This window comes from Urocitellus parryii, chromosome 10 (assembly GCF_045843805.1).
Source record: "Urocitellus parryii isolate mUroPar1 chromosome 10, mUroPar1.hap1, whole genome shotgun sequence".
Classification (NCBI taxonomy): domain Eukaryota; kingdom Metazoa; phylum Chordata; class Mammalia; order Rodentia; family Sciuridae; genus Urocitellus; species Urocitellus parryii.
This window is the reverse complement of record NC_135540.1, coordinates 98,444,132-99,597,564: the sequence shown is the minus strand read 5'-3', so window position 1 is coordinate 99,597,564 and position 1,153,433 is coordinate 98,444,132. Positions and strand designations below refer to the sequence as shown.

Below are 1,153,433 nucleotides of genomic sequence, written 5' to 3'. Positions count from 1 at the left end.
TCATTGCTTCATCAGGAAGACCATGATACCTTGTTTTAGAGATCTTACTCTGAACTAAATTCTTCCTCATGTTAAACATAAACTGTCATTATTATTTCTGCCCTATAAAACTCAAGAGTATTTTATTCCCTTTAAATATGAACTTTCCAAATGTTTTATGATAGCAATATTAACAACATCATTAATAACTTCAATTTTTATTCAAGTGCTCACTGTGTTCCAGGAATGGCTCTTTGAAAAAGTTCAAAGCACATCATTTTTAACACTAAAAACTAGCCTAAAGATAGACCCACCAGTGCTCATTTACAAATGTGGGACAGGGGGGAAAAAAGGATATTGAAGATCTTCACTAAAGGTTAAGTAACTTGCCCAGTACTTCTAAATCAAATCCAAGAAACCAGGTTTCATATTATGGAGACTAAGTATTGTGCTCTAATAATACAACACTCATAGTGTTTTTAAATCTTTCCTTCCCAAATGAGTGCGTTTCTTTCAACCTATTTTCATACATCAAGAATTAGAATATCTTCACTATCATTTGTATTATCCTAAGAGTAAACTAATTTTTCAGAATCGAATAGGATGGATGTGGTATAATCAGGGCAGAGCCTTGAAGGTTGATTTCTCACTTTATCTAAGGACCATGCTAATACTGATGTAGTTTAAGCTGGCACAGCTTGGAGTTCAGATTGTTGGCTCAAATGGAGGGGAAAAAAACAAGGCATGTTCAAGACTCATTCACACAAGTTTTTGCCAATCAAATCTCCCTAAATTAATTAGTAGTTAATTATTAGAACTATATACAAAGCTACATATTTTTTATTCATTAGATTCTATCCTATTCAATTTCTCAAAAGCCTTTTAGTCTCTGTTCTTTCCTTCAGCATATTAACTATCTTTGTATTTTACACACACACACACACACACATATATATATATATATATATATATAGTCTATCCTTTATATATTTATATACACACACACACATATATATATATATAGTCTATCCTTTGGTAATTATCAAACAATTTCTTTTCATTAATATTTCTTTCTTGAACTAAAGCAACATTTTTAGTTATCTTAAATATTATATTTAATCCTCATAAAGGCATGAAGCAAAGCTTAATAAAATGTAAAATAATTTTGAAAATTCATCTATCAAATATTCACTTTTTCTTTATGTTACAAAGGATTTGCTTACTTAGAAAGGCCTCACTTCCTTCCTGACTTATTTACCTGTGCTTTTCCAATTTATGAGATTTCTAGACTAAGAAAAAAAATATTCCTTGTGGGAAATAAATGTATTTTATCCTTAATGTAGGAAACTTTATTCTCACATATAGAAACCAGTATAAAAGAGGATAAAGTCATCATGATTGGAGAAATTTTACTAGTTTTGTGGCCTATAAATTCCCTGTATAATTATTCCCTGTATAATTTCCATTGGCATAGTCATTTTTCTTTAGTCACTTGATACTTTGGTAGCTTCTGTGGTTCTCTTCTGGGATTATTTCTAAACGCTGATAAGAAACTTAAAGTAATACAAAAACAATTTAAAATAATCAGTACCTTTATTCAGTTAGCATTGTGTTCCCAAAGTTTTCCCATAATACTTTCAGAAAACACATTTATCTTGTACCAGTGATAATTCTTGGTAATCATTGATTAGGTAAAGAAAGAAATCAAATACACTACAGGAAAACTTAGAATTGTTCAGGAAGACAGAGCTTTTATAAGACATGAGCCTGGAGCATAGAAATTTCTCATCTGGTATAGAAGACTGAAAGATAAGTGAAAATACAAGTTTTAAATTAATGTATACCAAGAACAATCTATTCTTTGGTAGAAACTAACCTTGTGTAAACCTTTTAATAATATAATTAAGAATTCAACAATGCCTCTGTATGTAATTCACAGTTCCAAATGTCTACAGCTCTGATTGTGACCTTTCAAAACCCCATTAAGCTATGTAAATACAGTACAAAGAAATGTGTACTGTGCATAAACAGTATTTTAATGTCAACTAGACAAGGACACATTGCCTCGCTCTTGTCCCTAGTGCTTATAAAGGCACTGCTGAGGTGTTAATACATCCATACTATTGATTTGTAAATGACAAATGTACCATGGGACTCATGTTGTAGCCTTTCTGTTAAATGTGTGGTTTGAGAGTAAACCTTACTAGTATTATTCTGATATTTATGGCAGATGTTACAAACACATTTAGTGGTTCAATGAAAATAACAGTAATGAAAATATTTTAAAAGGAGAGAAAAGAAAATGTCCAAGAATTCACATTAAATAATCATAAAATTCTAGTAAGACAGAGTTTGATTAGCTTGCTAGGAATAATATTCACTGTAGAAAATATAAATTACCTAAGTTCCATCAACCCCACTGAATATTTCCCTTTACCTTTTTGCGTATATGTTAATGACCACATATGCACATATGTAGAATCAAAAAAAATCAAGCACTAAACATGAATAGAACCTATTTTTTCAATTAACATTGTATATAGATCATATTTTAACTTCCAGAAATGTGTTTCTAAAATATTATCTTGAAGAATAATTAATGTTTGATTTCACATATAAACCAAATGAAACTCACTCACCCCTTGCTTAAGACTTAGTTAAGTGGTGAATTCAAAAGAGATGAAAGTTCATGGTTGTAACAGCTGTGAACTGTAGGATCAAGGAGCTGTCAGATTCTGATTCTGATGAATGGCTGATTCCTAGTGCATTAGCTGCCATCATCTAGCTGTGTCTTCTCATGGTAGAGGGGTGAAAGATTTAAAGGGCACTAATCCCACTCATGAGGGCTCCACCCCTATGTACACAAATCCCCACTTCCTATTATCACATTGGGCATTAGTATCTCAGTATATTAATTTCCTACAGGCAGGGAATAAACATTCAGTCCATAGCACTGTGCAGCAAATTACATTAAATATAATAACTAAAAAGAACATACTTAGTTACAGTAAGTCATTACTTAGAGTTATTTGGGTCTTCAGCTCAGAATCTCACCAGACTGAAATCCAAATGTTGGCCAAACAGCATTCTCAAATGGAAACTTGACTCAAAACGAATTTGCTTCTAATCTATCTAGGGTTCTGGCAAAATTTCTTTGCTAATAGCTACAGGACCCAGACTTCTACTGGCTATAAGCTGTAGGTTACCCTGAGGTCCCATAGTCTCTGCATTATTCCTCGAGACTTGATCCTCATAGACAGTTCAAAACATGGCAGCTCATGTCTTCAACTTTAGTGCCAAGAGAAGTATATCTTGCTGACTTCTTTGTATGCTCTTATGAGACAAAATGCTATGCTTTTCAAGAAATTGATTAATTAGGTCAGCAATGAGTTAATAATACTAGAAGGAAAATCAACCTGAAAATCAATTTTCTGTGCAATAAAAAATAATCAGAAGAGTGGTATGTGGTGATATTCATGGACTTCATATACGTTCACAGGGAAGAGATTACATGTATATAAGGGATATTGTGTGATATCTCAGAATTCTGCTTACTAAACCAACACAGATATGACTGAGTAATTCATTCAAATATAGTTAATATCTTACCTAATACCAAAAAAATCATTTATTCAACAATATTTTGATCTAAGGTCATATTATTTTTCTTCATAAATAATGCATATATTTAGTTTGAGATACTTTAAAATTGAGAAAAGTTTATGGATTGAGATTTAACATTATAATTGGTATTTTTCACCATGTTAGATTTTCTAATTATTTTGTTATTTTTCAAAACTAACTTACAGATCTGTATAATATAAAATATCAGATAAAGTATGACTTTCACAACCTTGAACTATTTATAATTTACTCAGATATATTTTGTGACCTACATGTTTCATAAATATTATGTAAATATATGGGGGAATGGAATTTATTCTATACAAAAAAATTGAGTGAATTCATTACAATAAACCACCAAATTTTCCAGTTATAAACACCTGAGCTTAGCCAACACCAAATAACTGATTGTTTTTTCTGCAAGAAATTATCTCCCATATACTATATAAAATAATTCACTAAAAGAAAGAAAAAATATATAACTTTTTAATGACATGTCTAGCTGATGACCTGTCTTACTAACAGGGCTGAGTGTCCATTTATTTCAGCAGTTCAGGAATTCTGAAAAGGATCAGAAAGTCTAAAAGAATTTTTCACATTCTCACATAGAATGCAATAGAGACAAGTGATGCTCTCTCTGCGGTATGCACTAGAAAGTGCTCAGTAATATCTTGTGTCAAGTCTGGATTACTATAGTTCTGTAGATAAAATGACCCTCTGAAATGCGATGGCTCTGAATCATGTACACATTAGAATTATTACTTAATAAATTATGAATGACATACAAAGCATAAAATTGTGCTAGTGTTTAAAATGTGAAAATGAAGCTTCCCAACTAACAACTAGGGAGTTGAAGAGTAAACTCCATAAAATTATAAATGAGATTACAGACAATTTCTACTTGCAATTTTAAAGTTAAATATCTTTATGCTTAGTGAACTGAAGCAAATCCTGATTCGAGGGTCCATGTGCAGATGATTTATAAGGAAATGGTATTGGGAAAACCAATAAAGTGATAGGGGAAGAAGAAGGACAAGGAGGTGATCAAGCAGAGCAGTCATCTGAGGCCAAGTGCCAGAGCAGCAGCTTCAACATGACTGTGCACACATACCATGGAATGCAGATTATGCCTGACAGCTGTCCAGAGCTGGGGTGGTGAGGGGGCTGGGTCTTGCATACTCGGGCATCCAACCCACATCAGTTAAGCAGCATCATTTAGGAGGTAAAGAAGCTTCCAAAATGTAAGGCAGTTGTTATAGTCCGCTTTTTCACTACTGTGACTTAAAGATCTGACTAGAACAATTGTAGAGCAGGCAAAGTTTATTTGAGGGCTCACAGTTTCAGAGGTGTGAGTCCATAGTAGGCTGGACATTCCTCAGGGTTGGAGATGAAGCAGAACATCATGACAGAAGACTGCGGCAGAGGGAAGCACCTTACATGATGATCAGAAAGCAGGAAAGAGAAAAAAATATGCTCTCTAGATACAAAATGCATACCCTATACCCATACCTCCAATGAACCACTTCCTCCAGCCACACCCAACCTGTTTCCAGTTACCACTTATTTAATCTCATCAGGAATTAATTCACTGATTAACTTAAGGCTGTAACTCAATCATTTCTCCTCTAAATCTTCTTGCACTGTCTCTCACATAAGCTTTTAGGGAACACCACATATCCAAATCATAACAACAGTCTTCTGGAAAGGTCTCAAGGTACTGAAAGCAAAAGCAAACAGAGTGCCCTTCCCAGACACAGCACCGGGAAAGGGAATGCTGGGAGTTCTAGGTAAGGAAACAAATTAACCACTATAATACTTATTTGTATCTAAGGGTTGCAATTAGCCAATTATAACATTTTATATAACTAAGTTTAGGCAGATAAAATATGAAAAATTTTGAAAAAGAACAAATAATTTTCCAAAAGCTGTGTGTCATGGTTGGAATCTATACGTACATAGAGATTTTTTATTTTCTCTTTTTAAACAAGTAGCAATGCTTATGTATCTACCAGAGACTCCAAATGGAAAGATACAATCAGCATATGATGGAGCTGTCTGGGAAACATGAATCAGTAATGCTGTCATGAAAAAAGCTATTAAATCATGGAATTGTTCATTGTGGTCTAGGGTTAAGGCATTTCAATAATAATTTTCAGCTTGAGACTGTGGTTGCCAAGTGAGGTATAGCATGACAGCCGCAGAAGAATGAGACTCAGTACTAGCCAGAGCATTATGTGTTTCATTAGCTTGCTTATGTTTACATTTTAAAATTAGTATGGAGGATGTTATTGACAACAACACAAGACTTACATCAGGCTGCCCCCAACAGCTTCCTGGTAATTTATGTTATACCCTCAGCCCTACCAGGACCAAATGAATATAAGTAAACTCTGGTTCATTTTGACATCCAGAGCAAATTTGAAAAGGATGTGAGTCTGAAAAGGTATATTCTGCAGTCAGAAGGAACAAATTGTGTGTAGGAATGGCTCATTTACCTTAGCTGAAAGAAAAGTTCTATCTAATTTAGAAAATTTTTAAAATTACTTGGGAATTTACTTTTTCCTCTATTTCCTTTTAGTTATCAAACTCTCCATCCAGTCAATGAGAATATTCTGTATTCTTTGCCTCAGGGAAGAGCTATAATTTCAGATAGCAGATAATAAGAATATTTTCCCCTCATTTATGTCTCCATACGTAGGGAGGGAAAACACTTGACTGAGAATAAGAAAATGACCACCCACAAAATAGCATGAATAAAGTATTGAATAAATGGGTAGATGACAGATACTGAACTGTTTGTTTGGTTTAATAAATTATATATTGATTTATTGGTAGTGAGGATTTAACCCAGAGCGTTTTACAACTGAGCCATATCCTCAGTCCTTTTTATGTTTTATTTTGAGACAGGATCTTGCTGTTACATAGGGCCTTCTGTGCTAAACTGCCGAGGCTGGATTTGAACTCATGATCTTCCTGTGTCAGGTTTCTGAGCTGCTGGAATTTCAGGCATGTGTCACTGCACCTCACACTGTCTCAACTGCTTTTTAAAAAAAACTTTATTAATGGACAGAACATATTTCAAAAGCATCTCAGGAATATAATATTATCTTTTGTGGGTTTGAGTTCCTAAAATTCTTAGCCATGATAAATTTTAGATGAAAATGACTGACAGTATTTTATTTGCTACCTTTTTCAGAATTATATTTTTTTTCACATACAAATTCAAAATACACACAAACACACATATATATTTAAACTTTGTACCTAATGGAGAAAACAATAATTTCAAGCCCACATGAAATATGATCACAAACTGACTAAATGACACAGGCAATATATATCAAACTTTGTGAAATAACTGAAAAATTCCTCTCTACCCCTAGCCATCACAATTTATCATGCTGAATAAACAGAATTTTTGGTTTCCATTTTATTGGCATTTGAAGCATTTTAAAGATCTTCTCAATAAGTGAATTTCTTTCTAATTTCCTTTGCTTTATTTGAAAAGGCCATTATTTGTTGACTATGCTCCCAGGCTACCTTTTACCCCCTATATTGTAGCACCTATGCCAAAGGATTGAACATATACTCTATTTTTATGTTTCATTTTTCTATATTTTTGTCACTGCATTATAAATGTACATAATGGTGGGATTCTTTATTACATATTCATAAATGCACACAATATAAAAATAGAATTTGTCCAATATCATTTCCTAGTGTTTCCCCTTTACTTTGTTTCTATTTCTCACTGAAGTATGAGTTTGATGGATGGAAAAATTGAGGTTATGAATTATTCAATTTCTTTATCATAGTACATACTACTAAATAAAAAATTGGAATTAAATTGATGTAGCTGTTTCAAAATTCTAAATATAAAACAATATTTTTAAGTTCGTACTGTGTAAAATGTGATAAAATCAGTATTGATTTAGGTCTTTACTTGGTTATATTTCAAAAGAAAATGACAAATTAATTAAATACATATCCAATTTAGATGTTGATAATAAAACAGAATAAATTCATAGAAAAAAAGAAAAGGTAGTAAATAGGAATGGAAAAAAGATCTAGAATCAGGGATAAAGTCAAATCAAAAGTTTGATATTTGAAACAGTAAAGCTTGCTGAAGGAAATAAGTATTAAAAAAAATTTAAAAAAAATCTAGGAAAACAAAAGAGGACACAGGGAGAGGATACAGGATACAAATATATAAAATGGCCTGAAGAATATAATGCCAATTCAATTGAATGGTTAAATAAACTTAGCATATTTTTAGGAAATTAAAACTTTTAAAATTGACTTAATGCTGTTAAGAAAACTAAGGCATCAATCACACACACACACACACACACACACACACACATACACACTGCATGAAGGATCACAGTTTTAGGGCAGGATTTTATGAAACATTCTAAAAACTTATCACTTCATCCTTATGAAATGTATTCCAGAAAATAAAAAGCAAACATTCCTACAGCTTTTATAATGAAAGAAAATTAGACAAGAACAGTAAAAAATAAACATCAAACCATAAACATAGCTAGAAACATAGCTAGAAAATAATAGCTAGAAAAAAATTTCCTTAAAGTGATAATAGTTTGCTATGAAAACCTTTTAGCAAATGTTAGTAAGTTTGTTTGTTTTTGTTTGTTTGTTTGTAGGGGGAATGGGAATTGAATCCAGAGACACTACTACCACTGAGCTACATCCTCAGACATATTTACTTATTTATATTTTGAGATAGGGCTTTACTAAGTTGCTGAGCATCTCATTAAATTGCTAAGGGTAGCCTTGAACTTGTGATCCTCCTGCCTCAGCCTTCCTAGTCACTGGTATTACAGACCCACACCATAGCAATGAGGAGTGAATATTCTTCTTAATGGAAAAACATAGTTTTCCTTTGAGGCCAGAAACAAGACATATCTATTTATTTATTTACTGATTCATGTACTGAGCACATACTAAATAAGGCTATACCAGGTATTTTTCTAGGCATGTGTGGTAAATAAGTGAATAAAGTGGACAAAGATCCTGGCTTTCAAGGGACTTACATTCTAATAGGGGATAATTGAAAACAAACAATAAATACAATGAATATGCAAGAATATGAAAAGTGACATGGTAAAAAAGAAGAAAAATTATCAAACTAGGGTAGATGAGGAGTGCAAGAGGATGTGGTAGAACAGAGTGGGAACTTCTGCAGTTTAAGAGCTGACAGGCTGTGATTTTACATGCTGAAACACAGCAGCTTTGCTTACTGGCATTTAACCATAGGGGTTTGCAGTGGCCAACAGGTACCTGGAACACAGAACTGCAGTAGCAGAAGCAGGAAACAATATAGATTTATCCTTAATGCTCAGTGCAATAAAAGTCACTAAGCTGTATAAGTTGAGTTCCCAGGCTGTTAACAAGCTTTTTCTCATATAAGTAATGTAGAATGCACCTTTCAATAGAATTATACCAACTCATTTGCCTCAGTATACCCAAAGTTTGCTTATGTGTAAAAGTAAAAGGCCTGATGTGCTCTAGGCTCAGTCTTTGGGAATTATCCTTCTGGATCATTATGCCACTAATAAAGTGTTGCTTCTAGATCTCAGTCTCCTGACCCTCATTTCCTACTGGAAGGATGGAGTTAATTGCTGCTGCTGCTGCTGTTTGGGTGCAAGTGGTAGCATTAAAAAGGTGACCTGTTAAGCCTCACAGAGAAAGCAGTATTTAGCAAACACATGAATGTTATGAAGGAGTCAACTAAGCAGATACATGGCAAAAATTGTGCTAAGGTAGTATCATGTCTTTATGTTTGAAAAATAGTAAAGAGGACAGAATGGCCAAAGGAGTATTCTAGTTTGGGTTTTCTGAAACTAATCTCATCACTGAGGGATTGGATAAACACAGCATTTTTAAAGAAGTGATGTGAGGCACAGGCAAGACAAGAGTAAGACAGAGAAAGAATGACCCTTGAGGATGAGTGGATAAGCATTGCTAAAATGGCAACTGCTGCCCAATACTGCTATGGATTAGCTAAGGGTACGCATTCACTGCATCTTAGAGTTCCCCAGCAAGACAGAAGGAAATGGGAGTATTCGACCACCATTGTTGTCAACTTTTGCATCACTGTGTCCAAAATACCCAACAAGAACAACTTAGAGGAAGATAAGTTTATTTTAGAGGTCGCAGTCCATAGATGGTTGATTCCATTGATCTGAGCTCAAAATGAGGCAGCATACCATGGAAGAAGGGCCCAGAGGAGAAAAGCTTCTCAGCTCATGTCAGGGTCTGGAAGTTGAGGAAGAGAAAACAAGACTGGGGGAAGGGGCCACAAGGAAGAAACACCCCTCCAGAGCACATCCTCAATGACCCACCTCCTCTAACAAGGTCCCACCTATCTATAAATACCAGTCAATTCATTCTATCTAACATGGACTGATTAGGTCACATCTCTCACTATCCAATCATTTCACCTCCCATAATTCCTGCTTTAACACAGGACACCTCATATCCAAACCATATGAGTGACTCCTCATCACATCCACAAAATTCCCACTTCTGAGAGGTTAAGAATTACCCTTGAAAAGTTTTATCCCCAGTACTTCTGGGCTCAGCAAGCTCCCCTCTTCTCAGAGTCAACCCTTGGGCAATGACTTAAAAGTCCAGACATGGAAGGTTTGAAGTGGGACCATGGTAGTAGACATAGGAAATGTCAATCATCAGAGCTAGAAGTGAACTTCAAATCATAAGAACAAGAAGAATGGTTTAAAAAAGGAGAAGGATTAAGGAAATGGAGCACTCTATACCTTGTAATGACTTGGCTTTTACTCTTAAGTTAAATGTGAAACAATTAGAGGGTCATGGAATCATCTCGGTGTGGCATTAGGAACAGGATGTGGATATTGGAGTAGAAGCAAAAGTAGAAGCAGGACAAACTGTTTGGAAGCTATTAAGTCAATTCAGGCAGAAATAAAGATGACTTAGATCAGGTGGTGCTATGCAACTAGTGATGTGTGATCAATTTTGGATATTTGCTGATGGTGAAGAATTCTTCAGTTTTAAACTGTTCTAGAGGATCTTAATAGTAAGACAAGAAAAACAAATGAACACTTGAAGATTGCCAAGTAAATAAAGCAATTATCTTATGCTGAGGACTTGATTGTGTACATTTAAAAAAGCCAAACATCCTGCAGTATAATTATTAAAACTAACCATAAAGTTTGGCAAGATGGATGGCTATAAAATTAATATTTTTAAAATAAGTTGCAGTTTGTACATCAGCAACATTAGAATACATAATTATTTTCAAATACAACATATGCATTAGAAATCAAGTGTCTAGGATTACATCTAATAGCAGATGTTGAGGAATGATGAGGTGCCAGGAATATGTTCAATAGAAAATATGTAAGACCCATATCAAAAATGTATAACATTATTGTAAACATTAGAGACATACATAAATGAGACAACTTGTATTCATGAACAAGAACACTACTTTAATGAAGAGACATAGATTTATGAAAAATTAATTTACAAAGTATATTCAGTTGAATTTTATCAAGAATTCAAAATATAGATCCAAGGCTTTGTGAAAGTATAAGAGAGAACAAATAATTATGCTAAACATTTAAAAAAAACTAAGGGGATTTCTCTTTGCTGTTATCAAAATACATTTAAAGCTATGATGTTTGAACATGTGGCATTGCATCACAAGATCAAAAACTAAGCAAGTCAATAAGTTAAATATGCCAGAAGCTGACAGAAACATATAATAGTGGAATGTAGGATGAACATGGGATAATCAGTAAGGCAGGAGCAAGAAAAGAGAAAAAGCATCAATACGTGTTGATACCAGGAATAAGTCCATTTTGGAAAAAATTCCTACCTCACACTTATATAGAAGCAATTTCAAATGAATGAAACATTTGATTGTGGAAAGAAAAAAAGAAACACATTTTATAAATAAAATTAATAAAAACATCTTTCTGGTTCAGAGAGAATAAATTCCTAAATAGGAACCCTCAATCCCCAGAAAGGGGTATATTAAATTTAGTTTATCTAAAATGAAAATAATAGTAGTATCTATCTACTAAGACTGTTTTCCCAATTAAATAAAGTAATATTCATTAAGGCTTTAATAGAGGTGTCTAGAATATATCAAATGCAAATACTGCCATTATCATTAGGAAGATTAGTATTTAAATTTGTGCCTACATTCATATTATTACTGTTATTAAATTGAGGTATGTGGGTAGGATATTTCCCTCATAAAAAGTAGTTTAAGCATAAAAGGAAGAAACAGCTTCTTTTGACTTCCTTCTCATTTTGGCAGAACCCCACTTGCGTTCATTCTTATATTACAGACTAAAATATTAATTAGTAGAAGCAGATTAGGAATGGTCCCCTTTCCACCATTTCATATGCCACCAGATACATATATTTTCAACCATAAAGTATTTTTTAAATGTGATATATTTTCTCACTTTGCAAAGAAACATAAATGTTAAGTGACAGTATCAACCCAACTATCTTAGCATTAGTTAAAAAGCCAGATTTTCCTAGGCAGAAATAATTTCCAAGACTTTATTTACAAATATGTTTCTACAACAAACTACACAAATAAAGAATTCATGTCTGTGATCTCCCTAGTCTTTAAAAAGGGGTGTTGTTACACACCTGTAATCCTGTCTACTCTGAAGGCTGAGGCAGGAAGATGAGAAGCTCAATGCCAGCCTGGGCAATTTACTAAGACCCTGTCTCAAAATAAAATAAAAAGAGCTGGAGATATAGTTTAGTGGTAAAGCATTCTATCCCCAATACCACAAAAAATGGGAGGAGTTGTTGATAACTTAGAGTACAATAAACTCAAAAAAAAAAAAAAGTGCAACGTTCTGCCAAATGACAATTTCTCCAGATGAACCAACAGTTTCCAAGTTGCCCTTATCCACTTCCAGAATGGTTTCCCCCCCAAGGCATTATGAAAAGAAGTAGCTCTAGTGTCTTGTGAATAATGCAGTCAAAATTCTAACATATTAATAAACAATGCTGCTTGTGTGATCTTCTTTTTACTTTCAGAAATTGTTGAAAACCCCCAACATCCCTTCAGTGTCCCACTTGATATTTTTTCCCTACAATGACACTGGGAATAATTAAGCTGTTAAGAGAAGATTCATAATGAAGCAACAAAACACAAAACAATTAAGGAAAATATTTTATAATCATTTGATTTCCCCTCATTAGATTTTAAAGGTCAGAAAAACATTTATAATTTGGAAATAAAGAATATAACATAAATGTTAATTTCCCCTTGCTTTCACTTGGAAAAATTATTAATGTCTTTCTGGAATGTAAACCCAAAAACAATTTAAAAGATGTAATAATCTTCAGCATTATTGTGTGATATATAATTCTTTTGCAGTTTTCAAAAGCTCAGAATTGATGGAGTACTCTTTAGGCTACATTAACAGAATGATGGATTTTAATCCTTATTCTTAACCAAGCAGCTTCCTTCCCCTTCAGTATTATTTAGATGAAGGCACAGTACCTTTTGCATGACTGATAACATTTACATTCTGTATGCCAGCCCTCTATAACCTGACTCAGACAAAGACCAGGACATCTGGGATTGTCTAGTTAATCAGAGAACCTGAAAAGATCTACTCAGGGTTGAGGTTCTTGGGTAGGTCAGGCAACCAATAAGTCTATTCCTGATGTTGAAGTTCATTCCCTGATATTGTTAGTTTATTGTCCCCTATCAGAATTAAAAGTGCATTTTATTCACTTGGGGAAAGTTTATTGAAGGTCCATTACAATGAGAACTGTTGAATATTAAATGAGATCAGTTTAAAATGCCTATTCCCCATTAAATGCACTTTCTCATGGATGTTTTTATGCATGAGACCAAAATGCTAAACAAATCACCAAAACTCAAACACACTTCTTTTGTCTAATTTAATAACTACCAATATTACTGCTAATAATATTACTTTACAGTAATATTATTAGCAGTAATACATTAAGTAATATATTTAAGTAATATATTAAGTAATACTAGTACTTAAAATGTTGACAAAAAACAAATTCCTGAATTCTATCATACTAAATGTTCATTCCAGAGATTCACATACAAGGGATAAAATTTAATAACTCAAAATCCTTTGACTTTTTCAATAATTTAAAAGAATTTAAATCAAAGTTTACCTGTTTTTAACTACCCATTCCTTTGGAAATTCTATAAATGTATGGTATAAACTTTATATCTAGATATTTATTTTTATAAAGCAACATATAGACCTATATTCAAGAGCTTCTCAAATGATTTCATATAAAAGTATATTAATTATAATGTTCCTCATCTAGTTATTAAGGAAAGTTCCCAGTGATTTACATGCAGCAAAGCATTTATGCTTTGGGAGCTCCTTTAATATGTTTAGATAATTGCATGTATTGAAGACAAAACCACTTTCCTTTAAATATTATCAAATTTAATTTTTAATTTATTAAAATGAACTTTAATACAAATATTCATCATTAGAAAGATTTCCATCCAAGCATTAAGTGGTATTTTGCCTTTCTGTTAAAGAGGCAAAAGAGTGAAATTATTTTTTTGTCCCTGAAGGTCAATTGTGAATCTCATTTATACTACTATTATTTTAACTATGACTAATGCTTTTGGATATTCCTCTGACTTGTTCTGATCTTACATTATTATGAATCTCAGAAAGGTAGCTTTAATTCTGGTAAATTCTGGAACACAGATAACCCATGTGTAGAATTCAAACTGTCATATTCATGGCCAGTGACTTCATAATTAGTCTGTGTGATGGTTAGTTTTATGGGTCAATTTGGATCATGGAATCCAGATACTTTCTATATTCCAGATGTTTCTTCCTAGGTATTTCGGGCTCCCCAAATATTCAAATCAGAAAGTATACTATCTTCCATAATATTGGTGTGCCTTGCAGACTCAATCAGAGAAATAAGCTGAGATTCCATAAAAAAGAAGGAATTCTGCCAGCAGACTTCCTTTGAAATAAAACTGCAATCTGCAATTCTTCCCTGAGTTTCCAGACTATAGATTTTAAAATTGCCAGCCTCTACAATCTCATCAGTCAATTCCTTAAACTCTCTCTCTCTCTTTCACCTATTGATTTTGTTTCTCTAAGAAGCCCTAACTAATGCAGTCTGCAACAGTGAGAAAACTAATTTTGAAGAAAGTTATTTTAATATCCTAAGAAATGAATGTTTCAGCTTAAAAAGTTATTTAATTACTGAAACTACAGATCCCATCACATTAGAAGTTAACATACTGCTTCTATATAATGACTTATAATTATTTTTAACATATATAAAGTTAGATTTTTCCTTTTTCACTATCTTCCATATGTCCACTGAATACCCATAGTTCTGCCCTAAAATAAATTTTATAACTAAAGACTGAGGAAAAAAGTGAACTTAAATCCTTTTTTATTTAATAAACATCAAAAATTACTAAAAATGTCAAACAATAGATTGAATGACTAATTAAAATTTGGTCTGTCCATCTAATGAAATATCACTAAATAATTTGAAATTACATTCATAAATTTTAATATTAATTCATCATGTATAAAACAGGTATAGAAGGAAAAGTTCTAAACTTTGAGCAAACAAGTAGTATGATTTTCTCAATAAATTTTTTATTAACTCCAATCTCTCTCCCCATAGCATGTGTCACATGCCTATATAGACAATGCTAATTGTGCTTCAATCATCTGTCTACACATCTGTCTTTTCTTGCAGTCTGTGAGCTTTATGAGGAAGGACCCTGTTTGCAATTTGCTTAGACATGTCTTAAGTTTGTAACACTCAATAAATTTATTTTTGTTTTTTGTTTTTTTTTGTTTTTTCCTTTTATGACAGACAATATATAATGGCCACTCTCTTTGGAAATACCTTGAACAATAAGTCACTAAATTATAACCACTATCAATACCATTATCTATCTTCTCAGACAACAATACCTATATTCTATGGTTTGATATTATGTGAAAAAGTACTCAAGAAAATTGATATTGGCAGGAGGAATCCTTAAATGATCCTCCTCTCCCCAGGTCATCCCCTGGACTGGCTCTGTGCATTTTATGGCATGTAAAGTCTGGGATTATGTTAAATGACAGCACAAAGGGGGTTATGCATTTTAAATTAATATTAATAATAGATTGACTTTGATTATTAATATTAATTTAAAAGCACAGAATTTTCTCTTAACCCACAGCTGAAAAAGAAACTATATTCAAAGCATAAGAAAAACTGTCACCCTGGCCCCTACACTCCCCCTACTCCCCCCTGTCTCTCTCTCTCTCTCTCTCTCTCTCTCTCTCTCTCTCTCTCTCTCTCTCTCTCTTAGCTCCCTTCATTGCTTCTTTGAGGACAGCAGGGACCATGTGAGAAAGAATACAGGGGACTTCAAGACAGAGAATAAGGGCCAGGGTGACAGCCAGAAAGAAAACAAAGACCTCAGACCTACAAGGAACTGAATTCTGCCAATGAAATGAACAAGCAAACTCTTCCCCACAGCCTCCAGAAAAGAGGCCAGGACTGCTGACACCTCCATCTGAGCCTTGTGAGACTTCATAAAGAATCTAGCGAATCCAGCATAGTTCTGATCAACAGAACTCTGAGCTAATGAATTTGTATTTTAAGCTACTTTAAATTTGTGGTAATTTGTTCCCAGCAATACAAATGTATGCTAACTCTCCTAATTTTAAACCAGAAGTTCCAGTTATGAACTTATTCACCTGTGTGTTAGCTTGTTGCTGCTGTGAACAAAATACCTGACATGAACTACTTAAAGGAGGAAAGATTTCTCTTGGCTCATAGTTTCAGAGGTTTCAATCCAGAATCAGTTAGCCCATTGTTTTGGGCCTGAGAAGATGCAGAACATCATGGCCAAAGGTCATGATGAAGCAAAGTTCATGGCAGCCAGGAAGCAGAGAGAGAGAGAGAAAGAGAGAGAAAGAAAGAGAGGTCAAGATACAGACTCCAAGGCATGCCCCCGGTTACCTACTTCCTCCAATCACGCCTACAGTTTACAACTCTGCTACAAAGTTTCCACCTCCTTCCATTAGTCCACTCAAATTTTTAATCCATCAAATGGATTTATTCACTGAGGAGGTTAGACTCCTCATCATCCCACCTTGCTGCACTGGGAACCAAGCCTTCAACATCTGAGACTTTGGAGGACATTCCAAATCCAAGCCATAAAAAGTCCTATACTAAGAATAATATTATATGGTCATTTTAAAACCCAAATAATACCACCACAACACAGAAACATGAATGATTTATAAGTATTCTTACACCATACTGAAAGGTGCACAGAAAGTAAACCTCTTTTATACTCTAAGCCTGGCTCAATCTTTGTCCAGAAACTACAAGAAAGAAAACATATCGCTCTCAAATAACAGTATTTCAGTCTCTCCTGGTTTTTCACTTTCCTCAAAATCAAAATCCCTCACAGAAATGTTTTCAAGAGTCTCTTTTTCCCCCCTAGACAGGTGCTCCATATTTACATTCTTGTCCACTAGCCATCTTCTTGCTCACAGTGGAATATGAGATTTGCAATGTTCTCATGGAGCAGAATACAGGAGTAGAGCACACAGCTGTAATACCCCTGGTCTCTTCCAGTCTCTGCAAAGAACTTCCTTGTTTATTTTCTGTTTACCCTGCTCAAATGTGCTGCTGGAATTCACTGTCAGGGCTCTGTGGGATTTATCAAGTCATCTGTTAAACTCTGAATCATCAGGCCTTACCTCAGCCCTTGAAGGTATCGTGAACTCACCTGAATCTCTGCTACACCCTCCAACCCGAACCTGAAGTTGGCAAACAATCCTTATCCTCTCACCATTGCAGTTGAGTTGTATTCCTTCAGAACTCCCCACTGGGGGCGTGGTCATGAAGAAATACTAGATTCCATCTTCACCTCCCTGGTACAATATACAGGCAACCTCCTTTAAGAGTTCCAGAGAGAAATCTGGAAAAGTGTTCCCAGCCTTTGTAATCCCTTCAGTTTATATGTCATATTTCCTCCTGTCTAAGACAAAGTCTGAAAGTAAGAGACTAGGGATTCTTCACATTTTTACTTTTCTGGATTCCTTCACCTTTCTCTCTAAAAATGTCTTGTAATCAAAAGAACAAACTCTCTCTCTCTCTCTCTCTCTACTGATTTTACAACACTGTATTATCTTACATGAAAAGTAAAGATAGGAGTAATTCTTTCTATGGCCGGGAACAATCCATGCAGACAATTGGTGAAGGTGGAAGGTGTGTCCTTCCTACAGCTGAGGCAGAATTTTCAAAGTGTGAGCCATCAATGTTTGGGCATTGGCATGTTAAGAAAATTTAGAAAATATCTACATTAAAGTCTTCCTTTAAAACCTCTTTTATTGTGAAAGTGTTATCTTTTAGTGTTTTAAATGTTAACTCTAGTATCTCAATTTTTGCATACTGCCATAAAATCTCCAATTCCCTACCCAACTCTCTGAAATCAATGGAAGCTTCCTTTTAGCTAGATATAAGGCCCACCACACTAAAAGACAAAAAGAGAAAATCATAATAGTGTAATCAAGATATCATCCACATATTTGAAAACACCAAAAGATTGAGAAAAGAAGTATCATAGTGGGAAATTTTTCTAATTTTCTCCTCTTTTAAGGAACATCAACCAGTTTACAGAAATTTGTGGCATTGTAAAAAAGCTAATATTACTTTTCGTAATTACTGTGTTGAATTCTGTAATCAGAAGATGCCCAGTCCACTCACAACACTGAAGATTATAGCAGTAGTACTGTGATTGCTTCAGAGTATATCCCCAAATGTTCACATTGGGGGGGGGGACTTTTAATTTAAAGCAAAGATAACACTTCCACACACCTGACAGTATTTGAAGCATCCAAGATCACCTAAAAACTTTCACAGCTTCAAGCAGGGCACTTCGCTGCTGATATGATCTTGGATATAACTAAATTCAACCTTTGGGTGAAATTTAAATGCTTAAAAATTAAACTATGTTTCTTTGAAGACGTTTCTCCTACATGTAGGGTTCATCCAGCTTTCTTACAGAAACTTGGTTGAAAATAGAATGCAAGAAACAACCTTTTCTCTCTGGTTCTAAGGCCCTTAGTATAAGAATAAAATAGAAGCACAGTGTTGTCCTAATTTATTTTTAATCCTTTCCTGTGATATATTATGTAGGACACTGGACACTGGACACTCCCTAGAGAGCTTGCATTCTGCACCACAGCATAGTCAACAATGCCATTTATTCATTTAAGTCTGTATTTCTAAAGTTGTATAATCTGGTATTACCAAGAAGCTCTCACTGTGGAAATAAAAATTCCACTGTGTGGTCTTTCAGTTTCAGAGAAGTGCCGTTAACAACTTAATTTCTTCAATTTTGTGAGCATCTTTTCTTCGAACATCTTTTATCAACAAAATATTTCCAATAACAGCATCAAATTTTAGTGTTGCTTTATAAGTACCTAGAGAGGATGAGCTCTTAATGGAGAGAAAGAGCAAAATATATTAGAAAATCTAATTGCATGATAAAGAGAGTTCAGTGACTACTGGCTGTGTATGAAAAAATGAAATATATGGAGATTAACCAATACTGTTTCTATTAGTGTCATTTATTAAAGTTACAGCAAACTGTTTACCCTGCTGGTTAGCTCTCGAAAGAGTAACTCTGATCTCATGAATGTCGGCACTTGCCCTCCAGGTTTACTCAGCTTTCAGCACAGATACCTTTCTTGTCCAGCTCTTCAAAGCAAAGAAAAGAAGAAAGAAAAAGGAAAAAAGCATCCAGTGGGAGATTACAACATCCTCCACAGGGAATCCCCCTGAGATTTGCTGAATGTAAGAACATGGCAGGAAGGAGCTCAGTGTGCCATAATCCATTCTGAATGTGACTGGAACTTTCTATGCACAGTGAGCCAAAGGTCAGTTTCACGTCAACAGAGAGGAGAAAAGGAATCCATTTTTTGTTTCTCTGTCAAACAATTAATTTTCACTTATAATTTTTTACTATCAAAGAACAATTTCATCCTTTCCTGGGGATTTTCTGATTTTGCCAGCTGAATAACAGCAGGGCAAATATTAGCTTAAAAATACTTAGGTTATTTTAATTTTTGTATTTAGAACCTGGTAAAATAACAAGTTCCTGCTCCAAAACATGAGGTTAGATTTTTTAGTGTTCCAAATAATCTCTTATCTAAAGAAATCTCTAGAAGACTTTAGTGGCTTAATAGTTACTGTAAGATAGCATCAAATAGAAACATTCTTTTCCCATTCATCATTATTCTAGGTCTACTTTATCAAAGCTATTTAGAGTGAGAACCTATTTTATTACTGAAAGTTTGTCAGGCAAATTAGAGAATGGCCATTTTTAGAGAACTGTATATACATGAAACAGATGTAATTGGTAAATTGAAAACAAGATATTTATCTAGCAGATTGAATTACTGTGCTACATGTCACCTCCATGTGTTTAATTTCTCAATTCCATGTATAACTTCCTTAACGCCAACTTGCATAATCCTTCATATTATTTGAGTAATCCCCTTTCAGTTTATCTTCTTACTCTCCTTCTCCTATTTGTCTCCTATACCTCCACTCTTACATTACGTTTAACTTTCTAAGTACAATCTAAACGTGATCATGTCATTTTCCAAATTAAAACTTCTCTGGATTTTCATTTCATACAAGATGAAGTCCCAACAACTCATCATTCAAACACGTGTGCAGTCTCTTCCAAAAATCTGTTTTTGGCTTATCGATATGTTCACTGTCATACCTACTGAAAAACTTCACCCATACATTCTTCCCTCCTTATAATGCACTGTATGCTTTACGGGCTTTCAGTTACTTCACACAATCTTTTAAAAGAAGGTAACTTCCACCCTTGTGCCATTGTGTGTGTGTGTGCGCACAAACACACACACACACACACACACACAGATAATATCAGCGTTATTCTCACACTTAAAGTTGTTTCTCTTAGCCCAGATATTATCACATCCCTTGCTGATGATTGTGTGGAATTGATTTTTCTCACTCCTTTGTCCTAATGGAAGATAATTGTTTGTTTAGATACTTTAACTCCCATAGGCTCCAACTGCCTCAAGTTAAGGGGCTCATCTTATTCAAGTTTTTAAATAAGAACTAGAAAAATGTAGATATACATTGATTAAAAGCATGAAATAATCTAGAATATAAGCCCTGATATTCTTCCCTGTGACTCTATCCATCCTGGCGTAACCATATTACTGGTTAGTTTGTAGTTGTAAGACAATATTTGCATCAATTCATGCCTACAATAAAATAGTTGAGTACATGGCTGCAATTCCACCAGTATAAGCTGTGGTAAACAAATATGAGAGTTTCATTTTCATCTTACTATTCTATTGTAGGTGAATTCAGTTGAGATGATATAACACAGTAGTCACAGCATTTTAGACTCATTTGTGACAGAATTACATGATTTTTACCTAAATAACATAATTTTCACCTATATTAAGTCACTAAGAACTGCCATATGAAAAATGAGCATACTTTTATATTTTCTCATTCTTTCTTGAAAAATATAAACTTGATACTGGATAAACTGATAAAATGAAGGAAAACATATATTTTTCCCTCCTAGATTATTTTTCTTTTTGTGTTTTTTATTATTGATGTGTTTTAGTTGTACATAATGATGGGATTTGTTGTCACATATTTGTACATGAGTACAATACACAAAGTAATTCAACCAATATCACTCCTCAGCATTTCCCTCCCCTCCCCACCTTCCCACCCCTGTTTCCTTTCCTTTGATTTTTATCACATTCCTCCCACACCCAACTTTTTTTTTTCCTCTCTAGCTTCCACATATGAGAGAAAACATACAACTCCTTGACCTTCTGATTTTGGATTGCTTCACTTAACGTTAAGGTTTCCAGTTTCATCCATTTACCTACTAATGACACAATTGATTTTTAATAAAACTCCATGTGTAAATACATCACATTTTCTTTATCCATTCATCCATTAACAAACATGTAGTCTGGTTTCAGAGTTTGGCTGTTGTAAACTGTGCTGTCCCATAAACATGGATATGCATATATCACTGTAATAAGATGACTTTAATTACTTAGGATAAATACCAAGGAATGGTACAGCTAGTTATATGGTGTTTTCATACCTAGTCTTTTGAGAAAACTCCAGACTAAATTCTATAATGATTAGACTCATTTATAATTCTACCAATGGTATAAAATTGTTCATTTTTCTCCAAGTCTTTCCAGCATTTCTTATTATTTATATTCTTAATGACTGCCATACTAACTGGTGGGGGATAAAATGTCAGTGTAGTTTTGATTTGCATTACCCTAATTGCTAATGATGTTAAACATTTTCTCATGTGTTTCTGGCCATTTGTATTTCATCTTTTGAGAAATGTCTGTGTAATTCATTTGCCCATTTATTAATAGTGTTATTTGGTTTTGGGGTGTTAAATGATTTGAGTTCATCATATATTCTAGATATTAATCCTCTCATAAGTATAGCTAACAAAGATTTTCTCCCATTCTTTAGGTTTCCTCTTCTCATTCCTAATTGCTTTCTTTGCTGTGCAAAAGCTGTTAATCTGATGTTATTCCATTTATTAACTTTTGGCATTATTTCCTGAGCTTTAGGGGTCCTATTGAAAAAATCTTTGTCTATATGTATTTGCTGGAATGTTAACCCTACATTTTCCTTTAGGATTTGCACAGTTTCTGGTCTCATTCTTAGGACTTCATCTATTTTTGATTTGACCTTTGTGCAGGGTAAGAGATAAGGATCCAGTTTCATTATTCTATATATGGATAGCCAGTTTTCCAAGCACCATTGTTAAAAAAAAAAAAAAAAGTCTGTCTTCTCACTGATGCATACATTTTGGCACTTTTGTCAAATACATTGTGAGTTAGTCTCTGTGTTTTCTGTATACCATTTCTGTCTATATGTCTGTTTTTATGCCAGTACCATACAGTTTTTGTTACTCTAGCTCTGTAGTATAATTTGAAGTCAGGGATTATGATGCCTTCATTATTGTTTTTGTGGATAAGAACTGCTTTGGCTATTCTGGGTCTTTTGTCTTCCACATGAATTTTAGAACTGTTTTGTTTAGTTCTATGAAGAATTTCATTGGTATTTTAATGGGGATTGCATTGACTCTGTGCATTTCTTTTGGTAGTATGACCATCTTAATAATATTATTCCTGCCTATCCATGAAAATAGGAGGTCTTTCCATTTTTTTTTTTTTTGAGGTCTTCTTCAATTTTTTTATTCCTTGTTATTGTTTTCATTTTAGAGGTCTTTCACCTACTTGGTTAGATTTAGTAGAAGGTTGTGATTGTTTTGTTTTGTTTGGAGGCTACTCTGAGTGAAATTGTTTTTCTGATTTCTTTTTCACAAATTAGTTGTTGGTATATAGGAAAATTATTAATTTTTGTATGTTTATTTTGTAACCATTTTTATTACCTCTAGCAGTCTTATAGGTATAGGATCAAATCATCTGCAAATAGTGATAGTTTGACTTCTTTCTTTCCTTTTTTATCCCTTTTATTTCCTTATTTTGCCTAATTGCTCAGGCTACAATTTCTAGTGCTCTATTAAATAAGAAAGGTGAGAGTAGACATTCTTATTTTATTACAGATTTAAAAGAAATGCTTTCAGTTTTTCCCCATTCACTATGAGGTTGACTTTGGGTTTTATAGATTTAGCATTTATACTGAGATAGGTTCCTTTTATCTCAATTTTTTTCAATTTCTTTTTTTAAGAATGGGTGCTGAATTTTGTTGAAAGCCTTCTCTGCATCTATTGAGATGACAAATTGCTTTTTGTCCTTAATTCTATTTATATGATGGATTACATTTATTGATTTTCATATGTTAAACCATGCTTGCATATCTGGAATAGAACCGACGTGGTAGTGATGGACAATCTACTTAATATGTTGTTGAACACAATTTGCTAAGTATTTTTGCATATAAGTTCATCAGTAATATTGGTCTTTCCTTGATGTGCCCCTATCTGGTTTTGGTATAAGTGTGATACTGGCTTCCTAGCATGAATTTAGAAGTTTTCCATCCATTTCTATTTTATGGAATAATTTGAGGAGTATTGGTATTAGTTATTTTTTAAAGGTCTGGTAGAATTCAATTGAGAATCCATCTGGTCCTGGTTTTTCTTTGTTGCAAGCCTTTTTCTATTTCTTTCTCATTTCAAGTTATTGATCTGTTTAGATTTTCTATGTCCTTTAGATTTATTTATTTATTTGTTTGTTTGTTTATTTATTTATTTATTTATTTAATATGGTATGTGTCTAGGAAGGTATTCATTTCTTTTAGGTTTTCCAGATTAATAGAGCATGAGTTTTCAAAATAGTTCCCAATGATCCACTGAATTTCTGTTATGTCTGAAGTAATTTCTACTTCTTTGACTCTAATTAATTTAGGTCTCTCTCTTTTATTTTGGTTAACTTGGCTAAGGCCAGGTCAATCTTGTTTTTCTTTTCAAACAACAAACACTTTGTTCTGTTGTTCCTTTGTATTTTTTATTGTCAAATTAATTTATTTTGGCTCTGATCTTAATTATTTCTTTCTTTATACTATATGTTATTTGCAAGAGAACCACTTTATAGGCAAAGATAGTCAGATAGTTGGAATTGGTTTGTTCTTCTTCTTCAACAGCCTGGAGATGGATCATTAGGTTGTTTGGGGGGGATCTTTCTAATCTTACCTAGGCACTCATAGCTATAAAATTTCCTCTTAGAGATATCTTCATAGTGTCCCATAAATTCTGGTATTTTGTATCACTATACTCATTTGAGTCTAATAAATTTTTTAAAAATTTCTCCTTTTATTTATTCATCCACTCATCATTAAAAAGTGTATTGTTCAACCTCCACGTATTTATATAGTTTATGAATGATTTTATTATGTCAATTTCAATTTTCATTTCATTATGATCTGATAAAATACAAGGAATTATATCAGTTTTTGTGTCTGTTAATAGTTTCTTTGTGGCTTAAAATGTGGTCTATTTTGGAGACAATACCATGAGCCACTGAAAATAAAGTGTATTCTGCTCTTGTTGGATAAAATATTCTACAGATATTTGGTAAATCCATTTTAATTATATATTTGTCAGGTCTAAAGAGTTTTTACAAAGTTTATGTCTTAATAACCTATCTAATGGTGGTAGAAGTATGTTGCTCAGTATCCATGGTTTACCCGAGGCTTCAATTTGAGTAGTGTCTGTTTTATGTAATTAGTTGCACCCATGTTAGGGATATAAGTATATATTATTTTTATATATTCTTGTTGGATTGTTCCCTTTACAGTATGAAGTGACCTTCCTTGTCTCTTCTAATTAATTTTGATTCGAACTCTGCTTTATCAGACATCAGAGCCACTACCCCTGCTCCTTTTTAGGCTCAGTTCACATGGTATATCAAATACCACCTGTTCACTCTCAGGCTGTGACTATCTTTGCCTATAAAGTGGGTCTCTTGCAAATAACACATAGTTGGGTCTTGTTTATAAATCCATTCTGCCAGCCTGTGTCTTTTAATTGGAGAGTTAAGACCATTTACATTCAATGTTATTATAGAGAGGTGTTTATTTATTCCTGACATTCTGATTTATGTATAATGTTTAATTTGGTCCTCTTTCTCATTTGCTTAGCAATTCTTCCACGGAGATTCATTCATTAGTAAACTCTAGGGATTTTTTGTTGTTGTTTGATTGTTTAAGTTTTGTAGTGCTAGTTTAGTCATCATTAATTTTAGTTTATGCTTATCTTGAAATTTTTTATTTTCCCTTCAATTTTGAAGAATATGTTTGTTGGATATAGCAATCTTGGTTGACAATTATTTTCTTTGGAAGACATTCTTATGTGTAGGCCTTTTTAGGGCATAAGTTTTACTTGCCACAGTGTCCCAGATTTATCTAGATTGAGACTCCTTGAAGGTATGTGAATTCTCTCTGATTTTTGCACATAAGAGTGTAGTAGCAATCTCTTATAACAGATGCATAAAACCCAAAACAGGAAATCAAGAAACATGAAAAAACGAGGCAACCTAAAACTTCCTACAGGTTATAATTCACCAGCAACTAATCTCAAAGATATTGAAATGAATGAAATATGAGATAAAGAATTCTGTAGCAGTAGATGTCCATGAGTGGGACTTGAGGGCCCATCCCTAACAATTTCTACTTGAGGCCTGGTCATTAGTTTTATTACAGTCTTTGTACTAAAGTATAGCTGAATTTTGAATGTCATTAATTTGTCTGTGGAGCAAGGAGCACTGTCTCTTGGCTAAGTGTAGTTCAGCAGCAGAGGCTGGTGAGGCTTAGGTCTAATCAGGCCTCATGGGCTTTGGTAGTACCTACACTGCAGAGATTAGATCAATATACCCTAGGGTTTAGCAATCTCCAATGTCTGTTAGAAGTCTAGATATCAGGAGCCTTCCAAGAATTTTTCTCATAGGACAGGGAAGCCAATTCCCCATACACTCTGCTGCCCACAAGCACAGCCTTCCCAGGCTTAGTCTCTGAGTATCTTCACACCACCTGTTCAGATTCTGGACCCCTTTTATTTGGTCACATGAGTGAGCAGACCCAAAGGAAAAGAGAGTTGGGCTCTCCTTTACTTTTCCAACTCGAATCTTCCTGAGTACTATTTTCTCTGAGCCTGTTTCACTTATGTTCTGCCTAGTACACCCTAGCCTACATGGTAGGCACTTGCTGGGACAGTGATGACATGTTTGCTATGATTTCTAGGCTCTCACCAAGGCAAGTGCAATGTGGCCACCTCAAGATGGCTCTGCCTAAGCTCTCTGTAGCCAGTTGGGAAACAGAACACTTTCCAATAGCCAGCTCACAGTGCATCCTCTCAATCAGCTAAATTCAGGCTACTTTTCTGGTGTCAGATTTTTCTGTACCAAATCTATCTATTGTGTTACTATGTAATCCTTCCCCTCCGTGGTGAACCAGTGTGCCTTCTGCTGTTGCTGTTGCTGCCACACCAGCTTCATTCCAACGTACTCTTTCTTCTTTGTTCAAGGTACCCAAATTCCTGAGTCTCTAAGGTGCTCTAAGTGTCCAATATTAGATTTTAATAAAATCTGTCTTTCTCCTACTTCACTGAGAAGCGTTTTTCCCACTATTTGAATCCCAAGTCTAGAGCAACTAGGAATGTTGCCTTCCTCTTATCTGCAACCTTAAATCGCCATCTTTCCTCCTAGAATTTTATAACTAATCTATCTTCACTTTGTTTCCACTTAAAAATAGAGTCCATTCTACTAGTATAAAACAAAGCAAGATACATAATAGTAATAATTTTATTTACAAAATTATGGTATTTTTAAAGATATATTTTATTGAATTAACTCTTAAATTATTTAAATTATTCTAGATTTTAACTTAGGTATAAATTTATAACTTAGGTATATAATTTGAATTTATAATTTTAATTATAACTTATAACTTAGGCATATCATTTATATAATATGTATATAATATTTATATTCCATTTTCTCTTGTCTAAAAAAGGCATCAATTTTTATAAGTAAGTATATTTGAACATCTGAGAGGTATTTGAGAAGTCTTTTATGAATGTGGTTTAGAATTATAATCTATATATAGGTTTAAAAATGGAAGGTAAATCTTAGAAATGTTTACAGAATGTCAAGGGTTTTTAATTTAAACAATACAATCAATATTAAAACAATTAAATATGGTTTTTAAAAAGCATCATACATTCTACCTGTTTCAACTAATAACTAAAATCAGTGACAGTGAAAAGTAGCAAACAAAATTATAGTTCCATTTGCTGTTTGATTTCATTAGCATATATCAATCGATTTTGCAAATCAAACTTCCTTGTGTCATCTCTAAGTACATTTATTACATCTCTCCCATCAGCTATCTTCTTTTTTAAAACAAACTATGTAGTTAAACTTTATGTCTAAAGTTTTTAATCACCAATACTTTTTTCATTTTTTATGTAATAATGACAACAGTGTCAAACACAACAGAATATCTTTAAATTCAAATTTTCCATAACTGAAAAATTTGTTACCAAAAATTTCCTCCATTATGTTAATATACCGATGCAAATGATGTTAAAACAATAATATCAAACTGTAGTAGACAACAACAAAAGATGGTCATATCTTATCCTACAAGTTCTGAGAATGATTTATTCAAACAGTAAAATTAAATTCAGCTTTTGTGTAAGTATACATAATAAAAACTTGCAAAATTTTGCTGAATTCTCCCAAGTCTAATAAAAGCTAAGTTCTATTATACTTGAAGCAATATTAAAGATGAATGCTGCAGAGATATTATTAATAAATAAATACACAGATTCTAACTTGATAAATAATCAAAGAAAAGGATGTCTGGGGAATTAAGTTCAAAAAATTTGAATGGTTAACACCCATTATAGTTGAAGAAGTCTGAAGCAAAAGTGAGTATATAAACACACTGATATTATGATTAACTAAGCCTGTTCCTGCACTCTACTGTGAAAGGTAGACAGCATACATCAGGAAAAATACTTGAAGACAGTGGAAAATTATCTTCTTTATGATTCTTAAAATAGAAAATCCTTTGACCTGAAGTAGACCCTTTAAAAACCAAAAGAACTATGTGTTATGAAAATTTCACAGAGTATATAATTGTGTACCCATAATTTTTTTAAGAAATATGTTTAATAGCTATCTGATTTTATGACCAAATCTTTTGATCATTGCCTCCTCTCAGACTCTTAGCTGGGAATATCCTAAAGATATAGAAGGAAGTAAAACTGAAGCAGACTCAGTGGCACACGTCTTAAAGACTTAGGAGGCTAAAGTGAGAGGATCTCAAGTTCAAGGCCAACTTCAGCATCTTGGCAAAACCCTCAGTAACTTAATGAGACCCTGTCTTAAATAAAATAAAAAGGTCTTGCAATGCAGTTCAGTGGTAAAGACCCCTGGGTTCAATTCCCAGTCCCCGGAAATAGAAAAGAAAGCTTGAGTATCAAATTTACATTATTCTCAATCTAATTCAAGTAAAATAGTAAAACCATTAAGAAATTGAGCTCTCTCCTCATGCTAATTTCTATAATTCAGATAAGTGACTAATACTTTCTATGAAGCTTTAAAAGTATTTAATTTAATTTCATCAAAAGTATGTTAATTAGTGCTATTATTATTGCTCCCAATTTACAGATGAATAAACTGGGGTACAAGAAGTTACTGGCCAAGAGCATAAAGCTAGTAAATAACTGATAGTAGGTCTGACCTTGGCAGTCAGACTAAGAGTCCATGAGCCTAATAAACACTACATGGCTCAGCTTCTCATTATAAAAAGCTGTGGACATCTAAGAAAAATAAAGTTGCAGCCTGCAAATGGGTGTAAACACTAAGCCACATATATTTTATTACATATCATAAAATCTACATAGCACCTTATCTCTTCTTCTCTCAAGACACTTACTTCACTTCAGAATTATAAAATTTTTTACACATATCCTTACACATAATTTATATCAAGATGCCAAATTCTTTGGCATAAAAATTGCCTGATTTTTTGTATCTTTCACAATCTTTAGTAAAGTTTTTGAATTCTTTAAGCATTAAATCAGTGTGTTTGAATGATAGAACATAAATCTGCTTTCTATATTAAGAAACTGGAGAAAAGAAAAATGTAGGTAACAAAATGAACTATTGATCTGGATTAAGTTTTGACTCTCTGTATATAAATAACTCTCTTGCCCTCTTCTCCAAAAAAACATAGAAATAGAAATCAACCTTCATGCTGAGGCTTAACTAAATCCAAGAGAAGTAAACAAAATTAAATACAGGATTTCAACTGTTAGTGATATTGGTCTTAATTTTTTACAACTTAGTAACTTACAACCTACTTAAAGTTCAGTACACTCTTATTTAGTGACTAATTCACAGTCTTTCAAATTTAATGCATAAGAAATAAAATTAGAAGCCAAAAAAGTACACAACAATTGCATTTTTAGTGTTTTATTATGAAAAGATATGGAAATGGCTGAGACCAAAAAGAAAATAAGCCAGATCATAAAGGTGAGATACATCAAGCATATTGATGTAACCAATTTCAGAAGTATCTACACAAATATAGAAAGAAACAATGGAAAAATAGTAGAGATTCAGGATAGAAATAGAACTTTGATTTATCCTCATTAAAATGATAATTTAAGTCATAAATAAGAATTTAATAATTAAAGAAAAATAGGTAAGGGAGAAAAGGGGGAAAGGCTGAAGACAGAACTTTGAGTAATAACCATGCTTTGTGGGCAGGGTTGGTGAGCCTGAAATGCTTAGGAAAGCAAGAAGTGACAAAAGAAATCATTGGAATATCAGCAGAGACCATTTTAAAGAAAGCAAGGAAACAACAATTTCAGGAAATAGAGAACAATCAACACAGTGAAATATAGTAGACAGTTCAAATGAGAATAAGAAATGAAAGAAGTCGTCAAGTGTGGTAACTAAACTGTTCTTTGTAACCACTGAATGGTTTTATTTGAATTTAGGAAACTAAAACACTGCTGACAAGAAAAAAAAAAGTGTGAATATTGAGAAAGAAAAAAAAAGTGTAGATATTATTTTCTAAGGAAACTTGGAAGAAAAATGAAGAATAATGACAAGTCAACTTAGAAGTTTTCAAGATCGTGATCTGGGCATTCACAACTTTTGTTAAGACTCCTAGCAGAAGGGAAATTATTTTAATTCAAAAAGAATTAAAGGTATGAATACTATTGAAATGGGAATGACTGCAGTTTTCTGGATGTCTGCAATAATTTACCTATGGTATATTTTGATTCTGAAACACTCATAGAACTATCTTACATTTGTATAACACTTCATATTTTCCAAATGACCTTCCTGGTCTTCAAAGTAGTATGATCTGCATAATAACCAGATGACTAAGAAGAATGCTTATGCATCCTTTTCAAATTAGGAAATATTTTTCCTGAGAAACATTTGACCTTATACAATGACATCTCCCAGGAAGATTTGGATACTCTCTCCCCTAAACCAGGCAGGCTTCTGGGGTGATTGCTTTTATAATATATGGCCAACACTTTATGTTAAACATCCTACTAACCAAATATAAGAAAATGCAAAAGTGCACTGTCACCTCTACATGTTCTGAGGCTATGAACTGCTTCAGCAGCAATCTTTGCTACTTGCTTCACACAAGTAGCCAAAAATTATTTTCTCTCACAAAACTATTAGTTGAGTCAATGTAGCAATCCCTATTTTAAAACAAAAATGAATGGAATAAGTTACTTAAACTCACAAAACAGGTCAGTGACAAAACTGGATTAGAATTTTTAAATCTAGGTTATTCATCCAGCTGCTTTTACAGAGTAACCTGTTTGTCACAAAATTCATTTTACTTATTATGTGTTTTAGTCAGCTTTTTCATTACTATGACTAAAAAGATCTGACAGGAATAATTTTATGTGAGGAAAAGTTCATTTAGGGACTTAAGGTTTCAGAGGTCTCAGTCCATAGACAGTGGCTCCATTCCATGGGGCTCAAAGTGAGGCAGAACATCATGGCGAAAGAGTGTGGTAGAGGGAAGGGGCTCACATGATGATCAGGAAGCAGAAAGTGAGAGACTCCTTTCACCAGACACAAAATATAGACCCCGAAGGCATGCCCCTGGAAACCTATCTCCTCCAGCCACACCCTACCTGCCTTCAGTTACCATTCAGTTAATCCCTACCAGGAGATTAATAAACTGATTAGGTTAAAGCTCTCATAATTCAATCATTTTGCCTCTAAACCTTCTTATATTATATCACACATGAGCTTTTGTTGGACATCTAATATCTAAACCATAATACTATGTTTATGGTGTTATAGTCACAATATGTCTATATTATGTATATGAATAAGCATTTATCAAATATTTGATAAGCCATATTGTATTTCAAGCAATCAAGAAGGGGGAAAAAAATCTCCTTTTACTCTTTTCTCCCTTTACCCAATCACACAAAATTAAGGACTAAGACAGAATCTTTAATTTTTTTTTTGAAGGGTAGGGAGTTGCAGATTGAACCCTGGGAGCCTCTACCACTGAGTTATATCCATGGCCTCATTTGTAAACTTTCATTTTACTTTATTTTATTTTTTGAGGTAGGAGCTCACTAAGTTGCCCAAACTGTCCTTGAACTTGGAATCTTTCTGCCTTAGCCTCATGAGTGGCTAGAATTAAAGGCAGGTTCCACCATACAAGGTTCTCCTCCTTTTTTTTTTTTTTCAACTTAAGGAAATACACCCTGTTCTGAACTTAACCTTAATGTTCATGATGCTATATAAGCAATAGATGCATTAATAGTATTTTTCAAAGCAAATAGGTCAGAGAAGTTTATAAATATGATAGATCTAAGGAAATTAAAGATAATTATAGCATAGACTGAAGCAATTTCAAAATATAAACAATGTGGGTTCAGGTTATCTGAACTTTTATTACTACCTACAGGGAAAATAATGATCATTGTAAACATCTAATACACATGAGGCTCTAATAAATTATTGTATAGAGAGATGTCTACTGATTGTGAAATTTAAAAAAAAAAGCTTTGTGTATATTACACCAAAGATGGAAGAAGCATAAAATATATAACATTGCAGTTACAGGGTACATAAAATCTTATTGGACCAGTGATAAATATTTGTGCTTCAGCAATTTTAATGTTACAGACATCCTTTTTTGGAATGATTACAAACTACATCGATAACTTACTAATCACTTTAAAATCACATGGATTCCAAATCTGCTAACCAATCCATAGATAGTAGTCTCCATTCCTTGGGGTTTGAAATAAGGCAGGTTATCATGGCAGAAGAGTGTGGCAGAAGGAAGCAGTCCACATGGTAATCAGAAAACGGAGGGGGCTCCACTTACAGGATACAAATACATACCCCAAACCAAGCCTCCAATTCCTACCTCCTTTGGCCACACCCTCTGGCTTCAGTTACAACTCAGTTAATCCCTATCAGGAGATTAATTCACTAATTGGCTAAGACTCTAACAATCATTTCTCTTCTGAATTTTCTTATATTGTCTCATGTGTGAGCTTTTTGGGAGACACCTCACATCCAAACCATAACAATGGGATAATCTTCCATTCAAAAATTATCTTCCCTGAATAAAGTGCTCTCTATACAGAGATAATATTGACAAAGTACATGAAGACTGGAAGACTCTTATCTTCGGGAAATAAATGTACAAATAAAAAGTGTTTTGCTTTAAACACTAGTCACAATTTAATATATGTTGATGTTCACATTAAATATTAAGTAGTGAGCTTTAATTATTTATATGAGTCAGAAATCTATATTTACTTCTTCTGTTTCCTAATGATTTCAATATTTTTTTTATAATCCTGAGTTCTCATCATTTCTGCAAATCAGATTCTAGTCTGGTGTTACTGGTTCACCAAGATGTCAACTTGGTTTAACTTTCAATTTAATATACATGTGGTTAATTTGAAATGATGAGGAAGTGCTCATTATTTTATAAATGAATTATTCATGCTGAAGACAACATTACCCATGAATTCAAGCAAGTTACATTAAACAGGGAGGAAATGATGGCCATAAAGCCATAATATTAAAAGCAAAACAAAAAAAATTAAAAACACAAGACTGAAAAGAAGAAAACCCAAATTTCAAAATTGCAATTATCTGAAGAATAGAGATTATATATATATACATATGGGTTTTAAATATATATATTTTATATCTTGAATTCCTCCTCCAGTATCATATGTAAGTCAAGATGCCTTATGTATCTCCTTTCTAAAGATGCAAAGTCTAATTATCCCACTAGAACTTAATGAACACTTTATCAATTATCATTTTATTCCATCCAACTTTCAAAATTCAATTCAGCTTTCCCATTTGTGTTTCCAACTGAATATACCCCAATATTGTCATTCATGTTCTTTCCAAAGCAAATTCTTTTTCATTAAAAAAAGAAACTGGGCTGGGATTGTGGATCAGCACTAGAACCCTCACCTAGCACGTGCGAGTCACTGGGTTCGATCCTCAGCACCACATTAAAAAAATACATAAATAAATAAAGCTATTTTATATATATATATATATATATATATATATATATATATATATATATATATATAGTTGAAAACTGCATGAAATTATTAAGTATGTGGAAAATTTTAAACACTGATCCAAGACACTTTAGGCCATATAATATTATCTGGATTCTAGATGATAAGGAGGAAGATGATGATGACAAGGACAATAGTGGTAGTGATGATTACCCATAAAGAAGCAAGCTAGGAACACCATAGATACCTCTTCTCTTATAAGACCCATGAAGTAGATGTTATCATGCATGTTCTCCTGTGGAGAAACCAGTGAGTGAAGAAAAACTCATAAGCCATCTTTTTAACCCCATTAGCATGAGACTAACCTAGTACTTGAACTGAGATCTGCTTAAACCAAAATCATGTGTTTTTACTTTCCTGACTTATTTTTGACAAGTTATACTTATTAAACATGGTAGATTGAATAATTTTGTTTATATTCACTCCGAGGTCTCACTATACTGATAGTAAACAGAATAATTTTTAAAACCAATACTCAAAAAAGACAAAGAGGAAAAGAAAAGATAATATGTATAAAAAAAGTAAGTGTTGGGAAGATGAAAAACAGACAGAGGGTGACTAATATGACAGAAAGGAGAATACAAATCCCTGCTGGAAATCTTGGAAAAGTTTCAAGTCAAAGCATGAATCAGGGTTTAAAAGAAGAAAATTGATTGAAATCCTTTAAAAGATTTAAAACTTTTATTTTATCCTAAATCATTTTCCCTAACTTTTCCATTTAGGCAATTACTCTATCCCAACCTAGCAGACAACCCCAGTTTTAGAAAATTGAACCAGAAATAATGTAGTCTTGAGAACACTGGCACAGTATATGGAGAAGAAAAATGTTGCTCTCCATCCCCCACCAAAAAAAAAGAAAGAAAATGGATGGATAATTTACATAAAATGCAAATTTACTGAACTTGTAGGTTTAGTTCTTAGAACTATAGCTCTTAGGGAGGAAAACTCAAGTTATCTTGAGTTACTGCTGCCTGTGGAGAAGGCCACTTCATGATAACAAGTGCAGATATTTTACTGCCTTTGTTCAACACCTGTGAACTACTTATCGTAAATTCCCTATGCATGGTCTTTGGTCACGTAGGCCAAGCATTCAAACCTACCAATGTTGTAATGGTCAAGAAATGATGTCAAATTTTCTATAAAAGTCCCATGTAATCTCAGCTCAGAGTCCAGAACTTCAAAGCATTGTATTATCTGGGAAACATGAGCGTAAATAAACCTGAGGTCTCCAATCCTCCAAGTGATGCTTGGTCTCTTGCTGAATGTGATTTCCATTAACAGTACCACCTCAGCACCTGGCCATATTCTGCCCCAGTATTGAAAATCAAAGATTTGGATCTTGAAAACCTGACCTGCCCCACCAACAACAACAAAAAAAAAATCCCTGTAGCTAGTATGATTGGGTCACTCAGGAAAACAACTTTGCCAAATCATTCTGTGATCCATCATATATTCATTTATTCGTTTTATTCATTTTATCTTTATTCCAGTTTTAAGGAGACATAATTCACAAATGAAAATTGAATGTTTAATATACAGCATGATGATTTGACATGTAGATATAGCAAGAAATTATTACAAGAATGAATCAATTAATTTGTTTGATAGTAATATAACCTCTGTGGTTACTATTCACATGACATATCTTTTTCAACCTTTTACATTCGACCTATTTCTATCTTTGAATCTAAAATGTGATTCCTTCCAGGAATAATGGCACATACCTGTAATCCCAGCGGCTCCAAAGGCTCAGATAGGAGGATTCAAAAGTTCAAAGCCAGCCTCAGCAATAGTGAGGTGCTTAACAGCTCAGTGAAAACCTGTCTCTAAATAAAATACAAAATAGGGCTAGGGATGTGGCTCAGTGGCTGAGTGCCCCTGAGTACAATCCCTGGTACTTCCAAAATTAAAAAAAAAAAATTAAAAAATGTGATTCCTGATATAGCATGTAGTTGGAACCTATTTTTTATTTTAATCTAAAAATATTTGAATATCATCAAAATGGCGATATTACCAAAAGGTCTCTATAGGTTTAATGCAATCCCAATCAAAATCCCAATGGCATTTCTTGTAGAAATAGATAAAGCAATCATGAAATTCATATGGAAAAATAAAAGACCCAGAATAGCAAAAGCAATTCTAAGCAGGAAGAGTGAATCAGGCAGTATAGCGATACCAGATTTCAAACTAAATTACAGAGCAATAGTAACAAAGACAGCATGGTACTGGTACCAAAACAGGCGGGTGGACCAATGGTACAGAATAGAGGACACAGAGACTAATCCACAAAGCTACAACTATCTTATATTTGATAAAGGAGCTAAAAGCATGCAATGGAGGAAGGATAGCATCTTCAACAAATGGTTCTGGGAAAACTGGAAATCCATTTGCATCAAAATGAATCTGAATCCCCTCCTCTCGCCATGCACAAAAGTTAACTCAAAGTGGATCAAGGAGCTAGATATCAAATCAGAGACTCTGCGTCTGATAGAAGAAAAAGTTGGCTCCAATCTACATATTGTGGGGTCGGGTTCCAAATTCCTTAACAGGACACCCATAGCACAAGAGTTAATAACAAGAATCAATAAATGGGACTTACTTAAACTGAAAAGTTTTTTCTCAGCAAGAGAAAGAATAAGAGAGGTAAATAGGGAGCCTACATCATGGGAACAAATTTTTACTCCTCACACTTCAGATAGAGCCCTAATATCCAGAGTATACAAAGAACTCAGAAAATTAGACAACAAGATAACAAATAACCCAATCAACAAATGGGCCAAAGACCTGAACAGACACTTCTCAGAGGAGGACATACAATCAATCAACAAGTACATGAAAAAATGCTCACCATCTCTAGCAGAGAAATGCAAATCAAAACCACCCTAAGATACCATCTCACTCCAGTAAGATTGGCAGCCATTTTGAAGTCAAACAACAACAAGTGCTGGCGAGGATGTGGGGAAAAGGGTACTCTTGTACATTGCTGGTGGGACTGCAAACTGGTGCAGCCAATTTGGAAAGCAGTATGGAGATTCCTGGGAAAGCTGGGAATGGAACCACCATTTGACCCAGCTATTGCCCTTCTCGGACTATTCCCTGAAGACCTTAAAAGAGCTTACTGCAGGGATACTGCCACATGGATGTTCATAGCAGCACAATTCACAATTGCTAGACTGTGGAACCAACCCAGATGCCCTTCAATAGATGAATGGATAAAAAAAAATGTGGCATTTATACACCATGGAATATTACACAGCAATAAAAAATGACAAAATCATGGATTTTGCAGGGAAATGGATGGCACTAGAGCAGATTATGCTTAGTGAAGCTAGCCAATTCCTAAAAAACAAATACCAAATGTCTTCTTTGATATAATGAGAACAACCAAGAACAGAGCAGGGAGGAAGAGCAGGAAGAAAAGATCAAAATTAAACAGATACACTAGGTGGGAGGGAAAGGGAGAGAAAAGGGAAATTGCATGGTAATGGAGGGAGACCCTCATTGTTATACAAAATTATACATAAGAGGTTGTGAGGGGAACGGGAAAATAAACAAGGAGAGAAATGAAATACAGTAGATGGGGTAGAGAGAGAAGATGGGAGGGTAGGAGAGGGGGGATAGTAGAGGATAGGAAAGGTAGCAGAATACAACAGTTACTAATAGGGCATTATGTAAAAATGTGGATGTGTAACAGATGTGATTCTGCAATCTGTATTTGGGGTAAAAATGGGAGTTCATAACCAACTTGAATTTAATGTATGAAACATGATATGTCAAGAGCTTTGTAATGTTTTGAACAACCAATAAAAAAAATAAAATAAAATGATAATATAAAATAAAAAATGTGATTCCTGATATAGCATGTAGTTGGAACCTATTTTTTATTTTAATCTAAAAATATTTGAATTTTTATTTGATTGCTTAAGTCATTTTATTCATGTTGTTATGGATATAATTGCCTTACATTTTCATTTTACATTTTGTTTTCTATATGCCTCACAGCACTTTTGTTCCTCTTTTGCTGCCTTTTTTTTTTATTCAATGGATATGGTCTAGTAACATTTTAATTTTTTCAAAAGTTCTACTTAGTCTTAAATTATATTCTTAGTGATTGATCTAGAACTTAAAATACATATCTTATCAAAATCTACTGTACATTTTAATTTATAAGATTCCATTGAAACATAAAACATTATTCATACATGCTATATGCCCCACATCTTTATGCCATTATTTTATACATACTGCATTTATATATGTTGCAAACCCTAAAAACAGAAATATAATCAATACATTTTAAATCTTACATCTTTTTAAACAAGATATGAAAAGAAACAAGTTCAAATATACATTTAGAGTTTGTAATATTATTTTTCCTATTTACTATATCTAGTTATCTTCATTTTCCCCCCTGTGAATACTCATTACCTTATGGTATCATTTCCTTATTCCAATAAATCTTCGCTCCCACCCACCCATTCATGCTGCTTTTATCAAATATATTATGTTTCTATATTATAAGCTCAACAATATAATTACATACATATCATTTTATGCAATTACTTTGAAATCAATTTTAAAAAGAATATAATTGCATGAAAATATGTAATTATACTGACTTGTATAATTAACAGCATACTGTCTTTAACAGCACTCTTTTGCCAGTGTGTTGATTTGAATTATTGTTGGGTGTCACTTGCTTTCAGCTTCAAGAACTCTGTTCCTTTTTAGAATTTTGAAAAAGAGTTGCTAGCAACAAATCTCTGTTTTTACTAATCTGGATTCGTCTTTATTATTCCTTCATTTAAAAAGATATTTTTGCTAAATATAAAATTCTTGGCTGACAATTTTGGTTTTTTTTTTGTTTTTTACTTTTAGCAGTTTGAATATATTGTCCCACTACCTACTGGCATCCATAGCTTCAGAAGAGAAGTTAACTGTTAATTTTATTGGCATTTCTTGTATGTAATGACTCATCTTTCTCTTTTGACTCTCAAGATTTATTGGCTTTCAATATTTTGACTGTGACATGTCTGGGTGTGATTATCTTTTTGACTACTCTTCTTGGAGTTAGCTAGGCTTCTTGGATGTGTGTTACTAGTTTTCACAAAGTTTTTAACATATAAAGTTGTAGAAAGTCTCATGGGTGCCAATGAAAGACCAACATTTTGATGTGAAATTGGGCCAGAAACATGGCAGTAATGACATACTGCTCAGGTACTCAGATACCACATGTACTCAGCTTTGAGGTGTTTCTTCCTTAAATAGAAGATATGTCATTACAGCAGATACACTAATTGTCTATTGTTGTGTAAGACGTTATCATATCATATCACAAACTTAGGAGCTTCAAACAAAGTCCATTTTCTAGTTCACAGTTCTATGTGTCAGAAAACCAAATATGTCTCATCCAGGCTTTCTGCTCAGTGCCTTAAAGATTGAAATCAAGATGTCAGTCTATGTTCTCATCTTGAGCTTATTTAGAAAAGAATCTAAAGAGCAGCCAGGTGATTCATCAAATTCACTTTCCTATGGTTACAGAATTGTTCTTGTTCACATTTGATTGAGAATCATTCTCAGTTACTTGATTTCTGCCTCCAAGTCAAGACTCTTCACAACAAGGACAGTTTGCTCCTTCAGGATCAACAGATAAATCTCTCCCCTGTTCCCCAACATGGGGCTTTATATAACATAAGGTAATTCTATGAATAACAATCTCACCATCTTTGCAATGTAACATAACCAAACAAGGGAGGTACTATACCATTATATTTACAACCAAAGTCAGAGGAATCTTAAAATTCCATGACTACCAACAGATATTTTCATATATCTGAAAAAACTTAAAAATTTAAATATAAAATAAATATAAAATTTATATATATAAAAATTTATTTATAATAAATTCAGAGGAAATAGAAAATGACTAAGTAATATAGAAAGATCAACTATAGGGAAAGACACAGAGTAAAACTTAAAAAATACACCTATAATTAATATCCCTAAAGAGATAAGACATTTTCATTAAGATATAAGAACCTGTCATGCAAAATAATAAATAATCAGAAAAGAATAAATTGATCTTAAAAACTAAAGTTATGATAGACGAATTATTTAAGTACATATGAAGATTTTAAAAGTAAGGCTGGATACAGTGGCTCACATCTGTCATCCCAATGGCTCAGAAGGCTGAGGCAGGAGGATCTCAAGTTCAAAGCCTACCTCAGCCAAAGTGAGGTGCTAAGCAACTCAGTGAGACCCTGTCTCTAATTTATATACAAAAAAGAATTGGGGATGTGGCTCAGTGGTCGAGTGCCCCTAAGTTCAATCCTCAGTACCCACCCCCAGGAAAAAAGTTTTGAAAAGCAAAATGCAAAAAATCCTTCAAGACACATGACAAAGGAAAACAAATATTAATTAAGAAAAAAAGATTTAAACATAAGAAGCACAATACAATATTCTAGTATCTAAAAATCATAATTCATAGGAATAAAAAAAATGAAGGAAAGAAATTTAGTAGTGAAATAATATAAGAACATTTCCCTTAATGAAAAAAAATCTCCAGATTAAAATGACCTATCCAAATACTATACAATCAGTGAAAATATAGTCACAACATATTATATGATTTTATACATTCTACAGAGAATATCCTAAAAAATATTTCAATAATAAAAATAAAAATAAAGCCAGGTGCAGTGGCAGGCACATCCTTGCAACTTGGAAGACTAGGCAGGAAGATTGCAAATTCAAGGCCAGCCTGGGAAAATCAGCATTAGTGTGTCCCAAAATGAAAAGGACTGAGGATGTAGCTTGTGGTAAAGTGTCATAGCTTCAATACTCACACCCAAATTAAATTAAATATAAAATTTAAAAAAGTTAAAATAAAAATAAAAACAGGAAACATCTGGTTTTAAAATGACATCTCAATAGCAACACTAGAGATAAAAGATTATGAATTAGTATCTCTAATATTCTGAGGGAAATACAGTTTCACTATAAAAATCCTTTATCCACTAGATATCATTCAATAGAAAAATAGGATAAATATATTTTAGGCATGAAATGTCTAAAAAAATAACTACTATACATCATTTCTTATTGTAATGTATTCTAATTTGTTATATATGACAACAGAATGTGATTCAATTATATTACACATATAGAGCACAAATTTTCATGTCTCTGATAGTACAGAAAATAGAGTCACACCACTCGTGTCTTCATACTGTATTTAGGGTAATGATGCTCATCTCATTCCAATGCATTTCTTACCCCCATGCTGCCTCCCTTCCCCTCCCTCCCCTTTGCCCTATCTAAAGTTTGTCTATTATTCTCAGGCTTCCTCTATCCCCATTATGAATCATCATCCTTATATCAAAGAAAACATTCAGCATTTAGTTTTTTTGGAACTGGGTTACTTCACTTAGCATTGTATTCTTCAATCCATCCATTTACCTGCAAATATTATGATTTTATTCTCTTTTAATGCTGAGTAATGTTCCATTGTGTATATATACCACAGTTTCTTTATCCATTTATCTACTGAAGGGCATCTAGTTTGGTTCTACAATTTTGCTATTGTGAATTGTGCTGCTATAAACATTGATGTGGCCGTGTCCCTGTAGTATACTGTTTTTAAGTCCTTTGGGTGTAAACCAAGGAGTGGAATAGCTGGGTCAAATGGTGGTTCTATTCCCAGTTTTCCAAGGAATCTCCATTCTGCTTTCCATATTGGCTGCACCCATTTGCAGTCCCACCAGCAATGTATGAGTGTGAATTTTCCCCACATTCTCACCAACACTGATTGTTGTTTGTATTCTTAATAGCTGCCATTCTGACTGGAGTGAGATGAAATCTTAGAGTAGTTTTGATTTGCATTTCTCTAATTGCTAGAGACATTGAACATTTTTTCATATATTTATTGATCGATTGTATTTTATCTTCTCAGAAGTGTCTGTCCAGTTCTTTGGCCCATTCATTGATTGAGTTTGTTTGTTTGTTTGTTTGTTTTGGTGTTAAGATTTTTGAGTTCTTTATATATCTTAGAGATTAGGGCTCTATCTGATGTGCATATAATAAAAATTTGCTCTCAAGATGTAGGCTCTCTACTCATGTCACTAATTATTTCTTTTGCTGAGAAGAAGCTTTTTAGTTTGAATCCATCCCATTTATTGATTCTTGATTTTAAATCTTATGCTACAGAAGTTTTATTATTCAGGCTTAATTCAATATAACGGAGATTTGGGCCTACTTTTTCTTCTATTAGACACAGAGTCTCTGGTTTAATTCCTAGGTCCTTGATCCACTTTGAGTTGAGTTTTGTGCATGGTGAAAGATAGGGGCTTAATTTCATTTTTTTTTTTTTTGCATATGGATTTCCAGTTTTCCAAGCACCATTTGTTGAAGAGGCTATTTTTTCTCCAATATATGTTTTTGGCACCTCTAATATAAGGTAAATGTAATTATGTGGGTTTGTCTCTGTGTCCTCTATACCATTGGTCTACAAGTCTATTTTGGTGTCAGTATCATGCTGTTTTTCTTACTATTGCTCTGTAGTATAATTTAAAGTCTGGTATACTGATGCCACCTACTTCACTCTTCTTGCTAAAGATTGCTTTCACTATTCTGGGTCTCTTATTTTTCCAGATGAATTTCATGATTGCTTTTTCTATTTCCATAAAGAATGTCATTGGGATTTTGATTGGAATTTCATTAAATCTGTATATTGCTTTTGGTAATATGGTTATTTTGACAATATTAATTCTATCTATCCATTAATAAGGGATATCTTTCCATCTTCTAAGGTCTTCTTTAATTTCTTTCTTTAGAATTCTGTAATTTTCATTGTAGAGGTCTTTTACCTCTTTTGTTTAGTTGCTATACATCATTCCTTAAGAGCCTAGTAGGAGTATGCTCTACTAAAATGTGGGAGTAAACCATGAAAGAGGAAATGATAGTTTCTTGGAATCAGGGGATTCAACAGTAGAGACCAGAAAAGGGAATTCCCAAAATCAAGACAAAGGAAAGTCACAATGTCTATTTTCTAACATTGACAGCAGTCTATGTTTTATAAGTAAACACATCCAAGAGAGATGCCTTCCAAAAATTAGATGACCAATTGTGGATAAATAAATTCATACAGTCATTATAGTCTGTACAGACTACAATGGGAATGGGCAGGGTGTCTATATGACACTACATAAAAAGGTAATATAATCGTGGTTAGTTATGGGACCACGTTTAAATAGTATTTATAGTTATAATTAAGTGAACTCTGAATGTTAATTTAAACCAAAGGTGTGATCAATTTATAATGAAATATGTGGGAGAAATTATTTATGTGGGAGGAAGGATGGTGTAGAACCTATGTAGGAAATCATAGATAAAATTTACATTAGAAAAATCAAAGCACATCACTAGGAGTGATTTATTTCAAAATATGTAGCTTAATAGTAAAAGAAACTGGGAAAGAAAGGTTTTAAAAGTGTTTGTCACCACTAAAGGGAAGCCAGTGTGTGTCCTTTTTGCTACAGACAAAATTAATATAGTCTTAGTCCATTCAGGCTTTTACAACAAAACACCATAGAGTGAGGATACATTCAAAAATTTAGTTCTCAGAGTTCTAGAGACTGAGAAATGCAAGATCAATGTGTCATAGAATAGAGCTCCATCTCTCCTGCAATTCATCGTGTTTAGAAATCCACTGCCACTGATTTTAAAGCAAGGTAGTTCATATAAAGCCTGTTACATAAAAGGCACTGATGCAATTATGGTTTCCTTTCTGGTTTCCCAAATTTCAAATTAGATCATGTTGTTTCTCTGCTTAAATTCCTGAAAGGCTACACTTTGTCCTCAGAAACAATTTGCAAGTTAGCGTTAGCATTCAAAAACCTTTGAGATCTGATCTTATCTATGTTTTAACTCAACTTACTCCCCATGCTTGCCCCAGACTTCTCATTCATACAGTAAGCACTCAAAGCCTTCATGCCCCATACTTCTGCAGGTGCTATTCACTGTGCTGGGAAATGTCTTCTACTCCACTTCTCTAGCTAAGTAATGTCACTTTTTTTTTTTTTTTCAAGACTCCACCCCAAATTCTCTTTACATAGACTTTTTCCTGATTTTTTATTCCCATAGAACTCTTTCATACTTTATTTCCTAAGGGGTTTTTTTAGCCTAATAAGCAATATTTCCATCTATTCAATTTCCCAAATTCTAAAAGTAGTCAAGATTCCTTTTAACTGTAGATCATGTAAAATCAAGGACTAAATTCCACCAATACTATTGACAATATATCTCTTTATATTGTAAACTGCCTTGTTCAACTTCAATATAGAACACAACCATTTCTACTCTAGAATATTATGGCAGTCTGTTTTTATTTTCTGTCTTGCATCTTGTTCCCATCCATCACCCAATACTGAAGTGAAGAGTGCTAAAGGGATTCTCTGTTTACTACTACCCAGTTTAGAGGAAAATTTTATGTTGATTATATCTAGTCCTATAGTGTACATGAAATAAGGCTTCCCCTTAATTTTGCCAACACTCACCAAGTTGTCCAAATCTCTATTGTCTGTTCTAGAAAAAAGCTCTATTAAATTATAAGGACAATTTACTTCTGAGTTACTCACAAGCAATGGGGTGAAGGGGTTAAAGAGAAATAAAAAGTTTGAGCCAAAATTTCTGAATTGATGGCCCATAGAATGACCACTGCTAAATTTTAATTCTCCCTGGATAATAATAAGAAATAGAATTGAGCACTGAATCATGTTCCAAGTGGCTCCCTAGAACTTTATTCCCTTTGCTACTCACAATGGGAATCCATGGACCAGTAACAATGGAATCTCCTGGAATCTTGGAAGAAATTCAGATTTTGAGCCACATTCTAAACTTCCTAAATTAAAATATGCATGTTATCAATTTACCAGATGACAAACATACACATTAAATTTGATGTTTCTTTCAAAAGCAAAAGTTTTCTCCAAATCCATTCTCCTACCCTCCCAGTCTTCACTCCCTCAAGGATTAAATGCCTTTCCATCTTCTTCAGTTGTCATGACTTTTTCCTCAAATCTCTGCCAAAATCTTACCTCTTTTCTAAAAGAGGGAAAACTTGCTCTACCAGCATGTGTCTAAATCTTTGATTGGAACTTTGGCTAAAGATTTCTTTTGAGTCCTAGTCTTTGTGTTTCCAGAATCTGTGAGTCACACTCTTCAAAGTAACCTGGCAAGGGAAAAATGCCCTTGGGGTACAGGTGAAAGTATTCCAGGATGAGACGGGTGAAAAAGTATTCCAGGATGAGGGACACAAAAACATACAGAAAATATCAGTTTAAATTTCTGAAATTAATTCAAATACTTTAATGCAATAAAATATAAATATAATCATGCCTGTCCACACTTTAGCCTTTGGTGGCAACCGGATACTCTCAATCATGTTCTTTTCAAAATAACTTGTACAACAATGCTGGATGTTTATTAATTCATGAATCCTTTACATTTCCTCTGATTTTTCTCAGCAGCTATATATTCCTTTCCCAGTCTCAGTCCATGTTTCTAATTACACTGGTTCTATCTTTAGATAGAAACCTCCATAGGTAGGCAGAAAACCTCCATTGGTCAATTTGAACTGACTAGTACGGCTAGAGAGCCACAGCCCGGTGATCCAAGCTTAAGTCAGTCCATCTCAGGGACGATCACAGGACTCTCACTTAAGTAAGGAACTTGGCAAATGTTTTTTAGCAAAACAGATGTCAAAGATTCTGAGCTTTGGGAACCCAGCCATATATTATCTTAATTACATGTTTGTCTTTGTTTTTATCCGTTTGCTCCTAGTCCCTTAAAATACAAAAAGCATCCTGATCTTTCTGGCCTTAAAAAAAAAAAAAAAAAAAAAAAAAAAGAGTGTGGAACTTACTTGGTCTTCAGATCTAGTTTTCCAGCACTTGATAAGTAACCAGGGAAAAGAAATGATCTTTTGTACTATACTAGAAACAGTGAGAAGGTAAGTCTTTCCACCTGAAGAGGATAAAGAGATGGAGAAAAAGAGCAGAAGGACAGAAATAAACAAGAGCCTGAGGTTATTATTTGAACCCTGCATGTTCTACTCCTGGTTTTAGGATTTGAAGGAACTAAGAAGTTTCCTTTACATGTACATCATTGTAGAGTAGCTTTAGCTTTTCTTTCACTTGCAACTACTAAGAGTCCTAATACAAAGGTCCTTTTCCCAGCTCTCACCGAATTTACCAGCATCCACTTTTATAGTAATATGCAGCTTGTGAGGCTTTCTCTTGAGTATGGTAAGTTACAGAATATTCTACTTCCTCCTGAAATGACTTTCCTGCCCCAATTCATCAAGTTGAGTCTGACCCCACTTGAAGGACTCATGTTAGATGTCTCTGGCTCTGAGAAGGTGCTGAGTCCTGTCCTGCTCATGTGGAGTCAGGTACTCTGTTGACTGCGCAGACACATCCACTGATATTAGTGTGAAAAAAAAATTAACATTATAAATGAGGATTCACCAATAAATAAAAAAATGTTTAAAAAAATCTGCTACCACTTGAGGAAAATTGCTAATAGATCCTTACTTCCCCTCCTCTAACAAAGAAGGTGTCAGATTAAGTTGTTAATTGTAAAAATGGACATAAAACAAGATGTTCACCTTCAGTAAGATTAAATACATGCATGCTGAGGGCCATTACCAAGTAGGTATTGACGCATCACAATCCTTGCCAGTGTACCCCATGTTAAATGGACTTGCCTTGGAAATTTGCTGCGACCTTGCTTGTGTGCTTTAGTAAGATGACCCTGCTCAAGGTGATCGAGGGTGGATCCAGGTTTGAGGAAGTATCCTGCAGGTTTGAGGAAGTATCCCGGTCCTTGGGTTTAGGGTGTTCCCGGTTTAAGGCGTTTCCCGGTTTAAGAATATGGGTTTTAGGGAAGTTGAGGTTGAAGATTATTGCTGCTGGGATTAGGGTGTTCCTGCTGCTTGTTCCCGTTGAGATTAAAATGGGATTTGGGAAAAAGCCTCCTGGAGTACGATTTGGGGACGGGCATATTAGAGACTGCCCCTGAACGAGTGTGGAGGCTGGTGTGAGATCCGGAATAAAGAATTGCTGTTTGAACCTACAAAGCTGTGGTGCCTCCTGATTCTGGTGCCCCCCAAGACATCGGCACATGCAAATTTAAATAAAAATAAATTTCATTTATTATTAATCAAACTAGCAAGTATCTATAGGAATGATAAGTTTTAATAGTGGAATAGGTGCTGGAGACAGACATAATTATATAATTTGGTGATAGTGTAATCACTTCTGAGTTATTTTTTTAGAAAATATTTTTCCAAAATGACTAAAGAGTTTTTAAAAGGTTCATATTCTTTAATCAGAAATCCCTCCTAAAGGAAACTAGTCAGAGAAATATATACAAATATGAATGTAAAAATGTCTCCTGCTCTATACTTCAATATAGATTTTAAAAACTAAAAAGGACATTATTCAAATTTAAATTATTATGTAAAATGTAATATTTTATTAGAATAAAGGCAACTAATAATCAAATTTTGAAATACTGATATATTTCTTAATATATGATATATAAGTTGAAATTAAGATACCATCTTGTTAAAGAGTTGTAATTCCTGGCAATTTTTCATAGTTATGTTACATTAGTAGACTGAGCTTATTTACACCTTTTACTGGTTTGGGAACATATACCAAGCATTCCTGCTTTCTATTTCTAGTAAATAACAGGAAAAAAATAAGGTCTAACACTATGGCAGCATTGCTAGTTTAAAATGGTTAAAATTAGATGTTCCATAAATGTTAGCTGGCTCTGTATCCCCTCTGCCAATTTCAACCCTAGAGTTGCAGCTAATAAAAGTGTATGTATTGGGGCTGGGGGTGTGGCTCCAAGATAGAGTGCTGGACTAGCATGTGTGAGGCAATAGATTTGATCCTCAGCACCACATAAACAAATAAAGATATTGTGTCCACCCAAAACTAAAAAGGAAATATTTTAAAAAGGGTATGTATTTATTTTTGAGCTGCCTTTTAATACACATAACAATATGGATACACCAGTTTACTTTTAAGGAAACAGACATCAAAAAACATGGGGATTTTTCCAAGTCACACAGGCAATAAACAACAGATTTGAGATGAAGATACAGTTGTACTGACTCAGTTCAAGGCCACAAAGCACATATGACTTACTAATGCTGAAAAACAGGCAACTTGTATAAACTTGAATGCCTAAAGGACATCTTCCTACTCCCATATTTTAATAATTGCCTTCCTATTTCAGAGGTGTCAACTGTGAAGTCTTCTGACTTGGGTGTGCCCCAACTTATTGTCTTTATTTATTTTGTTTGTAATTTGGATTCGAATGCTAGGAATAATGAGACCTGGTGGTATTGTGAAATGCAAAAGCCAACTTTTCTTGACCATCTAGATTGAGTACCTTTGTAAGGAAGAAAATGATGGTAATGGAGAATGTATGGCAAATTATTTTTTAAAAAACAAACAGTGGGTGAATTGATCTTTATAAACCAAGAGTTAAATACTGAACAACCCTAGAAATGCATTCACTGAATATTTTTAAAGATCCTTTATGACTGCAAAGATTATTACAACATCATCATCTCTGTATCTGCCCACTCACCTCTGGAAAACAGGAATATGAAACCAGAATAGATTGTGCTTCATTCTGCATGATTGTTCCAAGCTGTGTGGGAGAGCTGTGTGTGTTCTTCCTTGCATATCTTTGTTGAAATATATTATAGTGATCCTACTGGCCCTCAAGTGGTGGGTGTTGTACCATGTGGAGTTAGTTGTGTGTTTGTGGGAAGAAAAGCTGTAGGAGGCTGGTGTGATGTGTCTGGAACACGCATCAGTGTATGAGTTAAGCATGAGTCAAGTGTGTGTGAAACAGGCAGCAAAGTTTTACATGTGCTTAAGTGGGACAAAATCTATTCTGAATATATCTTGAATTAGATTTGAACCTACCCATTGAAAAACCCAGAAGCTTCCGGTATTATCTTCACAGTCAAGTATAAACCAAAGACAGCCTTGGAAGCACAAAAATTACCAATGTTCTAAAAGATGGAAACACTACATTTCCATCACAACCAAGGAATGAAAGTAAACTTTCTAATTAACCTTTAATTTAGAATCAGTGCTGCATTTTAACACACTAAGTACAAAAGAACTTTGGTAAAAAGTAAAGAATATGGAACAAACTCAAGATTTACTAAAGAAATATGTTTTTCTTAAATATTTAAAATTTGTTCTTAAACATATAATATGTAAAGTTCAGATCACTGAAAATATACTTTTCCTTGATCATTACTACTAATAATGTTGCTCTGAGAATTTATTAATCAATGTATTGCACACTAACTGAGGCCTATTAATGTTACTCTGTGCAAAATGAGTAACATATTCTTTTGGACTACAATCCACACTAAATTAATTGAATTTTTAATTTAGTTTATTTACTTTTTACTGCCATCAATATATATCTCCATATCCATACCTAACCCAGAATATTAAAGTTTTTATCTTTTAATCTGTTTCCACAACTAAACTGTAAACTTTTTAAAGAGAAATGATATATTTTAATTTACATGTCATTCCTAATATGGCAAGTACTCAGAAAATATTGATTTATTGAGAGCATATAAATTGAGTAATAAAATGTACTAATCTATATATATGCAAACAAATATTTATATTCTCTTATACAGGCACAATACCATGGACCATAGGCAAGAAAGTATCAAAATCATAAATGCCTGGGTCTTGGTGGGTGAATAACTTTTTATATTATAGGTTTCGCGTAATTGTTGATTTTCCCCAAAACACTATAGCATTAGTTCCCAGCCCCGACTTCAAAATAACTTACTTCCTAACTACAAAAAGAAGGTATCTGGTACTAGCCTTACTGACTTCTATAATGTTTTTCTCTTGTTGAAGTCACTTCGACTGTTTTTGATGGAGTTGGAGGAGGGGTGCAACAGATCCCCTTAGCTTCAATGGCCACTGTTTAGATTAACAATTAGTTAACTTGCCTTTGTTTAAAATAAAAAGAGTAACCTGGAGGTGTCAGAGACACTTAGCATCCATACAGGAATATCTTCACAGGTTTTCTTATCACTAGTCTGTATTTACAAAGACTCTTCAAAGTGGCAATTCAATGAGCGGATCCTTAAGAAAAATATCCAAAAAATAAACATAGGAATTATTTGCCTTTATATTGGTGCCATCTAAAATAGTATGGTGAAATATTAGAATGAAGGCATTTGAAATTGTATGCAGTAAATCTTTGTATAGAGTCCTAGGTCTGGACCAACCATAATGAATGTCACGTTATACTTCATATTGATACAGCCTTTTCAAAATAATTTCAGACCTGCCAACTCAGTAAGAGTCCCTCTCTTTCCATGTTCTCCCTGTTATAAAGGGGTAAAAAGCCTGGGAACTACATTTCCTAGACACTCTGGGTTAATACCCAATAGTGAGAAACATTTGTAGATTAGGAAGGAAGCAGTAAAGCTTCTGACTTTAGCAGAAGTGAGATTTTTGCAGAGTCTCCTGTGAATCCCCACCTCAGTATTACAGCTATAAACATCATCAAGCTTTTACTGCAATTTTAAAACTTCTGAAACAATACAAAAGCAATGATATGATTTTCTTTTTTCAAAAATCTATTGATTAAGAAAGATTATTTAGCTGGGTTTGGTAGCACACACCTGTAATCCCAGGGTTCAGGAAGCTGAGGTAAGAGGATCACAAGTTGAGGGCAGGCCCTAAGCAATTTAGCAAGATTCTGCCTCAAAATAATTTTTTTAACAAAAAGTTGGGGATGTGGTTCAGTAGTTAAGCACCCTTGGGTTCAATCTCTAGTACTAGAAAAGGACAAAAAAAAAAAAAGATTATTTATTGAGTACTTCCTATGAGCCAGGTCCTAGTAAAGTTCTATGTGATACAAAATCAAATAAATATTTCCTTGCCCCCAAGGAACTTATTATAATTTGTATAATTGTCTGACTATAACAAAAGACACACAAGTACTGAAACCTACAGAGATTGATTTTTTTCTCATTTCCAGATGGAGAGAAGAGGCAGAGCTGGTTTTGCTTTCACTGAATATTGAATGCAGCAATTTGATCCTGTGAAGTTGCCAAGGCAATGCCAACTGTCTATGCCAGCATATGGGGGTAGACAGTCACTCACATATACACAGACACCGTGATTTTGTAAGCCTCCTTTATAACATACTCAACTAAAAATAAAAGTTTTCATCAAGATTATATTTTCTCGTATTAAAATAGCCTAATTTGCCAGGCTGTGGAGAATAGATGCTGAACCATTTCTGGCAGTTTGAAATGTGATTTAAACATATTAGAAGATGAAATTCTTTTGCCTCATGCACTTCAGAGTCTTCTCATTGAAGGGTATTACAAGTAGCATGAAGAGCAGGGTGAACTACTTAGGACGCCCTTCATTCCTACATGCCTTAAAGGACAGCCATATTCTTATATCTAACTGAAGAAGATTATAATAAGGGAATGATTAATAAATTAGTTAAGTCAAGTACCTTTCTATATATATTAGTTAAAGTCAGGATTTAAAAATGAAAGTACTTATAATCCTGAAATACTTTGGGCTGCATTCAGGATGTCAAATTTACATTTAATTCAAGTAGGAAACATGGAGTTGTTTTTGTAAGAGATGAACTGAGAGAGTGCTAAACTTTTGATGATCCGTCTTTTCAATGAAATCAATGAAAAAGCCAAAAGGAAACTGAATAATTTGATTTCCATTTTGTCTTTTAGTCTGCGCATTTCTTTTAATCAATTTTTTTTCTTTCACCCTTATGACACTACTTAGTTAAGCATGAATATTATATATGGAATAATTCATTAGGTTAACTAAGAGATTAACAATAATATATTCAGGAGCACTTGATGATAAAGAAAATCAGGACTGAAAATAATCTGAGCCAGTATAAGTCACTGACCTTTTCAGAACACAAACTTTGTCTTTGTTAATGGCTCTCTGGATTCTCCACAGCACTGTTTCAGCAAAAGGCTTGTATTTTTTTTTTCCTTTTCACCTTGTTAAGAAGAATCAAAACAATCACCTTCTTAATTAAAAGGAAAAGCCATATATACTGGAAATCTCAATTATGTCAAGGCGAAAATAAATCATTGACAATAAATTAGAGAATATGTACAGAGCAAATGAGAAATTTCAACTTTAAAAAAATGATGTTTTTGTAGAAGAGTATCACTCGTGTATGATTATAAATCTAAAAACACTAAAGGCAGGATTAGAAAAAAATAGATAAATTGTAACTCATACACATGAGATGGCTATGAATAGCTTCCTCAGTCAGTGCCCCTAAGTGGGTACCTAGGATATCAGTCAAGAAAATGTCATGATAATGCCAAAGTTTGTCTTTGATTTGACCCCCAAACTGGAAGGTGACTTTGCTTCCGAGTAGGCCTGAAATAGTGGATGGATGGATAAATTTATGAGTTAGTGAGTGAATGAATAAATAAATGAATATAATAAATATATTCATCCTGATCAATCCAAGAAAACTGAGGATACCAGAAACAATAACCAACTCGAGACTAACACACTCCAATTAGAGAAGCACCACTCCCAAATTAAATGATTGTAGACAGTTTGCAAGATATATCATAGTAAACAAATATTCAAAGAAGCTTTTGATAAAAATCTCAGTGCTTGAAATAAGTTGAATATTTATTTCATTATCAGAGACAATAAATATTCTGAAAACTGAAAATAACAATCCTAAAATAGTAACATGACCAATTCACAAAGAACCCTCAACACTGTTGATTAATGAATGTCCTGCTTCCCATTCTGTAGTGTTCATCAAATACCCTGAGATGATTTATTTTTCAAATATATAAAGATGTTTTGCAATTAACCGTGGCTCCCCATCCTATATATAGAAGTCCTTTATTGGAGAGATTGTCCTTTCCCCCAAAGTGCATTCTTAGCACTTTTATTAAAACATCAGTTGGGGGGCTGGGGCCATAGCTCAGCAGCAGAGTGATTTCCTCACATGTGTGAAGCACTGGGATCAATCCTTAGCACCACATAAAAATAAACAAATAAAATAAAGGCAGGCTGTCCATTTACAACTACAGTTTTTTTAAAAAAATATTTTTAAAAAGACAAAAATATAAGTTGGATATAGCTGTATAAATTTAATTCTGGACTGTCTATTCTGTTCCATTAACTTGTGTGTTTGTTTTTATGCCCATGATATGTTTCCATTACTATAGCTTTGTAGTCACATAGTGTGATACCTCTAACTTTGCTCTTTTTACTCAATTCTTTATCTCTTTGAGATCTATTGTTGTTCCTTACAAATTTTAGGAACTTTTTTATTCCTAGTTCTATGAAGCATGTCACTGATATTTTGATAGAGATCATGTTAAATCTGTAGATTGCTTTGGGTAATTCAAACATTTAGACCATTTCAATCTTTCCAATCCATGAACATGTGATATTGTTCCATTTTTTGTGCATTGTCCTCAATTTCTTTTATTAATGTTTATTTTTCCATTGCACAGACTTTTTTTATATTTTCGTTAAATTTATTACTAAATTTTTATATATTTTCATGGGTTTTAAATGTAATAAGTTGCACTCAGAAAGACAAATACCACATGATCTCACTTATATGTGGAATCTAAAAAGCTGATCTCATAAAAGTAGTTACCAAAGACTGAGGAGGGTAGGTGGAGGGAAAGGGAGAAGCAAAGTTAAGAGGAATAACTTCTGGTGTTCTATTGGACAGTAGGGTGACTAAAGTTAAGAATAACATATTGTCTAATTCAAATTGGATAAAAGAAAGGACTTTGAAATTTCATCACACAGAAATGACAATTTTGATGTGATGGTATACTAATTTTACCATTACACAATATATACATATATTAAACATCACAATTAATTTGTACAATTATTGTGTTAAATTTGAATAAAATAAATCAAATTATTTTAGAACTGAAAGGACCTTAAGACTCACATTTGGTTTCAAATGACAAACAGGTCAAGGATCAACAACCTGTTTAAGACTACCTATCATAATCATTCTTCCATAATCATGGAAGCTGTTGTTGTCATTATTAATTTTGAATCATGTTGCTCATAATACGTTACTAATAAATAAACATGAAAGTTTGCTAGTTTCAGTTTTCTACAGCAAATAATTTCTAAGATCATGTCTATAGCAATATTGTCTCTCTCACCTGAAGATCAGTATGCTGTTGTCCAGGAGTACAAATGTATTGGATTAATAACGAGGGAAACTGAAATTGTGTATGATAAAGTAATTTTCATTTATTGTGTGCATTTTAACAAAACAAACAAAAATGATAAAAGCTACTCTCAAAAAGAATTTGTTGTGAATTCAAACTCAGAATCTAAAGTTTCTAATTGTGTATTTAATGATCTTCCTACTTTAACCAGTAATAGTCTTCCTGCTATTGCAACATCTTAAATGCACCCATGTGATGGCATGCTAAAGTGGAGGTTTCAGCAGAAACCCTAAGAACATAAGTATCAAATACCAAAGTGAGATGTCAAACTACATAAAAATCTCAAAATAGGTGGTAAAGAACCAGTTAGATGGCTATTAAGCTCATCGTCAACATTAACAACATATAAGAGTTTCAAGAATTCCATAGTAATGTTTTTAAGCAGGATTTTAAAAACAGCATTTTGTTTTTATGTGAGTCAAAAAAGTGCTGGGAATTGTCCTTTTGCATGGGCTCTACTCACCAACTTATTGCATATTTATAACCTGCTGACCAAGCATGCTGGACAATTTCTGCCATAAGAGCTGTCCTTACCTGCTTCCAAATAAAGCCTGGAATGTGAATACTCTTGTTCTCCTCTGAAGGGAAGATTTTGTCCCTTCACCATGGTGAACTGAATTGAATCAGTGGGGACTTTCCCTGTGAAGAAAAGTAGCAGTGCACACAGCACCACTGTAAATCCTTATTAAATTTCTGTATTGAATTATGTTCTTTATTATCTACTTTATTGACATCCACTCCAGCTTCATGTAATATATAATTTTGAAATTCATGTTATCTAAGATACTAATGAATATAACAGGACAGAACTGAGGGCATATTTCTATAACATTAAGTATAATAATTTTTCCCAGTTTGATTTCATATATTAATTATATCTTCAAAGGACAACTTTTCAACCACCATATATGACTGATTCTGAAACCCACATTTTTTCACATCTTAACAGATTTGAACTCAAAACGATGTCCCATAACTGGCTAGGCAACAGTTATTGTGTCGTTTAAACATAAATCCATGTGCTAAATTTTTAAAAAGCAGCATAAAAACTTACAAAATGGGTGGAAATTACTTGGAAGAAAAATTTGGAGAAAATAATGAGGGCTATTTTGATAACTACTGCATCATCATCAATGATCTGACACTACTTTGGAAAATAACATGTACCAGATCACAATGACTGGGGTACAATAGGATTCAGAAGAATCTGAATGTAAAAATACTTTAGAAATAACTAAACAGCTTTATCCAAATGTTTGCTTTAATACATACCTAAGAATAAATGTAAAAAATATACAAATTATTTAAAAAATAATTCCTCTAGTAAATGTAACACTTCTAGTTATTAAAAAAAACCTACTGTATTGTATTGATTAAACAATGCTATTATTTTCTTTTTTGTTTTATAGAATGAAGAAACTTACAACTTATGGCATTTTAGATTCAACATAAAATATCATCATTAAACTCTATTACTTCTTTTACACTTAGGGTAATACAGTGAGAAATATTGTGCATTGTCTGGATAACATCCTGAAACACTACATCCAAAGCTCTTTCCATTTATTAGTCTATTTATATAATTAAGAAATGCAATTATTTTGCTATAACTTGTTCTAGGTGAACTGAATCCTAATGACCATCACATATTTTTCTAAATACTTAAAGGCTCACTTTTGAGTATTCATCACCCATGACTTCATAATTTATTGGTCATATTTTCTAATGGAGCTATATTACTAATGAGATGATTTTGATATTTAATCCTTATGCAGAGGATTAAATTAAACTCTTCCCTCCCAGCATTAACCAATACCAACATCTGTTCTCTTCTACTTTATACTTCACTATTTCCTAAGACTGAAATTACAGATTTTGCTATAGTTTTGTAATTATGTGAGCAACATGTAAATGATATCAGACAACTGTTCAAATCATGTAAATAAGATCTTGCAAATAGGTAATTGACAAGAATAAAAGAAAATCAGCAAGGATGTTCAAATTATAGAACTTCAAAAAGAATTGCTTATCTATTAAATGGTTAATGCTCTGGAAAAAAATGATAAAACCTTTGAATATAATGAGAAAAAATAACCATCTTTATGGATCTGCTGCTCAAGCCTAAGAAGTTATGGATTTTGTAGTATCTCATACACTTTTGATGGAAAACAACATGCACTTACACATTTTGACTTTTAAAATTCTAAGCTGAAATCACTTTCTTGCTTTTAGAAATTAGTTGCACAACCATGATTAAAATGTAAATATTGTGAAGTATCATAGGAAATAAAATTATTTTCTTATTTTTAAATTTTACTGGTTAATACATTTTAACCAAATTTTTATTCACTCTTTTACAAAATTACATTCATTATTAAATAAATTCACTATGAATTGAGCTTTCTGGTCTTTTGGTTTCTTCAAGATAAAACTTAATTTACACTCTCTAAAATTTTAGCTTTATGTAATGCTAGTGTCTTTTTTTCACTTATGCATAAGTTTCAAATGCTTTCTGTGCTGTAACAATTTTGGGCAAAGTTACACTGTTGTATGGGGTGGGGATAGAAATTATAAAACAGGACAGTAAATCTTCCTATTAAAATTTGGATATTTTCCCCACATCCCTTTCAGCAGTATATTAGGTTATACCTTTAGGTGTGAATTGCAGGATCAGATGTCTGTCTGATTTTAAATATCAACTCAAACAACAACTAGCCATAAAAAAAACTTGCAAGAACGATAGCACAATAGAAAACCCCACCCTCCACAGAGACACTCCAGTGTCTGCATAAAACCCTATGTGAGAAATCCAGAAAACAATAGAGACTCTTGCACTGCCAGGCAACTGGAAAAGCAGTCACATTGAAATGGGTAAGAAAATTTGTGGCACTCACTTACCATAGCCTTTGCCCTCCAACATGGCACATCAGAAGCAAACTCCTAGCTGCAAGCATAGCCCTGGGGAGTGTGAAGCTTGAAACATACAAACACTGTCCAGACTTTAAGGGGACTGCCTGGGGAACTGATATCTTTCTTACACAACTCATAGTTCTGATGAAACCTGGCATACACTAGATGACAGGAGACTACTAAGGAAAAAAATAAATAAGCTGGAAGCATCCCATAGCTATGGGACAGCAGATAGAGGCTGATAGATTTTGACAGCTTCTTTCTCATGGGGTAAAGAGTTGAGCATTTATTCAATGATTAGGCATTTTGGTAAGCTGCCCAAAGTATTGATTTCTTTCTTTGACTGACTTTAAGTGCTAATAGAACCTGGCCTACTGTAGAAGTCTAGGGACATGGAAAACTGGAGGGATGAGGTGGCTCATAGGAGATCCAGGGAAACCATGGTGAAATGGAGATACAACAGAGCAAACAAGAGAATAGGAATGGAAAAGAAACAAAGACAAGCCCCTCAAAATGGAAATCAACATGAGCAGGTTCAGAGAAGAAACATCCACAAAAATATTTGTGAGGCCCATATCCTTATAGCCACGATAACAAGTACGGGTCTCTACTGGTGCATGAAAGTCACCAGATCTGCCCACTGTGCATGAGGAGCTAAAGCTGGAGACATTTCGATACCTCCCTGTAAGCCAACCCAGACAGGGAACTTAGATCCTTGTGTTTGGGGTTGAGTCCAATAGTGAATCACCAACCAACCGTGAGATATAAACTGAGCCTCGCAAATCAGGAGAAACTCTGGCACAGAGAATTTCTGGCTAGGAGACCATTTTGCCTGGGGGGGTAATACAAACAAAAGAGTCTGGAGAAAGCCCCTACCCGCTTCTGTGCAACTCCCTTGAACCTGGCAGCCCACAGGATAAACTACAGGGAGAATCTGAATGGGCAGAGTGACTGAGCTCAGTTCTCCCAAATAGTCCTTGAAGGGCCCAAAAAGGTGGTATCCTCAAACTACATAGCCAGTGAAGGACAGACTCCTCATTCCCACAAGTGGTGCCCTGGGGCAAGAGAAGTGCATTGATTCATCAATGTCAATAACACCCCACACAATAAAACACCTGAGGCAATATAAGACCAAATCTCCACCCATGGGAGCTTCACTTGCAGAAACTCATCTCCTAGAACCCAGCAGCAACTGTATCCTGGAAATGAAGCCAAAAGTATCTTCCACATCTCCTCAGACCATATTGCTGAGAAGGGAAGCTAAGAAATGAAAAGACTTTGGCATAGACAGCATGCATATACTCTCATTGACTATTCTGTTATTTTTTTGTTTTTGTTTTGTTTTTGAATGTGTGCTGATTGATACCCTTATATATTTGTACATTTACATATTTGTTTCTGATTTTTCATTTTTATCATTTCTTGAAGGTAGTTATTTTTTCATATTGTTTTTGAGGGTTAGGGGTTTTGATTAGTATATTTTGAATTGTTTTTCTATTTTCTGTTTCACAATTCTGTTTCTCTTTATTTCTATGTCACTCTTTTTTCCTCATAACAGCCAAAATCTATGGTTCTCTTTTTTGCTCTTACTTTCTTTTACTTCTATTTTTCCTTCCCCTCTTATAAACACTCCCTACCTCATCTCCACATTTGTCTTATTCACCTCTTGAGTCTACAAACTGTTTTCTACCATCCTCTCTTCTTTTCTCCTCTCTCTTTAACTGAATACATATACACATACATATTTATATATCTTTATTTTTCTCATTTAACCATGTTATTTAAGGCAGGTTTTTTTCATGGATCAATATTTTGAGGACTATGGAGTTTGATTTTATGTATTTTTTCTCTCACTTATCTGTTTCCCATGACTGTCTTTCTCTCTTTTCCTCTGCTAAGAATTAATCTCTATTGATCTCTCTTTTACTCTTCTTTCAATTTTTTTTAAATTTTATTTTCTCTCCTCCTCCCTCATACTCATCACATCCTACATCACTTCTATGTTATACCTGTTGACCACTTAAAACTGTAAAAACCCTTTTGTAAACTTACTGTTTTTACTGTGGGAAATAACTGATCATATCATTTTTTATTATTGTGACAATCAACATTGTAGATTTCATAGCAAGAATTATTAGGTTCAATGCTGTAAATTGTTTGCATTGGCTGTTGTTATTAGCTGTCTCACACTAAACTGTGAGGTACTGGAAATGTTCAGGGACACAAAGTCCCCAGGGTAGAAAGTTTACTGCCTCAAAGTTGTTAGATAGGTAAACACACAAACAACATGAAAAGCCAAGGGAACAAATTGCCCCAAACAAACCAAAATACTTCAATAATGGAATCCATCAACACCAGAGTGAAAGAAATGTCAGAGAAGGATTTTAGAATGCTCATAGTTAAATTGCTCTGTGAGATAAAGAATGATGTAAGGGACAAAATACAAGAAGTAAAAGAACGGTTCAATAAAGAGATAGCGTCTAAAAAAAAAAAAAAGTAGAAATCCTCAAAATGAAAGAATCAATAAACCAGATTAAAAACTCAATGGAAAACAACACCAACCCACTAGACCACTTGGAAGACAAAACCTCAGGCAATGACACAAAATATATAATCTTGAAAATAAAGTTGACCATGCAGAGAAGATGGTAAGAAACCATAAACAGAACTGCCAAAAGTTACAGGATAACATGAAAAGACCAAATTTAAGATTTATCAGGATAGATGAAGGAGCAGAGATACAAACCAAAGGAATGCACAAAAGTTTTCAATGAGATAATATCAGAAAATTTCCCGAACTGAAAGTATAAAATGGAAAATAAACTATAAGAAGCTTCAGGACACCAAAAGTACAAAATTATAGCAGATCCATGCCAGCACACATTGTAATGAGAATGCCTGACACACAGAAGAAGGACAGAATTTTAAGGCTGTCAGAGGGAAAAAAAAATGACAGGTCCCATACCAATCTGGAATTTAGGTGATTTTTTAATCAGATCCTTAAATCTCGAAGGTCTTGGAATAATAAATACCAGGCTCCAAAATAAAAAGGATGCCAACAAAGAATACTATACTCTGAAAAATTAAGCTCCAGAATTGACAACAAAATAAAAACTTTCCATGATAAACAAAAGTAAAAAAGAATTCACAACTAGAAAGCATGCAGTACAAAATACACTTAATAAAATATTTCATGAAGAAGACATTTTTTAAAAAGTGAAAACCAGCAAAGGGAGGAATTACACTAGAATAACAGTCAATCAAAGGAGAAACTAATTCAAATTGAAAATCAGAAATAAGTAAAAATTACAGGTAATAAAAATCATTTACCAATGATAATGTCAAATTTAAATGGTCTAAATTCATCAATCAAAAGACATAGAATGGCAGAATGGATTTTAAAACATGACCCAACAATATGCAATCTCCAAGAGACTCACTGGCAGAGATATCCATAGACTGAAGGTAAAAGGATGGGAAAAAATTTATCTTTCACATGGATCTCATAAAGAAGCAAAGGTTTTTCTCTTCAGATAAAGTGGACTTCTAGCCAAAATTAATCAGATGAGTCAAAGAAGGACATTTTACACTGTTTAGGGGAAATATACATCAACAAGACATAATAATGTTACATATTTATGCCCCCCAAAATGGAGTATCTCCATACATCAAACAAACACTTTATAATTTCAAGAATCAAATAGATCAAAACATAGTAATGCTGGGCAACTTTAATACATCTCTCTCATAGCTTGATAAATCTTCTAAACAAACCTAAATAAAGAAGCTTTATAACTAAAAAATAATAATAATAATTTAGACTAAACAGACATATATAGAATATTTCATCCATCAATGACTGAATACACTTTCTTCTCAGGAGCACAGACATCCTTCCATAAAATAGACCATATCTTAGGCCTCAAAGCAAATTCTAGCAAATACAAAAAAATTAGAAATAATACCTAGAATTTAATCAGATCATAATGGGATGAAATTTGTAATCAAGGATAAAATTCAAGAAATGAAGTTACTCTAACACCTGGAGACTAAATAATACACTACTTTTTAAAAAATATTTTTAGTTATAAATGGACACAATACTTTAATTTAATTTATTTATTTGTGGTGCTGAGAATTGAACCCAATGCCTCACACATGCTAGAGAAACTCTCTGCAAAGGAGCCACAACCACATCCCCAAAATAATACACTATTGAACGACCAAAAATTGATACCTGAAGAAATCAGGGATGAAATTTTTAAAAATACTTAGAGGTAAATGAGAATACTGACACAACATATCAAAATCTCTGGGATAGCATGAAAACAGTTCTAAGAGGAAAGTTCATTGCATTGAACTCATTCATTAAAAGAATAGAAAGTCCCCAAATAAATAACCTAACTTTACATTTCAAAGCCCTAGGGGAAAAAAAGAACAAATCAACACTAAAAGCTGGAGAAGTCAAAATAATAATAAAAATAAGAGATTAATTTTTTAAAAAAAATCAAAAACAACACAAGAATTTGGTTCTTTGAAATAATAAATAAAATCTATAAACCCTTAGCCAAACAAATGTAGAAAATGATAGAGAAAATAAAAATTACTAAAATTCCTAATGAAAAGGATATATCACCATGGACACTAGAGAAATACATGACAATCAGAAACTACTTTGGAAATCTAGACTCCAATAAAATAGAAAATCATGAAGACATTGACAAATTTCTAGAGACATGAAATACCCAAACTGAAACAGGAGGACATAGAACATTTAAACAGATGATTTTCAAGCAATGAAATTGAAGATGACATCAAAAGCCTACCAATAAACAAGAGCCCAGGACCAGATGGATTATCAGCAAAGTTCTACCAGACTATCAAAGATGAACTTACATAAATATGCCTCAAATTATTTCATTAAATAGAAAAGAAGGAAACCTTCCAAACTCGTTCTATGAAGCTAGTTTCATCCAAACCAAAACCAGACAAAAACACACCAAGGAAAGAAAACTTCAGACCAATTCCCCTGATAGACATAGAAATAAAAATCTTAACAAAATCTTGGCAAATCACATGCAAAAGCATATTAAAAAGATAGTGCATCATGATCAAGTGTGGTCATCCAGTGATGCAAGGTTGGTTCAACACATAGAAATCAATAAGTGTAATTCATCACATCAATAGACTTAAAGACAAGAATCACAGGATTATCTCAATAGATACAGACACAGTATTTGACAAATTGCAATATCCATTCATGCTTAAAACAGTACAAAAACTAGGGGTAGTAGGAACATACCTCAACATGGTAAAAGCTACAAATGTTAAACCCAAGGGCAACATCATTCTAAATGGAGAAAAAAATGAAAACATTCCCTTTAAAAACTGGAACAAGACATGGGTGCCCTCTTTCACCACATCTATGCAGCATAATCCTTGAAACCCTAACCAGAGCAATTAGGCAAAAGAAAGAAATCAAATGGAAAGCATAGGAAAAGAAGAGCTCCAACTATTCCTATCATGATATGATTCTATATTTAAAAGACCCAAAAATTCTGCTAGAAAGCTTCTAGAGCTGATAAACAAATTCAGTGAAGTAACAGGATATAAAATTAACATCCAAAAATTAATTGTGTTCCTACAACCATTGAAGAATGAGCTGAAAGAGAAATAAGGAAAACTATTTCATTCACAGTTGCCTCAAGAAAGAAAGAAAGAAATTTAACAAAAGAGATGAAAGATTTCTACAATAAAACCTAAAGAACAATAAAGGAATAAATTAAAGAAGACCTTAGAAGATAAAAAGATCTCTCATGTTTTTGGATAGGCAGAATTAATATTGTCAAAATGACCATACTACCAAAACTGTCATACAGATGAAGTGCAATTCCTATTAAAACTCCAATGATGATTTTCATAGAAATAGGAAAAAGCAGTCATAAAATTCATTTGGAAAAATAAGAGACCCAGAATAGCCAAAGCAATCTTTAACAAGAAAAGTGATGCAAGAGGCACCACAATACCAGACCTTAAATTATACTACAGTGATATAGTAACAAAAATGGCATATTATTGGCACCAAAACAGATGTTAACAATGGAACAGAATAGAAGACACAGAGAACTACAGTTATCTCATACTAGACAAAGATACCATAAACATATATTGGATAAAAGATATCCTCTTCAACAAATGATTCTGGAAAAACTGGAAATCCATATATAATAAAATTAAATTAGACCACTATCTCTCACCCTAAACAAAATTCAATTCAAAGTGGATCAAGAACCTTGGCATTAGACCAGAGACCCTGAACCTACTAAAAGGAAAAATTATGCCCATCTCTCCATCATATCAGCTTAGGAACCAAATTTCTCAACAAGACCACTAAAATGCCAAAAGTAAAATCAAGAATCAATAAATGGGATGGTATCAAACTAAAAAGCATCAGAGCAAAGGAAACAATCAGGAAATAAAGAGAGAGCCTACAGAATGGGAGAAAATCTTTGCCACCTTAGGTGCACCTCAGATAGAACATTAAATCTCCAGGATATACAAAGAACTCAAAAACTTACAACCAAAAAAACAAATAACCCAATTCATAAATGGGCAAAGGAACTGAACAGGCACTTCACAGAAGAAGAAGTACAAATGAACAACAACAAAAAAATGTGAAAAGATGTTCAACATCTCTAGCAATAGAGAAATGCAAATTAAAATTACACTGAAATTTCATCTCATTCTACTCATAATGGCAATTATTAAGAATACAAGTAAAAATAAATGTTTATAAGAATATTGGTAAAAGGTACACTTAAACATTGCTTGTGGGACTGCAAATTGGTCAATGACTATGGAAAGCATAGATTCCTCTGAAAACTTGGAATGGAACCACCATTTGACCTAGGTATTATTCTTGAATAAAGATTTTGTAGAACTTTTGCAGGAAAATTTTGCTGGATAGAGTAATTTGATTTGGCATTTGACCTAGTTATCCCACTCCTTGGTATATTCGTAAATGACTTAAAATCAGCATACTAGAGTGATGCGGCCATATAATGTTTACAGTTCAAGTCACAATAGCTGTATTATGGAACCAACCTAAGTGCCTTTTAACAGATGAATGGATAAAGAAAATGTGGTACCTTTATGCAATGGAATACTTTATCCATAAAGAAGAATGAAATTATGGCATTTTCTGGAAATGGATGGAACTGGAGACCATCATACCAAGTGAAATAATCCAATCCTCAAAACCCTAAGGAGAAAAGTTCTCTGATATGTGAGTGCTAAAACAAAATGAGGTTGGGAAGGGATTAGAAGTCCAATCAATTAGACAAAGGAGAATGAAGGGAAGGGAGAAAAATGAGAATATAAAAAGATGTAGAATGAATCAGACATAACTTTCCTATGTGCACATATGAATACATGACTAGTGAAACTCTACAACATGTACAACCACAAAAATGAGATCCTAATTAGAACAAGTTATACTCCATGTATGCATAATATGTCAAAATGCACTTTACTGTCAGATATATCTAAAAAAAACAAATAAAAGTAATATTTTTTTAAAAAAATAACTATAATGAAGTTGTGCAAGAAACATAAGAAAATAATACACAAACAAAATATTAATAGATGAAAAATATAAATAAGAATCTCACAGAAATTTTGAGATGAAGAATACATATAATTGAATTGTAAAGTTCACCAGAGGAGTTCAACAGCAGACTTGATCCAGAAAAAAAAATAGCAAGCTCAAAAAGTAGTCATTACAAATTATCCAGCATAAGAGAAAAAGAAACATTAATGCAAATAGGATATAAATCTTCAGGGAAACATTTAGCAGGTAAGATCACCAGAAGGAAAAGATAAACAACAGAATATAAATTCTGGTTGAAAAAATAATGGCAGAAATCTGTAGAAGGAAGTAGACTTCCAGATTTAAGAAGCTAAACAGATTCAAATTAGGATGAACTAAAAAAAAAAAAGACTATATCAAGACACATTGTCAATTATTTTTTTATATATTTTTTAGTTGTAGATGGGCAATACCTTTACTTATTTATCTTTATGTGGTGCCTGAGAATCAAACCCAGTGCCTCACACATGCTAAGCAAGTGCTCTATCACTGAGCCACAATCTCAGCCTCACATTGTCAAATTTGACATAATTATCAGATTATTAAAACTCAAAAACAAAGAATTTCAAAAATCAATTCATTATATATAAGGGAGCCTTCATAGACTATGGACATTTTATTTTCCCCTCTGTAGAAACTTCACAAGTTGAAAGGAAATAATATATTCAAAGTAGTAGGGACAAATGCCAAATCAAATTACTCTATCCAAAAAAATTTTCCTTCAAAAGTTCAACAAAATCTTTATTGAAGAACTAATACCAATACTCTTCAGTTTATTTCATGAAATAGAAAAAGAAGGAGCACTTCCAAACTCATTCTATGAGGCCAGTATCACCCTGACTCCAAAACCAGGCAAAGACACTTCAAAGAAAGAAAACTTCAGACCAATATCTCTAATGAACATAGATGCAAAAATTCTCAATATAATTCTGGAAAGTTGAATTTAAAAACACATCAAAAAGATTGAGCACCATGATCAAGTGGGATTCATCCCAAGAATGCAAGGTTGGTTCAACAAACAGAAATCAATAAATGTAATTCATCACATTAATAGGCTTAAAGAAAAAAATCATATTATTGTTTCAATGGATGTAGAAAAAGCATTTGACAAAATGAAGCACACTTTCGTGTTTAAAACACTAGAAAAACTAGGAATAACAGGAACATATCTCAATATCATAAAATCTATCTATACTAAACCCCAGGCCAACAGTATTCTAAATGGAGAAAAATTGAAGGCATTCCCTTTAAACACTGGAAGAAGACAGGGATGACCTCTTTTGCCACTTCTATTTATGATAATTCTTTTGCTGGGGATATAGCTCAGTTGATAGAGTGCTTTCTTTGCATGCACAAGACCCTGGATTCAATCCCTAACTCCACCAAAAAAAAAAAAAAAAAAGTGATATTTAAAGTAGTTCCTGAAACACTGGCCAGAGCACTTAGACGAAAGAAACTATAGGGAATCAGATAGAAAAAGAAGAACCCAAATTAGCACTATTTGCCAATGATATGATTCATACCTACAAAACCAAAAAAAAAAAAATCCATCAGAAAATTTCTAGAACAAATATTTTTGAGATGTAGCAGAATATAAAATCAACACACATAAATCAAGGGCATTCCTGTATATAAATGAAAAATCCTCTGAAAGGGAAATGAGAAAAACTTCCCCATTTACAATATCTTCAAAAAACATTGAAATAAAATACTTGGGAATCAATTTAATGAAAGAGGTAAAAGACCTCTACAGCAAAAACTAGACAACGCTAAAGAAAGAAATTAAAGAAGACTTTATAAGATGGAAAGATATCCTTGTTCTTGAATAAGTAGAATTAATATTGTCAAAATAAACATTATCAAAAGTACTATACAGATTCAATGCAATTCGAATCAAAATCCTAATGACATTCCTCATACAAATAGAAAAAGCAGTCATGAAATTCATCTGGAAAAATAAGAGACCGAGAATAGCGAAAGCAATCCTTAGCAAGAAGAGTGAAGTAGGTGGCATTGGTATACCAGACCTTAAACTATACTACAGAGTAACAGTAACAGAAACAGCATGATATTGACACTTAAATAGACTTGCAGAGCAATGGTACAGAATATAAGCCATAGAGAGACAAACCCACATAACTACAATTATCTTATATTAGACAAAGGTGCCAAAAACATATATTGGAGAAAAAATAGCCTCTTCAATAAATGGTGCTTGGAAAACTGGAAATCCATATGCAACAAAATGAAATTAAGCCTCTATCTCTCACCATACATAAAACTCAAATAAAAATTGATCAAGGACTTAGGAATTAAATCAGAGACACCTGGCCTAATAGAAGAAAAAGTAAGCCCAATCCCCATCATGTTGGATTAGGCCCCAACTTCCTTAATAAGACTCCTAAAGCACAAGAATTAAAATCAAGAATTCAAACTAAAAAGCTTCTTCTCAGCAAAAGAAACAATCAGTGACATAAGTAGAGAGCCTGCATTTGGGGAGCAAATTTTTACCTCACACTTCAGATAGAGCACTAATCTCTAGGATACATAAAGAACTCAAAACTTATAACACCAAAAAAAAAAAAACCCAATCAATAAATGGGCCAAAGAACTGAACAGACACTTCTCAGAAGATGATATACAATCAATCAACAAATATTTGAAAAAAATATTCAATGTCTCTAGCAATTAGAGAAATGCAAATCAAAACTACTCTAAGATTTCATCTCACTCCAGAATGGCAGCTATTAAGAATACAAACAACAATAAGTGTTGGTTAGAATACGGGGGGAAAGACACACTCATACATTGCTGGTGGGACTACAAATGGGTGCAGCCAATATGGAAAGCAGTATGGAAATTCCTTGGAAAACTGGGAATGGAACCACCATTTGACCCAGCTATCCCTCTCCTTGGTCTATATCCATCCAAAGGACTTAAAAACAGCATACTACAGGGACACAGCCACATCAATGTTTATAGCAGCACAATTCACAGTAATTAAACTTTGGAACCAACCAAGATGCCCTTCAGTTGATAAATGGATAACAAAAATGTGGTATATACACAACAGAATACTATTCAGCATTAAAAGAATACAATGGCATTTGCAGGTAAATGGATGGAATTAGAGGAGATAATGCTAAGTGAAGTTAGCCAATCACAAAAAAACAAGTGCAAATGTTTTTTTCTGATATAAGGATGATGATTCATAGTGGGGTTGGTGGGGGTGAGCATGGGTGAATTAGATGAACTCTAGATAGAGCAAAGGGAAGGGAGGGGAAGAAATGGGGCATGGAGGTAGGAAAGATGGTGGAATGAGATGGACATCATTACCCTAAGTACATGTATGAACACATGGATTGTGTGACTCTACTTTGAGTACAGTCAGAGATATGAAAAATTGTGCTTTATACATGTAATATGAATTGTAATTCATTCTCCTGTCATACATAACAAATTAGAATTAAAAAAAAAGTGTTCAGAACAGGATGCCTTCAGTGGATAATTATACCAAATATTTTAAAATAAAAATTAACACTAACTCTTCTCAAGCTCTTCCAAAATAGTCAAGAGCAAAAAACACTTAAAAAGTAATTTTATGTGATACCATTATCCTTATAACAAGTTCAGATAAGAAATCACAAGAAAAGCAATTTATATTTGAATGTTGCTGAAAAATACACATGCAAAAACACTAACATTGAATACAAAAACACATTGTAATAATACAACATGAGCAGATGGGATTTAGCCTTGAGATACAAAGGTAGTTCAATATACAAAATCAATTAAGGTAGTACATCACATAACAGAATAAGAATTTTTTTTTTTTCTGAGAGAGAGAGAGAGAGAGAGAGAGAGAGAGAGAGAGAGAGTGAGTTCCAACCACGGGCCGCACGTATGCCAGGCAAGCGCGCTACCGCTTGAGCCACATCCCCAACCCACAGAATAAGAAATTTTTTTTAAAAATCACACGATCGGAAGAGGAAGATGGCGGCGAAGGGAGTGCATCACCCCAGTGCGATGCGTCGCTAAGCGGGAGAAAGGTGAAGCGAAACGGCTGAAGGCTATCTTGTTGGGAATTTCCAGTGAAATTGAGGTGCTCCAGAATCTAGTGGACAGATTTCCATCGTGCGAAGTTCGACTGCGGGAGCTCCATTTCTCCGCACGGAGGGTCGCATAGCCTGACAAGCGATCGCCCCGCGGCTAGAGTCTGTGGCGCGCGCCGGGGAGCTGCTGGGTGCCAGAGCTGCGGAGCAGCGATACGGATTCGGGGGGCTCACGCCAGTGGTACATTGTCAGCCCTTAGTGCTGAGTTCCTGCTTTGAGACAGAGGAGAGAAGCGGTCCAGCCTGGTTCCAGACACCGGTCGGACTACAGTGGAGGACAGCAGCCGCCATTTTGGAGAGATGATGTAATCATCCCCATGTTCTACTGATCTCAGCTCATTCAGCTTCGGAACAGGTGATTTCAGGCTGGTATTTGCCTGCGTCTAGCAGACAGATTTCTTGCTCAGGCTGGGGATCTTGTGGAGAATACTCCTAGAGGCTCGTGCCTGGCAAGGTGTGCGCCGGACACTGAGCAGCTGAATTCTGGTTCCCGGGGCTAACCTGGCCCAGGTCTGAGGAAACTGTGGAGACTGCCGGTGGAGGCCAGCTCCAAGTGGAGCGTGCGCTGAGCTTGGGGCGGCTGAGTTCTGACTCCCGGAACAGTTTTGGCCTGGGGCTGGGGAACCCATGGGGGTCGCTCGCTGGAGCCAGCTCCCAGCGGAGAGTGTATCGGGATCGGAGAGGCGGGGTTCCAGGTACCTAAGCTGCTTTGGCCCAAGGCTAGGGAACCGGCGGTGACTGCTTCTCAATCAGGGTCCTGCTGGGTGCTGTGGGGGCAGAGTGGAACTTCCACCTGCGCCCAGAGCAGGCCAAGTGACCCGCCGGCGTGGTATCATGACACCCCAAACGCAGCTGGGGCTGAAGAGAGCAGCCGCCCACGCCTAGAATAGGACCAGCGACTCCGCGGTGCGGTAGCCAAGTAACCTCATTTGGAGTAGGGGCTGTGCAGAGCTGCCATCTGAGCAAGCAGGGCAGGCAGACCTGCCGCCCACTGGCAAGTCAGGCCAGGTAGCTTGCCAGCGTGGTGGACACATAACACCGAGGCAGTCGCGTCACACTGGTTGGAGTGGGGGTGGAGCAAGGTCGCCGCCCGAGTCCGGAGGGGGCTCAGCGACCCGTTGGAGAGGTAGTCAGGTACCCCCATTGGGAGTGGGGGCTGTGCAGAACTGCGACCCACCGGCCTAGAGGTCTGCCAGCGTGGTAAACACGTCACACCAATTGGAGTGGGGACCCAGCAGAGCCGCCACCCACATCCAGATCAGGACCTAAGACCCCAGGGCGTGGTAGTTACGTTACCACAATTGGAGTGGGGGCAGAGCAAAGCCGATTCCCAAGCCCGCAGGGGGGGCAGACCTGCGACCGATCAGCGTGGTAGACAGACCACCATAATTAGAGGAGGAGCACAGCCACTACCCGCCCTGCAAGGGAGACTTTCCAACTATACAAGAGCAACATAAATAAATAGGGCGTAAATTTCAAAAACACAACAGTTGCACCAAGCAGAAAGAAACGCCAGCAGTATGAAAAGACAAGGAAAGAAAGGACCACAAGCAATGCAGGTCAACTCAACTTTAGAAGAGGTAATAGCTGCAAGAGATGGAATGTCAGATAAAGAGTTCAGGATATATATATGCTTCAGATGATCTGGAGTCTCAAGGAAGACATGAGACAGCAAAATCAGACAGTGAAAGATCACATTGACAAACAAATCCAGGAAGTAAAAGATCAATTTCACAGGGAGATAGAGGTAATAAAAAAACAAACAAATAGAAATTCTAGAAATGCAGGACACAATAAACCAACTTAAAAACTCAATTGAGAATACTACCAGCAGAGTAGATCACTTAGAAGAGAGAACATCAGACAATGAAGACAAAGTATTTCAACTGGAAAAGAACATAGACAGCTCAGCAAGTCTGCTAAGAAAACAATGAGCAGAACATGCAAGAATTATGGGACAATATCAAAAGAACAAATTTAAGAGTCATTGGGATACAGGAAGGCACAGAGCTCCATTCCAAAGGAATAAACAGTCTATTCAGTGAAATAATACGAGAAAAATTCCCAGACTTGAAGAATGAGACAGAATCCCAAATCCTAGAAGCCTACAGGACGCCGAATGTGCAAAATCATAAGAGATCCACACCTAGACACATTATAATGAAGATGTCCAACATACAGAATAAGGAGAGAATTTTAAAAGCTGCAAGAGAAAGAAAGCAGATTACATTTAGGGGTAAACCAATCAGGATAACAGCTGATCTCTCAACACAGACTCTGAAAGCTAGAAGATCCTGGAATAACATATTTCAAACACTGAAAGAAAATGGGTTCCAACCAAGAATCGTGTATCCGGCGAAATTAAGCTTCAGGTTAGAGGATGAGATTAAAACCTTCCACGATAAACAAAAGTTAAAAGAATTCGCAGCTAGAAAACCATCTCTTCAAAAAATCCTTGGCAAAACATTACAAGAAGAGGAAATAGAAAATAAGATTGAAAACCAACAATGGGAGGTAGGACAGTAAAGGGGGGAAAGTAGTCAAAGAGGATAACAAATCAGGTTTAGTAACATCAAATAACAAATATGGATAGAAGAACAAACCATATCTCAATAATAACCCTAAATGTTAATGGCTTAAACTCACCAATTAAGAGACACAGGCTAGTAGAATGGATCACAAAACAAGACCCAACAATATGCTGTCTACAGGAGACGCATCTGATAGGAAAAGATATTCATAGACTGAAGGTGAAAGGTTGGGAAATATCATACCACTTATATGGACTGCGGAAACAAGCAGGAGTGTCCATACTCATATCTAATAAAATAGATTTCAAGCCAAAGCTAATCAAAAGAGATAAAGAAGGACACTTCATACTGCTCAAGGGAACCATACACCAACAAGACATAACAATCATAAATATATATGCCCCAAATAATGGTGCAGCTGTGTTCATCAAGCAAACTCTTCTCAAGTTCAAGAGTCTAATAGACCACCATACAATAATCATGGGAGACTTCAACACACCTCTCTCACCACTGGACAGATCTTCCAAACAAAAGTTAAATAAGGAAACTATAGAACTCAATAACACAATTAACAACCTAGACTTAATTGACATATATAGACTATACCACCCAACATCAAGTAGCTACACTTTTTTCTCAGCAGCACATGGAACCTTCTCAAAAATAGACCATATATTATGTCACAGGGCAACTCTTAGACAATACAAAGAGGTAGAGATAATACCATGCATCTTATCTGATCATAATGGAATGAAACTGAAAATCAATGATAAAAGAAGGAAGGAAAAATCAAGCATCACCTGGAGAATGAACAATAGGTTGCTGAGTGATCAATGGGTTTTAGAAGACATCAAGGATGAAATTAAAAAATTCCTAGAGTTAAATGAAAACACAGACACAACATCGGAATCTATGGGACACATTGAAAGCAGTTCTAAGAGGAAAATTCATTGCTTGGAGTTCATTACTCAAAAAAAGGAAAAACCAACAAATAAATGATCTCATACTTCATCTCAAAATCCTAGAAAAAGAAGAGCAAAACAACAACAAAAGAAGTAAAAGGCAAGAAATAATTAAAATCATAGCTGAAATTAATGAAATTGAAACAAAAGAAACAATTGAAAAAATTGACAAAACTAAAAGCTGGTTCTTTGAAAAAATAAATAAAATTGATAGACCCTTAGCCATGCTAATGAAGAGAAGAAGAGAGATAACCCAAATTACTAGCATACGGGATGAAAAAGGCAATATCACAACAGACACTTCAGAAATACAGAAGATAATCAGAAATTATTTTGAATCCTTATACTCCAATAAAATACAAGATAGTGAAGGCATAGATAAATTCCTTAAGTCTTATGATCTGCCCAGATTGAGCCAGGAGGATATAGACAACCTAAACAGACAAATAACAGTAGAGGAAATAGAAGAAACCATCAAAAGACTACCAACTAAGAAAAGCCCAGGACCAGATGGGTATACAGCAGAGTTTTACAAAACCTTTAAAGAGGAACTAACACCAATACTTTTCAAGCTATTTCAGGAAATAGAAAAAGAGGGAGAACTTCCAAATTCATTCTACGAGGCCAACATCACCCTGATTCCGAAACCAGACAAAGACACTTCAAAGAAAGAAAACTACAGACCAATATCTCTAATGAACCTTGACGCAAAAATCCTCAATAAAATTCTGGCGAATTGGATTCAAATACATATCAAAAAAATTATACACCATGATCAAGTAGGATTCATCCCTGGGATGCAAGGCTGGTTCAATATACGGAAATCAATAAATGTTATTCACCACATCAATAGACTTAAAAATAAGAACCATATGATCATCTCGATAGATGCAGAAAAAGCATTCGACAAAGTACAGCATCCCTCTAGAAAAATTAGGGATAACAGGATCATACCTCAACATTGTAAAAGCAATCTATGATAAGCCACAGGCCAGCATCATTCTGAATGGAGAAAAATTGAAGGCATTCCCTCTATGATCTGGTACAAGACAGGGATGCCCTCTCTCACCACTTCTGTTCAACATAGTCCTCAAAACACTGGCCAGAGCAATTAGACAGAAGAAAGAAATTAAAGGCATAAAAATAGGAAAAGAAGAACTTAAATTATCACTATTTGCAGATGATATGATTTTATACCTAGCAGACCCAAAAGGGTCTACAAAGAAGCTATTAGAACTAATAAATGAATGCAGCAAAGTGGCAGGATATAAGATCAACACGCATAAATCAAAGGCATTCCTGTATATCAGCGACAAATCCTCTGAAACGGAAATGAGGACAACTACTCCATTCACAATATCCCCCCAAAAAATAAAATACTTGGGAATCAACCTAACAAAAGTGGTGAAAGATTTATACAATGAAAATTACAGAACCCTAAAGAAAGATATAGAAGAAGACCTTAGAAGATGGAAAAATATACCCTGCTCATGGATAGGCAGAACCAACATCATCAAGATGGCGATATTACCAAAAGTTCTCTATAAGTTCAATGCAATGCCAATCAAAATCCCAGCAGCATTTCTTGTAGAAATAGATAAAAGAATCATGAAATTCATATGGAATAATAAAAGACCCAGAATAGCAAAAACAATGCTAAGCAGGAAGTGTGAATCAGGCAGTATAGCGATACCAGACTTCAAACTATACTACAGAGCAATAGTAACAAAAACAGCATGGTACTGGTACCAAAACAGGCGGGTGGACCAATGGTACAGAATAGAGGACACAGAAACCAATCCACAAAAGTACAACTATCTTATATTTGATAAAGGGGCTAAAAGCATGCGATGGAGGAAGGATAGCATCTTCAACAAATGGTGCTGGGAAAACTGGAATTCCATTTGCATCAAAATGAATCTGAATCCCTATCTCTCGCCATGCACAAAAGTTAACTCAAAATGGATCAAGGAGCTTGATATTAAATCAGAGACACGGCATCTGATAGAAGAAAAAGTAGGTTATGATCTACATACTGTGGGATCGGGCTCCAAATTCCTCAATAGGACACCCATAGCGCAAGAGTTAACAACTAGAATCAACAAATGGGACTTACTCAAACTAAAAATTTTTTTCTCAGCAAAAGAAACAATAAGAGAGATAAACAGGGAGCCTACATCCTGGGAACAAATCTTTACTCCACACACTTCAGATAGAGCCCTAATAACCAGAATATACAAAGAACTCAAAAAATTAGACAATAAGATAACAAATAACCCAATCAATAAATGGGCCAAGGAACTGAACAGACACTTCTCAGAGGAGGACATACAATCAATCAATAAGTACATGAAAAAATGCTCACCATCTCTAGCAGTCAGAGAAATGCAAATCAAAACTATCCTAAGATACCATCTCACTCCAGTAAGATTGGCAGCCATTAGAAAGTCAAACAACAATAAGTGCTGGAGAGGATGCGGGGAAAAGGGCACTCTTGTTCATTGCTGGTGGGACTGCAAATTGGTGCAGCCAATTTGGAAAGCAGTATGGAGATTTCTTGGAAAGCTGGGAATGTAACCACCATTTGACCCAGCTATTCCCCTTCTCGGTCTATTCCCTAAAGACCTAATAAGAGCATGCTACAGGGACACTGCTACATCGATGTTCATAGCAGCACAATTCACAATAGCAAGATTGTGGAATCAGCCTAGATGCCCTTCAATAGATGAATGGATTAAAAAAATGTGGCATTTATACACAATGGAGTATTACTCTGCATTAAAAAATGACAAAATCATAGAATTTGGAGGGAAATGGATGGCATTAGAGCAGATTATGCTAAGTGAAGCTAGTCAATCTTTAAAAAACAAATACCAAATGACCCCTTTGTTATAAGGGGAGTAAACAAGGACAGGGTAGGGACGAAGAGCTTGAGAAGAATATTTACAGTAAACAGGGATGAGAGGTGGGAGGGAAAGGGAGTGAGAAGGGAAACCGCATGGAAATGGAAGGCGATCCTCAGGGTTATACAAAATGACATATAAGAGGAAAGGAGGGGTAAGACAAGATAATACAAATCGAAGAAATGATTTACAGTAGAAGGGGTAGAGAGAGAAAAGGGGAGGGGAGGGAAGGGGAGTGGGGATAGTAGAGAATAGGACAGACAGCAGAATACATCAGACACTAGAAAGGCAATTTGTCAATCAATGGAAGGGTAACTGATGTGATACAGCAATCTGTATACGGGGTAAAATTGGGAGTTCATAACCCACTTGAATCAAACTGTGAAATATGATGTATTAAGAACTATGTAATGTTTTGAACGACCAACAATAAAAAAAAATCACATGATCATCTCAGTATATACATTAATACATTTTAAAAATAGCATTAAACAAAGGTGTAAAAATAGCATTAAACAAAGTTAAACATCTTTTATGCTAAGAAAACACTAACTAAACCAGGAATATAAGGAAATTAGCACAAATTTATAAATTTTGTATGTGAAAATCCCACATGTAACATAATACTAAATAGTAAAAATAAAAGCCTTTCCTCTAAGATGAGGACTAGAAAGACAGAGATGCCCACTCTTGTCATTTCTATTCAATACAGGAAGTCTCAGCTAAAGTAATATGACAACAAAAATAAATTAGAATTATACAAATTAAAAAAGGAAGAAAAAATTATCTCTGTTCAAGGGTAATGATATTATGTGTGGTATACACTAAAGCTTACACACACACACAAACACATACACACACCATCAGCTCTAATTTAATAAATGTGCAAGATACAAAATTAAAAGGGAAAGTAAAACACTCTGAAAAAGAAATTAAGAAATTAAGAGAACAATTTAATTTTCCATAGCATCAAAAATAAGAATAAATTTTAGAAAGAAGAAAAAGATTTTTATACTGAAATCTTCCAAACATTGTGGGAAAAAATTAAAAACACAAATGGAAACAACTACTATGCTCTACTATGCTCATGGATTAGAGGAATTAATACATGTGTGTTCATGCTACAAGAAGTGTTCTTCAAAATTAATGGAGTACCTATCAATTACAATGGCTTTTTTTTTTTAACCAGATATTGAACCCAGGGACGTTTAGGGCCATATCCCCAGCCCTTTGTTAAATTTTTATTTTGAGACGAGGTTTTACAAAGTTGCTTTGGGTTTCACTAAGTCTTTAAGACTGGCTTTGAATTTACAATCTCCCTGACTCAGCTTCCTGAGTCATTGGGATTACAGGCCTATGCCATTATCCTCAGGTCCAATGGCATTTTTATCTCAGAAGTATTAAGCCTAAATTTCTCCCAGAACCACAAAGGATCCTGAATAGCCAAAAAAGATAATTGTGAGAAAGGACAAAGTTAAAAGCCTCGTATTTTCTGACTTCAAAACATATTACAAAGCTATAGTTATCAGAGTAGTATGGTACTTGGATAAAGACAGACATATAGATCAATGGAACAGAACAGAGAATCTCAAAATAAGCCCACACATCATTGTTCAAATAGTCTTCAGCAAGCGTGCCAAGACTACACAGAAGGAAACACCCCATCTCTTCAATAAATGGAGATGGGAAAACTAGAAACCTATGGGCAAAAGAATGAAATTGTACTATTATCTTCTACTATACACAAATGTAGATTCTACATATAGAACATGAAAATTCAACTCCTAGAGAAAAACCTAAGAGAAAAGCTTAATAACATTTGTTTTGAAAATGATTTCTTTAAATATAGTCCCAAAAGCAAGCAACAAAAGTAAAAATAAATGAAACTATATAAAACTAAAAGGTTTCTGTACAACAGAAGGAACAAGAGTGAAAAGGCATTCTATTGAATGTGAGAAAATATCTGTAAACTATAGATATGATAAAGGCCTAATATTCAAATATAGAAGAGACTCCTACAACTATTTAGCAAGCAATAAATAAAGAAATGAATAAAATGTCAAAGGACTTGAGATATTTCTCCAGTGAAGACATGTAAATGGCTAATAACTATAAAATATGCTCAGCATCAGGAAATGAAAAATCTTAACGACAACTGGAACAAGTTTTCAGACAAAACTAGATTCCCTTCTTCCACTGGGAGACCCAGGTGTAATGTGACAGGCGTCTACAGCCAAGAGGTGTTATAGCTCTTAATGGCAGACAATGGTCTCCAGTTTTGCAGCAAACCCCAACAGCTCACCATCAATTTCTTCTTTCAGAATTCCTTCAGGGTTCTTGTCTCATGGATTTAGAATGAATCCATGGACCATGATGAGTGAGTGCAACAGTAGGGTTTATTGAAGAATAGAAACAGGAACAGAACTCTTGCCACACAGCAGAGGACCCATGGGGAGTTTCTCCATGCAGTGTGTTAGTTTAGGGTTTTATATAGCACTTTATTCACTGCTGTTGGTCCAAACCTAAGCTATTTAGGATTTGGAAATGTACTAACAGTTTTGATCCAATATATGCTAACTAGGGCTTGGAAACATACTAAAGCTATTAGTCAATTCTTGAGTCCCAACTTTCATTCAAATTTGCCCAACTTCCGTTTTCTTTGGCAATTCAGGGAGCAGGAGGTTGAGGTCCTGGGCTATAGTTCTCTAGATCTGAGTGTGCTTCTCCGGTAGGCCTCCCCCTGTGTGGGGGCTGTGCTGCCAGGAAGTGACTGGTCCCTGGTCCGCCAGCCTTGGCAAGCTTTGGCTCACTGCACCTCAGGCCAGCCTCCAACCCACTGGTGGGCTACCACTTCACTGCTCCAGCATTCCACTGATTCTTCTGGGCAGAGACCAGTGATCTGACTGCTGTGGGTGATGATTAGCCCTAGCACAAGGAGAAATCACCTCACACCTATTAGTATGGCCACTATAGAAAAAAAAAATTTTAAGTACAGAAAGTAACAAGTGGTTACAAAGATGAGATAAAACTATGATCTTTGGGCACTGTTGCTGGGAATGTAAAATGGTAGAGCCATTATGGAAGTATTGGGATTTATCTAAACAATGTTACTACCATGTGATCTAGCAATTGTGTTCCTGAGTATTTATCCAAAAGAGTTAAAATCAAAATCTGAGATGTTTGTAATCTATGTAAACCCATGTTCATTACAGCATTATTCACAATAGTTTAAAGTTAGAAACAACCTAAATATCCAAGAACAGGTGAATGAATTTTAAAATTCGGCATATACATACAACAGAGTATTATTCAGCCTTTTATAAGTGGAAATCCTGCCATTTACAAAACTCTGGATGCACCTGGAAGACATTTTGCTGAGTGACATAAGGTAGTCTCAAGGCAAATACTCCATGATTCTTCTTCTATGAGATAGATAAGTCATAAACGCAGAAAGTCAAATTGTGGCTGCTAAGAACTGGAAATAGGGTTGGAGGAAAGGGAGATGGCAGTGAAAATGGGGAGTTCCCCTCCAATGGGCGTAGATTTATGGCAGTACTAAATAAAAATAGTTCTCTAGATCTACTGCACAATAGTGTGCATGTACTTAACAATACTATATTTTACACTTAAATTTTTTTAAGAACATGGATTTTACATTTGGTTGATTTTGCACAATAAATAAAGATGTAAATAAATTCCTTTGTCAAAATATATTCTTGTAAAAAGTGGAATAAATATATCTGTGACACATATATTCTGAATTATATCTGCCTTTCTACATATGAACAGCAAACAATCTGAAAAGGAAATTTTAAAAAAAATTTCATTTGTAGGACTAGTAATTTTTTATAGAATAGTGTCTGAAATGTTATCAGATATTATTGTTTGCTTTTCTAAAAATTCACAAGCAAACAAGATATATTTTTTATTTTAATTTTTCCACATATAAACACACTATTGGTGCTTAATGAATATGGATGATAGACTGGTGAGTAACCCTTAAGTGTAAGAAGATGTCAATAAAGCAAGTATTAAGGCAAGAACTGACAATCCATCAATTTAACCTATAGCAAAAATTCTCCAGCACGGTATGGTTGTCAAGTTGCTTGCATTAGGAAGGCTTTGCAGCCTACTCTACATTTATTGTTGATCTTTGTTGAAGACACTTACTGACAGATACAACTGGACCTTCCTGCTTCCTGGGAGGAGGATGGAAAGTTGAAGTAACTTCCAGGACTAGTGGTATTTCCTAAGTGATCGAGATACAACTGAACCTTCCTGATTCTATCTGGTAACACTTCAACACGTCTTCATATTCACCAGATGAAAGTCTCACTTTCTAAACTCACTGACTGATATTTTTCTCAAGTTTCTGAAAATGGATAAAGAGAGATAAAAGGCATGATGCAAGGCAATGGGCTCTAGGTTTTTTTCTTTGCCACTTTCTGTTTCCCACATAACCTCAACGGCTTGCTCAATTTCTTCTAATACTGACTCTATTATTCTATTTTCAAAAATATCTCTTTGCATAACTTCCCTCCTTACTTCAGTCTTTTCTTGTATTGTTACAGGCTCCCTTCTCACACCCTTTAACACTCGGCTGTGCAATGCAAATCAACTTAACCTCTTTAGATGTCAATCAATTTATCTTACCCATTATTCAAATCAGCCTTGCAAGGGAAAGTAGGCAAATATTTATAACTTAATTGTTTTCCTTTTATCTATATGAAATTTTCCAAATGTTGCCAAAAATTCTCTATGCCCCAATTCTAATATAATCATGCATAACATTGAACATAATCCCAAGGAATATCCTTGAAAAGAGACTTAAAGCTTTGGCAGTACCAAAAAATATGTGATTGAAATGAAATGACACAATGCTTTGCCTCTTAGGCAAAAATTTTAGTTATTGAAAAAGTGCATTTCAGTGCCCGTGTCTTGGCTAAGGAATACAAAATAATAAATAAGTTAGAGCTACCCTTTCTTCATTTGCAAAAGATTCTACTATTATGTTTAGGCTCTAAATAAGATACAATCTTTTTAAACAAATTGCTTTTTGAAATAGCCTCAATATTTGTTACCAAATATCACATTAAACAAATTACCAGCACTTTTGAAAATACTCTTCCCTCATTTTTTGGCTGCTTTTATTTTTATTTCCTTAAGTACTTATCAGAAAACAACAATTTAGTTTTTATTATGTGTACTTAGAGAATCTCTAAATGAGAAACTCCAATGATATGAAAAAAACTAAATTGACTAGAAGTCATTCGTGCAATTCTTTCACTGAGTAAGGCACTGAATGAAATGGTACAGTAATAAATTTAAGCCTTAGTTCCTCACATTCACCCTTACTGATAAATCTGCTTAAAACACAGTCCTAGGTGTAAGAAAAGTTTCAAAGTTCTTTGCAAAACTTCTGACATTTCTAGGGATTACTAATATTAGCTTTAGTTGAATCTAAAAATTTATTAAAATTAGTTTTTAATCTTCATGGACCAAAATAGCTAAAAGCTTATTTTAATCAACTCAACTATTTAATGCTTTCTTCTTTAGTAAAATAGAGACATTTATAAACTTTCCTACTTGAATAATATTTTTTGTCATGTATCTACAATTTCAGACTTCCAAAGCAATAAGGTTTTCTCTTGGACAATGTACAATATGGCTTACCAATTCGGTAACACACACACACACACACACACACACACACCCACACACACACACACACACGCTCAATCCAAGTCTAAATATGAGCTTATTCCCTTTATTTGTTAGTCATGTAGCACTTGCATTCACAATTCTTTTTATTTATTGGATTTCTTAATAGAAATATCTACAAGTCAACCAAAAGAAAAAATGGCATGTAGCTGTACCAACATGCCAGTTCTGATGTCCTATACTCATGACTCCATTGAAATGAAACCATCTACTTACAGCTCCTGATAAGGACATTCCCCAAGATGGCTATGATTTGTAAAACTTGACTAAGCTCTCTGTTGGCCAAACCAGAAACAAGTACTTAATTCAAATTCAAAAGTAATCAATAGGCAGTCCAGGAACACATGATGTTGCCTGTTATCGAAGGTAGGCTTAATTAAGCTGATTTTCTCTAGGATGTCTGCTTGGAGGGAACCAAGCAATTAGTGGAGGGAGCTGATGCTAAATAGATGCATACAGAGGAGGGAGAAAGTGTAATCAGGGCTTATAGGCAGAAATCAAACCTGAGAATGAAGGATAACAGAAAGCCAAATTTACAAGCTCATGGAAGCTATGAAGTACAGAACAGTTGAGAGAAGGAAAGGGAATTATCACTGAGTCTGAAACAAAAAAAGGACAGAAACAAGGGGAATAATTGAGTTCATTGACAGTAGATATGATGTATGCCCTTTGCTATCTGGAGTGCTGCAGTAGCATCCTAATTGTACCCTGTCATTTTGCTGGCCAGGTAGGATTCATTCATTCTCCATACTCTAGCCAATGCAGCTTTTAAATTATGCATCATTTCACTTGACACCCTTGCTAGAAATGGTCCAAGAAATGTCCACTTTACTGAGAATAAAAATGATGGTCTGGCATGAGATACCCAGTTCTTCTGCCACTCTCCCCTTGTGCTTGCTTAGCACTTGTACTTGGAAAATTTGACCTCAAGATCTTTTTTCAGAGTTTTTATCAAAGGTTTACTCTTCTAAAAGGAGCCCCTGACCACTCATCCTAAAGTTCTATCAGGTTCCCTCAACTCTCTCTGCTAGTCACTAACCGTAATCTGGTTTTATTTTCATTTTTGAATTTGTCACTACCAAAATATCTTATTTGTTTACTGATTAGGTTTTGTGATCTTTTCTTCTCCACACGAATGTATGTGGAGACCTTGCCTATATCTCCAGTGCTCAGAACATAGTAGAAACTCAGTAAAATTCTTGAGAAAGGAACAAAGAACAGGCAGAAAAGAGGAGAGGCAGGCAGAAATAGAGGGAAAAAGAAAGACTGTGAGGACAAAGCAAAGACACTCTTCTTGAAGAAATCCCCAACCCTGTTTTGGAGTCCCTTCCTTAATTTAGATCCTGCTTTTCCTCCTTTAGGAAGTTTTCCTGGTTGTCTGAAGAAGACAAGGCTTCATGGCTTAATGAACTCTTGTGACTTGCACACAGTTCAGTTCCTTCTTGAGAAAAGAAGTAAAAAAAGTAAAGGAAAAAAACCTTGTAAGAGAAGCAATAATGGCAGAAATCAACTGACTATGTAAGGATAAAATGACCCTGCTTATAAGTTCATTAATTAAAGATTAGACAAATTTCAAATAATTTTATTTATTTTTAGTTTCTATTATCCTGACACACAAATTACTTTGTCTAGTTGTTTCTAAATATAAAAATGTGTTCAGGTAAAATTTTTAGAAAACATAAAAAAATAAGAAAAGTAAAAACCTACCACAATTTTATCATCACTAACAATCTTGTCATTACTAATAAAACATTTTCTGTATGCTAAATAAAAGAGAAATCATAGCCTACATAATTATGTGCAACCTGATTTTCACTTATTAACATATCAATATTTCCATGTCTTTAAATGTTTTTCTACATTCTTCTTTGTCATGCCTGCAGTTTATTTCACAGTGTGAATGCTTTCATGTAGTTTGCCATCACGTTTTGCCTTTAAAAAAGGCTGAAATTTTTACAAACTGAAAATTCATAGAGATCAACCCTCACAACATTAAATTTTTATAGCTATCTATAATTTTTCCTTAGGAGAAATTTGAGAAGTCATTTTAGCCATGTATTATTTTAGTCATCTGCGTCATAATCATATAACTGTAAAGTACCAAAAATCTGACAATCTAAATTGAATTATATTCATTATTACAAAATAAATACTAGGTGGAAAAGAATATTTGAAGGCATTATAAAATAACTGGTGTGCACACATGTGCGCGCGCGCACACACACACACACACACACACACACATACATACGCCCAAATGATATTGTTGAATAGTGTAAATAAAATGACCTGGTTAGATAGTGGAGGAAAAAGATACTATTTCAAAATATGCACAGGGAAGATAAACTGGAATTTAATGACTTTTTTTGAATTACTTGGGTTTAAAAAAAAAGTAGAACTACAACAAGAAATACAAAGTAAATTTGCCAGTTGGATGACAAATTAGAAGAATTCTTTTTCACAATCATGGATTTAGGACTTCTTCATCGACATATATTTAAAAAATTTTCCTAAGTATCTCTGAACCTTAAGATCAGTATTTGCATATCTTCCAGTGAGACAAACCTGGGGAAAGGAAGAGAAGAATAGATTGGCAAAGAAGTTGTTCTTTCTAACCATTTTTCAAAAACACTCTCAGTTTGAAATCCACAGACAGAGCTGCCTCCTACACTGAGGAGAAGACAAGGACAGGCTCTCCTTAATCAAGGATGACACAAAATCAAGACTTTTCAGGGCAATACCTGCTATAAAGGATAAGGATTCTGACAATGTCAGTGTCTGCAAACATCTCCCCGTGCCACCAGGTAAAAAATAATCACCATCAGCGGTCTCCAGTGCTTATTCAGCTAGTCATGGACCTAAATGACCCTCACTCAGATTTCTCCTGCAAGATTTACAGAGAGGAAGTTGCTGAAATTCAGCTTCAAATTAAAAAGTCACTAAAAACAAAGAGTCAAAATAAGAGATATGATCATTCTATGGATTGAATGTGATTCATATGCCCACTACCTCATGGTGAAATGTAACCTCTATTGTGAAGTATTAAAAGAGGATGGGAAAGTCTCATTATGATTTTTAGAAAAGGAGTCTTCAAAAGATAATTAGAATTAGGTAAAGTCATTTTTTTGTTGAACCCCCATGATTGACTCCTGGTGGCTTTATAAAAAGAGGAAATTACATTGTCTTCTTTGCATAACTATTCCAGTGCTCTCTAGAGCCTTCTCTCACTTGTATAAAAAGGTGATCCTTACAGAAAAACTCACTTCACTAGGCAAAAAAGAAGCAATCAATTGTCCCAAACAATAAGACCACTATACTGGATGTTGAACAAACTGGTATGGCATACCATTATGGGATAGTGTTTGGCTAAGAATTTGTCATGTTGGACATTTTGGAAAATAAAGAAGGAATGATAGACATGCAACATGACACCTAAAACTGTGACAGATAAATTACTCTGTAACTGCCAATTCCAAGGTTGTGGTGGTAACTTCAAGAATCCATCAGCAAGGGTAGAAGGGTTGTTTTAATCTCATACAGAAAGATGTTAATATCTTCAATTCATTATTCCTCAAATCATCAATTATAATCTTATCATAATGTGGCTTCCAACTCGGTAGACACTATTACATATTTTACCCAGAAACTAAGTGGATTATCCAAAAGTTAGGAAGTGGATGCAATCTGAATTCATCTAGATTTCAATGCCTAATGGCTAGAAAGCTTGACCTCCATCCCAGAAGATGCCATAGATAGATTTTCAAGTGGAAATGGAATAGGAAAAAATGTGGCAGGTGTATCCAGAAACTGTTTACAGAGACTGTATCCTGAAATGGGAACAGATAGTGATAATTGGAAGAAAGTATATAAGATGGAGCTTTAAAGTGGGTTTTAGTGGATTAAATGTGGCTGATCTTATGGAATACGTGTTGAAAGACCTATCCAGGATTTATCCAGGGTCAACAATGGTGGAGAGGACATAATGGTGTTGAGAATGAAGTCTGAGTATTTCATGTATCCATAATGCCTACAGATTAATCTGCATTCAACCTGAAGCAGAAGGATTAAAGGATGACAAGGTTGTTCAGTTCAATGAAAGTGCAGACACCCTGGGCAACATCCAGAAGGACCTAAAAGACCCACAACTACTGAGTTTTAGGCTGAAGAAATTTTAAAACTACAATGTGATTACCCTAAATAGTTAGCGTTCATCAATATATGCAGAATGTAGTTTGTTTTTATCTTAATTAATATGTGAATTTGGAATCACAAAATCAAAACCCAATCTTGTTTCAATACTTGAAATATGAGCCAATGAACAAATAAAATTAACTGTTGTAGGAAGGAAAGGAAAAGAAGAGGAGGAGAAAGAGGAAAGGAAGGAGGATAAGGAAGGGGAAGAGGAGGAGGATGAAGGAAAGGAGGAGGAGGAGACGGAGGAGGAGGAAGAGGAGATTGAGAAGGAGAAGAAAGTAGAGAGACCAGAGGGACACTCATACATACGAATTTCCCTGTCTTGTGCCATGTGATGTCTGTTGCCACCATAGGAGTCTGCCATCAAAAAAGCCATCACCTGGTGTTGTCTCTTAATTTTGCACCTTCAGAAACACAAGCCAAAATAAACCTTCTTTTCTTTTTTTTTAACAACTCACCCAGTGCAGGGGATGGCATTATTGGCAAGAATAAATGAACTATACAAGCACTAATAACAATAGTGTCCATACTGCCAAATAGCTGGGAGTAGCTACGGATATTCTGTTTATTGCTTCAGATCTTGCTGTGTGTATGAAAAATATCATTAAGATTTGTGGATACGGTCTGTATAGAGTTCATTCTGTTGGTGTGTTAAAGTTATTTTTACTTTCTCCAACTCTGCTTCCTTTTTCTTTTAATTAGAGCTTTACGGTTATACATTCTGCTTCCTCAGATCTACTAGACTTCCTTTTCTTCCTCTATTAATTTTTATTTGATTGTTTTTTTATTTTATCATACCCTTCCCTCCCCCTTTTCTTTATTTTACTCTAGCTTCTGCATATGTGAGAAAACATTTGACTTTTGAGTTTCTGAGTTTGGGAAATTTAAATTAGCATGATACTCTCCATTTCCATCCATTTACCAGAAAATATCATGATTTCATTTTTTTAATCAGTGGGTAAACTCCATTGTGTGTGTGTGTTTGTGTATATGTGTGTTTGTGTGTGTGTATGTGTGTATATATATATCACAATTTCTAAACCCATTCATCTACTGATGGGCTTCTGGGCCAACTCCATAATTTAGTTTTTGCAAATTGTGCTGCTATAAACATTGATGTGGGTATATCACTGTAGCATGCTGATTTTAGCTATTTGGAGAAAATACCAAGAAGTTGGACAGCTGGGTCATAACATGTTTTCATCCCTAATTTTTTGGGAAATCTCCACTTTCCAGAGTGGTTGTACTAATCTGCAGTCCCACCAACAATGTACAGAGTATCTTTTTCCCTACAACCTCGTCAGCATTTATTGCTGTTCATATTCTTGAACATTGCCATTGTAACTGGAGTGAGATGAAATCCTAGTGTAGTTTTGATTTAGATTTCCCTAATTGCTAGAGATGTTGAACATTTTTTTCATATATTTGTTGGCCATTTGTGTTTCTTCTTTTGAGACATCTCTGCTTCTTTAGTGACACCATGTTGGTAGCTGGAAATTGGCCACAGCGCAGTGCCAGTATTTCCAGAGAAATTTCTAAAGCCACATACCGGGGTCCTCTTTTTCTTTTTCTTTTTCTTTCATAATATCAATTATTAATTTAATGGCACTAGTGGGAAACCTAATTTTTTATTATATATTCAAATTCATGTTTTTTACTTATGGATATAATGAATTGTAAAATTACAAAAAGTCACACTATTTTTCTCTCTCATATGGAGTCCAGTCCAGTATTAGAATTCTTTACTTATTCTATTGCAGACAAGTATAATCTTTCATTTGATTTAGTTGTTTATCCAGTCTCTTTTTAAAGGACACATTCTGGGATATTTCAAGTCCAAGTATGTTATGAATAAAGCTTCTATAAACAATTTTGTACACATTCTTTTGCAAATCTAAGGTATTTTCCTGAATAAATAAAAAGCAATGAAATTGTTGAGTGATAGATGTTTTAATTTCATAAGAATTGCTACCTATTTTCTAAAGTAGTTGTTTAAATTTATAGTCCCCAGAAATTGATAAGTGTTCAGGTTGCTCCATTCTCTCACAACATTTATTATTGTCCAAATTTAATTTTAACAATCTAGAAAAATGGGAAGTCATATGTCATTGTGGTTTATTAAATAATATCCTCATGGCAGATAATGCTGAGAACTTTTATTACCTTGTTCTTTTCCAAAATTGTTTTGTTTCTTTGTTTTTTGCATTCTCCTGTACACAGTAGTACCAGCTCATCCTCTAAAGAATAAATCATTTGTTCTAATTTTCACTTCACCTATAGCTAAATTTGGGGTGAATTTACACCTTAAATGTTGAAACTTTCAAATGAGGATCTGGCATATCTCTCCATTTATTATTTTTAAATTTTTCTTTACGATGCACTGTAGTAGTGTGTAGTAGTACTATGCAGTGTAGCAATGTATACTTTCAATATTTCAAATGCAATTGTTTTTATAAATTGATTTGGTATCATAAAAAGATGCTAAATCCATTTTTTTTTTTTTTGAGACAGAGTTCACCAAAGTGCCTCAGTTATCTCAAATTTACAATGTTGCCTCAGCCTCCTGAGTTGCTGGGATTATACACTTGCATCACTGCACCTAGTTTAAATCCAGTCTTCATGCTTTTCATTTCTTTATTTTGAAATTTTACTGGTAAGAGCTTCAGAACATGGTGAAACCATACTTATCTTTATCATACAGAAAAATGCATTTCAAACTTCAATATTAAGACTGACATTAACTGTAGATTATTGTATATGTTTTACTTAATCACATTGAGGCCTTTGTATTATTTATTCCTAAGAGTTTTTATCAAACAGTATCAAATTTTATCAAACCCATTATTTTTCTTTTTGTGTATATTGCAATATTCATAAATTTCTCTCCTTGGCTTTATCAATGTGCTAATTCATTAGATTATTATATCTTCAATGAGATATAATGAATTTTTGAGAATCTACAATATTAAGTGCACAATTCAATTAGTTTAATCAAATGTATACAGACATTTAACAGCCACCATCATCATAATATAGAACATATCTTTGATCTCAAAAAAGTGCTTTCAGGGCCAAGGGTGTAGCACTTGCCAAGCCTGCATAGGGCTCTGGGTTTGAAACCCAGCACTGGGCAGGGTTTGTGTGGAGGGTAGCTATTTTGTGTTCCTTCCTCCCTAATTTAAGTCAAATCTCTGCCCTGATCTCAGGCTCTGATAATCACTGATCTGCTTTTTGCAATGATTATTTTCAAATTTTCTACATTTTTGTACATGTAGAAAATGTAGAAAATGTACAAAACTATATACCATATAGTTTATTATGTCTAAAGTCTTTCATTTTACATAATGCTTTTAAAGAAAGATTAGCCTTCCTTATTGAATTAAATTGGCACATTTGTCAAAAATTAATTAACCATATATGCACGTTATGCCTTTTTCCATTAATCTATGTTATCCTTAAATCAATGCTGAACAGTCTAAATAACAATCATTTTAGAAATAATCTTAAAATTATACAATGTTAATCCTCCAATTTGTTCTTTAAAAAGTCATTTTGGAAAGTGTAGACTTTTTGCATTTTATATGAATTTTTTACATTTGTTTCACAATTTCTATAAGAAAGTTTTAATAGTTTGCTTTGAAAACAAATAATTTTCAAAAAAGACATTAATGTTATTAATTATGATTTTCAACCACACTGTACATTAGTAATATTGAGTCTTCTAATCCATGAACCTGAGATAGCTCTGTTATATTTTCATTAATTTCTCTTAACTTTGTTTTGTATTCTATATAGGTAATTCTCATAATTTATAAAATATTTTAAAATCCATATGTCTATGAATATGTATGTAAAATTGCAACTATTTCTTGATAATTGACTTCCTTATACTGAAACTTACCTCTTTTTCTCTGCTAATATTCCTTATCCTAAAATCTACTTGGTACAACATTAATGGGAACACCCTAGATTCCTTTTTATAACATTTTTCTACAATTTACTTTCATTTAAATTGTGACTTCAAATGTAAAGTGATTTCTTGTAAGCAGTAGTTCAAGTTTACTTTTGACAATTTTTACCTCTTAATTGGATTCATAAATTGTTTGCTTACAATGTAATTATTGTTATGATTGTATTTTAATTTACCACTTTAATTTTTTCTTTCCTTCCCATTTGATATTTATTTCTTTTATTCTTTTTTGGCATATTTTTAGATAAACTAAGTTAGATTTAAGTTTTTCCTTTATACTTCTACTAATGGTACCTCTTTTGTTTTGTTTTACTGATTTTGAGACAGAGAGAGAGAGAGAGAGAGAGAGAGAAAGAGAAAGCAAATGAGCAAGCTTTGGAAGTAAACTATACTTTTGAGATTTATGGTATAAGAGACTTATAATATTATAATTCCATTTTATCATCTACCCTGTCACTTATATTTTCACACATTTTACATCTATATGTTTAAAATACCTACAACATTTTATTGTATATTAGTCAATCTTTTAAAGATACTAAAACTATATGAAGGTAGTTTTTGCATACACTTCAATGTTTACCTTTTCTAAAACTATGGATTTTTTTAGCTATATCAAATTTTCTTTTCTGATATTTTTACTTTTTACAGTGATCAACTTTCTATAACATTTTTTGAAATGTGTTTGAATTATCAGATTTCATTCATCTGAAACTGTATCTTTTGCCTTTATTTTTAAATATCATTTCCTTGGATATAAAATTTCAGTCAGTTTCATTTTTATTTCAGCACCTGAAAGACGTCATTCAATTGTTTTACAGCTTCTCTACTTGTTTATTATTATTATTATTATTATTATTATTATTATTATTATTTTGGTTTTGTTTTGTGTGACAAGTCAAACATGTTTTTCCTGTTCTTCTTCATAGGCAGTATGTACTTCTTCCTCTACCTACTTTCAAGTGTTTCTCTAAATTTAATCTTCAAGATACAACATTTCTAACTAATTTACTAGTATTTATTCTAATTAAATTTGTCTGAGCTTCCTGAATCTTGTGGTTCTTCATATTTATAAATTACTCACCCATTTAAAAAAAAATCTGGGTTTTTCTCTTTCCTCTTTTACTTAATTTCCACCTACATATATAATTGAGCGTTTCTTACAATCATATGAACTAAACAAGCCCAGTTCATTTGTTGTCAATATATTTTCTCTGTGCATCCACATTTAATCCAATGTAATTTGATAGCAGAACATATTCATATTTCACATTTATATTTTATGAAAAACATCCACAGATTATAATTTACATATAGACATTATATATAGCATATAATAAATTTATAAAATACAATATAATTATAGTAGGCAATGTTCAAGTTTACTGGTTCTCTTGCAGTATCCAGTCTGCATTAAATTCTAAATGTCTTATGTCAAATGATATTTTTTAAATTCAGATTTCCTGGATTTTGTTTTAAGTTTGAGTATTTCCACCAATGTTATGCATTTACTTGCTTATCCTGCCTGCTTCTATATGTTATTTGAAATATTTATAATAACTGTTGGAATTCCTTTTCAATAAATTTCAACATCATGGTCACTTTGGGCTTACTTCCACTGTTCTCTCATGATTAAACTTAACAGCTTTTATTGAAGGTAAGGTAATTTTGATGAACTCTATTATGCATATCATGTATAATGCACTGTAGAAACTTTGGATTTTGTTCCTTCCTCCCAATAATGTTGGCTTTTGTTCTAACAGGAAGTTAAACTACTAGTTTGTTATCTTGATTTTATGGCAGTTCTCCTTTAGTCTTTGTTAATGTGACACTGTTTTGATTTTAGTGTAGGGTACAGCCTTCATCCTGGGCCAGATACAAGGAGGGTAAACATCACAGGCTACTTACAGTAAGCTTCTTGTTGACTCAAGTTCGGTAGGAGCAAAAAGAAAAGAATAAGGATCTAGATGGGAAGCTGCTGCTCCTTACACTGTCCTTTACCAACAAGGTCTAACCTTGTGTCAGCTAGTAAAGAAAACACATTTGCAAGGTCCAACTCCAGTATTATAACGTGGCACAAATAAGAATAGATTTTGTAATTGGCAAGGTTGCATAATGTTTTCTTAATTATTATAGAATAGAAAGGAAATAAATCACAGTAATTCATTTTCAGTTGCTAGTCATCTGGCAGATCTAAACTTTTCTTATGTCTCATCATTCCCATAAGATTGTTGTTTTCCGTTTAAGGTCTATTTACCCGTATACTATCCCAAATCTTGAAATAATTTGTCAGTTAATTGCAAAAATCTGGGTCATCTATATGAGTTTGTGAGAATCTACTTGGGATTCTGTGGACAACCCGAGGTTTTCATTGAGACACTCTAAGTTGGCAGATCTTGAACTTACAATTCTTCTCATTAGCATCCCAGCAATAGCTTCCTAGAGAGTTCCCCCAGAGGGCAGTAACCTAGTGAGTCTGATTGATGCTCCAATGGATAGCCTTCCAGATAGTCTCATCACCAACTTAGCAGACTGCTTCCTAGCACATGTCACCAGACTGGAATGGACTACCACCTAGAGAGCTTTCCTGCAATTCCAATGGGTACTTTCCTCCTCCCTTGCCTTGGTCTGAGGTACTTTAGCAGATTTTTCTATCATTCAGTGTACCACAGACACAGCCTTTCTATGAAGACCAATCTCAGACTACATACAGTGGACAGCATCTCTTCCCAATTTATTTCTTCCTTGAAGTACACTGCCTTAAACTTATATATGCTATTCCAATATTGACTTGACTCCCTCCTAGTAGTTAGTCCCATTTTATAATAACAATTCTTTTCAAATTACTTGTGTGGATTCTGTCCTTTTGATGAACCCTACCTCTTAAAACATCTTTAAACAATCTCAGTGCGACATGAATTACAATTTTTGATTAAAAAAAATTAACTCAATTTAGGAATGTACAAAATAAGTTTGATGGCTAAAAGACTACAAATGGAATAATACCAATGAATTTAGTCAAAATGATAAAGTTAGGGAGACATAGGCAAACATGTTCATCATGAAGTTCATATTCTTCAATACTAGGTTCTCAGAAGTACAGTGTGTGTATCAATGGATAAGCTCCTACAGTGAAAAAATCACTTGAGTTTTATTATGCAATTGGGAAAAAAAAAACTCTACTGTCATAACACCACAATCTGGAAACAAATATTTCATATACAAATAAAACTGAAAATAATATGAGATTGTTTAACCAGAGATATAACAAAACTTTAAGTTAGTACTCTGTAGCAAGTGGACATATACGATTACTGGTATTTCTTTGTAACTCTTGAACCCATTACTTGGAGAATTTGTGTTTTCCTCACCATTCCCTTTACCAAAACAATGCATTTTTTTTGTCTCTGCTTCTTTAGTTTCAGGGCTACTCTTTCTGTACACTAACTTGTGATGGTGTTTATTTTTCATAGTCATAGGTGGAGACAGTGGGCCTGGAAAACTAGTAAGTACTGGGTTTTGTTTTCCCTTCAGGTATTTGAAGCAACTGATTCCTTTGCTGCTGCAGAGAGGTGCTGAAACTTGGGAGGGCCTCTGTTGTTTGCTCTTCTGAAAGCTTATTGACTGTTGGTTCTCCAGGAACCACCTGCTGTGGTTGGGGGAATGTGATCTGGCTTCTGAAGTTTCTAGTGAGAAACTGTTCATTTTCTTAGTGATAAATTGTTTCCCTCTAAAATATTATTGAAAGATCATTGCTACTGGCTATTGCTCTTCAGAAAAGAGAACTTTCCTTTTAGCAGAGTATTGATTGTTGTAGATAAATAAGTTTATCATTAAAGGACTTCATAGAGGTGGCAAACTCTTATTTATTCAGAGTATCCTTGGACTATTATGACTGATGATCATATAAAGTCATTCTGTTCAGCTCGACAAGTATTTATGAAGCATCAAGTGTGTGTTTAGCATCATGTTAGAGAGGAAGAGTTCATAATTTTTTTTTTTTTTAATGTTGAGGCTCTGGAGTCAAACTTCCTATATTTGAAATTTAACATTCTATATAATACATGCATAAAAGTTCAGCAAGCCTTTCTAAGTCCCCAGTTTTTTTATCTGTAAGTGGAGTGTTAATATATCAACTTCATAGGAGGAATTATATAATTAGTATTTCAATGATTTTTTTTAAATGTTAGAGAGTTGTGCAAAATTTTTTTCTGACCTCAAGAAGCTTGAATGAAACAACAAATGAACAATAAAATGAAATATTTAACAAATACTTAGGCCCCATAAAATGAATTTAATACATTATAACACTAATAATAACTATTATGAACTGCTAGCAGGTGTAATTTCCTATCCTCCTAATATTGTTTTATTCTCTGTACTTCCTTATCTCCTAGAAGAGAAATATGAGCATATTTTAGCCAACCAAATGTGAGCAAAAGTGGTGTGAATCCCTTCCCAGCATAAGGAAGAAGAGCCCATGTGTAATTTTCCACTTGCACTTTCTATCTGGACACCAGCAGTATCTTGGAAGGAAATGGTTCTTGACCAGGGGATGCTTATGTATGGAGACATTTACTGACTGGAAGGTATTACCTGCACCTAGTGAGTAGAAGCCAGGTATGCAGTAAAAGATCCTAAAAGGCCCAGGACAGCCTCTCAGCATTCCCCCTAACCTGGAGCAACAAAATATCTTTCAGTCCTGAATGTTCACATTGCTGCCTTTGAGAAACCCTGACCTAGAGTAAGGAAGATTTGGATCATAATTTCCAGCTGCTAAGAAATGGAGAGAAAGCATCATCAAGAAATAAACCTTAGATACTTTCAGATTATGTATTACCACTGCATAGTTAGCTTTTCCTACCTGACAAATTCATTTTGTAATTTGAGTGATATTAGAACTCAATGCATTTCCCCAGGTTATGTTTAAATGATTTGTTTCTGATATTTCTGGATTTAATATACACTGCATACACAACTGCTGGGTTTAAAATCAAGGATGAATTTGTTTAAAATGGTAACTATGTAAATTCAAATTTCAAGATACTTTAGCTTGCTATTAGAGGGAAATGATTATTCATTAGAAGCATCTAGTTTTAATGTCTAATGTTATTTCTCTAAGATACCCAATAACCCAGCCAAATATTTTTTTAAAAAACAGAAATTCTAAAATTTTCTATTGAAAAATGAAGTTGATATCATTTACAGTTAAATAATTTAATAATTCTTACTATTTGACTATAAAATAAATTAATGTACACATTGAAGTGATCATAAAAAGAATGTTGTGATTTATACTTTTGAGGAAGAGAAAGATTAGAAAATGAACAGAATTATGACAATATTTTTATCTACAAAAAGCATTTATCTTAATGAAAAATATTAGTTCTTATATAAGCAGATATCCATGCTAGTACAATTTTAATTTCTGCTTTCAAAACCACATACTTTCTGTCCTCAAGACATTCCTTATAATCTAATTTACATTTTCACTATTACTTTGAATAGTTAATGTGTTCACATAGCTCTAAGAATTAAAAAGTTTAAAAGATAAACAGTGAAAATTTTCATCTCCATCAATGCTGCCACTTTGACCACATGTATTGTGCATGGCAGGAGACAAGGGGTCATCATGCTAACCTCACTTACAGCAACCTGCTATTGGATTCATGTGGATACGCATATATTCATTTCCTGATGCATACATATGCATATAAAATATATGCATATTCATATGCAATATATGCCTGCAAATATAGACACATGCATACATATGCATATGGAAACAAATGTGAACGAAAAGCTTTCCCCGCCTTTTACTCTTTTTATGATACCAAACAACATCCTAAGGTAGAAGGTAATGTCCATGTACTATCACCAAAAGAAGACCAGAATATTCTAAATGCCCTAGGTAAACAGACTGCAATAAGAGTCAGAGAAATTATTTAGCTACAGCATGAAGTAAAGGTATATCATACTTGGTAATTTCCACTTTCATTTCAGGGTCCAATGCCCCTTCTATTGTATAGACTTCCTTGGATAATTCGTGTCATCTGCCACTCAAAAGCTCTCATTTTCAAGTCTCCATCCCAGGAAATACCCCTTAATTGAGGTTTGCTTCTAAAACTTATCTTATTGTTCTTTGTAGCACACATATTTCTTATTCCTCCATACATCTTATGATCTAGTACTTAATCAAGTGTCGATGATTGATAAAAGCTTTGAGTGTTACCATCAGAGAAAAATATTTACTGTAGTTTTCTTCTTATTCTTGTAAATATATTATGTATGTAAGATTAAGTTTCCAAATGCTTTAAATTATGTGTTGTATTTGGAAACTTCATTTTTTAAAGATTTGGAAAATTCTGCTTTGGTTGATATTAAATCAAAGTAGTTAAATCACCCCTTCTAGATATCAATAAAAGTGGTCCTCAAAATAAGAAAATATGCATTAACCTTAGTATAATTAAAAAGGTACTATCCATATACTAAGATTCATTAAATTATTTGTGTAATGTGGAATTGCCCAGGGTAGGAGCCAAATAGAATGGACTGGTAATCCTCAGTGTGACTAGAAAACACATAAAGTCCCAGTCAAAATGACAATAGTACTTTCTGTCTATGACAGGTCAGAGTTTTGATTCATGATCAAAACAAATAATAAACTACTTCACTGTAGAGAAAGCCACCCAAGCAACAAATGTTACCACAAGGAACAAAAGTACCTTCTAATTTTTTTTTTAAATCATTCTTCTTTATGTAATACATGTACTACAAAAAAATCCACTGTCATAACACTATTTATTTTTGATCATAAGAAGATTAAAAATATGCTACAGCAGATTTTTATGCCGTAGTTAATAAAATATTTCACTTTCCACCTTGATTACTTTTATCTGTTCAAAAGAACATGCACACCTCAACCCAAAAATGGCACATCACAAAACAGAATAAATGTGTCATAAATACAACCAATGAAAATTTATATCAAGGTACCTCAAAGTTTGAGCAGACACACAGAGAATGAAAACGGTGGAAACTGAGATATTTGAAGACAATCTCTACAGACACAGCTCTTGAATTTTTCAATGCTTATTAATCAGCTTTGCCCTTCAAATATCCTTAGTTAGCACATGATCCTTCCAATGAATCCCTTTAGAAACTGATCATTGGATTCAGTGTTTCTGTTCCTAAAACAATAAATAAACTTAACTGGGTTATTACAGAATCAAAATACATATTTTATATTAGAAAAGTAATCCTGAGGAAAGGAAAACAATATAAGATCTGGAAAAACTTTGCAACAACATGAAAACCATGAGGCAAAAATTTAAAATATGATGGAAGCTTTGCAAAAACAAATCATCAACTAAGGAAAATGTATTAAGTAAAAACAGGAGACTATTGTTTGGAACTCAGCCAGTGTAATGAGGAGAATAAAGAAATTTTAAAAATTAACTGAATGTTTGATCACTCCAAAAGTCTTATGTTGATGCCCAAGCACACACTGCGGTTGTATTTGTTCATCTAAAATTACATAAAGTTAAGTACTACATAAGGCAGAACCTTGATGTGATAGGATCAATGTCCTTATAAAAAGAGACACCAATGTCTCTGTCTCCCCCACCCTCTTGCACTCCCTCTCCATTTCTCTATCTCCTTTTATGCACAGAAAAAAGACCATATGAGGACATAGCAGAACAGGGTGGTAGCCTTTGCAAACCAGAACCCTCACCAAAACTAGATTAGCTGATACTTTGATTTTGGACTTTTAGCCTCAATTACGGTGAAAAAAAATAATAATTTCTGTTCTTTCAATAATCCAGCTTGTTTTATTTTGTTAAGACAAACAAAGCACTCATACAATAAAGAAAGAAGAAAGGAACCCATTTCAAGAAATTTAATCTACAGGGGAAAAAAAGAACCTAATGAATTCATGGTAGTATAAAGCAAATAGTCCCAAAACAATAATCAAGGAAATAATAGATACATCTTAGGCTGAAAATGAGCATTAATTTAAATATTTAAAGAGTTTACCACATACCAAGAAAATAAATGTATATATAAATAAAAAATACATGTTTTCATTAGTAAAAAACACTTCTACAAATACCAATAGATAAAAGTTACCTACATAGAAACAAAATATGAAACTCCATTAAAGTGTCTATGATACTAAAACTCAATAAAATGGATTAATTAATGTCCTTAGTGTTTTAAGGAAAAATTATCGATACCAAAGAATACTCTAACTTTTTTTCATTTATTTTTTAAAAATATTTTTAGTTGTTAATGGACCTTTATTTTATTTATTTGTATGTGGTGCTGAGAATCGAACCCAGTGCTTCATGCATGCTAGGCAAGCAGTTTACCATTGAACCACAACCCCAGCCACTAACATTTTTTTAAGTCATTATGTTAGTCAATCTGGATTGAATATTATAACTAAGTACCTCAACATGTCAATTGATTAACAAAATCAATATTTATTTTTCAGGGGCTAGGAGTATTACTTAGAAGCACTTGTTAGCATACACAAGGCCCTGGGTTCGATTGCTGGCACAGCAAAAAAAAAAAAAAAAATATTTTTCATCTAAGTCATAGTTCGTCTTGGCTTGAAGAGAGGGCCACATTCTGTTCCATGCAATCATTCAGGCACACAAGCTTCTCCCATGGTAGGCCCAGAAGAAATACATCTGTCCTTCATATTCCAGGCACAAAAAAAAAAAAAAAAAAAAATCTATTGACATAATCCTACCTTAGCATAAGGGTTCTAAAAAACATATTGAGCTAAATGCCCTCATAAAGGAAGCAAGTTTGATAACATCTATCCAGCACTGTCCAATAGAACTTTATATTATGATGGAAATGTTCCATTGTGCGGTGTAATATGGTAGGCACTAGTCATACAGGGTTATTTAATACAAACAGTGGCTAATAATCCCTGCTACTTGGGAGGCTGAGACACAGGATAGAAAGTTTGAGGTCAGCCTTGGCACTCAGAGAAACCCTGACTCAAAATACAAAATAAATAAATAAATAAGACTGGGAGTGTAGTTCAGTGGTAAAGCACCTATGGGTTCATAAAAAGTTTTCTTTATACAATGTGGCTAATGTAACAGAAAAACTGAATATTTATATGTAAATAATCACAGATAACTAGTAACTTCCATATCGGAGAAAGCAGACTGCCAACTCCACCATAGATAAATGGCTATATATGATCAATGAAGTTATTGAGCACTAGTAGTAACAAAAATCTGGAGACAAAACAAATATCAATCGAGTTAAAAATTTTTGATAATACCTTCACAACGAATAGTTACAATATTACCTGTTCAGTCTTGGTGCTTAGCATATGTGCCTATGGAGACTAGAAATTTAGGATACTTGGTAGAAAAATATCGCAATGGGTTAGCGCCTCCTAAAACTTCAGTGAAGTACTAAGGAAAATTAGAACAATGCTTTGGTCTAAGGTAGTAGTTCTCCAAGTGTGATCTGGAACTGGCAGAACCAGCATCACCTGGGAATTTGTTAGATAGGGAAATTTTCCAGCCCCACCCCAGGCCTACCAAATCAGAAATTCTGTGGGTGGGGCCAAACAATCTGTTTCTAATAAGCCCTCCTGATAATACTGACAAATGCTAAAGTTTGAGAACCACTGATCTAAGGCAATAGTTCTCACTCTAGATGTTCATTAGAATTACCAAGGGAACTATAAAAAATAGGGTTGCCATAGTTCCATCCTCAGAGATTTTTTTTTAATTGTTATGTGGTAGGACCAAGTATTTTTAAAGGCTCCCCGGGTGATTCAAATGTACAAACAGAATTGGAACCAAACTGAGGAAATGATACTGAAAGCAGAAAAGGAAACAAAACACAACTCAATGTTATTACCAAAGACATTAACTGTCTGTGGTCTGTGCTGCAAAACTGCTAAAATTCAGTCTTGGACTTTGAATAATCATCATAGCTTTGTTCTCTGTATCAGTTTAAATTCCACGTGAGCAAGGAATAGTAAGAGTTAAAACAAAAGAAAGAATCTGAGCTTTTGGTGGTATCAGAAAAGTAAGGTAAGTCTGAAGAAAACTCAGAAGCCCTGGCCCAGCCTATTGTGCAAGCCTCCTGACAGAGCCCTGCTGACATGAGACCTAGTACACCATCCCCTTAGACTCTCCTCTTAACCCTGCACTTCACTCTTCTGAGGAAGAAGCCAAGGCTCATTCAGGTAAAAAAAAACATCACAAGCATGGTCATGTGCCCAGACTTCAGAGCCCATCCACTTTGACTGAATTCTAGTTAGGTTTCTCATTAGCCACAAAACTTGGAAAAGTGAGTGAACTCTTTTATACCCCACCTTCCTCCTAAAATGGGATACATACACTATTTTATCTTTCCTCATGGGATAGCTAAAGAGATGGGTGAACTTTGATGAGTTTTAAGACAGATCAAAATAGGACTTGATCTTATTGTTAGGCGTAGAAATAAGATTAAAAGGCAGACATGTTAGCGCCTTGCTAAGAAACGAAACCAGAAGGTAGGTCAATATTAAATAACCATGAGTTAGTGTTTAGTTACTGATTATAAAAATAATTATACGTGCATTATATCTTATTACATAAAAGATACATAACATGTTATCACTTGTTTGATTGATGATAAAAAAAATATTCAAAGCATCAATCTAGAAAGCAACAATGAACAAACCAAACCACCTTGTAGTCAGAGACATCACTTTCTAGACTATTAGTGGGATAAGAAAAAATACATGCATAAGTAATATATAATATCAGATAATTATGTGTGGTATGAAAACAAATAGAACAACATAAGTAACAGGAGGTAATGCAAGAGAAACTTGAGGAAAATCATATTCACATCTGAGGACAGAAAGTAGAGCAAGAGGGAACAGCAAATGCAAAACCCTCGCAGCATTGCAAGTTTGAAGTGTTAAATGAACTGCAAACCAGTGTGATTGGAGTGGACAGAGCAAGGTGCAGTCCATTAGAGGCTGAAATCTCTGAGATGGTCATAGCCTGACACACAGACTTGCAGGCTATGGTCAGGAGTTCATACTTTGCCTTACAATAATGAGAAGACAGGACTGTTTGAGCATGAGGTTAGTTCATTTGACACAAAACTTTAAAGTAAAATCACTCTAGCTATAATTTACAGTACTATGTTAGGAGATGGGAGGGTAGTTATAAAGCTTTTACAAGTGAAGTTTCCAGGCCAAGATTATACTGGTTTGAATCAGAGTGATTGCAATGGAAGTAGTGATAAGTGGGCAGATTCAGAATAAAGTTGGATCTGTGGATGAGATGTAAAAGAATGTTTGACCTGAGAAAATGAGTGAATCATATGGCCATTTACCAAAAAGTGAGAAGACCCAACCGTTTGGCCTTGTTAAATTTGAACTGCTCATGTGGAGAATCTGAAGAAGGGTTACAATGCATGTCTGATGTGGGAAAATATGAGACCTAAAGATATCACTCAGGCTTTTCACATTTATTTATCTCTATGAGATCACCTAGGAAGTGGGTGTAGATCAAGAAAAATGCAGTAACCTGGCATTCCAAGAAATTATTTAAGTGAAGTAGTTACCACACAATCCTGTCTATCAGAGACCTATGACTATTCAATCCCCAAACTCATATAAACAAGGAAAGGATTTCCAAAGTGATACAGTCTAGACTGGAGAATCCTCCCAATATTCTTTTCAAATGTAATCTTGAGGACCTCGGAGGTTGCATCCATTTTCACCTGAGGGAAACATGGCTCCTCCTTTGTAGGGAATAGGAGCTGTTGTCCACCAGAAATCTGTCGTCCACAGCTCTTATTATCATGCTGTGCTTTCCATTTTTCTTCTTTCCAAAAGGTCTCATTGTGACTGTACTGTCTTAATATATGTATATATTAAGGTTGTTTTATATATTATTTAGCCCATAAATGGCTAAATTATGAAGTGGTACACCCAGACTGAATTGAGAGAACAGAGCCATATCTAAAGATTCTAAATTCAGTAACCAAATAAGACTTCAGGTTGTGTTCCGAGGGAAGACACAAAATGTTTCCCATTTTTACAGAAAATAACTGATTTCCTCTGGAATGGGCAGAGTTGCAAGTTAATGTATGGCAAAATGTGTTCAATGCTTGTCAAAGAGTGAAATGTAGGGAATGTTTTTATTTTTGCCTATTTGGGAACTCCTTTCCTTTCTCCCTGTACCCTCCTTTCTTTTTGAGAACTATTTCAACTTAGATGTATTTAATAGCCCTCCAGATTCAAAAGGTGTTATTATGGTTTTGATGTGACGTGTCCCCCAAAATCTAAAATGTTCACCAAAAGCTTGTGTGTGAATAAATGCAATAAAGCTCAGAGAATAAATGGTTGGGCTGTGAAAGTCTTAATCTGATCAGTGAATTAATCCCCTAACAGAGATTAACTGAGTGGTAACTGAAAGCTGGTAGAATATGGCTAGAGGAGATGGGCATTGGGACTCTGGCTTTGCGGTATATATTTTGTATCTGGGAAGCGGAGTCTGTCTCTCTGCTTCCTGGTCATCATGTGAGCCATCTCTCTCTGCCACATTCCGCCATAATATTTAGCCTCAACTTGAACCCAGAGGAATGAAGACTGCTGTCCAAGGACTGAGACCTCTGAAACCATGAGCCGCCAAATAAACTTTTCCTCCCCTAAAATTGTTCTTTTCCAGTCCTTTAGACATAGCAGCCAAAAAAAAAAAAAAAGCTGACTAAAGCAGGTGAGCATATGATCTAGGTCTTGAGTCATTTTGCCAATTCACCTGGCCAGTGATTGATCTAGGTCTATTGTATAATCTAATACAGTCCAAATGGATTCCTCCTCTAAGAATTATGCTTAAAGCAAGAAGAAAGAGGCCTGCCCTACGAGGTAATATGTTTGAAGGACATGAATTGGTGTCTAGTGGCAGGGGCTCCCTTTGGATCTGCATAGGAACAAGCTGTGTGACCTCAGGGGAAGGGAGCCAAGCAACAATCATTACAGATGAAATGAAGGTAGAGGGAGCCCTCACGGTGCCCCATCTGTAATTCTGGAATCTGGCATCCTTAGATTTCTTCTTAATCTTTAAACTCTTTGAGTCTATGATTTACCAGTTTCATTGCCTGGTAAACACTCTTGAGATAAGCAAGTTTCTTTTGGATTTCTGAAACTTGTAACTAAAAATTTTTTTAATTATGTATACATTTATTTCCACCTCAGCGTAGTATTTTTGTTGTCAGTAGATAACAATTTGAATATAAGTTTAATAATCCCATTTATATACATTAACTTATACCACTACTTTAGTTCTCTATCTTTAATACTGATATATTTCTGAAAAAATTCGTAAAAGAACTCATAGTGATTACACTCATTTTGGAAACCCCTAGGTGAGAAATGTGATGCATATGCCCATGTATCAGAGGTACTGGAGAGATGAGATGAATTACAAAGACAGGATGTGACCTTGACTTGGGATATAAATACTCCGATTTTATATTAAACCAGTATTTCCCATCCAGTAACCCCATGGTGGCTTGCATGAGGTTAACTGATGTTCTACCTAAAATTATTTATTGCTCATATAAGTTTGAACAGAGTTAAACAAAGTTTAAACAAAGAAACAAATTTCTTTCCTGTAGCATTCCTCAAAGCTTCTAATTGCATTGTAATTCTTTACTGAGGTATAAGGTAACCACAGTCCTGCCGATTTAAAGAAAACTGTATCATTTATTAACATCTCCACAGAACAAAGTTTGGGCAATATTGGACTAGTCTTGTGTTGTAGATAGGGAAAATTGTCCTTGGGAATCTTATTCTTATCTTATTTGTTCTGATTTAAAACCTTAGAAAGTAAGAAGAATTGGGCCAGGAGGAAAATACCATTTTTCCCCTGTGCAAAAATAGTTCCAGATAAGGATGCCAAGCCAATTCAGCCTAGCTGCCCAACATCTAGGATGTTAAATCAAATCACAGAGAAGCAAAGCCGTAAGCCAAATAAACAAATCTCTAGTGATGGAGACATAGTGACCTTGACAGGCATATCTAGAAATATTTATGAATAAAAGAAAATTTCCTAGTTCCAAAAATGTCTGAAATGCCTATATTCAGCAGACTTTGGGTCTTAACTGATAGACATCAATACCCTGATAAATAATCATCTATTCTAGCTACTTTAAGTGTTAAGGATCTGCTCATATCTATACACATATGAAATGATAGCAATATTTGAAGTAATGGTGTTATCTTTAATTTCTAGATTAATCCTAAAATATAAAGAAATCATTTTAGTATAAAGATAAAGTGAGAACAGATTAAATCTTCTGCTCTCAACTGTTAAGTTTAGTTCTGGCCTGAAAGCACAAAGATAAACTAACAGCGTTGAAAATCCTTGTGATCAGTCTTCTCCTAAGATGAAACACACTGATATTTTGTTAATGATTGAGACTAAAGCCATTTCTTTATTTTCCTTCAGCTCTGCCCAGTTTTTGAAAGTGAAGTGTGGTATTTGAAAAGGGGAGAAAACAATGAGATATATACTTAGAATTTATAATTGTAAGAGTTAGATTTGCTCTAGGATTTCAATTTATGAAAACCCTATGAAACAAATGCAAATAGCATTGGTAGAAATAAAATTAGAAATTTCCTATATATGATTGACATGTATAAAAATATTAAAATCTAGTTGATCTATGTGATAGCTCAAGAAATTTGACTGTTATTTTTCAAGTTCAAAATTATAAATCAAGACAAATACTTTGGGAAAGATGTGATGAAAACCAAAGTATTAGTAGGAGAAAGGAAATTGGTGCAAAATAAGCCTCAAGTTTATAATATTTAAAACTATTATACAGGTAAATCAGAGTTTTAGATAGATGTTACCAATCAGGATCATCACAGCCCTGAAAAAATATATCCCAAATCATGTACTCTAATGAGATTGGAGTCCACATGCAGTAAGCCATTTGGGGATTACTACAATGACTTTTCAGGTTTGACAAGAAGCAGGATATTCTGAATACAAGATAAAAAGAGATCTGGGGAGAATTATTGCCTGTTTCCTATAGCAATGTACCCCATGTTCCCCAGGCCTCTGTAGTCCATAGTATTAAATAGAGATGTATTAACAATAAGTCTTATTTATTCTTGTTCTGTTCTGCAGCTTCTCCAGTTCTTGACAAAATTGGGAATATCCATCCCCAGCAGCTATCTTGTAAGAGTTCGTGAACAGTTCCACTAAAAATAATGGGACATCACCATTTCATGTTATTTGCTGTGGTTCTGCTGCAGTCATGACCAAGGTCAGTACCACCTTCCCTGCTGAAAGGCAGGGAAGTGGTTAACACTGTACTCCATAATACAGAGCATAAATTAAGGATTCTTACATGGTACTTTGGGGAGAGTGCTTTAATGAGGCATGGGATAAGGGAAGCAGGATAAAGCAAGAGGGAACAAAGCAAGCCTGTTTCTATGCTAGAGACAGAGCTTTGCTCTATTCCAGTTAAGATCGGAAGTTCAAACTGAATCAAAGGGATAGTCTCACCTTCAGGCAAAGGGCTGCTCTAGAACACTGATGTCCCATTGTCATTGGCTAAGATCTGTCTACAAGTGATTGGGAAAGTGGCTTTGGTTTGACCAGTAACACTTCTTGAGAGAAAGGTACAGTTGTTACTAGGCAATATTCACAGCAGCAGAGAGATGAATATGTGTGATTGTCAAGCAATCTGACTAAAGCACCACTAAGGTAGGTTCCTTGCATTGTTAGATCCACTTATTTGACATATTAAATTTATTCCATGTAGGAGTAGCTTCTCTAGGATTCTGCTTAGTCATACTTTCTGGGAAAACTAACAAAGGTTAGTGGGTTGGGCCACAAGCTCTGCTTCTTCACCTCATTCTAAAGCCATAACTGAAACTCATCATGTTCTTCCTCCACCACACTTTCTAGATTCTCCTACTCACTTTCGAGCATTTCCACTTGTCAGCATCTCTGGCTCACCTTGTGCAGTTGCCTTGACCACCATTCCTCAGTGCTCTGACCCCTGCTTTTCATGCCATCTTCAGATCATGGTTTCTGCACTTGTCCATTTTCAGAAATAGAAACGCCACAATGCAGAGTAACCGCTATAGCTTATTATGATGATCAGTATCAGTTGATCATGAAAATATACTAGCCTCATTCTTTTTGGAAGGGTCAAAGAGAGTGATAGTCTTCTGGCTGCAAGTACCAAGGAACCAAGATGCAGATGATTCCAGAAAGCAACGCAAAAGAGCTTCCTCACTAGCAGTGGGCAAATCAAATTCAGCCTTGATAAGACCGAGTCTATACACAACCTTCATGGCCACCTCCATTGTGTGCAGAGTTAAATGTGGTGAGAATCTGTGTGCCTTAATGGAGGTGATCCCTTCTATAAATGAGGTTCTCAAGAATTACAGAGCCTAAATTTCAGGGATGGGAATCCCAAATTTCTAAATGAGCCCCCAGTAGAAAAGGTGGGCCACTGTTATCCCTGGACCCATCTAAGTATTGGATACACAATTTCATACATTAGCTATTAGTTTAAGATTAATACAATGTCCTAGGTTTATCTCAGAACTAGTTAAAGCCAGCAGTTTGGGGATGGCATACTATATGGATTCTGTGGTCAAAATCCACAGATACAACTTCTTTTCTATAAAGTACGTTTCTTGGCTCAAGACAGTGTCCTCTGAAATCCTACCTTGTCAGATCAAACTCTATAACTCTTCAACAATGTTGAGCCACGCATGTTGGCAAAAGCCTATAATCCCAGTGACTCAGGTGGCTGAGGCAGGAGGATCACAGGTTTGAGGCCAGCCTCGGCAATTTAGTGAAACCTTAAGCATCTTAGTGACATATTGTTTCAAAACAAAAAAATAAAAAGAGCTGGAGATATAGACATAATAAAATAAACCAAAAAAAATGAGGGCTGAGGCACTACAGGGAAGACAAGTCCATACCTGGATCACATGTCAATCTAGTGCAAAACATTTTGCTTTCCCTACTGTACAGGGTTTGATACAATCCAAGTCCTGATGGATCTCTAAAGAATAGCACCAGCTGGTCAGCCCAGTGCTCTTCTTTATTGTGGGCAAATCAAATTCAGCCTTGATAAGACGGAGTCTATGCACAACCTTCATGGCCACCTCCATGTGTGCAAACACTGGGATGGCCAAAGATAGAATCTTGCTAAAATCTACTCACTGAGACACCTGAACACTTGGTTTTTTAATGCCCCTTCTGCAGTGGATGCAGTGGATGCTCTCTGGTGTCCATTCACACGTGATTCTGAGACCCTCATGCTTTGTGTCTAGTCCTCTGAGTTCATCCCCATGCTTCTTCCTCAAACCTTCTGATTCCTAATCTAATCTTGCTCCTTCCAGGCTCCTAGCCACAAGCTACCCAATGTGACACTGGTTACATGTAGGTATATGTTCTTACTTCGAGCTCTTTATTCATAAAGAGTGGATGAAGTACTACCCTTTCGTGCATAATATGTAAATTCACCCAATGGCAGTTATGTGGTGATGTATCCCCAATAATTAGAATATATGGATCCAGAAAACAAGTGCTGAAAGCTGAAGTCATTCAATTGGGGAATATGATTCCGGAAAGCAAAACAAAAGAGATTCCTCACTAGCAGGAGTAATTGATTCTGACCATGAACTGCTGATATTCTGCTGCTGCATACTGGGACAAGGAGAGATTTTTTAATGAAGACCATTCAACATGTCAAGAAGCCTCTGTGAATTTGAAGCAGACAACCCTTACTGGAACTGGGAATGAGTGAGCAGGTTGATAAGGTCTGAGGAAGGCACCAACAGCATCTACTTCTACCACTTTCCAACAGTTATAGACTGTTCTCCACCAGTTTACACACTTCATCTGCTATAAACTCTTCTGCTAGGCATTACTGCCACACTAAGTGCACAGTACTTCATGCCTCTTCTAGGCAATAATGCTTCCTCTGGCACATCAAAACTTCCACAGGGCACTGTCACATTGGTGACCACTGCCACCTCTTTTTCTGGATCTTATACTATCACCCCACACAAGCACAAATGCCTTCTCCCATATATAGAATGCTATATACTAGGTAGCACATTTGAAGGAATCACTGGTCTTTCTGACATGTACTGCTGCCCTTTCCTGTCAATACTGTTTTTTCAGGAGGAAAAAAAAATGTTGCAAAACCAAAGCTCAATATGGTCTGTGGCTTCAAGAGAAAAAATTCTCTTCCTTTGCTCATATTGTTCTTTCAGAGGAGAAGTAAACAACAACATCATTTTCCCCAAAGTTTTTAAGTATTTACTCAGAGGTTTTCTTATCTTAGAATTCAGACCTAAGTTCATGGAAAATAGGCTGTGAATTCATTTATGTGGATGCACACACTGTTCTCAGAACCACTTCTTTTTGTCTGAAAACTGAAACTGCAGTCCTCCATCCCTTAGGATAGATTCTTTCTTTCTTTCCTAGAAGATTGATGCATCTCTCCTACAGGTACATTCCTGAAAGTTGAGCCTTGCCAGCCCATATGTCTGAAATTTCCAGATGTATCTGTATTCTGCAGATGATTATGGCTGATGTTTAGGCTAAAGCAAAATTTATAACAATTTGACAGATATTGTATATACTCTAGTGTTTCTTATTCTAATTGTTTTATCTGCCTGTTCTAGCTTGATCAGAGACCCATTAAAGATTGAGTTTCCACCCTGATCCTTTGTGAATCGACTAAGGTGAATGTCATTCCATGAGGCCTTCCTGGAGACAACAATCAGAGCTTTACTTCAAGGCACTCCAACCTTGTCAGTGTTTGATTTTCTTTCTAAAACAAATATATTGCTTATTTTCCTAAGGTTGTTTTTTTTTCTTTTCATTGTATTCATAAGAACTCTATTTGTATCATTTTTATTTGATTTTTTAACAGATGCAGATTACAAACAGCAGCAATAATTCAGAAGCTCCTGAAAACAATTCGAATGTTATAAAACACATGCTGCATATACTTTGTAAGCATTTTAATGTCATAATTGTCTCTAAGGAAGAACTGAAATGTTTGAATCATAGTTAAGTTTGATAGGATTCAGCAGAAAAATTCATTTTTTTCTTCTGCCTTTCAAATGTTTGATGTTCTACTGCTTTATCTCATATGTATATGTGTATGTATATATGTACATATATATGCACAATCTTTAATAAAGATTAAAACAAGAAAATAAATCAGGTAATAAACCCAAATATCCTCTGGAAAAAGAAATTTAATTCATATAACTATAGATATAAGACTTTCTGTACTATGTTTTCAAATGCACATATTATATACTTCAGTAAGCAAAAGAAGAATATTAGAATATTTTCACCTATCAAATCTATAGTATTTAACCCCATGACATAGTATTCTTGTTACCAAAAATTATTAAGTCTATGGAAAGGAAAGAAAATAAGGTTACATAATTCAGACTCTCATCTCATCTTTCAATGGTTTATTTGAAAAGATCAGAATGTTTTCTATAGAAGAATGTCATGAATATTGCTATTTGCAAATAGATGAGAGAGCTGGTGCTATTTTAGCATTTGTTTGAAGTCAGGAAACCTGAATTCTATTTACAACTCTGATTGACATTATCAGCTCAGACCAAGACCTTCACCTATTCTTCCTGGAATTTCTAAATCTGTACTATCAAATAATAGTTACTATCCTTAATTGCAAGAGTTACAATATTTTTGAAGTAAATTTGGTGCTTTGGAAAGAAGCATGTTTCAAGAGACCCCCATACATCCTGCAGTCCGGCAGTATGAATTCAAAACCTAGCAACATCTCTGATTTCCTGTCCAACTTTAAGCAATCCGTTTCTCTGCCTCATTTTTTTGCATCTATAAAATAGGGATAATGGAGTAGGAAAGTCTCCAATAATAAGAAAATCACTATTCTTTGAACAATACATGAAATAGCATTCAGCAACAGCAAAAAAAAAAAAAAAAAAAAACATTTTTTTCAGCTGCTAATTCATTACAGGATAGGGATGCTGTTTAGAACAAAGAATGGTGCATTGGTGACTTGACTCAGATTTTAAAAAATCAAATTATACTTTATGTTTCTCCATCTAACATCAATTTATCTTCAAAAACACCATAAGCTTCCCAAGTCTTTTTTAAAAAAATTTAAAATAGCCAATAGAAAAAAAAATGAAATTTCAGAGATGAAAGAGTCTCAAGTTTGTGGTCATCAGTGCATACTTTAAAGATTACGGTAGCCCACTTTTATCCACAGGAATATATTGCAAGGTATCCAGTGAATTCCTGTAATTGCAGATAGTACTAAGCCCTACATATACTATCTATTTTCCTATACATATATACATAAATTTATTATCTTTTCTATCTTAACGAAGCAGTTAATATGGACTGTGGATATAACTTTTATAGTTTCAGATACAACAGCAAATGTAGCATAAAGTTATTTTACCTTCTCCACAATTTCACAGGTAGAAGATTTATTCTTACATGGTAGATCTTAGTGACCTCAACATACACTTTTTTCCCTTCCTGATTAAGTCAAGAACTTTCAAATTTTTACTTAGAGGAAGCACTTTATGACTTTTCTTTGGCATAGCCAAATTGCCAATGTCACTACTCTTGTGCTTTGGGGCTATTCTTAAGTAAAATAAGACTGACTTGGAGAAAAGCACTGTGGTTCTGTGACTAATGGGCAGATAGCACATACAGTGTGGATTTGCTGGACAAAGAGATGATTCAAAGCCAGAGAAAAGGAGTGGGAAGCTATGAGAATTCATCACACAGCTCAGAATGTTGCACAATTTTAAATTATGAATGCTTTATTTCTGGAGTTTTCCATTTAATATTTCTGGATTACAGTTGAGTGTAGGTAACTGAAACTGTGGAAAGCAAAACCATGGATAAGGAGGCACTAGTGTAGTTACCCTACCACTTTGGTAGCTAGATGTGTCTATGTAACTAACATCTGATAATTAAATCTAAGCATGCATGACATACCATGTGAGACTTCTACAAAACTGGTTTATAGGGACTCTGTGTGTCCCATCCTGCTCCTGTAATGGAGATGAGATGGCAGGAGCGCCAACAGACATTTTGGTCTATGAAGTAACCTTGAGAATGGAGGCCCTGTCCTAAGGTCAGTGGAGTTGAAAGGAAGGAGATGGGATCCTACTGATTGTGGCACTGATGTGGCACCCCCTTTCTCCACAGAAAAGCCCTCTTCACCATGGCTGATTTTAGGACTGTCAGAAAAAGAGTCCAATGTAGATAAACTTCCTATTTTTGTGTCACCCTGTTTACTTGACCACTGGCCGAGAAGATACCAGCACTCCAGGTGCTGGACACCCCCTTACTAGTTTTTCACAAATGTATCTAGTATAGTACTTTGAAGAAATGTGCAAACAAGGCCTCTGGCCTTTAGCTGGGCTTCACAGAGATGTCTACATTTTTAAGATAAGTTACAAATGGGCTCCAAGGTAACAGCTGACAGGGGGAGGAAAGAAAGAAGCTCCCCTCTTCTCAGGTGTTGTCCTTGAAAAGTTAACATGTCCAGAACAATGAAAGAAAAAGCTGCTTTTATGTGAACTTCTGCAGACTGTGAACTTCTGAGCCCCTCCCCTTACATGCTGGGTATAAAACTCTGAAACTCCCTGAACTCGAGATTCAGGGGGTTGATTGATTACAGCAAAGGCTGTACCTTCTGAACCTGAATGCAGCCAAATAAAACTGTTTCCTGCTATCTTTGGTGCCTTGCCTGGTTTGTCCCTACAACAGAACCACCATATCAACCCTGAATCACCTACCTTGTGTGTCCAATTTTTAGAGAGAGAAATAATTCTTTACTTTAACCAATGCTAATTTTCTACTGTCTTTATATGCAGCCAAGTCTATTTTTAAATGTATCCTGCGTCCAAAAAAATGACATAATCGGTATTTTCCTCTTCCCTCTACTTAGTGAAATGTGGAAAGATCTGAGAATCATATTTGTGTAGAAAGTGTAGACTGAAGTGATATACGATAATGCAAGCATTGTCACACTATCGTGATCTGAAAAACATCTAGTTTATTTGATCACTGAAATTTTGTGCATTGGAATTTAGGGAAAATCAAATTTTAAAATTTAGCTTTTATGCCCTGTCTTCTTGTGGATGGGTCACAGGATTTAATATTTATGGGTTTCATTTGAATAAAGTCATTTTCCATTCTGAATGTCTCTCACTTTCTCCATCTACACAGAAAGTCTCACCTGGTTCCCTCACCTGAAGCTGAGACAAATTCTAGCATCCCTCAAGCAAGGAGGGGTCTCAGACAGTGCTTACTCAGGGATATCCTGCTGTCTCCTAGAGTCATGATAAGTGGCTACATTAATGTTTACCAGTATTTTCAGAGAAGAAACTATTTAAAATTTTTATATTTAGAGTGAAGTTTCCAATTGCTCAGAATTGAAAAACGAGTTAGAATGTACTTACCTATTTTTTTAATTTTCTCTTTATAGAATGTAAAAGAGTTTGCCACGTTAACATGCTATTGTTAATGGGAAAATCCCAAAGAGCCAGGGATTTTATCAAGGAGTAGTTGTCTATTTAATAACAGAACTTTGCTAATTTTTTCCACTGAAGAAGATTCACTTTCAATACCTTGTTCTAGATAAATAATTTCTGAAACTTGTATGAAAATTATAGATCGGGTTGGATAATCTGTGAAATGGTGCATCACCCACTGGAGGTAACCCCAATTTTAGTATAAGTGACCACTATATAGTCTCAAGAGAATATAACACCCCATTGCCATGTGTGAAAGTGGTAGAGGCATATTTTAGCTCTAGAGGTTATTCTGGCTGAAGTTTAGAAAGTCCAGTTCCAAGAAAGAAAAAAAATGGCATATTTATGCACAACTTCCTAGGGAAAATTAAAAAAATAATAAATTTGAGTAGAGAATGAACTTATCCTAGCCAACAAAGTGCACACTTTTTATAAAATATGTTTTACACTGTTTTATTTAAAACTCAGTGTCCAAAGAATAAGAAAGCTAATATTATTAGACCTGAAGGGTGGGTGGAAAATGCAGATTTTACTTTCAGTTTATCCAAAGGATATCCACTCCTTTAAATCTTGATGTCTAAAAGAATTGTCTACATTAAAAGAAACATAAGAACTAAATAATGAAGAGAAAACAAATGAACAACAAAAACAACAACAACAACAACAACAAAAAAAAAACGATTCCCAGACAGAGAGTCAGAAGTATCTAACCATAAAAAACAGTAACTAAAAGTAGAGTATAATATATTTTCACTACAGTTTTATCAGCATCTGCCTTCACCAAATCCCATTTTGGTACCTGGTCTGGATGAGGAAGAGGGATGCAACTCAAAGGATTAGGAATGGAGTGTCTTACCTGTAAGAACACCTTCTCATTCTACATCATACTTGTCCAAATTCATATATTAGACTATGAGAATATCAGAGAGAGAGAGAGAGAGAGAATGTTTAAAGGGCGGGGCGGAGGGGAGGGAATCTCCAAATAAGCACTGAGGAAGGAATGGATTCATCACAACCAGGGTGGAATTTCCTCAACAATACCCATTCATGACTGTCGAGGAAATATATCATTGTTCTTTGAACAGATTCTTAAGTATCCTGATTGAGATGAGAAGTGGGAGTATTGTCACCAACCCTACATATCATCATGTATTTCTTAAATGTCATAGTAACAGATTAATTTGTTAATGCTTACTTAAGAATTTAAATAGTATGGGAACTACACAAACTGAAAGTTACCCCAGGGCAGAGTCTGCATCTCTTTCAGTCTTGTATTAACAACTATGATAGGTAGAATAATGGCCCCCGAAACCTGTAAATATGTTATTTTATATAGCTTACATTTTCAAAAGGGCCTTGGCAGATGTGATTATCCCTGATTAAATAAGCAGGCCATGTCTAACTATTAGTTCTTAAAAGTGTACACCTCTTCCTGGCTCAGAGAAATGACAGTGAGGAGGAAATATTTTAAAAGAGAAGGTTTATTGGCTTTGAAGATGGAGGAAGGGAGCTACCAACCAAGAGTGTATGGGAAGGACTCTAGAAACTGATAAAGGCCTTCACCTGACAGCCAAGAAAAAATTGTGAATCTCAGTCTGAAAACCACAAGGAATTGAATTCTGCCAACAAATGGAATGAGCAAAGAGACAGATTTTCCACAAAGAACTTCCAATGAGAAACGTTATGGGGTTGGAGTCTGAACTACAGAGCTGTATGATAATAACTTTTTGTTTTTATGAGCCACTAAATTATTGTAATTTGTCATGGCAGCAGTAGAAAACTAATGCCCCAACATTTAACATTTGTCTGACATAGAAACATACAATACAAACTTAATTAATATGACTCACTCTCTCATTAAAAACATAAAAAAATAGACTCAAGTCTCTTTACCTTCTGAATTTAACCACTATTCACTAAAATGTGCTGTTGAGAAGAATACAAGAGCCAACAGTTATTTTGTGGTGGCAGAATGAGGGTTATAACGTGTATGGAGAAAGCAAAAGAGCAAGGATTCCTTCAATTCAGAGATGGCACCAGCAGAGTAAATACTCTAAGAAGTAACTGAAATAATAACCTTATAAATTGTATTTAGTGCTTCTCAAAGTTATTTGTTCTCAGAAGCTTTTATTCTCCATGTAAAATAATTTATTATTCTCTGAATAAAAACAAGAATTATCATCTTTAGCACAACACTGTCATTTGCTTAAATTGAGTTTCTTTTCTTTATCCCATAGAAGAATCAGTAAGCTTTCTAAATAGAAAGAATAATAAAGTGATAAACATATTAAGCAATCACAAAGGCCATATGGTTACTACTTGTGCCACAAGGATAATATTCTACTAGAGCAGACTGTAACCTGGCAGGTCCATTTGTTCCGTTGAGAATATCAAAATACAAATGAATATATTTAACTGTTCTTTTAAGAAAATACAAAAAAAAAATATTTGGTTGCTTCTTTAAGAAAATACACACACACACACAAACACACACAAAAAAAACTTTAACTGTTCCTTTAAGAATATTAATATACAAGGGGTTGGGGTTGTAGCTCAGTGGTAGAGTATTCATCTAGCATGTGTGAGGCACTGGGTTCAAACCTCGGCACCACATAAAAATAAATAAATAAAATAAAGGTATTGTGTGCATCTACAACTAAAAAAAAAATATTAAGATATATTAAAATACAAAAAAAATATTTAGCTGTTTTGGGTGACAACTTTTTATTTTGCTATATTTAAAACTTTTACTTTCTTTGTATACATGCCAAAATACTGCTACAATATTAATAGATTAGAAACTTCTAAAATCTATGTCTTTGATCTCATGAGAATATTTTGTCATCAAAGTCTCTAATTTTGAAAATTGAGAATTTCATGTCATCTCAAAGATGGTAATATTTTACCAACAACAATAACAAATACTTTTCTAGTTTTCTATTCTCATCCCTTCCATAAGGCTTAAGGATTTCTACTAAGCAAGAAAGAAATCAATGATACAGACAATTCTCACTTTTCTTGGCCATGAAAACTTCAGTTCACTTTTACTTATACATTCATTCAACAAGTGAGATAATTTAAACTGAATAAAATAAAAACCCAACTGGGGATATCCATTAGATCACTAATTTTATTCTTAACTTAGTAAACAATTTGAAGTCTAATAAATCAAACTGGAAGCTCTAAAAACAAATTTTATCTATTCTGTTATACATTCCTTAACAACAGCTTTGCTATCTTCTAAAAAAAAAAAACTAATAGGAAGATAGACTTCCAATTATAATTTCATTCTAACACTGATCTCATAGGGATTGATTTTTAAATTCCATATTGTGAAGCAAAAGACTTTTATTGTTGCAAGACTCAAAAGTTCACTGTCACAACATGTTTACTTTAAATATTCTATCCAATATTAAAGACAGCAAAGCGTCATTAAAGTCATTGTTACTAAAATCCCCGGCATTCAACATTTTAATGCTGTGACAGTAGCATTAAAAATTGTGCCAAAAAAAATCAAAGAGTGTATAATGTTTTCAATGCCAGCTGAAATGTAACAATAGAAGAAAGTTTCAATCTGTGATTTGAAATTTTTCATCATGAGTGCTTCAATTTTTACCTTAGCCTCTTATTTCAGGCCCTCTTCTCATCACATCATTGAAAGTCTTGTCTTTATGTATGAAGTATGTGAAATGTGGCACAGTCAATCCATTATTTCAGCCAGCATAGCAGCTGATATCAACCACTATTAGGCTGATGTAACCTGCATCAATCATGAAAATGACTAAAATGGACGGTTTTACCAGGGACTAGTGTCATCACGATCAGCTACAGAAAGACTTGGCTGACTGTAGAGACCTAAGTGATCTAAGCACTTATGCCTCCAACCATGCGTAAGCTAAAATTAATTAAATCATGTCTAGAAGTAGAACTGGGTACTCTTGAAGGGGCAGTTATCTTAAACACCTCAAAACACATCCTCTCAGAGACTGGATAGACTCTATGGAAATAATCCTTCTCACAGATGAGACCATTATTAGTCTAACAATTGCCTTTATTTCTTGACTATTAGAGTCTTGATAAAGATGATGCAAGAATATGGAAAGGATGATCTGTTAAAAGAGGAAAATTTTCTCCTCTTCAAAAATATTGTATTTCATACACTCCAATAAGCTGAGTCACATATTTGACTGAGTCATTATGAACGCTAAAATTGGAGATGAAAATTAGACTTCCCGTTTGCAGACTTTTTTTCTACCTACAAAAGGCCACATGTCAATGAGACCAACTTAGTAACTTTAGATATTATTTTCTTTTTTTCTTATTTGCATGGGAGGTAAGGATTAAAATGCCTGTTCACCTTTGAGCCTTCCAGAGCCCCATGGAAATTGGCTGTGTCCAACTGCTTAAGCCAATCAATGCACGTTAGAATGTGAAGGGGTCCAACACTAGGCCATTAGTACAGAAAGGCTGTGACAGGAATCTGTTATGTCAAAGAAGGGTCTGGTGCCTCCTTCACCATGGTAGGGGAATAGACTAGAAACTCTGGTTGCCATTTAGTGATCCTGCTGCTGTATCCCAGCTCCTCACTGTGCTCACCAAGGCAGGGATTAAAGATTTCCTCATGGTGATTCATTAAAGACCCAACTCCACAGCCAGATTACTGGTAAGATAGATTGGCTTTGCTGTCCTTGAATGTCATGGTCAACTGTAGGTCAGAATGGCTCTGGTTTCTGTGAGTTCTTCTCAACAAAGTGTTTCTGCAAGTTTAACTGGTGTGTGCAGTATTACAATTTACCTCATTTGACCAGTCTGTTCTGGTGTCTCAACTACCACAAGCCTGTCTGTTCTTGCAACCTGAAAGAGCACAACTTAGATACCATTTTACATAGTTCAACAAGAACCAAATTTCCAGACATTTTTGATGAAAACAGAGCTCTTGCCAAGAAAACAAATATTGGCAACAGAAGAGAAAGAGCTTAAGTTTTTACTGGCAAAGTTTTAAGAACCTGAAATTTCTCAGGAGAAATGTTTCATATTTAGGGTCTTTCATCAGAAAATACTATATATATCCTTTTATAAACTAGAAGGCAAAATAATGTACTCAAAAGATCTCAAAAGATCTCTGGAGTAGGAGTCAATAAAATCGTAGAACAAAGATCGTAGAACTGACTGAAAACAATCAGCGAAATTACCTCAAGCGGATCAGTTAAATGTATTGAAAAGAAACTTTGTAAGAAGAATTGACAGAGCAAATGAAGAATATCTAAATCATGTGTATACTGTGGCTCAAAACTTGCAGTCAGTAGAGAGCATGTTTAAACATAGTCCCATATGCTCAAAGAGGGGCACCCACACATATGCATTTTGGGATGCGCACTAATTCATAAGTATAAGGAAAGCATGCATTTTACCATGGTTACTCTAATGTCTATGTATCCATTCCATTGTTGGATGAGGAAGTGATTGAGGACTCTTTTATACTCTTCCCTTAACTAGAATGTACACAGCTGCCGCAATCTGGCTGGGCACAAAATCACGAGCCACTCACACCTTGTAGATTCAAACATCAACTCTTTATTCTCGAACTGTCACCGGCACCCTACACACAGGTTCTGGGCAAAATCCATGCTCTCCACCGGGCTCTGAATCCCAAATACTCTCTGAATCCCGTGAGAACTCAACGGGAACTCAAGGAGCGGGTGCCTGGAGGCAGCAGGATACACCCTATTCCCAGCAGGATACACCTTAAACCTGGAACCACCCTAAACCCAAGGAGCGCCCTAAACCCTGATCCACCCTAAACCCCGATCCGCCCTGGTCCTTGAGCAAGGTCACCTTACATGCAATGTCACTGCAAATGACCTGGGTCATGCCATGCATCATTCCTACTTGGCAAAGGCTCTCAGCACACAGCAGCTCACATAACAAAATTAACACATAAAGCATAAAAATAAAGACAATGAATAGTCACTACCTCTTGAATTATTACCTGAACAGCCTTCGAGAAACTATTCAGATGGAAAAAAACTTTTTAAATGTAATAATACATTAATCTCACATGCAAAAAGTACCTTACAAGATTCCATTTGCCCTTTTGAAAGTTTCATCCCCCACAAAGCAAGGAAGATATCCAGATATAAAATAGATATGTTCACAAACAGTAATAAGAGTACTGCTCAAAATCTGGATTTTTAAGAAGAAATCCCTCTGAAATATCAGGCTCAGTTTGACAATTTCAGTTTTTGTTTTTGTCCTGGTCTTTATCAGGAAAATTTTTTTTTTTATATTTAGAGAATACTTTTCATCTTATTTATTTTCCAAATTCAATATTTAGCATTCTTATCATTGATGTTTTTAAAATATTGTATTTAATTATGGCAAGCTCTTAGTTATTTTAAGTTAGAGGATTCTTTTGTTGTTTATTATTGAAGTGACTAATATTTTCTCAGAGCACTGTCTCCCAAGGAGTGTATTAGGACACTTTGTTTGATTGACATCTTGGCTCCCTAACTACTCTTTCCCCCTACCTTTCACCAAGAAGTAAAGGGTGAAATGTAGACAATGGAAGTAGAGATAACCACCAAGGAATGAAAAAGGAGGGTGCCAGATATGTGTGTGTGAATGTGAGTGTGTGTGTATGTGTGTGTGTATGTGTGTGTGTGTGTGTGTGTGTGTGTGTATTCTTGCAAACTTTAAGGCTGCTAGTTGTCATCTCTTTTTCTCTTCAGTTTTTCTTTATCCAAATCTCAACCAGTCCTGACAAGGTCACAGATGTTTCACAGACTGAGAACCATTGGGAAACAGTGGTTTATAGAAACACTACAGTGGAGAAAAACAAAAACACACCCTAAGGAGGAGGGCTGGTCTTGTCTTGACAAGATGGTGGCAGTTCAAATTGGCTCTGTATCTCTTCAAAGAACAATTGGAACAGCCTTCCAGAGTCATGCTCTGTCTCTGTAGTGTATTGTTTTGTGGCAATATTCCCATTGGTTCTCCTATATCATAATTAAACTTTAGAAGTTCTTTATCCTTTTACCAAATTACACAGTATTATACAAATTTACAAAGCGTTGCAAAATACATTTTCATATGGATTTAACTGAACAACATCTCTCCAGTGCCTCATTTTAGATACTTTTTTGTCTCAATTCAAGAGTGATAGTTTTGCATTGTTTTATATTCAATAGAAAGGATATATTATCCTAGGTAGACAGCTAAGCAATGAATCACAGAGTCTTCTTTCTATCTTGGAAGATATGACAATCATCCAAAATTCCCGATTCTGTAAAAATAAATAACAGAGTCTTCAGAAATGTACTTATCTCTTTAGAAGCATGAATTACTAGGTGACAAACACACAAACATTTTTTTTTAAATCCAGAGTGGGATCAGAGTACAACAATCTGTTCAAACTGAAACTCTCTTCTTCCTGTTTCTTTACTGACCAACTTATTGGTTTATTATAAAAATACTGAGCACGTGTGCTTGTGTAAAGAACTATATTAAATGTTAAAAGAAATAGACTGACTTTCAAAACCTTAGCCTTTGGGTGAAAAGGTAGACAATAATAACACAGGTCAGTATAAAATAAGAGAATATGTAATTAGGTGCAAAAAATACTTAAAGTTGTAGAAATGATGAGAAGAAACAGATGCATTTGCTTGGGAAGAACCATGAAAAATTAACAAAAAAAGGGTATAGAAATGTTGATACAATTGTGGTATGTACAGATAAGTGTGAAAAGGCATTCCAAACAGAGAGAATTGAGTGAGCAAAGCCTGGAAGCAGTAAAGGGTCAGACATGTTTACTCTACTCTGGATAGTCACATGGCTTAATGGCAGTACAATAATGAACATTAAGGAGTTTCTACTTAATGGAGTTCACAGTATGGTAATGATCTGGGAATAATAAGTTGAAAAGGTTTGCTAGTAAGAGTAGCACCAGGCATTAGGTTCATAAAAGAAAGAATATTGAAAGCCAGGCTAAGGAGGTCAACTGGGGAAACTCTGGGTAGGAGTGTATGTGTGTGTGTGTGTGTGTGGGGGGGGGGTGTTTCTCCCTACATGCAAACACTTAAAGAAAAATCATCATAGATGTGATCTGAAAGGTTAATTTGGCTGAAATAAAGGATATGAAGTTGGGAGAAGGGTGGACATAATCAGGCCAGGGAGGCATTTCCTTTTGTGTATCATTTACTCGTTTTTTTTTTTTTTTTTTTAAAGTAAGGCTCTCTTTTTTAAAATCTCTCTCCCCTTTAATATTCTTCTTCTTCTTTTTTTCCTTTATAATGGAAGGCTCTCTTTTTTAAAATCTCTCTCCCCTTTAATATTCTTCTTCTTCTTTTTTTCCTTTATAATGGAAGGTGGATAAAGATGAGCAGGATCTTTTGCCTGTTTTTACCTGCCACCTGCTTAGGTTTCTCTTATCATATATCTTACATGCTGTGTCTCTGCTTCTCACTACTTATTCCTGAATCCATTGTTTTTCTGTAATCTCCTTTGTCCCTGATGCCAATCCCAAACACTCCAAGGCTGGCCTAATATATTACTGCCCGCTTTCAAACTCTGATCTTTAAGTTCTTATATGGATGTATGTTTCATTCAGGTTGGCAGTTCAATTTATTATAAGCAGAGCTTCCACTGACAGAATCATATATTCAGGCCTTTTCATTTTAAAAAATATATATAAAAGAATAGAAAGTGGTACCTCAGATAAAAAAGCTGCCCAGATACAAGGTGGGATAGGACCAGATGTATGGGTGTGTAGGCAAAGGATCAGGAATCATAGTAGATAAGATGACAATGAGTCACCAGTGTGGGACTGTAGTGAAGAAAGGGAACATGATAGTGGGATACATGAGTAGGATCGTAAAATGTACAAACCAGAAGGTACTCAGCATTCATCAGTCCCCATGGATCTGGGCTCAGCACCAAAAAAGAGCATGGTGACAGAGACGGCCTGAGGTGTAATTGCAAGATAAGTGAATTAGGGCTACAGATCAGGCTTTTCCATATGCTGCTAACCCTTGCTGATGTCCTCACCTCCAGGCACTAAGCACTCAGTTCTACCACATGTATTCTGTCACCCAGGCACCCTCCCACATGCTAATACCACCCTCACTATCTACGATGCCAGAATTTGAAGTCTGACTCCCAGCATGCTGACAAACCATTTGAGAAAAAGCAAGTAGTTTTGTTTTCCAAGGAGAGCTCAGAATATGAAGACATATACCCAGTGTAATGGTTCCGCAATGGTGCAATTTCAGACTCCATGGCATGCCATATTGGGATGAAAAATGTAATAAGGATGGCTTTCTATTTTCTTCTTCTGTTAAAAAAATATTTAAACTGAAATTGCATTATGCATACAACTATCTACTATAATACATAAATCTGGCATAAAATATTTTAGAATGGCCTTCAGAAATTAAATGGTGTAAAAAAAAAAAAGAAACAGAATTCATTCAATTCCAAAGGATAATGCCCTGCATTTTTTTCTTGCTGAATTTCAGATTATTTGTTTCTTACCAGTTCTGCAAGTTGATAATAATTTAAATTCAGATTATACTCTGTAGATCCCATACCATCTAATAATCCTATATATTCATACAGTTTCCAGTTTGAAGGTCAGGCCATTCATTAAAATATTTTAAAATATCAAACCAGACTGAAAAGCAGTTGATCTCACACACCCCTTTTTTTCTACACTAGTAAATAGGACTCTGTATATTGATTGTAAGAGTCAATTCTCTTAACATGTTTATGAATGTCTCAGAATACATGAAAATCTTCAAAACTACATTTTAGAAAACATGATCTCAACAAGATGACTCCCCATACATCAAACTAAGTAGTAAGTCCTTTTAAACCCACAATCTCCATAGGGGGTTCAATTTAAAACAGATCTTACAGCTAATGTGACTTTCTTTCATTTTCTTACTCTTGAGAGTTAAAATCTGCCCTCTACGTATGCATATTATTTATTTATTCAACAAATGATTCTTTATGCCAATGTAGACAATGTCTTTGCTTTCATAGAATTTAAACTCTAGTTGAAGAGGAAAGAAAATGAACAAATAAAATAACTATCAGAAGAAGAGAGTTGCTTCAAAGAAAATAAAACATGATCCTTGCACAGCAATTGGATAATGTGGTGACACTACAGATAGAAGATGCCACCTTGCAGAGGTAAAATTTGAACTGGGAAATGAATTTGGCCAAGGATCTAGCCATGCAAAGATTCAAAGGAGAAACATTTCAGGCAGGAGGAAGAGGAAATTCAAGGCCATAATGTAGGGAAGAAGCTTAGTAGAAGCTCCAGTAGAGTGACCAAGAGAGGTGAGAAGAAAGTAAACAGTGAGAAACAGGGAGGGACCAAATGACTTTCTTTCAGGTCTTGATAAGGAAGTCAGATTTGAATCTGAATTAAAACTGAAGCTAGGAGTAGGGGCAGAGCAGAGCCGCCTCCCGCGCCCGCAAGGTAGGCAGACCTGCGACCGACCAACAGAACAGGCCCAGCGTCCCGTCAGCATGGTAGAGAGATCACCCCAATTGGAGGAGGAGCACAGCCACTGCCCGCCCCTGCAAGGGAGACTTTTCAACTATACAAGAGCAATATAAATATATAGGGGGAAAATTCAATAACACAACAGTTTCACCAAGCAGAAAGAAATGCGAACAGTATGAAAAAACAAGGAAAGAAAGGACCACAAGCAATGCAGGTGAACTCAACTTTAGAAGAGGTAATAGCTGCAGCAGATGGAATGTCAGATAAAGAATTCAGGATATACATGCTTCAGATGATCTGGAGTCTCAAGGAAGACATTAGACAGCAAAATCAGACAATGAAAGATCACTTCCACAATGAATTACATAAACAAATCCAAGAAGCAAAAGATCAACTATACAGGGAGATAGAGGTTATAAAAAACAAACAAACAGAAATCCTAGAAATGCAGGAAGCAATAAACCAACTTAAAGACTCAATTGAGAATACTACCAGCAGAGTAGAAAACTTAGAAGATAGAACACCAGACAATGAAGACAAAGTATTTCAACTGGAAAAGAACATAGACAGCTCAGCAAGTCTGCTAAGAAACCATGAGCAGAACATCCAAGAAATATGGGATAACATAAAGAGACCAAATTTAAGAGTCATTGGGATACAGGAAGGTATAGAGCAATCTATTCAATAAAATAATATGAGAAAGGAATGAGCAATCTATTCAATAAAATAATATGAGAAAACTTCCCAGACTTGAAGAACGAGACAGAATCCCAAATCCTAGAAGCCTACAGGACACCGAATGTGCAAAATCATAAGAGATCCACACCTAGACACATTATAATGAAGATGCCCAATATACAGAATAAGGAGAGAATTTTAAAAGCTACAAGAAAAAGGAAGCAGATTACATTTAGGGGTAAACCAATCAGGATAACAGCTGATCTTTCAACACAGACTCTGAAACCTAGAAGATCCTGGAATAACATATTTCAAACACTGAAAAAAAATGGGTTCCAACCAAGAATTGTGTATCCAGCAAAATTAAGCTTCAGGATGGTAGATGAAATTAAAACCTTCCACAATAAAAAAAGTTAAAAGAATTTGCAGCTAGAAAACCATCTCTTCAAAACATCCTTGGCAAAATATTACAGGAAGAGGAAATGGAAAATATAAATGAAAACCAACAGTGGGAGGTAGTACAGTAAAGGGGGGAAAATAATCAAAGAGGAAAACAAACCATGTTTAGTAACATAAATAAACAAATATGGCTGGAAGAACAACCCATATCTCAATAATAACCCTAAATGTTAATGGCTTAAACTCACCAATTAAGAGACACAGGCTAGTAGAATGGATCACAAAACAAGACCCAACAATATGCTGCCAACAGGAGACGCATTTGATAGGAAAAGACATACATAGACTGAAGGTGAAAGGTTAGGAAAAATCATATCACTCATATGGACTTCGGAAACAAGCAGGAGTGTCCATACTCATATCAAATAAAATAGATTTCAAGCCAAAGTTAATCAAAAGGGATAAACAGGGACACTACATACTGCTCAAGGGAACCATACACCAACAAGATATAACAATCATAAATATATATGCCCCAAACAATGGTGCAGCTATGTTCATCAAACAAACTCTTCTCAAGTTCAAGAGTCTAATATACCACCATACAATAATCATGGGAGACTTCAACTCACCTCTCTCACCACTGGACAGATCTTCCAAACAAAATTTGAATTAAGAAACTATAGAACTCAATAACACAATTAATAACCTAGACTTAATTGACATATATAGAATATACCACCCAACATCAAGCAGTTACACTTTTTTCTCAGCAGCACATGGATCCTTCTCAAAAATAGATAATATATTATGTCACAGGGCAACTCTTAGACAATACTTAGATAATACCATGCATCTTATCTGATCATAATGGAATGAAACTGAAAATCAACGATAAAAAAACTAAGGAAAAATCATGCATCACTTGGAGAATGAAAAATAGGTTACTGAATGATCAATGGGTTATGGAAGACATCAAGGAGGAAATTAAAAAATTCTTAGAGACAAATGAAAACACAGACACAACATATCGGAATCTATGGGACACATTGAAAGCAGTTCTAAGAGGAAAATTCATTGCTTGGAGTTCATTCCTTAAAAAAAGAAAAAACCAACAACTAAATGATCTCATACTTCATCTCAAAATCCTTGAAAAAGAAGAGCAAAACAACAGCAAAAGAAGTAGAAGGCAAGAAATAATTAAAATCAGAGCTGAAATTAATGAAATTGAAACAAAAGAAATAATTGAAAAAATTGACAAAACTAAAAGTTGCTTCTTTGAAAAAATAAATAAAATAGACAGACCCTTAGCCATGCTAACAAAGAAGAGAAAGAACTCAAATTACTAGCATACGGGATGAAAAAGGCAATATCACAACAGACACTTCAGAAATACAGAAGATAATCAGAAATTATTTTGAATCCTTATACTCCAATAAAATAGAAGATAGTGAAGGCATCGATAAATTTCTTAAGTCATATGATCTGCCCAGATTGAGTCAGGAGGATATAGACAACCTAAACAGACCAATATCAATTGAGGAAATAGAAGAAACCATCAAAAGACTATCAACTAAGAAAAGCCCAGGACCGGATGTGTATACAGCAGAGTTTTACAAAACCTTTAAAGAGGAACTAATACCAATACTTCTAAAGCTATTTCAGGAAATAGAAAAAGAGGGAGAACTTCCAAATTCATTCTACGAAGCCAACATCACCCTGATTCCTAAACCAGACAAAGACACTTCAAAGAAAGAAAACTACAGACCAATATCTCTAATGAACCTTGACGCAAAAATCCTCTATAAAATTCTGGCGAATCGGATACAAAAACATATCAAAAAAATTGTGCACCATGATCAAGTAGGATTCATCCCTGGGATGCAAGGCTGGTTCAATATACCGAAATCAATAAATGTTATTCACCACATCAATGGACTTAAAAAAAAAGAACCATATGATCATCTTGATAGATGCAGAAAAAGCATTCCACAAAGTACAGCACCCCTTTATGTTCAAAACTCTAGAAAAACTAGGGATAACAGGAACATACCTCAATATTGTAAAAGCAATCTATGCTAAGCCTCAGGCTAGCATCATTCTGAATGGAGAAAAATTGAAGGCATTCCCTCTAAAGTCTGGAACAAGACAGGGATGTCCTCTCTCACCACTTCTGTTCAACATAGTTCTCGAAACACTGGCCAGAGCAATTAGACAGAAGAAAGAAATTAAAGGCATAAAAATAGGAAAAGAAGAACTTAAATTATCACTATTTGCAGGTGACATGATTCTATACCTAGCAGACCAAAAAGGGTCTACAAAGAAACTATCAGAGCTAATAAATGAATTCAGCAAAGTGGCAGGACCTAAAATCAACATGCATAAATCAAAGGCATTCCTGTATATCAGCTACAAATCCTCTGAAATGGAAATGAGGACAATGACTTCATTCACAATATCCTCAAAAAAAAAAAAAAATAAAATACTTGGGAATCAACCTAACAAAAGAGGCGAAAGACTTATACAATGAAAACTACAGAACCCTAAAGAGAGAAATAGAAGAAGATCTTAGAAGATGGAAAAATATACCTTGTTCATGGATAGGCAGAACTAACATCATCAAAATGGCGATATTACCAAAAGTTCTCTATAGGTTTAATGCAATGCCAATCAAAATCCCAACGGCAGGCATTTCTTGTAGAAATAGAGAAAGCAATCATGAAATTCATATGGAAAAATAAAAGACCCAGAATAGCAAAAACAATGCTAAGCAGGAAGTGTGAATCAGGCAGTATAGCGATACCAGACTTCAAACTATACTACAGAGCAATAGTAACAAAAACAGCATGGTACTGGTACCAAAACAGGCGGGTGGACCAATGGTACAGAATAGAGGACACAGAAACCAATCCACAAAATTACAGCTTTCTTATATTTGATAAAGGGGCTAAAAACTTGCAATGGAGGAAGGATAGCATCTTCAACAAATGGTGCTGGGAAAACTGGAAATCCATATGCAACAAAATGAAACTGAATCCCTTTCTCTCGCCATGCACAAAAGTTAACTCAAAATGGATCAAGGAGCTTGATATCAAATCAGAGACACGGCGTCTGATAGAAGAAAAAGTTGGCTAGGATCTATATACTGTGGGGGTCAGGCTCCAAATTCCTCAATAGGACACCCATAGCACAAGAGTTAATAACTAGAATCAACAAATGGGACTTACTCAAACTGAAAAGTTTTTTCTCAGCAAAAGAAACAATAAGGGAGGTAAATAGGGAGCCTACATCCTGGGAACAAATCTTTACTCCTCAAACTTCAGATAGAGCCCTAATATCCAGAGTATACAAAGAACTCAAAAAATTAGACAATAACAAATAACCCAATCAACAAATGGGCCAAGGACCTGAACAGACACTTCTCAGTGGAGGACATACAATCAATCAACAAGTACATGAAAAAATGCTCACCATCTCTAGCAGTCAGAGAAATGCAAATCAAAACCACCCTAAGATACCATCTCACTCCAGTAAGATTGGCAGCCATTAGGAAGTCAAACAACAAGTGTTGGCGAGGATGTGGGGAAAAGGGTACACTTGTACATTGTTGGTGGGACTACAAATTGGTGCGGCCAGTTTGGAAAGCAGTATGGAGATTTCTTGGAAATCTGGGAATGGAACCACCATTTGACCCAGCTATTCCCCTTCTCGGTCTATTCCCTAAAGACCTAAAAAGAGCATACTACAGGGACACTGCTACATCGATGTTCATAGCAGCACAATTCACAATAGCAAGACTGTGGAAGCAACCTAGATATCTGCCCTTCAATAGACGAATGGATAAAAAAAAAAAATGTGGCATTTATACACAATGGAGTATTACTCTGCATTAAAAAATGACAAAATCATAAAATTTGGAGGGAAATGGATGGCATTAGAGCACATTATGCTAAGTGAAGCTAGCCAAGCCCTAAAAAACAAATGTCAAATGTCTTCTTTGATATAAGGAGAGTAACTAAGAACAGAGTAGGGAAGAAGAGCATGAGAAGAAGACTAACATTAAACAGGGATGAGAGGTGGGAGGGAAAGGGAGAGAGAAGGGAAATTGCATGGAAATGGAAGGAGACCCTCAGGGTTATACAAAATTACATACAAGAGGAAGTGAGGGGAAAGGGAAAAATAATACAAGAGGGAGAAATGAATTACAGTAGAGGGGGTAGAGAGAGAAGAGGGGAGGGGAGGGGGGATAGTAGAGGATAGGAAAGGCAGTAGAATACAACAGACACTTGTATGGCAATATGTAAATCAATGGATGTGTAACCAATGTGATTCTGCAATCTGTATAAGGGGTAAAAATGGGAGTTCATAACCCACTTGAATCAAAGTGTGAAATATGATATATCAAGAACTATGTAGTGTTTTGAACAACCAACAATAAAAATAAAAAAAAACTGAAGCTATTGAAAAAGTGTTAAGTACAACCGTGAAATTACCCCATTTTTATTTTTAAAAGATGATTCCAGCTGATACATGAAGTACAGATTGGGGGGTGGGGGGCAAAGGCACTATATTTCTAATGGTCAGCCTTTGATGGAACCCTCTAAGGTAATCATTTACAAGGACTGACTTCTCACTCGCTTTCTTTTGATGTATGAGGCATCATCTTATTGACCATCTTTTCCAAAATATAACAGAGGGAGGTGGAGTGAGCAGTCGATATCAGGGTGTGTGTTGGGGGAAAAGTTATTGGAACAAACCACAGTTAAAACCTCAGGCTATTTTAGTGGCAGAGACAGCACAATTTGTTTTGTATTGACTATAAAAGGAAAGGGACAGAAAAGACTGGTCTAACACTATGTCCCATTAAAGCAGCAAAGTTTTTTATATTTATGAAAGAAATTTAAAATCAAAACTAATAATTAAAAATTAAAAATAATAAAGATATATTAAATTCACTCATTAAACTACCTGATTGGAAATAAAATCTCCTTTAATTTTAAAATAATAAAACTCAATTCAAAGACATTTATTACATGTGTAATATGTACAAAGCCCTTTGATAAGATTACAGGTAATACAAAAAATGCAGTTCCTGCTCTTTGTAACTACTAAAAATAGAAGATATATAATTAACCAGAGAATTAATTTTTGGATAATGCTTTCAAATCAAGTAAAACATTTATTGAATGCCTACCATGAGTACAGCACAGCACTGCTAAGAATAAAGGTGGTTATATAAAGATGAACAAAATGTGCCATTGGCAGCAAGTAATTTAAAGTCAAAATGAAAAACATAATTTCTCCTGGAATTAGCTAACAGAAATTATAAAATATACATCTATCCAGTCTCTCTTCAATAATTTGGGAATCTCATTACATTGCTCTTGAAATCCATCTCTGTACTTGCCCAATGGCATCTGGTAGTCTATATTCCCTTTCTCATTTATATTATGGCTCAGCACAACATGCTGAAGGGACTATAGCAATCAGCACATTGTGTTTTCTTATAGTCATACTTTGCTTGGCTCATGCTGTTTTAGGTAGAGAAGCTGCACTGCTAAATTAAAAGGCTATGTACTCACAGCAAGTGGGTTCTCATGACCTAAATGATTGGAAGGAGAGTAATTTGCTATGCCATCTGAACTCTGAGTGTACAAAGCTGAGTCGTGCTTGGGCACAGCTCTGTGCTTTTCTGTGCATTCATGCGCTAGGATTTCCCATTCCACATAATTAGTCACTTTATATTAAAATAATTAATAAGAAAAGGCTTAGTATCTTGCATGTTGCTGAGGGTCTGTAGACTCTGGCATAAAAAGGCTTCAAATGTATCTAGAAAATGTAAAAGTGTTTCAACCCAGCCCTGGGCTGGGCGGGGAGAATACTGACAGAATGCTTGTGTTTTGTTTGTTTTGTTTTTCCAGAATGACAGAAACCACCTCATCTGTTACTTATAATTGTAGATGTTAAATGCCAATCATCTGTTTTTGTTTTGAAGGGAAACTTTTGTTATATCTCAAAGCCAATGGTATATTTATATTATACGATTTGTGGCAAAGACCGATAAAAATGTTTAAGGTACAGAATTTTTACATACGAGAGCAATTGAAGGGCAAAACACAAGTCTGTTTAAAGAAATTGATTAAAAGTCTGATAGAAGAAATTGACTCTCTGGGATTCTGAGGACAGCTGACTTCTCTATGAGCTCAGATGAGTACCTGCAACCTGGTTCTGGCCCTCACAGTGATAAAAATAACATGTTCTCACACTTATGATGATAGACACCTGTTATTTGGACAATTTCTACCAACAGCAAAAAAAAAAAAAAAGAAAGAAAGAAAAGAAAGAAAGTAAAAATCCTCATTGCAAGCACTTCCCTCCTCACAGCTGCTTCCTTCCCATACTAATCACAGCAAGGCAGACATCCATTTCAAATTTGACCAGAGAATGCAAATAGAAATAAAAGTCGTCACTAAAGCATCTGAATATCATAACTGTCTGGTGACAGTGATGAAAGAAAATGGGAAATTTTAGAGAAGAAACCAAATTGAAATAGAAACAGAAGGAGGTAAAGAAAAGGTCATAACTTTAAACATTCCTACTTGGTGAATTTGTCCTCAAATTCAGATTCAAATCGCCTATAAATATATGACTTAATTTAAAAGGAACCTGAACATGTATGTCTACTTCATTATGACACTGTTTTGTTTACCTAACCTTTAAAGAGTGCCTATAACAAAGGGGAAAATAAAAAGGAGAAATCATTTCTCCTTTCAGGATCACAATGGACTTGGACACTGTCTGTGTGTTCCACAGGTACCAAATGTGTTCACAAATTTCCTAAAAATCATAAGGGAACTTGGACATTTTCCATATAGCAATAGCACACATGGAAGCAAAAATTACTTTCTTTGATTTTTAATTGGAATTTTGTGAACATGTGATAGAGAGAACAATGATAAATAATCTCTGGTGAATAGTTGTGATGAATTATTAATGCTTTTAATAACAATTATTTTAGAAACAAATCAAGTTATGAATTTTAAAAATCCTCAAGCTCTTCTCTATCTTTGCCCTTTTCTAATTCACTTTTCATGCAACTATATTGTGAGTTTTAAAAACTCAAACATGTTCAAGAGCTTCATTATTTACATAATCCTTGAAGGACTCTCATTTGCCTAAGGACAAATCCAAACTCTTCATCAGAGCACAGGACACCTTCAGCATCCCAGCCCTACACTACCTTTTCAGCCTCATTTTTCATCTAGCTCCTCATTTCCTTGTACCAACACACACCCACTCTTCCCAACCTCAAACCATACAACACTGTGTGACTGGCACTTCCTCAAAAATGCCAGAATATTTCACACTGCCTTGGCTTACATGCACTTCTTCTGCCAAGAGTGCTCTTCCCATCTTTGCAAGCCTAGCAAACACCTACTCGTCTTTTAAGATTAGATTGGAGCATTACCTTTTCCCTTTTCCTACTTTCTGTTTTCTTTTTTCTTTTTTTTTTTTTTTTTTGTACTGAAGATTGAATCTAGAGGCACTTTACTACGATGCTACATCCCCAGCATTTTTTGTTGTTGTTGTTGTTATTAAGAAAGGTTCTCACTAAGTTGCCTAGCCAGGCCTTGAATTTGTAATCCCCCTTCCTTAGTCTCCTGAATATCTGGGATTCCAGGTGTGCACCACTCTGCCCAGCCTAAGCACTATCTTTTCTAAAAAAAAAAAAAAAAAAAAAAGTTTCCAAATCTGTGACTCCTAGATATCTAACCAAATGGAATTATTATTCCCTTTACAATGTCGATTTAGCATAAGGGACATCCTCTCATTTACCTATTAGATTTTGTGTCCACACTTCATCATACAACCTTCCCACCACTGCCATGAGTGGTCAGAACATTAACCAGAATTATCTTAGATCACCAGTTCTAGCACTGGGCCATTTGGAATTTGTGGAAGGAAGGAAAATGATAGACAGTGAGGGAGGGAAGGAAGGAAGCAAGGCCCAAAAGTCCTAACAACTCTACCTAAAAATATATGTCAAACTTAACAATGTCTGGCTATCTCAGCTTCGCTCTTGTTCAAGACACTTTCATCCTTTTTCCCTACAGCAGCCTCTCGCTGGTACCCTTGCTTCTATTTTTGCTTTGCTATGGGCTATTTTTCACATAGCTTCCAGAGTAATATTTCTGAAAAGTCAGTTCACATTACTTTTTTGCTAAGCCTTCCATGGCATGCACATAGATGAAAGCGTCTTTACATGCCGTGCCAGCCCACCTCCCCAATCTCATCTTGTAAGGCGCTTCTCCTACTTCAGTACCATCTAGCAACACTGTCCTTATTTCTTTCCTCCAAAGACATCAAAGACTTCCTGCCCCTGGGCCTTTGCACTTAATGTATTAGGAATATTCTTCCCCAGATCATCATATGGATGGGATGCTTTCTTCTCATCACTCAGAGACAATTTCAAATAGAATTCTTGAAATGGTGTCCCCTCTGACTACCCTGGTCGGTGTAGTCCCAGTCTTCTCTCAGATACCATAATTCTTGAAACAGAACATACTACTCTCTAAGGTTATCTTTCATTTGTCTATTTAGTCATTTGCTGCCTGTGCCTACCCCTGGGAGAATGAAGAACTTTGTCTTTTATATCAATCTATTCCAGATCAATAAAGCTGCACACACAGTGTGCAGTGTTATAGTCACTTAATACTTATTTGCTGAAAGGAAGAGAAATATTTAGACATTGGTATAGTCTTATATTTTTCTAGTTCATTTGTTCTGTCATTTGCCTAGATAATGTTCACCATTTCATTTCTTTCTCCTCAAATGAATTTTCCTATAAAATTCCTGGAGTCTCCATTTGACCCCACCCCAAGACTCATGTTTTACTCTCTTCTTTGCTGCTCCACCTTCTGGGAATTGACCTCCATAAATACATCATCTGGGGTGCTTGGCTTCCCAGAGTTTGCCCTTGGGAGTCTTTGGCAGGACATCAAAAAGCAGAAGAAAGAGGTGCATGATAGTTTCTTCTGCCTCCTGCCTGCTGTGGACTATGGCTCTGCTGGTTTGAGCATCCTTCCAAAGCCACAGCTTCAGAGGGCAGCTCTTCCCCTTTTCTCCTTCATGCCAAGAAGAGAAATCGCTTTCTGCTGTTGCTCCTTTCCTTTGTGACTTCTTAACCCTTTCCCCACATTAATAATGTTCTTGAACTATCTGTGTTAGAATCTATTTCCTGATGTGACCTGGACTAAGACGTTCAACCTAAAATAAATGAAAGCTGGTGATGTTGCTTTGCACTATACTTACTAAGAAAACTGTGATAACTGAAAGAATTCCCACAAGCTGCTCTACTCACCACATCTACAAGCATTATCCTAACATCCTGCCTGAAACTACAGAGCTGCCTATCCAAAAAGTTTTAATTAATATATATATATATATATATATATATATATATATATATATATTTAATTTTGAAATAAATTCTCAACTCTTTTACTGACAAATTTTAAGTATGTTTGGAATGCAAGGGTATATAAATCCGCTTCTGAACAGTACCATTGTTTTAATAGAAATACCCATCAAGTATTTCTGATGAGAATTTAATGATTCCCATTAAAATGAACTATAAATATAAAATCTTGAGGATTTTAAAGTTTAGATAAAAAAGAAAGAATGTAAAATCAGTGATAATTTTATGCCATTGCATGTTGAGATTATAATATTTTTATCTATTGATTAGGAAATCATATGAGAAACTAATTCATCTGTTTATTTTACTTTTTCAAATGTGGATACTGAGAACATTTAGCTTCCCTGTATAACTCATGTTATCCTTCTGCATCAAAGTGCTGCTCCAAATCTGTGCTCTGTGCTCCTAATTTAAGTCAATCCCTCATTTGTGCTTAGTTCACATCCCCGTCAACTGCTCAAATACACCCGACTCCAGCAATTTTCTTCTTTCTCTCCAGAATTCAGTTTCTCAATTGCATTATTTTCATCTGCACATAGGCATGCTATTGTTCCTCCCATTCAAAAAGAAATATCCTAACCTCATTTCAACTGCTATTTGCTACTCCCTTGATATAAAATTCCCCTGGATGTGTTCTCCAAACAGTCTCCAATCCCACTCTTGTCATTCTTTTAAAACCACCCTGTTCCCTTCACTGAAACAGCTCTCATCAAAGTTAACCTAAAACTTCTCATTGTCCACCCATTGCATCTACTGATTGGAAATGTTAGTTGTTCTACCACATGGCTATTAAAAAGTTGCTAACTTCCTCCTCCTGATGTACTTTCTTCTTTCTAATTTACAGGGCCTTGCTCTCTGTAGATGGTGGTATTAAGGAGATCTTGTAGATAGTGGTATTAAGAAGACAGAAGTGATAAAAAGTGATCTATTGAGAAATTTCAGCCTAGCAATCATCTTGAAAACAGACCACTTTACAACAGCAGCTTTTATGAGGCTTTCACTGCAGAATGGAGTTACAAGCTGCCTCTGATATCTACTACTAAAGAAATTAAATAAAGGCATAGAATATCCCAACCAGAAGGGAATCATCTAGTTTGTTCCTTTCCCCAGCTATTCAGTGGTACAGCTGGAACTCAGAGTACTTTTCTCCTAATCAAGGGTTATTCCCAGTACCCCACTGATTGCTATTATGTGCACTCAATAGTGGATTATAAACATCAACTATTGTTAGCTGACAACAAGCGTTGTGTGTGTTTGTAATACAGTTATGAAGAAAGTGGAGCACATTTTCTCCTGTGTAGTCTGCCCCTAGGCAAGCAAAACCACATAAAAGTATTTTACCTAGAACTTAAAGTGCAATATGAATAGTGTTTTAGCACCTAGTCACCACTTGTAAAAACACCTCCATGGGAAACAGCATATGAGACTGTAATTCATTTCACTGAGTGTGTACATCTGTTTCAGCTCCACAAGCAAGAGAGGGAAGCCCTCAGAATCATTCTTCTGTTTCTTCTTGGGAATGTGCATCAAAACAACAGTGGTAGCTGGAGCAGAGGGAAGTGCAGCATTTCTTGAGAGTTGAGAAAACAGACTTTAATGTGTTTGCTGTTAACCTATCGTCATCAACAGAGTAATAGTTCTTGTTTTTATACTTAAGGTTTTGAAGTATTACTAAAATAAATGCTAATGTTCTGCTTGATTTAATAAATAATACCGAATTATGTATTGCAATCTGTTTTAGTCAGCTTCTGCACTGCTGTGTCCAAAAGATCTGACAAGAACAATTAGAGGGGAAAGTGTTTATTTTAGGGTTCATAATTTCAGAGGTCTCAGTCAATAGATAGATGACTCCATTGTTCTGGGCCTAAAATGAAGCAGAACATCATGGTGGAAGTGTAAGGTGGAGGATAGAGGCTCAGGAAATGGCCACCAAGAAGCAGAAAAAGACTAAGCTCAGTTCACAAAATACATACTCCAAAGGCACAATCCCAGTGCCCCACTTCTTCCAGCCAAACCCTACCTGCATCTAACAGATTGGAAATGTTAGTTGTTCTATCAAATGGATATTAAAAAGTTGATAACTTCATCCTCCTGGTGTACTTTCCTCCTTCTAATTTACCATAGTTACCACTCAGTTAATCCCTATCAGGGGATTAATTCACTGATTGGATTAAGGCTCTCAACCCAATCATTTCAGCTCTAAACTTTCTTGCATTGTCTCACACATGAGCTTTTGGTGGATACCTAATACCCCCATCAAGATAACTAACACCCTCCTTCTCTATATTTTTAACTTTTGTACATGTGATAGGTTCTTCCCAGGTTCTTCCCCATTCTATTCTCTAAAACATGTGATTATGTTGATTTATATGGCAAAAGAGGCTTTGCAGAAGAGACCAAGTTTAAGGATCTTGAGAAGGGAGATTATGCACCCTTAAAAGCTGAGAACTTTTCCCTGCTATAAACAGCAATAATCCCAAGTATGGAAAGGGGGTGGAAAACTGAGATGTGAAATGGTTTCTATTCACTATTGCTGGCTTTGAAAACATTGGATGAGGGCAAACATATTCAGTTGGCGTCTAGAAGCTGGGAAAGGAAAGGAAACAGATTCCACAGGAGCCTCCAGAGAAGATCATAACACTAACAATTCCTTGGTTTTAGTCTGTGAGATTTCTGACCTATAGATAATAAATGTGTATTATTATAAGCCCCTTAATATAGGACAACTTGTTTTGGCACAGAAAGAAAACTCATAATATGTTTGTCAAGAAGCACTTTCTCACAGTCTATAACCCAGGTATTAACTTGGACCTCCTTGCTTGTTAAAATCAGGATAACAAATGAAAATTCCAGTCCAATGGTTATGAAACCCAAAATTTGAATGAACAGTAAGGATAGAGGGTAGTTCTCATGTGTGCACTTGAATGATAACTTCATTTCACTGCCCACTCTTAAAATAACACAGACAAGTAGAATTTAGCTGTTTTCCTGTATAACTGCCAAAATAATTTTATGCAAGAGATTTTACTGAAGACTGAAAATCCATGCTATATAAATAAAAAATATATAAAATCAGCTGTTTTTCAAAAAAATGTCGATTTATCTTTTCTTTAGTAGATACAGAATCTGGTCATGTTGTTTTTCCCTCAAGTTTTATTGAATGTACTTTATAACTTTTTCTCTACTAAACCTCAAAAACCTCCAGTTTTGACTTCCTTTTCCCCACCTAGTTGCTTATTAAGAGTATTCCTTATATAAAATACTTTTTTTTTCTCTAAGAGCAGCTATCATTTTTTCCCTTTTATATAAAAATTGACTATATATTTTATTCTATAATCCATGAAGATACCATTCTCCTTTCTCCAACCTTCCTTATTCCTTAGCATGGAACAAAGAAAAATATTTTGCATACATAAATAAAATGAACCCATTAAATTCTAATATGTTGATCCAGGGATATAGCTCAGTTGGTAGAGTGCTTGCCTTACATGCACACACCCCCCCACACACACACACACACAAATCTAATATGTTGTAACCACCATTCTCATGGATCACTGAAAAAAAAAGAATGTTCAACTGTGATCTTTTTTAAAATATTTATTTATTTTTTATTCAATATTTATTTATTTATTTATTTATTTATTTTTAGTTGTAGTTGGACACAATACCTTTATGTTATTTATTTATATGTGGTGCTGAGGATCGAACTCAGAGCCTTGCACGTGCTAGGGTGAGCACTTTACCGCTGAGCCACAACCCCAGCCCCAACCCTAAGCTTTTGATTAAATCAAATTTCTATTATTTTAACTTCACATACAAAAATTATATATCCAGTTTATTCCTCAGTGTACTGTTTTGATTTATAAAACAACATGTTACTGCTAAATAGGGTATGTATCCAAGTATTTTGCAGATAGTATCTAATTTATTTAATCAACCCCACTAATACAAATTACTAAATAGTATTTGATACTAACAGCTAGCACATGTAATTTGTCATTTATTTTTCAATATATCCATAAAATTAGTATTAATATCCCCCATGATATTGATAAAGAATGTAGCACACAGAGATATTTAAATAATTTTCCAAGTGACAAAGAAGTAATAAACCATGGACCATACACAGGGTAGCCTGACATAATGATACTCCTTCTGCCCTGCAGTGTGTAATTTTATGCAGTTGAATTCCAAATAAGCAAACTTAAGTTCTAAGAATTCAACTAATGTTCAAGGATTAGCTTTCCAAATTCCATCCCTATAGCATACCAAAGACCATGAGCTTTCTACTACCCTATGATTTGCAGGATATAAAAGATACACAACCCCAAAGAGACAAATATTTGAGATAATCACATTAACCCTTTTTTGCCTAAAGCTTTGTACTCTTTACAACTAACAAGAGTAAATATTTTGTACTAATAAAAGATCTGATTTCAAACTTAATGCTTATACAGATATTCCTGAAAAAATATACAAGGAAAAAAAGAAGTATTGATTCCAAGAAAACAAAAGTATCTGAAAGAATGTGGGTAAAAGAAGATAATTTTCACAAAATTTAATTAGATTTAGAATTTTGTATAATATATACTAACTATTGAAAAAACTATTGATTTTTCAAAGGTACACTTATGATAGAAGTACCTAGCATTCTAAATGACAGAGTAAGCACTAAACTGCCTTTTTCCTCTTTTTATTCAAAGAAGGATAATATATGCATTATGAACAGAATTTAAAATTCCTGAAAAAGAATTATTTTATAGTCAACCAATACCTTTATTCCTCAGATATTGCTGCTCAGGAGAAATATGGTTTCCCAATATTTCCTTCTTGTACTTTAAGAAAGAAGGGGTTTCTTCAGAATAATGTTAAGAATGTAAAAGATGCAAAGAATCTTTGCTTAAGAAACCACATTAAACCTGACTTGGCTTCATAAGGCTAGATTAAAAAATTCATAAAACAAGAAAGTTTTTAATTACAGACAAATTAAATTTGGAACTTCAAGCTTCAAGATGTATATTTAGTCTATAAAATTTTGCAGCTCCTATAAAAACACTAACTAAAATGAAACACAACTCTAAACCACAAATAAAAAATGCAGTTTTAATATAACCAATTATCACTAGATTTTCACACCTACAAAATGAAAAAAATTGCTGTAATCATCAGGATATTTATGATGCATTTGCAGAGTCCTTTAGTTCTTAGACAGACTTGCTCCAATCTGGTAGGAAATAATAGTGAAGGTACAAAAGAAGGTCAAGTATAATGAAGCACAGGGTGTCATTTGGTCATTAAAAGAAAAAAATATTTCTTCTAATTAGCCAACTTGACTTAGAGGTACTTTGTGGGGGGAAAAAGCAGAAAAGATAAAGATCATGCCACTTAGAAAAAAATATTTAAAAAAACTACATGCCTATTAAGTTTTGACAAAAATAGAATGAACAGTGAAAAGGTTAATATTAATTATTAACTGTATAGCACGTGTCAATCACTCTGAGATAAGCAGTTGACATGAATTCCTAAAGCAACTCTCTTTTCAAAGACTAAGAAGTATCTAGTGCTTTTGTTTAGACAACAAATGTTTGTTGAGTGTTGTTTTTTTTTAACTTTTATTTTTCAAGCTTTTATTTAAGGGCAAAGATCCAGGTTGGAATTTAGATATTATTGAAGGCAGCCATGTCCATGAACTGCATATATTCCTCAAGAGCAGTGACCTGCTCCTGTAGTGTGTCTGTGCTGACTTCATCATCTTCTACTATACTCTGTACTTAAAATATCTTAATTTCATATCCCACCAGAACTAGAATACAGGATACCCAGACCAAGCTGTCTGCATAAATGATTCTCATACACTCCTTTAATTTTGCCATATCTGTCTCATTATCCAAAGATAAGTAAGACTTAGCAACAAGCACAGGTTTTTGTCTTTCTTTGACTCTCACTGTGCCAGACATTCTCTCCTTTGCCTCTTCACTTTCCTCCTTTTTATCATATCCAGTGAGATTGGTGTTTAACTATTACTATCCAAAGCACCAGTTTCTATGGCATCTTCTACATTGGCAGAGCTATACTTGACCAAAGCTTTCTTCACTCCTGCCAGGTTGGCCTTTTCTTTCTCATAAGACATGATGTGATGGGCTGGGAATGTGGCTCGGGATGTGGCTCAAGAGGTAGCGCGCTCGCCTGGCATGCCTGCGGCCCGGGTTCGATCCTCAGCCCACATGCAAAACAAAGATGTTGTGTCCGCCGAAAACTAAAAAATAAATATTAAAAATTCTCTCTCTCTCTCTCTCTCTCTCTCTCTCTCTCTCTCTCTCTCTCTCTCTCTCTCTCCCCCCTCAAAAAAAAAAAAAAGACATGATGTGATTATGTCAGTGCCAGCAAGCCTGCTTCACGTACTGCCCCATCTGCCTGTGTTTGCACCACCCTTTATAGCTCTTGTCCATCAGGTAATCATTGAACACCTGTTCAGCTGGATTTTCAGGCCTCCAAAATCATTTGTGTTGGGTATAACTGGAAGCCAGGGAATAGCAGAAGGAAAGGGCACAAGTGGTCAGAGAGAAAGAAAGGATTATTGAACAGTGAGTACAAGGTGTTATGCTAAGTGCTGTGGGGGAGTGTATTACTCAGCTTCAGTAACTGTAACAAAATACCTTTGAAAAAAAATAATTTAAAGTGGGAAAGATTTATGTTGGCTCAGGCTTCCAGAGTCAGTCCATAGCAACTTGGTACTATGGGACCATGATAAGTCAGAGAATATTATGGTGAAGAAGGAGGGGGGCAAAGCTGCTCACTCATAGTGGCCAGAAACTAAAAGAGATTAAAAGAGAGAAAGAAAGAAAGGGGATAGGGATAAAATACAGTCTTCAGAGGACTGGCCCAGTGACCTACTTCCTCTAACATTGCCTACCTCCTAAAGTTTACACCACCTCCCAATAACAACACAAGCCGGCAACCAAGCTTTTAGCACATGACCTTTGGGAAATATTTCAGATCCAAAATAACAGGGATTATAATAACCCTGACCCTAATCATCAACAAAATAATAGAACACTATATTCCACTGAAATACAAAGTGAAAAGCCTAGTGATACAGATAAGATACATAATATAATTAGAATAACAAGCATTACAGACTTCTGTAAAATTTCTCTAGAAAGATTGGTTCCCTGATAACCTGCAGTTACCAAAATCTGTAGATGTTCAAGTCCCTTTAAAATAACATAATATTTGCTAATAGCCTAAGTTTATATTCCTGTATACTTTGTCGTCATCGTAAGATTACTTATAATACTTAATATGATGTAAATGCTATGTAAATAGTTGTTACACTGTATTGTGCGGGGGTAATGGCAAGATAAAAGTCTGTATATGTTCAGTACAGATGCAATTTTTAAAAATTATTTTTGATTGGCAGTTGATTGAATTGCGGATGTGAAACCAGTGGATACTGAGGGCCAACTATATTTGAAAACTAGGTTGTAAATACAAGAAATACCATTCAATAGATGTTCAAATGAAGGATGTAGCTAGAGGAACACAGAAAAGGTAATGGGAAACAGGATATGAGGCATAGCATCAATCCCAACAGAGGTTTCAACAGCTATGCCCTCTTGTTACGTGATGGGGAAACTGTAGATTTAGAGCATGATAAGAATAGGTTTCAATCCTGGTTCTGTCACCATGAGCTATGCAAATTTGGGTAAATTTCTTATCCTTTATGAATCAGTTTACAATTCTGTAAAGCGGGCTTTTAGAAAGATTATCTTTTTGTCTTCATCATTCCTTTGTCCTTAGCAGTCTAGTTTTATCCCACTCATGGTCACTAGAATCAGCACAGCAATAATAACCTCATATTTATCACTTTTTGGTTATTAAATCCAAGCAAGGCCTTTAATCATCATCTTATCTCTCTGCTGTATTTGATTAATCATGCTTTACAACCCCTTCCAGGTCTTAATAGCACAACCTTACTACTTTTCTATGTAGAAATATTTTCCAAAAGCCAGGTCAAGGCTTCCTGGTAGCCATGAATGAATCACTACCAGACATTCAAGAGTTTTGGTTTTTTTTTGTTGTTGTTGTTGGTTGTTTTATTTGTTTCCAACTTTAATAGACATTGTTTTTTAGAACAGTTTTAGGTTCACAGCAGAGAAGCAGAAGATAGAGAGCTTTCCCATATCCCCCTTCCTCCAACATATGCATAGCCTCCCCCATTAGGAATTTGTTTTTTTCTTTATGACATAGAATAGACTTTTAAATGTAAAATGCATTACACTAGCTATATTTTGCATTGTTAGTCAACACATTTGTGTATGTGTGTGTGCAGTGAGTATGCATATTTGTAGATTATTGTACCTTTGAATGTATACCTAACCAAAACATACAAAATATTTCTCACAGTAAAAATTGTATCATAGTAAAAATTTTTCAAATCATGGTAAAGTTAGCTTCACTGATTAATTTGCTTGTTCCTATTCTTGCACTTTCTTCTCTTTGATATATATTGATCCTCTTCTCTATCTGTAACCTTCAGTTATCTCTCCACTAGCTTCAGTTATTCTCCAGAATATCACAGTCAACTTTTCAGTGTTGCCATCTAGATGTTTATAGACACCTAAACTCATTATAACTTACTGGACATTTTAACTGACATGAAAGAAATACATTAGCATGGTTAAACTAACAATAATATGAAAGATAAGTTAGAAGACCAGAGCCTGGAAGCAGAGAGATCAGTTATAAAGTTATTACTGTGATTCAAATTATAGTAATTAGAGAATAAATGGAAATTATAGGTAGTCAAGGTGATGTGAAAAAATAAATTTAATAGCAATTGAAGAAAGAAAGAAAAAATCCCCAATTCGTGATGGTTTCACTTGTGATATTTTGACTTTCAATGGTATGAAAGTCATACATGTTCAGTAGAAACAAATTTCAGTTTTTGGACTTTTTCTTGGGGCTAACAAAGCAGGGTATATTTTCTTCCAATACCAGGTAATGGCAGTGAGCCATAGCTGCCATTTAGCCATGCCATCACTTGGGTAAAAAACAATTCACTACACTGTACCGTGTTACTAGCATCTTTTGAATATTGTGTTTTGTGTTTTGAATCCTTTTATATCTACAAACACTCATCTGTGTTTTCACATGAAATATTTAACATTTTATTATAGAATGAGCTTCATGTTAGATTATTTTTGCCATGCTATACAATAATGTAAGTGTTATGAGAATATATGAAGTAAAGCTAGGCTAAACTATGATGTTCAATAAGTTAGGTCAATTAAATCCATCTTGATTCAATCATATTTTCAAGTTATAATGAGTTTTCTAGAACATAACCCAACAATGAGCCAAGAAATTTATACCTATATTAAGGTCAAGTTGATGAGTGACAAAATTGCTACCACATCTCAAGAACAGGAAGATTAGATTATTTCTCTAAGGTTTTCAACTTGAGGGAAAAAGCAATTTTACTAATAATCAACAGTGATAATACCATGTTTATATTTTTAATTTGATCCACTAGCAGGTCACTAAACATAAGGAGAGAAAAGACTAAAATCTCTCCATAACTAAACCCAGTCCACAATTTAGTTCCATAGAAATTTTTGATTTAATGAACAACATACATCTATATTTACGTTCAACTTTATACTTAGTTAATTGGTTAAAATACATTTTCAGCAAAATTAAATTTTTTTTTCAGTCCAGCAAAACTGAAATTTCATTGTTAGCTGAATGCTTAAATCTATATTTAATCCTAATCATGTATATAATAAAGAAATTGATGATAATAGTATCCTAATTTTTCAAATTGTTCTCCTCTCTGTAAAAAAAAATAGAGTTCAAAAAGAGACCGAATGTTAAATTTTACACTATTATTCAGATGTTTAAATTCTAGGCTTATATGTAAAGATATTTTCCCCCAGTGGAATCCTCTTCACTTCACACTAAAATCTCTTGCTCTTTTCTAGAAATGGTTTAACTTTAAAATTACATGTCAACAAAGAAATCTGTGATACTGTTGTGTCAGATAATTAATTCCTCATTTTCTCTCCTCTTTAACTAAACTTCATAAAATGCCCTCTAACCATACTTTAACTGGGTGATGACAACTTAATTAGATCAAGACCTTAGCATAGAAGAATAATGATGGAATTGAAGACAGTTATGGATTACAGTTTGAGTTTTTGCTACCCCTCCTCAATGAATCCAGCAGTTATATAAAATGACTACACAAAAAGTTAACGAACACTTATGCACTCATGTCTTTGCTCTCCCACCAATAAACAAGTAGAAGAGACAATAGCAGTCTGTCATTGCATAGCCTCATTCAAAGAAAATTGGTCTTGAAATCTGAAGACCCCTTTCCAGATCTGATTTTATAATTTGCTAATTATTTGGCCATAGGAAGTCACTTAAATTCTATGAGGTTCATTTTTTGTCTATTTGTAAAATAAAATTAATGTGCTTCACAATCTAGAAGACCCAAACATATAAAGCACTTAAACAACATTATTCCAGGTTGCCTGTTGAAACACTATGAAACACGCCCAAAGAAAAGGAGACAGACTAAAAAAACAGGTTAACTTGTGTTATAAAAAGGAAATTAAGAGAAGGAAGGTGTAGGGTCAAAGAAGTTATCTGCAAATGCCTTATTATGATAAAAGTAAGGAGAAGATTGTTCACACACAGCAGTGCAAATGGATTTTTTTTTAAGTTTTAAAAAGAGAGGGGGGAATGAAAATAGAGTTCACACAAATTCTTACAAGGTAATAATGAGAAGTTCTATGCAAAAATGCAAAGCAATGCACATGAGAATATAATTGGTTTCATAAATAAGAGGTGCTATCAATGGTATTGTTTCAACCTGAATATGTAAGACTATGTAAGCTTATTGGGATTCCTTTAGTAAAAGCATGAGATTGTCAGTCAAAGTGTAGGTAGACAAAGAGTAGGAATGCTGTTGCTATGTTTGTATCCAAGAAGAATAGCATTACAACAATGCTAATGGAATATTATAAAAGAGTTGTACAAATTGTATTCACAGCTTGCTTTCTTATGCTCCAGGTGTGTATTGAGAAATGCAGAGTAGGGAATGAGTGGAGCATAAAACATCATGTTCCCAAGAGATACAGCACAACAAGGCAAAATCTGCTCAGAAAGAGGGTATATACAGGTTTGCATCAGTCTTTCAAAAAATGGGAACAACCACTGTCACAAGGTCTTTCATTGCTCCTAAGTACTAGATCTGTTCTGCTGGAAAAGATACCTTCTTGTGGGTAGTTTCCCCAAGGGAAGCTTTGTCTTTCCATATATGCATATAGAAAAATCAATCTCATTTCACTAATGATTGGAGGTTGCTAATCCCTGGGGACTTCTTAAAGGAGATAAATCCACCAGTGTTTCTGATTCAAAGCATGTACATTCCATACAACCTGATGCTTTAGGCACAGTACCTCTGGAAAATACACTAATAATTGTCTCTAAAAACATCAGATGCTAAATGAGTTCTGTCTAGGAAAAAATGTAATGACCAAGTAGCCTGGCCAGTGGATAAAAGGAGAAAAATAGGACCATAACAAATACAGTTGAAAACAACTGACATTCCCTAAACATAGGACTCTAAAGAAGGAGCTCATTGTCCAAAGAATAGTGTCCAAAGACACTGTGGTTTGTTTCAGCAGTCACCAAACTAAACAGGCAAATTACTAAGCAAGCAAATAAGGACACAGATCAAAGGTTCACAGAAGCAGACAAGAATTGAAATGAGGTCTGTTAGTGTCTAGTGTCAGGCTGTAGGGTCTTCAGAATATATCCAATAAGTATGGAAAGTATGAGAAAAACATAGAGCTTCTTAAGATATGCCAGATACCAAAAGAGAGTCAAAATATTATAGTCATTTTAGGTTCAGGATAAATAACTCCTCAAGAAAATTAATACTTAGCAATACCTGAAGACAGAATTCAGCTAACTAATGATGCTGTATGGATGATCTATATAGAGTTCACATGTAGATCCAAGAAATTTATTTTCAGCATATCAACTCCTAAGTGAAAAACATCAGAACTACTTATAGTTTTAATTCTTTTGGGGAGGAGGGGTACCAGGGATTGAACTCAGGGGCACTTAACCACTAAGCCACATCCCCAGCCCTATTTTGTATTTTACTTAGAGACAGGGTCCTACTGAGTTGCTTGGTGCCTCATTTTTGCTGAGGCTGGCTTTGAACTCTTGATCCTCCTGCCTCAGCCTACCAAGCTGCTGGGATTACAGGCTTGCATCGCTGTGCCCAGCTGGTTCCAAATTCTAAATGCATTTCTGATGTTTATTGTGAGTTCAGGAACTAATCAAGACCTCTCCTTCACATAAAATTGGTGAAAGACAAAGCTGAGTAGGAATGGAAGTCGCAGAAGTTGCTAGATGCATATAAATCACAAAACTTCTTGTTCTGAATCAACAACCTCCTTCCCATCAACAACACCTACATTCAGAGGCACAGATAGGGAGAAAAATAGAAAGTTCAAGACTTCCATCTTGTCTGTATTTTTCGCCCCAGAGAATTTTTTCCTAGAGGAATTAAATTTAGCTATTTAGATTGTGTTTCAGGATATATCAAGATGATTCCACATTCTTCTTTTAAATAATTATTTAGATATCAGTGGACCTTTATTTGTATGCTGTGCTAGAATCAAACCCAGTGTCTCACATATGCTAAGCAAGTGTTCTATCACTAAGCTACAACCCCAGCCCAGTTCCATATTTTTAATGGTAATTTTTGTGTGTTTTATTGTTTTTGCCTCTCTTGTCAACAGACTAGATTTTATTCAGAAAGTTTTATAGTCCATAAATGTACACTTCCAGTGGCAAATTCATAGTATTCAGACTAAAGTAAGCAGCACAGGCCTCTTTGTAAAATGTGAATGAATTAAATATTATTTTTGTGTTGTAATTTAGGAAATTGAATCATGAAAAATATTAAGAGACTTCATACTGTCTCAGACGCTTAATCATTTCAACACATAAATTTTAAGTTAGCTGGACTTCCTTGTACATGAAATTGTTTGCCTCTAAAAAGGAGTATCCAATGTTGATTCTCCTCATTTTAATTCTGTTCCTCTGAATTCTTTCTCCCTGACCTACTTTACATCTATTATCTCACGTTCAACCCTTTAACTCAGCTTTGGAACTTGGTCTCTATAGTTTTATTCTTGGACAATCATTGAGGATTTTTAACTAAGAAGCTCACTCCATCCTGGCTCACCATGACTCTCTCAGATATCATCCATCCTCCTAGAATTGACAGCTCACACCCAGATGCCTCTCTGTAGCATCACATTTCCCCAACACACCCTTCTCAAGCAAAAGATAGGGAGGGAGGAATTAACAGACAGAACATAACTCAATACCAGAAACCATCAAATTGCACGTATTTTCTTTATTACTAAAGAATGCCAGATTCGGGGGGAAAAGCTATACAAAAATCTGTCATTGCAAGGTAAGAGTTGATCACCTTTCAACATTGTAGTATGAATTTAACACTGTTAATAGATTAATGTTTGCTTTTCTAGGCATATCCCCAAAAGTCAATAATTAAGTGGATTTTTAGTAGTCTTCTAATTTTTGCTGCTGTAAGAATCATCTAAGGTACAGTCTTACAGCATGGTTCACTGTGATTCACCTTTAGAACTCTGATACAGTGGATCTGGAGTGTGGCAGAGGAAACCGCATTTCAAAAGCCTACAAGTGATTCTGATGATGGGCTCCAGGACCAAATTTGGTCAAGCATTAACTTCAAACTTCCAGCTTTTGGTTCAGTGTTTTTATTAATATTTCTACATATTTTGGTGCTGTTCAGATACAAGCTTTTCCACCATTTCTCAAAAAACGTACTCATTTTATGACTCTTTCATAATGTATTATTTGTGTAATAGTCTCTAAACGTTTATGTTTCCCTTCAGAAAAACAGAAAGTCATATTTTAAACTGAGCTGTGAATTTGGATGCAAGCCTACTAGAACTCATAGGAAAAGGTGTTTCTCTATTTTATTTTATTTTTTATTAGTTTACAGTCACTGATTTCTCATTTATTCCCACATTTTATGGCTGAACTAATTTGATCCCATAATCTCAAGGTATTCATAAAGACAGAGAAATTACACAAAGTGAAAGAAAATCAAATATGCTTTTTCCCCCTTGATAAAATTTAAAATAGAGTTACTAAAGTTAATGGTAAACTACCAGAGATTAAAAAAACAAAAAACTAGGAATTTATTCTATTGATGAGGAATAGATAAATAAGAAACACGGTTCACCTGTAGTCACCATTAATACTTTCGAAGCAATTAAAAAATAGTCCATTAAAGACTCCAGGTGATTTGTAATGTGAGTTGGACATTGTTGTCATTGGGGTCAGTCAAGATAGATTTTCATTCAATTACCTACACATCTTAGCTCCCCAAGGATACATGAAGGAGTCATCTATACCAAACTCCTCAATGATTTTTAACTTGAAGTTCATTAGCTCAATGGCAGATTGATGTATTGCACTTAAAATACACCCAAATGTCATCTTTTAAAAAATCTACTAACACAGCCTTATACTATGGAGTTAAATTCAATCATTCAATTTAGCTTTTGGTTCTTTAGAGAAATTACTTTCCTTTATCAAATTCAAGCTGCAAGGCTGTCAGAAAAGGTGTTAATCATGTCATTTGCTACCATTAATGTAAGCTTTGTTTCTATCCAATTCTCTGCTCAAATTCCTTCTGCAACACAGTTTTTCTAATCAGAATGTCCCACTGTATAATTACTTCCTAAGAGTAACTTGTGTGCATTAGGTAGCATATTAAAGAATTAATAAATACTTACTGGATGTCCACTATGAGCCTAAAAGAAGAAAACCTATGCCCTTTACTCAAAGAACTTACCCTATTGGCAAAACATGATTTCTATATATGAAGTGATTAAAGGGTCATAACACTCTAAATTTTTCAGTCAAGAATTACAGGGCTGACCCTAATCTAGTTCTACGTTCCATGGTTTCATAGTCTGTAGACAATCACAATCTGAAAATATTATTGTTAAATTACAGGAAAAAAAATAATTCCTAAGTTTTAAATTGTCGTTTTTGAGTAGCATGAGGAAATCTTACACCTCCTCGTCCAGCTTTGGACCAGGTAGGATGTAAATCATCCCTTAGGCCCGTTTAACCTCTGTTTTCATGGCAGTTAAGAGAGAAACGATTTCACCTTTTTAAACTTTTATTACAGTATATTGTTATATTAATTCTCTTTTATTAGTGGCTGCTGTTGTTAATCTCTTATGCCTAATTTATAAAATAAACTTCATTATAGGTATGCATAGTAAAAAAAAAAAAAAAAAAAAAAAAAACCTATATCCATGTATATAGTGTTTGGTACTATCTTCTGTTTCAGGCATTCACTGGGGCTCTTAGAGAATATCCCCAGAGAACAAGGGGAGACCACTGTATGTACTACAGAAGTTCAACAATAGGAAAGAGGTCAGAGGATTTAAGCTGGGCTCTGAGGAATGAACAGAGTTTGGGGAGAAGATGACAGAAAAGAAAGCCACTACAAAAAGATTGAAAATGGTGTGAGCACAGAAGGTGGGCTCAGAAGCAAGGAGGAGTGTGTCTCATGTGAAGTGAAGTGAGCAGCCAGCCTGCCTTGACTGGAAGCTTCACGTTGGGAAACAGTAGGAGAAAAGATAGACTGGATAAAACAAGAATAACATTTATTAGACTGTCCTGCTGTAAAACAACAAAAGATCAAAGACTGTCTCTGATCTCTAAAGGTTTACATTCCTTAGAGAAAGATAATATCCTAGGAATAGTATTGTATGCTTGTCTCTCAAGTTGTTCAGCTACAGACTCTTTCTGCTCTTAAATTTGTCTCATTTTCCACCATCACTTCATTTGTTGGCTACCAGAGTAAAACTTAAATTCATCTTTGCTTAAGCGGATCTCTCTCTTTACAGGTTATCAAGTGATATAAATGCATTTATCTCAACATAATTAATCACCAATTGGACATTATTATTATAATATCTATCATATGTGAGGATTCAAATTCTGTGTTGTTTAAATGTAAAATACTTCCCTTTGAGAATATCAAATTATGACTTATGATGAAAAATTTTAATTGAGTATAATCACACCTTACATTAATTTACCCTGGAAACTGTATAATACTATTTTAACTTAAATTTGTATTTGACCATCAATTCCTCCTTACCTGGAAAGTTAGAAAATCTCTTCCCATCAATTTTATTCATTGTCCTCTACTTGAAAGTGAGACTTGATTTATTGCTCTTTGCTATTCTGCTCTTCTATTTTCTTCCCGGGTACCATGTGGGGTGTTGCTGAGGCCCCTGGCAGTGATGCATGGATCTAGTTAATCCAGACATTTGGGCTTTGTGACCTCCCCAAGAATCCCAGTCAGCCCCATTCTCAGTCTCCTTCACACTTTCTGTAGTATTATTCTCATTACGTACACATAAGTGCTTGGTAAAAGTGCTGGTTGCCAATTTAAACTATTTATTGTCTTCACCGCTTCAGCTGCTGCTGGATTTCTGAACTCAATCTGCCAATAACTTTCATGCAGCACATGCTCACTGTGGTTTTAATTGCTGTTGCCAGTTGCTGAACTCTTTGTACACATTCGCAATTCATTGTGTTACCCCTTAGTGCTGTTTCTGGCATCTGCCCTAACTGCTGGATTTTCTGGTATGGAGAGGTTCAGCTACTCTCTTTACAAACTCTCTGCCCAGTGGGAGGTGCTATTATTTTACTTTATTTGGAGAAATTGGCAATTCCCCCAGGAAATCAAAGAAAATCCCTGTCTTTTATACTTCCTCATTTTCTCACTCTGACTAAAGTCAAAAGTTGTTTCAACCCAGAGGCTAAGATAGTACCAGAAGAAATTTGTTTGTTTTATTTTAAACCTGAACTTTTCCACTAAAAGTGAATATAAAATCAAACCACACACAATTAAGAACTAGCTTATAGCTCAATTTTCAGGAGAACCTAAAAATGCTGACACTATTTATTTTACAGATAAATTTCAACAGTTTTCATAAGAAATCTATGAAATATGTACTGTGATCTCCCTTTTTCAAATAATGAAACTGAAGTTTTAAAAAGTGAAACAAATCATCCCAAATAATGAAACCTAGGATTTAAATATACATAAGTAAATGTACTAAAGAAATTACCAGATGCCAACTTATTTACTTCCACATTATATTGCCTCTCAGACCACCAATGACATGAAGAAAAAAAAAAATTTAGAGATCAAAAGTTTCCTCTCCATGACCTTATTTTTTAAAAGACATAAAGCATTGTAAGAGCTTAGAACAAGAAAACAATGTACTTCCAGTATGCACATGTATTAATTAACTTCAGTATTAGTGTTGCAAATAGAACCAACCACCTAGCTCAAGTACATCACTTCTTCTCATAATAGTCCCATGGGAAGGTTCAGACCAACAGCCTAATTCTCCCCTGATGCACTTATTCAGGCACCCAGACTGACAAGGCTTGCCCCTTTATAGCATATGGTTTCCAGGTTCCTTCTGGTCTCCTTTCAATATCACCATTCCAGCCCAATGAAAAATGAGAAAGAACTTGAAGGAACATGTCTGGGAATTTTTATAGCGAGCCTCAGAAGTGGCACACATTATTTCTACTTACATACCATTGAAGGAACACAGTCTGATGATCATACCTGAATTTGACTAAAGTTGTGAAACAGTGTAGCTGGGCAACCATGCATCCAGCATTTCAATTTCAATGGTTCTGAAGGACAGATATGCATCTCTACCACAGTCTGCCTATCTGGTTTTCAAATATCTATGCACAGATAAGATGGATTCCCTCCCTCCCCAAGAAAACAATTCAAAGTCTTATTAGTTGCTGCATGTAGTCGAAAGCCCAGGTTCTCTGCTGGAAGAAATTTCTCCACCAGGGCTGAATGTTTTCCTTTGCAGTACAGAGCCTTTTAGCTAAGGTTACCTACCCTAGCTCCAGCAAAAATATGCATTGATGAGCAGGATAAACACAATAAAAATACCCGTTTAAAAAGAGAAGAATACATGGAGCAACAGAAACTTTTATTTCTTGCTTTCAGGAATGTAAAATGGCTGAGCCAGTTTGGAAGACAGTTCTAACAGTTTCTCACAAAGTAAATATAGACATTCCACATGTTCCAACAATCATGCCTCTTGGTATTTACCCCAATGAGTATGACCAAATCCCATAGATCTGGAAGCAACCAGGATGCCCTTCAAATACTGAATGAACAAACATCTGTGGTATATCCATACAATGCAATATTATTCAGAGATTAAAAAGAAATGAAGTGTCAAGCCACAAAAAAAGAAACAGAGACATTTAAAATGCAGATTGCAAAGTGAAAGAAGTTGATCTGGAAAGCTTACACAATGTATGACTACAACTACATGACATTCTGGAAAGGAGAAACTAGGGTAACAGTGAAAAAATCAGTAGTTGCCAAGACAAAGGAAGTGAGGAAGGAATGAATAGGCAAAACACAAAGAATTTTTAGGACACTTCTGGTTCAGGTCATGATGCATTTTTAAAAACCCATAAAATATACTATACAAAAAAAATAAACTCTGATAGAAACTATGGAATTTAATCAATAATATCTCAATAATGGCTCAACACTTACAACAAATGTACCACACTCATGAAACATGTTCATAATAGGGGAAACTATAAGAAATGGGGAATAGGATGGGATAAGGAAGTATATATGAACTCTGTCCTATGCTCAATTTTTCCAAAAACTTAAACTGCTCAAAAATGAGAAGTCTAGTAATTTTTCAAGTCAGGGAAGGGGACACTGTGAAGCATATAAATCCTGGTCCAATGAAATCACACATCCTGCTGGGCCAGTGTTATGTAAAACTCTGGCCTTGTTGAGTAGAGAGCTCCTATGCTAGGGTGATTCTGCTCCCTGGGAGATGCTTCCCTGTCCATCATCCTCAGAGGCCCCTGGATTAGCTTTCCAGAGAGAGGCCTCCTGCTTTGCATTTATCCACAACCCCTCTACAAGGAATGTGGGCATGTGTGCCCTCCTTCCAGGCTGGCAGATTCCACAACCCACTTCTTGCTTATGATAGTTCAACAGTTTAAAGACTATGTTATACATCAAAGAAGCAAAAACTCTTAGGAAAAGCTATGGTTTCCTTGGCATATAATTCCCTCAAAAACTAAGTAGGTTTCTGGTCTACTTCCTGTTTCTTCCAAGCTTAACCAAGATACTTTCTTAAACATTATTTTTTAGTCTGCTCATGTTATCTTAACTTCTGAGAAGAGAGAGAGAGAGAGAGAGAGAGAGAGAGAGAGAGAGAGAGAGAGAGAGAGAGAATGAGAACAAGAACTCAATGACAGCTACCTTGAGGCCATTTAAAACAGTTGGGTGGGAAGATCTCATCCTTCAACTGATTTTTGCTGCAAGCCTAATTACCTTAATTTAACTCAGAGATCGTATTAGTCCTTTGCATCTGAAGACTTTTTGAATCTAATTTCTGTTCGGGTTTGAGGCATTTAGCTTTTCCAACCCCATCAAGCCCTTCATTTGTGGATTCTCATGCTACATTTTAATATCTGCACAAACCTGCCAATTCTTGTAATACCTTATGTGATGCAATAAATAGAAGCCAACACATGCACTCATTCAGCTCTTTCCAATCACAACACCTACAATGCTATGGGCATGTGATCTGCATTCTGTGTTAGAATTATTTGAATAAATATCAAAGTGTTGTTATGATATAATGTATTTCTCCAACTTTTCACCCTGGGTCACCAGACATTAATTTCTGAATTGGTTACAAAAGATAAATTGGTTAAAACAAACACCAAAAATCCAGTGGCTTTAAAATTAGGTTTTTCTCATCCAAAAGTCCAAGGTAGAGGGTTTCAGGACAATTTTGGCTTTCTCTCGGCAGTCATTCAAGGATTAGTCTAATGGCTACTCCACCATTTTTAACACATGACTTTCAAGATCTCCCTGGTATTGTAAACAGTTAGGAAGAAAGAGAAAACAACATGGAAAAATATTCAGAGGGTTTATAGGCGAGGCCTGCCAGTGAAAAATGTCGCTTCTGCTCACATTCCATCTGAGGCAGTTCAGCCACAAGACAATGTCCAAATGTAGAGATAACTTGAAAATGTAACTGACCAACCATTTGTCCAATATTTGCATTCCAAAGAAAAAGGGGGAAGCACATTTTACTGGACAATAATATTTCCCCAACTGCAGTAGCCCTTATTCCTGGCTTAAAAACATGGTATAGTAACTGATTTCACTCCATTCTACACAGGAACATGCCAATCTACCTTCAAGGGCAGACTTCAAATCAATCATCTGATTAGAACAACAACAACAAAAATCACTTTTACCTCACTTAAGTGATCAAATTCTAATTGTCCCAGAATCTTCCTCAATTCAAGATAGTTTTGGGGTGGGAAAATTAATTCAAAAAAGCTCTCTTCCAGAAACTGGCAATCACATCAAAGCATAACAGTGCCCATTATTATCTCTATCTAGGTCAATCACATGAAGGAAATCAGTAGCCTTTTTCACACTGCACTTGCAGTCCTGTGTATACATGGTTCTCCAACAAGAAGCAAGAATCAGACTTGGAGGTCATTCTGTAGTCTTCTGTCCAGTCAAAACACCACATCTCCAGTAAGAATGAAAATCAGTCATCTGGCACAGTGCAGTCTCTTCCAGACAGAGGAATGAAATATACCTTTTTAAAAGAAGATATTCCCAGAAATATCATCATTTCTAACATAGTCACTTAATAGACATGCAATATCATTCCAAGAAGTTTACTTAAATAATGCATTTAATCTTTGCAAACATTGTCCCCATTTGACTGAGGAGAAAACTGATGTTAGGGAGTATTCACTCACTTACTCAAGCATAGCAAAAAAACACACATGAGCAGACTGAAAATTTCTCTGCACAGTTCAAATTTTTTCATTCAAGCTAACAATTACATCACATTTTTCTCCAAGAACAATGCATAATTCATAAGTGGTTCCTGCTTTACATTTGTGCAGCTAATGCTCCATTCAGGAGGTTTTCCCAGAGTGCAGGAACAATCAGCTCTGAAGGATTATTCAAGTCTTTACCTGTTAAGAGACAGGAGTTGCCTGTGGTTTTTATATGACAGTTTTTACAGCTTCTACCTATCAAGATTTCAGAACACACTGTTAGAAAACCTTGCAGGTGTAGAGTTACTCAGAAACAATCTTAGCCTCATCCCATTAAACATTTGAGTCATCTAAATGCTGCTTGTTCTAATTCACACTTACCCAGCAACCTTCTGATTATAATGTGTCTTCCCTTGGAGTTCTGCAACAGGGAAAAAGTGTGCTGATCAAAAAGTTAGCAGTGACACTTAGGTTGGTTCCATAGTGTAGCTATTGTGAATTGAGCTGCTATAAACATTGATGTGGCTGCCAAGCTATAATATGATGATTTTAACTCCTTTGGGTATAAACCAAGGAGTGGGATAGCTGGGTCAAATGGTGGTTCCATTCCCAGTTTTATGGGGAATCTTCATACTGCTTTCCATAGTGGTTGCACCAATTTGCAGTCCCAACAGCAATGTATGAATGTACCTTTTTCATCACATCCTCACCAACATTTATTGTTGCCTATATTCTTGATGATTGTCATTCTGACAGGAGTGAGATGAAATCTTAGAGTAGTTTTGATTTGCATTTCTCTAATTGCTAGAGATGTTGAACACTTTCATATATTTGTTGATCAATTGTATTTCTTTTTCTGTGAAATGTCTGTTCAGTTCTTTAGCCCATTTATTGGTTGGGTTATTTGTGGTTTTTTTTTTGTGTGTGTGTGTGTGTGTGTGTTAAGTTTTTTGGGTTTTTTTTCTATATCCTAGAGATTAATGCTTTATCAGAGGTGCATGTGATAAAGATTTTCTCCCAATCTGTAGGCTCTCTCTTCATGTTATTGTTTCCTTTGCTGAGAAGAATCTTTTTAATTTGAATCCATCCCATTTTTGATTCTTGATTTTACTTCTTGCACTTTAGGAGTCTTGTTAAGGAAGTCAGATCCTAGGCCAACATGAGGAAGATTTGGACCTATTTTATCTTCGATTAGTTGTGGGGTCTCTGATCTAGTGCCTAAGTCTTTGATCCACTTTGAGTTGATTTTTGTGCAGGGTGAGAGAGATTTAATTTCATTTTGCTACATATGGATTTCCAGTTTTGCCAGCAGCATTTGTTGAATAGGTTCTTTTCTCCAGTGAATTTTTTTGGCACCCTTGTCTAATATGAGATGAATAAATAAAATGTGGTATATATACTCAATGGAATATTACTCAGCTTTAAAGAAGAGTGAAATTATGGCATTTGCCAGTAAATGGTTGGAGCTGGACAATATCATGCTAAGTGAGATAAGCCAAACCCACAAAACCAAAGGCCAAATGTTTTCTCTAATATGTGGATGCTAATTCACAATAAGGCAGAAGGCACTAGGGCAGAATAGTGTGACCTTCGATTAGGTAGAGGGAAGTGATGGGAGGGGAGAGAAGGAGATGTGGGGATAGAAAAGATGTAGACATTATTACTGTATGTATATATGTGACTACATGACCAACATACATACAACATATTCTGCAACATGTACACTCAGAAAAATAAGAAATTATATCCCATCTATGTATGATGTATCAAAGTGCATAAATGTATTTTACTGTCATGTATAACTAATTAAAACAAATTAAATTTTTTTTTAAAAGTTTGGGAGATTTTATAGTATCTGTGACACTTTCTTATAGCAAATTAACAAATGGCTTATATTACAATGTTACTTCCCATGCAAATTGCCAAGAGAGAAAACTGGAACAATCATGCAAACTACGGTGTTCTCACCATGCAAAAACTAAATTCATCACTGAAAATCAGTAAGTTGATATTATGGGATACAGAAAAGAAATCAGGACTCATCAGCATGTTTGATTTAAATATAGTGCAATAATCATAAAGTTTGAAAAGTCAGAGGAAAGAAGAGCATTGTGAAGACTTAATATAAAACTGCAAAAATTAAATTTGATACAGGTCTCAATAATGAGGAATTATAGCACTATAATGAAGATGAGGATCTGGTCAACCAAAGGAAATACATTTTACATTTTATAGTAGAAAAAAAAGAAACCTTTAGAAGACAATCCATATCAAATTAGGATGAAATTTCCATTGTGATATTATGTCAGCTTAGGCATTAAGTAGAATAAAGAAATTGAATTCATCTTAAATCAGTATAGGGGAAAAACTGTCAAAGCAAAGGCAAATATAATATTTCATGTTTAAAAGAAACGGAAAGTGAGTGTGTCGCCAACAGAGGTAAAAAGTCAAGTAGAAAGAATTCTGAAAAATTGGGTCTTTTGTCTTTTCAGATGTTAATGAACCAAGTGCTATCCTAAGTGCTAGATGAAATATAAGAGAAAAAGGAAAATGAGTTCAGTCTCTAAAAAGCTTTGAATATTATTGAATACTTTTAAAAACGAATACACATCAAATAATTGTATGATTAAAAGACAATAAAAAATGATAAAGTTTGCAAGCTCTCTAGCAATTCAGAAAACAAGGCAAACTAGAGTTGAGAGATATTTTTGAAGGGAAGAACATTGGATATGAGAACACTATGAGAGCTTTTTGGCATAGGTCACAGAAAGAGAGCCATATCATATAGTCATTATACAAGAAAGCTTCAGCACCCTTACATTCTGTCCCACTTCCCATCAAAACTTCAATTTGAAATTGAAACTTCAATTTCAAATTGAAAAGAACTATGTCCAAGAGGTGGAGATCAGTGACTACATACTTCTACTAGACATGCATAGGTGACCTTCAATGATTTGAGAATGGGTGACACTTTTGGTACCACACACACATACACACACACAATATACAATCTTTAGAAAATCAAATAAAAATCTTGGAGTGCACATGGGAAACTAACTGTCCTCTTTGGTACATTTTGATTGCCTGTCAAATTGGAATTCAGACCACTAAAACTTTTAGTGGATTTCAACATCTAAAAATCAAGAATGTGCCAGTTAAGATTTCAGATTCCTGGGCTGGGGATGTGGCTCAAGCGGTAGAGCATCGCCTGGCATGCGTGCGGCCCAGGTTCGATCCTCAGCACCACATACAAAGAAAGATGTTGTGTCTGCCGAAGAACTAAAAATAAAAAATATTTTAAAAAAAAAAAAGATTTCAGATTCCTATCTCACCTATTTTAAAAACCTGAAGATCTGATAACATTATGTAAAATTTCACACTTGTAATTAATTTATTCTTTCATTCATCAAATATTCATTGAGATCTAACTCTGGGAAAGATGAAGAAGGGAGGGAGGGAGGGAGGGAAGGAAAGAAGAAGGGAGGAAAAAAATTCCTGATTTCATGAAGGTTATTTCAATAGAATCTACTGAAGCAGCTGCTCTTTTGAAACAAACATCCAGCCTACAGCTCCATAATGCTCCCATGGCTTCTAATTTTCTGGGAGATAGAAAGAGATTTGCGGGGAAAAGTTTGTAAAATATGATCTCATTTCTCTAACAATGAATCCTCCTCGGGGTTTTTTTCTTTTCTTTTCTTTTTAAATCTGCTTCATTCATTGATATTGCTTGTTTAATTCATGAGACCATCAAGTTGTATGATTTGTGGGATTTGTTGATTCAAGTCAAAGACCTCTTGCTTTTCAGAGTGTCCAAATTCAGATCTCAATCCCATTCTTCAGCTTATTACAGTTTCCAGTCTTCCCCACCATATCTATCAGTTTCTACACATTATTTTGTTATGGTTTTCTCTGTTTCGACTTTGGAAGTTCAATCTCTTTCCTGGAGATGCCCTGGAAACAACACACTCACTTCAGACGTTTCCATACATGCTCTCACATTAGGCACATCTGACTTCAGTAGGCTTGACTCAAGATTTTGGTAGACACAGGAGACAGGTTGGAGAGTTCTGGAACATTTCCAGCATCAAGAAGCCTGCTCTTGTGTCCATAGGCACAATCCTGATGGACAGGGTATTAGTAGGAAAGAGGCACAGGTGACTCTAAAGCAAAGGAGGATGAGTTCCAGGAGATGTCCCATCCTCTGGGCCATCCCTATCCTCCAATAGGATATTCTGAGACTTGTTAGTATTTCTTAAGAATATAAAATATTACAACAATATGGATTTAATGCTTCTTTTATTGCCTTTTCCCCTTCCTCATCTCACTTTTTCACTTGACTACTAAAATCACTTCCCAGTAAGGACCTTCACCCAAGGCTGTGTCTCTGGATTTTGTTTGTCATTTTGGTTTCTCCTTTGTTCCCCCCAACCCCCATTTTATTGTTGCAGTTGTTGAACAGGAGGAGGAGGTCCTTGAAAGGAGTGGAGGTAATAGACTTTGCATTAGCCTATGGATTCCTCTTGTCTTTTTTTGCTTTCATTGTGCCCTCTCCTTAGGCAGCAAACAAATCTTTTATTCCTTAATTTAGAGAATAGTTCCATTATATTCTAAATGTTCAGCCCTATTCCACCAGCAATATTTACTTGGTTTTCTAAAAATAAATATAAGGTCTTTCCTAAGAGGGTTTTGGATGCCAACTGTTAAGTAAACATTTTGCTCATCTTATTATAAATAGTAATTAAATAAAGATGGAAACAAAATAATATGCAGCTTAATGTTGGAGCTAAAGGCTTGAGTTCAGAGAAGATAGCTTTTCAACTAGGAAAACTTTGTGATGAGACAGAGTCCAGTAAGGGAGATTGCAAACTTTTTGATTTAGAATAACTTTTAAATGAAAATGAAGGGTAAAATTAGGAATCAAGCTTAAAAAAATTTTCTTGAACATTGAACACAAAGGAGAAAGTAAATTAGCTAAGCATTTCACTAGACAGAAATGAAGCATGGAAATTATTGCATGGTTCAAATTACTGGATAAACCAGCCTTTCCAAAGAGAAAAATAAAGGAGGATTTAGAAGAACCTGAGAAATGCTGGCCTGAGCTTATTGAATAAAGTCAGACAATATAATCTTAATTCACCAATTATTTTCTATTCAACATTGTGTGTGGACCTTGATTCTCCTCCCATTGGGGTGAAAATAATAGTTTGCTCATTTTCAATAGCTTGCTTGAAATGTTAAATTGCAGAGATTACTGGGAGTGAACGAATTACTGTTGGAAAAAGGTAAAAAGGAATTAAGAGTCCTCATTCTATAACCTCATCTACATTGCCAGCCCCCACTCCTATAGTTTTTTGGATGGAAAGAAAACAAGTGTTTAAAAGAATAGCTAAGGAACATCTTCCTGAAGCCTAGGCAGGGTCCCATTTTTTTTTTTTTTAATTGAACAGAGGAGTGGGGTATGGTAGCAAAGAAAAGGAGTTACTTTTAAAGACCAGACACACCTACCAATGTCAAGGTCATTAAAAAAAGACGTTTATTTTAAAATGAAGTTTATTTTCTTGTTCCTAAAACACTTTTAATGACTACTTGACAGGTTACAATTATCTAACTGGGTCTAAGAATGCTCTGAACTACATTTTGGGCATTTAAAAAAAGACAGTAACACAGAATAGATAAGATTTGTTTGCCATTTCTATAACGATTACTGAGCTTTGGTATAAACAGTTACTTTGATGAAAAAACAAAACAAAACAGAAATCAATGTCATTGTCTGCCTGGAAAAATCTACTCAATTCAGTTTTAAAAGGTAGATTTGGAAACTCTTAAGGAATTATGCAAGTAATACAGTTTCATTTTGAAAATTAGGTCAAAACTGAATAAATGTTAAAGACCCCTCTGGTTTTTTTTTTTTTGTTGTTGTTGTTGATTTTTTTTTGGTTGTTTTTATTTTTAATAGAGCCTTTCAAAATTATTCCTATAAAAAGTAAAGGAATCTCATCACTCGAAGGGGATCTGAACATACTCTTAGCCTGTGAAACAGGTGCCACATCTCAATGACTAACAATAACCCATCTATGCAAGATAAAAGGTTTTTTTTTAATTTTTTAATTAGTTACACATGGCAGTACAATGATCTTGATATATCATACATTTGAATCAAATGGGGTATAATTTCTCATTATTCTGAGTGTACAGGTTGCAGAATCACATTGGTCATACAGTCACGGATATACATACAGCAATACTAGTGTCTATTTTATTCTGCTGTCCTTCCTATCCCCCCTTCCTTCCCCTCCCCTCTCATCACTTCTCTCTACCCAATCTAATGTGACACACTTCTTTTTTTTTTTCCCCCTCACATCATCATACACGTAATCTGTGTAACGATGAGGGTCCCCTTCCTTCTTCCATGCAATTCCCCTTCTCTCCTCTTTTCCCTCCCAAGATAAAAGATTTTTTGGAAAATTTTTTGCATCTCTTTCTTTTCTCATATTAAATCCATCTCCTAATTTTATCTCTTTTACTTCCTACAGAAACTATTTCATTACCTCTACATCCACTGCCACCACCCTGGCCTAAGTGGTCATGTCCTACCTGAAATGATGCAATAGTTTCTTATTTGTTTCCTTCAACCAAACACCCATTCTTTAATTGCTGTTCCATGCAACTTCAGAGCCATCTTCTAAACGTGTCAATTCAAACAAATTGAAGACAAAATTTCTTAGGATGACCTACAAGATTTTGCAAGATTCAAAGACCAACTATTACCAACCACATCTGGAATTGTATTCTAATTTGCTAGTTCAACAATACTGGAGGTAACTTTAAGTTAGATGATGTGCTATGCAAACTCCACTGCTTATTATAAAATATACCTTCCATATTTCCATATTAATTGTTATATCAGTTTCATATTGGGCATTTCTGGAATTAATTAGGAACAAAGCATTTGAGCAAGATAGACTTAACTAACATCTTGAAAATAATCCATTTTTGTCTGAAGATTAAAAAAAACTTTAAGTCATATTCAAATCAAAATTACAACATCTTAAGTTTTTTCATTTTATACATAATGAATAAATTTCAGTAACAACTAATTTTCAGTGATAAATAATAAGCCAGAAAACACTATAACTTATACTGTTTTTGAAACCTTTTAATCTTTTACTTTCTTCAATTAAAAACAAATATTAATTTATGTTATCATCAATAAAATTATATCAAAGTAGATAAAAATTAGAGTCATCCAATCATCTTAAACACATGATCTAGAAATGTATCTAGACTAGAAACAAAACCAAGGTTAAAACATGAAGCAAAACTCTACCTGAATGTTCTTTAGAGACAGGGTCTCACTGAGTTGCTTAGTTCCTGGCTTTGGCTGAGGCTGGCTTTGAACTTACAATCATCCTGCCTCAGCCTCCTGAGCCACTGGGATTACAGGCATGCACCACCGGGCCAGCTAGTCATTTATTTTTACCCACTGTACATACATATGCATGCACACACATATACACTTACATACACTTGCACAAGCAGTGTACCAATGGGAATATATGCTAAAAATTATGTTTTCTAGTACAAATTCAGTCAGTCAGAAAATATTTACCGTTTCCAAATAACATCCTCTTTGTTACTGCTCTGATTTGGCCCTTGGACTGTTTCCCTCAAGGGTTAATATATTGGAAGCTTGGTCCCTGGGTGAAACTATTAAGAAGTGATAGGAGTTTTAAAAGATGGAGCCTAGTAGAAGGTGCTAGGTCACTGGGAGTGTACCCTTGGAAGGATTAACATAGTTCTTGTGGGACTTTGAGTCAGCTTTCAGGAGTGGTCTATTTTAAGGAAAGCAAGCCTGACCCTTTCCCTTACTTTGACTCTCTGTCTCCCGATGTGATCTCTTCCTTTTATAGGTTCTGCCATTGTGATACAACCCTCTCTGAGACCGTTACCAGAGTTGAATGATGCTGGTGCCAAGTCCTTGAATCTCCAGAACTGTGAGCTAAATAAATCTCGTCCTTTGTAAAGTATCCAGCCTCTAGTATGCCATTGCAGCAATAGACTAATAAATTTACTTTTGTTGCATATTGTAAATTGCTACAGCTTTTTAAAATAAAAGTATTAAAGTATTTTTTAACTTTTTTTTTAGTTGTTGATAGACCTTTATTTATTTATAAGTGGTGCTGAGAATCGAACCCAGTGTCTCACACATGCCAGGCAAGTGCACTACTGCTGAGCCACAGCCTCAGCCCTAAATTGGTACAATTTCAAAGTATCTTATACTTATTACATCTAAAAAAGTCAGAAATCAATTTTACTTTCTAAATACTTTTGTATTTTTTTAAATCTTCACCAACACTTGTTTTGTCTGTCATTTTTACTATAGTCATCCTAGTAGGTGTGAAGTGGTATCTCATTTGAGTTCATTTTTGTATGTGGCCTGAAGTCCTTATACAATTCCATTATTTTGCATGTAGCTGTCTAGTTGCCCCATCCTAATTTGTTTTTTTTTTTTAAAAATACTTTCATCCTTTAATTTTTTGTAGAAAGTTAATTGACTATCAATGAGTTGGTTTGATTCTGAACTGTCAATTTTATTTTATTGATCTATATATATTGACTGTTGGTTTGCATTAGTTTTTGAAATTAGGAGATAAACTTAATCTATTATTTATGAGGTATTCTCAGGAATAGTAAGCTTGAACTTACTATTACACAGTATATTATTCATAAAGGTTGATTGCTTTGCTGCTCCGGTCAAATTGCCTGCTTGCCATAAAGAACTCCTTACAGCAATGACTTGAAGACATCTCTTATATATAACACCACAGGGAACCACTTTTGCACTCCCAATTTGGTGTATGTGTGTGCATGTTGGCTTTTTAGTTTTTTTTTTGAAGTGGGGCCACTACAGATTGGAAAGGCATGCAAGAGTTGTTTGTTTCCCACAAACCAGTCATCTTGCTGTGAGAAAAGGGAAGCTCCCAACTCAAGCTTCTGCAAAAATGCACTGATTGGCACTCTGCTGACTTGTTGATCTTAAGCACAGCTAGCAGAAGCCTGATTGTAATTATTCTTTTTCCTGCTTTCTCTGTATATATCAGGTGCAGCAGGGCTCTCAGGGATGTGCTGTTTAGTATCAAAACCCAACAGACTTGGAGAGTTCTCCTTCCTCATTTCACTGGTAGGCAAGGAAATACACTTAACATGGCTAAGTTGTTTGCAAGCCAAGTCAAACATGGCAGCGCTCATGATCGGAGATCAGCCAAGTGCTCATAGTGGGTGGTCAATGCACATTTGTCTATTTTAATTAAATGATCACAGAGAGCTTTAAATTAAACTGGAGCTTTAAAAGTTCCCATTATATGCACTGGCTTTTAACACTAAAATATGGTGGCAGTTCATATTCTTAGAATGTGACTATGAGAGTTTTTCTGGAAACTTCCTGAGGTGCAGACTGTAATTACTGTATGTGACTAGTGGAGTGACAAAAGAAGCTTCCCATCATAGTTTTCTACCCCCTACCAAGAGAGTTAATAGACTATCCAGTATCCTTTTAATGAATTCATTCTCTTTTTCAATTATTCAAAGTTATTTTTTATTTCTTACAACTAAGAATCTTGACTCAAACAGAAGTGCTTTACAGAACAGATTCTAGAATTTTAGTCTTTTTTTTTTTTTTTTTTTTTTTTTATTGGTCGTTCATAACATTACATAGTTCTTAATACATCATATTACACGGTTTGATTCAAGTGGATTATGAACTCCCGCTTTTACCCCGTATACAAATTGCTGTATCACATCAGTTACCCTTCCATTGATTGACATATTGCCTTTCTAGTGTCTGATGTATTCTGCTGTCTGTCCTATTGTCTACTATCCCCCCTCCCCTCCCCTCCCCTCCCCTCCCCTTTTCTCTCTCTACCCCTTCTACTGTAAATCATGTCTTCCATTTGTATTCTCTTGACTTACCCCTCCTTACCTCTTATATGACATTTTGTATAACCCTGAGGATCGCCTTCCATTTCCATGCAATTTCCCTTCTCACTCCCTTTCCCTCCCACCTCTCATCCCTGTTTACTGTAAATATTCTTCTCAAGCTCTTCGTCCCTACCCTGTCCTTGTTTACACCCCTTATATCAAAGGAGTCATTTGGTATTTGTTTTTTAAAGATTGACTAGCTTCACTTAGCATAATCTGCTCTAATGCCATCCATTTCCCTCCAAATTCTATAATTTTGTCATTTTTTAATGCAGAGTAATACTCCATAGTGTATAAATGCCACATTTTTTTTATCCATTCATCTATTGAAGGGCATCTAGGCTGGTTCCACAGTCTTGCTATCGTGAATTGAGCTGCTATGAACATCGATGTAGCAGTGTCCCTGTAGCATGCTCTTGTTAGGGCTTTAGGGAATAGACCGAGAAGGGGAATAGCTGGGTCAAATGGTGGTTCCATTCCCAGCTTTCCGAGAAATCTCCATACTGCTTTCCAAATTGGCTGCACCAATTTGCAGTCCCACCAGCAATGAACAAGAGTGCCCTTTTCCCCGCATCCTCTCCAGCACTTATTGTTGTTTGACTTCCTAAAGGCTGCCAGTCTTACTGGAGTGAGATGGTATCTTAGGGTAGTTTTGATTTGCATTTCTCTGACTGCTAGCGATGGTGAGCATTTTTTCATGTACTTGTTGATTGATTGTATGTCCTCCTCTGAGAAGTGTCTGTTCAGGTCCTTGGCCCATTTATTGATTGGGTTATTTGTTATCTTATTGTCTAATTTTTTGAGTTCTTTGTATATTCTGGTTATTAGGGCTCTATCTGAAGTGTGTGGAGTAAAGATTTGTTCCCAGGATGTAGGCTCCCTATTTATCTCTCTTATTGTTTCTTTTGCTGAGAAAAAACTTTTTAGTTTGAGTAAGTCCCATTTGTTGATTCTATTTGTTAACTCTAGCGCTATGGGTGTCCTATTGAGGAATTTGGAGCCCGATCCCACAGCGTGTAGATCATAACCAACTTTTTCTTCTATCAGATGCCGTGTCTCAGATTTAATATCAAGCTCCTTGATCCATTTTGAGTTAACTTTTGTGCACGGCGAGAGATAGGGATTCAGATTCATTTTGGTGCAAATGGATTTCCAGTTGTCCCAGCACCATTTGTTGAAGATGCTATCCTTCCTCCATTGCATGCTTTTAGCCCCTTTATCAAAAATAAGATAGTTGTAGTTTTGTGGATTGGTTGCTGTGTCCTCTATTCTGTACCATTGGTCCACCCGCCTGTTTTGGTACCAGTACCATGCTGTTTTTGTTACTATTGCTCTGTAGTATAGTTTGAAGTCTGGTATCGCTATACCGCCTGATTCACACTTCCTGCTTAGTATTGTTTTTGCTATTCTGGGTCTTTTATTATTCCATATGAATTTCATGATTCTTTTATCTATTTCTACAAGATATGCTGTTGGGATTTTGATTGGCATTGCATTGAACTTATAGAGAACTTTTGGTAATATCGCCATTTTGATGATGTTAGTTCTGCCTATCCATGAGCAGGGTATGTTTTTCCATCTTCTAAGGTCTTCTTCTATGTCTTTCTTTAGGGTTCTGTAATTTTCATTGTATAAATCTTTCACCTCTTTTGTTAGGTTGATTCCCAAGTATTTTATTTTTTGGGGGGATATTGTGAATGGAGTAGTTGTCCTCATTTCCGTTTCAGAGGATTTGTCGCTCATATACAGGAACGCCTTTGATTTATGAGTGTTGATCTTATATCCTGCCACTTTGCTGAATTCATTTATTAGCTCTAATAGCTTCTTTGTAGACCCTTTTGGGTCTGCTAGGTATAGAATCATATCATCTGCAAATAGTGATAATTTAAGTTCTTCTTTTCCTATTTTTATGCCTTTAATTTCTTTTGACTGTCTAATTGCTCTGGCCAGTGTTTCGAGGACTATGTTGAACAGAAGTGGTGAGAGAGGGCATCCCTGTCTTGTACCAGATCTTAGAGGGAATGCCTTCAATTTTTCTCCATTCAGAATGATGCTGGCCTGTGGCTTATCATAGATTGCTTTTACAATGTTGAGGTATGATCCTGTTATCCCTAATTTTTCTAGCGTTTTGAACATAAAGGGATGCTGTACTTTGTCAAATGCTTTTTCTGCATCTATTGAGATGATCATATGGTTCTTATTTTTAAGTCTATTGATGTGGTGAATAACATTTATTGATTTCCGTATATTAAAACAGCCTTGCATCCCAGGGATGAATCCTACTTGATCATGATGTATAATTTTTTTGATATGTATTTGAATCCGATTCGCCAGAATTTTATTGAGGATTTTTGCGTCAAGGTTCATTAGAGATATTGGTCTGTAGTTTTCCTTCTTTGATGTGTCTTTGTCTGGTTTCGGAATCAGGGTGATGTTGGCCTCGTAGAATGAATTTGGAAGTTCTCCCTCTTTTTCTATTTCCTGAAATAGCTTGAAAAGTATTGGTGTTAGTTCCTCTTTAAAGGTTTTGTAAAACTCTGCTGTATACCCATCTGGTCCTGGGCTTTTCTTAGTTGGTAGTCTTTTGATGGTTTCTTCTATTTCCTCTATTGTTATTGGTCTGTTTAGGTTGTCTATATCCTCCTGGCTCAATCTGGGCAGATCATAGGACTCAAGGAATTTATCTATGCCTTCACTATCTTCTATTTTATTGGAGTATAAGGATTCAAAGTAATTTCTGATTATCTTCTGTATTTCTGAAGTGTCTGTTGTGATATTGTCTTTTTCATCCCGTATGCTAGTAATTTGGGTTCTCTCTCTTCTTCTCTTCGTTAGCATGGCTAAGGGTCTGTCAATTTTATTTATTTTTTCAAAGAACCAGCTTTTAGTTTTGTCAATTTTTTCAATTGTTTCTTTTGTTTCAATTTCATTAATTTCAGCTCTGATTTTAATTATTTCTTGCCTTCTACTTCTTTTGCTGTTGTTTTGCTCTTCTTTTTCTAGGATTTTGAGATGAAGTATGAGATCATTTATTTGTTGGTTTTTTCTTTTTTTGAGGAATGAACTCCAAGCAATGAATTTTCCTCTTAGAACTGCTTTCAATGTGTCCCATAGATTCCGATATGTTGTGTCTGTGTTTTCATTTAACTCTAGGAATTTTTTAATTTCCTCCTTGATGTCTTCTAAAACCCATTGATCACTCAGCAACCTATTGTTCATTCTCCAGGTGATGCTTGCTTTTTCCTTTCTTCTTTTATCATTGATTTTCAGTTTCATTCCATTATGATCAGATAAGATGCATGGTATTATCTCTACCCCTTTGTATTGTCTAAGAGTTGCCCTGTGACATAGTATATGGTCTATTTTTGAGAAGGTTCCATGTGCTGCTGAGAAAAAAGTGTAGCTACTTGATGTTGGGTGGTATAGTCTGTATATGTCAATTAAGTCTAGGTTGTTAATTGTGTTATTGAGTTCTATAGTTTCCTTATTTAACTTTTGTTTGGAAGATCTGTCCAGTGGTGAGAGAGGTGTGTTGAAGTCTCCCATGATTATTGTATGTTGGTCTATTAGACTCTTGAACTTGAGAAGAGTTTGCTTGATGAATACAGCTGCACCATTATTTGGGGCATATATATTTATGATTGTTATGTCTTGTTGGTGTATGGTTCCCTTGAGCAGTATGAAGTGTCCTTCTATATCCCTTTTGATTAGCTTTGGCTTGAAATCTATTTTATTAGATATGAATATGGACACTCCTGCTTGTTTCCGCGGTCCATATGAGTGATATGATTTTTCCCAACCTTTCACCTTCAGTCTATGTATATCTTTTCCTATCAAATGCGTCTCCTGTAGACAGCATATTGTTGGGTCTTGTTTTTTGATCCATTCTACTAGCCTATGTCTCTTAATTGGTGAGTTTAAGCCATTAACATTTAGGGTTATTATTGAGATATGGTTTGTTCTTCTATCCATATTTGTTTATTGATGTTACTAAACCTGATTTGTTATCCTCTTTGACTACTTTCCCCCCTTTACTGTCCTACCTCCCATTGTTGGTTTTCAATGTTGTTTTCCATTTCCTCTTCCTGTAATGTTTTGCCAAGGATTTTTTGAAGAGATGGTTTTCTAGCTGCGAATTCTTTTAACTTTTGTTTATTGTGGAAGGTTTTAATTTCATCTTCTAACCTGAAGCTTAATTTCGCCGGATACACGATTCTTGGTTGGAGCCCATTGTCTTTCAGTGTTTGAAATATGTTATTCCAGGATCTTCTAGCTTTCAGAGTCTGTGTTGAGAGATCAGCTGTTATCCTGATTGGTTTACCCCTAAATGTAATCTGCTTTCTTTCTCTTGCAGCTTTTAAAATTCTCTCCTTATTCTGTATGTTGGACATCTTCATTATAATGTGTCTAGGTGTGGATCTCTTATGATTTTGCACATTCGGCGTCCTGTAGGCTTCTAGGATTTGGGATTCTGTCTCAATCTTCAATTCTGGGAAGTTTTCTCGTATTATTTCACTGAATAGACTGTTTATTCCTTTGGAATGGAGCTCTGTGCCTTCCTGTATCCCAATGACTCTTAAATTTGGTCTTTTGATATTGTCCCATAATTCTTGGATGTTCTGCTCATGGTTTCTTAGCAGACTTGCTGAGCTGTCTATGTTCTTTTCCAGTTGAAATACTTTGTCTTCATTGTCTGATGTTCTCTCTTCTAAGTGATCTACTCTGCTGGTAGTATTCTCAATTGAGTTTTTAAGTTGGTTTATTGTTTCCTGCATTTCTAGAATTTCAATTTGTTTGTTTTTTATTACCTCTATCTCCCTGTGAAATTGATCTTTTACTTCCTGGATTTGTTTGTCAATGTGATCTTTCATTGTCTGATTTTGCTGTCTCATGTCTTCCTTGAGAATCCAGATCATCTGAAGCATATATATCCTGAACTCTTTATCTGATATTCCATCTGTTGCAGCTATTACCTCTTCTAAAGTTGAGTTGACCTGCATTGCTTGTGGACCTTTCTTTCCTTGTCTTTTCATACTGCTCGCGTTTCTTTCTGCTTGGTGCAACTGTTGTGTTTTGAAATTTACCCCCTATTTATTTATGTTGCTCTTGTATACTTGAAAAGTCTCCCGTGCAGGTGCGGGCGGCGGCTGTGCCCCTACTCCAATTGGGGTGACGTGTCTACCACGCTGGCGGCTCTCTGGGCCTGTTCCGGGAGTGCAAGGCGGCTCTGCTCTGTCCCTATTCCAATTGGGGTGTCGTGACTACAATGCTGGCAGATCGCTGGGCCTGTTCCGGGCGTGGGCGGTGGGCTTGGCTGGCGGGATTCCACCTAATGGCAGTCCCTAACCTCCCTGCTTGCTAATTAATGGCTTCTCTGAGGCGCCACGCCTTCTGTAGCTGCGGGGCAGGCCGCGCGAATCAGTTGGCCTGGATCTCCGGGGTCCTGCTGCTGGCTGTTTTGATGTTGCAAGCTGTTGGAGAGTGGTGGTGTATTCTTCAGCTTTCCCGGATGGTGTCCACTGACTGCCTGGATGGAGTGTCCGCTGTTTTGATGTTGCACTCTGAAGGAGAGTGGCGGTGTATCCTTCAGCTTTCCCGGATGCTGGCCGCTGACTGCCTCGGTGGAGTGTCCGCTGTGGGGGATGGGACTGTACCGCTTCCTTCCCCTTCTGAGAACCCGTGCTCGGCCCAAGGGTCCGTGTGGGCTTGGCTGGTGGGATTCCACCTAATGGCCTTCCCTAACCTCCCTGCTTGCCAATTAATGGCTTCACTGAGGCGCCACGCCTTCTGTAGCCGCAGGGCAGGCCACGCGAATCAGTTGGCCTGGCTCTCCGGGCCCTGCTGCAGGCTGCTGGGATCCCTGGCACTCTATCACTTTGATTTTTTCTGCTTGCCCCTCCCCCAGCGCTGGCTAGCCAGGTTTCCTTTTGGCTGCTACTGGGAGGAGGGGTTGGAGGTCAGGTGTCTCTGGTTTCTCCCTGGCCTGTATGGAGGCTCAGCTTGATACTCCCTCTCCCGGCAAGCCTAGGAGAGATTTTATGCGAATTCCCGCTGTCTGGGGGGTGAGCTGAATGACACCGACCTGTTTTGATGTCGCACTCTGAAGGAGAGTGGCGGTGTATCCTTCAGCTTTCCCGGATGCTGGCCGCTGACTGCCTCGGCGGGGTGTCCGCTGTGGGGGATGGGACTGTACCGCTTCCTTCCCCTTCTGAGAACCCGTGCTCGGCCCAAGGGTCCGTGTGGGCTTGGCTGGTGGGATTCCACCTAATGGCCTTCCCTAACCTCCCTGCTTGCCAATTAATGGCTTCACTGAGGCGCCACGCCTTCTGTAGCCGCAGGGCAGGCCACGCGAATCAGTTGACCTGGCTCTCCGGGCCCTGCTGCAGGCTGCTGGGATCCCTGGCACTCTATCACTTTGATTTTTTCTGCTTGCCCCTCCCCCAGCGCTGGCTAGCCAGGTTTCCTTTTGGCTGCTACTGGGAGGAGGGGTTGGAGGTCAGGTGTCTCTGGTTTCCCCCTGGCCTGTATGGAGGCTCAGCTTGATACTCCCTCTCCCGGCAAGCCTAGGAGAGATTTTATGCGAATTCCCGCTGTCTGGGGGGTGAGCTGAATGACACCGTCCTGTTTTGATGTCGCACTCTGAAGGAGAGTGGCGGTGTATCCTTCAGCTTTCCCGGATGCTGGCCGCTGACTGCCTCGGCGGGGTGTCCGCTGTGGGGGATGGGACTGTACCGCTTCCTTCCCCTTCTGAGAACCCGTGCTCGGCCCAAGGGTCCGTGTGGGCTTGGCTGGTGGGATTCCACCTAATGGCCTTCCCTAACCTCCCTGCTTGCCAATTAATGGCTTCACTGAGGCGCCACGCCTTCTGTAGCCGCAGGGCAGGCCACGCGAATCAGTTGGCCTGGCTCTCCGGGCCCTGCTGCAGGCTGCTGGGATCCCTGGCACTCTATCACTTTGATTTTTTCTGCTTGCCCCTCCCCCAGCGCTGGCTAGCCAGGTTTCCTTTTGGCTGCTACTGGGAGGAGGGGTTGGAGGTCAGGTGTCTCTGGTTTCCCCCTGGCCTGTATGGAGGCTCAGCTTGATACTCCCTCTCCCGGCAAGCCTAGGAGAGATTTTATGCGAATTCCCGCTGTCTGGGGGGTGAGCTGAATGACACCGTCCTGTTTTGATGTCGCACTCTGAAGGAGAGTGGCGGTGTATCCTTCAGCTTTCCCGGATGCTGGCCGCTGACTGCCTCGGCGGGGTGTCCGCTGTGGGGGATGGGACTGTACCGCTTCCTTCCCCTTCTGAGAACCCGTGCTCGGCCCAAGGGTCCGTGTGGGCTTGGCTGGTGGGATTCCACCTAATGGCCTTCCCTAACCTCCCTGCTTGCCAATTAATGGCTTCACTGAGGCGCCACGCCTTCTGTAGCCGCAGGGCAGGCCACGCGAATCAGTTGGCCTGGCTCTCCGGGCCCTGCTGCAGGCTGCTGGGATCCCTGGCACTCTATCACTTTGATTTTTTCTGCTTGCCCCTCCCCCAGCGCTGGCTAGCCAGGTTTCCTTTTGGCTGCTACTGGGAGGAGGGGTTGGAGGTCAGGTGTCTCTGGTTTCTCCCTGGCCTGTATGGAGGCTCAGCTTGATACTCCCTCTCCCAGCAAGCCTAGGAGAGATTTTATGCGAATTCCCGCTGTCTGGGGGGTGAGCTGAATGACACCGACCTGTTTTGATGTCGCACTCTGAAGGAGAGTGGCGGTGTATCCTTCAGCTTTCCCGGATGCTGGCCGCTGACTGCCTCGGCGGGGTGTCCGCTGTGAGGGATGGGACTGTACCGCTTCCTTCCCCTTCTGAGAACCCGTGCTCGGCCCAAGGGTCCGTGTGGGCTTGGTTGGTGGGATTCCACCTAATGGCCTTCCCTAACCTCCCTGCTTGCCAATTAATGGCTTCACTGAGGCGCCACGCCTTCTGTAGCCGCAGGGCAGGCCACGCGAATCAGTTGGCCTGGCTCTCCGGGCCCTGCTGCAGGCTGCTGGGATCCCTGGCACTCTATCACTTTGATTTTTTCTGCTTGCCCCTCCCCCAGCGCTGGCTAGCCAGGTTTCCTTTTGGCTGCTACTGGGAGGAGGGGTTGGAGGTCAGGTGTCTCTGGTTTCTCCCTGGCCTGTATGGAGGCTCAGCTTGATACTCCCTCTCCCGGCAAGCCTAGGAGAGATTTTATGCGAATTCCCGCTGTCTGGGGGGTGAGCTGAATGACACCGACCTGTTTTGATGTCGCACTCTGAAGGAGAGTGGCGGTGTATCCTTCAGCTTTCCCGGATGCTGGCCGCTGACTGCCTCGGCGGGGTGTCCGCTGTGGGGGATGGGACTGTACCGCTTCCTTCCCCTTCTGAGAACCCGTGCTCGGCCCAAGGGTCCGTGTGGGCTTGGTTGGTGGGATTCCACCTAATGGCCTTCCCTAACCTCCCTGCTTGCCAATTAATGGCTTCACTGAGGCGCCACGCCTTCTGTAGCCGCAGGGCAGGCCACGCGAATCAGTTGGCCTGGCTCTCCGGGCCCTGCTGCAGGCTGCTAGAATTTTAGTCTTTTAATATCATTTAAAAGGAAAATGAACACTTACTGAACCAATATGGAGCTGGTAAACATTATGAAATTAAAATATACTACTTTGATATATTACTTTTAAATGATATTGTAACAACAAAAGTAAGAAAAATGTAATTTCTGAATAAAAAGTCCCTTTAGATTTACCATATACAGCCTCACTGCAAAGCTAATCATTTCTCACAGTGAGAATAAAGATATACAGAATTTGGAAACCACTGCTTTGAACAACCCAAACTATCCTTTCCACCATGTTTCATAAGCTACCACTTTATTTCATTTTTATTACCCCTCAACTTATCTCCTTTTATCCCTATGAAATGAGGTTGTAATAAATTTTAGTAAGAGTTTGTAATGAATTGGGCTTGGAGAGAATTGTTTAAAAACAAATAGATCGCAAATTGATCTATAAAATCAACACAATCTCTACCCAAATCTCAATTGTTTTTTGTTGCTGTTGTCATTGTTTGTTTGTTTGTTGTTTTTATGGGTTTTTTGTTGTTTTTGTTTTTTTGTAGAAATTGTCAAGCTGGCCCTAAGAACCCTAAGGAAATGCCAGGGACCAAGAATAGTCTCTCTCTCTCTCTCTCTCTCTCTCTCTCTCTCTCTCTCACACACACACACACACACACACACACACACACTTGAAAAAGAACAAAGTTGGAGTGTTCTCATTTCCTGATTTCAAAAACTAATGTAAAGCTACAGTCAATACATGTAGATCAACAAAATAAAATTAACAGTTCAGAATTAAACCAACTCATTGACAGTCAATTAACTTCCTACAAAACAATTAAAGGGTGAAAGAATATTTTTTAAAACAAATTAGGATGGGGTAACTAGATAATTACATGCAAAATGATGGAATTATATAAGGACTTCAGACCACATACAAAAATTAACTCAAATGAGATATCACTTTACACCTACTAGTATGACTATAACAAAAACAACAGACAAAAGAAGTGTCAGTGAAGATTTTTTTAAAAAATGTAATTCAAATGCACTTCTGCAGTCACTTTCTAAAACAATAGGCCAGTTTTTTAAAAATTAAATGTTAAATTAGCAAATGACCCAGTATTTCCACACAGAGATATATACTCAAGAGATTGAATAGGTAAGTCCACACACACACACACACAAAAAAAAATTATATGAAAGTTAATAGCAGCATGATTCATAAAAGTAAAAAAAGTAGGACCAAAATAAATGTCTATCAACTAATGAATGAGTAAACAAAATGATGTACATTTACATAATGGAATATTATTCAGACATAAAAAATGAAGTACTGATTCATGCTGTAACAACGTGAACCCAGAAAATATTACGCTAAGGCAAAACATCCAGAAATAAAATTCCAACTATTATTTTATTTATATTAATTGTCCAGCATAAGAAAATTCACAGAAAACAGATTAGTGGTTACCTGAAATGGAGAGAGAGGGGAATGGGGAATTATTGCTAATGGGAATGGAGTTTCATTTAGAACTGATGAAAATTAAATAGTTTTTCTGGCTGCACAATATTGTATACTTACTAAAAAAACCTTTGCATAACATAATTTTAAAATATTTTAAAGTATAATTGAAAAGATTAATTTTATGGCATGTGAATTATATCTTAGTATTAAAAGGAAATAAAAATAAATGAAAACTGCCAGGTTAAGTTCAGAGATATTATACTAACAGACAGAGAAAATAAAGCAGGAAAAAAAAAAAGAAATGAGAATGGGGACAAAGACAGAGAGCATCCTAGGGCAGTGAGGCAATACAAAGTAGTGTACTATATGAATAATTCATAATATGGAAAGAGGAGGGAAAGAATGGGCAGAAAAAATATTTAAAGAAGTAATAGAAAAAATTTCCAAAATTAATAGCAGATACCATATTATAGACCCAGAATGTAAGGACCACCAAGCTGGTTAAATAACAAAACAGAACAAAAAAAATGAGCATATAAAAAATTCAAACTACTGAAACAAAACAAAACAAAAGTTTTGAAAACATTACCTAGTAAAGATTTAGAAATGCATTAGGTATAGTAGAACACAAATAACAAACATAATTCTCTTCAGAAACCATGCACTAAGAAAAGAAAACCACAAAGCAATGTCATATTAAAGGTACTTAAATGTTTTTTCAACCCCAAATTTAATACAAAATAAAAATAGCTTCAATGATAAAAAAGAATAAGGCTTTCCCAGAAACACAAAATCTTGGAAGATTGGAGGCTAAGAGATTCATTCCAAAAGAAATGTTTAAGGAAATTTATTAGAAAGAAAAAAAAAAGAAGTTAAAACAAAGAACTTAAAATATCAGTAATAAAATTAATAAAGACAGTTAAATTCAGCTTTTTAAATTAACAGTTAAGTAAAGTATAACTTACTATGCAAAGCAGAAAGAGTGTGTATTATAGTCACATATCATATGTGTCTCTCATATACAATAGCATCAAAAATATTCTAAAAAATCTATGTAGAAAAAGATGAACAATGCAACATTTTCTTGAAATGGGAAACTCAATCATTAAAATTTCAATTCCCAAAATTTAATTGAGAGATTCAGAACTATTCTAAACCAAATTCCAGCAAGCATTTTTGTAGATATCAACAATTTGTTTTTAAAATTATACAAAAGTCCATAGGAATTAAAACAGCCAAAGCAATTATGCAAATGAAAAATGTTGGAGGACCCACACTACCTGATTTCAACAGTTTGCTGTTGAGTAAAAGAGCAGAGTGTATTAATATAAGGATATGCACACACATAGATTGTTAGAACAGGAGAAGCCAGAAATATACCTATTCAAAATAGTTGACTGATTCTTTTATAAATATGCAACAAAAATATCATAGAGAAAGGATAGTCTTTTCAGTTCATGGTTCTAGAAAAATTCACTAACCATATGGAAAATTTTGAATCTTGACACATACCTCACATCTTTTAAAAAAATTAATTCCAAATAAATCAGTGATCTAAATGTAAAATATACAGCTACAAAGCCTAGAAGTAAGCATAAATGAAAATCTGTATAACCTTTCCTTTGGACATGTTTTTTAAAAAATGCCAAATCATTCCTGATAAAGGATTTGTATCCAGAACATATACCCTTAAGTCTAAAAAATGAAAAAAGGAATAACAGCCTTATTAATAATAGCCTAATGATGTGAACAGAAACTTCTCTGAAAAAACATAAATATATAGCACATAAGTAAATAAAAGGAGTCATTATGGAAATAGAAAATTAAAGCCACATGTGATACCCTAGAGACCTATTGGAATGGTATCTCCACATGCTATGTCATCCATGTCTTATGGTTGCCAGCAATACCTGCCATCCCTTGGCTTATAAAAGGATCACTCCAATTCCTATCTCTGTCTTCCCATAGCATTCACCCTTCTGTGTCAATATCTGTTTGCAAATTTTCCTCTTCTTAAAATAACAATAGTCATACTGGATTTAGAGCCCACAGTTATATAGGATTTAGGCTCATTCTCATACAATATAATTTCATCTTAGCATGATTACATTTACAAAGACCCTATTTCCAAATAAGTCCATGTTTTCAAGTTATGAGTAAGAAGGAAGAATTATTCAATTCTACAAACATGTGGTCAAGATTAATACCAATGGTAAAAATTCACAAACATCTTGGGCTTGGAATCTGTGGATGGTTTTCCTAAGTGTGTCATGATTTTCCTGATTCTTCAGCAGCTAAGTAATTTCCAATTTTTTAAATTAATTAATTTATTTATATGTTCTAATCTGTTATACATGACAGAAGAATGCATTTCAGTCCATATTACACAAGTGGAGCACAATTTTTCATTTCTCTGGTTGTACACAAAGTAGAGTCACACCATCTGTGTCTTCATACATGTACCTAGGGTAATGATGTCCATCTCATTCCACCATCACTAATTTGCAATTTTATCCTGCACAATTTGATATTATAACAGGAGATTCTCATCATGGTTAAACACTATAGATAATGTTGATGGTTTTGTTTCAAAAGATAATCAACTCCACTGGGTACAATCATCAAGGTCTGACTAGCACTTCATTGACTGCGGTTTCAATGACACTTCAATTTTCAAAGCTTTGCAATGCTGTTTGGATTCATCTATTTCATGTGTCACTTGTTAGTCGGGAATTTGAGCCAAGGTCTCTCTCTCATTTCAGTTATAAAAGTCATGATATGTTTCTAGGATCACACCCAAGTATGTACATTTCACAGTTGATCTCACAAGTTCATGACAAATGAAAGTGGATTGCTTTTTCAAGCTCCTTTCTAAGATGTCTCTGATACTTCCTGTTTTTTTGGAGTCTTCCAGCCAGTAATCTGAGGTTCTATATTCTTTATTCTGTCATATGCTTCCTGTATCTACAGCACAGTCAAGACAGGATAGAGAGAAATCAAAAGCAATAAGAGTCTTCCTCACCTTCTTTGAACCACTGGTCAAAGTAGCAGTTTCCCCTCTCTATGTTGTAAGCACCAATGGCTGGTGCTATCCTCTCTGGTGCTACCAGAAGGTCTCTTTTCTGCTCACCCATCAGGGCTTCTTCTGGACTCTCAATGTTTTTGTTAACATCCACTTCAGATTGCTTGAACCCAAGCTAAAAAACAATGGGAAAAAAATGATAAACCAGTACCAGTCTGGAGGTAGCACAGAATCTGGTCATCTCTTTCTTTCCTTTCTCTCTTTCTTTCTGCTGTTGTGGCCATTCATCGTTATTTATTTCTCAGTGTCATCATATGGCTGCTCATGCATTTTGTCCAAGTGTGAGAACTCATTCAGTGTGAGACACAGAGTGGCATGTGCTTACTCCACTTACCTGAAACTGGAACCACCAGGATGAAAATAAAGTAGACATCAATGACAAAAATACATCAGGAACTCTACATACATTTAGCTGCTAAAGAGCACATTCTAAATAAACAGAGTGCCTCAAGGGACACTAAAGTGTATTTAGAACTAAATGAAAATGAAAATACAATATATCAAAATTTGAATAAAGCAGCTAAGTCAGTGGTGAGAGTAAAATTATGGGATAAAATACTCATTTTAGAAAAGAAGATATACACCTGTGAACTAAGTTTCTACTTTCAGAAATTGAATAAATCAAAGATAAATAAACCCAAAGTGCCAAAAGGGAAGGAAATAATAAACATAAGAGCAAAAATGAATAAACAGAAAAGGAAATATTGAGAAAGGCAATACAACCAAATCTTGTTCTTTGAAAGGATAAGTAAGTCAACCTATTTGTTGCTTCAATCAAGATGACAGTAGAGGGCTGGGATTGTAGCTCAGTGGTAGAGCACTTGCCTACTATGTGTGAGGCACTGGATTCGATTCTCAGCACCACTTATAAATAAAATAAAAATACATTGACAACTAAAATTTTTTTTAAAAAAAGATTACATTAGAGTAGCCAAGTGTGGTGGCACACATCTATAATCCCAGTGGCTTGGAAGGCAGAGGCAGGAGCATCGTGATTTCAAAGCCAGTCTCAGCAAAAGCGAGGCTCTAAGCAACTCAGTGAGACCCTGTCTCTAAATAAAATACAAAACAGAGTTAGGGATGTGTCTCAGTGTTCAAGTTCCCCTGAGTTCAATCCCTAGTACCCAAAACAAACAAACAAAAAAGTTTACAGTAGAGTAAACATGATGAGAATTAGTCAAATTATGGATATATGGTATGGAGCCTCAAGGTTCATTGATATATTATCAAAATACTGTGAAAAGAAGAATCCAAATGTCCTTAAGCATTGGCCTAAAAACTAGAAAAAATATATTTGCCATATACTTATCAGAAGAAGACAGGTTATGGATGTATATCAGTCAGGATACATGTATTTCTTCACATAACAGAGACAACCATAATATAAGCAACTTTAAGATTTTATCAGCTTCTTTCTATCCCATGTAAAACAGGTTTGGTGAGAGATAATCAAAAATTTCATTGGCATATTCAAGTTCACATAATTCTCCACTCTCTTCATACACATTTCATTCACAGTGTCGCCTGTTGTCTACATGAAACCTAATCCATAAATTACACTTACTCTCCAGCTAGAATAAAGACAGTCAGGGGCTGCAAATATAGCTCAGTTGATAGAGTGCTTGCCTTGCCTGCACAAGGCTCTGGGTTCAATCCCCAGCACCTGGGGGCGGGGAAGAAGAAGGAAAGTCAGAGTTGTGATGGGATCCCTTTCAGCTGTGTCAGGTCTCTTCCAACAGCTAAAGAAGAAGTCTTATCTAAGAGTTCCACTTATATCCCATTGGTTATAATTAGTTGCATGATCACCCTTATTGCAAAGATTCCTGGAAAATGTGTTGCTTTATACTGGTCATTAAAGTATCCAAGTCAAGTCTGAGCTCCAGCTGGTACCTTTTAAAAACTGTTTGTGATGATGAAGAGAAAGAAATGGAGACTGGAGATGAACAGAATCACATAGGAATCAATGAGAAAATTATGGAAATTTTGTGATAGATGTACCCAGATTTAAAAATTCCTAGAGGTAAATGATAACACTGATACAACATATTGAAATATCTGGGACACTATGAAGGCAATACTAAGAGGAAAGTTCATTGCATGGAGTTCATTCCTTAAAAGAAGAAAAAGTCAACAAATAAATGACATCACATCTCAAAGCCCTAGAAAAAGAAAAACAAATCAGCACCAAAAGCAGTAGAATACAGGAAATAATTAAAATAAGAGCTGAAATCAATGGAATTGAAATAAAAGAAACAATTTTTTTAAAAAAATACATAAAGTTGATAAAACCTTAGCCATGTTAATGAAGAGGAGAGAGAAAACTCAAATTATTAACATCCATGATGAAAAAGGCACTATCACAAGAGACACTACAGAAATACAGAAGATAATTAGAAATTATTGTGAAAATTTGTACTCAAATAAAATAGAAAACATTGAAGGTATCAACAAATTTCTAGAGTCATATGATTTGCCCAAACTGAATCAGGATGGCATACACAAGTTAAACAGATCAATTTCAAGCAATGAAATAGAAGATGCCATCACAAGCCTACCAACAAAGAAAAGCCCAGAACCAGATAGATACATAGCTGAGTTCCAGAAGACCTTCAAAGAAGAACTAATACCAATACTCCTCAAATTATTTCATGAAATAGAAAAAGAGGAAACACTTCCAAACTCATTCTATGAGGCCAATATCACCCTGATTTCAAAACCAAAGACACATCAAAGAAAGAAAATTTCAAACCAATATCTCTAATGAGCATAGATTCAAAAATTCTCATTGAAATTCTCTCAAATGAATACAAAAACATATCAAAATATAGTGCACCACAATCAAGTGGGATTCATTCCAGGGATGGAAGGTTGATTCAGCATAAGGAAATCAATAAATGTAATTCATCACATCAGTAGACTCAAAGATAAGAATCATATGATTATCTCAATAGATGCAGAAAAAACATTTGACAAAATACAACACCCTTTCATGTTCAAAACACTAGAAAAACTAGGGATAACAGAAACATATCTCAATATCGTGAAAGCTATCTTTGCTAAACCCCAGGCCAACATCATTCTAAATAGAGAAAAATTGAAGGCATTCCCTCTTAAAACTAAAACAAGACATGGATGCCCTCTTTCACCACTTCTACTTAACTTGGCTCTTGGGATTCTAGCTACAGCAATGAGATGGAAGAAATTAAAGGAATACTAATGGGAAAAGAAGAATTCAAGTTATCTCTGTTTGCTGACAATATGATTCTATACCTGGAATATCCAAAAAATTCCACCAGAAAACTTCTAGAACTAGTAAATAAATTCAGCAAAGTAGAAGAATATAAAATAAACACCCATACATCGAAGGCATTTCTGTACATCAGTGACAAATCCTCTGAAAGAGAAACTAGGAAAACTTCCCCATTTCAATAGCCTCAAAATAAATAAATAAATAAATAAATAAATAAATAAATAAATAAATAAATAAATAAATAAAATACTTGGGAACAAACTTAATGAAAGAGGTGAAAGACCTCTATAATGAAAACTACAGAATGCTAAATAAAGAAATTAAAGAAGACCTTAGAAGATTAAAAGATCTACTTTGCTTTGGATAGGCAGAATTAATATTGTCAAAATGACCATACTACCAAAATCGCTATACAGATTCAATGCAATTCAAATCAAAACCTCAGTGACATTCCACATAGAAATAGAAAAAAGCAGTAGTGAAATTCATCTGGAAAAATAAGAGACCCAGAATAGCTAAAGCAATCCTTAGCAGGAAGAGTGAAGCAGGTGGTTTCACTATACCAGATGTTAAACTATACTACAGAGCAATAGTAACAAAAACAGCATGATAATGGCACCAAAATAAACTCATTGACCAATGGTACAGAATATAGGACACAGAGAAAAACCCACACCAATACAGTTATCTCATATTAGACAAAGGTGCCAAAAACAAATATTAGAGAAAGAATAGCTTCTTCAACAAATGATACTGGAAAAACTGGAAATCCATATGCAACAAAATGAAAATAAGCCCCTATCTCTTACCAATCACAAAACTCAACTCAAAATGGATCAGGGACCATTTTCCTAAAAAATGAAAAAGTAGGCTCAAATATTCATCATATCAGATTAGGCCCTGACTTCATTAATAAGACTCCTATAGCACAAGAAATAAAATCAAGAATCAATAAATTGGATGGATTCAAATTAAAAAGCTTTTTCTCAGCAAAAGAAAAAATCAGAGAGATGAATAGAGAGCCTACATGTTGGGGGCAAATTTTTACCACACACACATCAGATATATATATATATCAGATATATTAAGAACTCAAAAATCTTAACACCAAAAAACAAAAAATCAATAAATGAGCCAAGGAACCCAACAGTCACTTCTCAGAAGATAATATATAATTAATCAACAAATATATAAAAAAATATTCAACATCTCTAGCAATTAGAGAAATGCAAATCAAAACTCACTCCAGTCAGAATTGCAGTGATTAGGAATACAAACAACAATAAGCTTTGGCAAGGATGTGGGGAGAAAGGCACACTCATACATTGCTGGTGGGACTGCAAATTGGTACAACCAATATGGAAATCAGTATGGAGATTCCTTGGAAAACTTGGAATGGAACTACCATTTGACCCAGCTATCCCACTCATCCCAAAGGACTTAAAAACAGCATACTGCAGGGACATAGCCACATCAATGTTTATAGAAGCTCAATTCACAATAGCTAAATTGTGGAACCAACCTAGATGCCCTACAATAGATGAATGGGTAAAGAAACTGTGGTATATATACACAATGGAATATTACTCAGCATTAAAAGAAAATAAAAGCATGGCATATGCAAGTAAATGGGTGGAGCTGGAGAATATAATGCTAAGTGAAGTAAGCCAATCCCAAAAAACCAAAGGCCAAATGTTTGCTCTGATATGAGGATGCTGAAGTATCATGGGGATTGGGGGCGGGGATCATGAGAGGAATCGAGGAACTTTAGATAGGGTAAAAAGATGGGAGGGGAAAAGAGAGAGTGAGGGGGATAGCAAAGACAGTAGAATGAGATGGACATCATTATTCCAAGTACATGTATGAAGTCATGCATATTGTGACTCTACTTTGTGTACAACCAGACACATGAAAAATTGTCCTCTATATGTGTAGCAGGAATTGAAATGCATCCTGCTATCATATATAATAAATTAGAATAAATAATTTTTTTAAAAAAAGATACCTTAGGAAAAAAAACACAGAGATTGTCCCAAACATTTTGAAAGAAAATTCTGTTGGTAGTGAGCAAATATAAATAAGAAAAAGAGGCAAAAAAAAATAAAAAAAGATTTGAAGTGGTAGATGAGAAGCAGAACCTAGAAAAACTATATGAAGAAAATAACAAGAAAAATTTGTACAGTGTGATTACAGACTGAAGTGTGGTATAGAAGGGAGAGAATCATTTGTACCAAAAAGTTTGGTCATTACTATTGACATTTTGCTGCAAATCTACTTCAGATTATAGAGCAACTACTAACCATGGTTCATAATGTGGACTGGACAGTGTCAAATCAATATGTTGGACAATTGTTTTAGCACAAAAAAAAATCAGTACAGTCACTTTCTTATGGAGCCTTGGGTTGGTTCATTTGTTTTGTTTTCAGTCATCAGTATAAAAATGAAAAAATAAACTTTTTTTGGATACTAATTGCTTACATGGAAACATCATTTATATATTAATTTTTGTTAAACAATAACAACTATCAAAAAGCTAAGCTTTTATTAATATATTATAACAAGAAAACATAGAAGAGAGATTGTACATATAAATGGTACTTAATTGGTTCAATGTAGCTTTGTTTATCACATGTAACAGAAAAAGATTAGCATTTTATTATTTATATCAATAAAGAATAATCTTATTGAAAGCCATCTCATTTATTTCATAATTTACAGCACTGATGAGAAAATGTCTAAGAGAAAATTCACTTGGAAGTAGGGAAATACAGAAGAAATCTATACACTCTTCTTTATGATAACTTTCTTCTGTTTTTTAAATGTACTCATAAAATTGTCCTAAACTTCTCATTCCTTTCCCTTATATTTTTAAAGACTCTTAACCTATATAAAAAAAATTCAAAATATTTTAATTGGGACTGGATAGCTTAGCCAAACATAATAGAAATACCTATTTTCACTAATAGTTTCTTTTGCCTTCCAAACTAAGTAACTCGGGAAATTACTTCTGGTAGGTTTGAAAATGACTGCAAGTATCAACAATTAGCTCAGTAAATACTGCAATGATTGTTTGATTTAAGTCTAAATTATTTTATTGGTTACAAATTAATTCAGTATGTTAACAGTTTTATAAAAACAGAAACTTCAAAAGATATTAGTTTCTTACCTTCCTGGCCTAAAAACTCTCTTGAAGAACCTTCCAACAAAGGTTTTTGATCCCACGGTTATGGGCCCTTTTGTATAAATAAAGAAGTGAGTCTCTGTAATATAAACAAAAGGGAAACATGTAATAAAACTTGAGCAATGTATTAGAAAGGAAACTGCCCTTTAGAGATAATGGATCTATTCTCTACTCCATGCATGAATGCAACTCTCATTAACGCTAATGGAAGTTACGCATGAGCATCAAGAAAATATACCTGGTATAAAGGATTTCCAAAATGGGTAATGGCATCTAATCTATTCCTGGCATAGTTTCATCTTTATGCAGCCAAACAAAAGTACTCTTGAAATTTGGGGCTAAACATAAGCATTTAGATAAAGAATTTTTAAGTACTAAGGGACTCTCAGAACACAGCAATCCTTTTGCATTTTTCTTCCCTCTTAAAACATTCCTTCTAGCCACTGGGATATAATTCTTTCTGGCCACTGCAGGGATTTTTAAGAGGCTGATTTCAAAGCAATGAGGTCAACTAATCAATTAAATAAGATAACCTATACTGTACTACCATAATGCCTGACAGAAATTTGGTGTTTAGAAAAGTTTAGCTGCTTTCGCAATCTAATTTGAATTTTCTACAGTGACCAATAAATATCTTTTATTTCCAGAAGTCTTTTTTACCCCTGAATTCAAAGTTTCTTGATTACATATTATCTATTTGAGGGTATTTTCACTTAAGATAGTTGCCTAATACATTTTGACTACAATTTTTTTTAAGTGAGATGGTCACACATTCAAGCAATTACAGCTTTTTAATAAGCAAATTTTAGACATAGTTTACCTAATTTATTGAAAATATCCAAGTTATATTAATAGTAATATAAGATTCCAATAAATATTAAAACACATGTTGAAAACCAGGGCAGTGTCGTTAACCTTTCAGCTCAATATCTTTAATGATTTCTCTCAGAGAAACCATGTCAGAGCTCAACACGGGTATTTACATTCAGAAACGATCTAGAACTCAGGCCAGCTGGTCTGTGCTCTACCACACAACTCAGGATAACTAGTTGTTTGAAATATACTACTTCACAGATAATAGTCTTGGTTTTTGGTTAAGTAATTAATTACTCAGTTTATCTAAATGAGTTCTTATCTATTTCTTGTAGTGATATTTTAGGAATTTCTGTGCTCTTTATAATTTCTTTCTTAGTAAAATGAGGTCTTAGAAGACTCCAGTTCATTCTCCTTTTCAATCAATCTCTCCCCTCTCCTCCCCTCCCCTTCCCTCCTCCCTTTCTCTCTCTCTCTCTCTCTCTCTCTCTCTCTCTCTCTCTCTCTCTCTCTCTGTAAGAATTTCCTGTTCCCTCTTCCCATCTAACAGAGTGGAACCAAGAATAGTGAAGAATAGTGTGCATAATAAAAACCTTTAAGTGGGCTGATTGTTAACAAAAATATCTCCATATTTTCCATAATAATCACACACATGAATATACTGCTGAAATGTTTCCTAGAAAGCTTGAAAACATACCTTTTGAGATTTAAAATTGGATAGAGGGGAGAAAGTAGAGAGAAATTCTGACATAAAATCTGGAAACAACCTAAATCAAACAAGTTATGAAAGAAGTCAGCAAGAATAAAACTAATATGATAGAAAATGTCCTGTATTCTTCACATTTTAAATATTAAGTATTACTATAATTTCTTGAGCATCATTCATAGACTGAAGTCCAAAAGGACTTAGTAAATTTTCTGAAGTTGTGCATCTAGTAAATTGTGTATAAATACATGTTTCATTCCAAAGCTCCCGAAATTTCCACAACTAGACATTCCTACCTCACTAGTGTCATTTAGCCAACATGGTCTGTCCCCTATATAAGTCACCAAAGCTGTCAAATTAGAAAACTTTTGTTCTTCTATAAAGCTCCAACTGCATGTACTCCAAACCATTGGATCTGTATACTGTAAAATAATCTTTCATTTTCAAGTCTATGGTGATCAAAATTCTTCATATATTTCTATTGCATCTATATTGCTCTTAATCCCCAAAGTAATATCTTTAAAGAGTTGTTTTCCTTTCATGTTCAAAATAAATCTACTTGAACTCCAGTATTCTATTATATTTGACTCCTTAGTTCCAACTATCACATCATATAAAATTCTATAAATGTCTATTATTATATTATAATTAAAATAATTGATTTTATTATTCTTAAAGCAATATTCTTTAAGCAGGTTTTCTATTATTCTCTTTGCATTTTCCTCAATTGTATTTTTAATTTTGCTTTTAAGGAGACAATAAGGCATAGTAGCATAGTAAAACTGAACCCAAATTCCTAAAAATATTTAACAATATTTATAATTTTTATGAAATATCTAAAACTTGATTGTTCTCCAGTCTCCACAGCTGCAAAATTGGGCTTAATATTTACCTCATTGATTTGTTAAGTTGAAAAGGTATTGTACCTGTTACATATTGTGCACAAAATAAAATTTTAGACTTTATTATCATTACTATCAACCGTATTCAATTCAATACAGTTAGGCTAGAAAAAACTGCTTCATCACCCAGCATTTATATGAACAATTTTCTGAAATTTGCTTTTTAGATCATGAACAATACCTGCTAATGGGTGGGCATTAAGTTAATTAGGGGACACAAAGCACTAATTATAGGGAATGAAATATTCTCCAACAAGTGCCTCACTAAAAACTAGAGAATGACCTTGATATCATCTATGTGGTATATGAGTTCTGTGGGTACAACACTACTCTTTTTTTTCTGCAATCTAAATTTGTATAGCCAAATGATAAATTGCCCTTGGAAGCAGAGACTAAGAACTTTTTTGTATCTTTTCTCTTTTTCTTTTGGTTTCTTTATTTCCAAAAGTTTAAAATTGATCTGTCATTCCAATAAAATACAACAAGTTACTGAGCTTTCCCCCAACTTATCATTTTTTTCTTCCCCTCCTTTCTTCAAACTCTATTGTTATAGTTCTTTACTTCCAAGAAAGTCTCATTCACCCAAGAATATAAAAACATAAAGACCAGATTAAAATTACAATACGATTTTTGGGAAGAAGAAAAGTATAGTTTTGTTTAACTTAAAACTACAGTGCTAAGTCATCTAACAAACACTTTCAAGTATAAAAATCCAGGGAAGAGGCCACCTATGAATCAATCAAATCTTTGGGACCAGAGACTCTGTTTATCTCTATAAAGCACTCAAATATTCATTCAATACTTAAGGAAAGAAATACAACTTTTTCAGAATCAAAATATAAATGACAAGTATACAAGAAATCAGTTATACAACTTGTGAAACACACATCATGAGTTTATCCCAAATATCTTGTCAAGGCAGAACTTTGACTACAATAGATAAAAATACCCTAAATACTACCTTGTGGAAGGGTCCACCACAACTATAACCAAGTTACTTTATGCACCCTCTCCAACAAATTTTTGTTGTGGTAGTGGTTGTCACATTATATCTATATCACGAAAAAAACATAAGAACTAGCTAGCTACATATGCTTGGTATTGGAACAGGAAAACATTCATTCCTTCATCTTGGTTCATGTAGCCAATGGATTACACTTTCATCTTTTTTTTTTCCAAACAATATTCCAAACAATGCCTCCACCACATTCCCTCAGATCTTTGACTACTACAATGGAATTCCAAGTATGCCTTACATAAATGCCTTCTGGTCTATTCTAGACTCACCTTTCACTATGTCATGTTTCTTTTCAGGTCTTAATAGCTAAAACTTAAATTTGATGGATTAAAGCAATGCTTTTTTCATTTAAAAACACATACTGAGAAAAATAAACCTAAAAAAGAATAAAGATTGACTCTATAAATTGAAACACATAAAGCTGAATATACAAAAAAGAATAGTTACATTAAAATAAGTATAATTTAAAAGTCAAATTTAAGTATATGAGAAAAGCATATGAAATTGTGTATACTTTAGCCATCAGGAACCAACAATACTATTTGCCACAAAATTCTTAAGTTTCTTTAATGAAATAATATAATGTTTAAAATATGGAAGAAACCACTGTAAAAACTAGGTAGTGTTACTATGGTAACAGAAAACCCTTCAACTACTCTTAAGTACTAAGAAAAGAGAAAATCAATTCTTGTTTCATGAGAAATACTACTACAAAAAGATACACAACATACCTGTTACACTTTTGAGTTAAAAATATTCCAGTAAATATTTAAATTTTTCTGATAGAAAATTGTGTTCCAATTATTCAGAAATAAATTAAATTTTTAAGAAATAATAACTCTATAAGGATATTTAAAATCTGAAGATAGTGTGTGATATCTCCTGGGATAATGTTGATACATCAAAAGAACTGATTTTGTTTTTTGCTTCATTCAACATATATTTATGTTTCTAGCATGTACCAGCACTGTGTTAAAGGTACTCTGCATAAAATAGTGTCCAAAGCAAAACAATCCCTACTATCATGGAGAGAAAAATGAATAAGACCCTAATCATATATCTAATCATATATAACACTAAGATCTTTGCAGGTTATTTATTCCTGCTGTCAGAGGCAATGGGTGGGCAGGGCCATGGGGAAAAAATTTCTGATATAAGTAGAACATATGGTGAATATTAGAAACTGTTAAGAGAGAGAGAACACACTTGTGAGCCATCAGGGTCCCAAATATACAGGATCCTGTAGAAAAGTTGACTTTTGACTTTAGTCTAAAGGCAATAAAATACTATCGAAATGCTAATCAGAGAAATGAAATGGTCATATTTGCATTTCAAAGAAAACTAAATTTCAGACTATATTGCTCTGTATTATTGTGAAAACAAACATCAAAAGCTTATAAAAGCACAAAAGGCTTACATGCCAATCATTAGTGGTTGGTCAGTTGCCACTCATTTATGCCTGCCAGAATGTAAGTCGCCCCAGGACGTTCCATTTTCAGATCAGGCTGAAAGAGCAGCTCCTATTTGGGACAGAGTCTTCTCATGACATATTAAAAAGAGCAAAAGCACCAAACAACTCAAAATGTTCAAAGGTTCTGGACGAAAGCCAAACAAGGTCTCCTCATTTCAAATTCCATTGACTCCCAGTAGTCATATGGCCAAAATTGACCACGGAGTCAAAAAGTGTTCTCAACCTAATGGGAAATATGGTAAACCACATGGCAAAGGAATGGGATGAGTGGGAAGTGTATAATGTGTTCTATCAGAGAAAGAAGACAATAGTCCAAAATGACAAAACAATCTATCACAGATAATTTTTTAACTTTAAATTCATTTTAGTCACTCTAATAAATAAAAATTCAACATCATATAGCAAGGATATATCATTCTTAAAATCACCTTTTTATTTAGCTCTGAGGCAGATTCATCATGAATGAAGCATTTAGAGAAGGTATTCAAGGATGACTTACCTCAAGCAATAATTGGAAGGTATACTACAACTTCATAAAATATGTACTCTCCAATAAAAAAGAAAAAATTAAAAACCATCTCAGCTGATAGATTTCAAAGCCTGTATTTGTGACTCATACATATTTATTATTTTAGTTTTACCTACATCAAATAATTTAATTTGGAAGATTTCATGATAGGACTATTAAGGTTTATCACTAGGCATTCATGCACATTCATATCAGAAATATATACAACACTGTCATATACAGCATTAAAACCTAGCCAACCACTTCCCTATAAGATGAATGTAGTTAATTCATAAACATAGCAAGAATACTTTCTAGGCACTTAAAATATAAATCATGTTTTATTTGAAAATCAACCATTGAACATCATCACAGTTAGATAACAAAAATCTTTGTACTGATAAACATAATAACTGCATTTGTATTTTATAATGATGAGGGGATTTCTAAACTCATAAGAAATTACCCTTCACCACTGAAAATTATGCTTAATGATTTGGCCTTCTTGGAATTTCACCAGTCTGTCTAAATACTTGCATACCTCCTGCCTGATCAGTGTCCTCAAGCAAAGGAATTTTAATGTTTCTTTAGAAGCATCATATTTATACTAATAATTACTAATTTTCATAAGTATGCTTCTACCAACATTTGTTACCATAGTATTCCCATTTAAAAATGACCCAGGCACAGTGTGTTAACTTTCTATTGCTCTGTAAAAAAAATTACTACAAATTTAGGTATGTTCCACATTTATTATCTCATACTTTCCCTAGGTCAAGTGTTCTAAGTTAGCTGAGTCCTCAGAGTTTCCACCAGGTCAACATTACAAAGGCAACCAGGAAAATGATCTCATCCGAGGTGCAGAATTCTCTTACAAACTTACTGTGTTAGCAGATTTTAGTCACTTTTGGCAATAAGAACCAAAATCCCCATTTATTTATTGGCGTTTGTTAGAGTAAGACAGGACTGCTCTCAACTCCTAGAGAAAGCCCTCAGCACCAGACACAGTAGCTAGCTTCTTCAAGGACAGCAAAAAAAGGCTCCCTTTTGACTAATTCAAAATCAAATGATTAGAGATCTTAGTTATGCCCTTTGCCTATGAAGACATCATAATAAGAAGAATAATACCCCCTCATATTCACAGGATCTTCACACTCTCAAGCGGAGGAGATAGAATCTTCAGGGTCATCTCAGAAGACTGTCCACCAATAGTCAGACACACTCCCACCCCCAACTATTTGTGCTGAGTTAACAATCCAAAACTGTATATCATATATATATATATATATATATATATATATATATATATATATACATATATATATATATGTTTAAATTTAAATATACACAACTAATTATGAGTGTAATTTGATATCCCTAGAAGGTCTTTAGGAAAAAAAAATATAAATGTCACAATTTCATAATATATGCCATACTGAGTAATCATCTATAGTTAAAAACTCATATAGATACTATATTGAAAATGTATATAAATACATATCTAATTATTGTTATAAATATTGAGTGAACCATCAAGGTCCAAAGAAAACTAAGATGGCTTCTTTAATCATACAGATTGCACTAATTCCTCCAATTCAATTGATTCTTCTCACTTATTAGGAAAGAACATTGCCTTCTTCCTTGTGATGATCCTACATGAACACCAACATGACTAATCTCAACTAGCCAACTCAAAAGACATGGAACCAGTAAAACCCATCAGGGCAGCTACAATATACCATTGTACCCTTCAGACTAGCAAAAACATGAGAAATGGGTAGCAAAATACATTGAAATCTCACCATACTAATTTGTTTAACATGGAAGAATTTGTCAAAAAGAAAATGTATCTTTCATCTTATTAGAGAAGTTTAGAAAGTAAATAAAATGAAAAGATCCCAACTCTAAATGATCTCTTGCTCTGATCCTTCAAGGAATATATTCTAGAAAGAGTTCAGAGTGTCTCTTCAGTCATCAATAAAATGAACAGCTATTTAAAGTTTCAAGAGTTAATAATTCTTAACTATAAATCATTTAAAATCATTGTACCACTTAAGAGCAAAAATTAGAGCTTAGTACTAAAAATCAAATAATTTTTTTTCAATTTTGTTGTGCTTTATAAATTTACTTCAGTAAAGTTGACCTCTTTTGAGTTCAGTTCAAGACATGGTAGCACATGAACAGATTCGTGTAATCACCACAATGATCGGGTTCCAGAATAGTTCCATCATTTCCAAAAAACTCCCTAGGGTTACCCTTTACAGTCACAGCATGCCCCAACCTCTGGCAAGCACTGATTCCCACTATATCTTTGTCTTTCCCAGAATGTCACATAAATGGAATTACACACTCTGTAACCTTTCAATGTTGAATGTTATGTGTAAGAACAAACAAGAGTCATCAAAAAATTCTTAATATAATGCTGTAGAGCTCATTAAAGTAACTTTGTGGAAATATAACTTTGACATCTGCCCAGGGGCTTGAAACAGAAGACAAAACTAGTTCTATAATATATGAAGTCAATATGAAAGGACAGAAATGATGACTTCTGTCACCAGTCTAGGACAGAAAAAATGTAAAGCGGTCCCTAAATACACCTCTCAGAAGTATTTTTCTTGTTCACTCTTAGATATGTTCTACAACTTTTGAATTTATTTTAAGCTGGCTATACTTTTCCCCCTTTAGATATGGGGCTATGCTGCATCCCCGGAGCGAGGTCAATTAATTTGTGAAAGAGCTCTGACAGCATTGAGCAAATGCTCCTGTTCATTTATTAAAGCACCAGAGAGCTGCCATATGCTAATTGTGAATGCATTTCCCACTAAGAAAACTTAAACAACAAAAGGCCATTTTTTACACAGGATATTAAATTATTGTTTCCTAAAATAAAAATGAAATTTCTATAACAGCGAGGGATGAAATTTCACCTTGATCCTTTATTTGTAATCTCATTTCTTCTTGGCCAGTTTTTGGAGAAAAGAAAGTCAGACAAAAGAATTAAAGGTCTTTCAAATGGTTTTTGATTCATCTTTATAAATGAATTGAAGATCATGTGTATAACAACTCCATAAATGTTAGTTTATGATGGGAAATGCTTAACTTTATATCAATTAAGAAATTGTCTTCTTAGGAAGGCCATTCAAATGACAAATTGATGGAGTAGACCACATGAAATACAATTATGGACCTATGGCTGTCATTATCTAGAAAGAGATAAAGAAAGTCTTTTATTTTCACTTGAATTTATGATAATTTATTAGTTGTTGCCTGGATTGAACTATCACTTTGAAGTCCTTAGTACAACGAGAAAGGTTTAAAAGATTACCAAAATGCATTTTAGAGATAAGAATCGTCATCCATCATGTATTAGTTTTTCAAAATTGAAGAACTGAAGAACAGCAATAAATATTTACTTCAACTTCTGCTTCTTCCTTCCTGTCAGTTTGGCTTTCCTAATATAATAACACAGAACTCCAGCATTCATCAGTTCACCATCCTGGTGTTCATAACTGAAGTTATACTGATTTTGCCTTGAAAAGTATCAAGGTAGTAGCTAGCAATAAAAGTTACTTTCATGAATAATAAAACAGCTAATCTTTGTCCTGAAATATTGTGTTTTGATCATCACAGTGTAAAAAGCTTTCCCACAAATTACACAACACTAAAATCTAGGCTACAACCTGCAAGGCCCTGGGAACTATCTGCTTTCCAAACAAATCTCAAGATAATATTTTTTTTGTTTGTTTTGTGCACCACATACTCATGCTACAACTGCTTCACTTCTCCACTATGAAACAATTAAACAATTCAATCATTTTCTTCTGTTGGATATTTTATTCCATGAACTACTTAAGAAGTCATTGGCCTTAATAAACAATAAACATTTAGTGAGACTCAACTATGTTTCAGATGTTTTACTACTGATATTTTCAAAATAAGAGAGTCTCCCCAAAGCAAACACACCTAGTTAGACTCCCCACTTCAACCCCTATGTGGACTGTATCTATATAAACACCTGGAGCTTTCATTCACATGAAGCAGCATCTATCCATTCAGTACAAACTCTTTATGCCTCTGAAAACATGATACAGAACAGTCAGCATTTACCTGGGGAGCAGCTGAGGATTAGAAATCTGAGTGGGCCATCCAGTAAGAGCTGTAGCTGAGAGCTTTTACACATCAGCAAGCAACACTGGAATGAAATGAGGATACAACAAAGGGTGACTTGTTTTGATCTGGTGGAGAGGAAAGAAAAATCAATCCTATGCAAAAGCATGAAAATTGTGTATCTTCAGTGTCCGCCTCTCTACTTTGCATTCTCTTTGGCTCCATGGAAACAGTAATTCCTCTTCACTTACCTCATGTAACTAGTGTTTCTTTATCCACCCACTGAAGAAAATTTGTTCTTGACAAAGGAAAGTGCTCCGTTCACTTTATGATAAGTATGAATCTTTGAATTCTACCCTATCTGTCCAGCACTTGAGAAGAGTCAGCTAAACAATAAAGATCAATGTAATATGAACAAGCACACTGACCCTGCCACCAAAGCTCTGCCCTTTTCCTTCCCTTAAAGAATAAAAAGGTTGAGGGGCTAGGGTTGTGGCTCAGCCCTAGAGCACTTGCCTTGCACACACATGTGAGGCCCTGGGTTTGGTCCTCAGCACCACATATAAATAAATAAATAAATAAACAGACAAGCAAACAAAATAAAGGTATTGTGTCCATCTACAACTAAATATATATATATATATATATTTTTTTTTTAATAAAAGGTTTGAACCTGACTCTGCAGTCCATTCTCCCACATAAGATTTGGATCATAAGAAGATGAAATAAACAAGAACCAACAATTCCAAGAAAAAATAGAAAGGAGCAGAGATTTAGATATTTTATTACTTCTTTACTGATTATTTCAATTTCACCCCTGAAATTCTTGAGAAATGGGAAGACCCTCTTCATTTAACCTTGCATCTAGTCACTATAAGCTCTTACAAACAAACCACAAATGATAACTAAGCATTGATTTCAGATCTGCATGAATCCCTAAATTCACCCTGGGACCTATCAAAAATCACATTTGCTCCTGGTTCTAAATTTAATTTCATGGTGTAACTTTATACCCTCCTTCAAACTTCACCCATATTGTTCTTAAAAACTCTTTAACAGTTTGGACGATAAACTCTGATAAACTATAACATTTTGAACTTTATGATACTTCAACTTTATCTATGGACAACAGAGAGTTGACTTAACAGATGAAGTACTATGATTTGGAGATGAGAAGTCCCCAGAAAGTTCATGTGTGAGACAGTGCAGGAATGATTAGATTACAAAATTTGTAACCTAATCAGTTAATTAATCCATTTGATGGATTAACAATTTGTACTAATGGGTGGTAATGGTAGGCAGGTAGGTCATGACTGGAGGAAGTAGGTTACTGGGGGCATTCCTTTAGGGATCATATTATCCCCAGCTTCTTGCACTCATGCTCTCTCTGCTTCATTGTTGCTTTCCTCTGCCATGTTCTTCCACCATAATGTTTTGCCTCACCTTAGGCCAAGAGCAAAGGACTCAGCAAACCAAGGATTCAAACTCTGCATCAGTGAGCCAAAACAAACTTTTCCTCTAATTTGTTCCTTTTTTTTTTTTTTTGGTACTGGGGATTGAATCCAGTGATTCAACTACGGAGCCATATCCCCAGCCTTCTAAGTTGTTCTTTTGGAGTATATTGATCACAGTGATGCAAAATAGACTAATATGCCTAGCTAAATCAAATTGAATTCTAATGAAAAGACTGTCTTCCACATTGACCATAGGCCAGCTTCTGTTAAATTATATCTGAAACACCCCTAAAAGGGTATGTTGTCAAAAGAAGGACAATGTGAGGAGCAGATCAAAAACAAATATTCATAACAGAGTCGCACCTAAGGCTTTTACAAAAAAACCTGTACCTATTGTTTGCTCTTTCTTCTACTAATCTTTGATCTTCACTCAATTTGGTATAAATCTTTTGTCATAAAAGTTTACCCAGTGTGGGGAGGGGATGCTTGAAATCCCAGTGGTTTAGGAGGCTGAGGCAGGAGGATCACATGTTCAAAGTAAGCTTCAGCAATGCAGAGAGGCCTTAAGCAACTTACTGAGACCTTGTCTCAAAATTTAAAAAAAAAAAAAAAAGTGTGGTGCGGGGTGGCACTGGGGATGTGGCTGAGTGGTTAAGTTCTCCTGGGTTCAGTCTCCATACCACACACACACACAAAAAAAAATTTACCTATTCTTCCTCAATGTTCATGCTATTGCTGTTTGGAAGATCTTTCTTCTTCCTCTCCACCTTTAAGTTGTATTCATCTTTCAAGATGAATACAACTTTTTCAGAATACTTGTTGTAATTTACCAGTAGAATAAGTTGTTTCCTGAATGCTAATTTAGGCACTTAGTTTGCACTTTTAGGATGACATAACAGTCTTAGAGTTATTTGTCTAGATTTGTGTTCATCAGCATTAGAGAACACATGCACAAATCAGTGTCTTAATTATTTTTATATTCTTTAATTGGAGTGCCGTCATGAATACCTGAGTTTGTAGCCCTCTCCATAATTTTTTCACTGATGCCCATTCCAATTCTATCAGTTTGTAATCTAAATAAAGGCCATGATTACTACACAAAAACAATGTTCTGCAAAAGCTAGTTCTCCAGCCTCACCAAATTATACCAATGTACACATGATTATTTCAAAGTCAATCCTAACATCAGTGCTTTGATCATAATAAACAATAAATATTGAATTTAACTTTATTGATGCAAAAAGCTATTCAGTCTTTCTTTAAACATTCTAATTGGCGTGCAACTAATCATTCCACCAGTTAGATAGCAAGTTGTTGAAATCAAGGCATTTAAGTAACAGCTATTATCACAAGACAAGAGAATGAGATTATGAATGAGTATTGAAGTAGATTTTACTTGTATATATAACATAAAATAGGGTGATTTTATATTGTGTATATAAGTAAATCACAAATCATCAAGTTTTACTCATGAGTAAATGGATTACAATCACACACAAAGGAATTACAGAATTCACTTTTTTTGAAACATCACTTTCTTAATCAATGAAATGGGTTCTGTGATGACACTCACTTTTTAGCTTTATAGAACTATGACTACAGGATCACAATCAGATTTGTCTCAGCTATCCAGCATCAGAGTTTATGTTTCTTTTAAATAAATGAAGGGAAGAAGGGGAAGAGACTCTTTTTTGTAGTCATAGGTTAAGACCACCGTGTCATCTGGAAAATTATGAACTTTAACTTTTAAAATAAGTTTGGTTTATGTGGAAATCATTCAGAAAGGATAAATATAAAACCAGTGATAGCATGTTTTCTGGAACATATCAGAATTCAGCCAAAGATCAAAATGTAACTGTAGGGTTACAGAAAAATAATTTATGCCTGCCAACAGATAGTATACAAAACTGTTTTAAAATAATCTCAGTAGATGGTATATATTATACACATACATACTCCCATAGTATAAATATTCAGTATAAAGCAAAAACTTATCACATCAGAATTTTAAATTTAATGATTTAAATGATCTATTTTTGCTAGTACTTTCATGTGTTTTTTCCAAATGCTGAAATTTATCCTATGTCCTGGTAAGAGACAACATTTTCTGGAAAAGTTTCACTTGACATCTTATTTTTATTTTTTAACTTATACGTATAATCCCAGAATTGAAAACTTTTCATTGTAACATGTTTGTTCATTTTTCATTTTTTTTAAGTTCACCCCTTTAAAATGAATCAAAAAGAATGATGTTTAAGCACATAGAAGAGGGCATTTAAGACTTACTACATCTCCTTGGCTAAATCTTCAACTATTGAAAATAATAGCCAAGATGATTTAGCTCTGTTGACCTCCTTACCTTCCTGAGTGTTCCAAGAACAGTATCTTTCCCTCTGTGATAGCATGTATTAGTCTTTGTACCAAATATCTCATGTACTCTAAGGAAAATCAGCACAAGAGAATGTTTTAGACAGCAAACTTTTAAGTTCAAATAAAAAGTCAACCACTTAGTAGTTATTTTACCTTGGCAAGATACTCAGACCTCTTTGTGCCTTCTTTTCCTCATCTATGATTTGGTGATAATAATAGTACTTAGCTGTTATGAGTAGAAAATTAGTTAATCTATGAAAAGTGCTAGACAAATTGTAAGTTCTCAATAACTGCTAATTGTTGTTTTAGTCCCAATTTTATCACTAAATAATGTGGAATGTCAGAAGAAAAGTCATTTATCCTCATGTCACATGAAGATTATAGCCAATTACTAGGGTTGTTACAAATGCAAGTTAAAACTTTTGTTAATTTATGCATTACCTTGAAAGGGTCAATTTTTGTATAAGTGATTTATCTTAAAATAGATAGAGCAAGTGGATTAAAGATATGCTAAAGGCACATATAATGGTATATAGGGGACCTAGAAAGAGAAAAAAATAAAATGAAGAAAAATAAATAAATGAATACACTATCTAATCTTGACCTGGGAATTCTGTACACACTGAAAAGAATGTGTAATATATATACCCCCCAAATCAACAGTGTTACAAAACACAAATATCTGGAAAACATTATAAACATGATACAGCAACCATTTTAGAAAATGCAACATCAAAAGTACTAAATAAATATTAGGTGATATGAATACATACATCTTCAGAACATTCTTATAATGTATTTTTTATCTTCAATTTACTTATTGCAAAACAAAAGTTCAGAAAAGTAAAATAAATGACCCAAGGCCTATGATACAACTAGAACTATGTAAGAGCTGGAATTCAAACCCAAGTCCTTTGCTGGGAATGACTGTGTTAAAGATAATTAACTGCCTCTTGGTCCCATGAAATCACATCATGTCAGTGTGCCTGAGGCAATGGCAGAAAACAGCCAGTTCATTTTGCCAAACACTTTAGAAAGATTAGGTTTTGTTTCCATTAAAGAAGTGGAACATATGGTTCAGGTGGCCAAACAAGTAAGTGGTAATGGTTTCATCAATATCCTAAAGAAGCTGAATAATTAATGGACAATAGAAAAACATTAACAATGCAAGAGTGAGAAGAGTTGATATAATCATCTGCAGCCTGTATGTAGCCAACTATATACATTATGTTTTATATTGTGTAGATTGAATTGTTACAGGGAGTTGCAAGCAGAGTTTTCTCACATGCAATTTTAACCTCTCATTGGCTTTAGAACCTACATTGTACTTCTCTTCCACTGGTCAGAAGAAAATTTGTTCTATTCTCCTTACATGACATTCTGCTTCTTTTATTTCCTATATTCATGAAGAGAGGTTAAATGCCATACTCCACAAATGTCAAAATTCCAATAGCTTACCCCAGTAAGCATTTATTTCTCATTCAAAAATGCTTTGAATGAGTTTCCCTACTAGATAGTTGGCTCTCCTTTGAGCTGTGACAAGGAACTAGGACCACATCTGTGAATGTCAGCTATCATCTTCATCTAAGATTTATGAATCATGTTCAACAAGAGAAAAAGCAAAAAAAAAAATCATACGTGGGAGGTTTTAAAGGACTGGACTGGAAATCTGCATGTATTATAGCATTCCTACCGCATATGCATTATATATTATATATTACAATGTATTCACAATAAGATGCTCCCCGTCCCAAGATATAATTACACTGTATTAATGCCATCATATCTTAAAAATATTCTGAGTCAAAACTTCATTTAATATACCTAACCAACTAGTGTTGCTTATCGCATAACATACTGTAAAGTATCAGTTGTTTCTCCTCATGATCACTTGGTTGACTGGCAGTTGTATTTCACTGCCATTGCCCAGCATCATGAGAGAGTATGGTACCATAAGTTGCTAGCCCAGAAAAATATTAAAGCTCAAAATTCAAAGCATGACTTTGCCTGAATGACTATCACTTTCATCCCATTATAAAGCTAAAAAAAAAAAAAATCTCAAGTCACACATTTCTTTGAGTAGAAATTAGATGGTCTATCAACAAGTGAGTATAAGAAAGGTTGTCTAGCACACAGGAAGACATAATGATGTGGGACCTAATATTTTTACCTGAACACAATCCCTCATTCTAGAATTCCACAAACACCTCAAGGACCTCCCAAATGGACCTTCTCAAGAAGTTTTCTGGGTTTCTCCAAACACAGATCTTATTTCTGCCATTTGTGATCTAATAAGTATATTTGTAGAGTTTTTTTCTGTTTTGTTGCCAAGTTGTTCTTAAGGAATGTACCCTCAGGTGAACTGGAGAGGTTAAGAGTATGATACAGAAACCAACATCACAAGGTCAACTGCAAGCATGTTTACTTATTAAACTTCATAACCTTAGAAAGATTTAACTTTCCACAACTTAGTTTCCATATGTAGAAACCAATACTTACCTCAAATATGGTTGAAAGTTTAATCTGACATAATCTGTACGAAGCTCTCAGAAGAGTGCCTGGAATAGGTAGGTGAGTACTCAAAAAATGGTATCCATTATCTTAAATCTGCCATTAATTACCCATTTACTTATCTCATTCCTTTTTACCAGGCCATAAAACCCCTGAGGGCCAAATCATGCCTTATTCATTTTGAGGTCCTACATTTTTCCCTCCACAGTACCTTGAGAATGTTAGCTAACCCAATGATTAATGGATCAAATATTTTCTTATTTCTTTATAAAGAATTTATATACACAATCATTTTATATGATGAAGAAATAATACATATAAAAACAAAATTCATTGTAATGCTTCACACTCAGTTGCAAAATATTAAAATAAGTCATAATTTTCCCCATTACTTCACACAGTTTAGTATATAAATGTCTTCCTAAATGTATAGGGTTGTATTTATGATTGAGTTTTACCCTGTGTGCCCTTTATATTAATGTAAACTCTTGAACAGTGACCAAAAATCATTACAGTTTGATGTCTGTGCAGTGGCCAGAATGAAATGAATTGGTCTCAGTCCAATTCCTGGTGGACAAGTGTCTAAATCAAAAAATGCCACCACAATTAACACTACTTTAGTTAATAGTTTTAACCACTGGGGTCAAGGATAAGATGAATAATAAAATTTGAACTAACCTTGTGATGCAAGTTTGTAACTCCTTCCAAAGTAGAGGTTGGATTAAGTTAAAAGAGATGTCTACTGACTAGTAAATTCACAGAATAAAAGAAAAAAAAAGGACCTTCGTCGAAGCTAAAAAATTATATAATTTCATGAAACCAATTTGCATGTAAAACTCTTTCCTTCTCACAAATAACATCAAAAGTTTTCTTTATAAAAATAATTTTTTTTTCAGGTACACTGATGTACACCTTTAATTCCAGGTACTTAGGAAGCTGAGGTAGAAAGACAGGAAATTCAAGGATAGCCTAGGCAACTTAACAAGAGCCTGTCTCAAAATAAAGTTAAAGAAAAAGGGGGCACAGGGATGTAACTCAAAGGTAGAGCACCCCTGGGATTAATCCCTAGAAAGAAAAAATAAATTTTTAAAAATGCTTACAAGAATTTTCAACCTGCTATTAATTTTGGCAAATCAAGTTGAGAATTTAAATATATATTTTATTTCCAAATCACAAGATTCACTGATGACTTTTGAAAAACCAGGATAAACACAAATATTCCCTAGGGTCTTCTACAGAAAGGTAGAAGAAACAAAATCTCTGGGTCCACAGAACTTCATTGAAAGACTTAAACATACAAAAGCTAAAAGCCTTTCTAGTAGAAAATCCATAAAATTTGAATATTTATCCCTTTGCAGAATTATGAGATTGTTTATAGTTTGTATTTTAAAGGGGGCCAGACATTTCATTTTTATGTATGAGATAATCAGAGCTTTTATAAATTAAGTTACCCAGAGTTACCTAGCGATCTCCACTCTGCATGGAGAAATTTCTTGTCCATTTTGAAACATCCTACATTAATAATAAATTCTTCTTTATGTATATGTATGAATTAATGTCACTCAAAGCCCTGAGAAACATCAATGAATAAAATAGGCAATACTTCCTGCCCTAACTCTTCCCTCATAAAAATTTACCAATTCCATATAAAATTACACTGATCATCTCATCACTAATGTGAAAAGTTAGAACATAGGAAAAGGAGTCATAAAAATTAGGTGAAATCCTCAGTTTCCCATTATACAGTTTCATGATCTTGAGTGTGTTGTTTTGTGCCTCTTCTAGAGAAAAGGCATGTACTCTGCAATTACTCTATATGATTCTTTGCTTTTTTAAATACTTAGTTACCTATTAAAATTCATCCAAAAATACATTTATTCATTTATTACTGTGGACCGGGAACTCTAATAAAATAGGGCATAAAATAGCAAACAAAGAAATTTGGCAAGTTTTGTGCACTGAGGAATTATTATTATTTGTAATTTTAAAATCCCAATCTGTCTTATGATAACCCTTACTAATCCTAAATTTTGAAGCAAAGTCCTCCCATAAAATAGAAGCAAAGAAAGTGAGGACAGAAACTGGAAGTTAGCAGAGAAAAAAGAACTTACTAAATATTCAGACTTTGATAACTTTTAAAAGACTAAAGACTTGTAAAACATGTACCCTATTCTCATATATGTAAGCAACCTTTAATAAAATTTTACATTAGATGGATTGCAAGGGTAGTTCTAAGACTGGTGAACTGTGAAAAAAAATGAAATAAAAGTATTTTGTGTATCATAGACTATTCACACAATGGAACCTTTTCAGTCTTGAAAGATATTTAATCTCCTTTATTTCTCTTTAGGTTTTGAAAATGTTTCACATACAATGATGATTTTATTTTATTTTTACCTTTAATTTCAGTCTCCAACCTCAATATTCATACTTTTCAAATGTAAACAATCCATGAATAGCTACACAATTTAGGGTTATTAATTAGAATAAAGTTGGCAATTTGACTGCAGAGTTCAGCCTGTTTTCTTGTGATTCTTTAATGCAGTTGACTGCCTGCAAACATTTAAATGATTCCCCTGCCACTTGTCTATGTATTTAAGCAAATAGTCTATTACAAGAACAAAGACCTACTTGGTTTTTCTAATTTGACAGAGGATAAAAGAAGGCTTTCACAGCTTTGTTTTATTTCTAAATTCATTTAGCACCAAGTGCATATCCTGTTCGACTTTTTTTTGGAACAGGTTCATTATGAAAATGGTCTAATAATGAATAGTTGGACCTAGAGTTTTTATCCATCCCCAAATGAGCCCAAGCTTGCTTCTCATCATTTCTTTGTTTCATAATTATGTTCTCTTTCAATCCATTCTGTGGTCTCCTCCTGAACATATTCCCTTTGTACTGAGTTTTCTTTCACTGTGAATACCTCATTATATGAAGTAATTTCAATTATAAATTTGTAATGTAAATGTAACAACTGATATCTAGATGTCTAATTTTCTTGAATAACCTGTTGACAATTTATGACACAGGTGCTTGCTAAGCATCTTATTACTTACATTAGGGAAATAGGAAATAAGTCATTACAAATAATATAAAGTTTAGGGCCGGGGTTGTGACTCAGCAGTAGAGGGCTTGCCTAGCATGTGGGAGGCACTGGGTTCAATTCTCAGCACAACATAAAAAAAATAAATAAAGATATCATGTCCATCTACAGCTAAAAATGTTTAATTAAAAATAATATAAAGTTCAAATATTTTATAACTCTTGAGAATGACCTACCCCTAAGCCAAAGTCTTGAATGCAGATAGTTTTTAGGACTGGGCAGGGGAACCTACAAGGAGAGAAAGTAATATAAGATTGTGGAAATTTAAAAACTAAGGCATGCCAGGCATGGTGGCACACATCTGTATTCCCACCAACTTGGGAGGCTGAGATAGGAGGATTGAGAGTTCAAAGGCAACTAACTGAGGGCCTGAGGAACTTAGGGAGACCCTGTCTCAAAATAAAACATAAAAAGGGGCTGGAGATGTGGCTCAATAGTTAAGCAACCCAGGGTTCAATCCCTGGTACAAGACATAAACATCTCTACCTCTTTGTAGCTAGGGCATTTTCGGTGATGTCCTACAACCATCTCATATGTGTTCACAAATACTGTGGTTTTTTTTTTTCAATTTTCAGGAAGCTTATAAGTTGATTTTTAAATCATTGTTGGTTTGAATTAGACACATTGCTAGTATTTACATAATGAAAATTGGCAAATAATACCTATTAGGGCATTTATTTCTTTCACCCTGGAACATCATTCATGAATGCTTTTAACTGCTGTACTTTATAGATCCACAGACTACAGCAATATTTTTGTAAATAAAATGTTTTAGGAACACAATATATCTATTCATTATATATTACCTGTGACTGTTGCTATACTACAAATCAGACTCAAGTAGTTACAAGATAAAGATCATATGACCTGCAAACCCTAAAATATTTACTACAGTGCCATGTGCATATTCCTGTGTTGAATAATGCTGACTGATTTTTCTGACTTGATAATGCAGAACCCTGTAGCAAGAATATTCTGTTTACATGTTTGCTTTTGCTTATCAGTACAATAACAAGGATTACCCTCACTTTTCCTTGAGTAAGGTTCATTCATATCTTTCCTAATTCATATACTTGTCTCCCTCTATATGAGCACATTTCTTGGTTCCCTAAATTAATCAGCTAGTTTTATGGAGTTTCTGAATAGGAGAAGATTTTAAGTTCCCAGGCCCTTGTATAAACACATCCTGGAAAACTTCAACATAATCATCCTATTAGTGATGGATTTTGTCCCCCTTTTATACTCTACATCTCTCTATCACTGTAAATCAGTTTCTTATCTACATAGCCACTGACTTAGCCTATACCTAGATCATGGTCTTCAGTTTTTCAAGAGCCAAGGCCCCTCGACTCCATTGGTTGACTGTCGCAGGCCCATGAAGGGTCCAGGACTTTCCCAAAGAAACAAGTGGCAATTTGAGTTCCATTCGACTGATCCTAAGCTTTTGATTTTTTACTTCTTTTCTAGTTAAAGAAGGTCTTTGTTGAATTCCATTTACCGCTCCTATTTCTTATGTCCATTATTCTACCAGTAAGATAAAATGTGCATTGTTAACATAGAACTAAAGTGATATATAAAACGTCTTGATTCACAGGTTTCTCCTATCTGTCATTATTCTCAAGGAATTTTTCAAAGTGTCCTTTCATTCCATGTTTGCATAACTATACTTATTTTTAGGGCATATCTGTTTCATATTTGATTACTTCACTTATTATCTGCTAATCCCAATATGAATCATAATGGCCAATCAGAAGTTAATAAAATTTAAAAGCATGGGAAAAGTCTTAGAGACTTAGACATGATATGTAACACAGGCTCTGATTAAAGTCCTTCATATTTTCTTCAAATTTAATTTGAAATTATCTTGATCCAAAATACAGTCATAGAGACCAAAACTGAAAATATACTATTTTCATTCTTTTTCTGAGATTCTAAATATCAGTAAAAATGCCACCTTTTTATAATTACCAGAAGAGAAACATAGGTGAGTTTGTTCTACTGCTTTCATTGTTAAATTAGATGTTAGGTGTTATATTTGGCAAGCATCTTGCAAAGAATTAAATACAGTGTAAACTAAATTAAACAAAATGGAAATAGGTAAAGCAATGAAAACTGGATATACTTGGCTAGGAGTTTCTCTCTTCCTCTCTCCCTCCGATACTCACAGCTCTCTCTACCATCCCTGTCTCTGCTTCTACTTCTCCTCACTTTATGCTCAGGCAGACTCACTACATGTAGCAAAAAATGGCACCCTATGGCAACTATAAACCTATATATTAAGTGTGAAGCACCAAAGAGAATAAGAACTTTTACTAATAGCTCAAGAAAATATGCAGCAGAGGGAATTTTGATTATCCCAAACAATAGAAACACATATGTAAATTTAGCAATTAATGAAGGAAAAAAAAAAGCTTTAATTGGCCAGGGCTGGATCACATAATCTCTATGGTGGTATTTTGGGGAAGGTCTCACACAAGAATCCATTAATATTGGAATATGTCAAAACAAAAACACAAACAGCAAAAGAAGGGAAAACAGAGTTATTATATCTACCAATGTCTTATATATGGACTAGAAAAACTGCTTGCTTTTAATGTGAAATTTGCAATGTAATGAACATGTCCGGTGTGAAATACAACCAAAAATCGAGCACAATAGCTCTTCTCTAAAAGTTCTTGCTTCATTTCTGATGAAAGAATAATGAATAACTGGACAAGAGAAAGAGTGAGTGTTCAAGCATAGACACATCTTCTCTGTCCAGGGTAATGCTTACATTCAATAACTTCAAGGTCAAATTGACCACTTGTCAATTCTTAAAAGAGTTTTAATCAATTGGGGGTTGATGTAACCATCTGTCCAGTGTAGATTCACACTGCTGGAAGGCCAAAAGCCAGAAAAGCCAAAAGAGATAGCTTAGGCATATGGAAATGTCAAGGTTTATACTCCATAGCAAAGTTCTCAGGAATGTAAACTTTAAAGTTTTTTCATCAAATATCCTCTAAAAGCATCTTCTGATGGCTTACCTTTGAATCCTTGAATTTTGTCTCACTTTTCATTTACCTAATACCTTAATCATAACAGACTTCTTAAATTCCAAATTATTAAATTCAATTCACAGAACGTGTAATCATTGATTAATTCATCCCATTTCTTGCAATATGGCTTTGAGCAAGTCACAAATCACCTCTTTTTGAAATACTCTCTATTTTTACTTCCCACACATATCCCTTTACCTTTTACCAATCCTCATAACCCCTGAATTCCATACTACACATTCCTAACTGACTGAATCTCTGGTTACCACAGACTGAATCTAGTTGCTTGATTTTAGCATTTACTTCATGAACATGTATATCTGTGCAAGTATTTTCTCCATTACATGGTAAATATGTTGAGAAGATAGACTCATTAACAATTACATCTCTAGTCACAAGTCCAACAGAAGAATAACAAATTTTCAGCAAAATAATTCTGTTTATGTCAAAGTTTTAAAATGAAAGTGCCTGTGAGTGACATCTGATATAAAATTATTTGTTTACTTTGGAGGTAATGGAAAGCTATCATAAGGATTCTGAGGGAGGTTTATTGATACTTTCATGGGGTATAGAGATTATTGTTATGGCAATATCAAATGACAACATCAAATTCAAAATGTTATGTGGATATGGGAGAAAACACTTGTATGAGGAAGAACTCACTTTTTCTTTCTCTAAGACAAAGAGAAACAGTATACCCTGTGGATCAAATGCAGAAGTGTGAGAGTAGAAGAGAGGTAGAAGTGTTCAAATCACCATATGTATACATATTTTATATTTGATAGGTGTTTACACATTATATTTTAGAGTCAGATGCTCTGTGAAATGTTATTTTTACCTAAAAACCAGTAACTGGTAAATTAGAAAGCTAATAGACTTAGTCCATGAATCAAGTTCAGCCTTAGATAAAGAATAGGTTTATAATTAGAGTGAAGTTTTCCATTTCCCTTCCTTTGCTTATTATAATATTACATTTGACCAGAAACATCACTACTTTTACATTACTTTTTTTTCATTCTGAAATACTGATAATACATTACAACCTAATAAAGTCATGGAAATGAATAAATACACGGAAAGCAGAGCTTTAACAAAAAGTGATTGTTTTGCAGCCCTATGGGCAGTTCTCTCTGACTTCTCCATACCTGCTGGCCTCCTTTAAGTAATAATTGTTTGCCTAGAAAATGAAGCACAATAGTGAAAACTAACCATGTATTCTAGCTTACTGAGAGGTCACGAAGAAAGAAACTAGAAAAACCCTTGACTGTTCATTCTGTAGACCACAAGAAGGGTTACTGGTGGAAAATGGGTTGATAGTCCTGGAGGAAAGGGCTGTTTTTCCTCTCCCTGGTGAAGCAGCCTCAGGGTAGGATGGGGAGGAAGAGAATACATGAATACTGAATACCCTTTTTCAAGACTGAGACAATTGCAAGGAAAGTGATCCAAAAACTAGCCCCTATACTGGCCAATGGGAAAAAAAAAATGTTTGCAGCCTCCTAATGTTTTTTTGTATTTAAATGCTAGTTTTCGGGGTGCTAAAATGTTATATTAAAATCCAGGTTGGAAAAAAAATCCCAGTCGCCTCCAGTCTTAAGAATGTTTTGACTTATGATTTTTCTATTCTACAATGATGCAAAAGTTATATGCATTTAAGAGAAAGCATACTTTAAATTTTGAATTTTGATTTTATCCCAGACTAGGAATAATGCAGTACAAAATTTTTGACACAGCTAGGAGGTGGCAGCAAACTCACTGCCAGCCATGACATCACAAAGTTAAACAACATAGTCAGCAGTGCACCATGTTCCTAAGCTATGCTGTTTGGCAGGCTAGGTGCATTAAATGTGTTTTCACTGTAAGATGTTTTCAACTTACTATGGGCTTATCAGGACATGACCTGAGAAACTGATGTGACTCCATTTTTTTTTTTTTTTAAAAGAGAGTGAGAGAGGAGAGAGAGAGAGAATTTTTTTAATATTTATTTTTTAGTTCTTGGCGGACACAACATCTTTGTTGGTATGTGGTGCTGAGGATCGAACCCGGGACGCATGCATGCCAGGCGAGCGTGCTACCGCTGAGCCACATCTCCAGTGTGACTCCATTTTTGAGAAACCAGCCTCTACCTTAGAGCAAAGCCTGTCCAAGGAAGGGGGCGTGACCTTTGTCCTTGGAAAGACCCACAGAGCACTCCTAGGCACATACCCACCCTGCAGTGTTATTTATCTACAAATAAAAGGAGAGATCTGCTACCCAGGTGTTCCTGACTCAGTCAGGCTAGGTGGGGGCCCATAACAACCCCCTAGCAACTATCAATCAGCATGAGGCAGGGAAAATACCTGGGATGCCAGATGACCCTCCCAATAGTTTAGGGTGGTTGATAACATGTTGGGAAAACCTGTAGTTCAGCATGTACTTCCCTCATGGCTTAAAACAATCAGTTCAAAGGAATCCCCCTCTTGTACTGACCAATCACCCCTACCCAACTTGTTCCCGCCAGTGAATGTGCTAATCATGTTTTAGAGTTGTTTTATGATTTTCCCATGGTGTGTGATGATTTGCTAAGAGATGCTATGATGTATGTGAAGTCCCTGCCTTCCCCAAAGAGTGTATAAAGCTGCTGCAAACCCTGGTCTCGGGGCCTCTCAGCGCCACCAGTTGCTGTGTGCACGGAGGACCGAGCTAGCTCGCAATAAATGCCTCTTTGCTGCTTACATCAATCTTGGTCTCTGGTGGTCTTTTGGGGGGTCCCGAACTCAAGCATAACAGTAGAAAGTAAAGGAAATAAGGGGACTGCCTCCCCCAGCCTACAGTTGGAGAGGTGGGACTGTGATAAATCTAGCAAGCCTCTGCTTGGCTGTGTTGCTGGAGCTCTTCAAGATAAATTACACAGCATTTGCCAAGCCCTCCTCCTCTCTTGCCCCCAGTAAAAGTCTGAAAAGAAAAGGGGTCAGTATGTGATAGATTGTCAATAAAAGGATCATCTAAAAGTCCTATTTAAATATTGGATTTGCCTCTGAAGGTATCTATGATAACTGACCAGAGTAAATGTGTTAAAAGGGTGAGATTTTTATCTCATAAATTTCCCCAGTCTTTTCACCTCATTAAATAAGAGAAGGTCCTCTTTCCTTATTTAGTTCCTTCCTACCACTCACACTCTTAAGAAATTCTTTGTCAGAATTTCATGGCGCAGAATTATAGAACAGACAGATACAGGAACCAAGAAGTGGAAAGACTTTCACAGGACACTAGGATTGACTGTATAATAAAACAGAGATCGGAAAATGAAGACATGGAAAAAATATTTATAGGATTGGGTAATAAGGATAACGCAGAAATAATATTATTTATTTCCTTATTTTTAACTCAAATGCTTTTGAAGCATTAATCTTAGAGAAAACAGACTCCAAAGCACTATAAGTTAGGACAGAATTTTAAATAGAGGAAATGGGAAGTCTTTCAGGATTTAAAAATAAGAAATATCATACATTTAGGGATTTCCATGCCTATATGAAATTCACCACAGGGTCTGGAGTTCTGAGATTCACAAAGCTTTACTTTTATCATAGATAGCACATGTTCAATAGATGACTGCTGTGGATCCTTTATTTGAAATTGTGCCTCATTCACAGAAGTGAATCAGATTGACAGCTAAGGCGACTATCTGTAGACATTCACTGCACCTTGGAGATTTTTTATTGGGCTGCTTTTGACATGCGTCTTGACTATCCCTTCGCTTTCTACATTAGCGCTGACAAATCAGATTATTTCTCTATAACTTTTCCCTCTAATTTGTAAACACGTGACCATGAATTTTTCTTCTTTTGAGGTAACACAATGACCATTCACTTTTCTAGAAGAACAAGTGGTGGGGGGTAGTGCTCAGAAAAGGATGAAAAATACAACCAGTACACAGTGAAATGTTTATGTGTACAATTCTGTTTCTAAGGCATTATCAAAGTATCTGCTAGCTTCACTTAAAATAACTTTAAAACATTGTGTTTCCCTAATCAGACAAAGTATATAAAGAAAAAAATCTTTAAAATGTAAAGGACTAGGATTTTCAGTCATCATTTTAATACATCAGTGCAGCCTGACAAAATTACCTCCAATTAGACCTCCCAAAGGTAAGGAAACAATTAGTACTCAGAAGGTGAACACTATATATATTTTTTCAACATGGTAAATACTATTTTTTTAAAATCTGTTTTAGAAACATTTTCATGAATAATGAGGGGTACTCTAAGTGAAGAGAAAACATATCAAATAGAATGACCATTGATAAGTGGCATTTACACCTCCATTGAAGAAAATTATTATTCCCAACAAACAGTAAACAGCAAAACTGGATCTATATATTGTAATTCAATCAAACAATTCTTGTTGAGTGCTTTCTATATGAAAAGTAATATACTAGAGGTTAGATTGCAAAGATGAGAAAACCACAAATTAATGGAAATAAATGTCAATTTATTCACTATAATAAAAATGTGCTGCAGAGCTCTGTATGGTATTCCACTAGAAAGGGAGGGGAATTATGCTTCTGTCAACTGTGGGATTAAGAATAACTTAATGCCACAAGTGGATTTTAAGTTGAATTTCAAGGATTATAGCTAGATGTGGTTTTGGGAAAATATAGAGAAGTAATTGAGCAAAAGTAGAAAAGTTCACAGTGTACAGTGTAGGGCATGAAGACATGAATAAACCAGAGGAAGTAGTCAAAAGACACTGGAGAGACTGAATTGTTAGAACATAGTATCAATTACATCCCTACTTAAAGCAAGCATATTATGATACACTGTTTAGTATTCCACCCTGAAGCATCTGTTTTCAGATTTTTCCTATTTTGGACATTTGCATTAAAAAAAAAAAATTCTTTCTTTCTTTCTTTCTTTCTTTCTTTCTTCATGTGGTATGTGTGTGTGTGTGTGTGTGTGTGTGTGTGTGTGTGTGTGTGTGTGCGCGCGCGCGCGCGCCCGTGCATATGTGTATACCTTACAACTATCTGCACAACTATAAAAGTTGTTCAAAATGTTAGCTTCCAGAAATGAGGGTGAGTCTGCCACCAAAAATTCACTGCTTCTGTTCTCAGAGTTATTAAGACTTCAAAAATATCAGCATTCAATCTCAAAACAATATACTAAATGGACTAATTCAAGAAAAGCAGTTAAAACAGCAGTATATAAAATAACAATAGAGGATGCTATGAAAGTGGGACCATTTATAAACATCACCAGAAATTCAGAAACTCATTCTGGTTAACTATTATTTATTATTTCAGTGAGATATCTAAAACAATTTGAAAAATAAATCAGTTTTTCTGAGTATTTGTGTTATAACAATATAACGGTAACTTTCCAGTGAATGAAAAGTAATAAAATAAAATTTGAACTGAAATGTTATTTTCCTAAATTTTCCATTTATTAAAACTTCCAGTTAAATAATAATTGATTTGGTTTGCCTTAACAAACATACCTTAGGCCAGCTGCTTTGCTTAGGTGTATTTGAATTTCTAGCCCTTCAAGGTGCATGTTACTTTCCTTTTTTTTTTTTCACAAGTAAGCACAGATAAGAACATGGACTTAATGACTTCCAGCTCACGGTTTCCATGCACTGTACTTAACTACACTGCTCTAAGGAGACCAAGTGTGATAGCCTCTTGACTCCCTGACTTATCAGTATTGAGGAATCCTTACAAGGTAAAAATAATACAAAGCATAGCCTAAATATAATTATTGCAGTGCAAACACATATTAATTGTGGCTATGAGACCTTTTTTAAATTTTAAATTATTTCAGATTTTTATTTTTTTTAATTTATATATGACAGCAGACTATATTACAATTCTTATTACACATATAGAGCACAATTTTTCATATCTCTTGATGTGTACACAGTATATTTACACCAATTCATGTCTTCATATCTGTACTTTAGATAATTATGATCATCACATTCCACCATCACTAATAACCCCAAACCCCCTCCTGTCCCCTTCAACCCCTCTGCCCTATCTATAGTTCATCTATTCCTCCCATGCTCCCGCTCTCTATCCCACTATGAATTAGCCTCCTTATATCAGAGAAAACATTCAGCATTTGTTTTTTTGGAATTGGCCAACTTCACTTAGCATTATCTTCTCTAACTCCATCCATTTACCTGCAAATGCCATGATTTTATTCCCTTTTATTGCTGAGTAATACTCCATTGTGTATATACGCCACATTTTTTTTTATCCATTCATCTATTGAAGGGCATCTAGGATTCCACAGTTTAGCTATTGTGAATTGTGCTGCTATTAAACATTGATGTGGCTGTGTCCCTGTAGTATGCTGTTTTTAAGTCCTTTGGGTATAGATCGAGGAGAGGGATAGCTGGGTCAAATGGTGGTTCCATTCCAAGAAATCTCCATACTGCTTTCAATATTGGCTGCACCAATTTGCAATCCCACCAGCAGTGTATGAGTGTACCTTTTTCTCCACATCCTCGCCAACACTTATTATTGTTTGTATACATGATAGCTGGCATTCTGACTGGAGTGAGATGAAATCTTAGAGTGGTTCTGATTTGCATTTCTCTAATTGTTAGTGATGATGAACATTTTTTTCATGTATTTGTTGATTAATTGTACATCATCTTTGAGAAGTATCTCTTCAAGTCCTTGGCCCATTTATTGATTGGGTTATTTGGTTTTTTGGTGTTTAGCTTTTTGAGTTCTTTATATACCCTAGAGACTAGTGCTGTATCTGATTGTGAGGGGTAAATATTTGTTGTAGATGTAGGCTCTCTATTCACCTCACACATTGTTTCTTCTGCTGAGAAGAAACTTTTTAGTTTGAGTCTATCACATTTATTGATTCTTGATTTTAATACTTATGCCACAGGAGTCTTATTAAGGAAGTTGGGCCTAATCCCACATGATGGAGATTGGGGCCTAAGGGCCTACTTTTTCTTCTATTAGACTCAGGGTCTCTTGTTGTAATCCTTGATCCATTTTGAGTTGAGATTTGTGCATGGTAAGAGCTAGGGGTTTTACAAGACTTTTTACTATTCTTCAAATTTGAATTTGTCTTTGGAATTGTGCAAATATATATATATATATATTTTCAATATATGTGTGTGTATATATATATATGTATATACATATATATATACGCAATAGGCAAGTGAATCTTATGTTTTTCTTGTAACTACAGTCTACCATTCTAATGCTTTCTTGATTGTTCTTTTAAAACACATTTACAAATGTGTTATATTTACAAAACACAATATATATGCTTTTTTCTTGAATGCATTTAAAACATACTTTGTATTCAGGAGGATTGTTCTTATCACTAAAATTGTATCTTACTAAAAGCAAAGACGGCCTCTCATTAATTCTGTAGAGATTTTTTTTGGGGGGGCTGCTAGGAATAGAAGATGAAAGATGACAAAATTTAAAGATTTTTATATTACAAAGGCCATTTGCAAAACAAAGATAAAGAACCCCTGTAAAACAAAATCCAAAAGGAATTTTTTTGAGATACAAAGCTCAGAAAATATTGTTTGTTTTAAGAATTCAATGTCTAAAATACTTAGCAGAGTAATATATGCAGGTAATACTTAATAAATACTATATTAACACCATGATTTATAATGCATTTAAATGAGACTTGCTGCAGACTATGGAAATTTTCCACATGTGTCTAGTTATAGTATCATCACTTGAATGACTTACTTAAGGATTTACTAAAATATCTTTTTTAAAAAATAATTTTATACTGCATAAATGTTATTTCTATAGTGTGTTCAAGGGCTAAAAGGATTAAATAATTAATGTATTGATTTTTTTAAAAACTGTCTACCTGCAATGTAGGTATTTGGCATATATTTCTATGAATAGATAAATGAAAAATAAAAATCAGATACTTAGGTATAATGCAGGTAATTCATTTGAGCTAGAAAAGAATCTATTTTTAAAACATCCATCTTTAAAAAAATCTCTCAAATTAATCATATGTATTTTGGGGTAAAAATATGTGTCACCTTGATTAGAAATAACTAACTACATTGAATTTTTGTTGTTTGTTTGTTTGTTTTTACCAGGGATTCAACCCAGGGGCACTTAACCACTGAGCCATATACTTAGCCCTTTTTATTTTTTATTTTGAGACAGAGTCTTGCTAAGTCGCTTAGGGCCTCACCAATTGCTGAGACTGGCTATAAACTTCAGATCCTCTTGCCTCAGCCTCCTAAGTCACAAGGATTAGAGACATGAGCCACCGCATATGGCCAACAAATTTTAAAACAAGCCACAAGGATTCTAAATTTCTAGTCAGTATATGGTACAGTACAGTTGGAGTAAACACTGTTCCCACAAATCTAGAGAAATGAATAATTCTTTCAGACTATTGTTTTCTTAGTGTACTATAATTACAAAATTTTGCTTTTTCCTAAAAGTAAATTAATTATCTACCCTTTGTTCAGTAAATTTGCTTTTCCCATTGTGAACTCATCTTTTTAAAACAGTTGTCTGCTTTATAAATACAATAGATATTTTATTACTAGAAATTTTGATTTTAATTTTGTTGAAGCTGAAAAAATTTTAAATCCTACAGTCTCAAGATCTCAAAATCATTTTCTGCAAATGTATTTTTCATTAAAATATACATTTAAAAATGTTAGCCTACATAAAAATAAATGAAATAAAGCCTAACACAACTATAACTAACAAAACCTACATTCTGGGATAATAAGTTTTAAAGAGTAAATTACCAAGCCAAGCAATCAAGAGGTGTTTGCAATATATTTTTCTTTAGTGAACTGTGAGGTTATATATAGAATTAAATCACTGTTTGCTAATACCATTGTAGAAGTGTTCAACTTAAGGATTTTTAAAACTTAATAAGGATGTCTGTATTCAAGTGGGTATTCCAGCATCTTGCAACAGACCAATGGTCATCTAGAACAACTAGAAAAACTGGACAAAAATAAAATCTCATCGAGATGGTTAAGCAATACAAATCAGAATGTTAAGCCTTCAGAGAAATAAGAAGCTTGAAAAGGCAACTTTAGTTCTATAGGCATTTCTATCTTGAAGCATTTGCCAATAATAAGAGGGAGAATTCCAAGAGGACTTTCAGTGACCATTCCCTTGTGTAATCTCTCCTTGCATGTGAGAGGGACTAAGAATTCATATTCACATTCAGGAATATTATTCCTGTGGTTAGGTTCTGTTGTACAACACAGGTAACTTTAAGAAGGGGAAATTACTCTTGATGGGTCTGATCTAACCAGGTGAATCCTAAGAAAGTACTGGACTGTTCCTAGTGAAAGAGATGACAGGCATGAACAGGAATGTCGAAAACTCTCCATTGCTGGGTTTGAAGATAGAAGGGACCATGTGACAGGGAACAGCATAGGCTCCTGGCAGCTATGTTAGCTAAAACCCCTAGCTAACATACAGCAAAAAGTTGAGGACCATTGTCCTAAAGCCTCGAAGAACTGGACTCTGCTGACAACCTGACGGAGCTTGAAAGCTAGTTCTTTCTTAGTCTGACCACAAAATAAGCATACACGCAGGTGACTCCTTGATTTCACCTTGTGTAATCTCATTTCAAATCTGACCTACAGAAATATAAGCAAATAGGTGGGTTTTAAGCCACTAACTTTGTGGCATTTTGTTATGCAACTATTCCAAGCAAGGACAGAAGGCTACAGATAAGAGATTGATATTGATAGTCATTGCATGGAGAATCCAGTCTTCAGGGAACCTCAAGAATGTGGCCATTTTCTATGCTAAGGAGGATAAAGACTTGAATGAAAAGCCTCCAAAGAGCAAGTTATATTTCTTCAGCAGATGCAAGACAGAGCTAGACTCACTAAGACTCTCATTAGAAAAATCTCAGGAGTGGATGAAAAATGGACTGAGTCTTACCAGGGCTACAACTAGCCTCTATTCAGTAAAATCCTGGAAGGATTAACAGAAAGGAAGTCAGCCAGTAGCACACACCTGTAATCACAGCAGCTCTGGAGGCTGAGCCAGGAGGATCACAAGTTCAAAGCTATCCTCAGCAAAAGCGAGATGCTAAGCAACTCAGTGAGACCCTGTCTTTAATAAAATACAAACTAGAGCTGGGAATGTGCTCAATGGTTGAATGTCCCTGAATTCAATCCCCAAGGGCGGAGGGGAACCAGAAAAGGTATGCATAGTATCATCTGGAGACTTTACAATGTGTTATATACAACATCCACATTCAATTAAACATAACTAGTCATGCCAAAAGTTAGGACCATGTGGCTGAAAGCAACAGAACAACAAATAATAAAAACAGATCCACACGTGAGCCAGGTATCCTTTTTTAAAAAGCTTTTTAAAAACTATGATAAAGCCAGGCCCAGTATGGCACACCTGTAATCCCAACAATTTGGGAGGCTGAAGCAGAAAGATTGTAAGTTTGAGGTCAACCTGGGCAACTTAGTGAGACCCTATCTCAAAATAAAAATAAAAAGGGATGGGAATGCCATTCATTTGTACAGTGCCCCTGGGTTCAATCCCCAGTACCAAAAAAAAAAAAAAAAAAAAAGTGATTAATTGTCTATGTTCTTGAAAATAGTAGAAACATAAGATAAATCAAAATTTTCCAGAGAATTGAACTACGAAAAAATATAATTATATTGAAATTCTGAATTGAAAAATAATAAAGCTTTTTAAAAGATCTTCTATAATCTATGCAAAAGTTCATGTCAGAGTTCACTTAAATTACTGGAATTCTGGATGCACAAGAATTCACAGATTGGTAAAAGTTAGGAAATCTCTTAAAGCTAAGGCTAAATTTCCCTGAGGATATCAGAATGAAAAAAATACTCAAAAGTTATTTTGAAAGATACTCCTAATCATTGCCTTTCAAATTCATTAAGAATTGTCACAAGTGTCCTACTATGAAATTTCTTTGATCTAATTTAATTTCCCTAAGAAAAATGAGAAACTGAAAAGAAACCAGCCTAAAGATAAATCTTATTTCTTAATCCTTTGTCATCAGCTGGTAAAAAAGAAAGTGGGAAAATGCTTACCAATAGATAACAAATCGGCTCCATGCAGACCATAATCTGCTTAATCCAAACAAACACGGATATTCATTAGCTTATAAGGTATTGCTTCCACTTATATATTTGTTTTTACTTTTTTCTTAAATAGAACATTGAAGTTTCTAACATATTAACTAGTTTAAACATTTTTCACAAGAAATACAACAATTGGCACTTATTTATTAAATTTTTTCATTTCTTCTTCAGAAAATATTTATTGTCCCCCAAACATGCTAACTTTCTTTAGAAATATTTATTGCAGCAGTTTTTTTGTTGTTGTTGTTTTGTTTTGTTTTGTTTTGTTTTGTGGTGCTGGGGATTGAACCCAGGCATTGTGCATGCAAGGCAAATCACTCTACCAACTGAGCTATCCCTTATTGCAGTATTCTTATGATAGTACATTAATAATGGATATTAATTACTAACATTATTGCAGATATAAAATTATTAGCACTCATATAAAAAGAAAAACATTAATATAAATTTCCCATTCTGCTTAAGGGAAATTTATAGATTTTTAGTAATTACAGGCACATAATTTTATTTTTCTTTAACAACAAAATATTTTGTATGATCCTAATTAACTTTACAACAAAGTGTTTTAAAACACTTTGGTATAAAGTGTTTCACATAAAATTAAATATTCAATAATATCACAATAATTGAGTTGAAACCAAATATAAAAATCATTTTGAATATCATAATAATATATTAGCAATAGGTGAATTTATACAAAATTATTATGAAATATATGAAATAACTTGATGCCAAATTTGTTCATATGTACAAATTATAAACCTCTATACTTAACACAAGCCAGTATTTTCTCATCTTAATCCCAGTATTAAATATTACAGACAAGTCTCCTGAAATTGGATAAAATGAACTCTTTCTGCCAAGCTTCCTTTTTTAGTAGTCATTAAAACGAAACAAACCTGTAAAACATTTAAGATCTGGACTTTAGACATCATTATGAATTACCTTTTTTGAATCTTGGAGCCTTTCAATAATTCAACACTTATATTTATTTCAAGGTAGGTCAGTATAAAATCTCACATTGGTACGTGAATGTTTTTTTATTTCTGGACTAGATCCTAAACTGTAGCTTATAGGTATATGCAGAAAATGTCTTAGCAAAGCCAATAATATTAAGGTTTTTAACTTCCCAGGTTCCAATTGCTATATTGAAGAATGGATAACAAACACTAAATAAATTAGACAATATTCTAGAAATATATCACCATATTAATCATGATTAAATATGGTTAATGGTTTTATTTAACTCTTATGTTTGAGGTGCCTGGGGCTTGCATCTATTTTACTTTACTGTAGTAAAGGTAAAAAAAGAAATGACATTTTGGTTGGCCTAAGCCCCTTTTCAACACTTAGGGAAAAAAATTATCTTGGAGCCAGCCTTGTTTAAGAAAATGAGCTTTGGAATCGACAGAACTATATTCTCCTTCTGCTTCTGCCCCTTACTAGTTGTTGGACATTAAATAAGTTATTTAATTTGTCTTAACCTAGAATTCTTTATCTATAAAGAACATATACAGAAATAAATATAATTAAAGCTCTTAGCCACTCGTAGTCATTAAATAGATATGCGTAGGTGGCCTGTTTTTCTACAGGCACATGTTCTATCCAGCAGTTTAAAATAGTTAATTAACAAAAAACAACATTAACCAGTGGTGAATCTGAGGTGTGTGAAGTGACTAAAAGTGAAACTTGTGGTGTGAACTTTCACCACTTCGATTCAAATGCCACAATGATCATTTCTCAACTTGCTAAAATATGAATGTTAGGGTGAATTTATTAACAGTTGTTTCCACGTTGAGTATCCCAGGTTTTGTCTTGAGTGGGTCTGGCTCAGACACTCAAGACGCTGCCTGGAGCACATCTCAGATTTAGATGCTGGTAGCCTCTCAATTCATTCATGGCATAGCTAGAAATCTTTGTTCTCTCCTCTTAAAGTACTCTTTCTTCATGAAAACCAGGAAATGTAATGATGAGTGTTAATAAGTTTTTTTTTCATTCCAGCACCTCCTGTCTCATCTTTATCCTCTTTTTTTTTTTTTTGAGGTAAATCATTGTTTCCTTCAACATGTTTTTTTTTAAGCATACTTTGAGGTGTACACACACACACACACACACACACACACACACATATATATATATCTTTAATTCTCCCTTGATTTTCACTTACTATTTAGAGTTATCTTCTAGATTAAGGGCCATGCGCCCCACCTCCCCACACACAAACATACAATCCTTGAAATTCTAGGAAACACCATGGATGCACTTATTGGAATTTATAAGAAAGTTGCTAAATTTCAGATATTGCTAAATCTGACTCAGTCTTAGAGATTCAGTTAAAAGGTCAACTCCTTTGTTAGAGTTTCCCTAATCAGTCCAACTCTCATCTGGATTGCAGTAGCCATTCATAACACTTTTAGTTCTTTTCACACTTGGCTTTATATTGTAGTTTTATAGGTACATGGTCTCATTTTCTTTTTGTAAGTGCTTGGATACATTGTGAAGAAGAAAAAAGAGCATGAACTTTGGATATCATACTGACCCTGGTTGAAATTCCAGCTTCACAGTAAATAACAGGGTTGCCTTGAAATAGGGACCTTAATTCTGGTCCAATCACTATTTTCTTTATAATACTTAATTTCTCTGCACCCCAAGGTCCTTATCTATAAAATGTAAATAATACTGTGTTGCTACTATGCAATTGTTATAATGAATAAATGAGATATTTCATTTAAGTATTTGGAATAATTAATAAAGTGGGCAAGTTCACAAAAAATTTACTCTACAGGAAATAATTACATTATTAAATTACCATTATTAAACACTAATCCTCCCTTTCTACAACTTTACTGAGATTAAACTTTCTAAAGTTTAATGTCAGAATATGTGTAATCATTTGATTTTTGATGGTAATGTATGCGTTAGATGTGGTATTTTATTAAAAAACTAGTATATTTTCTGACATGTTGTATGTATTATAAATATTAGTTTTTATCCTACTCTAAACATTACTTAAAATTTAATTTTCTTCAAAACAAATAGAATGTTTTATACATTTTTACAACTCCCAAATATTTTTGTGCATAATTATATTTTGATAAGAATGCATTGAACTCAACTAAATCAAATGGAACTGTAATTCAAATTGGATTGAATAGCATTTCATCAAATAAATTATTTTCCAGGAACCAACCTTCAGTGGTTTATTTGAAAATTTTCAGATTCTGATAAAGAGTCCTAGCATTTGTTATCCATATATAAATAATTTGGAGATCTCCCCTTTTTCTGATTAGGCATAGCATTTCAATAACTTCTCATTATAGCTTTTGGACACCTGGAGAAAAATTATCTCATTCACAAATCTATAGACATAACCTGTTGAACTTCCAAAAGAATTAAATAAAAAGTATGCTTGAAGCTCAACAGATTCTTTTTGTATACTATACAACAAAATGAAGAGATATCCAAAGTAAAAATATAGTTTGTTTTGCTATCAAGTAAAGAAACTTTAATCTATTCAACAAATAATTGTGGTGTTTATCTCTGGACTAGGCATTATAGGTAACTCAGACATATAAGAAATGATCATTTTATATTTTTAATGGATAACAGTATTTTAAGTGAAATAAATCACATAACTGAATGAAAATAACCAGAGGGAACTGTGGATTCTTAAGTTAGAAGTAGAACAGAACGCTCCCTGAGTTCTGAAGGCAAGAATATTTCATGGTGAAAAAATGTGAAAAAACTAAGAGCAAGATAATGTCTGAACTAATTCTTTTTAATTTTTTTTTTACTTGTAAATGGACATGTTACCTTTATTTATTGTTTATTTTTATGTGGTTCTGGAGATCGGACCCAGTAAACCTCACACATGCTTGGCATCACTGAGCCACAATCCCAGCCCCTGAACTAATTCTTAAAAGGAAATACAAATGCATTGATAAATCAACATGGAGAGAAGAGTACACTTGGACCCTTCGCAGCAAAGATATTCTAAGGGGGATGAATTATATCTGAAAAAGATACGTTCAAGTCTTAACATCAGGTACCTATGAATGTGACTTTGTTTGGAATAAAAGATTTTGCAGATATAATTAAGTTAAAATGGAACTATACAGGATTAGTGTGTGTCCTAACTCTAATGACTGGTATCTTGATAAAGAGATTTTATGCACACAAAGAGAGAGAGAGAGAGAGAGAGAGAGAGGGAGAGGGAGAGGGGGAGAGAAAGAGAGGGGGAGAGAGAGAGAGAGAGAGAGAGAGAGAGAGAGAGAGAGAGAGGATTATGTGACAACAAAGGCAAAATATCAGGGATGCAGACACAAGCCAAAGAACATAAAGAATTACCTGGAATCACTAAGCAAACACATAAGGGAAGAACCTTTCCAGGAACCTCCAGAGGAAGCATTCCTGCTGACGCTTTGATTCAGACTTTTAGATTTCAGAAATCTGATACAGCAAATTTATGTTGTTTTAAGTCTCCAAGGTTAGAGAAGTTTAGAGTAAATTGTTATGGCAACCCTAACAAACTAATACAATCATGGGGGGCAAAAAAGATGTTTTCCACAAGTTTGCCACTTCTCATGCAATGGGCTTAGGTGAAAAACTCTTACACTTTGATGTCTTAAGTTAAGACTGCTATTTTTACTAGCAGTGCAGCTTTGGGTAGATTAATTAAGTCTACTAACTTCAACTTCATTATAAAAAGTATTTGATGATATCCTATCTTACAAGTTTTCAATTTTTTTTGTGGAGCAATAGCAAATGTTTAATTAGCATTAACAGTGATCCTGTTATTAGTGATGACTTTTATACAGGGTCCAATTGTGATTGCAACTACGAAGAGCACTGATTGTGGCATGATTATTAATAAAACAAATAACCTTCCCAACAGCCAACAGCAGGACCCTGGAGATCTAGGCCGACTGGTTCGCAAGGCCTGCCCCGCGGCTACAGAAGGCGTGGCACTGCAGAGAAGCGATTAATTAGCAAGCAGGGAGATTAGTGACTGCCATTAGGTGGAATCCCGCCAGCCAAGCCCACACTGACCCTTGGGCCTAGTACGGGATTTCAGAAGGGGAAGGAAGCTGTACAGTCCCATCCCCCACAGCGGACACTCCACCTAGGCAGTCAGCGGCCACCATCCGGGAAAGCTGAAGGATACACCGCCAATCTCTGACAGATTGCAACAGCAAAACAGACTACAACATCAAAACAGCGGACACTCCACCGAGGCAATCAGCGGCCACCATCTTGGAAAGCTGAAGTATCCACCACCACTCTCCGACAGATTGCAATAACAAAACAGGAGAAACCAAGACTAGCAGGAGAAACCAGGAGACTAGAGGCAAGACCCTGGCGAGTGGGCGGCTGGTAACCGCAGGCCCGCTGGCAACAGTTCACCCACTGCCTGCATAACTGGACGGTAGGAGAACGCCGCCCGCAGGGGACCGATCACCCACCAGGCCTGTGATACTGAGCGGCTGGAGACCACCCGCCTACCGCGACTGGGAACTGAAACCAAACAGAGATAGTCCAGTCACACCCCCCATTAGGGCACCCCGGCAAGGAGCCTGGGGCCCGCCATAGCAGAGTAGTGTCGTCACTGGAGCTCAGAAGTCGGAATTCCCTCCCAGTGGAATCCAAGTTAGCAGGCATAGTTTAACAACACAAAGGAGAGACATCAGAGTAATACAGAACCAAAACAAAGCTATAGAAGAGAGCAGAAACACGACAATCAAAAAGAGCTAGAAAGTAACGTGGACAACATGAGAAAACAAGGGAAAAAAGGAGTACAAACAATGTAAGACAACTTAATTCTACAGGAGGACATAGAAAGATCAGAAGCAGGGATAGGGAAAGAACTCAAGGCATACCTAACTCAAATGGAAAGGAATATTAGAGAAGACGTGAGACAGCAAGTCCAAGAAATAAAAGTGTATTTTGAAAATGAATTAAACAAACAAATTCAAATGGCAAAGAACGAGCTCTACCAGGAGATAGAAATCTTAAAAAAAATCAAACAATAATCCTAGAATTGCAGGAAACTATAAACCAAATTAAAAATTCAAACGAGAATATTACAAATAGACTTGATCAAGTAGAAGTCAGAACATCAGATAATGAAGACAAGGTTTATCAACTTGAAAAGAGTATAGTCAACACAGAAAAGATGCTTAAAACCCACGAGCAATCTATTCAAGAGATATGGGACATCATAAAAAAACCAAATTTGAGAGTCATCGGGATAGAAGAAGGCACAGAGATTCAAACCAAAGGAATGGACAGCATATAAAATGAAATAATTGTAGAAAACTTCCCAGAGATGAAAGATAGAATGGATTGCCAAATCCTGGAAGCCTACAGGACCCCAAACATTCAAAACCATAATAGACCAACTCCAAGACACATAATAATGAAGATAGCCAACATACAGAACAAGGAGAGAATATTAAAAGAAAAGAGGCAGATTACATTCAGAGGTTAAACCAATTAGGTTAACGACTGATTTCTCATCACAGACTTTGAAAGCGAGAAGATCCTGGAACAATGTATTTCAAACACTGAAAAATAATGGATTCCAACCAAGAATACTGTATCCAGCAAAATTGAGCTTCAGATTTGACAACGAAATTAAAATCTTTCATAATAAACAAAAGCTAAAAGAATTCGCAGCAAGAAAACCAGCACTGCAAAGTATTTTGAGCAAAATACTATAAGAGGAGGACTTGAAAAATAGTGCACAAAACCAATAGCAGGAAGTAGCTCAGTAAAGGGGGAGGAAAATAACCAAAAAGTAAAATTAGCCAAACGAAAATAAATAAATAAAGAAGCATGACTGGAAGTACAAATCATATCTCAATTGTAACCCTAAATGTTAATGGCCTAAACTCACCAATCAAGAGACATAGGCTAGTAACTTGGATCAAAAAAATAAATCCAACAATATGCTGCCTTCAGGAGACTCATGATAGGAAAAGACATACACAGGCTGAAGGTAAAAGGTTGGGAAAAATCATACCACTCACATGGCCCTCGGAAGCAAGCAGGAGTGGCCTTACTCATATCGAATAAAATCAACTTCAAACCTAAGTTAATCAAGAAGGATAAAGAAGGGCACTATATACTGTTAAAAGGAACCATCCACCAACAAGACATAACAATTATTAATGTGTATGCACCAAACAATGGAGCTGCAACTTTCATAAAACAAACCCTCCTCAAGTTCAAGAGTCAAATAGACCACAACACAATAATTATGGGTGACTTCAACACACTGCTCTCGCCATTAGACAGATCCTCTAGACAAAAACTGAATAAAGAAACTATAGAACTCAACAGCACAATCAACAACCTAGACTTAACCGACATATATAGAATATATCAACCATCATCAAGTGGATACACGTTCTTCTCAGCAGCACATGGATCCTACTCAAAGATAGACCATATATTATGCCATAAGGCAACTCTTAGTAAATATAAAGGTGTGGAGATAATACCATGCACCATATCTGACCATAATGGAATGAAATTGGAAATCAATGATAAAAGAAGGAAGGAAAAACCCTACACCACATGGAAAATGAACAATATGTTATTGAATGATCAATGGGTTACAGAAGACATAAAGGAAGAGATGAAAAAATTCTTAGAGACAAATGACAATACAGACACAACATACTGGAATCTATGGGACACAATGAAAGCAGTTTTAAGAGGGAAATTCATTTCTTGGAATTCTTTCCTCAAAAAAAGAAAAAAACAACAAATAAATGAACTCACTCTACGCCTCAAAAATCTACAAAAGGAAGAGCAAAACAACAGCAAATGTAGTAGAAGACAAGAAATAATTAAAATTAGAGCAGAAATCAACGAAATTGAAACAAAAACAACCATTGAAAAAATAGATAAAACTAAAAGTTGGTTCTTTGAAAAAATAAATAAGATAGACAAGCCCTTAGCCATACTAACGAAAAGAAGAAGAGAGAGAACTCAAATTACTAACATACGAGATGAAAAAGGCAATATCACAACAGACACTACAGAAATACAGAAGATAATTAGAAAGTATTTTGAAACCCTATATTCCAATAAAGTAGAAGATAGTGAAGATATCGATAAATTTCTTAAGGCATATGATTTGCCCAGATTGAGACAGGAAGATGCACAAAATTTAAACACACCAATAACAAAGGAAGAAATTGAAGAAGCCATCAAAAGACTACCAACCAAGAAAAGCCCTGGACCAGATGGGTATACAGCGGAGTTCTACAAAACCTTCAAAGAAGAATTAATACCAATACTTTTCAAGCTATTTCAAGAAATAGAAAAAGAAGGAGCTCTTCCAAATTCATTCTATAAGGCCAACATCACTCTGATCCCAAAACTAGACAAAGATACTTCAAAGAAAGAAAACTACAGACCAATATCTCTAATGAACTTGGATGCAAAAATTCTCAATAAAATTCTGGCGAATCGAATACAAAAACATATCAGAAAACTTGTGCACCATGACCAAGTAGGATTCATCCCTGGGATGCAAGGCTGGTTCAATATACGGAAATCAATAAATGCTAGTCACCACATCAATAGACTTAAAGACAAGAACCATATGATCATCTCAATAGATGCAGAAAAAGCATTTGACAAAGTACAGCATCCCTTTATGTTCAAAACAGTAGAAAAACTAGGGATAACAGGAACTTACCTCAACGTTGTAAAAGCTATATATGCTAAACCTCAGGCTAGCATCATCCTAAATGGAGAAAAACTGAAGGCATTCCCTCTAAAATCTGGAACAAGACAGGGGTGTCCTCTATCACCACTTCTATTCAATTTAGTTCTCGAAGTACTAGCCAGAGCAATTAGACAGACAAAAGAAATTAAAGGCATAAAAATAGGAAAAGAAGAAGTTAAATTATCGCTATTTGCGGATGACATGATAATATACTTAACAGACCCTAAAGGGTCTACAAAGAAGCTGCTAGAGTTAATAAATGAATTCAGCAAAGTGGCAGGTTATAAAATCAACACGCATAAATCAAAGGCATTCCTGTATATCAGCAACAAAACCTCTGAAATGGAAATAAGGAAAACCACTCCATTCACAATATCCTCAAAGAAAATAAGATACTTGGGAATCAACCTAACAAAAGAGGTGAAAGATTTATACAATGAAAACTACAGAACCCTAAAGAGAGAGATAGAAGAAGATCTCAGAAGATGGAAAAATGTACCCTGTTCATGGATAGGCAGAACTAACATCATCAAAATGGCGATATTACCCAAAGTTCTCTACAGGTTTAATGCGATGCCAATCAAAATCCCAATGGCATTTCTTGTAGAAATAGATAAAGCAATCATGAAATTCATATGGAAAAATAAAAGACCCAGAATAGCAAAAGCAATTCTAAGCAGGAAGTGTGAATCTGGAGGTATAGCGATACCTGAGTTCAAACTGTACTACAAAGCAATAGTAACAAAAACAGCATGGTACTGGTACCAAAACAGGCAGGTGGACCAATGGTACAGAATAGAGGACACAGAGACTAATCCACAATGTTACAACTATCTTATATTTGATAAAGGGGCTAAAAACATGCAATGGAGGAAGGATAGCATCTTCAACAAATGGTGCTGGGAAAATTGGAAATCCATATGCAACAAAATGAAATTGAATCCCTTTCTCTCACCAGCCACAAAAGTTAACTCAAAATGGATCAAGGTGCTAGATATCAAACCAGAGACACTGCGTCTGATAGAAGAAAAAGTTGGCTACGACCTACATATTGTGGGGTCGGGCTCCAAATTCCTTAATAGGACTCCCATAGCCCAAGAGTTAACAACAAGAATAAACAAATGGGACCTACTTAAACTAAAAAGTTTTTTTCTCAGCAAGAGAAACAATAAAAGAGGTAAATAGAGAGCCTACATCCTGGGAACAAATTTTTACCCCCCACACATCAGATAGAGCCCTAATATCCAGAATGTACAAAGAACTCAAAAAATTAAATAATAAGCTAAGAAATAATCCAATCAACAAATGGGCCAAGGACCTGAACAGACATTTCTCAGAGGAGGACATACAATCAATCAACAAGTACATGAAAAAATGCTCACCATCATTAGCAATCAGAGTAATGCAAATCAAAACCACTCTAAGATACCATCTCACTCCAGTAAGATTGGCAGCCATTATGAAGTCCAACAACGATAAGTGTTGGTGAGGATGTGGGGAAAAGGGTACACTTGTACACTGCTGTTGGGACTGCAAAATGGTGAGGCCAATTTGGAAAGCAGTATGGAGATTCCTGGGAAAGCTGGGAATGGATCCACCATTTGACCCAGCTATCGCCCTTCTGGGACTATTCCCTGAGGACCTTAAAAGAGCACACTATAGGGATATGGCCACAGCAATGATTATAGCGGCACAATTCACAATAGCTAGACTGTGGAACCAACCTAGATGCCCTTCCATAGATGAATGGATAAAAAAATGTGGCATCTATATACAATGGAGTGTTATGCAACAATAAGAAACGACAAAATCATAGAATTTGCAGGGAAATGGATGGCATTAGAGCAGATTATGCTAAGTGAAGCTAGCCAAGCCCTAAAAAACAAATGCCAAATGTCTTCTTTGATATAAAGAGAGCAACTAAGAACAGAACAGGAAGGAAGAGCATGAGGAAAAGACTAACAGTAAACAAAGACGAATGGGGGGAGAGAAAGGGAAAGAGAAGGGAAAGGAATTGCAAATGGTAGGAGACCTTCAATGATACACAAAAGTATAAGAGGTTATGATGGGCAAGGGGGAGGGGGAAAAAATGGGAAAGAATTGAACAACAGCAGAGGAGGCAGAGAGGGAAGGTGGGAGGGGAGGGGAGGGGGGATAGTAGGGGATAGGAAAGGTAGCAGATTAAAACAGTCACTAATATGCCATTAGGTAAAAATGTGAGTAAGTAACAGATGTGATTCTGCTATCTGTATTTAGGGTAGAAATGGGAGTTCAAAACCCAATGGAGTCAAATGTATGAAAGATGATTTATCAAGAGCTCTGTAATGTATGGAACAATCAATAAAAAAAATAAATAAAATAAATAAAACTTTATAAAGCAAAAAAAAAAAAAACAAATAACCTCAGACTTTGAATTATGTCTTTTTAGATTTATTTAAAATATGGAAGATCTGAGACATGACTGTGATTTTTAAGAATCTTAAGAAGTCAAGATTTTATTCAAAATAGAAAATATATTATTTTAAGACAGATAATAAATATGTTGGCTTTGTATTGAAAGTATTCCATATAGACAGATTTCTTTGTTCTGTTTATAGGAATACAACTCAAGAAATCACAGTCCCTTATTTGCTCATTTTTGATTACTAGAAAATAAAGAGTACCATATACTTTTATCAAGCTTGTGTCATGCTTCTTAAAATGAGATTTAGGCACAGCTAGGTGTGCAGTCATTTGCCAGTGATACTGGCAACTCAACAGGACAATTAATGTATATATTCCTACAAGCTCATTATTAGGGAAGTTTTTACAGATAACTTAAATGTTTAATATTAAACAAGCAAGCAATGAACAAATAGTTAATAACACAAGTTCTAAAGCCAGAGAGCCTCAGTTTGTATGCTTGGTTGCCCAATCATTAACTTTGTGAACTTCTTAATCTTTGTGTGCCTCAATTTTCCTCATATATAAAGTGTAGATAATCACCAGTAATAATAACGTTATTAACCGAGCTACTTAAAATAAACCACTTAAAAGAATAGTGCCTGAAACCAGAGCCGAATTTACTATGAAGCTGAGAACCTTGGAAACCTTCCTTTGCATCTCTCATTCCAAGCTTTGAGAGCTGCCCTTGTAATCCTTGCACAGGCCCTTATCTTATCACAAATATGCAAAAACAAGACATTTATCCAGAATCAATTAAGGCAGCTGTCTCTTTCCATTATGATTCCCTCCTCAGCAATTTTCATTTGTGTCTAGTGAAATGGAGAAGAACAGTCACTTTTCAGATTTAGCTTAAGCTGAGATGGATAGGCATTGATTTAGGTTTAGTGGAATTTTCATGTACAGTGGACATATTACTATCCTGGTGAAGGAAAGTATTCCAGAGTTATGCACTGTGTTTATTCACCCAGTGTCATGAAAAGAAGGTAAAAGGTAAAAGTTTGTTTTGTAAGACAGATGAACGTGTCCTGCAGCACCTGGCACTGGACATGTGTGGATAATACAGAAGAAACAAGTTCTTAAATACATGCAGGCAGAATCTAGCCTCTAGGCAATTCTTCCAAATCTTGTAGCTTTCACATGAATAAAATTGATCAAAATTTTCCCAAATAGTAATGTAATCCATTTAGTTTGCATGATATTATAAACGTGATGCTAAAAAAAGATTTTTCTAATATCAATAATAGTAAAAATTAATTCAGTTAGGCTTAAAAACTAAATTATCTATTTCCTCTATAGAAAATGATAATATATAATATACCTCATTTGAGGAGACAATTAAAGAGCATGAAGATAAAAGGAAAATAGTTCAGAGCTATTATGCATCAACTGACTAAAGATGTTTTATTTTTTTTCCCTAGGCATTCTAAGATTTATTTTCTCATCTTAAATGAATATTCACTTACATGTTTAAATTTACATAGAAATTTTAATATTCATTTTGTTAATGAGCCAACAAAATTTTTATAACTTTAAGTATCTATAAAACCTGGGCCTACCTGCCTAATTCATAGTAGGTATTAAGTAATAAAATCACAAAGCCAATAAAAATGATATGAATACATAGACATATATATATATATATATATATATATATATATATATATATATATACACACACACACACACAAGAGTATACAGTAATGTTATGATGACCAATTTTTTAAATATACCTGAGAATCGAGAGAAATTGTAGCTCACAGAGTTAAAGACCAGACTCTACCACCACCATGTATAATTTTGAGATTCTCAGTTTCATTGAAACCATTTGGCAGACATTTACTGAGCTCCTTTTAAGTGTTGGCTGGAATGAAAGTTGATCATTTCACTGTCTACATCATAAGGAACAGAGTATCTAGAGAGAAAGAGAGTTGCCATAAAACAAATGAATGACAATGATAAAAAAGAAAATAAATCAGGAAGGCGGCAACATTGCTATTTTATTGTTTGACTCCTTTGATTTTTATCATGCCTTCCTATTACTTTCTGAATGATGGTCATTCTCATGGCTTCCCTAAGAGAAATTACTCAATAAAGAGCAAGTGAGAGACATGGAGGCCTACATAATTACACTGCCAAATATTTCCAGATATTACCAAGTCAAAGAGTATTTTGATAATGATGTACAATGAGCAAAGGAATAAACCAGAAGAAGAAAGTGAATATGAACATTTTCTGATTTTATCCTAAAAATTCTTATCAATAAGCCAACATAATATAGATAAGATTTTTAAAAACAAAGATCTAAGTGATAGAGCATTCACTTAGCATGTACAAGGGCCTGGGTTTGATCCTTTGGCGGGGGTAGGGGCGTGGGAGCTGGAGGTGGAAAGGGTGAGGAAAGGAGAAGGAGAATTTTAATTCTCTTTGTGTGCTTACAGATACTGATGGGTTTTAAAGCACCACATACCGACAGAAAAAAATTATTCATAATAGAATATAGATGTACATTTTATTAAGAGAGACAAGAGTGTTATAAAGAAAACTCATTTATAAAAGTTGGTTTATGGCTGAAGTTTTCTCCCACTACTTAAAAAGACAAAATGATCTGACAATAAATTAACAATTTATTATCCCTTGAACTCAATAAATGTATGTGTCCGGTAATAATGACTTATGTAAACATGAAAAAAAATAATCAAGTTATGGAATAAAGATGAGATTCACAAAAGATAAAGCAAATAATGAAAATTATATAAAATATTTGGATTTTACAAAGAATTCTCCAGCCTTTAATTATATGTTTTGAATGTTAGGACTAGGGGATTATTAGTATTGGAACAGAAGAAAATTAAGTAGTAAATTATATTGTTGGAGTTTCATTTTATAAAGGGATCTAGAGTTAAAAGAAAAAAATATATGATAATTTACATAATAAAGTATATTAATATAAATCATTTATCACTTTAAAGTTTTATTATGTAAATTTTATTTTATATTTTATATCCTGTTATATTTTCAACGATTCTCAAAAGTATATATTCAATAAATCTAATATAGACAGTATATATGTACATACTTGTATATATGCCTAAACGGATAATCTAGAAAGAGCTGGAAAGGTTAAAAATTAATAATTTTTCTTTGATCCTAAGTCAAATCTACCACTGAGAATCAAATAAGCTAATGAATATGCCAAAGGGAATGGCTTAGATGAGTACTGTCACTTTTCATGAGAAGCCTTTGGAAAATAATGTCACTAAAAGAAAGAGAAATTCAAACAAAAAATGTAACCACATAGGTTACCAAAAATTAATCAGGGATGAATTGATTCAGAGCATTGGCCTCTGGTCTATCCATTGAATGTGATCTCTTTTCAGCTCTGTAAAAGCTGGTTACAAAACACATGAGAGGAAAATGTAGGGTGAGAATTAACACAGCCTAAACACACCAAAAATTTATGTGACACATTGAGACACATTCCACACTACTAAGAACTAAAAATGAAAAGCATGAGCTGAGGGTATGTCTCAGTGGGATAACATGTGTTTAGAATGCATAAGGCCCTGGGTTCAGTCTCTAGCATTAACAAATCATATCAAAAAATAAAAATGGAAAACACTGTACTGGGAAGATATTTAAGTGTGTCATCATAGAATACTTTGTGATTTTGAAAAATGGAGAAATTCAGAGAACATGAATCCCACTTACCCCTCAAGAAATCTTACCCAACTAAATGGAAGTGGCTCTGCAGCAGTGGTCATAGAACACAACAGTAGCAAATAGAGGTGACAAAATCCATTTAATGATGTGACAATATTTTGCAGAGATAGCAATGTTCTCCAGGTATAGATGTATATCACAGATGGGGTGGCACACAGCAGGATCTAGCTCAAGTGTTGGCACTAAACATCATAGTAAAGTGCATTTAGGTTGCTCTGAGAACAGTCGATTTTATTAGTTAATATTATTAAAAGCAAGTGGAGTCAGAGAAGAATATGATAAAAATATTGTTTATTATAATTAATTTGTATGGGATTCAAAATTCCATTAAAAGTTTTGGAAAAATATTTAAGAAAAGGATTTGAAAATATATTACAACAGAGAAATCTGAATTCATTTTTGAAACAAGGTAAAAAATATCTAAGTGAAAAAAGATGGAGCTCAGAATGAAAACATGGAGGTAACAAAAAAGTAACAAATTGTATAAGTCAAAGAAAAAGCTTTAGTAAATTAACATAAAATGAAGATAAAAAAGATAAAGTTTTAGTGAATTAACTTTTAAGTTGAGGTAAGAAAAAGAATAGGAATAAATTGCAGTATCATACTGGATTCCTCATGGATTAATGAGTAAATTAATCTTTGACAAAGACTATACTTTCAGGGATCATTTCTATAGTTTGTTATTAATCTTTGACATATGTTTACTTTCTATTTCCATGGAATTATTGTTTTCCCAGTTGAAAATTATCCTTTAACAGTTTTGGAGATGATGTTTCAAGATGCCCATTGGATTCACCTGATGGTCACAAGTACAATGTATCATCAGACAGCTGGAACTAATGGATAGCTTATGCTCCACAACATCTTTTCTTGATCTCCCAGAATTGAGTCACAAACATTAATAGAAATTTTAACTTTTTTGACCTTGTCTTACTATAGTTCTTCCTCTCTGCTAATTTTGTGTTTTGTTTTAGTTTTTCGTTTGCACACAACAAATTATTCCCCACTGAGGGCAGCAAAGATTGACGTTTGGTTTTATGGTTTGACCATTTAGTGATTTCTGAAAATAGATTTATAGAAGAGACTTATTTTCTGTTGGGTTAAAGCTAAAAATCTGCTTAACTTGTCTTCTTTGTTTATTTTGAGCTCAAATAATTAAGGATGTCATGTCCACCAGAAAAGCTGATGTTTCTTACATAGCTGGACTTGCAATGTACTATGTTCCAGTGTATCCTGTATCTCTTCTCCTGTAAGTCAAACAGTAGATTTTAAGATGTAAACTCTATTATGTGTCTGCCTGCAGTTCAGAAAGTACTTTCTCTTTATATTAGTGTCAGATATTTTTCTAATTCCAGATAATATCAATAATTAGATTACATGCTACTTAAAGCAGCTCTGTTCTGATTGACATATATAGGAAAATGTATAAATTATTCCTAAAATTTCCAGGAAATAAGGAAATTTTAACATTTTAAAGTTTTAGAGTATTAAAATTCTTACAAAAACTAACTCAGGAATGGTTTAAGGATACAGTTTCTAAACATAAGGTATTCATTCTTGCTAAACTTAGAGCAAATCTGACAAAGATGATGAGTTTAATAATTTTGGTTTAACAACTATGCCTTCACTCTGATAGAGTTTTCAAGATTTTGCTGTTTTCAGCATAATACCAGCATAGATTTTCTATGTAGACTTGCTTTTCTTAATCAGTTTTTGCTTTCTAATGATCAAATAAGAGAACTTACTCCTACATGATGTTTAAGATTATAAAAATGTTAATTTGTGTTCAATTAATTGAATCATTATTTTGACACTTTTGATTTGAAATCTAGTTATCTTTTGTAATATGTCAACTTGAAGATAATTCCAAAAATCTTTTCAGAACCTTGAAATCTTGAATTGATTTAAAGTTAATTTATGGATAATCACTGGATACCTAAATTTCTAAGTGAGATTAAATCTTCGAACAACCATAATTTAATATAAGTATTTTATTTATTTTTCTATGAGTAGAAAGGTTACATCTTTGGATGATGTTAATTAATGCTAATTTGCCACTTTAAGAAGGCATAAAAGTAATGTGTGGTTATAAAAAAATTATTATGCATTTATTTTCAGTAGCTTTGCTAATTGGTTAAAAAGCTTCCATAAGTTTATAGTTTACTCCCCCACTTACTCACTTACTTTTGTTAAAACTTATAATTAACATGAATAATTGACAGCATATAATATAATGAGAATCCAGTGGTTTTATACCTCAAGGAAAATATTAATTTGTCTTAAAGCTGGTGATCTAAAACTTTTGATCTTTGGATACCTTCACAGAATCATGAACTAGTGATGACCCCCAAGAGCTTCTATTTAAGTGAGTTGGAGTTATGAATATAGAAATTAAAACCAATAATTTCTGAAAAGGTTTGTTTATTCAAGGATAGCAAGGGTGAATTCATCACACATGAAAATAAATAACATCTCTATATGATTATAAAACTTGTTTAAACCTGGTTGACTGTTTAAGAGCTATCCTAATGTAAAGTGTCAGTTTGTTGTAGAATATAAAATGCTAATAAAGGACAAAACTTTGAACTTTATTTGACTTGGATCCTAATAATTAAGTCTGAAAAGTGTTAGTATTTTAGCAGGATGCTCAATTTTAATTAGCTCATTTCCAGTTTATATTTCACCTACAATATGAAAAGTACTTCTTTACCTTCTATATAATCATCTAGATTATAAAATTATGCTTTTGCCAAAATAACTTTCTGTGCCTTAAGTTAACTCTATTATGTCCTCAATGATTTAAGTGGAAGGGGATTCCCACTTATCAAAAAGGTTCTTCCAAAAGGGTGTTTACAATCCTATTCTCAAAGATTTTTTTAAGGGTGTTATTGCCCTTTTAAATCATTAACCAAGCTATTTCTCAGCTACCCACAATCCTACCATAACCAAATATCCAAATCTCTTTTTAATTTTTTTTTTATTTTTGCCTTCCAAAAATCAGATGCTAAATATAGAAATATAACTTTTCAGCATACTTAAATCTGAAGTTTCCCTGAGAGTCTCTGAAAAAATCACAAAGATCTGTTCTTTCATTTCTTAAACTGAGAGGCTACAATTGTCTGGTCAAGTTTGTTTGAGACTTGCTTGGAAAGTATTGTCAAATCAAAAAAGACAGTAAGCCTTTTGTATGTTAACCTTATATTTTTAAAATTTTGTTAATATAAATATTTCAGAAATTGTATGCTTTATGCAAAGTATTTGAATATTTATTAATGTCCTTGCTTTCAGTACTATGTTTTAACCTCAGAGGAAAACATTAAAATTCTTATGAAATAGTTTTCTCTGTATTTATCAGAGTTATGAAAAAGCTTTATTTTTTCGTAATTTGATGTTATAAGTCATAGTTTCAGTTCACTTAAATAAGATAATATTCATTAATTTCTTTAAAAAAGAAAAAGATCAGTCTTCTTCCATAAGGAAGGATGGTCCTCAAAAACTTGAGGAAAAAATCTGTATTAGGTCTATCAAACTATTAAAACTTTAAAGATTAGGATATTGGTTACACACTATGAGCCATTATATTGCCTAGATCACTTTAGACTATACCACTGACCTACACCAAGATCTCTAGAACTTTTTAGTGAAGAAGCAGATGGGTCCACGAAATGCTAAGCCAGGATTCAACAGAACAAGAGTTAATTACACAGGATCCAATGAACTTATGAGAAAACTTAAGCTATCTGAAAGCCAGAGCAATTGAGTAAACTTTTTTTGCAATTTTAATAAAATATATGACACAATATCTGACTCTCATTGATCACCAAATTCATAAACTTACTACTTCTCACTTTTTATGGCAATCCAGTTATCTGCATAGAGTCAATGTTTTCCTTTTTATCGGAATATAATAGAACAAAAGGATTGTAAAACTGTGCCTTTATGTGGAGTGTAATACTTGAGAAGAATACTCTTTTACTCAGACAGGACAAGCTGCCTTTGAAAAATAAAATTCTGCTTTATAATGGAGCCAAAGCCTATAAGACTCTCCCAGGAAAACAGTCTTGTAGCTCCTTTGCAAGATCCTAGCCCAGCTGTCCAGACCTACAGGAAGGTCACTACCCAGCTAGGTCAGGAGCCTTAGAAAATGTAGTAGTACTTTGAAAGAGAGAAAACCATCCAAATTTAGAATTACCTGGGTGAATTGTGGAGAGAATAACTAGGGCAGTTTCCTAGCCCCAGAATGTAAACTACAAAAGTATTTCTAGGACAGATCTGAGATTACTCACAAAAATTTCCAGACAGAAGTTTTTATATTTTTTTTTTTTTTTTTTTTTTAAGGAGAGAGTGAGAGAGGAGAGAGAGAGAGAGAGAGAGAGAGAGAGAAATTTATTTATTTATTTTTTTAGTTCTCGGCGGACACAACATCTTTGTTGGTATGTGGTGCTGAGGATCGAACCCGGATCGCACGCATGCCAGGCGAGCGCGCTACCGCTTGAGCCACATCCCCAGCCCCAGACAGAAGTTAATCTTGTGGTATTTGTAACTATTCAATACTATATGGTTCTTGATTTGCCAAAGAAAAAACAAAAACCTTGAAAAGGCCTATATGATAAATTAATACTCTAACTGCACTTAATTAAATAATCAAACCAAACCTGGTAAAACCAGTCTTATTTGGTAATCAAAACGTGAGATTATTATAGTTACAAAGTGGGGAGAGACTTTCCAGAAAAATTAGGAAAGATTTTTGCCCTGTACCAAGATTACAAGAAGTCTTCAGGAGAAAATGTGCCTTGTCTAGAGCACACTTTTCGGTTTGTCTGACACTTTGGGGGTTCACACTTTTCTTAGTATTTGCCTATTTTATTACTCTGCAGATGACAGAAAACCAATAATAATATGAATGATTCTGATTACTGTAGAATGAAACTGATTATTGTGGTTATAGACAAGTTTTGCAAGTTTTAGAACTTAGCAATTTTTTTAAAAACATTCATGGTAGGCCCATATAGATGTCTCTGCTATTTGGATTCTCCTGCAAACTGGTTGCAAGGTCTTATATGTTACCCCTTATTTAATAAATTTAATGAAATTGTTCACATGTGCCTGTTTAAAAAACAAGAAGTAGATTAGGATAAATAGAAATTACAGGTGCATAAGTGCAAAAAAAAAAAGTAAATATACTACTTCCCAGCCTCCAAAACTGAAAAATAAATTTCCTTTAGATGATGCTTTGTTATAGCAAACCAAAATATGACACATGTAATTCCATCCATTAGAGGTACTTTTATTGCTTTGTGTCATTTTTGTATGCATATGGTAAGTTTTTAATTTTTATTTTAAAATGCATTATACTATGTGTTCTTTAACAGTCATTTTTATTAGACATTTTACAAAAAAAATTCTAGGCTATTTACTATTCTTCTAAAAAACAATTTGGGATGGCTGCATGATACTATATTTAGAAATATACCATACTTTATTTAACCAATATTCTTGTTAATAGGCATTTAAATTGCTTATACTTTCTAAATTCTGTCATGGATATAATTATGGCTACATCTTGGGCATGATTATAATTATTTCTTTCAGATAAATTTCTAATCTAAATATAGTAAGTGAAAGTGAACAAAAAATTTTAGTGCTTTTCACCTGTAAAGTGTTAGGTCTCCAACCCCAATTGAGTCCACCAATCTGCATTATAATTAATATATATTCATGTGTGTGTGTGTGTGTGTGTGTGTGTGTGTGTGTGTGTGTGATTTTGTTACCAGTCCTCTGTTCAGTTTTTGGAAGTATTTAGAATCATAACCACTCTTTTCAAATATTTAACTATATTCAGTCTCAGTCACCTAGCTCTATATCCTTCTTGAGAGAGAAAATAGAACACATTAGAAAATTCTTTTGCTTCCCTTACCTGAAATTATTTTACATACTTACTTTTATTACCAACTATTCTTTTCACCTTCCCTCTGGTTAAAATGAAAATCCTCCTCCTAGGGCTGGGGATGTAACTCAGTAGAGTGATTTCCTCTCAAGCACAAGGCCCTGGGTTCAATCCCTGGCACCATTAAAAAAAAGAAGAAGAAAAGAAAAAGAAAAAAAAAGAAAAGAAAATTCTCCTCCTAAATATGGGATCCCATCCTTCTATGATTCTCAGAATACCTGTGTGTTTTCTCACTTATCTCTCCTTGTCTCAGCACCCTTTTCTACTAATTCTTTCACAACATTCCCTAAATAAAAACCGTTAACCCACAGTCCAACTACCACCTTATTCTTCTCCCTCAAGAGCCAAACTCCTCCCCAGTGTTGCCACTCCTCATTGTCTTCATTTTCTCATCTCGATTCATTGTGCTATAGATCTGACTCATCTTCTTCACGTGTACTAGTCTTGTCAAGTTCATGAGTTTATCAGTAATTCTGATGGGAACATAACACCTAGTCCTAATTTTATTTGCTTTCTTATTTTCTTTCTTTTTATTTATTACAATTCTTATTACACATATAAAGCACAATTTTCGTATCTCTCTATATAAATTATGTTCACGTCAATTTATGCCGTTATACATGTACTTTTTTTTGCATTACAATTCTTTTTTTAAAAAATATTTTTTTAGTTGTTGATAGACCTTTATTTTATTCATTCATACGTGCTGCTGAAAATTGAACCCAGTGTCTCACACATATCAGGCCAATGCTCTACCACTGAGCCTCTGCATTACAATTCTTAGTACACATATATTATTTGCTTTCATTTGCAACGTTTTATACTTTTGATTACTTTTTCTTTGAAACAACCTTTTTTTTCAAGTTGATAAAAATATACTATATTCCTCCTAGCTTTATGACCCCCTGATTGTTCTCAATTAGATGGATTCTCTTATCCATGCTTTAAAATTAGCTGTTTTGCAAGTTCTGCAACTGGCTCTTTTCTCTTGCCTTCTCTTTATTTTGTTTTGTTTTGTTTCTTCTTCCTATACAACATACTCCCTCTAAAATATCATCCATATGCATGAGCTCTATGATTATCAATCACGTCTTTATCCCTGAGCTATAGTCCTACCTATCTAACCTTTTCCAGGTAACCACTATAACTTTCAATTATGTTCTCTCAGCCCTAGTTTTCTTATCTGTGAAATGGAAGTAAAGATCATATCTCTTCCATAAGTCACTGTAAAGTGTCAGTGAGATAATTCAAACATTTTAGTGCAGTTGCTAGCAGAAAGGAAGTACTTAAGTATTATTTATTTCTTATCTCTGGTGTATTTGAAATAATGTGGACAAGACACCACAAAAAATCAGATTAATTAGTTGGGAGAAAGCTCTTCATAAATATAAAAATTAATAACACCAAAAATGGATTGATTTGTACACAGAAGACTGTATCATTAAAAGTGGTACTAGTTGCAATAAGAAAAGAACCTGAAATTTTTAATGGATTAACCCAACACAATTTTGTTTTTTACACAGGCTTTGCCCCATTCATTTATTCAGGGATCCAGACAGACACAAATTTTGTACGCATACAGTTTACCTTCCAGAGTTTTGCAGCTGCCATTTTTCACAAATATTTTGCCACTGCGTATCTTAAGTCTCAATTTTCCAGTTTCTGACACAAATTTTTTTGCTACCTATTGACTTTATAGTAAGCCATAATATAACTCTTAGAATGTTGTTTTGCTTGTTATTATAGCTCTGCTAAGAACAATTATGTGCCACAGGAACATAGCTGCTTAAAGGATAAGTGCCAAAATTTCAGTTGCTCAAAACAGTGACCATATCAAATCAACTTCAATTTATGTAATATATTCCTTGATTTCTAAATAAATTTTAAGTCAGAAGAGTGGATTATTGTAAGTAAATAGTAACGAGCCACATGACTTCAGTGAAGTCCTTTAATTTTTCCTGTATCAAAATTTAAATCTGTAAAACAAAAAGAGTGGCTGTGGACTCAGTGCTTTAGAAGATCTCTGTAATTTGATTAACTTAACACCATATCAGGATATTTAGTGCAACTGCACTAAAAGGTTTGAATTATCTCACTGACACTTTGCTTTCACAGAAACCAAGAGGATATGAAGAATATGTGTATGTCTAGAAATAATCAATGTGAACACTAATATTTAAGCGTTCGTAAACGAAGAAAGGATGGGCAAGCTATAAAAAACAAAGCTTAACAAACACCCTTCAGGACGTCTGTGAAAGGCAGACTTAGGACAACACCACCGGTCTCCTCTCCTCTGCAGGTACTGAGGGCCTGTGAGTATTAGGCTAGGCTAGTGAACTTCTCCTAACAAACAGAATGTGGTATAAAGGATGAGATATCACTTCTGAGTTATGTTACCTTAAAAGACAACAACCTCTCTCTCTCAAGCTGCCATGTTCTAAGTAGCTCCAAGAAGGAGTTCAAATGCCAAGGAACTGATCCCTCCAATTAGCTTTCAATGAGGACCTGTGATCTGCCCATGGCAGCACAAGTCAGCTCAGAGACAGATCCCAACTCAATCAGGCCTTGAGATGACCTCTGACCTCACTAGGAACATTTCTGAACCCTGCCAGAGTCTAAGACTGAGAACTCAACTTACAGAAAGTGTGATACAATGAATATCTTATGCCTTAAGACTCTGTTTGCTGGTAATTTGTTATGCAGCAATAGATAAAGAACACAACAACACAATATCTAATTGGTAGACAACAAGGATATTTTCTTTCAAAAGATGATAGTCATTAAAGAGAGTGCCTCACTTCTGGAAGGGAAAGATCAAAAAAGAGCTGCTTAATTATCTTCTCATATTTCCTTTCAGAAAAGAACTGGACTGCTAAATCAAGAATTTTCCTCTCTTGTTTTTGCCTTTTTAGCTTTTAGAATATTTAAATTGTGCCTAGTTGTCCCTTACCCCTTGTCATGATAATACATTAAATACTTCCTAACAGTATCTTTTCCATCAGTTTTAATTTATGTATTTATATATTTTTGTAAATTATTTGTTGTTGCATTACAGTTGTAATTAATGACGGGACTTGTTGTTACACATTTGGACATGCACACAATTATTATAATATAATTTGGTCAAAATCACTCTCCACCACTTCCCCCTCTCTCCCTCCTTTAGTTTTTAAAAATATGTTTTAATGATATGCTATAAGTAAAATCCATATTGATCATAGAAAGTTTAGGAAATTCAGAAATGTTAGCAAGTAAATAAAACTCCATTAGAATCCTATCCCCCTCAATAGACTATTAAACTGCTGCTGTATATCCTTCAAGGGGCTATTTTATTTTACATTTCGTTAAATACTTCAGTTTTAAATAATTTAGCAATAATAGTACATATATAGTCTTTTCTATATGGTAAATATTTTTTTAAGTACTTCATATATATAAACCTATTAACCTAATCTTCACAAGGACCCTTTATTACTATCCCTGGGCTACAGATAAGTAAACTGAGGCCCAGTATATCTACATTCACACACAGTGTTTTTCTTATCAACCACTAGATTGTAACTTTCTAACATGTCACTAAGCATATATCCTTTCTTCACATTCTAAAAAATGCTGACAAGCTTTCCCACATCTATAGGTTTGAATAAATGATGAAAGACCACTAGATGACATATCTTTAATAACTACTTTCAAACACACACATACATACACACACTCGCGCGCACACACACATACATCTCTTTCATCTCTACATAAGGCCAGTCCAGAGGTCAGCATTTATCAGAGGCTCCCCTGGAGTTCAGTGCTAGAGAAGGGCATAGATCTCTGTTAATGTCCCATTCAGTATGATGAGGATGAAAGGGGCGATTCTGAGGTATCCACTGACTCATTCTTCTAGCACCTAAGTTACGTCCTCTCACACTTTGTGAGGTCTGGAAAACACATGGGCATAATGTCCTTATTAAGTTCAGCGAATAATAGAGGAGCCAGACGGTGATTTAAAGCCCAAGATGTAGAATATTCAGAGATCTGGTATTCATCTCAATTGCCAGACTCTTGAATCAGTGAAATGTCAAATCATGCTACATTTTAAAATGACTGCTACAACCCTGAATTGAATGAAATTTACCCAATACAATGATTATACTGTATTCTATACCTTGTGATAAAACATTAAATATATTTGATATATGCAACTGTTTGTGATTATAATATTTTTGCCATCTTGATTCATGGATAATACAAGAAAAATCCACATTCTTGTATTCTTTTTTTTTTTTTTTTAAATAGCTGGCACACATGTGTAGGAAGTTTTCCATATTAAAAATGGAGTTTACCCCATATTTTTTTTTTAAGAGAGAGTGAGAGAGGAGAGAGAGAGAATTTTTAATATTTATTTTTTAGTTCTCGGCGGACACAACATCTTTGTTGGTATGTGGTGCTGAGGATCGAACCCGGGCCGCACGCATGCCAGGCGAGCGCGCTACCGCTTGAGCCACATCCCCAGCCCCACATTCTTGTATTCTTATAAGCAAACATTGGATTTAATGATCTCTCAAATATTCTATAATAACTTCATAATATATTACTATAATATTCTACATATTTGTGTGGCACTCTGTTAATATAGTTTGACAAGTCTATCTATACATTAAATGTCCCTTCAATTTAGTGTCTGTGAAATAGAAAATTGTCTGTCTTATAATTACTATATCTCCAATGCCTCAAATAATTTATGCCAGGTACTATATATATATATATCTCACATGCATGTGACTACATACACTAAACAAGTAAATGATTTACAGACAGGTTAAGTAACTTACTTGAATTCATACAACTAGCATCCAGTGGTTTGAATTCAAGATTATTCCTACAACAATTCCCTACCACTACTGTTAGCAGCAAGTGAGAAGGAAAAGAGGAGAGTGAAAGATAGAGCTCTGGAACTCACAGAGTTGCTCAGGTCTGCATAACAGATGTGCCATCAGGAAACATGTTCAGTCACAGAATTTGGAAAGTGTACTGATGATCCATGTCTTTATCTGCTTATAGTTCAGGTGTGTGTGTGTGTGTGTGTGTGTGTGTGTGTGTGTGTGTGTGTTATACCATGGTTGTGACTTTGTGAAGAATGGATTTCACAGCTCATTCATACTCATTACTTAGGAGCTAAATATAGAGCCTTGAACACAACAGAGATTCACTGAAGCTCTAATTGAATTAGAGAATGGCCATATGTTAGATGCACAACTAACTTTTAGAAATAATATACTTTTTATTGAACAAAGCAGAATGTTAAGATATATCTATAAATATATGTATGTACACATGTACAGGTTGATTTGATCTACCGCTAACAGCACCCAACATCAAACAAACCTAAAAGACTACAAAATGATTATCCTTATTTTTTAATATAGATGAAAGAATTAAAATCAAACCAGTTATCCAAAATAAAATAAATACCTGAATTGAGGTAAAATTGAGAGTGATGGGCATGAATCTTGAAGTAGGTATAAAGGACAACTTGAAATACAAATAGTAGGGGAAAAGTGAACCAAATTAAATGACGTATGGGCCAGGTCACAGGAATAGCTTGGATAAGAAGTTAACATCAGTATAATCCACAACTCATTCTACTGGACTTTCCAGATTCTTAATATGCATGTGAGTGTGTACATACATGCCGCAGTCCGGCTGCAGCAAAATACTCCGGGCGGGGGGGGGGGGGGGGGGGTGGTGTGTGTGACCAGCAACTTGTGTACATTGACACAGCCGGAGTGGGAGCCGTTTATTGTAGCACCGGACGGGTACATATACATTCCACACAGCTTATCTTAATTAACATAAACTAGATAGAGCAGTCAACCAATAAGGAATCTCCACACTTAATGGCTTGCTGGCATTACTTCATAAACCACTCCCTCTGGCAAAATGCCAGGCGCCATCCTGACTTGTTTACAGACCCTAACACATACATGTTCAGATTCAGGAGTATGTAAGAGACAGGTGAAAAAAAAAAGGCTTATATTTAGAACTGGGCAAGTTGACTAGTTTAATAAGATTTCTTTATGTAGCTCTGGCATTCAGAAGGAAAGTTCCAGTCTGAGAGGCTAGAAAACAGTTTATCAAATGAAACTCTCCAGTGCTAAAGGATCAGAGATGTCCAGATATGTTGTCAATTACAAAAGAGCAAAGCAGCCCTCCCAGATACTCCAGGTTGGATGCAGAGAAAGGACTTGTTCCTTGGATCAAGACAGAAGTCATGAGCTTAAATAAGAAAACAGGGCAATGCCAAACTTGAAGCAAACTTGATGAAATCTTTAATTTCCCTACTTCTCTTTCATCCTCTTTTATTCTCTTTCTCATCTTTTTCTCTTTTTATTTCTTACCTTCAATAGGAAAGTGATGTTGTATAAATTAAGGTCATACATGACAAAAGTGCAACATCATTTATACAATGACAGCAGAAAAATAATGATGGGAACAATAATCATCTCAGACAACGAAGGCTCAGAAAGCTATTGCTTTGTGCACAAAAGCACATGCTTATCTTTCAGGCATTCAAAGCAAAAGGGAACATAATGGAATACATCACTCTCAATAGCTAATAAGGCAGAAAACCAAATCATCAGGAAATAGATATTTCCCCAGCTCTGAAAACTGAGGAGTAATGTTGCATTGGTCTACTTGGGAATTTTTTGAATCACAGTATTGTGATAAGGTCTTTAAGAAAGAAAAGAACCCCAAAGATATAAAGAAACTTTGGATAAATAATGAATTCATAGAAATAAGATAGAAGAAAATCAGCAAATGCAAGACTTACAAAACTAAAGGAGACAGGCAGAAATAAATAATCACAAAAGGTAAGGAAGCACAAAAATGATAAAAGAGCTAGAATCATTTTCACAATTGACCTGGACATACCAAATATGGATGTAACAATGACATAAAATTCAAAGAACCAATATTAGGATAAATGTCTATATTTTCTCCAGGAATGTATTTGTCATTTCATATAGGTCTCTCAAGCAGGAATAATTATGATTCAGAATTCTTTTTAATGTAGTGGCTTACTTAATTAAAAATGTAAATTATTTTATAGAAATCTATGTTATTCTCCCTCCCTCCAAACCCGCTCCCCATCTTTCTCTCTCAGAAATAAGTTTTGAACATATAGCATTGCTATACCACTGAGATGAATCCTCACCCCCTTTTTAAAATTTTTTATTTTGACAGGGTCTTGCTAAATCTCCCAGTCTGGCCTTGAACCTGTGGTCTTCTTGCCTCAGACTACTGAGAATCTGCAATTTCAGGAATATGACATTGGGCCCTGTTCCTCATGTTACGTTTTAATATAATGTTTAAAATACTTGCTCCATTATAATGCCATATTGTAATGTACAGTTGATCTTTTGCTTACATGAAGATGTATAAAAAATAAGGTGGATTTTGAAATTAGTCTTAAGTTTGAATTGAGCTCTGAAACTTGTTTGCTGTTTGACCTTGAGCAATTTAGCCAGCCACTCGGCTCTTAGACTTTTCTTTACTTATAATGTTGAGTAGTCATAAGCAACATGATGCTTTGGTCAAGGACTGCACATACCGTGGTTGTTACTTAAGATTATATCATATAGTGACATCATAGTCATGATGTTCACACAAAGGTGAACTTGCCTAGTGACATTTCTCTTACAATATATCCCATTTTTATCATTAAGTGACCTATGACAGAAAAATAACTCCTTTTATCTCTGAGTAGTTGTCCACTATTTAGTGTATATAATTTCCCCAATGAGACAATTATTTGATAAATAATGTGATTCCACTCTATTCTGCTCTGATGGAGTTTGGGCACTATATCTTGAATAGATAAATAAAATGTACACATGCCAATTAGTAAAAAAAGAAACCTTCAGAGTAAAGAAATTCCCAAACATTTGTACAATGAAAACAACATTAAGAACAGAACCCTATGTCTGTAGTTTTTAAATTGTTTCAAATTCAATAGTTCATTGAATAGCTAATCAATATGAAAGGCATTACTCTGCACTAAATTGTAACATGCTTCCTCATCAATCTGGAGTACAGACATATATATGTTAGTCAAGTTCTAAGGAAAACACAGACTGTTGAAGGTAGAAAAAATGAGTTGAAGGTAGAAAAAATGAGAAGTTTTATAGTTGTCCAGAAAAGTTAAGGAAATAACCAGAAAGGCTTCTATTCACTTGTATATTTAAATATTCTGCATAATACTAAATGTATACATAGAACTGTATATATTATTGTATTTTTTTCCTTCCGTGAAAACAATATTTCCTCTCAAAAGAAAGTTTCAGTGATCTTTCTATCCTAAGAAATTCATAAGTACCAAGATTCTTCAGTACAAATAAGCAATATTTATACCCTTGCAAGTTTAACTTCAGTTTTCCCAAATCAAATTGAAAATTTGATCTCTCCTTTTCTAATAAATACAAATCAAATTTAGTCATTCTCTTATCCTTGCTCTACCACCTGAGACCCACCAGTTTTCATAGAGTTCTCTTTTTTTTTTCATTTTCATTAAAACAAATCTCTGTAATATGGCAACCACACTAATTTAGTTCTATAAAAATATTTTATGTTTTTTCCAGATTTATTTTGTTAAACAGAAGATATTTCAATATTATGGTTTAGCTGTAGCTATCAGAAAATTTTTTTCTTCTAGTTGTTTAAGGAGGTTTTTTTAAAAAAGTTCCAAACACTATGTCTCTTGATATTTGTAATAACTTCCTGACAGACCATAGAACTCTCCAGTGGACCAAGGTGGGCTACAGAAAAATAGCTCCTCCTGTTCAATTGCCAAAAGCTTCTCACAGTTCTGAAAAATGGTGAAAGTTTGGAGTCAGGCAGTTAATTCAAAGGTTGTGTGGCCTATTGAAGAAGTATTCTGGATTTGAAGAATCAAGCATTCAAGTGTAAAAAAATAACACATTCTAGGGATGTCACACAAGCCTTTTAACCAAAGCAATGAAAAACTATTTCTAATGGAAAATAAAAATAATATTTTTAGCCATCCATATGTTCAACAAATCTCTATTGAATATTACTGTATACCAAGCCCTGTTTTACTTGGTAAAGAAACATAAATGACCAAATCAGACAAAAGTTGTCAACCTCAAGGAACTCAAATTCTGATGGGAAGAGACAGTTGTAATCCAGGGCTAACTTATCTATTATGAACAGTGAACATGGAAAGGCCTATGATACCCCAGGCACTCATAAAAAAATTATTTTTATTTTATTTTGAAACTAGAAGAAAAAACACAAATATTATGATGATACATCATCCTGTATTATATTTGTCTTTTACCACTGCATCCATAAAGTATAATTTTAAATACTATTTTTTTATAGCACCGGGCCTATGAAGGTCATATTGTGGACCTGTAAAAAGCACAGTGAATGAGTAAATATATAGTACTTTAGAAAGTGAGAAGTTCTATGGAAGGAAAAAAAAACATGTGTGATAAGAGTGTGGGGTAAGGTTGTTTGCAATTTTAAATAGTGTTAGAGAAAGCCTCACTGTGAATGTTTGTTTATAAGGTAGTAAGAGCCAGGTAGATCTCTGGGTGATTGGCTTCCCAGGTACAGATGTGAGCATATGCATGGCCTTGCAATAGGGGTACAACTGGCAAGTGAAAGGAGTAACAAGGAGCCATTACAGCTGCAACCAAGTGGTCTCTGGGGAGAGAAGCTGAAGGTGAGGTCACACAGGTGACAGGAGTCAGATGATACAGGACTTCGTAGTCCACTTGAACTTTATTCTCAATGAGATAGGGAGCAATTGGAACTTGGCACAGGGCCACTCTAGAGTCTGTAGCCTCCTAAAATTATGTTAATGTCCTAAGTACTGATACCTGTGAATGTGACTTATTTGGAAGTGGGTTCTTTGCAGAGATAATTAAGTTAAGAGGAGGTTAAAAGGGTGGGCCCTAATCCAATAGGACTGGCATGTTATAAGGAAACACCATGTAAAGACAGTAGCAACCCCTTAAGGGCTGGTAGACACTACCACACGCCAGCAGCAGGCCAGGAAAAATTCCACCCACAGCATTGGGGGAACTGGGCTCCGATGACACTTTTTTAAATATATATATATATATATATATATATATATATATATATATATATATATATAAAATGCACTAACATATATATATATGTTAGTGCATTTTAATTATACAGAATCACAGGTTTTATTGTGACATATTTGTACATGCACATTACATACATTGATCATATGCAACCCCCCATTGCCTACCCTTACCTTCCTTCCCTGTTCTCTAATAATCTTCTTGCTACATTAATGAAATCTTTTTTTTTTCACCCTAGTTTCCACACATGGGGAAAAACATGCAATAATGGTCTTCCTCAGTCTGCCTTATTTCACTTAAGTTCCATCCATTTTCCTGAAAATGACATGATTTCATATTTCTTTAGGGTGGAATAATAATCCACTGTGTACATCTATATTTTCCTTATCTATTCATCTTTTGGTGGCACTTAGGCTGATTCCACAGCTTGGTTATTGTGAATTATGTGAATCACTGTGAATTATGTCAGGATCAACATGGGTCGGCAGGTATACTACAGTATGCCAACTTTAATTCCTTTGGGTGCATACACAGGAGTGGTACAACTTGATTATATGTCAGGTTTTTTTTTTTTTTTTTGAGGACATTGCTTGCTGATTTCCATAGTGGCTCCACTAATATGCATTCTTATCCACAGTTTATAAAAGTTCCTTTTCCCCCAAATCCTTGCCACTATTCATTGTTTTTTTTTTTTTTTTATCATAGCCATTCTGACTTGGATGAGATGAACTCTTAGTGTATTTTTGATTTGCAGTTCCCAGGATGGCTAAAGATGTTGAATAATTTTTCCATATACTTATTGGCCATTTGCACTACTTTTTTTGTGTCTGTGTCACTTATTAACTGAGTAATTTTTTTTCTCTTTCTTCTCCTTCTTCCTTCATCTCCTTCATTTCCTTCTCCTCCTTCTTCATGTTGTTTCCTGAGGCTTTTTTAAAAATACATTCTGGATATTAATCTTCTGCCAGAAAAGTAACTAGCAAAGATTTTCTACCATTCTCTAAGTTCTCTCTTCATTCTGTTGACTGTTTCTTCCCCTGTTCATAAGTGTTTTAATTTAATGTAGTCCCATTTTTTGATTCTTGCTATTATTTCCTGAGTTACTAGAATCCTATTCACAAAGTGATGGCCTGTGACTTACGTCTTGAAATGTTTCTTCTGTCTTGTTTTTAGCACTTTCAAACTTTGGTTGACATCTTATTTTCAGACTCCTAGCCTCCAGAACTGTGAGAAACAAATTTCTGTCATTTAAATCATCTAGTTTGTGGTAATTGGTTACAGCAGCCCTAGGAAACTGTATAGTTACTTTGTCCTAATAAGATCTCTCTGACTGAGTCTTGAGAATTAAGTATAGCAAAAGCCAGAGCAGGAACTGGTAGGCTGGCTTTGGTCAAATGTTGTGGGAAACAGATTCTCAGAAGAAAATTGCAAGTAGGACTATTTACCAAGAAATGATCTCAGGAACAATATAGAGTGAGTGTTGGGGGCTGGGGAAAATCACAGACTCAAGATTGACCAGAGGGAGACATTGAACTACAAAGCAGTTGCAAAAGAACCCTCAGGCACCCCAGTGGGGGAAAGGGACACTGAATCTGAGATAGTCCTTCAGAGTCATCTTGAAGTGAAGAAATGGGCCTATTCTAATTACTCTTGTGAAGAGATCTCTAGGGAAGAGATGTAACCTTGAGCAAGATAGCTCCCTGGAGCGGACAGAAGAAAATACTTGAGGAATTCATCTGTGAGCAACCTGCATTCCTTAAGCTGCAGAAATTAATACTTTGGACTCAAGGAGAAGAAATATTCCTGCTATTAGCAACATCCTTAAAAAATAATCTAGTAATTATAGTGAAGAGATTTAAACAGCGGCGTGAGAAAACATGGGAATTAGAGTATGTGAAATCTTTGTGCACACATGATGCAGTTGTATATGTGTATAGGGTTATGTGTCCTAGGAAGGACCTTCCGTTTGTATAAATTCTAAGTTTACAATATTCTGGTTTGATGCCTAGAAAAAAAAAAGTGGTGATATGTGGAGATCTTTATTTTTCTCAAACATTTTTTATGGTAGGAGGTGACTGCAGTACCTGACTGCTGAGGTGGTTATAGAGTAAGACACAGATGCTGCCAAACGGGTTGAAAACTCATAATAACTAGCAAGAAACTCAGTTGTGTGTGTGTCAAAGGGATCTTTGTTGCTACTGAAGTCCTCCCTGAAGCTGTGGCAAGGTCAGTCAAATACTTTGTACTTAATATGGACTGGGCTCTGTCCTCAGTGCACCAGGCAGATTAATTTATCAAATTCTCACGATGGGGTGGAAGGGGTCCTTATTTTCATCTTCAGTTTCCAGTTTCCCAGGCAGCAGGGATCTCATTGCACAGATCCTGCCCTGAGGGCTTGTCCGGGCTGACTCGGGGCCCAGAAACACAGACCCTGGGCTACTGTGTGATTTCTTCAAAATCTTGACATTGAAAGCATCATAAATATGTTCAAGATTGCACTTTGACTCCTTACCTGGTTTCTTTAGAAATTAGTATGGAATCACCAACACATAGAAGTAGCCATTATGATGACGATGAGTATTAATAAAAAGAAAAACAAAAAAAAAAATTCTTGTTTTAGTAGCCATAATAACCTTGTGATATAGGTAAGAGCAAATATGTTAATACAATAATTATACAGGTAAATAATATAAAATTCAGAAATATGAAGTGCCTTAACCACTAAAACATACTTTGGGTAGGAAAGAGACTGAAAATATGGTCTTTTGAATCTCTGTCCTAAACTCTTTGTTCCATGCCATTTGGCCTAAGTATTACTTCAATATTCTGGTAGTGGTTAAGATGCACATTCCTATGTATTATTCTACCCTTCTTTACTTTTTAATTACCAGGACAGTGTGTGGCAAGAACTGGATATCTGTCAAACTCACATCAATTTCTTCCTGGACTCAAAGGTAGAGGACATTTACCAGCCTCTTTCACAGTTAGGTAGAGTCACATGACTAAGTTCTTGGAAAGGAATCTAAGCAGAGATGATAAGGATCACACAGGCCCATAAATAAAATGCTAAGAATATGATCCCTCCTTTGTTCCCTATGGGATTTCCAGGGCAGCCTTGATAGCCATGTGTTAAGTTGAAGGAATCTCCATCTATCTGGATCTCTGAATATAAATAAAAATAAAGATCTCTACATATTACCACTTTTTTTTCAGTTTAAAATCCTGATTCATGATTATCGTAAACATTATAAAATCAGGAAAAAATGCATATTCCCTAGTGTGTACAGTGGAGATATAGAATTTTATTTTATGGCACTTCATGTAAGTATAAATGATAAATCTAATTAAACCTAATATTTAATGACTAAAGGTAAAATATACAAAGGTGTTGGCATGCATATGTTTAATTTTTTGACTATCCAGTGTGACAAATATTATTTTCCTATTTTGTTAATTGTTAAATTTTCAAGAGATGGCATGGAATAAAATGAATAAATAAATGCTTAATGTTTATAGAATTCTAATTTAAAACATGTCAGAGAAGGAGAGAACATTTCTCTGATATAGTGATGATACATTAAAAGAAAAAAAAAAATCCCAGGAACGATTCCAAATAGCCTGGCTTAAGTCAAGGAATGCCTCTAAACGAACCACTGAGATGGAACTAGTCTACAGTATTTTAAGTGGACTGAATCTTTTGCCTTCCTTTTGTGGGTGGGTATCATCACAGATGTTATGAATACATTGAGTAAGGAGAAAGAGGACATCCAAAGAAAGAGACATGCTACTTTTTAGAAGTGGAGAAAGATGACTAGACAAAGCTTACTAATGACTACTGCAAATTTGTACTTGTTTCATCAAAAGGAAAATGTGCTTTTACTAGGTGTGTTTCCTCGAAACCAAGTATAGCCATGTACCTGGGTCTCAGGAAAGAGAGTGATATGTTCCAAGAGTCATTCAACCTCTCCCTGCATATCATCTAGGCTCCTTTCAGTGCATGTTTCATGCTTCCTTCTGAGGATTGATATTGTCTTCACTTCTGCTGGGTGACTAAAAGCAGATACAACTGATAATGTAATTGTCCACATCTCCAATCAAAAGCAAATCCCCAATATCATGCTGTTTTTGTTACTGTATCTCTGTAGTGTAATTTAAGGTCTGGTATTGTGATGCCTCCTGCTTCGATTTTCTTGCTAAGGATTGCTTTGACTATTCCAGACCTCTTATTTTTCCAAATGAATTCATGACTGCTTTTTTATATTTCTATAAAGAACATCACTGGAATTTTAATAGAAATTGCATTAACTCTATGTAGTACTTTAGGTAGGATGGCCATTTTGACAATTTTAATTCTGCCTATTCAAGAACATGGAAGATCTCTCCATCTTCTAATGTCTTCTTCAATTTCTTTCTTTAGTGTTCTGTAGTTTTCATTGTAGAGGTCTTTAACCTCTTTTGTTATTTTTGATTCCTAAATAAACCTTAAATTCTACTACAGAGCTAAAGTAACAAAAGCAGCTTGGTACTGGCACCAACACAGATAGGAAGACCAATGATACAGAATAGAAGATGCAAAAATAAACCCACATAAATACAGTTATCTCCTACTAGACAAAGGCACCATAAACATACATTGGAGAAAATATTGCCTCTGTAACAACTGGTGCTGGGAAAATTAAAAATTCATTCCTGGTAAAATGAAATAAAACCTCTATTCTCACCCTTCACAAAAATCAACTCAAAGTGGATCAAAGACCTAGGCATTACACCATAGACCCTAAACCCAGTAGGAAAAAAAAAAAGTAGGCCCAACTCTCCATCATATTGGCTTAGGAACCAAATTCTCAACAATACTCCTAAATCGCAAGAAGTAAAATCAAGAATCAGTAACTGGAATGTTATCAAAAAAGCTTCAGAGCAAAGGAAACAATCAAGAATGTGAAGGGAGGTCTGAGGCGTAGCTCAGTGGTACAGCACTTGCCTCGCACATGTGAGGCACCGGGTTTGATCCTCACCTTGATCCTCAGCTGAATACAGATATTGTATTGATCTACTGTTGAGGGCCACAGACAAGTCAAGATGGCGCCTGGCACGTTGCCAGAGGGAGAGGTTTGTGAAGTAACGCCAGCGAGCCATTAAGATGATGAAGATTCCTTAATGACTGATTGCTGTAACTGGATGATGCTAAATTGAGTCAAGCTGTGTATTCGGTTATGTATATATACCTCTGCTGTCCTACAATAAAGTGGCTCCAGCTGTTTCAACCTTCACAAGTTGCTTGTCACCCCCAGGTTATTTTGCCCAGCCAGACTGCGGCAATGTACAATTTAAAAAATAATAAAAAAATAATAATGTGAAGAGAGAGCCTACAGAATGGGAGAAAATCTTTGCCACCTCAGGTGCACCTCAGATAGAGCATTGATTTCCAGGATATACAAAGAACTCAAAAAACTTAGCACCAAATAAATGAATAATGATCCAATGTATAAATGGGCAAAGGAACTGAACAGGCACTTCAACAGAAGAAGAAATATGAAAGGTCAACAAATATATTTAAAAAGTTCAACATCTCCAGCAATTAGAGAAATACAAATTCAAACTACACTGAGATTTCATCTCACTTCAGTCAGAATGACAATTATCAAAAATATAAGTAAAAATTAATGTTGATGAGGATGTAGGGAAAAAATTCACTCGTATGTTACTGGTGGGTGTGCAAATCATGCAACCACTCTGGAAAGCAGTATGGAAATTCATCAGAAAACTTGGAATAGAACCACCATTTGACCTAATTATCCCACTCCTCAATTTATACCCAAAGGACTCAAGATTAGCATACTATAGTGAGTGATGTAGCCATGTCATATTTATAGTAGCTCAATTTATAATAGCCAAGATATGGAACCAACCTAGTTGCCCCTTAGTAGATAAATGGATAAAGAAAATGTGATATGTACACACAATAGACTATTACTCAGTCATAAAGAAGAATGAAATGATAGCATTTGCTGGTAAATGAATGGAGCTGGAGACTTATGCTAAGTGAAATAAGCCATTCTCAATAAACCAAGCGCTAAATGTTCTCTGTGATATGCAGATGCTAATACACAATGTGTGTGTTGGGGAGTAGTTCATTGGATTAGCAAAGAGAAATTAAGGGAAGGGAGGGGGATGTTAATAGAAAAGACAATAGAATGAATTAGATACAACTTTCCTATGTTCATATATGAAGACAGTGTATCTCCACATCATGAACAACCACAAGAACAGAAAGTTATTGTTGAGAGCCACAGCCGAAGGGGCCCCAGCAAACTTCCAGCTGCCAGCAAACTTCCAGCTGCCAGCTGATGATTGGCTCACAGCGGCCCTAGCAAACTTCTAGCTGCCAACTGATTGGCTCCTCTGCGGTGATGCTCATTGGGCTGTTTCCCCGCCCTTTCAGACCATGGAACAGCTCACTGGGGGACTTTTTTTGGCTCTGCCCACCCTACCCAGCCAATCGGCCTCAAGAGCAGGAGGAGTGGGGGAGGTGCAGAGGCTTGTGGGAAGCCGGTGGTGGCAGTTGGGTTCTGAGGGTTTTTCCTGAGGAGCTGTGTGGTGTAGTGTGTGTGTTCTAAAAATAAAGTTCGTTTCTTTTGACAAGTGGCTCCTGAATTGTGCCCAGCCAGACTGCGGCAAGTTATACTCCATGTACGTATAATATTTTAAAATACACCCTACTGCCATGCATATCTAAAAATAACAAATACAAATTTTAAAAAACAAAGTAAATCTCCTCTGATTTGTGAGTCAATATGGCAGGGAAAATAAGACCACACTGTAGGTTGGTAGCTCACCCGGCCTTTCAGAGAACTAAATAATGACCCTTTGAACTTCAATCACAATTCTCCTGAGAAGACTTGTTCAGCCTGCTTATTCAAAAGTCTACCTCTTTCCTTTCCTCATCTAATAAGGTATAGACAGAAAGGAAGTTTTTCATTATAAAAAATTACTTTTGGGATATCCTGCAATGTGGGCCCGAATGTACCTCTCTTTATTGGTATTAACAAGGTAGGAGTAATAACCTATGTTGGAAGTTTCTTGGGAGGATCAACCACAGCAACGTATGAGAAAAGGCCTAGCACTAGAAGATAAGGCTCCTTGCTTTAGAGAGCTATGGTCCAAAAATCAAACTACAGGGTGAGAAATTAGTCATGCTTTATTTATTATGAACACAAAACATTGACCTTTAGCTTAATAACTAATTAAGTTATTACAATTCTATTCCATTATTTAACGCTAGTGTCTTTTTCCAGTGGATTCCAAACCATTTTCAACTGCACAATATCAAATTCACTTTAAAAGCATGAGATTTGCTGATACCTTAAGGCTATTCTAATGCATGCCCCCATACACTAAAATGATTTCAAAGGTTCAACTTGTTTAGAGAAATGGCAGCCTTCCTTAGTCAAGGTGACTAATTTGGATTCAATAGCTCTCATTTCGATGTATAAATTCTGTTAACCTATAGTCCTTATAGAATGATACATTAATATTAATCATAGTTTAATAGATATCTTATTAATATATTAAACATCATATAATATTAAACATATTATATAACATTTGTCTTGAATTATTTCATACTCCAAACATTTACTGATTATTATGGGCTTAAGCACTGTGTTTCCAAGAGGGAATAATCATTATTATTATTATTTTACCAGTCTTAGTTTAGTTATTATAAGAAAAGAGGTGGGGCATATGATTGAAGAAGATGCAAGAAATGAATAATCATCTAACTGGTGGCACTGCAAAAATGATGTGACCAACATTCTCAGAGGAGTAAGGCAATATGCTTTCCATGAGCTCAGATTTTAAGGAATTTCAGTATGCAGCCTGAAGGGGAGCCTAATTTCCTAGATATAACCATATCACAGATTGCATGCTCGCAATATAATTACACATTCATACAGAATTTTCCCCTTGTGTATATCTGATTTGGAATTTAAATATAGATGCAAAAGAAGTAGGAATTTCTAGTGAAGGCTAGTAGTATTTATGTTATCCTATTATATCCATCAAAAAATATCGCACCGAGTCATGTTTAGATACCCTCATGTAGCAGACAACAAGGCTATGAATAGTGTCTTAGTCAGTCTGGGCTGCTTTAACAAAGTACCATATCCCGGGCGGCTTATCAATTACAAAAATTTATTGACCAAAATTGTGCATACTAGAAGTCTGAGATCAGAGTGCCAAGATGGCCAAGTTCTAAAGAGGTCTCATTTGTGTGCTGCAAACTATTAGCTTCTTATAAACCATCATGGTGGAAAGGGAACAAGAGAGATTTCTGGAGTCCCTTCCACAACAGCTGCTGAGAGCCACAGCCGAGTCTGTATGGCCCCTGGCATTTTGCCAATAGTATTGATTGACAGGCAAGGCGTTAATATCCGCCTCTGCCGCTACTTTTGAGTTCTAGCGCTAATTTTGAGTTCTCGCGCTATTTTTAGTTCTCACGGGGATTCCCCGGGAGTTCCCATTGGTTGTCGAAGTGCAGGAGGAGGGTTTTCCCGGATAGTTATTTTCCGGCTGGGGGTTCCTGGAGGAGCCTCGTGGTTTTCGGGAGGATTCCCCAGGAGCGTGTGTGAGGTTTTTTCTTGCAGGAGAAAAAATAAAATTTGTTCCTGCTTTAGTGGCTCGTGATTTGTGCCCAGCCAGACTGCGGCATTTGGTGGTCCGTACGTGGGATGTCTGAAGCTTGGGGGTAAGTGAATTTGCTCGCTCCTGAAGGAGAGCAAAAAAAATGGGTGACCATTTCAAAAAACAATGTGTTCTTGTTGTGATTTATTTTGTTTTTATTTCAAGTTGCCTGTTCCTAGAACTTTCTCAGGCAAACTGGGGAAAATGGTTGACTCAAGGTTTGAATTTGTTCGCCTCTGAGGAAGACAAATTGTTAGAGAAAGGAGGCACCCCAGTAAGACCAAGAACAGCTAGGGCATATGTTGATACAATACAAAAATGTAGCCCATGGCTTTTTACAGACGAGTTATTAAGTCTATCAATGGGACCATCATGGTATCCTGTAGAAGGATTTTTCTTCAACAAGAAAGAGATGGCTAGTTCTGTTTACTACATTTGTCTAAGATCTTGGTTTTTACAGACATCTGATTAATTACCAAGCTAAAGTGTTAAAATATCAACCACTAAATATAAAATCAAGTACTCTTTACTTATTAAGTTCCATAAGGTAATATATTTAAACATTATGTGTGTTTTCATAAATTGGTAAATGGGAAAAAAAAAAGGTTTAATATTGCTTTGGTCTGTGTCTTTGCTAAAACAATACTAAGAGTTAAGATTCTATCATGTGTAATTTATATACAGAGAGTATAAGAAGTTTCAGTTGGGTTTCAATTACAGTATAATAGTACCTTAGAAAACATGAAAATATTTCATCTTATTAAAGTGGAGTAATTTGTCTAAATCAGAAATTTTATAAGGGTTGTTTTAGAATGTGAATTTATAAAAAGGGTTAATGGTTAAAAAAGAGATAAAAAGATTCAAGATGTGGAAATATATTTTAATATAAAAGGTTAAAGGAAAAAGAAATGTTTCTAGATGAGATAATCTCTGTGTGGTAAAGTAAAAAGTTGTAAAATGCCATTTAAAAAGATTTTGAGGAAACTAGATTTACTTTAAAAGCTTAAGAAAGGAAGAAAGAAGAAAAAAGGTATTTGTACATGGCAGATTGAGACAAAGCTTCTTAATGGAGTAAAAAAAAAGAGCCTTTGGTTGAAGGGCAGCCATGTAAACTAACATTTAGCGATTTAAACAGAATATAAGCCTCATTTAAAAGAGTAAAGCTGTAGGTGGTGAAAAAGTACATTTAAAAGTACAGTATACATGATAAATGAAAGGCTTTAAAAGGTTAAATTGAAGGTGGTCGAGATACCTTCTTGGCGGAAAAAAAGATTGCTTTGCTCATCAAACTATTAAAACGTACTTATTAAAGCAAAAAGAGGGAATTGGAAAGAGGTATATATCCCCCAAAGATAAACTTAAAATAACCCTTTTTACTCTAAACTTTCTAAATTTGGATTCATCAGGACTTAGTGCTGCGGAAAGACATATGTATCCGAAAAATGTACATAAACCTAAGGTACTTTGGAAAGATATTCTAACAGGACAATGGAAAGGTCCCGACCCAGTTATTGTCTGGAGTCGGGGTTCCGTTTGTGTGTTCCCACAGGGAGAACAGCAGCCGATTTGGATTCCAGAGAGGTTAACCAAAACAATTTCTACAGAAAAAGAAGATGATTTGACTGAAATCCATAACAGCTGATATCCAGAGCTCCAGCTTGGCTATTCTTACATCTGCGACAGTGATTAACCACGGTGCCTTTTTTCAATATCTATTTTATTATTGCATTTTTCCCACATCATAAAGTTCTATTTTATTTTTTGAGCTCATACAAACCTAGGTTAATGTTTTTCTGATCAGTTTTGTTTTTTGACTGTGTTTTATTTTTTGACTGTGGAGTTTTTAAACATTGCAATGGAGATTTCACCTAGGTAAAGCTACAAGGCCTTTATTATTGTCTTATATGTTGTATGTTATGTGCGCACACTTCTGTTTTGTGTTGTGTGTCTGTATGTGTGTATGTCCATATATCTTATATGAGGAGCGCTCATGAATAAATGGATCCGAATTTTTTTTTATTCACGTGATTTTAATGGTTTAATTTAGATTGGGTAAACAGCTGTTGAAAATTGTTTTAATATGTAAACAAATAAGGAGGTTAACAGATCTGTTTGTTTGCTTTCACCTTTCCTTCTCATTATATTTAATAATTCTGTTCAGGATAATGTAAATTGTTCAAAAAATTGTTTTCTTAATGCCTGTTGGAATGTTACATAATTTTTTTCCTAGCATCATTGCCAGAATTCCTATCTTCATCCCAGTGCCGGTGAAGACAAAGATAAAACCAAACTACAGCTTCTTCGGTAGCTATCAACAAACTGTATAAACTGATGCATCAGTGAATAATAACTCAACAAGTAATGCTCAATCAAGGAGTAGATTTACTTTGGGAGGAAATGGACATATTGACAGATTCCTCTACTTTGAACTGCTTGCACAACTTGCCTGGACTATGTATCACTTGTATGCATTGTGAACTATCTGTTGGTGCAGCGAATTGTGGTAATGCTGGCATCTTTGCTGATGGTGTCACCGGTGGTACAATTTTTCAAAGGAGCCCTCAATTGGCTTGGTGTCATGGCATTTTTCATCCTCCTCCCTTCTACTAGTGATGGTCTAAAATTTGGGGGCCAACAGAGGTGAGGCAAAGAACCTCACCCCCCCATTGGCACCAAGGACAAGTTTGGGGGCCAACAAAGGTGAGGCAAAGAACCTCACCCCCCCCACTGGTGCAAAGGCCTATCCACAAGTATGGCTGTATGCTGGACCGGTAGTCAGTGACGGGTATGATCCGATTGCAGTGGTACCAACCTAAGACAGGAGGCTGACGCCTAGAGGTCAGTTCATCCGATGACGGGTAAGGACCATATGTTGAATTGGACTACCTAACAGGCACGGTCCCTAAGCCACATTACTTGTTGTTTAATTAAACAGAAGGGGGGAGATGCTGAGAGCCACAGCCGAGTCTGTATGGCCCCTGGCATTTTGCCAATAGTATTGATTGACAGGCAAGGCGTTAATATCCGCCTCTGCCGCTACTTTTGAGTTCTAGCGCTAATTTTGAGTTCTCGCGCTATTTTTAGTTCTCACGGGGATTCCCCGGGAGTTCCCATTGGTTGTCGAAGTGCAGGAGGAGGGTTTTCCCGGATAGTTATTTTCCGGCTGGGGGTTCCTGGAGGAGCCTCGTGGTTTTCGGGAGGATTCCCCAGGAGCGTGTGTGAGGTTTTTTCTTGCAGGAGAAAAAATAAAATTTGTTCCTGCTTTAGTGGCTCGTGATTTGTGCCCAGCCAGACTGCGGCAAACAGCATTAATTCCACTCATATCTAATAACCTCTCAAAGGCCCTATCTCCAAATATCATCACTTTGGAGGTTAGAATTAGAACACAGGTTTTTTGAGGGGACACAAATATTCAGTCCATTTCAAATAGCTCCTGAACCTTCTCCACCATCAATGATACATTCAGGCTTTTTGCATAGTATAGCTGAAAAATTTCTGGGGACAGAGTCTTATTAGTCATGCTTGAGTTCGTTGTTCATGTGTAGACCAGTCATCTATGGCCAAAGGAGAGGCCAAATACTATGCCCAAGGCGACTTCATACAAACAACCCCCTAAGCCAAATGTGGGAACAATTCTCAGGAAAGGAGGAATAATTATGAGTCAGACATCTAACATTGGTAGCTGTAAGAGTCCTTATGAAGTTAGATGGAAAATCAGAAGCCAGAAAAATGGCAGTGTTTTGTGCAGGAACAAAAATTCTACTGCCTTCCTTTCTAGGCCATGATAGTTATTAGGACTATCACTGGTTGATTATATACTCCTTAGTAGAGTATATTTGCCCTTATAAGAGGGGAACCTGAAAGAAAAGAATGTTGAAGAAATATTTTTATATTTCTAGATTTAGTATTTAGACCATATGATGATGCTTGTAATACTACTATGTTTATATGAGTTCTGACTGTTTCTACAAGGGCAGAATTCTATCACCAACATTTTCAGTAAGTGGCTGTAAGCATTCTGGGTTGAACCTAATTTGGCGTTATGAAAGGTAATTTAATTGTGAGATCTAAAACAAGGTAGCTGGAAAAGTCATAGGATGAAAAACAAAAAGACAAAAAACAAAAAAACTAAGTTCTTTGCTTTTATAGCCTTCCAGAACCAGAAGGGGCATGAATGTATGCAAACATTCAAGAAATTATGATAAAGAGTTTAAGGTGACTTTTCCATTGGGAAGAAAAAAGAGCATGTGGTAAAAGTTTGCATTTAATTAGGAGAACATGTTCTAAAAATATATAGACCTAGACCTATAGATAGGTTTCCAGGTATTAAGAATGTAGGATACACAGGTTCTCTTTTTGGTAAATTACTCAAAGTAAGGAGAGGATTTGAAGATACCAAATTAGTAGGGCAATATAATTGGGGTAAAATTTTACAGTCTTTTAAAATGGTCCTTTAAAAAATATCCCAGAGTACAGAGAGGGTTACTGCGTACATTTTGGGATCAAGCTATCCCATAGGGCAGTCAACTATTTTCTGATGATAGCATGTGTAATTTGCATTTGAGTCATCATTCTTGTGAACCCCAAACCCTTTAGAATTCTAATCATGCCATGGCATACTAACAGTCTGAGTGCTATGCTTTGCTGTCTGCTTTGCAGATGTGATTTAACTCTGATTACCTTGATTTGTCAGTATATTTAGGCCTAGTAGCATTTAAGACTGTAACTGTCTGCTGATATTTGATTGGGTATTAGAGTATTGTCCCTGATGGCAAAGCTCACTAATTTGAAATCTTGTAAAACTGCACATTTAGTTGAAGCAGAAGGTCATTCATTTTATGTGAAGGTGGCCATCTCTAGAACCAGAAGGGGCATTCATTTGGCTACTATAAGATTAATATATGTAAAGCCCCACTGGGGGGTGGTATACTATGATAAATCATAGGGTGAGGAAGAGCTAAATGGTGAAAGAATTCTGACTTTCAGTTGGACTCATGACTGCTCGTGTTTTATTTGGCCTTTTTGCTGCTATGACCATAAGATCTGACAAGATCAGTTTTAGAGGAGGAAAAGTTTATTTATTTGGGGATTCTGATTTCAGAGTTCTCAGTGCACAGACAGCAGACTCCAATTTTCAGGGCTAGAGGTAAAGCAGGACATCATTGCAGAAGAGTGTGGCAAAGGGAAGTCACGCAAGATAGGGCTCAGGAAGCAGAGAGAGAGAGAGACTCCATTTGCCAGATACAAAATATGTACCCAAAAGACATGTCCTCAATGCCCATTACCTCCTGCCACACCCTACTTTCCTTGGTGACCATTCAGTTAAACTCTATCAGGTGATTAATTCATTGATTAGGTTAAGGCTATTGCAACATAATCATTTCCTCTTTAAACCTTCTTGCATTGCTTTTTTACATATGAATTTTGGGGGAGCACCTAATATTTAAACCATAATGGTTTTGGATAGTCTACATTTCCTGGTGAAGAATGGAATGAAAGACTAAAGGATGTGTACAACTGTAGGAAAATGTATCTGGGTTTAGCTATGTTCTTCTCTTCCTCCTCCTTCCTTTTTTTCTTTGTTCCTGCAATTGGTAGGCATGATTGGAAGAGATGAAATTGGGGAAAGAGGCCATACGTGGCTGAGCAATAAGACAGAAGATGTCTATTTTGGTCTAGGTTGCTTCTGGTAAGCGTGGGGGTGGACTTGCTAGGATCAATTATTGCCAGATTTACACTTGAAAAAGAAATGAATCTCTGTCTTCTTTAGTTCACTGTGTTTTTGTTTCTGTTGCTTGCATCCAAAATAAATAATACTTAATAAAATGTTTGTATCATTGATTTTTTTTTTTTACTTTCACCTACTTTCACTGACTGAATAATTACTGATTCAATCAGAGGGCTTTTATTCAATACAGGGAGGGGTAGAGAGACAAATTACTGTGAATATATATACATTACATAGTCTCCTTTATGTAACAATTATGACTGAGATGCACAACATTATATAAAATCTTTACTCATAACTTTGCTTATTTCTGTAGAAGAGAAATCTGTAAGTAAAAACACCAGATTAATGGTACAGATAGCCTAAGAGGCAGTTGATACATATTATGCATTTTCCTTCCAGATTAATTTTGTCAGCACACATCATTAAGGTAGGAATATGCCTGTCTCCATACTTCTGTTATCGAGTTTAATAGTATGGCACCATTGCTATTTAAGCTATTTTCATAAGAAAAAATGTGAAATATGATGGGTTATTTAATTATAAAATTATATTTTTGTGTATTGAGTTTCTATAAGCAGAACATGGTTTCTTACTGGCTATTTATACCTCTTCTATGTAAAAAGTGTTCATGTTCTCTTCCAAACTTTCATGCTGTTGGCATCTTAGTATATTCCTTACTGATTTGAAAAAGGTCCTTTGGTCAGGTAATTTTAAGTTATGAAAATATTTTAATTTCACTTACCCTGTTTGATTAGATATTCAGATATTTTTTCCATTTGGTAAAATATTATTTTTTTCCATTTTAATTACACTGAAGTCAACAGTAAAATCTTTTTTTCCTAATCTACTTTAGTATATACAGAACTATTTTGAATAATAGTATCTAAGTTTAAACATCATCTGTGCTTCTGTCTTGCCTCTTAAAAGAAGGTGTTAAATATAAATGTGTAGCAAAAAGGGCACAGGATTTATTTTATTTTTGTGGAAGTTTCACCTTAGAAAACTATTGGCAAGAGTCATGGATTTCCTGGCAATAGAGTGGGATGCTTTATATCCTAAATCAAATATAGAGGACTATGCCCATCAGATTAAGCATGCTTTGGAAGCATGAAGTTCAAGCTTTAAACATAGGTAGCTGCTGTGAAAAATTGCTACCTTGACATCTGATTAAATGGTATAAGCAACCTATTCTCTTCCTGTCATTGATTTTATTTGATTTTATTTAATGGTCAGTTTTTACTGACTTCTTCCCCCTATATTTGTTTTTTTTCTTCATTATTATGGTTTTTGTAATTTTCCTTTTTTTGTGAACAAGTCCTCTTTGGGGAACATTTTCAATTATTCATATAACTGACTACCTCTAATTTTCAGTTAATATGTTCCATATTTGATAAATATATTACCTGTGTTTTTAAATATCATTCTTCCACAACCTTCTAGACAACTCAAACTGTGGGAAGGCTGAGTCTAAAAACTGATCTATAGCCAATTGTATTTCTGAAGCTACCAATAACAATATTTACTTTATATAGAGCACTTTTCATTCCATACATTTAAAAAATATTTTATTACTTTTATAAGTATGAGTATAAACATTTGGGAGATGGATTGAGTAATTTCCATTTTGCCTCTTTTACAAATAAGAGCCTCTTGTCACAATTTGCCAGAGTCTATTCTCTCTAAAACTATTTGCTTAAGTTACAAGTGAGTCCAGATGTCAGTTTATATTTTCCTTAAGTACCCATGGGAATTCATGGATGTCCTGTTATTAGGCAAATTCAAGAAGCTAAACTTGAGCCTTTGAACATCTAGTTGGTCAGAATTCAGCAATATCATTGAATCTCTTTCCCACTTGCCATTTTTTAAAAAAAGAATTGCATGCTCAAAGTACTATGGATGCAGTAATCTTTCCTTTTGCAAGAAAATTAAAACTTGGAATTTGCATTCAAATTTTCTGATAATCTCAGAAGACATATGGACAAGCAACCAATTATTTAAAAGAATAAGAGAGACACCAAGGGTAGTGACTCACACCTGTAATCCCACCAATTCTGGAGGCTAAGGCAGGAGGATTGTGGGTTTGAGGCCAGTCTCTGCAATTTAGGATGACCCTGTCTCAAAATAAAAATAAATAAAAGGACTGAGGATGTAACTCAGTGGTAAAAGTAACCTGAGTTCAATCCCCAGTACCTAAATAAATAATTTAAAAGGACAAGAAAAAGCAGAATAAAATAGGTGGTATTGTAGTGATACTATGAAGGTGCTATGAGAGTTATTTAGATTTACATAATATGACAAAATATCTGAAAAAGTCAACTAAAAAGGAAGGTAGGCTCAAATTTGTCTCAAAATTTCAGAGGTTTTCAGTCTATGGTTGGTTGGTTGGTTGGTTCATCATGGTGTGGATGGGACAAAGCTGCTTATCTCATGATGGCCAGGAAGAAAAGAGAGAGAAAGGGGCCAGATTCCCAATATCCCCTTCAACAGTATCTTGCTCAGTGACCTAACAGCCTTTCATTGGGCACAACCTTTTAAATTTTCCACCACCTCCTGATACTGTCACTGTCTGGGAACCAAATCTTTAGCACACAGCACTTTGGGGGACATTTAAGATTTGAACTCTAAAAGGCAGTATACTGGAAGGGCTGATTTTTTAAAAATTAGAGTTAATGATTAAAAGTTTCTTGAAGAACTTGGCACCAGAGTTGTTTGAGCTTTGAAGAATGATTGAGATTTAGATAGTTACCCATGTTGGGTATGGTCTATTAATTATGATGAGGTTTTAGGTTCTTCAGATATTCTGGGGTTGATGCTACCTCCTTAAGAACTCCCAGAGGGCATTACATCTTTCTGACTGTATACAACAAATACAATTTGGAGAATCTGACCATGGCTGTTAATATGCTTATAGGACACATATAATATATCTGTACAACTCGAGTATATAGATACAGAAAAATAACACTTAGCCATTTGAAATTAAAAACATTTAGGGCAGAAAAAAGACTTTTAGAAATGATATACTTAAGCCTTTCATTTACGAAGACCTCACCAAGAGGATCAGTAATCAACCAAGGTCACTTAGGTAACTTGAGCAAACTTTCCCTCTATCAGAAGGCATGGCTTTGAAATCTGCACTTTTCTACATCCACCAGTTAATTTCTATAGATGTTCTGAAATAAAATCATCAAATCCTCACCCCCACTTATCAGACAAATATACTCTAAACTCTGCAATGAACTTGCATGCATGAGCTAAGTTGAAGGAACATAAAATGGACCAAAGGCAGGAAATGCTTTAGGACTCGGTACCCGCATAATGAAAATACGGAATAATCTGCACTGGAAAAAAGACACTGGTAGGACTCTACCTGATATCTAATTCACCTACAAAGGAGTGAGAAGAGTAAAGGAGGGAGAGAGAAAAGAAAGGGAGGTAGGGGGGAGAGGGAGAGAAAGAGCTGCGGAGAGAGAGAAGGAGGGAGAGAGAGGGAAAGAAGGAGGGAGAGAGAGAGAGGGAGAGAGAGGGAAGCAGAGAGAGAGAGAGAGAGAGGGAAGGAGAGGGAGAGAGAGAGAGAGAGAGAGAGAGAGAGAGAGAGAGAGAGAGAGACTGACTCCCAGCCCTGAGAGAGGTACTCTTTGTCTGACAAACCCTGAAAAAGAAGCCTCTGGTAGCAGCCCTCTCCTTCCCACCTCCAAGCTTCTGCCGAGCTGCTAGGTGGAGCCCGCAGGCACTCCAGATCCGGGTTTTGTCGGCCACCCCCTTCCCCCGGCTCGAGCCCCCCTCCGGGGTTCTGGGAGCTCTCGCCGCTCGCTCGCTCGCTCGCTCGCTCGCCCGCCTGCGGGTGGCTCATTCTGGCCTCGGCTCGGGCCCCGGCTGTTTTCGCCGCGCGCTAGCTGCACGGCTCCGGCGCTACCCGTTCTCCGACCGGCTTTCCGCACGTCGCCGCTTCGCCTGCCCGCCCAGCCCCTCTGGCTCCAGTTCCCAGGAGCGGGGATGCAGATGCTGCGGCTGGTCCTGGTGGGCGCCTGCACTGCCGCCGCCGCTGTAGGCATTTCCCGGGCTGCTTGTTGCCTCGGCTCCCGCAGCTGCTGCCGCTGCTGCCGCCAGTGACTCGCCCCCTCCCCTTTCTTTCTTCTCTTTTCGCCTCTGTCCTCTTTCTTCGGGTGTGCGCGCGCGCGGGTTGCACGGTTTGCTTTGGCAGAAGCTCGCTCGTGTGTGCGCGTGTGTGAGTGTGCTTGTCTGGAAAGCGCCAGAGCCTCGCTCGCTTTTGGGAGTCGGAGAAGAAAAAGAATCCAAGCAGCGGCGGCGGCGGCGGCGCGGAGCCCGGGCCGCGCGATGAAGCTCCCACATGCCCGCAGCTGCCTGGCCCGACCGGCGAGCTAATCAGCCACCTCCTGGGCTCGGGGCTCGCCAGCCCCCGGGACGCAGCCCTAGGCGGCAGGGCACACGCTCTGCCCGCGCGTCCCCGCCGTGCACCCGAGAAGGAGTTTGCGTGGCTCTCGCTCCGGTTCTCCGCACAGGTTGCGGGCGCGAGATCGGACCCTCGGCTGGGAGAGAACCTTGGGGGGAGGAGGAAGAAGAAGAAGAAGAGGAGGGTTTGGCGGAGAAGCCACCCCTGGCCCTAGCGGCTCCCCCTACCTATTCCATCACTCCCGCTCCGAGGCGGAGAGGGGAGGACGAGGAAGAAGAAGAAAAAGAAAGAGAAGGGGGGTGGGGTGGGAGAACTGGATATAAAGATCGGCTGGGGGGGATGGTGGAAGATTTTTGGTCTCCTCAGCAGCGTCTTTTCTTAAGCGGCGGCGGCGGTGGTGGCGGCGGCAGCAGCGGCAGCAGCAGCAAGAAGAGAAGCAGCTCCAGCTATGACTGCCGCATGTTAATAGCTACCGCTTGGGTTCCTGGGCTGCCGCTGGAGACTGAGCCTGACTCCGAAGTTGTGCAACTGTGAACTGGGAGAGACATTTGAACCCTCCTTTCTCTTTGCTCCGCTTTTGCCCCCTTGGGGTGTGTGAAGAGAGGAAACGTAAAGGACGACAAGCATTTGGCTTTCCCTCTTTCTCTTTCTCCACGGCTGTGTTGCAGAAGAAAGGGAAGAGAGACTTTTGTTGTTGTTTTCTTGACTGGGGTCTCCACCCTCCTGCTGCCTTCTCTGTGCTTTATCATTTTTTTTTTTTTTGGCCGCGTGTGGTGGGGGTGCCTTTGCTGGGGCCAGTCCATCTTTTGCCCCGGGCTCTATGGCTGGATTGTGGAAACTGCACCCCGCTGCAGGTTGTTGAGCGACTGATGGGACGATCTCAGGGACCCGCGGTTGCAGAAGGTAATTTATTCTTCTCACTCTTCATCATAGTGGTCGTCCGGGTCTGGCCCAGGCGGCGGCATCTGCCGGGCGGGCAACTGAGGGGGTGCGGGGTTCACGCACACTCACCCTTCCACTCACACACTCGCCTTCACACACTCGCCCTCTCACACACTCATCCGATCGTGATGCGGGGCGGGAAGGGAGCCTCCTGGCTGGTGGGCGCTCAGGTCTGGCACGGGTTCGAGGTTTTATCAGCCATTGGGCGGTTTGGCGGTTGAGCAGGATGAACTCGAGAGGAGACCGGGCGCATTCGCTGTCGCACACGCTAGGGAATAGAGAAGGTTTCCACCCCGGGAATTTTCCCTCTCCTCTCACCCCAGTGCCTTCCCCTGGTAGGGGCTGAAAGCAACCGAGGGGGCGCCTTTTCTCCACTGGACTGGAGCTCTTGCCACTCGAAGCAGGAGCATGCTGGAGGACGGACAGGGACCGGGTGAGAGGCTGGGCTCTGAGGTGATGGAGAATGCGGGGTGGTGAGCCTTGCGCGGTCTTCTCTTGACGCCTGTCTTGGAGCATCCAAGGTGGCCTCGCTTGCCCAGGTCGCGCCCCTGAGTTGTGGAGCCGCTCTGCCTATCCGCACCCCGCCTGTTGTGTCCCCTTCACGGCAGTTTGGTTTAGACTTGCGTGCCCAGGCTTTGTTAGGCGATTGTGGCTGGAGAAAGCTGTCACTTCTACGGATGGCCGGGGACTGAGGTGTGCTGCTAGTGGGCACTAGGCAGGGGGTGGTGTTAAATGAATCAGGGTGGGCTCGGCGCTGGGGTAGGGTGAGTAGAACACTGGTGGACGCAGGTTACAGGTAGGAGGGCAGGCACCCTGGCGCTTCTCTCTCCGGAGAAGGGAAGTCTGGGCTGCAGCTGAGCTTTGATGCCGCCGAGACCCAGCCTGTGGTCCCACTTCGGAGCTTGCAGACTGAATGTTCCAGGGCCCTAGCAATTTTAGGTGTGTACGTTTGTAGGAGTGGGTAACAACCTCCTCTACCAGGGTTAGTTGGCAGTGGGGTCCGCATGTGCCTGTCTGGGTGTGCGCGTTCCTGCGCCCGGAGGATGTCAAGGAGATGTGTGCTGGGATGTGCTGATGCTACTTGAGAAGAGCTTGCTTATCAAAATCGCCTGGGATCCGTTTAACTGGAAAATCTGGTTTGGGGAGGCCAAGGGGGCCCTGTAGGATTGCGAGGAAGCCTCACAGTGTGTTCGCTCTTCCCCGGAGAGGCGCAGTTCAGCGAGATGCATGGGACGCGTGAGAGTCGCTGGTGCAGCGCTCGACGCACCCTAGATTGGCCCTGGTGAGGACCTCATAGAGTAATCATCTCTTGAACAGATTGAAGTAATCAAGTCAAACCAGCATAATCTCTGGTCCTTAGAATTCTCTGGCTACTTTCCTCGCACGGATAGAAACATGCGCTGCCTTTATTTATGGCTAGCGATGTAGCAGTTGGGTGAACTCGGGCATACCAACCACCTCCAGGGTGTCTCCTCCCTGTGTTCCATGTGATCCTTGCCTGCAGTAGTTAGAGAACATTGTAAACAACAGTGTAAGCATCCACAGTCTCCTTTAGAGCTGAACCTATTGGTGTCTGTTTTGTTTACTTTCCTGGGTGGATTACTCATTAGGAAGTATAAGCCTTTTTGCACGTCTGATTTTACATCCTTTCAGCCAGCTGCTGGGGAAATGAGACGCATAGACTCTGGCAGGAGGAAAAACTACCTTCTGTGTTTGCTCCGAAGTAAATAGGCGGTCTGCTAATTTTAGTGTCACACGGGCTACCATCCTAGTTAAAGAATGTCATCATAGAATTTGCAAAGAAACACTTCAGTGATTTTTCATTTGGAGATCGTCCTGTATCTCCCTGTGAGATACCAGAGCTTAGATTTCCCTAATATATTTTTCAGTCTGTAATGGTACCAAATTCTTTGGAGTTCTGGCACCCAATTTATCTGTGTGTGGATTGCTAATAAAATTGCCAGTTCTTTTATAGTATCACCAAAAGAGGATACCAGATAATTTGTGTAGGAGTTAGGAGGATATTTGTGTTCTGTCAGCTTTGTCATCTAATCTTTCTTTCTCCTCTTCCTTTTTTCTTTTTTTTTTTTAACTAAAGAAAGGGTAAAGAATGTACAAGGTAAACAGTTTGTCAACAGTTGCTTTTGCAATCATAACTACTTTTAAATTTCAGTAATTAAATGACATTAAATTCTTTACTTCTGTATTAGCTCTGACTGCTTTGGTGTTTGTTGCAAATGGCTGTGTCCTATTTGGTTTTAAAAGTACAGCACTGTGTAATGGGTACTTTGATTTTAGGCACACTAATTTTTTGATTTTTTTTTTTTTTAAGATCCTGACTTCTTGAAAAAACTTAGGTTGCCAAAGAAAAATACTGAATCATCAATACCTGATCTTGATTAAGTTGTATTTTTATAAGTGATATTGCTCGTGGTCATCACCCTAATAGAAAATTTAGAGAGTTATGTTTTAACCCATAAGAATCTAGTATCATATATGTGTTTCATTTCTAGGGAGTATGTGTTACAGTTTTTATACTTGTAAATATTTCTAAGGATTAAAGAATACTTTTTTCCTCCCAGTTTGGAAGATCTCATCACAATGATTCTCAGTCCTTCCATTAGAAGATTTGATCAGATCTGTTCTTTGTTTCCTAGCAGCATGTGTTTCCTAGCAGTCATACATTCCACAGGTCCTGATGTCATTAGAACAGTGTCTGTCAGTTTATTGTGCTGTCTTTAGCTGAAGGTGAATGTGTCAGTGTTTGAATGCCATTCCATAACACTTCTAAGTATTCAGTAACCTGCTGCACTGGAGTATATGGTTGACTGAACTATTTCTAAAACTCTGGGTAGGAGAAATGATTAGTACAACGGTTTATGTGAACTACTTAATTTTTCTTAGGTAGATATGTTAGGCTGCATCAGGCATCTCTAGCCAGAGGAGTGATAAGCCAACATGTGATTTGTCTGATACTTTTGATGTCTCAGTTTAGGTTGCTAGGTGAGATTATCCTTCAGATTCAGGTCCAGCTCAAAAATATGAATGAAACATTTTTCAGAAATGATTTTCTTTATAATGTTCTTCTTATGTTTTACAGATTCAAATATTTCTTTCCACAAGGAAAAATAACAAGTATGGGACTTACTGGCTCCAGCTGCTGTGCCTGCTATTGTTTCTAGTGATTAGGATAGGCAATTTTTTCCTGTGGACTTGATTTACCTTTGATTCATTTTTGTAAGTTGTAGCCAAGGAAATCATAAATAGTAGATTTAAAAAAGATTAGAAAATCACAAGATTGAAGTTAATTAAATAATATAACACAAAATTGCATTGTTTTTTAGAATTTGATTTGGACCATTTTAGCTTTGTTTGAACTCTCTTTGAAAAGGGCTGCCAAGTAGAAGTGATGGTTACTGTTAAAAGTGGGCATTGTGGGACAGAAATTAGCAAAAAACTGATTGAGTTTTTTTTGTATTAAGATCAAAAACTGATTCTGAGAAATGCTGTGCTACTTTAATTTGGTATGGTGTGAACTGCGAGAGCAGTCAGAATTTAAAGAGAGAAGATCCTGATACTTCCTTAACTTTTGCAAATGGCTGTTTTGCCTTAAATTATTTTAGATTTGCATTGTATTCAAAATATACATTTGGTCATTTATGGAGGGCCCCTAAAGACTGAGATTATATTGTAACTCAGCATTTGTTTGCCCTCAAGGGTATGTGTATACTTAAACTACTGTTGCATTTATGTATGTTTCTTTCATGTATATGTTTCTTTAAAATTACCCTATTTTGCAATAAAATAAAAAGTAGAATAGTTGAATGAGTGTAGAGGCTTCCTAATGTTTCCTTTGTTTTCTATCTGACTTCACTGTGTGTGTGTGTGGGGGGGGGGTTAGGGAGTTGTTGATCAATGCAGAGAAAAATCCAGATTCTTCATTCATTTTAATTTTGATATTGACATTAGTTGACATTTGAGAAAGTAGTGTGATCATGCCCCTGGAAGGCATTTATGATTTCTGGAATGTGCAGGTTTCCCCCCCCCCCAAAAAAAAAACATTTAATGTATTATCCTGGTCTGAATATGAATAAAATCAACTCTTCCTTTTGGAATTGTGAATGTGCTCATTGGTTTACAAACATAAAAAAAAACTACGGCTCAGTGGTAGAGCACTTGCCTAGCAAATATGAGGCACTGAGTTCGATCCTTAGCACCACATAAAAATCAATAAAATAAAGGCATTCTGACCATCTACAACTACAAAAGAAAAAAGAAAAAGAAAGCTAATTGTCTTACTCTGAAGTAATTAAATTCTCCATTTATTTTGGGGTGGGTGGGTGAAAGGGTTGAGTTCTTTTCCTACAGAATCTATATAACACACACACACATACATATACACACACACACAGACACACACACACACACACACACACACACACTTTTTTTTTTGAAGAGTGTGGGTTGGTTTTTGTAGTGCCAGGTATTGAACCAGTTGCCTTTGGCATGCTAGCAAGCTCTCTACCACTGAGCCATACCCCTGGCCCCAGGATCTATAAATCTGATTAAAACCTGCCTTGCCTATGTCTTATGGACACTTTAAAACCTGCATTTAATATTAATAAATACCTTCATAAGAGTAATTATGGAGATGAAGTTAAAATTTTGTCCCAAATATTAAAGAATTTAAATCGAATACTGTTCATATTAATCTTGTTATTTGGAAAATTATCTTTGAAGTAGAAAAATAAATAATCCAATTGAGTATTCCTGTCTGGTAGAACTTTGTATGTAGTTATTTTGAGGGGCTGACAATGCTCTTACCTAGTATTTTAAGGAATCATGTGGGTCTCTGAGACCTTTTCACAGGGTATGCAAAAAGAAAAACATTTTCTTTACAATGCTTAGACATTATTTGCCTACCACACTCATTATTCTCCTTCTCCTTCTCCTTCTTCTTTTCTTCTTTTTTTGGCACTGGGGATTGAATCTATGGACACTTAAGTACTGAGCCACATCCCCAGTCTCTTTTTATGTTTTGAGACAGGGTCTCATTAAGTTGCTTAGGATCTCACTTGGTGGCTAAGGCTGGCCCTAACTTATGATCCTCCTATCTCAGCTTCCTGAATCACTGAGATTACAGGACAGGGCCACCATACTTGGCTTACTCTATTTTTTAACAAGTGTACAGTGGAATTTTCCAGAAGGCATATGATATGTGTTGACATCATTGCTCTGATAACATATGGCATAGGTGTAGTCTTGTGTTTTAAAATGTTCCCAGTTCATTAGTGCATAAATACTATTATAGATAACATAATCAGAAGTCACTTTAGGTGTGGAAAAGAATCCTTATACCCAAACCATTGAGAACTGTACAAATTAACTTCCAAGGTCCTTTTACTCACATGTGTTACCCATCTGACCATACAAGGAGCCATATAGGATGAGAAAACAAGTAGATGTTCAAGCTTTAAAAAGAACAGACACATTTGATATTTTACTCATTAATTCTTTGGCATTTCCATTATTCTGTTTCCTAAAATTCTAATGTTAAAAAAGTGCTTTTAGGGCTAGAGTTGTGGCTCAGTGGCTGAGCGCTAGCCTCACACATGTGAGGCACTGGGTTCAATCCTCAGCACCACATAAAACTGAATAAAAATATACATGTGTCCATGTATAACTAAAAAAATATTTTTTTAAAAAACCTTGCTTTTAGTTTTTTGATTCGCCTTTAGTGAAAGATGTAGGTTTTCAGCATGATCTGCTGAGTGGTCTTGGGGTAGCTACAGAGAAGCCAAGGAAAAAATTTGAGATCTAGGCAGCAGTTGTATCCAGAAAGGCAGAATGGTGTATAGGTGAAGAGAAAGGAACTCAGTGTATTTGACTGGGTTTGAGAAGCTATTTGGTTTGGGGCAAGATACTGGATCTTATGTGTGACTCAATTTTCTGATGTATTTTAATGGGTTTAACAATTACCAGATTTACAGATTATTGTGAAAGTTCAACGATTAAATATATGCAAAGTGCTTAAAACAGTTCCTGACATATAATAGTAAGATATAATCATTTCTACTGTCATCATCATCATTGTTAGGTCTCATGAGGGTCTTAGGAAACTTTAATCAATTCCCCATGTGATTCAGATATGCAATTTTATTTCACATCATTGCTTTAGAGTATGCCTTAAAATGTTACTAAATTTAAAAGTTTTATATAAAAATAATCTTGGCTTTATTTTTCTCTTGCAATTTAAAATTTAGGGGAAGTTATTGACTTTTTTTGTAGGAAGAATTAATAAAACACCTTTGTTAGCTTGACCTAAGTTTGAAGTTGGATACCGAGTATGAATGGCCAATTAAAAGTAGATTTCAAAGACCCTAATTGAATATTTATGTATCTTGGGAATTATTAGGGGGGAAATCACTTTTCTGAAGTGATATCAAGACGGCTCACTACATGCTTAATCTGTTAATCACTATCTAAGCACCACAACAGGCCATTTTCAGTGAAAAGGATCCTTGGGGTAATTATATACTGTAGTTGAGTCTGTTTGTGAATGGTGACATGCTTAACTTGTGAAAGAAGATCCACATACAGAGCACGTTTACTAGATGCTAAAGTTTAACTGGAGAATTGTAATACTACTCAGTCAAGCACTTTGACAGCCATTTGAGAACTTTACATTATAAGTCATCTATGGTTTTTGCCTGTATCCCATGTCATCTTGTAATTTCTGAATTGTCACTAGAAATTGGTACTATAGAACCTATCACCTTCAGCACTTTGGTTAATGCAATCTGTCCCTAGTATTGTAGAAGGTAAATTATACTCCATAGATAAGTGTAGCTGGCAACCATTCTTAATTATTAATTTTTCAGAAATGACCTTTGGATTGGAGAGACTTGAATATAGTCTCCAATGCACAATTTTCTAGTTCTACCTTCTCTATTAAGAAATAGAGTTAATAACACCCAGATTGCTAGTTTCTAGAGAAGAATAAGTAAATAAAAAATTATCTGGTAGAGTGAGCATTTAATGCATGGTACCTGTTATTATTTATCATACTATTATTAGAAATGCCCTTGAGTACTATCCTTAAGAAAACTTAGCTAAATCAAATATCATTTTCTTAATTGAGGAGTTCTTGATGAGCTATGGAAATCAATAGCATTTTCTTAAGCTGTTTAAAAAGGTTTCTTGTCTCTTATTTGTCTTTCCCTCTCTGCTTCTTTAACCTTTTAGTAACTATTTCTGAGCTCTTCCTCTTAACTTATTATGCTCTGCTATTGAATTCCCACCAGAACTCATAATCCTGATAAAAAAATATTTTTGACATCAATCAAACATTGTGCCTGAAGATTGACTTTAAATCAGGTGTAAGATGAAAGTAACAATTTAATTTAAAAAATTTTAAATTAAATAGCTGATGATCTTTTCACACAATGTCAACAGTTCTCTAAGCATTAAAGACATCTGTAACCAAATGAAGTCATCATAAACTTCAAGATTTATATTACAGATTTCCATACTTTTAAAAGATTTATAATGCCAAAGTGCAAGTCCTCCTAAGATTGCTATAAATGCAAAGGAATCCTTAAAATTGAGATCCCCAGATTGTTTTAAAGACTAGAAGTTTTGAAAGTCTCATAATTAAGTCCAGATTTTAGAATTAACTCTGTATTTCAGTGACACCTGCCAATAAGAGAAGTTTTTAAAACTGCGTGATTTTTACCTATATTTATACAGCACATTCATGTGAAAAAGGAAGGGAACAACACAGGTGGTGAAAACAAATGAGAAAATAAACTGTGCATTAGACAACTGACTTGCTAAATTGTACCAGACTTAAATGTTTGAAAGTATGACTCAAGAAAATGAAAAGCCAAGTAAGAAGTGACACCCACTTCTGTTTGATCAGCTTGTGTTGGTGTTTCTGTGTCCTGCAGAGGCAGAGTGTGTTACTATTCAGGACAGCCCCAGTGGCTAACAGTAGCCTGAGCCTGTGAGAATAGGGGAGAGACTCAAGCCCAGTTTTTGATGTTCTGCTTGGGTGGGTTACTTGAATACTAAAATGCATTCCATTGACAGCTGACCCTGTAAGAGGTTTCTCAACAGTCTCCTGTTTTGTTTTGTTTTGGTTTGTTACCCCCTCCCCTCCCCTTCCTTTCCTCAAAGCTCTTCCAAATAAATACTTTTGGATAAGAGGAAATGGTCTTGACTGATGGTCATCTTTTTGTATGAGATTTTCTTTTTGGCAAGAATGGAAGAGCTCCACTGGTTTATATTAGCATTTTTTCTTTAATTTTCAGTGTCTTGATTTGTCAGTGGCTGATGGTTTTTTGAACCTTGACTCAGAATACTGATCATGAATTCAAGGAGTGGACAAAGAACCTATTGAGAAATAGTTTTGTGTTAACACAAGGCATGTGTATATCTATTGCATTTCTTCTTTATCTCAGCTTTAAATATTCAGTTGAAGTCGTCTAGTGAGTTTTAATCATATTATGAACGGTAGTTGACGTTTGAGGATGTATTGAGGCAGTCATTTTCTTTCTTTTTTTTAACCTTTATTTTATTTATTCATTTTTATGTAGTGCTGAGGATTGAACTCAGTACCTCACATGTGCTGGGCAAGAGCTCTACCACTGAGCTACCACCCCAGCCCAGGCAGTCATTTCTTTTAAAATAACATAGAGTCTTTTTTAAAAGATAATTTTAGTTAAATTTCACTTTCATCTAAGTGATTTTTATGCATTACAGATAAGTATTTTATAGTCATTTTGAAATGACACATTTTATGATAGTATCTTAGTTGTCATATGTACTAAAATTCAACTTACAAAATTTAGTAGAATGACATATTCATTCATTTTCTTATTCTCTATATTTATTTATTTACTTTTCTTTATTAAATTATTTATTAATTCTAATTTGTTATACATGATGGCAGAATGCAGTTCATTTCATATTACACATATAGAGCTAATTTTTCAAGTCACTGGTTGTACACAAAGTATTTTCACACCATTTGTGTTTTCATACATGTACTTAGTGTAATGATGTCTAATTCATTCCACAGTCATTCCTACTCCCTTGCCCCCTCCTTTCCCCTCTCTCCCCTTTGCCTTATCTAAAGTTCCTCCATTCCTCCCATGCTCCCCACCTCCACCGCCATCATTATTATGAGTCAGCATCCTCATATCACAACATTTGGCCTTTGGTTTTCTGGGATTGGCTTACTCCACTTAGCATTATATTCTCCAACTCCATCCATTTTCATGCAAATGCCATGATTTTATTCTCTTTTAATGCTGAGTAGTGTTCCATTGTGTGTGTGTGTGTGTGTGTGCGTGTGTGTGTGTGTGTGTGTGTGTGTGTGTGTGTATCAAAATTTCCCTATCCATTCTTCTACCAAAAGGCATCTGGGTTGGTTCCACAATTGAACTATTTTGAATTGTGCTGCTATAAACATTGATATGGCTGTATCCCTATAGTATGTTGTTTTTAAGTCCTTTGGGTATAAACCAAGTAGCAGGATAGCTGGGTCAAAAGGTGGTTCCATTCCAAGTTTTCCAAGGAATCTCCATACTACTTTCCTGATTAGCGGCATCAATTTGCAGTCCCACCAGCAATGAATGAGTGTGCCTTTTCAGTGTCTCTTTCTTTCTTTGTGGACAATATCCTTCACTTGACTGAGCCATTCCTTTTTCAATGACTGTAGTAGAATGATAATACAGTTTGAGTATTCCTTACCCAAAATGCTTAGGATCAGAAGTGTTTTGGATTTCAGGATTTTGGAATATCTGTATATATATATAAAATGAAACATTTTGGGGATGGGACTCAAGTCCATCTGAGTATTCATTATAGTGATTCTTTGTTAATCAAGACAAATATGGCCTCTGTTGATTTGGCTAGAAAACTTTCAAAATGAGTTTACTTGTTTCCTGTCAGTAGCTAAAATGGTCTTGGAAAATAATTCCCTACTTACCATACCCAGAATAGTCAACAGAAATACAAATAAAGGAATTCATATCTTTAGGTTTATTTTAAAAAATAGCTAAGTCACTCATTAAACCGACGAGATCATATAGATTTTGCATATGTGGGAAGTCACCAAGTATCAGAAAGATGTCACTTTACAGAAGCAGTGTGTTTCTTTCTGTCCTGTAATGGTGGAATTGTCCTCATACAATACTGAATAGGGGAGCAGGACTCAGGTTTGCTGGCACTAAGAGTGCTGGATTTTTCCAGTATATGCTTAAAAATGCAGAAAATAATGTTGGTCTTCCAAGTTTAAATTTTATCTAGGCATTGAATACATCCACGTGAATAGAACTTCCGCATCTGATAGTGGGCATGGATGAATAATTAATTACATATGAACTCTGTTAGCACCATTAACATAGTCCTTACCGAAAAAGAACACATTGTTTCTAAACCAGAAGTACAGATTGCACAGAGAAAAAAGTCATCCTAGAAAAAACTGAAGGGAAAAAATTAGAACAACAACAACAAAAATACCTGTGGCATGGGAATAAATGTAACATAAAATAAGTGCAAATACAAGTAAAGCAAGGAAAAAAAAAAAACAGGTTTACAGATATGTACTCATCCATCTGTTTGAGACATTATTTTACGTTTTCTAATGTATCCATTATATAATGCTTCTGATGAAAATATATTTTTATTCAAGTAAACTCTTTGTTTAGAGGCAGAATATTCAAGAGTTCATCAAGTTGGATGTTTCAAATAATGGAGTATGGATAACTTTATAGTTGCCTAATAAATCGCAAGAAACTATATATGTCAGCATTCCAGTAGTAATGTTTTTCAATGACAGCCATCTAATGTGGATCCATTATTATAAAATCCAGAGTCTGGGTAGTGGTTAATGCTGAGATTTGACCAGATGAGGTAAAGTGACACTTCAGAGGCATTATCTGTACATGTAGAATCCTCCTAAATTTATTGCTTTTTACTTTTTCTTTATTCAAATTGGAAAGTTCTTTTGAATTTTCATTTTCTTTTTAAGTACAATTCAATATAAGTAGTAACATATGAAGATAATTTGGGGAATTTTTTAAAGGTTGGTAGAAACCTTAATTAGAAGAGCTTCCATGTACGGTGACCTTCTTTATAGTTGCAGATCCTCAAAGAAGAAAGAGCACTAAAAATTAGTATGCTGTCAACATTGTATTTTTATGATTTGATGTTATTAAGCAAACTTTTCGATTCTTCCTTTCTTTTCTCTCTCTTTCTTTCTTTCTTTCTTTTTGGTGCATTTGATTAAATATGTGATCTTATCTTGCTGAAGTAGCCTGCTGGGCTGCAGACAGTAGTGTTCAGAAATGAAATTTGCTTAAAGCCTCTGAGCAGACATTCATTCAATGAGATCTTTCTTGAATAATAGATGATAGTGAGATAGCAGTGGTGTGCATGTGTGTTTTCTTCCTTGAATTTATGGAATATTGAGATAGGGCAGCAATAACAACAACAAAAGTCATAGGGTATGAAAGAAAACATTAGGTTTATAAGTGAGAAATTAACCTGCTTTATTACAAATGAATGAACAATCTGTATGAGGGACTCAGTGTCAGTGTCGGAGGACAGTGTGCTAGTCCATATGCTTTGTTTTAGTAATCCTGCTGTGTTATTTTTCCCCCTGCTAGTCTCTCTTAGCTTGATAGATGTTATTCTGGAATGAATTCTTTCTACTATCTTAATGTGTATTGTTTATATTCTTTTGATGCTGCTTGATTCCCAGTAATGTCTGGATTCTCATTCCTGTTCATTCTTCCCAGTGTAGCTGATTGTACATTCTGAAGACAATATTTACATTATATTTCCTGATTATAGTACAGGGTGACATTGAAGCACTGGTGACATGTAGAGATATATAAAGTTAAAACAGATATCATTCAGTGTATAGTATTATCTGTATAATGTTCAGAGATCATTTCATAGTTCTATTTTTACCTTGATTATCCACATGTGTATTGTTTGTGTTTTAATGGAATTGAGACTAAGCTGTCTATATAGTTTATAGAATTCCAATTTCTCAGTGCCATTTAATTTTTTGAAAGCATCATTTTTAATGCTGTAAATATAGTATAGACACATAGGATTTATTTACACATTGACTTATTCATGTGGATCATTTTTTTTTTTTTGGTGGTGCTGGGGATCAAATCAGCACCACAGGTGCAAGGCAAGCACTTCACCAATTGAGCCATATACCCTAGCCTCGGGTTATCATTTTTTACTAGGATAAATGATGTCACAATGAGTATACAAGTGTTGAAAGCCGCAACTTTCTAGCTATTTCTGTAGCACAGATTCCTTGAAATAGGATCACTTAGTCAAAGAATAATACTTCCAATTTTACTTCTTGGTTAAAGTGATCCAGATGCATCATTGCTCTCTGCCTAACTGGTCCTTTGAACTTTTTGAAGATTGCTAATTCTCAATTAAATATAGTTAGTAGTTATTAATTTTTTGTCATGTAAAGTGGTATGCTTATGTTTTTTTTTTGTAATTTTTAGCTGTGGCTGAGTTATATATGTACCAATGTGTAGATGCTGAGGTCAGTATAATAATCAATAATAAAAAGGGAAACTTACTGGATGTTAATATTTATACTTTTGAATTTAATATACTAATAAAACAAAACTATATAATAAAACTGAATTATGAAGAATTAAGTCAGCCTTACACTTTTTGTCCCCATAAAATCTCTTGTTTTTTTTTTCTCTGTTCTGAATGAACCTCTTTATCTCTTCAGTTCTTCTGAAAGTGTCAAGTTAACAATGCTCTCTTTTACCAAACCCTATGGAACAAGATAATTGATGGTTTGGTTAGTCTTTTAAAATTTAAATATGAGAAGTAGGAGTAAATGATCAATAAACATATTTCAAGAAGTTTATAAAAGAAGAAAGAAGTAAAAAAAGGTAATGAAACAGAACCTTGTGGCTTCATTTAGTAAGTATGAACACAAATTTTGCTAGATGTAGACTGAATTAGAGAATGAAAACTATAAAATATGAGGGTTTTTAAAATTAGTGCTTAAGTAAAACTGAAGAGAAAAGCAGCAGGTGTATGATGAAAAATTTATTTTTTCAGCAATGCATTATCTTCAGAATTTGATTTTATTAATTCATTCTTTAGTCAGGGGGGACTAAAAGTTCTAGTTTAGATGACATTGTTGTGACTTCTGCTTCCAACTGTAAAGACATATTTTTGGTATATTTCTAGCAGTCACAGTGGCAATTTATTGTACTTTAACTATGTATATATTTTTTAAATCTGCACCAGAATACATTTTGTGACCAAGTTTAATGCTTGATAAATAAATGATTGTAAAACTTCATGAATGTGCTTTATGGACTTACAAGAAACATGAAAGCAGTTTTGAAGTTACTGTTGCAAGATAAATTTAAGTGCCCTTGAAAATTGCCCTATACATGCATGTGGGATAATAAAAAGCTAGAAAGGATATTAAAAGATATAGTTTTCCACACTCTAATTTCCTTAAAAAGAGAAAATTTAGTTATGAAGGGTTAAAGTGATTTGCCCAAAGTCACATGGCAGGTTTGTAGCTACCTTTTATTAAGGTATTTCTCTACTTGCACTTAGGAATTCTCATTTATGATACCAGGCATGATGTTAGCACTACAGAGCTGTATTACATTACACATACAGCTTCTCAAGGTGTATTTCATGTGTTAATAGGAGGAAGTATGGGGGTGTTCCTTTCTCCCTAAAATATCCAGAATAAAAAAAAATAAAGTAATTGCAAGTTCCATTTTCAGAAAGCTTTAACTCAATAGGTAGTTGATTTTATAAGAATTTTCACATTTCAACCTTCTTGAACAGCTAAAGCCCAGCATTGCATATGCTAATAGCACATTCTAAAAAGGTAAAATAGGTGAGACATTCTTTTTGTGATGATTTAAAGAGAAACTGACATAATGAAGATATTTTTCATTCTGTGAAGTGTTAAGGACTCTGATAAGATTCTCTCAAATATTTCTCTATACTCTATTATTAAGATAGTTATACTCTTTTCACAGTAAGCCATTTAGCATTTGACATAGTTTCTGATATTCACTTTCTTTCCCTTCTATTTACATATTAAATGAATTTTGGGCCCACAGAACATTTATATTATATCAAGGAAATTTTAGCATTTCTTCACTTACAAAAGTATACACATTGAATATTCAATATTCAGAATAGTCAGTGTTTTCCATGTATTCCTTTTGTCCCTCACATGGCTGAATTTATTCACATAAAAGTATTATAAAGTATAATCATTAAATTGTATTTAGTTATAGATAAGTCAAATGATTTTTACTGAAAATAAAAATGTGTAGAGAAATGTAAACTATAATAATAATATCTCTGCTTGAGAATGCAACAGAAAAATTAGAAGGAGCAGAATTTTGGGAGTTGGAAAAGCACAATTTCAAACTTTCCTCTGTTAACACTGAAAAAATTAGTTAACTTCTCCAATCTTTTGTTTCCTCATGTGTTAAAAAAGGGATAAAAATAATACTTATCCTTCTGAGTTATAGTGAGGACTAAATGAGATGATACACACACAACATATAACACACTGTCTACATTTATGGTGTGCCCCCAAAGTGATAATTTTTTATTATTTGTGTTAAATTTTTTTCATTCTTGTGTTGTTAAAGTTGATACCTTCTCCTAAGTGGGCTTCTAAATTATTCTGTTGTTTTCTGTAGCTCCCCAAAGACTAGCCTCATTAACTCATTAATTTTACCATTTATTATATGTTCGTTCACCAGATGTCTGCAGCATGCTGGGAATGTGGAACATAACATGGCAGAAAGAACCTCTGACTTTAGCAATTGCAAAATCACAGAAATAAAGAGGTATTGAGCAATGTGCCTGACATTCTCCGTGGTTAAGGGCTGTGAAGGACAAGTTCAGGATATTTTGAGAGTTTATTAGCAGAGTCAGATCTCAACTGAGTTGGGGGATTGAGACTGAATTGGGGAAGTTGAAAGAGTCTACAGTTTGTAATGTTTAGGAGCAGTTGGAAATCATTAAAGGTTTTATGCATAGCAATGAGAAAATCTGATTTTTATTTTTAAAAGATCATGTTGGCTGTTCTGTGTAGACAAAATTGGAGGGAAGGCAAAAAGGGGGGAGGGTCATATGGAGAGACCAGTTAGGTGACAGTCCCAGCCTCTGCTCTGTAGCTTTTCAGCTGGGCAGTGTAGGTAGAGCTTACCTCTTTCTGACCTCCACTCATTGTAATAAGGAAGGAGTCTGCAGTAAATAATATCCCTTCTACCTCTAATGTGTTGTAAGTAATAAAGACATAGGGGACCAAGTGAGATGGTGATCATTGGTTAAATGACCTCATCTGAACTTCTTGCTGTCTGTGCAGATGGACCTGTACAATGTAAGGCTGTGACTATACTGCTGTATCCAGTTGTTTCATCAGATTTATTTTTTACCTCAAAAGTTATATCTATTCTCTGGACTCCTGTAATATGACAAAAAATTTAAAATATGTTTTTCTTTTAAATGCTGCATAAAATTCATAAAATCAGATGTTGGACATTTAATTTAGTTGAGAGGGTTCAAACCACAAAGATATTTTATTCCAGTCAAAGTGGTTTATTTGCAAATCCTCATTATTGATGTCGTTTGAAGAAATTCCTATTCTAATGATACCTGAAAAGACAGTAGTACATTTGTCTCTTGATACCACTGTGGTCTGATATTCTGAGTGACAAATGAAAAAACATGAGTATTATTTAAGACCTTATATATATATTAGTTTTTATGCTTTTAATTAATAATTTATATAATTCATTTTTGCCTTGTGTTCTGTTCCCTAATTCTTTGTTGTTTTTTGTTATATCTTTTTCCTGGTGTTTATGAGATTGTCATGGCTTTTGATTAGATGTCTTAAGCTTCTATGAAAATACAAGTCCATTGATGTCTGAGACTGCTTTTAATCTTTTCATAACCTGAAGTACCTGATTATTTAAATGAGGTTTGATTTTTCTTAAAGCTGGAGATGCATAATATGCTAGATAAAACATTGCATGAGAAATATCATGTATAAGTTAAAAATTAATATAGCAGGAACTCTAATAACTTGATGAGGTCACATGACAGAGATTTGAAACACAGGCTTTATGGTCAGATAGACCTGAGCCTAAGCCTTCAGACAGCCAGGTAACATCTGTATGGCTTTGGGTCATTTCCTAAGCCACAGTTGGCTCCTTAGATGCTAGGGCTGATTATATCTATTACAAAGGACAGTGAGAATTAAATGAGTTGATGTAATACATTGCACTGCTGTGAGATTTGGTCATAATAAATGAATTTAACAGGAAAAATAGTTGCTGTGGAACATAGTGGTTCAAGTCAGCACCTTTTTTTTTTCCTTCCAGACTTCTTGCAAGATTGGCATTACATTTCGTATCTGTTGCCTTCAGTCTTCATGGCCTTCCATTTGGAATCATTCTGTCAGGTTACTTGATGTACATCATACTATCTTTTTTATCTCTGACTTATTCTGAAAGGAATGATTATCTAGCAATTTCTGAGATATAAATGGAAGCCTGAGTACTTTACTGGCACTGTCAGATAAGAATGCTAGAAATGCCTGTATTACTTATTTCTAATACCTGCATTCTGTAGGAATATATACATAACATATTTGGGCTGTAAAACACAGTTTGTATGCTTAGTATTTCAAGGTAGACATAGTCTTCCTCTGTCCCCAAAGCACATTTTACTATAAGACAACTATTATCAGGATTGAAGAAAATTGCTTATTTTAAAAGTGACAGTTTTTAAGAAAATGTATCACTGTTGGAAAGAAATACCATGACACAGGATGGGGAATGAGCTCAGAGACCTTTATCCTGAATAAGCTTCTCTTCTGTTAAAATACAGAAGAGAATATATAAGAACTTCAGGAGTTATAATGAAGTACTATTTAGTAAATTTTGGGGTATAGTAAGGAAAAAATTACACAATTGACATGCATGATAGAACTATAGTTTTGAAGAACAATTTGGAGCCAGGTATTCTGAAATAAAGTGCAGATGTGTATGAACTGGGAGTCATGCCCCTTTCTCCTTTGCCTGTGAGAACCTGCCCTTCAAAGGTAGATTTGTAATATGATGTCAATATTTGTTTCCTCTTGGAGGACTGCTATTTCAATATAGGATATTCTCTGTTCTCTAATTATAGTGTGTAAAGGAGATACAATTTAAAATCTCTCTTGACAGCTGAAAGGACTTGTTGAAAGATCGTAAAAACCCTCAGGTTCTTGCTCTGAGGAACCAAATACCTGATTTATTTATAATCCTAACTGTTCTAAAAGCAAGTTAGTGATTTTTCTGTTTTCTAGTCTCATTAGAATTTAATACTTCTATAATTAAATTGTTTTATAATTTATTTTTTGAATGCTGTATTAAAAAGAACTGTTAAATGGAGTGACATATTTAAACATATTTAAAAAACTTATTTTGAATAATTTTGGGTAATTGTTGTAGCAAACCAGATGTTGCTGAGTTCTTATTTAATCAGAGAGAAAAAATATTCACAATATAGTTTTGTCTAGCTGTCAGCTTAGATAAATGAATCCATTTCAATCAGCGTGCTCCTAGTTTAAAAAAAGAAGGAGGGGATATAATAACATTGTTCTAGCTACATTTGTTGAAAATAAATATTAATCTTATATGTAGTTAAAACCATGCTGTGCCAACTCCATCATAACCGTAATTGCAGTGAAAGCCTTTTAGAATTTTTGTTTTTATGACTTTTTACTCTTTTTTTAATCCTTCTGGAGTCATGGAATTTAATTCTACTTTTCATTTAGTTAATATGTCCTGGAAGTGTTGCACTAATCTTATGTAATCTGGAGGCTACTTGTTAGGATGCTGTTGAGTATTACAAGTATGTGATTTGATCAAGGTGTTTTTTTTTTTTCCCCAAATGTGAACCTCTATTGTTGTGGTTTGGATGTGTGATGTCTCCCAAAAGCTCTTGTGTGAGACAATGCAAGAAGGTCCAGAGGAGAAATGATTGGGTTGTGAGAGTCTTAGCCCAATCAGTGAATTAATCCCTGATTGGATTAACTGAGCCACAACCAAACGCAGGTGGGATGTGGTTGGAGGAAGTGGTTAACTGGGGGTGTGGCTAAGGGGTATACATTTTTGTATCTGGAGCTGGAGTCTTTCTCTCTCTGCTTCCTGATGTGAGCTGCTTCTTTCCGTCACCCTCTCCCACCATGAGGGTCAGCCTCACCTGGAGCCCTGAGGAATGGAGCCTGCCTTCTATGGACTAAGACCTCTGGAACTGTGAGCCCTCAAGGAAACTTTTCCTCCTTACAGTTGTTCTGGTCAGATTCTTTAGTCACAGCAGTGAAGATGCTAGCTTTAAAAAACCTATCTTTCCCTTTTAAAAGACCTTTTGGAATTCATAGGAGAAGTACTATTTTGTTTATTGCTTATTCTTTTTGGTTCTATAGTTTTGGATAATTCAACTCCTTTTTCATCTGAGCTGGTGTGGTCAGGAAATGTAGTCTAATGCAAAACAATGAGGTAAAACAAGTCTAGATTAACAAACTAAGCAAAATAAGGTGTAAGGCAAAAAAAAAAAAAAAAAGAAAGAAAAAAAAGTTAATTTCAAGCTCCATTGGAAACGCCTGTGAGAAGAATGGCAAGAACTTAGGGACTTATAAGAGCCACAACCAAATTGTTAAGGAATGAAGTCCATATTCTGATCTTCCTACTGCGTAGTCAAGAAAGGTCTGAGGAAACCCACACAACAGGTGACTAGTTTCCTCTGAAGACAATAATGACATTACTTTCTCAAAATAAAGCTTGAAATTTAAATTAACATTGTGTCTTGGGAGTCTCCATTTTTGTCTTTGTTTTGTTTTTTCGGTGCTGGGGATTGAACCCAGGGCCTAAGTGCATGCAAGGCAAGCACTAAACCAACTGAGCTATATCACCAGCCCTCCAAGGTTTTATATACATGGAGTTGTGATGAAGAGTTTGATAGTAAGCTTGTAATTGTTGATTTTTGTCAATGTATAGAAAGTTTATAGGGAAAATTGTTAAAATAGTAGAAAACTGTTATGAGCTATAATAATTGAACAAACTGATGTTTCCAGTTCATGTGAATGTTCATCTGGACTACTTATCAAGGAAATTAAGAAAATGAAGATTGAAGGTAGAATTTTGTTTGCACTTCCAAGAAAGGATTAATTCTCTGTGTGTGTGTATGTGTGTGTGTGTGTGTGTGTGTGTGTGTACCAATGATTGAACCCAGCGGTGCTTAACCACTGAGCTGCATCCCCAGCCCTTTTTAAATATTTTGTTTAAAGACAGGGTCTCACTAAGTTGATCAGGGTTTTGCTAAGTTGCTGAATCTGGCTTTGAATTGTCTAGCCTCCTTCCTCAGCCTCCAGAGCCACTAGGATTCAGGCACGTGCAACCATGCCCAGCTAAGAAAGGCTTAGTTGTTAAGGATGAGTCTCAGATATTTTTAAAAGTCAGATTACTTTTCTCATCTTAGCTTTCCTCAAATCTTCCTTACAAAGCACATTTTGAAAGGATTCTTAATTGGTGAATAGAAAATTGGTTGGAAGCACTTCACAACATTCTCTTTGGAGAGACTCGAGAATGCCAAGGTGGAGGGTGGAATGGTCGATGCAGTTGTATTGTGTCCTCTTGCTTTTATTATGGTATTTCGAGGACAGAGTAGAAAGTACATTTAATGGGCTCTCTGCAATGCAGAATAGTCGTTTTATGGATTACTCATTGGCCTTCTTGTTTCGGAGACTTGATGAATGAGAAATACAACAATACTCTTAGCTTCTCCTGTAACACAGTGATTTCGAATGTAGGTGTAGAACCAGATTGGTGAGTGGTGGGGCTGGTCAGATGCCTCCACTTGCGTTTAAGACTTATGTGTCAGCATCGTGGGTGTTGGGCCCACACACTGTGGGGTAACCACCCCTATTGATCTTTATTTTTTTTCCTATGGTGTTGATAGTGTGTCTGGGGGTGTGTGATGTTTATGACTTGTTGATTGTTGGGTGTCTTGACTTGCCTTGTCGTTTGTGCATTGGTTAGTTTCTGCCTGCCTCATGGGGCCTTGTGAAACACAGTGGAAACAGCAATATGGAAAGCAGATGATCTGCTTCCAAGAGCAAGATTCTTACAGATCCCAGACTGTAAACGAATGCAATGATCTGTGGAAGTTTCCAAGCATAATATTCAAACCTAGGAGTTCATAAGTACTAGGTAAGTGTCTTGACATTTAGCCTCTTAAATTTTTGATGCATTGCCTGAGTTAGTATTTTTTTCACTCATAAAAGTTCTATATTGGTATGTAGGAGTTATTTTAGACTAAATTTTTTAAAAATCACACTTGAATTTTTATTTTCAAAACAAACTTTATGCATACCTGAGTGGCACCTCAAAATCACAGTTGATGAAAACTTCATTTGATAATTACCTTTATCATAACTTTCTTTCAGCTTTCAGGAAACTTTAAATGTGTTCATTTTCCATGGCTATAATTTGTTAAGAGAATTCTTATCTAAAGTATGTTGAAGTATCTTGACTTGGATCTTTGTTACCATTAACTATAAAATACATGTTACCTGAATATGGGAACAACCCTTTAAATCTCTAACATTTATTACAATTTTGGTATATTTGTGGGAAAAACTTTAAATGCATGAGTTAATTTTGATCCTAAAAACAATTTCCAAATTACACATTAACTGCTTTTTATTAAAGCACTAAATGCTTGCACTTTTTTTATAACTGGAAAGGTCTTCCAGATTCTTTGTGGATAAAGAAAAGTTGCATTGCATTTTTTAAAAAATTATTATTTCTTTACTTTTAAAATCGTAAATATTTATGGGATATAGTGTGATAATTTGATGCAGAAACACATGTAATTATCAAACTACATTAAGTACCATTTCCATCTCCTTCAACATTTATCATTTCTATGTGTTAGGAGCCCTTGAGCCCACATCTTCTAGTTCCTTATAATATAGACAATTAATTGCTGTAAACTATTGTTACTCTACTGTGTTGCAGAACACTAAAATTATTTATTTTAATTATTTATTCCTCTTATTTAGCTGTATTTTGGTACTCATTATCCAAACTCCCTGTACAACCCTGCATCCCACCATCCCTAGCTTCTCATGACCAGTGTTCTATCTCTGTTTCTGTGACATCAACTTTTTTAGCTTCCACACATGAGTAAAGGTATGCAGTAATTTCGTTTTATGCCTGGCTTATTTTACTGAACAGAAATTCTTCTAATTCTGTTTATTTTGTGACAAATGACAAGATTTTATTTTCTTCACGGCTGAATAATATTCCACTGCATATACCACATTCTCTTTATTCATTTAGTTGTCAATGGATACCTTGGTTCATTCTACATCTTGGCTATTGAATAGTGCTGTAATAATCATGGCCGTGCTGATATCTCTTTGTAATACTGATTTCATTTTTTTCGATACATACCCCAAAATGGGATAACTAGATCAAATAATAATTTTTTTTTTTAGGAACCTTCATAATGGCTGTACTAATTTAAATCTGTAGAAATACTGTGTAAACAAATTCCCTTTTTCTGGAGCCTATCATTTGTAATTTTTTTTTTTATCTTTTATTAGCCATTCTAACTGGGGTGAGATGAGATCTCATTGTGTGTTTTTTTTTCTTTTTAATATTTATTTTTTTAGATATAGGTGGACACAATATCTTTATTTTATTTTTTAATTTTTTTTTTTAGTTGTAGATGGACACAATACCTTTATTTTATTTATTTATTTTTTTTGGTGTGGTGATGAGTATACAACCCAGTGCCTCACACATGCTAGGCACACTCTACCACTGAGCCACAATCCCAGCCTTCGTCTTTATTTTATGTGGTGCTAAGGATTGAAACCGTAATTAGCATTTTCCTGATAATCAGTGATATGGAGCACATTGGTTTATACTTGTTAACCATTTGTTTATTTTCTTTTGAGAAATATCTGTTTAAATCATATGTCCATTTTATCACATTTTTTATGTTTCTTACATATTCTAGGTATCAGTCCCTTGTTGGATCAATAATTTGCAGATATTTTCTCTCACTGTGCAAGTTGGCTCTTTGATCAGTTGATGGTGTTCTTTGCAGCACAGAAACTTCTTGGTTTCATGTAATCCCATTTGTCTGTTTTTGCTTTTGTTACTTGTGCTTTGGGGTTCTTATCCAAAACAGTCATTGCCTTTACTGATGTCTTGAAGTGTTTCCCCTGTGTTTTCTTCTAGTAGTTTTATACTTTTAGTCCTTACATTTAGGTTTTGATCTATGTTGAGTTGATTTTTGTATACAATAGGAGGTGGGAATCTGGTTTCATTATTCTGCATATGAATGTCCAGTTTTCCCACTGACATTTATTGAGACATCTGTCCTTTCTCTAGTGTATGCTTTTGATGCTTTTGTCAAACATCCATTGAGCATAAATGTGTGGATTTATTTCTGGATAGTCTATTCTGTTCCATTGGTTTGTGCATTGGTTTTTATGTCAATATCATGCTCTTTTGGTTACTATAGATTTATATTATGCTTTTAAATCAGGTATTGTGATACCTCCAGCTTTGTTATTTTTACTCAAAAGTGCTTTGACTGTTTTGAGTCTTTTATGGTTATAGATTTTAAGATAAGTTTTTCTCTTTCTCTGAAGAGCACCATTGGTATTTTGAAGGGATTGCTTTGGATAGTTGGATAGTATATACATTTTAACAATATTAATTCTTTCCACTTAGGAAAATTTTTGGTATCTTCAGTTGTTTTCGTCAGTATCTTGTAATTTTTATTATAGTGAACTTTCACTTGCTTGGTTAAACTTATTCCTAGATATATTTGTTGTGGTGGTGGTGGTAGTGGTGAATGGGATTCACTTTCTTGATTCATTTTTCAGCAAGTTTGTTATTGGTGTAGAAAAATGTTACTGATTTATGTAATCTAGGTTCATAGTCATTCAGTTATCCTTGGCAAGGCCTCTGCATGGGAAACGGTCTCAATTCCACAAGCACCATTGTATTGCTTTCTCTCACTAGTTAGACACACATAGGTATTTCTGATGCTGTATGCAAAAGAGGAGGGATCTCTTTTTTATTGAACTTCATTTTCTGACTGTAACTGCAGCCACCCCTGCCTATAAGAACCTGCAGACAGGATGGAAAATAGAAGGACAAAGTGCCCCCCTAACTCATGTTTTCCTGTCCCCTCCTCACTTCTAGTCCAGGATCTGCTTTTTATTTTATCTCTTTGAAAAAGAAGGGGAGGCAGGGGGAAAGTCAGTACTGTTATTTCACTCTGAGATTACTACTCATCACTGGGATTTATTAAGTTTTACTCTTGGAGTTTTGGGTATAGCTCCCTGGTACAGTGTAAAGGCAATTCATTGGTGCCAGAGAGTGGGAACAGGCACATTCCTTTAGTTATTGTTATGCTGTTTCCTGGATGGTACAGTGACTCTGGTTCTCAACCAACCTTGCCTTCTTAGAGTTGATGGCTTCACGTGGCTAAAGGACCACGTGAGACTGGAAATGTTAGAAACACATTCAGCTTTATGTAGCTCCTATGTTATATGGCCTTCCCATTTCTCCCCCTCCTTGTCTCTATTCTCCTAGGGCCATTATCCTCTTGACTTCTTCAACCTCAGTGTCAGCCTGGGGTATAAACACCATATCATTTAACCTTCAAGTAATCTGATGCATTCTGAAAGATCATTGAAAATCAATCCCAATACCATAGTCAAGATTTTCCTGTGGGGCTGGGGTTGTGGCTCAGTGCTAGATTGCTCATCTAGCACATGTAAGGCTCTTGCTTTGATCCTCAGCACCACATACAACTAAATAAATAAAATAAAGGTATTGTGCCCACCTACGACTAAAAAAAAAATAAATATTAAAAGAAAAAAAAGATTTGGCCTGGGCTTGTGGCTCAGTGGTAGAGCACTCACTTAGCACGTGTGAGGTACTGGGTTCGATCTTCAGCACCACATATAAATAAAGGTATTGGGTCTATCTACCACAAAAAAAAAAAAAAAAAAAATTTAGGGGAAAAAAAAGATTTACCTGTGCAGGTAATTACAAATACCACCTTGTTATTCACTTTGGCAATAGTATAGATTAATACATTTTAACAGGAAACTGTTGAATAGACATCTCTATTTTTACTTCCTTCTACTCATTTATTGATATCTTGTTTCATTCCAGAGCTCAGCTTGCCTCAGTCTTAGAGAACCAAGGTCCTTACTTCTGATCCCCCAGACAAAAAACAGTTGTCCTTTCATTGGCATATCCGAGCTCATCAAGTTCTTTGGATTCTGTTTCATATTTGTTTTCTTTCCTGGCCCACAGTCAGAGTAAAAAGATAATGAATGTTTCCTTGTTCTCCCTTAACACCGTTCCCATCACTGCCTGTACCTTCTGGCCTTCTGACCCATTTACTAAGAGCTTTCAAGGTCTCATTTTTGTGGTGCAGTTCTCCTGTGCTCCTTGTCACCAAGTCCTTGCCTCTTCACAAATTACCATCTAGAACTGTGACTCACCTGAGTTACATGTGAATCACTTTGGCCAAGCAAAGATTTAGTTCCATTGTTCATTTCAATTCAAATTCTAGCACAAACCTTAACATTTCTGATCCCAGAAAAATGATCTTGCTCCCTATCAGACAGCAGCACTGCCCTCCCCTGCAGCATCTGGAGGGGTATCTCAGAATGGATAGTTACCAAACTGCCCCAGAGTAATGACTACTTTTTAACAGAAACACTATGGGTTTATTTGAGTTATAAGTAAATGGTGGTTAGGATTTGTAACAGCAAGTAGAGCATTTCATTTCTAAGTGTGGGAGGTAAGAACAATCTTTTTTAATTATTTGTGAGATGTCCCCTCTTTCCCCAGGGTCAGAAATGCCTTGTTTTTTTGTGTATGTGTGATTATTTTAATATTAGGTTGTTGGCAGCAGAACTGAGATTTCAATGTGTAGTGAATTGAAGAGAGAGTTCATTTTATGACCTTTTTCAGGCTCTCAGGTGAAATACAAATACCACTACTAAGGCAAATAAGTTCTGAATTATAAAGTAGAATGTATGTGACCTTTTTTATTTGCCTTATTTTATGGGGAGATGTAAGCCATGAAAACCTTAAGAAGTTTCTACTTCTACTTCAGGTGCCCAGCAGACTCTGGAGGGTAGCTCAGCTGGGGATATGGCACAGTGTTATTATTACATCCTACCTGGAGATGGAAAGGGGCTAATAGGGGTAAAAACCCCATGGACAACAGAAAGTAGAGGCTTTACAAAGTCTCTTTGCTACTATCTTCAGAATAAAGGTATCTGAAAGTGAAATCTCATTATTATAACAAATTGAGATATTTGAACTCTATCTATATTATAAAAACATTCATTTATATTTGTAGGCTATGTACGTAAATGTTGTTTGACTGAGTTGAGCCTTGGAATTTCATAATCAGTAAGATACAATGTTTTTCTTCCCAAGTTCAAATGTAGCACTTAGATGCATCCATGAACAAAAAATGAAAAATCTATGTAAAATGTTTTTTTTTTTTTTTGCAAAAATCAAATGTTCATCAGCCCTAATTGTTAAACACAGTCAAGCAGACACTCTAATATGTTTATATTCCAAAGGAGGATCTCAAGTTCAAAGCCAGCCTTAGCAACCTAGTGAGACTATTTCAAAATAATAATAAAAAAAAAAAGGCTAGGGAATGTGACTCAGTGGTTAAGCTCCCCTGGGCTCAATCCCTGCTCCTCCCCCCCCCCCCAAAAAAAGAAAAGATTTGAATATTTGAAATGACCATTATTTGATGTTCTGTAAATCTGGTCTATGAAGCCAGCCACTCTGACAGTTTATATTATGTTCAAAGAACTAGGGGCAGGGCTGGGGTTGTGGCTCAGTGATAGAGCACTTGCCTAGCATGTGCGAGGCCCTGGGTTCGATCCTTAGCACCACATAAAAATAGATAAATAAACTAAAGGTCTTAAAAAAAAGAACTAGAGGTTGTTTTAAATTTCTCATTTCAAATCAATTGTCAAATTAGAAACATTGCAAAACAGCATAAAGAGTTCTCATATACCCCTTTGATATGCCATAATTAACCATAGTCTAATTTTCAAAGTCTGGATGTTTGGTATTAAACTTGGTAGGCTACTGTTAACCGAATTTCAGATCTTGTTAAAATGTTAGCAGCATTTCCAGTAATGTAATAGGAGTCTTTTAAAATGTGAAATGTAAATAACATACTCAGAATTTAAGGTTGATAATTTTTGCTATTTTTTACTTTTTTTCAAAAAGTAATGGTAGGGGCTGGAGTAGATAGATAGACTCAGTGGTAGAGCACTTGCCTAGCACTTGTGAGGCCCTGGGTTCGATTGTTAGCACCACATATAAATAAATAAAATAAAGGCCTATTGACAACTAAAAAAAAAAGTAATGATACAATTAAAAAAATTTAGTTGTAGATGGACACAATACCTTTATTTTACTTATTTATTTTTATGTGGTGCTGAGGATCGAACCCAGTGCCTTATATGTTTGAGGCAAGTGCTCTGTCACTGAGCCACAATCCCAGCCCTAATGATACAATTTTGACAAGTCCAAATCTCTTAATGCCTAATACTATGAAAATTAAGTTACTTTTTTTTCCTTTAAAGTTCATTTTTAATTGCTTGCATTTGAGAAAAGGAGTATCATTTGTTTTAGGAATCATTAAATGTTATTGATGCTAATGTTTTATTTGTATTCCTATTTCATAATCTTTTCTGTACCATTTTCAGTTCCATATTTTCAAAAAGTTGTGAATACAGAATCAAGTTAAATATTTGAATGTTGATGCTTATGTCTGTAATCCTTTGACCGTTACATAACTCACCAATGTCATCAGTCATAATAACCAATATTCATATAGTAGAGGATAAGAAATTGTTTAATGTAAATCTTCCAGGTTAAATTGTCAAGGATTGAGAGGAATTTAAAGAATACCAAACGATGATAGATGGATATTTGGGTTATTTGTGAAAGTCCTTCCTTAATCCTTAACATGTTTAACAACCCATTATGTAGAGAAATTTGTCTTTACATTTGATTTTGTGCAGTTGCATAAATTAAATCCCTTTTATTTTGTCAACAGCAGTTAATAGATGGTCTGCTCACTGAGGGCAGGTTCACTGCTTATTTATCTTTGCTTCTGTTGAGCATTGCGTCTGGCACATGTACAAATGCAATAAATGTCTGTTTACTTGAGGGAAGGCTATGACATGGAGGAAAGCAAGGGCCGTGGAGGTGAGTGTTGTGATCTGGCATGTAGGCTGGGCCCTGATCATTTTAAGGTGACTTCTATATTCTTCACTTTCAGTCAGTGAAGTTTGCCCAATAAACCAAGCATTTCGTATGTTCGTGTCTTTGCTTGAATGCCTAAGCCTTCTATTTCTCTTTGTGAAAAATGAGTTTTTAGAACAGCCCATGCCATGTGATTTGTATAAAAAGAAAAGTTTTGAAATAAATGTTTACTTGTTATTAGTAAGTCAGTGAAAATCATTACTCCGGTTGCCCTATCTAGACATAATTAGCTTCATCATATTGTTTTGAGAGAAGTTTCGTTTTGAAGTAACAAAGATGTTTTTAGGTTTGAATTTTAATGTATGACACTTCTTGATCTTCAGATATCACTGGAAGTGTTACACTTTTTACTTAACTCTTTTCAACCCTATGTGTGGTAATTTTAATTCAGCAAATATGTGAAAGAAGCAGGCTAACATCAAATGACTTTATGAATCAAAAGTCTGCACTGTACTTTTGAAAAAAAAATATTTCAGTATCTTATTTTTAAGAGCTTCTAACCATGAAGGCTTAAAAAATGTGTGAGAGACAGAATGACTAGGTTTGTGACTTGACCCTACCAATTCCTAACTAACCTCTTAACATTGGCATGATCCCGAGTTTCTTCAAAATCCAGAATACTTACAGTATTTCTATCAGTGATGTTAAGATTAATGAGATTATATAACTAAAGCACATAGCACAGTGTTCAGTGCATAATAAGGATGCCATGTTATTATTCTTCACAGATGTAGTATTTTAGGATTTTTACATCACTATATAGCACAAGATAATATTTTGAGAGAGTAATAAGGATAAATTAATGGAAATATTCCTGAAAATAAGAATTTACATTATTAAGATTAATATCACTTAATTTTCATATTTGTTATTTTTGTTTTAGATGAAAAAAAATCTGATTAACTTTTGCATTAATTTAAGGGTTATCATAACGTGTGTGCTTTCTGAAAAATATGGGCAAACAGGGTCCTAGGTTGGATACATAGAAAAAATAAATTGCAATCAATGTATAAATCATTTGGGCCTAGGATGTAGCTCAATGTTGAGAGCTTACCTAGCATGAGCAGGCCCTGGGTTCAATCCCTAGCATTGCCAAAGGACAACAGTATGGATGAGATTGTCAGACAATCAGGCAACCATTAACAATGCTAGAAGTCACTAAGGAGAACTGGAGTGAGGGAGTGAATTAGCTATGACACAATAATCAGAAAAGAAGAAATCTCTAAAACAATGTTGAATTTAATAAATTTATCCCTTGCTACTTTAATAGTAAAAATGCTACTGTAGGGGTATTTTAATTTTATTAGGTTCCTAGATTAAGAGTATTGCTAATTCCAACAAAGTACAAGTTCAGATAAGGTAATGTATGTAAATGTGCTTAAAGAGACTTAACCACCTGCAACTTCCTTGTACTTTTTTTCATGTAACAATAAATCTAGAGACGAGTAGTTCAAAATTAGAACATTAAGACCCAAAGCTCCCTTTTCTCTCTGGTCTGTTAACCTTATATCACTCTTGTATCACATATATCCTTATGGTCACACCAAAAAGGCTTAATTTTTAGACCTTCATGTTCCAGATGTTCATATGAGCCATATGAAGGAGGAGGAAAAATTGTTGAAAGAAGATGAAATCAGTTTTGGGAGAGGAAAACTTTCCTAGGAAACACTCAGCTTATGTATCTTTCATTAGCGGTCTGTGACAGGGCTACCTGTAATCATTAGGGTATCTGGGTAAGAAATGATTTTTAGTTAATGCTTTCCTGAGCAAAATTCACGTTCTGGCACTCAGATAATGGGGTTCTAGTATGGAGGGATGATTAGTGATCACAGCTCTGCCAGAAACTGGGAGCATAGTTTTTCCAAAAACCATGCCTCATTGCCATTGTTACTGTTGTTGTTACTTTATTACATTTGAGCTCTTTTAGATTATGAAGGTTAGTCCTAGTTTGATTAAAATTAAAAGGTTCTCAGTGGAACTCTCAAGAATTATAAATATTCCAAAAAATAATGCAATGGTCTCTTCTTGTCCACAGTGGGTGTTTCAGGACTCTCCATGGATGCCTGAAAATGCAGATAATACTGAACTCTGTCTATGCTGTCTTCTCCTATACATACATACCAATGGCAAAGCTTAATATATAAATCTGGCACCATAAGAGATTTAAACAACAATAGCTAGCATTAAAATGGATTAGTTATAAACTATAATAAGAGTCACACAAATGTGGTCTCTTTTTCTTAAAACATGGTATTGTGCCGTGCACACCCTTCTTGTGATGATGTAAGATGATACAGCTATTGACCCTGAGCAATTGACACAGATAGCTCCAATGTGGATAAAGGGGGCCTACTGTATTTGGTGCATTTATAATGTGTGGGGTAGTTTCATATATTACCAAGAAATTATAATGAGAGAGGTTTTTCTAATTTACTTAAACTTTTTCATTCCTACTGTGCTTCTTTAATTTTCAGGTTACATTTACAAAAATTGCAAATTACTGTTCATCCCAACTACCCATCGCATATGAGTTTTATTAGTAATGTTAAGTTTACTTAGCCATTCACAAAGTATTTACTGTGCAGTAGTTAGGAGTTGAATCCTGATATGCTAAATAATATCTTGAAGCTCTCAACCCTGCCAATCATTCTCTGAAATTTAAATCTTAGAAGAAAACAACTTCCTGGGGGGAGGTATTGTTACACTAGGCAGCATGGCTAAGGCCCGGGCAGGCAGTTTCTGTTCAGTGTGGATATCTAGTCCAGCAGGTGTTCACTGTGTTGGAGAAGTAAACTGAGGCAAAAGTCTATTTGCTGGGAGTGAATCAACAAAGGAGGTTGGTAGAAGTCCGGGAGATGGTCACTTGGCAGTATGCAGGGCTAGCCCCAAGGCGTGCCAAATTACCAGTTTGTGGCAAATAAAACTGAGTCTACATGACCTCAGTGAGTGGACTTGGACCTCTGTTCCTCTAGTCTTCACTGGCAATTGGGTGGGGCCCAGGCTGAAGTTTGAAAGGCATCCTGTGACTTCGGTTGAGAGGGCGTGCTGAAGGCAGAGACCAACTGCTGACTAGTGATTCACACAGGGAAATAATTTATGAAAGTTGTGGGAGGTGGGGTGAGGGGACAAAAAGAAACAACTTCACAGAGTTAGGCCTTTGTTCTGTTCCTTCTTTGCAATGTCTCTTCCCTCTTCACCTGGCTATTTCAGCCTCACTGTTCAGGGCTCAGATTAGATATTGACTCCCTCAAAACTGGGAAGGCTTTCCTGTGCATTTCTGTAGTGACTTGCCTTCCTTTGCTACAGTATTTTGGTCAAGATATTTGTAACTGTCTACTTCACTGCATTTCCCCTGAAGAAATAAGACCTGCAGTGACAGTATCAACCTTCATTTTATACTCTGGATCTAACCTATAGCCTGGTACATGGCAAACGCTAAATATAAATTAATAAAACATACGCATAGCCTCAGCTATACCTGCATTGTAATTTACAGTACCTTGGGAGGAATGCAATTGAACTTGTAATGCTGAGGAAGTAATTATGATCCCACACTATTACAATGCCAAAATGAGACCACTATCTCTGAAACCAGACAGAAAGGAAGTACTGTGTGGGGAAAGACTTACTAGACAGATAAATTGGGAAAATTGTAGAGATATAGCCTTCTGCAAGAAATTAACCTTCCAGATCCCATTTCCTAATCTAGAAACAGGGGATGCCTTTCTTCTAAGACTGGTGTCAGGGTCAAATGTGCTGATGTGTATGAAAGACTCAGATTCATGCTTATAACACAATAAGCCGTCATTTCTCAATACATATTGTATTACGCTAGATTATATATTCTTATCTGGATTTAAGCAAACTATCAAAATGCTCTTAAGAAATAGAATATCAATTCTCTAGCCTATTTGCTTATGTTTGAATTCTAGCTTTACCAGCTACCAGCAACATCACTTTGGAAAAGCAAGTTTATTTGTCTTTAAAGGGGGGTTATTAATAGCACCTGGTATTGTTTTTATTACCATAGGACTGTTACAAGGATTAAATCACATTAGACATGCACAGTATTTAGAATAGTACCTGTCCTATAGGAAAAGTGCTTTAAGGTAATTATTATATAGGTAAGGACACTCAAAATAGGTGCTAGAGATAGATCATTAGCTTTTATTAGCACATTTGCCATAGTCCAGCCAAAGGAGAAGGCCATGCAGTACTGTGAAACTGTCACAAGGATATTGTACCTAGCATTGTAATCAGACTCATGGTGGTTTCTAGCTCTGTATGAGCTTGAATTTGGATAGGGATGATGTCTTTATGACTCTGTGATATAAGTCTATTGCAGAATTATGCACTTGGGTATTTATACCTAATTTAAAAACAGACTTACTTGTTTTATGATGATTGCTAAAATTCATCTTGAAAAATTCATTATGTATTTTATATGATTACATTAATGAAAATATAAAATTTCCCCAATACTAATGCTAATACTCTTTTATATTTAAGGAATTAAAGTTAGATTATATAAGCACACATATACTTTCACTTACATCTATGCCATCTACTTAGGCATTTGAATGATTAAAGTGTGGTGGCTAAATTCCTGCAGTTTTCCTTTTTGTTTAAATCTCATTTTTCTTTATTTTATTTTCCTGTGCTTCTGCCTTCTTTCTTTTTAAGATTGTCGATCACACTACTTATGAACTCTTGAATTTTTTCTTCTTTGTGCATTAACAGACTAATATAGAGGTAATAAATGCTGTGGAAAACAGAAGCAGTGGGATAAGATGATTGGGAATGATAAATTGGGGGAATGGAAGGCAGGTTGTCATATTAGATAGAAGATCAGGTTAAACTTCATTAGAAGGTGAAATGTGAGCAAAATCTCTAAATGTTAGATCTTTCAGCTTCCCAGTTCTCACTTCAAAAATGTGCCTTGTTCATCTTAAATTTGAGCTTTGTAGGTAAGTACTAAATGAAAGTACTGAACTGTATTTAAAAAAAATATTTGGGGCAATTATAAAAGAGTTGAACTAGTTGATTTACAGAGATAATTCCATAAACAGTGAGATGAGCACAGAATGCATAAAGAAGACATGGCAAATTCATATCAAAGGGAATTATCCCTGGGCCAGGAGCTTCTTCCAAGGAGTGGCTGCAGTACCACCATATCTGATAAAATAATGTGTCACTTGGAATTAACTGTTTTACATTAACTGCTAACTGTCTTATAGTAACTGGTTAATCCTGCACCTATTGGGTTAGAACAGCACTACTGTGAGATAACTGGACTATCTATGGAAGTCATTAAATATTTGAGTTGGCATGGCTCACTAGATTTCACTCTTGTTCTGGTTTCATGTTTGTTTGACTTTGCTGAAGTCAACCATTAGGGGGAAAATGGATTGGTAGATTCTGTCTGGTATCCTGGTCTGAATTAATAAATAAGTTTACATTTCATTTGTGTATGTCAGTCTTTGTGAATTTGGACATAGTGAGTTTGCTCCTGAGAAATCAGTCATCTGATTTCTAAATGCGCTTCCTGTGTGATCAGTGGTCAGGCACCTGCAGTTTTTTTTTTTTTTTTTTTTTTTTATGGTGCGCACCCTGGCTGCTGTTCTACTGAACGCGTCATGGAGATAATATTGATACCATTTAAGATTCTTCTTTTTTGTTCCTTGGTATTATATGGAAACAATTTTTACTACATATGAATATTATTCAATAAGACTTTTCAAGGGTTTTTATGTATGAAATAAAATTTTTATGAGCATGCGTCAATATTATGGTAGTGAATGATCTTTAATGATTTTTTAGTCTTCAGAAGTGGAGGTCACTGTAAGATATATGTCAGTTCATGTTGTCTGCTTTATTAAGTTTAAGAAAAACATGATAAATTCCAGTAATAATTCTTTTGAAATACAATTGTCACATGAAGTTGTTATTCATTTCTTAATCTAATAAAGTGAATTAGAGCTAAGTTTCCCCAGCATGTTATATATCAAAACTGTTTGTCTCTCTGATGAAATCATTATTGTAAATCTGTCTAGGTCTTCCTACCTTTTTAGATAAACAAGTCTATGAATCTGATTTCCTGTTTTGGCTATTATTACATTACTATCTTTTGCTCCATTTGTGAATTTATGCATAGTGTTTACGTATTTATTTTTCAAAATGAAAGGAAACTTTATTTACTCATTCACAGTTGTACTTCTAATTTGGATTTTCACATTTTATGTTATTGTTGTTGCAGAAAGAATTCACTTAAGTTTGTTTTCTCTATAGTGTTTTCTTTTAATGGATAGATAGTTAGCATTAAGATTCTGACAGGAATTGCTGTGAATATACTTTGTGTACAACCAGAGGTATGAAAAATTGTGCACTATATGTGTAATAAGAATCGTAATGCATTCTGCTGTCATATATAAATAAAAAATAATTTAAAAAAGAAGAAGGCAGTAATGGAAAACATAAGAACAGTAAAGATATAACACTTTTTGAAAATAAAACAAAAAAAGATGCTGAAATGTTGAGACTCTTCGAATTACCCAAATATATATTTATTATGGTTGTAGGAAATTTTATGTAAATAAAATCCTTCAATTTAAGTAATTGAAAGCATTAAATAAAATGTTTGTTTTTCCATGTCTCAATCCATATTTAGAATTTTTAGGTTTTTGGACAAGAGTTTCTATTGGATGTTTGAGTATTCTTTCAGTTGGAAGCTAGGTTACCCATGTTTTGCTACACAGAGAGAAAATGCCTCTTAAATGTGACAGGAGAGATTGCCACTAAGAAAATGTGAGTTTTTGGTCTGTGACTATAACATGAACAAATCTGGAACAGGCCTGTTTTTTCTTTGACTCCAAAGTACAACCCCAGTTTGCATTTTGAATGTTCTGAATATTGATAAGGACCGTAGAAAACATAACTATCAGTTAACTTAAAAAAAAAAGCCAAAACAGCTGTAAAGTATTTTATATAACTGAGCTTTTCTGTAATTATTAGTATTCTGGAAATGACTCACCAAGTTGCATTAGCTATTTGAAAACTCTGCACTATCTATTTTTAAAATCTGGTCCATAATCACATCTCCAGTGCATTAAATGTAGAATGAACCCTCTTTAGGAGCCAGATGATGTTGTGATGTAGTGAAATGGTTAGGGCGAACTACTGAAACACAATAAAATACATTTTTGAGTAATTTTGGTAATACTGTGAATCTGTGTTGCTGAGAAATGTAAGTTGATATGGTCTTTTGCAGTCCTGGGTTTGTGCTGTTATCAATTCGTTGAAGGCCTACAACTTTTTCTTTTCAGCTGATTGATTTTTGAATTTTTCAAACTGATTAATGTTTTCATTTGAATGGTAATGCTGACTTTGCAGAAGATGTGATCTTTTAATTAGCAGATGCTGAGATTAGCATTTGGTCTGAAGAGTAATTAGCATTTGTTCTTATAGTACAAGAGTACAAACTAAGTACTGTAGCAAATAGACCTACTGTGTCTTCTCTACATTGTTTCTTTAGACCTTTATGAAAAGATAAAAAATTATTGAAACCTTTAATCACTGTGGTACTTAAAACATTTTAACAAGTTGAGGATATTCTCAAGAGAAAAATATTTTCAACTGTTATAGGAACTGTATGTTTGTAGGGTTTATGTTCTCAAATTTTACCTATGTATGGAACTTAAACATTATTTTTGTCAAAGTAAAAGTCCCAGTTTATATTTATGTGCGTGAATGAGCATGTATGTGTACATTTGATAAAAATCAAGTCTTGGTTTTCCAAATTTTGCCTCTGTCACACTATTTCAAGGCTATTTTGGGATGATCTTAAAATCGATAATCACCAATTTAGAACTGTCAAGTAAAAGTTAAGAATTGCAGTTTATTTTTAGGTAAACTGAGATTCAAATGTTACTATGATACTCTTAGGATGACTTACTTAATGGGTCAATTTTCAGTCCCTTCTGTAAAAGAAAGAGGTGATTAAAATTTTGTGAAGTTTAAAACAGATATCTTATTTATTTTTATTTTAAAGCTGACATTTTATATAAAGCACATAGTCTACACTAAATAATTAGCTTTGTTTTAAAAAAAAAACCAGCATGTATATTAAGACTCACTTTCATAAGTGGCTTATGTTAAAAATATATGGAAAACTTATTTTGACTTATTTATCAAATACAATAATTATTAAGCAGCTGCAGAGTGATAAAAACCTCCTCAAAAACAAATATATGATCTTATTTTGGACAGGCAGGCTTTTTTTTTTCTTTTCTTTTTTTTGGGGGGGGGTGTGAGGGGGTTACTAGGGATTGAACTTGGAGGCACTCGACCACTGAGCCACATTCCCAGCCCTATTTTGTATTTTATTTAGGGACAAAGTTTCACTGAGTTGCTTAGTGCCTCACTTTTGCTGAGGCTGGCTTTGAACTCCAGATCCTCTTGCCTCAGCCTCCAGAGCTGCTGGAATCAGGGAGACTTTTTATACCATCTGTATCATACCCACTTTAGTCTTCTCTCCAGAAAGTCATTTGTATCTTGTTTTTCCTAGAATTTTCTTCTTCAAGGAACTTGATGATTAGTTTGTCTTCTCCAAAACTAATAAGAGCTGTATGTTTTGTTTTAAATGGTTTCTATAACAAATTGCGGCGACTGGGGTAGGATGGGGTGTGTGTTCCAAAGATGGAGTGATGACATATTCATGTAGAGTCCAGATGTAGCTATATTTGTAGGGCTCTGATGGTAGAGAGAGGGGTGTTATGTAGATGCTAAACATGTGATTGACTGCTTAATGTGTATCAAAGTCAACACAATGAAACTTTAGCAATTAGTATTTAAAGAGAAAATTATTGCTGATCCCTTGAGCCTAGGCAGACTTGATCTTATATAGAAATCCCCTCCTTCCACTGATGACCATTAAAATAGCCCTAAAGTAAATGCATTTGCGTTTGTTACTATGGATGCTACTCTCCCAGGAGACAACAAACAGAACACTTAAAACTCTGAGCAGAATGATTGACTATCTAAATCTCTCAATCTCCTAAGCTTGCTGGGCTGCCTACTTAAATGCAAACACAGAAAAAGAATGACAAAAGGAGTCTAAGTAGATATCTAGAAAAAAGTGAGGGGGGGGATGTTTAAGGAGCAACAAGAAATATGTTTTATTTCTATGAGAGAGTTTAAATGCTGTTTGAAAGTAATGAAATTTGAACATGAAAATAGGAATTTCAGGTTATTACTTCCATTCAAAATTGGTAAAACTAAATATGACATTGGGGTAAGATAACTGTTGCTTTAGAATTAGAGAATAATTAAGAAATGGATTCTTGAGGCAGAGCTGCCTGTTGGGTTCATCAATCAAATTATCTGTTTACTTGAGTGTGCATTATTGGTGACCATTTCAGTTTTCAGACCTACCTAATTGGGGTTGTTTTAGTCCATTTGTGCTGCTATCACAAAATATCTGAGACTGAGTAATTTATAATTAACATTTATTTCTTACAGTTCTGTAGGCTGCGTGATCCAAGACCAAGGTGCCAGAAGACTTAGTGTCTGGTGAGAACTGCTCTCTGCTTCACTGACAAAAGACAGAGAACAATGGGCCTCTTACCTTAGACTCCTTTAATAAGGATGCTAATCCCGTTCTCCAGGGCTTGGCCTTCATGATTTAATTACTTCCTTAAAAAACCCACACTTCATCTTATTACTTTTGGTCTTAGGTTCCAAGGATCAAATTTTCAGAAAACACATACCTTCAAACTATAGCAGGGATGTTTTCCAAATCAATTGAGCATGTCTTCCTTATCTGCCCATCTCTAAGCAGGACTTACTTTTTCAAAAACCCCCTCCCCCGAAAAAAATCCACCTTTCTATTAAATAAAGTAGAGCTTCATTCAATATATGTCATACAGACATAGGCTTCTATAATCTATAATTCTTTTCTTATTCTTTCAGTGCAAAAAAGAATATAAAATAAATAAAATTTTGTTGAATAGATGTTGGTTTTCTACATTTGCTAATTTCATATTTTGTAAGCAAAATTTTAAGAAAATGCAAGTGAATATATATGGCTATATACATACAGCTATTTTAATAAGGGTATATATTTTCATGGATTACCAGCAGGATCTCCATAAATGCTCATTTCTTTTTAAATACTTGCCACAAAATATAAGTTTTTGCCATTCATTTACTTAAGTTTTATCTCTTCACTAATTTATCTTTTCACTACAATTTTATGTGTAGTGCTAGGGAAATAGTACATGCTTAATAATATTTGTTAAATGAAATAATTAAAACTAATATGTGGTATGATTTTAGTGGATATTATGTTTAGGTACAATATTTAACACTGAGAATTTATTGTTTGGTTTTTGTATGCAGCATTTTTTTGAATAATAGATATTCAGCTGTTATCCTCATTTTTAGATGAAATTTATGTATATTATATATATATATATATATATATACAGATTATATTGTATAGATTTATAGTGAGTATAAATCTTCATAATTTGCAGGAAACATGAGAACAATCTGTTAAATGATCTAATGGAATAGATATATAGCTTATGATGGATCTTAAAGGATTGAAATAACTAAAGATGAGGTAAATAAAGAAATAGGATGGTTCAGTAAGGATGACAGAGATGTTTATGATAGTTTTCATGAATATATAGGGTACAAGTTTTGGAAAAGAATATGTGATTCAACAGAGATTCCAGAAGGTCTTAAATGATAGGTATAGGAATTTTTGACTTAATGAAGAAATTGGACACTTTGTAGATTCTTGATTTTGCATCAATATATTGAAGCTACTTTCATCAATATCCTACTTAGATTAATCTACAAGTGGCTTAGAAATGCTTTTAAAGATTAAACTGATATTGTAAAGAAAATATTTTTTAAATTGTGCTTTTCATACTTGGTTTTTATTAAGTTTGTAAATTACTTAGAAATCCAAAATCCGAAGTCTGAATTGGCAGTGGTCCCGGTTCACTCACATCCCTTTACACCTGAACCTTTCTGAGGTTTCAGTAAACATCACCTTATTTATCACTTGTTGATGGTGTAATGTGAGCACAAACTTTACTTGTGAGCACAAAAATACATTTAGATACACCACCAATGCTTAAATTCTGAATTTTATCCTATGTTAACATTATTTTACTCTTTTTGGTAGAGATTTGTTTTAAATTTCAGTTATCTAAGCATTAGCAGTTGTAACAGTAATTATGGTACATGTCATGATTTGACTATTAGAGTATATCTGATCATTCAACTCCTGCTCTATTGCTTTCTTTCCATTGTTCTTAGGATACAATTCTAGATGGTCCTTGGTTCCATGGCCAGTATCCCTCCTGCATCCACAGGCATCATTCCTTTCGTGGGCAGCTCTCCTCCAGCTCCCTTGGCCGGTTTCTTTAGTTGTGATTTGTTTCTAACTCAGTCTTCACACAAACTATTGTCTTTACCTAGACTAGTCTCTCTCACCCCAACCGCTTTTGCTGGGCAGTTCTTATTCATGATTTTATTTGCTTGATTATCTGTTTAATATCTGACTGCCTGTGCCAAATTGTAACCTCAAGAAGATTGGGGATTGTGTCTATTATGTTGCACTGTTGTACATCCATTGCCCCGCAGAGGACCAGGAATGTAGTTGGTGTTCAGTAAATATGTGTTAAATGAGGTGAATGAATGTCTTTAGACCGATTAAGTTGTGCTCCAGTGTTTTTTAAACACATAAGAGAGTTAATTGCCACAAGGAAGCTTGTTAGCTATTTGAGAGTTTCTGTATTTTTTCTTATTCTATTATCTTATATAATGATTTATATTTAAAACAAAGGCCGCTTATGATATTTTAAACATTGAATATCCTGTCCTTAAGTTTAAATTTAGGATTAATGTGTGAACCCCTATTTCCCAGCGAAGGTCTGGTTATATCACAGAGGAGTTTTCCAGTGAAATAGTTGTATGCATTTTTCATGAACATTAGAACTAGCGGTGCAGAAAATACATAGAAATTCCCAGTGCACGAGTTATCATTGCCTGAAGGCTGTTGGCTAACAGTTTCCCCTGAACTGCTTAGGAATGTACTTTATTTGTTGGGTAAATAGAATGTACGTGGAGATTTTATTTTTGTAGACTATCATTCTCTTAATACTTCACAAACACATTCTTTACTGTTAATATTAAAGAATATATCAAATTGAGAATTTAATTTAAAACAATTATTGAAAAGTTCTTCCATGTGAAACAGTGTTCATTGGGCATACCGATGATACACAATCCCTGGCTTTAAGGAAGGAAATAGGACAAGTTCTGTAAATAATCTACGGAGTGGTGGGAACATGGAACAGAAATAGTGTCATCAAGAGATCACAGGAAGTATGAGACATGAATATTCAAAGATGAGTAAGAGTTTAGTAAGTTGCTAGTTAGAATGCCTTAACCCCTTTGTGTGTTGATGTAAGGGGTTTGAATTTCAAACCAAATGCTAAATAAATATAAGTATCTTGTAGAGATAAAACTCTCTGCCTTATTACTGTGAGATTTCAGTGACAAACCACCATCTATACTTGCAATCAAATGGTTTACCAAATACTTCTCCCTTTGAGTCAAATCATCCATATTGGTGGGGCTGGGGGGTGGGGAATCAAGGTCCTGTGCAAAATATGTCATTTTACACTTTTCTCATGCTATGTTGAAAAATCTTGATATCAGGGACAGGCTCTCAAGGAAATACTCTCCCTAGAACCTCTACTTCTCCCCTGGGTAGAAGTGACAGAAGGAATGGAGATTGTCTTTTTATTTTCTCTTGGGAGAAGTTTCTACATGAGAGAGGAACTTGGTTCCTCTAACTACAAATTAAAAGAAACTAACTTAAGTTTTAAATGATATATACTTGTAATAGTTATTAAGACTGTCTTAGTTATAATGTTGGCTTTTCTTTAAAGCCCTCACTTTGTTTTGAAGAAAAACTATTTAATAACCATTTTAGTCTCTTTTGCTTCAAAGCCATTTAAAGGGAAGTCATGTTTGTGTTAGTGAAATCTTTGGCAAATAGTATTAAAAGGCTATTATGTCTTATTTGTGAATGAAACTCAAGGTTGATTTCAATACTGTCATCATAAAATAAGTTAAAGGACATTATTTCACTGTGCAATCTAATAAGTCTAACCACATTGTTAAGATTGTTTTAAATTCAATTTCACTTTACTACTAAAAATATTTTAATGCATAGATTAGAATCATTTGTTGCTATTAGATCTGCCTAACTTTTCCAACCTGTCATATATTAATTTTTTCAATTATTATTATTTTTTTATCGTACTGAAGATTAAAGCTGGGGCTTCCTGCATGCTAGGCAAGCATTTTACCATGGAGCTATAGCCCCGGCTCCACCTGTCATATTTTATATCACAAAAATTTGTAGGTATATACTTCATTGTGAGGCTTTTAGCTGTGAAAGTTTATTAGGTGACTACAGTTACACAGATTTATGTAGTAGTAAATAGGATGAAAGGGTTGGGCTTGTTTTCCACTGGTCAGGGACATGGTAGAATAGGGAGCTTTGAATTTGTATTTCAGGTCATGTGCTCTCTGGCCATATTTTCCTTACAAAAATGTTTCGAGGGTATAAATGCCCATTTCATAGAAAACAAATAAATGCCATTTAAACAGTGTTTTAGTAGAATTGCAGAACTTGTTTTTCTTTCTCTATGAGGCTTAAATTACTATACAAGTAATAAACATAAAACTGTTGTTTCTCTTTCTCGTCTCAAATAGATGTATGTATTAATAAATATATATAATGTATGTTCTCTTATATTATGTGAGTCTAAAAGCATAAGACTGAGAAAATTAAACCAGTATTTAATGTTTTAGGGCTATTGTGCAATGACAAAATAAACTCATAAAATATAGTCAATTAAAACCCATCTTGGGAGGAATGGAGGGAGCATGGGGCTAGAAATCATGGCTGAATGTGATGATCATTATTATCCAAAGTACACGTATGAAGACACAAATTGGTGTGAATATATTTTGTATACAACCAGAGATATGAAAAATTGTGGTTTATGTGTGTAATAAGAATTGTAATGCATTCTGCTGTCATATATAAATAAAAACAAAGCAAAACAAAACAACAACAACAACAAAAACATTCTTGGGTTTCTTGCTATAGAGTGACTACATCCTGAATTGGCAATTGGGAACATGCAGATGGAATCAACCCGTATAAAAACAGTGTCTATCTCCGGAGAACTTATGGACTCTGGCAGAGGTGGAGTGGTATTGGAGATATTGAACAGTGGACAAAAGAGTAGGCAAACTGATAATCTTCACTTAAACTTTTATACTTAGCAAAGCGATAAGACTTCACTGGATGACTTTTGTCTTTCTGCTTTTCCACTCTTGTTTCTACCACTCATCTTTGCTTGTTACTTAGTGTTTTGGTTTTAATGAATCAGTTTAGAGTGAAGAGTTTATTAAATAGGGCACTCTACACAGTAATTCTTTCGTAATTCTCTCTTTTCCCTTATCCTACTATAGATGCTGGTCTGAAGAACCCATCTGAAATCTGGTGAGTGAGTTGTGCTATGGTAAATGAAGAGAAAGCATCTTGTGCATTGTGTCTTTCTTTCCTTTTTGTCTTCTCATTTCTGAAGCACATTCAATTTTGCTGCTTGTGCTCTCTTTAGTCAGACTGTCAGGACACCTGAAGAAAAATCAAATAGATTTGTGGATCAGTGCTATTACACGTGTAAGGTTTGAGCTTCTGCTGAACCTTGAGTACTGCTCAGTAAATCCTTTTCCATCTTCCAGTTAACTGCTGTTCTTATCTATCCTGGTCTTTGCATTTGCATGTGCTGTTCTTTTCCTGAAATACCCCTTTAAAAAGTTCTTCAGACAAAGCCTAGTCATCCTTCAAGACAAGGCTGGATGTTACCTCGATTTATGAAGCTTTTTAGTCTGCTCTTTTCTCCAGCATATCTTCCCATGTCTTGTCTCCAGCAGAGAAAGTTTCCTTCTCTTGTGCACTTTTAGCAGATCGTAAGTAGCATTGCTGCTATTGTTTATGCCTTTCTTTTCAACATGCAGTTACAAAGTCATGCTCATGCCTATTAATTGTTGTCTGGTCCAGTGCTTGGCATAAGATGACATGAGGTTCGGTGTGTTAAGTAAATCAGTGCCTGTGAATATTTTGTTACTCTCAAACTGCAGTCTGCTAGAGGAGTAAGAGCCATCGTCTTCACATTTGTCACAGATACTTTCTTGTTTATAATTTTCATACTATCATACTTTATTTTAAACACACACACCACATAGTAATAGTATTGAGTGGTAAGCAGATGGGAGGGTGAGAAAATAGTTCAAATGATAATCTAGCTTTCTTACTTTCAGATAGGGCAATAAAATGTCTTCAGGTAGATATTTATCTAATGTTTTTTAACAAGATATTCCAGATTATAGGATTCCATACTGCCTATCAGTTGTTCTTGCCACAGTTTGTCAGCAGCAGCTCTGGATGCCAATTACTTCTATTAGCTTTCTTTGTACTTCTTTCTTACCCTTATCACATCTCTTTGCTTCTCTCTGTTGCCTCCTGACTATGCTGTTTTCTATATACAATCTACAACTATTTTCAGATCTCATTTTCACCAGCCACTTGCCAGCTGTTGAGGCAACAGCTGATTTTTGTTATGTAGTGAAAGAAGGGTGGAGCCCTTGAGCTTGGTTCACAGCTGCGAAGCTTCTGATTCTTTTCCCTACTGCCTTGAAACCCAAGTTCCTTATTACATGAAATAGCCCAGCTGCTATCTGTCTTATAACAGGTGATCAGGGAAGAATTTTCTGTAGAATGATTAATAATAGGACTAGTTATGGGTAAACTAGGCGGTCGCCTGGCAATTTATATCAAATACCAGGAGCGAGTTTAATCACTCCTATGTTGCTGCGTAGTAAGGACTGTGAAAGGGCTATTTTATGACCCAAAAAAAAAAAAAAAAAAATTCACAGATCTCCAGGAGCTGATGATTTGTGCTCAAATTTGTTTAGTTTCACCATACTCTCATATATGAATTTAGGTTCAAAGAGAGCAATATTGACTTCGAAGAAATACGAGTCTCATGGCTGTGTGTTTTTTAAAGGGAGAGAAATAAATACTTAATTTTTTTCTATATATTTTAGTTTCAGATATCTTTGCAATGAGTACATTTTCTTTCAAAAGATAATGAAGAACAGTTTTAAAAGCTAAGTCTTCTAGCCATAAATTTAGCATTTGTGTGTTGAGTTCTCATCATATTACAGACACTGAGTTACATCCTGAAGATAGAGTGGTGGGTACAGCACCTAAAGACATTTCATTGTAATCTGTTACAGTTCAGGGTGCTTTCATTAAAAAAAAATATTGCTCATGTACTTTTTCCTGTAAACCTACCAAAATGTATGGTTGTTTGTGTAAGGTTGATTCTATAAACATATTTAGCGGTTTTCTGAAAGTTCAGGAGACATTCAGCTTTTTGATAACACAACTTGTAGATCTTTGCTTATGTGCATAAGTTGTAAGTCAGAAATCATTCAAATAGCTTATTTATCACTATACTTCCCATCTATTCCCATAATTTAAAATTTTCCTCTCTCCTATAATGATATTTATATATTGACTCTTTTCAGATCAAATCACAGGAGGGCTGGGTTACATTCTCTCAACCCCTCTGTAATTTGGGAGTACCAGAAATCATGATTTCTTTTCTTTTTTATTTTATTTTTATTTTTTTTAAATTTGTAGATGGACCTTTATTTTATGTATTTATATGTGGTACTGAGGATCAAACTCAGGGCCTCATACATACTAGGTAAGCACTCCACCACTCAGCCACAACCCCTGTCCACGATTTTTTTTTTGATATAATAAAATGATACTCAAAGGTATCAGAAATAATGAAGAGCAATCATCAGGAACAATGCCAGCAATGTACATTATAGCAGTCATGCAAACAGTGCACTATTGACTTCTTTTTACAGTGAAGAAGATTGAATGTTCACACATGGTAAATACCTTCCCTGTTGTCTGACTACATCAGGATGTCAAGCCAGGTCTGTCTAGAACTTTCTTGGAGTTTCTTTCCAACATACCATTAGGTCTCTCTTAACATGAATTAAACCAGTCACTTAGCTAGTTATTGTCAGAGATCTGTATCATCATTCATTCACTCAAAACATGTATGTGCGATGCCAACTCTTTTCCTGTGCTTATGATTCCTTGCTCATGGAATCAATAGTTTTAAAAAAATGACAGGAATCTTCAAGTTTTCAGAAATGTTTTCAAGAAATGTAAAACTGTTTACAGCAAAATTAGTTTGTTTTGTTTTGGAGCTATTCTGTGTACTCTAGACACCCCTGAACAGGGAGGGTGTAATAACTCAATTTGAAGTCATTTAAAAGTTTCAGGGGCAAAACTGCTAATATGTTTGAAATGCAGTGGTGATGCACTGAAATTGAAACATTTTTATTTACTTGTCTTTGTTTCTTTAGCGGTTATATCAAGTGCTACTGTAGAGTAAATTTTTTTTTGTAGTCCTTCTTATAGATTTTCAGATTATCTGCTAAAGCAGACCCGTGGGGAGTTTTTGTGTGTTTCAATTCAGAGTTACATGTGACTAGGCATGCCCTGAATAAAAAGTTAAATTAAATTACTGCTTATGTAACTATTCTTTCCAAGTATTGAGCCTGATTTCTATTACCAAGCAACTCATCAGTGATTTTATTTCCACTATTTTAGTCAATTTATTGCTTGTCTAAGGTCCTGTAAAAAACAAATTCTACTGCAGTGAGGTAATCAGCTTTACTCAATAGCAAATACTGGGTTAATATTAAAAGAGTGATTGCTTTTGATATAATTTGGTCTGCAATAAGACCTCATCTGACATAATTGGTTATAGGTTGATGATAAAAGGGATGAAATGGTTAACAGGTAGAGCATCTAGGCAAAAATCTCAAGTGGTCTTAAAATTAGCTGTCTTACATTTGTCTAAAATACTCTTTATTCGTTGAGACACCAACCAATTTTTCTTTTAAAAGCACATCTAATCAATTTCAAAGTGAAGAAAAATAAAGCCTGAGCCAGTTTTGAACATTATTCCTCCTTGAAATGTTCTGAGGGCTGGAATTTATTTTATAGTTCCAGCTAAGCAGGCTTTGGAACTGAGAAGAAGGGGATGAATAGTGTCTAAATCTGCTTTAGGAGAGAGCTTGTTTATCGAGCTACACCTCATTTTCCTTTATCTGTCACTGTGTAAATAATAGGTAGAATTTCTTGGTTGGTTGTGTTCTACGTGCATAGCATACAGCTTAGAGTCACCTAACTGTAGCAATTTTGATTCTACCTTAAGCTTTGCTATTCTTTCTAAGCTTCCTTCCCCATCTCACCTTGTCTGCAGTATGATCCAAAGAGCATTATGTAGTTTAGACAATTAGAGTCCTTATGTCTTTCTTTAATTTTATACATTTTGTCTGGAAATGAAGTATGGCTTTCATGCAGGAGTAAATAGAATTTAAAGTTTGAAGTTGACTATTATGTATAAATTGTTTTTTTTTTTGAGCTTTGAATATTTTGTTTGGCTATGTTTTTCTGTAATGTTAATACATTTATAAGGATTAACTCTGTCTAAAAGCATTTATCAGAAAGTGCAAGATATTAGGGGCTTAACCAGTTGAGAAATTTATTTCTCTCTCTTGGAAAAGGAAGTTTAGTAGTAGGCAGTAGGCTTTTGTGTGTCTTTACAATCCTGAGAGACCAAAGCTCCTGCACCACCTCTTCTTGGACTTTTTGTCTCTGGCTTTCATTCTGAGGCTCATCTCACAAATTGGCCTCTGGAGCAGTAGGTATCTCATCTTCCTTCCCTGTTGCATGTAGGAAGGAAGCAAAGCAGAGATACCAAAAAGGAATGTGGTTTCCACTGGAATCAACATCTTTCCACACATAAATATTTATCTCCACACATAAATATTTATCTCTAACTTAACGTGGCCTCACCCAGCTCAAAACATGGTTGGGAAACATCATCTGAGTAAACTGAGTGCATTGCTCTGTTATGTAATATGAAAAGGGGTAAATGGGTATTATGTGGACTTAGCAGTCATTTTTCATAGATGGTATGAGTACTAAGCTGATTTTTAGTTTCCTCGTCTTTAAAACAGACACAGGACTGTCTTCCTCATGGTAGCTTTATGTGGATTGAGCTGGGTACTGAGGTTGATACTGGGCCTAAGAAGCCAGAACATGGTTGCTTTTCAAATTTTTCTTTCCTTTGTCCTTATTATAACATTAGAGCAGTGGGAGGTCCCAAGTCATTATGGACTCATGATGTTCTACATTATTATCATGTGAATATTTCACAGTAGGGAAAAATATGTGCTTTTAAAAATTTTTATTTTAAATGATGTCTTCTTGCCTTGTTTCTCTTCTTTAGTGTTTTACAAGGCAGTATAAGTAATTTCTATCTTACACCCTATATGTAACTGAGAACTGGGGATTAGTCAGCCTTTGAAGGGGAAAAGGATTTGACACAGGGGTAATTAATTGATCCTCAAACTTTAGGAACTATAGTTTTTTTTTTGTTTTTTTTGTGTGGTGCTGGGGATCAAACGAAGGACCTTGTGCATGCAAGGCAAGCACTCTACCAACTGAGCCATATCCCCAACTTGGACAATCAGTCCACCTGAGGGAGCAGTAGGCTTTCTAGGAAAAAAACTAGTGGGAGTCAGAAAAATGGGGGGTGTTAGGAAAGTCACAAGGCTTTCTTTGTTCATGTTAAAGGAGAAGTTGGACTGGCTGCTCTGGGAGGCCTTTCATCTTTAACATAATGTGGTTGATCTTTTCAGCACTTAGAGCTCTTTGAGCTGTTTCCGCACCTTACGTATGTAGACTGATGGTGAGGGGCTGATATGATGGCCTTGAAGGAGCTCTCCTAATTTATGCTTGGAATTTGCTGCCTGAGCTTCTGTCCTGTTTTTCTTCTTGAGTACTCACAATGGCAACTGAGGTTCAAACTGCCTCTAGTAAATACTAGTAAATACTCTTGAGAGTGAAATAGTTCAGTGAAATTTACATTAATGGTTTTGACATGGACATTTATGAAAGGAATTGCATATTTTTTTCTCTCAAATAATCAGTGCATTTTATTAATAATCTGAGAATCCTCAAATAATTCTAAGTAAATCCTAGTTTTAATATTTGCTAGTTTTATATTGTGGATAGGTCACTTATACTCTCAAAGACTTAATATTCTCATCTCATGAATGGAAATATTTATAATACCTGTTTTATATAAAGGTTATGTGGAGAGACAAAAATTATAAATGTGAAGTGTTAACAGTATATTTGGAACAAAGGATCATTAAAATAGTTATTTTATTACTACTGCAATTACTATTCTGGAAATGAACTTAGGTAATTAACTAAATTAGCTGGAGGAATAGTCCACTTATTTACTGCTGTATAACAAAGTATCCCAAGTCTAAAGACATAAAACAATCCCCATTTTATGATGCTTGTGCATTATGTAGGTAGAATACTAAAGGACATAAAGGTGAGGGCTTGTCTCTGCTCTGCAAGGTCGAAGACCTCAGTGGGGACTGTTTCAGAGGCCCAGATGTCAGCGCTCTGGGGCCTGAACTCATCTGGAAGCTCCTCATTCACATGCTGGTTTTTGGGCTGTGGCAACTCGGAGGCTGTTCCACCTGGATTTTTGACTAAAGAACTTACACATGGTCTGCCCCTGTGGCTTGGACTTCTCCCAGTGTGACTGCTGTATTTGGAAGGGGCAGATGTGCAAGGTGACCAAGAGAACACTGTATGGCATTTGAGGAACTCACTTAGAAGTCACATAGTATTGCTTCTGCCACATTCTAAAGTTGAAGATTCAAGGGCCCTCCTAGATTTATGGGGTGAAGACATAGACCTTATCTCTCACTGGGAGGACTGTTAAACAGCTTGAGGACATCTCTAGTGCCCTACTGGTCATTATGGAATCATGAATGGTGATAAGGAATGAACATGATTTAGTTTTGAAAGTAATTTTTCTGTAAACTATTCTCAAAAACATAGTGTAACTATAACTTGTCACTATCTAGGTTTTAACTACTTGCCTGTATTAGAAATATACTAGAAATCACTGTAAATTTAATCTAAGTTTTTAATGTTGTTAACCTTGGACTTTAACACTCTCAATTCTTGTGTCAATTTTTTTTTAAGTTTAAAATTCATTGAGATTCTTAAGCAGGAATACTTTATCTTTATTATCAAAGTTTCTTTCCCTAGTTTTTTTATGAAGATTAAATGCCTATAGATATTTCTAATTTTCAGTCAAAAGTAGTTAGTTACATGAGAGTCTCTGAAGCTTAACTTCGTGAATCATTCAGGAATCTTGACTGCTTTCTCAAAACATACCTGGGTCTTTAGGCAGGAATCTACAGGCATTTAGGATTAAATTTTTAAAATGCTTGAATAGTTCCAGGTGCTCATTAAATTTTTAAAAAAGCTATATACCTTTATTAAATGATAAGGCATAATAAGAGATAAATTATTCTTTTGCCAATATGGTATTTACTGGTATTGTATCACTAATACCATCCTTACAATATTTGTCAAAAGATTTGAAAAAACAAACTTTGACAATTTATTTTACAGTCAAGATTTATTATGAACAAATAAATAAGTGATTCAAATTTTTGAATGACAGTGAACAAATATTCTTAACTTCTTTCTAAGGGCTGTAGTTATAATTCTATTCAGATGTGAATGTCTCATTAAATTTTCAAATTGATCCCTGTTATTTATTTGGAAATGACAGCATATCATCAAACTCTGTTAATAGCTCACTTGTTCAGATCACTGTCTTCTGGATCATTTCTGATTTGTATTTCAGTTGTCTCAAATTAAAATTAGACTTTTTTATTTTTTGATCCTGTTAGCCTATTTAAAAACTGTTGACATAGTACCTGGTAGTTAATGGAACTATTTTAACCTTATTAAAAGAAAAATGGAACTATATTTACATTTAAATGACCATACTTCCTTCTCATCATCAAGATTGCTATTTCATTTTTACTTTTAGTGATCTCATACTAGAAGCACCTTGCATAAATAGGAGTCTAAAATTATTTTAATAGCTGGGGTAAATTTGCCTTTTCCTGATGTATTTCCCCTTTGAGTGAAGTAAGGAATTTGAGGATAAAGTATGTCATACATACTTTTTTAGTTACTAATTTTCAGTCAAAAGTAGTTAGTTACATGGGAGTCTCTGATGCTTAACTTCGTAAATCATTCAGGAATCTGACTGCTTTTTCAAAACGTACCTGGGTCTTTAGGCAGGAATCTACAGGTGATTGCCCCTGGATGTTTGCCTAAAGATGATTTAGAAAATTGGTTGGAAGCTTTGCTCTTCCTCAGCTATCAAAAATTAACCTGCCAGAAATGTGCAGACACAGCAAAGTTATGTTAATGATTCTGACTCATGCAGAAGACTTTCTTTTTCATAAAGCTGGCCATTCCAAATTCCAAAGATTCAGCATTTATTATTTGGTAATTTACTTTTGTATTTGTGCTATGAATAGTACATTCATTATCAGCCTCCTTGACTATCTCAAACCTCTGGGGTGTTTACTCAGTGTACTCATTGGAGACAGCCAGCCAGTCTTCTCTCACTATAGTGATGATGGTGGTTCTCATTTGCTGGGAAAAAAAGGAAAATCTTTGCACCAAAGACAACTCCAAGAGGGATTGTTGTCTCATTTCCAAACAGGCCAGGGAATATTTTGTGCTGCAGGATCCCCTTGGGTATTCATTAGAGCATCCTGACTGGGTTGCATGGGTAAGAGCCAAGAGAACCAAGAAGGGCCAAGTTTGTGACATGTGCACAACTGTGTTTATATGTTCAGTTCTGCTCCTATGTGCACGTACTTATGATTATATTCACAGTCCTCCCAATCAATACCACTTGGCTTTGAAATTATATAAAGTATTTCTAGAATCATTTTGTAATTTATAATTAAACTGAGCTTCAAATGCTTTAGAATTTTACCTATAAGTTAATACATTCTAACATATGTGAGCATAGAACCAAACAATCTCTAAAGACTTTTGTAGCTGTAAATCCTCTGATTCTTTGATTTGGATTAGTTTTTCAGAATTAATCCTCCGATTCTGCTTTTTTTAAAATTTTTTTTTTTTACCTTTGCTTAATTCTAAGTGTAAACATTGTCAAAATGCAGTACAATTAATTAACATTATTAATGTTAGTGGTTGAGAAAAGAAAAGCTTTCTACTTTTAGCTCTTCCTCTTTCAACCATTGCTCAATCTCATTATGCATTTCTTCTTTCCAGTTATGGGTTTATTTGCATTCAGAATCTTTGGGTCCCATCAAAAAGAAGTGTTCACTTGCCATCCCTCATTCACCCCTATCCCATAGAAGTGTAGGTTGGTTGTTTGGAAGTTTTGAAACTAGAATCATAAACTCAGAAGCCTCAAGTGTGGGTTTTTTAATGTGTAAGGCGTATATTGTATATGTGGTACCAAATCTTCAGATTAGTTATAAAATATTCTACTGTTTGAAATTATCTTATAATCTTGTATGAGATGGGGAGGAAGGGAGAAAGATATGACTCTATCTTCAGGTCTACTGGCTATTTAACATCCATTCAAAACCAGGCATAGTCTTTGCCTCCATGATGATAGATTTTTTGTTGTGACTCATTCCCCCATATGAATGCTACCCCTTAGGGATTTCCACTTACTTCTCACTTTAGTGTTGTACAAGTGTGAACATGCCTGGCAACTATAATTATCCAAGGATTTTGACAAAGTCCCTCAGTGGTTGTTATCATGCTTATTAAGTTTGTGAACAAATTTCTATCCCCTGAATTAATTTCACTTTGAATTGATATCTATCCAGAACCAGTTCCTCTTCCGTTATCTGCTCACTTAGAACTCTTCCTTTTTACCAGTCAGTCATTTTTCTTCCTTGTGAGTCAGCTCAGAAACACATTTTTTTTCTGATTTATTCTTCATCCTTCAGCATTATCCCTGCTCTTGACCCAGTACAGCCTTCATCACTGATGGTTTCCTTCATTATCATCTTTTAATTTCTATCCCTTCTTAATGCACTTTTGTGTTTTGTACATGGTAAAAGAATGGGATGGATAATGTATACAAAGTCACTGAAATTGTAGCATGTAGTTAAAACACATTTGATTAAAAGGTGATGCCATGGACTGTAAGAATGGTATTACCTGACTGCGAAGTCCATTTGCTGCTGGGAGCCACAATTGATATCCCATTGTGCTTGAACAGGGACTTGCTTACATCTGTGAAGTTTCTGAAGTGGAAGGTTCTCAAGCAAAGAGCCTCTATTTTGAACCAGCTCTTAGGCTACAGAAGTTATAGTATGCATAGAATAGTGTACTAGAGTTCCTGGAAAGATTTGGCTAGTTCTTTTATAAATTGGTTTTTGCGTTCTTCTTATTAAGCATCTTGTGTTAGCTTTTGGACACTATAATAAAATCTTGGATAATCAACTTAAAAAGAGAAATTTTGGTTCACAATTTTTAAGGTCTCAGCCCATGATTAATTGACCCTGTTTCTTGGGGCTTGTGGCAAGGTAGCATATCCTGGCAGGAATTTATGGAGGAACAAACTGTTTACATTATTGCCAAAAAAAAAAAAAAAAAAAAAAAAAAAAAAAAAACAAAGGAAAGAGAAAAGGGCTTAGGCCACATGATCTTCTTTGAAGCCATATTCCCCAAACTAAAAACTATCCACGAGGCCCTGCCTCTTAAAGGTTCCACTATCTCCCCATAGCACCACATGGAGCATGAAGCCTTTAACAGGTGGGCTTTTGGGGCACACTTGAGATTCAAATAAGATTGATAAAGTGCTTGCCTAGCATGTGGGTGGCCCTGGATTCAATCCTCAGTGCCCACATCCCCCAAAATTTGAATTAGAGCACATCTGTTGATTTTATCTATCTCCCACTGTATGAGCAAGAGTGTCATAAATGAACTTGTCAATTGCCTTGTTGAAACCAGTTGGACTTTATCTTTCTCAGTTTCCTACTATACATGTCTAATATGCTCAGAAAGTATAGAATTATAGTCAGTGATAACATTTTTTATTATTTTCTCTGAAGGGGATATGAATTATTGTGTTATATTGTCAGGAAGATCTATTAAGCTCATTTATTTTTCACAAAGGTGTTATGAAGAAGGACTGTTATTACTATTTTACAGATGGAATCTAAGACCCTAGTAGTGAAAATTATATGACTAGATCATATGGATGGGAGATGAGCCCTGGAAGTTTAACTTGGAATTCTCTTAACTATTGCACTTTACTCTCTCTCTCTTATTACTTCATTTGAGTTAACTTGTAGTTAGTGTATCCAGGATAACACCTAGTAAACAATGAGTCCTTTTTTAGCATCCTACCAATCAATCCCTAATAAGTTGTTATTGAAGCTTTTTAAAGAATAATTTAAGCGTCTCTGTTGGTATTTGGAAGAATTCATTGTTCTGTTCTTTTGCAAGCTGAAATGTCTGTGACTTGAGTCAGCCTACAGTCTTATGGTCCTTCCTCAATCTTTTCAGTTCCTTCAAAGATTACTGCAGTTTGGGGATCTACTTTGTTAGTCCTCTAAAAAGAATTTTGTCCTTACTCCAATTGTCCAAGGGATTGAAATACTTTTTCAACAATTGTTTCAAAATACATTTTTAGAATATCTTCAGTTTTTTTCTGATCAGTGTTTCTCCTGTTTTTCCCAGTCTGGTGGTCATTCTCTGTGACAGAGAATTCTGAGACAATGCAATTTCTAGTTGTTTGACTGCCTTTTATATTGTCCTACTCATCCCCTATTGCCTTCTACACTGTCAATCTCAAAAGATGTGCCTCCTATTTCTTTGTTATGTGCTTATGTAAGTATTGTTTTAAACTATAGGTACATTTGTCTTTAATTTAAGCTGATAGAGAATTCAATGGTGAATTACAAGTTACCTTTCCTTGAAGCAGACTAGATTTCCCGAAAACCACAAAAGAATTTTCTTTGGACTGGAATCAATAATTACCAGCATTTTTTTTTTCCTTTTATATGAGCTAGTAAAAGGACTTGCATTTTCTAGAGCATCTTTTAAATCTTTCAAGACAAATTCCCAAAGGTTAACTTCCTTTATTTATTTGTTTTGTGGCTAGTGTACTGTAAGTTAATGAATACCAAATAAACAGAGAAAGCATAGTTTTACTTGCTTTGCCAATGATTCACTTTATGTTAATCTTTACCTTCCATTAAGCACAGTTTGGAAACAAACTGAGTTTATAAACTCTAAAGATGATTGAGGACACCAGGATAAAAATCACATTTTTAAAATGCAAAGCCAGTTAAATTTGCAGTGCATTTGACTATCTATAGTCTCACATCCTGTCATTTGTATTTATGGAAAAAGAATCTGTGCATTTGAAAAACTAAATTTAATATTTTTTCTATAAAAGCCCTAACACTTTTGTGATTCCATTTTTATTTCTTATGTTTAACATTGTCTGTGCATACACTTAACACACATGCACGTCAAATTTTAGCATGAATTGAAACATAGAAATTATAACAATATTTTTCAGTTGAACACAAAACTATACTGAAAAATCTTAATGTACATTCCATAAAGCTAATGACAAATCTTGCCTACAGTTCCTAAAGGCAGTTTCATTGTAAAATATATTCAGTGCTTTTTTTCCACCTTCCAATATCTTGAATTCCTTAGAATTGAAATACAGTATTTCTATTAAACCCAAATTCCCAAGTCTATCACTGATAAATTTGCCCTCCTATGAATAATATCATTGTAGTCCATGATAGATCACAATGTCAAGAAACTGATCTTGTTTCAATTTTTAACTCTGTTGGAAGAAATAAAAAATTCCATCTGCTTCTAAGTTTTAGAAGAGAAGACAAATATTTTGACCAATAGCTTTAATATTTATTTATAGTTTATAACTTGTGCTGTTTACCATTGTTATTTTTTAGGCCATCTTTTGGTACCAAGTGTATATCATGTGGGAAATGAACCTATTTAAATTCACAGACCTGGTGTATATTTAAAAATATCAAGATTCTTTGAATTTGGTATTAGACACATTTAATAAGGCAGTTCAGAAACGCTTTAAATGTATGCTGTGATTGCCATTTTTAAAGATGAAGAAGCCAGGTGCGGTGGCACACGCCTGTAATCCCAGTGGCTCAGAAGGTGAGATAGGAGGATCATCAGCAATGGTGAGGCGCTAAGCAAGTCAGTGAGACCCTGTCTCCAAATAAAATACAAAATAGGGCTGGGGATGTGGCTCAGTGGTTGAGTGCCCCTGAGTTAAATCCCCAGTACCCCCCCCCCCCAATTAAAGTTCAATTCCCCCAAAAAACCTACCATTGATGAATTTTACTTAACAGGATTATTAGTGGTCTTGAAGTAAAGATTAAATGAAAGATGATAATGTTAGTATGTTATCATTGGTATTCTATAGTCATTTTATATGAGTTAAAGATTATTTTGTATCAGTTTTGCATCTATTTTGCTTAATCAAAGTACAGGAGTGTATGTATGTGTGTACTCACACTCAGGCATGTGAGCGCCCACTCCCTTTAGATAGGAGGCACAGCACTTTGTGTGGGAAATGTGCATGTGGTTCCAGCTGCCCTTTTTTTCTGTGTATATGTGCGTAATATAAAGCTCTGTGTCGCCTATGCTGTGCCTTCCTACCAGCCCTACTTTCTCTGAGAACTAACTAAATTCTTTCTTTTTGAACCTTAGCCTGGGTGTTTAGCATTTCTATCCCTCTAAGACTGACTGTGGTTATTACAAGGGATCTTGATTATTAGCACTAAATGGACTCCTGGACCTGGTCCCTTGATAAGGTTTGGTCTAGGTTTTAGTATCATGGGTGGGCCTCCTTCTATTATCACAGTAGCCCAAAGTGAGGATGTGCATTGCTTTACAAGTCACCCTGGGCGAGTGCTAAGGATTGCCTTTCCATCTGCAACATAAGGATCCTGCTAGGAGCTTGTGGGTTGCATATCATGTGGCATATGCTGCATTATCATCATGAGGTGAATCATATGGGTTCTTAGGGTCAGCAGTTCTGATTAAAGTTTTTTTCTGCCCTTCTGGGATATGTGACCTTAGGGATGTTACCTCCTTGACCTATTTCCTCCTTTGTATAGCAGCCATAAAAATAGTGCCTACCTCCTGATTGCTGTGAGGACTAAAGAGCATAATGCACACAAAGTGCTTGGATCTATCAGGCACATACTAAGTGCTCAGATGTGATGTTGAAAGTGAATATTGAAATCAGTTTATTATCCTTGACACTCCCATGGTTGTCTAGGAAGTGGAAGAGTAAGCCTAGTGTACTGTTCACATTCATTTTTGATAACCACTAGAAATAGAACATCACTCTCTCTGTAAATAATATGTAACTACTTCAGCAATAATCATGTTACTCACGTGTCATGCAAATTAATCAAATAACACTGTCTTAGTAAGTATAATTGCATAATATTAAATATTGCAAGAACCATAAAAATAGTCCTCATTTACTTATTTCCTTAAACCCCATATTCAAGATAAGAAGGTACTAATTAGGCCTTTCCTCTCTGTCTTTCCAAAACTTAAAAAGCATTGGAAATTTGCCTCATTAGGTTTTAATATTACTCTATGCACATTTCCTCATCAGCTGGACTTGTCTGAGAACTAATTCATGCTGTATTCCTCTGACATCTATCACCAGAATCCTCCCATTGTCACCTTATCTAACATTTTTTTAAAAAACCAAGTCAGATGAAATGAAATGAAATGAAAGTTTAATAGAAAGTCATGACAACTGAGAATTGGTCAGGCTTCTTCCTTGTTCTGAGCAACATAAACCTTATGGAACTTATAGATGGCCTTTGTTCTCATTATTGAGAACCTTTGGAAATGTACTCCTTGCTTACATGGTCAGAGTATGGAGAAAAGTGAGAGTGTTCAGGTTTTGTGTCTTTCTCTTTTATCTGTTGTTTTTTCTTCTTTCTGAGCTTGATTGTATTTTAAAATTCTATCTTTCATTTAAAATGTTTGAAGTTCTATTATAAAATGATGCAAATCACTGTGGACTCGAATAGGTTATGAAGGTATAGGCCTGTGGCATATTAGGTTTCCTCTTTGCTACAGTTTCAAAAGTCATTACTCTATGATTCAATTTAAGAGACATTTGAATAAATACTTGATATCTAACACCGCACTAGGAGCTTCAGAGACTCCCAGTGAAGTATAAAAATGGTTCGCACTACGAAGGAACTTCAAATTTTATTGGTGTTTATGAGACACGTATGATTAAATGTCAAAATATATGATAAAACATACTAGTTAGAACACCATACATGGTAAGAGTTAGGAGAGAGTAGGATGATTTAGATATTTAAAAATGGTTTTATTGAATAATAAAACTGTAAAGATACAAAATACTTGAGGAGTATCTGGAACCTAATGATGGTTTGGTTTTATATTATATGGATGAGAGAATACAGGCTACAATGAACTGTATACAGTTACCTGTCTCCTATTAAAGCAGTTAACTAAAAGCTGTTTAAATAATCAAAAGTATGTGTTCCTGTCCTTTTTTTTCCTTGGGCTTTGCTTGACTCATGTGATGATAAATAATAGAGTTAACAGAGACTCCAGTGTAGTGGAGTTTATGTCAGAGTGTAGTATTAGCTTAAATCAAGGCTTTCTTAACACAGTGTGGTTTTTGAATCTTCTTTTTGGACAATATCATGCCTTTCTGATTTTGGAAAAGTTATTTAATATCATTTAGTCTCATTTTCTCATCCATAATATATATTAGAGTGGTGATATTAATTAAATAAAATATATGAAAAGTGCTTAGCAGAGTGTATGGTATAGAATATCACAGAATATACCCTAACACATAGCAATTTAACTGTGACTTGCACTCAGAGACTGGTTTAGGAGCTTTGTAATTTTATGCAAGTGAATACTTTTTCATTTGTATTTAAGAGAAAAATATACAAATATATCAATTTGCCAGAGTGTTTTTAAATATCTTAACTATTGGTATTTTGGAACTGTCTGTGGTGTGTCTGGTAGTGGTGGAAGGGGATTTTTGCCATGGAAAATTGGTAAATACTACAAATCAGGAATTTTTGTTTTTTCTAGAGCTGGTTTGCAAACACTGTGCCAAATAAAGAGACCGATGTTTAAACAAAGAATTACAATAAAGTATGATACAATGCACGATATAGAGTTACAGTATAGTATTTGCAAGGACATCTAAACTTGGAAGGGAGGTTAAGGATAGCATATCCTTTCAAAATATTTAATACCCAGAAGGAGTTATGAAAGACTAAGATTTGCCATGCAAAGAGTGAAGATAAAAATATTTTTGGCAGAAAGGAACATGTGTGGAAGTCCAAAGCTCAAAGATTGTTCTTTCAAATAGCTGAGTTCAGTGGGGTTATAGCTTAGACTTCAAGGGGAGCTGCAGATTTAAGGCAAGGATGAAATTGCATTGGTAAAACAGAGGTCAGAGAAGGGCTTACTAAACCATGTTTAGAAGGTCTGACTTTCAACATCATTCCTTCTTAAAGGTGCCTATCATAGAATCAATACCTATGAGGATCATCTTAATATGCAACAGTATAATGATTATTTTAGTGTCATGGCATGTAGTATGATCATTTAACATTTATGACTGCACAAGTATAATATATTTATCTTATGTGTCACGTACATGTTCATATATATATGTGTGTATATATATATATATATATTTATATTATGTATTACATACATTTTATGTGTTATGTGAAATTCATTATGTGTCTGAATTCTCCCAGATAATAATATCCCTTTTGAAATTAGTAAATGGAGTCAGTTTGGGATGATTTTATTAAAAATCACTCTATTTCTGTGTAAATGCTAATCTTATTTTATATCTTTTTTTAAAGTCCAAAACTCACTATTGCATTATTTCTAGACTTTACTCTTTTTAGGCAAAATTTACTTTTACATTCTCTAAACAGTGTATTAGTGATCACCATTCTCATAGCTTTTACTTAGTTGGACTGCTTCTTTCCTGGGTCAACACCTGAACTTTTCTAGTTATCACCATCATCTTCTTTACTTTGGGCCCTCCTTTTCTAATCATATTTATTTCATCATAGTGTTAAGAGCATTTATCTTTAATAGATGGAATTTGAGGACTTATGTTCCTTCTCTGTATTTTGTAATATTTCCACCTACTCTCCGGAGAATCACAAACCTCTTATCTTTTTTTTTTTGGTTTTATTTTGTGAGTTCATTATTTTTGTCCTTTGAAAAACTACAGCTATGCTTTAAAAACTGCTATAACTCAATCAGAGAAAATTATGCCTTTTAGAATATTTAGAACCATCTACCAACATCTTGGCTCTCAAGTGGTCCAGCAGGGGGAGTTTTCTAAAATAATGCCCAGATACTTTAGGAACTGTGAGTGTTTAAATAAGTTTAGATCCCAAGACAAACATGAAATTTTCACATTTGTAATTTCTGAAATGTGTTGAATGCATTTTTGATATATTCACTCATTAGGTAGATAATGAGTAATTAAATTAAAAAGTTATGCAAATGTAAAATCATATCAGAAACAAATTCATTCTCAATTTCTTTTCTGCTCTATTATTTCCTAAATATAATACATGATGTTTTGTTAGTATTATTAAATGAAAAACTGAGTTTATGATATGTAAACTATTTAATAGAAATTGAGCATTGTAGTGAAGATAACCCTGATTTTCACAGAGATAAAACTTAAAAGAGTGTTTAAATTCACTTTGGTATTAAAAAAAATTCTACTCTTTCTAATGGAAAGAAGCCTAGAGATTGGGGATTAATCCTTTTAACATTATTTATAATTGAATATAAATTTTAATAGAGTACATTTGGGGAAAAATATGGAAAAGCATGATTTTGTTGACTTCTTAACATGTAATTCTTGCCCATTTTTCTATAAAATATATAAACACTTCTAAATCTTACCCATGAGGATGGAATTCTGTCTACCATGAGGTGGCGGAACAAGCCTTGTGATGTACCAGTAGTCATCAGGGTTAGTCAGCTTTTCATGGCTATGCCCAAGTTATCTGAGAAATACAACTTAGAGGAAGAAATTTTATTTTGGCTCACAGTTTCAGAGGTTTCAGTTCATTCATGGTCAGTCTACTCCACTGTTCTGGGCCTGAAGTGAAGCAGAAAATCATGGCAGAAGGGTGAGGTGGGGGGAAGCATCTTAGCCCATGGCAGCTGAGATAGAGAAGGGGGCCCAGCTACCAGATATATTCCTCACGCACACAGCCCCTGTGACCTACTTCATATAATCATGCTCCACCCGTCTACATTTTCTCCAATGTTCCAATAGTCCATTCAGCTATCAATGTAGTAATCCATTGATGAGTTCAGAGCTTCACGATCCAATTGCTTCCCAAAGTCCACTTCTGGAAATTGCCGAGTTGATGAGCAAGACTTCAATACGTTCATCTTTTGGAGGTACTTCTATAATTTCATCTAAGAAGGCATTCTGTGCAATGTGGTTGTGACTCTTGTTACTTGGTCAGTTCAGTTTCTGTCTATTAAAAATGTTGGCACTTTCTTCTCAAATGAATGGAGGAGGTTTCCAGGACCAAGAAGACATCCTTCTGTTGAAATAGTGAGCAACACATTTGTCATAAAGCAGAAGTGCCTGGATAACAGCAAATACAACTTCATTGTTGTAGATAAAATAGGCTGCTTACCCATTTATTGGAGATTTTTTTTCCATTTGTTCCAGATGAATTTGGTTAATATATATATTTTTTAATAGATAGAAACCATTCTGAGATAGGCTGGTTGGTAACCTTGAATATCTGTGTGGTGTCTACATGACAAAAGAAACAAGTAGATTTTTAGCAACTTTTCACAGTAGTAACAGATGCAGTCAGACTGGCCAATATTGAGAATTACTTACTGCTCCATAAATAATTGTGGTTGGTTTCTAACTTTGGTTTTATTCAGTCTAATAACAAGTATTGCGCTATAGATAATTGTTGACGGTTGCAGACTCTGATTTCATTCAATTAAGCTGGTAACCTTTTAAAGAAACTGCTTGGGAGAAAGCCAAGAAATCCAGTCAACTGATTTTAAGGGGAACTGAATTGAAATTGTCTTAGCCTAGAAAATGTTCCATGTAGGCCACAGCTGTGTTAATTAACCTTATTCTTAAACTATCCTCTCTACAGTTAGAATCCCAAATGGGCAAACATAGCAAAGAACCATGTTATCTAGATTTAGATTTTGCTCAGAGTGATTATAATCTTGGAAAAACATTACAAAACAGGTTTAAGACACATAATTAGATTATAAAGGATGCTCTTTCTGAAATACATCAAAATTCAGATTCTCTCTCCTTTTCTTCCTTCTAAAAATTATCCACAAGTGAATCCAATAAAAACAACAACAACAACAAAATGCATTACACAAAGCTTTGTTTTCTTTATGTCAAGTTATAAATCTATAATGACAGCTATTGTGCTTGGAAGACACATTAGGAAACTTGGTCAGACATATTTTTTTTTTCCAAATGAAATGGGGAATTATCACTTAGATTAGTGTACTTGACTTATGACAAACAGTGCAAGGACTGGGATTTTGTTTATCTTCTATGTTCTCTAGAATGTGGGTGGAAAAAAAGATAAATTGTGTTGAAAGTATACATTGTGTGGTGGTGATCATTGGCAGTTCCTTAAATAAAGCCTAATGGTGGTGATCATAGGCAGTTCCTTTATGGAGTAAGTACAAGAATAAGCTGGAAAGGTCAAGGTCATAGGTCCCAGTGACCATGTGTGTTGATAAAAAGCATCTTAGGTTTCTTGGCTACAGTGTCATCTTTAAAATTGTACTATTGATCACTCCAGTAAGAGACAAGGGAATATTGGTGAAATTTCAAAACCATCTACATCTATCTGGGAAAGAAAGGAAGAGAAAATTATAAACTTTAAAACTTGCTTCTTTGCATGTTGGGGATATAGCTCAGTGGCAGAGCATTTGGCTACCTTCTGAAGCTAGGATTAACCCACAGCAACACAACACACAACAAAATGTGCTTGGATGGGGATATAGCTCAGTTGGTAGAGTGGCTACCTTGAATGTACAAGGCCTTGGGTTCAATCCCCAGTATCATAAACAAAACAAAAAACCCAAAACTTGCTGATTTAATGATCAGTAGAAGTAGGTGTTTGTAAAAAGTATTTGAGCTATTTTTTAATTAATTGCATCAACTAATAATTCTATATTTCTGGGTAATTAAGTTCTACCAAAGAACAACTGGCTAAAAATTATTAATGAATATTGGGTTTTACTAAGTGCTGCTTTGTTATCTGTTGATGATTTTTATTGATCACATCTCACAATTGAAGGATTACTTTCAATGTGGTTTTGACTTACTGACTTTTCTCCATGCTTCATGATGGGGTTGGCGCATGCCTTATGATTCTAGGCTATATCTTCTACATTTTGTCTCCATACCTTGATAGCACCAATTATTGTCTTTTATTGGACCAAACTAAAAGGAGAAGAATAATTGAATACAGTGGCTTTGAAATGCTCCAGAAAAATGTAGTGGGTATATTTCATGTTGTAAAAAACCCTCTAATCTCTGTGGACAAAAGTTTATGATGTAATAAGAGTATAACATTGTGAATTTTGGTAGGTGAGAAAACAGTGAGATAATTGGATAAAACATTCAAGATTTGAAATTTTCTAATTTTGAAAAAGTAAAAGTGAATAACAAAAAGTGCCGAGTCAAACTGGCTTTTGAATAAGAGCAATATAACATACTGTGGAGGTCAGTCATTTCTAGCAAGTGGGAGATCATGGTAAACACAGTAAGATGATGTACCAAATAGCTCCAATCTATGGTTGTTAACTTTTAGTGCAATTTAAATAAATAAAAAAAAGATCTTCAAAATTTGCATTTTGGAATTTATCTTTTTCTTAATCCATGCAAAATCACCTATCAATGGATGTTGATATTCTGGGAAAATTACCAATGGTGGCGTAAGTTTAACATGCAATCCTGATATATTAAAATCTGAATTTTTCTTAAGTCTTTATGTATTTTCAGAACTTTTATTCAGGCAGTTTTGATGACAAACTCAACTGTAATTTCCATTTCAGGTAGTCTACTTTATTTTGCCCTGCAGTGATTTTGTCTGTGACTCCATTTCCACACACTCTAGCCATCCCACTCAGTTAAATCCTGTACTTATCTTTAGGGTCTTTCTGACCTTGGACTTGGTTCTTCCTATCATCATTGCTTTGTCTTTGGGATTAATTCCAATAGAGAGCTTTGTTTTCCAGGCTTTTTCTATTTGCTGTACTAATATATTCTTACAGATCAAACTTTTTTTTTATATGTAAGGGAAATCTGATCCTTCTCCAAATTTTTTATGCTTGACCCAAAGTGTTATTGTTCTAAGTCAGTAATTAAAGTTAAGTGATTAAAGTAAACCATGGAAAAAATATTTTTATTACATTCTTTATCAGTAAGATAGCAGGAACACTACTTCAGTAAAGCAGTGGAGAGTTAAGTGTTCAAAATGGTGACACTGATGACACGTATTTAGTAACAAAAATATGCTGGAGTATTGCTAATGGATAAATTTTAATTTTGTTTTGAACATTATTTTTTGACTATTCTTAATTTTGATCTACATATTAGACTTTGTCTAAATATTATAATACTGAGTATAAAAATAGCTTTGATGTACTGAATGCCATATTTTAAAAAAACTTTTAAAAAACATTTAAAAGATGTAGGCTTACTCAAACAGTTTGTATAAATGAAGGAAGTTATAGTCTTAACTGGAAAACTAAACTTGCAACTGTATTTGAATATATTTATAATAACCTTTTTAAACAAAATAAACATCTAATATAATAAATTGCTTGTATGTGACATATATATGAGTTGCCAATCAGCATTTTCTTATTTTTTAGGAAGATCACTGCTGCAGCTTAACTGAATAAAAGTCTATTGACCTTCCCTTCCCCATGATTTATATGGGTTGGATAAGTTATACGGCGAGTACTTATAGTACCACTGTACCATCATTGATTTCAGAGGCTGGCCAACTTGCAGGCATTCTCCCATTTTCCACTAGTGTATGATCCTTGGAGATTGAGGAGGCTCTTATTTCATCCATTTGCATCCAGTCAGTTTTCTCATCTTTTGATTTTAGCTTACTTAAAAGCTACCTTCAACACTTTAGTACAGGCTTGAAAACACATTTAAAATGAATTGATATTGCAAGCTTAATCAGTAAAAATGCTTTACCTCTCCTAGTACCTTGATCCAGTAATAAGAAAACAATAGTGCCCCCCACAACAAAGGTAACTCCTTCTCCTCTTTCTCCTCCCCTTTCTCTTCCTCCTCCCTCTGATGTCCTGGCTTACAAAACCTGTGAGCCTCTCTATTAAAAGGCAAGCTATGCATGGACTGAAGGTCTCTTTGTTTCAGAGATTCCGAGACAGCCTCATCTCTCTCATACTGAAGTAAGTTATGGAATATATTAGTTATCTTTACTTTTTACACACATACACACACACCAAATCAAATAAGTTTTATGGAGTAGATAAGCATGCTCCTAGTATAAAATCGTGGCAGGGAAAAATTTGATAACTGCCCTTAAAATTACCAATATGCATTGTTGTGAGACTGGTCATAGTGTAATTTTTTATGATTCCATATAAATTTGTGACTGGTTTTCTAAAACATGGATTCACATTTTATAGAGTTTATAAGATTTATTTTCCTGTGGTTATTAATTTATTCATTAAACAAAAGGAACAGTAGTATAGGTAATTTTTTGGGGGGGATGTCTCAGTTAATTCTGCTTCAGTTCTTTTGAAAGTGTTTTATATTTGAGTGGGCAAGGTTAAATTTTTGAAATGTAAGTCACAGGCTAAATATTCCAACTTAAAATAATTGCAGCTTTCCTCCCTTGATTTATTTTTCCCTCTGTGTTGATGCAAAATACAAAACTTTATTTCCAGAGGAATTTTTATCTCTTTTATTTGCTGATTAATCTAGCCAAATATACATTATCTTATTATGTTTTGTTTTAGCCTAGGGCCTAATAAAGTGTAAGAATTTCTTCACACTCTGCTGTTTATTTGAAGTAAATACAATGGTTTGAGGAAGATAATGTATCTTAATTTCCTCTGGAAATGCTGTATGAAATATTGAACATCTAGTTGCTAGCATAACCATTTTACTGCTAATAACCAAATCTGAAGAGAAAAAAAATGGCCTCCATCTTTTTCATTGTATTTCAGTTGTGTGTGACATATTAAAATACGACAGATATTTGGAAAAAGGCATTATAGAAAATTAAATGTTAAACCTGCAATGCATCATTTTATTAATTGAGCAAGATTATTTCTTGAGAAATAGTGCTACTAGACTATGGAAAATATATAGTTGGGCTTTTCAAAAGATAACAACTATATTCTTGAAGACTAAGAACATGCATTTTCAGAGTACTGTTGTGAAAATTGGAAATTTCATTAACTTTCTCATTATTTACCCTTACAGTTTTAAGAAGAGGATGGGAAGTGATAGTGTGTCCACTTTTTCTCGAGCCTTCAGACAGTAACTTGTTCAATTAAAAATTCTTGTTAGGTCAGACATAATGGATTCTTGTTGTTACTTTAGTATTTATTCAATGAAAGAGATCAATATTTGGGGCCCCAAGGGAGCTGCACTGATAAGAGACTCAGCAGTAAGTCTCTCTGTTCATTATAAACTTTTGGCTGGCAGGTGAAGTATCTGCTGTATGACTAATTTTAATTTGAATATTGAGGTAGGATGAAAATTCCGGCATTCTCCCTTTATTATTTTCTCCCTCTGCTATGGTACAAACTCCTTGTCTATGGCATTCGACACTCCCTTTCCTGTCTTTGTATGTACTCTTTCTAGAAGGGATTTTTAAAAGAGAATTTGAGAAAAATGTCTGATTTTGAGAAATTTAGCCATCATGTACTTGAACCCATTTGTTTCAAGTTTGAATAGATTAAATCTTATCAGAGTAGTATGCAGACTAGTTATACCAGATAGGTAGAGAAATAATCATTCTTTATTATCATAGTCATCTTGCCAAGTTTTAAATGTGTCTGTGTTTAAATTTAATGAAACTGATTTGAAATTTTTCTAAAGCATGGCACTAAATGAAGCCATAATAAAATCTACTGTGCTTTGCTACTTCAGATACTTTCCAAATATGGCCTAATGCTCTATTCAAGTAATAATGTCATTTGCAGAACAAGCTGTCAGATTCAACTAGCTCTAGATTTGGCTGGAGCTATTATTTTGAAATTAAACCAAGATGAAGGTTTCTGCCTTCCCTTCAACAGAACCTTCCTCAGACCATCATGTTTAATCTCATAGATGATTTATTAACTTATGATTTTAATTCATCCGAACACAAGATTTAAATCAGATCATAGATTTGAAAGCTGGCAGAAACCTTCACAAATCATTTTATTTTGCTGCCTTATTTTACAGATGAAAAAACAGACTCAGAGAAATTAAATAGCTTGCTCAAAGTTTGATATATATAAAATTGCTTTGAAAATTAGATCCTTTTTCTGTTTTCTTTTCAAAATAGTATGAAAAGAGATTTTAAAATGCATACAAGAAACAATAACTGTTTTAAGTTAATTTGTATAAGGTTATTTATTTTCAGATCACAATTTATTTAAAGGTATTATAGTACAAATAATTTAGACCACTGGAGTTTGCAGAAATAATAATACTTAAAGGTCAGAATATGTAAAGGTTAAGTATTAGAGGTTCAGAAATAAGAGTTGTAGCTTTTAACCCCAAATTTAAAATTGTAGGCTTTTATATGCTGGGAATTTGTCTGTCAAGTTTTCATAAAAGAAAAATTTAAAGCTTCAAGTACTCACAGAATGTTCTTGCTGTACTGATTAAATTAAATAGAAGATGAAAATTTTGGATATTTACATGTGGTTAACACCAATGTTTCCTACATTGGAATGGCATTATTTTTAATTTTTAAAAGTAATACTTTTTTGTTAATAATCTTATATAAAATATATCTCAGTTTGAAATTAGACATTATTATAAGCATACATCTGTGTAATCATAAAGGGTCTAAATATATCAGAAGAGTGGCAACTATATTAGTTTAGACTTCTCTGGAGGACAATAGTGTATTAAAGAGATATAAGATACACAGTAGTTGGAGGGGTTGTCAGGAAATTGGCACTATCAGAAGCATGTTTATATTATTGCTGCCAGTAGGCAGACTGAATGTAAGAATGATCAAGAAATGTAAAATATCCTGATAGCTGCCATCCACAGAACCCAATGAAGTAAGCAAGCCACCACTTAAAAATTTTTTTTTCTAGTTGTAGAGAGACAGTATACCTTTATTTTATTTTTTTTATTTTTATGTGGTGCTGAGGTTCAAACCCAGTGCCTCACACATGCAAGGCAAGCTCTCTGCCACTGAGGTATAGCCCCAGCCCAGCAAGCCAGCATTTTCATAAACATGGAGTTCAGTGCTTGCAAAAAAAAAAATACCTGATTTTCTTTTAATGACTTTGCTGGTCAGTTTCTCTGTTGCCCATTTTCACGTCAAGACTCGGTTTTGGAAAACCTGATCCTGTGGTTTTCAGGTTTTTTTCATATCATGCATATAGAAAATGAAATTCATATGACATACATTTCTTAGTGCTTCGACTCATTATTATAAAACAAAAAGACTTGTGGTTATAGGAAAGAATAGTAAGCAATAGCAATTACTGAGTCCTTTTATGTGAAAGAGAAATATATGACAGCTTTTCTTAAAATAAAAAACCAAACACTTAAAAATAGATACTTTTTCATATATATATTTCCATTTAATACTTAGGGAAATCCAGCTTCAGAGTCCAAGTCAGGACACTGCAAACTCAAATAACTTTAGGGACTAAAAAGGTAAAATGAAGTTGTGAAATTTCTACATGCTGTAAATCTTTGCTTTTTACTGTTGTATGGCATTGAATGTCTAAGGCCTTGCTCTTCATGATTTGACAGAAAGGAATGTTACCTTGTTTTTCAAATATACCATCTCACAAGAGGCTTTCGTGTGGCATTAAGAACTATAATTACTCTAAAGATTTCTGTAGCTCAGAATAAGACAATAGTTAAAATTTCTTAGTATTTTAGACCTTAAGATAAATGGGAAAAAATTGGCAGAATACAATCTAATGATTCATAGTACTTTATATACATATCAATGTGAAGTTCTTCGTTATGAGACTGATTTTGTGGCATTTAATAAAGTAAATTATTAAAGGAAACAGAAAAACCTGCCTCCTTTTTGGAACTCTGTGCTGAAGGCAGCTCGTCCCAGAGCCAATTAATTAATGGCAGCATACTCACTGCTTTTGAGCTGTTAAACAGTATTCATGACCAGCCCAGAATTATTGTGTAAGGGGACCTTTCTCAACTTGGATGGAAGAAGATATCCCTTATCACTGGAAAAGGTGGATTTTTAGATATCAGAAACCCCTCTAGACTTCTCTTTGAGCTAAATGGTGAAAGAGTGTCTTTTTTCCTAAATGCATTCTCATCAGAGAATGAATAGATGATATGTAGTTTCATCTAATTCCAGATGCTTGCTGTGCATTTGTGTAATGTTTAAGGCAAAGCTAGAAGACTGAAAATAATGTATCTGTTTAAAAAAGAACCACTCTGTGTACATTAAATTTATTAATACAGGTGAAAATACATTTTAAGTGTTTGATATTTGTGAGGTGTTCATGAAATGGGATGAATTCACGGTCAGTTCTATGTAATTTGATTATTTGGGAATCATTTAGAACACTTGATTTCTTTAACTTATATTGTCCTGCAGAACACTTAAAACATTTTACTTTCCCATACACATTAATTGCTATGTTAAAGCAGTGCTTCTACAGAGATTTTTTTAAAAGATATGCTTTTATGATTCTGAGTTTAAAATTTTTGTGTATCCATGTTTTAGATTTTAATGAAAAACCAAAAATTTTAATGACTTAAATCAGTATGTTCAGATGTTGTAAGTCCTATGTTTTAAAAATAAAAGAAAGTGAATCTAAAAAAGGGGGAGATAGACTAATATCTTAAACTTCTCAAATGGCATAAAGATAGTTTATTGGTAAGATTAATATTGCATTCAATTCTTACATAAAAGTAATCTCTGTGTTTGCCCTGAATTCCATATAATGAGGCTTTAGGATAGATTTCACTTTTTAAGCACCTTCTTAAGTAAAAAAAAAAAAAAAAAAAAAGCAGTTGTGAGTTTCATTTTGATAAATACCGTGTTCTAACATTTCTACTTACATCATGGGATATACTGTTATGTCCTCTTCAAGGACACTACAGTTTGATGCTAAGCCAAGCTCACACTAATTCTGCTTTTTTTATTGACATACATGTATTTGGAATTGAAAACTAGGTTTTGAATGACCTTACTTATCAATATTATTGACTTTATTTTGAAATTTTTGAGAAAAGAATCTTCATTGGAAATAAAATTTCCTTAGTGTGTAATCAAATTTCTGCTAAATGTTCAGATTGCTGTACAAAGCATAATCTACTTAGATGATAGTTGAAGATAAGTGAGATCTGCTTTACCATTAGGTGGTGTTCCAGAGTACTATAGTGTGTAATAATGTAGATTTCAGACCCAGGGCCTGACTTCCTTCTGCCTTGCTAGCTCTGTGACTCTGGGGAACTTATTTACACTCTGTGCATCTCAGTATCCACATTGGTAAATGGGATGATGTTCAAGCTTACTTAAGATTATTTAGTGGATGGAATGAGAAGTTTTATGTAAATACTAAAATAATTTCTGGCTTAAATGTTAGTTCTTACTATTTTCACCAATACTTGTTTTTCACAGAGAATACAGACACATGTTGACCCACTCAAGACCAGATTTTAGTTTACTATTGTTGAATTTAAGTGTTTTGCCATGGAAAATAAATATTTAAATAAGGCCACCGTCATTACTCTGAAGCTCTCTTTTCCCAAGAACGGTTTAAAGGAAATTGTGCAATATAGTTTCCTTTCCCATCTGGCAGAGGCGAGTCCCTGCTAAGACATGCTGTCCTGAATATTGACAAAACTGGACGTAGTCTAAGTGACAGCGTCATGCTCCACTCTGGTCTAAATATGCCCATGCACCCAGTCTTTTCTGCAGGGATTTCCCACTTGCTGAAAAATATATTTTCATGTAGAGGCCATGTGGAATGTTTTGTGGCATTGAATTGCTACCATCTGTTTCTTAGCCAGTGTTAAAGACAAAGGACAAAAAGCGACAATAGAAAAATGTAAGTGTAGTTTTACAAAAGCTGTTGTTTACCCCGCTTCCCCCATCCTCTAACTTGGGGTGGATAAGGCAAAAATGGCTTTGGACACCAGTTCAGATTCACCATAGCTATGTACAATAAAAACATTTAGAGTTCGTAACTGATGCTTTTACTGTGAACTAATATTTGCCTTCCTCACATGGAATTTGTGGAACAATCTTTAATTGAGCTTCACAATATTTACCTAATGTATATTTTAATGTGTATTTCAAGGATATTTCTTCCCATAAAAATTTCTATTCTTAGGGAAAAAAAACAGTGCCATTTTTTAAAGAGAAATGTGCATAAAGGTTTGAAGACTGTAGAAATTCTCTTTCAATGAACAATCTATTTCCAGCTTTCTAGTTATAATAAAGGGTGCTCAGGTGACCTGTATCTTTTTATTAAAAGGCAAAGCTATATGTAGCATAAAAAAATGAGCAAAGAATTAAGAAACCTTAAAGTGCATCTGTAACCATATTAGAGAAAGAAGGTACAGCGATTTGAGTGGCTTTGGCAAGAAAAAGTTAGCTAAAGTGTGGAAGTCTGAGAAAAATTTGATGACAGAGTCCTGGCATGAATAATTTTTCCTACCTTTCATCATGAGGAATCTCTAACAGTTTAATGAGCACATATAAAAATGATAAATGTTAACATTATTATATAAACCATGGGGAGACTGCCATCTCCATATGAAGTCCTGAAGTTAGTTCCAAATGGTATCCCATTAGTGGAAGACAAAAGAAAAGAATATATTATGAGCTTTAAATGGTGTTGGCACCATGTTGAAAACTTAAGATTGCCTGGGACACTGAATTTCCATGCAGCCTGAGCTATTTATTCTGTGTACAGTAACTCAGACCCTCAGTAGTTAGCCTAAAACTCCTTAGTAAATGTGTTGAGTGATTATTGAGAATGGACAATTTAAAAATAACATGTATAGGTTTCATAATGTATCTTCTCTGTATGTTTCTTTGATTTTTTAAAAAATTTCTTTCTTTTTTTTTGGTACCAGGGATTCAACTCAGGGACACTTAACCACTGAACTACATCCCCAACCCATTTTTTTGTATTTTATTTAGAGACAGGATCTCACTGAGTTGCTTAGTGCCTAGCTTTTGCTGAGGCAGGCTTTGAACTCAGGATCTTCCTGCCTCAGCCTACCAAGCTGCTGGGATTAGAGGAGTCACCCACCTTTGCCCAGCTATGTTCCTTTGGTTTTCAGTGATACTTAGAAATTTGCTTCCAGCTTTGCCACTCAATAGTTTGTAACCTTGAACAAGTTACTTTGTTTTCTGGAGTTTACTATTCTTTCTGGAAAACAGTGGTCTAGAATTGCAACTGAGGGCAGCTTTAGGTCTCAGGACTATCCATTGCCCATATAACTGGAGCCAGGTGATTTTTCTTTGCCAAGGATGTTACCTGTTGTACTGTTCAAGTGTGCATTTCACTCCCTTGCATTATCAGAGTCACTGTCTGCAATGTGAGTTTGTCTAAGAGTGGGAATCTTGCCTTTATCAACTTGAATGGTGATGTCAAAGTACTTTTAAAATACCTAACAAATGCTTTCTTCAATAACAACAAAAAGCTACTCTCAGTAATAATTAAGTTTCCAAAAACATTCCACAAGTGTGGTGGCTTAAACAGTATATGCTTTTATTTTAATAAGATGAGCATATCTGGGTTCATGTTGATAAGGTGTATACTATCTTGTCAACATGGAATTCACAGATAAGCATTGGGCCTCTGGTTTTTCTGTTTGCTCCACAAATATACGATCTATCTGGTTTGCAAGATTTCTATCACAACGTTCTTTAAAATTCAAAGTGGATTGCTTTAGCAGGAGCATGCATTTTTAGTTTACCATAGACATCACCACTTCCCATTACTTCTTCCCTGCCCACTTGACTCATTTATATAACCTGCCTGATCTCTGTAGGCTCCTGAGTGTGAACCATGTCTAGACAGATCAGGACTGGGCATTTGGCTACTTACTTATCTGAAACAAAACTGATGTCTTTTGGCCTTAGGGGAGACCCTGTTGAATCTATTTATTTTCTTAAAAAATAAAAGTAGAAAATAAAATAAAGATTAAAGAAGTAGACATTTGTGACTCAAGTTTAATTAATTTTTTTTCCCAAGCATTAGATCTAAGACTGTGTACCACAGGCCAAAGACAGATGGTAGGGAAAAGACAGTAAATGGGCATCAGCATTCATGAGACAATTGTGCAGATCAAAGAAATATGGCCGGGTTGCTCTGGTGAAATGAGGACTAGAGCCCTGTGGCAAAGACTGTTACACAGAGGAAGTTGATTATCCTATTCTGAAAATCAGTTCATTTAAATAAAGGTCAAGCTGCTAGGGAGGAAGGAATATATTTTGCTTTCAACATTATCTGCAATAGGTTGCCATCCTAAACAAAAAGGGCTTTTCCTGCATCATCTCTAGAGCTTCCTTGACAAACTCCATTACAGGTATGTCATCCATAAGTCTAGACATTGTTAATCCTGTTAGATTTCAGTCTGTCTAACTTCTTGTGTTGGTACATGTAATTCTTGTGATATAGAGAATCTATCTTTTCATTTGTTATACATTTATTTTCTTTATACTTTAAAAGAATAGCACTTGGTTCTGCTGTATATGGATTTATTGGATTCTCAATAGTCAAGATTTTATAGATTTTGATAATATTTATACTTTTTTTTTTTTACTCTCTGGGCTATAAGTTACTTTGGTCTTTAGTGGGATTGCCACAGATATGTTTAAGAAATCATTTTGTATTATGGATTTTAAAATCCCTGCTGTTCATGTCTACTTCATTTGGTAATATATAACTGAGCTTCATTTTATTTTTCTCACACAGTTTCTCAGGTTTTGCAAGCTGAAACATAGGGAGAAAACAACTAAAATTTTAAAGCCTTCATTTTAATTATTTCTTCCATAAAAAGTTAATTTTTAACTTTGAAAATTTTTAATCATTGAAAGTTAACCATAAAATTGTAGACATATGGTTTTACTCTTTTGCATTCTAGTGTATTTTCTATAAAATAATATAAAACACAAAATAAATAATAGATGCCAGTGGGAGAATTAAACAATTCATGATTGTGAAAGAAATTGGAAACTTTGAAGTTCTACACAAATTTAACTTTTTATTTCCTTCTATAGCTATTAAAAATAATAGCTATAGAAGTATAGCTTCTATAATAATAATCAATAAAAAATAATTTAAAAATATCCCTGACTTGAGATTAAAAAAAATAATATTTATTTAAAAATAATATTTGGACTTTTAACAAGTATATTTGGATAGTTTCTGGCCACGTATGTTGGAGTTGATAATATGTACACAACATTTGTCAAAACTACTAGTGACCTGATACCTGAGTTCATTTTCTGACTTTGCCACAGAGTGGAAGTATAATTTTTGGCAAATAAGTCATTTAACTTCTTGATCCTTAGGTTCTACATTTTGTGAATGATAATATAAGCCTGACTGAGTTCTAAAGGCTAGTCTTGCCTGTGAACTTCAGGCTCATGCATGGATTAAAGCACATTAGAGAGTGTTTAACAATGGTCTAACTTATTGAATGACATGTAAAGTTCCTAGCATTGGTTGTCATTCAGTCAGATACACAAATACTAGTTCTATTCTTTCTTTCTCATTAAATTTATTCAGTTATTTTATTCATGGTATATATTTTTTTACTTTAAACACTGATTTTCTAGTCAAAGTTTAAATAATTTCAGTTACTAGAGTTAACATCTTGGCATAGAATGGATTAGAATCCAGAATCTAAAATCACAGAAATATAGTGCTATGAGTACTTGAATAGAGGTCTCACAATTCTAATTCCAGTCATAGAGCCACACCCTGCCTGCTGTTCTGTTTAGAGCAATCTAGCTAATCTTCTTTGAAATCCATTACCCTCATTTGTAAAGATGGGATACTGGTATATATCCTTGTACCAAAAATACTATGGTGAGAATCAAATAAATTGTTACTTGTCAAAATGTATTCTAAGCTATTGAGCTTACAATAAATTACCAAAATAAATGATGCTATTATTTATGTTAGGTTAAGCAGTGTAAATATTAGGAGTAGATATTTCAGGAGAGTATAGGTAGATCCTTAGACCTGTAGAACAAATAGTCATGGCCTAAATCCCCAGGGTGAAGCCAGCCAGGAACTTTTACCAGCTGGGTGAGTTCTCAAGTTGTAAGTCTTTGGAACTCTGAGTACACAACAATTTCCAAAGGACTGGTGAGGAAATTAAGACAATAGATTAAAGTAAAATTGGGTAAAGTTTTTCCTTGATCTTTATTCAGTATTTGAAATTTTTTGCCTGAGACACAGCTGATCATTTTTAAAGACTATTATAGCTGGGTTTGGCTGCCTATAGTTACAGCATGAATCATGTTTATATTCCGAAAAGAGGATTTCTTTCATCTACCCTTTTTCTTACTCCCTGACATGCAGCTGAGATCCAAAAGTATTTTTTTCCCCTCAAGGGGAATGATCCCCTCAGATCAAAACCCTGGAATTGTGAGGAAAGGTAATTAGTGAGCTAGTAACAAATTGAATTTTAGCTTTTCCAAGATTATTAGAACATTTCTTATAGTGTTTCTTGTAGTCTTCAGGATTGCAAATAAGGAACATGACATTTAATTGCAAAATATCTTGGGAAGCATTGGAGTGGTTTCTCAAAGGGAAAATGAAACACTTCAGTAGCAAAAAGTGGTTTTGAGTACATATGCCAAAAGGGACAGATAGGAGCACAGTACAGTATCAAATCCTAATTTATAGCATAGGTATTACATGTTTTGCATATGGGCATGCCAACTCTTAATTGATACTGAATGAAACTCCTTTAGTAGAAAAATCCTTGTGTGACTATAATTTAGAGCTTTAAGCATATTGTTGCTCCATGTCTGTTCGTGATCATACAAGGAAAACATTTCAGACTCCAGCAGATTGTGTCTGTCTAGACTGGATTCAAAAAGAAAGTTGTATTGTATGATAATATAAGTAGTAATATTTCAGCTTTGGGGAAGATACTTTAAAAATATACATCTGTTTGGACCAAGTTTTGAAGCCAAAAAGATATCTCAACTAACATTTGGTTTTCTTGTATGTCACTAAATTGCCATATTGAAACTAGGTATCCATTAACCTTTCTGAGTGATATTTTGTTTTATGTCCATTAGGTGAAAATGCTACAGTAACTGTACCCTTCCTGTCATCCAGTGTTCTTTCCACTTACCTATTCAAAATACGTTCATTATTGAATAATATAAAGGAAAGATTCATTTTTGAGAGTGTGGTCAAGGAAAGCATCTTTAAATAGATGACATTTAAGCTCATGCCTAAAACATTAGAGCCAGTCCTTCATCTATAAAATAAGGTTGGACTTTATGATATCTAAGGCCTTGTCTAGGATTCTGTATATGTATGAATAATATAAACTGCTTTGGCTTGCATATTTGTCATGGATTTAATTTTTAGTTTGAGGACTTACTATGTTTCTGTGGCATATTTTTGTCCTCCTTGTCCATCTATTATTTGCTGTATTTAAAATTTTTCTCCAATCCCCCATACTCCTATCCCTGATCTGTAGTCCATGAAAAAAGCACTTGGATTTAGGAGATTGGTGTGAAGTGTGTTGTTTTTATACTAATTCTTTCAATAAATACGTGTTTATGACTAAATGACCTCACTTCCTTGGGCCAAAGTTTTCTCATCTGTAAAATGGGAATAAATATGTATTGTAGCTCATAGTTGCAGGAGGTGATTAATGTTTGAGTAGCAGATGTACTAGGCCATATTAATGGATTCTGAGAAGTACAAAATATGTTGGGAACACAACGTGTAGGACACTAGTAAAGACATATAAACTTAGTTGGTTTATTCCTCACTCCAGTCATTTTAAAGCATTTTAGATTTAAGAAAAAAAGGAGAAGTGAATGGAAATAAAAGAGGTTTCTGTAAGAGATATTATTTCCCATTCATAATACTATAAATGTAATAGATTGCCTTAGGGAGACATTAATAGGGACTAAACCTTAGATAGTGTTGATTTAAAAATCTCCCTCCCCAAATAATAGCTTTTTGTTATTGGAGATTATTTTTCCTGAGAAATTATTTCAGAGTAGATTGGCTTTCTAAATTGTAAGGTGGTGGTTGTTCAGTGATTCATAAAGTATCCTATACCAGTTTTTTTTTAAAAGGAAATAAACAATTAACCCCAGAAATACATATAAAATACATATTTTAGTTAATGATATTATAATCAACCTATATATCTAATAAAAAGAGATAAATATAATATATTGTTAATAGATTCACTTTGTGGAATGCTTTGTAGTGTTTAGAACTATTGATGCAAAATTTTACTTATGTTGATGTGGAAAATAGCTGTAATATTTTATGGAATAAAAAAGCTGTGTTACCTAATATGACCTAATTTTTTTCAAAGGAAGCATACTGGTAGATATGTGTAATAACACATCAAAATGCTACTTGCAATTAAGGCTTCTGGTAATTTCTCCATATATATATTTGTATAGATATATAGATATTTATATATCTATATATAGAGATAGATATACACATATATGATATATATATATGATCTGCATATACAAATTACAGTATATTAAGAGTTAATAATTATTGCCTTATTATAAGGCAAAATAACAAAATTATTTTCTCCTTCTTTAAAAGGTAGTGTTCTTTGAATTATAATACCTCAAAGGGGTGCCACATTAAAGACCAATACCATAATGAAAAGTTTTAAAATTTTTAAATCAACGATTTTTAGCAATATCCATTGATTTTATTTTTTAAAGCTCTTTACTTTTTTAAGCTTTCATTTGTTATGAGTCTGTCAATATATCTGTGACCTCTTGCACAAAAAATCTCTTGCACATAAAATTTCCTTCTCTAATGAGGAACTAAGTATTTTAAGAGGACTTCCCTACTCCTGGTAGTTCTGTGATTTTTGTAGTAGCAATTGTTGACCATTAAGAATGGCTATGGATGGCTACAGACACTCAGTTCCTGGATGAAACATAAAGTTATTATCAGGTGCGGAAAAGAAGGCAGGATTTAGATTTCTGAATCTTCAAACTTAAGTGTCCCGTTCCTTTGATTTCTTCTAGGTGCCTTAGGCCACTGAAGCAGATGTAGGAGAGAATAGGATGAAGTCAATGTGTAGAATTTTATTTTTAAATCCAGGGATGTTAGCTGACCTTGACTGCACATTGGTTGCTTGTCTTGTCATGGTGTTGTACAATATTCTGTTTCTTTTATTAGATCCATAATGTTGACTCATGAAAAAAAATCTTTTAAAATTGGAAGTATTAGAAAAGTCTTCTTCTTCTTCTTCTTTTTTTTTAAAGTCTTTTCAGTTTATATAGTCAACTTCATCTTTCCTGATTCATCATTGTGACTGTTATCTTCCAAAGGATCCACTTTATTTCTCTGTAGTGATCAGGAACTTGCCTCTCAGTCTCTAGTTCTGTAAACTATATTCAAATTATTTTTCATTTTGCCATCAAGACTCTAAATAGAATGATGATTGCTTTTGCATACCTGCCTTATGAAGAGAATTATAATAAAATAGAAAACCTAAGTCTCCTCTAAACATGCATTGAAGTTGGAGAATACTAATAAGCATATATTGAAGGTTTAAGGAGAAGTTTGTGAAGAATACCATTTACTTTCTTTTTCTGAAGTTCTAGCAGGGGTAATAGAATTTTCAGTTCAAAAAGATTTAAAAAGTAAGACTCATAATTTTAAAGACCATGTTTAATAGCTACTTTCACAAGATCAAATTCAGGACTCTATAATGAGGTTTTATTGTTTGTTTGTTTATTTATGCATTGAAGATGCTGGGGCCTGAACCCAGAGCACATTTGCTTATTAAATTGATTTATAACCATTTTAACATTCATATGAGATAATTTTGCACTATGCAGTATAATTAAAATTGGTTTCTATAGTCAGTACATTAGGTTCATAGTTCTGTGAATAGCTCCTTGACAGATTATATAATTTTGTAAGTTTTAAGTCCCTTTTTTTGGTGATCTGTAGCTTCGTTAAAGAGATACCAGTAGTTTTTGTACTTAACAGAATAATTTTTTTTTTTACTTCTTATACTTCTGTATATTTTCATCTTACATTGACTAGAACTGTCTATTGAGGGTGGATATTGGTAAAAAAATTAAAATGAATAGCATTGATACAAATCAAAATCTAAAATTTCACAATAATTGAGATTTAATATTGATCTTTAAAGTTACAGTTTAAATAAAATACATTTGAAGAGTTGAAACCTATTCCTGGAGTTGTATTTTACTCACTATTACTTGACAGACCCAGAGTTCTGGTTGGCTAAAGGAAAATTTCCAACATGAGGAACTTCCTCTTAATGTGAAACATAAAATTCTTAAACTGATGATGACATATCTTTAGTTTAACCATTGCCAAGTATTTATTTTTAATTTCCGTAGTCTTTCCTTTGAAATATGTTCTTAAGGCAAACAAAACATCCAGGGTCGGTCTGATTTAGTAAGTAGTAGACCACATTTTGTAAGTGACATCTATAGGACTATGAATTTTATGTCACATAGTGCCTATTATAAGTTGGAAAAATAGAAGTACTCCTATCTTTTTCCTTTGTGTTCATTTTTTTTCTAAACTAAGCAACAAATGTTTCCCTTGAATATATCTGAATTTATTATAGTCTTCTAGCTTATGATACCTGTAATAACCAATGACTTGATGGGTTACCTCATATGCTGATTATTGTAACAAGATTTGCCCTCAGCTCCTCTGATCACAAATATTGTCATCTCTGTAGCCTTAGGAAATGAAGGACACTTCTTTCCCCTTTTGCAACTAAGTTTCAGAAATGGTTCAAATTGTTTTCCTCAATTCTCCGGAGTTAACAGAGATCAGACTGTAATGGCTCAGACTTACTGAAAGTTCAAGGATAAATGAAAGAAAAATATAGTAATTTACAAATTACTGTGTTATTAAAGAAATCTTATATCTCAGAGCATTAACTGGTCCTCAGGGTCTTCTAGCTTTTTACTTGTTTCCACATAGCTGGACTGGTTTATTCTCTACCAAGTGGCATACTTGGATCATCTCATTGCCTCTGCGTTTTTGGCCCAAATTTGAAAGGGCTATGCCCAGAGTTCTTAATCTCTTTATATTATAATGATTCATAGTATTAGATCCACATTCCAGAGCATTCCCCTCCATCTAATCTTGTAACTGTTTAAACTTACTTGCTTGCATATACAATCACAAGATTTTGGCCCCGTCCTGTGACCTTAGTATGTAACTGAACCCTGTACATTCTGGATTGTTTATCCTTGACAAAATAACTTGCCAGTCCAATTTCTTTCAGTAACCTTAATGGATGGGAAGTTATGCTTACGGTCTTAACTCCAGGTCTGTTGTGCACAGCTCTCAAACATGCAACAACTTGCAGTCATAGTAACAACTTCCCATCACAGTGCAATACATTTATAGGATGTTAGCTCAATTAAAAAACATAGAACCAACTTCATTAGCAATTGAAAGTACTAACTTTCCTTCTGATATATCTGTATCATATTGCTTCACCACTTTTAGGTTTTTGACAAAAGAACTATGGACAGTTACTTGTTTTATATTTACCTAATTTAACTAGTGATGACTGCATCCCAGGTACAGAACATTATGAGACTAATTTAAATAAAAGCATAACATTTACTTTTTCTTAAGGCTTCTCCCTACATTTCTTAGTAAGCTACACGAGAATGATGAATCCAGAAATATATTTTTCTGTGTAAAAGTCTGCAGTGATTTTTTAATTAGTGTTTTTGACTTCTAAATAAATTTTGGACTAATAATTTAAAAGATATATTTTGATTTAGTATTTTTTAAAATTTTAAAATTTGTTTTAATTAGTTGTACATGACAGTACAATGTATTTATGCACTTTGATATACATAGATGGGATATAATTTCTCATTTTTCTGGTTGTACATGTTGCAGAATTATATTGGTCATGTAGTAATAGTCACATATATACATACCGTAATAATGTCTGTTTCATTCTACTATCTTTGCTATCCCCACAGCCCCTCCTCTCCCATCACTTCCCTCTACCTAATCTAAGGTAATTCTATTCTTCCCTAGTACCCACCCCCATGCCTTATTGTGAATTAGCATCCACATATTAGAGAAGACATTCAGCCTTTGGTTTTGTGGAATTGGCTTATTTTGCTTAGCATGGTATGCTCCAACTCCAACCATTTACTGGCAAATGCCATAATTTTGTTCTTCTTTAAAGCTAATATTCCATTGAGTATATATATCGCATTTTCTTTATCCATTCATCTATTTCAGGGACACTTTTATGGAAATTAGAGACTGTATTGATGTTTACTACTTTTATGTAACTAGGTATAAAAGTAGTCATGGGAACTTATGCAAAATTTTAGCATTGCTGCATTCATTTATCATTATTGAGGAACTGTGTACTCTCCTTGAAATACTAAAAAAGGGGTATACTTGCAATTGAAAAAATATCAGTTTATGTGACTTGTGAAAGTCATGCTTGTTTCCCTTACTTTTTTCCCTCCTTTTCTTTCTTCTCTCATTTAAGTTATTTCCCCTATTAATTCCTTTTATCTATTTTTTTTCTCCCTAATGTGCTGGGGATCAAACCTAGGCTTTACACATGGTAGACAAGTGCTGTACCACTCAACCACACCCCAACATTGTCTTTATATTTTCATGTGTTTTACCAATGGCTTTGTTTAATCTTTCTGTAATAATTTACTTAATAATATTAATATCTAATATATTTGTAAGATGTTTGGCCATGGATTGTTGGATATATTTACAGGAAGTGAAATCCAAGATACTTAATTATTAAGGACAGAATGAAATATAACCCTGGCTTTATTTAGTATAATGATTTAACTAACTGCTGTTTCACACATAAAAAGACTGAATCTCCAGGTGCTAATTACAACAGAAGTTTTTGCCACATGGACAAATTAAATCAACCTTTTTTACCAAAAAAAAAAAAAAAAAAAAAAAAATTCAGGTTTATCTGAACTGAGTAAATATACAAAATCTTTATTGACCAAATGGCAGAACAGATGTACAGGGTTTTGGTTTTCATCTCTGGGATTCTGCTTTAGAGTTTTAAGTTATACACTTACAAGGGGATAGATTTGTATATTTGTTATAATTTGTGGGTGACTAGAAACACTGCAGTGATTTTCTTGATCTTAAACCTAAGGAAATATGATTTGTAAAATGTTTCAGTACCTTTCTTTCAATTTCTTGCCTACAGACTCAGATTAAGGAAGAATATGTTGAATTGATCTGCTTGTATTTAAATTTTCATTGAGGAGTATTGTCCTATAGTTGCACTTTGCAAATTCCAATGCCACTGGGTTGTTCAGCACAATTGTGTGGTGCTTGGTAAACTCTGTGTCCCAGGGCTGGTCAATCAGGACAGTCAGTACAAAGGGAAACTTGAATTTTCTAAATTCACTGTTATTCTATTCTTGCTTCAGTTAAGAGGTTTAAATGAACCCAGTTTTGAGACAATCTTTATATTAGAAATTGTCAGTTCTGTGAAATGCTTTGTCCTTTGGGGGCTCTCCTTACATCACTGTGAATTGGAATTTATTTAATAAAGCACCAAGTAGTAATGGAGAGGAGGCTAGTATGTCCAAGGAAATTAGAAACAATGTTAGCTTGATGACTTTTACTTAGGCTTCTGCTTTATCTTCTCTATCTCCCCCCCCCCCCATCAACTTATACATAGGACAACTACAGAACAATGTTAAATTCACTCAGAATGTTTTAAAAATAAAACTAGAAGTTAAAGATTTTGATTTATTCTGCTGTAAAATTAATCCTTTTTGTGGTGAACTGTTTCACAGTATCTTGGCATGAGAATACAGTGTATTTTAAAAATATAAAAAAATTAAAACTTGATTTATTTTTTGGCTCAATTATTTGAGTCCATGAAATATTTCATATGGGTTACAATGCCAAATTCATGTCATACTCAGAAAACAATGGCATTTGTTTTTTGATTTTTATGAGTATAGAGCTACCTGTTTAGTATATTTTCTTCAGCAATTGGGATTTTTACCCTGTCATGAAAGCTTGCTGCCATTAACAATGAAAATTTTAAAATAACTTTTTTTACAGTCATTTATATTTCTTTTTGAGTAAATTTTATTATTTTTCTAAATATTTTAGAGCATTTTGAGATAGTGACAGAAATCATTACATGACAAGATAAATTCAGTCTGACTTTAATGGTATTTATGTAATTAATGGAAATTGGTGAATTCTATATAATTATCCTATGATTAGGATACTATGTTAACATAATAATTCAGTTTGATTTTATTTCTTCCCTCATTTGTATATGCAGATGTGGATGTGGATGATTGTAAATTCACATACAAATTCACTACATTTATTTTAGTTTTAAAGCAATAATTCTCTTTAGAAGCCATAAGTTGATGACATAGAGGGAAAAAAACCAGTACACTCTCCATACATGTAATTTCTAGACAGCACTTCTATGTATTTTGATAATTATGAAGGTCAAAGATCTTTCTTATTTCATAAAAATGTGTCCATCTTTTACTGATTTTATGTTTAATGATGTAACATCACTAACTAATAAGGGATTCCCTATTGTAGGAATTTTCAGTATATAGAAGAGATGATAGTCTCTGTTTTTGAGTAGACAGCACAGAATATTGAGTTATTGTAGTCACATCATAATGTGCACTACAGTGTAGAAGTTGCACTTTAAATACCACTTGATCTCTTGAACACATTAGTATTTCAGTAGTAGACAGCTACTAATGTAAACTCTTTCATTCTTGCCTCCAAGAGCATAGATACATTTGATGTTGTGGGTGACAAACTCTGATTAATCAAATGGATATTTCCATTTTAATGTACTATTTCTGTCTGATGAGGATTACCTTAACACAGTTTGAAAATATCTTCCCTTTAAAGGATGAGAGGCAATTTAACTGTCTTTCTGTATCATTGAAAACTATCTAAATAAATATTACTATTTTATATACATTAACTAAACTGTACTTGAATACTTTTAAGTATCTTCCTGTGTGGCAATCAGAGGCACAGAAATTTAAAATCTTTAAAATTCTGGTAAGGGTTGGGGTAAAACTTGGTTGGCAAAGTGACCCTCTCACATGTGTGAGGCCTGGGTTTTATCCTCAGCACACACACACACACACACACACACATACACACACACACACACACACATACACAATCTTAAAGCAAGGAGAAAAATTGGCTTCTATCTTTTTTTTTTAAAAAAAAATAAATTCCCAGGATCAGTGCCAATGGCTATTGGCTTGAGTTTTGAGTGGAGGGCATGTACCTATCCTAAAACATCTGTACTAACAGGACATATAGTAAATGGAGTAAGTCGGACAAAACTGTCTCATGAATGTGTATGAGACATTTTCCCTTGCGAGTAAATTTAGGGTAATTTAGGAAAAGATAATGAATGCAGGGGCAGAGAGTTATGAACATTCAGGGAGTTCATGGACACCAAGACCATTCATGGGTTGAGAAGGCCTTAGGATAAATTTCTGTGCTTTTGGAAAAGGATATTCACACTCTTCCCTTTACTGTGGTAATATTGTGGTAATATTCATAGTGCTCCACTCATCCACTCTATGGGAAAAAGTGGAGTAGAACACTGTAACTAGAGCAGAATTGATTCTTTAGGGCTACCTTCTGACCTAGTGCCCTTTGTAGAAGGGCGTTCTGTTGTTCTGTACTATCCATAGCGTGACAAGGGTCTGCTGGGAGAAACCTTGCTCTTTGCTTTCTACTTGTAATATCCCTCCCCTCAACAAATAAGATCTATTACCCTCTTCTTTTTTTATTTCACCAGATGAATACTCTGATTGAATTACGTAGAACACTGTTGACTGAGTACAACAGAAGACCAACCTAGCAGTGGTTTCGATTAAAAGACACTTGTTTACATAATGGGTCTTCCAGAAGAGTTTGTTTCTTGTTCTGGTTTGACCTGGCAACTGAGTTATTAGATCTCATTCTTGAGCCTGGCATGGTGATGCATGCCTTTAATCACAGTGATTTAGGAGGTTGAGGCATGAGGATCACAAGTTTGAGAGTGGTCTCAGCAATTTTGTGAAAACTTGAATAACTTAGCAAGATCCTCTTTCAAAATGAAACTGAGGATGTAGCTCAATGGTAATAACACCCCCCCACCCCCTGCACCCATTCAATCCTTTGGTTTTTTTTAAATTTTTTAAAAATATTTTTGGCAAGTAGATTTTAAAAATCCATAAGTAGCAAGATGGCTTTCAGATACCTTTGCATCAAGTCCTGATATAATACCATTCAAAAGCTGGACCATAGTGAATTGAACTTTATTTTTTTGAAGTTATCCAGCAAACTCCCCTTAGGTATCATTAGCTAGAACTAGATCACACCAAAACATCTAACTATATGTATGTGTATTTCTAGGCTGGTAAATACATAGCAGGTTTATTCAGTCCCTAGGGTAGAGAGAGGATGCATCAGCTAGAATATTTTGAGAATAGTAGTGTGGCCAAAGTCTTCCACAACATAAGAAATAGCCCCTATTGTTTTGTATAAAGGTCTAAGGAAGAAGTTAGTCTCATATTGAAAACTTGCCCTGAGATTTGCTTTTCCTGGTGCAATTTTTTTAATACTTTTTTAGTTGTTGATGGGCCTTTATTTTATTTATTTATATTTGGTGCTGAGGATCAAACCCAGTGCCTCATACATGCTAGGGAAGTGTTCTACTGTTGAGCCAAAACCCCAGCCCTGATGCAATTCTTGTGTTTTTCTAGCAGCTTTATTTATTTATTTATTTATTTATTTTTTAGCATGGTGCTGCTTTTTTTAAAATACTTTTTTAGTTGTAGATGAACACAATAACTTCTATTTATTTATTTATTTATTTATTTTTTTATATGTTGTGCTGAGGATCGAACCCAGTGCCTCATATGTGCGAGGCAAGCACTCTGCCACTGAGCCACAATCCCAGCCCTGCATAGTGCAGCTTTAATCGGATATTTCATAAAACAGAACTGGTTGCTAAACTTATCCTGGCTGCTTCTTCAGCCAGGCCACTGGTAAAACCAGGAAAGGTGAAAAGATAATGCCAAAAATTAAAGCCAAATTATATACATACACATGCACACATTCATACATAGGACATTAGACATCTAGATCTATGTACATTAGACACCTAGATCTAATGCAATGTGGAGATGTACATTTTTATAATGTAGAACAACTTAGGGATTCTAGGAATTTACAACAGTTATATCCTGTTTTTCTTGTATTTATCAGTTTGAATAGGTACCACTGATTATCTTTCTGTTTAAATTATATTTCTATTCTGTGTAGTAGGCTATTCATAAGAAATACCTCAGATATATTTTCACATATAACATCTCCTCTGAGAAAACTTAGCTTATGATGTTTTGCACCATCTTTCTCTTTTTCTTGCTTTATTTCTGATTAATAAGTACTTATAATTGTACCAGACTTAAATAATAATGACATAAATAATTTTATTTCATTGATCACTTTCAACAAAAGAAGACTTATACACTGGCTAGTAGATTATAGGGATATACATTATGGCAATAATTATCTTTAGGGCATAGTCATAATATGTAGTATAGTCAAGCAACCATTTAGATTTAAGTTCTGACAGTGTTTTTTTTTCCCCTCATGCTATCGGAATTAGAAATTCTGAATCAGTGTTTTTCAGACTCTTACCTAGGTAAATCTTGGAATATTAACATGCTAGTGATTTTGTACATGATTGTGTTAACTTTTTGTGTTGGGCTAAGCAAATTGTCCATGTGATAGTGAGATTATCCAGGCAAACACTTAGTATAGGGCTTAAAATGTGGTAAGCACTTAAAAGCTGTTATCACCTGTTGTCATTTGGTTTGTAATCCTTGTGAAAGAGGTACTTAAAAATACATTTTTAAAAATAAGAAACAGAAGAATACCTCCCCTCTGAAAGAAGTACTGTGGATCTTAATATATCTATAAAATATTACATCATATTATAAAAGGGTTTGAGCACCTTTTTGGCTCCATAATTACAATTAGATCATTAAATTACATTGATTAGTATCACATTTCTTGAATGTGTGTCAGTGAGCCACAAGTTTTGTAATCTTTCTGAAATTTAGCTGAGATAGTTTGATTGGTGACAGACCTAGCTAGCATTCATATATTATCAAGACATCCCCTTTAATGGATTAGTAAACATTAAAATTGTTAATTGTAAAATTTAGCTGTCTAGGCATATGACATTATAATATAATTAAAAACTTGATGGTTGGGGATGTGGCTCAAGCCGTAGCGTGCTCGCCTGGAATGCGTGCGGCCCGGGTTCGATCCTCAGCACCACATACCAACAAAGATGTTGTGTCCGCCGAGAACTAAAAAAAATAAATAAATAAATATTAAAAATTCTCTCTCTCTCTCTCTCCTCTCTCACTCTCTCTTAAAAAAAAGAAACTTGAATATGTTGACTTATATTTTTTGTCTTTTTTCCTATTTATATTTGAACATACCCATGCACTGGTAAGGCAATTAAGAAATTAGATATAGGATATTTAAGTTCGCCTTTATGATTTTGTTTATATAATGAGTCAGGCCTTGATCAAGTTGACTATTAACTAACTTCATGTTTCTCCATCCTTAAATCTGTGGCATATTAATATTTTTTAGTTCCACATGTTTTATTTCAAAATACAATGATGGAATATATAATAAAATGCACAATGTTGTTTTCTGCCTGGGTCCCTTCAGGCTGTGGAAATGGGTTCTCCTTGGTTCTCTTATTGCTGGTTGAGAAATAAAAGCTAAGAAAAAATAGAATGGCAAAAACCCCCACAGAACACAGAAAGTAGTTTCCAAAGCCGAGGTAAGACAGGAAAGCGGATCAGACAATCCAGCTTCTATACTAGTGGCAAAATGGAGCCTGGGCCTGCTTTATTTATGTTGGGGAACATAAATAAAGCATAGAATGTTCTTCACCAAAAATTTAAAGGTGGGTTGTCCAGTTTCCACAGGGTTACACCCATCTCCGGAGCTACTATGAGGGATCTCTAGCAGAGCCTAGATAATGGTCACCTGCATTGAGCAATATGTTGCTGAGGGAGAGTCATGGATAGTTCCTAATGCCAAACCTAAATCTCCCTGGCTACCATATGGAGAGAGGATCCTCATGTAATTCACGAAGGGCTTCCCACAGTTGTAAATGAGTGAAATTAACAAAATGTGATTGCTTGATTTTTAAGAAGTGGGTTGTTATCTTTAAAGTAACTGTAATCACTAGTGAAAATACTGATCTTAACTGAAAGAAATTAGAAATTGGTGAAAGAAGCATTATTATCCACACCATTATATGTCCTTATGCTATATTCATTTTAAATTTCAAGAACCTATGATTTTATCTGGGACAGTATACATCTGGACACACACACACACACACACACACACACACACACTCTTGAATGAATGAATGGTTTAATTGTAGAGGCCATTCAATATTTAGTTATTCAATAACTTCTCATGGAAAGATGTTTCTTTGCTCTTATGTCATTTTTGGTTTATAAAGAAATGCTCTTGAGACAGGAATATTAAATGTAGATGTTCTATATAATAAGAATGGTATAATAACCACCTTCAAATTTAGGATGTTTTGTTTCTGTTACATATCATCTGCATTGTTAGGCAAGATGTTTACATTTGAGATTATAATTTTTGTTGGTGTATTCTTTGTCCAAGGTTATCATTTTAAAGCAATTATTTAAAAAGGTCAAAGTATATTAAATCACATTGGAAGGAAGGTGCAAATATTGCACATGTTGGAGAAGAACAACAACAAAAAAATAGAAATGGTAATTTCCAGTGTTCATTGGCTGGTATAAAGTTTGTAGGTCATGAACACCAAAGTCAGCAGAAACCTCAGCAAATAATGCAGGTGCAACTTACAGAGGGCCTAAAATCACTACACAATTAAAACTACCTTAAGCTTTATTGAAACATAGTCATTTTTCATTAAGACCGAAGTATAAAATACCCTGGGAAAGAAAGTAAATTTAATCTTGTTTGTTTACTTCAATGAGAAAGTATTCTAAATTTGATGACAAAAAGAAATATAATAACACAAAACAAACTCTGGGAGTTTTGAGGCTATAGTTGTGAGGCTAGTAACATTAATTACAGCTTATATGAAAGATTCTGATAGTGTCTGGGAATCAGAGTCTATTATTCATCTAGACAGCTTGCTTGTACATGTATGTCATTATCTTTTGTTTACCTAGAAACATTTGTGTGTGTGTGTGTGTGTGTGTGTGTGTGTGTGTGTGTATAACTGTACCCATCATTTGGACCTTTCTACTTTAACTGCCAGATTTGTGACTGCCTGCAGCATTGTCCATTCATGACTCTGCTATGCAACCAGTGCATGGTTTTATTGGAGTGAATAATGCAAATGGCAGAGAGAATGCTTGGGGCCTTTTCTTTGTCAATATAAAAGTTAGAGACCTGGAGTCAAAGAGAGAAACTCTTGAAAGCTGTGAGGCAGCTGGAAGGCAGAAGATAATCTAGTTTACCAAGGTGGAGATCTGAGATACTTTGTGTGTTCTCTTTCATGCCTATTTTCAAAATGCTCCCTTTTCTTCGGATTGCCCCATTGAGAAGGCAAATAGATCCTTCTTGACCAACAAACCAAGAATCATTTTGACAAAATGTATACTTGAGTGGCTTGACTTTACCTTCTGACCTGTAATTTCCTCAGCTCGCCTGTCCAATTTGAGTCCCCAAAGCAGCAGTAAAGATGGATTTCACAGATTGTACAGGTTAATCGTCATCTCTGCTTTCTCTGTTTCAGTCCCACCTACACATAGTTATCAAACACTGAACACTTGCCTCGGCAGAGCAGGGCTGAGCAGAAAACAGTGTTGGTGAATTGCTGAGACACATTGTGTAGCAGCTGGAGGTTTTGTGAAGTGGAAGAAACCAAAGTCAAGCTCAAGTACTGGTTATATTGAGAGGAAAAAAGCCATGAAGCTGATGCACCAGAAAGAAGAGTGTAGGTACCAGAGAGTGGCCAATATAGTTGCATTCTCCTTTGTCCTTTTTACTTTAAATTGTTATTCCATAGCATGTTGATAAGGATCTGTATAAAGCATTATTTGTAGTAGGTTTGCATTAAATATGATTGATAGATAAAGCTTTTTATGTATCATCTGCATACCCTCAGATTTCAGAGAAGTTCCTCAGATAATTCTAAAATGGATTTATTTTTATGCCCTCACAATGACATTAAAACTGGGCCTTTTCCCAGAAATGAAAATACATGTATAAAAAGCAGAGGTACTCAGAATTCAGGGTTTTTGATTCATTTCAGTTATTACAATATATACATTTGTGTTGAATATAGCATTAGCAAATGCCTTACCTGTGTGTTCCACATTACAATTGTGTTAATCATAAATTAATAGATTCAGATGGGAATGTTCTGATTTAATGATGCATTTCTTGATAACACAGAAGAAAGTGGAGAGAGGAGCATATGTCCAAATATTTATGAATACACTTTTTAATAAATTCAGCTAATACCAAATTTGTTAATAAGAATTTAGATTTAAAACAAATATAAGATTGAGGAAGGACCAGCCAATGTAGAACTAATTCCAAATCCTAACTCTGACCTTCCCAATTATGTTACCCAGAACAAGTAACTAAATGTCTCTCTTCCACTTTTTCCATTTTGTAGATGTGAACAGCTGTCTTGTAGTTTTTAAGGATAAAATACCCAATGAATCTAAGAGCTTTTGCACTGTCAATGGCACACACTGTAATTTATCCATTTGAAGACCTGTGATATTTTCATTTTATCATGTCTGGAAATGGGTGGTGCATCATGATAATCTATTATGTATTCTTTTAATTGTCAATGTGTTATTTTCCCTAATGGTACATAAAATAATATTCTGTTTTCTAATCAGAGGCATCATATATTCGTTGAAATATAATTCATAAAATGGCACATAAAATAATTCTGTCCTTTAATTAGAAGTTTCTTAATTTTTGCTCACTACAGGAGTATGTGCTGTCTGTTCATTCTTTTTCCTTTTCTGTGGAACTATTATATGGCTTTGTTTGCTTTTTTAATACTAATGACTGAATAGTTGTAAGCTCTGGACCTAGCAAATGCAATACAAATATAAAAGTATGGAATGTTTTGTAAATTTTAAAAATTGCAATGGTTTAGTTAATGCTATTTTTTAACCTCTCTAAACTTCCTATAATGGAATTCTGTATAATTCAAAGGGATTCTTAAAAAGTAAGTCTACTAGTATAGCATTCATAACTCAGTCTTTTCGTTTATATTTTTAAGAATTTAAATTCCTGCAGCGTCTCATCTCAGGTGGGTGGATTTTGGTGACTTTATATTATGGAAATGTGTAACTTATACGTACAATTAAAAAAAGATTGTGAAATAGATGTTTTAAATTTTTCTAATAAGAAACAAAAGCAAAGCTAGCTTAATGGTACTATTTTTTTTCTTGTTGCTGTGGTAAATTATGTGATGAGGGAGAGACTCATGTCAGAGTGCAGTGATGAAAATCAGAACCAGAACATGACAGGTTGAAAGTCACAGGAAATGAAACAGAAGGTAGAGTGACTCTTTACTCAGAACAAATCTCCTAGGTTAACTGAAAGTCTGGGGCTCAGAACAAAGACAAATTCATTGGCCTCTCATGGTGAGTGCCTGTAAACCCAGGCATGAGGTAGCCTTTGATACCCTGTTGTGTCTGCCTTTCAGCAGATTTGTAAATTTGGTAGATGCGTGAAATATAAATCAGCAGTTGGGAGTTGATGCCTTGCCTTATTATTTTGATAGATAAATTGCTTAAGGATTTAAGATGCATCCGTAGTAAGGAAGATAGATACTGGATTAGAATTAAGGGATTTATTTGGTTTTCTTTTCCCAGAAAACCAAGATTACTTCACACCGAAGGCAGTATCTTAAGAAAATGTACATAGCAAAAGGCTTTACAAGAACCTTCATTTGGAAATAAAGACTCATATTTCCAAAGTATATTCTTATTATAAGACATGTTTTTGTGTACCTTTGTTTTTGAAATTAAGCAGCTCTACATAGGGCCAAGCATGCTAAATTATGTTTATAAAATATTGCTTTATGAAAATAGCAAATATATAAATTTTGTTTCTATTTTTACCCATTGTTTTTAAAGTTACATTAGTTATATCCACATAATTAAAATTTATATTACTATGATATATATACTTGACATATATGACATACTGTTTAAAAACTCTTTCACTGTGGTATCGCCAAAGGATAAGATCATTTTTATATTAATCTACATTTCCCCTACTTTCCATAAGACACAATAAACAGCATTACAACGAGTCAGTGCACAGCACATTAATTTATAAATAAACATTACTCAAATTATCATTTTTTTCCTAATAAGCAATGAATGTATTTTTAAGTTGGATATTATCTGTTGTACTTTTGATGGTTTAGTTCATTCTGTTTCCTGGGATAAGATGTGTAATTCTTGTCTCTCTCTTTCTACATTGAAAGTCATCATTGAATAGATTTCAAAAATGTTCTGGGGAAGAAATTCCTTAATTCCTTAAATTTTTTTTTTTGTGTGTGTGTTCCACCAATTGCATTGAATAGACAGCCACCCAATCAGCTTATAAGTTGGCCATATGCCTCATATAATGTATGCAAAATTGCAGATTTCAATCTTTATCAGTGGAGTAGAGATGTATACAATAATATCTCCTAAACCCTAGTTTCACTTTTGCTTTAATTACTTGTAGTCAACCATGGTCTGAAAATATTAAATGGAAAATTCTAGAAATGATTAATACATTTTAAAACACACAATATTCTGAGTTGCATGAAGAAATCTCATACTGTCCTGCTTCATCTCACTCAGGACATGATCATTTCTTTGTCCAGCGTGTTCAAACTGTATATGCTATCTGCCTGTTAGTTACCTAGTAGCCATTTAGGTTATCACACTGGTATCACAGTGCTTGTGTTGGAGTTCATTTTACTTAACAACGGTCTGAAAATGCAGGAGTGGTGATGCTGATGGTTTTGTTAAAGTGAAGCTATAAAGCATTTTCTTTAAGGGAAATGGTGGAAATTAGAAAAGAAAAAATAATTTTATATTAAGGTTGACAAGATTTATGGTAAGAATGAATTTTCTCTACATGAAATTGTGAAGAAAGAAAAACAAATTTATGCTAGTTTTCTTCACTTACCTCTAACTTCAGAAGCTACTTCCACAGTGTGTGGTAAATGCTTATTTAAGTGGAAAAGGCATTAAATTTGTGGGTGTAGACTTGAACAGAAGATGTGTTCTTATTGATGGCAATGAATTGTACCAGAGAACATTGAGCTTGTGTGAGGACTTTAGCAAGGGATCCCCTGAAATGAGTGACACTACTCCAGTCACTGCAAGAAAAGATTGGTTGCACAGATTAAGGAACAGGTTTGGATTGGAAAATATAAAAATTACTGTTGAGATTGAGCCTATTGATGAAGAACCTGATAATGTCTTTTGGATAGAAATGAAGAATTATATTGAGGAAGAAACATACCATCTAAAGTAAGTACCAGCTGCAATGAAACAGCTTTTCTGAAAGAAGATGCCCAATAATGTATATCATGAAAAGGCAAAGGAGGCACTAGGTCATGAAACAGAAGCAATGTTTATGTCAGGTAGAACATGGCAACAATGATACAGGCAGGTGGAGTGTATCTACTATACTCTCAAGCACACAAATAATTATTTACTCATGTTCTGGACACAGAATCATAGAGCATGGTAGCAGCAGTCAACTCGTTTACATAACAGTTCTGCTAATGCTTCACCCCAAAAGTTGAAAATATTTGGAAAAGAAAGAGTTGGAATTTAAATTTCTCTTAAAAATAGAAAAGTTATCCCAAGTTTTTGCTATGAAAATGAAAAAATGGAGGGTATATTTCTACCTTCAAATACAATCACATTGTTCAGCCCCTTGATCAGGGAGGGCATTCTTAAGTTTGTCACTGCCACCTATATTCACCTGGTATTTGATCACATTTAACTAGCAATTGATACAGACCCCATCTGGACATAACGTAGCACTGGAAAACATTCACTATTGCTGACGCAATAATATTCAACAAAACAGCAGTGGATAAATTAAAACCAGAAACTGTACATTCCTGGTGGAAGAACTTATGAAATTATGAATGATTTTAAAGGCCTCCTGGGGATCCATGGAGAAGTTAGGACAATCATTCATGCAGCAAGACAAGTGGATGGCAAAAGATTTTTTTTTTTTTTTGGTGAAGAAGGAGAATGGTATATTAAAGGGTATTAAGAAGGGTTAAATGAGAAATAGGAAGGATTTACTTGAGCAGTCTATAAAGGAAGAAGAATATGAAGAAGTAGAAGCTGAAGTGAAGCCTTTTTGAACATTACTGAAATGAGCTGAAGTGTTTTGAATTGTAGAGACATTAAAGGACACAGTTGTGGGAGTGCAGCATTAAAGTTACCTGTAGGATCATGGAAAAATTGTTGCAGATAAGGCTAACCTGGAGAACCTAAGTGATTGTGTGGAGGAGTGGTGTGTGTGTTTGTGTGTGTGTGTGTGTGTGTGTCTGCAATATGTCCTGTTCTTGTCATTTTGCAGGAAGGATTTCAAGTAGAAGTCAGAGAGTAACACACAGGTGTTTATTAGACAAAGTGATTTATTTGCAAGATAAGCACAAGTACAGATACTGTATGGTCCCTCTGTGGAGAGAATGGTGGAACTCTTATAAAACAGGTTTTTGAAGGGCTTTGAGTACTCTTGTTCTTGCATTAGTTTCTCTTACCCTTTAAGTGGTTTATTATCCTTTGAATAGCCCTCAACACATTTTGTTCATGAGGGTCTGGTCACAAGGGATGGCTATGACTTGGCTTCCTTGATGACCAGGTCATAGGAAAGGGCTATGATGATTGTGCATAAGATATAGGCGTGACATGGTCTTGAAACAATAGTTCCCTCAGGGGTTTATGGCTGGGACAGTTTGAAAATAATAATTCCTATTTTACTAATGCTTGTCTGCTTTAATAAAGTTCATTCATTGTTTATTTTGTTATCCCTAGTCCTGTGACTTGTGGACTGTCTTTCATGTTTAGTTTCTTCACTTTATTGCTCTCTCCCTGCCCACCTGCTCATGGCTGTCTATCTACCTAACAGAATGACAGCCTCTTTATCTACATTTGGAGGAAGCAAAAGGGCACTTCTGATTATAGTGCTCTTCCAATAGCTTTTGGCAAAAATCTTTGAGAATCCCCAACATTGATGGTTCCCAGCCATTGACGTTCTGTGCTTCTACATCTTCATGCATTCTGTCTTCTACATCTTCATGCATTTCTGACCCAGGTGGCTCAGCATCCTATCTTTTTCTTGTGGTTGTGTCAATAGTAGCCCAACTGCTCACAATGCCCATGTATTCCCCCCACTTCCTGTCACCACACAGGCATTCTCTCTTCCCATATCATCACAGAAAGAAAGAGACGAGACTGCTTTTTCGTAACTTTTATTATAACAGATTATTATAATTATTCTATTTTATTCTTAGTTGTTAATCTCTTACTCTGCCAATTTGATAAAACTTTTTCATGAATGTATGGGAAAAATCATAGTGCATATGTAGTGTTTGGTATTATTTGCAGTTTCAGGAGGCGTTCATTCAGAAGTTTGGAATGTATCTCCCTCAAATAAGGGTGCACTACTGTACATACTTTGAAAATCTGTAGGGAAAATAAAAATGCTAAAAAATTATTTTCTAATTTGCTAATGGTGATGTTATGGTTTGGATGTGAGGTGTCCTCCAAAGCTCATGTGTGAGACAATCCAAGAAGGTTCCGAGGTGAAGTGATTGGGTTGTAAGAGTCTTAAGGCAACCAGTGATTTAATCCCCTAATAGGGATTAACTGAGTGATGACTGAAGTGGTAGGGTGTGGCTGGTGGAGGTGGGAATTGGGGCGTGGCTTTAAGTATATATTTGTATTTGGGAGTGGAGTCTCTCTGTCTCCTGGTCACTGTAATGCCAGCTTCTTTCCTCTGACACTCTCTTCTGCCATGATGTGCAACCTAGCCTCCAGCCCTGAGGAATGGGGCCAGAGGTCTAAGACCTCTGAAACCTTGAGCCCTCAAATAAACTTTTCCTCCTCTACAATTGTTCTGGTGAGATCTTTTAGTCACAGCAAAAAAAAAATTACTGATGAAAACAGGTCATGATACATTTTGCCTCATTTTAAGTTTTTATCTTGAATTTCTGTTGTTCTTATCCTATACAGAGGGTCCCCGCCTACTTCTCCCCCCCCCCCATCAAACTCAGGGGCACTCAACCACTGAGCTACGTCCCCAGCCCTACATTGTATTTTATTTATAGACAGGGTCTCACAAGTTTGCTTGGTGCCTTGCTTTTGCTGAGGCTGGCTTTGAACTCTGGATCCTCCTGCCTCAGCCTCCTGAGCTGCTGGTATGAAGGCGTGCTCCACACTGCACCTGGCTGAGTTTTGTTTTTTAATTGAGTGTGGCCCTTTAATTGAAGGTATAATGTGTGTGTGTGGGGGGGGGGGAGTGGGTGTTGGGGACAGGAGGGCTTTTTTTTTTAGACAGAACTCCTTAAATTCCCACTTTTTCTTTACCATAGTCATATTCTCTCTCTCTCATTCCTAATGTGAAATTTGATGAAGGTTTCCTTTGGAAGGGTTATTAGCACTTCTACTACTGTTATTACCACTGGCCTGAGTTACAGAAACTTGTATTTCCCTGCCTTCTGGGGTGTGTTTCACATGCAGATTCTTATGAAATCCTCTAAATAGCCCTCTCATGCATAAGGAAACTGGGGTATCAGAAGAACCACTTCCTCAACATTACACAAGTAGTTTATGTTACAGCCAGGTAGTCTAGTAACTTTAGTTACTTTGATTTTTTAAAATGCTTTGTGATAAGGTTTTTTTTTTTTTTTTTTGCAAATTTGAGTATATGCTTTAATTATTGAATATTTAAAAAGTAACCACTAACCTGCCCTTGCAGGAGTTATTTAAAATGTTCTTTTTATATGCTTGTTTTTTGAAAATGAATGAAGATATTACTGTCATGAGAATATCATTGTAATATTAAGGGGAATAGAATCAGATTAATTCCATTTATACCATGTTAACCAGCCTGCATTTGTGATCCTCCTACTTGGGCACACAAGCTGCTTGCTCAATTGTGCTTGTAGAGATAACCCTTAATTCCTCTGTATCCTGTTTTTGAATCATTTCATTAAACAAAAGCCTTTGAGTCTTCTTTTGTTGCTGAGAACAAATGGTTAGATTTTAGAAACTGTAGCTACTTTTGTTATTCACAAATTCCAGAGCCTTTCAAAATTTATCATTCACATTCTCTGCTCTGCACACAATCAGTCATTATGTCAGCAGCTGCCCAGGGAGCCTCACTTCAATTCATTCAGCCAAATAATAACCATCAGGACAACCATTTCTACATTAAAAATAATAATAAAAATTAGATCCTTAAATAGCTCTGTTCTTTACTTCTGTAGTTAAAAATTAATTACTTATATTCAGTTGAAGTCCCATTGTACATTTTGACAGGTAGGGAAAAGCAGTATCTTTGTTGAAAATTAAATTGATTAGATTGATATGTTTTAATAACAGTGAAGGTTATAAAGGGTTCCACTTCAAATAAACAACTTCAAGTGATTTATTAGAGGTTCCCACAAACTTAATCAAATATTGGCTCTTAGTTTTGCAGTTTAGGACAGAGAAATCAAAACCTGTAACCATTTGAATAATTAGAAATTTTGATACAATTTTAGTACACACAGGTATCACAATTCTACTGTTATACATTCAAGGTAATAAGCACAGAATCAAATATTTAACTAGCTTTTAAATTGTGAAATATGTGATTAAATTAGAGAATAATTATCTTAATTTTTTACTTGTCTTCTCCATTTTTCTGCCCAAGGCTGTTCTCCCTGTCTTTCCCATTTTTTCTGTGATGTGTCAATTTTGTCAGACAATCGCATGTCACTCTTCAGAACATTGAAGTAGTGTTTCGTATATTATAGTAAAAGCATAGACATAGATATAATATATACAGCATTTTAGTGAGGCTGTACCAGATCTGCTTTTATAAAATTCCTATGTATAATCCCAGGTTCTCATTTTACATTCTTGATCATGTTATTCTTTACTAATATCTTAGTTGAAGGCCCCTGGTTTTTGTCAGTGTCCTCACTTAATTTCCTTCTTATTCTAAAAGAGAAGGAAATGAAATGTGCTGACTCAGATGATCAGTTTGTTGGCAATTTGCTTTTAAGTCACATATGGAATTAGCGACATCTGTCTATGCACAGTGTTGCTACCTTCTGAGCACTACATCTTTGAAAAGATCTGTTTTACTTTCAGAGTCAGTATCAACTTGAGTCAATAAGGAATTTTATATGAATTAAAATTCAGTTCTCATTATTTAAAAAACAAAAAAAATACTTATGTCAGATGAGATGACAACTTAAAAAAATGCATTGGAGGGCTGGTGGTAAGGATCTAAGTAACTCTTCTTGAAGACTAATGCTGTAAGTTTTTTCAGTTATTGGAAAAAGCTTAATAATAGTTCACAGTTAATTGGCAAACTCAAAAAGTGGAGATGCATTCTTAAAAGATTACCAAGAAGGGGCTGGGGATGTGGCTCAAGTGGTAGCACGATCTCCTGGCCATGGGCGAGGCAATGGGTTCGATCCTCAGCACCACATAAAAATAAAAATAAAGATATTGTGTCTACCTAAAACTAAGAAAATAAATATTTTTTAAAAAAAGATTACCAAGAGGGCTGAGGTTGTGGCTCAGCAGTTGAGCGCTTACCTAGCATGTGCGAGGCCCTGTATTCAATCTTCAGCACCATATAAAAAATAAATAAAGGTATTGTGTCCAACTACAACTGAAAATTATATATATATATAATGATTACCAAGAAAACTTTTTATAGTAGAATGACTATTCTTCTATAATAGAAGTCACTGTATGACTTCTTTTTTAGAACTACTAAAATGTTTTTATAGAAGAATGTGGGTGAATCAACCATTATTATTATTGGTGTTATTACCTTTCAAGTTTTCCCTTATGATCTTACTTATCATCAAGTATAAGAATCCAGTTTAGTTTTTTTTTTGGACAGGCAATAGTAGCATACTGAAGAGAGGATATTTTATAGTTTTATGAATATATTCAACTTGGAATTATTGTCAATGGATTATTACCAGTTTTCTGATATTTTATTAAAATAAAGAACTTCATTGAAATTTAAACAACTTCCTAACATTCACATCCATTGAGTTACCTACATGTTGCCAGTGTTCTCTCTTCACATAATCCCAGGTTACTGGTGTCATGGCCTTTATCCAGTATTTCAATACAAATGTATTTAAAGGGTTACTTGGATTTTGCAAATACTTTAAAATCCTCTGAACAACTATACATACTCCAAATGCATAAATCTTCCAAACAAATCTGATACAGGATTAATATGAAATTGGAATGGGCCAGCCTAATGAATGCCAGGCTTAATGTACAATCTATTTTTTTGAATAAATCATATGGGAAAATTGCAGACTGTGTAAATTACATAGCCATCATAAATAAATGTCCTTTAGATAGCTCTGCCTTAGATAAAGGGTAGCATTGCCGAGGCCAGGACATACTTGAAAGTGAATTAGAGGAAAGCCGTTAAAGTAGGAGAGGAACACCCATCAAAGAAATGAAATGCTCAGAAAATTATTATAAAAGTTGAGTACACAAATTGCATCTCCCTGGGCCATGGTTATTTTACAGAGTGCATGGATGGAAGAGAAATCTCATGCTGGTATTTGAGCTACTCCTACAGATTTGCCCTAATGCTTGTGAATGAGTTCTCATAATTAAAGTGATTTCTTAATAAAGATTTTGAACTCATTGATAAAACTCCAGATCACTGTCTGCATCCTAATCTCAGTTTTGTGTGAAGTGAAAAAAAAAAATTAGCTTTCTGATCATTTACTGGTCACCTCTTAAAAATATTTCACTTCATGAACCACCATTTTTTTTTCATTAAAATTATATAAAACGACTATGTAACACATTTTCCATTTGTTTTGGCTAACTGAAGAAAAACTATTAGCCAGCAATAAGAAGATTGTGAGTTTAAAATATTGCCTTTGAAAACATTGTCTACACTGGCAAAACAAGTTTTTCAAAGGGAGACGAGCACTTTTAAAAAAGCTTTTTCACAGGATCATATTAACTGCCAGGAGGTTTTGCCAAACAGATTTTAAGGGGAAAATCAGGCTATCCTAACTGTCCAAATGTTTTCTCACGTTTCAAACAAGCAGCTGCTGGGAGTTCCTGCCAGTAGTAAACCTTTCAGGCAGAATGTGAGCAGCTGCCAATCTTGTGTCAATATTTTAAATACACTTATAACCATCTTAACTGGTGTAAAAAAATTTATCTTCCCCCCCAAAAGGGCCAGCAGATATCTCTTTTTGGCGCTTTGGCTCTTTTTATTCCCCTAGTGGTGAAGTACCCAAATAAGCAATTTTGATAACAAAGATTTCTTTGAATATTAGGAGGCAGAACAACTCTCCACTTGTCTGGTGATGAGAACAAATCTGAAAAAAAGTTAACAGTAAAAACAATTTAAATTTCAAAAACAATAAAAAATGTAAAATTAAAAAATTTAAAATTTATGAATATATTAGTACATATTTGTGTGATGAATTTATTTAGTGCTTGTTGCTAAAAGCATTTTTTTCTTCAAAAATGAATCAACACCCAAAATTTGGCCTTCAGAAACTTACAGATTAGAATTGACAAAGGCAATAAATAAATCCCTAGAAGTTAGCTTGAAGGTATCTATTAAACTTAAATACTTCGAATGATTGGCTACTTGACTCCTAGATTATAGTGTCAAGATAATATCATAATCCCCGGTCTTAAGTTTTCCCTAAGATAGATGAGAATCAGAAGTACATGTTATTAAATGTGAAATGAGAGGGAAAAGTTGGTTTAAGATTGTGCTTGAGGCCTGATTGGATGAATCTTTATTTCTCAGAGCAGATGAGCTGGGATTTTATTAACAGAGGGATGGAGGACATGATAGAGAGTGTGATGAACAGGGACAGACTAGGGATGGGTACAATAAGGAATATGTCATTGACCATGAATTTGGAGAGGGAAAATTTGAACAAAGCCAGTGGTGGAGAAGTAAAGGCTTCTGGTGGTGACTTGAAATGAATGTTTGAAAATCCATCGAGTCTTCATATTTGAATCTGAAAACAAGGTATTGGGAATTTTTTACTAAAGTTGATCCATTTGTGGAACTGAGCATCTTCTCCTTTAAAACCTTTCAGTTTTCTCTTTCCATTTTATTTAGATTTTCTCCTTAGACTGGGTTTTTGTATAGTTTTGACTAATTCAGGTTCTACAATTGCCAACATATATTATTTTACATATTAATAATGTTTTAAAACACCCACAAATCAAAATTCTGACTGGTTATTCATTTTAGATTGAGATATACCTATAGAACAATGGGATCTTACAAACCAAAATTCAAAGTTATTGCAGTTAATCCAAATAAGAACATCTTTTAAAAGTCCTCATAGAGGAAAACTTTACACTTGTTCCAATGATGAGGATGTTACTGAAACATTCCAAAACTTCTCACTGGAATTGTCTTTATCATCAGTAACGGGTAAGCAATTAAGTCTTAATTATTTTTCCAAAAACTGTATGGACTGTGCCATTTCAGAAATCAAAGTTGGTTGAAAAATGTATATTGACTCTTCAAGAAATGAAACCTAATCCTACAAGATAATAGTATACTATTCAATAAACAACTCATTGGCATCCCCAAAACATTAGTGAATTGATTCATATGTCAACCAGTGTGGCTATCCCTACTTTGAGCTCTTGTTCATGGAATTAATATAGCACATTTGTTCCTTGTAAGAGCAACTTGAGTTCTAAATGAATAGTGTTTACACTTTCAAAGCATAGGAGATATTGCCCACTTTGAAAGCCTAGTGTCTGTGTGTTCTTGGCAGAGGGGAAGATTGCTTCATCTTCTGACACAGTTTTCTCATCTGTAAATTGGAATAGTAATAGTCTTTTCCTTCTACTGTTGTACATATCAATAATGGTTCATGTCAAGTGTTTAGAATGGTGCCCTATGCAATGAAAATGTTATGTGTTGACAGTTTTAAATTGATACTGATAAACATGGTTTACTCAATCTGTTTTTCATTTTTATTAGCAAATTTAATGTTAAATAGTCTTTCTGTGATTTCTATCTCAAAGTAGAGGAGACAGAAACTATTAATGGAAAATATATATTATATTATTATGATCATTTTCTTTGAGTAATTGTTTAGAGTCTTACAATTCTATACTAAACATTAATTTGTAGATATTTATACATTTTACATTTGGGGTGGCATCATTATGTATTTGAAAGGTGGGCTTTTTTGATTTAAGTACAACTTTTTCCAGGTTTTAAAGAGATTGTGCTCTTAAAAATTTTAGGAATTATATGAATCATTCTGCAGACATATATAGTTGGATTCTTTCATTTTAATAGAATATGGATTTGATAGGAAAATAAAGATATACTAAATCTTGCACAAATCACAATTTAAAGACATCCATTTGCATACCACCCCACATTTCTGCACCTTTTACAAAGCACCGTGTTTGATATTGGGAGACTTAATGTACACTTTGATTTTTTTTTTTAATTGGTTGTTCACAACATTACAAAGCTCATGACATATCATATTTCATACATTAGATTGAAGTGGGTTATGAACTCCCAATTTTACCCCAAATGCAGATTGCAGAATCACGTCGGTTACACATCCACAATTTTACATAATGCCCAATTAGTAATTGTTGTATTCTGCTACTTTTCCTATCCCCTACTATCCCCCCTCCCCTCCCCTCCCATCTTCTCTCTCTACCCGATCTATTATAATTCATTTCTCTCCTTGTTAATTTTCCCATTCCTCTCACAACCTCTTATATGTAATATTGTATAGCAATGAGGGTCTCCCTTCATTTCCATGCAATTTCCCTTTTCTCTCCCTTTCCCTCCCATCTCATGTCTCTGTTTAATGTTAATCTTTTCTTCCTGCTCTTCCTCCCTGCTCTGTTCATAGTTGCTCTCATTATATCAAAGAAGACATTTGGTATTTGTTTTTTAGGGATTGACTAGCTTCACTAAGCATAATCTGCTCTAGTGCCATCCATTTCCCTGCAAATTCTATGATTTTGTCATTTTTTATTGCTGCATAGTACTCCATTGTGTATAGATGCCACATTTTTTTTATCCATTCATCTATTGAAGGGCATCTGGGTTGGTTCCACAGACTAGCTATTGTGAATTGTGCTGCTATGAACATCGATGTGGCAGCATCCCTGTAGCATGCTCTTTTAAGGTCTTCAGGGAATAGTCCGAGAAGGGCAATAGCAGGGTCAAATGGTGGTTCCATTCCCAGCTTTCCCAGGAATCTCCAAACTGCTTTCCAAATTGGCCGCACCAATTTGCAGTCCCACCAGCAATGTACAAGAGTACCCTTTTCTCCACATCCTCGCCAGCACTTGTTGTTGTTTGACTTCATAGTGGCTGCCAATCTTACTGGAGTGAGATGGTATCTTAGGGTGGTTTTGATTTGCATTTCTCTGACTGCTAGAGATGGTGAGCATTTTTTCATGTACTTGTTGATTGATTGTATATCCTCCTCTGAGAAGTGTCTGTTCAGGTCCTTGGCCCATTTGTTGATTGGGTTATTTGCTATCTTATTGTCTAATTTTTTGAGTTCTTTGTATACTCTGGATATTAGGGCTCTATCTGAAGTGTGAGGAGTAAAAATTTGTTCCCAGGATGTAGGCTCCCTATTTACCTCTCTTATTGTTTCTCTTGCTGAGAAAAAACTTTTTAGTTTAAGTAAGTCCCATTTGTTGATTCTTGTTATTAACTCTTGTGCTATGGGTGTCCTATTAAGGAATTTGGAGCCCGACCCCACAATATGTAAATCATAGCCAACTTTTTCTTCTATCAGGCAAAGAGTCTCTGATTTGATATCAAGCTCCTTGATCCATTTTGAGTTAACTTTTGTGCATGGCGAGAGAAAGGGATTCAGTTTCATTTTGTTGCATATGGATTTCCAATTTTCCCAACACCATTTGTTGAAGATGCTATCCTTCCTCCATTGCATGCTTTTAGCCCCTTTATCAAATATAAGATAGTTGTAACTTTGTGGATTAGTCTCTGTGTCCTCTATTCTATACCATTGGTCCACCCGCCTGTTTTGGTACCAGTACCATGCTGTTTTAGTCACTATTGCTCTGTAATATAGTTTGAAATCTGGTATCGCTATACTGCCTGATTCACACTTCCTGCTTAGAATTGCTTTTGCTATTCTGGGTCTTTTATTTTTCCATATGAATTTCATGATTGCTTTATCTATTTCTTCAAGAAATGCCGTTGGGATTTTGATTGGCATTGCATTAAACCTATAGAGAACTTTTGGTAATATCGCCATTTTGATGATGTTAGTTCGGCCTATCCATGAACAGGGTATATTTTTCCATCTTCTAAGGTCTTCTTCTACTTCTCTCTTTAGGGTTCTGTAGTTTTCATTGTATAAATCTTTCACCTCTTTTGTTAGGTTGATTCCCAAGTATTTTATTTTTTTTGAGGATATTGTGAATGGAGTGTTTTTCCTCATTTCCGTTTCAGAAGTTTTGTCGCTGATATACAGAAATGCCTTTGATTTGTGCGTGTTGATTTTATATCCTGCCACTTTGCTGAATTCATTTATTAGTTCTAGTAGTTTCTTTGTAGATCCTTTTGGGTCTTCTAGGTATAGAGTCATGTCATCTGCAAATAGTGATAATTTAAGTTCTTCTTTTCCTATTGTTATGCCTTTAATTTCCTTAGTCTGTCTAATTGCTCTGGCCAGTGTTTCGAGAACTATATTGAATAGAAGTGGTGATAGAGGGCATCCCTGTCTTGTTCCAGTACACTTTGATTTTTCAAGAGTGTGAACATGTTCATTGTCTGATTTGGGTAGCAGCTGTAACTGCTGTGCACAGATGTGATAGACTCCCCAGGTAAACGAGTGATACAATGTTGTTTGTGTAGCTGCTGCTGATAATTGTAAAATGTTTGTGCAGCAGCCCTCCTACTTTGCTCTTCTGCTCCATTCATATAGGTAAAGACTTCACTGTGTTGATTGCATTTCCCTTCAGGTAATTGATTGAATCTTTGTTTCACATTTTGTAGTGAAATAGCATTTGATTTTAATCCAATAGTTGTGCAGTTCTCATGGGAATACCCACTGTACTGTTTCAGACGAAATTCTCTCCATGTGCTTCAGATCATGAGGCTTCCAGCTTGTTTGTTTATATTATTGAGTAAATGGTTCTATACTCTATTTTCCCAGGACCCCACCTTTGGGTTATGCTATTGACAAACAAGCTCTTGAATTGCAACCAGTAATGAGGAAACCCTTAAAAATGAGGGTTTTGTACTTTGTGCATTGTCACACTTCAACAGTGGGTGTGTGGTTTTCAGATTTTGCATACTGATCATTTTTTTTCTGTGCTTATGTTTGCTATAATTTTCATTTTAGGGGAAATTGTGAGTGTGTGTGTGCACGCGTGCACACGTGTATGTGTTTGTGCATACCAACATACAGTTGTGGTTTCCTTGAAATAACACATATCCTTGGTTCTGATTTCATCTGTTTTAACAAGCTCCTAAGGGCTTTGATGGGTAAAACTTCTGCCGGATGTCCTCTCATTGATTTAAATCTCATAAATGAGTGTGACTAATATAGTGAATGCTTACTAAAGTCCCAGAGCATCATGGACCTTTGATAAGAAAGTTCATTCCATCTTAAGATAAGAATCACTTGAAATGATTCTGACAGTCCTGAAAGTGAATCAATTTAGACAGTGCAGTGCTGGTGCTGCCTTAAAATTCTTTGTCTTTAGATACTACTCTTTGAGACAGGCAGAAAGGGTGGAGTCCTAGGTCATGTTTATGACTTCAAATTGGCAGACAAGATTGCATTACTCTTAAAAAAAGGGATAGTATTACTCAAAATCAAACAACTAATATTTTGTTGTCCATCACAAGCTTCCTGATTTGTGTAAATCTTTTTTTTTTTTCTGGAATAATTTGAAGCACTTAATTCTATGAAACAGCAGATTTGGCTGATATTTTTAAAAAATATATTTTATGTCAAGTGTATAATAAATAGAATCCCCTATTATAATAATTAAATTGTGAATGTCTATCCTGAAAAAGAAACTTTTAGACGAGATCTAGGTTTCAAAGTAGTAGGACACAAATATTAGAATACGGTATTGTATCATTGCAGAACAAATGTGACTTCTTGTGCTCTTCCAAAAGGAGTTCATATTTAAAGTATGAAACCAATTGTATCACATATGGTGTTGCAGAATGGATTGTAAAATCAGTGAGGCTTGTGTTTTACATAAAGTAGGCATAGTTGATGTGAGAAACCCTAGAATTGGTCAGATGTGGGGTAATCTCTCTTTTTTCTCTCTCTATTTTGCTACCAGAGATTGAATCAAGAGGTGCTTTACTCTTGAGCTAAAATAGATCCCCATTCCTTTATTTTAAAAATTTAGATATGTTCTCACTATGTTACTGAAATTCTCACTAAGTTGCTGAGACTGACCTCCAACTTGGGATCTTCCTGCCTCAACCTCCTCAGCCTCCAGAGTCTCTTGAATTGAGGACATGAGCCAGTGCACTTAGCTTTGGGGGCAATCTCTTTTTAAAGGGCTTGCTTTCATTCAGCTTCAGTGATTGTTGCCTCAAGAAAATGTAGGTTTACGGTTTCTAGATATTTTGAGTTTTAAAATGAACTAGGGCATCTGTATTTCCATGTGAACTCTCCGAGTTTTATAAAATTGGTAATTAATTCAAATTATTATTTTCTTCTATAATTAATAAAAATGGTTCATAGAAAAAGATGTGTGATTTCTTTCTGGAAAGCCTTTGATTTTGTAAGTCTAGTATTAGGACTCATTTTTTTAAAAAATTGAGATACTATTAATAAAAATTAATATTCACCAATAATAAAGTATTCTCTTAATTAGTTCTTGACAATTACAACTGTGTAACCAACACACGAATCAGATGTAAAACATTTTTCTCATCCTCAAAAATTCACAGATTCCCCCTTTCAGTCATTTTCTCTGCTCATCACTTGTACAACTACTTTCTAGAACTTTGTTTTATAAGGCAAATAAATTTTGTCTTTATAGCATTTGAATCCCAAGGGCTATCACTACTATTGGCAATATCTTGCTCTAAAGCCAAATATAATGTACTTATTCCTTTGCTCAGGGGAGGGAATGGAGGGGAAAAATGTTTGTTGACTGCTTACTCTGTGCAAATCACTTTGTATCTATTATTGAATCCCTGTGTGCAAAAATTCTGTGGGATTTTAGTGTAATATTTTCTAGATGCTAGAACTGATGTTCATAATCAATAGGTGATTTGCCCAATATAAAATAATTAGTGGCCACTATGAGAATTAAAGACCATTTAAAGACCACAATTTTACAGATTATTTTTCTACTAGTATAAGCCCTGTGATATACCTTTGAAAGTCACTATAAAAATTAAAATGGTTACTGCCTGATTGTAACATCTAAAATATCTTTATTCATTTGTTAGTTGCCTTGACCATTGTAAAACACTATTCCACCCTGAAATTTTAATGTACTTTTATCATTATTGTACAGATTGGAAAAGTAGGGATTAGTGATTCTATGTACCCTGACAAAGTCACATATCAAATGAATCATACAGATAGAATTTAAACCAAAGGTCTTTAAAGATTGCTTTTCATAAAATTATTTGTTTTTTATGATCTTTTGCTATTGTAAAGTTATTGGTTTTTATTTTAAAAGAAAATTATTCTTACTATGTTATTCCATGACTAGTATGTTCATGAATTTCAAATATCAATTAATGAACATGAACTAGGTAGGAAAGTATGCAAATAGTATGGATGTTTCTAAAAGTATGAAAACCATATGGATAAAAAGAGACATATGCTGTGTACAAATGCAGTGTATTTGTAAGAGGGGAAAAAATAAAACAATTTAAAGTGTGGTAAAAGTATGTAGCACACTGCACGCATAGAGATTCCCATAGTCTTTAACAATTTTAGTTTTTGTCCCATTGGTTGGAGATTCTATAGTGTATAATAAACCTACCTTTTTTCCCTTCTCATTTCTGAACCAACTGGGAAATTAAGATCAAACTGTCATTTTTAGAATTGTCAGGACTCTTTTAGAAAATGTAGGTTAGCCAAAAAAGTGGAATTTTCAACCACATAGCCCAGAAATATTTTATCTCACCCACAGAAGAAGAAACTGGAAAATCAGATCTGCCAGAGAACAAGAGAAAAGGTTGTTCCAGTGATTTGATTCTTAGGAAGAAAAAGTTGTGTATGGGCAACTGAGACCTTGAGAAGGTCCCAGAGGAGAGTTCCCCACTGGAACAGTGACTTTCACAAATGAATTGCACCCAGTTTTGCCATGACTCAATGAAAGCTCACTTCTTAGTAATTTGTCCTCTCTTTTTGGGGGGAACAGTTACCTGGGAAGATGAGAAGAGTTTCTTACCCGAACACTGCTCTTAAGGCAGACATGCTGATGAAATTATGTCAGAACTTTCCTGGAAGGGTGGCAGTGAGAAAAGAGGGAGCTACTAAAGTGCTCCCCAGGTTAACTGTAGGTTATTGTTTTTATACCCCATTAGATTTCAGTTGAAATGACAGGAAAGTTTTGTATCCATATTTTAGTGTGGTGAAGATCTCCTAGGGAACATTTAACTGTGCTTATCTATTTGTTCACTCCAGTCTGCTGCTAGTGTGTTAATTCAGCCTGGCACTATAGCTGCATCAGAAATTCATAATAAAATAAAAAAAAAATTAGTGAGGCATAAATCAATTATAAAAATAAATTTGCAAAGCTAGTATTTTAATTAAAAGTGGGGGCTATTAAAATGAGAAATTAAATGAGTCATAAAGTAGAAGAATTAAAATGCACATATAAAACCAAGTAGAATAATAGTTCTGAAGATGTACCTCGTCTTACATGGATCTCTGAAATCTTCTGCTTATCATTAGGTTGCCATTCAGAAGGCTCTGAAGTCAGAAAAAAAGAGCAACATGCACAATCAACTTGATTGTATTTGTTTTAGGGTATGCATTTCACAGTCTTATTTAAAAAGTTAATACCACATAATATATAACATTTTGCTATTTAATTTCATTCTTTTATTTATACTTCGGTATAATATACACTTATTTGCCAAATTCACCAATTACATTTTTACCAAAAGAGTAGTAATTCAAAGTATATGACTCGAAAGTAAATTTCAAAAGGTAACCATTCAAACATTTTTTCCCAAATAATCAATTTTTATTGAAAATATTTTGCAATCTTGCAGTCCTATCTATTTATTTTTATTTTTATTTTTTTATTAGTTGCTCAAAACATTACAATGATCTTGACATACATTTGATTCAAATGGGGTATGAATTCTTATTTTTCCATGTGTGCAGATTGCAGGATCACATTGGTTATATAGCCACATTTATACATACAACCATACTAGTGTCTGTTCAAATATATTTTTTTAACTTTTAAAAAATTTGTTCTCTTTAATTAAACATGACAGTAGAATGTATTTTGACATCACACATACATGGAGTATAACTTCCCATTCTTGTGGTTATACATGATGTGGAGTAACACTGGTCATGTATTCATATACGAACGTAAGAAAGTTATGTCCGATTTATTCTATTGTCTTTCCCATTCCCATCTCTCCTCCCTTCCCCCTATTTATCCCTGTCCAGTTTGGTCAGGAGAATGTAAAGTTTTAAAGGTTGCTAGTTTCTAATTGATTTTTTTTTCCAAAAGGGAGAGAATGTTAGGGAAGAATGAAAGTCACATCTGCCAGTTACTTTTTTAGTGAATCTGTTTGAATTCAGTAAATTAAGAAATAGCTTAGTCTACTATATGGTTCAATATCTGAGGTCAGGGCATCTGGTGCCCTGATTTGGCTCTGCCACTGTTGTACAACAGGGATTTGGGTCAAGTCCTTTAAACACCTTTTCTTTCTGCTACTCCCACCCCAGTCTTCCATTAAGCCTTTACAAATTAAAATGCAACAGAGTAACCTTTGGCGTGTTACTGGCATCCCATCTACTCAATGTGTTTGTGTAAAAATCAGCAAGGCAATTACTTCTGCCATTATACTTCCCAGTTGCTATTTAGCAATAATCATTTGATATACTAAGAAAAAATGTCTTCCTTACATCAGCAGTTTTCTTGATAAATCATGTATAGTCATCTTTTCAGATAAGAACCTCATGCTTTAAAGAGGTTGAATATAAAGGGAAGGTAAATTGCTGATAATTGTTTATAGAGTATTGGTTTTCACATATTTTTACCAATGGGCTTAGAGTAGATAGATGTCCTGTACAAAAATCTGACTACCACTGCCTTTCATCCCAAAAAATGAAAGATAGGATTTCGTTGTCCCATAAATCATCTTTCCAAGAAAACGAACTGTTCTTGTAATAGGATGGCAGATGGAGCAGCTTTTTACCAGTGGGGGGTTTTGTGCTTTGCTGCCAAGGATATTGAGGAAAGAAAGAATATAATTCTAATTTATCTGTTTTTCCCCCATGCAAACAATTTTATATATATAATATATGTATAATTATATATATATTATATATGTATAACTATATATATATGAAACTTACATATATATTATATAGGTACATATTGCTCATTTTTATATAAATATGTTGATAGAAAATACCTACAAATATAAATAATAACATCCCATTTTGGGATATAAGTTATTATTTTTTGACACTTGGCACATAGCACAAATGTTGTGCAGAATGTACATGCACTGTTTAACCTTTCAACATTATATGTAAATGCAGTATACTGTAAAAGGCTCTTCTGCTAGTTGAATTTCAAAAAAATCAAGGGATTATTAAAGCCTAGAAAACATTCCAGATAGTCTTTCTTGCTACTCACTTTTGGAGATCATGTGCAGAAAGTGAGTTTGTAGAAAAGTAGACACTTTATTTCTCCTGGCTAAAAGTTAATAAATAAAAAATATATAAAATAAACTAACTCATGATTAATGATAAAAATTATTTGTCTAATAATGACATTTACAGATGAATACAGTGATTAGGCTGTTGGAAGATCATACCCACAGATTTAACTTCTGACTATACAGATAGTTTTGCATAAGGGGTGCTTAAAAACAGAGCCTGTTTTCTCTGTGTGAAGAATAATACTGATTTTCCATGTTTTGCCAAGGGCATGGGCTATTCCAGGGTATAGTCAAGTGATCAATCCTTTGGGACACACAATTATATCCTGCTCTTCAAAGAGAATATTTTATGAGAATTATTAGTTTTCTCAGGCAGTCACACGTGTAATGAAATTGAAGATCAAATCCAAAATCCTTTGAGATTTTTTGAAATAAAGAGAGCATTCGAAAATGATGAGCATCTTTATTACCATTACTACTTTCTAAGAATCCCTTTCCATGTCCTCTAAGATTGGTGTTTCATTTTTTAAAGTTTATTTTTTATTTTATTTTATTTTCATCTGTTCCTGATGACTTGTCCCACTTTGGGATGAAAGGATTGAATTACCTCACTGCCAATGCTGTGGACCCCATAAATGTATTGCCTCTAAAGTATGGATGCTTAAAAGAAGTGAGAAAGTGTAGAATAGGTATATTTTGTCCAGGTTCTGATTTCAGATGCGTAGTTCATATCTGAGGTATGTAGTATTCCTTTGATAAGGAATTAAAAAAAAAACAGATGCAGATCTTAGGCCAGGATACTTCACTTTGTGTCACATTTCGATTTTAGGAAAACAAAGTCTTCAGTTTTTCAAGTTTCCCTTCCTGGCTTCTGAATGCTTCTGACCCAAACTAGATCCACATTCATATTTGTAGTGTATTCAAGACAATTCATACTGTGTTGCAGTGACAAAAAAGGTTTTAACACTATAAAGTTTTGTGTCTTTTTTATATCTAGTCTTGGGCATTTCTTTTCCAAATTGTGATTTGTAGAACTAGGATGTTTCCATTTTGTTGTTATTCTTCATGGTATATATGACTTGTAAACTTACTGCAGAGAGCTGGAAGACCAGGAGCTATATTTGGAGAGCCAGGTCTTCTCATTTTTTTATAATCTAGAGCTTAGTTGCTTGACTGGAACCTCATTCTTTGCAAGAGCCCTGGGGGAATGTAACCTTTCTGTATTTGCAGGAAGAAATGATATGGTGAACATGCTGCATTGTTTCTGCCATAGTTAGTGCATCTGTAAATTCACATAATGCATTATGGGTTTTTACCCTTATTGGCACTTCCAAATCATGTTACTCACACTGAGAAACCTTACATAACTTAGTGTTCATAAAACATTAGAAGAAGAGTCACTCATGATGGTACATGCCTGTAATTGCAGCTACTTGGGAAACTGAGGCAGAAAAATGGCAAGTTCAAGGTCAGCCTGGGGAAATTAGTAGAAGACCCTGTCTCAAAATAGAAAGTAGAGCTGGGGCTATAGCTAAGGGGTAGAGTGCTTACCTTGCATGCACAAGGATCTGGGTTCAATCCCTCAAAAATACCAAAGTAAAAATTTAAAAGAAGAATGAATTCGGAAGATCATCATTACCTGACTTCAGTATTACTATAAATCTATGGTAGTCAAGATGATGTGGTAGGTGAAAGTTTGAATTCTTTTTGTTAAAAGATCAGTGGCTAGGGCAGTGAAAATATTCTGGATGATACTATAATGGCAGATACATTCTGATACGTTATTTCAAACCCACAGAATGTACACTACCAAGAGTGAAGCCTAATGTAAACTACAGACTTTGGGTGATAACCATGTGTCTGTCAATGTAGATTCATCAGCTGTGGCAAATGCACCACTCTGGCAGAAGGTATTGATGATGGGGGAAGCTATACATGTGTAGGGTCAGTTGGTATGTAAAATATCTCTGTATCTGTCTTTAAGTTTTTCAGTGAACCTAAATTTGCTGTAAAAAAACTTAAAAAAAATTCTCCCCCTCCCAAAAAAAAAATAGACAGCCAGAAAAAGCCCAGGAAAGACAGTTTAATGGAGAAAAGAGAGTCCTTCAAATGAATGGTGATACAACTGGATATCTACACGGGGGAAAAATATAGAATCTAGACACTGACCTAACAGCTTTCACAAAAATTAACTCAAACATGGATCAAGACCTTCATATAAAATACAAAACAGCACAGATCCTATAAGATAAAAGAAGAGAAAGTCTAGGTGAGCTTGGGTTTTGTGAAGACTTTTATACACACAATTAAAACACAGTACAGAAAAAAAATGATAAGCTGGATTTCATTAAAATAGAAAACTGATATGAAAAGAAAGGTCACATCTGGGGTGAACATCTTTACAAAACATATCTGATGAAAGGCTTGTATCTAAAACATACAGCCCGGCATGGTGCCATAAGCCTGTAATCCCAGTGGCTTGAGAGACTTCGAGTTCAAAGCCAGCCTCAACAATTTCATGAGGCCCCAAGCAACTCAATGAGTCCCTGTCTCTAAATTATATATATATATATAAATATATTATTATTATTATTACTATTATTTTAAGGACTCGGATGTGGCTCAGTTTTTGAGTGTCCCTGAGTTTAATTCCCAGTACCAAGTAACTGAAACAATTCCAGATAGTATTAATTACAATTAGAATACTCTGCACTTTGAATATATACAATGACTTGGGATGAGGCTAAGAAAGTCTGCATTAAGAAATAAAAATTAGTAATGAAACTCAAATGATAAGAGAGAGGAAAACTCTTCCACTAGGATGATCTAGAGGAACAAGTTCAAGGGGCCTGAAACAAAAACCAACCAACCAACAAAAAACCGTTTGGCTTATTTCAGGATTGGCCAGATGGGGTGGCCTTTAGTATGGGCAGGCCATGTAGAGTAAAAGATAATGGTAGAAAGATAGGCAGAGTCTAAATTATACAGGTTCCTGAAATGCCAGGGTAAGAAATTTGGATTTTCTACTTGTAAATCCTTTTAGAGATTTAGAAGAAGTAAGAATTATATATGTGGTTTATATTGTAAAAATATTATTCTGGTTGCTAGATGATTGAATAATGAACTGGAGATGAGTTGGGGAAAGAATAGAAGGAAGAAGATGGAGTACAAGGTCATGTCCCTTTCTAGGTGAGAGAAAATAAGTTGCTAGAATTGGAGCAGAGAAGTATAAAATGAACTGGATTCATTCAGGAAATAATTTTGAATTTTTCTACCCAATCCTATGTCACTTTCATGCTTTTAAACTGTTTACCTTGGGATCCTTTTAAAATTTTGATCACATTTTTTTGGCGTCAACATACTAAAAATTATATGTACTTATATGTTCTCTTCCCATTTTCCTTTTGTATTCCTGGGAACTATGTGAAAGGAACTATAGAATTTTAAGTCATTTTCCTTCAATGCAATAGAAAATTGGACAGCTCTTGTAAATTGATTTCTTTTAAGGATTTTTTTTTTTTTTAGGCTTTCAAAGTTTTAAGTTTCTACCCATTCTTCCCTTTGGAGGATATTTATCTTATTGTCTAGAAAAATAAAACAAAGAAGCAAACCCTGAAACATGTAGAAATGAAAGCACTGTTGATTCCAAAATTCCCTGTCTCTCTGAAGACTTTGGTTATTCTGTTTGTTCTGTTCTGATATGTGAGAGTGGATCACTTGTTCCTCTAACAGGAGGAGCTAAGTCCTAGAGGCAACAGAGCAGCCAGATATCCTTGTTACATGTTCTAATAAAGAAGTAGCAAATATTTTAACATTTAAGTGATAAAGCAGATTTTCTTTTTGGTGATATCATATGTAAATATCCCAGTAGATTATAGGGTATATTGACCTAAAGATTCATAGGATTCCTACATTTCCTATATAGCTTTTTACCATGTCATGGTTCAAAGAGTGGTTGGAGTACATTCAGTATATGTTGCCAGAATCCTTGAGAGGCTTATAGGAGGGCTGGAAAGGTATTTCTTTACATCAAACACTATTAACTTGTTTATTTTCTTCTCGAGTAAGGTGTATATTAGTAGGTTTTTGAGTATTGATTTTTGTACAATTTTGAAGGGCACAGGAAGAATGAATTATGAAATGTGAAAGCAAATTAGTGAGAAGAATCTTGTTTCCTAGTTATATCCTTTGATTAAGGAATGAAAGACAAAGGTTAAAAATTGTAGCTTCTCTATTGGGTAGAATAGCCAGGGTCTAAATCAGCCTTCCAATCTGCCAGAGTAGCAATTTTAATACTGAACTCATGGACCAAAGATATAAAGTTTGGCTCTGGTTTTGCCAGTGGGCCAAACATTTACCTTCTCAAGACTCTGGTTACTTCATCAACAAAAGGGCCATGATATTTGCCTTTCCTATATCTTCACAGTATTTCGAAGACTGAATGAAGCAATGGTTGGAAAAGCTTGTGAATCATGAAGCAGTGTGATGTTATAGCTCTCAGAGTTTGAGTCATCACTGCTTTTCAGTAGAATGAACTATGCACACATTCAGCTGAAGTCTTGTCAATCTGTGCTGTGGAATTAGCCCAGGTTCATATACAGCACGACAAAGGCCCTATAAACATGGTCTTTAGATAGTGTCATCAAAGTCCTTTATCAGAAAAAAGGGTCTGCTTTACTCAGTGCACTATAACTCTAATTATATTGCACACCACAACTTTGCCCAGTTACAAACTGTATGATATTGTACAAATGAAAACTCCTTTAGTTAAATTTTCTGTTAATTTTTTGTTTGGCATATTTAAATATTCCAGGGAATTTGAATATTTTAAGTAATAGAATCTATAAATTGACAGTTGTAATGCTAACTAAATTGCATATTTATGTAGCAATTATGTGTCATATTTGGCAAGTTATATAAATTCATTCTTTAATCCTTATCGCAGTCCTGTAATATGCCCATTTTAGTGAGAAAGGAAGCAAGTAGTTTACCCAGGATAATGACTGGTGAATGGTATAATTAGGAACAGGCCAACCAACTTATACTTCTCTAATTCTGGGGGAAGAAAATTCCAATCTTCCCGATAACCAGTTGGAATAAATTAATAAGTAGTTTTATAAATATCTTTACATTAGTGTTACATTTCTGCCCCATATGCCCAAGATCTTTAAAGCTTTTCTTTTATCTCTTGTTAAGAATCCTGAGCATATTTACATGATTATGGTTACATCAAAGATAAGGATGGGAACGTCTGGCTAATTCCTAAAAATTGACTTTAACATATTGTGTTAGTCTTGAGTCCTTCCTTCTTCCCCCATGTGTTCCATTTGATGAGCAGATCTGAATATGCAAGGTCTGTACCATTTATAATTAATGTATGTAGGTCCGAGTCTCAGCTCACTACTTGCAGACTAATGAACTGAGATTCAGTATATCTCACTAAATTGGAATTTGATCATACCCAAAATGAGAATGATTGTGTTATGTAACCTGTTTGCTATATAAATAATTTAGTCAATTATATTATGTAATAAATGACCAATTCATTGTAATTGAGTAAGGTAAGGTATTTGTGTCTTTCTTGTAAATTTTAAATATAAAAGTTTAAATTTAAAAGCTACTAAAATATGTGCCTTGAAGAGTGTTACCCCTCTGCTAGGAATGACAGTGCATGTCCCATTCAGTTTGTCAAGAATTCATTAGCGATTCAGTCCTAATCCCTGATGAAGCATATTTGGAGACAGGAACTGTGAGAAGGTGTTAAAGGATACATGAGATCACTGATGTAAGGCCCTAATCCAGTAGGATTAGTGCTCTGATAAGAAGAGGAAATGCAGTGTTCTCTCTTGTCCATATGAGGATATAGGGAGAAGATCACAAACTACAAGCTAGGAATAGGACTTTCACCTGGAATTGACTGGCACCTTGATCTTGGACTTCCTGGCCTGCAGAACTGTTTGTCACCTAGCTTTTCTTTATAGTTTGTATGCAACCCAGGATAACCCACTGTTTTAAGTTACCGTGCAATCTGGAAACAACAGGGACATTTTGTATGTATACCTAGGTGCCTATTACATCAGAGATACTTCAGATTTTGGAAATGTATTACTGAAAATGGAAACTAAGCATCACCAGAAAGGTTAGTGAGCATAGTAATATAAGAGTGAATGAACAACAATTGAATTGAACTGACTTCCTCCTTCTTTGAAAGAAACGGCAAGAGTTTGAAAGATTGGCTTGGTTATTTCTAAGAATATATTGCTCTATAATTAATATGAAATTTTTAGACTTGAAAATCAAAAGGAAAAGCAGATTATATTACAATATGAGTGCTAACATAGATTCACGTTTGTAATTTTTATTGTTGGAAATGAGAAATAATTTGCCCAAAATATAATAATATAAATAATTTACCCTTAGAAGGAATTGCCTTCTCAACAAGCTAATGTGAAAGTAGCAAAGATGAAATTTTTTATGATATTATTTTTGAAAATATTTGCAGAACATTTTGTGCATTTTAAATTTGTTTTTATATTAAATTTATTTTTAACTGATATATGAAAATTTAATTGTATATCTGTATAGGGTGCCATATGATATTCCATACATTTGTGTAATGTTTAAGCAAGATTAAACATATCTCCCGAAACATTCATCATTTCTGTATGTGAAAACATGAAAAATCCTTTCTTCTAACTTTTGAAATACATCCTACATTATCCTTATATATAGTCACCCTGCTGTTCAGTAGCATACTAGAACTTCTTACTCCTAACTATAACCTGATACTCAGCGATCAACTTCTTCTCACCACTCTTTACTCGTTTCTCTTCCTAGTCTCTGTTAAACACCATTTCCCTCTCAACTTCTACGAAATCAATAGTTTTAGATTGCACATATGTGTGAGATCACGTGGTACATGTCTTCTGGTGCCTGGCCTATTTAACTTATAATGGTATCTTGTTTTATTCATATTGCTACAACTCAGAGAATTTCACCCTTTCCTGGATCCATTTTTTAGATTTAAGATTTTTAATAGCAGTGGCTGTATATTAAACTTTGAATTTATCTGTCTTGGCTCTCACTATTCCTGTTTATGACAATAATGTGAATTTAGTATTTATATTGGCATACCTAGGGAGGAACTAAATTTTAACAAATCGACTTGGAAGTATAATCCTTCAAAATATATTTTAAATAAAAATTTGAAATTCTGAAAATCCCAAGTGTTTTTATTGCCTTAGTTATTATACAGTTCTGTTAAAATGTGCAGAGCTCTCACTTCATAGATCGTATTGCTTAAATATAGCATATAGACAATTTGTAACAGATTTTGTACTGTTATTTTATTTATGTTGTACTGTAATATTGGAATACTAAACTTATGTTTATATAATAAGGCAGTAGTGCTTTTGAAATGTGAGCAGATAGAACTTTCTCAGCAGTCAATTAAAAACTATCACATGAAAATTGGGTGTGACTTTTCATTGGTTCAACAGGCTTTTTCTTTCTTTCTTTCTTCCTTTCTTTCTTTTTCTCCCTCATTCCTTCCTTCTCTCTCTTTTTTTTTCATTTAACAAATATTTGTTGAGCATGTTCTATTAATAATTCTAGATGTTGAGTGACAGATAAACACAATAGAAGAACTGATGCTCTTTTACAGTTGGTAGTCTGGCCCTTGAAATATAGCTAATTTACTAATCCTTTATTTTCTTTTTTGCCAGTTTTGTGGTAGTATTCTTTTGTTACTGAATATATACCATAAATTAGAGGAGAAAAGTATATTTAATATAATAAACATTTGTGAAAGGTGAAATTTGAAGTAATAGAATTAAGTTTTTTCCTATGAATAAACAAAAAGTTATTGATTACTTCATATTGTAGATAATATGACCCTTAAGAATATTAGAAAGTAACATGGGAAGCTAAAACTTTGAGATAGAAAATTATGAGATACAGTGACAGGGAATCTGGCACCTGGAGAGTTGTTATTTTCTCATGATTGAACAGGTGGGAAATCAGGGCCCTTGGCTGAGCCTGCAAACCAGGTGTGTTTGATTTTAACATCCAGACTTTTAATGCAAAAATCAGACATCTTGGATTTTATGTTAATCATTCCCGTGGGTGGGATGTTTTCAGTATCTATGTGCTGTTAATATAATGAGTGTTAGGATGCATTTGAAGTCTCTTTTGGCCACATTGTAGTATGTATTATCACAGAGAAACAGTCCTTTGACCTCAGAATCTTTATAATTATTAGAATCCTCATACAGGAGGCAAAATAGACTCATTTTTGTGTATCTTAGTTGGAATTCCAAGAACTATGATCTGTAAATAGGTTTTATATAATCACTTACATATTTTAAAATGTTGGGGTATAAGCATTTTTATTAAATTGTTGAAAAAATATTCTCCATAAATTTTTTTTGAGTCAAGAATTTAATATTTTAATTTCTGTAATGATAACATCCCATCTGTAGTTAAAGTTTACTTGTACCCTTTTCCTTAATTTCCACATACTTTGAAAAAAAATTATCATTATTAGAAAAAGTTTATTTTTAAATTATTTTATTTTATTTTGTAGGACTGGGGATTGAACCCAGGGCCTAATGTTTACTAGGTAAGTATCCTGCCATTGAGCCACATCTCTAGCTGTTTTATAAATATTTTTTAAATTTTGAGACAGGGTCTCATTATGTTGCCCAGGCTGGCCTTAAACTTGTGTTCCTCTTGTCTCAGGCTCCTAAATAGCTGGGATTACAAATGTATACCACCATACCCAGCTAAAAGTTTATTTTTTAAATCTAAAGTATTTCATAGCAAACAATATATTTCAGGTTCCATTTCTTGAATAATTACTATTTGAGAGGTACTGGATGAAAGAGGGTGAATTATTCACTTTCTTTCTTCGAGGAACTAAATACTTAGCCATATGTTCACATAATTTAAATGTTGTATGAGACACAGAGGGAGATTCCTGATAATTTTCTATGTTTTAGTAAATTTTTTCAATATAGAAAGTATTTAGTCATGACAAATGTTCATTTAATTTATTCTTTTCAACCATGCAACATATGAAAATAAAGAAAAATTTAGAAGCAAGCTAATATTGCCTCTTATGGAAGCTACGATTACTTGTCTAATATAGTAAAATTCGTGATCTTTTATTTGATAGATTGCATTTAGAGTAATTTAATTTTAATAATGAATTGTTTTGTAGTATTTCTTATCTTCAGCTGAGTAATTATGCCAAGTTAAAAAATTAGAAAAAAATTCTACGTTTGAGAACTTGAATATATTCATCAAAAATTATCTAAGGCTTAATATTGTCTAAGAATATTTTTCCATACTATTTTCCTATTTTATAAAAGAAGCTCTAATAGCCAAACTTGAATTTAAATTTACATATGCCAAAACTTTGAAAAAATATATGAAAAATAAAGATATACAATGCAAAAGCATGTTATATATATATATTTAACAGAAGGTCATCTGCAGTCAAGAGAAAGCCATATGGCTATATAATGGCATAATGAATCCAATTTGAGTAAGCACAATGCTATTAAACCATACAACAGAAAATTTTTTCAGTTGATTGTCCATTAAAAATATTTGGAAGGTTTTGTCTATGAAGTTAATGTTAATGATGATCAGAGTCATCATTATTAAAACTAAAATTTTCAGCTAAAATAAATAAATTTTGCTTTCAAGTTGAAACAACTGATAATAAGGAATAAAGGATATCAATTTATGTTATGAGCTTAAGAATGGTGGACAGATAATTATCTCCAAAGAGCTAGATTTATGTTGGAAAACTTAAATTTGGGGGGGAAGCTATATCTCAGAGGCATTGGGGTAATTTTTTATTTTGGGGAGCTATTGCTCAGATGCTTTGGGATAATTTTTCAACCCAGTGTGTGTTAAGATTGAACCATGCAACTCTTATTGACATTAATAGGAATCTCTGAGCTAAATCTGCTCATGCTGTGCTGAAAATGTACCTCCTAATGTTTGAGTAGTTTTTCGGCCATCATAGATTCTAAAGTAGAGTTATTATGGTCTACAGTATAAATATATATTTAGACAGTTTAAAAATATTTGATATAGGGTTATGTGAACTGTTATATAGAGCTCAAACCTAACACTCTACCCCTTAATGCTGAAAATGGTGAAGTTCATTAAATAAAAAAGTATGCATTTTACTTCATGCAACACAAAGATACCATATTTCACTTTGAGTTCATTTTCCTCCTTGTTGTGATTCTTAAAAGAAGCCATGATGGCTCAGAGTGAGAGTACCCACTAGATTCTCTAGTACAAAGCCATATGTTAGAAGTATTTTTAGAGCTTCCTTTTTTCTCTCCATTGTCTTAGTTTTATTCTACATATAAGTTCTACAAGCATCTTATGTAATATAAGCCACACATCGAGTTTTCCTTTTTGTTTTACTGGTTGGGTGCATAAATACTTCCTTTGAAATGTGCTTCAGTTTCCTCTTTCCATTTTAGTCTTGGTAGATATTTTGTCATTAAAATGCTTTGCAATTATATCTTTTGCTCACTGAGGAGAAATTAATACATTCTGTTCAGAGAAATTATCACTTATTTGTCAGGCATTGACCATATTTGTACATTAATTTTACATACTATTATTTAGTTATATGGAACCTTGTGACCTAGTAGCAAAAATTAGATTTTTAGCTGGGCGCCTTATTACATGCCAACTTCTCAGGATGCTGAGGCAGGAAGCTCTTAAGTTAGAGACCAGCCTGGGAAGATTAGAAAGACTCTGTCTCAAAATGAAATAGAAAAAGGGTTGGGATATATGCAGCTCATTGGTAGAGTGCTTATTGCACAAGGCACTGGATTCAATCCTCAATATTTCAAATAAATAAATAAATACTAGATTAACTTATCTCAATCACTGAAGAATAATGACAGAGCATTTGTTATCTATTATTTGCCTATTAGAAAGTTGCAGGTAAGAAGCATTATAATTTTTGCTTTTTGATTATTGTTCTGTATTTGCTTTTAATAAACTTTGGTAGAGGAAGTTTCTGAAGAAATACAAGAAAGATAATATACTCTGAAAATATAACTATTAAATGAAATAGAATATATTAGGTGTATAGGATCTCTAAATTAACGGAAAGGAAATAAATACAATGAAGAAACAATTTAAGAAAGATTGCTTGATCAAATATCCATTATGCCATTGTATTACAGGCTTATAGACTGAGAAGCAGCAATTTAATTATTGCTTAATTATTGCAGGAATGTTCAAAGTTTTAAAGAGAGAACTTCAACTATAAAATGCTGAATTGTGAATGGGAAATAAAGAAGTAAAAGTAATGGTAGTTTGAGATGAACCATTAGAGGGAGGAGTTTTTGTTTTTGTTTATTTTGGATTAGCAAAATTTGCATATAGGTATATTTAGAAAGATCTTTCAACCTGTAGTCCAAATTGGATTACTTCTGCCAGTGAAAGAGGACTATTGGCATGCACTTTACACTGGGTCTGGTAAACTAGGTCATATCGATACCTAATTCACCATTTAGAGGCTAAGGGCATTATGTTTAGTATATTTAAATTCTGGTTTGTTGGGTGGACAGGCTGGGGTAGCATAAAAAGTTTTTAGGGTTCTGGATAATGCAGAGAGAAGAAACACTGTGACATTTGTTCCCGAGATAACTGAATGCAGTGACCTTTCTTGATGTTTGGTCATATGTACAGGTAAACTTTGGAAAGTCTATACCAATGGTTTCATTATATATGAAAGGTATCTTTATTGGAATGAAAGGAAAAAGGCAGAAGCATAGAATTTGACCTAAATAATTTCTGCAGGGCATCTACCTCTGGCATATAAAAGAATATGAAAAAGAGGCCACTGCCCATTATGAGAGAAAATAGCCAGCACCACAGGCTTTCAAAAGTAGTTTTTTGTTTGTTTCTTTGTTCAGTCTAACATTTGTTTGCAGTGTTTTAATAGGGCCATACAAGATTTAAATGAAGCTCTATGTGCATATATTAAGCTAGTTCCCTTTTAACACAGTATATTTTTTGATAATACATCATTAATATTAGGTGATATGATTGGCCTCTTTGTACTCTGAGGGTCACAATTGGTTCTGTTGCTTAAACTATTGAATTTTCCTACTCCTGTTCCTGCCTTATGTAGTCCCTCAGGCTGAAAATTGATCTAAGTCAATAGTGTGCAGTGATTGGACCAGCTCTGTAACTGGTCCTGCTCTGTGAATGGAATTCATCATGGAAGATTTGATTACTATCTCTGTTAGGACTGACCTGCTTGAAAGGGATGTCAAGCTGCCTGAAATTTGGATGCTTCAGAAAGTTGCCACAAGAAATTCTTTGTTGACCAAAAGGGCTAAACTGAGCAGAAATGAAGAACTGGTTTTTATTGATTTTTTTTTCCTCCCTACCTTCTGCATGGCCACAGTAAAAGACACATATTTAAAAAGTGTGCCATTAGTATTAGAGCTAAATACTCCTCTAATTTTGCAAAGCTCCCTGATATAATTTCAAATAACTTTAGAAAGTAAAGAAAGTTTTATAATTGAAAGAAGAGAGACATCTTTCAATGGCTAATAGAAACTCAAAGAAATCTTCAGCTGTATTTCATCATTACTGTACTTGCTCTTGAAACCTGATAGTAGTGTCAAATAGTTTTCTTCCTGTAGAGATCAAACCATCCTTTGTTTGAAATAAAAAGTCAGTGTTTTCATGGTTCACCGAAACTTTTTTCTTTTTTTAAGTTTCTATTCAGGTTTATTTTTAAACAAATTTGATAATGTCCTGAATTATAAAATGTGATAGATGTGCAATTAAAAATGACAGTCTGGAAAATTATAAAATGAAGAATAAATTACCTGGCATCCACATAAAAATAAATTTTTAAAATTTTGGCCTATATACTCCCAAGAATTTCTCTTTGCCCCTATATTGAATTGATGTATTCAAAACTCTTTTTTGTTTTCTTTTTAACTCAGCAGGATGTCATAACCATTTTCAAAGATGATAAAGATAGTTATGGGTTCTCTTTTTCTTATTATATAGGATGAAGATATTTAACTAATTTTATAATGGTGGACATGTGGTATATTCAAATATCATAAACAGGGCAGAGGATAAATGTCTAATTCAGAAGATTTATGACTTATCCTATATTTATATCTTATCCTATTGATGATAGGAGAGAGATATTCAAGATATATGAGCAAATATGAATGTGTTATCAGGCATAAGTATGCACAGGAATACTTCAGATTCTCCGGACGGCCCACTTCCTTAAGTAAATACACTTGGGTCTGTGTTAGTCATCTTTCCTCTTTGCTCATACATCTTGAAATAAACATTTCCTCCTAAGTTGATCTTGTCAGATATTTTGGTCTCAGTGACAAAAACCTAACACACCATCCAATTTGTTGAGGCCCCAAATGGAACAAAAAGATGAAGGAAGGGTGAATTCTCTTTCCATCAGTCGAGACAATGTTTTCTAACTTGGCCACTGGAGCTGATGGTTCTTGGACTTTTATATTAGGCCAGGATTTATACCATCTGCTTTTCTTATTCTCATGTCTTTGGTTTTGGACTAGAAGTATATCATCAGATTTCCTGGTTCTTCAGCTTGCAAATGGAAAATTGTGGAATATTTCAGCCTCCACAATCATGTCAGTTTTGTATGGTTTAGTGAAATTTATTTCAAAATGTAGCTAAAAATACTTTACATATTTTCCCCAAAGTTTCTTCATTTTACTTTTTCCTTACAACAAATATTATTATTTTTTCAATTTTTAGGGTGATTTTCTTGACACTATGATTATTAATGTCTTATTATTGATTATGAATTACTTTTTCACTCCGACCTTCAACCTTGTTTATGATGATTTTGCCATACATACATTCAATGTTTTTATTTAGTCAATTCTTAAATATTGTTGAATTTTGCATGTGAGGATTATACATTTTAAATAAAACTGAGTTTATAAATAATAATCCTCTCTTGTTACTAGATATAAATTTCTACTGCATATATAAGGGATTATATGATTTCTTGCAGAGCTTACTAATATTTATAGTGTGAATGCATGCATTCAATTCAAATAAATCTTTTCTTTGTTGTTTTGGGTAATAGCACCATGACTTTTAGAGTTTTTTCGTGGTTGTGATGAAAAAGGTGAGTACATGTGCTGTACTCTAGAGGTACCGTGGCTTAATAGGGCTTTTGTTAAAATTTACTGTCTTCAAAGGCTTCATTCCAAAGCATTTTAAGTCACTTGCTTAAAGTAATAAATTTAATCAAACATAGAAGGTAATCATCAGACTTTGCAAGAAAAGTAGGAACAAGAATTAATACCCATAATAAGAGAGAATATTTGGAGATACTTAGTGACTTCTATTTCTATTTTGCATTACCATTATAAATTGACTTGGAAAGGAACTCTATCCTGATGAAAACCTAAAAAGAAAGCTTTTAGTAGGCCTGACCACTATTATCACTATTATGCAAACTGCCGCAGTCCGGCTGCAGCAAAATAACGGGGGTGGGGGGGGTGGGGGGGTAGGAGGGGTGATGAACAACTTGTGTAGATTGATACAGCAGGAGTCAAAGCCTTTTATTGTAGGACAGGAGGGGTATTTATACATTCCACACAGCTTATCTTAATTAGCATAAACTAGATACATCAGTCAACCAATAAGGAATCTCCACACTTAATGGCTCCTTGGCGTTACTTCACAAACCACTCCCTCTGGCATTTTGCCAGGCACCATCCTGACTTGTTTACAGACTCTAACACAAACTTTTTATTTAAATGTGTAAGAAGTCACTGATAAAGTGGATTCTTGGAGAGTCAGATATTCTGATTGAAAGGAAATAGGAGTATTAATTAGTTGCCTCAGTTTTTTTTTTTTACAAATACTTTAAAAATGTTTCAGCACATTAATTTGTAATTAGGGTGTAATAAAAATGACATAATCTCTCCAGGCACAGTAGTTTGTGCTTGTAATCCTTGTGGTTGGTGAGGCTGATGCAGAAGGATCACCAATGATTAATGCCAGCTGAAGCAAAAGCAAGGCACTAAGCAACTCAGTGAGACCCTATCTCTAAATAAAATACAAAATAGGGTTGGGGATTGTGGCTTGGTGGTCAAGTGCCCCTGAGTTCAATTCCAGATACCCTCCCCCCACCAAAACACAAAAACAAAACCAAAAAAAACTAGATACCATAAAGATAGTTATTTGGAATTTTGTTGATAATTAAAGTTTTAATATGTTACTGAAATATAAGCACATTGACTGCTTGATGCCAATGGCCAGAATAAACTAGGGAAACGTTAGTTCAAATAAATGATTATAGGTTGACAGAAAAAATAAAAATATTAGTTAAATTAGGGAAGTACCCTTTCCTATTAATGTATGTGTTTGATTTCGCTTTTAAATATAAATAATTATGCATACTTATATATAGTAGTGAGGAAAATTAACCTAATGCACAATTCCATTAAAATAGCATGTTTTATATTCTTTTTAGGGATCATATTAGTTGGAAAAATATGTATAGACTTAAGCTGAATGAAAATAAAGCTCTCTAGCTTTGCAAATTCTGTCTTGAAAAAGCACACTTATATGTTAGATCAAGGTTAAAGAATTTACTGTCTCTGAAGGCTCTGATGATTGGGTTGCTGGCATGGGGAAAGAATCTGTATTCCATTAATGGGTGAACTTCTCACCCATGTGATAAATAGTATACTTTACAGAGAAGTAGAATGATAAGATTTATTTCCTGTGCTTCGGGGAAATGAGGCAAGGTGCATATGGCTGTCTTGAGTTGAAAAGCTGCCTTCTTACCAGTACACCACACATAAAAATGACTTTTTTGAGTCCAAGATTAAGGACATAAAAATTCTTACTAAAACAATTTTCTGTGGACTCTTGTGAATGTAAAAGAATATATTGCAGTATTTCAACTCTACCTACAACATTAGTATTGGTGATATGACTGATATTTTCAGTATCAACTAGGTGTTATGTAAGTCTTTATCACAGAGTCATAATGACACAGACATAATTTGTGCTCTGAACCCTTTTCATCATAAACTAATGGGATTTTGCTTTATTTGGTGTTCTATTGTTCAGGATACAGGTAAACCTTCACAATATATGGAATATCCTATCCCAGGAATGTATTAAATGAGAAGCCAGTATAATTGTATTGAGGACTATCATTTACATGGTGGTGTGTTTATTCTGGACAGGTTCTATTCTTAGTTAATTTTTAGTTTTGTTGAGCTTTCTGATCATAGTACCAAAGATCTTTCATAATATAACTTCATTTGCTAAAATACATTAAAAATACTTTTCTTAATATAATTTATTACTCTGTCTCCAAGAATTTGCATAGCTATTTTCCAGGTCATTTGGTGAGAAGAAGAGGGTCTACGTTTCTAAACTTTTATAAATTCTTCCCCTCCCTTTGGTGTTAACAGGGAGAAAACTCCAAAACAGATATTGGGTGGTAAAGAGATATTAATGTATTCCTTTTAGTGAGGCTTAAGAGGTATATTTAGCATCAAATGAAAATGAAAGGAAGAATTTTAAATTAGAAAGAGTGAGCCAGAGTAATCAGGATCAAAAGAGCCCATCACTGAAATGGTCTGGGGTAACCTTCCTTTTTCTATTTGCACTGTGAACCCTTCTACAGGCTCAGAAAATGTGCCTTCAAAGTAAGGTATTTTGTAGACATATTTCAGGTTGCAAGGGAGAAGTTTGGCAGACATATCTCCAGTTGGCTTTTATTCTGGTTAATTTTTTTTTTTAGAAACAATAGGAGTGAAAAAAGTTATAAAAAATCTTCAAAATTTTTTTTCTTAGGCAAGGTTACAAATGTATCTTTTTTCAAACTTAGTTGAGTTATATGTTAGAAACCTTTGGTAGAATTTTTTTTCTGATCAAATTGGATTTAGAAAGAAATATGTCATCTTAATTGATTATATGGGAACAAAATCTACTCTTAGGTTGTAACCTACCTAATACCATGGTATTGAGTAAGATTTTCCTAAATTCATATCAGAGTAGAATATTTGTTTACTCATTAAAGAAAATTATGTCTTTGAATATCCAAATGAATTGAATGTACAACTTCCTTTTAAAAATACATTCATGAACAAATTGTAAATTGAAAAAAAGAGTAAAATGATTTCTGCTACTCCTTGGAAGAGGTTGGTTAAAGTAACAGAATTGTTCTAGTAGAAATAAAACTGGCTTATTAAAACGTTGGGTTAATAGCAAGTTATCAATTTTGTGGTTGTTTGTTTGAAGCAAAGGCATTTAAACACAACTTATGTTTTAGTGAAGAATTTTCCCCTGAAGTTATGAGTGCAGACTTGTCTCACTTGAGAGAGGGTTGACTAGAAAAGCAGGGTTTAATGCATAGATTCCTTTTCATTTCTGTTTTACTCTTAGGATTGTTCAGTTTTTAAAAGAAATATCATTACTGTTTAAGATTATCCCTGTAATGAGAAAACGCAGCATGCATCTTGAAAAATGGTTCCACTTCATCTTTTCTCATTCATCTGCTCATGCAATTATAAATGCATGAGTGAGGTGCATGGCTATTCAGGTCAAATTCTCTTTCAGGACTGATGTTCCTGTTATACAGCTTATCCATCTATTAACATCCTGAAATGTCAAAAGCTTCATTTTTTAGAAGTAGAATGTCAGCTTCTTTTTTACTTAGAGCAATTTATCCAGTACAAAAAGGAAGAGATTTGACAGTTGTAGCTGTCAGGGCAAAGACTGGCTGTTGATTTGGAAAATAAGAGTAAATCTTCAAATATATATTAGGTGCCCATAGTTTATATGTTTCTAGAACAATGCAGTAGGTAAAATGGAAAGATCAGAAATGTTGGTGCATGTATATGAAAACAGTTGTGTCTAATTTCTAAATTTCAGGTTTTGAGAAGTATTTCTTCATTCTCATAGTCTTTCTTTGACACCTTCGGATGACTTTTGCATTGCAACCCAGTGTACTATTATTTTTTAAATGGACCCACACTTATCAAGTGTTGTATTTTTAAAAAATTTTTACATTTGTTTTTTAAAATTATACAGGATAGAATGTATTTTGCAGATCATATATACATGGAATAGAACTTTCCATTTTGGTGGTTGTATGATTGTGTGAGTCAAGTTTTCACTTTATTTTTGTTTACACCTGCATATTTGAAACTTTGATCTCATAATTAAAAAAAAGATTTTAACTGCTGATTAGAATTTCATTTATTATATTAACAATGAGGAAACCAAGAATATTACATATATGTGGAAAAGATGCTGACAGAGAACAAAAATGTATATTACTTAGTTATATTTCAAATGCACAATATAAAATTTTGAAGTTGTTTTTAAGTACTGTAATCATCAGATCAGTGAGAGAATATAGAAACTGCAGGTATCCTATTTTTCAAGCTAGCAGTCAAATCTAAACAGCTTCCCCTGGAATCTCTCCTTTTGTAGGAGAATGAATTGGGGTGGCTTGTTTTCCTTTTCCATTTCAAATGTGAGTTTGGCCTGAGGAATGATTTGGTTGTTTTGCATGCTCCATATGGATTCAAAGTACCCCCCACAAGCAGTGTTGTGGGCTTCCAGACAGCTCTGGAAGGTCTGTGAGGCTGAGCTTCTGCTACCTTTTAAAACTCTCCTTCTCTGAGGCTTACTGTGCATCTTGAGAAGTCTTTCTGTTTAAGTTTTCCTCCCTAATAAGCTGAGTTCAGACCATGGAAAGCACAGGTTATTTTGGTGGCTTGTTTTCCTCAGTGTAAAAGGGTGGGAGGGGTGAGGGTGAAAGTCTTGCTCATTATGTCTTTCAGTTTATTCGTTTGTTGGTCCCCCTGTCAACCTGCCAGCCCTCTCTGTGGGACAACTGCCCTTTGTAAAATAATCTGCCAACATTCATGGTGGTTGCATTCACTGTACCCATTCTACTGTGGAACTCCATTACGACTGGGTTTTGAATGCAAAGCTTCATGATATCGGGGTATAAACAGTGTGCCCAGCAACAAAGACATCCTTTGTATTTCTTAATCTTCTTATAATCCCATTTTTTCCCAATGGCTTTGAAGAGGGGATTTTCTGAAAATAGGAAGGAATATCCGTGTAGTCCCCACTCTGTTCTCTACTTCCATAAAGTGGTGTTTGGGTGGAGCTATGGTTCTTCTCATTTTAAAACCCGATTTGTCCCTTAGACGAAATTGGGATAAATCTGAGTCTCATTTTCTACCTGTGGCGGGTGTGGGTGAATTGGTCTTTGTTGTTTTGGGTTACCTTGCCTGGCAGGGGGCCACGTTGATTTCTCTTGGCATGTGCTTTAGCATTGCCTCTCTGATCCTTGTAAGCTCTTGCTTTGTCCTCAGCAGTCTTGTTGAATTCTTAACCCTGCACTTTCTTCTCCAGGAAGAGGAGTCCCTGGCCTCTTCATGGTCATCTCTCTTGAGTCTGTTTGTTTTTTTTTTTTTTTTTTTTTTAATTTTCTGTTGGCAGTGGGGGTTTGAGGTGGTTTTGAATATAAAGTTCAATGACAGAATGTTCAGAGGCAGACAGGTGACAATTACCAATTAAGCAGAGAAGGCTTGTTTTCCTTCCCTTCACACCCTTCCCAGTACTTAAAGGGGGGATTAAAGCTCTGTGTGAAGAAGAAAAGTAACACCCTTGGGATGCTGTAGCACATTTAGAGAAATGCCTGTGGTTTTCTGTCATCCCCTCCCCTTCTCAGGTCTGCAGAGGTTGTGAAGGTCAAGGTTCGCACTCTTTTTCTTTTCCTGTTTTGTTTTTGTTGAAATATTTTACCCAGGCAGAGATGATATATATGTGTGTGTATTCTTTTTGTAAAAATTCAGTGTAAACTGATATTGAGATGATCACATTACAATTTATTGAGCTCTTGTTGTGTACTATGACCCATGTGGATTTTCTCATTTAACTGATGAACTTACATATAGCTGTGTAAGTCAGTGCTCCCTTTGAAGAGTCTTGGATTTGTCAGGCATGTAAGTCTGTTCACATTCATGTATCCTGATTGTTTGAATAGATCATTGACCTGTATACATTCTTATGTATACTCAGACATGTGAATAGACTCACATACATTCTAAGTGTTACAATGTCTGCTAATAAGTGCAGGTGAATGAATACAAGGCAAATCTTAGATCTTTTAGCTACCATAACTAAAGGAGGAACATTTTTGTTATATCAGTATAGAACTAAGGATGCATCTGTCCTGCATAGTTTTAGTTGGGTCTCAAAATTTATATACATACTGGTTGTGTGTGTGTGTGTGTGTGTGTGTGTGTGTGAGAGAGAGAGAGAGAGAGAGAGAGAGAGAGAGAGAGAGAGAGAGAAAGGGAGGGAAATAGATATTAACTTGATTTGGCAGGCATTGTGGTGTCACGTGATCTCACTGACAAAATTGATATAACTATGCATTACTTTTTCTCAATTGAATGGTCAGGAAAACTCGTAATCTCTATATACCTTCATCATTTTTAAGAATTTATAAGTATAGATGCTCCTTGACCTATGATTGTGTCTCAATATACTCTTCATAATTTAGGAATATCATAAATCAAAAAATGCACTCAATATATCTAACCTCCTGACTGTCAGAGCTTAGCCTAGCCTACCTTAATAACATGCTCAGAACACTTACTCCACCCTACAGTTGAGCAAAATCATCTAGCACAAAGCATATTTTCTAAGAAGGTGTTGAATATCTTGCATAATTTATTGAATACTATACTGAAGTGAAAACATAGTGTTTGTATGGTATGTTTTCTTGCCATAGGAGTAAAAAAATCCCAAGTAGAACCATATTAAAGTTGGTCTATATTTAAGTATTGTGCAGGTAGCAGCACACGTTTTTCCAATCGCCACCAAAACACTATTGAATAAATAAATATTAAGTGAAAGTGCGCATGCTAATCAGAATGAACAGTGTAAATGAATGTTCATTATTGTGGTCTCCTGGCAAATTTTAGGTAAACTAAGAACATATAACAGAATTATGAATATATATTACATTAGATGGAGCTCCTAAGGTAATGACATACCATGTGTCAGCAAACTTAATCCATGATCATTCCATGTTTCACATATGGAAAGTAATTCCTAGTCTATGCCACAGCTATTGTTTATGAGGACTGATGATAGTTTGAGTAAGATTTATAAAATTCTCCTTGTATTTGCAGGCCCACTGATAGAGTAATTAAGTGCTTTAGAGTTAGGTTGGTCTGTGAATGATGGATCCAAGCCAGTGTTTTCTAGGCTTTGATCAGGATACTTATGTTCCCAGCATTTCCAATTATAAGAATTGCTTAACTCATAGGTTTATTAAGAATTGCTGATAGGTTTCTCTTCAGTCTGATAAAAGCATAGATATCCAAGTCCTTAGCACAATGCTTCATACACACAAACTCTTCCATATATGATTAATTGGGTTGTCAGGCAAATACATACAGTCTAGCTTGGTTTTCTTTTATTTAGATGTTGGTTGGTTGAATTAAAAAATGCAGTTAGATTGATATTTTTGCTAAAAGAGATTTAGAAAATTTTTTTTCAAAAATCTATGCTTGCCACCTTCATTTTTAGAAACTCAGGTAAATATGTATAGAACAATGTATGAACTAACATTGGATTGGTTTGCTTTATCTGAGAGTAGAAAAGACATCTAGCATCCTTGAACTTTTGGATACTAAATTATGAGTGTATTAACTCACAGAGGTTGAGTTCATTGCTATCAAGTACTACCATTTAATATATTGTTCACACCATGTAAGAGACTTGCTATGTATTTTCAGTATTAGTAGGAATTTAAACTATTTTTCATACTTGATTTTTAAAATACTTTTTCTTTTGAATTTGTTCTCGTAACAGCATATAGCTACATAGATATTTCAACAGCCTTGTAACTAAAATTGTTCTGCCTTTTGTATATTAATATAAATTGGCAAGGATGGTTCTATAGTTTGGCAGCAGTTTTGCATGATGATGTAGCCCAAGGGGACAATCTTAGGTCTCTTGGTCCTTGGGTTTGTGAAGCTCAGGTGTTCTGGAGCTAGTCTGCTGCCAACTGGCTCATTCTCAGAGGAGAAACTTTGGCACTAACTCTTCAGGCATAGAGAAGCAGTCAGTTTGGTCAAAATCACTGACAAACAGCACTGTTGGAATCTGTGTTTAGGGTAAATCCTTTTTAACTGGCTCTGGCTGCCAAAGGAGTGCAGAGCTGGGTAGGGTCTCTAAAGGATGCTTATTCTGCACTTCTTCATAAGTACTCCATCTTAGGATGCAGTGCTTTATTTTGGCAGATGTGATGTGGTGATTAGGTTTGTATTTTTGACAGGATGTGTATCAGAATCATCATCCCTCAGATTCAAACTAAATTGGATATTCTGTGTTGGGATAATTCTGAATTAACCTCATCTGCTTGCTGTGTACCAGAGGGTGGCTCTAATTCCTCTGATACCCTTATGTTCAAGTCCAGTCTAAAATATCACCTCCTTGGTGATTCCTTTCTCTCTTTCCTTCCCACCACCATATCTGTCATGCTTTTCTCTATTACAGCATTTAGAAGCCTATGATTTATCTCACCTTTGGAGGTCAGGGACAGTGAAATAGACATTCTCATACTCCTTTTTTCTGTACCTCCTAACTTTTTCAAGTGCTCCCACCCCAAATGCCAAGCACACATAAATGCATAAAAAAGTAGAAAAAAAATATGAATGTGCCATTTGGTTACCTCTTTGTAAGGTAAATGGTAATTTCTTCCCACTGGTCCTGAATGAACAATGTTGCTATTGCTCTGCTTAACCAAATGTGACTTACACCAGTTCTCTTAAGCAATTTTTCCTGCTTTTGAATACTACTGCTCATCTGGGAGATTTCTGCTCAATTTATTCTTTGAAGATCTATTTCTTAAGCTGTTTTTCACTAGTATTTAGCAACAACAATTATGATGATACTGATAACACCAAGAGCTGATGGATTTTTCAAGGTTTGTGTTTTCTTTATTGTAGTCCTCTTTCTTTGAATAGTGTGTGTTTGGACAACAGTGATACTAGTTATATCAGTTTGTGAAACGTTGTGACCCATATGAAGGAGAGATTGAATAACAATTCTTTTAAGATAGTTCACTTTAAATGCATTCCCATAGATGGAAGGAATTATGAGAATATAACATGGAGGTTTTAAAATATTTTTAGAAAGTTTTCTTTTTTTGTGTGTGTTCACAATGAATTTGTTGGTTTGTTTTTTTAAATTATAAAACCATTTAATTAAATGTATTTATCAAAATCAATATAGTTTTGAGAAAATTTTATATTTCATATTTTCAAAACTTAGTTGTTGGCGTAGTTGACAAAATTTGAATATAGGTTGATGTTTTCCTTTGGTTAAATTTTGTTTGAATTCATTATTACAAAATTAATTTGTGAATTCTTATAAAAATATTAAGAGTACAGAAATATATCAAGTAAAAATATAAACCCCAAACGCTAATCCCAATGCATATAAGCAAATGCTTATAAATCATTTAGTATTTTCTTAATATATACATAGCCATACATAGCCTAATGTATTTATGTATGCATATGTGCACATGAATATATATGCTGTGTACATATAATGCATAAAAGCTATGCATTCATTTAAAAATAGAAATATAGTTATTATATAAAATGTTGTCTCAGGTGGTTCTGTCACTTCAAAGCTTATCTTGGAAATCCTTTTATGTTAATATATAAAGATTTATTTACATCAGTTCAAGAGAACTCTTTTATGTACAGGGTCTACAATTTAGTTATTCAAACACTTTTCCTTTGACATTTGCATTGTTTTCAAGTTTTTATTTTGGATATAGCTGCAGCAATCATCATAGGCATACTTATTGCTGCCTTGGTGCATGTGTTTGGGTTAATATATTTGTAAAAGTGAAATTACAGGGGAAATTATGAAATATATAATGTTTTGTTTAACATTGTGAAAATACTTTTGGAAATGTATGCATTTAAAATCTAGAATCTTGATATTTTAGGGTGAGCTTTTTATTCCCAATTTGATAAAATAATGCATATTCACTGCAGAAATTTTAGTATTATAGAAATATGAAGTAATAAAAAAGAAACACCTTATATGACTCCTACCAGTCTGAAGTAAGCTGTCTTGGTATTTCGATCCTCTTACATATTTTTCTGCACTAAATTGTTGTATTGTTCACATCTCATATTTTTTATGTTCTGAATTTCTTAGTTAGTACTACAGCATAAGCATTTAAACCTGCATTATTGGAGACCTTGAAACACCAATATACTGATCACCTGATAGTCTGTTTTACTAACACAGTTATTTTATTTATTTTATTTCAATATTTAATGTGCTTTGATTTTGACAAATAAGAAGGTAATAAATATCTTTTACGTATTTTTTTTTCTCTCTTTCATAGTAAGTTGTATAAATACTGGGTTAAATAGTAGTAATATTGTTGTGGATTTTGATGTCCTTTGCTAAATTAATTCCCAGAAAGTTTGTATCAATTATAGTTCTGCCTGTAGACTGAAGTATGCCTGCTTTAGCATGCCCTTGTTGCTACCAAAGAGGTTTTATGATAAGGTGGAGGACTAAAATCCATTTAACTTCTTCAAATTCCAGAGTATTATTCCTTTTTGTAACATGTACTTCTTTATAGTTTTGGTTAAAGTTACAACTTTGGATAAACCTCTTGAGTGTGCCAGTTGGCTAAGATTATATTAGACAGTTAATGAACAGGTATTTGTTGTGCAGGTTTACTGGCATTGTGGGGGCAATTAATAATAAGCTATCAATATAAATATTTAATAATGATAATTAAAACTCCAAGCACTCTCTCTGGAGAGATGTCATATACATAACATTTCCTTTATTGTAACAGGTGATCCTCAAGGAGGCTCTATCTTCTACACTCATTCCTCATACCTATGTCTTTAATATTCATCCTCTTTTTGTGATTAGCTATGTTCTTTGAGCCTCTTTCCACCTGGATTTACTGGCTTCCAGCCCTTTTATTGCTAACATGACTGATGTCATCATTTTCTTGGTTTGGACATGTTCTACTACCAGTCTTACGGCTTTCTCCTAAGCACAACCCTAACCTTGTTTTTAGTGACTTCAAATATCTGTGGTTTTCATACATCTCAATCTTTGGCTTAATCATCTCTAGTCTTCCATTATTATCCTAAGTCTTATTATCTCGAGATATTTCAATTTTCAAATCACAGAACTCAGACCTACCTCTGACTGCAGTCTCTTCTGACTTAGTTTTTCTGATAACCTGTTAAGATTAATATGTGAATTTTCCTCATTTTTGTTAAGTTCGTGGACCATATATTTTTTTTAATAATCTTGCAAGAACATAGTCTCCAGTGTTTGTGCAGACACATTTCAGGAAACCCAATGAATGTCTGAAAACACAGACTCTAATGATCCCTGTGCATAAATTGGGTATACTTGGAGATTAACAACAATAACTAACAATAAAATAGAACAATAATAATAATATACTATAATAAAAGTCGTGGGAATATGATCTCTCTCTCTCAAAATATCTTTCACTGTGGTTACCCTTCTTTAAGTGACAATATAAAATGATGGAATAACAGCATTTGATGAGATGAAGTAAAGTGAATGGTGTAGGTGGTGTGATTTAGTGTTAAGCTACTGTGTAAAGGTTTCTTGAAGACATCTGGACACAAGCACTGCTATATAGCAGTGGTTGGTCTGATTACTAAGATGGCTACTATGGAAAGAGTAGCATATACAGAGTAAATATTATGCACAAAGAATTGATTCATATCTTGGCAGGAGTGAACTGGGAAACTTGAGATTTCATCATGCACCTCAGAAAATACAATTTTTTTTCTTAGTTGTAGATGTACACAATATTTTGATTTTATTTATTTTTATGTGGTGCTGAGGATTGAACCCAGTGCCTCACGCGTACTAAGCGAGTGCTCTACCACTGAGCCACAATCCCAGCCCATAAAACGCAATTTAAGACTTACAAATTATTTCTGGAATTTTCCATTTATTGTTTTTAGACTATGAATGACTGTAGGTAATCGAAACCATAGAAAGTCAATCTGTGGAGAAGGGAGGGTTACTGTGTTGTGAAAAGCCTTGTTCCTTTTCCTTAAATCACATCAGCCTGGCAAGATGCCTTACCCAGAGTCCAAAGTGTAGTGTTGGAAAGACCATGTTTGTTTTTGTGCTGACTAGCAATAATATAACTGTGGCAATTGACTCCACTAATCTAAGCTGTATAAATTGTGATATTCGAACTAGGTCATCATTTTCTAAAATATAATAGATGCTAGACCCAGATGTTACATGAAAAAGGGGGAAAAAAAGAGTTTCACAGTTGAATGAGTTTACCAAACACAGCATATTATTTCCTTTACAAATTCACAGTGCATAATAATATCTTAAAGGCTCTGAGAATTCCTACTGGGGAAAATTGATTTAACATAGTTTCTATCCTTGCATTTTTCACCTATTCGGCTATGGAGTCTTGCACACAATTCACTTCTGCAGAACTTCCGGTAAATATACTTAGAGTAATGCTGGGCCAACTTATTTTCAGCATTACTTATTTTTGAGTCTGCCAGTTTTGATTCTATAACTTCACTTTATGTATTTGTTTAGTCACTCATAACAACTAGGATAGGTATGTTTCAGCATCCTCATAATTCAGTGAGATGGATTTATGCTGCATATCATCTACAATTAAAATAATAAAATACTACAGTGACAGTGGTCCTTCTTCAAGAAGTATTCTTTTGAGATCAGGAGTGTTTTATATGCTACACGAGAGAGGTAGGCATGAAAAGTCCCCATATGCACATAGTAGTTGTGATTTGTATTTTATATTGTGGCAAGTAATTTCTTATTCCATAGTTATTACTTAGTGAAAATGAAAGTTTCTTTAAGACAAAAAAGTCACTTCAGTGAAAAGAAGATACTTTTTTTTCCAAATGCATATATATGTAAGAATTGCCAACAGTTGCTTTGCATAATTTAGTGATTCTGATAGGTTGCCTGAGTAAGTACAAGTTAAACAGATGCATGCAAGTACAGGATTGTAAAGTTCAAAGGAAATGCAAACTTGATTAACAAAAGTCACTGTCAGAGACTAATTGTAATTCTAGAGCATATGAATCCTTGAATAATGTCCCCTGAAAGGTCAGCCAAAAGTCCTGCTTCTGTCTACTATTCCCCTGAAGAGGGTTTTTAAATTTAGGTATTTCCTGGCATCATGAAAGTCAGGAAAGTGATAAGGTTTTCTTTTCTTTTCAAGTTTCTTATACAAGTTAAAACACTGCAATATTGTTGAAAGTAATAGTGGAGCTTATAATAACCCTAATGAAGGGATTTATCTCTGAATGAAGTTCACTGAATGTAGTACATGTGAATCAGTGCTATATAGTTTTATAATTTTTGGTTGTTTCTTTGCCTCAAATTTATGTTTTGAGGAAAGATTTTTAAATTTTATTTTTCCCACATACTGTTAGCATATTAAAGATTCATACCAATGTTATTAGTTATGCATTTTTAAATAATGGTGTTGATTTAATCATAAATATGGGATGTAATTTCCCAAGACCATAGCAGAAATAATGAATTAGTACTTAGACATTTTTCTAGCTCTAATGATTAAATGATTTCTTCAGTAGTGTAATTTTTCAACTCTACATAATTAATGACTCTGAATAAGCAATTAAATTATGTTTAATTTTGATAACTGTTATGATTAAATAATTACATATTTTGTTATTTCTAAAAATTAATTGTTTTATTGGCTGTGATGTTGACTGAGTTCTCATTTTATTGACTTTTTTGTCATATGAAATGCTTTCTAATTCAACCCTAAAGTCCCTACTTACTTACTAGAAAAAACTCTGTGATTATTACATGAGACAAAATAACACTTATGGTCCAAGTAGAAGAAGAGTTGTCTGTCTAAAATATGGTCATCAGAGAAAGTTTCTAAAAGATAGTTTTCTGTTCCTTACTACAGTTCTCTATTTTATTTGTTTTCCGGTAAAATGTTCAACATTTTATTAATGACTTGAAGAAACACATCAAAGGGATTTTCTCCATATTTGCAAAGGAAACTTTTTTTTTTCTTTAAGCAAAGTGTTACATTTCAGAAATAAATCCCAAAATTGGTCTCTACAGTCTATAAAATTTATACGAGTTGTGGACCAAGAGGTTTATGGCATCTTATTTTTTATAGTTCAAGAAACCATCTGAGAGATTAGTGTGTTGGGGCAAAGTGGTTGAGGAGCAACTCATGGATACAACTGAGGGATTTTTATCCATTAGTGGAAGCTGGTTGAGGACTTACTGCATCCAAGGCCCACTACTCCTGTGTTCAAGCAATGTATAGACACTGTAGAAAGAGATACGAATATATTAGTGCAACACAACATAGGCTCTGTCAGACTTAGAGTTTCTGTGGAACAAAATTAATTTAACCTTGAACATCAAATTTGGAGTTTGTGGTTTTAGGAATCATAAACAACAAAAACAAGATTAAGATCATTCTTTTGAGGCCTTAATTATGAAAAATTATAATTATGAAGAAGTTTGAAACTATGTCATATAAAGAAATATTAACCTGAAGGAGAGAGCACTTAGGAGGCATGATGGTATTGTGTAGCTGTGACAGATGCCATAGCCCATTCCCTTAACCCATCTGTGGCTTCCTGTAAGTGTTCCATATTTTTAGTGCCCTAAAATTATACACAGTGAGCTTATTAAGAACTTTAAGCATTTAGATTGGTATATGGAACTTCCCCTGGATCGTGCCTTTCATTATACAAAAATAAAAATTTCCAGCTTTAGAAATTAAAAAAAGAGAAGTACAAGGCTGGGGTTATAGCTCAGCCATAGAGTGCTTGCCTAGCATGTGTGAGGCACTGGGTTTGATTCTCAGCAGCACGTAAAAATAAATAAATAAAAAATGAAATTTTTATGTCCAACTATTTTTTCCCCAGTCCAAGTATGGAGGTATAATATGTTTTGATTCCCTTCTCCAGTGACAAAGTCACTTCTAGAGGCATAGGAAGATGCTTTGGATCTTTCAGGGCAGCAGGTATCATTTAATGTGTTGTTGAAACAAAGTCCATTATATTATGAACCCACCATTCTGATTTTCATAATATAATTCACAACTACTTGGAAGAATCTTTTCAGCTTACAGTTCTACAGCATGATGCCTAAATTTACTGAACTGAAAATGGAATATGATGTATACCCATGCTTTATACCTTAGACTCACATTTAAAGTCTCAGAGAAAGAAGTGACTCAATTATTACAATCCTTTGCATATTAAGTTGAATACTAGCAAATCTTGCATATTGAATTAGGAAAAAATTTGAAATTTTCTACTGTTCCCAAAGCCAAAATCAAAAGAGATAGATTAACCACTTTGATCCAAGGTATCTTTATTATCTTTTTATCTATTTATCTAAATAGGCTATATTCAGATTTTTCTTTCTTCTCATTCAGCAAAACAGCCTCTGTTAGTAACTTATTGTACCTCTACTGAGTGATTTTTTTATCTATCATTTATTAAAGTCAGGTAAGTTTATTTGTTCATCTTTCTTCATCCTCTAAAAGTGGAGAACAGTCTTGGATAATTTTATCATTTTTCATAAACTTGTAATATAATCAAATAGTACCGAAAAAATTATAAAAACATATAACAAAAAAGAAGAAACCACATAAAATCAAAAACACAAGGACAGACACTTTTTATTTCTGTGTGTACATATGAATGTTGTAATCAAAATGATCACAATATTATTTTTTATATGTAGTTGGTGCTTTATTTTGCATATGAATGTGTATTGAAACATTTTTATTATTTGTTTAATTTAAGGAAAAGTTATTGTGCTTTTCTAACATTCTGAAATCATTATTTCCAGAGTACTTTAATAAGATCATGCAATGATATTCTTTATTATTTCAAAGCAGAGTTGTGGAAAAAACATGGCAGATTCAAATGAGTATCCTGATAGTATTGCCAGAATAAATGTATATTCTTAAAATACATTAATAAAACTCACATTCTTTGAGACATGGAAGTGTAATCCTCAAATTACATTTTACAAGACAAAATTAAGGTTATTTAATGGGTGAAAATAAATTTTTATAATAGAGAAATCCAGAATATGAGAAAAGGACTAGTCAAAGGTGTAAATTATGGTAGATATATGGTAGATATAACAATGAATATAAAAACGTAAGTAAATCATAAAAATAATGTTTTATGAGACATTGTTTCATAAACTGGAAGACCTGGCAATCTGATAAATCTGCCTTTTACTATTTAGTGGTTAATTTTTAAAATAAATTATTCCTGTGTCTTTTACTGCACTAGTTAGCTAAATCCATCTTAGGGAATGGAGCACTCTGCAGCTAATGCTAAAGTTATAATACAAATGTAAGTTAAGAAAAATTCTGGACATAAAATGTTAGCACTATTATTTTATCCCTGTTCTTCGCACCTTTTCAGAAGAGAATTGAGTTTGGAGGTTAAGGTGTTGGAAGGATAGTTAAAGTTAAGATGTACACATTTATTATGGTTGACAAGTATTATGATAAGTTACTAGTTACAGTGTGTAAAATTAGCAACACTAAATTAAATATAACATTTTGAATATATCACAATTTGGTAATAAATAGACTTCTATTTGGTTAGAAATGTGTATCAATATGCATTATGTAGATTCCTCCCTTTTTTCCATGGAGTTTCATACTTAAAGTGTGTGTGTGTGTGTGTGTGTGTGTGTGTGTGTGTGTGTGTGTTTTGGAATAGCAGACAATTTTAAAATATTTTCATTGTACTGTAAACCTTTATGATGGACTTCTTTTTTAAAAAACTTTAATGGTAATTAGGCATTGGGATTATTTTTATTATAGAAAATATTACACAGCAATAGAAACCCATGGTTATTTTATCAATGATTTTTTTCCTCCCAGAATACTATACTATGGAATCCCTATTTGAGGTTCACCCATAGTATTCATCCTAGTGGCCCTTTACAAACTTCAATCACTTAGACTCCTGGTGGCTGTATCACTTATATACCTATGGCGGTTTAGTTGTTTGCCTTTTGCCAAATGGCACAATATTAATCCCTATCTTTTAGAGTATAGTGAGGACTGAATGACATATGGCTAATCTTTGTATAAAGCACTTTAAAAAATGTGTGATTTCATTATTGTGTTCTATATGGTGGTATCCATAGGGTTTTGTTCTCTGTAATATCCCTAAAAATGTGACTTGTCCAGAGTAAATATTTGTTAAATGAATCAGTAAATGAATGATGTTCACAGATAACATTTTCATTCTATGCCTTGCTCCTATTCATTTTTGAATAGGAGCAAGTCTTAGAATGCAATATCTTGTCTTAATTCTTTGATTTATTCTACAAATCTTTATTGGGTAATCACACAGGACTAGGACAGTGGCTAAGGTTTTTCAGCCAGCCAGTGATGTATTGACTTATTTTAAAAGCTCATGGACTGGAGATATAGCTCAGTTGATAGAGTACTTGCCTTGCATGTACAAGGCCCTGGGTTCAATCCCCAGCACCACAAAAAACAAACTAAACCTCATTAAGTTTACAAATATATATTAAATACTAACTATGGGCTAGGTGATAGACAGTGTTACAGACTGGAAGCCAGGAAACAAGTTTAAACATGTTGCTAATATCAGTTGGATAAAATAATTGGAGATCTTAACATCCTTGGAGCATGAACCCTTATGTGTAACATTTCAAGTTAAGTTTATTCAGCCATTATTATCCATTTTGGAATTTGAATCTGTACAGAAGAGTAATTATGAAGTAGGGAGAGTAATTTTTTGAAAAGGTGTGTGTCTCCCAGAATATTCTGATGGAATATTTTCTCTCTGTCTAGGCAAATCTATACCTTCATAATAGCTGTCTTGGCAAAAGTCTAAAATTAAGAGCAGTGAAGCGGTGCTTTTTCTGTTACTCCTAATTACTACTTTAGTACACTCAGGCATCTAATGATTTGAGTGAAAAGTTATGAATTGAAATATCCAAACCCTTTTAGTACCCAGACTTGTCTAGCTCAACATGCCTAAAAAGGAACTTACTCTTTCCATCTGTTTGGCCCCAGGTAAAAAGTCTCAAGAGAGGATCTTTGATGGCTTAGCTATTCCAGTTTAGGGAGTCTGGCCACAGCATTTTCCAGGAGGTACTTGTTGTTCCTCTGGAGAGTCTACCAGGTGGTCTGAGTTGGTATTTATTTATGTGCCAATTTGAATAAGTAAATAAATAAAAGTCTGCATATATATATATATATATATATATATATATATATATATTTATATACACACTCACATAAATATGTGTATGCACATGCATACATGTGAGGTCTCTCATATATATGTGCTTTGTGTATATGTATGTAATCAATGTTCCATTTTATACTGCATTTCTATTTTTAAGGCATTTTAAATTCATGTTATGAGTTGTTTCAATGAAAAACAAATTGTGCAAAATGCCCATTTAGTTACTTAGACTTGTATGATGCAGATATTTTTTAAAAATATGCAAAAGGACCATTAGTATCTGTTTCCTCTCAAGAACTTGTCTTAATAGATAGGTTTGTTTTCCAAAACATTTTTACACAATGCCTATGTTATTTACCTATGCATTTTTTTTAAAAGAGAGAGGGAGAGAGGAGAGATAGAGAGAGAGAGAGAGAGAGAGAGAGAGAGAGAGAGAGAGAGAGAGAGAGAATTTTTTAATATTTTATTTTTCAATTTTCAGTGGACATAACTTCTTTATTTTATTTTTATGTGGTGCTGAGGATCAAACCCAGCACCCCGTGCATGCCAGGCAGGGGGCTACCTCTTGAGCCATATCCCCAGCCCCACCTATGCATTTTTCTTTTTTTTTTAATATTTATTTTTTTTTTTAGTTTTCGGCGGACACAACATCTTTGTTGGTATGTGGTGCTGAGGATCGAACCCGGGCCGCACGCATGCCAGGCGAGCACGCTACCGCTTGAGCCACATCCCCAGCCCCACCTATGCATTTTTCAATCAACTATTTTCTATGTTAAGTACTTAGCAACTTTAGGATAGTAGGGAATCATCTCTTAATTTTCCCCCATGCATTCATTGTCAAATTTAAATTTTGATTTCAAATCTGTTAAAGACCATAGCAAGCATAAAAGGAATTACATATGAGCATTACTGAATACAGTTTAGTGTGAAATTGGAAAAATTTTAATTGTAGTTAGAACTGTCAGATTTTGTGATACTAATTTATAGAGTTTGTGATTTTTTTTTTCTGTAGTGTTATTGAAGAAATAGAGCCTCTTGGAAATTTTTGAAAAGTGTGATTAAATCTAGAAGAAAGTTTGCACAGAAATTGTGTATAGTTGAGAAATGCTAATAGGAAGCTGTGATATGTTAATCAAATAGTTGTCATTATGTATCATTATGGCAAAATAGATTGTTACATATTTGTACAAATTTAAATATATAAAAGCCGTATTTCAGTATTGTATGTGAACTTCACTTTGGTCCTCTTTGAAAAAAATCAGAAGTTATACACAATGTAAAGGCCTTTTGGTAAATATAAAAATAAATTGGATGCTGAGTGATAGTAAATAATGCTAATTAAATCATGTATAAAATAAATTAATAATTAAATAGAAAATATTTTAGTTAAACTATTTACAAAGAAAATTAATTCTGAGTGTAACTTGTTTTAAAATATTTGTTTCTCACTTTCACCTCAAAAGAGAAGCAAACAGCAAAAATTTTAGCAATTTTTATAGGCAGATGATGGATACATATGTGAGCTTTATATTTTTCTATTTTTAAATTTGAATTTAAATTTTAAAGTAATGATATTTAATAGCATAGTTACCACTTTTCTAAGACCACAAATTGGTTTAGCATTTCCATTTTAATTTTTCTGTGTATAACCTATACCTATGCATACTTTCTGCATAGTTTTTTCTTTTATCTCAAAAACTGTAATAGAAAAATAAAATTCTAACACTAAATATCTACTAATTTTTAAGTGCCAGTTATAATCTAAGTGATTATCTTGAATCAATATTTGGGGGGGGGTGTACCAGGGATTGAACTTGGGGGCACTTGATCACTGAGGCACATCTGCAGCCCTATTTTGTATTTTATTTAGAGACAGAGTCTCACAGTGTTGTTTAGCACCTTGCTTTTATTGAGGCTGGCTCTGAATTCATGATCCTCCTGAGTAAGTCTCCTGAGTTACTAGGATTACAGGCAGGTGCCACCGCGCCTGGCAACTCTTTTAATCTTTACAACTACCCAATTATATAGGTACTGGTATAATTCTGTTTTAGAGAGGAATAGTCTCAGGTACAGAGAAATTGATGGGCTTGTCCTCATTCTCATCACTGATCAGGGTTGGGATTCTTTGTGGTCTAGCTCTTCTCTAAAGTCCTTTACTTTGAATATGTTGAAGTTTTGTATATACAATAGTACATTTCAAAATGGATTACAGCATACATAATTGTTTAAAATTATTAAAATTATTTTAAGGGAAATACAATATTTTCAGAAACGAAGTAAGGATTAATTTGAGGAGAGACGTTAATGCTAAGGTTATTTATTTTGGACATCTAGTGTGAGAGCAAAACAGCATATATTTTATACTTCACATAAGTCCTTTTTTTGTCCTTCGTCATATTAAGATTGTGTGTGCGCTCACATACTGTGTGCTTTAGTGACCCAACTAGAATACAGACTTTGAACTCTGACTCAATAAGCAATTGTAGGATATATAAAATTTTCAAAATTATTAATCAGGTATGTGAATAATCTCCCCATTACCTCTGGGTTCAGCAAGGCCAGGACAGTGGGTTCTGAAGAAATTAGCATGATTTATTAGTAGTTCCAAGTCATATCCTTTTCAATTTATCAGCATGACCTTGTTGAGACTCTTCAAAAGCTCACAGAGTTCACCTTGAGACTGTCCTGCATTGGTTTAAACAGTTGTGTAGTTTTGTGCCTCTTCTTTTCTCTCTTCAGTTTATACTTGGTAGAGAGCTTGTTGGTCTCTGGTTTCAACTTTTTCTTCAGTCACAGTCTGGCTGATCAGAATATTGTAGGGTAATAAAGCAGAATAATTTGTACTTGGTTCTTTATTGTTGTCCCTAAAGGTGATAATATAAAGACTAGTTCCATTTCTTGAAATAGGAGTGTGGAAACCTCTTTTTTCACACCAGTTCTTTAGCTGATAACGTTCCACAAAATATTTAACTTAAAAGTTCAATGTTGTCATCTTAAAATTTTGCAAAATGAAATCTATTTGCTATGCAGAATTGTGGGTCAAGTAATATAAAATATTTTTATTAACTATAAACAGATCCCTCACACGTGTGCATTGCATTATGATGGTTTAAATTTGTTAACATTTTTATAAATTTTAATACTCTTCTATAACAATTTCTTCACGGAGACACTCATTTTACTCTCAGAATATATGCATGTGTTTGTAGTTCATCTTTTATAATTTCTCAATCCTTAATAGTAATCCATAGTAATATACAGTATATAATCCAATTATATAATGTGTATAAGCATATTATTGTATTATGTAGGAAAGCATTTTCTAAGTTATTTTTTATGGTAAATATCAGAATATGGAAGACTGTACTTTGTGTTTCTAGGAGTGGCCATTCAAAAATTAAATAGTTCTAATCTGTTGAAGACATGCAAATGACTTCTTTGTGTCCATAGTATTAGAACAAAATATGCCTTGGCAGTCAAAGTAAACATTGACCCACTCTCTTTTAAAAACGTGTAGACAGTGTTTAATTGTGGGACATTTCACCTCTCAGCACAGCTATGCTAATCTTCCTAAGGAAATTGTGCATCGATCAGAGAATTACAAAAATGGCAGTTTTTCAATAGATATTGGTTGAATGTTTTAATGATTATCTTTTAACTTCACAGAATAATTCCCAAGTTTAAAAGTATAATCCTGAATATTCTAGTTAGTATGTTAATTTCATTCCATTTATTAATTTATATTTGGTAATAATAATTTAGTATTTTAAATTACTTGACCTGCAAAAATGCATATGGGGAAGCTATTTGTATAGAAATTGGACGTTAGGTGCTTACATATAGAATACAGTGTTTATGACTAGTGGAAGAGATCAGACAAATTAGTCCATAAATTTGTGTTATCTGTAATAAATTCCTTTTTACTCATTCCCTTTCTTCCAAAAAATGGAAGAACATAAAAATCTTTTACTACTATTTACTCAAAGTACTCATCAATTAATATTCTCATTGGTGTCTAGGTAAGGTTTATAGATTTCATCATTAAAAAACAATGCTTTTGGAAAAGAATACAGTTAAGCCCCAAAAGATATGTTACATGGAGTTGATTTACTCTTTTCTTCAATACACTTAAAGCCTGCATCAGCTGGACTGTGTACTGTGTACTGATATTGTTTCAGTAAAATTGAACACTGTTAATGCAGTGAAAATGATTTCACATATTAAGAAGAAAATCCAAGATTATTTTGCCTCAAACAGGAAAAAAATTCAGTTATATAACTAATGATCCGATACCACAGCTTTTTTCATTTCCATAATACTAATTGAAGTTTTTATTTCATTTTTGTAAGCATTTTGTAATACTGAAGTAAAGCTAACACAAGTCATTCCTTAGACTATTTGACAAGGTCTTTGCGTTAAATAGCTTCCTTAGTTTTTGCTTCTTAATTTTCTTTGCTTGGTTTCATTTTAAATTAAAAACAAATATTGAAGTTTTCCTTGTGGTTTCTTTTCATAAACAAAATGGCTTACAAATGCATTTTATCATTCATCATCAGCAGGAAAAAAGTTAAGGGTAAATAAAACAATAGCAACAACAAAAACAAAGAAAAACATAACTGAAAAGTTCTTTCCTTAAAGGTTCTAAGTTTCTTACTCTTTGACACAGCTTGTCAAAATATCAGGTACTTTTTCTTCCCTAATTTTTTTCTGGCTGTATCTCAACTTACTCATGGTGTTGGGCAACTTGCCACTGTAATTTACTGACAAAATATAGTGCTTTATATTTTTTTCAACAAAATGTTGGTCAGATTCTATGTGTAAAAATGACTGATCTAGTCAATTATAGTAGCATTAATTTTAAATCCTGTCACATAATTCAGTTCATTATGCATTAGGGAATTTTGAGGTTTATTTTTTTGTATTGGTTTGCAAAGAGTAATGACCCATTGTCTTGCTTTTGTCAAATAAATTGCATTTTCTGATTTTACATCAAGGTTCTCCTAAACTAATTGCTTATTAATGATTAATACATTTTTACTTTATATAAATTACTAATTAAAAAGGAATAAGAAATATTTTCCCCATAAGGGCTTTAAGTTCAATAATATTCTAATTAAATAGTAGATTTGTTTTAGTTATATTGAATGATTATCATACACATGTGGTTATTTTTCCATTGTCATTTTAATGCATGTCTAATAAGGAACACATATGGAAAGGAGAAAATAACAATTTTCATTCAGGTTTGGCAAACATTTCACATATTTATAATACATTATTTTCTCTACAACATAGGTATTTTAAACCACATTTATACTATTATATATATCTACCTTTGCATCTTGCTTTCTTTACTACACATTTTATTTAAAGTATTTTTATGGACTTGGGGAGTGTAGGTCAGTGTTAGAGTGCTTTGTCTATCATCTATGAAGCCCTGGGTTAAATCTTACAGTACTGTAGAGAGGGAAAAATATTTTCTAAAACCATTTTAAATTTCTTATATTGAGAGGAATTTTATTTAGTTACAAAGAGCCACAATTTGGGAGTTGCAATTTGGCATTAATAATGGGAACATTCGGTCTCTTGATAAAAAGTCACATATACCTCTTTTGGAAACAAATGAAAGTTGTCTAAAACTAATTAATGCTTTGATCTGTTTGAGAAGAAAATACAAATAAGACTAAGAGATAATTTTTAATATATAAAAACTGGAGCATTTCTGTGAGAAAAAAAAACATGCCAAATCAGCAGCCATTCACTTATATATGAAAGGGGATGGAAATTCCAAGGTGTAAAGAAATCATGAAGTCCAGTGGCTAAGGTATAGACTGAGCTAGAACAATTAATTTGGGGCTGTTTACCTTGCCTGTTCTTGTATGGAGTTATGAATGGTTATGAAGGTAAAAGGTAGGAATAGTCTTTTGTTTGTCATCTTTAAACCCATCCATTCCTATTAGACTTTAATCCTCACCATTATAACAAAATTTTTCATTTCAATGTTCAAGTTGTTAAATCTGGTATTTAATGCCCAGGTCCCATTTCACTTGATCCCTCAGCAACATGTGATGCAGATAATCTTCTTGGAAAATGTTTTCAGGTGTCTTGCCACGCCATCCTATTTTCTTAGTTTTTCTTGTATATTTTGACATTTTTCTTAATTTGCACTGGTGTCCCATAATCCTTTCTATCTATAAATTTTGGAGATTCCCAAAACTCAGTCTTTGATAATATTCTTTTTTCTTTCTATAATTCACCTCCTTGTTGACATTTATAATTTTACAGTAATATGGTCTAAGTGCTTGTTATATACCAATTTTTATCCATATCCTGAACATTCATGTATGTAACTACTTTCTCAAACATTTCCATCAGAATTTTTAATATATAACCCCGACTAACATGTCCCAAATTAAACTTTACCTCTCCACGCCCCTAGAATAGCATTTTCTAAAGCTTTTACAGTTTCAGAAATGGCAAATACTTTCTTTCATTTGCAGAGGTCAAAAACATTGACTTCTTTTTCTCTTACCCCACATAGGTAATTCAGGAGGAAATCCTATTGGCTGTACCTTATATGCAGTTGGGAAATCCAGCTGCTTCTCACTGCTTATGGTACAAGCATCTTGCAACCAAGCCATCATCATCAGTCCTTTGGATTATTGTAAATTCTTTGTGACTAGTTTACCTGGCCCCTCTATGATCTCTTCTCAATAAAGCAGCTTGAAGGATCATTTAAAAATATAAGCCATATCATGTTACTCTGCTCAGTCTTCCAGTGGCTTTCTACTCAAGTAATAAAAGTTAAAACATGAATAATGGCTTACACACTTCTGCATAATTAGGATTTAGCCCCTTGTTAGCTGTTTGATCCCTCCTGCAATACTTTGCTCCCTGTCTCTGCTGCAGTCCATTAGCCTCCTTGCTGCTTGCTGTTCAAGCAGCCTTTTCAGCTCTTGCCTTAGGGTCTTTGCACTTGATCCCTCTGCCCTGGAACACTCTTTCTGTAGATACCTCCTAGCTTGTTTCCCCTTCCTTCAGGTTTTTACTCAAATATTACTTTCTTAGTGCAGGATTCTTTGGTCATATTATTCAAAACTGTAAAGTCCCTCTGGCCTTTTATCACTGTGCACTAGGAAACAAACTTAATGCATTTTACTTATTTATCATGTTTCTATTATCTGTCTATACTCCACAAAATTACGGGTGCTTGTTTTGTTCATTGCTTTACCCCCAGTACCTAGGAAAAAAAAATGCCAAGCACATAAAAGAAGCTCAATACATTTGTTGAATTAATTAATTAAATATTCATTGAATGAATGAATTTTAAATCACTCAGTACATATTCAGTTCATTGTAAGCACCATTATTATTGTGTTGCTGTTTTCAGTATTATGTATAGTTCTCACTAGTCTTTATTTGTAGTATTGGATTTTCAGCAGATGAAATATCTCAATGGCTTTTCTATGGTAGAAAATGTTTCCTAAATCACCTACTTTCACCACCCTGTCAGTGGAGAGAGGCATGGCAGTAAGATTATTTTTTTCTCTCAACAAAATATGCAAGAAGTAGGACATAACAGAGATAACTGAGAGTGAACTCATAAGAATATAGTCTATGCTTGACATAAACATGGGAGCTAGATAATTTCATGTTGTGTTTATAATTTCAAACCAATGTGAAAGGAACAGCTTGTTATAGATAGAAGTCTAAAAGTGATCAAAATCATTGCTGAATATGATATATAAAAAATGTCTATAGAAATGGAGATTATTTGGCTTTAAGAAGAGAAAAGGCAAAATGACAAGATAAATGGCTTTAAGCATTTGATAGAGAGTGTTGGCTAAATAGTTTTTATAGCTACTAAAAATATTTCCAGAAAGATTAAGTTATTGTCAGTTTGTCCCAAACTGAAAATTTCTTACAAGTTAGATTTGCCACAACTAAGGATATGATAGTAATAAAATCTTTATTTTTATCTCTCATGGTAGTTTTTATTTTATTTTAGTTTAATTGTACACAATGCCTTTATTTTTATTTATTTATTTTTATGTGGTGCTAAGGTTCGAACCCAGGGCCTTGCATGTGCCAGGCAAACGCTCTACCACTCTGTCACTGAGCCACAACCCCAGCCCCTCTCATGGTAGGTTTTTAAAGAAGACTTCTTTCAGAACTTCTAGGAAGGATTTGGGTCTTAGAGGTACAAACACAGCTGCAGGATGCAACAAATTTAGTGAACTTTTCCATAATAATTGGTAAGGGCTAACATGCTTCACATATTTATTGATCATTTATTTGTCCTATACTAAATACTAGAGATACAAGATCTTTTTTAAAATATTTATTTAGTTGTAGACGGACACAACATCTTTATTTATTCATTTTTATGTGATGCTGAGGATTGAACCCAGTACCTCACATGTGCAAGGCAGGTGCTCTACCACTGAGCTACAGCCCCAGCCAGAGAAACAAGAGTTTTAAGAACAGAGTGTGCTATCAAGTTGCTCTCCACAAAAGGCTGACAGTGTCTTATGAATGGCAATAATAGCAACTAAAATTTTATGTATCAAATACTTTAAGTAAGCATATGTCTATATTATTTCATTTAGTTTTCAAAATAATACTGAGAATCGGACACTTTCTTTCTTTCTTTCTTCCTTCCTTCCTTCCTTCCTTCCTTCCTTCCTTCCTTCCTTCCTTCCTTCCTTCCTTCCTTTCTTTCTTCCTTTCTTTCTTTCTTTCTTTCTTTCTTTCTTTCTTTCTTGGGATTGAACCAGGGGATCTTAACCACTGAGCCACATCCCCAGTCATTTTTATTTTTTATTTTAAATAGGACCTTGCTAAATTGCTGAGGCTGGCTTTGAACTTGTGACCCTTCTGCTTCAGCCTTCTGAGTCTCTGGGATTACGGTATGAGCCATCATGTCCTGAAGGTAGACACTTTTTATATTCACAATGCTAGTAAAGACATTGAGTCTAGGAGGTAATGAATCCACCAAAGGATTTGAATCTAGTAGATGAGGAGACCTGTCTGGGAGTATTGCTGGCTCACTCCAAATCCTATCTGCCTAACCTCTGTACACAGTTCTTTGATGGCCCATCTTGGTGGCACACACCTACAGTCCCAGTGACTCCAAATTCTGGGGCAGGATGATTGCAGATTGGAGGTCAGCCTGTGCAATTTAGTGGGACCTTGCCTCAAAATTTGAAATGAAAAGTACCAGGGTTGGGCTCCATAGTTTAATCCCCCATACCAAAAAAACAAACCAAAACAAACAAAAAACCCCCAAACCCAAAACAAAACACTTTGTGATGTGCATGCCAAGAGGAGCACAGCTGTGTGTATTTGAATCTTTGACCAGCCCCGTGGCTCCCAAAATATTCACCATCCTCATTTCTCAAGTGGGTGTAATAATAATGATTCTGTCACATGTGTGGTGATTCATGTGTAGCATCAATGCCTAACATGTAGCTGATATTTATTAAATGTAAACTATCAGAGAGGAATAGCAATATTTTATGAGAGGGAAGCTTCATTTTAAGATTACATGATTACAAAAAGCCTCATTAAAATATCTTCTTTGAATTAAAACTTACAGCACAAGTAATATTGGTCAACTAAAGTCAAAAGTGAAAGGAAGTAGTTAAAAACATAGGCTTTGGGGTAGATGGTCTTGATTTCTACTCCAGGACCTGTCCATTATTAATAAACTTTTAGGCCTACATTGCTGCATCTTAAATCAGGAGGGATATGAATCCTCATAATGGTCTGAAAAATATATGAGTCACTGGATCAGAAGGACTTGGAGTAGTTTCTGGCACACAGTAAAGTTTGCATTTTTATTATGGATTGACCTGTATTTTTTTAATTGGTGTGTATTTCAGAGCAATTACTTTGGGAACAATAATTTGAAGTAGTAGAGAGTAAACATGAGATACTGAAGATAGCAATAGACTTTTGCCAATTAAAATAGAGAAAAGTATTTAAAACGCTAAGAATACCACAGAGCTTAGTGTTTTTTTTAATAAGCATAAGTTATGATATACATGTTCAATCATAAAACTGAAGAAGAATGTCTAGACACAAAGGCGTTAGGAAATTAACTGTGAGCTACAGGATAAAGTCTCTCTGAGGATGAATTTTTTCTGATACAAGCATATATTTGAAAATTATATTTGTAAGAAAATTATTACTCTTCATCATTTGGCTCATATATCTCCACCTTTGTGCTTATTGCATCTTTTCCCAAGCTTTGTTCAGCAATTTACCAATGAAAAGCTTCCTTCTTTGTATTTAACTCTGAGAATAGTATACTAACATCAATGTCACATGTCTGCCCTTACCTACCTGATGTCTGGGTTTAAATTCTGCATTATTGACACAAGTGTCAAGCTTGAAGAATTTGAAATATTTCTTTCGGTAGTATATACTGAGTGACTTGTGATACTAATTTGGCAGCTTCTGGAGGCAATTTATTGGTCCGTGTAGCATTTGTCTCATCATTAGTTCTAGGGAAGGTAATTGAGATATCAGCATGTAAGCTCAGTCGTGCTTTGAGAGATGTACCTTCCTCCACCTATGAGTAGAATAACTTGGTTTTCACTTTAATTTTTAAATTTTTTTTAAAGTTCTAACCCATTGATTTAAAATTCAGTAATATTTGGCTTTTTAATGTTTGAAAACTTTTCCTCTATGTCTTCTCTTTCATATTTTTTATCTGGGAGTGATGCTCACTTGTCTTTTTTGAAATGACTAGAATTGTAAATATGTAAGTTATGATGCCCAAGATAGCTTAAGCACATCATTTATATCTGTCTTTTTGGAATATTATAGTTACACATTGACCTGTGGCTCTGCCATTTAGTAATTTTTACATGTTTAGAAAGTCTCACCTTCCTTCTACTATGGATTCAACATATTTAAATAGGGATAATGTTACTCACTGTGTAAAATTGCATTTTTTAAAAAAAATGCATATAAAAATCAGTTGTGGCATTTAGCACCTTACTAGCTACGAGTATTTTGTGTCTATCATGTGATAGGGGTAGTCCTGGATGTTTTACACATTTTACCTCTCTTAATCTCCTTAATAGCCTTTAAAATACTTCCTAGTCCCAATTTTACAAATGAGTAAACCGAGGCTTAAAGATTTTAAAACATTTATTATCAGGATGCTGTATAAGACTTAAAATTTGAAATGAAGCATCTTGACTCCGGAGTGCACACTTTAAGTGTTGTTTACTATTATTACATATTTGTTGATGTATTATATGTATAATCTATGATAAATAATTAGAGAGTGTGATCAACACAATAAATCATATATCCTGTCCTCTGGGTTTGTTGTCTAGTAGATGATATATGAAACATGAAATATTAATGTACAAATCATGTCATGATTTATAAAAATTATGGGCATTATAATAGGATTTTGACTTGTCTTGCTTAAAAATCCACAGTACTTCATTACTGCTTTTGGTTCTTCTTTGGTTTTAAACACAGCATTTATCGTATGCTTTTTGAAATTTTTTTATATATCTGTTTCATCCACTGGGCATTAAACTTCTTAGAACACAAAGTTCTGGTGTTATATATGTTTGTATAACATAAGTAAAAAATGTATTTGTGTATGCAGTTCTATAGCATTTATTTTATATATATATATATATATATATATATATATATAAAATAAATATTGTAGAGTGAATGGCTTGATAAATAAAAGAAGCCATTAACACAAGTGAGGAATCAGAAGTACATTCACAATGTGGATCACTGTATGTACAAATAAGCTGGGTTCAGGGAGGAGGATAGAGCTTTTGAAAGACAATACTATCACCCCAGTTTAATATTATAGCAATGGTTATTACTAAGTGGCTTTTCTTGGTACTTTTTCTTCAATAGTAGCAACATCTTAATGTTATCATTCTCTTGAGTGGCTGTGTTGTCTATGGTATTGTCACAGGTGTAATACAGAATAATCTTGCACTCATGTTCCCATGTGATATTTGTCATACTTATTGAATTTTTAGAGGGAACATTATACACTTAGGATATTTCTTAAATGACAGAAAAAAATTATCTGGCAAAGGGAAAGAAAGATGAGATGGGTATTATAAGCTGCTCTCACTATACCCATGACATAAAGCAATGTTTATGACATTATGATTGTCATGCAGATGTATATGGCCTACACATCCTCCTAGTCAGAGTTGATTCTCTAAATTACAAAGGAGAAAACTGTGAAATTTTCAAATTTTCATGACTTGAAATGACAATGGTTAAAACAGTTTCAATATGGTGAATCACTCAGCAATTTAACTGTTCTAAACTGTACATCTTCTTGATTTTTGCTCAACTGAGACTGCTGAAGGGATCAATACTTTAGGAAATGGGAAAGGTTTAGAAGACACCTCACAAACACAGGTAACATGATGTTCAAGATCATTTGGTGCAACGTGTTTCAGAGAGAATGTCATCATCCATGTATTGGAGGCAAGGAAAATGTGTTCTCTATGCTGCATTTACTTTACACTTCAAGTGGTCCAGGCATAGTTTGCATGGTGCTACTGGATATCAGTAAGCCTCTGCTTTGGATCTGCTGAGGCTTTGGGGGGATGCACCATTGTGGCAATCTAAAGTTGTTTGTGCTTCAGAATTAAAAGCAATTCCTAGGACTCCTGAAGCTCTGAAGCAGAATATTTTCCAGTCTGAAATGTATAGCAGTGTAGAACACCAGTAATATCCTTAAAGACTGCAAATCTTAACCAAAAAAAAAAAAGAATTTTCCTTATCTTATCTCAAATAGCAGAAAAAATATGAGCATTTGTTTGTAATGTTAAAATCTTGTACAATGGGGCTGGGGCCTTGGCTCAGCAGTAGAGTGCTCACCTAGCATGTGCGAGGCCCTGGGTTCCATCCTCAGCACCACATAAAAATAAATAAATAAAGTAAAGGTATTGTGTCCAACTAAAACTTAAAAAAAAAAAAAACTTGTACAATATCTATAACATTTTTAACAGAATAATAAATAAATTGATAAGAATAATAATGAAAAGAGGAAAGATGATATTTAGAGTTGAGAAAAATTACAATCTTAATTCTGTTGTAATACTCATTCACTGTTTTCAATAAATTGATTACCTATTAAATAACTGATCTGAACTAAGAATTTATATTTTATCCAAAATTCAGCTTAGCAAACATAGATGTTTAGGTATTTGATGATATGCTTCCCTGAAAAAAGTTTAGTAGAAATCATTAAAATAGTCAAAGACTTTTTTTTTAAAGAGATTATGGTACTCAGTTGCCATATTTTAAAAGAACTTTTTTTTTTTTAACAATATGTATGTGGTCAATAGAAATGCTGAAGTGGTTCTAGATTTCTTTATAGGCATGATTTAGTGAGATGTTTAAGTGGCACTCCTTTGGTTAACTTCGCCCTCAGCCACATGAACATCAGTGTCTATTGATACATTATAAAGACACAAGTGGAATGCAGCCTGGCACGCTGGTGCCTATGCTGAGGTTTAATAGTGCATCTGTATCATTTTTTTCCCAGTGGGAAATAACAGGATGTTGCCTTGTAATTTTTTACTACTATATAATAAAATACAGCCATAATAAAGAACATCTAAGCAAATAAAGCTGGTTTGGACTGAATCCTTTTTGCCTTCATCACTTAATATATGGCTCAAGGTTTTAAATTTGTGTATCCTAAAGGCTTAGGATTGGCTTAATTGAATCAACTTTCTTGTGACTGTCTTTGTCTACAATGAAGTAGAAACATATTTTATTTGCTGTTTAATATTTAGGTGATGTTTTCAGTAAATTTGCCTTTGTTCTCCATTGTACTTGTTAACAGATTCTTCAGATAGGGTGTACATTTTTCTATGATTAAGTTAGATAGACTCCTTCAACTTATTACTGTTATTTTGTTATTTTTAATATTATTCATATCAGCAGGGCTGATCACTAAAGAGTTCAAAACTAAGACTCTTCTGCATTGTTAAGAACTTGCACAATTGACAGGAAGCTTCCCAAGAGTAGGAATAATTGCAGCATTGCTTCCAATAGCTAGCCCAACTTCAAGTGTATTGTGGCTGTATGTTTATTGAATTGATTATTGAATAAAAATGACTATAAACACTTTTATATGGCAGCCAACATATAAATAGGTTTCATTTTTATATACTTAAATTTTTCATCCATTTTAATAAAATACAGGTTAAAATGGAGTTGAAATGCTGTCGAATTTAAAAAGCCTTTGCCTATTAGTGGGAATTTTGCTAGTTATTAAAAGGAAAAAAAACACAGATTTTTGGATTGAAAAATGATTTCAACCAAAATTTTGACAGTTCTTTGTTGCTGTCCTAGAAATATGTAGTTCCTCTTTGATCTTGACTTTTTACTATAATAGCCATGACATGCTATTTTTACAGTTGTTATAAGCATGTAATGATCATGTAAGAAAAGATAAATTCATGACTGTTTTCTATAAAGCATGACTATTTAATTTCAAACACTATCTTGAAGGAATAGGAGACATGCAACACTTTATCATTTATAGGTAAAATTGTATGTTCCCATATGTAATCTCATTTAAATTTGAGAGGTCAACTGTTAAGGGAAGAAAACAGAAGAAACAATTAAAAAAATTTAGGTCTTAATTTTTTTTTTATATTTCCTGAATACAGTTCCAAAACAAATTGATTTTATTTAGTGACATGGTAAACTAGGTTCAATACCAAGTAAAACACCAACATTTTAATTCAGACAAGTCATTTCCCTGATTCATTATTCTTTTTTTTTTTTTTTTTGGTCATTCTGAAAAATACAGTTTCAGTCTCACAGACATTTTTTAGTTTAAACTTTTTTTTTTAGTTGTGTGGATATCTGATAGGTACCTTAATTATTCTTACCAAAGTTTTGTGGATACATATGTTTTTAGCTCCAAAGCCAACTCATTAAAAAATTCTATTAGATATTATTTAGAAGTACTGATATGAATTTTCCCTCTCCTGGATATACAGTGTTCTCAGATATAGACTTAGTATATAGAAGTAAAACAGAAATACTTAAATATATAGTATTTTTAAAATATATAATATTTTTAGAGTAGTCTTTCTTTTCTACAACTTTAGTTACCCATGGTCAACTGTGGTCTCAAAATATTAGATAGGAAATTCCAGAAATAAATATTTTGTAAGTTTTAAATTGTATGCCACCAAATAGTGTAGTGAAATATTGCATTGTTCTACTCTTTCCCACATGAGGTGTGATTTATTCCTTTGTTCAGTCTATCTACACTATATGTATTACCTGCCCATTAGTCACTTGGAAGCCATTTTGGTTGTTAGATCCACCGTCATGGTATGGCAGGCAGTGCATGTGTTCTAGTAGCACTTAATCATGGCCTCAAAGAACAAGAGTTTATGTGCTGGCAATTCAAACATTTGAAGAGAAGACATGAAGTACTTCCTTTAAGGGAAAATGCAAAGTAAAAAGGTATTTTGATGGAGAGAAAGAGACCATTCATGTAACTTTTATTATAGTATATTTTTATAATTGTTTTGTTTTATTCTTGGTTACTATTGTAAATATCTTAATGTGCCTAATCTGTGTTCTAAGCTTTATCATATGTGTGTATGAATAGGAAAAAAACAGTATCAGTATGGTTTGCTGCTATTCATGGTTTCAGGCATTCACTGGGATCCTGGAACATAATAAGTGTAGGGCTACCTATAATGCAGTCAAAAGGAAAGACTAAAACACACACACACACACACACCCTTTAAAACTTAGCAAGCATGTTAAAAAAAAGTGAAGGCAAATATAATGCCCAAACTCCAGAAGTTTTCCAGTTTGAATAATCAAACTATTTCCAGTGTTGTTTTAGGTTGTTTTTGTTTTCCTTAGTTCTTCATATGTTTGTGGTGGTGGTTAGCCTGTCAGTAAGCTGCTTCTTGATCTCTTGAGGTCTACTTGTTAGAACTATGTATAGGAAATAAAGCATAACTAAGTCTTGATTTGAGGGCCTCTCCAATGCTTTAGCTCATTGAATTTTGGCTCAGTGTGACCTTTTAAAAATAGCATGTCTCATAATTCAGGACTTGAAATCACATTGGTCTGATTGCCAGATGTTGCAGTCTCTATTGACTATGGAGCATAAAGCACACCATTTTAAAGAATTGGTATTGAAGATTTTCTGCTTGAAATCTTAGTCTGAGTGAGAAACAAAGCTTTATGCGATGAACTGTAGGCAGTGTGGGAATAGAACAAAAAGAAAAATGGAAAGCCCAGTAGCAATGCAAGGACGTCTGGTATTTGACATGTAAGCTAATCACTTTTAGACCTCCAGCCAGATTTTTTTTTCTCTTGTGCAGAAGCATTTCTTTATTTCATTCTTTCTGCTTTTTGATCCCACACCCAACTCCCTACACAGTTGGAACATTCCCAAGATTCCCAAGGAGCCTGATGGAAGTCACTTCTCAGAAGACATTTAAACTTCAGTTAGAATTCATTTATTGATTTTTTTTTTTTTAATGACCAGAGGACAGGATTTTTGGAAAAAGTACATTTGAGATTCAGTGTCTGGTCTGATAATCCCAACTGTTTTAAACACCGAAAAATACTTCATTAGATGCCAGATTTTCATCTATAGTAAAATAACCAAGATTCTACCATACTCTCTTGGGGTTGATATTACCTGGCAATTTAACCTCTTAGGAGAAATAAAATAATTTTCTGGAAGTGAAAATCAGAAGCTGTATAAATACAAAAAATTCAATGACTTTTTAAAAATTCAATCATGAGTCTATAGAAAATGTTTGATAGTATGCATTATAACACAATAACTTTTTCTTAGGGTTATTTTTCCTTATAAAGTATGTAATAGTGGGAAAGTAAGCTAATTATCTAAATTTACCATGAAGGGCAAGTACACTTTTCTGAATTAAAGGCTGATAATTAAAGACAGGGTAATAAATATTTGAAGAAAATGATCTTTTCGTATTATAGCCTTTCTGCTTTAATGTACTTTTAAATTTCTTATTCAAATTTCAGACATAAAACAGGAATGAATTTTTAACATCCATAACTTTGAGATAGCTCTGATATGAATCAAAAAGCATACTTCCTAAATTACTCTTGATTTATAGTGTTCTAGCACCATGTTTCAGGGTAAGTCCTATATGCCTGTTGGATTGGTGTTAAAGGAAAGGGGATGGAATGACTAAAGACACTTCAAGCAGCATGAATGGAAAACTGGTTATTATTCACTGCATTTTAAAATGATTTAGTATAGAGATCATTTAAATAGTGAATATCTCCAATCCACTTAATGTGAATTAATTCATATGCAACCTTTCAAAAACCTATCTGTAATAAAGAACAAGGTGATTGCATATTTTTCCTTCATATAGTCATCGTATAAAAAAGTAAACTGACATGAACTTTAACATATATATTCAAATAAAAAGAAGCAATCACTATTACTAGGTGGCTGGTATATTCTAAAAATTCATTCTATATGCTTTATGATTTATAGTTCCCTATTTTTTTTTTTTTTGAGAGAGAGAGAGAGAGAGAGAGAGAGAGAGAGAGAATTTTTTAAATATTTTTTAGTTTTCGGCGGACACAACATCTTTATTTTATTTGTATGTGGTGTTGAGGATTGAACTCAGTGCCCGGCACATGCCAGGCGAGCATGCTACCGCTTGAGCTACATCCCCAGCCCTATAGTCCCCTATTTTGACAGGAATTCTGAGAATAACTTTTTCCTTTCTTGACTTGACTCTTTTGTATTTTGAAATAACATTTATTTTTAAAATTAATTTTATTTTTCTGAATTTGAAACAAATGAATATTGATGTCTATTATTTCCTTCTTACTAAAACTTCTTAAGTACTAAATTATTGTTATAATTTCATTACTTACAAAGCAAATTGTTACAATTGTTTGGAACTTATTTGCCATAGAATTTTAAATGTATGCTTTGTTGCATAATTATTATTTCATGATGTAAATAATAGGATAGATTACAGTTTGTCCTACTAGAAAATGATCACTTAAAAGTATAGAGGGTAGGCACACTTTATTATACAGAAGCTTGATAATTCCCATTATTAAAGAAGTTGGAAACCATGATTAGCTGGCAAATATGTCATGTGTAATTATAGTCATAAATAGCCATCATGAGGGGCAAAAACACAGGGCAAGTTAAGTGACTGTTTTCAGATTGATAATTTGAAAACTATTTTTCAAATAGAAAAAGGAAGAACAGACATGGCTGAGGAAATGGTCTTCTTGGAAGTTCACCAAGTTCTCTTAAGGTTAGACACATGGCTGCTGACTCCTTGTAACATGGAATGTTAGAAGGAGAAGGGGTGGCTCTTCTGCCCCACCCCTCAATTCATGATACCAGTAGGGAGTTTCCACTGTGAACTGATTCCTTTTCTAGGTCTTTGTTTTCACCTTCATCATTATTTTTGCTGCATATTTTACCATCTTTTCTTGCGTTACAGGAAGCATCTCAGCTCCTGTGTGGAATAGAATGCTTGAACTCCTTCTGAGGCTGTAATATTCACAGCAGGTTTTCTCCCTTATTATACCAAAGGACAATTGAAGTGAAAGCATCTGTGAGTCAGTCCTTTGCCAAACTCAAAGAAGGAGGTGCTTGAGGCTGTCAGGGCTTGGGGAGGCTTTGAGTACTCCTTGCTTTTTAGTATCTTCTTCATGGCTGCAAGAATATAACCAAAATAGACCCATGAAGGTACAAAGCCAGAGCCAGGTACCTGGCAGAATTAGTTTTGCTCTCTTACACAGCATTCTCTAACTTATAATGGTTCAGTTTAGATTTTTTTGACATGACAGTGGTGCAAACACAATAAGCATTCAGTAAAAACTACTTTAAGTTTGAATTTCGATCTTTTTTCAGGCTAGTGTTATGAGAATACATGGATAGCTGCAGTGGGCCACAGCCATGAGATCCTGAGTAATCAACTGATAGTCTACAGGGGACTGTGTTATTATAGATTAGGTATAATAAGTGCATCTTCAACATCATATTTTAAATTTATGATGGATTTACTGGTAGCCAGCCCCATCCTAAGTGGAGCAGTTTATGTGTATTTGGGGACTTCTGATTCATTAGTCATTTCTATGAGTGCAGAAAAATTCTCAGTGTAATTGGTTGCAAGCTAAAGGAAATAAAGTAAAAGGCTAGTCCTTTTGATTTTAATAGAATCTATTCTCTGTGGGAGAAGGAAGTGTGTCTGTCTGCACTACCCTTTTCCTAGCTATTACTGCAATGGCTGAGTGTGTAGCACACACCTGAGATACGTTCTTCCTTCCCTTCCCCTTGCCTTCTCTATCCTATCTGATGCTATCCTAGCAATGTATACACATGGCAAATTATTACCACAATAAACGTATTCCCTTTCTTGTATTAATTATAACTTGTTTTGATCTATTTTTAAGTAAAATGTAAGAATTGTAGCCATGTACAATTAAAATGTTAGGGAATAAATTGATTAAACTTTGAAGATCATTTCTATATTTTGCATCTGATGTCCATTTTCTCTAATAATAATCTATGAGTTGTCTGTGCATTTTAAATATATCCTATAAAAATTGTTTGGGCTATTAAAGAAAATTAATAATGGTGTTTTTTTTCTAGTGTGGAATAAGTTTCTAAATAATTTTATCGAATTGTCACATTACAATAAATAAGGCATTTTTAAACATTAATCATTGGTGAGATTTTAAAAACAATTAATGGGATTTTTAAATAATTAGTAATTTTTAAAACATTTTTCTTCTGATAAACTTGATATCTTTTTTTTCCTTTAGTGTTTCCTCCCCCCCCCCCCTTAACTCTCTATTTATTTTTCTCTTCTATTTGCTTAAGGCAAGAAGCTCTGGGTACTGATTTGAAATCATTCTTTTTTTCTATTGTAGGTTTTTATAGTTATAAATTTGCCTAAAAATACAGCTTTCACTGAATCATAGCAATTTTGATATGTTATGCTTTTGTTTTTATTCAGTTTGAAATACTTTCTAATTCCTCATTATTTCCAAATATTTCCAAATATATAGGCTTTCCCAAATACTTAGAAGTTTCCAATTAGGGGAAGATGTTAAATTTCCATTTAATTATGTTTTGGTTACACAGTATGCTTTCTATGATTTCAGTCATTTTCAATTTATCGAGATTTGTTTTATGTTCTGACACTGATTCTTAAATGGGCATGAAGGATTGATGGAGAAAATTTCAAGCATAAAGCTATAAAAACCCATTGTTCTTGCCAAAAATTCAGTAGTTTCTTTTTTTAATAAATAGTTCCTAATTTGTTATATGAGTGGTTAATTTGCATTGCTCTGAAAGAGATATTTTTGGCAACGTGGTCCATTTTTTTTTTCATTGCTATTGGGGAAAAGATTTCTAAGCTACTCAACTATTTTCAAAGTTCCACTCCTTTGTACTTTCCTTCATACAATGGATTATTGTTTCTTGGGCTCTATGAGCTAGCTCATGTGGAAAATATGGGTGCATTTAGTACTAAACTTTGTCCTATCCATTTAAAAATACACCAAAAGTTTTAAGATCAGTTTGTGGAAAGCTACTTAATTAAGGCTTGTGGGGATGAGACTTAGCATAGTAGCAAAGATTGGAATGAGTGTATAGAGTGCACCAGGCATTCTTGGCACAGGGGATTTCATTCACAACTACTCTGTACAGAAGAGTCTTGCCTGAGGAGCTGATCAGAACCCAAGCTACATGATGTATAAATTCTATTTGGTAGAGTGCTGTAAAAAAGGAGTTTCTAATATAAAAGAATGTATTCATCCTTTAGAAGGTTTTTGCATATTTCTATGGAAAGCAATATGGTGCTTTTATAGGTTACTGAGAGGAAAGCCATCATGAAATAAACCATCATTAGTTTGTAGATAATTCTGGTAATTGTTTTCAGGGTAGATTTGAGAGGGCTTAGAATGATGCTCTAGGAATTCTAAAGTGCTTTGAGGTGTGGAGATTAGTGGTGATACTGTATAGTGGCTAGTAGTTGAATTAAGCATAAATTATCTTGAATTTTTGCCTTAACAGTATTATTTAGTAACCATGATAATCTTTATTAATTACAGTTTTATATTCTATTAAAATATTTTCTGTGCACACTTCACATAGTAGTGAGGATTATGATAATGGAAATAGAGAAAAATCTGATCACTACAGAGAAAATAATTTGGTGTCATGTGATAATGGTTAATAATAAGGAATAAAAGTAGAAAGTATTTGAAGATAATCCACAGATTGGTAGATTGAAAACTGAAGGGGGAGTTGGAATAAAGATTTGAACACTGAGTCTAATAGACATAATATTTGAAGGCCTACCTAAAGATGGAATGTGATAAATGCAGTTAATATGTCTATTATGAGATTATTGTCTCACATTTTCCTATATAACCTACAAACAATGTGAAATGATACATATGAAGAATATATATTTCTTCTTACATATAATAAAATTATAGCACCTAATATTTAACTATTTGCCTAGTTTTTTGAAAATGATTTAAAGACTAACTCTTATGGACAAAAAGTATTGCCATTTTTTTTTTTTAAAGCTCAATTGTGGCACTGCAGTGGTTGGGAATGTAGCTCAGTGGTACAGCATGTGCTTAACATGCACAAGGCCCTATCTCTCTTTTAACTGACAATAGAATGATCTTTTTTTAAAAAATCTTTGTTTATGTCTCTTCTTCATTGCTTCATGAACCTTTACTGAAAGTTCAGTAGGTGATTCTGACATGACTCCCAGGGTGCTGAGCACATAGCCAGTGTACTAGTTGCAGTTGAGTAGCAGCAATGGAGCGGTGGATTGGTGGCCTGGCTGGGCTGGAGTGTGTTCTTTGAGCACAGACCATGGCCCAGTGGAGCTCACCCGACTATTATAGGCCTCAGGCCCGGAAAGCCAATGCCTAGGCAAACTAGGGAGGCTTATTTGTTACTCTGCAGTGGGCCCACACTGCCTGGTGTGAAAGCCTGCTTCACATTAGCAGCACAGCCTGAACCCCCAAACATCCACTATCTGCTGACTTTAACCTCCTGGGATGCTGGGATTGCAGGCTCTTGGGAGGAAATAGAAGTGGGGCAGACATAAAGGCAAGTTCCAACTGAAGGGTTGACCAATAGCCTTAATACTTTTCCAAACATCCATTAGCAAAATTTTGGACTAATAGCATTATTATTTTTCCAGATCCAGATAAACATAAATTTGGACCAGTAGAATTGACGCAAGTGCTATATGGACCCCTAGACTAACACACTCAAGTGGCAACCCCTATGGAGTCCCCTCTTGTTTTGTGAGAGCTCCCTTTTCTTCCCACATGAATAAATCCTACTCTATTGCACTCACTCTTCTTTGTCTGTGGATTTCATTCTTCAAATTCATGAGACAAGTGCTCAGAAAGAAGAAATTGGTGGTGAGTGTTTGCTGTCTGCTGCAACACTGGAGGGCACAGCCAACCATTAAGAGCTGCAGCACATTTCTTGGTGGCAGAGGCTTGCAGTATAAATAGATCCAACCTGCCTGCAGAAGCAGAGATTCTCTGCTTTCAGTGCTACATACTTCTGTATTTAACACCACTTGAAATAAGAGAAAAAATGAATTTTATTTTCTTATTTCCAGACTAATTTTTATTGGGTTTTCCTGAAACCTTATTTAAGTATCAGAAGGTGATGGTATCCTCTAACAGTGATGAACATTATAAAATTCTGAGGTGAATGTTTTCTAAAACATTGATTTAAGGAAGCTAATTTTCTATTAGATTATATATATATCCCCTGAAACCATGAGTAGTAAAAATCAGTATACTATTGGAGAGGCTTGAGGGTACAAACACTGATTTTGAACTTCCTACAGTCAAATCTGCCTTGGCCACTCAGTGCCTTAGTATATTTACATGTACAGATGATAATAATATCCATACAAACCTCAGAAGATTTTTTTTAAAAATGTAAAGTGAAAACAAAAATAAATAATTTAAAACAATATGTGCTGCATGTTAAAAATTTAGTACATAAATGAAAAGTCTATCTACATCACATATTGCATATAATACAAAATATGCAAAATGTTTATATGTGTATTCAGATGCATATTGTCTCTCTCATTTCCCTTTCTCCCTCTGTATGCTCTCCAATGGAAATGTACTTGCAAGTTCCGTGAGTGCTGTTTTTATTTCTTTACTCTTAAATCCATACCACTTAGAGTAGTGCCTGGCAGATTAAATATTTTCTTAGTAAGATTTTTCTACTTTTAGAATTTGCTATCGCAGGATTGTAAAATTTTCCTTGGACATTCATGCTTATCATTTCTTATTTAAATTGGTGAATTGAACCTTATTTATATTTTATTTTCCACTTTTGATTTCTTTTAATGTGTGATTGCTTTATAAAGTTTGATGCAAAGCATAGGATAATCTAACTTTTAACTTTTAATTAAAGCAATCTAGTACTTAGACCCATTTCACAAGCCCTCTAGTGAATAGCAATAATTTCTAGTACATTGCTTTTATGTTACTTTTGAACTATGTATAAATATAAATTAAATAATATATAGATTTTTGAATACATTAACTAAAACACACCAAATTTTTAGGTCCTCCTTAAGTGCTTTCCCTCTAGTCACATGCTCAAACATATTTATTTATTTATTCATTTATTTATTTTTTGTTATTGCTTTTTTAAAAAATTATTTATTTTAATTTGATATACATGACAGCAGAATGCATTTCAATTCATAGTAGACATATAGATCACAATTTTTCATGTTTCTTGTTGTACACAAAGTAGAGTCACACCATTCATGTCTTAATACATATACTTAGGGTAATGATGTCCATCTCTTTCCACCATCTTTCCTACCCCGATACCCCTTCCCTTCCCCTTCCTCTCCTTTGCCCTATCTAAAGTTCCTCCATTCCTCTCATACTACCTCCCCAGACACTCATTATGGATGAGCATCCACATATCAGAGCAAACATTTGGCCTTTGTGTTTTTGGGATTGGTTACTTCACTAAGCATGATATTCTCCAACTCCATCCATTTACCTGCAAATGCCATGATTTTATTCTCTTTTAATGCTGGGTAATATTCCATTGTGTAAATATATCACAGTTTCTTTATCCATTCGTCTATTGAAGGGCATCTTGGTTGGTTCCACAATTTAGCTATTGTGAATTGAGCTGCTATAAACATTGATGTGACTGCATTACTATAGTATGCTGTTTTTAAGTCCTTTGGGTATAAACCGAGGTGTGAGATAGCTGGGTCAAATGGTGGTCCCATTCCAGCTTTTCCAAGGTATCTCCATACAACTTTCCAGATTGTTTGCACCAATTTGCAGTCCCACCAGCAATGTATGAGTGTGCCTTTCTCCCCACATTCTTGCCAACACTTTTTGTTATTTGTATTTTTAATAGCTGCCATTCTGACTGGAGTGAGATGAAATCTTAGTTTCTTATCATGTTGGATTAGGCCACAACTTCCTTAACAAGACTCCTATAGCACAAGTAAAAAAATCATGAGTCAATAAATGGGATGGATGCAAACTGAAAAGCTTCTTCTCAGCAAAAGAAATGATCAGTGAAGTGAAGAGAGAGCCCACAGAATAGGAGCAAATTTTTACCACATGCACATCAGGTAGAGCACTAATCTCCAGGACATATAAAGAACTCAAAAATCTTAACACCAAAAACATCCAAATACCCAATCAATATAGGAAATGAACAGACACTTCTCAAACGATAATATATAATCAATCAAGAAATATATGAAAAATGTTCAACATCGCCAGCATTTAGAGAAATGCAAATCAAACATTTATAATACTTAGTTTTTAAAAATCTCTTTTAGTTCAAGTTATGAAGTATAGGCAAAATTTAGCCCTATTACTTTATACTGATAGAACAGTATCATCTGTTAAGATGCTATTATCTTTTCTTAGTTTTTTGTTTTTTTTTTTTCCATTCCCTTCAGCTTTCCTTTCCTCTGCTGGGCCTCATACCTGCCAGTCTCATCAGGGGGCTAAGTGGCTCTATGTAAGCTTGTCCTTGGTCTGAGCTCTATGCCCACTCTTCAGTGCCCAAAGTGGTTATAATGGAGTGAAGTCATGCAACGTTGAAAACCATATTGTAAATTAAAGAGTCTCTGTTCTTATGTATAAAAAGAAAAATAAAGAAACCTATAGAGATAGCTGTGAAAACTAAAGACACATATAATGCTACAGTTTTGATTTTGTATTACTGTATTACAGTTTCCAAGAAACATTTTTTTAAAAAAATATTTATAAAAAATGCAACTATTTTGTTTTCCCAGTAAGCATTTTTGAGGCCCTTATTATGTGCCTGTCGGGAGAGGTGATACAGAAGAAGGCAGAGTTCCCATTCTTTAGCAGTTCTTAAAACAGTGTACAGTTCAGCAAAATAAAGAACAAAACAAAGAGGTATGGGAGCATTAGAAGACATGCATAGATCTACCTGTGGTGAGGTGGGTGTGGTGTGTCAAAGAGCACTTGGGAAGTATTGGTCCTGCTTGGATGTCAGAAAGTATTTCCTGCATGGGAGGAAAAAGCCCTAAAGACTGATGATATTTGTAGGTAAGCCTGTGCTGTTAGTACCCATGCTTGTTCAGGATATGTAAAACATTTTCAAAATGGGATATGACCATTCTTCAAAAACTAAGGGGGTGTATGTGTAACCCATGTAGATAGTCAGTAGTTCTTGAAAAAACATTCTTCATTTTTTGAGAGAGTGGGTGTTAAAAATTAAATCCAAGCAGTTGGTTTGAAAATTGCTTTTAGTTGCCTGTCCACGTAACCAAATATGCCATTCACTGTGGGTTTTGGTTACAGTTTTGGTATAAAAACCTTACTAATTGGCTAAATATGAGTAGACACTCACTAGAAAAAATACAGTGGGTTCCATTGTTTAATATTTTTATATCTGCAAACAAAATAAAATACTTTCATTAGCAAATAGTTTCAACAAATTTGTTTTCATATTAGGTTATAGTATTCCTAATTTCAAATAAAGTGATTTTACTAAGAACTCAATTTTAATTTTATCCTATTGACTTTTTGCTCTATCTCTAATTTCTTATCCATTTGGTGACACAATGCTTGAATAGATGATGGCTTTTGTCACTGTTTTGACATATGTGTAGCTCCTTGAATTTCTACTAAGAGCAAAGTGCTACTATGAAAATACTGTAATACATTTAAATATCAGAATAAATAATGAAATGGATGACTGTTTAAAGCTCTTAAATAGATTTACTAGAAATTTTAAAATTTAGTATGACCATTGTCTTATTACTAGTGAACATTAAAATGTAAGGAAGATGCTTTGTACGAAAATACTCTTTTTTTTTTGGAAAAGAATCTGGCATATTAAATTTTAATTTAATAATACAATAAATGGAAAAAATCATGATATCTTAAAGAAAATGAAGACAAATAAAATCCTATATATCAAAGATTGAAGTAAATTCGTTTTGTGTATTTTTCTAATTTTTTAAAGTAACTTTGAATCTATCTTGATTTTTATAATCATAGTCTGTATGAATATTTAAGTGTATGGAGAATGTTGCATTCATGTGTGGGGGCACATATGATTATGTACTAAAATATATTAAGGTGTTTCTCAATTATTTTCCACAGCAGTTTTCTAAAGGTACAAGTGATAAGATATATATCAACATTTTAGTGCTTCTTGTTAAGAAACTAGGCTAGTTCTTGGAAATCTTAGAATTTGTTTTAAAACTTGTATGTTCTTTTAATTAGGAAAATATTCAAATGTTGTACCTACCAGATTCATTCACATGTCCAGTGAACATATTTCAAATGTATCCTGAATTGCCTCTTTTTATCATAGTCTGTTGCTATGACACACTAAGCATTGTGAATAAAAAATAGACTTGTCAAGTAGCAGGAATTACTCAAACAGTTCTATATAACCAAAAAATAAAATATTTTTTTTGGTGTTTAATTGAATCTTTTCTTTCTTTTTTTACAGGAATGTTTAATTTGTTAAGTTGGAGGAAAAAACATGGATTTTTAGTAATTGAAGAACAAACTAAGGTAATTGATAGATTATTGTTTCCAGTCATATTTATTAGTAACTTAAAAACTATGTTTACTGTATTTATATTCAAGTTAACATAATGCTTTTATGAGTTTTTGTCATATCAAAAATGCAGCACATGTTAAAATGGAATTTTATGTATTTTTGGGAAATAAATTGACATTTATTAATATAGACTAGGAAAATAAATCGATATTTTCTGAAAAAAATACAACTAATAGAGTTAAGCATACTTTATTTTGAGGAAATATGCTTTAGCTATCTGAAAAACAAATGGGCTAAAAAATGAATAGATTTATTAGCTCTGTTGAAAAGGTGCGTATGATGTGTTACTTATTTAACTAATGAGAAATAAAGATGCTGATTTGCTTTTCAGTTGGTACATGGACAGCATATGAATGTCATTTTTAATTCATTTGATTTGCTCTCATTTTCATTTAATTGTGAATGAGTATTAGGAGATAAAATACATTCATTTGATAGCAGCAAGATGTTTAATATAAAGCAAGTTATTCTCAAAAGTGATGATTATGTTTATCACAAATTTATTTAAGGTAATCCTAGTGACTTGAGAAGCTCAGGCAGGACAATCATAAGTTCCAGGTGAGCTTCAGCAACTTGGTGAGAGCCCATCTCAAAATAAAAATTTAAAAAAGGGCTGGGAATGTAGCTTGATGGTAAAGTGCTTTGGGTTCAATTCCTTGTATCAAAACCAAACCAAACCAAACCAAATCAAACCAAGCAAACAAACAAACATTTATAGAGTACAACCTGAACAATTTCAGAGTATAACCTTAGGTCAGCGCATATATTTATATTTTTCCCAGCAAATCATAGAAGGCAGAAAGAACCTTTATATTAAGCAATCAACATTAATATTGGAATTTCCTTTGTACTTGAAGTTACTGAAATTAAATTCTGTAAAGAAATTTGTAAATGTCTAAAATATGAGTTATTATTAATATATATCTGAAAGTTAGAAATATCAACTTTTTCATTGTTAACATTTCAGTAATTTCTGTTCATTCAATTTTGGATTACTGATATAATTGGTATATATTAAAACTACTATCAATCTGTTTTTATAGATTTTCTATTTTCTCGTAGCCTTAAAAGTGCTGAGTGAGTTAGCACTATGAAAACAGTGCACTTGCCTTTGTAGGTGATGAAATTTTTGGACTGATATTTCATCCTTTAAATATTTTTGCCTTGATTTCTCCATCACTGCATTAATTTCCCATGTATTATTTTCATTCTTTAGAATAGATATGATTGAATCTTTCATTTGTATTTATTGGCTTATTACATTTGCATCTAAATTTTGCAGACATTGTTCTTCTAAACTGAAAATGAAATGGTTTATTTGGTACTTAATGTCCGTGAAATAAATTAATTCAGTTAACCAAAAAAACAGGTCCATTCAACCATTCCTTTTTGCTAAATAAATAAATAAATAAATAAAAATTAATCCAAACAAGACTTAAATGCACTTCCTCAGGCGACATTAAAAGCTAAAGGTAAAGATGAAGCTCTAGATACTCTTGTACATATTTTCAATGAGTTATTGACAAACTCTTAGAAGAGAAAGGTGGAAGCAGTTCAGTTTTCTTGGTGGGTCTTGAAACCATCATAGAAGCTGTGAAGTTCACTGGAGTGAAGGCGAGGCATTCCCAGCTCGCAGACTGATTTGTGAAGGAGCAAGGAATGGCCATTAGAAGGACAACTATTTTCAGTGTTACTGGAAGAGTACTGATGTGGTGAGAAAATGTAGCAAGATGAACTGGGAGAAGATTTAGAACAGCTCATGGATACCATGTCTGCCATAAAAAAATGACTTTTTTAACTCGACTGTCTCTAGCATACTCAAGAATAATGGAAATAATGTTTCAGAACAATAATGGAAATCATATTTCAGAATTTTCCTCATATTTATTTTCATTAAAAATATAAGAAGGAATTAAGACAATATTTACTGTAATGACTATGACAGCCTCCAAATCTGAAGTATTTGAAGGAATCAGGGATTTTACAATGTTGAATGGTTGGCAGTGTATGTTTCCTTATTCTTTAGTTATTATTCATATATAATAAATTCACCCTTTTAAAATATATTAGTATTTGTGATACTCATAAGTAGGTCAGCTATCACATTACATACCATTTTAAGCATTCTAAAAGGAAACCTTGTATCTTTTGACAGTTTATACACATTCATCCCTCAGTTCCTCTCTTGGCAACCAGTAACATGGTTTCTGTCTTTGTGGAATTGCCTTATAAATGAAATCATATGTGAGAGCTTTTATATCTGTCCTTTCACTTAGCATATTTTCACGTTTAACCCTATTGTAGGATACTCATGACTATCTTTCTTTTCATGGGAGAATAATATTCCTTTATATAACACATTTTATTCATTCATTCTTCAGTTAAGGGACATTGGAAGTATTTTTTTACACTTCTTTTTGGTATTTATCTCTTATATCCTAAGAATATTTGGTTTTGGAGTGTACATGGTAATGATAGTACACAGCAATGTGAATATCAGAATTTATAATAACTTTATACCTGGAATATAAAATTAAAATCTCTTTTTTTATCAATATTTAAAGTCATGCTTTATCTAGTAATTTACAACTTTTTACTAAACTTCATGAAAAATCTATTGAAGTATTGTTTGAGATTTCCTGTAGGGAAGGAACAAATTCACTGGGGGAAACCCTCTCTTTTCCCACTGTGGAAAACTGGCTGTAATTACACATGAAAAATTGTATGGCAACAAATAAAATATATTACTTCATCATAAAATACTATTGGAAGATGATGCAGAAAGTATTGCTTTAATCAGGGAAAAAAAACCCAAGTATTAGACTAATACATGAACTATGAGAAAATGTAGAACTCTTATGTAGTACTCTTCATTTGGGATGTATGTGTAGGCGTATTTTGTGTGTGTGTGTGTGTGTGTGTGTGTGTGTGTGTGTGGCGTATTCCCAGCTTGTATCAATTAATAGTATTTGCTAGATTGTATTATTTAAAGTCTGGTTTATTGGTGTGTATTTCCAATAGAATGAGCTCATTCTTTAAAATGTATCATTCTGCTTTAACAAGCAGGTAAAGTTACGTGTCACCAAAATCAAGGTATAGAACATATTAATCACCCTAGAAATTCCTTCATTTCTCTCACTAGTCTACCTCTTCCTGTACCCTCAACACTGAGAAACTCTAGATTCTACTTTAATAATAAAATACGAAGTGAGGGTGGAGAAAGAGGAAGCTCACACTTTGAAGATAGACTCAATATATGAATTTGTTGTACTTTCTCTGGGCTTCACTTTCCTTGTGTGTAACATGGAGTGCATAAACTATACTGCCATACAGTAGAGGTAGACATACCTTAAGCACAATGTAAATGTCTATAAAATAAATTTCCATTTTGTTTTGAACTTCAGTAATGATGTGCTGTAGAAGGGGTATTTTCCATTGTAAATGACCCACCTTTTTTTTTTTTTTTGAGGTGCTGGGACTTAAAGCTAGGGACTCAGACATCCTAGGTTCTACCACTGAGCTACATCCCCCAGCCCAGTAAATGATCTCTTTAAATATATTTAAGGAAACCTCAAATCAAATTTTTCCAAAAAAAAAAAAAAGCCTATTTAGTAACACCATTCTTACGAGAGTTCTAGGCACAAATCCTTGAAGTAATTCTTACATTCCCTTTCTGACGTGGTGCATATTTATCAGCATCTTCTGACTTCTCCTGAGTACCTCCTAGGTTACTACCCTGATCCACATCAGAGGTCCCTCCTGTCTGGATACTACACACCCACCTGACTGTTTTCACTGTAAGCCTTCCATCTTCAGCCTCCTCTGAGCTCTATCTGCCCTGGCTTCTTTGCTGGTGAAGAGTACACCAGGCTGCTCCATCTAAGATCTCTAGCCTTCTTGGTTTCTCTTCCAATTAGTTTCCCAGTTATTCATGTGTCTTACTTCCTAAACTGCAAACATCCCCCTCACGACAGCCTTCCCAACACATGCTATTTAATATTGAAACTGAGAGTATGCTCTGCCCCCATCTGCTTTATTCTTCTCCAGAATATGTATCGCCATAATATTACACAAAGTTTGATTTAATGCCTCTTTTCATTAGTTCACACATTCTAAGTATCTTATCTTTATAGCATGCTTTTAGTTTCTCTTTTTATGTGTCTATAAGTGTACCACCGGCCTTGCGCATGAATTTCTGTATTAGGCAATTCTGGAAGTTGTGTGGGTGACTACATGACTACAAGTATTTTGATTATCTGGAAGATGTCTGCAGTAACTCAGTTGATATGATGATGATCCACTTTAAGTGAATAACAGTGGGGATTAAGGGATAGCAGCATATTTGATAATATTTACAAAGCAAAATTGATAGATCTTATTGGCTGATTACACTGAGTGCTGAGAGAGAAGTTGAAATCAGGGATGAATCTCAGGTTTGAAACTGAAAACCGTGTTGAAGATAGTGTATTTACTTGAGCTGAATATCCTGGATGAGTTCTATTTTTCTTTAAATTTGTGTGTGTGTGTGTGTGTGTATTTTACTTTACAGAAGTAATGATGTAATGTTTTACAGAAATAATATCGTTTTACAGAAATAATGTTGTCTTATAGAAATAATGTCCAGAACTAGGTATTAATTTTCATCTTGATAGGAGTGACCTCTAAAAATATAAGACATTAAACAGAGGTCATGAGTTGTCTTACTGTTTTACACTTTTGTTTGTAGAATTTTTACTTAAAGTTTTGATTTGGTATGGAATTACATTTTCTAATTAATTTCAAAACCACAGTCATAAAGGCAGGATGTAAAAACTGGCCATGGGCAGAGTAAAAGCACATTAATTATTCAGACAGTCATTCCTGCTTATTCCATTCTTGGAGATATAGTGGCTGTCACAATCTGTCAGCTGTATAGTTAGTGCCCTTCAGAATTTGCATGCATAAATGGTAACCTTTGGAAATCTGCATAAAGATAAGTCTGACATTCGAATGATAGCTGCCAGTCAGTTGAGTAGTGCAAAAATTGTTAGCTGCTACTGATACCATGAACAGGCCATGAAGCTGTGAGGAGGAAATAGAGTAAAAACAAAACAACAAAAATACTTTTCATTCACAAAAACAAAAATAAAATCCATTTCCAATAGAAGGTTTTTTTTTTTTTTTTTTAAACAAAGGTTAATGAAGTCAGAACCAATTACTGAGTGTGCTGGCATTTGTATTTTTGGCATGTACTGCTTTTTTTCAGTTAACTTTTCTGCTAAAACTAGATAGAAAATGACTGTACTTACTCATTTTAAAATAAATGCTCATATTAGATTTTCATGTTATAAGATCAGTACATACTATAAAATCAGTACATACTCCATACTCATTGTGATGTGCATTTTCCATTATTTATGGGTTTTGTGGGTAAATCTGAACTAGCAAAAGTCTTGTCAAAACCTCATATTCTGATTCCTGTTCTGGGTTAGACCTTCTTTATAAAACTTTTAAAAACTGTCCAATGTTGCCTGTAAGCCATGGGATAGAAGAAAACTATATGATGATTCCGAAAACTCCCTGTTTCTGCCTGAATAGGGGGTGGTATCTAAATAGAATTAGGTCTGTTGCAAGCTACAAATATTTATAGGTTGATCGTTTGTGTCATAGCTAGAAATAGTGCATCATTGGCTAACTTTTTTGTTTACTTTTAGGAGGGAAGTTTGTTCAAGATTTTTGCATCAATACATTTAAATTTTATTAAGCACATACTGCTAAAATAATGTAAGTTTTTGATGAATTTTGACAAATGTATATGCCCAGGAAACTACAACTATTTTTCTATCTATAAGTATACTTATAATTTTTGTATGTTTTCTTTCCTTTATAAGTCTATGAAATCTGTTATTTTTATCTTATTTCACCAGTTAGGTTATCGGTTTTATCACCTAAAAATTCCTTCTTGCTGCTCCTTTACTATGACTCCCTGTGCCTATTTCTATCATATGACAGCGGCAGAACTATTCTCTATTCCTGTGCTTTAAATTTTTCAGTCACATATAAAAACATCATAGAGTTGTAGCATTTTGAGACAGACGGCCTTTACTCAGTGTGATATCTTTAAAAGTTTCCCTTGTTGAATGTCTCAGTAACTCCTCCCTTCTTTATTGCTGAGTAGTATGCCACTGTTAATGAATGTATCATAGCTAATTTATGAAGCCACCTATTGAAGAACATTTAGTTTTTTTGTCTAATTTTTAGTAATATAAAATAAAGTTGCTAACAAACCATTCCTGTGGGGGGGGGAGATTAAAAAGAAAATATTCACTTGTAGTGTGGGTTTGTATGCAGGAGCCTTCATGTGCCTAAGTTCTCATCTTTGTAGGGTCAATACCTGAGAGTGACATTGCTGGAGCCTGTGGGAAGTGTACACATTGACTTTTTTATTATTTACCTGTTTTGTTGCTATGACATATTTTTGTTTCTACTTATAGTTCCATTGTTATTATAAAATTCGGTGCTGTGAAGAAAAATTCATCTTGTTTAAAGGCTAGGTTTTGTTCATTTTTAATAGTATACTGAGTATGGCAAGATTTGCTTTTATTGGTTTCTGAATCTAGGTAGAAAAATTACATCATCTACTGGAAAAGTGCTACTTTTATGATTGTTTTTTCTTCCACAGCATTTTTTTTTCTTTTTCCTTTTTTAAATATCTTATTTCCTGTAGTAAATTAGCCACAGGAATGGTACCTTTACTATTGTTTTGTGCTGGATGCCACATTGCATGTTTTATTTAAACTAATGCTCATGACTAATGCTCATTTCAAGTGATTTTAAAATAGAATCACCCTCATTGAGAAAAAAATTTACTGTATGTTCTGACAAATTTAGTCATAGAAAACTCCATAAATTGCCATGCTTGTTGGTACACATCTGTAACCCCAAGCGATTCTGATTCTGGAGGTTGATGCAGGAGAATACCAAGTTTGAGGCCAGCCTTGGTAATTTAGCCAGAACCGTCTCAAAAGACAGACAAAAAACCGAAAACAAGACAACACCTATCTAAAATCATTAATTTGGGAAAGAAAAATACCAAAAATTAAAGATATTTTACATTGGATATTAAGAACAGGGAACAAATAAACACTAAGTTATAAAAATATTAGTAAATATTATCATGTTCTGTCCATTGAATGTCACAGTAAAGTTTCTTTGTGTATCCAAGAGTCTGAGACATCTGCAATTTACAAATATGGGTCCTGTTAGGAAGAAGTGGAGATCACGCTATCTTCACTCTAGGCCTGGTCTTCCTATTAACTTGCTGTGAGACCCAGGGCACGTTACATAATCTCTCTGGATTGTAGTATTCTCATTTGTCCAATTAGTGAGGGCAGCATTATATTATCCATAAAGGACCTTCTTACTCTAAAAAAATATGATGGTGCAATTTTGTGACGATCTTGTGTCACTGAGAGGAAAAAGTTTGTGTGTGTGTGTGTGTGTGTGTGTTCTATTAGAAGTAAAACATACATACATGTTATATGATTTTTAAAAATACTAATAATTTTTAAAAACAGTTTGGTGCTCAAATAGAATTTCAAAATATTTGAGAAAACTTGAACATTATGAAATCACTAATGTTTTTCAAAGTTTAGTATTAAGAAAAATTATAGATGTAAATTAGATTAAATGCATGAGAAAATGAAAACTCCTATTTCCATTATTTATTATATTAGGCTTTTATTGAAAATTGTAATTTAAACATTTTTCCAGAATTTTGAATATTATTTCTTTAATTAGTGCCTCCCTTTAATTATGAAACGTAGACTTCATAATAAATTCTTTTTTTTCAGAATGAAAATACATTTTTATATGAACTTTATATACTTAAAAGAGAAAGAGAATGATTAAAAATATCATTTGATTATACTCGAATAATACAGAAAAACTACTGCTTCATTAAGATAGTAAGAAATCTTATGTCTTCAAAGTAAATAATAAAACATTAATTTTCATATATGGTAATTATTTGGTTCATATTATATTATTGTCTGATATGCATAATATATCCACTATATTCTGGAGTAACTATCTCGATTTGGAGAAAACTGAAAGACTATCTGGAGGTACAGAAACATGTACAACTTGTTGTATTATAATTTGTTAGCTACTTAATAGAAGCTTGAGGAAAAGTGGGTAATTCTTCGTGAAAAGCCTCAGGTATTGTTTTCATGTGAAAAGGATTTTACTATTAGATAAAGAGAATAGACACTCTGAGAAAATGGTCCTGGAAAGAGCAAACCATTCATTATTCAACATAGAATAATGACTGATCAGTTTGGGAGGGAATAGTATTTTCCTGAATGATAGAGTATTGGGTCTAGAAAATTAAGAGGACCTTAGGGACATATTAAGAGGACACTTTTTTTTATATTAAAGAAAGTACCTGGGGCTGGAGTTGTGGCTCAGTGGTACAGTGTTCACCTAGCACATGTGAGGCCCTGGGTTCAATCCTCAGCACTACATAAAAATAAAATAAAGGCATTGTGTCCAACTAAAACAAAATATTAAAAAAAGAAGGTACCCAATTAGAGAAATATGATTGTGTTATTAATGAGAAGATATCTTAGAAGTATGAGAGATGTATTATAGATAGGATAAAATGGCCAGATTAAAAATAAAATACCTGAAATGGATAGCCAGACAGTTGGCTATAGTATTCCATGGGCTATTTGCAAATACCAGTGCTCTTAGCACTGATGGAAGTTCAAGTGGTGGACTCCTTTTACTACTCCTTCACATAAACCTTGAATATATGTACCTGTAGAATTTATTTGTCCCAGGAGAAAACCCAGTCTTTTTCTTCTTTTGAACATTATAGATTATTACTTAAATATTTTTTCACCTTTCTTATTTTTTCAATATCAAAAATATGCATTTTCTTGATTCCTAATGTGTTAGTGAAAGAGACTTTAATTGCTTAAAAGAAAGAAATAAAGAAACTGAATTTCTTGATTTGGCCTACTGCTGCCTTCAATGTTCTGACAACAATAATGCAATTTGCTAAAATGTTTATCTACAAAATTTAATTCCTAGGGAGTATCCTCTCAAATTGCCTCTTACTGGAATTTAATGGAAGCAAGCAGTTGTTTGTTGGCTTTGTTGCCAAAATTGTGAATGGCTAGATTTTCATAAAACTTGGTGGTAATGCATGTATAATCATGTAAACTTACCATTGTAAAATTCAATGAAGAAATTACATTTTGTAAGCAAATACTTCTTGTTAAATTGTATCCCGGTGTTATTAGCCACAAGTGAAGAAAGCTTCTATGTTATTGACTGCACAAATGAAGTTTATAGGTTATTTTTTGTTTCAATTTAATGTTTTTAAGACTGTAATACACTGAAGTAGCAATACTTTTAGATAATTCAATGGTAGGTAGTTGAAAAGGAGAGTTTGATATTTACTCTCTATATAGTATAAAGCTCCAAAGAAAATGAATGCTTTTGATCATTCTGCCAGTATCAGAAAATATATTATTCCTAATTTCTAAAAAATTACCTTTGAAAAAATTGCTTGTAGATTCAGAATACAGAAAATATAAAATCTTTGTGGTATATATATCTTCTTAAAAGTATCTCTGAACAAAGTTTATACAGATCATGTCTAATAACTTTGCTTTACTCGGTTAAATGTGTTATTTGAGGGGCTTTCTCTGCTTAAATCTTTCCTACATGCACTCAAAACCCTGTTATGTTGTTAATCCTAGATTACAAATATAATAAAATATTGAAGGACCTAGTAGGTTATTAGATCCATTTGGCAAAATATCATAATAAATTAAAGCTTTCATTAAAACAACAGCCAATTCCTTAGGAACTTAGGCTATAAGCAACTTAGTGAGATCTTTTCTCAAAATGAAAAAAAGGGCTGAGGATATGGCTCATTGATAAAGTGTACCTGGGTTCAATTCCCAATATAAAAGAAAAGAAAAAAAATACCAATTGTACCACATTTGAAATTGATCAGAGAAGATATCTGTAAACATTGTAACTGGAATGACATTCAATAGTCTCTTGAGGAACAAATTTAATATACAACAATTTGGAAAACATTGATATGGAAGGGAATAGCTCAACTGTTACAGTAGAAAATATAATACTGATATATTTATTATCCTGTCTTCTGAGAGAGTACATTGTGATAATGCTGCTAGACAAACAAGAAATAATGAACTAATGGATTCTTGACCAAACTAACCAGGACATATTACAGTTATGAAACTTTGTGAAAAACTACATCTGAATTGAAATCATTTTCAAATTGCATTTACTATAGTGTCCTTTAACCAAGAATGGAAAGAATTAATTTGTGAAGTGCTGTCTGCAGTGTGCCTTGAACTCAAGTGCTTGACGTATTTCTATTTTTAAAAAAATATTTATTTTTTGTTGGACACAATACTATCTTTATTTTATTTTATTTATTTATTTTTATGTGGTGAGAGTATCGAACTCAGGGCCTTGCTTGTGCTAGGCAAGTACTCTACTGCTGAGCCATAAACCCAGCTGGACATATTTCTTATATATGCATACCATCCAGTCACAAAATTCTTATAGCTTTAGCTAAAGCACAAATTAAACTTTTAACAAGGTTTAAAATTAATGAAAAAAGTTAGATTTTTCCCTTTAGTATATTCAGGTTAAGCATATGTAGAATGCAGACTAGTTATAATCTCGACCCTGTTCTGCCATTAGGGAGGATGAAGATTTTCTTTTAAGGAAAAAAAGAATTACTGACATTGATAGAACCTTAAATTATCGAAAAATGAGGAATTTACCAAACAAAAACAAACAAACAAACAAAACTTTTTATGGGAATATGTGTACTGGGTTACATAATAACACATTTTTTTTTATTTTCTGTTAATCTGAAAGTAGATATTCTTGTTATGATATACATTGGATGAAATATAGCAGTGCTTTGATCTCCTACTTTTTGTGGACTGTAGGTAAAAATGAGAGGACATGTCTTCCTGAGGTCCTGCATTGTTTCAGATTCTTTCAGAGCCTACCTTCTTACCCAGAGAGTGATGAGTTGAAGATCTCTTTCTAGCTCTAGTTTCTAAGGATCCCTGTTGTCTGTTTCCTCACCCTCATCTCTAGCTGCACACCCAGCTTCTGAAGGTGCAGGTTGAGATCAATTGTGTTTAGTTCCTTGTTTTCTACCTTCTACGTGTGAATATCTCCTTTGGAAAAAAAAATGTGAATGAGCCCCAGAAGTCCCTAATCTCCCCTCAAACATTTGAGAACATAAACTTTTTTGAGGCTCTTCAGGGCTATGTTGAGTCTCTCATCACTAAGAATCATTTCTTCAAATAAAGGTTTTAAATTTTAAATAAAAATTGTTACTTCTCTATAGTTTACTCCCAAGATCCTTTTGTCAAAAATATAATGGATGAGTAGAAAAATGGTCACTGGAGAACCATGCCATGCTATATTTTGTTCAGGTAAGTAAATCTGGACTTTGTAAGCAAGCACTCTGTTGACATTTCTGGAGGGACCATTCTTCATATTATTTTAGAAGTCATTATCATACCCAGCAGGCTAGACTTCAAATGTTGAAATAATAAAATGATGTTGATTTTGACACATTTTACTTTACCTGGAGAACAAGAACATTGAACAATATTTTACTGAAACTGCAGTGCTGAAATTTTGTCAGTGTCCTTTCTTATATGTCCAAACATTAAGAATAAGAAATATTTCGGGGCTGGGGATGTGGCGCAAGCGGTAGTGCGCTTGCCTGGCATGCGTGCGGCCCGGGTTCAATCCTCAGCACCACATACAAACAATTGTTTCCACCGAAAACTAAAAAATAAGTATTAAAATTCTCTCTCTCTTTCTCTCTCAAAAAAAAAATAGTTTGAACGAGTGTGATAATTAGCAGTTTAGTAGGCAGCAGACTTTGAAATTCTAAAAAAAAGATATTCTCTTTGAATTTTAATTTATTAATAAATTAATTTTAGTAAACTCATCATTAAGTGGCACGGAGTGAGTCTTTGTAGATATATTGGCAATAAATTGCACCACAGTCTAACCTGAAGAATATGTTACTCTTTTATTCACTGAGATGAATACTTTTATTTTTTTTTTCTGCCTTTGTCTTGTAACTTTTAAAACATGGCAAAGTTTTTCACATTTGAAGTCTTCAGCCAGACTTAGTGACTTTAATCCATGATGACCATATATAGCAAACATCGGAAGATGCAGTATTAGTTTGCGTTTCTTGACTTCTCTAGGTTTTGCTGACTTTTCTACCTTCATGACTCCTTCGGTTCTTTTCTCCTCTGTGTTAGGGAGTCTCTGTTATAGAGCATCGTTCTTTCTGTTATTCTTACTTTTTAACAACATATTTGGCTCTGTTGGAATAATCCTGAAATAGGAAGTGCCATAAGCCAGGGATCTTTCAAAGTATAATACTTATTTTAGCAACCATATTAGATCTGATACAGAGAATGTATAAATAAAGAAATCTTCCTGTTTTATTCTCCTCTTCCCCTTCTCTTTTGCAGATGTTTTTTCTCTTTCCACACCTGTGTCTCCCTAACTGTCCCCACCCTGTCCCCAGCATACACTTAACCCCAGTGCCTTTCCGTCTTTCCTTCTTTCTAACTGCAAAGGAAACAATAACTTACTCTAAGGTTACTTGAATTTATTCACATATTCTAATTAGAAATAAAGAAGTCCTGAATGGACCATTTATACGGGACAATCCTGTACTTGTATGTAGAATGTATACAGAAATGGGAATTGTCCATGTATTTGGCGATCATTAAAATTTTTATTTATTTAAATGTCAAATGGTATGTAAAGTAAATTTTCAGTGAATACTCAGAGCTTTAGTTAAAGATGTGGACCATTTAAATGAACAGTGTAAAGCTCTCAGGAATATAGAGAATTTAGAAAATAATTTTACAGTAGGAATTAACATTAATCAATAAAGGGCACTGTTGACTAGTTTAGCTCTGACTCTCAAATTTGTATTATTGCTAAAGATATGATCTTTAAGACAAAATGTTTTAAGTGTAAAATTTTTAAAAGATAGAAATAATGCATCAGATAATAACCTATAATTATATAAATTAATCTCTTTCATATTTTAACTTGATTCCATTAATTTTCAAGACCAGTTGTGCAAGTGCTATATATTTTATATATTCAAATTATTTAGGTTTGTAAATAAAAGTAGAAAAAATGCCAGTAAATAGTAAGAGAAATATTACTCTTTTGTAGTAAATTATTAAAAAATACTAAGTGAACATCTGAAACTACTATTAGTGGTTCTAATACTCAAGTATTGAAGATATCATGTGAGGTCCATGGGCCTCAGTTTCTCCCTCCAAAATAGAGAATGTTAAACTTAACTATCCTGACTCTAAATGTTTAATATTTTACATCTTCGCTCCTGCTTGATGAACTTAAAATAATTTTGAGGGATAGTTCTCCAAAGGTGGGGAGAACTTTCATTTCTGTTTACTCATATATGATAAGTCAAATAAGAAGCTATTGGCATGACAGTATAATTTCTAAATTTAAGATATTGTGTTGAATAATGCAATGAATTTATACTGAGTTATAAGTAGAGATAGTGAGCACCCAAGCACAAGATCAGGGAAAGAATGCCCCTGAGTTAATAAATTCTTGACAAATCAAAATAATTAGCAAGCAAGCAGATATTTCCTTAATGTAGTACTGAGAGTCTATCGCCTCCTACTACAGTGTTTTTTAAAAAAAGTAGATGAAAGGACAAAGATACAGTTGAATTTTTAAACTTATGTTAAAAAGGTTTGGCATATGTCATATCTTCATGATAAATAAATCTAGAAGGGTTAATTCCACATAGAAAAGATCATTGTAATAATTATAGAAATGAATATAATTATTATAACTGGATTTGAAAAATTAAAATGTTGTTATGTACATTTATTACCTTAGTATGTCAGACCACTGTGAAAAGCTTTTGCTCCAAACACAGACATGTGATAAAAATACAGAAAAAGAAAAAAAGAAAAAAGTCCTGTAGTATATTTTAAAAAAGGAAAATGTATGCTTTATTTTCTGGAGGTTAGGAGAAAGTCAACTAGAAATAATCCCTCTGTTTAAACTAGGCATTTTGTAAAAGAGAACCATCACTATATATTGTTCTTTAGATTCCCTGTGAATAACTGGCAATGTGAAGCTATGGTAGTCACAGCTCTTTATTCCTTCCAAACCAGTTATTGTGCTGCTAATTAGAATTGGATATTGGTGGTAGTGGAAATGGGAGAGACTATCAATGTTACTTTGTGTTAAATTTTAATCACACAAGTTAGGACATTCAGAATTATGGTTTCCATGGGAACCACAACACTAAGCCCTGTGTGAAGGCATTACAGTGGGGGTCTTTGATTAAAGGAAAGTAAACCAGAAGTGAAACAAAATGCTCCATATGTGCAGCTAAAGTTACCCCCCCCCAAAGAAAGAAAGAAAAAAAAAAAGTACAGCTCCCTTGTCCTTAATTATATTTGCCCAGTGGTATGTCACGTGGTACTGCAATACACTGAATGGTCTGTTGTAATTCTCTTGTGGATGTTCTGTTCTTATTGGGGTTTTAAATGATTTTTTTTCTAGCACTCTGCATTTTTTGAATTTATCCAAATTATTAGTATTATTATTTTATTTTATTAATAGCTGCTGACCCTGACTTTTGGGGATTTGTGACAATTGAGTGGGAGGAGAATTTTTTCCCCACTGAATTAATTTGTTTTTAATGTGCTATATAGAATTATAATAGTAAGATTTTTTTGTTTATGGTCTTTCATTGTGATAGCTTTCATTTTAATTAAGTGAGTTTTTATCATCAACATGAAAATAATCCTAAGAAAGAAATGAGAATGCTTAAATCAGGGTGTGTAGAATGTTAAATCTATAAAAAGGTTGTTTTAGTAAAAATAGTTGGAGTGTCCAATTACTGCAGACAAAATGTGTTTAGAGAATATTTACTTCTGAAGAATCTATTTTAGTCAAGAAGGGGGATAATAATCATTAAACAATTATGTTATATTCCTGTCTCATTTGAGATAAAACTGAAATATTTAGCATATACTGGAAAACAGTTATGTGTCATATAATTAAATACATATGCCAGCATGACTGAGAAAGGTTTGTGCTACAAAATAGAAGAGGGCTGCTCAGAAAGGAATTTTTCCTGTATTGCAATAGTGCTTTATTGAGGAACTAGTATGATTTTATATTGCTGTATGTCACCATCAGCTTTACTTTCTAAAGAGATCTAGTGATATTTCTGTTGAAAAAAATACATATAATATATTCCTTTATTTTCTATATAAATTGCACTTTTAGCTCTAAATATAGAAAATGCTAATCAGACAAATATTTCTCATAAGATAGTTAAAAACTTAATAACATATATTCATATCAGGCAATCCTCATTGTGTCCAGATTTTTTTCAGTGCTAATTTATGAATACTTGGGCATGGATGAGTGCAAGTGTTGTCAGAGTGTCTCGCTGCCCAGAGATTGGAGGAGAATAGGAATGAGCAGGGTATGTCATGTTCCCTAAACTTAATCACTTTCCTTTCTTCCAGCAGAGTAAATGAAGTTTGTCAATGCCAAGAAGTTAAATGTCTGTTCTTTCTCATTAAAAAAAAATGAATTCAGAGCAAAGGGAGTCCTTTCCATCCTTTGCATTAATCTTTCTGGCTTCCATAACAAAATGTAATTGTTTAGGTGGCTTAAGCAACAGAAATTTTCTTTCTCATAGTTCTGGAGCGTAGGAGTCCTATAACAAGATATGAGCCCATTCAGTTTCTAGTGAGGACATTCCTCCTGCCTTGTATGTGGCTGCCTTCTTACACTGTCCTGACCTGGTTTTTTTCTTGGTGTGTGTACAGGGGTTGAGAGAGCTTTCTGGTGTCTCTTATGAGAACACTAATCCTATAAGTGCATCACCCTTGTGACACAATAAGATTTGGTCTCTGCCCCAGTTTCCTGACATACAGCTCCTAAAACCCTTGGAATCGCTGAAGTAATAACCAGCTTTCTCCTGACAAACAGCTTCTACAACTCCTGGAATCTCTGAAATGATTGATATGTGTGCAACTTTCTGTTTGAGATTACTGGTGGCTGGGGGCTTCTGGATAGCCTCAGGATCTGTGCTGCTTGCCACGTGATTACAGGGTAGAAATATTCACTCTCACCTCCTAGCCTTCAAGGATGGGAGAGAGCCTGGAGATTTACTTAATCACCAATGGTCAATGATTTACTCAATCATGCCTATATAATAAAGGCTCCATAAATATCAAAACCACAGTGTTTAGAGAGTTTCTGGTTTGATGGACATATGGTGGTACTGTGAGGACATTCTGCCTGGAGAGGACATTCATGTTCTTTGCTTCTTGTCCCATATGTGGAATAATATATCTCTTTTATCTGGTTGTTCATAAATTGTCTTCTCTTATAACATTGTTTTTTTCTAGTAAGTAAAGTATTTTTTTAAGTTTTGTCCACCACTTTAACAAATTTTTGACTCAAGGAAGAGGTCGTAAGAACCTCTGATTTATGTAGCTGGTTAGTCAGAAGCACTGGTAACAACCTGGGCTTGCCACTGGTGTCTGTAGTTGGGGATAGGGCAGTCTTGTGGGAGTGAGTCCTTAACCTGTGGGGTCTGTGCTAACCTCCCACCCCACCCCCACCCCTGTAGATTGGGTCAGAATTGATATGAACTATGGGATACTTGTTTGGTATCTGGAGCGTTGGAGAATCCCATGGTTTGAAAAAGATCCTCACATGTTTGGTGATTAGAAGTATTGAAATCAGTAGTATGGATAGGAAATGAGGGAGAATTTTCTTTGCAAACTTTATGACTTCATTGATTCTTAAATTATTCCTTAGAGGCTTCTTCTGAAAATGCAGTTATGTTGGGGATAGGGTTTCAACATAAGAATTTTGAGGGGATTCAATTCAGTCTTGTGCCAGGATCTGTGCTAGTACTGGATATATAATAGTTAGCAAGTTTTTGATACTGTGGAGTTTATAGTCCATTGAGAGATAGACATTACCCAAATAATGTATGATTTGCCAACCAAAATATATCCTTTGAAGGAAAGGAATAATAATTTTGGGAACATTATGATAATAATGATTCTGTATATAATATGTAATAAATAATCTAACCTCCTCATGGGCTTAGTTAGATAAGACCTCCATGGGAACTAGTGAGGTGTGTTCTAGACAAAGAAGTCAGCTTGTGGAAAAAAACCTTGTCACTGTAGGGGGTCTGTTTCTGTAACTTTTCCTATTTATTTACTACAAAGAAAAATGTTTCTTTGCCTTTTTTTCTTATTGCAGCTTACGTTTTGGTCTGCCAAAATACAAGAATTAAATCCATGGTCTGTAGGAAGTTATTGAATTGATCTTAAAGCAGTTTACCTGAAAAATTATATGATCAAATCATTTGACACTTTTATTTACTGACTTTTAAAAAAATATTTTTTTTTTTTAGTTGTAGTTGGACACAATACCATTATTGAATTGAACCCAGGGCCTTCCAAGTGCTAGGCAAGCACTTTACTGCTGAGCCCCAACCCCAGCTCCTATTTACTGACTTTAATTATTTATCATAAAGGTTGTCGCAGCTAAATATTACTGCTAAGAACTGAGAACAGTTTTTTTTAATACTTCAATTTTTTAAATCACAACTCTGAATAACAAGTAGTTTATGTAGTAAGTAGTATAGTCTAAATCAATACCATGTTTATTTATGTCCTTTGCAAAAGGTGTCTGGTTCTATCAGTCAAAAGGGAAAAATTCATTCATGTTTTCCGTAATCAAGTCAGAAAGTACCACAGTAATGATTAAGTAATGGCTTAAATAGAAAACGTTTGTCCTATTAGAATTCTACTATGCTATTATTGTCCTCATATTACAAAAGAATATACAAATATTTGATGTACACATGAGGATATCATTAAAAATGAATTGACTGTGTAGGCAGTTGCGATGTAGATAAACGTGAAGAATATCCTTGTGTTGGATGCCACTTGATAAGAAAGTTCTTTGCTAACTATTTTCATAGACTTGATCTTGGAAGGTTTTATAGCATCTACTTGCCTCTATGTAGAGATGGGATTCATTGAGGAGGGGATTTTATGTGAGTTCTTGATGTCAAGAACCTTTAGAAATCACTGTTGCTACCTCATTATGAAGAATAAAACCAATCATGACTTCACAGGGAATAACTGTTTCCAGTAAGAAAGGAAACATGAAATTTTATAGGCACTGTTATAATTTTCTATATGTGTCAGGAACTTAGTAATTGTAATTTGGATTATAGAAACTAAGGATATTTCGACTATATTGAAGGGGCATGGTTCTGTAAGAAATATTATTTGTAAACTCAGCACTGAATCTTGATAAATTAGTTATGATCTATCTAGTTCAGACATATATCTATAAAAATACCCAAAGGCATTCTTAAATTGAAGATTTATGATGACAGTAAAAATTTTTGTGAAGAGTTAGTGAAGCTTTTCTATGTCATGAAAACAGTCCATGAAGCCAAATGGAATACCAAGTTGTATTCAAGAACACATCATTTATTTTTGGTTGATTGGAATTCTGCATAATCCTAAGATAAAAATGTAAAATTATATGCTAAATGTGAATAATATGAGATACATATTTTTTTAAAAAAATAGCAACATGATGTGCAAATTGGAATCACAAATTCTAACTTTGTTAAATTCTTATGTTGAGACACTTCTTTGTATTAAATGCAAAACATGTTTTTCACATTGCCAAATGCTAAGCTTTGTAAGTAATTAACATTACTCAGTCTATTGGTCAACCACAAGCAGAAAAAGAATGTACATACATCTGGTTATCACTAGAATACTAAGCCCACTATATATATATATATATATATATATATATATATATATATATATATATATATATATATATATATATATTTGCCAGATGTGACTTATGGTTACATTACATTTTATGTATTTCAACCAAAAGTATTTGAAAAGAAGTCAAAACTATTTCCAGGTATAAGCCAACCTATATTAAGCAGTTTATACTGTTATTCATGGGAATGGTAAAAGCATTCATACTGAAAATAGTGAGCACTGTTGAGAAAGCTCTGAACACCTGCTATTTGCATATATATTATCTTAATTTTTATAGACATCAACTTTGTGAGAACATATTCTCTTTGCTCCTTTCTTTGCAATAAATTTGGGAAAAAAAATGAGGATACAAAATTGTGAAAAGTCACAAAATTCTGGAAAGCCAAGAGACCCAGCATGAGATTAAAGCACTATCCAATATATCCTCCATCTATTGGCTGTAATTATCAGTGAAACTTCTGATGTTGCCTGTGAGGATAACTGGTGCATTTAAATTGCATAGGTCAATATCTAAATATTTAATATGGATTACAAGTTCGTCTTACTACTAACATACATAATTTGAAGATTTTTTAAAAGAGAGCTAAGTAAGACATTATTTCATCAGTATTTCTTTCCTTTGTAAACTTGCACATTTTTTTTAATGCTGTTTCCAAGGGCTTCTTTTTCTTCATGCCATGTTGATAGGTAATGCACTTTTATTAAAAATTAAGTGGTGTTATGTCATTTGTAAAGTTAAATTCTTTTAAATTGAATGTTTTTCCTTTTCTCATTTGTTAAAATACAGTGGGGTGGATAATGTAGTTAATAAAACATTGGTGTTATTAAATGTTTGATATATCATGCATTTATATTTGGAGAGGAAAAAAGTGGTTCAAATATTTTAAATATAGTTTTTTTTTAACAAAAAAATATCTTGCACAACTTACAACATGCCAGGCTAGTAAAAAATTAAAATAAAATAAAACAGTGTAAGTATTGTTCTTTACTAGGTGAGCTTATCTCCTATAATGGCTAAATGATGTCATTGGTATTTCCTTTTGTTAATAACAGTGTGCTGTGTGCCACAAATCATTCCATGAACCTGACTGTCATTAAACAGAACATAAGGTTTTAGATTTCAACTCTGGTTAAAAATAACAAACTAAAGTATTATGGTTATGATTACCTTAGTCTGATTTGTATGGACATTATTGCATTCTTCTAGTATTCTAAGTCCGGTAAATAATTATACAAATAACTCAGGAGGACTTCTGTTACTTTGGTTTCAGTGATATAGTTTATATTTAATACCTAATTCTCATACAATGAAACCTTATGAGAGTTTATTATAATTTTGTAGATTTAGAAATAGACAGTATTTAAGGTGCTGTTTTTCCAAACTGAAAGGCAAGCTTAGAGCCACATGGAAAAAGAAGCATTAAAGAATTATACGAAAGTAGTGTATTTTAGAAAATAACTTGTTTTGAAGCTGCAGAAGTAAATATGTCTTAGTCTGCATATTCATTTTCTCTTTTCTTGATATCTATAATGAGAAAATCGTGTCTATATGTAATATTTGAACAGTCTCAAAATACAGTATAGTAAATATAATATGTAATTCCTTAATTTGTTTTCTTTTAAATTTTATGAAACTTGAAGCTTCACGGACTGAGGTTTTCACAATTTTTCTTTATGCATGACCTTTTGGTGGTGACCACAAGAAACAGAAAAAAACAACTGCTTAAACCAATTTTTAATTTATGTTGCATCTTGTTTTACTTTCCAAAGCTTTATAACAATAGTTTGTCTGTCATCATTATAGAGCAACTTGAAGGATTAGAAAAAGGAAGTAGAAATACAAATCCCAAGAGATGGTGAATGCTGGATTAGCTCATACGTAATGCAGATACTTAACCATTAATTTTATAAAGGCAAGCATTTAAAACCATAAAAATGCATTTGGCTTGCATTCTCAAGTATAAATACATGTACTCCATAAATGAGTGAATGAATTCACTAGAGAATGAATGAATAAATGACTGAAGAAGTAACTGAAAGGATACTTTGTAAATCACGAACACAAAATTATAAATTAGTTTTCTACAACAAACATTCTGTAGACTGTATTTATGAGAAATGTATCTTGAGAATAACCATCTAAATACATACTGTGGTGGTCTTACATTACATCATTCCTGGAATAAGAACATGGGGCTGGTGGTGATAGAAGGAAAAGGAAAAAAAAAATAGAAAAACATGCTATAATGAAAGAAACTATTTTTACCTATAAGATAAATCTAAGGATCTCAGAGAAATTTAAACAAAATGTTACATCTTGCAATTTAAAAAAATAATTAAATTAGCCATTATACTTTTCTGTAGGCTTTCTTTTTGGTAGAACTTTTTCCTCTTGTGTTTCTCCAATGAATTCCACATTCAGTGAGCTTATTAGCTTGGACCTCATTTCTCTTGCTGGACCCCAGTTGGCCAAAGGGGAGGCTCTTTTTAACTGCTAATCCTGCACCTGGATGTTTGCAGCCCATGGTGGCATTAGTTGCTGTCCAGTTTTTCTCTTGTTTAGATGCATAAAAAGACTTTCCTTATTTCTGACTGCACAGAGATTTATTTGATCATTTCCTGCATGAGAATAGGTTACCAGAAACTCCACATCTATCTTTTACTGTTATAGAGGACTGACTTTGTACTGCAACCTTGTTTTCTGTCTTAAGCCTTATGAAAATGTTCCTTATTTTCCATTATTTAAATTGGAAATGGGATTTTTAGCCTAGATTATTTATTTAAATAAAGCACAGATGAATCAGTAATGATGCATTTTAAAATTCTTGAAACTAACATGTATGGTTTTAGACTGAGATTCAAATCTACATTGAGTGATAGCTTGATTACCCCCATCCCCATTGGAAGTTCAATGAGAAAACATTGGTTTTTTATGATGTCTAAGTATCTTTATTGCCTCCTGCTAAGTTAACATGCTATTAAGCTTATTTATAAGAGTATTAGAATTATTCTTATAGATTGATTTCAAATAAACATTAGTAATGCAGAAATTTGTTGAGTCTTCATCCTAAAGATATTAGCTTAAAAGTCAACATAATAAAATTTCCTTATTAATTTTCTCATCTTGACTCTTAACATATCATTAAAAATAATCATTATGGCTGTGGAATTATGATATTGGAATATTCTGCCTCAAGACTTTGTCTGCCTGGTTCATTAGTTTGATTTTCAGTTACATTCTAAATTAAAGTGAAGATATGTTTTGAGAGAAGAGAGGTCACTAAAAACAAATCCTGTCTTGGTGGACAATTTTTGATCTACATCCATTCATCTTATTCTAAGTTTCTGCTTTTTGTATTTACCTAGTAGGATATATATCATTCATTTTCTTTCCTGATTTGTTAAAATTAGCTTTGTGATAACTTTAATTAATTCCCAGTCCAAAAATGCTATCTCACCTGCATTCAACAAAGAATATTCATCCAGAAAAGCTACCTGTGTAGAGATCAAAACATTTTAAGCCTGGTATGGTGGAGCACGCCTGTAATCCCAGCTGCTTTGGAGGCTGAGACAGGAGAATTACGAGTTCAAAGACAGCCTCAGCAACTCTGAGGCACTAAGCAACTCAGTGAGACCCTGTCTCTAAATAAACTACAAAATAGGGCTGGGGATGTAGCTCAGGGGTCTAGTGCCCAGTAGTTCAATCCCTGGTACCAAAAACTAAACAAGAAAAAACCATTTTGTTTACAGGATAAGTTATCTCATTTCATTTTCCACTCTTTTAGCAAAATAATAATAATAATATTAATAACAACAACAATAATACATAAACCTCGTTAAAATAAACAAACAAAAATTTATCATTTTTATTAAAATAAAATTGACAATGATATGATCTATAGTTGTTCTTTTTTTAGAGAGAGAATTTTTTTTAATATTTATTTTTTTAGTTTTCAGTGGTCACAACATTTTTATTTTTTATTTTATGTGGTGCTGAGGATTGAAACCAGCGCCCCACGCATGCCAGGCGAGCACATTACCGCTTGAGCCACTCCCCCAGCCTATATCTATAAGTTTAATCTAAGCAAAGAATGTGTTTTGCTATGATTTTCTTACTTTTAAAGAAGTATGTTACATCTTTTTTCTTCTTTAACATATGTTTACATTTTTGTAAAACTAAAAGTTAGTCTGGTAGTTAATTAAGGGATAATAATATGGAAGTTAAGATTTAAAACATTTTATAGTTACATTTATCTCTATGAAGGTGTATATACTAGATTTTCACAATAATTAGTCTGACTTCTTGCATGTGTGTTTTTGTAATGGTCTTTAAATTAAAAATGAAACAAAAATTGCTTAAATCAGCATTTTGGCAAATATGAGGGCAAAATAAAAATTCTAGAAATGTTGTTTGTATTTCCAGTTATTCATTAGTTTAAGAGAGTTGATCTGGGGAATTTTAAATAACTTATATTTTTTAATGATAAAATGGTGGACAATTTTTGATCCATGTAGGCAAAACTGTGATCAAAATTAGGAAATAATAGTGATATAATGCTATTATTGAATACAAAATCAGGACTAGCTACTTAAAAACAGACCTAGTGCAAATTGAAATGTGAGCCTTGGCTTGGGGAGTCAGTCTTCTTTTCTTATGGAACCACCATCCATCCCTACCCAAGGAAGGGCAGATAACCTCAAAGTGACTGCAGCTTTTCATTTAATTCTGTTCCTAAGTTTCTGGATTGGAGTTGGGTTAGAAACTCTTGCTGAGTGTCTACAGAATATAATATGGTACCATTAGGGAGTCACATTCTTGCCATGCTCTGAAACACCAAAAGGTTTCTTTCCAGCCTTGATCCTCTTTGCCTCTACATCCAGGTGTTACTCTGGGAACAATTGCTTGTGCAATTGTAGGGCAGAGTGGGATGTCAGGTGGGAGCAGAAATTCCAGAGAGCCAGAATCAAGCCAGTAAGACCCTGATGCATAGGTAGTAGGATGTTGGCCATCCGTGAATCAGAGCCCCTACACTTGCTTTGCCATTCCATTAAGTTTTACTAGCAATATACAGATTCATGTACAGTTGTTAAAACTTTTAAATTGATTACTGAGAGCATTTAATCCTCATACCTTGATCTTTTTGAATACAAAGCTGCCTATAACTGTACTTGTTGCATGCCCACAAAGCCAGCCTTGTGTATAAACTTTATTCAGATTTTTGTCTGTTGTCCAATAATATCAATTACTGTGAAAAAAAAAAAAGGTTCACTATCATGCATTACATTCAACGATTCTGCCTCTTTAGTCTCTTTTTTCCTGGAATAGTTTGTTAGTCTTTGTGTTTCATGATATTGCTAATTACAAAGATTATGGGATATTTGTTTTATAGAATATCCCTAAATTTGTCTTGTTTTTCCCTAAGTTTTTTTTTAATAATAAGGTTCATGTTACATATTTTGGGGGGACAGAAATACCATAGAAATGATGTGGTGTTCTTCTCAGCACATCATATCAGGAGACTAGTGAAGTTAGTAGAAATAATTTGCCAGTCTATAGAAATTCTTTCAACAGAGCAAGCTGGGGTTTTTCCTAAATATCTTGTGAAATGTTCGCCTAACATGTGGAATACTGGTTATTTCCAGTATAAAAATACCTGTGTTTGTACTTAAGAGCGATATTAAACTTCTAGGTTTGAATCATTAATGACACTTTTTTGACTTTTCAAATACCTGTTCGGCTAAAAGCTTTTTTTCTTTTTTGTCTTTTACCCAGAAAAATATCAGTTCTCTTTATGTTACCATCAAATTCTATTTTCTCCACATTCATGTCCTGTCAGAAATTTTATGCACATCTTAAGCTGAGCTATGGGAAGGACCTTTTCTACTTTATTTATTTCATGTCAGGAAGTACTTTGGATATTTCAGAGATTTCCCAAACACTTTCAGAAGTGATATTACCGAGAAAATCACTTAAAATTTCAGGCAATAAAGTCACAAGCCCATTTAAAGATGAGAATCCATTAAGTCTTTAGGACTTTCCTTATTTAGGTTACAAATTAAGAATGTGTTAACTCTTATTCATTCTTGTTAATAAATATGAATCAAGTTCTGAGTATTGCATCACTTCCCAATCCTCCACATCAGTAGACTAGGTGCTTTCTTTGTGTCAGAAAACTTCCAGTTTGGACAGGGATATTGTAAGCCTCCAGTTTCAGGTTAGTGGCATAAGTGCCATCAAAGTGGCAGGCCCTGGGAGTGTGGGAGGGCTGGTGGATTATGGGGTGGATGAAGTATCATTGTTCTGCCTACCATAGCAGAGATAATAGTAGATCTTTTGTTTATATTTCTGAGGTTCTCTCCTTCTCCTTCTCCTTCTTCCCCTTACTCTCCCTCCCTCCTCCCTACTCCTAATTCTCCTCCTCCTCCTCCTCCTCCTCCTCTTCCCACTTCTTCCTCCTCCTTGTTACCTGGCTCCTTACCCCATTCCTGTTCCTTCTTGTCTTATTTTCCCTTCATGTTCAGGTTGGGCAATTCTAAAATAGACTGATTATTTTCTTGTTCTTTCTATTTGACTATAAAGCTCATGCATTTCATTGAATATAGGCTATTGTACTTTGCATATTCTGATTTTTCCACTGAGATCTTCTTCAGTTGTGTTTGTCTGATGAGGCTCTCTAGGCTTTGCTAAGACTATGTTTCATGTATTTTAAATTGCTCTTCAGAATGCTTTTAAGATGGTTACATTAAAGTCTCTATCAGGTAGTTTTTATGTCTCTGTCATCTTGATATTGACATTTATTGATTTGTCTTTTTACCCTAAGTTTGTGGTGTGCCTCAATCTGCACATGGTGAAAGATTTTCCATTGAAACCTGGATATTTTGTGTATGATGTTCTGGATTTGATTTAAGTCTTATTTTTGCTGGATTCTTTTATTACTTCCCAAACCAGGGAGGTTGGGCACGGCTTCATTTATGCCATGAGGGTGTTCCTTATTCAGCTGCCGTTGATATGTATAGTTCCATGTTATTACTGGGTGGGCTTAGGTGGTCCAGTTCTGCCCTAGGGAGCACATGGCACCTTCTGATTGATAAATATGAGTGCCTTGTTATCATTCTCCATGTGGCCCCCATTGACACCCCAGGTAGGGGTGCCTCCTTATTGATGGGCTGTTATGAAAGTCTCCACTTGGCTTCTGCTTATTTCATTGCCTTGGAGAGGAGGGAAACATAGTGTGATTCATTACTGGGGGGGATGGCGGAGGCTGTCTAGGTACCCTAGTCTTCATTGACAACATAGCATGTCAGTAGATGGGAGGCAGTTCCTTGTTACTGCTCCATGGGGTTGAAAACACAGCTCCCACTTGGCTTTCTCTGATACCATCCTTCTCAGAGGGAATATTGGGTACTTTGTTATAACCTATGAACCACAAGGCTTGCCTTGGTCTGCTGCTGTACATGGGGTTGGGGATAAACTCCAGATATTTCTGTCTTGTTTGCCTAGAGTAAGGTGATGTGTCAAAACCTTTTCTGAATGACTTCATTTTTACTCCTTTCTTGGTTCTCTGGCTCAGGAGATATAACTTTAGTTTTATCTAAAATATAATTTAGTTTTATCTAAAATATAATTTTTGGTTGGTATCTGTAGATGTTTTCAGGTTCCCAGTCTCTCTTCTGCTCCAAATCTGGAAATAAGAGTCAAAAACAAAACCCAGAAACCCAATGTCATGTTGTTCTTGAATCCCCAAATCTCTAATCAGTCCGCCTTATTCTTTCCATCTTTCAGAATCTTCATTTGTTAGTTTGATGTGTAACTTCCAGGTTTTTAGTCAGACTTAGCTGAAGGCATAGAACAAACAAACAAATGTCTATACTTTCCTCCTGGAAGGGGAGGTCTCTTTATTTTACTTTTGACAAGAGCAATTCTGTAAACTGCTCTGTTCCCTGATTTTAGAAAATCTATTAATTATAATTTATTTTCAAAATCCGTTGAGTGAGGATGAAGCTAGTGAATGGGTTCATTGCTAGGTTTTTATCAGTAGTAGAACATTACTAAAATCACGTTTTCTTGATAAGAAATCTCTTTGGGTAGAAAAATCCAGATTAGTATGAATCTTTACATTTAGTGGGATGTTTACATATGTTTACAAATAGTCCTCAGTTTTGTCATCAAGTTTTTAACTTCACATTGTTTTAGTTTAATTTTGCTTATCTTACTCAAGTTTTATAACTAGGAGTATTTTTTTTTTTTTTTTAGTGACCCATTCATTTTCTTGGTGGCCAGGTGAAAGAAAATAGCCTTCATCCTTTGTTCCCTTACAATTTAATAATGATGAATATGATAAGGAATAAGTTTTCTTTTTTTTTCAATATAAGCACAGTGTAACACAGAAGCCAAACAGGAGCCAAATGTTGACTTGGTAATTTTTGAATCTGATTGGTTTGTGATCAGTTTTGTAGTAAAAACATGCTTTTTTCAAGAAATTTCTGCATATTTGGCAGATGTTTGTAATATTCTATGGTCATTATGAATGCTTAAAAGTTCTATTTCTGTTAGTAAGTTAAATCACACAGTAGTGACTTGAATTCCTCCATTCTGTGGAGAATGAGACTGGTCAGAGAATTATCTCAGAAGTAACTGATGGTCTGCCAGAGTTAATAACACTGTTATTCAAAGAGAAAAATTTTATTTATCTGCAACTTTTCTTCTCATCTTGCAAAGAGGTAAGAGTTGCTTCATGATCCAAGTAAGTATTTCCAACACTTGGATGATTATTCCGGTTATTTTGCATAATTCTGCATGATTATTGATCAGTGAGTGCTTTTGCAGTTAGTTTAAGGAAAAAAGGAGGAGAAGAGAAAGAAAAAGAAAATAGAAGAATTGATTTATTTGGTTTTCAATAATATTAAATCAAAGAGTTATATATACTTCTTCTTATTTTTCTTCTACAGTACCCTTAGTTGCTATAGGAGTTGATGTTTGGCATATATTATAAAAACTTTCTTATTTAAAGTGGTTTTTTCATTTAGTTTTTTCATAAAATATACAATTTGGTTTTCTAGTGTTAGTCATCAGAATAATCATAGTGGTAATTTAATTTTTTTGCAGTGTAAAGGTGGAGACTAGTAATTTTGATGTTTATATTATTATCTTAGCTTAAAATTTCCTACTTTTTATGAAGAGCATAAGTAAGTACATTATTTTACTTCATTTTTATAATGACTTTCTGGTTGCTCAAAAAATAATTGGAAATTTGCAAACTGAATTGTCTCAATGAAGAGTTTTTATTTACAATTCTCTTATTTTTCCTTTCACATTAGAAAATATTTTTAAGTATTCTTTAACAGAAAGTCTTGATAAAAAGACAAGAACCGGGCTGGGGATGTGGCTTAAGTGGTAGCGTGCTCGCCTGGCATGAGCAGGACGCTGGGTTCGATCCTCAGCACCACATAAAAATAAAATAAAGATGTTGTGTCCACCGAAAACTGAAAAAAATAAATATTAAAAATTCTCTCTCTCTCTCTCTCTCAAAAAAAAAAAAACAGACAAGAACCTTTAGAAATAGGAATATTAAAATATTTTAGTTCATAAATAATAAGTTTTAAAATATTTTAGTTCATGAATAATAAGTTTTAGCATATTGCTATTGTAGTGCAAAAGCCTTACTTATGATACTAGCATTTTTTAAAATTTTTTTTAATTGTTGATAGACCTTTATTTTATTTATGTATTTTAATATGTGGTGCTGAGAATTGAACCCTGTGCTTTACAAACATGCCAGGCAAGTGCACTACTGCTCAGCCCCAGCCCCAGCCCTAAGATACTAGCATTTAAAAAACAACAGATCTATTTATTAAAAGTCACATGCCAATAAATTCACAGTGATATTAGTTTGCTTTAATAAATTGGTAATTATTGAAAAATATTATGGAAATTATTGTCTTATCTCCTTGAAACATTTTTTTATTGTAGAATTTTTTTAAATGAAGGAATAAAGGGAAAATGAGAAAAGATGAAATTTTGCCCATATACTGTAATCAAAACTATTTCTGCAGAATATTAACTTTGAATGTCTTGGGAATTCCTGAGGTAAAAAATTATATTCTGAATGCAAAACAATATCAAGTTTAATCTACTACACCATTGTTTGCCAAGGTTGAAATGCTATTTGTTTTTTTTAAAAAATTATCCATTAAGTTATGTCAACTAATACATATGATATCATTATAACATTTATTCAATTTTTTAATTCTTTGTTTACACTTTCCTCTTAACCATATCTTCTGCCTCTCCTTGTTTTTTGATATATCATACATCTTCCCCTCTTCAGATAATCACCAAATAGAGCCAGGAACACACATTTCAATAAACTGCTAATAACTTTTCCCAAAGAAAGACTCTATATGAAAATATTTATTCTAACGCTAAAATACTATTTTTGCCTTTGAGCTTTTCGTCTAATAAAGCATTACAGAGCTTACTAGTTGTTTGTGCGCGCTCTCTCTCTCTCTCTCTCTGTATGAGTGTGTGTGGTTTATTTATTTTGAGATAGGATCTTGCTAAATTGCTGAGGTTGGCCTTGAACTTGTAATCCTCCTGCCATAGCTCTTGAGTCTCTGCTATTATGACATGGACCACTGCACCCAGCTTTTAACTATCCCCATTGATGTCTTCTATGGCTTAATGAAGGTAATTTACCTTGGTTCCTCAATTTCCAAAGTTAAGCGGCTCAAATTATTTTGGAATACAATGTTCAGAATACTTAACAAAAATCATTCTCAGTTCTATTCATTTTCATATTTCCAGATTTGGTAAAAATTTACTAAATGACATTGTTAATTTCAAATTATGATGTCTGTCTCATTTTTTTTTTCTGAAAGCATATATTGATAATCACAGAAAATAGTAGGTTTTTAAAATATATTTTTTTATTTTCTAATATTTGTTATATATGACAACAGACATATATTGCATAGTTTTTTATAAAGACAAAATTGTCTTTATATTAAAAATCTTAACCTTTAAATTTCTCTTGGAAAGCAACTAAATATTTCCCTTAAAAAATTAAGAAATTATGATATAAAATTCCTTGTCCAAAATTATCTTTTATTTATTCCAGTTTCAGTTTGTGGCAAATAAAGAAAAAAGGATGATTGAGCATGTCATGTCAGCATATGTAGGAATAATATTTGCAAAAATGTTTTTGCTTTAATATTTGAATTCCAGTATAAATGGGCTTAATCCAGGACCTTGAGCATGTTAGGCAAGCATTCTGGCACTGAACTACATTCCCAGCCGCCCCTCATACTAATTATTTAGAAAAGTGATAACTGAATATGGGCTATGGATAAATACCAATGTGCTAACTGGTTGTTTCCAGTTTACCACAAGACAAGTTAAAGTGGAAAATTAGCTTTTGAGAATTTTTATAGCAATTTGAAATTGGTTATAACAAACCTAGGCATCTGATCATTGGGCTCTCTTTGTTAAGGAGAATATATTTTCTGAAAGGCTTGGAGTTTGTCAGGCTCATTAAAAAATAAACAAAGCAAAACACCACCTTACTCCCAAAGTCCTTGAACTGCTGATAGTCTGCGAAATATACACTTAGGAAAAATTAAATACTCTGATGATATAATTGTTTTGAGTAGAGTTATCTTTGAATTAATTTAGATAAAACTTTCTTAATGTTAAATAAAGCAGTTCCAGATATTTCAAATTAGTTTAAGCCAAATTGCATTTTTTTTCACTTTGGTGAAGGTATGCATGAGTATGATAGGGAATCCCATCTTATACTTAAATTGGGCTTGTTCCTTACATGTGACATATAGAATATGGAATTTGGTGAGGGAGATAATTTTGGTTAAAAAAAAAATAAAACAAGAACACCAAAAACAAACAAATACCCTCTCTAAGAAATAACAGATTACAGGGTATCAGATGGATTATGTATTAGTAGAATAGTGAGTACCTTCTGTAAACATTCATTGAATTTTGTTTTAAAGAATGTAAATTAATTTTAGGCATATATTTTAGTTGGGAATAGATGTTGTTCCAGTTTGCTTAAACATGGGATTTTTTTTTTAATTATCCTATGATAGACAAAGGTAGTAGATCCTCCTCATTGCTGCAAAGGACTTGGCTTTCCTTCTGTCCTTACATGTGAACTTTATTTTCATGCTTGTAAATGGAGGTTGGTGTTCCTTGCAGTCACTCTGTTCTGCTTGGAAGCAGAGAAAAGCAAGAAGCAAAAGGAATATTTCATCTAAGACTGCTACTCACTTTGGAGATTTTCCAAATATTGTGCTCAAAAACTTTCTTTTGTGCTTCGTTTGACAAAATGTCATGTGTTCTCCCATATCTGAAAGAGGGGAAATGCAATTTCTTTTTAGTTTAAGAACAGGGTTGCTGCCAAGAGAATTGGAGTTCTATTAGTAAGGGGGAAGTAGAAAGCGGATATTGGGTAATCATCTACCTGTCTCTGCCATATCAATTGTCTGATATTCCACAATGGAGCATATATTCAGCACTGCACATCTGACATGCTTTTGTCTTCAAAATGTCAGCAAATTTAGCAAAAATTCTGTTTGGAGTTATCTTGTATGCATTTCTTCTAATGTGTCTTGAGCTTGGTCTGTTTCTTTGTCTTCTTGCAGTACTTTATTCTTCCAAATTTTTTTTTTTTTTGGATCTCAGAACCTGTTCTTAGACAAGATAATATAGATTGATAGATTCTGCAAACACACACACACACACACACACACACACACACACTACTTTTAATTAAAACAGACTATTAGAATAGAGAAAAAGCATTCTGTTTAAACATTTTTCAGTAGGGCCAAATATTTATTTTGTCCACTTTCTAGTACAATGTTATGTCATTCACATTAATATGTGTTAATGAAATTAACAGAGTTTACTACTTCACTTAATTTACTGTGTTGTGAAAACTGATCCTTCTTTGAGGAAGATTAAGAAGAGGTTCTTAAGTGGATATACAGGCAGCACATTGCAAAATTTACAACTTATAATATATAAAGAGAAAAGAAGTAAAAATTTACTTCAGATATTCATTTATACTTCAGTGGCTATAAATAGAAGTCATTTTTATGCCATGCATTTCAATAGTTTCCTTGATTTACAATGTTGTAATGCAGTTGCAGTGGTGCTATATTACTATTGTTCTTGAAAATCAAAATTTAGATGGCAATTAATTGTATTAAGAATGTAAATATATTGCATGTATTGTATATTCAGTAGATTTTCCCCAGCATTATGATTGTACTTATTTTGGTTGTTATTTCTGGGTTTTTATTTGTATGTGTTTAGATGATCTATGTTTTTATAACCTTACATCTAATTCAGTATGACTGACTACATTATAACTCATTTTAAGGCACACTTGTTTTACCATATCTTATGTTAGAGAGCATTGTTAATTGGACCAAAAAGACTGATCATATAATTGTGCAATCAGTGATTTAAAAACATTTTGTTTGCCATAAAATATCCACTAGTTAGTGTTTCTCTATATATTTTTATGATATTTCGCCCTGGAGTAATAAAACATTTGCATAGTACAGAAGTTTAGTGATTAGTTCAGAGTCTTACTTGTATAGAAGAAACTAATAGTGTATTAAGAAGTGTAATGCAAAAATAAATAAATATTAAAAAAAAAAAACGAACTGATCAATGGGGAAAATGTGTGACATCTAATGAGTGGGCTTGTGTGAGCCATGCTCCCTGTTATTTACCCATTTAATGCTAATCAATGTATGTCTTTAAACAATATAAATGGAACCAATAGAAAGCAAATGTGTACAATGTAAAAATAAAATAATGAATAATTTCATTAAAAAAAAAGAAACTAACACATAGAAGAAGTAAAGCCATGCCCAAGTTTTTAAAAAATCTACTTACTTGCAGAGGTGAATAAGAACATCATTATCCAATGGAAATAGGAAAGACAGTAGAAAGAATCAAATATAACTTTCCTATGTTCATATATGAATATATGACCAGTGTAACTCCATATCATATACAATCTCAAGAATGGGAGCTTATACTCCATATGTCAAAATACACTCTACGGTCATGTATATCTAAAAAGAACAAATAAAAAATTTAAAAAGAGCATCATAATTCAAATCTTTCTTTTCTGTCACCCATTTAAATATAGATATGCACACCAGATGAAAAATCCCACTCTAGATATTTTAGAGCAGTAGTGGAAGAACTACATTCCAATTTTAGCTCTGGTTTTCTTTAATATCTGTGTTACTTGGGGTAAAATGCTTGTCTGTTATCAGTTTTCTTAAAACTGGCAAATGCTATCTTACTAACAAATTCACACAGTTGCTGTGAGGATCAAATGATATGCATGTAAAAAGCACTATCACTCTAATTAATAGTATCATCACAAAATAATTTGTATGTTTATGGCACTTTTAGAAAGTACTGTGTATTATTGCTCCAGTGCCTTATTTATTTGAATTGATTCTTTTTCTTTTCTTTTCTTTTCTTTTCTTTTTTTACAGAGAAAATAAGAAAAGTATTCCTAAACGTTGCAATGTGATGATATAAAAGTAGGAAATTATCTCATGATTTCAACATGGTTAGGTTAATTAATGTATTCATTTTACAAAGTAATTAAAGTTAATTAATCTCTATAAATATTGTGGTTGTTATTATCAAACTAAATTATAAGGGACATTACTAAAGTCATGTAATGATGGATAGGTCCATGAGTATGATTGGTGCTCATGAAAAAAAATGCCTTAATAATGTAGATTTTAATAATTGTCTTCAACAAAACAATGTTCAGTGTTTATAACTAAACATGGATTTTTCATTCATCACTAATTTATTCCATCACCCTTTTTTGGTTTTGGAAGTATCTATTTCTGCTTCAGGGTTCCCACTAAATACTATCACATTTATGAATCTTTTTCTGATATGTTTTTACTTATATAATACCGTATAAAGGATGTGCTAAAAAAATTGTCCCATTAAAAAACACCCAACAAAATGAGTTATTGTTTTGTATTTTCATGTCTTTCTGTGTCTGAAAGAGATCAATCATCAGAATTTAATGTCTGTAATGAGGAGTGGGGAGTCTTGAGAATTTAAAGTTAACTATAGAGCCATAGAAATCAAATGGTCATGTAATGTTTTTAATACAAGTATTAACTTTGTATATAGAAATATGTACAAATATTTGCATGTAGAAATATAACTAGAATATCTTATTTAAAACATTCTTATTTGTTTTTTTCTTTTCCTTTCTTTCCTTTTATTAGGCAATCACCCTACCACTGTGCTTTATCCCTAGTGTTTTATTTATTTTTCTCTTAGAAATAAGCAGAGTTTCTTTTTTAAGAAATAAGTACAGTTTTAAGGTTTCATCACATATTTTCAGCAAAAATTTTGACAAACATGTATTGCTATTATGGTTCTGAATACACATTAACATATTCATAGACATTTTATGGTTATGTAAGCATATAGATACCAAAAAGGAATATAATAGAGTATTTTATTCTTCCTTATTTTCTGAACTTGATAAAGCCGAACTTCTCTGTACACTTGATAAAAATAAATTGGTCCAATATATTTTTCTCTGTAAAATATTAAAATACTAGATGTTAATATGGATGTTTGCTAGTTTATAGATATAAAATACCTAGTTTATAGATATGAAAGTACCTAGTTCAGAGATATGAAAAAGGTTAATAAGCCCAGGTTAGGAGAATAACTATCCTATTAATTAACAGGAATATGCCTACCAGTTTCAATTATGTATAATTTTTATGTATGTGATTTTATTTTCTTGAATAGTTTTCAGAATTTATATATTTTTAATAAGTGTGTATATAATATACATGAAAAAGAACATATAGACTTAAGAATGTTTTTAGTTAAGAATATGTATGTATGTTAAGAATATATATAAATCATTAGTTGTTGGCTTGGCAAGAAAAAAAAGTAGATTACAGGAAAAAAATAGAATTTCACAGTGAAATTTTGGTGGACATAAAGAATGATGAAAAATATTAATTAATAGCCTTAGAATTATAAAGAGATTGAGTTGAGTAACCTAAGGGTGCCTGTACTTAGTTTTTCGGGGGTTTTGACTAAGATTTTAAATTAAGATTCTTGATAGGTAGAGATGAACGGTTAGGAATAGCACTCAGGGAAGTCATGGACAAAACAAAGGGCCATGAATGTCCATATTTCATTGAGCATTGGATTCATTGTGGATGGGATTAGGAGACGATAAGCTGGGAAGTTGTATTGCAGTTGAATTTCAGAATTTAGACTTTGTGTTGTATCAACATGGCATTACCTGAGATTTCAGAGTGTATTTTTTCAGATAAATATGTCTGGCAGAGAGCAATATGGGATGAATAGTAGGAATTGTCTAGGTAGAGGCCAATGAATTAGGCCAGTAATACCATTTGAATAGATTGAAATATTAGGGTGACTAAGATATACAATCAGTAGGAGAGGGGAAAGATTGTAGGGCATTTGGGACTTGTAAGGCCTTTACATATTCTGGTTGTATTCTTCATTATGCAGTTGGGAATGTATTATTTTGGAATTTAGAATGTAGACCAGGGTTGACAAAAGAAGAGTTGGATGTGATGTATGGTATAGCCATATACCATGGAAGAGTATAGAGTAAGAGCATGTTTAATGATGAGCCTGTGAAGAACACCTCCATTTGAAGAAGTCCAGAATTAGGAGTTGCTACAGGAGGCTGACAAGGGCTAATGTCAATGCAATTTATAAGGAAATAGGAGAGGAGGGATATATCACAGTAAATAGTATGCAAGAGAATTTTAAGGAAAACAACCCACAGTTTCAAAGTTTACTTTGAAAGATGTATCTGAGAAAATTCTAGTGTCAGAAAATATAGTTCATGTTTGGATACTGAAAAGATAATCTATGTATAATGTATTGTGCTGCCTGCCTCTGTCATAAGCAGCTGCATGAGTTGGTAGTAGTGCCATGTCTAGTCTCAGTTTTGTCACTTGTAAACTGGAATAATAATAGTGGTCACCTCCTGAGTACATTATGGTAATTAAATTAACTAAGATTGTGAAATGCTTATCCAGTACCTGCAATGTAAATTTGTTGAATCTGTCTGTCTATCTAGTTTTTAGGTATACATATCATATATGATATGTATATATAGTATGTTCTATATCTTTCTCTTCCTGTGTTATGTTCTAGTGTTATGTTACATATATGCATATGTATGAGCATGTGTGACTATGGGCTAATGACTGTTATATGTATGCATATATCTACATATATATGAAACTATGGGTTAATGAAAGGAAGCATTTTTCAGTGAAACAATCTATTATATAAAGGTATTTTTGACCTGGTTTCAGTTCTATGTTTTACTGAACCCCAAAGGTTGTATTTTTTTTCCTCCAGGAAGACATAGTCCAATGGTTGCTTATAGTTTCTTCACCACAGGTAGCAATTGTACTACTATTAGAGACATAAACCAGTTCAGATTGAGAAATTGAAGACATCGGTAGATAATTGAAAGTTGACAGTTATAAACTGTGGCTTGGTAAAGGAAACAGTTTTGCCTGTATTGATAACAAATGACTAAGTAAATATTTTCATCTGTATCTAAAGAAACACCATCCATGATTTCTTTCCATTGAGCCATATTGTCTTTATAGAAAAGAAGGAGTAGGTAGAAAGCAAAATGTTGAACTTTTCCAAAAAGTTGAAGATGAAAAATCCAGCATGTCTGAAATGAAAGGAAAGACTTTAGACTTCATTCTTCGCCAGTATTTGGCTTCCTGTGTCATGTATCTTTTATATTTCAGGGTACTCCATTTTGCAGTAGATGTAATTGAGTTGGATTTTACCCCTGCAGCTATAGCTTAGAGTTGAAGAAAATCGATTTTGAGTTTTGTCAGTGTATTCCTTTTCTCTTTGAACATAAGGAAGTGCTATTTATTTTCACATACATATTTGCAAAAGACCAGTATATGGTTATGTTTTTCTATTTTGTAGGCCTTTTGATTTAAGAAATTAGGGCAATAGCTTGCCTAAGCTTGGATATTCAGAGGTTTTCAAGTTATTATAAATTGCAGTTCAGAAATATGGATGGGAAATAGTCATTTTAATTAGGAAGATACACTTGGAAATGAAGTAATTTTTTAAGGTAATTTCCTTGGTGAGTGTTTAACTGATAGCTTGAATTTATTTACCACACAGATGTCATAATAAAATAGTATTTATGGGATAGTTTTTAATTAGAAATAATGGTTTGTAGAGTTGAAGTGATGAATTATTTTTTCCCTGTATTGGCTTAAGTGGCCCTAATGAAAGATGATCCCATCGACAGCTTTGCACTATCCTAACTGCATGTTTGTCTTCTAAAACAACGAAAATTGTCCAGTAGTGCAGTTTATATTCAAAAGCACTACATCAACAATGAGATATAAAGATAATCAAAATATTAACCTGTGCTTTGGAAACAAACAGGTTATTTGCCTTTCATCATAACTGAAGCATTTTATAAATTAATAGAAAAATATCTTGTGTGGCTACATATTTCTAAATGTAAATGGGATTGGAAGGGAATCAACCAACCTTGTCAAATTTATGAGCCTGAGTGCAGTCGTCTAGCTGATGAGATGGCTTTGCAGGTATGAAGGATATGTCATTCAGAAGGACACATTGATTCGAGTTAGTTCTTTTCTGTTTGTTTGCATTTAATTATGTCCTAAAAGGATTGGTATAGAGAATAAAATATACATGAACTAGCACTTCTGATTTATAAAAGTACATCAATGACATTTCAATTTAGAGTACAACCTCTATAGGAAAAATAAGACTGTGTACATGCAACTTGCATTAACAATATTGAATTCAAATGAAAATTTATTTTTATATTTCATTCTTCTTTTAGCCAAGGTATTTTATTCCTACTGAAATGTACATTTTAGTATTGCTTGTACTTAAAACTCACAATCAATAAAACAGATACAAATATCAATAAATAAGACTTGTTCAAATATAAGGTACCTAATTTCTCTCTCTGTTCATCTTCACATGGGGTGGGCATATTTCTTAATGCCCCTTAGATAATATGGAGTTAAGAAATTGAATCTACCACTAATCAAGTAAATTTACAGATTTTCCTTTGAGTGTACCACATGACTGATATGCTAATATAAGAATATAGGCTGCTGAGTATTTTGGCATTAAGAATAGAAGAAGTTTAGCATTATGTCAGTATAACCTCAAGGTGGTACTTAAAAGAGTAATCTGTCCTAAATAATAGTCTCATGTCAGTGTCTTTGATATTCAAATAGGCATTGATTGCTACTAATATCTATTTTCCTTCCCTATGCCTTGGCCTTTTCCCTAAAGTGTGAGCCTGAGCCATAGACAGTTTAAGGTCATAGTTGCTCTCTTTTGCGTGTTCTTGTAACCATTCTCATTATTTGTGACCAAAGAAGAGTTGGATTATGGAAACCATCTCTGTATAGATTTTATCATTTTAGTTGAAGCAATCTGCCTTGTGAGGAATCTGAGGTAAATGGCATTGGCCAGGAATAGAATCTTTAAGGTGCTTCAACAATCCCTGTATAAAACACCACCACCAGAGTTGAGGGCCATCTGGCAGCAGCAGCTGCCACCCCCAGGAAGGTTCTCCTTGGATGGCAGGTGTCTGTCTTGTCCTTTGTCAGGGGAAGCTAGGTCTCCTAGAGGATGAAGGCTCCACACAGGATGAGCTGCTGAGAGAGAGGGCAGCTCTTCTTGGAGGAGTGCTGTCCCAAGTAACCAAACCTGCTTGCTTCTTCCTCCAGCCAGCCAATGCAACTGTTCTAAATTTTGTTGTTGATAGAATTTAGTCAATTATGGTAAAAAGTGCTGCAGAGAGGAAAGTAAATATCAGTGAAATGAACTGGAATATAACAAGTTTGATTTTGAAACCATTGTATCAGAAATGATGGGATTGAATGAAAATAAAACCTTTTCAAAAAGCATATTAATATTAACTTCTTTGGAAATAAAGATATGTTGTCATTTCATGGATGTCAATAACAGTTCATGAAGTATTTGTCTAATAGAGTCTTATAACACATTTCAAAAATAATTTAAGCTGTTAAATACCACATAGTAGTAATAGCAGTACTACTTTTTGTTTAAAGACTGTGGATAAGTTAATGAATTTATTTCTGCTTTAGTTCCCTTTTCAATAAAATAGGAATAATTATAGTTACTTTCATAGTTTACTGAGGGTTATGGAATGAGTATATATTCTGTTCACGAGGGTCTAGCACAGAGTCAGTTACTATTATTTTATTATTAATAATAAACTGGACTAACTGGGCTTTCCTTTAACTTTTACAGAATTACTTGCTTCATTTGGTATATGTAAACCAATTGACTTTTATCGTGAACTAAGCTCAGTTCCTTAATACTGACTTATTTCAAGATAAGCTGAAATGATACTGCCACTTTTGTGATTCTGTGAATGTCATATAAGTTTTTGTTGGTAATAATTATGAAGACAAAATGTTGGCTCTTTAAATCAAATTATTATATCATTTTAGCTAGTTAAGAGTGTGCTTTCATGACTTACATATTCCATAGTCAATAATTATCAGTTCATTCCACATCTACCCATCTACAGGTATTAAGATTAAAATAAAAGGAAGGCTTTCACTGTGTGTGTGTGTGTGTGTGTGTGTGTGTTGTATTATGACATCATTCCACTATTATATAGGCTTATAATGTACTTACTCTGGGTTGAGTTATCAGCCCTTAATAGGTTGCATGTTACTTAACACAAATTTAATAAAAAATTATTAACTTCAATTTACCATTAAATATTTAGTGTATAATAGTTTGGCTATTGAATTGAGTGGTGAAATGTTTACAAAAGAATGGCTTCTGATGTCAGATAATTTTTAGTTTTAGGAATGTAAAGTTGTTTGTGTGTTTATTTTTTTCTTTTTTTAAAATCTATTAGTCTATGTTGCCATCTCTGAGATAATATCCAATTTTGTCTTACATAATCAGTAGTATTCAAAGAATTCAATAACCTTTTTTTTTTCTGTGAAGCCTTTTTAATTTGTTAGGTATATGAGAATTTTCTTTTTACTTTTAGGAAATATATTTGCTTTTCTTCCCTTACCTGTTCTGTAAGTGTTGAAGTTGTACATGGATTATTGTCTCAATTTTGGATTTTAGTTGATCTCTCACTTTCGTATTTTGTAAATACAGAATCTCTGTCATTGACTTCCAAATTTATGTGTTGATAGACTTTTCTTATGTACTCTATACCAAGATAGTCAGTTGCTTACTTGTCATTTCAATTCGATATCTCATAAGCTTCTTAAATACACTATTAAGAATCAGTTTTCTGTTTTTCCAAACTATTTTCTGTGTACACATCTTCCTCATATCAGTAACAATTCCTTTATGCCAAACATGTTAGAAACATTTTGTTGCCTCTGTATTGCTCACTCTAGAAGCTTGTCCTTCATTAGATGATATTAATTGGACCCTCTAAAATATATGATAGGAATCTAATTTTTATTATATTCCTGTCATCTATTTCATGCAAGCCATCTGATTTTCTGATGTAGCCTCCTTCATAGAATGTAATCTTCCCAAGGGTAGGAATTAGATCTGTTTCCCATATTGTTATTTTTCAAGTGTTTATATGAAGGCTGGCTCACACTGAGTATTAAAAGACATCTGTGGAATGAATGGCTTGATTGGGGCTACTGAAGGATCCTCTTTTATAATCTCTGAAACATGATAGTATATAATGAGGTTTGCAGTTGTCACTGTGGGAAGACTGTTGGCAAATCCTTCATGGATTGATCCTGTTATTATTTGAGGTGAATTCAGTTGACCTCTTTGATTAACTCTTTCTGAAACTTTGACTCCGTAATAAGTTTGACATAGTGGCTCATGGTATAGATTGAAGCAGTATTGCAAATGCTATGTGCCATTCAACCCCTCTCCCTCTTTACTGGCAATGGAACTCAGGAGTGCCTTACCACTGAACTACACTCCCAGCACTTTTAATTTTCAATTTCGAGACAGGTCTTACTAAGTTGCTGAGGTTGGCCTCGAATTTGTGGTCCAACTGCCTCAGTCTCCTAAATAGCTAGGATTACAGGCATCTACTACTATGTCCATTTGTACATGCATCTTTAACTGAAATTATAAGGCATCTGACTATGAAATTCTATGTGATATAATAGTGATGAAAATGAAATTATATCCTGTTGTTAATCCTCTGTTCTTGTAGCCCGAAAATAGACATAGAATGGTTTTCTTCTTTATTATCAATGTGTGTTTAATAATGGCTGTGAATAATGCTATTTTAAAACTGTTCTCAAATTTGAAGTATAATAATTTTGAATCAAGCAGAGTTCTTTGTACAACTATATTTAGTGGAGTTTAGCTTTTTATTCATTGAATGATTTTAACATCAACGGAGGTTCTTCAGATGTGTAATTTTTTTGAGTCTTTGATTAGAGCTGATTTTAAAGCATTCTCACAGTTTCGTTTAACTGATATAACTTATCAAAATTAAGACTTGTAAAATTGAAGATATGCATGTCATTACTCTCATTTTGAAACAAAAATGGACTTTGAAATGTTTTAATTTACATTTATAAAACAAAACTGATTGATATGCCAGCATGGCCACTGAGAAGTAAAAATATCAAGTTCTGTGAGAGGAAGTTTTCACACATTAAATTGAGAACACAGAATTCATAATTCCATTTTTGGTAGTAATATTGAAGTAAAAATAAAATAATCCACATTTTAAAATTTTGCTATGTTAAATATTTTTGCTATATTAAATACATTGAAAATAATTTATTAATAGTATATAGTATCATACACAATTATGATATTTTGATGAGTTTTTATGTGATATCACCATTTAAATTTGATATCCTTTATGCAGATAGAACTGTTTTATTTTGTAGAAGATATACTTCCTAAAATTAATAATGAATCATTGACATTGACATTAATTTTGATGTTTTTTAAACATTATAGAGACATCACTTTCCAAATGAGTTAATGATCATTACTATAAATGAAGTAAGAAAAAAAAACAGAATAGCAAATTTACCAAGTAAAAAGTTTTTAAAAATTGTTTTCTAATTCTCTGCTTTAATTTCAAAACCCACCAGATACTTATGGATTCATTATAAATGTGTTAAACTGCCTACATTGGTGCATTTCTTGATGAACTTATATCTTTATTATCAATATGTAAATAGGTTGGTTTAGTTCAGACTTGTATAGGCTTAGCAAGACTGTTTGCATTATATTTTCTATATTTTATCCAATTTCCTAAAATATGTTTTAAATGTGATTACTTCTTACTATTTTCTAAATGCATGGTTTAGTGTGTTATGCTTCACCTGGACAATTGCATCAGCTTCCTGCTTGGTCCATTGCTTCCTTTCTTGTCCCCTGGAAATCCATTCTCCATAAAACTGCCAATGAAATCATCCCAGAGGCCAAACCAAATCTCATTATCTCTTTGCATAAAAATTCCCAGACAGACTTATTTAGTTATTGTGTAAAGTTTGAATTGAAATTATCAATGGGAAGTTGATCTTTATTGTGTCAGTTTTACTTTTAGTCAGTAGTTCCACTGAAAATGTATTAGTGACCACTTTTGTAATGGTCGTAGTATAAAATTCTTAAAATATCAATATATTCATTTTAATACTAGGCTACGTTAAATACTTTTAGATATATTTCGGATTCCAAATTAAACACCCTTTAACACTGGGCCATTTAATATTCCTTTCCATGTTTACACAACAAATGATAAAAGTTTAGTGTGCTTCCATACCACTGCAGATATCCGTCAGCCGGCCTTCTTGTGGCTAAATTGTAGTCATGTGCATATATGTTAGCAGTATGTGTATTATAAACTGTTAACAGTCTATTATGGCTGGGTGCAGTGGCACACACATGTATTCCCAGTGGCTTGGGAGCCTGAGGCAGGAGGATAACAAGTTCGAAACCAGCCTCAGCAAAGGCGAGGCGCTAAGCAACTCAATTTACACCATCTGTAAATAAAATACAAAATAGTTTTTATGCCCTTGAGTTCAATCCTGGTACCAAAACCAAACCAAACCAAAACCAAATCAAACCAAACCAAACCAAACCAAAACAAAACAAAATTCTATTACTAGGCAGTTTATATCTAAAGAGGTTATAAAACATTGATGTTCATATAGACTTAAGGGGTATCTTTGCTGGATCAGAAAAATTCAGTGTTAGGCAAATACTACAGAGTAAACTGCTGAAGATTTATTTCACAGCCTTCTTACTTATTTAAGTTGATTATGGTACTGGGGATTGAACCTGGGAACTTCGACATGCTGCACTAGGCAAGCACTTGAACACTGAACTATACCCTTAGACCTTACTTACATTTTTCACACTCACACTTACACATTAAAAAATGTACACTATGTCAGCTAAAAGGGATATGAAATTAAAACAGCTTGATAGTAATTATTCTTTGTGAATGTCTTGGTTTTAATGTGAGCATAAGGACACTGTATATAGCTTGCATATGTGTGCATGTGTAATTTTGTTCTTGTGCATCTCTTCGTAATAAATGTACAAATTTATATTTTTGGATTTTTCATGTGTGATGATGTCTGTACATATTATTTTTTATTGGATATTGATGGTAAGTGAGTTAAGGGAGAGTTACTTATTTTTTAAGAGATAAATGATAAGTATTACATGTCAAATGGAGACAAAATAAGGAAATGTGTTTCATTTTATTATTTTTATGTTTTCTGATTATAATGTTTCTTATTCCCTACATCATCATCTTTCTTTACTTCTTTCTCCTCGTGAAAGTTAAATTTATTCTTTATTTAAGACAAGAAACAAAAAAGCAACATCTCAATTTCATATAATCCACCATATTTAAAACTGTGTATAAAATTAAAAGTAATTCCTAATATAAAATATACAAATATAAAATATACATAATTGAAGGAATGAGGGAGAGAGAGGAGGGATTAAAAAAGGGAGGAATGGTTGAATGAATCCAACCAATCTTTCCTATGTACATCTCAGAAAATTTCACCTTTATGTACACTTGCAATGTATTTAGTAAAAAATACATAAATAGAAAAAATATTACTACAGTAGAGGAAAGGGAATGGGAGAGAGAGGAGAGGAGAAAAAGGGGAAATACTGGGTACTGAATTGGATCAAATTATATTCCTTGCTTATATAATTATGTCAAAATGAATCCCAGTATTATGTGTAACTACAATGAAATGAAGAAAGACTAACAGCATGTATAAACTGATATGCTTTTTTAAAAAGAAGTTTATCCTTCATTTCTGATTTAAAAAAATATTTTCTCAGCCCTATATGGGAAGATTCAGAACCGTATTTTTTTTGTCTTAATTCTTTATTTTGAATTTGTCCTCCATCGTGTCTCACAGTATCAAAGCATTATCACATTTCAAAGTGCTGTGTTAACAAGCATGACAAAGTAATATCTAGTCCATATTGAGGCAATTTCATTTCATGATAAATATGTAAAAATATGATGTTTAAATATAAACATACTTTTAAACCTAAAACAAATGCTGATTAACCTAATTTAAGTGTTCTTGCCGTTAAAAAGATCCACATCTACAGCACACATAAAACAGATTTTTTTTAAGATTCAGTCACATTACTTTTGAAAATGAAAATGTTAGTTCCTTTAATAAGTGAATGTCATAGCAAAACATTCCTAATGTGAAATATTAACATTTCCTCCATATTTAAATGAAGATTTGCTCATAAAATTTATTTAGCACACAAGTTTAAGGAAATGCCTGTTTTAAAAAAGAAAGTAATTTGTGGCCCAAATGTCATTAAATAAAAATGTTTATTAGCACCAAAAAAAAAGAAAGAAAAAAGAGAAAAGAAATAACAATAACAACCCCCCAATTTCTTAATTTCACATGATCCATCATATTTAAAATGTGTATGAAAGTTAAAAGTAGTTTCTAATACAAAATATACCTAATTTAAAACTTGTGTATTTTAGATTCTTCTTATAAATTCAAGATTCTGTAAGTTAAAAGTGATAGTAAATGCTTGCAGAATAAGATTAAAAAAAACCTGTATATTTTATATTTAATCAAAAACAAAAGATGATGAGTATAGAAAATGCTTATGAATCAAAATGTAAGCAGCTCTTTTTCTAGGAGTACTTTTCCTGAACTTATTAGTCTATCATGTGTTTAGCATATATGCCTATTTAAACATTTTTTAAGAAAATATAAATGATAACTGTAATTTATCTTAGCTTCTCTTTGTATTTTAAAATATTTTAAATATTTTGATTCTATTTTTGTAAAAATGTTCATGGATATGTAATTTGATCCATACTGTATCTTCAAAGGCCATGGTCAGCAGTTTATGGCTTCTGTGGACAACCTTATTTGCTTCTTAGGTACCCATTCTCTGATTCAGTCCCTGGGCTGTTACTGTCTATTTGTTTCCTATATTAGCACTGGTGATACAAATCTGACTGTACAGATTTCTGCTTTCAAGGAGCTCTAATACAGTAGGGAGAGTTCATATTAGACTCCTAAAAACAAGTAGTTGCAGTTCTCCAAGTTATATGTGTACCAAGAACATTGTTAAAATTTAGGAGAGCAATGAAATCTACAAGAATTCACAGAGGAAAGAAGTTTTTGATACATAGCATCAGAGACTCCTCTTTCCAGGGATATGTTCAGAGGCACAGAGGGGAGAAAGATCACAGGGACCTGTAAAGTGAAGTAAATGTAGCAGTAAGAACAGTCTTCTCTAACTGTTGAAGCCAGTTTCCTGAAAGCCATAATAGTAAGTTATATAGGGTAGAAGACCTTTAGAACAATGCTGTATTTACTTGACCTAGAAGAGGGAAATCTAGAATGCAGATAAACATTTGTGAGTGATTAGCACATAAAAATACAGAAAATGTGGAATTGCTTAAAATTTACAGGAACCCCAGAAATAATAGACTTTTAGCATATATTCAGATACATATGCACTTTTGTTCAAAAAATAGAAAATAGAAAATTGTAGGAAAAAATGTTGCATTTGAATTTAGAAAAATCAAGTTCGAAATTAAAATAATAATCAGTATACCACTGATCCAAAACCAAAAATACAGTGTTGTAATTAAATTTAATTCAGAGATTTGAAAAGTTGAGTAAACTTTCACTTAAAACACACCTAACATAAAATATTTTCAAATCTTTAGGCTAGCTGAATGCCCTGGGGCATGCCTGTAATCCTAGTGACTTGAGAGGCTGAGACAGGAAGATTGCAATTTTGAGGCCAGCCTCAAAAACTTGGCAAGACCCTTTCTCATAATAAAAAATGAAAAGGACAGGAGATGTAACTCAATTTTAAATAGTTTCTGGATTCAATCCCTAATACCAAAATAAAAAAAAAAAAAAAACCAAAAACATTAGGCTATCTGTTAAAAATTTGAAAAAATACTAAAATTATGCTTTGTATTTTTGTGATTCCTAAGTATATTCAACAGGAGTCTTTTATATACCATAATGTCACTGGGAATAAGGCAGACACTACATTGTTTTCTTGGCAACCATAATAAATTTGGTACTTCCCTTTTTTCTTTTCTTCTGACAAAAATCACTCACATTATCTTGCCTATTTGATCTTTAACATTTTTCTCTGTGTGTTTTCTAACTGCTACTGCTTTTTGAGTTTATTTTAAAGTTGTAACCTTTTAACTTACATAAATTTTCTCTTTCTTCCACTTTCAAATGAAATACTGGACTCAGGATCTTCTTTTGTAAAATATCACCTTTATCATGCCATGCTCCTTCAAAATATTAAACTATTTCCATCTCCTTAATGTATGCAGATCAAAATCCCTGGGCAGGGTTCTGCTCAAGCATACTATCAGTTCAAGCCTCTCCCTTATGGGCTCCACCTTGGACAAGCTTGCTCCCCATTCAGCTCCTGCCTGGACTTCTCATTGTCCTTCTCACCTCCTACCTCCCTCCTAACATTTTCAAGTTACTGCCCAGAGCCAAGTCCTCTACTGGATATCAATGATGTATTTTCCCGATTTATTATGACATACATCCACCTTTGGAATTTAATCCAAAGCTAATTGTGAGCTTCATTAATAGGGTTTTATTATGGCCGTCCTCAGACTTACCTGCCTTGTTTTCACTAACTATTTGGAAAAACTTGTCAGGATTTGGTAACTAATTCTGTATTTCTTGGGATCCCTTATACCCAACATTGTATTACTTATCATGTGGTCTGTATGTAAGCATTTTTCTGCTGAAGTGGTAAGGTAAATGTACATTCAGTGAGGTGATAAATGAGAATGGGGTGGGAAGGAAGAAGGTGTGAGTATTAAGTTTGATTTTTAGTAATTTGCATGCCACAATGCATATGTGTAAAATTAGGTAGTTGAATCACTCTGACTTTAACATTGCCTTCATAACACTAGGTATAATGGGAAATAAACTGCTTTTTTTAAAAAAATCAATTTAATTTCCATAATCTAGGCTCTACAGGAGACTTACCCATCTTCGCCTCTGTGTCCCCAGTATCAGGATTGTGCCTGGAACCTAATAAAAATTAAATATTAATTGAATGCCTGAATGAATGAATACAGTTAGCAAAACAATGCTTGTGCAGACCATAGATGGGACCTAAAAATGATCTGTTACTCTTATCCAATAAGTATTAAATTGAAAGAAATTGCAACCTGGAGAAAATATTGAGCTGAATAAATTAGATAGCAAAATCAAGACATGAAAACAGCATTCATTACATTGTAGTGTTCTTTTTAAACTAAATCTTAATTTGGGCTACGTCTAATAAAGGAAGTGTCTCAGTGAATCTAGCTGAGTGAAATGTATTAACTCTGAGGTCACTGTACTTACAAATTATTAAAAATAAAATAGACCTCAGGGGTTTGAACGACAGCATTTGATAGAAGCAGCTAACTCTCAGCTTATTCTGTCAGGATCTGGTCTCCAGTAATGTTTGAGAGTGATCCTTTTATAAATCAAAGGTGACATTTTTCTTGCTAAGGAAACAGATATAAATATCATGTTGGCTGAATTTTAAAACAGCTTTCCTGTTTATTTTAAGAAGATGACCCTTGGATGTATAAATTTCAGGAAAATATATTTTTTTCACTCTCCTACATTCACCCCATATCACCATTCTTTTTCCTCCCATTTTATTCTTTTACACATGCACCCAGGGATACACCTACATATTCAACTAAATTTCATTTGTGTACACAAGTCATATGCAGTAAACTTATTGCAGTTTCAGTTATTCTCATCAGTGATGCATCTGTCCTATATTTCTCATAATATACACTTTATGACTTGCATTTAGAATATTTTTGCTCCACAACTCATTTTGGAAACTGACAAAGTTTATGAGAAGGACTCAGTAATTGGGCAGCTCAAGCCTTGTAACAGGTGATTCACAGCCTATTTTTAAAACACCATCTGTTGCCTCAAGAAACTTCTCAGACTTATCAGCCATGCCAATAGATTCCTTATAGCTTTCCCCTAAGAGGCTAGCCTCTGCAGATAATCATAGTTGAGTTGCTATTTGAAAAATTTAAAATCAGAATAGATCTTATGTATCAAAGTTTGATGACCATGATTTTCTACTCAAATTTCCCTTATTATTATTTGTATTGGGATACAATTTCCCAACTTTTCATATCTCTGAACTTTTTCTCTTCTTATTCTAGTACTGGGCTAAAAAATGAAAATTTTAATGGCCAGTACCAACACTACAGTAATGATTCAGTTTCAATTAATTAACACATAGTTAAGTCATGTGCTTTTTCATTTAAACATTATGCCATTTGATGTCCACATTATTCAAGGACTTATTTAAATTACTTGTCCTACATTGTGTAAATAGTGGCAGAACTAATAGCTAAATTCATTTCTCTTTGAGAACATATAAACCAATTTCCTAAAATTCTTTTCTACTCTTCATACTTTTTTCCCTTTTCTAACTGATCAGTTCTTTCTGTATTGATTTTAATATCTTTCAAGGTAATTCTTAAATTTGTGTCTATAATCCTTTGCCTTCTGACCTCGAATCCATGTCTCTTACGGTTGACCAGGCTTCTGGCTGGAAATAGTGTAAGAAGTTCACTGGCTAAATAGCAATATTTTCTACATATTTTTTCCTTGGTTAATGTTAGAAATATCCTCTTTCTTATTCAGACACATAGCATACTCTTTGTCTATACTCTCTTTAAATTACTATCCATAAATGAGAGGCACATGTTGATTTTTATCTGTATCCCTGATTTACTTCATTGTTCTCTATCTACAGTATTCTTCATATGCTCAAAGTTCTTCTAAATATCATTGCTATCCAGCATGTTCTACATCCCCAAAATATCTCTGTAAGTTTCTTTTAAGTGTGGCAGTTCAATAACCTTTCCACAACTATTGTAAAGATTCTCTTTATATTCCAACAAGCAGTCTTCATTATCTTCACATTTTATAAGAAGAATTATAGAAACTACTTCTGTCTTGTTGACATTCACTATCCCCCATGGTTGCATGCCAACAGACATTAGCTAAATCCAAAAATTTCCTCCACAAGTTATAAACGTCAGTCAAGATAAACAACCTTTCATTTCTTATTTCTGTATCATTTCTTCATTTTTGTAGATGGCTCTTAACACTTTCCTGGAACTCTACCTCACACCTCTTGTTAAGTTCTTTTCTAAATTCTACTTGTCCTTCATGTAGGTTAGGTAACTCTTAGGAGTGGGAAGTGATCTTTTCCTGGGGTACATGGGGCATGCCTGAGTCTGTATTCTCCTTTCCAAAATTGTTGAAGTTTTGTTTGTTGAATTGAATCAATCATTGACCATATTCTAAAATATTGCTATTCTAAAAATTGGCTATTCAAATATAGGCAACTTTAGAGCCCTTGGTTCATATAAAGTACCATCTTTCTACCTGGAATCATCTTGAATCTGATTATAAGCTTTATTGTTGGATATGCTTACTTACTTTTGGGAATCACCACATTGATTAGATAGTATGGTTCAAGATGATGTTCATAATATTCTTGTCTAAAAATCAGTGTATTTTAAATGCTACCCAGTGAAAATGATGAATAATAGTTCAAGCTAATAGAATATTTGGAATTCCAGGGAATCATTTTCTTCAACAAAATTAGTAAATTTTTATTTTATTTCTTGTAAAATATTACTCAACTCATTACAACATATTAATTCACATATTTTAAGTTTGGGAAATGTTTATTGAACCTAGTATGCACATTGTTCTGGAAGGTGAATGCTACTCTATCCCTTTGCTAAGAATAGAATGCCAGATTTCAGCAAACACTTTGTTGACAACAGTAATGTTAATTCAAATAAAGCATTTGGAAAGTATATAGGGAAATTTGTTATGCAGTTGGGAGGGTTATATCTGCATTGACCATTGAGGGAGAAATCTGAATATAGGAAAGACATGACCAGTTAAGGGGATAGTGATAGTAGATTTTAGAAGAATGATTATATATGATGTTATAAGAAAAGAGAGTAGAGCTAATGTTTTCTAAATGTATGGGAGAGAATGGCTATAGGTATGTCTTAATAGTAGGCTAGGACATGTGAAGGGAAGCCATTGGATCATTTTAAGTAGCATGCTTACATGATTGTACTGTGATTGTACACAGTGTAAATACTAGATTGGAAAGGGTAACAACCATGTCACTGAGGTCATTTAGGAATTCTGATTTTCTAGGAGAGAAGATCATTCTTGGACAGGAATGAGAATAAGTATGAAGGGAGGCACTTGTGAAAAGTAGAGAAAGAAACAGTATTTGTTGGGTGTGGGTTTCAAGGTGACTTTGATGCCACTAAGAGAGGTAACTTATACTTTAAAAACCTATGCAACAACACACACTCACACACACATACACATTAATTAGTGCCCCCCCCCCAAAAAAAAAGACAGGAAATGTAAGAAATGTAAAAATCTCTTGTTCAAAAAACTCACTGCTTTGGAGCATTTTTTAATTTGACTTCATTATTATTCTAAATTTCGTTTAATAGAATGTATCTTGGAAACAGTGCACATTGAATAATGTTTTGAAGAGAAGTTAAAAGTTTTAGACGCAAAACCATTTGGTTCTAAATCTAGTGCACTGTTTCTGACTCTTTTCTTGCAAGGTTCAGTCAGTTTTAGATCAATGACATCATGTAGTTTTCTCTACTAACAGCAGCTTAGTCTTTGTTTTATGAAATATAGTGTGTTTACCAGAAACTGAAGGAATTTTCTGAATCTCATTGTACATACACAGCTACATTCTTACTCTATTTATTTAAAAATGTTAAATGATAATTATAGGAACTTATGCTCTAAAGAATATTTCAGTGCTCGTTATTTAATCAAAATTTATGTCATTTTTATATTTTAAAGAAATTAGAACATGTTGTTTTATCATTTATAGAGATAATATTTGATAATAAATAATATCACTGTGTGCTAAGGTCTTTATGGTTATTATCTAAGGAGACCTTTAAAATGTTCAAATTCGTGAACACATACAACAGCCAGCATTAAGTTCTGCTTTCCATTGTTTATTTAAAGTTGTATATGATATTACTAATTATATGTTATGTGTGTTTCATACTTAGATGCTAGTATGACGGAAATCTATAGCATTTTCTCTCTCAATATTTACTTTATTCATCATTTAAAAAACACCTGTCATTTTTTTGCAAAAACAAACAAAAAGCAGAGTATAAATAAACTATAACTAATTTGAAATCCCAAATTCTTTTAATTGTTATTCAATGACAGTGCTGGTGGGTATAAGGAAAAATTTCATTATAAATTATGTGATATTTCTATAAAAATCTCATTAATTCACTAAGAGTGGATTTAGATGGTCTCATTTTCAATGGTAGTCATTTTAAATGCATTGTAAATATGTTTGATTCTGATGTGGGAATAAGTACATGCTATTAGATGAAAATCAATGACATAGATTTGGTTTATATTTTATGGTACAAAAAAGGAGTATATTTGCTGGAATAAAAAGTGCTCCTTGTTCACAACATTCCAATCCATTCTAGGCATTTAATATTATAATATATAGGCATGTAATGCCATTCCATTTAGGAAGACATGTTTGTATGGCTCCTCACTTGATATGTTTGTTAGTATAATTTTATTAATTCCTTTGATGAACAACTTTTAGGAATACTGAAGTTTTTGTCTGTTTCTAGAGGAGCTTGATGCTCTTTTTCCCAGCCTGTCAATTTGTTAATCCTAAGTCTTGTCACTGTGCCAAACTTTGGATTTGCTTGTGGACACTGACTGTACCTTTATCCACACCACTGGATTCAATGAACAGTTTTTGTCTTGTATTGGGAACCAGCCTCTGACCTGAGCTCACTTTTCTTTTCTTTTCTTTTTCTTTTTGGTGTAGGGGTACTGGGGATAGAATCCAGTGCACCTAACCACTGAGCTTCATCCCCATCCTTTTTTTAAATATATAATTTTGAGACAGGGGCTTGCTAAATTGCTGAGGCTGGCTTTGAACTTGTGATCCTCCTGCCTCAGCCTCCCAAGCAACTGGGATTACAGGTGTGCACCTTGAGCTCACTTTGTGTCAACCTAATTTTTGTTCTTGGTCTAGGCTTTCCCTTTTCAGAATTAGATCCTGGACTACCTTCCAAAGTATCTTTGCCAAACTCATTTTTGATGAACCCAAATAGTTTTTGGTCGACTTGGTAATTTCTTACCAACTTTTTTTAGGATACCCCATTTTCTTCCACAAGTTCTCATACTCTCTAATTCTGACACTCTGTTCTGTCTTTGGATCTTTTTTTTCTTTTTAGAGAGCTGAAATGTTGGTGGAATTATTTTTTGTTGTAAGGTATTTTTGTCAGTAGGAACACTATTTTATGTTAAATATAATTACATTTTTTCCATTGAAAATGCTTATGCTACAGAAGTTAATTTGATAATTAATTGAATCCCTAGAATACTCTAAGTACTACTCCAGACACTCTCTGTATCTTATCTAATACAGTTCTAAGAAAGATCATAGGAGATTGGATTTCTCAACTTCATTTACAGATGAAGAAATTTACAGAGGATGAAAGATCTTCAAAAAATTATAGAAGTTAGTAATAATTCCATATTTGATATCAGGTTTGCTGATCCCAAAGGAAGCTCAAGATCTTTCTGCTATCTTAACCTAAGAACGGGCTAAGATTTTGGGGTGGTAAAGGTCAACAGAGCATTATATGTAAAAAATGCGAACTTAGATTAATTCATAGTCAGAAAAAAGTACATAATTAAAAAAAAAGGACCTGTACACTTGGAAAATGAGAAATTATACCCCATTTGATTCAGATGTATGATGTCAAGATCATTGTATTGTCATGAGCAACTAATTAAAAAAAGAGAGAAAAAAATAGGAAGATATAGGGAAGCTTTGTTACTACTTAATTTAGGTTCCAAAGTACAAAGGGAAATAAAAAGAATTTGTAGTAGGATTGTCATGAGCTTTGAGAGAGAGTCTTGGAGGTAACTGAGTAGTGTTAATGGGCTCATGGAGAAAGTTGTTGAGCGAGGCCCTAAACAACTCAGTGAGATCCTGTCTCTAAATAAACTATATGAAAGGGCTGGGGATGTGGCTTAGTGGTTAAGTGCCCCCAGGTTCAATCTCTGAAAAATAAATGTAATACCAGTCTTTTGAAGGAGGCATCTTTGTTAGAGAGGGAAGACACTCCCTTAATTTTCACATAGTAAATTTTTATCCCATCTACCTAGATCCTAAAATAGCACCTAAAGTGGTGGACTATCTCTCTGGTGCCATATTGCCTTGATCATCCACTTTTAATTGAATAAATGATTATTTGTTTGTTGATCATCATCTTAAGAGAAAAGTCCTCACAGTGTATAAATATGGAGCTCCGAGTCCAACTTAGCGGTGTGAACACATAATGTGAAAAAGGAGAGGCAGGTCCACTAGATACTAATGGATATTCACATATAGCCTCATACCTAGTACTGTTCAAAAATGTTTGTTTTTGAAACCTTTCCCATTTTGGCTGCTTTTCCTACTTACTATAGAAGAGCAAGAAGTAGATAGTAATAAAAGGCATATGTCAAGTTAGTGTAGTTGTCTTTTTGGGCAGTTTCCCTAGGATTCCTAAGTAGTTATCTAACCCCCTACTTGTAGGTATATCCCAAGACCCCCAAAATTCTATTATTGGAAATCAAATAGAATTTGTTCAGGTAATGTGGGTTCTAGAGGAAGATCTTTCCCAGTATCCTCTTCCAGTTTCTTCATGACTGGGTCTCTAATGCTTTCAGCTGCTTGGACCCATGATAATTACCTGTTTCCTAATCTATATTAGGGGCCTTGGTGTTGGCAGTTATTCTTTTTAGTGGTTCCTGCAATTTGTATATCATTTACTTTTGTAATTTGATTTTTAACATACACATTTGTTATTTAGTCACAAATAACAAGTATTGTAATATTTTCTGCCCCTTAGTAATCCCTAGATCCTCAGAACAAACATTTTAGATTAGGTTTCTTGAGCCTGGAAGATTGAATTGGTAGCTGACAGTTATTAAGCTATTTATGAATTTTCTTGAATGATTTTGGTTTGAGAACTGAAGTATGATACTTGGGCCTAGGTCAATGCTGGCATGCTGTCCATAGAAAGAGATAAATTCTGTATAGCCTGTCTGGCATATTTGAGGAAATATTGATGAGTATACTGAAAGAGAAGATTTACAGAAAGGCAAGGATGTTGTTTTTGTTAAATCCACAGAATTTATCTCAGTGGTGTGCACAGAACAATAATGCATACTGATTAATATGACTAATAGTACACTGATTAAATCTTCCCCAACTTCTCTCTGTTGTAAACAGTCAGCTGTGTATTTATTTAACTTCTTATAGGCCTAGACTTGAACAGAAATATGTTTGCTAGCAAAATGCCTGCTGTAACAAATCAGAGAAGGTAACCAGAAGTGGACACAGGGTCAATAATAAAAGATAAAGGAGTTGGGGAATAATTATAAATAGCCCTGTGGTGAAGAACAAGCCTGTCTTGCCTTGCAGCCTTGTTTTTGACTTAGAATCTGTATGACTTTTGGACAAGTTACATGACCACTCTTTGTCCCAGTTTCCATCTTTATTTGTAGAATGAGGATGATAAAAGTTCTTACTTGTGACATTTAAATAACAAAATCTGTATAAATTGCCTACAACACTTCCCAGCATAGGTACCATTTGATTAGTGTTATTCTTCTGTGCTTCAATTGATTAAGTTGAAATTTGATTCAAATGTATATCATTAGGAACCCTCTAGGGCAAAAACAGTAATGGAGAGTATGTGTAGGGAAGTTGAAATGGGCAGTGTAGTCCTTTTGCCAACCACTGAGAGTAGCAGAGATTTATGGTTAATTGACCATAGAATAGATTGAAGTGTTCACTTGACTTATGTTTTTTTGATTAGAACTAGATCCGTAGCTCATCTTGATAATTATTTAGTAAGAATCCTTGATATAATCACTTTCAGAAATTGGAGCAATTCATAAAAATGTGTCAAACAAGAGATTCATGTAGAGAGAAAACAGAATACTATTTCCCCAGACTTTTGGAGTCTGTTACAATATTTTATAGTCTGAATAGTTGTAGATATTTCATAGTACATATAGTGTATACTTGACTAAGAATAATGAAATATGGATTGATAAACTTTCCTTAAAATTAAATGGAAGGGTTTGCAAGCATACAGAATAATACTTTTAGTTTGTTTTTTCTTGATGGTTGATGTTCTATTTGGTTTTTCTTATATCCATACAATATGAACACTTGTAAACAAAACATTTCATCACATTGTGTTTTTGAGCAACTTTTCCATGTTCATTGCTAATAGTTGAGGAGTTGTTGAATATGGATGTGCAACTTGTGCACCATATGCTCAAGGAAATTGAAAGAAACCTAAAACCCAGACTTGCTTTCACTCCTGAAGCCCCAAGCTCTAGAATCACTGAGTGTTCCCAGAATGAGCACTATTTCTTCACAAATGTGTGAATACTATTTTCTCAAAAACAAATCACTCACTCCTTCACATCAGACTTCCCTGAACACTCTACTAGAACTCTCAACTATTTGTTTGAATACCTTAGCAATTTAAATCCATAAAGAGAAACATGCTGCTCTTAACTTCCAATTCCAGGTTTGTATTGCATTATTGAATTCTATTCAGGATTAAACATTGCACAGTCCACTTGCATTCATTTGTGATAATAATAGGAGAATGAAGAGTGAAATATTTAGGAGAAATTTTTCCTAATGAATTTAAATTTGAGTGTTAGGGTATGCTGTATTCTCTTTTAACTATCTCTGTGTTATAATACCAACTACTATTGAATAACTCTAAGGCAAGAGTAAATCTATGATAGAAAATCAAATTGTATTATCTAATGATTAGTGTCCCCTGTATAGAGATAAATGTCAGAACTAAACATTTAGGGCTGCAGTTAACCCACAGGTCTTCCTTTGTCTTTAAATTCTGAGTGCTCTAAATAAATCATATAATTTCTTCAGTGTCTTATTTAAAAAGGCAGGAAGCATATTTTCACATGAAGGTAATTTCCTCCTAAAACACCCAATATGTCAATGTATTGGTTTTTTTCTACTAGTCTTCCTTCTTTTTCTTCTTCCCCACCTTCCTCCCTCCCTCCCTTTATCCTTTACCATTTTTCCTTTTTAACCCCAGGCTCCTTCTCCCCTCTCTTTCTTCTTTCAAAAATGCATATAAATGCACATTGGAAAGTTCATACCTTATATTTTACAATATATATTTTTTATTCTTTTATACTGAATTCCGCATGTCCTTTATATGAATGTGTTTCTTATTATACACCAGACCTTTAAGGAACTATATGGTGTGGTCTTAAGCTTTTTTCAGACTTGACATATTGAGTTCTTCTAAATTAATTATTGACATTTTGGTTTAAAACCTTTACAGATTCAATACAATTTACCATGTTTGCTTTGATTTTTTTCTGCTTGTTTGTTTTACTGTACTTGAATCTATCTTTGATAATATAGTATGAAGAAAAAGATACCAGAGATGACAGTTTTCTTGTCGATATCCAAAAGAATTTAGAAATTTTGCTCTAAAATATTTGTAATAATAGCCATAAACATTTCAAATACCTGCAAATAACTCTCATAAGATCCATTTAAGAAACACATGAGGTCCATGATAAAAATATCAAATGATACCAAAGATAAGTCTTTACCAAATGAAGAGACATACCATATTGCCATTGAAGAGTGGATATGAAAACATACTTTGTTCATTAATCAATTTATAAATACAAAGTTATACATTATTATTATTAGAATTTGACAAGATTATTCTAGCTATAATCTCTGTGGGTTTAGATTAAAAACAAGTTTGTAACAATATAGTGATTGTTTATCATTTTCTAACCATTACATTTCCTAATTTAATAAGGTATATGTGTATACATACATGTTTTTCCCCCAGTACTGGAGCACTTAACCACTGAGCCACATCCCGGCCTTTTCTTATATTTTATCTAGAGAAAGGAACTCACTAAATTGCTTACAGCCTCACATTAAATTGCTTGAGGTTGTTTTGAACTTGTGATACTCCTGCCTCAGGCTCCTGAGTCACTGGGATTACATGTGTGCTCCATTGCACCCAGCCAATAATATATTTTTAAAATAGGAAATGTGGTATAAGAGTCAGACGAATCATTGGATTAGAAGACATATTTTAGAAACAGACTCTAATTTAAATAGAAGGCCCAATAAAAAGTGATAAAATAGATGACTCAATCATGTAGAAAAGATGCTGGAATGTTTAAGAACTGTTCTTTTGATAATTTGTTGGATATTTCTATGAAGATCTGTGACCCTCATTAAATTATAGATGGTTTCAAGCCCTAAGTGTAAAATATGTAGCATTTTAAAGGACAAATATAACTTATCCTGGAATGGTAAAGGATTTTATAAGTTTGAATAATAAACAGTATCACTGAGCCTGTAGAATGGAATGTTGAATATTAATAGATTCAATAATTTTCAGGTTGATGAATAGGATGGCCCAGATATTAGCAAGGTAAATAAAAGAGTTTACCTAATTAATAATATGTACAAAAAAACTCAGCTCAGTCAGGATACATGGCACAGAGATGAGCAATAATTTTTTAGTATAAATGGAGGTGCAAACTTTGAGATCAAGTGTCTCGCCAAAAGATCCAGAGCTGCAAAAAATCTTTTCTGACTGAGGATTTCATTGTGCCTTGTGCAAGCCCAACTATAATCTAGACTCGGCTCTCTTTCCACATAAATATGATTATATGTTTGGAGTACTGCAACACATCACCTGGTGTAGATACATTCTGAACACCAGTGTGACTGAAAAGCAGTCCTCCTTAATCATCTGTGATTTTAGTGGCATAAAAACAGAGGGCAATTTCCTAGAATTAATACAGGCCAGCTGAAGGGCTTTTGCTTGTATAGACCAAGGCTATTGGTCACTGAACTTTGATTTTACATCATTTTATTTTCAAACCCTTGTCTTCCATTGAAATAAAGTAAATAGATAGTTGTAATGAATGTTGTATGTTTTGTTCGGATTACCCTCTTTAGACTTTTCCTCAATTGTCTGGAATGTAGCTGCCTTGGACTCACAGCTGAATTTCTCTGCAGGGATTTCCCTGAGCCTAGGAGTTGCCTAGCCAGAAGTTATGCCGCTGCCCCAGGGTAGTCTTCTTCCAATGAGTGACCAGTTCTGGTGTCCTTTCTCCTCTTTGGATATTGTTTCCAGTGACCTTCTTGCAAAAAACAACTGCAGCTCAGAGGCTGATTTTCAGAGAATTTGACCTATGATGCTAGTCACACTCAAGATAACATTCCAAATCTTGCAGATATTATCTCAGTTTCTGTTGAATTCTCAAAAAGGAAGGCAAACTGTTGTTCTTTGTTGAACTGGTGGTGGTAAAGTGTGAGAATGTTTTGAATCTTTCTTGCGTAGTGTTTAAAATCATTCTTAGCATCTTGTCAACCATTAATAGGATTTCAAGGCATAAAACATGAAGTCTAATCCTGTTTTCTCTTCATTCTCCCTAAAGTTGTTGGCATAGCTATGATGAATATGATATGTCCACAATCTGTTATGAAGTTGGGAGCATTTGTGACATGTGAAATCTCTTGATATACTTTCTTTAGATACTGGAATAAGCAAGTGAGCAGGCTCTTATTTCACAAAATGCTTGAAACAAAAAATATTAGCATATCAAATGGCTTGGTAATTTATGGAAAATATTATTTTCATGAGTTTTTTTTCTTTTATACAGACTATTTAAGAAATACCCACCATCACTTCCATGCTAATTTTCCAGTTACTGAGGGAGATGCATTGTCAATATCATTAGAAATCATATCTCACATTAAGATTAAGTGATAAAGAAGAAAAGTGGTACAATAGTTCTGAGGTATAATACTGTAGAAAGGATTCATAAATAAGCAGAAGAGGTCAGCCATGAAGGGTTTGGAAACAATCTTGGTAAGGGAAAGGAGATCTCAAATGTCTAAAGGACAATGAACTTTATTTTAGAGAGTGTAAAGTTTTAAGGGATTGATGGCATAGATAACATAAAGAATTATAGATATAATACTGATACATGAGTTGAACCTAGTAAAGGATGAGAACAATGGAATGATTCCATTTAGGCACTAATCTCAATAATATACAAAAGAGTATTGTTTATTATATTACCAATTCTGTTACTCAAAACATCAAGTACATTTTTATATTTAATATCTCTTAATTCCTGGATATAACTCTTGATGGACATTATCTCAAATTATTATATTATTAGCAAATCCCCTTTAGAAAATACAAGTTGACCTATTTAGTTCTCCGATTATGACCTTTTTTTAATGCATCTTATATGACTCAAAACTAAAACAATTTGAAGTTGACAAATTAAGTATATTGCTTTCTCTCAAATCTACATTGCCTCTTAACTTTATCATAGTACAGAATTGAATTGGTTTGGAAGTATTTATACTTTACAAAGCCACATTTATTTCTTCTTAATATGACTTTATGCAAATAAATGAAAATTGATTAGAACTCACAACTCTACATCAATCTCTAATTGTAATTGTTGTCTCTTTTTTATACAAAACACACAGTTTAACCTCTCTATTGAGAGACTTGCTAGCTTCCAACAACTTCCTTTTTCATTTTACAATATCAGTAGGTAGTGGAAATATAATAATATTATATAAGAGTTGCACATGTATCTCTATATAATCATTTACATGAATATAAATTAATATTTTTGAAAGAAACCCTGAAATTTCTTGAGATATTAGAAGTTATATTTTTATCCATAATACATGTGATATAAAAACTTAATAAATGATTTTGAATCATCTGCTAGCCAAATATATATCACATGTATTTTACTGTGAATCATACATTTTTATGTTTAGTTTTTCTTCCCTTCTTCTCTATTTGTGAGGCGGAAGTGTTCAACATAAAGAAAATGTTCATGATTAAAGTATTATTGTTATTTGTTTTGGATTTTTTTCCCTACTCTTAGTCAGGTTTATTGTGTAAGGTGATACAAGGGAAATGGTAAGAGAAAAATTCTAAGATATCTTAAATTTAATTACAGATCCAGAGAATGGAATGGTAGGATAAATAGGAGAGATTAATCAGTTAACAAATTACATGCTGAAAAAAAAATACACTTTTTACTTTCCTAAATATATGTTAAACCCTTAACTCAAATTCCATCAAAATGCCCCAGCACCATCCATCAGTGTGCCACCTCAACCAGCAGTAATTATTTCTTAACCTCTTGTCCTAAAGCTTCCCTACCTTCACATAGTCCCTACTGCTCTTGCCCATAGCCAATGTAATATAGGCTTAATATAAACAGTTTATGCCTTCCTTCTCCGTATTTTCAATGTAGAGAAATGCTCTTAGCTTTGGTCCATCACACATTTCCCAATGGCTCCCTAGCCTTTCTGCTTTTTTGGACCTGGTCCTTTTTATGGCTAGCGTTTGTAACAGCTCAAAAAACCCTTTTATTTCAGGGATCCCTCATTCTCTAGAGTCTTGACAAAGGCTAGATTTAGGCATAGGCTCTTTTTTTTTTATTGTTGGTCTTTCAAAACATTACATAGTTCTTAATACATCATATTTCACAGTTTGATTCAAGTGGGTTATGAACTCCCAATTTTACCCCGTATACAGATTGCTGTATCACATCAGTTACCCTTCCATTGATTGACATATTGCCTTTCTAGTGTCTGATGTATTCTGCTGTCTGTCCTATTCTCTACTATCCCCCCTCCCCTCCCCTCCCCTCCCCTTTTCTCTCTCTACCCCTTCTACTGTAAATCATTTCTTCGATTTGTATTATCTTGTCTTACCCCTCCTTTCCTCTTATATGTCATTTTGTATAACCCTGAGGATCGCCTTCCATTTCCATGCGGTTTCCCTTCTCACTCCCTTTCCCTCCCACCTCTCATCCCTGTTTAATGTAAATCTTCTTCTCAAACTTTCGTCCCTACCCTGTCCTTGTTTACTCCCCTTATATCAAAGGGGTCATTTGGTATTTATTTTTTAAAGATTGACTAGCTTCACTTAGCATAATCTGCTCTAATGCCATCCATTTCCCTCCAAATTCTATGATTTTGTCATTTTTTTAATGCAGAGTAATACTCCATTGTGTATAAATGCCACATTTTTTTTATCCATTCATCTATTGAAGGGCATCTAGGCTGATTCCACAATCTTGCTATCGTGAATTGTGCTGCTATGAACATCGATGTAGCAGTGTCCCTGTAGCATGCTCTTATTAGGTCTTTAGGGAATAGACCGAGAAGGGGAATAGCTGGGTCAAATGGTGGTTCCATTCCCAGCTTTCCAAGATAGGCATAGGCTCTTTTCTTTCTCTGAATGACTCCTTTTAAAATGTATACAATTTTTAAAAAATTATTGGTATATTGTAATTCTACATAATATTTGGATTCATTATGCCATCATCTTAATGCACATAATTGATCATTTTGATGCAATAGAAAACATAGATGTCATTTAGGTGTTTTAAAAGTGATGATCTAAAACAGATAAACTGACCAGGTTTCATGTTGTCATAGGTGAGAATCATGTATATGTGTTTTTTTCCTACCCAGGCCTTCCATACCAGCCATCTGGTCCTGAGTGCAGAGCCTCCATAGTGCTGTGAGGATAGTGACCACTCTCAGGCTTGCCATGACTTTCTGATGGCTTGATATGTTCAGTACATTCACTTAAAATTTAGCATACAAATTTATGGTTTATTTTTTTTTGAAATGACACTTACCTTTGGCTTTATGTGTACAACACCATGCTAGCTGTTATTTTGATTAGGAATCCAAAGTTATTAATTCTCAGAATTTTAATAGAGTATTTTAATCAACAGTTCTATGATTTGACATTAGTATAGAGTTCTTGGGAAAATTACTTCCAGTATTTAAAATTGCTCTTAAAGACAGCAGTATCTTTCTACTTGTAATTTATAGATCATTTTAAAATGGCAGTTGATATGTAGACCTTAAAATGTTTTGAAGACATATAGTCGTGAAAATACATTTTTGCACAGAAGAAATTAATTGGCTTTAGAAAGACCTAAAATTCTTTGCCTAGATATATCAATTTCAATTGCCAATTTACTGTGAAGAGAGGATAAATGTGACATTTTTGTAAAGGAGATGAAGATGCTAGACAATGTAATGTTTAAACGAATGTATAATTTTAAAAACTATAAATAATAGGGGAGTAAAAGCTGGTGGTGAAGAAAATGGATTTGGATCAGGTCAGTTTCAAATCCTGGCTCTGGCAGCTGTGTGGTGAGTGGCCTTGCGTTGCCACTGCCACTAGCTGTAACTCAGCCTCTTTAACTCACAGGTTAGGAATAGGGAGTCTTCTCTTGTAAGCTTGTTTTCAATAAAGTAACATTTACAAAGTGCCTAGAACAAAGTAAAGCCTCACCTATCATAATTGTTCACCCATGAACTGTAGCTTCTCCTATAATCAGAATAGCATGAGTTTAAAACATGTATGATTGGGGTTCGCCTTAACTTAGTGGACTTGGAAAATAAGAAAATCTGTTCTACTTTCTGCATGAAGATTTCAATGAGAGAAAAAAATATGTCTTTAAGGAAATAGAGTGCTTTTGGCCTTCATTCACTGTTTTTCTTTCTTTCTTTCTTTTTCTTTTTTTGCTTGAGTTATTTTTCTTTTCTCCCTTTCTTTTAAAATAATATTCACATAATTTATAACATGCCATAAATATTTTGCATTTCAAATTTGCTTCAAAATAAAGATTTATTTTAAAACAAACAATGGGAATATATGCTAATAAGACTTTTTTTGGTGTGAACTATGATGTATTATTAGAGTGTACCAGAGTGTGAAGCGCTTGATTTATAACCGTATGTAGTTAATATGAATAAATCATAAATTACAATAGTGAGCTTCTTCTGAGTTTTAAAATATCAGATTTTGCACATAGTCTGTATGAATTTGGCTGAACAAATGGTAGCTTTTTGTTTATGTGTGGGTATGTATATAAATATACATGTGCTCTCTGTCCTCTACACATACACACACCCATATACACACACACACACTTTTATATATTAGCATATGTCTAGTCACGAATCATATTCAAATACTTTCTTATTGCACAAACTAGAAGCTAAAAATATGTGACTACACGGAGTAGAATGTCCTTTTATTCCTTCATTACAAAAGAAAGGAGTGTCTGTTTTTGGAATTGCAATACTAGGGATTGAATTTAGGTGAGCTTTACCACTGTCCCTAGTCCTTTTTCTTTTTCTTTTTTCTTTCTTTCTTTCTTTCTTTCTTTCTTTCTTTCTTTCTTTCTTTCTTTTTTTTTCTTTCTTTCTTTCTTTAATTTGAGACAGGATCTTGCTAAATTGTTCACGCTAGCCTCAGACTTGCAATCCTTCTGCTTCTGCCTCCTAAGTTTCAGGGACTACAGGCTTGAGCCACCAAGCCAAGTATGTCTTTGGAATTCTTTTGCACAGAGATTATTTTATCAGGTAGTTATGAATGATACATTGAACTTTCATTTTTAAAATCCTCCTCAGTGACAATGGTATTAGAGATTAAGGCTGTGGAATTTGCTACGTAGCCTGTAGTATATTTTCACTATAAGTTAAACCAACAACAACAAGAAAAAGCCCAGATAATTTTATAATCTTGAACAAAATTCATAGTACTCTTTTTCTTTTTGTGTACCTAAATTTAATCACCCAAAAAAGATGGTGATGAGATAGGATGGGGAAGATATTTTCTATAGTTGAAACACTTCAGAGAGGTGATTTTTTAACTAATCATGACTTTGGAAGCAGAAAGAATATCACATGAAGGATGTCGGAGTGAACCAGTTAGTGGGAATAGCATCAAAGCGGTATTATGAAAAATGAAAAAAGGAGAGTTATTCATACTTTGGAATATTTGCAAAGTTGAAATGTTTTTCTATGACAAGGGTTATAGATGAGGACATTTGCAACTATAAAAAGTAAAACTATGATGAAAGCTTAGCCATGTCTTGAGACTAGATTCAGAGACATGAGATTCTGAATAATTCATCCATATATTCAACATATTTACTGATAACTAATTGTATGCTAGGCCCTGAGATGGTAGGAAAGAACAAAACAGACAGAAAGCACCATATTCATAGAATTTATATTCTTATTGGAGAATATAGAAAAATAAATATTTATAATAAATACTATCAATATATTTATTCTGCTGCTGCTCAGTTTTGCCATTCTGTTGTATTTTTTACTTGATTATGAATTAAGAAGAAATATTTACACAGAATAGTCCTACATTGCCTAAAGAAATACATTATGTTTATATTATTGAATTACAGTTTGAATTTAATAAGGATTGTGTCTTAATATAAATCACCTATGATCAATAAAAAAGTGAGATATGTTTAATTATTTATTTTTTAAAAATATTTAGTTTTTTAGTTATAGTTGTACTCAATATCTTTCTTTATTTTTATGTGGTGCTGAGGATCGAACCCAAGGCCTCGTATGTGCTAGGCGAGCGCTCTACCTCTGAGCCAAAACATCAGCCCAATTATGTATTTAAATAAAAGTTTTCCCATAAGCATTATCACTAATAATAATAACTTGATCTCCTTTAAATTCTCACTAATTCTACTACATTTAATAAATACAATGCATACATCAAATATATATATAATGAGTGCCAAGTTAGTCAGTGACTTATTATCATAAGTCATAGGAAAAAATAAGCCTTTATATCATACCTAATGTTTTGCTATGTCGTTTACATAGATCAAATATGAATTAAACATAACCAACGGAGTCTGGTAAATAAATAACTAGAAATATAATGATAGGTAGCTCAAATAAAATTATATATGAACACATTTGGGTGAATAAAAGATACACAATGAAATGCTTTGAGTTTGGTTTCAAACTGAGTAAAAAGTGATCATAAATGAGAAGATGAGAAAGATTTTTCATTTATCAGTTAAAGTTTAGTCATAATTTTGTATGATGTGGTGAAAATTATGTAACTCAATTTCTCTTCTAAATTCCTTTTTGGTTTTTGAAAATAGCACTTCCTTACTTCTGTACAATCAAGCTGTTTATTCTACTGGTGGATATCATTTCTGGTTTGCTATAATTTTTTTTGAGCTTTTAAAAATTGTATATCTACTTTTTGTCTGAAGTATAGATAATAATACATATGTAGTGTGTGCCTTTTCTTTGATTTACTATAAAGTCTGTTTGCTTTTAAATGTTTTCCAGAATGATTCACTACCTGTTTCCATTGTGTTTTTAAAAAATGGTCTTTCTTTATTGAACAGTGATTTGAAATTTATAATTCCCCTACTTAATTTTTTCCAGATGTAAAATAGTTATTTCCTATTTGTAAAAGTTATTTCATAAGGCTTTATTGTAGTCATTCTCAAATATTTAGGGGCAGACACCTGGGAGTCATAGTGTGTAACATAGAAAATTATGGGAGATTGATTATTAAGAAAAGTAATGAAAACAATGTTTTTATTAAATCACTTATATTATGAATTAAAAAAATGGAGAGAAATTTAAAATTGAAAAAAGTGTACCCATTAGCTTGTTTTTTCCTATGACTGCAGTTTCACTAGCAGAACTCTCAGCTTAAATCATGTAACTAGTTATGTTCTGCCATGGCTTAGTTTGAAAACCTCTGTTAAAATGCAAATTACATACTGTTGAATAATGGGAATTTAATCAAATTAATGGGCCTTTAATTTACATTTTTAATCCCATTTGACTTGTTTCTTGTTCTTGGTGACTGATTAGATTCAGAGTATTCTTCTAGAATGAAACCTGAACAGGCAATTAAGATTTGTGCTTTCTCTTTTCAGGTCGGGCCACATATGCTTGAAATTTAGAAAAGTTATTTTACATCTCCTATTTTACTACTTGTAAAATGATTAGTTTGAATCAAGTTGGAGTTTTGTCTTCAGTTATTCCTGAATGGCTTCAATGTCTGTAACATTTGAGTGTGTGTGTGTGTGTGTGTGTGTGTGTGTGTGTGTGTGTGTGTGTACTCATGTGCATGTGCACGCCTGTGTGCATTTGTGTGGGTTGGGGGGTGGATGTGCATACTGCTTTTCAGTCAGGGGTCTAACCTTTGATTTTTAAAATCTTTTCTAAATCCAGAACTCAGTGTTTTTGGAATTCTCCTATACAGTGAAATGCCTTTTTGCCTCCGAATCACCTGAATACTTCGTCAGTGAGTTACAGTTTGTAGATAAGCAATGACTATGTAAAAGTAGTTTGCATTTGATAATACCCATTTTTTTGTCCTAATAGGGTATTGTACAATGCAATTTTAGACCACTTTTATTTGATTTGTGTCTATTGCTTAGGAAGTTGGAATAATATGACACATTTGTATGTATAAATAATTTGTAGATATAAAACAACATTTTATTAGATTTACAAATAAATATGACTTAAAATTTTTTAAAAAATTATTTCGCCAAATATTCAAATTTTCCATTTAAAAAAAATCTGAGCTTAATAAGTTTTCTTTCATGTTGATTCTTAGTTTTTCAAGATTTCTAATGAAATAATAGTATCTAATAAATCCTAACAAACTAATAAAAGATTTATTTATAATTAAAATATATATTTACAATTATTTATAAATTATATAAACAAATACCACCTCTAATGATGGTTCTTTATATACTCAACACATACTAATAAGATGTGTTACTTTAAAATGAATTTTAACTAAAAGTTTTTTATTGGATTTGAAATAATGATTAGAAAATAATAGGAGTTTAATAATAACCATTATAATAATGATAATAATAAAATAATAAGATTTTTAAATTTTGGAAAATAATCAGAATAGAATGGCAAATTCTTTACATTTGGCTCTCAGATTACTATTTATTCTAGTTTTTAAATTAAAAATATAATAATTTTTGATCAACAAACTGAACTTACTTCCTCAAATTAATTCCCACAAATTTTTAAATTTGACTAATATTTCTGAGATTAATTTTAAATTTTATTGGAAATTACTTTATATCAGGAGGTATCTCTTTTTTGGAAACTTGCTTACTCTGAATATATATATTTTTTTCAGATATTGAAATTACAATATCGTCAGCATTAACTCCACAATATCAGAATTTCAATTCCATTTATTTTTCTAACTTGTTTTTACCATAATCTCTGTTAAAGGATTTAATACTCTCAATACACTTAAAATATCATCAATAAGTCATTTATTAAAAAATATGTTAATATTTTCTTACACATAAATGGTGATATTTACTAAGGAGTTCTATTAAATGTTCAACAGGACACCAAAATTTAAAGACTAGATTCTTTTCTTCACATTCTGGTAAATAGAAAAAAAACCAAACATATACTCAAGTTTTTAAAAGTGTGGTTGTAGTGAGAAATATTTTTAATACAAAAATTGTTTTTTTAAATTATTCTTGTATTCCCACTAATTTAGTATTTTGTTGACAAATGAGAAATCCTATTCAGAAAAATAAGATGAAGAGTCTTGTTTTAAGGTTATTAATAAAATGTGCATCTACTAACTGAATAGAAGAGTTCTTATCGTAGTCAAAATAAATTTTAGTTTTTCTTATTGCTTTACATTATATGTGAACTGATACCAGTTTATGTTATGAATATGAACTCAGTTGCATATTCATTAGCTTTATAAATTCATCACATTAAATATTAGTGACAATTTTAACTTTTAATGTTTTCAATCACATGTTAAATTTTTTGACAACTGTCTTAAGAATCAGAATGTTTTTTAAAAATCATTAAAAATTGAACTTTTCCATCTTTGGAAGTCAAGAGCACAAAAATTAATAGCCACCATATTGAATTGATCTATATAAACATTGCCATATACCAAATAAAACCCAGTCTGGATCATTCAGTTACTCCTGCATTATATGCACTTTCAATCCCTTACCTCCTAGCTGGAGTGAGTCACCTCAGAAGTGTGTCCTCCTTTTTTGTAATTTATTCACCCAGAGAGGTTGCCTTTTTCTAATTAAATCAGAGTAATTAAAAAAATGAAGATTCATAGCATAGCAATGCTAGTACCTTTTATTATTAGCCATACAAGAGATATAATAAAATATAGTATTTACATAGTAATTAAATAACTTCTTGTTATAAAATTTAAACTTGGCGTTTTATTAAATAGCCCTTTTTGAAAACTGGTTATTTCTGTTGAATGCTTAAATGGAGTTAGGAAACCCTTAAATCTACAAATCTCTTTGCTGGAGTGTGCAACCAAATTGACAATAAAATCAGTTCCTGGTATTTATTTGTTTGTTTGTTTGTTTATAATAAATCAAAGGCTTTTCTGTATATCAGTGACAAATCCTCTGAAAGGGAAATGAGGAAAACTACCCCATTTACAATAGCCTCAAAAAACAAACAAACAAACAAACAAAAAAACTTGGGAATCAACCTAACAAAGGAGGTGAAAGACCTCTATAATGAAAACTACAGAATGCTAAAGAAAGAAATTAAAGAAGCCTTAGAAGATGGAAAGATATCCCTTGTTCTTGGATAGGCAGAATGGTACTGGGAAAACTGGAAATCCATATGCAACAAAATGAAATTAAGCCCCTATCTCTCACCATGCACAAAACTCAACTCAAAGTGGTTCAAGGACCTAGAAATTAAACCAGAGACCCTACTTCCAATAGAAGAAAAGTAGGACCAAATCTCCATTATATAGGATTAGATCCCTACTTCCTTAATAAGACTCCTATAGCATAAGAATTAAAATCAAGAATTAATAAATTGGATGGATTCAAATTAAAAAAGCTTCATTCGTCTCAGCAAAAGTTCTTGGCTTTGATTGTTCCTGGCAAGGATAACAACTTGAACCACAGTGAACTTTATTCTTTAGTGAATGAATTTATCTGGTTGTGTCCTAAGTATGGCAGGTAAAGAGTAAGAACTTGAGAAAAAGGGACTTGGGAAGGGAAAAGGAAATACTTGCTTAGATCCATAATAGGGGACACTGGTTGGTGGATCCTATTCACAGGAATCAGTAGAAAAATATGTTCTCTACTAAAGCATAACAAGAAGAGTGTATGATGATCTGTTAGTGTTATTGTCCCTTAAATCACTATTCCTCAAGTGTTATTTAACAGTAAGAGGTTATAAAATATTTTAGGGAAATCAAAATGATACAACGTTACATTGAGTCTTCCTCTTTAAACTTGGCAGAGCATCTTAGGTCATTCAGCCTGGCTAGGTGTTGAAGTGTTACTCAGGATAAATAGCTACTGTTTTATGAATATAATGGTTGTACAGTGCCTGATTCTTGGCAAAAGGTAGAGAGTCACAGCTAAATAGCACAATCCCTGCACCAAAGAGATTAAAGATTAGACTTGTTTGGACATAGAGCTGTTTTAGCAGTTCACCTGCTTAGATCTTTGCTTTTTTTCCAATTCCGGGTCTCTGCAGGAGAAACAAAAGCCCTGTTACAAAGCTGATAGTCTTCTAAAAGTAAAATAGGAGAAAAGTCAATTCAAATATAGAAAGGAAGTGATAAAAGGAGCAGACATAGCCTCTCATTTTCTAAATTCCTGGGTATGGGGAGAGGAATATGGTTAAAGGAGTGTGTGGTGACCTCCAATACATGGACATACTTATCCTAAGAATATATTTTTTGTTAATCTGAAATTCTTATTTCATGGTGTAGCCTGTAATTTTTACTTGCTAAATTTGGCAATCCTATTTTTGTGGCACAACACTTACAAATTTTGTCCAGTGATGCAATAAAAAGAAAAAGAAGATAGCAAATTCAATAAATACACTGCGTTTCCTTATAAAGAACCTGAAATGTGTGCCAGCTTGTGAGTTACTGGGATGAAGAGGTAGGTTTGAGGGGCATGTGAAATTAGATGGGTTGTAACACCAGATATAGATGAGCATGGCTCATAACAAAGTGATCTGGAATAGGTAATGGACATTTGAAAGCGTGTTTGTGCATTTTCTGTGTTCCTCTGCAACTTGGTTCAATTGGGTGCAGGTTTATTTGTTCATGTAGAAGAAGGTTGGCAAGCATTTTTTTTTAAGAACCAGAGATGATCTTGTTATAACTATTCAGCTTTGTCTTTGAGTCATGAAAATAGAAGAACAAGCATGACTATCTTCCTGTAAAGACACATTTAAAAGAACAGGCCACCAGACAGTTATGCTTAGGTTTGTAGACCTGTACTTCATTTCATGCCATAAGCAAATGCAAAAGTAGCATTATGCTTATACAGTTCCTTAATGCATCAGTAGCATTGGAATAGATTGGATTTTTCAAGCCAAGTGTTATGTCTGAACTGATTGTAGCTCATTCTGAAATTTGACATGTCAGGATAAGGTATACACAGGCATATTACAGGAAGGTAAGACTTCAACAAATAAGATCATTAATGCCTGTCCTCGGAATATAAATGTTCAAAGTTGTTAGCTGGGGCATGATAAAGCAGGTTCACTCCTTTTTTGTGTGTGTGGTGCTGGAGATTGACCCCAGTGCTTTCTGTGCATGAGACAAACTTTCTACCAACTGAGCTATATCTCCAGCTCAAATTCACTCTTTTGGCCAGGATTTTGTTTTGTTTTATTTTTTAAATTTAACCTTTGGTTTGTGCTATTTTTGCGTATGGTGTTTGAAAGTATTAATTTACTACGTAAAACTCTGACATTTAATCTATACTTATGGGAAACATTTTAGTTAAAATTCTGAAATCAGAGCACTTAAAACATATACATATTAGTTTCAAATAACACGTAATTAAAAAGAAAAAGAAGATTACAAATTCAATAAGTACACTGCTTTTCCTTATAAAGGACCTGAAATGTGTGTCAGCTTGTGAGGATAACTCAAGTAGTCTATGTAACATAATACACATTTTAATAATAGGCCTAGGAATGTGTATTCCATGTAATTGATAGGGATGATACTCATTTTTGACCACTTCACTTAATTGCTTAATATTTTAGATAGAGTATTTGTCAATTGTATGTTCCCCATAAAATTTATCCAGGAGGAAGCACTTAAGTTTATTCTTCACTATACTACCCTCTCTAATTCAGGCAACAGGTTGCATTTACAGAATTATGAAATTGGTGAATGCTTCAGGCAGTTGGATAGGTATGATATTCAATAGAGCATTGCACCTGTTTCTCTGATATCCATGTCTTCAGAATCTGAAACTGCACTAAAAGGCTTTTGGGTCTTCATAAATGGTCATTATAAATTGTTTTGTTTAACTGATGCTCACCACTGGGATACTGACGTCAGAATGGGTTTTAGGAAAATAAATTATGTATATTTAAAATATTGTCATTAATTTAGAATACTCATACAGACTACAAAAACCTAATGCTATAGTTTATTTTATATAGTGGAAAATTCTGTAAATATATTTATTTTATAAAGGTGTATACATGCTAATATTAAAAAATAGGAAAATGCCAAGACTTTAAATATATATTCTTTAATGTTAAATATTTGGGAACTCTTAATTAATTAATTAATTAATTATTGATACCAGGGATTGAACCCAGGGGTACTTAACCAGTGAGCCACATCCTCAGTGCTTTTAAAATATTTTATTTAGATACAGGGTCTGCCTGAGTTGCTTATGGCCTTGCTAAGTTGCTGAGGCTGGTTTTGAACTTGTGATCCTCCTGCCTCAACTGGCTGAATCTCTAGAATTACAAGCATGTGGCAGTGCATCCTGGTCTCTTTGCCCTTCTAAGTTGCTGAGGCTGACCTTGAATTTGAGATCTGATTTCAGGTATATGCCACCATATCTGGCTATATTTTGCCATTGTGAAGTTAGGGTAGCATGACCAGAGGAAGACAGGGAAAAGATTTTAATGAAATATGTGTGAGAGAATTTTAAATAGTCTGTGTGCTGTCTACAGGTAACCACATTCTTATTATAAACTGGTTATTGAACTCCAACATAATACATAAAACTATGGTTAATTCTATGGAGTACAACTGCAATGGCATAAGCCCTGATTCTATAAATAATCTTGATGAGTTTGTATATTTTGTCTTATATTTTTCCCACTGGTTCATGGATTGTAAAATAAAAAACATGAATCCTACATGGTGTGTGTATTATTGGTATGTAATTACAGTAAAAATAAGTTAACTTATTTTTTACTATGAAAATTTCAGAGAATTTTAAAGCTGATAGTAACATTTAAAATAATTTCCACTACCTGTCCCCTTTCAGTCTTATTTCTTCTCACACATTAAACATTATCAGAAAACAAAGCTTTGGATAATTTATCATTTCTAAAATAACTATAACATGGATTTCAACTTACCATATTATTTTATTATTTGAAAAAAATAGTATTTATAAAGTTCTAAACACTTTATATCATTAATTTTGTATATGGATACTAAGAATAAAATGTGCATTTTATAATTCCATTGTAGATGTTAGATTTGTCTGATTTAGTGAAGGAGGGGAGTTTAGAGAATCTAATTATGCAGAAGAGTTTTACATTACCTTATTCATGACTTTAAATTGTCAAAGAGTGAATCCAGTACTCTTCAGAAAATTGAACATCCCCAGGAGATTGCAAGTTGTAGGAGGTCAGAGCTGTTTCCTGTTTTGTTGTTGCTCTGTCTCCAGACTTAGAAATGTCTGTGCAAAGCAGACACTAAATAAATATTTGTTGAATGAATGAATAGTGTCTTTCTGTGCGTATTGAAGTAATAATAGGTTGGGAAATTTTACTGTATACCAATTAAGCAAATGATTTTAAAATCAAATAGACTCCAGTTTAAATATCATCTTTGGTGATTTTAAACCAGCTCCTTGATGTTTTCTGATCCCTAGTGGTCATGTTAATAAAATGTGGATGATGATACTTAAATTGTAAAACTATTATACTGATTGAGTGAAAAAATGTGTTTAAGGTAATTAACAAAATGCACAAAACATAGCAACTACACATTTAAAGATTAACTATTAAAATAACTTACTATGAATTGATGTATTTGTCAACATTCTGTAATTACTTGCTGCACTGAGCTCTGTTGAATATCCAGGGGAATTCAGAAATGAACAAAAACATAACCTTGAGGAGCTCAGAGTCTAGAAGGACGAGCAATTATATAAACAACCAATTACAACACCTATTTTAAATGCCTTAATAAAGGTATGGGCATTAAAGTGTTGCATTGGGCATGCATTTTATTTTAGATATGTTTTGTTCCAACCTCTGTGAACATCAGTGTCAAAACTTGATGAGCTGCATTATAGTACTTCAGAATATTACTACTGATATTCTTTCTACTGTTAATAGGCTTCCTATTCTATTCTTTACATTATTTTATGTTATAGGTCATGTATTTAAAACATTCTCATGATTAATATAACATAATATCTGTTGTGCTTTATCTTTTGAATGGTGAATGAACAAATGAACAAATTAATGAGAACTTTGATTGTATATCAGGTGGAAGATAAATAAGAAATAAATGAAAATTAGATAAATATATTTGGAGAATAATGTTTTCTAAAAATGTGTCAATTTAAAGTACTATCATTTAATGTAGAAATAGTGTGGAGTAGATATAATCTTTTCCTTGCCACAGTTTATGTGAATGTATCTATATCACCTACTAATCAGTAGACATCTTATTATCTTTGTTGTAAAATTTGCAGATATTTCTTTTCTTCAATATTTTTTCCTTCGTTCCAATTTTTAGTATGTGTGCTACTGAAGCAAGCATGATAATTTCTTTTACTTGAAAAAATCTTTGATTCATTTTCATATATACTTCTATCTAAAGAGTTTTCTCCTCCTCCTCCTCCTCCTCCTCCTCCTCCTCCTCCTCTTCCTCCTCCTCTTCCTCCTCCCCCTCCTTCTCCTTCTTCTTCATGCATGCTAAGGATTGAACCCAGAGTCATTAACCACTTAGCCATAGCCTTAGTCCTTTCTTTTGAGACAGGGTCTTCCTAGGTTGCTAAGGGTGTTCTTGAACTTGTATTCCTCTTGCCTCATTCTCCATACTATCTGGGATCATAGGAATGAATGAGCACTCATGCTGGACTACAAATCATTTTTTTTTAATTAGTAACCAAAGTTGAAATAATTACCCTTAAAAATTTCAGGATGAAAAATGTTTAATATTTAATGTTATGCATTTATTTATATATTGGTTGCAACACTTAATCAAATTTATTTCTAAAGCTACTTTTATTTTGTGGCATGAAAGGCAATTCTACCTATCAACTTCCTTTTTTGTTTTTGAAATACCAAAAATATTTGTAAATACCCACATATATTCTCACATGTATGGCTGCATGTCTGTATCATCTCATTCACTGAATTGATAAGAACACCGGGGAAATAGTATAATTATTGAGAAATTAGTGTTCTTATTATTGAATTATATTTGTCACATAGTTGGTATCTATTTAAGAATGTACAGAATAATTCTTGATTGAGGCAAATATGCCTTATGGTCAGGTAATAGGTAGAAGATGTGGAGAACACCAGTGTCTCTTCTTTATGTGTGTCAGAAGAGATGCACTGGTGAAAGGTGACTTTGCTACCTTGGATATGATTTACCAAGGATGAATTTGTGAGTCTCTGTGAAGGAGAAGAAAAGTTTAAATTTCAAACTCAAAAAATCAATATTCACTTTAATAAACTTGCTAAATGTAGTGGAGAAACTAAATGGAAAGCTGACTCCTCTGATAGAGCAAACTGTAAATTTTGTAATAATCATTATAAGTACAATGTCAAGAAGAATATGTGTGATATGACCTAGAATATTCATTGTTAATCTTGCAAATCTCTTGTTTTGTCAAACATATATTCTCTGAGTATCTTTGTATCTGGGGAAAATTACATTTCTCTGAAAGGGTCATTTTCCTAAGTAAAACTTAATGAACTCCTTTTTCCTACATTCCCAGAAATCTCTTCTATTTATTTTCTTTTTATATGGTAGTTGGCATGTTTATTCAGAAGATAAAATTTCACATAATTCTTAACAAAGAGTTTTTGGTTGGGGATTAAGCAATAGACCTTCCTAGGGAATAAGATTACTCAAAATAGGAACTTGGCATCAAACTTTGAAAACTTGCATTTAAAAACAGTCTGTCTTATTCATCTATTTACCTATCCTTTCATTTTTTGAAATATCTAACATCAATAGCCATGAAAATATTTATTTAAGGGTGATTGATATGTTTAGTTGTATCTCAAAAATTGTGACTCTGTGGGGAAAGTTGTTTATAAGGTGAATATATTATGACTTAAATACAGTTATATGATCTTATGTAAATGTTTATTTGCTTGAGAATATTTGCTCAACTTCTTAGCTGAAGTGATACCACAGGAGCTATTTCTTCATTAATTTTTTCTGGCATTTTATTACTATGTGTTATTGAACACTTGATCTGTAATTCTTTTGACTAGTTTCCAATCCTTGGTGCAACTGTGTTTATATAAATAAATCAGTCTCTTCTCTGTATTTCTGAGAATTTGCTGTAGTCTCTCATGGAAATATCTCTTTATAAGACATTTGACTTCCTATTTAAGAAATCTGTATAACCAACAAAGAAAATAAAATAGCATTAAAATCCTATTGTTGAAGAACTTAACCATTTTCAATTTGATACATTATTAAATATTAAGTAAGATGGAAACGTTTTCTAAATATAGCTAGTTATTCTTTGACTAGAGCCCAGATAGGGGTTCTAGTTGAATCTAAGTTTTTTCTTGGTAAATTAATTTAATGATAATCACATAGATTTTTCTCCTCACTAATGATGTTTTCTATTATATTTCCTATTTGCCTTCTAAATATTTTGACAGGTTCATTATAATTGAGAATATTTCCAGATTTTAAAATGACAGAAATGACAGCTTAGAATATTGACATAAAAGGCCTTCTATATCAAATCATTTGTCTTTTTTTCTTTGAACATCTATTTCCATTCTGAAGAAAGTTTGCTTTTTAAGAGTCAACATATTAATGGTCTTATGCTACATACAATATATAGTAATTTAGCATTAAGTGATTTAAAATATGTGAACTTATGTTCTAGAACATTTATAAACATACTGCTTTCTTTCACTGTCTGCTAGGGTAGCAATAAATAGTGATCCTGTAATTGGCATTAGTTAAGAGGTATAAAAATCTCTGTAGACTAATAACTCTTTAAATTGTTGCAGCATATATTGCAACAGGTGCTGCAAAGCAATTAGACATAAAAGGACATAAAGCAAAACCCCATTGCTGAAAAACAGTTAACACTGGCATAATTTCTTTCATTCCTTCTCCTTAATCCATTCCCATATACTTGCCACAGTCTCTTAACCAACATCTTGGCAAATTTTTATGAAACCATATCTGCCTTTTAGTGCCTATCATATAAATACCAGTTAGCTCAGCTTCAGCTGTTGTTTCCTGACTTTGTGGTTTGGAGGAATCATTTTCAGATGCAGCTGAAAATCAGGTACTCGAAGGTTTGACTCTTTCTAAATAGTCTACTTTATAAAATGTCCTCGAAGTGGATCATTTTTCTTTAAAAAATCTTTTTCAGAGTATCCTAAATAATTTTGAGTATACAGGATGATTAGAGTTTAGATAATGTTGAGATTTCTGAGTTAAAAATTTGTCTCTTTGACCAAAATAATTATGTCTCACAGATCTGCATGTTGAAAAGGGTAGAGAGAGAACATAACCTCTTCAAGTAGAGGCTGTACATAAGATAGGGTAATGGTTAACAATTGTGAGACACTGTTTCTTCTATAATAGACTATACAGAAGACTCTCTTGCAGTAACCAGCGTACAATAAATGTTATTTATCAGAGTCTGCCCTGGAGACTCAACCAGGGAGAAAAAGATAATTTTTCTTTAGTCATGCCAATACAACCACCCCCTTTTTAAATGAGAAAGCTAATTGTTTTCAAGTAATATGTAAAATGACAGATAAAATAGGTTAATAAAAATATATAAAAAAGCTATAATTAAACTCTTTTCTTTTGTGTCTCCTGAACTAGACACTCAGGTTTTTGGGCTTTGTGTTTTACTTGTCTTTTCCTTAGTCTCATAACCGTGTCCTAAATCAGGAATCTGTACAGTACTGCGATTTACTGTGACCTTAATGGAAGGCTCAGCTACTAAACACTGAATAGACTCCTACTTAGCCCTCAGGTCTAAGGAGGGCAGTATTGGCTTGTTTAGAATACAGGCTCTGGAACCTGCCTTCCTGGTTTGAATCATTTTTTTGCCACTGTGATGAGTTTGTGACAGTGAGACCTACTTGGGAAATTCCTTATTGCTCCATGCCTCAGTTCTGTCATTTGTAATACAGATGATGATAATACTGTGTAATGTGAAAAAGTTAGTGTGTACTCACTAAATGAATTAATCTTTGCTAAGGGATGATATCAGGGATCAGTACACAGTAGGTGTTCGGTAACTGTAAGCCTTTCCTGGCAAGAAAAGACATGTTTATAAAGTCTCAAGACTCATGAAGTTCTGCTTCCACACTTCAGTCAGGGTTACAGTACTTTATGTGTGTGTGTGTGTGTGTGTGTGTGAGAGAGAGAGAGAGAGAGAGAGGGGGGGGGGGGAGGGAGGTTGGTTGCCTATGTTCTCTCATACATTTCAAATCTTATAAGAAAACTTGGTTTTACACCATTCTATTAATATTTTATTCATTGTTGTAAATATTTTTAATTACTCTTTTAAGATTGACTTGGGTATAAAAAGAGATAAGTAGATTTCATCATGTGAATCTTTCACGTTTTTAGTGTTCCCCATATTCAAGGCCATTTAGAGTTTACAGCATAAGAATATTGCACAAAATGCATATGCCAAGGGAATATGTAATATGGGAATTTATTTAGTGTATAAGTTGTGGTTGATTTATTTCAGAACTAAAGATAGTTAAGTCCCTAACTCTATGCACCACGAATGGCAAAGAAGACAGTACATTTGCATCAATGAATGAACCTCAAAGAGAATCAATTTCATGTGTCTTATTTGTCTTGAAAATAAAAAGAAACCCTCTAAAATGTTAGGTATGCTTTCTACCAGCTGGATGTTTTATTTTTCATTACTGATTTTTATACACTGAATTGGATAAGCTAAATTGAAATCAGTTTTCAGCCTCTTAATTTTTTTTAGATTAGCTGGGTATTATAAATCATATTCAAAAAGAAATATGTTAAACATTAATGTAATTATAACATAAAGATTTTATTTTTAAGTTTTAATGCCATCCAGAACATTCTAAATCTTCATGAAAGATTCTGAAGTCCAATGAAGCACTTCCATAAATCAGTCAGAAAACTGATTTTAAGATAAAAAGCATTGAGGGAAGGATGTTTACTCTTTTGTGCTTCTCACCCACTTGAGGTAATGTTTTGTATTTAAGTGCTGCAGGATCTAGAAGTAGCCTAATGGTCTGAAGGAAGTCAGCTTTTTCTCTATGTGTTATCACAGTGAGTATAGAGCAGCTTTTGTTGTTGTTTTTAGTGGAATTGTGTAACACAATTAAGTCCTTATATCATTTGAAATAATACCTGAAATTTTCTAAAAATCTGAGTTCCTGTAATGATTTTTAGTTCTTTTGCTTCTTTGTTTATGGATAAGCATTCTTCATTCTTAATTTTTGAATTATGATTTAAAGTATAAATATATGCTGAATGAATTCATCAAACCTTTGATTTGAAAGGTAATGTTCCTCTTTGGGGAAATTACCAATATAAACTAAGCAAATATTGATTTAGCAACTATAAACAAAGTTCCAGCACAATTAATAACAATTTTATAGACACAGTTCCTTTTCATGAAGTTTAAAATGAAGTTGAGAAGAGGAATACATGACAAGTTTTTCAAAAAATAATAAGACAGTGGTTTTGAAGGATGTTTTTCATGTACAATCTGAGAAAAATTGGAAATTTGATGTATTCATTTAATATTTTAAGGAAATATTTAGTTTAAAATTTTTAAGTTACGTAGAGTATATTTTTGGAACATGCAAAATGATATTCACTTTCACTCTTTTAAGATGTTTCAATTAATGAGGCATAATTATACTATATATTTGATATTCATCATTTTTAATTTAAAAACATCCCCTAACAAGGTTGCTTTGAACAAATAGCTTTTCTACTTTATTCCTTTTACTCATTGACAGAATTCTTTTTCTTTTAATATCTTTTAGTTGTTGATGATAAACCTTTTTTTAAAAAATTTATTTATATATGGTGCTGAGAATCTAACCCAGTGTCTCACATATGCTAGGGAAGTGCTCTACCACAGAGCTACAACTCCAGTCCCCCTCTTTTTATTTTCTTTTAAAACAAAGATTTTACTAAGTTTCCAGTGTTTTTTCCCACCTTTAGGTTTTTCTTCTTTTTAAATTTTTTTTATTTGTTCTTTTTAATTATACATGACAGTAGATATATTTTGGCATATATTCATACATGGAGGATAATTTTCCATTCTTGTGGTTGTACATGATGTGGAATTACATTGGTCATATACTGATATATGAACATAGGAAAGTTATGTCCATTCACTCTCACCAGTATTTACCCCATTAAGCTTCTCTTTGCATGTGCTTGTACTCAAAAATATATGCTTTCCATGAAATGATAAGGCTTCCAGTGTTTTTAAAAATATCTCCTCTGTATAGAATTATCTTTATAGTTGCTACTAGTGTGTAGTTGTTAAAGCAACCTATAACTTATATGTTTTGATAAGTAATTAGTAATCACAAAAGTAACATTGTACTCATGCTACATTTTCTAGTAATATAAATGAAAGTGGTATTTATATCATCCAGATGAAAGAAACTCTTTAATTGTTAGTTTCTTTGGTTTTCATACTTTTGGGAAGTATATTGTAATAAGAGTCTAGAAAGCTGTGATGAATATTTTTCATATAATGGGAAACACTGAGTTTGGAAGGGGCTGTAGAGCGAAATTTTGATTTTAAAGTGTCATCTGATGACAATTCATTTATAAAAGAAACTTATGTCTTAAGATCTGGAGTTTAATTGTCTTACAATTATCTGAGGATCCATATACTTTATGGGGCACTTCTGTTATGAGAGACTGCATAACTTGAGTTTAAAGACCATGGTATTAAAACACTTACTCCTTGACTTGTTTTTCCTTATAGAGTTCTTCACAGAATCCTTTCTTTTTTAAAATATTTTTTTAGTTGTCAATGAATCTTTATTTTATAGTTGACCTATATAATAGGGTAGTGCTTTACTGATTGGCAAAGAACATTATAGTTACATGGATTTCTTGGAATTGCAGAAGTAGTCACTGAAAGTATTCATGGACTTTTTTTTTTTGTTGTTGTTAATTGTGAATATTGTCAGGCCTGTGCCAAGAGCTCCAAATGTCCTGGTTGGAAATAGTAGAGGAAAACTGCTACATGAACTTGGGAAACCCCAAGCAGTTACAACAATGTGGAAGATTGTCTACTTTAAGTACTAGATAGAGTACTTTTTAACATACTATTGCTCTTCCTTGTGCTTAAGACTTTCCTCATAAAATAATAAGAGAAAAAGAAGGTTGATGTTATGATATGGAAACAAAGAATTCTTTGGGGCAGAGAGACAAACTATTATACTATTTTCAGGATACAAAATTGTTTTCATACTGCATTTAAAAATTACTTGATAAACTAGCGCTTTACATATGCTATCATATTTTCTGTAGGTCATGAATATCAGGGTTACTTAGTTGAGTGCCTATGGCTCAATATCTTTTATGAGGCTGCAGTTAAACTGTTGGCTGGGCTGCAGCCTCATCAAAAGGCACAACTAGTGGAGAATCCACTTCAAACATTCCTATGTGCTTCTTCACAGGACTGCATCAAGACAGCTGGCTTTCCTAAAGGCAGACTAGACAAAATAAGAGTGTCTAAGAGAGATGCCACAATCTTTATATTACCTAAGTATTATTTATATTATCTATATTATCTTGAAAGCAACCTGTCATCACTTCTGCCATATACTCTTTGTTAGAAATGACTCAAAGTCCTGCCCAGCCTCAACAGCAATGTATTATTTAAGGGTGTGGAAACCCCCCAGGCAAGATTTACTGGGGTTCATCTTGAAATTAGCCATACATGTTAATACTTGAGATTTGAAAGAAGTATTAAAAATATATTTATTTTGAAGAAAGTCTTGATAGATGGCCCTGACTTTTAACCATGAATCTGTGACTAATGCAAGAGATTTTTCTCTTTAGTAAATCAGACTTATTCTTTTTAGACCACAGTTTTCTCATTTGTGAAGTGTCTTTGCTATTTGGTGTCATTTTCTTCTATTCCTCGTGACTGAATTTTGGGAGACAAGGAATCTGATTGGGTGTAAGAGACAGTAGTAATACAAATCAGTTAAATATGTTGAAAACTAGAAAGAATACATTGTATTTATAATTATAAGGCTACTGATGATCCCTTTGAATGAATTTTCAGTCAACAAAAGAGTCAACCTGGACTAGAAGAAATTAGAGATTGAAGTGGCTATAAAGTAATGTAGCCAATTTTTACTAACATAAAAATTTTGAAGAGGAGCATCTATTTGTACATGTATAAGTGTATATGTAAGTGTCCATGTGTGCTTTAAAAGAAGGTGAAACTACAAAAAAGTTTTCAAGGAGAAAGACATCATTCAGAGGTAAAACGTGCCTTAGTCTCAATGCCCTTTGTGCCCTGTGTACCTTGCACAGTGACTGGATCACAGGAAGCACAGGCCAGGGTCTGGTAATGGAAGGATGCAATTTTTTCTTCTATTATTTGAATTATGCACACGTGATTAAGAGTAGGTATTGGGGACTGCATGGAGAGAATCATTTCTTAGTTTAACAAGAGCACTTCTTAGTTTAACAAGTTGTGTTTGAACAAGTTCCTTTAAGTTTTTGTGACTCACATTTTTCTTCAGTAAAATGAGTGTGATTTCAGTCTGTACAATAAATAAATGAGGAAGGAAAACAACCCCCAAACATGTATAGTGTTTATAACAGGACTTAAGCCCAAAGACTAATAATTATTAACCATTATTATTGTCTATTTTGTCTACAAAATAAAAGATTTTCACCTTTAAATTAGATAGCTCTTTCTGTCGGACTGGGATTCTTAATCATTGGTATGTTTTATTGACATTTAGTGATTGCAGACATTTACTGACCATCTATTAGATGCCAACCCTTGTGTTAGTTGATGAACTCACAGAGATGAATAAAACATGAACTTGTCTTTGGGCCTTATTAACCAGAGAGGGTTATAAACACAAAGGATGGTAATAAAGTATCCTGAGCTCTGTGATACAATTGTTAATAGATATTTTCAGGTAACATCAGAGAAACCTTGCAGATAAAAATAGCCACAATCATTACAGAAGTAGGGATTATTTGGTGATGAAAAGAAAGATGGTAAGGATATGTTCTTGAGCTCTATTTTCAGAATACAGCCAGAAGACAGAACACTTTAGAAGAGTGTGTTTAAAGTGCAATATGAATGTAAGGTGGCTAAAGGAAAATTCTATTGGAAGATTCAGTATATAGTCTTGATATTAACATGAAAGTGTCTTTTTATTGAATAATTTGTAAATAGGGAAAAGAAAAGAATGTGGTATCCCATCCAAGTTTGTGAATGAAAGTGAAATAAACACATTTGAGTATTTTCTGCCAAAGGCTTTCTTTTACCTCCCTATCAGGTGAGGCTCTAGAAATGACAAACAAGCAATAGCAGAGTTTCCCTGTGTTTTATAGTCAATGACAATTTTAGGACACTGCAATATTTTTTGATTTATTCATGGGTTTGATGAGTAACAGGGTATTATATAGTACTTGGATGCTAAGTTTATAGAACCAAAGTAGGATTATTCTTGCCATAAAAATGTTTTTAATGTTAAAAATTTAAGGTTAAAATTTTCTTTTATCTATCACTTTAATAACAAAAAGAAAAAATCTGACAAACGTTCTCATTTTCTTCTTATAATTTGTTTTCCTTAAACAGAAATGAATATACCAACTTAATCAGCACCGTGATTGATTTCACTAATTGTAGTAGACATACATATCTCAAAACTTTAAGGAGTTAGTAGATCTTTAGTATATAAAGCATACACTTGACTTGAGAACTATTTTATTTCACCTATTTATCCAAAGGTAGTGTATGTCCTCCAAAGATAAATCAGTTTTACCCACCAAGATTTTGAAGTTGCTAGTTAAAATTAGTACAAATTACTATCCTGCTCTCATTAAATCACTACAGCCCAACTGCAGAGTTACATTTCTAATTTAAAATGATTAATCTCTCACCAATGAAGGTATGCACCTAATAATAATCAATTAAATTATTTTAGGCTAATCTAGCAAACTATTATAGAACACTCAGGGAGAAGGTGAAGTAAGTGTCTTCTGTAGGGCTTTAATTAAACATTGTGAACAGTTTTCACGAGCTAGAAAAATTGTCTAATGCTTCTTTGCTTATCATCAATTTGCTCTGTAGTAAAATTTATTGATTGTCACATTTCATAAGGGCTCTTAATTCCCTGTGTAAAAATGATAGTATTTGTTTGAATCATGAAATTAAAAAAATATTTTACTAAAACCAGAAGGTGATAAAACAAGTTAGGATATCATTAACAAAATTACTCTGTTAAATCAGCCTAGAGAGAAGGGAATTATTTCATTCTGTTTCGATTTAGGGCTCATCCTTGAAAGTCTGGCAAACATTTGTGGTTTCTTTTCTGTGAGTCCCACACTGTCCCCATGGAACTACACCTGTCTCAGAGTATGTAGAAACTGTGTTAATGGTGAGATAGTTTCTATAAAGGCACATTTTTTTAAAAAATATTATTTTTAGATATACATGACAGTTACGTGTATTTTGACATATAACACATAAATGGGATGTAACTTACTCTAATTAGGATTACATTCTTGTGGTTGTATGTACTGTGGAGTTTCACTGTGGTGTATTCATATATAAACATAGGAAAGTTATGTCCAATTCATTCAAGTGTTTTTTCCCTATTGCCATCCCCTCTCCATCACTTCATTCCCCTTTATGTAATCCACTGACCTGCTATTCTTCCCACCACTCCTTTATTGTTAGCATTCACATATCGCAGAAAATATTCAGTCTTTGGTTTTGGGGAGTGAAAAATTTCACTTAGCATGATATTCTCTAGTTGCATTCATTTACCAGCAAATGTTATAATTTCATTCTTCTTTATGGCTCAGTAATATTCCACTGTGTGTATGTATGTATTTATGTATCTATTTATATATCTATGCAGGCATACATATCCACATATATATCACATATATACACACACACATATATACATATATATGTATATATATATATATATATATATATATATATATGATATTGATTAATACAAACCACATTTTGTCTACTCATCTCTTGAAGGGTACCTAGGTTGGTTCCTTAGCTTAGCTATTGTGAATCGAGCTTCTATAAACATTGATGTGGCTGTGTCACTGAAGTATGCTGATTTTAAGTCATCTGGGTATCGATTGAAGAGTGAGATAACTGGGTCAAATGGTGGTTCCATTCCAGGTTTTCTGAGGAATCTGCATATTGCTTTGCAGAGTGGTTGCACCAATTTGTAGTCCTGCTAGCAATGTTCTAGTATACCCTTTTCCCACAATTTTGCCAATTTTTACTGTCACTTATATTCTTGATAATTGTCATTCTGACCAGAGTGACATGGGATCTCACTGTAGTTGTAATTTCCATTTTTTTCTAAATACTAGAGAGATTCAACATTTTTTTTTCATTTATTTGTTGACCATTTGTATTTCTTCTTCTGTGAAATATCTTTGCCCATTTATTGATTGGGTTATTTTTTTTTTTTTGGTGTTAAGTTTTCTGAGTTCTTTATATACCCTAAAGATTAATACTCTGATGCACTGGTGGCAAAGATTTTATTACACTCTGTAGATTATTTCCTTTGCTGTGAAGATCTCTAGTGTCATACCATCCCTTTTACTGATTTTTTATTTTACTTGTTGCACTGCAGGACTTTTGTTGAGAAAGTCATTTCCTAAGCTGACATGATGGAAGGTTGAGTGAACATTTTCTTCTAGTAGGTGCAAGGTTTCTGGTGTAAATGCCTAGGTCCTTCATCCGCTTTATTTGAGTTTTGTGCAGGGTGAGAAGTAGGGTTAAATTTCAGTCTGCTACATATAGATTTCTAATTTTCACAGCACCATTTGTTGAAGAAGCTATCTTTTCCCCAATGTATGTTTATGTTTAGACTTTTTCTAGGATGAGATAACTGTATTTATGTGGGTTTGTCTCTGTGTTTTTTATTCTGTTTCATTGGTCTTTGTGTCCGTTTTGTTGTCAATACTGTTTTTGTTACAATAGCTCTCAACTATAAATTTATGGTCTGGTATTGTGGTGCCTCCTGCATCACTTTTCTCACTAAGGATTGCTTTGGCTATTCTGGACTTCTTATTTTTTCCAAATGAATTTCATGACTGCTTTTTCTATTTCTATGAAGAAAATCATTGGAATTTTAATAGGAATTGCATTAAGTGTGTATAGTGCTTTTAGTAGTATGGCCATTTTGACAATATTAATTCTGCCTAAGAACATGGGTAAACTTTATATCTTTTAAGGTCTTCTTTAATTTCTTTCTTTAGTATTCTGTAGATTTCATTGTAGAGGTCTTTTACCTGTTTTGTTAGATTTATTCCAAGTATTTTATTTTTATTTTTTGAGGCTACTGTGAATGGGACAGTTTCCTGATTTCTGTTTTAGCTGATTCAGCATTTGTGTATAGGAACACAATTTAATTATGAGTATTTATTGTACATCCTGCTACTTTGCTGAACTAACTTATGAGTTCTAGAAGGTTTCTAGAGGAATTTTACAGTTCTTTTAAATACAGAATCATATCCTTGGCAAACTGGGATAGTTGGAGCTATTCTTTTCCTATTAGTATCCCTTTAATTTTGTTCTTTGTCCTAATTTCTCTGCCTAGAGTTTCAGTGACTGTGTTGACTAGGAAAGGACCTTGAAAGAGGGGTTCTTACCTTGCTCCAGAGGGAAGGCGTTCAGTTTTTCTCTGTTTAGAATGATGCTGATCTAGGGTTTAACATATATAGCATGTTATTACTATCTCTAGTTTTTATAGTGTTTTGAATATGACTTGATGATGTATTTTGTCATTTTTTTTTCTGAATCTATTGAGATAATCATGTGGTTCTTGTCTTTAAGTCTGTTGTTGTGGTGAATTACATTTACTGACTTCTGTATGTCAAACCACTTTGCATTCCTCGGATGAATCCCACTTGCTCGTAGTGCACTATCTTTTTAATATGTTTTTGTATGTGATTTGTTAGTATTTTATTAAGAAGTTTTTGCAACTAGTATCATCATGGATATTGGTTTGAAGTTTTCTTTCCTTGATGTGTCTTTGTCTGTTTTTAGTATCAGGGTGATACTAGCTTCATAGAATGAACTTAGAAGCGTTCCCTCTTTCTCTATTTCATGGAATAATTTGAAGAGGATTGGTGTTAGTTTTTGTTTGAAGGTTTGATAGAGCTGTTCTGAGAATCTATCAGCTTCTGGGCTTTTCTTTCTTGATAGGGCTTTGTTGTATCTTCAATTTCATTGCTTGAAATAGATCTATAATTTTAAAATTTCAAATAAATCTTGTATGTCCTCCTGATTCAACTTGGGTAGGTCCTATATCTCTAGAAATTTGTTGATGCCTTCAAGATTTCTATTTTATTGGAGTATAAATATTCACATAGTTTCTGATTATTATATTTTAGTAGTGTTTGTGGTGATACTTCATTTATTCATCACAAATTTAATAATTTGAGGTTTTCCCCCCTTCTTCTCTTGGTTATCTTAATTAAGGGTTTATCAATCTTATTTATTTTTTTTAAATAACCAACTTTTTCTGAATATTTTTTGTTGTTTTAATTTCATTGGTTTCAGCTCTGATTTTCATTATTTGCTATCTTCTGCTTTTGGTGTTCATTTTATAATCTATTTATATGTCTTTGAGATGTAATGTTGGGTTATTTATTTGATGATTTCTGTTCATTTGATGAATGAATTTAATGCAATGTACTCTATTCTTAGAACTATTTACCCCTATACATTGGTCATTCAATAGTATACTTTTTAGTCTCCAAGGGTTAGTGTAGCTTCTATTTTTTTTAATTTTATCATTGATTTCTAACTTTTTTCCATTATGATCTGATACAATGCAATGTATTATCTGTTTTTTTTTTGTTGTTGTTGTTTTGTATTTGCTGAGAATTGTGTTTTGGCCTAAGATATGATTTATTTTAGGGAAAGATCCATGAGCTACTGAGAAGAAAGTATATTCAATCATTGATGGATGAAATACTTCATGTATGTCTAAATTATGAATTGCATTATTTAGTTCTATAACTTCTTTATTTCGGCTTTGTTTGGAGGATCTATCCAGTGATGAGAGAGGTATATTAAAATCACCCAGTATTATTGTGTTTGGGTCCATTTAGTTCTTGTAATTGATAAGGGTTTGTTTGATATACGTGGATGCTCCATTATTTAGGCATCAATATTTATGATTATTATTTGTTGTTGATGTACAATTCCCTTAAGCAGTATGAAATGACCTTTATTGTCCCTTCTGATTATCTTTGATTTGAAGTTCACTTTATCTGGTATGAGGATAGAAAGCTCTCCTAGTTTATGAAATTCATGTGAATGACATCTTTTTTCATATCCTTTTACATTTAGTTTAGATGTAATTGCCTCTGAGATGAGTCTCTTTGAGAGAGTATATTAGTGGGTCTTGTTTTTTTAATTCAATCTGCCAGTCTGTGTCTTTTGATTGATGAATTTAGGCCATTTATAGTCAATGTTATTATTGAGAAATCATTTTATTTGCTATCATATTGATTTAGTTTTGGTTTTTAATTGGAATTAGTTTTTGCTTTGATTGATTAGACTTGTAGTGTAATTTCTCCCTTTTCTCATTATCAGTTCTATTTTTCAATTTTTCTTCATGAAATATTTATTAAGTATGTATTATAATGCAGACTTTTGAGATGTGAATTCTCTTAACTTTTGTTTATCATTGAATATTTTTATTTCATCATCAATTCTAAGGCTTAATTTTTCTGGGTATAATATTCTTGGCTTGCATTCATTTTCTTTCAGAGCTTGGTATATATTATTCCAAGACCTCTTAGCATTGTAGGTCTGGGTTGAGAAATCAGCTGTGATCCAAACTGGTTTCCCTCAAAATGTGACCTGTAGTTTTCTCTTGCAGGCTTATGAATGTAAATTTCTAAGGTAGATTTGGGAGAATGTTAGCAAAACTCACTGAATTTTTGAAGCAATGATGAATTATTACTACCAAGTATTAGGTATTGATTAATATTCATAAAATATCTTTCATTTTCTATGTTTTGTCAAAATACCTGCCAAAACTTTTTGTTAACTATTATAACTATTGAGATTCCTTAGAAGCGATAATAATATTTTAAGGATTTAAGTTCAAGTCAATTATATTAAATCACTGATAAATGAAACTTATAAATTCTATTACCTCGATGGATTTATAGACTATGCATTTTTAATGTTGAATTCTGTAGGGATTATCTTATTCATCATGAACAAAATCTGTACTTCATGTACTGATGAAAAAATAACAATAGCCTTTAATTTTGAGAAGTCCTTATTCTTAGTAAGCATTTGAGTTAAGAATTTATACTTTACTCTGAAAAGATAAGTCAGCTTCTCAACAAATATGGGTAGATTAGCAACATTGTTATCTTTCTTGTGAAACTTTTGGTCTGTGCTGGGTTTTGGTCATGTGATTCATCATTGTTACCATTGTATTTATGAGTCAGATTTTCTGTTGCACAATAATCATACTCTTGATTTGTAACTTATTCTTTTCTAAATTATGTGCTTTTTGGACTGTCTAGTACTGTGATTAATTACTCGATGAACATTCCTGTGTAGAAATAATTTATAAGAAAGTGGTTTTTGTTAGGGCTTTTCTCTCCTTTTTTTCCTTTCCTTTCCTCCCACTCTCAAAGGGTTGAATTTGGTTTATGTGAAAAAGCTGAAAAATTACAGAGAAATGAATGAAAAGATTTTATATCAAATTGTCTTCTGTCAAATTTGAAAAAAAAACATCATTTGGAAATACATTTAATACATATTTTTAGGACTATATTCACAACTTTTCATTAGTTTTTAGCTTATTACATATCATCTTAATTTCAACAGAGTTTGGTACACTTTACAAATAGTATAAATTCAAAAAATCACCAAAAGAAATTAAATTTTTTCATTATTTTGTCAGAATCTTCATAGCTTAATTTTCATCTGATTATATGGACAAACTTTGGTCTGGTAGCTTTTTCTCTATTTCATTATTATTAAGCTATTTTAGCATTGCTTTTTAAACATAGTGTCGTTTTACATAAATAGCGTGATACAAAAGCTTTACCCTCAATTTGAAGAGATAAAAACTCACGCTTTATGTATTTCATTTCTTCACTTCAAATAAGGCTTGAAGTAGATGATTTCAAGAATTTTCATTAGTTCTGACACACCATCATTATCCAAATATGGATTTTGTACTTTTTACATATATTAAGCTATTTTAGTTAATTTCTCCATAAAATGTCTTAAGAGTCACATGTTTCATTTTTATTTCCTTATAAATTTGCTTTGAGAATAGAACATAAAATAATAATTACTTTCATTTGGAACAGAATCTCGCAGAGCCAATAAAAAGTTGATGAATGTCAGAGTAATTTTTATGGGCATCTAGAATTAACTCTATACTAAAAGGATTAGAGCTACATTTCTTTTCCTGATAAATTTGGATCTTTGATTATATTTTAAGATTCATAAACTTAGACTGAGATATGTGCTTATGTAAAAGTATATCCAGTGACGTCAGGGTGATTCTTGTAATAATGTTAGTGAGCCTTTACTTTTTTGGGCTGGATGACTATGAATCAACAAAGGAAAAAAAAAAAAAGAAAGGGAAAAAGAGAGACCATGGAGGGGTCATGTCTGAGAGTAGTTAATGGATACTTTGGCTTTAAGGACCTCTGAAATGCATTTTTTAATGCTCCTTAGAATTCAAAGAAACTTCTTCATTAGGTTGTCTGGAAATACTGATGTTCTCCAGACTGCCAGTCACATTTCTTTTTGGCCTCTGCTTATATATTCTTACATATAAATCTGTCAAAAATAGTTCCATACTGGGGAATCCAGTGTGGAACTATTTGACTCTATCTGGATAATGAGTAGAAAAATTTATCTGGATAATTAAAATATTTTGCAGTTTGTTTGTTTAATGAAAGACTTCAGTAAATTTGCCTTTAATCATTGATTTGTAATAATATACTCCTTGCTGTATGAAATTTTTACAGGTATATGTTTGTGTACACATGTGTGTGTTTTGTATATATTCATATGTATGTAGAGTATAGAAATTTTATTTCATATGATGTTATGTTTCTATGATAAAGAAAAATATATAAGTATACCCTAGAAAGCTTTTAAAGAGATTTTCTTTTCATCATTTGAATTAGATGGGAAATACTCAAAACAGATTATTTTTGTTCTAATGGTAGGCATTTGAATATGCATTTCAGCTAAACTGACCAGTGAACTGTCAAATATTCCTTTTTCTTTTTCCTCTATTTCCCTCTTATATATTAGTTATTAGAAGGTCTGCTTCTTTAAGGAGATATCTTTATGAAATCTTGACTCAAATATTCTTTTTAATGCCTGGCTTGTACCAGATGAGAAATGTTCCTTTTGATTAGAAATAAATTCACATTAATAAACTACTAGTCCCTCTCAGTATAGATCAACTCTCTGTGCTAGAGAATATTTTTAAAAAGAACTTTTAAGGAGATATTTAGACATAAACTTTATACATGTGGAACACACATACTCCTAAAGCAAGGACATATTCTTGGAATAAAAACAAACAAACAACAAATGATTAAACTACATTGGTGATGTTACCTAGCTACTTTCCTACAGAGTACTTTGGTGCAAACCATGGTCAGGCCATAAGCATTCCTGGTATCTGTGAAACTATGCAGTATGATTTCCCTGTCCACCAATAGAAATGATGCTTCCTCCATGAAATGGAGCTATTATTTAGAAACCTTTAAAAATAATATTTTAAAGAAGTTTAGGAGTCTAAAGAAGATTTAAATCAGGAAGTGTTTACTGAGCCCAGCATGAGAGGAAATACCATGGTGCTTTGTCTAGATTAAGGTAACTAGGTAATAAGACTTAGGAAATTCCAGGGTTGAATTCACTGGAAAAATGTACCTTAGAAACAAAATGATAATAACAGTCTTCACATGATATTGAAAACATTCATGTTCATATTAATATTGTTCCTAAAAATAATTTCCCCTTTCATTACAAAATGAACATACTTGTCATATCCAAATATGTAGAATTATTTTTTATTTTATTTTAAAATGTTCTTCTACTTTATTGAGGTATGTTTTTAATATGTTTTGATTCATCAGCTCAAAAGACCTGACAAGAACAATGCAAAGAGGACAAATGTATTAGGGATACATGGTTGGTTCTTTTCATGATCAGCTGACTCCATAACTCTGGGCTCAAAGAGAGACAGAATATCATAGTAGAAGGACATGGCATAGGAAAGCAGTTTCGAACCAGGAAAAAATAAGGAGGAGAGAGCTCTGCTCACCAAGGACAAAATGTAAACCCCCAAAACACATCCCAAGTTACTTACCTCCTCCAGCTACCACCTACTTGCCTACAGTTACCACTCAGTTAATCCATATAAGTAAATTAATACACTGATAAGTAAAGGTTCTCATATAATCATTTCACCTCTAAATTTTTTTGCCTTGTCTCACACATGAGCTTTTTGAGAATACTTCATACTAAAACCATATCAAGGGTGTAATTTATAAAGAGGGTGACATGTATTTAAGGTGTATAACTTGATATTTTGATGAATGTGTGAATCATGAAATGATTACCATAAGCATCCTAAGTAGCATATCCATCACTCCACAAAATTACCATATTCTATTCTTTTGTTCCTTCTCCTCCTTCTTGTCTTAATACTTAAAAAATTTCAAGGGTACAATACATTATATCCCACATTATATATCATATCTCCAGCTTTCATTTATCTTGTATAACTGAAACTTAGTACCTTCAGCCAATATTTCCCCATCTTCTGCTTTACCATTGCTGCCAGCAACCACTCTGTTCTATGAAGTTCACCTGTTTAGATTTCACATGTAATTGAGGTAAATGAGAACATTCAATATTTGCCATTCTGTGTCCAACTGTGTTCACTTAGCAGTGTACTCCAAGTTCATCAGTGTTGTTTTAGGTAGTAAGATTTCCTTCTTTCTTAAGGTGAAATAACATGCTTTGCCTATATATACCATATTTTCCTAATCAGGTCATTCATATTCAAAATATATAAGGAGTTCAAGCAACTCAGTTGTAAAACAAAAAAAAAAACAACCCAATTTAAAAACTGAGTAAAAGACTTGAATATACATTTCTCAAAAGAGAACAGAGGTAGCCAAAAGGGATTTGAAAATGTGCTCAACATTAGAGAAATGCCAAGTGGAATTCAAAATTCTTAAAAATACACACACACACACACACACACACACACACACTCACATACACACACACACACACTCACATACACACACACACACACACACACACACACACCAGGGATTGGAATAGGGATTCTTAACCACTGAACCACATTCCCAGCCTTTTTATTTTTTATTTTGAGTCAGGGTCTCACTTAGTTGCTTAGGGACTTGCTAAGTTGCTGAAACTGGCTTTGAACTTTCCGTCCTCCTGCCTTAGCCTCTCAATCCTCTGGGATTACCAGAATTCTTAATATTAAATTACAGGGAATCATTCTGAGACATTGATTTATTTGCTAAGCAATTTATATTGATCAATATTGATGCCTCAGGTATAATTATTAAATTAAAATGTATCTAACAACACCTCTAGTAATATTCTGGCTCTAATCATGAACATTCATTTATTTCAGGCACCTAGAGTCTGAGACTGTAAAACTGTCAATGACCTAATTAAATACAATGACCTAATTAAGCTCACTGATAGGATTTAGTTAAATTAAAGCATTCCATGCATTTTCTTAATTCTGACTAGAATTAATGTAGTAATTGCAAAATCTTATTCATACACTAAACATAGAGAAGAATAAGGAGTTTCAAATCATAGAAGTGCTTTGCACTTCCTGAGTGATGACTAAGGATGTCAGTATTGTTGTCTTAGTTATTTTACCTCCTCACATGCAAATGACAGAGCTGGAGGAAAATTAACCTCAAAATTATCTAACACTGAAAAGCCAACAAGAGCCACTAGAAAGGTACACGTTCTTCATGTGGGCAAAATCCTGAAGTTTGTTGCAATAAAAGAACTTTCCTAATAAGATGATTAAAGGCTATTAAAGTTAGTCTGTATACACATTTATGTTAATAAGAGGTTTGGGATATTTTCTTTGATTTATTTTCTTAAACTATGTATTGGAATATGTATTTTCAGTAATGGTAAAAGATATTATAAAGGGATTCTTTTTCAAAGGCCACTTTTATATTTAGTTCAATGTACTTAGTTAACAGTCTCCTTATTCTTCCACCGGAGAAAAGTGATTATCTTTCATTTATCTTAATATTTTTAGGCCAAAAAAAAAAAAAGAAGTAAAGGGTCTAACTTTTGTGATTAGACTCTCATGCTACTTGCATGTCATTTAAAAAAATCATTGGTAAATTTTCATAAAAATATGTTTTCTTTCTGCATCTCATTGTCTTGAGGTATTTTAGTAAATATCTTATTGTAAAATATCACTGAAAATAAATTGGTGTTATAAATTAGAAAGAGAAATTAATCTTTGAATCATCTTCAAACATAAGTCATGCTCATTAATTTCAGTCATGCTAGAAAAACCAAACCTTGAAAATCATTTATTCTAAAATTGATAAGTGTTAGATTTTCAATTGTTTTAACTCACCATATTTTTAACTATCAAAACATTAGCATAGATTTTGTTATTGAATTTAAAATATTGTAACCTAAAAATCTTTCAACATTTTCTGTGGTAAGAAATTGTTTACTTTGGTTTTCATCCATTATCCCTGTGAGAAAAACTTCAAGAATATTATATTTCATAATAATATTGGCCTAAAATTACCCAGATTTTCATATTTCTAAAAATATGCCAGCTTGGTTATAACTGATGGATTTTCCATCACAGTCCATGTGTGTTCCTTTACTTTATTTTTAGCTGGAGGCAAGTAAGGGTTAAACTATGACACTATACATCTTTCTGTACAATATCCCAATTGGTGTTACTTTGGAAGCTGGGTGCTTCTGTATTGTCCTGTGAATAACCACTGCTGAGAAGACTCAACATAGAAATGATTTATTTACTTAAAGATCACTTTTTTTAAACTCCAGAACTCAAACATATTTTTAGTAAAGGTGTGGGGGTGCTTTATCAGGCATGGAAGCACTGATGTCTTTCGATACATAAGAGCCATTAACCCATTTATAGAACGGGTCTCAATTATTGAGAACACAACATTTTATGAAAAAATTTCTTGTGAACCTGTCTTAAAAAATAGTCATAATATTTTGGACAGCCACTTTTATGCATTTTGGAAGTGTTCTTTCTTCATTTCAGTTTCATGATCTCCGTTTAGATTAGGTTGGCCTAAATTAAATAAAATGTAACTTGAAGATAATTACATAGTATATCTTGTAACCTAATGGGGAATTAAAAAAATGTCACCTTACAGAATACCATCTGTCTCATATCAGTGAAAAGAGTTCATGAAAATTTCCAGTTTTTGTGTATTTTGAGTAGTATAGATACTCAAAGTATGTGTTGCAAAGTTCTCCAGATGAGGTCCTGTGTTATGTTTAGGTTTCATGTACTTCCTCTTTTCTTAATGAGGCTGTCTTTTTGTTTTCATGTTTTGTTTTTGCCACTAACCAAAATCTCTTTTGGGTCTTACTTATTGTCTTAAGTAAAGGTACTATTTTGGGATGATTACCTTATCTCTCAATATCAGAAAATTTGTAGTATTAATTTTTTGACTTTTTTAGGAGTGAGTCAGTGTGCCTTTGTAAATGTCATGATTGGCATCATATGAATTGAGATGTTACTTATTTATTATTATAAATATATCAACATATACATAGTAATTGAATAGACATGGCGTTAGATTATGAACTCATATTCTTTTGTTTTTGTATTTCCCAAAATTTTGCCAACTTATTACTAAACTGTGCTGCTCTATTGTTCTCCTGATGCTGGTCTAGGTCAGTTTTTACCCTAATAGAACCACCTGAAGCAGGATGAATTGAAAAAAAAAAAAAAAAGGATGGTTTCATTCTGAAATTTTTTTAACCTCCTATTTTTTTTTTTTAACCTCCCAAGTAACCTCTTTAATGCTGAGGAGATATTTTTGATAACAAAATGGAATTCCTTATTTGGGAAACTGGAATATTAGTATTTCGAACTTAGACATTCTTTGTATTGTTATGGTTAAATGAAATAAAATAAAGCATGGGGAATTCTTTATTGATGATCATATTTCTACTAAGTTGTATGTATTTGCTAAATGTTTCTACAAATGCATGCCCAGTAATTATTTGCAATATTTGAATAACTTAAAAAAGATTAAATTTACTTTCCATACTAATTTCTTTTTCATGAAGACTGTACTTGTGATTTAATCAGCTATCTTAAAAGTTATCTTTTGTAAAATGACCCATTCATAATGGACTAGTCATTTATAAATGCTAATTATCAATTACAATAAAATGTGTTGATGGGCTCCTGTTTTCAAACTGTGTCTTAGTAACCTTACTGTGTTAACTATTGATTTTAAAACCATAAATACATATTTAAATGAATTTCTAGTCAGGCTAAAGTTATAGCAGAAATATTGCATCATATTCCACAGCCTTAGAAACTTTCCCTTGGTAGTAATGGTCCCTGACTCCCTGTGGGTATTTTAAGCACTGATACTCCATAATGGGCCCCATTACAGAAGGTGTTTAATTTGAGACCTATCCAGGTACACCCTACTGAGATGAGATAATTTCAAAACACATGTGTTTTCTCTCCTGCCTGGTTGTCCTACTGATACACTAACTGTAGGGAATTAAATATAGGAAAGCAATATTATAATATTTTGGGAATCATAAAAGATATGATTCCTTCATAATCTGAAAAAATATTTCAAGCACGGTGTACACATATTCTTTTTATAGAAGGAGATGCTAAAGCATTGGCTTAAGTTCACTTTGCATTTTAAAAATTTGTAATATTTTATAGTAATATCTTACTAATACTAAAATTCCTTTTGAAAAATCACATTGATTTTTTTTTTTACATTGTAAACGTACATGATTTAAAACCAAATAATATGAAAGAGGTGTTTGGCTTGACCACACATGGTAATTAAACCAAAAGGAAACTATGATATACTACTCTAAATTGTGTGCTATACATTCTCCTACAGTCCTCTTTGTTTTGAGAAGTCTTCAAACAAAGTATAAGTACATATGTATTTTTTTCCTTACCATGCAGAAGAAGCTGGAATACAATGAATTTAACATTAATTACTGCCTTATATACTTTAACCTGCACTATTCTAACTTTATTGTTAAGTCAATTATGTAGGGCCTATCATTGTTTTCAGAGGAAACTAGTGTTGAAAAATGGCACATTGTTCCTACTTTAGTCCCCCAAATCCACACCGTAGTTTAATGTGATTCTGGTGATCTAATTTGACATTTCAAAATCATTGACCCAGCAATGGGAATAACTCATTGCCAATCTTGAGTATAGTATCAGTTACATTGATAATATTATTTAGAACTTCTCAGGAGAAAATATTATTATGTTGGTTTTAAATTAAATCCTGGAATTGCACTTATAAAACACATGGTCTCTAGATATAATGCCACAGTTGTCAATCATAAACTACTCAAGTAATTTTTACAAAATTGCCTAAAATATAATTTAACATAAGACAACGCTAGGCTATCCTACTCATAAGGGCTCCCTAGATAGTAAGAATCTAATAAGTATTAGAAACATTTAAAGTTATCATGGCCTGTCATTTAAAATAAGAATGGGAAAGTCAAGAATAATTCTATTTTGAAATATCTTTCCATATTCTCAGTAATATTCAAAATAATCTCAGTTCCCTTATCAGGAAAATCATATTACTAACAGAATAACTTTCTCATGATCATTGAAAATAATAGTGCTAGATTTTGAAACCATTTTAAATATTTATTCGGTAAGTGTCTTTGTATTCTTTTTCAGATTTAAAAAACATGTTCTGTTACTTAAGATAAAACACTTTCTTGGCTCTGGAGAACCTCCAAGATCATTGTTACTATGTTGTTTTCCAAATGAAATTAGTGGTCTTTCCCCTCACTCGCCCAGAATATGCCTGGATAAATACTGGTCTTCAGTATTTATTTAAATATGCCAAAGACATATATGATGCACATGGGACTCATTCAGAAGTGAAAAAATATTGTGTGCATTCTGTTTATGACACAGCATTAATAAGTTGAAGTTTGAATATTTCAGTGTATAGCTGTATCCTCGCTCTTTATCATACTTTATTCAATATGCAAGTTAAACTAATCATAACTAACTAAAAATCCTTACTTTTTCAAAGGTGTGTTGCATAGTATTCAACAGCAAGATGAGAGACAGTGGAATCTTATGATTGTAAGCAAAAACCTTGGGTCTAGACTCAAGTGCAAATCTAACTCAGTCTAAATAAATCTTGGCTCAGTTATTTTTAGCTATGTGACCTCAGCAATATTTTAACCTGTATCCCTCAGTTTCCTCACTTGCTAATTAGGAATAAAATAGCCCCTTCTTCATGGGGTTGTTATAAGAGAATCATAATATTAATATTCACAATCAATTAAGTGAGTTAGTACACGAGAAGCTTTAAGAATAGTGCCTGTCAGGCTTGGTGGTGGTGCAACCTGTCATCCAAGCAAACTCAGGAGGCTGAGGTAGGAGGATCAAAAGTTTGAGGTTATCCTGGGCTGCTAATAGAAACCCTGTCTCAAAAGAAAAAAAAAAGAATGGTGATAGAGCACCTATAGCACCTGTTGTGGGCATGAATCATTGACAGACATATTAAAGATATTAAATCCTTAATAAAGTTAACTGTTGCTATAGGAGAGCTATCATTTTGTTTGGTTTCATGTAGATTTTGGAATAGAGTCCATGTTCCTGTTCAAATGGATTTATGTGGTTTTTAGTAGATACCTGATATATTTTGAAGTTTTAACTATAGCTTGCTTGTCCTTCTTAACTTTTACCTCTCTTTAAAACATGAAATAATTAATCTTTAATTATTATCATAAATGACATTTTAAAGGAATCAGCACCTTTTGAATATGCATTGAAATAATAGCTGTTCTCATTTAGAATGATTTTTTTTTCACAAAATTTTTGATAAAACCTTTAAATTTTATAAGTACTTAAATTAATTATTTGTGGTGTGTTGGTGGAAACCAGGGCTGTGTGGCTTTTCATGTGCAAAGCAGGTGAGCTAACACTGAGCTGTATCCCCAGCTCAGTATTTTCCTTTTAAAGAGCAAGGTATATGATTTATTTACAAATTGTACGCATGGAAAGAACATGAGATACACTTTTTTAGTTCTAATTATGTAATTGTCAAGCAATTGCAATGTCTCCCATACTAGTTGCACTAACAGTTATTTATACTTACCTTTTGTTAACACTCATTGATTTTTGTCTTCAGTTAAGCATATCAAATGGAGGTAAATATTACTTTACTCAAAGCCTATTGGAAATAAGCTCCAATCAGATGCTTTTTAAGATCTAAGGAAAGAGGTTAAGTCAAGGGTACTTCACAAGAAAATGATCCAGTGTAAAACATCAATCTGTTTCTTGGATAAAAGATGTACTGCTCTAAAGCCAAAAATAGCATTGTTCATTAAATCCAAATATGTTCCTAAACATTAAGACACTCATTAGATCATAATATTATCTGAAAGATAATTAAATGAGTCTTTCATTCTAAAAGGGTTTATTAAAATTACCTTCCTAAATGGCTTGTTTTCTAATTTATCCTCAAATTATAATTATTTACAATACAGTTACAAGGGGATGTGTATTTTATTTATGCAACAACAAAAACTGTTAGTGTTCTAAGTAATGTATGATAGTTTATCCTTTCATTTCTTAAAACATATTTAAGTAACTTTAAAATTAACGCTAACTTAAAATTAATTGAATAGAAATAAAATTCAAATTAACCTTATGATTAATTGAATAGAAACCTGTCTTTCTTGTGGTAATCTTCTGGAGCCCATGGAGGAGACAGTGGGGTGGGACTGAGGGAAGGATGGAACCAAAGTTCTTAGTTGATGGTTTGATTTATTCCTGAGCTTGTCTCCTCACTCCCAGTGCAAATCTTCTTACTGTATCTCCTATATCCATTCTATATTTTTCGATGCTAATTTGTTTTTCCTTTCACACAAATCATAGAACAGAAATATTTCTAAAATTCATTGTCTTGACTTTCTCCAAATAATCTGTATTTTAAATCAAAACACTGTGTACTCCCACCAAACTAACTCTGGCAAATATTGTTGATGACACTGCTTACCTAAGGTATTTTTCTTCTCTCCCCATTTTCCTTCTATATGCTATGACCAATTTAATCTTCTAAAAGCATGGTGTTTACAATGTAGCTTCTAATTCTATCCACTTTTCCACTCAACCACTCATAAACTCCTATCAAATGTTTTTCTACCCAACTTAACTACCAAATGTAATCTCATTTACCATTTAAAACCCCACTTTTGAAAATAAATCCCATCATTAAATGGGAACAAGAACTTTTCTCATTTATTGAATTTATACTCTTGCTAGGAATCTTTATAGGTTCTTTATATGTATTACCTTTCTTTAAGCCTTAAAACACCTGGTTAAAAAAAAGTATGAAATTCAGATTTACATATTAGGATATAACAATTTTTGATAATTTACTGTGGTCAGACAGCTAACAATGCAAATAGGATTTAAAACTAGGTACTTCTCACTCTGTTTATGCTGTTGCTCCTGCCTCAGACGTGTGTGTGTGTGTGTGTGTGTGTGTGTGTGTGTGTGTGTGTGAGAGAGAGAGAGAGAGAGAGAGAGAGAGAGAGAGAGATGGTGTTGGGAATTGAACTCCAGGCCTTGTGTTTTCAAGGCAAGCACTCTACCAACTAAGCTACATCCCCAGCTCCTGGTTTAGACTTTATGATGATAGCCTAGATTTTTATTTTTTATGGAAGTAAGGACATTTTGCAGACATAAAGAACTAAGAAATTATTATCACATTCAGATATAGGTTAAGGCCAACACATATTTACTGTATTTGTAAATTTCTTCCAGGTTGTATTTAACTTGTGTACATTATAAAATATACATCTGTGCAGATAAATGGTCACTGCCAAATGTATAACAAATATCTAAAAGTGTTGGTAATTCTCTGAAATCAATATTTGATCTGAAATAGCATCATGGCTGCTAAGCAGTGTTATGCAAATTTGGAACTCTGACTATGGTGTCTTATTATGTAAATGCAAAGCCTGCATTATTTTTCATGTAGTGACATATTAGATATCATAAATAATAGTTGGTTTATTAATTTAATGACTCATTTAGTAATCCAATTTCTGGTATTTATTCAATTTAATCAAGCTCCTTATCTCAAACCAACTATCAGGTATACTAAAGAATTTTTAAAAATAGTGTTTGCATGTTTAGTATCAATATAGAAGAACTAAAAAATTCCTTGGAATATATTCAATGTAAATATTTTTCCTTCTTAAGACAGAGGTTATGCTGATCTATATATGTATGGATGTTTCATGCGATTATATGTTACAAATCGCCCGATTTGTACTCAAATCAAGTTGAATTCACATTTCTTTGTACTGCATTCGATTCATTTCTGTTCTATCTGAATGGATCCTTAGTATTACATTCTATGGTTCTTACTTAATCCTGACAAACTAGATAACTTGCCATTCTACAACATGCTGTCTTTAACCACCTTTGCCTTTACTATAACAATCCTTAATCCAGAGTGTTCTTTGTCCATCTACAGTTCAGGGGAGTCTCATCCATTATTCAAATTCTAGCACAATTTCTCCTCTCTTCTTGCAGGTTTTCCGGATCAACCACACAGTGTTATCATGTGTATTGTTTATAACACTTTGTTTCTTTTTTAAAAATTCGATTTACAGATCATAAATTATGATTTATATTTTAATCTTTGCCTATTCTGCATTATCTCTTGTCCTTTTCTTCCTCCCTGTTTCCTCTTCCTCCTCCTGCTTTTTCCCCCATTTCAATTCGAGAATCATGCCTTTTATATATCACAAACCCCAGTAACCAAATGCAGCAAACACTTGAATCAAATTGACAAAAAAATACGTGAGTGAATTTGTTGAATTCAATGAATCTGTCCTTTATGAATGTTCAAAATGAGATAGAACTGTTCAAGATTGCATTCATTATTAGAACACTCAACTCATTATTACAACTAACTAGTCTCAATGGTTAAGTGATTTATTAGTAATTATTTCATATAATGTTCTTTGGTCTCATAAATATTAGAATATAGGAAAGATCCTTAAACCTCACTGTGATTCTTTAGTTTTCAGGGTCAAATTGTTAGGAGAACCTATTTAATGTATAAAAACTTCTATGAGAAATAGTAGGACCCAAACTCATCATGCTTTACAATTCCATCATATAGCCTCACACACTCTCCCAATTGAGAACTAAGAAATATACTTATTTAACAAATAAGAAAACTTTAAAGGAAAAACATATGTATACTTTCTCAGAATTGAAAACTTTAACTAGCATTTTGAGCTCATTATATATTTTACTCAGTCTAAACTCCTTTGAGACTCATTGAGTTTCTGCCTCATTCTTGTCACATGAAACATGTTAACACTTTGATAGTGATGGGAGAAGACCAGTTATAGTCATTTAAATTTTCAACTTGCTGCGCTGCTCCTTTTCCTGATGAATTAATGTATCATAGAGATTCCATTTCATATTGGAAGGAGTGTTCCATGTAAAATGGCTTTTTAGGAAGGCAGTTTTTTTTTAACGTAATTTTGTTTTTAGACTTTTTTTATTGATTTTTAAAAATGACAACAGAATGCAGTACAATTCTTATTATACATATACTACAATTTTTCATATCTCTGTATATAAAGTATGTGGACACCCAATTCGTGTCTTCATACATATACTTTGGATAATGATGTCTATCATATTCCACCATCCTTGCTAATCCCCTGCCCCCTCCATTTCCCTCCCACCCCTTTTCCCTAACTAGAATTCATCTATTCCTCCCATGCTCCCCCTCCCTACTTCACTATGAGTCAGCCTCCTTATATCAGAGAAAACATTCAGCATTTGTTTTTTTGGGATTGGCTAACTTCGCTTAGCATTATCTTCTCCAACGCCATCCATTTACCTGCAAATTCCATGATTTTATTATCTTTTATTGCTGAGTAAAATTAGGAAGGCATTTTTGGGATTTTGTAGGGCAAGATTATGAAGCATTACTATATGTTTATGACTATGCAATATTTATTAATAAATCATGGATACATTGGATGCTGTCTTATGTGACTTAGTGCATCCCTAATATCTTTGCTTGGTTTTTTTGTATATTAAGAACTTTGCTTTAGAAATGACTTAATTAAAATGTCCCTGTTATATAAAAATTGATTGGTTTAGTAAAGTTAATGACGAGATATAAATTGGAAGAAGTCATCCTAAAAAGTTTACTTTTCTAAAAAAAGTATTCTATGAATAGTGGTATACTTTCTTGTAGGTTATGAGCAATCTGTTCATTCTCATAATTTACATAATATAATTATCACAATTAAATATTAAATTAAATTAATCATATAATATTTAGTCCATGACAACATTGCTCTGCATAAAACACATTTTAATGTATGATATATAATATAAAATTACCAGTTTCAACTCACTTAATGTTTGTATAACCCTATAAATTATATAACATTACTTTCGCCTTTATATAAACAGGGAAACTGAGGTACCAAGTCATTAAGTGATTACTGGAGGTCACCATTCTAGAACAGTAATTGAGATCAGGTAGTTAAGAATTTGTGTTCTTACTAGTGGGATTTAAGTGAACAAAAAACTAAAATAGTTTGATAAACTTGTAATTTTGATATGATAAAGGTTAAGTTGCTGAGGCTGGCTTTGAAATTGAGATCCTCTTGCCTCAGTCTCCTGAGATGTTTGGGATTACAGGTATGCACCACTGCACCTGGCTAGAAGCACATTTTAATAAAATTTTTAAAATTGTAATTTAGGTTATATCGTGCATTAAATTTCAGTATTGAGATTTTAGACAATCAAACATAAAAGTAGCATCTCTTATAAATCTGTAATCACAATTGTTGTAAAATGCTTAGAAAAGTAATGTAGTTAACATGTAGGAAAATTTCTGAAAGAATATAAGTGCCTAAAATGAAAGTAACTTAACTTTCCCTTTCAAACTTATAGTAATAGTGAATAATGAAAATATTTTACTATTTTAATGTTAGTAAAAATTTTATTTGGTGAATGATGATATTTTACTCTTCTGTTAGTAAAATTATATATGTATGGAAAATACTTACGAAAAGCAGTCCTCAAGTCTCCTTATACATATTAAAATTAGTATATTTAAATTAATTTGTCCAGTAGAGATGGTTTGAGTTTGAGGTATAAAAACTATGGTAATACATGCATAAAAATGTTTTTAGATTACTTACCCATTTTATGTTGAAGTTTCGGCTCTTCAGTTGAAAAAATGTTGAATGCAGTGGTACATGCTTGTAATCCCAGAGACTAGGCAGGCTGAAGCAGGAGAATCTCAAGTTTGTGGCCAGCCTTGGCAATTTAGCAAGATCCTGTCTCAAAATCAAAATAAAACCTAAAAAGGTCCTGGGATGCAGTTCTGTGGTAGAGTGCCCTGGGTTCAATCCCCAGTACACAGAAAAGATGGGAACAGAAAACAGGTGTTTAAAGAGGAAATAAAGCAATTCTTCAGGGAATTAAAATAAGAATACCTTCTAATTGATAACCACCACACCCCCTTTTTTCTTCTTTTTTGCAGGTTTCATATTTGGAATATTGGTGTTTCAATTTTTGAGGAATTTTTCTTTTACTTTTTGATTTTGTTTTAATTTTTAATTATCAATCTTGGAGTACAGAAGAGGAACCACAAACACAGTGACTTTCTTTCACGTTTGAAACATACATTCTTGAGGAATTCTCACGCCCAAGCCCACAGCCATGTGGCCATCACAGCTACTAACCTTCATGATGCTCTTAGCACCAATAGTTCATGGTAAGATCTTTAACTAGATTTTTATGTAATGCTTAATGTTATTTCACTTATTCATGTTAGACCTTTTCTCCAAAAACCTTGCTCTGATAATTTCTAGTTTTTTAAAAATCATTTTTTAAAATGAGTAAGTACCATATGTGTAATTTTAGCTATGGTAAATACAACTTTTCAATTGAATTTCTTAAAGTGCCCATGAAATGTTTGCAAAACCAAACGGTTTTGCTATTTTTATTTTTAATTATTAAAAAATGCATTTTTTTGTTTTATCACACTTATGGAAAATCAGCTGTATTATATCATTGTGAATTTTTGGGCTTACATGTTTTTGTGCTTAAAAAATTTGAATGTAAAAGGTATAAACATTTAGAAAAATGATGAAAGAAACTCTGCTTTCCCAGACTAAGTAATCATTTTTTTAGAGTTACTATTTCATACAATCTTTAATACACAAAGTATAAACTCTAACCTCTCATTAGAGTGAAATTGTTTTTGTCATATACCTTTCATTGCAAAAACAAAATGCAAAACAAAACAAAAACCCTACAAGAGAATAGTATGAATATATCCCTTCATTTTTAGAGAAAGGTGATTTTGCAGAAACATGCTAATATACTCCATAATGAACTTATAAACTCATTTTATTCAATAAACTTGATATTTCTTACACAAATATGATAGTATAGAAGTCATATGCCTTTGCAAATTTTATAAAATTCACAATCATTCTGTATGGAAGGATGACTAACATATTTTGTACATCTTAATGTATTCGCTGAATCTTTTCAAAACAGGTAAATTTAAGTCTATATATATGTTCATGTGTTCCTTTTTTATAATTTAAAGTTTTGTGCTAATTATCATTGGGTTTGCACTAAGATAAAAATGATTTAGTACGATCTCATACATTGATAATACTTATAGGAAAGAAAAAGAGGCACAGCTGTATTTGCCAGTTTTTAGGATGTTTCAGAATTTTACATTTGTAGCAAGCAGCTGAAATGCATTTTTAGCCTCTTTAGTTCACTTTTAGTTTTTAACAGTCTTCAGAAACCCATTGTTCACCAATGATGCAATTGCTTATTTCCATTTGAATTGCATTCTACTGTCGTGATGAAAAATAAAAACTGGATAAAATAACTTCTTTCCTTTTTGAAGTTTTCCTCTAAATTTCCTCAGATTTAATATATCTAGTTCTAACATGTTATAAGGTACGTAGATTTTTAAACATGAGAAAAAAAATCCTATTTATACCTTGTTTTAAATAAAGTAAATTGTCAAAAATTTCAAAATGTTTTCTTAATTCATATACTGATGGTTCACTTACGTTCACATACATGAGTACACCAAACATTTTGTTGTATGGGGCAATAAGAATCATATCACTCAAATGAATGCATTTCTAATTATACATACATCTAAAGGTGATTAAAATTAATTTTTAATTTAAAAAGAGCAAAATAAAACTAGCTACTTGAGATTACTTTGAGGATTAAATAAATATCCTATGTAAAAAATCAGGCTCAGTGAATGAAAATTTTATCTTCAAACATGTTAATTTTCTTCATCATAATACTGTGTCCATCCAGATTATTTTTATTTTAGTGAATTAAAACAACCAGGAATTAGCCGGCCATGAGAACTATTTCATTTGATATTCACACTAAGAATTACACACATACATGATTTTTGTTCAAATGGTCACTTTAAAATTACCCTTGTTTGAGGAAGGTATTTAAAAATAGCAAAAGTAGACATTGTAGGAAAGATTATCTTTTTCCAGAGCTGAATTTCTTGGTTGTAAAAAGTGACATCTTGTATGTATTTATTGGGCTTCAAACATGGCTGAGCCATGGATCACTGGTCTTGGATTGTGAGCATGGTGTGTGTATTAAACACACAAAAACATACACAAACACACCCAGAATATCTCCAGATAAGTCTGAGAAGTATGTAAATTCATTTAAAACTTCTGATATATTCATAGAACACATAGAATATTTCCCTGGTAAACTACTTGAGGGTTAACAACCAAAGTAATCCTTTCTGTTTTATTTGGACTACTTAAAATTATCTTGAATTTTAACCAAAGTAGACTAAATAATATTCAGGATTTTTACTTATAAACTTTATTCTTATTACCTTCTATGATATTTTAAAAGTTAGCACCAGAGAAATGCATATTATTTTTTTTCCCTTTTATAGAATGTCTTCTCCTTATTCTTTGTGCTGCCACTTTTGATTTTTGACTGAAGTACTCTATGAACAACCCTTTGGAATCCTGCTTGCTTAAAAGTAGAAGAACATACCTTTAATGAAGTGGTAAATTGTAACAGGCAGGCTAGGGCTTTTTAGAGTATCCATCAATACTGGCTTAAAGAAATACTGTATGACTGAAAATACTCAGATGAATGAGTTAAAATGTCTGATAGTTTTCAAAGTACCTTTGTTTCTAAAACATTCTCTGATGGCATCTACATGTATACTGTTGAGATGTCCAGCTTTGTTTGCCCTCTTGAACCCTGAATATTAGCTTTTCTGAATAATAACTTTTATGACTATCCCTTCTTCCAAAGTAAATAATAATCTTGACTCTTGATTTTATGGCCATAAACTTCAGATATTGGTTTAATTAATCCTTAATACAATCACATGGGTTTATTATTATTTGTGATTACCGTAACTGTTATCTTTACACAGAAAAATATATTGAGATATTGAATGGTAAAGCAACTTGACTGAGGTAGTGTAGCTGCTAAATGACATTGAGAGAAATTAAATTCAAGGACCTTCTGTTAATTTGGAGTACATGAGGCAGAAACACTGGTTACCTGCCTCTTTCATGTTCTTTTGACGCACAGACTGGGTTTTGAAACCTGAAAGACCTGAGATAAAATTCTAACTGTTCCACCAACTAGCTCAGAAACCCTATTTCTTTGTAAACTAGTTAATTTATGTCATTTATCACTAGTAAACTTAGCCAGAACACTGTGCTTGATACTAAAGATATAACACTGAACAAAAGACTTGCATTTCTTTCCTCAAGGAGCTTATAGTACATTAAAAAGTTTAAGCCTGTTTGTTATCTGTAAGGTACAAATTCTTGTAGGATATTTTAAGTAATGGATGGAATAATATATATAAAACTTCTAACATAGTAATTGGTATTTGATAAGTCTTCCATTTTTTTCCTACACCTTATTTACTTTGAAGTGGTTAAACATTAGATAAGCAAAAAATGCAACTATCCTTAGTCTCAACCTGAGACTTGAAGACAATCTTCTCTTTACTTCAACCTTAGTATTCAAGTTTTACAAGAAGTTTCTAAATACTAGTATCTAAACAAAAAATTATTATTAACGTTATTATTGTCTAATCTAAATTATTTGCAAAATGTAGGAATACTTAAACCACTCTTTAGTTGGTAATCTATAATTGTCGAGGGTTAGCTCTGCCAGGTCTCTCTATATTGATAAAATTAGAAACTAAGCTAAAAAAACTAATTCTAATATGCTTATGTTAATTGAATAATCATATTGCTCCAGAATAATCAGAATAATATCAGAATAATCAGAATAAAATAATCAGAACATCAACATTAAATACATATATAATTTTTAAAATTAAGAAATGTCTCTGGTTCTATGTTTATCTGTTCATATTTTATGTCTCTGTGTACCTCTGTATTTCTCTTTTTCTGTTTTCCATGGCTGTATCCCCTTCCTGTAGAGCACAGAACCCCTACTATAATGCAGTGAGAACTGGCAGAAAAGAAAGAGAAGGAAGTAAGGCAGTGGCCAATCTTTGCTAGTGCTATCATAGTGTTGCATGAAGATAAAGTGTACTTTTTTTTTTTGTCATTTTACTTATGTGGTTAAGAGCAAGGAAAACCAAGAAAATTTCAGAACAATAACCATAATAATGTAGGTCCCTGGAGCTCATTCCCATTGGCAGTAAAGGAATATCTGGGTCCATTGTGGGTCACTGGGCTAGGAGATCTCATCCTAGGATGTAACTTCACCCAAGCACCAAAGTTTTGGGAGTCCTGAAGGTGACTTGTCTTGTGCTCATATATTTTAACTACATCTCAGCTTAAATAAAGTTTCTTTTTAAAGAGAGTCACAACTGAAGAGGTGGAAAACAAAATCATTGGCACTTAATATGAGAAACAGAAAAAAAATTGTATAGCATTTTCACAGAAAAACATAGGAATTAAATATTCTTCTAGAAAGACATTATGCATGCTTTTTTCTGAAAGCCTATTTATTGTAAAAGTCACATATGTATTTTTATATTCATGGACTTTACAAGCTAATCTGCTTTTTGTTATGTTCACGTTATTATACTAAATAATTCTTAGGTCCAGATAAAGATCAGATGCATATTTATTTAGTATTTACCTGTTTTTACATAATTTTCTTTTTATTATTAATGTATTTTATAGTTGTAAATTATTTTATGTCAGTGATTTTTTTTTTAAATTCTATATATTTTTTATAATTGCTAACAAGACATAAGACTTGGAAAGTCCAAAATACAAAATGACATTTTACTACCTAATATTTTCCCATACAATTCTTTCTCTGAAGACATGTTTTTCTTTTAGCTGTGAAAATCTCAAGTTCGACTTCTAAGCTCTGCTTAACTTTGTTATTTTTAGAAATTAATCATTCTTGAAATGTTTATAATGTTTGCCAGCCCAGGTAATTTGTAATATCTGCAGTAATATAACTATTTTTATAGTAAAATACCTTATACAACTGTGTTTTATCTGTGTCATGATAATGATATATGAGGTTATTGCCAACATATCCAGCATCATCCACATTAGCCAGTTTATACTGTGTTTTAAAAATATATATTTTGTAAGTTACTGCACCTCTAACATCATGGTATAACTACAGACATGAGGGCTAATAACAAATACTTTGTAAGAATTTGTTTAAAAGCCTTCAAAGCAGCCAGCATGCATGTTAGCAAATGGAAAAGAGTTTTCTTTTGTCTTTGTATTTGCAAACATGTTATATGTGGATTTTGTTAGAGGTAGTCTATGAGAACATGTCTAACTATTGTAAGTAAAATATATCTTTCTTATATTCAGATTTTATTAAGTGTTTGAGGTGTTGGAATATATCTTAAATTTTACATTTCTTGATTTGGGGTGGTCTGTGACTAGAATAGTTTGGTTGTACTTATAATGTCTATTTATTTTAAAAATATTTGAATATTTAAGATACACTCATCCTGTCGCTTTTCTCAAGATTACTACTTCCTTTCATTACAATGTAAGAATGAGGATTTCACACTTATATTTTCATACTGGTAGCCATAGTATATTTTTAATGCATTTGTTTTTAACTTTCAATTTGTTTTCAACTTTTCTAACTTGTAGTTTATCGTTTATTACCATTGATTGAAGATATTTGTTTTCTTATAATATAGTTCTTTTAGTTTCTCCAGTTTTATCTAGGGATAATGGCAAAATTCATATATTATTGTCTGTTTTAATTTGATAGTTTATACCGTCACTACTGAAAAATAACATTAATTTGTTCTTTTTTCAGGTTTAAATTGATACATTGAGAGGAAACTTTTAATCTAATTAATAATTATACTTTTGGGTTTTTCTGAATACACAATTCCTATAAATTTTGTCATGGTAGCAAAAGTATAGATGATTCTCTTCACATCAAAGAAAACATCATATAAGAATTTGATCAAGCAAGCTAGTCTCTTTATGGATTTGCAAGAAAAATACACTGGTTGTGTTTCAAAATAAATCTTTTGAAAGATTCAAATTTTTACATAAAATAGGTACTCACCATGGCATTTGGTAAACTCTCTGTGTTTATTTCACACAGGCATACACACACACACATAATACTTTGTGTTGATTTGAATGTTCTGAAGTCAAAGTTTTAAATTGCTGGTAAAGTGTAAGAACAGTTTTATTTGTTTGTTAGTCATTACTAGAATACCTTACCTTTATTGTCAGTTATTCTCATGCAAATTTAAATCAGAAAGCATAAACCTTGTAGTTACATGAACCATTCATAACATTACTTAGATTTTTTTTTTAAGAGAGAGAGAGGAGAGAGAGAATTTTTTAATATTTATTTTTCAGTTTTCGGTGGACACAACATCTTTTATTTTATTTTTATGTGGTGCTGAGGATCGAACCCAGCACCCCCCGCATGCTTGAGCCACATCCCCAGCCCTCGCTTAGATTTTTATTGCAATCATGTATAATTTGATACATTTTTACAAAATTAGAATAACATTAGATACAATATTTCTCTTATATTTTAAATTAACATTAAATTTTACACTTGTTCTCATAAAAATTTTTTTCAAATTATTTTATTATGCATCTCTTCCAATTACCTATTAGCACTATGAAGAACACAATTATATAAAATTTTGCCATATTGCTAGATAAAATAAGAGAAATTAAAAGAAATATTCTTTTATAAGTTAGTGAATATTTTAAACGAATGGTAGTCAATGATAACATACAACTTTGCTTTTTTCTATCACTACAATTTGTCTAAAACAATTCCCCAAGTTTGACTACAATAATCATGAACACAACACGAACAAGAATATGTATTTAAATATTAAGATATTCTTTGCAGTGGTGTAATAATTTATTCAAAATATTAGGAATTGTTTTTTCTCATTTATCACTGAGAGCCCTTTTGGTTCAGATATATGATTTGCACATATGCACATATGCATCTTTAGTCAAAACAGTTAAGAAATGCATTTATTCCTTAAAAAATATCATGACTAAAAACATATGGAACCAATGGGAAGAAAACTCTTTAAGGTCACAGGGGGTTATAAAAGTTGCTATGTAGTGTATCATATTGTTGCAGGAAAAGACTGATTATTGTAAAATTATAAAATATTTCCAAATTTATCTTTGTGGATTTTGTACAGTTGCATTCAAAATTTCAGTTTTGAACTGGAGGATTTCTGTGTTGAAACTCAACAAAATTATTCTAAAATATATATTGTATATTAAAAAGGGAAAAATTAATAAAAATGAAACTAATAAGAAGGTATATGCTCAATTGAACATAAAGATCTATATTATTAAATGCAGAAATTAAAAAAAAATATTCCAAAATTTGGCAAATTTATCAGATATGAAAGTGAGGTAGCTAAAACTGCATTGTAGTTTATTTTTTATTTGTAAAGAGATAGAAATGACTTCTTAGAAAATCAAATGTCTAGCAAAGAAGTAGTCAAGAAGTCATTTGTGTGTGCATGAATGTTTTTTAAATTATATATCATAAAATTTGTAAAAGAAGATTCGAGTTATCTAGATCTCCATTTTGAACAATTTGTTAGCTAGGTAAACTAGGCCATTGTCATATAGATTCCAAATTTCATAGTGCTTTTTAAGAGAATAATTTCTCCAAGATATCATGTATTTTCCTTTGTGTGTGTATGGTATAGACCAGGTTAACTGCTCACAGCAATTCAAGAGACCCCAGGCTACAGCACAGATCTTCCAAAGTCATCTCATGGGTTGTTGCCATTGTAGTTCCTAGGAAGTGGGGGGGAATGTCATGGAAATCTCAATGGAAAGTTTTTTTGGGTAACCCATGTCATAGTTACAAGTGGGACTGAAAAGATATAGTTCTTTCATTATTTATTGTGAAAGATAATGTAGTTTTAAAAAGCTAGATAGATCTAAATTAATATCTATTGTTTAAATGGAAGGGGGTTTTTTTGTACAGTTTGCTTAAGATTTATATATTTATATACTGTAAAACATGCCCATTTCGAGTATAGAGTTCAGTGCATTTAAATATATTCACAATAATGCAAACATTACCACAATCAACTTTAGAATATTATCAGTAGCCCAAAAAGAAACCCCGTGTCCCATACCTTTAGTAGTCACATCCTATTTCCTCATACCCTCCAGCCACAGGTAGCCAGTAGTCTACTTTCTATGTCTATGGATTTGTCTATTCTGGACATTACATGGAAGTGGAATTATATGATCCATGATTTTTGTGACTGGTTTCTTTCTGTTAGGATAATAATTGTAAAAGCTATTGATGTCCTTGAATGCTTCTCTACTTACTTATTTGTTATTACAGAATTGCTCCATTGTATGCATATCTTCTGTTATATTTATCAGTTGATGAACATTTAGATTATTCTCACTCTGGCTATTATGAATAAGGCTGCCATGAAAATTCATGCACAGGTTTTGGTGTGAATATGTTTACACTTTCTTGGCTATACACCTAGGAATACAAAAGCTAAGTCATGTGATGGCTATCTGTATGTAGCATTCTGGGAACTGATAAACTGTTTTCCAAAGTGGCTGATGAGTTTTACATTACAGACTATGTGAGGGTTTCCCTATCTCCACATCCTCCCCAACGTTTGTTACTTGTCTTACTTTATGTTATCCACCTTATTGGAGATGAAATAATAGCTTACTGGGGTTTTGATTTGCATGTCTCTGATGTTTATGATATTGAGCTTCTTTTCATGTGCTGATTATCCATTTGCATATTTTACTTGGAGCAGTGCTATTGAATGCTTTCTTCATTTTTAATTGGGTTATTTGTGTTTTTTATTATTGTTTTAGAGAGATCTTTAAAGGAGAGCTAGAAGATATTATAGTTAAAGGACATTTCAATTTTAGGGTTCTTTAAACTGCATTTCTTATGTGAGACTTTTTGCCAGGATTCCCCCACTTTTTTCACCTATTTTATTGTAAATCCTATATCATTTTTCTACCCTCATCACCTCACCTGCCCATTTATTTACATATTTAACTCCTGAAAGTACTGTATTAATTCAATCTTTATTATGAAGATAAAAAATAGTAATTGCCAATTAATGAATTTTTTTCTTATTGAAGAACTTATCTAGGTGAAGAATATACCAAATAATAAGATAATTTATTGGATTTTATTTTAGTTTTCATTTACTCTTCCTTAAGAAAATGATGAAAAACACTGAACATTAATTATGGTGGTCAAAAAGTTTCTAATTTTGGTACAGAACTAAACTCTTACAGATTTTGTATTTTAGTCATTAATGTGATTATTAATTTGTTCAAATTGCATCTTACAAGTGTTTAGTGGTTTATTTTATTTCCATAGGCTATTTTTCTCTGTGTTCTGTAAACTGCTGAATGCCTCTTTTTATTCACGTTAAGAAAGTTTCGTAATTCTATAGCTTTAGGTCTTTATCAGATTCACATATTGTATAATAACGTCTCTGGATTTACTCACTTCATTTCTTTTTACACTACAAACAAATAAATAAAGATGGAAATTGGCAGAAAACCCGAGGTTTTTTTGTGTGTGTCAAAGATTTTAGCAGACATACTATTCTTATCAATTAGGTTCAGCTGGTATGAAAATATTACTACTTTGGAAGAAAGAATTAGAAGAAAGCTAAAGATAATGAATGAGTTTTAACTATGGACACTGAATAGCTTCTGCAGTTGTAAGGAACTGTGGAGGGTGATATTAACATATCTAGAATTTAATGCTTACATGAAGCCCAGAAACTGAAGTTTATAATATTATCTAATCTAATTTGGTTTAGAACACTAACTTGTAAAGCCCTATTGAATGGAATAGAAAGATCTCTAGCCTTAGAGTCTAATTCCATTTCCATTACCTCCAAAATGCATTACCTTAAACCATTTAAATCACAGTGTGCTTATTCATAAAAGGGATAATTAATTCAACTTTGTTATAATTAGGGATTAAGTAAAATGATGTATAGAAAATCCCTAATGCAAAACTTTATGTGTTAACTCCTACAAGAATGAAGTCATTAAAACATACCTTTAGGAATTAGAACTGAAAAACAAATAACTTGGATAGTAAGCAAAATTTAAAGTAAAACACCATGTAAGGGTCACTTACTTTTCACAGAGTTTTTCAAAGACTGCATTGTATTATCCTTAATCCCCAAATGTGACAGTTTCTTTAATTATGAGTCTACACATTTATACTCACATTGATTCCATCATTATATTCAGGACTCACCCACTGGACTGTAACTAAGTCTTTAATGACTTACTAATGAACATCTTAAGCTTAGATAAGCATTCAAAAAAATGCTAAAGGGTGTTGAAAAGCTATTCTGATTGCAAGTCTGTCACTTTTAATTAGATTGTAAGCCCAATAACATTTTCTGTCCTCACCATTCCTTCTAAGTTGGTAGAAACTGAATAATGAATGACAGATATACTCTCACTTTGATATTAGTCACTCCTGAAGTTAAAAGAGGTAATTCATTGAGCTAAATTAGACAAATTATTGTTCTGATTAAATACAAAGATAGAAATAATATTAAAAATTAAAATAGCATTTTACAACATTTAATTCTTTTTCTTGGACTCAGATGACTTTAAAACAGATTGATTTTCTTGTTGCATTAGAGAATAACAGATGACATGAGGAGAATAGATCCAGATACGATTAGATCCTGTAAGTGGAAAAAAAAAACTCCTTATTTATAAAAAGAACAAACAGTCTGCTTTCACATGTTACTAACTCTCTCCAGGCCATTAGAATCCCTCAAAACTAGTTATCTTAAACATTACCTGAATTAGATTAGGGCTATTCTTTACTATAGCTCCCCATACAAATCAACAATGACTGTGATTATTTATGAGTGGTCCTTTTTTCTTGTTTTCCTCTCTTTTGATAGTGGAATTGGTGAAAGCATGTGAACCTTAAGGGTACATGATTTAATAATGAAGGCAGATAATACATGCATTTTAAATCAACAGGCTGGTATGATGCACTGCCTCCAGGGAACAGGACTCAACAATGACTTATAAGGAAGGCTTTTAGATTAGTCACCAAACTGAATAGTTGGAATAGCTGTGATAGCCCAGATGTATTATAGGTTACAGACTGTTGGCAGGTTTATGTTACAGCTCTGCAGACAGAGCAAAACCACCATGTGGATCTTTAAAGGTAGGTAGGTGTCCAATAATAATCACACTATGTATATACAACCAACATAACATAATTGATCATTTTGACATTTCATCCTGTTAACATTTCTGCTGTTGTTAACAAGCATTTAAGCATTCCTTTTGTGTCTGTGTTGAGAAAGGGGGTGGGAGGCAGGTGGTAAGTATCTCTTACTACCATAAAAAAATAGGAAAAAAAAGTTCTCATTCTTCAGGATAGGAAGACAGAACTCACTAATGTGAGAGATCTCTGTCAAAATGTGTATCATTTTCTTCTAATTTTGCCAACACATGAAGTATAATTGGCAATGTGATTAAGAAAGAATGCCCTATGACTGTAGATGTAAAGATTTCTAAAGAAGGAATTTACAGTATTATGAAAGCACAGCTTTCATAACATGAAAACCTTAATATCCCTAAAAAGTGGAGCAGAGGAAAGAAAAGCCAGTGTTATGTGAATAATAAATTTCAAAGTTGTATTTTGAATCTGTTTTTGTTGTTTTGAGGTAGGTGTTTTTAGTTGGAAAAGAAAAATTTACAATTAGTTGTCATTCCTCTGATGAGTAAGCTATGAAATATTTTGTTTAATTTGAATGAAAATAAATCAGTTTTTTGGTCATAAGCCAAGTTTCTAAAAAATTATTTCATTAACAGAAATTCTCTGCTTACTCACTTTCACAAGTGTTTGAAATATTTACATTGCAGCGTTACAATTTAGGCAACCATTACAATGAATAGATCACAATGTTTTCCTTTAATTTATAGTATGCATAAAATGCCAGAGTTGAAAACCAATTAAAATGTGATTCTTTGATATTTTAACACTACAAACCCTTCAGCTTCACTCACAATTGAGCATTTTGCCTCTTTTACTAGTCTCAGTGTGTCTTTTAAAGGTTTTGTAACTTGTTTGAACAGTCTTTTGGCAAAAATTTTTATATTATTTTGTTTTTTTATTATTTTGCTATAACAAGCTATGTAGTATAGAAAAAGTGAGGAACCTAGTCTGAAGGGGAAACTGCTGAACCACATAGGGCATACCAACACTGCATGAAATAGTTCAGATTAGAGAAGAAATCTATTGAGTTCAATGGAACAATATCCAAGTATTCCATGAAAGTTGCTTCACCATGCACAGGAGGGCAATTTATCACTACTGAGCTATTTTATTGTAAGACTAAGAATTGAAACAGATTTTTCTGCTAGAACTTCCATGTTGTAATTGCTACCCAGTAGCATCCACACTCAGGTGCTTGAATTGGAACTTTTGTGACTTTTGTTGGAGATTACTACTCAACCTCTAAAAAAATTATGCAGCCATCTCACATGCCTCAGGGACAAATCAGGAATAGTCTTTTATATGTTCAATTTGAAGATCACAGGGGGGACATGTTCCTTTATTTTTAAAGGATAATTGGGAATATTTCTTTATTTATGAGGAAATGAAAGGAATATTTCCTCCTTTCCTTCTATATATGTTCCAATGAATTTGAGCTGGACGTTCAACTATCAGTCAATCATTTGCTGTTATAATTGTTTCAATGTAATATCCAGCATTTACATTGCACTTTCCAGTTTGCTGAACAGTTGTACTCAAATAGTTTAGTGAATATTCCTAATAATCCAGTAAATCATAGATATGTGTATCAGCAATTTTAATATGAAAAATTGGACTCAAAGCCATCAATCTAATGATGCCCTGACTCTTTTCAAATATAAATTTAAATCAAAATCTCCCAATCATCCCGTAGGGATTTCTTCCATAAGCATTTTTATAATCCACCAAGCACTTGCCTTATTTTATGTACCTATAATTTAAACTAAAAAGGAACCAATCAAAACAGATTAAACTAGAATATAATAAAACCAAGGAAAGAAATTTTAAAATTTGAAAAAAAATCATCATTTAGGGAAGAAAGGAATATTGTTTTTGCTTAAATCCTGGAAATCAAAACATGAGAAGATAAGTAAATTTTAGTAGAAAGTGGAAGGGAAATATTGTGAAATTTGGGGTTTTTTGTGTATATATATATATATATATATATATATATATATATAGGTGTTGAGGGGAGAGAGAAAGAGAACATTTTGGTAACATTATGGGCAAGAATGTTACTGGAAAGAAGTGAGAATTGGAAAGCCTGAGCAGTAGGAAAAGAATTTTCTATTAAGAAGGATAATCTGAATGTAGTGTTAGTTAGGTATGTAATAGAAGGATAAGCATTTTGTATCCAAGAAGTAATATTGAAGGCAAAGTTGAATACATATACTAGAATCATAGCTATATTAGCATATATTTAAAACTCTGTCAGGCTTGTGATTAGCTAACTAATAGACATAGTAGCTGAGCAGGATGGCATATGCCTGCAATCCCAACTACAAAAGTTTAAGGCCATCCTTGGCAACAAAGGGAGAACTGTCTCAAAATTTAAAAAAAGAGCTGGGAATGTTGTTCAGTGGTAGAGTAACCATCATTTCATTCCCTAGTGCTGGACAGGGGAGGAGGGGGACATGATAAAATATTACCTAGAAACACAAAAATAAGTGATTTATAGGAAACATTCTCGGTTTATGAAATTTAAATCACTTGTAACTCTGAGAAACATGATATGGTGTTGTCTTGTTTGCATTTCTTGTAAGTATTTTAGTATTGTACCCCAGTATTTTACAGATACTTCATGTTCACTGTTATGATCAGTATCTGTTTGAAGGAAGATGTTGAATAATTGGATTATATGAGTCCTCATCTAAGGAGAAAAACAAAACAGAAACAGCAGAAATTGTTTAGAAACAGTGCTTATTTAAAATTATTATTACTTATAAATCAATGTTTGTCTCTGAAAGCATATATCACTGAGTTGTGATATTTTTGTTATTTGTTTTGATTATATGTTTTACAGATAATATGATCACTATGGTACTACCATGAAAAATACTTTTATGTCTTAAAACACTTATTGTTTTTCCTTTTTGCCTCTTGTTCACATATAATCAACATTCTGAAACTCATACTCTGATGGCCTTTGATGTTTGCAAAACTATACATTAAACAGGTATTTTGTTTATTTCGATCAATTCAGTTACTTATTAAATAATACTTTTCATATTTCATGCACTTGCCCATTAGGAAAGCAAAATGAAGTTGTTTTAACTATAAAAATTTCTCAGTACGAATTGATTGTGTGGAAGATATGGATATAACAATAATTCATATTACCTATAATGAGAACTGAACATTCTCTATGATTAAGGCAATTCCAATTTTAAAAAGCACATTCCCCAATCTATTCAAATGAAATCTTTATTAGATATTCAATTCTTATAACAGGAATGAAGTTTCTCTATGAAGAAGGGCACAAAGAAACAACCAGACACATTGGCCTTATTATCACTTCCTGTTCCAGAATCAAAATTACCTTGAACACATTAAAAAAAACTCTGTACAACAGGGTTTGAAACTGGTCTCACATGGAGATGGGAGCGAGAAAATGACAGGAAGCATTGCTTCCAAATTATAGTAAATGCCACATGCTGGGTATGTTTTTCATTGTTTGAAAAAAAATACTTTTCTTTAAAGGTCTGGAGAAGAAACATACCTAGTATGTAAAGTCTTTCTTCAGATACCTGAAGAAAAGTACCCTCCAGGAGAAGTGTGATTTGTTTTTGTAGGCCATATACAGAATTTAGACAAGTGGGTGGGAAATGCTAGAGAATAGATATCACCTTTCTTTTCTTTTTTTTTTTTTCCTTCATAACCTCGTGGGTTTATTTTTTTGTTAGGGTTGACACAAACTTCACTTTGATTTTGACATTTTTCACAACACACACACGAGATTCACTTATAGAATGAAACAGAAAATTAAAACAGATGCTATTCCTGAGTCTTTTTTTTGTTAATGGAATTACCAGAGAATCTGAAGATTGGGGTCTTCCCCCTAGAAGACCTCTGTACCAACAAAACAATTTTGCATACAATATTAAAAGCTGTTACTGATCCTCAGGAATTAAACCATAATCCCAGTAATTGTCAGTAACTTTCACAGGTAAATTCTGACTTAGGCAAAGGGGAAAAGCATGCATGAGTGGAACTCTATGGCGCCCTAAAATTTAGAATCAACAGGAACCTTGGTCAGCAGGTGGTTGTCAGGTACCTGAGAACCCAGGAAGCAACAAGCACATGTAAATTAGGTGACAAGTGACATTCAGTGGGGCAAATATATTAACAATCACCACCATAATGGTGACAAAGAACTTGGCACACATGATTATCACCTTTCTTGAACTGAGGAAATATGCTGCTTCAAATGAAGGCATAGCCAAAGGATCTATCCTTCTGCTCACAGCCTCTTCACAAGAAGTTTGGGTATCTTTTTAACAGGAATTTTTAGGGGTTATCATCTAGTATGGGAGCCAGAAGAATCTTTCCAGCTCTGAAATTACATATTTCTCATGGAATACTATATTTTTAAATGTGATATTTATCTTGAAGAGTTTTGTTGAAGCTATTTTTATAATAGTTCCAGAAAGACAAAATAAATGTTTCCCCAGGAGTCATACAATATCTTAACAGAAGCATATGCAAGAATTTTTTAAATGGAAGTTAAGATTTGAGGCTCTAACAGCCCTAGTCCCTGTAGACAGTCCTTCCTGTTCTGGCAGTCACAAACCAGTGCCTCTGGGTTTCTTTCATATTATTGGTGAATTTAAGTGCATAAAATCTGTAGACACAAACAATGTTTTAGAGCACTTTTCATAGAACTTGTCAGAGTCCAATTTATAAGTTTACTCAACTTCCTGGTATTTTGTGTGCTTCCGTCTCCCTCCGTGAAATTATTTTATTCCATGATATAAACATTCTTTCTGGAGCTTGCTTTCTAGTTCTATTTAGAGCATGTTCTTATTTCTTCTGGATGCTAAGTTTCCTTCATTTAAATACAGACATGGTTGTATTTGCCAGCTGATGCTTAATTCTATTGTAGATGCATTTTAACTCTATTGTCATTGTCTGCTTATTCTAAAAATTGACCTTTCCTGGAAATAGTTTATCTCTAGTTCAATGGAAATTATTATTCCTTTTTATGTCTTTCCCTATCATGTACTACCTACACTTTCTTCCTTAGAGTTTTATTAAGTGTCCTAAAACAGATGTTTTAAACACTAAATTCTTGAGTCTGCTTTATAGATCAAATAATCTGGTGTTGCTTGCTCCAACCTTATTTCAGACTATTCTCTTTAACCACTATGCCTCTCCACATTGTCCTTTGTACTATTTCTTGAACAGACCTGTATATTTCCATCTTGGAGACCTTTGCATAGCCTGCAGTGCTCTTTTGATTTTTGTTTGGCTAGAAATTTTGAATTTCACTGAAATTTCAGCTTTAATTTTAACCCCATAGATTAAGTCTTCCTTAAAAACCCAACTATAGTAGCCTTTGTATATTACTTTCCTGACATTTTCTGAAGATTACTATCGTATCTGTATGGTATTTTTATTATTTATCTGTATTTATTCATTGTCTATCTCCCCCACTAGATGTGTAATTCATTAAGGTAGGTATGTTGTTTATTTTGTTTACCAAACTCTTCAGCAGCTAGAAGAGGACCTATCACAATGGAATTTAGTAAATATTTATTGAATGAATAAACACATAAGCACATGCTCCATCACTCCAAATGTGCATGTAAGTTAACTTGGCTGAGAGTTAATTCTTTCAACAAAATTGTAACTGAAAATTGTGCAAGTAATATACTAATTCACTTTCACTAATTACTTTCCATAAATATCTTAAAATTTTAGGGGAAACCTTCCTGTAAGTATTCATGTAAAAAAATAGTTTTAAAATGCTACACGGTCTTTTTGGGCAGTTAGGAAAGGGATACTCTAGAAGTTAAAAAAAAAATTAGAAAAGATACCATTGAAGGAAAGATGAAAGAAAATACTAGAATGAAATGTCAAAGAAAGGTATTACTTAGAGATTTCAATTTTCATAACTTTTTTTGGTCTTGAAACTTGGTTTTCTTTGATTCCTTTTCTTTCACATAGGCTGTCAAACTGTCATTCAGATTGCCAATGCAATGGATATATTAGTAACAATACCATGAATTTAAATTTATAAAGTTGTTTCAGGGCAGTATCTCAGACTTACATTATAAAATTTTCCATCATAAATGTGTTGTGTAACAAAATTCTTAATATTTTTTTCTATAAAGCTGTGTCATTTCATGTGATTTGAAGGGATATGTTTTTATTCTCAATTTGTAAATATAAATATCAAGACATTATAGAATCACTGCATGAACTTGTGTTAGAACAATGATCTTACATTATTGATTTTCTTAGTTTCTCTTCTGACTGTTAAATGTTAGTGATGTAGCTTTATTAATGTGGTTTTAAATATACATGTTATAATATCTTAGAAATATTTGCATAGAATAAAATAATTTTCTTTGTAAAATTCTTTATCTTCCATTGGTAGGTACATTTTAATTATCATTACTACTTACTAAATTAATTACAAATAGTGTAGAGAAATGTATATTTTGTATATCAATTTGCCAGAAAGAAACCCTGTACTTAAATAGTTTTAGTTTTCATAGCATTAAATATATGACTGCTTGTGAATTATTTATAAAAATCATGTGTAAAATTTTATTTTCTCATTATTGTCATGGTCTTCCATATTTATTCATTTATGTAATATGTACCATTTGTCAGTAAAAATCATTGTGTATATAACTGGTAAATATGTATGTATATCTTTTTTTACTTTAATGTCCTTCATACCTCTTAAAACAATATATTTCAAAAATTTTAGTTAAGTGACCTGAAAAACATAATAAATAAATATAAAACAATCCATTTAAGTGTAACCATACACAAACAAAACCAAATAAACAAAAAAGCACATTTTGAAACATTTTTGCCCCTTTTCAAGCTTTCTTTTGAGTGTGTAAAAATTGAGTTCAGTTACTAATAATTTTACTTACACTTACACAGATACTAGTGCTCATAATTTATATCAAAATGCTCTGAATCTATAAAAATATAAATAACATTTATATTTCAGGTAGTGTACTCTGCTTTTAATCTTTATGTTCAATTTTCTGTCTTTGTTAGAGATTAATATAAGAATTTTTGTCTTAATTAAAATAGTGTTTAACTAGAAAAGTATTACCCTAGAGGCCATGATGTGATTGCCTTAGCTCCAGGGCTGTCAGAGAGGGGCCTTGGGTGGCTGGAGTCCTGGCAGGAGCCTGCAGCTGAGAGCTGCCTTGGGGATAGCCACTACCAGGGCTCCTCTAAGGCTGGCCTGAGCTGAGCCAGGTCTGATGGTGCGCCCTGCGGTCCCCGCAGGTGGCAAGCACAGTGAGAGACATCCAGCCCTTGCTGCTGCACTGAGACATGCTGAGCGCAGCCCAGGAGGCGCTCTACCACCCAGACATCTCCTTCAGCAGCCATCTGCGGAGCGTGCTACTGCTCATCGTGGACAAGGGCCTCGTGGAGCTGCCAGAGGAGTTCGTGGTCCAGGTGCCCAAGGAGCACAGATTGCAGCCCAAGGTGCGGCCAGCGGTGGGGAGAGAGGGCTGGGGGTGGCTGGGCAGTGGCTCCTGGAAGGCTTAGTTCGCCCCAGGCTGTGACCTAAATGTGTGGTCTTATGTACTTACCATCTGCATTCATTCATGGCTGATGTTGCCCATTCTTGGTATCCTAGCCAGCTATTTTAACAGTGCATGCCTGTTGTACATTAGAGCCTCATTCTTATTTTGAAATATTGCCATTTTTATTGGATTTAAAATATTTTTTCATTATCACAAGAAGTTTAGTGACAATTTCAACTATTGTAAAATTTGAAAGGCTGTAAAAGATAAGCTTTAACATTTCTGATCATGGGCTTGTTTGAAAAAAATCTCATCAAAGGAAACTAACAAGACATTGAAAGAATTATGATGAAAACATCTTGGTTAGAAATTATGTATAATAATTTAAAGCATAGCTAACTTAATAGAAAAGTGGTTATTATAGAAGCAACCTAAAATTCTTATTAAAATGTAGGAAAGTATTTAATATTGCTTCTGCAGCTGTTGAGTACATTGAATGACATCCAGACTTTGAAATTCTAGTGAGGAGTGTTTTGCACATAATACTTACTCTTTCCCCCCAATAATTTACATTTCATTTTACATAATATTTAGAAATTACAATTTTTCTTTTTTCTTCCACAAAACTACTTGCAGGCACTCATATCCATGTAATTTCTCACAGGGAATATAAACTTTATCATTTTATTTGTGTGTCACAGCATGAAAAACACTGGGAAGCCTTTGGCTGGGAACAGTGAATATCAAGTCTTATCACCAAACAGAATCACCTTTTCTATCCAGTGATTTGCTGAAGAGTTTAGCATACAAGAAATAATGGCAAAGGAACATGAAGCATCACTGTGATGCCTGAGTTCATCTTCTAAACTTCCTTATGGAATTAGAATACTTTGTTTCAGTTCAGGGACTGTGGGAGGTGGACCATGAAACCACTTCAGATTTTAGTGACCTGTGAGAAGGAAACACAACTCTTCAATTACAACAGCACATTGAAAGGAGTAAGTAGGCTGGTAAATTGGCACTCAACAGATTCATGCCTTCACTCACTGTTCTATCCATGATCTAGACTCTCTTTAGATTAGAAATTCTTCCTTGGTGGTGATAGTTGAGGAGTGGTAGGGTGACATGCAACCAAGTACAACACAATTGCATTAACTTGCATAGAAACACATGGAAGGACCCAACACATTTTGAAAATTCAAAGACTTTGTGTAATAAATATTTCTTAAGAATTCCACTTCTGCTTTCTGCTTTGCTTTACATTGCCTTTTCAAACCTGACATTCTCTAAATTGAAAACAGCTAGATTTTTTTTCTCAGAATGTGGTTCAATAGTCACCAAGTTTTCATCATAATCTTGTATTTTGATTTATATTATAAAATATTAATATTAGTAATTATATTTAACTGACTCCAATGAATATATATTAATAAGAAATTCTTTTTTTCACAAATGAAGAAGAAACCCAGAAGAGATGTTTACTTTTTATAAATAGATCTTATATATGTTTAAATCAGCTACTAATGTGTGTATATGCACGCGTGCACACGCATGCACATGCACACATATATATATACACACACACAACTGCTAGCAACTCTATTTCTAAAAAAAAATTTAGAATATCAGTCAGTTAGAATATTGTTTTCTAGAACTCTTATTGAGAAGTTGACTGAATTTAAATATTCTCTAATTTTTAAATTTCAATATTAATTATTTTTAAAGCTCCAAGAATTTAAATGAGGACCTTATTCATGCTGGGCAAGCATTCTACCACTGACTTAAGCTCCAGTCTCCCATTCCTCAATTTAGTAAGATTTTTCTACACACCTAATCTTTGGTCTTGGCCATGATTATATGTGGCCACTTACATATAATGGGGAGATTAAATCATGTTTTTTAAATTTACTATCAAATAGGCAAATTGAATTATATTCTGCTTAAGATGTATGAAAGTGAGGGTGCAAGGCAGATTTCATGGGATATCATAAATGAAGACTAAGCTAAATGTTATGTGCTATATAAAAGGAGCTTACGGAATCATGTCTGTTATGATGAGGTGATGCTTTCAGAAAGTTGCTGTTGTGCAAAAGTAATTTTACCAGTGAGAGAAATTGACTGAAGGTCAGTTGAGAGGGCTCCCCATAGAAAGAATAAAGAAGAATAAGTATATAGAACTGGGGCATGATATTTTCAGACTTGGAGGATGGTACACAGAGCTAGAGTGCTTGGACAAGTATTAAAAATGTAATAGAAGTATGAGATTCACATTATCTTGAGCTATTTAAGTTGAGAAGACACAGAAGAATTCAAATGAAAAATGTCATCTCAAATTTCCTCCCTTCCTTCCTTACCTTCTCAACATTTATTAAAATAAAAACAACAGTCTGTTCTTAGAACAAAGACATTGTAAGAATTAAAACATAAAATAAGTACAAATAGCAAAGGGTGATATTAATGTAATCAATCTGTGATTTAAAAGTGACTTTGCTTCGAATATTAACCTGGGGTTTTGTATAGATGGCCAAACAATCACATTATAGATCCAACAAAAATAGCCATAAGAATAAAAGAAAACCTCTTTTATTGCTTTGGAATTACACTATGAATTTTTTAAAAATTAATTTGACCCTTGAGAGCTAACATTACTTGAGAGTAAATGAGTGTTTGGATTCATAGAAATTAGAACTTCATGGTACAGCAGCCAAGCCTAAAGAATTAAAAAAAAAAAAAAAAAATGGTTCTCCAAGGTTGGGTTTCTCTGGAGTACATTAAGGTAGAAGGAAGTCTGAGGGCAGATTGCCCAGATAAAGACTAGATATGGAGCTTCCCAACAAGTTAAAGAATGTTAATGTACTTTTATTCATTGTATTCTTTGCTGTGTTTGTGATTTTCATGTAGGTGCTTAGAAAGTTCATTGAGAGGATCTACAAACAATCCTCCTGCAAGCCACACATGCAATATGCCATATTCCTTCATGTTTTCTCCTAAAAAGCAGACAAAGCATTTCTGGCCTGACAGGATGTCTTAAAAACTCTGCCTGGGCTCATTTTAAAGTTCACTTTTTGCTGGAACCAAAATGTTTTTATAGGAGGCTTGTGTATTCTATCAGTCGTTTGGAAGAATTACATCAACTCTACCTTACTGACCCTGTCCCCCACACTCTTAGGTTTTCATCTTAATAGGTGGGACAGCTTCTATTATGATGGTAAAGAAGGAGTAAGTGCTATTTAATCTTTAAGTTGACTTTGAACAAAATCATCCTTTAAAAGTAGCCCATATTACTGAATATTGGAGGTTTCTCATTCAGTTTTCTACTCATTTATTTTTCCAACACTTGAGTACAAATGCATGCTGGGTATTACAGTAAGTCCCAGGAAGACAAAGATGAAGAACTACCCAACTTTGATATCTCAGTGAGTCTCCTGGAACAGACAAAAGGAGAGTGCAAGTGTGTTGAATGCATGCGAGAGGATACCTCCTATCTGCACCCAGACAAGAGCAGTTCTTCATCACAGAAAAGAAATTAAGACAGACTTTGTGTGTGTGTGTGTGTGTGTGTGTGTGTGTGTGTGTGTGTGTATGTTTGAAAGGGTGCTAAATATAAGAATGATGTTTTGAGGATACATATTCTTACAGAAATGTCAGGATTCAAGTACTTAGACTTTAGTGATCAAGAAATAAGGGGAATTTTCCTCCCCTCCTAAGGTACTAGTTCTTCTGTTCTTTCCAAAAGCTTTTTTTGCTCACTGTAATTATAAGTGATTTTAATCTCCAATTGTACATCATTTCTCTAAGTCACAAAACCAACCACCAAATGGCACTTGCATTCTTGCATCTTAACTCAGATTTCCAAGGAAGAGAATTTAATCCCCACTGGGCGAAAGTCAATTTTCCTTATTTGATTACTGTGCTCCAGACATTCTGTGGCCAAGGGCCCACACAATTCTGCTTGTGCATAAAACTGTGGAGCACATGGAGGTATTATCTACCTAAACTGATTGGATCAGAGAAGTTGATCTGAAGATAAAGTGGCATCTGTTCTGCAACCCCACAGATGGGTATTAGTTAGCCAAACAGAAAGATGGAAGAAGAAAGGTACTATTATAAGGAGAGGAAGCAGTAACACAAAGGCTTAGTTCAGTATGCAATTGGAGCATAACAGTCCTAAGGATAGTTTTTAGTCATCAGTCTAGAACTAATCTATCTGCAGAGGTGGTGAAGGATCTGATCAGAAATATGAGAAGTTCAGCATTTTCCTGATGTCATTGAAGAAGAAACTAAAGTTAATTTTAGAGAAATTAAGCAAGGAGTGGCACATTTGAAAAACAAACTAGAAGATTCGAGATGAGATGGAGATTTTGTTATATCAATTCAGATAAGAAATCTGAGTTGGTTGCATTGGTGGTTTTGACTCAAGGAGTGGATTATCAATAGTGATGTTGAGGGGGCTGTTAGGGAAGATCAGTACTAGAGCATATGCTTATGCATGAGGTCCTATATCAATCCCTAGCACTAATCCTCCCCCTAGTAGTGGTGATGAGTGACAATTGGCATTTAGATTTATTGTGTTTCTGAGTAAGACAGAGAATAACATAAAGGGAAAGCTACCAAGCCTCATGCTTGAGAGATTGTATGATGAATGACTGTCCCATTCACTGAGATAAGAGTGACAGTGGAGATGAGGATGCTGGTAAGGAGTGGTATGTTGTCAACCGAACATTTATCCATTGAATAAAAACACAATATCCCAACTGCGTGGGGTTGCACATGCCTGTACTCCCACCACTTGAAAGGCTGAAACAGGAGGATCACAATTTCAATGCAAGCCTGGGAAACTTAGTGAGACCCTGTCTCAAAATAAAATAAAGGGCTGTGGTGTAGCTCAATAATAGAGCACTTGCTTAGCATGTACAAGGCCCTGGGTTCAGTCCTCAGTAACTAACACACACACCTACACACAAACACATACACGAAAACAACAACAACAAACACAGTTTGATGCAGTGGCAAGTGCCTCTAATCCCAACTACTTGGGAAAGTGAGACAAAACAAAACAAAAGGTGGTGAAGCATCCCTGGGTTCAATCCCCTACATATATATATATATATATATATATATATATATATATATATGTATATATATCCCATATATATGTATATCTATACACACAAAAACATGTATATAACTGTATTATTTGTATAATCCAATATAAAAATCTGAAAAAAATAGTTAAAAGTGCTATTTTTTAGCATAACTTATTTTCATTACAAACAAAAGTTCATGCTATTCTTTGTATTAGCAACTCTATTTTGACCTAGATATAAGATATCCTGAAAAATGAGAACATTTGCCAGGATTTTCATTCAATCCTTCCTTACCCCCCAGTAATACCTAACACGGATATAGTGGAGCCAAGATTAGGTCTAAATTTTGAACTTGTCTGTCTTCTCAGACCCAGATATATTTAGTAGTTGTTCAGTTCCTGTACAGGGTTTAATGTCAGAATCTGAAAGAAGCAGGAAACTACTAAGGTCACATTTGTACTCATTAACAATGTAACATAGAATATACTTCAATAAAACAATAACAAAAGTAATCCATGTGTCTTTTGAGAATGCCTCAGAAATGAACCTGGATTAATCCCTTGCCTAATTAAAACTAATTATTAAAACAGCATATCCCTTGATGACAGCCTAAAGTGATGTTTTATCTTGAGAAAATGGCTAGCATTCTTATTGGCTAAAGATTTAGTCTCTAAAATAAAAGCTGCAATCAAAAAAGTTCTTTCCAAGTTGTAGGTTCAAGGCCACAGTTGCAAACCTCACATAATTTTACATATGATGGTGGTATAGAAAACTGGTATAGGCAGGATAAGGGTGCAGAAGCACATTTGTTGGGTTATTGAGTCAGTTCTTTTGTATACTATAAGGTCCAAGTTATAGACATTGGAATAAATGAAGGTTAGGGAGGCAACTATAGATTGCTTTAAAACCTGTAAGACAGAATACCTCCATCTGGTAATTAAGGTTGTAGGGAGCACATTTTCTCTTGCCTCATATGATATCCTCATACATGTCTTATCCTTCAGCCACAGGAATGACTAGTCTTGGGTCAGAGAAGGTGCTTGTGCAGGCAAAGTGGCATTTGTGCTGCAACCAGACACAGACAATAGTAATTAGTGGAGCATAGACACAGAGAGATTTTATAGATTTACTGGACAAATGTTTCCCTCCATACCTTTGGCACATATTACCTTTGCTGGTAGGAACGTTCTATACTACTTAACTCCTCTAAGGTCAGCAAAGAATGTTATTTATGGTTGAAATTGAGATGATTTTCCTCCTCTTTCATCTTTAGTTCTGTTTCTCCCCCCCAATACTCACCATACTAGAGATTGAATATAGTGGTGCTTTACCACTGAGCTAAATTCCTAGCTACTTTTATTGTTTTATTTTGACACAGAACTTTGCTAAATTGCCCAGGCTGGTCCTGAACTTGTGTCCTCTATCTTCAGCCTCTTGAATAGCTGGGATTACAGGCACCAGTGCCTGGTTTTGGCTTTATTATTGACAAAACATTTCCTATTCTTCTGGTTTTAAATTAGAAGGGTCTGAAAGTTGTGCATGTGTGCATACACATCTGTGGAGTTTTGTTTCTCTTTATTTCCTTCTGGCTTTTATATTTTTATTTGGTATAACTTATAATCACTGGAAAATCTGAGCATTTGTTACTCTTAATATGTTTTATTAGTGCTATGTATATTGACAGTGATGAGTTATCCTTCTGGCATGTTCTCATATTCTTATTGCTCATACTCCTCTAAATTTTTGGAAAAGCTGGTTCTAATTTTATTATTATATTACAGTCTGAAGTGTGTAGGTGAAATCTAGGAATTCATGAGAGGTAAAGAGATGAAAGAAATTGTAAGAGAAGAACAGAAATTAATGTTGCTTCAGCAACAGAAAACCTTCTATTTTACAAGCTCAGCCTTTTGGATGTAACTCTTACTGCAGGAGAATAATATAATGTGGCCTTCAAACTGCTGTGTTAGCTTTCTTGTTTTATATGACACTATAATATTATTTCAGATAAAAGCCCCTGCTCACATTTATTTGCGTCTTTCAGTGAAGTTTGCCAGTTTAGACAAGACTTCTGGTCTAATTGATATGCAAAATACATCCTTTGCACATCACTCTTTAGAGTTCTTATGTGCATCTAGGGTCATATTATGTTTTTATGTGGGAAGAAAATTAAAAGGCCTCTAGGGAAACAGGTCAGGTATTAAAGTCTTAAAATATGCGTTGTGGCCCTAAACATAATTTCAAAGAATTTCTTTAAGGACCATGTTTCCTTTAAAAGTGATATAAATTCTTGAATGATATATCTAATTGAAAATAAAGGTATTAGTGAATTTGGCCTTCAAGTATTTCCAGGAAAATATGATAAACCATCTTTCATTTCTGTTGCATAAATTATACTTTATTTTTCCTCTCCAACTAAAAAGTGTGAGAGTAACTCTTCTAAATTCTCACAGAAATGATATTTTGACCATTAAAATTGCATGTCAGAAAAACTATGAATAATGGGAAATGGATGCTAAATTCTGACATTTAGGCCCCCAAATATTTTTTTTTCTGGAATATTATTAGGACAACATTTTATATTATTCCATTAATTCATTGAGTATCTGCCATGTTTTGAGAATTTTATGTATGTTCCAAAGAAGCAAATCTTATACTACTATGAGAGATACTTTTCAGAATAAGTAAGTTACTTAAAAGTCTCTTCTTTTTTGCTCAGTTTCCTCTGATGGAACCTATGTGTGGTAATAAATGACATCTGAAATGTATCTCAGATACAGAGAGGAAACTCCCTGGTATTTATAGAAGCATTGACTCTAAATTGAAATGGAAAAGAAGGGCAAGGCAGGCAATGTTGTGCATGTAATATTTTCATGGATTGCTTTACATTTTTAGATTCTACAGTTTCTACTTATACAGGTCTTTAGTACACAAATGTAGAAATTTGACCAGGTGTTCTAGTTTATTTATTCATATATACAGTAAATTAAATCTGCTGTTTTTCCAGCTCTTAGTTCTCAAGAGGTTGTTTCTTTTTCTTGGTTATTTTTTTGTATTTAATTCTTCAATTTTTGGTTTTAATGTATGAAATTGCAAATAATACTTGGATTTTTGGTTCAGAGAGATCTGTGTTCAGATGCATCTTTACAGTGAATTAACCATAATAAAAATTGGTGTTATTATATCTGTATAGTTGATGTTCTAGTTCTATGAATGGCACCACCCAGTCACCTAGGTATCATACATTGTTGCTGTTATAATTAAGTATAATACATAAATATATTCAATATGATAAAACATAGAATTCTTAAAACCTAGTGTTTTCTACCACTTTTTGCCCTCCTTTCAGCTTTTTGTTTTATAGTAATTATACCAGATCTCTCTCTCTCATATATATATATATATATATATATATATATATATATATGTGTGTGTGTGTGTATAGATCATTCATACATACATGCATACATACATATATATGAAAATTCATGAATAATTTCAATGAATTCATTTATTTATTTGTTAATATTTCTTTTTAGATTGGGGAAGAGACAAAACAGTGTTCTAAAATACCAGTTTTACATTTTGGGCACATTCATGGATGTGATCATCACTTGGGTTCATTGAGTATAAATGTTTGGAAGAGAAAAATTTAACTATTTGTTGTCTATTTAATATTTAGAGTAACCTCCATGAGGCTATTTATTTTCTCATTGATTTCATACTTGTTGGTGAGGGAGAATAAGTAAACCAGATGTGCAACTGACTCTGTGATTTGGTGGAATATTGTGTCAATGAAATGAAGAGGAAAAAATGGCATACCTTGTATGAGATGGGGATATGGGAGAAAAGGGATAGAGGAACCATTCTTATATGAAGTGCAGTTTTAACTAACTCTAGAAAAATCCCCAGGGTAATTTGCAAGCATAGATGGAGATGGGAAAGGAGGGTATTCCAGAGAATTGAATTACATGAACACAGCTGCAGTTGGAAAAAATTTACAGTTGGCTAAATTTAGGACAGTTTCATGAAACAGAGGATAGTGAGTATAACTGACAACAAGCACATGAGGAAAGAAGGGATAGGTAGTTGAAAAATAGGTTATAGTCATCTTGTAGGGGGTCTTAAATGCCAGGGTGAGACTTTGTATATAATTTTTTTCTGTAGTGGGGATTCTTTTGGAGCTTCTAATTAAATTTGCAGGTTAGAACCTACCAGATTATGTGGAGAAAGTTAGGATACAGAGGGACTTAAAAGTATAGAGATCAGTTACGTTGTTGCAGTAGGGCAGAAAGTAATGAGTGTCTGAGCTGGGGAGATAGCAGTGGTCATGGAAAGAAGGGAGTGATGTGAGAGATGCACAGAGTTTGAATCTGCAGTCCTTAGCTACTAATTGGGTGTAGGAGGTAAGGTTGAGGAAAGAATCAAAGATACCTAGGTGACTGGGTGGTGCCATTCACAGAACTAGAACATCAAGAGGATGCTTTGGCTTTTTAGAAATAAATGGTGAATATGGCCTTAGAAATATTGAGTTAGAGGAGCAAATATGAAGCAGACTCTAAATATATGACTCTTGATCCGAAGAGGAAGTTATTGCTAGTGATAAAATTTGAGAATTTTTGCTGTAGATGTGATAAAGCCATTGGAGTTGATGAGATTTCCAAAGCAGAGAATAGTCAAGGAGAGATCCTTGGGACACACATTTAGAGAGAGGGGAAATAGCCATTGAAGGCAGTCAAATCGTGGTTAATATTACTGATTAATTGAAGTGACATCCCAAACTTTTCTTATGCTCTCCACTTCTGAGAGTACCTGCTAATGTCAATCCAGAAGATGTTCATACATATGTAATAGGATGATGACAGAGCAGGAGCTAAATGGATGAGGAGAGCGGTTTTGTTTCTCACCAATAAATTACTGACTCAATGACCTTTCGCAAATGTCCTACATATAAGAAGAGCAAATAATAGAGGATTAGGTTTGTGAATATATGTGATAGAAGTGAGGATATTTGACTAAGTTTAGGTATTTTCTTCCATTTTGGAATTATAATTCTTTCTTCCTTTTTTAGTTTTGATCACTAATTAATTGTAAATCATCCGACAAAATGTAATACTTGAGTGAACACATATTAAAGAATATAATTAAATTTCAAAATTGTTATTCTGGGAAAATTTAATGCTGAAATAATAAAATAGACACTGGGACATTTTTAATCAAACGTGGAAGTTAACAATTAAATCACATGTTATATAATGTAATAATTTGTGACTAATGAATCTAAAAATATTTGATATATACTATAGCTCAAAAAAGGAAGAATTTATTTATTTAAAAATGTTAAGATTTAAGAATTATACTATAGCAAAAGTATTTGAAATTAATGATCCATTTATTGAAACTGAATTAGAAATATGAAAAAGTGAATTATCATTATTTGTAACATCTTCTGAAACACATAATTATACATAACTACCATTATATCTATGTTAATAAGTAAACACAACAATACTTTTATTCTTTTAAAAAATCTCAGGAATATAGTAGTGCTAGGGTTGTAGCTCAGTAGTAGGGTGAGCCTACTATGTATGAGACCGTGGATTCTACCTCAGGTAGATAGATAAATAAGTAAATAAATAAATAAATAAATTTCAGGAATTAAAAAATAAGTTGATTACTCAATGTTACTGTAAACTGTGGTCTTGTAAATGTAATTTATTCCCACAGTTTCACTTCAAAAAGAAAAAAAAATTGTTTCATTTGGCTCTTCTAATATTTAAAATGTTAACTTTATTTTTATTAAATAATATGATTATTTTAATGATGATATGTTCCAGCATAATAACTTGAGTGGCTTATGAAGATACGTATTTTGTTGGTTTACTTTTTAACCTATTTTTTCTAATGTTTTACAAAACAGTTTATCATCTTAAAAAAATAACTATGACAACATAGTAATACTGAGTAGGTACTTGTGTAATAAATAACTACTATTTCATCTTTAATTGATATGCACAGACATATAAGTACAAGTCTATAGGTTTACATATAATTATTGCATGCCTGAAATTTAAACAAGTTGGAAATGGATAGAACATAAAGATGGATTTCATTTAAATTTCTATGGTAGTTAGTTCAGAGAATCCTCTGTATGGAAGTTTTATAAGATTTTTAATTGATTTTTTTTAAAAAAATGAAAGCAAAATTCATTACAATTCTTATTACATGTATACAGCACAATTTTTCATATCTCTGGTTGTATATATAAATTATGTTGACACCAATTTGTGTCTTCATACATGTACTTTGGATAATAATGTCTATCACATTCCACCATCATTTCTAACTCGATGCCCCCTCCCTTCCCATCTGCCCTATCTAGAGTTCATCTATTCCTCCCATGCTCCCCATTTCTGTCCTACTGAGTCAGCCTCCTTACATCAGAGAAAACATTCAGCATTTGTTTTTTAGGGATTGGCTAAATTCACTTAGCATTATCTTCTTCAATGCCATTTATTTACCTGCAAATGCCATGATTTTGTTCCCTTTTATTGCTGAGTAAAATTCCATTGTTTATATATGCCACATTTTTTTATCCATTCATCCTCTGAAGGGCATCTTGGTTGACTCCACAGTTTAGTTATTGTGAATTGTGCTGCTATGAACATTGATGTGGCTGTGTCCCTGTAGTATGCTGTTTTTAAGTCTTTTGGGTATAAACTGGAACAATAAGTGTTGGTGAGGATATGGGGAAAAAGGTACACTTATACATTGCTGATGGGACTGCAAACTGGTGCAGCCAATATGGAAAGGAGTATGGAGATTCTTTGGAAGACTGGGAATGCAATCACCAGTTTTGTAAGATTTTGATGTAAATTAAAAGAATATTATAAACTGAATGTTTCAAGGTTCTTTTCTTTTCTCTCCTTCTCCTTCTCCTTCTCCTTCTCCTTCTCCTTCTTTTGCATGCTACAAAATGTATTCTTCTCCTGAGAAGATTATGGTACAAACTGAGTTAGGGCCTATATTACAAGGTTTGCAGTTAGGGTCAGAGCTTTGTAAACTAAGCAGAACTTGAAACACTCTCATTGTCAGAGCCTTCCTATATAAGCATCTTTATCTGTCAAAAGTCTTCATCATCACAAATCCTGCACAGTATTAGAACTCCATTTGCCATAGTTTTTATTCTCTCATCACTAGGCCCTTCTTTCTTATATTTGCCTTTCTAACTCTCAGTCATCTTTTATTTTTTGGCAGTTGGGGTCTGGAGCAGTTTAATTTAGAGATTAAGTGGGTAGTTTCTTGGTCCAAAATGTCTGGTGTATCCAATTGTGACTCAATTAGGTTCTCTTATTTTTCACATAAGAATAACAGCAGTAAAAACTCAGAGGGTTGTTGTATTAAATGAGTTAAACCACATCAGTTCCTTAGAATATCCTGTAGCACATAGTAAGCAATAAGTGTTAACCATTAAATTCTTCTGTGCTTCTCTGTATGTTTTTTTCTCTATTGTTACTTCCTCTGGGAAGCCTTACTTGATCTCTGGAGGTTAGGCTATGACAACACTATCATATCTTGTCTGTTTACTCATTTTCTTTCTTCTTTGCACTGTATTTAAGAACAAAGGCTATATCTTTCAGCTTTCTATCCCAAGCATCCAGAATTGAGCATGCTATGTAGAAACAACACATTTTTAATGAATATTGAATTAATGGAATTTTAGAAAAATATGCCACCATGTGCAAATTTATATCAACAGAATAATAGCTTACAAAACTGATTAAGCTTTAACAAAGTTTATAGAACTAAAAGGTTCACAGCCCCAAGTGCCATGATTTTGGAATCTTGGTTTATTTCTTCTCTAATGGGAAGCAAGAACAAAGCTAGAGGTAGGTTTACACAATTAGGATAAAATTCCATGAAGTGGAAGGACCACACTTTCTTAATTTTATTCTGAGTGCAATGTTGCAATATCCTGACTCGCTTTCTGCCTCATCAGCTATTTCTGCTGATGATATATGTACAAAGACCAGATGATCAGGGGCTCAGTGCCTAGAGGTAATGCAGTTTTACTCTGTTGGAGAGATTTAGAGACTCAAACCCCTGACCAGCTGTGGCTCACTTATTAATCTGTGAAGCTACTAAGGCAACTTATATTTAAAACAGAGAATACATTATGCTTGGCAAAGGAATGTGTGCCACTAAGGGAGGCAGATTTAGGTTTGATGAATTACTGTCAGTCTGGGGGTGATATGATCTAGGCATTTATGAATATTTAATGTATATGATTTTCCTATCCTTTTCAAAGTAACACACTTATTTGTTCCATTCTTGCTGCTGATGTTCAGCAGACCTATGTTTCTTTATTATATAAAATGAACAGGTTGCTAACTTTTTCTTTCTTTTTCATGGTGCTGGAGATCAAACCCAGTGCCTTGTTAATGCTCAGAAAGTTTTCTACCACTGAGCTAACCTATTACTTTCTATTCTTAGTACATCTTATGATCTTATGAATATTGCCTGTATCTCTACCTACTTGCCTATGCAGTTTGTACTTTAGTGCATAAGTTTTACCATTTCCTTTTGTTTCTTCTATAGAACATGAGATATCCTCAATTAAAAGAGCAAACACAAATTGTATATGTTACAGTTAGGCTAATCGTAGGTTCTAATGTGGTCAGAGAGACAGTTTATACCTGTCCTGTGGTAATCTTTAATAGTGCCCTGTTTCACAGTCAAGAGTATTCTGATTTGTATGATTTATGTGGTTGCCTTAGTCATAATCCATTGTCTGCTACTTATAAAACTATATAAATTGAGGTAAATTATATGCTATCTCATCTATAACATTACTGGATTGGCTAGACTGTGAAGCCCTTGACCAATCTATAATTATGGGAAAAAAATAAAGCTTTTTCCTTCCTTTGTGCTGTTCATAAGACTTCTACCCTGAAGACAAGTGAGATTTTTAATAAAAAATGGATCTAAATATAAGTTTTATATAAATGTATGCATTAACTACATTGAAATGTAGAAAATTGCAGTTTTAATTTATATTTGGGGCAAAATATGTGATACATTATAACCATAGACTTTAAATTTGAAATACTAAAAGCACTTTTATTAATATCTTTGAAAGCTGAAGTATATTAAATAAAAAGTTTTGAATTCATTATAAGTAGTTTTAAAAATATTTTATGGCTTAGAATCCAACCTGTGCTTGTATTCCTTACCTGTACATTGAACTCAACAGTTGACAAAGAATACTTATTTTTGAGAAAATTATAACATTAGTTTTTAGTGTGATACATTTCCAGGTGTTTATGAGCCAGTGCTATAGCAATTTTGAAGATAATGAAAATTAAGTCAGATTTTTAGCCACAAATTTGCATGCATGTAATTTAAGCAAGTAAACAATTTAAACATGCATGCAATTCAAACAAGTTTGGATATGATCTGCACAAGAAAAAATGCACAAAAGCATGAATTGTTCTCAAATTGTCAGTACAGGTGTAGAAAGATAGCAAAGAAAATGTGGATAGCATTTTTTACTATCTGTGTTATTCATTTGTTCCCTGCATCTTTTAAGATTTATAACTAAAAATCTTACTATAGGTCTGCAGTCATATTTCAATGTTGGGGCATATGCTTGGAATGCACAGGGCCATGAGTTTGATCTCCAGTTATTTTATCATATAGTAATATGTTTTCTCTCCCCTCAAAAATATTGTCCTAGAATATGTGGATATTTGAACTGCCTCTTTAATTTAAAAAATTGTTTATTTTCAGCTGGTAACATGTCTACAAATTTCCATGGCTCAGCCTGAGTTTGGTGATCATAGATTTCAGGAGATATAGTTTTGCCTTTTGTTGTTATTGTAGTTCTAAAGGGTTAGAGATAATATATTAATTCATCATTCAAGTCTCCCTGTACTACTAATTAGATGAATTCTACTGAAAATGTGGTACTGTTAGCTTTCTGTGGTGCCAAATTAATTTTGAAAATATAAAGAGATTTGATTGGTGATTACATAAGAGACTTTAATTTTTTTTTTCACTTTTATAGGTGCATGGAAAAGCAAGAGTGGTGCAAACATCCATGTTTTATTGACAGTGAATGGGAGTTAGTATAAATATAAATGACAGAATTTGGCACTTAAATGTATGAACCATTTTTTCTTAGTTGATCATAAAATCCTTGTTGTATAAAACTATGCTTTTTTCCCCCTCATATGTTTGCTAGAGTTCACAATATTATCCATAGCTTATGGTACTAAGTCAATAATAATTTCTTTATTAATTATAATACAAGTAAAACAATGTTTGTGTTCTAGAGACCACCACCTATGAAAGCATGACTTTACTGATAAAATGTTGGCATGATTATACTGGCATATTACGTATAAGTGCAGTTAGAGAGCAGAGGATAGAACTGTGTGTGTGTGTGTGTGTGTGTGTGTGTGTGTGTGTGTGTGTATTCTTTCATAGACTGGAATATTGGTAAAAATGATTAGATGCCTGGCTCCTACCTGCTCCTCACTGCCACTGGCAACAAGTTTTCCTCTCAGTGTCACTTACGTTAGACTAACAGGCTGCAGTTGTGATTTCAGTTGTTTGCTTCTGGGCTTTGTGAAACCTGTGCACTAACTCTCCTGGGGTTGATGGGCAGGGGAGAGCCTTGCATCATTCTGTAGCAGCCTTGGGGTTTCATAGTAGAGCCTTAGTGGCTTGCTGCAGTGAGCACTGTGAACAGCCTTCCAGTTGGAATACCATTATAATCAAAACACTTCATATTTTTCCTCCAGCAAGCATTTATTATGAAATCTATATGATGTGTAAGTAAATGACAAGGTTTCGATCCATGATAGGAATCTAACAATTTAACTCCTACTTGGAAAGAAATTGTAAACAGATAAAATCAAAAGAAACAGAAGAGCAGAACTGGCTTATGTGATCATTGAGGGCATAAGGGTACTTGCTGTAAGAGACCTCAAGGTGTGATATGTGCTCTAATTTTCTAATAGTATTCCTTGCTTTTCCTCACATCTGCATTATTTTGCCTTTAGTAATTCTTGAGAAAAGCATGGATTTCTTTTTATCATTCTCTGTAATTTTAGTTAGCCTGTGGAAATATTATTTTTAACCTCCCATAACCCAACTTTAGAATATGTAATGTTAGTATCTGTGTTTCAAATGAAGGTATTGTGTTCTCCCACATGCATATAAAATAAAGGATCCTTTGGCTCTGAGTAAATGATTTATTTGATTTCATTCAATCTGTTTTATAATAATAAGCAGTTAATAAGCTAAAACAAAATATTTGGCAGAGATGATGATCTCTTCCCTTAGGAGTAATCTTGGAATCAGAAGGCATACCTCAATTTATATGAAGGTCACCAGTTTATAACTGTGTGTGTGAGGAAGGGAGGCAGTCGGCTATGCCTGACTGCATCTAGACAGGAAAAGTCTTGCATTTATAGGCAAAGAAGCTCTGTACTTTATCTTCAAAGTTAGAATAAAACCTTGTATGGCTTGGAGTTGGGGGGGTTACTTCTTTATCAGCAAGATCATTAATAACTTGGGACTCAGCTTTTCAAGTTACAATTAGCTGCTCAACAGCTGTGACCTTCAACAGCTACTCATTATTGTTGGTTCTGATTGTGCATTCCCACTGTAGAGCTCTTTTCAGAAATAGTTTCTCTGACATCATTGACCCCAGGGGTCAGAGTGAGAAATGCGTCTTCAAGCACTCATTTGTAAGTCTTGTTTCTGCAGGATGTCCTGGGTGTGTGTGTGTGTGTGTGTGTGTGTTTCAGCCAATAGTTAATGCCTCCTTGTAAATCCAGCTGTTTGGTCAGATCCCAATTAAGATGATGCCTGCTAGATGAAGGGGCACCCTGGGAGCAGCAAGACCATTTAGTGGCCTCACATACAGAGTACTGAGGATAACACAGGCTGTTTTATTTCCTTTTTTTTTTTTTTTTTAAGGTCTCAATGCACATGCTTGCCATACTCTGTCATGCACTGTGTAGCATCTCAATGGATCAGCAGGGATTTTAAACCTGCTGTGTGTTTGGCATACACTGCAACCCAAAGAGAAAGTGGGGATTAGAGAAACTGTAGTGAAGTATGAAATGAAAGCTCAGCTGGAAAAGGAGGACTGGATTATTTTCAACTTCTTTGCTTGAGTTCTTTCAGATATTAAGAACACAGGACTCTTAAGAAAAAAGGATTTACCCTCTCAAGACAAGGTGTAGTGGATGATCTCTATATTTTGAACAGAGACTTAATTAGGGGAAGAGCTAGCTACCATAGAACAAAAGAATAAGCACTTCAGCAGGAAGGCTTAGCGAATTTGTTTGCTATTGATAAGAACTTTTTTGGCCAATTAAGACCTAGAGTTAAATTTGTATTCTTGGGGAGACTTGTCAGTGAAATGTGTATGTGATGAATGTTTTGAATATACACCCTTGGCAATTTCAACCTAAGATCTCAAATATATGAAATCATGTGACATTGCAAATGGAATCTGTGGAAAGGAAGAGGTGGACTCTCTGTTCTTGCTGAGATTCTCCTCCAAATCACTAGAGCCAGGATAGTGATTCTGGCCTCTGTGTCTCTGAGTTCCCTTTTAGAAAAATAAGGAACTAAGTTAGACTTGATGGTATGTAAAGTTCCTGGAAAACTGCCTCAAATTCCTCTCTCTTCTCTCTTTACTACGTTTACTATTACTAATCTAAGTGACTAGAAGTTGGAACCGCTGTGTAAAACCTAAATAACTTATGGGGGTCCTGTCCTTTGCTGTCTGACCTTAGCTTCTCTACCATAGCAATAATATTTGTTTCCAATAACTAATGTCAAATGGTTATCTATTTTCCATTTTTTGAAATGTCCATATTCGTGAATTTTCTAATATTACTATTTCAAAGCATAGCTGCACATTCAAATATCTGATAAGGTTCCCCTACAAAAATAACTCTTTCCAGAGAAAATAGACACCATCATTGATAATAGAAAGAAATATAAATTATCTATGATGTAGATACCATTATATCCCCTTTGCAAAAAAAAAAAATGAAATTGAGGTATAAAGAAATTAAATTGCTTGTTCACAATCATAACAAAATTAGGATTTGGACCCAAGTAACTGCTTCTTAAAGCTTGAAATCTTTGCTACTATTCCACATATTAAAGCAAAAATAAATGCAATGAATTTTCTTTAGGGGATCTAGGATTCCATTGTTGTAGACTTTAGAATTATTAAGCATTTTTATAAAACTGGATTAAATATAGAAAAATTTTCAGGAAGGTGATTTGGGGATATAGCACAATATTAATTTGAATTCATTGTGCATAAAGATTAACCTATACTTAATGCCCAGGTTGATGTCTTAAAGGAACACTTTTAAAAATATGAAATCATTGCACATTGAAGATTTACTATTTACTATTAGGAACAGAAAGAGGCATCTGTATGTTTAAAAAAGAAGTTACAATATACAACATTTAATCTCACTAGAAGTTTGGTGCAGGAAATCTTCCCCAAAAGAAAAATACCTATCCAGTTTTAGTCCCAATGTAATTATGAGCAGCTGTACTGAGCTGGGATGGCGATGACCCAGAGGCTTGGTAATCAGGAACCACCAGGAGATTATTATCATAGGAGGTAGAGTAAGCTGGCATTCAGAAGTTCATAGAAACTCTAGCATTTGGGAGAGTTGCAGGAAATGAAAGATCTAGGGCAAGATGGGTAGAAGGAGTTCGTTCGTGGCCCTAGCAGCCGAAAAGTACTGAAGCAGCTTGATTTCTCAGTCTTGGCTGTCTTTATTTGTTTCACCCCTGCTGAGAGTTCATCCTGAGAGGACCTGGCTAGCAGGTGAGAATAACTGAAAACAGCTGGCTGTTAGTAAGGACAGGGATGAGCAGATGCTGTTTTCCAGTGGAGTGTTTTTGCTGACAGCTGGGCAGGTCCCATCTAGTTGAATCTTCTAGCCAGACATTGTTAAGGGTCCTTCCTATAATCCTATGCCTACAAGGGTGTCATTTTTATGTAACTGAAGGCTGATAATGTCTAAGACATTTAATAATAGAAAGGGTTAGAAATGAAGTATTGAAATAACTTCAGTAAAGGTGATTTGCTCCCATCTCAACTGAACTACAGAGTTCTCCCAAGAAAGCCAGCTGAAAATAAATCTGAGTTGCATTCAGATGGATTACCTCTGGAGCAGTTCCTCTCTACATTTCCAGAGGGAGCTCTCTGCTAAAGGAGAACTAGCTGATTATCCTAAATGTGACCTTCCTTTTTCCCTTATCAGAGCAAACACTCTCCTAAGGAAGGCAACCAACTAGGCAAGGGAATATATTGGGTCCTAGACATAAAGAGAATTCTGTACTAGTATTTTAGTAGCAGAGCCAGATGAGTTTTTCAAACCACTTTAAATTGTTTTATTGTGTATGTGCCTGTGACCATATTTAGTGAAATTATGATGTGGAGTTGTGACAGATTCATTTGAACATTTATAAACTGCAAATACTCTAAGTAGTTTCAAACATTTTATTTTTTTCTGATAATTTTTTAATCTAAGATAATCATTTAGATTTTTATTAAGTAAAGATATCTATGTGGAAGAACATAACTTGAATATGAATATCCTCTGAAGGTGATTAAACTTGCAGGAATATTTGTGATTATATCTCACACCCAGCAGAAATTGTGGCCAGAAGATTTAAGTAACTTCCCCAAGGTTAATATACTAAACTCCAATTAATGGATCCAGTTTCATTTCCATTAAAATATTACAGTTTCTTTATGAACACATATACATTTTACATGAACTACTTAACATTTTGATTTTAGTTGTTCAAATAAAAACATGGTTGAAGCATCCCCCATATCTAAATAACTTACTAAAAATTAAAAACTAATTTGTTATCATAATTTAAAAATTGGGAAAATATAGAAAATATAAAAATATATAAAAGACCAAATTATCACATATATCTGCCAAAGACAGGCACTATGAAGATTTTCATTTTTTATTTTTATCTATTTATATATTTCTTTTAGTGCAGTTGTAATAGTATTATATAAGTCATTTTTATCCGGCGGATTTTTTTCAACTAAGAATTTGAAAAATTAGGCTCCGAAAGTGTTTACAACAGTTGCATTTGCATGATATTCCATTAAGGAGTTGCAATGCTTTAATATGGTTTTTTATGTTGAAGCATTTCATTTTGGTTAGTAGGAGATTTTTGCTTATCATGGATACATATTATGGGAGTGATTTTATGCTTTCTCATTCCCTCACTTCATATCCTCTCCTCAATCCACTTCAATACTATATTACAACTGCTTTTATTAAGGTCACCAAGTACTCCTGTTTTGCCAAATCTAATCTTTGTTTCCTTTGTCCTTATCTTAATTAACTTCTGAGCATCATTTGACACTGTTGACAACAACCCAATCCCATCATTTTTTTTTTCTCTATTTGTACCATTTTTGGCCTCAGCACACAGAACTGTGTTCATTTTTTTTTTTTTTTTCCTTTGGTGGCACAGTATTTTCACTCTAAGTGATTTGGTCTTTATTTCCTTTACTGATTTTTGCCTTGCCTTCTGGTAACCAACCTAATTCTCCCATCTCTCCTCAAATATTGATATTTGAACCTCTAAAACCTGAGAATATGTTATTTACATGACAAAAAGGAAATGATAGGTGTGATTAAGCCAAGAACCTTGAGGTACAAAGATCATCCTTGATTATCTGGATAAGTCCAATGTAATCCCAAGGGTCCTTCAAAGAGGAAACAGGAGGCAAGGAAACTCAGTTTGTGAGATGCAATATTTGCTGTATATCAGGTCTTAGAAGCTAAAATTCACTGCTAGCAGCACAGAAAGGAACACCAACTTGCTGGCTGGTTGATTTTAGCCCAGTGAGAACCATGCCAGATTTTTGACATATATAACTGAGGTAATAAAATTTGTAGGAAAGTAAGCCACTTAGTTCGTGATAAGTTGTAACTGCAGCAGTACAAAACCAATGCACTCTTCATTCTCTTTTCCCAGTCTCATTCCCTTCCCCCAGTCTAATGTGTTTATTCTATATTCTTCCTGGCATACTTTCAGATTTACTTTAATAAACCTATATCCTTAAGAGCATAGAAGATGCTTTGGTTTTTGCTCTGCATGAAGACATAGATGGTATTATGATATTCATCTTAATCATTACTCTTCACAAATGCTATTTTTGAACTCTATCCATGTTGCTAAAAAGTCTGTTCAGTAATTCTAACTACATCATAGTCTATTATTTGCATATTCCATTGTTGTATCATACTTCACCCCGTGAGAATAACTAACACATTTTACATCCAGTCTCTAGTGATTCTATCTGCGCATCTTGGTCAATCATACATATTGTTCCCCTTTTACTTGTCCATTTAGAACCGTTCCAGCTGGTCATGATCTAAAACAGTGTGCCAGGCATTTTCCTGGATGTCTTTTTGTGGATCAGTTTGAGGGTTTCCTTGGAAATATATTTAGAAGTCGACGACTCACATAGGAAGCCTCACCAAGTATCAACAGATTGCTCTTCAGGATGGCTGCATCAGTATGCACTTGCACCCACAGTTCAGAAGAGCTCCCCTTTCAACATAGGTTCCCCAAAGCTCCATGTGTTCAGCTTTCTGGTTTTTGTATAGAGAACAATATTAAGTTGTATCTTATTTTATTTTTCATTTCTGACTGAGTCATATTGAACATTTTTTCAATACTAATTAGCCATCTGGACAGCTTCTGTAAAATGACTCCTTATACTTTTTACCTGTTTTACATTTTGCTTATTTTTCTCCCTAGCTTGTAAGAACTTTTGATAGCAAGGCTTTGCCATTTTCACTTTGCAGATAACTTCTACTTTGTCTCCTTCTAGGGGAGTTCAGGTAGAAATCTTTCAGTGAGATAGTTTCAACATTCTATGTTCTGCCCTTTGGTTTGTACTTTGCAAGTATTATTTCAGAAACCATTCTCACCCAATATCACGAATATTTTACCTTTAATATTTATAAACACATTGAGTTAATAAGTTAACTTGAAGTTTTTTAAAAATATATTTTAGTTGTCATAGGTTTTTTCTGTCTGTCAATCAATCTATCTATCTATCTATTTTTTTATATGTGGAGCTGATCAAACCCAGTTCCTCATACATGGTAGGCAATTGCTCTACCACTGCACTACAACCCCAGCCCAACTTGAAGTTTTTATGAGTTAAAGATAAAGCATTTTCCCATGTAGTTAGTCATTTTAACATACTTTACCAAAAATGCAAGCTGTCTCCAACAATTTATATGTTACTTGTTTATAGTAAGTTCCCATTTATTTAGAGACTGTTTATTCTCTTTCACTGGTTTATTAACCTGTATCTATTCAAGAACTACTATGACTTTGTGATACTGCTTAATAGCTATGGAAACTTTTTTTTCCTGTTTATTATTACTTTTAAAAATAAACTCAAAACTTTACACTAGATTGTCAAGTTCCTCCTAGAAATTATTACTGGATATCTATTGGGTTTAGACTGATTTACAGGAACTTGAAAAGTAAATCATACTAATACCCAGGCAAAAATCAAGAAGTTGTGCTGGATTTTTCTCTTTTATCATTTCATATTACCCTTAATATTTGTGTGGCTTAGAACAGGAGTATAAATGGAAACTAATATTTTAAGCCATAGTTAAAAATCATTACCTAACCCTGCAACTGTGGGTTTCCTCATCTGCTTGTCAGGAAAAGAGGACCCAGATCAGTTCCCTGCAACCTTGTCTCTTTCCTTCCATTTTCTTGATTTTTGAGCTTTCACAAAACTTTCTTATGACCTAAAAAAGAATAGGGAAAAAAGTTTGCTGCTATAACTGTGATACAGGGACCTCTTGGTCTGAGCTGAGGGCTGGCTGCCCCCACTTCAATGCATCAGTGAGCCCTGTCAGTCCTCCTGCATCATCGTCCCTACCAGCAGATGGTTTCTAAGCCTTCATTATCTTTCACCTATACTATTTACAGTAGCTTCTGGCTGGTCTCACTGCCTGTGTTCTTACCTTCTTGAAATCAATTCTCTGAAGCACTGAGAGGGAACATTTTTAAGCACAAATTGAGTCATATCTCTCTCTGGATTTCAACCCTCTAGTGGTTTTTCTTTATTCTTTGAATGAACTAAAAACTCTCTGCATTGGTTTTCAAAGCCCTGACTAGATATGTCCCTGTTTACATCTGAAGCTTCATCTATATCACTTTATGTCTACATTAAGCCTGTGTGCTAGAACTGGCTTCCATTCTCCTGTGTGAACCAATCATTGAGTTTTCAGAAGTTTTGCAAGCCAGTTGATAAAACCAACTATTACCAATATAATTAATCTTACAATTAAATAAATTGTATTACAAGTAAATGCAATAACTACTCAAAGCTCATTCTTTTCCTAATTATTTCCCTACATTTTACTATTATCTATTCTTTTATGGGTTTTTAAAAACATATGTTGTATGTGCACGGTGGGAATATTATATAATTATATGCCACTAGATATCTCTTCCCAACTTCATGTTCAATGAAGTCATGTTGATAATTTTAATTCAACCCGGGAAAGGGAGTTTACATTATCAAAACTGGCCTATATTACAAAACAGGGTTTGATTTAATGTTTTATTGCTTGTCTAGACATAAGAAAGTGTTGCAGAAAATTTTAATAATTCAGACTAAACTTTAAGCTGTGTTGTGTCTGTAGCTGTTATATTATGAATGGTATGGATTTCAGTACATATTCCAATACTTGAAAATTCTTATGCAACACAGGAAAGAAGTCTCTCACATTACTGGTGAATGAGGGAAAATCTAGCCTGTGTCTTTGTTGTTTGATTTTCATTCTGTTCATTAAAGTGAAAAAAAAAAAAAGACCTACAACAGTCAATATTTATTTCAGAACTCTACTTTTTATTAATTACAGCCGTAGTTTGGATACCAATCCAAGGATTTAGCAAAAGTCAGTGGAAGCATTCTAAGAGAATCAATCAACTACATAGAGTTTACAGTACAGAATATTGAGTATTTCATCAGTATTTCAAGTTGTGTGCTACACACCTTTTTCTTATCAGTGCATTTGTAATAAGCCTATTGTGTATTTCTGTAGATGTACATGCATTTTTCTAGAGAGCTAGTTGTGCACTTTCTCCAGCATGCCACCATTCTCCACTTCACTTTTAGACTTCTGCAGCACAGGTTTTCTTTCTGTTTTCAGCAAACCTTGATTTCACTTCGTGCAATTTTAAGTGTTATTCCTTGTGCCTAGATTGTTTGTCCTCTTCATTTTTGTATGGGTATTTCCTTTGTAATCTTCTGCTTAATTACCACCTTTATAAAGACACCATCTCTTACAAAAATATTTGCTGTCACTTTATAACATCATTCTATTCCTATATTTAGTGGAAGACTAGCTGCTATTTTTCATGTTTGTTTAAGTTATTTTTTACTTGCTTCTCAAAATACAGCAAAATCAAGTGTCAAAACTAATATCATTTTTAGAGTAATTACTTATAGAATACAATTTTGAATAAGATTATTATTCTCTACTTATTTATATAGAACCATTACAAAATATACCATTTAAGGTTTAGTCAGCCTTGATTTTCAGAAAATATATGGTATATTTTTTTTCTGACAAAAATCCATTGTAAATAAATAAAATTTGTTTACTCTTTTTGTTCATACAGTATATTCATCTTTGCATAAATATTTTGTGACCCATTTAATTTTTCTTTAAGATTCAGTTGCAGTTAAGATGATAAATGGATTCCTGGAGCTTATCATTAATTTTTTTCTTTCTATTTGTTTATGTGTTTACTCTTTTTTTGGGGGGGTGGGGTGGGTTTCTAGGATGACTTGGCTACCCCGGAGGGTATTTTAAAAGGTGGTACTCTTAATAATGAAAGAGTCAACATGGATAATGTAATTCATTTCATTTTGGAAAGAAAAATTTGAACTTGTGTGCTAACTCAAAAAGTTCACTGTTTTCTTTTGCAGTAGTTTAGATGTGTATGCAAGCATATATATGTTTTAATTGGACATGACAATAAAATATTATGCATATACAGATTATTTCAATGTCTTATGATGGTTGTTTATTCATTTTGAGGAGCAACAGAGAATGGGTTTTGATATTTTGGAATGTGGTAACTCAGTGATGTTGACAGACAGTACAGGGGTAACAAAGGAGAGAATATAAATACGATTCCAGAAATTTTCTTCCTTGTGAGGCCAATTGATTTTGAGTGGTTAGATAAAGCCTCGTTGTAAACCTGTGATACATTTATTAATTTATGGATCATTAATCAAGGGAGCTGGCCAACTAAGTAGTTACCCTGGTAAATAATTGCTCTATAAATTCAAGTAATTCCTAAATATCTCACAGTTTTCAATATAACTTGATTTAGTCACAGAGCCTTCCTGATATACTGTCAGAGTGTGCTCCTCTGTGTGTGTGAGAGTGTGTGTGTGTGTGTGTGTGTGTGTGTGTGTATGTATGGGTGATTAAACATTTGTATATTTTTCAACTGAAGATATTAATCACATTGTCACTACATTATCTTGTCGCATATCAGCTTATAGTTTAATAGACTGTTGGTAAACTCCTGATCTAAGGGTGACTATTCCTGTTCCTGTTAGATTAAATTAAGGATTCTGAGGCATTTCACCAGCATCAGGCAATAAGACAAGTGTAACTATTTGTAATTATGCAGTAATTCCTTAGACTTCTAAAACTTAATTATTTATAAGCTTGCCTATCAAGCATTACAAAATACATAGTGATTTTTATGTAATTATAAAATCAGTTATGTGATCAGTGAGAAATAACATCACAAAGGTCATAATCAGAATTCATCATTTTCGCTAGAGTTGAAACTATTTATTTTTTAAAAAATCATGGATAACTGAGAAATACTACATTTTATTCACATAGGTTACGGTTGGCATTTATATAAGCTTTGATTATATTTATGCAAAACTCATCATATAAAGAATTGGATGTGATTCTTTTTGCTTAGATAAACAAGATCTTCTCTCACCCCTTATATTGATAAATCTCAGAGTTTGGTGTACTATACATAGGTTATATATTACTTTTAATTAGCTTTTTGCTATGTCCAAAATACCTGATGAGAGGATTTAGAAGCTGAATGGGGTGGGGGTGTTGCACATCTGTAATTCCAAAGACTTTGGAGGCTGAGACAAGAGGGTCACAAGTCCAGTGTCATCATGGGCAACTTAAAAAGAACCTATCATAAAATAAGAAATAGGAAGAACTGGGGATTTAAGTCAGTGGTAAAGTGCCAGTGGATTCCATCTCCCCAGGATTCCCCCTTCTCTCAACAACAGCAACAACAAGAACAACAACAACAACAGAGCAACTTAGAGGAATGAAAATTTATTTCTTTATTTTGTGCTCAGGATTTCAAAGGCTTAATCCATGGTTGGCCTGATCTGGCTTGAAGTTGAGGTAGAACATGATGTTTGAAAGAGAGGGAGAAAAGAGCCAAAATAAAATCCACTATAATACCTAGTGATATACTCTTTCCAGTCAAGCCTCATATACCTACAGTTAACAGTCACCCAGCAGTCAATTCAAATGTTTAATCCATCAGATGAATTAATCAAGTGATTCATTTGCAGTTCTAATGATCTTATCATTTTAAACTCTGGACATTCTGAACATCCTTCTATTTTCCAACATGAGCTTTGTGTGAGACATCTTATATCCAAACCATATATTCTGCCCCAGCACATAAAAGCTCATTCCCATCTCATAGTACAAAATGCATTTAGTCCATCTCCAGGCATTTCCAGTCTTATCAGTTTCAGCATTGCCCCAGATTTCAAATCCAGTGTCTCTTCTGAGTCTCAAGGCACACTCTTGGCTGTGAGCCCCTTAAAAGCCAAAAGCAAGTTATACAATATACAATGGCAAAGAGTAAACATTCCTATTTCAAAAAGGAGGAATTGGGGCTTAGAAGGATGGAATTGGACCAAAGCAAGATTGAATCCTAGCTGGGCAAAAATGTCCTGTAGTTCCATGTCCAGTATATGGGGCCCAGGACATTGTGATGTTAGCTCCAAAGGGCTTATGCATTCCTACCCCTTTGACCTTGCTGGTTGCAGCCCATGTGGCCTTTCTCTTAGGTTGGCTCTGTCAGTAGCCTGAAGCTTTCCTAGGCAAAAGTACTGCCATCTCTTAATCTTGGGGATATTTATTCCACTTGTGGTTTTACCCTCTCACTTTCACACATTGCCCTTTCAGGTGTTGTCAGCAGGAATTGTGATCCTGCTACACTTTTCCTGGCCTCTCAGAATTTCCTTCAAATTCTGAGTGGAAGCCAGCCTGAACCCTTAACTCCAGCATCCTGTAGTACTTCAGAACCAGCAGCCAGTAAGCAGCCAGTAAGTGGATGATGCCAAGATCTGCTGGAAGCTTAAGCAGTATATGAACTCCCTGTATTATGGCTTCTGTGGCTTGTGAGCATCTGGTTGGCTGAGCACAGTGAGATAAATCCTGTGGAAACAATTTCCTCTTCAGCCCTGTACAACCAGGTGCCCCCAAGGTCTCTGAAATGAGTTTTCACTTTTTACTCATGAGTCTGCCATATGTATGGTCTTGGAGATTATTGAAATGCCTTCAAGGCTTCTTTCCTGTTGTCTCTGTGCAAGGTACATAGAGGTTGTTTTTTAGTTGTGGTAATCTCTTCAAGAGTCACATGGTCTTTGGCTCCAGTTTCACATTGTCTTTGGTTCCAGTTTTACATGTACTTTTCTGACCAAACTACAATTCTTTTTTTTTTTTTTTACCATTTAATAAGCAAAATAATATTGTAGAAATTCTCTCGGTAACACAGACTCTGTGGCTTCTTTTGAGTTGCAGAACTACTTTTTTAATTTTATTTTTTATTCTAATTGTTATATAAGACAGCAGAATGCATTACAATTCATATTATACATACAGAGCACAATTTTTCGTATATCTAGTTTTATACAAACTATGTTCACTCCACTTGTGTCTTCATACATGTACTTAAGGTAGTGATGTCCATCTCATTTTTTTTAAAAAGAGAGAGTGAGAGAGAGAGAGAGGGAGAGAGAGAGAGAGAGAGAGAATTTTAATATTTATTTTTTAGTTTTCGGCGGACACAACATCTTTGTTGGTATGTGATGCTGAGGATTGAACCCGGGCCGCATGCATGCCAGGCGAGCGCGTTACCGCTTGAGCCACATCCCCAGCCCTGTCCATCTCATTTTAAAAATCCTTTTGCTCTACTTTTTGCTCCTGATTATCATAGTAAATTTGGTTGAAAATCTTACAGCAATACCCATGCTACTGCCTGAATGCTGTGCTGTCTTGAAACTTCTGCCAGATTAAGTTGTTGATCACTTTTAAATTCAGCTTTACAGAAATAAACTCAGGACATGGGGAAAATATAGATAAATTCTTTGCCAGGATATAACCAAATGGCCTGTAATGCATTTCTCAATAGAGTACTTATTCCCATCCAAAAATCTCATGAGCATAATTTCTACTGTCTACATTCTTATCTGCATTCTGGTCTTCTGAGTTCCCACTAGAATCATCTTTAAGCTCTACTTATCATATTCTCTATCACTTCTCTGGCCTACAATCACTAAATTTTCCAACTTCCTTCCACAATTCCAGAGGCTTCTGAACCACATGTTCAGGCACGGTAACAGCAAGCACCCAAAATCTCAGTACTCATTTTTGTGTTAGCTTTTCATCACTGTGACCAAAATATACAAGAAGAACAACTTAGGAGGAAATATTTATTTCCTCGTGGTTTCAGGGATTCAGTCCCTGGGTAGACTGTTCCATTGCTCTAAAATGAAAGTAAGGAAAAGCATCATGTTGTGGAGCATGGTGGAGGAAAGTTGATCAGCTCATAGCAGCCAGTAAGTGGAGAGAAAGAGAGGAACCAGGAACAAACTATATCCCCAAGTACATGCCACAAGTGACCTACTTTCTCCAGCCAAGCCCCACCGGTCTATAGTTTTCACCTAATAAGTCATCCAAATTTTTAATTCATCAAATGGGTTAGTCTACTGATTAAATTACAATTTTCTTAAACTAATTCTTTCACCTCTGAACATTCTGAAACTCCCTACATTGTCTAACATCAGCCTTTTAGGAACACTACAAAACCAAAATCATGGGGCTGGGGTTGTGGCTGAGTATTACATGTGTGAGGCACTGGGTTTGATTCTCAGTACCACATATAAAAAAATAAGTAAGTAAATAAATAAATATCCACCAATAACTAATAAAAATATTTTTCAAAACCCCATAACAATTGCATTCATTTATCTCCAAAAAATGTAATCATGCCTGAGTTACTGCAAGAAATCACAGGGACAGTACTGAGAAATACACCTTCAGTACATACATTTTAAAAAATTTTTCTGGCTGTCAATATTTAGTAATACTTTGAAAAATCTGAATTCACAGGATTTTTAAATGTAATCACATATTATATGTATATACATGTATGTATATCCACATGTGTACATATATGCATGCATACAGGATCCTGACTTATGATGATTTGGCTTATGATTCTTCACCTCGACTCTCATTCGAAAATGATATACATTGAGTAAAAATCATTCTTTCAATTTTGATATTTCCAACTGTCCACTGATATGCAGGTCTATGCCCTCTTTCTGCGCTGGGTATAGATAATAAGTATAAACAAATTATCAAGGAACTGCAGCTCCCAGTCAGCCCATCAGTCATGTGTATAAGTAACTTATATTATACATTATGTTGCATAGTTAAGCTATGTTTGGTAGGGTCAGATGTATTAGATGAATCTTTGACTTATAATATTTTCAAATCAGAATATTTTGTGGAGAAGTAACCCCAATGTAAATTGGGAAGCATCTGAGTATTTATTATTGATATGTACATATATGACTCTAAAATTAATATTAATTAGATTATTATAAATTTCCTCAAAATGTAGATATTTCTGCTGTTCTGAAGGAGAAATAATACTACAATGTTTTGGTAAATTAATTACATTATTTTAACAATACTGATTTGGGGACTAATGGTTATACATATTTAAATATGTATCAAGGGAGGCTAAAGATATACCCCAGTGGTAGAGTATGATCCCCAGCAATGTAAAAAAATGAATAAATGAATGAATAAATAACTAAACATGTATATGGATTGCTTGTATGGAATAAGTAATTGTCTAGGAAATAGGTCCAATAAATAAAAAAACAGTAGCTTCATGACAGTAAATGGCTCATATATGTCATTAATTTATTCAATTAACTTTTGGGGTATTTACTATAGCAACAAGAGCTGTTTCATGAGAAAATCTGCTTCCTAAAGGTTTTTGTAATTGATTTCTTTACTTTATATTCATAGTTCAACTATTTACATTTTTTTTTTCTTTTGCAGTTCTGGGATTAAACCCAGGGCCTTCTGTTTTCTAGGAAAACTCTACACCACTGAGCTATATCCCCAGCCATGGTTATAGATTTTTTATTCAGAAATTTCAACTGAAAATTTGTCCTTATTATAGTTAGTTTACACAGATTACCAAACTTTGTCACTGGGCTAAAAACACTAACTTAATAATAATTTTGTTTTTATGTATGGAAGATGTTATAGCACTTGTCTTTTTTACATTAAGGCCAAGACATTAGTATTAGAACTTATTATCTACAGGTATAAAAAATTATCTCTTTAATTTCTTTACCTATTTTCTTCTTTGGGTTTCATAATCTGCCATACATTCAACTCTTTATCCTTTACTAATCTATTTCCATTAATGTTTATGAAAACTCAACAATATTTCAGATCAAAATAAGGCCTAATAAACAAAGATATATACTATGGATTCTTATGTTGTAGGATGAAGCAGCACATGTAAAGGGTTGGGGTTTTTTTTGTGCATGTTAAACATCTTTGATTTAGTGTGCTTGAGCCATTTAACATATAAGCTGTCTTTAGTAATTTTTAGAAATGAGTATAGGTCATATATGCATATTTCACATTTGGATAAGGTACTAAATTGTCTAGCTATATCTCTCTTAATCAAATTTTATGTATGTTGTATGACAGGTGAAATAGGTGTTTTTCTTATATTTTTGCTCTCCTTTCCAAAGCTAAAAAAATCTGTTTTTTTAACACAAGCATCTCTATATCTAATACATAAAAATGAGGTAAAGAAAATAAGTATAAACAAAATTTCAAAGTTCTAAACAAAAAGGAAAAATAAATTTTTATGTCCAGGAGCAAGGGAAAGATATTCTTGAACTGGATTAAATAGGACAACTATTAATTTTTCTCCCACAAGTATACAATACTTTCCAGAATATACTAAATAAACAAAGCTGTTAGTTTAAGTGATTTTTGCATTAAAATGGAGCCAGCCTCCCACATTGATTGCACAACTGGCTAGATATGTAGTTATGAATTATTCTTTAACTTTCCTTTTCCTATAAGGACTTATTGATTCTTGGCTAACCTTGAAGCAATAATGGGGATAATTATTGCTTATGTGTTAACAAAAAAAAATGTAGGCATAAAAGAAAATTTCAATAATTCTAATTCACTGTGCATTTTTGTTTCAAGTGTTTATCCTGTTTTTCTAAATTTCTTGCCCAGTGGAAGTGTTTGGTTAATCAGTGGCTAGGCAACAGGATGTTTTGTAGACTTGGCCCAAATTCTCTAAACTTCTCAATTAACTTCTACAATTGACATCTTTGGGTTTTCACATTCTTAAACACAGAACAGAGTTAACAGCCCATTTTTAAATTAGCTTATGCAAATGAAGAGTATTTGAGCTGAAGCAATCAAAATTTACATATCAATGTTTTGTGGAATTCTCTTTAAATTAGTCCTTAAGCAATGTCTCTACAAAGTGGAAGAGAAAGGAGAAAGTTTTTGAGTGAAAGCTAAGGGGAAAACTTCATTGTTTATTCTGTCTATCTTTGCTTTACAAATACACTCTAATTCACATTAATTCATAAGATATTAAATACTTTTAGCTTTATTCAATTTGAAATGGAAAGTCTTTAATAAGAATCTCAAAGTTAAATTAGCTATAGATTTTACTGTAAATTACATTAGAATATTTTTCTTTCTATACATATTAAATGTTTGTTTCATTTACTTATATGAATTTTCTCTCCTAATTTAGGTATTTTCTTCTTGGTTTTATTTATACTTTCTTCCACCTGTTTCCTCACCACCATCTGGTTGTTTTCTTCTGTGTGTGAGAGAAAGAAGAGAGAGGGAGAGAGAGGGAGAAAATTTGCTGAGGGTAAATTGACTATGAAATGTATAATAAATAAGGAATGCTTAGTAAGATTTGCTTCTTATGTGATCAAGAATTGTTTCCCTTCTAGTAGAGGAAAGGAGGTAACATTAAATAATAACATAAATTTACTGCACAAAAGGGAATCTTATACACTATTAGGCAGAAAGGGAGGAGTTAATAAGCTCGAGTTCAGGACCCCCAAAAGACCACCAGAGACCAAGATTGACGTAAGCGGCAAAGAGGTGTTTATTGCAAGCTAGCTGGGTCCTCTGTGCACACAGTAACTGGTGACGCTGAGGTCCCAAGCCCAGGGTTTGCAGCAGTTTTATACACTCTTTGGGGGAAGGCAAGGTCTTTACATACATCATAGCATCTCTTAGCAAATCATCACACACCACACACCACATCAGACAACAACTCTTATCATTGACTAGCACATTCACTGGTGGGAACAAGTTGGGTAAGGGTGATTGGTTAGTACAAGGGGGGATTCATTTGAACTGATTGGTTTAAGCCATGAGGAGTGTACGCACTAAACTACATGGTTTCCCAACATGTTATCAACCACCATAAACTAATGGGGGGTCATCTGGCATCCAGGGTATTTTCACTGTCTCATTCTGATTGTTAGTTGATAAGGAGTTGCTGTGGGTCCTCACCTAGCCTAACTGAATCAGGGACACCTGGCCCTTCAGATCTCTGCTGTTATTTACAGACAAACAACTCAACAGGGTGGCTATCTGCCTAGAAGTGCTCTGTAGATTTTTCCAGGGACAAGGGTCATGCCCCCTTCCTTGGACAGGCTTTGTTCTGAGGTAGAAGCTGGTTTCTCAAAAATGGTGTTACATCAGTTTCTCAGTGTCTGTTCTTTCTTAAGTGCCTTCCGCTCAAAATAATACTCGTGCCAAAGTGGCATGTTTTGAGGTATCATATTCTGCTCTTTCATCTACTTTAGAATACCATTTTAAATGTCCATTAAGAGACATTTGCATAGACTTTTTAATGTATCATGTATTTTAGCTGTTTCCCACCTAAATGTTGAAGAAATCTGTCCTTGTGAATGCAAGTGACACATGAAGCTACTCACAAAATAAATTGAGTGCCTTCTATGTTTTAGATATTGAAAACACAACAGTGTGATGAAGATGAGCAGCAGACAAAATACACTGTCCTTAACACCTTCTATTAGGAGCAGAGAGAGAAAAGAAGTATGAAAATTTGGTTTAAAATATATGTGCAATGGAGAAAAATAAAGCAAGGAAGGGGGAGTGGGATTGACAGTATATTTAAAATTTGCAAACACAAAAACTATAGTCAGAGATCATATTAATGACAGGTTACTCCTGAGCAATTGTATATCTGAGAAAAACCGCATTGCAGGCAGAAGGAATAAGGACAAAAGTCTGTGAGGCAGCAGTGTATTTGAGGAACAATAAGGAGAACCATTGTGACCAAAGCAGAATGAGCAAGGAGAAGAGTAATGGGAAATGAGCAGAGTTATAAAGCTGGGAGATATGGGGAGTGGGTTTTTGGTGGGTAGAGTAAGAACTTTGAGTCCCAGGAAAATTAGAGAATTTTGAACAAAGCAATATTAGGATTTGACTCGCTCTTTCAAAGGATAACTCTTGATACTGGAATTAAAAGGTCCTGGCTGCTAGTTGCTTGAAGGTCAGTATTCAGGAGATAAGAATTGGTAGGAAGGAATTAAGGGCCAATAATCTTGAGAAGATAGGGGCTATTGCCTCAAAACTTCATCTTAGGGCTCATGGGTATAAAGGGTTTATATAGGAAGGAAAAGAGAAGCAGGAAGGATATGTTGAGTGGGGTCTTCATCACCCAAAGTGAATGTCTCCTAGTATTTTTACTTTGGAACCTCAGTGGACCTTGACCTCCTGCAGTTAGCCCTAGTATTTCTTTTTAGACACACTAAAGACTATCTAGAGGAAGTCTGTTACAAAAGTCCTGGGTTCTGTGAAAACATTTTAACCATGTAGGTGGGACTTTTCTCTTCAGCAAAAGGGCCTGGGAATTTTAGAAGGGCAGAGGAGCAAGATGTAAGGACAGCCCCCAAAGGAGTGGTATATTCTTCCTGTGATACTGATATCACTTGCAGGGGCGGAATCCTCTTTACTTTGAAATTGAAGGTATTACTAAGCAACTAAAATTGGGTATAACACTCTCATGTATTTACTGGGCTAGCAGATAATGTGAAAGACTAAAGCTAAATGATTAAAGCATTAACTAGCTGTAAGATAACAAAACACAATGGTGATGAGGATTCTGACAGTGGCTGACTGATTGACTATAAGTCAAATCAAGTTATGAGTGTCCAATTTGGAGAGGCAGGCATTACTCACCTTCTGTTTTTACGGTATAGTTACATGGGCTCAAGTGTTTCTAGGTCTTCAAATGTTTTGAGAGGAACCAAAAGTGGGAATTTCTATGTTGTCTCCAGATTTTTAGAAATATGGATAGTAATTCATACATAAAACATATCTTCAGTCCAAGAATATCTGAGTCTACATTACAGCATGTCTAAGGATGGGATTTACCAGAAAAGCTTTTTCTGTTTGCATTCTCTGGTCTTCCTTATGATAAAGCAGATAATTTCAATGCTGGTAAATAAATAACAGGTTAGATTAAAAATGATGGCAGAGAGATCAGTCTCTAAGTCTAGGTCTTTTCAAGTGAACGACTTTTCAAAATTTTCCTCTAAAAATATCCAGTGATCCAATTATGATTACGAATTAAAGTATTGTTTGCCTTAAAGATGTTTAGTCTTCTATCAGTTTAAAATTATTTTTAACACAGGCACACATTAGAATACTTCATCCTTAAATGGCAGAAACACTCATATACACATAATCCAAAACAAATTTCCATTATGAATTTTTAATGGATGCATAGTTCAGTTATTTTTATTACAGATAAGTCATTGATGCACAGACCTCAGGCACCAGGAGAAGCTAGAGTCCATAGATTCACTATGTAGTTTCAGTAAAAATAAGGCCATGAAAGTCGATAACCCATTTATTATCAATGTGTACACCCTCTATGGCATTGGGCATTGTGATGATGACATTGGCTGTTCCAGTGGATAAAGCTGCCTTCCAGTGGCATTTATAAGTCATTACTAATGTAAAATTATCCAGCAAGCTGACTACCTGTCTTTCACTTTTTAATGCTAAAGTGTTTTAGTTCTCCAGAGTTGCAATTAATAAGAGCACTCAAACACTAACCTTAGGAATCTCTCACAGTGTGTGGTTTCTTTAGTATGAAAATATATACTTTTGCTGGTGTTTTTAAAAATGTTTTTTAGATGTTAATGGATCTTTATTTTATTCATTTATTTATATGTGGTGCTGAGAATCAAACCCAGTGCCTCATATATGCTTGGCAAGCACACTACCACTGAGCTACAATCCCAACCCCTACTTTTGCTGTAAATCATCTACTGGGTTTTAGTGTTCTGTGTTTGTTTGTTTGTTCTACAAAGCATATCAGAGGCTTATGATGAGTCTAGCAATTTTTGTTAAAAGGGAACATAGGTTGCTTCAATAAGATTATTTACAAAACAATTGAGGGAATGTGGATTTTAACTTTAAAACCCAGTGTGGAATTTACAGATTGAAAACAGCCACTCTGAACTTGTTAATTATGGTTTCAAAAGTGTCTCAAGTTTTGAGAATGTCAGGATGTGTAACTTTCATTTAAGTAACTTCAAGGAATTAGTTCAAACTTGAGATTATATTTGTCTTTGAAATCCTTGTGTGCATATATGGACTTATACTTTATCATATCACAATATCTAGAATTTCCTAGCCACAAAATCTGATAATATTCTACTTGAGGGGAAGTTTGTACACAGTTATAATTTTAAATGTTTTTTTTTTTTTTCTTATGTGTCCTTGTTCCATCTCCTCCATGTACTTTTCTAATTTGTACCTAATCTAGATAGCACTTTGAAATTTGTTGAGAGCCACAATTTAGTGGAATGACACCTGGCATTTTTGCCAGAGGGAATGATTGAAAGGTGACCCACCCAGGAATAGGGCGGCTCCAGGATTAAGGTGGATCCTGCTGGGAATAGGGTGGCTCCAGGATTAGGGCAGATCCTGCTGCCTCAGGCTCCCTCTACTTTGGAGTTCCCATTGAGTTCTATGGGAGTTCCCATTGGGTTCCAGGAGAATTGGCACATGGAGCCCGGTGGAGGGAGTGTATTCCCGGGAAGTGTGTGTAGAGTGCCGGTGAGAGTTCCGGAATAAAGAGTTGCTGTTTGAATCTACAAGGCTGTGTGGCGGCTCGGTTATTTTGTGCCCAGCCAGACTACGTCAGAAATTGATATTTAACTACTAGTAAACCTCTAATCCATTTCAGTTTTTTTTTTTTTTTTACCAGAGATAAGATATACTTATTATTATTATTATTATTTTAGATATCTATCAATCTACCCCTTTCTCTATCTCTCTCAATCATCTATCTAGATTCATTGCCTATAAAATGCTGGAAGAATATCATAGCTATTATTCAGTTGTTTTTCTCAAAATCTCTTAATATTCCTACAATGGGCCTATTTTATTTTAAAGAGGAATCTTGTTAAGCTTCTGGCAGAAATGAGCACCCTTTTCTAGGCCACCAAGAACATATCTGACATAGTCAAGTTCCTTCTAAAGTTTCTCAGTGCCATTGAACATTGGCCAGATGGCTTGAACTTTCCAAGTTTTTTTTTTTTTCCTCATTGGTAAATGGGGGATTATACTTCTTCAATTATGATAAGAACTAAAGGAGAACATTGTGTGTTAAGTAATTTTAATGAGGATTAATGAGAATAATGCTTAGCTGAGGTACTGGTGCAGAATAAGAGCTTAGTCATATTTCAGGATTATGATTTTCATCACATATTGTTCTATGTGAGGAATAAATGAGACATTTTATGTAGTACACCAAGCACTGTGTTTGGCCTTGATTAAGCACTCTGCAATGTTACTTGATGATTATCACCATCATCATCACCTCCATGCCTAACCATTGACACCCTCTTACCACATACCATTGTAACCTTCATTCTCTGAATAATAAGTGAAATAACTCATTTGTGGAGAAATGACTAAGTAGTTATGAATTGTATTTCCATTCAAGTTAATTTTTGCATGGTGACTTAAATATCTTCTGTCGGCTGCCCTTCCTTTGCCTGTATAAGCTGCTTTTGTTTATGGCCTTGTTGGATACTTAAATAAAAATTAGAAAATGAAAAAAAGTCTAAAAATAAAAGCTTGAATTGTACCCACTGTGGCATTTAGTATGATTAGGCTACATTTGGCTCCTTCTTGTGCGCTAATAAGCGCTGAGTCTGACACATTGGCAATAGGCTTTTCCAGCACAAATGTTCATGCTTTGTAATATTTTGTACTTAATGTGTGGACATATTTGTTATGTGTTATTTTTTTAATTTTTTTTTGTCAGTGCCATAAGGGGATGAATGTGTCATTCAAAATATAGGAAACAAGAAAAGCATGAGTGAAATAGTTCTATCTTTGTTCCCTATTGGCTTCATCCAGTTAGTGTGTATATCTTACTAACCTGAGGAAATAATAGTGCATTTACATATAATTATGTTTTTTAGCCTAGTGTTCTATGTGCTTTATAAAACAAAGTGTTAATATTGTAGAATTGGACACTCTGTGTATTGTCGCTCAGGGAACCTGCCTTTCTCCTATATGAGGCATTTTTTTTTCTTTGATTCTTTACTGTCCTCCAGGGATTCACATGATAAACTTTGCTAATTATCCTTCAAGATTCAACTCAAGACTCTTTTCCTTCATAAGGCAGCCCTCCGTGCCCTATAACTCCTTGCTTGGCTAGACAGCCTTAGAGATAGCACCCGCTGTGGCCCATGGCCCTCCTAGTTCTATTATGGAACTAGTCTACTGAATTGTCATTAATTGTTTGACTGGAAGCCTAGTTGAAATCAACTGAGGAGGACGGCTGGATGTGTCTTTGGCTGTTTTTGTAAACCCATATTGACTGTCTTGTGATTAGCAATAAGTTTTTGTTGCATGACTACAATAGGTTGTAAACTATGCTTCATGTATTCAGAAGTCACCTAGAGTACATCCATTATTACCTCCAGAGGTCAAAGTCGAAATTATAAAAATTAATAGTGATCTAACTATATTTTATTCCAAATCTCAGAAGGATGCATTGATATGTCCTGATTTTTCTTGCCATGGTTGGGGAAATGGTGGGATAATCTGAGCACTTGCAGTAATCCTGTCTTTAATAGTCGGTAAGTATGTAGGGACAATCTACTATCTCTGTCCAATAGTCTAGATCCCACAGTTTGCTGGTTTTAGTTTTTGTTGTTATTATTTTTTTTCTTTTTTTTTTTTTTTAGAGAGAGAGAGAGAATTTTTTTTTAATATTTATTTTTTAGTTTTCGGCGGACACAACATCTTTGTATGTGGTGCTGAGGATCGAACCCGGGCCGCACACATGCCAGGCGAGCGCGCTACTGCTTGAGCCACATCCCCAGCCCTGTTGTTATTATTTTTGATTATTTGTTTTACCTTAGCTTAAAGAAATAGAGGATAATCTAACCCCCTTTGTAACAACTTAAAGTGGTCATTTCCATCCGATAGGCTCCACCATATGGCCTCCCGTACTGTGTAGAGTCTCTGCTATACACATCTTCCTTTCTGGCAGTAAGTCAGTAGGAAGAGATAAGCCTATTTGTTCTCCAGGCCTGTTTGTTTTCATTATATAACTTATTTAAAATTATAGCTTTTTTTTTTTTTTTTTTAGCTAGACTGTGGAGCCAACCTAGATGCCCTTCAATGGATGAATGGATTAAAAAAAAATGTGGCATTTATACACCATGGAATATTACTCAGCAATAAAAAATAATAAGATCATGGCATTTGAGGGAAATGGATGGCATTAGAGCAGATTATGCAAAGTGAAGTTAGCCAATCCCAAAAAAACAAATGCAGAATGTCTTCTCTGATATAAGGGGGGTGACTCAAAATGGGGTAGGGAGGAAGAGCATGAGAAGAAGATTACCACTAGATAGGGAAGAGAGGTGGGAGGGAAAGTAAGGGAGAAAGGGAATTGCATGGAACATGAAAGGAGACCCTCATGGTTATACAAAATACATGTATGAAGATGTGGGAAACAAACAAATAAAAAAAGAATTGTGTCACCTTCTTAGATTGGGTAGAAAGAAATGATGGGAGGGGAAGGGAGGGGAGGGGGGGAAGGAAGGACAGTAGAATAAAATAGACATTATTATTTCTGTGTGTATATATGTGACTGCATTACCAATGTGATTCTGTAACCTGTACACTCAGAATAATGAGAAATTTTATCCCATCTGATTCAAATATATGATGTGTCAAGGTCATTGTACTGTCATGTGTAACTAATTAAAACAAATTAAAAAAAATAAAATTATAGCTATTTTCTTTTAGTTTAGGGTCATGGAACTAGGAATGCTGATAATCTGAAAAAAATATGTAGACTTTGAATAAAGATATCATACAGAAAAATAAACATAATTTTTATTTTAACTTTTTCTCAAGTACTTAAGGAGTATGGCTATACTTTTTTGAAAAAAAAATATTTCTTTTAGTTCTAGATGGGCACAATATCTTTATTTTTATTTGTTTATTTTTATGTGGTGCTGAGAATCGAACCCAGGGCCTCACACATGCTTGGAAAGCAGTCTACTACTGAGCTACAACCCCAGCCCTATGGCTAAACTTTATTGGTAATTTTATGAGTAATTATACTGCAAATTCTTTTTTTTTTAAGAGAGAGAGAGAGGAGGAGGGAGAGAGAATTTTTTTAATGTTTATTTTTTTAGTTTTTGGTAGACACAACATCTTTGTTTTGTTTGTATGTGGTGCTGAGGATCGAACCCAGCACCTCGCACATGCCAGGCCAGCGTGCTACGGCTTGAGCCACATCCCCAGCCCACTGCAAATTCTCATATCAAATTTGTTTACCATCCAAGGAAAGTAAATTCTTCTTTTCAAGACTCATTGCTTACAGATTGTGATCCTTCTCGTTGAATCCCTTATTTGGTACTACATAGAAAAGAATATAATTCTACCTATATTATTATGAAACATTATTTTAAAATAACTTTTTGAAGAATGGATTTCATCCCTATAATCTCTGCTGTAGGGAAAAAAATAAGTAATTTACTGCTTTTTAAAACCAAATGATTAAGGGGACTAGGAAGGAAGGAGATAAAAAAAGTCTTTTTAGGATACTTGACCTATTTTAAGTGTAATTTTAGAATGCATGACATTCTATAGCCTTATGCTAAGTAAATATTGGTCGAGTCCTTGTAGACAAATATTCTCTGCATGTGCTGCTCTCTTTTATGAATTACACTAACAGTTGTTCCATTTTTACCTCTCATGGTTTACATATGAGGTGTTCCATGTTAATGTAACAATATTCAGAGGTGAAATTTCTGGATTGTGAGAGCCATAACCTAATCATCCCATCCTAGTTTATTTATTTATTTATTTTTGAGAGAGAGAGAGAGAGAGAGAGAGAGAGAGAGAGAGAGAGAGAGAATTTTAATATTTTATTTTTTTAATTTTCAGCAGACACAACATCTTTGTTTTTTATGTGGTCCTGAGGATCGAACCCGGGCCTCACACATGCCAGGCGAGCACGCTACAGCTTCAGCCACATCCCCAGCCCCTGTCCTAGTTTAAATAGACTCTCTGGGTGGTAACTATAGGCAGGTGGAGCATGCCTGGAGGAGGGAGGCCAGTGAGGAGTGCCCAGGAAGGGTGCATCTTCCCTCTAGAACCTTCTGCACTTCCTCTTTGCTTCCTGGCTGTCTTAATGTGAGTAGCTTTCCTTTACCACTGCCCTTCTGCCCTGATGTTCTGGCTCATCTTAGGCCCATAATAATAGTCAGCCAACCATGGACTGAATCTTTGAAACCCTGAGCTCAAAACAAATTTTCCTCCTCTAAGCTGTTCTTGGCAGGTATTTGGTCACCGTGATGAGAAGCTAACACCCCATCTTGTAGAATCTTGTAAATTACAACCAATAAATCTCATTTGTATCATATATGTGAATTTTTATTATTTTAATACTCTCTGAGTTTAACTTTGGAAATTATTTTCAGCTGGAGGACAAAGTTTAGGATTGGTAACACACATGTAATTTCACTTTGTATTTCTTCTTACTTTGCTGTACCATCTACTTGATAGTTTGCTAATTCTAAAATAACTCAGGTTTGCCATTTAAGAATTTATATATAATTAACAGGATGGCTCCAAGTCTTTACCTTTGCAAAGACCTGATTATCAATAAGGTTTCATTCTGAGGTAATGGGGATTAGGGATCAAAGTAGAAATTTGTGTAGTAGCGCGATTCAACACATCACGGTAAAGAAAGGTTGAATTTTAAGTAAAGATGAGGAATATTCTGAATATTCATTTCCTCTTTCCATAGCAGAAGTGTACTTGTTTATGTTTCTTTTCTTTTCTTTTTAATGAACCATTTATTTTATTTTTTAATTCCTCTTTTTCTTTCCATCCTGGGGATAGAACCTGGTGCCTTTTACAAGTTAAACTGTGTTCTACCACTGAACTATATCCCTAGTTTATGTTTTTATGTTTTTTAGCATAAAACTGTTTTGATATCTGTGGTATATATTATAGGAACCTATAAAGATAAGTTGTAGCTTAGACTCAATAGTTTAACTGTATATGATGAAGATAAAACAAATATAATTAAAATTGTGAGGTTAAATATAACACAATTTTGATAGTAAATGCAAAGGAAGTTTGTTGTTACTTAAAGAATTTTTTTGAATAATAGATGTAGTATAGAATTTCTGCCACATTTCTTATTAATGTGTGCCCATTTTATTGTTCTCTTTGTTATCATTTAGAAAAGGGAGAATTCCTTTTTTTAAAAAAAATAAATCTGATCTATTTGCTCAACAAAATTATAACATCTTAACTTATGTAACATGTAATTGCCCATATTGTATCATCAATCACCCATTCAGCTTGGACTCTGAGCTTTAAGAACATTATTAATCATTTAATTCACTTCCCATGTTTTACTGTAGGGAAATAGATGTCTAAAGTAGGGAGAGACTTGCCAAATGCTATGTAATTAGCAGCAAATGCAGGGCAAGAACCCAAATGTTCTAGAATAAAAATTCCACAAAGTTTACAACTCTAAAAGACCTTTGAGTTCATCAGCTTTGTAATTTTCCAGATGAAGGAACAAAGACTCTGAGAGGTCAGATAATTTGTCAATGTCGTACAGTTATTTCAGCGGTAGAGTGGTGCAAGTGTAACTGGAGAAAGCACTTCTAAAACAAGTCCATCAAGGCCAATGCCAATGGATATTTTAGAGGCTGCTGTGGACCCAGCATGTACCTCCAAATTTAACCTGTTGAAACTTCATCATTAATCCCGTGATGTTAGGATGTGGGGCCTTTGTAGGTGATTAGGTCATGAAGGTAGACCCCTCATGCTTGGCAGTCACAGAAAAATCCTGGGAAAGCTTCTGGGCCCTTCCACCAAACAAGGAGACAGCAAGAAGGCACAGTCAATGAGAGAGGGATTCCCAGTAGGCACCAGGTCTTCCAGTGCTTTGATCTTGAACTCCCCCACCTCCAGAACTGTGAGTAATACCTATTGGTTGTTTCTGAGTATTTTGCAATAGCAGGGCAGATGGAATAAGGAAGGGTCCTTAAGAAACCTATGTTGATCTCCACCTTCCTTTCCTCCACACAACTCTAGATTTAATTACTAAAATAGTTAGCAAATATAGACATAAATACTAAAGTAGAGTATGTTATCTGGAATCTTCAGACTGTTAAAGCCACACCTCAGTTTGCACTACTTTCCAAATAGTTGACCAACCATCAGGAAGAAAAAGTCAGTGAGTTTAAATGAACCCTTCTGTCTTCCCCACAATCTAAATATCCTGTCACATTGCTGTTCCTTAGCCTTTTTGGAGCCTGCAACATATTCAGTGGTCATTTCTTTACATCATTCTTGTCAAGGTAGGAAGTAATTGAAGCTAATTTTTAATTTGTTTTGATGTTGTCTTTCCATTTTTTATGATGCCTTATATTTTCTCATTCAATTTTCATTTATCTTTTAACCTAACAATTGTGTGATTATTGTATTATCTGACTTTGTTTAAAATCTTCTGTCTCCCTAATCATATCTCTTTTCATTTTTAATCTTTTTTGCATGACCTTAGGCCAGATATCTATGAACATTTTTAAGGCTTTTTCAGCAAAACATGCTTGTGAACAAACAAGCAAACAAAACAAAATAATAATGATGGTGATTTCTAAATGTCATTATGCCATGTTACCCTTTAACCTGCTCTCTTCTGACTGTCTTACTTCATACAATGCAAATACTTTGAAACTAAGTTTAAACTTTATAATTAGTGGATCCAAACTCCTGCTATTCCTTTTTTCCTTATGGGAATTCAAAGTCTCCTTGCCCCTACTATATTACAGAAACAACCATTCATAAATGGAAGCACAAAGCAAGGCTTTGTGAGGTGATTGTTTATATTTATATGTGAGATGTTGAAAGTTTTAGAAATTTTGAATGCTTATGCAGTTAAAAAGTGGTGAAGTTGCAATTACATAACAGAGTTTCTTCGTAGTCTCTGTTAGCCCCACTCTCATAAACTAAAGCAAAGGCATTAACTAAAAGCAATGGTCCTATTCAATCTTCATCCTTATTGAAATTTTCATTGAAAATATCTAATGTGGTTATTTTCTTTGCTATCTTTTTTCCTCCATTTGCCTCTATAAAGTATAGTCAGGAGTCTTCTCTTTCTTCTTTAATTAATTTTTCCTTCATGATTTCTTCTTCTTTTTTGTCCTTTACTCAGATTTAACCTAATCTTTGGGATAATTCTTTACTTTGCTAGAGCAGTGGTTGTTTTTGTGCTATAGATCATGACTAACAAATAAAGTATGGCATCATTTAATAGAATAAGACCAGAATTACTCTAATAAACTGGACTAAAACATATAGTCATATAGTCAAGCACTGTATTATTTGGAGGGACTTTTTTTCATTATATATTTATGGATTTTGAAATGTGTTCAGATAAAAATGTATGTCTTAACTGTAGTGTCATGGTGAAGAGTGTCAGAAGAAACTATTTGTCTAGATTGTCTTGCTTGGAAACCTTCCTTAGTGTTTTTTTTTCTTTCTTTCTTTCTTTCTTTCTTTTCTTTCTTTCTTACCTTATAGTTATATTTAGAAATAACTCACATGCTGTAATAGTCATCCTCTTAAAGTAAAAATTCAATGGTTGTCATTATACTTCAAGAACCAAGAATGGCACAACCCTAATTATGGAACCCTAATCTAGTTTTTGTCTCTATATGTATCTCCTTTGGATATTTTACATAAATAAAATACTACAGTATGTTGCATTTTGTGACTAACTTGGGTGCAATATTTTCACGTTTCTTATAAATTGTGGGATATATTCATACTTCAATCCCTGTTTTAATTTTACTTTTTCTATTGAGGCCAAAATCACAAAGAATAAAATCAGCCAACACACGCTTATATCATATTCCACAATATTCTTGTCACCTACTTCATTCTATTTTATTTCTGAATGATATTTCCTTGTATAAATATCACATATTATTTATTCATTCATCAGTGGTAGACATTTGGGTTGTTTCTATTTTTTGGCTGCTATGAATAATTCTTCTGTGAACATTTTTTTTTTATAAGATTTTGTTGCCAATCTTTTTTTACTCATGGACTTTATGTATCATTTTGAACTCAGGTAATCATTATTCTTTTGCGCATAACAAATTGTATATATGAGCTCTGGATTTAGGAGGTAAATAGTTCTTGAGCTTTGATGGTGGTGGTAGTTGTTGTGGTGAGAATTGAACCCAGAGCCAAATGCATACTTAGCATGTACTCAGCCACTGAGCTACACCTCCAGCCCTATTGAAAATTGGTGAATGTAAAAGTTAGCCTCAAAAGGACCTCACATTTGACTCTCTCCCCACAAAATCGGTCAACCCAGAGTTTCCTTTTCTGCTAGTAATTCAGCTGTTTCTGTCAAATTTCATTCCATTCTAATCATTTTCACACATCCTAAAACAAAATCTGGACTGATTTCCTCAAGGCTTTTAATATTGTACTGTCTAGTTTTACTAACATTGTGTAACCCCAGCACTAATTTCCTCTTATCAGGATGATTACAATTAAAGTCTTGTTATTCTTTATAACATTGTCTCTTCCTAAATTCTCCTCAGTCCCTCTTGCTCATCTCAGGCATATTATTCTTCCTAATGTGCAGTTATAACCAAATCAAGACTGTACTCAAAGATATCAGTTCCTCATCTCTGAAACACCTCCCTAACCTTTGTAGTGTATTATATCAGTTCACCATAACACGTAACCACTAATGGATACAATATGAATTTAGGACTTACTTTCTGTCTCCCCCAATCAAAAATTAAACTCCATGAGGGAAGTTTTTTTTTTTTTTTCTTTTATTTAATTTCTGCTGTGCCCAGTGTTTTGGACTGTGTCTAGGAACTCAATGATTATTTGGTGAATGAAATAAGAACCAAACCCAGATCACAAGCACAGAATACATGGGCAGATATCAAGTTTATCAGCAGGCATAGACCTGAGGCACCTGAGAGTGTGGGCAGCAGCACAAGGACAGGTAGTTGTTTTATAGGCTGTACTGAGGGCCCTCTGATGGCTCTCTGTGCCTTTGTTTGTAGCATTCATTCCCCCATGGATGATTTTCTACATATCATTTATATTCTCTTACTGTAGGGACAAGCAGTACGAAAACTTAACCAGACAAGTAGCGTTGATTAGCCATTTACTATGTGCAAGGCACTATTCTCGATGATTGATTTAACACAGAGAAGGAAGGTTTGAATTATTATCCTAATTTAATATGAAAGAAAACTTCTTAAAAAAATGGAGGGATGGGAAGTGCTAAGTGGTATATTGCTTGCCTTGCATGCACAAGGCCCTGAGTTTGATTCTAAGCACTGCAAAATAAATAAATAGATAGATAAATAGATTAAAAATAAATAAATAAATAAATAGATGAAATAAGTGAAGAAAGTTGCTTGTGAATTAATAGATTTTGGACAGGAACCATAGCATTCATATTCATTACATTCATATTCATCTCCCAGAAAATAAAGCTCATTTCTTGGCATATAATAAAACTCAACAGCTGTTTGTTGAATGAATGGTTGACTAGATAGATAAATAAATTGTATTAACTTATAAATAATAAGAGACTCACATCAGATGATTTTCCCCAAATGAACTGTTTGTGTTTATGAAGATTTTTAATAATATTTGTTAGAGAGTTTTTGAAAATTCTGTTGGCTTCTTTCAAATTCTTTTTCTTGGCAAAACTTGTCTTAATAGATTTAGTGTTGTGGTAAACAAGACCATAAACCATATCAAACACTATAATCATGTAATTTGTCACTTCTTTAAAATTGCAAATATTATTCCCTTGGGTTTATAGTTCTTTTACAGAAACTTATCAGGGTATCCTAAGTGCCGAAGAAACTAATTTTCAGTAAATTCTGCTGTGCAGTTATTCTTCCTTACACTATTCTCTGCTTCAGGGGAAACCACAATTCACTCAGTTTCTCATAGTCTTCTGTTTTCTTCTGTGAACCACTTTTATAGTACAGTATATTATTAGACTTAGAATCAAAAACTCTTAGGGTACCCAGATATTGTAGTGTGAAAAATGAAACATAATATTATAAGCATATAAATTTTAAAAGAGTAATTTATGAGGCCATATGAATTATCTAAGAGACTGTAGTTGAGTGTGTATTGAAAAATACATTTTCCAAGCTTTAATAAATTTAAACCATGTCTTCTGTGATTAGTGGTGTGTATGGCAATAGAGTATCTCAAAATACTATAAATTATATACCAGCAAATTATGATTAATGTAAGCCTCACTTAGTTATGTTGCAATTTGGTTGCCTCAAAAATAATGCTGCATTAATTTGTGTGATGTGAAATTAAAATCTGCAGAAAGTTAGAATCATTTCAGTGTAAAAATTCCATGTGTTTTCAAGGCTTTATTGTGTCTTATGACCTCGTCTTTGAGACCACCCAAATAAAGAACTGCTCTACACACTTTGAATTCCCAAAGATATGTATGTAAATGATGATATTTGGCCAAAAATTCTCATTTTTTTATAACTGGTTTTTAGAGCACTTCTGAAATAGGATTTATGGGTCACATCCCCTAAATCTTAGGATCAAAATAGCAGTTACTTATGCAGAAACCCAGAGATACAAAGGCATTTATTCAATCAAAATTCAGCACAAATAGTGTGCTAAGCATAGTGTGAGTTAAGAAACCACATAACCTTTTTTGTCCTATTTGAAAGAATAACCCCACAAAATATGTATGATGTATTTATTACCTGCAATGGCTCTGATATTTGAAATCTAGAATATTCCAGAAAGGTTTATATTTTCTCTCAGGACATTTTTTTTTCAAATAAAATCTATGGAGTTGTCAAATTGGAAATCATAGGCACAGATTTATTAACATAGCTGATTTTTGTCTTTGCCATAGGTCCCTGGAGAGAAAAGTATTTTTTTAATTTCCAATTCTCCAAGTGCTGAAACATATTTTATATATGGTGAAAAGACACAATGCATATAGAATGAGTGGCTGACTGAGTGAACATATAGTTGGTTTCAAGTTCTTCATATTCTCCATTCCCCCCTTCAGGAGAATTCCATAGTTTGATGCAATAGTTTCTTTCTAAATTTGATTGTCCTGTAGCATTACCTTAATTTTCTATGAAATAGAAATCTATTAATTTGTATTTTCAATCTATCTGTGAAATAAAAACTCCTATTTGGAGAGTTTTTGAACAAGTAGTCTGTTCAATTAAAATTGATGTAGTTAAGGAGTGAAAGAAAAGTACTTTTATGTCCTACTTTTCAACCAGTATCTATTTAAAAAAAAAAGTCCACTAGTTGTATTCACAGTCCTATAGATTTGAACAGGTATAAAAGATAACCAGAAAAAATACATTGACTGTGAAATACTGGATATCATTCCCATTCTGTTGTAGAATGTTACTTGTTAACAACCACATATCTCTCATTCCTAAAAGCTCAAAACAATGCAAAAATTTTGTTGAAAAAATGTGTGCATAAAAGAAAATTGAAAAACATTGAAAAATATATTCATATTTGTTTTTAAAATTTGTTTAAATGAAATACTTTGGCTGGGATGTAGCTTAATGGTAGTGCACCAGCATAGCATGTGGGACACCCTTAGTTGGAATCCTTAGCATCCCCCCACAAAAATAATGATAAATAAATAAAATAAAATATTTTCTTCAACAAACTAAGTGGACTCTGTCACTCATCCTGTTTACTACTAGTGCATTTATACATACTCAGCCACTAAGTATGTTTCAAGTCAAATCAATAAAGTGTGGTGCCATCTACCTAAAGTAAACCATCAGCAATATCACAAAAATAACTATAAAAGGACATTTTATCATAAAACTGCCATGTGTGCATCTCTGTGTACATGTGTGTATGTATATATGACTGTTGACATTAAATGTTTTAATAGTTAGCATAAGTAAAAGGAATTATTGCAGTAACATATAACCATTACTCATAAATGCTTATCAGTTTGTTCCTACAGAATTCAATAACTAAAATGAAATATTCATTTTTAAATAATAAAATGTTGGCAAAATGCTTTCTGAGCTTATTGTTTCAATTCGTTGAACAAATAATTTTTTTAAAAAATTTTCCATTCATATAATAAGAACTGAATCCTATTTAAAGTATAGGGAAATATATCAACAATAATCAACATCAGATGCGGATCCTTGAAATACATATGGTTAGTAAATGTGGAAATAGATGATCAGAGGGATATAAGTAAAGTTAAATTTAATGAATTCAATGTGGTTTGGAAGGAAGATCCATCAACAGGAAATAATTTTGAACTAATGAATTTCTAATGATGAATCTATCTCCAAGATTTGGGATTCATTTCTAGACATTAATATGTATCATTCATTTAAAACAACTTTCATTTCACTCTGTACTCCTGAAATTATGATTTGGAGACTTGATTAAAAATTCAAGATGTCTTTGCTCACATAAACTCTTTTACTAGTAAAGATCTGAAAATTTGTATTAGAATATCTCAGTATCTTATTTTTAATATTACTGTTATTATTAGAAGCTCCATTATATTATTATTAAAAGGCAAGGTATCTTTTAACAGCTGCTTTCTCAGGAATATTTATAACATTTTGCACCACACTTAAATCAAAGATCTGACACTGTTTTCTACAGATGTGAGTTGATTTTTTTTTTTAACAGATCTGTTTGCATATTCTTGTAACATGATCTGTTAGGATTGAAGTGTGAGAAGGAATGCTGTTTATCCCTCCTTTGTCCTTTTTTGGAATGCATCACAGAAAGCCATTGTGAATTTAATCATCCTTTTGCTTTCCCCTTCAACAACTTATTGATTCAGGTAAATGCCTGGTTTATAACTATGTGTTCCCAGCTTCCTATGCCACAAGTTTTAGCAAAGCTTAGAGAGATATTTCCTATTGGGTAATAGAGAAAAGAAGCTTTATGAGGTTTTCAAATTGTTTTTTAGTAATTGTCTAAATATCTTGTTTAAAATCATTTTGAACATTCTTACTTTCTTGGGTAAAACTGAAGCAGATATGGAGTTTAAGTTAACTGTTGGTGAAACTGTGATATTTTTTCTCACAGTCTCATATTTTGATTAGGTTTCATAATTCTCACAAAAGGTTTTAGTTGATTTTTATACTCATGTATTTTTAATCTTTATTCTCTGTTGCATCCATATTGTAATTCCACAAGGTGCTGATATTCCCCATGAAATACCCACAACTTCAAACCCTGTCTGCCACTTAACTAGTATTCAGTTTTTATTTGTTGACTGAATAGATTAATCACTGAGGTGAAGGGTTGATATTGGTCCTTCAGAAATGTTTGAATTTGTATTTCTTAGCCACTGCTTTAAAACTTTCTTTCATAATTCATTTTATATTCAGTTATTTATTTAATGAATTGAGGAAATATTGGAGGGCATATTTGAAATTTTTTTTGTTTTTGTTTTTGTTTTGGTGTTGGAGATTGAACCCCAGGCCTCATGCAGGATAAGCCGGTGCTTTAGCACTGAACTACATGCATAGTCCATGGAAATTTATTTAAATTTTTTACAAAAACTTACTCTTTGGCCCTAAAAATGTATTACGTAAAGAGTTTTTGCTATTTTTTGTATAGATGGGAAATTTGCCTTTTATTCAATGGAATATTTTGTTTTTGAGCTGAACAAATGTTGGGTACCAATTCATAGCTTTATCCCACATATACAAATAATCCCTGATATAGCTTTTATCATTTGTTTTCTATGATTTTTAATGTGGTTTTTAATAGTCAATTCATAAGACCTTAGAAAATGAGAGCTGTTTCTGTGCTTTTCAGAAGATTTTTGTTGTTTTTACTGCTGTTAGAATAAAAATATCTATTCATTCAGAATCATTCTGACAGCTTTGCTGCAAAGCTTTGGAAAGACAAGAGTTCCTTTCTGAAATAGCCAATCATATTTTATTTTCACTGAAAAGCTCTTCACTAGTGTCCAGAATCAGCCACTGTGTGTTGTGGGGTTTTGTTGTTTTACGATTCTTTTAAGTTATTATTTCATTTTTGTTGGAATTGATGGTTGAGTTTTAAAAGAGTTCCCTCTTCTCCCATTCTGATTTTTTTTTTCTTTCCCTGCTTTAGAGAGAATTGTCATCACTATTAACAAAAAGCTATCTGGCCGTATTTCTAGAAATGGAATAATTTGGGTTTTCATAGTTTGAACGATTTGGTTGGTTAATATATTACTCATTTACCAATTTCAGTAAGTGGAGATTCACTGTCCTTAAAGCCAGGCTTTGTGTGAAATATGAAATGCCTGGTGAACTACTTGATAGTATTTATTTGAAAATATTGACAATTAAGTTTCACTGGGGATAAAATAATGAATAAGCACTTGATTTCACAAGTAACTTAGTACATTTACAATCTTCTTCCTAACAGATATGTTCTAGTAGAATGGATGTCAATGGTGTAATTCCTATTCCTGTCTTCCCAGGCCACAGGAAACTTCAATTAGAAAACATTGTGTGAAAATATAATACAGATTTGGTCAGGGTCTTTATGGCTGGGCTTACTGTGAATCATACTGACAGGAAGAGTTCAGCACTGATTGACTGATTACAGGGGCCTGATCTCCACGATAAAGCCATGGTAAAACTATGGATAAAGGATTTATAAACCCCATTGTATGTGTTTTTCAATGTTGAAAGAATCACCAAAGAGGTTAGGATAAGGCCTCTATTGCTGAATGTGTGTGTTGCTGAATTATAAAGAAAGGCCTTATCATTACCTTCATGAAGGATATAACTAGCCAGTGAAAACTCTTTATCCAATGGATAGCGTGTATGTGCATGTGCACCCACCAGTTAAGGAAGAAAAAGAGGGAGGGAGGGAAAAGAAGAAAAGGATGGAGGGGAAGAATGTGAATAGATGCTACTTGTGATTTTCTGAATAGCATGTGCAGTGCAGTAGTACTGCATTTTCTATCTTAATTCCTTTCCTGCAGAACTAAAAATTTGTTTAATTTTATCTGTGACCATTATTTATTTACAGTTATGTTTATCCTTCAGTACATTTCCTATATGTCTTTTTTTTTGTTGAATATTCACTATTACCAATTTCATTGATTCTAACATAAGAATAAGATCAACTCTAAATTTGTTGGTCTGCTGTAAAGATAATTATATATTTAGATGTTGTTTAATGACTGCATTTGAGAATAAGTGTTACATTTAAAAATTAAATGTAGTGCTTTTTATCTTACTGAAATAGATATCATTTTATTTTAAAAAATAAGCATTTGCTTATTTTCTTTATTTTTGTGTTTTATTGGAGAGTGAACCCAGGAGCCTACTGTGTCTGATCTGCAACCATAGCCTTTTTTAAATTGTATTTTGAAAGAAGCTATTAAAAAAGTTTCTGAGGCCAGTTTGTGATCCCGCAATCTCAGCCTCCAGAGTAGCCACAATGATAGGCCCAAGCTACTGCAACCAGCTGCTGCTGTACATTTTTACACAAAGAAAAGCTTCAAATTAATTTTATAATATAAAATGTTAGGAAAAATTATTGTAATTCTGAAAGTTATATTAGCACTCTGTTTTCAGAAGCCCCTGCCAGACATAGTAAATGGAATGGTTAATTTGCATTTCATATTCAGCAATTAAACTTGACTTTACTAAAGGAATCAAAGTCCATAACCTTTTTAAAACACTGATCATTCACATGATGCCATTGTATGGACTAATGCATTTTATGAAATAAGTCCCCTTCCACTGTTTCTGTCCATGGCACTGAAGGGGCATCATGGCACCTTTACTACATGCCTAACCATCACACTTAGAGGAAGCCACCTTCCTCTAAGGAAGAATTTCCTAGTGTGAGAAATAGGGATGATAATATCGTCCAACTTTCGTTGTTGTGTATTTGAAATACGTGATGCTTTTAAATCACCAGCACATGAAGATCACTTAATAAATGTTAGCAATTGTTTTAGCTTTGTTCGCTGCTGTGACTAACGGACCCAACCAGCACAATTACAGAGGAGGAAAAGTTTATCTGAGTGCTCATGGTTTCCAAGGTCTTTGTCCATTGAAGGCTGGCTCCATTTTTCCTGGCATGAGATGAGGCTGAATATCATGGTGGAGTGTGTGGCAGAGGGAAGCAGTTCACATCGTGGTGATCAAGAAACAGAGAGAGACTTTACTCTCCAGATTCAAAATATATACCCCATAGCCATGTCCTTAATTAACCACTTTCTCCAGTCACACCCTGCCTGCCTCTAGTTACCACTTATTTAATCTTATCAGGGATGAATTCACTGATTGGGTTAAAACTCTCACAATTCAATTGTTTCTCCTTTGAACCTTCTTGCATTGTCTCACACATGAACTTTTGGTGGACACCTCACATCCAAACCTTAATAGCAATTACCATTGTCATCCCACCTTACATCACCTCTTCCAATATCTTCCTCATTTCCCACACTCTCTTATTTTTCTTTCTAGTATTTTTAAAGAATCAAATAGCAAATAATTCTTTTTTTTAATTTTATTATTGGTCGTTCAAAACATTACATAGTTCTTAATACATCATATTACACGGTTTGATTCAAGTGGGTTATGAACTCCCACTTTTACCCCGTATACAGATTGCTGTATCACATCAGTTACCCTTCCATTGATTGACATATTGCCTTTCTAGTGTCTGATGTATTCTGCTGTCTGTCCTATTCTCTACTATCCCCCCTCCCCTCCCCTCCCCTCCCCTTTTCTCTCTCTACCCCTTCTACTATAAATCATTTCTTCCATTTGTATTATCTTGTCTTACCCCTCCTTTCCTCTTATATGTCATTTTGTATAACCCTGAGGATCGCCTTCAATTTCCATGCAATTTCCCTTCTCACTCCCTTTCCCTCCCACCTCTCATCCCTGTTTAATGTAAATCTTCTTCTCAAGCTCTTCGTCCCTACCCTGTCCTTGTTTACTCCCCTTATATCAAAGGAGTAATTTGGTATTTGTTTTTTAAAGATTGACTAGCTTCACTTAGCATAATCTGCTCTAATGCCATCCATTTCCCTCCAAATTCTATGATTTTGTCATTTTTTAATGCAGAGTAATACTCCATAGTGTATAAATGCCACATTTTTTTTATCCATTCATCTATTGAAGGGCATCTAGGCTGATTCCACAGTCTTGCTATCGTGAATTGTGCTGCTATGAACATCGATGTAGCAGTGTCCCTGTAGCATGCTCTTATTAGGTCTTTAGGGAATAGACCGAGAAGGGGAATAGCTGGGTCAAATGGTGGTTCCATTCCCAGCTTTCCAAGAAATCTCCATACTGCTTTCCAAATTGGCTGCACCAATTTGCAGTCCCACCAGCAATGAACAAGAGTGCCCTTTTCCCCGCATCCTCTCCAGCACTTATTGTTGTTTGACTTCCTAATGGCTGCCAATCTTACTGGAATGAGATGGTATCTTAGGGTGTTTTTGATTTGCATTTCTCTGACTGCTAGCGATGGTGAGCATTTTTTCATGTACTTATTGATTGCTTGTATGTCCTCCTCTGAGAAGTGTCTGTTCAGGTCCTTGGCCCATTTATTGATTGGGTTATTTGTTATCTTATTGTCTAATTTTTTGAGTTCTTTGTATATTCTGGTTATTAGGGCTCTATCTGAAGTGTGTGGAGTAAAGATTTGTTCCCAGGATGTAGGCTCCCTGTTTATCTCTCTTATTGTTTCTTTTGCTGAGAAAAAAACTTTTTAGTTTGAGTAAGTCCCATTTGTTGATTCTAGTTGTTAACTCTTGCGCTATGGGTGTCCTATTGAGGAATTTGGAGCCTGATCCCACAGCATGTAGATCATAACCAACTTTTTCTTCTATCAGATGCCGTGTCTCTGATTTAATATCAAGCTCCTTGATCCATTTTGAGTTAACTTTTGTGCATGGCGAGAGATAGGGATTCAGATTCATTTTGATGCAAATGGATTTCCAGTTTTCCCAGCACCATTTGTTGAAGATGCTATCCTTCCTCCATTGCATGCTTTTAGCCCCTTTATCAAATATAAGATAGTTGTAGTTTTGTGGATTGGTTACTGTGTCCTCTATTCTGTACCATTGGTCCACCCTCCTGTTTTGGTACCAGTACCATGCTGTTTTAGTTACTATTGCTCTGTAGTATAGTTTGAAGTCTGGTATCGCTATACCGCCTGATTCACACTTCCTGCTTAGCATTGTTTTTGCTATTCTGGGTCTTTTATTATTCCATATGAATTTCATGATTCTTTTATCTATTTCTACAAGATATGCTGTTGGGATTTTGATTGGCATTGCATTGAACTTATAGAGAACTTTTGGTAATATCGCCATTTTGATGATGTTAGTTCTGCCTATCAATGAGCAGGGTACATTTTTCCATCTTCTAAGGTCTTCTTCTATATCTTTCTTTAGGGTTCTGTAATTTTCATTGTATAAATCTTTCACCTCTTTTGTTAGGTTGATTCCCAAGTATTTTATTTTTTGGGGGGATATTGTGAATGGAGTAGTTGTCCTCATTTCCGTTTCAGAGGATTTGTCACTGATATACAGGAATGCCTTTGATTTATGCGTGTTGATCTTATATCCTGCTACTTTGCTGAATTCATTTATTAGCTCTAATAGCTTCTTTGTAGACCCTTTTGGGTCTGCTAGGTATAGAATCATATCATCTGCAAATAGTGATAATTTAAGTTCTTCTTTTCCTATTTTTATGCCTTTAATTTCTTTCGTCTACCTAATTGCTCTGGCCAGTGTTTCGAGGACTATGTTGAACAGAAGTGGTGAGAGAGGGCATCCCTGTCTTGTACCCGATCTTAGTGGGAATGCCTTCAATTTTTCTCCATTCAGAATGATGCTGGCCTGTGGCTTATCAGAGATTGCTTTTACAATGTTGAGGTATGATCCAGTTATCCCTAATTTTTCTAGAGTTTTGACCATAAAGGGATGCTGTACTTTGTCGAATGCTTTTTCTGCATCTATGGAGATGATCATATGGTTCTTATTTTTAAGTCTATTAATGTGGTGAATAACATTTATTGATTTCCGTATATTGAACCAGCCTTGCATCCCAGGGATGAATCCTACTTGATCATGGTGTATAATTTTTTTGATATGTATTTGAATCCGATTCGCCAGAATTTTATTGAGGATTTTTGCGTCAAGGTTCATTAGAGATATTGGTCTGTAGTTTTCTTTCTTTGAAGTGTCTTTGTCTGGTTTCGGAATCAGGGTGATGTTGGCCTCGTAGAATGAATTTGGAAGTTCTCCCTCTTTTTCCCTGAAATAGCTTGAAAAGTATTGGTGTTAGTTCCTCTTTAAAGGTTTTGTAAAACTCTGCTGTATACCCATCCGGTCCTGGGCTTTTCTTAGTTGGTAATCTTTTGATGGATTCTTCTATTTCCTCTATTGTTATTGGTCTGTTTAGGTTGTCTATATCCTCCTGACTCAATCTGGGCAGATCATAAGACTTAAGGAATTTATCTATGCCTTCACTATCTTCTATTTTGTTGGAGTATAAGGATTCAAAATAATTTCTGATTATCTTCTGTATTTCTGAAGTGTCTGTTGTGATATTGCCTTTTTCATCCCGTATGCTAGTAATTTGGGTTCTCTCTCTTCTTCTCTTCGTTAGCATGGCTAAGGGTCTGTCAATTTTATTTATTTTTTCAAAGAACCAACTCTTAGTTTTGTCAATTTTTTCAATTGTTTCTTTTGTTTCAATTTCATTAATTTCAGCTCTGATTTTAATTATTTCTTGCCTTCTACTTCTTTTGCTGTTGTTTTGCTCTTCTTTTTCTAGGATTTTGAGATGAAGTATGAAATCATTTATTTGTTGTTTTTTTCTTTTTTTGAGGAATGAACTCCAAGCAATGAATTTTCCTCTTAGAACTGCTTTCAATATGTCCCATAGACTCCGATATGTTGTGTCTGTGTTTTCATTTAACTCTAGGAAGTTTTTAATTTCCTCCTTGATGTCTTCTAAAACCCATTGATCATTCAGCAACCTATTGTTCATTCTCCAAGTGATGCTTGATTTTTCCTTCCTTCTATTATCATTGATTTTCAGTTTCATTCCATTGTGATCAGATAAGATGCATGGTATTATCTCTACCCCTTTATATTGTCTAAGAGTTGCCCTGTGACATAATATATGGTCTATCTTTGAGAAGTTTCCATGTGCTGCTGAGAAAAAAAGTGTAACTACTTGATGTTGGGTGGTATAGTCTATGTATGTCAATTAAGTCTAGGTTGTTAATTGTGTTATTGAGTTCTATAGTTTCCTTATTTAACTTTTGTTTGGAAGATCTGTCCAGTGGTGAGAGAGGTGTGTTGAAGTCTCCCATGATTATTGTATGGTGGTCTATTAGACTCTTGAACTTCAGAAGAGTTTGCTTGATGAACACAGCTGCACCATTATTTGGGGCATATATATTTATGATTGTTATGTCTTGTTGGTGTATGGTTCCCTTGAGCAGTATGAAGTGTCCTTCTTTATCCCTTTTGATTAACTTTGGCTTGAAATCTATTTTATTAGATATGAGTATGGCCACTCCTGCTTGTTTCCGCAGTCCATATGAGTGGTATGATTTTTCCCAACCTTTCACCTTCAGTCTATGAATATCTTTTCCTATCAGATGCGTCTCCTGTAGGCAGCATATTGTTGGGTCTTGTTTTGTGATCCATTCTACTAGCCTGTGTCTCTTGATTGATGAGTTTAAGCCATTAACATTTAGGGTTATTATTGAGATATGGTTTGTTCTTCTAGCCATATTTGTTTATTGATGTTACTAAACCTGATTTGTTATCCTCTTTGACTACTTTCCCCCCTTTACTGTCCTACCTCCCATTGTTGGTTTTCAATGTTATTTTCCATTTCCTCTTCCTGTAATGTTTTGCCAAGGATTTTTTAAAGAGATGGTTTTCTAGCTGCGAATTCTTTTAACTTTTGTTTATCGTGGAAGGTTTTAATTTCATCTTCCATCCTGAAGCTTAATTTCACCGGATACACGATTCTTGGTTGGAATCCATTTTCTTTCAGTGTTTGAAATATGTTATTCCAGGATCTTCTAGCTTTCAGAGTCTTTGAGAGATCAGCTGTTATCCTGATTGGTTTACCCCTAAATGTAATCTGCTTTCTTTCTCTTGCAGCTTTTAAAATTCTCTCCTTATTCTGTATGTTGAACATCTTCATTATAATGTGTCTAGGTGTGGATCTCTTATGATTTTGCACATTTGGTGTCCTGTAGGCTTCTAGGATTTGGGATTCTGTCTCATTCTTCAAGTCTGGGAAGTTTTCTTGTATTATTTCACTGAATAGACTGTTTATTCCTTTGGTATGGAGCTCTGTGCCTTACTGTATCCCAATGACTCTTAAATTTGGTCTTTTGATATTGTCCCATAATTCTTGGATGTTCTGCTCATGGTTTCTTAGCAGACTTGCTGAGCTGTCTATGTTCTTTTCCAGTTGAAATACTTTGTCTTCATTGTCTGATGTTCTCTCTTCTAAGTGATCTACTCTGCTGGTAGTATTCTCAATTGAATTTTTAAGTTGGTTTATTGTTTCCTGCATTTCTAGGATTTCTATTTGTTTGTTTTTTATTACCTCCATCTCCCTGTGAAATTGATCTTTTACTTCCTGGATTTGTTTGTCAATGTGATCTTTCATTGACTGATTTTGCTGTCTCATGTCTTCCTTGAGACTCCAGATCATCTGAAGCATATATATCCTGAACTCTTTATCTGACATTCCATCTGTTGCAGCTATTACCTCTTCTAAAGTTGAGGTGACCTGCATTGCTTGTGGTCCTTTCTTTCCTTGTCTTTTCATACTGCTGGCGTTTCTTTCTGCTTGGTGCAACTGTTGTGTTTTTGAAATTTACCCCCTATTTATTTATAATGCTCTTGTATAGTTGGGAAGTCTCCCTTGCAGGGCGGGTAGTGGCTGTGCTCCTCCTCTAATTAGGGTGATCTGTCTACCACGCTGATCGGTCGCAGGTCTGCCCCCCCTGCGGGCACGGGTGGCGGCTCTGCTCTGCCCCCACTCTAATTGTGGTAACGTAACTACCACGCCCTGGGGTCATTGGTCCTGATCTGGATGTGGGTGGCGGCTCTGCTGGGTCCCCACTCCAATTGGTGTGACGTGTCTACCCCGCTGGCAGGCCTCTAGGCCAGTGGGTCGCAGTTCTGTACAGCCCTCACTCCCAATGGGGTACCTGACTACCTCTCCAATGGGTCGCTGAGCCCCCTCCGGACCCGGGCGGCGACCCTGCTCCATCCCCACTCCAACCAGTGTGACGCGACTGCCTCGGTGTTACGTGTCCACCACGCTGGCAAGCTACCTGGCCTATCTTTCCAGTGGGCCGCAGGTCTGCCTGCCCTGCTTGCTCAGATGTCAGCTCTGCACAGCCCCTACTCCAAATGAGGTTACTTGGCTACCGCACCGCGGGGTCGCTGGTCCTATTCTAGTCGTGGGAGGCTACTCTCTTCAGCCCCAGCTGCGTTGGTGTGTCATGATACCACGCCGGCGGGTCACTTGGCCTGCTCTGGGCGCCGGTGGTAGCTCCACTCTGCCCCACAGCACCCAGCAGGAGCCTGACTGAGAAGCAGTCACTGCTGGTTCCCTAGCCTTGGACCGAAGCAGGTTCGGTGGCCAGAACCCCGCCTCTCAGATCCCGATACACTCTCCGCTGGGAGCTGGCTCCAGCGAGCGACCCCCACGGGTTCCCCAGCCCCAGGCTAAAACTGTTCCGGGAGTCAGAACCCAGTCGCCCCAAGCTCAGCGCACGCTCCACTTGGAGCTGGCCTCCACCGGCAGACTCCGCAGTTTGCTCAGACCTGGGCCAGGTTAGCCCCGGGAACCAGAATCCAGCTGCTCAGTGCCCGGCGCACGCCTTGCCAGGCAGGAGCCTCTAGGAGTATTCTCTACAAGATCCCCAGTCCCAAGCCTGAGCAAGAAATCTGTCTGCTAGACGCAGGCAAGTACCAGCCTGAAATCACCTGTTCCGTAGCTGAATGAGCTGAGATCAGTAGAACATGGGGATGATTACATCATCTCTCCGAAATGGCGGCTGCTGTCTTCCTCTGTGGTCCGACCGGTGCCTGGAACCAATCTGGCCAGCTTCTCTCCTGTGTCTCAAAACCGGAACTCAGCACTCAGCGCTGCCAATGTACCACTGGCGGGACCCCCCGAATCCGTATCGCTGCTCCCCCGCTCCGGCACCTTGCCGCACCCCAGCGCGCGCCACAGATTCCAGCCGCGGGGCGATTGCCTATCAGGCTATGCGACCCTCCGTGCAGAGAAATGGAGCTCCTGCAGTTGAACTTCGCACGATGGAAACCTGTCCACTAGATTCTGGAGCACCTCAATTTCACTGGAAATTCCCAACAAGATAGCCTTCAGGCGATTCACATCGTCTTTCTCCCACTCAGTGACGCGGCGCACTGGGGTGATGCACTCCCTTCGCCGCCCTCTTCCCTCCTCCGCAAATGATTCTTAAGACTGATATTATTAACATTCTTACTATAATGTTGTAAATGCCAAATCTTAACTAAAATTTGGACTATATTCTGAATCTGATTTTAAGAGTATCTCCATTTGACTATTGTCTTTTCTCCAACCTTCTGGTTGGAACATGTCCTATATCCATACATGTTGATTTGTCTTTATGGGCCAAAGAAAGTTAACTTTATTCAAGAAATCTTATTTCAAAGCCCTAATGCATGTTGATTATTTCATTTCCTTGAAACTCTTCAACTACTTTTATCCTGTTCATGATTCATTGTGATATATGATGTCTTAATCCTGCATAGTCATATGTGCATTCTTTTTCCAACCACAAGCTTCTTGAGTCCCACAGGACCAGGGAGAGCCTCAGTACCTTCCTTGCAGGACACCTGCCCAGCTCCTCACCTCTGTTTTGAACTTTGTCTCATCGGGTCTTGTTGTTATCCTATAACTTTTAGATTTTAATAATCAGGAATACTATCTCCTCTCTTTGAGACTCTACCACACTCAGATGAATTTTTGACACTTCCTTGATTTTAACAGATACTGAGCTTTTTTGGCAGACCCCTGGAACTCCATCCAGTACAGGATCGCCCAAGCCTGAAATAATAACTGACACTGAGTGGGACTTTAGACAACAACCACATACTATGTTTAGTAACTTTCAGCAGCGACATTTGTAGATGCTAAGTATGTATTAGGAAATAAATCAGCATTCCTTTTTAACAGTGTCTTTTGAATTGCTTTTTACTAGATTCTTGTTTATTATGAATTTGTAATGCTTATTTTTAAGAACATGTTGAACAGCCAGTTTGAAGTTTCTGACATTTGAAAGACTGGGAAAATTATAATATGTGAAATTTGACACAGTTTTGAAATTTTTTCCTCATGAATATAATTGGATGACAATGTGAAATATAATTTTTTTAAATGTTGAACAGTTATGGCAACTAGTTATGAATTCATTTATTGAAATATTTGCCACATTTTTAGCAGTCTTTGGGGGAGGTCACAGTTTTGTGTGTATGTAGTTTCAAGAAATGAGATTAATGTTACCCTTATGTTGTGCTCCATAAGTCAAAGAATAGCTGAACATTAATTATTTTATGATGCTCCACTCATTAGAATGTTTTTATATTAAACCACCTAAATTTCATGCTTTGCTTTTTGACCTCAGCACATAATTGCCTTTGGTTACTCTTTCAAGTTGTCAGTTTTAATTGTTGCTGTGTTACACTTAACTACAAACTGAAATATCATTCAAATTACATGTCTTCTTTTTTTAAAAAATACCCTTGTTAGAATTCAGTGTATTAAAAGCCTACTGGTAGCAGATGTACTTTTTAAGAAAGTGGATGATGGGTTGATATTTCATTGGGTTTTCAATGCTGTTTTCATTGCCAAGTATTTGGAATAGATTTTTAGAGCACATTTTTAAAACTGAAATGAATGTGTTGGCATGTAAAATGGCACAGAGAAAATACACATACTTAAGAAAATTATATCAAAGTTTCTGCGGAAAGTGAATTGGTAATATTTGCTTTATGGCAGAAATTTAATAATGAAGATTTTCCTAAAGTCATTGCCAATAAAGTGCAAACCTGTCCAGTTTCAGATATAAAAGGCCCCCATCTATAATTAAGACACTTCTTTAAAATCATTACCCTTAACTTATTAATAGTTGAATTAACTTTTTCTTTGGAAAGCCAGTCTATTTCATTGTCATTGTGTAGTTTTCAAAAGAGATTTTTCTTTCTTTTTATAATCCCTGGGATGTAGGGAAGAAAGGCCATTTGTCCACACCTATTCATAATTCAGTTCTGCTTCTGTATATATTATCCTAGTACTCCAAATGTTGTTTAAACAAATGGATGATAATGTTGTACTATAAGCATGGGTCATTCATGACATCTTTCTTTCAGATTTAATAATTCTTCAGAATCTGTTCAACAGTTTCGAATCTACTTTTTAAATCCCTTCAGGTTAGTTTCTGGGTTTTGCTGTATAGCCCAATAAAGCAATAAATACTTATTGTCTTATGCACTTCTGTAGTTTAGGAATCCAGGGGTAGTTCAATTAGTTCATTATGGTTCCAGGTCTCTCATGCATTTGCAGTTACCCAAAGACAGCTTTTCTGGTGGCTGAGGATCAGCTTCCAAGATACCTCCCTCATTTGTACTGCAAGTTCCTGCAGCCTGTCAGCAGGATACCTAAGGTTCTTGCCCCCGAACCCCCCCCCCCACCATGGGGCTGCTTGAGTGCTCTCAAGATATGATGGCCAGCTTTGTACAATGTTAAGTGATCCAAAAGAGAGGCCGAACCCACCATGTCATTTTAATGAACTGCCCTGGGAAATTGCACTCTCATTTCTACCATACTGTGTCCATCAGAAGTGAGTCCCTGAGTACAGCTCATATTCAGAGTCAAGAGAAGAGGGAAGAAGAATGGAAGTGTCAAAGAATCATAAATAGACTAAAACTGTCACATATTCCTCTTTTAAAACCCCCATTCCTTTCCTAGGTTACCTGATCTATTAGATTTTAAATGCTACTCTAGAACTCTGAACTTCATATAGATCTCTCTTATACAGTCATAGACCTGTATTTTCAAGTTCCTATCAGGTGTTTTGCTTTTCTTTTTGTTTTTACTTTTTGTCTAATGCAGTACAAGCTAAATATTTGTTGATGCCAGAAACCTGGTAGCCATCCTTGTCACATGATATTTTGCCCTTCCCATTCAATTATCAAATCAGGTAATTTCTTGATCCTAAATATAGATTAAATATGTTCTCTCTCACTACCAAAGTAAAGTGACTCTTCTCTCATCTTTCCTGTGACAAATAGCCTAATTTGCATTTCATCTCCATTCTTTTCTTTTTTAAATTCTCTAACAGAATTATTGTTTTTCAAATACATAGGATTTGGATTAAAGTGTGAAGTGCAGGAATTGGAAAATAAATATAAATGTAGGCTGTTTTGTTGATATTTTTATAAGCACAACAAACAAATAGGACAGGATGAAGATTTTAGTTCTGCTATATGTAGATTAGTCTGCAGCTGTTATTTTTTTTGACTGAATCACTGAGTATATTTAAGAGAATAAAGTGTTTCCTTCATCTGTCCCATAACTAACTTACTTATCCTTAACTTGGTGATAGTACACTCAAATCTTTGTTTTGGTTATATTTCTCTAGTGATGATGTAGCATGTTCCTCCCAGCTTTCAGTGACCACTGATATTCTGACTTCTGTGTTTATTCTTCTTCTGTTACTTTATGGTTTACTACCTGAACTACTTACATGTTCCTATGACTTTAGCCTGAGTACTCTTGCTGAGTTCTAGACTCATGAATCTAGCCGACTTTTGCACATATCCAGGTACTATTCTGACACCTAAAGTTCAATGTGTATAAAACTGAATTACTTGTGCTTTGCCTTCAACCAATTAATTTTCCCTTTGCACTGTAGTCTTTGATCTTTTACTTATTCTTATTGATAGTATTTTTCCTATAATCCTATATTTTATATAGAAATCCCTCCTTTGTAAGGCTCTCTCTAGTATGCTAGAATTATTTTGGAAAATTTCTGAACCCTGTCTTTGGGGTCCAGGAAAAACCATCTGACTTTTGTTTGGACACCAGGTTTTACCTCCCTGATTCCATATCTGCAAAAGTCCTTCAAGGATTTACAGCATATAGAGTCAGACATCATGGGGCAGGAGAGAGAACCCAAGAAGGGGGATCCAGGAAAAGAAGAGGTTTTAACAACAGAATGACTGAAGGTTCAAAAAAGGGGAAAATAATGGGAGTGATTTCCAACAAAAGAAGTGAGCAAGAGCAGGGAGCTATTTCTCATATTATTTAATATTTCTTTTTACTTAGTTTCCTTATGGTTATTCCCTTGTCAGAAGCACATTTTTTAGGAATATGATTGATATGGAGTTTGGGGACTTCCACAGGTTCTGACCATATTCAGCAGAGATGTTTAGTTAGTTCACATGCTCCTAATCAGGTTCATGGTCAGGGAGTAGTGTAATGCAAAACACCCTAACGGATCATTACCAGATTTCATATCTAACACTTTTCCAACTTATTCAGCAATTATCTATTACATGTCTAACAGAGGGCATTGTGTTTCTTGTTATAACCAATTTATCTCATGGCTAAATGTAGGAAGGAGCTCAAGAAGGTATGTTTATGCCTTCTTGGCTCCAAATTAATTTGCCATGATCCACTTCACAATGCCTAATAAGTGCTACCCTGACACAACATGCAACAGACTATGTGAAAATAAAATAATAAAGGATATGATACGAAGAACAAGAGACTGATTTGCCACACCACATTTGGATTGTTGGCATATTCAGTCTTGGCCATTTCTTGTGTAAACAAAACCTTTCCATTGGTAGCATGACAACTGAATGATAGAAAACCTTATTTTTAACTTAAACCTTCCCACCCCCCCCCCTCTGGACTTGGGTTGCTGATGAAAATATTCAGCAAACTAATTAAAGGTAATTTAAATAGCTAATTAGATAATGTTAGAAAGTAGTTTCCTGTAATACATTCCTTGAAACAAAGCATCCATCATCTGCAGTTTGTCACTAACTGAAATAAAAGCAATTACATGTTAAATGGAAGAAAGTTTTGACAAATTAACTCTGATCTTTGTAAAAATTGCCATATACATAACATTTGTATCACTCTTACATAAAAAAAATACATGGGAAATTTGGATTTCCATATTTTAGTTGACTTTGCATCTGTCTAGTGTCTGGTTCTAAATGATATTTTTGACAGTGAAGACCCAGATTAAAGCTATGTCAGTGTTTTGACAAAATTGACTGATGAGTTTAATCATCCGAATTGTCCACTTAGTCAAACAAATGATTTGACAGTGTGATTTACTTATATGTTGTTTCTTTGTTCAATTAGCTTGTGTTTTTAATTTAATCGACTGGTTAAATCAACATAATACGTCCAGATGAATGCAATGTTTGAAAGCTATTTCAAAGTGATTTTATTAAAATAGTCATATCAAAGTTAAGAAATAATCTTCTTCAACAAATGTACAGAAGACAGTATAAAGCATCTGAAAACTGTGATTTTAAGGACTTTGAGGGGGAAACAAAAACACCTCTGTGACTCTGTTTGAACTAAATAAATCATGGAAACTGGATTCCTTAACTGAAATATTTTTATTATTCAAAGATTCCACTATGTAAGAACTTTAAATGAAAATGTCTTCATCCATGAAAATAGAATCTTCGTATTAAAAAAGATTTTAATCTCTAATTTTTGAATGAAAAAATAGATTTGTTTTTTCTAAATATTATTTTAAAATTGAGAATGATTTGAATATATATCACAAAACAAATCAATATTTTCTGTTTCAAATGAAAATATTTACAGTTACAAAATATCTTTCTCATCCCTTCCTTTTTTTCCTCTTTTCTTTTTCCTCTCTTGTTCTTCTTTTGCATCTCATACTTAGTAAAAAAACAAAACAAACAAAAAAAGAACAACACATGAAAACTTGCATATATTTATTTAAATGCATATTTTATGTATGTGTGCATTACTGAGTTAATTTACAACTATCAATGCAAATTTAATCTATCACACATGTTTCTCCATAATTGATTCTCTTATATGGAGATCAACTTTTGACAGTTGGTAAATTCTTCACTTAGTTTCAGTTATATGCTTTGAAAGAAGTCTTCCTGAATTTTTACAACATTTGAATATTTTGTTTTGTTCCATTAATGTGATGGCATTGTTCAGTCTTAGAATGGGAGTCTTCAACTGACATGAAAAGATAGAAATTTTCTTTATAAAAATTAACTATATATGTTTATTAAACATTCTAAAATGAAGCAACAAACTAGGAAAAAAAAAAGAAATTGCCACAAATGGAGAGGACAGATGTTTAGCTTCCTTGTTATACAAAGAAGTTTTGCAAAGCAAATCTTAAATGTAAGTAAGCAATTCAGATGAAAGAAAAATAAAGGTTAAAAAACATGAAAATATACTCTGTTGTACAATAAAGCTGTAAGTTTAAAATAGATATTACACTTTTGTTCTTTATCCAAAAGACAAAATTTAAAGGCATTGATAATGTTTAATATGAAATGAAAACTATTACTGGTGAAAGTAGACATTTTTATTTTTATTTTTTCAAATTAGTTGATAATTTCCAAATTTGAAATGTGTTTTACTCTGACACATTGATTTTTTTCAGAAATATGCCACAAATACTTTAATTATTATATTTTTTCCAAAATATTTCAGCTAAGATACATTTATACTTATTTATAATATTAAGAAACAAAATACTGAGTTCTTCATAAATGCTGATAAGTATAGGATAGGCTAATATGTAGATATTCTAAGGTACCATTAAAATGAAGAAAATAACATCCAGAAGTGAAAATATTCCACCATATATAATTAGCCTTACAAATAAAATAATACATTACAAATAATAATCAAATAATATGTTTATAATGTCTAAATTTACCTGAGTAAAACACAATATCAAAAGAGGTGGGAAGAAACATTCAATGTCAGTTTTTGTTTGGACAATTAGTTTTATCCTCACCACAACTGATTTCCTCTTGACAGGTGGAGAAAGAGTGTGGAGAGCGAGATATAGGAAAACATAACTTTTCTCAACAAAAATTTCTACTTTCTTAATGGAAGAGCATGTATTATTTACAAATTAATTAATAAAATTTATCAATTATGTGAATTATCAAGCAATGGAATTTTTTTAAAAAAACATGTTTTAATTGTAAATGATCCTTTATTTTATTTTATATGTGGTGCTAAGAATCAAACCCAGTGCCTCACACATGCTAGGCAGGTGTTCAATACGTGAGCCACAACCCCAGCCTCAAACAATGGAACTTTAAAAAATTGATATAGAGTACTTAAATATGTTTTTTTTAAAGTCAGGAGCAGTGCAATTTTGAGTTGATTTTTTTTTTTTAAAGAAAGGAACACCATAAGAGAGAAAGAGAAAAAGAAAATAAAGACCTCTTAATTTTATCTGAATATCTTACTCTTCAAACTGTATTAATATTTCTACATAGTCCACTTCGCACACAAGCAAAGTTTTAGCAGGAAATTCAGAATGACTTTTTTCTCACTTATTAAAAAAATGCGATAAATAATTGTAAGATTTTTCAAAATCTTTTACAGTTAATGAAAGGGGAAATATTCTATTTTTACTAAAATTATGAATCCTCTCTGTGGTGTTTCTTGTGTTAGTTGACCCCAAGTCCTGGGAAGGCAGCAGGTGCTTGGCGCCCTTCACTACTAACCGTGTGCTTTCTTCCTCCTCCACTATAGCTTTCAGCAGAGCCCCAATCCCAATGGCAGTGGTCCGCAGAGAGCTCTCCTGTGAGAGCTACCCCATCGAGCTCCGCTGTCCAGGAACAGATGTCATCATGATCGAAAGTGCCAACTATGGGAGGACTGACGACAAAATCTGTGACTCCGACCCTGCTCAGATGGAGAATATCCGATGTTATCTGCCAGATGCCTATAAGATTATGTCTCAAAGGTACGCTATCTTTAATATTCTGTTCTTGGCACGTGTAACATAAACCTTTAAGGGGCACCAGTGTGACTATGAAACCTGGGTAAAGACATCAGCAGTGTTGTATGTTTCATGATAATCTGAGACAGTATCTAATTAAAATTTATTACCTTGTTCTTTACGTTTCTTGGTATAATCTGCATATTATTTTGATAGAGTTCTCTACAACTTGGTTATTATACCAGTGATGAAAGATTTTTTTTTTTTACAATTTCAACCACAGTTTTCTCCAAAGAGTGCAGAAATATTCTTTGTTAATAATCATTTTCTAATCATGTAAAAAAGAGGAATAAAAATTAAATTAATACGTCATTTTTTAATTAGTGAATATATAAAAATTATTGATGAATGATTTTTCACCCTAAGTAAATTGTTTCTATTTGTTTTAATCAGATAATCAAATATAGAAATCTGTAGAATCCCTTGGGGTGGGGTTTAAGGAGGAGGTTCTACATTTCTGTGATTAGGTTTTCATTTAAATGTAGCAGAATTTTAACTTCATTAAGCTATTTGATCTCTATAAGATTCTCATGGAAATTGTGTTAATTGTTTTGCTGATACTGTTAAGGCCATCCAAAATAAGTCCTTAATCTTAATCTTGTAATTATTGGTGGGTGGGGAGAGAAGACAGACTCAGTTTTGGTGGATCCTCTGGACCTGCTGAACTGTACAGGATACATACCTGAAATGATGAATCTGGAGAGTAAAAATACTTTCAATACCCTCAGTAAATCCCTTGAGTAAGCCCTCCCAGTGTTTTTAAAGTTAGAGTTAGTAGCTAACTAAAAAACTGTTTAATTCTACATCAAAGCAAGTTCCTCGCATGCACTTGATCTATTCATGTTCTACATTTTCACTTTTTCAAAATATGTGTTTTTGACTCTTGGGAAAAAGAAATTGGCTCCACAATGTGGAATGGCCAAAGTTACCTAAGTTGCTTTATAATGAACTTAGTTTTAAATATTTATGTCAACCACAGCATGTTAGGTAATGTTAATTATTACTATGATACATGTAAGCCATAATAATAGTAGTTTGGACAGTTTAATTAGATTAATGCTTTAAAATTGAAACCATAGAAAGCAAATTTTCTAAACAATATTTTTGATTAATGTGATTATTTTAATTTAAAATTCTAGAAAGGGACTATCAGGATCTACATATATTTAAGCATGAAGGATTATAACTAAATACAAAAAGTGATTAATATTAATATACTCTGATATAATCTTGATAAAATGTTTTATAACTTTAGTCTCATACATTAGATAGTGACAGGTAATGCAGATGTTTTAATATACATTGAAAATGTACTTAGACTGCATACTAATATGTAAACTAAGAATGAAAAATTTGGAATTGGGATTAATAGGTTATAGCACTGGATGCCAATACTTGCCTGCAATAGAACTATCCAATCTGATACCTGTTCAAGATGATCCATGTCACCACTGAATTTAAGATTGCATTATTGTGTGGCTTCAAGTGTAACTTAGTAGTAGAGCATGTGCTTAGCATGCACAAGGACCTGGATTCAATCCTCAGCATAAACACTCTTCTTTTTACATTGAAACATAATGAAACCTACATTATCAACCAGTTAGCCTTTGTTTAAAGTAGATTGTAGGCTTCTACAAAACAGATCTTCTGTTAGAGTTACCTAAAACCATCTTTCAGTGTATAAATGAAAAACTATGCTCTCTTATTCATTTTCATATCTATAAAAAGCTTTCTTGATTCTGCTGAAGGTTTCTGTTTATTTTTTATGTTTTACTTTAATATATTTCTGAGATAATTTTTAAAAATATTACATATATCTTTATAACCTAAATGTGAAACTGACTTAGCAACTCAATAACTTTAGAAACTTTACATTTGGAATTCATCTTAGGTTTCATATGACATTCAGCCTATTCATGGAAGTATTTCGATTATTAACTCAGCTGACACCAGAAAGTGCCCGGCATGCAGTTCATTATGACACTTTACTTGGGTTTGATAGATAAATAAGACACACATGGTTTCTGCCTTCAACTACTCTTTGATGGATTAAAAGCAACCAGTTGTATTATTTTCAGAACAATTTATTTTGATCTCATTTATATTATTGAGGCAATCAAAGGAAGAATTTCTTTCAGCAATATTATATTAGGGAATATTTTGTTGGACAGGAAATATTAGAGTTGGTAGAACAAGAAGAGAACAAATGATCCTACATATGTAAGTTAAGAAACACTAATGAGGAACACAAGGGAACAGTTTCCTTCCTGTATCCTTTGACCTATGTTTTCATGACACAGCTCCACAGGTTCACTGATGTCTTCTGTGAATATACCACCACTTAATCTCCCGAAATTCTCTTCCAAATATGCCACAGGTTGGGCTCAAGACCCTTTTCCCCTCAAAACCCTCTCTTTAGGTCAGAAAACTTGGTATTGATGGATGATACACTAGTTTGATGAATTTCCTTGTTCAAACAAAAAAATCTTCCATTGGCATCTGTATTATAAATTAAACTTAAGTAATGTCTAAATATAGGAAATTTGAATATTCTATATGGTGACCTTCTCATATTTTTTATGACACATGTAAAATACACGGTCCATTTAACTTACATATAATTGATTATATGTTTCAAATTGATAAAACATTTGTACACACACTTGTGTGTTATGTGTCTATATATAATTTTGTATTAAGACATATATACATAACACTATCAGGTATCATATGTGTACACCTCAATGAATTTTCACAAATAAGGTTCATCATGTAACTAACAACCAGATGAAGACAGAACATTAATGGGCTCTCAGAAGTGCTTTGATCAGTCATACCCCTACCCCAAGATTGCCAGGTTCTAATTTTATACAACCTAAATTAGTTCTGCCCATTTTTATTTTAATTGAGTGGTTTCATACAGCATATGTTTTTGTGTCTGGCTTCTCTCACTCAATTCATTCATTTGTGTACAACCTTACTGAAACATTTTTATATATCATATATTTTACTCATTTTTAAGTACACAGTAATTTTCTAATACGTTTACCAAGTGATAGAACCATTTTTAAATCAGATTCAGAATATTTCCATCATTGCAATAAAATTTTCAAGGCCACTTATTTTAATTGTCATCTCTTTCCCATCCACTTATTTTAATTGTCATCTCTTTCCCATCCACATGTAATGACCATTCTAATTTCAGTGTGTTTATCGACAATACATAATTTTTAAGCCAAAAACATGAATATTTGAAATCAAGTTAAATTTTGTCATTTTTTTAGTAGGGACACTATAAAAGAAATATTGGCAGAAATATTTCAAGAGGCATAGACATAAATATGTCCCTTACCTTTTAAATTCTCTTAGAATCAAAGATCATGAATTTAGATGTTTATAAAATTCTTCCTTTATTTTTATTTTTAATTTTTAAGTAGAGATGTAAATTTATAAAGTAGAATTTATTTTCTATTGTTTTCTGTGTGGATGCTAGAACTAATAGTTTTCTTTTAGTTTTAGCAATATTTTAGTAATATTATATTTCACATATTGTAGTCACATCAGGAATAGGCAATGAAAGAGAGAGATTTGTTTCTTACCCTTTTGAAAAGTTGTATTTCAATTTGTATCAGTAGCATTGCAGGGGATTTTACAACTTGCTTACAAAAGATTTGGGTTTCTATTGTATTTATTCCTGATAAAAATAGGTACTTTTCAAACAATAGTAGAAATAGTGCCCATAGTAGTTTTGTGGCAGAACTAAGTGTTCTGCAACATCTGCATGAGTTTTTCCATTCAAGTATTCTCCTTTGATCTTTGACAGATCCATTGTATTATGTGTTGTGTTTCTCTTAAAGATTATAACACATTGTAAAATCCTCATGGTAATAATTTGTCTTCTGAGTCCATATAGCCATTAATAAGTGGCTATATGGACTCAGAATAAATAAAATAAATTTAACAAATAAATTTAACAAAATAAAACTAAAAAGAACTACTTTGATAGATTCACCTTGAAGTTAGTCATATTTCATATTTGATTTTGAAAACATGAAATTAATGTTTATTCATTTATAGTACATGCTCACAGTTATTGTTTTCTACCTTCAGCTTTTTAGATAATTTTATAGCCTCCAGTCAGTCTCTAGAAACTTGAGATGCAGAAAATATTTATAAGAAATCAACTAGAAAGAAAAAGAAGTTTCTCAATGTTAGAGGATATAAGACAAAAACACTAAATTAATTCCTTGAGAATATAATATGATTTTAATTTGGTTTATCCCTCAAGGGTCTGTAAATTGGGAGCTTGGTCCCCACTGTGGCAGTATAGATGCAAGGTCTTTAGGTCTTTGAGGCCTTGTCCACTGAAGAGGTTAAGGTGGTTATAAAAGCCCAAGCTTGAGCCTGGTCTGTTTGTGCATGCCCATAATCCCAGTGGCTCTGAGGCAGGAGGATCACAAGTTCAAAGCCAGCCTGGGCAAAAAGTGAGGCACTATGCAATTTGGTGAGATCCTCTCTCTAAACAAAATACAAAATAGGGCTGAGGAGGATGTGGCTCTGTGGTTGAGTGCCCCTGAGTTCAAACCCTGGTGAACTTCTACCAAAAGAAAGCCCAAGCTTGATCCTTCAGCTTACTGTCTTCCTGTGTTTTTTGAAATTGAAATCTGATTATCTATTTCTGCATGTGTTCCCACCTTTGCCATCCACAAAGAGATGATAGAGCTGAAAGGGCCCTTGCTGGCTAAACAAATCTATTTTTTTAATAAATAGGCTGCTACAGGTATTTTGTTGTAGTAGTGAAAAAAAAAACCAAAAACTGACACATACAAGTTAACTTATCCAAATGAAACAAATCTAAGCATATTATGAACATGAAATCCATTACTTATTAATTGGATAGCATTGGACTTTGGTGAAAAAGAAGTTATAGTGAGATTTAGCAGACTTGGTAAGTAAATAGCTGGCCTTTTGCCTGAGTTTCTCTCTAATTAAAATAATTTTAAAGATAGCTTGGGGGTATGGGGAGGATTGGATATCAAAGAATTCTGACTCCTTTTCATTTTTTAGGCCTAATGTTCATTGTTTATATTAAATTATTTAATCCACACAGACAAATATTATTGTATAAAATTCATTGATGAGGAGATGGAGTTGTATAGTGTTTACAAAATTTTCTTGAAATTATTATTTCGACTGAGTCTTTACTTATTGTGGCAATGATGTCAAACTAACAGTTTTAAAATGCCGAAAAAAACTTTGCTTCTGATTATGACCTTGATGGTAAGAAAAGAAATTTATTTACTCTTATAAAAAAAACCCAAATAAATATTCAGATTTTATTATATTTAAATACTGTCATACACGTAGTTTTGTTATTGAATTTTTTGATAGAAGTAGTTTTTATTATTGTGAATTTGAAAGTGGCCTCAGAACTATTTTTGTTTGAACTAATTAATAAGTGTTTTGTATAATGTAATACTTCTTAGAAACATAGGCATTGATAGAACAGAGCTAATTTTATTACCAAATATTTCCAGCTATAACTATATGTAATCAGTATTTAATGAGAATTTTTGAGTTTGTATGAATTCAACTCATTTTATTCTTCCCTCACTCCTTTGAAATGGTTACCATTGTTATTTTTTCTATAGGAATGGGGGAACTAAAGCAGAGAGTTTTTAACATCCTAAAGTTACATAATACATAGTAAATCTGCACTTTTAACCCTGGTAGCAAGCTCAAAAATCCATGCTATTAAAATATGTTACCTTATAAACCCTGTCTGAAATGTGTACTGTTTTAATAAAAGTGACTAAATCAAGAAGTAAATATGAACCAGGCACTAACACTGAAAAAATACACATGTGCACACTATTAGAAGTGGATCATATTTTTCACATATGATGGTGGGAACATGTCAGGAAGCTTCTTAAATTATGTGCATTTATTTTTTTGCATTAGAATTCCAGAAGGTGAAAAGAAAAACACAAGAACTTTTGTGATTAATCTTTTACTTTAAATAATAACTGATGAAATAAGATTTTCTTATTGTTTTAACAATTGGCATTTGATGTGGACATAATTATCTACATGAACATTTCAGTAAAAGTAAATTTACTGGTGATAATGAGCAGTAATTCAATTGTATGGCACATATAAATTAAGAAAACAGATGTAATTTAGTGTGCAAACTTAGGAACAGAGAGGGTTCATGAGTTAGAAACTATGTTTTATAACTAGTTTCAACTGCTTGTAAATAAGATGATCATACTGACTTTCTTCATAGAACTTGAATATAAGTAACCGAGATCTATGTAATTATTAATGTTTCATATAAAGAGATTTTAGATGGAACAGTTCTTCATCATTAAAACTTATGCTAATAAATTATAAAAATGAAAGTGCATCTTAGGTGTATCACACTGTATTCAATTTATTATTCAGTTAAGTTTGTTCTTGTTTGGTATTCTATTTCTGTTATTTTGCCCTATCAGAGCTCAGAGTAGGCTGAAAACCTATTAAATTTGTCTCCATGGTCAGTGTATCTCTCTACCATCCAAAACTTTGAATTGATTCATTGTCCTTCATTATTAAGAATATTACTAAAAAAGTATGTCTAATAATTCATTACATATATATATATATATATATTATAATATATTATTTAAATATTCCCAAGTTATATTAATGTGATTAGTTTAATAGAAATGCTATTTCCCAATGTATTAGAGAAACAATTACCCTAATATTTGCTAATATGTAAAAAAAGCATAAATTACGAATGGTGTCTGTTAAGTTAAATATTTATCATTTGTGTAGCAGGAATTTAAGAGAATCATACTCCTATGTAATTAAGATTAACAAATAGTAAAGCAAAACATGTTCTATGCATATGTGCTTATTTCAATATATAAATATATAAATGTATTTTTGTTTTAGTTCAATAGATGTGTGGTCTATCCAAAAATTTCAATTGCCCTAATTATTAATACTACCAATTTCTGAAAATAAAACTTTAGAGCTGTTTCTTGGACTTGTTAGTGTATTGAAGAAGTAATGCTTGACGAAGGATACAAGTCCTTTTATTACTTTTGAAATATATTTTGAAATATATTTCAAAAGTAATAAAAGGACAACAAGAAGAGATAGTTATTTTATAAATAGAAACTGATAGCTGTTGGTTCAAAGGTGAATAGCCGGCAATTGTACTAAAGAGAACCTTTTTGCCTAATATTATTGATGTCTTTGAATTATTTAGCAGAATTTTTGATCCTAAGCTTTTAGCACTGATCATCTAAACAACTCTGTATATTTCACTATTATATATTAATGTACTCCTGGATGTTTGAATTCATTTACTGCGTATCAATATTGTAAGAAAGATTTATGATATTCTTTTACCAATACAAACATGTTATTAAAGATGCTATTCTAATATTAATTGTTGATTTGATAATATTGAAGTTTCTATTTGTTTCTTGGTAATAAAATTATTAATTTTAAAATTATAGGCCGTTAGGCCCCAAAACCTGGGTACCTGCTACATTCTTGGGAGTTTCTTCCATTATCTGATATATGTTGAATTTGTATTTCTGATATATCGACACACTTCTGGCTTTTGGAAGATACTTGTTTCTTGCCTTCTTTCTCCAAATCACAAATATTTATCTTTTTATTATGATGTAGTATTAAAAATACTTATGACTAAATTTATGGGTTAAAACATGCTGCACAATTGTAGCAAGAATTATTTTTCTGTGGGTACTTTAGAAATTAAGGTCACATACATGCACTCCTTTGCACAAATTAGTCTCTGAAAAATTTGTCATAATAAAAGGCCTTTCACCTTTCCAATGAATTCAAGTAGATCATCCTTGCCTGAGGAGATCAGATTCTAAATTACTTTTCATGTTAGGTTCTGAGGAAAATGGAGAGTCCTTCAAATGACTTTACACTCAACTGTTCCTCCACTAGCATTCTCCTGCTATGACATTAAATAAAGTGGTTGCTATGATGACCAAAGATAAATTAGTTGTAACTAAAACAAGAAACATTGTATGCAGTGTGATTTTTCAATGAATATCATAAGAGTGGAAAAGCATAAATTAACATAAGCAGCCCAAACCCACATGATTATTGGGGAGGAATATGAGCCTCCTTTCAACTAAGAAACATTTCTGTCTTCATGTAATTTTTGAAGTATGTAGCATATATTAAGATGTTATACATTAGTGCATTTAAAAGCATATTCTCATGGGGTGTTGTCATATATATTATGCATAGTAATATGCATATTAATTCATTAGCGAAAATAACAAAAGAAAATGGCAACATCAATGCTGTCTCTTAGATTCTTTTAGTCTGTTATACCATGATTATTTTTGAGAAAGAACTGAAGAACATTTTGTTTTTCTGTCTGTAACGTGATCTCAAACTATTCTTAGAATGGCAGCTGAAAATAGTATGCCAGTAATGTTGGCATATATGCGAACACACACAAACATTTATATGCATATAAATAAGTGAGAACATAGCTGCTGCTATTGCTGCAGCTTCTTTTTTAAAGAACATAACTTCAGAGACATAGGTATACAGAGTATTTATGATATATGTTCTTGGATGCAGATTAATTTTATGAAAGAATAATGTTATTTAATGATTCAGGATCACAGAAAGCTTTTTATTTATTAAGAAGCAGATGAACATATTTTATCTATTTAGATTTAAAAGAATTTTTATTTTATCAGAATAATAGATGTAGTCATAATTGTTTTACTTTACAAATGCTGTAACTGATGCTTGGACAGTTAAAATGATTAACCCAAGGGTAATGATGATCCTCTATCTTTATTCCAAGTTTAACTACATATGTATATATATCTTAACTATGTTAGTTAGAAACCAGAATGGCTGCTAGTTTTTATTATAAAAGAAAAGTATATCATCTATTTATTGGTAAGTTAAAAAAAACTTTATTGAAACATTTTTCTAACTAAAGAAGGAACAAATTGAAAATGGGATTTTCAAGAGCTATATGAATGTTTTATGGAAAAAGTTATCTCTTGGAGCTCAAAAAGTATATTGATTTTAGGAAGGTATTAATTTTAGGAAGGTACCTCCATTATCTAATGCTTAGATATTTATTTTTTATTTTTTGCATTCAGAGAATGTGTTTTGAAATTTTCACAACAGGTTTAGGTTTGAGGTCCAAGCCACTTGTCCTGGTACACATTGCCTCTTTGTGCACTTTGGAGGTAATTTACTTGCCTTCAGGGTTCTTTCTACAGAAGAAAAATATCTGTGTTTTTCTTCATCACTGTGCTAAAGTGGTTGCTATGATGACCAAAGATAAATGTTTTTACATCATTGTCTATTGTTGAATAATATGTCATTTAATAGTGTTGGTTTTCCCATATAGGTCAGAACAAAAGATTTTAAAGACCTCCTGCTCCAGAAATGATCTCTGTCTGTTATAAGTTTAGCAATATATCTATAGGCTTTGTATTCTAAAAAAGTGTTTTATTTTATCTGCAAATGTTTTCCTGTTATACTTTAAAAATTATTTTATTTTAAGCCTTTTGGGTGATGAGTTCAGGATCTGGGGAAATTCTTAAAACAAATGAGGTTTAACTTTGAAACCCAGAGAGCCTTTTTTGGGGGCTTTCACTTCTTTAAGTTCTGGGACCTCTGAACCAGTGTTGATAGTATATATAATCTCAGTTTCATAGTGCATTCCTTGCTTTATGTTTCTATGTAGCAAAGCTACCACTTTCTTACTTTAAAACTAGTCTGTGATTTCTAATTTTTAGAGTTATCTTTCATCAAGTGTGTCCAAATATAGGAGTGCATTGCCAAGAATGATACTTTCTGCTTCTCTTCAAATTGTACAAAGCAAACCTTTTGCCTTGCTTATCTACTTTAATAAGTCCTGACAAAACTGTACTCTTTAATTTTGTTGTACCATTCTATCATTTTTGAAGCCTATAGAACATGATATTATTTCTATTAATCACAAAAATACAATATATTTCTTGCCCTAATCAATTTATGAATACTAAATGCATTTTGAAAATATAAATGAGTACTGTGTCTATGAACTCAAACTGTTATTTTTCAAAATAGTAATACACTTCAACCCTAATTTGGGGAATAAGACTTGCATATATTTGATATTAATAATCATGATTAGAAACGAATTTTCATTCTTCCTGCACTTTTCAGAACCTAAAGGATATTATAACACTTACTTATATGTTAAGATATATAAATATTTCAAAATTAATTTTCTGTACTGTAGTTCATGATAGTACGAACTAGTTTGCCATTGTTCCATTATAGCCATTCATCTGTGGAAAGCAAAAGAATTATTCTTGGAAAATTGTTTAGCAATGCATGTAGATATAAAAGCAAATTTGTATCATTCTTAGCAGATGTGTAGAAACAATATAATTTTCAAATCCTAGAAATTTTTTTACCTAGGGATTTCCATCAGCTTTTTGTCTTACCGTGATTTAAGTTTTTGAAATATAAATTGTTTAGTTTTCTTTCCTCAGTATAATGGACAATGTACGCTGTTAGAGCATAAAATTCAACTAATTCAAAATAAGTAAGTAAAAAAAATGGGAGTATATTGCTTTTTTAACTGCATAATCCTTGAGAAAATAGGCCATATGAATTATTAGATCAATTCTAAAGTGACTTTCTTATCTCATTGTCTGCTAATTCTGAGGTTGGTTGCTTCCTTATATTTCCAAAGAATAGTATCCTCCAACCCCCAATAACCTAGGCTGTCTCTTCTAGTCTAGAGCAATTGAGTGACCTGATCAGCTAAATAAAAAATACCTTTATCCATGTATTTCCAACAGAACTGTTTATCCTCAGTGGATCAGCTTGTCAGCAAATCTCTGTAGTAATCACTTTGTCAGAAGATAGGATGCCTAGATGGCCTTAAACCAGTGGTCCTTATCAGGAGGTGATTTTGCCTTCAATGGGACATTTTGCAATTTTTGAAAGTACCTTTGATTGTTACAACTAGAAGGGTGATAATTATGTCTAGTGTGAAGAGGCCAAGCTTCAAAAAATCCTACCATGACAGCACCCGAGGACATAAAAGTTATCAAGCCCAGGATGTCTGTAGTAACCATTTTAAGAAGCCTCACCTTGAGCCACTTAGGACGTACCTCTGGAGCTAAAAATGTTTCTATACTTAGGTGAAACCCACAATAGAAAATGAGGAAAAAGTGACTACTCCAGGTTAAAAAAAAAAAAATCTGTACATTCTTGACAGAGTGAGAGAAGTAGATGCTGGAGGGGGAAAAAAAAACAACTGTATATTTCTACTCCAAAGGCAAAGGCAATATAGTGTTCCATGTGGAATAATTACAAAATGGTTTACTTTTTGTCATTAGAAATGGTGTCAGGTGATATACTGTATAATATATTACAAATATAACTAGGAATAATAATGTTACTTCTAAGTTTCCCATGTAGGACCTCATATACTTACTTAAAACAGATTTAATTTTGAGCTATGAAAATGTCACTGTTTTGATAAGAAATATGGCTTGTTAGATCTCCCCAAATTGTTCCTTAGGCTTGACATTAAATAATCAGTTTTGTAGATTTTCTCTGTACTGTTGAAGTAAAATATTTCAAACAAATCTTTGTCGGTTTTTAGAGAAGGAGGTTTTAGCCTTGGGAATTTTGTTCCATACCATTTCAGTCTACCAATATTGCTGAAAACATCTTGATAGACCACATAAGGAACAGTCACTCACACACTGCCTTCTTTAGTAATTAGCAGAGATAGAATTTTAGGAGGGGATAGAGGTAATATCATCATTCCAATACTTTTCATCTACATGAAATAACCAGGAAGTGTTGCGGCGAGGTCTATTTTTAAATTTAAGGCTAAATTGTGAGATAGAAATTATCAAAGTCCAAGGTAAGGATTTAAATATGAACTTTGCTACTAGTGAAAATAATGAGAGGTACTCTTTTAAGGAAACAACACCTCTTGGACAATCTAAGAGTTTAAAAAGCTTTAGAGCTCTTTCCAAATGTATATTGCTGTAAGTTTTTTATACAGCTAGTCTTTCGTAGGCAAAAAGACCACAGTGTAAATGGGATTAGAATTCATCATTATTTATGAACACCCTCTTCTATCAGATTGGAACCACAATTATTAAAGTAAGCTCTTTCAGATACACTGAAAAGTTTAGGAATAAAATACTCTTGGCATTCAAAAAGAAAAATTAAACAAGGAACAGCAGCCTTTTGAAAAACTAAACTTACCAACTACCATTCCCCTTAGGTTTTGCTTTGTTTTGTTGGCTTCTGGAATTCAGTTTAATGGGACCATTCACCCCATAACAGTGATTTTGAAACTCAGAATCTCTGGCATCTCTGCAACAGCACCACCTCATGCACAAAACCAAAACAAAACAAATAAACAAACAGAAACAGGAATCAAGGAAGATTAAACATCATTCCCTCATGGTGTTTCTTCAATTTTGAATAAACAAACAGACAAACAAACAAATAAACTAATTCCTTAGTATTAATCTTGAAGCATTCAAGCATTGGCTGTCCTATGATCTAATGGGAAATATTGCACAAAAGAGACACTTAGCACTAATTAAGTTTGAATTCACATTTTAGTTTTGTCACAAATTTTGCATCTAAGGCCTTTGTGAACTTTCCCTCTCTTATCATCATTAGTTTGGAGAATAACACTAAAGCCTAAGGCAGTATAAATTCTCTCCTGTGAGCTTATACTGGTGCTTCTGACCTGTGACTTGGACTTTTCCTTCATGTAATTGCCTGTGCTTCCCTCCAGGTTTCTGAGGTCAGTGTCATTAAAGGAATTGGTTGAAGGAACATGGACCAAGCTTAGTACTAACCACAAGTTAATTTTTTTTAAAATGGTGGGATTTTTATAATGTCCATGAAAGGAAAAAAGAGAAATGCCACCACATTTTTTCTTGGAATGAAATAATTAGTGCATTGCATTTTGAAATTTTTATAATGTTTAAATTTCTATCATATAACTTGGCCAAAATAGAAGTCCTAATAAAAACTCAAATGATACATTCTTTTCATTTATTTAGATTACACTATAAAACACACTTAAGACAATTCCATACTTTCCAGTATAAAAGCATTAGCTGTAATACTTACAGAGTTCTAACATCTCTTGCCTGTTCACACATATATTAAATGAGGCATTTTTAGATACCATATAGTGTGTGAGATTTGTTTGTAACAGTAAAAAACAAGAACAACAAAAAAGTCCCCAAACACTGTTTTTACCACTAATCAACTATTTCAAAATTATTTTCTAGTTCATTGAATAAAAAGGTAAATAATAAGTACACTATAAATACATGAAATCCATTAATCTACAAAAAAATAGAAAAAAATAATTATAAGAAGAAACTACCTTGAATCAAAACATAAATCAAAAGTAAATTATTCTCATTTCTTGGAATCCTTCAAACTTATCTAACAGTGATTTTTATTTTCACAGAAAATATGGAGTAATTTTAACAGAATTTCAATCTTCAAAAAATATACTTCTTTTTACTTCTTATATATTTGCATGGAATAGATAAGATTTTAAATTTTGTCTTCTGGGAAATTGATATTGTCAAAGAAACGTCAATGCAAATGTGTGTCCACAACAGTACGAAATAGATAATTTGGTGGTCCTTCTTGAAAGCATCTGGCAACTCAAGTCCCTCAAAATAAACACAAGAGTAAACAGTCTCATTAATGATTTCACATTCTTTGTAAACATGGGCATATCCAAATAGATCTACTCATAGTGTAGAGGTAGGAATGAATTATAAATCATAGTTTAAAATTGTTGATTTCAAACTAAAGGCATAAAAAGCAACAAGCTGTTTTGTTTTGGCAATAAAATTACTTTGATAAAAAATGTGCAAGTTTTTACTTTTCAAGCATTCAACACTTATTCAAGGTTTCTGTATTACAGGAGACCTTTACTAAAAGTGATATGCATGAAATGAATATTGAAGGCTGATGTGCTGAGCAAGTTCAGTCCTTGTATCATGAACAGACTCAACCATAGAAATAAGCTCCTCGGATGTTCTTCCACACACTGGTCTGCCAGAATCCTAATAAGAGCTGAGAAGTTAAACATGACTAAAATAGATCCTAACTTAAAGGAGATTTAATTGAGGACATGTCAGTTATATTACAGTAAATCTTAGAAGATGCAGTGAAAGCCACATAGGACTTAACCTAGCAGAGGTAGCTGGGAAACATCCTAGAAAAGGTAAAACCTTAGCTGAATCTTCAAGAGGAGACTGAGAAAGGCGTCAGAAGTGCACTTTAGGCTAAATGTTGAACATGGAGTACAGGATATGCACGGCCTCACATATGTGTAAAGGGAGCTAATAACCTTGGTGACACTGGATGTTAGAGTGTACACCAGAGAGAGGTAAACGATGAGGTATATAAAGGTAAGGTAATAGCTTCTATAATGAATTTATTGTATTGCCAGGAGTGCCAGAACAAAATTCTGGAGAAATGATGGTTTAAACTATATATATTTATATTTCTTTATTTCTGGAGTGTAGAATTCCCAAATCAAGTTATTGACAAGGTTGGTTTCTTCTGAGTGAGGTTTCTCTCCATGGCTTGCGGATGTCCACTCCCTCGAAGTGTCTCCTTGTGACCTTTCCTCTGTTCTTTATATCCAGTGTCTCTCTTTTTATCAGGACTCAAGCCATGTGGATTAGGGTCCCATCTTTATGGCTTCACTTAATATTAATTACCTCTTTACAGACCTTGACTTCAATACAGTCACATTGGAGTTTATAGTTTAATATGTGAATTTGGGGGTAAAATGTAGTCCATAACATTGGCCCCTGAGCAGTTTTATGTCAAGAAGCAAAATATTTTTTTTTTTGCTATAGAAAAAAAATTCATGCATAATGAGGGTAGATTTGAAAGGAGAAAGAGTGGAGGTCTGAGGAACAGGCTGAATGATGGCAAGTTCAGATGTGACAGGCTTACTCTATGGTCTCTTTGTTATGAATGGAGAAGACACATCTGGCCAGAGAGAAAACTTTCAGAAACTAGTGCTAATGGGACCCAAAGGATTGGAGAAAGAAAAAGTAGAAGATAACTCCTCAGGGTCTGTATTAGGTGATGGCCCTGCCTTTAGAGGAGAGGTCTACCTGATCTGGGAATAAATATTTGCAAAGCCTGCAAAACTGGAGAGTCTGCCTTTGTTGTGTGCTGCCAACCACCCACGTTTGCCCACACAGCTTTGCCTCTTTGATCTAATTTCTTTATGCTCTCAATCTTGCTTCTTCTGATCCACCAGGATGGTAATCCTGAGCATGATGGATGCAAAGTACCTAACAATGCTATTAGTTCTTCCCCTTGATCAAGTTAAAAGCACGACATTGTCCCAATTAACTTTCTGTGAAATGCTGAACACTCTTTCCAAAGGACGTGCAAAAAATAGAAGAATCTCTAAGAAAATGCAGTTGGCATTATAAATACATGCAGAGTGGGGGAAGTGACACCCACAGCAAAATTACAGAACAAAAACTGAGGCAGATATTAGGAATGCAAAAGGAAAATTAGTATTTTTTCAAACTCACTCATTTGTGTTTTTCAACTTCTCTGTTTATTGAGATGTAAAACTAAACCCTCATGGCTTCAGGGTGATAATATGTGTTCTTTCTGGAGGGGGGGGGGGGGCTAAACATATGCAGTTAGTTCTTTTTATTAAAGAGAAGCCATAAAGTGGATTTTAATGAAAATCTCCCAAATTCTAAAATTTGAGTCACTTAAAAATATATTGTGTGAGTCAGATTTTATCTGGGGAGATTTAGTTTATTTTTGTTGATGTCCACTAGAACCTGTGGATATAAATGAGAATTACCATGAGTGTCAATTATGTCAAGAAGTTAATAAATAGGGTTCTGTTTCATCTTTTACTTAAACTATGTTTTATGAATGTATCTATTTCAGTCACTGGTGGATCTCCATAAACACTCTTTCAAGTTCACAAAATAGATGACAAGATCAAAGTGGTTCAGTTTGCTTTCAAAATCGTATTGCACGTACTATGTTCCAGTGAGAAGTGAGGAATTAAAAACCAGTAGTTCTGAACTTTTCAGCTCTTACTAGAGGTAAACTAAAGCCAGATCTCCATAATTCCATTTGATTAACCAGACAGTAAAATATTTTTACTATAAGCTTATTAGATATTGTCTCAGTCAGATATGTCATTATAAGTTGTATACCTGACACTTATTTGAAATTCGAGCTGATATGGCATAAGTTAATCAGATGAAGCAGGGCAAGTTACCCTTGATTTTCATAGTGGAGAAATATGAAAAATAAGAGTTTGTTAATTTATAAATACAACTCAGTCCTGGGTCAAACACCTTAGATTTGTTACTTAGCTATTCTGGTATTTATTTGCTCTTTTTTGGGGGTCTTTTTTGCATATTTACTATCTGTGTACAATCAGATAATAAGATTGAGGAAGTAAAAATTTTATCCATGACTTTAAGGTTTGAAGTCTTGAATGAGGGGCACTATAATTTCATAATTACATGGGATTTACTATTTATTTCCACTATTAACAGAATAATTGAAGCCATTAATATATATTGCAGCATAAAGATATGACTTATATCAGACAGATAGTTGGCAGTGTTGCTAGAGGCAACCAATCAGCTAGCTCAACCATGTGTCTGTGTTCTTAGAACAAAGTTATTATCTTTTTTGGAAATTTAATATTTCACTGACTACGTGTGAACCTATTTGAAATTGTTTGCTTAAGGTGAAATAAGTAAATAGTTTTTTTCATCTTATAATTTTTTTTATAGTTTAGCATTCTGTTAGAAATGGAGATAATTTGTTAGTGTTTATGTAGATAAGCCTTATCAACTGTGAAGCTATTAACTATAAAAAAGAAAGTCACAGCAGGGATAAGTAAGGGAAATTGTTGCTAACAATATTCTTATTGCCTTGTCTTTTTGCCAATATTACATGGAAAAAAACCCCAATATTATATATATACATATATATATATATATACACACACACACACACACACACACATACATATGTATATGAACTTCAAATTGATTAATGTTGATATCAATTAAAATTTACTCATCAGTGTTCTCAGAGAAATCTACACTCGTGTGTAATTTTCCACCTTCAGAAATAATAAATTATAATGGTACACATATAAAAATACATAATCAATAAGCAAGTATGCTGTATATAGTATTTTGGTTTTTTTTGTTTTTTTATTTTTTTTTTATTTATTGTTGGTCGTTCAAAACATTACATAGTTCTTAATACATCATATTTCACAGTTTGATTCAAGTGGGTTATGAACTCCCAATTTTACCCCGTATACAGATTGCTGTATCACATCAGTTACCCTTCCATTGATTGACATATTGCCTTTCTCGTGTCTGATGTATTCTGCTGTCTGTCCTATTCTCTACTATCCCCCCTCCCCTCCCCTCCCCTCCCCTCCCCTTTTCTCTCTCTACCCCTTCTACTGTAAATCATTTCTTCCCTTTGTATTATCTTGTCTTACCCCTCCTTTCCTCTTATATGTCATTTTGTATAACCCTGAGGATCGCCTTCCATTTCCATGCAATTTCCCTTCTCACTCCCTTTCCCACCCACCTCTCATCCCTGTTTAATGTACATCTTCTTCTCAAGCTCTTTGTCCCTACCCTGTCCTTGTTTACTCCCCTTATATCAAAGGAGTCATTTGGTATTTGTTTTTTAAAGATTGACTGGCTTCACTTAGCATAATCTTCTCTAATGCCATCCATTTCCCTCCAAATTCTATGATTTTGTCATTTTTTAATGCAGAGTAATACTCCATTGTGTATAAATGCCACATTTTTTTTATCCATTCATCTATTGAAGGGCATCTAGGCTGATTCCACAATCTTGCTATGGTGAATTGTGCTGCTATGAACATCGATGTAGCAGTGTCCCTGTAGCATGCTCTTTTTAGGTCTTTTGGGAATAGACCGAGAAGGGGAATAGCTGGGTCAAATGGTGGTTCCATTCCCAGCTTTCCAAGAAATCTCCATACTGCTTTCCAAATTGGCTGCACCAATTTGCAGTCCCACCAGCAATGAACAAGAGTGCCCTTTTCCCCGCATCCTCTCCAGCACTTATTGTTGTCTGACTTCCTAATGGCTGCCAATCTTACTGGAGTGAGATGGTATCTTAGAGTAGTTTTGATTTGCATTTCTCTGACTGCTAGTGATGGTGAGCATTTTTTCATGTACTTATTGATTGATTGTATGTCCTCCTCTGAGAAGTGTCTGTTCAGGTCCTTTGCCCATTTATTGATTGGGTTATTTGTTATCTTATTGTCTAATTTTTTGAGTTCTTTGTATATTCTGGTTATTAGGGCTCTATCTGAAGTGTGCGGAGTAAAGATTTGTTCCCAGGATGTAGGCTCCCTGTTTATCTCTCTTATTGTTTCTTTTGCTGAGAAAAAACTTTTTAGTTTGAGTAAGTCCCATTTGTTGATTCTAGTTGTTAACTCTTGCGCTATGGGTGTCCTATTGAGGAATTTGGAGCCTGATCCCACAGTATGTAGATCATAACCAACTTTTTCTTCTATCAGATGCCGTGTCTCTGATTTAATATCAAGCTCCTTGATCCATTTTGAGTTAACTTTTGTGCATGGCGACAGATAGGGATTCAGATTCATTTTGATGCAAATGGATTTCCAGTTTTCCCAGCACCATTTGTTGAAGATGCTATCCTTCCTCCATTGCATGCTTTTAGACCCTTTATCAAATATAAGATAGTTGTAGTTTTGTGGATTGGTTACTGTATCCTCTATTCTGTACCATTGGTCCACCCACCTGTTTTGGTACCAGTACCATGCTGTTTTTGTTACTATTGCTCTGTAGTATAGTTTGAAGTCTGGTATCGCTATACCGCCTGATTCACACTTCCTGATTAGCATTGTTTTTGCTATTCTGGGTCTTTTATTATTCCATATGAATTTCATGATTCTCTTTTCTATTTCTGCAAGAAATGCTGTTGGGATTTTGATTGGCATTGCATTGAATTTATAGAGAACTTTTGGTAATATTGCCATTTTGATGATGTTAGTTCTGCCTATCCATGAGCAGGGTATATTTTTCCATCTTCTAAGGTCTTCTTCTATATCTTTCTTTAGGGTTCTGTAATTTTCATTGTATAAATCTTTCACCTCTTTTGTTAGGTTGGTTCCCAAGTATTTTATTTTTTGGGAGGATATTGTGATTGGAGTAGTTGTCCTCATTTCCCTCTCAGAGGATTTGTCGCTGATATACAGGAATGCCTTTGATTTATGCGTGTTGATCTTATATCCTGCCACTTTGCTGAATTCATTTATTAGCTCTAATAGCTTCTTTGTAGACCCTTTTGGCTCTGCTAGGTATAGAATCATATCATTTGCAAACAGTGATAATTTAAGTTCTTCTTTTCCTATTTTTATGCCTTTAATTTCTTTCGTCTGTCTAATTGCTCTGGCCAGTGTTTTGAGGACTATGTTGAACAGAAGTGGTGAGAGAGGGCATCCCTGTCTTGTACCCGATCTTAGTGGGAATGCCTTCAATTTTTCTCCATTCAGAGTGATGCTGGCCTGTGGCTTATCATAAATGGCTTTTACAATGTTGAGGTATGATCCAGTTATCCCTAATTTTTCTAGAGTTTTGAACATAAAGGGATGCTGTACTTTGTCGAATGCTTTTTCTAAATCTATCGAGATGATCATATGGTTCTTATGTTTAAGTCTATTGATGTGGTGAATAACATTTATTGATTTCCGTATATTGAACCAGCCTTGCCTCCCAGGGATGAATCCTACTTGATCATGGTGTATAATTTTTTTGATATGTATTTGAATCCGATTCGCCAGAATTTTATTGAGGATTTTTGCGTCAAGGTTCATTAGAGATATTGGTCTGTAGTTTTCTTTCTTTGAAGTGTCTTTGTCTGGTTTCGGAATCAGGGTGATGTTGGCCTCGTAGAATGAATTTGGAAGTTCTCCCTCTTTTTCTATTTCCTGAAATAGCTTGAAAAGTATTGGTGTGAGTTCCTCTTTAAAGGTTTTGTAAAACTCTGCTGTATACCCATCCGGTTCTGGGCTTTTCTTAGTTGGTAATCTTTTGATGGTTTCTTCTATTTCCTCTATGTATATAGTATTTTGAACCACATCTTAAGGACTATTTGAAAATACTTAAGAAATATTATAAAGTCATTTTTGAGTAAGAATGTGCCTCACAATTTTCATGGCTATTAATATTTAATATTTAATAGTTTAGCTCTTACAATTAAAGAAGTAAACATGTTACAATGGGAAAACACCCTGAATATTTAGAATTCACTTTTAAATTGCTTCATACTTTAAATTATATTATTTAGTTCACTTTTTTTGAGTATTTGAGTGTTTTAGTATTTATATTTATATTATATTCTCAATATTTATATTGAGTATTTGAGTTTTTGAGAATTCTTTCTTCTGAATTTCCTTTCCTGTATTTATGTGTGCAAACCTGATTATGCAACCCAGATTCACCTAATATTGTTATGTCTTAATCCTTCTTTCCCTTGGGCATGCCCTGTGTTATTTTCAAATGTGTAACATTGTGATAACAAATATATTAAATTAGGACCCTCCAGCTTCTGATCTGAATTTTAAAAATGTCCTGTGAGCAGTCGTTTTTTAATATACCAAATAAAATGGGCATAAATTATCCATGCCTATTTTAGCTACCTTTAATAAACTTTCTCCACCCATAGAAATTGAAGTTAAATAAGTTAATAATATGTTAAAATGTTTTTTTGTATATATATATATATATATATATATATATATATATTCATTTAAATAGAAGCACATTTAAAAGTAAAATTGGGCAGGGTTAATAGTTATTTCAAGTTTGTGTGGGTATACCTAGAGAGTCATATACTATATACTAACTGGGATATTTATATTCAGTCTAGTTATAAGAGCTAATTATATTTTATGAGAATTTTATATTAAAATAAGCAATGTGATACATACACTGCTTACAAGAGGACCTTCTTTCATTTTCTAATGCAAGGGAATATATCATACAAATATTTACTAGGAATTTTTTAAATCTCCACTATTTTTTTTTTGAGTTAGTGTCACATTCTTGGAATTCATTCTTCATTTTTAATTTATGTGAGTAATGCATTGTTTCTTCATTGCTATTGAGACCTACTTCCAAACACTGCCTGGAATAGGTCAGCCAATGACAGTTTATGAGTGAGTAATTTTAACTTTAGACCTGATAAGCATCTTCTTTTATCAGGACTCATCTGCCAAGGGTATGGTGGACAGGGGAAAATCATTTCCAACATGAGAAATAGAGCTTAATGTTTCAGTTATAAATTATGTGGCAGATTGAAAGAATAACCTTAGTCTGAGAATTTGTTGAAAAGAGTTCCTCAAGAAATAGTTTCATAGAGATGGTGAGATGGTCAATGACTGGGGAATAGCATTTTCAAGTGAATTTTTAATAAGAATATAAACAAATATTTAAATGTTCAGTCAATTCTTCTAACATGTTATCTGCTTCTCAGTGGAAAGATTAAAGAAGGGTGGCTTAACCATGCAGAACAGAAAGTTACATTAATGCGTTCAAAGAGGAAGTATTTTATTTCTGTTAAATTAGAATTCATTTCCTAGAGGTCAAAAAAACAAATCCTAAAAACATAGGTGAAAAAGGTTTGTATATAATCAGCATAATAGTATTTAAAAAGTGTCAACTACTTACCAAAATATTTTAATCTTAGTCTATAGAGAGAATATTTTTTCTTATTCCCCCGACAAGTCCATTTGACAAAATGTCAGCCTATACAGTATGATTCTGTAGTAAGCAGATATTAGATACTCTAATAAATAGTCGCTAAATTTCAGCGGTTTTACACACAAAGCTGTATTTGACATAAGTGTTCAAAAATCATGTTGATCATGTGGGGCTTATTATTCCCATAGAGGTAGGAGATGGACAGGACATAAACTGACCCTAAAACATGTGGCCTAGAAAGGTCATGGTCACCTCCAATCACAACCACTGGCAAGTACTAGTCACGTGGTCACATGAGGGTATTTTTTGGCTTGTTCTATGTAGTTTACAGTGGGCAACCATTTCTCATATTCAAGAACAATGAACATGAGTCTTCTTTATTTTTTTAATATATTTTGCTAAAAATCTATTGATTTCTAATATAATATCTATGTAAATGTAATGTGATAGTACAAGTTCATTCAAAATATGAGTATTTATAAGGTATTAGATGGCAGCTCAAGAGAGGAAAGCAGGGTCTCTGAGATAGCAAAGGTTAGTGAAAAGCACCTTTGGTGAGCATCACATTTCCATCCTGCAGTACTATCATGTGTACGAATTAACTGTTTAAACATAAGTTATAATTGATGTAAAAATTCAATTGAAAGGAATCTTAATCATTAGTAATTCGTTTGCCCTAATGTTTAGATTAAAAAATATTGACTTCCAGTCAGCTTTGTAAAAATGGGAAATTTGGTCATTTAAAAACAATAAAGTTCCAAATGTAAAATAGCGTTTGTATAATTTTCCTATTGGAAAACATTCCCATTAATTCCCATGGTTTAAACAAAAAGAACCTTTATTCTAGTCAGTCTGGAATGTAGCCAATTTAAACTTAGTAATAAATTCTTTAGAAAGGAAAATAGCTGGACTCAATGGCATGTACTATAATCCCAGCTTCTCAGGAGGCTGAGACAAGAGGATCTGAAGTTTGAGACCCACCTGTCTCAAAATAAAAATTTTAAAAAATGAAAATGATAAAAAAAGACTGAGAATGGAACTTGTGGTAGAGCACCTCTGGGTTCAATCCCTAGTTCTGCAAAACAAACAAAATGAATGAAGATATAATACAGTCCCTAGCATGATATGGATGCCATTCTGTCTTTCGGTCATGAGAATACTGTGGATTTTATCAAATGAACTGGTGAGAAGGCTGCTCTCTCCACCTTTGATAGATTTCCAGGTGATATAGAATGCTAAAAGACTCGTTAAAAACCAAAATTATAGTCAAAGGCTATAATTTTCAAAGACTAGATTGTGGAAAGAATGATAGGTGTTTCTATGTCTTAAAAGTATGCATATTTTATGTATTCATTGAATCAATCAATAATATAAAAAATCTTTAATTTCTAAAGATTTCATATTTTAGCAATGACAATTTCTTTACTTTTACAGTGTTTTTTTTCTTTTTTTTTACCTTTAGGAGATTAAAAAAAAATGAACCTTGATAGAGGATTAAAATGAGGTAGGAAATTAATAAAAATCCTTAAGGGATAAAATTTGTCTCCTAATGACAATAGTCATTATTAAAATTGATTTTATCGCTGTGCATGGTGGCCCATGCCTGAAATCCCAGCAACTGAGGAGGCTGAGGCAGGAGGATCTCAAGTTTGAGGCCAACCTTAACAACATAATGAGGCCCTAAGCAACTTAGTGAGATCCTATCTCAAAATAAAATATAAAAGGGATGGGGATGTGGCTCAGTGGTAAGCCCTTTAGGTTCAATCCTGCCCACTCCTTCCCTTGCAAAAATAAAAAATAAATAAATAAATAAAGAGAGAGAAAAAGAGAAAGAAATGGATTTTGTTGCTAAAACTTAACTGGATTTCGTCGTTTACAACCTAGTATATAGAAAAAAATAAAGGGCCCTTTGTAGATTTCACTATTCTGGAAGCTGCAAAACTATTTATTGTTATACATAGAACATCTGAAATGTTGTGTTCTTTAGTTTATTCTAGCTGATTTGAACATAAGATTGGTAGTCTCTCATTAGATTTTAATATGTGTAACCTGTGCTCTCCAGGGCACTTCTGGGAACTATTGTCTATATAAAGGGAGGCAGGAGAAGAATTCCTATGCTTCTTTAAATCCCAACCAGTTGTATAGTCCCCCGCCCCATCACTCTTACTCACCAAAGCTGTTAAGTATATTAGCTCTGAAAATCATATCTTGTGCCTTACCATGGCTTTCCAGGCTCAGAATGATGTGAATTCTCCAATTCCTGTCCTCTCCCTTTGTTTCCCAATTACATCTGTGTTTTGCTTGTTATTTTGGACATGTTCTTGTTGTATTTTCTTTAGATTGGTTTGCTGAAACTTTCAAGTAGACTTAAATAAGAGTGCAATTTTAAATTTTCTCTTCAAATTCTCTTGTTTTGATTTTTATATTACAAAGAATGATCAGCTTCAAAGTTTTGCATGATATATATAAGACCTAGTTATAGAATTCTGTATTCTTTCAAAATTTTTCACTGACATTTTCAAAGATTATCATGTATTTTGGAAATTGGTCAAGAGTGAGTCCTGTTGACATGTTGCAATAGTAGATTAAATAGTAATAAAATTAGTACAGTGTTGAATGAAGTAAATAAGCAGAGATGCAAATGTGGGAATGTATCATCTCCAAAAATGAGTAAATGCAGTAGTAATGTTACACCTTGATAGAACAGAGTGTGAGACTCTCAACTGTAAAGAAGCGGACAGGTATAAAATTCCCAAATGCTATGCATCGAAATCATTATTGTGAATTTATCTAGGATATATTGACAGGGATGCTCAATGAATAATGTATTTCCCACATCTTTTGTCTTGTCTTGTCTTCTATTTTCTTTGGTCCTGGAGATTGAACCCAGTGGTGCTTTACCACTGAGCTACATCCCCAGCCTTTTTTTTTTTTTTTTTTTTTTTTTTTTTGAGACAGAGTCTTGCTAAATTGCTTAGGGCCTTGTTAAATTGCTGAGACTGGCCTTGAATTTGCCGTGCTACTGCCTTAGCCTCCCTAGTCTCAGACATTACAGGCATGAGTCACCACACCCATCCCATATATTTAATTTTAAAAAGATTAGAAAAATAGCACTTTTATGAAGGATATAAAATATCTAGATCTCAAGAAAATATAACAAAGTAAAAAGGTATTTCTGTTAACTATACTTGCAGTAGTCACGGTCATCAGCCAGCTTGGAAGTGAAAATTCTCTATATACTACAATATTCAAAGGCTTCCAGACCATCACTCAATACAGTATGCTCACTGATAGCATTATGCATCTGTGCAATGAGAATCATCTGAAATAAATTTTTGAATTCATTCCAAGTGGCAAACTTCAGAAGGATCTCTTTCCAAACTTTGTAGCATGCAGTTCAGAGAGTAATTGATCTTATTAAGCGATTGCTGTTGTCTGCTATGAGGCAGCTAATGTTTAATGTTATTCTGTGTGCCGTTCATCCCTCCTGCAAATACTTTCACTGCAGGATGTGAGCAATCAATTGGGATCCTGATGACTAAAATATAAAGACTCAGTTTTGATCGTTTCCAGGAGCCACACTAGATTTAAAGCAACTTTTAGCTAAGTAATCTCCCTATTGCTCAAGGAATAAAGGTAAATTTACTGAGTCTAGTGGGGAAAGAAAATCCAGGGTGTCAAGGAAGGACATCCTGCATGTGTAATTAAACTTCCTTTAATTCAGTCTCTTCTTAAAAGTTATCTCAGGGGAGCTTTCCTGACCTCCCTGGCCAAAGGCCTTCCCTGATGTCCTTAACACACCTTATTCTGTGCCCTTCCTTTGCTTTATTTTATTAGGTAAAAGTACCAGTCATTAAGATCTACTTTAAATTGTATGTTTTTTTAAATTTTTTTTTTGTCTGATTCAGCTAGACTACCAGCTTTAAAAGGTAGAGACTTTTATCTATATGGTAGATCTAAAATAGTGCCTGGGACACAAAAAGACATTTAAAAACAACACATGTGTAAATTGTTGCAAGAAAGAAATATATTGTTCTTGTTTCTCACTGGAATTTTGTTTCTCTTTCTCACTAGAACTAAGGAATTTTATGTAAGCAATCTCAGAATATAGACAGAACTTTACAAAGAACCTTTTAAAGAAGGTTGGATATTTATAGCAGAGTGACAAGGAAATATCAGTAAGATTTTAAAGTAAATATAATGTAACATTAGTTTGAAGTATGCCTAAGGATGAAGATTTTAAGACACCTATCCTTGTATTTAAATATGACTCATAGGTTTCATAATTATTATATTATCCTTCATGTACCTGATGTTTTGCTAGGCATTAGACATGGAAGGACTAATAGAGCATCTATACGGTTCTTCAGCATCAGAAAGAGAGAAGAGCTACTAAAAATATTGAAATTATTAATGTTCTTCCTAAAACAGAAGCCAGTACAAAGATCTGTGGGGACAAGGAGGGAGAATGCTTTGAAATGTGGAACACTGAGGGAAAGCCTTCAAAAAGGGGTGCCATTTAAATGGAATTTTCCAAGATGAATATGGATTTGTTGGCTGGTTAGACAAAAGGAGAAAACGAAACAGAGATGTGCACATCTATAGACTGTTTAGAGGGGTGTGTGTGCGTGTGTGTATGTGTGTGTTGTGTCACAGAACAGCAGGAGACTAATGGAGAAAGAAAGAACAGATTGTGCTTCTGAAGACTAGGGAATATGCTTTTATTTTATTCTATAGGTGATATGAAACTACCAAGGAATTTAAATCAAAGAAATGTAACTTCAACAGGATTGTGTGTATGTGTGTTTGTGTGTGAGTGTGTGTGATGATGATGTCTATAGCTAGAAGGTAGTTAATACATTGGAGGGAGATAACATAGCAAGGAAGTTGACTGACATCACACTTGTCCTAATTCCCCAAATCTGTTTCATGGACAGGCTTTTGACAACATCCGTTAAAAGTGTATAAGATAGGATTACAAGATCAATTTCCTTTTGGAAATTTAAAGTTAAGCAAAGAAAAAATGGTTTATTACTTGTAGTTGTTGTCAATAATATCTCATTAGTGTTGTTATAAGACGGTGCGCATCCAATATATTTATGTATATCATGAATCTCTAAGGGAGAGTCATTTTATATCATATTTTCCAATCTTTTTCTTCTTTCCCTCCTTCCTACAACTGTCATGTACCATATATTATATATATATATATATATATATATATATATATATATATATATATATATATATATTATTTTTGAGGTTCTGGGGACTGAACCTGGGGCCTTCTCCATGCTAGGCAAACACTCTGCCTCTGATCTTCATCCCCATACCCACTCTGATCGTATGTAACAATCTTTTGAATATTCTCTGGACCTAATATCTAAGCAGACTCTCAGCTGGGTTCTGTTGGAGAATTAAGCCCTACAGAAAACTTCTTGAGTCTTTTTTGTCAAATGTCCCAATCATGGTCCATAGTGAATACCATTCCAGATATATAAGAGAGAAGTTTAATTCATTACATGAAATGAATGCCCTTCACTATATGGACATTAGGGAATAATTCTTTCATTGCTCTCCAATTGAGAGGAACATACTTTGGGAAATGCTAGTAGAGAAATTATGAAGCCTTGAGCTGAGGCATTAGCAATGTTAGTGAAGAGAGTTCCTGGTATAATTTAGTGAGTCATTTTGTTGCTTTTTGGGAATGTGTGACTTACATTGAAAATGATTATAACTTTTCTTGATTTAAGATGCATAAACATTAGACTAAAAAGAATTCCGAATGTGTGTACATTTGAATTTATCAGTCATGATACATGAAATCATGATTACACAAAATCAAAGTAGAGTCCTATTCAAAATCCTCCAGAAAAATCTTGGCATATGGAACAAACGTGTTCTATTAAAAATGGGTAGGGGAAATTTGCATGTTACTAAATCTGGAAACATATATTTCAATAGGAACATCTTGTTACATAGAAGGAAAGCCAGTGAAAATACATTAAACATTAGATTGAAAATTATGAGGAAATTAAACACTGAGAAAAGTGGCCCAAAAGATATTTATTTTTAAAGGTTAAGAACAAATAATAGGAAAAGAAAACATTGATAAATTATTTGATTAAAATTATTAGTATTTACATAATTTCTATTACTTAGGGGTATGTTTTACACTAAAATATCATTAGAATTAAAAGTTTCAAAAAACATTGTCTTACTGAAAATATAAATATATGCAGGATGGATGCTTGAACTCACATAATTAACATTTTAATGTGTAATTTAAGGCCATTTGTATTTTTATTTTGAGATTGAAAGCTATTGAGTAGCTCAGTGGGCAAAACAATTTCATCACTGCTGGAGATTAATTTTCATTTCAATAATCAGAGAAAGGAATTTGAATTTTGCTGTTCTTAACATACCCTGTAGAATTTTAAGCAACACAAGGACCACAAGGGGAAACTTGTCTTTCACAGTGGATTGTTTTTCTTTTCTTTTCTTTTTTTTTTTTTCTTGAACAGTGCTATCCTGCCAGTTGGATAGTTAGTTTCTGTCCCACTTTAAGTTATAACCACCCAAGTTGACCAAAATGTTATTTTTAATTTTAATTAATACTTACAATAAAAAGGTAGAATTTCTAATACAAATGATTGACTTTCAGTTGTTGCCCATACTGTACAAATGTCATCAATATGATTTTTAAAAAAGCTTTCATGCTATAAGTATACTATGTAATTTCTTATTTTAATATCTAAATCAGAGATATTATTAATTTGAGTGAATTCTTTATTTCTACATGATCCTATAATTTCTTATTTCTTCTTAGAATAGAATTTTATATTTATATGGGTAACCTTGCTTTTATTTACACATTTCATGAAAACCTGGACTAAAAGTACAGTGGTACTTTCATAATTATGGAATTGATTAATTTTAATTCCTAAGGTAACTGATGACACAATACAGATGGTCTACATTTTTCAGTAATATAATATTTTATCCATGTTAAATATATGAATGTGTAACCTTACATATAAACTGCTCAGCACATCACATGTTTAACATCTTTTTTTAAAAGTCAATTTTGATGCATATGCTATTCAAGATAAATGTTAGTTTTTAGAATTTGGGGTGATTGATGCAGTATGTTCATATTTTCCTTCTTTTCTTCTCTCTCCTTTTAAACTATTCTCTCCATTACACATTTTTTGCACCTTTTCTTAGGCTGAGAAACCCAAAAGCACTTGCTTTCTCTAAACCATCTCATGAACTCATTCTTACTAATTCTCTCATTTGTCACCTTATTCTGGATTCTCACTTTTTTCCCTAAAAATGACAGTAACAACTTTGGTCAGGCCAGCTGCTCAGTCAGGAAGAACTATTTCCTTCAAAGTGGCTATACATGTGCAGAACAGGATCCAATAGAGGCAGCAAAAATGTAAGCAAGGCACTTTTATGTTTTCCTGTGCAGTGACTTTATCTGTTGCTTCTTAAACTCTTATTAGCATACTCAAATTCTGAAGACACGCTCATTCTTTCCTTTCTTAAGCAAAAAAACCCCCTCTACTTCTTCTCTTAACATTTGTTGTACATCCTACTTGAATGTACCTGCTTTGAGCATCTATCTAGTATCTCACTGAATGCTCTGTATGGATGACAAAGCATTGGGTCTGTCATGACAGGACTGGATCTTAGGCTTCTATGGCATTCAGACATCTCCTTCACTTTGAGGAATTTAAGGTCTAGTGGGAAATAAATTCAAAACAATAGCTAATTTCAGCCTAATAGTGTAAGCTCTGGAATTGAGCTGTGATCAAGTTTTTATTGGAATTCAGGAGAGATTCTTGACCTGATTTGAAATGAAGAAATAGTTTTCTGAAAATCATGTTGTCTCAAAAAATAAGCACAGTAAGTAGTAGGTGATACCAAAAGTCCAGAGATTATATAATGAATGTGAAGAAAACTATTTATTTTATATTTTCATGTAATCAAACCTATTGTATTTTAAATATTATTTTCAAAATTTTATCATCCTTGTGAATTTTAATCAGATAAAGTAAGGTAATACATAAATTACTGTATCCCAGGTAAGCCATTTCTATTTAGCAAATCAGCCCCAAACTTGGAGTCCTTAAGTGACAAGCATTTATCATATTCACAGTTATGTTGGTCATCTGTGTGGTTCTTTTATCTGACCTGGGCCCAGTAGGTTGGGGCTAGGTGGACCAAGTGATGACAACCACAGTTGCAGAGGTAGGCAAGGATTCCTTTCCTTGGGGAAGGAGGTAAGCTCTGATGGGACAGTTAGCTGAGCTTTTCTTGATCTCAGATTCTCCAAAATGACAGTCTGGATAGTTTTAAGGTTTCAAGGAATAGCAAGAAAGAACAAAGCCCAATGTGCAGTTTGAGTCACGTTTTTAAAGACCATTAGCCAAAGTGAGTCCCACTTAAAGCTTATGCAAAAAGCAAGTGACAGAGATGATTCACAGACAAAGAAACTTCCTCTTTGTGGCTTGAGTGAAGGGGGTACTGGGGATTGAACCCAGGAGTGCTCTGTCACTAAGCTACATCCCTAGCCCTTTTTATTTTTTATTTTGAGATGGAAGTCACTAAATTGCAGAGGTTGTCCTCCTACTTGCCATCCGGGCTCATCCTTTCCAGTTGCCAGGGAAACACTACCTTTTGAAAGAAGTAATTCAATGTAGTTCTAAACAATATGCAAGAGTAAGAACAATCTGTGGCTGTTCTTACAATGTACAAGTTAGTCATTCTGTGGATTCTTTAAGGTTTTATCATTATTTCATTCCTCTTTTTTTTTTTCCTTTCTACATTGTATTGTTTTCATGTTGTAAAGCACATTCTAATTTACCAGGTGCCCAATATTAGTTGCTTTTTACAGCAAGAAGAGACAATCTATTTCTTATTTGCGCACTGTTTTTACTACTAATTGTTTACATTAGCATCTTACTGATTTCCTTTTTTCTTTCTACTTCATCTTTTTATTGTAATCTCCCATGAACAACTTCTTTCCAATATTTTTTTCTCCTAGTTTTAACTTATTAACTGTGTGGAAGTCAAAGGAAAGAAAATATTTTCTTTGGAAAGAAATATTGATATTATCTTTAAAAGAAATTTCCATGTTCTGCAACATCCCCATTTGAAATAGTCTTTTTGTTGTTGTTGTTATTGTTGTTGTTAGTTTTATTGCTAGACCTTTGCAGAATATGTTATAGAGATAACAGATGCTCCTTAACTTACAATGAGGTTATGTCCCCATAAACCCATTGTAAATTAAAAATATCCCATGTCCATAATGCATTTAATTTCCCTAACTTACAGAACATCATAATTGAACAACACAGTGTAGAAAGTGCAGGTGTTTAACATTATGATCATGTGGCTGACTGGGAACTTCAACTTATGGCTTGCTGCCCAGAATCACATGAAAGTACATACTACATATCACTAGCCTAAGAAAATTCAAAATTAAGAGTATGACTTCTACTAAAACATATCACTATCACATAGTTATAAATCCTAAAATCATTATTGAACCATCATTATTCAGAGACCATGTGTGTGTGTGTTTATTTATGCAATGTTTATGATAGCCAGTTTTTCATTGCTGTTTTAAATACTTCTAGGTAGGACTTGAAAATTACCTGGTGAGTCATTGATGCTTTCTGGCAACCAGGGTACATTCTGAGCGGAGCCACTGGAGCCATTGGGGCTCACTGTAGAATGTTCTAGGGACTGAATCTTTTTTTTTTTTTTTCTTACTTCAAACTACACCAGCTGTTACAAATGAAGCATATTCTAGCAAAGGACTTTACATTCTGGAGAAAGCACTTTTAATTTTTGGAGGTTCCTATTGACCAAGCAAAAATGTGCAACTATTCATCATTGTAAGAGCAAAAAGGCATCTGGTGGGATTTGTACCATTAGAGAGAAAGAGAAAAGAAAAGTATTCACAAACAAAATATCTGAAGCTAGTCTTTCTCCATGTTTTTATAAATAGATATGTATATATTATAGGCTGGCTTTGTTCTTCTTTGTTTTAAATGAAAGGGGAAGCGGGGAAGGGGTGCCTTAATAATACAGAAAAGTAGAAACAAGAATGTTTCCCAGCAAATATAATAGATTTAACTCATAAAACTAATTTCTGAACCTTCTAAAATCCTTACTAAAATGACAATAAAGGGATTTTTAAGTCATACATTCTAGATCTTTGGGAAGAATAAGAAAGGAGTTAATAGCAAGACAACTTTGGAAACTGGAAAGTAGCTGGTTGAGTGATAAATAATTAAGCATAAGAAATGTCAATACTGAACTGACATTCAGGAAAGCCTAAAATTGATCCCTTCTAAAGACATAGAGAAATCATGGTAACAGGTCCTTCTGGAAGTGGAAGGACTTAGAGCTATTAAATAAGCAGACTCCAGAGAAATCCAGACATCTGAATCTGCATCAGTATCGTTGATTTCCTGTTTTTATGTTTTCTTCTCTTAATACAGAAATAGACAAAGAAACAGTGTATAGCTCTCTATACTTGTAAGTAGTGTATATGTATGTGTACATATATATGTGTGTATACACATATGATATATATGTGTATATAAACATGTGTATATACTTTTTTTTTTTTGCTGAGACTTGAACCTGGGGTCTTGCATATAGCTCTGCAAGCACTCTACCACTAACCAAATCCCCAGCCCCATATGTAGTGTATTTGTATAAATAATGACTTCCTTTAGGATAGTTCATTTTTGTGTTATGAACTGATATTATGATTACAACTTTGTTGGATTTTGTGTCCTCTTCCTCCTTCTCCTCCTCCTCTTCCTCTTTCTCCTCCTCCTCCTCCTCTTCCTTCTTTTTTTGTTTTCTTTTAGTTAATAAAATCTCCTTAAGACTCTTTAGAGGACTTAACCACATTCAAGAATGTGCTTATAATAAACAGTCTTGTGGGATCATTTAATTTTAATTTGTGCTTTTTTTATCTTTTAAAAAACTTTTCTTCTTGCTTCCTTTTTTCCCCAGCTTCTTGGCCTATACACCTTCTCAGATATACTGCAAACAGATGGTTGTTAAGGGCTTGAAGCATACAATGAAATTATCACAGACAAAATTTTTGTTTAGCGATTTTTAAACAGTAACCATGATGACAAACACATATTAGCAATTGCTAATTTGTAATGAAGACAGTGCTTCATTTCTACTTCCCACCCCCAACCTCAAGATAAAGAAACCTTGCTGGAAGTTTCTGAAGTGTTTGTATTTGTTAGAGTACTTTTCCTATAAATTGGTATCGTTTGAATGGAAAAGGAAACTATTTTTTTCATTAAAACCCAAAATATAGCATTGGAATCATCATATGTCAACATTTTAATACTCTTGCTCACCTTTCTTTAATATTTACTTTTTTTAGTTTTAGTTGGACACAATAACTTTGTTTCATTTGTTTATTTTTATGTGATGCTGAGGATTGAACCCAGAGCCTCTCATGCGCTAGGGAAATGCTCTACCACTGAGCCACAACCCCAGCCCCTCTTTGCTCACCTTTTTAGGAATATGCTCTTAATATTAATAAAAATATTTATATTAATTGTTCTCAGTCCAGCCAGCATAACCTTTTTTTCCCCTCAATGGTAATTAGTTAATTCTTTTAAACAACTAATTATCCTTTTACTTAATCGTCATTAGGATAGCAGAACTAATTAATCTGAGTAAAATGAGGCAAGTTTTATTTTTTGCTTCCCTATGTGATTTTAATTTTTACTGTGAATTTTTAAATTAAAGAAGAAGAAATAGCTATACCTCTCCTTTCCTAACTTAAAGGGAGAAAAAAGCCAATTAATCTCTACCTCCAGATTTTGTTCCTGGAAAGACTAAGGGTAGAAGAAATTGCTATTTTCATTTAAGTCTGCACTTTTAAGCAAATTTTTCTCAGACAATTAGACCATGGTAATTATTCATCAAGAGGCTGTGCATGTCTGTGGCTATGTTGGTATACTAATGTCAAACCGGTACTACTTTCAGTGTTTTCTGAGAATTATAAAACCAAATTTGGGGCATATGTATAAGACAAAAGAAAAAAAAAAGAGAAAACTTTGGCTTTGTTGTTGTTGTTTTAGTACTGGGGATAAAATTCAGGGCTTTTTCATTTGAGACAGATGCTCTACCACTGAGTGATATCCCCAAATCCCCAGGATCTCATTAAATTGCTCTGTTGCCTTGAACTTGCAGTCAGTCCTCCTACCTCAGCTTCCTGAGTATGTGGGATTGCAGGTATGCATAACCACACCTGGCTGGGATTGAATTTCTTCTAAACATTTTTTTTTAGTAGACTTTTACTTAAAAGTCATCAGTGATCCAAATCTCTTCATTCTCATTTTTTAAATTTTTTAAAAATCTTTTTTTAAAGAGAGAGAGAGAGAGAATTTTTAATATTTATTTATTTTTTAGTTTTTGGCGGACACAACATCTTTTGTTTGTATGTGGTGCTGAGGATCGAACCCAGGCTGCATGCATGCCAGGCGAGCATGTTACCGCTTGAGCTATATCCCTAGTCCCTTAATCTTTTTTTTAGATGTTGATGGATTTTATTTTATTATTCATATTTGGTGCTAAGAATCAAACCCAGTGCTTCACACATGCTAGACAAGTGTTCTGCCACTGAGTCATAACCCCATTCATTTTTTAAACTATTTTATAAACCTTCTTTACTTAGAGTAAAATCCTCTAAGTTAGATTATTGTTTTAATATAAGAGAATGTTAGTTCAAATGAAAATGGATATTATCCCTGTTGGATTGAACAAAATGTCCATCCGCATAGTCTCACTGAGTGTTAACAAAGGACACATATCCAACAATCAGAGGATGAACTCAAAAAAGAGTTATTTAACATTTTCATGATTGTCTTCCACTTCTCCAGAGCTTTTCCTGCTAATTCAATAAGATCCATTAAGATATCATTTTATACTTGTGATAGGATAAAAATAATGAACATAACACTAATAACAAGAAGTAGAAGAAAATGACAGCCATGATGAAAAAGAAAAAGAATGTTTACCATTAACTACTTTTATTCTGGAGTGTGCTTTATGTGATCTATTTCATTTAATATTCACAGCAACTGAGTAGATAAAAATTTTGTTCCCATTTAAAAAATAATGAGACTCAATCTGAGAGAATTTAAGTGTTTTCCTGAATTCACATAGAGAGTGTGGGACTCAGATTGAAGTCTAAGCTGTCACCCTCCAGAACTTTCTCTAATGTCTGCTTCCTTCTCCTTGTTAACAAGTTTAGTCATATTATAAAGTAACTACTGCAATGCCATTCTTTCCAGGAATAATGAAATAAAAAGTGAAAAACCCACTGGTCCAGCCTTCAGTCTTTGTATCTCAGAATGAAAACAGATTGGAGAAACACACAAACCAGGGGTCATATTAGTAGGCTGCTAGACAGAAATGGTTTTGAAAGCTATCTGGTTTGAAATCATGTACATAGATTATTATTTTTTCCCATGGTGGACTTCAAGAACATGTCTGCAGTTTGAGAAAGTCCCACCCAGTCCATTTACTTCAAACCTTATTCTGTGCCTTAGTCCCTCTTCTATTTCATCTTCGCTATATAGCTTTGCCCTTTTCTTGAAGTGGCCTCCTGCTCTTTCCTGCCTCACTTTTTACTTCACAGCTTTTGATAAAACCAATTCTTTTTCAATAATATCTTGATTTTCTAAGAGGTTATCTTAACCCAAGGCAAACAAAAGGTGATTTCAAAAGCAAACAAAACAAAGCTTTTCAAAGAGCAATCTATTCCAGTAGAGTTTATAACCACACCCCTATACTGTAATTTTAAGAAGATTTTGAAATTCATGAGTTGGCAAAGCAAAATAATACCACCATTACTCATGAAGTTTGGATTACAGTGTAAGATTTTTTCACAAATACTTGGATTTCTCCAAAGTTAAAACACATTGACTTTTCAGGAACTGGTTCATTTTCTTCCATCATTGTCTGTACTTGACAGTAACTTAATTCAGTTTGTTCCTGATCTTAATTCTTTTCCATGAATATCTACTATGTTGCTAATATGTGTTTGGCATTATTCTAGGTGATAGGGAGTATATGATCTTTGTTATGAAGACAGACATATGCTATTAAATGAAAATGGGTTTCAAAAGTTATCAAGGAGGAGATTAAAAATTCTTAGAGGTAAATGAGAACATTGATACAACATATCGAAATCTTTGAGACACTAGAAGGCAGTTCTATGAAGAAATCTCATTGTGTGAAGTTCATCCCTTCAAAGAAGAAAAAGTCAACAAATAAATGACCTAGCATTACATTTCAAAGCCCTAGAAAAAGAACAGATCAACCCCCAAAGCAGCAGAAGACAGGAAATAATGAAAATCAGAGCTGAAATCAATGAAATTGAAAAAAATGACAAAACAAAAAGATGGTTCTTTGAAAAAAATAAATAAAATTGATAAACCATTAGCCATGCTAACAAAGAGGAGGAGAGAGAAAACTCAATTTACTAACATCCATGATGAAAAAAGAAATATCATGACGGACACTACAGAAATACAGAAGATAATTAGAAATGATTTTCAAAATTTGTACTCCAATAAAATAGAAGACATGGAAGCCAGCAACAAATTACTAGAGGCATATGATATGCCCAATCTAAATTAGGATGATATATACATTTAAAGAGATCAATTTCAAACAAGGAATTAGAAGATGCCATCAGAAGTTCAAGACTGAGGAGTTCTACAAGACCTTTAAAGAAGAACTAACTTCAATACTCCTCAAACTATTTCATGAAATAGAAAAAAAGGGAATACTTCCAAACACATTCTATGAGGCCTGAGAAGAATATTATTAGTCTTTTCGAAGTTCTCTGAAGTATCGGAAAGTTGTTATTTAAGTGTGTTGATTTATTCCCAGAGGAGTATGGCAGTATTATATCCTGGAGAAGTACTCTAAAACTGACACAGGAGAAAGATCAGGAGGTGCATGGAGGTTTGATGTTCCTAGTGTTCCCTGAAGAAGAAACAGTATGACCGATGGTGCCATACTTAACTCCATTTCTAGTGTGTGACTGCTACTTACAGTGCAATATCATCAGTGAGTACATAGTGAAGCCAGAGGAACAGGAATATCCCAGATCATACAAAGACTCACTGGATGAATTACAGCATTTTGGCTTAAACCTAAAAATATCTATTGATCTAATGTAATGGCACAAAGCAATCTTTTAGAATTGCATTTTGAAAAGATATGACTTCAAAGTGGAGTCTGATGGTACCAAATGGAGATCTATATTGGAGTTAGCAAGCAGCTCTAGTAGTACAAAATGGTACAAAATGGATATCTATATTGGAGTTCGCAAGTAGCTCTAATAGGAATTGAAATGTTAATTCCTTCAGAGCCCTTCTTCCAGCCCTACTTCCACCCAAGTAGCTCTAGTAGGTTGTGAAGCCAGAATTAGACAAGCAGATAGGCAAGGGCCAGAGAATGGAGGAACTGAAGTGTTAATTCCTTCAGAGCCCTTCTTCCACCCTATCAAGATAATCTGCCAGTGCTCAACGTATTGCTAAGGTAACCTGTCCCAGGATTAGTCATTCCCTACATTGAGTTGTAAAGGTTGTTAGTTAATGTGTCCAGGCCTGCTCCTTCCTGCCCTTTCCCCTTCAGCTCACCTGTTTTCCACCTTTTTGGTCATCCTACCAAGCATTTCCAGGGCATAGTCAAGTAGGCAGGAAGGAGAAAGGTAAGGGGAAGAGAGCAGGAGAACAAAGGAAGCCTAAAACACATTAAAAAGGCAGAACCTAGCCTAGCTTCTTGGGATACCAGGATACCAGCTATGGCTGCCTTCTCCCTCCTGGAAGAAGTGTATGTTACCCCTTTTTAAATAAACCCTGCTTTATATGCTTTTTTCAGCATGCTTCTCTAATATTATACTTCAAAATGTGAGGGAGGAGAACTCATCACCGATTACTGGCAATGTCAGTTGTTAAAGGCTAAAATACTTATGACTGCTTTTAGACAGTAGTAATGAATGGGATCTAGGACATGGAGTCATGAGATAGATCCAGAATTTCTTGGTTTTCTGGGGGGAGGGGGCGGGGGATGGGCGAGGGCAGCAGCAGCACTTGTATTTCTAGATAGATAATATTGAGGAAGGAAAAATTGCAAGTTGATCATGTTTGGGCAGAAGATTCATTCAACATTACTTACTAATTATTTACTGAAGCTCTTCCCAGCCTTGGTTCCTTGAAAGAATTAAGGCCAAAGTGCCTTTTCAGGCATTCTGTGTATGTTAAAAATTACTTCTTTAGTGTGCAGTCTTATAATCCTTGGAACAATTGAAAAAATAATCAAGTCATTGTATGTGGGTTTTATCTTGCAGAACTCTGATTGAAAAAGTTTGGCTTACTTCATATTCCATACAGCTTCACTTATGCCTTGAATCTAGTGAATATGAAATGTCTGAAGCAATTTGAAATGAAGAAAGGTCATTCTCACAAGATTTACCACAGTAACATGATTTTATTTCATGAAACACAATAAGAAGCTTATTGTCATGTATAAAGAAATACATTTTTAAGTTTATAAAACGTATCTTTAGAAGTTATTCTATCAGAGTAGGTGTGCGTCATTAATGTGTCATTTCTCAGAAACTTAACAGATAATATTTTACCTTACTTAAAAATGGCAAATACTGCATATTTGCAATTATCTCCAAATACTGTATATTGGCAATTATTTCCAAACAAGAAATTATTCTGAAAACTTGCCTGGATGGTGATAGTAGCCCAAATAGTGCAATAAGCATACAAAATGAAATACATAAAATAAAACATGCCATATGCTTTGAACCTTAGATGCACTTATATTAAGATAGCGTGTTGTTTTTCACCCAGTCATGTCATTCAGCAGTTATTTATTTAGTGCTTGATAATATGGCACAGTGTTCTTGGTTCTGGGATAAATCAATGAACAAACCAGATAAAGTATATATGTCTGGGAATTGGGGAAGTCAGATAAAGCCAGTCATGAACACAATTGATACTATTTACTGCAAAAGTATGCGGATTTAGTTTATAAACAATGCATAATTTATTCTAAATTTTTACTGTTATTGGACAATAATTTTAAGTCTTAGAATAAAGCATATGTGTGTATCTATGTATATACATACACGCACACACATGTTCCAACATTCATGGTGTTTGTATATGAGTATTTGTATAAAAGCTCATATATTCATCACAACATTTATTTCATATTAACATTGGAAGAGAGAGATGGTAACCCTAATTACATGTTTTCTACTTATTAGTTTGATTTTTTGAATATAATTGTAGACTATTTGTCCTTTTACAAACCTTGTGATCCTAAAGAGAGGTTGCAAAAATAAATGCATAATACAAAGCCATGAGCTTGGATGGATTGACTCAGGGTGACCTTTACAATGGTAAAGCTCCTGTAGAGAGGAAGACATCTCAGCTTCTTGAAGTAGGGGTAAATCCTAAAGGAGGTTTGGGTGTGGGAATTCTAGGCATATCATTAAAACTGATATTAAACAATTTTAATAAGGGGAAACTCATTCATTGACAGTTCTTTTCTCTAATTGTAAGTTTCTGTATATTATAAAACAAAGATCAAGTGATTTATCAAGTATAAAATTCTAAGTAGAAGTCTAAGTACATAAAAAATAGATTACATTTCATCAAAGTATGTTCTCAGACTTATGCAGTTTAGAAGGCATTTACATAGTTTTCTATTTGACTTTTGCATCAAATGAGAAAACTATGGATAAAATATTAAGGATTTGCAACTTTAAAATCTACAGGAATCAAAAACTGACTTTTTTTTTTCATGACTTAGTGATTTTGTTTTAAAAGTACCACTGTGGTAGTGATTAAATGAATGTTCTATGCAGAATGACTTTTGTCAGTGTGGGTCTTCAGCTCCATTTCTCTTTCTCTAAAGCTCCATTTATTTGGATTAAACTACTTATCATCAAGGAGTCATATTTTCATACAACTCAGAGCTCAACCTGTTTCTTAAAACACAAAAGCTAAGTGAGAGCCAAGTTGGAGTCATTGATTGTATACTTATATTCTCCTCAAACATTTTAAAATCTGATATTTATTTTTTTCTTTGATTTCTGATTTATTATTCTGTTGGTAATATCTCCTCTCTGCAAAGTTTGAAGTAGTGAAATTCCTTCTTAAAAAAAAAAGATCAAGAACTGGGGCTGGGGTTGTGGCTCAGTGGTAGAACTCTTTCCCAGCAAGTGTGAGGCTCTGGAATCAATCCTTAGCACCAAATAAAAATAAATAAATACAGATATTGTGTCCATCTACAACTAAAAATATATTTTTAGGAAAAAGATCAATAACTACAACAAAATAATTCTTAATTAAAATTTTAATTTCAAAGCCAAGGATGTATTTCCTAATTCATGGTCATAAATTCTTTACTTTCTAATGTTCTTTGTTCCTATACCTTTATGAATGAAAACTCTGCAAGTAGCTTGATGCTGATAAAAGCACATAGACTTTGAAGTGATTAAGACCTAAATTGAATAAAAATTTTTTATTTATCACTGAAATTAGCTTTACAAAATCTTCCTGATTTTCACTGTTGTAATCTCTTTAAGGAAATTATATCAAAATATAGCTTTTAAGTGAAAACCAAATAACATGTCAATGTTAATGTCAATACTATTCAGTTACTATAATGTGTCTGACATAAAAGTAATAAACAATTGTAATTTCTTTTCAGTTTTCATCATTTTAAATTAGACATCGTTATATTTGATCACCTAAAACAATAATGTTTCATCAGTCCATGATTTCAATCTGGATTTGTTCTTTTTCAAAGAAAGTAAAATTACTCTCTACCTTTGTTGCTTCTGGTTAACATTATTCATTATGAGTTATCAATTTCTCGTGTGTCCAGGGACATTGTGTTTCTACTCTTATGTAGAAATTTGAATTTACTTGACCTCATATTCATTTTTCCTTATTTAATTTAATCTTGCCTTCTTTTCTACTTTTGGCTTATAATGCATCTAGAATATTCAGATTTTTCCCCCAGAATGGATACAGTGATAATTATTGATAGCAAATGCTGCCTTTCTATATGTTGCAATTACAATAATAAAGTGCATTAACAAGAGTAGAATTAGTGGCATCAAAGGGGATAATACACTTCTCAGCCCACCCTGATTGTTTAAATTGCCTTAATTTTCCAATAATTTAAATTTGTTTCATCTAAAATCTGAACATATTGCTTTGTGTAGGATAGAGGATTGAGGAGAGGAAATGAGACACAGAAACAAGGCTTTATAGGTAGGGAGCACACCTGTGTGACAAGGATTCTGACCAGATTGATATATGTTACTGGGTAGATCTTTTTCAAGTTAATTTGATCACATTGTAGGAAGAGGTATATAATATAATGATAATTACTATACTAATGGTAACAGCTAATGAATATATAGTATGGCTAGGTGCAAGGCTTGCTCTCAATTTACTTCATTCTATAACAATCCTTAATTTAAGCCCAGTTATTATATTATATTATGAGCAAACTGGCACAGAGAGGTTAAATAACTTGGCCAATAATCACACAGCTACTAATTGATAAAACCTGGGGATAAATCTAAGCACCCGATCTCACCTCAGGGTCTCTCTGCTCTTAATTCTTACTCTGCACTGCCAATTTGATAAAAAATGCTGACTCTACCTATTACTGACTACTGCAGTGACTAAGTGATCGGTGTGACAAATAGCCCATATTTTAGATTCTTTGAGAAAGTATTCACTTTAAAACAAAGAAGTTCTGGGAGAATAATGAGTATTTATAATGTGGTTTACCCATGACTGAGTTCATTAAGCAATTTCATTTAGCATTATTCATCTTACTGATAAGTTTAATTTAATTTAAAAAATGAAGGGTACAAGTCTAAATCACAGTTTGACATCTTAACCTCCCTACTGAGAAAGTTCTGGTATGGTTTGCAGGCATGAAAATAGTTGGTTCTTTTCTCCCACTGATTATTCTTTCCATGTTTTGTACTTGTTCAAGTTTGGAGTGCATATTCATTTCTCAAAGAGATGACTGGGAAGACATGAGGAACTGCTTTGCCAAAAGTCAACTTTTTGTATTTCAAAATATAGTTGAAGGAAATTCCTGTTTGAGAATCTTAGCATTAAAAACAATAGCGTGTACTTTGTAATTTTTGATAGTGTATAAACCTCCAGAGAGTAAGTGCAACTACAGCATGGTAGTGATACTTTTTGTTTACATAGCACTTATTTCTACAAAGCAAATACAGCTTTGCTTGCCTGAGAGCCTGGAAGTCTCCAAATGTGAGATCTTGTTACAGCACCAGGCTCACAAATCAATGCTGAGAAGAAGTGAGACTTTGGTGAGAATGATATGCTTTGCAGATCAGCCAGGTGAGAATTAGTGAAATTTACCATATACACTTGGAGATTCTTTGGGAAACTCTTTGGTTTGACAGTGCTATGCAGATAGAACAGGTTCATTTCTATTTCTGAAGGAATAACTTGTTAACATGAGCAAATAATTGATGCTGACAATATTAAAAATTACTAGGGAAAATGTTTATGTTCATGAAGATATACTGGGATTAGTTATTCATCTTCCATTAGTACTTATTTTTGTGGACCAGTATTTGTAGTTTGGTGACATAAACCTTTAATGTTGCTTGTTCAGAACAATCAACTTGTTGGTACATGAAGTTATACTATTCCCCCCCCCAATTTTTAAAGAGGAGTCCATATAATCATCCAAAAAAGAATAATGCAGATTGCCAGAATCGGAGTCATTTGCATTGAACATGTGTGCTAATTGTATCCATGTGCTGGCATGATATTCTGTAAAAACTAATTCCAATCAATTCTGTCTAAACATTCTGGATTTCCCATCAATTACCATAGTAAGTCACTGACAGAATTCCTGCCAATCTTAGGGAACATGCTTCCGAATACTGCCATTTTTAACACCCCAGAGTAAGAGCAGTATGACAGATGCCTTCATCTGTGTATTTTGCATAGCCACCTTGTCTAAATGTAAAAAGACTACTATGAAATCAGAACTTGAAGGTTATTACATTTTACATGGATTTTAATGTTCTGTCTAGATTGAAATTGTATATTATACCAGTTTTCTAAACTGAACTGGCCATTAAATCCTTATAGTGTTTATACACATGTAATAGAAAGGCATACTCGAGCCTTTCTAACTAATGTAATGTTTCTTAAAAGGTGAATTGATTTTTCACATTCGACATTATATGATTTTTATATATGTATTTATTCATGACATTTCTGTTTTAATCATATCTTTACTGCAAGTGATAGGGACTCAGTAAAGAATATCTTAATTAAAAAAGAAAAATTTTGGAATAACGTTGTGTTATCATTTGACTTCAATTTGCCTTGGTACAAAGAACTGAAGACATATCAGGTCCTCAGAAAGCGACTTGTTTGCCTCTATTTCCTCTCTTTTTTCCCCCTTACCCTTTTCATAATTCTCCCTCCCTCTCTTTCTCTCTCTCTCTCACTTTTTCCTTTGTGTTTTTTCAATATTAAATATTTCTCATTGCTCAAGTATGCAGATGTCCAAAAAAGTCTCCTAGAATTCATACTTGCAGGTCTGCAGTTTAAGGAAGTAGCCATCAGTAGCTGGTCAAAACCCCAGGAAAGAATATTTGGGTGAGGTTGGAGATCTAGTTACAAAGTAGACACATGAATGTGGGCAAAGTGCCTATGGAGCTGCTTTAGATCAGGGAGAGTTCTCAAAAGAAGTGAACGGACGCTTGAAAAACGTTTACTTACATTGTCCCTTAGAGGGTATTATAGTTTGGTCCTTAAGCTATGTCGTTGAAACAGGGTCATTGTTTTTTCCCTTCCTAGACACCTTTCTAATCTAAATAATTCTGAATACTTGATACTTATTGCATGATTAAATGAATGAAGTAACGGAAAGCAGGGTTACCTTGCTAGTATTTCAACGTGTGTTAGTAATTTCACTATTTTCTTGTCTCACAGGCTAAACGCTATGACAACAGTCATTGGGTCTTCTCTTTCATACTCTTTTACTGTATTTTCAGAATTTTCTTTTTGTTATTGTTCTTCATCATGCTTTATGAATTTGCACCTTTCTCTTTACTTCCTCATGGATAGCCTCATGATCCTGATTTCATCAAGATCAGAACTTTCTAAATTCAGTTTTGGGGAATAGTCAAATCCAGTGAGATATTATTGGATATTCTAGAAAAATATAATAAAATATTTCTAAGGTCAAATAAATTTTGGAAGGCATCATCCTCTGTCACCCTTTGGAGAATCACAGTACACATTACTGCTTTCAAAAGTTCCACAGTAAAGAAACCTACTTAATGTTGATTAACTCAGCATTTCTTTAAAACATTGACTGATGAGTCTTTTTATCATGGAATACTTTTTGAATCTCATATAACTGAGGTTGTATAGATAAGTGATTGGGAAATGTTAAAGTAAAATAGTAGAAGAGCCTTCTAATATTTATCTTTGCTTATTATTTCATGATTCTTTCCATCCTATATATTGTTGTTGAAATTATTATGAAATAGCACCATGAATGGTCATATAGAAGGTAGCTACTAGGTTGCCAGGCATGGTGTCACACGTGTATAATCCCAGTGGCTAAGAAGGCTGAGGCAAGAGGATTGCAAGTTCAATACCAGCATCAACACTTCAGCAAGACCCTACACAGCCTTGTGAGACCCTATCTCTAAATAAAAGATCAAATGGACTGGGGAAGTAATTCAGTGGTTAAGCACTCCTGGGTTCAACCCTCAGTAAAAAAAAGTAATTATGAGTAGACTTTTGTTAATTAAATTAACTACCCAAATGAGAAAGAAAAGGAGTATAATTAAAATTTAAAATTACTAAATATTACTAAAATGTAACATTTTCAGTTACCCAAAGGACACCTTAATCAAAGACTCCTTGCTGCTTGTTCAAAGACTACTTGTCGCTTGTTGTGGCACATACCTGTAATTCCAGCAACTAGGGAAGCAGAGGGAGAAAGATTGCTAGTTTGAGGCTAACCTCAGCAATTTAGGGAGACTGGAGATGTAGCTCAGTGGTAAAGAGCTCCTGGGTTCAATCCCCATAAAAATAAATACAGTTAAAAAAACAACCACTAACTCTTATTTATATACTTAGATACATAGAAGAGAATGAAAAAACAGACTGTTTAGATAGTTTCTTACACACACTCACTTAAAGGTAATTATTACTAATATGACAAATCAAATTAATTTTGATTGTAGCATTCTTCATTTTTATTTCCTTTTTCTAGATTATTATTTTATTTTAAATGATGTATGCTGGAAAATATATTTTGCATTTTTTAATTCCTGTCTCAAAAATTTATTTTGCATACTAGAAAATATAATTTTTCTGTTAAATAAAATGCCTACATAAATTGTGAAAGTCACATTCAAAAATGGAAAAAAATCACTTCTTTAAATCTCCATGAGTATTAGCATATTTTTTTATTATTATTCTTTAAAGTTAATGAAAGGAAGCAATAGTCATTATCAAAGCATATACTGTTTAAAAATCAATGAGGGAATCACCCTCTGTGTTGCTCTTTCCACTTTATTTTTTTTTATCCTACCTAAAAGCTTAGGGAGAGACTTTGTTCAGTCTTTAGATGTATAGTCTGGTGTCATGCCTGTTAAATCCACGATAAAATTGAACTAGTGTCATAATCTAACCTAGATACTAGACCTTGATGCTTTATACCAGGAAGCTAATTATTGTCTCCCTTTCAGAGCCTCATTATACCCAAACAACTTTTCTACTTACTTAGTTTATTCCTCTTGCTAAAGATAATTACACATAATTCTTGTTGCTTTTCTTATAAGGTATAAATATAAATTATCAGTCTGTTATAATTATCAGCTGACATAAATGACCTTCTTTGGTTTCTGGAGTATTTTTTTACCTTATTTGATCTATCATATGTGGATAGCATTAATGTATTTTATAATAGTCTAAATTTTTGACATTAAAAAGTTCACTTTTTTTCTTTTTTTAGAAAATGATATCGATAAATTTTAAAGCTTAGAGATTCTCATTAATAACGGTGATGATCATATCTTATATTTGAAAAGTATTTTGTAGGTTTTCAAATGTGCCTTCATATATTATCTTATTTTTCTTCACAGCAACTCTGTGAATATTGTAGATATGATTCTATTTAATGAAGGATTAAACTGCATATTAAAGTGAGTGATTGAATTATGTCCTCAATCACATAGTAAGTGTTGGGGATAGGACTCTAGTACCAGTTTGTCTTACTACCTTGATTCTAAAGATATACCTTGATAAAACTGGGCCCATACTGCAGTTCTTTTTATTTTTAAATGTCAGTGTTATTTTGGCAAACACACATAAATTTCATGTATAGTCCTAAGTCAATCTGATCTTTTGTGTGCTCCATTTATAATGGAGAAATAAAGTTGACAGAATCCCAGGATTAATGCTCATTGCAAATCATCTCTGAATTTTAGCACACTATAGGCAAATTATATCACATTTTTGGTGGGACCAGAAAATAAACAAAGGATTATTTTTAATGGGAAATAAGAATTATATACCAGCTAAGAGCTTTTTCAAGAAAAGTCAGACCACTTGGGTTATGTTCACCAGTTATAAGCTGAATAACCTTGCCCAAGTTACTTGAGACAGATTTTTCTTACATGTAAAGCAAGCTGTGTTCATCCTGTAGAGATGTTTAAAAATGAAATGGCAAAAGATGTGTAATGTCCTTAACATAGTATGTTTATTGTTAACACTTGATAATTGTTAGCTATGAAAGAAATGGAATGAAAAATTCAAACTAAGCAGAGGACCCTAGAATGTGAAAACAGAGAATGAAGAAAAGAGAGCACAGAAGCAAGAGAAACTTGGACTTAAGACAGGGTAGCTAATAAAATAAAATAAAATAAAATTTGCTGAGCTGCTGCTTCTATTTAGGATTTTGAAAGTTTGAGGGAATGTCCTTCCCAGCCTAATTAAAATTAAGAGGAATAACCTACAATGTCTGTTATTGCAGCCTATCAAAGAGGAAGGCTCAAAGAGTATGTAGCTGAATAAATTAAAATACAAACGTGACTCCTCTTAGCATATGCAGGGTCCATAATTTCTATCATTTTGAAATAAAACTTTTATATAGACTCTTTAAGAGCATCACATACAAGGGACACCTTTTCTCATTTCCCTGTCTCTTTTCCTTTGATCTTCAGGGAGAGTTTATGAGAAAGACTGTGCTGAGTACAAGGGAATTAAGAGATGCACCCAATGAAGAGCAGGCACAGCATGTTACTCTGGGAAAAAAAATAAAATTAGGAAAGAGAAACATTTACTTACTGTGGCATAAAAGTCTTTTTTGAAATATTGGAGTATATCTATCCTTAGTGATCAGTGTGTGCCATGTTTTAATCTATTATTCTACTACAACTACAAATACTTAGTGTTAATGTCTGTACTTTGAGTATCAGTTTACAAAATACTCTGCCCACGTACAGTATTATTTAGGCTTCAAAATTATTTTTAAGTGAAACACGGCAGGCATGATTATCTCTACTTTATAGAGGGGATAATGTGGCTCATGTGTTCATCCAGAATTGATGAAGTGATCAATGGCCAAAGCAATCTGTGTGTGTGTGTGTGTGTGTGTGTGTGTGTTGATGGGGATCCAACCAGGCCTCACTTGTACTAGGCAAGTGCTCCACCCCTGTGCTACCCCTTTCCCCAAAGCAAATTTGAAATGACAATATTTTTACTCTGACTCACTTCAGTTATTTTTTTTTCCACTCAAGGTTCAATTATACATAAATTTAGTTTCTTCCACTTTTCTCTTACATTGCTTGCTCTTATGTCTTATTTATATGATCAAGTTGGTGGTTTGTTGAATTGATCACATGTCCTAAGCCAATCATATTCTACTCCCAATCATATTGTACACTCCAAGTAAATCTGGTTACTTAAAACAGCTGGAATATCAGTGACAATATTGAGATTATTTCATATACATAGTCTTTTTAAGAGCATCACATATAAGGGGCACCTTTTCTCACTTCCCTGTCTCTTTTTCTTTGATCATCCTATGAGTACAACAGACTTAGAAGTAGAAGAAATGACAGTTTGAAGTGTTGGTACTGTCAAGTTGAACCCCCCCCCTTTTTTTCATTCCTAATTTTCTGCAAGTACTCTCTGTCCCCACTATCCCAAGGATAGTAGGAGTACAGCCATGATTATTAAAAGATCTTAGTTGGTTAGGCCTTTAGTTTTCACAACATTCTTGGGTGAATGATATGACTTCGAAGTGAAGTTTAACATTGTAGTAAATAATGTAATAGATTAATAAACAAAATGATCATATACAAAGTTTGAAAAATATTAGAAAATATCTAAAAATAGAATTGAACATTGCTACTGTTTTCTGAAATTATTAAAGCTTGTATACATATAAGCTCTCAAACACATTTCAAGTATTATGTAGCACACATAGATAGGAAAGTCATAATGGGAAAGAATGAATACAAATTAAAATGTTCTCTGGAAAACACGACTATCATCCAAAATGATATGGATTCATTAGGGCGATTTTATTTTACTCCATTAATAAAATATACTCCTCTGCTGAAGACTTTACAGAAGCAACTATAAACTGAAACAGCAGAGAGGTTGTAAAATCTCACGATAAAGGAATTTAAAATTTTAGTCTGAGTAATGGGTTAAATTAAATAGAATGAATCCACATTTTTCTCATTTAGTATTATGTGTTTACAGCTATAAGTTAAAATTTCATTCATGTATTCCATACCGAATTCTAATTAATAATGACCATCTTTTCTAATGATTCTGGTGTCTATTTCTACTTAGTTTTCATGTTAGTAGTTACATAGAAAAACAATGGAGACTGTTTCCACTTCAGAGGCTATCTGGTATTTACCCTCATTAAAGGAGAATGGAATTGCCTGAATAATTACTTCTGACTTTTCTGCTGACAGCTGGAACCTGGGGAGCAGTTCAGAGTATAATATCCTTACCTCCCTAAGCAAGAAATGAGCAAAATAGTTAACACCCATTTGTCCTTCTGCAATCTGACTCCTTGGAATACTTTAAACTGCTGTGATCAGATGATCAGATTAGATCACGCTGCTTCCACCAACCTGAGCTCTTCACATGTAGAATATGACAAGAGGAGATACTTAATGTTTTCATTTTGAATAGGAAAAAAGGCAAGCAGGAGTAATTAGATAAAGTACTGGATTTTAACAGGTATTTGTCTTATGGAAATAAATTCCATATCAGATTTTTTCACTTCTGTCCAGATTCTTTGAAGACTCTGTCACTTCTGTGATGTTAAGTAAATCGGATCCAGCTTCAATTGACTTTTCTTAGGACCTCAGTTCCATCTTTTTTTTTTTTTAATTTGGTTAGCAATACTTTGATTACTTTATTCTCCTACTGTATTATCTTGGAATTATGATACATTATCATAGCCTTTAGGTTTTGAATGTCCACATCCATCTCTTCTCAGAATAATAACTCTGTGAGGGTGAAAATTATATTTTATTAGCTTATTTATTTATTAATATTGTATGTATTTATGTAATTTATTATCCCAGAGTCAGTATTTGACACATATTAGATATATCTTGGGGCTTTTGATTTGTTCCTAGTTGCTATTTGGTTTTGCAGTATATGTATTGAACCCAGGGGCGCTCTACCACTGAGTTACATCCCTAGCCCTTCTTGTTTTTTTATTTGGAATAGGGTCTTATTAAGTGGCCTAGTCTGTCTGGAATTGGGATTCTCCTGCCTCAGATTACCAAGTAGCTGGATTTGCAGGCATGCTTCACTGACCATGGCTGGTATTTTAAGTTTGTATGAAACAATTTTATTAAGGAAATTGAGATGATTTTCTACCTTATTCTTCTCTTGCTTAGAGAAGAAGATGGTTTATATTTCTTTGTTTAATATTTAATTGATTTTATTTTTAAATACATGACAGTGGAATGCATTACATCTTATTACATATATAGAGCACAATATTTCATATCTCTGTTTGTATATAAAGTATGTTCACACCAATTCATGTCCACCATCATTGCTAATCCCCTGCCCTCTCCCTTTCCCTCCCACCCCTCTGCCCTATCTAGAGTTTGTCTATTTCTCCCCCTCCCTACCCCATTATAGGTCAGTCACCTTATATCAGAGAAAACATTTGGCTTTTGTTTTTTTGGAATTGGCTAACTTCACTTAGCATTATCTTCTCCAAAGCCATCCATTTACCTGCAAATGCCATGATTGTATTCTCTTTTATTGTTGAGTAAAATTCCATTGTGTATATATGCCACATTTTTTTTTTATCCATTCATCCACTGAAGGGCATCTAGGTTGGTTCCACAGTTTAGCTATTGTCAATTGTGCTACTATAAACATTGATGTGGCTGTGTCCCTGTAGTATGCTGTTTTTAAGACCTTTGGGTATAGACTGAGGAGAGGGATAGCTGGGTCAAATGGTGGTTCCATTCCCAGTTTTCCAAGGAATCTCCATACTGCTTTCCATATTGGCTGTACCAACTTGCAATCCCACCAGCAATGTTGAGTATGCCTTTTTCCCCACATCCTCACCAACACTTATTGTTGTTTGTCTTCATAATAGCTGCCATTCTGACTAGAGTGAGATAATATCTTAGAGTAGTTTTGATTTGTATTTCTCTAATTGTGAGAGATGCTGAACACTTTTTCATATATTTGAGCTTGTATTAGACGTTGGCACCAAAACATGCATTGGAGAAAAGATAGCCTCTTCAACAATTGGTGCTGGGAAAACGGGAAATCCATATGCAACATAATGTAATTAAACCCATATCTCTCACCATGCACAAAACTCAACTCAAAGTGGATCAAGGACCTAGGAATTAAACCAGAGACTCTCCTTCTAATAAAAGAAAAAGTAGGCTCTAATCTTCATCATGTGGGATTAGGTCACAACTTCCTTAATAAGACTCCTATAGCACAAGAATTAAAACCAAGAATCAATAAATGGGATGGAATCAAACTAAAAAGTTTCTTCTGAGCAAAAGAAACAATTTGTGAGATGAACAGAGAGCGTACATCTTGGGAGAAAATTTTTACCCCTCACACATCAGATGGAGCACTAATCTCTAGGATACGTATAAAAGGAGCCCAAAAAGCTAAGCACCAAAAACCCAAATAACCCAATCGATAAATGGGCCAAGAACATGAGCAGACACTTCTCAGAAGAGGATATACAATCGATTGACAAATATATATTTCTTTTAAAATATTAGTGAGCGGTCTGGGGATGTGGCTCAGTGGTAGACTGCTTACCTAGCATTTGTAAGGCCCTGGGTTCTATCCGCCAGCACTGCAAATTAAAGGCAGAGGAAAAGGAGAGAGAGAGAAAAGAAAAAGGAAAAAATATTAGATGACAGTTCTTATTGTTATATATTCTCGAGTTCTTCTTGGAGAGATCCTGTTTGTCTTTTTAATCAAAATAATATATTTTTTCTAGGAGAAGTAAAATTTTCTTTGTGAATTAATTAGAGCTTGACAGAAAAGAGTTCTTTTTAACTTACTTCTTGTATACAGTGTTTTAGGTTGTTTTCAAATGGGTTCCCTATGTTGTCCAGGTGCCAGTCAAACTGCTAGATTCTAGTGATCCTCCCTGCTCAGCTTTCAGAGTAGCTGGGACTACAGAGGCACATGCCTGCACCTAGTTCTTTAAACATTTTTTTATTGCTATACATTATTTATATTTAAACTTTCTAATTTTTGCAAATAATATCAAAAGTAAGTATTGAGTCATTCCCAATTTCAAAGTCAGATAAACTTGGCTTTTTAAATCCCTGGTAATGTTAATTCACCCATTTCCTTATTTTGAAAATGGGGATAAGAGACATGGATGTTTTTATACCATTTTATGTATTTTTTTATTTAATTGATTTTATTTTTTTAAATACATGACAGCGGAATGCATTACCATTCTTATTACACATATAGAGCACCATTTTTTCATATTTTTATATATAAAGTATGTTCACACCAATTCATGTCTTTATACATGTACTTTTTTTGCATTACAATTCTTATTACACATATATACCACAATTTTTTATATCTCTGTTTCTATATAAAGTAGGCTGACACCCAATTCGTGTCTTCATACGTGTACTTTGGATAATGTTGTCCATCACATTCCATCATCCTTGCAAATCCTCTGCCTCCTCCTTTTCTCTCCCACCCCTCTTCCTTATCTAGAATTAATCTATTTCTCCAATGCTCCCCCTCCTTACCCTACTATGAGTCAGCTTCCTTATATCAAAGAAAACTTTAGGCATTTTTTGGGGGGGGAGGGATTGGCTAATTTCATTTAACATTATCTTCTCCAACGCCATCCATTTACCTGCGAATGCCATGATTTTATGCTCTTTTATTGCTGAGTAAGTATATATGCCACATTTTTTTTTTATCCATTCATCTACTGAAGAGCATCTAAGTTGGCTCCACAGTTTAGTTATTGTGAATTGTGCTGCTGTAAACATTGATGTGGCTGTGTCCCTGTAGTATGTTGTTTTTAAGACCTTTGGGTATAGACTGAGGAGAGGGATAGCTGGGTCAAATGGTGGTTCCATTCCCAGTTTTCCAAGTAATCTCCATACTGCTTTCCATATTGGCTGTACCAATTTGCAATCCCCCACCAGCAGTGTTGAGTGTGCCTTTTTCCCCACATCCTTGCCAACACTTATTGTTGTTTGTCTTCATAATAGCTACCATTCTGACTGAAGTGAGATGATATCTTAGAGTAGTTTTGATTTGCATTTCTCTGATTGCTAGAGATGATGAGCATTTTTTCATATATCTGTTTATTGATTGTATATCCTCTTCTGAGAAGTCTCTGTTCAGGTCCTTGGCCCATTTGTTGATTGAGTTATTTGTTTTTTCAGTGCTTAGTTTTTTGAGTTCTTCATATACCCTAGAGATTAGTGCTGTATCTGATGTGTGAGAGGTAAAAATTTTCTCCCAAGATGTGGGCTCTCTGTTTACCTCACAAATTGTTTCTTTTGCTGATAAGAAAATTTTAGTTTGATTCCATCCCATTTATTGATTCTTGGTTTTAATTTTTGTGCTATAGCATTCTTATTAAGGAAGTTGGGCCTAATCCCACATGATGAAGATTAGAGCCTACTTTTTCTTTTATTAGACGGAGAGTCTATGGTTTAATTCCTAGGTCTTTGATCCACTATGAGTTGAGTTTTGTGCATGGTGAGAGATACGGATTTAATTTCATTTTGTTGCATATGGATTTCCAGTTTTTCCAGCACCATTTTTATACCTTTTTAATGACTAGATTTTAATGATTATATATTGTAATGCCTAAAAAATATTTGGCATAAAGCTTGTTACACAGTAGAATAAAAATGAGTTGTATTCTTTATTAAAATTATATTAATTTTCTTTAAATACTAAAGTGAGTATTATTTGATAAAAGCTATTTGTATTGCTACAGTATGTCCCTTAATGGATTCCCTGTTATTATTAAATATTTCAATTTATGATATATTTACCTTGTTTTTTTACAGTGTTTTTTTTTTTTCATAGAGAGAGTGAGAGAGGAGAGAGAGAGAGAATTTTTAATATTTATTTTTTAGTTCTCGGCGGACACAACATCTTATTTTATTAAAATTATTTATTGCTTTTCACACATATATGGATGTGTGTATACACAATTTATAACACCTTTCTTATAATTTCTTGGAAAAGAAATCACCTCTTATTCAAAGGTTCCTTATTCTATACAATCACTATGCAAGCTATCATTTAATTTTTAAAATTGCTTTAAGTTTGATTTTATTACTATCAATTTTCAAAACAAAAACCAAAATTGGTAGATGTTTCTTATCTTGAAATGATGTAGATCCAGAATTTGTGCCTATTTATCTTTCTTTTAACACACTAGTGGAGTATAGACAGTGAAATAAAATAAAAAGTGTGTTTTACATTGAAGTATAATTAATGTATATATAAGGAAAAAAGTATTTCATTTTGACACTTGTCTTTATATGGCAGGTGTGTCATTAGGATCTTTTGAAGATTATTAAAACATTAGTATAAAGTAAAATTCTGTAAAGAGCTGGTATAAATTTCTTTATTCACATTAAGATGTTCTGTTGGTACAGTAATTTTACTGTGTTGAATTTATCAATAAGAATGCAAAAGAGTCACAGAATTTTCATGCTGGAATTAATTTTTTTTACATTAGCAAAAATTATATAAAAAGTTTTATTATAATGTATGATATGCTTATCATGTATTCATAGGTAGCATTTCACTTTTTTCTACCAGTTCTTCACTGTATGTTCTTGTTTTTCTGTCCTCACAAATATTGGAAATTACTATATTTTTTTTTAAAAAAAAGGTACTAAAGTTTCTCCAAAGAAAAATGTCTTTCCTATGTATCTTTTTTTTTTTTTTTTTGGCGTGGAAGCAGAGGTGGGGGTTTAACTCATGATCTCAGGACATGCTAGGTAGGAGCTCTATCACTGAACTTCTTCCCATTTCTGCAAAATCTTCCTCTTCATTTCACTTTTTATGATCCACAACTGTCCTATATTGTGTGAAGGCAGTTTATCCATAATTTTGCACACACACCCACACACACACACACACACACACCACATCCTTATACAATATATGTGTATCATTTCCTTTATTTCTCACAATCATTGGGGAGATCCTATTGAAATAACATACGATTAAATAGCAGTTCATATTATTCAGAGTTTATATGAGGTCATCAGGTGTGATGAGGCCAGTTGAGAGAGTGGGAGACACTGTCCAAACCTGTGTCCTCTTTTAATATTCTATTTGACCTGAATATTCCAGATATTGTACTACATTTTAAATAGAATAGAAGTAAAATATATAAAAGAAGACATCTTTTGTATTTAATCCAGGCCCCTAGTGACTAGCTTTTCAGAGTTATGGAATCAAATCTACATTTATATTTCTTTTTTTAAGTTGAAGAAAAGCCTTAATGAGTGCTTTTCTTTTCCAGTAAATTGGAATGAGACACATTCCTTTTTAGGTCACTAAGTTAATCAAGTCAGGGATTCATCTCCATTGTCATTCTTATCAGTCCCTGATATAATTTGCATTAAGAAGTTTGTTTTGTTTTGTTTTAAATGTTCTTTTCTGTGCTGACTAATCCTCTTTCAAGTCTGTGAAGCTAAATGTTTAATAAGCTGTATTTTTACTCTCTAACTAGGAAAAAAGAGCAGTCTACAGTCTGAACCATCATTGTCTTTCACAGTGAACAAGGGAGGAAAATGAGGAAACTGGCATTCATTTAATAACTGCTCCATTCCTGACTCTATTGAGCACCATACATATATCACTTCAATTACTTCTCTAAGCTAGTCATCCAGACATTGTTCTGCTTTTATTGATGAGAGAAGTAAGGCCTAGTGGATGTGGTAACTTTTTTGTATAGTTTTATACCTTGAAAAATGATAAGAACAGTTTCTGTGACTTCAAAGTTATCCCTTTCCATTATTCTTTACATTGACTTTTTCCATTTGTCTTTAAATATGTTCTGCAATATATTTAAACATCCCCAAACCCTAATTCTTCGAGGTAACCCACTTTTAACAGTTTTAGAGCAATTTAATGAGCTTCTATTTACTAAATATAAGAAAATGGATCTTATACTATCTACTGCTTGCCATTAAATACTTGCAGTTACATATATTTTAGAAATGCATGCTAGGAGCCTGGAGTTGTAGCTCAGTGGTAGAGCGCTTGCCTAGTACATGTGAGACACTCTATTCCATTCCCAGCACCATATATAAATAAGCAACTAAAATAAAGGTCCATCAACAACTAAAATAATATTTAAAAAAAAGAAATGTATGCTCTAAATATAGTGTATCTCATTCTTTTTCACTGTTATTTGTTAATGACAAGTCAAGTTCATACATTTTAAGGTAATTTCATAACCACATATGTATAACTGTAGAATTTAGTATTGTATTAATAAGATGTAGCTCTATAATTAATTCATCCTTAACACAAACAACATCTAAATTTGCCAAATTAAAAGTTTAAGTCTGAATCTTTTTTAAATTCCCAGATCTTTCTTTTCTTTTTCTGGAAAGCCATCAGTCCCCAGGATTTTATTCTGAAGTTTCATTATTTCTCTTGCTAGATTTTATCTGTGTACTTTGTAAAAAGGTTTAGCCTTTTGTTATTCCCTCCATTTTAATAATCTGTACTTTTGACTTTTTTCTGTACTTAAGGATTGATTATCCTATCATTTTGCATTTTTTGTGTGTGTTTTAAGAAAATTTAGAGACTTCAATCTCTTTTTCATTTGTGAAAAATTAAATGTGTCTATCCTAAAATTCTTCAGCTAGTCAGGATCAAAATGAAGATCAGTACCAAGCCCCAATGGTCTATATCCTATACTTCTACAGGAATATTGATTGGTATGCTGGTGCAGTGTGTGTTGTGGATGTGAGTCCACACCTCACTTTGCTTTCTTGTAAAGGATACAAAGTAATACTTTATATTTTATGAGAGAACTGCATTTCTTGTTCCAGCGGAGGTGAGAAAGATTTACTGACCAAGTCTTGTCTGGGCTTCACTGTGACCTTTTCCAGCATGAGCAGTTGGAGTTAGAACTGCAGTCCATTTTCTGATATCTTTCTTGCCCTTTTAGAAGAATATTACAACTAGCTAACAGTGTGAAAGTGGAAGAAAGCCACCTAGTCTACCAGGAGAAATATGGCATTTAATCTTGGATAATAGCAAGTGTTTTCGTATATAAGGGTATATAATGCAGATTCATTAAATTCAGTTTAATTATTAAATCTCTTTTTATTTTTTATTCATTTGGTTTTTTACTGTCCTGGGGATTAACCCCAGGGCCTCATTCATGATAGGCAAATACTCTACCTCTGTGTTACAAGCACCAGCTACTACATTTCTTTTTTAAACAGTATATTGTAAAAGTAATGTATACTCAGAAACATTTTTTAAAAAGTGTAGTTAGTGAAAGTGTTATGCATGAATTCGGGACCCCCAAAAGACCACCAGAGACCAAGATTCATGTAAGCAGCAAAGATGTGTTTATTGCAAGCTAGCTCAGTCCTCTGTGCACACAACAGCAACTGGTGACACTGAGAGGTTTTGCAGCAGTTTTATACACTCTTTGGGGGAAGGCAGGGACTTCACATACATCATAGCATCTCTTAGCAAATAATCACACACCGCGGGAAAATCATAAAACAACTCTAAAACATGATTAGCACATTCACTGGCGGGAACAAGTTGGGTAATGGTGATTGATTAGTACAATAGGGGGATTCAGTTTGAACTGATTGGTTTAAACCACAAGGGGTGTACATGCTAAACTACATGGTTTCCCAACATGTTATCAACCACCATAAACTACAGAGAGGGTCATCTGGAATCCCAGGTATTTTCCCTGTCTCATGCTGATTGATGGTTGCTAGGGGGTTGATATGGGTCCTCACCTAGCCTGAGTCAGGGACACCTGGTACCCCAGATCTCTCCTGTTATTTGTAGACAAACAACTCAGCAGGGTGGGTATGTGCCTAGGAGTGCTCTGTGGGTTTTTCCAAGTCAAGGGTCACACCCTCTTCCTTGGACAGGCTTTGCTCTGAGGGAGAGGCTGGTTTCTCAAAAATGGAGTCACATCAGTTTCTCAAAAGTAAAGATTTTATATGTTTTAATATATAAATATATTATCTTGACTGATTTTTTCCATTGTAAATTTTGTAATGATATATTATTAAAATTTAAATGGTAAATGTCACTTTTACTCACAGTATTAACCAGAAATTAATGCTAGTTTTTGTTTTATATGTTTTTTTTTCTTTTCCTCATATTTTCTGGTTATGCTTTTCTTTTGTTGGTGGGGGTATTTTGATGGAAATCTGTCACAAAAATGACTATAGAGTAAACCAAATAAGTACTAGTAATGTAACCTGAATCCTTGTAAATTGAAAAGGGCAGGCTGAAAATGAAGTGAGAATATGTGTATCTTGGGCAATGACTTTTTAGTAATTTTAGGAAGGATATCTTTTGAATATCTTTTTTGTTAAATTAAACAGCAATAATGGAAAAACTTAATGAATCAATGAAAAGACAAAGAGTTTTAAATAAATTTGTTAAACTTCAATAACAAAAAATCTTGAGAAAATGAATTTTTTTCCCTGGTAGTTTGAAAATGTGAGATGAGAGGTTCAAGCTTATGGAGGAAAAAAAGACAGAAAAAAAGACAGAAATCTTAGCAAATCATTAATTGTCCATTAAAATGCAGAAATGACTTTTTTAGATCATATTACAAGGATAAGTGCAATTCCTAAACAGCACAAATGGACCAATAAAAGCTGATAAATGTGCATTATGAGTATAAATCCTTTGTATTTCTTCTGTTTCCTGAATCACTAAAATAACTCTATTTTTATACGAGCTTCTAAGCAAAAACAAAACAAAACAAAAATGAAACTAAATCCTAAAATTTCTGTGCCATTAATTGCTATGGGACTATTTTCAATTCTAACCAGCAGCTTTAGGTTTGAAAATATATTCCAAGTGATAATGCTTTTGATATTTGAAGTAAAATCTACTCATAGGAAAACCAAAGGGAGGGGGGGCTTGAACTACTTATTGAATAATATTTTTTATAATGTTATATTTTAAGACCACTTCAATAATGTTTAAAGCTAAAAACTTTATTAGATAATCTTTTATTAAGCCAAAGACAAAGAAGTAGCTGGATTAAGTATTATTCTTAAGTAATTTTTCTGATACAATTTACATTTCATATTGAAGAATTTCTGTAATTCCTCTAACTGAACTGGAAAACATGTGAGAAAACATTACTTACCCTCTGTTTTGTCAAAACTGCAAGATATAGCCCATAGTGTAGATTGTTTCATCAGAATATTGGACTTTTTTTAAGGTATCAAAATAACTCACAAAACAAAACTATATAATTAAAATAAGGAGAAAAATTTGCATCAATTTAGAATGTGGAATTTTAATAATTATTTTTTATTTTATTTTCTACCCAGTCTGAAAGTTAAAGATATGGTGGCTGAAGTTAGATATTATGAATGAAATCAAATAGAATGATATTTGGCTTAATTTATGAAATAAATCACAGGTCACCAAGTAATGGCCATCATTGCAGATTCTGTTTGAGCACACCTTTACTTGTTTACTTACTACCAACGACTGCTTTCTTATTCCAGTGGCTCAGCTAAGTGATTATGACAGAGCCCATTTGTTCCACAATGCTTAAAATATTATTTTCAACCTTTTAAAGACAACTCATGCTGGCCTCTGAAATAAATACACACAGACATACTATATACATCATCAGCCATATTATAATGCACATTTAAAAATTGTTTTCCTGAAAAATGTTTGGACACCGAACTGATAATTTGTTCTAATGTTGAGTCCATTATGTTTCCCTGGATTACAACATTTATATTTGTTGTAATTATATTTTTTTTTCTGGCAAGAACAGGTTTCACATAACTATCAGTAGAATGAAGAATTAATGCATTAATCAATTACAGAGCACTTGCTTTGGGCAGAAAATTGTATTAAGTACTAATGATATAAAAATGAATGATGTTGTTCACTATCCAGTGGGAGGGTTGTGGATAATGCCAGTCAGTCTATGCTGCTGTATGTTGAATAGTGTATGCTCCAGCACCTGGTTTCCTACTGTGAAACACTAAGCCCTCATGTAACTGAAGACAGAACTGTAAGGAGGCAATTAAGTCATAAGGGTGCTGTCATAAGTAGGGAAAATGGCCTTGTAAAATGAGAGAGAGAATTATCTCTTTCTCTCCCTTCACACAAAGAAAAGGTTACCAGAGGACACACCTCCACCTGAGACTTTTAATCTGTAGAACTGTGAGAAATAACAATGTGAACTGGCAAGTGTATAGTATTATTTTGTGATAGCCAGAACTAACTAAATCACTTTGTGTATGCTCAAGACAAAATGGAGACAGGCTGACAGAAAACTCAGCTTCTCAGGACTCTCAACTGCAAGGATGTCAACCCTGACTTAAATTGCTTAAGAGAGCAAGAAGTCACTCTTTGAACTGAAAATTCCCAGGTTTAATTGACTTTGTTATCTTTTTATTCAGGTGCTCAAGTGATACAGTCAGGAATCTGTCTTTCTGCACTTTTCTTGTCTTTTTTTGTTGGGCTTCATTTTTAAGTAATATAGTGTCCCTGGGCACCACCAGATTTATTGATCACTAAGCAGATTATTACCAGCAAAATTTTTCACAGGGTTTTCAGCAAAAATTCCAGATGTGGGTATCATTAATCTCTATTGCGTTGCATGCCCATTGCTAAGCCACTCAGGGTCCCTAGGGAGAAGAAAGAGGCAAGTGTGGCTCCCGTGCCCATTGCAGACTGAGAATATGAACAAATGATTCTCCAAAGCAAAGTCCAGGTGTTTTGGGAAGGGTGGGTGTTAGATGGGACTATAGATGGCAGCTACATGCAGTTCAGTTAAAAAGTTCTTCTAAAGGACCTTTCGGAAATACACAAATTATGAATACTTGGTATTTTCTGCACTGTTTCTTTGAAATGTTTGGATGCTACAAAGAATGTGACTTTTGTTTTTGATAATACACATCAAAAAGTATATGGAAAACAACTACATTAACTAATATTTTGGTAAAATGTTGAAGTGCTTATATTATGAACCTCATAAAGAAAATGCTATTTATTTTATTGACTGTGTTTTTTTTCACTTAAAAGAATTATGTTTGAATTTTTTTGTCACCAAAAATTTTGGAGAAATCTTTGTAAAAGTTAGGTATGAATATAAATATAACATGATTTTTATATTATTTGATTCTCTCCTTTATCTATGGGATTAATTTCATTTATTTCCATATAATTATATGAAATTGTTGATATGTTGTAAGATATGTACTGTATTGAAAATTAAATATTATAAAGATATTAGTATTTTTGTTTCTTAGAATTCTATTCCATCTTATTTTATTATTTTCTGAAATAAAAATAACTGCAAATTTGCATCATATAGTTATATGACCTCAGTTTACTATAAAGAAAAATAAAATTCTTTAATGTTTTGTGTCTAAGTATTTAAGAGAGATAGGAAGGAAGTAGTTATTTGGGAAATTAATTCTGTAAGCAATTTCTAAATGAGTTAAATGAGTTGTCTCCTCTTCATCATCATCCTCCTCATCCTCCTCTTCTTTATGGTGTGGCTATTAATATCAGTAACCAGTTTTAATTTAGAAGAGCTTGGTGCCTTCTCAGTGACAGGAATATACTCATGAATACCATATGATGTCTCTCTTTTAATTCATACAACACTCTATAAAATATGGAAATAATTATTATCTCTAGTATGTAGGTGAGCTCTGTCAATCTTAGGTCTAAGTAACTTGTGTAAGCCATAATAGCTGGTACTTACGGAACAGAGATTTATCCTTAAGTTTGCCTAATTTCTTAGCTACTTTTTAACTTATTCTTTTTTTCTTCTTCTTTTTTTTTATTGTTGGTTGTTCAAAACATTACATAGTTCTTGATATATCATATTTCACACTTTGATTCAAGTGGGTTATGAACTCCCATTTTTACCCCGTATACAGATTGCAGAATCACATCACTTACACTTCCATTGATTTACATATTGCCATACTAGTGTCTGTTGTATTCTGCTGCCTTTCCTATCCTCTACTATCCCCCCTCCCCTTAACTTATTCTCAGAAACTATACACTTTGTATTGTTCAGCTTTACATAACTACAAAATTACCTGAGACAACAGGTTTAATTATTAAAAATTATTTATTTAGCTCATAATTTAAAGATTTAAGTTCATGTCTGGGCAGCCCTTTTGGTTAGGGCTCTGGTGAGGAAGCCAGGTGGTAATGATGGGAACACAGGTCAGTGAGAGGACATAGGAAGCTAGGAGAGACTGAGAGACTGGTGTCCCACAATCCCCTTTGAAGGACGCCTCCCATGACTGAGGACTTCCCCGTAGGCCTCATATCGTAAAGATACATGGCACTTCACAATACTGCCACGACTCTGAGGACCAGGTCTTTATAAATGGACCTTTGAGGGGCACTCAAATCAAACCCAAACCATAGCATAGTGAAATTTAATTCAAATTAAACCAATATGCTTTCATAGTTTTGAGTAAAAATATTTTTTTTCTTTGGATTACTAAAATTCTAGATAGTTTTGGAATATGTTTTACTCACTGATAAGAAAAAGAAAAAGACCTTCTTCATTGTCAGTGTGGAATTCTGGATTGGTGGTTGGCTAAGCCTCATCTGTTTGTTTTTCTCTAATCACTTTTGATACATGTTTGTTTTTGTTTTTATTTTTGTACTAGGGATTTAACCCAGGGTAACTTTACTCTTGAGCTATATCCTAAGCCCTTTTTATTTTTTATTTTGAGATAAGGTGCTACTAAGTTACTTAGCTCCATGCTAAATTGCTCAGGCTGGCTTTGAACTTGGATCCTCCTGCCTCAGTCTCCTGAGTTTCTGGGATTACCTGTGTTTTTGTCACCACGCCTAGCTTGATATATGTTTTTGATGTTGGAAATAAAGCATTTCATGTTTAATGCCACAAGGACATTAATTGTTCTAGTGTTGCATACTTTTTCATTGTATCTGTAGACAGTGATACAAATTTTGTAAATGTTTCTTAATGCTCCCTTTTGCTGTTCTTATGTATATAATTGTAACATAGCCTCTTAAATGTCCTTAAAATATTAGTATGGCTCATTGGTTTATTATTCCCATATGAAGTTAAATATATGTGAATACTTGCTGAGTGAATAGAAAATTTTTAATAAAGGAATATCCTTTGACTGAAATATACTAAAGTAACATTATCTGACACCTTTTTCATTGTTCCATGAAGTAGATATAAGAAGTCCTTGAATATTAGGGTAAATATTTATTAGAACACATATCTTTTAGTTTGGGAGAATAAATTTTATAAAACCACGTGTTAAAAGTGACTATAGAAATTAGTTATTTGGTTGTTAGGTAAGATGGATGTCCAAAAGAAGGCTTTTTATATTTGTCTCTTACCATTTTATAAATTCTGGCTAGTTGAGGTAGTTTTTTTTTAATGTCATATTCCTAGACTGGATCTGTGTTACATCAAGAAAAGTCATTGCATGATTTAGAGAGTTGAAATAATGAATTTCCTAACGTCATCTGGGAGGTTGACTACTTACTTGTGTCCATTTAAATGTTTCAGATGCTCCTTCAAACATTTCAACTGGCTAATTTTTATCCCCTGCTATTTTCTCTTTGTTAAACTTCTGCATTTCTAGTTGGCATGCTATTAATGGCAGTCTCCCAGTATTCTTTCCCCTCTGTAAAAACAGCAAACACATCTCTCAGTTTGCACACAATTGCCAAATGTCTATCCGTTTTAGACTTTTTATTTGTAATGTGTTTATTTATCAAATGGATTATGATAACAGTGAAAAGCATATGTGTTTTTCCCCTCTGCCCTTGTCCATTTTTGTACTTCTCTTTTAGAGTTCTCCAGTTTTTCCATCATTTTTATGTAACTTGCTTCCAGCTGAAAACTCATGGTAGTGGCTTTCCCTCAAGCTGACGCAGTTATCGCTCTATAATTAGACTATAGGAAATGTTGCAGAAGGAAGCAGTAGCCTTCTTTCCTGCTTCAAGGGACTGTCTGTATTCTTTGCAAAACACTCAGATTTAATATCCCTCAAAAGCTACAATCTACAGATTATATGAGTGTGTGTGTGCACACATATACATGCTATATATAAACATGCCACATACATGCATTAGATAAATACATATTTATTTATAATTGCATATATTTGAAATATATTACCCATCAATGATAACTCAAAACGATATCTAGCAGTATAGGTGTTTGGTTCACGTATGTATGGTTCTGTCTGGAGATTAAATCCTTTAAAATGTAGTGGAAAATTTTTAGTTTGATTCCATCCCATTTATTGATTCTTGGTTTTAATATGTTGATGTGTACATAATGGGAAAAAGTAGGCCCTAATCTTCATCATGTGGGATTAGGCCACAACTTCCTTAATAAGAATCCTATAGCACAAGAATTAAAACCAAGAACCAATACTGTTAATAACCACCTATCTAAGCTTTGTTTAATATATGCATTTCTGAGAAATTTGAATCTTTCTTATTAATTTTGAAAATTCATTGTTTGGAGCAAAAACAAACTACAACAAATTCTAATTATCTAAATGTGTATGGATTTAAAAAGACACATTGGAAAGAGCTAAATATTGCAAACATATGTGTTACAGAACCAAAGGATGAATATCCAAGTTATTTCTTTTAACATCTGAGATTCTCTTTGGGGATGACAGTGAATATTCAAGAGAAGACACAATAATCAGCAGAGTGCTGCTGTCTGCCACCAAGGTCCATTACAGCACAGTATTGGGCCCACTGAAGAATCCTGGAGGTTTGCTAGCAACCATTCAGAATTCCTGTTATGTACACATCAACATATTTGTTATCTTCCTTATATAGCGCCACTATAACTTATGCTGCCTTTTGATTATCTGTTGTGGTAGATTGTAGCACCAGCCATTCATTTTCCAAAGCAAGAGTGCACCTTGATTTCTTTGTTCTTTTAATTCCTGACATTTTCAACTAATTATAAAGACCTAACATTCTCCACTTTAAATATTTATTGATTTCACTTATTTTCTGAATCTCCATTATGCCAGCCCCATGCCTTCAAGCCTGTGCTTCATAGATGTATTTCCTGTAAAGATGATAAATTCACCTGTTTTAAGCAATGAGATTATATTGTTCTTTGTATCTTATGATTCTACTTGATCAACCCTATCAGTTCAGACTAATATAATGTTAACCTGGTAAATTATATATAAATAATGTAATTTCTTAAAACAGTGGTTTCCTTCATTTGTACATCATATTGGATTAAGGTCCCACCCTAATATGAACTCATCTTAAAGGTTAACAACTACAACAAGTCTTTTTCTAAGTATTAAGGTTGCATTTTGAGGTTCTGGGTTAGGGGTGTTGGCACCTTTTTGAGGAATGAAATTCAACCCAAAATAGTGACCATTCTATGTGTTTTCATGTCACCCATGCATATACACACATCTCATTATACTTAATCCATTCTTGTTTTGTTTTGTTTTGTCTGTGATGCTGGGGTTCAAAACCAGGGCCTTACACAGGCGAGGCAAGCACTATACCACAGGCCTTTCATTATAATCAACACTCTATTCATGTGTCTCTTTTCTCTAAGAGATTCTGAACTCTTTATAGCATGTGGAGTATCTAATCTATCTTTGTCTTCCTAGTGTTGGACACGTTGTAGGCTTTTAATGCCTGTTGATTAAAGGCATAAATCTTTGTTCACTGGTTATAAAAATAGGTCTTATGATAACAAAGATTACAAGGATTGATAACGTCATATAATATCTAATAATCTGCTTTTTATTTTCTCATTACTACAGAGAAAAGATGTAGGAATACCTTCAATCAGGAACAAAGGGGATATAGTTCTTTCCCAGAGTCCTCATTGTTTCACAGCCTTGGGGAAATTTTACTTAATTTCTGTGTGCTTATCTATAAAATATAAATGAAAGAAATTATGGCTTACATATTCACTTTCAGGTATTTCTATTTTGCATTTCCCATTCTAGAACCACCAGAGACTCAATGTAATCATAAAACTGAGGCTCTGTAGAGAAAACCTGGTATGTCATGCTAAGGAATTATTCACTCTGGAGAAAATGGACAGGAAACTCAAGAAAGGATAATAAATAAAAGCTGTAGTGAGGCTGGTTAAGAAGGGGTACACTACAGATGCAGAGGAGTACACACTGAATATACAATTGATTGGATTTTGCCAAGAAGGAGGGAGAAAGAGTTTCAACTCTTCAATTAGTCAGTTGAGTTCCTTAAAAGATGCCAGATGTGATCCTATAGATGCTGGAATCTGAAATTTCAGGCCTCAGTAGAATGTAATTTATGATAAATTCCTGAATGTCTATATCATTCTCTGTGTATATATGTACTTCATTGAGACCACTATTGAAGTTATGATATCTTGTAATTATAAATTATGTACATTTCTGCCAAAATATATTTCATACTATCTTGATGTAGGTAGGCAATGTTGTATTACAATATGCATTATTTTACATATGAATATAATAAAATTCAAAAAGATAGTTTGCTTGCATAATTATTACTTCAAAAATATATTTTGATTCAGAATCTTCTTAATATAAAGTATGTATTTAATTTTAGTTTAATTAAAATTACACCCACATATATTCCATTCCTTCAATTCCTAAAAATGTACAGATGTATCTTAATCATTATTAATCTGTAGTGAGGTCTCCTATAAAGTCCCAAATGTGGCTTATGTTTGGAGAGGGAGATGGTTTTGAAATGTAGCACCATTCTCCACAACTAAATAGTTTCTAGTCTTTATTTCTGTTACAAAAATTATTTTAATTAACCTGTTCATAAATGAAATCTAATGTTATGCTCATGTAAAGATTATGATATATTCATAATTTTAGTAGGTTGATCCAGTGATAAGAAAAAATAAGTTTTATAATACTAAGTGACTGCATTCTGCTGAGGAACATTTTTACATTGAACCCAAGTGACCAAAACTTCTTTATATTTTGTGAGGTTTAGTTGTAGAATGCTTTACTTTTTGCCTGTGAAGTTGATTCATTTTAGAATTTCAAATTAAAGACTTAAAGAGACCTGTTGATTTGTAAATCATTCATTTTTCTTCCACCTTTTTAAATTTTTCTTACTGCTTAAAAGTAATTATCAAGGCTGGGGATGTGGCTCAAGTGGTAGCACGCTCGTCTGGCATGCGTGTGGCTTGGGTTTGATCCTCAGCACCACATACAAACAAAGATGTTGTGTCCGCCAAGAACTAAAAAAAAAATAGATAAAAATATTAAAATTATCTCTCTCTCTCTCTCTTTAAAAAAAATCACATTTTAATTACAAAAATACAAAAAGAAGGTCTTGAGGGGCTTCATGTATTATTCTGTTTCTCATAAAACAGGGGTCCAAATATAAACTTCTGATTTCAACTCTAGATCATTTCTTTATCAATAATGAAATCCAAGTTCTTAGCCATGGATTTTTTTTTGTCTCAGAGAATTATTTTACATTTTAAAAATTATCAGTAATTAAGTACTTGTATATTTTATATATTGTGCATATTTTTCAAATATATATGTATATATATGATTTTTTGTACATAATATAGTGTAAATCCATCAAAGACAGTAAAAATAAAATGATCCCTTTCCATTATTACTTTTTTCTTTTTTTTTATTGGTTGTTCAAAACATTACAAAGCTCATGATATATCATCTTTCATACGTTTGACTCAATTGCTAATATCCAGAATATACAAAGAACTCAAAAAATTAAACAATAAGATAATAACCCAATCAACAAATGGGCCAAGGACCTGAACAGACACTTCACAGATGAGGACATACAATCAGTCAACAAGTACATGAAAAAAATGCTCACCATCTCTAGCAGTCAGAGAAATGCAAATCAAAACCACCCTAAGATACCATCTCACTCCAGTAAGATTGGCAGCCATTATGAAGTCAAACAACAATAAGTGTTGGCGAGGATGTGGGGAAAAGGGTACACTTGTACACTGCTGGTGGGACTGCAAATTGGTGAGACCAATTTGGAAAGCAGTATGGAGATTCCTGGGAAAGCTGGGAATGGATCCACCATTTGACCCAGCTATCGCCATTATTACTTTTTTCAATCAGAAAATAATAAACCTGTAACTACTGTTCTATAGAATTGTATTTAAATGACGAAATGTACATGAATAATGAAGGTACTACACAGTAGGTAAGTGTACAGATATTTAGATTTTTATATGATGAAAAAATTAGTTAGCAGTAAAATGTATGAAATCTCCATCCTTAAAAATAGTAGTGCAATAATAATTAATATGGATAGTGATGTTTTCTCTCTCAAATAATGATTGTACATGATTCTTTCTTTAAAAATTTCTCTAGAAGAGTGTATTTGATATAAGTGTTTATAACTTCATAATTATAAAGCAAACTCTAAAAAATTAGTTAATCTTATTTAGGTTCAATAATAGAAAGTTCCTTCTTGAATTGTATAGAATATTCATGAAGTATTGATTTATTTATCTGCTTTCAATGCAGAGACACCAATTGCCTATTACTGAAAATGGAAATAAGAAAAAAATAACTTGTGTTCACTTTTCTAAGTATTATTAAAAAGCAGTTTTCAATGCCAGATTTCGTTTTCTCTCTCACCTAAATATTAGAATGTTGATTATTTTTTTTAAAATTTTTTGTTGTTGTTCTTTTTTTTTTTTATTGGTCGTTCATAACATTACATAGTTCTTAATACATCATATTACACGGTTTGATTCAAGTGGGTTATGAACTCCCACTTTTACCCCGTATACAGATTGCTGTATCACATCAGTTACCCTTCCATTGATTGACATATTGCCTTTCTAGTGTCTGATGTATTCTGCTGTCTGTCCTATTCTCCACTATCCCCCCTCCCCTCCCCTCCCCTCTCCTTCTCTCTCTCTACCCCTTCCACTGTAAATCATTTCTTCCATTTGTATTATCTTGTCTTACCCCTCCTTTCCTCTTATATGTCATTTTGTATAACCCTGAGGATCGCCTTCCATTTCCATGCAATTTCCCTTCTCACTCCCTTTCCCTCCCACCTCTCATCCCTGTTTAATGTAAATCTTCTTCTCAAGCTCTTCGTCCCTACCCTGTCCTTGTTTACTCCCCTTATATCAAAGGAGTCATTTGGTATTTGTTTTTTAAAGATTGACTAGCTTCACTTAGCATAATCTGCTCTAATGCCATCCATTTCCCTCCAAATTCTATAATTTTGTCATTTTTTAATGCAGAGTAATACTCCATAGTGTATAAATGCCACATTTTTTTTATCCATTCATCTATTGAAGGGAATCTAGGCTGGTTCCACAGTCTTGCTATCGTGAATTGAGCTGCTATGAACATCGATGTAGCAGTGTCCCTGTAGCATGCTCTTGTTAGGGCTTTAGGGAATAGACCGAGAAGGGGAATAGCTGGGTCAAATGGTGGTTCCATTCCCAGCTTTCCGAGAAATCTCCATACTGCTTTCCAAATTGGCTGCACCAATTTGCAGTCCCACCAGCAATGAACAAGAGTGCCCTTTTCCCCGCATCCTCTCCAGCACTTATTGTTGTTTGACTTCCTAATGGCTGCCAATCTTACTGGAGTGAGATGGTATCTTAGGGTAGTTTTGATTTGCATTTCTCTGACTGCTAGCGATGGTGAGCATTTTTTCATGTACTTGTTGATTGATTGTATGTCCTCCTCTGAGAAGTGTCTGTTCAGGTCCTTAGCCCATTTATTGATTGGGTTATTTGTTATCTTATTGTCTAATTTTTTGAGTTCTTTATAGAGCACATGTCCCCGGTTATGCATTATCGTGGGTTAAATATTCTAGATCCACAGCTCTCAGGGGTGGAATAAGGACCACATCTCCGATAAAGACCCACATGACACACTGTATAGGAGATGTTATCAATCTATAAGTGATATATATGGACTGTCTGGACATGTAGAAAGTTAGATTCCCATTTTGTCACACTTCCTGGGTGACCTGTACATTATCTTTAGAAAGGGACTCAATACTGAATATAAATATAATGTTTAGGAGACAAAGAGATATACAATAAATACAGGATAGAATTTGGGGAGGATTACAGAAAAATAATTCCAATGAAATTTGCCTTGTATAAATTCTATTACATAAAATTTTTAAAAGTTTTAAATGTTATCAGATTATAAAGTAGTTATTAGATGATACTGAAAAAATATTGTCCTCCTTAAATTTAAATATAATTTTGACTGATCATGTAGTAATAACTGTTCACTTTGTTTTAAAAATATAAAGTGTTAAGAAACTGAAAACTCCAAATTATTATATAGCTGAGTGATAATTACAGTTACTGTGAATCTTGCAATGCTGATCTCTATATTTATGTATCTGTAGAGCTTCACAAATGTTTTTTAATCTTTTTTTAATTTCAATATGGGATTTTTCAGCCTGATAAAGGAAGAATTACTTCATTTTTTAATGGATGTCTAGCATCATACAATAGGGATTATTTTTAAATATATTTGATCAGACTCTATACTACAATGCCCTATACTATGTATTTTAAAAGTAAGATAAATGACTTTAAGTCTGAAAAAGATTTTTTTTGTATTTCCCAGATTTTTAGGGTTTTTTATTTTTATTTTTTTGTAACTGTGATACAAACTTTCTATGTTAAATATGAGGTTCTTAGGGCTGGGGATATAGCTCAGTTGGTAGAGTGCTTGCCTCGCATGCACAAGGCCTGGCATGTTCAATCCCCAGCACCGCAAAAAAAAAAAAAAGTTCTTTATTAGTTTGTTTTGCATTACTGCAGTGAAATATCTGAAGCAGGTAGTCTGTAAAAACAAAAGGTTAAGTTAGCTTACAGTTTTGGAGGTTCAAAGTTCAGAATTGGTTGACCACATTGGTTTGTCCTCTGTACAGGGTGACAAATCATGGTAGGAGCATGTGTAAAAGCAGTCATGTTTGAAACCAGAGCAGAGAGAAAAACTGAGACTGGGGTTCCACAATCCCCTTTGAGGGCATGATCTCAGAATTCCCTCCAGACCCCTCCTCTTAAATACCCACAGCTCATCCCAGTTCTACCACCTTAGGAAGCAAGTGTTTTCTTATGGAACCTTGGGGGATATAACTAAATCACATAAAAGCTGAACTGGAAACTTGAGAGAATGATGTATCAGATGGTGTTTTATGCTTTCCATTAATGCCTCCATCCCACTTCCTCCTGATCTGTTCACTCCTCTGTAAGGGTCAGATCTTTTAAGAGGAGGTGAGGTACCTCTCTGACCCTAAGGTGATGAACCTTCAGTTGGCAGCACCAGTTTGTGGATGTCAATCATTGGTGTGATTATTTTACAAAGAGTTTTGTTGATATGGCCTAGGAATTGGCTCATTTGGGCCTCTCTTTTTCCAAGTGTAGTAGTCGGCTGAGTGAGTTATGTATGAAACATTCTTATTGTCAAAAAAAAAAAAAAAGACTCAGAACCTCCTGCTTTGGTTCCTGTGTATTATCATTTCAAGTAATCTTGAACATATAGTAATCTTCCAAGGACCATAAGAGAAAATCAAAGAGATTTTCATGAATTTAAGCCACAGGAATGACTTTTTGTTAAATCACTGAATTATTCAACTTGGAACCAACCCACTTTCTAATTTTTAACATATGATTTGAAACCCTTATTTTAGCCTATGATACCATTATTTTAAACCAATTTTGTTTTATTATTATTTTTGCTGCCCTAAGCATTCGAATACAAACAGAAATGACATCAGATTTCTGTTAAAATTGTTGCTTCATGGTGATACCATAAATTGAGGCAGTTGGGATATATGATTGAGATGTAACTCTACATGAGGTCATCATTGGAATTCATAGAGTAGTCAGCCTAACTAGTCCCAGTACCAGAGATTAGAAATGAAACCCATAAGGGAAAGTGAGCCTTTGAGAAGAAGTCGTCTCAGTCACTGGCATTTCTGAGCTTTATTTCGTGTTTTATTATGCTGAGCCATGCCTGTTACATTATACTTATAAAGTCTGAAGACAACTGAAATAATTTTTATGTAATATAAATAACTCCCTACTGCACTCAAAAACCCATGCCTGAGTGCATCAGTGAGTTTTTTTTAATCTCACATAAACATAACTTATTCTATCTTCATATTTTATAAAGTAACAGATATATCTGACTCAGGAGGCTTAGGCAGGAGGAGACCAGTGTTGCTAACACAGTAAGACATATCTCAAAATAAAATTTAAAATTGTGTGTGTGTGTGGGGGGGGTGTGCTTGATATGTATCTCAGAGGTAGAATATTTCTTGGTTCAGTTCTCAGTACTGAAAAAACAAAAATCTACGTTTGAGGACAGAGTTAGAGACTATAGAATATAATGCAATATTCATTTGTGTCTGCATTATATTCCTGCTTTGTAAATATTTTCTACTTTATTTTATTTTTATTTTTTGAGAAGGAGTCTTGCTGGGTTGTTCAGTCTGCTCTTGAACTTCTGGGCTTAAATGATTCTCAGCCTCCTGTGTAGTTGGGACTACATGTGTGCCAAGGCACCTGGCTTGGAAATAAAGACCAAGTGTATGCATATGCATTTCATGCACTCATTTAGAATTACTTGTTTGCCTCTTTTTTAGCACTTTATTAAAAGTGATAAAAATCAAAAGCATTTTTTAGTTCATCTTGTGATTTAGCTTTTATAAGCTTTAATGTCAACTGATTTCAACGTAGAATTTTGTAAAATTCCCTTTTCTTTACAGTCCTCTTTCTCAAGGCTTCATTCTGTTTCTTCTTGTTTTTCTCTTTTATAGTTTAGTTTGGAAATATAACGTATTGACTTTAAAAAAAAGTCTTAGCTAAATGATTCAGTATGACATCCTTTCAATTCATTTGTTTGACGATATATACAGGTAAAAAATATAAAGCTCTCAAATGTTGCCACAGGTAGATGGTAAGGAACTAATACAGATGCAATTCAATTTATTGTTCAATGAGTTTTTTTTCAAAATTATATCTAGCCATTGTTATAGAATTCAACTTGTGAAAGATTTATTTTCAAAATCACTGTTACAGAACCAGTACTGAAATATTTTTCCTAGCATTACATATGAGTTTGTTAATATTAAAACACATTTTCATTTATTTTGGAAACCAACTTCTATGACTGATGCACATGTATCTAAAACAATTAATCATTTTATTTTTTGGAATAGGCCTCAAAAATATTATATGAATGTTGACTGATGATTATGATAATTTGCTTTATCAAACATTGCCAGGAATGTGTGGAATATTTGAAAATTGGATTTTCTTGTGAGATCACTATTGTAAGGTCAGGCACTGGTGACAAAAGGAGGCAGATTAAAAGCTGCTATACAAGGCTTTATTGAGATTCGCTCCAGGGCGAGACCCTCCAGTCCAACAGAGTGGGTTCAGAGGAGACATGCCCAGGCTCAGCTGGACTGGAATTTTATTGGGATTTAGGGCAGGAAGGGAGAGCGTCGAACAGGAAGGGAGGGTTTTAGGGTTCCTTGTCCTCCTGGGGTTGGTTGGGGGATCTTGCTGAGCTCCAGGTCCTTCTAGGGTCAGGAGATCCCACTGATTGACAGGTGTTTATCACTGCTTGTCTGTTGGTATCTGATTGGTTATTGCTCGGTGCTTTGTTCCCTTAGCCACCTCAAACCGACCTCACAACTATACTTTCAGAGTTTGGTTATAACTCCTGAGCTCAAGGCACTTTCACTGCTGTGACTGAAAGACCTGACCAGAATAATTGTAGAGGAGAAAAATTATATTGGGGGCTCATGGTTTCATAGGTCTCAATTAAAAACACCAGATTACATTCCTTGGGGATCAAGTGAGGCAGAACATCTTGGCAGAAAAGAATGGTAGAGGGAAGTGGCTCACATGATGATCAGGCAGTTGAGAGAGAGAGACTGAACTCAGCTTACCAATTATATACCCCAGAAGCATGCCCCCAGTGACCCACTTCTTCCAGTCATACCCTACCCACCTTCAGTTATCATTCAGTTAATCCTATCATGGAATTAATTTACTGATTGGGTAAGGCTTTCATAACCCACACACTTTCATAACCCACTTTCATAACCCACATTTTACCTCTGAATATTCTTGCATTGTTTCACACATGAGCTTTTGGGGACACCTCAGATCCAAACCATAACACACTGGGTTTGATCATCAGCACTGAAAAAAAAAATTCAATCTCTATTTTCAAATTTTTTTCTTTATTTACAGAATATTATTGAGTCAGTTTCATAAGTCCTTAAAGTTAACACACAGAAACATTTGTGTATGTATGTATATGTGTATACATATGCGTGAAGAAATTTATGGTTTTTAATTTTCCACCAAAATATTTTAGAATATAGGGAGATAGTATCTTGCACTGTAGTAAAATTTTGTCTTTAAATTGTGTTTTGTCAAAATAAAACTATTTTAGTTCATAAATATCAAATAGCCATTAACAATAAAATATACATTTGATTTAATATGAATCAACAAATTTTTATTAATTTTTCAATGTATATCACATTTTGAGATTTTATGTGAGATTAAATTGAAAATACATAAAGTTTCAAAACACATCAGTACACTGATTTTTATAAGGTACTTTACAAGTTTGCCTTTATTGGTCTGCTAAATCTTGCACATTTTTCCATATCTATAAGAATAAATTTTGTGCATTTGGGGATTCCATTGCAATCATAGCAAATTAAACTCAAAACCTTTATACTGGAACACACACACACACACACACACACACACACACACACAGACACACACACAGGGAACTGACAGAAGCAGAGAGTGGAGTGGAGGTTACCAAGATATGAGGGAGTGGCTTAGGGGAAATGGTGAGATGTTGATCAGAGTGTAACGTTTCAGTAATGCTTGAAGAGCATACTCTAGAGACTTAACTTATAGAATGGTAGCCACAGTTAATAATGACTAGTGCATACCTGAAGTTTATTAAGAGAATAAATCTTAAATTTTCTCATCACAATAAATGATAACTGTGAAATGATGGTTATGTCAGTTATTATGTCAGTGTGACTATGGTTATCATTCACAATGTATACTTATACCAAAATATCAAATTCTATACCTTAATTATGTAAGATTTTATTAGTCAATAAAGATGTAAAAATAAAATAAATTTCAAATAGAATATAAGTGAACATGCCAAGTTTAAAGTATTATCAGATATGGGTTATTTTTCTAATAAAACTTGGGTTATCAAAACTAAGTTTTCATAAAGAACTTGTGTTGTAGTTGGGTTTTTTAAATTTGCTTTTTGTTTTAAAGTGAATTGTTTTCTGTTTCTGTTCTCAATTCACAGAATTTGTGTTTTTTTTCCTCTATCACTACTCCTTTGTTTTACATTTATCTCAAATGAACTCGTACTATCTGTAATTAATTGTTATTAACCTAACCTGAAACAAATGACAAATGATGATAATGGTTAACAATAGCAAAAACTGTACCCTATGAGGAAATTAAACAACAACAGCAGCAGCAAAAACTGGCCTAATGTTTTTGTGAAACCTGAATTTCCAAGAGTTTTTTTTTTTTTTTAAGAATTCTCTATGATATTTACTACTGTCATCTTCTGGTGACACAAATGTTGGTTTGGAGATTGTTTTCACAGAAAGTTTCCAATGAAAATAATTCTGAATTTTTATCACTGTAAATAATGATTCAATTACTTTTATACATTTTTGATGTTTTCTCTGTATTGCTGGATTAGGATGTATTTGAACATATTATTGCATTCTTTTGTCATCCTTTATTGTGGTTCTAAAAATACATTTAATATTAGGTATGAAGAATATTTGTCTTAAGAAAAATAATATTATAGGGATTGAATATGCCCTTTCCCTTAATTTTAAGAGCATTTGATACAGAAATAGTAATAAAATTCTATATTATTTTTGCAAATGAATTTTGTAAAGCAGTGTTGTTTTGTATACAACAATGATGAAGACTATATTGCTGTCATAATAATTTTTGGTTTATATGCCTCTTCACATATTCTCATTGATTGAAGGCTTCCTTGATGTATCTTTAATTAACATTAAGATTCTTGAAACTCACAATGGTGACTAATATTTACAACAAATGATTGCTTATCAAATTTTCTTACGTATAGATAAGTTATCTGTATGTAAGTTATCTATATGTAATTTATAATGTAAAGTGAAAATTGTTTTGGTATAATTGCAAAAACTATATCACTTAATTTGAGATAACTTTTTCAAATGAATCATCTTTGTAATAAGAATGTACCACTCTTTTTAAGAAGCATGAGTACACCAAAATATCAAGTTGTAAGTTTGGCATACATGTAAGAGGATGGTCACATTTACACTAATGTCATCACACAGTTGCTTAATCATCTGCTCAGACTCTGCATCCACACAGGGGAACTTTAGAACTCATTCACCCTCAGAATCCACTGTTAGTCTGAACTGCCCAATGAGTATATCGGCTTTTATTTATCTTTCACTGATAGTATAGAATATATTTTCAGCTTAAGATATCACTGATGAATCAATTTTAATTTAGGGACTAAGTAAAATTCTCATTAAGCCTGACAAATGGTAGCCTTGAGTAAACATTTTAAATCAAGATACCTCATGTGTTATGAAATATGAACTGCATCAGGGATGAAGTGTTTCTTTGAGAAAGTAATGGAAAACATTTAGCCCTGAGGTTATATTACACTTCTTAATAAACACTTCTGAAGTGAATAAACACAAACATAAACCAGGAATAACTAATAGGTTCATCCTATACATTCTGTGCCAGTATTACGGGTAGGATAAACCATTGTTTTTCTACAGAAAAATTTACTTATGGAAAGAAGAATTGAATACAGAAAGATTTTAAGTAAAAATTGTAGCAGTGAGGTCCCTGTGAACTTGAGTGTCTATTTCAGTATTTTTTCACATTATTTTATTACATGTATTTTTTCTGAAAAATAAATTAAGTCCAGGTCTATTAGTCTAATTATCATAGAAGTGCCCAGGTTATATCTCTCTTTACAATAATCATATTTATTAACTTCTTTATAATAAGAGAATATACTAATTATATAATAAGATATAATTTTAAATTATATAGATAGGATATTGACGTTTGGGATCTATAATCTGTGAACTTAGTGTCATTATTTGACTGAACAGCAGGGAAAATGGGAATGAATCATTTTTATTATTTCTTTTATATTATATATATCATTAGGATACATTTTGATATAAGCATAAAAGTATGGAATAGAATTTGCTATAATTTAGTCCCCAGCACTTCCCATCCCTTACCCTGTTCCTCTACTCTACTGATCTTTGGGAAATTTATTCATTTATTCAATTTATTCATAATCTTTGGGCAATTTATTCATTTTTTCATGTGGATAGACTTGATATTGGAATTCACTGTGCCATATGCCTGTGTGTACATTCTAATTCTTAAAATGGTTTCATTTATGTAGTAAGGAGTATATGTAAAATAAATTAAGATATAAATTTTTAATATATGAATATTAACTTTTTACTGATTTTTTTTAAGGCTTGGGTAAAATTTGTCACTTTTCACTGTCTTTAAAATGTATATCATCACAAACAGTGAATTTATTTTATAACTGATGAAACTCTGGTTATGTTTTCTTCAGGACATTTTTTTTGAAATGGGGGTGGATCTTTCCTGTTGAACAATGTTCCTTACCCATCTTCACATTGGCAATATTCTATGGACCAGTTTGTATTGCTTCAGCAGAACTTAACTTTTGCCTCAAAATTATGATGTATTCAACCAAACATTAGTTAATATAAGAAAACTGAATATATTGATTTTTATGTCTAGTTTTTAAAAGAATACTATAGATAATGATTCCCTTAATCACTCTACAGCCCTAAGTCCATCAAAATCTTACTTAAATAGGTAATTAGAACTAAATTAAAGTTAGTGTTGATGTTGATAATGATTTAACTTAACACAAACTTACTGTTTCTTCTTTTTTTATTATTTCAGATGCAATAACAGAACCCAATGTGCAGTGGTGGCAGGCCCTGATGTTTTTCCGGACCCATGTCCAGGAACCTATAAATACCTTGAAGTGCAGTATGAATGTGTCCCTTACAGTATGTATATTCCTGTCTTTTCTTGTAAGAAAAAATATTAATCTTTGTTTTACATGAATTTATAAAACATTATCTGTGAAAAAATTTAAGTAATCATACAAATGAAAAAAGGGGGCTGATTTTAGCTTTTGAGGATCATAGACCTTCCCCACCACTGGAAGAATTAAATATTTCCTGCATATTCCTGCAGTGTTTATTTTTAATATTTCCATACATCAACACCTATTTTGACACTCTTTTCTTGATACAATAATATAAAGTATTTAAGAAAAGGTTGAAGAAGAACCATGCCAATCCTGCATTGTCCAGGTCTGAGCAAATGGGAAAATAGGTAAATAATGTACATATAGTGGTACAGAAATTGATTACTTTTGAATTTCATAGAAGCAATTATAACTAGACTTCACATGCTGTCAATACTTGGAGACTTAGAAATATATTCCAGAGGAAATAGACTGTAACAGGTACAAGGATTTTATGAGTTAAGGCATTCTTCACAGTATACTTTTTTAAAGCTTCAGAAGGATATCTTTGCAAGCTTTATGTCAGATATATGATATGGGCCAGGAATATATATATTTTTTTCTTTAGGAATAATGAAGTATCAAACAATCTGAAGTGGAACATTTTCTGAATTTTTTACCCAAAGGAAGACTTACCATCGCAAAAACTTTTTTGAAGTGACTAGTTAATTATTCATGGGATTTTTTTTTTTTTTTTTTAGTGAAAATCACTCAGGAAATCCTGTAGTCTCATTTTAGATATTCAGCTCATCCCAAAGATAGAAAACACCTGGGATCATAAACAAATCCCAGGTTCCAGCTTCCTTTGATGTCTCAGAAGGAGCAAAATATCTGGGGATCAGCTGGTTTACTGAGCCAAGAGATAGTTCTAAACTTGCCTGTTTTGCACTTATTTAAAGCAGCAACACATTACTCAGGAGTTAGAAATCAACATGCTTCAAAAATAGAAATTTGACCACCAAGAAATAAATTGAAAATTAAAAATCGTAATGAAAGAGATCAAGAGACAGTTTCAACTTTTGTTATTTGTAGTGTGGTTGATTAGAGAAAGTTAAACCTAGTAAAGTTTAATATACTGATCTTCCTTGTTATGAAAAAGCATTAAGCATTTTGTTGAAATCTCAATTATACTATGTTTCTTAAATTATTATATCTATAGGCCCTTCTATGAAAAATATAAAACTCCTACTGAACATTTATTGTTCAAGAGTGAATTTTTAAAGAAATGAAATTCAAAGGCCATCTTGGAAGTGGGATAGTTATACCTGGGTTGCATAATAAGATCTTATTAAATACATAGAAATAAGGTAGAATCTTATTCTAGGAAGGCATTTTATTAAAATATACAATAAGGTGAACCTCTTTTTTTAAAAAACTTACATTTATATTTTTCATTTTCATACTTTGAAACATGAAAGCAGAAGTAAAATGTCAGTTTGTAGATTTCATCTTCATTTTTTAATAGTAACAAACTTCACAGCTGTCTCTTTGGTTTCCTGTATTTCAATAGAATTTCTTTGAGATCTCTACTCCAATATTCTATGCCAACTCTTGGTAAAATATCATCTACTTTATCACTTCAATATAAATAAGAACTTGCTCATGTACTTTAAAAGGATCATGGTTTACCACAGGTTTCTTTTCTCTCATAAATATTTAGGAATGGGCAATTCAATTCTTTACCTTAATATTCCTGTATTGGAGATTTCTGATAATCCTGAAACTTTAGTGACTGCCTTATGAATATGTTGCTTATTAAAATATTTATCTGATTCTTCCACTAAATAAGAATTATAAACTTAGGTGTTCCTACTAGCTACTGTATATGTTGGTTTAATTTATACTATATAGCATGGTCATGTTTGTTTAAATTATTTTCATTATGTTTCAGTTAAAAATGTAATGCAGGATTGGAATTCATTTACTAAATTCAACATGATTTTAAAAGAAAATAATGTAAAGGAAAGTATAAACTCTAAAGTAAACTGTTGTGGCTCATTGGAGAGGTGGGTTGATTCAATACAAAAATCAGGCACTCTGGGCTTAGAAAATGGTCTGACTATTTAACAAAAAGGCTGGGTTCTTTTGCATGAGTAAGCCATTAAAATGTTCAGTATCTTATCCTTAGATCTTCCCTGGTTGATTAATCCTAATATAGATCAACATGCAACTGTTTTCTTTTCTTAAGCATAAAGTGCATTTTTTCAATGCTGAAAAAATTCATTACTTTAAAATTCTTACCATTTATTGATACTTGCTACATGTCATTTACTACATAGATTAAATGGTTACATACATTATTTTATTGAATCCCCACAAGACCCTCCCTGGCAGGTATGAGTGTTGTCATTTTACTGAAGAGTAATCAGGCTACATATGTGTTCATGTAAAATGTAGACTTTTGAGAGAATGGCAGAACCAGGACAAGCTATATTTCTTCTCCCCTTAGATTTTTCCCTTTATACTTTTGTGAGTTATTTAATCTTCTTTAATATTTAGTTCTTATAATTTTTAGCAATATGGTAATGGCCTGTGGTGAACACAGATGCTTCAAGGGCTTAGATCCTTTTTCTTAGTCTCTCAGCTATTTATTATTAAGAAGCTTCTGCTCCATTATTTAGAGCAATTGAATTTCCCTATGCCTTTTCCCAAAACATTTCATGGAGTTTTGGGGCATTAGCTATTTTGTGCCATTAAAAATACTACCTAGAATTTAGAATGTGCCTCTTTTCTAAAGAGTAATTGAGGAAGATGTTTTAAATGATTTTTATTATTATTTATATCTTCATGATTCTTTTTTTAGTTTTATTGATTTTATTTTTTAAATACATGACAACGGAATGCATTACAGTTCTTATTACACATATAGAATAAAGTTTTTCATATCTTTGTATATAGAGTATGTTCACGCCAATTCATGCTTTTATACATGTACTTTGTTTTGTTTTTTGGCATTACAATTCTTATTACACATATATCCCACAACTTTTCATGTCTGTTTATATATAAAGTATGTTAACACCCAATTCAAGTCTTCATACATGTACTTTGGAAAATGATGTCCATCACATTCTAAAGACCTTTATTGCATTAGTGTAAGGCAAACTTCAGATTTAGGATTTAATATTTGACAGTTTTCTTATTAAATACCTAATAAACAAACCCATTAAAGTTCTATTCTGTTATATGATTCAGTAATATCTATTTCCATTTTTGGATTTAGGACCACAAACTGTTAAACATGTCAGAACAGTCGTGTGACATAGAACATTGTAGTGATTGGCAGAACACTTATGATGGCAGTCCCATGAAATTATAATGGAACTGATGGATTCCTGTTACCTGGGACTTTTACTGCACCTTTTCTATTTTAGATATGCTTAGATGCACAAATATGTTTGGTTTGTTTTAGTTGCCTGCAGCATTCAGTACAGTAATGTGTTACAGGTTTGCAGCAATCAGCTGCACAGCCCAGGTGTAGGATAAGTCATATCAGATACTTCTGTGTAAATATACTCTAAGTTGTTTACACAATGGCAAAAATCACCTAATGATTCATTTCTAAGAATGCATCACTATTGAGTGACACACACTAAAATACATTTAGTATTTATGAATGTTTTCTTAATATTGCTATGTGAAAAATATTATTATTATCAATATTGTCTTTCTTTATATACATTGTATGTGTTTCTACAGCAACTTTGATTTTTTAGGTGAGATTATTATCATGAGAAATTTAGGAAAACAAGTTTTTAGGAAAATATGTCAATACTAAAGAAGCATATTAGAGTTAATGCAGACAAAAATTCAACAAAGATGAGTGTATTACATAAGAAAAGCAAATGTCCCAAGAAGCTTAGAACAATTTGTGTGTGTGCATGTGTGTATATTATGGGATATTGAACCCAGGGCCTCACCCATGTGAAGGCAATACTCCTGTACCATCAAACTACATCCCCAGCCCAACTTACAGTAATTCTTGCACGGAAGTTTAGAAGTCAATAAATAGGTACATAATGGAATACTGATGACTTTAGGGGAATATTCTGAGTGAATCAAATGATGTGGCTTATATCAATCTTTTTCAGAATTCCTAATGGTTTATTTAGTCTTCATTAAGTCTTAACTACTTTCTTCTGTTGTGTATTTTCTTATCTGTGTTTACAGATACCCTGTTTCTAACAAAATCTGTAACAGATGAATCAATACTTTTCTCTGTTCCTGTCACACCTTAGTTCCAGTGTCTTTTGTAGCCTCTGTATTTTCTTTTGAGGTTTGATTTTCCTTCTTAGTGGATGTTTTTCTCCCAGGAAATGACCCAAGTATTTAAGAGATTAAACCTCACTATTTCCTAAGCCCCCTTTTTGTTCTTCCTTGTTCTTCTCACCCCATCCCCGTACCTTTTGACCTGCTTTGAGATTGAAAATGTGGTATTTTCAAGTAGAGCTGCCTTCATTGAGGCAGGTTACAAGAATGACTTGTGTTAGAGAGAATGCAGTTAAACAACTAACCACCTACTTAGAATATTCTCAGCAAAGAATCTTTACTTTATAGCCTGCTGACAAATGGTGTTTTTTCCAACAATACAATTTTATGCATATTATACTCCAAAAGAGCTCCTCTTCCCTGACAATCCAGCTTGTCTCTGTTTCTCTTTTTCAGAATAACAAAGCACATAGTTCTTATTCCTCTTATGGTTGATTTTCTTAAATTGAAGGGAAAGTACACAATTTGGAGAGTTACTAGAAATGTGTTTGATTAAACTAATCTTATAGCTCTTAAGGCTTTCTTAGTGTTAGAAGGCTTAGTTAGAAGGCTTTCTTAGTGTTAGAAGCTATCTGAATAGTCATGTGTGTGATTGTCTTTATGAAAAGTCATAAAAAATTAGTATTTTTGGAAAATTAAAATTTATAAGTAAACAAGCTTTGACTAAACCCAGATATTTAAATAGTTAATCATAATTAATTAAGTACATTTTTGCAATTCATTTTCAAATCTGTGCTTATTTTAATACACACATATTTTGGTTACTAGTATGTAAATAAGCAATGACATTTTTAACTCACTTTACTACAATTTACTGACATTTTTACGTTTAGAAAGAGAAAATAAGTGTTAAGGTACATTTTAATTTTCAATACCTCATTTTCTATTCCCATTTTTAGACATACAGGAGCCATTCAATGAATGGGTAATGATTAAAATAAAAAGGAAATGATTCCTCCAAAATTACTATGTCCATTGCAAGAATGATAAACAGAAGAATGTCTTATATGCAAACAAGACCTTATTAATTCAAAGATCAATTATAAAAATAAAAATGTAAATTTTAGTTGCTTCAATTTGTTTAATTATACTTGTTTTCTGCAGGAATGTTACTAGCAACCAAAAGTTTTTTTCGTATTATTCTTCTGTATATCTCCTTAAAATTTAACAAAAACCATCTCTTATTTAAACATTACTCCCTCTGCAAGTGTCAGCTATATAAATTCTATCTTTTTAGAATGGTATTTCTGAGAGTCATAAAATTCATCCTTTCTCTTCTCCTGTTCTTTTTCTTCTTCACAAGAGCTTCTTTCTCTCCCATATACTTTCTTTCTCCTTCACACTGTCTTGTACCTAACAAATAAAAGATTTTGCAAATGAATTAATTATTCATACTTAATCAAAACCTTTGTGTTCCAAAAAAGTAGATATTCATAGAAATTGTTTTAAACGGTTTAAAAAACAGAAGTATAGATGGAGATGTTCTGATCCCAAAGTCTTACTTTTGTCCAGCTGCTTCTTATGTGCATGGGAATTATTGTCAATTCGATTTTGCCATTTGATTGGGTTACCACCCTTTTTTACCTTCTTTCCATCAATCAACTACTCTTGAGTACCTACTGCATACCAGGCATTAAGAAAAACACTTGGAATAGAAAATTAGTAAAGATTTTAGCCTCAAGTTCAGCAAGGTCCCCAAAGTTATGATTGTTAGTCCAGCAACACAATTAAGCCTTTCATATTAGCAATGTACTGAGAAGACACTGATCCAAAGTGACTGATGACTGACTGGGGTGGGGTGAATATCTTCAGGATAGTTTTTGAAGAGAAAATGACCCTATGAGTTACATCAGAATGGATGAATGGACTTTTGAGGGAAAAGGGCACTAATTTTGAGTAGAGGGGCAAAGTAAGGTAATAATTATATAGTAAATGTAAAACCAGAACATTTTGCTATTTGCAACCTATCCAAATGCCCCAGAGATGGACAAAGTAGGAATTCTGGACTTCCCTGTTTACTGTGATTTCTCTGGAATATAATACTTTTTACAATGCCAAACATGAAAAAGACAATGAAGTGTTTCCAAATGTAAATATCTAAAGACTATGGTTGCAGCTTAGTGGTAGAGCATTTGCCTAGCATGCTCATGGCTCTAGATTCAATCCTCAGAATTCGAAAAAAGAGTAATTATCTGATACATGAATAAGAAATATATATATTTATTTGCACTTCTGCCAAGAACAACTTTGGCTAACTTAAACTTTAAAAAGGGAAGCAGTTAATGGGGAAATTATGAAGTATTACTTCCACAATGAAATGAAAAACCAGGCCTCCAAAAATATAAGATCCATTAATCTAGAGAGCAAGACCTAGTGGACCTATACCAAGTTATGAGGACTTTGTTCAGATAAATCAGTTCTAAAAATGTTCTGTCTGACCTAATTCCTATAATAATTGAGGCTGAGACATCAAGACAGCATGAAATCCACTACTGGAGTATCTTTTACAGGGAGGGCAGTAGGGTTGGCAAATCACCAACATGTGAGCAGGTAGGATCATATCCCTGTGTGAACTTTAAAGCAAAAAGTTCAGGTTTGTGGCTATGGACCAGGTTCAGGCTATATTTGGCCTCCTCAGGCTCCAGAACACCTTCAAGTCAGATTCAGCCTGTCTGGAGCAAACCTGGGTCTGCACTCCTTATGGGGACAGTGGTCTTGAAATGAGTGACCTGGCCCTTACATGGGATCCATGCCTTTCTACTTTCTGTCTTCCAGCAATCATAATCATTTTCAATGTTTCCTGGCTCCTGAAGATATTTAAATTAGCAACTGTTGTTCTAGAGTTTGGTGCTCATAGATGTAAACGGATGATAATTCTATCAGTTGATTCATGCCAACTATCAGTCACTGTGCTAATTGCCTTTGAATAGTGAACATATGAACCAGTGTATGAAATAAAGCTCATGATAAAATGCAAATGGAAAGCAAACATGATTCAAGGATAGAAAATAATGAAAAACCAGGATTAATCAAGGGCTTCTCTAAAGGGAGAATTCATAAGATCTGAAGAACAAGAAAAAAATGGGCAAAGGCCAAAGGAATAAGGTTCAAAGCAGAGGGCATGTAGCTCCCCAAGCCTTGAGCAGGGGAAGAATTCTGCTTTTTTTGGTACAAGAGTAAGGTGACTGTGTTCCTGCCAAAGAATAAGAGAACCTCTTAGAGCTGCTAACCACCTCTCAATAACTGCCACCATCAATAATGAGCAGTAATGTCTTTTAAATTTCTGTGATTTATTGAGAATCAAAATATATTTGCAAAAATAAATTTTTCTTTAAAATATACATTGCAGGGCTCGGGTGTGGCTCAGTAGTAGAATGCTTGCCTAGCATATGTGAGGCACTGGATTCGATTCTCAGCACCACATATAAACAAATAAAATAAAGGTCCATCAACACCACAGAAAAAATTAAAAATATATATACATTGTAGAAAATACTGTATTATATTAGTGTAACAAAAAGCAAACTTAATCCAATAAACCAACTCTCGCACGATGTCAACACTTAGATAGTATGTCATATACCTATAGAAGATTACTCATATGTAAATGTACACTCATATGCTAATTATTGAGGAAGCAAGATGATTTGAGAATATTAAAAAAATGAATTTGATTTGCCAGAGGTAGGAAAATATTTGTTTTAGGAAGTAAATCTTCATTATAGAATAACTAAAAGTTTGAAGAGTTAGCTTAACTGTGCTCATTTTGCTCTATTTGAAATAGTAAAATTATAGTGTTTCCATACATAAATTTAATTCAAAGAAAATTTTATAGGACAATCAAATTGTCTAATGTAAACATGCAAACACATGAGGTTAAATTGTCTTGTTTATAAATTATAGAACATTGGGGAAGAAAAGTATTGAAAACATGTAAAGGTGAGCTTTTCCCCAAAAGTACTTTGTGTTGAAAATCTTATAAAGATGTAATATTTCTAACATAAAAATCTGGAATTTTAAATGCTTTAAAAACTGAAATGTTTTGGATACTGATAAAATTGGAAAATCTTGTCCAAACACAGTTGCAGCCTGGTGTGATGGGCATACCTATAATCCCAGTGGCTCAGGATTGTGATTTCAAAGCCAGCCTCAACAACTTAGAGAGGCCCTAAGCAATTCAATGAGAACATGTCTCTAAATAAAATATATGAAATGTCTGGGAATGTGCTGGGATGTGGTTCAGTGGTTAAATGCCCCTGGGTTAAATCCCTGGTACCAAAAAACAAAAAGCAAAAAACAACATAGTTGCTCTAAAATTATTAAAAGCTATTACTATTAGACCATCTGTATATGGTGCATATGAAACATAATGAGTTTTGCATTTAGACTTGAGTCCTGTCCCCAAGACATCTGAATATGTATATATAATTTCAAAAATCTGAAATACTTCCACTCCCAAGTATTTTAGATAAGGTATACCCAGTCTGTAGTAGACTTTATGTTGTGTGAGATTTATGGAGTTAACTATTCTGATAAAATATATCTAAATAAGTATGAAATCAATTAAAACAGTGAATTAGCATTGTTAATTTTCTTCTGTTCCAATTATTACTTTTATAAAATTAGAAAAAATTAACTGACTTAGAATTTACTTTGTTCATGTATTTAAATTTAACATGCTACCTTATTAAAATGAGAAGTTAGGAAGGTGGGAAATCACATTTTTTTCTATGTGGAGGAATTTTTCCGATGGTAAATGACCATAATTTCTGTGAATATTGTAAACATTTTACGTTGCCTAAAATTTCTTCAATACCCTTCCATAAATTCCAAAAGTTCTAAAGTTAGATAATTAAATATCTATATGTTAGGCTCAATCATGGTCCCATAAAGCCTGTGTCCTAATCTTCAAAACCTATGATATGTTACCAAAAGGCAAAGAAGCCTTTGAAGTGTGATTAAATTAATGATGCTGAGATGAGATTTTCCTGGTTATCCAAGTGGGCCTGATTTGATAACAGTTGGGTCAGTGTTGGAGAGAGAAGATATGACAATATAAACAGAAGTTGTAACAATGCAAATTGAAAAATGGAGGAATGAATATAGGCAGCCTTTATTATTTGGAAATTACAAGGAAATCAAATTTCCCCTAGAGAACCCAGAGTAAACAACTGTGATGAAATCTTTTGATTTGATCCCTTAAGACCCACTTTGGAGCTGGGCATAGTGGCACATGCCTGTAATCCCAGCAGCTCAGGAGGCTGATGCAGCAGGATCACAAGTTCAAAGCCAACCAATTCCATGACACACTTCTCTAAATTAAATACAAACTAGGGCTGGGGATGTGACTCAAGTACCCCTGAATTCAGTCCTTGGTAAGACCCCCCCACACACAAAAAAAAAACCCAAACAATTCACATTTTGGATTCTGACAATGTGTGTTGTTTGGAGCCACTAAGTGTGTGATAGTATATTAGAGCATCAATAAGAAACTAATGCAACCTATTATAGTTTTGTATCAAAAATGATGAGTACAAAGGAAAAAATAATATTTTTAATTAGTATATGGACCAATAAACACAGCATTGCTTTCTAAATAAAGATTATCATGTATTTCTGACATACTGTTTTTAAAATATGAAAAAAATATATATATATACACATACACATACCTTCTCTCATGGAGTAACTACATGTAAGATGTAAAATAGGTCAATGTGGATAAGTCATTTTATTTTCTTTATGAATATGTTTAACCCAAGTTAAATTAGTATTTATTAAAGTCAATTTCACTACTTTGCACTTATATTCTCTACATAAGGCAGCAAAATTGATGAATAGGTCAAAGGAGTTTGCTGTGCATATATTAGCTACATTAATGAAGGGAATAAATGTAGGGAGTTTTCATTTAAATTTTCTTTTACGTTTCAACAGACAGGAATTTTTCCTAATATTATGGTACTTGAATTAAATTCATATTTATGGACTTCCTATCCTGCTCTGTGTGCGTTAATTTAGCTAGACCAATCCTTGAAACTCAGTCACTTGAAAACATTGTCCAAAGTCCAACTACTCCCAATTATGTAAACATCACTGGTTCCTAACTTCCAAGAACCCTTAATCTACTCATCATAATCTCATTCACTAAACAGTCATACCAATATAGAACCAAAAGATGGGAAGAAAATCCAATGCCATCTAGTTCTTAACACAGTATATCATGAATATATTATATTCTGTATGAATCGCTTTCCTGATTCAACTAGTACAGAAACATAATAATAGAAGACTAAGTTATATGGGAAAAAAGAAGTAGCTATTCTAAGTAAATCTCTAAGGCAAATGTGTATTTCTAATTTTAACATTGACTGTGCCAGAGTCTACTGAATTTTCTCCATCTTTACCTTACTAAATTTTCTTAAGCATAAGAGGTTCTACCTTAGTGATTAAGTCTGAGAGCCTTAAAATCAAATAGAGTTGAATTTACGTTCTGGCTTTGCAAGATACTATCTATGCTCTAGTGTTCTGCGAATCATTCTCTTCACATAGGAAATAGGAATGTAATCAATTTAAAGAATTTCTGTCAAAATGAAGTATACGAAAATTCCTTTTACAAAGGCAGCCACATTGGAAATACTCCATACATCACATTGTAACCAGTCAACTTAATATGCCTGTTGCATCCCACTCATTTTCCTTGTCTCTGACAATCAGGGCCATAATGCCCTGAGGCTTGGAATTATGTAGTGCTGTCAATTTATCCCAAGGATTTGGGAAATTCCAGGCACTGTCAAGTTATGTTATTCTCTAGTTCCCTGGACGTCCAGTATAGTTTCACAGACCTTCTGCCTTAATTCCCCTATTTTTTTTTTTTTAACTTTCAGATCACCTCTAGACTTTGAGGTATGCTCTGAACCTCACAGAACTAGTTACAAGAACATCTTCCATATGCCATTTCCCTTAGCCCAGTTCTTTGTTATGGGGTTGCTCTTTAACCTCAAATTTCAATTTGAATCCTTAATTAGATATTAAATACCTGTATGTTAGGCTCAATCATAATTTTCATAATCAAATTTTTCAAATCCACAGTCAGGCCTCCAGGTTTCTGTGGTTTCTTTTATCACCTAAATTTCCTTCTTTGCTTTTGCCTTGGACTAGACCTAATGGTACTAGCAATTGCATGAATCAAACCCAAGGTAACTAGTAACATTAGTGATGTCGCCCATTTCCCATACTTTCCTCCACTAGTGTTAACAGTTGATACTAAGATATTTACTTTTGGCCCCATTTCTTCCCACACATAATAAAGGAAGTGCCAGTGTCCCAAAAACATCTCCAGGTGAAACTCAGCCTGTTCCTTTAGTCCATTCAAATACTAACTGAGCACCTATTATATGGGGCTAGACAGACATTGTTTGATTTTTAACCATAGAATTTAATTATAAAAAATCTAAGCCCATCTTTTATTTTTTTTTCTTTTGTAGATGAAAAATCCAAGACTGATAGGGAGATAGCTGGTGATTATACATTTAGAACTCATTGACTTAATTGCTAGTTGAGTTCTCTTTTCCTTCAAGCTACTCTGGTTCTTTAAATTTCCAAAATAGTTTCTGTACAGACTAAAGATGAAAGAGTGCCTAAGACTTACTCTCAACTAAAAATATTAAAATATATTATTTTAATTGAAATTTGGCATTGTATCTAGCATCTCACTTTAATTCATATTCTTCTAGAGAAATTTCAAAATTCAAAGTGGTCTTAATATGACAACATAGACTTCTGTCCTTTGTTTGCCTTCAGTGTAGCCAATAATTAAGATGATTAATGATAAATTGTGATACCAAAAATCCAACTTTCTCAATATTGCAAAGGAAAAATCTTTATACAAGTGGTTGGATCTCAAACATTATGGCCTTTCTCATAAATTTATTTCAAAATTGCCTGGAAAAGTCAGTAAATGAACATTTTTAAGGAAGATGTTTGTGTATTTTTCTTTTCTATGCTTTATACAGTAAATCACTGCATACTATTCAATTTTCTTTTTGCACCCAAATTACGCATCCAAATTTCTGAAGCAGCTTTTTTTCTGGTCTCAGTTTTTAGAGCAGCTTCAGATGGATTCAGTGCTCTATTACATAGATAATTAAAAGTTGCCAAAGTTGTCTGTAGTTTAAAAATAAGCACACAGAATTATGGAATTGTGGTCAGAAGGGAAGAGTGAATCTCTCCTAAAGCAGAACTTAACTGTTTTCCTCAATTTAGTATGACCTTCCTTGACTGGCTCTCTTTTCTATTCTCCTTACATTTAGACAACACATTTGATGCTGTTTTTCAAGATAAGAGGAAATTTTCAGAAGTGAGAGCATATTCAAATTGTTGAAAATGAAATACATTTGTTGCTTACTTTTTTCCTCTTGGATTCATTCTGATTGCTCAAAACCAATACACTTACTAGCTGGTTAATCATTTGTATCAGAATCTAATAGAAAATTGTTATGGCAGAATTTCATCTTGTCCAGATCTATTGCTTTCCAACAGTTATGCACCCAAACTCATCAAGCTGAGTATCAAGAAATGTCTCTTCCTAGCAGAAGATTATTGTTCGAGGTATATTATCATGACAACCTCTTAAAACCATTACATTTTAAAAGGCACTGACTAATGCCCATATTAAGTGGGCTCAAATACCAATGGTGAAACTCACTAATTATGTATTATTGCTAGACAACAGATGGTGTGTACTGCCCTTTTTTTAAGAATCGATGATAAGTGTAGGGAAATATATGTTATTATATGTCTTTAGTTCTCTTACCCCTTCAGCCATTTATCAATATTGGTCTACATTTTTTATTTGTATTGATTATAATACACAATTCAAGTTTGTGATGTATTATGTTACTTGGTCTGATCTTGCCAGTTGCTACTCCTTGGGGATATCAGATAATATTTTCCAAAGTTGAAATGCCTTATCTCTATCTTCAGGCAGTAGCTTGAACACCAGTGGGAGTGCTTCAGTAAAAATTCCATTTATCATTAGTTCAAAAAGTTTTGAAGATCCACAGCTAATAGGGTCCAGCTATAAGGGCTATGGTGACCTTTTCCTTTCCTTTTTTCTTCCTTTTTTCTTTCACCTAACTTGTGGGAATCAAGATCTTTTTTCCTCTTTGATGAATATTAGGGATGAAGAGTCTCATTGTTAACTAGGTATATAAAAGTGAATTTGATGATTTAGAGAAATAATTTATTTCTTCAGTGATAGCACCTTCCTCAAAGCTATATTGAGGATTCAAATAAGTAATATGTGTAATATAATTAAAATGGCTTCCATTACATAATTTGTGTTAATGAAAATTTATTTGGGGGTTTGTGGAAATGATCATAATATGTTATATGCATATAGGAATATTACAAATGAAACCCACTATTCTGTTTAATTAACATGCACTAATAAAATCTTTAATTATTTTAAGATCTTCCATACATTGTAGGTACTCACTCATACTTGAAAAATATCTGAATTATTAAATTCTGAATAACTAAAGACTATTGTGCAGTCCTGATTTAAGATCTTGACATATTCTATCTGGGGGTGTTTTTAAGAGTTAAAATTCTGAAAATAACTATTCTTCATCAATCTTCAAACCTTTTAAGTAGATTGTAGACTTTCACAAAAACTCAGATCTAATTTTATATTAGTGGTGGTTGCTAGGTAACTATTTGATGCAAATTAATCATTAAATAGTGAACCGTTCATTCTCTGATTGGAGTGGAAGCTGGAATGACTTAGAAGCTGACAGCTCAGCAAACAACTGATTGAGAAATAGTATTCAGAGTGTTTAATAAAAATAGATATGACTCCTCTACTTGATTTTCAAAATCAAAAAATGAAGATGAGAAATGGGTAGGGAAAATTAAGACCTTTTTTTCCTGACAGCAGATCTTATTTACTGAGCAAGTACCATAAACCAGAAGTGCATTGAAATACTTATTTCTGGTATCATTGTGTTCTTATGGCAATCTGTTTAGTTATGTGATATGACTTCTGTTTTATAATTAAAGAAAATAGGAATATAAGTCAAGTAGTTCATCCAAGTGCCTTTGACTCTTGTTTGTCTCTTGGCTAACCAGGTATTATTGCAAAATAGGCAACTGCTCTGTAGCTTGTTGCTTAAAAGAAATGGGACCAGGTCAAAGTTAGATTAATTTGAAAAGAATTTTTATCAGGATGCAGGTAGGAATCATTGTTAGGAACCTATTGTCATAACAAGAATGGAGACAAAGTACAGTTGGCAGTGGGGTGGTCACTGCTGATTGTTCCTTAACTTTTGCCCTGAACTTCATCTTATTGTGAGGTCTTGTTGCCATTAATAATTGTTAAGCTTGTGCATTAGTTTCCTGTTGCTATGATGTTAGATTGCCAACCACTAACTTGGTGACTTACATCAACACAGGTTTCATCTGTTGGAATTAGAAAAGTCAGAAATCTAAATTAGAGTGTTGGCAGGGCAACAATCCTTTTGTAGTCTTTAGGGAGTAAAAAATCTGCTTCCTGATTGGTTGTTTGTTTGCATCTCCTAGAAGCCACCTACCACCTCTTCTTCCTCTCTCAAAGTACATCAGTCCCATAGTCTATTCTTCCACTTTCACATCTTTTCTCTGCCATTGATCTTCTTCCCCTCCACCCCTACCCCTTTAATAAAAACCCTTATGATTAAACTGAGGCACCTGTATAATTCTGGATCATCTCCTCATTTCAAAATCCTTAATTCAGTCTTACTGGAAAATTCCTTTTCCCTGAATGGTAAAATATTAATTAGTCCTAAAGATTAGGGTGTGGGCATCTTTGTGAGGGTTGGGGGGATTATTCAGCCTACCACGGGTTTGTTTTAACTAACTACAAATATGTATTTGTATAAGAGTGCATTCAGTACCAAATGCATTAAAACTTCCTTGGTAAAGACCAAGAATACCTGATTATCAAGTATGGATTGCAATATTTTTGTGTAGTGCCTAACAGGAATAGGTTGCATGACATATTTCAGGCTGATGGATTAAATTGAATCCAAGACACTTATTTAAAAAAAAACAAAACATTTTTTAGTTGTATATAGACTCAATGCCATTATTTGTTTTATGTAATGCTAGAATCGAACCCAGTGCCTCACACTTGCAAAGTAAGTGCTCTACCAACTGAGCTACAACTCCATCCCTCATTTTTTTCTTCTTTATAAAATAAACTTTTTTTTCTGTTTACATAAAGAATAAACAAATAATGAAAATACTACTAAAATACATATGAAAATGAAAGTTTGCTTGAGTTTCTATTACTGATATAAATCCCACTGCCAATAAAGTGAACATCATTTTATATATTACTTTACAAATATAACACATATGATTTTACAAGGATAAAATTATATTTTACACACATATGCGTAACAGTATATATTCCTCACAGTTTTCTCTGTGTTCATGTTTCCTTTGGAGAATTGTGCATATATTTAATTTTTACATAAAAACTAGAATCATATTATATAGACTCTTTTTTCACTGAAAAAACTATTGTTAAATTCCCCCTGAGTCAGCCAGTATAAATTTATTTGATTGTTTATAAGGGCTTTATAATACATCATAATTTGATGTGTGATGTATTCAATCATTCTCTATTGGTGAAAATTAGTTTTATTTTGCTTCCTATTTGATAAGTTGAATTATATTTAAATCTTCATTGGTAAGATTATATCTCTTGATTTATTAAGAGTTACTTTCTTTGTTTTTTATTTTTCAAATAGCAGGGAGGTACTCATCCACTTGACACAAGATAATCTGTTTGCTGAAGGCAGTCAGTGGCTCCTGCTGTAGGATAAAGCCAAATAGGATTGAACCTGTGACCTTTCGTTCTCTAGTGAAGTGAAGGGGACCCCATAGCATTGCTGACATTAGCCTTAGCTGACATTTGAGGCATGAGTTTCACATATTGTGCAGTGATTTGATTTGGAGTTCTCCTGAAATAAACTTTGGAGTATCTCATAACATACATCAGTAGTAGGGAGCTTACTCAATCAAAATACAATCGAAGAAGAAAGGTGGCTTTGCACTGACTAAAAAATGAGGCATTCCTATATATACGAATTCATGTCTATAATGGCAACAAGGCTGGAAGATATGTATTTATGAATTACTTTAATGATATACTAGTTGAAGCATTTAGTAGCTATCTTTCTTCAGTATAAGACCTTCTATCAATTTGATAATTATATTTATCAGAAATCACGAAAAAAATTATTTTGAGTCAAATTCTGTTTTCTCCAAATTCATTCTTCAATTTCTGCAGCAGTTGTATCATCTCTTCTTTTATTAAGCTCTTCCTTCAACTTACGTGAAACTTTTCTTTTCTAAAGAATACCTTACTGCTTCTCACAGACCTCTTTTTTAAAAATCTATTTGGCAATCTTTCCTCCCCTTTCCTCTGCACTTCTTTTCATTACATTTTTCTCAAACTCTATGTAAAGTATTGTACCATCAAAATATTGGTTATTTGAGTTTTTTCCTGCCTCTCAACTGACAATAAGTCATTTTATCTTTCTTTCTCATTGATTGTGTCAATACTTCTCTATATTTTGAAGGTACTCTCCCAAATTAAATCTGATGTTATAATCTTTATTTTGCTTTATAGAATTTCTTATACATTGAGGAATTCAATTATCATAATTCTTCAAAAAATGTATGAAACTTCGGTGTTCTTGACAGGTTATGGAAAAATATGAGTGCTTATCTTGAAAATCATTATATATCAATAATTTTACTCTTTACAAACTCCCTCAATGGCCATAAGTAATTGTTATTTCTTTCATTATGATGCTTTCTGAAGTGAAGATAATTTAAAATTTGGGGAAAATGCCAAAATCAATGAAAGTACTTAAAGTTAATGACAGCTTTTTTTCTATTTTATTCTAGTTTTGTAAGCTTTAATGCTCTCCAATTTTGTGAAAAGAAAAAACAATAATTGCAATAAAAACAAAGTATCTCCTTTGTTTTATGTTGTTATCTTATTATGCTTTAACTTAGTATGACTCATTTTTTATAAAAACTAATAAAATTAACATTTTAACTGTTTTGTTCACGTTTCTGTAGCTTGAGAAGAAATGGTGAGCTCTATATGCACCAAAAATAATTATTTATTTTATTTGTGTGTGTGTGTGTGTGTGTGTGTTAGGAAACCAACATATGACAAGCCAGAATTCTAACTGTCATGCCTAAATCTTATAATGTTAGATTCCATTAAATCACCAAGAAGTTTCAAAGTGGTAGAATAAAGATTATGTTAAGTCTAAGATTAAGCTGTCACATCAGAGTAATTTGATTTTAAGTCTGGCTCTGCCACCTCCATTAGTAATCACATCCTTGACAGAGACAAAGTTCATCCAATTTGAGTTCTCTTTGCAGAGAGGTATTGATGTTTTCATGTTACTTTGGTCAGTCAATAAGGTTAAAAGGATAAAGTTTATTTAGTTTTCAACATTGCCTTCTTGAAGTCAAATGTCTATTTAATTAAATTTTCCAATATTTGGCAAGAAAGGAATGGTAGTGTCAGCTTTCTTCTGATATTAAATAGCATCTTGCAAAGTTTGGTAAAGGCCTTCTACAGTAATATGAAACATATATACTGTGATTCCACTTATGAGAGGAGTAGGAAGTCCAAATTCTTTGTCGAGACAGTTAATAATTTCTAATAGCTCCCTAATGCTTACAGTATGAATTATTTCTTCAAGTCTTAACATCGAATATTCATCACATCACTAGTGTATGATGATCTTTAAAATACTGCTCCTTTATATATTGAGCAACACACACACACACACATCTACTGGAAATTCTCAAAAGTACTTCTGAAACAAAGCTGGTGATAATGGCATCAAACAATATATATGCCTCAACATCTGGTGGCTGAAGCAAGTGGATTCCAAGTTTAAGGACAATCTCAGCATCTTACTGAGACCCTCAGCAATCTTGTGAGACACTGTCTCAAAATAAAAATATAAAAAGGACACAAGATGTAGCTCAGTGGTATAGCATCTCTGGGTTCAGTCCTAAATGTGAATCCTCACACAACAACCACAACAACAAAATAACAGTATATATCTTGTAAATGTATCATTAATCTTGATCTAGTCTTCTATAATACAGTCATCATTTTTCTGCTCTGCATATTTAAAAATTTAGTCATTTTTAAAATGTATCAAATATATGTATAATGAAAAGACGAGTATCATTTTACTCTATGGATAACTTGGCCACATCTAAAGATTAAGAACTTTTAATTTACTTAACAGTATCTATTAGTTGACTTTTTCATGCAATTAATATAGGTACCCTGTAAAGTACTTGGAATGGAACAATGAACATGATACGTAAGAATAAATTGAATAAGAAATAACATTCTCCTCCTCATACTGTTCTCTTTCTAGTATAGCAAATAGACATTAAATACAAATAGTTACTAAAGAAACTTATGATTTCTACCAATACATATGAGTCTGGGAGTAAATTTTTAGAACAGGATTTCATGACCAAATATGTCATTCCTGAATCTACATCTGACTTAAAATCACAAAATTATGGAATATTCTGTTTCTATAAGTAATATTCCCAGGATAGGGATTTTCCTTTTCAGGTATTTTAGCAGTTTTCTGAGGTGATGTTAAATCATTTAATTATAATTGCTATAGATATTGTATTTTTAAAATACACCTACCACAAAGAAGTTCCCTTATTGTCATTGTAAGTATTTACTGAATGCCTTTCATATGAGTGATAGTTGATATAGTCCCCACGTTCTATGTGATCAGAAACTATATCTTTCTTATGTTCATTTCCCCTCATCCATCACCATTATTCAATACAGTAGATATTTAGTAGTGTTGATAAATGATCAGTTGAAGACTGAGTACAAAGATAACCTTAATATCCCTTAAAATCTTATCATTACACCAATAGCTATTTAGAATGATGAATGGGTAAAATATGAGAATATCATGTACCCATAATCTATAGAAGTATTATTCAAAAAGGGAAATTAGTGAATATTCCAAGGAAGATGTAATATTCATGATGAAATAGATTTAAAAATAGGCTTCAATAAAGTTTTCACTAAACATATTTTTTGGTATAGGGACAGTAATAAAAATTGGTGGAAACAGAAAATATTCCCTGAAACATTGGAGCGCTCCTTCAAGAGATGTTAATGGCTGAGATTTCCACAACTATCACTTGGATTTCTGTTCTAAATTTTGAATGAACTGGTCTGATAGTTATAGCATAATTTTTTTAAAGAGAGTGAGAGAGAGAGAATTTTAATATTCATTTTTTAGTTATTGGCAGACCCAACATCTTTGTTTGTATGTGGTGCTATGGATGGAACCCGGGCCGCATGCATGCCAGGCGAGCGAGCTACCACTTGAGCCACATCCCCAGCCCCTAATTTGATCATGTTTAGGGCCATTGCTCTCTTTGAACTTGAGCCAGTACCCTCCTTGGGCATATTCACAGGGTTCAAGTTTACAAGGTAGGTCCAAAATCTTATCTACCTGTTATTTTTCAGGTAGTCTACATTATTAGCATAGAACCTCACTTAATATGAAATGGCATATTATGTAAATATAACATTATTTTACCATTTAACCACTTTGTTACTCAGCTTTCCATATTTATAAAAATACCTGAGATAATTAACTTATAAGAGAGAAAGTTCATTTTGGCTCATAGTTTGGAGATTTCCATTGAGTTTTCAATCCATGTTCAGTCAACCACATTGCTTTGGGGACTCTGGTGGGGCAGCAAATCATTGTGGGAGAACAAATGTTCACCTCATGGTGGGAACAAAATGTCTAGAGGAACAAAATGTCTAGAGGAAGAAACTGGGTCCCACAATAGCTTGTACCCAATGACCTGAAGACCTCCCACTAAGTCACCTCTTCAGGTTTCCACCATCTCCCATAAGTCCCACTCTAAGGAGCAAGTCTTTACCATATGGACCTTTAGTGGCATTTAAGATCCAAATTATTCTGCTCCTGTCCACCAAAGGCTACGATGCAAAACATATTCTGTTCATCTTCCGGACTCCCCAAAGTCAATAGTTACACCATTTTTCAAAAGTCTATAAGTCCGAAGTCTCCTAGAAGACTCAAGGCAAACTCAACTCTGAGCCCCTGTTTAAAAAAAAAAAAAAGTAGTTACATATTTCCAAGTTACAGTGATGTGACAGTGTGACAGGCACTGGTATATATTCTCACCCCCAAAGGGAAGAAGAGAAAGAAAGGATTGGACCAAAACAAGACTGAAACCCAGTGGGGCGAGCATGAAATTATGCAGCTGCTAGTCTAGCATACAGGGCACAGTCCAGATAGACCTAGGATCCCAAGGCTTGGGGGCAGCCCACCCTTCTGGCTTTACTGCTTGCAGTCCACATGATTACTCTCTTGAGATGATTTTGCATGCTTTCTGCAGTGCTCCATTGTTACTTCTTGTATCATGAATTCCATTCTTCCCACCTGGGGTCTCCAATACAGCTTCAGCTTCACTCTCACAGCTCCACAAACTCCTGGTCAGGGGATGCTTATAGATAATCTGATCCTACAACACATGGCTTTGCCTCCCAAACTTTCATTTCAAACTTCTTTGGAAGTCTTTATGATCCTTTCACTTGTGTATTTTGTATACCTACAAAAACAGAATCACATGAAAGATACTATGGTCTGCAGCCAGCATGAGCTGTGCCCAGGTCCACTGGAAGCATGGCTAAAATAGCTTAGTAGTTTGTGGGCAGAACGTGGGGAAGGAGTCCTTAGGAGATCCCCTGTGGGATAGCATCTGTCTTTTTGATTTTTACAGGGGCTCAGAGTTTGCCTTGAGTCCTAGAGGAGATTTGAATTTTGTCTTTTGAACAACGCTGAAACAGTTGACTTCAGCAACATTTTATGGTTGGAAGATGAGATGTTCCCCCAAAGTTCAAGTGTGATATGATGCAGGAATGTTCAGAAGTGAAATGATTAGATTATGAGAGCTATAACCTGATCAGTGGGTTAATCCATTGAATAGATTCATAATTTGAATGGATTAATGGGAGGTAACTACAGACAGGTAAGGTGTGGCTGGAGGAAGCAGATCATTGAGGGTATGCACTTGGGGAGTACATTATCCCTGGCTCCTTGCACTCAATCTCTGCCTCTGCTACCTGACTATCATGAACCGCATAGTTTTCATTCACCACTCCCTTCCATCTCAGGTCTAGTCTATGGAGTTCTCTGTTCACAGACTGAACCTTTGACTGAACCTCTGAAACCATAAGCTTAAAATAAAGTTTTTCTTTCTCTTAATTGTTTTGGTTGGATGTATTGGTCACACTGACACAAAGCTATCTGGCACAGGACTCCTAAAGATGGAATGAGTGCATTTTGCCTTGTGAGGTACAGTGGGGTATAGCGCTCTTCTCCCTGGAAAGTCTCTGAAGCAAATTTGCATTTCTACATCTCGAACCTTTTGATGACTAAACTTTTGGATTCCTGAAAGACATCTTTCTTATTGCCCTGTTGCAATAAAAATCTTATTTTTATGCTCCTTTTCTGGCCAAATGCAAGTGTTTTAGGTCTTTCTACTCTATCCTTTTTTTGTTCTCAACTCTCACTGTAAATTTTGCTAAAAGCAGCCAGTAATGCCCCTACAACTACCTGACTGTTTTGCTTCCTTAAGTTTTTACTGTTGGATAAACTAGTCCATCACCTTTAAACTTATCGTTCTACAGTCTCAGGGTATGGACAAAATATGTCCAGATTCTTTGCTACAGTGTAACAATTGTAACCTGTAGTTCAATTTCTGGAATCCTTGTTACCATCTGAAACCTCATCACAATCTCCCTTACTGTCTACATTTCTGTTAGTAGTCTGGTCTTCTCAGCCTTCACCAGAATCACTGAGTAAGCTCTGCTTAAAGTATTCTAGGCTTTGTTCACCTAACTTTTGAAATTTTTCTGAATCCCTCCAGTAAGCTATTTCCAAAGGTTTTTTCATAACTTCACATGACTCTACTTTTTAGTATCACTCTTCGGTTAGCTTTCTGTTACTATAACAAATACCTAAGAAAAATTAGCTTATAAAAGGAAAAAGGTCTATTTTGGTCCACAGTTTTAGAGGTTTCTGTTCACATTTGGTTGTCTCTTTTGCTTTTAGGCCTGTGGAGAGATAGCACAAGAAAGTGGAAGTACAAAAAGGCTCACTAGGACACACATTTAAAAAACAAAAAATCAAAACAACAACAAAAAAAGGAAGAACAAAGGTTTTAGTGTCCCCTTTGAGAGCATGTGTCCAGTAACCTAAACCTTTCATTAGACCCCACCTTTTAAAGTTTCTCCCACTTGCCTAAGCATGACCCTGGGAATTAAGCCTTTAACCCAGGACTTTAGAAACATTCACAGCCCAACTGCAGCAAACATAAAGAAATTTCTACCACATTGAAACCCAGAAATGATCATTAACCATAGCAGATCATCCAGATCCATACCCTATCTCTTATGTAGGGAACATGTGCAGAATCAGGAAATACTGTTCAAGGAATTTCCCACTGGTAAGAATTGGGTGTCATACAAAAGAATATAACTAATTCTTTCAAGAGTTTTTTTTTTTTTTGCTTTCTTGGAGGCAATAAGACCAAAACTTACTTAGCAATATGAAATTATACATTATTAAAGATTGTGAACTTTTTGATTCATTCAGAAACATTACTGGTCTATGCTAGGCATTAAGTAAAAAACCAAAAGGCCAAATGTGACCTTGCAAAGTAGAAGTAGTGGGGATGGACCTCACTGGTGGAACATTTGCCTACCATGCAAAGGGACCTGGGTTCAATCAAAAAGAAAGAAAGGAAGGAAGGAAGGAAGGAAGGAAGGAAGGAAGGAAGGAAGGAAGGAAGAAAAAGAGGTTATACTCATTTCAATTCTTGTGATATTCTGAACTAATTATTTTATATATCCTATTAATGATATATTAAGTAAATTACAGAAATGTTAGTAGTTTGTGAATATTTCTTTTAAAAAGTGTGTGATAAGTATTACAGAGAGTAATTTTGGTGAGCAGGTTCTTCATCATTCATGATGTGTCGCAGTGTTTGATTCCAGCCCCTGCTTATGAGCTGAGATAATTACATATTATATAGACTTCCCGAAAATCCACTTTAAAATCACATCTTATGTAAATGGAAGACTATTCTTACGCAATGGGTGGCGTTATTCAATCCAGTTAAAATTATTTTCTTTTTAACTCTAGAGCTTTGACTCAAATTAGTTTATCTTGAGGTCTTAGCATCTCACTTAAACCATTAGTGTGCTTCTTCCTCTAGGGACTGTCATTTATGCTTTCCCATTCAAAATTTAATCCTATCAGAAATGGTAATAATACTTTGTGCTTGGTAACATCTATCATCCAAAGAATTCTTGAGCATTTTAAAATATGAACTTGATAATGCTCATATCCCTGAGACATAGCAAGGCAGCTGAAATGAATTCCTTTAGGTCTACAGAAGGAGAAATGAGTTATAGCAGAAAAGCAGTGTTCTCCAAGAGTGATTTTAAGAGGCCACTTGAGCTGCATGTAATGAATATTTGTAAGTGATTTAAAAACTGACAGATGGGGTAAACTAAATATCAGAAGCATTCCAAGTCAATGTAAGATTTAAATTAAATAAAAATTTCCCACCAATTATAATATGTAATTTTCTTTTCTTTTCTTTTTCCTTCAGGAATTAGGTATTAATTGCTATCTTGTGTCCTCTGTATTAAGCGTTGAACACATCAGGGAAAAAATGTAGTTGAGGTTAGAGAGGAAAACATGGAACTCTGCTATAATGGCCTTGTAGGTCATGTGGAATATTATGGACTTTGTCCAAGTTTGTTGAAGCACTTAAGCAGGTTTTTTTTTTTTTAAAGGAGGTTTCTTGAGGTAAACAGACCTGTGAGTGTTTTTATTGATAATATTGTATGTCAGTCATTTTTTAGTCTTGTCTCTTAACCACATATATATTCAGTGATTTGTAAACACATACTAACTTCTAAAAACATATGCAGTTATATAGGAATAGTGTTCAAGCCTTCTAATTTTGTAATAAAATGTGGTTTTTCATTTATTCAGAAACTACTTGAAAATTGTTTAACCTGAAGGAAAGTACATGGGTAAACCACTTAAAAGAGTTACATTCTGGTAGGAAAATTCAGATCTATGGGAAAATGATATGGATATTTATAAAAAGAGAGAGACAAATTTGAATATGTGTGAGAGGGAAGGGAGAGAGAGAGAGAGAGAGAGAGAGAGAGAGAGAGAGAGTAGAAGCTCAGAAAAGAAGCCATTTCTTGAGGCAAGAGTGACCAAAGAGGGGGAAAGAGGTTGTATATGAGGCAATTCATGAAAACATATACAAATAAATTCAACAAATAGATTTGTTTTCTAAAGTTTATGCAATGTGATGGAGAGGTTATAAATGTGAGTATGATGTTATCTCTCTCAGAGTTCTTGTAACCCACCCAAAAATACAAATATTGGTGTTAAAAATTCCAATAGGGTATCATAAAGAACCAATCAAATATGAATTACTAGATGAGTAAAAGGAATTTTCATAGAGAAGAGAGAGGAGAATAATGGAGATAGGAAGGAGGACTGAAGAGAAAAGAAGGGGATCTGAACTGAAACTGATTTCCATGCATGTATGAGTTTTGTCAGGATAAACCCAACTACTATGTGTAGCTATAAACCTTTAATAAATAAAAATTTTAGTGCAATGTACATTGTGTGAGTACCACAAAGTGGAAGTATGGAAGAAGAAATTTAATACAACTAAGAACCCAAGTAGGTTTTGCATTATTCAATAGTAGAAAATAAAATAGCAAGTTTTGATTAAAGAGAGAACAGAGCTTCCCTTACATTTCAGTCTAAAGACAGACAAACATATTACCCAAACATTTTAGCAAATATTATGGCAGTTGCATTCAAAGAGTCTGTGTTTCAGGATAGAACATGTGGGTAAATGAATTAGCTATGTGAATACCATAGTCTGGGACCTCACAATGCTAAATGAATTAAGATGCTACTGATGGCAAGAGAATGAATTTGGATTGGTGTGAAGTGATGAAGAAAATTTGAAAGAAATTCTTAAATTTGTGAATACTGTATAAGGCAATTAGTGACTTTGGAGCCACAGTGATTGCATATGCCCGATACCATTGGAATTCCTGACATCATTTACTATTGAAATTTCAAGAATTGTTGATGTATAGGTTCTAGTCATTTGGGGATAGAAATAAATCTTAAATATGTTGACTTTGAGGTGCTCATGAAGTATACAGTGCTCAAAAGTAAAGATAGCATGGGAGTCAGAAAGAACTTGGGGTAGGAAAGAATAATAATGGCTAATAGTAAATGTTTGAAGTATTTTACCTGAAGACCTAATTTAATTCTCAGAACATGCTGAGAAAATGCTACTAAAACCCAAGTTCATAAGTCTAGACAGGTTTGGTGTCCTTCAGTGTCACTGCAGAGTAGCATACCATGATGTTGCCACTTAGGAAGGAACCAAACATTTCAGCTTAATTTGTGTAGAGATACAGTTGAAATTTGGAGAGTGTCAGGACAATCTGAAAATAACTAGAGGAGGTAGAGAATAAAAATTTGGAAAATTTAGGGGACTGGTGTTAGAGGACATATTAAAGATAATTTTGGAGAAAGTGTGTGTCGAAGTTGAAAGCATCTAATTCAGAATCTAACAAAAACCTAATGTCATAAAAACAGGAGGGAGAAATGTTAGAAAGGGAGGGGAGAGCATACAGAATTCTGTAAAGCGGTGTATCTCAGAGTTTGTTCTGTGTAATATCAGTCACATGACAAATTTGATTGGGGTGGGTTCTAATTAAGTCTGTAAGGCACAAATAACAACCTATCATTACCTACCTTTCCCTAATCTTCTGGAAACACATTGATAACACATGGACTTAATTAGAGGATGGTGATAACTCAGTGACAGTTTAGAAGGCAACCTCTTTGCATAATGTTTCCCTTAGAAAATACAAATTCAGGTGCTTTATTTGTTGTTGTTGTTGGTGGGGTGTCTATCAGGGATTGAACTAAGGAGCACTTGACCACTGAGCAACAACCCCATCCCTATTTCTGTATTTTATTTAGAGACAGAGTCTCAGTGAGTTCTTAGAGCCTTGCTTTTGCTGAGGCTGGCTTTGAACTTGCGATCCTCCTGCCTCAGCCTCCCAAGCCACTGGGATTACAGGCTTATGCCACCATGCCCCGCTTCAGGTATAACTTTCACCAAAGAATCATATTAGAGGAAATGATAAATATGGAAGAGGAGCATCTTGAGTTACAGGGGTGGTGCTGACATAAAAGCACAGTTAAGTCTGGACATGAGCACTGTGGATAACAAATGATGAAAAATCATAAAACAATCATGAAATTGTAGAGTTAGAATGAAAGGATTGGGTCACTAGGTTAGGACCATGTGTAATGATTGCTCTGGAGCCTGCTCAGATATAGTGCTGATCTTAGACTTACTAAAGGACGATAAAAATACTGGGTCCTTCGAGCTAAGTTCTGTTCTTGCTAAATACTCTAGTTATTTTTTTTTTCTTGCTTTGTAGATCACACTCTTTTCCGCTCAGATCTCTAGACTAGTTGATGACATTGGACTCAAAATAAACTGCTTAGAACTGAAAATACTTCATTTGTCTTTCCCAGGCAATGTGCATTTTCACCTTTTGATGACATGATCAGAGGGATTAGTCTTTTATATTTTAGTCAATTTTATTCAACCTTCATGAGTTTTTACAAAATTTTACCAGTAACTGTACAACCTTTGTACATGAATAAAACAGCTTTTCTAGGATATTTGATAATTTGCATTTACATTCTATTTATATCAGCCCTTTATTTCTACTTGGAACTTAAAGAATTTTCTCAAATATTCAATCTGACATCCATTTTATTAGAGCCCCTAGTTTTTTTGCGAATTCCAAATTTTAATTCTATTTTTCTGCCTCTGATTTTGCCAACAGAATAATTAAGGTCAAAGTGATCAAGTTTGTTGAAAGCCACTAAAAATTATTGTCCACCATTTACCATCATACCATTATTCCTGTGACTGGTCATTGGATACAAATCAGAGGACTTTAAAAAGAATGATCTCTATTGCTTTTATTCTTTGTCATTTTTAGGTTCCCTGTTTCATTTTTCTGTCTCCTTTTTAGGTTTTCAAGAATCATCCATCTCTTCAGTCATTCTAGAATCTTGTTTGAACCTTAAATCTGTATCTTTAATATGCTTTTCAACATGTATTTCCCTCTTTGACAAAAGACATTTTTTCTCCTCTTTTTTTCTCTATAATTTTACCTTGTATTTTATGATCTTGGAAAGTAATTTTATCATTATGAATTTAGATGCTTGGTAGGCATATTTCATAATAAAGACTTTGTTCATCCATCTAACATTAAAATAAATTTCTGAATTTTCAGTTATTATACCAAGTATCAGATGATGGAATCTGATTTTGGGGAAAATGGATCAGTCTATAAAAGAAACAGACATCAGAACTGTTATTTCTATTGTTAGGGATAGCAAATTAGGACGGTCTTGCTGGGCAGTGACTCAGGTAGGTGAAAGAGAAAATGTGTACTAAAAAAAGACCAGACGCTGTCATCACAACACCTAGGTTCCCTTCCTGCACCAGGATATATGATGTGTTTCTTCTATTGTTTAATATTTTAAAAATCATTTTTTCTCTTACATTGAATAAAGAGTTGTTCCAAGCCCAGATAAGAATAATAACTGCATCTGAGATAGTGGTTAGTTGTCCTCAAAGAATTGGAGCCATTTTCTTAGAGAACTGTGTAGTAGAGCATCACTGGCTTCAATACCCAGTACCACCAAAAAGAAAAAAAGAAAGAAGGAAAAAATGTTGTCATAGTGACACTTTCTTTGGTTGAAGTGCCTATATTCTTTGGTAGGCCTAATGGGTAACATTTTTAAAATCTAGCTGGCACAGTGGCACACACCTCTATGCCCAGTGGCTCAGGAGGCTGAGGGAGGTAGAGCTCAAGTTAGCCAGCCTTAGCAACTTAGTGAGGCCCTAAGGAGACCCTCTCTCAAAATAAGAAATAAAAAGTGCTGGGACCTGGCTTGGTGATTAAACATCCTTGGGTTCAATCCCTGGTACCAAAATTTAAAAAAAAAATACACACACACACACACACACACACACACACCACACATATACACATTAACAGTGCTTCATAGAAAACCACTCTTACTTACTGAAGGATTTTAATGGAAACGTAAAAATTATAATTGCTAAAGAAAAAAGTTTGCCCAGTCTTTGTTATTTGATATCACAGAAAGTTGAAGATTGACTGGAAAAAAAAAAGTATGTTTTCCCAATTACCAGTAAGCAAACATTTCCATCTAAAGTGCCCCTTTATGAGTATCAGTACTACCAAAGAAGTTAAAATACAATGAGAGCATTGACTAAAACAAGAAACCCTAATTTGTTGATTTTCTTTTTCATCTGCCTAATGAGTTAATATTATCCTCTCAACTGAATGAAAAGGTATTTATTTGACCTTGATTTTCATAAAGGTATGTTAACCTAACTTTGTTCAGGGACATGATCATTTTTATCTAATTAAGTCCTAGAAATATTTTCAGCACTTACAAGTGTACTGAGACTTTTATTAAGTGAATGAAGAATTAATGAAAATGAATGGAATGAATTTCTTGTGCTTATCCCTCTTTATATATATCCCAGCCTGTACTCTGTTGCATGTAGGTCAACCCCTTCTGACACCCCTGGTGATGGACCCATATGTGCTCTCATACCTGCTTTGAGTTTAACAGTTCCTATTATGGGCATTGTGGAGGGCTTACCTCACCATGTCACTGCTTATATTAATTTAATTCAAACTCGGTGTGGGTTACCTCTCTTGCTTTTATTCATTCTGCTCTTGTGTGGGTATAATGTATAATTTAACTAAATTTTCTTTGGAATGCTACATTCACCTTACCCAGATTTCAGATGTCCTCTTCTGAAATTCAGGTTTCATGGGTCATTTGGCACAGCTTTGTTGGCTCATTTCCAGACTGGCTTTCTCCCTTTTGTTTAGTATCGCTGATATTTTCATGTTTATTCATGAAAAATATCATGTGAATTTACACTGGCGCTGGGAGAAATTGGCTCCCATGCCAAAAATACGTGTCATTTGGAATGTGGAGGAACTTAAGGCCATTAGAAACTGTCTCATTCTAAACACCATGTTAGAGTCATAAATCTGACCTTTCCAATGCCCTTTTTGATTATAGTTGCTGGATTTTTTTTATATTTACTAGATTACCAGAAAAAAACATTGATTATTCTTATTAAATATTTTTACACTTTACAACACTTTTAATGGTGCTTTATTGCTTAGTTACTCATTAAAGCCTTAAGGTCTCTGATTATTTTTACTCAAAAATTTGAAGTTGAAAATTCAAAATTCCTTATATGGACATTTCCCTTAAAAGTAGGGATATGTAAACAACTTTAAAAATACCAACATGATGTTATCTAAGAGTTTGTTTTCAAAAATTGGTCAAAATGAAAGATTCCCTATCTTATTCTTTTCCATTCTCAAGTTTAAGTTTAAGCACCTCTTATACATTGAACATTCCCTACTTAATCATAATGCTTTTATTACACTCTGCTGAACATTTATACCACACTCTATTTGCTTCTTAAACTACCCATTATTTTATCCCATTTTGTTTAAGCTCAATTTCTATATAATTTGGTGTTTTGTTGAATATTTTATTGCTACCCTAACTGGCCCATGCACTTAATTTTCTAATTATTAAGTGAGTGTATAAGTAATATCCTTTACAAAATTATAAAATCCACAACAGCAAAAGATGTTTTTTCTTGTTTTGTATTTACCATGGATCCTTCAGCATTATCAGTCATTCTGTAAATAATAATAATTATACCTAGTAGTTGCCAAACATTTAGTCTGTGCCTGTTCATATTTAAGATTCAGAAATAAGCCAAAGAAGCAGAGAATCTTATTATGCTTTTTTAACAAGAAGGGAACTGAAGCAAAGAAAGATTATGTGTAATTCACTCAATGTTACATAACTAAGCAGTGATAGAACCAGGATTGAACCTATTTGAAAAATATGTGGTCCAAAAAAACCCTCCTCTCAACCACTACAATGTTCTGTTCAATTTTTTTTAAATACAATATATTTGTTGAATCAATTATTTTTAAATACACAAATATGAATTCTGCCAGTAGTGGTTAGTATGAACGTTATTAATGGCTGAAGAACTTCTGGTGTATCCAGGGGAGCTAATATTTCAGCATAGAGAATTACTCAGCATGGTAATATGAAATGTTAGTAGGAAAGTGTATTTCACTTCCTTGAGTGGCTTGTGAGGTCCATTGACCTTTATCATGGTATGGACACATTATCGCCTAAACAACTTTAAGGAAGCACACTGTTTTATTATAGTCAACTTGGTTTTTCTGTGGCTAAAGCTTTGAAATATTTGACCTAGAAAACATACTTATTATTTATAAAGGTGAATGCTTTAATGGAAGCTCCCTTTATTGATGTTTAAAAGTTAGGGATCATTCAAATCCCTAAACCATGGCATTAAAGGCAGTTCTAGGGGCATGGGGCAAATATCAGTGGTAGAGTATGACCTTATTCCTTAGTATGCATGAAGTCCTGTGGTCACCCGCCTCCTGCCCTCATTAAAAAACAAAATCTGATGTCAGTGGTAGATTCATCCCTGGTTTTGGAGTCATGGCCTTTGAGAAACCCTGTCTATATTGTACAATAAAGGTTTTTCATGATAACATTTTCAGAAACAATAGGCGATGTTTACAGAAATAAATGAGTCTTACTTAGGGAATGACTGTGGATTCAGTCTTGAATTTTAAATTATCCTTAAATTGTCACAAGGGGAAGTGCTAGCCTTCTAGGCCTTACTTCACAATATCCCTTTGCTCTTTGGAGATCCCTACCATCAGGATTCCGTGTGCCTGCCCCAAGACACATTACCTTTAACCTGGATGGTGATTCTGCTGCCTAGTTGGCAGGCCACCCAGCTATGGAAATTTCTCCAATTTCTGAATTTTCAAGGAACCTTTTGAATATTGTTTATGGAGTAAATATATTGTAGATTGCACAAAAGAGTATAGATAAGTGATGCTAAATTTGGGTCTGTCTGTATTTAGTCATTTGGACATGTATGTATTTAAAACATATCTAAATACCTGAATCTTACTACCTCTCTTGAATATATTAAATTTCTTTCACTTATATGGTACTACATATTTAGTTAAAACTGTTGCCTCTCAATACAACTGGTTTGACTACATTCTTATATGCTCATGAAGCTAAGCTCATATATCTCAAATAAGTATTACTAATTTTGTTTTTTGTTGTTATTGTTTATTTTTGCATTGGCTATGCTCTCAGAAGCTGTTTCATACAAGCTACCCACCATAAGCCTACACTCAACAGTTTTAACATTTCATTCAGTAGACTTTAAGCTTTCCAATTTTATTACTAATTTTAAATGTTGATGTAATTTGACAGCTCACCTCTGAAGGATTCGTGGTGCACTGTAAATAATACAGATTTATTTTTTGGCTTTCTGAAATTATTCAGATTTATTGGTTAGCTGCCAAAGTGTTGCTTTCACAGGGGAAGAGAAAAATTAAGAGTTATTGGATACATTTTTAAAATTAATTAATTAATTTATTTATTTATTTATTTTTTGCATTACAATTCTTAATACACTATTATACAATGATTTATCATATCTCTGAATATAATACAGATTTTTGAGATATAGCTTTGCAGATGCCATCAGGTAGACATGATGTCTAGGGGATGACCAATCCCCAAATCTCCTTGACCTAATTAGAAACATAATTTTGGAACACAACTTCTTAAGTCAGGAATTTCTTTTCTCATCAAAACTTTACTGTAGCATCACTGTCAACGTTCACAAACAATGTGACCAAATGTTATTAGGCTGTTATTATTTTAGTATGAGAAGTATTTCACTGTACTAATTATAAATGATACTTAGTGTGCAATGAGGAGTTCCACCACAAAGGGTATGCTGAAATGGCTAGGGTTACTTTTTGTTCCGTTACCAAAGTTAGGATCCAAGTGGCAATAGGGGGTTCTACAAACCCACAGTGCTGCCTTGAAACAAATGCTTCAGAGCTTTTGCTATAACAGTATGATTATAGATACAATAAAATCCACTACTACAGTAAAAATTACATAGAATATCTGTGGTGCTGGATACTATCAGAAAAAAAAACAGTTTTAAAAGTTTTAAGAATCATTGCAAAAGAAAATTATATTTCACATTTGCAATTCATTCTATAATTTCTTTTTAAAAAATATTTTTAGTTATAGATGGACACAATACCTTTATTTATTTATTTATTTTATGTGGTGCTAAGGATTGAACCCAGTGTCTCATATGTGCCAGGCAAACACTCTGTCACTGAGCTACAGCCCCAGCCCCTCATTCTGTACTTTGCAGTTCACAAATAGCAGTATAGCACTTGGGATAGAAATTAGTTTTAGAATCTTACACATCTTACTTGAACCTTTCACTTGTGACCTGTGTCCTCAGATCATTAAGTTCACTGAGTATCAGGCCCCTTATCTAAAGCAGTAAGATGATTATAAGATGAGAACTTATTTGTTAAGAGCATAATGCTAAATGCACAGTAATCACTCAATGAAATATAATTTAAAAATTGAATTATGTAATTTGCTTTCTACTTGGAGTCTGTTATGGTTTGAATATGAGGTATCCCCACAGTAGCTTTCATTAACTTAGGAATGTGGGAAGTGTAATGATTGGATTGTGAGAACTTGACCTAATCAGTCCATCTTAATTTAAATGGACTGACTGGTTGGTAACTGTAGGCAGATGGGGATGGCTGGAGGAATTGGGTCCCTGGTGCTTGACCCAGGAGGGTTCACTTCTCCTGTAGCCCCTTCCCACCATTGCTTCCTGCTTGCCATGAGGAGTGTAACTTCCTTCCTACACACCCTTTTTCCATGATGTTCTGCATCACCTTGGTCCCAGAGCAGTGGAATTCACCCATCATGGACTAAACCTCTGAAACCATCAGTCAAAATATTTTTTCTCTTTTTAGTTGTTCTTGTCATGTATATTGGTCACAATGATGGAAAACTAACACAGGGTCTATACAGTTGAATAGCTGATACCACTATGAGAACTTTTCTTTTTAACTTATTTAAATTCAAGAGATGGCTGCCAATTGCATGAAAGCAAGTGGTGTCCTATTCATCCCTGTGGGTTTTGTTGTTTGTTTGTTTTTGTTTCTAGATGTAGTTCTCTATATGTACATTTAGGTTGTTTCTGAATCAAGCATTATTGTTTTTAAATTTAAAATTTCCTTCTAGTCAGAAATTGCTGTCATAGGCTTTTCAGATAGTATGTCAATTAAACCTCAGTATCTGAGTTGTGTATTATGCAAATACCAGGAAAATAATGAATGATATAATAGATGCTGTGACATATCCTATGCATTAGAAAAATAATTGCATAGACATATAATGATAAAATTAGTAACGACCATTTTAAGTATGTAAGTATGTATACGTATTACTTTATCACTAATTTGACTCTGCAGTCTACTTGTGCAGTATGTTAATAAACATACTGCTTTTTATATTAATTAAACGAGTAGTTAATGATCTCTTGTGCTCATTTCCTCCAATGGGAAAACATTTTGGAGCCAATTATCCTCTGCATAATTGAGCACTCAGTGCACCCACTTTTTTCTATGTATTCTTCTTCCATCTAGAAATTAGTCCTTATTAACTCATCATTATGTTCACTAAATCAATCAATCAGCAAGTATTTATTGTATGCACTGCGTTCATCAAAGTGTATATTCTGTTGCCTTTAAATTGCTTATAAATATTTCAACTTACTTGCTAATTTAGTGGGGTAGATTAATTTACCTTGATCAAGTTTATGCCTAAAGTAAATTCTCTTGGAATCTTAAAAGTTACTCATTTTTCTAGATAGTGAAAATACTTAAATTGAAAATCACAGTACTCCCAAGTAATAATTCATACTCCTAATTCAGGAATTCTGGACTCTTTTACATTCAACTTAACTGAAAGAGATTTCTCACAGTAGTGTGAGGAATATTTTAAAAACCCAAACCAGGTTTGTTTGCCTGTGCCAACAGCTCGGGAGGTTGAGGCAGGAAGATCATGAATTCAAAGCCAGTCTCAGCAATTTAGTGAGGCACTTAGCAACTCAGTGAGACCCTGTCTTCAAATAAAATATTTTAAAAGAGCTGGGGATGTGGCTCAATGGTTAAGTGTCCTTGGGTTCAGTCACTGGTAGCAAAAACAAAAACAAACCGAAAAACCTAAGGAATGAGTGTCAATAAAATGAGCAATGGTTTTTACACAGTGTTTTATGAACTTGTTTCTAATGATAAGCCTATCAAAATACATTTTCTTCATCAAAATAGGAAGGGCTATCCAAGGGCTAAATTTAAATAAATATTATCATATAAAGTGAACCAGTGGAGAAGAATTATGACTTATGCAAAGCCCCAGTCATCAGCTGTATCTTAGCTATTTGTGAACTCAGGACAGAGGATCTAGGTGATTTATCTTTTTCTTTTTCCATTCCCAGGATTGACAAGAAGATAGATAGGATCAGCCACAACAAGTCTTATTTTTCTTCTTTCTTTGCCTGCAGCAGTAGCTCTGTGGAATGTGTAAATGTTAGTTACTTTTCCAAATATTCTACTCTCAAATGTATAACTAGAAAGGATGTTATAAAAATAAGCTAGTAATATTGCAGCAGTGTTAAATATTTTCTGTTTGTTTATTTGTGGAGAATGAGTGAAGAAAAGCTGCAGATTCTTTTTTTAAAAAAATAAAGATTAACAATATCCAAAGATTAAGGTCATGTTACTATTGCATTCATGTGTATACATGTGTGCTCAAGTACACACACATACATGTAGCAGATGCCTCTACACACATATTATATCCTCCTGGCCCAACTGAGAAGAACTATTTTGTGAGTTGTCATGCCAACCTTAGTTACCCCAGTCCCACCTCAAATTTCTTTTGAGTTGTCTTTTAACATTTTTTCCTAAGAACCTCCCTAAGGTCAGTAGCCTGCCTGGCCATTCCTCCAGCCATCTGCTAGTGTATAGGGGAGTTCATATTGTAAAGGATCCTCAACCCTTAGGGAGAAGGAATCCATGCACAGTTGTTCCAGCTTCCGGCATTTTCATTAAAATTCTGGGAAATAGTCACTACATGTCTTAGATACATGAGTAGAAATCGTTCCTCCATGCTAACAGCAGCAACTTTACTTGTGCCCCATAGTTTGGATTTTCATCCTTTTCTGCATCTTTCTCCTTGTTTTTTCATACCTGTTTCCTGGGATCACCCCCACCCAATATTAGCTACCTGCATCAAAGTCCTTGTGTTGGGCTATACTCCAAACCAGGACACTGTCTGCCTCACATGCATGGGCTCTTTCTCATCCAGTGATGAGGTCCACAGAGCAGGGTAGAGAAGAGTGTGGCTGCGGAGTTGCTATTCAAGACCTCCAGAGACCAAGCAGAAAGCAGGTCTGATTTTATCACACAGTTACCATGTAAATATACTCAGGCAGTAGCTAAGCAGATTATAGGCAGCCACCAATGTAATGTCTGCTAACTGTCCTTGCAGGGACCAATCGAGGAGTGGGACATGGAACAAACATAGGGACTGCAACACATGACCTCACTGCCAGGGTAAACGGCCTGCTGCTTACAAGCCTTGCACGAGGGGAGTGGTCTGTCACTCAGATGCCCTTAATGTATGCCATGTATGCAGTACTCCATGCACTGTCCCCACACATATAAAAATATTTGGCTAGATTATATTTTAGGAGCTTGAAACATGTAGGTATCATCAGTCAGTAGCTACAACTATTATTTATTGTCATTAAAATGTTATGGGCATTTATAAATCTAATTTGATAAGACATTTATCATCTTAACCACTTCTTTCAACATTAAGCATATTCCTGACCTTGTAAGAGAATAGCTAAAATCTTGTTGTTCAAGTAAGATTGACAGTTTGAACCAGTTTTCTAATATCACAGAATATCTACTAATTATTAAACCTCTTGTTAAGATAGTAACTGAAATGATATCTTACTCTGGATCTCCAAAGTGATAAATTTCTAATAAAACTTTTTCCTATGATTGATCCTTCAAAAGCAGGCTTTCCTGAAAGCTGTGTTCCACATAGGAAACTACTGAGGACTTCATGCAAGAGGTGATATTTCATGCAATGTGAGATGAATGAATAGGGTATTGATAAAGACAGCATTAATTGATAGATTATATATGCAAGGACACATAGGAAAATCGTATGCTTCATTCCAAGAGTTGGTTATTCAAAGAGTAGCCATGTAACCAACTTGCTTTTTCTTGTATGAAAGTATAACTTTATGTGTAAGAAAACAGTATATAAAAATGAAAACAAGGCTTTCATTCACATACAACTTTTCAGAAATAAAATGAAATATGTTGTAATAAAAATTCTGGTATATATCCAATAAGAAATATTTTGCACTTGTGTTGGGTGTATAAAACATGTACTATCACTATTTTATAACTATGAGCATGATCTGATTTGATAAACATTATTTTTCTCCTTAAACATTATTTTGGTTGTATTATCTATGAGCATCTATTCTAACTTGGATGCTTGGCCAATTGGTCAGAATAGCTGTACAAGGACAGTTATATAAGCTATATCCATAATCATCTTCAGTGCGAGAAAAGGAGCTAGAATAGGAAGGGTTGAAGGAAGTTTTCCTTCAAAGTAAAAAAGCTTTTCCTCTGCAATAGGACTGTCAAGAGGTTGATTAACTATTCCTCCCATTTTGTTTATCCCTCAACTATCAGATTAAAAATATAGGACTATGGTTTTATGTCTCAAGGGTATTGTTCTTGCTTAGCATGCACAAGGCCATGGGTAAAATCCCCAGTACCATAAAAGTTAGATAAAATAAAAAATAAAAAGTTTTTTTAAAAGTAGAACTAAACTAAGCTTACTTCTATTTTATTTAATTTTTTTCCAAATCAAAGTAAACAAGGTTTTCTCATCATTTATTTTTCCAATGGTAAATTTAAGTACCATGTCAAGCTAACATCACAAAATCCCATCAACTAACTTTAGCTATCTAGCCCTCTTTTATAGTGAAAGGATTGTATGGCTTTTCTACAATAAGTCTTAATATACCCCTCATTGACCCTTTTCTAAATATTCTCAAGTACATATCAGAAGTATATTTCTGGTCCTATTAAGCTGCTGTTTATTAAAACATTAACAAGGTAGTATTGCTGCCAGGGGGAGAAATTTATAAAAAAATTAACCTCTCTTATCTGCGTTCTTGAGGTTTGCAAGATAAATATGCACTGATTTTAAATGAAAGTAAACATCAGTAAACTGGACAGATTTATTGAGTTAGCTTTGTAGCAAAATGAGTTTGCTCCATTTTCACATACTTTTTCTAGTGGTAAATGTTTTAATCTATTGATGTCATGGAGAAATGCTACATTAGCTATAAAACAGAAAGAGGGCACTGTTCAGAGACAGGACCAATAATCTGTACAGTGTAATAAACACTTTGTAAGAGTTTAATAGCCCTGAATTCAAATAGATAATATATAATTTACTAAGCTGAGAGAGAAGATTCATAAAAGAATGCCAATTCTTCCAAATGCATAAACATAATTTACAGATGATATTAAGACATCAATTTTACAAGGTTAGATAAAACTGTGCTTGAGTTAAAGAAGACAAAGCCATTCTCAATACACTCAGTACACACTCAATACACAGCAGGCCAACATTTTATATTATGTTCTGTCTTCTATTATGTATGAGTTTGATTTTAATTTTAATTTCTGAGGAGTTAATATTTTCTGTCACAAACCTCTCTTCTCCAAAATTGATAGACTCTGTCAAATATGGACTCAACCATGATCCTAAGAATCTATGCTATATGCCTAGTGGGAGAATTGATATTAAGGAAGGACTCATGGGTTCAGATGCCATTGTTGGTGGTTAACAAATACCAACCTGATAGATCTAAGAAGCCTAAAATCTCCCTCCATACTCTGTTTCAAAACATGTATGTCATTTATTTAGGTAGAAGTAGATGCCAGATTCTGCAGTCACGTAATTTTAATATAAGTGGCAAATCAGCCAAAATTTACAAGTCGAGATTTCATTCAAAATATCATATATTTGATATATTTTTAATCCATTGACTTTTGAAAAGGAGCAGTATATACAAAGGCAAGTTGCATTTTAAATCTTTTTGTTCTTTAAATTTCTTTTACATGATCATTTTATGTAGTAGGTACAACATTTGTAAAGTACTTATAGTTACATATATAAACATGAAATTAAAATTTTAGTATCAACTGTAGTCAGTTCACTAGATATCAAAATACTTTTTTTTATAAGGAAGTGTATTTCATTTCATTAAAAAGTGAGAACAATTACACCTAATGATGTTATATTGTTGCTAGTTCCTTCCTGCATGCTCCCACTAGTAAATTTGTTTTTATGACCCTTCTACAGATGGCTTTTAAGGAAAAAAAATCGGGGCTAGTTAGTTTAAATAGACTATAAAGTATGTTGCCAGTGGTCCAGTAGATCAAAGAATAATGTGGTCATTGGTTTCATTATCTAAAACTTGCTTTCTCTAACTTGACACATTTCACTAAAACATTCAAAAAGTGAATTTGGTGAATTGCCTAGCAGATGTGGGCAGTGTATTATAGAGGGAAAACATACTTCATGTTGTTTTTCTGTTGGTTTTAATTTTTAATTTCAACTTGTCACTTTAGTTACTGAATCACATTATATATGTTTGGATGGGCGCTTGCTTATTTTCTTTCTTAAATTTGACCTAGCTAATTTATGACCAAATTTTAAGGAATATTTGTTCATTCTACCAGTCTCTCTCACAGGGAGAACATAAGTTCATATGAAATGCAGGGAAGACTATGCTACCATTCTTAGAAGCATGTGATACTTGTGTCACATATTACAATATTGTAGAACTAAACCTCTTTAAGAATGCTTTGAGCTAAGAAAGTATTTTCAATCCTTGAGCTAAGAAGCAAAAACTATTCACTATCCAATTATCCATATTTGGCTAGGCCAATGAAATCAGGCCATTGAATTTTCACCAACACATTGTGATAATCACTGAAGGATAAAGAAGAAATGGAGAAACTGTAAGTAAATAGAAAGATCAGTAGAGTAGAGAGAAGGGAAGCAACAGGGGGAGGGAAGAGGGAAGGAAATGGGGAAGTGCTGGAGACTGATTTAGAGCAAATTATATTTCATGCTTTTATAATCATATCAAAATGAATCCTAATGTTACATATAACTAAAAATAACCAATAAAAATAAATCTTCCGAATTTTTGCAAACTGATTATTAAACATTTACCACAAAAATTTCATTATATAAACTTAGAGTTAAAGAAATTATATTTTAAAACAAATTATAAATGGAATTATATATAAAAAATGAAAACAAATACAATAAATATATAAGGAAAATTGGGAGAACCCACCTGACATAACTGCTACTTCTACAAGTTTATCCTAAGACATGCATTTTTCTTTTGAATCAGAAAAAAAAAATGTACCAAGTATCAAGTTCACGGGTGTCACTTTTTTTTGGCATATTTAATTCTAGTCCTGCCTGCCTTGCACTTCTGTCAGACATAATTGATTTACATCAAATGCTGGCTTCTTGCTTTATAAATGATAAGCATGTGCCTCAAGAGAATATGGAATATGACACTGTTCTAAATGTTTCCTATCTGAAAAAAATCTTGTGTAGATGACTATTAATAGAGACTATTTAACAAAACTGAGTATGATTCTTTAAGAATAAGCTATTGATATTTATTAATATTAACCTTAAAAAGTTTGTGTGTGTGTGTGTGTGTGTTTGTGTGGAAATCACAATCACGTATTTGCAGTGAGACCAGAGCATCAAATAATTTTCTTGACCTGGTGAATATAATTTAGCCAATAAAACCCTAGGAGCAATCGAAAAATAATAGGAATAACTGCAACATATTTCATCCCTCAATTAATGGGTTTTTTCAACAATCCTTGCTTGCATCTGAAAGATAGTGGTTTAGAACTTGGGCTTTTGTGTCAGAAGCCTGGCACTTTGTCTTGGGTCTAGCACTCATGTTTATTTAACTTTCCTGTACCATAGTATTCTCCTTTGTAATATTGAAGGTAAAATCCTGTATACATTAGTGCAGCAATGTGATCATTAAGTGGATAATACATGAAAGGCATTTAAACCCTTAAATTAAATGATAAGTAGCAAGACTACTTACTCAGTCCCCCAATCTATATAATAGTGACAAGAATTGCAGCAGAGTTAATGTGACTTCTCCTGGGAAAACTACATTGAACGTATTTAGTTATTAAATACGGACTATGATAAGTGAAAAAGTGTTTCTGAAGGAATGGAAATATGAGGTAGGACCTAACAATAGAGTGTGGCTTCATCAGGAGGTAAGAGGTGAAGCATTCTGAACAAAGGTGGCAAAATGAGCAAATATTTGGAAATACATATTCTTATAGATTACATAAAATAAAAATATTCCATTGTGAAGAATAGGGTTAATGTTCAGAATTAATTAGACTTAAGATATGAAAAACATATAAAAATCATATTTTGGAAAACTAGAGTAATGAATCTAAAGACTTGGTGTTGTTTCTATATGAATTGGCTTCCTGACCTCATCAAATACCAAAAAAATCAAATGAGTAAGGATCTTAAATCTACCTCCCAAGAGATTCGGTTGACATATATAGAATACGTTTTACATATATTCTAAAATTTCTAAAATAAATTTTGTTCACTTTTGTTTTAGTTCTAGAAATTACATTTGTATTCTTAATATTTTCATCTTTAAATATGTTACTAATTAATACAAAATATTTTCTGTTCTTTAGCTAACTATCCAATCCAAAATTGGCTGAGATATTTGAAAGGCTCTTCAAAATTCCAGAGTGTGTTGTAGCTTCTGTTTTGTTTGTTCTTTACTGAGGATTTCTATGGGTTTTGTTGTTTCATATTTTTGCATGAAGTGATGATAGAAACTTTAAATTCCAACATTAATTCACAATGCTCACGTAAAGCCAGAAAGACAATATTTAATTCAATTCAATCCAATCAGAAATACAGTAACTTTGCTTCTTAACAACTTTTGTTTTTTCTCATCAATAAAATTAGGATAGCAATTTCTGTTTTCATAATACCCTGGGTTTGACTCTAGCACTGGGAAAAAAAATAAAATAAAAAACTATTAAGTGAATCAAAAATTATTATATTACTTGTTAATTTGTTTTGATACTATGGATTGAAAAATAAATTGTAATTTGGGGTTAATATCTTAATATTCTCATTTTATTTTCTTCATTTTAAAATATTAACTGATGGGCTGGTGATGTGGCTCAAATGGTAGTGCGCTCGCCTGGTATTGCGCGGGGCGCTGGATTCGATCCTCAGCAACACATAAAAATAAAGATATTGTGTCCACTGAAAAACTAAAAAATAAATATTTTAAAATTCTCATTATCTCTTTCTCTCTCTCTCAAAAAAAATTAATAAAAAATAAAAATTTAAAAAAAATATTAACTGAGACTAAATTATATCTAGCAAAATTTCAGCCCCAGATCCTAGAAATATTAATATAAAGTATTTACCAAATTTCTGAGATTTAGATCTAGATTCATTTTAATACCATAATTGTTGCATACATGAAGTAGGACACATAGAACCTTAGTAGTAAGAATCGGTCAAAAATATGTCTTACGAATAAACTGGTGACATCTTCCAAATAAACTAGTGATTTTAATAAAACTATTTTGCCTCTTCTTACTTCAGCTTCTTTTGACAAGATTCCTTTCTCTGCTGTTTACTTCTATTCCTGTTTTTAATATCAGTAGACAGGTTTCCTTGAATACATTCAATAATAGCTTGTTATCGGTAAATAAATTTCCTGAAAACCCCAGTCATTAGACTGTGTTTCCCTAAAGTAGAGATCAATTTATCCTCCATAACCTGTTTATTCTACCAAATTCACAAGTTTCTGTAGGGATAGTGCCATGTGATGGCTACCCATGTGAAATCTGTTTAGTAACTCTTAGGTATTATGGTTACTTTTCTCTGTATTTGTAGCTCTAAAGGCCTTACACAAAACAGTAACTCAGTAGATATATTCAATGGTTCTTATATATCACTATACATATGTGGTCTTATGTATGCAAGGTGATTCTGTGTTTGGTTTTTGTTGTGGTAGTTTAGCAACTGTAAATGCCATATACTTATTACATAGTAGTGACAAATCATTATAACAAGGGTGCATCCTTGATGAACCAAATGTAGTATTGATTTTAAGTGTCGTCCATAATAACTTTGAAAAATTATTATTTTTATTAGAGCTATTACAAATAGATTCTAAAAGGAGTCTACTAATAGCACCATTTTCTTTTAAAAGGCTAAATTAACAGTTTGAAAGGTTTAACAGATCCATCAATGGAATATAACGTTAACACAAAATAAAAGGCTTTCTCAGTTTCTGCAGCATCTATAGATATTGTATTTAAGTGTTTAAATTAGAATGTGCCTAGTGAAAGTATTTTATGAATTATTGACATTTTCAATCTACACACTCCAGGAGGAAATTCATTAGGAGGTGTTCATTTTTGAAACACATTATATGAAGCCATTGTAATACAAGGTGCTTGAGCAGCACTCTTATTCAATGATGCATGGGTGTTATTTGAAAAGCATAATTTAGAAGCTGAGCTGCAGAGATTACTCCTGTCTCTCATTAAATAAAGGCTTAGCACTTTATTTACTGAAAAAGACAGACATCTGTCAGAATTTTTGATGTGCAGTATACCAAAAAATTTAATGCACTTACAAATCTTACTGCTATTTACTGAGGAACTTCTGTTTGTTTCTTGGTGAATGTGAAATGGAAGAAGAGAAAGTGTTTTCAGTTTCAGAATAATAAAAATTAGTAAGACATGAGGTGTTGAACCACAGGTTTGCTTTCACTGATAACAGAAATCATGTTTTCTTTGACCAAGAAATATGCAACCCATTTTTTCCCTCTATTATTTTAATCCTGTAAGAGATGATTTGCATTTCTAGACTCAAGGGATGATAGTGCTAACAAGTATGTGATCTAATTCCTTTCTTTGAAAATACTGTATTTCTATTTTTTGCAAAGAAGAAACAAATATTAATTGAGATCAATGTGTTGGGTGTAGAGATAAATAAGATTATTCTTCATTTTACTGAAGATCATTAATGAGTAAGATCAAAACTTGGATTTGAATCCCAGTTCTAATACATATTATCCATATAGCCATGTTTTTTGTGTCTCAGTTTCCTCCATTGAAAATTGAAGATAATGATAATGTCCACTTCATAAGAGTTTTGTGATGTTTAAATAGCATCAGTCTTGTATACAAAACTTCAGTTCTTAATTAGTGCATATGATGACAGATATTGTGCCTACCCTCAGGGAGATTCTGCTTATATTGTGTATCTCCTCTTAAGTATGCTCCTTCATGGATTTGGTGATAGAATGGAAATGAAGAGCAAGAGTACAAAAATAAAAATGTGTTCTTTGAATTTACTTGTTGGTAGAATCAGCATGGAACCTTTACACACATGACAGGTCTGTGATACATCTTAGTATTGACCTTGATCAAATCTTTTAAACTTTTTTGAGTTGTTGTCAATTTTTATCAGATGGAAAAAATAAATGCCACATTAAATTTTTGTATGAAAAATTAAATCTGGTGAAATTTTTATGCAAGACTCATTTGTTTTATAACTTATGTAGTTTGCCTTTCTACACTTTCTTAATTTGTCAGCAAGTTTCTGATAAGGGTACCCAAATGTATTTTAATAATCTAAGCCAAAAGTAACCCAAAAAATAATTCTTTTTAAAATATCATTTCAATGAAAAATCTTTTTTCTTATAAATTATTTAATATTTTATAACTATATTATGTTCTTCATAGGTATATGTTTATATATTGCAGAAATAGAGAAGCATTATTGGATTATAAATTTCTACCTATTAGGAGCATGGATGTTATAGATAGAAAATGTGATCTATGATTTACTGTATAGAAAAGGAATTTAAAAGGACATTTAGATGCCATTTCATAGTTCTTAGTTATGGCACTAACAATTTTCTGCATGCAAAAAATTTATTTCTTTGCAGTTTGCAATGCAGCTTGGAAAAACTTGGCAATGAATATACATGCTCTCTGTTCCATACCTTTTTAAATTAAAGGATGCAATTCTAAAGTTTTACATGTGGTACCAAAAAACTGGTTAGAACTGATAACATTTTAGTTTACTAAGCAATAACATAATTGGATGTTATATCTATTTTATGAACACTGAAGATTGAAGGGAAACTTTACTAGACTCTTTTTTTCTACTTTCCCCCTTTTATACAGAATAAAATTATCTTTAGTGTGAATTTGCCATTCCCTCTAACCACAGGATATAGCATATGACATTAAGTTTGACAAAGGATAACAATGAAATCACTTTAAGGAAATATATAAACGTATTTATAGAGACTGAATGGACAACAAAAGTAGTTGCAGCAAAGAGAGAAAAGAAAACAGACTTGTTCCAAAGAGGTTTGGAAATGAACAATGACACTTATAAAGTTCAGAATTCAGAATATCAGTCAAGCTATGGGATAGGAGATCCTGAAGAAGGCCCTGCCCCAGTTGTCATCATATAATTCATTAATTTGTGATCTCATTTCAGAAAGGAGAAAAAACAAGTATGTTAGGCCTGTATTTTTAGATCTTTGCAGGCTGTTTTATGGCAACAAATTGTTCTTGCCAGTATAACTCGCAGGACTATCTATATAATTTTTCTCCAGTTTTATGTTTAATGAGTTAGATAAATTTCTTATAAATTTTACTTTCCTTTCCATGTATTACAATATTGAAAGGTATTATGCAGATAATTCATTGCATTTTGATTTCACATAGTACAACCAGATAGTTTCACCATGTTTTACAACATTTTTCAAACATCAAGAAGCAATAATATTCACCATTATTTGTGTTATATATTTAATTCAGCCGTTATTGATTAGGGATATATTATTTGTTCGGCAGTTTTAGTTAGCTTTTTTGTCACTGTGACCAAAGGACCTGATAAGAAAAACAAAGAAAAGGAAGAGTCTATTTTGTCTCATGGTATCTGAAGTTCAGCTTCTTCGGGGGTGCCTCCTCAGTTTTAGGCACAAGTAAGGCAGAACATTGTGGTGGAAGAGCACTGCAGAGAAAAGCAACTCAGGACAGGGCAGTTAAGAAGCTGAAGAACTGGGCTCACCAGTGACAAATATGAACCAAAAGACACACTTCTAATGACCTACTTCCTCCAGCCATATCCTACCTGTCTACAGTTACTTCTCAGTGAATCCAAATCAGTGAATTAATCTACTGATTAGGTTATACTTCTCATATTCACATTGTTTTACCTTGAACCTTCTTTTTCTCACACAGGAACTTTTGGGGGATACCGCATATCTAAATCACAATAGGCATTACAAAGGAAATGGTGATATGCTGTTTCAAAAATCACTTTAATTTGTTGTCTCAGGGATAAGGAACATTCTAGAATCAGAATTGGATGATAGGAAATGACTGGCCAATTCTAAATGTTCCTAAGCTTTTCAACGACAAATTATGTTGTCTTGCCAGTTTTTGTTATGGGAATATGATTTGTGTGCACTTGTTTCAACTTAAATTATAGGTCTGTTTTACTTCAGTCTTGAAAATAGCAAATAAAAGATAAATGAGCTACAGCCAGTCATGACATGGGCAAGACCATAATAATTTTCTCCAAAGCAGAACTGCCTAATAAATCTTAATTTTGAGTAACCAGCAAGTAACAGAGGCAAGCTCTATTTACAATAGAGCTTATGCCAATTTCTTGGAAATTAGACTAAGAACTGAGTATTAAAAGCAAAATTCTTCCAAAAGACTGCTGAGATGATAGATGAAAGTTCTTTGAAGAATCAAAATTTCTATTAAAATGTAAGATAATCTTTACAAAATATAATAGAAACATTATCACTATTTTTTGTTACAAATCCTATCTTCCTCATTTTGAAGGGACAAATTTCACTCAAGAAAGTAGGATATTTGTAAATAAAAATGTCTTTAATGTGAAAGTAGACTAACATTCTGTGAGGGAGGGTACATTTCATGTTTTAGAGTATAAATAGCTCCGTATTTAATTTTCAAAAACATGTATCTGGAGCTACTTGAAGGAAACAAATTAATCAAACATTTTTTGTAGGTTAGTGATTGAAAAATGTGAACTGTAGGATGACTTCCCATTTCTAATCTCCACCCTCACTGTAATAGGTTTTAAGTCCAAATTTTTGAGACTGTTGATTAAGTAATTTTTAAATGTGCAGGGTCTTCTAGTTTTAAGTTTGAACACAGGTTAGTATTCTAGTGAAAGCATGGCATACATCTCTTAGATAAAGTCTTTAACTGGTCTCTATTTAGTCAATACAGTCACGTTTAGCGTGTAGTTAGTTACTCAATAAAGTATAACTGAGAATACACTATGGCAATATAATATTTAAGTAATTTTATAAATAGTGTTAAAAATAAGACTTGTAAATTAGTGAGCTACAACTTTCTAGCCTAACTTTTTGTATATACAGGTTTATTTTTCTTAAAATGTGTGATATTGAGGTTTCAAAAGTCAATGACTAGAAATAAGTATGTATTGACAGTAATTGAAAACATGAGTTTAGGTCAAAGAACAAAAATCTCACCCAAATGTAATTAACCAAAACAGCATCTCTTGATTGTCTTTGAAATTTTCCTGGAGTTTTCAATATGTTTACTGTGCATAATTTATCAGTTCATCCCTTCCAGTAAAATTGCCTTAGTTTTACAATATTTATAATCTGTAATTTTTAAAGTTTTAAGAAACCATTCTTCCTGACACTTGGACCATTTTCTTGTTGGTAACTTGTTTGTTTGTTTGTTTTTCCTCATTAGGATGCAGGCAAATTGTGTTTAAAGAGACAAATGTTTATAAGTTCAAAAAGGTGCCACTTAATGGACATTGATGAATATTTCATAATTTCTCAAAACTTTCACTGACTTATACTGATCAGTAACTTAAAAACAATAATGAAAATTAATTTTAGAAATTATAAACACTATGTGTTTGAGGACCTCACTACATTTTCATGACTGTATATTGACATAGTTAAGAATGTCAAAAGGCAGAGGCAGATTTGTAAGAATTATAAGAAAAAGAATTATAAAATTGTAAGAATCTTCTGCTAATAGATATTTCTGAATGACAGTAGTTTTCCATGATAATATCAAATATTGATAAGTGTGAGATAAATTTATTTAAGAAGGGTTGTAAGTTCATTTATTCAGGGAAAGAGCTTCCCGGTTAATGTGTAACATCATAGAGGACATTTCACACAAGACAGATAAGCTATGAGGAGTCATAGGTTCTAGAAAACAATTGACAAGAAACTACTTCTTGTGAAGATGTCGGTTCTTCCAAAGAAACATTTTTTATTGAAATAAAAAAAGAAGACTATTATCTTAAATAATGGTACAAACTTAGTATTTATAAGTAAAACAAACAAAATTATTTGAAAGCTTTCTGTATATATAATTGCTGACCTGCCCTTTAAAATATAAAATATTGGTGTAATTATAAATATTGCATTTCATGTCTATCATTTGGAGTAGTATGCTTATTCAATCAGATTGATTAATTTTTGTCTATTTTTCCAAGTTTATACTGTATTTTAAAGTTTACATGATTTTTTTTAAACTGCATTAGACAAATGGGTTTTTAAACAATAAACATAATGTTCGATGAAGGAAGTATGAGTGAAATGAATTATTTACTTTCAGTTTGGAAGAGGTGAATAAAAACTGCTTGGCCAATACCGTACCATTAATCTATTCTCTTTTCTCCTTTCTCTCTTTACTTCTCTCTCTCCAATAGAAGTGGAACAAAAAGGTAATTAAATACCTTTCATAAATTATATGCTATTTATAGGCTAAGTTATTTAACAGTTTAACATTGAGCTAAAATAATTTTGTTATTAATTCTTATCTATTTTATGAAAGTTTATTTACTACTTCTGCTGCTCAACTTCACTTTAATCTGTTTTACTGACCAATGCTGGTTTGATCCTTTTATCCTAACACAGTTTAATATTATAAAATTTTCAACATTATATTATATTCCTCTTTATTTTTAAGTAAGTAGTTAGAAGTCCAGTAGATGTGATGAACAGTGATTGCTTTAGATTTGTTTTTATTTATGTGCTAAATGATTTCTCATAGCTCTGGTCTAGTAGGTTCCCCTGTTTCACTCATTTGTGTCTACTAGGGGGAAAGGGAGATAATTTTCTAAAATATTTTAAATTGCTTTAGCAACCAAGGGCTTATTATTAACTTTAGCATAAAGGTGATGGACAATTTTTACAGCAAAGAGTTACTTTTCCTTACAACTAAAGCAATCATTTAAACAGCTGAGAAATTTTTATAATTATCAATATTATTATGGTTTCTAAATTGGCAATGCTCTTCTATTCTTGCTATGGGATATTTTGATAGCCAGTTCCCCTGACATCTTATTATTTCTTCAAAATTAAAACTTGGGAGATTTTGGTAATTTACTGTCCTTCTCAATAATCTCCAAAAATGTAGCTGAGTTTCATCTTGTTTTCCATTAAATCTGTGCTTATAATCATTATTGAAAAGCTAATCACTAATGCTGAAAGAATAATAAGTCATTAAAAGTGGGTCAGCATCTAAATTCCTTGTGATTTCCTAATTTTTCCACCCCGTATATTTCTAATCACTTCAAACATAACAGTGGACTGCATGATTATTTTTCAGTGTGTTTGCTTTGCAAATATATTAGAGCAGTGTTTCCCACAGCAGGTTCAGCAGAAGACTGCAATCCAAAGAGGCTCTGTGGAAAAATTCCAAGATCAAATTAGTTTGTGAAAATTCCTCACCCTTACAGCTTCTGCCGGGGAGATTCTCTAATTTACCTGTGCTATTAGAATCTCTACCACAATAGTATCTGATGTAACATTTCTTAGATAAATGTGGCTAAGTATCCTTTTTTTTTCCTTTTGTTGTAATACCTAGCTTTACTACTTGAAACCAGTGCTTCAAGGACCGCCCTATGGGAAACATTGCTTTATTGCCCCTTCATGTCAGATGAATCAGACAAGCTTTCTTATAACCACTGTCACAATATGTTACTGAATCATACTAAAATGCAGGTGAATCAGATGATTCTTGCCTGTTTTCATTCTGAAGTATGAGCAGCAAAATATAGCAAGTAATCTTGTTTTTTAATGCTTTTTTCATGTAACAGTAAAAGGTACATGTTTTAAGTTCCAATACTACTGTATTTAACAGGACATTTTTAACTGATTAAAATCTAGATCTTGGGTTCTTTTCTGTAACTTTTCACCCTTTCTTCTTTCCTTATTCCTTCTTTCCTTTCTTTTTCTTCCTTTCTCTTTTTCCTTCCAGTATCCATCCATCACTCATTTTTAATTGTGTGGACTGCATGCTCTGTGCGTGTTGTAGCAGTTTCAAGAGCTTTTTTTGCTAGAGGATTCACTGGCCTGTAACATATAAGATTTTTCATTTATTTAAACAAAAATTACTGTGGGATATTCCTATGTTTATTAATAACAACTGTTCAACAGCTAATTTTTTGAGAGTGGAAACAATATACTTTCATTTCCAAATAAGATATGTTCTTCAGTGAACTCATAAACACATTGTGTATAGACTTTTGTATTCCTTATATGTCTACAGAATACATAGACATATGTTGCACTTGATACATATCTTCAAAAATGTTATCATACACTTTAACAAAGGTAAAAACCACAGAAAAGCACAGCTACTAATTTAAAAAGTCTAAATTTTTAAGCAAATGAAATCAAAGTGATTTTTTTAAAAAGTCAAAATTAATATGGAAAAATACTTTGTGTTCTCAAAAAATGCACCAAAATAAGTGGTGGTGGGTATCTCTGGTTACAGTTGCATTCTTGCTGAAAAATAAGAATATATGAGAAAATAATTAATTAATACAATTTTTTGTCTTAACTCTTTCCCTTCCAACAGTTTTTCTTTGTCCTGGACTACTAAAAGGAGTATACCAGAGTGAACATTTGTTTGAGTCTGACCATCAGTCTGGGGCATGGTGCAAAGACCCTCTTCAGGCTTCTGACAAGATTTATTATATGCCCTGGACCCCCTACAGAACTGATACCTTGACTGAATATTCATCCAAAGATGACTTCATTGCTGGAAGGCCAACTACTACCTACAAGCTCCCTCATAGGGTGGATGGCACAGGATTTGTTGTGTATGATGGAGCTTTGTTCTTCAATAAAGAACGCACCAGGAACATAGTAAAGTTTGATTTGCGGACTAGGATAAAGAGTGGAGAGGCTATCATAGCAAATGCCAATTACCATGATACCTCCCCTTACCGATGGGGAGGCAAATCTGACATAGACCTGGCAGTGGATGAAAATGGGCTCTGGGTCATCTATGCAACAGAACAAAACAATGGTAAAATCGTCATTAGTCAGTTGAACCCTTATACCCTGCGGATTGAAGGGACATGGGATACTGCATATGATAAAAGGTCAGCTTCCAATGCATTTATGATTTGTGGGATTCTGTATGTGGTCAAATCTGTATATGAGGATGATGACAATGAGGCCACCGGGAATAAGATTGACTACATTTACAATACCGACCAAAGCAAGGATAGTCTGGTGGATGTTCCTTTTCCCAATTCGTATCAATACATAGCAGCTGTGGATTACAACCCCAGGGACAACCTACTCTATGTGTGGAATAACTATCATGTAGTGAAATATTCCTTGGACTTTGGACCTCTGGATAGTAGATCAGGTAAGTTTGAATTTTGATGGTATTCTGTGGGTGGATACTTAGAGTTTGTTCTCATGATTTTAATTAGATTAACTGTGGTCTCTCTCTATTCTGGCCTGTGTACCTAAAACTATTCTTTTTCTTATCTTTTTAGAGAAATCAATGATACCACTTTCAGTCCTCACAATTTATAACTATGAAAACCTATTTGTCCTTTGTACAGCTTTTCTCCAAATTTTAGCTCTTCTTTTCTATGGGTATGTGTCATTAGCTGCTGGTTAGATCTTTGCATACTGAAATACACAAAACCTTTGCTAAGATAGGATGCTATCCTTTCTAATTAATTGTGAAATACCCACAAAAAATGCTCTTTGCTTGGAACATATCAAGGGTTTAGGATGATACAATGCTGCAGGAACTGTTAACCAATATATTCACCTCACAGATCATTTTATGTGACCACTTCATGGGACATATTGTCAGTTTGAGTGTGCCTTTGTCTGAGTAAACTTATTTGATATAGAGAATAATGTATATAACTGGTAAGTACAAAAAATCAATTTTTATAAGAAATGACAATGGAGAACAGTTTTGAATAAATTTGAGATTGAATCTTTCCTTTCAGTTCTTTAAAAGTATCCCTTATCTCTCTGGAACATACTATTTCCTTTTAATATTGTTTAAAGATAACTATAAATAGCTTTAGTTTTTCTATTTCTTTTTTTTTACTTTTATTTACACAAGAGAACAGAATTATCTTAATTTAAAAGTTAAGTTTTGAAGCAAGCCATAATAATGTTCTCTAAGATTAAATGTAGTGGAAAATTAAAATAGAGGTGTCTGAATTTTGATAGTAATATGCCCATTCAAGTATTTCTATCTTTTAGATTTTCCTGTTAATATCCTTATTTTCTGCACTTTTAAAAAAATATTCTTTAAGTACTGGAACTTCACCTAGTTGCATTCTACCATGGGATTATACACCAGCCCAGCTATATATATATATATATATATATATATATATATATATGTGTGTGTGTGTGTGTGTGTTGTGTGTGTATTCCTCCTGTCTCAGCCTCCTGAGTAGTGGTATCACAGGCACATGCCTTCATGCGCATCCATTTTTGTTTTTACCATGCTTTCACTAGCATGCCATTCTTCTAAATGGTCCAGTATATACACATTTTCTTACAGAAACAGATTCTAAGTTTCATATGACCAAATTACCTTACCTTATACTGTTTTTTAAAAATATGTATTATTTTTTAGTTGTAGTGGACACAATATTTTTATTTTATTTATTTGTATGTGGTGCTATGGATCGAATCCAGGGCCTCACACATGCTAGGCAAGCACTCTACCTCTGAGCCACAATCTTAACACTATATATCCTCTTTTTAAAATATATCTATCTGATCATTATCTTTTAAAAATATATCTATCGGACATTAGTGTAATATAATGCATTCATTTAAGTCAGGTTCAATAGCTCTTTGTTGAATGAATGAATGAATGAATGAATGAATGAATGAATGGCTTTCCACCACTTCTTTAGATAGAATGACAAATTAGGTGTCTTTTTTGTCTAACTTCTAAAAGGCTTCAGTAAAAGTGACAGTGCTTCTTTTCCTAATCATTAATGTTGATATTGTGTTGAACTGGCTTTTATGGAAGCGAAAGCCAAATTTGCAACAACAACAAAAGTACGTTATTATTAGGTCTTCAAAAAATCTTCTAAACGAACTGCATTATCTGTTTAAATGCAGTACAGGTAAGATTTTTAAATACAATATACTGTGCAATTGAGAACCTCAGGAAAAATCAATCATTGGGTTGTATCCTAGGAACAACCTATTCTTCTATAGCTATGATATTCTTAAATCAAAATAAATAATTTGTTACTGAAAACTCTGTTTATTAATGGTTCTTAACCTTTTTTATTATTCATTTTGATCACAAAGTAATTTCAAATGGCCTCAAAAGAAATTATAATCATATTTTGTAATTAGAGCAAAAAGCAATAATATAGTTTCACTTTTGTTTATTAAAAGATTATATGTTATTTGATATCTCTATGTAGGTAGAAAGAGGAGAATTGTTATTAATTGTGGCCATGAAGAAGGTTGTACCACTCAATTAATTTTATTTATCTGTTTGTTTATTTATGGGAGTGGGGCCATTTCAACCCACATCTATTAGTGCTCATGTTTGTGAAAAAGATGTTTTTGAAGTGACAAACTTTAAGAAATGATAATTTTCAGCTTTTAATTGAATTCCTAAGCCAGGAGATTCAGTTTTCACTCCTTTTGAACAACCACAATTAAGACTGTTTTGCAAGTAGTGGGATTTTACCTGTAATAAATTTGTAGATATAATTGCCAGAAAAAGTATCAATTTGCACACACAGCTGCTCAAATTAAAAAGCTAGTACTTTGGCATGGGCTTACTGTAGTTTAGAGGTGGAAAGAATAAGTGTAGAAGTAAATTTTATGCATGCTATATGTGGATACGAGAATTTCAATTAGCATTAATAGAGGCTGTTCATCTTCATTCCACAGTTTTAGGTGGGTGCTTTTCTGTAGTAAATTACATTGACATTTTTTTCAAAGCAATTGCCTTCAAGGAATTCTTATTGCCAGTGTATTATGGGTCTTTTTATTCAACCATATATGAAAACTCTCAATTTACAAATATGTTATGGTCAAAAACTTACCTAAGTATGTAGACCAAAAATGTATTTGTTGTTGCCATTTGTTGGTAGCAATCCAAGTCTTCTTGTTCTTATTTTAACTATGTTCTGTAACAAAAAATAATTAATGATTTTTGTATAGGGTTACCTATGTTTTACTTCTACTGTATATAACTGTTCTGTACACCAAAAAACCTAGCATTGGAGATAAACGCAAATGTGCTTCTCATAGAAAGCTCTCTGGTGATGCTTACACATGGGTAGCATCTGTTTCTAAATATGAACTAAGGGGTCTTGTAGGACCTGCGTTTGAATTCTACCACTGTCAGTTGCTCAATTGTGGGAAGTTTTCTCAGCCTTTTGTTCTTGGTTTCCTCAAGTATGAAGTGGAAAAAATGATACCCACCTCAGAATATTTTTGTTAAATTTTAATGAGGTAATGCACAGAATAGGCATAGTAGAGTCACTAACCGAGTAAGTAAGCTACACACCAGGGAGCCTCAAGCACCATCATTATCCACATTTTCCCAATGAGGGCCCCCAAAGCATTGTGGCTTATGTAACTTACTCAGAACTTTCTGCTACTAGTGCTAAGCATTTTCTAGGTAAACTACAATTTGTAATTCATACTCTGAGAAAATTACCATGAATTCATACTCTAAAAATTGTTATCTACTTTTCAAGAATGAAACCAGTTGTTTTATTTTGTTTTGTTTTTACAAGGGTCATTTTAAAATTCTAGAATAGAAAATTTTGTGGAAGTATGTGAGGAAAAGTTTATCTCCTCAGAAACATTCTAAAGAGTGATCATAAAAGTCCTTTATTTCTAGTCCCTTACTTTTCCCAGCACCTACCTCCCTACTGCTAAATTGTCTTCTGTTAGTTTGGCTCATTACATGACATATATGTTTTCTTTCTTTTTCAAAGGAAAACATTGTAAGGGATGATACAATCTGTGAAATGGATTGTTTTCTGCCATATCAAGAAATTAATTTTAATTAAATCCTTTAAATTTGTACTGCAAAGATTCATTGTTATATTGTAGAATATAACTAAAGTTTCTCATTGACAAGATCTTTAAGGTTCCATTCTTCTGTGTACAGTATACAAGAAGTTTAAAATTTCTAATTTATCTAAAAATATTTTCAGGACATTATATTACCATCACTTATTCTGCATTATATCAACTACGAATTGCCAATATTCTTATGGTTGTCCAAAATAAATTGATGTAAAAATAAGAACTTATTTTTATACTACTGCTTCATATCCATGTAACTATATATATTTGCAAACAATTTCTTTTTAAAATGTTAATAAGTTACTTGTATTTCACTTATTTAAGAATACACAGTGCAGAGAGTCTCTTATAAAATGCTTTTTTATAACTACTTAGACTTGAATTAACACTGGAATAATCCCATTGATATTGTTTTGGTCATTTTTGTCTACAGTCTTATTGAGTGCCTGATAAATGTAGGTGTTCTGTAAAGGTTTGTTAAATGATTTAAACAAACAAATGAAAGAAAATAACTTACAGTGTTCTGATTTTTTAGGATATTGAGAGTAGAAGTGTTATTTCTAAATTTGTTTTATAAACCATATAATTTTAGTATGCTCCTCTGCTAGTCATCTTCATTGTTTGCTGCGAACTTCTAAGTCCAGAAGTTTTAACTCATTCCAGCCATTGTCCCCAGGTTCCTTACCCTACAGTTAGGGCCTTCTCCTCTTCACTCAGCCTGTCCTGGGCCTTGGTAAAAGGGCAATTGATCAGAGAATTTTATAGTAAGAATACAGTCTCAAAATGTTCAGTTAGAAAATTACTCATTTCTTCATGGTAGAGAAAATGGAAAGTGTATTATATTCAGTAAGGCATAATAACTGTGAGGTTTTGTTTTATTTATTTATTTATTTATTTATTTATTTACTTTTGTAGTACTATATATTGTACCATTGAGCCACGTCCACATTCCTTTTCATTTTTTATTTCAATACATGGTCTCACTAGGTTGCACAGGGCCTCATTAAGTTGCCAAGGCTGGCCTTGAACTTGTGATCATCCTGTCTTTGGCCTCTTGAGGCACTTGGATTACAGGCATGTACTACTACGCCCAGATAATTGTGTTCTATTGAATCAACATTATGCTGGGCCCAGTTATTCCTTAGCTATTTCACAGGTTATATGAATGCCTCTGGTTTGCTTCATAATTCTCAAACTCTCTGTGTGTCCAGGCATATCTGGTGTGAGGTAATCATCTGTATCATTTGCCTACTCCCAGCAGCTTGGGAGGCTGAAGCAGGAGGATCACAAGTTCAAAGCCAGCCTCAGCAACTGAACCAGACCCTAAGCTATTTAGCAGGTAGACCCTGTCTCAGAATAAAAAATAAAAAGGTCTGGGTGTGTGGCTCAATAGAAACCCTGGGTTTAATCCCTGGTACAAGGAAGGAAGGAAGGAAGGAAGGAAGGAAGGAAGGAAGGAAGGAAGGAAGGAAGGAAGGAAAGGAAGGGAAGGAAGGAAGGGAAGGAAGGGAAGGAAGGGAAGGAAGGGAAGGAAGGGAAGGAAGGGAAGGAAGGGAAGGAAGGGAAGGAAGGGAAGGAAGGGAAGGAAGGGAAGGAAGGGAAGGAAGGGAAGGAAGGGAAGGAAGGGAAGGAAAGAAAAGCATTGTGTTGGAAGAACTGATGATTCAACTTTGGACACTGTATCAAAAATGTTTATTAGCATTTAGCATTTTAGTGTAAAATGAAAGTGAAAGTGCTACTATTTTCTGAACAGAGCCCTACATCTAAAACTATTCAATCTAGAATGTTCTTCAAATGAACATTTAACTGAGTCAATTTCTTACCATATAAAATATGATATAAAGTATATATTCATCGTTGCTTTCCATTGATCCTTTTTTGTGACTTGTAATGTCCAAATACTCGTTAGCTATTTCACAGGTTATTTGAATGCCTCTGGTTTGCTTCATAATTCTCAAACTCTCTGTGTGTCCAGGCATATCTGGTGTGAGGTAATCAGTTGTATCACTTGCCTTTATCCATTAATAGTGATTGGTGTTGACTGGCCGTCAGTCTTAACTGTTCTTTCTCCCAAATCACCTTGTGCCTAATTCATTATTCATTAATGAAAAACGATGAGATGTGAGTCATTTTCTTTGACTCTTAGTTTGTCTCCAAACTGTCTGTGGAAAAATCTAGATTTTCCTTTGCAAATATGCAAATACTTATCAGTATTTTCTTCTGAAGGAGGAAGAACTAGGCTCAAGTTGATAATTAGAACAGGCAGATAAACCTACTTCCAATATTTTCTGAAAGATACAGTGTCCACTGGTTGATATTTAATGCAGACCACATGAGGCAATGAATACTAACAATAGAAAGGATGGACATAACTACTGCCTTCTACCAGCTCTTCTGCTTCCCAAACAGTCCACATTTTCTTGAAAGCCATTTGAGATTATGTAAATGAACCATTCCTCTATGTGCTGAAGGTAGTAGAATCTAAACCAACAACAGAAAGCCTACACATAACAGTTTGACAATGCAGATAAGGTGAACCTTCTGTCCTTATAATATGCTAATTAAGCGAATTTGTGTCTCCAGTAAAAGCTGTGGCTATGTGGTGATGAATAAGAACTTTAAACACACATGACACCTCGTTAAAATGTAATTTTCACATCATATATCTGAGCCCTTTACTTTGACAGCTGAGTAATGTGAATGCTGGGCAGAGAATCCTGAACATTTTGAATCTGTCACGTGTTTAATAGGTAGTTGAATCTGCTTCCTGAACAGTTTAGTTAAATATGATGCACCCTCAACAGAAAATAGAGCCTGAAACTATGGAATCTTAAATCAGACTTGTCTACAGCCTATGGGATATGATTGCTCCATGGTTCCACTTGAGATGCCACATTGTCTCTAAAGTTTAATTTACTTCTGTCTTAGTAGCTGAGTGCACTTTACAAAGAGAAAAATTGTCAGCAACTTGTTGCTAATTTCAACCCTAACTTTATTTTTATGCATCAGCTGTTTCCCTGTGTGAAAAAGGGCCCCCTCTTTTTCTTCCCAATGCTTCTCCATGGCCTGTAAGTGACAGCTGCTGCCTGAAGGACATTGCTTCCCAGCCAACTTGCAAAACTTGGAAGAACTGTCCAGTTGCCACTCAACATCAACTGAATACTCTCTCAAGTTTTTTTTTTTTTTAAACCTTTGCTGTATTTTTTATTTCTTCATAATTGAGGGTTTAAATTTCCCTGAATGACACCTTCCACTTCTCAGGATTAGTGTAAAACACACAGTCCTGTACAAAAGAAAGCTGAACCTCACTTTATCCAACCGAACCCAGTATTAGCCATTAATCTGGCACATAGGTGACTTGTTTTAACCTTTTTGCTGCTATGACAAGACCTGACAAGAAAAATTAGTGGAGGAAAAGTTTAACTGGGGCTCACAATTTTAGATTTCTCACTCCATACATAGCTGACTCTGTTGCTTTGGGCTGGAGGTAAGGCAGAGAATTAGGGTGGAAGTGTGTGGTAGATGAAAGCCTCTGGGAACATGGCATAGAAAGCAGAGATCTCCAGGGACAAAAGACATTTACCTCAAAGCCACACCCTCAGAAACCCACCTCCTCTAGCCACACTGTCCCTGCCTACAGTTTCTACACAGTTGATCCTTATCAGGCAATTAATGCATAATTAATTATGTTGGGGCTTTAATAACCCAATCATTTCACCTCTAAACTGTCTTACATCGTCTCACACATGAGCTTTTGGATGACACCTAATATCTAAACCTTAACTTTGGCAGTCCTAATAATGGAGACTGGAGTCAAGGGGTCAAACGATTCAAAAATGTTACAATGTAAATTTTTCCATGTAGAGTGTTGTCCCTGCTAAATGAACAATTATTAGAAAAGTGATCAAATTGTTTCTATGTGGAAGTCACAGTCATAAAAAGACAACTTATTTATGATTAAGCTTCTGATTCACACCAGCTGTCCTTTCTGGACCCATTTCACTTGTCATTATCATGTCCACAAGAGGGCAGGCAGGTGGAACTGAAACAGTCCTGCAGCGGATTATCAGCACATCTTAAAAGGGTCAGTAGCAGTGACAAAAAATGAGATTTCTGGTTATCTAGGGGTTCCACCTTAGAAACCTGCCCTTAGATCCATATTAGCATAGGTAAATGAGAACTGATTTCATTATCTTACTGCTGTTAAAATACCCAAGAATGTGTTTCTCAAATGTTTAAATAATGTTCAAGTAGCTTGGATTAGGTTTGACAATTGACAGTTTGTGTTTTTAAGAATAATAGTATTTCTCCCTTAATGACTGCTTTTCCTCTAGAAAGCTAAATTCTCTGATAATATTAATTAATGACCAAATAATTCAAGACATATACATGACAGGTAAAAATTTATGGTACTCTGTAATTTTACAAAACAAGACATGTTGCCAGATTTCTTCAGAAACAAATGGAGAATACTTATTTTTATCTGCATAAAGAAATTTGCCTATTGCTTGTCAGCAGTACAAATTTATGGCCAAACCTTTCACATCTACTAACTCCACTGAAGGCATAAATCAGAATGATCCAGTGCTTTCTATGTAAAGTATTTTGTGATTAAAATATTTTAGCCTTAAAACTTGAATTTATTTTTAAATATTGTTAAAAAGAACGATTCTACCTATAATAGACAAATGTAAAAGTGAAAAGACAGGTATTTGTTGATATCAAGATTTTCTAAAATAGTATCTATAATGTTAGGGTTTTTATTAATATGGAAATGACTTTAAAGAAATTTTTGCTTTTGAAAACAAGAAAACAGTTTTTCTACAAACTATTCATTAAAATATAGACTATGGTTATTAAAACATAGCTTCCTTTTAAAATCTATGTTAATTTTGCTATTGGCATGAGTATTAATGTATTAGACAAAAGGTTAGACTTATATTTTATAGAGAAACCCATCAAGAGATATGAATGGTAATGGTTTGTGAAGTGAAGCCTTGAAAGTGAAACTGCAAGAATTAAGAAAAGCCAAAAATGAAAAATGGAATTCATGAACAAATTAATATTTGCAATGTAAAACAGAAGAAGGAAGTAAGGGCTAAGTTAAGTCAAAAGCCACGTGATTAAATGATGGATTTTTTTTTCCTTTGAGTTGGGAAAACCATCTTCAAGTGTAGTAAAGGCTAAACAGCTTTTTATACAGTTACAATGTGAGGGAGGCAGTAGTCTAGAAAAAACAAATTAGGAGAAAAAACAAAGAGAAATTATTAAAAAAAAACTATAAGTATTATCTACTGTTTATTAGGTATTTGACAACCATTTATAGAGATTATCAAATTCAGTCCTAACAGTAATTATGCAATGGAAGCTTCATGTTTATTTCCAGATGAAGAAATTGATGATCAGAGTGATTAAGTAGCTCAAATGTCAAATATATTGTCCAGAGCTTCATTTAGAAGCCTGGTCTGACTTACTCTTTATTGTCATGTTACCACCACAGGTGATCAAAAAGAATACAGGTGCCATAACTTAGATGCATGGCTAGAGCGGGAGAACAGTGTACATATGCTAGGACTGAAGTCAAAGAAAGGTATCAAGTTATATCCATCCTCAAGCAGAGGGAGGGCAAGCAAACAGAAATGTGTTGTAGAGCACTCATCTTCCCCTCCAAAGTCTATTAGTGTTCACATGCTGACTTTAACCCTTAAGACAAACATGACTAGGCACCAAGGAGAAAGAGAAAGTCATCTGCCCAGAGAAACTCAGTTCATAAATGTAAATTTGGACTTCAAAGGACCTCATCTGTGTAAGCTGTTATATTTTATATTTACAATAGAAAAGATATATAACACACATAAGCCTAGAAGAGAATGTGATATAGTGTTTTGTGGGTTGTAGGATGTGTTGTGTTTGTGTGCGTGTGTGGGTGTTAACTTCTCAGAAATACTTGAAGAAACAAAGATTTAATTATTGAAGGATTAGAAGGATTAGTTGGAAACTTTGCTGAGATTCTGAGCAATTTGAAGGACTTTAGAGATTTGAGGACTGGATCTTTATTAGATTTAAATCTACTTAGCATAAATTATTTCCATTTCTGAATACAGATGGATTGCTAACGATATTCTCATGCTTATTAACTATGAGCAAAACTGGCAAAATGATGAAAAGTAGAAGAAGAAAGAAAAGAAAGGAAGAGAGGCACAAAAATGAAATATATTTTTCTTTAAAAATAAATGAACAAGAGTGATGAGTTCCCTTTTTTCAAAAAGAAAATGATTAAAGTACACTTATTTTTCATTTGTAAAGAGCTATTTTCCAAAGATTTAATTAACCTCAAGTAGCTAAAATATGGTTAAGGACAAATTGAGAAATGCATGTACTGGCAGATTGGGGTGTTAATTGTTAAAACATTATTAGAGAGCAAGTAGGCAATGCATAGGTAAGAGAAGAAAAAAAATATACACACACATATATGACAGGTGTATTATATATTATATATAATATGTATGTATAATATATTATATATATATATATATATATATATATATATATATATATATATTCCCTACTTGTCTAGTTTCTCAGCTGGGGCTCTGTAACTAAAAACAGATTAACAAGAGAAAAGGGCACAAACTTTTGCTTTTAACTTATTAATTGTAGATTGTTCATGACACAATTGTCATGCACAATTGTCAGCCTTCAAAAGGAAATGACCCCTCCCACCTCCAAAAAAAAGTTAAACCTGAGTGTGTTTATACTAAGCTTGATGAAGAATAGAAAGTCATGGAAAAACATGAAGTGACAAAGGAGTAAGAGTTAAGAGTAGTAAACTAAGGAAATTTGGCAAATCTGTTCTTTTTGGTTGCTCTGGGTCTCCCTCCATCTTTGGGTTTTTGGAGGGCAAAAGGTGACTGTCCTGTGACCTGCTTCAGTAGATGGAAAGGGGTAAGGTGAGGTTTTCAAGAAAAAGCTCAAAAGAAAAAGCACAGTTTGCCTGCATTGTCCAGGTGGAAAATATGGAGAGGAAAAGAAGGCCTGAGTCTGACCTTCTTTAGGTGTTGCCAGATATTTTAAAAGACCTGGTCGTCATGGAATGTGTGAAAAGTATTATGTGACATCCCTTAGAAACAAAAGCACTGTGTTAAGTGTTGTTAACTATAAAATAATTAACAAAAATAGGTGTTATGCTAGAATTTCCCCTTTTTCTAGCACAAGTCAAGTATTCTTTATTCAAAGTGCTTGGGGTCATAATGACTTTGAATTTTGGAATTTTGGGCATGGGGATTTTGGAATACTCGCATATATAGAATGGTTATCTTGGGAATAGGATCCAAACATAAATGTCAAATTCATTTATGTTTCATATATACCTTATACACAAAGCCTAGAGGTGATTTAATACATTATTTATAAATACTTTTCTGCCTTTTTACTGTGACCCTTCACATGAGATTAGGTGTGGGATTTTCCACGTTTCTTGTCATATTGGCTCTCAGAAAGTTTTGGATTTTGGAGCAGTTTGAATTTTCAGATTAGGGATGCTCAATATAATATAGTCCCATTTAGCTTTGTCTCTACCTCTTTTCCATTGTTTCCAGTTCAAAATCATCAGTGTGCTCAAGTGGCATATTTGGGGATGCCATATTCTGTCAACTACTATTACTTTCAACAAACTTCCCATGAATATGAATATATTAATCTGTCAGATAGTCCAGATTTCTCTGGAAGCTTTTGGTGTAACTATGATTTTCAAGGTTCGGAACATGGCAGAGTACTACTTCTGTGTATAAACAGGACTACTCACTTAATTGATTGTGTTCCAGACCAAAGAATTAGAAGTAACCATGGCAAAGGTTCAAAGGCCCAGTTTTGCATGCAAGGAAAGGTTTAAATGTTCTAAATCTGTCAGGCTATTAGATGCAAATGAGGGTGGGGACTTTTAGATATCTGATTTTCTACTAAAATAAGATTACCTAGTCAGAAGAAATTAGTGTCATAAAAGTATAAAACTTTTGGATAGGATTCACAATAGGAATTGAACATCAAAAGTAATTATGTAGTGGAATTAAATTATATGTCAGAGCTGTGCAAGGTGGCACATGCCTATAGTCCCAGTGGCTCAGGAGGCTGAGACAGAAGAATGACGAATTCAAAGCCAGCCTCAGTCAACTCAGTGAGACCCTGTCTCTAAATAAAATACAAAGTACAGCTAGGGATGTGGCTCAGTGGCTGAGTACCCGTGAATTCAATTCCCAGTACCCCTTCCCCCAAATTATACATGTCAGGTTATGGTTTGAAGTCAAGTGGTAAAAATAAAAGTTAGGTATAAGGAAAATTATTTTTGAAACTCCTTTAATAGTTTGTAAAAACTGCATTTTTAGAAATAATTTCCCCTGGAGTATAAAGATAATAATATATTATCAAACAATACAAAGAGTACAAAATCAGATTTTTTGTACCTTTACACTTTTTACCTTTACAAAGTATAATTTATAGTATTCTAATTACATTAAAAACTACTTGAATTCATGTAAATTAAATGTATCTAGATTAAAACTCCTCTGTATTAAGAAAAAGAAAAATTTGGTTGTTATAATTGTGTAGGTAAATCCTTTCTGTGAGAATTTTTTTCTAAAATAATATATCAACAGAAGTATCTTCTTGAAAATTTTGAGGCATGCTTTTCCCATTAACTTTGTATACAATTATTAGATCACATAATAAATCTCTCAGCAGTAAAACTATTAAAGTTATACATAGAAGAATATTTAATAATGATATCTGTTCATTACAAATATTGCTAAATTTTTAAAAGGTATGTTAAAATGATTTGTAATTTAGATCATTGTACATTTTCTCTAGTTTTATTTGTACTAGAAAAGTCCTTTAAAATTTTTTCTTTGAATGTTTTTAAAAAATACTGTATGTTTCATAAGTCCATTTTTATTCTATGTCTTTGTTAGCAAGTAGAGGACTTAAAAGTTTAATGTTGATATTAGGTATAAATTTTAATATTTGTATACAGTATCTGAAGGATTCTGATTTGAGTATCTTCTGAGTTTTACCAGATTTCTTTAGTAAATACATTGTCTTTAAAATTTAGAAATAGATTTTTCCAAATTAACCTAATAATCTACAGTAATAAACGACCAATGATGAATTTAGAATTCTATGAAGCAATGTAAAAAGGCCTTATAATTGTTTTCAATTTGCATCAAAGATACAATTAGCACCCTCTTGTGATCTGAAGGAGCAAATGAAAAATACCTAATATTTCAAAAACAAAAGTGCAAGAAAAGTCTTTATTCTCTTTGTGTGTTTTATTTTGTTTTTCTAAGGATGAGAAAATCATACAGAACTTTATCCATGGGGATGCACTCCAAGACTCTGGGTGGATAATGAAACACAGCACAAATTCTTTATACCCTTTATATGTTTCTCTTTCTGTACATTCACACCTATAGTGAAGTTTAATTTCTAACTTAGATACAATATAATATTAATAATACTAAAGATAAAATAGGATACACTGATATACTGTAATAAAAGGTTGTGCTTTGGTGCCATATTAATTAAAGTAATGTTACTTGAATGCAAGCACTGTGATATCATAACAGTTGATCTGATAACTGAGGGGGTTGATAGGTAACAAATAGATGGGTAGTATATGCAGCATAGAAATGCTGAAGAAAGGGAAGATGCAGGCAGGGCAGAGTGGGAAAGATATGATTTCATCATGATACTCAAAGTATAATTTAAAATGGGTGAGTTGTTTACTTCTGGAATTTTTCATTTGATAATTTTAGACCTTAGTTAACCATAAGTAACTGAAACCATGAAAAGCCAACTATGGGTAAAGGATCTATAGAAGTTCTTAAAAGTATTGGGCATTTCTAGAGACTGTTTCTAGCTCTTGGTTATAGACTACTGAAAGATACATATCATGTTACGGAGTCTACTCTCTTATGGAAACTGAATAAGACAATGGATTGAGCTCTTTGCCTGAGACCTAAGAAATAATACTTATGCTCCATTCTAGTGTTTGGTTTAGTGATACACTAAAATCAACTTTGACATTGAAAGAGTACAAATCATCAGCTTTTTGAAGTTGAAAGAGGGAAAAACATAAAAAGAAAATCACAAGTGTAAATGTACTAACATTGCATCTGAATGAAAAGAGTCAACTATTGTAATCACAGTTGAAACTTTAAAAAATAAACTTTCAGCTTTGAGAGTGAAACAAATAAAATTGCCCACCTGAAGCATTCATCTTTAACAAAAAGTTATCCAACTATGACCTTTATATAATTATACTTACATTTCCTAAGAGTATGTGTGCTAATTGAATATTGACTATTAGCTATTAAAACAAGGCAAGGAATGCATTTGATGAGAAAAGCAGTACTTGATGGTCATGATGATAGAGTAATCTTATTAAAGGCCATTTGTAAAGGAAGTATTCAAATATTTTTACTGTGATATCATTTAATTATTTTTGGAGGTAAATAATTTTATTTTAGTGATCAGTGTTTTTAAATGTTTGATGATTCGAAACCTGTTTTCATATACCTTTGTATGGCATAATGTAAGTAACTCTTACTCAATCATATAGAGTAAGAGTCAATGAGATAAAGGCATATGGGTCTCAAAGTGTGATCCAATAGGAATAAGAAGTTCAAATTGTCAGGTCTCACCTCAGATGAATCTGAATTTTCAACAAGCTGTTAAAATTTTAGAATTACTCTATAGGCCATAACCCCCACTAGGTCAGTAATAAAGGGTGTAATAAAATTATTAGACTGTTTTTAAAAAACATTTCTGTGATTATTTTTGTTGCTGGATTTTAAATAGGTGTTTGTCAATCTCTTATCTAACCACTCACTGCAAAAAGACTATATAAATCACTACAGGAGCCTGTTTAAAATGTGAATTTTCTGCCTCTTTCCCATACTCCATCATATTAGAGCCCTAAGATGTTGATCCAGTATTTAAAGTGAAGCCCTGGAATAATATTTTTTTAAGGGCTTTAATTCTCGGTTTGAAAAAGAATTACTGCTTTAGATTCCTAAGATTTAAATAGATTTTATATCTTAGCATGAATAATTGTCTTAATGCATTCAGAATCAGTTGAGCAATATATACTACCCCTTCTGTCTTCCTGGGCTGCTCTCGCAGGGAAGAGCATCACTTTGTTTCATTAAATGTCCCTGTTTTGTGTCCTCACAGAATTCCTGTCTGTATGGTTGTCAGGGAAGAACAGCAGCCTGATCCAGGATGGACATGTCTCTTCATGAGCTTGTCCTGGCAGAGCAGGGTGCCATTTATCCTCACCTTGAATGGCTGGAATAAATTAGCACACTGGGAAGAGATATGAGACTCTGGGCAAGCCAGCCATCCTTTGCAAATGCTCCTGGTCTGCTCACATGTTGAGGGGAAAAGGGTGAGAAGTGGGCATGAAGACAAATCAGTCCTGTAAAGGAATTTGGTAAGCAGTAGAGTTCCAAACACACCACAGGCAATATCCCAGATCTTTATATTTTAACTTAAGGCAAAGATATCTTTTATACTAAAAATGGGATTAGGCAAAACTTGAATTTTTCATTTATGTTCATAATTTCTCCAAGTGTACTAATGCAGAGTATATAGCACATGATGGATGCCTTCTGTCATATCCATTCTCACTGATTTCCCTAAACGTGGACAGATGAAGAGCTGTTTTGAAATGCTGTGTGACTGCTTCAAGACTAATCACTCTTTCAACTGTATTAATTTTTCTGGTCATTCAAAGGCAGCATGAATTGGACTTAGCTATACCAGCTAAGGTCTAAGTCAATGTAGAGAATAAGAAAACCTGCCCACCCTGAATCAGGCTCACGTGTAAATTTTTGTCCACCCCCTACTACTTTTACTTTTCTCTCTGAAAATAGAAACTCTGCTGACTTCCCCAAGTAAGACTACACAATTCTATAGCATGCCTCAATGTGAATCTGTTGAATTACTATTCTGTTATTAAAAGGGACTCTAGCAACTTCTATCTTTTACATTGTTAAAATTGGCCATAAAAGTGCTATCTTAATGAAGTTTACTTAAGAGAGCATTTCTATATGTCACCTTCTCCCTACATCTTTTTTTAAAAAAAATATGTATCAGAGTTTACCTCTAGAAATATTTGGCTTAGTCATTTCTTATTATTTGAATATGAGGTGTTCCTCAATAGCCCCTGTGATAATTCAGGAATATTCAGAGGTGAAATAATTATATTATGAGAGCTTTACCTTAACAGTTCATCCTAGTTTCAGTGCACTGACTGGGTGGTAACTATAAGCAGGTGAAGCATAGTTGGAGGAGGTTGGTAATCAGGAAGGTTCATCTTTCCTGTGGCCCCTTCTTCCTTTTCTGTCCATGCTTCCTGGCTACCGTGAATGGAGCAACACTTATCCACCATGTCCTTCCACCATGATGTTCTGCTTCACTATGGGCCCAGAGCAATGGACTCAGCCAACCACGGACTAAACCTCTGGAACCATGGGCCAAAATAAACTCGCCCTGCTCTGAGTTGTTCTTGCCAGGTATTTTGGTCACAGAGATACCAAGCTAATACAAGACTAGAGCAAGGAGTATTTGGTTGTTCTAATTTTCTTTTCTTTCCATTAGTTCTTTCCATTTTATAGCAATTTGAATTATCACTGTAGGCATTGACTCTAGTTGCATGAAGTTTGATTTATTTTTTCATACTTTACCCTATTCTGTTTGGGATGTAAAATGATTCTGATGTTATGCCTATTTTAAGCATTATGAAATAGTAAAACCAATAAAATAATATAAAGGTTCATATGATCATTGGGAGTTTTAAGCATTTGTAAACTGTAGGAAAAAGGAAAGCCTACAAGATACATGAGTTTCATTAGTACTGTCGTGACTACCTGTCTTTACATTCAAGGTATTTTCTCTTCACGATAATTGAGGGGCATTTAAGTGTTCCTTAATTATTTTACATAATTAGGTTTCATATTTTTTCATAATTCACTGAATATACAAATAATTATGGATTTTTTAAATTTGGACCAAGACCTTAAATGAATTAGATTGAATATGTGATAGAATTGATCCCTTTAAATTCCAAAGAATTTTTTTTTTTGAGAATTAAAGTTGATCTATGACTCTATTACTTGAAATGGGATGAGGAGGACATAATTATCATTTAGCAGAGTATTCATGAGTATTATGGGAAGAGATGCAGTACTGCCTGCATCCTAAATATATGAACTCCTTGTTATTTAGATGTGCACAGTGTATACTAGATTTCTTTCTTTTCTCATTAATGAGAAGAAATAATATTCACTGATTCTGTCTGTAGCACTTGGCCATTATTTGTGTAGCTGTATAAACAATGAGCAGCTGTATCATTGTTTATATTACATGATTTTGTTTATTCATTTTAAAAATTTTGTGACAGTAGCGTGGCTTAGCAGCATGCTTATGGTAATGAAGAAGTTAATTAGCAATATTGAAAAAGAACTTCAAGACATGAGTTTTAATAAGTAGTGCTAAAAATATTACAGCAGTCATCCACAGATAAACATAATAAGCCTCAGACAAATGGCGAAAATGCTTAGATTATAAGAAAAATCATTTTAGAACTCTTTGGCTTTCCTGTTTAAAAAATATATATTATATATAAATACACACTCATGCACATACCAAGGACACTGACTGCAATTTCTCTGGGGCTTTTTCTTCCCTTGACATAAAACTCCTACATGGTAGAATATAGATGCTTACTTTAACAACAGCAACAAAAAAGCAAATATCTTTTTATAATAAATTCACTATAGTAGAAAAAAGAAGACTGCTAGTAAAGGAGTCAGACAGTTCACCAAGAATGCTGGAATTGCATGAGCTTTCCAGCTCTCAAGTATTGATAGACATAGTCTGAGTGTGTTCGTCTGCTTCATTTTAGAGCCAAAGAAATCTTCATTCAAGCACTAGGAAATCCATAATTGGAAAGAATCCCACAGTCACTGCTGATATTTTCCTCTAATTATAAGTGAGTTTATTGTGTCATAAGCCCACTTAGGAATGGAAGATTTTGGTAATGAAAGTATTCCCAAGCTGCTCTGACTTGACCTGGTGTTACCAGAAATTTGCTTATGTTGTCTAAGCATGAGTGTGGCAAGTAGTATTTGATATAGTGATATGAAAACATGAATATCAGAGTTTTAAAGTATGGCTTCAGTTTTGCCTGAGGGCCAAAAATCTGAATGTACAGTCTTTAATTTTTTTCTGTTGTGATGCCACTATCAGCAGTGTCCCTATATCTTCACCAATCAACTGGGTGGTTAAGTGTCTCTTCAATTCCGATGACGGAAAGTGGTTGTTTTTAATAAGGAAAATAGGTTCTTATCCTTTTTTTTATAAATGTCAGAAATATGAATCTCATATGAATGGGATGTGCCAAAAGTTACTAAAGCCAAGAAAATTTAGATATGGGATATTTTGCAAAATTTGTTCCAGAATATTATATATAAAGATTTTCAATGAAAGTTGGATGAATTATGAACACACTTAGAATATTTGGTTTTATTTATTCAATATTGAGTGTTTATCATGGGCAAAACACTATTTAGTGCTGTGCAAAGCAGTATTTAGTGCTGTAGGAGGTAATTTAAGAACCTTAACTCCATAGATAAGAAACACACTAAGTTTAGTTGTGGAAACAATACAACATGCTTGAAATTCAAGTCATGCCAAGTGACTAAATTCATTACTTTTATAAAAATTATGAAATTAATAATTTGTCAAATTATAAAGCTTAAATAATAAATTTTTAAAATGTCATGTTTGACATGCATTTATTTTTATTTAATTGTGATATTTACCAAAATTTCATCTGACACTCTTAGAAGATGAAGAAATGTGAACTGGATTCAGTTAGGTTGTATGTACATGAAATTGCAGATATTTCCAAGTTTTAATGTAAAAAAGCATACGAATTTCATATGACTTGGCCCATGATCATGGAACATTGCAAGTGGCTAACTTAAAATAGTAAGTCAATATGTTAATTCACCAGAGTTGGCGTAGCGACGTCATCTGGGCACTTTCACAAGCTTTGTCCTTGGCCCCTTCATGCTCAGTGCTTTTCATCACTAACTTTAATGAAGATTTAGAAGACACCACAATTTGTATTGCTAGGTGACAAGTTATGGAGAAGGAATACTCTAATAGACCACATGACAAAATCAGGAATCAAACAAGTTTGAACAGACCCTATCAATGACCATAAATAAAAAGATGTAATCTAACACAAATAAATGTAAAGTCCTCTGTTTAGATTTGTTTATGTCTCTTTTTACTATACAATTCAAAATGTCTAAGACTGATTGACAGTTATTCATGTACACACACAAAAAAATTAATTCATTTTCATTCAGCAAATACACATTAAAAATAACTTGCTTTTCACCTATTTTTGTGTAATATACTGGAAAATTAATGACCCAAACATAGGCCCTACCTTGAAAAGTTTATAAGATTTGGGGGACCACGAGCTCAATTTGTTGCAATGGTTTGGGATATGGGGTGGGAATGCAGTCTTCAATTACAGTAACTTCAATTAATAGTAGGAATAATAAATAATATTTAATAATAAATAATAAAGACAAACATTTTCATGTTGTCTCCATTAGTTTAGACTATTTTCTGAGAATTGGGATCAATACCTCTGATCAAGGACTGGGGTTGTAACTCAGAGTGCTTCCTTACCACATGAGAGTGAGGTACTGGGTTTGATCCCGAACACAACATAAAAATAAATACATAAACAAATAAAGATATTGTATCCATCTACAACTAAAAATAAAGATTTTTTTTTAAAATCCCTCTGAGTACCAGCTCTTAGGAAGAATGTCAAAGTGTGAAAGTTGGTTCATAGGAAAATGTTTAAATAGGTATGTATTTTAAGAACTATGACCTATTTGATGAAATGTTGAAGGATATTTATCTAACAGGTAAAGCACCGACTCTCTAGATTCAGCAATGGCTCCAACACTGACCAGCTGACTTTGCACAACTTACTGGGCATCTCTGAGCCTCACTATCCTCACCCATAATATAGAAATTATAATAGATCCTGCATCTCAGGTTTGTCAAGTTAATATTTGTAAAGACCTTAGAACAATGCATGACACACACATGTCATGTAAGTTGCCAAATAAAAATGAATGGATGGATGGAAAAATATATAATAAGTAATGGAGTTTAAGAAGAAGTTCAACAGGCAGACAAAGCAGTTGTCTTCAAATATGTGAAGAGATATCTGTGGAAGAGAAAGCATTCAGACTTCCTTCTTCCTAAAAGAAGCACAAGCATGTGGCTAGAAACCATATGTGAAGACAAATGTTCTGTGACAAATTATAATTTAAGTATTTTTTCAGCCATTTTTAATTCTACTGTCTTATTCTAATTCCTAAATTTTGGTCATTTTCAAAGTTATACAAAATTTGCAAAATTAGCTTTAATAACTTTACCTCTTGACAGTTTTCATGTGAAATAGATATTTTTAAGTTATAAATAAATTCCAGAAATATTGTTACCTTCTAACATGGAAATGAAGAGTATTTTGGTAACAGTGAGGAACCTAGCTGAATATATATCATATTTGACTATGGCTGCCCACAGACTGACAATTGGACTTGCAGGGGCAAACAGAGGTCTTGGAGCCTGTTTCAGGAATTCTCCTGCCAAAGATGGTCTGAATGAACTTGTATAATTTTCTTAGTCATTCTCTTCTTTAACGAAATAAAATATCATCAACACAGTGCTATTTCTAATGATATCAGAGATTCCTCATAGGAACTAGCAGTGACTCCAACCTTTATATAGTGCTTCATTATTCTAATGTTTATTGAAAAATTTTTTGCTACCTTTAATTTAATGTAACATTTTCAGATTAAACATTGCTTTGGAAGAAATAGTGGAGTTTTTGAAATAGTAATTTTAAAAATTATTTCCTTAAAAGGGAATTGCTTTTTCCTTTTATGCTCAACCTGCAATATTTTTAGCCTCCCTAAAAATAATCCAGAAAAATAACCATGTTACCCTTTCTGTTTATACTGTGTCTCAGTGATATTAGCAGTGTTCTTTTACTCAGTTCCAGATAGAAATCACAGAGACAAGCAATACCAACCTAACAAGGCATAATTGGGGTTCATGTTCAAGCACAAGGGAGAAAACACAGGGGGTGGGGTTCCTGACTCACTCAGGCTTTAGGCAAAACCATCATAGTCCTGATACTGCCTCACACAGGCACACATGAGGGCTGTTTTACATATTTTACGGTTTCTGCACATATTGTGTGTTTTGCTTTGGGTACCAAGGTTTGCACTTGGCACAACCATTTGCTCAATCACATTGTTATGTCTGCTCTCAGCTCATAGGACACAGTGAGGTGCTCACTACCTGCCACCCCAGAAAGGTCATATAGAGCCAGGCTCAAGCATTCTGTGCACGCAGCAGGTGAGGGAAAATCTTAGACAAGAAAAAGAGAGAACTCTGTAATTAGAATAAAAAGGTCCCTAGCTGTCAGTGGAGAAGGAGAGTGATATTTTGAGGTATCTCCTCGATGATGTAGCCTCTCGTCCTGGGATGTATTGTTATTGATACTGTGTCTCAAGGGTATTAGCAGAGTAGGGTTATATAATTGTAAAACAGGGTTTTGTTTTTCCTTAAAAGCTTAAAAGGTACACACATATATGTTTAATAGCTGGATAACATAGCTGCAGTTCATCTGCAGAATATTTTTGTTTCTACTGATGTATACTTGTATTAATACTAATAGAAAACCATCTATTGTTGGTTTGTTGTTTGCAAACAGGCGAATTTCATATTAGAAATGTATAAGGTTTGGTATATGATTGGTGAGCAATTGTTAGCATTTAGTCAGTACTTCTCTTTGTCTTCTTCCTTCAGTTTAAACTTCCAATCATTCATTCTGCTTAACTGAGATTATTTGCCAGACACTATATGTGGATATAATATAAGTACACTGCCAAAAAATGAATACCACTCAGTTGGGAACACAGATGTTAAATAAATAAATCAGGTGGAGAAAGGATAAGAGAGCATACCTAAAACAATAAAATAGTACTCAAAAAAGCAATAGTATAGGAAACCATGGGAAAAAGCATTTCCAAGATATTTAGTAAATCACCTTATCTTAGTTGCTAGTGCCATTATCCATCTAAGTATTATATTTTCTGTAGGTTTCTTTTTCTATTTTTATTTCCTAACCAATAATCTATATGTATAGAACATAATATTGAATAGCATAAACATTGAATTTCAATATTATAGCTCTAGTTCCATCACTCAGATGAGATTATTATAGTTAATGAGATTATACCCTAAATGAGTTTCTGGTCTAAAAATAATTCTACTTTTGGTCCATTATTCTTTTACATATTTATTGTAAAATAATTTATCAGTTGACATATAGATTTGATTCTGAAAACATCCTCATTTTCTAGAAAATTGAATGGAATTCACCATATAGTAGCCAAAATATCCTTTTATTATGTCTATAGGGAAAATAAACCAAGCATCTGAGATGTTGACAAATTAAATATTTTATATTTTATATTTCAGAGCTCTCATAAAAATAGGTTTTTATGAAATCTTACCTTGTTTATATTAAAGATTCTTCAGTATTATAAAAGAAAAGAACTTGCAAATGCTGATAGTATTCTTCAGTACTCAAAAGATAAAGAAACATGTGGAACATAAATTAATGAATTAAAATGTACTTGTTAAATATCTCTTAATTTCATGAGTGAGAAATGCTTTGGGAAGTTGTTAGCAGGAAGGGGAAAGGGAGAGGGATTCCTCTTATATTCTATCATTGACAAAATTTGCAAATTACTCAATAATATCTCAACTTCAGGTACTGTTTCTCTTTAATCCAGACATCACATTACATAAATTGCTCTTTTCCACTAGTTGCATATGCTCTTCAGGCATTATTGGAGCTCCAGAAATTCTCTAAAGATTGCAGTTATCATTATGATGATGATGATGATGATGATGATGATGATGATGATGTTGGTTCTAGGGATTGAACCCAGGGCTTTGTGTATGCATGGCAAGCACTCTATTAACTGAGCTACATCCTCAGCCCAAAGAATCAAATCTTTTTTTTCTTGTTGTTGTTATGCTGGGGCCTCATCATCTTTTAAATACACCAGTGTTTAGTAAATATTAAGAGTAAATTTATAGTTAAGAAAGCATAGACAAATACAGTATTATTTAATCCAAACTTATCATCTGTGGTTTGATAATACTTTGCTGCACCAAGTACTTTGGAAATCTTATTGCATGTTCTTTATAGAATTATACAGTAACACCATAAAGAGTGTTCCATTAGTTTATACTGTGAAGGAAGGAAAAAAATCCAATGGGAGGTAATACCCCAAACAAACCCATTCCAAAGAATTCTATTTTTCTTGTAATTTGGCAGTATTTGAAACCTTATTAAAATTACTTGAAATATACATTATTTCCTTTATTTGTTAATACACAATCTTATTTTAAAAGTGATTTTTCCATTGTTAAATATTGAAGTATTATTTATTTAGAGTTAAATGCACCTTTTCTACTTCAGGGTTCAGCAAATTTTGACAGATTCATACGGTCATAAAAGCACCAAAACAGTCAAGATAGAACAGTTCCATCACTTCAAAAAACCCAGGAACAGGTTTAAACTGGCTTACACTGATCCATTACAAACACCTAAAGTAAAACTGAGGAAGCCTGAGAAAAACAATGGAACAAATAAATTGAAGAAAGTAATGAGCTTAAAAGTTCATCCACATAACTTGATATTTGACCATAATTTTAATAGCAATAATCTATTTATATAAACAATTATGTGATATATATGTGTATATATGCTATTATATATATGCTATAGAGTTACCAAATATTAAAGTTGATAGAATAATTAAATGCTATTTATCCATCCCCTTTCCCTATGAAGAAATAACTGCCATAATATCTGTATAGATGGCTATCCTTTCTATTTGATTTGATACATGTTCCTTTTTGAGAAGTTGTTTCACTCTTGAGAATTGATTCGATTGTTTATAAGTTCTTTTTTACAATAAAATAATATATCTTACTGTGAATTTTGAGTGATTTAAAAAAATTCCCTTACTTCACTTTGAAACAGGATCTAATAATTCTACTTTCCTTTAAATATAGTTGTCCATTACAAATTTAACTATGCCCTCTAGTCATCTTTTCTTCTCCATTCTGAACATCATTAATTTCCAGCCATGTATCTTGATGGTAACAGTTCTCAGATTCTTTATTTCCTTTTCTCTTTCCATTCTCAGAATTGGATCTAACAGAGACATACTTTGATCAGTGGAGAAGTGATTTGACTATCAACATCAGTCCCCCAAATTTTGGGGCCTTTCCCCAATGAGCTATTAGGTTTCATTTTGCCCATTTTATAGATAAGGAAACTGGGAGTCTAAAAGGTTAAACTGTATCTCTCTGATCACATATCGGTAAACTTAAGTTTCTAGATTTGAACCTACATCTGATTTATTCAAAATACAAGGCTATTTTAATGTAGATGAAGAAAATATTAAAGTGTAAGCACCTATATTTTTTCATTGATTCATCAGCTTATCATTAAAAAAACTAACTAAAATTTTCTAAAATATGACTTATTTGTGTGAAACATCAATCCATGTTTCCTCTACTATCTATATGTATAGATATACATCTGTGTATATATATATATATTAAAATTAAATCCAGTTATAGATCTTAATTCTCTATTCTTCAGTTTTAAAATTTAAGTAAAAAAATAAGTTCTTGTGTTCTGTACTAAATTAAGGTGATAAAATACTGTATATTTCAAAAAAGCTAAAAAAATAATTTTCAATGTTTTCATCAAAAATAAATCATAAATGTTTAAGGAGATAGATATGTTTACCCCAATTTAGACATTTTACAATGTCTCTGTGAAACATCATATGGTACCCCATAAATATGTACAATTTTTGTGTGCCATTTAAAGGAATTAAAAAAGAGATTAATACTTGAAAAATAAATAAATAGGAATAGTACAGAAAAGTAAAATCATTCTGGGAACTGAGAGAACAAAAGCTGATAATTAAGTTTGGATTGTGTTTGACTTTGAAATGTCAGTGTATTTCCAGGAGAATATGTCCACTAAGTAACTGAAATTGTGACCCCTGGGAGAACTCTGTGCTGTCAATCAAGTTCCAACAATTCTGTTTTCCCAGATGGTAGTGATGCTCATTTTTTTGTTTGGTTTATTAAGTATGTGGGCAGTTATATGCGAGAGATTTATTCACTTTAAACTTTGTTTTGTTTTCTTCAGAACTGAAAATGTACTACCCTCTATTTAGATTTTCTAATAATGCATCAGAGAGTATATGCAAAGTAATAGCATATGAAACTTTCTTTTAATTGGCAAGTTTGAACTTTAAGTATTTAATTGGTACTTTATAATAAAATGACTGATGGTCTCATGGTTGACTTTCAGAGAATTCTCTAAGGAAAGAAATAAATCTTCATTACTAGCAAAATGTAATTAATTTTTAATTATTTTCACTTTCACCAAAATACATTAATATACTAGAACATACATTATGTAACTCCAATATTAAAAGTTCCAAAGAAGACACTGGAAAAGTGTTGCATAATAAAAACTGGAATGTAAAATATAAAGTACAAATGCAGAAATGAACCTGCCCTTTTCTCAGCACCTGTTATTAAAAATAGAATAAAACTTTCCCTATTTGACTCGCTTAGATAATGAGTCATTCTGAATAGCTGAATTTCCTACATAAATGAGAATGTTTAAGCACTTAAAACATTTAAGACACATTTTATTCTTTTCAGAGAAATCACTTCTATAACTTTCATACCTTACTTTTGAATATGGCAAAGTTAACTTTAACTTTTCCTTGGTAACTCCACATTATTCCCATGCCTGTGGTTTTTGACTCATCCCACATTTCATGTTTAAATTGCTGGTTTCAAAATACGTAGGTTATTTTTTCCTATGACTTTGTAAAATGGAATTATTTGTCAATAATTTAAAAACATATTTTCATTATGAACAAAGTTCTAAACTGTATTTTGGAAATATCACTCAGCTCCTATCAAGTATTGGGCTGTACATGTTTTATGCAGTTCTAAACTGTTTGGCTTATAGTGGTATAAGCATTTGTCTTTTTCTTCAAAATAAGCAAGAAAAGAGGTTTGAGCAATGCCAATACTCTAAAATACTTCATTTAGTTCCATTCTCTTTAATCTCTTGGATATTAGATTGGTGATGAAAGGAAGGAAGAAGGGAAGAGAAAAGGGATGGGAAAAGAAATGTATGGAATTCTCTCTGTTCACCCTACTGTCATTGTTTTAGTTTAGTCCATTGATTTCTCTCTAGGTTCCAGGGAGGTGGGGAGTTAGGGTATTATTATGACCCCAACATATCTTCAGATTCTGAAATCTCCTCATCCTGAAGAGCATCACCTGTTGAGAATGACTGCTGTGTGACTCAGTGTTTCTGGTGGAAATGTGTCTCTCCTTTATGCATTTAAAGACTGGAAACCAGGAGTAGTAGTCTGGTTGAACTGCCAAGATTATTACCTGTCTGTTCTTTTGACACAACTAATTGCCTCCAGCCTCAGCATACTACTCCTCTGCCATTCTCATTCCTACTCTCCCTCCATGTAATCTCCACCAGATATTTCCAAAACTGAGACAGTGAATCCAATTCTACAATTTAATTTCTTAACTTCCTATTGCTTTTATGATTAGCTCCATGAAAACTATTATAAGAAATATGATCTCCACATATGGTCTGAATCGTAAACAAATGTGTAGTCATTATTTTATATCAGTCTGTACTATGAATTAGAATGCATTCTGCATAGTTAATTCCAGAAATGAAGAATGTTAAAGCCAAGAAAATAAATAAATTTTAAATACAAGTAATTTCTGCAGAAGATAGAATAAGTCTCTAGCATATAGTGAATAGCTCATTGAGTCATGGGAAACTTATTTTATAAAAAGGATTCTAGGTAACATCTCGATGATTTCAGGACTAACTTTATGTAGACATTATCCTATTTGATAAGGTTATACTGCCTTTTAGAGAACCAAGTATATCACATTTATTTTTATTGCTGAAAGAGGCTTAAACATGTCACCTAGTTTAGTTGACAATACTCAAATAAATGTATTTTGTCATTTCCTCTACTTATAAATTCATTTACCAGTGGGGAGAAAAAAAAATCATTGTCATCTGGACATTAGCCAGAGGGTCATTTTGTCCTTACAAGGTAAGGACATAAGTGGATGAATTATTACAGCACATTGTCTTCAGTATTTCTTCATCTGTAGGAGTTCATACTTTTGTGATGTCCTTACTAACATATCTAAAAGAGCAAGGAAATTTTTGCTTGTAATACTTTCTAAAAAGACCAAATTGGTTCATTTTTAACACAATTAATCTAAAAAAGAGAACACCTGTCTCTTCTTAAGTAATGAATGTGATGTTTTCCCATGAATTCATTTCTGTACAGCCATCATTCATTTCTATTTGTCGGTTTCTTCCAATTTGAAACAAATAAATGCTTCCTGTTATTGAGGCTCCTGGAAAGTCAAGGCAAGTGATTGTTCACTTGCCTGTGGTGATATTCTTACTGAAGAGGAACTCAAATGCACTTGGCGATGATTGACTTGCTTAAAGAATAGGGTAGCAGTGTTGTTAAGAGGCACTTGCTCATTTGTAAGTCATGGAGTCTAAATGAGGTAAACCATTAGGTGATGGTTTCTTCGGTCTTCTGTCATGTTTGCTTGTGACCTAATGACCATTTGGAGCATAGATATTAACTGCACATTATTCTAAAGAAAGTCACTTATTGCTCTTGCTTTCACAATTACTTTCACATGAATAACTTCTTATCTATTAACTTCTTTTCATGCCTAGCAACTCAGAAAATTCCTATGCAGTACATGCATTTTACATAAATTGTTTTATCTACAACTTCAGAGGAAAAATTGAGCTATGCCTAGGATCTTTTTGTATATCAAATAGAAAATGACATTTATTTTCTAAAAATTAAAAACATCAGTTTTGTGCTTAAAAGATTTAAAAAGAACATTTTGAGAATGAGTAGAGACAAACTACCAATTAGAATTCTTGTTTTGTTCCTTTCATTCAGACATGACCTTGAGTGAATCATTTGAACTCAACTCCATTTAAGTGTGGCTAAAGTGTATGTGTGTGCGTGCATGTGTGTGCATGCACACATGCTTCCATGTGCAAAATGCAAATCTTGAAAATTAAATATATGTAGATTAAAACAAGCCATTTTTTCAGCTTACCGATTACTACCAGCAGATGATTAGTTTACAGTTTTTCATTGCTTATTTGGTAGAAGTGTTCCTATTTCACTGAGAAGTCCAGTAGAACTATTACTCTTTTTAAAAGGGACATTTTGAATTTTACTCTTCCAAACAGATTATTCTGCAATCTGTTAGAAAATTCAAGAATAGTTAGATCCTGCTTATATCACTTGTTTTTAATCCAGCTCCTCAAACCTGGTTGTTTCAACACAATGAACCACTTGTGTCCCCTTTACTATATGGGAGGACCCTCTGCATGTGCTGCAAGCTCTGCTGCCTTGGTTGGAACAGAACCTTTTAGGGAAGATTCTGTATCCTAATTTTGAATCCTCATATACTTCCAAGTAAACTTTGTGTGTGTGTGTGTGTGTGTGTGTGTGTGTGTTTGTTTGTTTGTTTGTTTTACCTGTGCCTTATTATCATGGTGAGTCTTGATGGAAAGACTGTGTCTACCTGGAAGGAAGATGAAGGGGTCAAATCAGAAACTAAGAGCAAGCTCTTATGGAATTAGTTCCCTGAAGGTTGACTCTGGGGTGATGGGGCTAGAAAATCACTAATTTATCATATGATGTGGATTCAGTATCTATTTGTTGATGTCAGATCTGTTAGGACTTGGAAAAGACTTACCTGATTCCTCAGTTCTTTTCATGCTAATATGAAGATCCTCCCATAATCAATTTAATTTTTGATTTTTTATCATAGTTTTTATACAGTGTTTTTAAATAGTATTGTTAATTACTTATCAATATTATTTAGAATTTTCTTTAGAATAGTTTAAGCATTGATGGATTTGATTCTATGAGAATAGACACAGATACCACAAGGAGAAAAAAAACAGTAAAAGAAGAAAAGGAAGGAAGGAAGGTCAGGAACACAGAGGCAGGCTGCTTCCAGTTTGGCCCTTCTCTATTTGGATTTTTATAATCAAGCAAGGTGATCTTAGACACAGTGGGTTTCCTCCTGCCTGTATGTTTACTGCCTTCTCTTCTCTCTTTTCAGGTTGGCTCTGTCCTTGCCTCTCAAACACATTACCACTCTGCTTCCCCAAAGAACAAATGGGTTTCTTGCTGTTGGCTTTTTCCCCTTAGATGAGCAATTGAAAGAAGCCAGATGGTGTTTTCCTTCTTTCAGTTTTTCAAACATTTGCCCCTCCAGAAAATCTAGGCAAGGTCAATTTATTATATAAGATAATTCAAATTTTGGTTAGAAATCTGGTGCCCAAGAAAGATATCACAGATTTTTCTGGCCCTTGATGACTAATACTTTAAAATATTTAATTTTAAATAAATAAGGAAGTTAATTACTATATGAAAGTTTACTACTATATAAGGATATTTCTAAAGACTAGTTCTTGTTACTAACTTTGGGGTCAAATTTTCTCTATTGTCACAACTTTGAAGCAGATTATAGAGAAAAAAATAAAACAATTTATACTTAGACTTAGTTTCCTCATTGATAAAGTAGGAACAAGTATAGCAACTGCCTCATTGATTTTACACCATGAATTATTTTGAGGATTAAAATGAGATTATAAAATGCTAATAGAGTTTAGCACAGAGTTAAACATCCAAGAATTAATCAGCTTTTTTGTTATCCTCATTTTCATTTTGTTTTTTATAACAGTTTACTTCTACACAAAAAATGGAAAACAAAAAAATTTGTTTATTCGAAATATTTATGTTTGAGAAAAAACCCACCAACATATATTCTTTTCTAGATTAAATGTGGCTTTCATGTATATACCAGCAGCTATGTCATTATTAATATTAAATAATTAATGTGTTATTATTAGCTGATGGATTTTCAGTGAGCTTGCTTTGTGACTTTGGTAGAATCACTGGATCCCTTCCATCTATTAATATGGGAAGGCATGGCCTTCTAGTGCATTTGGCAAGGGAGGATGAAGGTAATTAAATGATTTGTAGAAAATATGCCTTCCTATTTATTCACTTTCTACTTCATTTCCACCTTTGGACAAAATCAGTAGCATGCTTTTTCTGAAGTACCTTTTACTAACCCCCAACATTCTCTTGTTGTTCTAATTAGTAATAAAATAGCAGGGGGTGACAATCTATGATTACTATCTTTAATGATCCAGAGATAAAATCATACCAAATCACAATGGACATTCATTCTCTGAGTCTCATAGTCTATGACTGTTGCTCACGATAAAACTGAGCAAATGATAGGTACAAACACAGCAACACCAATAATACTCTTCTCCATGAGTGTGTGTATATTTCTGAAATGGACATCTTTGATGCATTACTGTCTCCAACTATGTGAAACAAAATGATATAAACTATTTTTCCCAAATAATTTCTTCCAAAGATATTATTTATCTTCCTCCTCTGTCACATTTAGTCTATTTCTTTAAGTATAGAAAGAAAAACTCTTTGGAAAGTTCTTTCTCACAAATTTGGGAAATCATATACTTACACATCATCACTTAAAGACAGCACAAAAATTCTTCAATGGACTTCTGGTACTATAATCCTCACACAAAATCTTAGAAGGTGAGTAGATAGAAGTACCATTATGCCATGTCCTCTGCTTATTATAGTTTGTTTGCTCTTTCAATATTCAAAATACTTCTGTAGTTTTGTCTTTGAGGATTATATATGATCTCCAACACATCTACTCTACAATGTCAGTGCTTATCTTCCATTCCTCCACTACATCCTCCTCTTTTTCCTTTTTCTTTTTTTTTTAATTTTTTTATTGGTTTTTCAAAACATTACAAAGCTCTTGACATATCATATTTCATACATTAGAATCAAGTGGGTTATGAACTCCCATTTTTACCCCAAATACAGATTGCAGAATCACATCGGTTACACATCCACATTTTTACATACTGCCATATTAGTGACTGTCGTATTTGCTGCTTTCTTTTTCTTTTTCTTCTAAACCTTTGAAATAGAGAAACTATTCTGATATCTGTAACAGGCCATGTGAAATCAATCTGAGGTGATTTTGTCCACACACCATGATTTGCTGCTCCTGGCCCTATGGAATGTTCATCAATATCCCTGTTATGAACAGGGACCCAGAAGCTGACAGAGGCTAACCATCTTGCTCGAGGTTCCTTAGACAAAGACAATGCATTGATCCTCAGCCAAGAATATCTGCCATCTCCTAATACCAAGCTAAAATATCATATGTCTCAGAGGGATTTAATTAACTTTGCTGGTATTGTCTCATTGTCTCAGAGGCAACCACAGTGAGATAGTGAAGCAATGATGATAGCAGTAATTCAACATTTGTATGCTTACATAAGGGGCCCTCTGGATATTAGATTATTTTAAAACCTCACCAAGTTCTATGAAAAGGGATCATTATTATTTACTGTAATAGATGAAGAAACTAAAGCTAATATATTAATGTATGCAAGCTACAGTGTCCTTAAGTTATATCATGGGAGTTAATATAGGTTCATGGGTCTCTTACACATTGTTATGTGTTGCAACCATGGCTCACAAGGCCTCCCAGTTAACCTCATGTTTTCTGGGAAACATGACTTTTTTTTTTTTTTTTTTTAGGGTTACTAAAACATATTTTGGCTTATCCTTGTAAAGTCTAGCAAAGACTGTCTTAGTAATGTAGTAATAGTGAACCAGGGAATGAAACAAAAACAGGAATACAAATATCTATGTGTATTGTTTATATATGAGATATACACATGTCTGTCTAAAGATGTCTATAAATGTCTGGATATATGCTTTTCTTAAAGTGTTCTCTGATGACTATAGTTGAGGTGGGACCGGAGCTATCAGCATAGGATTCAGTAGGAATGCCTGCTCTTGGAAACTTGAGTGACATTTTGAACACTAAAAAAAACCTGGCAAAACCTGTTAGATAATTATTTTAATGGCTGTGGCTTTCAGGTCCATTATTATCTGCTTCATCATTTTAACCCAATTTCTTGATAAAAAGAAGAGTGGCCTTTACATAGGTATGCTTTCCATGAAGTCTCCAGCCACAACAGAGAAAAATGCGGGTGTTATGTGAAAAATGTCTGATAACTGGTGTATTGAAAATAACTGGTGTAGGTGGCAGAGGTTATAGATAGAATTAGGAATCTTCAGAGTCATTTTGATAAGGAACCTTCTGAAATTTAAAAAAAAAAATCCTCTTGATATTTTCCTAGGAAATAACTAACAATGCTTGGTTAGACATTTTTATCCTTTGCTAAAAATGAAGTTTCTCTTAATGGTTTGTCATAAAAGGTGAGATTTTATGATAATCTCCTGTAGAGATTCTCAGTATCAGATCTAATGGTAAGCCATCAAACATAAAATTAGGGAGATTTTTCACAAAAACCTTCCCTCACTGTGTATAATGTCAAGACAGTGAACCTGTTCTCACAATTTATTATTTTTTTCTTTTAAAAGTGCACTTAATGAAACATAGATCAAAATGCTGTTTTCATGACAGGCTATACTTCCTTGGACACTTTCAGTACTGATCTCCTTTATACTGGTTTATAAAGACACCTCTCCTGTCCCACTCAATGAAACTGCGCAATGTGATCAGGTTGAAAAGAAGTCCCAATAGCCTTGAATCTTCCTTAGTGTTCCCTTAGTTTCACTGACAGGTGGTGCAAAGCCACAGTAGTAAACATCACTTTTCTGGTTTTCACCTGTAGGTAAACTTCATGGTTCTTTTGCACAGTCTACTTGAGAAAACTTTTAGTTTCACAAATGAGGTTAGCAATTAGAATTTGGTAAAGCCCTCTTGATAAAGCCATTGCTAAAATGGAAGCTATGGATAATAGCTTATTTATTTATTCATTTATTTATTAGTTATAATATGACAGAAGGCCTTTATTTTATTTATTCATTTTTTTTATGTAGTGCTGAGGATCAAATCCAGTGCCTCACACATGCAAGGCAAGCGCCCTACCACTGAACTACAACCCCAGCCCATAGGTAATAGCTTTTGGTAGGTTAATATAATTATACTTCTTGAGATAACATTTATCTTGAGATAGCATTTCGAACATCAGGTCTATTTGAGGATAGTTTCAGTACCTGACATAAAATATTGATGATAAGAGGCAATTATTGATGTGCATCATAACATGAAACAGATTTTTAATTAAACTGAATGACTTAACTCTTCATGTTCATCTTTTCTTTAAATAGAATTTTACATATCTCAAGGAAGTAAGGTATCAAGCAGTAAAATAAAATGCAAAAAGCAGCATCCCTTCATTGAAACCAGAGCTTCTCATGGGTGGAACTTTGAACCATGGTATTCTACGTCACTGTAGCAGTGAAATCCAAAAGTAGAGGTAGACATTTTATGAAACCTTGTTGTTTAAGGCATCATTGTTACTCTGTGCGGATGAAGGATGCAACAAGAAACCCAGCATTACTGTACATAACAGGGTTCGTTAAAGGTCTTCACTGCCTGATGTCTCTAAAATGCTTTAGACTTAACAGTACTCAAATATTTTTAACATAATTAATTTTCCAGAAATGGAATTAATTTCATGTTCTCTGAATATATGTAAAATAACATATGTAAGTATTTCTTTCACTTCATGTAAAGTGATATACCAAGTTTCTTTATTCTTTATTTGCAGATATTTCTGTCAGGAATTTCTGTGTAATCTCTCCCTTATTGCTGATTAATGACAATTTTGGAAACATTGATAATATATAATTTTAAAAGGATCATATGTTAGCCCACCAAATATTTACATAAAAAATGATATTAGGTGGGTATGGTAGCACACGTCCATAATACCAGCAACTAAGGATATGGAGGCAGGAGGAGCACAAGTTCAAGACCAGCCTGGGCAACTAGTGTGACCCTGTCTCAAAATAAAATAGAAAGGTCTGGGGATATATCTGAGAATTGGAGTACTGCTGGGTTCAATCCTCAGTACTGAAACAAATAAAGCAAACAAAAAAAACAATGTATTAAAATGCATTATTTTAGTTATATGTAACTGAATTAGTTGAATTGAAACCATGTCAGTAAACTTTTGAATAGCTAAGGAAAAGCACTGAAATGATTTATTTCCTTTGATAGTGTGCAATTGTTAAAGGAAAAATATATATGTCTGCTTCCCAGACACACATGCGTGTTTGCATACACATTATTAGTTGAGTTGTTTTTGTTTTAACATAAGAAAAGCTCGATTCAAATTATCAAGAGCTACCAGAAATGGTGGCACAGGCCTGTAATGTTCGTAGCTAGGGAGGCTGAAAAAGGAAGATGGTCAGTTCAAAGCCAGCCTCAGCAACTTAGAGAGGCCCTAAGCAATTCAGTTAGACACTGTCTCTAAATAAAAGTAGAAAAAAGAATATATTGGTACAACCAATCTGGAAAGCAGTATGGAGATTTTTTAGAAAATTTGGAATGGAACCACCATTTGACCCAGATATTCCACTCCTCCTCAGTCTATACCCAAAGGACTTAAATCAGCATACTGTAGTAATGCAGGACATCAATGTTCATAGCAGCTCAATTCACAATAGCTGAACTGTGGAAGCAACCTAGATGTCCTTCAATAGATGAATGAATGAAGAAACTATGGTATATATACACAATGGAATATTATTCAGCATTAAAAGAGAATAAAATTATGGCATTTGCAGGTAAATGGATGGAGTTGGAGAATATCATGCTAAGTGAAGTAAGGCAATCCCCAAAATCCTAACACCGAATGTTCTCTCTGATAAGTGAATTCTGATACATAATGGGGGTTGAGGAATGGAGGAATTTTATTGGGCAAAGGGGAGGAAGGGTTTGGGGAGGGTGCATGGGGCAGGAAAAATGGTAGAATGAAATGGACATCATTACCCTAGGTATATGTAAGACTGCACATATGGTGCAACGCTACATTGTGTACAACCAGAGAAATGAAAAGTTGTGCTGCAATTGTGTACAATGTATCAAAATGCATTTTTATGCATTTTTCTGTCATATATACCTAATTAAAATGAATTAATTAATTTAAAAAGGGGGTGCTGGGAATGTGGCTCAGTGGTTAAGTGCCCTTGAGTTCAATCCCTGGTACCAAAAACAAAAACAAACAAAAAATTAGTTAAAATGAAGATTTCAGCTAATTGGGCTTCCAAAGAGTGGGAGTAGCTTCAGAACTAAAATGTTCACATTCTGTTATTAAGGCTCTGTCTCAATCCATCCCTGAACTCTGCTTCTTCTCATTGACTTCTTTTTTCAGTTGGACATGTGGATGGCATTTTCAATTTTCTATTCTCATCAAACTCACATTCTGATAGAAGAGTGTTCCTTCTCTCTGTATACAGTGGCAAGTTCCAGAGAACAATGTGATATTTCTAATATGTGACAACTCTCAGAGTTGTGATGTGTGTGATGGAGTCTGCTTTCAGATTTTAGGAAATATTGGAGATTAAGCCCTCCCAAACTTTTTTTTTTTCAGTGTTGGGATCAAACCCAGGACCTTAAGAATGGTGGGCAAGTGCTCTACTAATGACCTATGCCTTTGCCTCCTTTTAAATTTTTTAAATATTTATTTATGTTCATTTATATATTTGCTTATTGAGGTGGGGATCAAACCCAGACCTCATGTATGCTAAGCAAGTGCTCTACCACTGAGCTGCAAGATTCATAGTAATGAAGAGTATATGGATCTTGAAGCAAAGGAAGACTTATACTTCTTCTACACAATTTTTAAAAACCTAAACTTAAATTAGTTAGAGATTTTTGTGTTTATATAAAGATATCCTTCAATTCATTTTTATTTCTTCTTTGCTTGAGTACCCAAATATGAATCTTAAGAGATAAATCCCTTATGAATAAAAATCACCATTTTTAATCCCACTGATGCAAGCTAAAAAATCTATTGCATATGATTTACTTGAAGTCTGCAGAAAAGAATAAGACTATGATATGCAGAATATTCTCATTTACATTCCTATTTGTAACATTTTTTGTGTCAATGAGCATCTTTAAAACATTAAAATGAAACAAAAACAATGAAAATTCCTCAGTGATAATACTTGTCAAAACTTTTATCTCATAGATGAATTATTTGTTAAAGCATGCAATAAATGATTTTAAATTAATTATATTTGATATTTCATGCAGAAGTCATTTGAAAAAATCATGCAAACTTAGAATAATGGAAAAAGCAAAGGCATTCTTTAAGATTCATCTTGAAATTCCAAACTATGAATTTCATTCTATTGTCTCAACTTCTACTTACTCCTATGTTAGATATTCACTAGAATTTTAATGAACATCATTTGGTCCATGTTATTAGATAGGTATTTCTCAATACTTATCTAAGCTCCATCCATCTGTTCTTTTACTGTAATATCTCATTCATCCACTCACTCTCCTTTTTTATTTTAGTAATTACTTTGAAATGTAGTGATGGGTATATGACTCAGTTATAGAGCACTGTCCTTTGTATGTGACCCTGGGTTTGAAGCTGGTCTTGCAAAAAAAAAAAAAAAAAACAGAGATAGAGATAAAGCCAAGTGATTAATTTAATTTTATGTTTAATTATAATAATTCAATATTATATCCTTTTGACAAATATGAAAATAGCTGTGTCTAAATAGAGATATATTTCGATTAAAATATCATGTATAGTATCTTCAAATCAATGAAATTCTATAGTATTATTTTATAAATATTTTCACTTCTATGACAATTTTCACTTTTACAGATAACTATAATATGAATACCTAGTACCTCCAAATTATGTGTACAGTGCTTCCTGTTCTTTGAGTGTAAAGCTAAGTTCATTTTCTGAAATCCTTTGATTAAGACCGCAAACATAAAAGTAGGATAAATCTGTCAAAAAAGAACAATTTGCACAAAAGAGTTCAGATTTTTCAGCTGACAGCATTTTAGCACACAGAGGGGAGTTGTCAAAATTTCACTACAGGCAGTTTCATTCTATACAATGATATATTTTAAAGTATCGTGAAAAGAATAAGGTGGTAAAATTGACTACCATCATCCAGGGAAAATATTCATATTCTTTTATAACTCTATGTACCTATTTGGTCTTATGCTTTGGTCATTCAAATCCCATTTCTGTAAGTTCCTGCAATATCTTTGCATGGAAATTTCTGTAAACAAGTCATTGGGGGTATATATTGACTTCAGTCAACTAACATGCTGGCAAATTCTGTGGAACTTGCTTCCTGACATTTCACAGACCACATTGATTTTGACCCAATTGTAGGTAAAATAAGCATCCCAAGTCACTTTGTTTTTTAGAACAACAGTTAACTTCACATACAAATCTTTATACACACACACACACACACACACACATATATGTATGTATATGTATTTTTTCTTGTCAAAACCTCTTATTTTGATCCTATGACTATGTCATTATACATGTACATGTACAGAATTTTTTCCACATTTTTTATTAATGCATTATACATTTTTATATCATGGTGGGCATTGTCACTTATTCATGTATGCACACAATATAACAATATAATTTGTCCAATATAACTCCTCAGCACTCTCCCCTCCCTCCCCTCCTCGAATTCATTCCCTTGTCCCTTTCCTCTATTCTACTGATCTCCCTTTTAATTTTCATAGAATCACCACCACCACCACCACCACCACCACCTTTCTTTTCCTTTTCCTTCTGTAGCTTCCACATATGAGAGAAAACATGCGGCCCTTAATTTTTGGAATTTGGCTTATTTTGTTTAACACCATTTTTTCAAGTTCCATCTATTTTCCTGCAAATGACATAATTTTATTTCCTTTATGTTTTAATAAAATTCCATTGTGTAGATATACCACATTTTTTTTTATCCATTCATCCACAGATGGTTCCACAGTTTGGCTATGCTGGATTGTGCCACTATAGAATATAGAGTATACATGTACCATTATAGTGTGATGACTTTAATTCTTCAGGATAAATACCAAGGAATAGTATACCTAGGTCTTATGTTGGTTCCATGCCTAGGCCTTTCAGGAAATTTCATACTGATTTTCAGCATGGCTGTACTAATGTACAACCCTACCAACAGTGTAAAAGTATACCTTTTTCCCTGCGTCTACTGCAACATTTATAATGTTTCATATTCTTGATGAATGCCATTCTGAATGGTGCAAAATGAAATCTCATATATTTTTCCTTTGCATTTCCCTAATTGTTAATGATGTTGAACATTTCTTCATATATTTATTGTTCATTTTTATTCCTTCTTTTGAGAAGTATCTAATTCATTCACACATTTATTTGGGGGGGCGGTTATTTTGTTTTTGTTTTTAGTACTGACTTTTTTATATATTGTAGATATTAATCTTCTGTTATAAGAATATCTACCATAGATTTTTTTCTAATTCTGTATGTTCTGTCTTCACATTCCTAATTATTTCCTTTGTTGTGCAGAAGCTGTTAATTTGATGGCATCTCATTTACCAATTCTTGTCTTTATTTCCTGGGCTAAGAGGTCCTATTGAGAAAGTTGTTGCCTGTGCCTACATGCTAAAGTGTTGACCCTACATTTTCTTCTAAGAGTTGCATAGTTTCTGGTCTAATTCCTAGGACTTTCATCAATTCTGAGTTGATTTTTGTGCAGGGTGAAAGATAAGGGTCTAAGTCTCTTTCTTCCACATATAGATATACATTTTCCCCAGCACCATTTGTTGAAAAGGGTATCTTTTCTCTAATGTGTGTTTTGGTACAGTTAAGGATTGGATGACTTAGGTTTGTCTCTGTGCCTTCCGTTCTATACCATTTGCCTATGTATCTGGGTTTTTTTGCTAGTACCATGCAGTTTTTGTTACTAAAATCTTACGGTATAATTTGAAGTCAGGTATTGTGATGCCTTAAACATTGCTTGTTTTTGCTTAGAAATGCTTTGGCAACTCTGGGTCTTTTTTCCTTTCAAATTGATTTTAGTAATTTTTTTTCTAGTTCTGTGAAGAATGCCATTGGTATTTTGATGAATGCCATTGGTATTTTGAATCTATATACTACTTTTGGTTATATGACCATTTTAACAATATTAATTTTGACTATCCATGAACATGGGTGGTCTTTTCAACTTTTGAGGTCTTTAGTTTCTTTCTTCAGTGTTCTGTAGATTTCACTGTTGAGTTAAAAAAAATACACAAGAGAAGTATGAGAGTGAATATTACAAATAAATTTGACTTATAGATTGACAGTATTCACTTGTGTTCATTCCTCTTTCAGCATTTCCTGAGTAAACCAAGAGTCTTTACTTCTCAGTTATGACAGTTATTTTTTGCTTTTTTATAGACAAGTAATAACAATGATAAACATTTTTGAACACCTACTCTGAGTCACGCACATATTTATTGTGCCCTCTTTACAAATGCATTTCCAAGTTAAAGTTCATAGTTTTATTTCTCTGATTATAAGTTCCTAAAGTTAAGAGTTCACCAATGTATCTCCAATACTTGGTATCAATCATACAGGAGCGCTCATTAAATATTGTCCAGATGAATGATTGAGAAAGCATAGGGACTAATGATAACTCATTCATGGTTTTTTTCTTTGCCATTTTTTTGTGTTGAATTATTCTTCTGTTCAGTCTTTATAAGATACAGGATAAAATATGATGAGATGATTTACAAATAATTTACAATTTGTGAGTGGCTTATTCTTGAACAGACCTATATCATCAAGAAGATAAAAAATACTTCAATCTCACAGGCCTATGCTGAATGTTATGTCATTCTTAAAACACTATGAAATATCTGAATATCATCTAGAAACAAAAATGTTACATTTCAGAAAATTTGAATTATCAGCTAATCATGCCTAGATTTTAATATCTCATTATACAAATTCTGTATGTCAGAAGAACATAACAACATTCAAGATTCCACAGCGTGATGACACATACCTGTAAATCCTAGCTACTCAAGACCCTGAGGAAGGAGGGTCAGAAGATCAAGGCCAACCTAAGCAAATTAGTTGGCCCTAGTCTCAAAATAAAATTTAAAAATGGGCATGGGAATGGCTAGTGTTAGAATACTTGCCTAGCATGGGCAAGGCGCTGAGATCAATTCCTGGTATAAACAAGAAAGGAAGATTGATTAGAACTTAATCCAAAAATTTTTTTTCTCAATTGTGTCCCTCTATAAATTAATTATTAAAAAAACTTTAGGTGCGGGGGTTGTGGCTTAGTGGCAGAGCAGTTGCCTATCATGTATGAGGCATTGGGTTTTATTCTCAGGACCACATACAAATAAGTAAATAAGGTCCATTAACAACAACAAAAATTAAATTATTTAAATTTTTTAAACTTACATTGCTTATTTTTCCTTTTTGTTTGTTTACTGAAATTTTCACTAATGGTAAGATGTCAAAATGCACAAAAATAGCATTGCAACAACCCAAAAGGAAATATTTGATAAAGGGACAGCAAGGGTAAAGAAACACACATTTATTTAATCTTCCGTACTAGATGCTGGTACTCCTGTGTTCACTATTAGTTCCAATCTCGTAGTAAGTCTGTGAATAGATTATTTCAAAATAGGTACATTGACTCTAAATATTTCTTTCATAAAAAAAACCTTAATTCACATATTGTAACATTTTAAAAATTGATTAGTCAATCAATTTTCTAAACTTTATATAAATATTTGTTATCATAAAAAGAAAAAGAGGAATGAGCACATAAACAAAAGTCATAAGACTAGTAACATAATTTTCTTCCTTTCACCAGAGGGTGAACTTAGGGTTTCTCATCACTTGCCTAGGCCTGTTTCCTTTTCTATAAACCAAAGTTGTTTGTCCAAATGAATTCTCAAGAGACTATTCCATCTCTTTCATTTTTTCGCTTTGTCTAATTAAGCATCTCATTATATATCATTGTATTTTATATTTATAATTTTGTTGCAGTCATCATTATAAAATGTTCCCTAATTTTAATTAAAAGAGTGTCAAGTTAACTGGGCCACTGGTGACAATTTGGGTCATGATACATTCTTAATAATGTAATGCAGGGATCTGTATTACAGTGGTTAAAAGTTGACGTTCTACAATTAACATTTAAAGCAGGCTTGACACAATGCAGAATATCAGTTAAGTTCTAATATGGCAACAATTGAAATAAGTGTGTGTGTGTGTGTGTGTGTTATGAGGACATAAAATAACTCCAGAAAGATTTTAATGATACTAGTAAAAGAAATTGCCTGGTGGGAGGAGAAATATGATGTTGGTGAGATGCTTTCATTTTGTCCCCGTTGAATATGTCCCATATACCTGTTATAACTATTTAAATAATTTAATAATAGGCTTTTATACATTCAAAACAATCAGTTTTTAAGTTATATATTTTTTTTTATCACTAATAACATATTACTCTTAGAGGCTTAAATAATATAAATTTATTATTATTATCTTACAATTCTCCAAGACATATGCTTGACAATAGTCTCATTAGGCTAAAAATCAAATTTTTCTGTAAATTCTGGGATGTACCTATTTCCTTGTCTTTTTCAATTTCTAGAAGCAGCCACCTTTCCTTGGTTCTGGCTTCCTTTCTCCATCTTCAAAGCCAGCAGTGACTTTCATGTCCCTGGCCTACTGTTCTGCCTCCCACTTCTACTCTAAAGGTCTCATGTGATTTCATAGCACAATCTTCTGCTCTTAATCTTACTCACATCTGCAAAAATGCCTTCTGTTATATAATGTAATAGATGTGTAAATTCCAGGGGTTATAAAAGACTTCTTTGGAAAACCATTATTCTGCCTAGCATAAGGTATAAGCAAAATATGTAAGGTAGCTTTAATTCTTAAATCAGAATTACTCTATTTTAAACAAAATGTGGGAATGGCCTTTTGTATTTCTGTATTATTTGGGAAAAAAATGGAATCATTGACCCTCATCTCCATGCTCACAGCATAGTTCTACTGATTAATTTTTTCCTGTTACCTAAATTTTGGCATTTTTTTTTGTGTGTGTCACAGCTTCCTATACTAAACACTAGTGCCCACAATGCGAAAGGCCCAAATATTGACCTCTTCCATAGTAAAATATTTTTTCTCACTCATCTGTATACAAATTATGAACTAAGTGACTTACTGATAAGAAATAGAATTGTTGTGGGAGTGTGGGTTATGGATGGAGTCATTTTAAAGGTCCTTTTTCCAGTTTTTAAAAATCACAGTGGTTCTTCATTAGCAAACCCTAAAGTTTAAGCCCTCCTTCAAAAATTTTAAAAACAATGCCAAGAGATGGCTAATATACCTGTCCTCTTGTAAGTAGAATATGATGTTCTGCTCATTGTCTGAGAAAAAGTTACATTTAGAATTCCATGGGTTCTATAATTTAGTCTTTAAGTAATGTAAACCCTTAATTTTAGGCAGCCTGGAAATGAGAACTGAATTTTTTTTAATGTTTCGGAAATTATAGCATATTTGCCTCTTCTGGGTATTTTATTTTTTATTTTCTTTGATGCTGAGAATTGATCCCAGGTAAATAATATGCCACTGAATCATATTCCCAGCCCCAAAAGTGAGTATTTGTATAAAATGTGGAGCAATGGGTTGTAAAGTAAGCACATGGTCCCTGGATTTGCAATCTGATTTCCTTATACACTATTGTATAACTTTTGACAATGTTCTCAACCTTTAGGAGCTTTAGTTGTTTTGTTTTGTTGTTAATGGGAAATAATATTTATTTTACATAGTGCTTCTTAGTATTAGGCTTTTAGAAAAATAATCATTTTCATTAAATGACTCACAGTTTTCTAATGTGTTCGTTCCTGTTTATAAGAACTACAAAGTGAAAACCAGAGTTTCAGGGAAGTATTCTGATTTCTTTGCCAGTTTGCAATTCTATTTCCAGTTTTTTGTTGTAATATTTGCTACAATTGGTTTTTGAGACTTCATGAAATATTTTTTAAATGGTGCTACTAAAATTCAACATTCATCATTTAACCACTTAGTCCATTTTTCATGCTCGTGAAAGAAAGAAAAGTGTTTGTGTGGTTTTATAAAATAGATTCTCCTCTATATCTTTGAGCACCTGAAATTCATCATAATTTTTAAAAAATGAATATTCCTTATTCCACTGCAATTTCAACAGGAGGACCAATGTGATGTTTGGCAAACTGGGCGACTCCTGTGTCTTTCAGATTTGTTGATTTTTTTCCCCCCAACAATTACTTCATTGAATTTCACATTGGATACAATTTTCATAATGTATCTTCTTAATTTTTAGATATCGTAAGGCTATTATGGTCATTCTTAAACCTTTATGTTATGTGATAGATACATACTTGAATATTTTTTAGATGACATTATATGATGTTTATTTGCTTCAAAATATTCTGGTGTGGGGGCATGGGAGGAAAGAAATGAAACCATATAGGCCCTTAATTAACCATTGCTGAAGCTGGATGGGAGGAACACCTTCTTAATTTGGTCCTTTTTAGTACATGACTAAAATAGTTTGCAATTCTGTAATCATCTCCTTTCTAAGCTCCATTCACTCCTGACGTTCCTTCTGCCTCACTGCACCCTGCCATGGTTTGCACTAGACCCCCACTTGCCCTTCCTGCAGACCTCTGCTTTGCCCTCATTCCCTCACATCATGTAGGTGCCCTCCTTGTGCTCTTCTCCCCCACCTCTAATAAGGTACGCATATTGTACTATGCTATGATTGCCTAGTCCTGCATCTAGACCCAAGTCTGTCAGTGGACAGATGATGTTTATCTTGTTCTCCTGGAATCCTTAATACTGGCCGCAGAGAGTAGGACTGTGCAGTGGAGAAATATTTGCTGAATGATATGCACACATACACACACTTATCACAAGTTATCATTTGTTTTCTGTGTGGAAAGAGATACAGAGATACCCAGCAAGGAGAAGTCCATCAGTGCCCTTTGCCCCTCCATCAATGACTTATTTCCTGGATAAGTCAAGCATGTAGTTGTTTCTGTGGTACCTTGTGTTTTTCTAGATTCACTAAAAATATGTGATTAATATGATGAAGTGGATGGGAAAAAAATCGAATTGGCAACTTTACAAGTCTTTTCTTTGATGATTACTTTTGATTTGTGATTATATTGTCACCTGAAAAGCTGACTTTATAAATGCCAGATGGTTATAGTTAGAGTGGGATTTGATGACAAAAAAATAAGCAGTTATAATGCTAGGCATGCTTGATTTTCCACAAGCCCAAACAACACATTGACCTCTGGTATTTTGTTTTATCAGCAGCAGAGATGATCTTCAACAATAAAGTAAACTTTTTTTCAGGAGGTTTAGCTACTTTCAGAAAAATTCCATATGCCATTCTTAAATACACCTTAGTATAAATTCCCTTATTCCCACCTGGTATCATCATTGTAGTAGAACACAGAGACATAATGTACTATCATCCTAAAGTTTGTAAAAACAAGATGATAACATTACTAAAAACCCCAGGAGCAAAAATGTGGCATTTCCTTTATTGTCTTTAAAGGGGGAAAGTGTCATATCTCTACAGCAAAATAATCAAGATCAGCAGTTGGAAATTTTAAAGCAAACAAACAACAACAACCAAAAAAAAAAAAGAGGCATGAATGTATCTGGAGGGCTGTAAACCATTAAACTTGTTTATAACACTGTATTGAAATGAAGAAAAATTTAGTTGAAAATGGTGCAACTGAAGAAGCCAATGGATATTTTATGATACTAAATGTGTTTTTATTTTAATAAGGAAGTTATGTTCATTTTCCCAATTGTATATACTTGTATTTTATTGTGTCTTTTTAACCAATGGTCAGTGGTGATGTTATTAATATTCTGATGGATAGGAATAGAATTTGAAATAAATTAAATGGGTTAGGAAAAAGTATATAAAACCAGTATATTTAACCCTTTGTCTTCATTATTAAGTTTAGATTTGAGGGCTGGAGGTGTTATTCAATAGTAGAGCACAAGGCCAATATTATGGTTTGGATCTGAAATATCCCCCAAAGGCCCATATACTAAAGGCCTGGTCACTACTCTGTAGGGATATTAAGAGGCAGTGGAACACGTAGGAGGTAGGACTTAATGGAAGGCACTTATATCATTTGGGACATGCGCTTGAGGGGAGTCTTTGGATGCTGGCCCCTCTCTCTCTCCCTCACTTCCTGACTGTCCCTTGCTCCTAGTTATAATGTACTGCCTTGCCACAAGCCAAAAGCAAGAGGGTCATGTGACCGTGGAATGAAACCTCTGAAACTGTGAGCAAAAATAAACCTTTCCTCCTTATAAATTGTTTTTTCACAGGTATCTATCCCAGTGATAAAAAGCTGAATAACCCACCTACCATACATAAGGTCCTGGGTTTGATCCCCAGCAGCACAAAATAAATAGAAAACTAAAACTAGGTGATTAAAATAAAATTAGATTTGAGCCCTTATCTTTCTTTTTATCTTTTTAGAGTTTCTTATCAGAGTCAGATACTATCTCTTGTCATCTGGTGAACTCTCCAAGTACTGTTCATGGAAATTAAACTAGGCCTTTCCTGAGCACACTGTGAAAAAATGGCAACCTGTCCATTCCACTCCAGGTCCCCTCTAATTCATTCTAAGTTCTTTCCATTGCCCTTAGTATCTCAAACACATAATGTAGTTGGTGTAATTTTGTGTATTGTTCTTTTTCTGTCTCCCTCTACAAAAGGATATGGTTTATCACTTTTATTTTGGTTTGTGGTGAGTGCAAACCACTGAGAAAGGCACCTGTGGCAGATTAAGTAATTAATGGAAGAATGAATCTGTAATTAAAACAGATAAAAATTACCAAGTACTATGCACCAAACACAGTTCTAATTACTCCATATGTACATATAAATCCACTTAATGCTTGTGCCAACCCTATGAAGTCAGTGCTTTTATAATTCCATGATACAAATGAGGAAATTGCGGCACATAGAAGTTGAGAAACTTGATACTTATTTTGCTGGGTTAAATGGCTAATGTCAGGATCTGCATACCAGCATAGGAAGTCCTGCTTCCAGCTCATGATCTTACCTGCAGGTTAAATTGCCTTTACTTTGTAGACATGGCTTTATAAAGAAAACAAATACTTATTTTCCCAAATAAATAGCTCCCAACATTTTTATTGTCTCAACACACCTGAAAGATCACAGCTTATATACCTAGAAAATAATGTCTTTTCCTGAGAGGCTTCAGAGGGAGGCGGCTGCAGGCTGGCTATAAAGCATCCTGTTTCTCACTGTCTCTGACATCACTCTTAACAACCACCACCTTGACTTGACTTTCAAAAAAAAGTCTTCAGCTTCTCAAAATGTCAGCCTCCTCATTTTAAAATGTGGGTTTCGGACTACAAGCTATCAAATGTCTTTCTCCTTCCAAATTCTGTGGTTCTATAAATGTATTTCTGTGCTCAGATGTGCAGGTGAAGTATTGACAGTAGAAAGAGAGAAAAGCCTTTTCCTCTACCGAATGCTGGTCAAATCCTTTCTATATTTGAACTTTAGAAGAAATTGCACAGGGTTCTTCAATGAAATAGAAATTAAATGAAAGTTGAAAAAGAGATTGAAGATAGAAGAATAATGGCTTTTTTGGAATCCATAGTAGCCTTTGGATTTTGCTACTAGGCTCTGTTGACCAGACCCTTGCAATTTCTACCTCTTTGGCATACCTGGCACTGAATAGTTCACATTTTCATTTCAGAACACGAGTTGCTCTTTTTTTTTTTTTTCCTTCTATTTGCTAGATTATTCTCTGCTTTTACCCTCTCACTATAGTTGAACTATACAACCCCAGGCCACATTATCTGCTTTATATTTCTATAGTTGGAGAGAGAGTTTCTTTTCCAGATATCAGTCAACTTAATATTAATTATTTCAAAATCTGATCAACCAAGACTTTAGTATTCTACCATCTTAGGTCAAAAAGAAAGAATCTGAAAAGCATCTCCATAATAATCGAGACTTTACCCATCGATGTGAAAAGTAAAATGGTACAGCTTCTTTTGAGATCAACCTGATAGATCCTCTAAAGTATACACATGTAGCCAGGGTCAATAGGTACTGCATGACTGTAATCCCAGTGATGCAAGAGGCTGAGGAGGAGGATCGCAAGTTCAAAGCCAGCCTCAGCAAGGCCCTAAGAAACTTAGTGAGACCCTGTCTCAAAATAAAAAATAAAAAAAAGGGCTGTGGATGTGACTCAGTGATTAAGTGCCTCCAGTTCAAAACCCAGTACCAAAAAAAAAAAAAAAAGTATACACATGCAATTACTATATGATGCAGTAATTCCATTTTGGGGTATACATCCAAGAGAAATGCATACTAAAACGTGAATGTGAAAGGTCTTAGTCGTGTTGCTATAATAGCCCAAAAGTGAAAATTATGCCAAATGCTCATCAGTTGTTAACTGGATGAATAAAACATGAGCTGTTTATATAATGGAATATCATTTGGCAACAAAAAGAAAGATTTATCCTTCAAAAATGGATAAGTTTTGAACAAATACATTGAATAAAAAGTCCTGATCATAAAAGATGACATACTATATAATTTCATATGAAATGTTCAGAATAGACAAATCTATAGAGACAGGAAGTAGATGAGCAGTTGCCTAGAACATTGATAGAGTGAAAAGAAACAGGGAGTGACAGCTAATGGACTTGGTATTTCTTTTTGTAGTGATGAATATACTCTAAAATTAATTGTGCTGTTTTATTTCACCACTATGAATATACTAAAAATCTCTGAATTGTATACATTAATGACTGGATTTTAAGGTATATAAATTATATATTAATGTAGATACATGTATATGTATGTGTATAAATATACATATATATGTATATTCATGCAAATGTGTCCTTTTTCCTAGAGTAAATATGAATAAAGTCTAACTCAGAAGTTAACTGCTATTTTTTTTTCTATTGCCACTGATCACTGATTTTGTGTTTTCTAGAGAAACCTCTTCCCCTACTCTCTCAGCGTAAGTGTTTGGAGGTTTGAGAATTAAACCAACAAAAGACAGATTAACAAGATAAAAGTCATGCAATTTTTATCAACATTTATACACATGGAAGTTCACAGAAAGAAGTGAAATTCAAATAAGTGGTTATGTTCAGCAATTTATATGTTTTTTAACAAAGCAAAGAGAATTTGGGCTTTGAGGAACAATAAATCTTAAGGAATTGACTAGAAAATAGATGGAACTAATGGAAGATAAGGATGATTTTTGTGGGCTGTGTTTATATAAAATCATCTTGCTTCTGGCTCCCATCTTCAATATGGGTCATTCTTCTTTTCAGGTACTAGGGTGTCTGGGGAGGGACACTTCCTCAAAGGGAAATTCATATCTTGATTTTAGACAGCTGAGCAGAGGGCAGAGAACTCTTCTGAAAAATGTTCATTCTCAGTTGCCTTCAGCTCAATGTAATCCTTATCCCAAAGTGGCACATAATAGGGTAGAATATTCTGGTCCTCTTCATCTTCTAGGTTCCTCAACTATGAGAATGAAGCTTTTATTTCTTTTTTTTTTTCCTTTTTAATTATTTTATGAAACTTGTCATTAATGATGTTTGTTTTTTTATGTACTTCATAGGAACTAAAATTAAAATGGCAGCTGAATCAGCAGCACCAGGAAAACTCAGTCTTCTAAATTGCATAACCATTGAAGTTAACCTTTAAAATTGAAATTCTGCAGCACAAAAGATTTAAATGCTAAAAGATTCATAAGATGAATCTTAATTTGGAAGTATATTTGTGAAAGAAACAAAAATATGATAGAAAATGATTAAAATATTATTTTCAGTGCATTCTCAGCTAGCTTCATAGAGCTAGGAAGGTCAGAGTGAATAACTAATAATTTTAGCAAAAACTATCAAGAATTTTTAATGAATGGGCCCACCCACTATGAACCAAAGAAATGATAAACTCCAGGACTTCCCACAAAATATTTTTTTCATGAAAGTTATCAAGAAAGTTTTAAAATTTTATTCATAAAGAGGGACATTCAAATACTTAAAATTAATAAAAATATTTCTATATTCTACATATAGAAAGCTTCAAAACTAATTTCTGTTTGCTAAAAATAATTTACACAGTAATATGTGTTTTTTTAAATATCAAGGTCATAAATTTTTAATGTTATTTTCCAAATTAATTTATAAAGTTAATGTGAGTTTTGTATTGTTTTTGTGGCGGTGAGGATTGAACTCATGATCTCATACATGCCACATAAGTATTCTACCACTGAGCTATATATTCCCAGCCCTGGAATCAATGTAATTCTAATCAAAATCTCAATATGATTCATTGTTGTTTTTAAAAATCAGGAAAAATGGAATAAATTCTAGAGGAAAATGGACAGAAAATGTACTTTTAATATTTGAACAGTAAGACCAATAACAGATGTAGCATATCACATGTTTGAATATATAAAGCTACGAATACAAGTCCTGGGCAAGCTACTATGACAACAGGGTCAGGAGGAGAAAATGATGATCAAGAGTAAATATGTCCTCTATGTGAGAGTATTCTAGTGAAATCTTTTAAAACAGTATGTTTGTCGTTCTTTTTACCTCCTGAAGTTCCTTTTGAACTGATTGCTATTTTTTTTTTTAACATTTCATTGCTGTGGGTTGAACCCAAGGCCTCATTCATGCTAGGCAATCATTCTGTCACTGAGCTGCATCCCCAGTCCTGATCATATTTTTAGTTGAAATTATTCACCATCACATCTAAGATGAATGCTTATGGAATTTATTTATGATTTTGTCATAATTACTAGTTTGTTTACAGTAATTCTTAAGGACTCAAATGGAGCTTGCAGAGGGGGTGGAGTCTTCTCAGGATACACAGCCCTCTCCCCATGTTCTGATGTGTACCTCCTGATGAAGAGTGACTGCTTCTCTAGGAAGCATTTCCTTAGTTAGCCACAGATTAGAATAGGCTCTATTAATAATTAAGTATTTTGTGGATAAAAAACTGAGTGCCCCTGACATAAAGTAAAATGAAAATCTTTAATAGCTTTTGTTCTGTGGATCAGAACTCTCTTATCAACAAATTTAAAACTATTGCTGTCTTTCTGGTCTTCCTCTAAGCCTTAAGTCTCTGTCCATCCCAACCACTTTGGCTTTCCTTGACACACCGCATTTTGCGGTCATCTAGATTTCTCCTTGAAAAGAGAATAAAGATTTTAGAAAACCGGCTTCAGGTCTTGACTATCCATAACCTCATTCCCTTGCCTGTTTGCTATCTGTCTCGCCCATCTAGGAAATATACGTAGCTGTGTGATTGTGTGCTACCTACACTATCTGTGTTGAGCACCCTTGAAGCTCTTTGCTCATCCCCAGAAGAGAAGCAAATGTGGCATTTAACTGAACTGCTTACTTCAGCCTGCATAAGGGAGATAGTTCCAAAAGCTCTTACTTGACAGAGTTTCATCACTAAATTCTGTATATGTGACTTTCCCAAGGTTTAGTACAATGAGATTTTCTTTGAGAAGAGTATTATGATATAAATTAAAACACCAGATTTGTAGTCACAACATTGTGGACTTGCTTTTTATTGGTTGCATGTGCCTGAGCAAGACACTTAATCTTCTCTGCTTTTTTTAAAATTTAAAATTATGTATATATTAGCAAAGTACATGATCCTCATAGTGATAGTGGTTGAATAAAAGAGATGTTTTGTAATTATTGTCATATTTTGAAGGCTCTATTCCTGTAGACATGAAATTAATGTTTTTTATGTGTGAGGCTGTTTCAAGCCTATATAAAGTGAAAGATATATATTATTTCTGTTTATAAGGAACCACAGAGTTTCAAATCAATTCATATGTAATGATTCAGGACCTTAAAAATAGCAATGTCTTTGCAGCCAAGTGTGTAGTCTAGCTAAACAGGTGGTTTTATAATAAAGATCATCTGAAGTTTTTAATAAGCGGTATTAAACATAGACTGCTAACAGTGCACAATTGGTAACTTGTTCCTTTTATAATAGTGCTTTAGTATTCCACTGAAACATGGTTAGTGGATGTGCAATATTCTTTGTTACCATTATGAGGGACTGTGTATATTACAGCTTCTCTACTGTCTCTGCTGTTAGCTGGGAAAATGTTGGGAGAAACAGCAGCTACTATCAACAGGGAGCCATATTAATTATTTGAAATGTGCCTCATAAGAGGAATCAGCAGAGTTTATTACAAGTCGAATATTACTTGAAACGGGAAGGTTACTCTAACTGTTATCATAATCTATGTATCATTAACTTTCCTTGTTTAGGAAAAGAGATTAACAACCCTGTAAATTGCTATAGTAAATGTGAGAAATATAACTGCATATTCCCATGTAGAAAGGAAGTGGTGGATTCTTCACTTCTACCCAAACCTTTTTTTACATAAAGCAGCTTTAGAAAATGAACCGACTCTGTAATTATGCTTCCTTGCTTCAAAATCCTAATGGTTTGCTGCATCATCAATATAAACTATAGTTACTATGAGTATTAGAAAAAAATTGTATTTAAGCTAGCTTTTTTTTTCCCTAAGACAGGGCATAACTGTGTTGTCCAGAGTGGTCTTGAAAATGCTAACAGTTTTTTAAAATCACCATTTTGACTTCCAAATCAACTAGCACTTAAACTCATAAGACAAAAAGCATATTACATTTAAGTATGTGAGAAGATAGAATGCTTTATTAGAAATAGAGAATAAATCCAGCTATTTGCTTTTTAAACTATGACTCCTTCTTGTTTTTCCATCAAATACAATAAGCAGGTAGGAATGTTTTATCTATTCAAATAATGGAAGAAAATCCTCAAGGTAAAATATAAGTTAATCAGTGCTGTCAAGTGGTCTAAATAAATGTTACTCAAAGTGTCATCTGTATGTTGAGTGCCAGTTTGCAAATTGTTTATTACTTCTCTGCAATAAAATGACTACAAATATTGAAAGCAGGTTGACAGAGCACTTAATATCTGTTTAATCTAGCAATAAAAAATGGGAACTTGAATTTTTTATGTCTTTGAAGTTTTTCCATTTCATTTTTCTTATAACTCGTTTTTAAAGTATCACTGCATAATACATTTATAATTTAAATAAAAGGAGAGGAAGACTTGTTGAAGCAACAATTTATTTGGGTGATGTTTGGATGATTTATTCTATATTTATGTTTGAGAAGATTTGTCTAAACTCTGAAGTGAATATTAATTCAATGGAGAGCTAGAAAATATGCTGGTGGGACTGCAAATTGGTGCGGCCAATTTGGAAAGCAGTATGGAGATTCCTGGGAAAGCTGGGAATGGAACCACCATTTGACCCAGCTATTGCCCTTCTCGGACTATTCCCTGAAGACCTTAAAAGAGCGTACTACAGGGATACTGCCACATCGATGTTCATAGCAGCACAATTCACAATAGCTAGACTGTGGAACCAACCCAGATGCCCTTCAATAGATGAATGGATAAAAAAAATGTGGCATTTATACACAATGGAGTATTTCGCAGCACTAAAAAATGACAAAATCATGGAATTTGCAGGAAATGGGTGGCATTAGAGCAGATTATGCTAAGTGAAGCTAGCCAATCCCTAAAAAACAAATGCCAAATGTCTTCTTTGATATAATGAGAGCAACTAAGAGCAGAGCAGGGAGGAAGAGCAATAGGAAAAGATTAACATTAAACAGAGACATGAGGTGGGAGGGAAAGGGAGAGAAAAGGGAAATTGCATGGAAATGGAAGGAGACCCTCATTGTTATACAAAATTACATATAAGAGGTTGTGAGGGGAAAGGGGAAAAAAACAAGGGAGAGAATTAAATTACAGCAGATGGGGTAGAGAGAGAAGATGGGAGGAGAGGGAAGGGGAGGGGGGATAGTAGAGGATAGGAAAGGTAGCAGAATACAATAGTTACTAATATGGCATTATGTAAAAATGTGGATGTGTAACCGATGTGATTCTGCAATCTGTATTTGGGGCAAAAATGGGAGTTCATAACCCACTTGAATCTAAAGTATGAAGTATGATATGTCAAGAGCTTTGTAATGTTTTGAACAACCTATAAAAAAATATGACATCATAAGAACAAAAGGCGTAATAAGACAGAGCTTCTATGTCTTAACATTTCCTTTTGTGTCCACAGGACAAGCACATCATGGACAGGTTTCCTATATCTCTCCACCAATTCACCTTGACTCTGAGCTGGAGAGACCCCCTATTAGAGGTGAGTTCTTCCCTATTAAAAAAAAAAAGAAACAATAGTTTCATCAATGATCAACATTCTTTGATGAGGTTCAGTAATTAAAGACAGTTAGTTGTAAATATGTATTTTGTACTGCAGTGATTGTTTAAAAAGCAGGGATTAAAAAATAAAGTGTGTGAGTAGTCTGGGAACAGAGAGTCTTTCTTATATTTGAAAGTGTGAGCTATTGTTCTGGGGAATACTTGTAAGCCAAAATATAACCAGAATACAGCAGCTTCATAAAACAGGGATCTATAGTTATTCAACTAATGGTGGACAAGTTGAGATCACTAGATAACATTACTTTTTTACAAGAATTTTCTTTTTTTCCATTATCCTGTCTTTCACATTATAATATCTTGATCAAAAGCATAATGACACATTTATTTTTAGAAATTGTCATTTTATTGTGATTCCATTTGTTATTTTATTATTACTAAAATCACTTAGTTTTAAAATTAAATTATGTATTTTCAAATTGGTGCCACTTGATGTTTTAGTTAAAGCTTTGTTGAATAGTCATACAAAATGAAAATCCAAAGGTTAAAATTAAATGATTCAAAATACAAGTAGAGATGCTTGGCATGGTGGTGCATGCCTGTAATCCCAGCAACCTGGAAGGGTGAGGAAAGAGAGCCACAAGTTCAAAGCCAGCTTCAGCAATGTTATTAACAATGCCATGTCTCAAAATAAAAAATAAAAAGGTCTGGAGATGTGGCTCATTGGTTAAGTGCCCCTGGCTTCAATCCCCAATACCAAAGAAAAGCACAATTTGAGAATTATTTTTTGTGCTTTTAAAAAAGCACTTATCCTGCTGGGCACAGCATCATATGCTTGTAATCCCAGAGGCTCGGGAGGCTGAGGATGAGGGTCACAAATTCAAAGCTAGCCTCAGCAACTTAATAAGCCCTATTCACTTAGTGAGACTGTCTCAAAATAACAACTAAAAGTGGGCTGCAGATGTGGCTCAATGGTTAAGTGTCCTGGGTTCAATCCCTGATAAAATAAAGAAAAAAAGAAAAAAAGAAAGAATGAAGCACTTATCTATGGTTTTCAGAATGTTTCATAAAAAATGTTTCATAAAAAGAGATCAAAGCAGATTTTGTTTGTTTGTTTTCTGCAGTACTGATATGGAACCCAAGAACACTCTACCTCTGAGCTATGCTCCCAGCCCTTTTATTTTTTTGAGACAGGGTCTTACTAAACTGCCCAGGCTGGTCTCCATCTTGAAAATTCTCCTGCTCTGCCTTCAAAACCGCTGGGATTACAGGTGTGTGCCACTGTGCCTGGCTCAAAAAAACTAATGTTTTTTAAACATGTCCTCAAATTTTATAAATACCAGTTATCCCAAGGTCACTTTTTGGTTTTAGCTAATGCAGCACTTGTTTTTTTTTTTTTTTGAAAGTATCACCTGATTTTAAAAAAAAAATTAGATCTGATTATTTCTTAGCATGTTTTATGTCCAGGGTTTTTAACCTCTTGTCTAATAAATTTCTGCCAGCTTGTCAAGGCACTACTGTATTATCAGTTCCTCAGAAGGGAGGAGCTCTATGCCTCTGTCTGTGCTTCCTTCCATTATAACTAAGGCATTGTATTTGATAGAGCAGCATGCATGTTTCCCTCTCTTATCTGTATGCTCCTGGAGGGCAGAGGGTACCATGATTATTATTTCTCTCCAACCATTGGTCTATGCTTGACACATATTGGCAACTCATCCAGTGATTTCTGTCCAAATGACTAACAGTCTAGATTTTGAAAAATGCATTTATGTTTTTTAAGAGAAAAAGGAGGCAGGGATGAAAAAGGAATCCCACAAAAAGGAAACAGAATGAACCACAACGTGGATGTATGAAATTGTGTGGTATTTCTAAGGTAGTATGCAGGATGTACAATAACATGGGAGCAATTCTACAGAGAAAAAAAAATGGAATAATGTAATTAAGACTGTGAAGGTTTCTGTATTCTTTACTAAGGAGTTTGGAAAAAAAGAACCATGAAGTACTTTTGGGTGTTTTCCCCCCAAGTCAATGATGTATTACATCATAACATTTCAGTTCTTCATATAAAGAAAACATCTCTGATGTTCCTATAGATAGTGATCTGATAAGCGAAGAAATTAACAGAGGAAGTTTATCCAGCAGTTCAGACAGACGATGATGGGGCAATTAGGAATGTGTTTCTGACCATGAAGTAATTATTGGTAAACATGGAATTGTGTTTTAAAACTATTTTGAGTTTGGCACAGTGGTGCATCCTTTTAGTCTCAGCTACTCAGGAGGCTGAAGCAGGAGGATTGCAAGTTCAAGGAGAAACTCTGCAAATGAGGCAAGATTGTGTCTCAAAAATAAAAAGGTCTGGGGATGTAGCTCAGTGATAGAGTACCCCTGAGTTCAGTTCCCAGTACCACAAAATAAAGCAACAACAACAACTCTATTTTGAAAATGAATGATGTGTGTGTATATACATGCACACTAACACAACATTACCTTCTTTCTTTTCATGTTCTATAATCCATGAATCATTTTGGGTTTATTCTGTATGTCACCATCCTACCTTTTCTCATTTTCACTGTAATTTTTTATGGAAATGTATTATATGCTAGGGCTGCATTTATTTATCATAATGTATTTCTTTTTGACATATGCCCAGTAATGTCTTACTAACCATAAGGAAAATGTAGAAGCAACTTACACAATACCCTTAAATAAAATGTATTCTCTACAATTGCAAAGTAGCTGTTGTATATAAATTCAGTGGCACTTATCCACTAATGAGTAAATTTGAGAGATTCTGTTCTTTAAATCTAATGTGATCATACATGGTATTTGGTCACATAATTTATGCTTGTGATAACTTTATGTGCATTCTTCAATTTACAGATTTTATTACTGAATAGAGGTGTAAATTCCAATAGTTTACTAGTGCATTAATGTCACAATACATTACAAGGTAATTAACCAGAGCTGCCACTATAAATAGAAAAATAGTCACAGCCTTCACTATAAACTACTTAATAAAAATAAGGTCCTGAATCAGCATTCACCATTATAGTAATTTTTCTTGACATATGTCCCATTAATCAGGACTTTAAAAAAAATAGCTTCATCTGGAAGTAGTGTTATTTTTTAGCCATTCATTATTAAAACAGGTTTGTTACAATTTTGTACTTATTTTAATGGGATTGGTTATATATTTCACTATGAAAATAAATTCTACATGTCTTTGAGACACATTTCCCATTTTATACAAGTGGAAATGAAAGAAATACTATTTTGGTTATTTTGTGGCAAATTGGTAAATAATTGCATTGTAATTCTTAGTAGGGCTCATTAAGTATTGGAGTTCTCCAAGTCATGTGTCCCTCCAATTTTTCTTTCTTGAATCTTTTATTTTGCCTCCTAGCTATTCATATGCAAAATATCCTTCTCTAAAATTCTGTCTATATTACAGGCAGAACCACTCAAGAAAAGTGATTGTGTGGGACTTGGTGTAGAAGCTGAATTAGAGTCCCGAGCAGAGGCATACATTGTTGGGTATTCAGACATAACCCATCATACTCCCTTCGGTTGAATGTGCCATTTTTGCTTTTTCATTTGCTTGTGTCATTGTTTTCCTGTACAACTAGGAGTTCTTCACATCGCTAGCAAGTAAAGTTGGATAAATTCATGTGAATTACAAAAAAAGATATTAACTTCTAAGATGTCCTCCATTTATATTACTAAAGATGATATTTTGAATGTTTCACTATATTGAATTTATTTTGTATAGTCTTTCTTTAGGTAGTATCTTAATAAGAAGTCTAATATTGAAATGTACTAGTTTGTACATTTGCTAATTTTGACAGTTACAATCTATACTCTGAGAAAAGAGCTCAAATATTGGCTCACATTTGAGAAAATTGCATCTATTTTTTTCCAGTTTTTTTTTTCTATAATAGACTGAGTAATATAAACATGGTTCAATTGGCACATAATCAATGAACTAGAATAATGCCAAGCATTAAGTTTCATGTGCGAATTGAATTACATTCAGCAAATCCACACACTGAAAATATTTTTTAAAGTTCAAAATAAGCAGATGGTCCTGCCTGGTGCATCTACATTAAAAATAGACTGTAGCCAAGATTTAGCATCACAAATTAGAGATGTTAACACACAGTATCAGCTAGTGAAACATAAAAACATTTCAAACTGATTAAAGTAAAATAGGAATGTGACATCTGGCATTGTTATTCCAGCGTTTCTAGGCCCATTCTCTAATATTCTACAACGGGTGCTTTTCTAACTAATCTGGTTAGTATACACTATCTGGCAGAACATAAATTTCCTAGCTTTACCTATGCTTATCCCAAGAAAATGAAAATTCTCTGGTCATGGTACTTCAACACGCTTATCCTACACTTGTGAATGCCTAATAATTATTTTTTGATAGGAGGGTATCATGTAAAGTATGCTGTGCACATCTCTGAGATACAGAGAGTACAGCTTGCTATTTTAATGACAAACACAGCTTCATTTATTATGTACCTTTTATCTAACCCTGTAAAAAACAAAAGTTACTGCATACTGTCTCATGTAGTCCCAGAAGGATCTTATTTATTTAAACTTAATGATCAATCATGATCATATTTCTAGCATCAATCATAGTGTCATAATACTATATAAACACTGATTGAATTTGGGTTGAATTGAATTGAAATTAAATTCTAAAAATAATATTAAAATATACTCATCATTCAATATTGTCAGGCCTAACTTTGAAGGTTTTGTAAACCTATAACATACTTTCCGAATGTGAGTTGTTTAAAAATTAACATTAAGAATTTGAAACAAGTTATAGCACTCTTGTTGGCCCCTTGTGGAATATAATTTATATGCTGAGAATAATTATCCCAGAATGTAAAATGATCTGGTAGTTTTTCACTTTAGGATCAGATGACTTGTCCTTGTCAACTCTAAATGAGCCCCAGTAAGAAGAGGAGAAGAACTGGTCCAAAAACCTCTTTCCACATTGGTTGATGCAATGGTATTTCTGGAACTCAGAGGACATTAAATAAAGGCTTGATACTGTCATGTGAACATCTCTTTCAGGTTCCATATGACTCATGTTACCTCCAGGAATAATGGTCCTTGACTTAAATATGATTTTTCCCTGATGGAGTTATTGCTTATGGAAAGGGGAAGTACCAGGATTAAGATGTCACTAGGTATCTATGATCTGATGCAGATTTCTGAGCTTAGCCTTTCCCCACATGGTACCCTCTGACTCCCTGTGCCTTTTCTCCTAAGTTTACTCTCTAGCTCAGCTCTTCTAAGACTGCTAGTAAGGTTCCAGGACTTCTTTTCTTACTTTGCTTTTAGTTTCATTCAGAAAAGGAAGAGTATAGTTGCTTAATCTTGTTCTGAGATAAAATATTTAGCATTTTCTAAATATCATGAGTTTTTACAGAGAAGTATTGCTAATCAATAGAAATAATAACATTTATTATATAAATTAACTTTTTTTTTTCTTTTATCATGGTACTGGGATCAAATCTAGGGCTTCATGCATGCTTAGATGTGCATTTGCTGTACCTCTGAGCTACATTTCTAGCCTCTATATAGACTAGGTGTAAATAGTATGTTCGTAATAAAACTAGTTCAGTTATCCTTTCACTTACACTTCCCAAAGACAGCCAGTCATATTATTATCTAGGCTTTTTACAGACACCACCTTTTTGAAAGACCTGTTGTGAATACTGGTCAGTTGTTCCCAGCTCTAGTCCAAGAATTTCACATGGATTATTGTTTCATTGATTTCCCAAATCCCAAGAAGCAGGTCATATTATGATTATTATCATTATTATTTGTGTGACTGAGAAAGTAGACAGGTTCTTTAAATTCATAAGGGTAAGAAACATTGGGCCAGGATTCAAACCTAGGCACCTGTAAGAATCTGTTATACAGTGTGTCATCTTTCCAAAGGAACTGCAACTTCACTTTCAGTATTATACACTGAAACAAGTAGTTCTTAATGAGATATATTACTAGCAGAGTTTGAGGAAGTCTCCAGGATAGTTTTTTGTTGTTGTTGTTTTATTGTTTGTTTTCTGAGAAATACCTTTCATCATCTCCATTATACCTTAAGATATTACACAAGTATCTTAACACTCATTATTATTTACTCCCCACAACAACTAACTTTTGAGTGCCTATTGTCTTCATGTACACAACAGAGTATCTTTTTTTCTATTGCTATCCTGTTAACCTTTTACTGTTTTCATAAAAAGTTGTATTGTTTCTCTGAAAATGGTATAAAATCATACTGCAAATTCAAGGTCAATCATTGATAATGTAAATTGTATGAGATAATACTAAATATTATTATCTTTTATTTGTGATAAAATATCCTATTTCAAAATATTCAAAGTTCTCTCCCCACAATGGCTAATGTTTATGTAATCACCCTAAATTAATTTCATACCTTTGTAGTAAAAACAAATTACCTTCCTGCCTGAAGCAGACAGCTGGCTGGGAGTTGTGTTGGCTGCTACCTGCAAAGCCTGAGAGAATGAAGAAGGCCTGCTTTGACTCCCCAGATGTAACCGCCATTCTCATTTCCACCTGCTGAACACTCACAGCTGCAAAGTTCCAAATTATTTGGCATATTCGTGCAATTCGTGCATGTATGAGTACACACACACACACACACACACACACCCCACCACCACCACCACCACCACCACCACCACTTGTGAAGAGAAGAATCTTTTTGACTATAACAATAACGTCTTGACAATAGAGCTAGAAGAGAGGGATGGAAAAAATTTGTTCATTAAATTCTTAAATATGAAGTTCTTTTCACTCTCAGAGTCAATTATCTGATATTAAGCTTCATCTTTTATACCTAGTGAATATGGGAGAGAATATTACAGGTCCAACGTCCACCTACATATCACATTTAGGAGAATGAGGATCTTTTCTTCACAGTTGCTAAAGAGTGGATGTCCTTGTTTGGAAGACACTGACATTAGATAATTTTTTTTTTCACTTTCATGCCCCAGGCAGCATTTCCTATACACTTAGAGGCATTTGGTCCCTTTGCTAGTTCTGCCTCTGGGTCCATCAGTTATTTCAAATTCTTGAGAGTCCAACAAAAAGCAGTATCCCTTGCTGTTAATTTTAGCATTAGGGTTCCTTGGATGGAGTCAAATGGAAGTACACAGCATGAATACCCATGCTTACAATTAATCCTGATACTATAATTTGCTAACTGTGTGACCATGGACAAATCCCAAAGCCACAGTAGTTCATATTCTCTAAAAGCTCTCTTTCCCAAGCTTAAGTATTAATTATCAAATATAACAGTGCCTTGTGACTTGTAGAATGCTATATAAACATTAGTTAATATAATTTAGCAGCAATACTCTTGTTCTTCTCTGAAATTTGTTATATCTCATCAATAGAAAGATCAAGAACAGTACCCAACAGAGTTTTCAATGTTTTTATCTTCCTTAAATTCTATCAGCTTAATTAGGATACAATTTCAATCTTATTTTTTAATTGTTTTCCTTGTGAAAGGTTGTAAACTAAAAGTCCCAACAATGTATCAGCTTATTATAGTCTAAAACAAAACTGTACATCAACTTTTCTCTGAGCTATCCTGAAAGATTTCAACTTATATTCATAATTCAACAAGCAATTTTTAAATACAGTTATGTATTATACACTGGTTAGAATCTTATATTAGCAGGTAAGGACTCCTATAAAAAGTTTCTTATGGGTTGGGGCTATGGCTTACTGGTAGAATGCTTACCTTAAAGGTGTGAGGCCCTGGGTTTGATCCTCAGCAATCCATAAAATATGGTGGATATAACAGTGAGTTGTTACTGAATATTAGAAAATGTGAATATAAAAATATCCCAGATCTTTCTTGGTTATGGAGATAATTGTGTGATAGGACCTGGGGGAATACAGACAGAACTGAGGAACCATATTACTCTTTCTCCAGTCTATCTGAGCCATATGCTTATTAAATAATCAAATGGAATCTTCCAACAAATTCTTTTCAAATGTGTGCAGTTTAATTAGATCAAATTAATTTTTGATGTGACTGCATTATAATAAATACCTACTATATGCAGTATATTCTTCTGAGCAGAGCCAGTAAAGTACAAGAGAAGAGAGATTTTGCCCTTGTTGACTTTACCTTGTAGCAGGGAAGTGAATAATAAATAAGTTGTTGATCAAAAAATCAAGATTTCAGATAGATTATCGTCATATTTATAAAAGAGATATAAGGTGGGTGGATGTTATGAATGAGCTATGCCATTAACTTAAACCAGATACCTTTGTGTCTTTCCACAGTCTCAGAATTTATTGGATGATAATAAATTCACAGGTATTATGTTTTCATCTTTTGGAACTCAGTACTTGTAGGTAACTGAGTAGTCATAACTGGCAGTCATAGATTCTTTTATTCCAGTCTCAATTACTTATATCTCTAACACTCAAGTTACACATAACACTTTACACGGTGATGTAGATAGGTTACAGAAAGGCTAAGAACAAATTAAGGTGGCCAGAATTTTAGAAGACTGCACTGAGAGCAAAGGCAGAAAGCAGATACACATCCAAGAGTCATTGCAGGTAGTCAGATCAGAAGAGGAACCAGTAGAAGAACTTGTTCAGGGTGCAGTACTCTTATAGCCATGAACTTATTTAGGCCTGGGTCTAAAAGGCAGGCAGTTTTGAAGTGGGCCAACTGAAGCAGGGAGATCCAGCTGATCTAAGGCTGGACAGAGACTGGGAGGTTTGTGGCCTGTTCACCCTGTTCACCCTCTCCCTTTTGATGGGTTCAGGAGAGAGGATTACATGTGGTCTGTTTGTCAATCTCATAGACTGTTTTTTGTTTTGTTTTGTTTTTTTTGATATATCCATGTGTCCATGAGCTTCTTCTGATTTAATATAGTAAGTTCACAGGTGGTCATTCTTTATTAGCACGATTATTTATTTATCATTTTATGTCTTAGAATTATGCTGTGCAGCTGGGAATTATTATTCCTTTCAATAATGCTATGTCTCCAAAATCTGGTGGTTATCTACGTGCCCAGACAAGTCACTAAGTCTTTCTGCCTTAAGCCCTTGAACGCAAAATGGAATAGCTCAGGGTAAACTGTGTTTTATAAAATGGAATAGCTCAAGGCTAGGCACAGCCTAAAAGATGTTGTTTCATTCATCACAGAGTAACTCAGAGTTGGGCACAGCCTATTTCCCAAAGCTGTCAAGTCACTCTGGAGAGGTGACTACTGAACTGAAATAAGAAAGTGAATTGGCCATAATTAAACTTGAAGGATAGCATGTACAAGGGCCCTGAAGTACAAATCCATGCTGTGTTAATTCATTTGTTCACAAAGCAAATAGTAGTTAGGGCCTCATATTTTCCTGGATTGAGCAGTTTACAAGTCTATCAAGGCTTTATTATCATGGAGCATATACTCTAGACAGAGCAGGGAAAGTATAAATTTTTTAAAAAAGGCACCAAATAAATGGATAAAATAATGTCTAGAACATGGTAAGAATAGAGATCTGAATCGTTTGCTGATCCTGAAGAGCCTTCCAGGACATGAAAGGAGTTGGGGTTTTATTTTAAGAGCTGTGAGTATCCCTGAAGGGTTTTTACACAGAGTACTACATAATCTGATTTCGATTTTTAAAAGATGACTCCAGCTTCAGGGTGGAAAATGGCCTAGAGGGAAGCAAATCCAATCATATTGGCGTGGCCTTTCCTTAAAATTTCATTTACAGAATTCCCTCCTGCCACTTCAGTTCTCTGAAGATTCTCTTTCCTTCTTTCTCCTCCATTTTCCACATTAGTAACTGGCCTCTGGGTAATGTGTGACTTCTTTTCTCTGGTCCAGTTGTAGCAGAAGAGTTTGGAAACTGGCAAATTCAAATTGTAGGACTAAGTGCTGAGCTCTTTAGAAGCAGTGCCTTGGGAAACACATGGCTGGATTCCAGTAAATGTCCTAGGGTTACAGTTTCTGCAGAATAACAGCATTGTTTAACCAATGAAAACGCTGCATTTGCTGACCCCACAAGGGTCAGGTTCTCATGCGAGGCAAGAATATGGAATATTGATCCAGTAAAAGCAAGAATGATGATAGATTCAAGGATGGTGGATTTTGAAGCTCTCAGTATGTTTTGTTTGTTTGTTTTTGGTTTTTTTTGTTTTGTTTTGTTTTTGTTTTGTTTTTTTGTGCAGGTTAGCCTGCATTGCCTCGAAACTAGGTGACGAGACAGTTTGAACAATTAATGGAATGTGAACCAGAAAGAAACAGGAAAGAATTATAACCCCAGTTATTCTAGTTCCTTGTGTACTAAGCATAGCAATTCTAATATCCTGGACATATTAGGAAATCACAAAGAATCAAACACACAGAAAGTCTTGATGCAACTATTTTGCATAGAAAATGTTGACTCCAATGCTAAGTGGGGGCAGATTGGGAGCCCAGAGAATTAGTAGGTTGTTTCATGAAAGGCTATTGAGGGTACAAACTGAATCACAGAAGCAATGAAACAGAGAAGAGTTGGTAGATTCATAGACACTGTAACTTAGGCATAACAGGACTGGCGATTGATTAGATATGTTGACAGATAAATATAATTCCTTGACTTCTGACTTTAGATAATTTGGGTGGATATTGGCACTGTTCTGGAAGACTGGCAATTCGTGTGCAGATGATTCCCTCATTATGAATTCTTTAAAAGTACATGTAACGTGACATATGACTGGAAATTATTTCCTATCAGTCTGTTGGAGATGTAAAAAATAATTTCAGGAGTGTCTGAGACCTTTAGCCTTTTCTAAGTAATTAAATTGGCCCTTTGGTCATCAGATGGTTAGTTATCCCAAGATGTAATTTATTTAGAAATGTATGACTACTGGATTTATGTGATACTGGATCTGATGAAGATCTTCCCTACAACCTGAAAGGCATGCCTGCCAGGCTTTATTTAGGTTTTAATGAATGAATAAATGAAACCAAAGCAATAGAGTAAGAACCACCTCTGGTCACCAAATGGTCCATGTCTTTTCTCTGTTTCAGTATTGTGAACAATTGTACTTCTTTATTTCAAATCTGTTTGTTCATTTGAGAGAAGCACCTCCAGGCATACTTGTTTGTTTGTTTGTTAGATAAAACCATTCTTGAAGAGAGAACACAGAGCACACAGACTGCACTACAAGCATATAAAAGCTCGGATACCAGATGGAAAATGTCTTAGCCTTGTACTTCTGATTTCCTAAACTTAAAAAAAAAAAAATTGAGCAAACATTCAAGTTTTGCTTCTGTTGTATTCCTCTATTATATAACAACCTGATGTTAGTATCTTAGAGAAAATTAGTTTTTAAAATCGAATCCTCAGAGTTTTTAAATTACCCCACCCCAACAGAATCTGTGGTATTATTTTTCTTTATAAAATCTACCCCGTTAAAATATTTTCCAATGAGTTTAAATGGATATGAACTACTGCTCTAGAGGATTTCTTAATTGAGTACCTCATTTTGCACTTTATTGAAATGTGTACTTTGAAAACATTGGTGAAATTTGCCATTTCCCACCTGGCATCCGTAGCAGCTGCAGCCTGGGCCATTTACGATGGCCTACACTCAGGCAGCACTAATCTAAAGCAAATGCCATATTAAAAGCTACCTCGCTGTCCCTTCTTCTGGTAAACGTATCTAAGGTAAAAGTAAGGGCATAATATTTTATTTACACTCAGCTATTTTTCTTTATCCTTTCTTCCCTTTCCATTCCTATCACTCTGAAAACCATTACTAGTGGTCATGCTCTTAACTGAAATATTTATAGGAAAAAGATTTGTTTTCAATGAGCAGATGGGCCAGTCCTAAGACAAGCTGCTATATTAATAAACATGTGTGGTGCTTTATCAGCACAGGAGCCTATTTTGACATTTCTTCTGGATGATTTGTACAGCCTATCACTATCACACCTGGTGCAGGGACAATAAATGGGCACTTAATAGTCAAGCAGTGTGTGAACACCTTCCATTATAACTTCATTATGTCAGATGTAATCATCTATTACTGAATGTCAGGCACTTAATTTATGATCAGTTGCCCTATGGAATTAGTGGCCATACAAATGAATAGTCCATTCATGTCAGTTTCACTGTAAATTTCCTTCTTCTAATACCAGCCCCCTTTTAAACACATGGAATTAATTTGATATCCTTTGGGATATTAAAATATAAGATGTTTTGTTTTATATTTGTAAAATTTGAGAAAAGGGCAAAATGTGAATAACCTATGACATGAAAGTCCACACTCAATTATGCTGATACACATGTCTATATCCATAAAAAGTAAAATTCTCTATTTTTCATTGCTAAAGAACTTCAGCTTGGGTTTGATAAAGTTGCAGGGTTTTGGGGAAAACCAAAACAAACCAAAACGTCTCCCTAGGGATACCATACACTTAAAACTTAGGGGTACATTTCATGTTGTGTTTTTAACACCTTTTTAAACAAAGGACTTCTCAATTGGACAACAGAAACAAGTATAGTTAACAATGGCATTATCAAATGATATGTACAAAAAAGATACTGAGGAGCTGGGGCTGTAGCTCAGTTTTAGAGCACCTGCCTTGCACATGCAAGGCACTGGGTTCGGTCCTCCGCAGCACATAAAAATAATTAAATAAAGATATTGTGTCCATCTACAACTAAAAAAATAAAAATAAAAAGAAGATATTGAAAGGAGAAGCGTGGGTTTGTGAGAGAGGAACTGAGGGGAATCAGAAGAGAGCCAGAGGATGAGTACTTTGTAGGCTTTAAGAAGTAGCACTCCTTGCTGGCATCTGCAAAACCTTCTGTCTCTTTTCTTTAAACTTAAGAACACACATTCAGAACCTCTCCATGTGTATTTTTAAGATCACATTTACAGTGATCTCTTCAGCCCTTATGAAGACTCCTGATCCAAGTCCCTGTCCATAAAAAAGATCTTTTTAAAAATGTCTGAACTGCTCTCCAGTGAGACCTTAGTTCTGGGATAATAAAACCAATGACATGGGAGAAAAAAAAAATCTCAAAGGCTACCTAGCAATCAATAAAATTATTGGACAAAGCAGATGAGGAAGAAACTCATTACAAAACAGGGAAATAGTAACAAGCTGATGATGCAGATCAATGGTATGAGAGTGAATTTATTTACATTAGATACCAGGACCACACTAAAGTTTTCTAATGCTATTCAAAAGGCAAGAGCTACCAAAAAGGAAATTCTATCTCATAATATTTCTGACCTGGCTATCTTCCACCCAGTTCCAGCTTTAATTGTAATAAATGGTGGCACTTGCACCAGAAGCAAAGTGGCAAAAGATCATGAAGTATTTTGTTGTTGTTGTTGTTTGTTTTTTTGTAGGACCTTGAGAAAAGAACTCATTCCTTTTGTAGAGTGTATCTTTATTTAGCTAAATAATGACACCAAGCTGATATAAGGAAAAGATGCTAAGTAGGAGATAAGTAAAACTCTAGTACTATAAAAGAAAGTAATTACATAGTCTGGCTATTCTGAAACAATTGTAATTGGCATGGACATAGCTGTCTCTCAATCCATCTCTCTATAGACACTAATAGTCAAGAGATACACTTGTCTCCACAATACCCTAGTGACATGAATGCTCATTAAGGAATCCAGGGTATAGAAGATCTTTTCATAGCCAATTCAAATAATAAGGTTTAGAAACTCATGGTGAGATGAGTTAGGGTGACTCTGGCTTAGGCTCCTCAGGAGTGCAAGGTTCCCAAAATAACTGATGAAGACAACTGTCACAGATCAGAATCCTTGCAAATATTACCAGAGGAAGGAGAACCTGGTAGCAGGGCTCTCAGCTAGCTGGCAAAAATATTTCTAAATCTTATAGAGTAAGCATCATATAGGCGAACTCTGAGCCAGTTCTAGCACTGGACAGCTGAGTACCTACTCTGTATCACCAGAGTTGTACTTGGCAGGGACCTCTGATAATTGATTCTGTTTCCTTCATTGTTTTGAATGTGTTTTTTCTCACTGCTTCATTGGATCTTCCACATCAAAACTTGTACTTGATCAACTGGAACCTTGTTATATAACCTGTTATATAATCACTTGACTGGTCCAAAATAGTTTTTCTCAGCTTTTTGACCATCAGGTTCACATAGAATCATTTATAATCCCTAAAGTGTCTATAAGCAAAGAACTAAAGGGGTTTTGTGCGCAAAATAAAACCAACCATCTGGAAATTAAAAGGAAAAAAAATGTTTTTATTTCTTTATACTCAAATATATTTTATTTTTTCTGGTCATACCAAAAGCAAATTACAAATAATGGCATATAACATGCTTTTTAAGTGGTAGGAAAAATGCAGGCTACAGTAAAATTTTATATAAAAATAAATAGCTAAATTCTTATAAGGGCATTCAGTTCATTTTGCATTAAAAATAAATGTGAAAAAGTGAGAGCCTTTGCCTTTTTGTTTCCAACTACATTTATAGTGTTTAAAAGCCATATTAGAAAGTAGCCTCTAGTAATCGTACATGGAAATTGAATTTACCACTTCTTGAGGGACAAATCAAATTCCAGAGTATATATTCAAAAGCATTTTTAATTTTAAAATAAAAGAATATATTAATAAAAGAAAAATTTAAAAATGTATTCTTAAAAAAATAACACGTTAGAAAAAGCATAATAACAATTTGTAATAGAAACATGAAAGAAAGCTGTGGTCTAATTATAATTTATTCAGAACTGTACTTTCACAATAAAAATACTACAAATAATGGCATTTACAAATCTTACCATGAATAGTAATTGTTCAATAAATGTTTGTTGAATTTAGAAGAAAACTGAAATGCATCATTGTTTTAGGCTATATTTTAATATAAAAATAAATAATGTAAATTATGTATTAATAAATAATGTAAATTCTTTTTAGTTCTCCTAACAAATAGAGTAATTCCAAATTGAAAGCAGCTCTATTTTCATTGTAGGATATAAATATAGTCATTATCTAATCAGATCCTTTAAGCTAGTTGGAATTTGAGAATAATAATTAGGATTATTTGTAGAAATTTGAGAAATATTTAAAGAAAAATCATATAACTTTTGAGAATCCACACTTTTACTAATTTTAGTCTTATGTTTCAGATTAATTAATTGAATTAGTCTCTTAATTTTCTCACTTAGGAAAACTATTCATTACATTGAGATTCCAAAATTCTATGATCTCAAAGAAAAACATCATATAACTAGGTTTATTTAAAACTATAAACCTATCATTTTACTGTCGAATATTTGCAATGAAAATCATCAAAGTCTTGGAATCATAAAAGTTTTAAAAAACAAGTGGAAATTTATTTCTTTAAGTTTTTAAAGAGAGAGAAGAGAGAGAAAGAGAGAATTTTTTAATATTTATTTTTCAGTTTTCGGTGGACCCAATGTCTTTATTTTATTTTATGTGGTGCTGAGGATCAAACCCAGCGCCCCCCGCACGCCAGGCAAGCGCTTTACCTTTTGAGCCACATCCCCAGCCCCAAGTGGAAATTTAAACATAGTGTTTCCTTTATAAAATCCACTGGAGTTTGCTTTTGTTTTTTTCCCCCTGTGATTCAAGAGTACCATATTAAAATATTGGTATTAGATTTTATAGTCTCATTCAGTTTTACCATTAAAATTTGAATGCATTATGTTTAGGACATTATTATGCATTTCTAAACTCTATGAATCTGAAGTACCCACAATTTTAAATCAAGAGACATGTAAAACCCAAATGTCTTCCTTAATGCTAATATTTTTTTCTTAAATAACAATGGCATTCATGAATACTCCTTATACTGCTTATTAACATTTTATTCTTAAATGGCTGTATTTACCATGAAACAAATTTACTTACATGGAACTTTTTATATGTTCTTGATTAGGAAAAATTGGTAAGTGATTTCTATTTATTTTGTTATGTAAAATCTTTGCCTTTGTAAACATATAATTTAAAATATGACTTTTACAGCTTTTACATAACTGTAAGAGTAATTCTGGATAATAGAAGAGAAATTGGAATCCAAGACTTAAAAAAAAAAAAATGTTGTTTGATTCTCTATTAGAAATAGAATGGGAATGGTCACCACTGTCTTGCAATTCGAAGCCTGGTACACTATTTGGCATTTGTTATGGGCTATTTCTCATTCTTATGAAAACTGCAAAGTGGATATTTTCATTCTCAATACAGAAATAAGATGCTGAGGTTTGGAGAGATGAAATAGTTATCAGATGTTAAGTAGTAGAGCCAGGACTAGAGAAAATATTCTAAATAGTAACTGTATTTTTTATACTCAGTAAAGACATGAGAGAAGTATCAAAATACTAGTGTTGTGTGTTAGGGGTGCTTTTTCCAACACTTAAGTGTAACTACTGGAGGCCTGCAAATGACACTGACAAAAGACAGATTAACAGGAGAAAAAGCTTATTTACAATCATAATGCGTTCCAGGCATGCTCAGGGAAAAGTACCTTGAGGGGCTAGTTAGAATTCAGTACCTAACTTGGTAGGGGAAAGGGAGAGTAGAGAAAGCTTCTGTGGTTTCTTTAGGAAAGACAAATAGGTTTTTAAGAGAACAAGTGGGAGATAAGAAAGTTTGTGATGTTTGTCTATACAGGTATGATTGGTGTTTATGATTTCTTCAGGACCATAAAACTGTTCAAAGAGAAAATTTGTGGTAGGTTTATTCTTTCTCCTTTCCTTGGAAGTGGTCCCACCTGAAAGGGGGGAGATTTATGGCAGCCTCATTTCCCAGAAGTTGCTGGTTTAAGGGAAGCTTCGAGAAGGCTTCTCTCTGCATCTACTGGATCTCAAAATATTCAGCTTCAAAGAGTCTTAACACCTACTCTGGGGTTCTGACTCCCCCACCCCCGCCAAACCGCAATCCTGTAGGAAACAACTCAAGGATAACAATCATGATATTCTTCTAAGAAGGAAAGACCTCATGCTGTGGTCAGTAAAGAGGACTTCTTCTGGAAGAGGGTGTGGGGATGCCATTGTGTTTTCATTCTAAAATCAAATGCAGTGAGAGATCCACTGACAGCAAGCTGGGGTGGAGAGTTCTACTGCGGTGATATATTCTATGCCACCCAGGAGTAAGCTTTAGGAGTGTCTCCTACATTGTTGTTGACAAAAATCGTTTCTCATCAAATGCTTATTACCAAGAATCACATTACCCCAACTCCAAATGGTGACTGAGTGAAAAGCATATCACAATGATGCTTAGTAATAATTATATTTTCTGGTTCTATCACAGGGGACAAGAAAAAGAAATGTTCATGATCCACTCTGACCATCTCATTATATATAAAGATACCTTAAAATAAAGAAACCTCACAATTTCTGAAAACACAGAGCTATTTTGACCGTGTTTATTGTGGTTTAAAATTACTCATCATGCCCAATGTGAAACTAGCTTTATAAAAAGGAAACAGGAATAAACAGGAAATGTTTATAAAATTTCTCATGATAGTAGTTAATTAGTGGTCTTATTTACTATTTTCTTTAGCTTAACATTATCAAGCAATCAAACTCAAGCTCATTCTTGTATTTGTTAGAGCTTCACATTTTGTTTATATGAAATAAATTAAAACTGTATAAGAAATAGATATCTAATACATGAACACAATGTCTAGCATTTTCCAATAGAAAAATTTAGTCACCAACTCTGTTTTATCAATGAATTATGTTTTATCTCACATGCATACACACACACACAAAAAAAAAAAAACTGAAACTTATTTTGTTTGAAAGCTATAATCCTATAATCCCAGCTACTTTGGAGGCTGGGGCAGGAAAATTGCAGTTTCATGCTAGCCTAGGCAACTTAGTGAGGCCCTGTCTTAAAAAATATATATTACTGGGGCTGGGGATACAGCTGAAAGATACAGTGCCCCTGGGTTCAATCCTAAGTACCCTTCTTTTTTTTTTTTTTTTTTTTTTTTTTTGAAAGAGAGAGTAGAGAGAGAGAGAGAGAATTTTTAATATTTATTTCTTAGTTCTCGGCGGACACAACATCTTTGTATGTGGTGCTGAGGATTGAACCCGGGCCGCACACATGCCAGGCGAGCGGACTACCGCTTGAGCCACATCCCCAGCCCCTAAGTACCCTTCCACAAGAAGGAGAAGGAGAAGGAGGAAGAAACTTAATCCAAGTATAATGCTTGAAGGGGAAGTTTGGGGGGAGAATAATTAGCATAGATAAGGTGATTGGAAGCAGCAGAGACCCCGAATTGATTTTTATGGCTTTATAAGAAGTAGAGACACCAGAAGTGACAGACAGACCAACATGTATGCAGACAGACATGTTTCCAGTTTCTTGCCATAAGGACTTTGTCAGCAGGAAGGCCAACCCCAAAAGTAGAAGAACCTCCAGAATCCTGAGCCAAAATAAACTCCTTTCCATTATAAAGTTGACTGTGTCAGGTATTTTATTAGACTTATGGAAAAACTGATTAAAACACTCTTTTCTATTCCAAGCCTAACACATTTCCTCTAATCTTTAAATTCCATTGTAAACTAAAAATTTACACTGGATAGGTTTTTTAAAGAACCCACTTCAGATTCCCACAAAGGGCAATCCAAATCCCCCCAAAAACTTCTTTCTTCATTTCTTGCTTTTCATTTTGTCCTCTCCTTTTCTTCTCTTCCATTTTGCTTCTATATAAGTAACCATAAGAACAATGAGAATCCTAGTTCAATCTTAAACACTGGAAAACTCAAAAGTATGACTATCCTTAGGAATAACTAAAAATTATGGATCTCTACCACGTCATTCCAATAAGCTTGAGGTTCAGTTGTGTTTTCCCATATATATTATGTAGTTTTTAAAATCTGTACATATATCCTTACACAAATATTCACAGGTGATTTTCAGTCATAATCACAGTAACCTCTATCCTGAGGGAAGTTCTTCCTTTAATTTTCTGTTCTCGACACTTTTCATCTTCTACTCATTTTAATTGACCCAAAATATGATAGAAGCACTATATTACTGATAAAACTTCTGAGAATGAAATATGAGCAAAAGGGATTAAAAAGGGAAAAAGATGCTTAGCATCGTAGCACACAGGGGTAATCCCAGTGATTTGGGAGGCTGAGGCAGGATAGTGAGGCCCTAATCAAGTTACTGAGACCTTGTCCCTAAATAAAACATAAAAGGGGCTGAGGATGTGGCTCAGTGGTTAAGTACCCCTGATTTCAATCCCTGGTACCAAAAAGAAAAACAAAAAGATATGTTTTAAAGAAAATATCACACTTAAGAACAAACTAAGAAAATGAAGGAATGAAATAATTTGTGAGATAATTTAAGCATGGAGATAATTTCAAATTTGTAGGATAGAAGAATGGAAAATGATATTTTCCTTTTTTCTTCCTCTTTTTTTTTCCTGTTTCTTTGTGTGTGTGTGTGTGTGTGTGTGTGTGTGTGTGCATGAAGTGCCTCATGCATACTAAGCAAGTACTCCACCACTGAGCTGAATTACCACCCTCATTAAAAATATATTAATATTAGATAAAGTAATATAAAACCTATATGAACACTGAAATCCTTTGTACATGTGTACTGTTTTCTTGAAGGCTTTGAGTTTCTTGCTGCCTGGCTTTTACTCCTATATTGGCACACATTGTTATTGTAATGCATACCTGTCCTGGGGGTAGGATGAGGGCATGGGAAGAGGCCAACATTGATGGAGATAGATGACTAAAATTGGCTTTAGTCGTCCTTAGTGGGAGCCAGAAGGGTTGACACTGAGGGTATTTTGCAATCATTTGTTTAATTAGCTGAAACTCCTCAGGGAAAATTTTATGAAATGGCAAACTCTCACAGCCTAGCTTCAATTGTTTTTCTATGTGTGACAGAATTTCATAATACAGAGACATTAAAAAGTCCAGTGAATAAATTCCCATATAGTCAAACGTTTTTAATACCAAAAGCAATAAATTACAGAAAAATGTGAAAATAAATTATATATCTTAAACTACTATTAATGAGAAAACTGAGATACATATTTGCATTTGTGTAAGAAAATCACAGTTGGGGCAGGAAGATTTTTTTCCATAACACACTCTCTATACACTCCCCTTTCTTTTTACCAGTGGAATTTTTCTACATAGGTAAATGTATAATCAAGATTACACTCGCTCTTGTCTAATACATTTTTTAATCTAAAAGATATTTAATTGCTTTTAGGGCAATTAAAGAGAATTCTCTAAGAGCTTTAAGTTCTTCATCATTCTGCTTTGGTGCTTTTAGAATTTAGATTCAGGGAGCTGGCTGATTAAAGACAGCTATGGACCTTGAGTCATCCTCTCCTGGGGGAAAAACATCTGGCAAAAGAGCCATCCTTTTAGGTGATTTTACTTTTTAAAACAAATCAGTGATTTTATTTATAAAATCAGAATCATATTAATGTATTGATTCCAGATGAATAAAGTCCACCAGGTTTGTGATAATCCTAAGTCTAGAAGATGAATTACTTGAAAGCAGTTTTTTTTTTTAATGAAACTGCATCATTTGCTGTTTTCAGTTGTTGATGACTTTAGTATAATGTTATTGAAAAAATTAGCTAAATGGAGGTTTCTAGTCATGAATGCATATAGTATACACCAAAGATGGTAGTTTATATATTGGAAATTGAAAGCAGGCGTTCCAGCCCTGGTTCTTTAAGGGCTGTTACAAATGGCTTTCAATACCAGGCTACGAGGAAACAAACACAGTCCAGAGAAGAAAAAGAGCTACTTAAAGCTATTGCAATTATTTCCTCATCTTCATACTAGTGTAGAGAAACTCAAATGGAAAAGGGGAATAAAGAGCACCATGGGATTAAATCTTTCAAATATGGGTCTAGGTCAGAAAGGCATGATAAGACAGAGGCACACAGACACAGACTCATTTGTAATGCTGTACAACTTGCTTAATTTCCTTTACTGTCAGAAATTGAGTAAGGTTGATGTCATTTCTAAGTTTAGACACAAACTTATATACATGTGTAGGAGAGAATGTTATATGTCCTTTCTTCAGCCATATTTGCATCTCGTATATTGAACTGGACATTTAGCTACTGAGAATAAAGACATTTCCACATTTTTATTACAACTAGGTGTGTCTTGGCCAATAGTACTACAGGTAAAGTTTGCACGTACAACTTCTAGAAAGTGTTTAGGAGGCGAAGTGCCATCACTTTTCTCTTTTTTTTATCCTCCCTACTGGCTGGTACCATTGGCTATAAGAACCACCATAAATCCCAAAGCAGATTCTGTGAAGGCAAAACAATATGATAAAAAAATATCTGCTTCCCTACCAGCTCTGGAAATCTGTTTTTCAATGAGAGAGGAATAAAATATTGCATTGAATAGCCATTTTTATTTTGGATTTTCTGCCACTAGCAGCCAAACCTAACCTTATTATAATCTACATAAGAGCCAAGAAAAATTGCTCTGGTAGACTAGTCCTTTATCACATTTACAAAGGCCTCTCCCGCTCAAAAATGCATAAACATTTTAGAAATTATATTTTTATGTGTTTTATATTTTATCTTATATCTTCTTTGCTTTTTTTTTTCTTGATAGTTTATTCAGACCACAGCACTTACTAATAATAATAGTAGCAGTTGGAAAAAAAAAACTTCAGAAAATTTTTACTTATACAAAGCGTATTTATTTACTTTATTTTCCTATGAGAAGTGTGAAAAGACAGACTAAAAGTGAATGATAGCAAAGGGCTCATTTTTTCAAAGTTTAGACACCACTGATCCTCTTTAATAAGGGGTCAGTCCATCCCAGCAGTCCTTGCCTTCAGACCTTCATCTCTTGCCTGTGTTGTCCAGTAGGCTCAAATTATTATTATTATTGTTATTTTGCCTTGCTCTGCTTTTCTTTTTTCTCTTATGAGCTGTCTCACTCCCTTTTTGTATCATGTATTTATGTTTCCTTAACACTTAACCACACACTCTGTAATTACTCTTTACAAATTAGTCAGGTTTGTAATGCCTGAAGCAATTAACTTTATAAACAGAAAGGGTTTATTTTGAAGACTCAAAGTCCAAGATTGGATGGTGGGGTGGGGCTAGCATTTGTTTCACCTCTGCTAAGGGCAGTGAAATCTCTTTTATGGAAAAGTATTCAGGTCTCCTATCAAATTTTTCTTTTCTTCTTAATTAATAACTGTCATTCTCTATTGTATTCTATTTAATAGTTCAGAATTTGATTAGTGTTATTATTAACACTTAGTAATAACAATAAATGTCTTTAGTGGGAGGCATGTAATTTAGGGAAAATCAGAAGAGAGTAGAAGTAGAGTAGCAAGGTAGATGTTTACATCACTTAATAAACCAGCTATTGTTAACACCAGTATTATTCTTACAGTGCATGGTGTTCATTATATTTTATAGCACTTATTGGAATAATATTCAATTATCAGCAATTCTTTCAATCATTGATTACAAAATTCAATATTTACATAATTTAAAGTCGTTTATATTAGAAAGTTGCACATGTTCTTGTAAAATATATGAATAACAAAGAAGAATGAAATTTTGAAAAGTACCCATTTACTTCTTCCCAGAGGTTTTGAATATTATCATCTTAGATTATAGCCATGTAACCTTCTATTCTGTTTGTACAGAAAATCCTATTGTGCATTCTGGTATGCAGTATTTTTATTAATTTCAAAATAGTTCATGAAGAAAAGCTTTCCACATCAATAAATATATATTCTATAATATTATTAACATTTATGTACTATTTCATTCTTAAAAGTATCAGGTAATATATGCAGCTAATCTCATGAAATATTTAGCCCAATTCTAATTAGTTCATTTCATTAATAACACTTAAGTATATATAACCCCAATACCTTATAAATAATGTAATTTAAAAAATATTTTTCCACACTTCTAGGGCATTATAGTTGTACATACTGATGGTATTTGTTATGTATTTGTACATACACACAACATAACAATATGATTTGGCCAATGTCACTCCACAAAACAAACCCCTTCCCTTCCTGCCTATCCCTAGATCCCTTCCCTCTACTGATCTCCCTTTGATTTCCAGGAGATTTGCCTCCACCTTTCTTTTCCTTTTTCCTTTCTACCTTCCATATATAAGAAAAAACATATAACCTTTGACCTTCTAATTTTGGCTTATTTTTAACATAAGGTTCTCTTATTACATCCATTTTCCTGCAAATTACATAATTTTATTTTTATTTACGTCTCTAAAACTTCATTGTGCTATATACCATGTTTTCTTCATCTGTTCATCCATTGATGGACACCTAGGTTGGTTCCATATTCTGGTTATTGTGAATTGTGCTGCTATAAACATGGGTATAAATGTATCACTGTAGCATGAAGAATTTAATTCTTTAGGGTAAATACTGAGGTGTGGTATAGTTGGGTCATATGGTATTTATTTTTGTGCATATTCATAACTGTGTTTTTAAGACTAAATTCCTAGATAATGAAATTTCTAAAGTATAAATTCTAACATGTAAAAAATATTCATTGACAGTTTGTCTGCATAAGAAATATTATACCAAATTACAAATGAATTATCAGTGTATCGGGGAGGTGTTAGCTTTTCATTGCTGTGAACAAATTACCTGACAGGAAGAACTTAGAAGAGGAGATGTTCCTTTTGTGCTCACAGTTTCAGAGGCTCAGTTCATGGTTGGATGGCCCCATCACTCTGGGCCCATGGTCAGGCAGAGCATCATGGCAGAAGGGTATGTAGGAGGAAAGTTACATATCCTTCTGCTGCATTATGGCAGCCAGAAGGAGACAGAGGAAGAGGAAGGGGCTAAAGGGAAGTGAAACTTCCCAGCACATAGCTCCAGTGAACTACCTCCTATAGACATGCCCCACTTGCCTGTAGTTACCACTCAGCAGTACCACTGAATTACACCAAAATGTCTTTTAAATCATGTATCTAGCATTAAACCAGTTTTATTTTTGGTGTATAGATTTAATAGTTCTAATTCTATAGCCACCTATATTATTTTCCCTAGGCTACTATAACCCATTACTATAAAATTATATGGCTTAAAACAACAAAAATTTATTCTATCACTATTGTGGAGGCTGGAAGTACAGAAACAAGGTGTTGGTTTGGCCATGCTTTAAGCTGTCCAGGCAGTAAAAGCCTGTAGAAGAGGATCTTTTCCTTGCCTCTTCCAGAATCTGATAGCCAGAGGATTTCCCTTCTTGTGGGAGCTTAACTCTAGTCATTGTCTCTGTTTTCTCCTGTTACACCTTCCTCTTTGTGTCTGTTTTTCCATGTCTATTCTCTTCTTACAAGAATATCAATCACATTGGATTAAAGGTTTATCCTACTCCATTGTGACCTCAGGTTAATTTGGTTACATTTGAAAAGACCTTATTTTCAGATGCAGTCACACAGGTATCAGGGTCAGGACTTCAAACTGTTCTTTTGTGGGGACAAAATTCAACCCATACCACCATATTTTAAAAATTTTATCCAATAGACTATTATTTGGCTTTGGTAAGAGATAGTAATTCTTAATAATAATTAATAAATTTATATTTTCATCAAATTAAGGAGAAATTGTCAACTTTCTACAGATTATTTGTAACATCCTACGACTACTATCTGTTCTAAAGATCCTACCATATATAACTAATATCATAATTAAAATACACTGAGGCTGGGGCTGGGGTTGTGGCTCAGAGGTAGAGTGCTTGACTAGCATGTGCGAGGCCCTGGGTTTGATCCTCAGCACCATATAAAAATAAATTAAAATAAAGGTATTGTGTCCAACTACAACTAAAAAATAATTTAAAAAAAAAAGACACTGAGTCTTCTCTGAGACATGCTACTGATGTCATGGGCGTCTAGGTCATTGCAGAGACTATGGAGAAAGCTTCCCCCATTTGGCACTCAGTCCATGCCACCATTCATTAAAGTACTTTATGAAACTGCCTAAACCATTCCTAACTGAACGAAATAAAGAAGTATATCCATTTTAACTAGTTAAAAGTTATATATAGTAGTATGATAGTAGTAACTAATTTTCTTTTAATGAAATTGTCTCAGCACCTGTTGTGAGAGAATTATTCTCTTTAAACTGGTCTGAATATCTCTTTCTCTCTCCCCACTCCCCCACCTCTCTCTCTTTCTCTCTCCCTCCCTCCCTGCTTTGTCTAAGTTCTATTGATCTTTTTCTCTATTTGAAATTGTTCTTTTCTCATAATAGCTTCTTTGCAATGTCACTTTCTTTTATTAGGACTCTTATTACTATTTGTAAAGTCCCAGTCTGCAATAGAGATGCTCAAGTTTCACTTTAAATCCAGTGATTTTTAGCAGTGCATTACCAATGAAGTATTGTTCCCTTAGGGCACAAACTTCTAAATGCTGTCTGCTTTCCTTACCATCCAGCTTCATTTAGCACCAAAGCTCTCTATAAGGATGGAATACAATATGTGTTTTTTGCTTATCTTTGAAGAAAGTAATATTTTATATAGTTTTTTTTTTTTTGTGTGTGTGTGTGTGTGTGTGTGTGGAAATTGGTTAAAAAATTGGATCTCATTTTTCCCAATGGCAGAAGCAGGCATACTTTGACTTTCCTATGAAACACCATTAAACATTCCCTTGAAGCACTTTTGGAGGATATTTTTATTAATTTTATATAGAAGCAATGTGTATCATTCAGAAACAGTTCTACATCTTAGGTTTCTAGTGTCTGCTTTTAATTGTCTTAAGGTTAAACTCCCAGCTCTTTCTTATAAATATTATACTCATTTAATAACTAAATGCCAGCTGTGTCTTCATTTCTTACAAACAAAGAAAAAATACAATCAACATAACCAAACACATGTAGTTTATTCCTAATTTGAGGACTTCTTAAAATATATTTATATTCTAGTAAACATAGTTTTTAGGTATAAACACATTACATGTAAACAGAATGCTTTTGCAAAACAGATTGACGTGAACAACGGCTCACTTGAATTATAACCTTAATATAGACTACTCCGTGAGTTTTTTTTTTTTTTTCTTTTTTTTTAGTACTGGAATTCAAACCCAGGGACTCACACATTCTGGGCAAGCACCTCAACTCGCAGCAGAGCTACACCCCCAGACCTTTTTATGTTATTTTAAGGCAGGTCTCATTTAAGTTGCTCAAATTGGCTTTGAAATTGGAATCCTCCTACCTCACCCTCCCAAATCATTGGGATTACAGGCCTTTGCAATCAAGCTAGGCTGAGTTTTGCATCATCAAGACAATAATGAAGACATTATTATGACAATTTTGTTAAGAATGCTATGTTCCTAGTTCTGCACACTATGGACAGCACAATCTTTACTCCTATATAGATATGCAGTGTCCCTGATATAGACCTTGAGGTCAACAATTACCAGAGGGAATTCTTTCATTCAGAATGTTGTGATTTTCAATCTATATTCTCTCTGTGCTAAAAATCTTCTGCTTTTCACTTCACTCTGGGTTATTATTACTTTTCACTTTAAAGGTACAAATGCTGAATCTTAGAGAAATTAACCAATCAAGTTCCTTGTTCTATTTTAAAATGCTATTATTCAATTTACCAAATGCTATCAGTGAATTATAAAGAGTAGAATAGGTTCTGATATACTCCATCTCAAATTCTTAGTGAAATGATAAATTTAACTTGAATAGTTATGATCCATTTTAAATCCTTTGTCTAATTTTGTCCTGGGCCAAAGAGTTCAAAACTATGAAGGAAGATTTCATTGTTAATGACAGATAAAATGACAGCCTAAAGACATTAGTCCTCTGGGATCTATCTAGACAGCATTTTCTTGGCAACATTTAAACTTTAAATAGATTCTCTATTTGGGAACAGCAATTACTTCTTTACAACACCTTTAAATATCTCCCTTGTTATATAAGGATGGGAGTTAAGTGAAAATTTAAATATAAAGAGAAAACCTAAGATTTTGTCTTTAGACTATTTGAGTAGGATAACTTGGTAGATCAGAAAAAAGAAAGAGATGAAAAAAATGTCTTTAGTAGAATTAATTATAAATCATTATCAATATAATATTGCTGTTGAAAATCCATATCCCAAATGGCATTAGCTTCCCAGTGGTATTACTTTATTGAAATAAAAAGCATACTACTTTTTAATGAAAATGAATGAAAAAGTGAAGCAAATGGCATTTTTAATCATTCAGCTGCTGGAATTGGAATTAAGTGCCTCATAGCTATTATTTTTAAACAGGGGTAATTTTTATCTCCTTCATCTACAATTTCTTATCACATACCTTCATATCCATGTCTTTTATCTATTTTTTAACATAGCAATTTATCTGAATAGTAGAGAAATTATGAAAATCTTTAGTAGTATCTTATGTGTGCAAAAGAGTGCAGCTCAAAAAGAGAAATAATCATTTCAAGAGCATTTATTATGTACTTATTACATTAATAACAAATTAAAGTTCTTGATTCATATATCTGAGTGTCATATTTAAGAACAATTACTATGGAGCAATTTCAGTAGATATTTTGTTTAGACTATGTGTCCTAAAATTGCATTTTTAAAAAATTTTTTAAATAGTAGGTAGAATAAACATCTCCATTGCCATATGAAATTGTGGATCTGTTGTTGGCATTATGTAAGGAATGCTGAGAGTTTACTCTCTTAAATCTTGAAAGGAACTGCCAACAGGCAATAATAAAGACTTCTTTTGCCACACACCTAGAAAAAAATTGGCATGGTTTTTAGTTTGTCCGGAATTGATTATGTAGTTATGTTTGTGTTTATGGAGGAAAAAGTACCATAACTAAAAATGTATGTGGTTAGTGTTAGAGTTTTTCCAAAGCAATTTGAAATTTATAGCTCAAAGTTTTTAGGTTGGGAGTCCTCCAGGATGGAAAACAACCAAACGGTGTGTGGCTGTTATTGCTTTTGTTAAATAGTTAGAAATTAAATGTGTGTGTGTGCGTGTGTGTGTATGTGTGTGTATGTAAAATTTGTGGATATATATATATGTGTATATAAATTTGTTTTAGTTTCTCTAAACTCTGATTTGTTAACATTGATATCACATTAGTGCATTTATCTATTTAGTACTATTAAAAGGAATTTTTAGAGTATGGATGCCACTACCAATTTCTTTAGTCTGTTTAGTACATTTAGGTAGAATTGGTAAAACTAAATATGAAAAAAAATATTCATTAATCAAGTCTCAAATACCAAGTAAGTATTTTTGTCCATAATCCTGAAATCAATGTTTTTCTTCCTCCTCCTCTTCTTCTTTTAATTCTTCTTCCTCTTCTCTTCTTCCTTTATTTTTTTAGCTTTGCTGGGGTTAAACCCAGGGCCTATAGCATGGTGGGCAAGTTTCTGTCACTGAGCTACATCCCTAGCCCTTTATACAATTTTTATTTTGAGCCAGGCTCTCCCTAAGTTGCCCAGGCTGGCCTGATATTGGAGATCCTTCTGCCTCATAATCCTAAGTGCGACGGTGATTACAAGCAAGCAACACCACACCTTCTTACTTTTTAAAAATACATTTAACTTCCCTCTTTTGATACCACCAATGAATGGCTAGAAAATTATGGACATTTTGTGTTACAAAGACATCCCATTCAGAAAGCCATTTTTTTCTTTGAATGTCTATCCATAAACAGCACAAAATCTGCAGGCCTGACTCCTACAGACAAGATTTAACAGTCTAACCTTCATGGTCTACCTTAAACAATCAAAAATTCTTTTAAAAAAGTAAATGTAGACATATATGTAAACCAGTATCTATTACAGACTGCCGAGTGGCTTTCCTTGTGGTTGTCATGTTTAAATATGTATAAGAATTAGCCATGATGTAGTATCCAGGCCCTCTCCGAGATGCTGGTACATTAGGTTTATGATGGTAAAACACTTTGCATTGTTAGCGAGCATTTTAGGAAATTTTGATAATCATGGCCCACTTATTTCTCTGAACCTGACCCTAACACTACTATTTTTACTGATATGACTATTATTAATATTTATTAAGCACTTAACATGCCAGACAGCATTGTGTACACTTTTTACTCTGTTTTTACATCCTTGTAATTTTATTCCATAGACACTACTTCTCTTCATTTTACAAATGTGATAACCAAAGCCCAGAAAATGTGATAACTCTCCCCAGATTACAAAACTACCTAGTGAATTTGTGGAAATTTCTAGTGTTGAAGTTCATAACGCTTACTTACCAATTTGTAATGCTCCAGGGGTTCCCACAAAATGAGCGATGTAAACAACAGCAATAAACCAGACTGAAGTAATACACATTATACCCATGTGGTCTAATATCTATTAAATAATGGACTAATTTCTCTCATGAGAATGATACTAGGCTTTAATACTATTAAAATGATTAATTGATGATATTTCCTTGTTCTTTATCTAACTTCAAAAAATGGGATGAAAGCATTACTTTCCAATGGTAGATAATGTCTGATATTTTTTATCCTGCTTTAGGCTATAGGTCTTATTACCTAATGTAATAATATCCTTGGACATGGTCATGACAATTCAATTTGCATATCCCAAAGTACATTTTAGTACTAGTAAAACATCACACACACAAAAAAACTCTTTACCACATACACACATCCATAAGGTGTGAGAATCACAAATTTGCAAGCTTTTTCTCTTTCCTTCTTTCTTTTCATTTTTCTATTCTATTTTTTTGGCATATTTTTGAACTTCTTTTTTTTTAATTTTCTTGTGCTGGGGATTGAACTCAGGACTTAGGCATGTTCAGTGTATGTTTCATTGTATTCTTGATTTACATGATTTTGTTTTTTGCTAAGATGTTAATTATGTATGTGTTTTTAAAATTATTGTTTAATAAAAAGAAGACTATTTTAAATTCTTCCAATGGGAATATTTTAATTCTTCTTCTAGGTCATAATTTCAGAATAAAAGGCATTATCACTCTGAAAAACTAGAATTGATTGGTACATGTTCCTGGGCATGCATTTAGGAATCACGGTGTTAAGCAACTCTTTCTGTCCCTTTCTGTTTCTTTAGATCCTTAATGACCTTTCTCTGTTTTTATACTAATCATGTAATAACTCCTGTTGCGTTTTTGAAGAATTGGGGAGAATGAAGTATTTTAACATTCTATTTAAATTTTAGAATTTCATGCATCATAGCCGTGTCATTTCCCTTTCTAATTGTTGAGCAATCTGTAGCCTACACAGTGTTTTCTTTTTAATTTCTGTAAAAATGTCTTCCTTATGTTTCTTTCTCAGTTTGCTATTTCCTTTTGCAACTAAATATATTGAGAATGATATAGCTTAGTGCCTAACAGTTTCTTTTAAAAAGCAGAGTTTCTCAATTGCCATTTCAAAATAGGTGCAATCTTTTGTTGTTGTTATTATTGTTGCTATCATTTATTTGTTTTTCCTACTACATGGAAGATCATGCTTTAGTCAGCTTTAGTATTGCTGTGACCAAAATACTTGACAAGACCATCTTAGAGGAGGAAAAGCTTACTTGGGGCTCATGGTTTCAGAAGTCTCAGTCCATAGAAAGCCAACTCCATGATTCTGGACACAGTGTGCGGCAGAGCATCATGGTGGAAGGACCCAGCAAATGAAAGATACCCAGCTCATGGTGGGAACCAGAAGCAAAAAAAAAAAAAAAAAAAAAGAGGACAAGGGGCCACAGGGCAGATATACCCTTCCAGGGCATGTTCCCAGTAACCCTCCTCCACTAGCCATGCCCCACTTGCCTACAGTTACCATCCAGTTAGTTTATTCAAACTAGGATGGACTGACAGGATTATAGCTCTCAAAATCTGGTCATTTTACCTCTGAAAATTGCTGTATTAACGCAGGAGCTTTTGAGGGGAAACCTCAAATGCAAACCATAACAGATGCTAAGAAAAGAAAGTTTGGAATTTAGGACGATTTAGGAACTGAATATATGTCTTGGGTATGTATCACCCTTTCTTTTAGGTATGGTTCCATATTGTTTGTATGTGTGCCATTTTCTAATACGACTTAGGACACCAAATGCATTGTTTTTCCTGATATCAATTCTCAACCAGCAGAGTGTCCTATAAAATTTATTTAATACTAACTTTAAGTCCCAGACAATGCAGAACCCAGAAGTGAATGGCTTGGCCCTCCTTCAGAAACCCAGCACGAATGGAGTGTCCAGGCTTCTTGCACTTCTCTCAGTAGGCCATAAATTTAGGTGTTCTGTAACCCAACTTCTCAGTTCAGTCATTTGCTAAAATGACTAGCAGAACTCAGGAAAGTGCTTCTTTTACTATCACTGGTTTATGGTGAAGAATACAACTCAGGAAGGGTCAAATAGAAAAGATATGTAGGGTAAGGCACTGGGGTGGGGAGTATAGAGAGCTTCCGAGAACATTGTGAGCTTACCACTCTTGAGCACCCCCATGTATTTGCCAAATAAAGAACATTGCAAATGAAGAAATTTTGTCCCAGTCTTTAGTTCCCCTTAATCCCTTCCAGAAGATTGGTGGTTGAACTATAAATTTTTACCTTCTAATCCTGTTTTTGATCTTTCTGGTGACCCATCCCTATTCTGAAACTCTCTGGGGCCCTACCTTGAGTCACCTCATTAACATAAGCACCTGGTGGTTGAAAGGGAATTCTGATGCACAAAAGACACTCCTACCTCTCAGGAAATCCCAAGGACTTTACAAGTTCTGTGCCAGGAACCAGAGGTAAACCAAATCTGTTTTTTAGTATACCACAGATTGATTTCTGAGGAATGATTTATTTTTACTCAGATTTTCCTCCCCCAAACTATCTCGGTACGCTTTTGCAGTGTGTTTGCTATCCCACTATTTGCAAGTCGTTTTGTGTTCTACTACTTAATTTAATTTTTGGCTGCAGAAGTTTAGTATAATGATTATGAAAACATTTTTAAAAAGTAAAGAAATACTTTCTGTCTAAAAAGTATTATTGTCACTTGAATTACAGTGGAGAGCTTCTTTTCCCAGAGTCATTAAAAGGCATATATATATATATATCTTTATCCTCTTTCTTTTGCCTGAAAACCACTTGTAAAGCAATTTCTTTTTTGACTAAGTACATTTGGGTTGATGCTTGCATGTGTTTTTTGGTTTGTCTGTTTAGTTGGTTGGTTGGTTTTTTTTTTTTTTTTTTTTTTGTGTGTGTGTGTGTGTGGTAAAGGGAATCGAACCCATGGGTGGTCTACCACTGAGCTATATCCCCAGGCTGACCTCAAACTCGGTGTCCTCCTACCTCGGCCCCCCAAGTAGCCAGGATGAGAGTCATGCACCCCACACCTGCCTTTGCATATGACACTCAGTATTAGGAGTCTTTTACTTGACATTGAAAGAATATCTGTCTTTTGGGGTAGCTATGGATGTTGATACTCTGCCATTGTCATTTGCATATTGGGTATAGTTTATTTGCTGAGAAATCTTCCTTTTCTGTGTATTTATAAGCCCAAACTCTGGAAATTTATCGCATCTTTATTAGTAGGAGGAAATTTATGTTAAAACATCTTCAATTCATGTTCTTTGGAAGAAATGATGAAATTATAATGGGAGACATCCAGAGATTCTGCTGGACAATACTTTCCAGACAAGATTAAGCCAAAATAAAAGAAATCATTTAGCACCTGTGTTGGGTTCTAATGTAGCCAATAAATAAATATAACCAATAAAATTAACTAAGTTCCTTGGAGAAATGGCTGATTTTATGGCTTCAGCAAGGAATATACAAAATGAATTTGGAGAGTCTTTTACCTATAGAAAGTAAAGAAAGTGGTAAAAAAAATAAAATGATAAGGTTGTGTCAAAGGAAGAAAAAAACAGCCAGCCCAAAAGAGGTCTCATTGCCAATGTCAAAGCAATTTGTGACAAGATACCCAATGTAATAATGGATGATAACTAGAATAAAGAATATCCATGATCCTATAATAATACAAATAAATTATATATAAACAAATAAACAAGGACAGAACAAATCTATAGAAAAAGAATTTATTGTGTAGATACTCCCTTCTCAATGAGGTAGAGTATTTTTTCTACCCTTCAGTGTGCACTGCACTATTCAAAGAATACAGTATGGAGGGCAGGGTTAAGGTTTGGATAAGTGGGTAACAAACTTTACCTTTTTGAGATAATTCATATTAACATCATCATGTAATAGCATATATCATAAGATCAAAGAGGGCCTTCACTTCTGTGATCATGCTTCTGAAAGTCCGCAATCTTATAATCATGAGAAAAGGAAAGACAAACACAAATTTAGGAATATTCTACAAAATAGCCAGCACTTCTTAAAATTGTAGTAAAGGTTATTTTTAAAAAGTTAAGTATAGAGGGATCTAAGGAGATCCAACTATTAAACATCATATAATACCTAGATGAGATCCTTGAATTTTAAAAAAATTAGGTAAAACTAATGAAATCCAAATAACTGTGGAGCTCAATCAATAATAATTTAATCCTGGTTTGTTGGTTGTGAAGAGTATACAATAGTAATGTAAGGTGTTAAAAGTAGGGACACTGGGTGTTGGGTTTATGGGAGCACTCTGTATTTCCTGGTTTTGACTGTTCCTAGAAAATATTCTTAAATACAAAACTAATTCAATTCTAAGAATATGAGAATTTTGGTTTTATTATTTTCTTTTTAATTAGTTTTTTATATTATAATTTAAAAATCATGTCTGCTAGTTCATTACACAAAAGAACTAAGAAGATGCAATTATTTTAATAGGTATTTTTAAAGAATAATGAGATTGGCTTACCTATCAGAATATCTTAGGGTTTTTTAACTTCCTGCCAACCAACCACTGCCAATTTCCTCTACTATGATGCCTCATGATCCAAAGATTATAGGTAGCAACATACCAGAGATGTGATGGGTAGGAATGTTGAGAAAAGCTTTGGAGGGGTGTAGGAAAGGTGTTGGACAGCTCTTTTAATAGTCCCTGTGACGAGTCTGCAGTGAGTTTTAGTAATAATAATAATAATAATGACAAGGACAGATGTTAGAAACTTTGAGGAGGCAGAATTATTTGGATTTGATAAGTGTTAAGTAGTAAGAATAATGAAGAGGTTAATGGTAACTTTTCATAATTAAAAGGAAATGTTGTTGGTTTGGGAGAAAAGTTAATGAGTTAAGTTTGGGCACATTAGTTTGAGATACCTATGGGATGAAGAGGTAGCATGCCCAGAAGGCAGTGAATAAAATGATGTGGAGCAGAACATGTCAAACTTTTACTATGAAGGACCAGACAGTAAATATTTCAGTCTTTTCAGGCTAAGGTCTCTATCACTACTCAGTTCTGTGGTTTTGCAGCATGGAAACAACCATAGACATAATATAAACAAATAGGCATGACTATGTTCCAGTAAAACTTTATGAACAATAAAATTTGAATTCCAAAGCATTTTCACATGCTGTGAAGTGTTATTTTATTTTGTTTTATTTTTCCAACTATTACAAAATGGCAAAAAATGAGCCACACTTGTGGTTGTACAGGTACAGATGGTGAGTTGGATTTGGCCAATGGCCCCCAATCTGCTGACCTCTTGATTTAGAAAGAAGCCTGGCCTGCAGATAGGAATGTTTTTTATTATAATGTACATTGAGATGTCTAAAATTATAGCTATGAATGCAATCACTCCTTTGGATTGACGAAGAAAAATGTATGTCTAAGATTTGACAAGGGAGATAATGGCTAGGCGTCAACAAGAATTTAAGGAACATGAGTCAATAAAAGAAATTTGGGAGGTAAAACAGATTCTATTTGGTGATAAATAACCCTTTATCATTATTTTATGCATTTATTAACTGTGAAATACATGTATATACTGCACTATGAACACTTCTGGGTTTCATATTACCTTATATATTTTTTAGTGTTTACTGCACCTCTTGAAATGAAACCAAAATATGAAAAGTCTTTCTACAACATAAATGGTAGCAAAATTTTAAAGTATTCTTACTTAGAGGTGTTTGATTTAGCATCTGAAGTTGTTGGCTGTTGTGTGGTCTCTGTTTTAATTTAGATAAGCAGAAAAGAAACAAAATGAAATATGTAGAATCTTTGAAGTAATTTTCAAGTCAGATAAAAATAAAAATATTAGTAGTGGTAATATGGCAAATGGGTAGATGAGTCCAGTGTGCTGGCACATCACTCATGATGGTTTTGCTTGTTTTTGTTTTTCTAATTCCTGATGTTGTACAGTAATTAGTTAAGATACACATTCATTAATGACACTCCTAATCATTAGATAGGTTTTTAGTGAACTAAACTCTACATTTCCCTAATATTACTTTTCTCTTACCAATTTCTAAATTATCAAAAAACATGGCATAGAAATAATAATCTCATACTGTTCTGTAAGGAGAAAAAAATCAAGTATCAGTAAATTTGAAACATTATCAGAATGTATTTGTAACTTAGTTCTGATTAAATGCTGGGAAATAACAGCTAATATGGATCTACAATAATGATCTCTTTCTCAGTAGATTGTATTAAAGTGTCATTATTCTTTCTAAAAAGGAAGCCACTAAACAGAGCCAGTTAACTCATCAGTGAAACCAGTTTTAAGGGAGCAAGTCAGTGGCTGATTATTCATTTTTTAAAAAAGTAAACAACATTGTCTTTTTCTGATGCTTAACTGAGGTTAAACACACACACACACACACACACACACACACACACACATATATATGGTTTTAACTGCTTTTAGGTTAATAAAATAACACTATACTAAAGGCTAATGGATATTTTTCAAAATACTGTGTATTTACCTGAAAAAAATGAAAAGAAAAGAAATAAAGGAGTATATCTGTGTTCACTGTTTTGGGACAATGCTTCTAATTACATGGTACACTTCAAAATTATTTATGGTAGGTTTTGATTCAGCAGATTTGGGCTGGTTGGGGATTCTTAAAAGCTCCCAGGTGCTTTCTAGTATGCATTTTATAATTAAGAAACACAGTAGTGTTGTGTGTACATTTTTTTGTTTTATCCTTCCTTTAAACTGGCTTAGGATCCTGAACTTGAAGAACATCATAACCTACCCACACACTTTTTACGTCTTTTTTTCTTAACAATATAGAAGTAAACATAGGCCCTTTAGTTACGTGCATTGTCTAAAGTTGAATTATCAGAGTTGGAGTGAAATGTGGAATTATTTTTATTTCTGATTGCAAAATGAACAAATGTGCCCATAAGCAGAGATAGGGTAGCAACACCTGCCAATAATCCTTTTATCTCTCTGGATCTGGGTGGAGTATCAGACTTTTATGATGCTGGCATCAATAAAGTATGCAAATGCCAATATCTGGGCCCCTTTGTCATTGCCAGCATCATACAATTCTTCTCATCGACTCTACTCCATCTGTGGTACTTCCCCTGAGTGTTAGAGCTAGGAGTTGACACTGAGATGTTCCATTCCAGCATGCAGTCATCTCTTAGAGCTCCTTCATGTTATGAATAGCTTCTAAGAGAGTGCCTGTCATGTAGCAGTTATTCTTCTGGGTATTTATATCTTCTTGTTTAATGAACAGCCTAAAAATATGAGATAGCGATTATTATTATTACCATCAACCTTCTGTAACAAATAAGAAAACTGAGTCTCAAGTAACTATGAAGTAACCTAGCCAGCAATAGAAAGTGATAGAACCAAGATAGTAACTTAGATCTAATCCTTGTCTTTGCTTTCCTTCCCACCCTGCCCCACCCAGACTGTCAGATAAAATTGTGTTAAGTTGCCCATCATTTTGAGTCAATCTAGAGAGTATTTCTAGGATATAAGGTGTGACTTTGGTTCAGAAGAAAAGATTTTGAAAGAGGGTAATTGTAGCAGGGCCATTTTATTCTCCTCTTTTTAAAAACATAGTTCTAAGAAGATTCAAGATTAATCAGGTAAGGACCAGGAAAAGGTGTGAACAGGAGATAAGTATTGAATATGTACAAAATTTTTCTTGTCCTAATTCACTAACCAATAGAGAATAGCAAATATTTTCATAGCATTTGCATTGTATTAGGTTTTATAAGTAATCTAGAAATGATTTAAAGTATAGAGAAGGCTATGTGTAGATATGTGTAAATACTAGGTTATCGGCAGGGGAAAGGGTTCATATAACCATTTTCCTATAGATACTGAGGGGGGATTTTGTATCATCATTATTAAAAGCAAGGACTTTGGAATCAAACATGTATTTGTATTTAGAATCAAATGCTTAAAAAGATGTAAACTTGAATCTGGGAAATGGAGACAGTAGTTTCACAGGATGATGAGAAGATTAAATAAAATAATAGAGATTATAGATTTTGGCTAAGGTCTGATCATTGTTAGTGCTAATAAGTGTTTGATTAGAATTCTGAAAGACTAGAGAGTTTCATTAAATCAAGGAATCAAAGGCTTGGGAGATTAAAGTCAGCAGAGAAGCAGCTTGACTGAGTAATAGTCTTAACAGAGACAAGTCAAAATTGAAACAAAGATATACCTGATGGATTAGATGGACAAGTGATTGTATATCTGTTGGTGTATAATTACCCCCAACTTAGTAAAACAAACTACCATTTTATTCTGCTTGTGAATTCTGGGTTCAGTAAACCATCCAGGGCATAGTGGGATGGATGTATTTTTGCCTTACCATGTCTGTGGCTCCAGGAGAGGAGTATTAAAGCCAGGAGGTGACTTGAGTAAATGGGTGGAAGCATCTGGAAGCTCCTTCACATACATGTTTACAACTGGGACTTGGTCACTTGAAGGGTAGCCCTACTGGAACTGACAACTGGCACACCTTAATGTGGCTTTCCCACATAGAACTGACTTTTCTCAGCATGGTTCCTGTATTCTGAAAAGAGGTATCCCAAGCAAAAGCCTCTGGGCAGCAGATGTTCCCAGGAGCAGTACAAGCAGAACAGCTGTTTCTGATGTAGTAGTGCAGGTCATGTAGCTTCACTTTGGCACATCAGCCAGGATTAAAGGAGAGGGGAACTAGACTCTTCCTTGTGATGGGAAATAGCAAGGTAGCGTGACCAAACTACTTGGTTTCCCTAGGATTAGGGGATTACTGTGACATGGGTTTTTCAGCTTTGAAATGAGAAAAGTTACAGAACAACTAGATCAAGATGATTTAACAATGACAAGAATATGTTCTAAGCAGCACTGTGAAGAAGATAATATTGGCTCAAAATATAGTCTGCACCACAGATGGAAACTGTGGAGCAGAGGTGTAATCTTGACCAGCCAGAGTCTAGATCCGCTAAAGCACCAACTTTGGAATGAGGTATCGGCTGGCCTGACTCACTTTTAAAAGTTTTTTGATGCTGGCGATGAAATTCAGGGACTTGAACATGCTAAACCTGTGTTGTATACCTCTCCCTAACCCCTTATGCACTATTTATAACTAGATTTGTTTGTTGGCATTGCCAAATGTGAATTAGGAGATAGGCCTGTAAGAGGATATAGAGTTGTCTGACATACACAGGTTACTTAGTATTATGTGCACCACTAATAGGAATCAGGATTCCTCTGTGCCAAGTCTCTGCCTCTGCTGGTGACCTTGTTCTCCATGGCACTGTAGTTGAGAGTGTGGTCACTGGACCAGCAGCATTCACTCCCTCTGGGGCTCATCAGAAGTACATATTCTTCCCAGTCAGGGCAATGTAGTGAGACCCTGTCTTAAAATAAAATTAAAAGGGCTAGTAACTTGACTCAGTTGTAAAGTGTCCCTGGGTTTCATCCCTCGGACTATCCCCCTCACTCCGTGTGCATCCCTGGGTTTGCACGAAAAAAAAAAAAAATCCACAGGCCCTTGGATAACCAATTTCATTGTCATTGGGAGCTGACCCAGGAATCTGTTGAAATAAGATCTCCAGGTGATTTTGAAGTTTGGGAAGCATTGTTCAACCCAACTACTCAGTGAATAATTTTCATCCTGACAGTACATCTAAATTAAAATGTTTTCAATTTAGAGTTTGGCTTGTTGGTGGTTTGGGTTTGGGTTTGGGTTTGGATGGTTTTGGTTTAGTTTTCTTCCTAAACATTAAATTAGACTAAATTTAGCTTTTTAGGTATCATCATTAAAATGATCATGATTTACTGGGTTGGAGCAACAGTGGTATGGGTGAGAGAACAGGACCTGGATTTCAGAAATCAGGTTGGCAGTCCAGCTTCACTGCTTAAGTACTATGTGGTTCCTCTGAGAGGTGATAGGTGAGCCCAATGAACACTATGGTCCTTTTCCATTCTGATATTCTTTCTGTAATGTACATGATACGCTGAGCTCACAAACATAAATCAAAACATTATTGACAGGGAAACATTCTTCTGCATATTGTGCTGGACATCATTCATTCTCAGTAATTACATTCCACATGTTTTAGAGAAGTGGGGATAAGAGGATATTTTTCTTGGTAGTCATAATGCACAAACACACATGCATACATGTGCAATAGTTTTCTTCCTGAACATTATTTAACAAAAGTCTTACAAATGTATCATATTAGTCCCAAGAGGAACTTAGGTATTTTGTAACTTCAGGGCAGTGATTTATTATTGGCAACAAAAGGCACAAAAGCTTACTGCCAGCATGAAGGCACAGTTTGAAGAGATTGGAATCATACAAGCATCGCTTCATAAACATCGATTTCTGTCTGGCATAGTTGTAGAAAAGACTGATATTTTTTTTTTAAAAAAGGATATTGTAATTATGCTACAACAGGTGTTTGGAATGAAATCCTGTATTGTAATTCTCCCCATGTTGTTTTTGTCAGCATTGATTATTCTGAACATCTAGTCTTGCAAGAGAGTAAATGGAAAAGGGTCTCAGACAAACATTTATAGACTTTATTTTATATGACCAGTAATTAGGTTGTCATCAAAACCTAGAAAATGAGGCTGGGGATACAGCTCAGTGGTAGTATGCCTGACAGCATGTGAGAGGCCTTGGATCCTAGTCTCAGCACTACAAAAAAAAAAAAAAAAAAAAAAGAACCTAGACACAATTCACTAGAAGATGGTGTATATGTGGACACCCTGATGCTATAGGAGCAAACTGAATTAGGCAGCTCATCCTTAGAAATTCAATTACTTAGTGAAAGTCTTTACTTTTTAAAACTGGTAATAATCCATTATAACTTTTTAAAAATCAGTGTAATCATTAATGATTGCCCTATCTTACTTATTATTTTATCAGTGAATTGGCATGAAATATTTATAATTGATCTATAATGATGACGTCTCTAAGTCAGTAACAGTTTCCCCAGGAAATTCAAATTCCAGATGAGAACAAGGAGGTGAACCTGCTGGTTCTCCAGGCCAAAGGCCTTTCATGAGCCTCAGGAGGTATCTATGTCAAATGTAAACCCTGCCTCTTCCTGGTTTGTATGGTGACTTGGAACATTTCAATGCCCCTGAGTATCAGATACTTATGTTAAATCGAGCCCACCAGAAATCTAAGCTTTTAGATGTCATTGTGACAGTCACTGCCAAAAACATGTGCAAAAGCAATAACAGTTCTGGCTTCAGAAGGCAGACTTTGATCTACGATTCCCTTTATTTGTGGTTAGAATAATTTCATACTACAGATGCAACAAATAAAACCGAGGTCACGAACAGAAATTGGAGCAAATAATGGAATTTTCAGTCAAGATTCTTTTGAATCTGGGGTTGAACCAAGTGAGGGGAATTAATGTCTCATTTGCTGAACTGAGAGAGTTCTCTGAATATAGCCCTGACAACATGTAGAAGGAAGTTTGGGAAAACTGTTAAAATTGTGGAGCTGTGGAACTAAAATGTAATCTGCAGCAACAGAGTATGTAGTATTTAATTTAATTTTATTTATTATTGTTCTGTTTAGAGGACATAAACTATAACATGTTTGTTGTTTTGACCCAAAATGGCCCAAATATTTAAATAGAACCTAGTGATTTTTAGCTCATTAGATAAAATATAAATGTTATTATTTATGTTTGACTATTTATAATTTCCAAAGTGCTTCATTTGTCTCTTTTTTAATGAGACTGGTTTAAATTATAAAATAAAATTAATATTTTCATAGTTTTGTTTGGACAAATGAAATATCTGAGGTATGTTTGTTTTATTAATAAGTATCTTTAGCAGTTCACTATTGCCACCTCCAAATCTATATAAATCCACTTTAAAAAAATTATTTAAATCTCAGTAGTTTTGAAAAAAAATTAGGATTTTATCTTTTAACCAGTGCAAAACCTGTGGGAAGTAACCTGGACAGGATTTCTATAAAAAAAAAAAAAAATCATAACTATCTGAAGCTGTGCTTCAACATTTCAGTCTAAATAATCAGCAATGTTGTAAATAAACATATTAAATAAGGAGGACTCTGAATTACAATCATAAAACAGCTTTATTTCAGCCATACCACAGTCATTTCCTGCCCTGATACCTCTACCCTACCCCATCTGTCCTATGAACATCACTTTTAGTCCTAAAAATATTCCAATTTGAAATTCAATGTACAGTTCCATATGACAGTAAAAATTCTGAATTCTTGAAATTCTTTTAATGTAAAATTTCTTCAAAAGTTGTTCCTCCTTCTGATATTGTGGGTGACAGTCTTGCTGTGGAAAATAAGTTCTTATTGGGTTTCCTCACAACCCCACCCCCATGGGGTGGGAGGAGAGGACGCAGGACAGGAAAGGTCTTAGGATATGGGCTTTGGTGGAATCAAGCCTTAGTTTCCTCTTAAGAAGCTGCATACAGAGTTGGCTTGGGCAGATTTTTGAAAGCTGATTGGTGTTTAAATTAATTTCATGGGTTTTTGTGTAATCCCATTGAAGAATATTTGTGCTTTCTGTGAAAAAATGAATGATGCCTGTTCTTCCAGCTTTATGACCATTTTCATTTCCTCTTCAGACCCCTGGGAATCCAGTTGTCCATCTTACCTGTGGGTGTCATATAAACCTCCAAAAAGTTGCTTTGGGTTCCAGACTAGTACCCTCCCCTGGCCCTGGGAATGTTAGCAACCCTTCCTTTCACTTTCAGAGCGGAATTGGGTTTTGGTCTATGTTTCTCTGCTTTGTCCCCAGACTCTCGGTTAAACATACTAAGATCCCAAGAACTCCTTTTCACTAGGCTTAAATGAGAGGGAGACATCAATTCAACTTCCATTCTTCATTTTAGTCAAAGGCTCAATAACCATCTTTAGCAGTTCACTCTTGCCCCCCACCAACATCTATATAAAACAACTTTTAAAAAATCATTTAAATCTCAGTAGCTTTGAAAAAAACTTAGGATTTTTATCTTTACAACTGCTATTTCAGAAGCATCCCTGCCCTATGCCCATAGGAAATGAAGGCCACACAGGAACACCAAGATGAATCTGAACCTACAGGCCTTGCTGAATCCCTGGGGTTCATTACATTGGGCCATCCACCTTTGGTCCAGGCTTGCTTCTATATAAGTATCCACTTCTTCATCAGACTTAGCACAAAGTACATATTTTCTGGCGAGAAGAAAAGAAACACCACAGTCCTTCACTAACGTTCACAGGCTTGCTGGTGGCAAGAGGTACTGCACCCATTGGAGAATGTTCCTCAGGGTCACCTCATTTGAACAAGTTTTCAGGACAGGAGAAGTACACACAGCTTCCTCAGGATGATCTGCAGTCTTTAATGGCATCGGATCTATCTGCTCTGTAAGCTGGTCAGCTTGTCCTCAGCACATGTATTCTCTGTATTGGGAAACTCTCATGCTGTTCTGAGGAGCCTCAAGCAACTTTATTCTCTTCTTCCTGTCTACTGCTAGGCTAGAAAACACTCGATTTCAAAATGCCTCTAAGCTTTCCAACATGCCTTCTTGAAACCTCATAATTGAGGAACTCCTTGTGCAGTTAGTGTTTTCTCTGAAGGCTCCTTTTACTTCCTACCATGAACTAAAGTGCATCTCTCCCCTGAGTATACCCCCAAGCCCTCTTTGAGGAAAGGTTATTTTCTCATGTCTGTTGTAATTCTATTTTAGGGATTAAAGGTAGTGTCACATCGAACAACTTTCCACATTCTTGTTGAGTAACAAAATTAAACAAGACAAAAGAAAAGCCCTTCTGCACCTAGGAAGCTCATGGCATTCAACTGCACCTTTTGAGTACCAACTCTAAGCATAGTGCAGATATGCATAGGCTATAACAGGATTATACTAACCTCCTTGCAAATTTCCTTTCTTTGCATCATGGAAAATTCTTTTGTACTTGGCCTTCATATTGTGTTTCTTAGATTAAAAGAAAAACTGAAAAGGGATTATGAAATTACCCATATCTATTTTAAAAGTGGATATGCTACGATATATTTGTATATTAACGGTTAGACGACGAAACCAAACAGAAATTTACATCTAAATGTAAATGATTTTTTTTAAGATTATAGGGGAAAAAATTTTCTCTGCTGTCACAGGCTCATGACTAACATCCTTCTAATAAAAGGCAGATGAACAAGAGAAAACCATACAAATTTATGTAATATAAGTTGTGACACAGGGGCTTTCAGAAATGAAGACACAGAGAGAGGGAAAAAAAATAGAGAAAACATGAACTTTGTGCTAAGTCTGATGAAGAAGTGGATACTTCCATAAAAGCAAGCCTGGACCAAAGGTGGATGGCCCAATGTAATGAATCCCAGGGATTCAGCAAGGCCTGTGGTTCAGATTCATCTTGGTGTTCCTGTGTGACCTTCGTTTCCTGTGGGCATAGGGCAGGGATGCTTCTGAAATAACAGTTGTAAAACCTATTTTCCAGGGAAAGGTCAGCCAAGTTTTATGGGCCACTTCAGGGGAAAAGAGGTAAGAAAAATTGTTTCCAGTTTCTATGCCCTGCTTCTGCTGTTTCCTCAAATGCTAATAAGCTATATTTGGGGGCAGTATGTCATGAACCCATCAGATTATCACATGAGCACTCAAAAGAGTGTTAAATAATTCAAATGAAAAGTTAAAGTGGAGGAAGACCACGTATGAGGGGAAGGAAAAGCCTGTGAGAAAGTCCTCAGGCAGATGAAGTTAAGGGTAGGAATTTTAAAAGACAGTAAAGAATGAAGCAAAACTAAATTTCACCTAGTTAAGTAGGGAAGATCCAGCTCAGGAGCCAGATGATGTTTTGATTTCCTGTACTACCTCTAAGTGGTTGTTTTTTAATAGTTACTAGCATTTTCCTTCTAAAATGTTGCAGTAAATATTTTTCTCAAAACAATTACCAAGCAAATGGATTTATGTGAGGTTGATCTTAAGGAATTTCTAGTGAAGACTACTACGATTAAATTGTTTGCCCTTTAAAGTAGGAGTATACAATGCAGCTTGATTTTTATGCTAATGGTGTGCAGAGTCATTTAAGTAGAACATTAAACTGGTAAACTTATCCAGTGTTTATGATAGAATGTGAGCAAAGAGCTTTTGTTTAGTTCTTTGAAGCTGGTCCAGGGAGGAGGCAATAGTATAATTGTTTATTTTTTTAAAGCTCCTTGAATAGCCCTTATCTTACAGTTTACCAAATACATTTGGAGTACTTGATAAGAAATAATGGATTTTTGCTTTCATGATAAAGGTGAATTTATCTTTTTTTCCTTATGGATATGTCACTTAATCAAAATGTTGCTGTTGTATTTTTGATGACAGTACTTTTAGGAACATGTGTTGTGTTCCAACAAAGGAATATAATTGAACTTACTTTCTAAGATGTTGCATCTTTCACATACTAATAAGCCATAATATTTTTATTCAAATAAAAAATCAATACTTGAGACTGATTTTTAACAGTTTTTGACTTAATATATAGGATAATAAAGGTCACACATTGTATGATTCTGTTTATATTAAATGCCCGGAATAAGCAAATCTATAGGGACAGAAGATTAATTCTTTTCCAGAACTTGGTGGTTGGGTAACCGTACTCCAGAAAACAACTAGAATGACTTCTAGTAAGGGGGTTCTTCCTCAGGGGATAAATGTTCTAAAGTGTCTCATGGTTTTGGCCTGGGGTGAAGCTCAATGGTAGAGCGATTGCCTAGCATGCACAAGGCCCTGAGTTTAATTCCAGCAGCTCAAAAATAAATAAATAAAATGTACTGTGTTTTGTTAGAGGCACAATTCTGTGAGTATACTAATAATGATTGAATTGTACACTTTAAGTAGGTGGATTATTTGGTGTGAAGATTATACTTAAATAAAGTTTTTATTTTGGGAATACCAGAGATTGAACCCAGGGTCACTTAGTTACTGAGCCATATCAGCGGCCCTTTAAAAAAAAAAAAAAAGAATTATTTAGAACTAGGGTCTTGGGCTGGGGATGTGGCTCAAGCGGTAGCCTGCTCTCCTGGCATGCGTGCGGCCCGGGTTCGATCCTCAGTACCACATACAAACAAAGATGTTGTGTCCGCTGAAAACTAAAAAATAAATATTAAAAACATTCTCTCTCTCTCTCTCTCTCTCTCTCTCTCTCTCTCTCTCTCTCTGTCTCTCTCTCTCTCTCTTTCTTAAAAAAAAAAAAAAGAACTAGGGTCTTGCTAAGTTGCTTAGGGCTTCAATAATGTTACTGAGACTGGGTTTGAACTCAGAATCCTCCTATCTCAGCTTCCAGAGCTGTTGGGATTATGGACATGTGACGCCACACCCCACTAAAGTTGTTATTCATAAGAAACTAAGGAAAACAGGCAACAAAGAAGCATGTTCTTTTCTCTTGCTGCTATGTCTGCCCCAAATGATCTTCCCTACTCTGCATGGTTCACTGCCTTCAAATGTTACTTGCCTTGATCACCAATCTAAACTTCAAAAAATTCTTCTTTGCACTCACCACTACAGATATTTTACTTATGCACTATCTGTCTCCCTTTAAAGGCAAGAGTTTTTGCCTGTTTGATTCAATGCAGTCTTGCCAGCCTCTAGAAAATGCCTGGGATATTGGATAATCAGTAAATATTTGCTCAATGAATGAAAAGTATCATATAAAAGTGAAAAGGTCTCAGAGAGTCTGGATTGTTTGGACACTACAGATAAGTATTAATGGGATCAAAAGATAGCCAGTGGGTTGTGATTATAGTAAGTCTGGAGGAAGAGAGAAGTCCTATTATTGAAGGTCTGATAGAGCCCCACACAGAGAATGAAAGAAAGGAGGCAAACAGACTGCTATAAACATTGTTAGTTGTATTACCTTTTTTTTAATATAGGTATTCCAGATTTTTTTTAAAAAAATTTTTTTGATTGTCAATAGAATTTGTTTATTTATGTGCAGTGTTGAGAGTTGAACCCAGTGCCTCACATATGCTAGGCAAGCATTCTACCACTGAGCCACAACCCCACCCCTTGTATTACCTACCTCTTTAAAGTAAAATGCCTGTCTTTCTTTCCTTCCTTCCTTCCAGAAGGGATCAATGCATTTCTTTTCTTTTGCTTCCTCATCCTTTCCACAGTAGTTTATACCATTAAGTACTTAGAAGGACTGATAGCACTAAGGATATATAATTTGTAGGATTGGTTAACATCTGTTTATTTTTTATTTTTCCCCCTGTGGTTTAAATCAGACATTCATTTACCCAGTCTCAAGTTCGATTTTTGATCTCAATGTTAACCTTGTTTTAAGAAATTAGAAGTGCAGAGAAGATAAAATATTTTGCTTTACAGGTGAAAAATGTATATAATTTTTTCCATTTATCTTGGTAAAAGCAGCACTTAAAATTTCACACCAAAATCAGGATAAAAAGCAATATTTGTGGGCATGATGAGAAAAGTAGTAAATATTTTTGTTTAATTTTGAAATTACTTAAGCCAAAAAGAGTGAACATAAAGTACCTAGAGTTTATTTTGCCCTCTTAAGGGAAAATCTGTTTATCAACCAATAAGGAAATTACAAGCCCTGCTTTCAGTTCTTTGTTTAAAATGCACTGTAGTGCAGTATGATTTGCATGTTAATGATGTGAATCCAACTGTATAATAAATGGGAAGGAGAAAATGTAAACTTGTTTCAGAGAGCAGGTTTGTTTGTTTTCCCTGATTTCTTCCTTGAATGTCTAACTTGAGAACACATCTATGAGGTTTGCTTATGTGAAAACTAATAATTTGTGATCATCGAATGGAGTGGCAATGAAGCAAGAAGTTTCATTCTCAGATTTCTCACTCAGAAAGCAACTGGACACTAGAGGCATGTGAACATCTTTGGAAGGCAGATATAATGTAGTAAACAAGAGGCTGGCAGAATTCATTCTGCGTAGTGTAATCTCTGAAATCAGAAAGCATGAAGCTGCCAAAATTTCTTTCTCTCATCAGCTCCCTCCCATCCACCCCAAACCAATTCAGCCATGCAATTGGGATTCTTTGTGTTTTGTGCTTTTCATTAGTTTCCTGATATATTGTTATGCATGTTCTCCTGAAGTAATACAGTGAAATAAAACAAAATTTAAATATTAATGTGTGATTAGTGTGTCTTAGAAGCATTGAATCACTAGATATTGAAAAACTATAATCTGTGTTTTTAAAACCCATCCAATTACTTTTTATTGACAACCTTTGAGGCATTTCACAAATTGAAAAGCAACAATCAGCTATTTCATGTTTTGATTGTTACATATTTAAAAGGTCCTAACACCATTAACAGCATTCAGGAACTTTCAGAATGTACAAATACAGACTAGAAGTAAATGAAGAAATCTTATCAATCAGTGGTTTTGAACAGGGGTGATTTTAGCCTCCAAAGGATATTTAGCATTTTCTAGAGGTACTTTTGGATGGTGAGTGCAACTGATATCTAGTAGGTAGACTCTTAGGATGTTACTATCATTCTACAATGCCCAGGACAAGCCCTCACACCCATGCAACAAAGAATTATGTACCTATCATGTCAGTTGATATCAAGGTTGAGAATTACTGCTCAGAATAAGGGTATGAAGACAAATCATATCTTAAAATTTCAAATTATGATTCTTAAATTTTCACTACTGTGACTAGTTATGGCTTGTCTTATTCATTGGTTTATAACAATGGTAACACACACTCAGTGGCTTAAAATGATGAAGATTTATTATCTCAGTCTGTGCTCAGGAATCTAGGAGCAGCTTCTCTGGGTCCTCTAGAATGTTTTTATCATAATACACCCTAGGCACAGTTCTTATCTGATACCTTGACTGAAGACTCTTTTCCCAAGCGAATGTTGTTGGTAGCATCCATTTTTTGGCAGTCTGTCCAAGTGAGGGCTTCTGTATCTTGCTTGCTATTGGTCCCAGCTCCTTGTTGCTTACTTCTTCAAAGCAATAATGGAAAGTCTTACTTCAAGATGGATTTCTAATCTTTTTTATGTATTTATTTATTCTAATTTGTTATATATGACAGCAGAATGCATTTTAATTCATAGTACACATATAGAACACAATTTTTCATGTCTCTGGTTGTACGCAAAGTAGAGTCTCACCCATTCGTGTCTTCATACATATACTTGGGGTAATGATGTCCATCTCATTCCACTGTCTTTCCTATCCCCCACCCACTCCCTCTCCTTTAATTCCCTTTGCCCTATCTAAAGTTCCTCCATCTCTCCCATGCTCCCCATCCCCTCCCCATTTTGGATCAGCATCCTCATATCAGAGAAAACATTTGGCATTTAGTTTTTTGGGATTGGCTTACTTCACTTAGCATAATATTCAAGATGGATTTCTAATCTTTATGTAATGTAATTATATGTACATAATCATGTACATCCTACCATCTTTGCCATATCCTGTAAGGTATGAGTGAGTATAGCTCTCACCCACAGTGCACAAAAGTTTAAATATCAGGAGGGAGGATATTTAAGGATATATATTAAGCCACCTAAGGGTCCATTTCCCATAGGGAAATGGTCTTTCTTCTCTATAGTTTTTTTTTTTTGCATTTAAAGAATGTTGCTATTCATTAAAAATTAAGAGACTAGATGTAAAAATTCTGTTGGTAAAATATACATATTTCAGAAATTTAAGAGAAGGGCAGAATGCAGACCGTGCTCACTTAGTTAACTGTCACCACCCCTTTTTCATTATGTGGAATATTTACAGGGACATCAAACCACTCTTTCATAGTCAGCCTGCATAACTGTCTTGGGTTACTTGTGCCCTTTTTTTCTGCAGACATGTACTTTGTAGTTGTTTGCTGGCCTAATCTTTCTGTTTCATTTTTTTTCCTGTGTATTAAAGAATTTTCACATTATTTAGGAGTTAAAGGATTGAGTAATGGAAAGTACATCTTGAATTCTTGTTTATTGCCAGTGATAGGTGCAGATTCTTCTTCTTTTAGAATATATAAATTTATTTATCTTTTTTTTGTGGAAAAAGATGTTGGAAATGCAATGTTACCTAAAAAGAAAGAATTACTACTATAAATACATTATAGCCATGCAGCAGAAAGCAAATAGGAAGCTTTATATTTAAAGGCTTTATACTGTAAGTTAACAGGGATGCTTTTGAATGGTGTTACAATGGACAATTTTTATTTATTGCATGTTTCAATTATATAAACATAAGCCATATTCAAGTAATCATAGGCAACAATTGTTATTAAAATGAATATTAGAACATAAACAATAATAAAATAAAATGAAGTTATGAGTTTTTGTTTGAAAAAAAAGAATACATAATTGCAGGCCTAGGGATATAGTTCAGTGGTAGTGCATTTGCACAGCATGTGCAAGGCCCTGGATTTAATTCCCAGCAACACACACACACACACATACACATCACAAATAGGGAAAATTCCTGCAGTCAAGCCAGTTTAATGTGTACACTGTGTTGGAAAATAATTTCAAAGGTGAGAAGGTGATACTAAAAAAAATAATATTAGGGAAATTCATTTTGATGCAAGATGCTATAAATACTGCTGAATAAGTTTTATGATTACATTGAATCTTTTATCCATTTGTGGTCCTTTGAGAACTATGAATAATTGGATTTCTTTTCAGATATTATTTAATCTGTTAGGTTTGTTCTATAAAAGGTATTCTGTGGTATATTATATATATATATATATATATATATATATATATATATATATATATATATATATAATATAATGCCTGATAATATTACATCATGTCAGATTGCAAGTGTACTTCTGAATTTTTCTTTGATTTAAGTTGCTCCCATAATTCATGATTTTGTGGGATAGGGAAATTATATAGTCAAATGGGTTTTCCCCCTTTAAATAACTTCCCTGTATGTTTGCAGTATTTTCATTTCTTATATGAATATTCAAAATGCATAAAATAATTATTAAGGATCTATTGTATATCAGCAATTGTGCTGTATGGAAAATACTACCCTATCATTTATAAGTCTATTTGTTCATTTTTAAGGGAACAATATAGACATTACTTGGGGTAATGATGTCCATCTCATTCCACTGTCTTTCCTCTCCCTCCACCCACTCCCTTCCCTTTAATCCCTATTTGGGATTGGCCTATTTAAGGACTTGCCTAAATTTTCACAGCTAGAATGTATAGGACATAGTACTTATGCAGATGTGTTTCTTACCTTTTATGTGGCTGTGCCTGGCTAGTAGTGAAATGTATGATCTCGTTCCAGCAAGTAGGAAACTTTGAATTTTTTTTCCTGAATCAATATCCTAAAAATAACTATATACTGTGTTCAAGTATGAATGATTCAAAATGACAGTTTCATTCTTTTCTCTTCCATTTTCTGCTTACAATCACTACAAATCACAGATATCCATAGGATTTGTGACTTAGCTAAGTAAAGGAAAGTGGGTCTGGAGGGGAAGAACAGTTAAGATTGAACATTTGAGAAAGAAACATTTACATGGTGGAAGATGAGAAGGGACCTTTTGGGAACAGGAAATAAATCCATGATGATTAGAAAGGAGAGAACAAAGGTGAGGAGGCTCAAATGGAGGCTGAAGACATTGGCAAGGCATGAGTTGGACTTTTTAAACACATGTTTAAGGATTTTGAATTGATAAGATCATTTGGGAGCTTTTAAAGAGCAGTTTTCCAAGATCACTCCGGCTGCAAGATGAAAGATAGATTATAGGTATTCATGCAGTGATGCAAAGAGGTGGTTTAACTATTGATGTATGCAGCAGCTTGAGTGGACTTAAGAAATTATGCTTAGAGGAAAAAGTCAGTCTCAAAAAGGTTTCATGCTGTATGGTTCCATTTCTGTAACATTCCTGAGACAATGAATCTTCAGATGAAAAATAGATCAGCAGTTGCCTGGAAATAGCATATAAGTGAGGGGGAATGAATACAAAGAGGTAGCACAAGGCAATTCTTTAGGTTAGTGAAGGAACAATTCTGAGTCTTGAATGTGGGGGTGGTTGTGAAAATCTATACATGAGATAACATTGCAGAGAACTGTGTGTGTGCGCACACACACGAAGATGAATGCAGATTTTTTTTTTAAAGGTGATGTATCACTTTACTAAGGCTGTCATAATGAAATACCAGAGACTGACTGGCTTAAACAACAGAAAATTTATTTTTTCACTGTTCTGGAGGCTAAAAGTCCAAGATCAAGGTGTCTGTAGGTTTGGTTTCTTCAGACATCTCACTCCTTAGTTTGCAGATGTCCTCCTTCTTACTTTGCCCTCACATGGTCATCCCTTAATCAGTGTTGTCTGTGTCCTAATGAACTCTGCTTCTGTACTCCTCTTTTCCATCTCCTCTCCTCCTTCTTCTTCTCCTTCACCTTCTCCTTCTACTCTTCCTTATTTTTTGCATTGTTGTATACTTAACCCAGGTCTGTGCATATGCTAAGCAAGTGCTTACCATTAATCTATTATAGTGTGAGCCCCTAAACTACTCTTCGTATAAGGACAAGAGTCATTTTGGATTAGGACCTAATTTTACTTAGCCTTTCTTAAAAGTCCCATCTTCAAATAGAGTCATACTCTGAGGTACTGTGGTTAGGATTTCAAATGTAAAAGGGGGTGCGCTCATAACAGGTGATTCTGAATGACGCCTGTACTCAAGTTAAAAATTATCCACCAATATCTGTTTCCTGGCTTTGATGTCATCCTATTGCTATATAAGGCATCACCAGTTGAGAAAAGCTGGATTAAGGGACTCTTTGCACTATTTTTGCAACTTCCTATAAGTCTATAATTCTTTCAAAATAAAAAAAGGCTTTTAAATAGAACAGCGTTTTAAAATTTAAAAAAAGGATTTTAAATTTTCTGTTGTTGGAGTAGGAATAGTGGTGAAGAAGAAGTAGGGTAATGATCTTTGCATGCATCAGTGATCGAATTTTTGAGTCTCAGTATTAATATTTTGAAGTTAAAGTGCATTTATTCAACAACTAGTAACTGAGCTCTGGGTCTCATGCTGTTGAACACATTGAAGATTTGCTGCAAAGCAGTACAGCAGCCTCTCTCTACAGAGAATCTCGTGCAGACATTTGACACTTCTCTATGTGAAGATCAGGCTGTGCTTCTGGGAGGTTAAGTTGCGGGTAGATTTTCATTATCACTTGTTGACTCCTAAATTATGTGGGCCTTCTATAATTTTGATTCCACAATACATGATCTTTGTGTTATATATTTCAATATTGATTTAACATGTCCCCCTTCCCCACCTCACTTTTTCACTTTCAAAACTAATATTATTTTTAAAAGAAATTGTTATGTTTTTATGCCCAAATATACTTCCATCTGAAATTCTGAAATATCATAAAGTACGCAAGTGATTTTGAGCAATTATGTTTCTGTTTCCCTCCTTCCCTCCCTCCCTCCCACCCTCCCTCTCTTCCTTTTTTCCTCCCTCCTTTCCTACTGAAGATCAAACCCAGGCCTCATATATGCTCTGCACATGCTCTTCCACTGATCTACTTTCCTAGCCCAGTTCATCTTTCTTGAGGAAAAAAAAATCAATTCATACTGCAGTACAAATAACAATAACATACCTTTTCTGCAGTTGGTTTGGATAAATTGGTGATCAAGTCCTCTTGGGATCTTCAGAGACTGAGATGAAAAAGACAAACTGGATGATTTTACTTTAGGCTGGCCTATCTTCAGTTCTTATACAAATGAAGCAGATCCTTCCCCTAAGTAAGATGACTACAAATCTTCTGAAACAGTTGACAATGTATTAGGATACTCTGAATGAATTAGTAATGTTAGTATTACTAAATATTTATTATGTGTCAGAAGTACTGAAATAATATAAGAATTCTTATTGTTTCTAAGTAGAAATGTACCTGTGACCACACTAGTGCTACTTGTGGAATGCACATCTGCTTCCTCTTAAACAGAAAGCAGGCCAGAGAAAGCAAGAGGAGGAGAGTTTTCTTACTGTGAATGTGAAGGGTGGTAGATAGGCAAGGTTGGCTATCCTAGTAGGAAAAAAAGCAGCATTTAAGTGAGTGAGGGGAAGCTGCCTAGTTCTCAACTTGTGAACCTTTTGAAAGCATTTGCCTTAGAGAGAAACATCCAGAATTCTGTTCCCTGATCTCCATTAGAAAATACCTAGACTTGATTACTCAAAATTGGACTTTCCTATTCTGTTTACTACCATAGAAGAAAGTAACTATGAATTAGGGTTATTTATATAAATACTTAAAGTTTCTTGAGCTTCTGAGTCTCTAATTTCTGATATTACTTGTATGGCAATTTGCCTGACTAGCATAGCTGTTAATTCAGAAACCAGAGGAAGGGTTATGGGGGATAAAGAAAAGATAAACAGACACACAGAGGAAAAGGTGAAGCCAGGTAGGCAGGCAAACTCTGAGAGAATTTCACTGACCCAAAGCTAACTTAGCACGTTTATGATAAAGGTTTCATTATCAAAAGATTATTTCTGAGACAGTTTCAGCAAAGCAGGCAATCTGAAGGATGCAGGACTGGGGAGACATTAGGCTCATCTTATTATCCTTTTCTATCCCGGGGAGTTGGTGCTTGAATTCAAGTTTCCTACTGATAGCTGCTGCACTCCTTTTCATGTAGCCTTTCCCCCTCCTCCCCCCTGACCCTGCATCACCTTAGTAACTGGGCCATCTTGACCTGCACTTTAGACAGTTCCTAGCACAAAAGCAGCCATGAGAGGGTCAGACTAAGCTTCAAATCACTGCTCTCAACAGTGATTAAATTGTAAAAGTAAAATTTTAAGATATATATATATATATATATATATATATATATATATATATAATCTTATTACAAAATTTATACTAGAGTGGGTGATCAAATTTCTTAATCCAATTTTATAAAAATAACATCATAATTAAGACACTGTAGTATATACAAATCTACTGAAAATACTTTTTAAAATAAAAGACAGATATTTATCACTTAACCATCATGCGTTTATTGAGTACCTACTATACTCCAGATAGAATATTTGCCTAAGAAATAAAGTGGAATGTCAAATTTTCTTGCCCTAGGGGATAGGAAAGGTAGCAGAATACAACAGTTACTAATAGGGCATTATGTAAAAATGTGGATGTGTAACCGATGTGATTCTGCAATCTGCATTTGGGGTAAAAATTGGGAGTTCATAACCCACTTCAATCTAATGTATGAAATATGATATGTCAAGAGCTTTGTAATGTTGTGAACAACCAATAAAAAAAAAAAATTTCTTGCCCTCAGAGTCACATAGTTTGAATGTGATTGTGCAGAATGATTTTATTATCTTATCAAGTATTTACCCTGTGGAACAATTATCAAATATTTTAGAAATAATTTTAATATGTTAGTAGTTTTACTTGAATTTAAGTTATATAGCATTTATGCACCTCTCTTCCTATATTAAAGAAGATTCAATGATTAAAGAAGATTCAGCGATTCTCCTCATGCATTAGGCACATGGAAGGACCAAGCTCTGACTTTAAAACCAATGTAAAATTAGCCTACCTAGCATATAAATCCTTGATGAAAGGGACTCTATTATTCATCCTTGTATTCTCACTGTAACACCTAGCTGGATTTCCTGTTTGTTTCATCCTTGTGTCTATTTGATGAAAAATTAATGCTGAAGTTATTTTTTAAGGTTTTCATATACTTGAAAAGTAACATAATAATATTCTCCTTCTTTGCAGATTCTAAATATAACAAAAGCAAATAACCAAGAACAGTAGCCACCCTGAAATAGGGTCTTACATTTTATCATTTTCTTCAAAACTGGTGCATATATAACAAAGACAAGGGCATATATATTCTTCAAGCATCTGCAATCGATCAAAGTTACTAAAATTGCATTCTTAAAAATAAAAATCTTGGAGCTTAAATTATGGGCTCTTTGTCATTGTTCATTTTGAATTTTTCATTTCCAAACATGGAGGATAATTTTATTTCTCTTGAATTTATTTTAACTCCATACTGCTTATAACTAAATCATATACAACACATATTCAAGTATCTTTAGAGGTAAATTATAATTCACAAGTTCATAATAAAACACATGTCATTGCAAATATGAGGCAATAATTTCAGTAACTAGACAACAATGATGTCAAAACTGGGGAAATAAAATGCAATCTTGAGGCTAGAAGTAAGAAATAATTCTAAATCCTACACCAGTTCAAAATACTCATGCTCTTGAATGGTTCTACATTTTGTTGAGAAATTAGTAAGCTTGAATTTCATTTAACTGAATCTCATTTTGTTTATTTGCATATTTCTGTAACCACCAAATTTATTTGACATTTCCATTAAATAAAACTTTTAGAAATTTTGCAGCAATAGGAACACGAGCACAACTGTTTTAATACTCAGGGACATTTCTATTCTCATGGAATTAAAATACATTTTCGATGTTTCATCTATAAACAAGTAATAATTAAAATGCAGTTGATAGAAAAAAATTCTATAAGAATGGCTATTAAAAGAAAGAGGCAAACATCAGTTCAACCAGTTATCAAAGGCCTGCTATGAGCAGTGAGGATCTTGGTATCCATGCTCACAAGCATGGCCTTCTCAGACCCCCATGCTCCTGTGTATGTCTGTATGCCTCTCACAGTATTCTAACCATTATCATCACCATCATCATGGACACTTGTTCCCTTATAGCCACTCTTCTGTTCAGTTACACTTCAGCAAACCCAAGTGAATTAAATGGAAGTTAGACCACATCATTTTCCTTCTGAAGACCTTACAGAGGTCCCCCGCACCAGCCAGAATAAGTGACATACACTCAGTGTGACCTGGGAAGTCCCATGTTCTGTAGCCTGCCATCACCCTTCTGATGTCATTTTAAAATGCTATTCCTTACATATGCTGATCCGTCTACATTGGCCACTACATCTGGGCCTTTGTGGATGCTGTTCCCTTTGCCCAGAAAACCCCTCAGTTGCTCCAATCCCTTCCCCCCTCTTACATACAACCTTTAGTGCCCTCTTATCTGGTAAGCCAAGGCTGATACTTGTGAAAAATTATAGCTCCCGTCCCCTAATACTGCCTATGACTTTCCTCTGTTTTATTTTTTCTTCTTATCTTTAGCACTTCTTAATAGCTAATATCTTGTATATTTCTTATATCCTTTTTTATTGTCTATCTTTCCTATTAATATAAGCTATCTGAGGGCAAAATTTTTTATTTATTATTTCCTTCTGTATCCCCAATATTTAGAATAATATTTAGTATATAATAATCATAAGTTAGGATGTGCCTAAAAATTAAAGAATTATATCTATTAAATAAATGGTGTGGGTATTTCTTCTCTTGATACTATCCTTCTTCTTCAGTAGCTTTTTCCCTAAAGCTTTCTAGATAAGGCTTCATAAGGACAAGGAACATGATAACTATGCTCAACATTTTCTTTCCAATATACTATCTTTCATATGATAGTTGTTTAATAAAATGTATGGAATGAATTAGTGTTTTAATTCCCAGTGGAGCTCTTTTATAGGCATCTGACATATGCCATATTTTGATTCTTAAAAAAAGGAATTTACTTCAAACCCTCATCAATTCATCCTTGCCCCCTCTATGAGGCCCTAAGGGATCTTTCTTTAGTAACTGACCTTAGATTCAGAAGAATACTTGCAGGGTGAGGAGAAGGAAGTGCTTCTGTAGTCAGCCAAAATTGTGCCTGTTGGAAAGAAATGGACACAAAGGAAGATTCATAATGGGAAACCTTGAAGAGAGGTACATATCTTAGGCAGGAAAGAAAACAATGGAGAAAACATGAAGAAGATAATCCATGCACTATATGAGTGGCAGTAAACATGTCTATGAAGTTTATGTTGAGACTGCAGTTTTATATTGTGTCTTAAGTATTACATTAAAAAAGACATCCATCCCAAATAATAAATGTTGTATAATCAAGCCTTCAGCCTCTTCTTAAAGGATTATGGAAATTCATAATTGTGAGATGCACAAAGTAACTCAGAATGTTAGTTTTAATATCAGAGTATTAAAAACTTGGCATATGGAACGGGATACTAATTTACTTATTATTTGTATTCTTATGATTTACTTACTATTTAAGCATATGGTTTCTCATTTTAAAAATTAGGATTTCACAGTAATAATTACTCTATAAGGTTTTGGTCAGAATTAAATGAAATAATAGAAATAAGTAAAAATAATACAAAATGTTAAGCACTACACAACTCTTATTTTCTCTGTTTTCTATTAGTTTATTTTGCAAACTATGGCCTATAATAATATTTAAAATAATATTTGCACTTTACAGGAGAGGCTGAGGGAAAAATTAAACATTATAGATAAAATCATAAAAATGAAATAAACTATGAACAGCAAATATCAAGGGACAGAAGAATTAAGGTTTTACAATTGTTTTTGTTGTTTGAAATAAGGTTGTGAGGTCCCCCACACCAGCCAGAGTAAGCACCATATACTCAGTGTGACCTAGGAAGTCCTATGTTCTGAGGAGAATTCTTAATATGGAGTTCTGTTTAACTGTTTTTATGGAATTATTAATTTTTTGAGTTACTGAACTCAAAAAAAAAAAATTAATAATTCCATAAAAACAGTTAAATGGTCTAGATTCTGTGAATCTAGACCATTTTTTTCTCAGAATCTAGCAATAAGACAAGTTATATCTTGGACTCTGGTGACAGCATGTAGATCACTAGTACTTATTCTGCCAAAACCTGGTATTGAGCAGAGCCCCTGGGAGTCCTACATAGCAATAAATGGGAGGGAGGAGAAGGGAGATCAAGGACAGCTTTTAAAATTGACTTTTATTCTACTTAAAGTCACACAGAATGGTATGACCCTGCTTGTAGACATCTCTCTGCGGCACAGTTCCAAGGAAATAAGTTCTATATTGATCCTTAGCATTAGTATGGCTGTATTAAACGGAGTCCCTCCAATGTATTTCATAACAAATTGAACTTAAAAAAAAGATCTCATTTTATCTGTATTACTGCTTCATAAGAGCACATTCACTTTAATATGATTGTCTTGAGACAGGGTCATTTTGGAGGAAAGGGTGTTTTATATTCTTCCTGATTATTTCCTCTTTGATATGTCTAGTGGTTTTCTTAATGATAGCATAAGATACATTTATGATAAATTTTCTAGAATATTCATTCTCAGGACTCTTAGGTACAGTATTTTCTATTTTCTTCTACTTATTTTCTCCCTTCTTTTGTGATACTGTACATTCTACTGCTTCCTTTTTCTTTCTTTCTTTTTTTTTTTTTGTTTGTTTTTGTTGTTGTTTTAGCAGTTTTGGGAATTGAACCCAGGGCCTTGTGCATGCTAGGCAAACATCCCACCTCTGAGCTACATCAACAGCCCATCTCCTGCTTCTTTGACCTATTCCTGATATTCATTTCTCTTAGCTTAGAACTTACTCTTAGGCACCACACTAAAAGAAATGATCTTAAGTAATGCATGCTACTACATAACCCAGACTGAGTATATTTAGGTTAGTAGCTTTGGAAAGGCTCCTTGATGGTGTTGGCTTCTAAGCTAAGTCCAAAGTATAAATAGGAATTAACCCAGCGAAGGCAGGATAAGAATTCTGCAGCATGTACAAAGGTCTTGATGCAGGGAAAAGAAGCTACAGTTGGGGAACTAACTACAGTTGGCAATATTTTATGGTTTAAAAGTAGAGTGAAAAGATGAGGAAACACTGTAAATGAGCTGTAGAGATGAACTAAGGGCTCTGAACATGAAGGAAAAAAAAAAGTTCTTCTTTTGTTTGAAAGAAAGACAGAGACCAATTAAGGATTTTAATCAAGAGAATAACATATTTTAATTTATACCCTAAGAAGTCTCTGGAAAAAAAAGGTACCAAATGGTTTGAATATGGTAATTTTAGAAACAAAAAGCACTAATTTCCATTTACATGTCGCCATTGTTAAATTTATTTTGGTGTGATACTGTAGTCTTCAAAAATCTGAAATGTGGTTCATTTAAGTAGAGTATAATGATACATGTATTAAATCTATGCTAAAAGATGAATCTATTCAAAATTGGTTTGTCTCGAGTCACTGCAAGCTAAAATCTTGTAGTAGTGAGCCATTTGTCCTTGTTAAGACAATAGGCTAGAGAAGCTCTTACCACATTTGCAACTATGTAGTTTTTTCATAGTAAAAATCATTGTTGAACAAATCCTTTTCCTGTCACTTATATTCTAATTAAAGTATCTAGTTGAAGAAAGGCACATTCATTTTGAAAGCATCCTTCAATACCTACATAATTCTCGAGAAAGAACACAGTTGAAAAAAGTTTCTATTTTAAAAGTATTTTTCACGGTAGCTCACAGACTTTCCTGAACAAGTTAATTTGAGCATGAGATTATTGAGCTAATAGCAGATAACTGCTATGAATCTCCACTTTTATGGGATCAAACTAAAAAAGAGAAAGAAAAGGACTAGTAATGCTTACTTTAAAACAAAAACTACAGCTCATTATCAATGAAAAGATTATAGTCCCTGTCAAAAAATTAAGTTACTCAAAATGGTCCCTTCAAAAATGATAACGAGAACTGGCATTACGTAAAGTAAAGGAGGCTGAGAAAAACACTTGGATTTCACTTTTAACTGGTGCCTTACTCCTCCCGCAAGTAGTATAAAATCAAAAAGAATTTTTCTGTCACCTTGAAAAATTGGCCTCAAATTTCCTTATATCCCAGTAGTGACACCTTTCAGATTTATTTTTTAAAGCTAATTACTTGATAGTGTCAAATATTTCATTTTCAAATCATTAAATATTCATACTTTTACATCGTGTCTTGGAAACATTTCATTGATTTTATATGCAAATAATATATTGCATGATATTTTATTGCTTATCACCTTAAGAATCAATTTCACTTAATATTTTACAAAAAATGTTATATTTTCTATTTGAATTGTTTCAAATGCTTGAATCATTTTATTTTATGAATCCTGAGCTTTTATTTTGCAAAAACATTGAAATAAGAGTATTATCACTTTTCTCCAGTATTGCTTTCATCAGCAAAATAGTTAATAGGCTCCTGTATTCCTTCAGTGATGGTGGTGGGCCAGTGTAGACAATGGTGATGGAGAGAGAGGGAGAGAGAACATTCAAGCAGAGGAATGAGTCACAGACAACAAGCCTTGGCAATGTGGGGTATTTAGTATATGTGGAAGAAGAGGGAAAAAAGATACTCTGCCTTCTTTATGAACTTGGAGCAGATAAATAAGGTTGTGTACATTACCATTCACACACACACACAAAAATGAATGTAGAGAAAAAGGAAAGTTGAGAGTGGAGGAAGAAAAGACAGAGAAGCAAGAAGACAAAAAAAATCTTTAAGAAATGCTATAATTTAATAATTAAATGTCCAGAAATTGATATGTTCTCCCCCTGCTGTGTCTATCTTGCTTCTTAGAAATTTTAGATACCCCAAAGGCATTGAGATGATACTGTGACCTCCTCTAGGGCAGCAGAGAGTTAAAGTCCTTTAAAACATGTGCACTTGTCTTTTTCTAAGTAGACAATGAATGACAAACAGCTGGAGGCTCATCACAGGGTTTCCCACAGCTCCTTAAACCTAAGTTATCTAGAGTCTGGCTAGAGCCAGTGCCCCTGAAGTTTATTGCCAACACATGATGTTAAGAGTAGTTTTGAATCTAATAGTAAGGAATTCAGTGTATGTATATGGAAAGACTGATGTTCTCATACATTCTCATAATTAGAATATGAATATATTTTTTCCCAAATGATGATTCTTTAAAGTGAACATTCTCTTAGTATTGTTAGGAGATCCCTAAAATCTGGGCAGGGAACCTAACTACTTTTATCTGTAACTTGAAATATGTTTTCCCATTAAAAAGAAAAAGAAAATTTATTAAAAAGTAATTTAAGGACATAACTACCTGGGAGCTACTTATACTTTACATTAGTAAATGTCAAGTTTTAAAACTGTGTTACGGTGAGTCAGTGCTGAGAGTATCAAGGTAGATCACTAAGCTACACTAATGTGTGTTAAGGAAATTGTACTGAAATTGCTCTGTATTTTTTAGCTTGTGACCATGTGTCTGTCCCCTCCTTTTTTTTTTCTTCTCTCTTATTTGCTGCATATTTAGAAATTCATGTTATACCTAATGTGAATAGAGTATTTTATAGAACTATTTTTTAACACCAAGTTTGAAAAACTTAACAAGAGGGCTTAAATTTTTAATCCCCTAATTGTCACTAAGGCTGAGAGCATAAGAAGCTTAATACTGCAATTTTGTTTTCTGTGATTAGAACTGAGAAGACCCACAAAAAGGCCTTTTTGGCAGTGGTCAAATAGCTGTGTTGTCAGTCAAGTGACACTCTGATACTTTGGTATTGACTTATTTTTTCCATGTTTATTTTTTTTTCAATTCAGTTTTTGTGCTGTGATAAAGTATGCATAACCATTTTAAGTGGACAGTTTAGTGGCGTTAAGTACATTCATATTAGTCTGCAACCATCAACACCATCTCTCTCCACTTTTTTATCTTTCACAACTGAAATTGTGTACACATTAAACACTCTATCTCCCACCCTCAAGCCCCCTAACTCCAGTTTGCAGCAACTACAGTCTACTCTCTGTATCTACGAATATTTGTCCTCTTATGGCTGGCTTATTTCACTTGGCGTGATGTTATGAAGTTTCATCTGTATAGAAGCATGTGCCAGCATTTCCATCCTTTCTTTTTAAACATTCCAGAATTTTAATTTATAAAAAATAACTGGTCAATTAATACTCATGGAAATTCAAATCAAGACCATATTGAGATACTGTTTGATACTATTCAATTGGGAATAATTAGAAATGCTGATGGAATTTGATCATTATATATTATATACATGTACTGAAATGCCATACTGTATGTTATAAATATGTACAGTTCTTATATGATAAAAGTATGTACATATATAAGATTGAACCAAATGTGGGAATGGATATAAATACAATCTTTATATACTTATAGGGGTAGGAGGTCATGTAAATAGTACAATCACTTGGGATTTTTTTTTTTTTTGCCATGTTTAAAGTGAAAATAAAATTGAGGGTTTCTAGAGCCTTTAAACTCTGTACTGTCAAATAAAAATGGTTTCTGAAGTATGAAGGCTATTTGAGGTCCTACTATGAACAAGCAATATAGATGCTACCTTTCAAATTTATTTCAGGAATCTCTACTACAGGACCTCTGGGCATTGGAAGCACCACCACAAGTACCACCCTTCGGACTACAACTTGGAGCCCAGGAAAGAGTACCACCCCATCAGTGTCAGGAAGAAGGAACCGGAGCACCAGCACCCCATCTCCAGCTGTGGAGGTTCTTGATGACATAACCACTCACATACCATCAGCATCCTCCCAGGTCCCAGCTTTGGAAGAGAGCTGTGAGGCTGTGGAAGCTCGAGAAATCATGTGGTTTAAGACCCGTCAAGGACAAATAGCAAAGCAGCCATGCCCTGCAGGAACTATAGGTAAGTCTGTCCTAGAGAACCAAAAGTTAACAGCATTTTTGTACTTTAACTTGAATTCCTAGAGTTCTTTTATATTCGCACCCCTGCCCCTCTGTCTTTGGTTACTACATATTTTGTTACTTCATATTCGGTTGAATTCTGAACTCAGTTAAATTACAATTTAAAGCAATGTATTGTCAAGAGTTTGAAAATGCACTCTGCAAAATTCATAGGTGAGAATTGGGTAGGAATGCTTGTTAGATCAGTAGTGTTCAGTGTGGGTCTTGGGGTCAAATTACAGTTAAGCTGCAGATGTTCCTGCTACTCCAGGGAGGTATCTTTTCTGTGCAGGGCTGAAGAGGGAATCCCTGATGGCTGGGTTTCCACATGCTTGTCTCCAGTAGTGAAATACTGGTTGCAGAAAATGAGGTCCAGGACATCTATATTAGAAGATCAGTGAGCTGACATAGCATTTAACAAAAGAAATTTTCACCTGTTATTATAGTTGTCCCCTAGTGGTCAAAGGCTCTTAAGATTGTCAGGAACCATGCTGGCAGGAGCCACCTCCCACTAATCCACATTCCTGAGAGGGCAATCCCACACTGTGGTCTCTAGGCAACAGAGAAGAACTAAATAGCTCTTTACCTGTTTTATTACTGACATATTTATCATATCTCCAAACTGTAATTCTGTTATTATTTACTATATTTAAGAAAGAAATATGCTAATTTTTTATTGTTACATACGTTTTAGATCTTTATAAATTGCTACTTGACACATTTTTAAAAAATTTGCATTATTTCCTAAAATATACAAATATTTACACAACAGATTTTGCAAACCTACCCTTCTTAGAGACTGTGTTTGGTATCGGATTTGGTTTCTTTAAGGAAGAAGCTTTTTCTTAGAAAGTTCCAACATGATGTATCATTCCAAATTCCATGGTATATGAAGTGGTGGGAAAACCAATGAGTATCTTGGTTTTTATAGAAGTGCACGTATATTTTTAACAAAGCACTTAATTATTCAATAATCTTTTTTTTCTTTTATGAAAAGGAGGGTGTATATTTATTTCTAAAGTTTCCTGTATATTAAAATCAGTAAGCCATTCAAACCCTCCTTCCTTCTCAGTTCTCAGCCTCAGTTCCTTCATCACTAAAAGAGAAATAACAACAGCCTCCATACTTGAGATATTTGTCCTGAAGATTAGTGAAACAACTTTATTTGGAAGCACTCTGCAGTACAGAAATATGCCATTATTGTTCTGTGAAAATTAGAGAAGAGGTTTAAAGAAAATATTCTGAAGGCAGTGCAGAAATAAAGGTTACTGTCAGTGAACATCTAACTTAGTATATGCTCCTCCGTCCACTCTGTAATTCCTTGTTCTAGGCCCTCACAGCTTCTCACTTGAATTACACCAGTAGCTTTCTCACAACATCCCCATCACTTCCTCAAATTCATCCTCCATTCTGATGCCAGATTTATCTCTGTAACACCGACATCTGCTCATTTCTCTCCTCTCCTTAGTGGTCTTCTTTGATTTTCAGCACCCACACATGATAGACAAGGGACTTTGCGATCTGACTTTGCCTCCCTTTCCAGCTCCATTTGTCCAGTAGACTCCAGTTCCAAAAACTTGGAGTCTCCAAAAGACAGCGTATATTTCCTCCACTTGGAATCTCCTTTCCCACCTGTTTTCCTGAAAGACCTGTGCACGGATTCCTTTGAGACTCTTCTATCCTGACTCAAGCAAGAAGGTCCACGTTACAGAAGTACCACATCGATTGAATTCAGGAAATTCTTCCCAAACCTTGCACAGTTGCAGCAAGTTTTTAAAAATAACAAAATGTTTTTGTTTGTTGTGCAGTATTTTTCCAATACCAACTCTTTGCCAGGCACCGTATCTGGAGTTTAATAGACATATCTCAATTTAATTATCTTACTTTTACCTTCATTTATATTTAAGCATAGCAAGGATGTGGAGTCATTCTAAGAAAAATGGTTTAAGTATTCGAAACAGACATATTTCTCTCATTATTATAGGTGTGTCAACTTACCTATGCCTTGCTCCTGATGGAATTTGGGACCCCCAAGGACCAGATCTCAGCAACTGTTCTTCTCCTTGGGTCAATCATATAACACAGAAGGTAAATAGTGTGACTAATAAGGAAGGCTTTGCTAAATCTATATCCTCTGTTGCTGATTGTTAACTGTTGAAAACAAAACAGTCAGGAGTTTTTTTTTTTTTTTTTAAATCAATGTAGAAAAACTCTCTGTTTGCAAATGTAAAGCCAAAAGGTCAAAGAGGACATATTGATTATAAAATAAATAGAAATAATAACAGAAATGAAAAAGAAACAAACTCGATTTTTTAATTTCAGATTTAAAGACAACCCCCATTATACTAATGGCTGATTTTATAATTTGATGTTTTTAAAGTGCGAATCCATGAATTTCCTCTAAGCCTGATGGTATTGCTTATAATAATTTTATTATTAATAAAATTTCTATGGTATTGTGAACTACAGATGTAAAAGTCTAAGAGACATTAGACCTCAAACAAACAAAAGCTTCTAGCATATATGCATTTGGATTTTTCCTGTGGAAATCATAATTAAGATAAAAAAGTTTACCTTTGGAATTTAAGCCATTTGATAAATGTTCTCTAACTAATCATTTATCAGTGCTAAAAGTATACACATGTGTGACAGAATCTTGCAGACTCAAATTTGCAGGGCCTATTTGGTTGCAATATGTTGAACATTTTTATTATTAATGCACTGCGGGGCTTTGAATTGATTTCATTACAAACAGAGACCAGATGTGCATTTATGCCAAAAGGGCTATGAGATGGATCCTTATTATAGCAATTTATGTGGATTTATGCACTCCTAAAATGGAGAGTCCTTCTATGGCACATTAGCTATGCTGAGGAATTTCTGAAAGAGATTTTTCCTGAGAAATATTACAAATGATGGCCTTACTAAAAGCATGCCTGTGCCATTTGCTCTTTTCTCTATTTGTTTTTAACCAGGCTTATCCTCAATAATATACTGTATAATAATCCATAAATATCTACCCAGTAGATCATTTAGCAGATGAACCATAACTATCTATTTACCCTAAATCATGGAAGAACAGTGGCTATATTGACTCTAGTTACCCTCTTACATATGCATCTCCATACTTGTTGCTATTCATAATGATGCTTCTCCAATTTCAGCACTATTCCTGCCACAGTTTTTATGTCCTTTGATTTCATTACAATGTAGCTCAGACCCCAGGGCAAATAACTCTTGCTGGATATATCAGATTAAGAGATCAGTAGCATATCTTTTTACATTAGCAACTTTTAAAAAATACTCCCTAGCTCCTTAGCCCAGGGGTTAATATAAATTCAATAATAATTCACCTACAAAGCTAAGTGTTTTCATGATAATTTCTGAATGTGGTTGGACTATTTCATTGCAGAAATTACTGGATGACTTGAACTGATAATGATATTTAATTCCTTTCTTTCCTCTGCAGCCCTGCTAATCTTAGGACAAAAGAGATAATTCCTTTCAAAGACCAGACAGCTGTTGGCCATTTGATTTATGGATGAGATGTTTTTGTTTTGTTACATGGCCTGTACTTTCAGAGCATTTCTTTTTAATTCTAATGAATCTATAAGATTGTATTATATTGTATTGTAATTATATTAAAATTAAATAATTTAAGGAGCTGAAATTTATAATAATTCCTTAAATGTGTAAACTCTAAGAGGAGGCTTTTGAGTGCTCTGAATTAGCGTCTAACTCACCCAGGGTCTGCCCAAGTATATCTGAGGTTTTAGCTGGTTCTGCTTCCTCTTGACTTCATACCCTTCACCACAGTGGTTAAACTGTACAGAGATTACGATGGCCTTCACATCACCATATTCACTTACCTAGGTAGTCTCTCCTCACTCTGTCCACCCTTACCTAGTTGTGTCTCTCATGCCTCCAGATATTTCCGCGACTCACTGAACTTAAATGATGGTTGAACAGATTTCTTAACCACAAAACAACAGCACTTTTAAATATTAGCATTGTAAACCTCCAAGAAAGGATAATCCATGAATGTTGTCCATCAAGTTATTCATTAGCTTTTTCCTCCCAAAACATCCTCCACATAAATCATTCCATTCCTCATCTCTTTGCACATCTCAACACCAAGGTCCCAACAATAAACAGATGGGCCTTTCCATGAGGGTGTGTTTACAGTGGCACTTGGGCAGTGAAGACAGACTGCAAGGGACTGAGCTGGAACCCAGAGCTAGTAATAGAGCAAGAGCTGTTCCCAACCTTAAGGCCTTGTAGATAAATAGATTAGAAATTGGAAGCAGAATGCCTTTGAGAAGCTCGAACTCTCTTTCCATTCAACCACCCCACTGGCCAGAACCACTGGAAGCCACAACTGAGGGGCTTGCTTAATGAATTCTGTTTAAGTCCACCTCCTAGGGTGGAGAGCAGGCTGGAAGAGGGTGGAACAGGACCCTGAACTGGCAGAGGAAAGTTGCTGCCCAACACAGTGCTGAGCTTTTCTCTACTCCCTTCTTTAACTTTCTTCCTGTATTAGTCAGCTTTTTTGCTGCTGTGACTAAAAGACCTGACAAGAACAATTTTGGAGGAGGAAAAGTTTATTTAGGGGCTTATGATTTCAGAGGTCTCAGTCCATAGATGGTTAACTCCATTGCTTGGGGCTTGAGCTGAAGCTGTACATCAGAAGAATATGGTGGAGGGAGCAGCTCACATGATGTCCAGAAGGCAGAGAAAGACTCTACTCTTCAGACAAAATACATACTCCAAAGGCATGCATCCAGGGACCCACCTCCTCCAACCACACCTTACCCGCCTTCAGCCATCACCCAGTTAATCCCATCAAGGAGATAATTCACTGATTGGGTTAAAGCTTTCATAACTCAATCATTTCTCCTCTAAACCTTCTTGCATTGTCTCACACATGAGCTTTTGAGGGACACCTGACATCCAAACCTTAACACTTCCTTTCTTACTCTTTCTTCTCTCTCCTTCCTTTCTGTTTTTCTAACCCCTCTCCTCTGCTCTGAATTCCTACTTCTCTTTTTATGATTTTTTCTCTGCCATATTTGAAAATTATAATTTTCTCACCAGTAAATATAATTTTCTCCCCAGCACCTAGAATACTTTCTTGATGAGAACTAATAAAAGACAGAATTTTTACAGAAAGGGAAATTTCTCCCAATGATGATATGTGAGGGAGGTCTTTAAATAGAAGAGTGGAAGGCTGGATGGATCTAGGTGAGTGAATGGATGGATAGATGGAAAAGTAGATCAAAAGGCAAATGGATAGATAGATAGTGAATACATATACCCTCAAATGAATGTTTAAAAGTGTTTTCTGTTTTTTATTGAAGGCAACAATTAGCTCTGAGCCTTGGATCCTGAAATATATGTGACAAAATATCATATTTCCTTACCTTCTTCAAAATCATAATCTCTGATTCTGCTTGATCTCTAGCTTATATTCAATTCTTCAAAAAGGAGTTTGTATTTCTACCTTGTGTACTTTTAAAGACTTAATTTCATTTTTTAATTTTACCAGACTTTTTTCATTTAAAATTCTATCTTGAGAGCTGGGGATGTGGTTCAGTGCTCTCCTAGCATGCACCAGGCCATAGGTTTGATCTGCAGCACCTGAGAATAGATCTATGACATTACAGTTTTGAATTGCTTCCTTATTGTTTACATGCAAAATGAGGTGTGGCCCGGTTCAACTATTATGTGAAAAAGAATTATCTTGAGTTGTCACAGGCAATAGTCTCATTTTTTTTTTATTTCTAAAAAATGGGTGTTCCTTTCTTTTATCTGTACACAAGTTATTGGCAGATTTTGAGAATGTGAGCTTCTTCCTACATTTTCTAAACAGAAGTGTGAAGATCTAGGATTGATATTGCTGTTTTATGATTTTAAAAAAAGCCAACTTTTTGTCCTGGGGGATTAGATTATAATCTGTCTTCTAATATCTTAATTATCCCATTTTAACTTCCTAAGAATGAAATGTAATTAAATTGTTTACTAATTCTACCAGAGGTAGGTGGGTGCTCTTAGTCGGCTTTGTCACCTCTGTGACCAAAAGACCTGAAAGGAAGGAATCATTTTAAAGGAGGAAAATTTGACTTGATGCGCAGGGTTTCAGCGAACTCAGTCCACAGACAGAAGGCTCCATTCCTTGGGGCTTGAGGTGAGGCAGAATATCATGGTGGAAGAGTGTAGTAGAGGAAGGCAGCTCAGGTCATGGTACCAGGAAGCAGAAAGACAGACACTGCAGAAGAGGACAAAAATATCTATTCTGAAGGCACACCCCTAACAAAGTACCTCCTTCAGCCACAACCTACCTGTCTACAGTTACCACCCAGTTAATTCACTGATTAGATTAAGGCTATCCTAAGCCAATCATTTCACCTCTACACCGTCTCACATATGAGCTTAGGGAAGGCATCCAACATCTAAACCATAGTAGGGATTCCAAGACTTTAGACTTTTTAAACCTATCTTTACTTATAAGATAGAAACATTTTGTTTATATATTCAACTCTGATTTATATTAAAATAGGTAGATTTTTCAAATAAGTGGTAGCTACATAGCCATGTACTTAATATTATGAGTAATATTTTCAGAAATCATTTTTGCTTCTGATGAATGATTGTTATAAGTTTCATAAAATCTCAAAGCTAATTCTAAAAGAAATTGTTTTTATTTATAGCAAAATTTAAAATTTGCTTAGTATCTGTTTCTGTCATTATTTATTGTCCTTAACTAAAGCTGCAGGGTTTCCCTTTCTGTTCAAGTCCTAGATATAATTCTACCATAGCAGTAGAGGTTATTAATTTACTAATCCACAGAAAATTCGTAAGTTTCTCAGTATGTGTTCTTATTCTGAATAAATCATTTTAGTAAAATTTAATGGATGATAATATTGAAGATAGATATTTTAATGAAGTCTGTAAATTAGAAATGACAATATTTTAATCCTGCCCCTGGACATAGAAGACTTGAGGCAGATTGAAGATACATGAATATATTTTTGTTAGGAAATAAGATCATTGTAGTAGATGATAACTAGAAGGAGAGAAATAAATAGGGTGATCAGAAAGAGAGGCTTCAGATGTCACTGGAGGCAGTGTGGGTGGTGAGGGGTATTTAGGAGAGATAGTCATGAACTGTCCTCGAACTATAGCAGCTGAGGGAGAACTCCATAAAGGCTGCCCATCAAGTATAGAGACTCTGAGGACAGTGCTGATGTCCCCTTTTGCTTTCTCTTCTCCCCCAACATCCAATAGGCGGGAGATGTGTCTCTTTCCTGAGTCAGGCCCCTTCCAGGTTTTTGTTTGTTTGTTTGTTTTTGGTACTGGGTACTGAATGAAGGACCCATCTACATTGCTGAGGCTGGCCTTGGACTGGCAATCCTCCTATCTCAGCCTGGAGTAAATGGAGTGACAGGGGCATGCCACCCCACCCGACTGGCCACGGTTTTTCACTATGCTAATAGCAACTTCTACTCACTTCAAATTTCCTTTCATTCACTCCCGAGTGCTTGAATTCAAACTAAATAGACAATTTCGTTTTAAACTCTTTAGTACCTTCTGGTTGTTCTTAGCACAATTCCTGATGTCTTCACATGACTTCCAAATGGTGTCTACTTACAGATAATCTACTCCCTAAAAGTGCCTCTCTCTACCTGGAAAATTCTACCAACTTGCCAATCCACTGCCTTCTTTTCTATTCTCTTTCAAATTGAAAGTTCTTCCTCAGATAAGCCTTTCCTAACGAATTGTCTAACTTTATATGTCAGGTTAAAGTGCCTGTAAAATATTCTATCACACTGGGATTCTGTGTTGGACTCAACAAATTAACATTAAATAATTGTACAATTAAATTTTTGTACAGTAATTCCATCACTGGCATGAAAGGTCTGTTTTCTTTCTCTTCTTTTTTTTTGTGTGTGTGTTTGTTGGGGAGTACTGGGGATTGAACCTAAGAGAACTCTACCATTGAGGTACATCTCCAGCCCTTCTCTTATTATTTTAAGACAGGGTCTCACTAAGTTGGTGATGCTGGAACTTGCAATTCTCCTACCTAAGCCTCCAGAGTCTCTAGGATTGTCTGCATGCACCATTGCTCCTGGAAGGTCCTTTTATTAAAAACTGTTATATTCACCTCACCAAGGTGCCTTCAGACCTTAGCACAGAGCTATAGAAATTAGAATGTTGGTTATATAACAAGTGAACATACAGACTAAGTGAGCAGTTGTTGGAATTATAGAAAGATATATATATATATATATATATATATATATATATATATACTCTATTTTTTTAGAAAACTAGTTGTAACAAGTATTTAGTACATAACACACAAGTTTATGCTATGCAGGTATCAATGTTGGAGTCTGATGATAGAAAAAATGCTTTTTTTTTTCTTTGTGTATTTGCTCTGACTTCCCAGTCCATGGCTATTTCTAGGCTTGACTTTGCTCACCATCTTCTTGGCTTAGAATGTCCTGTCTCCCCAAGAGCCACACCAGTGCCCCATCTCACTTAGTGACCCTCAATTATCATTTAAGGCTTCACTTAATTGTCTCCTGTGGTCCTCACTCTGCTTTCCAAGAATTTCTTTCCCCTGTACTGTGTTCTTATAATACCTCATAATGTTTATGTCATTGCTGCTGCACTGTTGAATTAATATTATTTTCTTCTATGTAACCACCTTTCCTATCCCAGTTGGTGGAATGTAAGCTTCCTGAGGGCCAGGGAAGTATACTCATCTTCACTTCCTCAGGAAATAATAAGTGTTCAAGTAATTATTAAAAGAATGAAAACATTTTATTATCATTTCTCTAATTTTAAAGTGAAGAAAAAGTAAAAAAGAATTTCTATTTTACTTTAAAAATTTACTTTTCATGGTTTTTTATACATATTTTTGTAATGTATTTATACTTCAGTTTTCTTCTCACAACTTTCTTGGTGTTGAACATTGAGTTTCAGGCTATTTAAAAGCTAAATTGTTATTGACACATACACAAGGAGACAAACAAATAAAATTGTTTTGTTGGGAGCAAATATATTTTGACTTAGTCATCTACATTTTCAATTTTTCAATGTTGTACGTAGAAAAAGTTTAAGTTTTATGTAAGAGAATACCATAGGCCTTCTTTCCAACTTATTATTTCCCACACCTTTATTATAATAATGTTGAAGAGTATGCTTGTAAAACTATTAGGAAAAAAAGTAATGGAATTATGAAAATATCAATGCTCTTTATCTCTTATTTATCCTTTGATAAATCATCGCACTTTTCATAATGATCACTGATAGATGTAATGAAAGTCAATACAAGCATCCTTAGATCTGAAGATATCTGAAGATATTATGTTAATAAATAAAATACCTTGTCTAGTTTACTAGATTTCAAACTTTTTTCATTATTATACAATTATTTGAATCAAAAGATCCCATAGTTCGTCTCTCCTGATGTTTCCCTGATATAAAAGGTTTCATTGATAACAAAGAAATGGAGGGGAAAATGTAAAATAACAAAAACATAAGTATACAATGACAAAATAAAAGAGTAGTAATTCTGCAAATATACTCCTTATTATAAGAGTAGAATCTGTAGTAAACTACAACAAATGTAAGACTGTGAATGGTGCATTAATTACAAGAATGTCTCTTTGGAAATTATAATAATTTCAACTATCTTGATAAAAAAAAAAAACAGTAGTAGTTTTGCAAAGTTACCCACTGGTTGAATCAAGTATTCACACTATTGACAGAATACTGAATTTAAATATTTAGAATGTACCAGTTTATCAAGCATGAGCTCTACCACTGAGCTGCATCCCCAACATATTGAACTTTAGAATTTGTTTATGGACTCTCCAAATTACCAGTAATCCTAAATTTTATGTAAAAATTTAAATATATGTATAATAATCACATTTATGTCCCTTCGTGATCCCCTAAAGTACTTTCATGAGGGCAACATCAAGTGCTACTTTGATCTACACTAAATTTGTGTCATACTTATGCTTGAACCCTATAACTTTGTCTATTTGGTCTTAGCACGTACTTTAGCTAAAAAGATTCTAAAGAATCTTACAAATTGCTTTAACTCAGTGAAGTTATTTTTAAAGATTTCTACAACATACTGATTAAGTATATAATAACACTTTAATATATTCTTACATCATATATTTTGATGACATTTAAATAGTCATATAGAATTTCTCTTGTTTCTCACATTTTAGGTACCATTCTATACATATTAAATTATTTTATATATTTCTCATTGGGCATAAGTAGTATGTTGTAATAAAACTTCTTAAATAATGAAGATTGATGTTAGCAGTATCGATGATTTCCTTCATACTTTTAAACTATTGCATGAGGTATATACACCTGAGCAGATTTATATAATCATAAGCCATTCACACAAACTAACATTTCTTTTTGTACAACTATAGGATTCTTTTTGCTTTAATTTTTCTATCCTTTTTTTCTCATATTTTTTATTGGTGCATTACAGCTGGTCATAATGATGGAATTTGTTGTTACATTTTTGTACATGCACACAATATAATAATGTAACTTGGCCAACATCACTCCCCAGTGCTGTGCCCTTCCTTCCTCACCTCATACCCCTTGAACCCTTTCCTCTACGGTTCTCCCTATGATTTATTATGAGATCTGCCCTGTCTGGTTTTTAAGGGATATTGAAGATTGGATGCAGAGCCTTATACAGCTAAGCACACACTTTTCCCCTGAACTATATCCCCAGTCCTCTCTGGGATCATTTCTTATGTCTGATAAGAAAGACAAATTTGAGAGTTATAGAGTGTTCACATGTCAAAATTTCAGACACTGGTATTCAATATATTATCTCACTGGTAGTAGTTTATAGGGTGATAATCATTTTTATAGCCTTGCTATTAAACATCACTTTTCCATTAGGTATTTTCAATATGTTCAAGATGTGATTGTACATAATTTATATAACTACTTTAATTTATCTACTTATTCATTTGTAACATTCACTCCTGATATAAATACTAACTAACCTGGAGGTTTTCACTTAGCGAAGGGAAAACATACTTGGCTAAGAGTTTTATTTGTGCTTTGAGCTCTCCATTCCATTGACTCTTTTTTTTTTTCCCTGAGGGGGTGGGTACCAGGGATTGAACTAAGGGGCACTCAACCATTGAGCCACATCCCCAGCCCTATTTTGTATTTCATTCAGAGACAAGGTCTCACTGAGTTACTTAGTGCCTCACTTTTGCTGAGGCTGGCTTTGAATTCATAATCCTCCTGCCTCGGACTCCAGAGCCACTGGGATTATAGGTATGCACCACCATGCTGGGCTCCATGTACTATTAAGAGGGAGTTTACAAAGTGAAGATATTCCTATTTGTGATCATGTGCTTTATACTGATTTACCATTTAAAAAAAAAAACAGAAAAAAGAAAACCACTTCTTAAATAATAATCCTATTATTTATTTGAAAATAATGAGGCAGGTTAAAGTTTGGGTGGACATCTATAGAACATCTCTGAAAAGTGGGCCTGTATACAAACAGTCATTATTTTTACATTGAGCACTTGCATATCTAATGTGCAAATAAGTTACAATCCTGTTTTAGCTTGTTAATTTAAAAAGTTAAAGATTGAGCTACGCTTGTGGCTCAGCAGTAGAGTGGTTGCCTAGCACTGAGTTCTATCCTCAGCTCCACAAAAAAAATTAGAAAAATAACGGTATTATGTCCACCTACAACTAATAAATATATATTAACAAATTATAAAGATTATAACCTGGGGGCTAGGGATATAGCTTAGTTGGTAGAGTGCTTGGCATACATACCAAGGTCCTGGGTTCAATCCCTAGCACACACAAAAAAAAAATTATAGAGATTATAACCTGGAAAGTTATGCCTGTTTGTCTTTTAAAAATATTTCCCAAACCTTTCTTACAAATTGGTGTATATTCCTATCTTCTTATTACCTAGGGCTATCAAATTTGTCCAAATGATCATAGGGCATTAGTCTTTATATCTTTTAACATCTTCAAAGTATTAACAATTTGATACATTCTTATACAATGTATTCGGAAAATCAGCATGTACTTTCAGAAAAGGAAAACACTAGAAACTAAACAGTAATTTGCTATTCTGTGAATGGGAAGGAAAAATTTTTATCATGTATTTAGTGGGAAGATGAAGATAACTTTGAGAGCTGGGGTTTTGACTCAGTGGTAGAGTGCTCCCCTAGCACAGGCGAGGCCCTGGGTTCTATCCTCAACACCACATAAAAACAAACAAATAAACAAACAAATAAATAAATAAATAAAAGATATTGTGTCCAACTACAACTAAAAAGTAAATATTTTTAAAAAATCACTTTGAAAGTAGGAGTTGTATTTGGGATAAAATTTTTATAAAGCTTTAGCAACTTTAAATATTCACTTAGTTCACTTTGAATTCACTAATATTTAGTAAATTTATTTACTAGTCACTTAGTTTACTAAGTGCTAAACTAGGCACTTGCCTATGAGAACTTTAGAGTATGATTTCAGACTCATATAAACACTCTTCAAATTCCTATTTAGAAACTTACAGAAAAAAATAATAGGGCAAAGCTTAGACTTAACCAGTCAAATGAATCAGTAGATCAGAAGGGTGACAATTTTTACAAGTATATTTCCTTAGAGATACTTCTTAGGATCATGATTAAATTTAAGTGAAGTTCTGAAGAAAAAGATGAATTAGTAGGAAAAATTGGGGAGTTGCAATCAGGTGCAGATGGAGTATATTAATTGCTTCTTGCCTCAATGATTCAAACTTACATGCAAATACATCTGTCAGAAGAGACCACTAGAAATGTTTATATAAGACCTCTTTCCTTTTTACTCTGTTTCAAAATTACAGTTGAAATCTGGAGAGACAGCTGCCAATATAGCTAGAGAGCTAGCTGAGCAGACCAGGAATCACCTGAATGCTGGGGACATCACCTACTCAGTCCGGGCCATGGACCAGCTGGTAGGCCTCCTTGATGTCCAGCTCAGGAACTTGACGCCAGGTGGAAAGGACAGTGCTGCCCGCAGTTTGAACAAGGTAAGGATATCAGCTATTCAACTTTTAAAATTGTAGTAAAATCAGTAAGACTTCCTTTCTTAACTTTTCTTTCTTCTGTAGAGCCAGATAATGCTAATCAATAACTATATTCAAATGACTTCACTATTTTAATAATGACACTATTTGGGTTTTAATTTAAAGAAACAATAAATGATAATCCCTCTGCATATATTTTGAATTTACTTTTTCCATAGTAATTGCTCTGCTTTGCACGATAAATTCTGGCAAGATTACTATGGATAAATGCAATTTGTTTCTTTTTGCCTTCAAACTTTCATATTAAAAATTGACAATAAAATAAGTGTCTAATCAATAAGTAGAAATTTAGAAAATAACAATGAGAGCATACTGATAATCCATATAGCTGTTTTAAAATGAGGTAATTTTACCTAATTAATATTAATTTTAAAAATAGGTGGCAAATAATTAAGTGGTAATTTTTACTTTATTTTGATTTTCATATTACTTGGATTGTGCATCACTGTCATTAAAAATTTTTAAGTACATTTCAGCAAATTTGTTTGAATTGTAATTAATGAAAAATAATTACATCTTAAATTTAAGGAAAATATACTTTATAAATTTTATTAGTATTTATATAAAGCATTTTGTTTATGATATCAAGAATATTATTGATTTACATAACAAAATATCACATGGTAAAATAACTTCCTGATGAAAAAAATATTAGAATTGCCACCATCAAAAGACAATGTTTCTTGAATGGCATTTGTGTGGTAGAGATTCTTAATGATTGAATTTAGGGCCTTGAGTATTAAGATATTTTCTTTCTTCTTAAAGGTAAGAATTGGACTGTAAGAGACTAATTTTCCTCTGTGATATTCACTACAAGGACATTCCCCTTTAGATTGAAAAATGATTTTGTAGAGTTGTATTTTAATGTGTTTTAGTTCTTTTCATTATTTTAGTCTTACTGGGTTAAGACTGTTACTCAAGAAGATGGAAGAAATTTTTAGAATAATGATTGTTCAACATAGAAAGGCCAGACATTTTACCTGGGAAATGGTTTGTCCTGCATTTTTATCTTCAGAAAATGGTGCAATTTTATCTATTAGATATAAATTATTTAAGTTTTTTTCACAAAGGAGTCATTTTTTTCTCACATGTATCCTGATGGAATCACAACCAGATCCCTGATAGAATAATCCACAGCTGCCTATATAATCTGAGCATGCTGTGTTTTAACGTGTTATTACCCAGGCTGACTGATGCTATTAATGAATATTGCTGCCAGCTATTGTTATCATAATGCACTGGAAGTAGTGATTTCTATTAATGTTACTGGTCCATAACATGACTTGTTATAGTGATACTTTGTATCTTTATTTAAAAATGGTGTTGGTGTCTGAGGATATCACGTACAGCTGGCAATTAATGTCACATTCTAACTGGCTACAGCTAATCAGCTTGCCTCTTCTGAATATCAAATAACTACATAATGGGCAAATTTCCATTTGTGAGGCTTTTTAATGCTCTCTTTGTTTCCCATTTGGCTCTTTTCAATTGTTTATATAATGTGGTTTGTCATATGTTAATTTGCATGAAGGGGTAAGGAGATGGGAGGGCAAAGGTTATTCACGTGCTTGCTGGCTTGCTCTCATTTCCTGTGGTTCCCACTTTCCCTGAAGCAGTTATAACCCATCAGTTTTGCAATGTCAACTTGGTACAAATCAATTGTGCTCCACATTGAAATTCTGGAGGGTCCAGAGTCCTGCAAAACCACGATTCGAGTCAGTGATCCAGATGACAGCATTGGCAATTTACTTGCACTTATTCCTCATTAAATCTTTAGAGGAGCAAGTTCCATGCTCCTTGAAGAATGCATGAATTAGAGTGGGGAAAGTATTAGCTACACAAAAAGCCATCACAGTAACTGCTTCTTAAACCTGGGTCATTTCCTTTTTCAATAATCAAGGATACTGAAGAGGGAAGAGAAACAGTAGGAAAGATGGGGAAAACCCACAGTCTAATTTAATAAAATTCTGGGTCAATTATAAACAGGGTGAATAAATCATTATTGATTATTCATTTTAGCACCAGGAAAAAAAAAATGCTTGGGACTGATACAAGTTACTGTCAACTTTTGCCCGGAAAAACATAATTTTGTATTAAACCAACAAAAGCAAACAACAGGGTTCTTTTCCCACCAAAGTTTCTAAAGTGTATAATTTTTTGGTCAAAATTGTCAAAAGACATTCTTCAAGAAATAAAAGAAGTGACTAGTCAAAAGATTAATTATATTCTTTTTATCAAAAGTTATTTATCTCTTGGTATTTGTCCCTTAGAATTGAATAGTCATAATGAATAGGCATTTATATTTTGCCAGTAAACAGAATTTTTGTATGTATAAATGAACATCTAATAAGTTGTACAAATTAACCATCTATTTTCTGAAAACCACAAGTAATCTGCTATCTTTTAAAAAAAGGGGGGGGATTCCAAACTTTTGACATAATTTACTTAACTTCTTATGTCTTAATTTGTGGCCCATGAACTAATAACTAACCCGATGTGAAATGGATCATTTCAAATAAATAAAGTATGTTATATTGGTTTTTACTAATTTCTACTAAACATATTCAGAAGTTTCTTTCTATCATTAACAGCTTTATACCATCCAGTTCTCACTGGGGTTATTCTGAAAGGGTATTGGCTACTGTATTTCAAGCCGCTGGTTACATTTTGCTACTGCTTAGCTTTCATTTTCTTCTAGAAAGTAGTGGGGGAAAAAAATAAGGTGTTTTGTGTAGATGTGTTCTTTTATTTTTCTTGTTTTCTTCTGTCACTAACTTGTTTTTTCTATTCTGTGTTTAATCTGCTGTCTTAATGGATTCAGCTTCAGAAAAGAGAGCGCTCTTGCAGAGCCTATGTCCAGGTACTTTCTGCGTTTTTATAAATGTGTTAAGTTGTTGAATTGTCTCTGTTGGTGATGGCATGTATTGACATCTAATAGAAAAATAATAGCCTACCATATTGAACTAAAGGAATTTCAGGGAGGGTGTGAAGGGTGGGAATGGAAAGACATAAGAAAGCATATGTGTTAAAAAGAAATCAGCAGTGCCAATGTTCTGTCAAACAAGAGGAACACAGACTAAGAAGGAGGTTGCCACTTGAGGTGTGAACATACTGATCATCACTAAGAGGTGAGTTGGGTGCAATATACAGATCTCTAGTTTTGCATAGAGGTAGGTATGAAAACATTTCATTCATACATTGAGTAGCAAGTCACTCAAAAATGATGCTGAAAGGCATATAAGACAAAAAAGAGTCCTACTTGAAATATTATACTTCTGTTCCAAAATGGAACTATTTATTGACTCAAGGCATGCTTGTGACTGTCTTACCCTATCATTACAAACATGTTAATTCCAGTGAAAATATATTTTTTTATCCAGCTAATGTGTTTTAATTTGCTTCCGAGAAAACAGTCCAATTATTTGTAGGTTTTATGTAAAAGAGAACAATTCCAAGAGCAAGCTTCCAGGTTTTTTGTTTTTGTTTTTGTTTTTTTAAATAAGGAAATAGGGTAGGAAGTACTGAAGTATGGAACTGTGCAACTGTTAACTTGATTCTCTATGTACATATCAACAATGTGCATATATAAAGAATAGCCCTGAATGGTTAATAGTTGTAAGATTGACAGATTAAAGCTAAACCTTATCAAGTTTATTGACAACTGAATATAATATAGGGGTATTGACTTTGTTTAAAGCAAAACTCTGAAGAGATTAGGTTGATGTAGATACTAAATTTCAATTTTTTTCATTTATATATTTCCAATGATCTAAATAGATCCATATACTATCTTTTGGGGTAGTATAGAACTAATAATTGAATTTGTATTTAGGAAGTCAATTATTGATCATAAAACCATAGCAAAAAGAACTGGATGGCATTGGGGGAAAGTTTAGTTTGTAAAAAGCATAGTACCATAAACACTTTAATGAATGGAGCTATCTCTGTGTACTATCTATTATTAGTTACTTAATTCCGGTTGGCAAATTCTTTTTCTTACAGCTGTACCAGTTTTAAATTTAATACATGAAATCCATCATTTCTTCAAAAGTATTAGTGAACAAGACCAAAACAGTCCCTTTCCTAGGGTGTAACTCTCCAGTAGAACATACTGGTTGATCAATGTTAGTGCATTAGCGCTTCAGATTGCATAAAGTGTTGTTGAGTAGATTAGACTTTCTTTAGTTATAGTTTAGTACTGATCACTTGGATTGGATTTGATGTTTTCCATGTCTCCTCAGCAACACAAGAACCCATGACAAGTGCACCCTATAAGTCATTTAATTTGTAGAGGTGCAAACTCTTACAGCATCATTTGATTATATAGGGGAGGAAAGTTGATTTTTTAAAAAAATATTTTTTAGTTGTAGTTGGACTCAATACCTTTATTTTATTTATTTATTTTTATGTGGTGCTGAGGATGGAACCCAGGGCCTCACATATGCTAGGCAAGCACTCTACCACTGAGGCACAATCCCAGCCCAGATTTTTTTGTTGTTGTTGTTTTTCTTTACCCATTCATCCCTAGTCTCATTGCTAGGGCCTCTCTAACAAAAGATAGATTAACAAGGAAACATACAAATTTATAATTTTTACCTGACACAGGAGCCTTTGGTAGTGAAGACCTGAATAAGCAGGGAAACCTATTCGGCTTTATTTTGTCATTTGTTGTTGTTTTTTGTTTGTTTGTTTTGAAGTGCTGGGAATCCAGCACCCAGGGCCTCACACATTCTAGGCAAATAAGTGCTCTAGTGCCAAGCTGTTTCCCCCAGCCCTCCTGTGCATTTTTGTCTTGTTTTGTTTTTGTTTTTGTTTTTGGTTTTAATGCTATGTTTGCTGGAGAGTAGACAGTCCTGGAGATGTCTGATTGGACTAAGGGAGTGTGAGCTAATGTCACTAAATTGAAGGGAACTCAGGCAAGGACCCTTTCTGCAGATTCTTCTGGCATCTCTGTTTTGAGCTCTTTTCTTGGGATATAGTGAGGGCAGCTCCCAAATGAAGATATTACGACCTGCTTCAGAGAAAGGTCAGAAAATTCTTTCTTACTTTTATGAGGTGCTTCAGGGAAGAAGGACAGGGGGAAGGTGAAAGTAACCTTTCTACCTCTGCTCTCTTCTCAAATGCCAGGGTGCATTTGGGGGTAGCATATTCCTGAACCTCAATCAATTCTTACTACTTTTACTCTCAGGATTTTTTTTTTTCTTTTTAAGCAGAGTGAGCAATTAAAAAACAAACAAAACAACAACAACAACAAAATACACAGATTAAAAAAATAATAGTACTTTGTGTCTGTGGGTGAGTTTTACTCTGGATTTAAAGTCATTTAGAACAACAAGGGCATTTTGTGAAAGTCCTTTAAAAAATAATTTGAACATCAAAGAGACTGAGAAGATGAAATTTTAAAATTGTAATTTGTATTTTACCTTATAAAATAGTGAATCTTTGTTTATAAGAAACTGTTAAGATTTGTTTTTCTAAGGATTTAGAAAAGAAAATGCTTTAGGAGATGTGTAAGTGTGTGCGCATGCAAGTATGTATATGTGTGTGTGTGCATGCTCAGTGTGAACAATAGGTAAAGAAATTATTCTTCGGAACTAGAAGCTGAATATCATTTTCGAGCAATATTAGGATTGTTTTTTATTGCAATCCATGCTATCCATTTAATGGGGCCTCTGGGATAATTAGCCTTTCGGTATTTAAATCTATGAAATGCATGGTCATTCAAACATGAATCTCTGATGGAAAATTAATAGCACAGTTTATTCAGTGGCTGATTTCCTGGAGTTATAATTGACTGGCTGTGAATAAATGTTTCAGTGATTGACTAAATATCTGATAAGACCAAATACAAACACAATATTGGTGAAGGGGAAACGCTGTGCTCAGTAACACACCAAACTATTTCTGATCTTTTTTATGTAGTTATCACTCCATGAAACTTTCACAGTGAAAAATACTTTAAACACTAATCTATCTGAATGGTAAAGACTAGTTTTATGTTTCCTGTTGTTTTTATGTTCAGAGCGCATTTAGAGCTCTCTGTGAAACAGGTATTGGATACATCTGAAGGGCTTCAGGCATTAAATTTAAAATGATTAATCATCATGTGTTTCTTTAAAAAAAGTGGCCTTTCCAGTGCATAATCAGTGATTCATCTAGGATCAGCTTTAACCATCTGTATCCATTTGGTTTTCAAGGATATAGTGGTCCAGTGTCTATTTTTATGAATCATCTACATTCATGTTTAGATCTTTTTTTTTTTTTGCTTTCTACTTTTTGTTTGTTTCATATGCAAATAAAATCACAGTAAATTCTGAACTATCTACTACCAATTATGATAACTGATCTGGAGGTGAACAACTAAAAAGTGGTTGGTATGATTTTTAAAATTATATGGAATCAGTTAAGACTATCACATTTCCATTCCCAGAGTTTCAATTTTAAAAAAAAGTGTGTTAAATATATTTACTTTTCTTCATTTATTTGTAATTTATATTACATTGGATTCCTTGTTGAATACTGAAACTTGGAAATCATTGTATCATAGTAAAGCATACCATCACTGGATCTTGGTCAAAATGCATGTATTTTAGAAGTTGTAAGTTTTATGCCAGAGACAAAGAGGGCTGTGTCAGCCATGAATATTGAACAACTACTATGATGGAGTGTTGCCAGAAAGGACCTTAGGGATGAAGATGAGTTGGCTGAGACTTGGAGAGGAGGAAATAACTGGCCCAAGAACCCATGACTGGCACTGATGACATTGTCAATGCTGCCCTGAATGCATTCCCAACTTCCTCAACACCAGGGTTAAGAATAAATATGATTTGTTATTACAAATAAGTGTATTTACTGGGCACTAATTATTTGGCCATCACTGTGCAGATCCATTGGAGAATGTTCTTATTTAATATTTATAACAACACTCTGGTATACATATTGCAATTCTTCACTTACAGAAGTGAAAATAGTGGCCCAGGGAGAACTAAATAACTTTCATAAGATTATACAATAATAGTTGAGGTGCCCTGCATTCAAAATAGTCCTGATTCCAAAGCTGATGCTCTCAACCACTGTGATACTTCTACAGCAGGGCTGGCCTCATTATTTGATAATAGGAGGCAAGATATGTCATTTGTTTTATAAATTGATAGGGGTTTTTTGGTGCTATATTTTAGAGATGACAGGAAGAAAAACAATTATTTTTGTCTGCTTGAGACTAAGTGCCAATGGCTGTGTATAATTACTCTGTTCTGTTAAATTAAGGTCATATGCAAACATGATTTGCTTTCAGATTCTTTTAGAGGAGACTCTGATGAAAAAGTTATCATCTTGAGAATGAGAAGCAAATAGAAAGTATAATAACTCAGTGTCAAAGGAGGAATTATCAAATTGTTTCCCAAAGTGGCTGTAACATTTTACATTTCCACTAACAATGATATGCATGTTCCAGTTTCTCTACATCCTCACCAACACCTATGTTTTCTGTCTTTTTTAATACAGCCATTCTAGTACATGGGAACTGTAAAAGTTCTTAATTATGGTAATGGGTTGGTCATGGGTTGCAGGCTGGGGAAGATTTGAGAGTGTAAATGAACCAGTATAAAATCATAGCGTTCCAAAGAGACATCTGTGGTTTCAGTGAGAATCCAGGAGTAGAGTTAAACCTCAAACAGCTTAAGAACAACTGCTATCATGTTGTATAAATGTACAGGACTTTGCCGTTTTTTCTCCCCAACTTTAAATAGAATTGCCATCCTTTAATTATCGATGTCTTATTAATAATGTTCACAAAGAACTATTAAAAATTACTGGTATTCATGTTTTATTGTTTCAAAATCAGGATTCTTTTTTTAGTTAAGGAACATATTTTTATTTTTTTTCAGTAGTTTTGTTTTTCTTATGTCTTGTAAGTCTCAGAGGCAGAGTGTATCCCCTAGAGAGTCATGCTTGCTTAATGGGAAATAAAAATACATCTTGGTATTGATGTGAATCCTTTGAATCATTTTTTGGAATTTGCTAGGAACTGATCTGAAAAAAAATGGTACACAGTTGGGAATTAAAATAAATATTTGGTTTTCTTTCATTCTTCTTTATTTTTGATAGACAAATGACATTTGTGCCTTTTAGAGCTTATGAAGTACTATAAACAGCCCTGTTATTTCAATTTAAAACTATAATTTGATTTTGTTATTTTACTCATTTATTTTATTTGTTTAACCTTAATAATCTACTAGAAATTTCTATACCAGGTACTAGCAGTGCAAAACCAATCTCCATCTTGGAACATAAAACCACCACACAGTAATCACCAACAAAAACATTCAGAATTATTAGTTGAACATAGTACCTAACAGGCACAGCTTTCTCATCTATGGTGAAATTCTGGTGATGGAATATAACAGTGTGCTAACTATGTGAAATATATGGTATGTCACATGATGATAAACACTAAGGTGAAAAAGAAAGCAAGAAAACAAGAAATTAATTACTGAGGCAGTATTTAGCCAAAACTATGGGAAGTAAAGGAATTAACCATGCAGATAACCATAGAGAGCATAGTAGAGAGAAAAGAAAGTTCCTGGAGTGGAAAGATGCCTCTTGGAGATTAAGGAGGTCTTTCAGAGTGAAAGAAAGGAGGGTAATAGGAAATAATGCTGCTGTGTAGCAAGGCCCAGATTCTGAGAGCTATTGTAAGGACTTCAGCTTTTATCCCAGGAGACCCAGTAAATCATTGCTGGTTACTGTGCATAGGGATGGCATGACCTGATGTGTTTGAAAAAGAACAATATATTCTATAGCAGCACAGATAAGACTGAAGCTGGGTGACCAATAGGGCAATGATGCCACTATTTAGCATATTTGTGTTTCATGCTGAGATAACAATTCAGATTCAAGATTTTTTTTTAAGTGAAATAAAGAGGATTTGGTAAGAGATTATATGTGAGATATCAGAGAAAAAGAGCTGTAATAAAATAAAACTTTTAGTCCTTCCAGTTGGAAGGATGATGTTATTATTTATTGAGATGACTATTCATGACCAATATGAGAGGGATGAGAAAAGAACTTCAGTTGGGGATGGTGGCACATACCTGTAATCTTTTCTACTGCAGAGATTGAGGCAGGAGGCTTGCCAATTGGAGGCAGCCTGGGCAACTAAGCAAGACCCTGTCTCACTTGAAAAAACAAACAAACAACAACAACAACAAAAAACTATGGCTCTAGGTCAGTGGTAGAGTGTCCCTGGGTTCATACACACAGAAAGAAAGAAAGAGAGAGACAGAGAGGGAGGGAGGGAGGGAGGGAGAGAGGGAAGAACTTCACTATGGGAATTGTTAAGTTTGGGATGCATATAGATGTTCATTTAGATATTACAGTTAAATACACAAGCTTGAAGTTCAGTTGATATGTCAGCCTATAAATAATCCTTTGGTACTGTTGAGCTTAGAGTGACATTTAAAGCCACTGTGCTAGAGGAATTCATCCAGGGAATGAGTGTAGAAAGAGAAAATGATTGAGTTCTGAGCACCAGCATAATGTACTATTAAGAGGTCTGGGAGAGAAGAAAAGAAGCCAGCAAGAGATACTGAAGAGCATTCTTCAAGGAGGGAAGGAGCAGAAGGTTATGGGATCCTGGTGTCTCCTGAAGTTCCTATTTTAAGAAGGAAGTGCTGCTGAGTGCTGCTAAATTTACTGTGAAATGCTGATGTAGCTTTTCAAAGATGAAGGAAATGTTAACTTTTTGTTAATATTTAAAAATCTACTATATTATCATGCATAATATCTAAACATTTTTGCTCATACCTTTCATTTTTTGTGTGTATATGTCCAATTTTTCCAGACTTTCTGTGAACTAACTTTGCTACTTACACCTTTGACAAAGTGCAAATTGAATTATGCCAGTTTTACTTGTGTGCCTTTGGTGCCCAAGACAAGAAGGATTCTAAGCTCCGTTTATACTGCTAGGAAGAAATTAATGAGTATTTTCAAGTTCCTTGTTTGGTCACTTAATTGGCTGTGTGACAAAGCACTCCATGGTGCATGTCAAACAACTTTGGTAGTCCTCTAATGATTTGTGCTTTGCTTGACTTGTGATACAATTCTGTGTGGCCTGTCAGGCTGGAGATCCTTGTTAAAGTGGCTAGAATAAATTGGCTAGCAGTGTGCATACAATGTAGTATATTAACTACAGCAACAGGGAGTACTTTTAGCAGCTCTTTCAAGAGATTTCGATGTTTGCCCATAAGCATCAAAGCCAACCAAAACTTTCATTTAATATAATTAAAAGGACATCTGAAAGTAGTTTGAATCACAGTGGGTTCTTGTGGTTTGGTAACCCTTTGTTAAAACCCTGTGAACTTAATATATTTCACAGCTTGATAAATCTGTACTTGATTTGTGTCAGTAAGAGAGAAAATGTAAATCTGCACCCTGCATGTTTCTGGGGACCTTAACCTATTGTTAAAAGACATTGAGATCAAAGAAAGTAACTTCCATCTACAAAACTAGAGTAGATTTCTTTATATAAAGAGTGGTTATAAGAATCTCTTCCTATAAGTTGTAGTCATTAACTTCTGCTAAAAAGCAATTGTTGAATCAAAAGACAGTAAAATTATATGTAATGAGAGAAGAATAAAGCATACAGTTATTATTTAAAAGCTTGAAGAGGTCAATTCATAAATCCAAAAGACCTACAAAGGACAATGACAGGTGACAGGTGATGGAAACCCTGCTCTGACGTAGAAAGAACATCATCCTGGGAATCTCTGAAAATTCCCCTGGTGAATGTGTCAGGTCAGGCAGAGATGGCTACTTTACTCATTTCTGCCTCTTCCATTTCACATATTTTTCTATAAATAAGCAAAAGATCCAGCTGCTTTTTGTATAGACATGGTTTATGAATGCTTCATAAAGTAATTCTGATCGTGATGGGGGGAGCACTATTTTGTTTCTAAATAAAATATTTCCATCTAAAACAAAAACATGTTCGCTCTTTTCAACAACTCATATTCTCTTTCCTCATTTATATTTCCAGATCACAACTCAAGTCCTTACTTAAATGTAAGGCCGTTTATTTAAAGTCCATTCTATGCATCATTGCTTTCTGAACATGTAGTTTACCTTTAGAAGAACTTAAATGCATAAAATATAACTAGATATGATTTCTGTGCAAATGTAAGAGAATATGCATCAATTTACTTTACCATTTCTTTAATAGCTTTATGATCACATAGCTAACCAGAAGGAAAAAGATTAAAAGATAGCATTACAGATTTAAGATCCTACTTTCTGAAACTATCATTAGCTTTTCTGGTGCAGGTCAGAAAAGAAATGGAAGTTTTAAATTGTAATTTGCAAGAAAATAGTTGCACGATGGCTTGGAACCAAACAAATGATTTTTTAGAATTGCTCTCAATAGTTATAATTTTTATATTTCCCTTTATCTAATGTGTAAATTTTGTCCAGAAAGGAGAAACAGAAATTTAATGATGGTTTTCAAACAAACTGGAGACAGTTTTCACAAATTTTAAAAAAATGCAGATGAAGCAATCCAGTATTAGCTTGAAAACTATGAAATTATTAGAGTCAAGGCTTCCACTGTGTTATGCTCCATTATCGTTAGCACATGGGCTTCAGGTCTCTGGTGAGAGGATGGCTACTTAGGTTCCAGTCATCATATCAGGTTAATCCTTCAATAGGAAGATGGAAAAAGAAAAGTAACTAAAGGATTTGGTCACAGTTTTTGTTTGTTTGTTTGTTTGTTTGTTTTTGTTTTGTTTTGTTTTGTTGTTTTTTGGTACTGGGGAAATTGAACCCAGGGATGCATTGCCACCAAGCTACATCTGAAGCCTTTTTTATTTTTCATTTTGAGATAGATTCTTGCTAACTTGCTGAGATTGGCCTTGAACTTTAAAATCTCCTGCCTCAGGCTCCCAAATTGCTGAGATTACAGGCATGTGTCACTGTGTCTGGCTTTTAAGTAATTTTCAAATAGCTGATATTTTAAGCACATGATTTAAAATTCAAAAGATAGAATAATAAATATGTCTTCCTCCCAAAAGAACCTCAGCATTGTCAACTCCAAGGCACACCACCAGCATTGTTGTGAAAGTGCTGATCCCTTGGAGTTGTTTAGTTCAACCCTGCCTCCCACCTCTGCCTCTCTCCTTCAGTCATTCAACTCCTCAGTTATTCAACTCTCTCTTTTTTTTTTTTTAAGAGAATGAGAGAGGAGAGAGAGAGAGAATTTTTAATATCTATTCTTTAGTTCTCGGCGGACACAACATCTTTGTTGGTATGTGGTGCTGAGGATCCAACCCGGGCCGCACGCATGCCAGGCAAGCGCACTACTGCTTGAGCCACATCCCCAGCCCCTCAACTCTCTTTTGACAAAGCAAAAAAAGTGTCAGCCTTTTAAATATCCTACCAGAGAAGAATATTTTCCTTACCTCAATGGTTTATATGGGTTTTTTATATATCTTCTTGTACAATTAGAAAACAGAGTGGTTTGCTTTGCCTGGATTAAAAACTTTGGGGGTAACTGTGAAAGACCCAAAGATCAAGGTAGCAGTCCTCCATGGAAAACAATAGGTGCATTGAAATGATCACAAGGTAGATTTGGGTTGTGGTTTATACTGCAAGACAAATTAATGCTGATGAAACTGATAAATAAACTACCGCAACAAATAATATGGTACTCTTGAGCCACATAAAGTGTCAGGTAGATCTTGTATTAACTTAGAAATATGGCTAGAATATATATACTTTCAACTAAAAGTAAAAAAGCAAACAAATCAGATAAAAGCATTATTATAGCTATCACATTTACTAGTGTATATGTATGCATATTTAAAAGTCTGGAGGGATTCATTAAGTAGTCAAAACTGATTCTTTTTGTTTGGGGTTGTGGTGTTCTGTAGATTTTTTAAAGTTTTAATTTATATACTTTTGTGTTTTTAAGTGTTTGCAAGCATGTCCTTTGTTGAAAAGTAATATACATTAAAAAAAAAAAACAGTTTAAGCTTTGTAGAAAGATTGAGAGTGTGAATGATGTTGCTCAGTGGTAGGGTGCTTGTCTGGAATGCAGGAGGCTCTGGTTTCAACCCCCAGCTCTGCTAAAAAAAGACAAAGGGAACAAAATAAGAAAAATTGATCAGGTAGTACAGATACTTCCATATAACTCCCCACACATATGCACATATAGTTTCTTCTGTTCTTAACATCCAGCATTAGTATAGTACATTGTTTATAGTTAGTGAACCAACATTGCTATATTAACATATAAATCTCATAGTTCTATCAAATTTTCATAATTTGTACCTATGTCTAAATCTGGCTATTATATTACATTTAGGGCTGTAACAATCAGACTTTTCTATCATGAGTTCTTTTAAACCTGGAGAAAAATCCATTTTCTTTAAAAGATAATAAGCAAATAAAGTTTAAGAAAAACTTAGATTTCTTCATTCACTTTATCAGGCAATATTTGCTGAGCTCCTATCTTTTAGGTAATGATTCAGTGGAGGGATCCAGGAGTAAAAATAAGATTTCTGCTATTAGGGCAATTCCTTTCCGTATTCAGCAGGCTCATTCATGATTGGAAAAGAAAATAATCAACCAGGCAATGGAAGTAATAAAAATAAAATGGCAGAGATATGGGGATGTGGCTCAAGCGGTAGTGCGCTCGCCTGGCATGCGTGCGGCCCGGGTTCGATCCTCAGCACCACCTACCAACAAAGATGTTGTGTCCGCTGAGAACTAAAAAATAAATATTAAAAATGGCAGAGATACTGTGCAAAGAAATTTTTTTAAAGTCATGATTAGAAGTAACTGTTAATTTACATAGTGTGGATCAGAAAAGACAGTGAAACTAAGTCCTAGCCCTCTGGGCTCAGTCTTGCTCCACCTAGACAAAGAGTATTCCAGATCACCCTGGGTAAAGGTGTTTGAGGGAACAGTTGTTGGAGAGTCTGGGAATAAAAGAAGATCAATATGTCTAAAGCAACAGGTTGAAGAACACAGTAGTAGGAAGGCTAAGGAAAAGACTTAAGATTCTGAATGCCATTGAAACACTTTAAACAGGTCATAAAGCAGTGTTTTTGTAAGATGAGTTCGGATGTTAACTTCATTTTCTTCTGACATCCATTCTTACAGTTTCAGCTAGTACCTTTAGTCAATTCTCAAAAAAAAAATAGTTAATCAATTATTTTATACACTTGCAGATTATTTCATTAATCCATTCCATCCACTACGGAGTCATGTTTTAAAAAGGCAAACCTGACCATTACTTTTCATTACTCAAAGACTATCTGTTTTGCATTTTCAGAAAAAAAAAAAAAGTCCATGTTTTGCACTATAGTATTGAGTGCCTGACTTCTCTGGCTAATCCCTCACACCTTTAACAGTAAATCCTGTCCTTCATCCTTGGATCCTGCACTATCAAACCACAGGGGCACTTGCAGATCAGGCCTCTGGGTCTTTGTAGTCACAGTACTTTTTTGCTTGGGTTAATTCTACATTCCCTTTTCTTTCTCCTTCCCTTCATTGCAGTAACCTTGTCTTATCTGTCAACACCCACTTCACATGTCAATTACTCTAAGGAAGCATTCTTTGTCCCACTCTGTCTGGTTGAATGCCCTCTTATGTGAACTTATAACACTCTCAGTTTCCTTCTGTGGCAGCAATTATCGAGCTGTATTTTAATGTCTCTTTCTTCTTCTATCACTGAGCTCCTTGGAAGGAAATATTGCCACTTTTATTTGTGTGTCCTCAGGACCTTTTAAATTGTACTTAGCGTACATTAAATGATCTTACCAGGTCAGTTGAAGCTCCTTCCCATTTTTGCAGTCCACACTGCAGCAGAAATCTTGACACCGGACGGACATTATCTCTCCTTTCATTCTCCCTTAAATTCACCTTATTGGGCCTTTGCCCTCACCACTGAAAGGATACTTGTTGAGATTATTAATGATTTGAAACTGCTAAACCAATGGTCAGTGGTCAAATTATGTTACTGGACCAATCAGAAACATTGAACACAGCTGATCACTTCTTCTTCCTTGGTAGATTCTCCTGAACATAACTCACTTGATTTTTCCTCTCACCGAATCAGCACTTATTTCAAGTCTCCCTTGCAGGTTACTCCTTTTCTCTCCAAACCATTAAGCTTGCAGGGTCGCCTAGCACAAAGTTTAGTCCACTACTCTGTACTATCATTACTTGGGTGATCTCCTTGATTTAAATAAGTACCTCCTGTATGCCGTGGTTCACAAATGTTGTCTCCTGCAAGACCACTCTCTTGAAGCCTAAAATTAATTTTTCAGCCAACTTCTCAACATTTTATTTGTCATTTAACAGACACCTCAAATTTTCCATGTCTGTACTGAATTCTTGATCTTCACCATCTCAGTGGTGGCTAAGCCCTACTTCTACTTTTTTTCTTTTACCTTATTCCCAAAACATATGCCTTTTGAAGGTTTGTGTGTTCCCCCTCGAGGACTTTCATTCACCTTATTCCTTCTGATTGGAATGGTTTTCCTCCAGATATCTACAACGATAATTCACTCAACTCCAACTCCTTTGTCTGTTGAATTGTTACCTTTTCAATGAGGTAGATCATACTGTTGAAAATCACTAACCACCCTCTACCCCAACATGCCCCTGATTCTAGATCCCCTCATCCAGTCTGTTTTCATTTTAATTTACATGACATTTTGCATCTTCTAACCTTATGTACTCTATTTGTTTCCCTTGCCAGAATATTCAGTTCTAGGATGCTTTTTTCCCCTTCTCTGCATTACTTAGGATATATCCCAAGCATATAGAAGAGTGTGGTCACCTATTAAATGCTCCAGAAATGTTTGTTGAATGGATAAATGTCCTGCTTTTAGTAAATGATACATGAAATGGAATGGTTTGTTCCTCTAAACAGTCTTTCTTTGGTTTTTCTTTTTATTTTACACTATTCTACCTTTAGGAAGGGTTGAGGTGAGGAGGGGAACTTAAGGTATTATGAGTTCAAGAAGTAGAACTTTGTGGATGCTTTTATGATTGTTATTATTTTATTATTGTTATTATTGTTTGTTCTGTATGCTGAACCCAGGGCCTGGCATATGCTGAGCACATACTCTTTTAGTGAGCTGTACCCCAATCCCTAATTTTAAAACAGATGAAAAACTTTTCTTTGTCTTCTGTTTTACCATGTTAACTAGTGAAACCCTTTCATCTGCATTGTTCAATGTTCTTTCTTCACTTTTATCTCAGTTCTTAGTGGTTCTGTGCCATCAATTATTTTCCACCTATTAAATTTTTTGTGGATAATGTTAGATATACCAAAGATTTCCATAAGCCTATTTGAATTTATGATGCCTAAACCATGTCAAGAACAGACCTCTTGTGCAAGCTTCTGGCCTATCTCTACCTTTCTAATTGATGTCATTCAGATTCTTTGCATTCAAAATAAAGTGAACGTGAGTTCCACATGTTCTGTCTGTCTTCTCCTAATACATACACATACACTAGCATTTTAAGAATAAAAAATTGTTCTTTTTCCTTTATGCCCATTTTAAATGGGTACTTCATCTTTGCCTACCAAAATTTCTGTACATTGCAACAGTCTTTATTTTTCTCACCAACTTTGATTAATCGGCAAATCATTTAAAATGTATTTGAAATTTTTGTTTTTCTTTATTGCTAGAGCCAGAATGCATGGATTTGAAACCTGATTCTACGCCATGTTAACTAATTAGCTTTTTGCAACTTTTATAATGTATATTACTTCTCACTTTAAATTTTTCAGGGACATCTTGTTGCCTTTTTTAATTCCTTCAGATTCCCTATTCCCTTTTACCTCTATGATTATAAGTACATACTATACCTCTTGACTCTGATCAGAATTGAATGTCAACTTGAACTTTGCATATTTAGGGATTCTTTCTCATACAGAACTTGTCCCTGGCTTTATTATTATAACCATGGTCATGTTGGGTTTAATTAATTACTTAATTATCTGGCCTCACTATATTACCGCATTGACGGAAGGGAGAACATCTCTGTCTACCTGCATTGAACCTGACTGGCACATTGAAGGTGTTCAATTAATATTTGTTGAATGAATATTAAGTTATCAAGAAGTAGAGCTAAGTTTATAGCTCTATGTAGTTCCTGTAATACAGTACAGATTTCAATGACAGCTTTCAAACTACATTTTAAAAGCAATAGTTTGATAAAATCAATACTTTTTAAATAATAAGGGATCTCAGAGGTTGAGTCTTTTCTAAGGAATTTTAGTTTCATCTTGTTCTTCTGTTAAAGGTCCTTATTACTATATTAAGGTCAGTTGTGTTATATGATCTAATTTTAATTAAGACTTGAAAATGCCAATACTTCACTGTAATATAAAAGGGAGTTCAGAGATTAGTAGTTTTTATATGCTTAATAATATTAAATTACAGTGCTTATAAAATGAACCTTAGGTTTATTGATCAGATGTGTAAATATCAGTCACTCAACCTGACTTCTAATAAAACACCTACAAGTTATAAACTGTTTTGAAGACTTTTTGAACATTCGACCTTTAAGTTTTTTATTTGAATCAATATCTAAATCCAGATTGGAGTACAAAATGCCCTATTTGATAATGATTTAAAGCTTTTGCTCTGTTTTATTTTATTCTCAACTGATAAACTTTATAGCAAAGAATACTTGAAGAAAACTTCTGTTATTCTTTTTAAATTATTAATTAATGTAAGCCATATTTATGCATTTGTGTTTGTGTGTATGTGTGTGTTTTGAAAACTGCATCATTAGCTGATTTCCTCCTTGTGTGAACATTGTAGAGTGTACTTATACAAACTAGGAGGACTCAGATACTACTTGGTGATATAATCTTAAGGAACCACATGGTATATGTGATCTGTTGTTGACCCAAATGCTGCTGTGTGGCACATGACCACATATATGGTCAGAAAGCAGGAGGTAAAAGCAAAGAAGACCTGAAGATATATTCCTCTTCCTCAACATATCCTGAGACATGAAGAAAAATTTTAAAACATAACTATAAACTTACTAGAGCAAAACCTGTTGTCCAGTATGATTATGTATACTGATAAAAATGTTACATTTATCTGGGCATGGTGGTGCATACCTGTAATCAGCAGCTCAGGAGGCTGAGGCAGAAGGATTACAAATTCATGACCAGCCTTAGCAACATAGGGAAGCCCTAAGCACTCATTGAGATCTTGTGTCAAAATATTAAAAAATAAAATAAAGGGCTGGCTCAGTAGTAAAGCCCCTGGGTTAAATCTCTAATACCAAAATGGGGGCGGGGGGCGGTGAGATGTTGCATTCAGGAGGACATATGGAAAAACAAGGATGTTGAAGTAAAGAGTAAAATATAATTTATATTACTAGGCAGTTTTTCAAAAGTATGCCAGCAATTTATTAGTTTGATCTTTTTATACATATGATATAATTGCTCCTAACTTGCCTATTATGTCTCTTTGCTTCCAATTTCCTCTTCAGGTTTAGGGAAACTATATTCACCCTTTAGTGCTCAACTCAAAAGCAAATGCCATTCATTGACCTCCCTAGGAAGAATCCATTCCCTTACGTACCACATGATGTGGGTCTGTAGTTCTACTTTGGGTTCACCTCCTTCCTTGGAGCACAGGAAAATTAAAGACAAAAAACTCCATTTTTGTTTTCTTTTCATTTCTAACCTCATCTAACAGTGCCTTCCTTAGTCCTTCTCACATCATACACATTTAGTAAAATTTTATTGAATTATGGTGAAAATCAACTGTTATATTCTGGTACATACAGTTTTTTTTTTTTTTAAATATGTTGTTAAGCATAGTGGTTTATGTTCCTTGCAGTAACTGGTTCAAATTGTCCTCATTGCAGCTCCTATTCTCTTCATTCCTTCTATTCCATTCTTCCTACTTTCCCTCCATGGTGACATCTGAACATTTTATTCTCCCACTTTTGGGAGACATGGCAAAATGTTATAGAAATCAAAGAGATGTTTTCTGTTTTCTTATTGTATATAAGGTCATTAAGGATTTTATAATAAAAGTAAGTTGTGCTTTGATAGTGAGAATTAATGAGTTCTGCAAATGTACTGAGACATTTACTGTGGGAAAACACAAATGAACACTATCTCTCCCCAAGCACATCAAGTCTAGTGAAAACACCCAGACACAAAATATGGATCATTCTATTAAAGATACATAATCACTAAAATGGGAGCCTACTGTGGTCTGGGTGTCTCCCTATTATTCATATGTTCAAGTTTACTACCAAGTGTGGTGGTATTGGGAGGTGGAACATCGGGCACTGACCTGGTCACAAGGGCAGAGTCTTCATGAATGGGACTTATGAAGACGCTTGAGACAGCCTGTTTCTCTTACATCTTGTGAGGCAACAAAGAGTGAGACCTCCCTAAACTCTGAGTCTGCTGGTGCATTGACCTTGTACTTCATAGTCCCAAGAATTATGAAAAATAAACATACATTGTTTGTGAATTAGCCAGGCTGAGGTATTTTTTTTATTGCAGCCCAAATAAACTGACACAGAGACTTTTGTGTTATTAAATCTCCAAACTGAAAACAAGTCAGGAAATATGGCTAGTTAATAGGTTTTATTTTTTGTGGTTCCTTTTTGCTCTTATAAAACCAATGTCTTCAGATATTTATTTTTCCTGCTGGTATGAAATTGGAAAAATTTGAACTTAACTATGAATTTTCATTGAATGGCAAATTATTCAACAAAAAGTCATTAACAATGTTTTTGGTCCTTGTAAATGAGGCAGAATCCCCACCCTCATGAATATTGTCTTCAATCCAAAGAGGGTTATAAAAAGGTCAAAAACATATGAGATACCTTTAGAGAGTAATATATGTTGCAAAGAAAATAAAACAGGTAAGAGATTTCAGGGTAGGGAGGTTTCTCTAATAATGGATTCTGTCTCATCCATTCAGGTCTAAAACCTGAATGAAGTCATGATTAAAAAGCTTATCTTCAGAAAAATGCTTTGGTGCTGAAGTCTTGTATTATTTCACAGCTCATTACTTGCATTGAGTTATTTATTGTTGTGGCTTTCAAGTGAGGAAGAAGGGCAACTAAATTCCTCAGGCGATTCTTTTGCCTTTCCTCCAGTTGGAGATTTACTGCTCACCTGAGTAAGAAGTGTCATTGATGTGCTTCTCAGCAATGATTCTTTGTGTACTCTTTCTAAGGAATTTTAGTCTGTTGCACAAACTTATCCTCTTGGAATAATTACAAAAGTTGCCATTGCAAGAATATGTAGCCATTTTTCTCCTAAAGGTTTTCATAGTGATTACAACAAATGAGTGAATTTTCCCTTCTAAAATATACAAAACCTGATCCAGACTTGGTGGTGCATAGCTATAATCCTATGGACTTGGGAGGCAGAGGCAGTAGGATTGCAAATTCCAGGTCAATCTCTGCAACGTGAGACCTTTTACAAAAAAATATAAAATGGTCATGGATGTGTATCAGCAGGGGACCACCCTTGGGTTAAATGCCCAGTACCTCAAAATAAATAAAATTCATAAAGTGTGATTATAAAATGTTCTTAACAAACACACCACAGTTATACCAAATGAATTAAACAATTCAAATGACTTTGCCTAAGGTCTGCATTTAATGATAAGCGTTCTAACACTGTTGTGTAATGTTAATACATGTTTAGAAGGATATGCTTTGTCCATGATCCCCATGTGCCCTCTAAATGACTTCTGAATCTTTCTGATTTATTCGTGATTTTTTTTTTTTTGAGATAGCTTAATGTACTTAAAGGCTAGAAGGCAAACTATGTAATGAGCTGGGGAATATCCATCACTATCCACTCTGAATTTAAAATATGATAAGCCTTAATTTCTCGAATGGTTCACATATTGTTGAAAACATAATTTATCATAAAGCACACAGAAATTTACTGGCAGAAGTAGAATGTAAATTTCCAGTGTCCATATCTTATTTAGGTTCAAGTGCTCTATAAAGGATAAATAAATTAGTTAATATTTAGTTTCTGATAAGGATAGTGCTGATTAAATTTACTTCAAAAAATTTTAGATTATTTTAATCTGTACAAGTTAAAATCATCAGGTGATTTTTTTTCCCTCCTGGATTGAGGCATTGTGATGGCAACATAAAGTTCCATAAGATAAATACAGGACCAGCCTTATTTTCTTCCATCTTATAACAAAATTTTAGATCAGGAAAAAAAAATTTAAGGCAGAAAACAGAAATGAGTTAAAATTGTTGGGCCTTAAAGTGATGTTCTCATATCTGCTCTAAATTTAATAAAATTCATTGTACCTTTATCATTCAACTTAGGGTTGCAATACATTTAAGCTTTTATCTGTATAACCAAATAAAATGGAAATCAACCTCGTTTTAAAGACAAAAAAATATTGTGACCAGATGTCATCATTTATAATAAAATATCAAATACATAAATGTTCAAGAAAATCAAATCTGGTTATTGTTTATCATTGAGGAGCTGTGAGTGTTAGTTAAAGTCAATTAGACTTTCAATTAGTGGGCAACAGAGACACACCAGCCATTTTTAGAAAGCTTAAGGCATTTGTATTCATTAGAGAATTAAGATGGACCCTCAGTTAGTTCAAGCCACCACTCTTCTGTTCTTAAAAATTCAGCTATGTAGTAGCCTTGTTAGTTAAGCTGTATCAGGGGTCAAGTTTGAAGACTGCAGTGTACAAGAGTAGTTCTTTACAGATATCACTTTGAGTTTATCAGATATGATTTGTGCTTATTAAGTGATGACACCTGTGAAGATGCCCCACTGGACTATGATGTCAAGTGAAAGTAAAAATAAGACTGCATCTTGAACACTTATATAAGCCAGGCACCTTTTTACATTGATTGTCTTATCACTATATTATAGATAAAGTACAGAGAAGTTAAGTAACTTGTCCAATATCACATAGCTGGACAAGAAGCAGAGTCCAGGTACAACTTCCATGGATGCATTTCTAAATCCCACACTCTGATTGTAGCTATTAATCTTTGTGCTAACACATCCTTGCAATTATATTTAAACAATCATGGCTAGGTGTTTTTTAAGAAGGCTAAATGAATCTTCAAGTTATCTCAAAACCCATTAAATCTTAGATGTTAGACTACATTTTAATGTTGTGTCTTTAACAAATTTGGAAATTATTTAACCTTTAATATAAATTTCATTGAAAGCTTTTTTACAAACAATGCTCTATTGGGGAGGACATAATTGTTGAGAATGTATTTAGATTTTTTTTTTAACTATGGACCTTATACTTTTTTAGCTGCAAAACTAAGATAAGTAATAGCTTTGTGAAACTTAGATACGTTAATAACTTGGTGCATGTGATTCACTGGTATCAGTTGACAGGCACAGTTTTTTGTTTTTGTTTTTTCAAGATAAAGCAGCCTGTTGTAAACAGGTTCCTGAGTTTGCTTATCAGTTCTTACAGGTTGTACTTTATTTTTGTTGTTTGTCTTTCTTTTTTTTTTTAATGGAAGCTTTTGGGTTTCCCATATAGAGATCATGTCATCTACAAACAGAGATGATTTCACTTCCTCACTTCCAATTTGGAGAGCTCTTATTTCGTTTTTGTTGACCGACATAATACCTCAAGTGTACTGTGCTGCCTGGAAGTGGTAAAAGTGGGCATGCCATGCTTGCCTGGTTCCTGATCTTAAAGGAAAAGCTCTCACATTTTCATGGTTGACAATGATGTTCGCTAAGGGCTTTTCATATGTGGCTTTTACTATATTTAAGTAGGTTTCTTTTATTCCTTGTTTGTTGTTTCTCTCATGAAAAAGTGCTGAATTTTGTCAGAATTTTTTTACTCATCTTTTGAAACAATTGTGTGACATATTCTATTCTGCTAACACAGCATATCACATTTATTGATTTTTAAATATTGAATTATATCATTTTATGTTAACTATATCATTTTAAATGTTAAACTCTATCATTTAATCCCAGAGATAATCATGTGTGCTAATAATTGTATGATCCGTTCAATACGCTGTTAGGTTTGATTTGCTGGTATTTCATTGAGGAATTATGCATCTGTATTTTTCATATGGCCTGTGGTTTTCTTTTTGGAGGTGTCTTTGGCTTTTGTATCAAGGTAGTAATGCTATCCTCATAAAATGTATTTAGAAGTGTTTCCTCGTCTTCAAGTTTTCAGGCGAGTTTGAGAAGAATTGGTGATAATTCTCCTTTAAATGTTTTCTGTAATTCACCAGTGAAGCCATCAGTTCCTGGGCTTTTTGAGAAGTTTTTGATTGCTGGTTTAATCTCTATTCTAGTCCATTAAGATCTTCTTTGTTTCATCATTTCATCTTGGAACAAATTATTTAGGATATTGTTGGAGAACACTGTTGAAGTTGACCATATTTTTTATTTTTCCTTTTTTTCTCATTTCACCATTTATAAACTAAATAAAAACAAGAAAGGGCAGAACAGAAATGCTTATCCTCAATGAAATTCCCTGATTTAAAATTTCAATTAATAAATGGAAGAATATTTAATAATCACAAAGATTATTAGCCGGGCGCAGTGGCCCATGCCTGTAATCCCAGTGACTCTGGAGGCTGAGGCAAGAGGATCAGGAGTTCAAAGCCACCCTCAGCAAAAAGCAAGGCACTAAGCAACTCAGTGAGACCCTGTCTCTAAATAAAAACAAAATAGCGCTGGGGATGTGGCTCAGTTGTTAAGTGCCCCTGAGTTCAATCCCCAGTTAAAAAAAAAAAAATTATTAGCAGCTAAAATAGCTTTCCATTTTAAAAAAAAGAGACATAATTCTTGTTGCATGGAGCAGGGGGAGGTTCAGAGCATTGCTAATGAATTCAGAGAATCATTTGATGACATAAAAAATACTTCTTTGCACTCAAGAGGGTGATGGCTTCAGAAAGCATCTAAATGTGTGTGTGTGTGTGTGTGTGTGTGTGTGTGTCTGTCTGTCTGTGTCTGTGTCTGTGTAGAGAGATTTTTTCTCTCTGGCATCTCTTTCTTGGCATATCCTGTTTGGCCTTACCCCTACGAGAACTTCCTGGAAAGCAGATAGTTTTGCTTTGATCCAGAAATACTTTTGATTGATTACTAGGTCATGCTTTAAACCCAGAACAAATGCCAGAGCTAAGCACACTATGTGAAAGTGTTCAGTCTTTGAATAAATGACGGATGTTTTTGGTTTGTTAGCGTGATGCAAAGTCTTCAAGTTGTGATTCAGACTCTTTGACTCAAAAGTCCAATAATGTTGATTTTGGGCCAGAACTTGGAGTAGCTGGGAAAATATCAAGAAAAACAACTTTTATCAAAAGGCAAATTAGTTTTTGAAGCGGGTGTTAATTGGCAGCCTAGGTGTTTCATTATGAAGCTGAATTTTTAACAGTTGTTACTTGGTTACTATGAAAACAGCAGCCAGAGGAAAACTCTGCAGTGTAAAGGTTATGTCTCCATCTCGCCCAATCCCTCTGCCAAGGTGTCAATAACGTGAGTCCCGTTTTAAAACACTTACATGCAGCCTAGAAACTATGTCTGTGTTGGCTGTTTATTTAAACTTTATTTCTGGATTACAGGCATATTTTATAGTGAATAGGTTCAGAGATGATCACTTTCAAACTGCAGGTGTTATATTTTTCTATTTTGCAAATCTCTGGATTTGAATGAAATTCAATACCTTATTGGGAGAACTGTGTTTTCTTTGTAACCTACAGCATAAAGCAAACCACAGGAGATATGTAAGTTTTAACTATAGATATGATTCTTTGGGATGAAGCAAGGAGAAATGTGGTGCTTGTCTTTCCATATGGATGAACCCACTGCTGATTAAAACAAAAAACAAAAAACACCTGAGGTCCATTGGTGTAGTGAAATCAAACTATTTATTCCCCTCCCTAATAGTAAACAGCATGAAGAAAATTTGTCTCCATACATCCATAACCCTGGGATTATGTATATTTTGATATTTTCTCCATTCTGACATTTTACTAGCTGACTAATGAAAAAAAAAAAAGAAAGAAAGAAGAAAAGAAAGGTGTTTGTTCCGTGAGTCTTTAACCTCTAGGAAGGAATTCCTATACTGTCATGTCTATAGTCATCCTTTCCATCTCGGTTGTGGTCAGTCTCCAGTTTTATGGTGATCTTTAGGGGAAAAAAAATTATCTGTTTGGATTACTTGTAAACAGTTCCCCCAGCCAGATCATTTAATTATGTGATCACAGTGTTATTGAAACCTGTGATGTTGATTTTGTGGAGCAAGTATGACTCTATTTGTTGTCCTTCAAAGCAAGAAACAGGTTTTTCTCTTGTCTTGCAAAGTCTCAGAGAGGGTTTTACAGAAAAAAAAAATAATGAATGCTTCTACTGCAGCATGTCACAGGGGAGGCTGGGACAATAGTGAGCTCATGCGCACCGCTGATCCTTGCTTGCTGGGCAGCATGTTCACCTGGATTTCTGACAGCTATGTGGGTTCACTAGAGACCTCTGTCATTCTGTCCCTCCTCTCATAGGCAATGGTCGAGACAGTTAACAACCTCCTTCAGCCACAAGCTTTGAATGCTTGGAGAGACCTGACTACAAGTGATCAACTACGTGCAGCCACCATGCTGCTTGACACCGTGGAGGAGAGTGCCTTTGTGCTGGCTGATAACCTTTTGAAGACTGACATTGTCAGGGAGAACACAGACAATATTCGTAAGTGGCCTTTGTTATACAGAAGGTCCAGAGACCCTTGTATAACAGGAAAGGGAAGAGAAAAATATTATACCAGGCACCCCATATAAATGACAATTTATTTCAATAGAGATAAGTTGTTCTTGCACTCAGATGAAAAGAGTGTCAACCTTTCAGGTTAATCAGGTTGAAAGTCCTGTATGTTAAACTCTTAGGACATTCTGAGATGGGATATATGGGATGTATCATTCTAGGATGGCTTACAGGGAGGTCTGTTCATTTTCAGAATTTTTACGTATGTATTTATCTATGCATGCTTTGTAATATTTAGTATTTTTTCTCCTAATGCACAAGTATAGGTCATTTCTACATGTGAATTAGATACTCTAAAAAGTCATGTGATTAAAGATGATAAACTGATAATTATATTATCTGGCTTATAAAGAGTATACATCTGTTTTTATTGTGGTTTCAGACATAACTGATGATTTTATATCAGGACATTTGATAAATCTGTTTTATATTTATTAATTTTAAAGAGAGATCAATAATGATTTGACATGACAGTTCCAATATGAGGATTTTTATTTAATTCATAAAGCAAAGATAGTATTTTGAAAATTAACCAAAGGCCAATGACAAAGTAATAAGATTTAGGTTTGAATTTTAAAATTTAGACTAATATATTATGGATACATTTGTAGTATTTACATGATTTTCAAGTTTTTATTTGCTTTATGTTGAAAAAAAATGAAATCACTGATAATATATTTTCTTAAAGATTGAACTTCTTTAATATGAAAAATAGAACAAGAACTCCAGTGTTTTGATTATAGAAATATTCTTGTAACTTTGTCATGTTTCTCAATGTATGTTGGTTATCTCTTTGTTATTAACAGAACTAGAAGTTGCAAGGCTGAGCACAGAAGGAAACTTAGAAGACCTAAAATTTCCAGAAAATATGGCCCATGGAAGCACTATCCAGCTTTCTGCAAATACTTTAAAGCAGAACGGCCGCAATGGTAAATTAGAGTTTATTTTTTTATGCTTAATAGTATTGAACTTGCATCAATTCATTGCTTCTTGGCTTGGAATATAAGATCCACTATCTGAGACATCTCTCTCTCCCTTATATCTTTCTCATTCTCCTGCTTTCCTTCTTCTTCTTATCTACTGTACCATCAATATGACAATACTATTTATTCTGCAGAATTCTCTTGTCAGATTTGGAAATTCTTCCATTGCTTTTCAGTTGTGAGAAACTTGAATATGAGGAAAATTATGAGCCCCAAAACCCAGATGATATGATTATTCTTCAACAGATTTATCTTTGTAAAATTTTCCATTTAATTTTACTTATAATTTTTAAAGTACATATAGTTTTTTCATTCAGTATCTTTTTGAGAATTTCTATACTTTTTCTTTGCAAAGCATCAGAAAATTTAAATGTAAAGAGATACTTAGGAGCAAATGGAACTGGTTTATATAGGTCAGCCTAGCTTACTGCTAGATTGAATTCACTGAAAAAAAAAAACCTAAAATTCAATAAATAAGTAATTTTATAGAGAAAGTACATCCCAATTTTTACCAATCTTAAAATTTTAAAATCATGTTTTTGCTAAGACAGGGAGATCTTTTAACCTGTGATATAACAGGGGGTGAGGGGAAGGGTGACTTCAGGCCATAGCAACGTATTGTGGGGTGAATGGTTTTTAAAAAATAGATCATGTTAAACATTGTCAAGAAAAATTATATTTATTGTCATCAGAATAAAATGCTTTATTAGTGCTAGAAGTCTTAGAAGACCGAACTAATATATTACTATTATGTTGCTCATTGGACTAAAGAGATTTTTTGAAGCGACAATAAGATTGTATACAATCAAGTTTAATTCCTGAGTAATTCCTGAGTTATCCTGTAACTGTTTTCTCCGCTTTTGCTCCTGTCCTCAATAATCATTTTCTGTTGAGAAGGGGTCCTTCCAGAAACAGAAATCTGACCAGTTCATCTTGGGTAACACTTAGAATGAAATCACGTGACTTTACTGGACCCACCACATGCTTCTTGGTCCACTTCTTCCCTACCTCATTTGTCCCAGCTCATGCCTATCTTAGCATACCCTCTGTGATCCAAGTAAACCCAGTCTTATTCTTGTTTCTCACACATACTGCTCAGGCTCCTACATCAGGTTTTTGTGCGGGTTCTTTTCTTTCTTCTTAAAATGTAATTTTTTTGTGATAGCAGCCTCTCCATCATTCACTTCTTAAAAAAATCTTACCTCTTTAGGGAAAATCCTCCTCATGTCCTCTAAGGTAGATCACTCTTTCTCAATCACTCTTTTCCCATTAGCCATGTTTATGCCAATGCTTCTCCATAGCATTTGTTCTTTTGCCATTATAAGAAATTATATTAGTATTAATATTATTTTTTTACTGCCTGCTTAATGTCTGACTCTCCCTCTAGGCAGTAAACTCCATGAGAACAGGGACTTCATTTGTTCTTATTACTGACATAATCCTACTACTTTAAACAATGCCTGGCACTTTAGTGTGCTCACCAAGGACACATTGAATAAATGTGTGAACCTTCAGACACAAAGCAAATGAGGACTGAAATATGTCTGCAGTAGTCATAATTAGATGCGATGGTAACTGGACATCAAAACATAAGTGAAAATTGGGATGAATTATCAATTGATCATAAGATAATTAAAATAAAAATTTATAATATTAAGCTTTTGCCTTTCAAAAATCGGCACTTATAAAATCTAAAGGGAAAGAGCTAAAATTATTCTGTTGTAAGAGATAGCAAATTCTTAGTGAATTACTAGTATTTATATAGTACTATGTTGACATATAAAGATTAAATAAGATCTCCTTCCTTGTGTAGCTCTCATTATAATCTCTTTGCTGGGTTATTGAAAGGAAAAAGAGTCCTGTGATATATGTCTCAGAAAACAGGCTGACAGCAGCCTGTACCACAGCACAGAATCTACTATGAGATGTCTCTGCTGCCACATTTTGGGAACAGTAACAGAACTGCTGCTGCTGCTGTTGCTGCTATTTCTGCTCTTCCTCCTGCTTTTTGTATCACTAGCTCTTCATCTACAGAATGAGAATACAGCATCTGTTTAGATGCAGCTAGCTGAGAGGTGCCCAGAACAACCTGTTTGCAAGGCAAGACAGGAAGGCAAATATATGTAAATTTTGCATCTATAAATCCCTAAGCATAACACATTTCTCAAACATGGGAGTACAGATTAGATGTTAGACAGCCACCCCTCTTTATATTATAGAGGGTTTTTTTTCTTTTTTTGGTCTGTCATTCCATTCAACTGAATTCTCTCTCTTTCTCTACTTAACTCAAAGATTCAGAAATGGGGACTGTGATTTCCTCATCTCTGTAGCCACAGTGGTTGGACAGTGCCTGTCTCTTGGTGAACTGGTATGCCTGTATTCTGGAAGTAACACACAGGACTTGAGTCCCTGCCCCTTTTCCCCATCCAAGGAAATGATACCTAAAAGTATAGGTAAAGTTTTGGTATCCTTAAAAAAAATTGCAATTGAGATATAAATAGCAAATTAGCATGTAATAAAATACACAAACTTTTAGTGTTTAGCTTAAGGAATTTGACCATCGTATATAACTCTGTAAAGTCACATAAAACAAAAAAATAAATTTCTTTCTATTACCCAAAATATTCCCTGGTGTTTCTTACCACTCTTTTTATTTTCTGTGCCTACCTAATGAACCTTTCTTCTCATTATTATTTTACAGACACAATTGTCCTATTCTTAGATTTCATATAATCACATATTTTATACATATGTACTGTTTCCTCTCTGGATTCTGTAACTCAATAAGATATTTTTGACATTTTTGTCATTATGTCCTATAGTTTGTTCTTTTTGTCGGGGGTAGTACTGGGGATTGAACTCAGGAGCACTCAACCACTGAGCCACATCCCCAGCCCAGTTTTGTATTTTATTTAGAGGCAGGGTCTCACTGAATTGCTTAGTGCCTTGCTTTTTGCTGAGACTGGCTTTGAACCCAAGATCCTTTGCCTCAGCCTCCCAAGCTGCTAGGATTACAGGCATGTGCTACTGCGCCTGACTCTTATAGTTTGTTCATTATTGATGCATAGTAGATTCTATTATCATATGGGGCTCTTATGAATAAGAATTCTGTATTAAAGTTTCCTTATACAAATTTTCTTCTTTGTGGATATATGCTTTCACTTACTAGGAAGAGAATATATATGTTGACCTTTAAAAGAAATTGCCATTTTTCTTAGTAATCAAACATTTTAACACACCTAGCAGCAATGTACAAGATTTCCAATTGCTCCACATCCTTACTAACATTATTGTGGTGAATCTCTATTAAAAATTCTAGTTGGAAAGAAATGCTACCTCAAAATTTTAATTTCTATTTCCCTAATTACCAATGACACAGATCATTTTTCATATGTATCCTGGTCTTTCACTTATGTTTTAAGAATTTATTTATGACTTTTTCCATTTTAAAATGTTCTTTATTATTTAATTGTTGACTAGCAGAAATACTTTATAATTACATGAGTCCTATCTTTTTACTTCATTTGTGCTTTGCTTTTCATTTTCTTGATATGTTTTGATAGATTCAAATTTTAAAATTTGATACAGTTCCGTTTACCATTTTGTGATTTTTGTCATTTTTAATCCAATCTAAGTCATTTTCCCTTTCTCAAAGTTAAAATGTATCATTCTATATTTTGTTTTAGAGGCTTTATGGTCATGCTCTTATGCTTAGGTCTATAATCCATCTAAAATTCAGTTTTGAATATGGAGTAAAATAGAATTGAGTTCATTTTTTAAAAATACGGATATGTAGTTATTTGTGTAGAATTTGACTTTCCTTTTCTCGTGAATGATTTGGAATTTTGGTGCTTGATTTTTTAAATTGTTTGTAAAGATTTGATTGGTGTCTAATTAGAATTAATTTAAATACAATGTACAAACTGATCAGTGTTTTTTTTCCCAACATGTACACATTTCCATTTACTTCAGGAGAGATCAGAGTGGCCTTTGTCCTTTATAACAACTTGGGTCCTTATTTGTCCACGGAGAATGCCAGTATGAAGTTGGGCACAGAAGCTATGTCTACAAATCATTCCGTTATTGTCAATTCACCTGTTATTACAGCAGCAATAAACAAAGAGTTCAGTAATAAGGTTTATTTGGCTGATCCTGTGGTGTTTACTGTTAAACATATCAAGGTAAGAATGTTAAGATTAATTATCCACATTTTCCATGTTCAATATAACTTGAATATTAAATTAATTTTCTATTAATATCTTTCTATTATTTAACATATTACAATTCATTATCAGCAAGATATGGTAGTGCTGTTTTTTTGTTGGGGGAGAATAAGTAGATCATAGCTACTCTTTCGAGAAAAACAGAAGATAATGTTTGTGTAAGATGATGGATATGTTTTGTGTTCTCTACAATAGTAATCTTTTTACTATTATGTGAATTCAATAACATCATATTGTATACCTTAAATGTACAATATAAGATTTTTTTAAAATGAGCTGGCCATACATTAAAAGAAACTGTAGAGCCATATGATGTTGTAAGTAATTATGTCTTTGTGTAAAGATAGTTTTGCGCATATAAAAAAAAATTGTAGTTGTAAATTCAACAAATATTTCTAAAGAACATCCTTTCAGAAGTTTATTGTTCCTAGCAATTTATTTCTTTACTATGAAACTGACATTAATTGATATGATTCAGAAATATTGATATTAATATTATTAATAATAATCATTTAAAGAACATTTAACCTCTAATAAGATAGAATAAACCACAGACATTCAATTTTTCTTAGAACTGATGAGTCCCACTTCATATGAAAACATTGTTTGATATCACTACAAGAATTGGAATGGAGTATGAGACTGTGTAATATATGAATAAAATGCTTACCTAATTTATATGATCATCAGGTAGTTATTACCTTTTTTGACTTTTTTTTTTTTTTTTTGCCATAGCAGTCAGAGGAAAATTTCAACCCTAACTGTTCATTTTGGAGCTACTCCAAGCGCACAATGACAGGTTATTGGTCAACTCAAGGCTGTCGGCTTCTGACAACAAACAAGACACATACTACTTGCTCTTGTAACCACCTAACCAATTTTGCAGTACTTATGGCACATGTGGAAGTTAAGGTAAGATATATGTCTTGCAACACAAATTCTTTAGCATGCAATAAGTTTTCTAACTATAAAAAATCCTAAGTATATGAGCCAGTCTCACTTCAGTATCTCTCCACTTTTATGGTAATTCTGTCCATAAACTCTTTTTCTTTTTAATTTTTTTAATTCAATTGTGAGGATTGAACCCAGGGCTCCCACATGCTAGGCAAACACTCTGCTTACTGAGCTACATTCTCAGTTTTTCCAGAAACTCTGGCATTCAGGCCATATCCTACTAGATGTTTCAAAGAACTAGTTCTCTTTTCCTATTACTAATATAATTCATAAAATTGAAATGTGCTTAATAAATGTTCTCTAGTCTCCTGATTTTCATTTTGTGTAATAAAACAAAGAAGCATATGTTCACAAACAGGTCAAGATAAGACCCGAGGTCCAGAGATTAACAGAGTTGTTTTAGGAAGCTGGGATTGGATAGCTTGTAGAGTAAAAGGCTATGCATAGGATTTAGTTCTGTTAAAGTGCCTCCCGGGAAAGCAACTAATGAGCATAATATATACAGAGCATGGTAATACAGAAGGATTGTCAAATTCTAACAGTGAAATGGGTTATGCTTATTCAAGATGATGCTAACCTTAGGAAAAATCTAGATGACAGGTAGTTTCCACAGTCAGACACGTGGTTAAGGGCTATATCAATTTCTTCCTCAGATGAGTGGTTTTCATATATGGAGACCGATCAGAGATGGAGACTGTAAGCTTGTAAGGAAAAGAATGGCTAAAAGGGTTTGAGGGTATCAAACCAAACAGGAGAACTGTAAAGGGAAGAGATGTAGTACAAAAAGCACAAAACAGTTCAGTGCCTCAGTGGTAGGTAAAATTAATTTTGAAACATTCAGCTTACGGAAATTTACATTGTTGGAAACTTCTGTTTTTGTTCTAAGCAAGATACTTCAAGAGTAATCGAGAATGCTAATACCTTGCTTCCGTCATTAGAATAGTTTAGGAACTAGGGTTGACGTGGATCCCAGTATAAGTGCAACCAATAATTAGAGCTGAAAGAAAGCTAGATTATATAAATTGTGTGACATAATAAATGGACAGTTTTCTAGGGTTTCAAATAAGATGGCCATTGAGAAGCATACTTTTTTTTTTCTGAAACATTTAAAGAATCATAGACTAAACAATTACACTTAAAATCTGAAAATGTAGCTTACTTTATTTTCTAAAAAAATTTTTAATGAATTAAATATAGTTTAAAATATATCAGTTATGATTTTTTAAAATTATTAGTCTTATGTAAATTATAAAAGGTGGCCATTAGAACTGCCATTGATATTTTTCTTTGGGTAGGGTAAAATAAAGCATGAGAATTTTATGCAAAATTTTAAGCTTCAATTTTCATAGCATCTTACAGTATACTATCATTGTCCTAATTATTTGGTATACATTGCATTATAGAAGGAAAATGACTTCTTAAAACCTTGGATTGGCTTTGCAAAGATGACAGTCTTTTATGCAGTTAACAAAATTTTCATTATATAAGTTAAGGTTACTTAGCTGTTCAACTGTAGTAAATGATATTTTCAAGGCATTTGTCATTATAGATTGAATGAAATATGAAATAACATGCATTTTTAATCATACTTGTCAGGTTAGCATGTATTTGTTTAAAATGTATTTCTTAGAGTATAATAATTTGAAAAACAAGATAAATGTTGCCCTCAAGAGATTGACAGGGTTGTTTTTGTTTTGTTTTGTTTTGTTTTGTTATGAGACATAGGCAAATAGCTACATCATAATAAGGTAACCATAAGAATGAAGTTTGTACAATCTACTGTGAGGAAATTGAATATGTAAAGTCAGGAAATTTTTTAGATTGTGGGTGATGATTTACAAAATGTGTAATAAGAGATTAATGAATTAGCCAGAAAAGTTGTGAAGGCTATTTCAATCAGAGACAACAGTATGAATGGAAACTGAAGATGTTACATATCATGGTGTGGAGAGCATGGTACAAAGACTTTAGGGTTAATGTACCATAGGTACAGTGTGGATAGCTAGCAGTTGGTGATGAACTGAAGAGTTGGGCAGGACTGTGGCATAAAAGGCCTCAAATAGAAACCCAAATGGGCCCGACATCTGTAAATTCAGAGTAGGAGTCTGAATTGATGCTCACATATCACATGTATGGTATGTCTAAACATTATAAGTACTAAATGGAGCTCTAAAAGACGAAATATATCCTGATCTAACACAACATAACTTTATATTGACTGAAGACACAATCTGAATTTAGAATTCTCAGAATCTCCCAAGTTCTGCTTCTGAGCATTGCCATGTATGGCAAGCCTCTGGCTCCCACTCAGTGGTTCTCCCTGCCTCCTCAAAAGTATGATGCCCCGGCAAGGGCTGTCTTTCCAGGGTCTCAGAGTATACTGGTGGTGTGAGTCTTTGCTGTTATTTTACAGGCAATTAAGAAACAATATTTAGCTAGATGTGGTGGCACACAGCTGGCAAACAGTCAGAGGCTGAGGCAGGAGAACTGAAAATTTGAGGCCAACCTCCATAATTTAATGAGACTGTTTCAAAATAAAAATGATTGGTGATGTGCTCAGTGGCAGTGCACCACAGGGTTCAATCTTTGTTGTCACAAAGGCAAAAAATAAGGAAGGAAGGAAGGAAGGAAGGAAGGAAGGAAGGAAGGAAGGAAGGAAGGAAGGAAAGGAGGGAGGAAGACAGAAAGGGAGGGAGGGAACAATTACTAGATTTCTAAACAAAAATAGCACTGACTTACTTTGTACTTTCCATAGATTATACCCAATACTCTGTGGATGATGGATGTGAAAACTATTAGATTGCCTCTGTTGTGACAGTTATTTCACTAGTATTGGTAAAGGAAGTCCTAAACTAAGGTTGTCATGGTGGCCATGAAGAGGATTTATATTTAAAAGATAGGTAGGACATAAAAATACAAAATCTATATAATCCTTGATTTATAGAGTGTGATAGATGAGCTAGCAACAAGAAGCTACATACTTGTGAATTCCCATCACCCTGATATCAGTGAAAAGAGAGGAAATATTAATGTTCAACACACTTTAAAAATTGAAAACTGTGACAAAGTTGTTATTTACCTTACGTCACTGACACAAATCAGTTCATCCAAAAAATTTTTTGTTGTTGTCTAGAATTTAGAAAGAGAGGGTGTGGGCACCCCAGAGGGAAACCACATACACATCCATTTAGCAACATAAAAGCAAAATTATCTCAGCTGTGTCAGCGGAGTTCAAATGATATTCTTCAAAGGGATATAAACCTCCTTTTGTCAAAACATCACAAATTGATTTAGTTTAGCAAGATTGACTATACTGACAAATGATAGACTTAAATTTGGAATGTGTTCATCTGGTTCTAGAATTCTATATTTCAACTTACAGAATAAACTCAGGAAAAAAAATGGATCAAATTTGAGGCAACAGCCAAATACCTTTTTTCTTTTTTTTTTTGGTAAAGCTCATTGCATATTAACTGCTCCCCCAACCCATTATAGAAGAATCATGACCTTGACCACTATTGTGTGTCAACAAGACGTAAAACAAATGGAAATCAATATTTTCCTATATCGGTCAATCGCACAGTATAAAATGAGTCTTAAATTTCTTATATCACAATCTCTTTTGATTGCCTGAGTCAGTCCCATTTTGTTGTCCCCATAACTTAGTTTTTTCACTTTAATGATCAAAAACAAAAAAACAGGAAATAAGGAGACTGATCATCACTAGAAATCTAAAATGAAACACACCAACCAAATTTACATTAGACTAATGTCTAAAATAGACATTTAAATTATTCACACATAATGAGAAATGCAGCAGCCAGTTGGAACAGATACTTATATCTACTAGTTGTCACTTTCTAAATCCACAGGAGAATCTGTAAAGGAAAAAAAAATGATATTGGAGAATTTTGCTTGATGAATTTAGAAAGAAGTAGCTGAATAATTTTGACATGAAACTGTGGTGCCCTATTGCATTCATCTTCCTGCAGGGCTCTACCTGTGTCTGAATTGCCCTTATCCATCTATCTATCATGTGTGCTATTGCTACTCTTCAATCAGCCCTTCCTTCATTCTTTTATCCACATTTTTGAGCAATAAGATAACCATCATAAAGAATATTGACTTATTGCCTAATATGCAGCAGGGTCTCAATAAATCTAACTTCCTCCTTCCTGTTTGTGTGATATATTATTAGATTCCAGCAATTCTGTTGGAAACTTCTGGCCCTCAAGGACTCACATTTTTGAGCAGGAGTAGGGCTGGGAAGAAGAGCAGAGAAACGAAGATGCAGCTGCAGACATAATTTTGATAATTATTGAGGCCTACGCTGTGATTTAGGGATGTAATAGAGGATGATCTTTCTGAGGCAGGAGTGCTTAGAAAGGGTTTATCACCAAAGTGTCCTGTTCTGAAGGATGAGTGGGATAGACGAAGTAAGGCAATGTGTGGAGAATGTGAGTGGGCCACATTTTTGCAGTACTTTCTTCCCTTCGTCTTGGTACACTACTTTTTCTTGTTTCTTTCCTTCCTTGTTAATGAGTCTTCCATAGTTTCCTTTGCTGGTCTCCTGTTCCATGACATCTTGTGTCTCTCTAGCCTAAGGTATAATTCTAAATATCTCTTTTTTCTCCCTAGGTGATCTTCTTTAGTCGTATGGCTCTAAATATACTTTTATGGTTCACAGATTTCTATCTCCACTTCTTAACTCTAGACTCACAGATTTAACTATAATTTGATATGACTACAGGTGCTCTAGACTTAGGTTGTAATTATATACCAATAAAGCCATCATAAATTAATATATCATAAGTCAAAAGTGCATTTAGTGCACCTAACCAACCCATCAGCATAGCTCCTCCTTGCCTACCTCAGATATGCTCAGAATATTTATGTTAGCCTATATCTGGGCAAAATTGCCCAACACAAAGCCCATTTTGTAATAAAATATCGACTACCTTATGCAATTTATTGAATACTATTGTGAAAGTGAAAAGCAGACTGGATGTATGTATTCAGGAGACAGAGATGGGTGTTTTGTAGATATGATGACAGAAGAAAGCAAAGCACAATATCCAAAAGACACTGGTAATACAATAAATTGGTTATTGGTTTTTTACTCTCATGATCACATGGCTGAAAGCTGCAGCTCCATGCAATCCCTGGCATAGAGAGTTGATATCATACCACAGGTTGCTACATACAATTCAAAATTTGCAGTACAGTTTCTACCAATTATATCTTACTTTTGCTCCATCATCATAAAACTGTTGTAAGCTGCACCATGGTACACTGGAGACCAACTGTACTTAGACGTCTGTAATAAGTTTTAGCACTCTAGGACCACACTTTGGTATTTTTCCATTGGATTCTTCTTCATCTTAGTGAATGGCTGCTCTGTCCTTCCAGTGCTCCAGTCCTGTACCATATAGTACCTTTGATTCATCTCTTCTCACTAATATTGCACACTCAGTCCCATTAGCATATACTGTCAGATCCAGAATCTGACCTCTTCTCAGCATCTTCATCTCTGTCAGCTAGGTTCCAGACCCTATCATCTCCCCTTTACTTTGTTGCTTTAGCCTCTTAATGGGTTCTCTGCTTCCCTCCATCTCCCTCCTAAGTCTATTCTCGGAATAGTTGCCAAAGAGATACTTTTAAAAATGTGAGTTGGATCTCATTAGTTCTCTGACTTATTCTCAAAATCACATTGTGTAAATGCTTTGAATCAGTCTCCTTTGACTTCTTATCTCAGCAGGAGCAAAATCTCAAACCCTGGCCCAGATCCCTTGACCTCCTCTCCTACTACTGTTCCCCTTGATCACCCAGCCCCAGCCTGTGCATGGACACACCAGGTGTGCTCTGAGTAAACCTGGAGTCTCCCTTCTCCCAGCCCCTGCAGATACTCACATGGCAAACTTCCTGGCCTCCTTCAAGTTTAGCACAGTCACCTTCCTGATGAGAATATCCCTGTCCTCCTGTTTTAAATTTCAGATTATCCTGTCTGCACAAAAATAGGGAGTGAGGCAAACCAGGTCCTTTGCTTCAGGGAGTTTGTATTTTATCAAGGGAGGATGTGTTAAGACATACTGTTGAGGGCTGGGGATGTGGCTCAAGCGGTAGCGCACTTGCCTGGCATGCGTGTGGCCCGGATTCGATCCTCAGCACCACATACAAAGATGTTGTGTCTGCCGAAAAATAAAAAAATAAAAAATAAAGACATACTGTTGAATGGGATGCTGAGAGATTTTAGCTAGATTAGTTCAGGAATGTAAGAAAAGGAAGGGGATATTTCCACCCATTAACTCAAGTTTGTTATGAGAATTAAATATTAATACTGTAGTGTTCTTGTTTTTCTATTTTTTTCTATGAGGAGAGGAGAGGATTTTTATGGATTTTGTTTTATTTTCTAAATTTGAAAGTTTTGTCATTATTTGTTATAAATCCTTGATTTCGCATCAGACATTTAAATAAGATAATATTAACATTTTTTTTCAGTGAATTAGTCTTCACTCTCAAACTATATGGTAGACCAATGTAAATGTTTTAAATTAAATATATTGCTTACCTATTCCTAAATATGTTCTTCAAACTCAATTAAAATGTAAACAGATTAAAACACATATTGAATGAATACTTAATAAATTTCTTAAAATGCATGTATTTTAATTTATTGTGGATATTCCATATCAAAGATCAAGTATATTTTGAAGATTTTTTTTGAAAAGTGCATGACAATTAACTGCCAAAAATTAGATTTGAACTATTTAATGATGTTTTTCATTGGCAATTTTTTTTCAATAAACCACCTAATTATTAGAATTGGATATGTGAAAGCTGTTACATAAAATATCAGTTGGTCATTTCATGGTACTTAAATAAGCATTGAAGGTTTTTCATATTCTATCAATAATGAGTAATCTCCCTGCATAAAAGAGGATTAATTATTGTTTTAATTTTTTTCCATCTCTTGGTTATGTTTACATAGCAGTTTATAAGGAGCTGGGGATATAGCTCAGTTGGTAGAATGCTTGCCTAGCATGCACAAGGCCCTGGGTTCAATACCTGGCCCCACATACATACATAGCAGTTTATAATTGGGAATTAGGAAAGAACTTAGGAAAAACTGAATTTTTTTGGATAATGGACATTTCTGTTGATATAAGGAAAAACTAATCAAAACTTCATTTCAATTATTTCTAAAATATTAAAATTTATGAAACTATAGCTAATTTCCATTTGAAAAAACAGTGAAGCTTTTTATCAAAGTCAAATATAAAATCATCTTATAATCTTCTATTATTTCATTTGTTTTCTTTTATTCATTCATACATTCCATAGATTAACCATACTTTCTGCCTCTTGCTTTATATGTGGGAAATATTCTTAATATTTCTAAATGTTTTCATTTTCCAGTCTATATTTTCAGAAATCTCTGCAATTGTTCAAAGTTAAACATTTGGGAATGTTCTTGACACATAATCAGTAAACAGTTAAAGGCAGTTTTCTTTTCATTTGCTTTTAAATCACTTGGTGTGCTTCTCTTATAAGTTACATTATATAATCATATACTGCAACAAATTTACCTTCTCTAGACCATGAGTTCTCTTCTTAAGGACAGTCTTTTATTCTAATTTGCAACTCCAGTGCTTTAACACATGTAAAAAATAATAAGTCTGGAGTGAGTGAAAAGAATCTATTATGACAAAAACCATGGTAGATGGTTTGTGACCTTTTAAATGTCTAAGAGTTATCTTGTTTTGCTTTTTCTTCATTCTTGTTTTTGAATGTTTGTAAGATTAATAAGGTTGATGTTATAAGTATTTTTTTGTTTGATTAGAAACTATAAAACCAACTGCTGTGAGTAGTTCTCTCTAAATATTCAATTATGCTAGAATCCAAAGGATTTGTCTTATCTATTTGTAACTTTTGAAAATTTCTCCATAAACCCCAAGGTTGAGAAGTAGCTGGTTGAGTGCTTTTGAGTTCTCTTCACTTTTGTGTGAGGAAACAGTTTATTGTCTTCTCTTTTAGACACAAAAGTAAATATTACAAAAACTTAGGTAATGTGACTTTATAATAAAAACTATTATGGTATTTGTGGTATTTAAAACATCCATTAAACTAAAAAAAAAGTTGGTAAGAATATAGAATAGTGATTATTAGAGGTTGGAAGGGTTTAAACTAAATCCAGTTTCAAACTAATTGAATTAACATTTGAGCTGTGGTTTTGTAGAGCACTGTAAAAATACTTAAGAAAAGGGTCTTGTAGTTTGTGTTACTAGCTCTTCCCTAAACTAAAATTTTAGTTCTTTAGGAAATTCAAAAAAAAAAAAAAGTATGCCTACTGTCTCCTGTCAGTTCAACTTGACATTGATTTTTATTTTCTTTAAAAGATTTTACTGAGTTTGGTGACTTTTTTTTCTTCTTTTTTTTTTAAAGTTTAGCATATCCTCTCCAGCCATATCCAGACTTCTCCCTAGTCCAAATAGAGGCATTGATTTAAACCAGTGCATTTTTTAAAATATAGTACTTATTTGAAGCAGTCAAAATTTGGAAATTTTAGATTTATACCATAGATTCTGTGTGTTGATTACTTTAAGGTTAGAGTTCTCCTTGGCTAAAAGAATACACAGTTTGTGTTATGTTGTATGAACCTAGAATTGTACATTAAAGTAAATACTTGATTTTTAAAAGGATATTTTTATGTTTTAAAATCTAAAAAGGAGTTTCTTTAGTAGGTTAGCAAATGGGTTGCATTAGTGAAAAATAAAGTATTTAATATACGATGCTAAAGGTTACTAACTTCTACTCTCGTATTTTTGTGCTCATATTGCATTTTACTATTTATAATATGGGAGGATTAAGGTAGAGTTAGAGATTAAGAATTATAATTTAGGGGCTGGGTTGTGCCTCAGTGGTAGAGTGCTCACCTGGTGTGTTCAGGGTGCTGGGTTCAATCCTCAGCACCACATAAAAAATAAAATAAGGATATCATGTCCAACTACAACTAAAAAAAATTTGAAAAAAATTATAATTTATATGGAGCACTTCACTGTAAGGGTCCTGAGAAAAGTCAGAGGAAGAGACCACCAAGAGACTGACTCATGCAATTGCAGAAGGGGATTTATTGAGGATTCAATTCAGCGCACTGAGGCTCCAGGCTCACTCAAGAAGGGAGAGCAGCCCAGAGCCCAGAGCAGAGGTTAAGCAGTGCTTAAGTACACTTTTTGGGGAGGGCGGGGGCTTTGTATACATCAGAACAAATCAGCATGAGGCGCAGGAAAATTGAACAACAACTCTCATACATGATTAGCACATTCATTGGTGGGAACAGGTCGGGCGGGGGTGATTGGTCACTCCTAAGTGGGGTACACATTCAAGGCCCTGTATGTGACAAGCTGCACAGGGCCCTAGGCTAAATGGCCAGTAGGGCATTGTCTTAACTGCCTCAGGAATTTCAGGTTCTGGGTGTAGCAGAGGAACTTAACAATACTTGGTCCTTTACATTTTAACTCAGGCTTTGCAGCTTAGAAACCTTACAATGCCCGGTCTTTTACATTTTAACTCAGGCTTTGCAGCTTAGAAACTTTACCCTTTCACACTGGTATATTTACTAAATAATTTGCAGCTTAAATACTTACCAAATATGATAAATTTCATGAAAAAAGTGGTTTCAAAACTACAATTTTGGATTATATCTTTAATATTAACTTTATAAAAAAATCAATAGTCTTCTAGAACCAAGAATTACTTTTAGATTTTCCATTGAACAGTGTATTAAATGTTTCCTTCACACAATTGGGCCTTACCAATTTATGAATTTCCAGCACTGGTTAAATTTTTGTACAGGTTACCAAGAAATGACACACCCCTTTTATTTAATAAGAAGAGTAACAACTACCACTTTCACCTTCTTAGCCTACCCACTCCCCCTCCCCCATACAAAATGCTCACATTTCCCAGGTCACAGAGAGTACTTAGAATTTAATTCACTTGCAAGCAATGGGTTTTTCAAAATACAAATAAGTGTAATGGGAGAATTGTCTTCCTACCACCAGGGCTCCTGGAATGTGAGCCTCAACTCAAAGGTTCCTTTGAGCATTTTGTGTTACTTAACAGGAAATGAAGAATTCTGCTTCATATTATTTCTTCTCATCTACAGTGGACCACTAATTGTCTAGATCCTCTTGTGTTTCATTTCTAGAGAAGTTGCTATGAGCAGGAGACATTATTGAAGGGAGAAAAAGAAAATTCTATAGATTCTCTCTTCTTATTTCTAGGTGGGGCAGGAAGAAAGAGAGAATTGATAACCTACTCAGAGAGTTAGTACCCATATGACTTTCCAATACTTCAAAATGTGGTCACACAGACATTGCGAGCCCTCCCAATATCACAACTTCTGAATTTCAGTACAATCATAAATTAATGTTAATACCAAATATCTTTCCATCGATTTAGTTTATTCCTTATTAGTGAGATTATTTTACCATTGTACAACTGAAGAAATTTTTTTAAAAAAATTTAAACAATGGTTCTACTCACCTGATTTACCTATGCTTATGAAGGTATAACCAACCAACCTAGCAAAAGAAACAAACAAAAACCTTTGTACCTCATATCTAAACACATTCTCCATTGCTTGTACTGTTCTTTTTGAGAATCAGTTGAGGTGTTTATTAATTGTATTCTGTTTGTTCCAGATCACATTTTACTTTATTTAACATGGAGACAGTTCAGTGATTCTTTTCCTTTTCTCCTGGTCTATTTCATTTCACTGTATCTAGTAAAGTGATAAAGTGAGAGAACTCCCAGACTCTGGAGAAATTAGGCTAGAGTTTCCAGAATAGTTACTTATATAACGTTTTAAGATAGGCAGTTCGGACAACTTGTATAAATAAGAGTTTAAAACCATTTGAACAAAATATGCTGTACTAAACCACTTTGAATGCCTTGTTACATACAATTAAAGGGGACTGCTGGTTTACTCTCTGTATCATTATGAGGTGAACATTACTATTCAAGGATCTATAGTGGGTTACTTGTTGATGGAAAAAACCAATTCATGGAATTTTTAAGATGTAATTTTAAAAAATTTTACTATTATCTCAAGTAATTATCTCTAAGCCTATGGGATAATTATCCTCAGGATTAATATCTGGAAGACCTCTATTCTGCATAAAATTTAATGAATTTATACATGAGACTGGAAAAAAGAAAGCCTAATGAAGATTCCTTTTATTTTTTCCTGAAGTTGCTTAGAGCTATGAAAATGGAATAAAGGAAGAAAAAAAGAACTTGTGTGTGCATGTGCAAATGTATGTGTTCATAATTTCATTCATATTGCTTTATTTAGTAGCTGACCCTCACAAATGTTCTGATAATGAATCTACCAATATTTACTGAATAGTTTTTAACTGAGTGTATTCTCTGTTGTGTGGCTTTTATAGTCGATGTATGAACAATTACTTTTAACTTAATTCAATGTGTCTCTAATTTAAAATTAGTCTTTCTCACTATGATAAATTTATCTTTCTTATGTACCAAAGGGAATGACTGTGAGAATCCTGATAAAATGGTAAAGAAAATGATCTAGTTTACTCAAGTCTAGTATTTCAGTGCTGTCCTTTCCCTAAACTTCATATTTTCTCCTCCATCCCTACCACCCAAACCCTTTAAAAAGTATATTCTAAACCGGTGTGCCTGTGCTTAAAGCAAGTAAACTTAGAAGTTAGCCATTTTCTCTGAGAATTGGGAAGTTTGCTAAGAAAACATTGTTTTAATAAAACCTCTGGGTTTAATAATTACAACAAAAAGATAATCAGGACATTTGCATTCACAAAATCCAGCTTCTTTCAATTCTAAGGGACTTTGTAAAATTGATTCACAAAAGGAAATATAGGCAATCATTTGTGATTTGGCTACTACTTAGGGTGACTAACTTTAGAGAGCCAGTGGGAAATAGCCCTGCAAAACCAAAATTATTCTTGATACAAAATAAATAATTTGTGTCCTTACTATTTAACAGTGGCAATTAATAATATTTAGTGGTAGTTAAGAGTAGGACTATTAGCATGAAAATATTTTTATTATGTTTCTGTCATAAACAGCAATTTATTTTAATGTTTTTGTCTTCTTTTGATATTAAAAGTCTTAGAATATATTGGGTATTTTTAAGATACATAAATATAAGATTTTTTTCAAAGTCTTTACTAAGCAAGATAGTAATTAAATAGATACTATCCATTTTTAAATAAAATATTTGACATGTTTCTTTTTGTCTTTTCCCTTCTTTTCTTTTTTATAGAGATAAGACACAGTATAATAAAAAGTAAGATTCACTTTGACTTGCAATTCTGCTTATAGAACTCATATTCATTCCTTATGTCATTTCAGTATGATAATATCAAACTAATTGTCTTCTCCGCTAAAATCTTTGAACATGGAATACTTATGGTTACTTAATAGCTTTACTTAGTCACTTTTTAGACTTGCAGAAATTAGTTGCCAGCTCTCAAACAATGCCCATCTACTATGTATCTGCAAGCTTGTTTTGGTACACCACCAATATGTTCATGAGATCCTTTGCATCTGTGAAATCACATATTAGATTGACCATGTCTAAAATGTCCACCGTTTTTGAATACTTTCAAGCACATTAAATGTCAACATGTTAAAATACATCAAGAATAATAGTTTAAAAGCACATGATTTTACCTTCTGAAATTGAGATCACATTCTAAATATGTTAGTAAAGACACAAGAAAGTTTTGTTTAACTAGGCTGTCCTTTTCTGGTGACATTTTTGGGAAAAGGTCTTAAATTCCCAAAATGAATCACATTTCTTACTGCATGAGTTATTATACTAACCAACACATAACCTCAAACAACATCATATAAATGTCTTTTGTAGTGTATAATCTTTTTCTCCATTCTCATCTGTTATGTATTTTAAAATTAGAGATATGATTTTTCCTTACACTTTGAAAATATAATTTTATAGAAAGCCGGTATTTTCACTTCTTGTCTATGGCCAGTCATCTTGATGGCCATCTTGTAAAAAAAAAAAAATGCCAGGAGACTACCCCCTTCCATTTCTAGAATGTCAAAAAGCTCATTAAGTGCTTCTTCACGTTCTGAGAAAATAGAAGTGACCAAAAAATTTTCATTGTGAAGCTTCAATATCACATGTATGCAAATCACATCACTTTGTATGATTATTGTGTAAAGTTGTGCAGGATATTCAGTGAATAAGAACTATTTATTTTCTTCTGTAAAAAAAAAAAACATAGGCTGAATAATATTTTCCAAATTTACATTTTACAGGGTTAGGTATGGAGATAGAGTAGTAAAATCTTTAGATTAGTAAAAGCTTCATATTTGTAGAAGATGCTAATTCTTTTGTAGCTTCTAAAGTGCCTAAGAACTAGAGGAAACACATTTTTTTTCCATGATTCAAAACATCATTTGATATACTGTAGAAAGGATAAGAGGAGACACAATCAGCTCTATACATTGGTTATCATATTCCCCACTTTTTTTTTTAAGCCGCAGGGCATTTTGGTTGCAACCAAATCAGGAAAAGCAGCTATATTCAGGGGCATAGAACAATCAAGGGACGTAGACAATAATGCATGCTATTCTTATGGTAAATCCAGCTAATTCAAAGACCACTATTTTCAACAGAGAATTGGTGCTTTCTGCAGGGAGGTAATTTTTTAAAAACAAACATACAAAAACTTATCTGCCATACAGACTTGAGAGATTCAGTTTCCATATGTACATTCATATCATCTATCCCAAACCTCCTCCAAAATTCATTGTGCATATTTTCCAGTATGCTCAGATTTGGGTTTCTGTCTTTTCTAGTTTCTTGTGTCTATATCTTTTTATCAGTGTGTTTTAATTTTACATAATGGTGGCACTGCAGTTGTTTAGTACTTCTTTTTTAGTTAGTATTGTCCTGTGAGCTTTAATAACATCATCACTCATTTTCATCATTGAATTATTAGGAAACACAGTCACAATAGTCATAATATAAAACTAAAATAATCCAATTTTGATACAAAATCCAACAGTTTACTCACAGGAAAAGTCAAAGAGGAGCTCCTTATCACAATACATTTAATTTGCATATTTATTTCACCAAAAATAATGCAACAATGCATGATCCAGTACATTAGGAACCACAAATCATGCAAACCAACACAGCATCCATTCACTAAAAATGGTGTTCAGATGATTTTTTAGACTGTTGTATGGATTTTATATTTTTCATCCTTCTGTACTTCTCTTTGATATCAAGGGCTTTTCTTGACTTGAAAAAGGTTTTATCAGAATGCAACAATTTAGTGTTGCAAGTAGGACTGTTACTGAGCAAACCCAGTTGGTTGGCTATTCCACGTTAATCATATCTCCACTGCATAATAAGTGAATGATGTAAATTATTTAGTCTCTGTGATTCAGTTTTAAGAGCTTCTGATAAAATCTGACATTTTAAAAGTTATATGTTAACTATTATTAATAATTTTATTTAACTCAGAAATGTGAAGAATGAAATTTTCCATCTTCCTACCTTTATTTAATGTTTTTATCATACCCCAGATATTTCTAAAATCTTTTCCACTATTGCTTGATGGTTTTATTTTCTTTAAAAATTTCCACTTGATCTCCAATTATTCATATATAATCATATTTAATCTTTTTTTTTTACTTGTACCTGAATTTAACTTTGAGCTACTGTGAAATACTTAGTTCCCATGTTTTTATTATTTCCTTTTCTGTTTCCATTGTTTTAAAAGTTGTGGATACAGTTCACCAATGTGGTGAAAAGCATTTTCTTTCTACTTCACAGAAAAAAAAATCACAAATACATTAGAGTGGGCTATATTATACCTCTGTAACTAAAGAGATTTTGCTGAGTAAGTTCTATTGAATCCAAAGGACAGTTGGGGAGTAGGAAACTTTTGAGTTCTTACTTGCATTTTTTTAGTAATGATTAATTGTTTTGATTCATTAACTATTTAAAAAATGAAAAACAGAATTGTATTGTCCTTCTTAATGTGTTTCTCAACTGAGACTTTTCCTCTTGTTCTGCAAAGGAAATTTTAATTTCTTCACACCATTGATACCTTTACTTTCCCAGGAGCTTGTGAGATGACCTTTTTGTCTGGCAATCTCCTTCCCAAGATTTAGAAAAATTGCAGGAATTTATTTCACAGAGTTCATGCCACATTTATTAGAAAATAGGCTTTACGGAATCCTCCTGGCTTCAGTGAAACAGTTCAAATCAATGTTTTATGCTTATGTAATACATTAGTAATAAAGCAAATGTTCACGTTTGCATAAAAATCCTCATATTAGCTGTACTAAAAATAATCAGTTCACGATACACTTAAGAGGTGGTTTAAAAGTCATATTTTTTGTGCTTTAACAAACAGTATTCAAGTAATGCATTATCATACAGAAAGTTATGCAGAAAGTAAAACAGCTTCTTAATAATTAATTACTGGCCTATAGTTCATAATTATTATGATTGCCTAAGCAGTATTTGGAAAATGCGATTCTCTTAAAATTGTTTTTTATAAAAGAAAAACAATTATCTTAGAGGGATTCAAAGTTAATGAGTAGAGTTCATGTCTTATGTAGAAACACTTAACGTGAAAAGGAAAAGAAAAAGCTATTTCTCTATCCTGTTTGCCAACTCATTTTTTTTGATGAAGTTAGAAATTTCATAATTCCCTCATGCAGTCTTTCTGTACTTAGATTGAGTTATATAAATCATGAAAAGTCACAATTACCTATTTTATGAACTTGGCCTTAGTTTCCTTAAATATGTGTATGTACTGGCGTATTTGAATTTTGCACGGATGGAGTGGCTTTTATGAGGGATGATTATTTAAACCATCTTTCCCCATCTCTCTTCTTTTTGTGGTATTTGAGTACCCCATGAGCAATCCTCAGTGACAAGACAAAACAGATTGGTTGAGATAAAAATAAAAGAAAAATAAAAAACTTCCTGTAGATCTTACAAAACATTTGGCATTTCAAATAGGAACAGAAACTTCATAAAAATCTGAAAAGTAAATATCATTTCATGCAAGTTTCATTTTGAGAGGGTAGAAGCACTGAAATTCTAAAACCCTTTGGATGAATTATTCTACCATTTTCCTCCAAGGTTTTCTGTCAAAACTCCCCATCTTCTCTTAGGAAGCTTATTTTTCATGACTTTATTTTTTTTGTTGTTGTTGTTGTTTACTTATTTTTATTTATTGTGTTTCCTAAGCATTCTTTGCAATAAGTTGTACTGGTTTAAGGTAAAATCCTAGAAAATGAATTTTAAATGAAAGTCTTTGTTACTTATCTTTTTTTATTTATAAGTTAAGGATGCATGTATAGATGAAAGTGTGTCCCTTCCTACATTATTATTTAAAAGTCATAAACAGTAATGAAAGGGAAATTCAAATTCTAAACTTAAAACATGTCATCTGCAGATTCTGTGGGCATTTTGTGGCCTTAATATATCAGATGCACAAATATTAATAATATAAACTACTTTCGAATGATGTTTGGTGTCCTTAGTTAAAATATTACTAACATTATGATTATAGAATTTTGATTATGTAAATGAAATTTGGTTTTGAATATAAAAATACAGACTGTATTCTAATTAGAAATAGAAATACTGGCTTTCTTACTTTAACACAACAAGCTAAAGTTAACCTGAAGTTAACACAACAACCTAAGTGGTTGAGGCTTCTGATACTCAAAAAGTAAATGATAGACAGTGCAGAATTTATGATTATGGCTCTATTTAATGACTTTTTTCAACTTTAAGATGGTGCAAAAGCAGTGCTTATTCACTGGAAACTGTCCTATGAATTTTGAATTTTGATCACTTCCCAGGCTAGTAATACGTGTTATGATTAATTTTCATAATGTTGGGTGGTGGCAGGAAGCCACAGTTCCCAGGGAGCCACATCACCACTAGGGTGAACAACCCACACTCTACAGAGTACTGTGTCACTAAACTATGATGTTCTGTAAATGCATTTCAGTTTACGATGTTTTCCATTGAAGATTGGCCTCTGGGATGTAATCCTACCATAAGTTGAGGAGCTTCTCTATAGTTTGTTCAAGGTAGCAATTACTCAATGTGGGGGACAAGGTAAAATCCCCCAAGAGTTACTCTGGTATTCTCTTATTTACAATTATACTTTTACCTCTATTTTTATAATGATTTGACGGCTTCATGTTTCAGTATATCTTATGACATTAAAATGCAACCAACGTATCATTCTCCAGCTCTAATTTTCTTCATCTTTTATTCAAACATTTATTTTATTTTATTTTACATACATACATGTGTGTGTGTGTGTGTGTATGTGTGTATGTTTCCCCCTTTGAGACTGAGTCTTGCTGTGTTGCCCAGGCTGGCCTTGAACAACTGTGCTAAAGTAATCCTCCTGCCTCAGCCTCCCAAGTAGGTGCCACAATACACTCAAAATTTTAGTACAAGTGACTGGGGAACCAAAGAGTTCCAGAGTTTGTACAATGGGCAGTACGATACAACTTACAATTTGTAATCTAAATCCATTGTAGAATAGAAAAATAATTATCCTGGGCACAGTAGTACATGCTTGTAATCCCAGCAACTTGGGAGGATCACAAGTTCAAGGCCAGCCTCAGCAATTTAGCAAAGCCCTAAGCAACTTAATGAAATCTTGTTTCACAACAAAAGATAAAAAGGACTCAGGATGTAGATCAGTGGTAAAGTGCCTCTGGCTTTGCCTAGTTCAAAGGGGGCAGGGGGAAGAGAAGAAGGAGGAGGAGGAGGAGGAAGAGGAAGGAGGAGAATTAAAGAAAGACTCAAGATTCACATCCTCAATCAACCCATTAATTGTGAATCTAGCATCTGGTTTTCTAACAGCTGGTTGATCGGTGATCAAAAAAAAAATTATTTGGAGCTTACTTCCTAGCAGGGGAGCAGGAAACAGAAAGTTAAAAAAGAAAAATTAATAAAATATAGAGTTCAGGTAGGTGCTGAGCAGAAAATATTGCAAGGAAAGCAATAAAGAGAGAATGGGGGAAAGGTGTTTATAATTTTAGATAGAGCAACTCAAAGCCCTCTGTGACAAGGTGGTATTTGTGAAGGAAAGGAGGGCAAGTAAGCCAAGCAAATATGGCTTACTGGGAGACTACTGCAGCCAAGGCCACATCAAATGCAAAGATTCTGGGCTGCAATGTCTATGAGGGATAGAGCAAGACAACAATGCTAGAAGGGTAGAAATCTCATAGGACTGCCTGGGTCTTTGTAAGGACTTCCAGTGGTTGGTTGGTTGGTTGGTTGGTTGGTATTCTCATTGAGGTGGGAGACACTGAAGGCTTTGTGATGTTGTTGAACATTTATTTGAAAAGAATGTCTCTGCTCTGCTGAATGTACTAGATAACAATGACAATAGAAATTAATTAATTAGGAAGCTATAAAAATATCAGGTGGTTTCAATGAAGTTGGTACAGTTTATGTTATGAGCAACTGTCAGATTTAGAAGGTAGAATCTATAAGATCTCTCAACCAATTAAAAGGTTTTTCTGTGTGTGAAAGAAATACAGAAATCAATAAGACTCCTAAGTTTTTGTCCAGAATACTTCAAATAATGAAGTTGCTGTTTCCTGACATGGGGGGATCAGAGGGAAAAGCAGATTAGAGGATTGTAGGAGAAAAGAGAACAGGATAAGGTCAGTTTTTGACATATAATATTTAATAATATTAAATATCTAAGTGGAGATTGGATGGATGTTGAAGCTATACCAAGAGTTCAACCCTCAGGAATTTGTTCTGAAAGGAGTAGGGTATATAATTAGTTAAAAGAAAATATTTACAAAGCATATTTCTGTGTCATGCATATTTCTAGAAGATGAATATGATCCTTGTTCTTTAGGTGCACAAGAGTGTGTATAAACCATTTTACAGGAATTGAATTACATAGTTCTCACAAGCAGGGAACTTCAGAAATAGGAATACTCATTCCATTAACACAGTGTTACAACTTTTCCTAAGAGTTTTACTTAATTGGGCAATCTCTTGAAGGGAGTTTTGTTGTTGTTGTTTTTGTTTGTTTGTTTGCTTTCAAGCACTAACCTCCTGGAAGTTAATGATTATAGATAGAAGGCTACTATAAACAAGGCTCTTTAAACTTTCATCTCTTATTAACAGTTAATGTCCATTGCTCTTTTCCTTTCATCTTACTGATAAAATTTACAATTTGAGTTATATCAGATCCCAGTATTCATCACCTTTCTTCTGTGTTTGAATGGGTTTTTTTTTTTTTTACTTTTGTTTGTGACATTTTGAGATCTGGTATTCTTCTCTCAATAACTTTGCATGGGGTTTCTGAAGGACCTACTAAGACACCAAGTAACACATTTTAGTATTGCAACTGCTGAAAGATTTTGGGAGCTTTTATTTATTTTATTTTTTTTCTGTTTCATCCTCTCTCTTACACTACACCTGCCCCCCTTCCTTTTCCCTTTCCTTTGGTATTTAGGATATATTTGAGAAGGTATTAAACCTGCTCTATATATTTTTTCCATTATTGGAGACTGCTGTGCTGCATATTGGTGCTTGATCCTCAATTGCAGCGTCTTTTCTTTGAATCAAACAAGAGAGCAAATAGCTCTCTGTTCAGAGAACCCAGTAGCAATAACCACTCTCCATTCTCAAATAGTAAAAGTAATTTTAAGCTGTCAGAGACCCAACTCTACTCTAGAAGTATCTCCTGGAGAACAAAGCAGTTAACACAGTTTCATGTGGTTTTCTTTCATGATTTGTGTTTCTTTGGAGATTTACACTCTAGAGTTATACAGAAATATTTCAGAAGTGTTTCACTGACAGTTCTAGAAGTTTTCATCCAATAACTACTATTAAGTCATATCCAGTAGCATAAGAAGTATTAAGATTCAGATTGCAGCCTGGAGGTTCACTTCTGATAATTTCTACATTCCAAATAATCTTTGAAAGCTTGAAGTTTGAAGTGAAAGACAATAAACAGAAGGCTTAGATATTTATGTAATTTTAACAGGAGTACTCACTTCCGTTGGTGTGGACAATAATTAATTGGTCACTTCCATCCTAAATCAATGTGTATCTACACAGTTGAAAAAATGTATCCATTAGGAACATATCTATTGTTATCCACTCAGAGTTTTTCTAAGTACATGTTTATACTTTTGCATATGTTCATAAAAAATTAATGTCATTGATTTGTATCTTTTAAGTTTTTTAAATAAATGATCTCATCCTGTTTAGATTCTTTTGCTGGTTGCTATTTTTTTTAAAGTAAACCTTATATTAGTTTTTTGAGAAGTATCCATGTTTGTAACAATAAGTCTAATATACTAATTTTCTACTTAAGAATTACACATTTTAACTTTATTTACTTATCTAGTACTCTACTGATAGAAGTTAGGTATTTAGGGCTTTGCAGGAAATCTAGGAAGATAAAAGTAATGGACTGTAATAGAGAGTTTCTCAACTCTGCTCTACCACCTTGGCACACGGCTATGGTGGGAGACCCTGAGTTCTAAAACCTTGAGGAATGGGTTTTTAGTTTGCATGGGGGCAAACTAAAACAGAATGGACAGAGACTTTTGAATCTTAGGATAAATACAAAAAATGTAATAATGGACAGACCAAGGAATGAGGCAGTCCATGACCTTCTTATCATAGCCCAAAATGGCAGTGTCATGAAGCACAGAAGTGTATTTGTGAACTTCTTCTTGTTTCTTAGCACTATTATCTGCTTTATTCTGTTATTAGGCATAGTGATTCAGAATACTTACTTTCCATCTACATATAACAGGTTTCATTCATTTAAACCCCTTCAAGGATAAATTTCCTGATCTCCTTAAGCCATTCAATATGAATATAAATCCAATGAATATCCTCTTTCTTTTAGATCTTCCCACTAAATAAATGGTACACATATGTGACTATTCATGAGAATTAACTAGGGATTTTTATAAAAATGCATACTTTTATGAACTCAACTTGTAAATTCTGATAAAGAATTTATAGAACATAAGAATTATATATTTCACATACAAAAACAATCCTGAAGTGATTCAAAATTGAATTGAGACACCATTTCCTTAAGTGTGTAGCTTGGTTTTTTTTAATAGAGTATTCCCCAGAGGGAGCTGTATGAAAATTAATTTTAAAAGTAATATAAGTTAGAAAACCAAAGTTTTTCCTTGAAATATTTGGCCACATTAAATGGATATGAGTCAGCTATTACTATCCTGAAATGCATTTGCTAAGAAAGTAGCAAATGCTATTGACATTGGTGAAGATGCAAGTGATTCACACTTCAGAGGAAAGATGAAATGCTCTATTTGTGAAAGAGAAATTTTTATTTATTGATAAAGGATATTTTGTGGGTTATTAAGATCATGATTCCTGAATCCAGGCACATATGAAACTTTATAATTGGTTATGATGATTACAACTTTTTTTTTTCCTATTGTGTTTTCAGCACAGTGATGCAGTCCATGACCTTCTTTTGGATGTGATTACATGGGTTGGAATTTTGCTGTCTCTTGTTTGTCTCCTGATCTGCATCTTCACATTTTGCTTTTTCCGCGGGCTCCAGAGTGACCGTAACACCATCCATAAGAACCTCTGCATCAGCCTTTTTGTAGCAGAGCTGCTCTTCCTCATTGGAATCAACCGAACTGACCAACCAGTAAGCCACCTCCATTGACATTAGTAAAGAATTCTTTGACTTCCAGTTTTCCATATTGCCAATACTGAAAATAATTAAGATTGAAAGTATATTTTCTTTCATTTAATAGATAGTACTTTTCAGATGTTACTCATGTTTTTCATTTTTCATGTTCCACTGTCATAAAATACTAGTAAATATTGTGAATGAGATGCACATCTTTTATTTTTTATTTTTTTGCTTATTTTTTTTATTAGAGCAGGTTTTGATTTTTCAGTAAAACAGAGATTTTCCAATGATCATTTGCTTTCACATATGCATAGTCTCCTCCTTTATCAATATCCTCCACCCAAATGATACATTTGTGACAGTTCACCAACCCATATTGACATATTATTATTATTATTGAAAGTCCATAGTTCATAATTTGTTAGAAGTCACTGTAGGTGTTTATATATTTTATGAGTTTGGACAAATGCATAGATCTGTATATTTACCCTTAAAATATCATACAAAATATTTCCATTGACTTGAAAATTCTCTGTACTTCCTGTGGTCATTCCACACTCCCTTTGAAGTCATGGCAACCACTAATTATTTGTATTGTCTCCATAGTTTTGCCTTTGCTGAAATATTATCCAGTTGGAATCATGTAGTTTGTAGCTTTTTCAGATTTGATTTTTTCACTTAGTAATATACATTGAAGTTTTCTCCATGTCTTTTGGAGACAAGATAGCTCATTTCTTCATAGTACTGAATAGCAGTCCAAAATGTCTAATGTACCACTTTATTTATCCATTTACCTACTGACAGACATCTTGGTTGCTTCCATGTTTGGATAATTATGAATAAAGATACTATAAACATCTCATATGCAGGTTTTTGAACAACCATATTTCCAACTACTTTATGTAAATATCGAGGAGTGTAATTACTGGATCATATCATAAGAATATGTTTAGTTCTGGGAGAAATTAACAAACTATCTTCAGAAATGGCCTTACTATTCTGAATAAGATTTACACTACTTCCAAAATTTTCTTTCCTTTCTCATAAACATCTTTCTGAAGAACTACATATCTTCATTATCTTTTCCTTAATTTTTAAAATTGTAGTGCTGAATCTTGGAGAATGTTTAATAAGGTCATTTGGAGAATGGAGAAATATCTTTTCAAACAAAATTGTTATTTTTTCAGCTTTATAATCTTGAAAAGATAGCTAATATTATCTTACATTTTGCATCTCAAAAATAGTTTTTCTAATTGACACATTTTGGCAAAGAGTACAAACTATAGGTTATTTTTAGAATATATATGCTTTTCCCAAATTATGTTTGGTACTTTTTATTTCTTTGGATATAGTTCACCTCTTTAAATGCCAGCTTCATTCTTGAATATTTCCTACATTTAGTCATTACTGAGGAAAGAAGGAAGAAACAAAGAAAGAAAAAAACAAACGGAACTAGCCAACTGTTTTTTTTTTTTTGGTAAAACCAAACAAAATGTATAAACAATAGACAACATCTTACATTACATAGATTTTGTGCCCAGTTAAAATTTTTTGAGGCCTTTTCTGTTTAAGATCAATAATTATGGTACTAGTTTGTTTTCATGATTAAAACTGCAATGGAAAAGAAAGACTTTTGAGTATAATAAATAATTCATTCACTTAATACTGTTCTTTAGTATGTGCCTATATGCATGGTGTACTTTATAGTACAAATGCAGCTGGATTCATATCTGTGATTACACATTCATGATTAATGACTGAAAAGGTACAATTATGGTGAATATATTTGTAATTGGTTATCATATACTTATGTGGCAATTTTGTCCCTAAATGTATATATATGAATAAGCAATCAAAGTATACATTCCTTTCCCCCAAAAAGTAAAGCCCTACAATAACAAAAATTAATAGCTGAAGTTCTAACTCTAAAAGGCAATAAATGAAAAATTGTGTTATTTTTCAAGAAGAGATTATGTTATTCTTTTGTTAACCTGCAATTTAAATACTATTTGATTTCTTTTCATTTAGAAATATTATTTTTATTTTTGCTTCCTGACATTACATAAGTTATGATGAACTTCACTAAATATTGTCTACTGCACAAATGTGGTTTTTGATGAGTCACATAAAGAATAGTGATTGAGGGGCTGGGATTGTGTCTCAGAGGTAGAGTGCATGCCTAGCACGTGCGAGGCCCTGGGTTGGATCCTCAGCACCATATAAAAAATGAAATAAAATAAAGATATGTGTCCACCTATAAGTAAAAAATAAGCATTAAAAAATAGTGATTGATATGAAAAAACCTGGGTATAGTGAAGCTCAACCAAACTTATCTTTCCTTTTATTGCTGATTAGGTATCCTCTTCTACATCTGTCTAAGGCTTGAGACCTGATTTCTCTCTCTTTCACATGTCCTTCATGTCATCTTTCTATCCCTGTGACAGTGACCTACCCTTTGTCACATTTTTCTATCCCCATCCCTGTTTTTTTCTTTGTTGTTGTTGTTTGTTTGTTTGTTTGTTTTGGTACTGGGGATTAACCAAGGGGCACAAAACCACTGATCATATCTCCAGTCCTTTTTATGTTTTATTTTGAAATAGAGTCTCACTAAGTTGCCCAGGCTGGCCTTGATCATGTGATTCTCCTACTTCAGCCTCTAAGTCACTGGGATTAATTAAAGGTGTATACCACCATGCCTGCTTGTCACATTTCTTTAGGACCAGACTTATCAATAAATTAATCTTATTCTTAAAAATTTCTATAAGGTACTGATGTTTGCTAATAGGAGTTATAGAATTTAGTCAACACTTCCTGTAAAAAGCAAGAACTCAAAGCAGTGAGAATTTCAGGAGCTGAAATGAGAACGGAAAATTAATAGATGGTCAGCAGAAATTTACAGTACCTTATATATAAATGCCAGATGAAGTAACACATGGCTCTAATCCCCTCTACTCAAGAGGCTAAAGCAGGAAGATCACAAGTTCAAAGTCAACCCAGGCAACTTACTGAGACCCTGTCTCAAGAATTAAAAAAATAAGAAAAAGACTGATGATGTAGCTTAATAGTAGAACAACCCTTGCTTCAATCCCTGGTACCAATAAATAAATAAATATTTTAAAAATAGCTTCCAGGATTATTTTTTTTCCTCCTGATCCTAGTCATGTGTGTGCTAATATAAATAAATAAATAGAAAGATAAACAAACAAATAAATAAATAAGAACTGTTGCTTCATTTGACTAATCTTGTTTAGAGTGATACATAGTACATTGACAAAAATACCAGGAAAGAAACAAGGCAGGGAATCAATAAAGAAGCAATTACTAATAATTAGTAATCTCATCATAAAAGATTATCATTAATTATATTGTTTAATTTTAATAAAATTTATTCCCCTTGGTTTTAATGTTTCTCCCTTCTTTACAATTAAATAAAGTAGAGCTGGGGATCTAGCTCAATGGTAGAGCTCTTGCCTTGCACACGTGAGGCCCTGGGTTAAATTGCTAGCCTCAAAGGACAACAACAAAAAAACAATTTACTATATTAGTTCACACATGACTAACCAGGAAAAAAAACTCCTGAAATCTGTTTTTAAAATCTTTAGACTAAGCTTAGTGGTAATTATCCATAGGCTCTTACTAGAATTTTTTCCTAAGTGTTGTAATTTGTCCTTATTCTGATGCTATGTTGCCATCCCTAAGCCATTATTGGGATTAAGTACAGATTTCAAAGATTAAACCATATTTAATTCGTGTTTAACACTTGTATTTTAAAGATCTTCTCTGGATGACTTCTGCAGGTCTACCTTACTATGGCAATGTTGATAAACACGTCAGTTTTTCGCCATTGACACACACTCACTTGGCAGATATTTGACTGACTCTGCTCATCTTCCCAGATCGCCTGTGCCGTTTTCGCTGCCCTCTTACATTTCTTCTTCCTGGCTGCCTTCACCTGGATGTTCTTGGAGGGCGTGCAGCTGTACATCATGCTGGTGGAGGTTTTCGAGAGTGAGCACTCACGGAGGAAGTACTTCTACTTGGTGGGCTATGGGATGCCCGCACTCATTGTGGCTGTGTCTGCGGCTGTGGATTACAGGAGTTATGGGACAGACAAAGTGTGAGTGGATGGCTTTCTCTCTCTTTTCTCCTTCTCTTTAAATCTAGTTGAAATGAGCTTTCATTGGATTCTCTCGGTCTTTGTATTAACTCACAGAATTAAAGGAAGGATCTGGAAAAGCGAACGGATATAATTCAATGTATGATTACATTTTGTTGTGTTTTCTAGATCATAACCTCAGGTAATGATAAGAATGATAATTTTGTTGTTTTTCAGAGACTTGAGATATTTGTACAATAAAGAGCTAAATATATGAAAAGCTGTGGGTTTTCAGAGGACAGAGCAGTTCCTGACACAAGTGACATTTTTTCCCTGTGACTCCTAATCACTAGAAAACTTTTTATATCATTAATGGAAGAATTCTAAGAGCTAGAACAGTTTGCGTCCCCCCCCCTCTTTTTTTTCTTCCTCTTACGTGGGTTTTGGAGTGTAGTGATGAATTTTAATTTCAATATAACTTTAGGTTAGTGAGACCAACAAATAGAGATGTCCAGCTACTGAAAGAGTTCAGTTAAAAAGTTTTTGTAATCCACATAAACTATTAAGATCCAAGGATGAGTGAGGCTTTCAGTAGAAAAAAAAAAAAAAAGATCAAAAGAGATCACTGATGGATATCCATGTTTGGGACATAGACCAGGAAAGGAACAGAAAAGTAAAGAAAGAGAGGAGAAAAGCAGCACCCCAGAAATAGAACCGGACTTTGAGGGTCAAGGAAAGTGAAAACAAAGTTTCAAGATGGTGGTTCAAAACCAGTGATGATTTATGTCAGGGATAGTTCGAGTAGGATGAGCATCAAAAAAAAAAAAAATTGACCTTTGCAACAGCTGTTTTGAGAAAGTGCCAGAAACAGAAGCCAAATTGAAGGTATAAAAAGATACGTTAGTCATAAGAAAGCAAAGTCTTCAAGTATTATCCATATCCTGCAGTAATTTGATTGAAAAGTAGTGAAACCGTTAGCTTGTGCAATTACAATAATGAAGAAGGATTTTAGAAGATGAAGTCTTAAGCATGTTTAAGGTGAGAAGAATCAAATTGATAGGAGATTAACAGAGAAGAAAATGCCTTGTGCCTTATTTGTATTCAGTATGTATAGGCTGAATGAAAGGGAAAGGTCTTGGGGGAAGTACAAAATACTAAGCACAAGATTAGAAAGACTTTTATTTAATATTGAACGTGGCTTTAAAATTCACCAAGTAGGAAGGTTTGGTGCTGCATGCCTATAGTCCCAGCACCTGGAAGGCTGAGGCAGGAGGGTCACTCTTTCAAGGTCAGTCTCAGCAATTTAACAAGACCCGTTCTTAAGATAGGGCTGGGGATGTAGCTCAGTGATAGAGTGCTTGCCTAGCATGTGCAATGCCTTGAGTCAAATCCCCAGCACTGCCAAAAAAAATTCAAAAACAAATGAATAAAACTCACCAAGTACCTGGTATTAATTTTACAGATTAGAAAATCAAGGACCACATTAATTAATTGCCTTGCCATGGTTATACAGCTAAGATAGTTTCAGACAAGTGATAATGAAAATCAGATTTATTTCAAATGAAGTACTCCCTACAAATGATAAGGTAAATTTTGAAGCAGAGAAAAGTTTCCATCAAGTAGACAGTGAGGATTTTTATTGAGTGAATAGGTGAGGTCACATTGAAAGGACAGATTTGAAAAGCTGTAAAGTGAGCACTATGGAAAAATGTGTTCAGGAGCCAATTAGACTTTAATAAAAAGATTTCCAAGCAGCATTGAAGGCTCAGATGAGGTTAGATAACATCAATTTGTACAGAAGTTAAGCCCAATTTCATGACTTTCTACCAATATTCAGCAGCCTGAACATGATGGCAATAAAGCAGCTTGCTTCCCAGAAATGAGGATCCATAAAGAGGAAGCACCAAGGAGAGGATGCCAGAATTTGGGGGAGCATAATAAAAATACCATATGTGTTGGTGTATAGGCACTGATACAATTAAAAGAAGACCATCTAAATTTTGTTGAGGTCTTTTTTTCCCCCTTGAGTACAGCAACAGGCTCTATAACACTGTCTGAATGCAATTAATAACAAGTATTTTTTAATCTGGCTTTGTGAATTTTAGTTAAAACTCAGTTTATTCTGTGGATCTCAGAAATAGTTGTGAAAATAAACTAAGATATGAAAAAATCTGAGGTTGTCTCTAAAGATATCATAGGTGACAGCCATTAGACTCATCATAGATTAAAACAAAGAATTTGTTTATTGACATAAATCACATACTGTAAAACTTCTTTAATGCATATACTTTGTTTTTGTCATGTACCTATTGTTGTGCATTCATCACCATTAATTTTATATTTCTATTAACCTGATAACAAACCCACATAAACAGTTACTCTTCCTGGACCTCAGGATTTTACATTTTGATTAATGAATTCTCCCTCTAAGAAATTAACATTATATTATTTCAAATATTTGTTTTAAACAGTTCAATTTTGTTCTCTTGAAGGTCCTGATTTGCTTTTGTTTTTGTTTAGTATTGATTTTATTTTCTTTTTAGTCATTTGCATATATTCCTGTTACTGAGCTGATTCAACTTGTTTGCTTGTTTTTTTTTAATCATTCATTTTGAGACAGAATGTCATATTTCTGGATAGTAGAAATCTGTCTTTCTTTGAATAAATAATATACAGTCTCTTGTGACTTTTTAAAGCTTTAGCCATCACGGCTTTAATTTCCTGCACCATAACTGGAAGGTCTCACTTACTGATATTATTACTTTGTGCGAATAGAAGCTAATTTATTTCCCAGTCACTGATTTAAGCAGGCCCTAATAGTTCAGTTTTACAATTATCATTATTTCCAACTCCTCCACAAAGCAAAACAGATATTGATAAAAGGGAAAAATACATGAAAGCAAGAAGAGAATAGGGAAATTTTCATTAAAATTCTATCACAGGCAGACATGAAGTGTTTTAATACCTCAGTTGTACATTTTAAATAAATTGTCTACGGAAAGGCATTTAAAATACATGGAAAAATGTTTACCTCTAGTTTTTGTAGTTTATCCAACCCAACATCTACACAGTGATATTTTGCTCATTGAAGAAGCAGGGATTCAGAGAACCATTATTTAGTCCATGGTGTTTACCTGAGAAGTTGAATGAATTTAACCTATTCCCCTCATGGCTTAATCACATATTCTTAGAAAAGTAAATAAATAAGCAATGAATTTTTACACAACATGCAGCATTTTTGCATATCAAAATATATATCTTGCTTTTTATTATCATATCTGTCTTTGTTATTCTACTTTCTGTTACTGCTGTTTATTGCTTTCATTTTAACATGTATGGTCTCTCCCAGGTCCTACTCACCACATGACTTCTCATTCACGTTAACTGCTGTTTCAAGTTTGTTTGAGTTTATTTGCTAGTGCTACCTTCCTATATTCTTTATTGAATTTTTTTAAAAATCTAGTATAAAGTGACATGAGCCAGACATTAGAGAGATATTATTAGCTATTTTCCATAAATTTTTATAAAGTTCAATATAGTAAATTTTTTGTCTTGGAAGTCTTTTACACTAATTTTTGAGATTAGCATGATTCTTAAATTTTTACTGCTTGATCTCACCCACTTAGAGTACGTCTACAATAAAACCATTTAATAAATATTATAATCATCCACATAATAGACATTTCTCCTTTTTCTCCCCTGTGTTTAATTCTTTTATTATACTGACACTGAAGTTTTATGTGTCTGAAATCTTTAACAATGATAATAATTGCTTGCATTTCTAAAAAGTAGATAATCATATCAATGGAAGGAGATACAGTTAGAGATAAAATGTTTTTTGGAGGTTAAATAAATGCTATTTTGATAAAGATAGAGGTAACTCATATTTTGTTTGATGGATTATGATGAGTTTTTCTATGAGATGTTATTAGGGCTATTGAATTTATTATTATATACAAAACACATACTCACACAAAAAGCATTTTGAGATGTTGTTTATTTGGCCATCAATTTGCAATGCTTATAAAGAATCATTATTTTCTGATGTTTGTTTAACGATATCTTTTTATCTGACTGATATATACTCACAAAGATCTATTTAGAATAACATTTGGACACAATAATCTGAAATTTTAAAAAATCCATTTGAAGAACTAAATATCACTTTTTAAAAAATAGTACTCTGCTAAATCTAAATTGCACTGTTAATAATGGGCATTTATTTCCATTTTTCTCTGTTTTCATTTATTCTCTTGATCTCTCATACTTATATTCATTGGAATATTCAGTGAAGCCATTCAATAGGATACTATCAGGAGACAATTATAGCAAAGATTGGTATTGACATAAAAATATTTCAAACTGGATTGTTTTAGAAATTTGGTGCTAAATACTTTGGTATTATCATCTTAAACTAATCAGTTCATTTAAATTTTAGTTATTTCAATATTACCAAAAATGTAAATACTTTGAACAGTAATTTTTTACTTAAAGAGTAAAATCATATCAAGATTTTATAGCACCTTCCTCCCAATCTCGTGTATACAACTGAAAAAGTAGTAGATGAGTGGTTTGGAAGAAAGGATAAGGAATTAATATAAGCAAGGAGAGTATTGAAATAATATGAGCAAGGAGAGTATTTTCTCTCTCAGCCCCAGAAAAGTGGCTGAGAGAGAAAATCTGAAGTAGAAAATTGGTGTGATGGTTCTAAAAGTGTGGAATAAGTTAAAAAAATTATAATCAACCAAAAAAATTTTAGTAGTAAAAGAATAGCCAAACTCTTAAAAGAACTTAAATCAGATTGTATGATCTGAAATTGTTGTAAATCATCTACTATATCTTGCATGTGGCTCCCAACTTATTAGCTTAAGAGAAGTTCTAAAAGGGGTGGTTTTTATTAGTTATAAGTCTCAGATATCTTTATTTTCACTTCTTCATCTCACCACTGTAAGTATTTGAGTAGAAAAATTATTGTTGATTTAAAAAATACTTATTCAAGATAGGGAGTAGACAAGAAACATTAAACTTGATAGTATCTACAAGATATATGCACAGATTTATTTTATACACTTGTTCATAATATATACCAACTTAACCCTACTCAGAAGTCATACTTTGGAGTATTTTTCTAAGCAACTATTGTTTAATATTGTAAAACATTCTTATATATTTGACATGAACCTTTCTGTATGATATTTACTTACTGGATATATTATCACTATGTGTGTTTGATTATAGTTTGGCCAGTAAGAAATAATACAGATAATGAAAATGAATTTTTCAAAGACATAATAAGTTAATCATCTAATATGTATATGGGCAGCACATATGTGTAGTTATAAATTATTTTATTAAAACCCAAGAGCATGTTTTCTGTTTATGTATACTATAAAGTGGGTTTATTTAGGTCATCATTTTATCACCCAGGAATCCTATCAATGGACATAAAATTATCACCATATGTAAGAATTCTGGGAGTTGACTATAAGTTTTTCTGTAAAGGAATTATTCATACTAGAATTGTATTAGACATCAATAGGACTACTTTCCTGTTATTTTAAAAGTACAACGAAATGTTGTATCTAAAGTCAAATGTTGGTTGTCAGTTCTTATTAGAACCAAAGAGGTTATCAAAACTTCCACAGCTTACATTACATACCCAAAGATAACTTTATAATATATAATGACTTTATCCTCTAGTATGGCTATATTAAAAATATTAACAAATAATGAGGATGTGAGGGAATCACAACTATCACATTGTTTGTGGCAATATTAAATGGTCACCTTGCTACTGGAGAATGAATGTAGTTTTATAGATTTTCAGAATGTTAAACAGCAGCCATTTAGCCCAGCAATTCCACTCCATAAATATTTACCCAATAAAAATTAATATATATGTCCACATTTCAATACCTACCAGTGCTCAAAGCGATTTTATTTATGTTAGCCCAAAAGTAGAAAAACCCAATATCCATCAATTGATGACAAGATAAATGAAAAGGGACATATCTATACAATGGAATATTATTTGACAATAAAAGTAAAGTAGTAATACATGGTAAAAATGGATTAACTTTAAAAATATTATGTTAAATGAAAAAAGTCAATCACAACGGACAACATATTGAGGGTTCCCATTTATATTAAATGTTCAGAATAAGCAAATCTCTAAATACAGGGAATGCACTCTTAGCTGTGGGAAAAGGATTGGGATGCTGTGCCCGGCAAGAGCTATGTAGACAAAGGGAATGACTTGATATTTTCAGAGTTTCACAGGTGCAATAAAAATGTAAAATAAGTTTATTCTGATAGCTTTCCAACTCAAATATATTAAAAATAATTACATTATATACTTCAAATGAGTGATTTATGTGTATAAATTATATTACAGTAAAGATGTTTAATAATATTAAATTTTCACTACCAAAATGGGAAATGTTTTTATTAATCTATATTTACATTTAGAAAAAATTTTGGATATTTTTGTTAAGACATATTTCAATAACCTGTGCATTATGCATAGCACATTAATTTCTCATGAATTCATTGGGAATTTATTTTTATCATTAAAACTATAGCTTTGGGCTAGGGTCATAGCTCAGTTGGTAGAGAGATTGTCTCACATACACAAGATTGTGGGTTCAATCCCCAGCATCACATAAAAAAAAAAAACACAACAAAAAAACTACAGCTTTATTTAGCTTTTTATTTTCTTAGAGAAATATCCAGTTGCCATTAGGATTTTGGAATCAGGCTAAAATAAAATTCAGGCTCAAATACATATAGCTCCATTTAAGTCACCTTAGTTTCCCCGAGTTTAAGTTTCCTAATCTGTAAATAGGGGGTTATTATAATTACCTTACAAGAAAATTGTAATGTTTAACAGTGTAGGTGTGAGTATATGAATCTTTGTATCCACATATACTTATGTATTTGTATGTGCATGTGTGTGTGTGTGTGTATGGAAGTATGTATGTAAGTAACGTATCTGGCTTATAAAACCAATATTAAATTACAATTATTATTATCACTGATTCTATTATTTTAAAAAATGAAGAAGTATAAATTTATGATTGGCAACATTATTTTTAATTATAAAATAAGTTATATTTAAAAGCATCCACTTTTTGAACAATAATTGCAATTTTTATAACACTTTCTATTAACTTATGCAAGAGGGTTCATTGGAAATACACTAACATTTAATATTAACAGAGTATATCAAATAGTAGTGTTGTTCTTACCTTTGCAGTCCCTCATAAGAATGGAAGATGTGTTTTGTTGGAGAAATACAGAAACTCCCTTTAAAAATAATAATATGTTGAGAATATAAAGAAAATACAACCTATATTTGATATGTGAGAGCTAGTTTTTAGTTTGAAGATCTAAAAGTTATGGCTGAATTTAAATCCTAGCCTTGACTAACACTGACCAAATTCCATTTCTGTATGTCCTCAACATTTTTTTTTAATTCATGCAGTGTGTATGGTCACAAATTATTTTGCAATTAAATGCATAAGAGAAGAGTACTGTGATAAAAATGATATTAAAAAAATTCTTAAGGCACTATTCACTAAGGTTAGAAATAGATTCATTATTCTTGAAGTATGTATATATCAATCTGTTTTCCCCCTCTTTCTTTCTCGCCTTGTTTCTCTTCCCTCCTTCCTTTACTCTCCCAAACTTGTCAGGTAGACAGATAGAGATAAAGCACAAATATCTGCACATGTTACAGGGAAAAGGAGATTATATAGCTTACAAACTCTCATAAACAGCTTGATATAATTAAGCCTTGTAAATTTCATGGTCTAATAGCAGCCAAAGATTGTTTATTGGTTATATTTAAGACTCACCATGGATAGTTTAATCTGTGGTTTATCATCATGTAGAAAGTAAAGCAAACACCACTGCTAATTTACATTATTTCAGAAAACTTTGGTTGATAGTCACACATCTGCTTTGACCAGAATGAATTAAACTAACAACAAAACACAGTGTCCCAAAGCATCTTAATGGCACTACATTTCTGACTTTGAATAAGAACCTACACTCTGGTAGTATTATTGGTATCCAAAAACATTGTAAAACATATGTTTTAGGTGACACTTATATATGTCAGGTAGTTGGCCTTATAATTTTTTAAATACAGAATCATGCCTTTTAAAATGACTAATGCAAATAAAATGATGAGTGGGTTAGGAGATAGAAGAGAATAAACTTTAGAAGTATTTTTTTTCTGTTGTCCTATTCTAAGAAGATTGTTTATCCTGTTTTGAGAAATTATCTTAATTTGTCTCTTTCTGAGTAATCAATGAAGGGGTATTTATTGGATATGTAATTGACTTTTTAAATGGGAGAATGATATTGGTAACACATTTATGATTAACTTATTGATGCTTCTTACATTTGGGAATAGAACAATTGCAGAAAAGAATAGCAATCTGTCCTTATGGCTTAGCACTACTTCTTTAGGCTGTTGAGATCAAGAAACTTATTGATTCAGTAAGTCTGCATTTTACAAATAACATTATGTTGCTTTTAGTATTTGAAAAAAATGCTGTAGAAATAATTTAAATGACATATATGTGAATTGTATGAATGAAGCAAAAGACAAGTCAAGGTCTGTGTTATATGACAAGTTCTCCTTTGAATTCTAATATATACTTGACATTGAAAAGATTTTAGTATTCAAATAAAGATGTTGTGTGGTCAGAATGCATTCAGTTTTTCAACCCTAGGGCATATCTTTTGTTATAACACTTTAAAAAAATAAGATGTATAGATCCCATGTATTCTGATTAGATTTTATGTTTAAAAGAGAAATTGAGGTATATTTTAAAAATCAAACAAGAGTGACCTATCAAAATTACTAATTTCACAAGTTCAATGTTATTTGGAAGATATGTTTCAGATAAACCACATTATTTTTCAATAGCAGGAATACTTGGTCATTTGTAAGCTGATTTACTTTTTTTTAGTGTGATAAAATGTTTCTCTAGTTTTGTCTAATAATCTGACATGGTCTTCTCTTAACCAGTAACCACATGTTGAATTGTGTTCAAATGATACTTAGTGGCCAGATTGATAGAATATTATGAGGTGGAATATACGTGCCCTGGCACATATATGTGTATAAATGTGTGTGTGTGTGTGTGTGTGTGTGTTGGTTATATTTAAGACAGTAGAAAGTAAAGCAAACACCACTGCTAATGTGTGTGTGTGTGTGTGTATATATATATATATATCCCATATAAAACCTGTCTTCACTTCAAAGCCAAGGTGAATATTGCACAATGAACTGGGGCAGGAATCATGCAAATTATTAAGGTAGGTAAATGGGAAAGATATAAAATAGACAAAGCTTTGAGGAAGCCAGCATGGAGCCAAAAACAACAGCAGGTGTGGCCATATGGCAATCAAATTAGAAAATGCGTTCTTGCCACACAGTCTTCCAGGAGATAGTAAAGCCCAGACAGCCCTCATGGAGGGCTGATTTACTTAGTATATTTTAAGTATTTCATATTGCCTCTCTCACTATTCAATTCTGAAGGGAATTTAAATGTATTATACCAAATAGATATTGAAGAATTTTCTTAAAGAATAAAATAATTTCTAATTTCACTTTCACATTCAGGGGATATCATTATGCTGAAAACACAGTTTCAAATAGAGCATTTGCTAAGCTGAGATTGTTTTCAAACAAAGATTTGTATAGCCACAATTTAATGATATTATTTTATATAAACATAATTTTGGATAATTTTGAAATTTTTGAATTCTGTAGTCACTAATATTTTAATTAAAGTTATTTGCATAAGTCCTTAACCTGTGAAATAACACTTTTCAGATCTTGAAACATTTTTCTATAGAAAGAATTTACTAAAAATATGCTTCATTTCTCATGTTTCCTTTCCAAAACTTGTTTGACTGACAGACAAGGGCTAGCCTATTAGCATTCATTCTTAAGTGTATTATTAGTATTGTATCATGTTGCTATAATTTCAGCAACATTGTTGTGCTGTGTGTGTATGTGTGGGTATGTGTATGTAGTCTAATTTGAGAAAATGTCCCTACTTTTTTTTTTTGAGAACCCAGAGACATCCATGAAGTTCTGCCTGTTCTCCATTAGAGATATTATATCACTCAAACACATATACATACCCTTTTAATAGAGTGGTATAATGTAATATATCCTTAGTAGTATATGGTAGAATGAAGACAATGATCATATTTCCACTTTAAGTCATCCAATTTGTTTCTGCCTATAGGCAGCACCACACTTCTGTTTTCTATGACCAACTTTTTTGGACATTACCACAATAAAAGTATACTGATTCTTTAAACAAATGAATGCTTAATAACTCATGTATTTATTGTTTCACTAAATGCATTTTCTCAAGCACAATTATTATGTTTATTTAGAATAAAACAAATTATTCATGTAAAACCTATGAATTGGTAGTCTCTTATTGGAATGCCAATTTTACATCTCCTGAAATTAGTTTACATGTATTTAACTTAATAGAGGAAGGCAAGATGTTGTTTTGAAATTGACTTTTCATGAGTCCCCTCCCCTTCCTTATTTTGGCTTAAAACCTGGCTTTTAATTTTTTTCTATAAAAATTTAAGAGTTATAGAAAAGTGAAAAACATATAACCAGAATAAAGACCACTGACCCCATCATTCAGATTTTAAAATGTTAGTTTGGCATATATACTTACAATTAGCAGTAGAGTAATCCCTATAATAATGCCAATTTGATCTACTTCTAATCCTTTCTTCTCTCATGTAAGCAATGACAACTAACATGACTTTGATTTTTTTTCCTTTCCAATAAACTATTGCAATGTATGTATCTATCAAAATTATAAAATATTAGTGGGTAGTATTCATATGTATAGTGTGTATGTATGATATGGTCTATATATGCACATATATACGTGTGTGTTTATCTGTGTATTTAATATGTATATGGTATAGATTCTTCACCTTACCTTTTTTTTTTTTCACTCAACTTTTTTTTTTCTTTTTTTGGTGTTGTTAAGGATTAAACCCAGATCCTAGCACATGCTAAACAAGCATTCTACCACTGAGCTACATCCTCAACTGCTTACTCAACTTTTAAAATTCACTGTGTTGACATGTAGATCACTTCTTTTTTAAAACTGTTTTATAACATTTCATCATAAATAGATAACAGTTTATCAATTAATTTATGAATAGGTATTTATAGATTCCTCTCTTAATACCTTTTCTGGTATTCTATTATTGCTTAGGTTTGAGTAACATTTATATAATCACAGGAATATTGAAGTCCTTAGGATTTGAAGGTTTAGACCACATAGCAAAACACTCTTGAATATGTATTACTGGAGATGTTTTCTTTTTAATTATTCCTCAATATAGCAAAATGGCAAATAATTTAAGATATTATTTTTAACATCAAATGTAATTTGTTCAAATTTTACATTAATCTTTCTTATAACTAGTCACTTCCACTTTGTCTTCCTGTCATCCTGAAGAATGAAATGTAATTTCCCAGAGGCTTTAAGAATTGGAGGAGTATTAAATGTGGCTGAAATTAAGTGATTAATAATTTACTTTTAGACCATGAATCAACTTCATGGGATGCTAAGGATCATTTGCAACCCCAGAAGTATGGGCAGTAACAATGCACTTTTTAAGACTAGAGAACTTTCAAAGGTTGACTGCCCAACCTAATTAAACTTCAATCTTCTGAAACCAAATTTATTTCTTTTTTGTACTGAATTTCCTCAGATCTTCTTGACAGGAAAATGTCTCTTTGCCTGACAGCTGATAGACAGGTTATGTAGCTCCGTAATTGGAGAGAAAAGGATAGCTTAAAGCTACTTGTTTTAATGGCTATGTGTATGGCTTTTTCTTTCCTTTTTTTTTCTTTTCTTTTTTTCTTCCTTTTTTTTTTTTTTTTTTTTTGAGGTTTCTATGACAGACACAAAAGGCCTTAGCAAAAAGGCCCACTGCCATTTTTTTCTGCTTCCTCCAGGGGTAATTATCTTACTCCATCAATAGTGCTGTCAGAAATTGGGCACATAATTCAGCATTTAAATGAACAAGCAATGTAATATTTCCTGTCTCCCAGTGGAATGCTTTGCAGCTCACATTCTTCTCTGTCACTTGCTCTCTCTTGATGTATGTCCCATGCCCAGTCCTTGAATGCCTCTCTCCCTTGTGTTTCATTGCAGATGTTGGCTCCGACTTGACACCTACTTCATTTGGAGTTTTATAGGACCAGCGACCTTGATAATTATGGTGAGAACTCCTAATTAACTATGTGTTTCCCAGGTCAAGAAATAAAACTTTCACTATCCCTATACTAACTATGTTTAATTTACATAGGTTAATTTGGGGAAAGCATGTACTTATTTGACCCTATATAACTCAAGCAATTAGACAGTCATTATACTCTGCTTGTATATTATAAAATAGTTCATCAAAATCAGTGGGAAAAGAAAACAAGCATTTGCAAGAGTTTATGTCATGTATTGCTACTCAGAAGTCCAATTCATCATAATCCCTTCTATTTTTATAGATAAAGAGTGATGGCTATAAAGGTGACCACAGATATTTGTTGTATTCTTTTTCTTTAAGATAATTTGATAATTTGAATTGAGAATGGACAAGAATTGGAAAAGTAGGATAATACCAGACAATTCCTTCCAGTTTTGTTTTTATATAAACTTTTAAATCTTTAAAATTCAGAAGGATTTTATTTAAAAATGGTACAACTTAATTAGGAATGCATCCTAGAATAATTCTTTCTTTTTATATTTAGTTTCATGATATCATGATATCTTGATTTCTAATATTTATATTACTTTAGATAAAATTATCTGTATCATTGTTTACAAAAATACAAAGTTATTCAATTTTGGAAGCAAAATATTAGCCCTACGACTGAATAAAATATAGTTCTACAATTTTTTTTTATCTGAAACCTTTAAGTCCAGATGTATTTTGGAATTTAAAATGTTTCAGACTTTGGAAAGGCAATATGGTACATATAGTGCATATTACATGACATCTCCAGTGGACATTATGCAGTTGCCCCAAATTAAACACATTGACCATTACTCATAGTTCTGGCTAGGGAGTACTCTGCAATCAAAGAGCAACATTTTAACAGGAAAAAAAGAAAAATAAAAGGCAGGAAAAGTAAGAGCAAGTAGAGTAATGACTATGGACAACCTTATGTCAATACAGATCAGGTTTTTCTACCAGGTGGAGTCAGTTTAAACTTTTCATCATCTAATGAATTTTTTTTAACTTTCACTTTTGATAGTTTTTTTAATTTAGGGATGATTGGTTTAAAAAATATGATGCTGTATTATAGAATTTCAGTGGGATTTTTAATTGGACTTTCCTAGTCCCTACCAGTCCCAAGTTGTGGAAAATATAAACCAATCAAGCAGTAAAGGGCAATTCAATGTGTGATTTTCTGTAGAGTATTCATGTAGGTAATATAGGTAATTTATACTGGGGTGTTTTGTTCTAACTCATATATTTTCTCTGGTTTCAGTTATATAACAATATCTTGAGGATTCCCTCTATTTAATATTTGTTTGTTACAGCATCAGCAATTAATCCGCATTTTCTAATTTTTTGGCATAATCTATTCAAATATGATCCCTGTTGATCTTAGTATTTGTATTTTTATAATATTACATTTGAAAATGTATCCCTAAATAATAAATTTGGAGATGTGCTTCAAAAACAGAAAAAGTGTTCTTAGAATAATTATTGCCTTTTGTTTGTTTAGGTGGTTGGTTTTTTAAAAAACATACACTAGACTTTGAGTTATTTCAGAATTTCCACAGCCTCTTCCTAATGGCTACTGATTTTATATTTATGTGTATTTGGCATAGTAGTGCTGTGTAACTCAGTGGTATCCCAATTCCCCAAACTGGCTTCTTGCCTTTGCTAAAATACTAAGCAGTCATCTGTGATCCAATTCCTTTAAAAGTGTACTGAGAGCAAATTTCCCAGAACAATTCATTTGTTACAGAGAATAGACTTGCTTTTTTTTTCTACTATGGTTATGCTGCATAACATTACCTTTTGCATTCCAGCTTAATGTAATCTTCCTTGGGATTGCTTTATATAAAATGTTTCATCATACTGCTATACTGAAACCAGAATCAGGCTGCCTTGATAACATCAAGTAAGTGATTTTAATTTTTTGTTTTCTACAGATGACCTTACATTTGTACTATTATACTATCCTGCTTTTTCTTGCATTGGAATAATATGGCAAAATGATATTGAAGATCAATGTACTGTCTTTCCAGTATTTGACCATTTGTTTATTATTGGAGTGAACTGATATACCTGAAAATAAGTATAATGAAGTTATCTCTTCAAAAAGACACTTCTTCCCTCTAAACCCTAATTTAAAGTAGTATACATTTTTAATACCTATATTCACGTTTGTCCTGAAAACAAACAGAAAGCTTCTAGAACAGGGCAGACTGTGATTTTGTAGAGCAATAGTGCATTGTTTACCCTGGACTCCACATTCCCCATCAGGGCAAAGTGTCCAAGTCTAGATGGTGGTTCCTACAGGTATCAGAAGGGGAAATTTTACACCACGGGAGAAAACCCCTGAAATTATGAATCTGCTGTTTAAATAGGAGCGGTTATTTAGTTGTACCCCTCTCCTGAGGGGGGGGAGAGAAGCCTCCCAAATGTAAACAAGTGAGATTGAGGATCCCTAATCTGAAATGTTTGGGAACAGAAATGTTTCAGATTTTGAAGTTTCTCAAATTTTGGAATATTTTCATAGACTTCACTAGTTGAAAGTCCCTCATCTGAGTCAAAAACCTAAAGTACTCCAAAATCTGAAAATTTTTGAGCATCATGTTTGAATTTTGTAGCATTCAGATTTTGGATTTTCAAATAAGGATGCCCAACCTTTTCTTTGAAATATAAAGATATGGCTTAGTGCTTTATCCTCTTTGAAATATTAATGCAACCTCCTAGAAGGTAACTCTCTCCAGAAGTTTCGTTCTGTTCAATCATCTTTTCATTTTCAAACTTTGTCCTTTACACTGAATTCCATTTTTCTAACTCAGAAAGTCCTAACCATGTAGAGATATGAAAATGTTTACCTTACTTTTTAACACTACTGAGAATTTGATTTACACAAAAAGTAGCTGGTTTACCTTTTCTAAGAAAAAATAGTCGAATTCCTAGTATAGCAAAAAAATTCATCTTTGCTTAGAGTTCCCAACATTTGAGAAAGATAGTAATTTTGAGATGTGCATTAGCCATTTATCCTTGATATCATAAGTTCAAATTGCATTTCTTATAATTTGCCTATATTGTGTATTAATTTAGATAAACAATTTCATTAAATGAATATCCTGTGAGAAGTTTTGTGAGATCAACTGTGACTTTTGTATGCTATTGACGTTATCCTAAAACAACTTCAGACAGCAGTTATGTCATCCATTTTCCATCTTTCTGCATTCACTTTCTGACATAGTTTCTGATCCGTAAAGCAGTTCCTCAATGAGTGTTTATAGAAAAGCATAATACACTAAATGTGTCAGTGACAAATTTATTGATATTAAGTGGAAAAATAAAAAATCATGGCACAAACTAGGATTTATCTACTAGGATTAGTAATCTTTGTAATTCCTAATTTTGGTTTGTTGAGATAATCATCATAATATTATTGAATTATGTTCAATTAAACTTTCTTTCTAAAATACAGTGTTAGTACCATACACTCACTGTTTCTACTGAATTTAGATAAGTTAAATAGCCACATAAGATATATTTTCTTTATTATGTCATACTTTTCTCAAATTGGTATAAATTACATTTTAAAAACAATAATTATCATTTGTTATTTTTTAAAGTACCATCAGAAAGAAGTTAATGAACTTTGATATTTATGTAACATATTCTGTCAGGTTAAAAATTAGAAAATTGGCTCATTTTGACCTATTCTTCAAGTATTATTTTAGGAATTTCTTAACTTTTTGTCCAGTTTTGGAAAGGTAAAGACCTTAACTTACCCTGAACTTTAGAACTTGTGCTCTGTATGGACAAACATTTTAAAGGATTAATTTGTTCATCATTTATGTGCATTTATTTGGGTAATGTGGGTTGATATTAATGTTTAAAAGAGCAGTCAAATACACAAAAGTCAATAATTACATTTAATGGCATTGATGGCATCAATCTTTATATTATACAGCAAAATAAAACCTTAAATGAGAATATCTTGATTTGAATTCTAAATTATTTGCTTTTTTATAGCATCTGGAAAGTGTTTAACTTTGCTGAGTCTTCTTTTCATCTTCACAATGGTACAATAATGAAAGTGAACTGATTATCAAATGAACAGAGGAGTATAAAGAGGTTCTGATGATGCTTCTCAAAAATTTGACAAGGAGAGAAATCGGATAGTTGTTGGAGTATAGAGAATGGTTTTAGATGGAAGAAACATGAATAAGGGTATACTGATGAGAAAGAACCATTGAGGAAGGTTAAGAATATAAGCAAGGAAGTAATGGAATCACTGTAGTTATGACTTGAATTAATGTAGGGTATGCATCTAGAACCATGAAAGAGCATTTCTACTCCAGCTGTATTCCAGGAAGAACACTTCCACCAAACTAGGAGAGACTTCTTCCACTGAGAATGGACGAAATAAATAAAAATAGAAGTGGTACTGTGATAGAACAGTGTAGGACTGTGAGTAACTTAAGGGATTTCTACCTACTTTTATCAAAAAAGTGAGAAAGATGGTTTTCTGCAGGTTAAGGGGAATTACTGAAGAGAGATTTGAAAGGCATGTCAAGAAAATATTTCTTAATATTTTTCAAACTCTGAAGGATAATTAATTTTCTTAAATACTTTTAATTAACTATTTAAGAATTGGTTGGAAAGAAATCAAAAGGATACAACCAAGAAGAAAATTAGTATTTAAGAATAAAAATAATTTTAAATATTAGCCAAAACATAAAATCTATACTTTTTTAACAAGAAAAATTATCTATATAAAATGTGTTTGGACATGATATGAGTGCTGTGTGAGTGTTTTAAAGATAAAGTTTTATTTTATCTGTAAATCTTTACTTTTTATCATTTAGTAAACATGAAAGGGCATAAAAGTTTGTTTTCGTTATTTTTGGTTTTTAGTTTTAGTTTTTTAAATGTATTTTTATAAAGTGATGAACAACATCTTTATTGCTCTTGATAGTTTCTCTCTCTCTCTCTCTCTCTCTCTCTCTCTCTCTCTCTTTCTTTAACACACACATACACACACACACACACACCTCCTTTATCTAAAATATTCTTGTTTCTCCTTATTTTTTCTTGTTAGCATTTGCTTTAAGCTACTCTCTTCTTTGGCAACATCATGGCAATGGTCTAATTTCTCTACTCAGATTCTTGCTCCTGCTCTCACTAGCTAGAGGGATCTCTTGAAAACATTAAATCTAATCATGCATGTATTTGGGGTAAATCTCCTCAAAGAGTCCCATTACTCTTAAAGTCCACAGTCCCAACACAGCTTATTGAGCCTTCCTGATCTGGTACCCCTTTCTTCTTTACCTTCATTTTGTGCCATGGACCTTTGGCTGCTCTAGGTGTGCTCTCTTTTACCCAAGTCTGATCTCTGCTGTTTCTCTATTGATGTTTTCTTCCCTGACACTATGCATGACTGACTCCTGTTTAGCCAAAGTAATTTAAATATTATTTCATTATTTTCAAAAATAACATAATTTTTTTTTATTCTAAACTAACTTCAGGGACATCATAATAAATCCCTTTCATGTTAACAGAGAACATTTGTTTTGCTGACTCATTGCTATATTAATGATATACTCTCAAATAAAATAAACAATAGAGTGAAGTATGATAGTAACATGATTACAAAGGAAATAAAGTATACCAAATCTCAGGTTTATCTAAAAAAGTAATTAAATTGAATAACACATGTCCATTTTCTGACTGCTTACTTGTCATTTGTCTCTCTTCATCAGAATAAGTAATTATACTTAGGGGAAAGAGGTAATTCATTTGAATTTTTTAGTTGAGTTTCTCAAAGATTGAAATTGGAACTTTCAGTGGTTATAGTTGAAATCTAACCTAATTAAAAATAATGTATGTAAATATGAACAAAACAATTAATGAATTGTTGCCACATGGAATTATAGTATGATGACATGTAAACCTTGAATTTATAAGAAGCTTCTAGAATACTTTATATTTACCTTTAAAAGTAGTTTCTGTAATTACCCACATTTATTGTTAAAAATATTTAAAACATTTTTTCTTAACAGTACTGGGGTTTAATCCCACATCCTTATGCATGCCAGGGATGTGCACTACCACTGAGCTATATCCCTAGCCCTTTTATTTTATTTTGAAATAGGATCTTAAGCATCTGACTCACCTGGGTTTGAATTTCTTTTCCATCCTATGATGGTTGTATGACCTTGGCAAATTCTATCACACTCTCAGTCAGTTTCTACTCTGAATTGGGAATAAGTATATCTATTTTGTAGAGTTTTGTGACATTAAATGTCACACATAGGTAAAGCATTAATTTGGTACTCATATAGGATGGTTTGCTTATTTTTAACCATTCCATTTGGAAATACTCTGCTCCCTTTATTTCTTTGTATTTTTCACAGTGAAGCTTTACTCACGCTCCCTTCAAAATCCCATTAGAATATGACTAGCTTTGTTTACCATATGGTGTCATTAAAAATTATGCATGATATGATGCTTTATCTTTTTAAGACAAACTTATCCTATTATGAAAGAATTGGCTCCAGGGGTGAAATGCTCATTTGATTAATAAATAGCAGGTTCTGTAGACAGTTCTGAAAGGAAGTGGCGGGGGGGGGAAGCTTCCTCTGTGAGCTTGGACACCTGCCACATGTAAATAAATCTAAGAGGGCTTTTGAATAGCTTCAGGGACAAATAGAGAAATTTTAAGGCTTAACAATACCCATAACTTACTCTATTTATTAAGAAGGTAATCATTACTTTGAGGACTGTGTTTCTAAATGTTGATAGAAACAATTAAGTAGAAATAATTCAGCTCGATGAGTATTATATTAAGTTATGGAGTTAAGGTGTTTTGGATCTAAAGAAATGAAGGCAAAAAAGCAAATAAACTTAATCTTGAAAAATACAACATTCTTATGAGAGTATTTTAATGCTTATATTTTCATTCATATTAATATATCAAGATTTCCTTCATTAGATTAATGGATCAAAAACTGTGATATATATACACAATGGAATATTACTCAGCTTTAAAAGAGAATTAAATTATGGCATTTGCAGGTAAATGGATGAAGTTGGAGAATATCATGCTAAGCGAAGTAAGCCAATCCCAAAAAACCAAAAGCTGAATGTTCTCTCTGATAGAGGATACTGATCCATAATGGGGGAGAGGGGAGGCATGGGAAAAATGGAAGAACTTTGATTGGGCAAAAGGGAGGCGGGTAGGGAGGGTGCATGGGGGCAAGAAAGATGGTGGAATGAGATGGACATCATTACCCTAGGTATGTTTATGATTGCTCATATGATGTGATGCTACATCATGTAGAAACATAGAAATGTAAAGTTGTGCTTCAATTGTGTACAATGAATCAAAATGCATTCTGCTGTTATACATACCTAATTAAAATAAACAATCTTTTAAAAAAGATATAGATAGCCTTTATATAAATATATATGTAGGCTACATTCAAATTTGTCTTTAAACTGTACTGAGAGTAATAACCTAAAAAAAGTTCCAACTCTTTTGAAAACAGTAAATCTAGTTTGGAGTTGGAATTGATAAAAATGTTTATCTTCATAGTTTTCCAGATGAATTTTGAGAAAAAAAAATTACGACATTCTTATTAAACTATTAGCTACTGAAAAAAACTTTGAAATATTGATTTTGTTTTTTAAAAATGGAGCTCAAAATAGTCCATGCAAACTTTTAAAAAAGTTTTAACTTCTCTATATAATTGATTTTATTTATAGGTCATTTCACCCTCACAAGTACAAATTAAAATTAAAATTTCACAGACTTCTAATTATTTAAATATTTAGAAATGCTGTTTAAAAATTGTTATGGCTCCTAAAAAATTAGGTGAACATGATACACCAAAAATGTGTTTACCTGATTTTAATCAAATATTATTCTCAATACTGATATATTCTATGAATTCCTTAGTGCTCAGAGCCAAAAGTCAAACCAATTGTAGTTTACCTTATTCATTATTATAAGATAAAATAGACTTTAAGAGGATTCTGAAAGTGAATACAATGTTTGTTACCACATTTTTCCTGGTGTTCTTTCATTTTCTTGCTGGGTGGCTGCACATAACTGGAAATGTGCCTTAATATTATCAAAAATATCAGGCATATTTGAAGAGTGATACAATCCAAACAACACTCTAATTCTTTGGATTGTTATAACATCACTAAGTTGCTTCAAACAAGTTGAGACCTTTCTAAGATAGCTAGTTCTTTGGTGATTACCTTAAATTCAGCCTTTACAAGCATTTAACCATCACTACTTTGGGGCGGGGGGGACAGTTTCAACCACTGATTCACAAGAATGTGTATTCAGCAGGTGTATTGCCAGTCTCTCTTTGCAGTGTGCACTTTTTGGTGTTTTTGTTTTGTTTTCAGTATCCTAAAGTATAAAAAAATACTGATCTGGTTTTTTTAGGGTTTTTGTTAAGATGCATTAAAATTCCTATATTATCTTTTTAGGAATCAGTATTTTATGCATCCCTCTATTCATAAACTGAAAGCTGACATTTGAGAAAAATAGTTTGAAGGATAAGTGCCATAGGTACACTGGAACTGTTGTGCACCACAACTTGATACCCAACTATTGTTTAAGTTTTCTCAAAAATAATTAGGTTGATATCAGATATAGGAGAGTATTTGCTGTCTAAGGATGAGAAAAACTGAAAGAATACCGAAGGGGGAAATGTCTTGTAAATAATGCTACTATAAAAATGAGCAGCCCCTTTGTTCTTTCAATAGGGCTTGTACTCAGATTACTTTTATATTCCACCAGGAATGTACAAACTAAGAAAACTTGAAAATCAGAATTAGTCTGAATTACCAATTCATAAGACTGTAGTTTTTTTCCTGAAAATAGTTAAGCATGAGTTTTCAGAAGAGTGGAAGAAGTCTGAGAATAGTTGTAATTAAATAATATTTGTGTTCCTTATTTATTATTCATATATTTTACTTAATTTTTAATGTAGGAATGTGGATTTGAATTTTATATTTAATTGTTCATTCATTTATTTCATAAGTCAGAAGTGTTCCTTTTGGGGGGACAGTGGTGTCCTGGTCAAATTGAACCCAGGTCCCCTCACATGCTGAGCATGTCATCTGCCACTGAGCTAAACTCTTAGCTCCTAAAAGTACTAAAATTATGAAGATAGAACTTATAAATTTCATTCATTGATTTTATATAAACCCTAAGAGAAAAAAAATTGAGTGGACTTCAATGGTTTTAGCCTGGGAAACTAATTAAGTTATTGCTGATATGAAGAAAATCATGATGGAAATGCATTTACAGATGGAACAGATTTTTTTTTAAATCAAGTAACTTACTAGATATCTTAGTGCAAATGTTGAGTAGGCAGTAGAAGTGATGAAAGCTGGAGATACAACTTGGAGTCCTCAGTGTATAAATTTTAACTTTTTGCACTTAGAGTTGCTATGTTTTACTTATTTTCAACAATGACTTCATTTTATACATCTTTATTACTTTCTAAATTGGCAAATTAAATTATTCTGTATTTTTATTTATGGCAGTTATATATTTCATTTTAAAGCATTAAAATAAGAAAAGTGAGATGGTTTCAAAAACATAAAATAGTGAAAATGATATACATATATGGTAAAAAGTTTGCAATGATTTTCCAGCTCAATGAGTTCCTCTTACTAGTCACTAGAAAGTATGTATCTGTTGAGATGGTTACTTCTGAAAATATAAATACCTAAATCATAAGGATGGTCATGATTTATGGAACATGAAATCCAAGAAGAGGTTGTTCTAGAGTTGACTCCAAAGCTCAATAATGGCAGCAAGAACCTATGCCCTTACAGGCTTTGATCATCTTCAGCATGTTGGCTTTGCCGTTTATTGTGCCATCCTGTGGTCCAAAGAAGACTCTCTCAGCTCCAAGTAACATATCATTCAGCAGCTATTTTCAAAGACAGGAAAAAAAAGAAAACAAGTTCTTATGTTCTTTTCTTACTGATGTATGGTCAAGGTAGAACCTTCTTCCAAACACCCTTACCTGCATCACAAGTCTGAATCACATGACTCCCTACTGTAAGGGAGTCTAGGAAGACAAAGATCTGGCAAAGGAGACTAGTTCAGTGCCTCTGGGTGGGATAGGGACATCATCATTAATTATGGAGCTTAGGAAACTAAATAACAAAATAATAATTAAAACAAGTATTAACCTCCCTTTTTGACAGACCTTTTAAAACTATTAAGACAGTTAGGAGTGAATTTAGAATCCTTCAACTTTTTGGGCTTCAGTGCCAAGATGTATCTCCTGGCCCATTGCTTATTTTCCTTCTCTCCCTACTCTCAGCTGGATTCTATTCTGTGGGGGGCCTCACATAAAGGCATGTGTATGCTCTAGTCCACACATCCAAATTCTTTCTAATTCTCCAAATCCTCACTTTGTCCATTCCTCAAATCCATGAAGAATCTGCTACTGCCTACAGCCTTGGAAGAATGGGATAGAGTAGACTTTATCTTAAAATGCCGAGGCTAGTTAAGATAATGGGATTGAGAGTAGACTCAGAATGTAAGAGAACCATAGAGCATAACACTTTGGCACTTCAATTTATGGAGATCTTAGAGATGCCAAACCCGTATAGTGGATTCAGAAGTAGCAGCAGTTGATATAGAGGAAGAAAGCAAGAAATCCTGGAAGGTAAGTGAATCAAGTTTTCAAATTAGATGAGAATTTAGTCTTGACCACTGAATTTAGTAACATGGAGGTTTTTGGTGAACTTGATGAAGGCTGTTTTGGTAAGGCTTGTGAAGCCTTATATGAGTGAATTCAAGGGGAAAAGGGAGGAGAGGAGTTAAAAAACACATATAAAGGCAACTTTTTTCAAGCCTTTATCTATAAATAAGAGCTCAGAAATGTAATAGCTGGAGAAAATGTCAGGTGCAGGAAGGTGTTTTGTTTTGTTTATTGGTTAGTTTTTATGCATGAGATGTATTATAGCTTATTCCTTTATTTGATAAGAATAGAATATTTGTTGATCATGAAGAGTGAAAAAAAGTTGCATGATATCTAAATTTAATTAATTTTAAATTTAAGTAGGCAAGGGAATATGGGATAAAGTGTATAGTGGAGGCTGTTCTTCAACAAGGAGCACAGGCAGAACATTTCATCTATTATGTGATGATATTATGACTGAGTACTGCTAACTCATTAACTAGCAGATGTTTTCTTTTACAATAATGTAATAAATTATCATGACTCATAAATAATAAGTGCTCAGTATGTTCATAAACATTCATCTGCCTAGAAAACAAAGTTTTGTAGGCTTGAAAATATAATTATTACAATATTGTTTTCATTTCTTTATTTTTTTGCTTTCAATTTCATATGTTAATATATATAATGTTATAAAATTAATGTTCTGATTATAAAATCTACTTATATCAGTATTATATATGTATGAATACATGCACATATTTACATATGTGTACATTTATATTATATATTCTATATAGAAGATGCAAAAGTCCAAAGACCTTGTTAGCAAATACAAATCTGTTACATGCAAGCATATTTAGTAACTTTTTGTATAATTTTATGAATTTAAGAAATAAAATTAATAAGTTATAAGTTTGCAGAAAATCACCAAAAAGATTACTGAGCTGGGGCTGGGGCTCAGCAGCAGATCACTCACTTAGCATGTGCAAGACTCTGGGTTCGATCCTCAGCACCACAAAAAAAAATAAATAAATAAAATAAAGGTATTGTGTCCAACTACAACTGGAAAAAATATTTAAAAATTTTAAAAATATTCTAAGACACAAAATTCCTTTTCCTTCAAGTAATGATCAGATAAATATTGATACCTTAAAATAATTCAGCTCTCTTCCAAAATATAAAATAAAAAGCAATATTTTATAAAATTGTATTAAGCATAATTTATAAGATGGATGTGAGCTAATATAATTTTTAGATATAAGTGAATGTTTTTGTTTCAAAGAAATAGTTATATATGTGGAAAATAGACTAAATATAATTGTACTAAAAAGTTGGTAATAACTTAGTGTCATCATAATATGCCATTTCATATGCTCATTTTTATGTATTTGCATGATACTTCCCATCACCACTTAAGGTACCAAATACATGTCATTTTTCCACACAGCAACCCGTGCACCAGTTGCAAATAGATGTCCAAGGGTTCAATTCAGTTCTGACACTAACTCTCACAGAGTTAGCACAGAATCCACAGTTAAGGGCTCAGCTTCCCAGTCTGCCCTCACTTCCGACACCTATTGCAAATGAGGTGCCCAGCATACCCACACTTTTGGTTATAATTTATAAATTAGGAGTCCCCATCCACACTCTTCATGTTCAATAATTCACTAGAACAACTCACAAAACATGCTGTCCTTAAGAGTAGAGTTTTATTATTTAAAAAAATGAAACTCAGGAACTGTCAAATGGAAAAAGTGTATACAGCACTATATGGCAGAAGAGGGCCAACTTGCATGCCCTCTCTTTCCCAGGCTTATGGATATGTTTATCAATCCAGAAGCTCCTCAAATCCCATCCTTTGGCATTTTTATAGGAATTTTTTTTTTAATTTTAGTCATGAGAGATTAAAGTATTGGCCACATATTATTGTATACTATCTCCAGCTCCCCTCTCTTGCCTGGTGATGGAGTGGGAATTTAAGGAAGACATGGGGGACTGGAGATGGGTGGCAAGTTCTAACCCTTCAATGGTGGCTTGGACTGAGACTAGTACTTAGCAGTCCACCTCCACCCACAAACACACCTTGAGTTATCTCATTAGCATTCAAAAGACACTTGAGATTCCCAAGGTTTTAGGAGCTCTTTACCAGGCAACAGAGACAAAGACTAAATGTTTATTTTTTATGAGAGCATTGCCCTTTTGAGTTTTCAGAATTTAGTATAATGAGCATATACTCCTTGTATGTTTCATTAAAAATGAGTAGCCCTACATTATGTTAATAAAAAATTAGTTGAGCCAGGCATGGTAGTGCACACCTGTAATCCCAGCAGCCTAGGAGGCTGAGACAAGAGGATGGAGAATTCAAAGCCATTCATAAACTCAGCAGTTTAGAGAGGCCCTAAGCAACTCAACAAGACCCTTTACTGGGTTCAATGCGTGGAACAACAACAACAAAAAAAATGAGTATTGTTTTCCTGAAAGAATTATCATTCTAATTTCTAATCTCTTTCTGAAAAAGTTTTTTTAAAAATTGAGTCTAATTTTCTATTGTTAATAGACTACTGTGGATATATCTACAAAATGAAAATTTAATGAAGTCTTATGAAAATTGAAACATTTAATTATTATAATTCATCTGTCCCCAAATTATTTGTGAGGTAAAATTCTACTGTTTGTAATTGCTCTTATTGACATCATTTAAATAATTAGTTTTTAAAAATCTAATTATGATTTGGAGATAATGTCTTAAAAGATTGTGCTTTTATCTTTTTGCTGCTATTAATTTTTAAGGTAATTGCTATTTATTTTCCTTGTATTTTAAGCTTTTCAAAATAAAAGTTCACATGGATACATATACTTAGGAGCATGCTGTTTAGTTTCAACTTATAAAATTGAATCTCATGCACTCTGCATGAAACAAAAAGTTACTGTCCCCCCAAAATTTCGTAAACTTTTAACATGTTTATTTTTATATAGATCCACCTCATGAGAAGTTATATGGAATAATATTTGTTACCGTAAACTCCAAATTCTAAATGTAAATGAAAATTTGAATTTGTAGGGGAAAAAGATTTCTTACCTACTGCTAGATTCATGGTGAGACCCTCATAACAAAATACAGGTTAGGCAGAGAGAAGCATACAGGTTTATTTAATACAAATTTTACATGACATGGAAACCTTCAGAAATAGAGAACCAACAAAACAGGAAAACTTGTGCATTTTTTTAAAACAAAGTTTCATGAAGTGAATTATTTTCATCAGTTACTTGTTGCTGTGACCAAATACCCCACAAGAATAACTTATAAAAAGCATGTTTATTTGGGGCCCTTGGCCTCAGAAGTCTCAGTCCATATGTTACGGGACTGGGGTCTTCTTGGAAACTGAGGAAGTATAAATGCCCCCCTTCAAACTCCAATTTTTGCAATCAAGTCAGAAAGATTTCAGAGCTCTCTCAGAGTTAACAGGCGTGAATTTATTAGAAGGGTTAGGAAAGGGGGAAAGGGATAAGTGAGTCAGTGGATCCTCTCAGAAGGACAGTGAACCTCTCCTGCCCTCCACTTTTATTGGGGGTTCCCAGGCAAGTTTCCCAAGAGTTCCACACAGGTCCACCTTTTGACTTTTGAATGACAGCTGGATGATATCAGACTTTTGAGTTCCTACTGCCATGACAACTCTAAGTGGCTTTGGCTGATTAGCTCTAATTGGAACCTGCTCTTACAGATTTATTCCCTTAATCTCATGTTCCCACCTCTCACATCTATCTGTCCCTGATCACATAAATGATTGATACCATCACTCTGGGCCAAGGGGAAGTATCACATCATGGGAGAAGAGAATGATGGAGGAAGACTGCTCAGTTCATGATGGGTCATGAGAAGGGGCCAAAGGATGGGAGAAGAGGCCACAGGGAAGATGTATCCTTCTAAAGCACACCCCCAGTGACCCATCTCTGCCAGCCATGACCCACCTGTCTACAGTAACCACCCTGTCCATTCAAATTAGGATGGGCTGAGTATGTCTCATAATCCAATTATTTTATCTCTAAATATTTCTGCATTACCAGGAGCTTTTGGGGGATACCTCATATCCAAACCATAGCATAACAGATGTAGAAAAATAGGATTGGAGGACAAAAGAGCATTTCACAGTGGTAATAAGCCAAGAGGAATTTATCAAGCCTGTTTGTTCAAATTTTTCTTGGCATCCTTGTGTCTTTGAGGATTAGGATGTTCTATTCCTAATGTGTTACTCTGTGTATAGGGAGTATATGTCAGGAATAAGGGTCTTATTATGCAGTTAAGAGAGGAAGGCCAGATAATTCCTTTATGGTGTGCTTCAGGAGAAAAGGGTCAGAAGGTCAGAAAGATCTTCCTATTCTGCTGATTTCCCAAATGCCAAGCTTGGTACCAAATTTTGGGGGTTGTCTGCCCTGAACCACATTAAATCGCTTTCTAATTATTTCTGAGCCATATTTTTAATGCAGAAGTCAATTTTTGTTTAGTATATTACTTATTACTACAGTTCTTCAAATTCTTATGTGGAAAATTTTATTTCTTCCTAAGGCTGAATTAAGTAAACAAGAAATCTCATTGAGATTTAATCATAATATCCTAGGCTTTCAAGAGTTTTCCCTGGTTACTATAACAAGAATCAACTAGGAGAAAGTTTTTTTTATCCTAATATATATATTTCTTTAAAATAACATTAAATTGAAATTTTTATTTACTACAATGATTTTAGGTATACAAATTTGACAGTTGAGATTTATTGATTTTTTTTGAGAGAGAGAGATAATTTTTTAATATTTATTTTTTAGTTTTCGGTGGACACAACATCTTTATTTTATTTGTATGTGGTACTGAGGATTGAACCCAGCGCCCTGTGTATGCGCTACCATTTGAGCCACATCCCCAGCCCCTACAAAAATAAAGGACAAGTATTCTATGGTTCTACCCTCAAATCAGGTATAATTGCTATACTTGATAAAACATCAATTAAAGTTTTTAAATATCTATTTGAAATAATGTATTTAATAAGAATACTTAAAGTATTGAAGTTTTACTATGTAGTAGGCTCTAGTCTAAGTTCTTTACATATGTTAATTTATTTAATCTGTGCAATAATCCTTTGAGATTTTTGAGAGGCTAACTCACCTCAAGACCAGAGTTTGGTAGCATCTGTGAATATTTAAAATATTTATATTTATGAATATAAAATCTGATTAGCACAATGTAGTTATCCGGAGTCTTAATGTCTCAGCATTATTGTCAGTATTAGAGACAGAGATTTTAGAGTTACTAGTATTTACTGTGAATTACTGGCTGAAATCACCTAAGAAGTATGTCGTTCTGCTAAAGACATCTCAGAAAAGAGTCAGGTAATATAAAAACATGATGTCATAGGAGCAAAGTGTGGAAGGCAGCAGTAGCCAGGGTATAAATTCAGGAACTGTACAAGGACTTGAGATGTCTGGCACCAAAGTGTCTGCAACTGTTAGATTATTTCTGTTTTTTCTTTTCTTTTATTTTTTAAGGAAATAGGATGCAATATTCAGCTGTAGGAGTTGGAATGAAAAAGAGGGTTAGGTGGAAGGAAGATGAGAAATAGTCTTTATGAAGAATGGGAAAGCATTTGTACTGGGGAAGTATAATTGGTTTGTTAGACATTGTTAAGTGCCATTAGACTTTTGTATTTATGTATTTAGTTTATCTTTAATAATTGTGGTTGTGTGCTTTTCTCCAGCAATATTCAGCTACTCAAGTGTGATTTTATTTGTGTGTGTGTGTGTGTGTGTGTGTGTGTGTGTTTTAAATCATTAAGGAGGAGAGAGAAAGAGATCATAAGATCTAGGTTTGTTAAAGCATGGACATGAAACAGGTGACATGTAGTGAAAAGATAGACAAAAGAGGAGATCTGCGGATATTAGTAAGAAGGAATACGGGAATGCATACAGAAGGGATCAAATGGCAAGTCAGGAATCCAAATCAAGGGAAGAGATTAGGCTTGCTCTTTTTATAACAACCTTCTTTTTTTTTAGTAAGAACTTCCTTTAAAAAAAAAAACCCTCTTTTTAAAACAACCTTGAGAAGTAACTCAAGGTTGAGTTAAGTACAAGAACTACTACTTGAATCCCTTCCAAGGGTGAAGCTTTCTACAGCCTAATTCCCTCCCACTAGTTTTTACTTCTGAAAGATCCGCAACCTGTTTACATTGCCATATTGGAAACCAAGCTTCCTTGAAACTTTTAAGGACACACTGAAATCATATACAAACCTAACAAGGTGGTAGTAAGTATCTGAATGCAACAAACTCAAGGGAGCTGAGGTTTTTAGAGAAAATGTTTTTTGGTGGTTTCACTTCCCTACCTTTGGGATGTAAGACAATCAATACTTTGAGTCTTTGTAGATGTTTAATTTTACCCAATTCACAGAAGAAGACTGTAAAATGACCTGTGACTGAAGGTGACAAAGATAATCACTGATTGCCAAATCAATCAACAAAATGGATTTCTGAAGTAAGCACATTCCCTGGGTACAGATCAGATTCTTTTAATTCCAAGTGAATATCTCCCTTTAACAAACACAGCAATAAGGCTTTCAGCCCTCTCACTGTTCTACTTTTCAGTAGTGGTTTGCAATTAGGAGTGTTATTTGTTTTAAAATCATATTTTTTTTCTTTACCTCATTTAGAAGTGCTGAAAGTCTTAGTTACCTAAAACAAAAGACTGTGTATTAAATCATTGGATTTGTAATTAAAATGTGCAGACAGTATATAGTAGTGTTAAGCATCTTGAGTTGCTCAGTCTACACTAGAAAATTTCCTAATCTGTATTTCTCTTGGCTAAGTCCCAATTGCTGGGATTTTACTACATATAATTATATATTTTTAAAAGGTCTGTCATCCAAGCCCCTGGCACCTTTGTAAATGTGCTATATGAATTTGCGTCCTGGAATACTGAGGACTGTTGGGTGTGGAGGAAGTTGATTTAATGCCAGATACTTCAAAGTGCTGACAAAAGTCCTCTCTGTTCCAGAATTGAGAATGATGGTCTAAGATTAAAATTAAAACCTTTTAATTATTGGCTTAGAAAGAAAAACCCTGAGCATAAAAGGTAATAATTGATTAGCTGAAATATTGACATTATTGGATATTAGCATTTACACATACCAAGATGTGGCTCAGAAGCTGACCCATTTAATGAGCTATTGCATTTCTCTGTTTTTTCTGCCTTACTTGAATTTGCTGCATCTTGCTTGATTAGATGTAGGAAGGATTCCCAAAGATATGATACATCTTGCTTAGTACTCAAAGGAACTGCATTAGAATTATCATGCTTCTTTGTTTCTACTAGATTTCCTCTCTCTTTTAAGAGGTATTCTATTTTTCATTTTTCCTGTCAGCTTTATGCTTCTGACAGGGTAAGTATTTTCTTCCAGTTTGTCACTTCTCTGTTAATGTTTCCTTTGCTACAATGTACACAGAGAGACATAAATTATAATATATGAATTTAAACCTTAAGCTTTTTCCTATATCGTATATACTTTCAATGTCTTTCAACAGAAATTCTCTTAAGCGAGGAATCAATTTTTTTTCTTTATTTCTATTTATTTTTCTACATTCTCTTTTATTTGTCTTTGAGTTTCCCAATTCACATTAAATTTTTAATCTCTTTGAGTAATATTTTGTGTTCTTTATATAATGAACCAACTTCCCCACAACATTTACTAAACATTCCATCCTTTACATAAAGCTTTGTGCTGTCCTTAAATTCTCAAATTCTTTCAAAATAATTCTTTTTATTTTAGTCATAATTTCATTAATTGTATGGCAAGTCGGGACAGCCACTGTATTTATGAAGTTAAGTCATATTAGATAGATAGATAGATAGATAGATAGATAGATAGATAGATAGATAGATGGATAGATAGATAGATATAGATATGTCTTCATTTATGGAGGTCTTATATTAGATCCTTATATAGGTTTTTTTAGAGTTCTTCCATTAAGGCCCAATCATTCTTTGCAAGATAAATTTCTAAAGAACTTTTGTTTTGTTGCTGTAATGCATGATTTCTAGTTTCTCTTTGATTTTCCACTTTAATAGAATAATATTGATCTTTGCATCTTTATTTCTATATAACATGAAATTTTATTGATAGTTTTAACAATTTCGTACACTTCTTCACATTTTTTATGGAAACTATCATGATATCTTAAAAAATAATTAAATATTAGATTCACAATTCTAATAATACCAGTTAATTTTTTCTTCTTCTCTTATGTGTCAAGACAACAAGTATTATATTGAGCGGTTCCAAGGATAGCCTGCATCCTTGTTTTTGTGTGGAAATTAAAATGTGCATGCCTATGTTTCTCTCTCTCTCTCTTTCTCTCTCTCTCTCTCTCTCTCTCTCTCTCTCTCTCTCTCTCTCTCTCTCTTTCTCATCTTGGAAGTAATGGAGAAACTACAAAGTGTGTGTAGGTGCATATATATGTACATATATAGAATGGGGAACTGTAAAGTAGGTGGAGAAACATTACATTAGATGTTAGCTGTGGATTTTTTTAAATAGATAATTTTATTAAGTTAAGGGAAATACTATACAATCTTAGCATTTTAAGTTATTTTGTATTTCCATGAAAAATATTAACCTCACCAAATAGTTTCTTCATTTACATGGAAGCTTTCTTTTTTTCTTTCTTTTTCTTTAGGCTATTCATGTAATAAGTGGCATGATTAATAGAATTTTTCTATTTTGGAATGAATTTTAACTGATTATGTTGTGTATGCACCACTAGATTTTGTTATTTAACAACTTATTTTGGACTTTTAACTAAATTCTTACATAAAATGTTCTCAAATTTTTTTATCTCTTAAAATATCCTTATCTGGAAAGCTATGGTTAAATCATAAAAGTTTTTCTTCTGTTCTATTTAGACTTAACATACATAAGAGAAGGATTATTTGTTAATTGCGTATTAAGTAGAACTTATTTGTAAAAAGTGGCACTTGGAGGCTCTTCTGGAAATGTAGCAGTAAATGCATTATTATTAATAGTCATATATTTATATTTATAGGCATGTACACATTTTATTAGTTTATATCTAATTTAATTACATTGTCATTAGAGAATATGCTCTCATTGGTACTGGTTCTTAACACTTTACTGAAGCTGTTCTTTCCAATAAAATGTACTCTATTAAAATTTGTTATTTTGACCAGGCACAGAGGTGCCTGCTGGTACTCCCAGTTGCTCAAGATGCTAAGGCACAAGGCTTGCAAGTTCAAAGCCATCCTTAGCAATATAGCAAGGACCTATACAACTTGGCAAGACCCTGTCTCAAAATACAAAATAAAAGAAGCTGAAGATGTAGCTTAGTGGTTAAGCACACTGGGTTTAATTACCAGTACCAAAAGACAAAAGAGAACAAAACAAAATTTTTTATTTTGTACTTTAGAGCTTTTTCTGTATTTACAAAATTGGATTTATTCATTATATTACTTATTTTTGTAGTATTACTTATTTTCTTTTCTCATTTAATATCAGTTTAGAAAGCCTGTGTCAAAATTCCTAGTAACAATTTTAACTAGTAACAACTACATCTCACTGGGCTTCTATATTAAATATAAAATTGAAAGAGACTGTGAGTAATTAATTAGGGCTGTTCACTGACCAAGGATTGGCAGCTACTATTGCTACACTAGCTGTTCAGTATGATTTTTTTTCCAAAAGTTTTACCAGAAAAACCATAATGGATTTTCATTTTTCCATTTAAGGAACATATTCAAAAATTCAATGTGGACTTCAGAAGTTCTAATTGATATTCTTTGAAGGGCCATAGACTACTCTATCCTTGGGTCCCTTCAACTTTACAGTTCCCAGTTACATTATTTTATTAACTAACTTGAGGGTTGTAAAACTTCAGGTTTTATAACCTGTCATTTTCAACACAGAGGTCACAATATACTTATGAATTAAGCTTAGCTTTCTCATGTACACTGCAGTACTCCGGGTTTCTATTTCACATTCATGGGAAATCTGCATGTATATACCCATTTTTAGTTAAAAATATGAAAGTTCGTAGCATTTATCAACAGTCTTATAAAGAATAAGTTACTTATCCAACTTTAAATAAAACTTGTCTGATTCCTACTGTGCTGCAGTGCCCCCCTGGATGCCATTTAAGGAATCTTTAGTAAGAACAGAGGTATTTTAAATACTTGGTTGTGCTTTTTTTGTGTGTTTTAGCTGTACTTACAAGCAATTTGTAATAAGTTGTTTATTCACAGAAGAGGTATGATGCATGTTTCTCTTGCAGTTAGTGAAGAAAGAGGTGATGATGCCATATGGCCTGAGAGAGAGTATAGCAGAAATTCAACTTGTCAAAACACATTTGGCAACACAACAAAACATTATTAATTTCCTGAGTTTATTTAAAAAGTTTTTGTACATCCTCTAAGTTGAAAAAAGAACTCCAGAAGATACGGCCTCTAATATATTCCTTAAACTACTGCATCTCTTTACATTCCAGTGACCATATTCAATCAGCCCTTGGTCTAATATTCCCAGGATTAGTGAAGTTTGAGGCATAATTTAGATCTAAAAGCCTTTGGGCCTCTGGTAGTGAACAAGGAAGCATTGTAAATTTCAGTGAAGAATATCAATCAATGAAAACTAATCAACTTGCTGACAATATTTTGTGGTTGTTAAAATGTTACTGACTAAAGCAACAGTTTTTAATGAGTATAACGCAAAGCTATCAGAAAGAAATATAATCTTCTTCCTATATAGATATCTGATCATTTAAAAATTATCTTTTCTATTCAAAGTTTCAAATTTTCACAGTCATAAGAAAAAAATGAGTCCAATTCCAGAACTTATTTTTCTTAACGAATTTTTCATGAACATTTCACATGTGATTTCATCACCTTTATTCCTTACTTTATGGTCAAATGATTACTTTAGTGAATAATACAGTGACTAGTGGATTTTTCAATGCTGAGGATATAATATATTTATGAACTTCACTATTTCTGTGACTATCACAATCTTAAAATGGCCTTGTCATGACCCTTTGTGGTTTCAAACATGGGGAACAGGGGTTGCCAGTGGGTTAACACAGTGTCTCTTGGATCATTGTAGGTAAGCCCCCAGGAAGTGCAGCAGCTGAGGTTGCTCTGGCCACTTTTTGAGCCTGAGTACCTGACTCCCCTTAGTTCTCACAGTGGGAGTGTTGTTGATTGAGTGGAAAAGGGAATAACCCTTTACTATACAAGTACATTAGTATTACCTTTTCTCACTTACATGAAGAATGAAGAATAATTTTATCTTGAGAAACCCACCAAATTACCTTTCTAATTATTGTAATAACTCCAACCAAATTTAAGGGGGGAGTCTATATATCTTTCATAAAATTAGTTTTATATCAAGAAAAGTGAATCAAGTTGCTTATTGAAACTGGAAATGTTGGAAGACTAATCAGGATATCTATCTATGTACATCACGATACTGCTCCTCTTAGCTGTTAAACAGACACTTCACTCACCAATCCAAATTAGCTAATCCTCCAACAATTCCAGAGTAACCCAGACAGTATTAATCTTGAAGCTGATGGGATTAACAGTTCTGCCAAAATCATTCCTTTTCTATTATTTACTGTGAATTATCAGTGACTAGATCTTTTGCTTAGGACTAAACTCTCAGACATACTTTCCATCACACAGAGAGGTTTACCCATCCTATTATTAAAAAATATTCTGGACTATCTAAGTAAATAAAAATCCACAAAAAGGAGAATGAATTTTTTAAAACTAATTAAAATTTTTATCTCCTTTATATTTTCAATTTTAGATATTTCCTTCAAAACTATGCCTAAGATAAGTTTTGTGTGTGTGTGTGTGTTTAATGATTCCTGAAGTCAGAGAAAGAAGTTTGTGTAACTAACTTGATTCATTTATGTAATTTCAGGGTAGAGATATTGGGATTGAACCCAGTGCTTCTCTATCACTAAGCTCCATCCCCAGACCTTTTCCTTTTTATTTTTATTTATTTTTTTAATTTTGTGGCAAGGTCTTTATACCTTGTCCAATCTGACGTCAAACTTGAGGTCCTCTTGCCTCCGCCTCGCTAACTGCTGGGATTGTAGGTGTGTGCCTTCACACCCAGCTTTGTTCATGTTATTTCTGCCAATTTATCATCTGTCTAGATTGATATTATATCTTTACATCATAGCATGAATAGGTTAATATTTTGGTTAAGAAATCTATCCTTTTAAAAATTAGATTGAGCTAAGCTTCTGTGGAACTAGACATTAATAGCTTTTTTGTGTGTAAGCTTTGGAATATTCTATAAAATTAATGTTAATATGTGCCTAATTATCATCAGTCTATGCAGAGGCTCCTGAAAATTCTGATCTTTATTCTAATATTGAATTTTAAGGTCAATTGTATGACAGTATCTAATAAAACTTTAGATGTTAGTTAGAATAATATATTTTACCAAGGAAAATATGATTTTGAAATAAAAAAGTCTTATTGTCTTGAAAATTACATATACATGATATTTTGTTTGATCTTCAATAAATCAACATTCATAAATTATAAGGTCACCTGTAAATTCCTGTTAGTATCTACCACGAACATTTTAAGACTTTTGTTTCTGTATTTTGATAAAAACTTAAAATATTGCAGTGAAACATTTCAGTTATTCAACCAAGAAGGATATTTGTTTGACTGGATATTCATTGGTAAACCAAAGTGAAAATTATTCAGCTTTACAACCTAGTTCTGTAGATCTGCTATGTAAAATATAGATAAATGAATCAAAGGTACATAGCTTTGCCATTCCCAATGTTAGCATCAGTTTAACTTGGATTTGATGGAGATAAATTGTAAAACGAAATTCTTTAAGCTAATAAAATATCTGACAAAAAATGATGGAACTCTCTGACCTAGGTAATTTCTATTGATATTCTCTTTTAAACCATTTCTGTTATCTTATTTTTACTGGAGGAGAAAGTAATGAATACATATATTTGTCCAGTAGCATGAATTTCTATATGAATATGTAATTGAAATCCTTACAGCTAATAAAACAAATTAAATATGTTATTAATTATTACACAGATTAAATCATTGGGAAAATGTTTTTTAAACTTAAAGTCTAATATAGTATATTAAACTCTGGTATACTAGAATCTTACAAGTAAGTGGTCTAAATCTAAAACACTCATTTCATATCAATAAGCAGCTTCCATTTCAGTATATGAGGCTATACTACCACTTTTTCTAGTGAACAGGAAGGCACAAATGGTAAGGGGAGCCCAATTCCAGTCCTGTAATTGACAAAACCTAGAAATGTCACAATTCACTTTTGCTCCCATTCCAGTGAAGATTATTACTACTACAACACACGGCTGCAGCTTATTCTAAGGGAATCTCAAATTAGCAGTATTTGTGATTGGGTGGAGCAACTGACTGCGCCCCACAATTGTCTACAGAAATTACTGAGATGCACCCTGATCTCTCTTTATTTTCATATATCCCATTAAAGGTAAAACATGACACATCAGCAGTGAGTGTTCAGCTTTTGAAATCTTTTAAATCATCTATACCTTGATACAATTTTGTAAAAAAAATTTTTGCATGTTTTCCAATGTTAACCTCTGTACTTGTCTTTACTTAACACTGTACTATGTGATTTGATGTTGAAAGAATTATTCCATAACAGATGGACTATATTGATGCAGTTGGAACACATATACTAAAATAAATACTGTGTTGTTTTATAACTTTTAGCTATTGAAATATAGATATTTACTACAAGCATTTCTACATTGGTACTTTTTATAAGTGTTGATTATAATCACTTCTCAGAAATTCTTCTCTGTCTTTTGCATATCCGTGGCATTCTTTAAATGCCTGTTTTGAGTACATTTCTTGAATTAAAACTCTCTTTTGAGTGTTGTAGTTCAGCATTATCCAATAGAACTTCCTGTGATGATGGAAACGTTCTAGAACTGAACCATCCAGTATTGTACCTACTAGCTATGTGAAGGTTTTGAGCACTTACTATGTGACTAATGTGGGTGAAGAACTAAATTTTAAACTTTATTACTTTTAAATGAATTTGAAGTTTAAATAGCCATTTGTGGGCTAGTAATTACCATATTGGATCTACAGTTCTAGTTACTCCCTGCTCCATCTACAAATTTATTTCAGCCACATCTCTTTTACCACATCATATTACTCCTGAAACATCCTCAAATGAACTTAAGAACTCAATTTGTATAGCCCTGGTGTTTTATTCTTTGGGTGAATAATTTTGTATTTTCAGTCTGTCTAACTAGCTTTAACAGTCTAGTAATAATAACTATATAATATTTATTTATTGGATGCATTATGTATTAGGCACTGTTCTGAGCACTTAATAAATCATTTCTTTGTCCCGAGAAATTTACATTGTAATAAAAATAACTTAGATTATGCTTAGATTATAATTACTACCATTCTATATATATATACTCGGGCACAAACACAGGTTAATTATTATTATTTTTTTTAAGATCTAAATAGCTAGTAAGTGACTGAACAAGGATGTAAACCTCAGGCAAAGTGACTTCAAATTTCAAATTCTCACTTCATTCTTTACTGTTTCATCAGGAGAGTGAGTTTTTATCAGTGGTTCTCTTTATTCAAAATACATCACAGACAGGGCCCCTGTGAGAGTATTTTTTTTTCTTTACGCATAATACAGGAAAATACATTGCCTCTGGCAAGAGGGAAGAAAAAAGTACAGATGGTTTCTCTTCCTTTTTTGTTCTATCAATTTTCTGAGAGAAATTTTGTTTGTAAAAAGATGATCCAAAATGTTCCCTAATTTATCTTAACTCATTGGGCACTAGGGTTTTATTTTATCAGAATGAGATTAAAAAATTAGTAAGTGTAAGTGACAAAAAACAGGTGCTGCACGTTTGCCTCTATTACTATAAAAGACTATTCAGTTTCTTTTCTCAGTAAACTCTAAGAATTTTAAAGTAATCAAGATTGATTATTTTCAAAGAGCTATAACATTCAGCTTTAACTCAGGTTAATCATCTGTAAGTTAAAATTACTTAGAAGCATAGTGTCCATAATTAAGTAATCTTACCTTCTAATATTACAGAATAAGGATACCTCTAGGTGACATGAAATCTGTCATTTTAAGCATGCCCCCCAGCCTTTTCCAGATTGCTCATAAAATTTCTCATTCTCTAGAGAAATGTGATCTCTAAGAAATAAATGTCTCTGTCAAGTCACAAGTAATATGAGCACATGATGAAAAAAATGAAATTTTTGAGTCTCATAAGGGATATTGCAGTATTGTAAAATTGATTTTATTCCTTGTTATTTAAGTTCTCATGGTCATTTTAGGATTTTCCTCTGGATATAAAGGGAAGGTTATAATACCTTCTAGGGAGGTGGGGATCAGAGGCCTTTGGGGAGAAGGAGAATATTTTTTTCATATGAAATTCTTTGTCATAAAATGCTAATGTTGGTGTTCTTGTCTTTATGTCTATGCATTCTTTAGCTATGAGGATAACAGACCCTTCATCAAGTAAGAATGACCTGAATGGCTGATAAATTCCATTTATCAGTGTGGTCCCATGAACCAGCTGTCAGATCAGTACTGAAAAATCACTAGAGCTTCTGTCATTCACATTGAGGCAGAAGAGCAAACTGTGCAGGAAAATACTCTGGCAAACAACTTATGTGCAGAATAAGTACCCTGCAGGTGTATTGCCAAAAAAATAAATAAATCATTGCTCCACCTCTGTTAATTGGATATCACTTGAATTCAGTACCACAGTAATAGCATTTCCTGTGGGACAGACTTGTTTCACTTTGAATAGCTTTCTCTTACATTATGATATGTTCCTCTGTGCTGCATATGTCTGCATTTCCGTTGTCTGTTTGGGCATCATTCATATGAAATTACTTTTTTATAGTATATCTTCAAAATGATCTTATGGGTATGAAATTACCCATTGACTATTGCTTTCAATGATTTGCTATATTAAATTTTCAAAAAGGAAAAAAAATGTCTCCCACAAAAGTTAAATTTTACATATCCAAAATTATCCCTTTCAAATTTGACACCTGTCACTTGATTATTAATTTCATTGTTTATGAATATATTATATTTAAGTTTCTGAAACACAGCTACAAGTCTGTAGTGGTCTATTAAATATAGGTATATATGTTAATTTGGGGACATTTTTCATATATGTTTTAAAATGACATGTCCTGCAAGAATAAACTACGATTTGGCAATCTATGGGCAACCTTGCTATAGACTTTCAGTTTGTTCTTCTGGTGAAGAGTCCTTTGTTTTCATTTTTCCCAATGCCATTTCACTTAATTCTTCATGCTTTTGCTTATTTTTTGCTTTTGAAGTTGGAGATCATTGCAGTTTTACATCATATAACCCTTGGCCCCATCACACGTTTTCTAGTGGATAATAGCTGACTTGAGTATTTTTTCTTATCATCCTATTTCTAAATCTGAATAGCAACTTTGCCTTGATTTAATGGCAGTTCTTTCCATTTTTCCTTTTTCCCATGTCTGTAGAAAGCTGAGGGCTTTTCCTTCAATGTTCCCGTATTTGTGAAGTCAGTTGTAGAGTAAAATATTAACATCTAAGATGTTTCCTATTTAATGTAAGAAAATAGACCACATGTAATAAAAAAACTTCCTATAGGGATTCTTAATTTAAAAGTGTTAATGTCTAACATTAAATATGTTCAGTTTAGAGGGCTCTTAAATCTGAAATAGAGTGACTGATTGATGTGGGAGAAAAATAGTAAATACTTACTATCCTTTTTTAATATGACTTTGGGACCATGTAACTCTTTCTAAAAATAAAACTTGGAACTCAAAATTATGGTAAAAGATATGCAGATTTTCCACTTCTCTTTGCAAAGTTCCCATCCTCATAAATATTTCTTCCTTAGACAATGTCAATGGAGGATTATAGTCTGCTGAAAAGAAACTTTAGTTTGCTCTGTTTAAGGAAGGCATGCTGGGAAAGAAAATGATGGGTTTATGAGTGCATAGCAATCTTGATTCCTTTGGTCCTGTTCTCCCATATGCTTAGAAGTTGAGAAGGATTCCATTTCCAGTTACTGGAGTCCCATCTATTAGAATAATTCATTTTATGTTAATAATAAATATATAGCCTACCACAAGTACATGAACTTACTCACCCACTTATTACTATTAAAATGGCAGCTTGGAAGAAACTAAGAGAATGGAATGAGAGTGAGAATTTGTCTTCCATGATCTACGACTCTTTTCATACCACTCCATCCCCATTCTCAGCTTCATCCTCTCCCTTGAGTTTACAGATACTTCCAAAAATGAAGATTCCCTGAGCCTTTAAGCTTCTTTTCAACAAAACTGCAAAATATCTTACTGAAAAAAAATTTAGTCCAACATAACCTAGAAGATAGTAATCCAAAGACTCAATGAAAGTAAAGCTAGGGTGACTCCAGTAGAGTGGAACTGTTTTATTCCCATCCACTATATTTTACACTTATTCTGCATAGGTATAGAATTAAAAAAAGAAAGAAAAGGTCTTTTTCAGTTCATATGTGTACTCTGAAAACTGGCTCCTTCTAATATGAATTATGTTTTTGTCAGTCAACATAAAGTTTTTATGGAAAAAGAGGAAATTTGGAAAAATAGGGTAAAATTATTTCAGATGAAGCAATAACAGAGGGAGTTCAATCAAACAAATGTTATGCCAATGAGACCAGTGGAGACTAATATAACTTTACAGAATTCTCCCCCTTGCCATTCACCATAATTACATCTCCATACCATTTGCATATGTGCTGCAAATACATGAATAATTTATGGAACAAATCTGCTTTTGCTTAAATGAATTTCTGTGTTCATAACATTTTCATTCACATATATTTCCTCAATCTTGATAACTTGTAGCCCCATTAAAATCTAAAGTACTTATACCACCTGTCTTACATTTTCTGTCAATAAAACTTACCATAACATTTTTTTCAGTGTCAGTATTTTTGATATGATATGGTTGTGTTAAAGATCAATTATTTGTTAATTCTAAATTTTCCTTTCTCTTTGCAGGTCATGGGTTATAGGTGCAATAGCTCTTCTCTGCCTGTTAGGATTGACCTGGGCCTTTGGACTCATGTATATTAATGAAAGCACAGTCATCATGGCGTATCTCTTCACCATTTTCAATTCTCTACAGGGAATGTTTATATTCATTTTCCATTGTGTCCTACAGAAGAAGGTAAGCTAGAATTCTTTTTTTATTTAAACAATAAATGACATACATTAAATGATAGCAAAGCAACCCTAACATAATCTATTATTCTTGATATGTCTGTCTGTAGTAAGTAAACATTTCTTCATCTTTTATATTAGTAAAAAATAAAACAAATACAACATAAAACCATGATAGAGTTGGTGAGAGTGTTCAAGTAAAAAAAAAAAATTGTGATTTGACCAATGCCCAAAGTTATTTTCTTATAGACTTACTTTTAGTCTTTAATCCATTGGCAATCAGATAGAATTTATACATTAGGAAGTAAATGTTTTCTAAAATGAGGGTAGGGTATCATAGGAAAAAAAATATACATATGTGTATAATTCCATATTTTTAAAATCTAGTTTACACTCAAAAAAAAAATCTAGTTTACTAGACTTTTTATGTAAAATACTATATTTTTATATCTTTTGAATAAACAGTGGTATACTTAGTAATATTTCATACTTTTCTTTAAATGTGCCTTTTATAAAAATCAGGAGTCAAATGATTAAAATTCAATTTTAAATTTTTATATTGATCTAATTTGTAATTTTTCATATTGTCAGGGGCATAAAATATTCACTTTCAAATCTTATTTAAGCAACTAAATATATTTGTTGAATATTTAAAATTGCAAGGTTGATTTTTGATTCTTTATTAAAAAATTGTGATTCTGTATCTCTGAAAATGTAAACCCCTCAGCCAGATTGCCTGGGTTTTAATTTTACTTCCTCCAATTAAAAGGATATATGATTTGGATCAAGTTAATTAACCTCCCCATATCCAGGTTTCCTTATGGGAGTCATGGAGGTGATAAAAATAATTATGTAATATTGAAAGAGTTGGCTCTGAAAATAAAGTGGCAAAATGTTAACAAAAATTACCAGAAAGAAATAACAAGGCCCATAGTTTTACTTTGGGAAATAAAAAGTAAAATAAAGATACCTATCTCTAGAATTCTTGACTTGGGACCAAAATCCAAAATGGGACCCAAAGCAAGTTGTAAAGGGTGTACACTAATCAAGATTGAAAAAAATAAATAAAACAAAATGTTATTATATTTCAATGTTAGGTGAAGATTTGGATGTAAAATTAGTTGACTTGGTCACTAATACATGATAGAAAAGTACTAATATATCAGGTCCCAAGTAGAGACTACAAAAAGAAAAGAGTATTGTATTAGAAGGCATAAATTTTAACATTATGAATTTGAGTTCACCCTAGAAAGCAGGTTATATTACATTGGGTGAACTCCACCAAATGATGATTTACCACCACCACTACCGCTTTCCCCCTGTGCCAAATTACAGTATCTCAACTCATTGAATTTTTATTTTTTATTTATTGCCCAATTAACGGAGTACCAGCCTCAATATATGATTTTGTAGTCTTCTTGGTTGTTGACATCCAGAAGGCAATCTGTGAAAGAGAGAGGATCTTACAGAGACCATCTGGTAGTGGCTCATACTACTTCTACTTCCTTTGCATCAGATAGGATTCTACCAATGGCACCCACTAAGTTGCAAGGCAGATGGGAAACACAGTTTACCTTTTTTACCCAAAAAGAAGAGAGGTTGGGTGTGGTCAAAAGCTAGCAATCTTCTATAGTTGGTGAGTTTAAAGAGCAGGAGGCATATAGATGGTGAGTAAGAATACAGATGGAAAGAAAGAGGTTTCAGAGGAGAATAATAAGTAGCAAGATACCACAGTGAGTTAAAGACAGGAGAAAAAGTAAAGAAATAGTGGTTAGCATTGTAAAAGTTATTAAGGAAGTCAGAGACTAAGTATTTGGGAAAGTTACCTAGATTCAGATTGTAGAACCCTTAACTGAAAATGGAAAGTGAAATCAGGGAATTAAGGGGAAAGTTGACTTTTGTGCATAAAAATACGGGAATGATGAAACATGGTAACTGGTCATGCCATGTAGAAGTATAGTGAATTATGTTTACTGTCATCTTTATTTTATAGATTAGCAGGAAATTTGAACTAACAAATTTTAAAGTTAACATAGAAATTGCTATGAAACAGAAAAATCTTTTTATATGTATATCTAAATTAATTTTTATTTTTATTAGTTAATACTTATTGTAGTTTTTTCTAATTATTGCTTCTCTCTTTCTTATCTAAAGTCCTCACTAGTTATTAATTAGAATTGTACTTGACATTCAGGTAGAATTTTGTACCTAAGGATCAGAAACAAACCTAGAGTTTTTAGTATATTTAAAGTATTTTACACAAGTGTAATTTTAAATATATATGTATATAATCATCAAGTTCAATTCTTTTATTCATTAGAGCAGAATTCAGGGAATTATGCTTCATGGGCCAAATTCATGCAACTTCCTTTTATATTTTTAGTTAGTAAACCCAGAACTGTCATTGCATTTTTAAATATTTTTATTTACATTTTAAAATAGGTACATTCAAAGTATCATTAGTTTTATCTCTTGCCTCACAAAACCTGAAATATAGACCATCTTAGTCCATTTTCTGTTGCTATAACTGAGTACCACAGAACAAGCACTTCTTTTACCATATGATTCTAGAGTCTGGGAACTAGTTTTCAACAAATTAATTTGGTGGAGGAGTTGGGGACAGTAAACCATAGTATTGACTACCTGTTCTTTCATGAATTTGCTGGGCTCTGCTTAAGAAATTTTATTATCTATAATAACAAGTAAGAAGTATATTGTTTTATCTATCCTATATTTTGAATTTTAAAATTTTCTGGTATTTTTATTGGTTTAAAAAGATGGCCCAATATCAGAAAAGAAAAAAAAAACATGAAATTATTGTTTGCTTCATACCTTACTGAAAAAAAAATCAAGTACTGTTCTTTGTAGATACAGAAATAGTCTTAGGGGGTTTTCTTTCTTTCTTTTTTTTTATTAGTTACACATGACAGTACAATGGTCTTGACATATCATACATTTGAATCAAATGGGGTATAATTTCTCATTACTCTGAGTGTACAGGTTGCAGAATCACAATGGTCATACAGTCACTTATACATACAGCAATACTAGTGTCTATTTTATTCTGCTGCCCTTCCCTTTCCCCCTTCCTCTCGCCTCTCCTCCCATCACTTCTCTCTACCCAATCTAATGTGACACACTTCTTTTTTTTTTAAATCATCTGATTGAATTTCACTACTATGCCCTTGTTAATATAGTTGCTCATATATTTGGAGTTGGAAAAAAAAGGAAATATTCTATTTTTGAGCTTTTTGGTATTATGGAGTTATTTGTCAGTCTTTTCCTCAGTATGCCTGGTTGTGTCACCTGGATTTCCATGTATTCCATTAAAAGTAGTCACTTTTGCTTTTGTTATGGTCTCAGATATTTGATATTCTCTCAGAGCTTCCAAGATTATTTTGTTTCTGATTTGAGTATGGAAGAAATATTCCAATCATAAAGTACATTTTCCTTTCCTGTCTTCTGTATTCTAGAACAACATCACATTGAAAGAAGATATCATTATCTGATTGGAGTAATTAAGATGCAGTATCATGTGATATAGATTAGAGTATGCAAATGATTGCACAATCAAAGAGGGTTTTTTTATTATAATCTAAAGAAAAACGTTTCATGGACACAGTCCATGTTATGTTTCTTTCTTTTTTTTTTTTCAAGACATATGCTTCCCATTTCAAATCACAGCACAGCAAAATGAAGTCAGTATAATGATTCAGTTAGTAATGTAGCCAGTGTGGGACTTGGCATCACCAGATCTCCTGATTTGCTGATTGTTTATAAAATCAGTTGAGAACATTCAGCCTTTGTTGGAAAATGCAAGTAGCCCATGATGAATTTCATGGCTTATCCATTATTACTTTTTTTAGAGGAAAAGGAATGGTTAGCCTGATGCATTCCCTTTTTCTGTCTTTAAATAATCTCTCTTATCTTTCTCTCTCTCTGATTCTCCTCATTCCTTCATCCCACTCTTTCTCAGTCGATTTCTGCCTAAAGAACACTAGCTGCAATACTTCTTCACAATAGGCTACCTTACATCAAATTTATAAGCTAAAAATAATGTCTTTGAACTAAGATATACTACCACTAAGGTATGATTGGAAATGATTTTGTATTTGCAAAGTCACCGGTTATGCCAAATTCCAAGTTCAACAGTGTGAATGTAATTATTTTATGATACAAAATATGTGCTGGACAGTTTATTCTGTATCTGTAGGAAAAGGAAATAATTGTTATCAAAAACCAAAACTCACATATTTTTATACCCTACTTCCCACTTGCAATCAATAACTTGCTAATAGAAGTTAATATTTAATTGGCTAGGTACGAAAAGAGTATGGGAAATGCCTGCGAACACATTGCTGTAGTGGCAAAAGTACAGAGAGTTCCATTGGCTCAGGGAAAACTTCTGGTTCTAGAACTCCTGGACGCTACTCTACAGGCTCACAGGTAAATGATGTTTGTCCTCTGAGATTTAATATTTCTTATGTGTAGTCTGTTATCACTGTTCTTTCCTATCCCAAGTCTTGATCACCTCAAATGTGATGTTGTTTTCATGTGATTGGCATGAAAATGAAATTGACAGAAACTAAAGGAAGCAAAATTGTAATAAAATTGAAATTCAAGGTCTAAGGTTATGTAATAAATAATTTCCTCAGATTTTTTTCTAGTTGAATGAGTGTCATAGGTGAAGAAAGGAATTTCCTATTTGATCCATAACTCAAAATATTCTCTGTGTGTGTGCATATGTGTATAGATATAATTTGTGAACTTATTATTAGTTCTCTAGCAGATAAAATAATTCTTTATCACATACTGAAATAATTTACATATAAAATTATATGTTTAAGCAAAAAAAATAAAACTATTAGAATTCCTACCATATTTATGTGCTGACAAGTTGAGGAAAACCTCAGGAGTGAAGAACTTAGGACACATCATCAAAATAACTGGTCTGTTTCCATCAGCTCAGCACTGAACATAACTACATAGAGTCCCTTATCAGGGAAATTGTAATCCCTTAGGTAAACTGTTGGCCATTTTTACCAGGCTACAATGTCATCCCAAAGATAGTTACATAGAAATTTCAGCATCTTGGATGCTAAAATGAGCCAGTTATAAAAGACAGGATTGTGTGGATATGAGCAAGTTTGAATTCAGACAATCAGACTAATCGTTTTGTGACTGCTTGTCTCAGTAGGGAAAACACCTACTGTTTTCAGTGTCATCAGTTGAACTCTGAGTAAGGCTTGATTAAGTTGATAAAGTTATAAATCTCAGATTAATTTTTCTTGACTCTTACCTCAACCTATAAATCTAATTATTTTTTAAAATGATTAGCCCTGGAACAACTCTCATAATTCAATGATAGTAAACATTGTTTCCATAAACACTTTTCTGAAATTTAATGAAGTTCTCCTTTATCTATAAATAAAGTCATGTATCTAATGTCAATATAATACACTTCCAACTAAAGTTTTAGTAACTCATATTTAACTGTCAAACATATAAGATTATTTTAAATAACTTATCAACCACAAATAATGAAAATTATTCCTAAATATAACAAATAGGTATTAAAAATCTGCCTTTGGTTTATCACTTCTATATTTTACTGAGGTTGCACAGTTGCGTATTAGGGGAATCAGATATACTCTTCAGGTGGGCAGAGTTTTCTAAGCCTAAGACTTCTTAATTTGCCAATTTGCCTAAGAATGGTGGTAACTCCAAAGGATGCTTCCAGCAAAAGCTCCTTTGTATAATCAAGGCCTTTATTTCAAACTTGTCATCCCTCTCCCCACCTCTCCTTTTTGTGATAATATTTTGACAACTTTTAAATTGAAATTACTGAGATTTTGCATATTGTCCACCTGATTAGGTTAATAGGCAAAAGCATTCATTGAACTCACTTGCTGTAGTCATTTTGTAGACAAAAGTCATTACTGAAAGAATATTTTGCAGTTTCAGTTATTAAGTTACAACAGAGTTATACAATATTTAGTAATACTTCTAGTTTAGGAGATAAAGCAGTGAATCTTAATAAAATATTGATAAACTTTACAGGTGGGTTCACCTTTGTTTGAATCCTAGCCTTCCCATGTGCCAGCTATGACAGAACAAGTTTTAATCTCATTGACTGAAAGTTTTTCATTTGTAAAGTAATGATAACAATACTAATTTCTTCAGTTAAAATGATTCAGTTAATGTATACAGAATGCTTAGATTGTAGGTGCTCAATATATGGTAGCTGCTACCATTCATTACTGCAATTACAGAATATAACATCATATATATTAATATATTTTATATATATATTTATATTCATAAACTATATACATTTTAAAATTATATCATTTACTTCTTCACCATTATAGTTTGTAACATCATAATTATATTCCTGGGGGAAAAACTCACATTATTTTCTTATACTTAGGATACTGATTCTGGCCAATATGCCAGTATAGGTCTCTATAAAATGAAAGTCACTTAGATTCTGTCATTGAGTGAGATAAAACTAATAAAATATGTTTCACATTAATTGTGATTTTCCATAAGCAAAGGCGAATGTATTCACTGATATTAAGGCAAAAATTTGGGGAGCATGGATGCTTTTTTTATATCACAGAACTTCTAAAATAAAAATCCTTATGTATTTCACATTTTTATTTAGAAATATTGAGAACTTCCTATATAATACCAGCTAGTCTTTTGGGCGGATAACCTCCCTATAATCACGAGCTTTGATTGTAGTAGTAGGAGAATTTATCAGATTGTGAAAACTGGTATAGAAGCAACATACTGTGATGGAAAGTATTCAAGGGACTACTTGGGTTTTCAAATACTGTCTTTGGATGTAATAATTATGCCAGTGCTGAATGACAATATTCTAAATGAGAGGAAGAAAGGAAGTTCAGGTGAAAGCAGTTTCAGGTGAGAAAACAGCTATTGCAAAGCCTTTAAGACAGGGGAAACTTAAAAATTCAGGAACAGAAGGAATCCTATTAGGCAAAGTAAAGACATTCTTTAAGAGAAGAATATAGTCACATTAGAGACAATTGCAGAAGTCAGAGGAAAAGGCAGGAGATAGATCCCCATAGTATTTGTAGGTGTAAATGGATTTAGATTTTGTTTGGATTGCTTCGGAAAGTCAATGGGATGATTTAGAGAAGGAAGAAACAGGATATCATGCACAGGTAATCAAGATCATGTGATAGCTATCTAGATACAAGAATGACATGATTGGCAAAACTAAGGAATTGAAAATTGTCTCCATATGTTGGTGCTCTATCCTTCCTTCCTTTCTGGTACTAATCACCTATAAATGATGATCATTTCCAAAAGAATGCAAATATAAGTGCACAGAAATAAGTACAGATTTTTTTTAAAACTGTGGACTGAAAGATTTTTTTCTTCCCTCTTTTGTATACCTCTAATTGTTCTGTCATTTATCCTTCATTTATTTTATTGACTTTTTAGGTGTATTTACTGTTACATAATATTTTTAAAAATTAATGTATTTGTGAAGCATATTCAGATAATGAAGAACTGTGAACTCAACATCAAATTTAAGGAACAGAATTTTTTTTTCTTTATTTAACTTCTTCATAACTGATCTGTATTATGTCCCTACAGAAGCTTCCTAAATTTTGTTCTATAGTTTTCTTGACTTATAGAAGTAGTTTTTCCCCCTCCAAAAAATATTTTTTTAGTATTCCTTTGTTAATATTTCTGGTAAAATGATATCGTCCATATCTTTAGGGATTTCTTTCACTGAAGAAATCTTTTAATATTTGTCATTTTTTAATGAGTTTTGGTATATTTTGTTTTGTGTGTCTGTGTGTATGCGTGTGTCATCAATGACACAGTGGAAATGTGATTAGATATTCAATGGTATTTCTAAATACTTCTGAATACATTTCAAGATTTATAAAAACAACTGTATAATATTCTAAGATTAACTACTGTTATTGTTTATGAAGTTAAAACATGGAACATAACCCATTTCTGAGTTGATTTCAACCTTATTTGTAGCAATGTTTCTTACAAACTATTTCATTCTTGGAAAAACCTTCTGAAATATTTTGTTTCTTCCTCCAAATTCTTTGACCCCTAATTCAATAAGATGACAAAACAGAAAAAAAATTTCTTCAAAATTTAATATTACAATATTTTCAGAAATTATCTGACATGTAAATTTGAATTTGAGATAATAATGATGGAAATAATTAAATAATGATGGAAAAAATTTTAGTTATCTATAAAACTTCCTACTCTGAAGCATTGAATAGGGATGAATTGATACCTTTATCTCCTTCAAAAGAAAAGGCAGGATAGTATGTAATCTCTAAAATTGCATAGGTTTTCTTGTAGTAGTTATGGAAAATGTAAACTCAATAGAATTTTAATAATATTTTGTTCTTACCAGTGTCATTCTTGCCAGACTGAATTTTTAAACTAAACTTTTGTTAATAATCTGACAATGTAATACATATTTAAACATTCATATCCCAGTGAAAGTTATATTGAGCCCAATGTGGTAGCACATACCTGTAATTCCAGTGAATTGGGAGGTTGAGGCAGGAGGAAAGTTCAAGGCCTGTTTCAATTTAGCAAGGCCCTAAATAACTTAGTGAGACCCTGTCTCAAAATTAAAAAATTGAAAGAGCTGGGAATGTGGTTCAGTGGGTAAGTGCTTCTGGGTTCAGTCCCTGATTTAAAAAAAATAAAATAAAAAAAGTTGAGATGAAAATAATTTGTTCTACTTTGGAAACTAAACTTTTAAATTTTCTAATTCTGTGTACAGTATTCTATATAACCTAAAATATATGAATTGGTATAGTGCTTTACATTTATTCCTTTTTCACAGCCGGGTAGTGTCATTAATTTTATTTGTGATATTCTCATGTGACTATGCTATAAGCAGGTAGACATCATTTATTTTCTAGATGCTAGAAACAAAGGTCTCATATAACTGTGAGAGAATGATTTATGTGAAAACTCACAGCCTCATGAGTTTGTTTCTTTTCTTCCTTTTCTCCATTCAGAGCCGAATTCGTAGAATGTGGAATGATACGGTCCGAAAACAGTCAGAGTCCTCATTTATTACTGGAGATATAAACAGTTCGGCATCACTCAACAGAGGTAATTAGAAATGATTTTTTATATTTATTACTCCTCGGATTACTTTAAAAAGTTTTCAAATGCATTGCTTTATTTGCAAGTTCTAAACCTCATTCCCTTTGATAGGAATAGTGTAAAACCTGGTTGATTGTAGCAGTGTGTTCCATTATTCATATGCCTGTTTTTTAAATCCTGAATTTTCAGGAAATTTTTTTCCAAATGGAAGTTAGATAACGAGAAACTGCTTTTTCCAGTCATCTGCCACTGTTATAAACTGGTGAGCTGTCAGGCCTCATTGAAAGCAGTTGAAATGGGCAATTATGTGGTATATAGTCTGCTAAGCATCATAGAATTCCACATTGTCCCAGGTATAAAGCAATTTCATAGTCTTTGTGGAAGTAAAAATATACTGTCTAATACATACTTAAGGAAACCTGTGTACTTGTGAGGAGAAAATCACATGTAATCCTAATACCTAAAAGACTTATTCAGATAATATTGAACATTTTAAGGTCTAGAAAAGCTACTTTTATGTAAATCATGATTTTTTTATGTGTGTTTATATACTTCTGGTTAAAACGCTCTCTGGATATCAACATCATTTATATTTTTGAAATGAAGTTCTCTTGATGTACTATTTTATTTGTGGTGGGTTCTCTTTCTTTCTCTTTTTCACACTGAGTGACAGAAATATTAGAAATAATTTCACTGAAATAAGAATGGCTAGATACAACATTTGTGCAATCAGTGCTGGAAACTATTAAGAATATAGTTTTTTGGTAGAATGTGGTATTTGTATGAACTTATTATTTTTAAGGTCAACATTGTTATTTTTTCTTACCCCTAAACTAGAATTATTAATCTGTTTTTAACCTGTTTCTGCCTGCTTTTTGTTACACAAATAATGAAATAATTATTGCTTATGATTAAGAAAGATTTAGATGCCAGTACTCTTGATTTCTTTTACTCAAGTAATTTGCATCTTATTTATAGACAGACATTAGAACAAGTAGTGTACAAACTGAATTTGATATAGGGATTCACACTTTAATATATCTCATTGAGTTTCATATGCTGTTGGGTGCAAGGTTGTAGTAACTATAATCTAGTTGTGATTTTAAATTGTCTACATTAAGTTAAGTAAGAATAGTGAGAGGGAAAATTCCTTCAAATACGAGAAAAATATATTAAAACAGCTACCCTTTTTTTTCAAAACAACTATCTTCTTCTTTCCTTTGTTGGAATTTACTGGATGATATACATTTAGACAATCTCTCTCAAATTTTTTTATATAGATAATCTTCTCTTTTTGATTTAGTTTTATTCTATAGTTTGTGAAATTTATCGAAATGTGAGTACTCTATTTTTTTTTTTACTTTACTTTTCAAATCACAGTTTTCCTAGAAAGAAAATTATCCTTATCAATAGGATTTGTCATAAGGTATATTTTGAATCTGTTAATCACAGCATCCATTGAATAGTTGCTATTGTTTAAAGAAGGGATGAGATGACTGTAACAATATACTGTTTCTTTACTTATTGTGAGGATGGATATAATATGTAAAATTATTATTTTGTCCAGTATTATTACTAAAATGTATATAAAGTTAGTTAAAACCTTTTTTAAGTGGACCATTTTTATGAACTTCAAACTCAAGCACATTTTGTAATGTTGTTGATTAACTCCTTACTTCAATTTCTTCTTAATAATGTCACCTACTGGGAATATAACAATATGTGTATGACTGAGTCAATGTGAAATGAATTGAAAGAAAATAATAACACTTTGTATTGACTGATAATATGTCTAGTTCTGTAAACTAAGGTCAGTAATTTTAAAAGATAGTTCTTAAAGCTATTGAAGGCAGGATATAAAATTTCTGTGACTTTGAAGAAGTTATGTTAACGAAGACTTTGGGGAGGAGGTTAAATTGAATGCATGATTTGAAGTGTGTCCAAGCAGTGATCTTTTTCATCATGATATGTACTCTTCCTTTCACTTAGTGACTTTAATGGTGCCAGAGATCACAGTGATCTTCCTTCCCTGAATTAATTTCCTAGCCCCCCTCCAGGTCAGAAACTCCTGGTTATATTCTCATCTCAATTTTTATCTTAGTTGATTAAAGTACTTTAAAATTTTATTTCTTCATATTATGTCTCTGAAGATAGCCTTTAACCTCCTTCTTTAATCTTGTCTTATTCCCCAGGGTCCTATCTTCCCTGCATTCAGGCGTGTGTATCATATTTAGGTAGGTGGCATCCAAGATTCATCTTTCCAGATAAACACTTCAGTCACCTCAGCAACATAATTATTCACTTGTGTTTATTCAAAAGATTATATTCTCTATTATTTAAAAAAGATCTTAGATACCTCATCTTTGCATCCTCATATATTCTAACTTCCCATTCATTCTTAGTTACAGTTAGCAATTTTTTTAAAAAATAAAACTCCATTTTTGTTCTTTCTAAGTTAGAAATATAAAATCTCTCATTTTTTTCTTTAAAATAGTGCTGACTCTTGAAAATTACAGCTATTGCCTAACATTGTTTTTCTTATTTTTAATTTAGGTTTTCTTACTTATTTGTACCATTGGCCAATACATTAAAAGAGTATTATTTTAAATTTTGTATGTCTTCTCATCTGTTCTTCCAAGTAAAAATCAGCAGCTACCATCTTTAGGATCCATTAAGAGCAAAAAATCTACTATTCAATGTAGAACAACTTCTGTTTTTTTATTTTTAAACTATCCTTTATACTCTGTTCTTGAAATGCATCATTCCATCATATATATCAGATTACCTTTCTAGATTCCCAATATAATAAAAATGATTACTATTGGGGTTTTATTTATTAGAATCACGTGAAATCTTGGAGGATTTATTGATAATTTTCAATGAGTGTACTAATTCTTTTATATTCTTTTGAGAATTCATTGTTTGGTCACACTCATCTTTTTAAAACCTTCTACTCAATCTGTACTGAATATCTGTTTTTATGAGGATGTTTCCCCAACTGTTTCCTAAACCTTTTAAAATATTTTGTCTCTGCAAGTTGTTTGGTATGATGTTATACACTCAGGCAAATGCAGAATTCCTTGAAGCCAGTGCTATAACAATTAAACATCACTCACGTTACTTATGCAGTAGAAGGGACTTTGGAAGAGCTATAAGGTCATGGTTGAATACAGAGTCTCAGGGTTAATTTTAAGCTATACCAAGTTTTTACAAGCTTGTAGATGTAAAGGAGGTTTTATTCATTCATTTATTTAAGTATTTATTATTTTATACATGCCTTGAAGATTTAGTCAATATTCAACCCCCAACTCCTCCAGGGCTATTAAAAATCTAATTAAAATCTCTACTAGCTCCAACATCCTGGTAGTGGTGAGAAGGACTTATAGTACTCTTTCTACCCATCTCTCCTGATCATAATCTCTGCTACACAAACCTCATCTTAAACAGTTTAGATTCACAATGCCTCTTTTAAAAGTTGAGTTTGATCCAAAAATTAAGCTTTGCTGAGAATGGACTTTGAACCTTCAGAACTATCAACTAAATAAACTTCTTTTCTTTAAAAATTAAAAAAAAATTCTCTAGCAGTACAACAAACATCTTCATTTCTGCCTCCCTTAGATCTATATAAAAATCAGAATATCTTCTGAAATTAGATGTTATTGAACACCACAAATATTATAATGGCATTTACCATTTTCTTTTTATTTAATTATTGAGATTGAGAGCAGAAATTTTTTCCAATCAAGTTTAAGAAACTCCTGCCAATGGGGTATCTTTATGTGAGTTATCAAAAGTTACTTTAACGCTCATCCCAGTTATGAGTTACTGCAAAGTTGTGTTCCTTCTAAGTGATATAATTAGTGAAAAAGTCACTTCTTCTGGAATAAAGGTTTGCCTAGAATCATGGGGTTTTATTTCCCTCTAAACTTCCAACCTCTATTTTGTCAACCTGCCACATGAATTAATGTGATATAAATTTTTAGGAATGGAGAGTTGGACCAGTAAGACGATATTTATTTAAGTGTTATGGTTCAGAAGACTGATCTATAGATATTTAGCACTTATTTATAAATGCAGATGATTTTCTTTTAAGTGTTCAGATTTGTATTCTGCACAACATTTTCACTGAATTTGTAGTCAGTAAAATTATGATGACCTTTGATGATGCATATATTTTCATAGATTTTTTTAAAGGGTAAATTTTGGCTCTCATTTAGTTTGTATCAGAACTACCAATTGAAAGGTGACCTTATTGGCTTGGGGCATTGTTTTAACAAAGCGGGAAAACTCTGCCATCAAATATTCATTTGCAAGTAGCTGACTTACTCATTATAGTTTCACCTAGTAGTTTTATAAACAAACATTGAGTTCTAATCCAGTGACAGTTTCCAAATTGCTTAACTTCTCAGGGCTTATGCAATAGCGATATAAATGGTTCCCACTTCAGAAGGTCCTTGAGAGGAATATATAAGTTAATATATGTAAATTGTTTACAACGGCATCAAGAACATAATAAGCACTATTATTATTACTACTTTATTCAGAGAGATCATATTATTATATTTTCTAATAAATGAAAACTTTTCCTTGCCAGGGCTCTCAAATAATCAGATATTAAAATTTATCATTCACTACTAAAAGTTTCCTTTCCTTTTTATTTTCTAGCAATAGGTAGGAGGAATGAGGAGGTTACCTTAGTGCCAAGTAAAACAAATAATTCACCTAAGATGGTGCTACCCTTGAGGCTAACAAAGAAGAAAGCTAATAAAACTGAATTGTCTCTTCTCAATTAGAAATTAAATGCAAATTACATCTGCCTATTTGTACTTTCCTCTTTTGATTTGCAACCCTACTCTAGTGTCAAAGAAATAAAGATAAAATATTTCTTTTTTATTCCTTAGATGATGACTTAACAAACCCCGTCTTCTCTTTTATTTCAAACACTATCCTACCCCTCTAAAACTTAGATAACACCAGTTCAATTCAGACAGTCCTGCTAAATAACAAGTTATGTAGCAGAACTGGGATATGACTAGACCTGTTTTTAACTCATGCCTTCTCTGAGCCTGTATTGTCTTTTTTGGTCACTGAAGCAGAAGATATTTCACAATAAATCACCTGCTACTCATTAATATTCAAGCTTCTAAACCTAATTTGCTTTTATATTTTTAAAGAGAAATGAAAATGAAAAACTGTAAGTGGTGTTTGAAAACTTAACAGTTTATATAAATTAAAGCTACTAGGGCAAAACACTAATAATCATTCACTATACTTTATTTATGTCAATAAATATAATTGGCTTAAAAGCATAAACATACCATACTGCCCCAGAACCTTGCTGTTCTAAAGGATTATAAAATCACTAGTTGTAAATATTAACCAGCTATTCAAATAATCTCACATCTATTTGTGAAATTTGAAAAACTAGTCAATAATGTATCAATAGTACTTGCAGAGTCTAACAAATCAAAGGATCTCATATGACAAACTACTTTTTCTTATCAACAAACATTATAATGTTAACACAATATAGGTAACCTATAGCATAAGTAAATTTTTCTTTTGAGACTCACCATTATATTTATGTCTGAAATTTTTTGTTCTTTGCATTTCTGGATGTGTACAGGAATGCTATATTAAGTTCTTTGAACAAACATGTCATCAACAAAAATATAGTCAGAAAAGGTTCAATATGATAAAAAAAAAAACTGTGTTAGGAAAACCAGGTTAATAACCAAATGCAACATAGGTACCCATTTTAAAAGTGAAATGCTGAATTAAATAGATAATTAAATAATATTATTAAATTCTGATTCCTAACCCAATGAGACCAAATAATGTCCAGAATGAACTCTCCATTTAAGTGGCAAAATAATCATATCAGATATTGATTACTAGTGAATCAGAAACAAAGGTCCTTGCTATTAATTGTTGTCAGTCACTTACAAAGTAAAAAACCTTTAAACACTTAACTTACCAGGTTCTTCTTATGCTTTGCTTTCTACTTTGTCTCTTTGAAATGACTCCTTCAAATAATCTTGTTTCTACATAGTAATTAGGCTGGTTTGTATTTGTTATAGTTGTTACAGTATTTATTAAAGCTTTTCTTAGATCCCTTCACGAAGAGAGTTCTTTATGTAGAATCCTCATTTTAAAATATTCATTTGCTTGTTGTCTTATATGTATATTTCTTAGCTCTATTTTATGTATTTTTAAAATGTTTTCCTTTAGGGTTTGATGGACACAATGACTTTATTTATTTAGTTATTTTTATGTGGTGCTGAGGATTGAACCCAGTGCCTCACACACATGCTAGGTGAGCACTCTACCATTGAGCTACAATCCCTGCCCTCTTAGCTCTATTTTAAATCAAACAAGCTTTGATAAATTCTAAATATATGTGCTGTAAAACATTTCCAATTAGCTTTGAAATAGTACTATTTATAATATAATTAGTGAGAAATTATTTTTCAAAAAATTATTTTTCTTAAGAGTTAAATGTGAAGACTGCAACATAGAAATTGCTATGTGCTTTTCTGTAAAGAACACAATATGCCTCTTGGTAGTTCCAAATAAATTCAGAATTCCTCCTTTATTCCATATAACTAGAATTTATATATTAAGCATGGTTCTGTATTCATTATCTTTTATCTTACAACCATGAAATAACTGGATTTATTGGTAGGTAAATTAACTAACTTGCTCAAGATCAAGTTAGCTCGTAAGGCAGAAATCTAGATTAGAAGCAAGGTCTTTCTGACCACAAAGTCATAATCACAATAACAATATATCATTCTTTTCATATGATGGCAGTTTTTCATGAAGTTGCTAAATATTATACTAAAGACTTTTTTCAAGGTTGTGTTTCAACCTTGAAAATTTTGTCAGCTACTTTGGAAAACAGGTATACTTAACAGTGAGATTGTCATATTTTTATTTTTAAAGTTTTTTCATGTATTATTCATTGCCATTATATTTTGTTACAATACCATTCTTTATATAATAGATTCTCCCTACCCATGCAGTAAAAGAAAAGCTTGTAAAATTATGTTACACTATGAAGTATTGGATATTGAATATGTTGAATTACTCTTATTAGACCCAATTTTAGGACTTAGGTCATAAAAATAATTTTATAATTACTCTTATTTTCTGGAAGCTTTAAAAATATTTTATTGGTAGAATCCTTTTTTCTTAAATATTTAATTATTTTTGTTTTAGTAAAAGAATCTACATTTTGGTCAGGTCAAAATATTGTGCTAAAATTCAGGAAAATAGTTTCTGCCTATAAACTACTTAGTAACAGAAACAAAGATAAAACTTTTCCTAAACCCTTGGGTTTTGTTTGTTTTGTAGTTGTAGATGGACAGCATGCCTTTATTTTATTTGTTTATTTTTATGTGATGCTGAGGATCAAACCCACTGTGTCACTCATGCTAAGCAAGTGCTCTGCCACTGAGCTACAGCCCCAGCCCTAGAGCTTTATATTTTTTAATTTAACAGTTCTTGAAGATACATCATTCTCTATCAGCACAATACAGTAATGTCTAAAATAAGTAGAAAATTTGAGTAGTAATTTTAGTGATCATGTTATCAATTAAAACTTATTTCTTTCATTTTCATTCTGGTTTTAACAAAATCTATGATATATAATTCAAATTTAAAAACAAAACCTGAAATATTTCTGTCATCTGGAAAAATGTTCCTACTAGAAGATAAACATAAAGCTTGTGATGGCATAAATGTACTATAATTATATTCAACAATGAACAGTCATTGTTTATTTTTCCTAAGAAATGTCATATTAAATTTATCAACTATTTTTCAGTTACATAGGACTTAATTCAATTACATGAAAATTTTAAAATGTGTAAAGAGGAGGCATATGTTTGGCCAAATACATATAAAGGATACCTTAATTGTCATTATCAATATTTCTCCTATATTCAATTAAAATGGCTCTTGTTAAATTGTGTAAGAAGGCTTAACTTTAGGTAACTTGGCCGTGTGTGTGTGTGTGTGTGTGTGTGTGTGTGTGTGTGTGTGTAAAATGCCATTTAACAGAAAGCATTTATGTGATAGAGTCTCTTCTGAGCTTCAAAATAAGCTTCCATAATTTATCATTATAAGGAATGTGGATGCCTCACAACAAGTTACACATACATTTGGAGAAGGTAGTTCACAGCCCCAGGAAAGTATTGGCAGATTAAGAAATATTTGAAGGGATACAGAGATTGAAAAAAGAGAGTCAGTCTTGATTTAGAAAAATAGAAACAATATGCTTCCTGAATCAGCTTGAGTCTAAGCAGAACAGAGCTGATAATTATCATATGATAAAAGAAGCCTTCTCTGAATAACATTTAAAAATCTCTTTTTCATGGATACCTTGTTTTAATTCATGTCTGTTTCTTCAGACATGCTTTCTTATTTATAGATTCCATTTTATAGTTCTGATTTTAGTCAGGACAGGCCTTCTGAATGCAAGCTTATATAATTTGCATAATAAAAAAGCATACCTATATTGGACAGTGAGTATTACTAAAAAACAGATTTTTTTTACTTTGGTAATAGATCTTATATTATTATACAGTTACACTTGTAATTTTTTTCTGAAGTTAATTTTATTTGGCAAAAGTGCAGGAGCAATGTATGATCTGCAAACAAATATAACTGGAATTGACTGCATACCATTAGTAGATTATCAAGAATCTGATTTTGGAGAAAATGAATTGAGTAGCGACTGTGAGAATTACAAAGATAAATATTTTTTGCTATATATCTTTTATTACTAAAAAGAAATGTGGTTAACCACTACTCTGTCTAGAGCTATAAGAAATTAGACTGTTATCTTCAGACTCAGTGTTCTTTGTATTGAGTATTATGCTAAAAAGTTTTTAATATACAAGTTATTAGAACACAGAAATTCATGCTTTGACCACAAAGGATGAGATTTAGAAATGAATGACTAATTAATACAGGATTATCATTTCTGTAGAGCAACCACTTCCTCTGTTGTAAAGCAGTTTCGCCAGGATTTCTGAGTTATAATACTACCACTCTGGCTTAACGAGTCAGAAAATCTACCATATCTAAGCAACATTTTTTTCTGCTGATGATAAGAAAAACATCTCTGAATATCCTGGAATCAGTTGCTTTGTTTGCAAAATGAATTGTGTTGCATGTCATGGGGTGGGGGGTATCTAATGCAAAAAAGAGAAAAACACTTAAAAATCTTTAGAAGAAAATATAGTTTAGAGAAGAAGTTTTTTTAACAAAATAATTAATATCACAAACTATGAGGAAAAGACAAATAGGATTATCTCAAACCATATATCCATAACAGATAACACAAAGGAAGAAGATATAAGCAATGTATTTAACAAACAAGATGTTAGTCCCTGGATAATATAAAGAATGTCTAAAAATTGAATCATAAAATTCAAAATCCCAGGATAAATGTGGGTAAAAGAACAGGCAACTCACAAAAAAAGAAACCCTACGGACAATGAACACATGAAAAATTACCCCATTGCTCTAGTAATGGGAAATGCAACATATAGCAGTGATAAGAGATACCATTTTATACTCTATCTGATTGGCAAAAAATGTCAGTTTGACAAAACTAACTCCCAGAAAGAATTTGAGAAATATATGCCACTTGAAGGAATGTGAATTGATGTTAATGTACAAACACATTTGACAGCATTTTAGTAAAATGTTTTAAATTGAAAATGTGCACAATGTATGACCCAGCAGTTCAACTTCTAAGTATTAATTGTAGAAAAAGTTATGTGTCCTAATGTGAAGATATATATAAAACTATTTAGTACAAAATAGGAAGAATGGGATAGGTAGTTTCTAGGGCTCCCATCTCAAAAGCTCTGAATTTATATATTACAATAGATGCAAGTTCTCTGCATTCAGAATATTTCATTTTGTACTGAACTAACAATAACCCAGTCTATACTTTGGAGAAAATGTGTCATTGAAATCTATATTAATAAATTCCCAGTGAATGAATTAGCTATTAAAAGAAACTGAAGTATCTCCAAACCATTTCAATGAAATTTAATAGGCAGGTTGATTAAAATTTAATAGCAAACTTGTTGGCTATTAAAAGAATACAGTGAGATAAATCAAGATGTCAGCTCTTCAATTTATGATTTGAGAAAAAATGATGAAAGGGCTCTTGACTTTCAACAAACTGTTTCTTCTTGGGCACTTTGTAATTTCATTAACTGTTTGAATTAAAATGTGAAATTATATTTTGAAAGTTATTTTATACAACTTTTAAGGATATCATGCAGATTCCCTTTGTGTTAGTATTTTTAAAAAGTAAATGACTTACTCTTGATTAATATGGCTCTAGTTCATAAAATAGCCCCTACAAAGTGGAATCAATCATTGCTCAAATTGTGTTTGTGGCAGGAAAGTGGGTGTTATTTAATTACATAGAAAAACAAAAAATAGGAAACAAAATATTAGTTTCTTTTTTATCTACCTACTTTTACTTTTATTTATTTGCTTATTTATGTAAATTAATCTATGGTCAAAGTAAAATAATTATTACTGAAAAGTACATGGGGAAATTTCATGCACTTCTACAAGAAATAATTAAATAATAAAATAAATAATATTAAATAAAGCTACCAGAGTCATGTGTGACTTTGCATAAATTAAAAGTATTTCTGGGCTTTGTTCCTTTATGTATTAGATGATAAGTACAGGTAAGATGATGTTAAAATCTTCATTCAATTCTGAGCTATAACCTTTTTGCATAATGCTTTATTGTAGCTGATGAGGTGTTATGCATATACATAATAAAAACTTGGGGTACTTCTAATTAACTCTTTCAAGTTTTCTTGTTTATATTATATTTCACTAGTTAAGGGACGAGACTAACCTCATTATTTTCCTTAAAACCATTTTCTTAACTCATTGAAAAGGAAAACATGGGACCCTTACACCAGAAAGAAATATAAGCCAGGTGTGTGTGTGCATAATCAGCATGCAAACATACACCTAAATCTTTTTACAGGCAAATTTGAGAATTTCACAACTTCACAGATAACCATATCTATGTAAAAGGTCTCTTGACTTGTACTTAAGTTAGTATTCTAATTCTGTAGAAAATACTATCATCAGAGATACTATTTTCACATACACAAATTAAAGTCTCCTTGATGGGCCAAATTTAAGGACTGATGATAAAAACATAAAGGTATCACTTAGTAGTGATACTCTACTTTGTATGTAACTTTGATTTATATGAATTAATCAATGTATTTATCAGAAATGGCTTCATTAAAAAATGTTATATCAAACATAAGGGAGAGAGAACCTTGGGGGAATGGATGCAGGATCCGGTATGTTAAAGAAGAAAGAACCATCACAGTAAATCTATTTTATACGGAAAAACAACCAGACATTTGCTATTCTATATATTATAAATAACCAGAAGTTGAAAATTAAGGCATATTGCTTTGTGACTATAGAAAAATACTGGTTCTTAATTGGATCACTAATATCTTAAAAGACAAAACTTTGGTCATCCAGTATGATCAAATAAGAACTTAGTCTGAGGGGCAGTGTAGAGTAGCAATTCAAGTTATTTTAAGAGCTTTTCACTGTAGTTTTGTTAGCCTCCTTTCAAGAAGCAGCATTGTTTGAATTATGTTTCTGAATGATCTAGATTCAAGTGAGATCCAGCTTTCATCCTTGTTCAGATCTGTTTTTCACTTCACAATTTCAAAGCACACTGATCTGCCTTAGATTTCCAGTCCTCAGTTACAAGCATCACACTGAACTAGCCCAATGCTGTCATTCAAGGCCTCCCAATGTCAAAACACCCACTCTATTGTCACAAAGAAAGGAATGTCACAGTTTTGTGGTAAGAGTGTGCTCATTATTATTCCATTCAAAATTCACTCATTCAAAAACTATTGTACTACTCTCAATCTTCAGGTATAAATAAAGAAAAAAAGAACCCTTCTTAAAATGACTAGTCTTTTTCAGGGGCTTTAGGCTCTGACTTTATGAATAATTGTCAGAAAAGCTTCTCTGAGTTTTCCAATATGGAATAATAACCATCCTATTTGCTTTGTATCACTCTTTCACCAGAAATAAAAAAGATGTTGTGCCTGACCCTCTGTTGAGAACCATGTTGACGATTCATATATTTTGAAATTCAATCTTAATTCCCTTTCTGTATTAGAGAGCTCTCCTTTGTTTCTGATAGTAAATAAGCAGGGATGACTACACAATAGCTAGGATTCAGCTTGTTGATGACTGGATCGGACAGCTATTTTTACATAGATACTTTACTTTTTGTTTAGTTTTTAGTTTTGTTTTGTTTTAGCCATTATTGTTACTATCTGCAGTTAGTATTTAGGTAACATTATGTAATTCCAAGTAATTATATAATTGCTTATTTCTGCTTTAAAAGTTTCAATTAGTATAGTACCTGGTATTGTGTTAGAAGCAAATAAGGAAATCTCATCAGGAATTAGACAACTGGCACTATTAAAAGTTTTTCCTCAAGATTATTATTACTACTCAGAAATGATAAAAATGACTTGGTTTTACATTTTCAAGATGGTGTCAAGTTCACATAAACTTTTCATTAAGTAAGCAGTTTTTTTTATTAAGCTCTAGAAACTGCTCTAGACACTTTGTAGAGCAGTAAAAAAAAAAAAAAAAAAAAAAAAAAAAAAAAAAAACCTCCTATGTATTTAGTCTTTCTAGAGCTTACATCCCAGTGTTAAAGAATTAGCATGTAAACATTTGTGTGTGAGTGTGTGTGTATGTGTGTGTGTGTGTTGCTGTAACTGTCTCCCTCCCCCACCAAACACCAATTTATTTGTGTCTTGCAACTGACTAACCAGTACACTTAACTTTCCAGCTAAAAAACAGTGACAGATGGTCTTTAAACACTGAACTTCTTGGAAGTCTTGAGCAATTTCACAGCTGTTAGAAGGGAAGTTTACAAATCAGAAGTTAGTTGTAGGAAGAGGAAGAGACAGGATAGACAGAATCCTGGAAGCTAGTATCGAAATTCAAAGCGACCTAAGTCAATTGAGGAAACAGCCAGAAGCAAACAGAATAGACTTCTGCAAAAATGAGTGAAATGCAGTGCAGCAACAGCAAAAAGACAAAAGTACCTTCACATGTGGAAGATGGAGGAAGACAGCTTCTGTCCAAGTTTTTAGTTAAAGGATCCAAGCACTGGCAGCAAGCTGTTGTTTATGTTTGTTTTTTTCTGCACAGTCAGTGCCACCATTCAGATGTATTATAGAGTTGCTTAGTGAGTGTTGACTGTAGGAGCCATATGAAAATAACTCCTCAAAAAATCAAACTTATTTGCTATGATAGGAAGAAAGACCTCTTGAGGTCAATGTCCTTGGAAAAAATTCACCTTATTTTAGGTGAATCAAATGAGGGATAATAATTTGATTCTCAAAATATATTTCTTATTCTTTTGTACTAGCAAATCTCTAGAGTTTATCTGTATCTTTATACTTTTTGTAACATTATCATCACATTGAACTTCCTACTCCCACCCTTATTGATGAAGCCTTTCCTTTAATTATAAACTCTGTAAAATTAAAGCTGGTTTCAAATGGTACAGGAGGTATAAAAATGAGGGACAGACAATAAAAACAGCCACTGATTTTTAACTAGTGATTCTTCATTGTTTTTTTTTTTTTTTCAGAAGAAAAGTTCGTAATACCAGAGATGAAGAGGAATGTGCATTTTTGTTTAAAAGTTTTGAATTATTTCTGTGTCTGTATGGCTTTAGAAAGAACAGTAGGTGAATAGCTGATGAAGGCTACATGACTTTCATTAAGGCTACAGATCCATAACTGATTCTGAATTTCACTGAGATTTGAGGAAGGGACCAAGCCTAGAACCCAAGTGTCAGAGACTGAAGATTGGCCTGTATTGTCTATATTGTATGGTAATGCCTACCTGCAAACCAGTAGCACTTCTGATGTGTGGCCAGCCTTTAAAGCTTAGCAAGCATTGAATAAAAATAAAATCAGCTTTCACCCAATTTCTTTCAAATAAAATAAAATCCTTTCATCTTAAATTATTAGTTTCACTAATCGAAGCACTTTAAACTACATTCAAAAATTAGAAAAATGCTTAGGACTGAAAAGAACTTTATACTGGGAAAGATATAACCAAATGGATTATCTATAAAAACTTAAATACCTTCATTAGAATTTGGCTATGAGGGCTGCGGTTGTGGCTCAATGGTAGAGTGTTCACCTAGCACGAGTGAGGTTCTGGGTTCGATCCTCAGAACCACATAAAAATAAATAAATAAATAACTAAGGCATTTAAAAAAAAGAATTCCATTATGAAACAATTCCTTTTTGTTATTAACCATTTTTTCCTTATATACTTGGCTTTTTAAAAACTGAATGATAAAGTTATCAAGTTATCTGCTTCTTGCTTATACTTCTTTACACCTAAAGTGTTTATTTTTAAGCACAAATAGCTTCTTTTACATCAGTACAGAAACGCTATTCATTTTTCTACATAAATAAGAAAAAGAAATATGTTGAATTTTAAGCTGTATGTAGCAAAGCAAAAAAAAATAATATGAGATCTTTTTATTATATTGTTCAATTTCTAATTATTTCAAATTAAATAGTGTATAAATATAGAGAAATGCAGACACAAGCTTTAGCCATGAAGGTCTTTATTTTTGATCTTTGAGGGTGTATATTTGAGTGATTTTCTATTTTCAAGTTTTCATGTGAGTTTATTTTGAATTATACTTTTTGTTTTCTACTTAAATACTTATTTAAAATAATTTCAGAAAGGAATTATTTGTATTAGAAAACTAACTTTTCTTTTGTGCTTGAAAAGAACTAGAAATGTAAATATTAGGTAGCAAATACAATTTATTTTGTGCAAACCAAATGCTGCCTCAAACAATTAAATTTGCATAACAATCACAATATAAATCTTGAAGATCTACAATTTTTCATTTTTTATCTGAAAGGCATTGTAATAAACTTTAAATTTTTTTCTTATTAATATCCCATATTTGTAATTTATCAAGGGAAAGTAATACCCTGAAAGACCTATTACATGACAGATAGAAGATCTGCCATTGCACTACATAAGAACACTTAACTAAGTGTATTTTACAACTTCAGCAAACAGCTATTAAACATTTAGTAAGTGAAATATTTTGTGCTACTTCCATGCTAATTCTTTGCAGGATATACAGGATATGAACACATACATGGCTTATTTCTTGAAAAAAAAAACTGATATTTTACGACTAACAATTTGACGAGATGTATTGTCCTTTTAATCAGGAGGTATTTACTTTCCCAGTTTTTGAGATTAAAATAATTTTTAGTTGGCTGGTAATATACCATGACAAAGAATTACAATTTAGGAATGATAAACATTACTGTTGCCAAATAGTCCCTTCTCATTTTTTGACATTTTCTATGAATGAATAAATTTTGTATTTTACTCACACAATACCAGCCACTTTTTATTTTGAGATATTTGTATTTGGATACAGCTGTACAGAATAATATTGAGAGATTATTTGCCCTTTACTTTGTTCCCTCAATATCTTATGAAACTCTACTATAATATCACAACCAAGATGCTGATCTTGATATAATCCACCAATCTCATCCAGGTTTATTCAGCTTTATTTGTAGTTAGTTGTGATAGTATTGAGTCTTATGGAATTTTATTCATGAAATAGGTTGCCATGGGCACCATCATAAGATACAGAATAATTTCATATTTCTGTCACTACAAGGATGTCACACATTACCATTTTATGAAGACTTACTTCCCTTCTCCATCTTTAACCTTTGTGAACCACTAATCTCTCTTGTTTCTGTAACTCTGTCATTTCAAGAATATATATCTATAAAAGGAATTATATAGTATGTTATCACTTGGGATTAGCTCTTTCTTCTTAGTATAAATCTTTGGAGATTCATCTAGCTTTTTAAGTCTATAGTAATGTACACCTTTTGATTGCTAAGTAGTTTTTCATTATATGCACCTGCTATATATTGTTCAGCCATTCATCAGTGGAAAGAAATTTGGGCTCTTTCCATTTGGGGGCTATTTCAAGTAGAGCTGCCATGAACATTCATGTGCAAGGTTTTCTGTAAAGATAAATTTCTATTTCTCTGGGATAAATGTCCAAGAGTACAGTTATAGGGTAATATGATAATTACATGTTTAGTTTTACGAGCAACTCCCCAAACTGTTTTCCTAAATGCTGTATTGTTATATTTCCATCAGCAAAGTAGGAGTGATCTGGTTTCTCTGCATCCTTGTCAACATTTAATATTGTCACTATTTTTATCTTAGATGTATTGTTAGTTATTGTGGCTTCATCTTCATTTCCCTCATGGCTAATAGCAGTTCTTTTCATGAGCTTACTTGCCATCCATATATCCTTTTTTACTTGAAGTGTCTCTTTATACCTTTGGACCAGTTTTGAATTGAATTTTATTAGTTCTTAGTGGTGACTTTTGAGAGTTCTTTCTATAGTCCAAATAATAGTTCTTTGTTGGATCACAAATATTTGTAAGTTTGTTGTCAAGATAGCTTATATTTTCATTCTCTCACATATGTATAACAAAGATCAACATTTTTGTACCTGCTTATGTTAACTGGTTATCCCCACAGAATTTTCTTTTCCTTTCTTCAGTCACATTTTATTTATTCATCACCTAACATAAATATGCAGTTCTACCTATCGTATTTATAAATGCATGGTTATATGTAATAAAACTCTTCCTCCGATCTTTTGATCTTTTGTCTCTTGATTAAATGACTTTGAAGGATGGAGGGTTGCAACTCATACTGATGGTGTGCTGGAAACTAAGAATATCTGTTCACAAAAGGATTAAAGAGTTTAATTTTGTTACTTTCCTATGCCAAAGTTTGAACAACAGTTGGAAAATGGAAAATGGAATTATATATGTGTGTGTATATATATTGCTTGATAGCATAATCTTTTATCTGAAATAGTTTAAAATAAAGTCTATATGACTTTTTACCAGGCTAATTACATCACTCAATTAGTATGTTTACTGTGGTGTACTAATAAGAGTGATTATATTTTATTTCAATTTCAGTTATTCTGTATAGAATTTCTAAGAAATGTAAAATTTTTCTGTTGTGTCAACAACTGCTCTCCAAATGAGTGTTTGATCTTAAATGTTTCCTTTTATTGTTTTTTACTTTCATTGAAAACAACTCAGTGGTTGCTGAGAGTAAGGAAATGTGTTGTTGTTTCTTTTTGCATTTTAGCTTTTATACTTTTTTTTTGCTTTTGTGTTTTGTTCGTATGAATGACTGGATTTGCTTTTTTATTATTATTTATTTATAGCAAGCATGGGAATATATTCTCGCATACACCTGGGGAAAGAGAGTACCATAAATGTGGCCTAAGCAACACTGTAAATCATTTTTTTTCTTTCCCATTGACTCAAATACGTGTACATTGTTGGAAATGTGTGCTGCTCTAGTGACATATTTTTTCAGTTTAATTAGCTGCCTGCCTGTAATCAGGGCTATATCAACTGTTGTCATTCTAAATGTTTCCTTTCTTTTTTTCAAACACATTTGCCTGATTGACCTTTTTTTTTTTTCTCTGTCTTTCTATGGGGCTGCTCCAGGAGCCATGGCTAATCATCTTATAAGCAATGCTCTGCTTCGTCCGCATGGTACTAACAATCCCTATAATACATTGCTTGGGGAACCGGCGGTCTGTAACAACCCTTCTGTCAGCATGTACAACGCACAAGGTGTGCTGGAGTTTATCTTAATTTTTTTCAAGTGAGAGTCCCATTTTATGTAGCTTTTATGAGCACTTTTTAGTTTCCTTTCTCCTGCCTTTTCTTTGTTTTGGAAGCTGACACACAGACTCCTTTACATTCCACCCCTCTTGGTGCTTTTATTTTCCATTTTCCTTAGGCTTTCCTTAGTAAGAAATGGATGCCTTCTGATAAACAAATGCCTTATTCATTCATATGTGTCTGTTTCTCTGTACTGTTACAAAATGTATTGTGGTTTGTCAGTACTTTTCTTGTTGTTCATTTATTTCTATATTAAATACCTATGTATTTATTTTGAGAAATGAGATACGTGTCTAAGGTAAGTAAGATAAAAGAAGACTTGATTCAGTAGTCTTACTGTTATAAGATGGAGAAAATAAATCTTAGTTTGTTAAATCATGAAGTACACTCTGGGCACAAAGCATTAGTATTGATGAAAGCATTAGATTAACTCCAGGGAAAATTACATTGAACTAAGCAGTGGAGGAAAGAGCAGTGAACTGGACAGTAGCAGCTCAGGTTCTGTCTTAGCTTTGTCATCGCCTACACGAGCTGGAGCAAGCAAGTCACAAAATTATTTCTACTGTAGGCTACAACTCACTTGAAACAAGGATTTTGAAGATGGCTCCTCTGTATGCCCCATCTTGAAAACAATACAGAAACTTCATTGTGTTTCAAACAAATAAGCATAGGTCTTTTAAAAAACAGCTTACACTCTAATTATGTGGACATGGTTTTACTTTTTCTAAGTATACACACACACACACACAACATACATATGTAAACTCTTATGAACTCCATTGTTGATTATTGCTATTAAGATTATTAATTTGTTATATTAAGATTATCAAGATTATAAAGATATATTGTCTATATATAAATCATCATAAATGTATATATGTGTATATGTATACATGTAAATAGACCATAAATCATTGAAATAGAAGTTTCATTAAAGAAACGTCTTACTTAAAATTATATATTTGAAAGAAAATTCACTGTAATAGGTATGTCCATGGTTCTTCCAGTTGAAGGCAGTAATTGAGCAATATTAAATTACCCAGGAAATTTGGAATAAAATTTCTATTATCCTTTGTGAGCATCTCTGGTGTTTTTTTTTTTTTTCATTTTTCTTTTTTTCTCCTCTTTCTTTCTTTGTCAGAGGTAAAAGATTAGTGGTGTGACTGTAAAACTTGGTGTGAATGGGCCATTTCAGAAAAACATGTTTGTTGCAGCCTGCCACTGGGCGTCTCACATCACCTGAGCTGTCCTATAGGGTTCCTTGTCAGATACAAAGGATGATTTTAAATTATTTCAAAAATACCAAAGTAATTTATTAACAAATGACTTCAGGAGTATGTTCAAGATATTTGTTTATATGATGAAATAATTCAGTAAACTTTCAATTTCATCGTTTCTTAAGACTCCATGTTGAAGAAGCATAGACTTTGAGAACCAGAGATAGAGTTCATGAAATGCTGTTTATGTGATTACTGACACCCTGTAAGCCCCAGCTTGAAGTATCTATTCTAACAGGGCTCTTCCCACCTCAAGATCTCATATATTCTATTGTTGAAATGCTCTGCTTGTTTTTTACCCATTTATGTATATAGAGATATCTAGATATATTCCTCTTACTATAATGCTTATGTTTGCCTTCTTCTGTTGCTTCTTGGAAATCCTTGAAATACTTGAAAGCAGCAAACCTATTTTCCTTTGGTTTTCCATATCCCTACTACAACAGAATCATCAATATGAGAGTTTCTGGGTCCATCTTCATGGTTACTCTCTCTATATTCTCTCATTTGTCAGTGTCCATATTCCACTGTAGTACTCTACGGATGGTACAATACACAGTGCACCAGATGGGGTTAGGCAGAACAATTTAGTAGACCTTCTAAGGGTTTATCTTGTCTTTATTATCCTTAGGTTAAGTGAGAGGTAAATGGGTCACTATAAATATTTTGAAGTATCCTGATAAATTAGTAATTTTGAATGATGTTAAATGAAGATTTAAAATATTTGCAAGTTAAATGTAATCTACATTATTCACCTTACACAGAAAAGTTGTTGGTAATTACTTTAAAATAATTAACAAATGTGGATTGCGTTTTATTTTGCTTTTTTTGGTTTTCAGAGATAATGTGTCATTTCTTATATAATGAAAGAGTAACGATTATTAATTTTTCTGTTTTCCTTATTTCACTATCTGCCTTCACATCTTTATTTTTACTGGTATAACCAAAACAAGGGAAGGATATTTTTAAGGGTGAACACATACCTATCTAAAATATTAAATTAAAATTTTAACAGACAAAAAAAAATTAAAATACTATATAAATACAAAGTTTTATTCCTATGGAATCCTTAAGGTATTGGTTATTACTCACAAGGAATTTGTCTGAATGGATTTTTCCTAAATTCCAGTTTAAAAAATTCTATTGACTCCTTAAAAATAAAAAGTAAATAATTTTATTAATGTTTTTCAGAGCCAGAAGTGGAACTGTTCAACTATTATGTTTTAATAATTATCAAAATGTTAAGAAACCATGATAGTGCTTAAAATAATTCTATTACCACTGACCAAAAATAAATCTTGATGATTGTCATATTGCTGCTAATCTTATGCTTTCAGATGAGTGCACTTATATTCTTACTGGCAAGGTGAAATCTTACATGAAATATAGTTGACCCGGTATGTACTGGAGAGGTTTCTGGAGTGATTTATGTTAAATTACCACTTGGTTCTGTTCTGTGGGTTCTCTACTTCAGTTGTACCAGTGCTATCCAGGCATAGAAATGTTCAGATTTAAAGCATCCAATCTTGTTTGTAATGCCTTTATTTATGTAAAGATGTGTATATAGTGTTACTACTGAAACATATAAAAATAAAAGTGAATAATATACTTTTATTATGTTGAACTCAGCTTCCAACTGTGGGAATGTTTAAAACTTTTTGCATAGAATTTCTGGACCATTGTGTATTTGTCAGTATTAGAAATTCAATTTTTGTAGAGATAAATCTCATTATAGAAAAACTTGTCAACACAATGTAAGAGAGGAAGTCGTGATTTTACTAAAATAAATTTACATCTTAAGGTAATTTAATTTAGTTCTAAAACTTTAAAGAAAGACATATCTCTAGAATGGGATATAGTGAAGAATAAAAGTAAGAATGCAAGGTATTCCTTCATGGTTTTCAAAGCCTACAGCAGATTTGAAGAGAAAATTGCAGCAGAGTTGGAAGAAGTCTAGAGACCCCTTTCTGATCCCAGCTCTGCCCTATTAGCAGGGAAGCATTAGATAAGGCCCAGCCTCTGTGCACTGTGGTTTCTTCATCTCTGAAAAATGGAAATTGAACCTCAGTGATCTCTTTTTTGTGCTTCTAGTTCTAGAATCCCTGTATTTAAGGAGTGAACCATAATGAGCCTACAGGTATTTACCTCTGTTGATAAACAGCTTGTCTTTCAAATTGTTTTACTAAAGCTGTTTTGAAATTTGAAAAAATATTTCTTCTGCTTTTTAAAATGCTGTAGGTCTTGTTTTGCTAAGAAAAAAAAAACTGTCTCCTTTAACCAATGGTTAAATTATAACAAGTTAGAATCCCTCAAAATGATCTAGCCCAGAGAATTCACTTGTCTTTGTTTTGTGATATTTTAACCATCATGTAAACAAAATCAGTAAGAGTAATTCTTCTGACCTGCTTAAAATGTGAGTTTTTTTCTAAAAAGTAATTTCACCAGGATTGTTTTCAAAGGATCCACTCCCAAAATATTTGATTGCATATGATTGTGCAGCAATCCAGAAGAAAACCTGATATAAGTGGTGATTTATTCCCCACACATTTTCTTGATACAGAATAAATGGATTTAGCCTTTTTTTTCTGTAGTTACTCCACTTCTGGATAGGGGCTCCAGAAATGACAGTACTGATCAGTTTTTTATTACAAATGATAAGCAAAATTTTTGTAGGTACAATGAGGAAAAATAATGTTTGTGCAGAGAAAGAGAAGATATATAGGGGGAAAAAAGAACAAGATTATGAAAATCTTCAACTAGTATTTTTCTGTATCCAAATTTCCTTGATAATTTCATTTAATAAATTATAAAATTATATGGCATTCCTTTATGAGCAGGTGCATTCTAACATCATACATGTGACAGTATTGAAATCTAGAGGTGGAAATAGTTCCTGGCTCACCTTCTTTTTATTCTCTTGTTTGTGTGATAATCTTAATTGTAATATAAGTGTGTATTTTGTTGGAAATTTACAAACTGTATAATGCTTATTAAAGACTCATTATATTGGCATGTGTTAAGGGGGACTGCTTATTTTCTAACTAACATATCAGTATTTTTTATTATGATAAACCATGTAACACAGACTCATGAATTTTGGGGCAGTGGAAATTATTTCCTTTGACTCTTTTTTCTGCATATCATCAATTTGCTTTTTACTCATGTTTCCTCTACTGTCGCTGTAAGCTTACTTGTTGTTTTTTCTTTCCTTTTCTTCATGCTGTCGTTTAGAGCCCTACAGAGAGACAAGTATGGGAGTAAAGCTAAACATTGCATATCAAATGTAATTTTTTTTAGTTCACTTTTATTGCATCACATATAGATGATGTAGTTATTAAAAACAGTTCATCTCACAATTTAAAAACTAAAGAGCCTATAAATCAACTTATATAAATATATGCTAATAGAGATTAGACGCTTTTGTTGTCTGATTCTTTTATTCTGTCACATAATCAACATGGTTGTTAAGTCTCATGTAATGTTCGTGTGAGTTAAATTGTTTTTAAATTAAGCATTTATTTTTGCTAAGTAATCCATAAACTTTTAATTTTTATTAGTACATTCCATCATAAAAGTGTGTCATATGCAGCATCCTCACTTTATTTTACAATGGCTGTTTTTAGTCTCTGCCTAATGCATTGACAACAGAAATACAAAAGCACATGTTTCAATGCATCAGCCACGCAACCCTAACCATCTAGCATCCCATTGCAACCTCTGCAGCCGCAGTCACCCATCACATACAGCCCTTTAAAAGGCATTTACTTTTTTTTCTTAACATTGTGGATTTGTGTACAAGATATAACATGAAAATAAATCGCTTCAACCTATGTCTGTGATAGCTGCTTTTTAATGCATTTTATGCATTGCTATTTTTTAAAAACAGTGTTTCTTGAATACAGAGCGTGTATCAGAAGTTCGTATAAAAATTGACATATTCGACTGTTCATTTAAACTAGTATTGAACTAGTCAAGTTTTGATAAATGTAACTGCATCACAGATATAGAATGACTGCTATATTTTCACAAGTTAGCAGCATATTGAGAAGTTTAATAGAATTCTTTGACTAATTTTTCATAAAAGGAAATACCCTTCCTAATTTACCAGAATTGGTTAAGTGTTTGTGTGTGTTTTTTCTTTTGTGGTTGCATTTGAATTGATTTAAGAAACTATTATAGATTATTAAATTTTCTGTTCATTCAAGGGAATGCTAAGACCTTGAAGAAGTATGTGGTCAAATTTAATTCACTGCAGCTGTGTCTACCAGAATAAAATGTTTATCCTCTTTCAAACCCAAAATTTAATATGCCCCAAAGTCTTCACTCATTATAAAATGGTAACAGCAGTATTGACGACATAATTTTGGGAATCAAATCCCTGTTTTTACACTTTCTCATACAGTATTAAGTAATGACCCTGGATAATCACTAACGGCCTAATATGAAATAATAACCAAAGTGCTTAGAGCAGAAAAAAATAGAAAGTAAATCCAAATACTTTTGAAAGTTCCTAGTGTGTAAATTATTTTGGTGTGCCATTTATTTGACTCAGCATTATTTAATGACCATATCATTCTGACAAATTTAACATAATCCTTTTGTGGTTTTATGTATAGGGATTATTTAATTAATCTATTTATTTATCACATTCATTTACTTATTTGATAGTAAGGATTGAACCCAGGGGCGCTTTATCAGAGAGCAAAATTCCCAGCCTTTTTTAAAGTTTTTTTTTGAGACAGGGTTTCGCTGAATTGCTGAGGCTAGCTTCTCTTGCGATACTCTGGAGTTACTGGGATTACAGGCATGCGCCACCACACCTGGCTTGGGATTATTTTTAATTTCACAAAATTATATATTAAATTATGAAAAACTATTTCTTTTACTTTTTACTAGCATATTGAATGGACCACACATGAATTATGTTAATATTGTAGCTACTTCAGTAATAAGAGAGCATGTAAAATTAAAGGTAACAAATTATTTAATTGACCTTGATGGCTATAAATTGAAAGCTATGAATGACTACACCAAAATTTTGTGTTATTTTGCCCATGTTATAACCAAACATGCTTCAAATAATGTCAGACAGTGTGTGAAAATTGCCAATTTATAATTCATAGGTTTTTTTAAAAAAAAATTCTTTTGAGATTTATTTTAAATACTTCTTTTCCAAGATTTTGATCAATTGTCCAATTATACACATATATTTGGTTATATACAGCTAAATTTAATGTTTTTGTTCCTGGACATTTTAGATTAAGTTAAATGCTAGCGCTTTATACATATTTCATAGTCGATAAATGTTTTGCTTTTGTGTTTGTGTGTGTGTTCTATGGCCTATTGGATATGAATGTCATAGTGTCTTGTAATCTTTTTCAGAGGGGCTTCTGAACAATGCCAGGGATACAAGTGTCATGGATACTCTACCACTGAATGGTAACCATGGCAATAGTTACAGCATTGCCAGCGGCGAGTACCTGAGCAACTGTGTGCAAATTATAGACCGCGGCTATAACCATAATGAGACCGCCCTAGAGAAAAAGATTCTGAAGGAACTCACTTCCAATTACATCCCTTCTTACCTGAACAACCACGAGCGTTCCAGCGAACAGAACAGGAATCTGATGAACAAGCTGGTGAATAACCTCGGCAGTGCAAGTGAAGATGATGCCATTGTCCTCGATGATGCCACATCCTTCAATCATGAGGAGAGTCTGGGCCTGGAACTCATTCATGAAGAATCGGATGCTCCTTTGCTGCCCCCAAGGGTTTACTCCACGGAGAACCACCAGCCACACCACTACAGCAGAAGGCGGATTCCCCAAGACCACAGTGAGAGCTTTTTCCCTTTGCTAACCAACGAGCACACAGAAGATCTCCAGTCACCCCACAGGGACTCCCTCTATACCAGTATGCCAGCACTGGCTGGTGTGCCCGCCGCAGAGAGCGTTACCACCAGCACCCAGACCGAACCCCCAGCGGCCAAATGTGGTGATGCCGAAGATGTTTACTACAAAAGCATGCCAAACCTAGGCTCCAGAAACCACGTCCATCAGCTGCACACTTACTACCAGCTAGGGCGCGGCAGCAGTGATGGATTCATAGTTCCTCCAAACAAAGATGGGACCTCTCCGGAGGGAAGTTCAAAAGGACCTGCTCATTTGGTCACTAGTCTATAGAAGATGACACAGAAATTTAAACCAACAAAACTGCTAACACCTTGTTGACTGTTCTGAGTTGAAATAAGCAGTGGTAATAATGTGTGTACTCCTAAATCTTTATGCTGTTCTCAAAAGACAAACAAAAACTCTTGACTTTTTCTTTTTCTTTCTTTTTTTTTTTTTTTTAAACTGGGATTTTTAGGTCAGCCCAGGGGAGAAAGATAACTGCTGAAATCCCCCTGTGCCCTTTCCTTTCTTGTCCTTCCCCCCCCCCCTCAGATGGAGACTTCATTATGTTAATGAACGAGATATGAAGAAAATGGCGCTCATTGTGGCCTTGTTGAATTATGTTGTGTTTGTTTTAACATCTCTGATGCTCTGTTACTATAATTACAAGGACCTGATTTTTGAAAGGCCAGAACAATTGTTTGAAATTAGTAACAATGCTGCATCTAGATTGGAGTGCTGCACAAACAAACATAAAAGCGAAGCAAAACTGTTATCACATAGTGGTTTATGGTCACTCACCACCTGTTCACCACAGCAGGAATAGCTGTGGAAAACAAAACAACAAAATTAATAATGAAATGGAGGGGAATTCTAGAATTATATGCTAAATGCATATTTTATGATTTGCTGTATTAACTGATGATAAAACTAATGGCAGAAAAAATTGAACAATTTCTATGTAATGTACAGATACTAGCATTGCACATATAGTCTGCTTTCTGTTCCTCCAGAATTTGAGTCCTGTTAATGTAGTGGGAAAAAAAAAAAGAAATTTTCTTTTTCTTTTGTGCTAGTCTTGCAAGTTTGTCTACCAGTAAAAAAAAGAAAAAAAAGAAAAAAAAAAAAAAAGCAAAGTTTCCTCCTTTTTTTTTTCTTCCTTTCTTCATTTTCTTTTTCTTTGCCTCCCCCCCCACACACACACACACTTGTTTTCTTTAAAACTTCACCTGGGAAATAAATAAATAAATAAATAAATAAATAAAACTATCACTTTATAAGAATCATTTTCTAGTAATGCAAACAAATTATTTTTTACAAAAAAGAAAAGAAAAGAAATAAAATTAGATTTCCTTCCCTGACTATATATCTTTATCCAGCCAGAAGATTTCCAACAGCATTTTTGCAAATTAGAGCAGGACGAACTTTCATGTTTACAGGGCACATCTGTTGTAATGCAAAGCATATTTGGCAAGCAGTTCATCACCAAGACAGTAGCTATGATTCTAGAAGTCAAGAGGTGTCTATAGGACTAGTGGGGCTTCTGCATGTGAAAAACGGTATTTCATAGACGATAAAGTGCTGAATGCTCAGTCTGGCCCCCAAGCGGGCACCTGCACTACCAAGTTTTAGAGGAAATTCATTCCCTGGTAGTAAGAATTGAAAGGTCAAATAATTTTGAAGTGATTTTTTTTAAGTCTTCTGTTTATTAACAGGAAAATTTATTTATTTGACAGGATTTTAAGTAATGTAGGATACAAGAGGTAAATTAGCAGCACATATAATTTTTTTTAAAATTTATGATCCATTTTGTATGGTCTCAAAGTTGGATGACCTCATTACTAATATTTGTTGTAAAAGTGAAACTTGTTTGCCAACCAATAAACAACTGATTGAGATTTAGAAGATATTGTATTGATGTATGTACTATATTATTAATTTTCCTTTTCATTTTTCTCGCCTTTCTTTCCCTCTATTTTCAGTATATAAACTTTGCTAACCCTCTGTGACCTACATAAGCCATGAAAAAGAAATCAATCTGACTCAACAAATAACCTAAGCACAAAATGATAATCAGTTTTGCAGACAAAGTCAACCAGAAAATGGGATGGACATCTTTATGTTGTCTAAAACAAGATGCATTACTTACACTCAAGCAGGTTAACATATAGGTTACTGTATGCCTATTTATGAACCCGCTGTAGTTACTATGCTTATTTTAATAAACAGATGCAATCAGAGATTCAAATATCAAATTACAACGGAATCATTTTTCCTCTTTCATAAGCTCCATTTTGATAAAGAAAGAAATTTAAATTTATTCCATTGGCTAAAAGCTGCAAGAATCATGGCAAAGAAAACAACATTTTTAAAGGGCACTATAAACCATTTTTTGTGCCATTTTTTCTTGTTATAAAGGAGGAAAGAGGAGGGGAAATATAAATCCTTTCAAAGAAACTTTCTTGATCTTCTTTTACTCCAGATCCTTTTCCAGCAGTATTCAACCATGGAGTTCTTTCTAAGCAAAACTACAATGAACTTGCCAATTCATAATTTCTCTTGTTCTATGCCTTGGGATTTTATTTTTCAAAAATCTACATGCCATCCACCTATAAATGATTGTCTTAAATCAAAATGATAAAGAATAGTGTAGAGAATGGCCAGTAATCCATACATAGTTATAAAATATATGACAAAAAACAAGTTGTACTGGTCAGAGTACATCTTAACTGTTTTATCACCTTAAAATATCTTATGTCTCATTTCTTTTTAGTCAATTGATATAAATGTTTCCTTAAATTGGAGGAGTACCACAGGCTTCAGCAGTAATGAGGTTTCCCTAACACCACCCAGTGGCCGTATTAGCACCTGAAAGGTGTTTAACTCACTTGATGCCTAGATTATATGTGGCCAGAAAAGAACCCTTCTTTAACATGTAAAACATAACTCCAAAAACACACATGTTGACTGTGGATTGTGAGCACTTAAGCTTGGTGTGACAAACAGTAATCTGTGTGGAAGCATTTCTAAGTAAGAAGCTAGATTCACAGAACAATGGGGAAACTACCTCAATTCAGCTTGCTGATTTTCTGATATTGCTACCTCCTTGCTTGTGATCTTTTTGTGTTTTATTATATGGAAATTTGAAGCAGGTAACCTGCCCAGCTCTGCATAGACCAAGTGGAAGAAAGATCACTTGGAACACCTTAACTGGTACAGAAGTCTATGCAATATAATAGGTTAATACCAAGCTCTTGCATCAAGATGAAAGTGTGAGTTTTTTGTTTTTTTTTTTTTAACCTCTCCTCCATCATAATTGGTGTGCTTTCAGAGAGAATTAAGTTCCCAAAGATTTTGACAGGAAGAGATTTTTCCTCTGAATTTGTTGTGACTATTAATGAAAACAGTGGATAAAGTAGTTAATTGCACATGTATTTCAATAGAAATTCGCATAAAATATGTATTCATTTAGTCCTATGTACACTAGCAAGGGTTGAATTCCTGAACTTCAATTTTCCCCTCAAATGCCTTTTTCAAGCAAAGCTACTGATGAACTAATAATTTTTTTAAATTTTTTTTCTATCACCTTTATTGACTTCGTTTTTCCAATATTTTATGAAATTTATGATTTACTTATCTGAATATTTTCAATGTACTTGGTTTTCCATTAAGAAGTAAATTTCCATTCAACATACATAATGTATGTGCATAGCACATTATTTAGCCAGCTGAAAGTAAAAGCTAAGTATTGCTTCCTAGTAAAATAATATTTTGTAGTGTTTTATTTGAATTTTATTTTTTCTTTGAAATCTAAGTCATATGATGGTTTTATCAGGACACTAGCTAATGGTCCTCATGTTTAATTGATTTTGAAACTAATGGACTGTTCTACAGCATATTCCTAACCGATAATATTTATGATGAAACCCAAATTTTGGGAAGAAGAAATAGATTAAAATTTCAGTTAAAGTTTATGAGCATCCCTCCTTGTTTCCATTCTATTAAAATTTAACTACTGGAGTTGAATGATAAAAAAATATGCTAAAATTATCATAATGACAAAACAACTGGCATGAGAACAATTTTCATAAAAGGAAAATTAATAAGGAAACTATATTAACCAAAAGCAAATAATAGAAATTCCCTTAACTTCCTGTAAAAAATTCACAATGACTCTAAATTGAAAGTTTATGATCTGTATTTTTAAGATTCCCAATATGAAAATATTGACATTGAAATGATCTTTAAATTTAGATATTTAAAGTTTAATATTAGCTTAGTTGATGTGATAAAATTTTTCATAATAATGCAGCATATAAAGGAATTGGTAACATTTATAAAGATCCATATAATTAATTTTAGGCAATATCTTCAGCTATATGTGTTCAATTCACTGACTAGTTTCAAGATCAATATTAAAAACTTTTATGACTGACTTTCTGCATTAATGTATAGACCAAAAGAAAAGAGGAAAAACAATGTCTTGAGTTGTCTAAAGATCAATTCTGAACTAAACTATTGTCATCATCTATTAATGAAAGAATATTTTTTAAATTGTTCATTAGTACTGTATCAAAGTGCTACTATTTAGAATGTTTTTGAAAACAAAATAAAACACTGTTGAACTACAAATGCATGTCAATTCAACCTCAGCGAATGAAAAACTAAAACAAAATTTTAATCTGGTTTTGAGCAAATACGAGGATACTGGTATGAATGGCCTTTGTTTAACAAACATACTGAGATAAAGTAGCCCAAGGTATTAAGATATAATTAGTTTATTTTTAGCAATTCATAAAACTCATCATGTCATTGTTAGGCATTCCTAAATAATACTTTACATCTCATATTAGATTTCTGCACATTGAAATGTTAGAAAGGTGGAGGCCCAAATGCAAAGCAGCATAAGAATAGCTTATGGAAGGGTTTCTGTGCAAATTAATTCTACGTAAGACTCTTCTTTGAGCTCATAAAATAGATTCAAGAGAATACAAGAGTACGTTCAATTTTGTAATAAGAAAATACGTCTATATCAAACCATCTGAAAAAATATTATTAGACATTTAACCATATATATCCTAGAAATGAAAATGTTGATAGTTGTTTCTTTCTTGTTCAGCCATAAGACAAAATTCTATTTACTACTTTACTGTGATCACATCCTCTTTGCTTTAAAAGGAAAACCAGTCTTTAACGTTCACCTGTACACATACTTACAAATCATAATTCCTTTTATTTAACTTTCAGAGAAAATGAATCACAATTATTGCAAACTTTGTGATTTTTATAATAAGACAGGTGGTTAATATAGTTTTACATATTCTCATTTGATATATTTATTTTTATTCTTTTAAAAAATTGTTTAAAGTCAGCACTTCTTTAACATCTAGCATCTTTAAGTTAAACGTCTTGATATCAACTATTTGGATATTTCTTTCTCTTAATAGTGTCATCTGCAATTTTTTCATTGATAACTTGTGCCTCTTTAGAGTATGTCAAAAGTAAACAGCAAACCATTATTCATGTGAAGAAGCAGGAGACTGCATATAAAAATGACCTCTGTTGTGATAAACAACACTTTTCAACTACAATATGAACAGATTTATAGAACCAAGTTGCCAAGACCTAATTTAGATGATAAGACCTAAATGAGAATTATACAGGAAATGCTTTAGAAAAAATAACAAAATCATATATCTTGATACAAATGTTATATACTATACCAAATGCTGATTTGTTCAGAAAACATTAAATTGGAGTTTACCATATTATAATTTCATCCTGCTAATTCCACAGAAAACACTACATACTTCTAGCACTATTTAGATAGTTTGTGTCTAGCTAAACCTAAAAATATATATAAATGTTTAAAAAATATAAGTATTTTGCCTCAATTCATCTTCATTTTCTAATCTGCCGACTCAATCATACAGCAACACAGTTAGTGCTACTAGTAGCTTTGTACCTTTTAGAGCTTTATTATGAATCTAATAAGCATTAAATTAATATTGAAATTATGTATGTTGTACAAAGTAACTCATAATCAAGCAATATTCATATTAAAGGATAATTCATTATACATATGAATATTACATTAAGGCTGAAAAAATAAATATACTACTGAAAATTTTACTCTCAAATCCTCTCTTCAATTACTGCAGTCAATTGACACAATTCTGCAGGCAGTTGTGCACATGGTGGATTATTAAAATACCACATAATCCAAATGCATTTAAGTGTATTCAATGTTCCTTTCATTCTAAATGCTAAAGGAAAAACTTGAAAGGAGGAAAGTAGACTTCTAAGGATCTAATTTAAACATTGTTATTCAGATTGAATAATTTTAAAATGAAAATGCTACACTATTTGATCTGAGGCAGAGGTTACAAAAAATTTACTTAGGCAAAAATCAGGATTTTACATTTACAGGAATTCAGATGGTCTCAATTGCCTAAGATTGCAAAAATTCACACTCCATTGGAAAGGAACTATCTTTAAAATCTAAGCCTAAATATCACTTTTTAAAATGTAAAAATTCCTCTGATTCTTCTGACAGAGGAAAATGATCCTGAACCCAAAACGAAATACATTGATTGATTAACCTCAAAAGGTATTTGGCAAAATTAGTGTATCAACTATAATAGCAGGTAGAGATTGTTGGAATTGAAACTCAGTATGCAGTAAGGAAGATGGTGTCCTCATGTGCTAACAACTGCCTGATCCTCTAGAGTGTATATTTAATGCCTTGCATTTCAAGTTGTCCCAATGGCTTAAGCTTTGACATTTTGAATCATTTAAAAGTTATTTGATAATGAAAATTTCCTCTATCATTCTAGTAATAAAAAGTGGTATGTTTTGAAACAGCTGTAGATAATCAGATGTGTGCATTTATAAATAAATCTCATTTGTTTGTATATTCTAACACTGACCTTTGCCTGTGAACTACAAAATCAAGATCTGTAGAGTCAGGTTGATTTCCCTTCATTTGGCTTCTGTGAATGCATTGGAAGTGGACAGATAATTTGGAAGATTTTTCATACTGTTTTCCCTCTCACCAAACATTTAATCTAATTCAAGATATATCTTTTAAAAAACAATAGTATACTTAAAAAAAACTAACAACTAATTGAGCTATTCTTCACTGATAAGAAAAAAATCACTTTTCAAAACAAAAATCTAGCTAATGCAGCTTTGGTCTTTTAGGATTCTCATATATTTCCACACGGAATTATTCTTATCATATACACCTACCAGATTTCAAGCTACTGGATTTTTTTCTCTTGTACAACCTTTTCATCCTTAAAAAAAAAAATGCTCTGTACAATCACATGTAAAACCATGAGCTACAAACCTCAATAAAAAAAATATCAGTAAACAATAAGTGATGTAGTTACTGTTATTGTATGGGATCACCAAAACTTTGGTTTTTGGATAATGTTCAAACAACAGGATAATTAATACCTGAAATATGGACTCTGAATATCTTTCCTGTACCCATAATCTTCATGCCCTGCCACCTACCCCTTCATACATTGAAAATAAAATGTAAGGACTTTTTTTTTTTAACCTTTTCTTTTCTGTTACGCCTGAAAAGTTTATAAGGGTATTTGTCCTTTATGGGAACATAGGAAATGAAATTAAGAATTTACTGTTTGACCTTTAAGTTTGCAATTAATAAGACATAATCAAATTTAATCTTGTATCTCCTGACTCATCTTATTATCCTTATCTCATACTGGGGAGTAGTACAGACATCCTCTGGTCCAAAAGAGAATTTGGAGCTCTGTGCTGTGAGATGACATTTTTCTCTTGAATAAAGATTATAAAAAATTCTAGAAAATATTTTTAATCAGAAGATAGATATTACATACAAGCAACACTCTGTGGTGTTAGGGATTCTGATTATTTTATTTATTAACTTTGTGCATTGGCACAATGAGTACAATATAAGCTGGATAAATTTAACTCAGATACTTCCTCCATAATATTGAAAATACACTTTCTACAAAGGAAGTGGAAGGGAATCAGCAACTCCTGAGAGCCAAGTATGTGTCTGGCATTTTACATGGCCCCATTTATTCTTTGGTAATATAGCAAAAATAGATTTATTATACTGTTTGGGAGGGAAAAAAACCTCAGATCCCATAGTCATAGAGCTAGTGAGTTTTGAAACAAAAACTTCTCAGTTTAACGTTCAAGTTTATTATTAATCATACCGCATCAACAAAATGATTAGCTAAAAAGAAATTAACCCATTGCTTTTCATTTAAGTATGAGATTGAAAATAGACATTTCAAGCCAATGCTGAAAACCATGAATCTCAAAAGTTTATGCAGACCTATTTTACTAGGTAGTAAGATGTAAACATAAAGCTGGGTTCCTGGGAAAAATCCCCACAGATATGAAAGGATAAAGGGGATAGACATAGAGAAATATCTTTTAATCTGTTATTTATCATCTATCATTTATCTATCGTCTATATCTATCAATTAAAAAATTCAGAGAACTGATTTTGGAATTCTGCTTCTGTCATAAGTTATATATCTTCCAAAAAGTTATTTAAGTTTTCTAAGAATAGGGTTCCACATATCTAAATATTGAAATACAGTTTATTAAATGTGATATATAATGTATTAGGCACACATAAAATCTTTCTACCTAAAATTCTAGAAGTTTAGAATCTAGAATTCTAGAATCTGTATTCTGAGTTTACACTAAATAGTCTCTGTTTGTGTCTTGTTGATTCTATTAGTTCCTCACTCCCAATAATGGTTAAATCATAGTAATATTATTCTAAATTAAAATTTTAAAAGTTCTACTCATATATATGTATATACATATACATATATATTATATGCATATACATAAATATATATGCATATCTCCAGCTCATTTTATTGTCAGAGTACTTATAATACTGTAATACTGTTTCTGTAATATATATGTATAATATTGTAGTACTATTTCTTAGTCCTTATGAACCCAGTTCTTCACAATTCAAAAGTTTTACAAACTGTACTTCCAGTGCTCTGATGCAACATTCTATAATCTTTATTCAGCAGGTAGTATCTGATGGTAAAAGATGGGTCTAAGCTTAAATATATTTGGGAGGTGTAAGACAAACACATTTTTTAACTGTAATATTTCAGAGAATGCATCACAAAACTTCAAGAGCAGTATATATTGTACTGCCTCCTAAAACTATTTGTCCCTGAAATCCTTGAGGAACCGGAACAGTAATACATTGAAAATTTAACGATTCATGAAACTCAGTTGGTGAATTCTTACACAAAACATTTTTGCTACCACTGATATTTTTTTATTTTTTTTTTACAGTATAATGCTGGGCATGTGATTCTTTCAACATTAATTGTCTTTGTAAGCATGACAAAATGTTATAAAAGTACATCCACTAAATGTCTGCTCCAAACTTTAGGTGAAGAAAGAAAAATTCAGATGAGTGCTTCTATAATTTAGATGAATTCTGCCCTAACCATAAAACCTCTTTATTTTAATATAGCTTTCTGTCATCTAGTATCAAATATCTATTTGTTTGTAGCAACTTTTATGAACACAGGTCTTTTCCACAACACCTGTGGTTCTCATGTATAAAGTGCATAGGAATTACATGGGAATTTTATTAAAATGCAAAGTTTGATGTGTGTTCTTCTGGGGTGCGTTTGAGGTTCTCTATTGCAATCAAATGACATGAATGTGTCTGTTCTAGCTACTTTTAAATCAGCTTTTTCACCCTGCTTTTAGATTCCAGGCAATATGTTACAGGAAAGAGAAGCAGAATATCTAGATGCTGTTCAATTTTATCAAAAGGCAGATCTATTACTATTTTTGAAAATAAATAGAGTGGATTCTCAAAGTTGGTAATGATAACAATTGTATGGAAGCTAAAGCCATTGCTCTTTTACTGTTTATTTTTTTAAATATATGATTTAGTTGTAGATGGGAACGATAACTTTATTTTATTTTTTATGTGATGCAGAGGATCAAACCCAGTGCCTCACACGTTAGGCAAGCATTCTACCACTGAGATAAAACCCCAGCCCCTCTTTTACTCTTCATTTTAGGTAAAAAATGACATGGGAAATGAGGAATATATATATATATATATATATATATATATATATATGTACAATATATGATCTATATTGTATATATACATACAATACATATATTGTTCATAAACATACAATGTGCTAAAGTATATGCCCTTTGATTTTGCTTTTTATTTCTTAAACTTAACATCTCAACTCACATTCTCAGGGAGTATTTAGCATCATGTTAATTTCCATTATTCTATTATAACTAATTAAAACAGATTCCATTTATTTCTGTTGATGCAGAAAAGATGAGAAGGAAAAGACTAGAATTAAAGATTTAAACACAAACTGTTTTTAAGCTTAGTTTTTGTTTAAATTTTAAAGTAGTTTTTTATGCTGTTTCTCTTTCCATTTGATAAACTTTACAGTATTTTACAGCTGTATATAATAATATTTATCATTATAAACAACAATAACCAATGACATTATTTGGTTTTAAAAATTCAAACTGGAATAATATTCAAGAATGAGGAATCAAGATTAATTCTTGACCCTATGAAAAACACAATAATATGGTGCTATATTTTACTCACTTGTTTTGAAAAGAGGATGATTAAATTTATCTCCCTATTTTTAGGTGTTATTGTGATGGTCAGTAATTCTTAGCCCTTGCTTTATTAGCATCCCCTCTGGCATATCAGAAAGAAGTCCAGGCCTTACCCTAAAGGGGATGGCATCTAGATACAAGTAAAATTTAAAGGCCCACAAGTGATTTAACATGCAGTTTGAGTTAAGAACTACAGACTTAACAACTTAATAAATATTGGTTAAGTATTTGCATCAATTAGTTTAAATAGTCTCAAAATAGTTTAAAACTTTACTTTAGGAAATACATGTAAAAAAATCAAAATGCAGAATTTCTTTTCTCAGATGAGGTTGTTTGATTTTCTAAATATGGTTCACTTTCTAATTTTAAAAATGATTAGTTTAATTTTCAAATAAAAATTAATTTACTAGCTCATCTTTTTCCATTATTTAACTCATAGAATAAAAATTCTTGTTCAAACTATGTTTCTATTACCATGGGGGGGGGAATCAATGAATATTAACATAGTAGAAATTATTGTTATTAATTTTAAATCAAGTAAAATTCACAGATACCTATCAGGAATTATTTTCATGGAACAAAAGCATCTTTAAGCTTTCCCTGGAAGTCTGACTTATCAGACAGTATATATCTTCGCAGTATTCAGCCCCAAATTCACTCTTTGTAAAAGTGAATCACCTATAATTCCAAATAGTGAAACTATAAATCAAATGGTCTTCATTTCATATTATTCCAGATGCATAATATATAATGATAATTCTAGGTTTTTTTAATTCATTTGTTTTGGTAGTCCCAAGGACTAATCTCTTTCTCTGAAATACATCCTCAGTCCTTTTCATATTTTATTTGAAGTCAAATTCTCACTAAACTGGGCAGACTGGCCTGTAAACTCATGATCCTCCTGCCTCAGCCATCAGAGTCACTGGGATTACAGACATAAGCCAACATGCTTTAACATGACTAGTTTCTTTAACATGACTCTGTTTTGTATTTAGCTTCTGCAGGCAGATCAATTACATTCTTCTTTTTAAGTGTTAATAAGCTCAAAATTTTAAAAAGAATTGGTTTCTAAGAGTTGCTTTAAACAAAAATGTTTATGGAGGACTCATGGAAAGTTAGAGTAAAATCAACAAAAATCATTTGATAGAATAACCACTTCTGTTGGAGTCTCATACCTGCTAGCCTTCTTCAATTTTTAGCAATGACACACAGAAGTAATGCATCTGAATTCCTTAAGCTACTTAACACATAACTTTGAAGGATAGTGCAGTTGAATGGAAAATAGTTTTTCACTCCAGTGATGACTCCTGATCAAACAGCAGTGTCTGCTTAGAGCATTGGCTTCAGAAGATTTAATTCAGAATTAGTAAAAAAATAATGTCTAGAAGGGTTATATATGTTTGCCATGGTAGGGGAAAACAACCACATTGGGAAATAATCAATAAATATGCAATTTATATGCTATCCTAAATATAAAAGTTGTTAATGCAAATATCCATCACCCATAGTTTAGAAAAACATAGAGTCCCACCCCTGTCTTTTTAGCCATCATCATCATCAAATTTTCTATCAGTTGTGCAATGGTAGCAAATATTTTTAAATGGAAACAAAAACTTATTTACATAATTCATCCTATTTTTTCCGTATAATTGCTTTATATTACTTTCTGAGTTATTAGAGCTATTTTATACATCTAAGCTCTTCTCTTTGATCTCCTCATCACCTCCATCTGAACACATCCCTGACCAGTCTTTCAGGTTCAGTCTAAACTCTATCCAACTGCATCAGAACATAGGATCTGGTTTCTCTTTCCCTGTCTATAGATCTCATTCTCTATCTTCATTCTATATTAATCTTAGCCTAACTCCTTTTCCCTTCTTAAAAGTAAGCTAAACAAATTTTAAAAACAACAACAATAAGTACTTTGGAGGGAAATGGATGGCATTAGAGCAGATTATGCTAAGTGAAGCTAGTCAATCTTTAAAAAACAAATACCAAATGACTCCTTTGATATAAGGGGAGTAAACAAGGACAGGGCAGGGACGAAGAGCTTGAGAATAAGATTTACATTAAATAGGGATGAGAGGTGGGAGGGAAAGGGAGTGAGAAGGGAAATTGCATGGAAATGGAAGGCGATCCTCAGGGTTATACAAAATGTCATATAAGAGGAAAGGAGGGGCAAGACAAGATAATACAAATGGAAGAAATGATTTACAGTAGAAGGGGTAGAGAGAGAAAAGGGGAGGGGAGGGGAGGGGAGGGGAAGGGAGGGGGGATAGTAGAGAATTGGACAGACAGCAGAATACATCAGAAACTAGAAAGGCAATATGTCAATCAATGGAAGGGAAACTGATGTGATACAGCAATTTGTATACGGGGTAAAAGCGGGAGTTCATAATCCACGTGAATCAACCGTGTAATATGATGTATTAAGAACTATGTAATGTTATGAACGTCCAATAAAAAAAAAAAAAAAAAAGTAATATACAAAAAAAAAAAAAAAAAAAAAAAAAAAAAAAAAAAGAAATTAGCAGAATTTATTCATCACTTAAACTAGGAGGGAAAGGGTGAGTCTCCAGCTAACTGGGAACCAGGACAATGCACACAGTAAAGGTGACCTCTGTGTCTTACTCTGTGTAATACCTTGACTTTTTTGGTACCGATATACAATATTTTATAGCAATGAGTATCCAGATTTTGAATCTACACTACATGACTTAAAAGCCAGATTTTCCCCATCTTCCAGTCTCATGAATTTGAGCAAATTCCTGTCAACATCTTAGTTTCTGAATCTGTAAATGGGGAGGATAATAAAATTTACTGAATAGTTACTGGAGTAATAGAGTTATATTATTATATATTATATTATATTCTAATCAGTTGCCAAAGTGATTAGAACAGTGCCTGATAAATAATAAATAATTAAGAATTAACAATCTATTCTTATTGTTGAAACAGTACATTCTCTTTTTTTGTGGACAGAGTAATATTGGATATAGATTTGGACTTCCAAATAGCTCCACAAGAATATGAAAGAATTCTTTCCTACAACCTTTGGTTAGACAAATTTTAAGGAAGCATTCAGATTTACCATGCTTCATTCCTTTAAACCTTCCCTAGTTCAGTTTTGCCCAGGGGATAGTGTACCATAATTGACTCATCCCAAGTCACTGATAATCTCTCCAACTGGATCAGCAAAGTCTTATCAGAAGCTGGCACGAGGGGAAAACTGTACAAACACACCTGTAGTAGTATCAGTTCCTATGATGCTACAGCTTGCTAGTCTCCCTGAGCCACAAGTCTTACAAACTTCACCCTTTCAGATCTACAACACACTTCACATTTGAGTTCAACTCTGTTCGTGTTACTCCATTTCTGTTTCACCTGTGTGATGTTAATCAAAAGCAGCAAATAAGTCACATTTCACTTAGTATTACAAAGCTATACATTTCTATAGGTTATAATTAATTTCTATCTCTTTTTAATAGGTCTTAATTGTAAACAGTATAAAATCAGGATTAGTGTTTGATTCTTCTGGTCATTCTTCTCTCATTCTGAAGTACTGGAATTTCACTCTGTAATGTTGAAATTTTCAAATGCAGAACATCTACTCTTATGAGTCCTTGAAAAGATAATTAAATTGGCTTTGATGAAAACTCTTGTTCTCAAAAAAAAAAAAAGTAGAAATGAAAATACTGTTAGGTTTAATCCAGGATTAGCAAGAGTTATCCAGAAAAGCTCTTATTCTCACCAGGCCTGAAGGCTTGTAGCTAAGGGATGCACACTACCACAATATATACATCCAAAGAGCAGAGCAGTGACAGAAGATTCCAGCTAGAAATAATCCTTCACATGAAATTGGGGAGACTTTCCCAAAGGCATACTTTACTTTGCACTTAAGCATTGTATTATTTTATTTGAACGTGGATTACTGACCTAATCTTCCAACACACAGACACACACACACACACACACACACACACACACACATACACACACATAGCACACATACATACACACCCACCCCCACACACATACCACACACATACATACACAAACAAAGCCATCACCATCATAAACAATTGGAATGAAAACATGAAAAAAAAATATTTTTTTCAGGATCCTCCACAGTCTTGGGTCAAGGGAACCATTATATTATAATATCACAGGATTCCAACTACCAAAGAATGTCAGAAAAGGGAACAAAGACAAGCCTACCTCTTCTCTGCACAAAGAACCATATGTACTACAGCTGTGCTTAGTTTATGAGAATCTTCAATTTTATTCTGACTGGGAGTAGTTATCGAGATTTTATGAATAAACAAACTAGAGAGAGTGACTAAATTTTGATTTTTCTTTTGAAGCATTTCCAGAAGTACTAAATTCTAGACAGAAATAAAAACTTCTTGAATGGTCTTATTTGAAAAATTTTATTTGAAGAGCCCAAATCTGAGACTCAGAGATTCAGACATATATTAGAAGAAATTGCTTAATTCCCAGTTGAGTTAATTTAAAACAAGCTACAGGGGAGACCATCATAAGGAAATGATATCAATCTTTAATTAGAATAATTAAAAGCTAATTGCGATTTAATTACAGATAAGATTAAATTTTGCCAAGTTGAAAAAATTCAATTGAACGATAGTGCTTTATTGAATTTTTGCTAGATTTAAAAGTATAATTTTAGAACTGTGGAACTTGATATTAAAGAGAGAACCATATCTTTATCTATGCATATAGGCTGTGCTTTAAAAGAGTTGCACAATTTTGGTACACTCAAGCTTTGAAGGTAATAGAATGATCAGCATTTTCATCACCCTTCATATCAGACAAATGCTAACAGTGTACAAAATCAATGTATACTTAAACTTTTCTCAGAAGAATCTCAGCTTTGAGAATCCCAAATACTGAGGATTAAATCACACTTGGGGCTTATGTAGTCGCATGCCCAGAGTATTTGAAAATGCTTTCAAGTTAAGGGAGTGCTTAAAGGGATTATAACTCTCAAGACTATTGTAACAAAGCACATTGTGCTACAAATAAATTCTGATGTGTCTGTTACAGAAAATAGGTGCTGTAAAATCTATCCTTTAGAGGGAAAATGCAGACCATCTATGCATATAATAAAACTTTTTTGGTTACATGAACAGCAGCTCTGAAGTCTCCAGAGTTTTAGAATGCTAGTCAGCAACTATGTCCCTGTTGAGATTTAATTATCTCATTAGATATTTATTTACTACTACCTATTAAGTTGCAGTACTCCATTAGAGTGGGTATACTAATAAATATATAACTATTGCTAGATAAAACTGGCTTAGCCAAATAATTATTTACAATTATTTTGCCAACATTTAATACAATGCCCAATACAATGCTTTGCTTATTGCAGGTATCCAACAAATAGTTTTTGAAATGACAAGAGGGATAATCTGGCCTGCATTTTACTTGGTAGCTATTGTCAGAGGTCCTTTGTAATAAACCTTGTGGGGGGTCCACTTAGAAATTCAACTCAATCCTCAAGCTACAGTATGTTTGGGAAAGGAAAGTAACAGAGAAAAAAAGAAGATGCAGAGAGTCACTTCCAAGTGCCACACATCCTGCAATGGTGATTCTCTCTGCCAAAAACTATCATAGCTTAGCAAGAAAAGGTTTATTATATTAAAAACTGAGTTACAAAGAACTATAGATAAAGCCTTTGGATTACTGTTTCCATTTTGTAGTTCTTCCCTGACAAGAAAGAAAACAAACAAACAAAAAACAATGTACGAATTTTAAAGTAAGCTTAATGGTTCCCCAGTAAAGTGGAGTTTATACATTTTCATCATGTTTCTTACTCAGGGTTTAGAAAAAGTTATTATACCTTCAAAATCATCTCTATCATGATAGCATTTCTACAGCAATACAACATAAAGAAGCTACATTAAGAGTCAGGTCAATATTTCCTAAACTATTCCAATAATCTTTTGTTGTTTCAAATTGTGTATGTGTGTGCGCATGTGCGGTGGGAGTGTTTTCTGTGGGTCAAGTAAATTTGGGAGATGATTAAATAAATTTAAAAACATTTCTTAATAATGGGATTACCAGTACCTTTTATATGCTAAAACTTATTATATGTTTCCTCCAACAAAGTATAAACCAAATGTTTATTAGGGGGATAAATGATAAGATATAAAAAAAGAAAATCAAACTCAAAACCAACTTAGAGATCCATTTCTAAGGACATGATCCACTGATTTCTAAACCTTGTCTGAGTCAGCACATTCTGTTTGTTCTCTTTTAAACCCAAGATGCTGAGGAGGAGTAACCGAGTAGACTCACTCTTCAGTGAATGAACAGCATGTTACCTCCCTGGCCATCGGTTTTCCTTTTACAGAGGTTGATGGTATTTGCTGAGGTCAGCAAAACTCAGCCTGCAGGCTGTTACTGGAACCCAGCCATGAGCATGCATTTAGTGTCGTCTTTGGATGCTTTTGAGTTTCAATGGTAGAATAGTTGTACAGAGACCTTATGGCCCCAAAATGTGAAATATTTATTATCTGGCGCTTTTCAAAAAAAAAAAAAAATCTTACTAGCTTTTGGGTTAATGATTAGGAGTACACACTGTGAAACCTGAAGGGAAAGTTTCAAAGTTTGGCTTATTTTTGAACCTATACAACTTATGCCTAAGTTTCCTCATCTACATACCAAGAATAAGAATTGTACCTGCCTTATAGAGTTACGAGAGTAATTAGTCTATCAAAAGCACTTAGAACTTATTATGTACATGTGCCTGATACACATAAGGAATATACGTATAAGTAAACTCTGATTATTCTTACTAAATAAACAGTGATATCTACTCAAACTGCAATTTTCCCAAGTAAAGTCTTTGTTACCATCTTTTCTTGCACCTAGTAGTGGCAAATGAAATGTAAGCAGAAATTATTTTGATAGTAGTTCCCACTTATCTATGGGTATATGCATATTCCAACATCCTTCCCAAATAAGCCTGAAGACCTATACATATACTATTTTTTTGTTATATATACATATCTTTTGAAAAGGTTAATGGACAAATTAGACATAGTAAGAGATTAACAACAATAACAATATACTGTAATTAAAGTTATGTGAATGTGACACCTCTTTTTCTTAAAATGTAGAACTGAACTTACTCTTCTTGTGATGCTGTGGATAATATACTGTCTGTGTAGTGAGATAAAGTGAGGTGCATGATGTAGGCATTGTAATGTTAATGATAGGGTTCTACTGACCTTCTGATAAAAAATCAAAAGAAGCACCATCTGATATGGGTGCTCTTTGACCATCATACCATGACTGTCAGTGGCTGGATGTCAGGAGCAGACAGAGATGAGATTTAGCAATCCGTCGTCGTTAAAAGTTTTTTACTGAACCCATTTGGAAGAATGCAGTTATTGGAAGATATTATTTCCTCTTTTTCACTTTTATATATACCTTGTATTGATCATTTTCTTCTGGAAGTGACAGGTTTCATCATAATCAAATATTTACCTTGGATGTTATGCTATCTCTATAATCAATTTTTTCAATTTTGACATAAATATAGCAGTAACATCTTCATCAGTACATATAGCCTAACTAGTAATATTTATATTTTTCATCTAAACCAATTCCTGAATCTGTGTAATCATCCCTTACTTTCAATAAATATCATTATCATTTGTTCCCAGGGATCCCTTGCTGAAGTCTTTACATAGACCCAAAGCAACAAGGTACCATCAGTCAGTACACATTTTATGTACATGGTTCCACCCACAAATCTCATGCTTTTTCCATCTTATTTAAGTACTTGAGTACTGTGGCCTTAACTTTTGCAATTTGAGATAAGACAGCAAAACATGCAAGAGTTTCTTATTTCCTTCTTCACAAATTTATATATATTAGATTCATTTTACCACATTTCCCATCTGAACATATGTATTTTTTCTCTCCTTATTTAATAGAGCTTTTACCTTTTCATTTAAAAGAAGCAGTTCAAGGGTTCTCTTTGGCATATCTGAATGCCAATGTTATTACTCTAGTGCTATAGGGCCATTAATAAGTGAAACAAGGGATAATTGAACACAAGTACTGAAATACTGGGACAGCCAAGATGGTTAATAAGTAACTAATGGCAGAAACCATATACAGCGTGGATATGCTGGACAAAGTCATTATGCGTATCTGTGTTGTAGGAGCAGAATGTCATGAGATTCCATTACGTTAATCAGAACAACGCAAAATTAAAATTTTATAAATTTTTTACTTCTAGATTTTTCATTTAATAATATTTCTTTCTGGAGTTGAATGTGCATATTTGAAATTGCAAGAAAGTAAAATAGCAAATGGAGGGGTAGAGGAGTAACTCCTGTATTGCTTCTGAAAGCCTCCTTCAAAGGGGCTGCCTCAGCTAGTAGTGAGTCTTTTACACTCCTTCCATTCCTTTTTAATCTTGTTGGAATGGGACTATGATAGCTAGAACACTGGCAGCCATCTTGGACCAACCTTGTGAAGAAAGCCAGATGCTAAAGAGGGACTAGAGAAGCAGAGGCCCTTGGTGACTGCACAGCTTATGTACAACACTCACTGGACCAGCTTCTTTAACCTGAGAGCAAATAAACCTCAGTGTTGTTTTAGTCATTGTTATTTATATATTTTTGTTATGATAACTAAGCATAAATCTTAATGGACCAAGCAGGGAATCAGTCAGAAAAATTGTTTTCTTGTTTAGGCCAGTATGAGAAATGGTAATAACAATTAATTTCTTCAAACTTAAGGAGAGAATGACAGGGCTTTACCTCACAGCATTAAACTAAAGATTTGCAACAAGTTCTCCATATAAAGTGCATAGTACAGGACAATTCTATTTAATTCTAATCTCTTCTGGATTACATTTCATTGTGGAGGAAATCTCAGCTGTCCTGTAGCTTCAACACAGCATGATTTCTCATTACCATCCTGCAGTTATGAGAAGCGCTTCCTCTCATGTTTGTAATCATTATGAAAATGGGGATGAAGTACTTAGTCAAAAGATAGTAAAGTATGCTTTAATTAAAACCTAATGGCAACACAAATATTTCTTTTCTTTTTTGAGTCATGTATAAAAGCTGTCTATACCAACACTTCACTTCACAGTTTGAAGCCAAATACTATAATATATATATATATATATATATATATGCACTTATTTGTCAATTAAAAATGAATAATATCAAAAGAAATAGAATAAAAACTATTCAGATCAAGAAGGAGGAGGAAGAGGAGGAGAAGACAGAAAGGAATGTAATGTTGAAATGTACAGAAAGCAATAAAAGAAAAAGAAAGCAAAGAAAAAAAATAAACATCACTAGATAAGGTTTAGCAAGGACCATAATGGCAAACACACCATGAGGTGCCACTTAATACATGCTGTACTATGTATTAGGGTGGGGAGGTGGTCACATATATGATGTTATTTTTGAAGATCCAGTATTCTCAGTGAAATCATGCCATTCCATGGAAAATTTTCAATATAGATATAAATCCCTACTCAGATAACATACAAGGCACATGACTAGCATGATCCAATCATTTATAGGTTTCAAGTAACTAATTGGTAAAAACACTTGTTGGTAAAATGCTGCTTAGGTGAACATTCCTAGATGTATCTCTGTATCTTCATCTTTTGCTTACCCACAGGAATCATGAGGAGCAATCAGGAAGAGTACAATTTGTTGCAGAGACACATGAAGGGATGTGTTTTAGTCAATGGTTACACATGAGTATTCAAAATTGATTCAAAGTTTGGCTCCATGGGTTATCAAACAGATTATTTACAAGGAGCAGTTAATGTTTTAATTTTTTCGAAATGGCAAGACTTTAAAATTAAATGTAGATAAATACAGATGTCTTTTCATATGAAAAGCAGCAAACTTTTTATAAATTACAACAAAACGACTACAGAAGAACAGTCTCAAAAATCAATATAGCATCAGATAGAGATATCTGATGGTCTCTCCCTTCACAGAAGGTGTAATATATGAAGTCACACAGGAGCCCACCTGATTGAGCACCCAGTTTCCTGTCTGAATTCATCCTGTCCTATTCTTCTTATTCTCTCTCGGCCACACCATTCTCCAAGCTATTTCTCAGATTTAGAAGGTGTTTTCCTGCTAAAAGAATTTGTGCTTCTGAGCTCCTCCCTAGGAATCCTGACTATTATTTCTTGCACTTACTTCATTTCTTCACTAAAAATTCACCATCTCAATATGAATTCCTGGTTATCTGATCTCAAATTACAGCAATCTCCCTTCCTTCTAATTTACTTCATTGTTTTTTATTTTTCATGACATATCATAATTCGTATGTATCAGTCATATTACTTGTCTCTCAAGGTTGTATTTCCACAAATAAAGTAATTTATGTTAATAGTATTAATTAGTATAGTTCCTGTACCTAGTTCAGGGCACATAGTAGGCACTAAATTTTAAAAAAAAGTGTCAAATGATTGGATAAGAGATAATGAAAACAACAAAAGCATCTCATAACATTTGTCACATAAACCAGTTTGGTGCATATTATTTCAAAAACTTTCTAGGGAGATGCCAGTATATATGTGTGCCCATTTGGGAATGCCCACACATGTATATGTATATGCATATGTTTACATACTTATATAATTATATAGTTTTCACTGATCTGAATTTCTATATAGAGATTTAATACATTGCTTAGGAGAAATAACTTTCAGCAACCTGCTTTTTCTCTTTTTACATTGTAAATAGTCTCAGAGAGCTTACTATGTAATGTATATGTGTATTTTTATCATTTTTGAATCTATGATTATTGGCACATATTAATTTTACAAAATAAAGGGTTTCTGTGTGACATTTTTATACACACATATAAATGCACTTTGATTGTATCCACCCTCCCTTTTATCCTCTCTTATCCCCCTGCAGCCCATAATAGTCATATGTCTTTAATTAGGTCCAACCTCCCATTTATTTAGTTCTAAATCCTTTTGTGTTCTTTTTTAGAATCCTTAGGTTGCTGTATTTGTAGATTAACTCTTAAAAATAAAATTACCAGGCTACCAGGTAAAAGGTGTGTACATTTTTTATTTAATATGAAAATGTTTAAACATATATCAAAATAGAATACCACACATACTTATGTGCTTACCATCCTCCTTCAACCATTATCAATAAATGGCAAGGGTTGTTTTATCTATATTACTAGCCATTTTTACCCTTCCCATTTTGTTTTGATGGATATCATTTTTATATAGCATTGCTTCTTATGAAAGAATAATATTTCATCCATATATATTTTAATATATCTCTTCAAGGTATAACAACAGTTTAAATTTATATGTAACTTTTATACTGCTTATACACAAATAATGAAAATTAAAATAATTTTAAGATACTTAAACATCTATTCAGTGTTCATATTTTCAGCTCTTAATTATTTCATATTTGCTTGAATTAGGAGTCATATGTAATGCTTCCTATTCATCTGGCTATCTCCTTACTCCCCCTTAATTTGTTGTTGTTGAAGAAACCATGTTACTTGCTGTGTGTAGTTTACAACAGTCTGGATTTTGCCTGATGTATCACTTTGGTGGTTTTTGTTTTGTGTTACAAGGTTTCAATTTCAGCAACAGTATTCTGGTGCAAATTCTGAGAGAATTTTAGGGTTCTCCTCATTTCCTTTCATTCAAATGCTCAATTACTTCATTCTGATCCCTCTTATAATTCTTTATAACAGTATTATTGATATTGATGGTTTGTTCCCATTTACTTGTATTTTGGAGGGCATAGAGATACTTTGTTATTCATTTTTTGTTGTAGTTGCTAACTATAAAGTTTTGGTTTTGTTATCCTAGTTTATCTATTTTTATGATGTTATTTTTGAAGATCCAGAATGTTGGTACTACAACCATCTTCTCAGAATTCTCTAGAAGAATAGGTGTGTGCATTATTAATTTTGGTAGTGGTAAATTTCCATCAATAAAGGCCTATTCATATACCATCTCAGTTCATAAGAATTTGTTTCCCCATGCCATATGCTAATATTAGATACTATTATTACTTTTCATCCTTGATAGCCTAACAAATAAGCAATTATATATCACTTATGTTGACTTTTATGAACATAACATATAAAGGAAGAGGTAATTGGAAGATTTTTTTCAAGGCTATACTGAGCATTCTTGTATGTTTTTCTATGAAGTAATACATTTTATCTTTTGAATGTTTTTTTTTTATTGGTTCTGTTTGGTTACACATTATAGCAGAATCCACTTAGGCTTAATTATAAAACTATGAAATATATCTTGTTCTAATTCAATCCTTAGTACCTTTCCTTCCCCATCTTTCTCCTTACCTCTATTGATCTTTCTGCTATTCACTCATGGTTATTTTTTTAAATTAATTTTGTGTGGATGTACACAATGATGAGATTCACTATGGTATACTCATATATATATACATAGGAAAGGTATGTCAGATTTTTCCACTGTTTTTTTTTCTTTTTTGGAATATATTTATAACAGGTCTGTGGTTTGTTTATTGATTTATGATTTTAATATATTTAGAAATTATTCAGATTATACTTAGAGAATATGAATGTAGTAATTCATATGTGTCATATATATTCTACATCTTTTGTTTTTGTAGACATCCTTTTATTTAAATATTTTGTTATCCTAATATTCTGTTTTCATAGATGAATTAAAATCCCACTTTTAGCCAGTTGCAGTGGTGCAAACCTGTAATTCCAGTGGCTTGGGAGGCTGATGGAGGAGAATCATAAATTCAAAGCCAGCCTCAGCAAAAGCAAGGTGCTAAGCAACTACATAACATGCTATTTCTAAATAAAATACAAAAAAAAAAAAAGCTGTAGATGTACCTTAGTGGTTGAGTGTCCCTGAGTTCAATTCTTGAAATTAAAAAAAAAAAACTCACTTTTACCATTTAGATTACCAAACTATGCTTGCATTGACAAAGAGACATTTGATTTTGATTAACTAATCTGCCTATGCTTCGTCACTAAAATTCATTTAAAATTGCTATCTTTATGATATTATGTTTCATATATATATATATATATATATGAATATATAAAACACACATTCTCACATATGTACACACTATGTTCCTTTCAGCCTATTTTTTGATGTTTTCCTTCTTCAAAATGAAATCTAGCTGTAATTTTCATTTTCTAAGGAAATAAGTAGCTTGCCTGGGGTGACAGTGGTGGGGCAGAAACTATGTTAAAAATAAAATCTGCCTGGCTCCAAAATTTGTGTTGTATTTACATAGATTTTTTTTAAAGTCTACTTATTTTCATTTGGCAAGAAAAATGAATCCTTGGTGTGTTCCATGTGCCGGATTCTGTGCTAAGTTGATAAGACTACAAAGATAAATTGCTTTGATTCTGGACTTGAGAACTTATTGCCTATTATCCTATTGTTATCCCTTTTATTGCCTATTTCCTTCCAAAAAATCATATATAAATCTTTATAAAGCCTTTTAAATCCATAAAATAGTCATTTTTATATCAAAAATCCATCAGTTGGTACAAAGGCAATTTCTAAAATAATTACTGTTTGGATTCATTTTCATGGGAGAAGAATGTTTAAGAGATAGAAACAAGTCCTATTTTTTAAAAAAAAATAACAAAATATAATCTCTTCTATGAAATTTTTGCATTTGGAATTTGCTCATAAATGTCTTACAAACTGATGTTCCCTAATTCCTCTTTAAAGATTATTCGGTTCATAGGAAAATATGTCCCAGGTTTTAAGTCTTTGCTTTTTATGTTATTTATTGCTACTTAACAAATAACACGAAAATTCAGTGGCTTAAAACAATAGCATTTAGTGTACAGTTTCAGTAGGTCAAGAGTCCAAGTGAGGCTAGGCTGAGTGTTCAGGTGTCATCAAGAACTGTAGTCACAGAAAAACTGCACTGGGTTTCCTTTCCAAGCTCACTCACATCACTGAAGACAAGATTTAGTTGCTCATGGTTACTGGGCCAAAGATGTAAGTTTCTCTGAGCACCTCAGTTCTTCACTTACTGCTGCTCAAAAGTTGCCTTCAATTTCCTGCCTCTCTCTGTAGCAACTTGCAATGTGACAGCTTGCTTTATCAGAGAAACAAGCCAGAGGACAAGATAGAAGGTACTGCTAACAAGATGGTGTTCAGATAGTCATCTAGACTTGGTTTTGCTAACCCATTACATTCATTAGGGACATCCCACATGAATGTGGAAGGGATCAGGAAAGGAAGGTGAAAAACATGAAGCAATAGGAAAAATAGGAAGTAAGAGTGTATGCCATCTTTTAAGTCTGCCTATCTACAACTTTCCTTTCTGTACTGATTCTGCAACCCTGATTTATCTGTATAATAGAGGTTATAAAAGAAAACATGTTTATAAATTACAATCATAAAATTAAATCTAGATATGCATTGAATCAAATTCTTTCAACATTTTCTTGATTTTTGCCATTACTGATGATAGCTAACATTATGATAGACTTTCTATATGCCTAATGTTAAGCTAAGTGATCTTTAAGTGTGATTGCCGTTAGTCTTCACATACATTGCTAGTATAATTTTATAGTTAGGTAAGAAAATTTTCCTTTGTTATATTTGAGGAATCTGGGGCACAGAGAATATCTCTAATCCCACGATTGACCTCACTATAGTGTCTGAAAAAAGTAATGTTAAAAAAAAACACAAGTTTATGTCCACACAAACATCATGCAGTTAAGTTTTGCTGCCCAGAAATTTTAGAAGCCTGCACAGTTATTACTGTGAACTATAAGAAACAAACTTTTGCAGGTGATTATACTGACATTCCTACTTTATTACTTCTAAGAAAATTGAATTTGTGGTGTTCATGCCAGGGTACATGAGTACTACCTTCACCAGAAAGACAAGTCAGGTGTCTTTATTCTCCGTTGAATAGAAAGCTTTTGGCTGGAGGTCATTTTGTGAAGGTCACATTCACTTTCCTAAGGGTCTAGCTCAGATTAAAATAAAAGTTTTAAAAATGGTTTCAGATGGTCTTTTCCATATAACATCACTACAAGTGAAAAAGAGTAAATGACATAAAGTGGTTATATAATGCAACTCTGTGTGCAAATTTGGTATTAATTTCAATATATACCAAGCTTCTATTAGATACTAATTCTTATAAACTCAGAGGAGGAATAAAACATAAGGAAATTAGATGAAAGGTGATAGATATATTCACTTTCTTTTTCTAACTTATTACTTAATGTCTTTGGGATCTGAAACCTTTTGTGTCAAAAATATCTTCTCTCATCTTGCAGCTGTGTTTTATTTAACTAATAATGGCATGCTATTCAGAATTTCTGTATTTTAATATACTCACTAGCAACTCATGTTGGTGCAGGAATGCCTTCCAGAAGTCCTGCCGTGCATTGTGCTGACCCGCCTGGCATCATGACACAGAACCTGTGGAACTGAGACTTAACTGCCATATGGACTTGTCCTTCAATATCTGGCACCACAATATGCATGAATGGAAAATAAGTGAGTTTTGAAATGTATGAAATGTATCTGTTGGAAATGCTTTCAATTAAAGAAGTTTAAAATTGTAAACAGATGATTTTGTTCTTTTCAGCTTAGTCGAAAGAGAAGTATATACTCTTGTCATATACTCAGTGATTCACAAATATAAGTATAAATATATGACTTTTAAAAGTATCTCACTTTTAAATAGAATAGAATCTATCAAAATACCTTCGTGCTGTAGGGCATAAACCTGTGGATATTCTACAAAAAAGTACATCAGTGTCTTCAAGGTTCTTGCTTTAAAATGCATCTCAGCATATGGGACTACATCTTAGTATATTTGATATATCTTCTAAAGTCATTGCTCATTCAGAACATATATTTGTGTATATATATATATATATATATATATATATATATACACATGAAGTATATATATTTTTTCTTGCTAATGTGACTACAGATACTAACGTTTATGAATATAACATATGATACATTACACAATGAGGCAATCAATAATAATCTACTTAATAATTGCATAATTCTTTAATAGTACTCCTACAGAAAAAAAATTTAAAATTTCTTAAAATTTTAAAGCAGTTTTCTGAAATTTGACAAAAATATTTTTTAAAACTGCATAATACTAATAATACTAAGTCACAAAACTGATGCTTTTCTATACTATCACTTATTGAAAACAAATTTGAATCATGCTGAAACAAATTTGGAATTATCTTTCTATTCCATTTTCCCACAATTATTATTCTATGAAAAGCAATAAAAAGTATGCAACCAATCTATTTAGAGAAATATTGTGCTAGAGTGTGTTAAAAATAAATTATTATTTTTTCTTTTTTGCCTTATAGAAATTGTGATGGTATCAGCTTTTTAAACCATATAATTTTTGTGATTTTTCTCATTCTAAATAAAAATTAAATTTTGCAACTAATTTGTTATTTTTTTTCCTAAAGAAAGTTTCTCAAACCAACATCTGGTCCCTTATAAAACTGAAATTTATACCTATCTCTGCTCCTTGGAATGGTCATTCATTTTAATTTTTGTTATTAAGTGCATATAAAATAGCATTTCACTGTGTTAACATTTTACAGTTTGGGGATCTCTACTCCTATTTTTATTGGCTATATGGTTTTTCTCTTCTGTGAAAAGTGTCTTTACGTCTTTTAACCTTGTTTTTGTTTATTTGTTTATTTTCATCTTTTAAGACTTTCATATTGATTTGAGGAAATTTTGTTAAAATAACATCTCAATATTGTGTTGATTATGTGTATTTTAATTATTTTCTCACATTTCATAATTTTTCACTCACTTTAAGATATGTTTTAATTAATAACAATTCTTAATTTTTTGCAGTCAAATCTGTAAGTCTAATTTAGAGTTAACTCTTTTTAAAATGTATTTTTAAAAGTTTTCAAAATATAGAATCAATCTTATTATTGAATGTTATTTTTTTAGATGTGTTTTTTCCATGCTTCTAAACCCAAACATTTTTCAAATATGCTTTTCAATTGGACTCTAAAACAATTCTTTTCTGCCATTTGTCTTCATTTCTCTGCAGTTTACCTTTTCTATAGTGTCAAGTGGTTTCAGTTTTATCTTCTCTCCATGTAGATAGACATCTTTTCCCTTAACAATCATTCCTTTCCATACTGATGTGGAATGTCACTTCTCTTGCATGTCAACCTGGGTGAATATGCTTTTCAGTTTTCTATTTTATTTCAGATATCACTTTGTTTACTTCTGTAGTGTTCTTTATTTTAGTTCTATGGTGTCTTATTTACTATAACTTTATAATCATTTTCTACATCTGGTTGAGCAATTCCTTTGCCCCTCTTCTTTCTTACTATTATTTTTTATTATAATAAATTTTAAGAAAGCTCATCACAAATTATGAGTAATCTTATTTTACAAAAAAAATTGTACTTGATATGATCATTACCAGGAAATATGTTATTTTCAAATTCTAAGTCATCATAGCCATATATGTAGTATACCACTCTATATATTTAAATAATCTTTAAAATAATTTACTAAGCTTCCAAAACTTTCCCTATAGTAGCCTTGAATACTTTATATTCTCTGTTAAAATTCCAAATTATGATACCTTTGTAATTGTGTTTTCAGGGTTTTTGTTATTGATAATTAGAGATGCAACTGATAAATTTTGTATTACTATTTAATTAAATATTAATTATACATTCAACTAACTTACTGAATTATTTATCCAGTAAATTAAATTTAGTAATTTATAGACTTTGCTTTTTTTTTGTTTCTACTTTAAAACTTTATACATCATTTTTTTTTCATTTTATTGCACTTACTGAGGCTTTTATTACGATGTTACAAAAAAGTGCTTGTATTGTGTGTTTTTGCCTACGTCTTGGTTTTAAAGGGTCATCTTCTAATCTTTCTCTTTTCAGGATGACATTTGCCCCAATTAGATCTTCTTTATGAAGTTTAATGTTGTATCCTATTCTTTATTTACTAATAATATTCATCACAAATGAATGTTAGATTTTATTAAACACTTCAACAAATTAAATGATCATATGTTTTCTTTTTTAAAAATTTTGTTAATGTGTTAAATTAAATGTATGGGAAAACTTTTCAACTACTCTAACTGGGATATCATTTGGGCCAAGGTCTATTATTTGAAAAACACATTTGGATTCAATTTGCAAATATTTTCTCTAAGATATTGCATCTGCATTCATGAGTGAAATGTATCTGCAACTTTCCTTTCTTATAATGTATTTTTCTGGCTTTAATAAAAGGTATATCCCAAACTGGTAAAATGAATTTGGAGGACTTCCTCTTTTTTCTTGTCTATACGACTTAGCATGTTTTCTCTAGGAATTGGCTTATATTTTCATTGCACAGAAGTTAGCTGTCCATCTTTCAATATTTTGAACATAATCTGTCATTTTATTTTTCATTTTAGTATTTCATCTTTTCATTTGATGTTGGGCAATTTCATTCAGATGTTTCCATATGTTGATTTATTTTGTTTTATTCTAAAATTGATACCTTGGAATTCCCAAATCTTTCATTTGACATATTTCATTACTCATAAAATATTATCAGCCATTATCTTTTTACTAATTCATTCCCTTCTTTCCATCTGGGCCTCTAATTAGAACTATGTTAGGCTTTCTTTTTTAATTTTATTGTTTGTTAAAAATGCTTTTCATAGTTTTTTCATCATTTCAAAGTTTAAAAATGTTTTTCTCCATGGCTATATTCTGTATAATTTATTTTTTATCTTTTTTGATAATTCTAAACGTCCATTGTATTTAATTTGGTATTATATCTATACACTCATTTCACTTTTTAAAATTGTAGTTTTTGTAAGTTGTTTCTTTTTAAAAATGGCTTCATTTTTAACTTTTTTAAATTTATATATGACAGCAGAATGCATTACAATTCTTATTACATATATAGAGCACAATTTTTCACATCTCTGGTTATATACATAGTATATTCATACCAATTCATGTCATCATACATGTCCTTTGGATAGTAATGACCATCACATTCCACCATCATTAATAACCCCATGTCCCTTCCCTTCCCCTCCAACTCCTCTGCCCTTTTTAGAGTTTGTCTATTTCTCTCATTCTCCTTCTCCCTATCCCACTATGAATCAGCCTCCTTATATCAAAGAAAACATTTGGCATTTGTTTTTTGGGGGGGATTGGCTAACTTCACTTAGCATTATCTTCTCTAACTCCATCAATTTACCTGCAAATGCCATGATTTTATCCTCTTTTATTGCTGAGTAAAATTCCATTGTGTATATATGCCACATTTTTTTAAAAATTCATTCATCCACTGAAGGGCATCTAGGTTGGCTCCACCCTTTAGCTATTGTGAATTGTGCCACTATGAACATTGATGTGGCTATGTATGTAGTATGCTGTTTTCAAGTCCTTTGGATATAGTCTGAGGAGAGGGACAGCTGGGTGAAATGGTGGTTCCATTCCCAATTTTCCAAGAAATCTCCATATTGCTTTCCATATTGACTGCACCAATTTGCAGTCCCACCAGCAGTTTATGAGTGTGCCTTTTCCCTCCACATCCTCACCAGCGCTTGTTATTGTTCGTATGCATAATAACTGCCATTTTGACTGGAGTAAGATAAAATCTTAGAGTGGTTTTAATTTGCATTTATCTAATTGCTGGTGATGATTAACATTTTTTCATGTATTTGTTGATTGAGTGTCCATCATCTTCCAAGAAGTGTCTCTTCAGGTCCTTGGCCCATTTATTGATTGGATTATTTGTTTTTTTGGTGTCTGTTTTTTTGAGTTTTTTATATACCCTAGAGATTAGTGCTCTATCTGATGTGTGAGGAGTAAAAATTTGCTCCCAAGATGTAGGTTCTCTGTTTACCTCACAAATTATTTCTTTTGCTGAGAAGAAGCTTTTTAGTTTGAGTCCATCCCATTTATTGATTCTTGATTTTAATTATTGTGCCAAAGAAGTCTTATTAAGTACTTTGGGGCCTATCCCACATGATGGAGATTAGGGACTACTGAAGACAGGTTCAACCTCGTGTTGTCTCTGATTCCTTATGCATGCTTACTTCTTATTTAAAAATGTGAATACATATACATGTGTTTATATATGTATATATACACACTTTATATATGTGTATATGTGTATATATATATAATATATAAATATATATTTACTTATATTTATGGTCTTTTTCTGAGGCCCATTTTTTCTTGCTTTGTCATCCACACTATCTCCCACCCTGGTTTGTTCTAACACATAATACTTTATTTCCCTTATTTTCTCTAGTAGTATTATTTTAAAAAAAACATTTTTTAAGAGCTAATAGTGTTCGGAGAGGAAATTATTCCTGGGCATTTTTTGTATTCTAGGATGAACGTTTGCTTTTCAAAAAAATATTTTCATTTGCTTTCCCCAGATCCAGGGAAGTACTAATAATTTCCAACAATTTACTGGAAAGTTATGGCTATATTTTTATGTGTTAATGGTCTAAGTTCACCAGAACCAGCCTAGAGTTATTACTTCTTAAAACAAATTGCCCTTTATACACTTGAATCTGAAATTTAATATTGAGAATCTATTTAAATAATGTAATTGGTTGTATTTTAAGATAAACAAATATATTTTCTACTTTTGTTGTAGTCTAAATACTTAAGGTAGATGAAGTTTGATATTTTCTTGAAATTGTAGTTTCTATGACAGATTTATAACACCTTTGTTGTTGAAATTATCTGATTGCTCCAAACAAATGGATTCAGGATTTAAGGTTAGATGGACTTTTTAACTATGTAATTATAGAATTTATCATTGAACATTTGCAGGAAGCTGATTTGGCTAGACCCCAAAAGAAGAAGATGTTTTTGAGGCATTGTTTATATGTAAACATGATGCTTAATCAGGCTAAACTTCTAAGTAGTTAAAAATGAATAGATACTGTGAATAATAATTTAGGTACCAAAGTAATTTTTAAAGGAGAATGCCATTCTGGTGCCTTTCTTAATAATCAGCATGTATTTAATGTAACTTTTTCATCCTTATTATCTACTGAGCTTCTGAAAGATAAAATGACAGTCTAAAATACAATATTCTTCTAACATGTCACTGAAAATAGATTTTCTGTCATTAAATATCTGTAAATTTAATGCTGTCTTTATTTAGAACGAATTATAAATTTCCAGATTACTGAAATGATATATTTGATGCAAAAATTTCCTTAAAACAATGTGAACATATATATATATATTATTGCATAAATGCTTGTGCCCGCTTAATACCTATTCTTAGCACTTCACATAAATAAGACTGTGATTATGGATCCCAATCTCATGTGCTTTTAGCTGCACAGAGATAAAGTACATTACACTTTAGAATATAAAGTTAGTACATCTTAGGTTATGTGAAATAGAAATCCACTCAGCTTGAGCAAAAGGGTAATTTATTAGGGCAGCAGTATTCTTAGGCCTTGGGAATAGAATTAGAATGGCAACACATCAAAGAATCCATTAAGTCCCTCTCTTGGTGCCTCTTATGCCTACGTCTCTCTATATGTCATCCTTTATTTTTCTCCTGCACTACAGAATGGTTTTTCTTTTTCTCAGTCTCATAGGTGGAAAATTACCAACACTTGCTCTCGTGTTGATGTGAAGTCACTAGGTAATTGAGAAATACTAAATTGGCTCTCTAGGTCTCAGTTCTCAATATTTGACAAAGGAACTGATTGGTAGAGTTCAGGGCTCTATTATTTAAAAATGTGAATACATATACTTGTATATATATATATATATATATGTATATGTATACATATGTATACACATATATACATATACATATATATGTATATGTACATATATGTATACATATGTATACATATACATATATATATATACAAGTATATGTGTATATATATATATATATGTATGTATATATATATATATATATATATATATATATATATGGGAGTATAAATGATAATGAACTGTGAACATGTGGCATGGCTCCTACATCGCCAGTGTTCGTGGAGGAAGGAGAATAATTTCAAAAAAGAAATAATGCTGGAAGCCAATTTAGTCAGTACGAACTATATATGGCCAGAGGCTGCATGCTCTAACACCTTGCCAGTCAAAGTATGGGTCATGGAACAAGACTGGTATTACCAAAAAGTAGTTTAGAAATTTAGAATCTCAAACTCACTCTATTCCTTATAAATCAGAAATTGCATCTATCCAGATTTTCAGGTTATTTGAATGTACATTAAAAATTAAAACATGGTTCCAGTCTGTTAAAAAGTCAAGACCATGTATACATGAAAAATTGATAATAACATTTTACTCTTATTCCATAATTAACTTCTTAACTTCCCAACTTAATCCTTTATATCCTGACAAAATCTTATCAATTGACTTATAAATATATTTTAAAAATTGTAAAGGGAATCTTGAAAAGTGAGTGTGTAGATCATAGAAAATTCATTCCCTGTGATGGAAAATTGAAAAAATTAAGATACAGGATCAAAGAGAAGGAAAAGGACAGGGAAAGGAGAGGTAATGATCAATGAAACTGATCATATGTATGAATACATAACAATGTATTACATTAATATGTATACTCATAATGCACCAATAAAAATTTTTTAAAGAAGTAACTGTAATAATAGCAAAATAAAATAAAACAAAAATTTTAAGGCGTAAGTCCTAATAACTTGGGTTAACAGTTTCAATTTTATGAGCATGTTTACATTAATTACCAAAAATAATATAGCTAATTGGATAACTCAGATGTAATCCTGGTAAACTTGGTGAAAATATTTAAAATAGTGGAAGTTCTTAGCTCTTAGGAAAGTGTACTTTATGGAGTAAAATGTTGTTAGCTAAGTTTTATTAATAATTATTACATCCCAAACACTTTTCCAAATAATTTATACAGATTTTCTGATTTATGTTTGGTCTTATTCAGATTGTGACTCACCATAACTGGACTTCTGAAAATATAAAGGTTTTCAGCTAGGTTTGCTTTTTTTTGTTTGCTTGCTTTTATCATTGTGTCACACATTTCATCTAAGGGGCTTGGGATGTGAAGTGGGATCAATCTGATTTGATTTCTGGTAAAACCTCTTCCTAGTTGCATAAACTTGGGCTATTTATTCCCTAAGACTCAGTTCCCTGTCTGTAATAGGAAAATATAATTATACTTTCTATATACAGTTGGGAAGATTAAGAAAGCCTGCTTTTAACTAAGGCAGATGTGGTTGTTTGGGCTAGATACTTATCGCCATTATGTTTCCTTTTCAAATAATATCTTGCAAAGAGTACATGTTGCCTGCATGTGAGTATAAAAGCCATTTGGAATTTTTTACTTGATCTTTTGTTTGGATTGACTTCATGCAATTGTACACCATTGTATATATGCAATGTCAGAAATAAGTAAGCAGAGAGAAAAATCAAAATGGAAAGCATTGTTTGGTAACATTTGTATATATTTTTCCTGAGCTTCCTTCCATAAATAGAGTTCTAGCTTCCAGAATTCCTGATTTAATATGAGATTTGCCACAGATAATCCATGCAACAATTTAGAGGTCAGATACTCCAGGTTAGAAAGTTTTGTGGTAAATGTATGACTTCCTACAACCACAAAGACAATTCCTGATCTCATAAACATTGATTTTAAAGAACTTTGCAAATGTTTTTTAATATCTCTGTATGACATAAGGTTAGGCAGAATATTATTCTGATTTAATATTTTGTTTTTATTATCAATATCATGTATTTCTTAAAATGAAAAATTCAGATAGAATATATCTCATATAAAAATACATTGGATTCCTTACTTTAAAGTTTTGTCATCATAAATAATATTACTCTTCTTTTCTGAAAAAAGAAAAGTTTGTAATCAATTGAAAACTGAATTAGAGATTAAAGAGCAAAATGGAGTGATTACTTCATTCATGATTAACTGGAAAAGGTAAATTTAGATGTAAAACTAGGTTGGCTCATTAATAGCTTATTTCTACGCTAGACCAACTCAGTCCATTAGTGGGAAAACTGCATCATTTCTGAGGACACAGCAAGCAGACCAGGCCTCTTCTCCAGCCCTTTACCAAACACATGGAGACAGCCCAGATGCTTGCTGCTACAGAAAATAGAAGCACAGCAGTTGCCAAGAGACTTACCATCAGTTTTTTCTCTCAGCAGCACCTTCAGGACAATTCTTCTTTTCCAAAGTAATTTGAACTTCCTCCTATCTCCACCCACCCAAGGTAATTTGGTGAGATAACACCTGATTTTGATATTACTATGAAATTGAAGACATTTAAAGACAAATAGTATGCAAATGATCTGGAGGATAATTTTTAGAATCTAAAGATAGATTGTTCAGCTAAATATAACAAATAATATTTAATATTTTATATAAGAATAAGGATTTACAGCATCTCCCAACCAGCCTAATATTTTGAAATATGAATTAAACTTATTTTAACTTTGAATGTGTAACTAAAATACTATTTGATTCTTCTTTACCATTGGCAATTTAAAAAATACACTTTCATTATTAAATCTCTTCTAACTTCTCGTACTTTTTAACATTCAACATTCCTTTTAGTATTTTAATAATTTTAGGGTGACAGGAAGCTCATTGGGAAGGTTGTAGGGCAAATCATTAATTGTAATGCAATTACATAGACAAAAATCTCAAGTATCAAGTTTAGAATGTATTTTTACTTTTCTTCTTCATTGAATCAACTGAATTTTCTTTGATTCCTCCAGCTCCAACTTCAATTAGACTCGTTACATCATCATAAGAAACTAATCTCTTCCCATGACCTGGTGTATTCGGAGTGTATAAGAAAGCCATGGAGACAAGATTTATTTGTTTAAATGTTAAGCTCTTTGTTCATGAGTGGACAAAGAAGATTACATTCTGCTTTTCTTTTTGTTGATCTATTTTCTATTTTTTTATTTTATTATTCTTCAAACTTTTTCAGCAGTTTTTTATTTATAGACATAATAAAAGTATTATAAACTGATCTGTAGTATAGTAACAAAATATAATTAATTTTTACAATGGCACAAATTTTAATTGTCAGACTTTGTAGTATGGAGACCAAATCACTAGCTAGGATAAATAATATCTTACATCTTATTTTGTAGTTTTTAAGATTGTTATTTGTTTGGGTTTTTTTTCTTTGTTTTAATTCAACTTTTACCACTTACTTTGAATAAAACATGTCAGAAACAGAATTTGGAATATCAGCTTCTATAATATAATTGCCCATTTAAAAATACACATGTTGGATATTAGTGACATTCTTAAAGATGATTAAACTATTCTCTCTGGACAGTTTAACAGCATTCTTCCTGCATACATGCTCAGCCATCTGGTTTACCTAAAGAGAGTTTAAAGAATGATGTCACCAGCATTCCTCATCTACATTGAAAATACTGCACTGCGTACACAAGTGTTATTAGAAACATATGTTTAGCTTGAATTGCCTGCCATTTTATTCATTGTGAGCCAGATTCTATTAGTGGCAGAAATACCTCAGGAAGTTAGTTGGCACTTTTGAATTTATTAAATTACTGCTGAAAGGCACAAAATCTTAAAAGTAGCCTCATATATATCTGTTACACCCATCATAATGCTTAATTTACTTTTAAGGAGAAAGTTTCCACATGAGAAAATCTGTGTATTATTGTTGAGACATACCGCAAAAGTTGCAACAATCAGCTAGCATTTATATTCTTTGGTTTAAAGAACAAAAAGTCAACATTTAATCTCATAGCAAAAATATGGACACTTTAACACAGAGTTAAAAATATTAAATTTGTTGTTTTTAGATAAATATGACAGTAGAATATATTTTGACACATAATATATGCATGGATTATAACCCATTCCAATTAGAATGCCATTCTTGTGGTTGTGTATAATGTTGTGTTACTGGCTGTGTATTCATTTATGAGCAAAGGAAATTTAAGTAGATTCATTCTACTGTCATTCCTGTTCCATGCCCCCTCATTTTCCCTTCATTCTCCTTTCTGTAATCCATTGAACTTCTATTCTTTCCCTCCCTAGTTAGCATCCATATATCAAAAAGAATATTTGGCCTTTGTTTTTTGTGGACTGGCTTATTTCACTTAGCATGATATTCTCCAGTTCTATCCATTTACTGGCAAATGTCATAGTTTAATTCTTCTTTATGGCTGAGTAATAGTCCATTGTGTATATATACAACATTTTTTTTATCCATTCATCTGTTGAAGGACACCTAGGTTGGCTATTGTGAATTGAGCTGCTATAAACATGGATGTGGCTGTGTCACTATAATGTGTTGATTTTAAGTCCTTTGGGTATATGCTGAGGAGTGGGATAATTGAGTCAAAAGGTGGTTCCAGTCCCAGTTTTCTTAGGAATTTTCCACACCGATTTCCAGAGTGGTTGCACCAATATGCAGTCCTACCAGCATTGTACTAGTGAGCATTTTTCCCCACATCCTCGCTAACATTTATTGTTACTTGTATTCTTGATAATTGCCATTCTGACTGGAGTGAAATGGAATCTCAATGTGGTTTTAATTTGCATTTCTCTAATTGCTAGAGATATTGAACATTTTTTAAAGTACTTGTTGACCATTCATATATTTTTTTCTGTGAAGTGCCTGTTCAGCTTCTTAACCCAATTATTGATTTTGTGTGTGTGTGTGTGTGTGTTTGAGTTAAGTTTTTTGAGTTATTTCTATATCCTGAAGATTAATGCTCTATCTGAGGTGTAGGTGGCAAAGATTTTTCTCCCGTTCTGTAGGCCTTCTCTTCATGTTCTTGATTGTTTCCTTTGTAGTGAAGAAGCTTTTTAGTTACCATCCCATTTATTGATTCTTGATTTTACTAATGTGCTTTGGAGTCTTATTGAAGAAGTCATTTCCTAAGCTGAGATGATGGATAGTTGGGTCTAATTTTTCTTTTAGTAGGCACAGGATCTCTGGTCTAATGCCTATGTCCTTGATCCACTGTGAATTGAATTTTGTGCATGGTAAGAGATAGGGGTTCAATTTCAATCTACTATATATGGATTTCCATTTTTCCCAGAACCATTTGTTAAAAAGGCTATCTTTCCTCTGATGTATGTTTATGGCACCTTTGTCTAGTATGAGATGACTGTATTTATGTGGATATGGCTCTATGTCTTCTATTCTGTTCCATCGGTCTATGTCTGTTTTTGTGGGAAAACCATGTCATTTTTGTTACTATAGCTCTGTAGTACAATCTAAATTCTGGTATTGTGATGTTTCAGGCATCACTTTTCTTGTTAAGGATTGCTTTTGCTACTCTGGGCCTTTTACTTTTCCAAATGAGTTCCATGACGGCTTTCTCTATTTCTATGAAGAATGTCATTGGAATTTTAATAGGAATTGTATTAGATCTCTATAATGCTTTTAGTATTTTGGGCAATTTTGACAATGTTAATTTTGCCTATTGAAGAACATGACAGCTCTTTCCAAATTGAAGTCTTCTTCAATTTCTTTATTTAGTGTGCTGTAGTTTTCATTGTAGAGATCTTTCACTTCTTTTACAGAAGAAATTAGGTTTATTCTCAAGGGTTTTTTTTTGTTGTTGGTGGTGTTGTTTGTTTGTTTTGTTTTTTGAGGTTATTGTGAATGGTTAATGTGAATTTTTCTGATTTCTCTTTCAGCAGATTCACCACAAATGTATAGGATTGCAATTGATTTATGGTATTAATTTTATATCCTGTTTCTTGCTGAATTCATTTATGCATTCAAGAAGCATTCTGGTGAAGTTTCTTGTGCCTTTTCAATATACAATCATGTCCTTGGCAAATAGAAATAGATTGAGCTCTTTTTTCCTATTTATATCCCTTTAATTTCTTTCTTTTGTCTATTTGCTCTGGTTAGGGTTTCAAGAGTGGTGAAAGAGGGTATCTCTGTTTTGTTCCAGTTGTTAGAATGCTTTTGATTTTTTTCTCCATTTAGAATGATGTTTGCCTTAGGTCTTTGGGTTACACATATATAGCTTTTACAATGTTGAAGTATGTTCCTACTATCCCTAGTAATTCTAATTTTTGAGCATAAATAGATAATGAATTTTGTCAAATGTTTTTTCTGCATCTATTGAGATAACCATGAGATAAACAAAATAATCTTGTCTTTAAGTCTGTTGATGTGATGAATTACATTTATTAATTTCTGTATGTTGAAACAGCCTTGCACTCCTGGAATGAACCTTGCTTGATCATGGTGCATTATCTTTTTGATATGTTGTTGTGTGCAATTTGCCAGTATTTTATTAAGAATTTTTGCATCAATATTATTAAGGGATATTGGTCTGAAGTTTTCTTTCTTGATGTGTCTTTGGTTTTGGCATCAGGGTAATTCTAGCTTTGTAGAATGAGTTTGTAAGGGTTCCGTCCTTTTCTATTTCATGGAATAATTTGAGGAGGATTGGTCAAGTTTTCCTTTGAAACTCTAGTAGAACTCCACTGAGATTCCATCTGGTCCTGGGCTTTTGTTTGTTGATAGGCTTTTGATGGCATCTTCAATTTCATTTCTTGAAATTGATCTGTTTAAATTTTCTATGTCTTCCTGATTCAATTTGGGTAGGTAATATTTGTCTAGAAATTTGTTAACGTCTTCATGATTTTCTATTTTATTGAAGTATAGCTTTTCAAAGTAGGTTCTGGTTATCATCTGTATTTCAATAATGACAGTGGTGATATTTCCTTTTTAATGAAAAATTTGTTGATTTGCATTTTCTCTGTTTTTCTTTGTTAAGTTGGCTAAAGATTGAGTTTATTTATTTTTTCAAAGAATCTACTTTTTGTTTCATTGATTTTTAAAGTTTTATTTGTTTATTTCAATTTTGTTGATTTGGCTCTGATTTTAATTATTTCCTGTCTTTGATTATTTGGGGTATTGATTCATTCTTTTTCTAGAGCTTTAAAATGTAATGCTAGAGTATTTATTTTGTAATTTTTTATTCTTTTTAAGAAAGTGTTCAGTGCCATGAACTTTCCTCTTATCACTGCCTTCATAGTGTCCCAGAGATTCTGATCTGTTGTGTGGCTATTCGCATTTACCTCTATGTATTTTTTTTATATTCTACTATCTATTGGTGATTTAGTAGTCTATAATTTAGTCTCCAGGTGTTACAGTAGCTTCTATTTTTAATTTTATCATTGATTTCTAATTTCATTCCATTTTGATCTGATAGAATGAAAGATATTATTTCTACTTTTTTGTATTTGCTAAGAGTGGCTTTGTGGCTTACAATATGTTCTATTTCAGAGAAGGATATGTGGGCTGCTAAGAAAAAAAATGTTTTTAGTCTTTGATGGGTGAAATATTCTGTATATGTTTGTTAAGTCTATATTATTAAATGTATTTTTTAGTTCTGTCACTTCTTTATTTAGTTTTTGTTTGGAGGATCTATTCAGTGATGAGAGAAACATGTTAAAGTTACCCAGTATTATTGTGTTGTGGTCTATTTGAGTTAAAAATTCTTGAAAAATTGTCTGATGTTAAACAGAAAATGCAAATTATATATGAGAATTTAAAAGATGTAATCAGAAAAAAAAGTATTCTTTTAGGTTTATTTAGTGTTTCAGTGACTTTAATTTTAAAAGAATTTTAATTTTAATGAGGTTTACAATAAGTTGCCCTAAGGTATGGGGAAAATGATAACAGGTCTGAACAATGAAAGAATTGAAAGATTGAATTGGGGAAGTATCTTAGTGATAGAGCACTTGCCTAGCCTATGCAAGATACTGAGTTTGATCCCAGCGATACCAAAAAAAAAAAAAAAGAAAGAAAGAAAGAAAGAAAGAAAAGGATATGAAATAAAATTTAAGCACTTTTTGTAGCAATAATTGAGATTAGAATGTGACTATTATAGATTATAAATTTTTCTACACAGTAAATTTTAAGTTTTTCTTTTTTTTTTTTTTGGTGCTGGGGATTGAACTCAGGGCCTTCTGCATGCGAGGCAAGCACTCTACCAACTTTAAGTTTTTCTTTAAAATATTACTCAAAAAGTTCCTCTTCTCAATTTTCATATAAACTTCCTCAGTCTCTATAGGGTAGTTGTCAGGACTTTACCCAACTAGTACCTACTAAAATGGTGTCAGCTTTGCATATGTGCATATCTTCCTGTCATATCTGGATTACTTATACTATGTAATACAACATAAGTGTTATATAAATGCTTGCTACACTGTATTGTTTAAAGAACAGTGACAAGGAAAATCATCTGGATGTGCTGAATGTGTTCAATATACATGCAATTTTTAAACATTCAACCTATGGTTGTTTAAATCCATAGATGCAGAACCCATCTATATGGAGGTTTGGCTATAATTTCTCTTAAAGATTTCTTTTCCGGAAGGACAAAACTTTTAAATTAGCAAAATTAATTTTCATTGTTTCTAGAAGTAGTCTGTCCTGAGCATGAAAAGGGGATGGCAAATTTTAAACAGAATCAAATTTATGTAAGAAAATGTAAATATAGAATGTTTTGGGAAAAGCGTTCTTTCAAATGTGCTTCAAAGAACTAATTTGAAATCAACTTTGATGTAATCAAATAATTTAAAGTACTTGAAGTATAATGTTATTCTATTGCTAGATTAATTTGTATTTTGTACTTTTGTGAAAGTTCAAATCTCCCAAATTAAAAACAAAAGCAGATATGCTGATGTAACATGGTAACCCCCAAATTGTCAATGTAATCTGATAGAGTAACATTTAAAAATTACTATAATATATAAATTATGTAGAAATAATGTGGTATATCAAAAGCATAATAAATTCTTTGTGTCTTATTGTATCTACTATATATAGAAAGCAGTCTTAGATTAATCAGACATCTAAAATAGATTTTCTCATTTTTTTCAATAGACAGGTCTGCATCAATGCAGTTAAAAATTCAACAGTTTCCAAATTGAGATTCTTCAAGGAAACAATGCAGTCAGTGTATACTTAAAATGTGGCATAGGTTTTGGAAATAAAAACCGAACTTGTATTTTAATTCAAATCCCATTATATACTAATTATGTGGTCCATGTTAAGTTACATAATCTCTTTGAGCCTGTTCTGCAAAATAAGATGATTTTAAGGGACTATGTCCATGATACATATTGACTGAAGTTATTTAGACCACCCAACAAATTATCCCAAAACCTATACGTATAAACAACCATGCTCATTAATTCTATGAATTCAGAATTCAGACAGGACACAGTGGGTACGATATGAATCTACTCTGCACTGCACTTGACCTCAGTTGGAAGACTTGAAGATGAAGCTGGAATTATCTTAAGAAAACATGAACTCTGTCTAGAGTTGATGACAGCAGTCATGTGTGGGCCTAAGTCTCACTTCACATGAGCACTACATATGAAGGCTGGTTTAGGTTATCTAGCAGCAAGCTCAGTTGCTGGAGCAAGTGTCCTCAGAGAACATCTGGTGGAAACAAAAGCTAAAGCAACTCTTTAGCATACCAGGGTGTATGTGACCAAGACTTGGAAGTCACATGTCATCATACTGCTGTGCTCAGTTGGTTAAGGCAAGCATATGTCTAAGCCCAAAGGAGGGAGAAGAAACACAGAACCCCACCTCTTGATAGGAAAATGTTTAGTCACATTGCAAAAATACATGGAATGGGGCCATATATATTGTGTGACAAGCTTTAGAAAATAAAGTAATCAATATACAGAAGCTATTCTTGCTTTTATATGATATAGTATTGAATTGTAGAAAAAGCAAGGATTTAGGAGTTGAGACATATTGACCTTTTTACTTCAAATTTTCTATAAAACAATAGTTAGTGTCTCTTACATAATTTAATCTATTAAATTAGAAGGGTGCACTTATTTTGGAGTGTTACTGTGAGGACTAAAGAAATCATACACCAATGAACCTGACAGACACTGAAAGCTCAATAAATGTTCCTGTATGCCTTCACCATGTTTTAGCTCTACTGGTAATAACACTAGAAATGCCTTTCTACTAATAAATCAGAGTTACCAATAGGCCAAAGCAGATGTTATGAGTCAAAGGGATAGACATCTGTTTGGAAACAAAATGAGCAACAGGCAAAAGGTAAGACAGGCAAAATTTAACTTTTTATATGAAAAAGTTTAACGTGTCCATAAATTAGAGGAACAAATTTATTAAAAACAAAACAAACAAACAAACAAACAAAAACATAGGATCCTGGAAAAGGGAGAAAATCCCTAGTTACTAGATAATGGAATCAAAAGAAGTCAAATTGCTTGTTCAGAGTTATCTCAAAGGAGCAAATCTGTGGCTAAAATTCATGTCTGATAGCTTGTTAAGTTCAAATCTCTTAAAACCTAACTAAGCACATTATGAATTTTCTTTAAAGCTTTTAAAAATTTCCTTAAACAGAATCATGCATTAATTATAATTGAGTATATTATTTGTGTGAATACAGTAATATTGTGATTATAACTAAAGAATTAATGTCTTATAATAGTTTTTCAAAGTCTTTAATATGATAAAAGCTATTATTCCTCATTATAGAAAATAATCAGGAAATTGAAGTAAAAATAAATGAAATCATTTTCAAACAAATTTCTCAAAAATGTACATTTCAGTTATGGAATTCTAACCAAACTGCAACCATAAGTGGTTGGATGGAACATTTAAGTATATACTTCACAAATTAATCAATTTTCTTATCTCTGAATAGTTTGGTGGTTAAGGATGGGATGATGCATGTAAGTACTTACACCTTTGTTGGTTCAAAGTAAATGCTCAATTAAGTGCTAAATTTAATTTTATTGTGTTATAAGTCAACTTATAATTATACACATAGCCTTTGCTAACTGCCTTCAAAACCACATATTTATATACTTACTTATTATTTTTTTATTTATGTATGAGAGAGAAATGCATTCCAGTTCTTGTTACATATACAGAGCACAATTTTTCATCTCTGATTGTATACAAAGTATTTCACACCAATTTGTGTCTTTGTGTTTTTATATATAAGGTTAAGTTATTTATTTATTTATTTATTAAAATTATATATGACAGCAGAATGCATTACAATTCTTATTACATATATAGAGAACAATTGTTCATATCTTTGGTTGTATATACAATATATCCATACCAATTTGTGTCTTCATACCTATATGGATAATAATGATCATCACATTCCACTATCATTAATAACCCCATGCCCCCTCCTTTCCCTTCCAACCCTTCTGCCCTATCTAGAGTTTTTCTATTCCTCCCATGCTCCTGCTCCCTATTCCACTATGAATCAGCCCCCTTATATCAAAGAAAACATTTGGCATTTGTTTTAGGGGGATTGGCTAACTTCACTTAGCATTATCTTCTCTAACTCCATCCATTTACCTGCAAATGCCACGTTTATTTTCTCTTTTATTACTGAGTAATATTCCATTGTGTATATATGCCACAATTTTTTTTATCCATTCATCTCTTGAAGGGTATCTAGTTTGGTTCAACAGTTTAACTATTGTAAATTGTGCTACTATAAACATTGATGTGGCTATGTCCCTATAGTATGCTGTTTTTAAGTCCTTTGGATATAGACCGAGGAGAGGGACAGCTGGGTCAAATGGTGGTTCCATTCCCAATTGTCCAAGAAATCTCCATATTGCTTTCCATATTGGCTGCACCACTTTGCAGTCCCACCAGCAGTTTATGAGTGAACCTTTTCCCCCACATCCTCCCCAATGCTTATTGTTGTTTGTCTTCATAATAGCTGCCATTCTGACTCAAGTGAGATAAAATCTTAGAGTGGTTTTGATTTGTATTTCTCTAATTGCTAGTGATGATGAATATTTTTTCATGTATTTGTTGATTGACTATACATCATCTTCTGAGAAGTGTCTCTTCAGGTCTTTGGCCCCTTTATTGATTAGGTTATTTTTTTTTTGGTGTTTAGCTTTTTGAGTTCTTTATATACTCCAGAGATTAGTGCTCTATCTGATGTGTGAGGGATAAAGATTTGCACCCAAGCTGTAAGCTCTCTATGCATCTCACAGATTATTTCTTTTGCTGAGAAGAAACTTTTTAGTTTGAGTCCATCCCATTTATTGATTCTTGATTTTAATTCTTGCACCACAGGAGTCTTATTAAGGACATTGGGGCCTAATCCCACATGATGGAGATTAGGGCCTACTTTTTCTTCTATTAGACTCAGGGTCTCTGGTTGTATTCCTAAGTCCTTGAGTTGAGTTTTGTGCATGGTGAGAGGTAGGGGTTTAATTTCATTTTGTTGCATATGGATTTCCAGTTTTCCCAGCACCATTTGTTGAAGAGGCTCTCTTTTCTCCAATACATGTTTTTGGCACCTTTGTCTAATATAAGATAATTGTAATTTGGGAGGTTAGTCTCTATGTCCTTGATTCTGTACCATTGATCTACCAGTCTGTTTTGGTGCTAATACCATGCTGTTTTTGTTACTATTGCTCTGTAGTATAGTTTAAGGTCTAATATAGTGATGCCACTTGATTCACTCTTCTTGCTAAGGATTGCTTTAGCTATTTTGGGTCTCTTATTTTTCCATACAAATTTTATGATTTTCTTTTCTATTTTTATGAGGAATGTCATTGGAATTTTGATTGGAATTGCATTAAATCTGTATAGTTCTTTTGGAAGTATGGTCATTTTGATAATATTAATTATGCCTATCCAAGAGCAAGGTAGATCTTTCCATCTTCTAAGATCTTCTTTGATTTCTTTCTTTAAGGTTCTTTGATTTTCATTATATAGATCTTTCACCTCTTTCATTGATTAGCAAGTATTTTATTTTATTTTATTTTTTGAGGCTATTGAAAATGGGGTAGTTTTCCTCATTTCCCTTTCTGAGGATTTGTCACTGATATAAAGAAATGCCTTTAATTTATGGGTGTTGATTTTATATCCTGATACTTTACTGAATTCATTTACTGGTTCTAGAAGTTTTCTGGTGGGACTTTTAGGATCTTCCAGGTATAGAATTATATCATCAGTAAATAGTGCCAATTTGAGTTCTTCCTATGTGTATCCCTTTAATTTCTTTTGTTTGTCTAATTGCTCTGGCCAGTGTTTCAGAACTATGTTAAATAGAAGTTGTGAAAGAGGGCATCCCTGTCTTCTTCCAGTTTTCAAGGGGAATGCTTCAATTTTTCTCCATTTAGAATGATGTTGGCCTGGGGCTTAGCATAGATAGCCTTTATGATGTTGAGATATGTTCCTGATATCCCTAGTTTTTCAGTGTTTTGAACCTAAAGGGGTGCTGGATTTTATTAAATGCTCTTTTTGTGTCTTTTGAGATGATCATATGATTCTTATCTTTAAATCTACTGATGTGATGAATTACATTTATTGATTTCCATATGTTGAACCAACCTTGCAACCCTGGGATGAATTCCACTTAATTAAGGTGCAAGATCTTTTTGATGTGTTTTTGTATTTAATTTGCCAGAATTTTATTGAACTTTTGCATTTATGTTCATTATAGATATTGGTCTAAAGTTTTCTTTTTTTGATGTGTCTTTGCCTGATTTTGAAATCAAAGTGATATTGGCCTCATAAAATGAGTTTGGAAGTGCTGCCTCTTTTTCTATTTCCTGAAATAAATTGGAGAGTATTGGTAAAAACCACACATTTGTATGATATGTTATTGAAAGAATGTGGGTTACAAAAGCAATTCTCACCAGTCGAATCACTGTGATTTTAAACGAGCCCCAAATCCCTTTTATTTCATATGATTTTTTTGAAGGCATTTCTGTATTTATTGTTGCTTTTGAGTCTTTCTTCCCACCTCCTTCCCGATTTACAGTCTTCATTCCTTGATTCAAAACAAAGCCCACTATGCCATTATTGAAATACTGTGGCTCTTCTGTTGATGTATCCAGCTCTGTCTTTGATTACTGGGTTTATTCTACTTACCATGAAGACTCAACCATGTTTGCTAAAATGCCCCATTTCTTTCTTCTTTCCTGACTCTGATGATTTGTTCCAGATTTTAAGCCCTCCTCCTGGCCAAGATTGCTATTTTTTCATAAGCTCTATTACTGTACACTCAATTATTAATTGACATTTGTACATTGCTTATAGTCTTCTCTCACTACCCACTTAAAACAGATTTCCTTAGGGCCGAATTGGAGAACATTACCTTCAGTTGCCTCATTGACAGAAGATGTTCAAGATGAAAATCTTTTAACAAGCACAAGGTGAGTTCTTCATTGAGGTAGGACATGAAAAATGATGAGAAGGGTCACGTTATCTATTATACATCAGGCTCGTGCTGATGAACATGAAAACCACAGTCTCTGTCTAAGGAATTTATAATTAAGTGTGAGAGATTTTTGTTTTAAAAGATAACTATCATCTAGGGTGTTAGGCTAAAGATTCAGGGTACTATGGAGAATGCATAAGAAAGTCAACTAACTGGTTTGGCAAGTCAGAGAAGGCTTCCTAGAGAAAGTGATCTGTAGATGAATGAAATACAGGAGAAGACAGGATTTATGGCTTCAGGGAGAATATAGTTTTCAAAGAGAAGTGTTGCATGTATACATTTTCTTGTTAATTTTAGGATGGCCCATGTAATGTTGATCAGAAGTGCATGGAGAAAGAGGAGCTTGGAGAGGTTAACAAGATCCTGAGGACTTTGAGAGTCATTTTTTAAAAATTTAGATTTTATGTAAAGAGCATCCCATGAAGTGAAATGTTATCATTTAGGAAGATTGTTATTTTACTCAGATTACAAAGAAAAAAGTGAAAGGTGAAAAATTAGAGATTGATTGGATGGGACAGCTTGGAGACTACTGTCCTATTATAGTTGAGACATAATGGTGGCTTCATCCTGAAAATGATGAAGAAAAAATAGACAAATTTAAGGACTATTAGGAGGTAGATTCCACTTATTTGATTCTTATTTAAATGTGGTTGCTGTGGTGAAATGTGAGACAAAGAAAGGTGTGTCTAGTGTACTCCATGTATAGATTCTTGATTGATTCTGGGGTTAACTCTCAGACATTGGCACAGTTTTCCTAAGGAGACACTTTATTTTTGCATTATAAGAACTAATAATCTAAATTCACAGTGTATTTATACATTTGGCCTTTTATCAGTTTTTTGTTTTTGTTGTTGTTGCACATTTCTTACAACCATTTTTATGGTTTAATCACTGTATGGATTTAGTTCTACAAGTCTGCCATGGAATTAGATGGTACTGATTTTCACCAATCCCCTAAGGAAAATATGGCTACACACTAGGCAAAACTATTATTATTTAGGAGACAGGCATTTTAGTGAAGCCCCTGGGAATCTTTCAGTTGAGAGGTGTTTGGATGCTTCCTTCAGCTGTTTAAGAAGAGTCAGAGGCAGTTGTCTTTTTAGAGACATCGAGACACAATTTTCCTACTCAGTTTCTCCCCATCTGATTTCGGGTTGTTTCCTTGTGTAATACTGTAATGTTATATGTAATGATGAGTACGTTTAAGTAACAAAAAGGTAAATGCTCTTATAATAAGAAAATAAAATCATTATCCAATGATTCAACTGTCAAATCATATCAAACATGAGCACAATACACACTACATAGTCATTAGGAATGCATTCTCTGTTATTAAAGGAATTGGTTAAGTCCGAGATTGCAAATCTCCCTGGATGTGTATAGTCTTTGTACACAATGGAGGATAGGATAACATTTGGGTGTCTAGAGTATGTCAAAATTCCTTAATTTTTTTATTAAGTAATATGAAAGTATATGTAGCCCACCATAAAAGTTAAAATATCTTTTAAATGAAGAAAAATGATAACAAGTTAATTGATTATTAGATACGTAATATAATTGGTTGTAAAATAGGAAATTGGTTAAGAGATGCATGATATAAAATATTTAAATTCTGAAATCAATATCAATAGGTGTGTGTAAGAGTAAAAAATGGAGATTTTTTTTAGTAATTGAATTTTAATTGTCATCAGCTCAAAATAGACTATTAAAACTATAAGAAATTTTATGCAAACCTCATGTTAATTCAAAGGGAATGGAAAAAATGAGAACTACAGCAAATAAAAAGAAAAGATAGAACAGAACCAAAATCAATCATTATAAAAATCCTAAATCACAAGGGAAGGGATGGGGGATGGGAATAGGAAAGACAGTAGAATGAATCAGACATAACTTTCATATATATATATACACATTTATATATATATATAAATATATATATATATAAATTCATTCATATATATATACATATATATATATGAATGAATACACCACCAGTGAAACTCTACATCATATAAAATTACAAGAATGGGATCCTAATTAGAATAAGTTATGTTCCATGTATGTGTAATATGTCAAAACACACTGTCATGTATATTTAAAAAGAACAAAGAAAAAAGGAAAACAAGAGGAACAAAAGAACTACAACAGAGACCATACAATTAACAGAATTCAGTAACTAGTCCTTACTTACCAAAAATTATCTTAAATGGACACCAACTAAGCTCACTAATCAAAAGATATAGAGTTAGTATGTGGATTAAGGAAAAAAATGATACAATTATGTACTATCTATGAGACATTTTAAATTTATGAACATAGGCTGAGAGTGAATGGATGGACAATATATTCTAAGCAAGTTGAAACTAAAAGAGAGCAGACAGAAGATCAATAAGGAATTTTCAGATTTGAACAACATTTTAGAATACTCTAAATAAACATATACAAAACAGTACTCCCCAAAATAGCAGAATGCATGTTCTTCTCAAAAGCACACAGAACAAGTTCTCTATGACAGATTACATGCTAGAACACAAAACAAGTCTTCGAGAATTTAAGTTACTGCTCTTTGGGGGTAGAATGTTTTGTATATGTCTACTAAAACTATTTGGTCTAAAATGTGGTTCAAATCTTCAAGTTCCTTATTGATGTTGATAATAAAATGAAAATAATAAAGTGGAAAAGTGAAAAATATATTTGCATACTCTTGAGCAACCATTGAGTCAGTGAAGATTTTAAAAGGGGAATGAATGATAGAATAGAATGAATAATATACAAAGGCAAAGAAAATTAAAATACAACATACTAAAACATGTGGCATATAAACACAATGGAATTTTACTCAGAAATAAAAGAAAATAAAATCATGGATTTTCAGGTAAATGGATGGTGTTGGAGAAGATAATGCTAAGTGAAGTTAGCCAATCCCAAAAAAACAAATGCCGAATGTTTTGTCTGATATAAGGAGGCTGACTCAAAGTTGGGTAGGGATGGGGCGCATGGGAGGAATAGATGAATTCTAGATAGGGCAGAGGGATGGAAGGAAAGGGATGGGGCAGGGAATTAGCAAGGATGGTGGAATATGATAGACATCATTATCCAAAGTACATGTATTAAGACACGAATTGGTGTCAACATAATTATGTACAACCAGAGATATGAAAAATTGTGCTGTATATGTGTAATAAGCATTGTAATGCATTCTGCTGTCATTTATTTTTTAAAAAAATCAATAAAAAATATTAATGTATGCAGTAAAAATGATACTAGTTGGGAAGTTTGTAACAAAACACTGAAGAAACTAGGGATAGAAGGAACTTACATCAACATCATAAATGCTATATATGACAAGCCCAAAGTCAACATCATAGTGAATATGTAAGACCCAAAACTATTTCCTCCAATATCTGGAATAAGAGAAGAATGTCCACTCTTACCACCCTCATTTAAAAGAGTACTTGTAATTTTAGCCAGAGTAATTAGGTAAGAGAAGAGAATAAAAGGAATTAGGAAATAATAAATAGAAAATAAGTCAACATATCACTGCTTGCTGATGATATGATCCTATACTTAGAAGACTCTAGCTCTATCAGAAGACTACTAGAGCTAATTAACAAATTTAGTGAAGTATCAGGATATAATATCAACACACTAAAATCAATATTTGTAAAGTATTATTTGTAAAGTCTCTTCTTTCATTTATGTTTTTACTTGAGTTCTCATTTTTTTTTTACTTTGTCTAGCTAAAAGTTAATATTGCTTAGATTTTCAAAAATCAACACTTGCGTTGGGGCTGTAGCTCAGTGGTACAGTGCTTGTCTTGCATGTGTGAGGCATTACATTCAATCCTCAGCACCACATAAAAATAAATAAATAAATAAAGATATTGTGTCCATATACAATTAAAAAATATTTTTTAAAAACCCAACACACATTCTTTAAACTTTTTTTCCATTTTAAACTATCTTCTATTTCATTGATATCTTCTTGAATTTATTATTTTCTCCCTTCTTTTAGATTTAGTTGTATATATTTAAAAATGTATTCATGTGACCAAGAAATGGATAAATTTCTAGTAACATATAATTTTATCAAGACTGAATAAAAAAGAAATAGAAAGCTTGAATAGAACAACATCAAATAAGGAGATTGAATCAGTAATCAAAAACCTTTCAACGCAGAAAATCCTAGTACTGGAAGCTTCACAGCAGAATTCTGTCATATGTTTAAAGAAAAAATAAGACAAATCCATATTAAATACTTTTGAAAAATAGATGAAGAGAGAATACTTTCAAATTCATCTTATGAGGCCAGAAAATGACACTACAATGAAACAAATTCACATGTCAATATACCTGATGAACATGGATGCTAAAATTTTCAGTGATTAACAAACTAAAATCAACAGCTCATTAAATGTATTGTTGTTCACGACCAAGTGGGATTTATCTCTGTGATGTAAGAAGGATTCAACATACACAGATCAATTAACATGAAATACCACATTAACATAATGAATGATAAAAAACATTTAATATTATCAAAAGAAGCAGAAAAATGTGTTTGACAATATTTAACTCTCATGACAAAATACTTTGAAAAAATTTGGTATTGAAATAATCTATGTCAATACAATAAAGTCCAAAGTGTAAAATTATCCTAATATCACATTCAATGTTGAAATAAAAATGACAGCTTTCCCCCCTAAGGTCTGCAATAAAGCAAGGATGACCATTCTCACCATTTCTATTCAACATGATACTCAAAGTCCCAAACAGTATGAGTAGGTAAGAAAAATAAATAAAAGATATCCATATTTGAAGAGAAGAAGCAAAATTATCCTCATGTGTCATTTATACGATCTTAGTTTTAGATAACCCTATAAAGACTCCATAAAAACCCTGTTAGAACAAATAAACAAATTTGGCAACATTGCAGGATACAAATCGACACTCAAAACTCAGTTGTCAGTCTACACACTAACAAAGAATTAACTGAAAATAGAATGAAGGAAACAATTTCATTCATAATAATATCAAGAAGAATAAAATACTGAGAAACAGACCTAACCAAGAAAGTAAAAGTTAGTTAGGTTGGAAACTACATAACCCTGATGAAATAAATTAAAACAGACAAGAATAAATAGAAACACATTTTGTGTTCATAGGCTACAAAAATTAATATTGTTCAATGTCCATACCACACAAAGTGATTTGCAGATTCAACACAATCTCTACCCAAATCCCAATGGCATTTTTTCAAGAAATTTAAAAAGATATGGTATTAAAATTCACATGAAACCACAGAAGACCTCAAAATAGCCAAAATAATTTTGAACAGAAGGACAAAGCCAGAGGCATCACACTTCTTAGCTTAGATATATTTTACAAAGCTATAGTAATCAGAATATGTGGTATTGGCTTACAAACAGACATACAATCCAATGGAACAGAACAGAAATACAGAAACAAATCAACACATAATGTTGTCAACTAATCTTGCACAGGGTGCCAAGAATTCACAATGAGGAAAGGATAGTCAATTGAATAGATAGTATTGAGAAAATTCGATATCCATTTGCAAAAATATAAAACTGGATTCCTATCTTACACGATACACAAAAATCAACTAAAAAAGAACTGAGGACTTAAAAGACCTGAAACTATAATAATTGCTGAAGAGAAAATTAGTGAAAAACTTTTTGACAGTGGCCTCATCAATGATTATTGCATATACCATAAAAACATAAATAACAAAAGCAAAAATAACTACATGAGTTCAAACTACAAAACTTTCCCACAGCTAAGTAAATAATCAATGAAATGGGAGAGCTACCTAAGGAATGGGAGAAATATATTTGAAAACCATATATTTAATAATGATCTAATATAAAAACATGTAAGAATGTCTATAACTCAGTAGCCAAAAAAACCCACAAATAATCTCATTATAAATTAGAAAAAAAGATCTAAACAAAATTTTACCTAAGAAAACACACAGATGGACAGCAGATATATGAGAAGGTTCTCAACATCAGAAAGCATCAGGAAAATGTAAATTAAAACTCTAATGACATATCACCTCAATCCTTTTAGGATAACTATCATCAAAACGAAACAAAACATAAGTATTAGCAAGGATGTGCAGGAAAGGGTAACTTTTTATATTGTTGATGAGAATATATATTGATGTAACTACTACAGAAAATAGTATGGAGTTTCCTCAAAAAAAAAAAGTTTTTTAAAGCACTATCATGTAAACTAGCTATCCATTTTGGATATTTAGCAAAAGGAAATCAAGATCTTGAAGTAGTACCTGTATTTCCTAGTTTATGTAGCATTATTCAACATAGTCAAAAAGTGGAAGCAACCTAAACATGTTTGTCTCAGATGAATGGACAAAGAAAATCCATATATACGAAATGGAATACAATTTATCCATTATAAAGGAGGAAAGTTTGCCATTTTTGAGAACATGGATGAACCCAAAGGGCATGCTAAGTGAAATTAACTAGGCGTAAAGACAAAAATTTACTGCATGAAATCACCTACATGATGCATCTAAAATAGTCAAACTCTACAAACAAAAAATGGATTGATGGTTCCCAGGACATGGGGAGAAAGAAATGGGAAGATATTAGTCAAAAGAAATAATATATAGTTATACAGGATGAATAATTCCTAGTGTTCTACTTTATAGCACAATCTTATGGTTAAACATATTATATTGTGGTTTTGAAAAACTTGTGAAAAGAGTAGATCTTATACATTCTTGTCACAAAACAATATTAAAAAGAAGGCAGAGAAAATTGTAGAGGTGATAGATAGGATTATGTTCTAAATTATTGATGATCATTACATGTGTTTATAAATATCCAATCTATCCAATTGTATACATTAAATATGTACAATTTTTTGTATGCCAGTCATACTTCAATAAAATTGTGCTCTTCCTTCATCTCATCATTTAATGTTACCAAGGCTCAAATTCTATCCTCTGAATTCCAGCTTTTCTCTTTACATATACTCTCAAATCCTGGAAACTAATCTCAGTTTTTCCCAAGAATTTCCCCATGGCTTATAGTTTTAAAAGATTTTAATTTTATCTAGCATCACACTCCAAAAAAGGAGATGTTAGATAAAATTCCTCTTTTAGATAATCTCCTCACTGTGGATGATTCCTTTGAGAACCTCTCCTGAGTTGGTAGTGATGGGGACAATAGAGAGACAAACCGTCTCCACGGAAGCAGGAAGGTAACAGTGATGGCATTCTCTACCCTGATGTATTTCCTTTAAGTAATTCACTCAATGCATTCATCTTTTAACATACTGGATGTGGGTGATGGTAGTTGATATTGAAAGATCAATCTTACCATGTTTGTAAGCTGTGGAAATATGTTTTTAGTTTTCGTTGAACGTGGGAGTGATATATCACCTACTATCTGTAGCTTTGGGGATTTATACAACATGTCCAAGTGAATAGGAAATGTCCTATTCAACATCTTATAACATATGGCATATATAAAAAATGGGCATATTGAACTAAGACTAAGAGAAAGATATTATTTGTGATTCATACACCATAATTTAATCTGATGCTGATTTACAGATGTGTTACTCCAAGCAGGATCCTCAGACTACTAGTGTTATGGTTTAGAGGTGAAATATTCCCCAAAAGCTCATGGGTGAGACAATACAAGGAAGTTTAGAGGTGAAATGATTAAGATATAAAAGCCTTAACCCAATGAGTGCAGTAACCCCCAGATAGGGATTAACTGGGTGGTGACTATAGGCAGTAGGGTGGAGCTTGAGGAAGTGAGTCCCTGGGCAAATGCCTTTGGGGTATATTTCTTGTCCTGGTTGAGCAGAGCTCTTTCTCTGCTTCCTGGGGCAGTGTTCTGAGCCACTTCTTCCACCACACTCAGATGTCCTGCCTCCCTCCCCTTCTTCCCCAAGTAGCAGAGTCAGCCACCTATGAAATGCGACCTCTAAAGTCATGAGCTCCCAAATTAACTTTTCCTCCTCTAATAATTCTTGTCAGGATTTTTGGTCACAGTATTGAAAAAGCTGACAAAAACACCTAGCATATTAAATATTCTGAGAAATCTCAACAACAGTCTAAGTCAAAACCCCTCAAATTTTTGTGTATTAAAACAATACTAATTTATTCTTGTATATCTGTATATCAACAGGGTTTTGGCTGATTGCATTTAGACTTATGCTACTTGGTAGCCAGCGGTGGCTGGGGTCCTTCTTCTATGGTAAGGACTGAAGGCAGGGTGGATGGCCCTGCTTCAGCATGTCATCTTTCTGGTGTCACACTGCCAGAGATGTTTCTTCCTATTATGTTGTCAAGATAATAGGCACAAGCATGTGCATCCTCTAAAGTTCAGGATTGGTGCTGGCATACTCTCACTCCTAGCTATAGAACTTTGGTCACATAAAGTCATTTTAAAAAGCCAAAAGTCAAGGATTAGAGAAATGCACCTGCGATGAGGCCATGGCAATGATGTGATTGTTGGAAAGAGACAAGATTTACAGCAATAGTTAAATCTAAAGCATTGTTGTCCAATAAAGTTTTTACTAACTTTCTTTAAACGATATATGAGCTTAACATAATAGCTAATACACTCCTAGACGCTTTTGGAAATGTTATTCTAACCACTCTTAAAAAAAAAAAAAAAAAAAAGAGGACAATGACTATCAGAGGATGTCAATAGAAAATCCCAGTCATCCTCTCCTGCCAAAGAACAACACCTGGACAGCTATCCACAAACAAAAATAACTCCAGATAAGCTCAGAAGTTCACTTAAGAAGCTATAATTATATGTGGGGAGGGAGGAATCCAAGAAAAACTGCACAAAATATGTAGGAAAAATGGAAGAACAGTTTCTTTAGTGTGCAGTATTCCACCACACCTGAGAAAACTGCTTAGTATGGTGAGGAAACACCTGGGTTCATAAGTTCCTCTTGAAAAATAGAGTGGATAAATAACCAGATTTCGCAGCCTTTTGATATATGACCCAAATAGCTTTATATGAACCCATACAGATCAGTTCGAGGAACAAAATAGCTGAGATGTAAGGAGATGATTGAGAACAAAGAAGAAGAATTTGTTCTATCATTGTAGGCCATATGGAAGGATGTAGTCAGGTCCCAATGTCCTGCTATACACAAGACCCCAGCAACTCTCTCCACTGAGAACCGCAACAGCCCTTATGGCTATTGCACATCTTTACAGATTTTACTGAAGACTGAAACTCCAGCAGCTTTTGTTTCTCAGGATATCAATAAGCCAGCACAGCCCCACTGGAGACCCTTTTGCCTCTGAGAGTTCCAATGTTTTGCATTTACAGTCAGCCTCCAGATACTTTCCTCTCCCCATTCTTGGAACTGTTGTTGCCACAGGTTCTTCAGCCCAGCTACTACACATTTGCTTAAATGACCCTGGGATCCCATCACAGACCCTGACCCTGGTCACACTACACCATCCCCACCAATGGCTGATCCCTACAGTCAGGCTTTTACAAACCACTAGCCCTCATCACCACAATTGCATGTGCATAGGCAGTTGGTCTCAATTCTTATTTCTGACCCCTACCACCATTCTCGAAAACATAGCAGCTGGCCCACATAAACAGCCACCTGACCCTTGTCACCATGTTTCACTGCTGCATGTTCACCAACATGTGACCCCTAGAATTGCAGATGTGCTCCTCGTAAGCCCTCATGTCATTGAGGTAGCTGCACATATGAAGTTGGCCTGATCCCTGTCATCAGCTAACAGGTGAACCATGCAACCACCAAAGTACATGCTGACAATGCTGACTCCTCCAGCCATGTTTGAACATGCCCCTGGTTCCTACCACCATACATGCAACTACAGTCAACCATGGCCTCTTTCCTTGTCACTGTGTTTGCCTGCAACCACCCTTTGCAACTAAGCAAACAGACATCATTGGTCCCAGTCCACACTGCTGCCTGCCCTGATCTCTTCCCATTAGATACAGCTGAGGACCAACAACCCTCATAACCATGTGGAACTCTGCAGCTCTTGCTACCAAGAACCATGCATTTGCTGGTGTCATACAGTCCAGTTGCCTGAACTAAGACCCTCTGCCACCACCACCAGCTGGAGCTTAGGCATAGGTACCACTAGACCTGGCGGTGACACAGTGAACTCCAGAATGTCTACTGATTCTTCATGTAAATGTCTTTTCTTAATGAAAGAATATCAAAATGTTTGAAATAGGAGACTACTTCTTCATACTTTCAGAGAATTGTGCAAGGCTATGAGGATCCTGAAAACAAGAGAAACAGGATACCACCTGTGGAGTAGTAATTGACCCCAAGGAATTAGAGATATACTAATAATCTGATAAAGAATTCAAATAATTTTTCTAGAGAAAACTAGTAAGTTAATAACAGAAAGATAAATATTTTAATAGAACAAGGAAAACAATATAAGAACAAAATGAAAAATTCAACAAAGAGAAAATGCAAAACAGAACTGAAATTTTGGAGCTAAGAATCACAATGACTGAGTGAAAAACACAATAGAGAATTTCATAGCAGACTAGATAAAGCTAAAAACTAAACAAGTAAATGCAAAAACACAATTAGAAACAGTCAAATCAATGGAAAAAATGATGAAAAGTGATGAGAAAATCTTTTAGGATCTAATATTCAGAGCACTCTTGAGCAAAAAGAACAAATCTGGAGGTATCATACTACCTGATCTCAAAATATACTATGAAAGGTTAATATAAGAACAGCATGAACACTCACATAAAGATCAATGGAACAGATTAGACAGCCAAGAAATAAACCAATACATTATGGTCATGTATTACGGAATATCACATCAGAATATCATTTATCTTGTAACAGAAGGATAACCTACCATTTGCAGTAACATGGAGGAAACTGGAGGATATTATGCTAAATGAAATAAGACAGTTGGGGAAAGAAAAATACTATATTATCTCTCTTTTATGTGAAATCTGAAAAAGTCCAACTCAGAGAGCACAGATGGTTTGATCATTGACAAAATTGTCAAGGATACAATGAAAAAAGGACAATCTTTTTAATAAATGTTTTAGAAGAAAAACTGGATAGCCACATGAAGAGAATAAAATTAGATACTAGTTTCAAATCACATATAAGATTCAACCAAAAAGGGGATTAAAGATTTAAACATAATGCCTGAAAGTATAAAACATTGGGGAAAACTTTGGCGTTGCTATTAATGATGATTTTTGGATATGACATCAAAATATAGATAATGAAAGAAAAAAAACAGACAAATGGGATTTTTAAAAACTTTCTGCATAACAAAGGGAGCAATCAACAGAGTGAAAAGACAACCCACAAAATAGAAAATATTTGCAAACCATATAATATGGGGTTGATATCTAAAAAATAAAGAACTAAAACAACTCAACAGGAAGAAAACAAAAGATCTGACCAACAAATGAGCAAAGAACCTGAATGATAATTCTTATAAGAAGCCATACAAATGGCCAACAGGTCTATGAAAAAGAAAAGTAATCAATATTGCAAATCAGGGATATGCAAATTAAACTGTAATAAGATATAACCTTACAGCAGCTAGCATAGCTGTTATCAGAAAGACAAAAAGAAATTGTTAATAACAATGTGGATAAAAGGAAACATTTGTAGAAAATTGGTGAGAATGGTAATTAGTGCACTTATTATGAAAATAGTATGGGAGTTTTTAAAAAAAATTAAAAATAAAAATATTACATGATTTATCAATCCGTTTTCTGGGTATATTTCCAAAGTAAATGTAATCAGTATGTGAAAAAGATATCTACATCCTCATGATTATTGTAGCATTATTTAAAACAGTTAAGATATGGAATTAACCTGTGTCCATAAATGACAGACGGATAAAGAATATCACATCAGAATGTCATTTATCTTGTAACAAAAGGATATCCTGCCATTTGCAGCAACATGGAGGAAATTGGAGGATATTATGCTAAATGAAATAAGACAGTTGGGGAAAGAAAAATACTATATAATCTCACTTTTATGTGAAATCTGAAAAAGTCCAACTCAGCACAGATGGTGGTCATCAGGGAATTTGGAGGGGATGAAACATGGAGATATATTTGTCCAAGGGTACAATTTTTTCATCAGACTAAATGTATAATTTCTCTATATCTATTGCACAGGATGAGGACTAGAGTTAAAAACAACATTGTGAAATTGAGATTGTTAAGAGAGCATATCTTAAATGTTATCACCGCATTTAAAAAAGTATATGAGTTAATAGACATATGGGATTTTTAAAAACTTTCTGCACAACAAAGGGAACAATCAACAGAGTGAAAAGACAGCCCACAAAATAGAAGAAAATATTTGCAAACCATTTAATATAGGGTTTATATCTAAAAAAATAAAGAACTAAAACAACTCAACAGGAAGAAAACAAATAATCTGACTAAATTGATTAAAACATTTCACAACATATACATCTATCAAAATATCATATTCATTATAAATATATATGTAATTTTTGTTGGTTGATTACATCTTAATGAAGCTGGAAAACTATTTAAAAAGAGGACAATAACCTACCATTGTGTGCACTATTATTTGGATAAGTGTTGCCCAAAGGCCCATGAGTTAACGCTTAGTTCCCAGCCTGCAGTGCTATGGGGAGTTAGTGGAATCTTGAAAACATGGAGCCCTGTGAGTGGTGTTTCATCATTGGAGATGTGTCTTTGATGGGTTATTGGGACCCTGAATTCCTTCTCTGTCTTTTGTATCCCAGCCATGACATGTTTATTACTTCCATGCATTGGCACTATATGATGTCCTTCCTCAACAAAGCCAAAAGTCATGGGGCCCCATCAATATTACTATTTAAAGTTTATTATTTCAGGTATTTTGTTGCAGCAATGGAAAAATATCTACAATAAGTTGGAGGTAAATGCTAAAATCTTCCAATTTGCAATCTTTCCTGACTTGGATACCATCAATACTCATCTAACTTGCATCCTCTCATCTCCTATCAAGTGAAATATTTTCCTCAATGTGCTAATGTTGTACTTTAAGTAGAAATCTAATTGTGATTATAAACATGCACACACACACACATGTATTATTCTTATGAAGGGCAAACTGTTTAACAAGGGATGCAAGATGCATACTCTTGCCTATAATTTGTTTCCTATCTTTATACTTCTTCTGCAATAATCTTACCTTCAGTCTTTCTATAACCAAATAGATCTTTCATTTTCTCAATACTTCCATGGTCTCTCCTGTCCATGTCTTTTCAAACCATTCTCCTTTTTCTAGGAGTACACTCTCCCTTTCACCAATTAACTTTCCTCTACTTCAAGTCTCAGCCAATCATAGCTTCTATGGCTAAACCTTCCTGCACTTCCCATGTTAGTCAGTTTGCCACTGTGTGGGTAACAGGAGGAGAACTTTACTTAAACCTTCCAGGGTCTTGACCACATAGTACAAAAGAATTTAAGAATACCTCAGGTATGAGTAACAGAGAGGAGAGTTTATAACAAATTGAAAATACACATTCTTTGAGCAGAATGTGGGCAATCTCAAGAGCTGGATACACTGCCAAGACTTGAGGCCAAGCAATATAGGGTACACAATTGGGTGGAACATGAATGATCCAAACGGACTATATTTCCCATGGGATTAGGAAATATTGAGGAAGATCACTTTTTTTCTCATTAGGGGAACTAGTCTGGTATGTAGTAGGTTTCAGTTTGCATCAACTTCTCTGGCGGTTGGGTTTTCGAATGGGTGATCAGGCCAGAGGGATCACAGTCCAGCCAAAAGTTAGCCCTTAGCTCCACAAGGTTAATGGTCTCTTTCTATTGAGATTTTCTTGTTGTTTTGCTATATTCCAGAAAACTTAGAAATAATTGGAATGTTACAAAGTAATTCATGGGCTATTCAGTGTATCCTTAAATTTTGTCCTTTTTCTGACCCTTAGGCTCCTTTGGCTCACAAGTTGTTTATAAGTTTTTATTTGTTTCTTTGTTTATTTTATACAGGGATATGTTTCCTTTAGAGACTCAGTATCCTTAAATTATGTATCCCTGTTTCTTTGTCCAGTTAGTACATTATGAATTGTTAAAATCATTGGGTGCCTTTTAGACATTACTTAATGCCGTGGCAACGCTATATTTCCTTGGATGATCATTTGATGAATACCTCTCTTACTAAATGATCTATGGGTTCCAAGAAGAAGGGAAACATACTATATACAGTCACCATGATATTATTAGTACATTGCAAAGTGGCTCCTGTGTTCAAGAAACACACTTACTGGATTAATTTGAAAAATATTTCCTATAGTATAAGACATAAATAGTTTAAATATCTAAGATTATATTATGGCAGTGCAAGCAAAAAGGAAACATTTTGAATAGATACTTATTTCTTATACAATAATTCCAATTCCATTCTTAGAGTATGATTGTATTTTTATATCATGTTTTCCCTTAAATTATGCTTTTCAATAAGACCTACTTTTGCTTATAACCTCTTTTTCTACTTCTTTCCCATCACCACTGTTCTATTACCTTCAAAAGATCTTTTTTAATACTGAACCCTAAACTGATGTAAATCCGTACCAAGAAAGCCTGAATTTTGGCAATTCCCAATGGCTTCTCCATCAAGTTAAAGGAAACACCAATGTACATGAATAGATAAAGGCTTTACTATCTCAAATTCCTGTTATAATTTGTTTCAGAAGAACAGATTCATGTTTTGTCTATTTTTATTCCTTTCCTCATCTGTGACAGGGGAATGAGTCATTAGAATTTTAATGTCTGCATTAAATGCCAGCAGTGGTCTGTTGTTATGCTTTAACTACTTAAATATTCTGAATTCAGAATGGCTAATCCATTCTACGTTTTATTGTAAGAGACTAGGAATGGGCTGCTAATCAAACAAGAGAGCATTGAAAAGGTCAAATGAGTGCAAAATCTTCTATCATTAAATGGTGACAGAATTAGAAGGCCCGTTTTTGAGACTGAGATTGAAATTGGAACACAGAATGTCACCACATGAGTCTTCTAGATTGACAGTTAATATGGTTGAAGCAGGAATGGTGAAGCATTTACTATTTTAAAACAATTTTTTTGCATATAAAAATTCTAAAAAAGCATGTTCTTTAGCCACAGGGAAGGGCTCTAATAATAATAGTGTCAAAGGAGAAGGGGTGTCTCCAAAGAAGGATCTAAGGAGTACTCGTAGACAAAGGAGAACTCAGCTTAGGGCTAGTGGGATTCTTGGTATATGTGACAGAAAATAATTTCAGCATATGCCTGCCAAAGGCATAGGCAGAGGTTTATTTAGTATAGTAATTATATATTCATGGGAGAATGGATGGGAGCAATCTCAAGAGCAAGAGACACACTTTTGGGGTTCCTGGCTCTTTTTTTTTTTTTCAAAGGAAACTCAGTGAAGGAAGAATATGGGAATTTATGTAGAAATGATACCAGCCCAGTGGTTTAAAAATGGATTCTGATTATCTGATTAATGTCTGATCCTTAGACTGATATGGTCGTCATTATCTGATCACTAGGTAGCACTGGAATGTCCCCTAAATGATAGATTCTTCACAATATCATATCTCTCTTTGCTTAATCTATTTATTGGGGTTAATTAACAGTGCACAGGTAGAATTGCAGATTTCCTAGGAATTTGGGAGCAAGAAGTTTGGAAGAGAGATAGGCTTAGAGGGTGATAGACATGAAAAAATATGTAGAATTTCTGAATTAAAATATCTTTTCCTTTTATCCCATCTACCTATTTCTTATTTCTACTATCTGACCTCAACAGTTGTTCAAATAATATGGGTTACAGATAGGTCACTGTTAAAACTCTTCTGAAAGCAAGGCTTTTGGGCGAAACAATTAAAAAAAGAAGTCAAGTTCTTTTCTTGAAGTAATTCATAAATGTTATTACTAAATTTATCCTTTCAATTTAATCTTGCCTTTATATAATTTAATTCAAAATATAATTTTTTGTTTATAAATTATAAGGTACTCTTATTAAAAGATAATTTACCTCTACTTTATTTATTGTTTGGCTATGTGTTAATCTCCATGCTAAATTCTTTTTATCCCCAGAAAGTTTGTCAAATTAAACTACTTTAGATTTCTAAATTATCATTAGAAACTTTAAAATAAATCATTCCTTTGTTATGGATCAGGTCACATTTTCTTTTAATTATATTCTTGTTGTTTTAAAAAAATTCAGAATGGATCTATGCTATTTTGTCAGGAATGAACAGTATATCCCAGCTACCAACTGAGATATTTACAAAAAGACACTCGCTCTTCTTATTCCTAGATTGTTTGGAATGATTGTTTTGTCTTCTGCAATCTCCAGATTTTCTCCATCTAATGCACTATTTTTCAAAAAAAATAAGAGATGAAACTCTAAGTATGAGGTTCAAGGTAATGACTAAATGAAATTTATGGTATTATCTGTATGGCTCAGTTGCCTTTCCCCCTTTTGTCTTCCCAAGTATGGATCTTTGGCAATTAAATTTATGTATTCTTTACCAGGTGTCACAAGGTCATATAAAAAGTTCTTGGTTTTCTATAGGTAATAACCCTAAAGTACTTAACCATTTTTTGTAAGTTAGGTTATTTGAACTAGCAATTGCTTTGTTAGCTAGCAGGCTGAGAGAAAAATTTTAGGAATCACTGGTGAAGTATAGTCATTTATTACAGTAATATAAATCTTGGAAGTTCAGAAACAACAGTATACAGAAGCATAAAATTATTCTTCCTTTCATTACAAAAGAAAAAAGGTAAATCAGCTGATCCAGAAGAACGTTGTAATATCATGCTTAAGGATATAATTTTATGTCTCATGGAAGTAGAAAAGTAGACAACTATCTTATATGCAAGCTAACAGAAAAATAGAGAAGGCCCAGAAAATAGAAGTCACTATTAAAGCACAGGATTTATAGGTCTGCCAGAGGGAATTCTAAAAGTCCCGACTTCAGTGAAATTATTTGAAAAATCTATTTAGAGATGTGCAATATAGAGGGCAAAGGAAAAGGGGGATACAATGGACAAGAATCCTTTACCTTCACATTTTCAACACATAACTTAAAGATTTGGTAAAAGTACAGTTGGCAGTAATTTAGTTTCATTATATATGAGGAAGCTGTGTCATTGTCCTGCACTGTCATTAAAACAGACCAAAACAGCTAGATTAGGCAAGTTCAGTTTGTTCAGTATTTATGTATATTGATTATAACATTTTTTTGTCATTGCAAGAGGGAAATACAGCCAAATATATAAAAGGACTGAGACATAGAATTTTATGTTTATAAAATCAGTTATCTTCTCTTGTCCTTTATACATTATTTTGAACTTGAACTAAAAGATAAATGGCTCAAATGAGGGAATGCATTGTGGGTATGTGGATAAAAAAGTTAGCAAGCCAGAAAGAAAACAGGATCACAAAAATATAATGAACCATGAATAATATATGCGATGTGGAGTGAGAATGTAGCTTAACTGTGGTAAATGTCACCAGATCTCTAATAAACTGCAATTACCTAACTTAATATACAGGTCCTATAGATGACATCATACATATCTGCTTTGTATGTGTGCTGCAGTCTGGCTGGGCACAAATCACGAGCCACTGAAGGAGGAACAAACTTTATTTCTGAACTCCACCAGCACACTCCACACACGCTCCCCGGGAATTCTCCTGTGAAACACGCACGCAGCATTCTCTGGGGACACACTATACCAACAGGAAATCCCTCCTACCGCACTTCCCCAACTAATGGAAACTCTCCTGGGAGTCCCGTGAGAGCTCCAAAGTAGCAGGCCTAGGCAGACAGCAGGGGTCTAATCTCCAATTGAATGCACATCTTAACATAATCATTATCATTTCAATGGCTTGCTGGGGTCACCTTTCAACCAAAAATGCCATGCATTATTCCTACTTGGCTATGGCTCTCAGCATATGTGGTCTTTGTTTATTTCTACTTTGAAGTATGTGGTCTAAGTTTATTTCTACTGTTTGGATATTAAATGTCCCAAATGTCCATGTGAGTTTGCTTTTCAAATTGGTGCACTTGGGAAGTGATGGAGACTTTAAAAGCAGTTCATCTCAAGATCATTGGTAGCTTGCTCTTGAAGGGAATTATGAGACCACAGTGTCCTTTTCCCTCTCTCTTTTGCTTCTTAGCCATGGGTGAGTGGTTTTGCTCTATCATGTGCTCCTGCCATGATATACTGCCTCCGTATAGCCCTAAACAAAATCCAACCAATCATGCATAGAGACGTCTGTGAACCAAATAAACCTTTTCTCTTTATAAGTTGATTTTTATCAGATATTTATTACAGTGACAGGAAGCTAATACACATATCTTCAATAGTTGTAGCTCTTCAAAAATAAATTCATTAGTTCACTAAGAGTGATGAAAAACAATAAGGAATTACAAAAATATAAGGTTTCTATCATCTTTGAACATTTAAAGGGCTCTTAGGGATTGCGGAAGAAACAATCTGCTTAAAGAATTGAGAACTATTTTCAAAGCACTATGCCAATTGTGACAGATCATCTGGCTTGAGCAATAAAATCTGAAGCAATAAAAAGGAGCAATTGAATACTATAAGATGCAGCCTAAGTCTAACAGTTCCTAGAGTATATTTGATCATCATTAAATACTGAGTAGAATTTTTGTTCATTAATCTACTATAAAAGCGATGATAGCCACTGAAATAGTTCCATTTATACAGGCCTCCTTTCTTCAGCTTTCTTTAAAACCACTACACCTTCCTAAATTTTGGCATGTGGGAAATAATAATTGGAGGAAGGTTGGTGAACATGACCTTTTTATAATTTTTCTTTGACTCAATTGCACTTAATATATTGTGTATATTAATGAAGAATAAAATAATAAAAATGAAATAAAGGAAAGCATGACAGACAGAAAATTTAAAGTGAGAATGTAAAATGAATATAGGACATTGGCTAATAAATTAGCTTATCCATACATTGAATTATCACATTAATTCATTTAATTTTGTGTTTTCTTTTATATTTGTTGTGAAAACCATGGGGAAATCAACAGTATTCATTACTAGTATGTCCAAGAAAAGTGCATAGATAGAGAACTTCTATACTTCTATACCCTGTTTTGCCAGAGAATCAGATTTATCATGAAATCAATAGAAGTCTAATTTCTAAGTATTTTTCTTACATTTACACCTTCTCAGTCTTTCAAAGAAATTCTAATTAAATGTTTACAAAGTCATGTGTTTTGTAAAATTTGTAAATCTAAGACATTTTAACTGTTTGATTTAGTTAGTTGTATCTCTTGTGCTCATTTCCCCTATTACACTTCCCCAAATATTTGGTGGCATTGGAAAGCTTAGGGAATTTGGGGGATCCAGGTTGTTAAATGTTAGAGTCTGTAAACAAGTCAGGATGGCGCCTGGCATTTTGCAGAGGGAGTGGTTTGTGAAGTAATGCCAGCGAGCCATTAAGTGTGGAGATTCCTTATTGGTTGACTGCTGTATCTAGTTTATGTTAATTAAGATAAGCTGTGTGGAATGTGTATATACCCCTCCGGTCCTACAATAAAAGGCTCCCACTCCTGCTGTATCAATGGACACAAGTTGTTCGTCACCCCCCCGGTTAGTTTGCTACAGCTGGACTGCGGCACCAGGTGATATGAAGTTGAGTTTTATTCTAATGAAATATGTCTATATGAGTGACATCACTTGTAGGTTTACTGTGTCTATTGCTAGTTCTTCATGTATATGAATGACTTCTACGAATTTTCCTAGGGGCCCCTGTGCTGTCTTATTTTCGTTGGAGGCCCTAAGTGTAGGGTCAGAATTTGGATCTTATATGTACATTCCTGTATCCTAAGACAGCCTGCACCAGAATTATATGCTGTTGGAAGAGAAGCAAAGTTTGAAATGCAGAGTCAAATGCTGATCTTGTAATTGTTTCCCAATCCTCCTATTCATCAGTAGAAGTTTTAGTTCATATCAACCCTGGTCAGTATGGAACTTCTCTCTTGTTTATGATTTTCCCCTTACTACACATTCACTTGTACAAATGTATAAACTCACCATTGTTTTTCTCTTGGTGATTCAGATTGTGTTTATAGGTCACTAATCCTGAGTAGTAATAAAAATATAATATCTGGATGTGAGGTTACATATTTTATATGTATCAACATATAAATCTATGTTATAGCATTAACTGGTGTATCCTGCCTTGAGGAAACATGTCAGTTCCTATTAAAACATCTTAGAAAATTGTCACCAATGCTGAAAAATACCCCCAAAGAAACAAGTGGTTCAGTGCAAATTTTCTATTCATATTTGTTATGTCTGTATATGCAATACAAGAATAATTTCACTATACATTCATGTAGGTCAGTAGAAATTAGAAGAATATTTAAAATGTAAGTTTTACTAGTTCCCCAAGTTATATGAGTTTCAGACCCCTGACTAAACTTCTCACTTGTCTCTGATAAATATTCAGCAAAAATATTATTAAAAATCCAGTTGGTTAAATAAACATCAACTTCCAGTAATTTAGCTAGGAACAGGTTATAGTTATATTTTTGGTATAGTTTTCTGTCAAGCTTCTAATAATGAGCCTATAAGGATTAACTGGCTTTCAAATGACAAAAGAGATCACAATGTAACAGAAAAGTTGGTTCCCAGGTCTCTAGATGAATAGGAAAAAAATCCATAAAAATGACAGTGTTATGAATATTATATGGGTAATAAGAATTCATATAAAACTTGTCACAAATTGAATGAAAAATCTTAGTATAGGAAAAATATGTTGAGATCTATAATGATATAATTATTTGAACTCTTTTACTCATTATGTTATTTGAAAAAATTGACTTTCGTATTTTTTCTTTATGATGGTTCATCAATATTCAAAGGTCAGTGCTTTTGAAATAGCTCCAGAGATTTGCTAATGAAATCTTTCACATACTCATAACACTTTTCCAATAAAATGTTTCAGAAATGAAAAATTCCTGGAGGATTAGTCAATAATCATTTTTCTGTAGGTAGTGCATAGTAGCTTTATGTTTATTTTAATATATTAATATACGTGCAAGATTTTAAAATGAAGATAATATAATGTCAATACATTTATCTTAATCATTTACATTTAAAATACTGAAATATTTGCTTTATGTAATGTTTGGAACAATGAATCTACATGTACAAATGTGTTTCTCTTACCTGATAAATGCTTTGCTCTGATATTCCTTCTGATGTTTAAATTCTGTTTCTTTAAAGAAAACCTCTTAGCTGATCCTCTTTAATGCTGTGTCCACTGAAGTTTTAGATTACTTATTGCTTTACAAATATTCTTCACAAATAATTCCACTGGAATGTAAATTCTTTACTTTTCCAACTCTTTTCTCTCCAGTTAGCATTTAATCTCGATCAGAACAGGATCTTGAATCTTTTGACTTTTTTAGTAGTGCTCATAGTAATACATGAGTAATTAAGATTTAATGAATGGGCTGGGGATGTGGCTCAAGCGGTAGCGCGCTCGCCTGGCATGCGTGCGACCCGGGTTCGATCCTTAGCACCACATACCAACAAAGATGTTGTGTCTGCCGAGAACTAAAAAATAAATATTTAAAAAATTCTCTCTCTCTCCCCTCTCTCACTCTCTCTTTAAAAAAAAAAAAAAAAAAGATTTAATGAAATAGAATTGAGTTTAATTTGATGTAGATTTCAATGTTTTTTCAATTATATGTATGAGATTTTTACCCATTAAAATATCTAATTATACTAATATTTTTTACTTATCTAAAAGAGTAAGTTTTGTTATATTTTACAATCTTGAGAAACATTTTATATGTTCTTTAGGTAATCACTTTTCTATTTATTTTCAATTTTAAGCTACAAAATGTAACCTGTAATTGTTTGAGCTCAGATTTATTTTAAAAACACTTTTCTATAAGATATCAAGCATTCATATATTTTTTTAAAAAAAGGAGTTTAGAAAAAAGGACACACTTATAAACGTTTTAAGCAGTCATTCAAGAGATTTTAATGTATGAGGCCAAATTTCAGTGAGAAGCAAAAAGTTGTTTTGTATCAATTAATATTAGTTTTTGATGATATACTATATATGACTATACTTGGAGAAACAAGATTCTAATAAATTCCAATAATATGTCACACCTGCATTAAACTTTGCAGTTAATGAGGCACTTTTCAATCTCACTTTATTCTCTTTTTTTTTTTTCTGAAACTACATCAATTACAAAGCTGAACAGACATTACCATCATGTTGCAAGTGGAAATTGAATTCAAAAGAATTAAGGCTCTTTTTCATGATTTTAAAGCTAATAACTATTAATAATTGCTAGAGTTAGGATTAGCATGCCAGAATTTTACTCCTATCTATATAACCTTGAGAAAAATCTCTTAAATAAATTAACAACAGCTTCCCTGACTTGTTGAATAATACTACTATAGACTAGGTGGCTTAAAAGCAACAAATATTTATTTAACAGAGTTGGAGAGGTTGGAAGACCAAGATCAGGATTCCACCATTGTTAATTCTGGTGAAAGCCTTCTTGAAAGTAGTAGACTACTGACATTTTGCTATGTACTCACATATTGGAAAAGAAAGTGAGCTAGCTCTCCATCTGTGGTAGCTAGCTTTTTCTCATGGTGATCAAAACACTTGACAAGAACAACTTAGAGGAGGAAAGATTTATTTTGGCTCATGGTTTCAGAGGTTCAATTTATGTTCATTCTATGACTGAAACATTGCAGAGCATAGGAAGGGTGGGGGTTGGGGAGAGAGAGAGAAAGGAAGATAAAACCTTCCATGCATATCCCCAGTGACCTACTTATCCAACTAGGTCCCACCTTCCAGTAATTCATTTAGCTATCATTGGATTAATTCACTTATGATATCAGAGCCTCATGATCCAATTACCACCTAAAAACCCTACCCTACCTTGAAGAATTGAGGACTGTGCTTTCAGACATAAGTTTTGGAGGGAATATTCCAGTTCCAAACTATGATACAATCCTTCTATAAAGGCACTAACCCTACTCATGAAGGTTCCCCTTTTATGATTAAATTATCCACCCAGAAATTCTATCTCCAAATACCAGCATATGGGGGATTAGATTTTAACATATTAAATCTGAGAGAAGCAATGTGGACTCAAACTTAGTTTGCTTAATACATAATAAGATTGTCTAAATAAATAATCTAGCACGTTCACTCATGAACATTATATCTATGTACCTTTCCTGAACCTTTTCTACTACAATGGCAATATAGTTTGTAAATGCAATCGTTCCATGTTATGAGAAGAAAATATGTCTCTTCAAACAAATGTAGCCATCAACAGTGGTGGTGAAGCACAACACACAAAAAGCAAAATAGCAAAAATTTATAAGACTGTAGGAGTCTTTGAATATTTCTAGGCCAAAAGGACCTTTTAAAAGACTTCTGGCTTTATTTTTGGATGTTCATGAGACTACACAGCATGTACCATGGCAAAGGTTCTACTAATTTTCTCTTTATATCAAAAAAAGCAATAAGAACAAGGTAAAAAATATCAAAGGATTTTTAAAAATTACCTTAAAGCCAACTCTGGAAAGAGACTTCATATATTTCACCCATACAAGTGACTTTGTTTTGAATGGTGCGTTAACTGTTTTTCACTGTGACAAAATGTTTGAGAAGTCAACTTAAAGGAAGAAAGATTTATTTTGTCTCCTGGTTTCACAGGTTTCAGCCCAAGCACTTGGCCCCGTCACTTTAGACTTTGAAAATACAGAAGGACATGGTGGAGCACAAATGGTACAGTAGAGCTGTTCTCCTCATGGCAACTGGGAAGGAAACAGATAGATATGGAAGGACATAATCCCAATGATCTACTTCTTCCAACTGGGCTCAACTCCTTCCAATAGTGCATTTGATTACTAACCTATCAGTGGATTAATCCATTGATGAGATCAGAGCTCTCATGATACAATCACTTCCCCAAAGTCCTACCATTGAATATTGCTGCATTGGGGACCACATCTTCAACCCATGAGACTTTGGGGGAGATTCCAGATCCAAACTATAACAAACATGTTTCAATCAGCTCTTACATTGCTGTGACCAAATAACCTCACAAGAACAATTTTAGAGGAGGAAAAGTTTTATTTGGAGTTCATGGTTTTAGAGGTCTCCCTCCATAGATGGACTTATTCCATAACTTTAGGCCTGAGTTGAGGCAGAAAACCATGTGGAAGGATGTGGAGGAGGGAGGCAGCTTAGGATATGGCAATTGGGAAGCTGAGAGTGCTCTGCTCACGAGGAACAAAGGGCAGTCCCCTAGTGACCTATCTCCTTCAGCCACACCCTACCTGCCTGCAGTTACTGCCAGTTAATCCTTATCAGTGGATTAGGTTAAGGCTTTCATAACCCAATCATTTTACCTCTGAACTTTCTGCATTGTCTCACACATGAGCTCTGAAGGACACTTAATATCTAATCCATAACAAAACACTATCATAAAAGTACCCACCTCTGGCTCCTTATCATTTTTTTTTAAATAAGCTACAGAGCTGAATGTCTTTGTAAACAAATTAGAAAATTATAATGCCAAGAGACTTGAAAGCCATGCAAATTCAGTATCTCATGTACGTTTGCAAAAATATGAAGACAAAAGTGAGTAGTGAGTAAATCAATTCTACAAATGGAAACTTGAGTGTATGTACATGCACAAAAGTGCTTGCACCCGGGTATTAATCCTATTTGTAGTTTTAGCACTTTTTAAATTTAAATTACATAATATATAAGGTTTGTTTTGTGTAAAGCATTTTTTTAACTGTCTAAATTCAATTGCCTGAAAGTATGAAGGAGTTTTATTTTTCTTTCATTGCCTTCTGCTATGCTATAATGAATCTCTATTTCTGGTCCTTTAAACAATATTGAGAGTGATTCCTTTTTGCCATCCACTATCATTAACACCAGTCCAGTAAGAAAGTTGGATCCCAGGTTACTTTTAAATCTCATCACCTTTATTCTACTCAGAGCAAGTTAGAATGCTGTCTTTGAAGACCAGAGGGAACACTAAGGGGTGTAATCTGGAATACATCCTCTACTTCCCTCTCCATCTAAGGATTTTCTCTCTCAGGAATGGGCGCATAGCTCAGAGAGCAAGACAAGTGAATTCATTTAATTGGAAAGTGGTGAAATCTTTCTTATTGATCATAGAACACCTCAGGACAGATGGTGACTCATGACCTCCAAAATACACATGCAGAGCTTAAAGCCTGGTATTCGTGAATGTGACCCTATTTAGAAATAGTGTTATGGGCCAGTGTTATACAGGCAATGACCAAACAGACTCCATTGTACCCTAAGACTCCATATCATGTAAGAAATGCTTCTCCCGTGGAAAAGCCCCACTCTGTACCCACTAATAATTACCTAGCATAACATACTTGGCAACACAAAATAGCAATTCTTATACAATGTAAAATTGTTCTCTTTGCTTTCCATTTTTCTTGCAGTGTACCTTGTCAGAGATTGATTGTCTAGACATTGGTAAACATTCTCTAACGTGTACTCAACTAGGGTAATTTTGACCCACTTCCCTTCTGCTTGCTTGCTGCTATGCCCATCTGGAAAGTCCTGTGGGAAATACCAATGTACCCATTGCATTGTCTTCCTAACTACCCAATCCAGCTTCTGTACCAGCTTTCTTACAGTTACATCAACCCAGATGTAGTTTTTGCCTTTAAATATCCTAAAATGCTCAGACTTGGGGCTGTTCCTTGCAGAGACAGTTATGGGTCCTGCAGAGGGCAGTCACCAGCCGGCCAGCTAAATAAAGACTCTTTAATTTGGAGAAAACTGGGACTCGGTGTGTTTTATGAGCAACCTGCCCCACAACAATAGGGTCTTTACAGATGTAAAGTTAGAAATCTTGATGCGACTCATCCTGCACTTAGGATGAGCTAAAAAATCCAATGATGAGTGTACTTAGAAATGATAAAAAAGGAGAATACTCAAACGTACACAGAAAGGAAGTGCAGGTAAAGATGGAGATACATTGGAGATTTTCATCTATGAGCAAGGCAAAAGCAAGAATTACTGGCAAAGACAGAGCAACATGGAGAGAGACATAGAATGAATTCTCATCAGAGCTTCCAAAGCATAGAAAGTAATATTTTGGAGACCTTTATGTTGAACTTCTGGACTCCAAAACTGTGAAGAAATAAATTTCTGTTGGTTTGCACCATTTAATTTGTTATGGCAGATGCCACATTAGGAAACTAGTACCTCCCCCCACACTTGATGACTCTGTGTGAAAGAGACCCAAATATTTGCTCTGTGGGTTGAATGTGTGAGCTATTAATAGAATCACAGAGGGCCTCCACACTGCATTTCCCCAACCTAGAAGGTGAGTTTTAAGTTTAGATTTACCTCCTTAGCTGGCAGCTATCCAAAAGCTGCTTCTGTCATCTTCTTACCTTGAGGCCAGTCCTTACATACAGTGTCCTAGAAAGAAAGCATAGGCCTTTTGTGGTATTCCTTTGATTGCTGAGGAACCCGTATGTTCTTAACCTGACAGATAAAGAGGACATGGTACTTTATTCCTTTTATTTCCACATTTCTCTCCAATTATTTAGACCCGCTCTGAGTAGCCTACTGCCTAACAGATAACTAACTAGGAAAATGGTATGCCAGGCTGCTTTTCTTGGAAGAAATCCATTTCTAAGAGTGTCATATAGTATCAGATGTTTGGAGTAGCAGCATTCCCTTTCCTGTGGGAAAAGGAATTAATTTTTCTTCAAGAGCTTACAATTTCACAAGTGGAACAAACTGACGTCATCTTCTTATATTCCACATTGACTCTTTCCCTTAGATGGCAAAGGAAAAGAAAATAGTGACTGGTTTTCCAATCCTGAAATAAGCATGGCTTTGTTTAGAATGCGGAGTAGCTAACTCTCCTTTGTCTTCAACTTTTGGGCCATGGTTACTGATGGTAATAATGGGCATTGGATTCCATTTCACTTATAACTCTGGTTTATATAGAGATTAAGTAGGTATGTAAATAGATAAACCTACAAGATACTTTTTCATACTTTCAGTAAATATAATTGCGGTGTATATGGAGCAATTATTGCATTTTATTTTGTTCAGTGTTATACCCAGCATTATCTAGTGTCACCTGAAATGAAAAACCATTTTAGCAACAGCAAGTTTCCCATCAGATTTGTGTCATGAGTGATTCACACCTGAGCCAGGAAGCATTTGTAGTTTTGCTTTCATGTATAAGCACAGAGACCAGCATCTGCCTATATCCTGCAAACTTCTTTTCATGTGTTTGTGCCTGCTTATGTGTTCAATATATACTGAAATTCAGATATTTTTTTCCTGACTCACTTCTTATTTATATGTTCATTGAAGACAAAGCATTATATAAACTTAAATAAAGTGATGGGTAGTAGATCTACATATCTATTATCTTTATTTTTATCATAAAACATGCATTATAAAGTATTTGCTATAAAAAAGGAAAGTGGGTTTCAGAGCACTATACTGGGTTCACTGTCAGCATTCTGTAACATCCCAAAGACTACTTGGTGTGGTCGTGCACATCTGTAATCCCAGGTGCTCCAGAGGTTGAGTAAGGAGGATTGCAATGTGAGGCCAGACTAGGAAATTTAGTGAAACTCTGCCTCAAAAATAAATAAATAAATAAGAAGGTCTGAGAACGTAGCTCACTGGTAGAGCACTTGTTTCGCATGTGTTAGACCCTCTGTTCAACAATTCCCAGCCCTGTCTGCTCCCTACAAATTCTAAAGTTCCATACTATTCCAAAGAACATATACATTTACATATGTGGATTTTTGCCTATCCTCTGACCTTTAACACATCTCTGTCTCCGAGTTATGACATTCTTTTCTGAGTTACCAGTGTTGTTAGTAATCTGGTTTTACTTGTAGCATAGTAAAAACTCCAACCTGAGACCAACTGTCAGAGAACTTACACACATTTTATGATTGCCTGAATAGGTACAGTTTTCAATTCTAAATTTCATCTGAGATGAGAATAGCCCCTTGAATATTGCCTTTAAGTATTTCTACATATATACACAAAATCATTGTTTTTACTTATAAGACTGAGGAGATTAAAATTCAACTAAAAAATTCAATAAACTCAATGTTAATTAACAAAACATTTTCAACATTTTAAAGAGAGTAGCATCATTTAATTTTCAGATGTTTTATTTTTCTAATCAAATTTCTATTTAGTGACTATATGCTGATAAAAATATGAATGTGATATTCACAAATGTTTCACAGAATGATGTAAAAAAACATAACACATGCATAAGTGTGTGTTTGATATAGCCTTGTGTCTATATATATTTGTGTATATATGGGCATATATTTTTATAAATACAAAAATATATATTTTTGTGCATATGTTATAGAGAAAATTCTCATTATATAAGATAATTACATGTCACTTCTCATAAAAATTTCCCAAAGAAGTTACAAGTGGCATGAAATCATAAAATTGCAGGAAGACAATTTTCTGACCTCTCCCTTTTCAATAGACAATACTCCCTTTTGTCTATAAATACAGCTTCTTATTTGTTCATTTTAAAAATTCATTTAATTCCAACTGAAAAGCAAGAGACTGAGACAGTAATATCTGCTAAAATTTCCATGTTCAATCTGCAACCATATGGCAAGCAGTAGATGTATTCAAATGTGATATATGATATATGATAGTAGATGTTGTGCAGGATAGAGAATGTAAGACAGGATTTAAACCCATTATTTCCCCCTATTATTCTGCATTTTATAAATAGGTTAATTATATATATATATATATATATATATATAATTTACATAGTTTTTTACTTTGCTACATTTATTGAGATGAGCAACAAAAAATGTTAGAGCAGGCATTTCTGTATCTTCTTTCTCTTTATATTTTACATTCATTATTTTTATATTGGTTTTATTTTTGTAAAGTTTTATATATCTATGATATAATGTCTAGATTTGGAGATTAAAATTAAGACAAGGTGGGCACCATATATGAACAGTATTACAATTCAGAGAGAATATCTTTATAGTGCTAGTCACAAACACTACTCTTTTAGACTATAATTATTAAAGGACTCCACTAGAAAAGATTGTAAGAGGATATAACCACAAATTGTACAAAACATGAATTGCTCCTGTGGTAGCAGTCACCCTGAAAGAACTTATGACTTTTATGTCCTTAAGCAGTGCTCTTCCTGGAATTTGAAGCTTCAGGGTACCTTTAAAGTATTAAAATAACATGCAATAATTTAAGTGAGTGAGTGTGTGTGTGTGTGTGTGTGTGTGTGTGTGTGTGTATGTCTGTGTGTGTGCATGCATGCTCATGTGCATACACATGTGTGCAAATGTTCTGGGGAATTGGCCTATTGGTATTATCAGATTTGAAAGTCTAACGGTCCATGACTGTCTTATTCAGCTTTTTTGCTGCTGTGACTAAAGGACATGACCAGAATAACGTAAAGGAGGAAAGGTTTATTTGAGGGCTCACAGTTTCAGAGGTCTTAGTCCATAGAAGGCTGGCTCCATTGGCCTGGACTCGAGGTGAGGCTGAAAATCCTGGTGGGAGAGGGTGGTAGAGGGAAGCAGCTCACATCATGGTGATCATGAAGAAGAGAGAGAATCCACTCACCAGATACAAATATATACTCCAAAGCTATGCTCCAATTCCTACCTCTTCCAATCATAGCTTACCACTTCAGTTACCACTCAATTAATCCCTATTAGGGAATTAAATCACTGATTGGTTTAAGACTCTCATAACCCAATCATTTCTCCTCCAAACCTTCTTGCATTGTTACACAGGTGAGCTTTTGGGAGATAACTCACATTCAAAGCATAACAATGACCATCAAAAGTTTAAGATTTCCAGAAATTTTGCTTTTATCCTCTACATAATTGTACAGAAAAAAATAATTTCTCTTATTTTAAGTGTTTCATGGCATATATTATCCTGCCCTTTCATTTAACTCATAGAAGCTACATATTATTTTGATCATTAAAATCCAGAAAAACTACAGACTTTAGCAGACTCTGTTCAAATAAAGACTAGTTTTACTTTATTTCCAAGTCATTCTACTCTATCTAAATTCCATTCCTGAAAGCTATACATTTAATTTGTGTATTCTGATGATTTAATTTAGTAATCTTACTAAGTTTATCTCTAATACAAGATAACATGACATTAATAACTCTAGGGTATGTAAAATGATGGGTCCCCAGGAATTCTTCCTGTTTCTGTTTCAAACTAGACTCCATGTTGTTGCTCTCAGTTACCCAGTTGAGCATGGGACTTTATTTTCCATGCCCAATCTTCAACAAGGTAGGTGTTGAGAGCCACAGTTTAGTCGGAATGACGCCTGGCATTTTGCTAGAGGGAATGGTTGAAAGGTGACCCTGCTCTGGTATTAGATCCTGCTGCCTCGGGTGCCCCGCTACTTTGGAGTTCCCATTGAGTTCTCTCAGGGTTCTGAGAGAATTGGCCCATGGAGTCTGGTGGAGGGAGTGGGTTCCCGGGAAGTGTGTGTAGAGTGCCAGTGAGAGTTCCGGAATAAAGGTTGGTGTTTGAACCTACAAGGCTTTGTGGCAGCTCGGTTGTTTTGTGCCCAGCCAGACTGTGGCAGTAGGCTTCTGGGCTCCTGTATTAATCAAGGTTCTCTAGAGGAACAGAATCAATAGGAAGTAGAATTATAAAAGGGGGACTTATTAGGTTGGCTTAGGTGACCAGAAACTAAATAGTACACAATGGCCCTCTGCAGCCTGGAGAGCTGGAAGAACCAGTAGCTGCACAGTCCATGAGGCTGAGAGATCAACAACCCTACCCTAGTCCAAGACCAAAGGCTTCTAGAGAATCACTGACAGTTGGCTACCCAACTTATGGGTTTAGCCACAAGAATGACAGCTACAATTGTTCTCCATTTACATTACATCCAGCCCAGTAAAGGCCACCATCTTCTCTTTCTTGAATAACTATATAGCCTAAAGCTGGTTGGAGACCAGCTTGAGCAACATAGTAAGATCCTGTCTCAAACAAAACAAAACAAAACAAACAAACAAAAACAACAACAAAAAAGTCCTTGGGACCTACTTGAGTTTCCATGGAGGGCTGATCTAGGGCTTTAAGGTAGAAAGACAATCTCTTTTTTCCTTTCTGGTGGAAGAGGAAAAGAAGGTTGTGTTTCATTTGTATCTCAAGTCCTGCTTATTTGTCAGATCAGTCAAACTCCTTAAACCCAATTCAGGTAATTAGTTATACTTATTGATAATTGATTCTTTTTTATGCAACATACTTTTTTTCTTACATTGTCACGGATGAATAGATGAATGGACTCAATAGTACTTAGCTTTCAGCAGAAGCATTTTAGTCTCCATCACTTCCACCATTAAGAAGGCTAAATCATTCATGTTTCCTGCTTCCTGTGTGTGCCACACTATTTCAGGTTATAAAATTTCAGTTACATTTTGAAACAGTGGTTTCTAGAAGGATTTGGGTACTAAGAGTTGGTAATCCAGGGTCAATACTTATCACTCCAGAGTGCCAGGTCTTCACATCTCCCATTGGAGATGAAGAAACCGACTTTTAAAGACAGACAGTTTGGAAGTCACAATGTGAAATTGCCTTCTAAATCGATTCAGCTAAATCACATTTAATATCAAATGTTAGTGATTTCTTCATGACTGTTTATCAGCCCTCTCAACTCCCAAATGACTCTTTAATTAATTGTTCCTCCTTCAGTGGCTCATTTTCTGTCAGGTCACTTTCCTTAGAGTATTGTTTTACCTCTATATGGCAGAAAGGCTGTCTGAGATTTTGCTATTATTAAATGTAGTCTGGTATAATTTAAGCATGTTACCTTGATGATGGTAACGTCACTCAGGTACTTGGCCTACAAGGAACTAGCACAATTTCACTTATTTCATTTTAATGGGTCCCCTTGGCTTTGGGGTTATAAACTAAAATACCACTGCAGTCTCCTCTAGCAATCTCAAACTTAATTATTCCACTCCAGGAAGCTGTCTGATGGCCCTGCAGAGACCTGCTTTTGCACTAAAATGCAATTCCTTATTGTGTGACAAAATTACCTTTGTTTCATTTTTTAAATTATTTACAAACAGCATGGAAAAGCACTTCTCAGTACAACTTGATAGGTGATTACTATGTATTTGATTGCAAAATATAGAATGGATATTTTTAGGGTTTTTTTTTAATTCTTTCTTGTGTAATCTTGATAACTTCTTAAATACTATTCCAAGTATTGGGCATTGTGGGTAATGTGGTATAAATTGGCAGGATAGCTGACTCAAATCCTTTCCCCTACTGAGTTTTGATATTATTTATTAAGTTTCACAGCTTGGATGACACATCCTATATGCCCCTTCTCTACCAATATCTTTTTTACTGCATTGAGAAAACTTAGTTTTCTAAACTAAATTTTGCAGAAAGCAAAAGAAAAAGACATATTGCAAGAGAAAGAGACAGAGAGATAAGAGATATAGTCGTCTATGGAAATGATCAGAAGCATATTTGATGAGTGGTTAAAATTTGTCTTTTGCAATCTCAGAATATTTTCACAATTTAAAAATTACCAAAATTATTCAGTTCTGTTCCTAGTTTAAAAAAAAGTTAGAACTGAAAGCCAGAACCTTTAAAATTTTACAAGGGACTTTATTGGGGTTCTATTCATTACTGGGCATTACAGGGACTAATAGTATAACCAACTTCTTGCTTCTGTGTCACATTCTTTGAAAATGCAAGGGCAGTTCATACATGTGCTATGTTTCCTATTAATCACATTTTCTTTCTGTTCCTACTATCTTAGTAAAAAATGGTAGTGTGAGAGAGAAAAGAGTGTGAGGTACTGGCATTATTAGACTTTATTTGTGCAGGATATTATTAATTTCGTTCTTTTCAGCCTAATGCTTTCATTTATGCAAGAAATTAAATGCACGAGAATTAATATGCTCAAGTCAATAGGTGAAGCAATAAAATATAACAGAAAAGAAAGAGCTACCCACATGCAGAAGCTTTATAGACATTTAATTCCCTGTATGGATGAAATGTTTACTTATTTGGACTAGAGCTTCACACAAAATAAGAATTAGATTTTCTTCATTTTGAGCTTGCAAGTCATTTAACAACTATGGAATTGCAAAAGAAAACAGATATGGGGACAGACAATATTTGGAAAAAGCGCCAGAATAAAGCTGAATTCTGCTTGTTTATTTTGGGTTTGGGAGAATTTGGAGAGAAAGAGATTGAATTTACACACAGAAAAACCACAAACATTTTTTTTCTAAAACTCATTTTAGTTTATCCTCCCTGAACAAACTGAACAATATTTAGTGAAGCTCTGTCTTGGTCCCAGTGACCACTTTTAAATTACAGAATGGTCAGGGGAGGACTGGTGAGTACCTAAGTGATTGACAAGTCACTGCATACAGAGCAGACCAATGCAGGTTTCACATAATCTTTTGTCTCAAAATGAAAACAGCTCAATAAAATGAGTAACTATATTTTTGCAAGGACATTAACAAACATACAGGTTTTCATAAGTTACTTTTAGAGATTATGAAAAAGCTAATATTAAAATTACACAAAGAAATGTCAATTTAAACATTCTTTTGGAGATCCAATGTCAACGATTTTATATTGATGTCTAATATACCAAAACATAAAGCCTATATATTATTACCACATGACTGAAACATATTGTTTCTTATTCAATAGAAGGTAACATACTAAAATGAGATAACAGACCTGTAAGAAATTTGAAAATGTTTAGGGAGTTAAATGAATGAACAGTATTGATTTTCACTTTGATCATGATTAATTTTATTCTTTTACCATCTAAAGGTAGTACTTTCAGTACCCATCAAAATAACATTTATATATTTAAAAAATGTTTCTATTATTGGAGCTGATTTATTCAACAAATACTAATTAATGGTACTCTATATCAACAACATGGAGGACTTTTAGGCAGCATGCACAGATTTTGTGATGCTAAAGTTTAGAAACCTTTGAAAGCTCTTTTTAAGAAGTACAATATAAAATTACAACCATTATTGGGATCCTTCCCAGAACCTTGAAAGGGACTTAGGTTAGTGCAGGCCTGAAATTTAACCTTTGTTAGCATAATAGATAATCTTTTCCTGGTCTCATGTAATCTCATGGAAAGCATGACTCTATCCTCTGAGTTAGACACAAATAGCACTAGTCTTAAAAACAAAGAGAAGAGAATGCCCTCTACTTTGCTTTTCAATGCAATATTGAGTAAGATGTTCATCAAGTTCTGAGAATTAAATGGTAATCAATATGCCTGCCTCCACCTCCTTAGTAGTTTTATTACAGGGATAGTATTTGAGGACCAATTGATTTATATGACAGGCAACAGGAAATGAATCTGATCACATCAGGAAGTGTATTATGGAGATGTGGCTGAATGAGTTAAGATCTTGTAACTAGAAATACTAAGAAATAATTTGGAGGGGCTGGGGTTGTGTTCAGTGGTAGAGGGCTTGCCTTGCACACATGAGGCACTGGGTTTGATCCTCAGCACCACATAAAAATAAATAAGATAAAAATGGATATCAAAAAAGAAAGAATCTGGAGCCTAGCTGTATAAAAACCAGGTGTGAACCAAAAATTTCAGACAGGGATTTAGGACAAGACAACTGAGACCCTTGGCAACTATCCATATTCTAAATAAGGCTTTGTTGTAGGACCTTTATGTACATTTATTAAGGAACTTATTGGGCATGCACTGCACTGGACCCTAAAGATAGATTGATCCATCGATTAATCTATCGATCTATCTAAAATATTGTTGCAAGAGATGTGGCCTCTTTAACAGATGGCAATGAAATGGCTGTTTTTGAATTCAAAGTAGCCTATATAAATTATGAAAAGTAACTTGAGTGATTATGATTATAATTCAGAAATCACTCTATGCCTCTACTCTATCATCATCTCTTGCTCAGACTTTTGCAACACCCTCATAATTGGTATTTCTAGCATATTCCTTGTCTCACTTCAGTTTGGTTTCATAGTAGCCAGGGAATTCTTTTTGACATACTAGATCATGTCAGTCCCCTACCAACTCTCTGGTGGCTACCCATCTGCACAAGACTTAGATCCAAGTATTTCACCAAGCCTAATGACCTGGTTTCCTTGGTATTTTATGATCCTGTCTTTTATATTGTCCCTTGTTCACTTGGTACCAGATAGGCTGGCCACTCCCCAGTTTTTTTTTTTTTTTGAAAATGCAAAACATGTTCTTATCTCAGGACATTTTTTGCTCTTGATGTTTGCTTTTGCCCTTCAGCAAGGTATTTATGTTGTTTGTTTCTCAATGAATTCTCAACTGTCACAACCTCAGAGAGGAGAAAATATCTACTACCTGAAACTCTATGTTCATTTGGCTGTGCTTAGTTTCATTCATATAAACTATTATCATTTAACATGATATTTTAACATGTCTTCATTGTCAATCTTTCCTTGTTGTATTGTAAACTTTATTTAGAGATTTTACTTTTTTTTTTTAGTGTTCTCTTATATACACTGGGGCTTCACATAAAATTCATACTTAGTGATATTTATTGAATAGATAATATCATCCACTGAGAAGATTTGACTTATTCTTTGCTACTACATAACTGATACCAACAGGAAAGAAGAGTTGCTCATGGTTCCACACAACAGAGATTAATTCCCACTAAACATCAGGAGTAAATTCTTGAACCCTGCTCATGCTGGGTACCATCAGAACCAAAGTCCTCTAGATTATCAACCTTGGCCTTCCTCTACTCACTTCACTGCACTCCCACTAACCTTGCCCAGTTTCTTTCTCATCAATTCTTATTTGTCATGCTTCTCTGTGGGAACTTAAATCTATCATCAGCAAACACCCCTGTACTCTGAACCTCTGTCATTAATCTGGCTGTCATACTTTCATCCCAACCCAAATTTTCTGGCTGTCATTAATATGGCTTTCCTGCTTGCTTGAGGGAAATTATTATTATTTTCTCTGACATTTCCATATACCACAGTACTGGAGGTGGGAGAGGTATGTTTCTTGCTCCCTACTTGATGGTTTCCAAGGTATTTCATCTCTTCTGCATACAACTTTCCTAGTTTCTTTAAAGTCATCATTAGGCTTTATCTTCTACAATAACTCTTTGCAACCATTATCTAAAAACCTCCATTCACATCATTGCCTTTTTCAGAATGGCTTTGTTATGCTCGAATTCGGGATCCCTAAAAGACCACCAGAGACCAAGATCAATGTAAAGAGCTAAGAGGTGTTATTGTGAGCTAGCTTGGTCCTCCGTGCTCACACAGCAACTGGTGACGCTGAGAGGCCCAGAGCCCAGGGTTTGCAGCAGTTTTATACATTCTTTGGAGAAGGCAGGGACCCCCACATACAACGTAGCATCTCTTAGCAAATCATCACACACCCCAGGAAAATCAAATAACAACTCTAAAACATGATTAGCACATTCACTGGCGGAAACAAGTTGGGTAGGGGTGATTGGTTACTACAAGAGGGGGATTCATTTGAACTGATTGGTTTAAGCCAAGAGGGGTGTCCGTGCTGAACTCCGTAGTTTCCCAACACCATAAACTACTGGGAGGGTCATCTGGCATCCTAGTTATTTCCCTGTCTCATGCTGATTGGTGGCTGCTAGGGGATTGGTATGAGTCCCCACCTAGCCTGACTGAGTCAGGGACACCTGGTGCAGCAGATCTCTCCTGTTATTTGTAGATAAACCACTTAGCAGGGTGGGAATGTGCCTAGGAGTGCTCTGTGGGTCTTTCCAAGGACATAGGTCATGTCCCTTCCTTGGACAGGCTTTGCTCTGAGGTAGAGGCTGGTTTTTCATGAGCAGTTGCTGAAGGTGGCTATGGTGTGCCTGGAGGAGGTGGGTTATTGGGGTCGTACCTTTGTGGTATATATTTTATCTGGTCAATGAAATCTCTCTTTCTACTTTCTGATCATCCTATGAGCTGCTTCCCTGCACTATACCCTACCACCACTATATTCCTCCTCAGCTGGAGCCCAGCTATCTATGGACTGAGACCATGAAACTGTGAGGCCCCAGATAAACTTTCTTCCTTTACAGTTGTTCTGGTCAGGTCTTTTAGTCATACCAGTGAAAAGTTGACTAAAACATTCACTAAATTTGGGAAGAAAGAGTATGTTCACTTCATCAGAAACTACAAGTTTCTCTAAAAACCACCAGAATCCTTCTTTTTCCTCATTGACTAGAATTGTGGGACACAGCTACTCCTGGTCATAAGACTATTAGGGAAATGATGTTCAGTTTTTCTAGAATTCATTTGGAATGATGATAAGAGAAAGGGGATTAAGGTTACTTATGTGGTTAACCGAAAGAATGTAGCTACAATTGTTCTCCATTTACATTACATTCATCCCAGTAAAGGCCACTGTCTTCTCTTTCTAGAATATAGCCTGAAGCTAGTCTCTATTCTTGATCCAGTATAATTCATATTCCAAAAGCCATGGTGACCTTTGTTATTCTTAAATAAAATTTACAGAAAGATCCTACTTGCAGTCATCAATACTAGAGTTTCATATAACCAAACTAAAACTAAAGCTGTTTCTCTGACCTTCAGAGAAATCAGGATTAGGGGGATAACAGCCACATTTCCCCAAAGAGCCAGTTTAATTGGCATGATAATGAAGATCCTGCTGCCCTGATCCTTACACAAGAAAGGTAATTTGAAATAACCTGATATAAACTAATCAGCTATTTTTCTCTTGTTTGGTTTATCTATGTTCCTTTTATAAGCAAAGTAATTTGGAAATGAACAATCTTTTTTTTATTGTTGTTATTTTTGCCTTTTTAAGATCTTTTCCATTTATAAAGCTAACCTCTTCTTGTGTTTAGCCCTTTGGAATACTTGTTATGTTTCATGGAATCAAATGTTGCCTGGTTTTAAAATAAAAAAATAAAGCCAACTGAGATTGTTAAGCTAAATTTTAATTTTGCCCTTTTACATAATACATATATCCAATTTGTCTGTCTCCTGCTACCTCTAATGGTACCAATTACGTGTTGGATAAAGGCCTTATTCTGTATCCTGGCTTACAAGGTCCTTGTCTGTTTTCTGACTTTTGTTTATCTTTTCCATCTGAGGTAAGATAGAAGATATAAGAAGCAGGAAATGAAAGGATAAAGGAATTGAAATTGAAATATAAAGGACCAGGTTTTGTAAAGTTTCTAAGCTGCACTCAGAACCTGAAATTCCTGTGGCAGTTAAGACAATTCCGGGAACTGCCCATTAGATGTGTGTCGAAATCTCCCCTGACCACCTAGTTGCTTAACAACCCAGACAGTCCAGCACATATACAGTCCAGCACATATACACCTCAGGGCTTAAACCAATCAGTTTGAATGTATACCCCTTCTTAGTACTGACCAATCACCCTCACCCGACCTGTTCCCACCAGTGAATGTGCTAATCATGTTTTAGAGTTGTTATTTGATTTTCCCTCGGTATGTGATGATTTGCTAAGGGATGCTATGATGTATGTAAAGTCCCTGCCCTCTCCAAAGAATGTATATAAACTCTGCTTAAGTTGTTCTCGGGGCTCTTTGCTCTCTGCTCCTCTGAAGTGAGCTCTGAGCCCCAGCATGCTGGACCCCCAGTAAACCCATTGCTGTTGCATGAGACAGTCTCTTGGTGGTCTTTTCCTCTGACATTCGCCTGACCTTTTCAGAAAGAAAAAAACATAAAAGAAGGACAAGGAGATGAAATTTTAATTCAGAAATTCCACATACTTTTTCAAGCCTGTCACTCCCCAAGCTAATCTTTTTCCCAGACCCATTACTCCAAAATTCCAGGGAAATCTGCAAATCTACCTGTGCACTGGAGATTCACCAGACCACCAGAAACTGTCTTGAGGTCACCACACTGGTATCATTCCAGCATATTTTCCCATACCCACCCCTTACTAAGTTTCCTTTAAAAGAGGAGCCAAGAACCCCTAATGTGCTTTTCTCACTCTTGAGATGACCTGCATACTCTTTTGAAAATATATTTACTTTCCTAAATAAACCTCTATCTATGCCTCTTAATAAAATTTGCTATATTCTTTACTATCATGGAAGCCAATGATTCCACTTGTCCTGAGTGAGTTCCCCAGTAGCTCGGTGGTAAAGCACTTGCCCAGCATGTATGAGGCCCTGGACTTTATCTCTAATATCATAAAATAAAAAAAAAAACACAACCTTATAGAATATGTATTTTTTAATTTTCCAGATAAGAACACTGAAGAGTGAAGATAAAGTAGTAATTTCCAAAGTTATACTACCATGGTTCTCTAGGATTCATAATTAGATCATTTGATTTAAACAATAAATAATTTTTCCCTACAGAATTTCCTGGATACATATATAAAAAAGAAACAGAATTTACATGTTTTCATCTATTTTGGGGGCCTACTTCTTCTTCTTCTTTTTTCTTTCTATTTTTATGCCCATAACATGCTATTTTCGTAAGTTTTGAAATCAGGCACTTATAAAATACTCTAATTAGTTCTTCTTTAGGGTAGTTTTAGCTATTCTGTGTCCTTTTCCTACTGTTTAAATTTTAGCTTGTCAATTTCTTTGAAAACAACAAGAAGTCTGTTCAACATTACGCATATTATCAATATAGTTCATTCATCAATTACAAAGGTGATGGAAATAAGTGGCCTATAAGAGGAAGAAAAAACTCTATTCCACACTTACACTTTAATAACTCAGTTATCTACATCTGGTCCAGAAGGAAACTTGAGATGTCTTAAGAAACTAAAAGAAAAACACCAGCATTGTAGTCATTTCTCCATCTTCTCAATTCCTAATTTATAATAGTGAAAAGATATTTTGAAACCAGGTATTTTGAAACCAAGAAGCATAGGGCCATGGATAAAATGTCGTATACCAATATTACAGGCAACAGTAGAAAAATGAGGGCAGAGATATCTCTGAATTAGTCCAGAATAGAGTTTAGGAAACCAAAGCCCTATTAGTGTTAGTAAAAAATATGTCATTCATTCTCCAAGTGTAAAATATCTGAAGTAATCTCATGATAAAGGTAAGACATAGTTAAAAACTATTGAGAGGAAGGGAAAAAGCAATAAGTATAAATTTCTATAATGGCATTTTCTTTCTCTAAATTTTATTTTCACTATTGCATAGGCATAAGTTTTGATGGTAATTTAGTAGTTAACACTATTACTTTCAGGAATTGATTTTTTATTTTTAAAGAAAAAAATACTACTATTTCTATGAAAATAGAGATACTATACTCACCAACCTAATGTCAGTTTTTCCTATGTAGAAGTTAATAGTGCCACAGTGCCTTTGAGATTCAATGTTGTGTTTGAGATCATAACTACACAATAAAAAATTATCGCTGTTTTGAGATCTCTAAATGTACTTGTATCAAAGAATTTTATTCCACTTCACACTGACTGCATACTTTGCTATTATGCATCATATCTTACAGAAAATTTGCCACATTTGTGAGAAAAGAACCAAGAACTTTAATTAAATGGTAGCTAGAATATGAATGTAGATAAAGTAGTAGGTGATAACACAGGGAATATATGCTATTACTTATCTCTCTTTTAAACAAAATTGCTCATTAACAGATGAGTGAAAAGATTTAGGAAAAGTTAATCAAGTATCCCACCACATAAATTGTGTAAGTTGGCTTTCTGTCACTGTGACCAAAACATCCGACAAGAACACCTTGAAGGAAAATTATGGCTCATGGTTTCAGAAGTTCAGTCCATAGTCAGCTGACTCCTTGCTTTGGTCCTGTAGTAAGGCAGAACATTATGGTGGAAAGGTATGGTTGAGAAAGGCTGCCCAGCTCATGGCAATTGGGAAGCAGAGGGAGAGAGAGGGAAAGAAGAACAAAATATAGTCCAAGGACACAACTCCCAGTGACTTTTTTCCTCCAGCCATATCCCAAACTGCCTGTAGTTACCTCCCAGTAGTATATTCAAATAATAATCCATCAAATGGATTAATCCACGGTTGGGTTGTAGCTATCATAATCTAATCATTTCACATCTGAACATTCCTACATTGTCTGACATGTGAGCTTTTAAAAGATCTAAATAATACAGGTGTTAGAATTTGAACATGCTTCTAGGAAAAGTCTTCTTTAAAGTTTTCAAAAGAAAAAGGACTGATATGGATAGTATAGATGACAAGATGCAGAATATCTTCTTGGTCAACTTATTTTTCTGTTTTCTACTGTGTGTATGGAAGAGGAACAACGTTGATTTGGTTGGTCACTGTGTTATTGTTAATATATTTCCCTTTTTAACTTTAACAGTTTTCATTTGAATAAATAACATCCTTTCATATTTCTGTGATGCCCTGGTGTGCTCATTGGGCTTAAAAATACCCAGGGATGTGGTGGTAATAAGCTGCCAAGACACTTGGTACCCATGAGGTTCTTTGTGGTCTGTACTGGCTGTGGTTCTCAGGTAGAGCCAGTCACTGTTCTTCCTAAAATTTGACAATTGCATTTCCAGTAAGTGAGGAGTGTATCTTATTTCTTTCATGGATGGGCTTAATCTGGTAGTAACAAAAGTCTTGTTTTCTTCCCTTGGGCCTTCAACAACACTTAAACATGGGGGACAAAGTTCTTTTTTAAGAAGTGAGAGAAATTGCAAGTATCTAAACAATTTTGGGATAATACAATCTGTGAAAACAGTTTTATTATTCAACACTTCTTCAATGTGAAAATGAAATAAACAAAACAGAACCAAATTTCCATGGGACTAAATAGTTTGTAAAAAGGATGTAAGAATTAACCAGAAACCTGCATTTTTGGGTGGCTTGGGATACTTAACAGGGAGACAATAGGGAAAAGGGAATAAGCAAAAGTCTTCATGTCTATATGCCAGGAAAATAAGCCTACAAAGAGTGGATGGTATGTGATTATGCTTTATGAGCATAAAATATTTCTGCAGAAAAAATGTCAACTCTAAAGTTCAGAAATATTGTAGAAAAGTAAAAATTCTTAAAAGGTCTTTCTAAATTAATGGGAAACAAGGGAAAAACCAGCATCAAGATTCCCAATTCTTGTCATGTTGTAAATTTCTCTGGCCTGGTCTCCATGACCAAATATAATACAGCTAAAAGCTGCCACTAAGTTCACAACCATGCCTTTGTACTCACATCCTAAGATCATCGTCCATTATCCCAGATAGCAGAGTTCAGTTGACTGAAACTAGGTCAGGTTTCTACATCCTTACTTCCAGGACTACTAAAAGACAGTATCTGATGCCCTTCTGCTCACACTGCAACCAATACTTGAATAATTCCATCAAGAGGAAGATGCTTTGCATAAAAAGAAATTAAAAACAGATACCCTACAAAATTTGTATTCCATTGGGTGTGTGTGTGTGTGTGTGTGTGTGTGTGTGTGGTAAGTTGCCATTATTTGCTGTAGTTATATTCTATAGTCACAGAAACACTAAATTAGCAAATTATAAACAATTGTCCTTAAGGAAAATATAGTGTCATGTTTCTGTGATGATTTTGCCACAATATTTTCATCAACCAACATATAACCTTGTTTAATGTAGACTTTTGCTTAATGGTGCCTTATTAAACACATATTATTGATTCACTAACATTGAATTCATGGCCAACAGCACTGTCATTCATGCCTGAACAAAGCTGATTTAAAACATGTCTTTGCTCTTTAAAGTACATCACATCCTTGCTCTTAGGAAAACCAGACACAGTACTTCAACACCATAGTTGGGGGTAATTTAGATAGTGAAATCTCCAACAAAGCATACCAAACTGCAAAAATTGTGGAGATAAACAGACCACAAAATGGCATTGTTCCCTGTATTAGAGCTGAATCAAGATAGTAGAACATTATCTGTTCAAACTTTGATGGGAATATGGGCATTGGGCAGCTCAAATTGTTGCCGCTCTGTCCATACACATGTCTGTGAATGGTAGCAAAAGTGCCACTAGTATTAATTTGGTGTTAAAATAAATTTTAGTGAGAATGAAAACTCAAACAAAATCTGTGAACAATAAGAACATACAGTGCATGCATATATGTACAGATACATAAAATTAACAAATTCTACTGTGATTTCTTTCACCCTGAAATATGTACACATGCATATAAAAGCTGGGATCAGCATTAAGTAAGGCAGTGATCCAGTATGTCCTCCAAAAATTTTATATTGGCATTGACATCATGGGATCTTGAAAATTCTTAGTATCTTTCTATTCTGTATAAGTGTGGTAATATGGGAAATTATGTATTTGTCTTCTATTTGATTGTTCAAGTTAATTGCTAATATTTTGAAAAGTTTCTTGTATCTGTGAATTGGCTAATAATTTGTGGGTTTTACTTGAATATGTCAAAATCTTTCAGCCATTATTCAAATATCCCTTACAAAAACCTAGTGGCCAAGACCTGTAGGATATGTTCAGTTTCCAAACACATTCAAAGGTAATTAGGTAACTAATTAATCATTTTCCTTTTTTTTTCAAGGAGACAAATCTTTATTCAAAGATTGAAGTAATTTTTCTTTTATTTATACATTTGATGAGATGGAAAGACCTCATCAGTCAAATAACTTCTCAGGGTATTTGGCACCATAAAGACATTATAACACAAATATGCCTAACTCCTATCAACATTTCCATCTGTGGTTTCTTTCTGGACAATAGCAGAAAGTTGGTGTGGTTTAATGTTTTCAGTACTTCAGTGTTTGCAATCTTGTACAGCTCTCTCTCTTGGCTCACTGACTTTTGACATTTGGTTTCTGTCAACAGAGATGATAATATGAAATATATCTTATGAGGAAATGAGGAGGAAGAACTATCAAATCCAAAATGATGTCCCTGATGGAAAATCTTGCCAGCCCTGTAGTAATATGTTGGCTTTATTGATACTTTTGGCAAAGGTGGATCAGAAGAGGAGTCTTAGGCCAGGTTTGAGTCAAAGATTTGGATAAAAAATACAATAGGCTTTTTCATCAACATAAGGTTGATTAGGGGAGACAGAACCAAAATTACCGCAATGTGTAGGAGTAGTTGTTCAGACACCTCAGTTGTAGACTCTGAGAGGAGTCAACTGCAATATATAAAAGGAACGATTCAATATATAAGAAGTCAGGGAATGAGTATGATTGATTCTAGAAACTGCAGGCTGCTTGGCCTATGTTCCATTTTATGGTACTTGCTAACATGGGTAAAATCTCAGGTTTTGAGATTTCATATTAAGCCAAAAGGAGGTCAGAAGTTTTGAAGGATAAGGTCAGACATGTTAAAATAATCTTTGGAAATAATATGTCTATGATAAAATTAGGTATGAGAGTATGAATTTCTTAAGAAAAGTGAATTCAGTTCTTAGAAAGTAATAGAGAGAAATGGCAGAGACTCTAAGACCTATTATTTTATATATTCATTTTTTTGAAGTAAAGCAATTTCTCATGTCTAAAATAAAGAGGAATACCACAATTCATTGATTCTAAGGTACATTTTTTTTTCCTTTTTAATATCTATGAAACCTGGAGGCATTTCACTATCAATGGCATCCCAAATTAAAATTAGGTGATATTTTTTATTTATGAAACATAAACAAAAATAATGGGGCATCTTACAATTGAGGGTGGTTTATATTTTAAAATTAGAAATATGTCTTAAAACTTGAAGTATTCATTAATCTTAAAATAAAAAAAAAATTCTTGGGAGGCCTTAGGCTGAGATAGTGTCTGTGCTTTGGGTCCCTGTGTCAGATAGCTGCAGTGCAACTCAATGTATACAGAAAAGTGAAACCTAACCTCAGCCAAACAGAAACCATTAACTTAATCGGTGACTAGGGAATTTCCACCTTAACTGATCAAAATATGTAATTTTTATCTTGCTTCCATGAATATTTTTTAAAAATCTCTGGGGCTGCAGATGTGGCTCAGTGGTAGAGTGCTTACCTAGAATGCATGAGGCCCTGAGTTCAATCCCCAGCACCTCAAATAAATAACCAGATAGTTAGGACACACACACACACACACACAAATCTCTATATTTATATATCTATATATAGATACAGATCTCCCTTGCCCTAGGTCAGTGGAGCCCAACTGCTCATGGTCTGGCATTTCCAAATTAATAAGTTGCAATTTGCTCAAGTAAACTTTAAATTTTTATATGCATAAATTTGTTTTAATATTATCAAATATATAACTAGTAAACTATACAATATATACATTTAATAATGATTTTTATATAACATTTTGCTATCTTAACCTAGAGATCCATAAAACCCCCTTTAGGGATCGACTTCTTATTATTTTATATAAAATTTTTCTTGTATATATATTTCTCTCCATAAAGAGTCTATAGTTTCCTTCATAAAAAACCTGTAATTTTGGGATAAAAGGACAAAGAAGCAGAGCAACCTGTGGCAGCAATTGGTTTAACAAGTAATCAAAAACTGAACCAGGAACAGGGATTTAAGGAAAAGCCGTAGAAAGTGTAAATATCTCTTTGCACATCCTCATTATTTCGCGTGTCAGGAAGGCTCAGAAATAGGAATGAAATCTGTTTTAGTTTCATAGAATGGAGTCTTGAGTTGACTTTATTAAGAGATTTACAAAGGTAACTTTATAATTGGAAACCTGGAAAGCTGTATGTGTTTGGGATATTCTGATTCTATATGTAACACAGAAGGTGAAACTTCCCAGTAATCTCACTCCTTGGAAATACATTGTAATTTGATACACAAACCATACTTAAAAAAATATTTTTAACGATATTACTTTACTTTCAAGTGACAAAAAAACATGTCCAATAATCCTCTTCATTTTCTTGCATTTACCAGCATGAAAAAAACCCTTAGTTTTCATTGCTATCAAGCAAACATGTTACCTTGAAAATCAGGAGAAAGAGGATCCAGTCTCCTGGCCTTCCCTTGTGTTATATACTCTGAAAATTGCTTTATATTTCAAGGAATTGGTTTCAATGTATTTGAAATGAAAGTATTTAGCTAAATCATTTTTAAAATGATTTTATAACTAAAATTTGTAATTGAAAGTGTTCAACAGCAACTTTGGTTTTTGAATTATAATGAAAGTGCTTTTAATAATTCAAATTAAGTATTTTTTCTGTTTTTTTAATAAATTATTTTATAGGCTACAATAAACTATATCTAGGTTTCTCTAAACAAGGTACACATCTAAACATTTCTGGGTCACTGAGAAGGTGATTCTTAATATTTTTTTCCCTTTATGTTTCACAGTTTTACATTTAGAGTATATTTATTTGCAAGCTTTTTTATTTGTTTAATTGTAAAAGATTTGATGAGAATATGAGTTATTAATTCAATAACTATATTTTATTGAAGGTGTTCAAGGCAACCTTAGTAGGCAGAGGACCATTTGATAGAGGTAGACTGACTGTTCTACCTATAAAAAGGGACCTTGAATCAGAACAATCAATCCATAGGATCTGGAGTCATAATCAGTGTTGACATGGAAAAAGAAACAGAAAGATCTATAACATGAGCTAAAGAAAAAAAAAGGGAAAGACAATGTTCACTAGAAATATAATAATAATAATAATCTGAGGCTCTGCATTGAGAAATAATACACTAAATAAGGCATTCATTACTAAGCCTTGTTTTTCTGACCTCTTGAGGACCTTGTCCTAAGAGATTGTATGACTACCCAATCGGTAGTTGTTAAATCACCTGATGTAAATACATAGATGCTCTTTAAAATGAGAAGCATAAACATACATTATTTGTTTAACTATTGGGATTTTTCAGAATTGCTTCTGGCAAAAGACTAGGAAACTGAGTCAATCTGGAGGAATATTGTGAGGAAATAGAGTTGGGAAGGCCCATGGTAAATAGATAACTGAGGGGGAGTTAAAGACACTGTAGCAGGATTGGTATGAAGAGGACAGTGCATGAATAGGAAACTAATAGACAAGTCCTCTGCAAAGTTCCTTTGAGTTTTCTATTTCTCCAAATGCTGGCCCCCAATCAAAGGGCCTAAGGAAACTTTGTTAATTAAAAATGTAGATGCTCTAGCTTGAGATGCTTTGAATTTATTTGTTCAGCTCTAGGCATTTGCTCTCTCTATATGTTATTTTAGGATTATGATGCCAGATGTTTCTTGTGCAGGATGCTGGCAGTGGAATTCTTCACATATTTACCTTTTGATTCCTATCTGGGAGGCTTTGACTGAATGCCACATGACTAGAATTAAAATAAATACGCAATACATCTCTCAAGTTAAGATTTGTTCACTTTTCCCACATAGATATACTTAAAAAGTTAATATCATACATATTAGGCAGTTTCTTCAATTTTTGTTGATTTTATCTTATCTACAATTGTACTGTGAAATAAAATTTAAAAATATATATAATTGCAGTCCTATTGGTAGACTGTTGACTATTTTGAATTAAAAAGCACTCTGCTGGCAGCAGAAGCACAGTGGCAGCAGTCTAATTTCCTCTAATCCACTAGGTGCCTGCTTAATTACAACCTTCCATTTACTAGCTCCCTGGCTGTATTCCATCTTTGCTTGTATATTTTTTCATTCATTTTATTGTCCATTTCTATTTCATTGAGCAACATATAATACAGACTGTGCCTGTTTTTCTCCTTGGCTTGCACACACTTTCAGCTGAGCCATTCTATATTTTGTCATAGAAATGATTAGAATTTTTTTTAATCATAGAAGAAAGACATGCATAATAATTTAGATTTTAAAAGGGTTTTGGAAATTTTTTTACATGTCAGAATATTATGAGAAATAGCAGAATAGTGCAAAAATCATTTCAACTGTCAAATTGATGAGAAAGGTGGCAGATACAGAAAAGAAAATGAAGAGATTTTGGAGGAAGAGTTTTGCTTCCATACAATGTATTCATTGTTTTTAGTGAAAGAGAAAAACCTCTTAGAGCTAATTTTCAAAACTGTTTTTGTATGTAACCATGAAATATTGAATGAGATCAATGAATAGAAAATACAAAATTATTCATTTAATTATACAATTATGCTATACATTTAATTGTATTCATGTAAAATATATGAGGTCACTGTATAGTTGAAAGTTTTGTCATTTTTTTTTTTTTGGTGTTAAAAATTACACAAGACACATTAGGTTTCTTTTCCCCAATGCTGGGGATTGAATCCAGGGCCTCTCCTAATGCTACACTTCAGCCCCTAACATTAACAGAATCAATTATACTAGGTATGATTTATCTTAAATTTACTCAACTCAGATTCTAATCCTCATGAGGGCAGAGAAATTGTCTAATTTTTTTAGCACTGTATTCTGAGACTATTACAAGTTCTACATAATATTAGATATATAAGGATATCAACATTTAAGTGAACTTTTCCTATGACAGGCATGAAGAGACACACATAGATTAACAATAATATATATATATATATATATATATATCTTAATATATGAAATTTGGCCAAATGTGGATAAATTTAACCTTGTAAAGGTTGTCAGCTACTATGAGAGTATTATTTGGGAAGTTTATAAGGAAGTTGAGAAAAAAGATTCAATCTGGAACTTTAGAATACTGATGTTGGCATTTTTCATGTTTAAAATAAAAAGCTACAAACACAAATGTTGGTTTTATTTATAGAATAGAGAAAAATGTCTCAAAGTCAGGGGAGGAATCAAATAGAAAAGCGAACAAATGATTGTTTTAAAGCAATGAAAATGATGCATATCTATAGTATGTCTATGTATGTTTGCCAAAACTCAGAACTATACAATGAAAGTGAATACTTTTTACTATTTGTAATATGTTTGATTTTAAAAAATTTCTCAAGCAACCAAAATAAATAAATAAAAATAAAGGTGAGGGTTGATATTGTACTTTTTGATAAGCTTTAGGCAGAAAAATGTTTTATAACATGACTAGAAGCCTGACCTGGAATCAATTTGTCAACTTTTAATTGGTTGACTAGAAAATCAATGACTACTTTTCTTATTTTATTTTATTATCTTTTTCTAGTTATTAAACACTACAGTAGCCAAGCATAGAATATATTAGAAGGCAGAATGAATTGGGAATCTTAAGCCCTTTGGCTGCTCTAGAAGGAACAGAAATTAAGGTTGTTCAATATAACTCTTTGCAATTATATATTTATAAGACAGCAAAATTCTGTTTTTTTTTTTTACATACTGATGCTCCTCAACTTACAAAGTTTATGTCCTGAAAAATCCATCATAAAGTAAGATTAATGTAATTTGACATGCCTTTAATACACTTCACCCCCCAAATCCCAGCTTAGTGATATAGTACACTTTATCCCTTTTGGTTGCAATACTGACTGGGAGCTGTGGCCACCTTGTATTGTGAGAGAATTATAGCATATACAGATAGCCCAAGAAAAAAACAAAGTTCAAGACTTCAAGTATGGCTTTTATTTAATATTGATCATGTTTGTAACACTGTAAATGCAAATCACCATAAGTTGTGAACCATCTGTATAGGTTTTTCTTCCTAAGTTTTTTGTTTTTTCCTCACTTTTATTCATTCTGCAACAGTCCTGTCTTCATTTGCTCAAAGTAAATGAAGTGTTTGATTTGCTTTGAGAGTTCTTGTCAGAAAGTCCTGTCTTGACTTAAAATTATATAATTCTTTAAGTTCCCCCACTAGATTGCAAACTCAATGTTATGACCTTAGTGCTCAGTAATGAAGTCACCATGTAATATGCTGTAAAAACAAAAAACAAAACAAACAAAAAACCTTAAGGATAAATGAATTATTCTGTTCTTTGGATTTTCAGAACTTCTTTTGAGAGGGTAATCCAGATTAGATTATTTTGGTTTTGTTTTGATTTGTTTATCAATATCTTATACCAAAAAAAAGTTTGTAATATGTTCTCACTTGATTCATAGCCTCCAATATATTAAATTAGAATGCCAGTTCCATTTGCATCAGAGAAGTATGAATAGATTCCAATTATCATTTTTCATACCTAGTGGCTGTCTACTAAGTTTTGAATGCTCCTGCCAATGTTTGGGGGACTTTTTTCCTTGTCTTGAAAGATGGCAGGAAATTGCTTTCCTAGCTTTTTTTTTTTTTAACAACTTACTCTATAAATATATAAGCTAGGCCCTATCACATAGAAGCACTAGTTCAAGAGTATGATTTCAAAGAAGAGACACCATCATGGAATTGTTAGTACTTGATGTGTCAAGCTATACTTTTGAATGTGTCAGTAACTCTGCCATCACATGAGTTTATCCATCCATTAATTCATACCTATAATTTCAGATAAAGTACTCATTTGACTAACAGAGGAAGAACAAAGAAAAGAGCTTTGTTTTGTTTTATACACAATTTTGTATGGTGTACCAAACACATGAACCTATGCAATGTTGCAGTGGTACTTAGAAAACTTCCTAAAAGATTATGTGAAACAATAATTACCCTAATGGAAAGCATTGCTCAAATGCTTCTCATTATTCATTTGTCTTGGAAGGTAAAAAGACTTGAGATAATGCTTTGCACTCATTCATGGATGTTAATTACTAGTTTGGATGGATGGCATGAGTTAATTTGGAAAAAAGAATGGAGCATTTCTTCTGGGTTTCATGGCACACACCTGTAATCCCAGTAGCTAGGGAGGCTGGGGCAGGAGGTTCAAGAGTTCAAAGCTAGCCTAGGCAAAAGTGAGGCGCTAAGCAAGTCAGTGAGACCCACTAGAATACAAATTAAATAAAATTAAATAAAAAATAGGACTGGGGATGTGGCTCAGTGGTTGAGTGCCCCTTAATTCAATCCCCAGTACCCCCTCCACCCCGCCCCCCAGGAAAAAAATAAAAGAATGGAGCATTTCTGACAAGGCACTTTGGGGAAGAGGTATTTAGGTAGATGAAAAAATGCAACTAGAGTGTGAGACTGCCTTGTGAATTATCAACAGAATTCTCTCACCATAAATGAGATTGATTATCAATAGTCTGATAGTGTAATCCAGCTAATAAATGACAGTAACATTCCAATACTGAAGGGGCTCCTTCAAATCATAACTGGATTAGCATATCCTTCCTTTAACATGATCTGACCAGTTACTAGACTATATTAGATATCCAGTTTACTAGTAATAGAAGCTTTGAAAGCCAAAACACTTAACCATTGATATTGAAACCATGTGTGGGAAGTGTTGGATGGGGACTGTGGCAGTGGGTATGAGCTGGCCAAGAAACAATAGATAGTTTACGTGGTGGTAGGATGATTACACTTAACTAATTTTGCCATAAATTACACAGTGATTTGGCCTCACTGGAATAAATTACTATTTTAGACTTGGATATTTGGATTTGCTTTCTGTCTTTTCTGGGAATAGTATCCATGAACTTATTAAATGTCTTATCTATTATTATGGTATTCCATGTACTCATGCTTCCAGCCATGGAACTGCATTTACAGGGAGAGAAGACAGGCTTGGACACACATTCATTGGATTTAGATGTTTAGCTATGTACTCTGCCACCCCAAGACCCCTGGTCTTGATAAATGTGATGAGGTTTTTGAAAATGTATTATGACAAATCTTGCAGATTATAGCATATTTTTCTTCCAAATAAAAGAGAAATGAGAGATTAAAAGTCAGGATATCACATCCCATTTTTGCATCTTATGATCCAATAATAAAACCTATAGTTCAAGTTCTATGCCCCTTGGGTTTGTTGATTTGGAAGTTTTAATATCCAACTGAAGGATGCTTTCATCATGATACTCAGCTATGTTTTCATAGAGCCTGGAGCTTTGACTGCTACATGACCATTTAAATTTTATTGTATCACTAGATGTTTAGAGCAAAAATGTTACTAAGATGATTGACTCTGAGTTTCAAGAGAATAAGGGTCTACATAATGGTACAGGAATAAATCATGGAAATACAGGGTATAATCTATGCTGTGTGTGTGTGTGTGTTATCAGAGTTAGTGGTAAAGTGAATGAAAGACAACTGTAGATGGGTGAAAACAAAAGAGACCAAAAAGGCTTCTGAATCTATGGCACGAAGTCTGGATTGGGAATAGTGGTACATGCTTGTCATCCCAGCTATTCAGGAGGCTGAGGCAGGAGTATTGCAAATTTGAGGCCAGTCTGGGCAATTCAGGAAAACCATATCTCAAAATAAAGATAAAAATGTCTATGAATATAGCTCAGTGGCAGGTTGCTTGCCTAAGCACCTGTGACGCTCTGAAGTTTGATTCCCAGTATCATAAAACAAAGACAGAAACAAAAATCTTTTTCAGTTTACAATGTCAGGTAAGAACCCTGAACATTTGAGAAAGTAATTGAAGAAAAAAGAATGCTGAAATACATATTAGATAAAGTATTTCATAACGTGAAATACTGAGTAGTTTTAGAAATGAGGAATGTGTTATGTACTCATATCCCAAACAATATCTTATACATATTTACACATTTAGAGATATTTTTCTCTCTCCCTTTCCCTATTAATTTATATGTCTATATTCTTATTTCACAATTCAGCCCATAGACTATGAGTATAAAGTTGACAATATGGTGTACTTAGAAGAGTCATGCTTATCACCTTGTTATCTTAGATATAGAACAGGATGCAGAAGCCTGTGAGGTTTTACATTTGACACTTTTTTAGAAGAAGAGCACACGTGTTTTTATATTTATGAAGAATAGTTACATTGTGTTAGGTTGGGACAGTTTCCTGTTTTTTGAAGTTTAAATATGGAAGAAAAATACCTGGGGATGTTGAAAGGTCAGTAAGTAGAGAGTAGTAAATATTTGTCATCTGTTGTGGCCATCACCATGTTTTAAACTCTTATATATATTTGTGAATTTTTAATATTATGAACCCCATTTCCCCAAGACAAAAGTTTCTCATTTACGCTTTCCCTACAACTGTTCCCTTATATATTTATAGTATATATGTTTATAATATATGTGTGTGTGTGTGTGTGTGTGTGTGTGTGTGTGTGTGTGATCTAAGCTGTGCTTACCAAGCACATTGCTCAAAAACTCTGGGAGGGAGTGCCATGCAGAGGGGGGCATTCATAGGTCCCTTCTGCCAATTGAGGCATAGCCTGGTAGAGATGTTTCAGCTCTGTGGAGCATACATAGCATAAACCTTAGTGGAACATAAGTAGCATAAACCTAAGTGGCTGTGTCCAGGATCAGCCTCTAGTCTCAGCCTGGGAACTGTCCCTTTCTCTGTAGCCTTTGAACATGTTATTGAACCAAGTAATAATTTTTAATAGTTTGAAACTACTATTTAGTTTTTGCTCAGTAACCTGCAAAATTCTAGTTACACTTACTATTTTTGTCTTTCAGTCCTATGTATATACTTTATGAAAGTATTTTTATGCTTTAAAAAGTTATCTGAATATTTCTTATGAGTTGTTCTCATTGCCAGTCAAGCTCAAGTTATCCAGCAACTGAATCAAAAGTTAAGGAGAAGCACCTAAAACATTTTTTAAACTATTTAAGTACCTTATGTTACAGATGACCTTTTTAATGTGGTCAGTCTACTCAAATTAATAAACTTTCCATTTTTCAGCAAGGTGCATATCTCTGAATAGTTAAGGTCTCATTCAGGATGGATATTTAAGCTTTATTTGCTTCTCACACCTGAGTTAGGAATCTGAGAGACATAAAGTTTGTGCAGGTAGATAAGCTTAAGTTCCTATTGTATTTCTCTTGCCATTTAGGGGGAATCCACTAATAGTTAAAGGAATAGAAAAATAGAGAAGATTTCTAAAAAGTACACCCTTCAGTTCTCTTGCCATTCAAAAATTTCTTCTGGGCTTTCTGCCTTGATTTCCTCTAGTTTCTAGTGTTTCTTTTCACTTAAGCATTTGAAGCGGGAATACTTAAAACAGACTAAAGGAAACATGCTCTGTGTGGTATAGATCCAAGAGTTCAGTTCCTTTGTCTTCAGGGCACACAGAACCAAACAACTGAGTCTTCAAGGGAGTGAGCAGGTGTAAGGAGTCTGGAAACAATGCAGTTATTCTCACCAGAGTTTATGTAGACTCATGTCATCTGCAGAGATTACAGAGGGAAGAAAGAAATTCCCACTGCTCACTGGCTGCTCAGAAGGCCAAGTACTAAATCTCCTAGTCCCTTCTTCTTTTGGATTTTAATTGATAGGGCTGGTACACAAAATAAAGCCATTTGGGCACGAATGATCCATGTTGGCATGTAAACAAGAATGGCAATTTAAATTTTATCTTCATTTAAAATTAATAAGGAAAAATGGGAAAAAACTTTGTTGTTAAACAACAACAACAAAAATCTTTTAAAAACTGGTTACAGAAATAAAAGAAAAAATAATTAAAACAAAACTTGTCCTGTTAAAGTGGTTAGTTAAAAAGCTTTGGCTCACTGTCCAATCTGAAATTTCCCTTGACTACCATAGTTATGACAGAGGCTGGATTTTATAGTGGCATTTTATGGGCCTGGTCTACATTTTTCAGCCCAGTTCTGTTGTTTAGGACTAGGAATGGACACAATTTAATTTTGTTTATTATAGAAATCAAGTGCATTTGGAAAGAGATTGTGAGCAGCTGTTTAATATTGTCTTTCTGTTAATATAGAGGTTTATTTCTCAGGCCCTCTGAGGAAAAAGCAGTTCATGAGATTTCTAGAGGGTCTCCTTTACAAAACTACAGATCTGCTGCCAGATTTACCAGCAAAAAAAAAAAAAAAAAAAAAAAAAAGATTTGTTGTTAATTGGTGGGGTTGGCTGTATCTGACAGGTGTCAATTTAAGACCTGTACTCCAGTCGAATTTCTAGGGATTCTAAAATCAACAACTCCTAAACATCAGTAATCAAAATAGAAAGGGAAAGCATCCTTTTTGTTACCTGATTTCCCAGCTATTTTTTTAATCTTGCAGAGCTAGATTCAATGCGAAAGAAGTCTTTGAAATAAGAATGGGCAAGGACTCTTTTTGCCTTCCTCAAAGGACTGTGTTTAATAGTTAAAGAAATTAGAGTTTTCTTTTGAACACAAATTAGTTAAAACAATAAGCAAAACTTAAGGTGATGGGCTGGGGATGTGGCTCAGCGGTAGCGCGCTCGCCTGGCATGCGTGCGGCCCGGGTTCGATCCTCAGCACCACATACCAACAAAGATGTTGTGTCCGCCAAGAACTAAAAAATAAATATTAAAATTCTCTCTCTCTCTCTCTCTCTCTCTCTCTCTCTCTCTCTCTTTAAAAAAAAAAAAAAAAAAAAAAAAAAAAAAAAAACTTAAGGTGAGATGATGGTTTGAATAACTGTGTTTACAATGGTAAGCAATCAAAATTCCCAGTCCCTTGAAGTAGGGTCTTGAATATGTCATTCAATGCTTCCCACAGTGGTATAAAAGAAAGTGTTCTTTGGTGGAAAAGCAAAAGGTTATTTCTTTATGTTTGACATGTTGACGTGAGTAAAAATGCACCTCAAGGACCAGACATTCTATGCTTTCTTTAGGGCCAGTTCTGAGAGTATAGCCACTGACTCCAGTCCTTTTGTTAATGCTAAAAAAGCGACCGTCAGAATTACAGTAATGCTATTATAGGATCATAATTCCCGGAAAATTTTCTTAATCTCAAATGAAATTCATGAGAATAAACTATAGAGAACTCATGGAACAGATGAAATAACATGGAGAAATTATTAAGTAGAGTAGAATTTTTGTTTCAATTAAAATTTGGGCCAAATATTTACTTAAAATATGCCTTAAGGCACATACACCAGTGGATTTCCAAAAGCATCTGGTGGTCTTGCAGGCAGCGTGTGCTTTCTGCAATATGATTATATAGTTATTATACCATTTTGTTGGTGTTGGTGACAGTGTTGTTGTCATGATTTTTGGAGAAAATGTTTTGGATATCTTCATTCATTGATTTATCTTGCTGTTTAAAAAAAGCACAAATTTTAAAATTTCTCACAGAAAATCCACATTTTTAACTAAGTTATATAAAATGATGTAGAATCAAAATATTCAGAATAGGACCATATTTTCCACTAGTCTGCCTATGAAACTAAAGTATGAGTCCAGATTATGTTTCTTACTTTTGGTAGCACTTTGTGAATTTGCATTTGGGAGTGACCTTTTAGTTTCCATCTCAAATAAATTATTCTGAAAGTAGATGGTAGTCAAAATGTGCGGATGGCACAATGGAAACTTTATGTGCCAAGAAAGTTGTTTGAAATAAAAGATAATGTTTAGATATGTGCTCACATTCTTGCATAGAAAAGAAAATCATTAATTTGAAATTTTAGTTTCTGAAACTTTTTTGATACCAAGTAAGCATGCAGACTCAAGATGGCAGAAGCAAGGATGTTGAGCAATTGGCAGAGGAAACTTGGGGACTATGATGGCTACAGTGCTGCTATCTCCACCTTGGATGTCAGAATTATAGTTCTTTTGTTTAAACCTGGCAAGCCTATTTGTTTTGCTAAATACAGTTAAATTTAACATTAACTCATACATTTTTCCAAGCCATGAATTTCTCCCTCTCATTCTCTTTTCCTGACACATAAATAAGTCAGAAGTATGCATACAACAGAATATACTTGAATAAAAGGAAATAAAGTTTGACTTGAAGTTCAGATTCTTTTTTTTTTTAATTTTTATTGGTTGTTCACAACATTACAAAGCTCTTGACATATCATATTTCATACATTAGATTGAAGTGGGTTATGAACTCCTAATTTTACCTCAAATGCAGATTGCAGAATCACGTCGGTTACACATCCACAATTTTTCATAATGCCCAATTAGTAATTGTTGTATTCTGCTACCTTTCCTATCCCCTACTATCCCCCCTCCCCTTCCCTCCCATCTTCTCTCTCTACCCCATCTACTGTAATTCATTTCTCTCCTTGTTTATTTTCCCATTCCCCTCACAACCTCTTATATGTAATTTTGTATAGCAATGAGGGTCTCCCTTCATTTCCATGCAATTTCCCTTTTCTCTCCCTTTCCCTCCCATCTCATGTCTCTGTTTAATGTTAATCTTTTCTTCCTGCTCTTCCTCCCTCTCTGTTCATAGTTGCTCTCATTATATCAAAGAAGACATTTGGTATTTGTTTTTTAGGGATTGACTAGCTTCACTAAGCATAATCTGCTCTAGTGCCATCCATTTCCCTGCAAATTCTATGATTTTGTCATTTTTTATTGCTGCATAGTACTCCATTGTGTATAGATGCCACATTTTTTTTTATCCATTCATCTATTGAAGGGCATCTGGGTTGGTTCCACAGTCTAGCTATTGTGAACTGTGCTGCTATGAACATCGATGTGGCAGCATCCCTGTAGCATGCTCTTTTAAGGTCTTCAGGGAATAGTCCGAGAAGGGCAATAGCAGGGTCAAATGGTGGTTCCATTCCCAGCTTTCCCAGGAATCTCCAAACTGCTTTCCAAATTGGCCGCACCAATTTGCAGTCCCACCAGCAATGTACAAGAGTACCCTTTTCTCCACATCCTCGCCAGCACTTGTTGTTGTTTGACTTCATAGTGGCTGCCAATCTTACTGGAGTGAGATGGTATCTTAGGGTGGTTTTGATTTGCATTTCTCTGACTGCTAGAGATGGTGAGCATTTTTTCATGTACTTGTTGATTGATTGTATATCCTCCTCTGAGAAGTGTCTGTTCAGGTCCTTGGCCCATTTGTTGATTGGGTTATTTGTTATCTTATTGTCTAATTTTTTGAGTTCTTTGTATACTCTGGATATTAGGGCTCTATCTGAAGTGTGAGGAGTAAAAATTTGTTCCCAGGATGTAGGCTCCCTATTTACCTGAAGTTCAGATTCTTTATTCACATTTGTTTTCTCTACTGCACAGATAATTTAATAGTATTTATCATTTATGTGCACGGTTCTCCAGTCCTTGTTTTATCAAAGACTAAACTGATGCTGAATGAAATCATATGGGAAAATAAAACTTGACATAGAGTGACAGTCCAAAAATGGTATTTGCTTCATTTTATTTCCTCTGGGGAATGAGGTAATGGTGTAGTTCATATTGGGGTTGGGAGTACTTTCAGAATTTGAAGGTTGTGTTGTATATGCTTTAAAATAATTATGCTTTTGGAAAGGAAAGGAATTAAATTTATATCCTACAGCTACAAGTATGTAGTCCTCACTTGAATGGAGATAAAAATCAAATTAGCTGATGTCTTTTTAAATGCAATGCAATTTGTGTCCTCAGGAATTTTACAATCTTTGTCCAAGAAGATCTTTAGATCTTTATCAGATTTCAAAAAGACTAGTCTTCCAGTATTTTTCATGTAGAATGACAATTCTTATTTTACTATATATGAAGGAATTGGTGGCCTAATTGCTTAGCTGTATTTATCTGCTTTCATAATTTAGTTTAGGAGAAAGCCATCACCTGACTCATTTACTTTTTTACCCCCTGAACTGGCATGTGGGTATGCATTTTAAAACAGATTGAATGTTATACATGCATCTGATCCAAACTTAGTCCTGTTCTATATTTTTTTAAAATGTAATTTTCATACATTACTTTTACACATGCCTCTGACCCTCTGCTATAGCTATAATAAGAGGTAAAATGCAAGGAAACAGCCCCAGACAGTGATCCTGTTTTAATAAACTTTTCAGTCTAATTATATGTGCTTTAACGTTTCAAATAACATTTGGGTCAAAAGCCACATTTTTTGGATGCTTAGTTGAACTGAACTTCTGAACTTCCAAGTTTGCTTTTCAGTGGTTTAAAGAAAGTGATTCCCTTGGCCTGGTCAAGAATTATTTAAAATTTTTATTTTATAGTCTAACCTGCTATATTTGACCCTTTTGTCCCTTTCCTAACAACTCCCTGTGAAATTTCTTATTAATCTCATTTTACAGGAAATGAAAAGTCTTAGAGGTTTAAGAACTGGATGAGCATTTAAGTTAGTTCTTGAACTAAGATCTTTTGATTTTGACTTTATTATTTATTATGTGCCATAACCTATGATTAGCCTTTTTCAAGAGTCAGGAAAATACAATGAGTAATATATGAAAGCAGATTTTAATCTGTGTGGTATCAATGGCAAGTTTAATGAAAGGTGGGGCCTGAAGTAGCTGAATCACATATAAACTGGAATTAGGTGTAGAAAATTCATAGGAGAGAGCTGAGCATGTTGGCATAGGCCTGTATGCCAGTATGAAGGAAGTTGAGTCATGAAAAAAGCAACTTTGTGGCCGGCTGGCAAGACCCTGTCTCAGAATAAATAAAAACTGGGGATGTAACTCAGTGGTAGAGTACTTGCTAGCTTGTGAAAGGCCTTGGGTTCAATCCCCCCAGTAAGGGTCGGAGTCTGGTGGGTGGATCTATAAGAGAGGAAGAATCTCCTGATACTCTGTGTTTCTGTTTCAAGCCCTAGCTCATCTGAACCATCATGTTCCTCCCTCCATTTTTTTTTTTTTTAATAAAAGGAACAAAAACGTATAAACTGGGGACAGAGCTCAGTGGTGGAGTGATTGCCTAGCATGCACAAGGCCCTGGATTTGACCCTCAGCACTACAATAAAGAAAAACAACATAAAAGCCATAAGAGACAGATTAAAAAGCCATTTTAAATATTGCTATAATTCTTAAAAGATGGAAAAGTTGTCTATTTTGCTCTGATATTTTTGCTCAAAAATTTTAAAAAATTAAATAATTTTAAATATTTTTAAAAATCTTAAGTATTAAAACATTTAAATTATTTAAGCTGATTCTAAAAAATAACCATTATCATTTTGTAACAAATCCAGTTAATACATTATTATTAATTACTATTTATTGTTATTTGAAAAAAGATCTGTCCAGTTGAATTCAACCACGTAAGAGTCTCTGAATATTAAGCTCACAGATTTACTTCCTTTCCTCTGAGAATTCTCCTGAAATTACAGGTGAATTTTAATGAGAACAACAAAGAAGCAACATTGTCATTAGAAAATAAAGATTTCTCCAGAACAAAAAGTTAAAGAAATTCCTAGAGTAGGGAAATCTAAGGCTAAGGGAGAAAGAAAAGTGAAAACTGTGGCCCTGGGCATTAGACACAAGAAAGCATAGATCTTCTCTAGAAATCCAAGGTCAGTTTCAACACCTAGGAGAAATGAGAGTGGGCTGGGGAGTAATCAGTACAGTGATTCATAGAACAACTCTCTTTGCAACAGCCACTTTCTTTTGTAAATGAATAGGCTGACGGCAACATTCACCTCTAGGCTCAAGTCATTGTAGTACTCTAAAAAGAGTTCCCTTTTGACCTCAGCCGTGAGGGAGGGCATTTGTTTCTGAAAGAGAAGCACTTGGAACGAATTTAAGATAAACGGATTTGCATAGTGGTTGTAAGGAGAAAAAAAAAAAAACTGCCCCCAGGTCCCCTCACATCTGAATCCATCTGTGTCTATATACTTGCCTTAATTTGTCATTGGCTGTTTTGAGTATGGAGGTCTCCAGTTGGCAGCCCAGTACTTTTTTATCTATATATCCTATTCACAAAACTGACCAATTATCTGAAATCACCACTCAGAGATGTGGTCTGTTAGGAGGAACAATCTATATCTATATCTAATTATATCTTTATCTGCACCTGCATCTGTATCTTTATCAGATGAAACCCATGAAGCAAAATTAATACTAATTAACCTAATATTCCCTTCGAATTAGTAATTTACTCCGTGTGTAGTAAACAAGGGAATATCATGAGCATAACAATAAAATCATTTTTTGTCTTCTTCATCTCCTTTTTATCCCACTGCTTTGGTGAAATTGACCTTCTTTTTTTTAAGTATTTATTTTTTAGTTATAGGTGGACACAATGTCTTTATTTTACTTCATGTGGTTCTGAGGATCGAACCCAGTGCCTCACGCATGCCAGGAGCATGCTCTACCTCTGAGCCATAACCCCAGCCCAAATTGACCTTCTTTAATGAAAACATAAGCAAGACTTCTAACTTTTTAATTCTGTTTTTGGTCATTGTAAATAGCAAAACATATTTTAATTGATGTCATTAAAGTCTCTGGTTCATTCTATTAATGAACACTTTGATATTCATTCAAAGATGAGACTTCTCTTGGTTTCCCTGGCTTCCTTGGGTGTGCTGCCTTCTCTTAGGAAAGGGTATGTAAATTGGATTCTTTTCTCTTTCTCACCTCTTTCCCTACTGACACACTTCTCTTTCTGATCTTGAAAGGTTTGAGAGGAAAAATAATGGGAAAATATTACTTATTTCATAAGGTTTTTGTGAGATCTAAATTAATATACTACATTTTATGGAATTTATGAAAATGAGTGCATATCACTGATATTAAGTACCAAGAAAGATTAAAAAAAAAAACTGTGAGCAAAGTAAATGCATTAATATAGTCCTAAAACTTCTTCACACTCAGCCTAATATATCCACATCCCTTTTTGACTTGGTGTTATTGATGTCTGTGTTTTTCCAGGTAATGTCTATGTTTTTCCATGTAACTTTCTGTTCCCTGCCATGAAGAATATTTGTGATATGACATTTCTTTAAAAGGAATATTTCATTTGGGGATTATCTTCCAAGTAGCTGACACCCTTCCTGGAAGTTTCGATGTAGGTAATTTCTTGATCTTTTCAGAAGGAAGACAACAATCAGAACTCACAGTCCTTCCTCAAAAGACCTTTAAATGGTTTATTTGTTGAACTGTTTAGAGGGGGAGTTGCATAGTCATGCTATAAGAGCAATAATCAAATAAAGGAATGCACAGAACAACTGTGCCATCAATGGCCAATGGTGAACTATAAAACTCCACTGATTGCAAGATGCATCATATTTCAGAGGAATTATAATGTAAGAATGTGGACACATTAATACTGATGAACTCAAATATATGCATGTATATATGAATATGTGGATGTGAACAGTGTCTACCAAATACTAAGCCTCTTATATTTGTCTTAGCTATAGTTACTATGACTAATATTCTAATGTTAGTGATATTCTAGATAGATGATTCTGTGTTCCCTGTAACTGGAATGTTTTCTAAAATGGGAAATCTTGAAAGTATTTTAAAGTTTCCTTTCCAATGAAAATTTGACTGTATATCAATGATATTGTCAGGTTTTGTTGGTTTTTTTTTAGTTGCCAACTATCTGTTTTTATTTATTTTCTCTTTATTTCTTTTTTGATACTGTGGATTGGACACATGGGGCACCTTACCACTAAATTGCATTTCTAGCCATTTATATTTTAAATTTTGAGACAAGGTCTCCCTAAATTGCTGAGGCTGGCTTCAAAGTTAAAATCTTCCTGCCTTAACCTCGCCAGTCACTAGAATTACAGGCACCTGGCTCTACCTTTTTCTTCAATCTATTTTACATTAATTCTTTTTGCAGGTTTATTGACTCTCTCTAGTAGTCCTCTTGGGTGGGATTTAAAAGATTTCTATTCTGCATAGCACTATTTGGTCCCTGAAAATGCTCAGAAATCTTGTGTTCAATCTGGTTTAGAGGCAGACCAATCCTAAGAAAGAATCTGAAGTCCTCTCTTTTTTCCTCATTCTGAAGCAGCTAATCATCTTGATGCTTCTCTCCATATTTTCAGGTTAGAACTCATACCTAGTCCACATTTTCCCAAACTCATCTCTCCTCCCTTCAGTCCCAGCCTTAGAAACATCCTATCACAAAGCTTGAAAGGCTCAATTGGAATTATAGTAATGTAATTTTTATGAAATTTGACAGAAAATTTGCTGACAATGATAGTTTGTGGATGGGGACCCAAGATACATACAGAGAATGTAGGCAGACTTTGATATGGTATTTTAAACTTTTTCTGTACAAGTAGGAAAAATAATGCCTGATGGAAAAACTGACTTAAAAAAGTAAAATTTTATATATGAACATATTTCTGTGTTTCGTTTCATTTCTTGTTACTATCTTGGTAAAGGATACAATTGCTTAGTTTCTTTCAGATGTGTTCTGATCTGTGCTGTGCAAGATGCAACCTCCCCTGGTTCATTCTTTTTTTTTTTTTTTTTTTTTTGTGTTTGGGCTCACTTTATTTTTTTTTTTTTTTTATTGGTCGTTCATAACATTACATAGTTCTTAATACATCATATTACACGGTTTGATTCAAGTGGATTATAAACTCCCGCTTTTACCCCGTATACAAATTGCTGTATCACATCAGTTACCCTTCCATTGATTGACATATTGCCTTTCTAGTGTCTGATGTATTCTGCCCTGGTTCATTCTTACCATAACCCTTGTTCTCCCCCATTTTCATGGCTTCACATATGTTGTCCATTCTGGAAAAGACATATTGTCTCCACTTCATGTCCCAGTAGATGTCTATTCCTTCATCATCAATAAATTACTGCACTGGGAATCAGGTGTGGTGGCACTTGCCTGTAATTCTAGCCACTCATAAGGCTGAGGCAGGAGGATTGCAAGTTTGAGGCAAGGCCCGAAGCAACTTAGCAAGATTTTATCTTGAAATTAAAAATAAAAAGAGCTGGGAATGTAGCTTGGTGGTAAAGTACCCCTGGATTCAATCCCCATTACACCCCCCACCCCCACCCCACCCCCAGAAAAAGCACTACCTGCTCTAGAAATTTCTTCTTTCATCTTGTGTTTTCCCTTTGTCTACCTTATTATGGCTTTAAACCAAGAGATACCAATTCCATATAAAAGAATTGTAATAATAATTATACCTAGTTTTCAGGTAGTTATCTTAAGTTTAGGATCCAGAACTGTTATTATTAATTTTTCCAATTTCAACTCCAAATCTCAGCCTTGATGAAAAGTAAGTGTACAATATATATTAAGAATACTTAAGTGGATATAATCTTGTTAAAAATCACTTTATAATTCATAATTTTTCAGTAGGTGAATGCTGAGGGCCATTGCCAAGTAGGAATGAATGGGCTTGCCTTTGGACCCAGGTCATTTGCAGTGACATTGCATTATGCTTGAGTAAGGTGACCTTGCTCAAGGACCAGGGCGGATCCAGGTTTAGGGTGTATCCTGCTGGGATTAGGGAGTATCCTGCTCCTTGGGTTTAGGGCGGTTCCAGGTTTAAGGTGTACCCTGCTGGGAATAGGGCATATCCTGCTGCCTCAGGCACGCCAGCTCCTTGAGTTCCCGTTGAGTTCTCGTGAGATTCAGAAAGTATTTTGGGATTCGGAGCCTGGTGGAATACGTGGATTTGGCCTAGAACGTGGTTTCCCCAGAACGTGTGTAGAGTGCCCGTGTGAGTTCGGGAATAAAGAATTGCTGTTTGAATCTACAAGGCTGTGAGTGGCTCGTGATTTTGTGCCCAGCCAGACTGCGGCAGGTGAAAGAGCATACAAAGGTATCTTCTTTATTATTAATTTGATTAGGCCTGTCTTATAAATTAAGCCTAAATTTATAGAACTCTATGATCTAACCACAAAAAACCTGGAAGCCAATTTTAACTCTAATATACTCACAGTGAAAGTTCAACTATTCTGCTGATAGTTCTACGTATCTGCTATGATATGACTTTGCATACCATTAGGATTTTGAATCAGAATGTGTCTTTTTTTTTCTGTACTTTTTTTCTGAAACAACTTTTAACATCAGACCTGTAAGACAAAGTCCAATTAAGTCCAATTATATTAACAATAATTTTCCAAATAGAATGCAGAATAGATCCTATATATTTAAGTAATTCTCTTTAGAGTATCATATGTGCTTAGCTATCCCATGGGGACTGATACCAGTTTTTCTGGGGGAGTGGAGGCAGGGGGACAGAGGGAAGGGTTGCTGGTGATGGAACCAAGAACCTTCCTCATGTTAGGCAAGTGTTGTACAGCTGAGCTACTAGCAGACCTAAGTTATTATTTTATTTTTGTATTATATAGTCATTTTTTAAGGAATTATTTAAATAAACATATTTTGAGATTTTGAAGCTCTTTCAGAATTGTTTAAGCTGCAATCAACTGGACAATTCTCATCTTCATACTAAATTGACAAATTTAGTAAAAAACAAAAAAGTGGATAGCATTGATGTTAGGATAAGAATTTACCTGTGCAAAAATAATAAATTCTGTATTATTGATCTGGTTTAAGCCCCCTTCAAATTGCTTCTACTCTTTCTGAAATGTTCTTCCCTTACTTCTTCAATTGAATAAATCCTGTGTGGGTTTTTATTCCTTTTTGTTTCTTCTTCCAAGAAGCCTTTCTCACCTGCAGATAATAAGGCTCCCCATTATGTAAATTCTATTTTTTGCTCTCCCTGTATTTTTTCTCTTTATCTTTTCTTCATAGTTTATATCAAAATTGGCATGTATGCTTCCACTCACTCATCAGAAAAAATCATTTGATATTTCTCGAGGAATGTCCCAAGCCTATTTTCATTTAAAAGCATATCTTATTATCTTTTCATTTTCACGTTAAGAAGACACGTAGAAACTTTTTTGACACATTAGCTGTTTCAAGCAAATGAGCAAGGAAGTGCAGTGTGTTACATGAGAGTGTTTACAAGCATGTCTAATGACTTAGAACCTTTCCATATTCAAATACATCCTGACCCTGACAGGTCATTCCCCAAATGCCATAACCTTTTTTAAAAAGACTGGAAGTTATTTGTTAACTCCTGTGGTCTTTTTTTTTTTTTACTTATAATTTAAAAAATTATTTTAACAGATATGAATGATTAATCAAAGGTGAGTAATTCTTAGACATGGAAATGTTGTAAATACTTTATAAATTTGGAAAACTTTCTGTTTCTTTCTATTTTGCTGGTATAAAGAACAAGAATTCTCCTGCAATAAAAACCTGCAGCTTCTGTGAGTCAAGTACTAGGAGGCTATATCCAGAACAAACCAAATCCCAACAATCAAAAAATCTTCCGTTTGTTTTGAAAAATGAAATCTCCCAACTTCCAAATTTCAGTCATGTAAGGCACTGTCAATCTAGACAAGGAACAGAGCAGCAGATAAAACAGATGAGTCCCTGCTCTCATGGACCTTAGGATCTTGAGGGACTTGAACTTCAGGTAATTAGTGGTATGTATTATATGCCTTTCTGTAAGATTTTTTTCCTTGGTGTTGACCCAGGGTTTATGTGAGTACAAGGTGGAGAAAGGTGATATCACCCTGTCCTTCAGCCAACAGATACATAGTAAATAAGTTGGTTTTCAAATTGGGGTCACATCAGGTCACTCTTGGAAACAAGAATGTTGAATGAGCTCAGAACCTAGTAGCTACCACTAATACCACATTTGGGAGATTTTGCTGCGGCAGCTGAATCAACAGCTGGGATTCTAAAATCCCTAACTTGCACATAGGATTTAGCTTTCTCACCCACAAAATTATGGTCCTATATTTACCATCTGTATGTCACTTTTTATTTATGAAATTATAAAAAAACATTTATTGGGAGAGTAAAGAAATGTTTTTGAAAATAATTTTAAAGCACAAATTGGTGGCACAGAAATGCAGTTCTTCATAAGATATGATCCATTACGCAGTACACTAGTTCATCAACAAAGAATGGATATTAGCTAATAACTTTTGAAAGGGGTAATTATTAATTTAAAAAATACATTAGCTTTTAGAAACACTATGCTCTTTATCAATGATAGCAGAAAGCCTTCTAAATTGCTACAGAGTTCATGCAATTTTTTATTTTCCCTAACTATATCAATTTTCTTATGCAATGGAAAGAAAAATGAAAGTTAACCTTGTGGCACCTTTGAATGTCTTTTATTTTTTGCCTTGTATTCAAAGGGCATTGACTTTTGCTGGAGGGTTTCTATTGAAGGAAAGTCTGCCAAAATCTAGGTCACTTTGTCAGGTATAGGACAGTTTGAGGAACATGGAAACCTGATTCTACTAGGCAAATATACACAGGTGAGATGCAAATCTCCAGCTAACTGTTCCCCTTGGTGTCATTAGCCCTTCTCTCTATAAATAAATGCCTTTCTGGAAAAATGCTTCTTTGTATTATGCTGCTACTTCTGAACCATATCAGGCTGCAAAAGAGAAAAGAGTAATCAAAGACAAAGTGTTCTCCAAATGGCTTGTAGCTACAGACTGAGGAATTGCACTTGTCTGGGAAAAAAGACTTGACCTTCATGTATATCTGTAGTGTAGCATGTTGGCTTTTGTATATAGTCCTCCCATGGTAAGGAATCACAGAATTATTTTTATGACTCTGCTGTATGGTCCCTAACTTCACTGTTTGTAGTATTTCATAGTTAGAAGTGGCTTTGAAATGAAGCTCTTACAGATGAGAAACATTTTCACATTTGCCTTTTTTTTTCTGGAATCACATACTTATTTTTCTTATTGCAAATGATCAAGTTCAAGTGTGAGTAGAGGATTTCTTTTCTTTTTTTTTTTAAAAATTTGACGTGGTAACCACAGATTCCAGTGTGCTACTTAGGTTGGGGAAGAGAGAAATCATGTAGAATCCTGCTCAAAATGGTTAGTTATTCTTTTCTCCAGATTTTGAAAATGTCTTAACAGTGACTTTTATAAAGACATATTTTCTTTCAAAATAACTTTAGGTTATTAATCTGATGTTATCTCAAGTTTGATAATAAGAGTTGATTTTTGTTTGTTTTTCATAAAAAGATTTCCAGTGTCAGTAATCCCATAAATGTATGGTCTTAATTTAAAATAATTGTTCTGAAATAAAAATAAGCAATTCTGTCACCACAGGGTTTTAAAAGGAAGGGCAGTCTTCCAAGCCAATTATAAACAAATTGACCCTCTTAAGATTTTCCTCCTTAGTGAAAACTCTCTTTGCTAGTAAGCCTTATGACGTTTTTGTGGCTAAGAAAGCATAGTTCTTAATGGACCATTATCCTTAGCCTTCCTGATCAGAACAAGTAAATGCAAGTCCATGCCTCATGAAGAATGATTGATTTAGTTACTTGGGCATAATTATTCTATTAGGAAAAGTCAGTTCGTTAAAGTTTAGGGAAATGAGTAAGTTAGAGGTGAGACTGCTTAGACCTGAAGACAATCAACTGCAGAGAAATCAATTGGCATCTATTTAATACTCTATGGTGTGTAAAAGCTATTCCAAGAAATTTAGCTACTTTCTCCTTTTTTTCTTTCAAATACGAGAAATCAAGTACTTTTAGTTAAAGTCTACTTTTCACTTATGAATAAAGATAAATGTGATTTCAAGGTATATGAAGCTTTTTAGAAACAGAACTTCATTTTCATACGTATTTAATAAATACTGGCAACATGGATTCTTTTTTGTAGGTAAGACTGATATATTCATGTGTTCTAAAGGACTGAGGAACGTCTATTTATTTTATTCTGTAGGCAGTATGATATGCCACTGATAAAGCCATAGGGTCTTAGGGATTTAATAATAATAAATAACAACAACAACACTAATAATATTACATTGAATTGTTTTGACTCTTCTGCAGTTTGTACAGGAATTTGATTTCTTTTTTCCACGTAGACACTGTCAATCAGCCACTTCTGTTTAATCCTCATTACTCATGTGAAAACAGCCTCAAAGTCATCCTGTGGGGACCAAACCTGGACTTGATTCTACACCCAGATAAAAGAAAAATTCTGAGATGTCCTAAATTTAATTACAAATGTGGGAGAGTAGAGGAGGAAGAGATAAGAGAAGTTAATTACTTAACAGCTGTGGGCCAAACCAAGGAAAGGCTGTTCCACATTCCTGAATATAGTTAATAATTTGACTTAAAAGCCCTGGCAGCTGTTCTCCAGACCCCAGCACCTCCTGAACCTTCTGAAACACTAATTCCAATCAGTCCAGCCACAAACACTCTTTATGGATTGTCTCCCATCCTGAAACTTTGCGTACTTTGTATTACCCTGCCCCACAATCTGTAATCCATGCAAGTGAGATGTAAACAGTTAATGTTTTTCTTCCCCATATTTTCATTATGAATATACTCATGGTTCTTAAGTGTGAAACGGTTTTTGCAATTGCTCTTACAGGCTGGCTGCTGGCAGCTGCAGAGCTCATCACAGTACCAGGTCCTTCTCTCACTAGCAACTGGAATGACTCAATAAATCCTTTTAATTCAGAGAAACCTTGCTCTCAAGAGTTTTGAGTTAGCATTCTTTTGGATTTTGAGAATATTCTAGATAATCTCACTGACTTTATATATAATGAAATTAAAAGTTTGAGTAACTTATTTTCTCAAGATTATAACTTCAATCTATTCACTAAAATAAGCTGTTATTGAATTATATATAAGCATTCAAAAATTGGTACTGACAAAGGCTTGACCCTGAAGTATCTCACAGACCCATTCTAGCCAGGGCCCAGTGGTGCATGCCTGTAATCGTAGCAGCTCAGGATTCTGAGAAAAGAATTGCTAAAGCTAGCTTCAGCAACAACGAGGAGCAAAGCAACTAAGTGAGACCCTGTCTCTAAATAAAATACAAAATTGGACTGGGGGTGTGGCTCAGTGGTTTAGTGCCCCTGAGTTCAATCCCTGGTACAATAAATAAATAAATAAATAAAGAAAGAAAGAAAGAAAGAAATAACTGGCTAATTCTAGCTACTTGCCCCCAAAAGGCCAAAAGGAAAAATGCATGGTGGAGTAGGAAAGTAATTTATTCAGTATGGCTATACTGGAAAGGAACAAAGCAACGTGTGATCTCTATCCTATCTTCTAGGTGTTGAAATAGTTACAGGATTATATAGAGAAAGAACAAAAGTGGGAAGAGGTGGAAGGAGGCATGCATATTGTCAAGCAGTCTTGGTCAAATTGTGGTCTGTTGATCATTATCTCAGGTGTGTTCATTTGGTGACTTGCCATCCATAAGAAAGTTACTGTTGCCTAATGACTGTGAAAAGATGTCTACCAACCAGGCCTGTTTGGCTTGGAATCCAAGTGACTGCAGAAAGAAGGGCTCAGAGAAGAACAAGCAAGAAAGGTAAGATGGAGTCAGGGCAATGATTGTCTGTGCCTTCAGGTTCTTGCAATGACTGGAGATTTTTAGTCATCATTCTGGTGTTATGGAATAGGATATTGTAAAAGCCTGTGGTTAAAAAGTGAAAAATGTGCTGATTGTGATGTCAGACTTGAAAGGGAAGGATTACTTGTTTTAGACAAATACTCCTTAAATTGTTAACATTGAAAAATACAAAGAAATATTTATTGCAGATTTGAGCAGGAATCTGACTTAAAGTTTAAGGTACAAAGGAGATGGATGCAAAGCATTTATTTTGCTTTTACTTATACAATGGACATTTGCAAGCCCAAGAGGCAGTGCTTTTTAACAAGAGCAGCCTGTTATGTCCCTGTTACAAGTTCATTTTATTATAATAACCTAAACCCAGGTAGAGCCAAAGGTAAAGCCTCCTCTTTTCCTTACTCACTGTGGCCTTTTTGTCTGATTATTTATATAAGAAGAATGATAAAATAAAGGGTGATTTTCAACTTTTTGGGTAATTTTTCAACTGTAACTTTTTCGAACAATAACATATGCAGAGACTCATGTATAATAGCTATCATATTCTTTGAAATTACCATATTCCTTTAAATAAGTTTGTGCTCAATAGAGAAAACTCGTAATTAATATAAGCATTTATATATTTTTATAGGCATTTATATTGTCACTAATTTATCTGTAAAGAAATGTATAGCTTGGACATAATATTTTTGTAAATATATCAGAATATTTTTAAAGAGTGAACACCTAAAGGGCATAACCATTTGAAAATTGCCTTTCACTAAAGTTCTGCAAATGTTTTCTCAACAAATCGAACAACTTATTTTATTAAATATATATTTTAAAGTTTTCTGTGCAATGCAACAAGAATATCTATTTTTTTAATATCAATGTGTGCCTGAGCAAATTTTCTCTTTTTAGTGGTGATTTTATTCTTTTCTCTGTGAAATATGTATATATAAACTAGTCCATTTTTTCTATTAGATTATTTATATTTTCTTTTAATTTTAGGAATAGTTGATATATTATCAATCAAGCATTTTTATTTATATCAAAAATATTTTTCTTTTGACTTTTTATTGGACTTTTAACTTTATAATGATGCTATTTATATTTCAGAAATTTTACATTTTTATGTAACTCAGTAAGTCAATCTTTTCCTTTGTGTTTTTTGAGGTTTGTGTCATGCTTAAAAAGAATTTATTACCTTCAAACTAATAATGCATCATATCAACAAATTTTTCATTTTTCAACCATATTTAGCTTTTTAACGTACTAGAATTTTTGTTAGGTGTAATACAGATTTCTTTGTACTTTTCAAATATTCTAAATAATTATATCTAATCTACTTGTTAACTATACTGTGCATTCCTACTAATTTTGTAGCCCAACATAACTACTAAGTTCTCATTTATCCATAATACCAATCTTTTTCTGGAATCTCTCTTCTGTTCCATTGCTCTCCTTTGTCTACATCTGTTCCCAATGCTTCATTTTTTAACTCTACTTTCTAGAGGCTTTTACTAGATTACACTGCTGCACAGTGTTCCCCCCTCCACCCAATAGGCTATTTTTGTGCATTTTTTCCATTTCTGTAAAGATCTTTGAAAGCTTTGAAAATCCATAAGAAGTTGGAATTTCAATAGGAATTTTTTTTCATTTATAAATTAAGTTGGAAATAATTGATATCTTTATGCTATTGTCTCTTTGCATCTGGGAACACATTATTTATGTATATATGTTTTGTCATTGCTTTGAGAGAGAAAGACAGAGAGTGTCTGTGTGTCTTTCTACATATCACTGTAGTATATATCCCATGAGATAGAAACAATCAATTTAGTTCTTTAACAAGCTCTTGAAAATAAATTATTCTTCCCAATATAGTTATTTTGACAAGCTTCTTACAATTTGTGTCCATTTATAACTTACATTCTTTTAAAATTTCATGATTTCTTGTAAAAATTAAAAACTACACTATTCTGTCAATTCTTTTTTCCTTGTTTTGTTTCTTTGTATTGGATTTATTTCTCTATTTTAAATAATGCAAACATATATGTATTTTCCTCTTTCCAAGATTTCTGGTAGTCTTCTACACGTATTTTTTTTCATTTTAGAGCAAAAATTATTTTGACTATTTTGTGAATTTTCAACTCAGCATCTTTCTTTATTCTATGCAATTAAACCAAACAAATATTGAATACTTAAACTGCAAAGCATAATACTTTAGTTTGTGTTTGAAGGAAAAATGAAATAATTTTGCCCTTAAGATATTTTTACAGATGTTTTTTTGATATTAAGATATTTTTTACAGATTTTTTTGATATTTTCAAATACTTCTTGTGATTTTCAGATAAGATTGGTTATTGACTATAGATTAGGTGAAATTAAAGTCAAGAATAATATCTGTCTAACATTAATATTATTGAAAAATAAAGCAGATATATCTCTCAGAAATTTTATGTTTTTTATAATTTTGTTATCAATCATATATACAATGCTTCATCTATAAAGCATTTTTAAAGATGGATAATATCTGTGTGTGTGTGTGTGTGTGTGTGTGTGTGTGTGTGTGAAAGAAAGGAAAGAGAACATAGATGCAAGAATATGTCTCACCTTTGCTTAGTAAGTTAATTAATTTTTCCCATTATTTTGGTATATAGCAAAGTGAAATTTCTTACTAATATATAATTTAATTGTTGCCATTGGATTTATGGAAACACCCCAAGATAACCTCAATGTACAGATTTATAATTATAACTAGAAGTCTAATTTGACTATTAATATGCTAAGGTTTAAAATTAACATAACTTTTTTTCATACATGTTCTGTAGCATAGTTTGCTTTTCAAAGTCTACATGAACTTTATCAAATATGCATAAATAATTGTGAAAAAGGTCTTGGTTCACATTCTCAAATGTACATATATTTTTGACAAACATGAGAACATTTGGAAATATTTTTATTAAAATATTGAAATTTAGCAAAAGGTTCAATGTAACTTAATATCCACTTTTAACTGTGAATAAAAAAGGTTATTAATTATATATAATAACAACCCTATATTTATTTTTCAGTATCAACTTAACAAAGCCCTAATTTTTGAGTAACATTTTCTTAATTTCACCAGCTTTGGTAACTACCAATTATCCTTACTACCTGGAATTTAATCTCTTGTGTTGTTTATTCCCACATTGGATCCAGCTGGATTCACTAAACTTTTCTTTTTCCATGGATTATATCACTTTTATAGTATTTACATAAACTGTCAAATCTATGATACATTTTTTTTAAAAAAAGACTTTAAGTTTGAGGATTCTAGGCAAACAGTTCATTTCAAGAAATGCAATAGTGGACGATGGATGACACTTGCCCAGTGAATAGTCCTGGTTGGAAATGTGATGTAGTTACAGATGAACAGTGTAGTTATGTAGTAGTGCTGGACAAAGTGGAAATAAACAGATTCATAATATCTCTGAAGATACATGATGAACTAAAGAGAGTTTTATTAAATTCTTACCAGTTTGTCTGCACAGCTGTGTGATATCCATGCGTCACATTTTCCTGAAAGCCTATAGTCAAAATCTTTTCACTTGTATGAAGAATTGAACTCATACTCTTTGTGGTGAATCTTGGGTGTTACAGCTGCAGCATGCCTGTGCTATTTTACACTGATAGGACCTAGTGTTTCATTGCTCTTCTTCCTGGAATTCATCGGCCTCTTCTTAGCCATAGTCCAAATCTGCTGTTATGACTAAATGTATCAATGTATGGCATATCCCTCAATTTATGTATGGCTCAGGACAGAATCAAGAAAGTCATCCTTAACATTTATGATTCCATTAATTTTCATAGTAATTCACTGGATTACCAAGATTATTCCTGATACATCTTTCAAATTTTCCTTCTCTGATCACAACTTCTCTGATATTGCTGTAAATTAGAAACACGACATCTGTGCTCTGAAATACTAAAATAGCTTTTTGACTCTTATTTTTTCCAGAATCTGTCTGGCTCTTCTCTATTCTCTCCACTTCCATTAATTTTCTTGACAAAACTCAGATATGATACTGCCAGATTTTATATGGAATGCCTCAAATGACACTGACTTATCTACTGTTAAATGTCCACATACTTCAGAATAGTATGCAAGATTCACCACTTTGACCTAAGTTGCCTTTGAACAATATGTTACCACACAAAAGTACACCTAAAAAGTACCTATGTTTGAAGCTCTTAGCATTATTTGGTTGGATCAAGGGTGGGACAATGGACATCAGTAAGAGCAATCCAAAACACCACTCCTATATTTTGCAGGGGAGTAGATTTGGAGTTGAGATAGAGAAATTGAGCCAGAGAAAACTGGAGGTTGAAATTTTATCTGTGTGTGTGGCTGGAATTCTTCTCAAGAGAATTTAAGGGGACATTGGTATTCAGTTTTCTCTTCATGTGTGAACAAAGTGGCAGAAATAGCAGGTATGTTGAATAAAGCTATTTAATCCTATGATCAGAAGAAATAGATATGAAAGATGGAAGAGTATACTCCTCAGGTCCCCTGGTTTTCCAATTGCTGATTTCCTGATATGTCAGCATACGCTTGTCTAAGAAAAAAAAAATCCAAAGCTAATGAATATAATTATACTGGTGAAAAAACAAAGTTATAATAATTTTACTAAGGAGGATTTTGAGTTCAAAGCCAGACCCAGCAATTTAGTGAGACCCTAAGCAACTCAGTGAGACCCTTTCACTAAAAAAAAAAAGAAAAAAAAAAAAGAGGCTGGGATGAAGCTCAATGGTTAAACCCCCTGGGTTCAATCCCCAGTACCCACCCCACCCCTGCCAAAAAGAAGAATTGACATAGTTTTTGAAGTTTGATCTACACAAAAAGGTAGTTAGATATTTTTGCAGTACTGAATATTAAAATTAGGTAAGTAAATGATGATAAGGATAGTAACAAAATAATTTATTATTTGTATAAATTTTTTTGAACTTTAAATCTTGGCCATCAGTTTAGGGAAAAAAAAATCACTACAAATGATACTTAAGTATAATTGGAATGTGATGTCTTTTCTCAGCCAGATGTGAAGTAAGGAAAATGACACCCTGTATCCCACTCTTATCACTCCTATTTGTGATTGCAGATTAGTTTCTTATCAAAGAAACTAAAGAAAGCCTAGAGTTCTTGCCTAGCATGTGTGATGGCCTGGGATTGATCCCTAGTGCTACAAAAAAAAAAAAAAAGGAAGAAAGAAAAGTAATTTGTAAAAGGAATAAGGGCTCTGAAGAAAATAAAAACTGTGGTGAAGTAGAATGTCACATGGAGCAGGGACTTTCTTGGATAAGGTGGTCAGCAAAGTACTCTTTGAAAAGGTGGCAGGCTGAGATCTGAACGATAAGGATTCAGCTACCTGAATGTTCATAGGAGGTGCATAACATCTAAAGAAAAGATAAATATGAAGACTGGGAAGTACGAATGTGTCTGAGATGTAGACAAAGAGAAAGAAGGTCAATGGGCATTGGGAGGCATGGAACAGAACAGTATGATTTATGGCTTTGAATGAATTTGTAAGGATAAGCCTAGGGCTGGGGCTGTAGCTCAGGGGCAGAGTGTTTGCCTAGCATGCATGAACCACTGGGTTTGATCCTCATCACCACATTAAAAATAAATAATAAATAAAATAGAGGAATTCTGTCCATCTACAACTACAAAAAAAAATAAAAAATAAAAAATAAACCTAAATATAGCAATACAAATTGTTTTTACCAATTTAGTTTTTCAATATTCAATAATAAAAATATCTTCATTTTATATATAGAATTTACTATATTTAAATTATTATAATGAATTTTAAAAACTATGAATGATCCTTAGATAATCATTGCAAGATGAAATCATACATCCTAAATATAGAACAAGGCAATGTTTTCATGAGAAATATCTTCAGTTACAAGGATGAATACCCAGAAATGTTATATATAAAGTTCTATCAGCACCACTGGGCAAGGAATTCTAGTTACTACCATTCACATAGTTTTATTTAAATACAAGAGAAAATATCTTTGTGTGTGGATGTGTGTGAAACTGTTGATTGAGCCCAGATGTGCTCTACCACTTAACTCCATCCTCATACCCTTCTTTTTCTTATTTTGGGGCGGAATCTCACTAACTTGCTGGGATTAGTCTCAAACTTGCAATCTTTCTGCCTCAGCCTCCCAAGTTTCTAGCATAACAGGTGGGTATTGTGGCACCCCATGGATGGGGAAAAAATCTACTCTTCTTGTCAACTTTCTTAGGCTGAGCAGATTGAACTTGCTCACCTAATGTGACTTTATCAGTCAGGATATTTTGGAGGTCAGATCATGAACCTTTTTTTTCTTTACCTATAGAAACTGGCAAGCACACACCATTAGACCTATTGTAAAACTTTCAATGTCATCACTATTAGCAGATCTTAACTTTGAAATGTGAAGAAGACTATCAGTAACTAATGGAGTGCCATGGTGATTTAATCAATCAGTGACTTTCAGGACATTATTGTAAGTCAATATATGAGGTTCATCAGTGCAGGGTGTAAAGCAGCAGAAATTGACTTTCAGGCATAGGTGTGCTTCAGTATTGTAGGTATTCACTCCATTTGTCAATATGGAGAAATGAAAGCTAAGAAAGATTAATTGGGTTTGCCAAGGTTACAAAACACTGGGTGACAGAACCAGAAAAAAGGCCTACATTGCCTGACACCCAAATCCTATCACAGAGTCCTATATAGTATTGCCTCCAGCTAAATGCTACCCGTTTGGTGAATAGCAGGCTCAATTCAATGCTTTTTATTGTGACATATCGATAATTAATGACTGGGAATGCCTTCTCTGTTCTTTCTAAGATGTTAAACTGTTTCTCAGTGAGTTCACAGTCATGAATCTCTGTTCTCTACTTGCCTATATTTCTCGCCCCATTGACTTCACAGAGAGATGGAATACCAGGAAGATGTAAAGCCTCTGCCCTTTTTTCCATTAGTGACAATATTTTTCCAGTTCAGTTACAGGTTTAAGCATAGGCTCTTTGTTAGCCAATTCATCTAACAGCACTCATGGAGTGCCCAAAACATACAAATGCCTCCTAAATCTTTATGTTCCTGTTCTATTAATTTCAGAGACAAAATAATATGATATTTCCCCCTGCTTTTACTGTACATCTTTTTATCATGAAATACATAGAAGTTTTCAGTAACTTACTGATATGATGGGTTACCAAGGATTATTGATTGAATCCTATTCATTTGTAAGCAACTTTTTAAACCCCATTTCTCATGGGGATTATCTATCATAAATCAACTTGTTTTTATGATATGTAGCAACATTTTGAAAAATGCAAATAATGACAATGAAGTTTTCCAGTCAATACTATGAAATAATAAATTTAATTAATTTTCCTGTCTTGTCCCAAAGGCAATTGGAAATTGAAAATGTGTATATTGATTAAAAAAGAAGTATAACACCGTGACAAGGTGCAAAGGGAAGAAAATGAAATAAAAGGTCTTGTTACTCTGGAAACAAGTGTACTTAAATAATACTTGCCAAACCACTGAGATTTCACCACAGATAACTGAATAAGACAGCAATAACACTAAAATTGGGGAGAACCTGTCCAAAACTGTATTCCTAGTGTGTGTTTAATCTTTAAAATATTTGTGTAATTCATTTATCATACTAGTTCCTTCTTTTAAATACATGCATTGTGAATCAAATCACATTCTAAAAATTAAACCAGTCAAGACATATTAATTTTCAAATGTTTCCTACTGTTTCTCACTGCACTTAAACATATGTTTAAGTGCATATTGTTTAAGTGCATCATTGTTAAGATGCATCTTTTCTATAGTTTCATTGTATATATATATAATTTAGTAGAATTTCGACAAAATGAATGAAACTAATTATGAAATTATGCCCTGATGATTATTAATATTCCTGGTCTTTTCTTGCGTGGAGGATACTTGGCATAACAATATGCATCTGTTAAAAGAAGTGCATGTAATCTTAGGACTTTTCCCTCTGATTGAAGGACAATTTTTGAAGAATGCAGTTTGTCAAGAAGCTTTTCCCTTTTCCTTGCTGAAACCCTTGTTTCAAACCAGTGCAAGCAATTTCCTGTCTGTGATGGCATTCAGGACATGAGATATCCTTGTCTTTGACAGCAAAGGACATTTGTTTTGTTTGAACTGCACTCTTATCATTGGCAACAATGAAATTGTCAAGTGTGTTATTTGAGACATCAGATTCAATAAGAATCTTTTTTGTAAGTAAGTGACATTGGATATAAAAATATTTCCGTTCTTAACCAATGGAGCCAACAGCTGGAATTTTAGATATTTGAGTATTGAATGGTAAAATATGATATCTTCACAAAATAAAGTAATTTATTATAAGGAATCAGGAGGATATTTTTATTGATTGAGGTGGTAGAATGTAAACTATTTGGGAAATTATACATTAGGAATCAATGGAACTATAATAATAAGTAGTAGAAAAACAAAAATAAACTGTAGTTCTCAATGAAGGTTTAAGGTTAAGTACCTGAGTTAGAAATAAAAAGAAATAAAAAAAGAAATAATATCAAAAATTAGGTTTCTATATCTGTTTATTTAGAAAAATGCACTGTCAGTTGGAAAGAACATTTATTTATTCAATTATTCATTCATTTGCCATATTGGTTGAATTCAATTTCTTCTGACCCCATTTAGAATTACATTTCTGAAGGATTTAATCTTTGTGAGTGAAAGGAAATCTGCCTCACCACCTAGAAAAGAAATTTAAAGATTAAATTCACAACTTTAAAGCCGTACAAGTAATACTAATGCTGACAAAAAAATTACAATTACATTGAATGTTAGAACAAAGCTCAGAATAAAATTCCTACTTCTAGGAAGATGTAGCTATAGTCTATTATTTTAAAACAGTGGTGAATCTGTTACAATATAATAGCATAGATATAGCAAAATAGCTATGGGATTATTAAAACAGTTACCAGCATTTTTACTTTTCAGCAACTCTCATTTATATCAATAATTATAATTAGATCTTATTTTTATTTTATAAGCATAAAATATATCTTATGATATATTGATTTCTTTCTTTGCAAGATTCCTGAAATGTAAATTCAGAAGATGTGCCTTGAAACATAAAATTAATAACTATGCATATGATAGGGATAAAGCTATATTACAACATTTTCTTATCTTAAATATACTGCATTTTTTGAACACACTATATAGCCAAAGGAATAAAAAATATTGAGGTCCTTACCAATAAAATATAGGTGAGAAATTTCATATTGTTTTCTCTCAAGTATATAAAAAGAATAATTTCTGTCCAGTTCCTTCTGGTGTAACTTGTAGGGTACATGGGTAAAAGAAGACATTATTTCCTTTTTTTTTTAACCCTTATTTTATCTATAATTACATGGTGTTGAGGATTGAACCCAGGGCCTCATACATGCTAGGTGAGTGCTCTACAGCTGAGCCACAACCCCAGCCCCAAGACATGATTTCCTTTTAAGAGATGGCAGCTATAATGATAAGTGGTTTCCTATATGCTTGTACACATGTAGGATAGTCTATTAATGCCGAAAATCACTCAGAGCAGCACTGGTGTTAAAAATGAATGAAGAGGGCTGGGGATGTGCCTCAAATGGTAGTGTGCCTGTCTGGCATGTGTGAGGCACTGGGTTCAATCCTCAACACCATATAAAAATAAAGATATCATGTCCACCTAAAACTAAAAAATAAATATTAAAAAAAATGAATGAAGAGGAGAGGAAGCCTATTCTACCAGCACTACATTGTTTCCTCTTTTTCATTTTGTTTTCTCTTTTCTGCTTGTCTCCTCTACCTCACTCAGTAACAGTGAACAGTGTTGGTTCACTCATAGTCCAAGAGTGGTGATCAGATTCACTTTCAGATTTGCTATTGAATTGAATCCGTTTCCTTGCCATTGAGTAGGCAAAATACCAGAGACTATTTGGGAAATAAGGGTTAACCTTTTTAAAGATTTTCCTGAGAAAAAGTGTTAGCTGAAAATTAGAGGACCCTAGACGTTAAGTAGGTGAATAGATAAAAATACTTAATTCCAGAGACTTTTATAAACCAGGAAATGTTAAATTGGTAAAATGCACCAAATTGAAGATATTTTGGACCTATTTTTTACTCCCTGAAAAAAATATGCGTATTCCCAGTATGTATAGTTATAGATGTGGTTAGCAATCTAATGATAACATTAGCCAAATATCCCAGCACTCAATACACATGTTATGTGACCGACCATTTCTTTTAATGCATAGTACAGAGCTAAATTCTACCTGACTACATTATGCTCATTCAGGCTTTTACCTGATTACCCTACTTTAAGGCTTACGGCGGTCTCCTAGGCAATACGTATGCATCTGTTCTTGTCACTGTCTGCTATAGCCAACAAGCCCCTGGCTCTAGAATCCTGCTGTCCACTGGGCTCACGGTTTACCATGTGGTCTGTGCCTTTTCATATCATCTTCTTTCTTAAATCTAACTTCTTTCTGGTTGTGGGTCTGAACTGCCTCATTCTAACTTTGGGCAGACAGCTGGCTTTTTAGTTCCCCACAGGAATCACTGAGAACAGGTTGTAATGTTGAACAAGATTTTACTGAGGCTTGGGAACAATAGAAGAGAAATATAACATGAAGACATTGGAAAAGGCTGTTCCACAGAGCCACTCTCAGACTTGAGCCAGCACCAACATGGTTCTTCGTGCACCTAGTGCAGAGTCTAATATGGAGAAGTGCTAAGTAAGTATTTGTGGAATTAACTAATGGAAATAAACTTTTGTAGAATAGACGCACTCAGGTGTATTCACAGAGTTTTTGACTGGAAGCCAATATGCATAGGGTTTTGGTTCATCTGCCCTGAGAACGAGTGCTTTTGAGAATGCCCCATGAAGTCCTAAGACTTGTCTCTAAATTTAATAGAAACTAAGACATTTTCTCCTCTTTGTCCAAATCTGAGGACTTAGTTCTAGCATGGTGACGGTTTTCACACTTTCATTATTCTAGTATCTGCTATAATACTACAAAGAAAAATTTGGGAAATAAGGGTTTAACTTTTAAAGATTGTCCTGAGAAAAAGTGTTATTTTCGTCATTGTGTTATCACTCAGAAACTCCATCCTCTTCTTGATTTTCTTTCTGTCCTCTTTTCTTTTGACTTCTCCCACTTTGAATTAGTGCTCTTCCTGCAAGCCCATCAATCTCACATTTCCTCTCAGGTCCTGCAAGTCTCTTTTCATCAATTTTATTTCTCCATGACCCCCTCCTATCTGCCAATCCCCCAATTTTTCAGGTTCCTTTCATCTGAGGAAAAGGAAAAGTTAATTCTGAAGAATGGATATTCTGGAGTCAACTCATGTAAAAACTGTTCTCAAGAAATTTCTTTGAGCTGGGCATGGTGGCACATGCCTGTAATTCCAGTGGCTGGGGAAGCTGAGGCAGGAGGCTCACCAGTTCAAAATCAGCCTCAGCAAAAAGTGAGATGGTAAGCAATTTAGTGAGACCCTGTCTCTAAATAAAATACAAAACAGGACTGGGAATGTGGCTAAGTGGTTGAGTGCTCCTGAGTTCAATTCCCCATTATCCCCCACAGAAAAGAAATTTCTTGGGGACTTCTTTCTGGGTGATTAAATAAGTCAAGAAATTCTGGAAATGAATGAGTCCAGCTCCCCCAGAGTTCGGTGCTCTCATTCCAAGTCTGCCTTGGATGTACTGCACTAAAGTCAAAGATCAGCTGAGCCTGGAGCAGCAAGCAACTTAAATGAGCATGATAGTAATCAAGACACAAGTACATAGATGCATTTGTATTTTACCTGATGTTCTGCTTTAATGCTAAATTGTTTTTCCATTATGTCTTGCACAGTATTCATATACAGTAACGTTTTAGCAATTTTTTTAGTTAACTATTTCTTTAAGAAGCTTAGACTTACACACAAGATTTTATTCACTAAAGTTTTATCTTTCATATGATTATGTAACATAAAGAAGATTAGCTAATTTCAACATATATCCTTAATAATATATCTTGATTTGTTGGATTGTGAAGTCATTGAAATAGCATATCACTTACATATGTGGATTAACAAAGGATTGTTGTTTAGGTACCCCAAAGGGAGTAGCACACTGGTCATGGTTAGAGGTATAAGAGAATTTTAGGGACAGCAAGGTAAAATAGCCTGACCAAGGCAGTGTTGGATATTAGAGAGTAATGGGAAGTGTCTGGATTGATGAGGAAAATTCCCATTTTCAAGTCAATCAAAGAAATTTTGCATTGAAGTGTTAAGGTCTGTAAATAAGTCAAAAATAACACCTGGTATTTTGCCAGAGAAATGTTAGAGTTCGTAAACAAGTCTGGATGGTGCCTAGCAAAATGTCAGAGGGAGTGGTTTGAGAAGTAACAAAAGTGAGCCATTAAGTGTGGAGATTCCTTATTGGTTGATTGATGTATCTAGTTTATGCTAATTAAGATAAGCTGTGCAAAATGTATAAATAGCTCTGTTGCCCTACAATAAATGGCTCCCATTCCTGCTGTATCAACGTACACAAGTTATTCGTCCCCCCCCCCCCCCTGGCTATTTTGCTGCAGCCGGACTTCGGCATTGAAGGAAGAAGGGAGAAGTGAATTCAAAGTATTTTTACTTTGCTAAAGAAAACAAAAACATTATGGCTTTTTGATTTAGTGAATTAATCCTATAGCTGACTGTATTAATAAGACATAGTTTTATTTTCTGATATCATAAAAAAGGAATAAAATATATGCTTTTATCCATTCCAGAATTGCAACTGTAGTGGCACATCCTATCACTTATAGAAAATTCAGTGATTCTAACTTGGAAAAAAAGCAACTTTAGAAGAAAATATTCAAACCTCTAAATTTAAATCAAAGTGGCAACTGTTTAGGAATTAAATTCCAAATAAAGAAACGTTTATATGAAAATGATGTTCCTCATTATTTTGAAACATTTGATAGAAGCTGTGAATCTGATAAAAAATTAAATGGTGAAAGCAATTGAAATTTAGCCTCTGTTTAGGAAAACAAACCGTTTCCTTCATATGTATGGTGTGTGTGTGTGTGTGTGTGTGTGTGTGTGTGGAGAGAGAGAGAGAGAGAGAGAGAGAGAGAGAGAGAGAGAGTGTAACTATGTCATGTATTGATATTATTATTAATGTAGGAAGCATCTTAAACAGAAGCATTCTAGTGCAAGCTAGAGACACACTGGGAGCATATTGCTGTTTAAACTTGGTGACAAATAATATTGCAGGTGCCAGGAAAGGTGCAAAATTTTCAAATTATCACCTGGTTTGTTTGCAAGGAGGAAAAAAGTCATGCTGCTTAGAGGAAATGTTGTGGCATTGTGATCCTAACACCTACTCTCTGTGTAAGACAACCCTTAAACTCTTGCATCTGTGATGTTGCCACATTTCATTGAGAAAAATATATACCAATCATACAGCTATGTGATTGTAGGCAAATTTAAAGGGAATCTGTAGATCAAGAATTAAAATCTATTTTTTAAAAAAATCTTAAAGAACTATGCATATATTTAAACTTCTTTAAGGTTATTTTGGTGAATTTCTAACTACCAAAAAGTGAATTACTGAAGAACTCATAGTCATACCTCCAGTCCTAAATGGAACACACATACAAGAGTAAAACAAGAAAATTACCATGTCAGTTTTGTAAAACAAATGCATTCTGCTTATTTATCCTAAATACTAAAGTAATGGATAATCAGTTATTCCAAGTAGTATTTTAGAGTGCTATCTGTTCATGTTTAAATTATTTGTTGCATTTACTTGTTGGCATTATTGCTGTGAGCAAGGAAAGAAAGAAAGAAAGAAAGAAAGAAAGAAAGAAAGAAAGAAAGAAAGAAAGAAGAAAAGAAAGAAAGTGTATGTCATTAGAAAATCCTATGCATTATATAATATTCAATTATATCAGTTCAAGTGGATATTGCCAAGGGGCCTAGGCATACTGGTTATTCCAATAGCATGTTATATTATTAGAAACAAAACTGCAAATTAATTTCACATCTAGTAAAAGTCTTCTGTGACTTGCTACATGAAATAGTCTCTGGGTTAAAATGATATCATATTTACTACAGAAAATATCTGTCCAAATTGCTGGGAGCAGGAGGATGTGGTATTTGAAAATCCATATAATCTGTATGGGAGTTGGCCTACAATCAAGCAGTCTCTTGAGACCTCTAACCTTGATTTTGCTTTTCATCTCCTGACCCCTAGTAATACTTCCTCACACATCCCTCATTAGTGACTAGCTCAAAGGTCAATAGAGTTTCCTTTCTCTCTCACGAAAACTCCTTCATATTTTATGAGACTTAATTCTTAATACATCAGGTAAAGTACTAATCACCAAGATATATAAAGACCTCAAAAAACTTAATACCAAACAAACAATGCAATCAATAAATGCACTGAAGAACTGAACAGGCACTTCTTAAAAGAAGAGATATAAGCGATCAATAAATTTATGAAAAAGTATTCAACATCTTTGGTAATTAAAGGAATGCAAATCAAAACTAGTCTAAGATTTCATCTAACTCCAGTCAGAATGGCAGTTATCAAGAATACAAGCAACAATAAATGCTGTCAAGGATGAGGGGGGTGGGGGTGGGAAGGTACACTCATACATTTCTGGTGGGACTGCAAATTGGTGTAACCACTTTGGAAAGCAGTGTGGAGATTCCTCAGAAAACTTGGAATGGAACCACCATTTGACGGAGCTATCCCACTCCTCAGTTTATACTCAAAGGACTTAAAATCAGCATACTATAGTA

General features: G+C 33.7%; 1 protein-coding gene and 3 pseudogenes across 8 annotated transcripts; 3 read left to right on the top strand and 1 right to left on the bottom strand.

Annotated features, from left to right (window-relative positions):
* The first annotated feature begins 84,412 nt into the window (after positions 1-84,412).
* Positions 84,413-85,162, top strand: LOC144257196 (L-lactate dehydrogenase B chain-like; annotated as a pseudogene).
* Positions 85,163-138,470: 53,308 nt separating this feature from the next.
* On the bottom strand, positions 138,471-177,251 carry LOC144257195 (elongation factor 1-beta pseudogene; annotated as a pseudogene).
* A 54,706-nt stretch (positions 177,252-231,957) lies between these two features.
* On the top strand, positions 231,958-232,033 carry LOC113187282 (small nucleolar RNA U3; annotated as a pseudogene).
* Positions 232,034-542,384: 310,351 nt separating this feature from the next.
* On the top strand, positions 542,385-1,021,803 carry Adgrl3 (adhesion G protein-coupled receptor L3). Of its 8 annotated transcripts, none has more exons than XM_077803548.1 (24): positions 542,385-542,460; positions 629,114-629,327; positions 707,222-707,331; positions 755,909-755,923; positions 758,065-758,865; positions 812,070-812,150; positions 874,752-875,054; positions 877,077-877,180; positions 888,012-888,197; positions 891,076-891,114; positions 913,803-913,986; positions 914,865-914,987; positions 919,014-919,222; positions 920,000-920,176; positions 941,752-941,961; positions 945,846-946,066; positions 958,273-958,339; positions 960,157-960,248; positions 984,620-984,646; positions 987,190-987,358; positions 991,672-991,797; positions 996,393-996,489; positions 1,018,853-1,018,870; positions 1,021,004-1,021,803. In XM_077803548.1, exons 1-24 carry the CDS (start codon positions 542,406-542,408, stop codon positions 1,021,801-1,021,803), a joined length of 4,428 nt encoding a protein of 1,475 aa, XP_077659674.1. In that variant the 5' UTR covers positions 542,385-542,405. The 8 variants fall into 8 exon arrangements, with proteins under 8 accessions (XP_077659674.1, XP_077659677.1, XP_026250801.2 ...); XM_077803551.1 differs by lacking the exon at positions 542,385-542,460 and adding an exon at positions 1,014,165-1,014,293 and having other exon boundaries at positions 629,122-629,327; positions 1,018,853-1,018,904; positions 1,021,004-1,021,064; XM_026395016.2 differs by lacking the exons at positions 542,385-542,460; positions 1,018,853-1,018,870 and adding an exon at positions 1,014,165-1,014,293 and having other exon boundaries at positions 629,122-629,327.
* Positions 1,021,804-1,153,433: the final 131,630 nt, after the last annotated feature.

Coding starts and splice junctions, on each gene's coding strand:
- Adgrl3 (XM_026395016.2), top strand. CDS start 629,137: ATGGCAGTGGTCCGCAGAGAGCTCTCCTGTGAGAGCTACCCCATCGAG. Junction 919,223..919,999: donor TTACTGTTAAACATATCAAG/GTAAGAATGTTA, acceptor TTTTTGCCATAG/CAGTCAGAGGAAAATTTCAA. Junction 996,490..1,014,164: donor TTCGGCATCACTCAACAGAG/GTAATTAGAAAT, acceptor GGGCTGCTCCAG/GAGCCATGGCTAATCATCTT.